General features: G+C 42.1%; 3 protein-coding genes, 1 non-coding gene and 1 pseudogene across 4 annotated transcripts; all 5 read left to right on the forward strand.

The window, feature by feature from the left end:
• Positions 1-141,005: 141,005 nt before the first annotated feature.
• Positions 141,006-141,123, forward strand: LOC124556752 (annotated as a pseudogene).
• Positions 141,124-348,291: 207,168 nt separating this feature from the next.
• On the forward strand, positions 348,292-844,340 carry LOC124624305 (potassium voltage-gated channel subfamily H member 8). The gene is made up of 13 exons (XM_047149098.1): positions 348,292-348,503; positions 450,149-450,286; positions 467,533-467,663; positions 563,065-563,293; positions 616,530-616,693; positions 627,501-627,714; positions 670,099-670,278; positions 714,209-714,408; positions 738,078-738,327; positions 777,295-777,572; positions 783,494-783,654; positions 811,401-811,629; positions 843,750-844,340. The coding sequence occupies exons 1-13, from the start codon at positions 348,374-348,376 to the stop codon at positions 844,338-844,340; spliced, it is 2,895 nt and encodes a 964-aa protein (XP_047005054.1). The 5' UTR covers positions 348,292-348,373.
• Positions 599,854-599,961, forward strand: LOC124554922. The gene has a single exon (XR_006968493.1). It is a non-coding gene; the product is annotated as a U6 spliceosomal RNA (small nuclear RNA).
• Positions 844,341-886,024: 41,684 nt separating the features above from the next.
• On the forward strand, positions 886,025-910,171 carry LOC124625043. Its single transcript, XM_047149147.1, has 6 exons — positions 886,025-886,122; positions 894,048-894,114; positions 899,810-899,874; positions 899,962-899,997; positions 906,030-906,153; positions 909,984-910,171. The coding sequence occupies exons 1-6, from the start codon at positions 886,033-886,035 to the stop codon at positions 910,082-910,084; spliced, it is 483 nt and encodes a 160-aa protein (XP_047005103.1). The 5' UTR covers positions 886,025-886,032; the 3' UTR covers positions 910,085-910,171.
• Positions 910,172-956,077: 45,906 nt separating this feature from the next.
• LOC124624321 lies at positions 956,078-980,509 on the forward strand. The gene is made up of 6 exons (XM_047149099.1): positions 956,078-956,205; positions 960,044-960,098; positions 970,259-970,323; positions 970,419-970,454; positions 980,068-980,191; positions 980,338-980,509. Exons 1-6 carry the CDS (start codon positions 956,122-956,124, stop codon positions 980,433-980,435), a joined length of 462 nt encoding a protein of 153 aa, XP_047005055.1. The 5' UTR covers positions 956,078-956,121; the 3' UTR covers positions 980,436-980,509.
• The last annotated feature ends 145,471 nt before the right edge of the window (positions 980,510-1,125,980 follow it).

The following is a 1,125,980-nucleotide window of genomic DNA, read 5'->3' on the forward strand; positions in this document are numbered from 1 at the left end:
CGGCATCATGGTGTGGGGAGCGATCTCCTACACTGGCCGTACACCACTGGTGATCGTCGAGGGGACACTGAATAGTGCACGGTACATCCAAACCGTCATCGAACCCATCGTTCTACCATTCCTAGACCGGCAAGGGAACTTGCTGTTCCAACAGGACAATGCACGTCCGCATGTATCCCGTGCCACCCAACGTGCTCTAGAAGGTGTAAGTCAACTACCCTGGCCAGCAAGATCTCCGGATCTGTCCCCCATTGAGCATGTTTGGGACTGGATGAAGCGTCGTCTCACGCGGTTTGCACGTCCAGCACGAACGCTGTGTTTAGTTTATTTAAAGTGCATTCCGTTTAATTACTTAGTCGAGTACTATTTATTATTTCGTTTGTTCGGTAGCGGATGATTCACTTCAGTAATCATTCAGGAATCTCCAGGTAAAGACAAGTCAGGCATTACGATTGTTTTCTTTTTTTTCAAATCTAAGGAAGTTTACACATTAGTTATCTTTCTCTTTTGGAAAGGTCTGTTTAACATCATCAAACATGAATGACAAGCTTTATTTCCGGTTTCAACAACTGAGCAGCAACACATTTCAAAGTTTTTCTAAGCCCAGTCTCATGCAACAGCACATAGCTTATTCTTTTCTTCCACATACAAAAACAATAGCTGGTCCTGTATCTGTGCCATATGGGAAACGAAGTTTAGTCTTAGTAACATAAGCTGGAAATAAAGACAGAGTGTCACATGTAAACTATGCTTAGCGGTGTTTGTATCTCAATAGCTGACTCTGGCCTCATTGCTTTCTAATTTTAATACATTTCTCGGATTTTTTTGCGAAGAGTTTCAGCCTCAACACTAACAAGCGTTATATCACTGTACTTATTAAAACAAACGTATCATTCTACGTAAAAAATCATACTTGCTTCAATATTTCGATCGATAGAAGAGTTAAGATACTTAGTACATACCAACATACATGCTCCTGAGGCTTATTGTTATTTGCCTACAACTTCGTTTCAATACAAGGAACCGTTCACGAAATAAAAGAGGCGTTACGTCTTACGTGACTCACCCTATATACTTTTACGTAATATACGGGGTTATTCAGCGGCCCCTTCCTATGGCTTTTTTGCTTCAGATACCATGTGCCATACCTTCTTATTCTCTCATTCACTACGTCAAAACTGTTAGTCCTACAGAAAAAATTAACAGGACGTGTTTTTATGAAATTTAATGTAGCTAAATTTTGTACGGGGACCCGTTTTCACTAGAGGTCATAGTTTTCGAATTTTCAAGAAAAATATGTAAAAGTGACCTTCAAACGCGTTTTCATTGTATAACTTGAAAACCGTGGCCTCCACCGAAAACATATTCCAGCACAGAATTTAAATACATCAAATATCCTACTTAATGGCTTCATTCGTTTTTTCTGTAGGACTGATAGTTTGCAAGTAGTGAGCGAAAGAGTATGGAAATTTTGCACTGTGTTTTTGATGGCGCTGTTGATTGAATGAAATCCATAGGTAGGGGCAACTAAATCACTCTACTATCAAGGTTCAGCAAAAGTGATAACAAAACGGAATGCTGAAGACCAATTTCAATACGGAAAATGTTACGACAAATATTTAGAGTTACAGTAGCAACAACTTCGCAACCAGTAGTACTTCATCCTTGTGGATCACGAAAGTCGTTTACAAATAGTTAGCAGTTTCTTTAAAAATAATTTTCGATACACCCAAAGCTCTCGCTTTTCGGAAATCGAGAAATACTGCACCTACTTGACTACCTTGAGCCGTGGCTTTGTGGTCATGTGATCGTAACATCGAACAGCGAGAGGATAACAAGCGTGGAGTCACGCCGTGGGTATTTCAGTGTTTTGTTAGAAGAGTAAACCCTACGCAACGCCTTCTTCACTTTTGGGCAACATGTGCAAGTGGTGTGCCCGCACTAATCGATCGGGTTCTTCCAGTTGTGCAAAAGACTTTTCTTTTGAATTCCGTTGAGTGTTTCTGACGTACACTGCCGGAAAAAAACTGGACGTCCCTTTAGAGATTTCCAATTCATTCAAGATTTATTGTTCCAACAGCGCATACGGTGTACATGAAACGGTCACATTTATGGGTTAATATTGCAGGTGGATCTGAGGTATCAGGTATCGACGCATTCTGAAACACCCATACAGTCTATGGTGTAGCCTCCACGGGCGACAATGCAGGCGGTGACTCTGGCTGCAGGTGGCAAACACTGTCCTGGGATATGTTACGCCAAACCTGTTCACGTAGTTCCGTGAGTTGCTGGCTGACTTACTGCAAGAGTCATATCTCGTCCTACCATATCCCCACATGTGCTCTATTGGGAACAAGCGAAGTTGCTGCGCGTCATGTAGAGCACATTGAGTTTCACTAGCAGTGTGTAGGCCAGCATTATCCTGTTAGAATAACACATAACCACCCTGTTAGAAGAACGGCAAAAAAAAAAAAAAAAAAAAGAAAAAACCTGGTCCAACAACATTCTGCATTGACCGAGTGCTGGTTAGAGTCCCCTTCAGAAACACCGAAGGTAAACGAGAGTTAATCGCACTACAGACCATAAGGCATGGGTGGGCGCAGTGTGTCACGGACGAATGCACTCTACGAGACAACGCTAACCAGGTCTACATGGTACGCGCAAATGATCATCACTTGCATTCAGGCTGAATCTGCTTTCATCGCTTAAGACCACGGCGCGCCCCTCCATCTCCCAAGTGATACTCTGATGGCGCCAGTCGAGCCAAGCACGTTGATGCTGTGACATGAGTGGAAGACGGACTAGAGCTGTGCTAAAAACTGGTTCGCGACAGTTCGTATTGACATATCTGGGCTCAAAACTCATCTTATCTGTGCAGTGGTATCTGTGCGAGCTTGCACTGCTGCCCTTACTATATGACGATCATGGCATCGTCTGTGCTACGTGAAAGTCCAGAATATCATCTGCGGGTGTGAGAATGTTTAAGTGACCACTGATACCAGCATCATTGCACAACTGGCGCATCACAGCCATTTTATGCGGCAGTTTCCCGAAAGGACAATCCCATCATTCGGAAGTCCACAATTTCATAACTTTCAAACTCGTTCATCTGGCTCTAGGGAGCAGGAGTACGCCTCTGAGGGATGACTTGTGCTTGCTTTGCACGTTTGCACCACACTGAGCCTTCTGCTGTGACCACTCGCTATTAAAGGGTAGACATAGATGGCTCTCTAGTAGCTGTACCAATAGGCTACCTGTTGGCACACGACATTGAAGCAGTTATCAGTACATTTATTATCCGCCTGGTGGCATATACCGTCATTGTATCAAAACTGACGTCGTCTTTCCAGGCGTACTAATTTTTTCCGGCACTGTATGTGCACAAGATGGCTTGGTCTATTACATAAAGGACGCATAATCGCCATACATGTACCGCTATAAAATGACTTCAGTGCCGAAACTGGCTCTTAATGGAGAAATAATAGACTAACATATTCAAGAATAAGCAGCATAGTTCTTATCCAGGTAAGAAAATGTTACTTACTACAGTTTTGCCTTACGTAGGTGCCCGGCACTGTCCATTACGAGTATGTACTCTAACGTATAAAAAATTTATAATGTGTGTTGTCAGTTTGTCGGAATCATGCAGTATATTCTACGAGTGAACTGAAGAGAAAGTTTTATTCCGAAAGACAGCTTCCGTGCCGGCCGTTGTGGCCGAGTGGTTCTGCTACGGTGGCAGGTTCGAATCCTGCCTCGGGCTGGCCTTAGGTTAATTAGGTTGAAATAGTTCTAAGTGTAGGGGTGTGATGACCTCAGATGTTAAGTCCCATAGTGCTCAGAGCCATTTGAACCGTTTGAACAGCTTCCGTCCCAGAATCATAACGTATTCTTGGACTTCGCATGCTTCATGGCATATTCTGAGGACCCGCGTGGTCACAAGTTTACGTCTACCGGCATCAAACAACGTTCATCTCGTCTTCATGTTTACTGCGCTCGTAACCGTACCGTCCGCGGATCCCCACGTCAACTGCCATCAAGTATTTACTGAAGCATCGCATTGCACCTCCAGATATGGAGCACGTAAACTGGTGTCGCTTGGCCCGCACGCTATCTCGCCTTGTTACTCGTATAAACGGTTTCCTTGTTCAAGAGAGAACAGGAGAGGGAAAATTCGGAAGGAAATATAGAAAACATAAGGGAAATGTGTGTGTGTGTGTGTTGTTTGATGATGTCAGCGCACACACGAAAATTAGTACGAACAAACGTGGTGAAAATGGCTAGAAAGGTCATAAATTGAATACGAAAAAGTCAGCCACTCTTACACTCACTACCAACCTCATTCACGGTCACACGCAAATCACATCCTCTCACACCTCTTACAGTAACGAAATATCAGTGAAATGTCGTAAAAACTGATTATTGAAATGCAAGCAATACAAGAGAAGAGCTAAAATGACAAGACAGGGAAATGTGACGGGCTGATGACCACTTACAAAAAATATGGATGATTCAGGGACCATAATAATACTTTAAAAAGCTATCCGTGATATTTTCAGGAACAAGTTGGACAACTCACAAAACCTTAAAAGTCACGTGACATTCATTTGACTATCGTTTAAAGTAGAGGGCAAGTCTGCGGGCAAATGAGATGTTGCTCTCTGGTCTGAAAGAGTAGGAGCATCCTAAATTGTGGCGCATCGTGATTCGTACGGTACAAGCACCACACAGTGGAAGGTCGTCTGGCCGGAGCAAGAAGCCAAGAGTCGCGTGGCTGTGTCCAGTGCGAAGACAAGTAAGAAGTACCTCAACCCGCCTGCGTGGATGGAAGGAGGTACGCCGCGGCAGCGTTGTAGGATTCACTATACGCTTCTCATTGTCTGTCACTTCCAGCCACTCTTCTTCCCATCCAGGCATGACTCTGCGCCTGACCAGCAAAGTGATAGTATGTAGGTTCAAATGGTCCAAATGGCTCTGAGCACTATAGGACTTAATTTCTAAGGTCATCAGTCCCCTGGAACTTAGAACTACTTAAACCTAACTAACCTAAGGACATCACACACATCCATGCACGAGGCAGGATTCGAACCTGCGACGGTAGCGGTCGCGCGGTTCCAGACTGTAGCGCCTAGAACCGCTCGGCCACCCGGCCGGCCGATAGTATGTGCGGGTTTGGCATACTGAACTACCTGATGATGTAGACATGCCTCCTTGGCTGCTACGTCTGGAATTTTGTTTCACTTAATACGCATGTGACTTGGCAACCAGCAGTCTTTGCAGGTGGAGGAGAGCGTACTGGCTATTCTAGACAACTTCATCTGTTGGGTGCAAGTCTTATAGTGATGTAAGGGCACTCAGGGAAGGGGAACAGACGAAGAATTTAGCATTAGCGACTCATTTCATCCGCTCCAACGCCCTCAAGCCGGCGTGCAATTCGGTATCAAAAAAGGGGAATTCCTGAGGTGGATCTTGAGGGCAAGATCTGGGAAAATAACAGGGCAATGGAGTCCCCCTGTTTATACCGTCGGTGATTATAGCTATAAGTTGTGGTGCTTATTTAAAATGTCATAAAATATGGCATTGAAAAGGGACGCAGGAGTGCAGCACCTCCTAGACAGCATTACAAAGAAACTGCACTGGAAATCTGTACAGTCGGTTAAAACTCTGCTTTGGGAGTTGGACTTCCGCGACACCAAGTTCACTCTAGAATTCTTTTCACGCCGATCCAAAACATCATTATTGTTCGTGACCGACTGGACAAAAGGCATCCCATAGTTGGACGAACAACGGTAAGCTATGCTGGTGAAATGGAAGCAGCAAGGATCTTATATGCTTGACGCAATACGAGTAGGTGCCGTCGGATTGTGAGCGGCGGTTCCACGGCCTTCGCACAGAGACTGCGTATGGCTCTGGTCCTCTAAGCACCCGTGACCAATCTGATCCCTCACCATGGATAGCGTCATTGATCCTCAAGTAAAAAGGCATTCCGACCCGTAAGAAGTGCAGTGTTAGTCCAGCCGCGATCTCACGAAAGCTCTACACAAGTGGAACGCATGCGCTAGATCTGGACTAAGGTACTTCATGATATTCAGACTTCAGGTACTTCAGGTGTGATAACCACGACAGTCTGGAATAAAAATGAGGTTCAGAAAACCCACGAGTCTTTGAAAATGTACAATGTGTCTCTCATATTCGAACCAGGGAAATTAAAAATGCTAGAAGAACGATTAAAATTGACACACACACGCACACGCACACAAACGCACATTTATTTGCAGAATATGTAAAACCCGTCTTGACTGCCCACTTCCATAATCTCTTGACTGTAATTTGCAACTGACGATTCGCTGTTACAGCATTGGAGGAAGAATATAAAACTGTAAAATCGTCCACATGGAAACTGCAGTGTACAGGTCTCCTTACTGCTAATGTTATACTGGTTGTGAATATGACAAAGAGGTAACACTTAAGAGACTTCACCAGGGAACGCCATTCTCTTGCTCAGAACTGTTCAACAGCACATCACCAGCTTTGTACCTAAAAAAGAGCATAGGTACCAAGGACTGAATGAAGATGGAGAGCTGGCAATGAAGGCATTGATGATTGGTGGCCCTAACATAGAATACTGTGTCTCTAAGTAGCGTCGTGCACCTTTCTCATGTCGAATGCTGTTTACCTAGGAAAGCCTGCTGCATAGCCGTCTCTCGCAGGGTCAGTTTGTCGACGGTGGATGAATATCTCCTGAATCCACACCGAGAGTGACTATGGAGCAGCCTGGTCTCTAACGTTGACACCACACGACGGTTGACCATTCGCTCTACGATCTTTTCTAGAGAGCTCGTTACAGCGACTCTCCGTTAACTACTGAGACACGTTCGGCACTTTCCCAATTTGAGGTGAGGTACCAAAATTGCGTCCCTCCACGAGTTGAGAAATTTTCCTGTCCGCCATATGAAATTAAAACATTCTAAGGGAGTTCCTTTTGATATTGTTAGCAAATGTCGGACCTTGCTCTATCGGATTTTGTCGCGACCGGGAGCACTGTCACGAGCGTCAGACAGTTTCGAATCCAACTCCCATTCGGAGAAGGGGCAGTTACAGGAATCAGAGTTGTTGGACTTGAAAGCCAAATCAACCCTCTTCATGGTGCGACGGTAGCGGTGAAACGCTGGACCGTGGTTGGCAGTGGCAATAATCGTCGCAAAATGCTGTTCCGTTGTTTGGGGGATGTCTTCAGCCATTGTTTGGAGACGTTCCTGTTTCAGCATTGCTGCTATAAGTCCTGATGGTTCCACATATTTCTGTAGACCAAGTGGGGCTTTCTGGCTCTCCTTTATGATGCTTCGAGCTTTCGCCCTCGCTACTCGAAAGGCTGTGATGTATCCTGTTGGGTGACACTTAAAGCGTCGCAGAGCGACACGTTCGACCCGGACTGCTGAAGGATACTCACGAGTCCAGCGAAGTACAGGCTACTCTCTAACATAGCCTGAAGTCTGTGGGATAAGTAAGTCGGCGGCATGGTGGATCATGCGTGTGACGTAGTCCACCCATTCCTGAATGCTACCTCAGTGTTGAAACACACTCAGCTGGCAGAACAGATCGTTTGTCATGGTGGCTGTCTTTCAAACATTGCTTCAACTGGTAACTGAATGCAGAGTGGGAATGGGTCAGTGGAATGAAGGTCATCAGTAATCTCCTACTGAGCACAATTGGTGAGGGCTTCAAAGTAGGAAGAAAAATATACAAATGGTGATGACCAAGTAGCAGCTTTTAAATGAGTAGAAGTGCCCATATTGAGCATACACAGCTCCTGAGACACTATAAAGCTCTCTATAAATCGACCCCTGTGGCAAGAAGAGTGAAATCTCCATACAGCTTTACGGGCACTGAAGTCTCCCAGCAGGAGAAATGGTGGGGGGAGTTGGTCTACAATATTTTCGAGAGCCTGCTGTGGTGGCAAGTACAGAGAGCGTATGGTAATCCTTTGACCCACATTAACTGCAACGGGAACTACTTCCTGGGCAGTAACCGGACATAAAGTACATGTGCGCGTTATTGACAAATACAGTGGCCACTATCTTGGCCTTTTTCTCCAGTCAGATCATCCTTGCAGTGGAGGTCATAGCCCTGTAGCTTATGGGCATCAGTCCCAAGCATTGAAAACGGTCTGCTGCTGCTTGGGACAGTTCTGCGCTGAGATTTTCCACTCCTCCTCATGCGCTCTGAACCGACTGATGTTCCACTGCAGTACGTGAACAACTGTATCAGTGAGAGTTTTCCTTCACCCTGACATTGCTCCGGGGTTGTGATCGAGTGACGTTTGGAGGGTTAGTAGTGGAGCAAGATTGCTCCTCCAAGCAAACTTCATATTCCATTGTCTCTGAAGCTATGTCGTTGGAGCCGAAAGATAAAATGAGATCTATGTGATCTGACAGTTTACGATCTTTCTTCTTGTACGGCTGATGCTTCCCATGTAGCTTGGTTGCCAGGGAAGACTTTGGAGGAAACACTGCTACAGTGCTAGTGGCACTGCTGGCCTGCTTATTGGATCCTCCCTTTTGAGGTGCCAGAAGCTCAACAGTGTTGCCGACCATGGCTTTTCAGATGTACTCGGGGAAGAAATAGCTTCCATAATAGTAGCTCCTTTACAACTGCATTGACAAATGCACATATTAGTGCTGACAGTAACAGCCTTCATTTTGTTGGGGCATTACGTTTCTGAACAGGCTTTTTCAGAGCTTAATCTAACAAAATAGTGACAATAGGAGGTTTCAATATTTCATAGATCTTGTTCGCTCATCATACTTGATACATTTGGTCGTTTTTAGCTCTTGAACCTTTTTTTCACAGTAGGCACTGCAGTATCTACTCCAGACGGGGTGATCACCGCAGCAGTTAATATACTTCCGAGACGATGAGCACACGACTTCTTCAAAGACGGCCTTACCACATATGAGCCAAAAGGCGTTCCCCTTATTTGCCAGAGTAAGGTTCCCATAGCGCTCTGAATTGGTAACTAAGACATGACATTTAAGGCAATGAAGCCAGCCTTAATATACTCTGGAAGCATTAAACGTTGAAGAAGTTGTATGAAAAAAGAAATGAGATTTCATCAGTTCACCATCTACCATTTTTATAACTTTTTGTACATCGGATAGGCCATCTAGAGCCCACTTATCCTTCAATTATTCTTTGGATTCCTTGGAAATATATATATAGTATCCTTGTATGACAGCATATCTTCTGTATAGTTCAAGGTATTGCTTGGTTCCATGTCAATGACATATTTCCCAAAGAATTTAGGAGTCAGGAGAATTATTGTTTGTTGGTACCAAGACGTTTTAAGTAACAGTCAAGCATTCCACCTGCTAGCTTATCGTAAAACGTACAGGGGTTGGAAAAAATTTAGAACCATCGCGAGAAGTGGACGTACGAATATAAAGCAGATACTAAGCCAGCCTGGAAATTGCTTTGCTGTACTCGTATTTTATCGCCTGTGCAATGTCCACATAAAGTTAGAAGGGTCGGTCGTAATCAGAACAGCGTTACGTGTAGTTATGAGTGCTTAGGTTGGAGCTACGTAAATTGGAACGCGGGAAAATTGTTGGTGCTCGTATCGTGGCTGCTGGCGTAACCAAGGTAGCGGATGTGTTTAGTGTCTGAAGTGGCACCGTATCAAAAATTTATATCGCGTACAGGGAGAGCGGGAAAACGCCATCCGCTAAGTCCCAACTAGGACAAAAGTGTATGCTGAGTGATGGTGACAGACGGTCATTGAAGAGGACTACGACGAAAAATATGGGGACGACATCTATGGAAGTCACTGCTGAATGTTACGGACGTGAACCCTGTCATAACCAACACGAAGGGAGCTCCAGACGTAGGGAACTGCAGATCTAGCAGGAATTGAAAAACCACTCATAAGGGATGCAAATATCTGTAACAGCAAAACATCGTGCCGGAGCCATAAAACCTGGACTATGGAGCGATGAAAGAAAGTCATTTGTTCGGATGAGTCTTGCATCACACGGTTCCAAACTTCTGGTCGTGTTGAAGTCCCATGAGTGAAACATGGCTGGGATTCGGTGACGATTTGCGTAACTGTATCTTGGTACTACATAGGAGCGAAGGTTACTGCGCAAGATCGCGTTACTGCCAATCACTATGTGACAGTTTTCGCTTATAAGGTCCATCCCATTGTACAAAATCTCTTCTCCGAAGGGTCATCGTATCATCCAAAGTGACAGGGCCCCTGTCCACACAGCTCGCATCGCCCAAGACTAGTTTTGTGAGCATGAGGATGAACTGTCTCATGTCCGCTGCCCATCTCAACAGGTCTTAATACTACAAAGTGTTTGTGGTCTACTTTCAACAGAAGGGTGCGCCCTCCACCTCCTCAATCGTTACCAGAACTCGTCACTATTTCGCAGGAAGAATGGGATCAGATTCAATTGAAAATCGTACAGAACCTGTATTTATCCGTCGTGAGACGACTGAAAGCTGTTTTGAATGCTAATGGTTATTATTGGTCACGTTAATGTGTTGTTAACAGGTTTTTCCAAATTTTTGTCCACCTTCTGCAAGGTATATGACATGTTTCTTTTCTACATGTAACTACTGAATTAATAAAAAAAATTCTTGGAGTTGTTTAAACATTTTCACAGTGGAAGTACATAAATGTATCGCTTCAATCCACCGTGAACTTCTAATACGCAAGAATAACTTTATATTCCGATGTAAAAGACACTGCTTCTGGAAAGCGAGACAAAGTACCTAGAAAGCTACTGACAATGCTTGCAGTAAGTTATTAAAAATTGAGTAAAATATTAAAATACGTAATTTAGACGCAGTAAAAAGAAACTGCGAAGAAAGAAGTGTTTGGTAACCCGTTAGGTACCTCCTGGTGCACATACATACATACATACATACATATATACAGTATACATAGAAGTTGTAGCATTATAAAATTGCAGCGAAATGCAGAAAGATCTGCAGCGGATAGGCGCTTGGTGCAGGGAGTGGCCACTGACCCTTAACATAGCAAATGTAATGTATTGCGAATACATAGAAAGAAGGATCCTTTATTGTATGATTATATGATAGTGGAACAAACACTGGTAGCAGTTACTTCAGCAAAATATCTCGGAGTATGCGTACGGAACGATTTGAAGTGGAATGATCGTATAAAATTAATTGTTGGTAATGTGGGTGCCAAGTTGAGATTCATTGGGAGAGTCCTTAGAAAATGTAGTCCACCAACAAAGGAGGTGGCTTACAAACACTCTTTCGACCTATACTGAGTATTGCTCATCAGTGTGAGATCCGTACCAGGTCGAGTTGACAGAGGAGATAGAGAAGATCCAAAGAAGAGCTGCGGGTTTCGTCACAGGGCTGTTTGGTAAGCGTGATAGCGTTACGGAGATGTTTAGCAAACTCAAGTGGCAGACTCTGCAAGAGAGGCGCTCTGCATCGCGGTGTAGCTTGCTGTCCAGGTTTCGAGAGGGTTCGTTTCTGGACGAGGTATCGAATATATTGGTTCCGTCTACTTATACTTCCCGAGGAGATCACAAATGTAAAATTAGAGATATTCGAGCGCGCACGGAGGCTTTCCGGCAGTCGTTCTTCCCGCGAACGATACGCGACTGGAACAGGAAAGGGACGTAATGACAGTTACACGTAAAGTGCCCTCCGCCACACACCGTTGGGTGGCTTGCGGAGTATAAATGTACATGTAGATGTAGATGTAGATGTAGATTATCGAAAAGAGAAATAAAGAAGTATGGTAGCGTATAGAAAGACTGCAAAACTCTCGGAAGATGTTTGGAGATTACTCAGTGGAAAAAAGTAAGTAAGAAACAGATTAATACTGAAATGTCATCAAATGTCATCGATCAATTTAAACTGAAGTATTCTATTCCATTAATAGTCGAAATAGCGAACTGGGTTCATGAAAGACATTCAATGGACGCTCCTTACGCGACTTTCCTGTCAACACTCTATAATTATTAAGTAACAGCAGCTTATTTAAGAGAACACTTAAGAAGATAAGCAGTGACGTTCTTACTCTCAACCTTTTAACTCCGGGAAAGGTCGAGCTGTTAGGAAACGAGAAAAAAGGCCACATAAAAAAGTTGGAACAACACGCCAATTAGGCTGCAGCGGTGCTGCTTTGTGCCGGAGGTGGCTCGTTACCGTGACTGAGACGTCCCCCAGCAGAGCGGCATTAATAATTTCTCCACCTGCGTTGACCTTACTGCTAATGCTAATGGGTAGCGCGGTACGGAGGTCGACCTAAGACCCCGACTGCAAGCTACATATCGACAGCAGAAGGTGTCTCGCCTTACCGAAGAGACATGCTCCTAGTGTCGTCTTCCCGGGCGCCTACTGATGTATTCTACTGGTATGTTAAACTGCGTCGCTTCCCACGCCCGGGTTCCCGGGTTCGATTCCCGGCGGGGTCAGGGATTTTCTCTGCCTCGTGATGACTGGGTGTTGTGTGCTGTCCTTAGGTTTGTTAGGTTTAAGTAGTTCTAAGTTCTAGGGGACTGATGATCATAGTTGTTAAGTTCCATAGTGCTCAGAGTCATTTTTAAACTGCGCGACCGGAAGTCTCTAGAAACCCAATATTGTTCGTGCCGAAGACGTTAGAATTAAGTCAGGATAAAGGACTTTGCTGCTATCACAGCGCATCACACAGTGGTGAAAATAAATTTTGCTTATTGCCTAAACTTTAATATTGAGTGTTATGATCCAAGAATAAGTTATTTCAATCCATCGGATTGTCTGTAATGTAAGTCTAGGGAAAATGGTCCATGTTTCTACCGTGAGCGAGCACTACTTGGAGCCTGTGGCAGCCGCACTGCATTGCAGTACTTGTGCCGTATGTCATTAAGATAGCTGTGTTGCTTCAGATTCGTTCGGACAACAGTAACGTAGTTCACGGCTCCGTATAGTAAACCTAACGGAGCAGGGAATGAGAAAGGTAGACGTCGCAGCGAATTTTGCTGGAATCTGTAGCGAGTTTCTAGCGACAGGATACGTTGGGGAGCCCCTCAGAAGTGGACACGGAAGGAAAACAGCAGGTGTGCAGGACCGACATCTGCGCGTAAAAAGAAGCAGAAACCAACAACACATAGCTACACATCTACGACAGCTGTTCCAAACATCCAGAGGATTGCAGGTGTGCATATAAACGGTACGAAGTAGGCTCCATGAGCAGATATTACATGCCAGAAGATCTCGCAAGGCTCCTCTAAAACGGGTTTGGTGAGGTGCTCGTATTGCACTAGCACGAAACCACTCTTTGTGGGCTGCGGAGCAGTGGGATATAACGCTCTTCTCTGATGAGACACGTATCAATACTGCCTTTCGTGACAATGAGGATAATGTTTACACCCTGACTGTTTCGTAGACCCTCCTCAAGGCCGTTCAGTCATGTTTTGGGGAGGAATCATATATGGCCTTCGAATACCCTCTGTGCCGGTACATGGGGGGGAATGGCCTGTGTGAATTATCGGCACTGCGGTTTCATTTGTTGAACATATTGGAGAGGGATAAACGTTGATGGACGACAATGGACGCCCTCATCGTCACAATATTGCTAGTGGAGCATAGAATCAGTCGGATGGAATGGCATCCGTATTTTCCAGGTCTTAGCTGCATTGAGAATCCATGGACCATGCTAGAACGAGCTTTTTTCGATTATCCTGTCGCGCCAGAGATCTTACATAGCATCATAGGGATGGAGAAAGGGATAATATCCCGCATGCTTGTCTCGACGGTATGGTAAGGGGTTTGCCTAAAGGCATTCAAAAATGTCAGTTACTAGGAAGGTAAACTGGTTCACAGAGTTTTATGCAAAAAGACAGTGGGAAGGAACTGTAGTGTTTGCAATAGAATCTTTTGGAAGATTTTGTTCTTTTGTTTGATTTTATCAAGTTTTGTTATCTTATGACTGTATGTGACAGAACAAAATCATTTTTTCTCCCTGTTATGTCAAGTATTGACAATAAAGCATTTTGCAACATTTGTCTTGACCACCTCTATTTTATTCGCCGAAACGTGTCTGGTGCACTGAACCCGGAATTTCCATCAATTCTTCCCGAAGCTCTATAAACAACTGGTACAGGATTTCTGAGCAATTGATTCAGTAAGCAACGGGTGCAGCATCTCATCACAAATGTATTTGGTTCAAAAGGCTCTGAGCACTATGGCACTCAACTGCTGATGTCATTAGTCCCCTAGAACTTAGAACTAGTTAAACCTAACTAACCTAAGGACATCACAAACATCCAAGCCCGAGGCAGGATTCGAACCTGCGACCGTAGCGGTCTTGCGGTTCCAGACTGCAGCGCCTTTAACCGCACGGCCACTTCGTCCGGCCACAAATGTATTCGACGATTTTGAGCGGTGTTCATCAAATCCGTTAGATTTCTTTCGAACGAACAAAGTAATAGTCCATGCTTTGTGGAGTGGTAGGTTATCCTGCAGAGATGGAAAAGAAGTGGTACAAAATTGCTGCGACAATTTCATTAGCGCTTAGTTTCCTGTATCTTTTTATAAACACGTTCACTCATTTTCCCGTCTACTGAAACCACAGCTAGACCAATGGCCCTCTGTGACCTGCTCTTACTAAGTCCTGTTTGCAGACAGCAGCTGACATAACGCAACAGAATATGTCAGGAAGCATTAACAACGGGAAAGTTTATTTCAGTAGCACTGTATAATCAGGGCATTGCACATTCGATGCAAGCGGTTTCTCTGATATAGAGCTGGTACCAATAGATAAGTACACACCCTGCCATCACCTCATCAGGGTCCGGCCCGTAGTTCGGACACTGTGGCATGTTACCTACCGGTTGTACGCGATTGTAAACAACAGGAGTTACGAGCGGCCTTGGAAAGGTCCGAAAAAACCATTCACGCAATTCCCCTACATTAGGGACCAATGGTTTGTGACCTCGAAACTGGCGCCTGATAGCATCCTAGTTGTACTCCATTGGGTCCAAGTCAGGCGAATTTGGTGGCCAAGGCATTAAACGTGAGTTCACTATCATCTCCGCAAACAACTGCAGCATGATTCGGTCATTGCGACAAGACGGTTATTCTGCTGGAAGATGCCATCTCGACGCGCGGGATTAGCCGAGGGGTGTGAGGCGCTGCAGTCATGGGCTGTGCGGCTGGTCCCGGCGGAGATTCGAGTCCTCCCTCGGGCATGGGTGTGTGTGTTTGTCCTTAGGATAATTTAGGTTAAGTAGTGAGTAAGCTTAGGGACTGATGACCTTAGCAGTTAGGTCTCACAACATTTCACAACAATTTGAACATTTGATGCCATCGCCTACGGGGGACGTAGGTTGTCTGCAATAATGTTCGCATAGTCCATATTTGCCGTGGTGCCTTCCATTACTATCATAGGTTCCATAGAGGTCCTGATGAATGGCCGCTATAGCGTACTACTGCCCCATCTGCCCACCTGCTGCGTCAGTGGAGGCGTGTAAGTCTCGGGCAGTTGTTCGTCGGGATCATAGCGTATCTGCACGCGACCATCAAACATGTCTAGCATTTGTCTTGGTTCGTACGATCGCGCGACACTTTTCCCGACCTGTGTGAACCCATACCGCCGGCCGTGGTGGCCGAGTGGTTCTAGGCGCTACAGTCTGGAACCGCGCGACCGCTGCGGTCGCAGGTTCGAATGCTGCGTCGGGCATGAATGTGTGTGATGTCCTTAGGTCAGTTAGGTTTAAGTAGTTCTAGGTTCTAGGGGACTGATGACCGCATCTGTTAAGTCCCATAGTGCTCAGAGCCATTTGAACCATTTTTTGAGACGTGGAAAACCAACAGCTTGTCGCCTGAGCCTGGTTTCACCGACTTTCAAGCACATTCCATAGATTCTCAAAACAATAGCACGCGAACAGCCTACAAACTTCGTCAAAGTCGCGTAAGTCAGGGTATACCGTAATTTTTTTCTGCCTCGGTAGCTGCGTGAGCAAATTGCTAAGTGAAGGGACTCGGGTTCGATTCCCAGCGGGGTCGGAGATTTTTCTCCGCTCGAGACTGGGTGTTATGCTATCCTTACTTTCGTGTCATCGTAGTTGAAATTACGGTCGAGATGGCTGAATGGGCAATAAATTGGAAAAAAAATTTCCCAATCTGCGGCCACGTCGTCACTAGAATGATACCCCATTTATCTGTGCTCCGCTTATAGCTTCCATACGTTGTCATTGCCCGCTTATTTAAAAGTATAGTTTTGTTTTCGATCTTGCTATACTCACGTACTTGTTTCTGAGGTGGAATAGAGATATGAAGACATTAAAATATTAATCTACTAATGCACTATAAGTTCGTTTCGCACTTGCTTCGAAAACCACAATTTTAACTGGTCTATAATGGTATTTAATGAAAATGATAAATCTCTTAGACCGCTGTAGACGATATTTTCCTCGAATCGAGTGATTACGGCCATTACGGTCTGAATGACGCGGTAATCTCAGGCCTAAGTTGTTTTATTCCACGTGAAGGCTGTGATAGAAGAGTATCACAATGAACTGTGATGACACATTTCTGAGGTGCAAGAAAACCGCGGGAACTTAATGCAACAGAGGCCATGAACCATACGATGATGATATTGACGGCAGTTTGTGGTGGAGGTAATGGAGGTGATTGTGGTAGCGGTAGTGCAGTCGTGTGGATGTAGACGATTCTGTAATTTCCATACATTTGAACAATGACTGGTTTATAAATTTATGAATGTCATAAAAAAATGGTAAGAATTTTAAAACAATTTGACTTAGCAAGAATTTGATGTCGGTTCCTCTGAAACATTTTTGTAGTGTTCAACAATGCCAATAAACAATGCTGGTCCATAGCGAGAAGTTCCTCTGTGCGAAAGTACATAGAACTAAGGAACTGACTTGTGATACCTTTAACATGCTGTCGGAATCTCACTGAAAGTGAAAGTACTGTTATTTATTACGCTACAGGAATCTTCTTGTGCATCTGTGTGGAGAAATAAAAATCTCGTTATTGACAAGTAGTTGTGTTCCACGACTGATAGTCAGAGGGCCATCTACCACTGAGAGATATACGTTTTCGAATTTTGCCATCAAGTTGCGATCATATGAGGTACCGAGGTATCCAAATACTATGCAATAATAGGTACTCAGAGATTCGAGGGTTGCCGCCTGGAGATTCGGGAGCTGTTGGTTGACAAGGTGTCCTTTATCGCGTGTTAAAGGCAAAACACAGTGGCACTTTCCTAGGAGGGTCAGGAGTGCAATGATCAATCACATCGCAAAGGTTGTCTATAGACATATTTGTTGCTCAGTAACGCAGCTATTTTCGACAACTCAGCTAGACAGTACTCCACTGCTATTATGGTGGCTGTCTTCCTCACACGGCTCCTCTGCTGCGTCGTTATGGTGAATGTGTGTATAGGTAACTAAAAAAAGTGTGCCTAAGACCAGTTATCCATCTGAGGCCCAAGAACTCTGCCGATAAGAAGTGCACTGTCAGATGAGCAGATTGATCACTATTGCTCCTCTTGATAATGGAACACCATGCATTGTAGAAATGCCACCATTTGGAAGAAGCCTTGTCTACTGTGATCTGCTATGATTTTATCATCATAGCCAGAGCAGTGTTTGAGCACAAGAAACTTCGTAAACGACTGTTCCATCTGAAACACATGATATCTTCATAAAACGTGGTAGCAGATAATTTGTTTCGAATACACTTTCTTTTCAAATACGAAATAATTCTTAGCAATTCTAATACCCTTACCTTACTTTTCTAATAGCAGCTCTTCGATGTACCTTTAAACTTAATGTTGTTGCTTCACCATGGAAGTTTTTCTAAAATTGTGGCGAAGCTTTACGTACACCTGATTTAGACCATAGTCAATTTGCAGCGTCCTTACGTGCTAATGATTTCATTAGTTTAACATACTGCGAAATTTTGTGTACCTGAACTGTAATTCCCTGATGGCTGGAAAAATTGATTTTTTACACAACTGTTCGTTCTTTAGTAGTAGACATCTGTTGCAACATGTGCATTATTGTTTGATTCACTATCTTCGTCGTAAGTCATAAACTGTGATCGTTATCGATGGGAAATATCACTCAAAAATTATTCCTTCGGTAACTATGTGTTTCGTTTTCTTATCTCCGTGTCTGACAGTACAAAATTTTTTACTGACCTGAATTTTGTTACATTTTGATACCTCTTGTTCAAAGGGCCCATTTAATCACGTGTGTTGGACTTGAGTGTCTTTATTGATAAAGTTTCGTGTACGGCGATGCCACAGTGTAAAACATTTAAACCCAAACATACACGGGAGTCGAACCAGCGCTCCGCGGCTTCTGAAAGTGTTTCTCCAAAGGCTGTAGACTAATGGATTACTGCATGTTGAACGACTACTAATGAAAATAATGCTGAAGGGAAACGAGCAAAACTACAGTAAATGTTAGGAATGCTCTTTGCATCACTGGCGCACGCGTATGTCGTTGATTAGCATACTTGTTGTAATATGCCATGCCGAAATGCTGACATCATCTTAAATTTGATATATCCTTCCGACTAAAGTCTCCGTCTGTCTCCAGTGATGTTTCACACTAAACACTGTGCCGACCTCTTCAGAGAAAGAAGCGGACAAGTTTTATGACAGACGATCGAAATGACCACATGACAGTCTACGTTATCGTAACACCGTAGCGTCCCTACAAGAATTCTTCAGTAGGCCTTGGCAGATCTTTACTTCGCTGTCATTCTGAAACATTCCATCAGTCAAGTTCCTTTTACCCTTCAGTTTAAATAAATGAAGAAACTATAAGCAACTTATTGGCGAACTGGATGAAACATGCCAAAGTGAAGAAAAAAAGACACTGTAAGGATAGCATACGAAACGAAAGAAAATTACGTTTTTATTGGTAATCAGTGCAGAATGACATTATTTCAACAAAAGTACGTTATACATGATGTGTCATTAAGTTAATGACTACGTGGATGTGCTACTTAACAAGTGAATTCCTCAACATTTTGGTAAATTTTCTCCCAAAACACAAGACTCGTGAGTCAATAAAAACGAGCAGTATTAGGTGTAAATATTTCGTCCCAAACATGACATATCGTTATTTGGTAATTATATCAAGTTCAACATTATCTGCTAACCGATAGTTTAAAATTTATTGACGTATCTAATTGATAATGTTGATCTGGAACGACAATAGTTTACATAAGTCATTGCACGAGCATTAAGAGCTCTAATTTATTTTAATTTGCGTTGTTGCTATCGTTTATCATTTGGCTACGTACAGTTGGCACTGTTTACCCATAGAGAGCAGTATGTTTACGTGACAAACACACCCAGGCTCAATGAGTTCCCGTAATGAAACATACACAACTATGTTTACATGGATATACCAAAAATAAAGAAATATTTTCAGCACTATCGAATAAACTGAAGTTTTATGAATATTTCTGAATATGCTCGAAAGAAATACAAGGAACTTTGTTTAAAAAAATTGTAATTCAGTATCAGATAAAGGCTTAAAGAGATAAATATGATTCTAACAATATTTGTTTCTTTTATTCGTTATACGTTTCATTAGCTTATTATCTTCTACACGAGATTTTAGCCAACTGAAAATCACATATCATTTTGCTCAGATACCAGGCTTCAAAGCAGGGGAGGATGGCTACCACCGTAGCGAAGAAAACTGCCGCAGAAATAAACATTCCGTGATAGATCAGAGCTGACTACTGGACTGAGGAAACAAACTTCCTCTTGGGAGTTTACCTGCTAATCCAACAATAGTTCATCGCGTTATCTTGTTAGCGGAGTTGAGTCAGTGAAAGTTTACTGTAGTACCTACCGAACTCATCGGTTGTGAATGCTTACGAAATGAGTCATGGTCTGCGCTTTCCTAACTAAATACCTCTTTCTAAATCGTTACTGCCAACCAGCGATCTCACTTTCATTGGATGTCGACTATAATAAATGTCCTTGAGACAGAAAAGATTACGTCCACAAATCAGTACGAGTTTTAGAGAGCATCGGCCGTGTGAATCTCAGCTTTTCCTTTTCTCGCATGATATACTCTGAACCATGGATGAAGAGCAACAGGTTAATTCCATATTCCTAGAATGCAGAAACGTCTTGGATACCGCGCCCCATCGCAAACTGTTAAGAAGGATCGAACTTACGGAATAGATTCTTAGATATATGAGTGGCTCGAAGACGTCTTAGATTATAGAAGTAAGTTCTCTTGAACGGTGAATGTTCATCAGAGGCAAAGGTATCGTCAGGTATGCCGCAGGGAAGTGTGACAGGACCGCTCTTATTTTGTACATACGTAAGAGATCTGATGGACAGGGTTAGCAGCAACCTACGACTGTTTGCTAATGATGCTGTAGTATGTGGAAAAATATCGTCGTTGAGTGACTCTAGAAGGATACAAGATGATCTGGACACAATTTCTATATAGTGTGATGAATGGCAGCTCCTCTCTAAATGTAGAAAATATTATATACTGCAGATAAGTAAGAAAAATAACCCTGTAATTTTCGAATACAGTGTTAGTAGTGGGCTGCTTGACAAGGTCAAGTCGTTTAAACACTTACGCGTAAAGTTGCAAAGTGATTTGAAATGGAACTACCACGTCAGGACGGTAGTAGGGAAGGCGGAAAGTCTTTTCCATTCTTCTGTATATTGTTCTTGTCAGCGACTTGGATGCATGAGCTTTTAAGCTGATTGTGCGATAGGTCTCGTACTTTTCAGTTCTTGCAATCGTCGGAATTGTGTGGATGATGTTTTTCCGAAAGTCGGATGGTATATCACTATACCATATATTTCTACACATCAATATGAATAGTCGTTTTGTTGCCAATTCCTTCCCTGCCCCACTGTCCCCCTCCATCCCCCATAGATTTATTGCGAGAATTGTAGAGGAGTGTAGCTTATCTACAAAGGAGGCCGCGTATACAGCAGTTTTAGGTAAGTGTGCGATAAAGACGACGTGTGAAGCACTAGTGCGACGCATTCTTGAGTACTGTTCGATTGTTTCGGATCCCCGCCAGGTCTGATTAAAAGGATACAGCGAAGCAATTGAGAGGCGGGCTGCTAGATTTGTTAGAAGCAGGTTCGGCCAACATGCGAGTATTACTGAGATGTTTCGCGAATTGAAATGGGTATCATTGGCGGAAAAACAATGTCTTCGTCGTGAAACGCTATTGAGAGAATTTACAGAACTTCTATTTGAGGCTGACTGCAGAACGCTTCTACTACCACTAACGTACATACTACATAAGAATCGCGACGAGAAAATATTGGGAGTTAGAGCTAGTGCTGAGGAGTATAGATCATCGTATTTTCCTCTATCTACTTGTGAGTGCAACAGCAAAGGAAATCACTAGTAGTGGTACAAGGTGCTCTCCGCCAGGCACCGTATGATTGCTTACAGAGTAGGCACGTACAGGTACAATATGTGATCAAAAGTATCTGGACACCTTATTGAAAATGACTTACAAGTTCGCAGTGCCTTCCATCGTTAATGCTGGAATTCAATACGGTGTTCGCCTACCCTTAGCTTTGATAACAGCTTCCACTCTCCCAAGCATGCGTTCCGTCAGGTGCTGGAGGGTTTCTTGGGCTATGGCAACCCATTCTTCACGGAGAGCTGCACTGAGGAGAGGTATCGATGTCAGTTGCTGGCGCCTGGCACGAATTCGGTGTCCCAAAGATGTTCAGTACGATTCACGTCAGGACTCTGTGCAGGCCAGTCCATTACATGGATGTTACTGTCGTGTAACCACTCCGGCACAGGCCGTGCATTATGAACAGGTGCTCGATCGTATTGAAAGATGCAATCGCCATCCCCGAATTGCTCTTCAGCAGTGGGAACGTGCTTAAAAGACCAATGTAAGCCTGTGATAGTGCCACGCAAATCAACCAGGGGGACAACCCCGCCCCCCCCCTCCCACGAAAAATACGACCACAACATAACACCACCGCCTCTGAATTTCACCGGGCATTTGCCATACCCACACTCTGCCATCGGATCGCCACATTATGTATCGTGATTCGTCATTCCACACCACGTTTTTCCACTGTTCAATCGTCCAATGTTTACGCATCTTACACCAGGCGAGGCGACGATGGGCGTTTACCGTCGTGATGTGTGGCTTTTGAGCTGCCTCTCGACCATGAAATCAAAGTTTTCTCACCTCCCGCCTAACTGTCATAGTACTTACTGTGGATCCTGATCCAGTGTGGAATTCCGGCGTGATGGTCTGGGTAGATGTCTGCTTTTACACATTGCGACCCTCTTTAACTGTCGGCGGTCTCTGTCAGTCAACAGACGAGGTCGGCGTTTGCCACCCAAAACAGCAAGGAGTACACGCCGCCCCCCCCCCCCCCCGCCTCACCCATGAAAAATACGACCACAACATAACACCACCGCCTCCGAATTTTACCGTTGGCACTATACATGCTAGCAGATGACGTTCACCGGGCATTTGCCATACCCACACACTGTCATCGGATCGCCACCTTTTGTGCTGAACGTCTCCATTCAGGTTTCAACTTCACTATCACATCGGAGACAGTGGATCTGGGGATCTTTAGGACTGTAGAAATATCGCGTACGGACGTATGACCCAAGTGACACCTAACCGCCTGACCACGCTCGAAGTCCGTGAGTTCCGCAGAGCGCTCCATTCTGCTCTCACACGACGTCTAATGACTGCTAAGGCCGCTGATAAGGACTATCTGACAGTAGGTGGAAACACAATGCACCGAATATGAATAACGTATCTACATCTACATCTATACTCCGCGAGCCACCTTACGGTGTGTGGCGGAGGGTACTTATTGTACCACTATCTGATCCCCCCTTCCCTGTTCCATTCACGAATTGTGCGTGGGAAGAACGACTGCTTGTAAGTCTCCGTATTTGCTCTAATTTCTCGGATCTTTTCGTTGTGATCATTACGCGAGATATATGTGGGCGGTAGTAATATGTTGCCCATCTCTTCCCGGAATGTGCTCTCTCGTAATTTCGATAATAAACCTCTCCGTATTGCGTAACGCCTTTCTTGAAGTGTCCGCCACTGGAGCTTGTTCAGCATCTCCGTAACGCTCTCGCGCTGACTAAATGTCCCCATGACGAATCGCGCTGCTTTTCGCTGGATCATGTCTATCTCTTCTATTAATCCAACCTGGTAAGGGTCCCATACTGATGAGCAATACTCAAGAATCGGACGAACAAGCGTTTTGTAAGCTACTTCTTTCGTCGATGAGTCACATTTTCTTAGAATTCTTCCTATGAATCTCAACCTGGCGCCTGCTTTTTCCACTATTTGTTTTATGTGATCATTCCACTTCAGATCGCTCCGGATAGTAACTCCTAAGTATTTTACGGTCGTTACCGCTTCCAATGATTTACCACCTATGGCATAATCGTACTGGAATGGATTTCTGCCCCTATGTATGCGCATTATATTACATTTATCTACGTTTAGGGAAAGCTGCCAGCTGTCGCACCATGCATTAATCCTCTGCAGGTCCTCCTGGAGTACGTACGAGTCTTCTGATGTTGCTACTTTCTTGTAGACAACCGTGTCATCTGCAAATAGCCTCACGGAGCTACCGATGTTGTCAACTAAGTCATTTATGTATATTGTAAACAATAAAGGTCCTATCACGCTTCCCTGCAGTACTCCCGAAATTACCTCTACATCTGCAGATTTTGAACCGTTAAGAATGACATGTTGTGTTCTTTCTTCTAGGAAATCCTGAATCCAATCACAAACCTGGTCCGATATTCCGTAAGCTCGTATTTTTTTCACTAAACGTAAGTGCGGAACCGTATCAAATGCCTTCCTGAAGTCCAGGAATACGGCATCAATCTGCTCGCCAGTGTCTACGGCACTGTGAATTTCTTGGGCAAATAGGGCGAGCTGAGTTTCACATGATCTCTGTTTGCGGAATCCATGTTGGTTATGATGAAGGAGATTTGTATTATCTAAGAACGTCATAATACGAGAACACAAAACATGTTCCATTATTCTACAACAGATTGACGTAAGCGAAATAGGCCTATAATTATTCGCATCTGATTTATGACCCTTCTTGAAAACGGGAACGACCTGCGCTTTCTTCCAGTCGCCAGGCACTTTACGTTCCTCCAGCGATCTACGATAAATTGCCGATAGAAAGGGGGCAAGTTCTTTAGCATAATCACTGTAGAATCTTAAGGGTATCTCGTCTGGTCCGGATGCTTTTCCGCTACTAAGTGATAGCAGTTGTTTTTCAATTCCGATATCGTTTATTTCAATATTTTCCATTTTGGCGTCCGTGCGACGGCTGAAGTCAGGGACCGTGTTACGATTTTCCGCAGTGAAACAGTTTCGGAACACTGAATTCAGTATTTCTGCCTTTCTTCGGTCGTCCTCTGTTTCGGTGCCATCGTGGTCAACGAGTGACTGAATAGGGGATTTAGATCCGCTTACCGATTTTACATATGACCAAAACTTTTTAGGGTTCTTGTTTAGATTGTTTGCCAATGTTTTATGTTCGAATTCGTTGAATGCTTCTCTCATTGCTCTCTTTACGCTCTTTTTCGCTTCGTTCAGCTTTTCCTTATCAGCTATGATTCGACTACTCTTAAACCTATGATGAAGCTTTCTTTGTTTCCGTAGTACCTTTCGTACATGATTATTATACCACGGTGGATCTTTCCCCTCGCTTTGGACCTTAGTCGGTACGAACTTATCTAAGGCGTACTGGACGATGTTTCTGAATTTTTTCCATTTTTGTTCCACATCCTCTTCCTCAGAAATGAACGTTTGATGGTGGTCACTCAGATATTCTGCGATTTGTGCCCTATCACTCTTGTTAAGCAAATATATTTTCCTTCCTTTCTTGGCATTTCTTATTACACTTGTAGTCATTGATGCAACCACTGACTTATGATCACTGATACCCTCTTCTACATTCACGGAGTCGAAAAGTTCCGGTCTATTTGTTGCTATGAGGTCTAAAACGTTAGCTTCACGAGTTGGTTCTCTAACTATCTGCTCGAAGTAATTCTCGGACAAGGCAGTCAGGATAATGTCACAAGAGTCTCTGTCCCTGGCTCCAGTTCTGATTGTGTGACTATCCCATTCTATACCTGGTAGATTGAAGTCTCCCCCTATTACAATAGTATGATCACGAAACTTCTTCACGACGTTCTGCAGGTTCTCTCTGAGGCGCTCAACTACTACGGTTGCTGATGCAGGTGGTCTATAGAAGCATCCGACTATCATATCTGACCCACCTTTGGTACTTAACTTAACCCAGATTATTTCACATTCGCATTCGCTAATAACTTCACTGGATATTATTGAATTCTTTACTGCTATAAATACTCCTCCACCATTGGCGTTTATCCTATCCTTGCGGTATATATTCCATTCTGTGTCTAGGATTTCGTTACTGTTCACTTCCGGTTTTAACCAACTTTCCGTTCCTAATACTATATGCGCACTATTTCCTTCAATAAGTGATACTAATTCAGGAACCTTGCCCTGGATACTCCTGCAGTTTACCAATATTACGTTAACTTTTCCTGTTTTTGGTCTCTGAGGACGGACGTTCTTTATCAACGATGATAATGTCCTCTCTGGTAAGCCGTCAGGTATTTTATCGTTTCGCCCAAGGGGGGGTCCCTCTAACCTAAAAAACCCCCGTGTGCACGCCACACGTACTCTGCTACCCTAGTAGCTGCTTCCGGTGTGTAGTGCACGCCTGACCTGTCTAGGGGGGCCCTACAGTTCTCCACCCAATAACGGAGGTCGATGAATTTGCAACCATTATAATCGCAGAGTCGTCTGAGCCTCTGGTTTAGACCCTCTACACGACTCCAAACCAGAGGACCGCGATCGACTCTGGGCACTATGCTGCAGATATTAAGCTCAGCTTGCACTCCGCGTGCGATGCTGGTTGTCTTCACCAAATCAGCCAGCCGCCGGAAGGAACCAAGGATGGCCTCAGAACCCAAGCGGCAGGCGTCATTCGTTCCGACATGTGCTACTACCTGCAGCCGGTCACACCCAGTGCGTTCAATAGCTGCCGGAAGGGCCTCCTCCACATTACGGACGAGACCCCCCGGCAAGCACACCGAGTGCACACTGGCATTCTTCCCCGACCTACCCGCTATTTTCCTGAGGGGCTCCATAACCCGCCTAACGTTGGCGCTCCCTATAACTAATAGGCCCGCCCTCTGTGACTGTCGGGACCTTGCTGGAGAATCGGCCACTGGCCCAACAGGCGAGGCATCCTGTGGTGGCTCGGAAACGATGTCATCACCACTAGGAAGCACCCCGTACCTGTTGGAAAGGGGTAAGGCAGCTGCCACACGGCCAGATCCCACCTTCGCCTTTCGGCCAGGCACGCGCGAGCCCACCACTGTCCGCCATTCACCCTGGAGTGATGGCTGACCGGTAAGATGCTCACTGCCGGAAGACGCAGCGACATCAGGGGTTCCATGTGATTCCAAGGCCACCGAAGTAGGCATAGGTCTCACCACAGTTGCCCCAACGCCACTACGAGCCGACGCCTGCGCCTCGAGCTCGATGAGCCTAACAGACAAAGCCTCCACCTGCCCCCGAAGAGTGGCCAATTCTCCTTGCGTCCGCTCACAACAACCACAGTCCCTACACATGACTATGTTTACCCTACTCTATACGGTGACAAATTCCCAAGATAATCTTCTGATGAGCTACTCTGATAATCAAGAATCACTCACTGAAATACGAGACGCCAAAACTACGCTAGGTTTTCCCAGAAAAACTATTTAAAAGCTAAGAGCAGCAAATAAGTACAAAAACGCTTTATACAAACAGTACTAGCTGCTGCTGGTGCGCTCGCTCTGGCTGTCACAAGACAACTGCTGATTCAAGTGACTAGTGGCTAACGGCCGCGAAACAAACAAAAGACGGTTTTAGGGCGCTTTCTGTTCTAAACGATCAAGAAAACACTAAGAAATCTAACACGAAAACTACGGAAAGTTTTATCAAGAACTGTTAGTTACTATGCAGAGCAGATAAACACAAATAGAATCCCTTCCTTAGTGGAAGGTCGTAAACAAAATGCAAAATAAACGCTTTATACAAACAGTAATCGCTGCTGCTGGTGCTCTCGCTCTGGCTGTTTTGGGGGTGTCCGGATATTTTTGATCACATAGTGCAGCTGCGGATGTAGATGTCGAACTGCAGCTGTCTGAGAGTGCTGGCTAGAGATCCTCATATTTAGATCCTCTGTCTTACTACAACATGGTAGCTACAGTGTGTCACTAAAACGAAAAAAAACTCCCTGATTATGTCACCACATGAATCTACTACACTGTATGTTTCCAATTCCTGGAGAAGGAAATAAAACTCTTTCGTAACTGGTTCAAAAGGTGAGAGTTGTTCTACATCATTTAGAGCGCCAGGGCTTTTCATAAATTGAAAGGCTGATTAAGAAACTGATTTTCTTTGTTTTATCTTGTGTTTCGTTCACTCATTCCGCTGTAGAGCAGAACAATGTCAAGATCTATAGATGATGATAAATTAAATGTTGTATTAGTCAAATCTTGAACTAAGCATAATTCGTAAAATTAAATATCGCAGACAATGCAGATTCCTCTTCATCACTGTTGAAATCGTATTTTCAGACAAATCACGACTGACTGACAAAGTCTGAAGGAACTATGCAAGTACTGTTTAATCATAAACTCATGCAACATATGCTACAGTACTTATTTCTCGATCTACACTGACGTGCACCTGCTTAGAAGCACCAACGAATAGTATTTAACATTACACTCATCACAGTGACACTTAATTCAAATAAGTCAAAGTATTTCTCTCAATCGTAAGTGAAATCTACACGTTTGCTTACTATTTGTGCCTATTTTAGCAAGGCACGCGTACACCATGACAGATAACGGATTTCGAAAATAGCCTTGCAGTCATTGATAACTGCTGCAGGATACAGAAAGTTAAGATGTCTTTACAATTTCAATTCAGTAAGTAAGCCATCATTTTATGTTACCATTTACAGAAACATAAATGCAAGAGAGATTGCGAAATTCTTACCTTATATGAAGGGAGCAACCATTTTGATTTTGTGGTAGTCATATGATGATGCATTGTAACACTGTGCTGAACACGTAGTCTCTGCCTCAAAGACTATGCAGATGGGAGGAATCCGAAGGGACGCTGAGATTCTATGTTCGGAGGCGAGAACTGTACGTACAGATAGTACAAAGAACACTGCTGCCAGCATATAACTAGGCCTGTTGAATTTAATTCTACTATTGCAAGAAACTGGCATAAATGCACTTTTCTCGAACTCTGTAAGTTAATTTATTATTTTTGTCGAAAAACTTTTACGCTGACGAGCTAATCAGATTTTTGTCGTGAAACTTTAAGCTTTTGCGGTGAGATATGACTTGCAGCCTAATGATTTCCGGATGTAATCTTCGAATAAAATGTACGGTGATTTGGAAGAACGCTTGCAAGCGATAATATCGAAGGTGCGATCGTTATGATCGACACGCAATGTGCGGTGAAGCGAGCGACTTCTTCAATAAAACATGAAAGTAATATCTCGTGTTAATATCAAAATACAATAGCAACTGCGTCGATTTGATATATTTAAAAACAGACATGGCGTTTACAATGTTGGAGATTTTTTTATTATATCTACAAAGTACAGCTGCACAATTAACTCCGAAAGACGAGCTCATTTACATTTGTATTAAGCTTCTACACTCCATACATACAATGGGCCAAGCGGCTGTCGTGCCAAGCAATTCCCATTTTCAATGATCAATGTTTCAAATGATTTCTTTTTTATTAAATCAGTGGGCTAGGTAGGTGGGTAGGTGGGTAGGTGAAGGTAAGTGGCCCAGTTTTTATTGTCAAAGGCAATACTCCATCGCAAGGGAAGCAAGACTGTAAGTATGATTACTGTTCTTCACACACAGCTGCGACTGTATCGAGCAGTAATCATATGTACAGTCTGGCTTTTCCTGTGAATGCGTTATTCCTCTTTACCGTAACAACTGATCCTCTTCTCTTCAGCCATCCACGTAGCATGGTGATTTAATTAAAAAAAAAAAAGATTCTTCTGAAACAGCGATCTTTTGAAACGGACATTCTCGGCAGGCTATACAGAAATTTCATATCGTCCATCTTTTGTCGTTTTAGTTATCATCGCTTTAGCAAAATCAATATCCAGCTCCGAGTCAGTCGCGCATTCGATATATATCGCTTGCAAGCGTTCTTCCAAATTACCAAACTTACGTACAACAAACTGCATCACATATTTGATGCAAAATTCGGTTTGATTACGGATTTAGCTAATGTTATACGACTATGAAACTGATGTTGCTCAATATAGCACTAAGATTTGTTTGATTGTTGTCAACATACAGTAAGTAATGATAAAGCTTTAAATGAATATGAAATTCTGGTTTCAATAATGTGTAATGGCGGCACGTATTTGCATCCCACGTATTTTTATTTTAAAAGCAGCCGAAAGGTTCCAAGCATTCGAGCTGCTGTATGAAATCTCTGATCGCTGCCGAAGTCCGCAAAGGCGGTTCTACTGAAGTATATTTTGCTAGTAAGTCTTGTAATAAGTTTCCAAAGAGTGGCAAAGAAAAAGCCACATTTAAGAATATGACTGTGAAAAGCGTGCAAAATTGAAGGAAATTGTTTTACAACCCAAATTACTTATAATACCTTTGTCGTAGAAGGGTATAACGTTTTCCGTAAACATGTTCGCTGGTCCTGAATTACGCATCATTCTCATCAAATGCGTGGGTATGTGATTTACTTAATAATGTTTAAGGTCGAAAAGCAAACAAAATTCGTTTTTCAAACTAATATTTGTTACTAGTCGATTTCAACCTTATTATGTCATCTGACTGTTCTCTGATGAGGATCGGCTAGTAATAAACGTTTTTCAGGGGAACAAAATATTAAATTGTTCTACGTGCAGGTGACTGAGTAAGCCATTATTATAATTAAAAATATATAAATTTAAAGCATAGTATGTTAAGACGGTTGCGAACTCAAACGAATGAGTCGAGTATATGGTCCAAAACAAAATATGATATTAAAAAGGAAAGGACAAAAAAACTGCCCATGCATGTACTTGAAATATCAAGCGGTAATGCTATAATTTCTTCGTTGTTTTCTGCGTCAGTCATTTCGCGTGTTGGATAAATGTTTCTCTTTTTTCTTCACTTGTTAGTTTTCTTGCATACTCAGGCATTCAACGACTTCCACTGACCCATCATTCGGAGTTAATTGTCATACTGATAGGCATATGGTACATTCATATGTAGATGGTCGAATTACGTCACCGAGATGTCACGAAGCCATGGAGCTTGGATTTCCATTTTCTATCAGAGATTATGTCGATATCTGTGTTGGAGGAACATTAGTATCGGTGCTGATACCACTGCACGGGAGAAAACACAGCTTATTTCTATGCAGCCTTTAAGCACCGAGCCCTACAGAGAAATGTATTAGCTTCCGTCTAATAGAATCATTGTTAATAATGTTCCGTCACAGCATACACCGGCATAATCTCTGATAGCATATGGAAGTTCCAGGGCTTCATAATATCTTCGTGACGTAGCTCGACTAACTACGTACGAAAGTACCACGCGGCCTGTTAGTATGACAGCTGGGAGTATACAAACTAATCTGTGGCGGCAAGAAAAACGAAAAACATGTATCCAAGGACATCGCCGCAAGAAACAACATTTTCATACAACCCACGTGTTTGTTTAGTAGAGAGAAGGATGGTGCATGAACGATAGGTAGAGAGAGGGAGAATAGACCATTTTGTTTTACCTTCAACCAATCTATAGAAACTGATTATGATCTGATCTTTTAGCGGTAATGACTCCGTGTATGCTACAAAAATACCTTTTTAACGAGCCCTGACTCACTGCATCCTTTCGACGTGTCCTTTCTATCCATCTTTTGATTTGTAGCTCCTTGCACTGACCGCGTTTTCAGTTAAAATTGTTGGATTTGAGGTCCGCCAGTTATGCAAAACACCGTTTTTCTCAGTACCCAAACATGTTTCGGCACCACTATCCCATCATCAGTGAGCTAACGTTTTTATTTATTCTGCAATGTGAACATTTTTGTTAAATTATTATAAAATTATATACACTTTTAGTTCAAACACCAGATCGTTTCTTCTTGTAAATACCTTTACATTTGATGTGCATCAAGTTTCTGGATCACATTTATGTTAATTACTAAGGTAGCTCGTCATCTGCAACCAAAAGACGTTGATGAGAAAGTTTTTTGCTGGGAGTTAACCTATCTTCTAGAATGTAATTTAGTTTTTCGCGATGTTTTCGCGCCTATTTTCGTATTTACTTACGATTTCGTGCGGCAAGCACTTCCATTCTCCGCATCATGCTAAGATGTTGTGATGCATACCGTAGTAAAACATTTTTCACTACACGAGAGCACAGTGTGATTGTGGTTTGTTATGTGTCCCAGCCCAGTCCGTGTTCGCTTGCTCACCAGACGGTTCGGCGCCAAATTTGAATTTTGTTTGCTTTTTATCTTTGTGTGTGTGTGTGTGTGTGTGTGTGTGTGTGTGTGTGTGTGTGCATGTGTGTGTGTGTGTGTGTGTGTGTGTGTCTGCGAGTCTGTGTTTGTTTTATGTGTGCTTTTCAGCTGTGCGTCTTTGCAGATTTTAGTGAAAAAAGATACACTAAAATCTGTTAACACGCACCATTTACACACAAAAGGAGTAGCATATAAAAGACAACACACACAACTAAAAAGCACACAGAAAACACACACAGTCTCGCACACACACACACACACACACACACACACACACACACACACACAAAGATAAAAAGCAAACAAAATTCAAATTTGGCGCCGAACCGTCTGGTGAGCAAACGAACACTAACTGGGCTGGGACACATAATAAACCACAATCACACAGTGTTCTGGTGTAGTGAAAAATGTTTTACTGCGTTATTTGTGGAAAATACTTGTTATAGTTACGTGTGCATTACAACATCTCAACATGATGCGGAGAATGGAAGTGCTTGCCACACGAAAACGTAAGTAAATACGAAAATAGGCGCGAAAACATCGCGAAAAACTAAATTACATTCTAGAAGATAGGTCAACTTCCAGCAAAAAACTTTCTCATCAACATCGTTTGGTTGCAGATGACAATCTACCTGTAGTACTTAACACACAAGTGATCCAGAAAATAAATTCATGCACACCAAATGTAAAGCTATTAACAAAAAGAAACGATCTGTTGTTTGAACTAAAATGCACATAATTTTATAATAATTTAACAAAAATGTTCACATTGTAGAATAAATAAAAACGAAAACCCACTGATGATGGGACAGTGGTGCCGAAACATGTTTGGGTACTGAGAAAAACGATGTTTTGCATAACTAGCGGACCTCACATCGAACAATGTGTCCTTTCTAACTTATCAGTGCAGCAGTTAGCCGCAGCAGTAAGAAATGCCATGCGTCTCGAAAGTCTCAGATGAGAGCAAAATGGAGAGCGTTATAGAGAGTTGCCCGTGAATGTAGTGGTTTGGAAGCAGCCAAAGAAACTGTGCACCATTCCAGTAACATCACCGAGTAATCTCTCAGCACGAGACTCTGTGGTGGGGTTTGGTGCTGGAGGACGGTGATACTGGCCACGGTGGAGGAATGGCCAGTCGTGGGGGCTTTTCTTCTGCCTGCCACCTCTTCGCACTGGCCTTTGAGGCTAGTTACAAGCCGGCGGCGTACTGGCGCCATCCAAAGGACGCGTCCAACAGGCGAGCGGAGCTCTAGATTACTTATCGCCAAGCGCCTGCGCTCATCTCCCATCAAAAAACACACACAGGAAGAGAGAGAGAGAGATAGAGAGAGAAAGAGGAGGGGGTAGGTTTGAGTGAGAATAACGATACTTGCTGTAAGTGCAATTACTGTCACCAGTTTCTTGTTCACCGAATACTTGCGGTCGATTAGACCGATACAGTATCACGGCGAGAATGACTCAAACCGATTGAAAGTGCTTTTAAAACAAACATACATGTGTGTTCTACCACCTATCATTGTAATTTATCTATAAAACTCTAAATTTATGTACAATGGGATCTGCTTCGGTATAGGATTGAAACCGTTGACATAAACGAGTCCAGTGCTCAGTGTCAATGGGGAAAGGCTCAAACTTGATCGGTGGCAGTTGAACACTATAAGTGAACAACTGCGTACAAACCCCAGAAGGCGTTCTGCGGCTGTAGTATCTGAATACCGTTCTTCAGTACTATACATGGTGAACATTAATAAAGCCGACAAACTGCAGCCAAAGAACGATTATGTTTATCCTGCATGACAGCTGATACTGTCACTATCACCTGCAACACACAAAAAAGATACGGCCCGTTGTCTGAGGAACTGTCATTCGTCAGCGATATCTTCCGTGGCAACGATGCAACGAAGCATTTCAGGACACACGTTCACAGGACTTTTTTTCTCTATTTCCAGACAAGAATCCGTCCTTTTAGTTTGACGTTTTTATTAATGTTCATTCTGTGTTTTGCCGTCAGAATAGTCCGCTTCAAAGAATTTTTACAGTCTTCAGATGCTGAGACGTCGGTTTCGTAATCCGTGTCAGTCTTGAATGGAGTCGATCATTTGACTAGCGGAAGTGCCCTGCAAGCGAATGCTAACTTATTCTAACTCCTTCATGAACGTGAAATTGTCAGATTAATTTATTTCACTAACGATACGTTTAGCGTTGAAATGTTGGGATAGTCGTCTACATCTCGGCTTAGAGAGACAGTCGGTCGTTTCAGTATTTTTACTGATGTTTACTCGTAATTGTAGCATCGCTAACAGGTTGCCACACTACCCTTTCTCACCTGTGCAATTCGACAACTGCGGCCAGTTGACTGCCATCAAATCACACCATAAGTGGTTCCACATGTTTTCTGATGCCAAAAAGCGGGATAGCGCCAGCGGTGGAAACTTCTGGAATCTCTGGGAGGCCTGCAATAGTTCAAGAAGTTTCACACATTTATTTCATGTGAGTAAACGGTGGAGCTTCTTCACGCGTGGCCGGCCGGTGTGGCCGAGTGGTTCTAGGCGCTTCAGTTTGGAACCGCGTGACCGCTACGGTCCCAGGTTCGAATCCTGCCTCGGGCATGGGTGTGTGTGATGTCCTTAGGTTAGTTATGGGACTGATGACCGCAGATGTTAAGTCCCATAGTGCTCAGAGCCATTTGAACCATTTTCTATTCACGCGTGACGCACAACGCGCGCTCTCAGCTAAGTCATGTAAGCATACTTCCATTCTTTATTATAGTTCACCAGCTTACTGCACGTATACTAGTTACTAGAATAATATTTCGGTAGAGGCTATAAGAATAATTGTTGAATTACGCAGCAAGTGAGGAAGGTCAACAGTAACGCTTACCCAGTGCTGCCATGTTTTACAGTGCCACTGAGCTACTGTGCCACGTTCTGCTGCCATGTGTCATCAGAAAGTATCTCTCTCACTCGCCCTCAGTTACGTGTTTTATTTCCTCATTTTATACACTCTGTGTGGTTTTCTTTTATTGATCGAGCTGTTGCACTTTCATGCATCTAGGCACTTTTGCTAACTTTTCCGGTGCCCATTTTACTTTGTTTTACATAAGAGCTTCATTGTTAATGTATTTCTGGTTCTTTACCAAAATGTATACATATTTTATTGGGTTGTAATCAACTCTCATTTAAGCAAAGTTGTGCTACCTGCTTTCTTCTTTAATGCATCATAACGCTTGATTTACTGCATTGTGATTGTGATGAAGATACCGAATCATTTCTCCAGAAGGAGACGAATTCGAAGCTTTAGAGACGTCCAAGGTAGGGAGTGGGGCAGTTGGCTCTTGTTGGCAACAACAGGCGCACGGATAGGAGCGCAGATTCACCTTTTCACAAAATATTTCCATGTTATAAAACCATTTTTATTCAGTTTCTGGTGTTCTAGCTGAGGTATTTATCTTGTAAGTCACAAATATTCAGTACTGTGAGTCAAATTATGTAAGATATATTTGATGAGCAGTTGGCCAATGTCAGACAAAGGTGCACAAAAGAGGGAGCAAAGTTCTCCAGTCACCATTTCTTCTATTTCTGTTTATTTCATCACCTTCTTTTTTCTTATTCCTCATCATTCATTATCACTCACTCGGATTGCTGTGCGTGTTAAGGTGCAGCTTCCGGTACGAGGAGTTGCGCCTGCCCCGGGTCGGATCTGCCTGGCTGATTAACGATGAGCGTCGGTGTGCCAGCCAGCCTGAATGTGGTATTTAGGCAGTTTCCCACGCCCCACTAGATGAATTGCGGGCTGGCACCCAAGTTACACGGCTGATAAACATTTAGAAGACTTCCGCAGTGTCACATGAATAATCAAGTCGATCCTGCACCAATGCAGAACAATGTAACAACAAAAAAAAGTAGTTCATTGTCGTTCAACGACAAATATGTTGCTCTGATGCGGAATATTTGCTGTAATGCAAGATCCTGACAGGGTGAAAGTGACACCCTAATGCGTAGTCTTATTTTTTACGGTCGGTGCTGTACTGTTTTCACAGATTCACTTATCACCTCCTACTGACAAAGAGGACACAGAAACCACACTGGGAAAACGCCTTCGTCCGCAGCTCGTGGTCGTGCGGTAGCGTTCTCGCTTCCCACGCCCGGCTTCCCGGGTTCGATTCCCGGCGGGGGCAGGGATTTTCCCTGCCTCGTGATGACTGGGTATTGTGTGATGTCATTAGGTTAGTTAGGTTTAAGTAGTTCTAAGTTCTAGGGGACTGATGACCATCGATGTTAAGTCCCATAGTGCTCAGAGCCATTTTTTTTTTTTTTTTAGCCAAAACGCCTTCCTACTGAGAAATATGGACAGCTTTCCTCCTAGCAAATGTACCAAGTGCACTCTAAATAAAATGGTGGAAAAAATTAATATATGTGACAGTAATGTCACAACTGCAGAATATACTGATCAGCTAGAGCATTGTGACCACTTACGTGATAGCCGGTATGTCCACCTTTGGCACAGAAAGCAGCGGCGACGCCTCATGTCATGAAAGCTTTGAGGCGTTGGTGGGTCGCTGGAGGGAGTTGGCAGAACATCTGAATACACAAATCAGCAAAATCCCATAAATTCCGGGGAGGGGCATGATGGGCTCTGACGTCACGTTCAATCACATCACTGATGTTTTCGACTGGGTGCCGATCTGGCGAGTTTGGGTATCAGCACATCAATTGTAGCTCGCCATCCCTAGCCTAGTGACATGGCGCTTTATCTTGTTGAAAACTGCCACTACCATCGGAAAACATGCTTCTCACGAGCTCCGCTGGACCCATGGATGCCCAGGTGAATGTTCCCCAGAGCATAACGCAGCCGCCACCAGCTTGTCTCCATCCCGAAGTACAGGTGTCAAGGAGCTGTTTCCCTGGAAGACGACGGATTTGCGCACTCCTATTGCCCTGATGCAGAAGGTATCGGGATTCATGAGACCAGGCAACGCTCTGTCGCTGCGCCAACGCCAGTGCAGATGGCCAGGTGCCCATTTTAGTAGTAGTTGCCGATGTCGTGGTGTTAACATTGGCGCATGCATGAGTCGTCGACTGCGGAGGTCCATTGTCAGGAGCTTTCGGTGCACTGTGTGTTCAGACACACTTTTGCTCTGCCCAGCATTAAAGTCTGATGATAGTTCCACCACAGTTCGCTGCCTGTCACGTTTTACCAATCTGTCCAGCCTATGACGTCCAATACGGTCGCAGGTTCGAATCTTGCCTCGGCCCTGGATGTGTGTGATGGTCCAAATGGCTCTGAGAGCTATGGGACTTAACTTCTGAGGTCATCAGTCCCCTAGAACTACTTAAACCTAACTAACCTAAGGACATCACACACATCCATGCCCGATTCAGGATTCGAACCTGCGACCGTAGCGGTCGCGCGGTTCGACACTGTAGCCCCTAGAACCGCTCGGCCACTCCGGCCGGCTGTATGTGATGTCCTTAGGTTAGTTAGGTTTACGTAGTTCTAAGTCTAGGGGACTGATGACCTCAGATGATAAGTCCCATAGTGCTTATAACCATTTGAACCATGTGACGTCCACTATCTGTAACGAGGGATGGCATCCCAACCCCAAGACATCTGGTCTTGGTTGCACCTTGGTTTCGCAACGTGTTGAAGAGATTCATAACAACACTCCTCGAATACCCGATAAGTCGTGCACTTTCTGAAATACTCGTACCGGGTCTCAGAGCCATCACAGTCTGCCCTCTGTCAAACTCAGATAGATTGCGCGCCTTTCACATTCTACAAACGGACAGCAGGCTCACAGATGTTGAATGCCCCGTTCATGTGTCTGACTAGCGGTCATTCCTCGTCAGGCGACGCTGCTATCGCCTGGACGGGTTGATATCGGTATTAGGTCGGTCGTCATAATGCTCTGGCTGATCAGTATGAATTTATGTACGCAATATTTTCATCATTTAGTATTTTTCACAGAACCAAACTCATTTATGCTAAATATTACGCATTAAGAAATCTAGGAACGATCAAGCCAGAAAACATAATTCTCTTGTAAAAATACGGCATTTCAGTCTCTGATCGCTACTTTTTATTTTCAATGACCGGTTTCAGGCTTGCTGCCCATCTTCAGATCATATATTGCAGTTACAGAGTAACAGTCATGACAGTGAACCGATAGTTCTGTTCTGACAAGTTACTCTGTAACTGCAATATACGATCTGAAGATGGGCTGCTAGCCTGAAACCGGTCATTGAAAATAAAAAGTAGCGATCAAAGACTGAAATGCCATATTTTTATTTAAAGAACGATCGCGGAAATCCCATCAAGACAATCATGTCTAGTTTTGATATAATTCTCTTGGTAACGTAGAATAGTCAGTAAATGGCTACACTTGCGATTTTAGTTCACGAAGTGTCTCTGGAGGAATTCAATTTAAGGTAGCAGATGGCTGTAGTGACAGAAAAAATCTCAATATCTTGTTAATGCAAGACAATTTGCCTTGCTAATGTCTGTTCTGTATTCCAACAAAAGGTCAATAAAGAAATCTAGTACTCACTTCGCTGCTAGTTGGCATAAGCGCGCCCCACTCTTCTTGCAACTTCGTAAACCTAATTCGATGGTAACAATACGGTTACTCTGCATTTGCGTTACAACACGTTTACTGTCTCTGCGGGACTTTTCACGAAGGTAACGCTGTGGTCAGAATAAACATAACAGATTAAAATAAGAAAATCGACAAGAAATAGTACTTAGCCCATCTGGGCTAGTTGAGATAATAGGCTTGGTACCGCTATTTGGAGATGCGCAACAAGTAGGGAGGCACACCATGGACGGGGCAGCCTATGGGTTGGTGTACGGCGCGGCCCACTAGCGCGTCATTATGTCGTCACACGGATCCATTCTGCCGTTGCGCAATCCAATTCCGGCTCCAATTTAGTTCCGGCCGCGGGGCGACCGAGCCGTCTGCGTCAGCATTGCCTCGGGGCCGGCGCGGCCCGATGTCTGGAGGCGGAGGTGGGAGGGGGGGCGGCGGAGCTGGAGGTGGAGCTGGAGCTGGAGGCGGCTATCGAGAGAAATAACAACTCGGCCGCGGCGGGTCACCGCACAGGCCACGCAACTCCATCTTTTTACCAATAACGCTGTGGCTCTCAAGTACTCGTCTTGCATCTACTGCTCTCCACCGGCATTCGAATACAGCTCCCCGACTTCCATGGATGTTACGTATTGTTGGGTCACGTCACACGTTAAAATACTAACCTGGCACTATACCTCAGTTACCAAAGAGGGCTTCTTTCAACTTCGAGAATTAGTCCAGTGACAATCGTCTACACAGGGTGTTCGGAAAACCCCGTTACGAACTTCTAGGACTTGTGGAGCGGAATGAGTACATAATATTTTGCCTATGTACCGAAGACCGGGAAACGTAGCGTTACCATTCTACGACGATCTAATTTAGAAAAGTCCCAGATTTGCCTATTCTGGTATGCAATAAGGTAGACAGGATGACATGTACTATTTCTTGTGGGGTCGTATGCAAAGTTTAATTTACGAGACTCCTTTAGAGACAGAGTAAGATCTGCTGGAACGAGTTCTGGGTGCTGCTCTAAAAACTGAAGAGACTGCAGGTGAGATGGAGAGTGCATACCAGAACATGCTTCGTAGGTACAATGTCTGCAACAACATTGATGGTCGCTACATCGAGCCACAGTTGTAATGCGTCAGTACTGTTCTCTAGGTATAATATGCTGCGCTCTTTTTTTGTTTTGGAATAATGTAAACACGGAATGTTTAAGGGTTAATACAAACAAGTGTGATTAATGATAAATAGACGTTTCCTTATTTTTCCTTTCAGACTGTTACCTCATAATTTTACTGCGTCAAGCCTAATTCAGTTACTCAAGCAGAAGTGGATGAGTTAAGCATCTGAACTGAACCCATAGTAGAACGGAAACGGTACGTTTCCGGACATGGGCTCCTATTCAAAATATTATATACTAACTCCCCTTTACAAGTCCTAGAAGTTTTTTACGGCAATTTCCGAACACCTTGTCGATAGAAACACTATAAGCTGGAATAATATCTTCTGAATGTCACAAAAGTAAATTTATATCGGATGTATCTGTGTTATGTCATCACGATTAAAGACTACATGTAATTCATTCCCAGAAGAAGCACTTTGCGCCGAAGAGGCATACCTTATTAATCCTGCCCCAAAGATTGTGACACATTATTATGGTTAACCAAGCGACGTCTATTAAACTACAAACTGACATAGAGACGTTACATTATTTTTCTACATAGTCACTAAGTTTCTCTAAATAACGAACAGAGCGTTCTATCAACACTCGCGTCCGGCCATCCTGATTTAGTTTTTCCTTGATTTCCCTAAATCGGTTCTACATCTACATCTACATACATACTCCGCAATCCACCATATGGTGCGTGGCAGAGGGTACCTCGTACCACAACTAGCATCTTCTTTCCCTGTTACACTCCCAAACAGAACGAGGGAAAAATGACTGCCAATATGCCTCTGTACGAGCCCTAATCTCCCTTATCTTATCTTTGTGCTCTTTCCGCGAAATATAAGTTGGCGGCAGTAAAATTGTACTGCAGTCAGCCTCAAGTGCTAGTTCTCTAGATTTCCTCAGTAGCGATTCACGAAAAGAACTCCTCCTTTCCTCTAGAGACTCCCACCCGAGTTCCTGAAGCATTTCCGTAACACTCGCGTGATGACCAAACCTACCAGTAACAAATCCAGCAGCCTGCCTCTGAATTGCTTCTATGTCTTCCCTCAATCCGACCTGATAGGGATCCCGAACGCTCGAGTAGTACTCAAGAATAGGTCGTATTAGTGTTTTATAAGCGGTCTCCTTTACAGATGAACCACTTCAAAGCAAATGCTTGGATGGTAGAAAGGGCAAGGTCGATTTCCTTCCCTGTCCTTACCTACTCTGAGCTTGTGCTTCTTCTCTATTGATCTCGTTGTCGACGGGACGTTCAACACTAATCTGCTCCTCCCCTTCCTCCCGTTCTATCATTCGCTCAACTCCTCGACGACAGAAACCCGCTCCTCCGTTACGAAGCCACAACCTGTGTATGAATATTCTCATCGACAGAAAAACTGCAGTTGTTGCTAATCTGTTCCACGTTTTCCTTGATATTGTCGTCTATGGTCGACGCCAATGATCTTCCATCCTGATTAGAATCAGTCACTTCTGTGCGGCCTTGGTCAAATTGTTGGCACCATGTCACTACTGTTGCACGCGACGTTTCATTTTGTCCACACATCGTCAGACCTTCACGGTGAATATGTGTGTGCAATTAGATGCTTTCTTGTAATAATCGTACTGTTGCCCGTACTTCATATTTTGAGTACGTGTCCAGTTATCGTAACATGTCATTCCCACGCTGATATGCACCCGTTATGCATACCGCAACAAAACTATGTCTGCAGGGGACCCAGAACAAGTAGTCTTTCTGACAATGTACTACTCTTGTTGTGCAATGATCTCAGCGTGGGACAGCATTTGTGATTTACTTTTTGAAGTCATCTCGTAACAGCTATTTTAATCAAACTTTTAATATCTTGAGCTAGCATTTAAGTTAGAAAATTAAGCAAATTGAAATTTTAAACTAGTGTCCTAGTGAAGAAAATTATTTCAATGCACAATTAGGGACTCTCATATAGGCTAAATACTTCGTGACCAGACGCTGGGCCAAGCAAACAGTCAATATGGTTAGGTCTAATCAGGAAGGAAGAAGCGATCTTATGTTTTGAAGAAGTGCCATCTCTTTCTTCTAATTAAGGTATGATAACGGAAACAAAGACTTACTTACATTTGCCACATAATGAGAAGACATGATTTTCTGGAGAAGACGTTAGTGTTGGGAAAGATCGGAGGCACGAACAGAAGAGCGCGGCAAAGGATGAGAGGGATCGATGGCATCGCACAAGTAACGGATTCCAGCAAGGAAAGTCTGTGGGTGAAAGTGCAGGGCAGCAGAAACTAGCGCGCTTTAGTTCATAGGGTCACTTAGAGATGGAATTGACTAAACGAATGGGGAGAGAGAGAGAGAGAGAGAGAGAGAGGGAGGAAGGGGGGGGGGGGATACGGCATATTGCATGGTCTAAAAATGTTCGCCTGCCACGTAGAAGACTTTGAACATGCCTAAGAGTTAGAAAAATATGGCCTGTACCCTAACCGAAAACGCTGAGCTATCGTGCCGGCTGGAATTCTTCCATTTCTAACCGTAGTGATATGCGCTACCATTTCGGTAACCTTTTAACAGTACCACTCTACAACTCGCGGAGATATTCACACCCAGCGTGTCATTTTTGAAAGGCCAAAACACTGTGTTACAACATAATATTTTGGAAAGACTGAATAAATGAATTTTTACATAATTGCACACCAGCTTCTGCAGGATTTATTTCTCTTTAAACCATCTCCTTTGGCTAACTAATCATTAGAAGATGCGACTGTCGCTGACATGTTCTACTGGTGCCGCGCAAATGCAGAAGGGGAAGTTGAGATTAGCGCCAGTTCAGCACAGTTAATATCGTGTTTCTTCCATCAACCGACTGACGCATCATCCGTCTTAGAGGTACGGCTTTTCAGAGGTCGACAAGCGGATTAGCACCTTCCAACATAATGAAATTTATGAGGATGGTATCTTGTAAACATTTCGTCGACGAAGTGTCTAGCAAAAAGACTGAAGGCAGCACTGTGCAAAATCGTGTGCTGAATTATTTAGTTCACCAAACAATATATGATCCAGCGCTATAGATCTCAGGTACAGGTTTGGGAAGGTATTCTAGACAGATGTGTCTGGTTTGAATCCGAGGCCTGGAAGAAATTTTCATTAAATTTCACGCAGTTCTTAAACGTGCCCATAGAGCATAATAAAAACCGTAGAGGGAGACCAAGAGATGAATACGCTAAGCAGATTCAGAAAGATGTAGGTTGCAATAGTTACTGGGAAATGAAGAAGCTTCCACAGGATAGAGTAGCATGGAGAGCTGCATCAAACCAGTCTCAGGACTGAAGACCACAACAACAACAACAACAACAGAGCGTAATATCTATAATAGCCTGTTTAACAGGAAGTTGATCCACTTCCGAATAGAATGAATGCGACGACATCTGGTAGTCTAATACTTTGCGGAAGAGGAGAGGGAATGACAATGGGGTGTTTGACGGTTTTCCACAGTTGACCGCCCGCATCTCGTGGTCGTGCGGTAGCGTTCTCGCTTCCCACGCCCGGGTTCCCGGGTTCGATTCCCGGCGGGGTCAGGGATTTTCTCTGCCTCGTGATGGCTGGGTGTTGTGTGATGTCCTTAGGTTAGTTAGGTTTAAGTAGTTCTAAGTTCTAGGGGACTGACGACCTAAGATGTTAAGTCCCATAGTGCTCAGAGCCATTTGAACCATTTGAACCACAGTTGACCAAATTCCGTAAACGTTCATACTACATTGCGAAACAATCACTATGATTTCCATTAATGGTCTTGGTTCGTTGTAAATACCGGTTCCTGTCAAATCACCGAACTTAATCAACTTCGACTCCGCTGAGTACTTGGACGGGTGACCGTCTGAGTACGCTGGTTCCTGTTGGCTCAGCGACATCCAAGTTGCCGAAGACTGACACCACGCTGGTACGTCGTACGGCATTATTGTTATTAGTAGTATTATTATTAGAGTTTCCTATACATATTCCCATTTGCTTAAATTTTAAACGGAAACAGGATACAAATTCGATGTTGGCAATGGTGGCCGAAACCTATTTGTCCCTTACTCCCCTCAACCCGCTACATTACATCCTGCATAGTTTGGTGTAATACGTGTGTAGTCGTCATTGTAGGAACCGTCGAATAAAGTCTCGGCCGAAAATACAGTACTGCACGTGCCCAGTGGCGCCTGAGTCCTAAGCATGGTCTGATCTATAGAAGTCGCTTCAATAAACGGAAGGAAACGCAGACAAGTTCACACATAAGAGAGCGTACGCTTTCATGGTTATTGTCATACTCAGTAAACCGTTCCGCGTGTCTTGTTTACAAAACGAAAGTGGATCTGGCCCAATAGTAAATACATCGCACTGATGAAGCTAACTTCAACTGTGGCCGAAACTTCGGTTTCATAAACAGCACAGCCACATGGCCACGTAGTCGGAAAGGTTTAGGTGACGGTTATCACGTGATGTGGTGCTGCAGTGTAGAGGCAGCACTTTGGACCAATCTGTAGACTGTGCTACAGCCAAATAAGTAAGATGATGGCCTATTTTGCTGTGGTCCCATTGCCTAGCACTCCATTGTCTCTGTGTAGTACCCTCTTCTCTGTGTAGTACCCTCTTCTCTTTGCTGGTACCACACTCTCAAAACCTCTTACTTTCTTTCCGGATTCAAACTGAGTACATAACTGGTGTAACTTAAGTATTTGTGTTCTAAAAATATTCCCTTCCCTGAACAAGAATGAATAACAACGCGACCTGATTTCTGTTGATGAAAATATTTGGTACGTGCCACGAATTTCATGATTGAACGGAAAGTACTTGCGTAATGGGATACTGTACATGTGTTTAAGTAATGCAATTTTGAAGTGTGAATGCGTTCTTCTTCATATATAGAGAGAACGTGTCCGATGCAGATGTAGACTTCTATTTGTATAGCATAACACCTATCCTAAAAAAGGACGAATCATGAATCATGATGACAGCACTTGCCTCGAAGTTCCCAGTAGCTCACGCATACCTTACAGTGGCTGTAATATGCAAGCAAAGAAAAAATATTTTGTCAACCCATAACAGTTTATTAGATTAGCAGTTCCGCTGAAGACAGAATGTGCTCGGAGAATCGCGCACGAATCAGTTACGAACTTAGACAAAGGATAAGTGAACATATGGGCAGTGGAATGAAAAACATAATAATTTATGACTTGTGGATGAAAAATAATGATTCAGTAATCAAGCACGATATTCAGATACATTCAGTAGTATGTTCTCCAAAGGACCATGTGGTTGTACAATACCACGTATTATAAAAAATAGAAAATAAAATTAAAACAATAGAACCAGAACAAGAAGGAATCCTGCATAATCTCACGTCCCCGTGATAATCTGAAATAAAGGGAAAGGTTAAACGAAACTGAACGTGAAAGTGAACCTACAGCCACGGATGACTCGATGAACATTATTAATCATTGCACATGCTCGAAATCCTCGATCAGAAGAAACAGGTTTGTTGTTGTTGTGGTCTTCAGTCCTGAGACTGGTTTGATGCTGCTCTCCATGCTACCCTATCCTGTGCAAGCTTCTTCATCTCCCAGTACTCACTGCAACCCACATCCTTCTGAATCTGCTTAGTGTATTCATCTCTTGGTCTCCCTCTACGATTTTTACCCTCCACTCTGCCCTTGATGCCTCAGAACATGTCCTACTAAGCGGTCCCTTCTTTTTGTCAAGTTGTGCCACATACTCCTCTTCTCCCCAGTTCTATTCAATACTTCCTCATTAGTTATGTGATCTACCCATCTAATCTTCAGCATTATTCTGTAACACCACATTTCGAAAGCTTCTATTCTCTTCTTGTCCAAACTATTTATCGTCCATGTTTCACTTCCATACATGGCTACACTCCATACAAATACTTTCAGAAACGACTTCCTGACACTTAAATCTATACTCGATGTTAACAAATTTCTTTTCTTCAGAAACGCTTTCCTTGCCATTGCCAGTCTACATTTTATATCCTCTCTACTTCGACCATCATCAGTTATTTCTCTCCCCAAGTATCAAAACTCCTTTACTAATTTAAGTGTCTCATTCCCAAATCTAATTCCCTCAGCATCACCCGACTTAATTCGACTACATTCCATTATCCTCGTTTTGCTTTTGTTGATGTTCATCTTATATCCTCCTTTCAAGACACTGTCCATTCCGTTCAACTGCTCTTCCAAGTCCTTTGCTGTCTCTGACAGAATTACAATGTCATCGGCGAACCTCAAAGTTTTTATTTCTTCTCCGAATTTTTCTTTTGTTTTCTTTACTGCTTGCTCAATATACAGATTGAATAACATCGGGGAGAGGTTACAACCCTGTCTTACTCCCTTCCCAACCACTGCTTCCCTTTCATGCCCCTCGACTCTTATAACTTCCATCTGGTTTCTGTACAAATTGTAAATAGCCTTTCGCTCCCTGTATTTTACCCCTGCCACCTTTGGAATTTGAAAGAGAGTATTCCAGTCAACATTCTCAAAAGCTTTTTCTAAGCCTACAAAAGCTAGAAACGTAGGTTTGCCTTTCCTTAATCTTTCTTCTAAGATAAGTCGTAAGGTCAGTATTGCTTCACGTGTTCCAACATTTCTGCGGAATCCAAACTGATCTTCCCCGAGGTCGGCTTCTACCAGTTTTTGCATTGGTCTGCAAAGAATTCGCGTTAGCATTTTGCAACTGTGACTTATTAAACTGATAGTTCGGTAATTTTCACATCTGCCAACACCTGCTTTCTTTGGGATTGGAATTATTATATTCTTCTTGAAGTCTGATGGTATTTCGCCCGTCTCATACATCTTGCTCACCAGATGGTAGAGTTTTGTCATGACTGGCTCTCCCAAGGCCGTCAGTAGTTCTAATGGAATGTTGTCTACTCCCGGGGCCTTGTTTCGACTCAGGTCTTTCAGTGCCCTGTCAAACTCTTCGCGCAGTACCGTATCTCCCATTTCATCTTCATCTACACCCTCTTCCATTTCCATAATATTGTCCTCAAGTACATCGCCCTTGTATAGACCCTCTATATACTCCTTCCACCTTTTTGCTTTCCCTTCTTTGCTTTGAACTGGGTTTCCATCTCTCATGATTCTTGAACCAAGTGTTAGCTATGATTAAGTTATGCTCTGTGCAAACCTCTACCAGGCGGCATCCTCTTTCATTTTTAGCCCCAATCCACATTCACCTACTATGTTTCCTTCTCTCCCTTTTCCTATTCTCGAATTCCAGTCACCCATGACTATTAAATTTTCGTCTCCATTCACTACCTGAATAATTTCTTTTATCTCATCATACATTTCTTCAGAGCTGCAGAGCTAGTTGGCATATAAACTTGTACTACTGTAGTAGGCGTGGGCTTTATGTCTGTCTTGGCCACAATAATGCGTTAACTATGCTGTTTGTAGTAGCTTACCCCCCACTCCTATTTTTTTATTCATTATTAAACCTACTCCTGCATTACCCCTATTTGATTTTGTGTTTATAACCCTGTATTCGCCTGACCAAAAGTCTTGTTCCTCCTGCCACCGAACTTCACTAATTCCCACTATATCTAACTTTAACCTATCCATTTCCCTTTTCAAATTTTCTAATCTACCTGCCCGGTTAAGGGATCTGATATTCCACGCTCCGATCCGTAGAATGCCAGTTTTCTTTTTCCTGATAACGACGTCCTCCTGAGCAGTCCCCGCCCGGAGATCCGAATGGGGGACTATTTTACCTCCGGAATATTTTACCCAAGAGGACGCCATCATCATTTATCCATACAGTAAAGCTACATGTCCTCGGGATAAATTACGGCCGTAGTTTCCCCTGGCTTTCAGCCGTTCGCAGTACCAGCACAGCAAGGCCGTTTTGGTTAATGTTGCAAGGCCAGGTCAGTCAATCATCCAGACTGTTGCCCCTGCAACTACTGAAAAGGTTGCTGCCCCTCTTCAGGCACCACACGTTTGTCTGTCCTCTCAACAGATACCCCTCCGTTGTGGTTGCACCTACGGTACGGCTATCTGTATCGCTGAGGCACGCAAGCCTCTCCACCAACGGCAGGGTCCATGGTTCATGGGGAGGGAAACAGATTTAGCCTTTGTCAAAAGAAAACGCATCTGTAGAGCTGAAAATCATGTAGCAGAATATTACGCCAAAGCGCACTAGCAAGTAACTCTGTGACAATGAATTGCTGAAAGTTGCGTGACCACCTCGTAATGTTTCGTCTCTATGGCCCAGCTAATTCGCGTCACCTGATTGGTCAGTAGGACTCCGCTTCATAATAAAGCGATCAGATACGATCTTACTATTCACAGTCAAAGGTGTGGCTTTACTAGTACGTGAAATTAGTGTATTGAGAGAGTCTTGGCACCTTTCCACCCACGTAGTGATATTAAATACGAAAACGTTTCCGAGTAGGCGGGTTTCAACACGAATCATTGTACTAGCAGAAGCCCTATACGGCTTGAAATGTCACGTTTACAATATCTCACTTTCTCGGCTACTAATCATACTTCCCTGTTCCAACAAACTTCCGGGCAGGTCGTTCGGGCTTGACATGGTAATCACTCCGTACATTTTTATTGTTATATTTATTTATTTGTCACTATTCACAAGGACTTTAATTTTGGTATAACATGTACAAGTGTTCATACGTGTTGATTACTGTTTTGTGGGCATTAGATCGCGAGTGTAAGGTACACTAAGATGACAAAAGTCATGGAATAGCAATAAGGATATATACAGATGTCGGTTGTTTCACACACAAGGTATAAAAGGACAGTGCACTGACGGAGCTGTCATTTTCACTGAGGTGACGTACGAGAAAACATTTCCGACGTGATTATGGCCGCACGGCGGGAATTAACAGACTTTGAACACCGAATGGTTGTTGGAGCTAGACTCACGGGACGTTCCATTTCCGAAATCGTAATGGAATTTAGTATTTCAAAACCCAAAGTGTCAAGAGTGTTCCGAGAACCAAATTTCAGGCATTACCTCTCACCACAGGCAACACAGTGGCAACGTTTTTCATTTTACGACCTAGAGGAGTGGCGTCTGCTTGATGTCAGTTCTAACAATGAAGGGATAATGGCAGAAATTAATCTGTGGGACGTACGAAGGACATATCCATTAGGATAGTGCTCCGAAATTTGACGTTAACGGCCTATGGCAGCAGACAACCAACGCGAGTGCTTTGCTAAGGGAACGACATCGCCTTCAGCGCCTCTCCTGTGCTCGCGACCATGTTAATTGGACCCTAGACGACTGGGACACCTGGTCAGATGAACCCAGTTGGTAATAGGTGATGGTAGGGTACGATTGTCGCGCAGCCCCCACGGGGTCATGGACCCAGGTTCTCAAGAAGAAGTGTCACAAGCTGGTGGTAGCTCCATAATGGTGTGGGCTTTATTTACATGGAATGGACTTGGTCATCTGATCCAACAGAACCGATCATTGACTGGAAATGGTTATGTTCGGCTACATGAAGATCTTTTTGCAGCCATTCATGTACTTCATGTTCCCAAACAACGATGGATACTTTATGGATGACAGTGCGCCACGTGACCAGGTAACAACTGTTCGCGTAAGGTTTGAAGAACATTGTGACGATTCGCGCTCCAGATATGAACCCCATCTAACGTTAATGGGATATTAGCTATAGGTTAGTTTGTGCGCAAAATTCTGCACCGGAAACACTTTCGTAATTATGGACGGCTATAGTATTTCTACAGGGGATTTCCAGCAACGTGAGTTCATGCCATGTTGAGTTGCTGCACTACGCCGGGAAAAATGAGATCCCATACAAACATCGGGTGGTATCCCATGACTTTTGTAATCTCACTGTATGCTCAGTGTGTAACTTTTTATCACCTTAGCCCGTCAACATTCTCGGAGGTAATAAAGACACAGTTAAACTTCTAAAAGCTCAACAAACTCAACTGCTAATACATAACCATGGAACCGTCGTGTCATGACATCATTCGACCACTGGCAAGAGTCGCAGAGGTGCGCCGACGTGTGCTATTGAGTTTGTGCTGATCTTACCTGTAAACTGTTCGGTCTGCAGAGCTTGTTTGGGTCTGAAAATTAACAACCTACGTTTTTTTATCCACAAAGGGTGTCTGTAGCAGTAGGCACCGAAAGATGCCTTAGACCACGGTGTACTGCTCATAAAACAGGAATAACCAAGGGTGTAAATACCAGCCGTGAAATCCTACTTCGTATAACATCTGCGTCTGAAATCTCGACACAGATTTGCGAATTGTTCTAGTACTTAAAATCGTTCATCAGATCAATGCTTGGGATCAAGGTAGTTCAAAAAATTTCCTAATACAGCTTATCTTTTCATGTTTCCAGTTAGTTTGATGAATCGCCTTTGTTGCCACCCAACAACTCTGCAGTTTTAATCCCTTCCTGCTGCCTAACACATTACATTCGTGCAGTCCACTCATTTCTTGCGTCAGTTTCCAGAATCGTTATGGTATTCCACCTTGCGAAGCAGAAGAACCCCAAACGTACCTTGCCTTTACTTACAGTTCTCTCTACGGCCTCTCCCAGGGTCTAGACAGGAGGTCAGACAGGCAATAGGACGGCGTATTGATCCTCGTTGCAGCAGATGCCGTTTATCCGAGCTGCGTCTTGGCCTCCGAGACGCAGGCACAGTGTTCTCCCACGCCTGTAGCTCACCCCGCGATTGCCATGCATTGGGACGGCCGAGCAGACGTCTTCCTCTTCTCTACCGCCGAGCCTCAGGCGCAACCCCCATCCCCGCAGCGCTTCTCTGGACTATTGGCTATCCTCGGAATGCGCTGCCACACTCTGTGCGTTTTCCTAATCCCTAGTGCGCCCATTGTATTTCAGTCTGGAGGCAGAATTAGTTCTGTTTGCAAGAATTAGTTCTGTCTGGAGCCGAACAGAGAAGTTCAAAATGGTTCAAATGGCTCTGAGCACTATGGGACTCAACTGCTGAGGTTATTAGTCCCCTAGAACTTAGAACTAGTTAAACCTAACTAACCTAAGGACATCACAAACATCCATGCCCGAGGCAGGATTCGAACCTGCGACCGTAGCGGTCTTGCGATTCCAGACTGCAGCGCCTTTAACCGCACGGCCACTTCGGCCGGCGAACAGAGAAGTATCAGCATAGTAAACAGTAAAGATGTTACTGTCGTAATTACTGAAGGGTTACACACAAAGGGGTTAGCTTTGAAAAAACACAACTGAGCCAGATCTGCACTATCAGTTTCGTTCTCCTTTTAACCTAATATGGTTGAAATGATAAGCAAGGTTGAATAGTCTTAAGTTCTTTGGAGTGCACACTGATAAAGGTTTGCATTGTAAAAACCACATAGAAGATCTGCCAAAGAACATAAGCTTGGCTGCATTTGCCATAGTTGCCAGTTTTGAGGATAGAGAAATCATTAAGTTAACATATTCTTCATACGTTATTGGCCATTAAAATTGCTACACCAAGAAGAAATGCAGTTGGTAAACGGGTATTCATTGGACAAATACATTATACTAGAACTGACATGTGATTACATTTTCACGGGATTTTGGTGCATAGATCCTGAGAAATCAGTACCCAGAACAACCACCTCTGGCCGTAATAACGGCCTTGATACGCCTGGGCATTGAGTCAAACAGAGCTTGGATGGCGTGTACAGGTAGCAGCTTCAACACGATACCACAGTTCATCAAGAGTAGTGACTGGCGTATTGTGACGAGCCACTTGCTCGGTCACCATTGACCAGACATTTTTCATTGGTAGAGATCTGAAGTATGTGCTGGCCAAGGCAGCAGTCGAACATTTTCTGTATCCCGAAAGGCCCGTACAGGACCTGCAACATCCGATCGTGCATTACCCTGCTGAAATGAAGGGTTTCGCGGGGATCGAATGACGGATAGAGCCACGGGTCGTAACACATCTGAAATTTAGCGTTCACTGTTCAAATTGCCGTCAATGCGAACAAGAGGTGACCGAGACGTGTAACCAAAGGCACCCCATACCATCATGCCGGGCCGGCCGCGGTGGTCTAGCGGTTCTAGGCGCGCAGTCCAGAACCGCGCGACTGCTACGGTCGCAGGTTCGAATCCTGCCTCGGGCATGGATGTGTGTGATGTCCTTAGGTTAGTTAGGTTTCAGTAGTTCTAAGTTCTAGGGGACTGATGACCACAGTAGTTAAGTCCCATAGTGCTCAGAGCCATTTGAACCATCTGAACCATCACGCCGGGTGATACGCCAGTATGGCGATGACGAGTACACGCTTCCAATGTACGTTCACCGCGATGTCGCCAAACACGGATGCGACCATCATGATGCTATAAACAGAACCTGGATTCATCCGAAAAAATGACGTTTTGCCATTCGTGCACCCAGGTTCGTCGTCGAGTACACCATCGCAGGCGCTCCTGTCTGTGATGCAGCGTCAGGGGTAACCGCAGCCGTGGTCTCCGAGCTGATAGTCCATGCTGCTACAAACGTCGTCGAACTGTTCGTGCAGATGGTTGTTGTCTTGCAAACGTCCCCAACTGTTGACTCAGGGATCGAGACGTAGCTGCACGATCCGTTACAGCCATGCGGATAAGATGCCTGTCATCTCGATTGCTAGTGATTCGAGGCCGTTGGGATCCAGCACGGCGTTCCGTATTACCCTCCTGAACCCACCGATTCCATATTCTGCTAACAGTCATTGGATCTCAACTAACGCGAACAGCAATGTCGCGATACGATAAACTGAAATCGCGATAGGCTACAATCAGACCTTTATCAAAGTCGGAAATGTGATGGTACGCATTTCTCCTCCTTACACGAGGCATCACAACAACGTTTCACCAGGCAACGCCGGTCAACTGCTGTTTGTGTATGAGAAATCGGTTGTAAACTTTCCTCATGTCAGCACGTTGTACGTGTCGCCACTGGCGCCAACCATGTTTGAATGCTCTGAAAAGCTAATCATTTGCATAGCACAGCATCTTCTTCCTGTCGGTTAAATTTCGCGTCTGTAGCACGTCATCTTCTTGGTGTAGCAATTTCAATGGCCAATAGTGTATTTTGACTCAATGACATACGTATATTTCTCTTCACCTTCTTCTGAATCGTTTCATGTGCCAGCCACGAAATCCTCTCCTGCACCAACCCCTTCACCTCAGAGCAGAGCTTGTAATCTGCGTTCTCGATTATGTGCGGGATGCATTCCAATCTCTGCCTTCCCCTATAGTTTTTACCCTCTACAGTTCACTATAGTACCATGGAGGCTGTTCCCTGACACCTCAACACATGACCTACCACATTGTCCCTTCTTCTTGTCTGTGTGTTTCACATTTTCCTTACAGGGATAACCTCCTGTTCCTCGTCTTATCAGTGCACATAATTTTCAACATTCTTCTGTAGCACCATGTCTCAGCCAATTCGGGTCTCGTCTGTTCTGTTTTACTCACAATCCGCGCATCTCTGCCCTACATTATACTGTGATCCAGACGTACATTCTCAGAAATGTCTTCGTCAAATTAGAGTCTATGTTTGATACCAGTCATTTCTAGGTATCTTGTGGGATAATAATCTGGGCAACTCCTCACTTAAGAAAAAAGAAAGTAATTAGAATTACGTATGGGCACAAAATGCATACATCTTGCAGGCATCTCATTCAGCAGTTTGGAGCATTTCAGCCTCATATTACATTTATTCCTTTCTGAAATTTATCAACGATACTCCATATGAGTCTGAGAGTAACAGAGAAATCCACAAGTACATTAGAAGGAAAAATGATTTCCTTTACTCTTTGATGAATCTCTGGTTTGGTACAGAAATGAGTGAAAAATGCAGCTATAAATGTCTTTAACAATCTGTCTGTGGAAATGAAATACGTAACAGAGAGCAGAAACATTTTCTCCTTAACAACTTTTCTTATACCATAGAGGATTTCTTGAAGTAATTAGTCATTTTTGCGGGAAAAACATGTAAATGGCCAACATATAGCCATATAAATATTTACGTACACCTTCCACACACGACGGTTCAATCCCGTCTCCGGCCATCCTGATTTAGGTTTTCCGTGATTTCCCTAAATCGCTTCAGGCATATGCCAGGATGGTTCCTGTGAAAGGGCACGGCCGATTTCCTTCCCCATCCTTTCCTCACCCGAGCTTGCACTCCGTCTCTAATGACCTCGTTGTCGACGGGACGTTAAACACTAATCTCCTCCTCCACCTCCCCCTTCCACACTGATCGTAAATCTTGTCTATTGAACAAATAACTAATTAATGGCCGGCGAAGTCTGCTGAATAACGTGTGTGTTTATCTCAGCTCTCTTTATACGTTGCCGAGGTCTTGAATGGAAAGAGGTCCTAGCAAAACCGACTTGGAAACTGAGCGGACAGTTTAATATTCCACCGTTAGATAATAATTAACAAAACCACCTAAGGATCTGGTTGTATAGGTAACCAACTAACGTGTGTGACTTGTTGGTCACACTGCAGTTCCAATGCGCCTTGTTGCATCATATGGGCTGTAATAGTGGAAAAGTGCCAGAGAATAAATGTGGCGGCTTCCTGTTGACATCGTAAAATTCACCGACGATATGATAAACAATAGTTACGATGCTGACTATAAAGGTGCTTTTACAACGGTAAAGCTGACGAAGGCTATAAAATACAAAATACAAGAAGTGGAATATCATTCAGTGATGAGTAGGATATTTTATAATAACACCACAGAATCAAAATGGAAGTTTAGGGTTTATCATCAAGTCTACGATAAGGTCACTACGAATAGACCAAACGATCCAACTGTGGAAGTCAGGGAATGAAATCTATGTGTCCATTTGAAAGGACACATCCCATAATTTGCGTTAAGTGGGTTGAGGATGCCCACATTTTAAATTAAAAGGTTTGAGGAAAACAAGAATACCTAATGTCCAGGCGAGGACTTGAGCGCCGTCCTCCCGAGTCGAAAAGAGGTCACACTGTGCATTTTACAGAGAAGGACAGTTTTCTAAATAAACATTCCATGACTACTTAGGTTCGATATCCCACCACGCTCCAGTTCCCGCGATACTATGTGGAACACCAGGAATACCAAATTGATGAAAATCTCACACGTTTAGTCGCATACACTGGACCACAGAATAATATCTCAGAAAACTAGTACATCAATGAGACTTCGTATTAAAAGGAGCCAGAGTGAACAAAGTGATATACAAGATAAGATATTGTCACGTAGACTCCTGCGTCAAGTTCCAGTTACGAGAGCAGGATAGAGAACAAATCAATTAACTCTGAAAACACGTTTATTGAGTGCACACGATAGTACAGGCGCAACTGAGCTGCCTCAGTAGTGTGTGCTAGACCTTATACATGCAAAGAATGTTCTACAAAATTACGATATTCCGTATGAAGTTACTCCTAGAACGTTCCATAAGGCACAAATGTTAAACAAATAATTTCACAGGGCGGGAAGCGGATCGGTCGCACGCATACAATGAAGTGCCAAAGAAACTGGTACACCTGCCTAATTTCATGTAGGGCTCCCGCGAGCACGCAAAAGTGCTGCAACACGACGTGGCATGGACTCGATTTATGTCTGTCGTAGTGCTGGAAGGAATGCTGCAGGGTTGCCCATAGAGCCATAAGAGTACGACGGGGTGGACATCTCTTCTGAACAGCACGTTGCAGTGCATCCTAGATATGCTCAATAATGTTCATGTCTGGGGAGTTTTCTGGCCAGCGGGAGTGTTTAAATTCAGAAGAGTGTTGCTGGAACCACTTTGTAGCAATTCTGGACGTGTGGGTTGTCGCATTGTCCTGCTGAAATTGCCCAAATCCACCCGGAATGCGAAATGAGTATAAATGGACGCAGGCGATTAGACAGGGTTCTTGCCTATGGGTCACCTGTGAGAATCCTAACTAGACAAATCAAGGGTCCCATAAGCTCCAATTGCACATGCCACACACTATTACAGAGCCACCACCAGCTCACCAGTCCCCTGCTGACTTGCAAGGTCCATGGATTCATGGGGCTGTCTCCATACCCGTGAACGTCCATCCGCTCCATACACTTTGAAACGAGATTCGTCCGACCAGGCAACACGTGTCGAATCATCAACAGTCCAATGTCGGTGTTGACGGGCTCAGGCGAGGCGTAAAACTTAGTGAAGTGCAGTCATCAATGGTACACGAGTGGGCCTTCGGCTCCGAAAGCCCATACCGATGATGTTTCGTTGAATCGTTCGCATGTTGTCGCTTGTTGTTGGCCCAGCATTGACATCTGTAGCGATTTGAGGAATGATTACACTTCTGTCACGTTGAACGATTCTCTTCAGTCGTCGTTCGTCCAATTCTTGCAGGATCTTTTTCCGGCCGCAGCGACGTCGTAGATTTGGTGTTTTACCGGATTCCTGATATTCACGGTACACTCGTGATATGGTCGTATGGAAAAATCCCCGCTTCATCGCTACCTTGGAGTTGCTGTGTCACACTGTTTGTACGCCGACTATAACATCACGTTCAAACTCACTTAAATCTTAATAACCTTCCTTTGTAGCAGCAGTAGCCGATCTAACAACTGCGCCAGACACTTGCCTTATAATAGATGTTGCCGACCGCAACGTCGTATTATGTCTGTTGACATATCTCTGTATTTGAATATGTATGCCTATACCAGTTTCTTTGGCGCTTCAGTGTATGATATTAGGACTCACTTATTATTCGCGCCCAGTATTTGGTCATGGTAGATGGAGTATGTGCTTCTTTCAGCCATCGGTGCATGGCAGCGAGGATCGCGGGAAGTTCTATCGTTAGAGGTTGTCAGAAAGACGCCGAGCAGAGGCTTGTGGCATTGTAGACTTAAAGTACATCTGTATTTTAAAATGATTTCTGTTTGAATACTGCGAAACGGGGGAGAAAGATTTGAGTACTAATTTAGAATGAAATGAGATGTAATGATATTAGAAAAGTGAATGAAGAGGAATGAAGGTCACATTTTTTTATATTGTGGCATTGCAGTCGAGTGTAGTTTAGGGAGATTTTTGTATGAGACATCCTTATCAGGGAACTTTATAGTTTTCATTGTAACCTCCCCACATAAATATTTAAAATTAAAATATGAACCAAGTGTAACCTCCCCACAGATATATTTAAATTAAAAAAATGAATTTTTGTGTACTGTAACCTCTGAACAAAATTGGCTCCCATTTATAATCTCTGTGCACAAATGCATTCACATTTAATGTTCCTACAAAATTCTTTTCTCATTTGATGTTAAGTTGGAAACAGAAAAATTCCTAAACACCAAAATAATAAAAAAAATTCGGTAACCTGGTAAATTTTATGACGACAGCAGCGCTGCGTCTCGGCCCTGTATTCTGAATAAAAAAAAGCAAAAATTCTTACCTCAATAAAAACTACGAATATATCTCCTCTTACATAAAAAATTTTCGGCACAGCTCCGTGCAATGCTGGCCTATGCTTTGTGATTCATGAAAGGAAAGATAATCCATTGAATAAAATCTTTAAATTGAAATGAATGCCTTTTTTTTAAAGAAAAATTACTTTATATTATAAAAATTATTATTGAGGCATTTTTTTAAAGAAATTGGATGACAGTTAACATACATTACTAGATATGCGCAAGGCTGCTTCTTTACCTTCTTCAATAATACTCATCCTCCAGAGTCCCGACCAGAGCAGACTACACACAATCGCAGACACGCGCAGACTACCGCCAACTACTGAAGACTCACGCAGACTACTGCCACTACTGCCGACTCACGCAGACTACTGCATACTACAGAAGACTAGCGACAAGCAACAATTAACTGCATACTGCTCTCTGGTCAGAGACTCTCCTAAGTCTTGCCTGTTGCAGGCAGCGCATACATCGCATACCTCTTACATAACCCTCCACTGAGGAGGGCAAAAATTTGGCAGTGATGGTGAGTCAATTGGACTTGCCATGAGCAACAATTTTGTTTTAATTAACTAAGTTTACAATCGCAGAATATATACATATATATAAGTGCAGAACATGAAATAAAATATAGTGCACATGCACTGAGTACAGTACATATCAAGCAATGACAAAATGTATACGCAATGAGTACAAAACATATTAGCAAACGACAAAAGTGCACACGCACTATAGTAGAGAACGTATCAGGAAATCACAAAATGTATAAGCAATGAGTACAAATCATATTAACAAATGGCATAAAGTGCACACGCACTGTAGTTCAGAATATATCAGGAAATCACAAAATGTATAGGCAATGAGTACAAATCATATTAACAAATGACATAAAGCGCACACGCAATGTAGTACATATGTAATGAATACAAATCATATTAACACATGACATAAAGTGCACACGCACTGTAGTTTTTTTTACTATTTTACATGAACTAGGATAGGAAAGGGAAGGATTGCATCATGGTTGTAGCACATTAGGTTGCACGCAGCTGCACTGAAAGTCCATATCTTTCTACAGAAGCACAACACCAAGTGAGACAATCTGAAGTTCTTTTCCCTGACGTATTAATCAGTGTAGCCAAGACACTGAAATGTCGTATTAATATTCCATGTTATCATTTCGGTAGTACATTAGGTACTAGTGGGACCATAATAACATCTCCATCGCTTAAGGTGGTGGACAGCATGTCGTGTCAACACCACGTTCTTGTAAGGTACACCAACGTAGAATTAGTGCAAAAACCAAATATAGTGCTCCATGAGCATGAGGATAGACTGGACAAACGGATATTGCAGTAATTTCTGGTAATTAGGTCAGAAGGTGAAGGACATTAAGTCTTATGCCAGTCATCATTGATAATTACACTAGTCTAACAACTAATTTGAGTAATTCGTGGCACTCATCGCCCAGTTATTGAACATTTCTGTACCATGTATGAAGTATTACAGAATAATGTTCATAAGTTAACTGTTTACAGAGAACATTGGCACTCATTGACCAGTTACAATCCATCAGAAGTCATCATTCAAAACAGGAGCTAATGAGTGTAGCATCAAGCTACTGGCATTCATATATATAGCTTGAAAGTGACATGATACAAATTTAAAATATAAGAAACAGTGGCATTCATTGGTCAGCAAGTATTGAATATTACAAAACATTTTTCATCATTCAAGTGACATATGACACATTTAAAAATAATTATTGGCACTCATTGGCCAGTTACAAAAATCAGAAGTCATCAGTCAAACCAGGAGCTAATGAGTGTAGAGCATGCATGCATTATTACAAAATAGTATTCACTATTACTCAGAACTCATCATTCAAGTGACATAAGACATAATTAAAATGTAACATACTGTAGCTATTACTCAAAGTCTGTGCTTATAAAACATCATTCAGTATTACTCATAACTCTCTTAAATTGGTATTATTATTTGGGACTGGTAATACATTTTTTTTGTGCTAGCAATGCATTGCTTTGGGATCGATAATTGATTGCTGGGGCATAACAATATTTGCATTTGACTTATTGCTGCAAATGAAGATGTGTAACGTCATTCGTCATGAGTCAGCTGTAGCAAGGTTATGAAACAAATAGAGTGTATGTGATCACATTCAAGAATGACACAGGTTTAATGACCAACTGCTTATAGCGCATTAATTTCGTGAATAATTTCTCCTGAAAAAAATACAAAATTGATTATTAAGCTGAAAGAAGAAACGCATATTATGCAGAAAAGTAGTGAACTTCGAATTAACAGGAAATGAAATGTGTATTAAATATATATGTTCTCTAGCTGTCCTTTCCAAAACCCTCAGTCATCATACCATGCGACATAAGACATACTGTCAAGACGAACTGCAACAAATACTTAAATAACTACATAGCATAAATACATAAACTTCAACATTATCCTCATCTGCAAAGAAAAACTTCATTATCATTACTATCATCACCTGCAAAGAAAAACTTCATTATCCATATCACCATAATTCCATTATTATCGTCACCTGTAAAGAAAAACTTCATTATCCATATTAGCATATTCTGTATCACTATTCATCATCATTCATTATCATCTGAAAAAAAATTACTTCATTATTCATTATACAACTATTCATAGTATAGAGTTCCTTATTTCTAGCATATTTGATCATTAAAACCAAGATGTGTAGTTCTGTTTGACAGCCTGCATCAATCGCCTCGTATTCTGAAAGAAAAAATTAGTTAAGACTGCTATCATACGATGTGTATAGTATATACTTGTTAATGCTTGTTAATTCTGATCCATTTACCCTTCGTGACGAGGTATTGCATCTTCTTTCGTTCATTGCGAAGGTGAAATTCCCGTAATTTATTTCTTTCACACGTTATTTCTTTCTGAAAATGATAAACAATGATTAATGTCCTGCATTTAAATCATATACCCACTAAATAAAAACTGGTTTCTAGTGATATAATTAAGCATACAGCATAGCATGACAGAACACGTAATATGTCAAAAACATAGACAGTGTTCAGATGCAAAAATGTGCACAGAGTATCACAATGTAGCAGCAAAAAAAAAAAAAAAAAAGTAAAATAGTCACGATGTTGAGATATCATAAGGCAAAATGTCAAAGTCAACTGGTGTTTGTTATATCTTAAATGTTTCATAGTGCATATAAACAAAACAGGAAAACAATCATACATACATGAAGAATGGAAAATGTGCACGGTCTGATGTGTAACGAGAAGAAAAGCGACCTGCTAACCTTACCTTGCCGGGCACTTGCTAAGAAAAAATACGATAGTCATCAATAAGTAATCACATAAATATAATTGCATAAGTGGTCGTAAAAAGTGTAAGTTCATCTCGAAAAATGTGCACGGTCTGATGTGTAACGACAAGAAGAGCGACCTGCTAACCTTGCCAAGAAAAAATACGATAATCATAAGTAAGTAGTCATGTGAATATAATTGCATAAGTGATCATAAAAAAAAGGAAATGGCATTACAGTGTGATAAATCATAAAGTATGTTCATTCAATAAAGGGTTTGATGTTGGAGATATGGTGATTCCTTTTGGTTTTTCTGGTTCTCAGAGTTTCGACGTGTACTACATTGGGGTGAGGAATGCTGCGAATTCGATATGGACCTGCGCATAAAAGCTCAAATTTACTACACCTAGTTTTTCCTCTATTAGATAAATAACGTGTGCGTACTAATATCTTCTTTCCAATGTGAAAGTCACGGCGTGTATAAACCTGTTTTTACGGTCTTATCCGGCGCTCTACGGCACGTTTGATGTTGTTCAGCGTAATGTCAATTATTTCATGGTGTCGTAGTCGACGAGATGTAGGAAAGGTTACTAATTCTTTAATTTTGTTAGGTGGTTCAACATTTTTCAGTATAACAGTCGGAGATAGCATAGTAGATTCATTTGGTATGGAATTAATTACATCCTGGAATGAGAGTATGTGTGTGTCCCAATCAATGTATTTTATGGCAGTATATTCTACACAGTTTACCAATTTCTTTCATTAATTGTTCACAAGGGGTCGAAGAAGCATGGTACCTGGATATATAGATCGGAGAAATGTTTCTAGCTCGTAACATACGTCTCCATATAGCAGATCGAAACTATGATCCATTGTCCAAAATTACTTTCAATACATGCCCTACATGAAATAGAAAATGTTTTACAAACGCTTTCGAAACAGTTTTAGCAGTAGCTTTGCTTAACGGAGTGAAGGTAACAAATTTTGAAGTGAGTTCAACAGCGACAATGATGTAGCAAAAACCTGGTAGTGAGGTCGGACATGTTCTTTTGTGTTCCGATTCTACTTTGTTAGTATCCGTAATAGTTTGTACATGCCAAAATTAATCATTTGCTGAAAAACATTTGTTTGTGTTTTGTGAGTGTCGTAAATTGGTAGTGATAGCAGAAGACAACACAGCTGACGGACAGAAGCATTAGCTCGCGCAGCTGACCAAAGCATGTGAAAGAAAAAAAAAAGAATACTATGTCTCGTAATGACGACGAAATGAAATTTTCAAATGGAGCTTGTTGAATGTACATGACGCTGAAATTTGCTTTGCAGAAGTTGGTTGCGATGTCTTGCTGATTGTTGCTGAGAGAACGGGATAGTGCGTCTGCTACAATATTTTGTGTACCGGGAATGTGAACAATTGCAAAATTAAATTCCTGCAAATAAAGTTTCCATCTGCTTAATCTGTCGTGTGTAAATTTAGCGGAAAGTAAAAACTGTATCGCTCTATGGTCAGTGTAAACGGTCGTATGTCTTCCATAAAGGAAATGCCGAAATCTCGTAAATGCCCATACAACACATAATGTTTCAAGTTCTGTAACAGAATAATTGCGTTCAGCAGGTGACAGAATGCGACCCGCAAAGGCGATGTTTTTAATTACTGTAGTACCATCTTCTTCAATTTCCTGAAAAATGTGTACGCCTAAAGCGGTGTTAAAACTGTCGGTGGCAATGGAAAAATTTCTAGTAAAATCTGGATGTGTTAAAAGTGGTGCATTCAACAAAGCTTGTTTTAGATTGACTAATTCAGACTATTGGTTTTTCATGTAAAAGTATGTCTCAGATGTCGTCAAAAGTAATAACATTTTCGTGAACAAGATTCTCTGTCCAAAGCATTGCTTGCATTGCTGGAAGATGCAACCTGTACTGTATCTAGTAAAATTCTATCTGACGTGCTATTATTTTCGGGAGGATACTGTGGCATTTCCACTATTTGTACTGTTCTGTTATTTCTTCCTGACGTATTACGTTCGGGATGATATCTACTGTCTGGTTCATTCATGATAATCTGTCGTTGTGGATGATTCTGCTGCTGATAAGACCGACTGTTATTAAACGTACGCTGGAAATTGTACTCATTACTTTTACGTCTGTCATGATAGGCATTTCTATACGGTGCATTGCGATAGGAATTGAAATGGTGTGTTTTCTGTACGTACTGATTTCCTTGTTGCTGTGCGTTACTATTTGTTGGAGCTGACGCTATACGTGTAGGCGGCCAAACATTAAAGCTTGGTTGACCTTGTACATTACATTGTTGGTTAGGTATGCTAACCGGTTGGTTTTGTTGCTGCTGCGGAGAAAAATCTCTATTGTTACCAAAAATGCGTTCGCTGTTGCTGATAATTTTACACATACTGATGATTAAATTTTTGTCCGTGATTAAAGTTCTCGTGGTTGTCATTTCTGGAGCGTCTAATGAAAACTGCCACTTTCGGTAAAAACTTGTCGTATCAGGTTTTCTTTACACGTTTCTAATCCTAGATAGATCGATAGTTGAAGAGCTGTTTTGATAGATATAAAGGATAGTAGAAGAAAAGGCAGCAGTGCAGAAAACTAAAGATGAAACAGCACTACTACGGCTCGGGGACCCGTACACGCTACGGCACATATTCATTAAAGCATAATGAATCCCCTGAGGTCTATTACGTGCTGCAAATAAATTTCAGTTTCTGCGTTACAGGCAATGCCGGTTAAAAATCAAAAGCAAGTTGTTGTATCCAATCCAATGGGTGAATCTGTGTTCTGTCATTTTTAAATACTTTAAATTTTCTAAATACTTTAAATTTTCTCACTGATAGAAAATGTTTGTAATCAAAATTATCGTCTCTGTACGTCTGAACAGGTTCAGGATTGTATGAGAATCTATTTGCCTGTGGTTGTTCGAAAATTGTTGTGGTTGTTCTGAAAATTACCTAAATTATACTGGCTGTGTGAGTGTGACAAATGTTCGGAATGTGCCGTATGCTGTGACGTGTTATTGACTGAGACATTTTTCATCTCTGTCACTTCTCGCTGTAAAGTTGACAATTACCTACGTAACGTATTATTGGACGAATCTATCTCACTGATCGTCTGCTGTAAATTTTGGAATTCAGGTGTTCGATTAAACGAAATCGGTGAAGTATCGTCTGATTTGCTGTCATTATTACTTTCAATAACATCAATACGACTGGCCAATTCATCATATTTTTCAGTCAGTATTTTTACCTGATCATCGTTTTTAGTGTCACAAGCATTAATTTGTTTTTGTATTTTACGTGTGGTTTCGTTCAATTTTTTAACGTCTGCTTTGATGACATCGGAATCCTGTGTTAGTTCTAATTGTTCAAGTCTATCGGTCACTGTCTGAAAGTCTACTGTGTGTGTATCTGTTTTTGATTTAAGATCGGAAATTTCATCACGCAATTCGGTGTTCAACTGTTTGATAGTATTAATTTCGTCTGATACTGTAGCAATATTGTTGTCTACGTATGTTTTTGCTTTCGTAAGCAATTTACGCTTATCTTCCTGTCTCTGTGCAGTAATTGTTTCCATCACCTGTCGCTTTACTTTATTTTGTTGCTGTATGAATTTACGGTAACGCGTTTCACTGTTTTGTAGGTGGTGATTAAAACGTTCGTCAATTTGACTGTTCTGTTGGTCGAATTTCGCGTCTACTTTTGCATCCAGTGTGCGCGAAAGTTCTGCTGACATTAATCTAAACTCGTCGCGTAACTGTGTTGCGTTTTCAGAGCATTGTTTACCGACTGCACTAATTTCGTCTCTAAGTGATTCTGTTGTAGCTGCATGCGTATTCCTTAATTCTTGAGCAACAGATCTAATATCTTCACTACTTTTCCTAGCACAAGCCTTAATTTCCTCACGTAATTGTTCTTTAGTATCATGACATTGCACGGCAACGGCTGTAATCTGTTCACTAAGCTGTTTATTCTGTTCACTAAGTTGTTTGAAATTTTCATTAAGGTTGTCTTGTTTTTCATTAAGTTGTTTGAGATCCATGTCAATATTAGCCGCTGTATTCTCTGTACTGTGTGATGGTGTATGTGCACTTGTCACGCTTTGTGTAACCATTTGGTTATTCTGTGATTCTTGAAAATGTTTGCCAATCGGATGTGCACTGTTAGTCACTACCTCGGAATCAAATAAATCTGTCGTACTTTGAGTACACTATTCATTTTCGTCAGAAAAATTTATCTGTTCACAATTCAAATTTTGCAAATCGTGTGTGTTAAACTGGGCAGCGTTCATTGTAACTGAACGTGCCGAGTCATCAATTGTCGTTAAATTGACAGACGACACAATTGAATTTATTTGTTCATCATTAGGATCAAAATCATTACTAGTGGTCGGTAGGCACTGATTTTCTGTAAATGGAGGACTATCATTAAGACACTGAGTGTCGCTAGTATTATCAGTCAAAATATTCGAATCGGCTACTTCATTCATTGCACATCGCGATGTACTGTTAACAGTTTTCGCGGCATTTTTCACAAATCAGAATTAAGCACAAATGAAACAAGGACAATGCAAAATGCAACAAACACAATTACAACAAAGAGCAACAAATTGCCGATGATCTGTGAAAGAAAGAGTGAAAAATTAGTAAAGGCGTTGCACCAGATGCAAACTACATTTCAGTAAATAAGAGCAGATATATGACTACTTATCAGAAGATTCACAAAGAAATACGATCCTGGCCGGATGTCGCCAAGTGTAACCTCCCAACAAAAGTATAAAAATGGGAATGATCCAAGTGTAGCCTCCCCACAGATATATTTAAATTAAAAAAATGAATTTTTGTGTATTGTAACCTCTGAACAAAATTGGCTCCCATTTATAATCTCTGTGCACAAATGCATTCACATTTAATGTTCCTACAAAATTCTTTTCTCATTTAAAGTTAAGTTGGAAACAGAAAAATTCCTAAACACCAAAATAATAAAAAAAAGTTCGGTAACCTGGTAAATTTTATGACGACAGCAGCGCTGCGTCTCGGCCCTGTATTCTGAATAAAAAAAAGCAAAAATTCTTACCTCAATAAAAACTACGAATATATCTCCTCTTACATAAAAAATTTTCGGCACAGCTCCGTGCAATGCTGGCCTATGCTTTGTGATTCATGAAAGGAAAGATAATCCATTGAATAAAATCTTTAAATTGAAATGAATGCCTTTTTTTTAAAAAAATTACTTTATATTATAAAAATTATTATTGGGGCATTTTTTTAAAGAAATTGGATGACAGTTAACATACATTACTAGATATGCGCAAGGCTGCGTCTTTAGCTTCTACAATAATACTCATCCTCCAGAGTCCTGACCAGAGCAGACTGCACACAATCGCAGACACGCGCAGACTACCGCCAACTACTGAAGACTCACGCAGACTACTGCCACTACTGCCGACTCACGCAGACTACTGCATACTACAGAAGACTAGCGACAAGCAACAACTAACTACATACTGCTCTCTGGTCAGAGACTCTCCTAAGTCTTGCCTGTTGCAGGCAGCGCATACATCGCATACCTTTTACATCATTAAAGATTGATTAATTTTCACTGTAAGGTATTTGTCTGAGATTTGTGAGAGTAAGAGGTTGGTAACGATGTTGCCTTTTGTCAGTGTTAATGAGTGTTGTAAAATGAATTGCGTACAAATAATAATACACCAGATAATTTATAAATATTGATATAGAAGTATTTCACCTTAGAGCACTATGCACATCCTCGAGCCAAGTAATTTTATTTAATGGAGTGGCCTAGTCAATGATTTGCATAAAATGGTTTACTTGTTGTCTGGAGCACTGCATTAAGCTCTCCACAACTGCTCGGAGAGCAGCAAGAGCCGCGTTTCCAAGCGGTTTCATAAGGAGGTAACATATTTTCATTTCAGAATCTGTTTGCTACGAAAATTATCAACGCACAGGGACCATTTCAGCACTATTACGCAGATCATTAACGCACAGGGATCACTTTGTTTAATTATAGAGATTAACAGTTAAATACAGGGTTTAATCAGTTTGCACACTTTTTAGAAAGATTATAAAACAGGGCCAATTTAATGTTGTATTCTCGCAAGCACCCAGTTTCATGTTGTATTCTCGCAAGCACATACATTTTGTCTCTCGCATTTGGAAATGCACACAGTCATGCAAAGCTAAACAACAGTTCAAAAGAAATCAGACGAATAAAATTATTAACGGAAACTTTTGCTATTAACTTTGTCATGATTAATCGCTTGTAATTACTCAAACAGATGTATCTACAGGTTGTAAACGTTAACCGTACCATAGTCGTGTAGGGTAAGTCGAGCTGAACAAAATGGTGTAAGATGTTTTCCGTCTATCAAGCTGGGAAAAGAACTCAAATTGGCCTACAAAAGTCCTTCAGATACAGCGCATGCGCGATACCCCTCATTTTCAACATGCTCTTCCTTTCTTACGCTAACGGCTTAGTCGGCTACTGCCTTAACATGATTAATTTAAACTTTTTCTTGAGAGTAGTGAAAGAAAGAACACTTTTGAAAGCGTTACGCAAAAGTTAATTACGTTTACAATTAGATTTAAACTGAACCTTTACAAGCACGGAAGAGTCGTAGTAAGAAGATCAGGCAAACTAAGCTAGTCGACTGTTAATTTTATGCTGTTAAATCCAGAATATGTTGGGATAAAATACACGCAAATGTCAATTTAATATTTTGTAAGCACGATTCAAGCCAAAATTCTGCGAGGGGCGCAGGCATTGTGGCTTATGTGGCCTTAAAGGTACTTTTGAGACACTTTCCCGTATTTGTAGACCATAAGTGCCCAGTGCCACTTTATTCCCCTCGGCTTCACATACACTATCATGGTACGTTGTAAACAGTTACGGTTTACATCTGTATTTTCACAGTCAGCACAAAAGGCAAGAATAATGAGTTGCATTATGTGGATTTATTAAATCATCTACAATTAGAAGAAATGTGACAACTGCGAATTGGGATTAATAGCAATGCTTAAGATTCAAAAGTACTGCGTCTTTAAAAAAACACTCAAAGGGAGATCGACTCGAAGCAACATTACCTTACTACAGGGTGGTCAGGAAGTGTCTGCGAAGCTTGTAAGGGACATAGGTTGCGCTGAGCAATAAATGTTAAGAAAAATATTAGATACAGTGCACCGTTTCCAAGTTAATCGCAATGAAGTTAGTCAGTCACGCCATTGCACCGGCATTCAAGAGATAGACTGTGTTGGCGAATATGTGCTTTATTTGGTTTCCCAACACAGAACAAGACAATGCCACAAAAACTGAACATGGGATAGTCAAAGGATGGGCAGTTCGGTCCTGCAACACCATTATAAACATTTGAGGCCGCTTCTGACAACACTGTATATTAAAAAAAGCGTAATGCAACACGCATAACCTTCCTTTCTTATGACTATAACTTCTTCATGAAGCCATTCAAACATTACGGTATCACTCCTACCCACATTTCAAGGCCTTAGCATGAGTTTTATTTTATTGCCCTCCCAGAAAATGTTCTTTTATGTCAATCTCCCTTGGCGCTATGTTTTCGAATGTTTCTATTTCCTATTTTCAATAACATTATCATCTCGTTTGTCGTTTCTTTTCACCGTTTAGTTGACTTACGTGCATGTATCACGTGACATGTTTTTTTCAGCAGAAGTAATATACCAAAAATTTACGTCAAATCCTAGTTGTTTCATGCTCCGGGTCCAAAACCTTATCTTAACGTGTTCACAAAAATTTAGTCTATGTCGCTTTTCTCTTGCAAGTTGGCAAACTAAGCAGGTCACCAATGGACTACAGTTAAAATCAGCGAGAGTAAGGCGTACACGTTTTGGGTTGAATCTACTGTCCAGAGTAACAGTGAACCGTAAGCAGTGCGTATATGTCAGTCGTATAACCCATATGAGCTATGTATGATACACACTTCCCTTCCACAATATCATTGAAAGCGAGCGGAATAAAAAATAAGCTTATGATACTTTTATACAGACACTACCATTGCGAATGGACACTCCTTGAAAAGAATAGGAATAAAAGGAATAAAAGCCAGAAGCTGTAGAAATCGTTTTACGAACCCGGGATCTCATTATATATGCCTAGATATTACTGTGTGCTGGTCCGGTGTTCTAACCCGAATACCCGTCGCCTACAGGCAGTAGTCTATACTGCCAGTTACAACGTCCGCACACTTCTCCTGGACAGACATAAGGCTTCACTACGTCACAGGTTCCCTTAATTTCATTCCAGAGTTTTCGAACCAGAGAATAAGTAATTCCTAGTAAAGTACTTGGGCTTTTCTGCGAAAGAAATGCCCCGCTTTTCTTAATAAAGCAAACAAGATTGACAGTCAGACGCTTGTAACTTACCAGTTGGTCTCGGTTGAACAGAAAACTCAACTGCAGTAGCAACAGGCAATTACAAGTTCCGGAGTTACCGGTTACAGGTCATTGCTTCCAGGCAACTTCTGTGACCAGTTCTTCAGAACTGAATGGGAACACGGTATCTCAGATGTATCAATTATAAGTTTCTAGTGTCTGAATCAGCAGAATAGAACCGAAAAATTATTGGAAGGCCTGTCAACAGGCAGCCAGGTAAATATTTGATTTTCGTGTTTCCGCCATCCTTCAGTACAACCACAATGGAATTAACAAGGATTATTTGCGTAATCTATGGTGTATATTATTAATGGAGTTTCCGATTGCAATAATAATACCTGGTAAGTCACAATCATACAGGTTCTGCTTGTTGGTGCACCACATGTTTTTTTTTTTTTTTTTTTTTTTTTTTTTTTTTTTTTTTTTTAATAACTGAGTGCATAACTCAAACTCACACACATCGATGATAATCTACAGTGAAATTATGTAACTGCAGTTGCCTGACCACTCGAACCTATCTCTAGTGTCAGAAATGGTTCACCATAACAGTAACTGCACAAAATTTCAAAAACTGTTAATAAAACTCTTAAACTAAGTAATTCCGAAACACTTTTTAGAGAAGAAATAAAGAATAGCAAACTCACTGTTCAGTACCAGTGGTAACGGACAAATATATGTTGATCAGTAGTGGAAAATTGATAACCAGAATGCCTGCATACCGGAAGAATTGGAGACTGCACAAAACTGACTGTGCTGAATACGTTCTGAGAAAACTACTCTTGCCAAGTACAAGTTCCTCCAGGCAGTTACAAAGGTATCAAAGGGGCATTACAGACAATATACGAAATAAATAAGCAGAGAACCCCAGCATAGTTTTAAACTAGTCACAATTTCATTATTCTTCTCTGGTAAGTTTCAATAGAACAAAAGTAGTACATATAGAACAAAACTAATCAAATAAATGTGCTGAATTACAATATTACTTAGTTTGTACACAACAAATATCAGAGCATTGTTTTAAATTTTACAATCAATGTTTTATATGCGTATATTTTTTCACAAGATACTCGTGTAAGAGAAAATTTACATTTGTAAATGTGGCAGCTTCTGTACTATATAATACCTTGTGTGTCATAAACTTATTTTGTGGGCTTCGACGAGATTCATCTGAGACTTGATGAAGTTTAATAAGCCGAAACACAGTTCACAGACAAAAAATATCGTTTCAGAACCTCAAGAAAAAGTCCTTCTTTATCACAACTTCTTCTGTTTCACTGATACTGCACTTTTATTTTATTACATAGGAAATTGTGAAGGATTAATGAACATCTTTAAAAAAGATAACTCTATGAGAAAAACAAGTGTGCCATTGTACCCTCCATGTTTATATTCTGTACCCGATATTCGGCACGAAATGAGACTTGCGTAATTGTGGTGATATTATCACTTTATATCCAATATCGATGCAAACTCTCTCTGACTCTTTCTCCCAAAGGTCAAGACTACTTAGGACTCACAAACTTTAAATTTGGGAAGAAGTGCTACCCAACTTCAAGCATAACTATTTCCGTATTCTAGTCGTTGCGTTGTCTTACAGTTTCATATTCACCATTTCACCTTTCAGCACAAACTACGAGTATTACTCAGTACCTGAGTTCCCTAGAAATTTGTTTTTTCGTCACGATATTCCATAGGTAAAAATTCCTTTTTTACGCTCAGTTTTCCAACCGAATTAATTTTTTGTGCCAAGTTATTTTTCTTGCATCAGAATGGAATTGAAATGACGACTACAGAAACGAAATAAATCAGATTTTGTTGTAAATTTTAGAGGAGAACGAGAAAACTGTACCTTTTGCATATTGAGATAAAATTCAATTTTTTATTTACACGTTTTACACAGAAATAATTCTTTGGTCAGCCTTTGAATTTGGTTTCACTTGCAGTTCCCAATAAAAAAAATCATAAACGTGTGTTAATGTGAAAATGAATAACAATTTATCCTTCTCCCTTGCGTTTATCCCGCTTACTACGGGGTTTAGCAATTTTTTTTTTCTTGCCTAACTTTATTACCCGATGCGCCTCCTGACGCCACAGTCGTCAAGGTAATCTAAGCAAGGAAAATCGTATATACCACTTGTCTGTGTAAAGTCTCAACTTTGTCAGTTGTTTTCTCTGACGCATGTATGGGGGAACAACCCAGCATTTGCATAAACGAGCGTGGAAAACCGTCTAAAACCATTGAGACCGGCTGGTGTTCTAGCCATGGTCGTTAATCCGTTGTGCGGATTCGCCCAAGATTCGGCTCACCTCTCTTTATCCCTACTTAGCGCTCTGCGTTTATCGCTGTACGGTCAAATCATGCAAATAGATGACTTTCCGATAAAAAAAAAGGCAATTATGCTTACAGAAGGTAGATATTTCACCACCAAAGCTGATGGGACTTAGTCTGCATTTTACAGTTCGAAAACATTAGCGAAATGTTAGAAAACATTCAATAGTTATGAAAACATTTTACATAAATATTACATTTTATACAAAGTAATGTACTGAAAACTTGATATAGTAACACCAATAATACAAAAGACTATGTTAGAATAATAAATTCAAAAAATTCATCTACATTATTAACGTTCATCACAGTACCAGCCAATGGAAGATTTTTAATAAAATCTGCACAATGCCAGCAGTATATACTGAGGCATTTTCTTCGAATTCTCAAACGTCTTTTTTATGACTAGAGAACTTTACTTAACAACCGTTCTCGAAATCCTAAAGGTTTAGAGGTCTGAATTTTCATCACTTGAACCCCAGCAAATGATTGATTAATTCTTGAAACTCTCCTGGAACATTCACACGGACATATTTTTTCAGTATTTCTCTTTAATGTACTACAATTGCATTACCTAGAAAGAAAGAAATACCCTGTAACAAAGAAGTAATGCATTATCTTGCAGCGCTCACAGACTGTTGGACCACAACAAAATCGAATCATTGTGTGGTTGCGGCTTTCACCAGGCCGCGAGTCAAAAAAGACAGAAAAGTATTGTTTTATTTGTGAATTTTATTATATATTTCTCCTGTACGTAACTCGTGCAACCGACGATTCGTCAGTAACTGAGTCAAGCACTAGTGTTTTGTTACACTTGATGATATTTAAATAAAATATACTGAGTGTACAGTTCTTCTTTATGTGCCGTTTATTCATTCTGAGCGTAGAACTTGATATCTTTAAGGTAAGAGATAGCAACACTTCACGACAATAGAGGATATGTGTTGCTTACTGACATACTCTGCAATTCTGTGTTCATCGTGACATGCGTTTGACTTTCGGATTCCTCATTCAATATTGTTCTGTGTGAGATTGATTTCGAAATATCAGATACCTAATTTCTCATCAAATAATGCGTTTGTTTCAAAAAATATATAATCTGCAGCAGGTAAAATAATTCCATAGAGGATACTCCAAGAGTATTTTCCCTTTCTGTTCTTTCTAATAAGCTTTAATTTCAGAATTTGTTGTTTTGGTCTTCAGATTGGAGACTGGTTTGCTGTAACTCTGCCCTCCTCTATAACCGTCCTTTTTTATTATTTCTTTCGCATGTTGGTGGGATGCTAGTCGTGCATGTATCTGAAGTAAGGATTTAAAGTCCTGTCCATCTTTTCTCTTCATTCAGCCTGACGTCAGTATGGATTAAATCTATAATGTGGTCGCCAAATTATTTAAAAAATATAGACATATAACCTAGACAATGCTTGTATTCAGATTTTTTTTTGTTCATTTAAGAAATTGGTTTAAATCGTAAATGAGAGTGTGCGGTTCTTTACTTGCCTTACGTGCTATTTGTATAGGATTTAATGTGTTATTGTATTTAATGGCCCTTTAACACGTAACGTATATGTTACATTCGCTCTAAGCTAATACAAACGCATTCACAGACCCGTTCGCGCTCGCTACCACGAGATACCAGTGTTGTGCTTTTCAAATCAGGACCAACTGGAGAGCAACAAACATTCATCGTTTTCCGAAGTTCTATTACTCAAGGCTAAGTAGTTATTAACGGAGCATTTCGCTACATTTCTCTTCTTACCTACACTTTGATTGCTTTTCTCATTATATTTTATCATTGGAGTGCAGTACACATTATATTCAGGTCACCTTAGAAGTATTATGTCTCCTATGATAGAATCACAATATCATCGCTAAAATTTAAGCGTTTTTTCCTTGTAATTGCCTTTCTGTATTATGAATTATTGGTGGTAAAATAGATATGTCTACAGCTTGTCTTCAACTTGTACATAACCAATATGGCATTTATTACAGTTAATGGACATAAAATGGATCTTGTAACTGAAAAGGGAATGAGGCAGTCTTTTAGATTATGTTCCATTTTATTCAATCTGTACATAGTCAAGCAGTAAAGGAAACCAAAGAGCAAGTCGGGAACTGAATTACAGTTCATGCTTAATCTTCTTCATATAGGATAGTCGTGTATGACATTCCAGTTCTAATCATTCCAATTTATTCCTCTCCAGAATTCCGAGGGATCTCGTTCCCTTTCAATATGGTACCACGTGAGGCATTTAAGTTTGTATAAATTTAGTGCTGCCTTTAGAACTATATTAGGTAATCGCTCGTGTTTCAGATACTTTTGAACTTTTAGCACGTTTTAATCTATTGGAAAGTTGCTACAGTATACTAACAATAATAACATCGAAGTAATAATGACACTAGCAATAAATAGTAAGTAATTGTGAAAATATTGTATCTTAGTAATAATAAAAGTTGAGAGAACATATGTACGTGTACTGGCCAGAAAAAGAAAATCTCTGGCCGGCCGGTGTGGCCGTGCGGTTCTAGGCGCTTCAGTCTGGAACGGCGTGACCGCTACGGTCGCAGGTTCGAATCGTGCCTCGGTCATCGATGTGTGTGATGTCCTTAGGTTAGTTAGGTTTAAGTAGTTCTAAGCTCTAGGGGACTGATGACCACAGATGTTAAGTCCCATAGTGCTGAGAGCCAGAGCTCTCTCCCTCTCTCTCTCTCTCTCTCTCTCTCTCTCTCTCTCTCTCTCTCTCACACACACACACACACACACACACACACACACACACACACACACAATCATTCCTCCCTTTGCAGACGCACCATGAAAGTTTGCACAAAACTTTCAAAATTAAATGCCTCATTGGGCAAAAGAAAGTGAGCGGTCATAAGGACATAGCGTCTCTCGATGATTATGGCGGCATAAATTTACTCCCAAATCTCGTCTATGTATGGGAACGTGCGACACCGTGCCAGCGAATTAATAACTCTCTAAATAAATTAATCCGATCACTTTGCTAATGAAATGCTGTAAAACAATAAAAAGGTGTCAATTCAAGTCGGTCAGCAAAAATCAATTTTTACAATTAGTAATTTAAGCTCAGAAACCAAAAGAAAATGAAAATGCACATGTTATAATTCTTAGGGAAAACCACTTTAAGTTTTAGGGGAAACACGTTCAACTCTGCATAGTATTCTTACAGAAATAAATTGAGTACCATGATAAGTGAAACATAGTTAGGGAGACATGAGTGGGTAAACAGAAAAAAGAAATATATTTGCTGTGCAGAAAGCGAAGTTTAAAAATAGAAAAAGATAATAAATGTTTAAAAAGAAGATTGAATACTAGACAGATGAAATTTAAGAATAAGAGACATTTTGACAATGGTTCTAAATAATAGGGCGGAAGGCAGAGAACAACAGATAAAAGTGAATCTCGCCACTTTGTAAAGTTAAGTGTTCTGGAGTGAGGTAATAGAAAGTTATTGTTCCTTTTTTGTGGTAAATCATCGACAGTGCACGATACACCACGTACTATGCACCCCCTCTCCCGCCCCCTCCCCTCCCTAATCGTTTAGCTCCTCTTTGCAGTCACAGAGGACGCACAGGATGCTGTGCCGTTGTGAGACGTGCGGTACTGTCGACTCTGGCTTGTTTAACCGTTTGACCTCGCTTTCATGAGCACATTCACTAACACAAGATTCGTAGTCTGCTCTTCGACAACTTTAAATGCACTCACTGGCACATAGTCATTTACATTCACGCTGACAGGATTATGTTACGAGGTATAGGAAGAAGTCTTCTTAATTGGCTTACCCGTGCATATTTGTATTTTTCATGCTGGAAATGAAATTAGTAGCATTGTCTATTGTCGTCCACCATTTGTAACTCCTCAAAATTTCGTACAGTGGTTGTTCGGACTTGGCTGGATCGCTAATTGCAATACAGGCATTTTATATCAGTGGGTAAGTGGTAAAAAGTTTGGTTACAGTATTCTGCATCCCTGTTTGTGCCAAATATAGCCTTAAATCCAACAACGAATGTTATTCTTCCTTCTGGTATTGTAATTTCGTTCATCATTGTTATTTTTGAACTTCAATGAATTATTTACAACAAACTTCATGAAGGAGTAAATACACTGTGAAGCAATAGTCAAACTGCCTAAGCTCTTAAACAGATACCTGCAGAATGATCGTGGGTCGAGCACCACGTATTATTCTTACAATAAGTTTTCGCGAATGTTTGAAAAAGATTTGGACTCCCCGGCCAGTTTCGTTGTTGTTGTCGAATTCGGTGTGTCGTGCACTCGCCGGCCGTAGTGGCCGTGCGGTTCTAGGCGCTTCAGTCTGGAACCGCGTGACCGCTACGGTCGCAGGTTCGAATCCTGCCTCGGGCATGGATGGGTGTGATGTCCTTAGGGACTGATGACCTCTGAAGTTAAGTCTCATAGTGCTCAGATTCATTTGAACCATTTTGTCGTGCACTCACCCTCTAGCGCTGCAGTTAGGCATTGTTTGTAATTATTCATTGTGAGTTTTGTGGGACTCTTTAAATCCCCTTTACGTTACCAGTGGGAAGCTGCACTTCATAGTTCCGTAATGTCTGCTAGGTAGATGCCAGGTATCACCAGCAGAGCATCTGCTGACGTGGCACCAAAGGCCCCTGTGAATCTGAGGAGCAATCCCTCTGTCAAGTAGCAGGATTTGTCTTTTCCACGCTCTCAGAAGTCTTTGCAGCCAATAGGTGGTTAACATGGCTTCGTGATAGTTACTCGCCGCATGCAGCGGCAGCCGGTAATTGGCTATGTAGGGTCGGGTAGCGTTGCGCACTTGTTTGCTATCTATGTTTACGACTGACTGTATTGTAAGAAGTTATGCTTTCCGACTAGTTGGACTGCACGGTACCGTGTAACTCTTTGTCTAGTCACATAAATATTTTCTACGAGTTCACACGTGCACTTCGGGATTCCTGCATTAGATAAATTTGTTTTCTAGCTAAAACTAATTGTTTCTGTGCTGTGCGCGTCTTCAGAATAAGGCAAGCAGAGGAAAGCAGTTTGCCATTCCTCAGACTTACGGTTTTTCGGAGGCTCCCTCGGGACTGGCGGGATCCCGGCCTTTAGGTAACATTCAGCACGCAAGGCACCCGGCTTACGTAAAGCGTAACCACTTTGCCGAATGGCACGTGCTGCGATTCGAGATTGCACTTGTTACGTGGGTGGACCCTCTCTCTTGATTTGAGCTGCGCCCTCGCCTTAAAACTGCAGTGCAAGCCTGCACCCGGCAATTCTCTCGCAATGGCTACGTAACAGAACGACGGAGGCTTGGGAAAGTAAGGAATGTTTAATAAACCTTCGCTCTTAGGTGAACAATTGTTCGTGAAATTAAGAAATGTTATAAAGATTTCAAGCTCACGTAGAAAGGGATGGAGAAAGAACCAAACTGGTCAATTATTTGGTAGTGAGATATAATTATCAAAGGCAACTGTTGGTAATCTAACGGGCTGTAGCTCGTACCTTTCATCAACACATAGGAGTCGACATTCAGAATAAAGCAGAATCGCACACGTTCTATGATGGTTATGGCAAAAATGCTGAGAAGTTGGTATAACTAACATTCATGTTCGTACTATTTCTGTAAGACTCAGTGCACATTATATCTACGAAATATACTGACCAAAAGAACGAAATAAGATTCCTACAAAGCGCCATTTCTCTGACTAAAAGAAACTATTCAGTTATTTAACTACACGAAATTCACAATATACAGGGTGTTTCAAAAATGACCGGTATATTTGAAACGGCAATAAAAACTAAACGAGCAGCGATAGAAATACACCGTTTGTTGCAATATGCTTGGGACAACAGTACATTTTCAGGCAGACAAACTTTCGAAATTACAGTAGTTACAATTTTCAACAACAGATGGCGCTGCGGTCTGGGAAACTCTATAGTATGATATTTTCCACATATCCACCATGCGTAGCAATAATATGGCGTAGTGTCGGAATGAAATTACCCGAAACCTTTGACAACGTGTCTGGCGGAATGGCTTCACATGCAGATGAGATGTACTGCTTCAGCTGTTCAATTGTTTCTGGATTCTGGCGGTACACCTGGTCTTTCAAGTGTCCCCACAGAAAGAAGTCACAGGGGTTCATGTCTGGCGAATAGGGAGGCCAATCCACGCCGCCTCCTGTATGTTTCGGATAGCCCAAAGCAATCACACGATCATCGACATATTCATTCAGGAAATTAAAGACGTCGGCCGTGCGATGTGGCCGGGCACCATCTTGCATAAACCACGAGGTGTTCGCAGTGTCGTCTAAGGCAGTTTGTGCCGCCACAAATTCACGAAGAATGTCCAGATAGCGTGATGCAGTAATCGTTTCGAATCTGAAAAATGGGCCAATGATTCCTTTGGAAGAAATGGCGGCCCAGACCAGAACTTTTTGAGGATGCAGGGACGATGGGACTGCAACATGGGGCTTTTCGGTTCCCCATATGCGCCAGTTCTGTTTATTGACGAAGCCGTCCAGGTAAAAATAAGCTTCGTCAGTAAACCAAATGCTGCCCACATGCATATCGCCGTCATCAATCCTGTGCACTATATCGTTAGCGAATGTCTCTCGTGCAGCAATGGTAGCGGCGCTGAGGGGTTGCTGCGTTTGAATTTTGTATGGATAGAAGTGTAAACTCTGGCGCATGAGACGATACGTGGACGTTGGCGTCATTTGGACCGCAGCTGCAACACGGCGAACGGAAACCCGAGGCCGCTGTTGGATCACCTGCTGCACTAGCTGCGCGTTGCCCTCTGTGGTTGCCGTACACGGTCGCCCTATCTTTCCAGCAAGTTCATCCATCACCTTCCCAGTCCGTTGAAATTTTTCAAACCGATCCTTTATTGTATCGCTTTTCGGTCCTTTGGTTACGTTAAACCTCCGTAGAAAACTTCGTCTTGTTGCAACAACACTGTGCTCTAGGCGGTGGAATTCCAACACCAGAAAAATCCTCTGTTCTAAGGAATAAACCATGTTGTCTACAGCACACTTGCACGTTGTGAACAGCACACGCTTACAGCAGAAAGACGACGTACAGAATGGCGCACCCACAGACTGCGTTGTCTTCTATATCTTTCACATCACTTGCAGCGCCATCTGTTGTTGAAAATTGTAACTACTGTAATTTCGAAAGTTTGTCCGCCTGAAAATGTACTGTTGTTCCAAGCATATTGCAACAAACGGTGTATTTCTATCGCTGCTCGTTTAGTTTTTATTGCAGTTTCAAATATACCGGTCATTTTTGAAACTCCCTGTATGTAATGTAAGGATGATTTAATGAGGAAATGAAAACATGTGAAAGTAGTGCAAAAGAACCAATGATATTGTACTGGCTATAGAAATTAGTGAAACTCCTAGTTAAGAGCAGATAAAGGCATGATTAGAAACTCTTAGAGGGAAAAAAAATGGCATTATGAACATCTAGAACCGATATGAGCATAGATGACAGTGCAAGGTTACAGGAACAGAAGAAAGGATAATAATAAGACACATTACGAAAAATAACTAAGAAGGATGCGAAAAAGATTGAATTCATGTTGGAATGACAGTATTCGTAGACCAACGTCTGTAGAAATACGAAAGGGAATTCACATATCCACACGTCAGATTTACTTTGCTGTACATTGAAAGGCAGATGTGTGCATTGTTCACGGTCACAGAAGAGTCCTTGCAAGAAATTGTTTCTACTAATCTGCGCCAGAGAATCTGATGGGCAGTTGTTTGGAGATCGAATTGCATCTCATTAAGTCACGCATCACACAGATTGTGTTATTAACTGACGATGCATGTTACAAAACTTCTTCGGTAAGACAATGGGATACACGTAAAGCGCTGTATTTTATTAAAAGAGGAGGAATACAATAATTTTTCATCAGCGCCCGACAAAGGAAAATTTTAGCATAAGAAACAACCGTCGCACACCCTGAATTGAAGGAAATGGTAATACGACAACCCTAAATTATTATTTCAAACGTATTTATGGTTTTTTTTATGTCATCCATGTTATCCACTTTGTGAAAATCCAGTACAATCAAATACTCATAAACAATGATTTACCGTGCCAAAAGACTTCACATCCTGCTAGGGATACTTTAAAATTGTTATATACTTATTCATATCTCAATTTGTTCTTCATCCTACAGTAAAACTAGTTAAAGGGTAGCTTCAGTTGTAAATAATGATTACATTACTGGAGTATTTCAGCAGAAAGACTAAAATAGGAAAGATGGCGTTGAGGTCTCATATGAAATATGTGCATGTCAGTTGTTACCATCTGCTACAGACACTGTTTAACACTGTTTAGTGGCAATGTGCCACCTGGGTTGGTTCAGCTAGCACAGAAGCCGTGTATATGTTTATTTGTAAGATAAAACGGGTAACATCTGAGGTGTGCCTGTTTCAAATATTCAGTTGCCATGCATCAAATCGAACCAGTACAAACAAAGATACGTATTTACGACTACTGTGTAAATGCACATTTGTGAACTTGCGGATTTTACGATTTACGTTTATACTGGGTGGCCGCTATTGCAATATATGAAATAAAATCGCCGTAGCTTCTGAGCGGTTTGCATTAGGACGTTCAAACTAGTGCGGTTGGCCGCGTGGCATGATGGGAATTAGTATGCGCATGTGCAAGGCCCTTCTTGTTGTTGGCCATTTGCACGTGAAAATGTCACGGTATTCAGTTGCCATGCATCAAATCGAACCAGTACAAACAAAGATACGTATTTACGACTACTGTGTAAATGTACATTTGTGAACTTGCGGATTTTACGATTTACGTTTATACTGGGTGTATAGCGCTTGTGGACGCCGAGGTCCACTATACGAACAATAACAGCCCAGTTGCGGCTCGAAGGAAGTTTGCGACCGAGTTCAAGATGAAGACAACCGGTTCAAATTAGCTAACAATCAAGAATTTGGTTCGCAAGATTGAGAGAACGGGTAATGTTGGTGAGAACAGTGCTGACAATGTCGGTCGCCCAAAAACGAATGAAAACGCCTGAAAACATCGAGAATACACGCGCTATGCTTCTAACCAGCCCTAGGATACTGATGAAACGAGCTGCACAACAGACACGAATCAACTGGGAGACACTTTGACAAACTGTTGTTGAAGACCTGCATTTCTTCCCATGCAAAATTCAAACCCATCAGCCATTAAGCCCCAGGGCCATGAAACAGCGGTTGCGTTTCGCCAACACTATTGTCCACTGAGCTGACGAACAGGACTTTGATGTGAATATGGTTTGGTTTAGCGACGAATCCCACTTTTATTTGGAAGTGTTCGTCAACAAGCCAAACTGGCGCATTTGAGGGACTTAAAGTTCGCATTACACGATCGACAAGTCTGTTCTCCCTCAGCAGGTGACTTTGTGGTGTGCAGTGTCCAGTCACAGAATAATCAGTGTGATATTCCTTGATGGCGCAGTGTCTACCAAATGGAACGTGAAGATCTTGGAAAATGATTTCATATCCATTATTCAAAGCGACCCTGATTTCGACAATATGTGGTTCCTGCAAGATGGATTTCGACCCCATCGAAGCAGGAGAGCGTCTGATGTCCTGGAGGAGCACTTTGGGGACCAAATTCTGGCTCTGGGGTACCAAGAGGCTACTGGCATGAGTCCCCATTGGCAGCCATATCCTCCAGGTCCGAACATGTGCAGCTCCTTTTTGTGGGGCTATATTGATGACAATGTGTACAGTAATAACCCCAAAAGGATTGCTGAGTTGAAAACAGCCGTTCAGGACGTCATTGACTGCATCGATGTTCCGACACTTCAGCGGGTCATGCAGAATTTCGCTATTCGCCTGCGCCACATCATCGCCAATGATGGCAGGAATATCGAACATGTCATAATCCAAATCCGAATACCTATAGTGACGTTTAGTTGTTGAATGAAGTGTGTGCACGCCGTAGTTTTGTAACTAATTTACGTTGTTCTTTCATACAGTTCAATAATTTTCACCCTCTATATGTGTACAAGCGCTGGTGATGAACTGCTGAAGGATGTCACACGCTCGCCAATAATTTAAGGCACGGCTTAAAGTCAGCTAATGCATGGAAGAATATACCTGTTTCAGAAGAACAAAGAAACCACAAACGGGGGGGATGAAGGATGTATGAGAGTAAATGGTCTCTATTCCTTCCATCAACGTTCACAAAATACAGAGTCAATAGTTACGCGTAAGTTGTATTCGCACGTTTCATTTTTGTGCATTGCTGTGAGATATCCGGAACCTTTCCACCTAATCTCTGTAAGTAACCAATATTCGTGAATATCGTTGCTAAGACATAGCATAGTCTTCGTCAATTTATTTCTTAAACCTCCTTTCTTTCGACTATACTGTGTAATATTTTTCTCGTAGGTATATGCAGAAATATTAGACTATTCCTTCAAATGGTTCAAATGGCTCTGAGCACTATGAGACTTAACATCTGAGGTCATCAGTCCCCTAGAACTTAGAACTACTTAAACCTAATTAACCTAAGGACATCACACACATCCAAGTCCGAGGCAGGATTCGAACCTGCGGCCGTAGCGGTCGCACGGTTCCAGACTGTTGCGCCTAGAACCGCTCGGCCACACCGGTCGGCCAGACTATTCCTCTTGACAAAGTTTCCTGTCAGCTGTTTTTCACTCTTCCCATATTTCTCAGAACTTGTTCATAATTGTACTCTGTTTCTGGGAGCCCACATTCTTCTGTTATCACTATATGTTGACGACTGTATTCCTATACCTTAGAAAGCGTAATTTCTACTTTAGGTTGGGCTTATATACCCTCATTCCATTCATTCTATTTCATCACCGTCACTTTAAAAATACTGATTTTGTATTGGATTACGGTCTTGTGTTATCTACTAAAACTCCTCTCCTGCTCCCGGCGCTGGAATCTCGCTAGCTGGAACAGAATTGCCTTCAGTGATGAGTCCCGCTTCCAACTGAGCTCCAACGGCATGCGAAGACGTGCCTCGAGATGTCCCGGAGAGAGTTGGCACACTAAATCGGCTGTCGCCCGCCATAACGTCTGACACCCAGCAGTCATGCTCTGCGATCCTATTTCTGTTCATAACATGACCTCGTTGGTTATCGTCCTTGCAGCACAACGGTACGTGGAGAATTCTCTACGCCCTGTGTTGTTGTGCTCTATGGCATGCCATCCTGCGCTTACATTTCCACAAGATAACACCCACCTGCACACGGTGAGGGCTCTTAATGCTTAATGCTTGCCAAACCCTACCTCGGCCAACAGGATCGTCGTACCTCTCCGCAACTGAAAACGTTTGGAGCATTATAGACAGGGCTCTCCAATCTGATCGAGACTTTCACGGTCTAAAGCGCCAGTTGGACAGACGTTGGGACGATATTACCTAGGAGGACATCCAACAGCCCTATCAGTCAATACCAAGCCGAACAAATGCTTGCATAAGGACCGGATGTGGACCAACACATTACTGACTTCCCAAATTTTTGAAGCTCTTTGTCTTGAATATATATCTAATATTCTGAAATTGCAATCGTTTGCTTGTCTCAACATGTACTTCAGATCCAGCCGTTTCCGTCGAATTCGGATAATTTCTTTGTGATGTATCGTCTCTTTGTTTTAGAGTGTACGACAGGAGGAAGTGGCCGTCCAACTGCTGCTGTAAGTAAATTGTTCTTGACGTCATTGTATGTTGATCGTCAAATAAAACGTTGGTGATTTCTGTTATGAACCGGACTTCGGTATTGAGGATGCAGTCTCAAGAAGAAATATCACTATCAGGCAACTGTATCGGTGAGGTGGGCTATAGGAAGACATTGCACTAGCTGATAACCACCTATCGAGTTACTAGAGACGATACTACCAAGCTGGTAATTGCGCTGAAGGTGCGTGATGGAACCCTAACAGTGGAGCGCACTTCAACGGCTAGGTCTTTGAGTTGGTGTCCACCAAGAAGAGATTCGTCCGACCGGCGGAAGTCGGTGCTGGTCGCGAGGTTTTTCCGAATAACGAAGCGTGGACCTGTAGGTGCAACTGCGCGGAGCGGCTCCCGGCGATAGCTGGTTTCGTGGAGACCATACGCCGGACTTACAGAACTGCTGAGGCGGAGGTATACCGCACAGAATATTATGAGACATGTGCAAAAAGACATAGTTCCGCTCTGAATACGCCTCCTGTCGTCGATTGGAACGCCACGAGACAGCCACAGTAGAGCCTGCATTCGTCGCGTCCTTGGTTCCCGCGATAAGAAACTAGATTGTTGTTGTTGTGGTGTCGTCACCTTGCCCTCAATTTCTGTGGTCATAGATGCCGGCTGAGGATACGGACGACGCATGGGGCTAGGCCACCCGCGGTCCGCGAGTATGCGCGCAGTAGCTACCCGGTCGCAGAGCTGGTGCGGATACAGCAATTTTGAGCTTCTGTTACTTGCACCCATAACGTTTGCTCATTACTGTGCCTGCCTTAATACTCCATTTGGCGTACGACATCTTGTGGGACTGCAAAATATTTTATCACATAGAGTGTGTATCATCACAACTAACTATATACGGAGACTGCATCACGATGTCTGAGATGAACAATATTGTCCTGAAATTGATAGTATCTGTACAAGATGAAATTCAAAATGGAATTTAAAAACTAAATACGGCTCAAGCAAATTGGCATGCACTGAGAGAAATAAATAACATATGATAACTCTAAGCGAATTTGGTAGGCAACTCCACAAAATCAAACTACATAGGAATACCAACAGATTTTTTTTCCCATGTAGGAATGGCATGCACTTCACACAGTTACATTACTTGTGGAAGACAGGTGTAACTGGAAATGCCATAGCAACAGGTTGCAGTGTGACTATGTAGTAAATGCATTTCTCAAAAGTTATATATAGCAGCTGGTACAAGTGTTCACCTTTATGGTAACATACTGCATCTGTTGGCAACAAAGAGACCCACACATTTCGTTTCAGGCCAAATAAGGATACGAACTGTCATCCTCATGGCTGTTACAGTACCACTGATCATTTACGTTGACTGAAAAGTTAAGAAATGCTTATAGATATACCCGCTTAACATATACAGCAAAATACTGTTGAAGTAGTATTTGAGTAATTGGTACCAAACGTTCAACTCTTGGAAGGAAAATATGTTCTGAAACTTGCGAAGATTGTGAGATATTGTGACATCATGATAGATAAATGTTGTACCCAGCACGTTTCAATAAAAGTATATGACAGTTACTTCGAAAACAAAGAGGTCAGTTTAGCAAAGCCGAGCTCACCATGTTAAAGAACGAATTGAAAAAAAAGCAGTTAGAGACCTGTGAAAAGAATTAGAAAACGATATGTGACAAGATCTCATAACTCCAGCCCTGAGGAGGAGATAACTTGTATTCATCTTACAATGAAAGTGCTGACGAATGTAAGAATGAGTCATTTGGCAAAGGGTGGGTTAAGCCACCTTATCAGAAAGGATTTTATTCTTCTGAGCATAAAAACCCCTTCCCTCGCGGTGTATGAGAGTTGTTTCTTAAGTGTATCTCTCGAGTGGTGGTGACTGTGATGGACGTATGTACGGTGGGGTATGTGTGTGTGAACTCCTAAGGGACCAAACTGCTGAGGTCATCGGCCCCTAGACTTACACTACCTAAACTAACTTATGCTAAGAACGACACACACACCCATGTCCGAGGGTGTACGGTGGGGTGTCAGGACTTTGTTGTATGACGATGAGAGGATGCCCTGTGCCACATGTCTTCTACTCTTAAGAAGTTCCTGGCGGAGGTTGGAGTCCTCCCTCGGGCATGGGTGTGTGTGTTTGTCCTTAGGATAATTTAGGTTATGTAGTGTGTAAGCATAGGGACTGATGACCTTAGCAGTTAAGTCCCATAAGATTTCACACACATTTGAACATGTTAAACATTTTCTTAAGAAGTGTATTTCCGACCGGAAAAGAATGCTTGTGAAACTGTCATTCAACCAGTTCGTGAGTACTGTTCCATAGTCTGGGACATTTCCTAAACACTAGTAACACAAAATAGAGAAATTTCCAAGAACGGTGCGTACTTCCTCCCGAGACCGTCGTAGTAATTCTGAAAAGTCTGCAGTCGGTGAATCAGCGAGAAATCCACTTGCGTCTTGGAGTGCCTAATGCATAAAATTCCTAGAGGCCGCGTTTCACAACTAATCAAAAAACACATTACTTCTTCCGACTAACATATCTAACGCAATGACCACGACATTACAATTACCAAAATTTGGTATTATACGGATGGGAATCAAAGGTCATTCTTCTAGTTTGACCCCTGGAATAGAAAAGTGGGTGAGAACGAGCTTACTATAATATGAACACCCCACTATACACTGTAATTCGGATAGCGAATATGAAAGTAGAATGAGCTGTATGTATCCTTCCATTTACAGATAATGCATATGTGCTGTACAGTAAAAACTGGCTCATAATAGGTTCTATTACACCATTCCTTTAATGATAGAAAATATTAACATATAACTATCGCTGCATTGGTCTTTAAGTACCGGATAAGTGCGAGGGGGTGCTCAGTACGTAATGCAACGCAGTTTTTCCCTGGCAATCTCGGGATAAAAAATGCGGAATTTATCGCGAGATATCGTGGAATATTCCCTCTTCAACCCTGTAGTCTCATAAAAATTCCAACAGGTGGCGGCGGTATATGTAGCCTTCAAAATGGCTTCTGTAACGTACACTACTGGCCATTAAAATTGCTACACCACGAAGATGACGTGCTACAGACGCGAAATTTAACCGACAGGAAGAAGATGCTGTGATATGCAAATGATTAGTTTTTCAAAGCATTCACACAAGGTTGGCGCCGGTGGCGACACCTACAACGTGCTGACATGAGGAAAGTTTCCAACTGATTTCTCATACACAAACAGCAGTTGACCGGCGTTGCCTGGGGAAACGTTGTTGTGATGCCTAGTGTAAGGAGGAGAACTGCGTACCATCACGTTACCTACTTTGATAAAGATCGGATTGTAGCCTATCGCGATTGCGGTTTATCGTATCGCGACATTGCTGCTGTCGTTGGTCGAGATCCAATGACTGTTAGCAGAATATGGAATCGGTGGGTTCAGGAGGGTAATACGGAACGCCGTGCTGGATCCCAACGGCCTCGTATCACTAGCAGTCGAGATGACAGGCGTCTTATCAGCATGGCTGTGATTGATTGTGCAGCCACGTCTCGATCCCTGAGTCAACAGTTGGGGACGTTTGCAAGACGACAACCATATGCACGAACAGTTCAACGACGTTTGCAGCAGCATGGACTATCAGCTCGGAGACCATGGCTGCGGTTACGACAAACCTGGGTGCACGAATGGCAAAACGTCATTTTTTCTGATGAATCCAGGTTCTGTTTACAGCATCATGATGGTCGCATCCGTGTTTGGTGACATCGCGGTGAACGCACATTGGAAGTGTGTATTCGTCATCGCCATACTGGCGTATCACCCGGCGTGATGGTATGGGGTGCCATTGGTTATACGTCTCGGTCACCTCTTATTCTCATTGACGCCACTTTGAGCACTGGACGTTACATTTCAGATGTGTTACGACCCGTGGCTCTACCCTTCATTCGATCCCTGCGAAACCCTACATTTCAGCAGGATAATGCACGATCGCATGTTGCAGGTCCTGTACGGGCCTTTCTGGATACAGAAAATGTTCGACTGCTGCCCTGGCCAGCACATTCTCCAGATGTCTCACCAATTGAAAACGTCTGGTCAATGGTGGCCGAGCAACTAGCTCGCATAGTACGCCAGTCACTACTCTTGTTGGACTGTGGTATCGTGTTGAGGCTGCATGGGCAGCTGTACCTGTACACGCCATCCAAGCTCTGTTTGACTCAATGCCCAGGCGTATCAAGGCTGTTATTACAGCGAGAGGTGGTTGTTCTGGGTACTGATTTCTCAGGATCTATGTACCCAAGTTGCGTGAAAATGTAATCACATGTCACTTCTAGTATAATACATTTGTCCAATGAATACCTTTTTATCATCTGCATTTCTTCTTGGAGTAGCAATTTTAATGGCCAGTAGTGTACGTGCGTTTCGAAGCAGACAGCTGTCACTGAGTTTGTTTTGGCGGAAAACCAAAGCATCACAGATATTCATAGGTGCTTGCAACGTGTCTACAGTGACCCAACAGTGAACAAAAGCAACGTGAGTCGTCGGGCGATGTATCTGTCATCATCGCAACAAGGTCGGGCAAACGTGCCCGATCTCCTGCGTGCCCGCCGGCCACACACTGCTGTGACTCCGGCAACGTTGGAACGTGCGGTCACTATCATTCGAACTGATTAACGGATCACAATCAAAATCCTCACTGCTCAACTGGACGTCTCTGTTGGTACTGTTGACACAATCGACCGACATTCGGGTTAGTTAAATTTGTGTGCCCAGTGGCTTCCTCACCAACTAGAAGAAGACCGTAAAGTGTAACGAAGGGCCATCTGTGCGGAAATGCTCGTTCGTTACGATTCTGATTGTGACAATGTTTTGTCGAACATCGTCACAGAAAACATGGAAACAAAACGGGGCAATCCATGGAGTGATACCCCACCATCTCCTCTCCGAAGAATAAGTTCAAAAACGCACCCTCAGTCGGTAAGGTCGTGAGATTCTGAAGGGGTTATTCTGTATTTTGTCCTGAAGTGTACTGTGCTACCCACAGAAATTTGAAGTAACGATTTCAGCGTGTTGGTCAACAAGAGAAAAAAATGCAAACGAACTTCTCCTTCTAGATGACAACGCAAGTTCTCACACAAGTCTGTACGCTAACAGAACATCATTGGATTGTTCTTCCTTATCCATCCTAAGGAACACATCACGCATCTTCCGACTTCCATCTGTTTCACCCAATGAAGACGGGAAGCAGTGCGTGTGTGATGGGGTCGTTGTTGACGCATCAGGGGTGCGGACTAATGTGGTGTATTGGAATCCTGAATAAAACCAACCGGCTGTTAGGAAAAAAATGTGTTGCGTTACTTATCGAACGATCCTCGTATCTGAAGTCGAAGGGCACTCCGGAGTGAAACCGTCCCTGTTTCTGTAGCATGTGGACTTACCTGAGACATCAGTAACACAAGAAGAGCGCCTGTTTGTTATGTGGAGACAATGCAGCAGCAGCAGAGTATTATCGGAGCTGCGTCATTCGTTCCAATCCGCGCCAGTTCCAATGCGCTCTTTCATTAGCGAAATGATGGATCAGTTCGTGAAAAGGGTATTAATTTTCACGCGAGCAAGGCACAACACGACATGGGATTTTCACGTCCGCCGAAATAATGACAGCACTGCTGGCCACCAGCCGTGCGGCATCCGTCCGCACTTGCAGCGACATGACGTCACGGAAGAGCCTCATAATTACTGACATTAGCGACGCCATCATGTTGACGCACCGATGCAAATACAGTTTTTCTCTCCTGTGAGGCGAAAGTCGTCCGTGATCTCATCTACATCTACATTTATACTCCTCAAGCCACCCAACGGTGTGTGGCGGAGGGAACTTTACGTGCCACTGTCAATACCTCCCTTTCCTGTTCCAGTCGCGTATGGTTCGCGGGAAGAACGACTGTCTGAAAGCCTCCGTGCGCGCTCGAATCTCTCTCATTTTACATTCGTGATCTCCTCGAGAGGTATAAGTAGGGGGAAGCAATATATTCGATACCTCATCCAGAAACGCACCCTCTCGAAACCTGGCGAGCAAGCTACACCGCGATGCAGAGCGCCTCTCTTGCAGAGTCTGCCATTTGAGTTTGCTAAACATCTCCCTAACGCTATCACGGTTACCAAATAACCCTGTGACGAAACGCGCCGCTCTTCTTTGGATCTTCTCTATCTCCTCCGTCAACCCGATCTGGTACGGATCCCACACTGATGAGCAATACTCAAGTATAGGTCCTACGAGTGTTTTGTAAGCCACCTCCTTTGTTGATGGACTTCATTTTCTAAGGACTCTCCCAATGAATCTCAACCTGGTACCCGCCTTACCAACAATTAATTTTATATGATCATTCCACTTCAAATCGTTCTGCACGCATACTTCCAAATATTTTACAGAAGTAACTGCTACCAGTGTTTGTTCCGCTATCATATAATCATACAATAAAGGATCCTTCTTTCTATGTATTCGCAATACATTACATTTGTCTATGTTAAGGGTCAGTTGCCACTCCCTGCACCAAGTGCCTATCCGCTGCAGATCTTCCTGCATTTCGCTACAATTTTCTAATGCTAAAACTTCTCTGGGTAATATAGCATCATCCGCGAAAAGCCGCATGGAACTTCCGACACTATCTACTAGGTCATTTACGTATATTGTGAAAAGCAATGGTCCCATAACACTCCCCTCTGGCACGCCAGAAGTTACTTTAATGTCTGTAGACGTATTTCCATTGAGAACAACATGCTGTGTTCTGTTTGCTAAAAACTCTTCAATCCAGTCACACAGCTGGTCTGATATTCCGTAGGCTCTTACTTTGTTTATCAGGCGACAGTGCGGAACTTTATCGAACGCCTTCCGGAAGTCAAGGAAAATAGCATCTACCTGGGAGCCTATATCTAATATTTTCTGGGTCTCATGAACAAATAAACCGAGTTGGGTCTCACACGATCGCTGTTTCCGGAATCCATGTTGATTCCTACATAGTAGATTCTGGGTTTCCAAAAACGACATGATACTCGAGCAAAAAACATGTTCTAAAATTCTACAACAGATCGTCGTCAGAGATATAGGTCTATAGTTTTGCGCATCTGCTCGACGACCCTTCTTGAAGACTGGGACATCCTGTGGTCTTTTCCAATCATTTGGAACCTTCCGTTCCTCTAGAGACTTGCGGCACACGCCTGTTAGAAAGGGCGCAAGTTCTTTCGCGTACTCTGTGTAGAATCGAATTGGTATCCCGTCAGGTCCAGTGGACTTTCCTCTGTTGAGTGATTCCAGTTGCTTTTCTATTCCTTGGACACTTATTTCGATGTCAGCCATTTTTTCGTTTGTGCGAGGATTTAGTGAAGGAACTGCAGTACGGTCTGCCTCTGTGAAACAGCGTTGGAAAAAGGTATTTAGTATTTCAGCTTCACGCGTGTCATCCTCTGTTTCAATGCCATCATCATCCCGGAGTGTCTGGATATGCTTTTTCGAGCCACTTACTGATTTAACGTAAGACCAGAACTTCCTAGGATTTTCTGTCAAGGCTTTTACTTTCGAATTTTACTTTCGAATTCACTGAACGCTTCACGCATAGCCCTCCTTACGCTAACTTTGACATCGTTTAGCTTCTGTTTGTCTGAGAGGTTTTGGCTGCGTTTAAACTTGGAGTGAAGCTCTCTTTGCTTTCGCAGTAGTTTCCTGACTTTGTTGTTGTACCACGGTAGGTTTTCCCCGTCCCTCACAGTTTTACTCGGCACGCACCTGTCTAAAACGCATTTTACGATTGCCTTGAACTTTTTCCATAAACACTCAACATTGTCAGTGTCGGAACAGAGATTTTCGTTTTGATCTGTTAGGTAGTCTGAAATCTACCTTCTATTACTCTTGCTAAACAGATAAACATTCCTCCCTTTTTTTTATATTCCTATTAACTTCCATATTCAGGGATGCTGCAACGGCCTTATGATCACTGATTCCCTGTTCTGCACATACAGAGTCGAAAAGTTCGGGTCTGTTTGTTATCAGTAGATCCAAGATTTTATCTCCACGAGTCGGTTCTCTGTTTAATTTCTCGAGGCAATTTTCGGATAGTGCACTCAGTATAATGTCACTCGATGCTCTGTCCCTACCACCCGTCCTACACATCTGAGTGTCCCAGCCTATATCTGGTAAATTGAAATCTCCACCTAAGACTATAACATGCCGAGAAAGTTTATGTGAAATGTATTCCAAATTTTCTCTCAGTTGTTCTGCCACTAATGCTGCTGAGTCGGGAGGCCGGTAAAAGGAGCCAATTATTAACCTCGCTCGGTCGTTGAGTGTAACCTCAACCCATAATAATTCACAGGAACTATCCACTTCTACTTCACTACAGGATAAACTACTACTAACAGCGACGCACACGCCACCACCGGTTGCATGCAATCTATCCTTTCTAAACACCTTCTGTGCCTTTGTAAAAATTTCGGCAGAATTTATCCCCACAGTGATGCCCATTGGCAACAGCCTCAAGCTGTGGGACCGAAGCCAACAGTGCCTGAAGCTGGGAGCGAAGGGATGCCAACTCAGCCTGCATCCGAACACAACAGTTGCAGTCCCTATCCATGCTAAAAACTGTTGTGCAAAGAACGTCTGAACTAATCTACAGAGAGCACAAACAAATCGACACAAAATTTAAACGGTTATTCAAACACAAGATTGCCTAGTAAATGCAGTAATGCTGCTACTTGCGCACTGCTGACACACTGCTCGGCGGCGGAAGGAGACTACTCGATTTTACACTATTCAGGTACTAAAACGCGATGCTACAACTCTCAAATACTATAATACGCCAGAAATTTATGAATTAAACAATGCAAGTACCAAAAACACGCAAAGAAATTAAGAATTAAACTATGTAACAATGAATTAAACAATGCAAGTACCAAAAACACGCAAAGAAATAAAGAACTAAACTATGTAACAAATAAGTGAACTAGGAGTATACGACTTTCTGCTGGCAGCTGCTTATCCAACGGCGGCAGGGAGCACACTGGCTGTGACCAACCGACACTAGCCGTTCAAAACAAAATCAGAAGACAAACAACTATGCGAATTTACACTATTCAAGTTCTAAAACGCGATGCTACAACTCTCAAATACTATAATACGCCCGAAATTTATGAATTAAACAATACAAGTACCAAAAACACGCAAATAAATTAAGAATTAAACTATGTAACAAATAAGTGAGCTAGGAGTATACGACTTTCTGCTGGCAGCTGCTTATCCAACGGCGGCAGGGAGACCTGTTGCTCGATTCTGGTCGTGTCTAATTAAATGGTGAAGCCTATATTTTGCAAAAAAATCTTCTGTAAACTTTTTTAGAGGTGATATGGAAAGTGAATACTGTACAAGACTCCGGAAAACCTGTCGAACGTTCGTGTGTAGACCTCACACCTCCACATACGGTGATACTGAACCTGTTATTTCCTTCCAGTTAAGAGGTGAGTCAGGCAGTAAGGCAGATTGAAGGGAGTGTGATGGATTTTCATCAATTGTAAACTAATACGCGAATATATAGTTTCATCTTTACCGACAGTGAAGAGTGGACCAGAACTCCTACAGCTATCAAACTGCGTGCTAATTTTCATCACCTAACGACCAACAAATACTTAAACTTTCATTCTATTTCGAAATGAGGCCCATCATCAATACAAGTAAGAGGTATGACCGCAACGTGCACAAATACACTCTTGTATTTGTTGTCCTATGGTTGCAAATATCCTCCGCATTTCATCGTAAGGAGCGTCCTGCCATGCCTGAAACTCATGCTGTGTCACTTCATCGAGACTGCTGGCTGGAAATTGGTATGAAGTTGTATGTCTTCCCGTCGCACTACAGCCATACTCAATGACCGACAGACCATGGAGCTGGGCAGGTCAGTCAATTATCCGAACACCCCTGTCGTGTGAACTGCAGTGAACTTACATTATCTGTCTGTAATATTGAATTTGGTGTCCTTCTCATGAAGGGTAAGACAACAAGATTTATCATTCTTACTCCATACATGAGAGCATTCAATAACTGCAGTATCAGTCATAATGTCACATTTCAAAGTTCCCTACATTATAACGCCAACTTCTGGACAGCCTTGGGACTCGAAATCTACTGCTTCCTGCGACCTTTCACCCTGTCATCTGCAGACACATTGGAGACTATCTGAATACCACCAACAGAAGTGAGATTGCTGTTGTTGTTTCCGGTTACGCACAGTGTTGCCTGTGTTCCAGTGTTAGCGAATAACAATGCATGGTAACTCAAAATATCTATCCAGCATAGATTAACCTGCTCCTGACATGTCGTGGTGACACTCTGTGTCTTCAACCTGTGCTCCAGCTTCAGCTCTTCCACCTCTTATCATCAGAGCCAGTAGATGAACCCTACGTAGCTCTTGTGGAGGGAGTTCTGTCCACTCTTCTTGTCACACTCTTGTCCTTACTTCATGTTGTAGTCAGTCGTTCTGCTGTCATTGCACTTGGGCCCACTGACAGCGTGATCTGTCGATATGATGCTCCCATGTCCCTCATGCCAATGGTTCGACCTTTCCTGAAGTCCAAAATATGGTGGTACGCCACACGTGCAGGGACATTTCCTCTGCGCATGCTATGTTCCGAGCTCCACCTGAGAAATTCCTGTAACGTAAGGCACTCACACCATTCTTCTCCCAAACATACACCACAGGCATGGAAATACAGTAGTATCAGTTTAACAGCATTCGCTCACAGTGTCCACGATGTGAAAGTTTTCACTTCTTTCAATGTATTGACAGATATGCGTGGTGTCAATAAATTACCTTTACATCTTCAGATCTTAATACCTTTAAAACTATGCTAGGTATTTAAAAAATTGTTTTCAACATCTCATAAAGTAACTCATGACGTTTTCTTTCCTCATTCAGAGTCATTAATGTGTACACTCATAGTGGCACGGATAATACACTGAAGCGCGAAAGAAGCTGGTAAAGGCATGCGATTAAAAGACAGAGACATGCTAACAAGAAAAATACTATATAAGACAACAATTATCAGGGGCAGTTTTAGATAGGTTACTGCTTCTACAATGGTAGGTTGTCAAGATTTAAGCGGGTTTGAAGGCAATGTTGTAGTCGGAGCACGAGCGATGGCACACAGCATCTCCGATGCAGCGCAGAAGTGACGATTTTCCATTCGATCATTTCACGCGTGTACCGTGAATATCAGGAATAACGTAAAACATCAAATCTCCGACATCGCTGCGGCCGGAAAAAGATCTTGCAACAACGGGACCAGCGACGACTGAAGAGAATCGTTCGACGTAACAGAAGCACAATCCTTCCGCAACTTGCTGCAGATTTCAATGGTGGGCCATCAACAAATGTCAGCGTCCGAACCGTTCAACGAATCATCATCCATATGGGCGTTCGGAGCGCAAGGCCAGCTCGTGTACCCTTAATGATTGCGTGACTCAAAGCTTTACACCTCGCCTGGACCCGTGAACACCGACAAATGAATCTATGGTTTTGTGAAGCTGTTCCCCGCATATCACTTCCCCTTTATCCTAGTTTCTGACGGGCAAAGCCTAGCCTCCGAAGCTCGATATCAGGCTACGCCATACGCGCGCTGCTGGAGATCAAAATTGCAGCAGAATGAGGGTGGTATATAACAAAAGTCAAATTGACATGAAGTGTGATACATGTTTTGACAGATGAAGTAATAGCATTTGACCGCAATCGCAGATGGTATGTAGGAGTTACATCATCAAGTGTTTTTTCTTTTTTTTTTTTGTAGCGAAAGGTTAAGTGGCGTATTTCTCATTCAGAAGGCATCTATACACTGAGGTGGCAAAAGTTATGAGATATCTTGTAATTCCTGTCGGTCATCCGTTTGCTTGGCGTAGTCCAGCGTCTCGACGTGGCACAGACTCGACAAGTCGTTAGAAGTCACCTGCAAACATATTGAGCCAAGCTGCCTTTATAGGCGTGCATAATTGTAAAGGTGTAACCGCTGCAGGATGTTATGCACAAACTGACCTCTCGATTATGTCCCATCAGTGTTCAGTGGGATTGAAGACGGGCATCTGGGTAGCCCAATCATTCTCTCGAATTGTCCAAAATGTTCTTCAAACAAATCACTATCAATTGTGGCCCGGTGACATGGCGCATTGTCATCCATAAAAATTCTATGTTTGTTTGGGAACATGAAGACCATGAATGGCTCAAAATGGTCTCCACGTAGCCTAAAACAACCATTTCAAGTCAATGATCGCATCACTGGGACCAGCAGTCCCTGTCCCTTCCATGTATGGAAAGCCCACACCATTATTGGGCCACCACCGGCTCGCACAGTGCCATGTTGACAACTTTGGGTTCGTGGTTCGTGGGGTTTGCGCCTCACTCGAACACTACCATCAGTTCTTACCAAATTAAATTGGGACACATCTGACCGGACACGGTTTTCCAGTCGTCTAGCGCCCAACCGACATTGTCACTATCCGAGGATAGGCGCTGCCCGTGGGGTCGTGCTCTGTTAGCAAAGGCAGTCGCGTCGGTCGTTTTCTGCTATAGCCCATCAACACCAAATTCCGCCATACCATCTAACGGATACGTTCGCCGTACGTCCCACATTGATTTCTCCCGTTGTTTCAGGCACCGTTGCTTGTCTATTAGCACCGACAAGTCTACGTAAACATTTCTGCTCTCGGTCGAAGTGAACGCCGTCAGAAAATGGGTTGTCGGTAGTGAGTGGTAATGCCTGAAATTTACTGTTCTCGCCACACTCTTGACACTGTGGATCTCCGAAATGGAATGTCCGTGAGTCTGAATCCGACAACTAATCAAAGTCTGCCAAAGCCCGTCGTGCAGCGGTAATCACGTCGGAAAACTTTTCACAAGGATCATCTGAGTAAAACTGACAGCTCCGACAATACATCATACTTTTATACTTTGTGTACGCCATAGTCCCGCCATCTGTATCTATGCACATCGCTATTCCATGACTTGGGTGTTTGTTTGTTAGAAGATCGTGCTATGTCTCTTGTAAAGAAGGTGAAACGTCCACAATCAAGTACCGGAATTGGACAGCGACTGCATCCTAACCTATCGATGTTGCTGTGTATCGTCCCGCGATGTTGTTACTCGTACCGGTCGGTGTCGGTCGTCCGCCCTGTGACTGTGGAGCGATGGGTTTATGTGGGCCATACATCCGTGCAGGATCTCAATGACTTCGTACGACAGGCGCCCAGACGAGAGCCATATTGTTGGCTTTGCCGTTCACGATCATACAGCCCCATCACCTATGTGAAGAAATGCAGCTGATTTCAGTAAGACAAGCATCCACCCTGATAGTGTGACAACTTATGGAGGCCTACGAAATGGTATCAAGGTGACCTTTCAATGGCTTCTATTGACGTGGCAGCAGCCAACAACTGCAGTGGAAACATCAGCCGCATCACGTCCTCTGTTCAGCAGATTGCCATTCCTCTGTGCGGCGTTACGATGGATGTATCCGCATTCCAGAGTCGGTGGAGAATGCACGTCGCCAGACAGCATTCGCCATCGTCATACAGGCCGGAAGTCTGATGTGACGATATGGGGATGTCATTGCGTACACAACACCATCATCTCTGTTACAGGTAGCCGTTACTTTCAGCACGATCCGATTCTTTTATGAAGTGTCAAAGTGTGTGGTTCTGTTCGATTCCATACCCAGCCGGTTTAGATACAGTGTTACCACTAGAGGTCTTAGCTCTGAGTACTAATATTCGCTCCCTATACACCCCCAAATGATCTACAGATTTAATGATGTAGTCTTCCTACAATAGGATGTGTACGCACGAAATAAAAAAATCCTGTCTTGCTTTCTCTTTTAATGTTGCAGTTTTAGTGGTCAGCAGTGAATTATGACGATGAAGCCACGCCCCGCCACTGATCAGGCGAGGTATTGAAAATGGCTACAAAGTTTAAATGGGTGTAACTACTCCGTTGTTGGGCGAGTTTTGATCTCAATAATCGCTGCACCTTTTCCTCGCAGTTGCTTTGAGCATTACGTGGTAAACATGAACAGGTCAGTGTTACTCCAAGTACATGGCCATCTCATTACGCTTCGCGTGGAAGTTCGACGTGTCAGAGTGTTGGCTGTCCTCGCCAGCTGTATCGCTTTCTCGGGCTGTACGGTTGAGGACGGAGTAATCCGCAGAGAATGGCGCTGCCGTTTCGAGAATTAGCGAGCTTCGTAGGGGAGCGCGTAAACAGCTGTCTGTGTGTCGGCCCACAGAGCAGCAGGCGCCTGTGGTGGGCACGCAAACACGACAGCGACGGCTGTGGCCGCACACAGCCTCGCTCCCTCTACGTCTCGCCTACGGCGCTAGGAATCCCTGGCCGTCTGTGGAAGACTCATCTCTGTGTGTGTGTGTGTGTGTGTGTGTGTGTGTGTGTGTGTGTGTGTGTGTGTGTACGACGCTTTAGCGCAACGCGGAAAGCCAACGTGGCGAGTCGCGGGATAAGCAGTTACCTCGTCTACCTGCCTAGAGTCTGTCTCTTGAACCAGTGGCAGCGCACAAGGTGTAGTATCCATACTCTTCATGGATTGAGAACCCGGAATACAGTTTTCAATCAAGTATTAACCAGCTGATGTATTACTACCGGGATCAGCTTTGTGAAGGAGCCGTGCGTCCTGGGAAGTCACGAGCGAACGGTTAGCTACACAGTGTAGCGACGTAGCGCTCGTAACGGTACACCAGAATTAACATTTACCGCAGAAATACTACACTTATGGCAATTAAAACCGCAGCATCAAGACGGATAGCAGAAACAGAAACTTTACGTACTGCGAGTAAATAATACAGTGTCGTAATTACCACTGAAGTTAGCAAGTCAGGTCGCAGAGCATGAAAATTCAAGCGGCCCCCCAAAAATAGTGTTGCCAAACGTGTTTTTCGTTTAGTTTCGTAAAGGCGAACGAGACAGAGACACAAAAATTAGACATGCGACGGGAGCAAGGATCGAACCTGAGCCCACGGCTGAGCAATCTCGTGCGCTATTACATACGGTGTAACAACTGACTCCAAACGTATCTGGCGAGGCGCTTGGATTTACGATTATAACGGCCGGATTTTACTAGGTGGGTGACTGAAGGCCTGAATGTTTGGCTATCGTTTGCAAAGGAAGCTACGAGAAAAAGAGTAATCTAAGATGCAAGTTATTCATCAAAATACTCGGCACCGCGAGTTTTGTCTCTTAAACAAACTCATGGAGCAATAGGAGTCAAGCAAGCAGCATGTGGGTGGCTGAAGGCCCGGGTGTTAACTATCATTTACGAAGAAAATTCCATCGAATCATGAAAATTGCAACGCTAATAACGCAGTATGAAGAGAAATGCGGTATGGAAACACATTGCAATTGGATCAGATCGCCACAACGTAGTTTTACAGCCACAGGATTCAAATGGTTCAAATGGCTCTGGGCACTACGGGACTTAACATCTGAGGTCATCAGTCCCCTAGAACTTTACTTAAACCTAATTAACCTCAGGACACAACACACATCCATGCCCGAGGCAGGATTCGAACCTGTGACCATAGCAGTCGCGCGGTTCCGGACTGAAGCGCCTAGAACCGCTCGGCCACCACGGCCGACCACAGCGGCAGACGGAGAAGAGTAACGGTTTTCCTGACCATACAAAGCACATCACTGAAAATTACACTTTTTCTGCGCATTCTTATGAGATATATTAATGATCATACTATATCGCGCAATTCCTGTCTAACTGTGCAATAATCTAAAAGAATGAGTTCTAAATCTCAGATTAAATTACATCTCATCGTGAACTTTTGTGCATGCTACTACAGGAGAATACAGAATACGTCCTTCACTTACCAACGGCCCCAGAAGAGTGTTCGAAAGTCCGTTGTTCCACAGCATTGGGCTGTTCTCGGGGATAGGATGGCGTGGCGGGGGGGGGGGGGGGGGGGGGCTGTTATCAACTGCACCGCCCTATCATTCAATGACGGGTGTCCGCCCTGTCACTGACTAACCCTTCTCGCTCCAGCACTACCTACCACAATTTGAGTTGGCAGTACCATAGCAAGGTTTATGAAATAGCCTACTGTGCACCAACTGCAGTAAAGTTTAAGAATGCTAATATTATCCTGCTTAATCATTCACACATGGTATAGTGGAAAGGAAATTGTTGAACTGTGCAAGAGAAAATAAACACAAGTGGCCCATTGGTTCTCCTGAGCGTATGTGTTGACCCGGCAGAGACAGACCGCAAGAGACCACACACAGCCTTCTTGCCAAGGTGGCAGTCGCACTCATGGAAAGATGCGCAAAACTATAGGCCTATATCTCTGGCATCGATCTGTTGTAGAATTTTAGAACATGTTTTTTGTTCGCGTATCATGTCGTTTCGGGAAACCCAGAATCTCTTCTGTAGGAATAAACATGGATTCCGGAAACAGCGATAGTGTGAGATCCAACTCGGTTTATTTGTTCATGAGACCCAGAAAATATTAGATACAGGCTCCCAGGTAGATGCCATTTTCCTTTACTTCCGGAAGGCGTTCGATACAGTTCCGCACTATTGCCTGATAAGCAAAGTAAGAGCCTACGGAATATCAGACCAGCTGTGTGGCTGGATTGAAGAGTTTTTAGCAAAGAGAACACAGCAGGTTGTTCTCAATGGAAAGACGTCTACAGACATTAAAGTAACTTCTGGCGTGCCAGAGGGGAGTGTTACGGGACCATTGCTTTTCACAATATATGTAAATGACCTAGCAGATAGTGTCGGAAGTTCCATGCGGCTTTTCGCGAATGATGCTGTATTACACAGAGAAGTTTTAGCGTTAGAAAATTGCAGCGAAATGCAGGAAGATCTGCACCAAATAGGCACTTGGTGCAGGGAGTGGCAACTGACCCTCAACATAGACAAATGTAATGTATTGCGAATACATAGAAAGAAGGATCCTTTATTGTATGATTATATGTTGGCGGAACAAGCACTGGTAGCAGTTACTTCTGTAAAATATCTGGGAGTACGCGTGCGGAACGATTTGAAGTGGAATGATCATATAGACATAATTGATGATAAGGCGGGTGCCAGATTGAGGTTCATTGGGAGAGTCCTTAGAAAATGTAGTCCATCAACAAAGGAGGTGGTTTACAAAACACTCGTTCGACCTATACTTGAGTATTGCTCATCAATGTGGGATCCGTACCAGATGGGGTTGACAGAGAAGGTAGAGAAGATCCAAAGAAGAGAGGCACGTTTCGTCACAGGATTATTAGGTAAGCGTGATAGCGTTACGGAGATGTTTAGCAAACTCAAGTGGCAGACTCTGCATGAGAGGCGCTCTGCATCGCGGTGTAGTTTGCTCTCCAGGTTTCGAGAGGGTGCGTTTCTGGATGAGGTATCGAATTTATTGCTTCCCCCTACTTATACCTCCCGAGGAGGTCACGAAAGTAAAATTAGAGAGATTCGAGCGCTCACGGAGGCTTTCCGGCAGTCGTGCTTCCCGCGAACCATACGTGACTGGAACAGGAAAGGGAGGTAATGACAGTGGGACGTAAAGTGCCCTCCGCCATACACCGTTGGGTGGCTTGCGGAGTATAAATGTAGATGTAGATGTAGATTGAACTATTCCATGTAGGTAGTACCAAGCTATGGAATGTTAAAGGTCTTGCAGTAATCGGAGTAGTATGTGAAGGGGCATTCCTAAAATATTAAAACTTGATGCGCCAAAAAATGGCTAACGGTACCTAAAAGTAACTAAAAACACAGTGAAAAGAGGTAACAAGGGGGACTGGTGGAAGAGCCTGCCAATATCCTGGACCCAGCATGCTGCAGGCGGCACCCTAAACACGGCCATAATCTGCGCCCGCCATTTGCAGTTTTAAACGTTGTTTCAAAGAGTAAAAACAACTTTCGAGGAGGAAACGCAGAATCATTTCAAATGTCCGAAGATCGTCCACCAAAACAATGCTTAGCGTGGAGAGCCGGAAGGAGGGGGTATTCCATCTGGATGTGAGCTACTGTGTGCTCATTACACATACTGAAACTGGTAGTTCATCTGGTATGACCGATATGGATGCCACATAGGGTGGTGAGTGCCTTCCAGCAGGAAAAGTCGCCTTGACTATGTGAAATGTACAGGGTGTTTCAAAAATGACCGGTATATTTGAAACGGCAATAAAAACTAAACGACCGGCGATAGAAATACACCGTTTGTTGCAATATGCTTGGGACAACAGTACATTTTCAGGCGGACAAACTTTCGAAGTTACAGTAGTTACAATTTTCAACAACAGATGGCGCTGCAAGTGATGTGAAAGATATAGAAGACAACGCAGTCTGTGGGTGCGCCATTCTGTACGTCGTCTTTCTGCTGTAAGCGTGTGCTGTTCACAACGTGCAAGTGTGCTGTGGACAACATGGTTTATTCCTTAGAACAGAGGATTTTTCTGGTGTTGGAAGTCCACCGCCTAGAACACAGTGTTGTTGCAACAAGACGAAGTTTTCAACGGAGGTTTAATGTAACCAAAGGACCGAAAAGCGATACAATAAAGGATCTGTTTGAAAAATTTCAACGGACTGGGAACGTGACGGATGAACGTGCTGGAAAGGTAGGGCGACCGCGTACGGCAACCACAGCGGGCAATGCGCAGCTAGTGCAGCAGGTGATCCAACAGCGGCCTCAGGTTTCCGTTCGCCGTGTTGCAGCTGCGGTCCAAATGACGCCAACGTCCACGTATCGTCTCATGCGCCAGAGTTTACACCTCTATCCATACAAAATTCAAACGCGGCAACCCCTCAGCGCCGCTACCATTGCTGCACGAGAGACATTCGCTAACGATATAGTGCACAGGATTGATGACGGCGATATGCATGTGTGCAGCATTTGGTTTACTGATGAAGCTTATTTTTACCTGGACAGCTTCGTCAATAAACAGAACTGGCGCATATGGGGAACCGAAAAGCCCCATGTTGCAGTCCCATCGTCCCTGCATCCTCAAAAAGTACTGGTCTGGGCCGCCATTTCTTCCAAGGGAATCACTGGCCCATTTTTCAGATCCGAAACGATTACTGCATCACGCTATCTGGACATTCTTCGTGAATTTGTGGCGGTACAAACTGCCTTAGACGAAACTGCGAACACCTCGTGGTTTATGCAAGATGGTGCCCGGCCACATCGCACGGCCGACGTCTTTAATTTCCTGAATGAATATTTCGATGATCGTGTGATTGCTTTGGGCTATCCGAAACATACAGGAGGCGGCGTGGATTGGCCTCCCTATTCGCCAGACATGAACCCCTGTGACTTCTTTCTGTGGGGACACTTGAAAGACCAGGTGTACCGCCAGAATCCAGAAACAATTGAACAGCTGAAGCAGTACATCTCATCTGCATGTGAAGCCGTTCCGCCAGACACGTTGTCAAAGGTTTCGGGTAATTTCATTCAGAGACTACGCCATATTATTGCTACGCATGGTGGATATGTGGAAAATATCGTACTATAGAGTTTCCCAGACCGCAGCGCCATCTGTTGTTGAAAATTGTAACTACTGTAATTTCGAAAGTTTGTTTGCCTGAAAATGTACTGTTGTCCCAAGCATATTGCAACAAACGGTGTATTTCTATCGCTGCTCGTTTAGTTTTTATTGCCGTTTCAAATATACCGGTCATTTTTTAATCACCCTGTATTAGAAGTGGCTTTAGTCGCCTCGCCTTGCCGCAGTGGATGCATCGTTTCCCGTGAGATCACTGAAGTTACGCGCTGTCGGGCGTGGCTGGCACTTGGATGGGTGACCATCGAAGCCGCCAGGCGCTGTTGCCATTTTTAAGGGTGCACTCAGCCTCGTGATGCCAATTGAGGAGCTACTCGACCGAATAGTAGCGGCTTCGGTCAAGAATACCATCTTACGAGAGCGGTGTGCTGACCCCACGCCCCTCCTATTCGCATCCTCCACCGAGGATGACGGGGTGGTCGGATGGTCCCGGTAGGCCACTCGTGACCTGAAGACGGAGTGCTACTTTAGTCCCTACATGTTGTTCCATCTCTGAGTAAGTAGAGGGCTTAGTTGCACCTTCAGACCCATGCCTGAGGTCTTCGAAGAGAATCTTAGGTGAGTGACCACTTCTTTAGCCAAACGTTCGACCAGTTTGTTCCTTGGCGTAACTGTATGACTTGGGAATCAGAAAAAGACAACTGGTAAGGTTGTACGTCGAATGTAAGAGAGAAGATGGTGAAACTTATACATCACAAGGTGACATGAGTAACACTTACCAATAACCTGGCAACTACTCATCAAGTCACCTACAAAATAAATCATAGTCGAAGGAGATCTGTTTAATAAAACACAACACTCAGCCGATCGTAAAGATTGCCGCCATAACAACACTACATGATCCCAGAAACAAATGTTGTTCCTGTAAATGTAGAAGTATATGCTGTACTATCCACTGTTTTAAAACAATCATGAAGTGAGGGAAGCAGACGCCGAAAAGCCGTAGGAGTGACGGAAACTTTCGGTCTTTGAAATAGATTGGTACTAATTCGTAGTTTGGGTACTACAAAAGGAAAAGTACACGGAAATGCAAGGAGAGCACACTCTAAAGGTGCATTTACACCTGTGCGCCTTTCGGCTAGTCGCCGTGTGGCTGTGCTTGCCCACACGCAAGTAGGCGCACGCGTCTTACGTCTGGTATGGGGAGAGACCTGTGACTGTGTGTGATGGCCCATGCTCAATTAAGAGGCATGTGTTGTGGTGTCACCGCCAGACACCACACTTGCTAGGTGGTAGCCTTTAAATCGGCCGCGGTCAGTTAGTATACGCCGGTCCAGCGTGTCGCCACTACCAGTGATTGTAGACCGAGCGCCGCCACACGGCAGGTCTAGTCTAGAGAGACTCACTAGCACTCGCCCCAGTTGTACAGCCGACTTTGCTAGCGATGGTTCACTGTCTACATACGCTCTTATTTGCAGAGACGACAGTTTAGCATATCCTTCAGCTACGTCATTTGCTACGACCTAGCAAGGCGCCATATTCTTCAAGAATGTATTCTGAACTGGTATAATTGTGAATCATGGTCCCAGTACGCCACGCCGGCCTAAGTGGCCGTGCGGTTAAAGGCGCTGCAGTCTGGAACCGCAAGACCGCTACGGTCGCAGGTTCGAATCCTGCCTCGGGCATGGCTGTTTGTGATGTCCTTAGGTTAGTTAGGTTTAACTAGTTCTAAGTTCTAGGGGACTAATGACCTCAGCAGTTGAGTCCCATAGTGCTCAGAGCCATTTGAACCATTTTGAACCCAGTAGGCCACTCGTGGCCGCAAGATGCAGTGCTGCTTTTTGTACATGTAAAAGCGTGCCAGACTCTAGACTCATCCAGTGACGCACTCATAACTTATAATTATCAGCGGATTCTACTGTTCAGATGGGAACTCTTCCATCGTTTTAGTTGGCACTCCGTATCTCACGGATATTTTTACCATACATGTTTCCCCCTAGTTTGGTACGACGTCTGTTCTCTCAGCTGTATTTCAGTGATAGAGAAAACTTCCTTCGTTTTAGCTTCGTGCCGCCGCGCGGGTTAGCCGAGAGGTCTAGGGCGCTGCAGTCATGGACTGTGCGGCTGGTGCCGGCGGAGGTTCGAGTCCTCCTTCGGGCATGGGTGTGTTTGTTTGTCCTTTGGATAATTTAGGTTAAGTAGTGTGTAAGCTTAGGGACTGATGACCTTAGCAGTTAAGTCCCATAAGATTTCACACACATTTCAACATTTGAACAGTTTCGTGCCTTTGAGCATATTCAAAGTTCACGAACCAGTTGGGGCTCCAAGAAATCTTGTCTCACGTTATACAATTAGTCCGCAGTGTAACTGCTGACATTTGTTGTTGGTTGGAATTTAAATTTTGTCGTAGAAATGATTAACGTTGTTATTTAGCGTACTAGGAGATTAAAATACCATGAAATGCAACTGATTTGCTTTATGACGTATTAATGTACAGCGTTATAAAATGTGAGACTCATTCATTTATTCTTTTCCTTTTCCTTATAAAACGGAAACAACAATATTCTCAAATAAAAAATATTAAAAATATACCGTAATATCTCTAAAACAAAAGGCATTAGGTGCTCATTTTGCTATTCCACCATGTATACTCTTCCCTACACCAGTCATTCAGCGTATTGTGTGTGTTTATAGAGGATGAAGCGAAATTCGCTCACTCGGGCTTCGCAGCGCGACTCCTCACATGACAACGATAAAACAATGTCTGTCATAAAATCTCGTTCCGTGAGTACATTCAGCACAAAGAGGACGTTGAAGAGTGGCAATCTGACAATACAGTAACCACATGTATTGTAACTATCTCTGTAAGCGCAAATTAGTCGTGCTTTACAGTTGGTGTAGTGGATAAGGTTTTGGGTTAGCATGTAGGAGGTCGAGGGTTGGATCCTGGGTTAGGACGCTTTTTTTTTATTTGCTAATTTCGTTCTGACATTTCATACTGTAATATAAACTGTTTCTTAGGTGACATGTATCCTAAATTTGCAACACTTTGTAGCGCTAAACATAACAAACACGTGGTTAGACAAACAAGAAACAGGCAGTTGAAACAAATAACCTGTCGTAGGACAGAATAATACAAAAGCAATATCAATTTCGAGATGCTAAAGATGATAGCACAATACAATAACACAACATCTACTTGTCATTTATACTGCATGTAATATGAGCGCTCAGATGTCGCACATTAGCAACCAGTGACAAAAACAATCTCCATATTAATGACTGCATGACCTTCACAACAGAATACGTTACCCTCAGTACAACAGACGCTCAAAGCGACCTCCGTGCACGTCCAGACATTGCGCATCTAGCTGGATCATACAGCTCTGGACCCTTCTCATTAAAGCTGCGTCCACAGTAATATGAGCAGCATGAACACTCGCTAGCAATTGTTGCACATTCTTCGGCGGTGTAGAGCACAAGTGCTCCTTCAGGTGCCCCGCAGGAAGAAATCCAGTGGATTTAGGTCAGGTGAACATGGAGACCATGCAACTGAGCCTCCGCGTCCGAGCCATTTCTCTGGAAATGTTCTGTCAAAATACGAGGTGCATTCAAGTCCTACGGCCTCCGATTTCTTTTCTAATTAACTACTCACCCGAAATCAATGAAACTGGCGTTACTTTTCGACGTAATCGCCCTGCAGACGCACACATTTTTCACAACGCTGACGCCACGATTCCATGGCAGCGACGAAGGCTACTTTAGGAGTCTGTTTTGACCACTGGAAAATCGCTGAGGCGATAGCAGCACGGCTGGTGAATGTGCGGCCACGGAGAGTGTCTTTCATTGTTGGAAAAAGCCAAAAGTCACTAGGAGCCAGGTCAGGTGAGTAGGGTGCATGAGGAATCACTTCAAAGTTGTTATCACGAAGAAACTGTTGCGTAACGTTAGCTCGATGCGCGGGTGCGTTGTCTTGGTGAAACAGCACATGCGCAGCCCTTCCCGGACGTTTTTGTTGCAATGCAGGAAGGAATTTGTTCTTCAAAACATTTTCGTAGGATGCACCTCTCACCGTAGTGCCCTTTGGAACGCAATGGGTAAGGATTACGCCCTCGCTGTCCCAGAACATAGACACCATCATTTTTTCAGCACTGGCGGTTACCCGAAATTTTTTTGGTGGCTATGAATCTGTGTGCTTCCATTGAGCTGACTGGCGCTTTGTTTCTGGATTCAAAAATGGCATCCACGTCTCATCCATTGTCACAACCGACGAAAAGAAAGTCCCATTCATGCTGTCGTTGCGCGTCAACATTGCTTGGCAACATGCCACACGGGCAGCCATGTGGTCGTCCGTCAGCATTCGTGGCACCCACCTGAATGACACTTTTCGCATTTTCAGGTCGTCATGCAGGATTGTGTGCACAGAACCCACAGAAATGCCAACTCTGGAGGCGATCTGTTCAACAGTCATTCGGCGATCCCCCAAAACAATTCTCTCCACTTTCTCGATCATGTCGTCAGACCGGCTTGTGCGAGCCCGAGGTTGTTTCGGTTTGTTGTCACACGATGTTCTGCCTTCATTAAACTGTCGCACCCACGAACGCACTTTCGACACATCCATGACTCCATCACCACATGTCTCCAACTGTCGATGAATTTCAATTGGTTTCACACTACGCAAATTCACAAAACGAATGATTGCACGTTGTTCAAGTAAGGAAAACGTCGCCATTTTAAGTATTTAAAACAGTTCTCATTCTCGCCGCTGGCGGTAAAATTCCATCTGCCGTACAGTGCTGCCATCTCTGGGACGTATTGACAATGAACGCAACCTCATTTTAAAACAATGCTCATGTTTCTATCTCTTTCCAGTCCGGAGAAAAAAAATCGGAGGCCTTAGAACTTGAATGCACCTCATACTGTTGAACATTAATTCCAGAGTGTGGAGGTGTAACATTATGATGGAACCATATCCTCTTCCGAAGATGTAGTGGTACATCTTCCAGCTCATCAGTCAGACAGTTTGAGAGGAATGCATGATACCTTTGTGCAGTCAACCAGTCAGGCAACATGGAAAGGCCCAAACACCTGTCGCCCAATACTCCAGCCCAAACGTTGATACCAAAACGAATTTGATATCCAAGGTCGCGGGTGACATGCGCGTTAACCTCACACCAATGGTGGGCATTGTGCATATTGGAGACATCTTCACGAGTGAATGCTGCTTGATCCGATCATTTTACGGTGTTCACAAAGTCACCATTGCCTTCCTGTTGTTGTTGGAACCATTCACAGAATGCATTGAGATACGTACTAAACAGCATGCGGTTACCAGACTAAATGCTGAAAGGCAAGGTATCGTGGTCATAACACATACAAATAGTAACAGAGTTTCGACATTATTCGCAAAGCACATTGCTAGTCCTACTGGTAACATTAGGTCCCAATAAAATGTAATGGATCTGAACGAGGCAAGAATAATAGTTGGCACTAATCTATTGGACCATTGGAGGAGGGTACAAAGGAAACAGGTTTCGCATCTAGTAGATGAAGTAGTGCGAATAAATTCACGCCCACGACGTGGAAAGGGCTTCTTTCAAACTGACCAATCTTCCATTTCTAAGATTGTAGTATGTAAGTGCTAATGTTTTCTACAGGACCCGCTGCAATCGCTGTTGACGATTAAGATGCCAGATACCGAACTACCTGGACTACATTTACCTAATAAAAAAGGTATGTCTCAACCCAGGATCGAACCATCGACCTCCTGCGTGATAACCCAAAAGTCTATCCACTGTACCCAAGTGTACAGTACGATTAATTCGTGCTGACAAAGGTAGATATCAAACATGTGGTTACAGTGTTGCCAGACCGCCACTCTTTAACGTCCTTTTTCTGCTGGATGTTCTCACAGGACGAAATTTTTTGACAGACTTTTTTATCACTGGGATATGAGGAGTCACACTGCGAAGTCCGAGTGTGCGAATTTCACTTCACCCTGATTATAATACAGAAGAGGACTGTAATGGAGTGTTTGTTTGGTGAAAGGACACAATAGTGAGGCACAAATGGTTCCCGAAGGAAGAAATAAGGTTCAAATGGCTCTGAGCACTATGGGACTCAACTGCTGCGGTCATTAGTCCCCTAGAACTTAGAACTAGTTAATGCTAACTAACCTAAGGACATCACAAACATCCATGCCCGAGGCAGGATTCGAACCTGTGACCGTAGCGGTCTTGCGGTTCCAAAAGAAATAAGGCATGTGTCGATTACCCCTCTCTGGGTTTTGAATATTTATCACCAATCAGTTCGAGGCATTTTCCATAAATGATGTGGGAGGTGAACACCTGAAATCGGCCGAAAAACTGGATGCCATTTTTTTTCTGTATGTTACACTTCACAAAAGTCAACATATGGCGAACACAGGTCACTCGCACTGCTTTCACTGTTCCGTGACTACGGTTAGAAGAAGAAGAACTGCAGCAGGTCAATCCCGAGAAGGAATTCAACAACGGAATAGTGAGAAGCAAATGTCACTGGACTTCGTTAAGTTCAGAAGAAGTCGATGATTAGTCGGAATTGGATGCTGGTGAAGAGGTTGAGTAATGATGTAATATGTTCCTACAGAGTGAAAAATTTGTTTAAAGTGCACTAAAAATTGTTATAGGAGCCAAAGTATTAATGGGAAGGCTCGAATTCTATAGAGGCACGCAAAATCATCTGTTAGTAGTTTAACATAGGAATTAAATTAGATTTAATAGTTGACGTTGTCAACGTTGAAGACGAGTGATCTGTCCTATTCTTTTTATATACCGAGGATTATAAATCATGGAAGTGAAGATTGCAAGCAAATTTTACTGCCTTTACTGCAGTTACATTAATGAAGACTGTATTTTATTTTTATAATCTGAAGATGGCACTTGTGTAACTGAAACTAGTAACCACAATAATATTTATTTGCGATCTTGACTACGAGAATTTTGAGCCCTAAATATATACGAAAAGAACTTAGATGTCATGAAATGAATAGTCAACAAACTTGAGCGTTTACGAAATCGCTGATTATCATTTGGACGGTTTAAGGACAGGGGAAATTTGGTGGCGGCTTTTTCTTTTAGTTTCACTTCTCAGTTCCTACTTTCTCTCTTCCCTGTTTTTCTGTTAATATAGCTCTAGAATCTAGTTGTAGATATTAATGTTATATGTTCAATATGAAAGTGAAATGTATGGAATTTAACGACGCACCTTAGAGTCAGAGGACGGCAGAGTCAGATGTAGAGCAATAAATGAACGAAATAAGTAGGTTATCGGAATATTTTCGCAGCAGTGCTCCGCTAGTGTCGAGATAGTAGTCTCTGAGGAGCTGAAACCGCGATGCAGTGTTCGGAACACTAGTTCAAAAGTGTTGTGTGTTAGGTACCCCGCAACGAATACGAAAATAGTGCCTGTGAGATACTGCAAGAAGGAGACGTTCATGCACAGGAAGCCGCGCGGGTAGCCGCACGATCTAGGGGCGCCTTGCCACGGTTTACGTGGCGCCCCCCGTCGGAGGTCCAAGTCCGCCCTCGTGTGTGTGTGTGTGTGTGTGTGTGAGTGTGGTCCTTAGCGTAAATTAGTTTAAGTTAGATAAAGCAGTGTGTAAGCCTAGGGACAGATGACTTCACCAGTTTGGTCCCATAGGAACTTACCACACATTTCAATTTCATGCTTAGGAACATTAAGTGTCGACTCTTCAAGAAGACTGTTTGCATTGCTGGGATGTATACTATCTGATCAAAAATATCCCAGCACCCCAATGTAATGCGGAATTGACCGCTAGATGTCACGGGAGGCGGTCGCGCCAGAATAAAAGGAAGTGGGGAGGTTTCCTTGTCAATTAGGAGAACTCAATGTCTTCGAACAAGAGGTAGTCATTGGATATCCTGTGAATAAAAAACTTCATCAGGGGCATTTCAGCGCCTTTTAAACTTTCTCAAATCGACTGTTGGTGATGTGAATGTGAAGTGGGAACGCGAGGGAACAACAACAAGTAAAGCAAGACAAGGCACACCTCATGTACTGACGGGCAGACGCCGTCCAGCTGTGTGCAGTGTAGTTGTCAAAAATCACATGAAATTAGCAGAGGGAATGGTGAGTTCCAGATTACTACCAGCAGTCCAGCTAGTGCAATGATTGTGCGTAGGAAGTTAAAATCAGTGGGGTAGAGGTGTCAGTCCCAAGCGAGATGGTGCACAAAGAGCGACACCATTGGACAATGGATGACGGGAACGTGTGATTTGGAGTGATCAATCTCTCTGTACTCATTGACAATCTGATAGATGTGTTCCCGTTCGGCGAGTCCACCTGCTTTGCTGGATGGTAACGTACTCGCCTCCCATGCAAGCGAGCCGTGCTCGATTCCCGGCCGGGTTGGAGATCTTCTCCGCTCGGAGACTGGGTGTTGTGCTGTCCTCATCATAATTTCATCCTCATCACCGGCGCGCAAGTCACCCAACGTGGCGTCGACTAAAAAAAAACTTGCATTTGGCGGCCAAAGTTCCCGGGATAGGAGCTTCCCGTCTAACGAAGCCTTCTGAGCCTTCTGCTAATTTCCATTTTCTTTCCGTTTGGCGAATGCCTAGAGAACATCACGATACGTAGTGCCTCAGTGAATTATCTTTTTGGGGTGTTTTTGTGCTTGGGATATAGTCTTCTTATTGAACTAAAGAAAACTCTACACGCAGAAGGATATGAACACATGTCACAGTATTGTGCACTGTATACCGTATAGGAATAGTTTGGAGATTATTGTTATTCGTATCTGTGTGACAATACCTGTCATAAAGCAGGATGTGAGGGAATTGGTTTTTGGATAATAACATTCCTGAGTGGACCAGCCTGCCCAGTTCCTTTCTTAGTCCAGTGGAACAGCTTTGGGACGAGTTATAACGTCGACTTCGCTCCAGATCCCAGCCTCCAAAACCACTACCATCTCTGGTTTCGGCTCTTGAGCAATAATGGGCTGTCATCCCTCCATAGAAATTTAGCGCCTCACTTAAAGTGTCACCAGCAGAGTACAAGCGAAGGGTGGACGAACCCCATATAAATGCCCACTAATACGTGTCTGGATACCTTTGATCGGATAGTGAACATACGGTCTATTTTTACAACAGAGATGCGTGAAAACGTGATAGATAATGCGTTTCGGGATTAGTGTTGTAAATTCTTGTCAATTTCGGGCTGGACATTCACAATAAATATGCGAGCCACACAAATTATGTCTTGAACAATAAATTTTTGCGGGGAGATAGCTCCAGGACACATGGTGTAATTCGTATCACAGGTCTACGTGAAGGAAAGAATTATTCTGGTTATTATGCTTCTTCTAGTGAAGCATTGTGCTGGTTTGACAGTGTCCTACAGCAGAATCTATTATGGTTGATATAGTCACCAGAAGTAAGTACATAATCTTTATTCGTGTAACAGATCGAACGAAACTTTTTAGTCTAACAACGACATGTCTGCAAATACAAACGCACGAAATCTACTGTTCTCCATGCAGTTTTATAGGCCGGCCGGTGTGGCCGAGTGGTTCTAGGCACTTCAGGCTGGAACCGCGCGACCGCTACGGTCGCAGGTTCGAATCCAGCCTCGGGCATGGATGTGTGTGATGTCCTTAGGTTAATTAGGTTTAAGTAGTTCTAAGTTCTAGGGAACTGATGACATCTGATGTTAAGTTCCATACTGCTCAAAGCCATTTGAACCCTTTCTTTTTTTTTTTTTTTTTTTTTTTTTTTGGAGTTTTAGAAAAGATCACTGGGCGGATTTGTCAGTCAGAGATAACATTACCATCTTGTGACACAGCCGCGCCAAACCACTTATTGCACCAAAGATCCATCTACATGCCACAACCTCAGAGAGGGAGAAATTTATCAGAGGTCAATCTACAACAACTTATGTGCGTGATCGAACGATTTGAGGAATATTGAGAGGAGAGGAGATGAAACTGACTTTCTTTAAGCTGAAGCAGAAACATTGCTGTTGCATCGAGACTATGCGTCTGCTTATAAACCACTAACTGTAATGGTCAACAACGTGTTCCTAAACGCCTGAACCGGTTAATGGCACACAATCCCAGTTGCGGGGTACTCTTCAAAGAGGATTTCTAGATCCACCATTCGCCATACAACCAAGGGAAACCTCCAGAAAACCTTTGTCTCTCTAGAGTATTATGTTGTCCATTGGCCGGCCGCTGTGGCCGAGCTGTTCTAGGCGTTTCAGTCTGGAACCGCGTGACGGCTACGGTCGTAGGTTCGAATGCTGCCTCCGGCATGGATGTGTGTGATGTCCCTAGATTAGTTAGGTTTAAGTAGTTCTAAGTTCTAGGGAACTACTGACCTCCCATGGTGGTCAGAACCATTTTTTGTTGTCCATTGTCCCAGATAAAAATTTAAGTTTCGTGAATGTGTATGTGTTTGTGTGTGCTTTCGTCTCTACTCCGTTTATATGCTTATATATGTCATTAGCCGGCATTCAGGTTCGCGGTGGTCAGTGGTCATAGTATTTTGGTTCATCAATGTATCTGATTTCACCTGGGCCCGTATATAAAGGTATTGCCGCTCGGGAACCTTTTGAGTCTAACGAAAAAGTTATGGCAACTGTACGCAGGAGAACTGTTGTGGACTGGCAAGACAGCCAATCCACTGTGACGGGTAGCCGAAAGGCACGCGTTTAAGCTCACGCAGGCTGGCGTGAGGTCTGGAACAGTTAAAGGAATTGAGTCTAGCAAAAAAGGTACATAGCTGCTGGAATACTTAACTTTAATCCATAATTGGTGAACATCGGTCTCACGGTACATGCATCATAAGATAAATAGCAAATGGTAATAGCGCCTTGCTAGGTCGTAGCAAATGAGGTAGCTGAAGGCTACGCTAACTATCGTCTCGGCAAATGAGAGCGTAATTTGTCAGTGAACCATCGCTAGTAAAGTCGGCTGTACAACTGGGGCGAGTGCTAGGACGTCTCTCTAGACCTGCCGTGTGGCGGCGCTCGGTCTGCAATCACTGATAGTGGCGACACGCGGGTCCGACGTATACTAACGGACCGCGGCCGATTTAAAGGCTACCACCTAGCAAGTGTGGTGTCTGGCGGTGACACCACAAGAACTGCATACTTTTGAAAATTACTTACTTCGAAAAAAAGTAAATGAAATGACAGACCGTTTTTATGCCGCACAGAGGAATCTTCTCTTCTCGCTCTCAAATATAAAATACCTGTGAGAAATAGCGTATGTTTGCAGTCTGTAGGATACATTTCACTGAAGGAGAAAATCCCACTACGGGATAATAGGTTTCACGAGGATGACAAGTAGCAAAGCCAGTATCCAACGGACAGGGTCTGTTTGAATCGCTTTCAAGGCTAGCCAACTGTTAACTGCGGTAAATATTTGGCGCTTGCTCGCGGTAAATATTTTCCTTCCAACACCAGCGCTGGCCCTGCCGCTTGTGCTAATTGTTCAAGCGTTTTGAACGCTCTGACAAAGGCCGGTAAACTTGTTTGTTCTTCTGATGAGGCTGTGGAGCGTAGACTGCAATTTTCGTAATTCTGTGCTTTGTGCGCTTTTCTCTCTCGTGACACCGCGAGGACACGCTGAAATATTTCATATTTCTTTTCAGTTTGGATAACATTTTCTTTTCTAAAGTACTAAACATTTGTTTCTGTGTCGACATACGATGTGATAGAAATACTATGGCGTCATCTTAGCACAATAGGAAACTAGCTACAAGAATTGTCCATGCATAAGTGTCAGGAGCATTAGCAGCTAAATAGCGGATTAGACTAATGACGAAATACCACCAGTTTCGAGGTTTCGCGTCGATTGTGAAGACAAGTATCGAAAATGTAAGACCTATGATGCTACTTACATGGAAACAAAAGCAGAGTCTCGTACCGAGAATTTTCGTAACCTGCTCAAGAAGACTGGCAGTAAAACAGTATGTCACTTTTTATCATAAACTGTAGTAGCTCACAGATTAAAATTACATGCAGGCCCGAATCACTAACACCGAAATAATCTTGAGACCTAGTCGTCTTTTAGCAAAATGCGAATACTATAGTTCTTTAATTACCTGCATGTTCTGAAGATTACAACTGTGATTTCTCGCTATGAGGCGGATCAAGTCAACTACTGTACCGCTACTACGCAGGTCCGGACACCGTCTCAAGAATACTTACAGTGTCCTCAACGGATGTGGCGAAAAGAGTGTAAGAAAATCCTAATTCCTAACTTTAATGATATTTAGGCCCAGCAACAGCGTGAATAGTGCGTTTATTTGGCGGAGCGGACACGAGAAACACTGATGATAATATGCTGAACCGGAATCTATACATACGTAAAATAGTTCTCTGAGCTCTGGTTATTTAACAGTACGCGACTCGCCGCCTTGTTAATATAGGATTGCGTGAGGCGCTTTTAGAATCTGAGGAAATTGATGTCTACGTGGAGCGTTCATTGAGACAAAATCGTAAACGTAATCTCAGGGGTTATATCTCGTGTTATCACGTAAAAATATCACAGCAGGATATCTTTACCGTAGCGAAAATTAATTTAAAAAACCTTTGAATTAACGAAAGCGATTCCTTTTCTAAATGGAATAATTTTTGTTTTGCCGAGAAGCGGCCAATGTCTGTACTGAACTGAAAGTTTCTAGTTTTTACTTTAATACGGAATTAATTAATTTATGCACTTTCTTTTTTTTACCAATAATGATGCGAGTCTTTTAAAGCGTCCATTGATAACGGAGCGCAATGAAACTATAAAGAAATTATTCCTACGCAGGGTCGGTCTGTGTAGCCGTGCGGTTCTAGGCGCTTCAGTCTGCAACCGCGCGACCGCTACAGTCGCAGGTTCGAATCCTGCCTCGAGCGTGGATGTGTGTGATGTCCTTAGGTTAGTTAGATTTAAGTAGTTCTAAGTTTTATGGGACTGATGACCTCAGATGTTAAGTCCCATAGTGCTCAGAGCCATTTTTTATTCCTACGCAAGATGTCTGCCAAGAATGGTCGATTGTTCGGCCGTTCTTGTTGTTTATCCATCGTACTGAACACCTTGAAAAGAAACGTTATTTTTAATGCTGCATGAAGGTCAATATATACATGAAAGAAAAATGCACATATAGCATAAATTACAATATATTAGTTAAAATTCACAACTTACAGTGTGAAATGGCCGCCGTAGCGTTCGTTTTCTTCAAGGCTAGAACAGAGAGTATATGTAATAACGCTGGTCTTTTTGGTTTCTTGCACCAGCGAGTAAAAGAACAATTACATCGCTACATAGATTCTATACAGTTACTTATAGGGTCTTTTGCCTTTTTTATTATTTCGTTTCATTACAAATTACAGTTCTGACAGTTAATTACAGAGGCCCCGCGAGATATTTTCAATAATTTAAAGTTTTACAATCTTCAGTTTACTTCGTTTTGTGTCCGACTTGTCATCGCACGATTTAAGATTTTGTGCCGCGTATCCGTACAGTACATCCTGTTTGTAATACACTCTGTCAGTCAAAAATAAGGCAAAACGTTTACCATACACACTATAGTCTTTTACATAAATCTTCAGCTTCCTTTATTTATTATAAATAGCATAATTTATACTTAACTCCATGAGAAAATTCTCTCATAGCACCACCATGTTATCGAGAGATTCAGATTCTCTCGATAACGTGATAGTAGTATACTTTCGAAACTGCTGCTGTGAAGTAGGAGAGTCTTCACATAACTGGATAAACTGTCAAAGGTTATTATGGCAATCACTCCTTCTTGCACCAAACAGGCTGAGAAAGTCACTGAGTAGATTCCATCCTGGAAGACATACCCTCTATCAATTTACGGCTGTGACAACCTCCTCGTTGAGTCCATTATAATTTCCTTCCTTAAATCTCTTTAGATGAGGAAGTAGGTGAACTTAAGAGTACATAAGAAATCGTGAATCGGGAGGATTCTCCAACAACTCGTACGTAATACCCGTCTATCAATAAGAAGAACCCCTTTTACAACAAGGAAATAGCTGTTATAATTTCGTATCTGTCTATTTCACCACAAAACGAAGACTAGCTATGTTTTCCAAGCAGAAGTAAATGAATTACCTGAATTCTGCTAGAGATACCAAGACAGACAAAGTAACCTGTTCATCAACCCACATATAACCAGATTTCCTTTTTTTTTTTTTTTTTTTTTTTTTTTTTACGCGGGGTTTTATGATTTTTCACACAAGTCATTCGTTACTGACCACACACACAACATCTGTAGCAGTAATTTGTAGTTGTCAGTTCTGAAAGACCGTTTCTCTCAACGGGTCGACAATAGTCCCATGGATACACAAGGTTGAAGGTTCAAAATGGTTCAAATGGCTCTGAGCACTATGGGACTCAACTTCTGAGGTCATTAGTCCCGTAGAACTTAGAACTAGTTAAACCTAACTAACCTAAGGACATCACAAACATCCATGCCCGAGGCAGGATTCGAACCTGCGACCGTAGCGGTCTTGCGGTTCCAGACTGCAGCGCCTTTAACCGCACGGCCACTTCGGCCGGCCAAGGTTGAAGGCCACTGTAGATCAGTAATAATGAAAATAAAATATATTTTACGATAATCATTAATTAATATTATGAATTTGATAATCATTCCTCATTATTATAAGCTATAAACTATTAAGTGCTCTACTTGAGCACTTGCCCGCGAAAGGCAAAGGTCCCGAGTTCGAGTCTCGGTCGGGCACACAGTTTTAATCTGCCAGGAAGTTTCAAATGTACGTTACATTTGCGACTCATTGTCACAGTTTCATTTTTACATATCGTCCATCTTCTTCTGATCCGACCAGTGAGAATAATATGTTGACTTCGTCGGGTCGCAGGATGACTGTGGACATATATGAGGTAATGTTGTAATGTATGATACTGGTGCAGGAGTTGCTGGTTCAGTCGTGATTCTCTTTCTCCTCGCTGCTGGAAATATATAGAAGTTTATTTCACTGAATCTGACTGATGTCCTTTGTAGCCTTTCATTCCAACAGAATCCGTACGAATTTGTGATGAAAGCGGCTCTCCAGAGGAAATTTGAAACTTTCCAATTGTTACACTCTACTCGTCGTAGCTCTACTAACACACCCAGTTGCTCGTTGTCGCTTCTTGGTAGACTTTTAAAGTAAGGAAAGACTAAGCGCCCCTCTGCCATACACCACCGTCTCCCCTCCCTCCCCCCCTCTCCCCCGCTCCTCCCTCGTATGGTCGGAAGGGGCTCTATACAGCAAGATACGGACGTTGCGCGTCTTGGTCGTGTCTCAGGGCTTGCGAAGAGCGAATCGTAAAAGATTGCCATTAAACTCGTCGCTTCCGTGCCGGTTCACGATTGAGGAAGTTTCCTGTTTCGCTTTTCTCTCGGGATGACGAGGGCGAAGAGGTGACCTGCGCAGCGGAGCACTGTGGTTAAGAAAATCAAAATCGAGTAAGGAGTTTGAGGGCTCGCTGACGAAAATGTGGTAGCACATTCGGCGGACGTGACCGGTGCTGGAGAGAGTGATGCTCGGGGTGTATGGCGGGAGGCCCTCCCCCGTTCGTTGCAGATGTGTCCCTCCCAGGCCGATCCAGGGCAGTAACTCTGCTCGTAAAACGACGGCGGGGCGGCGCCTGCGATCGCCGCAATAGCCACTGGCGCGCCGCCATGTTGCCGCAGCGACAGCATCACATCGCTTCTGTCTGCAGAGTACATTGATCAATTTCCGTTCATGAACAGCCTAGTATGTATTAGGAAATAGGCGTAAATCGGGGGACTAAACAGGAAAAATGTATTATACGGATAGGAAAAAAGGTAACGCAGAAAGCCATTTTACGAGGGTAGACATAATTCTTTGATTATGAACTCGAAAGAAAGTCAGGCTGTGCCCATGAAATCTAGTGATACGGTCAGTCCTTTCCTACCTGTTCACCCCTCCATGCGACATGAGTTTTCCAACGACGGATGATTTGCCGAAGATCTCGGCTGCAGAAGTCTGCATTTAGATTATTTAGGAGGCATTGTACCCAGAAAATAACGTCAACGTCTTTTAGAAAATGGTTCCTTCATCTGAGGAAAGAGGAAGTAGTTACCGGGTGTCATATCAAGAGAAAAGGTGTGGTGTGGTGAGGTAATATTATCTATCCGAAAGATGCAGCGTGCGTGATTCTGTCCCACTCAGAATAAGCTGGGACATTGTAGCGTAGCAGAGACACCCCTTTAACATCTTCCAGAAAATGGTTCAAATGGCTCTGATACCTATTGAACTTAACATCTGAGGTCAACAGTCCCCTAGAACTTACACTTCTGGCCACTAAAATTGCTACAGCACAAAGATGACGTGCTACAGACGCGAAGTTTAACCGGCAGGAAGAAAATGCTGTGATATGCAGATGAGTAGCTTTTCAGAGCATTCACACAAGGTTGGCACCGGTGGCGACACCTACAACTTGCTGACTTGAGGAAAGTTTCCAACCGATTTCTCATCCACAAACAGCAGTTGATCGGCGTTGCCTGGTGAAACGTTGTTGTGATGCCCCGTCTAAGGAGGAGAAATGCGTATCATCACGTTTCAGACTTTGATAAAGGTTGGATTGTCGCCTATCGTGATTGCGGTTTATCGTATCGCGACATTGCTGCTCGCGTTGGTCAAGATCCAATGACTGTTAGCGGAATATGGAATCAGTGGATTCAGGAGGGTAATACGGAACGCCGTGATGGATGCCAACGGCCTCGCATCACTAGCAGTCGAGATGACAGGCATCTTATCCGCATGGCTGTAACGGATCGTGCAGTCACGTCTCGATCCCTAAGTCAACAGATGGAGACGTTTGCAAGACAACAACCATCTGCACGAACAGTTCGACGACGTTTGCAGCAGCATGGACTACCAGCTCGGAGACCATGGCTGCGGTTGCCCTTGACGCTGCATCACAGACAGGAGCGCCTGCGATGGTGTACTCAACGACGAACCTGGGTGCACGAATGGCAAAACGTCATTTTTTCGGACGAATCCATGTTCTGTTTACAGCATCATGATGGTCGGATCCGTGTTTGGTCACCTCTTGTTCGCATTGACGGCACGTTGAACAGTGGACGTTACATTTCAGATGTGCTACGACCCGTGGCTCTACCCTTCATTCGATCCTTGCGAAACCCTACATTTCAGCAGGATAATGCACGACCACAAGTTCCAGGTCCTGTACGGGCCTTTCTTGATACAGAAAATGTTCGACTGCTGCCCTGGCCAGCACATTCTCCACATCTCTCACCAACTGAAAACCTCTGGTCAATGGTGGCCGAGCAACTGGCTCGTCACAATACGCCAGTCACTACTGTTGATGAACTGTGGTATCGTGTTGAAGCTGCATGGGCAGCTGCACCTATACACGCCATCCAAGCTCTGTTTGACTCAATGCCCAGGCGTATCAAGTCCGTTATTATGGCCAGAGGTGGTTGTTCTGGGTACTGATTTCTCAGGATCTATGCACCCAAATTGCGTGAAAATGTAATCACATGTCAGTTCTAGTGTAATATATTTGTCCAATAAGTACCCGTTTATCATTTGCATTTCTTCTTTGTGTAGCAATTTTAATGGCCAGTAGTGTAGAACTACTTAAACCTAACTAACCTAAGGACATGACACACATCCATGCCCGAGGCAGGATTCGAACCTACGACTGTAGCAGTCACGTGGTTCCGGACAGAAGCGCCTAGCATCGATTTGGCACTGCGGCCGGCCGTCTACCAGAAACACTCCGTTTTGATAGCCTCCAGTAACTTAGTCTGGAGATTTGGTGCTATGCTCCTAAGATGTTTTGCTCTTCAATGGCATGACCTACATATACCACACCATCACAATCCCAAAAAGCGCTGACCATCACCATACATGTATGGCGGTCGATTCTTCTCCTTTCTCGGTGGTGGTGAATGAGGTAACACACTTAGATACTACCCCATAGCCGTTAAGTTCGCAACATAATTATATGTTTCTAACACTGATAGCAGTCATGCGGGATCCGGCGGACCCAATGGAGCACGCCTGCTGAGCCACAGCCGAAGCCACTCTGGACTTGGAGCGCCCTCTGCCACCGGAATATAGGACGGCCGGCGGCAGCAACTCACCTCTCTCGCACTTGAAGCCGCATCATTACAGGACGCCACGCAGAAGCTGCCTAGTCGCAGCTCCAGCATCTTTGTCGGTACTGTCGTGTGAGCTGGACTCTTACATCTCCTTTCATCATTTGTAATGAATCTTCATACATTTGGAAAAATACAAATTAAGTAAATCTTTTGTTTGCTATGTTACTCGTTCCCTAATACTTTCTGCTCCTGTCCGGCGTCCGTACGACGACAGTTGCAACACCACTCCGTTGCCCGTTGCCCGTTGGTTATGTCCAAAGCCGAACACAACAGCGAATACACACATTCCTGTTGTTTCCCCTGATCCTTTTTCTCATAGTCACAATCGTACACCCAGCATTCGTCCGTGGTGATCCATGTTGGCCTGACACAGTTGCAACACTTTCGCTGCTTCCTCGATTCATAGGGTTTCTTGCATTAATGTCACCAGTAGTGAAACCCAGTTGACATTGGCATTTGTTATGTTCAAAATGGGGTACATGTTGTTGATGACTGCACCAGAGCCTCAGCTTCTCTTATAATCCCTGGTTATTCATAGAAGATGTTTCGTCAATTAATTCTTCGTTATTCAGACTTGTCTGACTAAGCCAGAATGTCTTCGCCACACAGCCACTGAACACGCATTGCCGTGAAATGCTCCACTTACTGGACTCATGCATTTGACTATAGCTCCTTTGGCCGCATGGTGTGGTACTGTGCCATGAGTATTTCACTGTCCACCAGGAGAGCAGGCATGTAGATACATACAAACGGAAAATTAATTACCTAACTTTCTTTTAATCCTGTTATTAACCAAGAATTTATTCCTCCTGAAGTGAAAGAGCCGTACAGTTATTTGTCGGCTGAAATTTCCGCTCTGCAACTGTCTCGGAACAGCATATCTGAGTGCGCACCTATTTCATCACGGACAGGTGCAGGTAGTCCATTCACACGACACGCTGAAAGCTAGTCACTTAGACAGCACTAGATCATAAGAGCCGTTGCAAACGTGGATTTGGAGAGCCGATTATTCGAGTTTTGTTGTAAGACAGGCATATTTTTGAGAGAACATTCGTTTGCCAGGATTGCATGAGGAAAATTGGTTGACTTAAATTTGTAGAAGTAATGCGAGATAATATCAAAATAACAAAAAACGATCATTGCTTAGTTGTACAGAGCAATAATATTTAAGGCGCTGTTATTTCTGTTTATATTTCCACTTACAATATTTTGGCAATTGTACTCGTACTTCTATTCTTTTCCTTATCGTCACATCATTTTTTCCAGTCATTCCGTAGCAGGCTGATAGTTGTAACGCGTAGTACTGTAAATACAATTCTAGATTGATGAATAATAACATGTCTATTAAAAAATTACGCTCATCGACGCACAGGTTGAGGATACGAGTTTGGCAAAACACTGTGCCCTCGAGCTTGAAAAAGTCCGCGACTGCCTGCTGTACATCGACCCCTCGAGGCCTCTTTTTAAGGAACCGAAGGCGTAAGAGTCGCGTAGAGAGAGATCAGGAGTATAGGGGGGATTCTCGAATGTCTCCAACTTCTGCGTTACGACACGAGAGATTTGGGGACGTGCGTTATCCTGAAGCAGCAGCAATTCTGGTTGCAGTTTTCCCGGCCGTTTCAGTGATTTTCGACAGACATGTTGCACAAGACACAGTCTTCATCATCCGATGGATGTCTATCGATGTTTGTCCTTTGAGAGCAAAGGAAAGAATAACATCGGGTTGATCCTGTTTGGACGCATTAGATAATAACGTCGCCAAAAGTCAGTTTTCCGCATTTATTGCACACATGTTGGAAAGGCTCGAATGACACACTAATCTCTTGTCGTTGCTTACTTTCTCGCATCGGAGCACTCTATAAAACGGAAGGTTTTTGATCGTTCCTTATACAAACGGCAGTACTGAATGGCGAACACAAGCGCAGTACTTCTAGGGAGTATCGCACAGTTCTTCAGACGAGGGGGCCTTGCTAGGCCCGGCACATTCAGAGGTACGTGACAAGTACGTGAATGTGTTATCTAGCTTCAGAGTCCATCGAATGCTGAGCATCTCCCCTGACGGCATATACTTTACAAGCATCGTGGGTCCATTTTCATACGGCAATGTAGTTCACTATAGCCCTCGTCCCAGTTTTCAAGCCATGTACCACTCTGATAACTAAGGAGTCAAGGACTCTGAGCATAACTGCTTCGTCCGAACACAACAAATAAATTCCCACAGAAAATACTTTCTAAGGAAAGAGGGAAATGAATCCTAATTATAGGACTACCATTTAGCGATTTAGTCAGTTAACGGTTTGGTAACAAATGAACCATTTTCACTAAAGATTAAATTCTTTGTGCCTATTAAATGACAGGCAACAGTTTGGCTTGTCCTTGTCCTAAAATCAAACGACGTTAGATTGCATCTATAAACAGTAGCATACAGGGCGTCCACAAATTCACACCCTAAATCGTCACAGTGCAGCGTTGCATCGGATGTGAAAGAAAAAAATACGCCTGTCGGAATTTCGTGTGATTCACTTTGTTAAGAAAAACTCTTCCCCCAAAGGTAGAGTGGCCTGTTAGACCTCTAACACGTTGGTAGAGCAGAGTTTTTTAACCAAGTACTAGACGAGTTGTAAGTGCAGTAGAGGGAGTCCGAACTGGAAAAATTTGGAAGGAGATTTACAGTCACTGCATTTGCCTCGCAGCTTAGGAAAACCTTCGGAAAACCTTGCCTGGAACCAAGGGACGAATCAACTATTAATTTAATCCTAAGACAGTGTGTCCCAGGTGAAAAAGACTAATGTATATGTATCTGTATATGTATTTGTTTATTGCTATAAGAGTGTAAATTCTATGAAGTTCACGACATTCCCACTCTAGAGAATATTCGCAGCTGGCAATGAGATGACTTGGATTTGGATTCACCTCCTACGGGAATACCTACAATCGCCTGACAAGAAGCCAGCGGGCTAAAACTCCACTAATGATGATGTGAAGCCTACGACAGGAACCAACCAGATACTACTTTTCAGTTGGCAGTACTCCTTCAGGCAGCTTTGACTATTTTCGTGGTGACACCTCCCAAAGTTTTCGAATTCTCATGATCATGTTTATAAAATCGTCTCTTACCTGCTACGGAAACCATTTTAATCTCATTACACGGCCTGACAAAAAGTGAAGCACACTGGGGGAGAGGATATAGCAAAATGAAACCACACGAGTTGGAGCGTATTTGGTGTTATCTTAGTGAGTAAGAAGTCCTCTTCTGAAACGATATGGCCCACAGCAGTTGTAACTATTCCTTGATCACTTAGATACTGATACTGGGAAGGAATTGACGACCGATTTGGTCACACATATGATCTATTGAGAAGAGATCTGTTCTTCTTGTTGGCCAAGGAAGTATCTTAACGTCCGGCAGAGAGTTTCTAGACAGAGATGCCGTGTTGAAAAATGGCACTACGATGCTCTCCTGAGAGGTAACACATAAGAACTCAAGATGTCGGTGGCGTACCGTTGTCCCGTCATAATTCCCTGAATCAACCTCAAGTCATACCTGATGATTCACCAAACCATGGCGTCAGCTGTAATAACGTTGTTTCTGTCGAAAATGTACTGGAGTTCAGGAAAAAACCATCTTGAAAGACTAGAAATTGGACATTCATATTCAGAGGTCTTGTGCATTACCATCTTCTGCAGAAATGATTAGCATTTCAGTCACCTCGGTTCAGCATGTGTCCTGCTGCCTAGTAAGCACAGGGTCCGCTATCGACACTGTTAATTTGTTTCATGCTTGATGGTATCGACGCGTAGAATATGCGAATAGCGTCCTATGGTACAGTCATCCGTGCTGTATTCACTTGGTTCCAAAGTTCATCTGTGCTGCTTAGCGTTGGGTTTCACCATATCGCACACATTTTCGATTGGCGACGAGTCTGGTGGTCTGGCGGGCGAGGGCAAAAGGCTGACATCCTGTGACACCAATAACACACGTGATCTTGCAGCTACATGTAGTCGTGCATTCTCTTCCTGAAAAAATACCGTCTGGGATGTTGTGCAGAAAGTTTATGGCTACAAGTCGCAGGATGTCATTCACGTACGTCACACTTCTCACAGTGCCCTGGGCACGCACAAACTGTGATTTGTGTTTGTACCATGTTCGGCAATCGTTTCAACGGATTCCGTCTACATCAACTCATCAAGCATAACGTGAACTTCCAATACTGCAAGCAAATGTGGTGAAGATCCATCATGAAAAGTTTAGGCTGCATGCTTACAAAGTGCAAATCGTGCTAACGATTACTTAAATCGCATATGCTTTACCGATAAATCCAACTTTCATGTCAGTGGAATGTCCGTATATGGGGTTAGAGTCTCCGCATGCTAATGTACAGTTACAGCGAGACAGCGAAAAAGTGAATGTTTGGTGCGGCTTCATGCTTAACAAGATTTTTGGACCGTTTTTCTTCGCGGAAAAATCCATTACCGGTGACATTTACTTAGGCGTTTTGCAACAGTTTATTGCCCCATAGTTAAAAGAATATCTTTTCCAGCAAGATGGAGCACCCCCCCCCCCCCCCCCCCCCCCCGCGCCACGGGGCTTTGATTGTGCGTGATTTCCTGGATGAAACATTTCTGGATCGGAGGATGGAAGGAATGGTCCAACGCCCTGGCCATCCCGCTCTCCAGACATTACGCCCCTTGACTTTTTTTCTGGGGCTATATCAAGGACTGAGTCTTCATCACACCACTTGCTGGCGTCGACGAACTGAAGTCTAGGATACAAGCTGCTGTGGGTACTGTGACAGAACACATGTTACGAAACACCTGGCGGGAACTGGAATACCGCCTCGACATTCTCCGAGCTAGCAAGGGAGCACACGTTGAGGTTTACTAACGTAAGTGGTCTTAAAAGAAACTAGTAACACTAACCCTTGTAACGACATAACATGCAAATTATTATGTCAAACGGTTATTCTGTAATAAATTGTTATAATCAGGACAAGACTTTTTGATCACACCTATCCACCACCACAGAGCGAGGTGAAGTTAACAAGGGGACGCAGACAACACAAACGCGATACGCGCACAACGGAACGAATAGCAGCACTGATGTAAGCATGTTCATATTTTCGTAGGGAAGTACGAGCAACTACATGGAAACAGAGGAATATTTCACACTCATAACTGCATAATCACCGTGAAATTTTGTTCATATGAATGCGGTGACAAGTACTTCAGTAAGACGTTTCAACACAATATGTCTAGCTTCAACAGTGATGTGCGTATCGTTTATCGATGAAACATGTTTTGAAGCTGATAAAAAATAGTAGATTGTATAAATATTGTACTTGCTATATTCCACAACTAAGAGGACTGTGTCACTATGTCCCCCACGACAGGCATTTTTCGTTAATTTTAGAAGCATACTTAGTGCTTGGAGACTGCAACCTCCGTCCAGTAAGTAAAATCCGATCAGATAGTATAATGCTGCAGCTGCAGTGAGACGAAATTCTGAGGCGTAACCAGCTAATACTTCACACTATGCTCGTTGTTATTGATTTACCAAGTAATTTAAGAGCATTATAATCTATATTGCCATAGCACTGGAATCAGTTTCCATTTTAAAAAATCGAAGTTAAAGGAGGAAATATTGAGCTAATATAAGGAAAAATTTTGTTTGAGCTCAAAAGCAGATGGTTCCAGACACGATACGCCGTTTAGTCGAAGTGCTCCGACTCCTGATAGAGAAAATGTTTGAGGACGCTGCATGACACATACGGAAACATTTAAGAAATTCTAATGAGAATAGAGAGAGTGTGGTAGTGAAAGACTGTAACGTTTTGAAAACGAGATGCGGGGTTCTATTCTCCAACCGGTCGTAGACATGTGGCGTTGATAAATCACTGCATGCCATTCATGTGGATGGTTTCTTTAACATTTCACTGCTGCTTCGTTTCCCACTATGACTCTATCTGTCCCAGCAATACTTATTTTCTCTTGATGGTGCTTATGTAGAGAGGTTCAAAAGTTACGACAGCATAGTTCTTCTTTCACCACTCTATCATAATGCTGTCATGACTCATAACTAGGTCCCTCAGAGAGAATTAAAATAAAAAGGCAGAACATTGGTCTTTACGACAGTTTGTTACGGTTGTTTACAGACTCACTAAAGAGTTCAGCAGTGCTTCTAAAAAAATCAAGGAGTCCCAAGAGTTCCAAATGGTTCAAATGTGTCTGAGCACTATGGGACTTAACACTGAAGCCATCAGTCCCCTAGAGCTTAGAACTACTTAAACCTAACTAACCTAAGGACATCATACACATCCATGCCCTAGGCAGGATTCGAACCTGCGACAGTAGCAGTCGCACGGTTCCGGACTGAAGTGCCTAAAAGTTTTTCCAGTCCATCCGTTCCTTTCTTGTGTGCTGGTGCACGATAGAAAGATAGTTGAGAATTAGAAAATGAAGTTATGTCACTGTTTGTGTTGTGTCATAGTTACTAACCAGGAAATGAAAGTGTCAGCTTGCACTGGCTCCTGTGTGGAAAGTTAAATGGCAGGCTACGCAGTACCCTAAAATAAGAGCGCCATTCCCAGTAAGGTGTCCTCTAGTCCACCGCCACTCTGAACGAACTCGCTCCCCGCAGTGGCCAATTACCTGAGCGTCTCCGTGTTTGTCGGCAGGATGCAGCCACTTCCTGCCGCTACGTCGCCGCTGGCAACTCTCCGCCTGCTAATATCCGCTGAGGGTCGCGACGCAGCGCAGTCTACACACCGGCACTCTTCCCATTCCCCGCCTAACCTTTGTCATAACAACTAGAGTGGAAAGATTTGCCCTTTCATAAAAGTTGTTAAGGGACACCATCTACACACTAACTGCTGGCCATTAAAATTGCAATGCCCTGATGTCTGCGTGCAACAAATCTCAAATCGGCGTGAAGTGAATTAAATGTAATCGCGTGGGCTTTTGCGGCCAGAGTCAGTCGACATAAAAGTTTTCTGACTACGGTACTGCGTCATAATGTATAAAACTACTGATGCTGGTTTAGATACATAGACGACACGTTCGCTGTACGGCCTCACGGTGAATCGGAGCTACACAAGTTTCACGAATATTTGAACAATATGCACGGGAAGATACATTTCACGCTCGAAGTAGAAAAGAAAGGTGCAATTCCATTTCTAGAAGTCGAAGTATACAGGAGAACGGAAGGAACACTGGGGCACAGAGTATGTCGCAAGGCTACACGTGCAGACAGGTATCTGCACGCCCAATCCTACCACCACCCAGCGCAGAAGAATTCTGTCATCCGTTCTTCGGCAATCCGGGCGCAGCTCTTAAGTGATGCTCAAAACATTACACCGGAGCTTAAAAGGCTATGCATAACGTTTCTAGCCAATGGCAACAGTCATAAGTCGATCCACACAGCATTGTCGACGAACACAAGTAAGAAGGATAAGCAAGAAATAGACAAACTGCAGCCAATAGTGCGCTTACCTTATGTGAAAAATGTTATTGACCGAATAGGCAAACACCTTCGCTGCGTTGGGGCGGAACCTGTCTTCTATAGTGGTCGTAGGCTCCAGGACGTGATAGGCTCCACTGAGGACAAGTTGAATGCATTACACACTGCAGGCGTTTACAAGGTGGAAAGTGAATGTGGAGAGGCATATATCGGCGAGACTGGTAGGCCAATAGCAACGCGCATTCGGGAACACGAGCGCTATATTCGTCCAGGGCAACACAACGAATCTGCAGTGGCAGAACATCAGCAAGACTGCGGAAAAGAAATAAAATTCAGCGAAGCCTGTGTGTTGGCCAATCAGCCAATTATGACGAAACGTAAAATCAGAGAGGCCATCGAAATACTTAAACACCCTAACAACATGAACAGGGAGGATGGACTAAGGCTTGCCCCATCTTGGCTGCCAGCAATCAGAGCCCAGCAGACAGCACTGACAACACGAGGCACGAGCACTACCAGCGAGTAACTGCCGCCGCGCGGCTGACGTCCAGCAGTTGGTAAACAGCAGCCAACTTCTAATTCGACGGCACATAACACAAGTGCCAATACACAAGAGAGGCTACGTTCTCCCTCCACCTAAACAATCTATTAAAATAAAGTTCCCTCTCCTTCTTGCTTAAGTGACCAATAAAACTATCTACCTTTTTAAAATTATGACGTAATGACAAGCGCAGTGAACAGTAACAACTAAAAATAAAGGACACTGCATAGCTAGAACGCACCATTTGACCCAGAAGAAGGCCGCTGCAACCGTGGCCGAAACGTTGGTTTTTCTCCAGCAGCAGTAGTTTTATACATTATGACGGGGTACCATACCCAGAGAACTTTTATGTCGACTGAATTAAATGTATGGATATCAAAGGCTTAGTATTTCGGCGCAGCATCCGAAAGTAAGGCTCTCTACCGTGAGTCGATCTAGGGACGCCCAGATTTTATGGAGCGGTATCGAAATAGGAAGAAATTTCTGAAGATACATGTTTAGAGCGCAGCAATGCATGGAAGCGAATCATGGACCGTAAGAAGACTAGAGCAGAAGAGAGTCGGAGGTGTAGTGTCGGAAATCAGGAAGAAAATAAGAAATGAGGATGCTATCCACAGAATCAGCAAAGAAAGGAACATATGGAAAACGCTTTTGAGAAGAAGTTACAGGATGGTAGGACATGTGCTATAACATCAGCAAATAACCTCCATGGTGCTAGAGGGAGCCATAGATGGTAAAAACAGAATAGACCCAGCAAATAATTGGGAACATAGGGTGCAAGTGCTGCTCTGAGACGAAGAGGATAGCGGAGAAGAGGAATGCGTGGCGAGTCGCATTAAACAAGCCGGGAGACCGATGAATCAAAAAGAAAAAAATAGTCAAAATACAAGTTACAAAAGCTGCTAGCAGATTGAGCTGTAATCGCAATACGTAGTGCCTATAAACAGTACTTTCAATCACAGAGCTATCATTTCCAGCTTTGAACGGTGGAAGGTATTCATTAAAGTAGCCTATTAACAGCCTTACTCTTCTTCTGTTAAAACTTGGAGATTGAGAGGCCTTGGTCAGTGTATAAAACTGCGTCCTAACATATTATCTCCAACTGCGGGAGACATCTTCCGAGGTGAAACGGCTACTGCCACTAAGGCTCTTTTTTTTTCTTTATTGTTGTTCTCCCACCTGATACAGGTAGACCATCAGCGGCATACTGCGCCGCTCTTCAGCCACAGATAAGACTAATCATACAAAAGGAAACAATCGCAGAACATACATGGTGGATATACAAACGTAAGCATATAAAATTAAAACACACGGAGCCGTTCACGTGCACAGTGTCCAAAATAAATACGTTCAGAAACGCGGACACGCACAGAGATGACAGAGATGACACACGTGGACGTTGGAGCACTAACGATGAAACACTGGAACACGACGGCACACACAAACACTAGGCGATGATCTCCGACGCGCCGAAGTTCACTATATGTGTACGAGTCCAGGGACCTGCCAAAAAGGGGAAAGATGGGGGAGGAGAGAGAGGGGAGGCTGTAGATGCCAGTGGTAGGGGACACGGGAGGGAGAGGAAAGAATGTAAGGGGGTTAAAGGAGGTACAGGGGAGAGGAGGGGGGGAGGGAGGAAGGGAGGACTGAGAAATTGGGGGAGAGGGAGCCCTTGGGAAAAAACATGGGGGTTGGATGGGGGAGATCAAAGTTGGTAGTAGGGGTAGATGGAAGGGATGAGGGACATCATTGGGGAGGGGGAGTTGGTGGAAGCCACCTTGGGCGAGGGTATTTAGAGTGGAGAGATGCAGAGCAGGTGGAATGTGGGAATGGAGATGCGGCAGCAGACGGGGGTGGGGAGGATGGGAGAAACAAGTGGGTGAGGGGGATTAAGTTTGTGGGAGGTGTAGAGAATCCATATCCATTCGAGTAAAAGGACTAGGTGCAGGAATGGGACGAGGTCATATAGGATCCACGTGAGGGATGGGAGGCAGATGCGATAGGCGAGGCGGAGCGCATGGCGTTCTAGGATTTGAGGGGATTTGTAAAAGGAAGGACGGAGGTCCATGCAGGGTGGTCGTAGCAGAGGATAGGGCGGATGAGAGATTTATAGGTGTGTAGAGTGGTGGAGGGGTCTAGACCCCATGTAAGGCCAGAAAGGAGCTTGAGGAGATGGAGGCAGGAGCATGCCTTGGCTTGGATTGTCCGGAGAGGGGGGGTCTAGGAGAGGCGACGGTCAAGGGCGACGACAAGATTCTTGAGGGTGGGAGTGAGGGTGATAGGACGGCCATAAATGGTGATATAGACCACTAAGGCTCGAGGGGCTCTCGCATTTATGGGGCACATAGAGGGCACAGCCATATGTCACGTAATAGTGTACGACTATCTCCAGATGGCGTCATCAGTCTCGATTAAAAATAATCGATTGTCTTTTTACTGGAGCAAAATCGATATCCAATTTTAACTAACTTCAAAACTTCATCTTTTGTATTAAAATTATTATGGCGTTTATGAAGCTCTATTGTTTATGTACACATTCACGTGTGATAATACGATGTTCTTGCCAAATGCTCGTATCACCGAATTTTGTTTCGTGGTTTCCATCTCGAAAAACATGTTCTGCTACTGTCGATTTTTCAGTATGACCCAGACGACAGAACCTTTTACGTGCGGCTAAACGGGTATTTGCACTTCTTTTCATAACGCCAATATACACTTGTTCGCAACTGCACGGAATCTTGTATTCCCAGTTGTTGCTAGCGGTGCCGTGCATCTTTTGCCGTTCTTCAACATTCATTAACCGGCCGCGGTGGTCTAGCAGTTCTAGGCGCTCAGTCCGGAACCGCGCGACTGATCCGGTCGCAGGTTCGAATCCTGCCTCGGGCGTGGATGTGTGTGATGTCCTTAGGTTAGTTAGGTTTAAGTAGTTCTAAGTTCTAGGGGACTGATAACCACAGATGTTAAGTCCCATAGTGCTCAGAGCCATTTGAACCATTTTTTGAGCACTCTGGTGGCCGTTGTAACATCTCCGTGAGTTGCAACTCTAAGCGTTTACCTACGAATCTTTGGTGTGTACGTGCACCAAGTTTCGCTAACTCATAAAATTCGTGAAGCGCTAGGGTAGGTATTTCAGCTGGAATTTTTCAAGACATGCAAGGGTTCTGCTATAAGACTGAGGAGGACAGCGGGTGAAACCAGTACAATATATGTTTTTGGATGAAACGTTCACTCTATAGTGGAATGTGCGCTGTGACTCATATTGGAGTGGGAGAGAGGAGCTGGTGGACTGTGCGTTTCATTTGGGCGTCGCTTGTGTGGCTCAATCGGTTCTAAGTAGCCCCCCCCCCGGAATGTTAATGAGCCGAATTCGATGCCCGAACTAGCTCAGCATTTTTGATTGTCTGGCGGTATCAACACGTATTTTTAAAATGGCAATTTCGTCACATTCAGAAACAAAAAATTATTGCCGTTTAACGTCAAGTCGACGACGTTACTATTAGAGGTGGAGCAAAAGCTTGTGCATTAACGTTAAAATGGGTTCGTTACTTCTTCTGCTTTATAAGTGATTCAGCAGCATAAGCGTTGATCCGAAATCGGATAGTGCGATTATCGGTTCTTACACTTATTGGAAGTCAGCTCTGTTGTTGGTATTGTGCTATATGATGTCAGCTTTAATTTTCATTCGCTTAAGGCAATAGGATCCCACTATATCTCACCGTAACCTATTTCACTTATTGAGGTAGCACTTTTTTATTTTATTTTTCTGTCGCTTAAGCGACGTTCTCAATTATTTGCTGGATGTATACCAATCTCTGACTTCCTCCACAGTTTTTATTATACCGGTAAAAATGAGGCATATTTAGACCTACAGCTGGAGAAACGTCCACTAGTAACCATGACGTAAGAGGCTGTTCGTCCACATGATACCAGAAACCAAGCACCAATCCAATTAGCGAGAAAGGAAATGGCTTTTACCTCTACAAGAGGTTATGACTAGTATTTCCTGACACGGATTCTTCTTGTTGATAATCTATAATATGGTAAGCAACGAAAATTACCTAATCTGGACGATTAAAAAGCAAAAATATGAGTAAATAGATATTTATTACACAAGAAAAGAAATGCTTTTTATTAGGGCTATCCACAGAGTGATTTCTCAGAGAGATCATCTATGCTATTGACCATAGTTTAAGTAGTTCTAAGGTCTAGGGGACTGATGACCTGAGAAGTTAAGTCTCATAGTGCTCAGCGCCATTTGAACCATTTTGAACCAATACTGTTCATGAATAGCAGCACAATGTCGAATCACCAGAGTGACTTGCAGATTTGCAGTAAGGATGCCTTGGATAACCACGAGAGTGCAATACAAAAACGCATCTCAGACCATAAGTCAAGTTGTAGGAACATTGTGGCTGTCACGCAGACAGGCTGCTTGCAGGCCTTCAACTGGCCGCCTTTTAACCAACTCAAGGCCATCACTGTCACCGAGGCAAACTAGTTTTTATCGCAAAACACAACAACCCTCCAGTGAACTTTCGCATGACATCCTGAAGTAGCAGATGGCGATAGGTTGGGATCAATGGAGTGTGCGCTACAGGGCGTCTGGCTCGGTTCTGTCCCTGAAGTAATCGAATTGTAACAGTTCGGTGTGTCATTGTGGTTCCATCTGCTGCCCATATTGCTGCTGCAGATGCAGTAAGACGCGCCATAGCCATAAGCCGAACACGGCGGTCTTCCCTCTCGGTAGTGCCAGATGGCCGTCCGGAACCCGGTCTTCCTGCGACCGAAGTCCGCTCCGACAGCTGAGTGGTCAGCGTGACATACTTTCATGCCCAGGGGCCCTGGTTCGGTTCCCGGCTGGGTCGGAGATTTTCTCCGCTCAGGGACTGGATGTTGTGTTGTACTAATCATCATCATCATCTCATCCTCATCGGCACGCAAGTCGCCGAAGTGGCGTCAACTCAAAAGACTTGCACTAGGCGGCCGGTCTACCCGACGGGAGGCCCTAGCCTCACGGCATTTCATTTCATTTCTTGCGACCGAACATTCTCGTGACCACCGCTGCCAGCAATCATATACAGTGGCTACATGCTTGTCAAGTCTTTCCGCAGTATCGCACAACAAACATCTAGTTTCTCATAGCCCTATCACACAACCTCGCTCAAACTCAGTCAGCTGTTGACAATGGCTTAGCTGACATTGACTCCACAGAGGCAACTAATGCTCACAACGTTGCAGCATGTATTTAAAGAAAATCTGATTTTTATCCTCATAGAGGAACCACCAGTGCCTCTCTTATTCGACAGATGAGAAATTTCAATATACATTATCTTCCAGATATAGAAACTCGGCTACCAAGTTTTGTGTATGTCGCACAACTCCTTTTTGGTGTTGCTATTCTCTTCGTCAGTGTATGTAGTTGGATATTTTCAGCTCCAACGCAGTTAAACTGTAGACAGAAAGTGGACTCCTGCGTTAAACATAATAGTAGTCGTCAATTGTACTAGCTAAAAAGTATTAAGGACGCTACTCGTGTACAAATTATATGTTGAGATATAACGAAGGGAGCAATAGTTAAATAAATTTAATAAATCGTGTGTGACAGAACGTCTCCAGAAGAACTTACACTAGCGTCTGATACTTGTAAGTTGCCTTGTCGTTTTTACGATTTTATTAAACTGTTTCTTCGCTGGACCTGTTGTTTGCTGTTGTACTGATTCGGCATCGGACTGTTTATAGACTCCATTTCCAAGCAACTTACCACCGGGTACGCGTATCACTGTAATAACTTACGTAACCATGAAGCTATGAGCCACGTGTCCTCTCGATGTGCTATTGCCTCTCTTCAATGAAGCTGATACAAAGAACCTGTTTGTAATGTAAAGGGACATGAAGTCTAACATTTCATAATTAACACTGAGTTAAATTGCTCTTGTGTTCATAAACAAGCCCTTACGTTGATCTAAGTCCACTCAAAATACAAGTTTACGCATATTATCGACATTATATAAAATACACTAACACGGAAAAAGCTGCGAGTGGTAAAGTGCTAGGCCACAAAAAACACGTCAAAAAAATGGTTCAAATGCCTCTGAGCAGTATGGGACTTAACATCAGAGGTCATCAGTCCCCTAGAACTTAGAAATACTTAAACCTAACTAACCTAAGGACAGCACACACATTCATGCCCGAGGCAGGATTCGAACCTGCGACCGTAGCTGTCGCGCGGTTCGAGACTGAAGCGCCTAGAACCACTCGGCCACGCCAGCCGGCAAAAACACGTCACCCGGAGAAAAATTTGTCCAAGCGAACAGTTATTTGAGTGTAACACTCAGATGAGGGCAAGAATATCAGCAATGAAAATTTAATATTTGAAATTTGAGCAGTTATTAGTTACGGCTTGAAACAGTCACACTGCTTAGAGCTCAGTGAAGCACATTATGAATTCAACTACCACTAGAACGGGCAGAAAAAATATTTCTTGAGACCCATATACATAAAAAATTACATGATGCATTAATAAACATTTTGGTAACATATGAATTAGCAACTGTAAGCACAGCGAATCTGAATTGACAATGATCAACTATGAGCCGAGATTAAATATTCCTTTTATGCAAAACGGAGTAATATTATTTGAACTCCCATAAATAGTTTCCGGTTGTCTCAGTAAAACAGCCATGCAGGGAATTCAGTAGAATACAAATCACATCCAAAAGAAAATGTACCTACGTTGGTAGTTTGACTTGAAATTGCGATTACTCAGGCTAGTTCTATAAAAATGTGACTAAAATTTATACAAAACGCCCGCAAGGCTTCAATTAAAATAGCAAGTACATTAATCCTGAGTACAAAATAAATTACACAAAACCATCACAAATAATATTCATAAATTACCAACTGCGCTGTAACCCGATAGACAGAGGAATAGTGGCATAAACTCTCGAAATAATATGACAGTTATCTGAACCTCAAAAAAATATAACATATATAGTATAAAGAACCCTACGGCACAGCGCATAGCTTCGAACAAATGTTGGTGCGCCGTACAGACTAATGTGTTCCTGAAACAAGCGCCAGTAGCTGTGGCTCAGTAACGTCAGTAGGCATGAATTCTAGACACAATAGTTCGAAGGCCTCCTTCCACCTCATGTGAGCGAGTTGTTTCACGGGCATGTAAGTTGGTAAAATAAAGACTCACACAGACGCTGAAAAATGATATTCAGTTTCTGCAAATGCTTAAAGCGTCTATGTTGCAGCACTTATCCTTGAATGGCCACGTTGCAGTTATCCGCGGAAAACGACTGAGCGCGAACTCATGCACCTCCTGAAGTCGCCGTGGTAGAGAGTGCGCAGTCCCGTTGGCGGGACACGAAGAAGAGGTTGGCTTAGCTACACAAGCAAAGGCATTATGTCACGCTTTCGATTTCCTATCGAAACACCACTCACGTCTTTTTACTTGAGTCAGCCAATGACCTATAAGATTCTGTTTAGTCGCCATAAAGGAAATTATAGTATTCCACATAACACAAAATTAATCATGGAATAATTACGCAAGCGTTTCGACGCCACGACACGTACTTGTTCACGCCAGTATCCGATTTCGCAGATTGCCTACGTGCCTTTCTGCAGGCGCCAAAAGACATCCCTTAGCCGAAAGTGTATCCTCGTTCCGTCTGTGATCCTGGGCCCAGCAAAGACGAGTCACGATAAGATTCAATACGTCGTGGCTAACGTGAAATGTATTCTGCTCCTAGTGTTTTGGCAATAGTTGACTAAATACTACACCTTTCGATAGCTATGATTTCATTAAATCGTTAAAGGTGAGTGTTAGCGGATTTCTTTGAAATCACAGAGGTAGTTTTTCTCCTCATCCGAACTCCCATCCAAGCTTGTGTTGTTCCTCTAAAGTCTTTGTCGTCAACAGACTAAATCTTAGTCTTCTTTCCTTCCTTTCGATCGCTATTTTTATCATTTTCCAAATTAAGTGGTACGGAGATATATTACTCGTAGACGTTGATCTATAGCCACAATATGTGACAGGTGCTGCACTAGGAACGAGGAAATCACGTTCACCCTCTGCTTCAAAACAGAACGAGATTGCTCGCTCTCGCCGACTCCACCAAGAGGGCCTAGTTGAGCTTTAAGGGATATACATTGATGAGATAACTGTGTTGAAAAGGCTTGAAAGCAAGTACTGAACGTCGAACGATGGAAAGAGTGAGATCCTGTGGCTAGGCACCAGTATTGATGCCCTCGAACGCAAACCAATCCTCTAAACCACCCATACACGAACCCACAATTCCCGTTTTCGTACACGGTTTGCCCCATGCAGACAGAACTCGCAGTTAGTACAACGGTTCGTCTCTCTCCATGTGAATTTTGTCCTTCCCATGGTAACGTCTGCTGAAGCGTTTGACTCGTGCAAGCACATAATGAGCATCACGAAGGCGGAAGTCCGAAGCTTGTGGTCTAGAGGCTAGCGTTGCCACATCTGGATCACGTGGTCCCGAGTTCGATTCCCGGCCGGGTTGGCGATTTTCTCTGCCCGGGGACTAGGTGTTTGTGTTGTCCTCATCATTTCATCATCATCATCATCATTCGTGACAGTTGCTAGAGTGGAGTGTGAAAAAATTTGTACTTTGTGCGTGCGCTGATGAGCGCGCAGTTGAGCGCCCTACAAACCAAACATCATCACGAAGGCAGAAGGGTTTAATCAGAACCGGTGAGACTTAAACCCCCACATTTGACACTGAATACTCCAGCGACGTGCTAGGTAGCCGTGGTGCTATCTGTCTAGCTCTGCTCCAATTTGTCCGCCGCTTGCAGGGAACACGTATCCACTGGATGGAGAGCAGGTGTAAGTTCCAGCTGTGGATATCCACTGGGACAGGAGGTGTCCGTCGTTGTGCCGTCCTGTCTATACCCGTCTGCGCCCCCATTTAATTACTGCCCAGCCGACGGCAGAGGGCGAACTACCCCGGAGACCAACCTATTTAATCGTCCCTCTGTGTCGCTCGCCTACTGTCGTATATCTCGCCGTGCCCGAATCGCTCTCTCTCTCTCTCTCTGTGTGTGCGAGTGTGTGTGTGTGCGTGTGCGTGTGTGTGTGTGTGTGTGTGTGTGTGTGTGTGTGTGTGTGTGTGTGCTCCCGCGCGCACTTGCGTGTGTCCGCGAGCGAGTGTTTATTAAACGCAAATACGCTATACAGACAAGATGAGAAGCGACGACGTAGATAACGAAACTACACGACTGTCTGAGTGTAGCATAATGTGATGAAAAAACAAGTAGCAACTGTGTACCGTGATTCCTGGCTTTCCAAAAATAAACATCCCTAGGCCCATAAATAACACACTTTGACAGTGTCTAGTCTAGTTGTGTAAGGTATGCTACAGAGTAATGGAGATTTGCAGCAGAAGCTTTTATTTAACTTGCTCTTTCTGTCTAACCCTTTTCGTTTAACAAAAATAATTCTCACATTTGTATCTACAAGTATACAACTACTCTTTGATGTGGCATAGGGTTCATAGAATTACTTTCAGACCGTTTCTCGACCGTTCCAATCTCGTCTAAGACGTGGGAAAAATATCTTTCTGTGTGACCTCTTATTTCTCTTCTTTTATGACAATGGTCATTTCTCCCGACATAGGTGGGAGTCAAATATTTACTAACTCGGAGGAGAGAGGAGTGTTTTGTTTTAACTGTTGCCAACCCAACCCGCTTATCATATCCATGACACAATTTCCCGATGGTGCAGAAAGAGCTGCCGTACTTCCAAATCTTGCGATGACTTCCGACAATTATTATCTGCAACGCAGCAGCACCCCAGAAGGAGATGTGAGCACTCTCTTCAGTACGTTTCTTCTGAGTGTTCTGCCAGTAAAACAGTCTTTTTTTCACACCATTTTCTTTTCGATGGTTCCAGTTATTTGTAACAGTAATCTTCAGGTATTTAGTTGAATCCATAACTTTTAAATTTGTATTATTTACTATGTAATCGAAATTTAACGGATTTTAGAGTGAATATGGTGGACCTACCGTTTTTGTTTTTTAGGGCGAATAACTACTTCAAAAAAATGTTCAAATGTGTGTTAAATCTTATGGGACTTAACTTCTAAGGTCATCAGACCCTAAGCTTACACACTACTTAACTTAATTTACCCTAAGGACAAACACACACCCATGCCCGAGGGAGGTCTCGAACCTCCGCCGGGATCAGCCGCACAGTCCATGACTGCAGCGCCAGTCTAATCCCGCGCGGTTAACTACTTCATCCTATTATATACACATCCTGTCTTAATAAGTTTGCAATTCATTTTGATGTTCTAATAAAATTGTTGTTGTTGTGGTCTCCAGTCCAGAGACTGGTTTGATGCAGCTCTCCATGCTACTCTATCCTGTGCAAGCTTCTTCATCTCCCAGAACCTACTGCAACCTAGTACATGCTTCTGAATACGTTAGTGTATTCATGCCTTGATCTCCCTCTACGATTTTTACCCTCCCTGCTTCCTTCCAATACTAAATTGATGATCCCTTGATGCCTCAGGATGTGTCCTACCAACACATCCTTTCTTCTACTCAAGTTGTGCCACAAACTTCTCTCCAGTTCTCTTCAGTACCTCTTCACTATTTATGTGATCTATCCGTCTAATCTTCAGCATGCTTCTGTAGCACCACATTTCTAAAGCTTCTATTCTCTTCTTGTCTAAAGTATTTATCGTCCATGTTTCACTTCCATACATGGCTACACTCCACACAAATACTTTCAGAAAGTACTTCCTGAAACTTAAATCTATACTCGATGTTAATAAATTTCTATTCTTCCGAAGCGCTCTCCTTAACATGACAAGTCTACACAAACTTACTAGACGGTAAAAGACAGCACTGTCTGCGAATCATCTAAGTGGGCTTTCTGAGTTAACGAGCACTGAGCTCTCACTTAAGTATATTACCGAAAGATTCAGCCGACAGGAATTTGAAAGGAACCCTGTCGTCCAGGATCGCGTGCCACAAAGGGCGCAGATTCACCACGAGATGGGGAAACTCACAGGCTTCTATTGTCTATTGATGCCCAGGCGCTGTATTGTGCTAGTGAGACAGACGAGAACCTATGTCATAGAGAAACCCAGTAGAAGACTTCTGCGGCCAAGGAAACGTAGCAGTGTTAAATATGGCGGACCTAAGATCGGCCATAAATGGAGACATTTATGAAAACTGTTTAATTCTGTACTAATGCAGGGAATCAAGCAACACTAATTTTAATCTGCCATCTTCCATAAATTTTCATGGTGGTCCCAATAAGACTAGAATATTGATCATATCTATAATAGTTTAGGATTTACTATTAAAGTAAAATTAACAAGATTTGTAATGAAGACCTGAATGCTGAAATCTGAACGCTTTGGTCGATCTTAAAAATCGACATTTCATATAGAAGCGCATCCTTAAAACGACAAACGTTGTAATTATCAACTCTGTAACCTTATTTGCTTAAAAGACATAATAAATTAAAATTATCAGTATTTTCAGGTTAAGTATCAGATCATCATTTCCTCCACACAAAACACATTGAAAGATGACTGCATGGCACTTTACTGAATCATTAGGTAATACAATATTTGCTGTAAAGTTAGTGCGTGATAGTTACTTTTTTTCTTTATTTATTTATCAGAAAGGACATTGGTGCAAGGCTACTGGCCGTGACATTCAAAGTTAAGAAGGAAATTTTATTGGTTTTATGTAAGAGAATTTAACGTTTTTTATGTAATGGATATTATTGCTACTTTATTTAGAACGTAAAAGTGGTCAATCGTTGATTATTTAAATATGTTAAAATGTAAAATAATGTAGAATAAGCTGTAGCAAATCAGATGGACGGCTTCAGGAAAGGGAACTGCGCTAATCAGTTGAGCGAAGGTGTTCGGAGACGGGCAGAGGGCAGTTCTGGTCGAGACACCAAAGGGGACAGTTTGTTTTGAGACGCAAAAGCGGACAGTTGGCCTTTAGGCAGCTAGAAATTACGCGTTGTATGGTGTCGCGGGACTTAATCTCTGAGCGGTGAGCAGCCGCGCGCCTGGAATGAACTCTAACTTTTCGTGCAAATATCGAGGTGGAGTATGATGTTTTGCGATGAGACTGTGAATGATTCAACTGTGTCAAATGGATAGGCATTCGATTGTAATAGTATTTCTAAATACGACCAATTTCGCTATTAGTTTTCTTTCTGAATAAAGATTATGGTAGCAAAATCCCAACTGTGTGACCTACACAATATATGGGTCGTTAATTTACTTCCCGGTATTATTATTACTGTTATTATATGCCATATTAACTTTGTATTTCACAAACTTGCCATCAGCCAGACAATTTAACCAAAGGGTCACAAGTGTCTAATTTAGGGCGTGTAGTGCAACACGTACGGCTCAACCCCTAGACGAGTTTGAGCCAAGACATTTCGATGAAGAGGAACCGTATGTGAGCCCGAACATCTTTGGGATGTTAGCTCGCAGCTTCTCATACTGTTTACAATGATCAGGGATAGCAGAGAGCCTCCAACACTTCCTTGGGGAATCCCATATATCTCTTCTGTGTTACTAATGATTTCCTGTCAGTTACTGCAAAATATGACCTTCCTGATATGAAATCACAAAATTAATCTTACAACTGAGGAGATACCCCACAGGCACGTAATATAATTAGAATTCGCTTTTGAAGAACTATGGCATCGGCCTTGCGGCAGTGGATACACCGGTTCCCGTCAGATCACCGAAGTTAAGCGCTGTCGGGCGTGGCCGGCACTTGGATGGGTGACCATTCGGTCCGCCATGTGCTGTTGCCATTTTTCGGGGTGCACTCAGCCTCGTGATGCCAATTGAGAAGCTACTCGACCGAATAGTAGCGGCTCCGGTCAAAGAAACCCATCGTAGCGACAGGGAGAGTGGTGTGCTGACCACACGCCCCTCCCATCCGCATCCTCAGCTGAGGATGAAACGGCGGTCGCATGGTCCCGATGGGCCACTTGTGGTCTGATGACGGAGTGCTTTTTTGAAGACGATACCAAAGGCCCCTCGAAAATTTAGGTGATGGGATCAACTTGAGATCTCTTGTCGAGAACCTTCATTAGATCGTGTGTATACAGAGCCAGTTATGTTTCGCAAGAAAATATTTTCTGAATCTGTGCTGATTATGAGTCATAAAACAGGTCATGCTTAAATTTTTATTTAGTAACCTAATTCTGGATCCGCTGCAGATAAAATTCACACGAAGCCCCGAGTGTAACAGTGCAACTGCTTTCGATGCGCTTGACTGTTGTCGTTCTGAGAGAATGAAAATACCTTGACAAAAGCAGAAAGTGCACGACCAAGGTTTTCTTAGTTTACATCTCCATCTACATTCTGCAAACCACAATGGAATGAATGGGTGAGGGTGTTTCTCATTGTATCAGTTACTGTGTTGTTTTCTTATTCCATTCGGGGATTGGAAACTGGTAGAATGATTACTTAAACGCTTGTATGCGTGCTGTAATTAGTCTATACTTGACTTCGGGACCATCCGAGAGTCATAAATAGGTAGTTGTTCTATAATAGTTGAATCGCTATTAAAAACAGGTTACTGAAACCTTTTTAACTAGTTATTCACGGGGTAGTTTGCGTCTAACTTCAAGCGACTACCCATTTAGTTTCCTCAGCATCGCCGTGGTTTTCTCCCATAAGTCAGACAATCCTGTAGCCATTCCTGCTGTCATATTTACATGTTGAGTACCCCAGTTTGACTTATTTGGTACCCGTCACACACATCCACGCAATATTCTAGAAAAGACGACTGTGTTGTAAGCGATATCTTTTGCAGACTGATCTTCTTTCACACTTGGGATTTTATACGAACCATATACTTCTAAACCTAACAAAGTGCGCTTTTTTTCAAAATTGACATCTCCATAGCTAAAATTCGTTCAATTACTTCATTCTTCCGTCATTTTAATATGTATCTAACACTGACGAAATCATTTTCGCTGCCTTCGTGCGTACATACGAAAATTTTCAGAGCATTTTGAGTAAGAAAACAACTGTGAGAATAAATTACTGCAGTGATACACAGCAACATGATTATTTTTAATGAATGAAACATAGACGATGCTTCGGCAGCTACCACTTATTTTTACTCTACAGCTGCGTGAGAGATAAAATAAGAGCTTACTTTCATCGGCGTTTTTGAGGCCGACTGAAGACCGAACGGACAGTCTATGTGCTGCAGTTTCTGAGCGTTTTGAGTGTTTTTAGCATGAGACACACTGAAATATGAGGACAATACTGTGAGAATTTTAATCATACGTACCGTCGACACACCGTGGGTGAAGCCTACACCATCCACTGCTGAGCTTGGATTTCAATTTCAACTTTTACTTCTTTGTCAGCACCTGCATTTTATTAGTTCCCCTTTCCAGCGATGAATTCGGTTGTACAAATCTTTAAGAATTGTAAAATTAAAGGACCAACCACCAGTTGTACTGATAGAATTCCGAACTGCTACCAAACGGGAGTAAGTCCGAGGTAACGGCTGTTGAGTAAAGGCTTACCAACGTAACGCTCTTTGGTCTAAAAACTGAATTTTTTATTTCGGTTATTGTCAGAAGACTGCCTCTGAGCTTAAGTACTCGCGCAGTGAGTTACGTGAAATATTAGCCCCTCTGGTATAATACGGAGCTCTACGGACCCCGACGTGGTTTAGTTGGGCGTCGGGTTTCCAGCGGGGAAAATCCAGGCAATTATGCCTAAGTCTGTCTGTTACCGACCCTCTTGTTTCTGAAACTTCCAGGCCGCCCAGATGAGATCCCACGCTTTCACGCCATCCAGGGAACTTCCTGAGCTCAACTACGTCACAGTTGCCGTCCGCCTGCTACGCACCCTGCAGCAACTAACAAATTCCACCTGAACAAGCAAAGTAAAATAAACACTTTGTCCTAATACGTTCCTAATATCTATTAGCCCCAGATTTCTCTCTCTACCACACATACTGTGAAATTTGACTTCAGTTATCTTACAAGCTGATCGAAGCAACTTCAGTTGTGTTTCCAAGTGCCCTTTAGAAAACAATACTAGATAAACAGATATATATATATATATATATATATATATATATATATATATATATGATCTTAAGCAGTTTCACTGCATGTCTTTTCGTACCATTATGCACGCCTGTAGACCGCCTCAGTGATCTAGCAATTAATACTGTTTGCTACTGATGGGGATATCTTATACCTCCCGTTTTCCATCTTAATTGCTCCTCAAAGCACCATGTTAAGTATTCCCGGATTTCGTATAGGATGTATCATCAACCTGTCTCTTCTTCCAGTTAAGGGTTTCCTACAGACTTCACCGAGCGAGGTGGCGCAGTGGTTAGCACACTGGACTCGCATTCGGGAGGACGACGGTTCAATCCCGTCTCCGGCCATCCTGATTTAGGTTTTCCGTGATTTCCCTAAATCGCTTCAGGCAAATGCCGGGATGGTTCCTTTGAAAGGGCACGGCCGATTTCCTTCCCCATCCTTCCCTCAGCCGAGCTTGCGCTCCGTCTCTAATGACCTCGTTGTCGACGGGACGTTAAAACACTAATATCCTCCTCCTCCTCCTCCTACAGACTTCTTTTCATAACTTCTTCTTTCCGTATTTTAACTATCTTCTCCTCCAGATGACTGATGTCGCGCATTTCACTTCCATTCAATGTGAAAGACTTTACGTACACTATCAGGAATATTTCTCCTCACTTCTGTATCAGCATCTGGACCAGCGGAGGAGTTCTTTTATTGGCGAAATCTTTCTTCGCCCCTGACGCTCTACGCCTGTTATTTTGTTGCTTCGGCCTTGTTGTACAATTTAGATCACAGATAGAAATATTTCCCTCCGTTCACTACTGTGTCGTTTCCAATTTTGATATTAAGGATATTTTATTTTTATTTTTTCTTTGTTTTTCGAATTTTCATTGGTTTCGTCTTCCCTTTTTTATCTTTTAGCCATATTTTTCGTTAAGTATGTTGCCTGGTCCTTGCAACAGCTGTTCTAACATCTCATTACATCCACCCACATGGGCTATGTGTTCCTCTTCCACTTTTGTTGTTCTTCAGAAATTTTCTTTTACTTCTTTGTTTCTTCGACGTGCAAGCAGAATAGTGGTGGTGGTAACACGAACCTGTCGTTCTTGATCTTCCACTTGTATCACTCTCTCCCTCTCTTGGAGGTTGCAGGATTTACAGTTTGTTCGTTCTTCGTGGAAATGAACTGATCTTCGCAGTGTATATCCTCCACTTTTCTATTTGTTGCTTTAAAATATTTCTGGTCAGCATTTTATAAGTGATATTTGTTAGTATGATCGTCCGATAGTTTCAACATTTATTCACTATTGTCTTCTTTGATGATGTGATGAAAATGCTTCTCTGTAAGTATCGTACCTTCCGTTTCATTGACAGACGTATGTAGCGACAGTTTCTCTCTCACACTCTGGCTGATGGTCATAACAACACCTTGGTTACTAACACACCGTAGAGTGAAAGTCACAGTTAACGTTTTATCTACAATGTTTATTGTTCTGAGGAGATGCTTAGTAAGTCAGTTAAGAAAAAAGTGAGGGTTACATAAAAAAACGTTTGTACGATCAGATACAATAATTATTTTTTGATATAGATTACTTCAGCAATTTAAAAAAATTATTATTACGGACCATGCATATTTTTTTAAAAATGAAATAAAAATGTTGCGTGATTTATTTTAACTCATGAAACAGAGCGAGAACTCACATTTTTCGTGCTCTCCTTAAATTACTGAACCTTTTTATTTCTAGAATATAGCTGCTTTTTAAGTTATGTTCCCAGAGATACTCAGCAATGTCTGGGTATTCATTTTGCCAATTTTCTATGGAAAAATGGAATAAAAAATTAACCATGTTTGTAGTGAAGTATCGAAAAAAATTCATCGCCGTGTATTCGTGAAACATCTTTGAAATAATAAAACGTTCGTACAAAAACATACGTATAATGTACTAACGTATAAGTAGAGTATTCAAATTAAGAAACATGATCCCAAACAATTTCTGTACTCTAGGCGCAGCTGTTTCGCCTATCTATTTCGTAAATGTCTCCATAGGCAACGCATCTTCACAACTCTATAAACAGCTGCAGTTTTTGCGTACAGGCGCATGCGCTTCGCAGCTGAAAGCTGTCAAGAGCGCTTTCAGATTTCTGGAATTTCATTAAACTGATTAGACTGGGAATTTCTTATTAATAAAGAATAAATGTAGTAAAACTTCGCGAATGTTGTGGAATTTTTTCGCATATCTCAGTGCTTATGAAGTCATATCTCTTGAAATATCGGCCATACAATGACGTATATGTGTAGGTATATTCAACGGCATATGTGGATACTGTCAGGTAAATATTTAGCGAACAGAATTAGCAGTAAAGAAGTAATAAATGTAAACTTCATACGTGATGTAGCAGTTTCCGACGCCATCTCATTGTCTTCGACGCCATCTCTCCTGAACTATGATAGTAGGTAATTCTTACCCCCACAGCGACTGTTACGAAAGAGCACAGGATATGTGTATCAAGTTTGGTTAAAACCGCTCTAGTGGTGTAGAAGGAGTTGTAGAACATACACACACACACACACACACACACACACACACATACACACGCGTACATACACACATCTTCTAATATTTATGGAGTTTTCACTCATTCTGTATAAAAGTCCAAAAATTATGTCTTCTTTTTCTTAACGTTCCTCTTCTTTTAAAGTTTTGGTGTATTTCCTCATTTCTTTTTAATTTCCATCTTTTTGTGGTTATTATTGCCCCCAAATTTTTGCTGTTGCAGCCATCCTTCATTATTTTTCCTTCTATATGTCGTAATCGTTCAGTTACTATAATTTATCTTCCACAGTTATTATGTTTACCATGTTTCCCTTTCTTTCTTTTAGTTATTCAGTAATTTTAACACTGCATTCCTTTTACCTTGATTTTATGCGATATAACTTGTCCACGCGATTCAAGGAACCGTTGGTACAATTGCGAATCTTACAATACTTCAGTATGACTGCCTGTTCGCATTTAAACAGCCCCAGTCGAGTTTTACGGACGTTTTAACGCAAACCTCTTGATATTCCGCATTTATTATTCCCAGTTTTCCATTACGATTATCCTGGCAGTCATACGGTGGCATCTGCAATGCGCATAAATTAGTGAATAGTTTAACAGCACGTGTACGCTGACAACCCGAAACGTGCATTCAGAATTTATGAAGCACCGCGTCGTATCACTGCTATGAATTGCAAATATGTGGCGTCGACTCCTATTAATTACTGTTATATTAACGCTCCCGCTATTGCTAGTACCGGGCGTAGCTCGGTGTACCAGTCATAGGGACTTCAGGTGTAACAAAACTTCAAGAGCGATCACATTTAGAGGGTAAAAATATTACCTGGAAGTTAGTCGATTTCGGTATTGCAGAACGTTATTAAAACTGGAGGAGGGACAGATAAGGTGCATTATGAGCCAGTAGTTAATGGAAAAGGCAAATGTCAATAGATTTATGAAACACGTTTTCAGCACAACGAGATTGATTAATAAGACACCTCAGAAGCTATACTCTATTAGCTATAACTGGTGCAGTTACGCAGCTACAGAAAAGGACACTGAGATGCATTGCAAATATACCACCAAGACAGACCTGTAGGCAAGCTTTTGTACACTATAATATTATGACAGTATATTCACTGTACATATACCAAAGCATAATGGCGGTAAGTTCAAGCGATGAACACCTCCTAAATAAAGATGTTCCAAACACAATACAAGAGATAATGAAAATTACTACATCATAAACAGAAATCTAAAACTGTCTATGACTGCCCCTGAAGAAGCAGGCAAAAGGTTTAATAAACTCTCCAAAATCATTAAAAAAGAAACAGACGTAAAATGTTTTAAAAATCATTTGAAACTATATCTCACAACAGTCTGAGTGAGTATTAAGATGGTGTTTATGTTACATCATTTCTGAAATGTACCTTTAAAAATTATCATTTCTGTATGTTGTTCGGATTTGTGTGTGTATACAATGTGAAACATGTAATACCTTTGTATGCTTATAGACTACTTCTGTTCAATTATTTGTTTCATTTATATATAATGAAATCCAGTTTGATGTTAATAGCCTATTGTATGACACACCCAATACTCGCAGCTAGATTTTCAGCTGGAGGCCATGGGCAAAGAATAAATAAATAAATAAAAAGCTGTATAGGACGTCAGAGGTTCGATAGTGTGACTGCAGATGAACAGATATCAGTGGATTGTGATGCGGAGCGACAGCAGTCATTTATTCCTACTGTGACCCAGCACTAATTTATTGCTCCTCGTTGTTTTCCGAATACTGACTAGGAAATGAATAGCATGGCGTTCTCTGATTTGGTAGCAGCACTCAAGACCACAGTACAAGAGCATTATCGTAATCGGGATTAAACATACACTAACCAGTAGCATAAGAGGGGCGCTAGTAGCGCCCCTATGAGGTTGCGAAATAGGTTTGCTGAGAATACACGCTGTAACGGTCGTGAACGTTAGTTACTTGTGAGACCTGACGTAGGGAATTAATACGTAACAGTCAAGAATGACCTTAAGACGCCGACGACGTCATTGTCAACAGCTCACTGAGTTTGAGTGAGGTCTTGTAATAGGTCCGTGACACCGGATTTTCGTTCTGCGTCATTGCAGAAAAACTTGCCAGCGATGTAGCCACTGTATACGATTGCCGGCAACGTTGCTCAAGATAACGTACGGTCGCAAAAAGACAGGGCTCCGGACGGCTAACTGGCACGACCAAGAGGGAAGACCATCGTGTTCGGCGTATGGCTCTGTCGTACTGTAATGCATCTGCAGCAGAAATTGGAGCAACAGATGGCACCACTGTGACAGAGCGAACTGTTACAAATCGGTACTTCGAAGACAGCTCCGAGCCAGACGCCCTGTAGCTCGCATTCCGCTGACCCCAAAACACCGCCATTTGTGGCTGTGGTTTCAAGCGAGAGCTCATTGGAGCGTCCGGTGGTGGTCTGTTGCGTTTTATGATGAGAGCTGATTCTACATCGGTGTCAGTGACGGCTCTGTGTTGGTTAGGAGGCGGCCAGTTGTGGCCCTGCAACCAACCCGTCTGCTTGCTAGACGCACTGGTCCTATACCTGGAGTTATGTGGTGCGATTTCGTATGACAGCAAGAGCACTCTCGTGGTTATCTAACGCACCCTGACTGCAAATTTGTACTTTAATCTGATGATCTGACCTGTTGTACTGTTATTCATGAACAGCATTCCAGGAATGTTTCCCATCGGGGCAATGCTAACCAGTCGGCAGTTCGTTGTCTCGCGGTAGAGTTCTCACTTCCCGAGCAGGGGGTCCCGGGTCCGATTCCCGGCAGGGGTCAGGGATTTTTCCTGCCTCGAGATGACTGGCTGTTGTTGTGTCGTCTTCATCATCATCATTCATCATTATTACGGTCGGAAGATGGCAATGGCAAACCACCTCCACTAGGATCTTGCCTAGTAAGGCGGTGCGGGTCTTCCGTATCGCTCCCCTACGCTCTGTCCAAGAAGTATCGGACTTCATCATCATGAATGCTAACCCACATACCGCTGTTGTAACACAACATGCGCTACTAAGTGTTGACATGTTGCCTCGGCCTGCTCTTCTGTCGAGCACGTATGGGACACCGTCGGATGACAAGACCAGCGTCATCCACAAACAGCGTTAACCGTCCCTGTGTTGCCCGACCAAGAGCAACAGGTATGGAACTACGCCTCACAAACTGAAAAGACGGCGCCAGTGCATGCAAGTTTGGATGCTCGCACCCAGCATCCTGGCTGTTAATGAACCAGTACTTCACATTTTCAGTGCCCTATCTCGCGCTTGCATTAACCTGTGAAGCCCGAATTGTTAATCACTTAAACATGTTACCTACACAAACGTTTTTTCGAAATTTCATCACTCTACACTAATTACTTTTTGGTACTGCGATTTTTTTCCGTCAGTGCATTTCAGACTTAAACATAGTCTGAGCGCAAGCCACATTTACACCAGGAAAATGTATAGCCACGTTTTTTATTAAGGAAATATAGGTGACTTTTAATAAAGGACTGCACGGAAAAGTACTCGTACTTTTTAAGATTGTAAATATTATCGCTATCGAATTTGTCCTCTCGACTGAAATGTAAGTGTAATTAAGCGGAACCAGATGATGATCACTACGGATATCAACGTGAAAATAAACTTTAACATAAATATAATAATGCACTTGAGCATGAATATCGACTGGTACACACATAGGACTTCGCAGGTGCAGTGAATTTATACGTTTATTTAGTTTGATTTCATGTGGTTTTAATTTTCTTTCGAAATAAACGATATTCTAAGGGTAAAGGGTTATCATACTCTGGTTCAGTATATCGTGTTTTGTAATTATTGACTCTTGTATGAAATTTCCCCTGATATCACTTAACTGTACAATTCCTATATGTACACAAGATGAAAGTAATTCATGGAAAAGTGCCGTCGGGTTACATTTTCCAGCGTGGGATGTACGTCATTTTTCAATACACAGTGAGACGTAAATCACACTGTTCTCTTTTATTTTCCGAGCGGCGTACAAATACGAATGAAATTATTTTACATTTATCTTTAGGGTGTATTTGCTGCCAGATATCTGATCCATATTTCCGTAATTTTGCTGTAGCTGCTCTGAGGACATGCGGCTTTTTCTTTCGCCCTTTCAATAGTCAACAGCATACGCAGCTAAATTTTCATCGAAATATATAGAATTTCATGTTCTTGTAATTCATGACCCACTTACCTGTTGAAAATCGTATGACGGTGTTGTTTGTACTGTTTTGTGCTTTACGAGGGATATTTTTTTTCGGTTGCGAAATTAAAACCACAATGAAAGTTCGATAACGTTTATTGCAGGTGTGTTGTGCAAAGTCTCTAGTATGCCCACGTATCGGGTCACGTCGCACTTTTCAGTTCGGAATAGACAGTTACTAGCACGTTAAGATGCTTAGCAGAATAGAGTCTACCTATAAGTGGAAAGTTCCTAGAGTTCCGCCTGGTGCAGACAGAACGAGCAGGAAGTTGTAGCTAAGCGCTGCACGGAAAATATTTTTTGATTTTCAGTGTGGTTTCCCTTTTCAGACCCATGAAACAAAATAGCACTCTTACGAGCTTTGTAGGTATCTGTAACGTTATTGTGTGGAACTGAGAGTAAAAACGGGATTTTGTAGCATATTCTAACATTTGTGAGTGACGCTGTAAAGCAAGCGTTTGGTTGTTTCCGGAGAATTCCGCATTACAAATGTGGCAGCTCTCAGGATGGGCTAATATGCCACAACTATACATTAAGTCACTGTACGGTTCGTACACAGAACACAGGCACTTTGCCTTCAAGTTTCGTCAGTGCGTCGTTCCTTCTTGTCAGGTTCTATCGCATTTGGGATTAACAGTTTTAGGACAACGCAGGTCTAGTTCACTCCACCTTCAAAAATATCCATGTCTCTTTTCCTAAGACATCGGAACAGAAAACTGCTTCTTTTTTGCTCTTTGGGCGTGCAAAGTAATGATGAACAATTAAAAACCGCTTGAAAAGCTTATGGCGAAAATGTTATCACTTTACGATTACAATGCGACTGTCTGGATGTATAATAGAAAACATTTTCGTTTGATGTGAGTGCCTTAGTGCTCTCTCATGCAGCTGTACAGAAAACTGTATCGGAGTACTGAAAACATTGGCGGCACAGGCGACGCAATCGATGCAGACAGAAATTGAGCAAATTCATTCAACGCAGATACAGATATTTTTATATTAATCATATCTATTATTCAGTTTCTTAACCACTGCTTCATAGGTCTCAGATATGAGGATTGCCCAGAAACTAATGCATCACTTTTTTTTTCTCAGCCGAAAACAATGAAACGAGTGGGAAACAGTGCGTATGTATTTTTTAAAGTCTCCTGAGTGAGTCCACCAAGTTTTCGTCACTTCCTACAGATAGCGTAGTTGCAGTACAGTTTCAAAATGGCGTCTATAGCTGATGTACGCTACAAGTAACGTGCTGTCGTTAAATTTATCACTGCATAGAAGGAAACTGTGGGGAATATTCATAAACGTATGTGCAAAGAAGTTAGCCGCTGGGCACGGAGGGTGAGGTCATCAGAAGGGGGTTTTCGGAGCTCCACGATTTGCGGCGGTCGGGGAGACCATCCACGGCTGTCACACCTGACATGTTGCAGCCAGCTAATGTTGTCATTAAAGAATGAAGCACTGTTTCCACCACCAGGACAATGATTGGTACCGACAGGGCATACACGTCCGCGTTTCGCGCTGGAAGAAGACCATACAGCAGGGTGGTGATTACGTGGAAAAATAGGGTGTGTAGACAAAACACCATTCTTCCGTGTGTGTAATTCTCATTATGTCCAATAAGAAACTGTTGAAGACTAAAATGTGATGCATTTCTTTCTGGGCAACCCTCGTGTACACGAGTAGTGAGCGTAAGATCATAAATGTGACGATAGCCAAGACACGTAATTCGTCTAAGCTATAAGCCTTTTGTCCTAGAGTGTGGATTTACCATGTCGTCCAGAGAAACTAAGGCCCCGAGGGATATACAACTTCTTGCAGGACTAGAGGCTTGCGTCAGCTTAGCGCTAATTGTAATTAATCTTCTGTCGCAGAAAGAATGATACACGAGGAAAGCAGGAAACCTGAGGGTGTAATTTTCGAGTTCAAAGGCCTAATTAACCCGGCTCAAATATGATTATGTAATTCTCATACCAGAGTTTCGCTTATTGAACTTGTGCTGTTACAATTTCTGTTATCTTCCGGAAACAACATACGAGGGCAGTTCAATAAGTAATGCAACACATTTTTTTTCTGAAACAGGGGTTGTTTTATTCAGCATTGAAAAACACCAGGTTATTCCCCAATGTTTTCGCTACACAACACTATTTTTCAACGTAATCTCCATTCAATGCTACGGCCTTACGCCACCTTGAAATGAGGGCCTGTATGCCTGCACGGTACCATTCCACTGGTCGATGTCGGAGCCAACGTCGTACTGCATCAATAACTTCTTCATCATCCGCGTAGTGCCTCCCACGGATTGCGTCCTTCATTGGGCCAAACATATGGAAATCCGACGGTGCGAGATCGGGGCTGTAGGGTGCATGAGGAAGAACAGTCCACTGAAGTTTTGTGAGCTCCTCTCGGGTGCGAAGACTTGTGTGAGGTCTTGCGTTGTCATGAAGAAGGAGAAGTTCGTTCAGATTTTTGTGCCTACGAACACGCTGAAGTCGTTTCTTCAATTTCTGAAGAGTAGCACAATACACTTCAGAGTTGATCGTTTGACCATGGGGAAGGACATCGAAAAGAATAACCCCTTCAGCGTCCCAGAAGACTGTAACCATGACTTTACCGGCTGAGGGTATGGCTTTAAACTTTTTCTTGGTAGGGGAGTGGGTGTGGCGCCACTCCATTGATTGCCGTTTTGTTTCAGGTTCGAAGTGATGAACCCATGTTTCATCGCCTGTAACAATCTTTGACAAGAAATTGTCACCCTCAGCCACATGACGAGCAAGCAATTCCGCACAGATGGTTCTCCTTTGCTCTTTATGGTGTTCGGTTAGACAACGAGGGACCCAGAGGGAACAAACCTTTGAATATCCCAACTGGTGAACAATTGTGACAGCACTACCAACAGAGATGTCAAGTTGAGCACTGAGTTGTTTGATAGTGATCCGTCGATCATCTCGAACGAGTGTGTTCGCACGCTCCACCATTGCAGGAGTCGCAGCTGTGCACGGCCGGCCCGCACGCGGGAGATCAGACAGTCTTGCTTCACCTTGCGGCGATGATGACACAAGCTTTGCCCAACGACTCACCGTGCTTTTGTCCACTGCCAGATCACCGTAGACATTCTGCAAGCGCCTATGAATATCTGAGATGCCCTGGTTTTCCGCCAAAAGAAACTCGATCACTGCCCGTTGTTTGCAACGCACATCCGTGACAGACGCCATTTTAACAGCTCCGTACAGCGCTGGCACCTGTCGGAAGTAAATGAAACTGTACGAGACGAAGCGGGAATGTTTGAAAATATTCCACAAGAAATTTCCGGTTTTTTCAACCAAAATTGGCCGAGAAAAAAAATGTGTTGCATTACTTATTGAACTGCCCTCGTAATTATCTTCTCTTTAATAGGCAGAAATTCTTTCACAGAAATTTTAGAATATATATTGCTTGTTTTTATTTTCTTTTTCCTTGACTTTCAGCAAAATCAAACCATTTACTACAGATTACTATATAACGCCTTCCATATTCATCTTTCACTTCTAAGATCGCGTGGAATTACATAACGCTTTATGATGATCGTTAACATCGATGACTAGAATGTTAAGACTGTTCCATCAACATTGGTCTTCCCATATATCTGTGTTCTTCCTCTGCTGCATTTTCCTATAGCTTGGTAATTACACACCATTTTTGCATATCCCTTATTGGCCGTTCTTTCGACATAAGACGCCTTGTCTGATGTGGTGCAATTTCTTCCTGTATACTATAGTGTACCTAATTTCTGGTGCGTAGATCCTTTGTACTTTTTTTTGTCAGGGTTCAAATCTTTCCTCAATGTAATAAAAGCTATAACGGTCTTGTAACATTTTATTAGTGACTCACCACTGGCTTTACCATTTAAGGTTCCCTTGTCACACACAAACCAGAGAATGTTTTAGTTTCCGAGTCAATTTCGCAGTAATTTATAATACGCGATTCGTTTGTAACCAGTTCAGACTTTTGCCCTCCGTAATTGTTTCCCATTTAACGTCTACACCTTGTTATCAAGTACTGATATTCCAAAATACATGTTTTTATGATAGAGTAGGTTGTGGATTGACATTAGTAAATCATTATCTGATTTTGTAATAATTATTTATTCATCTGCAAATGGAAAGGTCAACTTTAGTATCTCATTATTACGAGTATATTTCAGAATACGTGTATGAATGATAGTGAGGCAAATATGCGTTTAATTTAGCACGCTGCCCTTATAGAATTCTGATTAACAGATCAAATCAATCTATAATAAACCAAAGGATCTGATGTACATAGATTATAGCTTGGTGAACGAGCCTCCATTTCATTTTACTGCCCCCTGCAGCTGAAATACAATTAATGAGCTTGAAATTATCCTTCCGAATAGTGTGTTCAAAAGTAGATTCGAATTTTGTTTACTGTTTATTTATTTTACACACGATCGCCCGCTTTAATTTAAAAAAAATTGATATATAGTTTCAAATAAGTCAGTTTTCGCAGAGACGTGATGTAAGATGCATAATAGTTTTAGCAGTAATTAAGCTCGTTTATTTGTCTGAAAATAAAACTTAGAAGCTATCAAATTACGTCAACTGTCTCTCAATTACACCTTAATATAGGAATCGCCATATGGAACAACAAACAAAAACATAAACAATAACAATAATAATACTGAACAGATTAGAAGTAAAAAGGTGAAAACATACAACATGGGTGAAAGAATAAAGACTGTCTGCCATCATGTGTGTTCAAGGGAAGAGTTTACATCGTATACTTAACTATTTATTAAGTTTAGCCGAGGTTTACGATAATCTATTACGTGTAATATCCTGGTCGTACTACTGGGATTGTAAATTGATTAATTTCTAGAAATAAGTGTAGCACTTGTATAGATATAAAGCCGTAGAACACGATGTTTTGGCTGTTTGTTCCTGCAGCAAAGATAGGACATATTTACGGACATGGTCATATGTTTAAACCGTAATATACCAAGTCGCCTCTGCTTATCTTAGTAGTTTCAAAAGGACATTCAGAAATACCCAATATTTAATCTAACTAAATAACTCAGAGGAGAGAAAGCCAAAATAAATTGAATTAGATATAAACAGTAGTTGTGTCCAGTAACAAAAATGTAATCACATAAGGAATCCAAAGGCATTAAAGAATTCACAATCATAATAACTCCACACAACAAAATCGCAGTATCATTTAAGGGACCCACTTTTCTGTATTTTTTCCTTGTGATTATTACGAGAGAAAACGAAAAGGAAACATGTTTGTCTTGAAACATACATTCAAAAACATTTAGGACGCGAAAAACTCTCTTCTACATAAGTGTAACAACTATGGCTAGACTTTCTGTCAGCCGTAAAGGTTAAGTCCGACAACTGTTAGAAATGTTCGTGAGCAGAAATCCCAAAGTTTGCAAAATACTCTTGGTCATAACTATTTGCCTTGTTTTCTATGCAGATATGCTCTTAAATGTACTTATTAAATGTATTTCTAACGACTGCAAAAGACTATAACTATTTAATACACAGCGATACATCAATAAAAAATACAGAGAAACTACAAGAATGTCCAAAAAAATTTTCACATATTTTGTAGATGTGCTATATCATTACACTCGGCCATCTGGACAACATATAAACAACAATCCATTTCGTTCATTCTGAAGCAAATGTGGAGCCACTAACGCGAACGCATTAGAAATGAGCATTTTTAGTTCTGGAATTGCTTTCGGTGGAGCTGCACAAATACAAGCTTTTTAGCTTAACGCAACTTTTCATAGTTGACTTGTGATACCAAAACAAATAGTCAGGATTTAATTTTGTCCATATTTTGCAGCTAATATTCTGCAGATCCTGGTCTTCTCTAAAAATAGCTTCGCGTTTAGTTATTTAAAAGAAATTTATGTTAAATACATTTGGAACGAAAGCTGACGACTACACGCTCTGTCCCAAATTAGAAACAACTGAACAAATCAAAAAGTAGCGTTTATTTGTTGTCAGACAGAAACTTGGAGTGAATGTTGCCTACAACGGACCTAGATCTCGGATAGCACTACGAGGTCTTTTGTGACCACAGTCAGGATCTGGAGGGGCTGTGGTGTGTGGGGCCAAATATATTGGCGTAGAAAGTTAAGAACGAAAGTAGTTTTCGCATAATTTGTCACAGTCAAGTAATGTACCTCGATGAAACTTGCCCATACGTAGAAAGAACTATTAAAGTATACTACAGTACAGAACGGCAAGGAGGTATCTGAAAGAAATACGCTACGAGACGAACAGATATAACACTTATACTCAAAGAAAATCCACTGGAACGTGATCCCATGCTGACCGCGAAGTTGGCAAGGATTTCTTGTGATATAGGGTTCAAGACCTCCATCAGCGTGGTTCACAACTGTCGGAGGGTCGCTTTTGCGTGTATACGCCACAGTAGGTCTGTCCAACGCATCCCACAAATGTTCGATGGTATTTAAGTTGGCGTAACCGGCAGGTCAGTCCATCCGCCAAATATCCTGTCATTCCAAGGGTTCCTCCACGTGCGCAGAACTATGCGGTCACACATTGTCACCCATAAAAATTAATTCACGGCCGAAGGTACCTCTGAAAAGACACACATGTGGGAAGAGTATAGTGTCACAAGAGCGCCGACCGCTGAGTGTTCCGTGTTCAAAGATCATGAGACAAGTACGTCCACGAACACCTGGACTGCCAAAACTACCATGTTCGACATGTTCCTGTGTGCATTACGTACCCTCATATGATGAGAAAGAGGAGAGAGGGAGGGGGAGGGGCAGGGAGAGGATATATGCTGCATCCTGGAACGTCGTCGAACATTGTTGTTTCTGTAGTTCAGTTGATATGATGTAGGTAGGAAAAATGTTGCGTTGATAATTAAATCAAGAACTTAAGCTGTTGACAGGCGTTGATATACATCAACGGGGACTGTTGAAAATGTCTGCCCCGACTGGGACTCGAACCCGGGCCCTCGTGCTTACATTGCAGACGCTATATCCATCTTTTTTTTTTGTTCTCATTTTGTTCTATATTGTTCGTTGAATTTGTTCTTGGCGGACGTCCGATGACAGCCGTTTACATTGTTCGTTGATCTGTTAACTCAGTTTTTTTTTTATTACAGAGGGTAGCTAAACCCTCTGACCGAGCACGCTAAGCAACGGTGCCGGCTCCATCTCAGCCACCGAGGGCACAAAGGGTAGTGCGACTGCAGGGATTTATCCCTTACACGCTCCCCGTGAGACACACATTCCCAACTTCATGTCCACACACTACATTCGTAGTGCCCGTGCCCGTTATAATCATTACTCGTGGCAGACAGTCATACCGAGTCCCGTAAGAGGTCGGGCTATGTGTGTGCATCTGCACAGAAGAAGAAGGTCAGTGGCCGATTAGCCTTAACTATATAAAGATGGTATCTGTTCTTTCAGACATGCACACGCATTGCCCGAACTCTTACGGGATTCGGTATGATTGTCTGCCGTGAGTAATGAATGTAATGTGCAGGGGCACTACGAATGTAGTGTGTCGACGTTAAGTTCGGGATGTGGGTCTCACAGGGAGTGTGCAAGGGATAAATCCCTGCAGTCGCACTATCCTCTGTGCCCTCGGTGGCTCAGATGGATAGAGCCGCTGCCATGTAAACAGGAGATCCCGGGTTCGAGTCCCGGTCGGGGCACACAATTTCAACTGTCCCCGTTGATGTATATCAACGCCTGTCGACAGATTAAGGTCTTCATTTAGTTATCATTTCATTCTAGAGAACTGCATGGTCACCGTTGGTATCTGTTCTTTCGGACATGTCCGAAAAAACAGATACCATCTTCATGCAAATATTGCATTGGTGTACTGACCTCCAAATCTTTTAACACGGTACACAAGCATGTCAACGTTGTTGTGACGTTCTACTACTTCCCCCAGTGCGTCTTTTCATTCATGCGTTCGGCCCTGAATGACAACACACTACAGCATCCAATTGCGTAGATGAAGGAGCTCTTGGCTGAGAGAATAATTGGCGAATGAAGTGGCTTGCCCCTTGCGCCGACCTAAAGCCCATCGAGGCCATGTAGGCTGTGTTGTAGAGACGTACTGCAGCAAGTCGACAAGCACCGAAACGACGATATAGCAGTTCTGATCCGCGATGGTGGAGGAACGGATCGACCTACCACAAGGACTGCATGAGAGCACGCCGCAGTGCACGCACTGGCGTCGATGGTGATCACACACCATACATGAAGGAAGCCGGTATTTTGTGCTCGGGTTTTGGAAGTTGCGGCAAATTAATAAAAGACACGCATACGTAGATGGTTGCAACGACGATATTAGACCTCTAGTTTCTCTACGCATCAGTCTGTTACCAAAATCATTTTTCGTGTTCACATTCGTGAGCTTCGTCAACTCATAAACATTTTCACGCTTTCCAACCTAACCTAGGACTCAGGCTACGCTACAGATCAATCTGTCACCACAATCATTTTTGGCGCACAGAATCGTTGGCTTCGCCAACTCACAACCAGTGTGTCACATTCCAGTATAATCTAGAATTCAGGGTACGGTGCAGATCAAGTTCATACCACAGTTTTGTTTTGTTGTTCACACTGTAGATCAGTAATTGATGAGTAAGCAGTTCGTATCGTCCACCGGAAGAAATCATTAGATTCTTCAATTCTCTTTGGCTACCAAATACTGTCACAGATACGATTGTCCCCAACGGACAATAAGGAATTGCTAGCAGGAGCACACAACTGTATGTCCATGTACACTGTAAGTTCCTTTAGAAAATTTAGTCGTGATGGTGCAAGAAGACGATGACTGTCTGCATTCGGTATGTGTCTCACAGCTTGTACTTACCCACAAAACATGAAGTTGCCTGACAAATGGCACTCGTACATAACTTGGTCTCCAGCCAATGCGATTGAAGAACAAGACGGTCCACCCGCGAAGCCCAAAAAATGAGATAGCAAAAGCATTCGGTCAGCAGCAGCGCAATTCTGGCAGGGTTTTCAATACGCCCTGACTGTGCTGAAGTCCATAGAGTTAGGGCGTTTCCCGGAAAACGGCTTTAGGCCACTACGAAGATATCCGAAGCCATTCGACAGCACTAACAACGCTAAACAAATAATATCGGCCTCGCCTTGTATTTTCCAACATCAGACGCCAAGACGAATGTCACAACTCCTAAGTTAAACGCGATATCATTTCAAATCAAATGGTAAGGAGGTGTTATAAAATGGAGAATTTGAGCTACATATATGAATGTTTTAGTGAAATGAAATTGTGTGAATTCTGAGCTGATGCTCTCTCTGTTCCATCCCACAGCTCTGCCGCTCGTTAGAGCGTCTTCTCTTCTTCAGCAGCGAAACTGTTCTTGAATCCATTACAGTCATCTTTCGTATATCCATTCAGCACTTTACGTGTCTCCGCAAATTGCTACTTCGAGTCCATAAAATATGTTTCATAGACATTTTTCTGTACACACACAGAACGCGTAAATATTTTCACAGATAAACTAATCAGCATCAACATAAATATCCTCCGCCGCACGCCGTGGAGTTGTTTGCAGAGTACAAATGTAAATGTAGATATAGAGTCTTTAAAATTATGCACTCCACTATTTTATTTTTCTCATACAGGATGTATCCGTCATGATGATCGAGAAAGACAAATGAGGGCTTGGAATAGCGATCCCTGATATGGGTCATCCCTGATATGTGGTGGATGGAGTCGAAACTTGCAAGCGAAAACAGAAAAAATCAACTTTGTAGTTTGTCAGCTGATGAAGATAAAAATTAAAGAAGACATATTTTTTTAATAATCATATGTGCTTGGAGCAACATTCAGTATATATATGTTCAAAATGGCACCCCTCAGATTCAATATAGCATGTATCGTTACAAAGTGGAGTTCTGCTGTACTCGACCGTAGAATCGCTGTGTTCTTCAAAGAATATCACAGTCAGCGAAAACTCCTAACAGGAGATACTGTTCAGCGCCAAAGAGTGTACCGCATGTAGCACGTTCCACGTGACTCCACAATATGATTTCAGATGCATTAACTACAGGAGAACGAAATAACCAACTTAAATGTTCACGAGGAAGATGTGCAAAATGGGACGATACTGTGATATAGTTCAACATGACACAAAGTGAAAACTCCAGAGAACTAGAGGAAACGATGAACGCTTGCGTAAGCTATGTGTGCAGAGTTCGGTTGTTTGATTCTATCAGCGTTTCTTATACTCATTTAGGTTGGATACGATCGAGTTGGTGGTATGACTTTCACATGCTTGACGTCTCAGTTACTGGGCTCCAAAATACCTGTCCTCCCATATCAAATATGTATTATCATTCAATAACTGCACTATCAAATCGTTTACGTCAAGCATCTTAGCTACATCTTTGAATAACACGAAATCTTTCGCCACCTCCTCCTAAATTCCAGGCATAAGACAGTGTGATAAATTATCCTGTAACCTGTGCCTTATCCAAAACGACTCTGCAATGAAGTGGACGTAAAAGTTTTGTCTTTTATCATCGGCATATCTTCCTTCCCGGTATATCCTAGCTATTTTGTTTCTGTCCAACAGGTGACCAGTGCTTCTGTCATATTGTTATCTACAGATGTTGGACAAAAATATCAAACATCGTGAAAAATGCTTGCTTGAACATAAAAGCATGCTAGCGAAGTCGGCAGGTTGTGCTGTTTTATTTGACCACAAACGACACCTATGCAATGGCCTCAGTAAGTTGCTAGTGTCAGTTGTGGTCCGAACAATGTGGTTACGAGTGCATCAGGTCGGCACGAAGTGAATTCGCACGTGGGCAAATTGTTGGTGCTCCTATGGTGGGTTCTTCCGTAGCCAAGGTAGCCGAAGTCTTTGATGATTCAAGAGACACCGATCGAATATTTATACCGCATACAGGGGAAGCGGAAAAACATCGACAGCTGAGTCACAACGCTGACGAATATATGTGACAGACCGTCACTGAAGAGGATTGTGACGTGAAAGCAGAGGACAAGAGCTGAAAAAGTCACTGCAGAGATAGGTGTAGCACTCACGAAGCCTGTCACCGCCAAAACAACACGAATAGAGTTCCATAAAAGAGAATTGCAGGACTAACTGGAATTCTAAAACCACACGTGAGTGTTACAAACGCCCGTAACAGGTAAATGTGGTGCCGAAGCCATAAAACTTGAATTGTGGAGCAATGGAAGAAAATCATTTAGTCGGATGAGACTTGTTGCAGACTGTTTCAACTTCTGGCAGCACTTACGTTCCAAAAGCGAAACTGGGTGGGAGTTCTGTGATGTTTTGAGCAGCCATTTCGTGATATTCGATGGGCCCCATGATTACCCTGCGATATGGCGTTACTCCCAAGGATTATGTGACGATCTTGGATGATCAGGTCGATGGCATAGTTTTCTATTCACACAGCTCTCATCGTCCAAGACTGGTTTCGTGAGCAGGAGGATGAATATTCACATCCCTTCTGGCCACCACCAGGCGTTAGAACTTGATACTCTTGAGCCTTTCTGATCTTCCACAGAGAGAAGGGCGCGAGAACGCCATCCACTTACATCATCGCTACATGAAGTACTTTGCAGAAAGGATGGTATACATTTCCCTTGAAAATTTTCCACGAACTGTATTTATCCATTTCAAGACGACTGGGAGCTATTCTGAATGCCAAACGTTTCCATACACAGTATTAGACTTGGTAATGTTTTGGATTTTTGGAGTTTTCATATGTTTGACCACTTCCTGTATCTATGCTTTGCTCGCCCCATTCTATTTCCATTCTCTTACTCCCATCCCATCAGTTAATCCTACCTTATTATTTTTTGCTCTTTCTCTGACCACTCAACTTTTCCTCAGTGGTTCCTTTTGTACTGTTGTCACACGATTTTGTTAGCTAACACCACTTAACATCACTACTTACTCTTGATGACAACGTTACGTGAAAATTGATTAATCATTATAAGACTGACATTTCTTAAATTCCCCATATTCATTACTATTGATATTGACATTATTATTATTACATTATTACTAGTATTATATATTCCTCATGTACTATACAAATTGAAGACTTCGCTCACAGAGGAAATGTGGTTAGATGTAAGAGAAGGCCTGATGGACCTAACATCACAAAGAGAAGTAAAAGCATAAATAAATCAATAAAAGACCCATACCTTGCCCAAGATGAGCGGGTAAATATAATTACTACAAAAATGACCCTTCTTTGAACTTGTCTTCTTCAGCAAACCAGCGATAAAACTGACTTTTTGTGTTTTTCTCTTGTAACTCAGTACATCCAATACCAGGCATCGTTATATCAAGCTGATTCATTTGTCCTTCTCCATCATCATGACGTAAAAATACTTTACGAGAATTAATAGAGCCCTTAAGTTGTGAGAATCGTCATCCACATCTACATTTACGTCTGTACTCTGCAAGCCACTCTATGGAGTGCGGTGGAAGATATTTATGTTGATGCTCGTTGGTTTATCTGTGATTTTTTTCTTCGTTCTGTGTACATACAGGAAAATGTGTATGAAACTTACACGAAAATCATGCACTAGACGTTCCAAAAACGTGTGGAGTACAGCTCTCTGATATACAATGCACGCTGGTGCACGTAAGTAGAGAGAAAGCAAAAGGGTGCCTTTTAACCAATATAAACACGACATTCATCACGAATCAGTTTGTTACATCGTATAAATAATGGTTGTAGGTTGTCGTATTCCTCTGGCAGAATTATCCCACAACACGACTAGCTTCGCTTCCGGACAACCGTTCATCATTTCAAAAGTGATACATTTTTCCCTGCTTCATTGCTATTGAAGATCAATACTGCCATCGAAAGACGAAGTATTATAATTTTCTTAAAAAAATCTTAATAAAAGAAATAGAACTGACGTGACTTAGAGTACAATTAAAGCATTTCCGAAGCGATTGGATTTCGGTTTCTATTGTGTGAATCATTACGTTTCTAATCAACATTTCATTTGGAGGGACTTACAGCGATAAAGAAACAATTCTGGAAGTGGAACGTAGCAATGTTTGCTTTCCGACGATATTCTCTGCAGAGCTGCTACTGTTTGGTTTTCTCACGGAAATAATCGCAGCTTGATGAGCCGATCCATCACCGGCGGATCTCCGCGCTAGTTTCATGGCGGAGGGGGATAAAAATCATTCCTGGCCTAAGCCGCCGCAGATGGTGTACGGCTACCACAACCTGCGCTTTTCAAGGTGATTCATCTTCCTCAGTTGTTTCTCACTCCTGCGATAAGCCAGCCCTGCCAACGGGAGGACCAAGTACTTAATTGTTGACTGCCATCAGTTTTATATCAGGCAGGTGTGCGCGTTTACTACACAGTAATCAAACTTAGAGCTCAACCGATTGAATTTTCTTCTTGAGCTAAAAAAGATATGGATGAGACAATTACAAACGCATCCACGATGAGCTGAACTCCAAGTGAACACGACCGTTGAAGAAGAAATTATGTTACGGGACAATTACTACTTTCGGAATCAACTTGTTTATAAACCAGTGTCATCCTCTGCTGCGGATATGTGAGAGGAAGTCCTCAAACACTCAACTGTTCTGATTCTGTAATTATAAAATTTCTTTTGTGGAATCGTTTGCAAATTGGTGCTCTCAGTGGCTTCGAGTTTTGTAAAATCAAATGGTAGCTTCCTTTCAACCAGCAGATCAGTAAAGGACTATCAGATATTCCTGATGTACAATGTGCTTGAAGACGACCTAGTGAGTCATTGAAGACCTCGGAGAACTGATTTTTGTTAAGGTACTTTAAAAAAAGACCAGGAGGTTGGCGGTTCGCATCCCTGTCCGGGCATCCAGATTTATGTCCGTCGTTCTACTAATTTACGTAAGGCCAACACGGGAATGGTCCCTTTCAAAAAGACAAAGCCGGTTTCTTTCGTCATCCTTCGTTTTCCGAACTCCTGCACCGTCTCTAATAACACTGCCGACAATGAGACATTGGGCTCCAATCTTACTGTAATTCTTTTTAATCCACTGCTTGTAAGTAATTTACATGAGAACACTATAACGTTTACCTAAATATATCTCGTTAAATGCATTTTGAGAGAGATTTGAAACAGATGTTGAAACAGTATGCCTTGAGGCTCACTACGTGCTTGATACCAACACAGGAACGGCCTTTCAATATAGTTATTTACAGCTGGGCCGGCCGGTGTGGCCGAACGGTTCTAGGCGCTTCAGACTCGAACTGCGCGACCGCTACAGTCGCAGGTTCGAATCCTGCCTCGGGCATGGATGCGTGTGATGTCATTAGGTTAGTTAGGTTTAAGTAGTTCCAGGTTCTAGGGGACTGATGTCCTCAGATGTTAAGTCCCATAGTGCTCAGAACCATTTGAACCATTTACAGCTGGATTGTGTTTCATGTGGCGAAACGCCTCCCTTGTTTGAGTCCTCAGCTGAGCTCTGATGTCAACCATGGTAGAGAATGCCACAATATTGATACGAGTACCATGGAAATGGTGAAGAGCTATTAAGTTAGGAGACAACCCGGCCACGCGACGGCCCGTGTTCCACTAATGCAATGTTATCCGTTGTCAAATATTATTACACTTAACACAGGAGCCCCATGAACCATGGACCTTGCCGTTAGTGGGGAGGCTTGCGTGCCTCAGCGATACAGATAGCCGTACCGTAGGTGCAACCACAACGGAGGGGTATCTGTTGAGAGGCCAGACAAACGTGTGGTTCCTGAAGAGGGGCAGCAGCCTTTTCAGTAGTTGCAGGGGCAACAGTCTGGATGATTGACTAATCTGGTCTTGTAACACTAACCAAAATGGCCTTGCTGTGCTGGTACTGCGAACGGCTGAAAGCAAGGGGAAACTACAGCCGTAATTTTCCCGAGGGCATGCAGCTTCACTCTATGGTTAAATAATGATGGCGTCCTCTTGGGTAAAATATTCCGGAGATAAAATAGTCCCCCATTCGGATCTCCGGACGGGGACTACTCAAGATGACGTCGTTTTCAGGAGAAAGAAAACTGGTGCTCTACGGATCGGAGCGTGGAATGTCAGATCCCTTAATCGGGCAGGTAGGTTAGAAAATTTAAAAAGGGAACTGGATAGGTTAAAGTTAGATATAGTGGCAATTTGTGAAGTTCGGTGGCAGGAGGAACAAGACTTTTGATCAGGCGAATACAGGGTTATAAACACAAAATCAAATAGGGGTAATGCCGGTGTAGGTTTAATAATGAATAAAAAAATAGTTGTGCGGGTAAGCTACTACAAACAGCATAGTGAACGCATTATTGTGGCCAAGATAGACACGATGTCCACGCCTACTACAGTAGTACAAGTTTATATGCCCACTAACTCTGCAGATGACGAAGAAATTGAAGAAATGTATGATGAAATAAAAGAAATTATTCAGATAGTGAAGGGAGACGAAAATTTAATAGTCATTAGCGACAGGAATTCGGTAGTACTAAAAGAGGGAGAAGGAAACGTAGTAGGTGAATATGGGTTGGGGGGAAGAAATGAAAGAGGAAGCCGCCTGGTAGAATTTTGCACAGAGCATAACTTAATCATAGCTAACACTTGGTTCAAGAATCATAAAAGAAGGTTGTATACATGGAAGAAGCCTGGAGATACTGACAGGTTTCAGATAGATTATATAATGGTAAGACAGAGATTTAGGAACCAGGTTTTAAATTGTAAGACATTTCCAGAGGCAGATGTCGACTCTGACCACAATCTATGGGTTATGAACTGTAGATTAAAACTGAAGAAACTGCAAAAAGGTGGGAATTTAAGGAGATGGGACCTGGATAAACTGGCTAAACCAGAGGTTGTACAGAGTTTCAAGGAGAGCATAAGGGAACAATTGACAGGAATGGGGTAAAGAAATACAGTAGAAGAAGAATGGGTAGCTTTGAGGGATGAAGTAGTGAAGGCAGCAGAGAATAAAGTAGGTAAAAAGACGAGGGCTAGTAGAAATCCTTGGGTAACAGAAGAAATATTGAATTAATTGATGATCGACAGGAAGCGCAGAATGGCTAAGCAGGGATGGCTAGAGGACAAATGTAAGGATGTAGAGGCTTATCTCACCAGGGTAAGATAGATACTGCCTACAGGAAAATTAAAGAGACCTTTGGAGAAAAGAGAACCACTTGTATGAATGTCAAGAGCTCAGATGGAAACCCAATTCCAAGTAAAGAAGGGAAAGCAGAAAGAGTATACAGAGGGTCAATACAAGGGCGATGTACTTGTGGAAAATATTATGGAAATGGAAGAGGATGTAGATGAAGATGAAATGGGAGATATGATACTGCGTGAAGATTTTGACAGAGTACTGAAAGACCTGAGTCGAAACAAGTCCCTTGGAGTAGACAACATTCCATTAGAACTACTGACAGCCTTGGGACGGCCAGTCCTGACAAACCCCTATCATCTGGTGAGCAAGATATATGAGACAGGCGAAATACCCTCAGACTTCAGGAAGAATATAATAATTACAATCCCAAAGAAAGCAGGTGTTGACAGATGCGAAATTTACCGAACTATCAGTTTAATAAGTCACGGCTGCAAAATAATAACGCGAATTCTTTACAGACGAATGGAAAAACTAGTAGAAACCAACCTCGGGAAAGATCAGTTTGGATTCCGTAGAAGTATTGGAACACGTGAGGCAATACTGACCCTACGACGTATCTTAGAAGCTAGATTAAGGAAAGGCAAACCTACGGTTCTAGCATTTGTAGACTTAGAGAAAGCTTTTGACAATGTTGACTGGAATACTCTCTTTCAAATTCTGAAGGTGGCAGGGGTAAAATACAGGGTGCGAAAGGCTATTTACAATTTGTACAGAAACCAGATGGCAGTTATAAGAGTCGAGGGGCATGAAAGGGAAGCAGTGGTTGGGAAGGGAGTGAGACAGGGTTGTAGCCCCTCCCCGATGTTATTTAATCTGTATATTGAGCAAGCAGTAAAGGAAACAAAAGAAAAATTCGGAGTGGGTATTAAAATCCATGGAGAAGAAACAAAAACTTTGAGGTTCACCGATGACATTGTAATTCTGTCAGAGACAGCAAAGGACTTGGAAGAGCAGTTTAACGGAATGGACAATGTCTTGAAGGGAGGATATAAGATGAACATGAACAAAAGCAAAACGAGAATAATGGAATGTAGTCGCATTAAGTCGGATGATGCTGCGGGAATTAGATTAGTAAATGAGACACTTAAAGTAGTAAAGGAGTTTTGCTATTTGGGGAGCAAAATAACTGATGATGGTCGAAGTAGAGAGGATATAAAATATAGACTGGCAATGGCAAGTAAAGCGTTTCTGAAGAGGAGAAATTTGTTAACATCGAGCATAGATTTAAGTGTCAGGAAGTTGTTTCTGAAGTATTTCTATGGAGTGTAGCCATGTATGGAAGTGAAACGTGGACGATGAATAGTTTGGACAAGAAGAGAATAAAAGCTTTTGAAATGTGGTGCTACAGAAGAATGCTGAAGATTAGATGGGTAGATCACATAACTAATGAGGAGGTATTGAATAGGGTTGGGGAGAAGAGAAGTTTGTGGCACAACTTGACTAGAAGAAGGGATCGGTTCATAGGACATGTTCTGAGGCATCAAGGGGTCACCAATTTAGTATTGGAGGGCAGCGTGGAGAGTAAAAATCGTAGAGGAAGACCAAGAGATGAATATACTAAGCAGTTTCAAAAGGATGTAGGTTGCAGTAGTTACTGGGAGATGAAGAAGCTTGCACAGGATAGAGTAGCATGGAGAGCTGCATCAAACCAGTCGTGAGACCAGAACAACACAGGAGCGTTCTGTGGCTCTCGGTTGCTCGAAAAATAGGTAGGTGAGTGTAAATAGTGATACTGTGCATCTAGTATATGGTAAGTAGTTGTAAACTGCGCTAGATAACCTTTCTCGTTTCAGAAGGCCTGGAGGACACTGACAAACCATTTCAACGCAAATCACAGAATACCTTCCTTGATTATACACACAGTTTTGGACTCTAATGGGATTAACACGTACGTTTTGTAGAGAAAATTGCTGCACAAACTCCACATTAAGTGGGAAATCGAGTGGTTTTAGTTCGCACTCTTTTTGAAGATGTTACCCTTGTAGGCTGCACTTGTGGAATACTCACCACAGCATTAGGTTCCCTATCACCGTAGCAGGTCTCACAGTAGGTGTACTAGTTGAAGGAGCATTGCTAAGATTTTTTTATCTCGGTTTCGTCAATATCCCATATTCTATCGCGCCAAGGCTTCAGCAACCTCTATGCTCCAATTGCAGGATACGGGTATTCGCTGCGCGAAACCGCCGATGGATTACAGCAACGACTGTGTGAAGTGGAATTTGTTATCTTGAAGCTCATGCATGGAGATATGATGAAGGTTTCGCACGCATTCTTCGCAGCCTGATCGTAACAATTAATCATGCGACTGAGCTCAAACAGTTCGTAGTTCAAGTAAGGTTCACAATCTTATTCGCAAGTAACGGCAACTTGTGAGATTCTCCGAATACTTGGAATTATTTGACAGCTAACTGTGAGGCGATTACAGAGAAGAGATGATCTGAGACAAATGGAGAATTATTCCAATCATGATACGGGCCGCAGATCCACTGACACAAGCGACTTAGACAAGCGGCAGGTCGTTATGGGCCGGCACCTGGGAATTGGCAAATCAGAAACGGCGGAGCTGGTCCGCTGTTCAGTTCCTACTGTCGTGAGGGTCTAAGGAAAGTGGTCGAAGGACGGTGAAACCACAAGAGGCGACAAGGTGTTGGACATCTGCGCGACATCACGGTGCGTTTAGGTCGCCAGCTGGTACGCGCTGTGAAAATATACAGCGTATCCCACAACTATTCATTTAAGTTAACGCAGGAGGTATAGGATATAAATTATATTTTTGGTAGGAACATAATGTTTCTGAGGTAAACTTGTAACGATAGACAGCGTTTTCTTTGTGGTGCTGACGTAAGTGTTGTGTCGGTGTCGCTAACTGGAGTTGTGTACTGGCATTCAAAACTACTGTGTGTGTGGTTGGTTGGCTCTGAGATCTGGTTGAAAATGCATCGATCCATTCGCAAGCCTCACCGCCTTGTGAGAACAACGGCGACTTTCTTGTAAACAAATCGAGTCTGCCGCAGTCATTACCGCCTTGTGAAATTACAGTGAACATAGAGCGGTTTACATGTGGTGAAACTGCTGACATGCGTCTGGCATACGCATCTTTGAATGGAAATGGACAAGCTACAGAGAGAGTATCAACAGCGCTTTCCCGGTCTATGGGTTCCAAAACACCAAACATGCGGACGCTCCATCATCTGCTGTGTGAAACAGGCACTTTCCGTAGTATGCGTGAGACAGAACTGAATCGAATAGTACCAACTCCCGAACTGGAAGTCGGGATTATGCGACATGTTGAAGACACTCCATCTACAGGGACACAGCGAATTGCACACGTTCTTGGTGTCGGACACAGCCTTCTGTGGAATGTGTTACATGACCAGCAGTTTCATCACTTCCATCTTCAGGGCGTGGGAGCACTCTAAGATCTTCCCCAATGCCTGCAGTTCTCAGAACGATTTTTACAACGGACTGCCCTACACCCCTTGTTCCCGGCCGAGATCCTGTACACCGACAAGGCTTTGTTTACTCTTCAAAGCACGTGTAAGTGGCTACAGTTCGCTTGTTTAGGCACAAGTGAATCAACAACGTACTCGAACTCTTGCTCATCAACAGCGTTTCGCTGGTTAGGCGTGGGCCGGCGTTCTCGGTGATAGGTCGATTGGACCACACATTCTTTCATTCCACCCCAGCGGACCTAGATACCTCATCTTTGTGGAACGTGTGCTGGCAGAACTGCTGGAGAATGTACCTCTGAACGTTAGCCTATTTCTGCATAACTGTGAGGAACCATCTGAGAGCCACCTTCTGAAACCGTTGAATCGGCCGAGGTGGCTCTGTGACCTAATGAGCACTACGGGACTTAACTTCTGAGCTCATCAGTCGCCTAGAACTTGGAACTACTTAAACCTAACTAACCTAAGGACATCACACACATCCATTACCGAGGCAGGATTCGAACCTGCGACCGTATCGGTCGCTCGGTTCCAGTGTGCAGCGCCTAGAACCGCACGGCCACTCCTGCCGGCTGACCTAGGTCTCCTGAGCTTGAGTATCTGGATTTTTTTTTCATGTGGCGGCATATGAAATAAGTGGTGTATGAAACCGTTGTGGAAAAAGAAGAAGACCTCGTCGCTGGAATTGCTGTGGACACTAGTGCCATTACGGATATCACAAGAATCTCCGAACGGACATAGCTATCAATGGTCCGCTGATGTACTGCTTGGATACAGCGCAATGGCTGCACGTTCCAGTAGATTCTATGAATGCCATTACTGTAATTAGCATGCCCTTTGTAAATAGTCCCTAGCATCAGGAACTGTCGTCGGGGACCATATATGTCATAACTAAATATATTTGTTTTTATGTTCTCTACTTCCTGCATTACTTTGAACGTATAATTTTGGGACAGCCTGCATATACTTCTTTTTTTTTTTTTTTTTTTTCTGGTCATCAGTCTACTGACTGCTTTGATGCGGCCCGCCACGAATTCCTTTCCTGTGCTAACTTCTTCATCTCAGAGTAGCACTTGCAACCTACGTCCTCAATTATTTGCTTGACGTATTCCAATCTCTGTCTTCCTCTACAGTTTTTGCCCTCTACAGCTCCCTCTAGTACCATGGAAGTCATTCCCTCATGTCTTAGCAGATGTCCTATCATCCTGTCCCTTCTCCTTATCAGTGTTTTCCACATATTCCTTTCCTCTCCGATTCTGCGTAGAACCTCCTCATTCCTTACCTTATCAGTCCACCTAATTTTCAACATTCATCTATAGCACCCCATCTCAAATGCTTCGATTCTCTTCTGTTCCGGTTTTCCTACAGTCCATGTTTCACTACCATACAATGATGTACTCCAGACGTACATCCACAGAAATTTCTTCCTGAAATTAAGCGCGGTATTTGATATTAGTAGACTTCTCTTGGCCAGAAAAGCCTTTTTTGCCGTAGCGAGTCTGCTTTTGATGTCCTCCTCGCTCCGTCCGTCATTGGTTATTTTACTGCCTAGGTAGCAGAATTCCTTAACTTCATTGACTTCGTGACCACCAATCCTGTTGTAAAGTTTCTCGTTGTTCTCATTTCTACTAATTCTCATTGCCTTCGTCTTTCTCCGATTTAGTCTCAAACCATACTGTGTACTCATTAGACTGTTCATTCCGTTCAGCAGATCATTTAATTCTTCTTCACTTTCACTCAGGATAGCAATGTCATCAGCGAATCGTATCATTGATATCCTTTCACCTTGTATTTTAATTCCACTCCTGAACCTTTCTTTTATTTACATCTTTGCTTCCTCGATGTACAGATTGAAGAGTAGGGGCGAAAGGCTACAGCCTTGTCTTACACCCTTCTTAATACGAGCACTTCGTCCTTGATCGTCCACTCTTATTATTCCCTCTTGGTTGTCGTACATATTGTATGTGACCCGTCTCTCCCTATAGCTTACCCCTACTTTTTTCAGAATCTCGAACAGCTTGCACCATTTTATATTGTCGAACTCTTTTTCCAGGTCGACAAATCCTATGAAAGTGTCTTGATTTTTCTTTAGCCTTGCTACCATTATTAGGCGTAACGTCAGAATTGCCTCTCTCGTCCCTTTACTTTTCCTAAAGCCAAACTGATCGTCACCTAGTGCATTCTCAATTTTCTTTTCCATTCTTCTGTATATTATTCTTGTAAGCAGCTTCGATGCATGAGCTGTTAAGCTGATTGTGCGATAATTCTCGCACTTGTCAGCTCTTGCCGTCTTCGGAATTGTGTGGATGATGCTTTTCCGAAAGTCAGATGGTATATCGAGAGATTCATATATTCTACACAGCAACATGAATAGTCGTTTTGTTGCCACTTCCCCCAATGATTGTAGAAATTCTGATGGAACGTTAGCTATCCCTTCTGCCTTATTTGACAGTAATTCCTCCTAAGCTCTTTTAAATTCCGATTCTAATACTGGATCCCCTATCTCTTCTAAATCGACTCCTGTTTCGTCTTCTATCACATCAGACAAAGCTTCACTCTCATAGAGGCTTTCAATGTATTCTTTCCACCTATCTGCTCTCCCCTCTGCATTTAACAGTGGAATTGCCGTTGCACTCTTAATGTTACCACCGTTGCTTTTAATGTCACCAAAGGTTGTTTTGACTTTCCTGTATGCTGAGTCTGTCCTTCCAACAATCATATCTTTTTCGATGTCTTCACATTTTTCCTGCAGCCATTTCGTCTTAGCTTCCCTGCACTTCCTATTTATTTCATTCCTCAGCGACTTGTATTTCTGTATTCCTGATTTTCCCGGAACATGTTTGTGCTTCCTCCTTTCATCAATCAACTGAAGTATTTCTTCTGTTACCCATGGTTTCTTCGCATTTACCTTCTTTGTGCCTATGTTTTCCTTCCCAACTTCTGTGATGGCCCTTTTTGAAGATGTCCATTCCTCTTCAACTGTACTGCCTACTGCGCTATTCCTTATTGCTGTATCTATAGCGTTAGAGAACTTCAAACGTATCTCGTTATTCCTTAGTACTTCCGTATCCCACTTCTTTGCGTAATGATTCTTCCTGACTAATGTCTTGAACTTCAAATACTCTTCATCACTACTATATTGTGATCTGAGTCTATATCTGCTCCTGGGTACGCCTTACAATCCAGTATCTGATTTCGGAATCTCTGTCTGACCATGATGTAATCTAATTGAAATCTTCCCGTATCCCCCGACCTTTTCCAAGTATACCTCCTCCTCTTGTGATTCTTGTACAAGGTATTCGCTATAACTAGCTGAAACTTGTTACAGAACTCAATTAGTCTTTCTCCTCTTTCATTCCTTGTCCCAAGCCCGTATTCTCCTGTAACCTTTTCTTCTACTCCTTCCCCAACAACTGCATTCCAGTCGCCCATGACTATTAGATTTTCGTCCCCCTTTACATACGGCATTACCTTTTCAATATCCTCATACACTTTCTCTATCTGTTCATCTTCAGCTTGCGACGTCGGCATGTATACCTGAACTATCGTTGTCGGTGTAGGTCTGCTGTCGATTCTGATTAGAACAACCCGGTCACTGAACTGTTCACAGTAACACACCCTCTGCCCTACCTTCCTATTCATAACGAATCCTACACCTGTTATACCATTTTCTGCTGCTGTTGATATTACCCGACACTCATCTGACCCGAAATCCTTGCCTTCTTTCCACTTGACTTCACTGACCCCTACTATATCTAGATTGGGCCTTTGCATTTCCCTTTTCAGATTTTCTAGTTTCCCTACCACGTTCAAGCTTCTGACACTCCACGCCCCGACTCGTAGATCGTTATCCTTTCGTTGATTATTCAATCTTTTTCTCATGGTAACCTCCCCCTTGGCAGTCCCCTCCCGGAGATCCGAATGGGGGACTATTCCGGAATCTTTTGCCAATGGGGAGATCATCACGACACTTCTTCAAATACAGGCCACATGTCCTGTGGATACACGTTACGTGTCTTTAATGCAGTGGTTTCCATTGCCTTCTGCATCCTCATGTCGTTGATCATTGCTGATTCTTCCGCCTTTAGGGGCAATTTCCCACCCCTAGGACAAGAGAGTGCCCTGAACCTCTATCCGCTCCTCCGCCCTCTTCGACAAGACCGTTGGCAGAATGAGGCTGACTTCTTATGCCGGAAGTCTTCGGCCGCCAATGCTGATTTTTATCAAAATTTAGGCAGTGGCGGGGTTCGAACCCGGAACCGATGACGTTTTGATTATGAATCAAAGACGCTACCCCTTTTTTTTATTAAATAAAGAAAATTACCTCTTCCACTTCAGGCGTTGGCCCCTATCACCCATACTACCCCCAAAAACCTATCCAGCCTAAAAACAAAAACAAACCTAGTGCCACCGCCACTTTCATCCTAAAGCTAACTAGGACGGCCGTTCGCCACCACTTCAGGTTCCGCCAACGAACAAAAATTAAATATGCCTCTGAACTTTGTATAAAAAAATAAAATAAAAGGAGAAAGGAAAGGGTATAATACTTTATTATATTTTATTTGTTGTTCATTTTGTTCTTATTTTGTTCTTGTGTATTTATTTGGATTCGAACGCAGGTCTCCTGCCCACATTTTAAATCTTTTTTTATTTATATAGATATCAATTTGCGAACAGTCATAGTTAATCAAGCCTGGAAAACTAAAACAGAATGAAGACGCCATCGAAGATATAAAACATAAATGACATGAAAAGAAAGCTACCACGTCGTAGTGAGGCTTCCCAGCGACTGCGCCCACTGATAAAGATTGTTCAATATATGCTCGTTTCCAGTTCGTTCTGACCTCATCTGCCACTGCCTGGAACATTCCAGCTGCACGGCGGGCTGTGAAAGGCACTCCATAGGTAGTTTGCGAAGCACTGTCGATATCTGGTATGCCCGGAAATAGAATGATGTCTTTCTTGCAAGTAGAGCCAGAAGTCAAGGAAATTCTTGTGTCCGTCACGACAGAGGTAATGGACTGGATGTCCACGTATCCAGGTGACAGAGTTGGTTCGAGTCTTGGGGTAAAATGTCTCATCCGGAAACAATAACGTGCGTGCAGATATATGCTCCGGCCTAACTCGCAAGAGATAAGCCAGCATCTGCCGCACTAGGTGCCAAACCGGTTCCGCCTCTCCACAGCTGAGGCGGTGCTCGTCAGAATCTACTGTATTACAACCCACACAATTGGGAGATTCTGCCATGTGGATATTGTAGAGACGTTCTTGCGTCACCAGCTTCCCATTAACGACTACGTACCATTGAGAAACAACATCGGAATCAAGCATGTCATCGTGTACAGTCTTCCACACCACGCGCCACCGTACGTCAGGATATTTTAGTTCGAACACATTTAGGGGGCGGCGTTGCAGCATGTCATGATATAGGCGTCGAGTTGTGGCCATTTGTGGTGTCGTGAGCGCGACACTGCAATAACTTTGTTCTAAATAGAAACGTCCTATATAAAAGAGGGGTGCTGGGATGTCCTGTAGTGGCACCGGCGCTCTTATTGGAGCAGGTCGTAGCGTCGTCAGAAGCAGACTCGTGAGGCTCGTAGGACAACGGCGCAGCAGACATAAATGTGAGCTAACATAGAGGGCAATGGCCCTATCATGGACGTTAACTAGGCCGAGACCACCTTTTTCCTTGGGGAGGGTAAGAGATACGTATCTGATCTTCAGTAACATACGAGCGGTGAAGTATCCCAGCGCTGCCATAATGCTACGAGCCAAGGGCTTCGGAATGGGTAGCGTTTGAGCGACATGCGGTATGCGGGACGCAAGGTATACATTGGCATAATACGCCCGCTGAACGATGTTGAGGGATCGCAAGCGCTGATTTGCAATTCCGGCCCTAATTTGGTTAAGAAGGCGTCGATAATTGAGCGTCGTCGCGCGTCGCATGTCGTTCATGAGATCTAAGCCCAAGCAGCGAACAGTATCACTGAAGCGTAAGGGGGCAATGTGTTCCTGCGGTAGTCCAATCCCCATGCTCAAGGCGACGGACTTGTCAACGTTGATTTGGCTACCAGAAGCTGTACCGTAGGTTGCAATCCAGTCCAAAGCAGCTGCCATGTCGTCAGCTCCACGTATGACGATCATCAAATCATCCGCATATGCGGTGCAACGATAGATGGAGCCGCCGAACTGGATCCCAGTGAGCCTGTCTCGGAGACCACACAACAAAGGTTCTAAGACCAATGCAAATAACAATGTTGATAATGGACATCCCTGTCGTACTGATCGGCGGATCGGCATGGGTGCCGTCGGTCTTCCATTAACAAGAACTCGAGAAGTTGCACCATGTAGTAGGCGTGTCAACACTGTGATAAAGGGGTCGGGGTATTCCATCCGCCGTAGAACGGCCGTGAGGAAAGTGTGGCCCACACGGTCAAAAGCCTGGCTAAAGTCGATAGACGCGAGGGCTGCCGGCAAACGTCTCACCCGTGCAAGGGAGATAAGATCTCTGTAACGACATAACGCAGTTCTGATGTTGTTGGGTCCCCCCAAGGACGTCTGATCGCCGGACAAGACGCGCAATAGTGTGCCGCGAATACGTTCTGATAGCAGCCTCGAAAAGATCTTGAAGTCACTGTTCAGTAACGTTAAGGGACGATAATCACGGACATGATTCCGTCCCTTCGGCTTGTGGATGGGGACAATCAGACCTTCCAAGAATGGTGCAGGCAATGTTATACCCGGGGACATCAATTCCTGGCAAATTTCAATCAAACACGGTAGCAACAGTTGTTTAAAGGCTCGATAGAACTCTAATGGTAATCCTTCGATTCCTGATGATTTATGGGGAGCACCTTTACCAATGGCGTCGAGCACTTCCTCTTCTGTCACTTCTCCCAGTAAAGTCGGTACCATGTCTGGTGGAACTGTACCGTGGACATGTGCTGAAACGGTGTCTACCGTCGCTATATCAGGGAGCACTGCTGAATAAAGTTGAGCGTAATGCCCATAGAAGGCTTCTGCTGTATCTGCTTGTTCTACCACGTGTCGACCGTTGTCGGTTATCATGTCGGTTACCAGTGCCCTACGGCGCCTCCTGCGTTCTATGAGCACGTGGTGCATAGATGGCCTTTCTGATTGTATCATGGCTGGAGCACGCGACCGTATAACAGCGCCTTGTAAATGATGGCGTGCTAAGGAGACGAGCTGCGCCTTCGCGCGATTGACTGCGATCTGCCTGTCAGGTGAGGGCTCCATAGCAAGACATTCCGGTAGGACGGTGTAATAAAAGTTTTCCGTGCTCCTCCTCCATGCCGCTGCTTCCCGGCCGTAAGCCATGAAGGTGCGCCTAAGAGCAGGCATCGCACATTCAATCCACCAACTGAGGGTCGATCGGTAACGGCCACGACGCTGTAAGGACGAGTTCCACGACTCTTCGACAGCACCTTTACATGCCAGCTCGTCCAGATGGGCGACGTTCAGTTTCCAGGGGGGCCTACTGCGCCACACACGTGCAGGTTGGAGGGCAATGGTGCAAATATAGGCTGTGTGGTCGGTGAATGCAGTGGGCCAGAGCTCTGCTCCTCTCGTCGCCGTCGAAAGGGTGCTTGTGACGTAAATCCTGTCCAACCGACTTAATGAATGGCTTGTATAATGGGTGTAACCAGGAGCTGGGCCATGGATGTGGCGCCACGTGTCAATCAGGTGGAGGTCACGCACTAGCATTTCCAATTCCGCACACGGCACGTGATGTGGCTGCTGATCAGATGGAGATAATGTACAGTTAAAATCTCCTCCGATCACCATATCGTCTATGCGGCCCATAAATAGACGCGTAATATCTTCCGAACAAAAGCGGGCCCGATCTCTCCGTCTCCCTGATCCTGAAGGGGCATATACATTGATGAGTCGTACACCGTTGACAGTTACTGCCATGGCTCTTGCACTCGGTGAGTACAGTACGTCCATAGCCGCCAAACCGTCCCGTAGCAGAACAGCCACACCACAATCGGTAGAAGAGGCGTGGGAGATGTGGGCGCTATATCCGTAGAAGTCAGGGAAACTAGCGACACATACTTCCTGTAAGAGGGCCACGTCGATGTCCGCCGCATCAAGCATGCGTTGTAGCATTGTAAGTTTGTGTGGTGCCCTTATCGCGTTGGTGTTGATTGTGGCAAGGCGAAAGGTGTGCTGCCTAGCCTCTTCACCTAGGGTACACGCCATGGCAATCAAAGCTAACCGCAAGAGATGCCGGACCCACCAAACCCGTTACAAATTATGAGTCTTTCGCGCTAGGAGTGGCATCCCCAATGCCGCCCCCTCCCCTGTCACCCGTGTCCTCTTCAGGAAGTTCCTCAACATCGTCCGACCACAGTTGGTGCAACACGATGCTGTGTAACTGATCGGCACCTAAATCTCTCTCACGGACGTCGTCTTTGGTAGAGGTAGACGGAGCGCCATCCATCGACGCGACCTACCGCGTTTGTGGTGCAAGAAGTAACTGGGCACTCGTAGTATGGGCAAGTGAACCGTCTACACCACTTAGATCCTCAGCAGGCGCAGCATCCATGCCGTCTGATGAGATGTCACCTTCTTGACCGGCCGTGTGTAGGAGGCAATCGTCAGAAGGGGTACGCAGACGCCGCTTGCGTCGTCGAGGCGAACGTTGCTTTCGAACGTGGACATCCGTATCCGAATGTGGGAGGCAATCCAGCGTCGTATCACCTTCCACTAGGAAAGCCGCGGTCGGGACAATGTTCGCGTCCATTCGCGTCCACGTCCATCGCGTTCTGAATGTTATGTTGCGTCTGGAGTCCGTGGGACTGTTGCTGCTGTTGTTGCTGTGGAGGGGCGACATATGGGTTGGCACCGAGGGTCCTACCCCTTCCTCCCTTGGTACTTCTGGCGTCGATGGATGTGTCTGATCGCCCGTTTCGTCCTCAACTATGGTATGCATCGTCGTCTGAGCGTACATGAGGGGCAGGATTGTCGTCCCCGTCGGGGAAACGGAGTCTCCCATTGGTATCTGTGTAATTCTACGTTGTAAGCAGCTCGATCGAACATGGCCTTCCTGCCCACATCCTGAACAGGTACGCGGTTGACCGTCGTACATGATGATTGCACGACAGCCACCGATGTTCAAATAGGACGGCACATGTTTCTTGAGCTCAAGTTTAATTTGGCGCACACCATTGTAGACCTTATACGTCGAGAAAGTATGCCACTTTTCTGCAACGTGGCTGATAACATTGCCATATGGTCGGAAGGCGTCCTTGACAACTTCCTCTGGGACCTCGAAGGGGAGCTCAAAAACCCTTACAGTCCTTAGGCCCATGCCTGCATGATCCACCGTCACTGCACCGATATGCCCGTCAGAATGTTCGAATCGGAGAGAGTTCGAGTATTTAGAAACCACTGTCGCGCAGACCCCTGTACTGGTCATTTTAACATAAACCACGCTCGCCGTTATAGAAAAATGTATTCCGACGACAGTCGCCGGATCTAAACGTAGATCGTCGCGTATGAACTGTTCTATTTCATAGGCTCGAGGACGCGCGTAATCTTGTTGGAAAGTAATATTGATCGTATCGTGGTGCCATGTGTGTGCCATTATCGCACTGAACTTGGAACAAATACAACTCGCCCCGCGAGAAAGTTAAAAACAAGCAAGCGCTCACGGTCGCGCACGGAGGGGGGGCAGCGGACGTCCTCGCCCCACCGCAGCCGAAAGCAGACTGTTCCCTAGACCACGGGTACCACTAGTCACTAGTCACGGTAAAAGTTGAAAAAAGGAGAGTGAAAGTATTTGAAAATCCGTGCTACAGAAGGATGGTGAACATTATGTGAGTGGATTAGATATAAAATGAAGGCTATTAAGACGCGGAAAGAGGACAGTACTTTACGGGAAAAAACATTACCGGGATATGGGACCGTTAATGGCACAAAAATCGTTCAAGAATATTCAAACTTGGTTTTTATAGAGTAAACGGTACAGGACAAAAAGATGGAAAGGCTGCAAAATGTTAGAAGCTCTCGAACGTGCAGAGGGAATGTACGGCTCGGGGACATGGAAAAGAAAATAATGGAATATCTGCAGCAAACTCTTCAGAGAATATTATCAGGGCATTGCTAACGCATGTAGGATAGGTAATTAGCGCAGGGAGCAGGAGAGAGTAAATTTTGCCTCTAAAATATGGAGAAGAATATCTTCGGCAGTTTCTTCAAGCCGCTAATTCCAGTCTGTTTGCGAAGATATTGACATAGATTGGAAATCAAAAGATGTTACCACCAACGCAGAGAAACACGTTTCATTAAGGAAAAACTTAGTGATAATTATGAATATTAGATACTCAATTTAGCAGTCATTTAAGGGGGTAGACAAGGATAGATTTTTTAAAATTTTGAGCCTACTTTTTTTGTTGGCAAATGTTCGTTAAGGAGTTTAATATTTCGCATGAAGGGTGCCATAAATGTTTAAAAAATATGTTGAAACCACGATTTGCATACAAATCGGAATGCTCAAGTGTACCGATGTAATACTATAACAGTCAGTTTTGGATGTTTTCACAGAGGACATTAAAAAAAAAATGGTTCAAATGGCTCTGAGCGTTATGGGACTCAACTTCTGAGGTCATTAGTCCCCTAGAACTTAGAACTAATTAAACCTAACTAACCTAAGGACATCACAAACATCCATGCCCGAGGCAGGATTCGAACCTGCGACCGTAGCGGTCTTGCGGTTCCAGACTGCAGCGCCTTTAACCACACGGCCACTTCGGCCGGCCACAGAGGACATTAGTAACAACTAAAATACTATTCGCAAAAAGATTTGTCCTAGTAACATGATTCGTTTATGATACACAAAGCACGTCCTTGTTTCGCATCTGCTTGTCATTTCGCTTGTTTTCACACGAAGTAAACGTGAGTGGTTGAAAACGACAAATAAACGCATTTATACAGATAGAAAACGTTCGGAAAGTAGTATCAGTCGTGCACAAATCTCTTCGATTAGTAAGCGGAAGCCAGTTCATCGACACAATTCCCTAAAAATGAGAGTATTTCGACATCGGCGAGAAAAGGCCAACTGAAAGGTGCTCGCATTGCCGATTACAAGTATGGTCAATTCCAGTGTTAAAAAACACAATTAGAAATGGTAAACACTTGTATTTTCTTCCTTTCAAAGCAACATTTTTCAAATCGGTGGAAGCTATAACTCATGAAATATACATCCAATTACGTTATATCGTTTTGTTGCTTGTGAGTCGTCATTTTTTTCTGCTGTTCTACGTAAGATTTTTGCATTACGTTTTAATTTTGAGTTTTGCTGCACGTTTGCATAACGGATTTTTTTGTCCAAAAACTGACTTTCATTTCAGAGTCTGCCATTTTGTTAAAAGCGATTTATTTTTAAAAAAAGTCCTTATAAACTACGACCGAGCGAGGTGGCGCAGTGGTTAGCACATTGGACTCGCATTCGGGAGGACGACGGTTCAATCCTGTCTCCAGCCATCCTGATTTAGGTTTTCCGTGATTTACCTAAATCGTTTCAGGCAAATGCCGGGATGGTTCCTCTGAAAGGGCACGGCCGATTTCCTTACCAATCCTTCCCTAACCCGAGCTTGCGCTCCGTCTCTAATGACCTCGTTGTCGACGGGACGTTAAACACTAACCGCCGCCGCCTTATAAACTACGTCCGACAATATCATCACAATCACAGAAATTTCTGATTTTTTTTTTTTTTTTAGGTTGAAAATTGTGGCGTTCAGAGCCGCCCACTAACCGCCCTCACAAATCACGAGGGCACACTTCACAAGGGCGGTTAGTGGGAGTAGTGTCTCTGGCTGCAAGCTTTTTGCTTAAAAAATACATAGTACCGTCTTAAGGGTACACAATAAAGGTCTAAAGTCAGTTTCGTAACTTGTTTGTTGTTTCATTGAAAGAAAATCACGAATGTCGGTTCCAAAATCGAGTGTGCCCCTGGCCTAACCCTTTAATAATGAATGGGTACTAAAACAGGCGTGAATAGGACTACAGAACACACTTGCATTTACATGAAATACTCCAAGGAACACACGAGAAAATTAACGTGACAAACACTTTGATCTCGCCGAGATCTCCCATTAACATATTACTGCAATTCAAATACACATGGGCTGTCGGTTTCCTTACTGCCTACAAGGCAGTGCGGAGTTTCACAGTCGCAGTCCAGCAAAGCCGGGGGTATTGTTTACACAGCCGCGCTGTGGCCTCTGATTCTCCGGCGTGTTGTTACAGCATCCAGCTGCCGCTGTTCCCCCTGAGACGGCAGCAGGCCCAACCAGAGGCTTAGCCTAATCCCAGAGGTCCTTAGCAACTTAGCCGGTCGACCATCCGGCAATGCTGTTCCTGACTCCCTTGAGGACCACTTAGTTATGAAGCTTCCGCGTACTAGCCTTCACAGTGTTTTACGGCAATACTCGACAGATGTACGAGTAAATCTTCTACGGAACCGCACTACATATGACTTTCAAAAACTTATTTTAACCGACCAGTTCTTGTTTTTGACACTGAAAATACCACATCGAACTTGTCTACATCTCTACTGGACCGAGTATATCCTGGTAGGAAAGGGGAAGCATGTAATCATGGATGGTGAGTCGTCGACAGATCGAAACTTATACTCAGGCGTGCCCGTGAGAAAACTGTTGAGACCCTTCCTGTTCATGTCGTCCACTGAGGTGGCGAAAGTCATGGGATAGCGATATGCAGATGTACACATGGCGCCAGTGTCGCGTATACAAGGTATAAAAGGACAGCACATTGACGGAGCTGTCCCCCCCCCCCCCCCCCCATAAGTCCTCGCCCTCCGTCGGTTCTCCCCCCCCCCCCGTTTCGTTTTTCCTCTCCTCCTCCTTTTTCTCCTCTCATCTGTCCAGGTCTCCACCGCCCCCCCCCCCCCCCAATCTACCCTTGGCTGTGGTGTATCGTCTTCGTGCCGACTTTTTAGTGCTGTGTTTCCAGTGATTGTTAAATGTTGTGCGTCTTTACCGAAGTGTTGCGAACGGACATCATACTGTCGCTGGGTGTGATTTTTATATCTCTTGCGAACATAAACCGGTCTGTCTACTGTTTTACCTGTCTGCTTCCTGAGAATTTTATTAGTATCACCCACCCTTTGTTTTATGCTTTAACTTTCCACAATTTTCCGCCGTTTGACAATTAAAGTCACCGTTTTATCGCCTGCTTCTATTCTTTCTTATCTTCTTATGTTTTAAAAAATTCTGTAGGCTGAAGAGCAGCGTACTAAGCTGCTGCCAGCCCGCGCCCTACGGGGAGGAAACGAAATTCAATAAAGGAAAAATAAAACGGAGCTGTCATTTGTGCTCAAGTGAGTCATGGGAAAAGGCTTCCGAAATGATTATGGCCAAACATAAACAGACTTTGAACGAGGTATGGCAGCCGGAGCTAGACGCATGTGGCAACCCATTTCGGAAATCGTTAGAGAATTCAATATTCCAAGATCCATAGCTTGCCGAGAGTACGAAATTTAAAGCATTACCTCTCACTACAGACAACGCAATGGCAGATGGCCTTCATTTAACGTCCGTGAGAAGTGTCGTTTGCGTAGAGCTGTCAGTGCTATCAGACAAGCAACGTCACATGAAATAAACGCAGAAATCAATGTTGGACGTACGACGAACGTGTCCGTTAGGACAGTGCTGCGAAATTTGCCCTCAGTGGACTATGGAAGCAGCCATCCGACGCCAGTGGCTTTGCTAATAGCACGACGTCGCAAGCAGCGCCTCTCCCGGGTTCCCGACTATATCAGTTGGACCCTAGACCACTGTAAAATAGTGGGCTGGTGACGTGAGCCCTAGTTTCAATTTGATAGGAGCTGATGGGATGCAGCTGATGGTAGTGTTCGAGTGTGAGGCAGACTACACGAAGCCATGGACCAACTTGTCAACAAGCACTGTGCATGCTGATTTGGCTCTGTAAACGTGTGCGCTGTGTTTAAATGAAATGGACTAGGTCCTCTGGTCTAGTTCAACCGATCAGTGACTGGAAGTGGATTAGTGTTTGGCTCCTCTGAGACCATTTGTTGCCATTCGTGGACTTCATTCTGCGAAACAACGATGGAATTTTTATGGATGACTATGCGCCATGTCACCCGGCCACAATTGTTCATGAATGCTTTGAAGAACATTCTGGACAACTCAAGCGAATGATCTGACTACCCAAATCATCCGACGTGGGACATAGTCGAGAGGTCAGTTCGAACACAATCGTGCACTGGTAAAACTTTCGCAAATATGGACACCTACAGAGGTAGCATGGCTCAGTACTTCTGCAGGGGACTTCCAATGGCTTGTTGAGTTCATGGCACGTCCAGGTGCTGCACTGAGCAGGGCTCAAGGAGGTCCGACACAGTATTAGGAGGTATATCGTGACTTTTGTCCCCTCGGTGTAAAGTTAATGACACGGCATACAATGTTAATAGAAACCTCGGATGATTCGTAGATGATGCAGTTAACTATAATGGTCTATAGAAAATACTGACAAAATCTCAGATTGGAGTAGTCTGAGAATATACATTACTGGCCATTAAAATTGCTACACCAAGAAGAAATGCAGATGATAAACGGGTATTCATTGAACAAATATATTATATTAGAACTGACATGTGATTACATTTTGACGCAATTTGGGTGCCTAGATCCTGAGAAATCAGTCACCAGAACAACCACCTCTGGCCGTAGTAATGGCGTTGATACGCCTGGGCATTGAGTCAAACAGAGCTTGGATGGCGTGTACAGGTGCAGCTGCCCATGCAGCTTCAACACGATACCACAGTTCATCAAGAGTAGTGACTGGCGTATTGTAACGAGCCAGTTGCACGGCCACCATTGACCAGACGTTTTTCAATTGGTGAGAGATCTGGAGAATGTGCTGGTCAGGACAGCAGTCGAACATTTTCTGTATCCAGAAAGGCCCGTACAGGACCTGCAACATGCGGTCGTGTATTATCCCGCTGAAATGTAGGGTTTCGCATGGATCGATTGAAGGATAGAGCCACGGGTCGTAACCCATCTGAAATGTAACGTCTACTGTTCAAAGTGGCGTCAATGCGAACAAGAGGTGACCGAGACGTGTAACCAGTGGCACCCCATACCATCACGCCCGGTGATACGCCAGTATGGCGATGACGAATACACGCTTCCAGTGTGCGTTCACCGCGATGTCGCCAAACACGGATGCGACCAATATGATGCTGTAAACAGAACATGGATTCGTCCGAAAAAATGACGTTTTGCCATTCGTACACCCAGGTTCGTCGTTGAGTACACCATCGCAGGCGCTCCTGTCTGTGATGCAGCGTTAAGGGTAACCGCAGCCATGCTGTCCGAGCTGATAGTCCATGCTGCTGCAAACGTCGTCGAACTGTTCGTGCAGATGGTTGTTGTCTTGCAAACGTCCCCGTCTGTTGACTCAGGGATCGAGATGTGGCTGCACGATCCGTTACAACCATGCGGATAAGATGCCTGTCATCTCGACTGCTAGTGATACGAGGCCGTTGGGATCCAGCACGACGTTCTGTATTACCCTCCTGAGCCCACCGATTCCATATTCTGCAAACAGTCATTGGATCTCGACCAACGCCAGCAGGAATGTCGCGATACGATAAACCGCAATCGTGATAGGCTACAATCCGACCTTTATCAAAGTCGGAAACGTGATGGTACGCATTTCTCCTCCTTACACGAGGAAACACAACAACGTTTCACCAGGCAACGCCGGTGAACTGATGTTTGTGAATGAGAAATCGGTTGGAAACTTTCCTCATGTCAGCACGTTGTAGACGTCGCCACCTTGTGTGAATGCTCTCAAAAGCTAATGATTTGCATATCACAGCATCTTCTTCGTGTAGGCTGAATTTCGCGTCTGTAGTACATCATCTTCGTGGTGTAGCAATTTTAATGGCCAGAAGTGTACTACAACCCCCTATTAATCACAGAGACTATGAAAACAAGACTATATACATTACTGAGCGTACAGAGGTATTTAAGCAATCACTCTTTGCACGTCCCGTATGCGAATGGAATGAGAACGAAGCCTTATGAGACTTACCCTCGGTCGTGCACTTTAGCGAGATTTACATTGTAAAGATGCAGATGTATATGTAATCAGTCTGGGAACCATTGCACGAAGTGTGGCGAAGGGTACACTGTCTACTAGAATAATTTTATCTCCTGCCTGTGAAATTTACGAATGGTAGAGACGTTGTCAGTCCTCCCAGTAAACGTGCGATTTACTTTGACCCCTACATACATGACACATAACTAAGAGGCCTTAATGTATTCCTATGCTCGTATTGGGAAGTGGTTGTGCGGAATTTTGAGAACAATGCTCTCCCGGAGCGCCCTTTCTTAGAGTTTCTCCCATTTTAGTTTGTTTAGTCTCGATGAGAGCTTCACGAAAATCTTAAAAATCTGGCTTCAAGACAAAAGCCTTGCGAACGTATCATCTTAAATGTATCACTCCTGCCTATCTGACGGTTGTGTCTGACAACAGTGACTGATTGATTGCTAATCGTTTTCGATTTTCGTCAACTCACGCTATTAGGTCTATAATAGATTTATTTGTGGTGAGGATCAGCTTCAATCCTTCCACCGAGACAAATGGTTCAAATGGCTCTAAGCGCAATGAGACTTGACATCTAAGGTCGTCAGTCCCCTAACTAAACTAAGGACATCACACACATCCATGCTCGAGACAGGATTCGAACCTGCGACCGCAGTAGCCGCGTGGTTCCGGACTAAAGCGTCTAGAACCCCTCAGCCATCGTAAACTTATGACAACGTGACTTTTCCGTATACAGCTGGATCGTTTATCAAGAGGTACATGGAATGGGAATCCTTCTCAGGGTGTACATAAAGTCCGGGAACACTTCAATTGCCGGCCCTGGTGGCCGAGCGGTTGTAGGCGCCTGAGTAGGGACCCACGCGGCTGCTACGGTCGCAGGTTCGAATCCTGCCTCGGGCATGGGTGTGTGCTGTCCTTAGGTTAGTTAGGTTTACTTAGTTCTAAGTCTAGGGGACTGATGACCTCAGATGTTAAGCCCCATAGTGCTTAGAGCCATTTGAAGCATTTGAACACTTTAAATTATTTATTGCACAAGAATAAAACATTGTACAGATGTGATAAATATTGCATTTTGAAGATAAACTCTGAAAATTTTGTTACAAACATTCTATATGCGAACCATGTGTGACCCCGCAGACGTCAACACGGTAATCGAATTCTTGCCATATCCGTCCTAGCATGGCATCGTCGACTGTGGCAGTCGCTTCCCGTATTCTCCCCCCAGCTCTGCTACATCACGTGCTAGAGGCGGTACATGTACCAGATCTTTAATGTGTCCCCACAGAAGAAAGTCACACGGAGTGAGATCTGGTGATCGGGGAGGCCATTTGTCGAACTCCAACACACAAAAAGCTCGCTCCGCGCCTGAACTCGCCTTGTTTGCGACTAACGCTGACTATCGGTAAATTACCAAACTACGCTGTGGCAGTATATGTGAAAAAAAAACTTTCAGTGGTTCTCTTCAAAATGTTAAATGCGTGATATCTGTACAATGTTTTGTTCTTGTGCAATAAATAACTGAAAGTGTTCCCGGACTTTATGTACACCTGAATTTTGCGAAGACTAAAAGTCTTGTCACACTTGATTAGAATGCCCACGACGCAACATCCACTTCTGGCCATGTTCCGGTGTTTCACAAACACGTATTTTGTTTACTAAACAAGGTTTTCTGGAAATCAGGAAACACTGTACCAAAATGAGCTCGGCTACTTACACCCTTCGCGATCTCGTGGATGGAAAGGTACGGTGGATGTGCGTGTGTTTCATTAGATACCAATTTATCAGACGTACACTTATGAACGCAACAGTTGGATGGTACATCGGACCATGTTTATTATCCCGAACGAAAATAATCTGGTATCCAGATACAGAGTGACAATTATTGAACTATATGAAAAAAACGTAAATTAGTTACGAATTACGGCGTGAACACGCGTTATTCAACGTCACTACAGATATTCGGATTTAGGACATGACATGTTCGATACGCCTGCCGTTATTGGCGATGATGTGGCGCAGACGAATAGCGAAATTATGCAAGACCCGCTGAAGTGACGGAACGTCGATGGCTGTCGATGATCTCCTGAATGGCTGATTTCTGCTCTGTGATGGTTTTGGGGTTATTACAGTACACATTGTCTTTAATATAGCCCCACAAAAAGGAGTTGCACACATTCAGATCCGTAGGATATGGCTGCCAATCGAGGCCCATGCCAGTAGCCTCTCGGTACCTCAGAGCCAAAATTTGGTCCTCAAAGTGCTCCTGCAGGACATCAGACACTCTCCTGCCTCGATGGGGTCGAGCTCCATCTTGCAGAAACCACATATCGTCGAAATAGGGGTTGCTCTGAATAATGGAGATGAAATCATCTTCCAAAATCTTCACGTACCATTTGGTAGACACTGTGCCATCAAGGAATATCATACCGATTATTCTGTGACTGGATATTGCACACCACACAGTCACCTGCTGAGGGAGAAGACATTTCTCGATCATCTAATACGGATTCTAAGATACTTTCGATGCCTGGTGTACGAAGCGTGGACATAAATTGTAAAAAATTATTTAATTACTAAGAGTATTTCATGTTTAGCAGAAAATAGTGCCTCTTATATTAAGTTTTGGAAATGATTATTATGGTTTTACGGTTTTTCTGATCAAGCAGTTTTAGGTATATTTTAATTGCGTAAATGGTCATCACGCTTTTACTGTTTTTTGCTACAATAGTTTCAAGTGAGTTAAAATTTTGAAAGGAAATAGTTCAATTTAGTTGCAAGTTTCTGGGAATTATTTAATTGAAAGTTATTTGCTAAATATCCACTGCGACATATAATCTACAGGAGTCAGATCTTGGTGAATAAAATTAAAACTTATAAAGTAACCAAGGTACAAAATTAATATCGTTCGATATTACCAATTTCAACGCTAATGAATCAGTTTAAACAACTGTACAAATCATGGAGAAAAATCTGCGTGCCTTGAAAAAAGGTATAACATAAGAACAAATTATGGATCTTTCACTGCTACTAAAAGTGGTAGTCAAATACAAACATTTTGGATATTTTTTTAAAAAATCTGTTTCCGCAACTAGATGGGCTTCGAATGCTTAATCCGTTGGTAGGCCTTCTAAGAGACAATTTTATAAATGCACGAGAAGAAAATTTTTTCAGGAGTTATACTGTCACAGAATTAGGCATTCAGTGTTACTCTAAGGACGTATATGATATCTTATTTATAAACAGTGGAACTAATGATGGGGTTACCCAACTCTTCGAAACATTTCATAATCTTAATGAGAAAATCAGTTTAGCTTGCGAGTTACAAAATTATGAATGAGAATTAAAATTATATCAATCTAAATTTGACCATAGTAGATGATAAAATAACTTTTGATGTCTTCCGTAAGGCAACGAATATTGATCAGATTGTGCCTTCCGATTCAGCACGTTCTCAGTCCCATAAGACAGCTTTCTTTCATTCAGCCGTTCATCGTTCCGTAGTCACACCACTATCACCAACTAAACTAAATAAAGAAATCAAATTGAAGCTGTGGCCTTTAATGACGGTTACTAACCCTCATTAGTGGGAAAAAATTTCGAAGCGAAAAATAATACAAGAATCATTACTTTAGGTAAGGTTCTGACTAAAGATATTGATAAACTTTACTTATGTAATTTATGATATTGGATTCAGCGCCTTTTAGTTAAAAAATATGGCTACACGGCTGTATTCTCCACAAATAACAGTTTACAAAAAAATTATCCATAGTTTTAAAATGTCAAATGACCCTTTACGAAGCTCAGGCGTTTTAAAATCAGTTGCTGTATTTGCCCGGTGTTTTATATCGGACAAACCGATAGAGCTTGTAACACAAGGTATAAGGAGGAAAGGTATTAATGTTCATAATTCTACGCGCGCATGGCATTTATTAATATCGCGACACTATCCAAAACGAGTAGACGAAATGATGGTTCTACAAAGAAGTAAGGGTGGAAACTTGGTGTCTGAGGAGAACTTGAGACCTTTAGACTTATGCCCAGTAACGATGGACTCGTCTTAAACGAATAGCCGAAGTTGCGGAACAAAAGCTTCTTTAACGCCTTTAAGCTTTGCTCGCAACTTTATTATGCTTTGGTTCGTGCTTCCATTCACTTCCATTTCGGAATCATTCTTTCTCTCATTCCTTCACGGACTCTGCAGTTGCTTAGTGATAGTAGGCCAGAAGGCACTGTATACAATACTTAGTTTTGAAGTGGTTATGAAAAGCATTTTTCCCGCTTTTTGCATGTTGTAACAGCTGATAAAAAATCCTCTACAGTAGTTCTCTTTTCTCATCGCGTATTTGTAATTAATAGCTTTGCTCATTTTTGCTAGTTATTTCCGTATTCATTTTTATAAAAAATATCTTTTACACAGCCTCTTTTTTAAACCAGCCACAATTATTTTGTTTAAAACTTCTGCATATGTATCATACTGACGAATTGCTGCGACAGTTACGTATTTCATACTGTTGAGCGTTTATCACGCTACTAGCACCAATTAAGTGACGCGCACTACACCATGTTCACTTGGCATCGGAACTGGTTGCCAAATGCTCAGGCCAATATCTGCTCTTTTAACGATGTACCTGTTGTAACAATTTTTACTCTTTCCTCGGAGGAATTTCTTTCATTTCTTCTGCTGTTTGACTTGAGCTTCTTGGCTCATCGTGTATGTTTACAATTTAAACGTCATGTATTTTTAGTAAATAACAGTTATATTCCATGGTCTCCTTTTCAATGTATTTCGATGTACTCGTATTAAGAATTTTAGAAGTTTATTTTATAATGCGTTTAAACATTATAGGTGACTTCCTTATCAAGAGGATACCTTTAGTGGCACCGAAACCTAGTCTATGTTTTTACATTAAACTAAAGCAACCAGTTGGCTGTAAAATTCATGGCCGGCCGGGGTGACCGAGCGGTTCTAGGCGCTACAGTCTGGAACCGCTCGACCGCTACGGTCGCAGGTTCGAATCCTGCCTCGGGCATGGATGTGTGTGATGTCCTTAGGTTAGTTAGGTTTAAGTAGTTCTAAGTTCTAGGGGACTGATGACCATAGCAGTTAAGTCCCATAGTGCTCAGAGCCATTTGAACCACTTTTTGTAAACTTCATTTATTGAGAATTAGTTTACGGTTGCTTCTGTCAGCCATATTTAAAACTGTGATCCACAGAAGGCGTACCCAAAAAACGAGTCTGTGATCGAATTGATAATTTTAAATACTGATGTATGTTTCGTTTTAATGACAATTTGAATTTGTCAGACGCCTTTCCAGCACCAAATCGTCGCTCCATATTAGCTTCTGGTGCACCTTCTTTTCGGTATCAAATTAAACGTAAGCGCCATTAAGTTTCACCTTCCTCTCTCTCTCTCTCTCTCTCTCTCTCTTTCTTTCTCTCTCTCCCTCTCTTTGTCTGTGCGCGTGGTAGTGAATAGAATGGGTTGGAATAAGGTATACTGCGTCGGTTCAGCTGGACTAGAGCCGCCATACCAGAGTGTCGCGCCGCTCCGGCCTACAGCAGGGTCGCGGCTCTCGCATTCCCGGGCCCTGCCGTCTCCCCCGGCTCAGAGGGTTGCCCGGGCCGCCTGCACTCTCCCCGCGCCGTGTCCGAGCGACCGGCCGCGCCGCTGCCCCAGCACTCCGCCCTGCTCCGCTCCCAGGGGACCCTGCACCAGCAACAGGTGGGCGCACAGTGATGGCTTGGCCACTGCCCGCCTCGACAGCCGCAGGCACAGCCGGTCGATGGTAAAACCTCCCAGCCGGCTCACGGGCCACCGCCGCCACTCAGGCTCAGGCGTCAGCCGAATTTCACCCTCACAGCCATTTCCAGAGACGTCAGCAAAACGTACGTCCGACTACGCGTAGGGTGTCATTAATCAACCTGTTGATTGTCTTACATACACACACCACACGCTCAGAAGTAAACAAAGGTACAGAGAAAATATTTTTGTTTGCGAATGACAAACACATTGAAGAGCCAAAGAAACTGGTACACCTGCCTAATATCGTGGAGGGCCCCTTAGAGCACGTAGAAATGCCGCAACACGACGTGCCATGGTCTTGACTAATGTCTGAAGTAGTGCTGGAGGGACGTGACACCATGAATTCTGCAGGGCTGTCCATAAATCCGTAAGAGTGTGAGGGAGTGGATCTGAACAACACGTTGCAAGGCATCCCAGATATGCCAGAATGAGATTTTCACTCTGCAGCGGAGTGTGCGCTGTTATGAAACTTCCTGGCAGATTAAAGCTTTGCTTTCCGAGGGGAAGTGCTCTACCAACTGAGCTACCCAAGCACGACTCACGCCCGGTCCTCACAGCTGTACTTCTGCCAGTATCTCGTCTCCTACCTTCCAAACTTCACAGAAGCTCTCCTGCGAACCTTGCAGAACTAGCACTCCTGGAAGAAAGGATATTGCGAAGACATGGCTTAGCCACAGATTGGGGGATGTTTCCAGAATGACATTTTCACTCTGCAGCGGCGTGAGCGGTGATATGAAACTTCTTGGCAGAGCTTCTGTGAAGTTTGGAAGGTAGGAGACGAGATACTGGCAGAAGTAAAACTGTGAGGACGGGGCGTGAGTCATGCTCGGGTAGCTCAGTTGATTGAGCACTTCTCCGCGAAAGGCAAAGGTCCCGAGTCCGAGTCTCGGTTCGGCACACAGTCTTAATCTCCCAGGAAGTTTCATCCCAGATATGCTCAATAATGATCATGTCCGTGGAGTTTGGTGGCCAGCTGAAGTGTTTAAACTCAGAAGAGTGTACTTGGAGCCACCCTGTAGCAATTCTGGACTTGTGGGGTGTCTCATTGTCCTGCTGGAACTACCTAATCCGTCGGAATGCACAAAGGGCATGAATGGATGCAGGTGATCAGACAGGTACGTGTCACCTGCCAGAGTCGTATCTAGACGTATCAGGGCTCCCATATCACTCCAGCTGCACACGTCCCTCAACCAGCTTGAACAGTCCCCTGCTCACATGCAGCGTCCACAGATACATGAGGTTGTCTCCATACCCATACACGTCCATCTGCTCGATACAATTTGAAACGACACTCGTCCCACCAGGAAACATGTTTCCAGTCATCAACAGTCCAATGTCGATGTTGACGCATCCAGCGAGGCGCAAAGCTTTGTGTCCTGCAGTCATCATATGGGTACACGAGTGGGCCCTCGACTCCGAAAGCCCATATGATAACGTTTCGTTGAATGGTTCGATAGCAGACACCTGTTGATGGCCCAGCATCAAAGTCTGCAACAAGTTGAGGAACGATTGCAATTTTGCCACGTTGAACGATTCTCTTTAGTCGTATTTGGTCCTGTCCTTTTAGGATCCTTTTCCGGCCGCAGCGATTTCAGAGTTTGATGATTTACCGGAATTCCTGATATTCACGGTACACTCGTCAAATAATCGTACTGCAAAATCCCCACTCCATCTCTACCTCGGACATGCTGGTTACCATCGCTCGTGCACCGACTACAACACCACGTTCAAACTCACTGAAATCTTTATAACTTGCCATTGTAGCAGCAGTAACTGATCTTACGACTGCGCCACACACTTGTCTTATATAGGCGTTGCCGACCGCAGCGCCGTATTCAGCCTGTTCACATATCTCGGTATTTGAATACCCCTGGTTATAGCAGTTTCTTTGGCGCTTCAGTGTACTATACCATTTTACAATAGGTGATTCTTAAAATTATGTTCGGTAAGTGGCGTCCTACATTGCTGACACACTGACTGGAAGTTGTCCGTAGTTCTTCGTGCCTTTTCCGGTGGAATGGCCGCCACTTCCCGGGTGATCACCTCCTTAAGTACTTGTAGGGACATGTTTGTTCACTTGAATCTTCGAATTACAAGGTGGTGAATCGAGCGTCTTTGAGGGCCAGGCGATTTCTCCTCACGAGGAGAGAAGATATCCAGGAAACTCTCAAAATATCTAGAGAATGCCGAGAAGTGTGAGCTGTTGTGGAAGCAGATTTCTCCCTCTTCGTGGCCCCGGATAAACTGGTTTAACTTAGGTCGGAGGAAGGTCTGTATCGTTAAGCCAGCTGTTTCAAATGGTTCAAATGGCTCTGAGCACTATGGGACTCAACTGCTGAGGTCATTAGTCCCCTAGAACTTAGAACTAGTTAAACCTAACTAACCTAAGGACATCACAAACATCCATGCCCGAGGCAGGATTCGAACCTGCGACCGTAGCGGTCTTGCGGTTCCAGACTGCAGCGCCTTTAACCGCACGGCCACTTCGGCCGGCTCCAGCTGTTTCAAAAAAATACGTAGCCCAACACCGAAGTCAGCAACGGTGCGTCAGTCTGTCGCACGGTGGCTGAGAACTGGTTGCTGGTGAAATTCCACAGGGTTTCCTGCTCCGCATTAGGGGAAATTTTACTTATTTGCAGTACCTGACAAGCGCAAGTGTGTTTCATCAGAAGAAATCAAAACAGTTTCAGGGCGAAATTTCTGAAAAATTTCCTCACACAGACAGCTCTGCGAGATTCAAAATCTCTCTCACTTAAACTTAGGTAACCGTCATTTAGTGTAGGTGTATATGAAGCAATTTTTTCAGGATTCTGTTGACACTCCTATCAGATAATTCCAAAGCAGCTTCATGTTTTAGTGCTCAACGCTTTGCAGTGTGCTGGACGGAAGCTCTGACATGCGCCACATTTCCTGGTGTAGTCGGAGGTTGAGCAGTAGATTTAATTTTTAGTGCAGAACCTCGCGGTCTAAAGTATGACACCCGAGATCGAATAATTTTTTTTTTCAAGAACAATAATCTCGATCAAGTCCCAACCGAATGCGAAATGCTCACTGAGTAGTAATCGAAGAACCACCGTTACGAATACACAGACAAAGCACGAAGCTCACCCGGTCACGACATTTCACCTATTGAATATGGCAGGTATCTACTGTCGATTGATAACCACTCCACATTACTAACCCCACCACAGCTCACACAGCGGCCTCTCCATATACGGAAGGTCTTTTGGCCTGACACTGCATCTGGACACCCCTATGTATTGCAGAATTGGCAACCAGAGGCTGATCCGTCAAACGGTGGTGGCGAGTATTGTGCTGCCAGTAGAGAAGCGGTAATAACTGGACGGGTCTGTCTGGAGAACGCAGAGACTTCGAACGTCGACTAGTCAGTGGTACTAGCCGGCCGGAGTGGCCGAGCGGTTCTAGGCGTTACAGTCTGGAGCAGCGCGACCGCTACGGTCGCAGTTTCGAATCCTCACTCGGGCACGTTTGTGTGTGATATCCTTAGATTAGTTAGGTTTAAGTAGTTCTAAGTTCTATGGGACTGATGACCTCAGAAGTTAAGTCCCATAGTGCTCAGAGCCATTTGAACCATTTAGTCAGTGGCACTTAACTGCCTAAAGAATCCATCAGCGAATTTTATACCATTCTAAAGCTCCCCAAGTCGACTGTTGGTGGTGTGAAACGTGAAGGAACAACCTCAGCTAAATCATGGTATGACCAGGCAGACCTCATGTAGTGAGTGCTACCACTGCGGAGGGTGACTGAAAAAAAATAAAACAAAAAAAAAGTGCGAGAATAACTTGCGCACCGAGGTTTCCGTACAAACTTAATGACGCATATAGACAGTTCATGCATTCCGAGGATAGAGAATCTCGAACATTTTATCCCGTTATCGACATTGATACTGGCAAGATATCGCTCCCAGGGATTCCAAGACTTTCGAGAATGTTTAAATTTGAAATTTGAAGTCAGACAACAATTGACAAAAGAAATATCTTTTTCTTGTGATGCAATTAGAAATTCACAGCTTTCTGATTTTTTCCCTTTTGTTGTACTATGAAACCTTGCTTCTTGTCAAAGTTCATGGCTCTACGTCAACGGGAAGTTACCTTTAGGTATTTAGGAATTTACGAATAAAAAAGTGTGACATACACGGCCATACCTTTTGATTGCACTGACATAGAAACTTGGTGTTCTACTGCACCAAAAGATCATAGACATCAGAATGTGACAGTAATTTCAACTAGATACATGCACTCACTACTGAGAAAAAGGGGCCCTACTAGTCGGAGGCACAGACAGACAAACTGATAACAAATGACAATATTTTTTCGTATGATATAATTACTTTTTTACAATTTTTGGAATCTTTCCTTTGATCGTACATTAAGCCTTGCTTCCTGCCGAAGTTCATAATTTAGGTCAACTGGAAGTACCCTATAAGTTTTGATGAATGAATTTGCTAGTGTCAAAATATGTCACATAAATCGTTCAAATGGCTCTGAGCACTATGGGGCTTAACATCTGAGGTCATCAGTCCCCTAGAACTTAGAACTACTTAAACCTAACTAACCTAAGGACATCACACACATCCACGCCCGAGGCAGGATTCGAACCTGCGGCCGTAGCAGTCCCGCGGTTCCGGACTGAAGCGCCTAGAACCGCTCGGCCACAACGGCCGGCTATGTCACATAAATGGCCGTATCTTTTGGCAGCATTGACCTAGAAGCTAACACTGGTTACACGGCCAGACCCTGTTATGTGACTCACGTTACAGACTGATATGTCCACCCGTTCCTCAGAAAGGGGGTTGTTGACAGACGGACAGAGTGTGATAACAAATGTCAACATTTCTTGTTTTTCGTGTGATACAATTACAAAATCACAATTTTCAGATTTTTCCTTTGGGTTTGCTGTGAAACCTTGCTTCTTTCAAAATTTCATGATACTAGGTCAACAGGAAATACCCTATAGGTTTTTGATGAGTGAGTTTGCGAATATCAAGACATGTGACGTAAATGGCCTCCATTGACCTGAAACCTTTATTTCTTTTTACACCACCAAGGAACTGTAGACCATAGTAAGTGACATAAATTTCTACTTGATATGTCTGCTCGTTACTGAGAAAAAGGGTTTTTAGAATTCGGACAGACAGGCAGACAGACAACGAAGGGGACCTATACCGATCGAGGAACGGAACCCTAAAAAATCAACAGAAGGAATCACTCGTGAGTTACAAACTGGTGTCGGCAGCCTAGCTAGCACAACGATAGTGCGTGGGGAATTAAAAAGAATGGGATACGAGGTTCAAGCAACTCCTCATAAGCTGCACATTTATGTTGTCGGTGATAAACAACGCTTGAGGTGATGAGATAAGCGGTGCCACTGGACACTGGAAAGTGACGGAAGTTGCATGTCAGCATGCTCGTAAATAGTATTCTTATTCAGGACACGGTGACTGATTGTGATCTACCCGATGGTAGAGCTTGCCATTTACAAACTCTTTAAATTTTCAACATTGTCAAAATATAGGCCATAATTTTGAAAAAGATAAGGTATTTTATTTATATCTAAAACATTAGACTTACGACAATTTTGACTCACGTTTCAGAACAGTGAATACTTGTATCTAACAAACATTTAACATTAATTAACTGAATTTTGCAAAGTGACGCGAAGTGAATAGGATTGGGATGGTTTAAAATGTTCCAAAACAACGTAAGTATGGCGAGAGGAACTGGTATTCCAAGAAGTTCAGTATAACTTTTACAAATAAGACTACCGATCACCTACTAGCATCTCTGACTTAGTTATTAGCCCAGTTAACATGTTAGCGAGCTAATGTCACCAGTGATAGGCCTCAATTAAGTATCATCTGTGGTGTCACCACCAGACACCACACTTGCACTTGCTAGGTGGTAGCCTTTAAATCGGCCGCTGTCCGTTAGTATACGTCGGACCCGCGTGTCGCCACTATCAGTGATTGGAGACCGAGCACCGCCACACGGCAGGTCTAGAGAGACTTCCTAGCACTCGCCCCAGTTGTACAGCCGACTTTGCTAGCGATGGTTCACTGACAAAATACACTCTCATTTGCCGAGACGATAGTTAGCATAGCCTTCAGCTACGTCATTTGCTACGACCTAGCAAGGCGCCATTTCCAGTTACTACTGATGCTGTAAAACATCAAGAGGGATGTTCACCAATTATGGATTAAAGTTAAGTATTCCAGCAGCTACGTACGTTTTTTGCTAAAGTCTAATTTCCTTGTCCTGTTCCAGACCTCACGCCAGCCTGCGTGAGCGAAAACGCGTGCCTTTCGGCTTCCTCTCAAAACCGGTGTTGGCTCTCCTGCCAACCCACAACATCATCCATAGCGATTTAAGTAAAGTCTACAGCGTTGGGGGACTCGAAATCCTGAATTCTCGGAATCATTGCTATATTGTCAGATAGAACAGAATTCTGAAGTACATCTGCCTCTTTCCTGAAAAGTAATAGAGAAGGGGGTGACGATTTAGTTCGTCCATAACAGATATCAACGTTCCTTATAGTGGCACAGGTATATTCCTCAATTTCATCACGATGTTACGTCCTTGATATAAGTATCTTCTCTTTCATAAGCAGCTACGGGGATACACCCAGAAAAAATACGATACAAAATACCGTAATTATTACTTACATCGAATATTCTTCACAGAATTTCCTGTCTCAGACAATGGGTATGGAAAAATACTGCGTCTACAGACACTGTTTCTTCTCTTATTTCATACCCAGAGAAATGAAATACACCTTCGTACACCTCACTGGCGAACGTGGTTCACTAATCCAGAAATACTGCAGTATCAATATACCCCATTTGCTCTTCCAGGAACTGACTTATGAGGTTTCGTTATACTTGATGTCATTTCGCGATCTAACAGTTCGAATTTTAATCTATTTATTGGGTCCGTAATGTTATGCTCAAAAGCTACCCGAATGTTACACATTATCCACATGCAAAGAAAACTGTCAGTGTTTTCCCTACTCAAAATTTGTTGAAGTCACTCAGAATTATCTTGTGGTTACTTTTTTAACACTGTTTTCTGTAAATGACAGTATCGTCAGCAAACAGAACACTCACATTACTAGTATGGTTGCATATATGTCGGGTGTCTCTCACGAAAGTCGTCGACAATCTTTTATCTTGGGTTTTTGAAAATAGACTCAATTTCTTTTTGGTGACGTGTAAACGAAGTTAAGCAAAGATTCCTCACATGACTCTGTCACGAGAATGAGTCACTTCGAATATCATTAAGAAGCAACTTTTCTGATTTGTAGTGTGACGTATCGAATGGATGGAGCATATCATTTTAGTCTGGTACAACCCAGGTGTGCCTAATGATTGTACCAGCGAAATAGGGAAAATAACCAGCTTTACTCCGATACTATGTTTTCTTCACAGTACTGTCAAACAGCACTCATAATAAGCCACTGTTGCATATACTGGTTATTCCCAGTATGCATCCCTGTGCTGTATATCACCAACTAATATGCGGTCGGTATATTGACTGCGCACATCAAATATCGCTTAAACCACACTTTTATTATGGTTTTCCACTAACAGTGTTGTACGAAACAAATCCATGAACATATTTAGTTTAAGCTGAATCTGCATAAAAAAACGAGCGCCTTTGATTACTCTATTATTAAAGGCACCTCATATGTAGTGTAAACATGAGTAGTCCTACAACACTTCATTCGAGCACACCCCTCATTATCTTTGCTTACGATGAACAATTTCTGTTCATAGAAACGTATCATCTTCTATCTGCAGATCACTCTGTGAGCCAACCACACTTTGCTAATGATAAATCATACACACATCAGACAACAGGGCGATTAAGAATCAAACTCTTATCGGAAATCTAAGCTCAGGGAATCTGCTTCACCAAGCTCTTCCACTGTTGTTAAGGATTCTGTAAATATTATTTTGGTCTCTGGTTGTCGATAAAGCACCCAGAATGCGATTAGCAGGTTTGTATAGTCACAGGTCTTATTCTGTTGCGACTTAACTGGGTTTAACACCTTTTAGTGCAACAGTTACTCTTTCTCCGCAGAAAGAAACATGTTTTCTTATAAGCTCCATTATAGTTTGTCGTAGGGGCTCCACTGCTTTCTCAGTCTGAGATATTGCGGGGAATGATTCGGATGATAAGTACAAAAACTCCTATAACAAACTGTAACGAAGCATATAAGAAAATATGTTTCAGTAATATGTTTATCAGTTGATTTTTTAAATTTCACTTCAGGGTCTGTAATTGTTTGATAAAATAAAAGATGATAATTCATGCTTAATATACCATCATCATGGTCGTTTCCATAGTAGGACAAACGCTTGATCTATCATTAATGTACTGCATAGCACAAATGGGAAGATATACCGTCAACAACGCAAAGAACCAACGGATCTTTTAGTTTAGACATTCCGCTTGGATGGAGATCCAAAGATAAGATGCTCCGGTGGGGACGACGCTCCATATCGACTTCTGCTCTGAAAATCCGTAAATAAAGATAGTTGTGAGATGACTTTCGCCCTTCTCCATAAAGGATCAACGTTTTCATAACCATGTCAACCGACGTCATTCATTTCAAAGTGAGCTGTGTTTTTCAGCAGACTTATTCAGATCAGCATCATCCACCATGCGACCCGTTCCTCCTGAAATGAGCACATAGTAGTCATGGACATCCTTTCCGTTCCTGTAGCTAAGAGCGCCGATATTCGTATTGGTGGTTCTATATTATCTCGAATGGCCTCTTTAAGTTTCCTGTAGAGGGCACCTGTCTCTCCCCTAGTCATGCACGCTTCTACATCATTTCTCTATCCATTCCTGATCTGCATTCCTTTGAACCGGCTTCGTTTTCTGCATCTTTACGTTTTCTCTTTCTACGTTTAGTATCTCCTATGTTAACCAAGAATTTCTACTGGGTATTGTCTTTTTGTCTATTTGCTCCTCTGTTTTCTTCAATGTTTCGTCTCTAACAGCTACACATTGTCATCTATTGTGTCCTTTTCCTCTGTTTCAATCAGTGTTTGCCTAGTGCTACCATTGAAACTCTCACCAATGTCTGGTTCATTTAATTTATCAGAGTCCATCTCCTTATTTTCCTAACTTTCTGCAATTTCTTATCTAATCTCGGTTCATGACCAATAAACTATGATCAGGTCCACATCTGCCCCTAGAAAAGTTTTGTAGTTTCAAATCTGCTTTTGAAATCTCTCTAACCTATCCGAAACCCAGTCTCTTCCACGTATACAGTGTTTTTTCCTGATTGTTATTCTTAAAGTATTGGCTATAATTAAATTGTGCTCTGTGCAAAATTCTAGCTAGCTCCTTCCCCTTTCATTCCTCTTCGCCAGACTACTGCTTTTGTTTCTTGTCCTTTTTCTACTGTCGAGCTCCACAGACCTATTATAAATCAATTTTCGTCTCCCTTAATCATGTGAATATTTTATCTTGTGTCATCATACGTATCTTCAATATCATTATCGTCTGCAGAGGTAGTTGTCATTAAACCTGTACACCGTAGAAGGTGTTGCCTTTGTATGTATCTGGACAGCTCCAATGCATTCACTGTATTGTTCATAGTAGTTTTCATATACATTATTTACCCTACTCCTATTTTACCCTCATCTAATTTTGTGGCCTTTTTACAGCCCTTTTCTGACCTGACCAGAAGTCCTTTCCTTCCTGCCCCTGTACCTCAATAATTTCCACTTTATGCAAGTTCCGCATATCCTTTGCTCTTTTCCAGTTCTCTAACCGGTCTACACGATTAAGACATCTAATATTTCACATTCTGAATCGCAAAAAGCTCATTTGGTTTCTCCTGATGACAACTTTCGCTGAGTAGTTCCCGTCCAGAGTTCCCTATAGGAGTCTCCTTACCTAAGTAATTGTTAACACAGAGGATGCCATCAACAAAGAGTCACACATTGTAGATGCGTGTCTTTCAGAAATATGTGGTTGTTGTTTCTTCTTGCTTTCATCTATTTTTGGTACCAACATAGTACGCCACCATATCCTAGGTGTCTCGCACAGCTGTAGTAGTGTCAGGCAGAGTCCCGGATTTATCTGGATAGTGGTGAAAGCTGCTAGGATTTCACAACAGTGAGAAGAAAGAGATTTAGGAGTAATAAAAATATACACACTGACGGAAAAACATCACACCTTCAGAGAGTAATTAATGTAGAGTAATCGAATTTTGATAATACATTTGTGTGTTGTTGTGGTCTTCAGTTCTGAGACTGGTTTGACGCTGCTCTCCATGCTACTCTGTCCTGTGCAAGCTGCTTCATCTCCCAGTATGTACTGCAGCCTACATCCTTCTGAATCTGCTTAGTGTATTCGTCTCTTGGTCTCCCTCTGCGATTTTTACCCTCCACGCTGCGCTCTAATACTAAATCGGTGATCCCTTGATGCCTCAGAACATGTCCTACCAACCAATCCCTTCTTCCAGTCAAGTTGTGCCACAAATGTCTCTTCTCGCCAATTCTATTCGATACCACCTCATTAGTTATGTGATCTACCAATCTACTCTTCAGCATTCTTCTGTAGCACCACATTTCGAAAGCTTCTATTCTCTTCTTCTCCAAACTACTTATCGTCCATGTTTCACTTCCATACATGGCTACACTCCACACAAACACTTTCAGAAACAACTTCCTGGCATTTATACTGGATGTTAACAAATTTCTCTTCTTCAGAAACGCTTTCCTTGCCATTGCCAGTTTACATTTTGTATCCTACTTCGACCATCATCAGTTAATTTGCTCCCCAAATAGCAAAACTCCTTTATTACTTTAAGTGTCTCATTTCCTAATCTAATTCCCTCAGCATCACCCGAATTAACTCGACTACATTCCATTATCCTCGACATTTGTGTAAGTAACATATTTAAGTGATTAACATTGTAAGATCACACGTTAATGTAAGCGCGAGACGAGCTGTTGCAAATATGAAATATTGATACAGTAACGACCAGTGTAACCAGTGCATACAGCTAGTCGTACATGTGCCGGATATCAGTTTGTGCGATGGAGTTCCTTACCTGTTGCACTTAGTGAATACAGGGACGGTTAATGCTGATTGTGGATGACGCTGGAGCTGTCGCCCGATGATGCCCCATATGTGCTGGATTGACCGAGCAGGACAGGGCAACATGTCGACACTCTGTAGATCATGATGGTCACAACAGCGGCATGCGGGAGAGTTTTATCTTGTTCGAAAACACCTCCTGGAATGCTGCTTATGAATGGTAGCACAACAGGTCGAATCATCAGACTGACGCACAGATTTACAGTCTGGGTGCTTGGATAACCACGAGATTACTTCAGCTGTCATACGAAATCGGACCCCAGGCCAAAAAACCCAGTGTAGGTCTAGTGTGTCTGTGCCACAGCCAGGTTGGTCTCTCTTCTAGTCAACAAACGGACGTCACTAGCACCGAGGCAGAACCAGCTCTAATCATAAAACACAAAAGACCTCTACTCTGTCCTCCCCAATCAACCCTCACTTTTGATTTTAACAGTTCGTCGTGATTGTGGAGCCAACTGAATCTCGAATGGATGCTTCTGGAGACGCAATATGATGCTCCACAGCCATACCCGAACACGACGGTACTCCCTCTCGGTAGCGCCATGTTACCGTGCGAAGCCTATTGTTCTTGCGACCGTACGTTCTGGTGACCACAGCTGCCAGCAGTCAAGTACAGTGGTTACATTCCTGTCAAGTCTTTCCTCAGTATTGTGGAACGAACATCCAGCTTCCCCTACACCCATTACAAGGCTTTGTTCAAACTGAGTGAGGTGTCGATAATAACGTCTTTGTCGTCTTAAGAACATTCTTAATTAACATCAACTCACTATGTCCAATCACAGAGGTAACTAAGGCTCACGATCGTTACAGTGCGTATTTATATAAACCTGATTTTCATCCTCATAGTGGCACCATTAGCGACATCTTACGCGACTGGCGTGAAATTTGAATTGACGTCGTGTATCAGATGTAGAAACACACCTACCAATTTTATTTTTTTTTATCTCACGCAAACTCTACCAGCCGGGATTTTTTTTCGTCAGTTTATATATTCTGAAATCAGAACGGAAGAACATTGAACGGAGGGTGGTGTTTATTGACATTATGCAGTGACAAAACGACAAAGAAAATACGAATTGAATGGAAATTAGATACAGACAAATGAGATCAAATAGAAGGGAGAATGCCGCATCGTGGAGAGCAGACCGAAGGTGAAGGCTGAAGGAGACTTTGATCAACCTTACCGCATGGCCGGCGCCATTGGTTTGTAGTCGAAGCGCTTGATACTTTCACTCTTCAAGCGAATGAAATGACTAAACATATCGAACAACGAAATTTCCTGGCAGATTAAAACCGTGTGCAGGACCGAGACTCGAACTCGGGACCTTTGCCTTTCGCAGGCAAGTGCTCTGCCATCAGAGCTACCCAAGCACTTTCCCTGCGAAAGGCAAAGGTCCCGAGTTTGAGTCTCGGTCCGGCACACTGTTTTAATCTGCCAGGAAGTTTCATATCAGCGCGCACTCCGCTGCAGAGTGAAAATCTCATTTTGGATATCGAACAACATTGTTTTGTTCTGTGCAAAGAAATGAAGAACTAGTGGTTACTATTGTATAGGGGTGAATGCCTATAGCAAAACGCAGTAACAAACGATGGACGAGGCTGCAGGTGCTTCTCGGTCTCGGAGCTCACGCAGGCTGGGCGGACGTTGTGACAGTCAGACCTCCTATGACCTAACTGCAAGAAATAGCACCATTACCAACTACGTGGGTGTGCGATGGGCCAGAGCCTGCATGTTAAGTGTCCAGGTCGTTTTGGTTAGACTGGTTTCCTAACGGGGCTCAGCTCCAAGTGCCGAAACGGTGGTTTCCACTATATTTCTACGCTGACGCCAAGCAAGGAATCACTCGTTTGAAACTTGAACTGTTTTTAACGGATTCCACCACTTTCTGTTAATAATTAACTCCTCTCAGAATAACGGCAGCTGAAACCTGTTTCCAGATTTCGATTCCTCAGTATGTTAGAAATATTAATCACAAAGCTTCATTTATCTTGGATACTTCTTTAATGGTTTAAGTACCTCGAAACAAAATTGATAGATAAATTACATTTTATTCGTCATCAAACGTTCCAGACTCTGTAATCTGATTTACATCTTACTGATTTCCACTTGTCGCTGTTTTCGAACGTGTGCAGCCGACCACATACACGTCACGGGATGGGAAGGGTGTAACACATGCTGTTGGAACATGAAGGCGCTGTTTCCTCATGTTAGAAAGAGAGATCGGTCTATCATACAGACTGTTGCCCCAGAAACTACAACTCACGCTTCTTTTCAGGAACCATATGTTTCTTTGGCCTCTTCACAGATACCCCATCGACATGATTGCAGGTACGGTACGACTATCCCTGTCTTAGAGAGAGCGTACTACAATTTGGCAAATTATTATTGCCTATAAAGCTTATTGAGGTTGTGATTGTACTGTTAGTCAAAACCACTATAGCTGTTAGCATTGTCTTTCGTTTCGAGGAGAATAAGTTCATGAGAAATTTGTTGTAGGTACACTATGTGATCAAAAGTATCCTGACACCCCCAAAAACATACGTTTTTCATATTAGGTGCATTGTGCTGCCAGGTACTCCATATCAGCGACATCAGTAGTCATTAGACATCGTGAGAGAGCAGAATGGCGCGCTCCAAGGAACTTACGGACTTCGAACGTGGGAAAGTGATTGGGTGTCATCACCTGTGTCATCTAGTCCGCCCCCGGTAGCTGAGTGGTCAGCGCCACAGAATGTCAATCCTTAGAGTCCGGATTCGATTCCCGGCTGGGTTGGACATTTTCTCCGCTCAGGAATTGGGTGTTGTGTTGTCCTCATAATCATCATTTTATCCCTATCGGCACTCAAGTCGCCGAAGTAGCGTCAAATCGGAAGACTTGCACCCGGCGAAAGGTCTACCCGACGGGAGGCCTTAATCACACGACAGTTCTGAGTACCTGTGTCATACGTCTGTACACGAGATTTCCACACTCCTAAACATCTACGTCCACTGTTTCCGATGTGATAGTGAAGCGGGAACGTGAAGGGACACGTACAGCACAAAAGCGTACAGGCTGACAGAGACCGCCGACAGCTGAAGAGGGTCGTAATGTGTAATAGGCGGACATCTATCCAGACCATCACACAGGAATTCCAAACTGCATCAGGATTCGCTGCAAGTACAATGACAGTTAGGCGGGAGGTGAGAAAACTTGGATGTCATGGTCGAGCGGCTGCTCATAAGCCACACATTACGCCGGTAAACGCCAAACGACGCCTCGGTTGGTGTAACGAGCGTAAACATTGGACGATTGAACAGTGGAAAAAGAGTGACGAATTGTGATACACAATGTTACGATCCGATGGCAGTGTGTGGGTATGGCGAATACCCGGTGAACGTCATATGCCAGCGTGTGTAGTGCCAAAGTAAAATTCGGAGGCATTGGTGTTATGCTGTGGTTGTGTTTTTCATGGAGGGGCTTGCACTCCTTGTTGCTTTGCGTGGCACTATCACAGCACAGGCCTACATTGATGTTTTAAGCACCTTCTTGCTTCCCACTGTTGAAGACTAATTCGGGGATAGCGACTGCATCTTTCAACACGATCGAGCACCTGTTCATAGTGCACGGCATGTAGCGGAGTGGTTACACGACAGTAATATCCCCGTAATGGATGACTTGCGCAGAGTCCTGACCTGAATTCTATACAATACCTTTGGGATGATTTGGAACGCCGACTTCATGCCACGCCTCACCGACCGACATCGATACCTCTCCTCAGCGCAGCACTCTGTGAAGAACGGGCTGCCATTCCCCAAGGAACCTTCCAGCTCCTGACTGAACGTATGCCTGCGAGAGTGGAAGCTGTCATCAAGGCTAAGTGTGGGCCAACACCATACTGAATTCCAGCATTACTGATGGAGGGCGCCACGAACTTGTACGTCATTTTAAGGCAAGTGTCCGGATACTTTGGTCAGATACTTTGGTCACATAGTGTATTTCTCCCTGTCCACACCCGTGATACATTGAGATGACAAAACTCACGGGATACTTCCCAATGCAGTATTGGACATCCTCTTGCCTGGCGTAGTGCAGCAGCTCGACGTGGCATGGATTCAACAACTCGCTGGAAGTCGCCAGCAGAAATACTGAACCATTATGCCTCCACAACCGTTCAAAATTACGAAAAGTGTTGCCAGTCAGGATTTTGTACACGAACTGACGTCTCGATTGTGTCATAAATGCTCGATGGGATTCATGCCGGGCGATCTGGATGGCTTAATCATTCGCTAGAATTGCTCAAAAAGTTATTCAAATGAATCACGTACAAGTTTGGCCCGGTGACATTGTGCATAACAATTGAAGTCCATGAATGGTCTCCAAGTAATCGAACACCATTTCCTGTCAATTATTGATTCAGTTGGACCAGATCACCCAGTGAACACCATTACGGAGCCACAGCCAGCTTGCACAATGCCCTGTTGACAACTTGGTTACATTGCTTCATGGGGTCTGACCAGTTCATGGTTTTCAATCATCTAGGGTCCATCCGATATGGTCAAGAGCCCAGGAGAGGAGCTGCAGGTGATATCGTGGTGTTAACAAAAGGCATTAACGTCTGTCGACTTCCGCCATAGCCCATTAGCGCCGAATTTTGCAACAATGTCATAACGGTTACATTCGTCGTAGATCCCACATTGATTTCTGCGGTTATTTCACACAGTGCTGCTTGTCTGTTAGCACAGACAACTACGCAAACGCCGTTGATTTCGGTCATTAAGTGGAGGCCGTGGACCACCGTGCTGTCTGTAGTGAGAGGTAACGCCTGAAGTTTGGTATTTTCGGCACACTGTTGACACTGGATATCGGAAAATTGAATTTCCTAAATATTTCCGAAATGGTATGTCACTGCGTCTAACTATGTCTACCATTCCTCGTTCAAAGTCTGTTAAAACCCGTCGTGCGGCGATAATCACATCGTAAAACTTTTCGCATGGATTAGCTGTGTGCAAATGAGTGTTTCTCAAATGCACTGCCGTTTTACGCCTCGTGTTCGCGATACTACCCCCATTGGTATCCGTTGACTTTTGTCACTTCATTGTCTATTTAAGAAAAATTTAATTGCCTTTTCTCCAGCCATTTTCTTATTTCCATGCTCATCCTGAAGTTTGTAAACTGAGATATATTGATGAATTTTTAGGACGATACGAGCACATGCAGTGCAACTTACACTGATCACTTGAGCCTGACGACAAAGAGACTGTGGAAACACATTCCTTTTTTTATGCAGCCTTGCCACGCGTCAGGTAGTAGTCAGGTTTTTGAGATTTTTATGTGCCCTTAGCACGCTCAGTCGCCGAAGACGCCAATTTGGTGACACACCCGCTCCGTCGGAGACAATTCCTCGCTCCAGGGAAATGCCGCCAAGTTTATCGCCAGAAGTGCGTTAACGAGAATCTTGATTACGGCCGGGATGGGATGAGAAGGGCAGGGGAGCTGCATTAGGGCGTAGCGAGGAGCTTTTTTTCCCGTCCCCCGGTCGTCTGGCGCCTAACGAGCTAATTCAGGGGTAATCCAGTTGCAGGCTGCGGGCAGACTCCCCGCCGCGGGTAATCGTATCTGCCCTCCCTCCCACAGAGCCGCTCCGCCCCATCCAGGCTGTACCTAAGGAGGTGCCTGCCTTCCTGAGAAAACAACGCTCCGCAGAGGAGCACTCGCTTACCCAACGACGCAGTTGATGACTTGCGTCTATAGAGTTCAGGCTGCAGCGTTTCTCGTTCCTGAGGTTCTGCGATAACCTAGTACGCTTCCCAGTTGACGTTCACTGCTTGACGATTCCTAAGGAACAGAGACATTGCTGGAGGGGAATAATCACAGTCAATAATGGACGACATGAAGTACTGAATGTATGTAACATAAGTGGAGTGGTAGATTTATAAAGAAAATTGGTACATATTTCTCCACGTGGGAAAGCAGGATAACAGACACAAATAGTGCTCACGTTCGACACAGGTCAGATTCCCCACATTAATGTCGATACCGGGCTCTCAGTAAGAAATATGCCCTCCCGGACACTGTAACTGACACCTGTACCTACTAAACTGTTGAGGAGAGCTTGGGGGAAGTTGTCCCAATCCTCTCTGAAATCTGTTCGCAGTTCTTGCACGTTTCGGGGAGGGATGTTCGTTGAGGAACACGACTGTCAACAGCATCCCACGCATTCTCTATGGCGCTCAGGTCCGTGGATTACGTTGGCCGTTCTACGTTCAATATCTTCATTTGTAACAGACCTACTAAGCAGACTGCCTAAACTGCGCTTGTCCGTCCTCTTTTAGAATACTGCTGCGCTGTGTGGGATCCTTACCAGATAGGACTGACAGAATACACCGAAAAAGTTCAAAGAAAGGCAGCACGTTTTGTATTATCACGAAATATGGGAGAGAGTGTCACGGAAATGATACAGGATTCGGGCTGGACATCATTAAAAGAAAGGCCTTTTGCGTTGCGACGGAATCTTCTCACCAAATTCCTATCACCAACTTTCTCCTCCGAATGCGAAAATATTTTGATGACACCGACCTACATAGGGAGGAATGATCACCACGATAAAATAAGGGAAATCAGAGCTCGTACGGAAAGATATAGGTGTTCATTCTTTCCGCGCGCTACACGAGACTGGAATAATAGAGAATTGTGAAGTTGGTTCGATGAACCCTCTGCCAGGCACTTAAATGTCATTTCCAGAGTATCCATGTAGATGTAGATGTAGATTTTCCACTGTGTTCAACAGCTCAGCTGTCCTGTGTGGGCGGTCATTGTCACCAATAAAGAAAAGCTGAGACTTACCGCAAACCAGACGGACGTGACCCGTAATAACTTTTTTGCACTGCCGCTGCGCTCTAACGGTACAGCAGGCAAAGGTATGCAGCAGTTTTTGGCCGTTATGCATAATGCTTGCCGACACTGTGAGGCCTAGGCCATACAGGTGACGTCCATGAACATTCTGTGGTGAGTGACGTGTTCAAATCCCTCTCACAATAAACGGTGCTCGTTATCACTTCCCACGGGGAAGCGGGTTTCGTCGCAGAACTTCACTCTGACCCCCAACCAATATATGTTCCCTACACCAGCGTGCTCTTTCTCGTCGATTAGTGGGATGCATTGAACAGGCTTCCAAGCATACAAACCAACCTCACTGGATCGCCGCATAGTGATTCCGGCAGAGATACGTCTACCGGTAGTGGTTCAAAGACCTGCAGCGATCCACCTAGGAGTGATATTTCTATTCCTTTTCGCCACTAGAGCAACGTGTCGATCCTGTAGCGATGTGGTGATCCCGTCTGCAACCACCGGCATGCTTTCGCTTAGCGTTCCCACATTTTTTATTAGCGAGATGACACCTTTGGACGCACCCGTTACTGTGGCCGCCATATGGCACACGCTCATTTCATTTCATTTTTTCAGTGACAGTTTGATCAGCTTCGAGCCGTCCAAGTGTTCGTCCACAATCGTAAACACTCAAATGATGTCTTGCAGACATGTTGCCGTACCAGACAGGATGTCGTACTAATAGGTTCCACAACAACCTTCGCCACACACAGTACTGCATGGACTGTCGATTGTGTACAGTGCGTCCGTGTACAGGTTTCGCTGCACTTGAGGCATCTCGCCTTCCACATTTCCTTTTGCTATCATGGACCGGGTATCTCCTAGCAATTATCAGTTGTTCCGTATGAACTGGCAGTTATTCCTTAGCAACTTTCAAGCTGTGTAGTTCTCTACGTCAAAGGAAGTTTCATTGTATTTCTATTAAAAACGATGTTTCGATGAAGCACAATATTTGCAGGGACATGATCTAGAAAACTGACAAGAAATCGTGCTACGTAGAATTATTACTTGTGATGGGTGAGCTAAGAGAGAATGTCAGACATGTCAAGCAATTTCTTTAGTTTCACAGCCAACATTAGTTTGTTAAGGGACGGAAAAGTACATAGTAATGGAGAAGGAAAATACCTACAGTTACTGCCAATTGGATGCAACAGTTGCCCATACAGCCGGCTGAACCTCGGAGCACATTTACACACTCTCCACGCCTGACAGAGCTGTAAGCCCTAGCTGGCCACCCATGTCACCTGATCTGTCAGGGTGCGATAACTCTGTATGGGGAGCCCTCAAGTCTAAGGTGTATCGCAACAACCCCCATAGTCGTCAAAAACTACTGCACAAAATTTCGGATCAGATTGCAACAATTCCAGCAGTCCAGGTTCCATCCGCCTTCAGCAACTTTCTGACCAGAGTCCAGAAGTGCCAAGAGATGAATTGTGGTCATTTTGAACATCTGCTATAGTTAGTTAGTACTGTATTTCCTTTCTTCTGCTGTGTTTCTTTGTACCCTGGAACTCTTTCCTCAGGGCCACTTTTTTTGCCCCACCGTCTGAATGTTACTACTTACCGTCTCTTCTCTTCTTTCGGTACGATTATGATCTCGATCACTTTCTGATGTATGCCAAATACTTCACATCCACGTGATATGCTGTTGGGGGTGGTACGATAAATCTGTTCTAATCTGTAACAGTCAGTGTTATCCCTCAGTAGTTACTTTAACTGCTAGTTTAACTACACCAGAAAGCCATAATTATCCCGCTGTCCTGTCTCTGTTTCTGCTGTTCTGTCCCTATCTTTGCCTCACCTTCCCAGCGCATTTCATTTTATACTCTGTATGTCCACTTAATTTTCGACATCCTTTCTATTGCTCAAGTTATCTTGTGGTCAAGAGTTCCCTTCCATTGAAGGCTGAGGTCTAACTGTATTGTTTCTACATCTACTCTGATTACGCACTCCGCTAGGTCTACGTACAATCGACAAAAAAAAACCAAAAAATATGCACCACGACGGAGTTACCTGAATGGTACGGAAATCGGTAGATGTACATCTACAGACAAACAAATGAGTACAAATTCAGAAAAATTCGATGACTTATTCACCAGAAAAAGCTTCATAAATTCAAGTCAATAATGCGTTGGCCCACCTCTGGCCCTTATGCAAACAGTTATTCGACTTGGCACAGAATGATATTGTAAAATTGTTGGATGCCTACCTGGGAGATATCGTACCTACTTCTGTCCTATTGCTGCGTTAAATCGTTAAAATTTCACTCTGGTTGGAGGACCTTGCCCCTAATGCTTCAAATTTTCGCCGTTGGAAAGAGATCGTGCAACTTTGCTGGCTAATGTTAAATTTGGCAAGCACGAGGAAAATCAGTAGAAACTCTCGGCCTGTGAGGTTGGGCGTTATTTTTCTGAAATGTAACCACGGAATTATTTGCCGTGGAGGTCAACAAAATGGGACGTAGAGTGTTGTAGACGTACTGCTGTACTGTAAGGACGTCGCGGATGACAACCAAAGGGGTCCTGCTATGAAATGTCGGGCCGTATGGCGGGCGACAGCCGGGTTGGTATCCCATCGCTTTCCACAGCGTCTCGAGAGACGTCTTCGTTAGTCATCAGGGCTCAGTTGGAACAGGGACTCGTCACTCATCTACTCCAGTCAATGAGATTCCAACAAAATTTCAGCAAGATAACGCCCGCTCGCACATGGCGAGAGTTTCTAGTGCTTGGCTTCGTGCTGGCCAAACCCCACCTTGACGAGGAAGGTCGTCGTATGTCTCCCTAGCTGAGAACGATTGAAGCGTTGTGGACGGGGCCTTCCAATCATTTCTGTATTTTGACGCCGGCCGTTGTGGCCAAGCAATTCTAGGCGCTTCAGTCCGGAACCGCGCGACTGCTAAGGTCGCAGATTCGAATCCTGCCTCGGGCATGGATGTGTGTGATGTCCTTAGGTTAGTTAGGTTTAAGTAGTTCTAAGTTCTAGGGGACTGATGACCTCAGATGTTAAGTCCCATAGTGCTCAGAGCCATTTGAACCTTTTTTTTTTTTTTTGATTTTGACGATTTAACGCGCCAACTGTACAGAATTTGGCTGAATATCCTGCAGGAGTACATCTACCAACTCTATCAATTAATGTCACGTTTTCTGAAATTGTAACCATTTGTTGTTTATATATACATCACACCTAACGATTTCCGCCCAATTCGATTAATTTCTTCATGACACTTCGTTTTTATAGATATGTAAAATATGTACTGAACCAGTACTTCATACCGGAGAGCTCGTTGGTTCAGGTCAGCTTCCTACACTGGCTGACGGTTTTCACTAATATTCCTCCTTCATTAAAGCAATTACATTTCTTATTCTATTACTTTGTCTTTCACAGATTTATGCACCAGTCGTTATCCTCCTGTTTAGTTGCTTGGTTGGTTGGATGATTAAAGGGACCAAACTTCTAGGTCAACAGTACCTATCTATAGTTCTACATTCAGTTATATCTATTACTGAACCACATTCTCAGCTTCTGAAAGAAGAGCTAAGTCGTTTGCAACCTGCTGCAGTGATCTCTTCTCAACGTTCATTTACGTAGTTTTTTATTTCCTTGGCACGAAAGTTAAACAACAGTGGTGAAATCGCAGGTCTTTTAAAAGATGAGTAATGGGAGCATGAGCAATTTCTATCCCACTTCATAATTTAAATATGAAGCTTGTTGAGACACAACAAGTATTGCATTTTTAAGATTAAGCGGACCACTTTTTGCAGATAAAAGTAAATTTCATTTTACTGCGTTAAATTTCACGCCCATGAACTTTTATCAAATATGGGAAAATCGTTCACCATGAAACCTAACCAATCTTATTTCCTTCTAACCGAACTATATTCAGTTAAAACTTCGTTCATCATACACCAAAAAACACGAATTTCAGTTTATTTTCCTAGAAATTTTTAGAAATAGGTGTAGAGCAAAACAAAATTGATAATGGTTGTCTTCCACATTTCTTATGAATGAAATGGGAAAGCGTCGTAAAAAAGAAAAGTAAAAGTCACCTTACTAAACTATAGCTTTATACATCTAACAAATGGCGACTAACGCCTACACCTGTTTCAAAACTGAGTAGCAAAATACGTGAATACAATACAAAATATTTCCACTAGTGTGCACAACTTAAGGGCAAGAGTAACTTTCCCATGATGCGGCACTGCCATGTCCATACCTCGATGAAAATTGGTACACACATAAAAAGAACTACTGCAGTAAAGCATTGAGTGTAACTGAAGAAAGTACGCAATAAGACGAACAAAAAAAAAATGGTTCAAATGGCTCTGAGCACTATGGGACTTAACATCTATGGTCATCAGTCCCCTAGAACTTAGAACTACTTAAACCTAACTAACCTAAGGACATCACACAACACCCAGTCATCACGAGGCAGAGAATATCCCTGACCCCGCCGGGAATCGAACCCGGGAACCCGGGCGCGGGAAGCGAGAACGCTACCGCACGACCACGAGCTGCGGAATTAAGATGAACAGAAATGACTGTTACATTCGAAGGCAGTAATTACACTGAAGTCAATACGATTTATGATGGTACCTTGGACATTACAGAAGGCGGAAAATAGTTCTCAAAAGGGAATGTGATCAACACGGACGGCGGTGCGTGTTCTGCAACGTGCTTCCACGATGGCCTCAAGGTTAGTAAGAGGTTTTTTTGGGAGAGCGCTCCATTCCTCCATCGGCGCGGATGGTTGTTGGTGTATGTGAAGGTGCTGCAAAATGCCTCATCAATGCACCCCACACGTTATCGATGGGATTTAAGTCGGGGAAACTGTTAGGCCAGTCCATTCACCGCATATTCTCTCGTTACAAGAGCTCTTCCACTTGAGTATTTCTATGCAGTCGCACATTATCATCCATAAGAAAAGCGAAGGCTGAATTGACCCCCGAAAAGACGCTAATAGAGTAGGAGTATATTGTCACAGGAAGGCTAACCGGCAGGTGTAACGTGTTCCTAGTTTCAGAGGCCAATTACGACCATTCAACATTACGCCTCCCACACCGTAACATGTAAAACTACTCTGTAGCAGGAATAGAGAACATAAATGGACATCATTAGCAACACAATTATTTTTTGGTTGTCACTATCAATTCGTAACTCTTCGTCCGTCCTGCAGTCTATATTAGAGTTGGTTGATGTTTTCTTACCAGTTGAATGTGCATGGCAATACAACAGCAAATCTTCAGAAATAGCCGACTGTTATTAAGTTGCTGACATGTTCATATGGAGAACCAGACAACTATAGACAGTGAACTCAACAGAAAACGAATGGGCTGCATTGAGATATGAAATAATGAGGGCAGCAGAGGATGTCTAGACACAACTTCGATAACAGAAGATACATTGATTGGATTTAATAGACGAAAGGATAAAATGTGAACGTGCAGAAAGCGAAACAGGCAAAAGTAAATACAGGTGTCAAAAGAATGAGTCTGTTAGAAATTAAAAATTTTCAAAGTAGGAACAGCTAGAGGAAAATACAAAGCTGAAGAAGCTAGCTTGAGAGTGAGATAAGTTAAGATGCCTTTGAGAAGAAAGAAGCAGCCGAATGAATTTCAAGAGCGCAGCTGGCAAGACGGTACTATGCAAAGAAGGGAAGGCTGAAAGTTAGAAGGGTAATATAAATGAACAAAACTTGAGGGCAGTTCTATGGCAAAGGAAGAGGAAGTAGATGAAGATGAAATGGGAGATGCGATCCCGCGAAAAGAATCCTACAGGGTACAGAAAGACCTAAATTAAATGAAGGCACCTGCCGCAGAAGACATTCCTTCAGGATTATTAATATATTTTCGAGAACATGTCATGAGAAACCTATTCCAGCTGATATGCTAGATATATGAGACGGAAGAAATACCGCCTGACTTCAAGAATAATATAGCAATCACAGTTCCAGGCCGGGCAACAAGTATAAATTACAGGAAGCGAAGGACTATCTACAGTTTGTACATGGATCAGAAAGCAGTTATAACACTCGAATGAAATAAGAGTGGCAGTAGTTTACTCAAGGATCCAACTTATCTCCCATACTATTCATTCTGGACACTGAACAAGCAGTGATCTAAAACAGAGAGATGTGTGGAAGGAGGATAAGTTCTGGAAGAAGACGAATAAACTTCTAAGTTGTTGTAGTTGGCAATAAAAGCCTCCAACGTCACTGTAAACCTTACAGAAACCGCAGAGAACTTCGAAGATCATTTCAGAAGAACGGATGTCTTGCAAGGAGATTATAAGATGAACTTCAACGAAAGTAGCACAAGGGTAGTGGAATGTGGTACAATTAAATTAGTTGATGCTGCGAGAATTAGATTACGTAATGGCACATAACAAGTAGTAGCTTGGCTCAAATGGTTCAAATGGCTCTGAGCACTATGGGACTCAACTGCTGAGGTCATTAGTCCCCTAGAACTTAGAACTAGTTAAACCTAACTAACCTAAGGACATCATACACATCCATGCCCGAGGCAGGATTCAAACCTGCGACCGTAGCGGTCGCGCGGTTCCAGACTGTAGCGCCTAGAACCGCTCGGCCAACCCGGCCGGCGTAGCCCTTTACAGAAGCGAAACGGAACTATTTTAGTTGCAGTCGGCCCCCGGTTGTGATAAATTTCGTTAATGAGAGCAGTTTGCCGCACTGGCTGTAACGTTAGTATCAAACCATCGATATATTTTATAGTGTTCACTGGTACGTAGTCTCACTGAATGACCACACTCAAGTGTCTGAAATACGTTCATACAAGCAAGCACTGGCTGTTTGAATTACAAACAATAGGTGGACTCACGCAGTATAATGCGTTAATGCACATACGGGGATTAAAGTTAACGAACCTGTCTACATAACACAGGTTTTGGAAGCACCGTATGGCTGGCCTGCAAAGAATAAAATAAACACGAAGTACGTTAATTTAATAGTAATAATTTCTGAGAGTGGCAACATACAATATTTATTCTCAGAATGAGATTTTCACTCTGCAGCCGAGTCTGCGCTGATATGAAACTTACTGGCAGATTAGAACTGTGTGCCGGGCCGAGACTCGAACTCGGTACCTTTGCCTTTCGCGGGCAAGTGCTCTACCAACTGAGCTACCCAAGCACGGATCACGCCCCGGCCTCACAGCTTTACTTCTGCCTTATTTATTCTGTCGACTAAACAACCAGTGATTGTTTCGTGTCTTGAATTTTAATTATGTTACGTCTCATATGTATTTCAGACACTTGAGAGTGACTACACCCCTGAAACCGTGTTGTAGTGAACACTGTAAAATAAAAATATAGTTTAATCCTGACAGTAATAGCCAGAGGGATGAACTGAAGATTTTTAACTGTGATGCTGTAGAAGAACGTTGAGACCAGATATATTGGATAACTAATGAAGAGATAGTAGCTCGAATCAGAGAGAAAATGTCACCAGACGAGACTAAAATGGTCCGGTCACAATTGTAGGTTCTTTGAGTGCTTTGGCCCATGGTTCGTTTTTACCTAGACCATATCCGACACTAGTTCAGTTTATTACATTAATAAATAAAAGATTTACCGGTACTTAACTTTGCCACGCGTCTTTGCCAGAGGAGTACTGGATAATTTGCAATCGTCTTTGACTGTGAAGGCATCAGTTGATCCACTCAGCAAGAAACTCTTCTCTTGAGGTACAACGTTTGACATTTACGACAGTGAAAGATCATCTGAAACTTTAACAGTCTTTGGCCCTACATTGTGATTCTGTATATGTGCTCACCCGAGAGTGCTGTTGTACTGGGGGAGATGTGTGATCTTCAGCAGCGCCTCTCATACGTCGTTGCGGATTGCAGCGATTCCTCGGTAATGTGTGTGGTACCGATTTGCGTTGTAGACTTGACACTGCGATCTCTAGGCGAAACCACAGAGAAGAAACTAACGGTAGAACTTGATTAAAGAACGGATAGACTGTGTGACGTAAGGCCCTTTCCGCGAGTTTCTCTTTCGCCTTCGGCCGTGTCGGGTTTCGGTGTAAATTTAAAAGACCAGCTGCATCAGACTGCTGCGTACTGGATTAGCGGGCAATGCCCTCTAGTGTTAGCACGGGAGCGCCTGCGGCCGGCCGGCCAGCGAGCGGCGAGACTGTCGGACGGAGCTTGCGCTGTGGTAGGTCCGGCGGGCCGTCAACGCGTGGTTGTGGAGGAGGAGGAGGAGGAGGAGGAGACCAGTGTTTAACGTCACGTCGACTACTAGGTCATTAGCGACGGAGCACAAGCTCAGATTAGGGAAGGGTGGAGAAGGAAAGCGGCCTCGCCCTTTCGAAGGAACGATCTCGGGATTTGCCTTAAGTGATTTAGAGAAATCTTTTTTTTTTTGTCATCAGTCTACTGACTGGTTTGATGCGGCCCGCCACGAATTCCTTTCCTGTGCTAACCTCCTCACTTGCAACCTACGTCCTCAATTATTTGCTTGACGTATTCCAATCTCTGTCTTCCTCTACAGTTTTTGCCCTCTACAGCTCCCTCTAGTACCATGGACGTCATTCCCTCATGTCTTAGCAGATGTCCTATCATCCTGTCCCTTCTCCTTATCAGTGTTTTCCACATATTCCTTTCCTCTCCGATTCTGCGTAGAACATCTCAAATGCTTCGATTCTCTTCTGTTCCGGTTTTCCCACAGTCCATGTTTCACTACCATACAATGCTGTACTCCAGACGTACATCCTCAGAAATTTCTTCCTCAAATTAAGCCCGGTGTTTGATATTAGTAGACTTCTCTCGGCCGGAAATGCCTTTTTTGCCATAGCGAGTCTGCTTTTGATGTCCTCATTGCTCCGTCCGTCATTGGTCATTTTACTGCCTAGGTAGCAGAATTCCTTAACTTCATTGACTTCGTGACCATCAATCCTGATGTTAAGTTTCTCGCTGTTCTCATTTCCACTACTTCTCATTACCTTCGTCTTTCTCCGATTTACTCTCAAACCATACTGTGTACTCATTAGACTGTTCATTCCGTTGAGTAGATCATTTAATTCTACTTCACTTTCACTCAGGATAGCAGTGTCATCAGCGAATCGTATCATTGATATCCTTTCACCTTGTATTTTAATTCCACTCCTGAACCTTTCTTTTATTTACATCATTGCTTCCTCGATGTAAAGATTGAAGAGTAGGGGCGAAAGGCTACAGCCTTGTCTTACACCCTTCTTAATACGAGCACTTGGTTCTTGATCGTCCACTCTTATTATTCCCTCTTGGTTGTTGTACATATTGTATATGACCCGTCTCTCCCTATAGCTTACCCCTACTTTTTTCAGAATCTCGAACAGCTTGCACCATTTTATACTGTCGAACGCTTTTTCCAGGTCGACAAATCCTATGAAAGTGTCTTGATTTTTCTTTAGCCCTGCTTCCATTATTAGCCGTATTGTCAGAGAAATCACGGAAAACCTAAATTGCTGGATGCAGGTTTGAACCGTCGCCCTCCCGAATGCAAGTCCAGTGTACTAACATTTGCGCTACCCTGGTCGGTAGCGTGATTGCCTTTGAGATTTGGCAGAAGTGGTTTTTTGTACGAGGGTTGGATTTTTAATACTGGCAACTATTTATTTACAACTCGTACAAAACAGATGCGTGTTTCGAAGTTTTACTGGCCATCAAAGTAGTCACCAGCATTGTGTATAACCCGCTGCCAGAGATGTGGAAGTCGTAGGATTCTCTTAGCAGTGACAGGTGTGTTGACAGTTCGAGCGGTGCGGCCTTCTGCCCGAACAATTTGTAGCAGTTCTGAAGCGAATGCAGTGAAGTGTTTCCTTCAGTTTAGAAATCGATATGAATTCACGAGGGCTAAAGTCAGTCTCTAGAGGAACGGAAGGTTCCCAATGATTGGAAAAGAGCACAGGTAGTCCCAGTCTTCAAGAAGGGTCGTCGAGCAGATGCGCAAAACTATAGACCTATATCTCTGACGTCGATCTGTTGTAGAATTTTAGAACATGTTTTTTGCTCGAGTATCATGTCGTTTTTGGAAACCCAGAATCTTCTATTTAGGAATCAACATGGATTCCGGAAACAGCGATCGTGTGAGACCCAACTCGCTTTATTTGTTCATGAGACCCACAAAATATTAGATACAGGCTCCCAGGGAGATGCTATTTTTCTTGACTTCCGGAAGGCTTTCGATACAGTTCCGCACTGTCGCCTGATAAACAAAGTAAGAGATTACGGAATATCATACAAGCTGTGTGGCTGGATTGAAGAGTTTTTAGCAAACAGAACACAGCATGTTGTTATCAATGGAGAGACGTCTTCAGACGTTAAAGTAACCTCTGGGGTGCCACAGGGGAGTGTTATGGGACCATTGCTTTTCACAATATATGTAAATGACCTAGTAGATAGTGTCGGAAGTTCCATGCGGCTTTTTGCGGATGATGCTGTAGTATACAGAGAAGTTGCCGCATTAGAAAATTGTAGTGAAATGCAGGAAGATCTGCAGCGGATAGGCACTTGGTGCAGGGAGTGGCAACTGACCCTTAACATAGACAAATGTAATGTATTGCGAATACATAGAAAGAAGGATCCTTTATTGTATGATTATATGTTAGCGGAACAAACACTGGTAGCAGTTACTTCTGTAAAATATCTGCGAGTATGCGTGCGGAACGATTTGAAGTGGAATGATCATATAAAATTAATTGTTGGTAAGGCGGGTACCAGGTTGAGATTCATTGGGAGAGTCCTTAGAAAATGTAGTCCATCAACAAAGGAGGTGGCTTAGAAAACACTCGTTCGACCTGTACTTGAGTATTGCTCATCAGTGTGGGATCCGTACCGGGTCGGGTTGACAGAGGAGATACAGAAGATCCAAAGAAGAGCGGCGCGTTTCGTCACAGGTTTTAACAAACTCAAGTGGCAAACTCTGCAAGAGAGGCGCTTTGCATCGCGGTGTAGCTTGCTCTCCAGGTTTCGAGAGGGTGCGTTTCTGGATGAGGTATCGAATATATTGCTTCCCCCTACTTATATCTCCCGAGGAGATCACGAATGTAAAATTAGAGAGATTAGAGCGCGCAAAGAGGCTTTCAGACAGTCGTTCTTCCCGCGAACCATACGCGACTGGAACAAGAAAGGGAGGTAATGACAGTGGCACGTAAAGTGCCCTCCGCCACACACCGTTGGGTGGCTTGTGGAGTATAAATGTAGATGTAGATTTAGATGTAGATGTAGAATGCAGTAGGTAGTATAACACTTAGCAGCCCCATCAGTCAAACAAATCAGTACTTGCTTGAGCATTGTCCTGCAAGATGATGGTCAGGTCCTGCAGAAAGTGTCATCACTTCTGTCTCTAAGCTGGTCGTATGTTGTGTTCCAAAAATGAACAGCATAGAGGCAGAAGTGATGACACTTTCTGCAGGACCTGACCATCATTTTGCAGGACAATGCTCAAGCAGGTACTGATTTGTGTGACCGATGGGGCTGATAAGTGTTGTACTACCTAGTGCACTCACCTGACTTAAGCCCTCGTAAGTTAAACTCGATTTCTAAAGCGAAGGAGATATTTTACGGCATCCGCTTCAGAACTGATACATATTCATCGGGTAGTAGACCACGCCACTCAAACTGTCAACACACCTGGCACCGCTAAGAATATCCTACGACTTCCACATCGCTGGCAACGGGTTATACGCAATGCTGGTGGACTTTGAAACATCTTATCTATTTTGTGCGTCCTGTAAATAATTAGCTGCATATATATATATATATATATATATATATATATATATATATATATATATATATATATATACTGGTCTTAGCTGTTGCTAAGGGAATACGAATAGGGACTAAAAATTAATCACTTTTGGTAATATGCTGTTGTGGTTGCGTACGTTTCCTCGAGAGGAATCCGTCTAATGTTTTTTAAGCTGTGGCTGGCGTTGCTGTAGTCGTTCTTAAATATTTATGTGGTTTCAAGTGCTGCACGAATTAGCCTGGCAACTATTAAGTCTCAAAAATTTTCAAATATGTGTGGAATCTTATGGAACTTAACAGCTAAGGTCATCAGTCCCTAAGCTTAAACAATACTTAACCTAAATTATCCTAAGCACACACACACACACCCATGCCCGAGGGAGGACTCGAACCTTCGCCGGGACCAGCCGCACAGTCCATGACTGCAGCGCCTTTGACCGCTCGGCTAATCCCGCGCGGCTATTAAGTCTGGTGAGCTGATAATCCATCGTTGTCGTTTTACCGTGTACAAGTCCACCAGCGCTAGCATTATTCATGAGAAGCGGGTTCGAACCCGTAAAAGCATATCCGTCGAAGGGACTTGCCTCTCACTGCAAAAATCTTCTTCAATTGCGTGTTAGCAAGTAGCAACAGGGTGACAATGATCGTGATATACAATTAAGTGACAGCAGTGGTGGGTTAACGATATGCACACATACAGGTAGCAGTAGCGTCGGTTCACAAGATATAAAAGGACAGTGCCTTTGATGGAGGTGACTCTTGTACTCAGGTGATTCATGTGAAAAAGTTTCTGACGTGATCACAGCCTCACTTCGGAACTGACAGATTTTGAACGCGGGTTGCTTGTTGGAGCTAGACGCGTGGAACATTCTACATCGAAAATCGTTAGGAAATTCAATATTCCGAGATCCACAGTGTCAGGAGAGTTTCCAGAATACCAACTATCAGGTAGTGCCTCTCAGAATGGACACCACAGTGTCCGACGGCCTCCACCTAACGACCGAGAGTAGTGGCGTTTCCGCAGAGTTGTCAGCGCTAACAGACAAACAACAATGCGTGAAATAACCGCAGAAATCAATGTGGGACGTACGAAAAATGTATCCGGTAGGACAGTGTGGTGAAATTTTGCGTTAATGGGTTATGCCAGCAGATGACCGACGTGAGAGACTTTGCTAACAGCAGGACATCGCCTGCAGCTTCTCTCCTGGGCTCGTTACCGTATCAATTGGACCCTATACGAGTGGAAAACAATGATCTCGTCAGATGAGTCCCGATTTCAGTCAGTAAGAGCTGGTGGTAGGATTAGAGTTTAGCACAGACCCCACGAAGCCAGGGACACAAGGTGACAATAAGGCAATGCGCAAGCTGGTAGTGGGTCCATAATAGTGTGGGCTGTGTTTGCATGGAATAGACTGGGTGCTCTTGTCCAACTGAAGCTATCACTGTCAGCAAACGGTTGTGTTCGGCTACTTGGAGACCATTTGCAGCCATTCATGGACGTCATGAAAACAACGATAAAATTTTTAGGAATGAAAATGCGCCATGTCACCGGGTAACAATAGTTCACGATTGCTTTCAAGAACATTCTGGACAATTAAGCGAATGACATATCCACCCAGATCGCCCGACGTGAGCCCCGTGACATATTTATGGGACATATTCGAGAGGTTAGTTTGTGCACAAGATCCTGGACTGCTATTGAGACAACATAGCTCAGTATTTCCGTAGGTGACGCCCAAAAATTTGTTCGGTCCATGCTACGTCGTGTTGCTGCACTAAGCCGGGAAAAAGTAGTTCCGGCACTATGTTATGAGGTATCCCACGATTTTTGTCACCCCAGTCACAAGGAATAGAATGAGCTTAATTTACAAAAAATTTTGTAATACTTCACTACAATCTGGTGTCCATATTCACTTTTTAAATCTGAGTTTTAGTAACAGTTTGTTTTTCACTGGGTTTCCACATTAGGTTTAGTTGCTGGTCAGTGGTTTTGAAGTTGTTAAATAGGCCAGTCACAGGGGTATTTACTTGGAGATGAGGTCTTTTATAGTATTAGCGTTGTTGTAATTGTTTTCTCTTTTTAACTGTCGTGGTTGTTATTTATAGTTCATTATTAGGGGCTTCAGACAATTTTGAATTGTGGTGGAACTGATGTATATAGTTGTTCATCTTCATATCAGGTTACGCTCAGGCATGTATGTAGTTGACTATTGTCACATTACTGTGTACGTTAGGAAACACGTAGGCTATAATCTCAAGCCTTGCAGAGCGGTAATTTGTATCTGACTATATTGTCCTACTCTGCTGTTTTTTCTGGTCCCTGACCTGTGTGTTGATGAGAGGTGTTCAAAAGAAATGGTACGAAACAAAACTGTGGGTGTAATTGAAGTGTTTATTCAAAAGTAAACGCCAGACACCTGAGGACACGTTTTCCACTGTCTCACGAACCAAAGGGTTCTCTGTCACTAATAGGGAACGTGAGCTGGGTTTAGACCTTCCTGAGACAGCTCAGTTTTACCCTATTGATGACAGTGTCTCTGCGATAGCCTGCTCAGTACGAGAGGAACTGCAGGTTCGGACAGTTGGTTCACACACTCGGCCAAGTGGCCGGTGGTGCGAATCTACCACCCGTGGGATTAATCCTGAACGCGTCTAAGGCCGAATCCCGTCTAACCATCGTGGCAAAGATATGGCTTACGAGTCCCGAGAGTCGAAAGGCTCGAAAATACGTGACTTTAGTAGAAGCGGTCGACCCACGTGCCGCTCGCCTTACGAGACCAACTTGTCTGTCGGACGGGCCACTCGGCCGGCGTTGTCTGGGATCTGTTCCCAGCGCCGCCCTACCTCTGCCGGCCGACCATGGGTGTCTATATTTCCATGTCGTGACTCCGAATCGTGGGTAGACTAGAATTCATGTGCCTGTGACAGGTGCTAGTCCCTCACTGTGACCTTCAGTTCGTTGTCCGAATTGAAGGGCTTAATATGTTTTTTTAGCGGACCAAATAATTCTAAGTCGCAGGGCGACTTGTTCGAGCTGTAAGACGGATGCTCAAGCAGCTCCCACTTCAACATAGCCACTACACTTCGTGTGACCTCGTACGCACTTTATCGTGGAGCAGGATCACTCCGTACGTGAGCAGCCCAGGCCGTCTCCTCTTCATTGATTGCGTAGGCTATGGAGTGTGTAACAGTACACGTCGCTGTTAACGGTTTTTCCGTGCTCATGGAATTCCCTGAATGTCGACCTCATACGTCGAAAAAGAAGGTCAGCTTCACCTTACTTGCTGAGGGCGCAGCTTTGAATTCTTTAAGGGGAGGTGACAACACTAAATTCGTGTCCGTAGATGTCTCACTACAATATCTCAAAGCGGCATACGCAAATTGCAACCGGTTTGGCTGTAGCAACGTTTCGCCCCTTTTTATTTCAACACTTTTCATAATTGTAAGTGGTTTAAGTATCGCAATAGGAATAAATCCCAGCCCTCCACTCAAGTATTGCTCATGAGACCGAGCAGGTGTAGTAGTTGAGAGGATTTAGCCTGAGGATGCTGAGGTATAGAAGTGGTTGTCGGGGAGGGGGGAGGGGGCAGGGGGACAGGGGTGGGAGTTGCGATAGTTGAACAGAATTGAATAAGCTTGCATACTATGCACCAGCGTTGAGAACTGCGTCAGACTAGTCTTCGGACTGAAGACCACGATAGTAAACGTATCAGCAACAACAGTAGTAGTAGGAGTCATGTCGTAGCTGAATGTCAAAGTGAAATCCAGCCACGTATCACTTACAGCACTTCATGGGCCCACCAAGTAGAGGGACATCAGGTACAGTGTTTTCCTATCTGGAATTAATTGCGAAACGCGTATTCTTTGATTTTAGATAATTTTCAGGTGCTAGGTTATAAGAGTCGAGGGACATGAAAGGGAAGCAGTGGTTGGGAAGGGAATGAGACAGGGTTGTAGCCTATCCCCGATGTTATTCAATCTGTATATTGATCTAGCAGTAAAGGAAACTAAAGAAAAATTAAAAACTATGGAGAAGAAATAAAAACTTTCAGGTTCCCCGACGCCACTGTTATTCTGTCAGAGACAGGAAAGGACCTGGAAGAGCAGTTCAACGGAATGGAAAGTGTCTTGAAAGGAGGATATAAGATGAACATCAACAAAAGCAAAACGAGGATAATGGAATGTAGTCGAATTAAATCGGGTGAAGCTGCCGGAATTAGATTAGGAAATGAGAAGCTTACAGTAGTAAAGGATTTTTGCTATTTGGGGAGCAAAATAACTGATGATGGTCGAAGTAGAGAGGATATAAAATGTAGACTGGCAATGGCAAGGAAAGCGTTTCTGAGGAAGAGAAATTTGTTAACATCGAGTATAGATTTAAGTGTCACGAAGTCGTTTCTGAAAGTATTTGTATGGAGTGTCGCCATGTATGGAAGTGAAACATGATCGATAAATAGTTTGCACAAGAAGAGAATAGAAGCTTTCGAAATGTGGTGCTACAGAAGAATGCTGAAGATTAGATGGGTAGATCACATAACTAATGAGGAGGTATTGAACAGAATTGGAGGGAAGAGAAATTTGTGGCACAACTTCACTAGAAGAAGGGATCGGTTGGTAGGACATATTCTGAGGCATCAAGGGATCACCAATTTAGTATTGGAGAACAGCGTGTAGGGTAAAAATCGTAGAGGGAGACCAAGAGATGAATACACTAAAACAGATTCAGAAGGATATAGGTTGCAGTAGGTACTGGGAGATGAAGAAGCTTGCACAGGATAGAGTAGCACGGAGAGCTGCATCAAACCAGTCTCTGGACTGAAGACCACAACAACAACAGGTGTTTAGTCTCCCAGGAATTTGGGAAAGGTTTCTGAAGAGAAAGGAGATAGAAATTTGCGCTTATAACTGGCTGTGCCCGCGTCAGAGGGAGGGCACAAATTACTCACCTGGTGGGTACGTGCCGCAGATAGGCATGCATATCACGCGCCTGCAGCACCGCTTTCCCCCTCTGCCCCCTCCACCTACCCGGAACGCTAAGCGCCCCCCCCCCCCCCCCCCGCGCCGTGCACTATCCTGGCCAGGTCGGAGGGCCTGGTTTGTATGCGGAGGGCGGACCTGGCCAGCCGTGGTCGCACCGCACCGCACCGCACGCGGTGGCCGGCTACTAACTCGCGTAATGCCTGCGCGCCGCCGATAACGCGGTCGGCCTCTCATTAAACGACTAAGCGACGCCATTTATCCGTCGCTCTGCATTTACAACCTGCCGCCACAGCCGCTGTTTCCAGTGGAGTCCGTGTACTCTCGACATTTTGCTCTGCACATAACGTCTGTTTCACACCGATTAGCCACAATAGCTAGCAGACATGGAAATTCCAAAAACCTGTTACAAATCTGCGAACTAATTTCCTTTACTCTCTCTGCCTTTTTTTCCTTGCTTCCAGTCCTCCTTCAGCAAAATGTGCCACCTTCTCTGAGTCTGGTTTTATTTCCCGTAAAGATGTAAAAAAAATTAAAATTTTTGCCATTACCAATATTATTTTCGGCCTAAATCATTGCCTATCCATGCACTTTGTCTTACATCGTCAGTCATGAATCATTTTTCGCCTTTGCTTAATAAGATAGCATATTTAAGTAGACATTATAATCCGACTGTGGCAACTACAAAGCAGCTACGCTATTTCGTTTTCTAGATGCGGCGCTCAGCAGCTTGTAAATATTTGCTCAACATGTGAGGTCACATCCAAAATATAAAGAGTATTTTCCAGAGCGTGCGTGAATGGATGACTGAGCGATGCAGTATTTGCATTCAAGCAAACGGTGCAATTTCCGAACAACTTTCGTAGATGTGAACTGTTGCAAATGTAGAAGTCGCAAGATTATTGTCCTTCCTGAAACCTAGCAAAAGCATTTCTTATTGTGCGTTTCTTTCCTTTTCTCTCTCTTTTTTTTTGTCGACGTTATGTAGCAAAGAAAACGTAGGTCTTTTACTGGTAATGCTGCACATGGTAGGTTCTTGTTGTGCAGCACTACGCAATAAATCACAAGTGACCACGAGACAGGAAAATAAATTAATAAAGTAATATCTCAATTTAAGCACATAACTGTCTCAAGCAGTGAAAAAAAATACCTTCTACACGCATGAATCGAATACTGAATCCCAAGCTCTAAAGCCGCGTACGGTGGCACAGACCCACACCAACGAGATTACTTGACTTCGATTGGTATGATATAGTGCAACAGACAACCGCTGCAAGTGCGACAACGTACATAATAAATAGGCTCTTTGCACTATGGGACTTAAATTCTGAGGTCATCAGTCCCCTAGAACTTAGAACTACTTAAACCTAACTAACCTAAGGACATCACACACACCCATGCCCGAGGCAGGATTCGAACCTGCGAAAGTAGCGGTCGCGTGGTTGCAGACTGTAGCGCCTAGAACCGCTCGGCCACCCAAGCCGGCAACGTACATCACCTGGCGACGTCACATGTTCAACATTCGCAACTTTTGGGGTATTTCCCGACATTTGCAGCCCAGTACGTCTTATATGAAATTACTTGTTTCAGTGTCATCTAAGTCGCTTCCGGTCTGGTCATTATCGCGCCTCGTCACGCGGGTGGTACATTAATTTTGCGAATTGTGTAACTGAGGCGGGATGTGGCTAGCAGCCCGCTATTCACCTCCAAATCGAATGGTCGAAGCCGGCCGGGGTGGCCGAGCGGTTCTAGGCGCTACAGTCTGGAACCGCGCGACCGCTACGGCCGCAGGTTCGAATCCTGCCTCGGGCATGGATGTGTGTGATGTCCTTAGGTTAGTTAGGTTTAAGTAGTTCTACGTTCTAGGGGACTGATGACCTCAGAAGTTAAGTCCCATAGTGCTCAGAGCCATTTTTTGAAAGGTCGAAACTTCCTAAAAACCACGTCCAGCGGATTCAGTGCGGGGTCGGCGTCCTTTGCCGATAACAGAAAGCAACGTGCTGACGCGCGGGGATATGTGGCTGGAGATATACGGAAAGACAGCAGGACACGGGCCAAAGCCACGTCGAGGATGCAGCAAAAACTTACTTTCATTTGCCGATACACAATACGCTGGCAGCTTACGCAGAACAAATGGCTCTGAGCACTATGAGACTTAACTAACATCTATGGTCATCAGTCCCCTAGAACTTAGAACTACTTAAACCTAACTAACCTAAGGACATCACACAACACCCAGTCATCACGAGGCAGAGAAAATCCCTGACCCCGCCGGGAATCGAACCCGGGAACCCGGGCGTGGAAAGCGAGAACGCTACCGCACGATCACGAGCTGCGGACTTACGCAGAACAATTAAGCAACTTGTGGTTGTATAGACAAGTCCAGCAATTTGAGTGTTACAGCCAAGATTCAGGAGAAATATTTAATTGAGACCAAGATTTAACTTGAAACAGTTAAGCAAAATATGATTATGTAGGCAGGCTCAGCAATCTGACTAGTAAAACAGGCTCAAAACAAATGTGCAGAGAAACCTTAATCAAAGCAGAGTATGTGTAGAAACCCAAAAATACTAAAAGTTTTCCAGTGCAGTAAAACTGAGCAATTCTAGATACCTGAAAAAAAGCATGCATGCAAATTTAATAGCCTCGCTAAGGATTTAGCTAGTGGAAAATTTCTCCACAAGGTTAAGAAAAATGTATAACTTCCTAATGGCGCCTTGGTCCTCTTAGTAGATCTAAGCGTCGGGCTAGGTGCGAAATACCTTCAGCAATAGGACATAAATAAGTTGAGGTGATCTAAATACACCAACAACCAATTACTACATCATACTCCGCCAGTGAACAAGTGATCCGAACTTAGACTTAACAGTACCACTAACCAGAGCACAAGGAAAACGTTAAAATCCAGTTTAAACAAAAAAAACATAACAAAAAGCACATTTCACCTCTAAAGGGTGCATAAAAATCTGCCCAAATTTCAATTTAATTCATTGTTAACCACCTTCAATAGGTGGATTAAAACAGAACAAATTTATCCTGAGGCACCTTTTAAAAAGGTTTTTTAAAAGCTTCTCAAAGCTTAAGCAAATTTTCCAGATGGAAATAAAACTTTAAGCAAATGTTCGCAATGGAAATATAGAAAGGTTGCTCATAGTTTTTTTAAATAATAGTAAAAATTCTTCAGATTCAAACAAACTTACAGTATTAAGATTACACTGAGCCACCCTCGAACTTTAACTTCCAGATTCTTCACAGATTGCCGGCCACAGCGGCCGAGCGGTTCTAGGTGCTTCAGTCTGGAACCGCGCGACCGCTACGAAAAAATGGTTCAAATGGCTCTGAGCACTATGGGACTCAACTGCTGAGGTCATTAGTCCCCTAGAACTTAGAACTAGTTAAACCTAACTAACCTAAGGACATCACAAACATCCATGCCCGAGGCAGGATTCGAACCTGCGACCGGAGCGGTCTTGCGGTTCCAGACTGCAGCGCCTTTAACCGCACGGCCACTTCGGCCGGCGCGACCGCTACGGTCGCAGGTTCGAATCCTGACTCGGGCATGGATGTGTGTGATGTCCTTAGGTTAGTTAGGTTTAAGAGGTTCTAAGTTGTAGGTGACTGATGACCTCAGAAGTTAAGTCCCATAGTGCTCAGAGCAATTTTGAACCTTCACACATTAGAGGTAGAAGTTCCGAAACTACAATTACCGACAGTTAATTACCAAGTCGGAAGCTCCTTAGAGTGTGGCACGCTGGAGGGGAATAAAAGTTCGGGTACAGCTAAGCCAAATCAAATAACTACGCTGACGTGGTGCAGGAATACACATACACTGCGGGCACGGGAGTTTTGACTGCAACCACTAAAGGGCAGAACAGAAGAATAACTTCCGAACCAGTTACGTTCAAATAAAATGACTCATCAGTAAGGTTAGTAGCCAGCAGAGCAGCTCACACAGAGTCTACACTCCAAAACACTCCGTGAGACGGTGCACATTGCCCAGACGGCTGCCAGTTCCACCGAACAACGCGCTACTTTTGTGAGAACTCCGACAGCGAGTGGCCGCTCAAAATGACAGCTCCCCGCCCGTCACGCTCCACCAAGGTCCTCTACTCCTTCTTGATGATATCAAGCAGTGTTATACTGTTTTCGAAGCCTGTTTCATTTTTGACGTGGTGTTTTGGGATAATCCGTCAGTTATTCGTGGTTACTATACGCCAGGGCTTTAGGTACTGTGAAGAATATGGTGATCGATCTATGGTTACCTGGTGATTTTGGGGTATCATTCTTGGGTACCTGCTGAATTAAACCTTTCATCCATTCCTTAGGATATGTACCTCTAACAAGAGACATTGAACAACTGGAACAATAGTATCGACAACGTTTTTAATCACAGCCTCAGCCTTATCTGTAGTACCTATGCTCACCACATCATTAGCTCGTATATCAGAAAAGATTCTCATGATTGCTTCCCGTACTGCTTGGATAGAAGTAGGTTTCAAGGAAAATGCGTGTCTCTCGAGAATGTGCTCCCGTGTGGGTGATATCGTAACTTGAGAACTGAGAGCTGTTGTAATTCGTCCGCATAGGCTTGAGAAACGGTACTATCGATTGTCTTTCCTATGCCGACGCTGCCCAATTTTCTTTTTCCATAGTGCTGCAGGATTCAACAAACTCCGTACAAGGAAGGGGAAATGCCGGATTTTGGCGCAACGCTCGTTTTGCTTCCTTTTGTTTCACACCGTCTTGTATATCCAACACAGTTTTGGTGTTCGATTTCACTTCAATGTTCTATGTGCAGGCTCACGTTCATTTACTGACTTAGTTGTGTAGTCAGCCACGGAGTAGAAGCTCTTTTTAGTTTGACAGAACACTTACGGGTGTGTTTGTTACACAGTGCAATATGTCTGAGACTTAATTCCTGGATTTTACCGTCTGATGTGAGTTCAATGCCTTTATCCAAACATGGAACATCTGAACAGTCCTTTTGACGACATAATCAGAAACTTTTTTTTCAGTTTTTGTAAGTTATTAGGTGAATTGTTTCTCTGGTTGTTGCACTAAGTACATTAAGAACATTACATCCTGAACAGGAAGTCCTAAAGAAGAACTAACAAAAGTTGCTTTATGGCTTGTCTTTGTAGCCATTATATCTGTGACGGTGCTACTACGTGGTGTGATATGATGGATCCAGAGATTAAAGATTCATATCGTTAGTCTTTTTGTGAAACCGAGGTAGTAGGAACTAAGTTCCACTACTTTGGTACTACTTAGTGGTACACTACTTCGCTCCACACAGATTTTTTACGATGTTCGATCGCAACTAAGTATTTAATTGAAGATATTGGTAGGCTTCTTCCTTTACTGCACCTATTTATATGTGTGATGTGTTCTTGTATCATACAGTATCGTCAATGCAAGATAATACACTTTCCTTTTTGAAAAATAAAAAGGAAGAATTTCTCTTCCATTTTCTACTACCGTCTCATCACTGAAAGCTAAAAACTATGCAATAAATTAATAACAACAATAGGGTCAACATTGGTCGTTGAAGCAGAAATCTTTATTTTTCAATCACTGTGTGACTTTTAACAGAGCTAGAATTAAAGCCCCGGAGACTCCTAAATACAAGCAGTAAAACTGCGATATCTGCACATATCAATGAAGAGTACCTGTCAAACCGAAGGTACAAATGCAACTCATGAGCGTTTGTACACTCGACAGCAAAAAAAAAAGTGGGTTACGCCTGAATTCCAACGTGTAGGCTGCACCTGAAAGTATGCAATCAACATAGCATATCTGTGTTGTACATCATCGCAACCCTCCACAGTACAGTCGTTGTAAGATACACAATGTGTACCGCTAGAAACTACTAGAGAACACCGGTCTTTATGACAGTCCGTCCAAATGCAAAGTAACACCACGATAGTACAGAAGAGATCAGACAGTCCTTAACGTTTGTAAACTAAACTTAATTACAATGACATTTCAAATTTTGTAGGACAACTAATTTTCTCACCAAATCATTCAGTAATCCTTAGGCACAATTAAATATTTGGGACAATATATGGATTTACACAGTTGTATGGCAATTGGAAACAAGTTATTTTCTGTCTAAAAGGTTTACCCAACACCTGCTGAACGTCGTTCAACGCTCGATGGGGAGTGGTTTGTGTAATACTAAGCAGTTAAAAGAAAACGTGATTATCGGCGGCAAGCACTCTACGGAAATCCCAACATTAACAGCGAATCACAAGTAATATCATTGTTCACATTACTCATCAACAGTTACTTGTACACAAAGTTGTACTTTAAATGACATGATAAACGCCTTAGTTCTGGATCCGGATGCAAACCCAGAACGTAAAGCCATTGTTAACCAAGCAAAGCTTAGTGCCTTATCGAGACTCGATCACTAGGCAGAAAGAGACGTCAAATATTGACGTTCCACCAGCATCAGTTATCAATTCTCAACTTGAACGTAAATGACGATAATGTTTGTACGAAACCAGGAACCCTAACATGACAATTACTTTCTTGGTAATTAACCTCGAAAGACGTTGCATATTGTTAATTTGTCAAGGAACAAAGGATGCACATGTTTAAAATTGAAATGCCATCATGTAATTCTAGTGACAAGGATGCGAACCCAGCACCTAATCGGTTTGTTGAATAAGTACGTAAAATCAGATTGTAGATATCACAGTTTGTCATTAGAGTGAGGTTGGAACCTTAAATGACGACTGAAGTTGTATTGCCTGACCGGGATTCGAGCCCGGCGCCTACCGCCGTCGTTGTCTAACCAGGAACAGACAAGAAATGTCCAATGTTGGTCCACCATTAGCGAGATGTGCGCACGTTTAACTAGAAATAAGGCGACGAAAACGTCTATGCAGACTGAGAGTCGAATGCCGCACACATGGTTATGAAGACAAATAAAATTCTTATTCAGTAGTAGCTAGGAGTAGCATGTTTGGTTGCAAACGTTAAGGCCTTTCTCATCGCTAGTAACGCGTTGCCTAATACCTGCGATATCATGGTGTTAATTTACAAGTGGATTGACTGTCGTAAAGAGCAATGTTCTCTAGTAGTCGTGTATCATTGAGATGTAAATGAAGTGCCTCAGCAGAAAGTAATTTCCGTCGTGCAGCACGTATTGTTTCAGAGACACTGAATACATGTTATAGGTTTACAAAACGTGTATTATATACTACGTATATACTATTATTTGGAGAAGCTGCCGCCAAACCTGTTTACTTTTACACTCCGCTTAGTTGTCGTGGTTGAATACACGTTTTCTTAAGGCTACGTCTAATGCAGAGCGCTTACAAACAAGAATAGTTTTCTACGTCATGTTATTGCTAACTAGGTGAAATATTTTGTTGTAGCTATGTTTAAAATGAGTGTATTTTTGAACGTATTGTTCGTCAAATATTTGAATGACTCGTCAACTGTAGGTGTGCTTGCACCTGTTATAGCGTAATAGCTGTAGCGGCGTTGGTTTTTACTACAGACTTGGGTAGGTTAGGAGTAACTTTTGATCCTTCAAGGGGTGATCGTGGCCATGCGGCCCGGGTCTGTACTAGCCGCGGCTCGCGAGCTACGGGCCAGCTAGGCTGGCCGAGGCGAGACAGAAGTGAGCGAGCTGGCGGTGGCGTTGGTGGGCCAACAGCCCGGGACGAGCCAGCACGTCTGCGCCTCATGCCTCTGCCTCTGCCGCTCCGTTTGACGTAAATATGTTTACCTCCTCTCCTGGCATCAGTATAAGAGCGGCAAGCAGAAATACACATCAGGCTGTCTGCCGTAATGACTCACTGGGAGAGGTCTATTCGAGATAGAGTCGTCGCTCTCACTGAAGGAGGATGTTCCATCAGAGAAGCTGGCAGACGGTATGGCGTACCACATACCACTGCAACGAGATGGTGGGAATCTGCCTTTAAAGAGGGACCACCAACAGGGCTCCTGGCTCAGGCAGGAAGAGAGTGAGCTCACAGCAGGAAGACAGGGACAATAGGAGCAGGGAAAATCCCTTTCTGAACGCAAAGCAATTGCAGTGGGAGACCAACTACCCCGGCTGCAGTGACACGATTCGCCGAAGGCTGAGGGACTCTGGACTGCATGTGCGACGATCCACCGTGAAACAAGAGCTCAGCGAAGACAACGTTTTATACCGGCTAGCATTTGCGGAGCTCCATCTGATGTCGTCATGGGACAACGTCATTTTCACTGATGAGAAGGTGTTTTCCATTAGTAACGACGGTCCTAGAATCGTTTACAGGCCGCAAGGGACTCGCCATCGACGCGAATATGTAACCACGACGAGAAGAAAGGGTCGGCTATCTGTTACCTGCTGGAGTTGGGTTTCTGCGAGAGGGGCGGAAATTCTTCACAAGATAGAAGGAACTCTGGACAGTGTGCAGTATGCCCTCATACTGGAAAATGTGATGCTTCCGTCAGTGCGAATGCTGTACGCAGAAGGGACGTCACATTGCAAGAGGACCATTCTCCCATTCACAAGTCTGCATTTGTTCACCAGCGGCTCTCCACGATTGGCGTCAACGTCATGGACTGGCCGCCACTGGCGGCTGATATGAACCCCATGGAAAACATGTGGGCTGAGGTCGCCAGAACATTAACAGAGAACTGGCCACGAAACCAACCAACTACTGCGGACGCTCTTTGGGACTGCGTCCTGGAAACCTGGAAAGAAGTTGCTTCTTTAGGCTGTTACATCCGACGGCTTATACATTCTACGCCAAGACACATGATAGAAGTACAAAATAATAAAGGATTCTGGATAAAATATTAGATTCCTTAAAATGTTTTGTTATGTCTTCTTTTTCGTCATTTTTCCTCATTGGGCGGTAGTGGAAGATCGCGTGGCAACAGAAAAGATACAATATATGTTAGTATTCCTTTGAGTTGCCTTTTTAATTCAAAGGGTTTCTTTTGAATGTACAGTTTGTTAAATATTCTATTTTGATTTCATTTGTACCCTGTCTAGATACTTACAAACCAATCAGCGTAGATGGACTCTGTCACAGTAGTTTTTGTTATTTCAAATACATCTCTCTCTGCTCCTACATCTATGAATACACCCTCCGTCCTCCACACAAAAGAATGGTTCAAATGGCTCGGCCGGTGTGGCCAAGCGGTTAAAGGCGCTTCAGTCTGGAACCGCGCGACCGCTACGGTCGCAGGTTCGAATCCTGCCTCGGGCATGGATGTGTGTGATGTCCTTAGGTTAGTTAGGTTTAAGTAGTTCTAAGTTCTAGGGGACTGATGACCTCAGATGTTAAGTCCCATAGTGCTCAGAGCCATTTGAACCATTTAGCCATCAAATGGCTCTGAGCACTATGGGACTTAACTTCTAAGGTCATCAGTCCCCTAGAACTTAGAACTACTTAAACCTAAGGACATCACACACATACATGCCCGAGGCAGGATTCGAACCTGCAACCGTACCGGTCGCGCGAGTCCAGACTGTAGCGCCTAGAACCGCTCGGCCACGTCCTCCACACAATACGCAAACGATTTCATATTATGTTTACTCGTTGTTAATATCTCCTCTATTCTCTCTCACACTCTCTCTCTCTGACACTGTCGCCGCAAGTGCCCTTCTATTTCATTCCCCCAAAACTTTTTAAACAAACCTAGCGGTTTCTATTGACGCCACATTTTCTCTTTTAATTGCTGCTGTCTTTACTCTCTATCATTCCTCTCAACACCTATGAAACCGTATTCTCTGATCTCCCCTTTCCCATAACCCATTCTTCGTTCTGAAAACAGTCCATCCTTACCTCTCGGTCCTAAGATAAAACGAACTGTGGTACACATCTAAGTAAGCAATACTTTGCAAGCATTTCAGGCTTATATTTTACACTTCTGCACTTCTATGCATTCCCAGATCCTGCCCTCCTTCCTGTTACCCGCCCCTTGACATCTGCATCAACATCTAAATGAATACTCTGCAATTCATAATTATGTGCTTGGCAGGGGGTTCTGTGGTCTGGTGGATTAATCTTGTAGTGATGTGTAAAACGTGTAGGTTCACGTCAGGCGTAGATTTTTAACACACACAAGTAACTCTCCTTCACTCCTAGTAACGCCAAGTGCACAACACCAGTAAGCTCCGTAGTTCAATATCCGCAGTAAAGATAACATCCCCTCGCTGCCGACTGGGGCAGAGCGGCATTCGTTTGAGCTGTGACAGATGGAGAAACCCCGGAAGGCAGAGACTCTGTCACCAGCAAGCCGTCGTAAACTAGAAAACGTATTGCATTTAATGAACCAATGGCCATGTAAGTTCACAAGGCTCTTACTTTATTTGAAACTGAGACATTGAAAATTGTGGTGCTGGACTGGCATTCGAATTCGATTTCACTGTGTTCCCCAAGATTGCACTCTTCTAGGCCTCCTCGAAAGGCATCTATCTGGTTTCGAATCCTGATCACCACAAAATATTCATTATTTCATTTCAAGCCCTAGCATGTGCACTCCGAACTACTAGTGAAAAATAGTTGCATTTTCAACGTCTCTTCGTGCGTTGTCAGCTGTAACGTGTTCGTTTCAACTCACAGCCACATGATGAGCTTTTTATCACAACATTAGAAGATCAAACGTTTCCTTACATCTTTTCAAGTTCAAACAATCCTCTCCATCCTACTGGCGAAAACGGGTTTGTGTTTGACGTTGTGTTCGTTGTGATCATCAACGACGATATGTTGTGGATTCAACTTCTAGCCAGCAGAGTATTTTCCATCACATCATTAAAAGTACAAACATACCACTTCTAGCTATTATTGGAAAAGACTTTGATAGTTAAAGTGTCTTCATGACCACGTGTGTGGGGTTTGAGTTCCATTCAGCACAGAACTTTTCGTCGCCTGATGTTTAGCTAAACATACGCACATCTCGCTACTGGTGAACCAACAATAGCTATTTATCGTCTGTTCCTGGGTAGAGAACGACGGCGCTAGATGCTGTGTTCGAGTCCCAGTCAGGAAAAAACAACTCTATCGTCATTTAAGGTTCCAAAATCTCGCTATAGGTGAAAGCATTTGATATTTAACTTCTGATTTTACGTACTTCGTTAACAATCCGATTAGGTGCTGGGTTCGCATCCCTGTCACGAGCTTTAAATGATGGCATTTCAGTTTTACACATGAGCATACCTTGTTCCTTATGAATGACACCATATTAAACGTCGTTGTGGGTAGTTCCCAGGAAGGTAACTGTCATGACAGAATTCCCAGTTCAGTACAAACATTTTCGTCATTTATTTTCAGGATCTGAATTGATAACTGATACTGGTGCAAACGTCTATACTCCTCGTCTCTTTGTGACTAGTGATCGGGTCTCAATAAGGCACAAACAAAGCTTATCTTCGTTAGCAATGGCTATAGGTGCTGGGTTTGAATTCAGGTCCAGAATGACGACGTTGGTCATGTCATTTAAAGTTCAAATATGTGTACAGGTAGCTGTTGATGTGTTACGAGAACAATGATATTACTGGTGATTCGCTGTTAATCTTGAGATATCCGTAGAGTGCTTGTTGCCGTTAATCGCGTTGTTTTTACTGTTTCGTCCAATATCCAGTTTCCAGAGCCACTCGCCATTGAGCGACGTTCAGCACGTGGATGGAAAACCTTTTCGAGACCGAAAAACTTTTTTCCAATTGCCGTACAGATTTGTAACTCCATATATTGTCTTAAGTATTTAATTTTGACTAAGAATTACTGTACGATATATGTAAAATAATCCGTTTTCTCAGAACTTTTGGACTGTCACTTGTTGTAATTAAGGTTAGTTTATGAGTGTTATGGGGTGTCTCATCGCTAAGAACGTGTTTTCTAATATGTTTTGTATGACGATATTAGTTGACACTCAGACTGACTGCCATAAAGACCTTCGGTCTCTAGTAGTCTCTAGCGGTCCCCTTTATTTGCAGTCAGACGACTGTACCCCACGGAGTTTTGGTGTTTAAAGGACCTGCAACACAGCTACGTTATGTTGGTTGTATTCGGCAGTGATCCACTTTTTTGCTGTCAAGTGTACATTCCGTCTGACAAGTACTCTTCACTGATATGTGCTGAAATTGCAGTTATACTGCTTGGGGGTATTTATGAGTCCACACAGCTTTAATACTAGCACTGGTAAGTCACGCAGTGATTAAAATCGATTTGCAGCAGAAATTAATATTTCTACTTCAACCACCAGTTCTGTTGCTCCTCCTGTTACTAATACTGGTGTGGTGGCCGTGGTGGACGCAACCCCTGATAGTCCCCATTATACGTCAAACACATTCGGCCTGTGAATCTCTGTGATACGTGATTCCTTACGAGATTCAAAAGTGCACACCTCACTGTCGATATCTGCTCAACGGAAGATAATATACTAATATTATGCAATACAGACGAGACAGTATGGCGTACACGAATAAATGCAGAGAGAGAGAGAGAGAGAGAGAGAGAGCATTTCGAGTTCACATATCGGCCTTTTAACACAGTCCCAACAGTGAGGAGAGAGTCAAGTGATACCTTTTGCAGTCCCAATTGCAGGGCTATACAACCTAACGTTGTTGGTCAGTGAGTGGTACATTACAGGGCAGCGCCAACAGCGTAGCGAACCGCCGCCAGATAAACATAGTTGTAGCCGCGGTTGCCTACACATGCAGGCGCGCAGTCAGGTTGCTCTTTCAGAGAGTGGTTCGACGTTACTTAAATTCTCCTCTGCGCAAACGCGTCGTACGCGTCTACCCTGGATGACTGCCGTCGCGTTACGTTCTCTGTATCGCCCTACTCCACTGACGTCTCCTCTGTGCCCCCTACCTACTCATGCCGGGTATTCTCTCACGGCCAGTACTTAGGTTCTCAATGACTTTTCTTATACAGACATGAGGCCGTGTGTAGCGCAGTTTTCTCCTAATACTGGAGATATCGCCAGAGACTATAAAGGCGCAGTTAATATTTTTAAATTGAAACAAATTTAACAAGCCCATTTATTTTACGTATCCGCGCAACGATCGTGTCGTCCACTGCCCGCGGAAACCTTAGCATTTGAACAGCGCAAAGGACTATCTCGCACCTCTAAGCACACCATGAGTATACAAAATCCCTCGCAAGTGCTGTCAAGTGTACGTAAGAACTAGTGAAAGAAGCACTAACACCCGGCTCAAAGGACTCAGAAGCAAACGTCTGGGAAAATTGGTAAATCGGTAGCAGATGATCATACTCTGGGATCAGTGAAACAAAACTATAACAGAAAAGGAGGATTCAAATTATACAAGCTGTGGATCTTAGTGGTAAATAAAGCAAACAGTGCCAATTTCTCCCCATTACACGAATCAGTAGTGTTAGCGTTCTGATATCATTACCAGGCAAAGAAAAATGAAATACAGTTCTGATTTCTGAATTTTATGAAGTCAAAGGACTAGAAGCGTATTTACAGCCTCTGGTGATATCTCCAATAGTAGAAGACGAAACGTTAGGTGCAGAATATTGCCTTGGACCGCAGACCAATACCCATATAATAAAGATCAGCAAGAATAATGGCATTATTGCTCTTTGTAATACTTCAGGCAGCCACTGAAAGTGTTGATAAAACAATCGCATGTAATAATCACGGTAAAATAATGTTTAATAACTACTCAGTTATGCCATCTATGTAAATATAGAAAAGGCTAGTAAAAACTATAGAATATTTTTAAAATATTCACTTAAGTTAATTATGTCACTACCCTGAAAACGGTTTTAAGACAAACTACTCGAAAATTACAATTTAATGTCTATAGTGAATGTTTATAACTAGCATACGTGTAGCATCAGATGTTCCTTCTCGGCTGGAACTCTAGCTGGTACATACAGTTTACTACATCCTTTTCCACTACTTACAGGCTTCATAAAACATAAAAAGTAAGGAAATGTATCTTCAATCCGACGACTGAACACCGCAGTACTTCACTAGGCGTGATCCTATGTGAGTGTTACGTCCTTGGCCTGCTCTGAACTGACTTGCTCAGCCAACTGTAGGTGGACCTACAGTTTAACGTGCACTCTGAACCACAGAGTAGGTTTTATTCATGTGAAAATTGCCAGAGATGAAACAAGCAAAACGTAATAGAATAGATCACAGAACCACCTAGGATTCCAAGCACAGGCCGTTGGATTTTTAACCTGGCATTTACCACTGAGTCAACGAGACACACTTAGGAAACTTTCAACAACTGTATCAGATTGACTCCCAACTATAAGTTTCAGTTGCATGTTTTGATGGGCTCCGTTTGCACTGAAGAGATTATCGGCAATATAGCTGTCGCATTGTGTTCAGTTTAGTATAACACTTTGGGACTTAATTCGCATCTTTTATCTTCATAAGTTGTACAAAAAAGAATGAAAGCAAAAAATAGTAACTAGAGCAAAGGTGTGTCAAATTCAGTCGGAAATTACGAACCTCGTGACGTCTTCGATCATAGCCGGCCGCGGTGGCCGAGCGGTTCTAAGCACTTCAGTCCGGAACCACGTGGCTGCTACGGTCACAGGTTCGAATCCTGCCTTGGGCATGGATGTGTGTGATGTCCTTAGGTTAGTTAGGTTTAAGTAGTCCTATGTTTAGGGGACTGATGAGCTCAGCTGTTAAGTCCCATAGTGCTTAGAGCCATTTGAACCATTTTTGATGTCTTCGATCAGCTCGGAGATATTGTAGTGAAATGTCGATCACTTGTAGTCGTATGTATTCAAACACAGCCGTTCTCACAGTTGGGGGTCAATATGCCTTTCCTATTAGTACTTGAACGGGGGATGGCTGAGATGTCGCGAGAATACAGACAGCTCAGCACCCATGGTCGTCCGTACATAGCCAGATTCCACGCAATTGTGCACACCAAACGGTCTCTGATAGCAGTTAAAACACTCTTATCAGATGTAAACTGTTCGTAATTTGGACACTTAAGAAAGGCTCTTCAGTGGACTGTTACATTTCATCAGAGCAGTATGAATTTTAAAATCTATCCATTAGTACGAGGTTGGTTACACTATACGCTTTCACAATCAAAGGCATAACAACACACGTATCTAGTGCAGCAATTAACCAGTTTCTTCTTGGAGTTGCGTAGTACATTGATGAGACAGAGTTTCTTGGATAGCGATATGCACAGGACAGATGGCGGTAGTATCGTGACCTCAAGGTATAAAAGAACAGTACGGTACGCGGGTGACTCATATGAAAAGGTTTACGACGTGATTATAGCCGCATGACGGGAATGAACTGACTTTGAACGCGGAATGGCAGTTCGAACAAGACGCATGGGGTACTTCATTACGGATATCGTTAGGGTAACCGGCCGGAGTGGCCGAGCGGTTCTAGGCGCTTCAGTCTGGCACCGCGCGACCGCTACGTCGCAGGTTCGAATCCTGACTCGGGCATGCGTGTGTGTGTGTGTGTGTGTGTGTGTGTGTGTGTGTGTGTGTGTGTGTGTGTGTGTGTTTGTGTGTGCTGTCCTTAGTTTAGTTAGGTTTAAGTAGTTCTAAGTTATAGCGGACTAATGACCTCAGCTGTTAAGTCCCATAGTGCTCAGATCCATTTGAACCAATTTTTTCGTTAGGGAATTCAATATTCCGAGATCCAAAGTGTATAGAGTGTGCTGAGAATACCAAATTTCAGGCATTACCTCTCACCATGGATAACGCAGGGGCCGACAACCTTCACTTAACGACCGAGAGCAGCTGCGTTAGCGTGGTCAGTGCTAACAGACAAGCAACACTGCGAAAAATAACCGCAGAAATCAATCAGGAACGTATGAGGAAGGTATCCCTTTGGACAGTTGGCGAAATTTTGCGTTAATAGGCTATGGCAGCAGATGATCGACACGAATGCCTTCGCTAACTGCACGACATAGCCTGCAGTGACTCTCATGGGCTCGTGACCATATCGGTTGACCCTAGACGACCGTAAAATGGTAGCCTGTTCAGATGAGTCCGATTTCAGTTGGTAAGAGCTTATGGTAGGGTTAGTGTGGCGTACCCCACGAAGCCGTGGACCCAAGTTGTCAACAAGGCACTGTGCAAGCTGGTGGTGGCTCTATAATGGTGTGGGCTGTGTTTACATGGATGGACTGGGTAGCATGATCCAGCTGAATCGATTACTGACTGGAAATGGTTATATTCGCCTATCTGGAGACCATTTGCAGCCATTTATGAACTTCATTTCTGTGGATGAGAATGCGGCACGTCATGCGATTGGTTTAAAAAACATTCTGGACAAATGACAATTGGAGCGAATAATTTGGCCATCCAGATCGCCAGACATGAATCCCATCGAACATTTATGGGACATAATCGAGAGGTCAGCTGGTGCACAAAATCCTGCACCGGCAACACTTTCACAATTCTGGTCGGCTACAGAGACAGCATGGTTGAATGTTTGCGCAGGGTCCTTCCAACGGCTTGTTAATCCCACACCACGTCAAGTTGTTGCACTAGCCCGGAAAAAAGAGGTGCTACAAGATATTAGGAGGTATCCCATGACTTTTGTCACCTCAGTACATACCAGATATACTTGCTGTCATGCGTTTAAAAGTGAAGAACAATAATGGCCACCTGTCTATGGTTGGAGTGTTGATTGTGTCAAGTTATGCACTCTTGTATTGTTCTTATGATGTATTGCTGATGTATACGGTTTCAAATAGCTTTAAAGTTGAATGTGTACAATTATGGAAAGAGAATAAAGGGATTTTTTTACTTCATCCTATGACAGATTGTGTACGGATTGTTCGTTCCCAGAGCGTTGTGCTGAATAACCAGTGTTCATCGGAGACAAACATATCGTCAGCAATGCGCCGGGATATGTGATAGGCCACTCTTGTTGTCTGTTGACGTAAACGATCTGACGGGTAGAACGAGCAGCAATAAACGACTGGTTGCTGATGAAGCTGATGTGCAGTATACAGAATTGTCGTTGGGTGACTGTAGGAGGATACGGGAAGACTTGGATGGACTTTATATTCGGTGTGACGAATGGTAGTTGTAAATGTGAAAAAAAGTAAGTTAATGCATATGAATAGAAGAAACAATCACCTAATGTTCGAATACAGTATTCATGATGTGCTTCCTTATAAAGTCACTTCAATTAAATCTAGGCATAACACGGCAAAGCAATACAAAAGGGAACCAGCCCTTACGATCGGTTACGCGGAATGCGAATTGTCGACTTTTGTTTTGTGCCACATCGCGTAACGATCTTGAGAACAATAGAAATCACGAATCGTAATGAAGCATATGGACAGTCGTTTTTACCTCGCTCCACTTTGCTAGTGTAACAGGAAAGGGATTGAGTAGCACTGGCACAGGGTACTCTCTGCCACGCATCGCGTGCAAACCTGCCGAATATCAATGTAAACATAGAGTCTGTGGTCTCTGTGGACACTTTTGCAACGCAGACTTTAAAAAAATTATCGGTGAATATGTCGCGGTGACTTGCACAGTATTTCAAGGTACAGGGAATATCCACCATTGTTGTCGTCAGTAAAGTGATGACAGAAATTTGGTTTACACAGTGAACTACAAGCACGCCAATAATTTAAATATTTCGGCAGGCTGCACGTCGGGTATCTCACTGGACAAACGACTAATTTCCAAGGGACACCTTCTTCGCGCATTTTAGACTGACCACACAATCTATATGCCTTCAGGATCCTTTGGCCACTAAATCCGTACCTCATCATCAGATCCTTCGGAAGTCTTCAGTAAATGTGTCGTCTCTCTGCTGCGTGATTGTTTTATATCACATTTCACGATACTGTGCGTGTAACGCTCCTCAAAACACAGTTTCTCGGTGATAACCGCAGGTATGAAAAATACCCTATCTTCTCTCTGCGAGCCGTGTTTTAGCAGCAGCCAAATTCAAGCTACCTGAAGCCCAATATCGGAAGAATGGAAACAGAAAGACTCATAAGCTTACGGAGTGATGATTTCTTAATTGTTGATAAGACAAATAATATATGTAATATCTCTGTGGCATCTTTCTTTTGCCGGCCGAAGTGGCCGTGCGGTTCTAGGCGCTACAGTCTGGAACCGAGCGACCGCTCCGGTCGCCTCGGCCTCGGCCTCGGGCATGGATGTGTTTGATGTCCTTTAGTTAGTTTTTATTAGTTCTAAGTTCTAGGCGACTGATGACCTCAGAAGTTAAGTCCCATAGTGCTCAGAGCCATTTGAGCATCTTTCTTCCACATACCATCGCTGTCGCCTAGTGAACAAAATATAAGGCTAGGGAATTCCAACGTAATAGGCTTAAAGGCGTACTAGCAGACACTTACTAACGGAAGTGTCAGCTGTGCAAATGGCTTAAGGAGTACCGCATGAGAGTGAGTCGAAACATTACAAGCAGTGCCCACCGAAAGACTGGATGACACCTGGTGGCGTTGCGGACGATTATATGAGCCGCAAATAGTGATATTCTCTGATACAAGATAGTTGATGAAGGGAATATTGCTGTCGCCCAACGCCTCGGAAGAAACACCCCGGATTCGGTGATACTGTCGGCTGTTCGCGTACTGTTGTAAGCATCTGCGGAAAATGGTTAATGGACAGTGACACCAGGAGTAGGCGACGAGATGGTGGACGTCCACGACTCATCACAGAACGAACAACTCAAATTGGAAGGAACGCATAGAAAATGTTGTGGGGAAGGCTATTCAAAGACTGCGTTTTATTGGCGGGACACTTAGAAAATGTAACAGACCTACTAAGGAGACTGCCTACACTGCGCTTATCCGTCCTCTTTTAGAATACTGCTGCGCGGTGTGGGATCCTTACCAGATAGTACTGACGGAGTACATCGAAAAAGTTCAAAGAAAGGCAGCACGTTTTGTATTATCGCGAAATATGGGAGAGAGTGAAATAGAAATGATACAGCATTTGGGATTGACATCATTAAAAGAAAGGCGTTTTTCGTAGCGACGGAATTTTCTCAGGGAATTCCAATCACCAACTTTCCCCTCTGAATACCAAAATATTTTGTTTACATCGACTTACATAGGGAGGAACGATCACGAAGATAAAATAAGCAAAATCAGAGCTCGTACGGAAAGATATAGGTGTTCATTCTTCTGTGTGCCATACGAGACAGGAGTAATAGAGAATTGTGAAGATGGTTCGATGAATCCTCTGCCAGGCACTTAAATGTGACTTGCAGAGTATCTGTGTAGGTGTAGATGTAGAGGTCGGACGCTTGGTACCTCTGTAAGCCAAGTCTAGAGACAGTCTGTGGCTAGACGTGCACACATTCCGCTCTTAACATGTCCGTGCTTGTCTGTTAGCCAAGCAGACAAGCTGCCACACGTTATCGGGCGAACGGACAGCCTGTTCTATTCCCATCCAAGCCAAATTATGCCCAGCACAAGTCCGCTGAAGGAATCTTGCTTGCTTGCCTGCCTGCCTGGCTGTCTTCCCGGTGCTGCCCCACATAACAGTTTACTCTGCACGCATTCATTGTAGTGTTATGAGTAGGGTTCGGACGTTGTTCACCCGAGTACCAGAAGACAAGACCAAGCATAGTATATATTTTCACTTTTGGTCTTTGTAGGCCAGAAATTATGGATTGTGTCCTTTTTTCTTTACGGCGTATTTCGGACTTTTTTTTCTTTTTATTTCGATATCAACGGTTTTCTCTACAGCTTCACCTTCTTTCGACTAGTACTGGCTGTTCTCAGTTCGGGCCATCATCAGGTTACCTCTAATACATATCTTATACAATGAGAAGAACCAATCGTGAAAGTCGTGATCCTTAGCACTCAAGAACCTGAAGACATCTATTACTCTTCAAGACCAACTAAAGTACGGTTTCGAAGTCTAGTTTCTGTAACCTTTGTGTGTTTCAGGTAAATATGATCCCCGTTATAACAATTTTAATTGCTTTTCCCGCTATGTGTATCACAGGTTCGCTGAATTCGTTCTAAGTAGCCAAAACATTTCACTCTCAATTCCACAAATGCATTTTAGGAAACACGAAATTCGATTTTCACATTACGTTGCTCTAAGAAGTACATATGTGACAGAAGAAACTTTTCTTTCATACTAAACTTTCTTCGCACTGTGTTTAATACCTTCAGAATGTGGTTTTTGATATCAACTGACACACATATTTTTCTTATTTCAATCAATGTTTACCCTGAATACTGCTGAACGGCCATAGGTCCTCAGCACACGTTTCCGTACAACTTCCAACCACTAAATCTTCGTCCTGTTTAAAAAGAAATATGGAATGAGGAAACGTCTGTACAGACTTACAAACATGTCGTAAAATACTCGGTGCTCCCCAATGAGTGTATAGTGACTATTTACACAATTTTCATTATGAGACATCAACCGATTTATTTGAAGCTGCCCCGTAGACACACGAATATTTTTCCCATGTTGGACTAGGTCTCTGTACCGTGACTAACATATATTCCCCAATTCACAATTTGTCCCCAACCGCCTTTTAAGTTTGGTTTGTTCGTTTTACTACTCCCACTGTTAAGATAGCTGAGTTGCAGTGAAACTACGTGCACAAACATAGCTGACGATTCTCCTGTCACGCTGGACTGACAGCACAACCTGTTGTGAGGTGCAGCAGGCTGAAAGTGTCCCGTGAATCTTTCCAGATATTCAGAAACTCAAAGTGGCCTGGCTTAAGCGCTGTTCTTCAGTACACATGCCCACTTGTGTCTCCGATCGGCAGGTTGAGCTGCTTTAATGGTTGCGGCGGGAATAGGCGCAGGCAGGCGGGAAGGGGAATTTGTAAACCTCTGTCTGTGGCGGATCTGACGGCAGAGTACAGTGCTGGTGCAGACACGTTCTGGCTCACACTGAACAGCGCATATTGTTGAATATGGGGCTATGTAGCAGACTACCCCCAAGTGTTTCCTTGTTGGTGAAATGATACCGTCAGTTACGATTGTAGTGGGGACGGGAACATCGAGACTGGACCGTGGATCAATAGGAATGTGTCGCCTGGGAGGTTTATTGTTATATCTGGTCGATCTACGTGTCTCGAAACATCATCATGAAGGAGAACAGCTGCTAGAAATATAAACTACGCCAAGTGCGTAGACCGGGAAAAGTCGTTAAACAGTGGAGGAAATTCACCTGGGCTACCATGAGTTCCATGGCAGAAATCAAGGACACGTCGAGGTTTATGGGTTATGTCAACATTATTGTTGACCGCAGGTATCCGTCATGCTTAATGTCTGTCCCAAGAGTGATATTCCAGCAGGGTGACTAATCGATGGAACATATCTAGGACCTTATTGGAAGCCATCTCTGCGCCCACAAGCTACAATCCCGTACTTTACCGGAAATACGTGACCAATGCCACACACCTCCAGAACACTACTAAGACTTTTCGAATCCCTGTCACGCATATTCGCTGCTGTATTGCGTTCCAAAAGGGAAGTAACTCGATAAGATGTAGGTGGTCAGAACGTATCGACTCATCAGTGAAGAACCACTGCTAATCATGATAAATACAAAATTTTCGGCCAGATTAAAACTGTGTGTTTGACCAAGACTCGAACTCGGGACCTTTTCCCCGGTAACTGCTCACGATCGAGCTACCCAAGCACGACTCATGAAGCAATACTTTAAAGATGGGTCGTGAATCGTATCTGAGTAGCTCAGTTGGTAGAGTACTTGCCCGCGAAAGACAAAGGTACGGAAAATAGAGATGATGTGTTGGATAACGGCTGGAGCAAGGGGAGGCAGTGCACGGATGACCCGTTTGTGTATAATATTGGCGCTACAAAGCATTCATAGGAAATGTGGAGAGACCTACAGGTGGTAGACACTTAGTGCAAGGACTGGCAGTTGACTTTTAATATAAAAAAGTAGCATAGTGGTGACAAATAGGCAACATCGGCAACAGTATTGATGATTATTGACTGTAAACAGTCACAGCCGTGGCTATGTGACAATATGCACCCGGAGCGACGTAAGCAATACCGCTTAAAACTAGAAGTTGAGAAAGCAGTTGCTAGGCTAAAAACCAGTGGAAGAGTCTTAAGTATATGTAAACTACCATCGAAATAACCATAAAACTCAGTCCGCAGACCCACGGGTGCCCATCGGTATGGATCAAGCACCATGTCACACTTTTCCAGTGGCGTCATCGAATGCGTTGTGGAGCGGCGTGCGATCAACACGCCGTTATCCCGGCCGTTGTCAGTGATCACGACTGAGAACAGCTACTACTCTGCCAAGCAGTTCCTCCGTTAGTTTCAAGAGGTGGTGTGCACCCTCTTCCAGACCTCTCACCAAGGGAAATATCCTGGCAGTACTGGGAATCGAACCAAGGTCCTCCGCATGGCAGTCAGTCGCACTGACCACTCGGCTGCAGAGGTGGCCACCGTCGAAATTGGTAACTTACGAAATCCTTGCTCGACTAATCGGCCTTCAATCTGCGACCCTCAACGCTTAGAATTAAATGTAGAGAAAATCTCAGGAAACCTGTGCAGTTTAATTATCTCTGCAGCGTTTCAGAGATGTTCACCAATTGCAGCTGCGGGCCCCTGTAAGAAAAGCAGTGTTCATCACCTATAGGTTTACCAATAAAATTCCGAGAGCTTACGATCCAAGAAAACAAAGCTATATTTTACTTCCTCGCTCTTTCATCTCGCTTCGTGACAACTGCAGTTAAAGGGCTCTGGCTCTACGCAATATGGGACTTAACATCTGAGGTCACCTAGACTTAGAACTACTTAAACCTAACTAACCTAAGGACATCGCACATAACCATGCCCGAGGCAAGATTCGAACCTGCGACCATGCAGCTAAATCATAGAAAATCTTTTACGAGGGCTTCCATAAGGTAATTCTCCCGTATCATTTGCGAATGGGACAGAGAGTGGAGGAAATAGATGACACTGAAGTACCCTCCACGATACACCGTGAAGCAGATAGTGGAACAGAAGTCAGTAGATACACGAAAAGCATATGCATCATGCGAACGAAATAGGAAAATGAGAAAATAAATTAAACGCAGAAAGTAATCTCAGCCGAACACCGTAAGGTACACAGTGTAATATAGACGAGCAAATGTAGGAAAATTGCATAAAAGAATGGTTAAAAACTTAGCTGAAACGGTGGAGAGGAAGCATGTCTGGTGCAATGAGTAGCAGCCAATTTGGAGTATGTTTACGGGCTTCTCTCCGGAAAGTAAACTCCTGCCGAGAAATTACGGTGGCCGCGTTAATTAGGTTCTGTTTTCAGAAGATTCTTCAGTAAGCGCACGGCGCGTAGCCGTAGTCTGCCCAAAGTTTACGGGTTCCCCAATCTCCTCCTGCCTCGCTCTGTGGTCGTTATATTGCTGTGATTATATTGCTTTCCTGCCCATTCCTCCTCTGCTCTCATGTAAGTGCATAAGTCATTTTTAATTAATAACTGATTCGAAACTAGAGTGAGAAGTCTACAGTTATTCTACTTGAAAACTATTACTAAATAAGTATAGCGCCAGCTGTAGGGGAACATTAGTAGTTTATTGATCTTTAAAGCAGTACAATGTGCTCAAGCACTTTTTTTCTTAGCAAAAGGAACATATAGAAATAATAAATCCTAAAAAACGGGTTTTTGTAGAGAAACTGCGTATCAATATCTTACGTGTTGCCGTGAGGATCAAAAAGAACACAGCTGTCGCCGTTCTATTAACCACGCTTATCAGTCCACATTCGCGTCGGCAGCGCACGCAGCACACAAGAGCTAAAACCAGCGGTAGAGGTAAAAAGGAAGTGAGAATTAAAGGTCTCGCCAACAACGGAATAATTAGAAACAGTGCGTTAAAAGTTTTATTTCATCTAGGATGGAGAAATGTCCTTTGCCTTCTCAAAAATGGTTCAAATGGCTCTGAGTACTATGGGACTTAACGTCTAAGGTCATCAGTCCCCTAGAACGTAGAACTACTTAAACCTAACTAACCTAAGGACATCACACACATCCATGCCCGAGGCAGGATTCGAACCTGCAACCGTGGCGGTCGCGCGGTTCCAGACTGTAGCGCCTAGAACCGCTCGGCCACCACGGCCATCTTGCCTTCTCAACGTAACACTCCGATCATTCAGTTTAAGTAATGATGGGGAACCACGTGATACCTAAATCGAGGGGGTCACAACGGGAGTTTGAAATCCGATCTTCCCGAATATGTCCCGGACCTGGACGGCTTCACCATCTCAATCGGTTCTACGAGTATAATATATGCCTGCCATGATCACTCTCTCTCCAGTTCAACATTTCTGTCGATAACGCAGGTGCGTGGACTGGGTCTGGAGCATTGCTAGACAATGCAGATGCATATCTGCGCTGAATGTCACCCATTCCCTGCACCTGATACAGAGGGTTCTCTAAGTTCAAAATGAAACAAGTTGGGAACGGTGAACTATGAGTGTGAATCAGCTGCCCTTACATACGTCCTTTCATGCAACCCGCAGTGTGATATCTGGCCTTCAAAAACAACGCGAGAGATATTCATATTCTCTCGCACGCTAAGCCCAAACAGTTACTCCAACAGGACTTTTTGTAGGAAATTTGATGTGGTTAAATTTTCTACTGGTATGCGTTTCTGCAAGAGGCTGTAGTTTGAGTTATTCAAAGTAAAAGTACATAAGTGATCTACAAACGCGCCCCCACTTCCACACTGAGCCGCCCCAAGTCAGAATTTCTATTACAGTGCTCAGAGCACGTACTCCTTCCACTGAACAAGAGTTCGCGATTCCACGACTTATTTCCTGAATTCGACCCTTTTTGGTCTTCGTTGACTCGCGTTATTACGCCACAGGTTTAGTCTGGCACTTACAAGTTGTAAAATTGACGTTTGTGTAAATTTACATACCAATTTTGTGAATTTTAACAACATAAAATAAACAATTGAATCGTTGAATTCATCAGGCATTCTGACCATGAAACTACTGTGCTTGTAAGGGATAAGCTTATGTCGAATTGTCAACGTAATTAGTTTTAGCGTAACGTTTACAGATGTTTTTCTCTCATTATCCTCAAGGGCACATTTAAATTCATAATGTTATCTAAATAGCCAACTTAGTTGTGATGTAAAAGCCCAATCAATAGATCAAGGAAGCTCAAATATCTCAAACAATTCCTGGAGCCAAATATTTTTCTTCAGTGGCAGGAAGTTGTGCCATGAGCAAGATGTTAGAAATCGTGACTGGTGAGGGATGAACGTGGGGCGGGAGGAGGTGGTGGGGCTTTTGAAGATCCCTTTCGTACTTTCTTCTTGAGTAACTCGAAACACGCGGCCTCCAGCGAAAACCTACCCGAATACAAAATTTAACTACATTAATGTTCCTACAAGAAGGTCGTGATCACTTTTCCTGTATGATGTAGTTTGCAAGTAGGGAGTGAGAGAATATGAAAATCGCGCGATTAATTTTTGAGGCCTCGATGTCTCATTCTGGGCTGCATAAAGCAGCACTGGTAGGAGCAGCTGAACCACCTCGTAGAATTTTGCAGCAAATGCTCCCTTTATTTGCAACGCAGTCAATACTGAAAAAAGTTCACAATTAATCGCAAATGTAGTCGACAAGTACTACTGTGTGTTCCCGAAATCGTAAGATCTTCTAGGAAGAAAGTATAGGAATGTCCTTCTCGGCAGGACGACGTGGTATATATGTACCAGCACATTATGCCATACGGCAGCTACATTATTTTTCAGAACTGTGGTCGATCCACGTAAATACGGACTAGCCCAAAGCAATCACAGTTTTATTGAAGCATCCATCACGGGAGGTAAAACGGCTGACGTACATTACGACTCGTCCCAGTTTCACGTGAAACATGAAGTGACTCCAACGCTTCCCATGTGGCAATAGATTTTCTCCTGAACCACTACATACCGTTCACTGGCAATCATTCCTCACGAGGCAAAATGAACAGCGATGATTTTTGTGGATAGTGTAGCCTAAATTGTTAATTTTGAAGAATATGGTGGTTGTGCTTGGCTCAAAAGCAAGCAAAATCTTCAGTTTTTCGTGGTTACAAAACGATAAAAGCGGAAATGGTCTCTCCTGTAAACCACAGCCAACATCGGATTCATCATCACAAGTGAAGGCGACATATTTATCGTGATTTCGTTGTTCCACAATGGGAACGGATATAGGCTGCAGGCATTGTAATGTTGTATGGTGACAGTTCAGTACATAGAAGCGAGACTCACTAATGGTTCCATGAAACATGTGTCTACGAATAACTTGAGAAGAATAACGAGACAACGTATACGCACAGATAAGTGGTAATGTGAAATAAATATACGTAATATTGAATTTGTGTTACTAACGGTGTGTGAAAGAGTATATCAATCAAAATTCCTTTAAAAAATCATTTCTTGAAAAATGTGATTAAAAGGGAAAATACGTAATTCTTACTAATAAACATTTTTTTATCTCTTCTATGCTTCATAAACTACTCCAGCATATTAACAAACGTTACTGCAAGGACATGATGTATGCATACCATGACATAAGCGTTAATAATGGAACTGAAAGCAACTGCAAAAGATATTTTGACAGTGAAAATTAATGATGCTTTTATTGTGATTGACATTTCACAACATGCAGAAGTTTTTGATAGTTTCCAAAATGTAGCGAAAAATTATATAAACTGAATGTCATCAGGTTACCTTCCATTCAGAAGGCTGTTGTACTTAGCGACTGTTATATTGACTTGTAAATAATAGATTTCAGCTGTCAGTCGTCCTTTTTAAATTTTATTGGCAGATCTAGATTTCAGCTAGAAACTAGCCATTCTCGGTGCACTATCATTCAATGAACTGTGGATGAAGCCCGACCAACAGGCATTACATGAATTGATAAAAAATGATAGTGCATTGAGAATGGCTAGTTTCTAGCTGAAATCTAGATCTGCCAATAAAATTTGAAATGACGACTGATAGCTGAAATCTATTATTTACAAGTAAACTGAATGTAGCATCAACAACCTTAAACGAAATTAATATAGAAGTTCTTAAAATCTGAGTCTCACATCACATTCATGAAAATTCGAAACACAGTCGTGAAAAGTTCTTCGAATTCAACAAGTCGCGTTCTTAAGGGAAACACCGAGGCCTACGAGAAAGCCAGGCCGCTGCACGTATTTATAATTTGTTACGGCTGCACTGGGGTACAATCAGATTAAAATCATGCCAAAATGATTATCAGCTGCATAAGACATCACTTCTTATATGAAATGAGGACAGTCAAGGAGAAGAGACTAAATGATATAAACAAATCGTTATACCATTTATATAGAGTATTGATCTTACACTGAATTTTGTTGTAGTATTGTTAATCATTCAGAATTCATAATATCGTGTAGAAGATGCAGTTATCGTTGGTACGTACACGGCCAGCTGCGAGGTAACAGGTTTAGAAAACCCATTTTCTCTGCTCAGCTGAGCGAGCAAGCGATTTCAGGCCCCCCTTCGCGACGTACGCGCCGCGACCTGTCTTTCTCGTGGGCCTCGGAACACATACACACACATAAACACACACACACACTCACACACACATATCAAACGACCAACAAACCGACAGATAGGGTGTGAGTAGGCGCTTTGACAGACCGATCGACCAACATTTCCTGTCGGAAAATAGGTTGGGTATGACAACCCGAGAGCCGACCCCAGCCCCCAGCCACCTCGCAACTTCAAGCAACAAACCGAGCCGTTTGCTGCGCTGCCGTGCCAACTACCCTACCAAAGTTCATCTTTTGTTGCTGCTCGCGGGACAGAATGTTGTACGAATATGGCGAACAGGAGAGAGTGCGAGGCGGATGAAACTTTGATCACTCTGTTTCTGAAGAAACTTGAAGACTACAGATGTATGCGGCATGTTTCGTGAGTAGAGCATAGTAATAAAGAGGCAAAAGCCGGCCGCGGTGGCCGAGCGGCTCTAGGCGTTACAGTCCGGAACCGCGCGACTGCTACGGTCGCAGGTTCGAATCCTGCCTCGGGCATGGATGTGTGTGATGTCCTTAGGTTAGTTAGGTTTAAGTAGTTCTAAGTTCTAGGCGACTGGTGACCTCAGATATTAAGTCCCATGGTGGTCAGAGCCATTTGCGCCAAAGAGGCAAAAAATGAATCACTTGTTTCATTTTTAACGCATACCTATTGACTTCGTGTGGCAGATAGACAGTAGGAGCTCTATATTTTATGAATAAAAGTACGTCAACTTTCATTATTCAGTTTTTAGGTTTTGTTTCCGATAGTCTTCTGAAATGAAATCTACAAACCGAAACACAGACATATAAAATTTTAGAATTCACTACCGATTTGTATTGGAAGTAAAACCTAAAACCCGAAATGCAGACAAGTGACGAACTTTTATTCTTAAAATATTCGTACTTCATTGCTGGAAATGTTAAACAAGCCCAATTTGTCCCCACGCCTTTTGCTACGAAGAGCAAAGTATAGGATTTCCTTACAGTTTCAACAGTAGCTAAATGCTTCACTTCTTGCACATTTACTATGTAATGTATAGCACCACAGTTTTTAGTCTCTCTACTTCTTATTTCAAATGAGTTTCTTAAAATTATACAAAGAACTTCGTATGCTAAAAACACAAATAAATACGTAAAGTTTAGACGAATATCATTTTCCGTCTAGAAAACAATTGTCCCATAATTCTTTGCCAGTTGTTCACTGCTTTCCGTCACTCCAGTATTTTTCTTTCTGAATTCATTTCGCTTGCTAACAAATTCAGTATGAATTGACCGCGGGTCTCGCTAATTCGTGAAATCACAGAGGGTGTAGTTTTGCTTCACATTCCCGTTCGACAGTTTGTCTTCTTCACCGAGTATGGTTTTAGCAAAGACTATGTTGATGTAAGAGTGCATATGTAATAAACGGTATTGTAGTGAGCGTAATGCTTGGTGACGCCGTTTTCAGCGTGTCCATGAGGTGCACTGGTGGCGTCTGCAACACTCTCTACCGCGGAGAAGCTTACAACTCAGAACTGTTCTTATTCTAATAACGAAATCTTTTGTAAGTCGCAATTGGAGGCTACAGCATTACACAACGACGAACTAAAGCCTAGACACAGTTCGAGCGGTACTGTTCAAATTAGTCTCTTCAGCAAAAAATCTCGAAGCATTTAAATATGAAGTTTAAGAGTTCAGTGACGGAATGTTGAAGAACTCTCTGGAGGAAGAGGACTCTAAATTCTGCAAAGTTTGAAGTAAAACAACGAACGTGTTTGAGGAACAGGAGTTGCAGACTTTTCTTGTTTGCGTTTTCTGTTCTCGTTTGGTTTCTGCGTAGACTTGTAGCTCGATTTATCTCCGGCAATATTCGTGTGGTACGCTTCTCATTGGTGGCAAACTTCGGGCTGAAGTTTCAAGATTAACGCTTTCCTATTGGACCTCAGTATGAACGATTGGCTTTTAGTGAATTTCGTGTAGAATTTTTCTTACTCGCGGAGAAGCCACGACATTATAAAGACAGAAATACCTGTTGCGAAGTGGAACCTTTTGTAGATGTAATTTCATTTCAATTAATGTGGCTTAGTGACAAAGTGCCAGATCATGGATGTAAATATCTCGAGTAAGATCCGCGGTCAATCCAAGGAATTGCCAGAAGTGCAAGGCGTTCGTGGAGCCTCAGAGCTGGGGAACACTGGACATGAAGACTGCCGGCTGCCAACCACCTTCCAGAATGGCGACCAGAGATGATAGACACGTCGCGCGGACACGCCTCATCCACACACGTCAGAACACAATGTGAGTGAATTGTGGTGAGACGAAGTTATTTGTTCCCCCACTCCTTAAGAGCTTAGCTACAGAAACGTGTGGGGCAACCTCATTTGCATATCGTTATCCCCCGACCAAATTCAGTTCGATTTACGACAGGTCGGAGACAGGCAACGACATTCCACCTCTAACAGGACCATGGGAGAACTGTTGTGTTCATACAAATCTGTACTGATAATAACTTTAACTTTTTTTATTAATTTCGATTCTATGTGTGCTTCCAAATGCAAACAGCCTTGATGCAGTGGCACCACCGTTTCCCCTCAGATCACCCAAGTTAAGCGGTGTCGGGCTAGGTTAGCAGTTGGGTCACCGTTCGGGTCCGCCCAATACAGTCGGCAAGCTAGCTGCACTCAGCCCTTGTGAGGTCAACTGAAGAGCTGCGTGAATAAGTAGCGACATCAGTCAGAAAGCTGACGGCTGCCAGGAGATCAGTGTGCTGACACATGCCCCTCTGTATCCGCATCCGGTGATGCCTAAGAGCTGAGAATGACACGGCGGCCGGTCGGTCGCCTGTTGGGATGGTGTTTGTGAATGAGACGGCTGCTGTTAGGACTAGAGATATTGTGTTCTTCTGAGGTGATTGATCAGAAATTTTAAGTCCTCAGATTTAATTAAGTGCATGAAAGTAAATGTGTGGTGAAAGAAGTAACGGCATTGTGGAATCGTGCAATGCGAGGTTATAATCTCTATATAGTATCGTCCAGAGATTGCAATGCCGCATCAAAGCGGGCAACGAGAGTCGACACCACAAATATTACCGAGTTCTCGCTGCAATCCGCAACCACTAGTGGGAGGCGCTCCAGAAGACCATTCCTCCTTCTCAGAACAGTAAGGCTCTCTTGCTGAGATCAGTATAATTTCGACCATGCAAGAGCTCAATCTCAGTTCGAGACCTCAGCAAAGCACTCAACATCGATTAGAACAGTGACAATTAAGATTTATGATACGTTATTTCATACATGTTCCATTTTGTACCTCAAAAGAACAGTTTGTTAGTTATTGCATGAAGCGATGCATTGATAGTCCGTGACAGTCGTAAATATCCAGTGCTCTTGTGACAGAGAAATCTATCAAAGTTAAATACATCTTATATTCATTTGTGTAACGAAGTGAACTAATACACTATGTGATCAAAAGTATCCGGACACCCCCAAAAACATATCAGGTGCATTGTGCTGCCACTTGCTGCCAGGAACTCCATATCACCGACCTCAGCACTCATTAGATGATTAGACAGTATGGGAGAGCAGAATGGGGCACTCCGCGCAATTCACGTACTTCGAACATGGTCAGGTGATTGGGTGTCACTTGTGTTATACGTCTGTACGAGGGATTTCCACACTCCTACACATCCCTAGGTTCACTGTTTCCGACGTGAAGGGACACGTACAGCACAAAATTGTACAGGCCGAGCTCGTCTGTTGACTGACAGAGACCGCCGACAGTTCAAGAGGGTCAAAAATGTATAATAGGCAGACATCTATCCGCACCATCACACAGGAATTCCAAACTGCATCAGAATCCACTGCAAGTACTGTGACACTTAGGATGGAGGTGAGAATACTTTTATTACATGGTCGAGCGGCTGCTCGTAAGCCACACATCACGCCGGTAAATGGAAGATTCTGTTAATATAATACACCCCACATTCTTGTATGTGGGTCACCGACAAGTGGAGAAACTGTGCGTGAGCTATTTGAAGCACTATGTTCTAAACAGCTAAGTAATGCCACCCACTTCGTCCACACTCTTTTCGTTTGCATATACAGATGAGATACGACTCCTGGACGCTGTACCAGTCTCTCGCAATTCAGTGAAAACTCAAGGAAACTCTTAACAATCTGTTACTCTGCAGTTAGGAAATCGTCTACTATTTTCTCTGCAAGCAGCATCAGTAGAGTTTCGATTACAGAACCCACACACAAATATCTTATCCACATGCTCAGGATTTGTAAGCACGTGCGGAATGCTAAAAAGATACAGTGGAGTTGTCCAGAAAAATACAATCATAATCATAACAGAAAACTCAGTTCAGTTATTCAAACTGGTGATTAGCACTACTTCACAGTTTGAAATTTAAAAAAATGTTAAATAAATCCATATTAGTTGGAGTACTAACACGCGAAATGGAAACTTATTTTTGTAATCACCTATATCTCTGTAACCAGTTATGAGGGCGGGCTGAAAAGTAATTACTCATTATTATTTACGTGTAAACTCAAAAATCTTTTTAAATAAAGTAAACGTTGATATTATGCATGTTTATTCCTCATGTCTATATATTTCCTTCGCAATGTAACTACCCTGCCCTCGAAGACATTTCGCCCGATGAGAGGTCAGTTTATAGATACTTTCTCTGTAGAATGTTTGACTTTGTTGACGGAGCCACAGCTTCACCGCTTCTTGCACCGCTTCATCGCGATCGAAGTGAAATTCTCGGAGATGTGCGTTAAGTTTGGAAACAGATAAAAATCCGATGGGGTCAAATCGGGATTGTATGGAGAACGATCGATGACGGTGATCCCAAGGCGTCGGATTGTTGCAAATGTCGCAGCGCTCGTGTGTCGTGGTGAAGGAGAGAGCTCTCTATGTGTGGACGAAATCTTCGATTTCCAAATTCTGTTAAAGCATGCTGTTTCTCAAGCACCGATGTAGTTACGTTACACAGCCATGTTACACACCACAATTCGGAGCCTCTAGCGGCAGAGAAATGCAAATATGTAGACATGAAAAATAAAGATTTAGAATGTTAATAAAGTTCGTTTTATCTGAAAAGCCTTAAGAGTTGTCTCATAAAAAATTCGGCGACATTACTTTTGACCGAACTCTGTTAAAAATGGACAAATGCCGAATAAATTTTTTTTTCGAATTAGCTTATTTGCCACTTCCTAAAATACTTACTGCTCCTCCTGAAGCGCTTTGTATAAATCTGAACTACAAACGAAACGTAGGTTAAAAGTTTCCTGCATGTCTACGCCGAAGAAATTACATAGAAGAACGATGATAACAGGAATCTAAGACAGAAAGTACAGAACAAACGCATAATGCAAAGAACAGCATCTCCTCCAGGGTCATATGGATCCATTGATGTCCTAATCGTCCCAAAAGTCGGTAGCAGGTGGTGGCCATAACTTAAGAACAAAACAGAAGTACTGCCAAAAAGAGTGGTGAAAAAGAAATAACACAAGACGAAATAGAAGCATTTAGTGTCATAAGTGGCAGAATAATATTAGAAAGTGATAAACAGATTAAAGAGAATGTCGGTCGTTGTAAGAACTCAAAGATATAATCATTGGCACAAGACAGAAAGTAGTGGGGTAGGGACTAAAACTAGCCGAAAAACTATGGAGAGGAAAAAAATTAAACTTTTAAGTCCTCTATATCGTTTACTGTCTATTACATATTTGTTGGAAGACAATAGCACTCGCAAGAGAGCAGTACGCCCTAAGACAGAATGGGAGGTGGGAGGCCAAAACAGAGAGCCAGAAGTGGCCACGCCAGCCGCGGACGAGAGCGCAGCGGCGCGCTGTTATGTTGGCACGCCTGTCACGTACACGGCCTCCTGATGCCATTGAACGTGCTCGCAGCACACCGAGCCAGCGCAAGGGTCGCAGCGCCCTTCGCCTGTCTCGCTGAGGGCCGTCTGGTCGTTGGGCAGGCGATCCGAGGCGCATTTGAGTGATGTACTGTAACGTGGAAAGACAAACACTGTTTACGGCAAAAAATGTCATCCTAAATCACAAGTTTTGGCTGGTGCCATCAGTAGAAAATGACGTAGGAGGCGCACTGGTTAATTCATACAGAAGTATCTGAAGATGGTTCATAAAGAGGAGAGCGATTAAATACATAAAATTACAGCGAATCAAATGTGTTATACCGTCATCTATCACAACGAAAACGTTCGATGTAAATGCATGATTTGTAATATGCTGTTCATTGTGGGAAAAACTGGACATTGTAGGTACGAAATTACAACCATTTGCCGGCCGAAGTAGCCGTGCGGTTAAAGGCGCTGCAGTCTGGAACCGCAAGACCGCTACGGTCGCAGGTTCGAATCCTGCCTCGGGCATGGATGTTTGTGATGTCCTTAGGTTAGTTAGGTTTAACTAGTTCTAAGTTCTAGGGGACTAATGACCTCAGCAGTTGAGTCCCATAGTGCTCAGAGCCATTTGAACCATTTTACAACCATTTAGTCAATATGCAGCGAACACCAATAACTCAGATATTATTCAAAGTACAGAAAGCACAAAAAAATAAAAGAAACGTACGTGAGAGAAAATGTCCTACAAACCAAGTTGTAGCTTTTTAAGTCGCAACTTTTGAATAAACGTTGTAGTAGATAGTCCATTACTTTTACTGTGGTAATTTGATTGCACATAAAATTCGAACTTTCCGCAAAAAAATGGTTCAAATGGCTCTGAGCACTATGGGACTCAACTGCTGTGGTCATCAGTCCCCTAGAACTTAGAATTACTTAAACCTAACCAACCTAAGGACATCACATACACCCATGCCCGAGGCAGGATTCGAACCTGCGACCGTAGCAACAGCGCGGCTCCGGACTGGAGCGCCTAGAACCGCACGGCCACCGCGGCCGACGAACTTTCCGCACGTTGAGTGAATATGCTGATGGCCGCTTGTTAGAAATTTGGGTACTTTATGATCACATGCAAAACAGACTTTCTACGTACGAAGTGCCAAGCCTGAAATATGATTTTGGCTCTCGCTACAATTTCTAAAATTCATATCATTCTCGCAGTGAAAAATCATATACGTACTGGTGCAGAATAAATATTGCATTCACCAGGCTTAATTTACAAACTTGATGTGATTTATTGAAACATGTTCTTGTTAATGAATATATTATCTGTTGGGAAGGTTTACACAACGAGTACTTACCTATTGTCGTACAGCATGAAGTGCGCCTTCCCGAACGCATGCCCGATTTTCAGATTCAGGGTGTGTATACTTCATACGCTGTCGATACGTGCAGTTAGTGTAAAGAGCCAAATATTCCTTCTGTTTGTTCTCGTGTGTTGTCAAAATTCTCGCTATAAGCAGGTTCGTGTTCATGTTCACTCCGCTCAAAAAAAGCAGGAACATGTTTATGGACGTCTGCCCATATTTAATGGACGACTGGCTATGTTTATCTTTTACAAATTAAGTGCACAACAAAACATCATTATATCCTGGACCGTTTACATAAAAAGAAATGAACTAACCGACAGGTGTCGAAAACAAAGCGGTAACAATCATTCCTCCCGTCCTCTTTGGTGCTCTTCATTGGACTTTGAGAGTTTGAATAACGTTTATGCCCCTGTAAGCGTGGCATGCACCCTATAAACCTACAGAGATCAGCCTGCACTATCCGTTCTCATTCTTCAGCGTGAACCAACGGCAGTTCTTAGAGAGTCTGCAGTGGAACAGGACCACCATGAACACATCTGTCAATCACGTCCCACAAATGCACGATGGTGTTTAGATCGGGACTCAGTCCTTTACTTCAATGTCCAGGCTTAGCAAGACGCCTGAAGTGACGCTCACCACGTAAGCCCTGGCATAGTCATCAGATGGTGAATGATTTTTAATTCTTTCCTGCTGTGAAAGCGAGGATCTCAAGTCATGCAGTAAGACCGCAGGTAAAGCTTGTATCAAGATGGACGTTGATATACCTGTCCCCCTAATTCTTTTGAACAGTGTATATAATACGGAGTAGCTGCTCTCGTAATTGTGAAATACGTTGGTTACTGGCAAAGTAATGCTCATTGTTCTCTCAGATTTAATATTTACCGTTTTGTTCACTGAATGTTTTGAGCACAGTCTACAGCACAGCATATTTATAATCCTTCCTAATTTTGTCCAGTTGAGCTCCCATTCTATTTCTCTTGAACACCCCACTCACAGAATGTTAAGTAATAATTTTCTTCTTCTGCCTTTTTTCGTCCCCACTTATATTGTAACTAAAAAAACTGTGTTTCGATATGTTCTACAGCTCACATTCAAATTACATGACCGAACCCGTGGCTATGGCTGCTGAACTGAGATACGAGATTATTTACGTATCACATGGTCAACAAACACGGCTCCAGAAATTCTTTCTATTAATTCACTTACGTTCAAGTCTAATTCACTCAATATTCATTCAAAAGAATATATTTGCTACAAAGTTGCACGTAAGGAAGATGAATTTTAATTTTTTAAAATAAAAGGTGCACATAAAAATGATGGGTTCTCATGTGCCCTCGGAATCTTTCGCGACGGCATACATGAATAAAACGTTCTCGGTTTTCCAGCCGCCTCAGTTCGAATAAAATCCTCGAGCTTTCGATAGTCATCTCCACCATCGTCGTCAGGAGTTCACTGACTTCCAGGGCTGCTACCGTTTCTCACTTATATAGGCATAATATCATCAGCAGCCAATCAGATCGACCCACTGCGGCGCGCGCGCCTAAGTCGACCCGGGCAGCTAGCGGAGCTGTTGCCCGTGGCAGCACCCATGACGCTAGGTGGTGCCAGGGGCAGGCGCCACGTTTGAAACTGCCGCTCCCGCGTCGCGCATCTGTCTTTGCTTTCTTTCGATGTCCAACACCCGCCCCATTCCCTGCTGAGTGTGTATCCCTGGTCTCTGTTGAAACTGTTGTTGTTTAAACGAATTTCGAACGCTTCCTCTATAACGGAGTCCCAATATGTAGATGCATGAGCCAACACTTTTGTATATTCGAACTGTATTTTATGTCCGTTTTCTAGGCAAATATTATTTTTCAAAAATTTAACCGAATGATTTTGGTTTTGTCTAAAATTTGCCACAGTCAAATTATTGACCACAGGAATATCATATAAAAATAACAAAATGTTAATAATACACTTTTATCTTCAAACGAAGGAAACCAAATATCTTTAAATCAACTTTCTAACTTTAATTGATAAATTTTCTTTTGAATAAATACAAAAATATTCAGTATAGATGATTCTGAACTACAGACAGCTGCAGCTGATATGCTTGCAATTGGCTCCATTTAGTAAGAAATAACTTTTACTAGAAAAATATTTCTTAGATTTTGAAATTAAGAAATAAGTGCAGTTGTTTTTTCGTTATAAGTTAGACCCCTATTGGGTAGGGGTCTAGAAGTATCTTCTCATCTTGCTTTATCGGCCACTTCTACATTTACTCTGATGGTTTGATCAGTATTTTCATACACAAGAATTACAGCAATGTGTTTTGCTTTTAACCATTACACAGTCTAAGACTGCTTTAGCTGGTGCATGGATTATTCTTTTCATCCACAATCATTAATGCTCAGTTATTGTTGTATAAAAGCTTGTTGATTAGTAGATATACAATCGGCTCCATTTACGAACTGTATCATCTATTTTCATTTTTTACAAATCTAATACAAATTCTTTCTAATAAATGGCGAGCCTAAATAATCTGGAAGTCTGCAAACTGAAATTGCTTGGGAATGCTTATCATAATATTATCATTTATGTGAAGAATTTTTAGAGAATTCCAAGATACAGTAAACTGGGGAAGTATATCATAATGACAAAAACGGACTGAAGGTTTTATCACAGAATTTCAAGATTAATTAGACTGGGAAGGAGTCTCATGTAATTTCAAGATAAAGCAAATTCGAGAAGATATCATATACACAATAAATGACAAAAATTTTTATGAGGGAATATCAGTATAAATTAGATTAGGATGATATATCATCTGACAAAGTAATGTCTGAAGAATTTATTAGAGAATTTCAAGATAAAGTAATTGGGGAAAGTATATCATATGCACAAGAATTATTAAAGATTTTATAGAAGGATTTCATGATAAACTTATTTGTGAAAGTATTTTAATATTTCAAGTAATATCAGATTTATTCTTACAAGAAAAATTTAATCCTTGTGAACAAATTGAACAACCTGGTGATACTGGATGTTCTATATGTTTAGGTAGTGAAAAGCATCAATTTGTAAATACAAATTATGTATTAATGAATGGTTTAACGAAAGACAGAATTGTCTAGTGTGTAGAAGCACTACTGAAAAAAAAATTGAACAAAGTAATGCAACTGAAATTGATTATGATTTAGTGTCTGTTCATGATGCCTATGGTGATGATGATGATGTATTTTAAGTGTTATTGAAAGATACATTAAGGACATTAGAAAATTTTACTTTTCCACAAATCTAATAAATTACTTTCTGTGTGAATGGATCACCATCAGCTGAAAGCAGCCTTCTGGGACTGTTCTTGATAAAATACAAATTTGGCAAATATTGTAATACTGAGAAGTCAACTGATAATTTTACATCACAGAAATACACAAAAGATGGTTACAGAGCGATGTGTAGACCATGTGTAAATAAATATCATGCAAAAAATTATAATGAAAATTGAATTCCTTGTGTATGTGGAAAAAATGTTGCTAAATATTATTACCAAGAACATTTATGGTGGATTCCAAGTGAATAACATTCGAAACTACTACTGTGAATGGAAAATGTTGAAAAGCAAGAAACCGATTCATATACAAAGAAATGTAAAGTTTCGCAGGAAATTAAAGATTTGAATTATTTTTACATAAATCCTTCACATAAAGATAAACATAATAGTAAATGTGAAAAGTCTACTTTAGAACATATGAAGAATAAGGAGGTAAAATAGCCTTGTAATTAACTTAAATATCTCTTAAATAAGGAAGCAGAAGTGTTAAATTTTGGAAGTTAATTTTTTTACAAATGTAATATTTCTTATTTCCTATAAATAGAAGGGCCAAACAGAGCAATTCACAGATGCTTATTGGAGAGGCCAAATGGAGAGCTTCACAATTGCTGTGAGACAAAAAATTTAAGAGGGTATAGAAACTTAAAGAAATCTGACCTAATTGCAGTTATTGTTAGACATGACACACTGGATGTGGGTTTCGCCCTTAAAACCAATCTTTGGAAAAAATTACCTTATCATAACACTAACAGGGATAATGAAATTTTTGGAACTAAAGTGGATAAACCCTTGAAAGAAATATTTCTATTTTCTACTGATGTTTGCAAAACAGAAAACTAAAGATAAACCATTAAAAGAAACATTTCCATTTTCTAGTGGTGTATTTGCAAAACCAAATCTAGAACTAGTGAAAAAAACTATTCTCATTTTACACTAATTTATTTAAGAAACCAGGAGACAGGAAAACAGTTAAAGAATGTGTAGTAGATACTACATTTGTAAACAGATTACAAACAATAAATTTTAAAAATAATACTAACTCATTTGAACCTTATCATTTATTAACTGGAGTAAAACTGAAAATTGTAGAAGACAAACTAAGAATACATCACTGGTTGAAGATAAATTAAAGTCTTTGTTGTGAGTATGAAATACTAACAATTGGAAATATTATGTAGTATGGTATCCAAACACAAAACTTTAAGAACACATATGAAAGAGAATTAATTAAAAAATTTAAATCTGTTAAACAAAATATTTTATCAAGAATGGATGATTTTCAAGCATATGGATCTGGATGAGCATTAAACAAAATTATTGGTTTACAATTAGTAATTAACAGATATGTTCCACTGAGAGGATCATCTTACATTGCATTACAAGATGAAACAAAAAACAAGAAGCATCTATTAATGTGGTAAATAAATATCAAAAGTGTTTTCTGTGGGCTATAAAATCTACATTCTATCCAGTAGATAAAAATTCAGAAAGGGTAATGAAATATAGAAATGTTGGTCTTCGTCTTGATCAGGAATAGCATATGTTGAATTTTCTATAGTGGTTGATCATATTCCAAAAACTGATAATAGAATTAATGTATTTATTAATGTTTATTCGTTTGATCAAAAATATCAAGTGTAGCCATTAAAGATTACTAAAAGTAAAAAAGAGAAACATGTAAATCTTGTTCATTTGAAGGAAGGAAGTAATTCACACTATTGTTAAATAATTTTTTTTCTAGACTTGTCTCCAGTAAATTACAAAGCACAAAGAACCAAAATTAATTTGTTATTTGTGTTTACTCCTTTTCACTAGCAAAGAAAAATTAGATAATCACAAACCTGTTGTTTGGCAAACAAACCATTAAAAGTAGAACTGCCATAGAAAGTGTTGTATGTTAATTTTGAAAATTATCAACAGGCACAAAAAGTTCCATTTGTTATTTATTTTCACTTTGGATGTTTACTATTTATGATGTGCAACTGTCAACTGAATCCAGAAAATTCATATAATTCATATACAATGAAATATCAAACACATGAGCCAAGTGGGTTCTGTTGTTATATCAAGTATGTTAATGGACAGTATAAAGATTGTGTTGTTTACAGAGGACCAAATTGTAATAAGAAATTAAAGTAATTCATAAAAAAGAGGCTGATGACATTGGGAGAATCTATTCTGAAAATGAAGAAGTGAGATCATTAACTCCTGAAGAACAGTCAAGACATAATAAGTATAAGGTTTGTACATTGAATTGATGTCAGTATACAAGAAACATTAAAAAGATATCGAATTATTTAGCTTATTTAGATGCAAACAGTATATATGGTTATGCTATGAGTTAATATTTACCATATGGAGGATTTGACTGGAAAGAATCAGATTTTTCGATTCTACAAAAATCAGTGAAATGTCAGATGCTGTTAAAAATGGATATCTTTTTGAAGTAGATTAACAATATCCAAAAGAACTACGTGATTCACATAAAGATTTACCACTTGCACCTGAAAGTAAAATTGTGCCTAACAATAATGGAAGCTAGTTGATGACCACTCTGCTTGACAAGCATAATAATGTAGTTCATTATTGAAACCTCAAACAGTGTCTGTTTCTTGTATTAAAACTCACAATCTGATCGACTGAAGACATATATAGACTAGAAAACACAAATGTGAACTAAAGCCAAAACTGATTTTGAACAAGATTTCTACAAATTGATAAACAATTCTGTGTTTGGTAAGAAAATCTAGAACATATAAAACACAGTAGAAACATAATTACTTTCAGATGTGATAAACCTATAGCAAATCCAAATTTTAAAAGAAGAACTATTTTTAATGAAAATCTTATTGCCATTCATATGAAAAATACAAAAATCACATTTAATAAGTTCATCTATGTCAGAATGAGTATACTTGATTTATCTAAAGAACTAATGTATGATTTTCACTATAGAACAATGAAACCAACATAGGGAGAAAATATTGAGTTGTGTTATCAAGGTACTAATACTTATATCTACAATATACAGACTGAAGCTTTTTATGAAGACATGAAATCAATGATTTATTACTTTGATACAAGTGATTATCCAGTAGATGATATTTATGGAACTGAACAAGTAAACAAGAAAGTTTTAGGAAAAATGAAAGATGAATGCAATGGAAAAATAATGGAAGAATTTTGTGGTTTCAGATAAAAAATGTATTCTTATATAGTTGGTGATAAAATAGAGAAAAAGTCTAAAGGAGTTAAGAAATGTGATGTTAAAAACACAATAAGCTAAGAACAGTACAAGGATTGTTTGTTTAACAATAGAGAACAGTATAGAAGAATTGATATGATTAGCAGTGAAAGATATGAAATTTACACAGTTGAACTAAACAAGAAAGCATTGAGCCCTCAGATAATAAAAACTATGTTTTCAAAAATAAAATATATACATTACCATATGGACATTACAAATTATAAAAAATCTAAATAAATTTTTTTCTAAATAAATGGATACTAATCAAGAAGCTCAGTGATATAAGTTCCTTGAAAGAGATTAAAGATATAAGTGAACTAGAGGTAAACATTTTATATAATGTTACTGCGTGTGAATATTTAAAATCTAAATATTGAGAAAAAGCTTGTATAGAGCTTAATAATGATTTTAAAATTTTTTTGACAGATAGATATTCTAAATTGATTACTGACAGGAATGTAAAATTTTTTCAAGATGACAGGTGAAATTCAGATACAAGCGGATAACAAAAAACTTAATAATAACGGTACTGAATTTCATTATCTGTAATTCATTATGTGAAATTTTCAAAGGATTTACAACATTTTTGTTTAACATTGTCTTGAACCTTAATTCATTTATTCAATTTCTTATGTGCACCATTTATTTTCTTACCTGCACCTTTTATAAAAATTGCATCAACTTTATTTTGCTTATTTCACTTGTAGCTTTCATAAAAAGCATTAATATTCATTTTCCTTGTGTGCACATTTGTAAAAAATACATTCTTTTGAATTAATATTGAGTGAGTTATACTGGGATATTTAGAGTATAGTAGGAGCAAAAGGGGGACTGTGGATAACTGGCTCACCTTTCGGCTCAGCTGGAGGGTGAGGCAGAAAGTGAGCTAGTGTCCTACAATCCCCCTTTTGCTCCTACTCGTCCACAAGTTAAGTGATCTTGGAAACAAATCAAACAACATGAGGCATGAGGAAAATGTTTGCACTAAGGGTGCTCTACCGGAATTCTGAAGCTCTCCATTGTTGAGCAAGTGCCGTTTGGGAGGGGAGTCAGCAATGGAATCTATTAGTGCCATTGGAGCTGATTTACGAGTATCTTAGAGCGTCCCATGCCTGCCCATTCTGATTTAAGCTACGGAAGTGAAGTGGCTATTCTAGATGTAGAATGTTCGCATGTTTCAGTCTAACCCAGATGGTAAACGAAGAGTTGTAAGGTAAGTGTATTTACACCATTAAACCGACACAGTGGCGTATGTCCTCTCAATACACTGGTGATGAAAACCTAGGGAAGAAGGTAGCTTGTCCATGATGTGTCCCTGCCAAGTAACATAGTCACTTCTTGAGGTAGGGAGTTTCATTCTTCCACCAGCGCGGTTGACAACTGTTAGACGGTCGTTGGTGCATGTAGAAATTCTGCAATACACCTCCAATTCATCCCACATGTGCTCGAATTTAAGTCGAGAGAATCTGTGAATTAGTCCATTCGCCAAGTATCATCTCGTTTCAAGAGCCCCTCCACCAGCGCTGTACGATGCAGTGAGGCATTCACAGCCATAAAAATGAAGTCAGGGCCGAATGCACCCCTGTAAACATATGGGGAAGGAGTGTCAGTGCACTGCATTCAAAGATACAGAGTTTAGTGCGCCCGGACAACATAATGCTTCGTCACGCCATCGCTCCTGGACCAACAGAATGATACTGTTGGATAATGTTCCTGGGTGCATTGAGTGTTTGCACCTCTCGCCATACGAGGGCACATCTGCATGGTCGTAGATGATCGTTATGGTGATCCAGGTATCACGGTGTAGGATATCATAATGTTGCATGGGCGTACTCACCTCCAAATCATTTAATACGGTAAACTCACCAGTCAACGTTAGAGTGAAACTGCATTCTTTAACATTTTTCAAGCAGTGCATTCGGCACTGACTTTATTTTTGGGGATAACAATACGCAACCGCATCGAAAAGAGCGGGTGGAGTGGTTTTTCCAATGCGAGGATATTCGGCCTGTTTCCCCGAATTAAATCCCATCGAGAACGCATGGGATGCATTATGGAGACGTATTGCAATATGTCCACACGCACCAGCGACCATACATCAGTTGTCAGCCGCATTGGTGGAGAAATGGAACGTCCTGTCACAACTCCTTACCAATCTTGAGTCCAGCATGGAAGCACGATGCAGTGCGTGCACTGGCGTCCAAAGTGATCTCACAACCTTTTGAGGTCCATTTCCCGCCTGTTGTAATGTCCACGGGACCATCATAAATCGCGGTGACAGTGTAATTATTGTCTTTGATTAAAAGTGTACTTTCTGTTTGTCTCATTGGATATTTCATTCAGTTACATTCTGTACCACACTGTAGCAGCTCTTCTTAGTACAGTAGCGTCCAAGTTCCATCGAGCTGTGTTACTTGGCAGTGACACATAATGCTAAAGTTACTTTCGCCTTTAATTTTGCACACCAGTACATTAAGCCGCCCCAGACTACAAGACAGGCTCCACAGTAACTGCTCATGTCCACAATACTGGCAGTGTCGTAAGGTGTCCTCTTGCAACTGACAAAGTACAGTCTGAGGATTTGATCGACAGGTTACCGTAAGTTATCTAACTGGGATAGATTCTGTGCTGGTAGGATTTTGTCAGAAAGTTATCGCATGATAAATGGGTAATAGCACGTAGTTGAATTTGCTTACGGTACCATAAAACGTTTCTTCTCTCTTGCTACCTTTTCGACAGCTGCAAAAATTACATTGATCCTCTTGTCCAACTAATGGTCTTGTGACTGACCTCTAATCTTTGTACGATCTATCTATAATTCATCCAGATGTGTTCAGAGTGTCATCCTGTTTCTCTAAGACTTGAATAACAACGCGCAAATACACAGAAAACGATGCCAGAACATCTTTCTCGCGTCTTCTGCTCTCACATATGATTCCAGGCATACTAAGCAGTGTCATACTGGTGTGCCACGTAAGTTACGTGTTTTCGTGTTGCCTTGCCTCTGTTTAGTCCACAAAATACAGGCAGTAAGAACTTGCCTTTCCTCGTCCTCGAAAATCGCTGAACGTATCTATAAGAAAGACAAAATTTCTACTCATATATGTACAAATAGTTTCCTCCTTATCCTTTTTTTCTCTCAGGCGTGTTGTTTTATGTTAAAATTACATGCCATAGGTTTCAGAATCAAATTTCTCTATTTTAGGGCACCTTGCAAGCATGCACCGATCAATTTACATCCGCAGTCCCGTTACAGATGCAATCATAATTCACGAGGATAATGATTTAGGCTGATATTGACATGCTTTTATTGTGCTCGCAAGTGGAGCACTTTTGCTCTGAAACGGATGGAATGTTAATTTGACATCAATCAATATAGCATTTTGGGCCATGAAATGTCTATTGGTTGATGTTATGAATGTATTCCAACCCCAAGAGGAAGTTACATTAAAATCTACAGTATTGCAACATTATTCCAGAGGGTTGATATGGTGAAATATGAAAGTAAATGCTGATAACATCAGTAGCTGTTATCAACAAACGACTCAGGAATTTCGTTTTGGAATAACTTTAAAGAAGAGGGCAGGAGTATAAGGTATTTATCAACAAATTCTATTACGAAAATGCCAAAGTACGTGCGGTACGTGTGCGTGCGCATTTGCATAGTACATTCCTTGTGGCAAACACGCCATACCCTATGATTAACGACATGCCACCATACCACAGAAGCGCAGCGTGCCAGGCACGCTTCTCACGAAACGCAACACTATCACGTAAATGCAGACAGTTCACTTTTAATAAATTAGACACGTGTTACCTACCTTGCTTGCATAATTTCAGTTAAAGATTATACTACATGATTTCTTTTCCTATGTTCTTCCTCGTTTCTGTTGAAAATTATGTAAGGTTCAAATGGCTCTGAGCACTATGGGACTCAGCTGCTGAGGTCATTAGTCCCCTAGAACTTAGAACTAGTTAAACCTAACTAACCTAAGGACATCACAAACATCCATGCCCGAGGCAGGATTAGAACCTGCGACCGTAGCGGTCTTGCGGTTCCAGACTGCAGCGCCTTTAACCGCACGGCCACTTCGGCCGGCAAAATTATGTAAGGGTCAATACAGTTGCTCCTAATGCGGCTATCGCAATGTGTTGTGTATCTAGAGGTAAATATCGTAGTGAAATAGATCTGAAATCGTTCTTGATCCTTCAAGAGTGAAAAGTGAATTGTAGCTGCCTTGGACAGGAAGATTGAAATAAGGCGCAGGCGCATCCTGCCCAAAAATTATATTGTCGAGGAAGCCACTCGTGGATAAATTAACCGTCCACATTCTTACCACGGCCTTATATCGGTAATAACGAGAGCCCATTGCTGTCAAACCATTTTTATTACAGCGTTTCTGGCATGGCCTATTATTAGAACGTCTGTCAAAGAACATCACCACTGCCGTACAAGGACAAGTTTTTAAGTTAAGAGCAAATATACTTGTTGAAGCGGTAGGGAGATGGCTGGGGATTAGTAAATTACTTATACCACAAAACAAAATATACCCAAACAGCAGTTCATTGTTAAAAACAAACTCTTTACAATTAGAAAGTACACAGTTTAATACTGGGATCACTGACGACTAGTGAATAAGGTGGTTGAAGTCAAGGCTCACCACATTACTAAATACAATACTTGAAATGCGCAGGAACAAGCTGATAATTTTAAAAAGAAAGAAGCAGCAAAGATCACCCAACGTTGGTGGTCCAAAGTGAAATAATCGGAATCAGTTACGTACAAAGTATCTGCAGTAAAAAAAATAAAAAGTTAATTGCCGTATGGCGTTGCTCGTTAACAAATAATTACAAGAACATCAACTGATCAAGTAAACATTAACACTTAGAATCTGCACAAACGGCTTCAGGCCCAATAACAAATGCCTACGACAGCAAAGCTAAATTCATTCGAAGTATTTGCGTTCTGCATACTAACTTCACTAAATAAAACGGTGACTCATCCATAAGAGCAGTTACAGCAATACTGGCTAAACGTAAGTGAACGGAATTCTGCTACATGGAACTTAAATAACATTTAAGGCAGTACAGAATAGCTGAATTAATAGCCGGTCGTCATGCAAACAAATTTGTAGTTGGTATTCATTAATAAGTCTTTCGAGAAATCATAATCTTACGTCTAAACACACCTCCACGGTCAGGCAAGTTACAGGCCTTAGGGAGCTGTACGGCGCAAAAGGCGACCAAAACACCATGCTGAACTTATATTAGAGGCCGTCTGTAGATGGATTTGCTTAGATTTACTTACGCCGGATTTAAAGGAAACCATTGGCATTAAAACACAAAGAAATTTAATTATAAAGATTTCCTTATCGTTACCATGTATGATTGAAAAATAGTACATCAAACCAAGGTAAAGGTTTAATTTTCGGGATTTACACTTAAGCAGAGGCAAGTGCCGACCAAATATGGAGAAGGAATCACTCAAGGGTGGAAAAGACAAAGAAACAAATCACAAGACAGTTATTACGCAGATTCGGATTTAACAGACTCAGCTTACCTTATACATACCTCTACCGAGATGTACGATGAGTTTTCATTACAAGATGATTTGATGAATGCCATGAAACCAGCCAAAGTATACAGTTTGCCAGTGGATTTGATAAATAAGGCGTTAATAATGGTTAATCTTTCCTGTAAGATGCATGTGTGAGCAAAATTAAATACTCTTCTAATAAAATACGAGGCACCAACAAATAAAACTAGTTTGACAACCACATTAAACGTTACACAGCCTTCAAAAAAATACAAAACTCATTGAATTAAACCAGTATGGCAAACACTGAAATCATTCATGACTATTTTACACTGAGGCAACAAAAGTCGTGGAATACTCCTAACCCTCTACTGCCCGAAGTCACGTCAAATTTCATTACTATATTTCCCATTAAGAGCGTTATTCCTTTATTAACTAGTGTGACATGAGTGCTACAATATAGCTGCTTGATATTTAGGTTCTTTGCACAGACACCAATATAATATTATCTCTGGTAGGTAGCATTGAATGAAGGCTGCACTCATTTATCGGCTTTTTGTGCTAGTGCTAGTTTAGTTATTATTTATGGTGATTCTATTTTCAATTTTCAAGAAACAAAAATACTTATTAATAAATATAAGTATCGTTCTTCATTATTAAAACACTGGAATTCATATAAGTATAAATATTGCCTGTTTATGATGGAATTTAGGTCCGTTTCTCTGAAGTAACGTTAGGCAATAATGGAATCAAAACCCTACTTCGTTACACAGTCATGGATTCAAGAAATTTTTATGGAAAACGAAAAAAAGGTGAAGAATATGAAGTTAGTCCTATTGCTATTGCTAAGACAGAAGAATCTGTCTTAGCTTCAGATAGTGAGGACGATACTGAGATAGCAGAAAATCGTCACGGTAATATAGCCGATAGTGATAATGGCAGTGCAGAGGACAGTGATAATGGTGTACTTGTGCATAACGAAAGTGATAACGAGAACATTAGTGATGAAGTTCAAGTCAATAAGGACTGGAGACGTACTACCTATCGCATTATTTGTCCTGTTCAACCATGGAAGAGATCTCTCCCTTGTGCAGTGGAAGAGCCTCGTCAACATATGACCTGTTTCAGGCAGTTGTTAGATGAAAAAACTGTCGAAAATGTTGCTTCTCAAACCAACTCACATGCACTACACACAGACATTTCTGAACCAATAAACACTGATAAAAATGAAATTGAACAACGTGTCCATTCATGGACTTCCATCATCTCGTATGTACTTGAAAACTGCTACTCGGATTCCAGCTGTTGCTGATGTAACTAGCCGCTGTAGGTGGGCGCAGCTAAAATTAGTACCCCATTTCAACGATAACGAAAGTAGATCCAGCTGACAAATTGTATAAGAGTCATTGAGTGGAAATTTTCGAAGTATCCCCATGAGTGAAAAGTTGTCAGTAGATGAACAGATGATTCCTTTCAAGGGAAAACATAGCCTGAAGAATTATGTGAAAAGCAAACCTAGAAATGGGGTTAGAAAGCATTTGTCTTGTGTGATTCAAATGGAACTGAACATAATTTAGAGATATATACAGGGAATGTGAAGCATGACCCTTCCTTGCCTGATGTCGGTGTGAGTGGAAACGTTGTTCTTCGGTTGGCTTCTATGATACCTAGACATATGTTTCTAAAACTGTATTTTGATAACTGGTTCACAGGAGCTCGTTTAGCAGTTGAACTAGAAGAAATGGTTATTCAGTCTTTAGGAACTGTGAGACCTAATCGGCTCAAAGGTTGTACGTTCAAGTCTGACAAAGACATGAAAAATAGCGGTCGAGTGAGTTATGAGGAATATTTACCCAGAACTGATGGCGTTACGTTGTGTGCAGTAAAATGATATGACAACAAGCCTGTTCATTTGCTCAGTACTTTTGCTGGTGCTCATCTAACGTCAATAGTGGAGAGATGGGGCTGTAGAAAGAAAGAAAAACTAAATGTTGAATGCCCCAGTAATATTCACTATTACAATCAGTGCATGGGTGGTGTTGGACTCGCTGATAGCATTGTATCGCATCAAGATCCGGTCACAGAAGTGGTATGCTGATAGCATTGTATCGCATCAAGATACGGTCACAGAAGTGGTATTTGAGACCTGTTTTACACTTGCTTGATCTGACTTTAGTCAATGCTTGGCTACTATACAGAAGAGACTGTACAGAATGTAAGGTGGGAAATCTATATCAGCTCAGCCTGTTGGACTTCAAAGCTACTGTTGCTGCTTATCTTTGCCAACAGAATAAGGGTGGACAGAGAAAAAGGGGAAGACGTAGTAGTTCTTCAATTAAAACTGTAATTCAATTGAAGAAGAAAATTGGGTCAGGAGCACCACTGCCTATAAAAGACGTGAGGAGGGATGGAATGGGCCACTGGCCTCAATTTTAAGAAAAAAGAGGACATTGCAGAAAGCCAGAATATAATGGTGCACCAAAAGTGTGTTGTACAAAATGTTGTACACCAAATTCTATTTTTTTTATTTTCATACTAAATAGTTCATATCAGAAGCTAAAAATAAACCTGAAAAATGATGACAATAAAATAATTTTATCTTTGTATTTTTTTAATTTATTTATTGTGTGTATTTTTACCTGCAATTAATTGTTTTCCCAGTATTCTTTCCTTGCTTCCAATTTTATTGTAACACGCAGCTGTATTCTTGTCGTGTAATAGAAATCCTCGAATATTCGTACAAGATTGAACAAGAAGTTCAACTGCCCAGAGTGATTAACCTATTTTGAAAATATAAAGAATTTTGAAAACAAACATTCACCTTATATGTGTTAAATACATTATTCTTTAACATTTTGTTCATATAAATATTTTTCTGCAGTAAATAGTAATTTGGACAGCAGAGGGCTAATATTGTGTCGGACTTCCTTTTACCCAACGTAATGCAGTAACTCGACGTGGCGAGGACAAAAAAGTCGTTGGAAGTCCCCTGTAAAAATTATGAGCTATGCTGTCTCTATAGCCGCCGATAATTGCGAAAGTGTTGCCGGTGCAGGATTTTGTGCACGAATCGGCCTCTCGATTATGTCCCATAAATTTTCGACGGGATTCACGTCGGGCGCTCTGCGAGGTCAAATCATTCGCCGGGTTCGGTATTTTCACTGCCCGGGAACTGGGTGTTTGTGTTGTCCTCATCATTCCATCATCGTTCGTGAAAGTGGCTAGATTGGACTGTGTACAGATTGGGAATTTGCACGGTCGGTGATGACCGCTCAGTTGAGCGCCCCACAAACCAAACATCATCATCATCAATTCATTCGCTCCAATTGTTCAGAATGGACTTCCAACCAATCACAAACTGTTGTGGTTACCGACATGACGCATTGTTGCTTGGGAAATACATGAATGGCTGAAAATGATTTCCAAGTTGCCGGATATAACCAATTTCAGACAATAAACTGTTCAGTTAGACCAGAGGATCCAGTCATCTGATCATGGCCACGGTTTTCCAGTCGTCTAGTATCCAACCGACTCGGTCACGAGCCCAGGAGAGGTACTGCAGGTGATGTCATGCTATTAGCAAAGTCCCTGGTCGGTCGTCTGGTGCGATAGCGCATTAACACCAAATTCCGCCGCATTATCCTAACGGATACGTTAGTCATACGAACCAGTTGAGTTCTGCGATTATTTCACGCAGTCCTGCTTGTTTGTTAGCATTGACCTACGCAGATGCCGCTCCTCTCGGTCGTTAGTGAAGGTCGTCGGCCACCGCGTTGTCCTTGGTGACACGTGATGCCCGAAGTCTGGTATTCTCGGCACACTCTTGACACTGTGTATCTCGAAATATTGAATTCCCCAACGATTTCCGTAAGGGGATGTCCCATGCGTCTAGTTCCAACTTCCAACCTGCATTAAAGATCTGGTCATACCCGTCGTGCGGTCATATAAACGTCGGAAACCATTTCAGATATATCTCCTGAGTACGAACGACAGGTCTGCCAATGCACTGTCATTTTACATCTTCTAGACGCGATACTACCGTCATCCGTATAAGTGCATATCGCTGTCCCTATGACTGTTGGCACCTCAGGATACTAAGGTATTAGATAGCTATTAATTAAAGAAAGCTGGTGAGCAGCGATTAAGTAATGCGCCATATAGGTGTTACGCAGCAAAGGAAAGTGGTGGTCTCGCGATGGAGGTAACACTGTCGGGCTTACGCCTGAGGAACGGGGAGGTGGAAGTAAGGCAGAACTGACGTACACTCCGGTATTCTTTCAAGCGGATCACTGTCGCACAGTGCCCGTTCAAATGGTTCTGAGCACTATAGGACTTAATATCTCAGGTCATCAGTCCCCTAGAACTTAGAACTACTTAAACCTAACCAACTTAAGGACATCACACACATCCATGCCCGAGGTAGGATTCGAACCTGCGACCGTAGCGGTCGCGCAGTTCCAAACTGAAGCGCCTAGAACCGCTCGGCCACCAACGGCCGGCACAGTGCCCGTCTAACACCATGTTTACACTCGACACAAATTGCAGAAAACGAAAATCTAATTTCCAAACCCGAAAACGTTTTTCGCTGTCCTGTTTACATGTTAAGCCTGAATCTGTTTTATTAACGGTATCAAATATCGGTTTCCGAGCGTCATTTGTGTGACACGAATAGATTTTGAAAACCTGCTGCTCCGATTTATTCAACTCAGTCAAGTGAGATTAGCGGCGCATTCGTAATTTTTTTTAAAAATAGGGAGGAAGTTGTTGTAGAAGAGGTGTTTAAAAATCTTATCCATAGGACACTGTTTTATTAACCCTGCCAGGTCATGTGCGTTTTGGAAAATAACTGCTGCGTGATCACTTGCTGAGTATTACTGTAATTAAAAAAAATTGGATACGTAAACGACTCTAAATATTCTGAATGGATGAAAAGGCATCAAAAATATAGAAAATTATAAAAAATCCCGATTGCCGAATGGTCTCCTTCTCAGTGTATAATAGTCTCGGGACGACAGCGTGACACAAATCAGTCATCCTCTGCTGAAGCTTGTGATGTCACCGTATAGCCCTGATTGTGTAAACGACGCCCCAGATTCAAATCGGAGGCGATCTGATACAGCTGACCTTCGTCCGTTCCGTGTAGCTCTCAGGAGACAACGTGATATCCGTTCGTCAAACACACAAGTCAACCCGAGCGGCAGTTTACGCGTGTGAAAACACCGCGATAGTGAAGCTCCACCCCAGACACGCTCCACTCCCTTAACTCATAACGTACTGCTTTGCTCACTTCATACGTGTTTGTAAACGAGTGCTCTGTTATCGCATGTTACCTCTACCCACGGGATTCGCGTCACACGTGGCACATGTTCAAATGCAAACACCATTTCCATGACCCAAACCCAATCATTTTAAAATAAGTTAATGTAGCGAATATAGTTAACATCAAAAGTGATGGGGACAACAGATCTCCCGGGATCCTCTATAATCATGATTTCCAAAACCTAAACAACCACTATTCATTCAAATTTTCTGCAATCTTAGGCAACAAAGGAACGAATTTATACCTCACGCCAATCAGTAAATCATTACCTGTAACAGTAATATTTAGAAGTAACCTTAAACAGTGCGACAGTATAAAATTGTAATATGTAACGATTGTGGCACAAGAGACAACAGGGTTTAAGCAACTTCTTAACCTAGGTGCCCTGGTAACAACGACCTCTGTGTTAAGTAAGTTGAAATGAACCCGTAACAATAATTCGCCTTGCCCACTTCAATACACGACCTGTAGCAGCATGCAGCTTAGCCTTTTACGTGCGCGTGAGATCTCTCCTGTGACAGACATTATTCGACTAGATAGTCCATCATGTCATATTTGTAAGTCAGCGGCGAAGTGCGTGTGTTCCGCCGTCCGACTGCAAGGTGACATCTTGCGCGGCCCAGCAATACGTATGCTGTGTCCCAAGAAATAATCCTCTGACCTTAGCATCACTCCAATGCTCATGCTGTCCGCACTTGTGCGTTTTCAATTTATTGTCTTGCCATGTGAACTAATCTAAAATTCTCCTCGAGTAAATAGTGGGGAGGCCCAACAGTTTTCCTACTTTACTACCATAGAATGCTGTTTCTTCCATTGTAAGGTGAGGCAGTGGCGCTAAACCGCTGGAAGGAACAGTAAGGCAACGGAACTAGGAATGAAGAGAGGTGGACGTCAAATTGAACGATGGCGGAAGGTATGAGACTGCTGTAGATATTTTCAGATAGTTAACAATTTTTGTACAGAATGCTGAAGGCATAAGATTGATGTCACTACTAAACTAGAAAATTATGGAACAAGTTTTATACGTACTGCGCAGAAGAGATCTGCACCCTCTCGTTCTCTTACGGATTCATGGACAGCCCTGCAGGTTTGATGATGTCAGTTCCCTCGATCACTACTTCAGACGTTAGTCGAGTCCATGTCACGTCGCGATGCGGCACTTCTGCGTGCACGCAGGAGCTCCAAACGATAACATGCAAGTGTGTACCAGTTTATTTGGCTCTTAAGTGTACATTGCGCTCTTAGGCCTTTTCGGTCGTTTCTGAGCGGCGTGGGGTCTGAAATGTTTCCCTCGGCCACCCATACGAAAAAACTACATCGCACGGGAGTCATACGGATTAGGGAAATGTTGGTAAGAGGGGGTGTGAAGCGTTCACGGTGGCGTTGGGCCATATTGCGATGAAATTTGGTGGCAATGTGACATAATTAACCAACTTGCATGTCAAATGGACTTCTGAGCTCTGTCGTTCTTTTCGCATGTCTCGTCACCTTGCTGTTTGAAGCGTCGCCGAGTCTGTGAGTTACGTCGCAGAATTCCACGCTTTTGCACCATTACAGAGAAATGTTTTAGGCACCTTTGAGCCAAATTTAAAGCTTCAACGATGCAATGGGAGACTTACGGGGTTCCGAAAATTGATCCTTCAGATGTGTTAAGCAGTGCTTGGAATGTATAGCCAATGTAAGTGTAAGACTCGCAGCTGTGATTGTTTGCCTAGTATCTACACTCCTGGAAATTGAAATAAGAACACCGTGAATTCATTGTCCCAGGAAGGGGAAACTTTATTGACACATTCCTGGGGTCAGATACATCACATGATCACACTGACAGAACCACAGGCACATAGACACGGGCAACAGAGCATGCACAATGTCGGCACTAGCACAGTGTATATCCACTTTTCGCAGCAATGCAGGCTGCTATTCTCCCATGGAGACGATCGTAGAGATGCTGGATGTAGTCCTGTGGAACGGCTTGCCATGCCATTTCCACCTGGCGCCTCAGTTGGACCAGCGTTCGTGCTGGACGTGCAGACCGCGTGAGACGACGCTTCATCCAGTCCCAAACATGCTCAATGGGGGACAAATCCGGAGATCTTGCTGGCCAGGGTAGTTCACTTACACCTTCTAGAGCACGTTGGATGGCACGGGATACATGCGGACGTGCATTGTCCTGTTGGAACAGGAAGTTCCCTTGCCGGTCTAGGAATGGTAGAACGATGGGTTCGATGACGGTTTGGATGTACCGTGCACTATTCAGTGTCCCCTCGACGATCACCAGTGGTGTACGGCCAGTGTAGGAGATCGCTCCCCACACCATGATGCCGGGTGTTGGCCCTGTGTGCCTCGGTCGTATGCAGTCCTGATTGTGGCGCTCACCTGCACGGCGCCAAACACGCATACGACCATCATTGGCACCAAGGCAGAAGCGACTCTCATCGCTGAAGACGACACGTCTCCATTCGTCCCTCCATTCACGCCTGTCGCGACACCACTGGAGGCGGGCTGCACGATGTTGGGGCGTGAGCGGAAGACGGCCTAACGGTGTGCGGGACCGTAGCCCAGCTTCATGGAGACGGTTGCGAATGGTCCTCGCCGATACCCCAGGAGCAACAGTGTCCCTAATTTGCTGGGAAGTGGCGGTGCGGTCCCCTACGGCACTGCGTAGGCTCCTACGGTCTTGGCGTGCATCCGTGCGTCGCTGCGGTCCGGTCCCAGGTCGACGGGCACGTGCACCTTCCGCCGACCACTGGCGACAACATCGATGTACTGTGGAGACCTCACGCCCCACGTGTTGAGCAATTCGGCGGTACGTCCACCCGGCCTCCCGCATGCCCACTATACGCCCTCGCTCAAAGTCCGTCAACTGCACATACGGTTCACGTCCACGCTGTCGCGGCATGCTACCAGTGTTAAAGACTGCGATGGAGCTCCGTATGCCACGGCAAACTAGCTGACACTGACGGCGGCGGTGCACAAATGCTGCGCAGCTAGCGCCATTCGACGGCCAACAGCGCGGTTCCTGGTGTGTCCGCTGTGCCGTGCGTGTGATCATTGCTTGTACAGCCCTCTCGCAGTCTTCTTTTTTCCATTTCCAGGAGTGTACTTCTTATTTCAAAATAAAATTAGTTTTATTATTATTATTATTATTATTAATTTCGATTCAGATAATGTACTGAAGTTGTCAATATTCAGGATTTCGTAATGAGTAAAATAATCATTGTATATTTGACAATCATTTCACCCTTACGAGCTACAGTCCACACCCCTGCGCTTTTCACCGTTGTTACAGCAGTATCCTCTCTATATGAGTCATTCTTGGTCGTTCAAAACGAAGACTACGAACATTTTGTTGAAATATTGTACAGGGTGTGAAAAACTAAAGCTGTCGGGACGACTGGATTCGATGTGGAGAGTTACGTGATCACAAAGTCGTGGAAAGCAGGTGGTAAGATGTTTGCTGAGAAGTTCAGTATTGTCAAAGAGCCAACAAAAAGTGCCATAGAACGCTTAGTCCGCAATCGGCGTCAGACTGGATCTGTTTTGAACAAGTGAAAAAACATTCGGAACACATGCCTGGAAACCACAAAATGTATCTGCAGTTCACCAGAAAATGCTTCAGAGTTCTACCAAATCAACCCGACGCCTGTCGCAAGAGAACGGCGTATCACGTCGATCGTGCTGACGGATACTCCACCTGGGCCTGTTTTGAGGGCCACTTTCTTCTGCTTCACCCGGTACTTCACTACACCGTTTCTTGTTATTCACACGTCGTTCTTACCTTAATCACTGGAACCCTTCTTAGTCAGAATACTACTTCTTTAGTAGCATCATATCGTAAATTTCTTCACCAGTAGTAGTATTTAACATTCTTTTTCTCACTACGTTTCTCCCAGCTTTACATTGTTGCTGTTGTGGTCTTCAGTCCAGAGACTGGTTTGATGCAGCTGTCCATCCTACTCTATCCTGCGCAAGCTTCTTCACCTCACTGTACCTACTGCAACCTACTTCCTTCTGAATCTGTTTAGTGTATTCACCTCTTGGTCTCCCTCTACGATTTTTACCCTACATGCTGCCGTCCAGTACTAAATTGGTGATCTCTTGGTGCCTCAGAATATGTCCTACCAAGCGATCCCTTCTTCTAGTCAAGTTGTGCCACAAATTTCTCTTCTCCCCAATTCTATTCAATACCTCCTCATTAGTTATGTGATCTACCCATCTAATCTTCAGCACTCTTCTGTAGCACCACATTTCGAAAGGTTCTATTCTCTTCTTGTCCAAACTATTTATCGTCCACGTTTCACTTTCATACATGGCTACACTCCATACAAATACTGTCAGAAACGACTTCCTGACACTTAAATCTATACTCGATGTTAACAAATTTCCCTTCAACATATCGTCTTCATTATTCTTCTACTTCACTATCCACATTCTGACTACTTCCACCTAACTCAAATGTCTCACTAATATAATGGAATTCATTTGCGTTTGAGTAAGAAAACCAGCATTGTCAATACCACCAGACCCGTTCCGAGATTACCAAAGAATTTGACCACCGTTGATACGGTTCACTTACGATTGCAGTAGTATGTTTTGATTAATGCACTACAATGCCCTTCTGGAATATTTTACGTATCATCAGGCCTTCTTCCATTCAGAACATATATTATCTGACCATGAAGATTTATTAATTAAAGTAAAAGTATAAAATTATAGTATCCAAACTATATGCATTGATACGTTGATCCACTGCCTGTTGTGGTGAGGAGGAGGGGACGGAATCGAAGATGTGTCGCCTTAATGTATCAGCTGTTGTTGTCGTCGTCATCATTGACGTAATGCTGTATCTTGTTGCTTGTGTGACTGTACGACACAGCCTGTGTGGGAACACTATGACTGCTAGCGCTGCCACACAAATACGAGTAATTATAATTCTCACATCATAGTGACGGTACCCAACTTCGACAGTACTTGCGGACTGTGGATACAGTGTCTGACATCTACATTTTGAAATACCTAAAGTGATTTATAAGACTTATTTTTTGTCACGTTCATTATTTGGATTTGCCTTACTGCGTCAGTAGTTATGGGCTATATGTTTGGTTCCACTATTCAGCTATTCAAATGCAAACAATCAGCAGATAAGAATACCGACATTTCGTGAATATAAACCACTAACACTCACTCTAGTAATTATACGCAAATAATTTCCCCGAGCAGAGCTATGAGACACAGTTCTGAAGGAAATGAAAATTTTACAACGGCACTCCGACCCACGAGGCTGGAAATCTCGCCACAGGATACCTAGCGGAGACAATGAGATGCCACAGACACTGCATACACCGCCAGCAAAAGCTGTCCTTGTCCCTGCTTTTAATGATGACCCTTCAGAAAGCCTTTTTACAGGAATACGGTAATAGATAGCCAATAAAAATCCGGACAAACCCAATTCAAAACATTGGTGACTCGCAGTAGCCACCTGTGTTAAGAACTCACACGAAACGAAAACCTGTTTATTTCAGTATTACACAGCAGAAGTTAAACTCCGCCCTACGACAGAAACGACGCCTGTGATAGGCCACAAAAGCTCTAGTGGCTGGAGATATAACAAGTACGAATGCCCTGACTGCCCAGAAAGAAAATGTCTGGCTATCAGCTTTGATATAGGCAAATTGCAGACGGAGTAAATGGCTCATCTCTTGCAAAAAATCTCCAGGTTTCTGAGCAAGGCGACTCGCGCCATGCTGAGACGATTACGAGAGTCATTATGTAAGCACTTGTTCACAGGATCGTCTTAATTCGTAAGGAGTTAAACAGTAAAGTCTCCTAGTACGGAGAATCGCACCGAGCACTGACAATGCTTCCGAGCAATTTGAGGGCAACGACGTACGCGCTATTCTAGCCAAATAGTGTGTACTATGCCAATTAACTTAGCTAGGGAATAAATAGGAGTCTCGGCTGCACTGAAAATGTAGGAAAAGTGTCAGACTGGTAAACAGACGAGAGAGATTTAGAAATGATTCTCAGATTCACAGATCGTGCCAAAAGTCAGCGCTGCCGCTGACAACGCAAGGTAATCACACGCATTTGCGCTACGCTAGCAAGTGATATTCAATTGACACTGAGAACACCTAATTGGCAGGCTTAATTGAAACAGAAGTGCGAGATGTCCGATCCAACGAAAAGAATTGATAAGCCGCTGTAGAGCTATGAATTGCTTTAATTGTGTACTTCTTTTTGATTGCTCTTTACCGACCCCGTTTCGATTTGGGGTATTTTCATGGTGCATTTTAACGTAATTGATATCTCTCGTCCGAACTGTATTTAAATTGTTTGTATTTTTATCGATCCCCAATCGTGCTCATCGCCCATATTACCATTAAAGAACCTTATAACAGTTAGGAATCTGGCTCCACAGTTGTAAACACAAGTATTAATATTTTACCATCATGTACGTGATTTTGCTAACATTGCTATGCCATGAAGTCATACTTAGAGAAAAAATAAACCTTAATGACGAAAATCTAAGATATTCATTTTTGTTAACATATAATTACGCCTGAACCCGTGCACTAACATCTGTTAGCGATATTGTTTCCTTTACAGGGAGTGTAGTGGAACTGACATTGAGATCATTGTCTGATTACATCACTGTCCATACTGCTGCACTCTTCTGAACTCTGCCTGTGTGAGATGGTATCTTCCTACATAGCAAGCCATAGGTTCCACACCAAATTCCTAAACCACTCACAGAGCGTACTTGCACAAATGTGGTAAGAAGATACATCAGAATACAGTCTCACAGGTGTTAGAAGCACTCAAATGAGCTTCCAGTTGTCTGGGACTTCCTTCGCTTGACTCAATTCAATGTCTTAGTAGCAAATAATAAATGTATTAAAACTTCATGCATGGTGCGGCATATTTTAACGCACGTCAGTGTGTATGATGTCGTATCTCTTGAACTAAGAGTCGTACAGTGGTATATTTGTCAGCTATATTCATCGGCATATGTGGATACTGCCTGCAAAATGTGCTCAGAATAGAGTCAGTAGCAAAGAAGTAACAAATTTGAACATCATACACAATGTGTCAGCTTTTCAAGCCTCTGTGTTCATGAAATATAATCTCATGAATTATTTTTGATACCGTGATTTAATTGTGTTCGGGCATGTAGTGGCATATGTGGATACTGTATGCAAACTGTACTGCGAATGGTGGGTGTAGCGCAGAAGTAATAATTTTAAACGTTATGCGTGATGTGGCAGTTTTTCATGTGTCATTGTTTATGACGTCAGCAAGAGATGCGTGTACCGAGGTTTGTTGAAATCGGTCCAGTGGCTTAGGAGGAGATGTGAAGGATACACACACACACACACACACACACACACACACACTTCCATTTTTATAATATGTATGGATTACGAGAAAATACAGTGTGTAACTCATGGTTTTGTTATCTGACGATAATTATTTTATATTGCGCTTGACGTGATGCTGCGAATGCTTCTAAGAATCTGGTGGTGGTCACATGAAAGAAAGTAGTTGTGCACTGTAGACAAAGAAGTTGTCCAGCAGCTCATGGCAGTTTATGACATTTTGCAAATATACAGAGTGTACATTTTAATTTGACAAACTAGAATAACTCTAAAATTAAGCTTCACACGAAAAAATGTGTAGAATCCAAAGTTTATTGTTTTCGAGGGGGACATCTGCTGGTGCTAAAATTAGCACACCACCCCAGCCCCCCCCCCCCCCCTGGAGGTGGGGTGGGAGGCAACTCTAAATTTGTAATGGGAACCCCATTTTTTTATTGGAGAATCAGATTCTACATAAAAAAACTACGTACATTTTGTCTTAAACATTTGTTTTGATTCTTGGTACTTGGCACTGTAATTCAGTTTAATTTACTTTTGCTAGCAGTTTCAGCCCTACACTACGCTATCTTCAGGGCCCCTGACCTACTTGTAGGAAGGATCCGACCTCTTATACAATAGAAATAGGGGCCGGCATACAATCACTGGTATCCAAAGACTTTTTTTAACACAGCGATCCGTTTGATCTTCACTTGCAGACTCAGCATTCAATATTCTGGTTGTCATACCGTTTATTAATGTACCAACTTCATGTTTTCAATGGCTAATCCCATGCTCACATTAATCTGTGATCATGCAATCTTAATCGCTTAGGTATGTTACCTAGACAAATGTATTTCCGAAATTTCATACTCTACATTAAACTTTTTTTGGTGTTGCAATTTTTTTTTGCTGTTAGTGCAGTATGTACAGAGGGTATAAACAATGAACACGACATGACTATTTATCTGCAATTTGCACCTGTCTTCCCTTTAGGAAGTATATTTCTTTGCAGCTGGTATGTTTCCAACCCATGATCTTTTGTTTTATTATATTTCTCTTCCACAATGCAGGGCGTCGTTTCCTCCTTGTAAATTCACGTAAATCGTCTCTGGATACGATTGATTCCATCATCGAAGCCATTTTTAAATCTCTCAGCCTTTTCCTGTATCTCGCAATTGTGCTGCCATAACGCCTCTACTTCTTTCGTGCAACATAGGGACTTGTCTCTGTGACAAGACCTCCTTCTGTACGAAACGAAGTTTCAACGCTGGTTTAGATACGAAGAAAAAGTCACTCAGCAAGTCCCATTTACAACCAACATATGCGAAACTCATATATCCCAAGATGATGGTAAGTCCGGCTTTTTATCTCAGTGTATCAATTAATGCAAGTGTGGAGGTGTTTAACCAGGAGTCTCCCAGTCGTCCACAGAAAGTTGACGTCAGCGTGACTACAGGGCCAAATGTACCTGGCAGCACAATACGAGGCAGTTGAAGGAACGGGAAAAGACAACGTCTGTCAATCAGGGAGGACTTGCGATGCACTGTGCTAGCGTTCGTTAGAAAATGGTTCGGAGACAGCATCCTGATTTACACAGGTGGAGGAATCATCGGGAACCTGGAATAACGACGAAAAATGGCGAATGTACCACAGGAGTATATTACTGCTCTCAGCGTTGTGACCGCTACATTGTGTAACAGGTGAGAAGAGACCCTCATCAAGAAACAGCGGCCATATTTAACTCCAATCTTTGAACACGTATTGTATTGTATTGTATGGCAATGGGAACCTAGAAACGACGGAGAAGGCTTCATCCCCGACGTAGCCCTCAGTGGTACATAGCCCCCACAACATACTACAGAAGTCCACCCACCCCACCGCCGTCCCACACCGAATCTAGGGTTATTATGCATTTCGGGCCCCAGTGGACCCCTTCGGGAACGTCTCACACCAGACGAGTGTAACCCCAATGGTTTACGCGTACGTGGAGAAAGTGTAGACGCAGCAATCGCCGACATAGTGTAACTGAGGCGGAATAAGGGGAACCAACCCGCGTTCGCCAAGGCAGATGGAAAACCTCTTTAAAAACTATCCACAGACTGGCCGGCACGCCGGACCTCGACGCTAATCCGCCGGGCGGATTCGTGCCGGGGACTGGCACGCCTTCCCGCCCGTAGAACAAGTAACATTCACAGGTCTGAGTTATCGTTACAGTGTGTTCCTTCTCCGGACTGCCTGTCCTTTCCCTCGACTTCACTCTCATCGGGCGTGTGTGGGATGTGTTAGTACTGCACCATCCAACAGTTGCTAGTCTCGCTGGTGGATGAATTTAACGCCCTACAAAAAGAACTCCTTACCAACTTTGTGGTCAGCACAGGAGAACATCCATCGCTTTCGTATATAACGTTTCCGTAAGTAGGAAAATGAGGAAACAAATTTTTTTTCTATTAAAGTTTTAATTTCTATTTAAGCTAGGGGAAGGAGGAAATGTTATAGTTAGCAGTCCCGTTACATAATTTCAAAGTAACTAATTAGGCTTCAGTTAGACATAGAAGTGCTAAAATTTAAAATGATTCCTTAACGGGTTATTTTCATTGAAAGTTACGGTGAAAACTTTGCGTAATTTTTGTCCAGCTATTCTTGGCCAGGCATAAAACACAACGTTAGCAACACGACAGTAGTTTACTACGCGCGTGAAATTTAAACTAGCGCGCTGAATGAACAACGCCTTAGAAAAGATCTCATTGATATCTGCTGCATGACGGGTAAATTTACTTTTAGAACAAGATTTGTACTGTAAGAAGATTCGACCTGTGGGTGTTGGATCTAATTGAATGCTCTAGTCAACGTAATGCTACCAAATTTTGATGAGTTAGAATCAATACGATACAGCGTCAAACTCATGAAATAAAACACGTCATTATCTGAATTAATTATTATTTAACTAATGAAATTATTCTAGCGGATTAAAGTAGATGTTTACATGCTTTCTCAAGACGCCGAAGGGGAGGGAACAATAATCGGTACTAGCTTTCTATCGTCTATCAAAGATTTTATATTCACTGATACTACATCACACAGCCTTCCTTTGATGTTCGTAAAATAAAAATTCACGTCTGGAGAAAAGGATAAAAATAATAATTTTCATTGTAGAATGAAATATTGATAAACCTTAATTTTGTAGAGAAATTTGTAAGTCCAGTTGGAGGCGTTACATGTATAGAAATCTATGCTCTACCTTTTGTAATGTCCAGGGGACCATCATAGATCACTGTGTAATTATCTACTTTGAATAAAATTGTCATTTCGGCTCGTCTCATTGATCAGCTACTTTCGCCCTTAAGTTTTGGACATGAGTGTTATTTTAACATCCCCATCGAAGGGGACGTCCAAAAGGTTTGCTGTTCCCGTATGTTATACAGAATTCCAGCAGCTTAACACCGTAAGACCACTTTTTACGACTTCTTCATCTATCTCCTTTGCTGTTGCAGGCCATGTAATATGTACTACTATCCTCCGATCACAGATGTAGTGTTTTTTATGAAATTTCTTCCATTCGTCATTTATTTTACACAGAATTGTAAGCTACATGTCGTACATATACATAGTTCGCTGTTAGCATTGCATTTGTGCCGTGTTTGCCGCGAAGAGGTGGTAGGTCGGTATCCTCCAATGTACAGCAATGGGAGCTGTCTCGCTCGCAGAAGTATGGGATGGTATGTGAAGCTACAAAGTTTTTGTATGGTGGGCATTGAAATGAAATCCGAACACTCACAACACCGGACCATGGAACGGTTTCATTCACCACACGCATTAAGACAGTTATCCCACTGGGAGACGAGGCGATCAGTCCCTGTTTCGTTGAACGTGGTCGGCCGTTCACGGATCCACAGCGGCACCCACTCCGACACTTCTTCGTCCGACTGAAACCGACCTCCACGTACGTCTTTCTTCAGGCCGTCAAAGATGTGAAAATCATACGGTGGAACATACTGCAGTGCTACCCAAACAAAATCGCTGAAGCGCAGCATTCGTCCGATTGGGAGACTGAGGTCGGGCGTTGTAGAGCAGCAGACAGCATTCCTGGGCGTTGGGCTTTATGGTTTCTTCGAAGTGTCTTCATAGCGCTTCAAACTGATTGTAGTTCCATGCTCGAGGAAACTGACGAGAAAAGGCACCTTCAATCGAAGAAGAAGGTCATCGTGACTTCACCGGAACTTGTGTGATCAGCTTCGGGTTTCTTTAGGGGGAGAGATGTAGGCTGTTTATACTGTTGGAACACGTGAGGCAATATTGACCCTACGACTTATCTTAGAAAATAGATTAAGGAAAGGCAAACTTACGTTTCTAGCATTTGTAGACTTAGAGAAAGCTTTTGACAATGTTGACTGGAATACTCCCTTACAAATTCTGAAGGTGGCAGGGGTAAAATACACGGAGCAAAAGGCTATTTACAATTTGTACAGAAACCAGATGGCAGTTATAAGAGCCGAGGGGCATGAAAGGCAAGCAGTGATTGGGAGGGGAGTGGGACAGGGTTGTAGCCTTTCCCCGATGTTATTCAATCTGTATATTGAGCAAGCAGTAAAGGAAAGGAAAGAAAAATTCGGAATAGGAATTAAAATCCATGGAGAAGAAATAAATACTTTGAGATTCGCCTGTGACATTGTAATTCTGTCAGAGGCAGCAAAGAACCTGGAAGAGCAGCTGAACTGAAATGAAAGTGTCTTGAAAGGAGGACATAAGATGAACATCACAAAAGCAAAACGAGGATAATGGAATGTAGTCGAATTAAATCGGGTGATGCTGAGGGAATTAGATTAGGAAATGAGACGCTTAAAGTAGTAAATGAATTTTGCTATTTGGGGAGCAAAATAACTGATGGTGGTCGAAGTAAAGAGGATATAAAATGTAGACTGGCGATGGCAAGGAAAGCGTTTCTGAAGAAGAGAAATTATTTAACATCGAGTATAGATTTAAGTGTCAGGAAGTCGTTTCTGAGAGTATTTGTATGGAGTGTATAGAATTGTGGAGAAGATAAATTTGTGGCACAACTTGACTAGAAGAAGGGATCGCTTGGTAGGACACATTCTGAGGCAACAAGGGATCATCAATTTAGTATTGGAGGGCAGCGTGGAGGGAAGAAATCGCAGAGGGAGACCAAGAGATGAATACACCAAACAGATTCAGAAGGATGAAGGTTGCAGTAGGTACTGGGAGATGAAGAACCTTGCACAGGATAGAGTAGCATCGAGAGTTGCATCTAACCAGTCTCTGGACTGAAGACCACAACAACAACAACAATTGCCGTTTGCTGTTGAACTGCCGCAATACTGTAGGTCCCACATGGCAAACTAGACGAAGAATAAGCTCCAGTGATTTGGTTGACAAACAATGATATATCCTCTTTACAACCCGAATTTTTCGCCATGTGATTTTCGCTTCCTTGGAGACCTGAAGAAAGACATGCATGGACGGTGGTTTCAGTCGGACGAGGAAGTGCAAGTGTGGGTCTGGTTGTGATTCCGTCAGCAACCGACCGCGTCCTACTAAACAAGAACTCGTGTCGTGTACGGGGAGCATCCATTTTGATGAAACTCTCGCTGCCTCTGAAAAAGACTGGTTTAGATGTCCTGGTAGGGCGGATTCACGTGTGATAGGGCAGCACACACACATTGCAGGTAACACAGACTACTGAATAGTGAAGTATATCACTCAACTTTGATAACGATAGTCACAGCAATTGCAGAATGCAGCTTTAGCCTATCTCTCTTGCGTTGACTACAGTACCATGAACACCGACTAAATAATGTTCTCTGAGTTCAAGTCGGAAGAAAACTAATCATCTGTCTTGATGTATTAGTGGGACAACGGTTCCAAACTAACAGTACACAGTTAAATCTCTGGGCAGGCGACCTCTGTCCATACACGATAGTTCTACTCAGGGGTCTGTATCTACTGAAGAGTAACCATTCTCCATCTATCGAACACTGTTTCTGTCTTACTCGACGACTTGAAGACGTGACGGATGTTAAGCAGCAACTCCATAACAAGGCTTGGACTGCCTTTTTTTTCTATTTGTTACATGTCAGTCTTCTGACTGTTATGATGCGGCCCACCAAGAATTCCTCTCCTGTGTCACACTCCACATCTCGGAGCAGCACTTCCAATCTACGTCCTCAATTACTTGCTGGATATATTCCAATGTCTCTCTTACTCTACAGTATCCTCTACAGCTCCTTTCAGTACCATATCCTATTAAGTGTCCTACCGTCCTGCCCGTTTTTTTTTTTGCTTAGTGTTTTCCATACATTTCTTTCGTCGCGGCTTCTGCGAAGTACCTCCTCATTCCTTACCTTATCAGCCTATCTAATTTTCAATATTCTTCTACAACACCAAATCTCAAATTCTCGATTCTCTTCAGTTCCCGTTTTCCCACAGTTCATGTTTCACTACTGTATCCTGCTGTGCACAAACATACATTCTCAGAAATTTCTCTCTGAAATTTAGGCTTACATTTGATACTAGCTGACATCTCTTGGCCAGGAATGCCCTTTCTTCCTTTGCTAGTCTGCTTTTTACGTCCTCCTTTCTCCGTCCGTCATGAGTTATTTTGCTGCCTAGGTAGCAGAATTCCTTAACTTCATATGCTTCGTCATCACCAAACCTGATGTTAACTTTCTCTCTGTTTCCATTTCTGCTACTTCTCACTACTTTCTTCTATCTTCCGTTTACTTTTAATCGATATTCTGTACTCAGTAGACCATTCAGTTCAGCAAGTTCTGCAATTCTTGTTCACTTGCTCTAAGGATAGCATGCCATCAGCGAATATTATAACTGATATCATTTCACCTCTATTTTAGTTCCACTCTAGAACCTTTCTTTTATTTCCATAATTGCTTTTTGGAAGTGTACATTGAACAGCGGGGGCGAAAGACTACATCCCTGTCTTACACTCTTTTTAATCTGAGCTCTTCGTTCTTCATCTCCCGTTCTTATTATTCCCTCTTGACTCTTGTACGTTTTGTATATCACCTGTCTTTTCCTGTAGCTTACCCTATTTTTCTCAGAATTTCGGACGTCTTGCGTCATTTTACATTGATGAACGCTTTTTCCAGGTCGACAAATCCTATGAACGTATTTTGATTCTTATTCTGTCTTGCTTTCATTATCAATCGCAATGTCAAATTACCTCTCTGGTGCCTTTACCTTTCCTAAAGCCAAATTGATCGTCATCTAACACGTCCTCAGTTTTCTTTTCCATTCTTCTGTCTATTATTCTTGTCAGCAGCTTCAATGCATGAACTCTTAAGTTGTCTGTGTGACAATCCTTGCACTTTTAGGCTCTTGCAATCTTCAGAACTGTGTGCCTAATGTTTTTCCTAAAGTCAACGGCATATCACCATTCTCATACGCTCTGCACACCGACGAGACTAGCAGTTTTGTTGCCATTTACCTTGCCATTTACCCCAATGATTTTAGAAATTCTGACGGAATGTTATCTATCTCTTCTGCCCTATTGGATCGTAAGTCTTCCAAAGCTCTTTTAAATTTGACTTTAATACCGAATCCCCTGTCTCTTTTATGTATCCTTCTAGTAAACACTTAGAGGCTGTGGATCCCCACGGAAGCAGGATCTTCATGAACTATTGTTGTCGGTGTTGGTTTGTGTCGACAGTGATGAGGACAACCCTACCACTGAACTGTTCACAGTAACTCACTCTCTGCCCTAACTTTCTCTTCATAATGAGTCCTATTCCTGTTATGCCATTTTCTGCTGCTGTTGATATTACACCGTCTCGTCTGAACAGAAATCCTTGTCTTCTTTACATATCACTTCACTTACCCTCGTTATATCGGATAGAGTCTTAGCATTTCTCATTTCAGATTTTCTAGTCTCCCTACCACGTTCACACTTCTGACATTCCACTCCCAGACTCGTACATCGTTTTTCTTTCGTTGCTTATTCAGTCTTTTTTTCATGGTCACCTCCCACTTGGCAGCCCCTCCCGGATGCCCGAATAAGGGACTATTCTGGAATCTGTTGCCAATGGAGATTTCATCATGACACTTTTTCAGTTACAGGTCATATATCCTGTGGATACACATAATGGGCCGTGGTTTCCATTGCCTTCTGCATCCTCATGCCATTGATCATTGCTGATTCTTCTGCCTTTAGTGGCAGTGCCCCCCCCCCCACCCCCAAACCCCACCCCCTCCCAAGAACACAGAGTGTCTTTAATCTTTGTCCGCCTTTCCGCCCTGTTTGACATGGCCTTTGGCAGAATGAAGATGTCTTCTTATGCCAGAATTCTTCGGCCGCCATTGCTGATGATTTTTATTCAGAATTTAAGCGGTGGCGCGTTTCGAACTCGGGGTCGAGTACGTTTTGATAAATAAAGACGGTACCCCTACACCATGGATAAGTCATTCGAACAGACTTACAACTTGCAGGTGACAACTTAAGCTCGTGCACTATTACTTAAGCGCGCGTCTCTCTTCCTGGTGACGCTGCCGCTCGAGGTACGAGTATATGATTCTCGCTTTCAGCGTGATTGGTTTGCGTGCAGTATCTGCTGCGGTCTGTCGTCCACGTTACTTCTGGTACCATCTGTCGCAGACTCTCCTTCTGTGCTATCTCATTACCGGTACACCACAAGTAGGATAAATGTCTTAACTCGCGTGGTGTTACTTTTGAATATAACCATTCCATGGTCACGTTGTGGTACGTGTTCAGTTTTCATTTGACTGTCCCTCATAAGTGGTAAAAGGGAATTATTGGGGGAGGGAGGGGGGGGGTGACTGTAAGCGTGTGACTCCCCTTCACAGGGGGAAGCCTCAGAAATGGCCAACGGATTCGTCTCATACTTGGCAGGTCGTTTGTGTGTAACTTAAAATGAAAGTCTCTGAAATATTTTGGTTCAATACCGCTCTGCTTTTGGTAAAACCAGCCATAAAATTCAAGACGCCCAATCCACTCAAAATTTGCGGTAGTCATACATAACTGAAAACTGAGCATTTTGCATCATTACTTATGGTGTCCTAAAATACATATTTGACTAGAAGTAAAGGAAAGAAACTTTTGTGACCACTTATGTACCCACAAGGTAAACACTGCTCATCGAAAGTGTTCACTGGTGTAGCGACCAAGGCATCTAGCTGTGCAGCACAGAAGCTGTGTTCGATTCCTTGATGCATTCTGCATGTTTTTTCATTGGTATTTTTTTCTGTTTTAATGCCACAAGTCTCTGTTAGCTAGTTTTGTCTGATATTGTATTCGTGGGTTGCAGCCACTAATACCGTCACATATGGTATTATGTTTATAGATGACAAATCTCAACCTACTTCCGTGGCAGTAATACCGCCAAACAGCACACCTGAGTGCCGACTAGGCAAGACTTCAAAATTGCTTCTGGAAACCCATCGCGCATTGCACAACCGCATAAATGCAATAAGTATTAACAGCATAACTCATTTCCAGCACCGATGTTTTAGGCAGTTATATCGTATGCGTGTAAAGCATCAAAATTAATCACGAGTTTATTTTCGAATGTAAACCAAGCCTGCTTCCCACCGAATCTTCCGAAGGAACGTTGTAGTTGTGCGAAGACTGCATTCATTAGATGTTCTTGGTGCCGCTAGTATATTTCCTTAGGGTGTTTATTTGACAAGTTCCATCCATTTACTGTTCCATGGAAACAGACGACATGTACGAGGGTGAGTCAAATGAAAACCTTAAATTTGTAATAACAAATCAAAATTTCCCGCCGTTATCCTGTAAGTTGGTAACGGTGCTACAAACAGCGTGCAGGATGGCCTCTAGGTGGCAGCATAGTGCAGATGCACACATACCGCCGCAGTATCAGTATAAAGATGGCTGCCCCACTTGCGACTTGCACCAGGGAAGAACAGCGTTCTGTTATTCGGTTTTTGGGTAGTGAAGGTGTGAATCCTATTGAAATTCATCGGCAAATGAAGGTTCAGTACGGTGATGCATGTTTGTCACAGCAGCAAGTCTCCGAATGGAGTAGGAAGTTCGCAAATGATATGACTTCAGTTTCAGATGCTCCTCGTCCAGATAAGGCACAACGAGTTGTGACTCCACAGAGAATTGCAGCAGTTGAAGCCATAGTGAAGGAAAACCGCCGAGTGACACTGAATGACAATGCAGCATGTTTACAGATTAGTTATGGGTCAGCACACCACATTGTGCATCATGTACTCCAGTTTCACAAGGTGTCTACAAGATGGGTGCCGCGGTAGCTGACTCCTGAAATGAGAGAACGACGTGTTGATGCTTGTGAAGGACTTCATCGGCGCTTTGAACTAGAAGGTGATGGCTTCCTTGCAAGAATGTTAGTGGGTACGATACCTGGGTTCACTTCTACCAACCGGAAACGAAGAGAGCGAGCAAGGAATGACACCATTGCTCATCACCAAAACCAAAGAAGTTTCGAACAGAACCGTCAGGAGGTAATGTTATGCTGACTCTCTATTGGGACGAAAAAGGCTTCATCTTGGAGCATTACATGCCTAGAGGGACCACTGTTACCAGTGTATCATACACAGATCTCCTAAAAATTCATCTGCGGCCTGCAATCAAATCAAAGCGACGTGGATTGCTGTCAGCAGGTGTCCTTTTGCAACATGACAATGCAAGGCCCCACACTGCCCGTACAACAGTTGCAACAATCACAGACCTGCATTTTCAGTGTTTTCCTCATCCATCATACCAAATCTTGCCCCAAGTGATTTCCATATGTTTGGACAACCCAAAGGCGCAATGGGAGGAAAGAAGTTCCGTTCTGAATAAGAGGTACGCCACGCGGTGCATGAGTGTTTGAGCGGACTACCAAAAGAATTTTTTTGTAAGGGAATTTATGCACTTTGTAAGCGCTGGAGGACTTGCATTGAGCGTGGGGGAGATTATGTTGAAAGTGATGCAGCTTTGTACCACTTTTGCACAATAAACAATATTTTAAAAAATGTTTAAAGTTTTCATTTGACTCACCCTCGTAACAGACTGAGTGAGAGGCCTATTATAAAGCAGTCAGGATTAATTTTTTAATTCTTTACTAATCCAAGTCGTTTGAGAAATTTATTTTCATACCTTGTCGTTATCCCTTACGTACTTTATTACCCCTCCCTCCCCCCCCCCCCCCAATTCCTAAAAGACTCAGGTCAGAAAGAAATACAGATTTTAAAAAATGGAAGATGCATTTGGGAATAAAGCACAGTTTATCTGCAGTCAGATGCCTTGGGAGCTATGGCAGCAGCGCAATCGTTCAACAGCGTTGACCGTAAGGGAATATAAATGGCTGTCGAAAAAGATTCTCTCCTCGTTTTCTAGGAAAATATGCGTTTGTACCTCCATATATAATGATGGAAAATGTTCAGTTTTAAATTACGTATCGAACCCTCCAGTTTTGAGTCCGTGGCGGCTCGTTAATTTTAGGGGAGGTGCCGCTACGAGTGGCCGCGCGGATTGAAGCGCCGTGTCACGGACTGTGGGGCCCCTTCCGCCGGAGGTTCGAGTCCTTCACGGGCAAGGGTGTGTGTGGTGTTGTAAGTTAATTCAAGTTAGTTTAAGTAGTGTGTAAGCCTATGGACCGGTGACCTCAGATGTTTTGTCCCCTAAGAATGCACACACATTTGAATATTTTTAGAGGTAGTTCCTTCAGGAGGGGATGGGTGTTAAGCCATGGAATCTGACGGTCTTTTATTCTGCTTGTACACATGCGACCTGCTAAATATGAGCCAAATCGAAACATTCTGGCAGATTAAAACTGTATGCCGGACCGAGACTCGAACTCAAGTAGAGTACTTGGTCACAACAGGCAAAGGTCCCGAGCTCGAATCTCGGTCCAGCACGCAGTTTTTTTTAATCTTCCAGGAAGTTTCATATCCGCGCACATTCCGCTGCAGAGTGAAAATTTCGTTCTATCAGCCAAATACTTTGCACGTGTCTGAGGCCGTCCCCGTGTTAGTGCACAAATTAAGCCGAATCGTGCGTGCTACAAACTTAATTTCGTTTGTATCTGCAGCGCTGCACTGACCGAGTCAGGAAAACCATATCTTTGCTCACGAATAGGGCCTCAGTAGAACTATGTGATTTGTCTGTGAAAGGTATTCGAATTTATGTATGAGAATAACACATAAACTGTTAATCCCTGAGAAAGAACAGTTTCAGAATACATTTGAAATTTGAATTTTAGCTTAATCTGTACAATAACACCCATTAGAACGTAAGTAACCGTAGTTTAGGGGACGCCGGCACGGCAGGTCGGCGTGTTCGGTCAGAGGGTTAGCTGCCCTTTGTAACAAAAAACTGAGTGAAAGGATCAACAGTGAACCTGAACGGGTGTCATGGGACGTTCGTCCCGAACAAATGCAACGAACACAAGAACAATTTTGAACAAAATGAGACTTTTTTAAAAAAAAAGGGGAAGGTAGCATCTGTGATTCATAATCAAAGCATCTTCGGTCCCGGGTTCGAATTCCGCCGCCGCTTAAATTTTGATTAATAATCAGCACTGGCCGCCGAAGACGTCCGGCATAAAAAGTCACCCTCCTTGTCAAAGATGGCGGAGGAGCTGACGGAGGTCCAGGGCACTATCTTGTCCTAGGGGTGGGAAACTGTCCCTAAGGGCGGAAGAATCACCAATGATCAACGGCATGATTACGCAGAAGGCAATGGAAATCACTGCATTAAAGGCACGTAATGTGTACCCACAGGACATGTGGCCTGTATTTGAAGAAGTGCCATGATGATCTCTCTATGATGATTCCGGAACAGTCCCCCATTCGGATCTCTGGGAGGGGACTGCCAAGCGGGATGTTATCATGAGAAAAAGATTGGATAGTCAACTAACGGATAACGTTCTGCGAGTCGGGGCGTGGAATGTCATAAGCTTGAACGTGGTAGGGAAAGCAGAAAATCTGAAAAGGGAAATGCAGAGGCTCAATCTAGATTTAGTAGGGGTCAGTGAAGTGAAGTGGAAAGAAGACAAAGATTTCTGGTCAGATCAGTATAGGGTAAAATCAACAGCTGCAGAAAATGGTATAACGGGAGTAGGATTCGTTAGGAATACGAAGGTAGGGCAGAGTGTGTGTTACCGTGAACAGCTCAGTGACAGGGTTGTTCTTTTCAGAATCGACATTAAACCAACACCGACAACGTTAGTTCAGGTATACATGCCGACATCGCAAACTGAAGATGAAGAAATAGAGGAAGTGTAATACAGAATGTAAAGGGGGATGAAAATCTAAGTCATGGGTGACTGGAATGCAGTTGTAGGGGAAGGAGTAGAAGGAAAGGTTACAGGAGAATTTAGACTTCGGACAAGGAATGAGAGCGGAGAAAGACTAATTGAGTTCTGTAACACGTTTCAGCTAGTAACAGCGAATACTCTGTTCACAAATCACCAGAGGAGCAGGTATACTTGAAAAAGGCCGGGTGATACGGGAAGTTTTCAGTGAGATTTCATCATGGCCAGACAGCGATTCCGAAATCAGTTATTGGATTGTAAGGTGTACCCAGGAGCACAATATAGTACTGATGAAGAGTAGGCTGAAGTTTAAGACGTTAGTCAGGAAGAATCAATACGCAAAGAAGTGGGATACGCTTGAAGTTCTCTAAGGCTATAGATACAGCAATAAGGAATAGTTCAGTAGGCAGTACAGTTGAAGAGGGATGGACATCTTTTAAAATGGCCATCACAGAAGTTGGGAAGGAAAACATTGGTATAAAGAAGGTAGTTGCGAAGAAACCATGGGTAACAGAAGAAATACTTCAAACTCAGGAATACAGAAACATTAGTCGTTGATGAATGAAATAAATAGTGCAGGGAAGCTAAGACGAAATGGGTGCAGGAAAAATATGAAGACATCGAAAAAGAATGACTACTCAGCATACAGGAAAGTCAGAACATGGACCTTGGGAAATTGTGAACAGAAGAGAATTGACGCATTTGAGATGTGGTGCTAGAAACGAATGTTGAAAATTAGGTGGACTGAGGTAAGGAATGAGGAGGTTCTGTGCATAATCGGAGAGGAAAAGAACGTGTGGAATACACTGCTACGGAGAAGGGATCGGATGACAGGATATCTATTAAGAAATGAGGGAATGACTTCCAGGGTACTATAGAGGAAGACAGAGATTGGAATACATCCAGCAAATAATTGAGGACGTAGGTTGTTGCCTTTTGCAGTTACACACAATTTATTTTAAACCATTAATTCCAGGCTCAACAATAAATAAAAAATACCACACGTTATCAATGAAGGAATAAACAACTGTGTAAATAAAGGTGTTTTCAGTGAGTTACAATTTAGCAATCACCATTAAATACAGATCGAGCAATTAATGTTTTAAAAGCAAGCCACTGTGATCTGGGCAGAATGTATTACAAGCCAGGAATGGCAATAAATTAAGAATTGTTTAAATCTCGCTGCAACTTACAAATTACAGGTATTGAAATATTAAAGACAAGTCGTCACAAACAGAGCAGAAGGCATCAAACACCAGGAATGGCAGTAAATAAGGTTTTAAAGGCTTACTGCGTAAATACAAATACCAAATTAGAATTTTAAGGCAAGTGACCACAATCACGGCTGATGGCCTTACGTGCCAGGAACGGCAATAATATAAAAAATTTAGAAACCTACTGTAAAACAGCAAATACAATAGCAATGGTTAATCAAAAAAAAAAAAAAAAAAAGAAAAGAAAAGAAAAAAAAAATACAAGCCACCTTATCACCAAACGGGTGAAATAAGTTGATGTTAAACATTGTAACACAACCCTTAACATCCACTGAACGCTACACTGCTAGACTTATTTCAGAAGGCGACCAGAACTATCAGCTAGATATATATAACCTTTCATGTAGGCATTACAAGGTATTGTAATAAATAATACAGTAATAAAACACAAGGAGCATTACATAAGCCCCTTAAAGGGTACTGAGGCAGATTATACCCGCAGAAGGCGTGGACTGAAGGACCGTTACACTGAACTACTGTCCATCAGACCTCCGTTTAGAGGACACATGTCATAGAAGAACCAAGGGGCCACAGACAGTGCTCAAAGATCCGACCTCTGAGAAGGTTCGGCAATAAACACTTTCGCGAGCGATGAGACAGGACCTGTGGTCTAGGGGTAGCGTCTTTGATTCATAATCAAAACGTCTTCGGTCCTGGGTTCGATCCCCGCCACTGTCTAAATTATTGATAAATAATCGGCATTGGCGGCCGAAGACTTTCGGCATAAGAAGTCAGCCTCATTCTGCAAACGGCCTTGTCAAAGAGGGAGGAGGAGCGGATAGAGGTTCAGGGCACTCTCTTGTCCTAGGGGTGGGAAATTGCCCCTAAAGGCGGAAGAATCCGCAATGATCAACGACATGAGGATGCAGAAGGCGATGGAAACTGCATTAAAGACACGTAACGTGTATCCACAGGACATGTGGCCTGTATTTCAAGAAGTAGGAAGGTAGGCCAGAGGGTGTGTTACTGTGAACAGTTCAGTGACCAGGTTGTTCTAATCAGAATCGACAGCAGACCAACACCGACAACGATAGTTCAGGTATACATGCCGACGTCGCAAGCTGAAGATGAACAGATAGAGAAAGTGTATGAGGATATTGAAAGGATAATGCAGTATGTAAAGGGGGACGAAAATCTAATAGTCATGGGCGACTGGAATGCAGTTGTAGGGGAAGGAGTAGAAGAAAAGGTTACAGGAGAATATGGGCTTGGGACAAGGAATGAAAGAGGAGAAAGACTAATTGAGTTCTGTAACACGTTTCAGCTAGTAATAGCGAATACCCTGTTCAAGAATCACAAGAGGAGGAGGTATATTTGGAAAAGGCCGGGAGATACGGGAAGATTTCAATTAGATTACATCATGGTCAGACAGAGATTCCGAAATCAGATACTGGATTGTAAGGCGTACCCAGGAGCAGATATAGACTCAGATCACAATATAGTAGTGATGAAGAGTAGGCTGAAGTTCAAGACATTAGTCAGGAAAAATCAATACGCAAAGAAGTGGGATACGGAAGTACTAAGGAATACCGAGATACGTTTGAAGTTCTCTAACGCTATAGATAAGGAATAGTGCAATAGGCAGTACAGTTGAAGAGGAATGGACATCTCTAAAAAGGGCCATCACAGAAGTTGAGAAGGAAAACACAGGTACAAAGAAGGTAGCTGCGAAGAAACCATGGGTAACAGAAGAAATACTTCAGTTGATTGATGAAAGGAGGAAGTACAAACACGTTCCGGGAAAATCAGGAATACGGAAATACAAGTCGCTGAGGAATGAAATAAATAGGAAGTGCAGGGAAGCTAAGACGAAATGGCTGCGGGAAAAAAGTGAAGACATCGAAAAAGATATGATTGTCGGAAGGACAGACTCAGCATACAGGAAAGTCAAAACAACCTTTGGTGACATTAAAAGCATCGGTGGTAACATTAAGAGTGCAACGGGAATTCCACTGTTAAATGCAGAGGAGAGAGCAGATAGGTGGAAAGAATATATTGAAAGCCTCTTTGAGAGTGAAGATTTGTCTGATGTGATAGAAGAAGAAACAGGAGTCGATTTAGAAGAGATAGGGGATCCAGTATTAGAATCGTAATTTAAAAGAGCTTTGGAGGACTTACGGTCAAATAAGGCAGAAGGGACAGATAACATACCATCAGAAATTCTAAAATCATTGGGGGAAGTGGCAACAAAACGACTATTCACGTTGGTGTGTAGAATATATGAGTCTGGCGATATACCATCTGACTTTCGGAAAAGCATCATCCACACAATTCCGAAGTCGGCAAGAGCTGACAAGTGCGAGAATTGTCGCACAATCAGCTTAACAGCTCGTGCATCGAAGCTGCTTACAAGAATAATATACAGAAGAATGGAAAAGAAAATTGAGAATGCGCTAGGTGACGATCAGTTTGGCTTTAGGAAAAGTAAAGGGACGAGAGAGGCAATTCTGATGTTACGGCTAATAATGGAAGCAAGGCTACAGAAAAATCAAGACACTTTCATAGGATTTGTCGACCTGGAAAAAGCGTTCGACAATATAAAATGGTGCAAACTGTTCGAGGTTCTGACAAAAGTAGGGGTAAGCTATAGGGAGAGACGGGTCATATACAATATGTACAACAACCAAGAGGGAATAATAAGAGTGGACGATCAAGAACCAAGTGCTCGTATTAAGAAGGGTGTAAGACAAGGCTGTAGCCTTTCGCCCCTACTCTTCAATCTGTACATCGAGGAAGCAGTGATGGAAATAAAAGAAAGGTTCAGGAGTGGAATTAAAATACAAGGTGAAAGGATATCAATGATAAGATTCGCTGATGGCATTGCTATCCTGAGTGAAAGTGAAGAAGAATTCAATGATCTGCTGAACGGAATGAACAGTCTAATGAGTACACAGTATGGTATGAGAGTAAATCGGAGAAAGACGAAGGTAATGAGAAGTAGTAGAAATGAGAACAGCAAGAAACTTAACATCAGAATTGATGGTCACGAACTCAATGAAGTTAAGGAATTCTGCTACCTAGGCAGTAAAATAACCAATGACGGACGGAGCAAGGAGGACATCAAAAGCAGGCTCGCTATGGCAAAAAAGGCATTTCGGGCCAAGAGAAGTCTACTAATATCAAATACCGGCCTTAATTTGAGGAAGAAATTTCTGAGGATGTACGTCTGGAGTACAGCATTGTATGGTAGTGAAACATGGACTGTGGGAAAACCGGAACAGAAGAGAATCGAAGCATTTGAGATGTAGTGCTATAGACGAATGTTGAAAATTAGGTGGACTGATAAGGTAAGGAATGAGGAGGTTCTAGGCAGACTCGGAGAGGAAAGGAATATGTGGAAAACACTGATAAGGAGAAGGGGCAGGATGATAGGACATCTGATAAGACATGAGGGAATGACTTCCATGGTACTAGAGGGAGCTGTAGAGGGCAAAAACTGTAGAGGAAGACAGAGATTGGAATACATCAAGCAAATAATTGAGGACGTATGTTGCAAGTGCTACTCTGAGATGAAGAGGTTAGCACAGGAAAGGAATTCGTGGCGGGTCGGATCAAACCAGTCAGTAGACTGATGACAAAAAAAAAGAAGAGATAGGCAGCCATGAGTTGTATTCGCTTCACAAAATGGTAACTCAGACTAGTGGAAGTCGAACGAATGACTAATGATAATCTTGCTGAAGCTACCTGACGTCCGATAAACCAAATGCAACGATGGAACAATACGCCAAAGCCGGAACCGGCGGTCTGCACTAGGTCCCCAGAATACTGTGTTTAGAGCGCCTGGAATGAGAAAGGAATCACCACCACCAGAGTAGAAGAATCACCAACCGGCCTACAATCAAGAAAGCTATCAAAACTATACCCCTTACCGAACAGCCGTGACAAGGCGAGGAAACGTACACTGCCGTTACATACAGTAACCCCCTGGGCAGGTAACTGAGGCGTTAGTAGCCACCAGCCGCGAAAAATCACCGCTGGTTGAACTTAACAAATTGTAACAAGTTGAACGCAGTAAACAGTAATAAGAAGTCGAGGAAAGCTAATCAGATCCGCCTTCCCCAAGCACTCCATTCGCTACTCTTCGCTACGGCGACACTACGAGCAGCAACACGAACCCAAGTCACAATCGCAAGATACACAATGGTGGAGGTTTCTCTACTTGGATTGAAATGCTCTCATCTTAAAGCTTGCTCGATCCGGTTTACGACGAGGTCGTAGACCATCGTGACCACAGCTGTTCCATCCGGCAGTCCATGCGTGGCGCCAGTGGTCCTGGCGTGTTCTGGCACTGCGCGGACCTGGCCCCTCCAGAGTCCCCAACCGAACTGGCCCACTCGCACGACCCGGAGAAACAACGACTTCGCCCCAAAGATAGGACAACAGTTATTACATATAGATAACCGCCGCTGCTGCCACTAGAGGACAAGCAACGCTTGCGAAACCGAGTGGCGCCGATCAACACGAGAAGAAGACAAACAAACGCAACCATGACAACTAAACGATACCGTCTGTCCTCCAAGAGAGGGCGCAAACCTACAAACAGCACCAACACGAGCCGCAGCACGGCCCATAGTTACCTACTGAGTATATTCTATTCACGTTATATCAAGTGTTTCGGAAGCATTCTCTGACTCCACGTGTAAATAAACAAGCAGCCTAAAAGAAATTACGACGGAAACGATCGCGGAGCCCCGTGAACTGACTGAAGTTAAGGAATTCTGCTACCTAGGCAGTAAAATAACCAATGACTGCAGTTTTTCCGGCAGACGCAAGTGGCCTCAGCTTTGTGGAAACTCCCATTGGTTGGCTCTGGTCCTGGCTGCTCTCCTGTGGAGAACCCGGGGGAATTCTGGACTCTCTTGTCCTTCCGCAGACAGTTTGGGGAGTGCTGCAGGACTTGTGGCACCGTCCATTGCCACCGCTTTATACATTTTTTATTCGCTAGCCCCTGTTACGACCGCCCTAGGGCAAGAAGCCCTCATTCTTCAGCGCTGGGACTACCACCGGGCAGAAGCTCAACGACTTGCTATACGTCTCGTCTCACCAGAACCTTTGATACGAGTTATGTTATTTTGCAATAGCTCCAGTTGTGTAATATGCAGCTTTGTTCCCTGGCACTGGTAAATAAAAAGCTGGGGTAAGCCCGGAAAATCATCCGAAAATACATTGGAAAATTCAGTAAACGTTATATTATTTCAGGTCATAACCATGTTCAGTTTGAAGATTAGATTCGTCCATATATTATGGTGGCGTAACAGTACAGCACTACTTATTTGAACAGCGTCTTTCACCACACCAAAACTGATAAAGTCTTTCAGCCTAGAGTCACCTCATACCCCATCACTCTCACTATTTCTCCCCCCACCCTTTCTCGCACTCCCTTTCTCTGTTTCTCTTTCTCCAAACTTGATTACAGTATTTTTAAGAAACACTCTGAACACCAGGTATATAAAGTAATATAGCATTGCTAAAAAAGAGCTTACAATCTCCTTCATGCTGTAAAACTTTACACCTGGCAATTAAGGACGTAAATGTATGTAAACCGGAACCTCCTACACACATTATTTTAATCACAATAAAATTCCGTCATTCAATTATTAGTCAAGACCAGGAACGTGGCACCCGGTAAACGTTAGGGCAAGATGATTCGAAGTTTGTATCTCGCTGTATTTTAACCACTTATTTTTCATATTGTGGTATGAGAAATTGCTGTTTATGCACAAAAATGCGGAAATTTCATCACCTTCCATTACTCATACGTAACTGCAGTTATCTAGGGGACAGTAAGCCACTCGTACCTCCAAAACACGTAATTACCGCATATTATGACTGTTAACAGCACGTAACGTTTCTTTCATTTGGGACTCTGAGGCACATTAGCGACGAAGATTTTGCTCAGCTCTTTTGCTGTCATATTTAGGTATACGAGTTGAGCGAGAGCGTACTGTACCACCAGTGTACATTCCGCAGGACTTTATGTTCCCGAACAGGTCTTGCAAAGGGACATTACAAGATGGTCCGTTTCAGTTTTTTTGGTACTTTGAAGGTTGCTGCACGAACGACAGTTTCCAGTGCAATTCAGTTCACAATAATCTTAAAGTTAGGCGATTTCCGAGCGCAGTTCAGTATAAAACATTCCGACGTCATTATTGCTTCCTAATTGCTTAGGGTGTGTAAAAATCTTGAAACCGTGAAATCGCTACGTCGAGACTTATTGATCAAAAAGAATTATTTACTTTTTACTTCTGTATGGATTTCACACTTATTAATAAATAGAAATGGTAAATCACAAATAATCAGTCATATTTTTAATAAATTCATCGTATTTCAATCGCTGTTTGATAAAAAATAATTTAAAATTTGGTACAGTCAAAAATGAAAAACCTATATACGTCAATAACACCGTAACATTAAGCAGAAAATACAATCCTTTATTAGAAACAATAAAGGAATTTCTTTTCTATTTCATGTTTTGCATTTATGTGCCAAGTATTAATACATTGTGAATGCTCACATCATGCAATTAGTAATTAAAAAGAGAAAGATACCATTGTAAAAAAGATCTGATTCAATATTTGTTCGTTAACATTTTCGCTAATAATTATGGGATTTAAATACTAGTTAAAAAAGAATAGTACTAGCGAGATTATAACCACTGAGTTTACGTTAACTAGTCTTCTACGCTATGAACTTAGCTTCCAGAACAACGATAATGAGATTGCAATGTGTTTCAACTAACGACGATCGGAAATTTTCTAATTTTCAAATGCAATTTTGTCATTTTCTTTTTTTTTTATAATTGTATCGTACCGGCTGAGAAATCTGACGTGCGGGCACTGAGCTCCAAATCCAGTAATAGCAACAACGTTCATGGTGGCAGAGCAGTCTTTAAGCCCCCTCGTCAGTCACCGCCGGCTAGCTACCACTGCGAAGCTGCGATGTAATCACCACCTCTGCCGTCCTGCTACGAAAGAGTCAGGAACATTCAACCGTAGGTCTGGTGAAATTCTGATCGGTAATATCGGTTGCAACTGAGTGCAACATGACTATATACAGTCACTGGAGATTTTAATTGAAACAATAAAGGTAGGTGCGGCCAAACGTTTCTTACATCTACTGGTATGCGGCTACACAAAGGAAAAGCCAAATCATTATTACATTTCAACGGTGAAATCATTGGAGACCTCATGTTCGTATTAGACGAGAATGGAAAAGGACGTGAGGGTATCTTCGTTCAGAGAATTCATTGAGGCACTCGCCTGAAGCAATTTAGGTAATCCGCGACTGGAATTTGTACCTCGTTCTTCCCAAAACCAAATTCAGTGTTTTAAACATAGCGCCTTTTCAGTCGATGGCTGCAGACTGGAAGCACGGGCTCATTTCGCTCTGATTTATGTTCGGTCGGTGGTGGATTACAGAGGGCAGTTGCCAACGGTCAGACGAAGATCTGTTACCCACTGAAAGTTTGCAGATCGCTGACATTGCTTAGCACAAGTCCCTTATAGCACATTTGCTTTATTGTGTTCCAGTGATTAAACAGTAAATATATCCATCAAAGAAAATGCCCCATTGCAGTTCAGTGGGACGATAGAGAACTCAGTTCTCTACTTGGACAACGTTTTAAATTGTTTAAACCGTTAAAATTTGGTACAGACGTACAGACGTGGCCAATTCGCTCTTCTTCTTCATATAATGTCTCACTTATTATGCGATGATGTTATTTTTCATTGACCACATGTAGTCGATCAGGACGGCTGTACAATAATGACATATCGGCTGAACAAGCGTCTTTGGGAATGTTCGTTAATCCACGAAAGGATAAAATGTTCAAAATATTACGAGACTTCTACGAGAATCTATGATGCAACAAAAGAAATGAGATCGAATATGTCGCTGCTGAAAGCTTCGGAGAAATATGGAAATTTGTGGTAAGGTCTAATGAGACCAAACATCTGAGGTCATTGGTCCCTAAGCTTACGCACTACTTAATATAACCTACACTATCTTACGCTAAGGACGACACACACACGCACACCCATGCCCGAGGGAGGATTCGAACCTCCGAGAGGGGGGGAGGGAGCTGCGTGGACGGTGACAAGACGCCTCAGATCGGCGCTTCGGTGGCATCTAACACAAGCTGTACTTTGTAAAGTAACGAAACCAAAGAGACAGTCCACTAATTTATATGTGCCCAGCCTTGTAATTGTAGGTTCGAGGGACTTCGGCCGTTCACTTATGTAATATAATGGAACACCTACAACGATCCTTAGATGTTATTTACTATATGGCTACCAGTTTGGATGCTTCAGTGCACCACCTTCAGGCATTAACCCCCTGAACCTCAGTTACGGCTTAAAGATGGTGCACTGAAGCACCGAAACTGGAAGCCGTACAACAACATCGTAAGGACGGCTGTAGGCGTTCCATTTTATTACAATCGGCTGGTGCCTTAGACCTCAAGACATTGTCTGCATCATGTCTATAAATGGACAACAGTATTTCCCGTAAATAGGAGTATACTGGTAAAATAGTTTTGTGTTCTTCTGTTAGAGTAGTGTATCAATTTCCAAATCGCATGGTGCCTTACATGAAGAGATAATACAATAGACCTACACTATTATCCATAAGCTGAGGTTCCCAGCATAATATAGAAATGGCAAAGAGAGGCAATAGTATTTTTTAAAACTATTGAATTGGAGAAAGCAATTTTTCGTAATTTAAAGGCACCTTCAGTGTAATTATTGTCTTCCTGGTTTTCTGTCGAGTTATTCTTTTCCACTTTATGCGCAATATTTCGATGACCGACCCAGCTGTCTTCTTCAGGTGTCGCGAGTTTTTTTGTTATGTGTACTCGCTATCTGGAATCCAACCAGGCTCTGAACTGTTATTGGACTCAAGCCGCTATTTATTGCCGAGTTCGATTCTCGACAATTATTACGCCCTTTGATGCCCTTTTGTGTTGAGCTCGCGCTGATATCCTGTGAAACGCAATTTCTCTCAGCTTTTTCCAGCTCTAGTGGATGTGATGCAGGGTGAGATTTTAATAAATAGGATGCCAGACCCCAAGCGTCAATTAAATTGAAAACTCCATCTCAGTTTATTAGGTTTTCTGGGATCTTTATTTCTGTAGAGTCCTTAATCATGCTATCCCAGAGACATAGCGTTTGCACCGGGATACTGGTCTCATCGTATTTCATTTAATGGCTATTTTCTAGGCGATGCTCCGCGACAGCCGGTTTCCATGTTTGTTTTAGTCTGGTGTGTCGTCGATGTTCCTCCCATCACTGCTCGTCTGTTCTGATAGTATACCCAGGGTAAGACATTCCACATTCGCATGTAATGCAGTACACACACGTTTATCGGAGAGCCACATCTTCTTTATAAAAAATACCTTTTATCTTAACTGAAGAGAGCGAAATACTCTAGATGTCTACCAGTCTTCCCGGATAATGGGACAGCTGAGGTAGATAAGTGACTTTTAGCTTCTCTTCCTCGACCTCAGTGTCAGTCTCTTTCTCAGGCGTTCTTGATTTTAATAGCATAGCCCGTTCAACTTGAAACTCTCAGGACCCACTCCTTCGGAACACTGTTAGTAGGTGTAATTATTTGGCGAGTCTCTCCTTGTCTGAAAGTGTCCGAGCTTTATGCACCATAGTCTTTAGCATCGTTCAGTTGTCGTGTGACTAGGACCTCCCGTCGGGTAGACCGTTCGCCGGGTGCAAGTCTTTCGATTTGACGCTACTTCGGTGTCTTGCTCGTCGATGGGGATGAAATGATGATCATTAGGACAACACAACACCCAGTCCCTCAGAGGAGAAAATCCCCTACCCAGCCGGGAAAAGAATCCGGGCCCTTAGGATTGACATTCTGTGGCGCTCACCACTCAGATACCGGGGGCGGATATTTAGCATCGTATTTCTTTGTGAATAATGGTGATGGATCCATAGATGTTAGTGTTTGTAGGTTTCCTATATACACCGTAATCTCTTTATTAACACACTGAAGAAAGGAAGCTGGTCTTCTTTTCCATCGCATATTTTGTATTATTATGGATAGAGTTTAAACGTTCCAGGAATTCGAAGCCATTCCGTTCCATGCGGTCATACCACAAACGTGTTGTCGAAGTACCGATAGAAACACGTTGGTTTCAACTTGGATGATTCTAGCGCATTTCATTCAAAGTATTCCATGTATACTTTCGTCCCAACAGGTAATAACGGATTATTGCCCGTCCCCACGTCATCTGTTTGAAAAGCAAACAAGTTGATGTGTTAATGTGTCTAACGAGATCTGTGAAACAATCATCGAACCTTACCATGATAATCTGCAAGGAGTCAAAAAGTGGAGATTACATCGAAACTGACCATAATATCCATATCCTGAAGCCGCTGTTGACTGAGGCGGTGTGCAAAGTCAGCGGAGTTGTGAATGTGGTTTTCGCACTGCACCACATATTCACTGAGAATACATTTCAGGCATTTTGCCAACTGGTATGTAGGTATCGTAATATTACTAAATACGATTGCCGGAGGAATTAACTCCTTGTGTACTTTAGAAAGCCATATAGAGGTGGTGGCACCTCTGCTCGTGTTTTAAGACAATGTTAGGTGGCAGGCCTAGTAGGTGAGGTAAACTGGTTCATTGCCCGCCACCCGCCCCACTCTTCAGTCCTTCATTCACAAATAATAAACGTCTACGCCTAGTCAAATCGGCTCCGAACAACTTGTCTTTATATTTTATTCACTGAATGAAAATAATAAATGTAATTATTGACACATAGGGGCTACTTGCCTTGTTTCGTTAATTTTATTTACTACGTTTTGGGGCACAGTATGGGGCCGCTCCGTTCCATTTAGATACTACTACTACTACTACTACTACTACTACTACTGCTACTACTACCCTATTTCCTACAAAAGATATTTATCAGCTACAGAATGTCCTAGCCACAAACATTTGATTTCAAGAGGTTATTTCTGACTTAACGTACTGAAGTTACGTTCCATTTCCTCCCTTCTGTTATAATAACATGTCTGCATGTGTTCTGAGCCAACAATATACCTCTGATCTTAGTGATACTCTATTAATCCGCATGAAGTTAGAGCTCGCTAAGTGCAAATGAGGTCATAATGTCAGAGTCCACTTTTTCCTGATTATATAGCTAAATATGTTTCGTATTTACTGTCACATCACAAGGTTCAAAAAAATGCCTCTGAGCACTATGGGACTTAACTTCTGAGGTCATCAGTCCCCTAGAACTTAGAACTACTTAAACCTAACCAACCTAAGGACATCACACAGACCCATGCCCGAGGCAGGATTCGAACCTGTGACCGTAGCGGTCGCGCGGTTACAGACTGTAGCGCCTAGAACGGCTCGGCCACCATATCACGAGGGATAACATATGCAAGACAACAGCTTAACATCAAGACTGGAAAGCATAATAAGAAATAGGCGTTTAGCTTATTCCTCTCTAATACCACAAAGCTGGCCGGCTTGATGTCTCAATCAGACTGATGGATCACTATTGACAGTGTCACCTGCCATCACACTACATGGTCCAGTCACATTAATGTGAGCGCCTGAGAAAAGCACGAATAACCATCTTTCGAAACGCGGACGTTCGGAACCAGAGTCAGTGATCTTCTGGGAGGTACCAACTGCGATCTGGAACCATGCCGGCTCCAGCGCCGTAGCCAGCCACCAAAGGCTTCTCAGTTGATGACCCGTGGCGCGAACAGCTCGATCGAGATGGTTCCACAAATTCTAGATTGGGCGTAAATCCGGAGAGTTTAGTGACCAGGGCAATACGGCAAACTCATCCTGGTGCTCCTCGAACCACGCAAGTACACTGCGAGCTGAGTGACACGTTGCATTGCTATGCTGTTAGAAGCTATTGTACCAAGAAAAGAAGAAACTGCAAGTGTGTGTGTGTGGGGGGGGGGGGGGGGGAGAGGGGGGAGACGTGGTCCTCAGTGATTGATGCATGCTTGCTTTGATCCAGTGTGCCTTTCAGAATGACGAGACCACCGTACCAGGGAATTCCGCCTAGAAAGCGTTTCTCAGACAACAACTCTTTCCGGCTAGCACTCTTTGCTTCCAGATGTTCCACGCCGTCCACGCCAACGGCTGTTTGTTCGACTCAGCATGAAGCGTGATTCATCAGGAAAGGCCACCTGTCGCCAGTCAGCTGTAATGGAGCGTACATTCCAGCCTACATCGCTGATGAACAGCAGTCAGCATGGATGCATGAACCAAGCGCCTGTAGTGGAGGCCGATACGCAGCAACTATCGCTGACCGGTGTTTGGGGAGACACTGTTGGTAGCCCCTTCGTTCGTTTGGCAGCCAGCAGCTCAACATCTGTTCGCCCGTACACGTGTCCACAGCCGTCGTTCGCCTCTTTGTAATGGCCCGTGGTGCACCACAGTTGCGTCTGCACCGGTTTTGTGTAGCGTCGTTTTTCCGTGCACGGTACACTTTAAACAAGGCTGCCCGCTAGCCGTTCCTTAATGCCAATTAACATGCCCTTTTCGACGTCAGACAAATCGCTTCGTTTCCGTAATGCGACAAGGACTGTACTGCTTTCCGATTGTCCCTCACCGACCCTCCCACACCCCCCTCCCGTCTGCCGTCTCTGAGTGGTTATTGCACGTTGCATGTTGACGTTGAATATGGGTAGTCGGCAGTGGTCACTTTAATGTCCCTGGACTGCTTATGAAACATTGGGGAAAGACACAGAATTGACCCAGTACATCAGCTCAAAGTTTGATTATCTGGTCATTACTTTATCATCTCTCCTCCCCTCCTCAGCTAAATAGTACCAATGAAAATTTTTCCAACTAGGTACCTTCGGGTAGACCACCATCGCCCAAGTGAGCTTTAGTAATGTTTGTTTGAAATTTTTTTTTTTTTTTTTTTTTTTAGTAGGGATCTGTGCCTCAGTCTCCAAAAACGGAAGCCTTAGAGGATCGTTTTGTTGTTGGTCTTTCTGTCTGTCTGTATGTCTGTCTTTCTGTCCGACTGTTAGGAAACCTTTTTCTCACGAACTGGTAGAAATATAAAGATTTACGGCACGTAATGAAGTCTGCGGTCACTTTATGGTGTAAAAATTTTAATTTTCTAAGTCAATGCAACAAAATATACAGCCATTTGCGTTACATATATTAACACTCAAAAACTCACCTATCAAAACCTATACAGTGCCGAGCGAGGTAGCGCAGTGGTTAGGACACACTGGACTTACATACGGCAGGACGACTGATCAAACTGGCGTCCGGCCATCCGGATTTAGGTTTTCAGTGATTTCCCTAAAGCCCTTCAGGCAAATGCCTGGATGTTTTCTTTGAAAGGGCACGGCCGATTTCCTTCACTATCCTTCCCTAATCCGAGGTTGTGCTCCGTCTATAATGACCTTTTTGTCGACGGGACATTAAACATTAATCTCCTCCTCCTGTAGGGTACTTCCCAGTAGCTTAGAATCATGATATTCGGTAAGTTGCAAGGTTGCACAGTACAAACGAAGTAAAAAAATCCAAAAGTCGTTAAATTGTAATTATATCAGTAAAATGTATCTTTTCCCATTAGAACATACATCGCGTTCATCATCTGTCCCAAGCATAATGGACTAATATTACTGCATGCAAACATAAAACGTAAATTGTAGTCCTATTGTACTAAGCAAACAAAAAATGTTTTACTATATCTTCTCTCTCTGGATAAGGAAACTAAAGTCCCTGCTTGCTTCTTTTTGCATGTCCGGGCTAATCCGAGGAACTGCTTAGAGATTTCGATACAGTCTTGGAACTCGTGGGTGTGGTATCTTGCCAGTACCAATGTTGTTAACAGGCAAATATCACTGATACTCTAGATTCTCAAGAAGGATTAACAACATACACACATGAAAAAAAGTTTTGCATCACCCCAGATCCCAAAATTCCTGAAGACAGACGTTGACTGTGGATATTGTATCACACACACAGTCCCTTTGACTGTTCAGAGATGACACTAAACCCGCCCAGAGATGTAAACAACCATGCGTTAGCAGCGCTTATTAGACGGAGAGCGTCCGACATCCGATCAGTTCCAGTCACTCCACCAGGAAGTAAGTACACGGCTCGTGTTGTCGGTAGTTCAACCATGCTTAGACAGTCAATACTGCTCTTAGATCGTGTCCGCATTGTTACTTTGTGCCAGGAGGAGCTCTCAACAAGGGAAGTGTCCAGGCGTCTCGGAGTGACCCAAGCGATGTTGTTCGGGCATGGAGGAGATACAGAGAGACAGGAACTGTCGATGGAATGCCTCGCTCAGTCCACCCAAGGGCTGTGGATGACCGCTACCTACCGATTACGGCTCGGAGGAACCCTGACAGCAACGCCACCATTTTGAATAATATTTTTGTGCAGCCACAGGACGTCGTGTTACGAGTCAAACTGTGCGCAATAGGCTGCATGATGCGCAACTTCACTCCCGATGTCCATGCAACCAAAAGACCATGCAGTGCGGTACAGATAGGCCCAGCAATATTCCGAATGGGCCGCTTCGGATTGGCATCACGTTCTCTTCAGCGATGAGTGTCGCATATGCCTTCAACCAGCGAGTGCAGCAGAGTGGAGGTATTCTGCTGTATTGGGGTGCATTATGAGGGGCCGACGTACGCCGCTGGTGGTCATGGAAGGCGCCGCAACGGCTGTACGATACGAGAATACCATCCTCCGACAGATAGTGCAACCATATCGGCAGCATATTGGCGAGGCATTCGCTTTCACTGACGACAATTCGCTCCCTCATCGTGCACATCTTGTGAATGCCTTCCTTCAGGATAACGACATCGCTCGACTGGAGTGGCCAGCACGTCCTCCAGCCACGAACCCTAGGCCTGGGATAGACTGAAAAGGGCTGTTTGTGGACGACGTGACCCACCAACCACTCTGGGGGATCTGCGCCGAACCGCCGTTGAGGAGTGGGACAATCTGGACCAACAGTGCCTTGATGAGCTTGTGGATCGTATGCCACGACGAATACAGGTATGCATCAATGCAAGAGGACGTGCCACTGGGTATTAGAGGATCCGGTGTGTACAGCAGCCTGGACCACCATCTCTGAAGATCTTGCTGTGTTGTGGTACAACATGCAATGTGTTGTTTCCATGAGCAATGAAAAGGGTGGAAGTGATATTTATGTTGATCTCTGTTCCAATTTTCTGTACAGGTTCCGGAACTCTCGGAACTGAGGTAATGCAAAACTTTTTTTGATGTGTGTATATACATATATTACGGTCATTAATCCTCCAATTTACTCCCATCTTTGTCTCCCCAAAATGACCTCTGTTGGTCCAGTTTCTTTGACGTGTACTTCCTGCTTCGCAATCTCCTTGAAATGAGCTGAGTCGTCAAAACGGAAAGGGACAGACCACCTGGGAAGCGATGCCTCTAAATGAAGTTAATGATCTTCCGCACGAAGGTGAACTGAACCACCGTTTCGTGTTGCTTTACTGGATAAAAACTGTGTGACTAAGAAATCGAACTTAAATCTTCTTGAAAAAGAATTAATTTAAAAAACCAAAGTTAACTTCTCAGTGATTCTACTCTTGTTGCTAAAAGTAATCTGGTTTATTAGAAGATGCAAGTAGTTAAATCTGTTAAATAGTAAAAAAGGTACTGTATATAAAATAATAAGCTTTTAAAGCCATTCAAAATCTACTTTAAATATATCCTCTTAATAAAGTTTAACTGTGGAGGAGGGTATAATACACAGAGGAATAAAAGCAAAGAAAGTATTCCAGCATTTTTAGCTTGAAAGAGGTACAGTATGTCATCCAAGTCGCAAAATAGCTGAGACGGCTTTTCTTTCCACTACTGAGACAGCTTACACTACACTCGTTCGTCCTCTGTTAGAGTATTGCTGCGCGGTGTGGGATCCATACCAGGTGGGATCGACGGAGGACATCGAAAGGGTGCAAAAAAGGGAAGCTCGTTTATCACGTAATAGGGGAGAGAGTGTGGCAGATATGATACGCGAGTTGGGATGGAAGTCATTAAAGCAAAGACTTTTTCGTCGCGGCGAGATCTATTTACGAAATTTCAGTCACCAACTTTCTCTTCCGAATGCGAAAATATTTTGTTGAGCCCAGCCTACATAGGTAGGAATGATCATCAAAATAAAATAAGAGAAATCAGAGCTCGAACAGAAAGGTTTAGGTGTTCGTTTTTCCCGCGCGCTGTTCGGGAGTGGAATGGTAGAGAGATAGTATGATTGTGGTTCGATGAACCCACTGTCAAGCACTTAAATGTGAATTGCAGAATAGTCACGTAGATGTCGATGTACTGAATAGTCAAAAGAAAGCACCGTCGAATAAGCTCGGTGTATCGATAATTGAAACCCGACTACGTGTTCCAAAGGTGAGGCGCTAACATTCTGTGCCGGGCGTATTGGATAAAATCGCCAACAGAACGAAAACTGCGTTTTCCGTGGCAACCACACGGAGGTGACGTCATTAACAGAGAGCCACTGCGGTCTCTCTCGTTACCTGCGCGTACGAAATCTCATTAGCGGCCGGGCAAAACCCAGCGCCGATGGGCGCAGCCACACGCACTGCACAGAGCCGCGCCACCGCGCGTGGGTGTCTATTGAGTGCCGGCAGCTGTTTGCAAACTGGCGCGGGGGTGGTGACTGGCCGCCCCAATCCCGGCCCATCGCCGCGCCGGCGTCGCCACGGCGTAGGCGGGTCACCGCCGACCCGCTAAGAGCCTCCCAACTCCGACCGGATCTTTGCAAGAATTAGGCCGGCTGATCGGATCGCACTTTCACCAGCGAGCGGCCGATCCTGACGTCGGCTCTACAGAGCCAGAAATAGCCGCCACGCTCGCAGCCACTGTGCACTGCGTGTGAGCCGTCACTTGTCCTGCTACATCTGCGTCTATACTCCCCAAACCACTGTGAAGTTCGTGGGAGAGGGTACGTTTTACGGTACATATTATTAGGGTTTATTTCCATTCCTCTCATGTATGGAGTGCGGGAAGAATTGTTTAAATGCCTCCGTGTTTGCTACAAATAGTCTACTCTTGTTCTCGGTATCTCTACGGGGCCAACACGCAGGGGTTTGTAGTATACTCATAAAGTCAGCACTTAAAACCGGATCTTGAAATTTTATAAGTAGGCTTCCTCAGGATACCCTGCGTGTACTTTCGAACAGTCCGCAATCTTAGTTTCTTCAGCATGTCTGTGCCACTCCCCCCCGGGGTCAAACAATCCTGTGACCAGTTGTGCTGCCCTTTTCTACACAGAGCGTTCGTAAATCCTCGTTACAAACTTCTAGGACCTGCAGAGCGAGTGAGTACACAATATTTTGAATAGGAACCCATGTTCGGAAACGCGTTCTACGGTGATTTTAATTCAGATATTTACCTCATCTACATCTGCTTGAGAAACTGAATTAGGCACGACACAGTACAATTATTAGGTAACAATTCGAAGGAATCGCCAGATTTCTGTGGGCTACTTCTTGTTGTATCGTATGAAGTGTTTAATTTACGAGATTCTTGTAGGGAAAGAGAAAGATATGATAGCACTACTTCTGACCGCAGAACCAGAAATTGAAGAGAGACCAGCTGGGATGGAGTGTGTACACCAGAACATGCTTCGTAGATCTGTCACGGAGTAGGTTCTTTTTCGTTCCGGAATAATGTAAACACGTTATGTTTACTTGTTAACATAAACGAGTGTGCTTAGATGATAAATAGATGCTTAGTTATGTTTACTTTCGAATTCTTACCTAATAACTGTACTGTGTCAAGTGTCTTTCATTTCCTCAAGCAGAAGTCGATGAATTACATATCTGAACTGAAACCGTCGTAGAACGGAAAAGGTACGTTTCCGGACATGGGCTCCTATTAAAAAATCATGTACTCCCTACCGTCAACAAGCCCTAGAAGTTCGTAACGGGTATTTCGAAACATCCTGTATACGTTCATTACCTATTGTCAGTACTACCTGCTACGAGTCCCACACACTTGAGCAATATTCGAGGATGGGTAATCTCCTCTATAGACTGATTCGATTTCCCCAGTATTCTTCCAATAAAGCGAAGTGTAGCACCTGATTTACTATGTGATTATTCCATTTCACATCCCTACAAAGTGTTATACCTAGATATTTTTAAGAATTGACAGATTAGAACCGGCGTTCATTGATTTTATAGTCGTCGGATGCTCCCATTTCCGTTTTGTTAAGAGCGAAATTTTACATTTCTGAATATTTAAAGCAAGTTGCAAGTCTTTACACTACTTTAAAATCTTATCAACATCTGCCTGAAGATTTATGCAGTTTCTTTTAGACAATACTTCATTATAGATAACTGCATCATCTGCGAAATGTCTGAAGTTACTGTTAATATTGTCTGTAAAGTTATTAACATACAACACAGTTCTCTGCGGAACGTCTGAAGTTACTTCCACACCTGTAGATCCATACAAGATAACTTGCTGCTTCCCTCCTACCAAGAAATCCTCAATCCACTCACGAATATCGCTTGATCCCCTATACGATCGCACTTTTGATGAAAAGCGTTGATATAGTACTGAGTCAAATGATTTCAGAAGTCAAGAAACACTGCATCTTCTCGACTGCCTTCATCCTAACCTTTGAGTATGTCATGTGAGAAAAGTGCGATCTGTGTTTCACGTCATGGATGTGATGGATGTTTTCGGGATACATGCCGGTTTACATGGAGGAGGACATTCTGTTCGAGCCAGCTCATTATGTTTGAGCTCAGAATATGTTCTAAGATTCTACAATAAGTTAATGTCCAACGATATTTGACAGTAGTTTTGCAGATCACTTCTTGTAAACGAGTGTGACATGTGCTCTCTTCCAACACGTGGGTACGGTTTTTTGTTCGAGAGATCTACGATAGCTTATAGTTGAGAGACGGGCTAACTCAGATATACGCAGGGTGTATAAATATTTATAGCGAAACCTGGCACTGGTGAAAGTAAAGATGACAGAAGGAAAGATATTCCATTATCCATGGGTCTGCACACTGTTTGCGAGATAATTGCCAAAGAGGATTTACGAGCCGCCACTGACTTCAGAATGTAATATTGTTCTAGTTAATATTTGGAACGTATTGAAAGTATTGAAACTATTTGAAACGTAAAATTTTCTATAAAATCTCTATCTAACTGCTCTCAAATCTGATTTAAACCCACCTGCTGTTGATTTACAACGTATCTCATTTAACGTGTGGTTAGGAGTACTAGGTGATTATCTCGTGGACTACTCTCTTCCAAGAGGATTTTAAGGACTAGGGTAACTTTGCTTTCTGTGGAGGTATCTTGCTGTATTCTTCGAATATGTTCTCCTTGTGTAACGTTTGTGAGTGTCCTACACGCATGGTGGGCATCGGCAAATTTCGCAGCTGGTGTGTGAAGCCATCTCAGTGATGGGGCATAAGTACATTTAGCCGCAGCTGTAAGACAAACAGTTATCTACCTCATCAATAAATTTAGGTATACAGGTATAATCATACTTCATCTACGAAGTGTCAATATGACTTTCAACGCGCCAATGTGACCTTCGTGGATAGGTCCAGCAGGGATATGTCCAACAGGGTCAGTACCTAGGCCTCCAAGATCAAGTGATCTTAATCCTCTGTAGTTTTCTTTTTAGGGTCGTCTCAGAAGTGTAGTATATAACGCCCTTAATTTTATGGTTGAAGAACCACAACAGGTCATGATGAAAAGTAGTGCCTCCAGTTCTTTTATTCTGTTCTCAATATCGGTTAAGGCATTACATGTCAAGCATATTAGTCTGTCGATTTTTCTGCTCCGCTGAGGCAAGTTGCAACCCTGTGCCGCGAGAGGGTTCCGAATTGCAGCTTGTAACATGTCGCTGTGTAACGTAACTATGTCGTTGCGTGAGATACAGCATGTTATATTCTAACAGCAGAAAACGTGTCTTCAGTTGAAATCTATAGAACAATGAGATTGTTTACGGTGATGATTCTATTGACCTCAGTAATATATGACGTTGGTTCGTGCTCACAATGACGGAAACGGTGGTGCAAACTTCATCGTGTGTCACAGAGCTCGGAGTGGAGGACCGTATACGGTAACCGACGATAGTCATCAGAAACGAGTTGAACTCATCAGAGAAAATCGTTGGAGAAGGCAAACACAGCTCTCAGGTAAGTGTGACATTTCACGAGAGCCTGTACACGTCATCATGGCAGAAGTACGGTTTTCAAAAATGTGTGCGCAGTGGATACCTCGAATGATCCTTCTTGACACGAGACAGGAGGAGATTGGACTTATGTCAAGAATTTCTTTTGCTTTTTGAGTGCGAGGGCGTTGCGTTCCTTAACAGTACTGTAACAGGTCTTGAAAGCTGGTTTCAACGATGCCATAAACGTTCAAGGCCTTGCTATCAGCAAGCAAAGTCATGCTCACAGTGTTCTGGAATGTTCAAGGAGTGGTGAATTTCGAAACCATGCCTAAAGGAACTACCATAAATGTTGTAAGGAACTGCGACACCCTCACAAAACTGAAATCTCAGGTTCCAAGATTAATCCGCGTATGGAGCCCCTGTCCTTAAGCACGGCAACGTCATATCACTCGCGGGCGCTGCGACATGTGCAACAAACAGTCCGATTTTCATCTGCTTCCGGAACTTAAAGAATTTCTCTGATGACTTCACTTTGACAATGATGAAGCGGTGCAAGCAGAGGTGAGGTTATGGCTCTGTCAAAAACGTCAAACCATCTACAGCAACGGTATCAACAAACAAGTCTTTCGCTTGGAGAAATTTGTTCGTCGCCAGGGTGACTAAGTTGAGAAATAAACATCTAGTGACGAAGAGTAAGGATTTAGAATACTAATAACGTTTGTTTTATTTAAAAAGTATTTATTGTTAAATAGAGTGGGTTAAGAACAAGTACTAATTGTGTGTAGCATACGTAAGTGTAGTAAAGCAATATTGGGGGATACGTTGTATTCTGGGACTGTAACGGAATTGAAAGGGGTGGGGGCGGGGGGGGGGGGGGGGATGGGGTGGAGGGTCCAAGCGTGATGGAAGGTTGTTCGCCGGATTGTGGTCATGCACTTCCCACCTTCATAGGTCTGCCAAAAGACGGAAGAACGAGCAAGCGAGTCCCCACTCTCTCTCCCCCACTGAGTCACAAGAAGCAACTACCGGCTGGTTCACCGACCCCTCCGCAGCTTGTAACGACTACGCTCTTGCGTACGTTAACTTTATAAAGCCTGTACTATAGTAAGTTGACGGGCCTCACCTTATGAGACAGGATTTTGGTAAATATGTTGACCGCGTGTACCTGAATGGAGGCAAAATCAGACTTACACTCACTCAGTAAATACAATGACACGTCAAGCAAGCCTAAAGTGCAACTACACATTAGGACCGACAAGAAACAACACAGCAGATGCTACCAATTGTTAATAATACGGTCGCCAGCCTAATTAGGCATTAACTGAATTTCTTCCCTGTACAAGAGGGATTACGTTCAAGCACAACAACACGTAGTAACACTCCATTATATGGTAAGTTTTAGAACCAGAAAATCTGCTGAACTAATATTTTCACTTTCTATACTAATATGGACAAGCTGTAAATACACAACAATACACTATAATGTTTACTACAAAATTCGTATTGTCTATTGATCTGATTGAAATTGGGTATAGGTTACCCTAGAAACAGCACTTTCGAAACACACATACAATGTCAATTTTAAAAAGGTAAAACATTGATAAATTTAAGTTTTATATTGACTTTAACTTTGCTGGTCAAATCAGTTCAGTACACTTCAGAATTCAAATGAATAGAAAAGAAAAGGGGGGGGGGCTGAAATTGTTATGATCACTGTACTGAAATTTTTGATTACCTAAATAGTTAAGCACTCAAGATTTCCAATATATGAGTTACTATTCTTTTTGTCTTATTTTCTGCTCATTTAACTACCATTATTTTTGTCTCAAATTAATTGAACTTCATTACTAAACCAATTTCAACATTATCTTCAAATTTTGTCAGACCTAAGTTATTATTTCATTAACAACAAAGTTGCTTAAACATCATTCTAACTCAGATAGGTCTGCAGGTAATTATTATCAACATAAACTTTAAATCTTCCGCTCGGGACACTCGGGTTGCACAACATGTGGAAAGGACCCTGTCTAGGTTTGTGATGAGGAAAATTGAATGATAGAACAGTTATGGTAAAAGTTAACTTGTTATTAAACAGTCAGGAACAAAAGTAACACTGGTCCACACGAATACAGTACTAAAATATTCAACCTGCTCGTATCGATGCGGCGGTCGGCAGGCGGCGAGATGGCGAGGCGCGGAGCACGCATACAATCACGGCAATGGCTCTTGAATTATCGGCACTTTACTTCTTCATAGCGTCGCAATACTTTCCCATTTAGTGCCTATGGACTATTGCCGAGCTGTATAGTCGTCGGAAACGGCTCATCAGAGGCTCAACGAAAACACGTTTTCCAGGATAGCCTCCTCGATCCGAAACGTGTTTCTCAGATCAAAGCCCAACTCCGACTACTACTGCTGAGCCCGTTATGCCGTGCCGCGCTCGTGTGCATTTTCCCGCGCTCGCCTGCCATCCACCTTTTACCGCTCCCCTACAGACAGGGTATTCACCAAAGGTTTTGCATTCTACATATCCTAATACATTGCCTACGTATGGACCAGTCGCACAATTACAACTTTAAGATCTTACAACAGTTTCAACATTTCTTACATTTCCATTTTGTTATAATATTGCTTGCAATTTGACATAAACATTAATATTCACATCGAAAATTGTTTACAGTTTCTTTAACATAATGACACGAAAAGAAAAAGAAATGAAATCAAAACATTGCTTACACTAATTTATCGAAAATCAGAAGAAAAAATTATTATATGTACAGTTGTTGTTGTTACACATGCCCCTGTTTCCAGTAAATTTTACTAAGTACAGATTTGATGGGAACACTAATTTTTATATTTATACAGTGGTTCTGAATCTTTGTGTGAATTTCCCATCCAAAAAAATCTATACCACAAGCTTCCTTTCACTCACATTATATAGGTCTACACTTTTTAACATATCAAGAACATTTACTTATCATTTACTTAAGAGCCTTTGGCACAGTCCAATCTCCTATCACAACATTACTTAAATAGCAAATTACTCATTTTTACTAAATTTCTCAAAGAAATAACTTCAAAATCTGGAACACAAACATTTAACTACAAAAGCAAATGCAAATATCTATATACACTATAAGACAATTTATTGCTGCTTGCATTGAATGGTGGTCCATTTCCTTACTTACAAAAAAAAAAAAAAAAAAAAAAAAAACACACACACAATAATATTTTTAAAAAATCACTACATATTTTTGCTGCCTATTATTCAGATTTGGGCAGTCCATTTCGCACCTTTTTATCACATCTCCTGTACCGCACTTACAATCCTCCTTTGCCTGTTTATCTGCCCTCTTTGGTGTAGAGCAGTCCCTTATATTATGACTCATATACTGCCCACTTTGGTTTTCGGCAGTCCCATCTTTTTTCTGGCTTGCAGCATTTGCTATTTTTTTTTTCAGCCCTTTTCTCCATACGTCTTTACATTTACAGTACATTTGGTAATCTGAAACTCACATAACTACATTAGCACACTGACATTGATACACATCTATTTACAAAGATTAGTTACATTTGGAATAAATTAGTTTCAGCATAAGATACAGCATATTTACTGCAAATTGCTCTCTGAGTGTACTTAGGTCACTCACTCCTAGGAGCATACAGTTTCAGGTCCACAACATTTCTTGCACCTAAAGGACTTTTGGATTTTGGGTAGATCAGGTAGTAAGCATTATCGTGTGGAATGTTCTGTAGTATATACGGCCCATTGTAAATATAATTAAATTTGGAAATTTCATGGTTCAGTTCACTAGATTTTTTTTGGGTTTTTAAAAGAACATAATCCCCAGTTTTAAACTTTGATACTTTCAGATTTTTATCATGTCTTTTAGATCTAGATTCAGCTTTTTGCTTTGCCCTTTTTCTGACTAATTCTTTCTTTTGACTCAACCCCAAGATTGTACAAGGTGGAAACTCTAGTTTTTCTTCAATTAAACTTTTACTTCTGCTGCCTAACAAAATTTCTTCCGGTGGGAATCCAGTAGATTCATGATGTACTATGTTCATGACGTTCTCAAAGTCCAATATAAATCTTCCCCAGACTCTAATCATGCCCCTTCCTGTTTTTTTCCACAACGTACCTTGGTCGACTGTGACATTGTCCCAAGATACGTTTCTGACCTGTAAACCATTTATATCTGGCGGCTTTTTCGGTTTCTGGAGTTAAAAGTCTTTACTTACTTGAACTCGTTGCAAAATAAACACTGAGTCGTCCGGTGGCTCTTTCTTTCTTTGTTCAGTCTTAACATCTGGATTTTGTTTTGAAACTTCGTCATCATTAGGTACAATATCGCAATTAGCTGTATCCCCATTATTTTCACTATTACCGAAATATTCGTCATCTGAACTAACGTCAGAATCCGACCATTCAGGATCGCTTTCAGGTTCTAACATAAAAGCTTTTCTGAGACAGGCACTAAGTTCCCCCTTTACATTTTCGTCAGGCTTTAATTTTAATTCAATATCCTCTTTTGGCAAAACAGCCTCATTATCAGCTTTACTCACATCTGCTGTTACTTCATATCTAGTGTAATCCTCGTGGACTTCAATTACTTTAAGGTAATTATCTGCCCCTACTCCACGGTGCCTTTCGGTAGCAGCTTGTACTGTTGGCGGATCATTAACAGAAGTTCCTTCCTCGTCAATGCTTAGGATTTCATCCTCCACTTCCTTCCTATCTTTAATCATTGTCCTATCGGCAGCACGCGTACTTTGCGCGGCGCTATTTACTCTCTCCTCTTTAAACTAGGGCCACGTCACCTTATCGACGTCCCTACTACTTCCTTTTTCACTAATTAACCTCCTTGCCTCATACTCCTTCTTAAAATCCTCCCACTCACATTGCTTGAGTCCCTTGTACAGATCGTCGATCTGCACACGCCAATCAGTTACTTCTGCTAATTCATTCTCGCCATTTACTTCATTGCTAACACTGCTAACCGCACCTCTCTGTGTATCCATAGTTTCATCTATTATTTCCTTCGCCACAGAATTACCACTCGTAATGTATTCGTCAGTTCTTACGGCTATGTTCGTACCTAATGCTGCTGCATTGCTAGCGGCTTCTCTCTGAACAGCTGTTCTACTAGGCTGGGCTGTTGCCCTCTGATGCTCCACTCGCCTGTTAACATGTATCGCTCTGCGCGACGTAGATGACTCATCCGTGCCCGCACCTGACGCTTGTTTCTCAACAACACTTTGCGTCGTTCCACGCCTGTCTCTAGCCTGTCTCATCATTTTACTGTCAGTCCGGTAACTTTCCTTAGATCGGGGCCGGTATGTACTGTCCGCTTCCGTTTGGCCCGCAACGTTCGCGGAAATCAGTTTCCCGCGTCGTTACTATTTTGCGCGGTGTACCCTCTACCGCGACCAGGATAACTCCCTCTTCCTCTTCCTCTGCCTCTACCTCTTTGTATCACATTGACGCGAAACCCATCGCCGTCATTTCTCTCGTCACGATTACGGTTGTTTCTGTTACCAAAATTTTGATAATTGGCACGACTTTCGCGCCAGTGGTCTTCGTCTTCGACCCTTTCGACAAACGCTTGGAAGCTGCGATGATTGCTTCCCACGTATCTCTTTGAATCTTCTGGAAGCTTTTTATATAGCTCCCATATTATTTCTGAATCGGATCTTCTCCCTCTTAAATGCGTCAACTTCCGGTACCAATACTCGCAGAAATCTTTCAAAGAATTCCTGCCCCTGTTATCATGAAGTTTGACCATGATAAACTCGCGCCACAAATGATCCTGTTTTTGTTCGGACAAATATTCTTCCGTAAACTTTCGCTTAAATTCTTCGAACGTCATGCGTTCGGTATTCAAATTAATTCCCCAGCGCTTAGCGTCACCTGCTAAGGCGCTAATTACTACGTTTATCTTTTCCTGATCAGACAAGTGTTCAGGAAATATCCTCTCGCAATTTTTTATGAAATCTAACTGATGCCATCCGTTATGTTTTTTGGCGGGATCGAAGCGTTCCTCACCTTCTAACAGCTTCATAATTGGTGTGCCATTATAGACTACACCAGGTCTATCTTTAATTTTACTCTCTAGATCGAAAATTTTGTGAATTTTCGAAGTATTTTGTTCACGCTTTTGTACATATCCGGTAAATTTTTCGCCTAAATCTCTTTCAGTGTCTGAAACTGCCTTTTTCAACTGTGATATTCCATGTTGACATTCGTTTACGATCTCAGTTTTGAGACCGAAAACTTTTTCGTCTATTTTTGTTTCAATCAGAGGCTCTACTTTCTCTTGGATGTTGATAATTTCAACATCAAACCTACTGTTAATGTTGTCAATTTCCCCCTGCATCCATATTCTTATTAATTGTGTCAATTTCAAATTTCATAGTATTTACCGCAGAACTTAAATTACCCATTTTTTGTTCTACCTGTTCTATTTGTTTACTCATTTTAATTCCTTGTTCTTCGACCTGTGTTTTAAGCTGACCAACTTGTGTTTCAAATTGCTCGTCAACGTGTGTTTTAAGCTGACTAACCTGATTACTGACTTGTTTTTGAAGCTGATAATTCTGTCCTGCAATTTGTTTGGTTAATTGTTCAAATAAATCGTTCATGCTTAAAATTTTCACACTGTTTTGTTCAACGGAATCTGTGTGTTCCGATCCTACTTCAAAAGTTTCTTTCGGTTCTTTCTTTATCTGTGGTGAATCAAACAGGTCAGTGGATTCATTCACTTACCCACTATCATCTACAAAGTCACCCTCTACTTCCTGTTTTCTTCCTTGCTGTGTTCGAGGCGATCTCAACCTTTCAATCTGTTCGTTAACATGTTCGTGGTATTGTATGTACGTCAATTGTCTTTCGCTAACGCCATCTGATGTCTGGCCCCGTAAACTCCTGCTATTGCTATACGCCTCTTCCATTACGCTCGGCACATCTACTGTTTCTACGTTGTTGTCCATACTGAATGCAAATTACACCTCTCCACTGTACTTGAGGTTCACTGCTATTTATTTTTACTAAATATTATTGCAATTCGTGCCACTGATCATCGACTGTTCGGTATTCACATTAATTTGTGACCGACAACAACTAGATGTCCTGTCACCGGGAAGCCACTTGTAACGACTACGCTCTTGCGTACGTTAACTTTATAAAGCCTGTACTATAGTAAGTTGACGGGCCTCACCTTATAAGACAGGATTTTGGTAAATATGTTGACCGCGTGTACCTGAATGGAGGCAAAATCAGACTTACACTCACTCAGTAAATACAATGACACGTCAAGCAAGCCTAAAGTGCAACTACACATTAGGACCGACAAGAAACAACACAGCAGACGCTACCAATTGTTAATAATACGGTCGCCAGCCTAATTAGGCATTAACTGAGTTTCTTCCCTGTACAAGAGGGATTACGTTCAAGCACAACAACACGTAGTAACACTCCATTATATGGTAAGTTTTAGAACCAGAAAATCTGCTGAACTAATATTTTCACTTTCTATACTAATATGGACAAGCTGTAAATACACAACAATACACTATAATGTTTACTACAAAATTCGTATTGTCTATTGATCTGATTGAAATCGGGTATAAGTTACCCTAGAAACAGCACTTTCGAAACACACATACAATGTCAATTTTAAAAAGGTAAAACATTGATAAATTTAAGTTTTATATTGACTTTAACTTTGCTGGTCAAATCAGTTCAGTACACTTCAGAATTCAAATGAATAGAAAAGAAAAGGGGGGGGGGCTGAAATTGTTATGATCACTGTACTGAAATTTTTGATTACCTAAATAGTTAAGCACTCAAGATTTCCAATATATGAGTTACTATTCTTTTTGTCTTATTTTCTGCTCATTTAACTACCATTATTTTTGTCTCAAATTAATTGAACTTCATTACTAAACCAATTTCAACATTATCTTCAAATTTTGTCAGACCTAAGTTATTATTTCATTAACAACAAAGTTGCTTAAACATCATTCTAACTCAGATAGGTCTGCAGGTAATTATTATCAACATAAACTTTAAATCTTCCGCTCGGGACACTCGGGTTGCACAACATGTGGAAAGGACCCTGTCTAGGTTTGTGATGAGGAAAATTGAATGATAGAACAGTTATGGTAAAAGTTAACTTGTTATTAAACAGTCAGGAACAAAAGTAACACTGGTCCACACGAATACAGTACTAAAATATTCAACCTGCTCGTATCGATGCGGCGGTCGGCAGGCGGCGAGATGGCGAGGCGCGGAGCACGCATACAATCACGGCAATGGCTCTTGAATTATCGGCACTTTACTTCTTCATAGCGTCGCAATACTTTCCCATTTAGTGCCTATGGACTATTGCCGAGCTGTATAGTCGTCGGAAACGGCTCATCAGAGGCTCAACGAAAACACGTTTTCCAGGATAGCCTCCTCGATCCGAAACGTGTTTCTCAGATCAAAGCCCAACTCCGACTACTACTGCTGAGCCCGTTATGCCGTGCCGCGCTCGTGTGCATTTTCCCGCGCTCGCCTGCCATCCACCTTTTACCGCTCCCCTACAGACAGGGTATTCACCAAAGGTTTTGCATTCTACATATCCTAATACATTGCCTACGTATGGACCAGTCGCACAATTACAACTTTAAGATCTTACAACAGTTTCAACATTTCTTACATTTCCATTTTGTTATAATATTGCTTGCAATTTGACATAAACATTAATATTCACATCGAAAATTGTTTACAGTTTCTTTAACATAATGACACGAAAAGAAAAAGAAATGAAATCAAAACATTGCTTACACTAATTTATCGAAAATCAGAAGAAAAAATTATTATATGTACAGTTGTTGTTGTTACACATGCCCCTGTTTCCAGTAAATTTTACTAAGTACAGATTTGATGGGAACACTAATTTTTATATTTATACAGTGGTTCTGAATCTTTGTGTGAATTTCCCATCCAAAAAAATCTATACCACAAGCTTCCTTTCACTCACATTATATAGGTCTACACTTTTTAACATATCAAGAACATTTACTTATCATTTACTTAAGAGCCTTTGGCACAGTCCAATCTCCTATCACAACATTACTTAAATAGCAAATTACTCATTTTTACTAAATTTCTCAAAGAAATAACTTCAAAATCTGGAACACAAACATTTAACTACAAAAGCAAATGCAAATATCTATATACACTATAAGACAATTTATTGCTGCTTGCATTGAATGGTGGTCCATTTCCTTACTTACAAAAAAAAAAAAAAAAAAAAAAAAAAAACACACACACAATAATATTTTTAAAAAATCACTACATATTTTTGCTGCCTATTATTCAGATTTGGGCAGTCCATTTCGCACCTTTTTATCACATCTCCTGTACCGCACTTACAATCCTCCTTTGCCTGTTTATCTGCCCTCTTTGGTGTAGAGCAGTCCCTTATATTATGACTCATATACTGCCCACTTTGGTTTTCGGCAGTCCCATCTTTTTTCTGGCTTGCAGCATTTGCTATTTTTTTTTTCAGCCCTTTTCTCCATACGTCTTTACATTTACAGTACATTTGGTAATCTGAAACTCACATAACTACATTAGCACACTGACATTGATACACATCTATTTACAAAGATTAGTTACATTTGGAATAAATTAGTTTCAGCATAAGATACAGCATATTTACTGCAAATTGCTCTCTGAGTGTACTTAGGTCACTCACTCCTAGGAGCATACAGTTTCAGGTCCACAACATTTCTTGCACCTAAAGGTCTTTTGGATTTTGGGTAGATCAGGTAGTAAGCATTATCGTGTGGAATGTTCTGTAGTATATACGGCCCATTGTAAATATAATTAAATTTGGAAATTTCATGGTTCAGTTCACTAGATTTTTTTTGGGTTTTTAAAAGAACATAATCCCCAGTTTTAAACTTTGAAACTTTCAGATTTTTATCATGTCTTTTAGATCTAGATTCAGCTTTTTGCTTTGCCCTTTTTCTGACTAATTCTTTCTTTTGACTCAACCCCAAGATTGTACAAGGTGGAAACTCTAGTTTTTCTTCAATTAAACTTTTACTTCTGCTGCCTAACAAAATTTCTTCCGGTGGGAATCCAGTAGATTCATGATGTACTATGTTCATGACGTTCTCAAAGTCCAATATAAATCTTCCCCAGACTCTAATCATGCCCCTTCCTGTTTTTTTCCACAACGTACCTTGGTCGACTGTGACATTGTCCCAAGATACGTTTCTGACCTGTAAACCATTTATATCTGGCGGCTTTTTCGGTTTCTGGAGTTAAAAGTCTTTACTTACTTGAACTCGTTGCAAAATAAACACTGAGTCGTCCGGTGGCTCTTTCTTTCTTTGTTCAGTCTTAACATCTGGATTTTGTTTTGAAACTTCGTCATCATTAGGTACAATATCGCAATTAGCTGTATCCCCATTATTTTCACTATTACCGAAATATTCGTCATCTGAACTAACGTCAGAATCCGACCATTCAGGATCGCTTTCAGGTTCTAACATAAAAGCTTTTCTGAGACAGGCACTAAGTTCCCCCTTTACATTTTCGTCAGGCTTTAATTTTAATTCAATATCCTCTTTTGGCAAAACAGCCTCATTATCAGCTTTACTCACATCTGCTGTTACTTCATATCTAGTGTAATCCTCGTGGACTTCAATTACTTTAAGGTAATTATCTGCCCCTACTCCACGGTGCCTTTCGGTAGCAGCTTGTACTGTTGGCGGATCATTAACAGAAGTTCCTTCCTCGTCAATGCTTAGGATTTCATCCTCCACTTCCTTCCTATCTTTAATCATTGTCCTATCGGCAGCACGCGTACTTTGCGCGGCGCTATTTACTCTCTCCTCTTTAAACTAGGGCCACGTCACCTTATCGACGTCCCTACTACTTCCTTTTTCACTAATTAACCTCCTTGCCTCATACTCCTTCTTAAAATCCTCCCACTCACATTGCTTGAGTCCCTTGTACAGATCGTCGATCTGCACACGCCAATCAGTTACTTCTGCTAATTCATTCTCGCCATTTACTTCATTGCTAACACTGCTAACCGCACCTCTCTGTGTATCCACAGTTTCATCTATTATTTCCTTCGCCACAGAATTACCACTCGTAATGTATTCGTCAGTTCTTACGGCTATGTTCGTACCTAATGCTGCTGCATTGCTAGCGGCTTCTCTCTGAACAGCTGTTCTACTAGGCTGGGCTGTTGCCCTCTGATGCTCCACTCGCCTGTTAACATGTATCGCTCTGCGCGACGTAGATGACTCATCCGTGCCCGCACCTGACGCTTGTTTCTCAACAACACTTTGCGTCGTTCCACGCCTGTCTCTAGCCTGTCTCATCATTTTACTGTCAGTCCGGTAACTTTCCTTAGATCGGGGCCGGTATGTACTGTCCGCTTCCGTTTGGCCCGCAACGTTCGCGGAAATCAGTTTCCCGCGTCGTTACTATTTTGCGCGGTGTACCCTCTACCGCGACCAGGATAACTCCCTCTTCCTCTTCCTCTGCCTCTACCTCTTTGTATCACATTGACGCGAAACCCATCGCCGTCATTTCTCTCGTCACGATTACGGTTGTTTCTGTTACCAAAATTTTGATAATTGGCACGACTTTCGCGCCAGTGGTCTTCGTCTTCGACCCTTTCGACAAACGCTTGGAAGCTGCGATGATTGCTTCCCACGTATCTCTTTGAATCTTCTGGAAGCTTTTTATATAGCTCCCATATTATTTCTGAATCGGATCTTCTCCCTCTTAAATGCGTCAACTTCCGGTACCAATACTCGCAGAAATCTTTCAAAGAATTCCTGCCCCTGTTATCATGAAGTTTGACCATGATAAACTCGCGCCACAAATGATCCTGTTTTTGTTCGGACAAATATTCTTCCGTAAACTTTCGCTTAAATTCTTCGAACGTCATGCGTTCGGTATTCAAATTAATTCCCCAGCGCTTAGCGTCACCTGCTAAGGCGCTAATTACTACGTTTATCTTTTCCTGATCAGACAAGTGTTCAGGAAATATCCTCTCGCAATTTTTTATGAAATCTAACTGATGCCATCCGTTATGTTTTTTGGCGGGATCGAAGCGTTCCTCACCTTCTAACAGCTTCATAATTGGTGTGCCATTATAGACTACACCAGGTCTATCTTTAATTTTACTCTCTAGATCGAAAATTTTGTGAATTTTCGAAGTATTTTGTTCACGCTTTTGTACATATCCGGTAAATTTTTCGCCTAAATCTCTTTCAGTGTCTGAAACTGCCTTTTTCAACTGTGATATTCCATGTTGACATTCGTTTACGATCTCAGTTTTGAGACCGAAAACTTTTTCGTCTATTTTTGTTTCAATCAGAGGCTCTACTTTCTCTTGGATGTTGATAATTTCAACATCAAACCTACTGTTAATGTTGTCAATTTCCCCCTGCATCCATATTCTTATTAATTGTGTCAATTTCAAATTTCATAGTATTTACCGCAGAACTTAAATTACCCATTTTTTGTTCTACCTGTTCTATTTGTTTACTCATTTTAATTCCTTGTTCTTCGACCTGTGTTTTAAGCTGACCAACTTGTGTTTCAAATTGCTCGTCAACGTGTGTTTTAAGCTGACTAACCTGATTACTGACTTGTTTTTGAAGCTGATAATTCTGTCCTGCAATTTGTTTGGTTAATTGTTCAAATAAATCGTTCATGCTTAAAATTTTCACACTGTTTTGTTCAACGGAATCTGTGTGTTCCGATCCTACTTCAAAAGTTTCTTTCGGTTCTTTCTTTATCTGTGGTGAATCAAACAGGTCAGTGGATTCATTCACTTACCCACTATCATCTACAAAGTCACCCTCTACTTCCTGTTTTCTTCCTTGCTGTGTTCGAGGCGATCTCAACCTTTCAATCTGTTCGTTAACATGTTCGTGGTATTGTATGTACGTCAATTGTCTTTCGCTAACGCCATCTGATGTCTGGCCCCGTAAACTCCTGCTATTGCTATACGCCTCTTCCATTACGCTCGGCACATCTACTGTTTCTACGTTGTTGTCCATACTGAATGCAAATTACACCTCTCCACTGTACTTGAGGTTCACTGCTATTTATTTTTACTAAATATTATTGCAATTCGTGCCACTGATCATCGACTGTTCGGTATTCACATTAATTTGTGACCGACAACAACTAGATGTCCTGTCACCGGGAAGCCACTTGTAACGACTACGCTCTTGCGTACGTTAACTTTATAAAGCCTGTACTATAGTAAGTTGACGGGCCTCACCTTATAAGACAGGATTTTGGTAAATATGTTGACCGCGTGTACCTGAATGGAGGCAAAATCAGACTTACACTCACTCAGTAAATACAATGACACGTCAAGCAAGCCTAAAGTGCAACTACACATTAGGACCGACAAGAAACAACACAGCAGACGCTACCAATTGTTAATAATACGGTCGCCAGCCTAATTAGGCATTAACTGAGTTTCTTCCCTGTACAAGAGGGATTACGTTCAAGCACAACAACACGTAGTAACACTCCATTATATGGTAAGTTTTAGAACCAGAAAATCTGCTGAACTAATATTTTCACTTTCTATACTAATATGGACAAGCTGTAAATACACAACAATACACTATAATGTTTACTACAAAATTCGTATTGTCTATTGATCTGATTGAAATCGGGTATAAGTTACCCTAGAAACAGCACTTTCGAAACACACATACAATGTCAATTTTAAAAAGGTAAAACATTGATAAATTTAAGTTTTATATTGACTTTAACTTTGCTGGTCAAATCAGTTCAGTACACTTCAGAATTCAAATGAATAGAAAAGAAAAGGGGGGGGGGGGCTGAAACTGTTATGATCACTGTACTGAAATTTCCAATATATGAGTTACTATTCTTTTTGTCTTATTTTCTGCTCATTTAACTACCATTATTTTTGTCTCAAATTAATTGAACTTCATTACTAAACCAATTTCAACATTATCTTCAAATTTTGTCAGACCTAAGTTATTATTTCATTAACAACAAAGTTGCTTAAACATCATTCTATCTCAGATAGGTCTGCAGGTAATTATTATCAACATAAACTTTAAATCTTCCGCTCGGGACACTCGGGTTGCACAACATGTGGAAAGGACCCTGTCTAGGTTTGTGATGAGGAAAATTAAATGATAGAACAGTTATGGTAAAAGTTAACTTGTTTTTAAACAGTCAGGAACAAAAGTAACACTGGTCCACACGAATACAGTACTAAAATATTCAACCTGCTCGTATCGATGCGGCGGTCGGCAGGCGGCGAGATGGCGAGGCGCGGAGCACACATACAATCACGGCAATGGCTCTTGAATTATCGGCACTTTACTTCTTCATAGCGTCGCAATACTTTCCCATTTAGTGCCTATGGACTATTGCCGAGCTGTATAGTCGTCGGAAACGGCTCATCAGAGGCTCAACGAAATCACGTTTTCCAGGATAGCCTCCTCGATCCGAAACGTGTTTCTCAGATCAAAGCCCAACTCCGACTACTACTGCTGAGCCCGTTATGCCGTGCCGCGCCCGTGTGCATTTTCCCGCGCTCGCCTGCCATCCACCTTTTACCGCTCCCCTACAGACAGGGTATTCACCAAAGGTTTTGCATTCTACATATCCTAATACATTGCCTACGTATGGACCAGTCGCACAATTACAACTTTAAGATCTTACAACAGTTTCAACATTTCTTACATTTCCATTTTGTTATAATATTGCTTGCAATTTGACATAAACATTAATATTCACATCGAAAATTGTTTACAGTTTCTTTAACATAATGACACGAAAAGAAAAAGAAATGAAATCAAAACATTGCTTACACTAATTTATCGAAAATCAGAAGAAAAAATTATTATATGTACAGTTGTTGTTGTTACAAGCTCGCCTTATCACTCACTGGCGGTGCTGTGCACAGACCCACCGGAGATGTGTTTATTTCGCACGAAGTGAATTTAATCCACACGGAATACAGATACCAGTTACTGATCATACTAACGCAAGAAACGCGTATGCACAGATTCTACGAGAGCGTGCTGAAAAGTAATGCCTCCGAATTTTTTATATGAAAATAAAACGAAGTCTATTAACATTCTACACCTGTATTCTTCATGTTTACATATTTATTTCTCAGCTTAGCTGTCCTGGCGACGAACACATTTTTTCCAACGAGACACTAGTTTGTTGATACCATGATTGTAGACTGTTTGACTGTTGGCAGAGCCACAGCGTCACCCTCACTTCCACCTGCACCGCTTCGTCACTGTCAAAGTGAAATCCTCGAAGGTGTTAAAGTTTTGGAAACACATGAAAGTCGAATGAAGCCACGTCGGAACTGTGCGGAGGATGATCGATGACAGTGAACACTACGCGTCTAATTGTTACAGATGTTGCACCGTTCGTGTGTGGTATAGCATTGTTATGATGAAGAAGAGAGTGTTCCATATGTGGATGAACTCTTTGCATTCGTCAAACTGGATTGCCGTATTATATTTCTCACGCATCGACATAGATATGCTGCGCACCGACTAAGTTACACTGTACAAGTCGGAGCCCTCTAGCGGCAAAGCGTTGCAACATGAGGCGGTGAAGCTGGGAAGTCGAACGAGTAATATGCATACCTCAACCGGTCCTACAAACAGAATAAAAAATTCTGAGGTATTACTCATATAGCACGCTGTTGTATGAAAACCTCTGGACACTTTTCTGTACTGCTAAGGGGAAAATTGTTTCTTAGTCATCCTATTCAGCATCTACAGCATTCTTTCGTGGCGATATCTCCCACCACGAGCGGAGCACGCATTTCTTTGTACTTCCTCGCCTTTTCTTGCCCAGTTCTCTTATTTGAGTAGGCAAAATAGCTGCCACACGGAGTGGCCGCGCAGTCTGAGGCGCCATGTCACGGATTGTGCGACCCCTCCCGCCGAAGGTTTGAGTCCTCCCTCGGACATGCCTGTCTGTGTTGTTCTCAGCATATGTTAGTTTAAGTAGTGTGTGAGTCTAGGGACCGATGACCTCAGCAGTTTAGTTCCTTAGGAATTCACACATTTGAACATAATAGCTTCACTGAGCTCGCGTTGAATAGTGGAGTTACCTGCAGTTCACTAAGTGAGTAATTTTTTAAGTAAGCTATTACGGAGGAAAGCTCAAAAGCTGGAACTGTCGACCGTCTACCACACGTAAGAGCCTTCCCAAGTGTAGCGTAAAGCTAGTATTTATTCTACAATGTGAGTGTCATTGTCTCCACTATCAGTGGCTGGAATACTATTCACAGAATGGGGGGTATCGAATGTATCACACTCCAGGCTCACTTCCCCCAACATCTGAGAAGGCCCAGAAGCTTAAATTGACTCCCTCTCCAAAGTGCCGTCTGGTACTTATACAGTGGGCTGCACTGAGCGTAGTCGCTTACGACCAATTGACATTTTTCTTGCGAGATAGGTGTGAATATCTCTGATGGAATGAGACTGATCATGTTACGTCCAGGTCAATAATCTGCTGCAATACTTTTCTCGGCTTATGATGAAGGTCTGAAGTTCCATAACACCTAGGTGACCCACTTCTTTTGCAGAGGGAGCCAGTTTAAGCCTCTGGGCCTCTTCAGACGTTGGGTTCAAAATGGTTCAAATGGCTCTGAGCATTATGGGACTTAACATCTATGGTCATCAGTCCCCTAGAACTTAGAACTACTTAAACCTAACTAACCTAAGGACAGCACACAACACCCAGTCAGCACGAGGCAGAGAAAATCCCTGACCCCGCCGGGATTCGAACCCGGGAACCCAGGCGTGGGAAGCGAGAACGCTACCGCACGAGACGGTGGGTGAGCTGAGGCTGGACTGAGATTCTTTCCTGAATGCAAAACATTTATGCAGTTCAGTAGGAACACAGTTAATGGTAAGATAAGTATAGTAACTTCCAGGTCATGAATTGATTCAGCATCAAGTAACTGCGACACAATTACACATCTTCCAAAGATGCTATCAGTGATAAACAGGAGCAAGGTACCATGCTTACCAGTCCATTCCCACCAGTATTACAAAAGTCACTAACAACATGACACTTAAAAATTGTGATCCCTCGGTCATTGTTTATACAGCTTAATTTACATAAAAGACCAGATGAAAATCGGCAATAAGTGCTCAATAACCTGAGGATAACTCTTCTATATGAAGACGAGCTCAGAGAAGTTATTTTTTCTGCTCACATAAGAGTACTGAACATAAAATGATGGGGAGGTTTAGTCTGCCTGTAAACTCGAAAGCAAGTTTCACTCGTGGGTGGTGGGAGGAAGTTGCTTCTCCCGCTACAGCTGCCGTACGGGGTGATTAGTAGTCAGTATCTCCTCTTGCCGTGTGGAACAACATGCAAAGATTTGCATACATTCTGCCCATATACGTTTCTTGCATTAGCATTATTAGTTACTCATGTTTGTATTCCATGTAGTGGTAAACCACATTGTGGAAAATGAACAATCTCAGCCGTGATTGCGCAGGAAGGGTAAGTACGAGTTTCTGAAATAACCGGTAGCTGCTTCTTGAGGAGAGCTTGCAGATCTACGAAGGTGGGAAGTGCGTGACCACAATCTGGTAGACCAACCTTTCGTCACGCTTCTACCCTCCGCCTCCAGCCCCTTTCGCAACCAGAGAATATTGGAAATTCGTGGTAAGGTATTATGGGACCAAACTACTGAGCTCATCGGTCCATAAGCTTACGCACTACTTACTCTAACTTACGCTAAGGACAACACAGACATCCATGCCCGAGGGCGGACTCGAACCTCCGACGGGGTGATCCACGCGGACTGCGACAAGGCGCCTCTGAAAGCGCGGCTACCCCGCGCAGCTCCCCAGTATATAATTCATCCCTTAATACGGCTCTACTTCACTTACATGTGGTACACTCATTTAACGTTTATTCTTAACCCCCTTCATTTAACGATGAACATTAATTTTCTATCCTTAAAACATTATTTTCAATAATCTGCGATTTTACATTACGTGTAAAACTGAATCTATTAACCCTAGACAATAAAAGAGTCATACTTTTTTGTACTGTACTGTGAAACATTTTCGCTAAAAACGCGCTCTCGACCCCACTCCCATGCTCACACCCCATCCATCAGGTTCAGAAAATGGATCAAATGGCTCTGAGCACTATGGGACTTAACTTCTGTGGTTATCAGTCCCCTAGAACTTATAACTACTTAAACCTAACTAACCTAAGGACATCACACACATCCATGCCCGCGGCAGGATTCGAACCTGTGACCGTAGCGGTCGCGCGGTTCCAGACTGTAGAGTCTAGGACCGCTCGGCAACCCCGGCCGGCCATCCATCAGGATTTTTACTATTTTGTTCATCGCTTTTCCTCTCACCATTGAATAAAAATTTGCAACTAGACGAATTTTTTCCTCTACTCGAACTTTTTCATTTTCGTGGACTGAGCTAATAGTTACATCAGTTTAGAAGCGCTCTCCATACTGCCGTCAGCATCTTCCGTAATCAGGCTCATATTTACATCTACTGTTTTCAACGTCGAACGTTTTCGTACACCGTATTAAGCATAGTAATGTATTGTGTCTTTGGCTTTCCATATCTTTGTCCACCCCTGTGTTTCGGAGGCTTGGCGTGAGATAAAGGAAGAAAACTCCTTCGTCAGTAATTTCGTTCTCTAAACAGAATACAAATTCTTCGGAAAAAATGAACACAACGGACGGTTTCCTCGCGAAGAAATTGATGTGAAGTGGCGTCTGCTGTTGCAGGAGTTAACTTTCCCTGCTGGCACTTTATGCTTATGCCTGCGACTCTGCGGCACTTTGTTTTGGTTTTCCGCTAAGAGTGCGGAGCGCTGTAGCCCGTTACCTGCGAAGAGCGTCGCTACTCGTTCGGAGCGAGGCGAATCCTCCTCAAGAGGGAAACCGCGCACCGGGAACGAGTGTGGGCTCTCCACAACAAGGACATACAGCGTGGTGCCTGCGTAACAATGTATACATGGCGGAAAAATACTGCAGTTCAGGTTGTTGTCTCGTAGCAATGTGTCCTGGTGAATAGTAAAAAGGTGTAAATAATTTCTGCAAATATTTCTTAAACTGAGTTAAATATATTTTCTTTTGTGGTTGAGAAGACTTGATTTGAAAATACGTGTTCTTTGTTTGTTACATCTCTATATTCCCTATTAAATTGCTTAATTCGTCCTCTGCTCCTCTACATGCCTTCTTCCTATTCGAGCATAGTGCAGGCTGTTGGTGATCGAGAAATACTTTTCACCTGATCATACTATCTACTGCTCGTGAATTTCATTTGAAAGGATCAAGCCGTGCAGTAGTATGAATATCGTAACACAATAAATACTGTAGCTGCGTTATAATGAGCTGTCAATATCAACGTTTTGTCAGTCTCTTGACTGGTTGGATTGACGCAGCATGTGAAGGTTGCCGTGTATGGACGGATTATTCCTATAACCGAAATTGCATATTTGAAGATGGTCCTAGAGGAACCGAAACCGGCCGTGTGAATAAACATTTCTGCAATCAAGACGGATTATAAGTAACATTGTATAACCTGTGATTGCGGTATCCCTTCAGACATTATGTCTGTTTTTGCAAAACGATGAGAGTGTGTTTCCATAGGTAAGGTAACGTCCTATTGTGGATGAAGCGAGTCAATATATCCGCAATAAAGACGTGAGCCTCCCTCAGAATCAACCTCAGGTCCTGACTACATCGTGTCCAGGTACCTTGGAGTCGGGCATAAATCAAAAAGAGGACTGAATTTCCTGCGAAGTAGCAGCTGGGATGTGGTCCTTAAGGTGAGCGTTGGCGTCAATCCGCTGCATTGAAGTACATGGTCAGCATGCCGTTAACCATCTTTACATGTGGAACATCATGTGGCCCATCTACAGTAGGCTTCAAATGTGTCCACAAGATCATTCACTTTATCCTGCGGCTTGTAGCCTGGGTAGCCAGATCTAAAGTGTGGGAAGGTGGAGGTCTAGGGGAAGTAGCGGGCCATGTTCCATGATGTGACCTCAGCTTTCCAGTTAGTGATCTCGTCTAGCCAGAGAAGGTTTCTAACGTCTATCATGGCAGCCTGTATCTGGTGGTGCAAGAGATTGGGCTCACTCTTTGTCACAGGGCCCTGTGTGATTCGCCACTTCTGGAGGCGGTTACTGTCATGGATCAGGGCGAGAACTTCCTGTGGCAGCGATGGAACTGTGGAATCAAGTCTTCTGGGGAACGACATTGCAATTGTTAGAGCACCCATGACGGAGGCGGTAATGCTAGTCACCATACCATCCATGTCTTAGACGTCGATTAAATAAGAATACGACCCACCAGCATCTGCAGATAGTGACACTGCGTGACTTACGCTTAATATGTAAGACGTCGCAGCATGCCCTACAGTTTCTGTACACTGAGGCGACAAGTCATTGGATAGTTAGATGCCAGTACCCAGATGGTGGTAATATCGCATACACAACGTATAAAACAGCAATACATTAGCGCAGATGTATTTTTTTTTCGGCCATATTCTGACTGGTTTGACGCTGCCCGCCACGAATTCCTCTCCTGTGACAACCTCTTCATCTCAGAAAACCACTTGCAACCTACGTCCTCAATTATTTGTTGGCTGTATTCCAATCTCTGTCTTCCTCCACAGTTTTTGCTCTCTACAGCTCCCTCTAGCACCATGGAAGTAATTCCCAGATGCATTAAGAGATATGCTATTATCATGCCCCCTCTCGTCAGGGTTTTCCACATATTCCTTTCCTCTTTGAATCTCTGCAGACCTCATTCCTTACTTTATCATTCTACCTAATTTTCAACGTTGTCTGTAGCACCACATCTCAAATGCTTCGAGTCTCTTCTGTTCCGGTTTTCCCATAGTTCATGTTTCACTACCATACAATGTTATACTCCAGACGTATATTCTCAGAAATATCTTCCTCAAATTAAGGCCTGTGTTTGATACTAGTAGATTTCTTGGCCACGAACGCCCTTTGTGCCATTGCTAGTCTGATTTTGATGTCATCCATGCTCCTTTCTCGTTGGATATTTTACTGCCGAGGTAGCAGAATTCCTTAACTTGATCTACTTTCTGACCATCAATCCTGATGTTAAGTTTCTCGCTGTTCTCATTTCTGCTACTACTCATTACTTTCGTCTCTCTTCGATTTACTCTCAATCCATCTTCTGTTTTCATCAAAGATTGTTCATTCAAATGGTTCAAATGGCTCTGAGCACTATGCGACTTAACTTCTGAGGCCATCAGTCGCCTAGAACTTAGATCTAATTAAACCTAACTAACCTAAGGACATCAAACACATCCATGCCCGAGGCAGGATTCGAACCTGCGACCGTAGCGGTCGCTCGGTTCCAGACTGTAGCGCCTAGAACCGCACGGCTACACCGGCCGGCGATTGTTCATTCCATTCAGCGTATCATGTAATTATTCTTCATTTTCATTCAGGATAGCAATGCCATCAACGAATCGGATCATTGAAAGGAATTTTAATACCACTCCTGAACCTTTCCTTTATTTCCATCGTTGCTTCTTTCATGCACAGTTTGAATAGTATTGGCTAAAGAATACATCCCTCTCCTACAGCATTTTTAATCACTCTTGGTCGTCATTTCACTTTTGGTCGTCCACTCTTATTATTCCCTCTTGGCTGTTGTACATATTAAAAGGACTGTGTCTGACAAATTAATTCTGAAAAGGGAATTGTAATTTCCATGAAACAGAATTTATCCTCGAAACGCGCTTTCACAACTACATAATGAAATTAATAGCCAGGATAAATAAGTCTTAGAGTCCTTTGGGTATTAACATCATTTGAACTTGGCCGGAAACAAATACTGTCACAGGCACTGTACGCTGCGCGTATGTAGTGTTCGAAAGAGCGCGGGCAAGCGGCAACTGATTCGGCCCGACGGCAAACATTTAAGCAAATTGCTGGAGCCCTTTGTTTGCAGGTGGCGCGCAGTTAGATCGACCTCGCATCAGAGCGCGTCCTGCAAACAGCTTAGCGGTGTCCGCCATCGCGCATCTCTTTCAGCACCGGCGGATCTCTTTCATCTGTGATACATCCGCGCCGCCGACAGACCGACCCCAGCTTTTGTCTCGCAACTGCTGTGGGCCTGATAGCTGCCCCTTTTGTTCTTTTGCCAGTTGTTTCGTTTCATATATATTGCCCCTACATTTGGCCCTGACAGATTACATACACGGCCCAGTGCGTTGTACTGTGACATATATACTTACATTCGCTTAATGAATTATACAGTCTGTCTCTCTGTCTCTCTCTGTCCGTCCGTCCGTTGTGTGAATGTGTGTGTGTGTGTGTGTGTGTGTGTGTGTGTGTGTGGGCGCGCTTACGTTGAGGCTTCATTTCTCCTTTATGTAAAAACAAGCTGACATGAGTTTCGATGGTCAAAAAATCAGGGCTCTAAAACACAGGCAATTTCATCTTTTCCCTGTAGAAATATGATTTTACTGGCAGAAGCCGAGTGCACTATTACAGTTGGAACGTGATTCGATCTGCAAATCTAGTATCAAGCTGTGTCAAGCCTGGGCTTTGGGTTAAGATTATTACCGCCTTCGGTATTATACATCGTGATATTTTGGGAAACTTTGCTGGATGGTTTGAGGTTCCAGTAAATGGCGTAGAAACATTAGGTAGTCGTTCTAGGACTTGCAGTGTGTCGATGCTTTTTGATTACCGATAAGTGAGTAAACAATCACATGTTGAGTACAAATGCTAATAACACGAAAGAATCTCAGTCCTGTATCTGCCTAACTGCGATTTCTTTCATGAGTTCGATGCACTTTAGATCGTTCCGTACGCATACTCTGAGATGTTTAGTGTTTGTGGCTATTTCCAGGAATTTAGTGGCATGCAGTGAAACAACGTTTCTCCCACGCCGACGGCCCTTCCCTCTACACAGGTAAACAAATATTGTAATTTTAGGATCGCCGTCGTATTTTATGGCAAGATACGTAGCGGTCTGTCTCGTTGCCTTGAGAGACATTTTATTTCAAAATCTATTGTATAAACGAAAAATGAAATGCAAAGTCGTATTCAAAGTTGTAAAATTTAATTATATACTGTACTTCTCTTGACCACAAATATTGTATCAGTTTCCTTACGTGTTTTGGTCGCTAGCCACCTTGAAAAAGACATGAAATTAGTTGGTACAAACATCTCGTCCAAGTATCGCGTCCGCCGTTTTCTTCCGTTTCCGTCTTCTTCTTCTGGTCTTCAGCCATCAGATTGGTTAGCATCAGTTCGCCATGCATTACTGTCTTCGGCCTCCCTTTTGAGAGCGGTATGTGCGGTGCAACGGGTATCCTCCATGATTTGATTGATGTACTGTAGTCGCGGTCTGTCTTTTGTATTTATCACTTTCACTGTCCTTTCAATGATAATTTTAATGATACCATCATTTATCAGCAGGTAGCCGACCTACGGTGACCCTTCTGTGTTCGACTGCCTTCAGGCAACAAGGCTTCTCTTCCTCACTCTGTGGAGCACCTCTTAGTTTGATATCTAGTATGCCCGGGAAATCTTGAGCTTTCTGCGGTAGCACATCTCTAAAGCTGTTATTCTATGCTTTTCTGCTTCTCCGGTTGTCTGTGTTTCACTTCCGTACCGCAGCACACTCCAAAACAAACGTCTTTATGAGGTTTTTCCGGAAATGTTTGTCTATGGTGCTGAATGTGAAAAGGTTTCTTCCCTTGTTAAAAGCAGCTTTTGCCTGATGGATTCGGAGTGCAATATTCTTCTTTGACCTTCCCTCTGATGTGATTTTGCTCCCTAGGTCTCCAGTCGTTCATTGTTAAGTGTGCACTGGGCAACGGTATTTTGTCTACTCGGCACTAAGATATTTGTTTTACCTTTATTAATTTTTAAGTTACAGGAAAAGCTGAGGATGATTTGCTTCTGCACTGGCATTGCTTGCAATTGTTCTGCATCTTCACTTAACTCTGCGATATCCTCTGCAAATCTCGGGATGTCCATTTTCTTACCATAAATTTTAATTCCTCCTTCAGGTCAAAGTTTCTCCCTGCCTCCATCTACTGCTCGGAATTATCCTTTGAACAAGATAAGAAAGAGTGAGCAGCTCTTTGATACACGCTGCCTAATAGTAGCTTCTTTTTGACGTTCTCCACACCTTATCACCGTCACATCTTTTCCACACAGTCTCTGCTTCCCTTTCTGTCCTTACACTCTATATCAGTCCCTCTCAGACAAAAAGATGTCGTCGGTCTACCCTGTCAAATATTTTTTCTAAGTCGATGAAGGGAATACATGTGTCTTGGCCCTTCTTTAATGTTTTCTCAAGAGTTAATTGTAAGCCGATTATTGCTCCCCGTGTGCCTACATTTATTCCAAATCCAAATCATCGCGCTCACAGCATTATCTTGCCTTCTATAAGCCTCAGAATAATAAAGGTAAAGAGCTTCGAGCAGCGTGTTACCAGAGGATCTTATACGGTTCACATCTCTTTGTAAATGCTTCCTTTGGTAAGAGCATTTAAATATTAGTTTGCGTTTTGTTATTTAAATGGACAGTGTTAGATTGTAACAATCCGGTGTGAATGCCCTATTGTTTAATATATACAGCTATTCAAAAATTCCGCCACGAAAGTGGCTATGTAGTACTGAAAATTTCAGGTTCCTCTGTTGACAGATACATGATTATTCGTCTTCTAGTTCAGTCTTAGTTAAATGTGCTTTTGCGTTTAAGGCACATTTTACGCCGCTTACATACTGCACACATAACTGTCGACGACATTTGAACAGGATTTAAGTCGTCAACCAACAAATTTTGCATTGGAATGCCCTTAAATAACTAAAACCACTGATTACGGACGCAGCTATTCGATACATCTGCGCTTTGTAAAACATTGCTAGCAGACATATATTGTGTTTCACTCACGTGTTCTTTGTTACTGAATGTCTACAGCCTGTCAACAGTCTGTTCACCAGCAACCAACACTGCGCTCATAGGACAGAATCTTAATTTTGTCTAAGAGAGTGGATTTCGGCACTCTCGCCTTACATACACTGTCACCAAAAATGTTCTTCCATATTCAAATGTGAGTGAAATCTTATGGGAATTAACTACTAAGGTCATCAGTCCCTAAGCTTACACGCTACTTAACCTAAATTATCTTAAGGACAAACACACACACCCATGCCCGAGGGAGGACTCGAACCTCCGCCGGGACCAGCCGCACAGTCCATGACTGCAGCGCCTAAGACCGCTCGGCTAATCCCGCGCGATTATTCTTCCATGCTTTTAATAGAAGCATTGAACAACTTAAAAATAACTCCATACAAAATGAATACAACATACACAGCCATACACATTATAGAAAGAACCTTAAAATTATATCTGTTTCTCTGCATGGCCTGTATCCATTTCCCTCTGTAGGATTTACATACGCCGTAAAGTTTATTTCTTATTGAGTCTACTTTTTTCATCCATATATCCAATAAAATAAATGTAGCGTGTCATGTTCTATGGAATTTGTTAGCAATATGTTTGCAGTTGCATTGTTGTTTGCAGTTGAATGAGTTCGACTTCACTCGCATAATAAACTTACCTGGTTGTTAACAGTTGAATGAGTTCGACTTCACTCGTATAATTAAGTTACCTGGTTGTTAACATTAATTTAACACATTTTATCACGGATAAATTTCTTGACTATCTCTCGTTGTTACCTAGTAAGCCATCTACAAAATCACAACAGCGAGAATTACTGTTACACTGATATGGAACAGTGATAAAATATGTTCCATAGTTCAAACTGTCTTTTTGTTTTTCTGTATGGTAAATACTGATTGTGATTTATTGCAAGTCTTCCTCCATCTCGTGGATCGGTAATGAAAGCTGGATACAGCACTTACACGCATTTATTTGTTGTTTTTCATATACCGTGCGTGTGGCAAGTTTCTCTAGGCGACAACTCAAGACCAATGTTCCTACACTCTCCTGTGAAGGCTTTCCTCACTGAAACGTTCTTTGAAAGTGAATCGCCGGCCGGTGTGGCCGTGCGGTTAAAGGCGCTGCAGTCTGGAACCGCAAGACCGCTACGGTCGCAGGTTCTTATCCTGCCTCGGGCATGGATATTTGTGATGTCCTTAGGTAAGTTAGGTTTAACTAGTTCTAAGTTCTAGGGGACTAATGACCTCAGCAGTTGAGTCCCATAGTGCTCAGAGCCATTTGAACCATTTTGCATTGAAACTGGAATTTTGTAATTTATATCAACACGTTTATTCCACAACACACAGTCTAAACAGTGAAACCATGGCCTCTCTTTTTCTCTTTTAGTAGCACTTGTATTTTTGTAATGGCTCTGAGCACGATGGGACTTAACTTCTAAGGTCATCAGTCCCCTAGAACTTAGAACTACTTGAACCTAGCTAACCTAAGGAGATCACACACATCTATGCCCGAGGCAAGATTCGAAACTGAGACCGTAGCGGTCGCGCTGTTCCAGACTGTAGCGCCTAGAACCGCTCGGCCACCCCAGCCAGCACTTGTATTTTTAAGACAACACTGATTACACTACAAGAAACACATTGGTTTCTTCTTTCCTCGCTATTTCTTGATTAATTCCAACTGCTCTACTTTCACAAATTCCATTAAAGAGGGAGAGAGAGAGAGAGAGAGAGAGAGAGAGAGAGAGAGAGAGGAGACGTTACTGTAGATACTGCAACTTTAACACAGATCTTTGTGGCTGAACTCTCTGATTTGAACTGTACCTGTCTCGATTCCGGATTCAACGCAGATATTGATTCTAACAAATTAGTTTCTTTTGGGCGGTAACTGATCAATGTCTTCACAGGCAAGTTTTACATTCCATACAACATATGCACCTATAAACAGAATTTACATAAATATTAACGACGAAGTGTACCACCGATTGCTCCCGTTCGATCCTTCCATCGACAGTGTACCACGCTCGACTCTACCGATTATGTTACCACCACCAATTTGAACCTTGACGTGTTACCTGTTAGCTACACGTGATAAACCCTTCAGTAAGTGATCTATCACATAATTTGTGATTAGTTGAGTGTAAAATAATATTGTGAGACCTCTCGTTTTAGGAATCGGGCTTTTATAATAAAATGTCAATATATTTAGGTAGCAGTGTAGTGCGTCTAAATACGACCACCGCCTCACGGTGAGAAACGGGAAAATCAGCTCCACCAGATAAATGAGAGGATCAATACGGGCGCCGCCCGGTGGTGAGAAACAATTCTCAGCGCCGGCGTGAACGTGTTAATACTGTACGTTACAAAATTTCTCGGATTCCATTACATATAGCATCAATGCATATCATGAGTGCAAAACTCGTATTTTTTTAGCGACAACTTGGACGAGATACTATTTTATGTCTTTTTGAGAACAGCTAGTGGCCAAATGCATCAGGAAACAAATATTTGTGATCACTACAAACATGCTTTTAAACTGTGTTAGCATTTTCATTTGACTGCTGGATGCTGCAGCGTAGCTCACTTGTTTTGTTTCGGTGCGCTGTGTTTCAGACAGCAACTTCGTGCTGGGCAACGCGCAGGTGCCGGCGCTGTACCCGATCGTGTACTGCTCGGACGGCTTCTGCGAGCTGACGGGGTGGGCGCGCGCGCAGATCATGCAGAAGGGCTGCGCCTGCAAGTTCCTCTACGGACCGGACACCGCGGACGAGCACAAGCTGCAGATCGAGCGCGCGCTCGACGCCAAGACGGAGCTCAAGCTGGAGGTCATCTTCTACAAGAAGAATGGTCAGTCCGCTGCCTGCTCACTCTCCAGTCAGCATATTTTAATTTCACTTACTCCTCTAAATGGAGGCAAGAAACATGTCCACACTGTTCACCGCTTCCTTTGCTCGTCTTACCTGTGAACAGTTTCCTGAAATTCACACATTATTTTGAAGCTGCATTGCGTTGTAGAGATTCGTGAAACTCATATTACCTTCCTACTGAAAACTCCCTATTATTCGAGCTACTGCGGACCCGAGACTGAAAGGATAACCGAAATACACAGATAATCCAAATTACACGTGTTTTCTGTCGGAAGCTGTAATTTACTGTACTTACAAAAAATGCTTCATAACACACTTGATACCCCACTTCAATACTTGCTCGCCGCAAACTAGCATTTGTATACAAAACTACTCTTGAATCCACACATATTACAAAAGCGAGTGTACGTATGTATGTACTCGTATGTACGTTTGTATGTATGTTCCACATCTCCTAAGCCACCGGATCTATTTCAATCAAACTCAGTACACATATGACCTACTGTGTGCAAATCTCCGCTGAGGGGTAAGAACGCGCTACGTATCAAAAGGGGTGCGTATGATGGCAAAAAATCAGTGTAGTTCACAACGTGTGAATACCAATAATTTATTTATTTATTTATTGATTTATTTAACCTGGCAAGATTAGGGCCATCAGGCCCTCTCTTACATCTAACCAGGCATTCTACTTATTTTACATTCATATGTTTTAGTAGGAATGTTAAACTACATCTAGTACAAAATGTGAAATAAATAATTAGAAAGGTACACCTGGAAAAATACATACATATAGAGTTTATATTTGTAGATCATAAGTACTATTATAAATAGACATTATTGAAGAGAACAGATTTTAGATAGGAGTGCTGGCAGCAGGGAGTATGAGGGAGACTCATGGTGAAGGGAGGAGAAGAATAGAGACATGATGAAACATAATTAAGGAAATATAAAGGAAAAGAAGATTGCGTGGCTAATAGAGATAGATGAAGAGGAAGGCATCTCAGGAGCAAGATAGGAGACGCTAGCTTTGCTATTTGACAGATGAGAGGATTAGCCTTCTACATTAATTTTGTGGAGAACTTTATGAGGATGATAGTAGGAAATGCTTCAACTTCTTCTTAAAAGCAGCAGGAGATTGAATTTTGCGCAAGGTAAGGGGCAGTTTATTCCAGAGGCGGATAGCGGCGACTGAGAAGGAGTTTGCAAAAGTTTTTGTTTTGTGAGTGGGCACAGTTAGGATACCAAATAAGCGTGACCTCGTGTTTCGATTATGATGGCATGACAGGTTTTTAATCTCTGAAGCAAGATACTGGGGTGCTTGCGTGACGAGGAGTCGGTGAAGTAGACATAGAGTGTGGTAGTAACGCAATTTTTCCGGCCGCAGCCACCCTAGCTCGGAGTATGAAGCACTAACATGATCATATCGGCGAATGTTGCAGGTGTAACGCACACAGGCATTCATGGTTAGCTCTAGCCGTCTTTTGTTTTCACTATTCATGCCTTGTTGAATCACATCACAATAGTGGAACGAGTGCTTGCACGAGCTGGCGTTTCAAGTCCTGTGGAAATATGTTCCGAAACTTTTTGAGAGCATAGAGACAAGCAGACGTCTTTCGGCACACTGCGACTGTATTCTCCGCCCAGTTGAGATGCTCATCCAAAGTTACACCCAAGATCTTCACTGTTTTCTGGTATGGTATTGGAGTACCGTCGAGCAGAATAGGAGGTAGCCGTTCGCGGAAATCTGAACTTATTTACTGAACTTATTTACTCATCCAGAATTTGAAAATGAGAGCATTTAGTGTGTGTGCATGAATTTCTAAGGGACGAAACTGCTTAGGTCATCTGTCCCTAGACTTACACACTACTTAAACTAACTTACGCTGAACAACACACACATCCATACTCGAGGGAGGACTCAAACCTCCTGCGGGATGGGCCGCGCAGTCCGTTACATGACTGCTCAAACCGCGCGACCACTCCGCGCAGCAGCACTTCGTGACTGGGAACATACTTAACAAATAATTTCGAACTTTTCAAAACTATTTCTCGCTGATAAACCGCCCAAAATAACGAAAGCAAAAAAGTTCATCGCTTACTACATCATTTACTTAAACTGCCATACAACGTTTTAATTTATTACGTCTTTGCTACTAAGTGCATTAGTGACACATTTTACAGACAATACTCACATATACCATTGAATGCAGCAACAAAATTATATTACTGTACGTCACATATTTCAGGAGATACGACTTAAAATACTGAAATGCTTGAGAAACTGCTGCTACATGTATTACTTTCTGCTACTAACTCTAATCGCAATATATTTCAGAGATCGTATCCACATATGCCGCTCAATGTACCTACATAAATATATCATTGTGCCACGCATAGTTCAAGACAAGCGGCGTCATTAACATTGAGCTACGTGAAAATGAAACTGCAGGGTTAAATTCGCTAGAGGTACTTGTGAAATACCTGTACCAACACGTGTGAAATATGTTAAATATGTATGAAATATATATGACATATGCCGCTCGGGATTAGCCGAGAGGTCTAGGGCGCTGCAGTCATGGACTGTGCGGCTGCTCCTGGCGGAGGTTCGAGTCCTCCCTCGGGCATGGGTGTGTGTGTTTGTCCTTAGGATTATTTAGGTTAAGTAGTGTGTAAGCTTAGGGACTGATGACCTTAGCAGTTAAGTCCCATACGATTTCACACACACATATATATGACATGTTAGTACGGGGACAAATACATGGGTAAAAATTGGATGTAAGAACCACTAGATTCCTACTGGGATAAGGCAGATACCGTGGAGAGAGAAAGGGAAGGGGGGTAGGAGGACATGCACCGACATAGAGGGGGAAAGAGGAGATGGGCACAGATAGGGGTAGGAGGATGTGAACAGAGTGGGGGGGTGGGGGGATAGAAGGGCATGAACTGAATAAGGAGGCAGAAGGAGATGGATAGAGACACGGGGAGGAACAGATAGGCAAAGAGGGGCGGGAGCAGAAGATGAACAGCTAGAGGGGGGAGGAAATGGACAGAGCAAGGGGAGAGTAGGAGATGAAAAGAGAGCGGGAGGGAAGGAGATGGGCTGATAGAAGCTACTCACACTATATATCGTTTCACTTGCTTTTAACTTACTTTCGGGAAATAATCTTCCCATATTTTTCTGTTTTTCTTTATCATCCATTTTTTCCCCAAGAAGAAACTTCGGGATAATCAAATGAATTTTGTCCTGTACTCTCGAATAATATATCACAACACATTTGAGTGCCTCGTTGACCGTGACGGCGGATCCGTTGATAGCCACTTCCACTTCTTCGTTCACCGAATACACTTTGTTCACTGTATACGCACCACATAGCTGCTCATACACCGATTCATAAGTATTGTTTTATTTATTATTCGTGGGTGGTTTCCTCGTCTAAGCGTTCACAGTTAGAAATTTGTAGTAAAAAAATATTCGTTCTAATTATAACAGAATACTGCTGTCTTTGTAAGCTATCTGATCAAAAATATCCGGTCGCCCATGTGTGATACGGAATTGATCACTAGATGTCACGAGAGGCGCAGCCACCACTATAAAAGGAGAAGAGAATTATAGTGTTATCAGTAGGGAAGCGGTAACAGCTGAAAAAGTCTGATAGGAGAGTCCAGTAACTTCGTACGGACTGATGACCATAGCTGTTGAGTCCCATAGTGCTCAGAGCCATTTGAACTTCGTACGTGAACTGATCACTGGATGTCACCTGAGTGACAGATCCATCCGGGATACGTCAACCCTTCTATAGCTGCACAAGTAGATTTTTTGTGATGTGATTGTGAAGCGGAAGCTATGAGGAACAAGGTTACTTAAACCAAGGCCAGGCAGACTTCATCTACGGACGAACAGTGACCCTCGAGCGTAGTGGAGACTGGCTGTAAAATATAGCATTAAATCAGCTATGAGCTCCATAATGTTACCGGTAGTCCATCAAGTGTAATGACTGTCCTTACACAGAAATAACAAGGGGCAGCGGTCAGCAGCTCCCCATAAGCCACACGTTTCTGCTGTCAACGCTAAGCGACGCTTGAGGTGGTATGAAGAGCTACGCGTCCGGTCACTGGATTACTGGAACGGAGTGATTTTTAGTGGTAACTCACTGTATACCCTGTGACAACCCGATGGAAGGTTTTGGGTTTGACGAAAGCTTCGAGAAAGTTACCTGCCTTCACGTGTTGTGTCAAGAGTGAAGTACGGAGAAGGCTGTGTTACAGTATGGGGATTTTCGTGGCTATACCGTCGTGCCCTTACTGAACTTAAGAAAACGCTAAATTTGTAAAGGTATGCACATACACTATGTGATCAAAAGTATCTCGACATCTGGCTGAAATGACTTCCAAGTTCGTGGGGCCCTCCATCGGTAATGCTGGAATTCAGTATGCTGTTGGCCCTCCCTCAGCGCTGATGACAGCTTTCACTCACGTACGCATACGTTCAATCATGTGCTGGAAGGTTTCTTGGGGAACGACAGCCCATTCTTCACGAAGTGCTGCACTGAGGAGAGGTATCGACGTCAGTCAGTGAGGCCTAGCACGAATTCGGCGTTCCAAAACATCGCAAAGGTGTTCTATCGGATTCAGGTCAGGACTCTGTGCAGGTTATTCCATTACAGGGATGTTATTATCGTGTAACCACTCCGCCACGGGCCGTGATATGAACAGGTGCTCGACCGTGTTGAAAGATGCAATCGCCATTCCAGAACTGCTCTTCAACAATGGGAAGCAAGAAGGTGCTCAAAACATCAATGTAGGCCTGTGCTGTGATTTTTTTTTTTTTTAATCATCAGTGTTCTGACAGGACTGATGCGGCCCGCCACGAATTCCTCTCCTGCGCCAGCATCTTCATCTCAGAGTAGCACTTGCAACCTATGTCCTCTATTATTTGCTGGCTTTATTCCAAACTCTGTCTCCCGCTACAGCTTTTGCCTTCTACAGCTCCCTCTAGAACCATGGAAGTAATTCCCTCCTGTCGTAACAGATATTCTATTATCCTGTCTTCCTTATCAGTGTTTTCCACACATTGCTTTCCTCTCCGATTCTGCACAGAACCTACTCATTCCTTACCTTATCAGTCCACCTAACTTTCAACATTCATCTGTAGCACCACATCTCAAATGCTTCGATTCTCTTCTGTTCCGGTTTTCCAACAGTCCATGTTTCACTACCATTCAATGCTGTACTCCAGACGTATATTCTCAGAAATTTCTTCCTCAATTTAAGGCAGATATTTGATGTTAGTAGACTTCTCTTGGCCACATTTCTTAGATTTACTCTCAGTCCATACTCTGTACTCCTTAGACTGTTCATTCCAATCAGCAGATCATGCAATTCTTCTTCACTTTCACTCAGGATAGCAATGTCATCAGCGAATGGTATCATTGATTTCCTTTCACCTTGAATTTTAATTCCACTGCTGAACCTTTCTTTTATTTCCATCATTGTTTTCTCGATGTACAGATTGAACAGTACGGGCGAAAGACTACAGTCTGTGATAGTGCCACGCGAAACAACATGGGATGCAAGCCCCCTCCATGAAATGCACGACCACACCATAACACCACCGCCTCTGAATTGTACTGTTGGCGCAACACACGCTCTCAGATGACGTTCACCGGGGATTCGCCATACCCACACCCTGACATCGGATCGCCACATTGTGTACCGTGATTCGTCACTGCACGTTTTTCCATTTTTCAATCGTCCAATGTTTACGCTACTTACACCAAGCGAAGCGTCGTTTGGCATTTGTCGGCGTGATGTGTGGCTTATGAGCAGCCACTCGACCATGAAATCCTATTTTTCTCACCTCCCGCTTAACTGTCATAGTACTTGCAATGGATCTGATGCAGTTTGGAATTCCTGCCTGATGGTCTGGGTAGGTGCGCCTATTACACATAGTACCCTCTTCAACTGTCGGCGATCTCTGTCAGTCAACAGGCGAAGTCGGCCTGTACGCTATTGTGCTGTACGTCTCCCTGCACGTTTCCACTTCACTATCTCATCGTAAACAGTTGACCTAGGGATATTTTGGAGTGTGGAAATCTCGCGTACAGACGTATGACACAAGTGACACCAAATCACCTGACCACGTTCCAAGTCCGTGAGTTCCGCTGAGCGCCCCTTTCTGCTCTCTCGTGATGTCTAATGACTGCTGAAGTCGCTGATATGGAGTACCTTGCAGTAGGTGGCAGCACAATGCATCAAATATGGAAAAAGTATATTTTTTGGGCGTGTCCGGATACTTTTGACAACATAGTGTATTTTTTAGCACCGTGTGCTGCTTACAGTAGAGGAACAGCTCACGTGCGATTATTGCTTGTGTCTGCATGACAGTGCACGCTGGCAAAAAGCGGCATATGTGAGGAACTGGTTTTGGGAAAATATTCTTGAAATGGGCCGGTCTGACTAGAGTTCCGACATGAACCTAATGCAATACCTTTGGGATGAGGCAGAATGGCCACTTCATTCTGAACCCCAGTGTCCGGCATCACTACTTGTTCGCGTTTCGACTGTTGAGGCAGAATGGTCAACAGATATTGAAGCAACTCGTTGAAAGTGTCCCCAGCAAACTCAAGACCGTCATAGATGTCTTGACACTTTTGATGAGATAGAGTGTTTTACTTGTTTAAAATCTGGAAAATAAGCGCGGGTAGCCTGCAATTCGAATAATCTCCACCATCATAATTGGAAAATTCTGTAATCCGGAAACTGAGTTCGAGGTCAACATTTGACACGTATCTCACTTATCACATACGCAAGACTAATTCCCCATCATTATACGGATGTTTACGAAAGAGTATGATCGTATAGCTTAACACACAGCGCTCTAGTTTGCGGAACATGGAAATAAACGAAGTCTGGATGGCACCTGCGCCGTGGATTAACTACCATTCGTGTGGTACACTGGCCAGCTTGAGTGTGATTTTAGGCGGTTTTCCTTGCTCTTTTAGGCAAATTTTGAACTGGCCACCTCTTTCTGCCTAAAAAAATACGACAAACATATATTAAGTAGTATAATCACATGATTCCACTCGCTCGGGTTTAAGTCATAGCTGTTGCGATAGAATGGGCATTCTGGCACAAAATTAATAAAGTAAATTTTCTGAGTCACAATAAAAACGGCCCCCGAACGGCGGGATAAGCGCTATGAGAGAGATACACCCAGAATTAAGTCAAATTATTCAGTAGTAGATGAAGCAGCGGTCATAGACTGTCCTGCCACAATTAAATTTCATCATACATTTCTCCAAACTCTTGGCATATAAACTTAAAAGAATTATCACGTTGCCAGTGAGTGACCTGTGTTTCTAATTACACCTAGGCACATTTACTCTTTCGATCCGAGCAGGAATTAAATCTCCATCATTTGAGTAAGTTTACGTAAGGTCGGTATTACACTATCAAATTTCTTTGTCCAATATCTTTGTCCAATATCTTTGTCAAAGATATTTGGTAGTGTAATAGGGACTTTGTCAAATGTCGTCCAATATTTGATCAAATCTAGGGCCTCGCTGTATATTTGATCAAAGAAACCGCTTGTCTTCTGTTCACTGCAATGTGACATGCTACCACATGGAGCGCTAGCATCGCTGCTGCGTTCTGTCGTCTGTACACGTAGGTACAGTTATTTCTGTAAGCTTCCGTAACAGCTATAATTTCTCGAATATTCTCGTTGTAGTCATTTCGCGAAACGTATCGCTTCGGATTTTAAGTCAGATCGGTAGTCAAATTTTAATTTCAGAGTCCTTGAACGCCTCTCTCATTGCTCTCCTTACGCTCATTTTCTCTTCGTCCAGCTTTCATTTGTAAAATAGGCTTTGACCTCTCTTGAATCCGTGATGAAGCCTCATTGTTTATGTAGCAGTTTTCTAGCAAGACTTTTAAACTTCGGTGGATTTTTCCCATCCCTTAAGACCTTGCTCGGAACATACTTCTCTAAGGCGTAGTGAACGTTGGTTTTGATTTTTTTTTTCCATTTGTGCTCCACATCTTCGAACTCAGCACTGAATATTTGATGCTGACTAATCACATACCGTGCAATTTATATCATGTCACTCTCGGCAAGTATAAAATGTTTTCATGGAATTTCTTAAATTCCTAGTAATACCAAGTGTTATCACAGTCTTATGACCACTGATACCCTCATCTACGTCAATGATTCGAGAAGTTGAGGTCTGTTTGTTGTTAGGAAGTCTAAGACGTTTCTTTCTCGAGTTCTCTAATTGTCGGCGCAAAGTAACTTTCAGACAAGATCATTTAGGACAGTATCACACGAATCCCTATCTCTGGCACTAGTTTTGATTCGCATGGCTCTCTCAATCTATATCTGACAGGTTGAATTGATCCCTTACTTAAATCGCATTATAAGGAAACTTATTCACGAAATTCTCAAAGTTCTCTCTGAAGCACTCAATCAATACAGCTCCTGACGCATGCGGTCTATAAAAGCATCCGAATACCATGTTTGATCCTCCTTTGATACTTAATATCATCCAGATTAATCCACATTCGGATTATGTGATAACCTCGCTGGATGTTACTGAAATCTTTAATGCAATAAATACGGCGCCACCAGTGGTGACTAACCTATTCTTCCGGTAAATATTCCAATTCGATCATAGGATGTCGTTGCTATTCACTTTAGGTGAAACGCTTAAGATGATATTAGTAAACTACAGAAGTATCTATGGTAAGGTTCCAGAATTAGAACGCGTTATTGGTTATAATGCCCATACACTATGTATTTGTGGGGACGAGCATTCTGGGAGAACAATGTGGTTGATATATTTTCGATTTCGGCGAGCATTTCATCTCTGACTCCAAGGGGTGGTTCCTCTAACTTAAAAACTTAGCATGCGTGCCACACGTACTCCGCCTATTGTATGTTGTACGTGCCTCATCTTTGAAAGGGAGTTCTGCAACTCTGCACTCCATCTCGTTTAGGCCTTCCACTCTGCTCCAAGCCACAGGAATGCGATCGATCCTGGGTAGGATGCTAAAAGCAGCGAACTTAGCCTACACCCCGTGTGGAGTGCTATCTATCTTTAAGCAAAGAAATATTCTTTACAATAATAATGTAAAAACAATGGGCAACTTGCGAATGTCCCATTTAAAATGAAGTACCTTTGCTATGACTTGGGATCATGCCTATTTCAATGTGAAATTCTTCCGGTAGTAATACTTTACGAACAATTATTTTTCACATGTAATTGCCAATAAGCGTCTCGAGAATAATTTTGTTAGTTGCCTATCTTTATAAACACGTTGCTGGTCGAAATCAGGAGTACATTTAGTGATGTCCAGTAAGAAGGACAAACGTGCGCATTCTTATATTAAAACAGTAAGGCCATAAACGCCATAGTAAGGGAAAATGTTATTTTTTTCGTAGATGCTGAGTCAATTTAAAAACGTACGTGTGAGCAAAACTTCAGCAGGAGACTCCAAAGATGAGTCAAGAATAAATAGTCAAGTAATGAAGATAATAGATTATTACATTCAAACAGCGAAAACGAAAATATGGTGCCACCGATCACTACAATTATACTCGTAGTAATGACAACAAAACACAATGAAATTTCACTCTTCAGCGGAGCGTACGCTGATATGAAACTTCCTGACAGATTAAAACTGTGTGTCGCACCGAGACTCGAGCTCGGGACCTTTGCCTTTCGCAGGCAAGTGCTCGACCATCCTTTTTTACCGGAGGTTGAAAATACCACATCAGTTGTAAATTTGTTTTATTATCACGACCGGTTTCGGGCTCTCATAAGCCCATCCTCAAGTGTCGCAACTGTGCTGCGACCCCCGAGCGCCGTCCGCTTATGAGAGCCCGAAACCGGTCGTGATAATAAAACAAATTTACAGCTGAAGCGGTATTTTCAACCTCTGGTATAATGCTCAGTTGCGGATGTTCTTCCAACAGGATTGTTCATCTTTTTTATCTATTTTTCTTTTTTTTAATAGGTAGACGCGTTGGCCATGTTTATAAAACCAACTTTTTTTTTATAGTGCTCTGCCGACTCCTTTATTTATGTATTTATTTATTTTCTTCCTTGTACAGAACAAATGGTTCAAATGGCTCTGAGCACTATGGGACTTAACATCTGAGGTCATCAGTCCCCTAGAACTTAGAACTACTTAAACCTAACTAACCTAAGGACATCACACACATCCGTGCCCGAGGCAGGACTCGAACCTGCGACCGTAGCAGTCGCGCGGTTCCGGACTGCGCGCCTAGAACCGCTAGACCACCGCGGCCGGCTACAGAACAGTAAAGCCACATATTACACGAACAAAATTTTGGAGGTAATGAGAAAACATATAAAAATCTCTGTTCTTTAAAAATAAAAGACAACGTTCTTCCTCAACATCCGCCTTTTTCATGTAAATGTGAATCAGCATCATTAACGTCACTACTTTTTTTATACGGGGAGCGCATGAGAAAGAAAACAAGTAGGCGGCAGATACAAAGCTATCCGTGAATAAAAATGTGTAAGGTAAAAAATATTATAGGATGAAAGAGAACTGTAAGAAATTAGGAAGACTTGCTGCGCAATGCTCCACTTTGTCGCGCCTTCAAAACAACGTCCATTCTATCATTGATCATCAGAAGGGGAAGGTGTTATCGCCCAGTATTGGCTGGAACGTTTCGTCGACGTTCCAGCTCCAGCCCGACAGTGTCGATGTCGGCGAAGGGCGTGGTGGCTGGTGTACTTGGAGACGTGTTCAGAAGTCCTCCGGATCGACGATGTCTTTCTGGAAGAGGTAATTGATAGCCATGCCACTGATCCATGGTATGTCGTGCCACTTAGACGATGAAAAGTACGTCTTATCAGGATATATCTGCATGGTAGGAGAGTCGTGATGTGGGGGTGCTTGGAGTAGAAGGCCACAATCTTCTGTACGAAGATCCAGACGGCTGCTTCTGCTCCACACTCAAAACGGTGTAAATCTATATCCTCGACCTTGCACTTGAGGCTCAGGGGTGAGTCCACCAGCGCGATGCGATGCAGTTTCTGTGTTGTAGTATATTTGCCGTTGACTAGAAGGCATGCGTCGCGGTTTTGTCAGTGGCGTGGTATGGTTGATGGGTCGTTTTCCTCACTGTAGGCCATGAAACCCTGGGGTGACGTGCTTCGACGCGGTTTAGGGCTGGCTACGGTCGAAACAGGCAGTATATGTCGTGAGTGGTCGTCTTCCTGGTTCTGGGGAGCTTGGTGCATCTATAGCTGTAATCCAAAAAGAAACGGCCGATGTGCGACATCGGAGGTGGAATGTATGCCAAAGACGTCAGTGGGCGTCTCGAAATAGGTGATCAACATTCCAGTAAAAATAGCATTTTTACCATTTCAGTTACCGGAGCATAGTATTGGTGCAAAATGCTGATGTCTCACGTTAACCAGATTGAGGCCACTATCCCGCTTCGGTAAGGTGAGGGCATCATAGTGGACTTAGATGTGTCCGAAATATATAAAATACTCGAAAGCCACCTGTAGTCTGGCCGCCATTGTCGCAATAATGGGCGGAATCTGCGCGATGTGGGGTACCCGGGCTGCCAGATGAGCATTAACGAAGGTGATTCTGGCACATATTCAGCGGGTGTAGTAGGTAATTCTGTATGTTTGCCCGGATGCTTTGCAGAAGCGGCCGAAAGCTGATCGCCGAGGAGCGGTGAATGTCTCGCGTGTACGCCAATCTGAGACAGAGAAGGGTATCCACCAGTTGAAATGGAACTACGCTGCCTGTGGGAAGGCCACGGCCGATCTTCAGGGCCCATGATTTTGCGATGTTCGTAGGGCTGCCTGCCCCTGCACTGTAACGGATAATCCTTTGCATCGCAGCTTCTACGCCAGCTGCTGAACGTACGATGAGAGCCAAGTCGTCCGCATAGGCTCGGCAGCGGAACACATGATCCCGGAGTGGAAAACCTGCCAAGAGTCACCGTAATCCACAAGTGAATGGTTCTATCGCAATGGCATAAAGCACCGTCGACAGTGGGCAACCTAGCGGGGCTGAGCGTTTGATCCGTTTAGGTTCCGTAAGTCTGCCGTTGACGAGATGCCTTGACGGCTCTAAGCACTATGGAACTTAAAATCTGAGGTCATCAGTCCCCTAGACTTAGAACTACTTAAACCTAACTAACCTAAGGACATCACATACATCCATGCCCGAGGCAGGATCCGAACCTGCGACCGTAGCAGCAGTGCGGTTCCGGACTGAAGCGCCTAGAACCGCTCGGCCACTACGGCAAACCTTGACGTTGCCCCTAGAAGGAGTCGCTTAATCATCTGCATAATCAGCTGCTTGAACGTTGGGGAAATCGCCATCCGGTCCATCACAGCGTTGAGAAATGCATGACTGACACGGTCAAACGCTTGATTGAAGTCGATGGACATTAACGCACCTGTCAGTCGTGAGTGTGTTGCCACAACGATCACATCTCGATATTCACTGAGGCCAGTCGTGTATTATGGTCGTCGTGGGAAACCATTTCTCGTACTATATTTTTAAGTCGCACAGCTAGAAGGTGTGTGAAGTCATAATTAAGTAACGTGATTGGCCGATAACTATCGAGTCGTGTTCCTTCTGTAGGTTTCGGGACTGGTATGAGTAAGACTTCCATTAACGTTGATGGCGGGACAGCTGCGCCGGACAAAAGTTCGCGACGCGGGATTAGCCGAGCGGTCTTAGGCGCTGCAGTCATGGACTGAGCGGCTGGTCCCGGGGGAGGTTCGAGTCCTCCCTCAGGCAGGAGTGTGTGTGTTTGTCCTTAGGATAATTTAGGTTCAGTAGTGTGTAAGCTTAGGGACTGATGACCTTTGCAGTTAAGTCCCATAATATTTCACACACATTTGGACATTTTGACGAAAGTTCGCAGTACATGTCTCTCCATCGTGGCAACATCAAATCTTGGAAGGTTCTGTAAAATTCGAGCGGTAAATCATCCGGGTCGGAAGACCGATTCAGTGATCCTTTGGCGACAGCGCCAAGGACGTTGTGGGTGGTCACTTCCGCAGCCACGGGGGATGCTGCAGCGGGCAATCTCAGCAATGGCCTCTGTACCGGCAGATGCTTCTTGATAGAGAGTAGTGAGTTGTGAAGTCATCGGCATTGGAAGCTTGCGAAATCAGATGTCGTCCATCAAGTAGGTCTAAAGTTGTCCATAAGGCTTATCGGCGTCGGCAAACGTTTTGAACAATATGATCCATAGAAGGTTCTTCACCGTTAATCCTTTCTTGGCCGCATGTTCGCATAATGACTCCTTCCAGATGGCACCTGGTCAGGGCTAAATCTTTGCCTTGATGAGCTGAGCTCCTTTTAGATGGTCCGGGGACGGGGAATGGTCCTTGAGCTCGAGTAAGTTTAACATGGGAGCCGATATTATTGGTGTTGATGGTAGCGATTCGGTATTCCTGACTGGGGATCCGTGCTGCCGATATGTACGTAGCTGGTGAAGGTTGCCTTGGTAGAAATCTGTTGTGTGGTGATTCCACCTGGCTTTGGCTCTGCCATAGCATGTCAAGATGCGTCGGATGGCCAGTTTGGCGCACAGTAACCACTATTGCAGTACGGTCTCGTAACGCTTGATGCGTTGAACACAAGTGTGCCACATGTCGGTGGCCTGTTGTCGACATTCAGGGTCCCGAAGTAGCGTGACGTTGCGTTTTCGAGGTCCTGAACTGCGCCATATAGATTGTCCACGTAGGTTGATACAGATGTAGATGTCATGACCCGAAAAGGCAGACGGCCAACGTTCCGCTTCGAGGAGAACGTCTGAGAGCGTCAGGTATATATACAGTCTATCGAGTTGGCTGGCGGAGTGGCTCGTGATATGTGTGTGCCCCGGGCGGTGGACAAGGAAGCGAGGTCTCGGACATGCGGTAAAATGGGGGTATTGGTCAGTACGCTCGATAACACAGTTGAAATCTCCACCTACGATGAGGTGATCGTATCTGCAGAGGAGTAAAGGCGTGATATATTCTGCCTGGAATACGAGCGATTCCACCGTTTATTTGTGCCCGATGGGGCGTAGAGATTTATGATTTTGATTTTCTCAACTGCCATGGCCACTGCTGGGAGCTATTCAATATCGGAAACTGCAATCCCTTCTCGGAGGACGATAGCTGCGCCTGTGTGTTCCATAGCCACCGGGGCGGCGTACGTCTCGTATCCATAAGACATCTACCAAGTTGCTGTCCTCGGTTCTTATAGCATAGCATGTCGTTTATGCTGCTCTTAGCGTGTCGCAGAGCAATTGAAGTTTGACGTGGGAGCCGATATTATTGGTGTTGATGGTACCTATTCGGTATGCCTGGTGTGGAATCCGTGCTGTCGATATGAACGTAGCTGGTGGATTGTGGAAGTCCATGCTAATCGCAGGAGTCGCCTTAGAAACATTCCCACAATTTTAGTGTTGGTCTAACGGAGGAACAGATCTCATTTCCGCATCGGGTGGAGATAGCAAATCCCCGTCGTCCGACCGTGAGAAGTGTCTATCATTTTCAATATTGGTGAGAGGTGGCAGCGCCTGCCGAGTCGGCTCAATTGCTTTGGTGACGATGGGCTTGCTATGTTCCATGGCTTCTGCGGGCGGGTCTCGCTAACGATCTCTGTTAGACGGCTCATCGTCTTGTGGATGACGCGTCTCCGTGGCAGAGGATAAAGGGTTATCGTGTACACCGTGAGATTTATGCGCCACCTCTTCGTCATGCGGAGGGGGCTCAGTGGCCGATTCTGATGTCTTATGGCGTTTTTTTCATCGTTTGGGCGACTTTTGCTTCCAGCAATGTGGTTCAAATGGGTCTGAGCACTATGGGACTTAACATCTATGGTCATCAGTCCCCTAGAACTTAGAACTACTTAAACCTAACTAACCTAAGGACAGCACACAACACCCAGTCAACACGAGGCAGAGAAAATCCCTGACTCCGCCGGGAAGCGAGAACGCTGCCGCACGACCACGAGCTGCGGACCGCGGCAATGTGTATCGGTGTCTGAGGAAGGAAGAGATTCGTGTTTTCCCGTTACAAAAGCTGCGGGTGCTATGATAAGGTCGTTAGTGTCCATAAAACCCTTGTTCGTATCCTTGTGATGTTCTATGATGCGGTCGTCAGTCTCCATAAAACTGTCGCTGGTATCCTTGTGCTCTTCTAGCATGGGTGTGTCCTGCTGTAAGTCATGTTCGGTGTCAAGGTGCTGGGACGCCCCCGCGTGTATCAGTACAGAGAGACGCACATGATCTGCGTCTTGTGAGTGCTGGACGTGCATTGTCGTAGCATAGGTGACTGGAAGGGTGGCTGTGGTTCGGTCGGCGTTCGTGTCGCCCTGCCGTTGTTGTGGCGTTGCAAGCATTCATTACGAACGTGGCCTTCTTGGCCACAGCCGGAACATGTTCGAGGTCGTCCGTCGTAAATGACCACCGCATGGCAGCCGCCTGTAGAAAAGTACGTTGGGACGTGCCCTTTGAAACTTGTCTCACACCATTAAGCGCTGGATACGTCGTAAACAGTGCCCACGTCTCGGCTGCGTGACTCCGGACTTTTCCGTACGGGCTTAGCACCGCGATGACTTCATCGTCCTTCACTTAGGCAGTTCGAATACATGGATCGTTCGGAGGCCAAGTCCTGTGTGGTCCACATCCACAGGCCCGACGTTGCCGTCAGAGTGTCGAAATTTTAGTCCATGTCGCATCCGTTGAATAATCTCGTTGTACGCAGCGTCGGAAGTCAACGTAAGCGATGCTGCTAATGATCGATAAGTGTATGCCGATGGGTGTCACGGGGGTCAACGCATAGAAGGCGTTCGACGGCCAATGCTTCGGGTCATGCAAATACATTTGAAAAGGTGAACTTAAGCGCGCTCTTCCTGCAAGGGTTGGCCATTATACCTTGTTCGACTGACAAGCGCGGTGAAGTGGAAGTAAACACTCGGCGCGCGCAGCGACGTGGACGGCCGAGCGCGGTGCGCACTGCTGCCCTGCCACATGACTCACGACCCGTCCTCACAGCTTTAACTCCACCAGTATCTCGTCCCCTACCGATCAAACTTCACAGAAGCTCTCCTGCAGAGACAGCAGACGAGGTGCTGGTGAAATTAAAGCTGAGAGGACGAGTCGTGAGTCGTGCTTGGGTAGCTCAGATGGTAGAGCACTAGCCCGCGAGAGGCAAAAGTGCCGAGTTCGAATTTCGGTTCGGCACACAGTTTTAATCTGCCAGAAAGTTTCACAACGAAACAACTTACCAAACGCATTTGAAAGCGATAGTCACAAAGAAATCTACGCAAAACATACTATCGAATTCATGAGCTAATTCGGGTCAGTTGTTCTGTGCATTTGGAGATTGTGAGAATCTTTGGGAATTAGTGATTAATGTCATCACGAAATCATAAACATTTCCAGGATACTGATTATGCTGGAGATTTCGCTAAATGGTGATGTTTTATTTACTTAAAAAATCTGTTGACATGTTGAACTAACGAATAAATAAGAACTAAATATTTACTCATTGATATTTCAAGTACCACACGGACGGACGACCACATGTCATTACCAAGTAAGTTATTCAGAAGTCTGTCACCAGCTAAAGCTGTAGGTGAATTCCTCATGAAACTTCAATTAGAGGATAGGAGACCGAGAACATAGTGATGAAAATCCTAGTTGTGTGTGTCAGCGCTCTAGGTGAGAAGCGGTGGAGACTGGTTTAGGTAAGCAAACCGATTACAGGGCTTTAGGTGCATATGCGAGAGATAGCCACGTAGGATCGTGTAATGCCCTAAGTCTTCTCGTATCTAAATCTCCTGGACTGATACGATATCAGTTTCCGTAATGTATACCCAAGGATATAATCACGGAATATTCCATCTACAAAAGCCAAAATATACACGCCGTTCCGAAACGAGTTTTTCAGCGATCTATTATCTATTCCGCTCGCCAACAAGATAATAATTATAAAATTCCAGAGTTTATACTTATAACTTTATACAAGTAGTGCCTTGTGACATATAAATCGCAAATATTTCATCAAACAGCTCAAAATATGACAAGGTACTTAGGCAAACAGAGCAACTGATTCGCTGTATGTGTAATATACACAACTACTATGTGTCAATAGATACAACTAAAGTGAGTCTTCTAGAAAACGGCATCATGTCCTTTTAAGGAAGTTGAAGAGCTGCTGAGCAGAGGCATTGAACTCTTCCTTCAATAAGCTCTCTAATTTAAAAACAAAAATGTGCATCATTCCTTAAAAGAAAGCGTAATTGCTTCAATATTTCAATAAATACAGTAGTGATTAATATTAATATTATAGCAAAATCATCTCCTAAGTACGTACTACTGCCTCCCGAAAATATTCACTCTATACTTCCAATAGGTTTTCATTATCATGTTGAACATTTAGAATAACAGACAAGAACCTAAAATGCGATGAGAAAATAGCTACAGTCTGCAGGAACGCATCAGCATGTCTGTGTAAGCTGCCAAAATGTAAAAAGCTTTTCTCTTTTCACTATAAAAATTAATTTGAACAGTCGGTTACACTTCCGTTGTTGATTACAGCGATCTTAGACTGCAAGATCTTTCTCAAAGAAACTCTAGTCTCTTGGTGCTGGTGCGTACGATATATTTCCACTTCCTGATCGAATTTAACCATCTTGTGCACAGCTTTAATGAACTTCCGCACTCCAAAAAGATCTTTGTTCTTGCAGTCTATTTCAACAACTCTTCCTCAGGCAAATGCAAAAAATTTGCACACACATTGTCTCCCTTGCCGTCTTATCGACATAAACAGCTCCTCGCATCTTCCCTCTACCTTCACACTTTTATGTAAACAACACAGCAGAAACTGTCATCCTCTTCACAGAAAAATACTTTCTGTCACCGTCTATCAATCCCTCGCCTTTTCAAAACTGCTTTCAGCATAAGGTACCCACGTTTGGCATGATCTCCTTTACTAAATCCCCCACGCCCGGGTTCCCGGGTTCGATTCCCGGCGGGGTCAGGGATTTTCTCTGCCTCGTGATGACTGGGTGTTGTGTGCTGTCCTTAGGTTAGTTAGGTTTAAGTAGTTCTAAGTTCTAGGGTACTGATGACCATAGATGTTAAATTCCATAGTGCTCAGAGCCATTTGAACCTTTACTAAATCTGGCAACTAAATAACATTACCTGCTTCAAAAGATCGCTAAGGATCAACCTACTATGCATTCCTAAAGAACAAATCAATAAAAAAAAATTCTATCGAAAATTTTGAAAAAATATCCCCATCGAAGGTTGAAGTAACTTTTTGTATTTTTTGATTTACCGGTCCGGTGTCGAGGACATGCTCATCATCAGCAGTCCGATGGAAGATACATAAAAATAATGCATAATTAATGCTATGCTCTATATGTTATGAGGGTAACGGCCTTGCCGCAGTGAATACACCGGTTCCCGTGAATCACCGAAGTTGAGCGCTTTCAGGCGTGGCCTGCACTTGGATGGGTTACCATCCAGCCGCCATGTGCTGTTACCATTTTTCGGGGTGCTCTCGGCCTCGTGATGCCAATTGAGGAGCTACTCGACCGAATAGTAGCGGCTCCGGTCAAAGAAAACCATCATAACGACCGGGAGAGCGGTGTGCCGACCACACGCCCCTCCTATCCGCATCCTCAGCTGAGGATGACACGGCGGTCGGATGGTCCCGATGGACCACTTGTGGCCTGAAGACGGAGTGCTGTGCTGTATATGTTATAGGAGTATGAATCTGTAATTACAACTTACTTATATTTTACTTGCACTCCTCATAAAATTTTTCAGATGTTTTATTAATTTTATATACTTTCTAGCACACTATCATACGATCATAATTGAGACAACTGTACTTTCAAACATCAGTGACACATATATATATGAAGATGGTATCTCTTCTTTCGGACATGTCCGAAAGAACAGATACCATCGGTGACCATGCAGCTCGTTAAAATGACATTTCAAGAAAATGAATACCCTTAGCTACGTACAGGCACTGATATAAGTCATCGGGGACGGTTGAAAATGTGTTCCCCGACCGGGACACGAACCCGGGATCTCCTGCTTACATGTCAGACGCTCTATCCATCTTTCCTTTTTCATTTTTTTTAAAAAAGAGTAGAGTGGTCAGTTACGAGCAGGTGGACACAAGGCGGGCAGGGGTGGAAACCCGAGGCCTGGCGGCGATGCCTCCCCCCTCCCATCCCTGAATCACTGCCTCAAAGTAGCTTTTTGATTTATATTGGCAATTCGTTTATTAGTCCAGTGAAACTGTCAGAAAAAAAGCCTGTACCTTGCAAAAGGTGGGGTAGAAGATTTTATTTTTTTAACTCGTTCATATTGTTGGAAAGGTTAGAAAACCAAGTTTTGCCAACAAAATTTCTCTTGGGAAAACTTTCTGCAGTCAAAAAAATTCGAAAATTTCGGACTTTTTCACTTTTTTCAAAATATCTCAGTTTCATTTGCTCCTATCGCTTTTCTATTTTCTTTTTTAAACAGCACAAAATTCTCGACAAATTTGATTGTCGCCATTTTTTTCTACTCCCAGTATCTAAGGCGCTACAGCGCGTCAAAAAATACCATTTTTTTCAAATTTCGAGCAAAGAATAGTTGGTGACAATTTCCACGATGTAAAGTTCCGTAGAAAAGATAAAGTTGTGACTCTCCTTTCTGCGTTCAATTCTGTAAAAGCACGGAGCACAAAAAATAACTCCTGTTGATCCTTTGACTCTTTTCCAAAGGATTTGTTTAATGAAACAAAGTGAAGAAGAGTTAAAAGCCTTTCTGAAATATGAATTTGCTCCTTACCCAATGTCCCTATTCTCAGAAAAAGGCATGCGAAAAGGAACAAAATCTTCATTCTACAATGCCTTCGTTCCAGTGGAAGATGTGAAGTCAGGTGGACCTAGTAAGTTTTTTGTCATTGATGGATGGTACCTTATCCACAAAGTGACTTGGACTCGAAATGTTTACTTCAAGTCAGTAGCCCAAAGCTATGTTTCTTACCTGCAACGTCATGGATCTCAATTTGCTATTGTATTTGATGGGTATCCATGTGAGGGAGACAAATGTAGCACAAAGAGTGCTGAGAGGATTCGTAGATCCAAACAACATTCTTCGGTTGACGTTGTGGTTGAATCAGAGATCGCGGTGGCCGTGAGGTTCTGGCGTTGCAGTCCGGAACCGCGGGACTGCTACGGTCGTAGGTTCGAATCCTGCCTCGGGCATGGGTGTGTGTGATGTCCTTAGGTTAGTTAGGTTTAAGTAGTTCTAAGTTCTAGGGGACTTATGACCTAAGATGTTGAGTCCCATAGTGCTCAGAGCCATTTGAACCATTTTGAATCAGAGATGGTGAACCAAGTCCCTCAGGACAAGTTCTTGTACAACGAACGAAACAAGATGCGTTTGATCACACTTCTTAAAATGGAATTTCTGGAGTGTAGCATTGAGGTGCATCAGGCATAAGAAGATGCTGACGTTATAATAGTAACATCTGCCATTTCAAGAACCAAAGATTTTGGAAGTGTTGTCATTGTAGGAGAAGATGTAGACCTGCTTGTGCTCATGACCGCTTTGGGGCAAGGCATTGAAAACTTATTTTTCTTAAAGCCAGGAAGAGGAAATGCAGAAGACAAGTGGTTTTCCACTGCATCTTACAAGTTTGATAGTGAATATATTCTGTTCACTCACGCCTTTAGCGGATGTGATACAACATCTGCTTTTTTTGGTCAAGGAAAAACTAAGTGCTGCAATATTGTTGCGAAAAATGAACACCTAACCTCAGCGCTTTGCACGTCCAATAAACCACATGCTACCCGTGAAGAAATAATAACTGCAGGAGAACAGGTTACTATCGCATTGTATAGTGGAGGTGTCAGCAGTTCCCACACACTAGAACATTTGCCGTACCAGCTATTCGCCAAGTCTGCCACAAAAAGCAAACTGAATCTTGCACGGTTGCCACCTACACAAGATTATGCACAACATCATTCGTTGCGGACTTACCAGCAACTCCAAAGTTGGATGGGAAACTAGGAACCTCCTGAGAAATGGGGCTGGAATCACAGTGACCACGGTCCAATACCCGTTATAATGAGCCAAGATCCAGCACCTGAAGCACTTCTTCACATTGTTTAATGCTCATGCAAGCTGAACTGTGGCGGAGCGTGCTCCTGCAGAAAAGTGGGTTTGAAATGTTCTTCATTGCCCGCATCTCGTGGTCGTGCGGTAGCGTTCTCGCTTCCCACGCCCGGGTTCCCGGGTTCGATTCCCGGCGGGGTCTGAGACTTTCTCTGCCTCGTGATGGCTGGGTGTTGTGTGCTGTCCTTAGGTTAGTTAGGTTTAAGTAGTTCTAAGTTCTGGGGGACTGATGACCATCGATGTTAAGTCCCATAGTGCTCAGAGCCATTTGAACCATTTTTGTTCTTCATTTTGCAAGAAATGTATTGGGGTCAACTGTGAAAACGTGCCTAAATTTTTATATGAAGACAGTGAAGAAGATGTTATGGAGGATGTTGAGGAAACCGCTGACGAAACCAACGAACTTGCTGTGGCTGACTCGCTGTTTAAAGAAGAGGTCAGTCTGCCATCAACTCCATGTACAGACCCTGAATCCGCAACTCAAGGTATTTCTGGTGACACTTAGGAACCTGGCCCATCAAAACGTTGGAAGTGATGCTCATATCTGTCTCAAGTGCGCTTAAGTGCAATATTACAAGTATTACACACCCAGAACAGTCAACATTTTTTAGTAACTGACAATACATTTTAATTGTAATAAAGCTACTTATTTTTAATGTCAGCTGTGTGGCTGTTATACACAAGACTAATTACCTAACTAATTAGGTTGCCTTTTGCAGCTAATAATAGTTCAGTTTCCTGAGACAATTTATTTTGTGTACGTGTGTATGTCTGTGTGTGTGTGTGTGTGTGTGTGTGTGTGTGTGTGTGTGTGTTTATGTCTCTTAATGATGTATTTTTATATTTATGGTTTTACAAATACCAGGGCTGAGGTGGCCCATAGTGAACTTCAGGTAGTGATGTAAGAATCACAATAATTTGGTGCCCAGCAATCCTCATGTTGCATACAGAGAAATTGAATACCTGAAAGTGAGGTGGTAAATTCCAACTTGTAACATGATGTATAATGTATTTATTCTACACAAGCAGAAACTGAAAAAAATATTCAAAAATAAGGTATCTTGTCACTATGCTCAAAATTTGAAAAATTGGTATTTTTTGAGGCGCTGTAGCGCCTTAAATATTGGGAGTAGAAAAAAATGGCAAGATCAAATTTGTAGAGAATTTTGTGCTCTTTAAAAAATAAAATAGACGTTAAAGCGATAGGAGCAAATGAAACTGAGATATTTTGAAAAACTGAAAAAAGTCCGAAATTTTCGAAGTTTTTTGACCGCAGAAAGTTTTCCCAAGCGAAATTTTGTTGGCAAAACTCGGTTTTATAATCTTTCCAACCATATGAACGAGTTGAAAAAATAAACTCTTCTACCCCACCTTTTGCAAGGTATATCTACTATTTGACTGGACTATATTAACAAGTTGTAGGAAAATAATAATAATAATACTGATGTAAGCTAAGAGGTGTGAAGCAATAAACAGTAGAGTTGGTGGAATAACCATGTTCGGGTATAGTGCATAAAAGAAGGAAGCGCGTGTCCATGCGCCCACTCCACTGTGGGTTACGGTATAGAAAGTAGCGCGGAGGGTCTCAGATGTCAGCAGAGGGGGCGAGTGTGCTGTCGGCGTGTGGCACCATCCAACTGAGCGGGGGTGATGTAAAGATCGTGTGAAGGTAATTGGCGAAGAAGGCGCAGTAGCGCGGTCGGTAAACTTCACTGTGGGCGCTTTGTAAGTACTGCCTGAAGTCAAGGCGTGATATGTCGCCATCACCATACATGTAGGTGATCGTCCATCCCTTGACCCATACAATCGCGTGATTTTTGGTGGCGGGGAAATAAGTATCCTCAGGATGGATAAAAGTCCATGGGTCAATCGAATCCGGCGGAACGCGGAGTTAACAGGCAACGAACTGTCGGCCAAGTTTCTAGACGTCACTGGTGGCAGCACAAGTCAGTTGGTGGACGTCACACCCATGAAGTGGCAAATGGAGCAAAGTGGAGAGTCTGTTAGTCCGATGGCGTGAAGACGCTGATTTGTGGCGAATTTTCCACTTGCCACATGGTGCCATGTTGCCCGGACTTTGGAGGGAGGAATAAGCTGGTGGATATGACGCCAAACCATGGGCCACCGCTTGACTGATGTCTGAGTTCGATACTGTTGCTGGATATGTAACGAAGCAGTGGGGTGTAAAAATCTTGAGGTTGAGGAGAACGCGTGGCAGGTAAGTGTGTTTGAGCACAACTGAAGTCGACGACGAAACCGGAAATGTGCGTCAGATGGTGCTTGATGTGTCCGACTGTAACTGGTGGCATTATGTTGGCCAGCACAAGAATTTCCAGCAAGCTCCGCGCAGGACAAGGACGCCGCTCGGAGTTGCACATTGACAAGGCCGTGGCCTCCCGCTCGAGGGGGGAAGGGTGAGCGTTTCGTAGCGGACCTTAAAGAGCGTACAGATCGTAAGAAAGTATCCAAAAGCAGCCTGAAAGCTGCGTCCAGGAGTTGATGGCAGCGGGAGGACGTGTGCGATGCGGACCGTTCTGGATGGCGCGTGTTGACTGAGGTATTGTACACGTTGTAAAGAATCGAGTCGGCGGAGGAGATTTTGTCGCACCGCCGTGCGGATAATTTGGAGGGCACGCCGAAAATTGATGGCAGCGGAGCGGTGCACAGTGGAGGTGAAAATGATACCAAGGTATCGTAGTTTTTGTACACACGGGTGAGGTGCTAAGTCGTCGCGTGAGAGGCCGCGTCCAATGGACATCGCCGTGGATTTTGCCACATTCATGTTACTGCCCACTGCACTCCGTACGTTAATACCAATTCAAGCACCGTTTGTGTTTCATTCCGTGAGCGGACCAAGAGGAGGAGGTCGTCCGCAAACACACGACATCGAAAACTGTGCTGTCGCAAAGTGAGACCAGAAAGGTGGCTCGTCAGACTCGATGAGTGGCTCCAGGTTTATGGCTCAGAGTAGGGTCGAAAGTGGGCAACCTTGCCGTAAGGAAAGCCGGATCGTCACTGGTCCCGCCACAGGCCATTAACCTGAATCAGCGATTCGACGGTGTGGTACGGGCGCCGGATGACAACAATAAAGGCGGGTGGAAAACTCATTCGGCTCAACACTGAGAACAGAAAACGATGCTGCACCTTGTCGAATGCACTGTCAAAATCAATGACAACCACCGCAGCGCGGAGTCTGCACGTCGCTGCCAGTGCAATTAAATCAAGACATTCTCCTGTGGCCATTTGTATATTAACTGAGCCACCTGTAGTTGTCCGGGGATAGAATGCTAGGCAGGACCTTGCAGCATCACGTCATCAGTAGGCGTGTAAAAATTTTATAGTCTGCGTTAAGTAAAGTCAGGGGACGGTAATGTGTTGTCGTCACACCCGGTGTCGGTTTGTGGATGGGTATAATAATTCCCGTGACAAAGGGCGTCGGTACGGCCTTCCCCATCGTCATCAGTTCATGAAACATCGTCGTCCACTGTGACGCCATTAGTGCGAGGAAACCGCGATAAAATTCTATCGGCAATCCGCCGACACCAGGTGACTTATTCAGAGCACCTTTGTTAATTACATCGCGGACTTCGTCACGCGTAACTGGGTCCATCAGCTCGTCCGCTTCGTCGCTGGTGAGAGTGCGAGTTACGTGTGGTAACACAGACTCCTGAGCGTGGTTGTTGGTCGTCTTCTCTTGGTACATTGTGCGGTAGTGGTCTACAAAGGCATTCACGATTTCAGCCTGGCTAGTGGTTTGCTGGGCGCGACAGGTGTAGATCTCGGTGATGAGTCGTTGTCGTCGATGTTTCCTATCGGAGGTGATATGATGCATGGTGGGATGTTCTTGTTCCGCCGAATCTTGACATCGAATTCGCACCATCGCCCCCTGCAGTCTACAGCGTTTCAGGGTTACAATTCGCACCTCAATCCTGCTGCGTTCCCTATGGGTGTCAGGGGTGGGCGGCTAGGCGTCTAGGTCGCGGAGGACGGCATAGAAATAGTCGGTAGTGTGCCGGCGCCACGTAGCTACTTCCTTGCCATACTGAATCAAGGTACATCGAATGGCAGGTTTGGCACATTCCAACCACCAGGTCAAGATCGTGCAGTACTTAGGTAAGCTAGGTTCACAGATGGCCCATGTCTCGGTAACACTTTAGAGACATTCTGAAAATGGGAGGTGTTTAGCTTCCACCGTGCTCCACTACACCAAACCACTTGCTGGGGGAGGAGAATGTTGCAGATGTAGGCACAGAGGTCCGAAAAGGCCAAGAGCCAAAGTTCTGCCCCTTGGACTTCAGGTGTGAGTTCCTGAGAGACGTCAATCCTACCAAGGCGGCTCGCGGAGTGACTCGTCTGGTATGTTCAGGCGCGTCGCCTTGCCGAACTTCCCAAGTGTCGCGGAGCAACAGATCTCGGACGACAAGACGCAGCTCTTGACAGGTGTTGTAGTGGAGCACTTGATCCTAAGGGTGCAGGACACAATTAAAATCACCCCGAAGCAAGTAATGGTCGCAGCATCCAAGAAACAAAGGGGCGATTTCTTCTGAATAGAAGAGTGCCCTGTCACCTCAGCGGGTGGAGCCTGACGGAGCTTGACAATACGCGTTTCCATCACGGTGACGGCCATGCCTCTGGCGGATGGAAGGTATGTGATATCGGCCACTGGAATGCCTTCTCGGACGTAGATGGCAACGCAACGACCCAGGTGGTCACCAGGAGAAGGGTAAGTGTTATATTCCGCGACGTCTGGAAGTGTGGCCAAGTGTACTTCCTGTAGTAGTGCGATGTCGACGTCCGATGCCCATATCATCCCTCGCAGCAGTCGAAGTTTCACGGGTGAACTAATGGTGTTAGTGTTGAAAAAATGGCTCTGAGCACTATGAGACTTAACTTCTGAGGTCATCAGTCCCCTAGAACTTAGAACTACTTAAACCTAACTAACCTAAGGACATCACATATATCCATGCTCGAGTCACGATTAGAACCTGTGACTGTAGCGGTCGCGCGGTTCCAGACTGTAGCTCCTAGAAGCGCTCGACCACTCCGGCCGGCGGTGTTAGTGTTGGTCGTCGCTACTCGGTAGGTTGGAGCCGTACCCCGCCGTGGAGGAGAACTCCACCAGCGGAGGATGAACAGGGGCGAGGCAACGGCCAGTCGTGCTGTACGCCACCTGACGGCTTTATCAGCGGCGCAACGAGGCTTGCGTCTGGGGTAATTCTGTCCGCAGCGTGTCGACGTCCTCACCCCACGCCATTGAAGGGGCTGTCGTTGTGATGGTCGTACGTTCCACTTCAGTCGCAGGGACGGAGGGCGCCTAGGTGACGGTCGCAACGATGGAGTCCATTGGTTCAGGAGCACCTGGGCAGTCCAGCAGAGTAGGCACCGACACAGCCACACTCGGCGTCATGTTGTCGTCATTCGTATCGTCGTGTTGGTTCTCCGCGGCCTTGTCGGGTCGGACGGTCTCTGGAGCATCAGGGGGAGGTGATTCGTCTCGTCCCGAGACCGTACGGCGCCTCCTCTTGCTCTTTTTAGGTGAACGTTTTTTGCGCGTTCGTCCCTCAGTGTCCGAAGACAGCAGGGAGTTGCGGCGCTCTGGAAGGACGGCCATCGCGGGAACGTCAAGTGAAGGGGCGTCCATATGATCGGGCGGATGGGGATCGGAATTCGTCGCTGTTGGTAGAGGCGCCGGAGTAGCGTCAGGCTGTGAGCGCGACGTTTCGTCCCCGGCCGTATCCGTAGCAACAGGTAAGGGTCACTGGTACGTGTTCCGACGGACGGCGGCCGGTGGAAGGAGAAGAGAACGCCGACGCGTAGGTGATCGGTAAAACCCTCGTCGGAGGTGCCACAGTAGCGACTGGCAATTGGCTGATTCGTCGCTGAAGACACTCAGATCTGAGGTGGTCTTCTTTGCATCACCCGGTGTTGGCCGTCGTATACGATGACCGCGCGGCAGCCGCTGATTTGCAGGTAAGATGGCACGTGACGATGGGGATCGATGGTGATCTGTCGTTCACCGTTAAGAACGGGGTAGATTTGAAATTGTGCCCAGCGTTTGGGAGTGTGGCCATGTACAGTGCCATAGGGGCGAAAAGCCGCGATAACGTCTTCCGCCGCGAACTCGAACGGGCGTATGGTGCGTATGGTGCGCATTTCCAAGCCTGCATGGTCGACAGTGACCGCACCGACATTTCCGTCGGCGTGGCAAAAGTGTAATCCGTGTTTGGTGTCACAAAGTATTCGTTCACACACTGAGTCATTGACGACCTTGACGTACACCGTACTGCTTAATATGGACAAATGGATGCCCAAGATGTCGGAAGCTGAGATCTTAGCAACGTCACGTAGGAAGCGATCCACTTCCAAGGCCTTTGGTCGTGCGTAGTCGTTACAGAAGCTGAATAGTAGTGTTGATTTTCTTAAACGGATGGGCATGGTTCTGGTGCACGTAAGTGACGACCGCTGAAATGTAAACAACAGCGAGCGCGCGCGCTCCGCAGGCGGATACAACAACACGTCCGCACTGCACGGCGGCGAAAGCCGTGCTGTATCTGAGTCACCGACGAAACAGAAGATAGTGAGACTGCAGGGGCCTATCTCTGGCGCGCTTCTTGTGAGACCCACATTAGCAATTTATTGTCCCGCACTATATTCATAGTGCCCTTGCCCATCATACTCATTACTCGCGGCTTTACCGCCGATTCCCGTAAGATTTCGGTCACTCTTTGTGCATCCGCACAGAAGAAGATGGTCAAATGGCCGGTATAGTTAGGGCATAATTCGCCTTCTTCACGAAATGTCTATAGGTGCCACCAACAGTTCCTATCTTTTCTACGACACATAACATACATACATAAAGAAATATGCACGAATAGAGACGCCCATAATCAATTTTCAAAGACATACTAAAATAATGTAAGAATTAAGTGGAATTAACTAAGATAATCTGAGGAAATTAATTAAATAAGTCACCTCCAAAGCGTATTTATAGATAGCATAAGGTTTAAAAATGACTCAAAAACATATGCTGCCATAGAGACATTCCTTCGGGAAATGTACCTATTCAAATACTATGTTATCCAAATTGTCCGCCCCCTTTGCCTTTATGGAGACATCGACTCTGATGGGGGCATTTTAATGAGGTGTTTGAGTTTCTGGCACCCCATTCTGTGTCAGGAGCCGAAACCAGAGATGATAGTGACGCTGACGTCTGGAAAAAAATCCACATTCTAACTCACCCCAAAGATGTTCACTTGGTTCAGGCTGGACCTCCGGGGTGTCTGGTTCATTACAGCAATGTTATCTTCCATGAGAAGCTTCCTCACAGATGCTGCTTTATGACATGGTGCATTCTCGTGTCGTGTCAGTCACCGTATTCAACCGTTCCTCTACTGAGAAATTGCATGTAAACTTCTGTCTTGGGTTCTTCGGCCGATTTTTGTTTGATGATTTCTCTGTTCGTCTGCTGTGCACACCACACAATGTCCTAAAATCTGTCCATATCCTTCCGCACTTCGCGGTTTCTCTAGCACATTTATGGGACCATACACCAATTACGAAATACATCACAATATTGTAACACCATTTCCTCTGTGGTTGCCGACCGTTGTGGCCGAGCGGTTCTAGGCGCTTCAGTCTGGAACTACGCGACCGCTACGGTCGCAGGTTAGAATCCTGCCTCGGGCATGCATGTGTGTGATGTCCTTAGGTTAGTTAGGTTTAAGTAGTTCTAAGTTCTAGGGGACTGATGACCTCAGATAGTGCTCAGAGCCATTTGAGCCATTTTTGAACCTCCGTGTTTCACTGCTAGCACTGAACATTATTACAGGTAGTTTTCCGAGCATTCGCCAAATCCAACATCTTCGACAGGTTCGCCACAAGGTGTAGCGTGATTCATCACTCCAAATCTACTCCTTTCCAGTCATCCACCGTTCAGTGGCTTCGCTCCTTACATCACCTCAAACGTCGCTTAGTATGCACTACAGTAATGTAGGGCTTAAACAAGCAGATCGACCATTGTAGCGCCCCCCCCCCCCCCTCTTTTTTTAACATGCTACGCAGAATCACTGTGCTAGCTATATTTCTTGGAGAGCTTTGGAACTCGCGAGCGATCCCTTATGCTCACATAATGCGATTTCTTACAACCACCCTCCGCAGTGCTTGATGGTCCTTATCCGTCAGTCCATAAGGTCTGCCTTGTCTTGGTTTAGCTGTACTTTTTCCTTTCCGTTTGGACTTCAAAGCATCAGTAATCGGATAGGTTTAGAAGGGTTCAATAGTCCGTGATGGATTTGTTACTCAGATGACATCCAGTGACTACAGCCCACGTTTTAAGTCACTAAGCTCTTCTGGCCGACACATTCTCCTGATACTGCTTGTCTACTGACGACACAATACTGTCCAAATGGTTCAAATGGCTCTGAGCACTATGCGACTTAACATCTGAGGTCATCAGTCGCCTAGAACTTAGAACTAATTAAACCTAACTAACCTAAGGACATCACACACATCCCTGCCCGAGGCAGGATTCGAACCTGCGACCGTAGCGGTCACTCGGTTCCAGACTGTAGCGCTTAGAACCGCACGGCCACTTCGGTCGGCACAACACTGTCCGCCTCATTTTATACTGGCGATTCCTCCTCTCGTTACATCAAGTGGTCAAATATGCATTGCATAGAAGTGTCCAGATTCTTCTGTTCCGACACTGTAGATTGACGCCGTAGATCTCGGCAGACTATAGCATGATCAGATCAGCTTGCCAGTAGACACCACTTAGCACCCGATTAAATCATTCTTATGTTTTGCAGCGAGTTTCGCAAACCGTCGTTTGTATTTATGTCAGCAAGGTTTGACAATAATGTGACTAGAGATTGTTGTATATTGCAATAAGCTTCAACAAGTCCTCCGTAGGAGAGGCTAGTATCGTACGACTGCGATGTGGCAGTGGGCTCAGAGCGTCTCGGTTGATATTGTGGCAGCGAAAAAATTTACATCGCCGTTACTTGGTCGTCAAGAGGAAGAGTTGGGGTGGCGCATGTTTCTTAATGACTTTGCTCCAGGATCCTGGATTAAAATGCAACCCTCCTCAATGCCTCACGGAATGGATACGCTTGATCCTTTCATCGAATGTATCCTCGGGAGGACCGCTGGTGTTATCGAGAGGGTTACGCTGAGTGCCAGCACCGGGTTTCTCACCGGGTTTCAAACTGAAATAATTCATGCAGACGCCACAACACGTACACGGAGGAAGTACTCTTGTGCGACTGTATGGCAACTATTGATTCTCCAAACGCACCATTTTCTGCATAGTAGGACCGAAAGACGTCACACTTTGCGAAGGGACGGTGCCATTCGACGCCTTCATTTGGGAGGCTGTGTTTCTGTCTCTCACGTAACGGTATTAGTTTTACGTACTAGCGTCAACAAGGACTTAATGCAATATTAAGCTACAGCATATCTCAATCCATTCATTCACCTTTATGGCGTCACACGATAGCATCCTTCTTCTAGGTGCAGTAGTTTCAGAGGTATAATTTGCGGCATTATTACATTCATCGCATGTCCACACTAGTTACAGGTGGAAATGGGATATGCATTTAATTTCCTACGGGAAACTGACGAAAGTTATTTCAGCAAAGCAGAAGCATCAAAGTAAAAAAGATGTTGTAAGATCTTTCTTGTTCACTCAACATGAGACAACAGCAGTGGTGTGTCCACCATAAATTTGGTAAACCGCAGGTAGTCACGCAAGTGGTGACAAGCACGAAACGAGTCTACAGCGACACAGTAGCTAGGGCTCAGCAACACGCGACTCCACTCCTCAGCAACAGGTGCCAGGGAAAGCGATAAGTCTCGGCCACGCCTATTTTCAAAGTTTGCATGGCCCTGTTGGCATTTCCAGGATGTAGATGAAAATAAATTAATCTCGGGGATAGGTTTGAAAGTACGGTAAAAATCTGAAATCATCTATTTCTACAGTCAACGTGCGTATCTATACGAGAATATAAGTATCGCTTTAACGGCGATTGAGAAAATTTAAAATAAGTAAATAAATAAAAAATTAAAATAAATAAACCATGGAAGTATGTTTATTTGTTCGAAGTTAAACCTTTCTTAAAGGAGGCGCGGGAGTATAGTTTAAGTGTGTCGTGCGTTGCACTCAAATAATAATAACATCGCCCGGTGTTAGGTTATTATGTAATTATTGATTGGCTTTTTAGAGACAGTCTATCAGCGCTTTCGTACATACACTCACGTTCACATACGAAGATGTTCATATCTGTTTACCCCCCTAATATACCCTCCCAGGCCTGGTGACAGGTTTATCCACTAATAACACCAACGGACACTCTCTGCAATTCTGCTTGTCGCAGAGGATTGTGACTCTACTCATTTACACACACACTGATCACGTGTACGTGTACGAAGTTACACGGATATCGGCTCAATTCTTCTGGATTCTTCATCTTTTTTAACAGACATAATTAAGGTACTGCACGGTCCTCAGGGAAAAAATTTGGGAAAAGGAGGTAAGGTCTCATGGGACCAAATTACTAAGGTCATCGGTCCTGAAGCTTACGCACTACTTAATCTAGCTTAAACTAACTTAAGCTAAAGGCAACACACACCCATTCCTGAGGGAGGACTCGAACCTCCGACGGGTAGAGCCGCACGGACCGTGACACGACGCCAAAGACGGCGCGGCTACCCCGCGCGGCTGGTCCACAGGGCATCCTCATCAGACGGTGAAACACCCTAATCTATTCTGAAATAAAGAAAGAGTTATCAGAAACTATTACTTCAGAATTTTAGGGCGGTACGAGCTTTTGAATGAGCGACTCGCTTGAAACACGTGTTTATAAACAGTTTACGTTTCACAACAAGGAGATTGCTACCATGTCGAAGTTTAGTGTCGTACCTTAAAATACAACTCACATTCTAGAATGAGATTTTCACCCTGCAGCGGAGTGTGCGCTGATATGAAACTTCCTGGCAGATTAAAACTGTGTGCCGGACCGAGACTCGAACTCGGGACCTTTGCCTTTCGCGGGCAAGTGCTCTACCATCTGAGCTACCCAAGCACGATTCGCGCCTCGTCCTCACAGCTCTAATTCTGCCAGTACCTCGTCTCCTACCTTCCAAATTTTACAGAAGCTCTCCTGCGAACCCTGCAGTACTAGCACTCCTGAAAGAAAGGATATTGCGGAGACATGGCTTAGCTACAGCCTGGGGGATGTTTCCAGAATGAGATTTTCACTCTGCAGCGGAGTGTGCGCTGATACCAAACTTCCTGGCAGATTAAAACTGTGTGCCGGACCGAGACTCGAACACGGGACCTTTGCGAACTGAGCTACCCAAGCACGACTCGCACCCCACCCTCACAGCTCTAATTCTGCCAGTACCTCGCCTCCTACCTTCCAAACTTTACAGAAGCTCTCCTGCGAACCCTGCAGAACTAGCACTCCTGAAAGAAAGGATATTACGGAGACATGGCTTAGCCACAGCCTGGGGTATGTTTCCAGAATGAGATTTTCACTCTGCAGTGGAGTGTGCGCTGATATCAACCTTCCTGGCAGATTAAAACTGTGTGCCGGACCGAGACTCAAACTCGGGACCTTTGCCTTTCGCGGGCAATTGCTCTACCGACTGAGCTACCCAAGCACGACTCGCGCCCCATCCTCACAGCTCTAATTCTGCCAGTGCCTCGCCTCCTACCCTCCAAACTTTACAGAAGCTCTCCTGCGAACCCTGCAATCTAGCACTCCTGAAAGAAAGGATATTGCGGAGAAATGGCTTAGCTACAGCCTGAGGGGTGTTTCGAGAATGAGATTTCACCCTGCAGCGGAATGTGCGCTGATATGAAACTTCCTGGCAGATTAAAACTGTGTGCCGGACCGAGACTCGAACTCGGGACCTTTGCTTTTCACGGGCAAGTGCTCTACTGACTGAGCTACCCAAGCACGACTCGCGCCTCGTCCTCACAGCTCTAATTCTGCAGTAAATCGCCTCCTACCTTCCAAACTTTACAGAAGCTCTGGTTTGTCGAGCAAAGAAACTCAGTGGCAGCTCCTTGCTTCGAACTCGCTTCAGTAAGAGATGCCATTTTGAAGGCTACGTGCAAAGCTACCACCTATAGGAACGCCATGAAACTATAGGGGCTGAAGCGCGTATATTCCAAGATGTCTCGCAGCAAATTCTGTTTTTTTTTCCTTTTTTGCGGAGAAAAAATGTCTTGCATTGCTTGTTGAACGCCCCTCGTTTGTTGCAGAAGTCTGAACGAAAGTACAGAGAATATAATGGAATCTAACAGTTAGAAATAATTTTAAAATAAATAATGAAACAGTAGTAGCTTGAACAGAACGGAAGTATAGTTTATATTCGTTCATGAAAATTAGAGTGGCAAAGGAAAATTACCTACTGGTGGAAGTGAAATGAGGGTACTGGCAGCAGTGGACATTGGAAGAAATATGAATAAGCGAGACTAGGAGGAATATTGTAAAACACAACCAACAAAGAGAATGGAGTGACTGAGAAACGAAAATACACAGAAGCGTAACTGCAGAAAGATGGGAGCATTTGTTTTACTGTTTGACGGTATTACTTTGTCTAGGGAACATTACGTTGGCAAAAGAAAACGTTCAGTGAAATATATTCTGTGAGACATATTTCTTGATGAATAAATGGCTCTGAGCACTATCCGAGTTAACTTCTAAGGTCATCAGTCGCCTAGAACTTAGAACTAAGTAAACCTAACTAACCTAAGGACATCACACACATCCATGCCCGAGGCAGGATTCGAACCTGCGACCGTAGCGGTCGCTCGGTTCCAGACTGTAGCGCCTAGAACCGCACGGCCACTCCAGCCGGCCTTCTTGATGAATAAATCTGTTCCAGTTCCATCGGTGTTGTAGCACCTGAAGATGAGATTTACATCCTGAAACCCAGGTCGAGTATAATACTTTATCCAAACAAAGCATTTGTCAATTACAACTGGAGCGGATTCGTTCATCATGAAAAATGCTTCAGCGTATTTAAATTCAACAGAGCTTCGCATTTTGTACACATTTGCTGATGCGAGGTACTAGGGGCCATGCGAACTGGGGAGCTGATGAAATAGATAGAGAGAATGGACACTCTTCCGGATGCAATCATTTTAACTGACTGCATGAAGAACTGGCATGCTCAAATGACGGATGTTGGAAATGCAGTTGTCACACAACTTCTCACGGTTAGTTCTAACCGTCCTGTGCTGTGATGGATTGTATCTCAGTAAAGGAGGTACGAATTATTGCACAAGTTTGTATTCAATGTTCTGCGAGAATTTGATCCGCAGCTTCTGATGTCCTGTGCAATGTGTCTCACGCGTTTCCTCGTCCTAAAACTCCATTAGCTACAAAATGTTGCCTTCAAATTCTCCAGATTCCCAAGAATTATTCAGCGCATGGACATGCCATCAGGTAAATTGCATACTGTCTTGAATCTGAGTACACGCCCACTTGCATCAAACTGAATATGTAAGTTTCAGTCGATGCAGCCAGAGTTCAGAATTTCTAATGACTCGATGTGAATGTATTTTATTTGATCGAGATAGTCACGATTAGCCTGAACTAACCTTTCTAGACCTCCACGCCGGTCATTCTGGATTCCTTTCCTGTCTTGGTATGATGGTGCTATCACTGAGATATCATTAAAGAGCAATTTTTGCTTCTCCTTCAAAATATCCAAGGGGAAATGCTGGCCTACTAAAGGTTAACAGCTTTCGACCTCGCCTGTAAAGGTCACCAGGTTTAGGAGTTGGAACTTTTACAGAATTAATGTGCAGATGCTTGTCCTGTAAGCTTCTCCGCCTTCTGAACAGCACTTAAACCACGTGACATTTTGAGTAATCTCGTATTCCATGTCTGTTGTTGGTATCAAATGTCACCAAAGTCCTTAGGCAATAGATGTAACCGACAGTACATGACGTCACTGCATTGAATGAAATTACTGAATCAGATACAAAGAAAAATGTGAAAGGAAGTAATAATTCGTTTCACAGGCATAGCTTTTTTAGGGATTGCACACTTTTACTAGCACATATTTCCTAACACTTTTTTTGTCAAGATCGTGGTATTCTAACAATCTGCAGATAACAAATGATATCATTACCGAACAGACGCTGATGGTCTTCTACTTAATAACATCTATTTGTCCACAGGTATTTTAAATTAATTATTGATGGTCTGTATGCATCGGTATCTAAGTCACTACGGAAATTTATTGAATACTAATCAGACTGATTTCGTTGTTGTTTGTGTCCGGGCAGATACTCCCTCTGGTATTTTATTTTTGTGTAGGTATCAGTGTTCGTGACAGTTTCCTATTGATGAGTTATGAACAAAGGTTCCGGCCCTTCCATTAATATACAGTATTTATAAGGCAAAATGCCCAACACACATATGCAGTAAACATATATCACATGAATATTTTGATAATGGATCCTCTGGGTCTGAAATAAGACTAAAATAAGGTTATGTGCCAAAGCTAAAGCCGCTGTTTCAAAGATAGTGGCAAGAAGTGGCAACTGCGTTCGACAGTGTGAAGTAACATAGATTTTATCCGAACTTTTATCGATATGACTAGGAAAAAACAACACACCCAATGACTTCAATCGTTTCAATGCATAGTTTCACTTTATCTGAAACTACATTTAGATAAAATTTCTTTTAGTCTGTAAAACAAATCTACCCAATAATAGTTGGGTAAGAACCGTTATTACCACGGCATAAATAGTCGGAAACTGCGTGGAAAACTTCATCCGTAGAACGTGGTGTGAATCCTTTCAGCGGTTAGTATCAAAATTTCCTAAACTTGTATTGATAGTCAGCCCAGAAAGCTAAGATTTATATTGATCCTCAGTTCTAAAAGTCGATGAATGACGGTTATAATGAGGTGATTATGTTAATATTATCTGATTTACTGCAACCTTTTTCTAAATACTCATTGTATTTTGACATATTATTGTTCAAGTCCAACACTGTTTCAGCAGTTGGACTGGAGTTAATAACAATGACAAAACGTAGATCGTTATCTTCCGTAAAGACAGGACACAATGAATGAAAGCGTATGTGATTTCAGATAATAGCGTAAAAAACTTTTGCACTTACTTTGAGGAATCGTCCAAAGAAATTTCTACAAAACTAGTATGTAGTCTGTCACTCCATTATGAATAAGATGACGCACATTGTAGCAAAAAAAGGTGAAATTCACTGACAATATACAATTATTGCCATTGTAAAAATTATATGTAGAAAGAACTAGTCTGAACACGATGGTAATACTTATTTGCTCGTACATTTTCACACTTCCAAATGAGAGGATGGTTATCATCACATTAAAACTGAGAATTTCACCAAACTATGTTAAGTGCATTTCTGTAGCATTAATACTAATATAGTGCACAGCTCAATTGCTAAAATCGGTGTTTGATTTAAGCTATAAATGAGAATAACAGTGACTTTCAGCTACACTTCGCATTGTGCATAATGACAGTCTCTCGGCCTTATTCGAACCGTCAATCGACTTTGATTATTATTTCAAAAATCAGCAAATCAGAGACAGGTGTGCACGTGGTGGATACATATCCATCGAGAATCACTCGTGTCAGTTGTCTAAGGCAGTGGTCGTCAGAACTATGATGCTACTGAGTTACCAAACGTTTTGAATGCTACTATGGGTTACCAAAAATAACTAGGACAGTCATAAGTTATTTTTTCTTAAGAAAATCTTACATATGTTTATTGACTGTAAACTTAATTCCTAGTAAATTTGAGATGACTTTTGACTAAACTGCATATAGAAAAAATAACATGAAACTGAAATGCTCGTAAGAAAGAAACTGAAGTGTAGTTAGTAATAAATTAGAACTGTAAGAGGAGATAAGGTTTATAATTGAAACAGTAACCAGCCCCAAGTATGGGTTAAAAAGTTTATTTGACAGATTCAAACTGTGTGCCGGACGGAGACTCTAACTCGGGACCTTTGCCTTTTGCGGGCAAGTTCTCTACCAACTCAGCTACCCAAGCACGAGTCACGACCTGTCCACCAGTACCTCGTCTCCTACCTTCCAAACTTCACAGGTCCCGAGTTCGAGTCTCGGTCCGGCGCACAGTTTTAATCTGCCAGGAAGTTTCATAGCAATGCACACTCCACTACAGAGTGAAAATTTCATTCTGGTAAGGTTTATTTGGCTCAAACCATGACCGGTTTGGGAATTTTTACAAATGCGTCTTCAGATGGTTGTTATGCGTTTCGTATTGTTTTCTTCCTGGAGCCTCGCTTTGTATCTGTTGTTGGTTTGCTGCACTAGAATAGACAGAAAGGTTTTTGTTTAGTATTTGGTAAAGTTTACGATAGATTTGTATCATATCACTTCTATCAAATCACCTACGAAAAGGTTTTAAAGTTATTAAATAATGAAATGCGGTGAAAACTCCCGTACTATTTGCATCTGTTTGACAGAGAAGCAGGCAGCACATAAGTTTTAATCACATTTTATTTTTTAAAAAGTTTCCATAAATTCTTTGATAGAAACCATAAGAAACAAGTATATCGTAAACTTTATTAAATAGTGAACAGAAAACTTCTGTCTACCCTAGTACAGCAAATCAATAACAGATGCAGAACGAGGCCCCAGCAAAAAAAGAAAAAAAAGACGAGGCGTGTAACAGCCATCTGGAATTGCAAAAAATCCAAAATCAGCCAAGGTTTGATCTAATTAAACTCTGTTGTGACTAGTTAATTTTTCAGTTATAAGCCTTATAGTATTACAATCACAGTTCTCAGCATTTCAGCTTTCGACAAAATAGCGCTAAGGACAGATTTTATTTATTTATTTATTTCAACTATAATGAGAAATATGATTCTCTTCTTTGTCCATGTTCTATGTTGGGAGAACAGGTAGTAACTGTCATTAGAATACAGTTGTCCAAAAGTTCCTCAGCCATTTCTTTTTACTTTTTTTAACTGAATGGTTGTAAGAACAACCTCACACAGATACGTAGACCTGAGCATGGTTGGAGTTTGAGACCTGCCTCGACCAAAATTAAGTATTTTTCTTTAGGAAAAAGAGTTCAAATATTTGCAGAGTTTGAAGAAATCGATTCTAAAGATAATCAAATTTGAAGATGAGTCGGTTCCAACTCCACTGCAGCACTGTATTATTGAAAATGAAAATGCTCATTTACACGTGTAAAGGACTCTTCAGCACGTTTCTCTAAAAAAGCAATTAGACAATTTCTACAATAACTGAAATGATTTTCAAATATCAGAAGTGTTTGTCGAATTGACCTTTCAAATCTGAAAGAATTTCGATGTATTGTCTGCTGTTGTAAAGAGTTGAAGAGAATTGCTTGTCAAGAGTTTGTTTCAAACAGGCGAAACGTTTTTATTCATCTCGGATGAGATTATTTCTCTATAGTTCCAGATTTTTTGAGAATAAGGCAATATCTGAAATCCTTCCGAAACTGTCCACTGTCTTTATCCTTACCTTGAAGTTGCAAGTTAAGAATACTTAACTTTTCTCTGATGTATGTGATTAAACCAATCTTCCAGGTCCCGCAAAGACTTACCTCGTTCTTTCTTAAATTCGACTAATGCAAAAAAAATAACTCCTTAAAACGTTGTAAAACTCTGCTTCCACTAAGCGAACGAACTTCCGTATGAAGCAAGTAGATCAGCAGTTCGTTGTCAGTGCTCTTGTGGGATTTCGGTTGTGCTATTCTGCATTGCCCTCGATGCTGAAGTGCAATCTGTGGTGGCCAACACTGAAGGGAAGCACCTCATATGATCAACCAAATTAATAAACGGAAATAGTAATGTCATACAAAGGAAACGTCCAAATGGTAATTCTTGTCGGTGACATTACCAGGGATGCACACACAGATGTTTTAATGCGAGAAGGGATCGTCTCATCTATAGTACACTACTGTCCATTAAAATTGCAACACCAAGAAGAAATGCAGATGATAAACGGGTATTCATTGCACAAATATATTATACTAGTACTGACATGTGATTACATTTTCACGCAATTTGGGTGCATAGATCCTGGGAAATCAGTACCCAGAACAACCACCTCTGGCCGTAATAACGGCCTTCATACGCCTGGGCATTGAGTCAAACAGAGCTTGGATGGCGTGTACAGTTACAGCTGCCCATGCAGCTTCAACACGATACCACAGTTCATCAAGAGTAGTGACTAGCGTATTGTGACGAGCCAGTTGGTCGGCCACCATTGACCAGACGTTTTCAGTTGGTGAGAGATCTGTAGAATGTGCTGGCCAGGGCAGCAGTCGAACATTTTCTGTATCCAGAAAGGGCAGTACAGGACCTGCAACATGCGGTCGTGCATTATCCTGCTGAAATGTAGGGTTTTGCCATTCGTGCACCCAGGTTCGTCGTTGAGTACACCATCGCAGGCGCTCCTGTCTGTGATGCAGCGTCAATGATAACCGCAGCCATGGTCTCCGAGCTGATAGTCCATGCTGCTGCAAACGTCGTCGAACTGTTCGTGCAGATGGTTGTTGTCTTGCAAACGTCCCCATCTGTTGAGTCAGGGATCGAGACGTGGCTGCACGATCCGTTACAACGAATGCGGATAAAATGCCTGTCAACTCGACTGCTAGTGATACGAGGCCATTGGGATCCAGCACGGCGTTCGGTATTACCCTCCTGAATCCACCGATTCCATATTGTGCCAACAGTCATTGGATCTCGACCAACGCGAGCAGCAGTGTCGCGATACGATAACCCGCAATCGCGGTAGGCTACAATCCGACCTTTATCAAAGTCGGAAACGTGATGGTACGCATTTCTTCTCCTTACACGAGGCATCACAACAGCGTTTCACCAGGCAACTCCGATCAACTGCTGTTTGTGTGTGAGAAATCGGTTGGAAACTGTCCTCATGTCAGCACGTTGTAGGTGTCGCCACCGGCGCCAACCTTGTGTGAATGCTCTGAAAAGCTAATTATTTGCATATCACAGCATCTTCTTCCTGTCGGTTAAATTTGGCGACTGTAGCACGTAATCTTCGTGGTGTAGCAATTGTAATGGCCAGTAGTGTAGAAACATGTGGCCCCTATAACAATGAGATTTGCTAACGCAACGTAAAACGTATGAGTTACCTGCTGAGATAAACAACTGAATGCTTGGAGGAGGAGGAGGAGGAGATTAGTGTTTAACGTCCCGTCGACAACGAGGTCATCAGAGACGGAGCGCAAGCTCGGGTGAGGAAAGGATGGGGAAGGAAATCGGCCGTGCCCTTTTAAAGGAACCATCCCGGCATTTGCCTGTAGCGATTTAGGGAAATCACGGAAAACCTAAATCAGGATGGCCGGAGACGGGATTGAACCGTCGTCCTCCCGGATGCGAGTCCAGTGTGCTAACCACTGCGCCACCTCGCTCGGTGAATGCTTGGACATGAGGTCCTCAACCGTAACCTTGTAGCAGGTGGGTGGGCTTGATAAATACAAAATTACGAATATAATACGATAATAAATGGTTACTAAATTACAGGAAGAACATGGAAAAATAGGATCGAACACGAATGAGACTGCCAGAGCGCATACTGAAAGCAAACTTGCCGGCTCCCAAGTATTAAACAGAATAACTGGCTCCTGGAGGAAGTGAACTAATAACGCTTCCCTCCGTAATAAAAGGTAGCAACGATGACCCACCCTAGCATACTCTTGGTGTAATGCTGAAGGCAATGACGATAATGACTGGAAGCCCTGAGTTAGGCACCCTCTCTCTTCACAGTACTGAGGCAGAAACATCTCTCTGTGAGACCACAAGGTTCTCCTCGCCAGTCAGCGAGCAACAAATCTGCACTCTTCAAACTCCTAACACGAAATCTTTAGCCTTCCACAACCTAACTTGAAGTGTTCACTTTCTGGCTGCTCTGTAACTTGGCAGTTTTTCGTCAGAGCAGGAACTCGCGAGCTGGCGCTACAGAGTTTGAAAATATACCAAAGGAGAATAAAGTAACAGTAATAGTTGCTGTACAGTTTCTTACTGTACTCTGAGACCTCAAACTATTAAAAAGAAATAAATTTCTCTACTGAAGTTGATGTATTTACAGATACCTGTTATTATAAATACCGTTTGCCGAAAAGTTACTGCTCGAGATAAATATTTAAACTACAATACACCTAAACTGCCCGCTGCCTACTGGCACAAAATTAAAACTTAGCGGCGTGACGGAGTCTCTGGCGACGGGAAAATTTACTCTAGGAAGCCGCCCTACACAAGGATATTCACAAGACTTACGCAAAAACAAAAACTCTAATTAATTTTATAACCACTAGTCTACACAGTAAAACAAACACGTACAGTTCACTTCTTTGCAGAAACACGTGAACAAAAAACAAAGACTAAATTAATTTGCAGTTCATCAGACAAGTGCTGCTGCTGCTCTGCTGCGCGTCCTCTCGGCTCGGCGGCTGCCGCTACACTGTTATGAGGCGGAAAGGTGGCCCTCAAGTGCTCTGACCATTATGAATGTCATTACATCGCTAGGACAGATAGATTCCTCTCAAAAGTTCGGTGGTTTTTGGTTCACAAGTCTCATAAACATCTCACCAACTGCATTCGGTATTTGTAATGTACTCAGCTTTTGAAGAGAGCCGAGCGGGATTAGCCAAGCGGTCTATTTCGCTGCAGTCGTGGACTGTGTGGCTGGTACCGGCGGAGGTTCGTGTCCTCCCTCGGGCATGGGTGTGTGTGTTTGTCCTTAGGATAATTTAGGTTAAGTAGTGAGTAAGCTTAGGGACTGATGACCTTAGCAGTTAAGTCTGATAAGATTTCACACACATTTGAACAGCTTTTGAAGAGACAAATGCAAGGACAGTTGTCATAAGTCAGATGTCTCAATGCTTTTGCTGTAGAAAAAGAACGGGTAGCCACCGCAAATTATTGGTTTTGGACTGGACTTCATCAAATCGCTGAGCCCCTTTTTTAACAAATTGCGGCGTGACCGCGATGTGAAATGGCTTCCTAGTCCGTCAAAGTGAAAGTGTCCCGAAAGATATCGAATGTGGAGCTATGAGATGCAGCAAATTGATCTTCCATTCCATATTAAAATATTTTTAGATACGTAATTCTTATGTTTTTATTTCCTAATGATGAAGTCTTGCTCTTCTTTCATCTTCCCGTAAAATATTAATCGCACTTACTTATCCTCCACGTCGTAGATATTACTATTACACTTTCCTACTGTGATTACTTTAAAATAAGCATAATGCTCTGGAGATGTGTGTGATCATAAGATAACGACCAAGACTGCCAATATATACATCTTATCTCAAGTGCTTGAAATTAATATACTTTCAACGAAGTGACTGGCAGCACACACCCACGTCTTCGAATTTATCTAACAGTTGTCACATAAATATATGGCCATAAACTCAAATAAATTACCCTTACGATGCTATAAATCTATGGTGTTGGCCATTTTTCGCAGCATCTGTATATATAGAGTAAGGCAGCTAAGTCATAATACCCCTTGTATCTCCACAACCGTAATAGATACAAAGATGCCGTTTGGACAGTGAAACGCAGAGACGGGGTCTACTTGAATACATCACATTTCATGTTTCTGCTATTTTTTATTACAGAGATATGAGGCCATCTTTGGTTTTTTTAATGGAACCCTATGTTAAATTTTAGCGTAACGTGATGGGCTTAAAAAGACTGTTTCAAATATGAGTATATCATTATATTTAGGCGCATAGCTTTTGAGACACAGATATGTTCTCGTATCGTGTTCGTCCTTCGAAGCGGCGTTGTCCAATGCGAGCTTTCCTGTTGACCACTGAGGAGCTTAATAGGGAAGGCGTTGTTTTCGCGCTTCTCGATAACGCCGCAAGGTGATGCTGGAGTGGAGAGAGGGGTATAAATATGCTGCTGGGGTAATGAGACATCACATTTCCGTCACAGTTTCTTGGAGCAGACATGTGCACCAACGAAGTAAAGTTTGATTTGCTTCTAGTGTATGGCGAACGCAGAAGAAATGTTGTGAGAGCAATAAAGCGAGATGGAGAGATGTATCCTGATTGTGAGCGTCCTACGCGCCAGCTTCTTGCACGTATTTACAAGAAATTACTTTAATCGGAATCATGGAACGCCATTCAGAGGACAAGGCAAAAAACTGCAACTGGCGAGGTACATGAAGAGGGCGTTCTAGCGTTGGCGCATAACGACCCTACTGTATTTTCGCGACGTATCGCCTAGGAGTGTGATAATAAGTCAGAGAAGTGTTCTTCGCATATTGTACCGGTATAGATTTCACCCGTTTCACCTCTCATTACATCAAGCACTCTCCGGTGTGGATTTCGAACGGCGCCAGGAATTTTCCCGGTTTGCTCTGGAGCGCCTACAAGATGATCCAACGTTTTCTTACTGCTGAAGTGACTTTCACCAACCAAGGTAATGTAAATTTGCATAATATGCGTTACTGGTCAATAGATAACCCTCATTGGCTTCGACATGTACTGCATCAGCAACCGTGGAATGTTAACTGTGGTGTCACCGCCAGACACCACACTTGCTAGGTGGTAGCCTTTAAATCGGCCGCGGTCCATTAGTATACGCCGGACCCGCGTGTCGCCACTGTCAGTGATTGCAGACCGAGCGCCGCCACACGGCAGGTCTAGAGAGACTTACTAGCACTCGCCCCAGTTGTACAGCCGACTTTGCCAGCAAGGGATCACTGACAATTACGCTCTCATTTGCCAAGACGATAGTTAGCATAGGCTTCAGCTACGTCATTTGCTACGACCTAGCAAGGCGCCATAGCATTTGATAATTAATATTGTGAAGCATGTACCGTAACGATAGATGTTCACCAATTGTGCATTAAAGTTAAGTATTACATCAACTACGTACTTTATTGGCTACTATTAATTCCCTTAACTGTTCCAGACCGCGCGCCAGTCAGCGTGTAATTAAACGCGTGCATTTCGGCCTCCTCTAGCAACACAGTGTTGGCTCATCTGCCAACACTTCATTAACGTGTGGTGCGGCATCGTCGGAAATGTCATTGTGGGGCCGTACGTCATTCCGGGTATACTAAATTACAATTCCTATGCACAGTTCCTGCCAAACGTTCTTCCCATTTTGCTGGAAGAGGTACCACTAACTACGCGTCAGTGCATGTGGTTCCAACATGACGGCTGTCCTGCTCACTCTTTCTGTGTGGCTACAGAGCTGTTAAATGGAAAATTCCCGGATTGTTGGATAGGACGACGTGCTGACGTGGCCAGCCCGGTCTCCTGATTTGACCCCTCTCGATTTTTTCTGTGGGGAGCAATCAAACATAAAGTGTATGCGCAAATACCAACTACGCCAGACGATATGAAGCAACGTATCATCGAAGCGTCCGCTGATATCTCACGTGACACCCTCGCAGCCGTTCACAAGTCATTCGAACGGCGACTACAAATGTGATTTGCAGCACAGGGGAAGCATTTTGAGCAAATGCTTCAGCAAAGTTTTGTATCATGTACAGTATGTCTTTTGCATCTTTGTGTGTATTTGCTTCATATTGTGATCAATAGTAAATACTTTCAAATAAGAAACAAATACGTACGAAATAATTGTGACCAGTAAGGGCCTCCTCATTTACATTTGTATTTCTGTTACTTAAAATGTATGAACATGTTGTAGTATTTTAATACTGTATGTTGTCTAATATTCTGGTATCACAGTTCTCAAATAACTGAATAATATTTGCGTTACATCATCAGTTAATTTTTGCGCAAAGTATTGCAGTATGTATTAGTATTGTCGGGTAAATGGGCGTGTTTGTGTAAGGACGGACTCGCGACGTTTACCATAGACTCTACATAATAGGAAAGGTCTCATTGGACAACACTGCTTCGAAGGACGAACACGATACGAGAACATATCTGTGCCTAAAAACTATTCGTCTAAATGTTATGATATACACATATTTGAAACCGTCTTTTTAAGCCCATCATGTTACGCTAAAATTTAACATAGGTTTCCATTATAAAAACCAAAGATAGCTTCATATCTATGTAATAAAAAAATAGCACAAACATGAAATGTGATGTATTAAAGTAGCCCCTGTCCCTGCAATTCACTGTCCAAACGGTTGTATCTATTACGGTTGTGGAGATACAAGGGGTGTTATGACTTAGCTGCCTGACCCTGTATATTGTAATAGTTTTCAAGAAAAAGGCCTTTTGTAAGAAGCAAATTAATTCCTTCTTTATTTATGCACCAGGATGTGTTTTGTCTCTTAAACAGGGCACGTTTAATGGTTGTCTTGGAACAGTACGTGGTATTTTATTTAGCGTCACATATACTTTGTAAATTTAAGAAAAATTAATGAAAGTTTTTCATAATAAAATTGAAAGGTACTGGCAGCAAACTGTCTAATTATTATTTGAAAACCTTGCAGCTTTCCCTCATGTTGAAAACCGGTTGAACGCCTCCGCTTCTGGCGTAGTCTATGTGGTTTCGTAGCTATATTATTATCATGATTGTATGTCTATTATTTTTCAACACAGGAAATGCCTCTTACTGGTATAATAACTGTAATGAGACCTTTGTGGAAGTTACCTATGAAAAGTAAATTATCCTCCGCTATTTAGATTTGCACCCGTGCAATTAGTTATTCACCATTGCTATTGCTAATGAAAAAATGTGTGAAAACAAGCCAAGTATTTTTGACAACAATGTTTTGCTCATAGTATAAAAGGTAAACAGTCAGCGTATTATTGAAGTTACTTGACGATTACAGCTTTATTTTAGTGACATGAATGGGACTTTTTCGTACCATAGATACCTGTATTCATACTCTGTGGTTTAAGTCAAAGGCTGCTGAAGCAGATGACAGAAAACGTCAAAGCGTCCGGCTACTGCAAGGATATTTTCCTGACTGTACATACATATGGGCAGTGTGATTATATATTAACGACAATATAGCGCGTCTTTGAAAATGCTATAAACGGTATTTGCGGGACGTATTTATTTTAGTGCAGCAAATGTTCACCGACTTATGCAAGCACAGTAATATGAAAATGCATCGGAGGATAGCGTGATTCTACATGAGCAATGGAGCAGTTTATTTGCGGGACATATTTATTTTAGAGCAGCAAATGTTCACCGTCTCATGCAAGCTTAGTGGTTACAAAAGTGCGTCGATTACCATAAATCTACATGAGCAAAGGAGCAGTTTATTTGCGGGACATATTTAATTTAGCGCAGCAAATGTTCACCGACTTATGCAAGCTTAGTCAATACGAAAATGCATCGGTTAGCGTCATTCTACATAAGCAATAGAGCAGTTGCGTTTGCGTGCGTACAGTGCTGAATCTGGTGGGTTTGTCTTGCTATTTCTCCCTCCACCACTTTTGAGGGCAGAAACTGTAGCTATTCAGCTACCATGAACACGCAGCTCCTTCATATCTCTGGGACTGAGGCACCAAATGTCGGTAAACACAAAGCAGTACGCATGACAAGGCGACTTTTGCGCAGACAGTAACTTTACGAAGGTTGGAACTTTAATAGTGGCAACTATTAATTTACAGTTCGTTCAAAACAGACACTTGTTTCAAAGTTTTAATGTCGTTCAGAGTAGTCACCAGCATTGTGTATAATCCGTTGCCAGCTATGTGCAAGTCGTAGGGTACTCTTAGCACCGCCAGTTGAGTTGACAGTTCGAGCGGCGCAGTCTATTGCCCGACAAATTTTTAGCAGCTCTGTAGCGAATGCCGTGAAGTGTTTCCTTTAGTTTAGAAATCGAGCTGAACTCACGAGGGATTAAGTCAGGCGAGTGCAGTAGGTGGTATAGCAGTTAGCAGCCCCATAAGTCAAATAAATCAGTAACAGGTTGTCCTGACGTGCTTGAGCATTGCCCTGCAAAATGATGGTCAGGTCCTGCAGAAAGTGTCATCACTCCTGTCTCTAAGCTGGTCGTAGGTTGCGTTCCAAAAACGAACAGCATAGAGACATAACTGATGACACTTTCTGCAGGACCTGACCATCATTTTGCAGGACAATGCTCAAGCATGTACAGTGCAAGCTGTTACTGATTTGTTTGACTGACACCCTAAAAGGGCGAAACGCGCTATAAATAAACTGAAAATCTATAACCTATGAATTTTTCTACTGTCATCTTTCATTGATCAGCCAAAACTTTATGACCACTCCCCATCGCGACGCGGAGCAGACACGGACGGAGGATCACCCTAGCGAAGATGTGGGATGCAGATGGGGAAATCCATTGAGATAAGCCACTTTGACAAAGGGCAGTTATTACTAAGCAGATCCTATGAACAGGTGTCTCAGATACGCCGAAGTTGATCGAATATTCACGAGTTACTGTCGCGAGAATCTACTTAAGAGGTAGGGCAGTGAAACTACCAATTGGCGCTAAATCGTTGGGCCTCCACGACTCTTTACAGTACGTAGAGTTCGTAGGCTTATCTGCTCTGTAACGTATGATAGATGGTGATCTGTCGTATTCTGCCGAATGAACACAATGCTGATTCATGCACAAGTGTTTCGGAGCACACCGCTCATGCTATATTGTTGAACATGGAGCTCCACAACAGACCACCCCCACGTGTTCACATATTGACTCAACGACGCCGTCAATTACGATTGAAGTGGGCACGGGACCACCAGGAAAGGTGTCGGCTCTTCGGGTGAATCACATTTTTGCTACACAAGATCGATTGTCGTCTCCACAAACGCCTTCGTCGAGGTGAAGGGCGGCTCGAAACGTGCAGCGCGCCACTGATGCAGGCTGGTGGAAGCAGTATTATGCTATGGTAGACATTATCCTGCGCTCGCATGGGGCCAGCAGTATAACTTCTGTGTCTTGGAGCCAGATCAGTGCTACAGTGGTTTGAGAAGCATTATAGTGAACTCAGAATAATGTCTTGGCGACCAAATTCGCCTGATGTAAGTCCTATGGTCGCTATCGTGCGTCGTCACATTGTACGCGAATCAGCGATCGTCATTTACGCCAAACGCATGATCTGTGCGTAGACAGCTAATACCACATACCTCGACAAACCTACCAACAACTTTTCGGATTCCTGATACGGAGAATCAGTGATTTATTTCTTTACGATGACCGATAAACAGGCTATTAAACAAATGATCATAATGGCTCACACTGTATTATAAGGTACCTGCATTACTTTGTAACCAAGGAACGGGATAGTTATTAAATAAATTTTGGTACTGCACAGATGTTCTTAAGTAAGGCGAACGAAGCTGTTCTGTTTCTCTGACGCTTAGTAGTTTCTCGTTTTACAATATACAGGATTACACTGGATGTGTTTACTTCCTCGGAGTGCTATATTGTTTGCCGTATTCACTGATATAGGTTGCATGCGTACAGTATTGCAATTTATAGCGCCATCAATAACACATAATTATCGGTGGTTGAGACGGGGTCTTGGTGTAGCATCGCTACGCTGTTCGTGCAGTATTGCTCTCCAGTGATCTAGTTACAGGTGCGTCAGTGTATAACCACGATCGCGTCTGTGTTACCTTATCTGTTGCAGACGGTGGAAATATGCTACACGTCTCAGAGTAGAGCAATTTTCGATAATTGGTCAGCAAACAGAAAATGTTTAGCAAGCGTTTTACCTTAAGATAATTTCTCTGCTTTTGTGATTAAAATACGATTAGGTTAACTAAGTAATGCTGATCACTTTATTCTCGGCCACTTTTGGTTGAAAAAATACGGTTTTGTGGTAGGACATAGATCAGTATTCTCGCTTCAACCTCTATAGTTCCTTAAAGTTCCGATACGCGGTGGCGCTATACGTGGCCTTTAAAATGGCGTTTGTAACGGATGACACCTGTCAATGTGTTTCTTTCGGCGCAAATCCAGAGCATCGCATATATTCATAGTCACTTGCAGAATGTCTACGGAGACCTGGCAGTGAAAAACCGCACGATGAGTCGTTGGGCGAAGCGTCTGTCATCATCGCAACAAGGCCATGGAAACGTGTCCGATTTCCCTCTGTCAAGTCGGACGCACACATCTGCAGTGTCGGAACGTGCGATCTCTCTCATTCGAGGTGATTCACGGATCACAAACACCTCGCTGCTCAACTAAACCTCTCTGCCGGTAGTGCTGACACATTTATGCAGAAGTTGGAGTTTGTCTGCAGGGTTCCTCGCCGCCTAACAGCAGACCATAATGAGCAACGAAGGACCATCTGTGCCGAACTGCTTGCGCATTACGATCCTGGTCGTGACAATTTTTTGTCAGACAGCGTCACAGGCGATGAAAGATGAATTCATCACTTCGAACCGGAAACAAAACGGCAATCCATGGAGTGGCGCCACACCACCTGTCCCCCTGGGAAAAATTTCGAAGGCCCACCCTCAGCAGGTAAAGTCATTGCAGCGGCCTTCCGGGACTCTGAAGGGCTTGTCTCTTTGATGCTCTCCCTCAAGGTGCAACGACATCAGCCAGGAAGTGTACTGTGAACTAAGGGTGTTCTCTGCGGGCAGCAGCACGTGGATGATGGGGAGGTTACTGATGAAAGAAGACGTTGGCTCCGACGTCGACCAGTAGAGTGGTAGCATGGTGGCATACAGGCCACCCCTGTAAGGTAGCGTAAGTTCGTCGGATTGAACAGAGACTATGTTGAAAAGTAGGGTCTTATGACGAAAAGAGTGGGGTGTACTGGTATCGTGAATAAAACCAACCTGCTTTTAGAAAAGAAAAATGTGCTGCATCACTTGTCGAACGCCCTCGTAGTTGCATTCCGCATCTAAATCATAGTTCAATTTACAAACCCAATTACACTGACGAGGCATTCGTGAGAATGAATATCGTCTGGGGGCTTTCCGGGTACGTGGCGCTGTAAGAAAAGTACGTGAGTGTAGCAGAGACAGGTGGGCATTGGTTCTACTGGAAAACGGAAAAATTCACTGAAATAAGCGAATTTGACAAGAGACAGGTCGTTGTGGTCCGACGCCTGGGAGGGATCATCTCGGTAAAGGCGAAGCCATTTGTCTGCTGCTGTCGTGAACAACTTATGGAAAGTGGTTGTACGATGAAACCACCAGCAGGTGTCAAGCTGTTGAACGTCGACGCCTTATAACACGAAGTGGAGGTCGGAGGCGCAGTCTTTTTTCAACGGCAGCGAGATTTTCATAAAAGTGGATGCTCCCAGCCCACAACAATCTGGTCCGAAAACAAATGTCACTGACAAGGCGTGATACTCGTCTCCAGTCCGTCTTGGTTACCATCTCTCAACGACAACCTAACGCCCGCTATCAGTGGTACTTCATTCTTTGTACACGCGTTGGAAAGTCTGCCTTCATTCACCAACAAATCGGGCAACTTCATCAATTGTGTGGCCATGGGCACGTTCAAACACGACGCCGTCACGTCTCCACGCCAATCCGCTTCCCTATACCGCTTCCTAAAAACACACACACACACACACACACACACACACACACATATACCTCTTTACAACCGAAATCAGCCACAACTAAAGTCAGTAGTGGGGGGGATCATTGACTCTCCTCTAGCTTCAAATTTCCAATAATTTTCAACACGATCGCATTAGACGCGTTAGTATCACTATGTTTATCGAGTTATTATTTTTCCATTTGTAATTTCCATTTGTGTCTAAAATGATACCTTTTTTCATTTACACCGTCTGTGTTTCCTTATTACAAATCGAAAACTGCCCACAGCATTTGATCCGGTGTTACCTTGATAGAAAACAGCACCAGTAATTTGCTGGAAGATGGATCAGAAATTCTCCTCGATGACCAATATGACGCACCATGATAAAAACACTTGCAATTCTAAACTATAATGATGAACCCTAAAGTCTCAGTCCACAATGCCAACCGTTTATCGAATAAATAACCACAAAGGTAATAAACTAAGAAGGAAAAGTACAAAAAGCCAAGCCAAGATCGCTAATAAAGGATTTATTTCGATAACCGGTTTCGGTAAGATTACGTTACCATCTTCGGATTTACAACTGATAGAACCCAGGTGGCACGGAAACAGGTTTACGAGAGAAGTATAATAACGTACAAAATGAAATATCTGTACACTTGGAAAAGTAACATACCTCATTCTCTACAAATTCACATAGTCTCCTCCATCTGTGCTATGTACCGTGTCACATCAAAAATATGCACGTGAAGACCATCAAAATCGCTGGATATCGGTATCTCAAATTTAAATTTAACAATATGTACAAACATGAGGATAATGCGCCGAATACAAATGCTATTGCTCAAACAACAGCTCATTACAAAAAAAAATGGCTCTGAGCACTATGCGACTTAACTTCTGAGGTCATCAGTCGCCTAGAACTTAGAACCAATTAAACCTAACTAACCTAAGGACATCACACACATCCATGCCCGAGGCAGGATTCGAACCTGCGACCGCAGCGGTCACGCGGTTCCAGACTGAAGCGCCTTTAACCGCACGCCCACACCGGCCGGCTAGCTCATTACAGACTGAGATGCAGAGTAAAGACACAACTACTCCTTAACCCACCAGGAGGCACAGTTGTGAAAAAATTTGGAATCGTTTTGTGTAAAGAAACTTCTTGAATTTAGATACGAAGTAATTGTTAATTTGATAATTAAAAACAGAGTTTTCAAAAAACTATTATATGTGTGCAAAGCAGAATCCAAATCAGAAACCATAGTGCTCTTAAAGGGACGAATTTTTATAAAATGTTTTAAGGAATTGTTAAAAGACTCCATTCTATTACATGTCAAATTAGTGTTTATAATAAATTTATCACGTAATACAGTAAGTAATCAAGTCAAAAATTCTTCCTACTGTATAATATACGTAGATGAAACAAGCTCCAATTTGTTAAATTTGTGTTTGTAACAACGAATCAGTAACTGAATCCACGAAGTATTCAGATTCCATATCAAGAAGTGGTACTATATACACTGATTGTAGTAGACATGTATCACGCGACTGTCAATAGAGTGTAATGTATAGTTACATCATAATGTGTCTCTCCATGTTTGGGTCAATTTATGTTATCGAATGCAGGTGTCAACCACTTTAATTTATATCACGGACGTAGTGTAAGTTCATAGTGTATGAATAAGACCAATTACGTAAAAGAAATTGTACTACACAATAAATTTCGTTACATGTTAAATTTGCTACTACATGTCTAGGTATATCGTTTAACATAATAGAGAAACCGATCGGAAGTAAATGTCTATGGTAATCTAAAGTAAATGCACTGCTGTCACTATGGAAGAAAATCTAGACGCTCAGTTCATGCATATATCTCAACAACCAGTAGTAGTTAAATGGTCAACGTTCCAGCATATTACAAGAAGTAACTGAATTACTTATTTGGCTATGATATGCATATCAATCATTCTTTTCAGAGCAAACGTTTACACTTTCCTTATAGTTAGACTGTGCATCAAAGGAACAAGATTTTCTTCCATAGCTACAGCAGTGCATTTATATTAGATTACCACAGACATTTGCTTCCGGTCTGCTAAACGATATTCCTAAACCTCGAGTAACAAATTTTACATTTAACGAAATTAATTGTTTAGCACACATTCCTTTACATACGTGGTCTCATTCCCCAACTATGAACTTACACTATATCTGCGACGTATATTAAAATGGTTAATGCCCCCATTCGGTGTCTAGCGATAACAGAAATTCACCAACACGTCAAGCAACACAAATCGATGTATCTGGAGATCATACTCTATTGCTAGTTTTCTGACATATAACACTACAAGTGTATACATTGCCCTTTTTTGGTAGGCGGTCTGAATACTTAGTAAATTTAGCTTCTGAGTTCGTTGTTCAAAACACAAATTTCACAATCTAGAGCCTGTTTTATGGATGTATGTTATGCAGTAGGATGTATGTTATCGGACAACGTCATATATTGATTATATGAACCAGTTTTATATGCAATAGAATGTGCAATAAAAGTTTGTTGTTTCAAGATCACTATCAGTACTGATTTGGATTATTATTTCTATGCAAATAATGGTTTTCGCGAAGGTCTTTCTTTTAATTAGCATATTAACATTTACTTAGTATTGTATATTCATGCATTTGCTTTACACAAAACGGTTCCACATTACACTACCACAGTGCCACGTGGTGGGCTTATGGAATAGTTGTCTTTATTCTGTTTATGTCTGTAGTCATCTGTTGTGGGAGGATGAGAACTTGTATTCGGCGCACTATCCTTATAGCTGTATGTATCGTCTATTATAAATTTGACATGCCGGTATCCACTGGTTTTGATGATCTTCACATGTATATTCGTGATGTGGCATGATGCATAGTACAGATGGAGGAGATTACGCGAATTTGATGAGCATGAGATATGCTACTTTTCCAAGTGCATCGACATCTAATTTTCTGTCCTGTCAACTTGGATCCATCCACTGCAGATCCGAAGATCGTAACGTAATCTTACCGGAACCGGTTATCGAAATAAATGATTTACTATCAATGCTGATTTTTATATTCTGGCTTTATTACACTGCAGATCGCCCCCTTTCTGACATAATTTCAGGAATATATAACCACGAAAGTTGTTTATCACAGTATCGACTAATGTATATGTCATGATTATTTGTGTCAACTGTGAAGGGGTTAGAGTTCGAAAAATGCGGCTTGCCATTCTTCACAGTATAACTAGTTTTCAGTCTGTTTATGAAGTTAAGGGAAGGTTCTGTCACTGACCCTGTCAAATCAATTAACCAATGCATTTCTACTGGAATATGTTCTACAGGGAATTGTGTAACGATCTTCTCGGCTCTCATAAAAAGCATTTACTTTACAGTTAGAATATTTCTTTGTTCAGTTTTTCACACAAATGTGTTCAATGCACAATTTCTTCGATATGTGCAACACTTCATTAGCCAATTTGCCTTTATAAGCAATAACGATGCAATTCTTTGTGTATCCACGAAAAACTGAGCAGAAAAATGCGTCAGTTGGAAGAGAAAGGAACTACTCCCTGTCAGACGACCCTGACTGATTTCTTTAGGTGTTTTCTAACGACCCTGCAGTCGAAAGCCGAAACGGTCCCTTGAGAAGATCTTGATCCATTCGTTCTCCCATCCTTTATTTTCGTGTTTGTGTATATTCAGCAGCAATCTTCCATTTAAAGGCGATATGCTATTTCTTCCTCCTCCTGTTCGCATGTGGTTTCTAGCACCGGTCTTTATGCATGGTTGTCCAAAGTCTTAGCAATAGATATCCAGGGGTGATACACAGTTTTATGTAGATAGACTGTTTTTAGAGACAAAATGTTCGCTGACATTTTCGGGCGACAGTAGGTGGCTTTTTATCGAATTCGCCTGCCCTGGAAGGACGAGCTCTTACTGAACTAATATACTCTACAAACTCTGCATACTACTTACCCCAGTAAATTGATAAGAGTGGTTTTCGATCAGGAAACCTTAATAATGAGTGTCTCTAAGCGGAGAAACCTGTTTTAGAAGCTCGATATGGAAGTTCCCGTGTTATTCCGAAATACAACGCAAAGTTCCTTCGGACATCGTATTTCGGAATAGCACAGGTACTGCAATGCGGTATTTATCCGCCGGTACTGCACAAGCGACTTTCTTGCCTGTACGGGAATGCACATAATGGCTGTACACGGATGGTTGTCGACATGTGGAAGTTTGAGTCTGGCCGTGAGGCCTTCTCGGTTAGCCAAATAGTCAGGCGGTTGCTGGAGATAAGTGGCAAATCCTAGGTTCAAATCCCGGTTCAGCACAAAGTTTCATTGTTGTTATTCCACTATACAGCTGATGGTTGTCCTTATTCGCAATCGTGAATACGTTTCATGTATTTCAGGAGTTCGGTCTAAGGCATTTACGCGAACCAGATGACTGTCCTATAGACAACACCCTCTGCATACGAATGCGAAAAATGGCTCTGAGCACTATGCGACTCAACTTCTGAGGTCATCAGTCGCCTAGAACTTAGAACTAATTAAACCTAACTAACGTAAGGACGTCACACACATCCATGCCCGAGGCAGGATTCGAACCTGCGACCGTAGCGGTCACGCGGTTCAAGACTGAAGCGCCTTTAACCGCACGGCCACACCGGCCGGCATACGAATGCGGGAGGGTGACTACTCTCTGATGCCTCTCTGGGACATAATCAATAATTAAAGACGCTTAACGTCTCCAGTAAGGGTAGCCAAACATTTTGTCTCTAACAGAAGGTGTTAACTATAACGTGGTCTATCATACTCTGATGTTTTTCGTAAAAGACTTTGAAACACCCTCTGTGTGCTCCTCTTGAACTGAACGTGCGTTAATTTAGTGCTTCAAATATTTTATTTGCATGAGAATTGGTTCGTACGTCATGATTGTCTGCAACAAAAGCGTTCCGGCAACTCTATTCAGAATTGCTTTGGTCAGGTTTCCTGATCTGTAAAGGAAGTATTTGGAGCGCTTAACCACTATAGAGGATCATACTCGGAACAGACATCACACTCAATGCACAATGCAATAACAAAGGCAATCACAGCGGGAACGGAGCTGTATATGCACAAAGGGCCTGTTCTCCATTGCAGCTACTACACTCTACCGCCTGCTTCGCCTGCATGCGGCGTGCTAACGCGAAATCTGATTTCACAGAATCATATTGAGTGACATGGTAACGCTGAGCGCATATCGGTCTCTAACTATCGATTCTGACTGTTCCCACGGTCACAGAGAACAAGAGTGCTTTTTTTTTTTTTTTTTTTAACAAATCGTGCAAGTAGGAAGTTGGAGATTCTAGAATATGCACAAAATGTGCATAGACGTGACAGAGACGTGCCTGCAAATAAAATTAACGATTATCAGCCGCTGAGATTAGGCGTTATAATACAAATGAGAAAAAAACAAACTTTGGGAATACCTCTCAGGACCAGGAAGTCGACATTTTTCCTCGTTTCATTAGACACACAGGAAAAGACCCATACACATTATAAAAGTGGATCTATGTATGTTTGTATGCATGTTGCACATCTCCTCCTAATGGAATGGGCTACCATTCGGGAAGACTACGGTTCAAACTTGCGTCCGGCGATCCTGATTACAGTTTTCCGTGATTTCTCGAAATCGCTCCAGCGAAATTCCGAAACGATTCCTTTGAAAGGGCACGACCGATTTTCTTCCCCATCTTTTCCTAATGTGAACTTGTCCTCCGTCTCTAACGACCCCGTTGTCGACGGGACCTTAAAAACTAATCTCCTCCTCCTCCTGAATCACTGGACCTGTTTCTACCAGACTTGCTTCACACATGTCTTAATGTCAGGCAACAATCACTCTGCGGGTAAGAACCATCTATCTACAATAGTTCAGGAGATATAACGTTATAAACAATGAGATGTCTGAAAAACTGCCACAGCATGCGTGACGTTTAAATTTATAGCTTCTACTCGCAATAAATTTCGTAGACAGTATACACATATGCCGCTGAACGTACCTGTACAAATATATCATTGTACGACCGGTAGTTCAAGAGTTAGGATGCCATATACAGTGAGATGCACGGAAAAATTTTCGCATCATGAATGAGAATTCAATACATTTATTCTCTACAACTAAGAAATGACTAAAAGTCGACTCAAGGGAATCCCTGACACCTGGCAACGCTTCTGACAGCCTTCAACTACGAAGTGCAAACGGCTGCAGGCGAAAAAAATTGGAAATTTGTGGTAAGGTCTTATGGGGCAAACTACTTATGTCATTGGTCCCTAAGCATACACACTACTTAATATAACTTAAACTAACTTACACTGTGGACAACACACACACTCATCCCGAGGGAGGACTCGAACCTCCGGCGAGGGGAGCCTCACGGGCCGTGACAAGGCGCGCTAGACGGCGTGGCTACCCCACGCGGCGCTGCAGACGAAAACAGTAGATAACAGTAGATGTTCTATAGAGCTATGAACAGGCGATGCCATAGAGACGTTTACAAAATCACGTTGTAGACAAGCGTACAGCTGTGCCCAGCCTACGGGAACTGTCCGGGATTATCTCATACTGAGTCTATTGCAACGGTACGTATATTGTCAGCTAGTAAATTAATAAAGCTAGGGGGGGGGGGGGGGGAAAGGGGGGGGGGACGGAGGTGGCACAACAGTAGATTATACTACTACAGTTAGTTATCAGGGATAAAATAGAAGGAACGAAAGTCTGTAGTTTTAGACTTGAAGGCCGTGTAAGGATTTAAAACAACATTGTAGTCTATCCGCAGTGTTATTCAATCTCTACATAGAAATAGCGGTATAGCAAACAAAGAAGAAATTTGGAAAGAAATGAATCTAGAGGGGCAAAAAATAAAAACTTTAAGGTTTGTCAGTGGCACTATAATCCTGATGGAGGCGCCAATGCACCTTTAAGATTAATTCGGTGGAATGAACCGTGTGTTGAAAACAGATCATACTATGAACGTCAACAAAAGTGAGACTTGGGTAACGGAGTGTAATCGGAGTGAACCAGGTGATGTCTGGGAATTCGATAAGGAAATGAGACACTAGAAGTGCTACACGATTTCTGTTATACGGGGCGTAAATTATATGACAATGGCCATAGTAGAGTGGATAAAAATGTAAACGATCAGTGACAAGAAAATACGAACGTATGTGTAAATAAATATTTTCTAAGGGTATTTGTGTGTAGTAGATCATCATATCGAACAGAAACGTGGACGATTAACAGAGCACTCTAGCATAGAAACATTTTTAATGTTGTACTACAAAGAGATGCTAAGATTTGATGGGTACAACCGACAATAAATGAAATGAACTGATCTGGGAATAAAGAAAATTTATAGCACAACAATATTAAACGAAGAGACATGTCTGTGCCCAGCAACTCGCGGTAATAATACGTCACAAAAGTCTGTCGCTCTTTCTTTTGAGATTGCTGTAGAAGTAAAGTGTTCTGAGCCTTAGTGCGATGCCCGCATCTCGTGGTCGTGCGGTAGCGTTCTCGCTTCCCACGCCCGGGTTCCCGGGTTCGATTCCCGGCGGGGTCAGGGATTTTCTCTGCCTCGTGATGGCTGGGTGTTGTGTGCTGTCCTTAGGTTAGTTAGGTTTAAGTAGTTCTAAGTTCTAGGGGACTTATGACCACAGCAGTTGAGTCCCATAGTGCTCAGAGCCATTTGAATTTAGCCTTAGTGCGATGCAGTAAGTAATATCCGAATAATTCAATTTTATCTAAAGTTTGGTGACAGCAAAGAGCAGCTACAAACTTAAAACTTGCATAGTTAGTGTAATTAAGATTTATAACATTGTCCAGAAAGATATTTCCAGATATATTTCTTACCTTCAAAACTATTTGTAAAATGTAAATTTTAGCAAGAAAAAGGAGGAAAAACGTTGTAGGTTGACTAGAGCCTAGAAATTTCGGCAACACATTCAGTCAGTTAATGAAACCGTACCCATTTCCAACTTTATAATTTAATTCATTGACGTAATGACAGCTTTCAATAAGTCAGTCTGGAGGCGGAAAAATACAGCCAGCTCCTGTTAAAATATTTTAGTATCTATGTTTATTAATGTAGACACGTAAATTTACACCAGCGTCACTGAAGTACCACTCTCTGGACTTAAATTTACACCAGCGTTACTGAATAACGACTCTCTATCATGAGAAAATTCCCAACTGGGGAGCTGTTAGAGACCTTACATTACGGTAGACACCTCTAACCACGGGTCTTGAGGGAAGCCGTTATTCTGCTTAGGCTGTTTTATCTCGTAGTAACTACGTTATTTCGTGATGTGGTGATAAGCTAATTTGGCCCCCTTGGATAGTATCAAGGTATACATCCTAATAAAAAATAGTAATACATGGAACATATATTCCACAGTGTCGAAAAAGCGACACGTGACGCGCCCCTAATAAGGACTTCGCGCAGCTGTAGTATTTAGAGCAGGCTCATCCAGAAATTGCACCCGGCGGGCGCGCCCGCGCCCGCGGGCGCAAGGCAGTGTAGTTCAGCGCCCCGTCCGCGACCGTGTGTCGCTAGTGTCGATATAGGAGCGAGAGAGAGAGAGAGAGAGAGAGAGAGAGAGAGAGAGACAGCTGCAGAGCGAGTGAGACCGCACAGCACTTCCCTGCGATGGACTTTCCCGCGGTCAGGTCTAACGTAAACAAATTATTCTATTTTAAAATTAATTTTATGTAAGGAATATAGAGTCTCATTCTTACTGTCAGTAGTTGCAAGTAAGTATGTTTTGTTATACTTTGTGCTACAATTTTTTGTATCCCTTTTCAGAGTTTAGAAACCGGGTCCTTATTTTGCTGTTTTGTACGTAATAATTTTAACAGACCATGTTTGGAAACTTATTAAAATAGAAATAAGGTTATAAAGCTCTTTAATTCTTACAGTCAACATTGTTAAAGACGGCAATTAACATTTTACATGTTTTTCTTTTTCGAGGAAACGATTTTGTCTGGGCTTGGTACAATATTCCGTGAGATTCCTAACCTCAAAGAATTGGTCAAATTTTTATCGCCAAGGAATGAACGGTTCTTAGTTTTAGCAAACTTTAAAAGAGAGAAAAAGCGCTCACAAATATACATAGAACCAAACATTGAGAGAACTTTGGCCGCGTGCTTGTGCAAAAGAGGATAGTTCTCTCGTGGAAGACAGCTGTAAAAGTCATCCAAAGTTTTACACATAAGAAAGCGGTCCTTCAGGCGGATATGGCATTGTAGCTCAATTAGCTCTAGTGGAAGCACTTGTGAGACGTCCTCTGCCCGAAGAGAAAACGGGCGAACAAATATATATATCGGCTGGCGTTCGGTCGGTCCGCACGGCCAGCTAAGCGGCACGCCTCGACCACTGCAGCAACATGCGAATTCGCCCGGGGCGCTGGCCGCAGGCGATCGCGGGCGCTAGCGCCCCGGGGGTACAGTTTGGACGAGCCTGATTTAGGGGCACAACTATGGCAGACATACAATCCTTATGCAGTAAAGAAAACAAATGAGATCCTTATGTGGGTTTTGTCAACTTGTCCACATATAACGCATAAAGTATTTTATTGTAACTATTTAAAATGGAAATGGCATGGTCAGAATCTTGACATTGAACCGAATGTTTGTGCTGTATACCGGCAAAGCAACAAAACTCGCATAAGGGTTGCATTTTTCATAATGCCCAACTGCGCTAAATTAGCTAATAGCTAAATCATGAAGTGGTTGTTTCGTAATGATGGCCTACGCAAAAAATGACTTCCTTCAAGAGATCTGTCTACCCGGATACGCAAAAGGCTATTTAGTTGGGTTGGCATTGTGACACAGAGGACCGCTTCCTCCACCGTCCGCACCCGCAAGCATTGTTTGGAAAGCTACTGGGCAGCGAAGGATTCGTAGAGGAGTCCTACACGGGTCCCCATGAGTCTTAAACGGGTCGGTAGTGTGCAATCGGATATAGCTAGAGTTCAGAGTCATCGCTGAGAGAATTCGTGGTAGCGCGTATAGTTCTATTAGTATTTACGTGTTGTATGTATCACGGGCGAAACTATATATTTATCAATGACTTTCGTAAATGACTAATCATGCGACGTCTGAATGAGACTTGGAGGGACAGTGATTCAAATGGCTCTCAGCCCTATGGGACTTAACATCTGAGGTCATCAGTCTCCTAGAACTTAGAACTACTTAAACCTAACTAACCTAATGACATCACACACATCCATGCCCGAGGCAGGATTCGAACCTGCGATCGTAGCGGTCACGCGGTTCCAGACTGAAGCGCCTAGAACCGCACGGGCACTACGGCCGGCGGACGGACACTGATTAAATACATCTCAAATTTCGACTTTGTCTAGCTCTTTTATGTGCTGTCTACAAGCAGCAGTGCTTGGCGTGTGGAATACTTTTAGAATTTTCCACTTTATAACGAGCTCAATAACTCTGAAGTAATCACCTCATAGTTAACAAAGTTCTTAGTGATGAACAGTGCAGCTGGACTATACTTCCGAATCGAACACTAACATTTGCTGTGAGAAGAAAAATGTTAAAGGAAGTGTTTATTTACAGGAGAAGAATTTTTACCAAAATTCATATCTCACTGTAGTATTCATCGAGAGCAGAAAGTATGCAGCTCAGTAATTTCATGGGCTGAAACCGAATGTCAACAGGCAATGGTTTCAGACTGTTTTCGGCTACCTGCTTAAATGAATCTCTTGCTTTGTTAATTGAGTGAAAGTAAGAACTGACCGGGTAGGACTCGAATGAAGTAAGCGTTCAGTTAAACATCTACCGCCACGCTATCGGTTGATGGAGGCATTGAGGAATTAAATTGATAAAGAATAGTGGCGGGAAACCATACTGCATTTACAAGAGTCGAAGGACACGGAAGTGAATGAGTGGTTGAGAATGGAGTGTGACAGTGTTGTGTTCTAGAAATTAAGGTTCAGAGAGAAGAAATAAGAACCTTGAGCTATACCGATGACGTAATTTAGTCAGAGACAGCAAAGGACTTGAAAGTGCAGTTGAACGGAATGGATAATCTTTTGAAAAGAGATAAAAGAAAGGATATCAGCAGAAGTAAAACAAGAGTCACGGAATGCCGTCAAATTAAATCAGGTGAAGCTAAGGGAACTAGATTCTAAAATGAGGCATTAAAAGCCGGCCGCTGTGGCCGAGCGGTTCTAGGCGCTTCAGTCTGGAACCACCCGACCGCTACGGTCGCAGGTTCGAATCCTGCCTCGTGCATGGATGTGTATTATGTCCTTAGGTTATTTAGGTTTAAGTAGTTCTAAGTTCTAGGGGACTGATGACCTCAGATGTTAAGTCCCATAGTGCTCAGAGCCCTTTGAACCAGGCATTAAAAGTTATCCTATGAGTTTTGCTATTTGTACACAAAATAACGGACAATGAACGAAAAAGAGAGGATATAAAATGCGGCCTGGCTACAGCAAGGAGAGAATTCCTGAAAAATAGATATTTGTTAACAATGAATGGCAGGAAGCCTTTCATGAAGGTATTTGTCTGGAGCATAGTCTAGTAGATATGTGAAACCTCTACGATAAGCAGTTCAAACAAGAAAAGAGAAAAGATTTTTGAAATGTGATGCTGCAGAAGAATATTGAAGATTAGACGGATTGTTCGAGTAACTAATGAGGAGGTACTGAGTGAAGTTGGGGAAAAATGAAATTTGCAGCACGACTCGGCTAAAATAACATGTCGGTTAATATGACACATCCTGAGGATTAAGGGATCGTAATTTGGCTAATAGAGAGAAGTGTGTAGGGGAAAAATTGTAGAGAGAGACCAAGGAATGAATACATAAAGCAGGATCAAATGGATGTAACTTGACAGTGTTTATCCGGAGACGAAGAGTTTTGCACAAATACACTATCGTGGAGATCTGCATCAAAGTAATATGTGGTCTGAAGGCAACAACAACAATAACAACAAGAACAACAATTGAAGACTTGAAATAAAAAGAGCTCTAAGTGCCAAAATCATGAATTTGAGGATAATGAGTTTTAAGCGTACTGTGTAATTAACTGTAATATTTTCACTACATAATTAATGTGTTTTATTTGAGTGTTAAGCATAGAGTGGATCTATTATCCAAAGGAAATTACAAACACTATTGTAGTAGTATGAAAAACTTGCTGAAAGCGGAAATGCTGTGAAAAGATCCAAATGCCATGGTTCAATACTCAGCAAAAAGATAGTAAGAGTTGTTTCCACTTTTGTAAAACTGTATTTGGTCGTTATTTGTGAGCACTGCATGATGTCGATCAAGTCTTTCTTTTCTTCACAGATGTTGCCCGTAACATCTACGGCCAGTAGTTGCATTTTCTTGAAGGCCTGTAATCTTACACTTTTCTCAAAATAGGGGTACCTACCCAGGCGTCAGTTTCATTTAAGCTTCTCCTGGTCCTAATAGCATGAAGCTTACGTTCGTCCAGCCATAGCCACTGTACTTTGGACATGTTTAGATTTGCTGTGTTTACATTAGAATCAGCCAGCTGTTTTGTTGAAATGACAGAAGGCAGATGCATTCATGTTACTGACGATAAATGGCTTTATTTGCCGCGATTCCTCTCAATGTCGTTTATGTCCTCTTGAACGACACATTTGGTAACTCAGGAACAAATATTCTGACCAGTTGCGGTGTAGGATAACGATCGGTAGATTTACCTCCTGTGCCGGACGGGCATTTGCAGGAATACATTTACTGCTTGAACTTGTGCATTTATTTCCTCCACTCTTCAGCTTTTCCCCCAGCGCTGATACACTACCTTCTCCTTTAATTTGTCGTTTCTTTCCACTCAAACAGTTTGCGACTTTCATTCAGTATTGGGCTCGTCATGTACATCTCATTTGACATACAACCTAAAAATACCTTATTATGGAACTTAGAGCCTTTTTTATTTCTCGTCTTCAGTTGTAGGAGACAGGCTTGTGTGTGTGTATGTGTGTGTGTGTGTGTGTGTGTGTGTGTGTGTGTGTGTGTTTGTGTATGTGTGTTGGGGGGGGGGGGGGGGGGGAGGGGTTATGTGTGACCTTACACACATTAAAAGAAACAAATGTGGGTAAAATGACAAAAATGTTGTGATACAGTGAGGATGAAACCGATATAATGACACTCTTGCGCTCATTCCGACCTCACTCGCACTGACCACAAAATACCTTTATCACACACGCCCCAAGACAACGGAGCAAGTGTAAAACGTGCTATACATGGAATTAAAACAGAAATAAAACGACAGAAGAGCTAAAAGAAAGGCAGGGTGAAATGTGACTTGCTGATCACTTACAAAAATCGTGGGTGAGACAGTCGGTCTGTTTAAATGTTGAAAACGTATCCCTAGAACTTTGTGAAAAGTGTGGGGAAAATCACAAAACCATAAAACTCTCACCACATTCATTTATACACCTAAAGTAGAGGGCAGATCCGTCGGCAAATTCGCCGCCCCTGCTGGTCGGAAAATGAACTGGTCATACTTGAGAATATTGCTATAAATAATGGCTATAGGCCTCACTTGGTAAGGCAGATGTATAACAAGAAAATAAATAAAAATAATATTACGTCTTCCACCCTAGGGGATGCGCTAGATGACAAACAGGTGGCAACGATATCTACCCCTTACATAGGCAATATAAGTTACAAATTGGGGCGTTTACTCGGAGCCCGTAATTTCAGAGTCGCCTATTCTACTAATAATAGTTTACATAGGAATTTAATTCACTCCTTGCAGAGTAAGAATGATAAACTTTCCCAATCAGGAGTATATAAAATTACATGCGGGGATTGTCCAAAATTTTATATCGGGCAAACGAGGCGAGCTCTGGGTCTCAGGTATAAAGAGCATATTCCCACTAGAAGCGGTGACGGTACTAAGGGCTCTACTTATGCGGAACACCTTGCGCAAACGGCTCATGCGCCGAGCCCTCCAGTTAATATCGAGTTACTTCATGCCGAGGTTAAGGGCTTAAAACTGGATGTTTTGGAAGAAATGCAGATCTTTAAGCATATGCAACATGTTAAAGACAATATCCTCGATGACCAACTCCTACTAACAAATAGAAAATTTTTTGAAGGTTTCGCGCCTTTACTTTGTTCTTCATACTTCTAAATCTGATGATCTGGGGATTATCACATGCGCGCGCTGATTGGCGAGCGCGGTTGGTCAATCTGTTCATCTTCTTTCTTTTTACCCTCATTTTCCTTTTTCTATGAAGGTGATTTTAGCCCATGGAACACCTCACGTTTTATCCCTATATCTTTATTACCACGACGTCTTTAGATTATGTCCCCTCAGCCCCCCCCCCCCCCCAGGCTAACTACTGGCTTTAGGTATAGTTTATAAGAGTTCCTCCTGTTGTCATAGCTACATATATAAGTTTCTTTACTAGCATAAGCAACCGTGTGCGGTTATTTTTAGGTTTCATCTCCTATTTAGCTCGTCTCTTGTCGTATCTATTTCATTTTTTGATATACGTTGATCCACTGTTGGGGATATATAGGCTATTTAGCCCCGACCCATGTATAAACTTTTTCGTATTCGTATGCGCATGCGCATTCAAGTAACTTCCTTTGTTTTGCGCATGTGCATAGATAGCAGGTCAGACTTGTAAGTGAGCTACCGTTTGTAGCTGCAGTTTATGGCGGGTCATGGCCCATCGAACATAGGCCGGTGTGAGGTGGAGCGTACACCATTAAGTTAAGTAGTTCAAAATGGCTCTGAGCACTATGGGACTCAACTGCTGTGGTCATAAGTCCCCTAGAACCTAGAACTACTTAAACCTAACTAACCTAAGGACAGCACACAACACCCAGCCATCACGAGGCAGAGAAAATCCCTGACCCCGCCGGGAATCGAACCCGGGAACCCGGGCGTGGGAAGCGAGAACGCTACCGCACGACCACGAGATGCGGGCAGTTAAGTAGTGGTTTTGACTTTGCACACATGTACTGTTTGTGTTTTCCTTTTCTTTTTCGTTTATAAATGTATATTTATGGTGTTCTTTTAATCATTGGCAAAGGTCTTCTTAGGCACTTGTGAGTTTTATTGTTGTTCTGAAGAAGGTATAGTTATCTACGCCGAAACCTGGGTTAACACTTAACACTAGGTGCTTTTTTCGCAATCGAGGCGGGCTTTTAGTTTTTTAATATATTAACCAACGATTGCTGACGCGCTGGGATGTTGAAGTCTCTTAGAAACAAACTCTAACAGAATGTGGCGCCCATTGATCTGTACGCCACGAGCACCACACTCTCACTGGAGTAAGAAGCAATGCGTCGTCGGTTTGTGTGCCCTGTGCGAAGACGAGTAAGGAGGACCTCGTCCCGTCGACTTGACTGGAAGGAGGTACGCCACTGGCGCGTTGTGGCCTTTACTAGACGGAGCTTATTGTCTGTCATTCCCAGCCGCTCGTTCTGCCATGGACAAAAGACTGGGAGGCGACACCATGCTGGAGGATGGCACACAGGGCTAACAGCCGGTCGCGGTGGCCAAGCGGTTCTAGGCGCTTCAGTCCGGAACTGCGCGACTGCTACGGTCGCAGGTTCGAATCCTGCCTCGGGCGTGGATGTGTGTGATGTCCTTAGGTTGGTTAGGTTTAAGTAGTTCTAAGTTCTAGGGGACTGATGACCTCAGATGTTAAGTCTCATAGTGCTCAGAGCCATTTGAACCATTTGAACAGGGCTAACGGAGCCTCACAACACCTCTGCTTGGTTGCTGCATCTGCTCTTTCACTCTAAGCAACAGCCATGTGCCCTGGCACCCAGTAAAAGGACCCTTTCTTCCCTAGCCGCTGTAATTGAAGGAGGGCGTCCTGGATATCCTGGACAGCTTTCGCTGCTGTATACAATCGTTGTGTAGCAGCGCAGGTCGGGTCGGGTCGTGTGCCCCCGGAAGCCGTGACGGCGGATAAGGGCGAGCCGGCGGAGGCCCGTTGCACGGCCGTCAACCCGAGCCGCCGTGATAGGCCTGTCTGTCACTCTGCCGAACGGCGCACCGCCTGCACCGCCTCTGCTCGCGTCCGAGAAACGGCCCAGCGATGACAAAATATTGCTGCCACTACTCCTGCCTGAGCGAGGTCGTGGCGACGCGATAAGATGAACCTGCTTCAATTCCCGGTTCTAGGAATAATTTTCATAGCAGCGCAACTATACTAAAAAGAAAAAACCTGCAGAGACTGGACAAAACACTGTGAGAGAAGATTATAGTCCCTTAAAAATTACTGGATAGTTGACGTCTGTCACTTGACACTGCAGTGTTGCCACTTCGGCTACTGCTTGGCGAAGCGCAAACAAGGTGAAACACTTCACTCACAAGTTCTGAAATGCTCATCATGTAATGCGGAGCACTGTTGGAAGCTGCTGCTATCAGGTGTGGCGGGAAAACGAGATGCCAGCCGAAGTGGCCGTGCGGTTCTAGGCGCTGCAGTCTGGAACCGCGAGACCGCTACGGTCGCAGGTTCGAATCCTGCCTCGGGCATGGATGTGTGTGATATCCTTAGGTTAATTAGGTTTAACTAGTTCTAAGTTCTATGGGACTAATGACCTCAGAAGTTGAGTCCCATAGCGCTCAGAGCCATTTGAACCATTTTGAAAACGAGATGCTCTGTCCACAGCTAATTTTAAATGGCTAATGACTGAACTGGAGCACACGACACCTTTTGTAGCCCTGAATTTGCATTCTTGTCCTAATCTAACCACATTCTCTTAATGTATCTGAAAAAACGGCAGTCAGCAACGTGTACTAGAACTATTAATCCTCCTCGCCATGCTGACGGCTATTAAAGCTGACCTGTACACTGAAGCTGATGATGATGATGAGGTCCCACACACCGAGGAGCATAGGGGACGATGTGGGAGGCCCGCACCGCCGACTAAGCAAGGTCCTACCGGAGGTGGTTTGCCATTGTCTTCCTCCGCCCGTAATGGGGATGAATGATGATGATGAAGACAACTCAACATCACCCAGTCATCTCAAGGCAGGAAAAATCCCGCCGGGAATCAAACCCTGGACCCCGTGCGTGGGAAGAGAGCTGCGGACACGCTCAAACTAAAAGAGGAAAAATTCGTTTTCAGTGGTAAAAGCGAACTGTAGCATCTCGATTTTGCGACGCAAGCTGATGCGATACCGACGAATGAGCAGACGCCGTTGGAACCCATTTACAGATTATAGGCGACACAGGCATATTTCAAATGAAAGAAAAGAGTAATAGAAAAAATAAGAGCAAATAAAAGAGTCAAAACCATGCTGAAAATGATGCGATAAATACTTAAATATGAAAACAATACATTTACACCAATTAATTACAGTCCGGCGCCGCGCTTCTGCTACTGTCGCAGGTTCGAATCCTGCCTCGGGCATGGATGTGTGATGTACTTAGGTTAGTCAGGTTTAAGTAATTCTATGTCTAGGGCACTGATGACCTCAGATGTTAATTCCTATAGTGCTTAGAGCCATTTGAACCAATTAATTCCAAATAATAACAATGAAAGACATTTCGATGAAGATTAAAAATATATTATCACCTCAAGGGACTCCAACTCACCACCTTCTGCATCTCAAACTGTAACATTACCATTGAGCTAGGAAAGACGATCGAGCTATATTGTAATATTTATTTCAACCAGTTGCGACGTTCATTTCCTGCCTTTAGAAATTTAGATTTAACGCCATGTCATATGAAGTTTACCTACTATGAACCGATCTCTGTGATGATAAAAAGTGAATGTGTGGATCCGAACCACGTCTTGTGCTAAAGGATCCAGTAGTCTTTGGTTAGGGGTATGTGCGAAATGTGCTTCATTTCGTCGTCATCGTTCTGTGTGTGTTATTTTGGGTGTGTTCATCATGTGTGATGAAACGCGAAATAAAAGGGCCGGACGCAGTATTTAGGATCCAAATATAACAAGAAAAAAAGCCAGACAAGGAACTGGGTATGAGCTAACAGTTTGTTGTGCTGTTTGGTAAAGCCGAGCAATTCGGGCGTGACGTTGAGCGCTCTGATTGGAGGGAGACACATCCATCTCATGAAGGGTTAACTACCAAGTAATTTTAATCAGACTTTAGGGATTGCATCATGCAATACGTAGCTCCACTTATTTTTATTTTGGACATTGATTCCAATCATAATCTGACCATCCTCAGGAGATCTCTGTCAAAGGAGAACATCTATAAAGAATGAAGGTAAAATCCTCTGTTTTGTTAGAGAGCATCATATTTTTCTATGGGGTCGCCGTTTCCACCCTTCTGTCGGGATCTTCTTCAGGATATTGTGGTGTCCACAGTAGGCTGAACACTGTCAAAGATCAGTGTCGGGTTCTCAGACAAAACTCGAGTTTTACCGCGCTTATGGAGGCTAAGTGGCATTATTGCGTAAAATAAGTGTGGCTGCCTTTTGTGCACCATCCTCATTGGATAGTAAATGATGTTTCCCGCATCAGTGCTGAAGAAGCGGGATTGTTGGTTAAAATTCCACTGATTACCCTTGGTGGGCCGACATCGTTGGATAGAAAAGGATCTTGCGCACACTTATGCAGAAAAAGAGTTACTGGTTTACATACTTCCAGCTGCATTGGATAGAAGTGAAACCAGCAGAGCCAGAGAAGAGTGGATGCTTACCGAAAATACACGCGTCAAAAAAAAAAAAAAAAAAAAAAAATTGCATCACCCCGGTTCCCAGAAGTCCTGAAGATAGACGTAGACTGTGGATATTGTATCACAGACACAGTCCCTTTGACTGTTCAGAGATATCACTAAACCCGCTCAAAGATGTAGACAACCATGCATGAGCAGCGCCTATTGGATGGGGTCCGACAGCCGATCAGTTCCAGTCATTCCACCAGGAAGGAGGTACACGGCTTGTGTTGTCTGTACTTCAACCATGCTTAGACGGTCAATACCGCGGTTCGATCGCCTCCTCATTGTTACTTTGTGCAAAGAAGGGCTCTCAACAAGGTAAGTGTCCAGGCGTGTCGGAGTGAACAAAGCGATGTGGTTCTGGCATGGAGAAAATACAGAGAGACACGAACTGTCGATGACATGCCTCGCTAAGTCCGGCCAAGGGATACTACTGCAGTGGATGACCGCTACCTGCGGATTATTGCTCGGAGGAACCCTGTCAACAACGTCACCATGTTGAATAATGCTTTTTGTGCAGCCACCGGACGTCGTTTTACGACTCAAACTGTGCACATTAGGCTGAATGATGCGCAACTTCACCCCCGACGTCCATGGCGAGATCCACCTTTGCAACCACGAAACCATGCAGCGCGGTACAATGGGCCCAACAACATGCCGAATCGACCGCTCAGGATTGGCATCACGTTCTGTTCACCGATGAGTGTCGCATATGCCTTCAACCAGACAATCGTCGGAGACGTGTTTGGAGGCAACCCGGTCAGGTTGAACGCCTTAGACACACTGTCGAGCAAGTGCAGCAAGGTGGAGGTACCCTTCTGTTTTGGGGTGGCATTATGTGGGGCCGACGTACGCCGCTGGTGGTCATGGAAAGCGCGGTATACGTGAATGCCATTTTGCGACCTAGAGTGCAATCATATCGGCAGCATACTGGCGAGGTATTCGTCTTCACGGATGACAATTTGTGCCCCCATCGTGCACATCTTGTGAATTACTTCCTTCAGGATAACGACATCGCTCGACCAGAGTTGCCAGCATGAACTCTATCAAACATGTCTGGGATAAATTGAAAAGAACTGCTTAAGGATGACGTTATCCACCTATCACTCTGAGGGATCTGCGCCGAATCGCCGTCGAGGAGTGGGACAATCTGAACCAACAGTGCCTTGATGAACTTTCGGATAGTATGCCACGTCGAATACAGGCATCCATCAAGGCAAGAGGACGTGCTACTTGATATTAGAGGTACCGGTGTGTACAGCAATCTAGACCACCACCTCTGAAGGTCTCGCTACACTGTGGTACAAAATGCAATGTGTGGTTTTCAAGAGCAATAAGACGGGCGGAACTGAAGTTTACTTTGGTCTCTAATCCAGTTTTCTGTACAGGTTCCGGAACTCTCGGAACCGAGGTGATGAAAAACTTCTTTTGTCCGCTGACGTGGCTCCTTGGGCACAGTTTGTATTGGTTGTGCACTGTGGTCTCGTTTCACTTCCTTGATGGATGGGAACTATGAAGTCGGGAGCTTAAAGTTTCCTCTCTATACTACAATTACATTATTCCTTAAAAATTTTAATCGCTTTTCTGATATTTCTTCTATAAATGTTTGTGTCTTTAGCTAGCACACGTGAGTTATTAGAATTAGTGCTAAGGGCACAGTTCTTTCTAATGAAGCTGGATCCCCATTTGTAGTGAGAGAAATTTTATCCAACAATCCTATTTCTACAGCATTAGCGCGGGAAAATTCACTTTTTATGTATTGAAGATTGTCCACTAACAGTTGCCAAATATTTTACCTAATAACGCCACTTCCCGCGATTAAGCGTGGTAACTCCTGTTTTGAATTAAACCTCTACAGATGATAGATGACGTCATCGGGAACAACTTTTGTTACAGACTAAAAGTTTACTGACACATCTCAGGGACGCCAAGCGTCGTTTAATTGAATTCGCCAGCCATGGGACGACAGAATTTTTAGCAAGAAAAAGCGAGCCAGGATCTTAAACTTTGCTCTTTCACTGGCTTATAGACAACACACATTGCGTACGCATTCCACAGAATGCCTACCGCCCTGCCGCATCCCAGGGGAAAACCAATAATAAAAGATGTTCTAGCGTCACTAGGAACTGCAAGTGAACATTTTATCTCTAATAAAAGTTGTTCCCGGTGAAGTCACCTATCACCCTTAAATGTCTGATCCAATGTGTTTGAAACACTTGTACATGCAGTGCATACAATAACTGCAGATCTCCTTTTCTTGCTTCCTTAGTGTATCTGTCTTACGACAGATTTCAGATTGAGTCTCCCCACTGCATCGTATTCTGAGCACATTTCTTCATCTATTTGTATGTTTGTTCTCTTCTTGTTCATAAATCATTCAAATTCTCTTCCTACCTCTTCATCTCATTATTTCACTTTTCCAGCTAAAATTTGTTATTGCAGACAATATCTATGCAGAATGTGTCCCACCCAAGATTTTTCCTGTTTCTCATCACTTCCAATAATCTTTTTTGTTACTGCTCACGGTGATCTATAAAACAATTTTCATCAAGCATTATACACTTGGTGTCACTTGAATGTGTAAAGAATATACTGACATACTTCATATTTTACTGTGTATTTCAGAAATGCAATAATTAATCAGAATGTTGAAATGTTCCATTTTCGTATGACTCATGGTATAACTAAATGTGTACTTCTGCTTTCACATGTAAACTATCAACATTACTGGAATAGACCCTTCTGCCTTTTCTACTGCTAAAATCACCGAAAGACCTTATGTTACAGGTTCTAAATATTCCAGTCATTGTTATTGTCAATATGTTCTGACCGTAACATATCCAGGACGTCACATTGACCAAAATTTCAAAACCATTGCAGGAACAAGACGTAACCTTCATTATTACTTCGTTAGGTAGTAACATTTGTTAAAATAATATTATCATAGCACAGTCATATAAAAACTTTTGAAACCTGCAGATATTAATGCATTCAAATAAATATAACCACTGGCAGCAAACCGGCTATTCACGTTGGCGTGTCGAATGTATGAGTCTGGCGATATGCCATCAGATATCGGAAAAAAATCATCCACACAATTCCGAAGACGGCAGAAGCTGACAAGTGCGAGAATTACCGCCCAATCAGCTTTACAGTTCATGAATCCAAGCTGCTTACAAGAATAATATACAGGAGAATGAAAAGAAAATTGAGGATGCGCTAGATGACGATCAGTTTGGCCTTAGGAAAGGTAAACGCACGAGAGAGGCAATTCTGGCGTTGCGGATAATAGTGGAAGCAAGGCTAAAGAAAAATCAGGACACTTACATAGGATTTGTCGACCTGGAAAAAGCGTTCGACAGTGTAAAATGGTGCAAGAGGTTCGAAATTCTGAGAAAAGTAGGAGTAAGCTGTATGGAGAGACGGATCGTATACAATATGTACAACAGTCAAGAGGGAGTAATATGAGTGGACGACCAAGAATGAAGTGCTCTATTAAAAAGAGTGTAAGACAAGGATGTAGCCTTTAGCCCCTACTGTTCAATCTGTACATCGAGGAAGCAATTATGGAAATAAAAGAAAGGTTCGGGAGTGGAATTAAAATTCAAGGTGAAGGGATATCAATGATACGATTCGCTGATGACATTGCTATCCAGAGTGAAAGTGAAGAGAATTACATGATGTACTGAACGGAATGAGTACAGAGTATGGACTGAAAGTAAATCGAAGAAAGACAAAGGCAATGAGAACAGCGAGAAGACTAGCAATGGTGAAAAGGTCATTCCTGGCCAGAAGAAGTCTACTAATTTCAAATATCAGCTTTGACTTGAGGAAGAAATTTTTGAGACTTTACGTCTGGAGTACCGCATTGTATAATAGTGAAACATGGACTTTGGGAAAAATAGAACAGAAAAGAATCGAAGTGTTTGAGATGTGTTTCTACAGACGACTGTTGAAAATTAGGTGGACTGATAAGGTAAGGAATAAGTAAGTTCTGCTCAGAATCGTAGAGAAAAGGAATATGTGGAAAACACTGATAAGGAGAAGGGATAGGATGATAGGACATCTGTTAAGACATGAGGGAATGACTTCCATGGTACTAGAGGGAGGTGTAGAGGGTAAAAACTGCAGAGGAAGACAGAAAAAAGGAAAACATTGACTGTCCCACCTTAATCTTACTGCTGATAAAGAGCATTTTACACTCACTCATCACTCCCCGCACTCAATTCCTACCAGTTTCTTTGTCTAAAATCACTGTCCCCCGCCACCAAACTCGAGCCACTATTCTCGCCCACCCCTCCCCCTTCCAAAATCTCTCGGAACATCCAAGACATCTTCACCAATTGACACTCATCCACCACACACTGACACACACACACACACATACACACACACACACACACACACACACACACACACACACACATACACACAGACACACACACAAATACGAAACAGGAAAAAAAAATATGATCACAGGTTGGGACTGAATATAATCTCAGTAGAAAACAAATGAATAAGCATAAACACAGTGCTTAGTGTGAGGCACGTGAAACCATAGTTCTACTTTTGTTGTGATCCTTCGGCGAAGTGAGGTAAAATAGAAATAATACCAGTGCAAAGAAAAGTTGGTTTGAAACAAGGCGAAAAATTGTCAGGAGTTAACGTGAAACCGAGTGTCCTTAGCCGTAAGTAAATTGTGCGGCCGCGCGGCACTAGCCGAGCGGTCTTGGGCTCTGCAGTCATGGACTGTGCGGCTGGTCCCGGCGGAGGTTCGAGTCATCACTCGGGCATGGGTGTGTGTTTGTCCTTAGGATAATTTAGGTTAAGTAGTGTGTAGGCTTAGGGACCGATGCCCTTAGCAGTTAAGTCCCATAAGATTTCACACACACACACACACACACACACACACACACACACACAAATTGTGCGGTAACTTTATAAGTAAGTACTGTATAAAGACCAAAGTATGCAGACATATTATGTATCCATGTTTCCCCGAGGGCCAGAGAATATACTTTGCAAATAAATGCGAAACACTTCTGTTGTAAAATACTTTTTAAATGCAGTAAGCTATAACTAATTATAGCAGCTGCCGCAGAAGATGGCCTTGCAAACATTTAACAAATGTAGCTCTTACAAAACGGTGTAATTATAAAAGCCGGGATAATATACTCTTTACTTATTAAAAGTGAACTTTGAACTTGTAGGCAGTTGAAAATGCAGCATGTACGAAATTCTGAGAAACATTGGAGTAGGCTATAATGAAAGTCGGGTAATATACAAGACGTACAAGAACCAAGAATAAACGACAGCACTGCATGGCCAAGAACGAAGTGCTCGGACTAAAAACGGAGCAAGGCAGGGATGCGGTCTCTTTCACTCCTACTGTTCAGTCTATACATGGAAGAAGAAATGACGAAAATAAAACAAAGATTCAAGAGTGTCATGATCACTCAGGGTGAAAGGATATCAGTGATGATATTCTATAATGACATTACTGTCGTCAGTGAAAGTTAAGAAGAATTACATGATCGGTTGTATGGAATGAACAGTCTAATGAGGACAGACTGTGGATTGAGAATAAACCGGAAAAAGACAAATGTAGTGAGAAACAGGAGAAATGAGAACAGAAGCTTAACATCAAATTTTTTTGTCACAAAGTAGAAGCAGTCAAGGAATTCTACTACCTCGGAAACAAAATTACCAATGGCTGACGAAGCAGGCAGGACAATTAAAAGCAGATTAGTACAGGCAAGACGGTATTCCTGGCCAAAAGAAGTCTACCGGTGTCAAACATAGGCCTTAATTTGAGGAAGAAATTTCTGAGAATGTACGTTTGAAGCACAGCAGTCTTTGGCAGTGACTCAGGGACTGTCGAAATACAAGACAAAAAGATAAGATGTGGTAATACAGAAGGATGTTGAAAGCTGAGTAAATGGATAAGGTAAGAAATAAGCATTGTGCGTAGAACGGAAGAGGAGAGGAACACGCCCGAAACATTGGCAAGAAGAAGTCACAGTGTGAAAGCTCCAGAGGCATAACCACCATCGTAGTTGAGGGGTAAAAACTGTAAGGTGAGACAGAGATTGGAGTACAACCAACAAATAATTGAGGAATTTACATGCAAGAGCTATTCTGAAACGAAGAATTTAGTAGAGGAGTGGAATTCGTGGCGCACCGCATCAGTTCAGTCAGAAGACTGATGCTCCAGGAAACGTAAATAGAGAGCTGAAACCAACGATCTAGAGCCGAAGCGTGTCTCTAGGGGAGGTAGACCAAATCTAGCGTGAAACAAAGTTATATTGATTACTGCAGTTGTTAAAGTGAGATAAATGTTGAAGGAAGATAAGAAGTGCAGTGCGTTGAAAAGAAGGGTATTCATTTACTAAATAAGAGCAAAAAGTGATAAGAAATCATTACAGAAGTTCATTCAGAAATTTAGTGGCTCCATTCTTTAAGACTCACAATCATGCGTTCAAGCGAAGAATAGATAATTCTCCCAACGGTGTTAGTTTCTAGCTTCAGCACTTTTCTTGGAAATGTTCGAGAGTGACACCAACCAGAGTGAAAACAGGATTGCAAAGGAAATGATGAGTAAGAGTGCGGACTGAAGTGGGTTACATAAAATGTAACCAACACAGCGTGAAACAGTATCCAATTTTGAGAGCAGAAGTAGCTGTAATGAGAAATTATACACACCATGCAGTCTTTTTATGTATCTGTGCTGATTGTTTTAGCCATGTTTGTATGAAAAAGTAATCAGAAAACCTAGTAAATAGTGATTTTATTTGGAAGTTCATCTGCTTGAAAACAATAAATCATAGCTCAGGAAATGGTGTTATGGAGAATGCTTATGATGATTTTTGGATGGTGGTGCGCTCAACTGCGCTGTCATCAACGCCCGTAAAAAGTCCCAATTTCGACACACTCCAATGTTTACACAGTCCAATCTAGCCACTTTCACGAATGACGATGATGAAATGATGTGGACAACACAAACACCCAGACCCGGTCAAAGAAAATCCGCAACCCGGCCGGGAATCGAACCCGGGACCCCGTGATCGAGAGGCAGCACTGCTAGCCACTAGACCACGAGCTGCGGACGTGAAGAATGCTGAAAACTCTATCACCAGCTCGATACTGGTACGTGGAATTGGCAGTAGGTACATGGTTACAGCTGTTAGTTACTCCATGTGCAGCTGTATATTACTCCTTCGTGCTCCTATAAATAAAATGCGATGAAAATTTCTTCCGTCACCAGGATTCGAACGAGCTATGTTCGAGTCGAGCGCAGCTGTACGCGCCTGAGATAGCGATTTTGGCTATGGAGGTGGTTCAGATTTCATTCACTCTGTAATTCGTGAGTGATTAAACTAAATTAAAATTAAACTAAAATGAGCGCCGGTCGGTGTGGCCAAGCGGTCCCAGGCGCTTCAGTCTGGAGCCGCGCGACCGCTACGGTCGCAGGTTCGAATCCTGCTTCGGGTATGACTGTGTGTGATGTCATTAGGTTTAAGTAGTTTTAAGTTCTAGGGGCTGATGACCTCAGAAGTTAAGTCCCATAGTGCTCAGAGCCATTTGAACCATTTTTGAAAACTAAAATGAGCAGACAGAGAAGTAAGAAAAGATGAAGTTTAACGCTGAAAGTCCAGTCGACCACCAAGTCATTAGCGACGCAGCACTGGCTCGGACAGAGAAAGGCTGGGAAAAGAAGTAAGCCGTCTCCGGGATTTGGCTTAAGAACTTTAGAGAACTCACAGAAAATCTGGATGGCCTTACAGGTATCTGAACCACGGTATTGCCTGAAACGAGTCCCTTTCCTTAACTAATGCGCCACGTCGCTCATTAAGATTAAAACAGCATCGATCGAGTGCTTCTTCACATACACCAACCAACCTCCCGGAAGCGTTATAAGTTCACAGTCATTATCTCTCTAAAAAAGGGGAGGGTAAGAAAAAAATCCCATCTATGGTGCAGTACACGTTGAGTCTTATATATTTTGTGATTTTGTAATATATATGACTAAAGAAGTTCTTCTGTCTCGCTCCTCTCCACATGATTATTACATTATTCGTTTCACTCAGAAAGAAATATTCGTATTTTACTACTGAGGTAGTTCTTTTACTTTGATCTTCCTGCGTAAAAAGTGGTGTGTGATCTGTGTGTCTTTAATACGCCAAAACATTTGGGAATAAGTTAAAAAACGCTACCGTTACGAATGTAAATGCAATATTTAAACTGACACTAATTTTATCCACTTTTCACGCTGCCGATATCTGATACTAAATGCAATGAATGTCGCAATATTCCTTATTTATGATTCTACCAGTTGCGGTGCATTAATTGCTCGTCTTCAGGCATTTTATGGATCAAACTATAGCTACAAGGCGAAGAAAGGTTGCCAGCAATATATTTTATTAGGGCAGTGGCACCAGAAAGCTTGACTTCATAAGGCCATACACAGTTTTTGGAAGTCGATGCAGCACTGTCACTCGCTCGGATGGCCGCGCTCGTTAGCCTACCGCTTCCGGGATTCGGGGAGATGCGTGGGCGTACGATCGAATCTCCCCTCACTCAGTCGGCAAGAGCATTGCGGGGGTGTCATTTCGTGTTGGGGAGGCAACACATGCTCTGATTGAGCGCAAGTTGCTGTCTGAGTGGAGTCGTGCGGACGAGGAGGGCCGATGTGTCTGACAGACTCCGTGACGTTTTTAGGTTGTTTCCCAGATCCAATTAGGTAAATAACGGTGTGGTACTCACCTCACGCCTCGGTTACACGACTTACAAACAGCTAGAGAACGTTCGCGCACTTTCACAATGGGTAACACTAGACGCAGGCAGTTGGGATGCATAAATTCCACCCTTGTAGGTGAGGGGACGACGACGACAACTAGGACAGGAAGGGCATCCGGTCCCCATCAACCACAAGCAATGTCAAATCCGAAAAGCAACATGCCGACACCTAAGATGGGGGATAAAGACCAGTGAAAGAAGCAGAAAATTGAGGATGCGGCGTGATGCGATGTTTGCTGAGCCTCTGGGCTCATGACGTTAAGTTTCCTAGTGTCACTGTCCAAGTAAGAGTAAAATGACATGACTGGTAGCTCGTCCTTCACTATGTAGCAGTAGTTCTACACATTAAAACGCTTCATTATGGATAGTTAATCCTTCGATACTGTTAGCGCTATTAATAAACAGTTACTGCAATGTATTGGAGAGTTTAAATGAAGTTAGGGATACCAATAAGAATCTGGGAGCTGGTCCCTTATTCTGTGGTACACCTATAACTTTAGGTAAACTGTGAAACTGTATGAATCTGCCTTATAGCTAAAGAGGATCGGCATTATTTTAGGTGGCTCGACACAAACAAAGGAAATAATCTTTACAGCGTTTATGAACGGTTCTGTCAACAGTTGCAGTTTGATTTTGACTTTGTAAGAAGCGTATGTGGATTATGACATTTATTCTGTCAATATTTTTAAAGCATGTGTTGCCACTTTGATGATTATTACTAAGCTCAGGCACTGTCAGTGGAGTGTCAGTAGGCTAGGATTGAAAATGAACCTGTAAAATTCGGAACTAGTCGCCTAATATAAATACTACAACTGTTGGCAGAATCGTTAATAAATGCTTCAATGAATTAAAAAAGTTGCTGGATACCTATCAAAAAAGTCAAAAAAGCAACAAAAAAACTGGTTCAAACTGAAACTGGAGAAGAAAATGAAATATCGTTTGACAGTGAGAACAAAAACTCAAAGATGAAAGAACGCGAGAGCAGATAACAGTTCTGTAGGACCCCTTAAATCTCTTCGGGTAGCTGTAAATGGAATGAAGTCACTGCAGGGAGCACAGTCCTACGGAAAGTTAGCCGGCTCTACGCTGTAAAGAGAAAAAGTTAAATGATCTACTGTTCCCTTTGCAGTGGTAGCACCGTCTTCTCAAACAAGCTTTCGGACTACACAACAGTTTCACATCCTCTCAACGTTCTGTCTGTAGATTCTACGCTCTCGAAGTTTCCCCTGATCTCCATACATATACCTGATGCGACCCTGAAGACACTTTGGTGGAATGCTAGACATTACAAATAATCTTTCTGCAGTATTTCGTACCGTTGTCTATAGATTGCAATCGATACACGAAGTTTTCCACATAAATGTCGCTCTTGAAGAGTGTGAAGTGCAAGATCCAGCCTGATTGAATATTCAAGCATTATTTATAGGAATGTGGAAATTAGTGCCACTGCTACAGAAACAAGTACAAGATTTTACTACACAAACAACGCCCTTGTGGCCGGATGCAAGGAAGACTTAAAGGACATGTTGCCAGAAATGGTGGTTAGCATGGAAGCAAAGAAAATGGAGGTGATGAGTGGCAGAAAGAAGAGTAAAGATTAGTTCAACATAAAAATTGGGTAAAACTCAGGAATGAAAGACCTGAAAGAATATTTCTATCTAGAATCTAATATTACAATGGATGGCCGAAACGGCGATGGTATCTACTGTAGTCGCAGACACATGGTAGAGAGTAACACCACAAGAGTTCCGAGCAGTTGCCGGAAGTTATGCTTCCAGCACGACACCTTCAGATCGCTACATCAGTGTGTCGTTAAGTCAGCTACCACAGAAGGCACCGATAACTCGAATTGCTGTAATTTCCTATTCCGCAAAACATAGAGCAAATGGACATAACTCAGCCAGTCGCGGATATACCGATACTCAATGAATAATTTTGCCAGTTCTGGTCGCAATTCACCAACAACAGTTAACAGTTCCACAGTTGTGGTTCATCAATTCGCCCACTAGCATTTCCAATCTACAGTTCAGGCCGACCGTATTATCGTTGTCACTGTTAGCCATCACAAACGAGTCATTTGACAATAAAAAGCGAGTGTCAAGACTCTTAATTGTTCTCTAAACTGCAAGACACAGCAGTCTGTACGGAACGTCTGTATATTACGTAGTTTTGTATCAATGTGTTAGGCTAGAATACTGTTAGGACATGAGCTAGAGTGCCGCCCATCAATCAATACTCAATACTGAGTGTATCATTCTGAATGGAAGCTTTCATTAATTGTTTTGCACCTGCTTCAGTTGGTGTTACCCATATTGCTTGCGTTAGATATGACCAGCTGCGAGAATATCGGTAGGTAGCGTCAAAGCCAGCTACTTTTCACAGCCACAAATATTCTATTGTAGGGAATTCGCTTCTTCTTATCTTGTATTTTGAACATTAGTGCTCTTATGATGAATACGGCAATGCCAAAAGTAGCTTGGCAGAGGAAAAAAAAAGCTTTCTTCAAAAAAAGAGCTCTGCTGGTACTGTGTCTGCCAGAAGATACAAGGCATATCCATACACACAGAGGGCGCAAAACTGCAAGGCCAGCCTCCAGAGAGGGGCAACATGGATATGGTCAGATGCCACAGAGACTGCACAGACCCACGGATTTTACACACATCAAAAAAAGTTTAGCATCACCCAGGTTCCCAGAAGTCCTGAAGATAGACGTTGACTGTGGATGTTGTATCACGGACACAGTCCCTTTGCCTGTTCAGAGATGACACTAAACCCGCCCAAAGATGTAAACAACCATGCATGAGCAGCGCCTATTAGAAGGAAGGGGTCCAACAGCCGATTAGTTCCAGTCATTCCACCAGGAAGGAGATACACGGCTCGTAGTTCAACCAGGCCTAGACGCTCAATACTGCGGTTCTATCGCGTCCGCATTGTTACTTTGTGCCAGGTTAGGGCTCTCAACAACGGAAGTGTCAAGGTGTCTCTGATTGAACCAAAGCGATGATGTTCGGACGTGGAGGAAATAGAGACATGCTTCGCTCAGTCCGCCGAAGGAATATTACTGTTTTGGATGACCGCTACCTATGGATTATGGCTCGGAGGAAACGTGACAGCAACGCCACCATTTTGAATAATGCTTTTCGTGCAGCCACAGGACGCCGTGTTAGGACTGAGCCTGTGCACAATAGGTTGCATGATGCGCAACTTCACTCCCGACGTCCATGACGAGGTCCATCTTTGCAACCATGCAGCGTGGTACAGATGGGCCCAACAACATGCCGAGTCGACAGCTCAGGATTGGTATCACGTTTTGTTCACCGATGAGTGTCGCATATGCCTTCAACCAGACAATCGTCGGAGACGTGTCGGAGGCAACCCGGTCAGGTTGAATGCCTTAGACACAATGTCCAGCGAATGCAGCAAGATGGAGGTACCATTCTGTTTTGGGGTGGCATTACGTGGGGCCGACGTACGCCACTGGTGGTCATGGAAGGCGCAGTAACGCCTGTACAATACGGGAATGCCACCCTCCGACGGAGAGTGCAATCATATCGGCAGCATATTGGCGAGGCATTAGTCTTCATGGCTGACAATTTGCGCCCCCATCGTGCACATCTTGTGAATGACTTCCTTCAGGATAACGACATCGCTCGGCTAGAGTGGCCAGCATGTTCTTTAGACATGAACCCTACTGAACATGCCTGTGATAGATTGAAAAGGGCTGTTTTTTGACGATGTGGTCCACCAACAACTCTGAGCGATCTACGCCGAATCGCCGTTGAGGAGTGGCACAATCTGGACCAACAGTGCCTTGATGAACTTTCGGATGGTGTGCCACGTCGAATAGAGGCATCCATCAAGGTAAGAGGACGTGCTACTGGATATTAGAGGTACCGGTGTGTACAGAAATCTAGACCATCACCTCTGAAGATCTGACTGTATTTTGAAACAACATGTAATGTGTGGTTTTCATGAACAATAAAGAGGGTGGAAAAAATGTTTATGTTGATCTCTACTCCAGTTCTCTGTACAGGTTCCGGAACTCTTGGAACCGAGGTGATGAGAACCTTTTTTTGACATGTGAATTATGTTTCCACCATACGTCACCCAAATAGTTCTAAGGTGGACGCCGACCGCCAAACTCAGGTACAAGCTGCCGCACGACTCCACTCAGACAGCAACTTTCGCCGCACTTAGAGCACTGTATTACCTCCGTAACACGAAATGACATGCCCGCAATGCTCTTATCGAGTTATAAGAAAAGACCCTTAAACCGCCCACAGTATCCATCTCCTATCTCCAAACTTTTAGTGCTCCCACAGCTGTGGACCAGCACTTCTGGAAGAGAGAATATTCTGGAGAAGTAGTTTACCACAGATAATGGAATTGTTTGTAGAATAAATCATACACTCTGTGACGGAATGTTGTACCATTGCACGTGAATTTCTAAATAGAGTTTAATCAAGATTTATTTAGTGGTCTCATTTTTCCTTTTTTAGGCTCTAACTCGTAGATAAATATCTACAAGTCTCATCTATTATCCGCCTTTATGGCATTTCCCTTTCTCCATTAACCATGGATCTTGCCATTGGTTGGGAGGCTTGCGTGCCTCAGCAGTACAGATAGCCGTATCGTAGGTGCAACCACAACGGAGGGGTATATGTTGAGAGGCCAGACAAACGTGTGGTTCTTGAAGAGGGACAGGCAGCCTTTCCAATAGTCGCAGGGGCCACACTCTGAATGATTGACTAATCTGGCCTTGACACATCAACCAAAATGGCCTTGTGGTGCCGGCAACGCGAACGCCTGAAAGCAAGGGGAAACTGCAGACGTAATTTTTCCTGAGGGCATGCAGCTTTACTGTATGGTTAAATGATGGTGGCGTCCTCTTGGTTAAAATATTCGTGATGTAACATAGTCCCCCATTCGGATCTCGGGGCGGGGAATACTAAGGAGTACGTCATTATCTCGACAAACAAAACTGGCGTTCTGGATGTCAGATCCCTTCATCGGGTAGGTAGGTTAGAAAATTTAAAAAGGGAAATGGATAGGTTAAAGTCAGATACCAGTGGGAACTAGTAAAGTTCTGTCTCAGGAGGAACAGGATTTCTGATCAGAATACAGTGTCATAAATACAAAATCAAGTCGGGATAATGCAGAAGTAGGTTTAAAACTGAGTAAAAAAATAGGAAACGGATAAACTATTACGAACAGCATAGTAAATGCATTATTGTAACCAAGATAGACACGAAGCCCACACCAACCACAGTAGTACAAGTTTATATGTCAACTAGCTCCGCAGAAATTATTCATGTAGTTAAGGGAGCCGAAAATAAAATATGGGGGCTGGAAATCGATAGTAGGAAAATGAAGAAAAGGAAAAGTGGTAGGTGAATATGGACTGGGGGAAAGGAATGAAAGAGGAAGAATTTTGCACAGAGCATAATGTAATCATTGCTATCAAATGTTTTAAGAATCATGAGAAAACGTTATGTACGAGGAAGGGACATAAAGATACGGAAGGTTCATATTGATTATGTAATGGGTAGATAGAAATTTAGGAACCAGATTTCCACGGGCAGATGTGTACTCTGACCACAATTTATTGGTTATGAACTGGAGATTAAAACTAAAGAAACTGCAAAAGGGCAGAAATTTAAGGAAATGGGACCTGGATAAACTGAGGGTACCAGAGGCTGTAGACGGTTTCAGAGGGAGCATTGTGGAATGATTGGGAAGAACAGAGGAAAGGAATACAATAGAAGAAGAACGGGTAGCTTTCATTCATGAAATACTGAAGGCAGCAAAGGAGCAAGTAGGTAAAAGACGAGGGCTAGAAGTAGTATTGGATAACAGAAGAAATATTTAATTCAGTCGATGAATAGAGAAAATATAAAAATGCAATAAATGAAGCAGGCGAAAGGGAATACAAAAATCTAAAAAATGGGATTGAGAGGAAGTGCAAAATTGCTAAGCAGGAATTTCTAGAGGACCAATGTAAAGATGTAGAAGCATATATCACTAGCGGTAAGATACACACTGCCTACAGGAAAATTAAAGAGACCTTTGGAGAAAAGAGAACCATTAGTGTGAATATCAAGAGCTCATATGGAAAACCAGTCGTAAGCAAAGAAGGGAAATCAGAAAGATGGAAGAACTACATTGAGGGTCTGTATAAGTAACATGTACTTGAGGGAAAAATTAAGGAAATGGAAGAGGACGTAGATGAATACGAGAAGGGAGACATGATACCGCGTGAAGAATTTGACAAAGCACTGAAGTCGCAACAAGGCTCCGGCAGTAGCCAACATTCCGTTACTGCTATTGATAGCAGTGACAAAACTCTTCCATCTGGTGAGTAAGATGTATGAGACAGGTGAAATATCCTCAGACTTCAAGAATAATATAATAATTCCAATTCCAAAGAAAGCAGGTGCTGACAGGTGTGAAAATTACCGATCAGTTCAATAAGTCACGGATGCAAAATACCAAAACGAATCTTTTACAGAAGAATGGAAGAAATACTGTTAGAAGCCGACCTAAGTGGAGATCAGTTTGAATTGCAGGGAAATATAGGACAACGCGAGGCAATACTGACCCTACAGCTCCTCATAGAAGATACGTTAAGGAAGGGATGACTTATGTTTATAGCATTTTTCGACTTTGAGAAATCTTTTGACAATGTTTACTGGAAAACTCTCTTTCAAATTCTAAAGGTAGCGGGGGTAATATAAAGGGAGCGAAAGGCTATTTACAATTTGCAAAGAAACCAGGTGTTAGTTATAAGAGTTGAGGGGAACGAAAAGGAAGCAGTGGTTAAGAAGGGAATGAGACCGGGTTGTAGTCTATCCCCGATGTTATTCATTCTGTGCATTGGGCATACCGTAAGGGAAACAAAAAAACGGAGTAGGAACTGAAGTCCAGGGAGAAGAAAGAAAAACTTCGAGGTTTGATGATGACAGTGCAATTCTGTCTGAGACAGCCGAGGTCTTGGAAGAGCAGTTGAACGGAATGGACAGTATCGTGAATGGAGGATACAATATGAATAGACTCGCGATGGCAAGCAAAGCGTTTCTGAAGAAGAGGAATTTGTTAACATCGAGTATAGATTTACGTGTTAGGCAGTCTTTTCTGAAAGTAATTGTTTGGAAGTGAAACATGGACAATAAACAGTTTAAACAAGAAGAGAATAGAAGCTTTAGAAATGTGGTGCTACAGAAGAATGCTGAAGAGTAGATGGGTAGGTCACGTAACTGTTGAGAAGGTGCGGAACAAACTGTGGAGAGGAGAAATTTGTGGTACAACCTGACTAAAAGAAGAGATTGGTTGGTAGGACACATTCAGAGGCAACAAGGGATCACCAGTTTACTACTGTAAGGAAGCGTGGGGGGTAAAAATCGTAGAGGTGTGAAAATTACCGATCAGTTCAATAAGTCGTGGATGCAAAACACCAATAAGAATTCGAATTCACTAGTGCCGGAGTTCGAATGATAATGCAAGGAAAGCAAGTGGCCTCTAGGACAGCGAAATCTACTTCATCACTACTTCATAACTCTTCTTTGTGCATCTATAATAGTGATGAATTCTCTTTGAAGCCGGGCGTGGAACATGACACTGCTCACGGATTGCAAAGCAATGTAAAAGACCTGAGAGTAGGTCGAGTCTTCGTTTGGTAGCGAGAAGCACACGTAAGTTCCATTTAACAGAGGGAATATTTACAGCGGAGAGCAGTTTCTCAGAAAGGAAAGAGGCACAGTGCGACGACACAAAATTACATCCAACAAGCAGACCTTCAAAGGCATTTTTGATACAGGCTCACATTGAATGACGTGGGTAGCGCTTTATCATAGTGGCTCGAGCCTTACAATAAAATTGGTGCCTTTAGTCTTGCCAAGGAGCGGTCAGAAATGATTGCAGACGGGAGAAAGAACAATCACACTCTCCGGTATTGGTAGCTGCACGTATCATGGTGAATACACTACCTGACCATGTGAAATGCACAAAATAATGTGAATGCCCACCGAATTTTGAGTAGGAACGTCTGTGATATTCAAAACAACCGGAATGTACGTTGATGTCGTTATTTTTTGAAATGAAACGTGAACTAGAAGTAGTGGAGACAAGAAGAGTATAGAAGCTTTAAAAATGTGGTGATCCAAAAGAATGCTGTTGATTCGGTGGGCAGGTTGGATAACTAGTGAGGAGATACTGCCGAGCGGTTCTAGGCGCTTCAGTCTGGAACCGCGTGACCGCTACGGTCGCAGGTTCGCATCCTGCCTCGGGTATGGAAGTGTGTGATGTCCTTAGATTAGTTATGTTTAAGTAGTTGTAAGTTCTAGGGGACTGATGACCTCATGTTAAGTGCCATAGTGCTCAGAGCCACTTGAACGATTTTTTTTTTTTTTTTTTTTTTTTTTTGAGGTGATACTGAATCGACTGGGGAAAAATTTTCCTTTCCTGGTCTAAAGACAATACTGAAGCATCATGGTATATTTAACTTAGCTGTGGAGATAACTGTGAGGGGTAAAAAAATGCAGGAAGAGAGCAAGGCTGGATACATTAACCACGATCAAATGATGTTGGACGTAGATATGATGGGAAGTGCAAGGAATAGACTAGCGTGGGGAGGTGCATTAAACCGGTTTACGGGCTGAGGACTAAAATAAAAACAACTGAAAAATAAAAAAAATATTGTCCCGGATGTTGGTTATCTTGTTGCTAACAGTCGGAAGAAGTTATTTTAGTGACAACGGAGAACTGTAATCGTCTCATATAGAGCAGAGTGGCTCAATATTTAAATGCAGTGATTCGAAAACCAGATTTTTTTTCATCCTCGTACTCACGAAGCAAATATTTTTAATTACGAGTCTGAGTAACTAAGTTTTTGTACACAAGTAGCAGATATAACGGCAGGTTGGTAACAAGTGCGTGCCTATCATCACGTATCGTTACGATACCCACTGTGTGAACACTGTACGATCTCGAAAGACCAGAATTTCAAGATATAAATTTATACTGCAAATTAGTATCAGCAGTGACAAGTCAGAGTATTTCTAAGTCAAAGCTGGCGTACAGAAAGTAGGCCTTGCTACTCTGCGATATAATGTTAGCAAAGAATGATGCAGAATTCCAAAATCAGCAATTAAGAAGACTCAAATTCGACTGTGTGCCTTACACGTGCAGACGACATTATGTTAATAAGTCCAAACAGACAAACCTCTCTCACATGGTAGTAGGCATGGTAAAAGAAACTGCGACTGTAGACTAAAACACACATTTTTCTCACGGAGATGCTTCACTTACACAGAAATATTGCACTGAAATTATGGTTACAATTGTATGAAGAAAAAACGGTTTTTGTAGTCACCAACAAGGTGGTCTGTGAAATGGACCTCTAATCCCTGTGATTGTCGAAGACACAGACCACTTTAAATACCTGAGACTCATGTTTCACAGGTGAAATAGCTGTGAAATGGAATTAAATCCAGACAAGAAAGCAGCCAAGGAACAACTCAATTGATTAAAAAAATTTAAAATTTAAAATTAGTCTCCATCAGTCAGTTGTAACCACTAATCCCCTATTCATGTAAAACTATAAAGGCCAACATAACACGAATAAAAATAGGTATCGGCTGAACACATTGTTCGATAGGTCGCTAAGGTGTCTTACTCGCCGGTCTACAGTCATAAATTCTAGCAGAGGACTCAATATTCTGAAAACATGGCCCCGCTGGAGTTATTTCAGGTGAGAGTACTGTAAACCATCATATTATAAGGTACTGACGAGCTCGCTGGGTGTTCATAACCACGTCGGTAACAGCTTTCATCACTGAAATAATGACTTCTTACTGTTGGACATAATGGCCTGCTCGTAGTGCGCATCAGAGACATCTGTACGTCGCTTAACTGTCAGCTTTCGCTGCGACATGGCTACTGCTATAGCAGCAAAGAGTTTAATTACGCCGAGATGAGAAAAAATGTGCTTCGCCTGAGTCCTTTTCCAATCAATATTTCCGATAGATGTCAATTATTGGAGAGTCAGTTCTGTAACTTCTACTCCAGCTTACAGGGATTGTGACTGGTAGCTAAAGAGATGTGATTGTCCTGCCGTTCATGGACCCCTTGTGAGTGACAAACATGTGAAAGGCAGTATCCCGATATTATGAAGCACAAACTTTGCAGGAGAGCCTGGCTGTGAGATGTAGTTTTCATCGTCAATTTCTGATGGCTAACAGTGTTGTTGATGAGTGAGTGCAGTTTTCGACAGTTTTTCATATATTCTTCACATTTACTGAGCTCCTCTCGAAAGAGTTGTCAAAACAACTATGTATAATTTGTATATGATCTAATGTATGTTCTTTTCCAGATGTTACGTATTCACGACCGTATTCATCTTTTGGATCTGCAGCTCTTGTCCTTTTTACCGCAATAGCAGTTAAATTATACCATATTGGTTCCGCTTTTTTGCAAACACACTGCTTTCTCTTGTTACCCAAACATGTTTCGGCATCTCTGTACAATTATCAGCAGGTTTTTGTTTATTCAAAACTGTAATAAATGAAAGTGTTATAGGTTATAACTGATTCAACAAAGTGAGGCCTAAAGAAAGTTACTAAAACGGGGTCCCAGTGTCCTTCCCTGAGAGGGTGGAATGGGGGAATTGAATGCCGATCTGTCTACTGAGGCAGCATCTTCACCTGAGACCCTGAACATTTTTATCTTTGCCAGCTCTTCGTAAAAGGACTCTTGCCTTTTGTTTCCTAACTCTTAGGCTATAAGCTGATCAATCCCTTCACCATACTAAAAGGAAATATGGAAGAAGATAAAATAGAACAGTCACTGGAGGTACGATATCTTTATTGCAACGATTTACATTTACATCGTTTTGTTTGCAGATGACAAGTTACAAGTGCAGGACACCATATACTTGGTCCTGCAAAACATATAATGTAAAATCAAGGTAAGAAGGAAAACGAACAAAGACTTTCCGTATGGCTCACTTTGTTAAATTAGTTATAACCTAAAACATATTTACCTTTTACAGTTTTCAATAAGCAAAAACATACTGACGATGGCACAGAGTTGCTGAAACATCTTTGGGTAAAAGAAAAAACTGTTTGAAAAAAGACGGAACCCACATCCCATAATATTCACAACAATCTTTCTTTCGTGTACATCTCATTATTTAACATTTGTTACATGTAATGCCAACAGAAAAAGGGATGAATTTTTCGTCAGAATCTTTTAATGACTGTCTACGTATGTACATACTCTGAATTACTAAGAATTGCATGGTACCGAATACTTTATATTATGTCTGCCAGTTAAGGCTTCTAAGCACTAATATCACTAGCCTTACGTGATGGTTTCACTTAAAAAACCTGGACATCTATACTGAGAATATTTTGTATGATATCATTGATTCTAATTGTGACTCATTAATTAGATAGTCCAAAATGCCACCCTTTTGCTTTTCGTGAAGGATATAACTTAGCATTCCCGAACATTAAGAGATAGTTGCCAGTACTTCTACCCGCCAGATATTTTTTCGAAGCCTATACCGATGTAAATATAATTTTGTCTGAGAGTATTTCCTCATAGCTAAATGGACCATATTCAGATACCATAGATTTATACTACATCATTAATGTGTAGCATGAATGTATGTTTGTCTTACTCTTTCTCGGACACATTATATTGTTTCAGTAATTTTAGATGAGACTCCATTCATGAGACTTATTTTAAAGTCATCTTTGATTCATATTTCTATTCTTTGAGTTACAGTGTGTTCTGTATGCTCTATGTACTTGTACGTCGCACCAGCGTCCTACATGCGGTTTCCTTTACTGGTGAATCGCCCTTTCCTAAAATTCTTCTAATATAACAAAGTTGATCATTTGCTTCCTTACATGCTCGATCCACCTCATATCATTTTTCAACGCTACGCCCAGATATTTAAATGACTTGACTGTGTCAAGCAGGACACTAGTAGTAATGTATCCGAATATTACAGGTTTGTTCTTCCTGCTCATTCGCATTAACTTACATTTTTACACTATGAGACCTAGCTGCCATTCGTTACACAAACTAGAAATTTGGTCTAAGTCATTTTGTATCCTCATACAGTCACTCAGCTTCGATACCTTACCATACACCACGGCATCATCAGCAAACATCCGCAGATTGCTACCCACCCTGACCGCCAAATCATTTATGTATATATAGAACAACAGCGGTCATATCACACTTCCCTGGGACACTCCTGACGACAGCCTTGCCTCTCTTCAACACACGTCGTGGAGGACGTGTTGGGTTGTATTATTTAAGAAGTCTTCGAGCCACTCGCATATCTGTGAACTTATTGCACGTGCTCGTACCTTCATTAACAGCCTGCAGTGGGGCATGGTGTCAAATGTTTTCCGGATATCTAAAAATTTGGAATCTGGCTGTTGCCCTTCATTCATAGTTTTCAGTATATCACGCGAGGAAAGGGCAAGCTGAGTTTCGCACGAGCGATGCTTTCTGTAACCATGCAGATTAGTGGACATACCTAATACGCTCCGAAATGCCTCGCAAAAAGTAGGGATTTTCCAGTGCTCATACATCGGGTTCTATTGGTGATAAAAAGCTAGAGTCAAGTGTTTTGCATAGCGCTGGGGCTGGAAATCATTTGCTTACCCATCAGAAGGATAGTCTTAGTGTCACTATCCTACAGTACAGCGTGAAAGTATGAACGTTACACACTTCCTCCTGCTTAGGTAAATGTAGCAAATAGGTTGGTTGTTTTTGCATTTGGTGACACTTATGGAGGTACCATTAGTTCATGGTTGACTCCTCGAAAAAATCCCACAACAATGGCTTTTTTTACTATATTTTTACTGTCACCAGCAGTCCAAAATCCAGGTAGGGGTTCCGGGACAGCTATGCACAACCAAGGATAGAACTTTTACGATATAGTCCTGAGATCCCGATTTCGAGAACCCAGAAACTTTTCTTGATATCTTCGTCTGTTTCCTCTACTGTTTCCTAATATGCTCCAAAATGCCGCGCAAAAAATAAGGATTTTCTAGTGATCATACCTCGGGTTCTATTTGTGATAAGAAGTACAGTCAAGTGCTTTGGATAACGCTTGGTGTAAGATCCATTTGCATACCAAACAGAAGGATAGTCTTACTGTCACTATCTTCCAGAATGGGGTCAATATATGAATATTACAGCCGCGCGGGGTAGCCTTGAAAGGTTCGCGCGGCTCCCCAGTCGGAAGTTCGAGTCCTCCATCGGGTAGAGATGTGTGTTATGCAAACACGTAACATTCGGTATGAGGCGAAATCTAAATAATAAACAAACGCATAAAATTACTCAAGTTTTAACAGTATATTCTCCAGGCATTTATCTAGAAGAAACTTCTCGCCGCTTTCAAAAAAGTCATCCGTGATCGAAAAACATCATATAAACTTGTATTTTTGGGTACCAAAACCTAGCTGTGAATTGCGAGACAGCTATGCACAGCTAATGGCTGTAGCTTTTGTGATGTGTTGATGTATTTCTAAAATCTAAATCTCAAGAAACCATGAAAATTCACATATTTATCCGTTTTCAAGACAAAGAGGTTCAAAATTACTACACTTGTACACATGAAATGCTCCCTTAAAATTCGGTGTGACGTAGCGCGGAGAAATACGTTGGTAAGTGTCTCCATTATCACCTGGGAACCCGATATTGTAGTACTGAAGCACACACAAAACTTTTTGTGTGTAAAATCCGGTCTGAGCATTGAAATTAATTATCCGTTAGTTCAGTTTTGCATAAATTGAATATCAAAATTTTATGAACCCATTAAGTTCCCCATTAAGTTCTTTTCATATGATTTACATGCCCTACCGCATCAAGGAAAAGAAAAGAACCAACGGAAAAATGCTCTTATCGGAGCACAAAAAATGTGAATATGTTCCTGTTTGTTAAAAGACTGGCTCGAAGATGGAGTACCACTTGCCTCATTCTACCTTCCTAAACACCTTCGAAAATTTTCCCAAACATTTTGGCATGTGAACATGCTTGACATTTTTATGCTGAGAGAGTTGAAGACAAAGGTAATAGCAAAGTAACGGTAATCCGTTTTTGCAAATGCGAAAGAGACAATGGCAGTAGGTGAGAAAGAGAGGGAGACAGTGGCAGTGGACCATAGCCAACAGTGACAGGACAGTGCTAATGATAAGAGTGAAGGAACATTGGCAGGAGAGGGGGATGGGGGGGGGGCGGGGATTAAGAATAGATAGAATGTGGTTGAGAGTCAGTGTTGACGAGGGACAAAGTATATGAGAATGACAACGAGGAAGAGAGACAGCTATAGGAAGGAATGACTGGGATATTATCAGTAAGGGAGAGATGGAGAGCAAGAGGGAGACAGTGACAGTGATAGGACACTGTAACAATAGGACAGAACGAAGGGGACTGTGGCTGTGGAGAGACAAAAAGAGATAATCACAATGAGTGAGAAATAAAGGACAGCTGGGAATGTATGGGTATGAGCGACTTAAGCGATGGGCTAGGTGAAGATGTGGCTTTCAGTGCCACGAAACCGGTAGTGATCCAATAATAAAGAACTAAATACAGCTGAAGCTATTTATTAATACCCAAGTTGACTACTCATGGCTGTGGTTGCCATACCTACAAGGTTTTCTGACTTTCCAGTCAGCCTATAACACTACCGTCTGCTACCGCTACAGCATAACGTCAAAGCTGGAGGCAGTTTGTAAAAATGGAACTATTCTGTTAAAGTAATTATGGTATAAAGCAACAGAGCAGTGTTACCCTCTGAGAGGAATTCTGTTATATTGACAGTGTTTTACCTAACGGAGATGGCTTATCGGAAGTGAAAGTCAGAAATACGTAAATATTCAAATAGTAATAAATAATATTTAACCCCCCCCCCACACTGTTCAAAGGATAAAGAAAACGGTCGCCAGCCTAATTAGGCAAGAGAATGATTAACATTCTTGTTCAAGAAAATAGTTATTAGTAACTTTAACGGATAAACACAACCAATACTTTACCACACGCGAGTGCAATGAACTCGGACACCTGCATATGTTAACGTTAACGTTGGAACTAACAGCTAGAGCAGCGCAAACTATTTGCAAAAATATAACAGATTACGGAACGCACTATTACTTTCAAGGCTTATTCAAACCAAATAAGATTTATAACATTACTATTAATATTCACTGCAGAATCATAAATTGCACATAGATTCAGTATTATTGTTCAAATATTTTCCTAGCTGACATAAAATTATAAATGCAGTTCACTGCAAAATTATGAACTGGTCACAGGTTAAATATCTCTCAACTAAATACTGTTCTATTTAAAATGAAAGTTTAATGGAATTCACTAACAGGTTACTTCTCACTGTCTTTTGAATAAAGAAATTATTGTTTTCATAAATAGTGGTAAAGTATAACCTGTGGATCTTATTACACTGTTAATATACACTTTCAATACCCAAAAGAAACAAGTGCTTAGCAAGATTGCAAACTTTCCACAACTGCAATTCACGACTTTTACTGCAGTGAGACACAATGTTGACAAATTTACAAGAAACTGACTCACCTTTTAAAATTTACTACAGGCAGCACTATGATCATTAAGTAAGCAAAAATTTATAAGCCTCAGTTTTAAGAATTTTAATTTTTAAAAGAAACAGCAAATTGTCTTTATTACTGCAGTCTTCTACTTTCAAGTAAATGATTAAATAGGTGACTTTTAAATTCCAAAAAAACTTTAAATTGAACTGTCTCCATCACTGGGAGGCTTTCATTTTTTCCACAAACTAGGACACTCGGTAATCATAGTTCAAATGGAGAGGAACCTGACAGGTGTTGTGATAGGGAAAAAATCAAGGTAGGTACATGAATTCAGTTATAAGTTACCTTATATTTGTGAACACTAAAACCTCCAATGAGCTGATCCTTCACTGTACATTACTATAGTGCTCCATTATAATGATTGCGCAATGTGGTGGCAACTGCATGTTGGTTGGTGGATTTTCAGGCAGAATTGCTGGACTCTGTCCCTTCTTGGTGGCGATGATGGATACCAATTCCAGAATCGTTCCAGATATTTATCCATCCATCCAAGGCATTGGAAAGTGGCAGAAAAAGCCTCTCTCGGAACCAGCACAATATACAACTTTTACATGGCAGTGCATAGTTTGGTAGCTCGTCCCCGACTGTCTCTCAATTCCACCTTTTCTACCTAGGCCAACCACAATTTGCGCGCGCTGCATTGTTCCGTTCCCGAGGGGAACCACAACAACTTTTACATATAGAATAACTAAGAACCCTAAGTGAGGATCAGCAGTTTACATAACAGCAACCAAACGCATTAAATAAAACAGAACATTTGCACATATTGACATTTCTACAAAAAATTATTCACATAGAAATTACAATTACATACAGTAAGTTTTGTTCCCTCCAAATGGGACGAAGAATTTAGATGACAGATATACTACATTGCATAGAATCCAACCACGACATCAAAGTTTTAACAAAGAAAGGAGTATACAATTCTGTGTTATCGATTCAAACACATTTACAGATACTCAATGTTATAACATTAAACCAAAGCAAAAGGCAAAATAAATCCGTACAGCATTAGAGCTATTGTGTTACAAGTCTTTCAAATAAACAGCAACACATTCGGATTTTTTATACCCCTATAGGAGTATTTTTCCGCTGACATTCATAACACTTTGAGAACAGACCCAAGCTATAATTAAATTGCAGGGCTAACCTCATTCTATTCCGATCACCCGATGACAATCTGCATGAGAAGATGTCTGAGCAACTACTCCCGTTCGTCTCGAAAACCAGTACAAACGTAGTGACTTGAGATCGATATTTGTACTACCTGATAAACGTATATGAGTCGCCAGCTAACAGTGCTACCCCCCACTTTCTCACTGACTTGTATATTTTGATCTCTAAACCGTAGCAAGCAGCATTTTTTATTGATAAAGCGTCCCCGCGGGACGAGAGAGGGAGCGCGGCAACGAGTTTACCGGTGGCCTTGTCACGCGTGATTTGCCAGCCGGTTGACACACGCCGGGCAGCATAAAGAGAGCCACCATATACGTGATCGACACGGCGCGTCGCTGATTAAATTCACAGCGAACGTGACGCGGCCGTGTTTTTTCGGCCCAAGCCGCGCGGCGCCCTTTGAGGTGCCCGTGCAGCGCGATCCGCGGTTGTGTCGCTCACAATGGGCAACTTTGCCGCTAGCGCTAAACCCACCGTCAGCAATCGTTCTGCAGGCTCCGCTTTGTGGCTGCTTGTCATTAGCTCTCACGGTGTTCCAGGCGGCTCGGCGACACCACCTGTCTCCTCTTTCGATTTTCTGTGTCGCGGCATGCATCTTTCTTTCTTTGCCGCGCCACGCGCATAGCCATCTGGCTTGTGGCAGTACCACGATGCCTGCCTGACACTTGCTTGAGCTCGCAGATATTCGTCTCTCTTGGTGGAAGATTCTGGGGTTACTTATCACGCTCCAAAATTTAGTTTTATGATTTAAAATACACCAGCGCAAATGGAAAGTGTTACATCATGAAACTGCTGCCAGATGTTTGTCAGACATTGTGAACATGTGCACCACATAACTGCTCTTAATCTCCCATTCCTTTCGGATGTAATATTCGTACTTTTTTAGCTTTTTTCTTTTAGTCTGTTGTCTATATAAAAGATCAAACCGAGTGTTGCACATGAGCCGGCCGGTGTGGCCGAGCGGTTCTAGGCGCTTCAGTCCGGAATCGCTCTACCGCTACGGTCGCAGGTTCGAATCCTACCTCGGGCATGGATGTGTGTGATGTCCTTAGGTTTAAGTAGTTCTAAGTTCTAGGGGACTAATGACCTAAGATGTTTAGTCCTATAGTGCTCAGAGCCATTTGTTGCACATGAATTGGTGTCAGTGCAGGACATAATATTTTTGGCTGGTTCAAATGGCTCTGAGCACTATGGGACTTAACTACAGTGGTCATCAGTCCCCTAGAACTTAGAACTACTTAAACCTAACTAACCTAGGGACATTACACACATCCATGCCCGAGGCAGGATTCGAACCTGCGACCGTAGCAGTCGCGCGGTTCCGGACTGCGCGCCTAGAACCGCTAGACCACCGCGGCCGACATAATATTTTTAACATAATTTCAAGCATTGTGATGCTTAAGGGGAAAAATCTATATAGAATATCTATATCAAAAGAAAAATAGTAATAGGTCCAATCACTAGAAACAACTTGGATGTTCGGGAATACAGACGGATATTCGCGTCGTTGTCGCACGATATTTCAACAGCGTGCCTCGCTGTCTTCTTCAGGTGCCACCTGAGACTGGTCCTTGGGTCGATCGAGTCCAGTACTTATGCCTGGAAGGAGCTGGGCGTCCACAACCGTTGGGGACGGCCAAAACGGGCGCGGACGGCAGTCGGAACATCCGCCATTGGAGGGGTCTATTGAAGCCGAATCTGGCGGGCGCGGACCACAGAGGGAACATTCGACTCGGCGCGGATCCAGCCCCTTCCAGGCATAAATACTGGACTCGATCGAGCCAAGGACTAGTCTCAGGTAGCACCTAAAGAAGACGCGGAGGCACGCTGTTGAAATATCGTGCGACAACGACGCGAATACCCGGCTGGATTCCTGAATATCCAAGGTGTCAAGAGATCGCCGGGATAGCATGAAGAATTACACTAGAAACAAGCCTACATACCACCATTTTGCCACCAACCACACACATATCTGTTTATCCGGAATCCAGAAGGCACCGCCTTAGAACCAAACTGGATTTCTCTTTTTTCTTGATGGTTAGCCGCCCTGCGCGCTGAGGTGGAACTAAGGATTCACAGGGTCAGTGCTGCCGTTACCATCCAAGGTGTAGAGATTGGGAGATGGCTGTCCGGGTCTCAGAAACTCCTTCCCGGTTCTCCACTAGGGTCATCTCCTCACTGCTTCCAGAAAGTTCTTTTAGGTGGCTCGACTCGTTATCATGATGTAAGGCCTCTTCTTGATTGTCTCTCAGCCATGTAGACTTGCAGTTCGTAAGATGATAGCTGTGAGCGAGTTCAGATTATGCCACAGTTCCTCACTCTCTATTGCATTACAGACCTATGCATTTCGAAATGCGTTCCCATCTTGGTCTGTAAGATATTATTTAACGGCAAAGTCCCAGACGATGTGTTCCGGGGTGCCGATTTCTCCACATTAGCAAGTGTCTGTGATGGAAAAATGGCTCTGAGCGCTATGGGACTTAACTGCTGAGGTCATCAGTCCCCTAGAACTTAGAACTACTTAAACCTAACTAACTTCAGGACATCACGCACGTCCATGCCCGAGGCAGGATTCGAACCTGCGACCGCAGCGGTCGCGCGTTCCAGACTGTAGCGCCTAGAAACGCGTATCAAGGCTATTATTACGGCCAGAGGTGGTTGTTCTGGGTACGGATTTCTGAGGATCTATGCACACAAATTGCGTGAAAATGTCATCACATGTCAGTTCTAGTATAATATATTTTTCCAATGAATGCCCGTTTATCATCTGCATTTCTTCTTGGTGTAGCAATTTTAATGACCAGTAGTGTACATGGTGCAGGCTCTGGCAGTTGACACTGAACGTAAATAAATGTAACATATTGCGCAAACTTAGGAGAAGAAGTCCATGACCAATTACTGGAAACAGCACACCGTAAAATATCAAGGAGCAACGATCCAGAGCGACCTTAAGTGGAGTGACCACATAAAACAAACATTAGGAAAATCAAACGCCAGGCAGAGATTCATAGAAGGAATGTTAAGGAAATGTAACTCATTCACTAAAGAAGTGGCTTACAAGGCTCTTGTTCGACCAATTCTTGAGTATCAATCATCAGTCTGGGAACCTTACCGTGTAGTAGCGATAGGAGAGAGTGACAGAGAGAGAGAGAGAGAGAGAGAGAGAGAGAGAGAGAGAGAGAGAGAGAGAGAGAGACAGAGAGACAGAGACAGAGACAGAGAGAAGATCCAACGAAGAGCGGTGCGTTTCGTTACAAGATCGTTTAGTCGGCGTGAGATCGTTACAGAGATGCTCATCATACTCCAGTGCCCTACGCTGCAAGACAGATGTTGTGTACCATGAAGAGCTTTACTACTGAGATTTCGAGAGAGTAATTTCCGGGAAGACTCGGACAACATATCACTTTCTCCCACATATATCTCTCGAAAAGACCACGATTAAGAAATTCGAGAGGCTAGAGCTAATAAAGAGCCTTACTGACAATCATTCTCCCCACGCGCCAATCGCGAGTGGAACAGGGAAGGGGCGATCAGTTAGTGGTACCAGAAATACCCTCCGCCCCATACCCTCACGTGGTCTTCATAGTAATGATGTAGATGTAGAATCTTATGCTATTTATAGTAATAAGTTAAAGCATGAGAACAGTTCATGATCCTAGACAACGTAATTAGGAGGTGGAACATATCGTTACAGTGATTACGGAAAGATGCTTTAGAATAAATCGAAACGCATTTGACTCTAGTAACTCTTTACAGTTTCAAAAGACCTGTATAATTCTGAACGTAGGATGGGAGGTAGGTTAGGGTTTATCGCCCCGTCGGCATCAAGGTCATTAGGGTCGGAGCACAAGCTCGAAGTATTTAAAGGAGGGGGAAGGAAATCAGACAGGCATTGGCCTGGAGCGATTCAGGGTAATCACGGAAAACCTAGATCAGATGACTGGACACGCATTTCAACAGGCATCCTCTCGAATGCGAGTCCAGTGGGCTTACCATTGTGTCATCTCGTTCGGTGTGTGACGTTAGAGATGATCAATTGAGCGTGTCAGAATCCAGTTCATGAACGATATTCTGTTACCTCTTGTCTGTGGATTATGCTCAGTGATAGTTCAGAGAGTGCTTGCGACTCACAGACTTTATCTTCAAGCTTTTCATACGAAGGTTTAGTGCCGTAATTATGCTGAATCAGGAATATCGGGTGAATCAGCTCTTGTTGTTCATGCTTCAGATTTGGCCTGCAAACTTTTAGCCTTTTTTCATTTTGTCAGTCAGTTCACTAGTCCGTACGTACAGCTGCATATTTTCCTTTTCTTCTAAATATCGCTTCCATATTTTCCTGTCATCTCCGTCCCCTTTATTTTCTATTTCTCCATTCCGTGTTAGATATTAGAATACATATTATGCCTCTTGCCTTCTCGCTCTGCTGTAGTGGCTCAGAATCGCTCTGATAGATGCCACTTTCTTTTCAAAAAATGTTCAAATGTGTGTGAAGTCCTATGGGGCTAAACTGCTGTGGTCATCGGTCCCTAGTCTTATACACTACTTAAACTAACTTATGCTAAGAACAACACATACACCCATGCCCGTGGGAGGACTTGAACCTTCGGCGGGAGGACTTTCTGTTCATAAATATGTTCCGTGCGCTTGTAAAAAAATTCCATTTTTTAATATTAAATGGAAACATATCATAATGTTGTGCAAAATCATATTTATTAGTTCACGTACCGGCGGCTTTCGGCTTCTTAGGCTGTCTTCAGGTGACAAATGAACGCCGCAAGCACACACAAAATGACGTGCAACATGCACAGATATTAATTTTACAGAAGGAACAAAAATGACGTAGAGTGTTTACATGGAAAAACATTAAATTTTTGTCACCCAGAAATAATTACATTAACTAAAAAATGGTGAACAACTTTTTAAATGCATTCCAGATCGACTGGATGTGCTACGAACAGGTTATTGCGGTCTTTGTAAAAGCAGTGTCTGTCAACGAGCCTCCCAGGCTTATGTTAAGCCTAGATCGCGCGCATGTTGTCACGCTGCGGGAAGCAGGGTTTGTCTACATAAGATATTGCCGGCTGGAACGCAAACCATAGTGACGTCATTATAACATTTTTCGGCTATCGGTGGGTGCAAAACAAGGAATATCTAGTTCGCAGTGATCGCCTTTTGCCAGCAACACCACCCAGCGACCACTACCGACAAATTAGGGCCCTCAGGCAACTCGAGGAGAAAGCAGTCAATTTATTCATGCTTTTCTGCTGGGGACTGGGAGAGCTACTTGGAAAAAGCGTACACGATGGTATCCATACGATCAATTTGGACTCTTAACGTCCGTTTCAGACTGTACAAACCTCACAGTCCCATGGTGCTCAAAGAAGGGGACACCTGGAACGGAACTCTGACCATTGGCGTCCGGTCTCTTCGCCGGCGAATGCAGCATTTGTAAGACGCCCCAGGGTCGTTGTAGAGGAGGGCAGAAGCCGCCTGATACCAATACGCGTCTCACGATACAACTGAGTCGTGGGTCAGTCAAATTTTGGCCCGGTACCATGCACAGACGTTGGAAGCCTTTCGTTCAAATGGCTCTGAGCACTATAGGACTTAACATCTGAGGTCATCAGTCCCCTAGAACTTAGAATTACTTAAACCTAACTAACCTAAGGACATCACACACATCCATGCCCGAGGCAGGATTCGAACCTGCGACCGTAGCGGCAGCGCGGTTCCAGACTGAAGCGCCTAGAACTGCTCGGGCACTCTGGCCGGCCTCGTGGAGTGGAGTGTTTACCTTGACGGCATTTACTGCTGCATCTACATGGAAGGAGTTAAGTATGTAAGGATATTTCGTTATTCTGTATGATGTCGGGTTTGCGTAGGTAGTATTGGGCCAGAGCCACCAACTGTGGTCTCTTACACACTGCGCGGTAAGGTACCTGGACGTTTCTAGAGGTCACGAGGATCATGGGTTCCAGCTAAGCGGCGAATGAGGGGGTTAGCGGACCAGTTGGTCTGTCTGTTGAAAGATTGGGTAGTGTTCTTAAATCAGTCGATAACCTCCAATTCTCACGCTACATCGTAAAGGTAGAACGTTGAAGATTTGAAAGACAAATGAAGAATCTTTCGTAGTGCCCTAATCCGCAGGGTTTGCCGCCGGTGAAGGACTGTACAGACTCGGGCGGCTGGTTATAAGCATGTCCGGAGGATGAGTACACGATCGGTTTTCAGGCCTTACGTCACAGGTGCAGTAAAATAGTTCCGTGATTGTAGCGCCGCCTGTAGTTACGCTGGCGCCACTACATTGTGCTGAGCTTTTCGTAAGTCTGCCACTAAGTATGTGTTGTTTACCAACAGTGGACATGTCGTCTGTAATGCCAGTTACAGTCTCGGGCAGTCTGAATGTGTTGCGGTACAGCCGAATGTCCAAGGGGTACAGCACAAAGGTCTCACTGTTTCATTCCCTGCTCCCCTTCAATACAGGAATGTAAGTGCTGCAAAAGTATTTGATTGGTTGACATGTCACATTTTGTCAATAACTATTCGGTAATGTGGAATTATTGCTCCACTGGTTTTCATCATGCGTTTTTCACAGGTGTACTACAGTAGCTGAAGTGATGCTACCTTCTATTTTCAGGAACACCATTCTGGTGCCTGCTGGACATTGTGCCCATCAAGAACGAGAAGAGGGAGGTGGTGCTTTTCCTCGCGTCGCACAAGGACATCACGCACACCAAGATGGCCGAGTTGCAGATATGTGAGTTATACGACAGCGGTGAGTCGCATCCACCTCAGTGGCGTTTGTCGGTGTGCCTGCCTGGGCATGCGACCACCCCAGAACAGACCCCGCATGTTGCCTGACGCCTCTGCTCGTCTGTCCCTGCCTGGAGTCGAAGCCCTACCTCGCGCCTCTCTGCCTGCCTGAAGATCACCATTTGTTCTGTTCTTTCTTATTTCTGAAAGTAAAATTGTTTTTTAATTTTCTTCTATAGTTACAGTTAATTCATATTTATTTCGTTGTTAACCCCAAGAAGCATCGAAAAAGAAATGTTTCGTCGCAATACATTTCTTTACAACATAGGGAATTCATTATGACTTAAGGTTGAGTCTTAACACATTACACTGGATGTATCGTAAGTAGTGGTAAATATTTAGGAATCGAATTCCCCTCGTAAAATCAATAAGAAAACGCTATATCAGTGAGAGTCCTCAAATATTTTTCGAGCTATGAGATTGTCATATTAACTGAAAGAAGTGTTCATTATCTTACTGTTTTTCTGAAAGTTATTAACGAGTTTCAAGATTTCAGGCACTTGTATTGAAAGTATCTACTTTTCCATATTTTAACTGTCTTATTTGCTTTATTTTTTACAATCATACGTCCATTTATAATGTACGAAAAATATTCTTGTCTACTCTCAGAATCACAGTGTCACACATTGAAGTCACACTCGTCATTCCATCCACAGATTCGCATCGCGAATTTGCCATGACATACTTGAACAACACTGGCTAGGTTCATGACATCTTACACAATGGTGATAAAACATACATATTATTAAAGAAACACGTTGACTTAATGAAGTCAAATTCTTTTAAGGTATCGCCTTTCACTTGCTGCTCAAATGCAGGCTGCGCTTCGCCACTGCAGTGGGTACCGAGCACTGTCAAATACGCCTGGCATAATGCGTTGTCTTACACACATTCTTCCGCGACTCATGCAAGACGAGGGGCTTCTTCAATGAAGGATAAAGCTAATCCGCCCAACTACCATAATCACACAGGAGGAAGCCCAGTGGTTTAAAATAGGTATGTGCGTAAGCTAAAGAACTGTTCGACCTTTCGTATGTACCCACATATCAGGTTGGAGTGAATTGGAGTGATTTCTGTCACGCACATTGAACTGTGCAGGAGTGAAGTCATGCATTAAACACTTGCTTTGACGTGCTAGTGGCATATCAAGCAAGTACTGAGACAATGTGTCCCGCAAGAAATGCTGGAAAGTCGGTTCTATGAACAGATTCTGGAAACTGCCAGGAGCTAAAATTTACTATCTCATACCACATAAATGAATAGCTCCCATGCAGGCCTAAACTGATACTGTTTCATCTCCAATTTTTTACTGTGGAACCTGATTCTCAAGCATCGTCTACTGTTACCGATAGTTGCATTTACTGAGAAAGGATGTCATCAAGCTCGAGCGGTTAAAACAGAACAAAAATTATTTTTAAAATGTTGAACTCCGTGCATCAAGAATTTTCAAATTTAAAAATCCACATTTGAGTAATACGTAGATTAGATGGTTAGCGAATTAAAATGCCTCGAAAACCATATAACAGAGTTATGACCAACACATTCATTAGAGTGTTTCAGATTTATTTGGTAAAAGGCTAAACATTTATTTGAATGAATATATGTTCACACAAACAGAACTTAAAGAATTGTGTTTCCTGAAATAGAATTACTTTGCTGTCGTACGTTCTTCCCATATTCATCTATAAAGTGCAAATGCGGATTTTCAGTGAGGTAATTAAAACATAGCGGAGTGAGGTAATCGACAGGTCCGGCTCGCTCCAAAGAGGAACGGCTATTATGAGGGATAGTGGAAAGTTTACTTTCTGTAGCTTCGGTTTACGGGTGATCCAACGCAAAAATTATCGAAAGAATGAGACTGTCATCGTTCTAAAAACTAAATGTGAAAAAGATCTGAAGAACTGAAACAAGTCTTACCTGGCAAGAAATACAGGTGAAAGACTTGAAATGCAGCCCAAACTAACCAATTGCCTTTTATTTACGAAATAATTTGCTCAACCTCCACTGACCATTTCACTGCATGAAACTGAGCAAGCCATAACACGGCAACAAAAAATTACTACAAGACTTAGATAGTGATGTTACAAAACGGTATTAACAATAAAAGATCATGTGAAGTACGGAAGTGAAGTTAAAAGAGCCACAAAGGAAAGCGCCTGGAAATATTTCCTTACAGCAGCGACAGCCAGATGGGGAATGTACCTGAATATTTGTTAGTACCCATTTTTAATTAATGAAACAGCAGAGAGTGGAAAGAGAATAATGTCGTTGATGGATTACTAAGAACAGTGCAGAGATTATTCTTGGGAATAGAGATCAAGAAAAAATATAACGAAATGTAACACTAATCAGACGAGATTGTGGACAAAAAGCGGACATTCATAAGCAAATTAAATAAAAAATGGCAGGCGCACATTTCGTTCATTCTCCGTTCTCTTTATGCTTTAACCGTCAATGGAAGCGATTTTCTTAACTATTGACAGTTCGGTACTACCTGCAACCCAGAATAGTAGTCAGATACAGTTTGTCAGGCTGAATTTGAAAAATACACGTATTATCGTATGGAATCAAAGAGTTTGGAAGACAACAGAATTCCCAAACAGCATAACGTACGGTGTGAACTATTAAAATTTATAAATTTATTCATGAAACTCCTGGAGAAGAAAGACAATACTACATAGGTGGAGAGGACGAAGTAGTCACAGTGAAGACACATGTGGGAGGAGAGAATACCACGTCACCACACGACCATCGCCATTGGGTCAATGGTGATCAGCGCTAAGAAGGTAAGTTGTGTAATGAGCTTGTGCTCCATCTCCAACACTCTCGGTGTCGATGAGAGTGTACAATCTAAGCTTCCTTCATCATAATTTCCTGCAAGTCGTAAACAAACATCCTTTTATTTTTTAAAAATAGTGTTTCCGTGTAAGTATACAATATGACAATGAGAAGGAAACAATTAGTAATAGCGGCACTACATAACTATGAAGAATCTAAGAAAATCTGTTATTACTGAACTATTATAGGTAACTTTCTCTGCAAAACTGTAACTAAAAGAAGTCTGTAATAATAACATTCAGATGACTAATAACGAACTCTAAACAACACAAATTTACAGTTTCTATAGATTAATGTCTCTGGGAATGGAACTGCTCTGGACATTGAGAGAGCAACGGTTTGTTGCAGATACACATTCCTCCCGACATTTAACCGAGTTATGAAAGGTTCTGTGTTTGCAGCTAACACAACATCTCACTAAATGCATATGTGGTATTTCAAAAGACACATTTCTAACACAGTTGCTGGATATGTAACTCATTTTTGTTATAATTGGTTTTCAATATACTAGGTGCAGATCCAGGGGGACGATGGCTGTCAATAAAAATCGATAAATGTTTCTCCACATAAAAACGCATGATTCTTTTGCTTGGGATTCTTGTTGTTTCTAAGCTGGAAGCTGTTGTGTTTACGAGTGTTTCATGTTTACTGTTAACATTGATGTGCATGAGTATCTGTGTTTGTCACCTCTCGCCCCTTCCGCCACTGTTCTGCATGATGTCACCCCCGGCGCTCCGGCAGTGCGGGCTACCTGTTGGTAGCGCGCACAGCGCCAAACCACCTGTGGAGCCGTTACAGTGAGGTGCGCTGCACCGTAGAGCTGAAATGGCCTTGTTTGCTTTGCGGAAGCAGAAACGTATAGTGTTTATCCAGTGGTGGCGCCAAATGCTCACGAGCACGAGCAGGATACGGGAACATCTTCTCGAAAGTAAATAGATGGAGCCGCTACGGAATACCGAGTTTAATAAACTAATTGACCTAGCTGATCACTCACATCGCAGATGTGCTTAGCAAAATTAGGTAGCTGCACTAATAAAGTAACGAATTTCTTATTACAAAAAAAGGAATACGTCTGCCTTGTCAGTTTTGTTCACACCATCATTGTGTGATTCATCAGGTAAGCCCACTAGCAGTCCGTCAGGATCATTACCGAGCGATGGTGTACAGTGATTACGGTGTACTGAGGAGTGGGTCTGGATATTCGGGGCCCAAATCTAAGGCTAGCCATTCCGATTTATATCTTCCAAACGTAATCTCCGAATCTCCGTTCACAGGCCATGGCGGACCCATCGGTATCGACCGACAGCCGTGTCATCCTCCGCCCATGGTGTCATTCGAAGCGGTATGAAGAGATGTGGAGTCAGCACTACGCTCTCCAGGTAGTTGTCACATTTCGTGACCTGGAGCCGCTACTGCTCGGTCAAGTACCTCCTCAGAATGAGTGCACACCGTTCCAGTTCTCCCGCCAAGATAAATCCCTCGAATAATGGGACACAGCCAATTACCTTCCCCATATTTTTCATACCTGAGCTAATGCTCGTGTTATGGAGATAGAATGCTGATCAACCTATATCTTTCGAGATTCTTTTCCAGTCTCTCACATTCTCATGATAACTGAAATTCTCAAGATGACACACACTGGTCAGCACTCAGCGTAATCAATAGATTCCATTGAGAGCGTGGAACTCTGGCATGTATGCAGTTGCCAGCCGGGGTGGTCGAGCGGTTCTAGGCGCTACAGTCTGGAACCGCGCGACCGCTACGGTCGCAGGTTCGAATCCTGCCTTGGGCATGGATGTGTGTGATGACCTTAGGTTAGTTAGGTTTAAGTAGTTCTAAGTTCTAGGGGACTGATGACCTCAGAAGTTAAGTCCCATAGTGCTCAGAGCCATTTGAACCATTTTTGTATGCAGTTGGTTCCCTTTTCTGATGTCTCCTCTTCTATTTCCTCATCTGCAGAAGCTTCTGGGGGTACGAATCAGATGTTCACAAAATACTTTCGCTATGACTCTAAGACCTGATAGTGATTGTAATGTCATTCCTATGTTTCATCGTTGTCAGAGGCTTGACATTCACAGGTGTATAATTATCTCCTCTATATTGTGCGGTCTACAGATATACGTATCAATATTGTACGTTCGTGTTCTTAATGCCGTCCATCGACCTTCCATTAGGTCATCCTACATGTCTTTTTTTATCTCCCGGAGTTCAGGAAGGAACTTACTTGGTCCATCTATCTTTCATTCACCTCGTTACGTGTCTCGCCTATTTCCACCTGACCCTCGATATAGTCTTAATCACGTTTACTTTTACAGCCTCTCCGGAGGTCTATATGTTTGTTTTCCGATCTCTCCCAGAATTTCTCAACATGTTCAAATGGTTCTGAGCGCTATGAGACTTAACATCTGAGTTCATCACTCCTCTGTAACTTAGAACTATTTAAACCTAACTAACCTACGGACATCACACAAATCCATGCCAGAGGCAGGAGTCGAACCTGCGACCGTAGCAGTCGCGTGGTTCCGGACTGAAGCGCCTAGAACCGCTCGGTCACCGCGGCCAGCTCTCAACATGTGCCATTCCACGGATCGCTGAGCATCTTTGAATATTTTTCACATTAGGCGCACACGTCCTACTGCCGCTCGCTAATACCACTAATGCAGACTGATCGATAATTTTTCGTTTCAGACACATATTGTACAATCTTAACGTGGTTTCTAAAGGTCCTTTACAGTTCCTCGAAATGGACGGCATCAGATGTTCATACTCTAGTTAGAAATACCTATTGATGAGGTACAAATTTGTCTCTAAGCTTGTGCGTGGCGACTTTTCCCCAGAACTGATACGCATTTGAACGCCAAGTCAGCACACTAACTTCGTATCATGGTTTCCAAAGTAGAGGAGGACAATGGATAGAATTATTTGCGCCATTGCGTCAGGACGTTGTGCAAAATGAAATAGGAGTACCAAAATAAATCCCACACGCAAGGTAGGGCTCTTCGGTACGAGGAAGCAAGCATCTTATGAAAAAGATATTCGTCATACATTGGGTCCTAATACGGCTGCCATTCGACAAACAGCGCGTCTGTGCTAGAACATCACCGAATTGTCCAAAGTCAAGAGGCCTATGGAACAGGATGCTATTGCTCGCGCAACTGGAGCTTGTCACATAGGATGCTAAATGGTTCCTGAACAACGAGCAGCGTGTATTCGCCAGGCACCTGCGCCACTGCACACTGCCGTACAGTACCCAAATCTTTCTCCAGGAAACCCTCCCCGCGAGAACAGACAATTGAGTCGCTCTCCTCTGCTAGTCACCTGCTTGAGCAGTACTGCCTCTGGACAATGGTCCTGAGTGAAAACTTTTGACTGAATTACTGTAACAGAAAATAATTCATCTTTGGGTCTTTTCCATACTTATCGAATGAGTGAAAGTAGAAGGTTAACGTACATGAAACTTGAAGATTGACTGACTAAAGTATTTTGGTTTTTTTTTCATTCTTAGATTTTTGCCCCGTTTCCAGAATCGAATTGTGTATCTATTGAATTTTCAGTGCATGATACAATACTGTTACCTTTGTACTATGTGTCGTTCTTACACTGATCAGCCAAAACATTATGACCACTGCGCGCCACGACGCTGGACGGCGCCTGGTGGCGTTGCGGGCACACGACGCGGTAACAGAAGTGTGTAAGCAAAGCGGACACGGACGAGGAATCACCCTAGCGAAAATGGCGGCTGCATGCGGACATCCATTGATATGAGCCACTGACAAAGTGATGATTGTTATTACCAGCCTGTCTGGAAGACAGCAGAGTTGGTCAAATGAACACGTGCTACTGTCGTGAGCGTATGAGGAAAGAGGTAGAAGGACAGCGGACGTACCAATAGGCGTTAAATGGCAAGATGTCCACAACTCGTTACAAAATGTGGGGTTAGTAAGCTTCTCTGCTCTGTAAAGTAGGATGCATGGTGATCTGTGGCATCTCTGCCAAAAGAGCACAGTTCTGGTGCGCGCCCAAGTGTTTCGGAGCACACCGTTCATCGTACGTCGTTGAACACGGAGCTCCACAGTAGACCATCCTTACATGTTCACATTTGGACCGTATGACATCGTCAGTAACGATTGCAGTGGGCACGAAACGAACAGGATTCGAACATCGATCGATGTAAACGTATCGACTCATCGGGTGAATAACATTTTTGCTCACTAGGTCGATAGCCGTCTCCACAAACGCCATCAGTGAGGTGAACGACGGCTCGAAACGTGTAGCGCGCCACGGACGCAGGCTGGTGGTAACAGTGTTATGCAAAGGGAGACATTCTTCTGCGCTTGCATGCGACCTGTGGTAGTAATTGAAGACATGCTGACAGCATCCCTTCGAGCTAGACGTTATCCCCGACGGCGACGTCAACTTTCAGCAGTATAATTATCCGTGTCTCTGATCCAGAGCCTGCTGTAGTGGTTTGAGGAGTAGAGTAAACTCATGTTGATGTCGAGGCGACCAAATTCGCCTGATGGAACACATCTGGGTCGATATCGGGCAACACCATCCCTTACGCAAATCAGCAGCCCGTTATTTACGCGAATTACATGACACGTGTGTACACATTTAATGGCACATTCTTTCAGAAATCTACCAACACACTGTCAGGTCCCTGTTACGCAAAATCAGCGATATACTTAGTTCTAAACATGGACAAGCAAGCCATTACGCATGTGGTCATCATGTTTTGGCTCATCAGTGCACTTCAGTGAAAAATCCTTGTAGTTCGCTCGGTCGTTTATTATTGTCGCACGGTCCCTTATTTCTTGTACTTCCTACTGTTTGTATATTTCCTTTCGATTGGACAGCTATTAACTTATAAATCATGAAGATATGTAATCATAAAATGTGTAGGTCTGCAATTTGCACATGAAGTCATGTGTATACAGTTCTGCTCAAAACATGGCAACTGATGATGAAAAATTATGAGACAGAGAGCCTCTATCTAAAATACTTAAAAATACGTTTCAGATAAACACGAATAACTCTTTGCAAATATTTTGGTCCAAGCTGAAGGACAATTTAGTGTGCAAAGAAGCTGCTCTCTTGCCAAAGACATGTAGAAACATCTGTACGTTTTTTGATTTTCCACGCCCAGTGGAAAATCACCCTACAAATTCAATGAGTACAGAAATATCAGCCGATGCAGGGTACGTGAACGTTGCCTCCAAAAAGTATTGATAATTTTGCAGATGAAAATCCTTCTTCTACTTTTTTGGTTGGATGGTGGTTTAGTAAATGATTAAAGCCAAGATCTTTTGTTTATAGTAACGACCTGAAATCATGCCACACAACTGATACGTTCTTATATTTGGTGTGCAGATCTTCAATAGGTTTATTAATCTTTGTTAGTGACTCATACATTCACGATGAGAGCAGAAGTCATTGTAAGCATTTTATGAAATGCGAAAAGTGCTACACATTTTATGAGCTGTCCGAGAACGCTCTTTACACGACTCGGAAAAGTATGCAGTAAAGATTTTCACTTTACAGAAATTGTGTAAAACATTAAAGTTGTGCGTAACGTGCGTGTTTTGCCTAACGCCAGTTGTTTGATAAAATAAATGTAAATTTCTTCATGAAAATGCAGATACACCTTTCACTAAAACTTAGATTATAACTTTCGCTCCACTTTGTCACGATCTGCAATGATGCATGCAGAAGTTAATGAATTAAAATTGAAATTTTCGTCAATATGTGGTAATATGTCAGAATCTCATTAAAATCACATTAAGTGCTCCTATTTCTTCAGTCGAAAGAAGGAGCACGTATCGATTGACCATAAAATAACATAGTATTTTGTGTATAATTGAAACTTTTTGGTTGTAGTGTATATAGCAAACTGTGTCTTCATAGAACACCGAAAATATCGATTGCCACTAATATAATAAATTAACGAAAATTATCGCTAAACAAAGTTCACTTCTTAAAATAGTAATGTAAGTATATAGTGCTTCCTTCCTTACAATTAAACTTTCCCACAAGCAAATTGTCTCCCATTACAATATTTGCTGACGTGGATAGAATAACTTTCTATCTGCTAGTGTAGGAGGTGTCTATCTGAAGAGTGTAGGCGAAGAAACTGATTAGGCGTTAATGTCTGAGTTCTAGTCAGAGATTTGTAACATTACTCATCGTAGATACTGGGCTCTCAACTACAGTATCACGGAAGTTACCAAAATCTGTTTTTTGCTTATAAGGGTCTGTGTTATCATTGCCGCGATAGGAGCTAACAATTAGAGAAATTTCAGCAGCTTAAAATGAACGAATATCAGTTGTGCTAAACGAACGTGTGAGGACCAATTACTCTGAAATGTGCGATACTGAATATCACACGGAAACCAAAACCTATGGTGTATTACGTTCCCCATCAGTGTGGATAATGGAAGAAGCAGTGTCAGGAACGAGGCATTGTATAGCATAATAAGATATAGAAACAGTATAAAATTTTAACAGGTTCGATTCACGTAATTTCTGCTTCCATTACCAGCTTTTCTGGAGCCCACGTCGCCACTGTTCTCTTCATTCCTTGAATTTGACTTCCGGTTATTTAACGAATACCTTCTACTGTACCCTCCCTTTTACAAATTCTTTGTCTTTGAATATATTCTTTGAGAAACTGTTCAAAAATGGTTCAAATGGCTCTGAGCACTATGGGACTTAACATCTATGGTCATCAGTCCCCTAGAACTTAGAACTACTTAAACCTAACTAACCTAACACACATCCATGCCCGAGGCAGGATTCGAACCTGCGACCGCAGCAGTCGCGCGGCTCCGGACTGAGCGCCTAGAACCGCTAGACCACTGCGGCCGGCCTGAGAAACTGTTATGTGTAAATAAACCGATAAGACGTTTTGATTTTCTGCTTTGAAGAGCAGTCACGAGGCATTTTTCATCATCCTTTTAAAACTTCTTCCATGGATCTATCAATCCGGTTGACTGCTAATCTCTCCCTTAGGCGTGTCCCTGCACTGAAACACAGATTCTTTAAAACACTCCCATATCATCGCATAAACAAAGACAAGAGTCCACAATTCGCTCTGTAATTCTTCATCCGCGTCAACGGAAGTGTTATACAGTTCAATTTTGATATGAGAACGACAGAAATCCAGCGGATTATTCGTAATAACTGGGACAATCATATCGAAGTAAGCAGCGGATCGTAAACAGGCATTCGGGATCAATGTTTGCTCGACCGCTTCTGCCGCTATTGTGACACACCTTCAAGTGATACACTTTCACCTGTATGAGTTTTCACTACTGATCGACGTCTGATCGACTAAATGCAATACCTTATGAGGTGTATGCACTATATAAACGTTTAGTGAAACACGATAACATACTGAACCAACTTAATGCGTTACAGTTCTACTCCCTGTTCATCCACGTTTACAGGTCACTTTTTATTTATTATTCGTTGAAAACAGAGTCAAAGATTCGCAACCACAGCTGTGGTCGTCGGTGAAAATAATATGGTTCATTTTGCGACCCTCCTTATTCAACTTTTACATCCATTCTGTTTATCATTACTGAATAATGGTGGTGGTCTCTCTAATATTTTCAGAGCAGTGTCCTGTTCGTATTCGTAGCGAAACTAACCAGCTACTCTGTAATTTGCTCAGTGCTGCTGGAACTCGAAATGCAGGCGCTGAGACAAAGGACTCAAAATCTGGAGGAGTTGATTCCAAAGTGCCGTTCGTCCAACCTAATTTACGTTCTCCATGTAGGCTAACATTTACATGACCTTGCCGCGTCAAGTCAACGGCATGGAGGATTCCCTTCCCCATCTTTTAAAGTATTACTCGCTCTGTTGATCCTTGAAATTTAGAGCGCCATAGAAGAAGGATGCTGGATTCTAAGATACAGAAGTCAGTACGTTATTCTTCATGGAATGAAATCGACAGATGTAAAAGTAATTTTTGGAGTATCCCAACGGGGTGTTACAGTAACATTACTGTTTACAATATACACTCTAAGGGAAAAAAATACACATCACGAAGGAATTAGCCGAATGGGACGGATATCGGTAGATGAGATGAACATGATCAGGAAAAGAAATGATCACAATTTCAGAAAATACTGGGTGATTTATTCAAGAGAAAGGGCTTGACCAATAGAGCAAGCCAATAATGCATTGGTCCACATCTGGGCATCTTGCAAGATGTTATTCCACTGGGGATTGTTTTGACAGAGTTGTTGGATGTACTCCTACGTGATATCGTGCCAAATTCTGTCCAATTGGCTCGTTAGATCGTCAGAATCCGGAAATGGTTGGTAGACCCTTTCCATAATAGCGCAAACGTTCGCAGGTGTGAAGAAATGCGGAAACCTTGCTGGCGAAGGTAGAATTTGGCACTCGCCAAGGCAAGCAGTAGAAACACTCAGCGTGTGGGGACAGGTATTACTTTGCTGAAATATAAGCCAGGATGGCTTTCCACGAAGGGCAACAAAACGAAGCGTAAAATATCGTCGACGTAGGGATGAATTGGCAGAAATTGGAATGCAGAATACTATCAATTAATGCCAAGCCAAATAACACCTTGCAAAATGGCCACAGGTGGACCAACGCATTATGGGCTTGCCCAATTAGTCAAGCTCTTTCTCTTGAATAAATCATCCAACTTTTCTGAAATTGTAATCATTTGTTTGTCTGTATATGAGCATCACACCTACCGATTTCTGTCGCATTCGAATAATTTCTTCGTGGTACATTCTCATTTTTTTAGAGTGTATTTCACTGTTGGACTGAGCAATAACAGTTCCTGTTGACATTCGTGACGAAACCAAGTCATACAATAAGGTGGTCTGATCAGATGTCTGCAATTCCATCCAGATTTAGTTTTCCTACGGTTTCTCTAAATCGGTTAAGGCAAGTGCGTTTTAAAAGTTTACAGCCGATTCCTTCCCCATTCTTTCCAAGATCGAGCTTGTGCCTTGCCTCTAATGTCATCGGCATCGACAGGACATTAAACAATTACCTGCCTTTCTTCCTCCAGAGCCATCTGCGCTCTGAGTGAGAAAAAAACGTCCACTGACTGACGTCAGTGCTGCTTCTGATGTAAAGCTTATAAATGCTACCTGAGTTCACAGAATCAACATCTTTCTTGCTGAAGCTTTTGCTGAACGCTTTCTCAAGTCCATCATAGTGTAAGTATATTGTCTTCAGGTTCCTAATCTTCCTTCTTTCTGCTAACCCGGCTGTCACAGTGTGAACTAGAGCTTCGCAAACACTTGGTGATGTGGCTGCCGGAACTGTATATAGTAGAATTTCGTGTGTGAAGGACTCCTGCAGACTGTGACGTTCTGTCACTTTCTGTCGGCAGCAAGAACTTGCTGCCAGGAGTCTGAACTGTCGTGTGTGAGTGCCACTTGCTGACAGAGCACGGTCAACGAACTTCTGCAAGCTTCCCCCGACCGACTAAAAGTCAACCTCTGCAGACTTCATATCTACACTGTTTTATTTTTCTAAATCCGTGGCTGTCTGTTATCGTTTTCCTTTATCATCAGTCTTTAGAGTGGGAGTATTTTGACGCAGCGTCCCACGAATTCCTCTCCTGCGACAAATCTCTTCATTCAAAAGCATCCTGAATTCTCCATTATTGTCTTCCTTTGCAGTTTTTATCCCCTACAGGTACTTTTACTACCACTCATGGAAGCTCTTCCTTGATGTCTTAACACGCCCCAGATTCTTGTCAGTATTCTTCTGGTTCCATTCCTCACCGATTACCCGTCCATATAATTTGCAATATCCTACTACAGTATCACATCTCAACCATTAAGAGGCACGAATGTCAGATTTTGGCATCTCACACATAGGAGGCGATTTTGGATGGAATGACTATTTGCTGGTCGCTCTCCAACATTGGCTACGTGAGGAACTGTTGCGGTGTGACTCACCTAGCCTCCTCTACAATCGTCGATAGTCGCATGTGATCCCTCTAATCCACACGATTTTGTTCACTAAAGTTGACTTTGGCAACGACGTGTTGTCCCGAATCAAGGCGCTTATGGTACCCCGTTGGCATCTTGTTGTTAGGTGTGATAAGTCCTTACCTACCCAGCCCATTCTCAGATGGTCGGATGGGGCTCTGCAATCTAAGTTGGACTCCAAACACGGCACTTCATTTTTTTTAATATATTGCAAGGTATGAATTAAGGGATGAATTAAGTGTGTAGCCTGTTTATACTTTTTTTCTTTTTGAGCGGGGAGGGGAGAGGAGGCGGTTGTTTTACAGTGTCTTTGGCCGTCCACGACTACCCAATCTGCACGCCATAACCCAAGTGTATTCTGACGGCAATCTTTTCTGCTTAGCCTCTGTAATTCCTACATTCCAGTGCTTCCAAGGTCTACCTGTCATCCACCTTCCTGGACGGCTCCATGTCCCATATCCACACTTTCCGAGATGTATTTTTCCATCTGTAGGTCTTACGTGACAATGCCATTCTAGTTGTTTCCTTTCTATTCACTGTACAAATACTGAATCTATTTTCACCGCTCATTCCTTTCCCTGACCGGTTCTGTATTCTTGAAACTCCTTCCCCAGAACACACAATTTCGAGTTCGTGAAGCTTTTCTTTCATTTTCTGCGTCAGTGTCCATATTTCTGTCCAACATGATACAGTAATTGTAAATTAAAGATACTTAAATGAAAGAACCAGTTACAACAGGATATGGTCGTTTTCCAGCCCTTTCCAAAGACGTCCTGCCAAAAAAATAATACTTCTTTTATCAAGACCTCGGACCGACTGAATTCTGAATAGAAATGTTACTTGTTCTAAAGCATGATGTGACTACACAACGATATTAATTCTGATACGATAGACGTCTCCTTGTCGATCAGCGGGTAAGAAAACTTATCAAATCTAAATGATATTAGTGCGATTTTAATTCTTTATCCATAACTTGCTTTCCGCTGAGCATAATTTTGGTTACGACACCATTAAAGTCTAATATTTCACGTGATCTTCTCCAGTATTTTCGATACACAATTTTACTGTAGGTTCGTAGCGGAAAATGTATTAGTCTTGGAAACAGAAGTCCCATAGACACATTTTATTTATATTTCATTTATTTATATTTCTTTTATTTTTTCCGCCTCTAGTTTCGGGGTTGCCGTCCAGTTTTCAAGGGCTCATTCATGTACACATCTACGCTATCGAACTGGATTCTAACATCACCATTGGCCTCAGTTAAACTAAACTTATTAAGAAAGCTTGTCCTATGCTGTTGACAGGCAGCAGGTCGACAGCCTGGCTGTAATACATGAGAGAGAGCAGTTGAGAATAGGTCTGTACCTCGTAAGCAACAGCGAAGAAATATGAAATATAAATAAATGAAGTAAAGCATACACAAAAATCAACTAAAAATTCGCAACTGATATAAGAGTTAATAAAATCAAAGATAATACAGTTTAATTATAGATATGTACTACAAGAAATGCATATCTGCATAAACATAAGTAGACTACTACACCACAGTGGTAACAGCAGAATGTTTATATGCATGTGAATGCTGAAGTATGAGCTGAAAAATCTAGAGGCATCTAAAAAACGGGCTATTAGAAAATTAATAGGTGCAATACAAATTACATATGGTTGAGTAATGTGTAATGTGAAAAATTACCGTAAAATATACAGGAAATATCAAAAGTAGTGACAAAGCGAAGGTTAATTTTCTCCGGTCATATCTGCCGAATGTATCTGAAAACGCTAATGAAAGATACCAGTATTACTGGAGAAAGTACTTACCAACAGTATGGGTTACAAAAATGATTAAGTAGGAGAAAAGCCTCAAAGAATAGAAAAAACAGAGAGAAACATTTTTAGAATTGGAATACTAAATTTAGGATGCTTTCAAGGAGAATAAATGACAAATCAGTGACAACGACGACAAAAGAAAGGCAAAAAATATATAAATAGGTATTGAAAAAATTGAAAGCAATACTGAGAGAAGAGAAAATGAAGTTGTTCGTAACGAACACTATACTCGAATCCAGCTACGAGGCGCTCGGCGTAAAGTTCATACTGGTGCAGAACACATTCATACCTAAACGACACAAGCCCGGAGTTGGCGAAGGGCGACTTCATCCTGGAAGCTGCAAACAGATAAATACCAGAAAATTTTGTGGTAGATCTTATGGGACCAAACTGCAGAGGTCATCGGTCCCTCAGATTACACACTACTTAATATAAAAGTAACTTACGCTAAGGACGACACACATCCATGCCCAAGGGAGGACTCGAACCTGCGACGGGGGCAGCCGTGACAAGAGGCCCAAGACCGCGCGGCTACCCCGCGCGGAAAGTTCCAGAATAGATACCAAGTCCGTCGTAAGCAGTATACAAGTACAAAACAGTTCCAGCTGCATCCGAACTGAAATCCAACCCTACGGGAGATAACAAGCGTACTCTTATTGGAGTACTTCATACACTAATGGCCATTAAAATTGCTACACAAAGAAGAAATGCAGATGATAAACGGCTATTCGTTGGACAAACATGTTATACTACAACTGACATGTGATTACATTTTCACGCAATTTGGGTGTATAGATCCTGAGAAATCGATACCCAGAACAACCACTTCTTGCCGTAATAACGGCCTTGATACGGCTGGGCATTGCGTCAAACAGAGCTTGGATGGCGTGTACAGGTACAGCTGCCCATGCAGCTTCAACAAGATACCACAGTTCATCAAGAGTAGTGACTGGCGTATTGTGACGAGCCAGTTGATCGGCCACCATTGACCAGACGACTTAGTTAGTGAGAAATCTGGAGAATGTACTGGCCAGGGCAGCAGTCGAACATTTTCTGTATCCAGAAAGGCACCTACAGGACCTGCAACATGCGGACGTACATTATCCTGCTGATATGTAGGGTTTTGCAGGGATCGAATGAAGGGTGGAGCCATGGCTCGTAACACATCTGGAATGTAACGTCCACTGTTCAAAGTGCCGTCAATGCGAACAAGAGGTAACCGAGACGTGTAACCAATGGCACTCCATACCATCACGTCGGGTAATACGCCAGTGTGGCGATAACGAATACACGCTTCCAATGTGCGTTCACCGCGATATCGCGAAACACGGATGTGACCATCATGATGCTGTAAACAGAACCTGGATTCATCCGAAAAAGTGACGTTTTGCCATTCATGCACCCATGTTCGTCGTTGAGTACACCATCGCAGGCGCTCCTGTCTGTGATGCAGCGTCAAGGGTAACCGCAGCCATGGTCTCCGAGATGATAGTCCATGCTGCTGCAAACGTCGTCGAACTGTTCGTGAAGATGGTTGTTGTCTTGCAAACGTCCCCGTCTGTTGACTCAGGGATCGAGACGTGGCTTCACGTTGCGTTACATCCATGCGGATAAGACGCCTGTCATCTCGACTGCTAGTGATACGAGGCCGTTGGGATCCAGCACCGCGTTCCGTATTACCTTCCTGAACCCATCGATTCCATATTCTGCTAACAGTCATTGGATCTCGACCAACGCGAGCTGCAATATCATGATACGATAAACCGCAATAGCGATAGGCTACAATCCGACCTTAATCAAAGTCGGAAACGTGATGGTACGCATTTGTCCTCCTTACGCGAGGCATCACAACAACGTTTCACCAGGCAACGCCGGTCAACTGCTGTTTGTGTATGAGAAATCGGTTGGAAACTTTCCTCATGTCAGCACGTTGTAGCTGTCGTCACTTGTGCCAGCCTTGTGTGAATGCTCTGAGAAGCTAATCATTTGCATATCACAGCATCTTCTTCCTGCCGGTTAAATTTCGCGTCTGTAGCACTTCATCTTCGTGTTGCAGAAATTTTAATGGCCAGTAGTGTAAGAAGCATGTGGACTGGTTTCCGGGCCGCGTGGTGCGTTTATAGACCGCTGCCGAGAAACCAACGGGTTCGCCCCTGCCGGCGGCATCTGCGGCCACGCAGCTCAGTGTTCTTTGCTCTGCCCCAATCGAGGCCAATAATCTACTCCACCTCCATGCCGTTGCGTGTTGGTGGAATATCCCGTAGCTACTTGGCACAGATGCATTAGTTACGTGACGCTGGTACATCAGCAGAAAGATAAAAGTTATAACTGTGGTAGGCTACTATTGATTCCATAACAAAAATCTAACGTTTCCCGCGAGATAATTTGGTAAATGACGTAGATGTAATGACAGTGGCGAGTGTGTTCCATGAAGGCGCCGTTGCTGCTACCCTAGATGATAATGCTAGTTTGTAGAGTGTGGAACGTAGACGCTCCGTCTCATTGTGTGTGGACTTGTGCCTGTGGCCAGTTTTGAATCTGAGCGCGGGCCTGTTCTGCGCAGACGCGAACGGCAACGCCGACCCCGAGGCGCCGCCCGCCAACTACGGCCGCCGCAGGAGCCGCGCCGTCCTCTACCAGCTGTCCGGCCACTACAAGCAGGACAAGATCAAGACCAAGCTCAAGCTCAACAACGTGAGTACCGCCGCGCGCCGCTAGCCAGACAGCCAGCCAAACGCTCTGCCGTAGCTGGGAAACCACACCGACACACAAACTGTGGAGTGTATTTCACGACAACTTAGTTCACGGGACAAAAGAAAAAGTTAGCCAACCCACGAGATACCTCAATACCGTGTAACACGGCCTCTGGCGTAGAAAATGTCCTCAATGGGTAGAGGTATACAATCCGCAAGTTTCAGCTCACTGCTGATTATATCGTTCAGAGCTATGGAGCTGTGTCAGTGATGATTGTCATATTTTCCGTGAGTTTAAGCTCAAAGGATTCACTGAGCCAGTCGAGGGATGACTAGTTACCTGAGTGTTCATCATAGCAGGAACAAATGCGTGAGCCTTGTGAACGCGGCTCTTGTCAGCCAGGGAATGTCCATAGCTTACTCTTCATAAAGAAAAAAGAGGAACAAACTTCCTGGTTCATGAGTGAGTGAGCCGAAGTTATGACTGCCCAAAAGCTCCATAGAACCACCTGCAGCGTGACCTACGACCTCCAAATAGTACCAGTCCAACGCGTGAATGGCCCGACAATGCACTCGACACCTAGCAGAGTGTGGAAACAGACGAAGTCGCGACTGTCAGCTACTCTACAGTTTCTGTGTTCTTTGGCTAATTAAAGACACCCAGCTTTCTGTGTTTTTCATAGCAACTGCCTTGTTGCAGATACTGACTCCAGACGCTCACTGCATGCAGTTCACTTCGGAATGTTCGCTCAGAAATTGATTGAGGTGGGCCTTTATTCACTGACATAAGCGATTCTGTTGGGTTTGAAACCGATTATCATTGGCAAGTCGTGATCTCCGGTTCGCGCCCGTTAAGATCTTTTTACAACCACTCTACTTGCGCAGCGTTACATGACTGCGAGTGGTAAACAGTTCGTAATAGACAATTTGGACAGCACGCATTGATACGCCATCAGATCGGGTAACGTCCAAACAAAATAGCTCATTCCATCCTATCACATCTTCACGTAGATTCCTTTTTCTGCGCTGATACCATCCAATCAACTGGCACATACACATCACGTCACTTTCATGCCTTGATTCTACATCATCTACAACGCTCCAAAGCGACCACTGTGCTTTCACTAATATTTTATCTGGTGGGTTCAACATGTTTGTGTTACATTCCATTGCTTCCGTGCGACATGAATTCCAAGCGGTGTTCTGTGCCTTGTGAGGTAATTATACTGAAGAATTCACTTTTTCTTACTTTTTTCCCTCTTAAACATTTCAAGGATATAACTACGGCACAAGGGATTGTTCGGCCTTCTAATGGCCAGGACAGTCAGTTCCGATCACTCCACAGTGCACGTTAACAAGAACAGCAGTGACGTCACTCCAGCACAGCATTTAACCAGCGCAAGGAACTGCCTAGTCATTCCATATGTTGTACGCACTCGAGCAGTGTGTGGGACGCGTGTCATTAAACCGTCACGGCTACACTTTAATAGACACTTTGTAATCTTCCACCACACTTCGATCGGTGTTTCATGGACGCTATCAGTAGCAAATTAAATTAAAGACAATCATAATTATTTAGTTCGGAGGGACGAATTCAGATAGAGGTAAACATGGGAAGGTTAAGAGCTGTGACCGCAGGCCTAGTACGCACCCTGTTTCGTGTTAAAAATAGTTTTTCTTCCATGTCATTTGAGATAGCCTATATAATCTGTATTCAGTAATTCAGAACAAGAAAAATAGCTGTACAGGTTGAATCATCTAAAACTTGCAATTCACATATTGCGGAAATGGGAAGTCCTGCTGATATGCGGCTTTTACAGAACAAACTGGCTGCCAGAGGCTCGCAATTTTAGCTAATCAACAGATTACAATGACACTTAGAAAGTATATTTCCTGTGCACAACTTCTTTAAAAAAAAAGGAACAATGAATATTAACATTAAGAAACTAAACGTAGGGTAAAATAGAGTGTCAGTGGTGTTTGTTGCAGGATTGTAAAAAATGGTTCAAATGGCTCTGAGCACTATGCGACTTAACTTCTGAGGTCATCAGTCGCCTAGAACTTAGAACTAATTAAACCTAACTAACCTAAGGACATCACACACATCCAAGCCCGAGGCAGGATTCGAACCTGCGACCGTAGCGGTCACGCGGTTCCAGACTGAAGCGCCTTTAACCGCACGGCCACACCGGCCGGCCGCAGGATTGTAGTGCGAGTCGTTTACGAGATATCGTATTTTGAAAAGTCTCTACACCGACACTATTCGTGCCGTTCAACCTGCGTGGATGCTAGGTACGATGTTGTTAAGCTTAAGTATGCTTGCGTGTTTCCTGAGTGCACTGCGAATTCTTAGTGTGTGAGGATCCTAGCAGCAGGTCGTGAATGGACGCTGGGATTTCCAATGCAGAAAAAGTCGATATGCTCATATTGTATAGAGAGTGTAGGGAGAATGCAGTTCGTTCTTCTACGTTGTGTGCCGAAAGATATCGCAATAGACGTCAACCATCTCGACAGTTATTTATCAAACGCTTCAATCTGCAACCAGTTACGTGAAAGTGGTGGATACCCAGGCAACGTAACAGAAAAGCAAAGAGGTGACGACAGAAGATGGGGAAATTAATGTTCTTGTTGCTGTTGCAGTTGATCCGCACTTTAGCTTCCACACAGTCACACAAGGAAGTGGCATGAATCTGGCAAGTGCCCTACGCATACTCCATCGACATAGGTTCCATCCTTATTACTGTCTCTCCATCAGGAGCCTCATGAAGCGACTATGAGAGTCGTGTTAACTTCTGTACATGAACAGTAAGACAAGATACTCCAGATGTATCACGCATCTTGTTCAGTAATGACGCCACATTTACCAATCATGGTAAGGTAAACCACTCAAACATGCACTATTGGTCTGCTAAGAACTCCGTTGGCTTCGTCAGGTAGAACGTTGGCGTCCACAGAGTGCAAACGTGTGGTGTGGGGTAGTGAATTATCAGCTTATAGACGGATCACTGAACTCGTACAAGTATCGCAGTCTCCTAACAGACCATCTTCCACGGATGCTACAAGTTCCTCTGCTGACTAGGCGGTGCCTGTGGTACCAACAAGAAGGCTGTCCAGCCCATAGCGCACGGAGTACTACAGCATGTCTTCACCGGATTGCTTCCAAATCGTTGGATAGGACGTAGAAGACCTGCACCTTGGTCTGCCCGTTCCCTGTATTTGACGCCTGTAGACTTTTTTCTGTGAGGAAAGCTGAAAGACCTATCTACGAGGACGTACCATCTACACCCGATGATATGCTACGATGTCCTACAGCTTCCTCAGACATCTCCACTGAAATGCTAGTATTTGTGCAGCGTTCATTCCCAACCATACTGGAGGCGTGTATTGCTGCAGCCGGTGGCCACTTTGAACACGGTATGTGGTAGTCAATTTCCTCGTCATTGATGAGAATCCACATAACTGTGTACGCACGTGTGTTGTTCTTTAGTGTGTGCTCAGGCAGGTAGTCTACAAGCGTTCGTATGGAATCTTTCGAAATACGATATCTCGTAAAGGACTCGCACTATAATTCTGCAAAAACACTGCTGACATTCTAATTTACGCTAATTTTAGTTTGTTAATGTCACCAGCCATTGCTTCATTTAAAAAAGTGTATTTTTGCACAAAATTATACTTTTGAAGTATTATTAAATCATTTGATTGCCTAACAGAACACTCCCTTGACTACTAATCCGTTCTGTGAAAAGCACACATCAGTAGCAGTTTCCATTTCCGCAATATTTGCGGTGTAAGTTTTAGGCGATTCACCCTGTACATAGCAATGTTTATACAATAAACATTCCCAGTTCACTCTCACACGCATCACTAATGTTATAGTATCATTTTCACTCGGGTTAGTGTCATTCTGAATCACTCACCCTGAAATTCGCGAAAATTACCTGAAACACCTTACACGAGAATTACGTTTATTATTATTCACACGCTGTTGTTAATTTCAGCCTGCTGTTAATCAAGTCCTACTTACTTAATAACTGCTTATCACAATCTTTCCACTCGTGTTAACGAGTTAATATCCTTTTTCTCACAATATTTACACTGCTGTTCTCATTATCTTCATTAATATCATATCTTTTATTCATTTCGATTCAACTTAACGCCACTCCTCTAGATTTTTACTACTTCCATTCGACTGCAACGCTAGGATCAGAAATTTCGCCTCGTCAATGCTACAATGCCCAGCGATTTTCTTCCACGTGACCAAGACCATGGCCTTAGTAGATATTGTATAACATCGCTGAGCCGCAATCTGCAACGTGAAAGCAAAGGCTTGAAAGTTACTTAAAATAATCTCTGATAAATAAAGTATCCCTTATTCGAAATGTATTTGTTAATAATGGATGAATTTACACTCCCTTTATTGAAGTAACACATTACTCGTACTTTATTATTTTAAGAGAACTGATTCCACCTTGTGTAAGGCTACAATCTCGCCACTCCTTATTTTCACCAAAATGTTATTTTCAAAAACATAATCACATGAAAGCGATCCGTCAACACTGAACGTCCTGAATCTAATAGTTACTCAGTTGGCAGTGTGATAAATGGTTGGTAGTCTTTCAGTCTCCTTAAACATACGCGAGACTGATCATAAACTGCGTCTTGCACTTATTTTACGCTCATGCGCTATCGAGTCACGTTAATAAGTCACGTTAATACGGCCAGCTGTTAGTAAATAAAATACCTTTCCGTTTTCAACACACTCGAAAGCTAGAAGAGCTGTTAAGTGATGTAATAAGGTAGTCACGTCCCTCTCAAAGTCTCTGGATGTGTAATGGAAGATTGACAGAACAAATAAGATTGTAGGGGTGGACCGACATATAGTCAAAGTGTTTTGGAGCATAAAGATTCAGCTGTTAGTTATGATCACAAAAGTTCCCACAGATACATAATACAAGCACAACCATAGTCAATTTAAAACTGTGCTACCAATGAAAAAGATGTCAGAACTAAAACTTTATTTTACTCTCAAATTCTTGATTAAACTCATGATTTCGTAACGTAATGGCTAAACAAAATTCTGTAACTTTCCTCTAGATAATAAAATTTTTGTGATTAAAAGTGATACAATATTTCAAGACAGAATACAAACTATGGCAAGTCTCTGCATCTGACATTTTGTGTTAAATAATGTATTGTTCTAAATGTAAGAAGTTATTTAGATTGGCATGCTGTAATACATATTTCTTATCTGTGTGTCTGCATCGCAATATCGCATGTAGCATTTCTATAACTAGTAGTAAAACATATTTTTTCGATACCCAAGTGTCATATTCTTATATAATTTCTAGACAGTAATTACAGTTTAAGTAGAGGTTGGTAAATAGAAAATTAAATAGATCTCATAACATAAACTCCTTGTGGCCAATCACAAAGCAAAGAAGCAAATTTTTCATGGTTCATCAATTTGTGAAGGGAAAACCAAAGTTTGTTTCAAGCTTGTGGTTCGTTCAGAGCTTTCAGTTGGAAGAGTATTATTCCTAATGAGTACTGTCGTCTTCAACCGAGAATTGAAAAACGGGCCCAATGGCAAGTCCTTCTCAATACAAAGCTAATGTATACTTTTTTTGTCCTCGGGTCACACAAAAGTCGAAAGCATTATTTCTGAGAGCTTTCCTTTGTCATTGGTCACTCTAAAAAAATTAGAATTAAGGACTATAAACTTAGCTATAACGTACAATTATATCACATTGAAAACTAAAATAAAGCTGTCTGAAATTAATTGTAATTGCTGCTTATAATTCGTTTTGACAATCACTGTCATTGCCTGAAGTCAGTTTCGGATGGACAATTCTGGATGTGTAAGTATTGAAACGTTTAAACAAACTTTGATAACCCTCTAAGACGTACTAATTGTACGTTAAGGGTAGTCTAAAATTTTACAACTTATTTTCGTGGAAGCGTATTTGCTTCTGGCTGTGGCTGCAAATACACTATTTGCCATTAAAATTGCTACACCACGAAGATGACGTGATACAGATGCGAAATTTAACCGACAAGAAGAAGATGCTGTGATATGCAAATGATTAGCTTTTCAGAGCATTCTCACAAGGTTGGCGCCGGTGGCGACACCTACAACGTGCTGACATGAGGAAAGTTTCCAACCGATTTCTCATACACAAACACCAGTTGACCGCCGTTGTCTGGTGAAACGTGATGCCACGTGTAAGGAGAAGAAATGCGTACCATCACGTTTCCGACTTCGATAAAGGTCGGATTGTAGCCTATCGCGATCGCGGTTTATTGTATCGCGACATTACTGCTTGCGTTGGTCGAGATCCAATGACTGTTAGCAGAATATGGAATCGGTGGGTTCAGGAGGGTAATACGGAACGCCGTGCTGGATCCCAACGGCCTCGTATCACTAGCAATCGAAAGGACAGGCATCTTATCCGCAGCCACATCTCGATCCCTAAGTCAACAGATGGGGATGTTTGCAAGACAACAACCATCTCCACGAACAGTTCGACGACGTTTGCAGCAGCATAGACTATCAGCTCGGAGACCACGTCTGAGGTTACCCTTGACGCTGCATTACAGACAGGAGCGCCTGTAATGGTGTACTTAACGTCGAACTTGGGTGCACGAACGTCAAAACATTTTTCGGATGAATCCAGGTTCTGTTTACAGCGTTATGATGGTCGCATCCGTGTTTGGCGACATCGCGGTGAACGCGCATTGGAAGCGTGTATTCGTCATCGCCATAGTGGCGTATCACCCGGCGTGATGCTATGGGGTGCCATTGGTTACACGTTTCGGTCACCTCTTGTTCGCATTGACGGCACTTTGAACAGTCGACGTTACATTTCAGATGTGTTACGACCCGTGGCTCTAACCTTCATTCGATCCCGGCGAAACCCTACATTTCAGCAGGATAATGCACGACCGCATGTTGCAGGTCCTGAACAGGCCTTTGTGGATACAGAAAATGTTCGACTGCTGCCCTGGCCAGCACGTTCTCCAGATCTCTCACCTATTGAAAATTTCTGGTCAATGGTGGCCGAGCAACTGGCTCGTCACAATACGCCAGTCACTACTCTTGATGAACTGTGGTATTGTGTTGAAGCTGCATGGGCAGCTGTACCTGTACACGCCATCCAAGATTACGGCCAGAGTTGGTTGTTCTGGGTACTGATTTCTCAGGATCTATGTACCCAAACTGCGTGAAAATGTAAATACATGTCAGTTGTAGTATAATATATTTGTCCAATGAATACCCGTTTATCATCTGCATTTCTTCTTGGTGCAGCAATTTTAATGGCCAGTAGTGTAACTGACGAGACTGTAGATTTTACTGTACCCTCATTTTATGCTTCGATTCATCCACTGAAGACAGTACAGTGAAACAGCAGTACGTGGTGGTTTTTGTTGGTGCTAGAGTGAAATGAGAAAGTGGAGTTTCACTAGCTTCGCTTATAGAAGATATCCCACACAAGACGCATTTCCTCGGCGTATCGGCGGATATTTGCTATTTCATTTTCGCAGTGTGTGGCCGGAGTCAGTCCAAACAAATTCTGCTAATCACGTCTTTCATGCGACTTCCATTGTCGACGGATGGTGTCCCTCTGTTTTCCGTTAACAAACGAAATGATTTTCAACAGAATTTTACGTACACATTCGATGGAGCGCTCCCAAATTTCTGCAGAGAACTTTTTTTTAACCGAGTCTGTTAATAGGAACAGAAGGACATGAAGAATCACCAAGTACTCCAGTAGCAACTGGGCGGCGCTGTTGACGGTGCTAGCAGTCTGCGCAGTCCGGGTAATGCTGTTGCCGCTGGAGGACTGGTGACTCTTCTTCTTTTACTGTCCCTTTTAATACATAGCGATAAAACAAATATCTCACTAGACTAGTAAGAGACCGCTCTATCAAATGACCGAGCTTCGTGGCGCACTGTTTAGCACATTAGACTCGCATTCGGGAGGACGACGGTTCAAATGCGCATTGGACCATCCAGATTTAGGTTTTTCGCGAGTTCCCTAAATTACTCCAGGAAAATACTGGGATGGTTTTTTGAAAGAGTGCCGCGTATTTCCTCCCCATCTTGAAACAACCCGAACTTCTGTTCCGTCTATAACGATCTCGATGCCGACCATAATCTTCCCTCTGTCGAATGGGAACGTAAAATTCCATTTTAAAAATCATCTTCTTTGCAGTTGGAATAAACCAACGCTTTCCATAGACACTGGACGTCGCATAAAACACATATGGAACAGTATTTCTTTCGGGTTGACTCCAGGTACACAGCACTAAATATCAGCCGAAACATCAGAGATGTACTCAACTATCTACATCCATCCAGCGCCATCTGCAGATTTTAAAATTTAGTTAGGTGAGTTTATAAGTACTAGATACCTGATGGCGTTCTTATACCATTAAGACTTCTGTTACTTGAGAAACAATTGCTACATTATTTGCAAATTAATCATAAATAACGGAACTAAATGCTCCACCAACATGAGTGTAGGCAAAGCATGCTACAATCATTTTATTTTCACAAAATATTTTGTTTGAATCACATCCACCTACTTCAGTTACTTTTTATAAAACATCATTACAAAACAATTGAAACCTTCTGTATTTTACAGTGGCCAAATGCTTTACGAATAAAAGAACCTATTTTCAGGAATACTGACGTAATACTCCTGAACAGGGACAAAAACAACAAGTTCAACGCCTATTCTTTTCTATTCTAGCTTTAAACAGTGCATTCAATGCCATAGTGTTTGTTATTTTGCCATACGTATGTCGTCATAAAATGGAATGCGGAGAACTTCTCTAATGACAAGAAAAATCAATCAGTACTCTGACGTGGGGTTTTGACACAGACATGACTTTTACCTGACGCAACTACGAACATATGAAGACGATCCAGAGAGACTGAAACGTGTCACTTATTAAAAAATATGCAACTGAGACTGAAGAATAAAAGAGATTTATTTTAAATGCCAGTACAGTTACTGTCCTCTCGCGACGGAAATGTCGGCTACAGTAACAATGTAAAAAGTCTGAGGAAGTAATGGACCAAACGCCCCTAGGACAATTTCAGCAGTCTCAAAATGCGTAGCAAGGTAAGAATCACATAGCGAAAAAGATACGTCTACCATGTTTTTCAACGGCCACTGAAATTTAGTTTGTCCCATGAGAGATTACAATCTTTATCCAGTTTTCTTACAATTATCTGAAGAGAAATTAGTAGACATACAGGAACTTACAGTATTTTGCTCCCCATAACACCAACATTACTACTTACCAGCACCACACGAGTCATGTGTTATTGCTTTCAAAATATCAACCCACGCCATACTAAGGGGGGGGGGGGGGGGGGAGAGGAGTACTTTATGCCCACATTATGAAAATATTGTAATGTGTTGAGGTACTTTCAATTTAAAATTTGTGTAAAAAGCATTTATTGTTTTGGATGAAGTCTTCCACCAGATTCCATAAATGTACTAAATTTTTCAGTTAAACTAAAAATTTAAGTCTCGGTAACTGATGTGACTTTTCACAACGAATGTCATATTCAATGTTTTTGGGTTCAGAACCCTACTTCTTCATAAAATAAAATGTACATTCTGAACAAAAGAAAACAACAATCAACGAAATCTATATTTTTTAAATATGTTTGTCATTGTCATGAAGTTCTCCTTGGTGATACACGTTTTTGAAAATGCATTGGTATTGCTAAGAGTGAACTAAAACATACTTTCCGGTTCTAAACCCTAGTTATGCATCAGTAATTCTTTAAAAAGTATATTGTTACTATAGTGAACAGCAATTAATAAATTTCTATTTTTTTTTTTTTTTTTTTTTTTTTTTTTTTTTTTTTTTTTTTTTTTTTTGTGAGAGCTTAAACTATCCATCCCCCCCCCTCCTATGTAATACACGTTATGGAAGAAGTGTTGGTGTTGCGAGGGTTAAATAATATTAAGCGGTTTATTATAATCAATCAAAGGAATTCAATGTTTATTCTATTGAAAAACCCAGAACGAACAAGATATATTTTTTGCACGTATAATTTCATACTACCTCTTTTGCCCCTGATTATGTATTTACCACCACTAAAAGATATACATTAACTCCCTATAAGTATGTTGAAACACATAAAAGTTGGTTTCGGCCACAAGATATTAACGTATTGTTGAAATTGTAATACGCCTGCTATACTAACGAAAATTCCTAAGGCTCGTTACCAGCTACTTTTGTTACTGTTAAGCAAACACTGACATGGATAATTTCAAGGGTGTGCTGTAGTGCATGTCGTTTATCGGTCGATAGTCGTTTGATGATCGGCCTCTGGTGTTCACGGTAACCGCGCTTGGGTCTCGGCAAGTAGTGCAAAATACCTAGGCGGCAGTGGTGGTGGTGGTTAGTGTTTAACGTCCCGTCGACAACGAGGTCATTAGAGACGGAGGGCAAGCTCGGGTTAGGGAAGGATTGGGAAGGAAATCGGCCGTGCCCTTTCAAAGGAACCATCCCGGCATTTGCCTGAAACGATTTAGGGAAATCACGGAAAACCTAAATCAGGATGGCTGGAGACGGGATTGAACCGTCGTCCTCCCGAATGCGAGTCCAGTGTGCTAAACATTGCGCCACCTCGCTCGGTCTAGGCGGCAGTGACTGCGGTGAGAGCTCGGTGTGGGCAGGTGCTACCGGCTGTAGTTTCTGTCACATGGCTCAGAACCAAATTACTGACCGACGTCAGAGGTGTATAGGTGTGTCGTAAATCCTGCACTGAGGTCTCTTCTTTGAATGAGTGAAACTGAAACCTTTCGTTCATCTGCGAATGCCTGCATGCCTACTGGTCACCTAACCATGGGCTGCTTGCCCAACGTCCCTTCCTCTCTGACAATGGCTTTTGGTGGCATTCGCATAATGTCTTCTATGTTCCAGGTGCAGAGAGGCTCCAAGGAGCCCACGGCCACGTATGATTTGGGATGGTAGGCGCTTCGCCTTCTCTGCGCCATTGTCTTTTGTACGCGTGTCCTTTCTGTCTTCTGACTGGTTTGATGCGGCCCGCCACGAATTCCTCTCCTGTGCAAAACTCTTCATCTCAGAGCAGCACTTGCAACCAACGTCCTCCACTATCTGCTGGATTTATTCTAATCTCTGTCTTCCTCTACAGTTTTCGCCCACTAAGGTTCCCTGTAGTACCATGAAAGTCATACCCTGATGTCTTAACATATGTCCTATAATCCTGTCCCTTCTCCTTGTCAGTGTTTTCCAACTACAGCTTTTCTCTCCGGCTTTGCGCAAAATCTCCTCATTCCTTACCTTATCAGCCCACCTCTTTCTCAACATTGGTCTGTAGCACCACATCTGAAATACTTGGAGTCTCTTCTGTTCAGATTTTACCACGGTCCATGTTTCAGTACCATCAATACTGTGCTGCAAACGTACATTTTCATAATTTTCTTCCTCAAATTAAGGCCTGTGTTTGAAAATAATAGATTTCTCTTGGCCAGGAATGCCCTTTTTGCCAGTGCTAGACTGCTTTTGAAGTCCTCCTTGCTCCGTCCGTCACTGGTTATTTTGCTGCCCATGTAGTAGAATTCCTTAACTTCATCTACTATGTCACCATCATTCCTGACGTTAAATTTCTCTCTGTTCTCATTTGTGCTACTTCTCATTACTTTCGTCTTTCTTCGACTTAGTCTAAGTCCATATTCTGTACTCATTAGACTATTCACATTCATTTCAGCAGATCATGTAATTCCTCTTCACTTTCACTCAGGATAGCAAAGTCATCAGCGAATCGTATTATTGATATCCTTTCACCTTGAATTTCAATTCCAATCGTGCACGCTTCTTTTATTTCCATAATTGTTTCTTCGATGTACAGATTCAATAGTAGGGGCGAAAGACTAAATCGCTGTCAAACCCACTTCTTAATCCGAACACTTCGTTCTTGGTCGTCCTCTCTTGTTATTTTCCCTCTTGGCTCTTGTACATATTGTATACTACCCGTCTCTCCCTGTAGCTTACGCTTATCTATCTCAGAATTTCGAACATCTTGCACCATTTTTCATCGTCGAACGTCTTTTCCAGGTCAACAAATCCTATGAACGTGGTCAGATTTTTCTTTAGTCTTGCTTCCATTATCAAGCGCAACGTCAGAATTGCCTCTCTGGTGCCTTTACCTTCCCAAAAGCCAAACCGATCGTCAACTAGTACATCCTCAATTTTGTTTTCCGTTCTTCTGTATATTATTCTTGTCAGTAACTTCGATGCATGAGCTGTTAAGCTAATTGAACGATAATTCTCGCACTTGTCAGCTCTTGCAGTCTTCGGAATTGTGTGGAAGTTTTTTTCAGAAAATCAGAAGGTACGTCGCCAGACTCATACATTCTACACACCAACGTTAATAGTCGTTTTGTTGACATTTCCCCTAACGATTTTAGAAATTATCATGGACTGTTATGTATCCCTTCTGCCTCATTTGTTAATCAGTTCTCCAAAGCTCTCTTAAATTCTGATTCTGATACTGGATGAAGTATCTCCTCTGAATCGACTCCTGTTTCTTCTTCTACCACATCAGACAAATCTTCCGTCTCATAGAGGCCTTCAATGTACTCTTTCCGCCTATCCGCTCTCTCCTCTGCATGTAACAGTGGAACTCCCGTTGCACTCTTAATGTTGCCACACTTGCTTTTAATTTTACCGAAGGGTTTTTGACTTTCCTACATGTCCCACCGGCTATCATTTATTTTTAGATTTCTTCAGATTTTTCATGCAGCCATTTTGTCCTAGCTTCCCTGTACTTCCTATTTATTTCATTTCTTAGCAACTCGTATTTCTGTATTCCTGAATCTTCCTGAACATTCTTGTGCTTTCTTCATTCATCGATAGACTGAAGTGTTTCTTCTGTTACCCACGGTTTCTTCGCAATTATCTTTTTTTTCTTTCCAACTTCCGTGATTGCCATTTTTAGAAACGCCCATTCTTTTTCAACTATACTGTTTACTGAGATACTCCTTGTTGCTGTGTCTATAGCCATAGATAACTTGAAGCGTATCTCGTCATTCCTTAGTACTTCCGTATGCCACTTCTTTGCGTATTGATTCTTCCTGACTGATCTCTTAAACTTCAGCCTACCCTTCTTCACTATTACAACGTGATCTGAGTCTGTATCTGCTCGTGGGTACGCCTTACAATCCGATATCTAATTTCGGAATCTCTGTCTGACCGTGATGTAGTCTAACTCAAATCTTCCCGTATCATCCGGCCTTTCCCATGTATATCTCCTCCTCTTGTGATTATTGAACAGAGTATTCGCTATTAGTAGTTGAAATTTATTACTGAACTCAGTCTTTCTCCTCTCTCATTCCTTGTACCAGGGCTATATTCTCCTATAACCTTTTCTTCTACTCCTTCGTCAAAAACTGCACTCCAGTCCCTCATGGCTATTAGATTTTCAAGTCCATTTATGCTCTATATTACCCTTTGATGTCCTCATATAATTTCTCTATATCGTCATCTTGAGCTTGCGACGGCGGCATGTGTACCTGAACTATCGTTGATACCGTTGGTTTTCTGTCGATTCTGATAAGAAACAACCTATCATTGAACTGTTGACAGGAACTGTGCCCTACCTTCCTATTGATAACTAACGCTACTCCCGTTATACCACTTTCTGCTGCTGTTGATTTTACCCTATACTAATCTGACCAGAATTCCTTGTCTTCTTTCCATTTCGTCAGAAACGAAGCGTCACTGTCTCCTACTATATCTAGAGTGAGCCTTTGCATTTCCCTTTCCTAATTTTCTAGCTTACCGAACACTCTCAGGCTTCTAACATTCCACACACTGTCTCGTAGAACGTTATCCTTTCGTTGGTTATTCCATCTTTTTTTCATGGTCACCTCCCGTTTGGCAGTCTCGTCCCGGAGATCTGAATGGGGGACTATTCCAGAATCTTTTGCCAATGGAGAGATCATCATGAAATTTTTTCAGTTACAGACCTCGGGTCCTGTGGACACACGTTATGTATCATTAATTCACTGGTTTCCATTGCCTTATGCATCCTCACGCCGTTGACTATTGCTGATTCTTCCACCTTTAGGGACAGTTTCCCACCCCCAGGACAAGAAAGTGCCCTGAACGTCTGTCCGCTCCTCTGCCCTCCTTGACTAGGACGTTAGCAGAATGTGTTGACTTCTTATGCTGGAAGTCTTCGGCCGCCAACGCTGATTTTTAATCAAAATTTCAGTGGTAGCGGGTTTCGAACCCGGGACCAAGGGTGTTTTGATTAGTAATCAAAGACTCTACTCCTAGTCCTCGGCTGCTAACTTAATTGACTTCCATATTTCCAAACACAAATTTAGATCACAATTTAAACGCATGTTAGTTTCGTGTTTTATTTCATCCAAACTAACAGCAAAGACAATTTTTTCAGTTAAGTTATTAATTGTAAATTTTCGAGACAAGATACGACTAATGGTAATTATTAACTATTTTGAACAGTTACAGCTGCTAATCTCTTATTATCTACTTCTTCCCTTCCAAAATGAAGTACATGTAAATAAAACAAGTTAAATTAATAGGTATTAAAGTCATTAAAAGAAAGTTGCGTGACTGTGGAACAGTGTTTCGTGTTTGACGGGGATGTCCTTTGACACACGCACACGCGCGCACACACACACACACACACACACACACACACACAGTTGCTACAGTAAAACAAATATAGATGCCATGACAAAACTAGTTTTGACTTTGATCTTGCATACGCTGTCGTTATTTTCTTTCATAGGTCGCTTCTAAAGTGACTACAGCAACTGAATTCACTCAGTGTCCTACGTGTGAGTTAAAATTGTTCTGATGTTTCCAAACCTGAAATTTAAAGATACAAACCTTGTGTTCGTAAAGTGTGCAGGAAATGGTCTTTTCGTTCTCAACCCCACTAAAGGAGAATTTCGTACTGTAATTAAATATGAACACACTTTTCTGAACTACGTTGGCGCGAAAGACGTGAGTCATGTCATTTCATAAATTGAGAATAGGAAACTTTTTGTAGGGGTATGCATTTTAAATGCCCATGTACCGCGGTCGGACCGTGGTAGCGGCGACCTCACTTCAATCTGTTTACTGACTGAACTTCTTATCTAGAATAAATTACCTAAGTGAAAAAAAAATGGTTCAAATGGCTCTGAGCACTATGGAACTCAACTGCTGAGGTCATTAGTCCCCTAGAACTTAGAACTAGTTAAACCTAACCAACCTGAGGACATCACAAACATCCATGCCCGAGGCAGGATTCGAACCTGCGACCGTAGCGGTCTTGCGGTTCCAGACTGCAGCGCCTTTAACCGCACGGCCACTTCGGCCGGCACCTAAGTGAAAAATTCTCAAAATGATATATCACATTCCTTCACCACAACGTTAATCCTAGATATTTATAGTTGATTCTGTTGTTCTAGGACACACAGATCTAAAATGTCTTTGTCACAAAAATTCGTTTACTACATTATTTGATTTATATATTAATTTCTTATCCATCTTGTGATATTAACACACATTAACTTAAAACCTCTATGTGCAATAAACGCAACCTATATAGAGCTTGTTATCTGGGCGACATAACTTAGATCCGAATGCAGTTTACGGCTATAAATTACGTTGGTTCTTCAAATGCACGGTTATATAATTCTGCTATTAAATTACAACATACTTCCTTTACAGCAAGACAATGATCACACTCATATTTTTCATAAGAAATTTCACAAAACATTTGTAGATTGATCTTTTCTCACTATTCCTAGATTCGTCAGCAGATACTTGCAACATTTACAGCTGCCCTCGATATGAGGTTGTGAGATTAGAGTGTAGCAAAATAACGACGTGTTTGTGCATGTGCGTGTCCATCAGTCTTCGTAATGGTTTGATCTGGACCGCCAAAACTTCCTCTGTTCTGCCATACTCCTCGTCTCAGAGTAGGACTTATGTCGAACAACTTGAATTATTTGTTCGATACATACCAATCTCTTTCTTCGCTACACTTTTTACCTTTAGTGGCTCTTCCTATTACCACGTTCTATAATCCTATTGCTTTTTCTAAAACATTACCGTGAACTAAATTTACGCTACAGAATTTTGTAACAGTTAAGAACATATGCATATTTTACAACTACCTCTTATCACATTTCACTTGACCATCTGCCCGCACATAATGATGCAGAGCCGAGGAACCATGACACGAAGGTTGGGTCGCATGTTACATGTCACATTAATTAATCAAGTGGCGCGTAGCATCTTCACATCCAAAGAAGAGTAATGGCAACTATTACGCCTGTATGGAATAGAAGGTAGTAATGCATACCAACGAATTTTCTCTGTAGATGTTGACTTCCTCTGAGTCCGATGCTTAAATAGATCGGGCTGTTATAAACAAGAAATTCTGTCGAAGATCACATCTCAAAGTCGTACCTCCGAGATATTGCCGTCAGGAAGTAAGTTTTCGTAACCCACAGTGCAGACAGTGTTACCTTATTTCTAATGTGGAAATGGATGGAAGGTCTCCTACAGCGCACGTCGAAATTTGAGAGAAATTGACAAAGTAATTATTAGAATGAACGAGTCTGTACTCAGGCTTAAAGAATGACGGGTGTTGGGAGTGATTACGAGGAAATATAACTCCTGGTGTGTGCTAAACATGTATGTTATCATGAAGGTAAACATTTCGACAACATCTAGAGCTGCCACATAATAATATTGTGGACATGATATTCCTATATACAGCATTACACTTATAATTTCAGACTGAGTCCGCTACATATGGTTTTAAGTTTCATAAGGAACTTAAGTTCTGAACGTTGAGATGCATATCGATTGTTTTGTTTGCTTCTCTTTGGTTCTGCAAGCCAGAAATTTTTTTCCCACATTCTCTCCTCTTTCCTTCCTGCATGGTGCATTGTTCATTGTAAATTTTTACAAACGCCCAACTCTTTACTCCTTACAAGGTCTCTGGAATTCCTGTAAAGTATACCGTGTACATTATAGTATATATACTGCCCCTATAAATAAATATTCTCGGTAGGTAAAGTGTTACGAACGCTGACCATATATAATTCAAAATCGTTTGTACTATAGTTTGTGCGAAACTTTATCGATTTCTTGGGCCGTTCATTAATTATTAGTTGTGCCTGTAAGATGAAGAAATTTTGCGTAATTACAACACATTTATTATTATGTAAATAAAAATTTAGATACGATTCTGAGGTGAAGCTGCTAAGTGTGTGAGTGACATGTTACATTATGTGCACATATATATACAAAAAGGTGCATTATACAGTTTTGGATGTTGCAAGATGGTAAGCAACCAGCACTGGAACGTAATAGCGTGGTTTCTTTATTGGCATCGCCACCTGAAGGAAGTTTCGTCAGGTGGGGAAACAAAACACGAAATGTAGTTTATAACGTGAACTAGCCGTCTGAAGATGAACCTATTGGTTCGAAACTAGTATCGGTGCTGTTGCTGTAATCTTCCGTGTAAGGGTCAACCTATATGATTATACACAGCCACGGGTTCAATATGTCAGTGTCTGATAAAATAGCATTAACTTGTTATTTTGAGTGGCACTATCACAGCACTGGTTTACATTGATGTTTTAAGCACCTTCTTGCTTCACGCTATTGAAGAGCAATTCGGGGATGGCGACTGCATCTTTCAACACGATCGAGCACCTGTTCATAATGCTCGGCCTGTGGCGGAGTAATTACACAACAATAACATCCCTGCAATGGACTGGCCTACGCAGAGTCCTGACCTGAACCCTATACTGCACCTTTGGGATGTTTTGAAACGCCGACTTCGCGAGAGGCCTAGCCGACCCACATCGATACCTCTCCTCAGCGCAGCACTCCGTGAAGTATGGACTGCCATTCCCCAAGAAACCTTCCAGCACCTGATTGAACGTGTGTCTGTGAGAGTGGAAGCTGTCATCAAGGCTAAGGGTGGGCCAACACCATATTGAATTCCATCGTTACCGATGAAGGGCACCCCGAGCGTGTAAGTCATTTTCAACCAGGTGTCCGGATACTTTTGATCACATAGTTTATCTTGTAATACAACCATTGTAACATTATGTGAGTGCCTTACCATTTTAAATCATTCACCAATCGAGCAGTCGCTCGGCAACAGCTACAATTAGCAAATAATGTTGCGAGAATGTAAAAGGTGAACGTCCTGTGACGTAACGTGTTTATTGTCGAAGCGCCGTCAGAGATGCAGTGAGTTACTGACTTTAAAAACCGCGGCGGGAAAAACGGACAGAAGACGAACACTTTTACACATTCTTTTGATGTACGAGATATTCCCGATGAACAGTTACTCAGTTGCTCATTTTTTTCTCTTGTCTCGTGTAACTTGTGTCGGATGCGCATGTCTTGCGGCCGTCTCATTATTGTTAAAAATAATATTATTTTAGTGTAAAGTAAAGGGGGAGTACTAAAAGTGCAATACTGCGTAGCAGTAGATTTATTGTGCTACGTGTATGGTAAAACGTCAAAGGAATTATTTTGATTACAAGAAGTGCCAGTCAAAACGGCATCCATGTTAAATCCTTCATTGAAGTGTAAGTTCATCTATTAATTGCCATAGATACAGAGTTAAATGGAACTGGTGTATGGACTATTTATTTAGTATAGAATCTATGTCTCACTCCTTCATGAAGTTATTTAATTTTCTTTATGTTTCTGCCAAATAGAGAGTTCACAGTCACGAATTCTTTCGTCGAAATCGGACGAAAGTTGCATGCGGCGAAATATTTTCTCCGCGCCATATTCTACTGGTAAATGCATGATAAACTACGGTCCTTAGGAAATTCATGTTGAACTATCCAAAAATAATTGTATTTTGAACAGGCATTTACTCTCCTCTGCAATGCAACTTCCGACTGATCAGACGATCCAACAAGAAACAGCCGCACACGGTCGGCGTTCGCAAATATACTTCCACCGCTGATTATAGCTATATGTTACAGCACAAAAGTAAACATATTGTTATAATTAGCGACTACGAATAGGAACATTTATAACTGTATGTTTATGTATACACATTACGTAAACATATCGTTATACCATGGAGCCGTAGAAAGTCAATTACCGAAAAAGGAGCTGTATATTCACCTAGCCAGGTAATGAGGGACATACATGCATTCGAGAACCTTAAAATTAAGCTAATATTGTCAGCTGTGAACGTCAAGTTGGCAAACCATATTGGGTAGGAAAAGCTGCGCTAAAATAGAAATTCTTTATAAAAAGAAAGAACACAGTAACAATCAACTGCATTCTTACCATTTACAATTTGGAAACAGTTTGTCTACCCTGCAATATTCTCTTTCCTTAAAATATTTCGGATGACTTGTTTAGCATACAGTAATATTTTATTTAGACACAAGAAACAGTTAAAAACTTTAATAATGAAACAGTGCAACATTTCCTCTGAAAATACAGTTTCATATGAGCCATCGATTCAACTAACATTACCTTTGATGGTAAAGAAATGCAGCTATTGCACAAAAGTCTCAAACAAAACACTGTCCCTAGACTAAACAGCGAAAACATAAAAAATTTATTGCATACACAAAGATCACATGCGATGAATCAAAAGTGAATTCAAATTGAACGAATGCAATTGCCTTTTAAGCTGAAAGTAATGTATGCAGGCACCTAGCCAATAATATACCATGTAACAGTCATGAACTTTAAATCGTCAAAGAAATAAACTTTGAAGTATCCAAAAAATAGGCTCTTATAGTCAAAGCATTTAAAGGCAACTCCTGTATTGACAAATCCTTTGAATTTTTCGGGAGCAGCAATATCACCGAAATAGATATTGATCCAAATCACGAATTTCAGTGCATGTTAAAAAAGTGCTAAATAGTTGCAACTTCCTGCTAACATAGGTTGAAAAATGTTGCTCAACTGTTATGAACCAGCACTTTGTGTACAACACGAAATTCACAATCCATATTGTCTCATACATCCCATTGTTAACTCCACACACAGTCCCATATAGGAGGTCATCAGAAAACTGTCTCACCTAACTACAGCCAGTTTATTCTTTGAAAGGACATACACCGTCTAAAACACCTATCAACTGATGTAAAACGTGTATATCACCAACATCAAAGTTTGCCCCCGCCAACAGTCAATTTATACACAAACATACCAGTTGAAGAAACTGTTAAAATAATAAAAAATAATCCGAGTAAATTTAAAACTTCAAGCTTACCAGTAATGTACAAATAGATAGAATTGTTGGAATTCCTCCTGTTACAAAATTATTTCAGTTTTAGTAATAAAGCTTACAAAAAGCAGCGTGGCCTGGCAATGGATAGTAGTTTAGGTGGCCCTCTAACTGATATATGCATAAGGAACCTACAGCAGCAAATTTCCTCAACTAATAGTCAGCTTAGTGACAATGTTCTTTGTTGCAAGATGTTTGTTGATGATAACAGCATTTTATTGCGAGTAATGTTACCACCATTTTATTCAGTGTAATGAAATATCATCCCTTACGAATCAACTCAGCAACACACAAAAAGAGCCACCTTCGCTGTAGCAGATGAAAACAATACAATCATAAATTTCCTTAAATTACAATTATTAATAAAAATCAGAGACACTAGTTTGGCATATCCGGGAAACAAAAAAAAAAAAAAAACGCTGATGAAAAGTATCAACAAGAGATCTTGTCACCCATATCAACATAAAACAGCAAGTTTCAAAGCAATACTGAATTACATGTCTAAAATCCCACTTGATAAAACGGAGCAACACAAAATAATTAATATTATTAAGTGAGTAGCCAGGAGGAATGGTTACTACTTTTCCCTTATTGACAAACTTCCAGACAGAATGAAAGACATACTCAACACATCTACCAACTCACTGGTCCCAATATAAGCTGGTAATTCCGACATCAAATGTGCTACCAAGGCTTTTCTATGAGACTCATCCTATTAGATAACCAGTCTCTTCAAAAGTACAAATATCAGAGTAAGTTTCTTCATAAACAATAAGCTGCAACATCAAGCTATTCATAGTGTAAGTACTTCCACACATCCCCAGAGGAAGTCTGGTATATATAAACCAGTGTGCGAGTCCTGCCCAAAATACTGCATTGGGCAGACAAGCTGAAGCTTTGAGATAAGATTTAAGGAGCACCTCAAAGCAACTTGACTAAATAGCTTAAAAAAGTCTACCTTTGCTGCTCACATTGATGAACAGAAACATTCTCTAAAAAGCATTGAAAACGGCCTATAGTACCTTCGCTATGCAGACAGAACAAATAAAAATATTTGCAAATAAAAACATGTCGCCACACAACATCTACAACGAATAAACTGAAATAACTAACAATGCTTTCGTAAAAAGCTTACAAAATCTATTCTCTCTAGGACACAAAATTAATTCTGACAGTTTATACTAATTTATGTATGCAACATTTGTTAAGTATAAGAGGTACTTATATTTAAAACATTAATTTATAAGTATTTTTAAATAATAATTATTCTTCATTTTTTTGCCCCCAGTCGACTATTTACGTATTATTTCCGCGAAAATGTGGGTTTTAATGTCGTGTCTTTCACCTCATTCCGCCCGCAATCCTGAGGGACCGGGTTCGATTCCCGGCTGGGCGGAGATTTTCACCGCTCATGGACTGCATATTGTCCTAATCATCATCATTTCATACCCATCGACGGGCAAGTCGTCTAAGTGGCGTCAAATCGAAAGACTTGCACCCGGCGAACGGTGTACCCGACGGGAGGCCCTAGTCACACGACATTTACATTTTTACCTCATCTCCGACGCCTGATGTAAACAATGTATATCTTTGCCTTGTAGTGGTTTTGTAAGCTGTCAGCAGATGTGAAAGACATGAGGTGTTCGTTGTAAACGTCCTAACTCTGACCCATCTATTATTCTGCGATCGCATGATTAGGTTTATAACAATGAGACACGTTTATTACACTACTACTACTACATGGTATGCGGAAAACATCAAAAACTCAAGCCTTTAAAACTTTCGAGATACGTTCACTGTAAATACTGGTGTTAAACAGCCACTATGCGGTTTCCAAATTTCATTTATCTTAATTACATTTACGAAAATTTTTTAGTTGATATATTTTCACTGTAGGGCACCATGGCAAGCAATCAATCAATGTCTGATTCGTAGTTCATGCTGTAACGCAGCCATCCGATGATGACCAAAGTTCTAAACCAGCAATGGCATGGAACAAACTAGACTTTAAATTAGTGATTACAATACCATTTTACAACATGTTTGTGAACAGATTGTTTATGAGGCATCCCAGTGCGGTGATGTAGAGGAGGATAACGTCATTTATTCTTGGTGGTTTACACGAAATCACAGCAACAAAAATTAGGTTACAAGTTAGGTAAAGAAGGACCACTGCATCAACTTATAAATTTTAATTCCAAAATCAGACGTAAACGTGTGATAATTTTTGACTGACTTGTTCTATTCTACAAATGTCGATTTTCCGGTCGTGTTCAACAGCTGCCATCAAAACTCTGGAGCTCCTCTCATTAAGTTAGAGAGTTGTTGTTATTGCGGTATTCAGTCTGAACACTGGTCTGATGCAACTCTCCATGCTAGTCTATTCTACGCAGGTCCCTTCTCTTTGCATGCCAGCATACACTTGAAGCTGCTTGCTGTATTAGAACCTTCGTCTCCGTCCACAGTGTTAATCATCCACACTTGCTTCCCTACTAAATTGACGATCCCTAGAGGCCTTATAATGTGTTCTGTCAACAGACCGTTTCTTTTGGTCACACTGAACCATAAATTTCTTTTTCGTCTGTTCGGTTCAGTACCTCGTCATTTGTTGCTCGGTATACCCTTCTCATTTCCAAAATTCTTCTGTAGCACCGTTTTTAAACAGCTTCTATTCTTCTCTGTCACTTCCAAATTTCACTTCCGTACAATATTACACTACAAACTGAGACCTTCATGAGTTCCTAAGATTTAAATTAATATTCTATGTTAAACTTCTCCTTTTCAGAGATGTTTTTCTTGCTATTCCCAGGATGCGTTTAATATCCCTTCTGCTTCATCCATCAATAGTTATTTTTCTGTCCAAATATCAAAACTCACAACTTTTAGTGTGTCATTTCCTAATCTAATTCCAAAGGCACTGCCTGATTTAAATCGACTACACTGCGTTACCGAGTTCTATTTTGCTACGTACACTGATCAGTCAGAATATAATGACCACCTACCGATTTCACACGATATGTCCACCTCTGGCACGGATAACATTGGTGAGGTGTCGTCGTATGGAAGCGATGAGGTCTTGGTAATTCGCTGGAGGAAGACGGCATCATATCTGGACAAACACAAGTCATCTAACTCACTTAAATTCCGGGGAGGGGGGTGGGGGGTGGGGCATGAGCTCTGATCCCATTTTCCATCATATCCCAGATGTTCAGATCTGGGATGTTGGGTTGCTAGCACATCAATTGGAACTCGCCACTGTGTTACTCGAACCACTCCATCACATTACTGGTCTTGTGAGGTGGCGTATTATCTTGTTAAAAAATGCCACTGCCGTCGGGAAACATGATCCTCATGAAGGGGTGTACGTAGTCTGCAACCAGTGTATGATACTCCTTCGCCGTCTTGGTGCCTTGCACGAGTTCCAGTGGACCCAAGGACGGCCACGCGAATTTTCCCCAGAGCGTAATCGAGCCACCGCCATTTTGTTTCCGTCCCGCAATGCAGGCTGTTTGCTGTTTGCCTGAAAGATGACGGATCCACGCCCTTCCATAGGCACGATGAAGAAGGTATCGGGATTCAGCAGATTATGCAACGCTCTGCCACTACGCCAACTTCCAGCGCCGATGGTCATGTCATTCCAGTCGTAGTTGCCGATGGCGTGATGTTAACGTTGGCACATATGACGGGTGCACTATGTATTCAGACACACTTGTGCTCTTTCCTGCGTTAAAGTCTGATGTTAGTTCCGCCATAGTTCGCAGCCTGTCCAGTTTTATCAGTCTGCCCAACCTACGACGTCCGACATCTCTAATGAAGGGTGGCCGCCCAACCCGGCGCTCGCCAAGGCTCTTCTCAAACACCCGACAAGTCACGCCTTGTCCCCTCTATACAAGGACAGCACGCTGACTGATACTGCATTCACTGTGCAAGTGTCTGACTAGCAGTCATTCCTCGTTAGGTGTTGTTTCTATCTCCTGGACGGTTTTATACGAGTATCTATAGTAGGTCGGTGGCCATAATGTTCATGATGATCAGTGTATATGTATGGTAAGTTCATTGACACCGAAAGGTAATCGAAAAATTGCGTTGATGAAAGCAATGAAATATTTGGTGTAGTTGTACGAAAATACAATACTTTATTAGCGATGATACTATCTCAATAAAATTGTAAGCTGAAACGTACAATGGGGGAGTGTGCACATTGTAACTAAGTGCAAGACATTTGAACACACTCCTTTAGCTTTCCTTTAGTTCGCTTGTTGCATTTTACCTCATGCATGGACACTTTGTTCTTTATCTTAAATTCGCGTAGCCGGCCGCGGTGGTCTAGCGGTTCTAGGCGCTGAGTCCGGAACCGCGCTACTGCTACGGTCGCAGGTTCGAATCCTGCCTCGGGCATGGATGTTTGTGATGTCCTTAGGTTAGTTAGGTTTAAGCAGTTCTAAGTTTTAGGTGACTGATGACCACAGATGTTAAGTCCCATAGTGCTCAGAGCCATTTGAACCATTTTTCTTAAATTCGCGTATGTTACAGAGAATCCTAGAGTACAAGCTCTGCCCTTATAGGACATACAAAATAATCTCTAGTTCTTAATGATATATCTGAGCGCACATCTAAAATTTCTATGTAACACCAATGGTATTTACTTAAGACATGGTAATATGTTTGGTAGGTTGTTTGATTGTGGGGAAGGGGAACAAACAGCGAGGTCATCGGACCCATAGGATTAGGGAAGGAAATCGGCCGTGCCCTTTCAAGGGAACGATCCGGCATTGGCTGAAGCGATTTAGGGAAATCACGGAGGCCGGACGCTGATTTGAACCGCCGTCCTCCCGAATGCGAGTCCAGTGTGCTAGACACTGCGCCATAGCGCTCGGTCATGGCAATATGAATTGCATACCACAGCAATCATTTACACAATTATAGAACTGATTTTCGTTATTTCTGACGACCACATTATCTATTAATTTTGTGTTTATTTATCGCATTTCTCAGGTAAGAAATTGAGGGAAGGGGGCAATCAATTTTTTTTTATCAATAGGAGAAATCATTTCAAAATATTTCCTTGTACCCTTTTCTGAGGCATTGAGTTGTAAAACAGGAAATATTGACGTCTGCTTTGTTTAGTATTTGAAATGCAAACTTGGCCGTAGTCACTGCAGTTAAATTCTGATGCCATCCTACACAATGGAGGTACTTCGAGCAAACCGCGACATTGTGTCTCTCTCTTTCCTTTTTCCAGTGGGAACTGTGTCGCGATATGAATTTCCAGATTAAAAGCATGTAGTTTACAGCACCTCATAGAGTTGGTTCTAAAGAAGAGACGTCCGAATGAGACAAAAGTATGAGTAGGTAGGGATACAGTTTACGGCTCCCGTCCACGTACGCCCTTTGTGCTGTCCTCCATACATAAAACGAACCTTTCTCACGTTATCTGTGAGCTATAAGACGCCGCGGGAAGCGAGGATTATAATTTCTCCAAAAGGAAAGCGCGAGGACTTACATGCGCTAGTCTACGCCTACGCTTTGCAAATCATTGTAGAGTGCATGTCAATGTGTGCTAATTTTTCCCCCGGTCCAATGTCATGAAGGGAACCACTAAAAGAAAACTGTTTGCATACATGTTTGTGAGAAGTAATTTACCTTATCCTAATTCCATTGTTCACATGGAAGCGACGCATATAGAGCTGTAGTAATTTTCTAATTTAACACCAGTGTTTCTAATTCTCTACAGAATTACCCGATTTAATCATGATCTCTCTTTGAGACGTTCTACATCAACATGACTCTCTTTTGCGATTCGAACATCTGATTTCTGTAAGTTCAATAATTGTCGAGATAAGTAGTGATAAAAAAGAAACCTTTCCTGAATAGAAATTTCTACCATTTTGTCCGCCTGGTTAGCTGGGTGGTACCGTGCATGCCTCCCATGCAAGCGGGCCTGAGTTCGATTCCCAGCTGGGTTGGAGATTTTTCTCCACTCGTGGACTGGGTGTTGTGTTGTCCTCATCATCATTTTACCCTCATTACCGGCACGCGAGTCGCCCAATGTGGCGTCGAATGAAATAAGACTTGCACTTGGCAGCCGAACTTATCCGAATGGGGCCTCTCGGCCAACGATGCCATAAGCTCATTTCATTTAATTTCTACCATTTTGATAATAAACGTAAAACCGGTCCTAACTAAAATTCAAGAAATTGTTTCGACGCTCTTAGAGGCACCATACGTGAATTTCAGAACTTTTCAACGACTTTTGTAGATGATAGACACTTGAAACTTCATACTTGTTACTGGTTAAGTATTGCACATACACGCCGTTTTCAGAACGTTGCATGCAGGAAACGTAATAGAATATGAAAATTTGGGTACATTCAGCGCCAAGAGTGATATTTTGGAAATAAACAGAAAAAACTAGTGTGAGTTGAATAGCTTTTAAGATATCAGGCGCGAGGTTTGAAGCTGTTGGAACACGGACGTTTCATCGTTTCAAAAAAATTATCGTGAGTCTGATCATAATTAAAATGAAGAACAGATTTTGGGCATACTTAGAGATACTACAGAGATTTATACTGTATATGAATTTGACTGGACTCTTGGTGAAAATCGAGACTTTAAAGCGAATTTTCTATCACCGGAGGGCGAGGCGCATTGCCCGGTGCCTGCAGGCAGTACTTAACGCACCAACGTCGCATGTTTCCACCTTAAACGCCAGATGCCACCTAATTTAAACTAGACTGTAGATGAGCTAGGAGCGCCCCTGGAAAGAGGCCCGAGAAAGTTGTCGCACCATTTGGCAATGCAGACTGACAAGAAAGTAGGAGTTCCCCACATATCTGTGCGCAAACCCAAAGCGAAACAATACATAATAACAACATTTCATGGACTGAGCAACTAAAAAACTGGTTCTCGGTGTCACTAGCCTATTGCGGTCCTCGAATGATGTAGAGGCCGATTCTCACACACTATTTTTTTTCTGATGAAGCGCGACTGTACTTATTGGAGTACATGAATGCCATATCTGCATCTACATCTAGGTCTGTACTCCACAAGCCGCCTTACAAAGCGTGACAGAGGGTTCTTTTCGTGCCACTATCAGTTCAACCCCTTTCCTACTCCTACAGTAAATGATCAGTTGGAAGAATGATTGATGGTAAGCCTAGCTCTGACCTCTCTAATTTTACCTTCGTGCTCTTTTTGAGAGATACTCATAGAGCAAGTGATATATTGTTCACTATCGGAATTTCAAATGTTCAAATGTGTGTGAGATCTTATGGGACTTAACTGCTAAGATCATCAGTCCCTAAGCTTACACACTACGTAACCTAAATTATCCTAAGGACAAAGACACACACCCATGCCCGAGGGAGGACTCGAACATCCGCCGGGACCAGCCGCACTGTCCAGGACTGCAACGCCCTAGACCGTTCGGCTAATCCCGCGCGGCTTGGAATTTCAGTAGCAGCTCATAGGGTGGCGCGTAACGCCTCCGTTGCAGTGTCTGCTACTGGGGTTGACTGAGCGTCTCCTGACCCTTTCACGCCAAATAAATCAAACTGTTGCGAAACATGCTGCTACTTTTTATATCTTCTCTATCTCCTCTATCAATTCTATAACGTACGGTTCCCAGACTGTCGAGGAATATGCAAGTATTGCCCGAACGAGGGTTTTGTCAGCTATCTCCTTTGTGAATGGACTACATTTTCTGAGGATTCTCGCAATGAAACCCAGTCTGGCGTTTGCCTTACGTGCGATTTGTTTGTACGCTTACTCTTTATGGATGTGACTGCTTCTAGTGATCATTGTCCAGTCGTGTAATCATACAATAAGGGGTGTTTCTGCTGTTTACGCTCAACACGTTACACTTGTTTCTGTTGAATGTCAGTTACCAGTCCTTGCACCAAGCGTCGATTTCTTGCAGTTCTTTCACTTCGCAACAACTGCGGCTTCTCTTTATGCCACAGCATCATCCGCGCAAAGCCTCGTGGAAATTACGACGTTCTTCACTAGGTCACACAGTAAAAAGTAATAGGTCTGTAACACGTCCTTGGGGTTTTCCCTAAGTTAATTTTACATCTGAAGATTTCTCTCCGTTGCGAATGACATGCTTCATACTGTTTGCTACAACCTCTTCAATCCAGTCACTCTTCTGCTGTTGTACTCCTCGCGGTCGTATTTTGAAAATTAGGCGGCAACACTATCCGGTAGTCAAGGAACACGGCATCTGCCTAGGCACCGGTATCTACTGTTTTCTGAGTTTCGTGGACGACAGAGTGAGCTGGGTTTCGCACGACAGTTTAGGAACCAATGCTGGTTGCTACAGAGCGAGTTTTCGGTCTCTAGGAATGTCATAACAGCCGAATATAAAATCGTTCCAAAACTACGATAAACTAAAGTCAGAAATAGGGATCTACAGTTTTGTGTGTCCATTCTCCAACACTTCTTGGAAACGGAAATGGTCTGAGCATTCTTACAGTGCTTTGTTTTTCCAGCAACCTACGGCACACTGCTGCTGGAAGAGGAGCATGTTCTTCCGAATACCCTACCTAGAATCGTATTGCTAACCCTCAGGTCCAGTTCCTGTGTTGAGCGATTTCAGTTGCTTTTCCATCCCATGGTCACTCATTTCGATCATTTGATGAGTGGGGCATCCACAGCGATAGAAATCTGTGAAAAAACATGACCACAACAGATGCAGTGATAAGATTTATTGATCTCCTATTGGTTCACAACTCGCATCGTCAGGTTACGAAACAGTTGATCTAAAGAACATGCAACAAAAAAAATTACTAGCCGACATAGTGTAAATCATATGACAAAATTCTTAATTACATAACAGGTAACAGAAGGAAGACGACGGACCTTTTTACACGTGAATGCCGTCCCTCAATAAAACATTGATGTCTCCCACACTCACGCTGATCATAGCGAAAAAATGCAACGTCAAAAAACTTTACAGTTCACTTCATACGAGATATAAACTAGAACAAACAGGGACACTAAGAACACAATTAAATTACAAATTAATCCCTTTTATATAAAATGATACCCAAGAGAAACTGAAATCCCATTCTAACAACCCCCAAAAATTCATAATGAAACATAAACGCCAACCTAAGTGTTACAGATATCGAAAGTATGAAAACTGAAGTTGTAATGCACATAAGCGTACTGAAATTGCATTCTGTACACTATCGGATCAAAAGTATCTTGACTCCTACTAGTGGAAACTAATGTGGAATGTGTCCACTGTTCAAAAATGTTCAAATGTGTATGAATTCGTAAGGGACCAAACTGCTGAGGTCATCGGTCACTAGACTTACACACTACTTAAACGAACCTTAACTAACTTATGCTAAGAACAAAACAAACACCCATGCCCGAAGGAGGACTCGAACCTTCGGCAGGAGGGCCGCGAAATCCGTGACACGGCGCCCTTTAAACCGCTTGGCCACTCCGCGCGGCAGTGTCTCCATTCTTCACCTTAATGACGACTTGTGCTCTTCTGAGAACACTTTCAATGAGGTGTCAGAGTGTCTGCCGAGGAAAAGTAGCTCATTCTTCAAGAGCCAAAAGTGATGTTGGACGCTAGAGTTTGTAGCGAATTTGATGTTCAAGCTCATCCCAAAGGTGTTTCACTGGGTTCAGGTCAGGATTCTGAGCAGGCCAGTCCATTTCAGAAATGATATTGCCCGCGAAGCATTGCCTAATAGACTCTGCTTCATGACAGAGGGCACTGACTCGCTGATAGAATCAATACCTCTACTGTGCTTGGTACGCAGTGCTACGAAATGTGTTCATACCCATCTGCTCTTACCGTTTTCGTAACTGTGATAATGGGACCACACTTTAATTACGAAAGAGCGCTGTACGTTAGCATCATAACCTATGTACTTCACTGTTGTAATAACACTTGATGCCAGGTAACGTTTTCTAGGTATTCGGCAAGCCCGTACCCTTCCATCGCACTGCCACGACTCCGGATAACTCAATTCCAGACATTCACTAGCGTGCCTCTTTACACCACCTCAAGCCTCGCTTTGCATTAACTGCAGAAATACAGGGCTATTACAAATTATTGAAGCGATTTCATAAATTCACTGTAGCTCCATTCATTGTCATATGGTCACGACACACTACAGATACGTAGAAAAACTCATAAAGTTTTGTTCGGCTGAAGCCGCACTTCAGGTTTATGCCGCCAGAGTGCTCGAGAGCGCAGTGAGACAAAATGGAGACAAGAGCCGAGAAAGCGTATGTCGTGCTTGAAATGCACTCACGTCAGTCAGTCATAACAGTGCAACGACACTTCAGGACGAAGTTCAACAAAGATCCACCAACTGCTAACTCTATTCGACGATGGTATGCGCAGTTTAAAGCTTCTGGATGCCTCTGTAAAGGGAAATCAACGGGTCGGCTTGCAGTGAGCGAAGAAACGGTTGAACGCGTGCGGGCAAGTTTCACGCGTAGCCCGCGGAAGTCGACGAATAAAGCAAGCAGGGAGCTAAACGTACCACAGCCGACGGTTTGGAAAATCTTACGGAAAAGGCTAAAGCAGAAGCCTTACCGTTTACAACTGCTACAAGCCCTGACACCCGATGACAAAGTCAAATGCTTTGAATTTTCGGCGCGGTTGCAACAGATCATGGAAGAGGATGCGTTCAGTTCGAAACTTGTTTTCAGTGATGAAGCAACATTTTTTCTTAATGGTGAAGTGAACAGACACAATGTGCGAATCTGGACGGTAGAGAATCCTCACGCATTCGTGCAGCAAATTCGCAATTCACCAAAAGTTAACGTGTTTTGTGCAATCTCACGGTTTAAAGTTTACGACCCCTTTTTCTTCTGTGAAAAAAAAAACGGTACAGGACGCGTGTATCTGGACATGCTGGAAAATTGGCTCATGCCACAACTGGAGACCGACAGCGCCGACTTCATCTTTCAGCAGGATGGTGCTCCACCGCACTTCCATCATGATGTTCGGCATTTCTTAAACAGGAGATTGGAAAACCGATGGATCGGTCGTGGTGGAGATCATGATCAGCAATTCATGTCATGGCCTCCACGCTCTCCCGACTTAACCCCATGCGATTTCTTTCTGTGGGGTTATGTGAAAGATTCAGTGTTTAAACCTCCTCTACCAAGAAACGTGCCAGAACTGCGAGCTCGCATCAACGATGCTTTCGAACTCATTGATGGGGACATGCTGCGCCGAGTGTGGGAGGAACTTGATTATCGGCTTGATGTTTGCCGAATCACTAAAGGGGCACATATCGAACATTTGTGAATGCCTAAAAAAACTTTTTGAGTTTTTGTATGTGTGTGCAAAGCATTGTGAAAATATCTCAAATAATAAAGTTATTGTAGAGCTGTGAAATCGCTTCAATCATTTGTAATAACCCTGTATATGAGTTATGAGCAGCTGCTCGACCTTTGCATCCCATTGTTTTTAGTTTCTTACACACAGCCATTCTGCTGCCTGGATGGCTAGCAGCACTTCGGAAATCACAAATAATTATTTCCGCTTATTTCAATAAATTTTTCACAACCACCATCCGCAATGCTCGATGATTCTTGGTCTTTGTTTAGCTGTGGTTGTTCCTTCGCGATTCCACTCCACCATCACTAACAGTCAATTTGGGCGGCTTTAGAAGGATTGAAATGTCCCTGATGGATTTCTTATCCAGGTAACGTCCACGTTCGAAGTCGCTGAGCCCTCCTAACCAACCAATCCGGCTGTTACTATCTCTATACTGACAATACTCTCCGTCTCCTTTTATGGTGGTGGATCCCCCCTCCGTGACATCTAGTGGTCTCGTATTACATAGATCCGTTTGGGATAATTTTGATCAGATAGTGTTCTCTTTTCACTCACGCCGTGGCTCTTGATGCAAATGACGAGTATCATTTTCAATTCGAACGTCGAACTCATGTACCCTGATTAACAGAACCATGCTTGATCTGCCACATTCAGAGGAAGGAGCTGGAGCGTATAAGGTGATCAGAGCCTGATTTTCCGGTGTCGAACGCCAGACACAGCACTTGAAGGAAGACAAGGTAGGGAGCACGCCATTTTGAAGGAACAGTCCCCGCAACTGATTTAAGTGATATATGGAAATCACGGAAAACTTAAATCTGGATTATCTGTCAAGGGTTCGGATTGCTGTTCTCCTGAATCACAGCGCTTGGGTTATACGTTGGGCACCCCGCATTAGATTTCGAGCTTGTACATAAGTGAGCAGCGCGCAGATTACAGATCCATCTGTTCTTTTTCAACTTTACCGCACCGCGTTGTAATGTGTGTGAGAGGAGTTATGAAACTTCCCTTACAGCCAAACCAAATCTCTGGGCCGTCTGACAAAGAAAGTGAAGCGCCTAGGAGGGAAGGGGGAAATTTTACGAATTCAGACGATGTGGAACGTTATTTCAGTGATTACAAAATCGGGTCAGGTTTATAAATAACCTATCAGTGTGAGCTTACATATCAGTATGAAGTTACAAAACCATTGTATCCTTTCCGCAGCAAACTGGTCCACAATGGTAACTGGTCCTTGATATTATTGATACTGGCACTACGACGACGTTTACGTCCGAGTTGGTCCCATACGTCTTTTTTTTCTTTTTTCCCTATGCTAACCTCGTCATTTCAGACAGTATCACTTGCAACCTACATCCTCAATTATTTTCTGGATGTATTCCAATCTCTGTCTTCCTCTACAGTTTTTGCCCTCTACAGCTCCGTCTAGTACCATGTAAGTCATTCCCTCATGTCTTAACAGATGTCCAAACAACCTGTCAATTCTCCGTATTAGTGTTTTCCACATATTCCTTTTCTCTCCGATTCTGCGCAGAACCTCCTCATTCCTTACCTTATCAGTCCACCAAATTTTCAACATTCGTCTATAGCACGACATCTCAAATGCTTCGATTCTCTTCTGTTCCGGTTTTCCCACAGTCCATGTGTCGCTACCATACAATGCTGTACTCCAGACGTACATTCTCAAAAATTCCTTCCTCATATTAAGGCCGGTATTTGATACTAGTAGACTTCGCCAAGAATGCCCTTTTTGCCAGTGCTAGCTGTTCTCGCTGTTCTCATGTCTACTACTTGTCATTGCCTTCGTCTTTCTTCGATTTACTCTCAATCCATTCTCTGTAGTCATTAGACTGTTCATTCCGTTCAGCAGATCATGTAATTCTTCTTCACTTTCACTCAGGATAGCAATGTCATCAGCGAATCGTATCATTGATATCATTTCACCTTGAATTTTAATTCCACTCCTGAACCCTTCCTTTATTTCCATAATTGAATCCTCGATATATAGACTGAGCAGTGGGGGCGAAAGGTTACATCCTTGTCTTACACCTGTGGCCAGAAAAATCCCCCATAGACCATGTGTTTTATATATTCCTTGTAAGACACTTGTACTATGGTGGAAAAATCTGCGGATTTTGCTGGCCACAGGAGTACCTTAATATCACTTAGACTGTTATTAAAAATACTTAGCATATGTGGACGAACTTTGTCGTGTTGAAAACTGGCACGGTGAGACTGTCACCAGAAGATAACACACGACGCAGGAGTTCCGTGGCATACCGTCGTGCTGTCACAGTTCCCTCAGTCACTACCAGCCGTGAAGTAAAGCGAAACCCGTTGGTCCCCAACACCATAACACCAGGAGTAGCACCGATGTGCCTCTCCAAAAATTGGAAGAATGGAACATCTATCCAAGTCACAGCCGTGCTCGCTGGGAATGGTCATCCGGGTAGTGATGAACACAATGCGGCAGCACTCATCACTGGTTCATGTTTTCTGGTCGTTTGTGTTGTGGTGTTAACGAAAGCCTACACGTAGACTAGTTCTGTAGCTGCTAGTCTGGTGCAGGATGACACATTACTTCTTGTCCGGTGGCTTGCGCACTTGTGAAGGGGTTAGAATGTGCTTGGTGCTGAATACGGCGATCCTCCTTCGTGGTGGTCAGATCTCGTCGTCCGATACCTTGATGACGAGTATACCTGCTCTCACGGTTCCATGCAGTCCAGCATTTGACCACTGTCACCTCTGGATGCCCCACCAACCTGCATATCGTACGATTCGGCCTTCCACCTTAATGAAGACCCACAATAAGGTAAATTTCAGACTTCAGTCAGGTGCTCATAACGCTTTCCCACAGGAGTATGCGGCGTCTCCGTGTCCTCCACAGGGATCACTCAACTTTTGCCGCTGTTGACGCCTCTTGTATTCCCTACAAGGCCTAGCGACAACGTTAACCGTGAACAACACTAATACATTCTGGACGCTGCTCTACCTGTTACAGATGATTGCAATTCCAATCATTCGCGTATCTGCCGATGGTGTAAGAAGTTACCCTGACAACCGAATATATATTCAGTGTGCTTCACTTCTTCCACAATTTCATGTTGGACCGAGTACTCGTACTGAAGCAGACGGTATCACCAAATAAAATTGTCAGATGTAACCTTCTCTTCTGAAATATCTGTCACAGCCTTCAGCTATAAAAACGAATATAAACGAAATAAAATAAAGTCTGCTGCCGAATACGCCCTGTTTGAAGTAAATGTTATTACTGTTAGCACATAGTTCTCGTTAGAAACCTTACTGTCAGCTTGAAACCTATCGCGAACGTCGGTTGCTAGTCTTGAATGTAAAAACAGGTGTATTTGTTGTTTGTCCAAAATGAATTATGTAGCTCTGAGAAGACGTTCTCTCATCAGTGGTGGGTTTAATGGTCCATTTGATAAGACTGCACAATCTATGATAAAAAAAAACCGTAGTCCTCAGACTCACTGGAAAGCCCTTTGCAGAGTACGCAGAAGTTTGGAATCCGTTGAAGTCCCTTGGTGGATTGCGAACCGTTATTTGCAGTTCGTAGGTTAGTACCAATAAATACGTGGCTGAACGAACAATTCTGGTGACATAAAGTCTAGCTAAAATATTCAGGCCTTTGGAAGGTGTATGTGTCTTTAGGCAGGTACTTCAAATAGCCAGTGGTACATGATGTAGTACACACGAGTATCTTTCAGTGATTATTTTCTGTTAAAATAGTGTATAAAAACTCAGATACTTTGCAGAGATTTTACAGGGACTCTTCCGTACTATACAAACTTTTTTGTTAATGGATTGCTGGATTTATGGGTACTCACACGACCACCTCCCGGATGACCGATTTATGTTTTCACTTAAGAAATACTGACTAAAATTCATCCTGTCACAAGGAAGTCATTCACATTCGGATTCGTGAGATTGTTGAGCTCGTCTGAATTTCACCTGAACAGGTATTTAACATCTGGAATGGAATTATGAATGTAAAGACACTGATGTAAGTTACCTTTTGTTAACTACAGACCAAGAACGCCCTAGGAAATGCATTTGAGAAGCGTGATGGAATAACCATCACCTGAAAGACTATTGATGACATGTGACAGAATGGTCATCCAACGCCACACTACTGAGACCAGTTGGATAGTCGAGGTGAAATGAGAACCGGTGTGAAGATTCTTATACAACCCGATCTTCATTAATAGAGAAAATAAGCAGTTCATTGTACGTATGATTGTTTTTTTTTTTTTTTACTTCTCTATTGCTCCTTGTCTTATATGATGCTGGTACTGAGAGGAGAAAGCTTCGAACTTTCCGATTTGCAGTCGACGAGAAAGTCTTTTACTGAGGCAGCAGTTCGACATTGTTTTCCACGAACATTAAAAATCACTGATATTGGTAAGAATAAGGTGGAACAATGCAAGCAACACATTCTCACACACATCTCTGTTCTTCCTGAAGAATTGTGAATTTCTCTTCCGATGCTCACCTGAGCAAAATTCTCATCAATATTCCAACTAAGACTCCGCCATGAAAGCGGCAAAAGGAAAAACAAGTAAAGCCACGCGGCGTGCCACAGAGATTAACTTCACGTTCCAGTTGTTCTGAAGCTCATTTCCTGGACGCGATTGCGCTATTTATAATCTGCACCGGAAATCACGTGTCTCATGCCGATTTCGTTTCATTAACCAAGCCTTTCGTAATTGGCGAAACGTTGCAAATGCTCTCTTAGATTAATTACTTGAATCTGTGGAAAATCGTTCAATATTACCCGACTGATAAGCAGAGAACTTCCGTAAACATTGTTTCTTCGAGGGAAAGGATTTTAGAATGAAATTTTTATATAAAATTGTTATTGAACTGATAAGGAGGTACGATCTGGGAGTGATAATGTGCTGAGCGAAAATAAAATAATATCTGAAAGAAAATGATTTATATGTTTACCACAGAGGTACATCTCAAATCACAAATCGTTTGCCAAAGAGACCAAGTTTTAAAATAAATCGTTACGTCCTAAGAAGCACCCAAAGATATATCAAAAATTTCCTCGAACTTTAGCAAACTGCAGACCATGGAAATAGTATATACGTATGTGAAGCAGACTGCATAGACTGTAGTATCAATAAGTACGTAAAAGCATAGGTAAAAGAATTAAATTTACATAGACAGCTATGAAGCAGCTGAAGGGAACTGCTACTTCACTAATACCCGCGAACACAACATAAAATTCAAGACAATGTCCACGTCTTTTATGAGTAAAAAAATCCCAAGCAACCGAAGGGTCTAGAGCAGGGCCGCACAAGGTGCATTCACCGGTGCTTCGCACAGTCCAGAGTGCGGAAGACGGCTGCGCTATGTTGACGACGGTGCAGACCCCCCAATCCTCGGGTTTGCGCAACAGCACTCCCTCTCACTTCCTCAGCTTGTGTCGCTCGCGCCGCCTGTCTCGACCTGTTTCAAAGCTTTTACCCTGTTGTCTTCGTCATTGCCAAATATTAATGTACACTAGGTGGAGAGCTTAGTTTGGTGTACCGGTACAAAAGGGATTTATATAATAACTGTAATGGTAACAATTTTAAATTTGGTTTCAACACAAATGAATCTTCTTATGTGCTCTTTATTTTATTTTCAATTATGCTACTAAGATCTGGAACAAGAGATTGGCTGACAGCAATTCTGAGAGAATTTTTTAATTTACAATTAGAAATACTCACACGCAATCTAGCTTTTGTACAAGACAAAACAGAAAAAAAACCTTTCACATACACAAGTGGAACCAAACATAGATATAATCTTCGCTGCTTCTCAGTGTAACTTGGGAAATTCTTCCTTCGGCAAATTCTGGTAGAATTGGAGCAAACCTTTTGTATTATAAAACATTCTTTCGGTGAACATCGCTTTGAAAATCAATTAAATAGAAATGTAAATCTGAAGGCGCAATTTCAATTGTTGTTGTTGTGGTCTTCAGTCCTGAGACTGGTTTGATGCAGCTCTCCATGCTACTCTATCCTGTGCAAGCTTCTTCATCTCCCAATATGTACTACAGCCTACATCCTTCTGAATCTGTTTAGTGTATTCAGCTCTTGGTCTCCCTCTACGATTTTTACCCTCCATGCTACCCTCCAATACTAAATTGGTGATCCCTTTATGCCTCAGACCATATCCTACCAACCGATCCCTTCTTCTTGTCAAGTTGTGCCACAAACTCCACTTCTCCCCAATCCTGATCAATACTTCCTCATTAGTTACGTGATCTACCCATCTAATCTTCAGCATTCTTCTGTAGCACTACAAAGGCTTCTATTCTCTTCTTGTCAAAACTAGTTATCGTCCATGTTTCACTTCCATACATGGCTACACTCCATACAAATACATTCAGAAACGGCTTCCTGACATTTAAATTTATACTCGATGTTAACAAAGTTCTCTTCTTCAGAAACGCTTTCCTTGCCATTGCCAGTCTACATTTTATATCCTCTCTACTTCCACCATCATCAGTTACTTTGCTCCCCAAATAGCAAAACTCCTTTACTACTTTCAGTGTCTCATTTCCTAATCTAATTCCCTCGGCATCACCCGACTTAATTCGACTACATTCCATTATCCTCGTTTTGCTTTTGCTGATGTTCATCTTATATACTCCCTTCAAGACACTGTCCATTCCGTTCAACTGCTCTTCCAAGTCCTTTGCTGTCTCTGACAGAACTACAATGTCATCGGCGAACTTGAATTTTTTATTTCTTCTCCATGGATTTTAATTCCTACTCCCAATTTTTCTTTTGTTTCCTTTACTGCTTGCTCAATATACAGATTGAATAACATCGGGGAGAGGCTACAACTTTGTCTCACTCCCTTCCCAACCACTGCTTCCCTTTCATGCCCCTCGACTCTTATAACTGCCATCTGGTTTCTGTACAAATTGTAAATAGCCTTTCGCTCCCTGTATTTTACCACTGCCACCTTTAGAATTTGAAAGAGAGTATTCCAGTCAACATTGTCAAAAGCTTTCTCCAAGTCTACAAATGCTAGAAACGTAGGTTTGCCTTTTCTTAATCTAGCTTCTAAGATAAGTCGTAGGGTCAGTATTGCCTCACGTGTTCCCATATTTCTACGGAATCCAAAACTGATCTTCTCCAAGGTCGGCTTCTATCAGTTTTTCCATTCGTCTAAACAGAATTCACGTTAGTATTTTGCAGCCGTGACTTATTAAACTGACAGTTCGGTAATTTTCACATCTGTCAACGCCTGCTTTCTTTGCGATTGGAATTATTATATTCTTCTTGAAGTCTGAGGGTATTTCGCCTGGCTCATACATTTTGCTCAGCAGATGGTAGAGTTTTGTCAGGACTGGCTCTCCCAAGGCTGTCAGTAGTTCTAATGGAATGTTGTCTACTCCCGGGGCCTTGTTTCGACTTAGGTCTTTCAGTGCTCTATCAAATTCTTCACGCAGTATCATATCTCCCATTTCATCTTCATCTACATCCTCTTCCATTTCCATAATATTGTCCTCAAGAACATCACCCTTGTATAGTCCCTCTACATACTCCTTCCACCTTTCTGCTTTCCCTTCTTTGCTTAGAACTGGGTTTCCATCTGAGCCCTTGATAATCATACAAGTGGTTCTCTTTTCTCCAAAGGTCTCTTTAATTTTCCTGTAGGCAGTATCTATCTTACCCCTAGTGAGGTAAGCCTCTACATCCTTACAACTTTCCTCTAGCCATGGCTGCTTAGCCATTTTGCACTTCCTGTCGATCTCATTTTTGAGACGTTTGTATTCCTTTTTGCCTGCTTCATTTACTACATTTTTATATATTCTCCTTTCATCAATTAAATTCAGTATTTCGTCTGTCGCCCAAGGATTTCTACTAGCCCTCGTCTTTTTACCCACTTGATCCTCTGCTGCCTTCACCACTTCATCCCTCAAAGCTATCCATTCTTCTTCTACTGTATTTCTTTCCCCCATTCTTGCCAATTGTTCCTTTATGCTCTTCCTGAAACTCTCTATAACCTCTGGTTCCTTCAGTTTATCCAGGTCCCATCTCTTTAAATTCCCACCTTTTTGCAGTTTCTTCAGTTTTAATCTACAGTTCATAACCAATAGATTGTGGTCAGAGTCCACATCTGCCCCTCGAAATGTCTTACAATTTAAAACATGGTTCCTAAATCTCTGTCTTACTATTATATAATCTATCTGATATCTTCTAGTATCTCCAGGGTTCTTCCATGTATACAACTTTTTTCATGATTCTTGAACCGTTAGCTATGATTAAGTTAGGCTCTGCGCAAGATTTTACCAGGCGGCTTTTCTTTCATTCCTTACCCTCAATCCATATTCACCTACTATATTTCCTTCTCTCCCTTTTCCTACAGTCGAATTCCGGTCACCCATGACTATTAAATTTTCGTCTCCCTTCACTACCTGAATAATTTCTTTTATCTCATCATACATTTCATCAATTTCTTCGTCATCTGCAGAGCTAGTTGGCATATAAACTTGTACTACTGTTGTAGGCATGGGTTTCGTGTCTATCTTGGCCACAATAATGCGTTCACTATGTTGTTTGTAGTAGCTTACCCGAACTCCTATTTTTTATTCATTATTAAACCTACTCCTGCATTACCCCTATTTGATTTTGTATTTATAACCCTGTATTCACCTGACCAAAAGTCTTGTTCCTCCTGCCACCGAACTTCGCTAATTCCCACTATATCTAACTTTGACCTATCCATTTCGCTTTTTAAATTTTCTAATATACCTGCCCGATTAAGGGATCTGACATTCCACGCTCCGATCCGTAGAACGCCAGTTTTCTTTCTCCTGACAACGACGTCCTCCTGAGTAGTCCCCGCCCGGAGATCCGAATGGGGGACTATTTTACCTCCGGAATATTTTACCCAAGAGGACGCCATCATCATCTATCCATACAGTAAAGCTGCATGCCTTCGGGAAAAATTACGGCCGTAGTTTCCCCTTGCTTTCAGCCGTTCGCAGTACCAGCACAGCAAGACCGTTTTGGTTAATGTTACAAGGCCAGATCAGTCAATCATCCAGACTGTTGCCCCTGCAACTACTGAAAAGGCTGCTGCCCCTCTTCAGGAACCATACGTTTGTCTGGCCTCTCAACAGATACCCCTCCGTTGTGGTTGCACGTACGGTACGGCTATCTGTGTCGCTGAGGCACGCAAGCCTCCCCACCAACGGCAAGGTCTATGGTTCATGGGGGGTACTTTCAATATCCATCGAAAAAGGTTTCACAAAAACATCGAGAATTGGCTGCAGGTAGGTAATTTCCTGAAACAATAACAAAGCCAATGTTAATAAATGAAAGTAATGTAAGCCGTTGTTTCGAAGTACTAAAATGCGACAGGTTTTAATAAAAATATAATGTGTATTATTGGTTTTAATGTAATGTTACACTTGCATATGTAACGCAATCTCCTTTATTTAGCTGTATGTCATATACCGGCACATTACCTGTAATCTGTCGTTAAACGCATTTTCAAGGGATTGTAGCACTTCGACGTATTTTTCAAAGCTCGCTCCTTCCTGCACAGATGCTGTCAAACAGAAACATTGTACCGTTTTGATTAGAGCGGTTATAAAAATCTGGCTGTTTTAATAAAGGTACAATTTATATCTCGCTTACCTAGTTCAGGAAAGTGTTGCGTATTTTTCTCTGAAAGGTTGTTTTTGAGGAGCTTCAGTTTATACTGGAAAGCGTTTATTTTGCTGATCATATCGTTGATGAGATTGTTTTCTTTTTGGAGTTTCAGAATTAAATCATTTAGGAGAGCCATAATGTCTGCTAAAAATCCTAAATCAGCTACCCATTCAGGGTCATGAAAAAGTGTCTCCGGGCGTCCTTTGGTCTCCAAGTACTGAGCCAAAGTGTGGCGTAGTCGAAAAATTCGGGAAATCACTTTCCCTTTGCTCAGCCAGCGCACCTCAGCGTGGTAGGGAATATCTGGATACTCCTCTTCAAAGGAGATCAAAAATTCTTTGAATTGACGATGAGTGAGTCCATGAGAACGAATGTAGTTCACGATATGCGCCACTACCTTCATCACATCTTGAAGACCGATAATTTTCGCACAAAGAGCCTCTTGGTGTGCAAAACAATGAACGGAAGGTAAATTCGACATGTTAAGTTTTTTCCGCAGTAGGCCAATAAACCCTTTTGTTTTACCGCACATCGCTGGTGCCCCGTCTGTGGTTACGGAAAACAGCTTTTCCCAAGGGAGTCCTATTCCTTCAGCTGCCATTTCAACAGCTGCTAAAATATCCACATCTGTAACAGTGACCTTCAAGGAAATCATATCCAGGAGCTCTTCCGTTACATGTAGGTCGTCGTCCACGCCACGCAAAAATATTGCTAACTGAGCCGTTTTGGTTTTTTTTTTTTTGTTTTGGTTTTTTAGGGCGCAAACTGCTATGGTAATTAGCGCCCGGTCCGTGACTTAGGAAACAGTAAAAAACCGAAAATGGAAACCAGCAGCAATGGGGACGAAACTCAAAAAATTGGAGAAACTAAAAGCAGAAGGAAGGCTTAAACATCCACTACAGAAAGGGGTTGGTTGACCCCAAAAAAAAAATTCAAATGACTGACGTTATTTCACTGACACTAATAAACTCGAGAACGCGATCGACCGAGCGCATGTCAGATGCTAAAATTGACGATATATCAGGCGACAGCTGTAGACGGGCGCGTAACGGAGTAAAATAGGGGCACTCAATTAAATGGTGTCTTACCGTCCACAGCTGAGAGCAGTGGGGACAGAGTGGGGGAGGATCGCAGCTTAAAAGATGTCGATGGCTAAAAAGTGTCCTATCCGGAGTCTAGTTAAAATTACCTCCTCCCGACGACGCGTTCGGGAGGAAGAGGTCCAAGCACAAGGAAGAGCTTTCACGTCCCGCAATTTATTATGGGGAAGTGTCGACCAATGTACGTGCCATAAAAGAACAACACGACGACATAAAACGCTCCGTTGATCGGCGAAGGGAATCGATTGAATAGCTGGCCGAAGAAGAGAGACTGCAGCCTTGACCGCTATATCGGCCGCCTCATTTCCACAGATACCAACATGTCCCGGGAGCCAGAGGAACGCCACCGAGACGCCCCCCAGGTGGAGCAAGCGCAGACAGTCCTGAATCCGGTGGACCAGAGGGTGGACAGGGTAAAGAGCTTGGAGACTGAGGAGAGAGCTGAGAGAATCTGAACAGATAATATACTGTATCCGCTGATGGCGGCGGATGTAGTGGACAGCCTGGAGAACAGCGTAAAGCTCCGCAGTATAAACCGAACACTGGTCGGGAAGCTGAAATTGATTTGGGGTGTCGCCAACAATATAGGCACTCCCTACACCAAACGATGTGTTTGAGCCATCAGTGTAAATAAAAGTGGCTTCCTTCATTTGTGCACATAGAGCAGATAATGCCCGACGATAAAGAAGTGAAGGGGTACCATCCTTGGGAAACTGACAAAGGTCACGGAGCAGGCAGATCCGGGGACGGAGCCAAGGCGGTGCTGTACCCCAAGTTGTCAAGAAGGTTTTAGGAAAGCGGAAGGAAAGAAAATTGAGCAGTTGACGGAAGCGGACTCCCAGTGGTAGTAGGGAGGAGGGGTGGCCTGCATACCCTACATCAAAGGAGGCGTCGAAAAAAATATCATGGGCTGGATTAGCAGGCATGGAAGACAGATGGCTAGCATAACGACTCAGAAGGACTGCTCGCCGATTGGACAGCGGAGGTTCAGCAGTCTCAGCATAAAGGCTTTCCACAGGGCTGGTGTAAAAAGCTCCAGACACTAAATGTAATCCACGGTGGTGGATAGAGTCGAGACTCCGAAGAATAGGCGGCCGAGCAAAGGAGTAGACTATGCTTCCATAGCCCAATTTCGAGCGCACTAAGGCGCGATAGAGGTGGAGAAGGACCACTTGGTCCGCTCCCCAGGAGGTACCATTCAGGACACGGAGGGTGTTGAGGGATCGCAGACAGCGAGCCGAAAGATAGGAAACGTGGGAGGACCAGCACAATTTTCTGTCAAACATAATATCCAAGAATTTAGCGACGTCCGAAAACGGAGGGTTGACAGGTCCTAGATGTAAGGAGGGTGGAAGAAATTCTTTACGTCGCCAAAAATTAACACAAATGGTCTTACTGGGAGAAAAACGGAAGCCGGTTTCGATGCTCCAAGAGTGGAGGCGATCGAGACTTCCTTGAAGACGTCGTTCAAGAAGGCTGGTCCGTTGAGAGCTGTAGTAGATCGCATAATCATCCACAAAGAGGGAGCCCGAGACATCAGGAAGGAGACAATCCATAATTGGATTTATGGCAATGGTAAACAGTACAACACTCAGCACGGATCCCTGGGGTACCCCGTTTTCTTGGGAGAAAGTACGGGAGAGAGTAGTGTAACTGAGCCGTGTCGTTAATATCCGTGGACTCATCAAGTGCGATGGAGTACGCTAGGAAGTTTTCAAGTTTGGCTGCCAGTTGTTCATGCAAATTCTCAGCTATGTCGTTGATTCTCCGATGTATTGTCATTTTGGAAAGTGGTATTCTGCTGTACGGGGGAGCTAATGTGGGATTCATTGTCTCTAGTACGTCCAACATAATGTTTTTTATTAATGGCCCGTCCATAAATGGCCTCCCAGCTCTTGCTAAACGTAGAGAAACTTTGTAACTAGCTCAGAGTCCTTTCGCAACATCCCTCAACTTCTTCACCCTAAGTAGAGAAAAAAAGATATGTTAGAAATAATTTATGCGAAAACGAAAACTAAGGAATCCAAACAAATGTTGTTTCGTTTCCCCTCACCTTTAACCAAAATATACATGCTAAAGTGCTTGCAACAAACCTCGTTTTGTAGAAACAGAATTCTCTCCTGCAAGAGTTTGCAACTTCCGTAATTCTTCCTCTCTGGCATCCCCTGTTATATCACTATACTTTTCTGAATGCAGTTTGCTGTAGTGCCTTTCAATAGACGATTTTCTGACACAAGTAATTAGTGTACCGCAGATTAGACATTTGGCTTTATCGCCACAACGCACAAAAAAGTAGGAGAGTTCCCATTCCGGTTTAAATTGACTTTCGTCAATTTTCCTTTTTTTGGAGCAGATGGTTCAATTATTACGGTAATTGTCTTGTGCTTACGTATTCCAATGTTGACTAAGCCGTCTGGCAGCGCATTCGGCAGCGCACAGTGTCGGCCTCACCTAGCAAGCCGAGTTGAGGCGAAGTATGCCGAGTTGAACCGATGCACTGTGCAGGCACTCGCTGCACCTCGCTTTGCACGCGTGCGGTTTTCCATGTTTGTGCGGCCCTGGTCTAGAGCAGGTCACCAGAAACACTCAATTCGGTCGACCTTCCAGACACTTGCTCGACAAATTCTAAAATATATCTTCTAAAACTCCGAACTCCGTTCGAACAGGCCTCGGAAGGCCCAACGGAACGGACCGACCGCATGTCATCGTCGGCTGATTGTCGTCACTGGATGCGGATATGGAGGGGATTGTGGTCAGCACACCGCTCTCCCAGCCGTTGTCAGTTTACGTGAGCGGAGCCACTACTTCTCAGTCAAGTAGCTCCCCAATTGGCCTCACAGGGCCGAGAACAATTTGCTTGCCAACAGCGCAAGGCACATCCAGACAGCAACCCATCCACGTGTTAACCAACCCGAAAGCGCTTAGCTTCGGTGGTCTAACGTGATCCGATGTTTTCACTACGGCTAGACCGTTGCCTCTGAAAACACAGAGCACAAACAAAATATACTCAGGAGGTACGCGGCTTCCCAAGCAAAACTGAAAGATGAAGGTAAATTACACGTTCATCTGGCCCACTAATATCAAAAATAAAATATACGTATAGAAAGGCACCTAAATACAAGAAATAGCAGAAGTTAAAAGTTTCAGTTCTGAAACCGATACCCTCTCATATGTAAAGAAATATTTGATTGAATAATGTTCTTACGGCCAGGTTGACGCTCCAAATAAAGGCATAGCCAGACACGGCCAGTTGAACTACCAGTTCACTGACAAAACAACAAGCTATATTCAGAAGTGACTGCTCAAGGGGATTATGTCTCTTGAGTCGTGACCAATACTACAAGAATTTGTACTCACCGTAATTCCTGTATGAGGCCAAGGTAAATCATGAACGATGTACAGTGATGATCCAAAACATTTTGGCACCCGCTTAATAGTTTGTTTTCCCGGCTTCGTAGCGAAATACATCGATGATTTTGCGTATCAAGGATCCGACGGTTTGTTGATAGGTTTGTGAAGGTATGTGGCATTAAAAAATGGTTCAAATGGCTCTGAGCACCATGGCACTTAACATCTTAGGTCATCAGTCCCTCATCAGTCCCCTAGAACTTAGAACTACATAAACCTAAGGACATCACACACATCCATGCCCACGGTTCCGGACTGCAGCGCCTAGAACCGCACGGCCACCGCGGCCGGCTATGTGGCATTAGATGTCTACGCACAGGTCATGTAACTCGCGTAAATAAAGGGTCGCTGATTTTCGTAAGTGGTGATGGCGCCCGATAGCGATCCAGACGTGTTCCATAGGATTTACATCAGGCGAATTTGGTCGCCGAGACATCAACGTGAGTTCACTATAATGCTCCTCAAACCCCTATAGCACGGTTCTCGCTCCGAGACACAGTTATACTGCTGGAACTAGTGTACCAAAAATGTCGAATCCCGATGGCCCAGTGAGTGGTAGTTTCACTGTCCTTTTACCACTTTCAGCGTGCGCAGCTCGTGGTCTAGTGGCTAGCTAGCGTTGCTGCCTCTCGATCACGGGCTATCCCGGCCTAGTTGAAGATTTTATCTGCCCGCGAACTGTGTGTTTTTGTATTGTCATCATTTTATCATCATTCGTGAAAGTGGACAGATTACATTGTGTAAAGATTAGGACACTGTATGGGCGCTGATGACAGCGCAGTCGAGCGCCCCACATACAAACCTCATCATCATCATCACCTTTTTTCTGTAGATTCTCACCACAGTAGCACGTGAACCTTCGACGAGCTTCGCCGTTTTCCAGATCCTCTTTCATAGACTCTGTGTAATAATAAACTGCCCTTTGTCAAAGTCGCTTATCTCACCGGATTTCCCTATTTGCAACCCATCTCTTCGCCACGGTGGTCTTCCGTCGGTGTCTGCTCTGCTTACATACTTTTCTCAACGCGTCATGGACCTGCAACGCCACCAGGCGGCATCCAACGACGCTGTGGACAGTGATCATAATGTTTTGGCTTGTCAGTGTATGTGACCTGTCCACCAGCCGAGGCAGCAGGAACACGTCCGAAATCCTACTACACAATATCGCCCGTCACCGCACCAGCAGGGTAAAGTTGCGTCTCTCCCGTAGGCGAATGCTCCGCCCCGACATAAACATAAATGGTGTAGACCCTACGAGCGACAACTACGGCTCCTAAGTACAAGCTGTTGTACTATTAGAGGCTACACAAAGTCACCCAAACTACAGCATGATGATGGGAGCTGCGCGTGTGTTTAAATCCCTTGCCGAGCCGCTAAGGAGCAACCACTCGAGGCGTCAAGAAAACAGGCGCTAAGAAATGCTAGGCAAAGAGTTTCCGCTAGCACAGGAATAGACATAACCCCGATCACGGCTCACTTACTTTTCCGAACTTTAAGCATTGTACGTTTAGAACGTGTAGAAATGAAGAAGAATCAGTGGCCAGTAATAAGAATGATGCGTCATGACAAAATATAAATATCTAGCCCTATTGCGGAGATGCTGAGTCGCAGGAAGGCTCATCAAAAAGATTGTCACGCTTAAAGCTTTCGGTCAATGGCCTTTGTCAACAATAGACACACATACGTACACACACAGACACACGCAAACGCAACTCACACACACGACTGCAGTCTCAGGCAACTGTCAGAGTTCGCAAATGAATGTGCTGGCCTCTGGTTAGTCTATGACTGCAGAAATTGAAAGAGACTGCCCTTGAAAGACCAAGTCTGAAAATTCGTATAATCATCGACATGGTAAGCATTAACTAACAGACAGTAGAACAAATTTTTCGTGATCAATTATACGTGACAAAATTTGTGCAATAAATGTCCTAAAAATTCTCACTCAGGAGAAAAAGAATGATGAGAGCAATATTTTCTCAAACATCAGTAAAACTCACAAAACAACCATACTCGCCCACAGATGTGAAAAAGGAAGACCTTGCCATTCCAAGGGGCCCATCACAGCATTTGCCACAAACGATGTGGCACACCGTTTGGCACAAAAAAGTTGCGGTAAAGTCTTATGGGATCAAACTGCAGAGTTCATCGGTCCCTGAGCTTACGCACTACTTAATCTGACTTAAACTGACTTACGCTATGGACAACACATACACACACACACACACACACACACACACACACACGCACACACACACACACACACTCGAACCTCTGACGACGGGAGCTGCGCGGACCGTGACAAGACGCCTGAGGCCGGGCGGCTACGCCGCTCGGCCCGTCTAGCACACTGGACTCGCATTCAGAAGGACGATTGTTCAACTCCATGTCCAGCCATCCAGATTTAGGTTTCCCGTAATTTTCCAAAATTGTTCCAGGAAAATCTGAGATGGTTCCTTTCAAAAGGCAAGGTCGAATTTTTTCCTCATCCTTAAAACATCCCGATCGTGTGCTCCCTCTCTAATGAACTCGATGCGAACGGGACGTTAAACGCTAGTCTTCGTTCCTTCTCCCTTCCGGCATTCGCATGAATCGGCTTAGGGAAATCACGAAAGTAATGGATGTTAAGACGGCGACTTGATCTGCTTGCCGAGTTCGTGAGCAATGTCTTTGACTATCATGCTACCTTCCTCGACGGCTGCTCAAGCTCACTGAAGATCACTGCATCTAAAGAGCGTCGATAATGTAGCAATATTGTGACGAAACGGTCACCTACCGGAACTCTGTTCTTGCTTTATATGGATGTTAAGCTCGGCAAACCCCTTGGTGCTATTCATGCCCAGCAGCCACGTGTCGTCAACGTGTTCCATCACCATAATCGTCATCAATAACAGCAGCAGCACAAAGTTCACAGTACATCACTCCTGCACTTGTTATATATACAACAGACAGTTGTAGGCAAGACACCTGACCAGAAACTGCCCAAGTGGCACAACTCAGAATGCCGACACTAGGCTGTGTGCTACAACGAGTGACTGCAGAAAAATATTCTTCGTATGGGTTTCTAAGTGCAACCCACTAACTACTGTAGGCATTGTTCTGGTCCCCATTTTCCAGAGACTTTTCCTCCACATACGAGTGCCACATGCTTCAACAGAAAATCTGTACCACCAATCTCTTCTCAAGCACGGATTTTCGAACTGCTTCAGGTGAACCATTTTCTTCAAATGATATAGATGCTTCCTGGGAACGTAGTAATGCTAATTATTATTTTCGTTGCCTGTAGCCATCTCATTCGCATAACTAGCTGGGTCAGTTTATGTTTGTACGGACTTAAGCATATATTACCGTACAAGAAAGTAAAAGTAGTAGTTATAAGCTCCAGTTAATAAGAGCGCGTTTGTACTAAAGTGGACAGAAAAAAGTCAGTACGTAAGATGTCGTCTCCACTGGATATTCACGTCGATTACACTGAACATAATCTAAGTAACATGAAACAAAACATATGAACGGAAATAGTTTTAACAGAAAAATAATTCGGAAGTTCATTGTCGGTCTACGTCGCTGACGTCAATCAGCTCTACAATTATCAAGCATGGCCTGTGTTCACGTTTATGACATTGCTGGTGAAAAAAAAAATCTCCAGTATAAAAACCAAATGGATCTTGCAAGATACTACTCCCTCTGTTCGTCATTCAAACCTAGAGCGCCGTAGAAAAATAATGCTGGATTCTGAGAGAAGGAACTCAGTACGTTATTCTTAACGGGATGAAATCGACGGATGTAAAAATTTCTGGTGTATCCCAAGACCGTGTTACAGCGCCGTTACTCTTTGCTATATATGGCATTACTCTTTACAATATGCACACTAAGGAAAAAGGAAAACGAAGCATTTAGCCGAATGGAACTGAAATCAGTAGGTGGGATGTTCATGTTCAGTGAAGCATTTAATTACAGTTTCAGAAAACTCGGATAATTTATTCAAGAGAAAGAGCTTCACGAACTGAGCAAGTCAATAATGGGTTGGTCCACCTCTGTCCCTTTTTGCAAGGTGTTCTTCGGCTTGGAATTGAGTTGCTGGATGTCCTCCTGACTGATATCGTGTCAAATTCTCTCCAATTGGAGCGTTAGATCGTCAAAATCCGGAGATGGTTGGAGGGCCCTGCCCATAACATTCCAAACGTTCTCTCGTGGGGATAGGTCCGGCGACCTTGTTGGCCAAGGTAAGATTTGACAAGCACGAAGACAAGCAGTAGAAACTCTAGCTGTATGCGGACGGGCATTATCTTGCTGAAATGTAAGCCCAGAATGGTTTTCTCTAAAGGGCTACAGAACGGGACATAGAATATCGTCGACATACCGCTGCCTTGTAAGGGAGCCATGGATAGCTAAAGGGATCGTGCTGTGAAATAAATGAGGTCTCAGTCCGTCATCCTGATTTTCGGGTTGCGGGCGACAGTGAGGTTGGTTAAAAATACCTCTGCCTGCTGCGTCTTCAGCTACTGTAGAGAAAATTAGAAAGACCTCCAGAGGCTCGATGACGGTTGCGTGGACTGGGTATCGACCCTGAATGTAAACGTATAGATCCCGAATGGGCTCAGAGATACACGACTATTCGAGTGCACTCTTGTTTAAAAGTGACTGGAAACCGTGACAACCGTAAAATACCTAGGAATAACCGTACGGGGCGCCCTAAAGTGGAATGGCCACATAAAAGAAACTGAGTGAAAAGCAGATACCAGCTTGCGATTCATTGGAAGAATCATAAGGAAATGTAGCTAACTTACCCACGAAAGAAGTGGTTCAGAAAACTCTTCTTCGAACGATTGCAAGAACCCCCCCACAAGTACTAAACCTCCATAAATGTCTCAGTTTACCCCAAGAGTCCTTATATGGTTGTATAAGGAGCGTACAGCATCGATGGCCACGTTTTCCCACCCGAGTTTTGCGATAATTAAGCCAGTCCGCTGTTGAACTGAGTTAGAGAGCCGCCGCATAGGAATGCTTCCTACCTATTATGTGGAGATTTGTGGCACAATTTGACTAGAAGAAGGGATCGGTTGAAAGGGCATGTTCTGAGGCATCAAGGGATCACCAATTTGGTATTGGAGAGCAGCGTAGAGGGTAAAAATCGAAAAGGCAGACCAAGAGATGAATACACTGAACAGATTCAGAAGGATGCAGGTTGCAGTAGGTACTGGGAGATGAAGAAGCTTGCACAGGATAGAGTAGCGTGGAGAGCTGCATCAAACCAGTCTCTGGACTGAAGACTACAACAACAAAAACATTGAAACTTCCTCGCAAATTAAAACTTTGTGCCGGACCGAGACTCGAACTCGGGACCTTTGCCTTTCGCGGGCAAGTACTTTGCATAGGTAGGGGACGAGGTACTGGCAGAACTAAAGCTGTGAGAACGGGTTGTGGGTCGTGCTTGGGTAGCTCTGTTGGTAGAGCACTTGCCCGCCAAAGCAAAGGTCCCGAGTTCGAGTCTCGGTCCGGCACACCGTTTTATCCTTCAAGGATGTTTCATATCAGCGCACACTTCGCTGCAGAGTGAAAATCTCATTCTAACAACAACATTATCTGGAGATGCTCTCATAGTTCTTTGTCCCCTTGCAAAGCCGCGGCAGCCCCGTCGTATTCTGAAAGTGCCGTAATACTATCTATATTTTACGTAATGAGGCGGGAAGAAGTTTTTTTTGCGCAAATAATTTTTACACTGGTCGCCATTATGGTGCATTTATTTAAGAAGCACTGTAAAATGATCACCGTAAAACGAACATATTCACACTGATTATAAGCTAACTATTAATGTTACGAGAGCATGATCTACCGCATAACTAGATCGAAAGGATTATCAACGACTGCCGACTATGGCGTATAGTGTGTAACTTGAGTGTACAATCGGTATAGTTTGTGTGAGATTGTACTTGTTCGATTGTGCCAAAGTTATTCATTTACTTATTTATACCATCGTTTCCTGGCATTGTAAAATTACTGAAAGATAGTATTTATGATCTGTAGACTCTTTCCAATGTTTCATTGGCGGAATGTACTACGTGTCTCTTTGCTGACGTCAAGAGTGATTTCTGCATCGGCACCTCATCCCACAGGCTCCGAAAGCACCAGATGGCCAACCGACTCTGCTAACCAGCGTGGGAACCTCCCGCAAGCTCCTTAAACGTAGAGCGCCACTTTTCGTTAGGGGATCGTTCAGTACGTGCAAGAGCTTTACAGGGACACTCAACAAACGCCTCTCGGAGTCGCTACAGCAACAAGCTGTGTATCATGGAACCGGAGCATATATTTGAAGTGAAATTAGGAAACGCATTTCTTCCTGCCACACATATAACGCGAAATAATTACATCGAAAAGCATCAGAGAAATTAGAGCTCATTCGCGAATGGAACAGAGGATGGGGAAATGACGGTGATACCAGATGTACCCTCCGATACTTACTGCAAGATGGCTTCGAGAGGTTTCGGTAGTATAAATGTAGATGTAAAGGAGCGACTGCTTGCTTGTAATGGTGCATACTTCCAGCTGCTGGCGTCTGATTTAAACTGGAATATGAAGAAGTGCTGCGCATATAAAATTACTCCATTCCTTTGTGGCTGGGTGCTGCTGCAATCAAATCCGAATTATTTCAGAATAAAAAAAAAACAGTCTTTGTTACGAAATTATTTAATATCAGTGAAGCGTTTCACTCTTTTGGGGCGTCATCAGGTAGCGAAAATGTTAAAATGGAAAATAAAGACAGCAGTAACTGTATATGTAATCCATTCGTCATTACATATCCAATCACTGTTGTCTCTATTTTCCATTTTTAATTTTTACACGATGTGATGATGCCCCAAAAGAGTGAAACGCGTCATTGATATTAAGTCATTTCGCAACCAAAATAATTTCTATTCCGAAATTATGAATATATTATTTTTATTATTATTATTATTACTATCTTCGGTGCACTACGACGTAAATGCTGATTCGTTACCCGTTTGCTGCTACTTTCCGTGGTTTCCCTATGGCTACAATGTTACGCATCCAACGCCGAAGAAAAAATCGTACACCCTTTTCATTCGCTGTAAAAAACAAGTACCCTTCATTTTCATGTATTATCTTTCTACTGAACGACCATATCATGAAAACAGTGTCTTCGCGTGATGCGTGTGGAAAACTGAGTTAAAACGGTTTCGATACTGACCGGGGAGTCCTAACGTTAGTGCTTTACTCTCCACGTGGGTTACACCCGCCTTTGGCTCTTATCTTTTCCCGTAGGTTAAAATTCGGCAACCTGCGCTGTAACGACGCTTCAAAGTAATTATTGAGCGACCACACGTAGCATTACATGGCTCAGCTAACCATATTCGCTTATGGAAGACTACCTGTGCACCCTGTACTGTGTAAGCTTCCGCCCACAATCTGAACAGCATTTCATGTACTTTACCGGTCGCAAGTTTAATTAAATCCAGTCGCAATTAAATTTAGTGGGAGGGTACAGCTCTTATAAAGATAAACTCGGGGCGCTAAGAGCCGTGACAGTATGGCTAGTATCCATACCATGTCCCTCATCCAACTAAATTATATTTTGATTACCAGTCTTTTCAATGCAAGTAGGCAATAGTATGAGAATAGCCAATATTCATTAATTCATTAATTCATTAATAGAGGAGATGAATTTCCTATATCAGGAATATTTTGTCAATAAAATCAACATTGCTAATAAAAATTTCATAATTTATTACACTCTTTCGGCTGCTGCTGTCATGAGATATCAAAAAGACTTAGAACTTGCAAAACAAGATTCAGTGTCAGTATTAAAACCAATCCCAAATCAGGGCGACATCTGATGATGACAATAGCCCGAGCTATTTAACAAACAAAGTAAATTGTAATAGCAATCTAGAAGATTTTCAAAAGGATATTTTTCATCCGTCGTTGCAACTACAAAAATGCGTGATTTTTTCACCAGACGCGTTTCGCTTTATTGAGGCAAAGCATCATCAGTAGTCTGTAATTAAGTTTATTTACATTTTGATTTGCTTTTTAGAGCGAAAAACAGTTCGTTAAGAATAGGTTGGTCTGCACTTACAGTGATTTTTCGGCTGCTTTCTCGCTTCCACCGGGAAATGCCGTCTGCTAGTACAGCGTTGTTTTTCTGTTTTAGACACTGATTCAAATGGTTCATATTGCTCTGAGCACTATGGGACTTAACATCTGAGGTCATCAGTCCCTTAGAACTTAGAACTGCTTAAACCTAACTAACCTAAGTACATCACACACATTCATGTCCGAGGCAGGAGTCGAACCTACGACCGTAGCGGTCGCGTAGTTCCAGACTGAAGCGCCTAGAACTGCTCGGCCACAGCGGCCGGCTAGACACTGATAATTTTCTTCTACTATTTAGATGTTCTGCAGCACTATGCATTTCTCACAACAAACTTTTACGCACACCACTGTATTCTGTTTGTTATCGAACGCCGGCCGGTGTGGCCGTGTGGTTCTAGGCGCTTCAGTCTGGAACCGCGTGACCGCTAAGGTCGCAGGTTCGAATCCTGCCTCGGGCATGGATGTGTGTGCTGTCATTAGGTTAGTTAGGTTTAAGTAGTTCTAAGTTCTAGGGGACTGATGACCACAGATGTTAAGTCCCATAGTGCTCAGAGCCATTTGAACCATTTTTGTTTTCGTACTTCAAGTATGATTTGATGCTTGTCTTTTTTGTAGTGTTGCCAACATAACATTTCCACTACTTTGTCTTTGATTTTCAAATATTCTTTTTTAAATTAGGATATTGAGTGTGTGTGTGTGAAATCCTATTTAGGTGTGTTTCTGTGTATTTATATACAGTGTAAGAGTAGAGAAGGAATAGCGATGGAGGTGTTTTTTTTTTTTGTTTTTTTTTTTTTTTGTTTTTTGTTTAGGAGATACCATGTTCTGTGGACATAAGTATATAGCAGTGTGACGGAGTGTGGGTACAACTTGCACTACAACAAAAAATGGTATACAATGACCTACCACAACAAATTCACTCATAAAATAGGAAACATATTCAAAAAAGAAGGTATAAACATTGCTTCCAAAGCAAACAATTCCATACAAAATCACGTCCCAAAATTAAAATCAAAACTAGACAGATACCAACAATGTGGTATCAGCTCACCTGCAGAGATTGTGGGAATATATACACTGAAATGACTGGCAAGGCATTTGATACAAGATATAAGGAACACATCACAGCATTCAGCATCATATAAAAGAAGAACACTGGTCGCGACTCTGGTCAGACCAGTCCCTTACAGGGATGTTATTGCCTCCAAACCTTTGCCTCAAAATGGTTCAAGTGGCTCTGAGCACTATGGGATTTAACGTCTGAGGTCATCAATCCCACAAACTACTTAAACCTAACTAACCTAAGGACATCACACACATCCATGCCCAAGGCAGGATTCGAACCTGCGACCGTAGCGGTCGGGCGGTTCCAGACTGAAGCGCCTAGAACTTCTCGGCCACACCGGCCGGTCCTTTGCCTCGCAGATGGTGATGTATGACAGGATGCGTTGTCATGTCGATACAAGCAATCATCGCCTCAAAACTGTTCGCTACTGTGCGTGATGCACAATACTACCTGTTCACATTCTATCACTCTTAACGTTTTCGGAAGTACCATAAAAGGATCACACCTTAATCATGAGAAAGACCTCAACAGTAACAACCCCTCCTACTTACTTCACTCTTCGAACCGCACATGATGGCAGGTACGTTTTCAAGGTACTGGCTAAATCCAAACCCTTCCATCAGATTGACACAGTGTATAGCCTGATACATCCTCAAGGGTCGTTTAGCATTGGCTACAGAAATATGTGGCTCGCGAGTATCTGCTCGACCGTTGTACCCACTCTTTTTATCATCCAATGCAAAGTGATTGTGCCAGATGGACTCCTGCTAACACTTCGGAACTCACGAGTGATTCCTTCGGATGGTTCCGTGCGATTTTGTTTCTTTTACAGCCACCAACCGCAATGCTCAATGGTCTCTGTCCGCCAGTACGTGGGGCCTGCCTCGTCTTGAAGGAGCTGTGCTTGTTCCTTCGCGTTCCCACTTCACAGTAGTGTTACTAACGTTCGCCGTTGGCAGCTTTAAAAGGGTTGAAATGTCCCTGGTGGGTTTACTATGGTGACATCAAATGACTAGTCGTCTTTTGAAACTAGACAGCTCTCCTCACCGACCAATTATGCTGTTACTGCTGATGTACTAACAGCGCAAAATTCCTAGCCTCCTCTTACGCTGGTGGTTCTACTTGTCTTGACATCAAGGGGCCAATTCCGCGTCACGTAATGGTGTCCAGAAACTTTTGATTGGGTGACTTTATTAAATTTTAACTCATAAACACGTTCTATGCATGTATCAGTAGACAATATTACAGACAAAATGCGTGCCGAAACTGGAGACGGTGGAGACGAAGTCGGAAGTCTGCCATCGCCAAACAGCAACTGAGTTATCCGTGCACGACTCATTAGCAGCTCTCAACTTCAATTTTGTCAAAATCAATGTTTTACTTTAAAAATTTCACAAAATACTTCCTTCATAACATACTGGACTATCGCTCATAGAATAAATTTTGTAGCTGAGAAACTGCTTAATCAATGCCTAGAGGGTTTTAGACAGCACGATGCATCGATTATGCCTGACAGACTAAAATAAAATGGGACAAACTTGCCTGTTATACAGAATCCAAATATATATATATACACTTCTGAATGGTTTGATGCTGCCCGCCACGAATTCCTCTTCTGTGCCAACATTTCCATCACGAAGTAGCATTTGCAGTTTACGTTCTCAGTTATTTGCTACATGTATTCCATTCTCTTTCTTCTTCTACAGGTTTTACCCTCTACAGCTCCCTATACTACCATGAACAAATTTCTCTGATAGCTTAAGGGATATCCTATCATCCTACCTTTTCTTGTAAGTGTTTTCGATATATTCCTTTCCTTGCTGATTCTACGGAGAACATGCTCCGTCCTTACGTTCTCGCTGCACTGAATTCTCAACATTCCTCTGTAGCACCAAGTATCAAATGCTACTATTCTTTTCTGTTTCGGCGTCCCTACAGTGTGTTTCACTATCATACAATATTCTGCTCCAAACTTACGCTGTCAGAAGTTTCTTTCTCCTGTTAAGGCCTATGTTTGATACTAATACACTTCTCTTGGCCAGGAATAGCAGTTATACGTCTGCTAGTCTACTTTCTATGTCCTCCTTGCTCAGTGTTATTTTGCTGCCTACACCTAGGGGTAACGTCTCTCACTAATTATCAAAACGTCCTCGGTCCCATGTAAGAGTCCCCCACCGCTAAAAGTCAAAGAGGGTGGCGGAGCATACAGAGGATTAGGCCACTCTCTTGTCCTAGGGGTGGGAAACTGCACCTAAAGGGGGACGAATCAGCAATGATCAACAACGGCATGAGGATGCACAAGGCAATGGAAGCCGCTGCAATAAAGACACGTAACGTGTATCCACAGGACGTGTGGCCTGTATTTGGGAAAGTGTCTTGATGATCTTTTCGGATCTCCGGGAGGGGACTGCCAAGAAGAAGACGACCATGAAGAAAAAAGACTGAATAATCAACGAAATGACAACATTCTACGAGTCGGGGCGTGGAATGTCAGAAGCTTCAACGTGGTAGGAAAACTAGAAAATCTGAAAAGGGAAACGTAAAGGCCCAATCCAGATGTAGTAGGGACCAGTGAAGTGAAATGGAAAGAAGTCGAGAATTTCTGGTCAGATGAGTGTAAGGTAATATCAACAGCAGCAGAAAATGGTATAACGGGAGTAGGATTCGTTATGAATGGGAAGGTAGGGGGAAGAGTGTGTTACTGGGAACAGTTTATTGATAGGTTTGTTCTTATTAGAATCGACAGCAAACCAACACCAACAACAATAGTTCAAGTATACATTTCGAGGTCGCGAGCAGAAGATGAAGATATAGAGAAAGTATATAAGGGTATCGAAAGGGTAACACAGTACGTAAAGGGAGATGGAAATCTAATAGGCATGGTAGACTTCAATGCAGCTGTAGGCTTGGACCAAGGAGTGAGAGAGCAGAAAGAGTAATTGAGTTCTGTAATAAATTTCAGATAATAATAGTGAATATTCTGTTCAAGAAATACACTGGGAGAAAGTATTCTTGGGAAAGGCCGGGTGGTACGGGGAGATTTCAGTCACATTACTTCATGGTCAGAGTTTCCGAAATCAGATACTGGATTGTAAGGCGTACCCAAGACCAGATGTAGACTCATATCACAATATAGTAGTGATGAAGAGTAGGCTGAAGTTTAAGACATTAGTCAGGAAGAATCAATACGCAATGAAGTGGGATATGGAAGTATTAAGGAATGACGAGATATGCTTGAACTTCTCTAAGACCATAGATACAGAAAAAAGGAGTAGCTCAATAGGCAGTACGGTTGAAACGGAATGGACATCTCAAAAAAAGGCCGTCACAGAAGTTCAAAAGGTAAACTTAGGTTCAAAGAAGTTAACTGCGAAGAAGCATGGATAACAGAAGAAATACTTAACTTGATCGATGAAAGAACGAAGTACAAAAATGTTCCGGGAAACCCAGGAATACAGAAATACAAGTCACTGAGGACTGAAGTAAATAGGAAGTGCAGGGAAGCTAAGACGAAATGGCTGCAGGACAAATGTAAAGAAATCGTAAAAGAAATATTTATCGGAAGGACAGACTCAGCATACAGGAAAGTCAAAGCAACCTTCAGTGACATTAATATTAAGGGTGGTAAGATTAAGAGTGCAACCGGAATTCCACTGTTAAATGCAGAGGAGAGAGCGGATAGGTGGAAATAATACATAGAATGCCTCGACGAGGTGGAAGATTTGTCTGATGTGATAGAAGTAGAAACAGGAGTCAATTTAGAAGAGATAGGGGATCCACTATTAGAATCAGAGTTTAAAACAGCTTTGGAGGGCTTAAGATCAAATGAGGCAGAAAAGGTAGATGACATTCAATCAGAATTTTTAAAGTCATTGGGGGAAGTGGCAACAAACGACTATTCTTGTTGGCGTGCAGAATGTATGAGTCTGGCGACATACCATCTGACTTTCGGAAAAAAAGTCATCCCCACAATTCCGAAGACTGCAAGAGCTGACAAGTGCGAGAATTATCGTACAACCAGCTTAACAGCTCATGCATCCAAGTAGATGACAAGAGTAATATACAAAAGAATGGAGAAGAAAATTGAGGATGTGCTAGATGATGATCAGTTTGGCTTTAGGAAAGGCAAAGGGACGATAGAGGCCCTTCTGACGTTGAGGTTGAGAATGGAAGCAAGACTAAAGAAAAATCAAGACGCATTCATAGGATTTGTCGACCTGGAAAAAGGGTTCGACAATGTAAAATCGTGCAAGATGTTTGAAATTCTAAGAAAAATAGACGTCGGCAAAAGGGAGAGACGGGTAATATACAATACGTACAAGATCCAAGAGTGAATAATAAGACTGTACGGCCTAGAACGGATTGCTCGGATTAAAAGAGGTGTAAGACAGGGATATAGCCCTTTACTCCTACTGTTCAATCTGTACATCGAAGAAGCAATGACGGAAATAAATAAAAGTCTCGGGAGTGGAATTAAAAGTCAAGGTGGAGGGATATCAATGATACGATTCGCTGGTGACATTGCTATCCTGAGTGAAAGGGATCTGCTGAATGAAATCAACAATCTAATGAGTAGAGAATATGGATTGGAAGTAAATCGAAGAAAGTCGGAAGTAATGAAAAGTAGTAGAAATGAGAACAGCAAGAAACTTAACATCTGGATTGATGGTCACGAAGTAGATGAAGGTAAGGAATTCTGTTATCTAGGCAGCAAAATAACCAACGACGGACGGAACAGGGTGAACATCAAAATCAAACTAGCAATGCCAAGAACGGCGTCCCTCGCCATGAGAAGTCTACTAGTAACAAATATAGGCCTTAATTTGTGGTAGAAATTTCTGAGAATGCACGTCTGGAGTACAGCATTGTACGGCAGTGAAACGTGGACAGTGAGTAAACCGGAACAGAACAGAATAGAAGCATTAAAAATTATTAACAGCCGACCAGTTGCAATGGATAAAGAATTCTTTACCTAGGTTTCAACAAATTTAAATTTGTCTTCTTCAGAAGGTGGCAATTTTACATTAGTATGGACTGATGTATCATCGCCGTTTTTACAAATGTCGGCATAAGTCCATTTGTCCAAATTAAAATATAGCTCTAGAAATAGGGTTTGTCAAATAAATATCTTTCACTCAAGACTGTCATCAGTGCATCTTATCACTGATGTTCATCCACCTTGAATTTTAATTCCACCTTTGAAGCTTTCTTTTATTTCCGGCATTGCTTCTTCGATGTGCAGATCGAAAAGCAGTAACGGAAGACTACATCCCTGTCTTTCACCCTTTTTAATCCCAGCACTTCGATCTTGGTCTTCCACGCTTATTGTTGGCTCTTGCTTCTTGTACATGTATATTACCTGCATTTCCCCATATCTCACTGGTATTTTCACAGAATTTCCAATATCTTGCCCCACTTTATGTAGTCGAACGCTTTTTCCAAATCGGCAAATACTATCAAAGTGCCTTAATTTTTCTTGAGTCTTGCTTCCCTTATCAACAGGAATGTCAGAATGGCCTCTATAGAGCCTTTGGCTTTTCTAAAGTCAACCTGATCGTCATCTAAAACATCCTCAGTTTTATTTTTCATTCTTCTGTCTGTTATTCTTGTCAGTAACTTGGATGCATGAACCATCAAGCTGACTGTGTGATAATTCTCGCACTTGTCAGCTCTTACAGTCTTCGGTATTGTGTGGATGATGCTTTTCGAAAGTCTGATGGTATATCCCTAATCTCATAAATTTTACGCACCATCGTCAAAAGCCATTTTTTAAACTTTCCCCAATAATTTTCGAAATTACGATGGAATGTTATCTATCACTTCTGAATTATTTGATCGCTCATCTTTAAGAGCTCTTTTAGATTCTGGCTCTGATAATAGATCCCCTATCTCTTGCCTGTAAACTATTTCTTCCTGTATCCAGTTAATCCCACAAGTCGGCCACCAGGTAGATGCCTTCAATGTAGTCTTCCCAGCTATTATCACTGTCATCAGCAATTGAGGATGGAAATCCCATTGCACTCTTAATGTTATGGTCCTTGTTTTAATTTCACTAATGCTTGTTTTTACATTTGTATATACTGAGTCAGTCGTTCCATCAATCATTTCTTTTTCGATTTCTTCACATTTTTCATGCAGCAGTTCCGTCTTAGCTTGCGTGCACTCCCTGGTTATTTCATTTCTACGTGGTTTGTATTTCTGTATTCCCGAATTTCCCTGATCGTTTTTTTGCTTCCTTCTTTCGTCGATATACTTACGTATTTCTTCTGTTGCCTATGGTTTCTTCGCAGTTACCTGTCATGTGGCTATGTTTTTCTTTCCAACACCTATGGTTGCTCTTTTTGGAGATGTCCTTCTTCAAATGATCTGCCTCTTGAGCTATTTACTATCGAAGTATCAATAGACTCATAGAACTTAAAGCATGTCCCTTCATTCCTTAGAAAAATTTTTGTGTATGGCACTTCGTTACGCACTGATTCTTCCTGACTAGCCTCTTAATCTTCACTCTATTCTTAATAAATATCAAATTCGACCTGAATCTATATCTACCCCTGGGTACGCATTACAATCGAGTATCTGAATTCGCAATCTCTGCCTGACCATGATGTAATCGATCTGAAATGTTCCATTATCTCCCGACGTTTCCAAGTGAACGTCGTCCTCTAGTGATTCTTGAATTGAGTATTCGCTATTACTCACTGAAATTCATTACGAAACTCAATTAATTTTTCTCCTCTCTCATTCCTTGTCCCAAGCCCATATTTTCCCGTGGCCTGTTCTTCTACTCCTTCCCTACAACCGCATTCCAATCCTCATGACTATTGGGTTTTCATGTACCTTTACATACTAAATTACCCGTTCAATATTCTCCTATACTTTCTCTGTTTCTTCACATTCTGCTTGCAAAGTCGGCATGTGCGCACGAACTATCGTTGTTTCGTTGGTTTGATACCGATTTTGATGAGAGCAAGGCTGTAACTGAAATGTTCACATTTACTCACTCTGTGCTCTACCTTTCTATTGAACGAATCCTACTCTCGTTATACCATTTTCTGCTGTTTTTGACATTACCTATACTAATGTGAGCATAAATCCTTTTCTTCTTTCCGTTTCACTCCGCTGACCCCCACTATATGTAGACTGGAGCTTGGTATTTCTTTTTTCACATTTCCTAACTTGCCTATCACGTTCAAACTTCTAACTTTTCAAGCCCGGATTCATAGAACGTGCCTTTTCGTTGGTTTTTCAATCTTTTCCTCATGGCCACCTCCCCAATGGCAGTCCCTCCCGGAGACCTGGATGGGCGGGCTCGTCCGAAATCTTTTGCTAGTGGAGAGATTATAATGTCGCATTTTCAGTTACAGGCAACATGTTCTATGGGTACATATTGTCTGTGTTTAATGCGGTAGTTTCCATTGCCTTCTCTATCCTTATGCCGTCGATCATTGCTTATTCTTCCACCTTTTAGGGGCAGTTTGCCACCCCAAGAGAGTGCTCCCAAATACTGTGAACTCACCCGCCGTCTTCGACAAGGCCGTTGGCAGAACGAGAGTGCCTTCTTATGGCGTAAGTATTCGACCACCATTTCTGATGAGTTTTATTCAGGACTTAAGCAGTGGCGAGATTCCAACCCGGGACATAGGAGGGTTAAATTACTAGTCAGAGATGCTAGTCCCACTTTGTCCCACTACTCGTATTATAAAATTCGTACCTCCCAAGCTGTCAGACGTTTAGTAACGTTAACTGCTTGCTTCTTGCAGCCATAGTGTCAGCTGTGGGTTCTATGTGTTGAGGATCAGATCATCTGGAAACAGGGTTGATTTTGCTAAACGATAGCGTGCTTAAAAATAATGCGCCTGAATTTTTTATTCTGTTCTCTATGTAGGGTAAGGTATTACATGTCATGCATATTATTCGGTCGACTTCTCAGCATCGCTGACTCCAGTTGCAAGCCTCTGATGCTGTAGAGGGCTCCGACCTGTAGTGTGTAACATGGCGGAGTGTACACTACGTTACGTCAGTGTGTGAGAAACAGCTTGCTGTAATCGAGTTTATAACCGCAGAAAGAGTTCGTCCACACATGGACACACCCTCCGTCAGCACGACAACGTGAGGTCACACACGAGCGCTACGACACCTGCAACGATCCACGCCTAGGTTTCACTGCCATCGGTCATTCTCCATAAAGTCTCCACTTGGCCCCATACGATTTTCATCTGTTTCCAAAACATAAAGAACACCTTCTAAGATTTCACTTTGTTAGTTATGAAGCGGTTCAAGCAGAGGTGAGGTTGCCGCTCCGTCAACAAAGTCAAAATATTTTACAGTGACGGAATCAACAAAATGGTCTCTCGTTGAGACAAATGCGTTTGTCTCCTGGGTGACCACGTTGCGAAATAAATATGCGGAAGTGAAGAATTAAGATGCAGAATATTAATAAACTTTGTTTTATTTAAAAAGCTTTAAAAGTTTTCACATAAAAAAATTCAGAGGCTTTACTTTTCAGCAGGCCCTTGGAGATTTCATTTAACTTTTTGTGTACGTGGCTAACAGGACCACTGTAGTAAGGTAATATTTTTATTTATGGATGTGTACACATGACATAACCTACGTTTTCAGACAGTTGTCAATCGGTATTCGTTGTCGTTCGTTACAAACAGAAAATGGCAACGTCCCTATTAGGTACCGCTATTTTGTACCTGAAAAATTTAAGAAACTTACTCGTACGTTGACCTCTAAAACATGCATTTAGTATTTTAGTCCGACAGAATGTTTATAAGTGATGTGATGTTTTTTATCTTAAGCTATTAATTAAATGATTGTTTTGTATTCCACTACGGTAACAGCAAGCCGTTACGGAAAGTGGAGCACGAATGACTTTCAGTTAGTTGTAACAGCATATCTAAATGGGGATCAGGGATTAACAAAATGTGCACGCATAAACAATGTGCCCAAGCCAGCAATGACGAGGCATGCTGAAAACAAAAACAAAAAGAAAGGGGAGATAAAAGTTTTTCACTGTAGGAAAATATTTTCCAATGCAGCTGAAAACGAATTGGAAGAGCATATTCTTACATTTGAAGAGATGTTTTTCAGTTTAAACATGTCGGACGTAATAAAACGCAAACGATATTGCAAAACATAATGGAATGCCTCGTAATTTCGATGCAGATGAGGTCATGGTGGGCAAGAAGTGGGATGAAGGTGTCCATCCAAGCACTATCGCCGAATCCGAGAGACGTTATGAAAGCTACTAACAAACCTTCAATGCCTAGCCCAGGAGCTGACGAACAGCCGACGCAAAAAAATTGAAAAAGAAACTAACGGAAGGAAAGGAGAAGGTAGTAAAGCTATAGCTCCAATGTGGGAAGAAATTGTTTTGGAGACTCTGAGAGGAAGGCAGTACAAAAATTCATTAGGAAAACACGGGCATGCTATAGCAGTTTATGCGTGCAAGATCTGGTAGAATAAATGATCAGATGCGCAAAATGCAAAATGTGGATTGATGCGAATTGCGCATGGTTGGGAAAAAGAGTGGAACACTTGTATTACAACGCCAGCAAATGGTGATATAAGAACCAAATGTACAAAATTCCCTTAAACTTAATCTGTTACATTCCTTTAAGGTCAGAGGCATAGTTCATAGGGGTGATACAATTTATCCACAAACTGATATAAATTACGAAACCCGGTTTCTACTTCATCCACAATCAACCGTTTGGAAAATTAGGTGTCGTGTCTTTATTCTTCAAAGAGTTTCCATTTCTTGAAAAATCAGATACCAAGAACAATATCCTGCAGATGACGATAGCATTACTTAGATAATTTTGCAGCCGAATGTTTAGTCTAAAATAAATATAATTTCAAAAGTGATACAATTTATGCAACTCTCCCACTGTGTTTCTTCCTTTGATGCTAGTACAGCAATCCATGCTGGAGAACTTTTGTGACGTCTGGGAAATAAATGGAAGGTTTCGCAGATATGAAGCTGTGACGATGGATCATGTGTTATACTTGGATAGCTCAGTCGGTAGAAATGTTCTGTTGAAAGTGAAAGATTTCCTCTTGGGACATTCTGTACTATTTTTCGTATTACTTGCTGATGATAAATACTCTGTGCGAGAGGATTAAAATTATAGATTTGCAATCAACAATGAAGAATGTTTGCACAAAACCAGAAAAATCAATTGTTATCAACGATATGCATTTAGCCCACTGCATAAGAAACTGTAGACAGACCATCTTCTTCTTTTTCTTCTTATTTTTCTTTGCTTCTTCTTCTTCTTCTGTTACTTATTTATTTATTGAGTCAGCTGTTTTCTGACTGGCTTAATGCGGCTCGCCAAGAATTCTCCATGTAACTTCATCATTGCAGAGTACCACTTGCAGTTGTTTGCTGGGTGTATTCCAATATCAGTTTTCCTCTACAACTTTTACCTTCCACAGCTCCCTCTAGTACCATGGAAGTTAATTCCTGATGACTTAATAAGCGTCCTACCATCCTGTCCCTTCTTCTTGTGTGTGTCTTCTATATATTCCCTTCCTCGGTGATTCGCTGATAAACCTCGACGTTCCTTACCTTATCAGTCCACGTGATTTTCAACATTCTTCTTTAGTACCAGATCTCAAATGCTTCAATTTCGTTGCTGTTCTAACGAAGTCGATGTTTCAGTACCGCACAATGCTGTGCTCCAAACGTACATTCTCAGAAACTTTTTCTCAAACTGAGCCATGTGTTTGAGACCAATTCACTTCTTTTGGCCAGGAATGCCCTTTGTGCCAGTGCTAGTGTTCTTTTTATGTACTCCTTGTTCCGACCGTTATGGATTGTTTTGCCACCTAGGTAGCAAAATTTCTCATCTTTGTCTACTTCGTGATCATCAAAACTAATTTTCACTGTTCTCATTTCCGCTACTTCTCATTACTTTCGTCTTTCTTCGATTTACTCTCCATCCATACTCAATACTCATTAGACTGTTCATTCCGTTCAGCAGATCATATAATTCTGCTTCAGTCGCCCTGAGTATAGTTAGTTATCTCATCAGTGAAACGTATCATTGATGTCCTTTCTAACTGAATTTTAATTTCGCTCTTGCACTTTTCTTTTATATCCGTCATTGCTTCTTCGATGTAGAGATCGAACAGAAGGGGCGTCTTACACTCTTTTTTTAATCCGAGTACTTTGTTCTTGACGTTCTGCTCTTATTGTTCCCTCTTGACTCTTGTATATATTGGATACTTTCCGTCTTTCCCTATAGCTTAACCCTATCTTTCTCAGAATTTAGAATGTCTTGCACCAGATAGTTTACAGATCGACAGATTCTTTGAACGTGTCTCGATTTTTATTTAGTCCTGCTTCCACTACTAACTGCATCGTTACAGTTGTCTCTCTGCTGCCTTTACCTTTTCTAAAACCAAACTGATCATCATCTAACAAATCATAAATTTTCTTTTCCGTTCTACTGTGTTGTTCTTGTCAGCAACTTGGATGCGTGATCTGTTAAGCTGATTGTGCGATAATTCTCGCACTTGTTGGCTCTTGCGATCTTCGGAATCGTGTAGATGGTTTTTTTCCAAAAAGCAGATGGTTTATTGCCAGACTTATACATTCTACACACCAACGTATATAGCCGATAGTTGCCACTTCCCCGCAACGATTTTAGAAATTCTGATGGAATGTTACCATACCTATTGCCTTATTCCATCTTAAGTCGTCCAAAACTCTTTTAAATTGAGGTTTTATTACTAGGTCCTCTATCTCTACTGTATCGACTCCTGTTTGTTCTTCAGTCACGTCACATCTTGCCGCTAAAAGAGGACTTCAATGTACTATTTCCACCTATCCGCTCCTTCCTCAGCTTTTAATGGTGGGATGTGCACTGCACTCGTAATGGTTCCATTCATGCTTTTAATTTCACCGATGGTTTGCCGCGGGGCAGGTTGTTCTCTCTCCATTAGACGCCCTGTCCACCTACCCGGATAGGCTTCATGTTATCCGCCCCTTCACTCTGCGATGGTAGATACTGGTTTATCCGACAAAAGCAGCACTGACGACGATTCGACTAAATACCTACCACGCAAAGGCTACATCATCCCAGTCCATCGGTAGCTGCTGAAAGTTAAACTATCGATCGTTCGGGATTCTCGCATGAGTCATCTGAAAAATTGTTAAAAGTTTCCTTTTAGGTGATTTATTGTCTTTAAAACAAGGAAAATGTCTATCAAGTCTGTATTTAATATCCTGATATCAAATATGCAATGTTACTAGCGGTCTCTATTACAATTTCACTACTGAAGGTAGCCAGAAAATGTTTTGTCGACCAGATATTTTAAACGTCCTATACGGTTATTGACCCACAGCTGCTTGCGAGTTAACACAGTGAGTCGTTCAGTAGTCTTCTTGTACAAGAATGCTCGCCATAATGCCTTGTAAGCTGAACGAAGCGCACCACGCGGAGTTTATGTACGACCTGAAATGTTCACACGCAAATATCTCCTAAAATAAACTACTCCCAAAGCTCAAACTTTCAGAAAATTCTCAACACAGTGGTCGCTTTTCGTCAACGATACGAGAACCGATCAACGCACGAATTTCTTCATTTTGGTGCAAATCTAATCAACGCAGTTTAACATAGTTATTTACCATAACACTTCTCCCGAGCGACTATCTCGACTCACAGATCTGGGGCACAAAGCCCTACTCCAATGCGTGGTAAACGCTGATATCCTATTGGCCAGCATGTTAAGCAACCAGTCACATCATCTCAAACACTTGCATACTCGCGGTATATCTAATGTCAGCCAATCAGATTACCACAAGTAATTTACACTAGAAATCTTGTAATTTCGAAACTAAATAAAATTTAATTAAAACAAAATCCGATTCATTTCCACAAAATAAATTACTAATATATTTAATACGCAACTCCCCTTCTGGCTGCCTTTTACAAAATCAATCTCACTCGGACGCACGTCACAGATTCCCCAATTCCACAAAAACTTTCTTACGCTTACGTTTACATAGTTTTAGTAAAATATCACATTCTCACTTTACGTTTGCCCTCCGTTCACTCTCTGTCTCTCCAAAACAGAAGACAAAAGACAATGAAATAATAATTTTCAATGTAGTGATAACTTCCGTTAGAGCTCTGTGGTAATGAAGCTAAAGAAAATTCCACAAAATACGATTATATGAACCTATCCTCTTGGTTGTAGTTTCAGTTGATACTATAGATGAATACATTACCGTCCCTAATCGGCTAAACAATGCCAGTACATCTACATCTACATCTACATTTATACTCCGTAAGCCATCCAACGGTGTGTGGCGGAGGGCACCTTACGTGCCTCTGCATTACCTCCCTTTCCTGTTCCAGTCGCGTATGGTTCGCGGGAAGAACGACTGCCGGAGAGCCTCCGTGCGCGCTCGAATCTCTCTAATTTTATATTTGTGATCTCCTCGGGAGGTATAAGTAGGGGGAAGCAATATATTCGATACCTCATCCAGAAACGCACCCTCTCGCAAGCTACACCGCGATGCAGAGCGCCTCTCTCGCAGAGTCTGCCACTTGAGTTTGCTAAACATCTCCGTAACGCTATCACGCTTACCAAATAACCCTATGACGAAACGCACCGCTCTTCTTTGGATCTTCTCTATCTCCTGTGTCAACCCGACCTGGTACTGATCCCACACTGATGAGCAATACTCAAGTACAGGTCGAACGAGTGTTTTGTAAGCCACCTCCTTTGTTGATGGACTACATTTTATAAGGACTCTCCCAATGAATCTCAACCTGGCACCCGCCTTACCAACAATTTTCTAAGGACTCTCCCAATGAATCCCAACCTGGCACCCGCCTTACCAACAATTTTATACGATCATTCCACTTCAAATCGTTCCGTACGTATACTCCAAGATATTTTACAGAAGTAACTGCTACCAGTGTTTGTTCCGCTGCCGTATAATCATACAATAAAGGATCCTTCTTTGTATGTATTCGTAATACATTACATTTGCCTATGTTAAGGGCCAGTTGCCACTCCCTGCACCAAGTGCCTGTCCGCTGCAGATCTTCCTGCATTTCGCTGCAATTTTCTAATGCTGCAACTTCTCTGTATACTACAGCATCATCCGCAAAAAGCCGCATGGAACTTCCGACATTATCTACTAGGTAATTTATATATATTTTGAAAAGCAATGGCCCCTTAACACCCCCCTGAGGGACGCCAGAGGTTACTTTAACGTCTGTAGACGTCTCTCCATTAAGAACAACATTCTGTGTTCTGTTTGCTAAATACTCTTCAATCCAGCCACACACCTGGTCTGATATTCCGTAGGCTCTTACTCTGTATATCAGGCGACAGTGCGGAACTGGTTCGAAAGCCTTCCGGAAGTCAAGGAAAATGGCATCTACCTGGGAGCGTGCATCTAATATTTTCTGGTTCTCATGAACAAGTAAAGCGAGTTGGGTCTCACACGATCGCTGTTTCCGGGATCCATGTTGATTCCTACAGAGTAGATTCCGGGTTTCCAGAAATGACATGATACGCAAGCAAAAAACATATTCTAAAATTCTACAACAGATAGATGTCAGAGATATAGGCCTATAGTTTTGCGCGTCTGCTCGACGACCCTTATTGAAAACTGGGACTACCTGTTCTCTTTTCCAATTATTTGGAACCTTCCGTTCCTCTAGAGACTTGCGGTACACGGCTGTTAGAAGGGGGGCAAGTTATTCCGTGTACTCTGTGTAGAATCGAATTGGTATCCCGTCAGGTCCAGTGGACTTTAATTTGTTGAGTGATTTCAGTTGCTTTTCTATTCCTTGGCCACTTATTTCGATGTCAGCCATTTTTTCGTTCGTGCGAGGATTTAGAGAAGGAAATGCAGTGCCGTCTTCCTCTGTGAAACAGCTTTGGAAAAAGGTGTTTAGTATTTCAGCTTTACGCGTGTCATCCTCTGTTTCAATGCCATTATCATCCCAGAGTGTCTGGATGCGCTGTTTCGATCCACTTACTGATTTAACGTGAGACCAGAACTTTCAAGGATTTTCTGTCAAGTCGGTGCATAGAATTTTACTTTCGAATTCACTGAACGCGTCGCCCATAGCCTTCCTTACGCTAACTTTGACAGCGTTTAGCTTCTGTTTGTCTGAGAGGTTTTGGCTGCGTTTAAATTTGCAGTGAAGCTCTCTTTGCTTTCACAGTAGTTTCCTAACTTTGCTGTTGAACCACGGCGGGTTTTGTCCCGTCCCTCACAGTTTTACTCGGCACGTACCTGTCTAAAACGCATTTTACGATTGCCTTGAACTTTTTCCATAAGCACTCAACATTGTCAGTGTCGGAACAGAAATTTTCATTTTGATCTGTTAGGTAGTCTGAAATCTGCCTCCTATTACTCTTGCTAAACAGATAAACCGTCGGTACGGTTAGAACGTATTTTAGGTAAAAATTTATATTTCCGAAGGTACTGAAGTTAATGGTTTCACATATTAACACTATGGTTGTGTTGGCCATAGAATTTGCTATACTAAGCATGAAAAAGTACTGCACGCAGCGTTAAGCAAGTGCACGGCTCGCCCGGCCCTCTAGCCAGCTTTAGCTGTGCGAGCGTGAGAACCAAAATTTGCTCTCGTCCCGGTTCCGCTGCAAGCTACGCTTTCAATGCAAGGCGACAACCCGTAAAAATGTGCTATGTTACAGGTTATTTGGCTTTTCTATATGCTCACTCAGTCCTACCGACAATAATTTCTTTTATACAAGTATAAATTAAACTCCCCACTGCAGCTTCTGCATGTTCAGGATAATGCCAGGAACTACTGTGATAATTTCGATACGGTTTTCACTGATAGGCTGAGTCATGAGGAAGGTTTGTGTGCATAATTCGTAAATATTTTGTGCAAATTGGATAAACTATGGTGAATTACGGCCCTTCACCACTGTGGAAACAATGCTCTTGCCATCTGGCTGTGAATGAAAGACCTCCTTCGAATGACCGGTGTAGGCAGTAGGTTGCGCCAGCCTCCCAGTAGCGGTAGTTCGCTCCGAGCTCCCGATAGTGGTAGCTCGCAGCGGATTGCACTGTAGCCGGGCAGCCTTACGCCTATCGCCTGTCACATAGAATGAATCTCCCGCTGTCGCCAAACCTTTCTTCTCGCGATGCAATGTAGAACTGAGCTGTTGCACTTTGTTTGTATGGGATGAGGTTTCAAATTCCCATAAAACTTCTGTTGGAGCGTTATGAAGGGCACTGTGACGTCCGCGTAACAAATGTATCCCTATGGGCGTCTATATTGTTTTGTTCTCAGGACTCTTCCATGAAATCTTACCAGTACTGGAGACAGGGACGAGGGCAGACTAAGTCAATGCATCTCGGAAAAGGTGGTACATGTGGCCACATGCATAATAAAATTGGAACTTAAAACTAATACGAGATTTCACTCAAAAAAATAAGTAAATATGGAAGATTATATGTAAACTGAAGGGGGATAACTGCTATCAGCTGCAGCGGGACATTCAGCGGAATCAGCGGTGACGAGCGAAAATGCGTGTCAGACTGGGATTCGAATCCTGGACCTCTTGCATACCATGCAGGTGTGGTAACCGCTGTGCCATCCTACACGCAGCGCTATCGAAACTGCACGAACTATCTCGATACTCCCCACGGCCGAGCCACACACCCACCGACGCCACCTATCCGTAGGCCATGTCCATTAAACTCCCGTACGCTACTCAGAGATTCCCACAGGAGGTCGGACGCATCGGTGCTTTCGCACTGAAGAAAGTGGATCCATTTCCCAGCCAGACTTACGAATTTTTTGAATACATGGTGTCTGTTCCTTCGAAAGAACAGACACCACGCAGATCCCGCAACTGTGAAATATTACATGCACACTGAAGTTGGATGACTGCTACTGCATAGGGACTGCGGAGAGGTGGTGCTCGATGGGAGCGTAGAATGGTCGTGAGGCGTACCGAGATAATACGTGCAGAGGCTATAACTCTGTGTGCCGGATGGCGCAGCGGTTACCGAACCTGCCTAGTAAGGAGGAGATCCCGAGTTCGAATCCCGGTCTTGTACAAGCTTTCGCTCGTCACCACTTAATATCCGCTGCAGCTTATTGCAGTCATCCCCCTTCAATTTACATGTAATCTTTCACTGCTGCGGGATCTGTGTGGTATCTGTCCTTTTGAAAGTAACGGTCACCCTGCATTCAAATATTAAAAAAAAAAAAAAAAAAATGTAAATATGGAAGAGATAACATTAGTGCCTCCTGAGAATTTTTCTAGCATGGACTTCTTAAATTTTTAGTTATATGGAAGTGAAGGTATTCAGTTACCCAAAGTTGTTCTCTGATTTTACTTATAATACCACATAGTGGCCTGTGCACAAAATTAACGCTGTGCCAGTCAAGTCGTCAGTCCCTAGCTATTGTGCGAAGCTGGGGCGGGTTGCTAGTTTTTCATATATTCATGAAACCTTTAGTTCACAAATGGACACAAATATGTGTTTTACTCTCTCGTTATCACTGTTATCGTGTAAGTGTCGCTCAGTTCTTCATGCACTTACCAAATTACACAGTGAAACGAAAATGGTTTTTAAATCTGCGATTAAAAGTGTAATATAGTATTGTGATCTATTAAGGGATAATTTTATCATCTCAGAACAAGTATTGAACAAAACCTCGCAAATCTCAGCACGCAGTATAAATTCCATTCCACTTCATAACTTTCGATGGATCGGTTTATCCGAGAAGCAAAGTGAAATGTGTTGCGTAATTTTGAAGCAAAAGACTCTCGTAGACGGCGTTTACGCAAGCTAGCATTATACGCTCATTACTAAATTTTTATGCATTTTTTTATCTCACGTCTTCGTTTGCATTTTTTTATTCCTCCACTACACTAGGACTCTATAGATATGCTTATAAATCACTTCTTTTAACGTGAATTCTCCTAAAACCTAGGTCACACAGCGCCATTTGTGCTTGCTTCATTCTGAAAATTATCTTTTAGCTAATTTTAGCGAAGGAGTGATGTCCTTTTGTCTTCAAAAGAGTGAACTGAGCTCAAACTCTAGCGGTTTGCTTCCACCGAAAAGTATTACAAAAGATGGTAAAATTTCCAAACTACAAAACTCAGTAAATAAATACCCAAACAAACTACACAATTGCATGGCGACGTAAAATAATTGTTATTCCTCCTCAGTTTAATGCAAGTGGAGTAATCAGAAAGAATAGATGAAAGTTTACTTTACACACGCATTGACCAAAATAAATATCATTTACCGAACTCAGCTACATCCAATAATTTTAACTGCAAGCACGGAAGAAATGCAAGAGCTGTAAATCCAAAAGATTAATACGACTACTTATTTTCCTTGAAAGTTGGTAATCATTGTAAGCAGCGAAATTAATTCTATTATCTTAGCCACACTCTATTACTTACGAAGGAAAGTCAAAAAAATCAAACACCTTTCGCGTTAAATGGAACTAAATAAAAACATTTATGATGGGATATTACTCGTGTTTAACCGTATGAACGAAACACGCGCAGCAGCAGGGCTACTTGATGAAGCTGCATAATGAAAACTGTTCTACATTTACATTTCGCAAGCCACGATACAGAAAAAGGCGGCGGTTACTTCGCATCAGTGTATTTTCTACTCCAGTCTCGTGCTGATATAAAAATGACTGTATAGGACCCATTCCCTCAGTCACGTACTCATGCCAGAATTGTATGGATACGTCACACACCTATCCGATTTTGCGAAAACAATGTCGTCTTTCATCCAAAGAATCCGATTCAAGTTACGTGAATCTCTGCTTTCACATTTTATTCACGCTGTATCGATCTATTATGACCTTAAGAAACAATCTCTGAATTCAATGCCTACTGTGATGCCCACTTCTTATGAGTTGCAGCAGTCAGAATTAGTCACCTGCACAAAGTTTTCACAATCTACTGCGTGAACTAAAATGAAGCAGGTCACTAAAATAGAGGAAGTAGATGGATACAAATGTTAGATAATCATTACAACTAGTAGACTAATTACAGGAGACAATCTCAGAGAGAGTGTGTACAGTCCATTTACAGGGTCGTTATCAGCCTAGTAATGTCAGAGAAGACAACGATTTCACAGCCAAGCTATTCCTGTTCATTTAGGACATGTCATAACAAGTTACCAGCAAAAGGTTTATATTCTTTATTACCAATCATGTACGTATTACATTGTACATTCTTTGGTGGATGTTTTCTCTGTTATTCTGAAAAATATTTATACCTACCAACCATGTTCGTATAACGTTGCACATTCTTTGGTGGATGTTTTTTCTCTGTTATTCTGAAAATTATTTATACAATCAGTTTGTGACAAGAAGAATGACTTTCTTATAAAATTGACTCTTTTCATAATTTGTAAAGTATTCTCATATGAGACCCTATATTACAATGCGCAATTTAAATTAATTTTTTGGTCTGTGCTACAAGTAAAATGCCAGAGTACAAATTTGAATGCTTCTTTAGTGTAACTATTCTCATTTAGGCCTAGAATACTGGTGACTGGATTCTGCAGAAAAACTAAATAACACATGTGAATCTCAAATTATATCCAGTTTATACACAAAAACTAATACTGCATCTATGACTGATACCATCAAAAAGCTAATCAAATCACAGAAGAAATAGAAACAAATGCTACACAGTCACAACAAAAATAAATTGCTGTTCATACAATGTTACAACATTCATCGGAGTTGGAGGCTTAAAAATAGCAGCCCGGACACGCAGTACAACGTAGTTGTGAATAAAAAATTCGATTAAAATATTTATAAATTTAAGAAAGCAAGTGTGTACCAGTAAAACGCCAGAAATATAAATCAGTACAAATGGAAAAATACTTACACACATTTGAAAGCAAAATATTCAGAGCATCGAACACCAGTGAAAAATGAAAACACCTTATGTTTATGGAATATCGTACTCTAGTAACCACATCCTCAGAAAACAGATCTCCAGATTCCGAAGCGCAACAATACCTGTTACCACGTACTGACTGCTACCGCAGTCAGAACGCATTAGCAGAAGATAAGAAACTTATCTATGCATATACCTCACAGAGCAGTTAAACCGGTTAGAAACTGCGAATGTCGAAAATAACTGTTCTATCGGAATTTCCTTTCCCCACGCACCTTTCTACTTTTTCAGTAAGAAAAGTATGCATTTAAACACACACACACACACACACACACGTGTATATATGTGTGTGTGTGTGTGTGTGTGTGTTCGTTTTCGAATCCCACTTACGAGCGAAAAACTAGATGGTGGAATAAATTTATACCTCACCCAGTTTCGCGTGCATGCGAATGCTACCAAATGTGCAACTGAGAAATTCTGTGTAAACTTAATACTATCAGAAATATGCACGTAGAGCCGCAAAACCTTAGTTACATTGACATAGCCTTTAACACACCGGGCAGTCATAATATCAGTTTCATAGCGAACTCGAAGACACGATGGTCTTTGTAATACATTGAAATCAACATATCGTACACACTCGTAAACAATTTAGAGAAAGAAAATATTTAACACTGAGGCAGCTTACAGCTGAAGCTTTTAGTCGGAATTCTGTAAGAACGTTCATTGTAGCACATTGGGATAGTCACTAAAACTAGCATTCTTCTTTGCACATGAACGCTCACTACAGCCTGGCGTAAGATATTACAGAATAGTTTTAGAACAATGATACAGTCATGTCGATTACATATTTAGATGTAACTTGTAAAGCGGTATGAAACGGAACGAGCACGTAAGGACGGCAGCAAATCAGGCGAATTGTCGACTTCGGTTTATTGGGAAACTTTTAGGAATGTTTCGTTCATCTGTAAAGGATACCATGTATAGAATAGTGAAAACTATTCCAGGGTACTGCTCGAGTGTTTGAAATCCCCACCAGGTCGGATTAAAGGAAGACATTGAAGCAATTCAGAGGCGGGCTGCTAGATTTGTTACCTGTATATTCGACCAACACACGAGTATTACGGAGATGCCTCATAAACTCAAATGGGAATTGCTGCAGGGAGGACGACAATCTTTTCGTGGAACACTACTGAGAAAACATAGAGAACCAACATCTGAAGCTGACTGCAGAGCGATTCCCATTCTGCCAGCGTACATTTCACCAAAGGAAAACTAAGAAAAGAGAAATTAGGGATCGTATGAAGACATATTGATAATCGTTTATTCCCTCGCTCTATTTGCCACTGCAACCGGAAAGTAAAAGACTAATAGTGGTACAAGGTACCCCTCCGCCAAGCAGCATATAGTGCAGAGAACTGATGAATGGTGGAGGCTCTAGCAGTTCACCCTGAACGTAAATCAATGTAACATATTGTACATTAGGAAAAGAAATCCACTGCTGTACAGCTATACTATTGATGATGAACAGCTGGAGACAGCGTCTGCGTTAAATATCTAGGTGTAGCCATCCAGAGCAACTTTAAGTGGAATGGCCACATAAAACAGATAGTGGGAAAATCAGACACCAGACTCAGATACATCGGAAGAATCTTAACGAAATTCATCCACGTAGAAGTGGCTTATAAGGCACTTGAACATCATCTGCCGGCGTGTGTAGTGCCAACAGTAAAATTCGGAGGCGGTGGTGTTATGGTGTGGTTGTGTTCTCATGGAGGGGGCTTGCACCCCTTGTGGTTTTGCGTGGCACTATCACATCACAGGCCTACATTGATGTTTTAACCGCCTTCTTGCTTCCAACTGTTGAATAGCAATTCGGGGATGGCGATTGCATCTTTCAACACGATCGAGCACCTGTTCATAATGCACGGCCTGTGGAGAAATGGTTACACGACAGTAACATCCCTGTAATGGTCTGGCCTGCGCAGAGTCCTGACCTGAATCCTATAGTACACCTTTGGGATGTTTTGGAACGCCGACTTCGTGCCAGACCTCACCGACCGACATTGATGCCTCTCTTCAGTACAGCACTCCGTGAAGAATGGGCTGCCATTCCCCAAACAACCGTCCAGTGCCTGATTGAACGTATGCCTGCGAGAGTGGAAGCTGTCAACATGTCTAATGGTGGACCAACGCCATATTAAATTCCTGCATTACCGATGGAGGGCGACACGAACCTGTAAGATATTTTCAGCCAGGTGTCCGGATACTTTTGATCACATAGTGTATATGCTTTAAAAATATATCACCATGACTTTAGGTTACCAAAGACTAATATGGTTCATTAGAACCGAAACATGTTTGGACGATGAAATGCAAAAAATCTGTGTGTTGCATGACTGTGATATTCATTAATTTATTATCCTGTGACCAGAAGAAGTAAGAAAGTTATGATTATTAATGAATGGGAAATTATGTTGGCCGAACAATGGCAAGATGTTGAAGTTCGTAAATAATGTTGATGTTACACTCATAATTCGATGTTGATGTTATAACAAATTGTATGAAGTGAGAGAGAACACCTTCTATACAGACATGATCTTTTTTCTTCCCCCCAAACAAATTTGTGTCTATCGAGATGTAGAAACATAATGAGGCGTATAGGAGTACCATTGGTTATCATTTTCTCCACGCACTGATTACTTCATTTTTAGCACGTTCGTTAGACTATTTCTTAACCTGATAATACTCATTGAGTTCACTATTTGCGAGCAAGTTTCCAGAAACTGAAATTACAGCAGGCATCTGCTTCCTTTCTCAAATAGTTGACCTTTCTGCGCTCGTTCTCGCATTATGCTCTTTGTTTTTCAACTTCCGGTAGACAGTCAATGAAATCGTCTAGAAATCATTGGTGCATATTTCGTTCGTTTCAGCTTATGCTGAGATGTAATAACGCTGTTGTTTTTGTTGATGCGTTGTCTGAGGTCCCTTGAGAGCATTATCCAGCTAGTCAGCACGTCCAGTCTAGCGGTTCGAGATTGGCTTGCTTAACATTGTAGCAATTAAGCAAGTACGCCTCTATGGAGGCCTGGAGGCGCCAGAGACAACAACGACCCGATTATCGAACGGTCTCCTTAACAGCTACAGCCACTATGTAACGAGCCTTCGGTTTCAGCAGAAGCACCTATAAACAACCGATACTATGGAACAATCATAGTAAATCCTGTGTTATAATAATGGTGACGTGGGAATGATCCGTTTCGAAGGTACTAGACGCCTGACTTCTTTATCAACCACTCATTCATCGTTGATTATATAAGCTCTGTGGTACTTCTCGAATGCAATATGCAATTAGTAACCAATAGCAGGGCAGCGAACATCTATCACGTTGACGGTGTTAGTTCATCTACTGCAACGCTGCGCAAACAAAAATTCTGTATGAATGCAACCATCTCAGTCCCAAACTGCCCGCACTTCTCCAGTGCGATGACTGGAACAGAGGTAACAGAACGAGATCAAAGAGTGTCATGTATCAATTTTGTTTTCCGAAATAATCTGCCAGGCAGACACAGATTTGTTTCCAGTAATGTCAGACAGCACTGTGGCAAAAAGATACAGTAGTATGTTTTTCAGCTTTTGTTCTTACGGCGTTGATCTAACTCTGCTGTTTTCCCAACTACCTTTCCTGCTTTTACACATACATTCTTTATTGTATATGAGGTCAGTACTACACAGAACACCTGAAAGTAGCATAGGGGCTCGGATTTCTAGAAAAACAAAAGGCAGGTTTCAATCTTGAAAACCCCTGTATTATAACACTTCGTTGCACATACGGAGAAGAAGGCTGAAAAAACTACATCATTAAGGGCTTTACTTGCTTGTTTGCAATACAACGTCATTCTCAGGTGTGACATATGTTTTATTACGATCAGTATAATCTACATTGTTTGAGTGTTGGAGTTATACGAATATTGTATCTTACTGTCGTCACTGGAATACACTCGCTGAAATTCTGAAGACAGTAGATGTGAAAACACAGCGAGGGAAACGTTACATACAACGTGTTCAGAAACCAGGCGCATCTAGAAGAGTCGAAGGGCATGGAAGGGAACCAGTGGTTGAGAAGGAATTGAGACAATGTTATAGCCTATCACCAGTGTTATTCAATGGAATTAAAGTTCACTGAGGAGAAACAAAAACCTTGAGGTTTGCCTATGAGATTGTAATTATGTCAGAGACCGCAAAGGATCTGCGAGTGCAGTTGAACGGAATGGAAAATGTCGTGAAATGAGAATGTTAGATGAAAATTAACGAAAGCAAAACAAGGAAAGGCAAACGCAGGTAGTCGAAGTAAATGAGGTGATGCTGAAGGAATTACATTAGGAAATGAGACATTAAATATAGTAGACGAATTTTGCTACTTGGGCAGAAAAATAACTGAGGATGGCTGAAGTAGAAAGGATATAAGATGTAGGCAAGCAGTAGCATGAAAAGCATTTCTGAGAAAGAAAAATTTGTTAACATCGAGTATAGATTTCAGTGTTAGGAAGTACTTTCTGAATGCATTTGTCTAGAGGTAGTTATGTACGAAAGTGAGAAGTGGACGATAAACAGTTTAGACAAGAAGAGAATAGAAGCTTGTGAAATGTACCGCTAAAGAAGAATGCTGGAAAGTGGATGGATAGATCGCGTGACTAGTGAGGAGGTACTCAGCAAAATGGGGAGAAACGAAATTTTTAACATTACTTGACTACAAGAAGGGATCGGTTGATAGGATACATTCTGAGACACCAAAGAATCATTCGATACTGGAGGGAAGTGTGAGAGAGGGCTAAAAGTTTCAGAGAGGTCAAGAAGCGTTTAGAGTAAGCAGGTTCAAATGGATGTGGGTTGCAGTAGTTATTTGGAGATGATGAGGCTTAAACAAGATTGTGTGGAGAGCTGCATCAAAGCAGTCTTCAGACTTGAAATCACAACAACAACAGTAATAATAACAACTGCAATCAAATCACTTACAGAAGTTGACAATCAAATCACTTACAGAAGTTGATGACATTCCATTCGGTAAAGCAGAAACTAGACGGCGTCAGAGTCCAACTTTTTCTTTGCTATTGAAATATCTGCTTACGTTTTAGAATTAATAAAAATTATGGACGCAACTCATTTGCATCCATCGACTGTAACCTTAACGAAACATCAATTCTGTATATAGTATTGTGCATGATAAGTGCGTAGCGCATCGTAGTTGGCACTATTTACTGAATGTTGTGTTATCCTACTGGGTTAGTTTTATCGGTATGAATGACGGACTTCTCATGATGATGATAACATTTTTCTTAGGGAGCTCAACAATATGATTATAAGCACTCTTGCAGAATATTAACGTGATGCTTTGTGAAAATAAAGTCTTTCGTCTGAAGGTATCTTCTTGGGGCAACGGTGCATGTACACATATTATAGGCTTCAGAGACAATCCTCCAGTGACAACAGTGGGTGCTTTATCAACATTTCAAAGTGAATAGTAAAAAGCACGCATAAAAAGGTACACATCCTCAAGAGCGGTCATGCCTTTTCGTCGCACTTAAATGATGGTGGAGGTGGTGGTGGTTGTGGTGGTGGTGATATGGTGTGACGTAATACTAAATAAAACGATAATTAGCTGAATAGTGCAACAAGTTGCTTCCTGAACACATGGCTGGCGGATTGCTAATAAAAACAGTGAAAGAGGCAGCCACTGTGAGTACAAATAAATGCTGGTTAACAATTGTATGCATGGATTTTGCAAGTGCTTCAATAAAAATCTGGATACCAGTTTAAGATACATGGCCTCAGACAATAAAGGAAACAAGGTTACAAACAAAATACCTCTATTGACCTTCAAAGTAATCACCATTAGCTACAACGTACTTCTGAAATCGGTTTTAAAGTTGCAAACTTTCAGAAAACGCTTCTTATGGGAATTGTTCGAAGCTACGTGGTCACGCGTTGCTGGATATCCGCAACGTCTGCGAACGTTCCTTAATAATTGCGCTTACAGTGTCTTTGCTTGCCTTCAACCTTTCTGCTCTCACTCCCAAAGACAGCCTTCGATCTTCTGCAAGCAGCCGTCGTATTCGTGTCATTGCAAAATGGAGCCACGCATTACACGACGTTCTGCTTCAAATTAGAGGAAATGCAGACGGAGACTCGTGGAATGTTAATGCAAATCTACGGTGATGAAGCACTGAACAAAAGTGTGTAGCTGAGTGGCTGAAAGACTTTAGAGACGAGTAGGACGGTCTCGAGTTTGAGCCACATTCGGATCAACACGCACAATCCCAGAAAACTACGGACGAATGCGACAGGACGCTTGCAGATGATCGGCGGTCGTCTTTGAGAGGAGAAGAGTTGAAAATAAGAAAGTATATGGTAAATACCATATTCAATGAACTGTGGATGAAGCCCGACCCACAGGCATTATACGCATTGATAAAAAATGATAGAGCATTGAAACTGGCTAGTTTCCAGCTGAAATCTAGATCTGCCAATAAAATTTAAAAAGGACGACTGGTAGCTGAAATCTATTATTTACAAGTCAATAACAGTCGCTGCGTGCAACAGCCTTCTGAATGGAAGGTTACCTGATGAATACTATTCTTCATGAAAATTCACAGCCGCTGTGGATATCCAAAACAAGTGACCATGGTGATCGTGTGAGTCCACAAGAAGCATTTCATGTCAGTTTCCGACAGGTTTAAATAACATGTTAGAAGTGTCTTGTAGCGAATGGTGATGACTTTGAGAGCTAATAAAAGTGTTTTGTTTGTAACTTATGTCCTTCGTTTTTGTGATCATACACCGAACTTTCTAGACGCACCTTATATAATAAGTAATGAACTTCCAGTCAAAACTGTAAAATTATTTATATATTGTGGCTAGTTTGATCACCGACTAATAAAGGATGAACAAGCTACTTTGAGGTACGGTTAATATAACCTATCCAACAATTTGTGCAGGTGTCCAGCAAACAATTCATACTTTAAAACAATTCACACATTTGTATCACTGTTATGTAGCACAGTGGAAGATTAGCTATCAAGAAAAACTGCTACTTCTTGTCAGAATACAAAATGCAATCATGTAACACGCGGCGCACCGACACTATTACGCCACAAGCACTGGTGGATCCTTTCCGCCAGAGGAAGCGGCTGTGTGTCTGTGTCCTGTTGTTAGCGGTAACTGCAACGACAATCACCATGGTTAAAGTGTAAGCTTTACCAACTTTAATTTGTCCTCCAGCCACACACACTCCCACTGCCGCTGACATACACATTTGCTCCTCGGCAACGAATCAATAGCAGTTAAGGGAGAGCATGACACGGTAGATTACATTTCTTGCTTGCATCCGTCGCTCCCGTGTGATGTTGCTCGTTTCCCAGGATTTCCACATTGTCCGGTACCCAGTAGAATGACATTTCCTTCCCTTGACGTCTTGTGACTTTATTTTTTGGACCACTTTGCCTGCTATGGGTATTTCCTGAACCATGTGTGAGCACATAGGGACTCAAGGCGGACGGAAACCTTATTCCATCGGTTGTACTTCATTTGTTGCAGTACCGTTAGGTTTGTATTGAGCTCTGGATTCAATGATGTAACTTCGTCTGGTAGTCTAATCCTAAAGACAATGTCAAGGAAATCTTCTGAGCAACGGCACCGCTGTAAATAACTGTTCAATTTCGGTGCTCACCCAAAAAAATTTTGAGGTTTGCTTAAAAATAAAATATGCTGTACAAGATTACTTATAACTTGTCAAGTTCAAAAACAGACTTGCTTTCAGTTCTAACCACAGAGGACATCTGTTCCGACCTTGTATCAACACATACAGGTTTCCCACAACCAGCTCTGAAGGTTTGTTCTGATCACAAACGGCCATGCTGCGTTTCTGTGGTTTACGTACATTCGTTTTGCTGTTGGTCAGACAAATAGATTAAAGTCCAGAGACTGAGGGGACTGACCAAAACTTACAATGTCACACCAGGAAAACTTCTGCCGCATGGTTACAGACGATTCCCTAGCTTAAACTCTGGGGCTGGATGGAGGGATCGTGCTGAAGTCCCCTGTCGCCAATCTAATGCCTCAAGGTGAACATAATCCAAGGTATTTAAACGGAATGGTCGTGCAGAACGACACACAATAGAGCCATAATACTGTTGAGACCAAACTATGGCTCTTAACCTCTAGGCCTAAATACTTCGAGTGATGTAACACCACCCATCCCTAGTTCCAACCAGACCAGATGGTTTCAGGTTTGCAGGGTCATTACTTTGTTATAAAATGAGCTATTATTCTAAACAAATAAGATACAGTGTTAACTTTAAACAGTAAATGATTAATAAAAGCTGCAACTCTCGGACTGACAAGTTATCTCCGATCTTTATGCCTTCAGATTTTGTTGTTTTTGTCTCTTTAGTCTTATTAACGACGAAAGTGCGAAATGTGCCATTGAATATCTTTTCTAGTAACGGCATTAATGTTACTGACTTCTGCCTAGAAAATTCCAGAGTTAAGTTAACAGGAAGTAAAGAAAGCGACCTTAAATTACTTCAAGATGACCTTACATTATTTCAGAGTCGCAATATCCCGTTGCACAACTCTTTATTTTCATTAACGAATGCAATAATTTCAAGCAAGATGCTGTGAAACAGGATGATTACTGAAACACCTGCAATCTTTCCATGAATTTTCAACAGTCCTTCATACAGAAGTCGTTCTCGCCGACTCCGCTCTTCTGGGAAGACATGACTTTTGGATATATCATAAAGTTCTGCCACAATACTAGAAGTGTTCTGACGTCAGTATTCTCTTTTATCAAACCCTTAAAGTGAATTTATTGTATATATTTTCAGTCTGTTTTGTATCTGATGTTTGAGAAATATTAATGTGAGAATGATGTTGCCAACGCATTTGTTCTCTTTTAACAGCTGACGGCAAAACATCGAGGTATGTCTCAGGTATACAACTTATTATTACATTACTTTTTCATTGTTGTAAACTAACTTATTTCAAAACTTATTCAGATTTTTTTGTAGTGCCTCACCCTCTCTTTTTTCTTCTTAGATTTTTTTCTAACTGTTGAGACATCAACAAAAAACCCTCTCCTGTAGAAGCTAAACCACGAGAACATTAGATGTGTGACCAACCCCAATGTCAGAGCCTGGAAACATGTGACCAATTAGAAACCTCCTCTATCAAAAGCAGATGTAAAGCTTTATTTATCCGCAAAATGCATGAAATGTGGTAGAGTGATTTTAGCAAGTTGAAAATCTGGCGCTCTGTATTAGCTTGATTTTACAGTGTCTGTAATTCCTGGAGGCAGATGAAATTAGATGCTGCTGTAAGAGAAACTAATAACGAGCGTGCACTTTCACCTACCCTTTCAACCTTTCGGACGTTTTATTTGTTCCCCTTCAACATCCACTATTAGTTTTATAATACACTTACCTACAGAAGAAATATTGTAAGCTCATGTTCGCGTGAAATAGACGATAGATCATGAAAAGCGTACGTACTTCGTAAGCAACAGGAAACTTCCTTGAACAGCAACAGATATTTTTCTTCTTTAATTCAACTCAGCTTTGCTGTTTCGAATAAAGTCTTTGAACATTTTCACTAAGATTGTAAAAAGAACGTATGGTGTAGACCGAAATGACCTTCACACTTGACGAAACACAGACCTTACTTGATTATAAATCCACAGTATCTTCTCAGGCATCAATACTAAGGAACAATACTACAGGGATTCATTAACATGACTAGTATTCAATGGTACACGCTCACTGGAAGTGGTTATTTATAAATATTTATTTCGAAGCTTACCTAATGAGGTGAAATTTTTTGAGCCACGATTCCGACAGCTGTGCAACGAAACACTCGGCAAGCCGTACGTTTTTCCGGTATAATACAATGACTTGCCTCCTCTGCGTCTGTCACCCCATAACTGTTTGATTAACTTTGTCAGTATACACCGAGTGACTGTAAACGGAACGCAGGAAACGTTGCAGTTATATTTACAAAGAAAACCGTCTGTTTGTGTGGAATGAGAACACGGCATTAACAATCATGTTCCCACACACACCGTGAAATATTTGTCACAAACTGAAGAGAAACGAAACATTCTGCTGGGTGGAGACGACATTATTTTTAACTGAGAAACAATCAATAGCAGAAAAGGAATTTTCAAGTCCATTGTTTACAACCGTAAATTAGCAACAGAATTTGATGAGTAGATTGGCAGTAATAATGTTGACTGTAGGATATAAGTAACCAGCAGCAACGTCCATCAACATATTTGCTGAATATCACAAATCATTGGACACTTCACGTTCGTAGCGAGTCATGCAGTATGAGCTTCAGAAAGCTGTAGATGCGGGCAAATGGCCACCGCAAATTGTAACTACCACAAAGCATCAGAGAAATATTCGCCGTCTGGTTTAATGAGTGAAATGCAAGCATCTAAAAAATTAGATCTGCCGCATAATAGATGGAGAGTTCCTTAAGATGGTGAGCGTACTGCATGGAATGCACAACAAATGCAGCGTCACATGAGTCTCATAACACAAGTGACAACTAATGTCTTACCTGTGTTTCTAAACGGTATGAGAGGCTACGTTGTTAACTATATGAAACTGTTAAAGGGATGAGCTGGTATTTGCAGAAGGTATTAATCGGAGGAAATCAAAAGAACAGAACAGGAACGTATTTTTATGTACTCTTATAAGCGATGGCCTGGTCATATTTTGTCGTTTGACAATTCATTTGTGAATTTGTGCTTAAGAGGTGCAAGCCGTATGGCCTCCTTCTTACGACTTCTACTCATAATTCATTGTCTGGTTGTAATCTTAACAAAAGTTGACCGTTGTCTCCGCAAATGGATAACCCTGGATAAAAAGCTGTTAATCAGATAACTCCTCATAAATGCAAAAGAAAGGAAAAAAGTGAACCTTCGGAGCTATTCAGAATTAAAATAAGATTTCGACCGGCTGGCGGAGTGTTGCCTGGAATCTTCAATAGTTTACCTGAAAGTTTCGAGTAGAAGAATCTCGCGTTTGGTTCTGTTGGGTACATGCCAGTTTCACTTTCTATTTCATTTTGGACGAATGTGGTAAGGTTAAACATACTGTTCTCCTCCGCAATTTCTACTAAAGCATGACGACCTCCCTCATTTCTGTTATCATCTCCAAAGATTCTCACTGTATTAATACTCTCGTTTTTGCCCCACTTTCACATCAAAATATCTCCATGTAGTGGATATGTGTGTCTTTTATCAGCTTGTGTAGTTCGTCGTAGTTGTCTCCTGTCCCCTTACCAAAATGTGAGCATGTTGATGTATAGACCTGGATGAAATCCGTGGAATTAAAAAAATAAATAAATAAACCGGACTTATTATTTTCTCTAAGACTCCTTCGACTGCTATAATGTTACTCGTATTTTAACTTACTTGAACAATAAAGTAAATTTACATACTTCTCAGTAATAAACCATATGATGCGATTTTAATTCTATGTAGCGTTATTTTTTCTCCACACTGATGATAATCCTTATGTATCTCATTTGATGTTCCATGTCCACTAACCTGTACTGTGATCACAAAGTGCTGAGATACATTGCCCCTAAATAAAAGTTAGTATACGTAGCTGTGTTACTGAGGTTCGTGTTAGTACTATTTACACACATTTCCTGTAGCAATGTTCGAGCTCATAATAGTCGGAGTTGCATCGCGGCCTGAAGCCATTGTCCGAGCTCCCTCATTTCGCCAGAAACGCTGGTATCGAATTCGGAAGAACGATGGTTCAAACGATTGCCTGGCCACCTAGAGTCCGTGGTTCCCCTAAGTATGGTAAATGCTAGAACGATTCCTGCAAAGGGGCTGTTGTTGATTTTATCACCAAACACTCGCCCCCCCTCCCCCCCCCCCCCCACACACACACACATACACTTCCATTCACTTCAAATTGACGATTCCTGGATGCCTCAATATGAGTCCTCTCAATAAATTCCTCAAATTTTGTTTCACCCCAGTTGTAACCAGTACCTCCTCATCAGTTACTCGATTTGTCCGTCTAAGTTTCAACATTCTTCGTACCACCACATTTCAGAAGCTTCTTGTTTGGGCTGTTTATTGTCCATGTTTCACTTCTGGACAAGGCCGCAGTCCACGCACCTTCAGAAATGACTTCCTAATACATCAATTTATATTAGACGTAAACAAGTTTCTCTTTTTCAGAAACTTTTTTCTTGTTATTGCCAGACCGCATTTCACATCGTCTCTACTTTTACCATCGTCAGTCATTTTGTTTTTTACACTCGATGATACGTGTCCATCTAAGTCTTCTTATCAAGATTCTATCCCCTCCATTGAACTGCTCTTACAAGTCCTTGCCTCTACTGCTTACTCAATGTACAGGCTGAATAACGTCGGGGAGAGACTACAAAATCAGCGCCTTCTCAACAACTGTCTTCCTTTCAGGACCTTCAACTATCACAACCTCAGTCTGGTTTCTGTACGAGGTGTAGACAACCTTTCCTCCATTTACTTTACTTCCTACAGGGAACACGGCCAGTTTTTCTCCCCAAAAGTCAACAACCCAAGCTCGTGCACGTTGCTAATGACACGAATCTTCCTGTTTCCCTGAATTTGCTCAGCCCATTATTTCCAATATCCTTTCAAGTAATGCCTTCCAAGAACTTCCCCTTGTCAGTAGCCTTCATGGAGCACTGTCTTCCTCGGCTAGAAGAGTTTGACAAGATTCCCCCAAGGTTCAGAGCTATGCTTGAAGGAGTTTCAGCCCAGACCTGAGGGCTTCTTAAATTCGGAGCCTGGGATCTGCACGACCACGTCTAATAGTAATCACATGTTAGCCGAACCGTCACCTCTCTAGTCAATAACACTTTCGACAGTCTGTGTGTCATTGTATCACCTGCAGTACACTCCGTCGAGGTGGTTTTCGACTTTGGCTCACCACCCAGTCTGAGTTGTTGGTTGATGAGCAGCTCACTCATATTTGTACTTCAAGGAATAGAGCCATCGACGTTGTTTTAGTGCCTGTATATCTGCAATGCACTCTGAGGTCTAGCTCTCCCACCGCCCCCCCGCTCCTCCCCACATCCGATCGTTAACGACACACCTTTTTTATTGGTCACCTTTTTCAAGTACCCGTTAAACTGTCTATACACAAAAATCAGTACAACACAGAGTGTTTCACGAATGTCGCAAGCTGTGCCGAGCACTGTGTAGCCATCGCGAGAGCGTTACAAGTCTCATAGAAAGTTTGAAGTGGGACACACTTGCAGATAGACGACGCGCTAAACGGAAGGGGCTGCTCACTAAATTCCGAAATCCGATCTTCGCCAAGGATGTAGAGCATATATTAATACCACCAAATTTCAAATCGCACAGTGATCACCATTCAAAGATAAGGGTAAATTAGAGCTCGTACTAAGGCGTTCAGACAGTCGTTTTTCCCTCGCGCGATCCGCGAGTGGAATAGAAGGCAGGAAATATGACTATGGCGCCAATTGTGCCCTCCGCCACACACCGCTTGGTGGATAGCGGAGTATATATGTAGATGTAGATGTAGAACCACGAAGACAGGGCCCGATAGCCGCATACAGTCTGACCCGTTCCTCGGACTTTCGCAGGTGGCGAGTGAGGAGCGGCCTTGGTAGGTAGTCCATGAAAGTCGCTGCTCCATCTAGTATTTCATACTGGTATGCCACTAACATCTCATAGAGCTGAGGACATACCCAAAGCGGACCCATGGTTCAGTGACCCACCAATACAATTGCTATGGCACGGCGACAGTACTGCAACTGGCTATTGCGTTCTGTGCTTGATGGACAGGTTTCCCCTACAGTGCTCTGATTTATGATGAAGCAATGTTGCATTTACCAGAGTACTTAAACTCCAAGGACAATTTTTGACATGCAGTTCATTATCTTAGAAATATAGCATAAAGAATCAATTTTACTCACCGTAGACGAAAGCATTAGGTTCAAACTTTCATTGAAAATTAGTGGCCGTGCGGAACAACACATGGTCCTGAACAACTTTCACTTCGAAATATCACTGACGCTTATCTTACACAGTAAAATGGTCTCAAATCTTCTCCGAATTTGATTCTTTTGTATAGTCAATGGATCGAGCACTTTACACGACGGACGTTCGAACCACAACCATGATCATGTTTAAGACGTGAAAATGTGGGATTCATGTGGAATTTAAATGCGGATCTTCAAGAACTACTACTACACGAATAATAAGCTTAGTTTCATTATTTTGGAGAGAGCCGCTAAGAATCCACTAGCTGCACTCGCTAAACAGATACGTCACTGAGAAACAATGAATGAATGACGACCTGTATTCTACTTTGCACAATAAGAAAACACATCCATGTTTTAAAGGACGTACCTCATTATCGGAACCGTAAGTTGTGCAATCATAAGCAATGCAATTAAGGCCATGTTTCTTGGTCGATATTTAATGCAGGTCATCATGAACTCTTACCATCAGTAATAATCTTAGTTTCATTATTTTGCCAAGAGCCGTTAAGAGTCCACTACCTGAACTCCGTGGATCAAGGTATGTTACAGAGGTAATGGACAATTGATGATGGGTCTTACATTTTGCACAGTTAGAAACCACACACCTGCTTCAAATGAAACACAGACCAAAATTCAGAATGTAATTTGTCGGAATTCGCATCAGGAGAAACATAATAAATATGAGGAGGGCCACGTTTGTTTGTGTGAATAGCTGAGGAAGTAAATGGAAAACAAAAAAGTATCATTTAGTGAATCTGACTGCTGACGGATATAGCCATCGTAGTCACATTTCACACATCAGAATTCTTAGTTTTACGCCTGTCGTTACCAAACTTTTGTGACATGAGTTCTGCCACAAGTTTTCCGAATTAGGAAAAAGACTGATAACTTACGAATTTTTCTTATATGTCGTGAAACATTTGAGTTCATACCATAAAGTTATTTCTGGATATTCTGGGAATGGGCCACAAGTACTCTTTTCTACATCTTTTCTGTTTTACTTTAGCAGGCAATGTTTTTTTATTGTGTGGCAATGACTACTTGGAATGCGAAGGTCCCATATAGAAGCATTTTTTGTGTCAAGCTCTCTTCATTCGTTCATTCGTCGTTAGCCGAAGAGATCTGCGTGACGAGCATCAGTCCGTGCATTATGCAAAAAGGCCAGTGATATTTTTGCCACATTTACTTTTTCAAATCTAAACCAGCAATCAGAAATATCACCTATTTTGGGCACACACACGATATCAAGAATGTTTCATACGACAATATAAATTCCTCTGTTCACTAACTGGTAGGGACGTTCACATCAGTGACGAGGCTAGCCCCGTCTTTACAAAATTCGTATTGAACTAATTTTATTTTTACAAGGGTCTTGGGGCTTGTTAAATATCTTTGTACGCGTTGCGCTTGTCTTTTCTTCCTATATTAGTAATCATAAAGAACTCTTCTAATATATGCTTGCCTAAATTGTAGAAAACTATGTAAAACCTTATCACACTAAATAATAGACGTTATCGTTTTACTGCAATATTCTGCCTCTTGTTTTCCTGAATCTTAGACGCCGACGGCTACTTTCTACAACGTAATGGGAGGTAAAAAAGGTTTTTTAATTGCTGATATTTCACCACTATCAATTGTTCCTAGATTTCACAATCTTAGCGTGCATACAGTTCTGCAGAATCAGCTGCAAGAGTATCTTCGATGGCTTCGTCGTCGCATCTCATCTCTTCCCTGCCCTCGTTTGACGTAATTTGCAAAAACATGTAAAATTTTTTGCAAGAATTCGAAAGCTATGATTCTGTACTGTAACGGCTGTTTCTTACGCTATCTTTACGGTCTCCATAAACGGAGTTACCACAAACATTCAGAACAAAATCAACATCAACTTTCGATGTCCTCTCATCCCCCCATTGGCACTGATCGCTATTTGTCCCACGTCCATTTTACGAAGGCAAGCAGCGTTAACTCTCTTACACAGTCTCTCGTGTTGATGACGTTTGAGTTTCCTTCGCCGACTCTAATTTCTCGCAACAGGCTAGATATTTGTCTCTGAGACTACACCCATATATTACCACCATCCTCGCAGGCCAGGGTCTGGTTCGTATGCTATGAACTTTCTATTCTGTATGAAATTGCCCTTTACATAGTATCTACATTCGAGTTTCTTCCTACAACGAAGATGAAAAAAGGCCTTAAATTTTTTGCTGCTTCAAACTCGCTCCAAACCTCACAACCGGTGAATTTGACCTCATGACCATTTCTCATAATATTATGTTATATTGTTGTTTTTACTATCACTTTATCAACCTACGCATCGAACTTGATTTAATAGGTACATAAAAATTTGCGTCGTCTATGAAGATGGTTAAATGTTTGTTTCATCTTGTCTTGTTATGAGTAGAAGATCTAAGTTTTGGCCGCGCTAAATTCCATTTCATATTTTATGTTTGTAGAATGCCTAACTATTATTAGTTTTAAATTCTACTACTTTCTCAACCGAGCTATAGCAAGCTCCCGTATATACAACTGGGAAAAAAATTACATCGCTAGAACGAGAGCAATTCAAAAAGTAAATGCATTTTTAAAAAATAATATTTGTAGTGGGGAAACAACATTGCAAGTAACATTATTTCTCTGTATAATCTCCTGCAGTTGAACGGAATGGACAGTGTCTTGAAAGGAGGGTATAAGATGAACATCAACAAAAGCAAAACGAGGATAATGGAATGTAGTCGAATTAAGTCGAATGATGCTGACGGAATTAGATTAGTAAATGAGACACTTAAAGTACTAAAGGAATTTTGCTATTTGGGGAGCAAAATAACTGATGATGGTCGAAGTAGAGAGGATATAAAATGTAGACTGTCAATGGCAAGGAAAGCGTTTCTAAAGAAGAGAAATTTGCTAACATCGAGTATAGATTTAAGTGTCAGGAAGTCGTTTCTGACAGTATTCGTATGGAGTGTGAAACATGGACGAAAATAGTTTGGACAGGAAGAGAATAGAAGCTTTCGAAATGTGGTGCTACAGCAGAATGCTGAAGATTAGATGGGTAGATCACATAACTAATGAGGAGGTATTGAATAGAATTGGGGAGAAGAGGAGTTTGTGGCACAACTTGACTAGAAGAAGGGATCGGTTGGTAGGACATGTTCTGAGGCATAAAGGGATCACCAATTTAGTACTGGAGGGCAGCGTGGAGGGTAAAAATCGTAGAGAGAGACCAAGAGATGAATACACTAAGCAGATTCGGAAGGATGTAGGCTGCAGTAGGTACTGGGAGATGAAGAAGCTTGCACAGGATAGAGTAGCATGGAGAGCTGCATCAAAACAAGTCTCAGGACTGAAGACCACAACAACAACAACAATCTCCTGCAGCCACTACCCACTTGGTCCATCTCTCGTCATACTTTAATTCCGTCCTGGAAGAGTTTTGTTGCACAATGCATTACCATTCTTGCACTGCTTTCACAACCACGTCATTCAACGAAAATTTGGATTCAGACAGGTGCTCCTTCGTCGGCTAAAGGCTGAAATTTATTTGTAGCTGAGTCATAACTGGGTCTTCCAGCAGCTCAAAACCAATGTTTTGAATAAACTGGATTGTTTTCCCAGCTGTGTGAGCGACGGTATTATATTGAAGCAGAACGTCGCCTAGCTTTTTCGCTTTGACTTTGGATCTTAGATTTCGCAGTCTCTCACAGTCATCGCTAGTCATTGTTTCATCTTTAGGAGTGTAAAGAATCAGCAGTCGACCGTTAATATCCCGGAACACCGTCGTCATCGCCTTTCCTGCAGTAGCTTTGCTGTTGAACTTTTTTCTGCAGGTAACGATAGATGTTTCCACACCATGGTTCGCAGCTTGCCCTGTGTTCGTAGTGATGAACTTACGTCTCACAAAATGTTCCATTTCACTGAGAAACTTCTTTTTACTCTTAAAAATGTCTTAAATTTGTTTTCGATACTACCAATCCTTCCTATCTATGTTTGTCAGTCTGTGGACGTGATAACCAACGACTACAAACTTTGCAGTAATTTAGAGCTTCATGAACGTCTGCAAATTCTGAATCGTGGTAAACTTTCAACTCATGAGCAATGACGTCACTTCTTGCACAACGATCATCACGAATGGTTTGCCGAGGTGTTTCGATTTTCCTGTCCGTTTTGGACTTGAATAATCTTTCATCACAGACATATGTATGTCATTTTTAAACAGTTTATCGAGTGGTTTATTTTCCTTTCCCTAATACAGCTATTACCGTTCTGCAGCTTTTGTCTCCGATTAATGACCGCAGTTTTAGTCCCTTCCTTATACAGGCAACGAAGTACTCCTCTCATTCGTTATTGGACAATGGGCCACTTATTATAAACTGCTCTGAAACAACTAGGAACAGAAATATTCCCTGAACGAACATAGCTAACACAGAACAGTAACAGTGTGGGCAATGCATGTTATATCTGAGACCATGCTGTCGTCAACCTATAGAGTGGAAAGAAGTTCCTTTACTTACTGACATTCCCTCGTATAAGCGGAATGCGCAAGATTTATAACGGAGAAATTTCTCTATGGGAGTACATGTGAACGCTTTAATTCACATTGGTTTGTCAACATTAATCAAGTATACCAATAGGATATAAATTAAAGTATCGTAAATTCTGATGATAAGCGGTTTAACTGCCCGAATCTAGGTTATTTAGAATTATGTGAGCAGGCTGCCGTTGTAACGAATTATTCTTTGTCCTAGTTTACGTCAATAAAGTTCGCAAAAAATAAAAGAAACTTGGCATGATAGGTTCCTCCATTCTTTTGCTCACCACATCCTCATTTCCTAAAATAGCAGTCTTCGTGTCCAAACTTATTTCTTATTTATCTCTTCTTGTTCATCATACTCAAACAGCGGATGAACTAAATTTTTCGCTTATGGCGACAAAAATTTGGCTGTACGCGAAAGAAACCAATGCTAATCTGTACAGGAAACATCCAACAACATAAAGCACGAAACATATGGATTGAGTTGTGACCCCACAGTTTTTATTTTCCGATTTTTCGAGTGTAAGTGCTTCGTATGAAGAGGATTACAATATTCAAATAAGTGCAAAGAATGCTAGCAAAAATTATTTTCGATTTCAGAAGGGGGGATGGTCAATCTTGCGAGAAGTAAATAGCCTGTGTGACAAGATCAGGAATTCGATAAAATTATGGCTCGATGGGCGACGGAGTTCTAATGTTACCATCACTAACGAAAATTAAAAATCAAATGGTTCAAATGGCTCTGAGCACTATGGGACTCAACATCTTAGGTCATAAGTCCCCTAGAACTTAGAACTACTTAAACCTAACTAACCTAAGGACATCACACACATCCATGCCCGAGGCAGGATTCGAACCTGCGACCGTAGCAGTCCCGCGGTTCCGGACTGCAGCGCCAGAACCGCACGGCCATCGCGGCCGGCCAACGAAAATTAAATATTTCCCCTATTATCAGAAACTTCTCACAAAAAATTCTAAGGACATATGTAGTCAGCGAAACGCGAACACGTGTCTCTCATATAAATAAGTCATCTCATTTGCTCTTGTTTCAGTAAAGCTGCCATTAAAATTGTCCTCAGTTCTCTAAGACAGAAATGTTAGCTCATTTTGGTGTAACCTAGTGTTAGTATGAACCAACGGTCTTGCCGCAGTGGCAACATCGGTTCCCATCAGATCACCAAAGATAAGCGCTGTCGGGCTGGACTATCGCTTGGATCGGTGACCATCCGGTCAGCCGAGGGCTGTTTGCAAGCGAGGTGCAGTCTGCCCTTGTGAAGTAAACTGAGGAGCTGCTTGACTGAGAAGTAGCGGCTTCGGTCTCGTAAACTGACATACGGCCGGGAGTGTGGTGTGCTCACCACATGCCCCTCCACGTTCGCATCTAATGACGCCCATGGGCTGAGGATGACACGGCGGCCGGTCGCTACTGCTGGGCCTTCATGGCCCGTTCGGGCGGAGTTTAATTTTAGTGTTAGTATGAACGTTGCACACCATCAGTTTCTCAGTCTTTGCTCCGGAACCATTAGGCAAGGAAACCGCAATACTTCTTTATTCACTGGGCTTTTGTAAAAATAAAGGGAACGAAGAAACAATGAATGTTTCATTTTTAGAATACTATCGCGTATTAGGTTGCTGAAATGGTCAAACCGTGTGGCAGATCACCCTAAGACCTCTGTCTTTTTCCTCATCGTGGAATGTTTCCCCAGTTGACGCATTACTAATGGACTAGTACGACACACTTCACATTGTCTGTGATTGTAGTGACAGTTGCTTGTTTTGTGTGGGTGGCTAGTAGCGTGTAGTAGTCTGTGGTGTGTTGTGGTGTGGTGTGGGTTGCCTTGAGGCCCTGCTGGACGCTGGCAGCGAGGTGCAGCAGAGTGCATTGGTGTGCAGACGCTGCTGCAGCCGACGGCGGCCCCACTGCCCGAGTACAAGACGGCGGCGCTCAAGAAATCGCGCTTCATACTCTCCCACTACGGCGTCTTCAAGAGCTGCTGGGACTGGCTCATTCTCATCGCCACCTTCTACGTCGCTGTCGTCGTACCGTACAACGCCAGCTTCGTCAATCCGGACCGACCCTCCATGGTCAGTGACGTCGTCGTCGAGGCGCTCTTCATCATTGGTGAGTAGTCCGAAGTGCCTCCTCCTTAATCTGAATTTTCAATGTTTAGCATAGTCCAACAGATTATAATTTATATTTCAGTTCAGTTTCATGTATCAGCCACATGCAATGAGAGGGAGCTGCATTTTTAAATTGTCCCTTATTGAGCACTACTAGTTTCTAGCGTCTGTCACGTGTTGGAGAACCATAAACGGGTGTGGTTGGTGGCAATTCATTGCGAGATCATGCACTTTGACGACCATGCTATTCACGCGTGGCACGAAATTTTTATTTAATCTGAATAGCTTATCTACATCTGTTATATATGCACTTGGAAATGAGACACATTCGATACTAGCAGAGCTTAGCAGTAGATAACAGTGCTGCTCCTCGAAGACAGCATCCTAGGAACACATGATGATTCCTGGCCGGTGTTACAATCCAATGACCGATTTTAGTATCATACGAAGAAATGCGCACTGGGGACTACTATAAGTAGTTACCAGCATTTTCTGCTGCTTTTGTTGTTACAGTACATGTGATTACGTCGTTTTTCGTGCTTGTAAATATTATAACTTCTACATGTTTAAGTATCTGCCCCCGTGGCTGATTGGGCGGCAGAGCTGTCTGACATGTGGAGGACCCGTGTTCGATTCCTGGTAATGCCAGCAATTTTTCATTGATGGGAGGTCTGGGACAGGGTGCACTCGGCAACGTGATGCCAATTCATGAGTTACTTGATCCCGTAGTAGCGGCTTCACGTCAAGAAACTTACAACAGTTGTGATCCTACGACTTTCCATACTGCATCCAATGACGCCATTGACTCGGGATGACAAGGTGGTCGGTCAGTACCGGAAGGCTCATCAGGTCCTACGGGCGAAGCTCATTTTTAAGTTCAAATTTTACATATTTAAGTGCTGCTAATATATTAAAGCTATTTGAGGATATTATTAATTCTTCGATTACAGAGTTTCATGAAGAGTAATGTTATGTATATTTTTAGTACTAGTTAAGCAATAATTTGTTAGTTGCACACCATTTTATACCTCGAAATTGAAGGTCTCTTTACCGTGGAACACGTTATGTTTCCAAATATAGTTTCCCAAATGCAACACTTTCAAATTTGTATAGAATATTTGTTCCTAGGTACGCGACAAAGAGGTATTCTGGAAAAGTTTTTCTCATTTGGAAAAAAATTCGTTATTTCGTAGTACCTTTTTCAATTTCATAAAAAAACTGCAACACACACAAAGAGAATGCTGTTATTTCAAAATGGAATAAGAAAATACAGGGCCATTATAAAAGATTCACTCGTTTTCAGTGCTATGTATTTTCCAAAGTATTACACATACATTTATGCCTGATGCATGAATATAACCCTAAACTCATAAAGTTTGCATTTTGCAACAAATTATGATTGAGTGTCCCTACGGACATATGTCCGAGCGGTAATCAAGTTCGTTCCATACTTCATGTAGCGCCATCGTAGCAGCACTGATGCTTTCTCTGAGCTGTTCCAATATTGTTGGCAGTGCAGGTATGTTAACACGGTCTTTAATGTAGGGAAAGGTTCAAGGCGTTACGTTAGGTGACCTGGGATGCCCAAATGAACACAACAACATCACCTTCACCACTAGAATCAATCCAGCGACGCTGAAGTTCGCCGTTTCGGTAGGAAGGAGACTCGATGCTCTAAAGGGGGTGGGAGAATGAGGCGGGAAGGGGGGGGGGATGTTCTGTCCTGTTGGAAGATGAAATTCTTGTACTCAACAGTCAGCTGTGGACACAACCATAAGTCCGACATATCAAGGTAAGAAGGAACCGTCACGTTCTTCTTACAGAAGGAAACTTTCCCACACAGTTTCGACCGCGTTGCACAGAAAACATTAACCTTCGGTGAATCTCATTTATGCGACAAAATTTGAGAATTTTCAGTGCCCCACATTGTCACGTTGTGACAATTAACCTTTCTAGATAAGTGGGAGGTTGTTTCGTCGCTGAATATTAGCTCGCAGACCGAAAACACTTTTCTTGCTTTGTCGCAATTTTGTCAAGGTACTGCACTCGTAACGGCACTTGGTAGGCGCAATGAAACCTCGGTGAGTTTACTGCTCTATTCATTTCTCAGTCATATTTCTGTGTGTAATACCTTGGAAAATACAGTGCCCTGAAAACAAATGAATCGCTAATAGTAGCCTCATATTCTGTTAGAACGCTGGCTGGAGGCGAATGTCTGAAAAGTATTCCAAGGTACAATACCCTCCCCTCCAATCTAAAAGTACAGTCCTGTGGAACATTCAACTTTCTTCAGATATATTAAGGCTGTGATGTCCACTCAGAAGAAATTGGTCATATATAATGTGTTAACCAGTCTGATAGTTTTCATCTTGTTCCCAGCTAGTGAGCACGGGGCTCATAAGAGGTTAAATCTTCCACCATGTGTTGTATACAGATGTGTTAAATATCTGTGCCTTAATTTTCACCATTTGCAGAGTAACTGCAGATTTTCGAACTAGGAATCAGTATCTGGAACACTATAACTGGACGTTCTATGAGTATCTTTGCCGCGATATTTGCTTTCATGATGCACAAGTAAACACAGTACAAAAAACATCGAAAATAAAAGTTAAATACTGCAAAGGTTTCATCTTGTTCCCAGCTAGTGAGCACGGGGCTCATAAGAGGTTAAATCTTCCACCATGTGTTGTATACAGATGTGTTAAATATCTGTGCCTTAATTTTCACCATTTGCAGAGTAACTGCAGATTTTCGAACTAGGAATCAGTATCTGGAACACTATAACTGGACGTTCTATGAGTATCTTTGCCGCGATATTTGCTTTCATGATGCACAAGTAAACACAGTACAAAAAACATCGAAAATATAAGTTAAATACTGCAAAGGTTTTTCTTGTGCATATTCCGATTTATTAGAGTATTAAAAATAGTCTCCCACATGGTTACAGGGGAAGGATAGTGTATGACATTCTTAAAATAATACATACTCTTGAACTGATATCACATGTATGCAACAAGGAGCCTCGTAGAGCTATGGAACCACATTCACATACATTCACACGTCGACACCACTTTTTTACGTATAAGACACAAAACAAGGTATAACACACAAGCACAACAATGATAATCTTTCACAAGTGTTATCTTATTGTGAAATAGTTGTGGAGGATTTCTAATTCAAGTTGATGCAATTGCCATTTATATGAAAGGAAATCTATTATAGAGAACATGGTATTCTGCTCTCGCAACTATTAATTGCTTCGTCATTCAAACTACATTCGTTCAGAAAACTTTCAGCCATTATTCTTACACAGTTACTGCTAAACAATTAGAAACATAATAATGAACATAATAAATAATAAAATAATAAAAAGCGATGATAATGCTGCAACTTCAGCTGTACACGTGTGGGTAGAAATATGACAAAATTTTGTTCTTTCAAGATGAAACCAATCCAAAAACACATTCTCCAGACATTTTCCACATATTTCATTGAATGTACTTGCAAAATTATAATATTTTACGAAACATGGTTCAGAAAATACGATATCATAAACATTAAAATGCGTAAAAAAACTGGCTTTTGCTTAAAACTGAGCGCAAATTACCAGAGTATATTCATCTAGCGCTTGAAAATGAGAGCACTTAGCGACTACCAACGAGCTTCAAAAGTAATTTAAACCTTTTCTAAATTTTTTCTCCTATACATGCTTCAAGGCAAATATTTAACACATGAACTCCTTTGTAGAGTAATCTATACGTTAGAAGCTGCCTTAGGTACAGAACTTCGATTCTCTACAGAATCGTGGATTTACGGTTGACTCCCCAATGAACCATGGACCTTGCCGTTGCTTGGGAGGCCTGCGTCCTCAGCGATACAGATGGCCGTACCGTAGGTGCAACCACAACGGAGGGGTATCTGCTGAGAGGCCAGACAAACATGTGGTTCCTGAAGAGGGGCAGCAGCCTTTTCAGTAGTTGCAGGGGCAACAGTCTGGATGGTTGACTGATCTGGCCTTGTAACATTAACCAAAACGGCCTTGCTGTGCTGGTACTGCGAACGGCTGAAAGCAAGGGGAAACTACAGCCGTAATTTTTCCCGAGGAAATGCAGCTTTACTGTATGATTAAATGATGATGGCGTCCTTTTGGGTAAAATATTCCGGAGGTAAAATAGTCCCCCATTCGGATCTCCGGGCGGGGACTACTCAAGAGGACGTCGTTATTAGGAGAAAGAAAACTGGCGTTCTACGGATCGGAGCGTGGAATGTCAGATCCCTAAATCGGGCAGGTAGGTTAGAAAATTTAAAAAGGGAAATGGATAGGTTAAAGTTAGATATATGAATAAAAAAATTGGAGTACGGGTTAGCTACTACAAACAGCATAGTGAACGCATTATTGTGGCCAAGATAGACACAAAGCCCATGCCTACTACAGTAGTACAAGTTTATATGCCAACTAGCTCTGCAGATGATGAAGAAATAGATGAAATGTATGACGAGATAAAAGAAATAATTCAGGTAGTGAAGGGAGACGAAAATTTAATAGTCATGGGTGACTGGAATTCGTCAGTAGGAAAAGGGAGAGATGGAAACATAGTAGGTGAATATGGATTGGGGGGAAGAAATGAAAGAGGAAGCCGCCTTGTAGAATTTTGCACAGAGCATGACTTAATCACAGCTAACACTTGGTTCAAGAATCATAAAAGGAGGTTGTATACCTGGAAGAATCCTGGAGATACTAAAAGGTATCAGATAGATTATATAATGGTAAGACAGAGATTTAGGAATCAGGTTTTAAATTGTAAGACATTTCCAGGGGCAGATGTGGATTCTGACCACAATCTATTGTTTATAAACTGCAGATTGAAACTGAAGAAACTGCGATAAGGTGGGAATTTAAGGAGATGGGACCTGGATAAACTGAAAGAACCAGAGGTTGTAGAGAGTTTCAGGGAGAGCATAAGGAAACAATTGACAGGAATGGGGGAAAGAAATACAGTAGAAGAAGAATGGGTAGCTCTGAGGGATGAAGTAGTGAAGGCAGCAGACGATCAAGTAGGTAAAAGACGAGGGCTAATAGAAATCCTTGGGTAACAGAAGAGATATTGAATTTAATTGATGAAAGGAGAAAATATAAAAATGCAGTAAATGAAGCAGGCAAAAAGGAATACAAACGTCTCAAAAATGAGATCGACAGGAAGTGCAAAATGGCTAAGCAGGGATGGCTAGAGGACAAATGTAAGGATGTAGAGGCTTGTCACACTAGGGGTAAAATAGATACTGCCTACGGGAAAATTAAAGAGACCTTTGGGGAGAAGAGAACCAGTTGTATGAATATCAAGAACTCAGATGGCAACCCAGTTCTAAGCAAAGAAGGAAAGGCAGAAAGGTGGAAGGAGTATATAGAGGGTTTATACAAGGGCGATGTGCTTGAGGACAATATTATGGAAATGGAAGAGGATGTAGATGAAATGGGAGATAAGATACTGCGTGAAGAGTTTGACAGAGCACTGAAAGACCTGAGTCGAAACAAGGCCCCGGGAGTAGACAACATTCCATTAGAACTACTGATGGCCTTGGGAGAGCCAGTCATGACAAAACTCTACCATCTGGTGAGTAAGATGTATGAGACAGGCGAAATACCCTCAGACTTCAAGAAGAATATGATAATTCCAATCCCAAAGAAAGCAGGTGTTGACAGATGTGAAAATTACCGAACAACCAGTTTAATAAGTCACAGCTGCAAAATACTAACGCGAATTCTTTACAGATGAATGGAAAAACTGGTAGAAGCGGACCTCGGGGAAGATCAGTTTGGATTCCGTAGAAATGTTGGAACACGTGAGGCAATACTAACATTACGACTTATCTTAGAAGAAAGATTAAGAAAAGGCAAACCTACGTTTCTAGCATTTGTAGACTTAGAGAAAGCTTTTGACAATGTTAACTGGAATACTCTCTTTCAAATTCTGAAGGTGGCAGGGGTAAAATACAGGGAGCGAAAGGCTATTTACAATTTGTACAGAAACCAGATGGCAGTTTTAAGAGTCGAGGGGCATGAAAGGGAAGCAGTGGTTGGGAAAGCAGTGAGACAGGGTTGTAGCCTCACCCCGATGTTATTCAATCTGTATATTGAGCAAGCAGTAAAGGAAACAAAAGAAAAATTCGGAGTAGGTGTTAAAATTCATGGAGAAGAAGTAAAAACTTTGAGGTTTGCCGATGACATTGTAATTCTGTCAGAGACAGCAAAGGACTTGGTAGAGCAGTTGAACGGAATGGACAGTGTCTTGAAAGGAGGATATAAGATGAACACCAACAAAAGCAAAACGAGGATAATGGAATGTAGTCAAATTAAATCGGGTGATGCTGAGGGAATTAGATTAGGAGATGAGACACTTAAAGTGGTAAAGGAGTGTTGCTATTTAGGGAGTAAAATAACTGACGATGGTCGAAGTAGAGAGGATATAAAATGTAGACTGGCAATGGCAAGGAAATCGTTTCTGAAGAAGAGAAATTTGTTAACGTCGAGTATAGATTTAAGTGTCAGGAAGTCGTTTCTGAAAGTATTTGTATGGAGTGCAGCCATGTATGGAAGTGAAACATGGACGATAACTAGTTTGGGCAAGAAGAGAATAGAAGCTTTCGAAATGTGGTGTTACAGAAGAATGCTGAAGATAAGGTGGGTAGATCACGTAACTAATGAGGAGGTATTGAATAGGATTGGGGAGAAGAGAAGCTTGTGGCACAACTTGACTAGAAGAAGGGATCGGTTGGTAGGACATGTTTTGAGGCATCAAGGGATCACAAATTTAGCATTGGAGGGCAGCGTGGAGGGTAAAAATCGTAGAGGGAGACCAAGAGATGAATTCACTAAGCAGATTCAGAAGGATGTAGGTTGAAGTAGGTACTGGGAGATGAAGAAGCTTGCACAGGATAGAGCAGCATGGAGAGCTGCATCAAACCAGTCTCAGGACTGAAGACCACAACAACAACAAGTAATTGGCATTCCAAGAGCTAGCCGACTTGCGCAGGCTTGGAATGTTTTAGCAGCACCTCTAGTCTTTTTTGAAGTCGATTCGTTCCATATAAGCCGCTGCTGGAGCTCAGTATAATACTGTAACTTTTAACACAAGACGAACTTATCATACGCTTTCTCTTCTCAGTCACCCACAATACATTTTCTTCCATAGAGTATCTCGCTCTCGCTGGTGTACAGGTAACAATTAAGTATAACACAAACTATAATAAACTTTTCTAAGTATGACTCCATTACAGCATATGTTAACAGAAAACTTAACTAGACCTGTACTATACATTATCCTCTGTAAATTAGGACGTTTTTAAAAATAAAACATGACAGTTCACAACCTCAATTTCTAACGACAACAGAAGTAGAATCTTTACACCCAAAGGTATGATGCAAGTAGCTACACAGGCCTCATACCTGCCTACTTAGATCATTGCACATAGTTCGCATTTGCTCGCATAATTCAATAATTACTTCATTTTAAAATATAATGAATGCAAATAAGGAAGTTCAACCAATTAGTATAACAACCATATAGTTATAAATTTTTATGTTCATAAAAATCTCGTCTCACATACCTCCTTGTTGTTTATAATTCCAATGTGCTCTATTTTTATAATGATCTATCGAATTTGAGAATCGTACAGAAATTTCTGACAATCATCATCTTTGGCCGCGATAAGAACTAAAAAATGGGTAAACAGGTGCGAAAGTATCATAGAGGCATCAACCGTAGGAGAAGTACAAATACCACAACTCTGAAGATGTTTTGCACATTTTCAAGCGAAACGACAGAATGAAATGTATTCTGGTAAACATTCAATGGTAGCTGTAACCCGCCAGGTTAGTCGAAGGCGCTAATACGCTGCTTCCTGGACTCGGGTAGGCGCGCCGGCCCCAGATCGACTCTACCCAGCAAACTGACGACGAGGGCCGGTGTGCCAGCCAGCCTGGATATGGTTTTTGGGTGGTTTTTCACATCCCACTAGATGAATACCGGGCTGGTCCCCACGTCCTGCCACAGTTACACGACTCTCAGACATTTGAAAACATTCACGCTGTTTCATGGTTTGTACTAGACACAGACAGCTGGGTACACTAATTCCGTTCCACAGGGTACGAGGAGGCAACAGGAAGTGCATCCGGCCACCCTCTGACACTAATATCGCTAAATCGGTAGTAACAAGGCCGACCCCGCGTTAAAATGGGACAAAAGCCCAAATAAAAAGAAAAAGAAGATTCAGTGTTAGCTGTAACAGGCAGAATACGCACTTCGTTCGTGTTGCACATTTTCATGATTTTGACTGAGATAAACCCACATTGCCATGTTCTTCTTTGACACGCTAGTGCACAGAAACATTTAAGTGAAAAATCCGTGCAATTCACACGTTTATGTATATGTAAAAGCCGACATCGCGTCCGATTTGAAATTCGATATTCAAATATTGTACTGTTTGTGTAGCTTCTGCATAATCTTTAGTTGATTGTATCAGTTCCCATTTGTATTGTGATATACTGTGAAATTTCAAACATTTGCGAGTACCGCGATAAGCTCATGCTGGCAAGTCAAATTTAGGCTTAAGCTTATTATGTCCGTCCCCGGTAGCTGAGTGGTCAGCGCGACACAATGTCAATCCTAAGGGGCCGGGTTCGATATCCACCTGGGTCGGAGATTTTCTCCGCTCATGGACCGAGTGTTGTGTTGTCCTAATCATCATCATTTCATCCCCATCGACGAGCAGGTCGCCGAAGTGGCGTCAAATCGACTTATACCCAGCGAACGACCTACCCGACGGGAGGCCCTAGTCACACGACATTTACATTTACGTAAGCTTATTTGTAATATTTTAAAATTTGTGACAACAGTAGGCTATTCTCGCTAAAAATAATAGTTCCCTAATTTCATTCTATAGTTGTTATTGAGAATTTTCGGATGCCTACAAAACAATGTTTTGTAAATTGGCGGTACGGGTGTTTCGGAAAATTTATTTCATAGCACATCGGCGTTTGTGATTCACAGTTGCTGCCTAAGAACAAATCACCGCTCAATTTAATTTTTATTAATCCAAATAAACATGCATTTTTGAGAATTTTCGGAAGTTACCGTTGTCTGTGCATAATCTAATATGCAGTAAATCGGCGCCTATGTCATAATTATTGTAGCAGATATTGTAATTAACACATTGTAATATATCTAGTTTTCGCTTATAGATAAGTATATATTACCTACATTCATCGTACATTAACTCTATTTTCGAGTTGGCTAACAACTGTAATTAATCTCAAAAGGTTTTAGGAAACTAGTAATCTTTATCCCAGGTTTATCTGTTGTGTATTTGCTTCAATTGTTATATGGAATTAGTAATTTTTTAGCTCAACAGATTAAAAGATAATCAGAGTGTTTAGTTTCAAATTATTTGTTCACTGTCCTAAAATATATTTCACCAGCCAAAATGGAGCCCCGCTGTGAATGCTGTACGCGAACATGGAGTGAGTTGGTTGAGATTCGTATACAGCTGGAAAACGGCCTGACCACTGTCGAACAATTGGCAGCTGCTGCGAATTGTTGTGTTCGAATAGCTTCCGACCGTCACGTACCTGTAGTACGGGTATAAAGATACCTCAAGCACTATTCTCTCCCGTGTATCCTGTCGTCTCTGCAGAAAGTATAGGATGTGTCATTACTTGTCCATTTGACTGTGGGTGACGTTTCAATGGCACAGGTAGCTGTCCTGTTCAGAACAGACAGACACCATGGAGGTTCTAGGGTGTTATACCTAACCCCCTAACCAACAAGTTCCAGATGCTGTCTTTCACTGAAACTGAGCCAGAGGGACACGCTTGAGATGTTTTGTCCAGTGTCAAAGGGTGGCAAATGCAAAAGGGTAGCGGACCATTAACCGCCTACAGTTCAGACTTATGGCGAGTGATGACACCCCTTACGGAAATGGCAGCAAGTGATGGGAAAGGACAACGGGTGCACTCAGCGTATATGCCTGGGGGCCTCATTCAACATGTGTAACAGGCTATTCCGGCAACCATTGAGGGAACAGGTTTCAGCCAATTACAGATTGTGGCGCACGTTGGAACAACTGATTCCTGTCGTTTGGTCTCCGAGGTCATACTTGGATTACTCCACCGAATGGTAGAGAAGACCAGCCCTGCGCACAAAGTTTCAAAGAAAGTCACAATTTGCAGAATTCTCCCGAGAAGTGATCATCGCCATCTGGTTATGACTCAAGTGGACGGACTCAATCAGTGACTTGAGGGATTTGTTACAAGCTGAGCTGCGACTTCCTGGACTTGCGCGATAGGGTTGAAAACTATAGGGTCCCCCTAAATGGGACAGGTGTGCACTTAACATGAAAGTCTGCTACTCAGGTAGCTGACCGTGTTTCGGGTGCTTTCAAGGGCTTTTTAGATTAGACGACTGGCCATCCAATCCAGATTACGACAGCTGTCGGGAAACCAGAAGTATTAGCGTAAGATAGAAAGAAATGCCTCCCACAGGTGCAAGCTACTGCCTACTTCTGGAACAAATTGCCCGGAATTCTGTACATAATTCAATGACCTGCTACTTTCAATAAAAATTTGAAGGAGTTCCTTCTTTCACCCTCATTACGTTTGCCCCAAAAATTAACTTACATGGCCAACTTCCCCTACGTCAAATAGTCAAGCCAATGCTCCTGTCTATTCCCCTTTCGCTTTTCCTTCCTCTACGAGTCACGCCACCTTCTCTTCCGCCGTATTCATTAACTGTGTACATAACGTTCCTCTCTCTCTCTCTCTCTCTCTCTCTCTCCTCCACCCGTTTCTCTTACAGGCACTGGTCCACTCATAATTTTAAAAACCCTCATTGCCGTAACTACTAATTATAACTGCTGATCATGTACCAATATGAACTGTGCGTATGTGCTTTTTTTATCTGTACCATTTTAATTTTTAATTTCTAAATATAATAACATGCTTACTGAAATATACGAGTATATAACACAAAATATGCACAATGCCTGGTTAAACGTAAGAGAGGGCCTCATCACCCTAATCATACCAGGTTAAAGAAATTATACATAGATAAGTAAACAGATAAATAAATAAAATGAACATCGAATATAGCAGGAAAAACCAAGATGAAACGCAGCAATTTATGAAAAATCCTGCTGTTTTCTTCTTGTCATCATAAACCCTTAAAGACATAAATTTACTAAAGCCGTTTTCTCTTATTGATACTAGCAAGGGACCCCTTGAGCGCGACTTCGCAAAAGGTGAATGATATTTATGGAGTTCGACGCCCCACATAGTGTCTACGGTGCAACAACAATATTGGCTCCTAATGAAACAGCGGCGGGACTGGAAGTATCCACTGGTGAGCCCAGCTTGAAGTTACGGAGCATAGTTGAACTGCTTAGTCGACGAGTATCGCAACAACTCCTTAGACACTGTCCTTTACTGAGTTCCACTGGAGACGGGATTTGTGGCTCCATGTCCGACAAAGATGATGAATTACATGACTAAACACTTGTTTCAATATCATATTCACTTGTCAAGCGCGTATCATCATCATTGTATTCCTCACGTACATTGTCCGCACAGTTGGGCGTATAGGACACCACACATTCCACTAACGCACCTTGCAGAAACGCTAATATTTCATCTGTCACTTCTTTCTCATTCTGCGAAATTCCTTGGGATAGCTTTCTGACAAAATGTCAATTTCGGAAACTGTTGCTGTAGATATAATGCAATATTTGCTTTATCATTGTCATTGCCCCGCTTTGTATCAACGTTACTAGCACTGTAGCGCTGTTGTGTTTCGATTATGACGGCATGGAAGTGTTTAATCTCTGATGCAATGATGTGCTGGTGAAGCAGCCACAGGGGGTGGCAATAACGTCCTTCCTCTGGCTGCAACCACCCTAACTTGGCATATGAAGCACTGGCGTTGTCATATCGACAGATGTTTCAGATATAACGCACACAAGTACACACGGTTAGCTCTCACGGTCCTGTGTTTCCACTACTCGTCTCTTTTTGAATTACGTCACAACAGTGGAGGTTCGATAGAACGAGTGACTGCACGAGTTGACTTTTTACATCCTGTGGAAATACATCCTGAAACTTTTTATGGGTATAGAGGCAAGTGGAAGTCGCCGGCACAGAGCGACAGTATTCGCTGCCCACTTGGAATGCTCATCCAAAGCTACATCCAAGTCCTTCACAGTTTCCTGTATTGTATTGCAAGCCGTCGAGCAGAATAGGAGGCAACTGTACGCAGAATTCTTATTTCAAAACGTTCTCTTGTTCTCTTGAAACATAAACAAGAAACAACTTAGAGCCATACAGCAGTTACGTTGTCAACACTGCACGTGCAAAATAACGTACAAAGTTTAGTCGTTACAGCAAGAAATATGTACTGCTGCAAGTGAAAGTTAAAATAAGTTAAAAAGTGGAAATATATGACGTAAGCCGCAAAATGGACTTATATACAGCAAAACAAATAATTAGGATTCAGTATCTCACGACATCAAACGTTGTTAGATTGAAAATGTGTTTGATTGCAGACCACTGACTACGTTTTAACTCTTATAGCACAATAAATACCCATGTTAATAAGTGTGTGGACCTTTGTAAAATTACTCAAATAATTAAAAAGAATGCTTTATAGCGACTTCAAAAATAGAAACAATAGATGTTCAGACTGAGCGTAGCAGTAATTACCTTTTTTATTCCACTGCTTAAAGCGAAGTTCAGTGAATAGTTTCTTAACAATGATATACTTTGCTGTCACGGCCTTAAGAACAACGCAGTTTGTTGTGGAGTGTTCTTTTCTTTACCCATCCACGTTTCAGTGCTCACTCATATGTCGTCAGTGACCTTTCTTTGTATTGTTGTAAGCTATCAAACAATAACATGCAGGTAAGAAAAGTTACAAAGTATTCCATCAAATGTGAGAATAGCGTACACATTTTGTAAATTTTAACTGAAAAAAATAACAGTTTATGTATCCTCACCATTTGCAGTAACAAGAAAAACAAGTAGTGATGCAAAATCACTGAAATATAACTGGTTAAAAGTAGAAAAAAGCAGAGTGACTTCCCCTCAAAGTGATTACATTCAAGAACGTTGATTGAAGTTAAACAGAGAAAGGAAAGTAAACGGTATTACACTGCAACAAATCTCTATTACATTATGCAAGTTCGTTCTTAAAACTCTCTATTCTGGCTGTCTGAGATACTTGTTTCTGAAGCATGTCTTTTGTCTTTTCATCATTTCCTTAGAAAGGAATTAAACAGTCTTATATATAGCTCGCAGCTGCGGACGTGACTAAATGAAAATGTTGAAAATACAATAGGCAACGTCTTTGTTCAAAAATGTTCTTTCATTATTGTGTTACGTGGTGCACTCCTGTCCATGCAGGTCGATCACCACGCGTAATTTGCTTCTTATGTTACGATCCCTATTCTTGATCGAAATGTATTAGAGAAGTTTGTGTCACGGGCTTATTCTGTATTACATTTTTGAAACCGAAAATTTGAAAAAAATTGCAAAATTGAAACTAAAGTGAACAAACGTAACACTTCCCAAAGAAGGTACTATGAACATCCTTTGACATTTGATGGATCTTCAGTTTTCGGAACTGTATTTAAGAATAGTATACGATTTCATTTTAATTATGGTTGACAAAATACACTTGTTCGTTCAGTATGTCAAGGGAGCTGATTATGGTTTTGTGGATGTATATTCCTATTGGTTCCATCAGATTTAAACTCCAGAACCGGTACACGTGTACAAAAATATCCAATATGAGCTAGCAGTACTCCATATTTAGCACAATGTTAAAAACCTATATTTGCTCGATCACATAGAAATTCACGTCCATGAAACCATAAAACATGAATCCATGCTAAGTGGGTAGGTATATTTTTATATTGACCGTTATTTTACCAATTTTACGGACTTACTTTAACTGTAATTGCAGCTTAGCTTTTGCATCCAACAATAACCTATTAACCGTTGGCATACCAAATCTGCGAACTGTTTCAGCCATACAGAAACATGTAGATTACTCACTGAATGAAGTACTATACTATTGTGTATTGCAGCTACCAACAATTAACGCCATTATAAATCCAAGGTGTGTGGCTTTCAGTTTCTCTGGTAAATTTCTTGACCTAGCCCGCTATATTTTTCTTCTCTCTGCTCGAGATTTTCCAGACTTAAAACATAACTTCGTAAGAAAACATACCTTTCTACGACCTCACCTTGCTCAACAGTAAGGGACATAATTTCAGAAGCAAATTACTCCTGATTATGGATTATAGGAACTAAAATTTTTCGAGTTAACACAAGAGACGTAAATATTTCAAACCACGTAATGATTATAGATTACAACGGACAAAGTATGTAATGATTATAGATTGCAACGGAAATTTATTGCATCATCACCTCCAACGAATTTTGATGCCTTCCGGACGTCAATGATAATGGCTAAAGAGCGTCGTAGATCTCAGAACATAGGTGACGTCCTGTTTGTCTTCTGAAAGAGCATCAAACCTACTTCCAGGAAAAAATTAAATTAAGAACTGAAATGACTGACATGTCGCTACATGGAAATTTAAACCGCAAGCAAATGAGGCGTTAAAACATTAAATCAATCACTTGAACAACGAAGTGCTTAGTACAGAATGATTCCTTCATTTTTATAATGAGGTGAACAACTTAAAAAAATATTAAACTGGCTTTTTTGAAAACCCCATGTTCTTCAGTGTACCAGTATACATAATTTGATATTTGCGATGTACCTGCTGCTGATATGGGTCCACTTTCGAGTGAGCAACGAAAAGATTTCGTGACTAGCAGTACTTGGTTTTTCTTAAAGGCCATTCAACATCAGTCCCGATAGAGATGCGGAACTGTCTACTATTAATTTAATTTTTCGAGACCCTTCTTCGACAAACCTTTTCTCACAGCCGAGGTCTACCATGATTAACATCCGTTAGTCTGGGAAATTTTCTAATAGCTCTCTCATTTCGTCAACAACCTCATTTTTGTATTACTTCACTTGTATAGCACTCCATATTACTGTAAACTGGTAATTCTAGTAGATTTCTACAAAATAGCGTTTTGTTTTCAGCCCCATAATTGGCTTTAGTTTAAAACTATTTTCAGCATTTAACTTTTTTTTATTGGCCTCAAGAAAATGGCTTCTGCAAGACGTTTTCGTCGAATGAAGACGTTACGTGCCCTATAAACTATTACTGTTCAGAGTTGGAAACATATTCCTTTTCTGAGGAAAAAAAAGGCTTCCGCGATCGCTGCCATATTCACTAAAAGTTTTCTTGGTTTGTGACCACGTTGTCAATGGATAAAACTAGGACGTTTCGGTCTCTGTTGCAAATGACCTTCTTCAGGGCGTTCTCTTCCTGAATAAGGAGACTTGCAACAGGGACCTAAACGTTGGTAGTCTTATATATTGACAATGCGGACAAATCCAGAAAAATTTTATTGAAAAAATTCGTAAACTTTCCAGACCGACGCATTGATTCAAGGTGATACTGGTAAATAAATTTCTTTGTTTGAAAAGAAGTGCTCTTTACTATGCTCTGTTACCAATCTCATATATCCACGCTCGCGTGTCTCCGAATTATAAATTTTGTGAGAAATGAAATAACATATTCATATTACTTTCAAATGTAGCTCTGACAAAATTTTAAATTTATTTAGCTAAATCCAGTTAAGAAAACGCATACACGATTGTTTTATGTGACAGTATAAACATCAACATTCCAATAACTGCAGAACGTGTTACTCGACATAATCATGTTGTTACTGCTAAATTGAAATGATGCCTTTTTTATCGCGTTTCCTTTTAGTGCGTTTTAATTTTTACGCTTGAACGGAACGTTGGTGGTCAACTGCATTCCCGTTTCAAAATCGTTCATTTACACAAGCATGTTTAAAAGAAGATGGTAACTGCACAGACAGCGCTCTTTCGAAGAATAATGAAACCATAAATCTGATGAGCCTGGCAGTGCTTTACTTTTTTCCTATTTTCCCTATTTCGTTTTGCACATTTTGTGGTAATCGTTATTGGGCTATTATATCTCTTTTATGAATGCCTCCTGTTAAATGCAGTTTACTTTTCATTTTCGCACTTCCTTTTTCAGCAACCAAAAAGCCGGCTGCTGTGGCCGAGCGGTTCTAGGCGTTTCAGTCTGGAACCGCACGACCAATACTGTCGCAGGTTTGAATCCTGCCTCGGGCATGGATGTGTGTGATGTCCTTAGGTTAGTTAGGTTCAAGTAGTTCTAAGTTCTAATGGACTGATGACCTAGATGTTGAGTCCCATAGTGCTCAGAGCAATTTGAACCAATTTTTAGGAACCAGAAAGCAAAACTGTACTGAAGTGAGCAAACACCTTCTTCATCTGAAGGTTCCCTGTTTCAGTCCTTTAAAAAGCTTTTGGTGAATGTCAACATCTGCAGTGGACAGAATTCGGTCATTCTAAAGTTTTCCTTTTTTTTTCTATATGTGGAACGTCTTACAGTGTGCCGAAGAAGATTCTGGAATTGCAAATCTACTGGTCGTAGCAAATACGAGCTAAATTTAAGAATAACATCAGTTGTTGCAATGCCTCCTAAGCCACTTTGTTCTGGAGGAAGACTACCAGGTGCAAAGCATGCTTGAATTTGACGTTCAAGGTGGTATTTGTAGAGAGATAGATATGAGCCGTACCTAGTCTTACTTAGCTGGGTAATGCTGAAATATATAAGACATGTATATTAGTAGTGTAATGTTAGGCCGTCGTTATTTTTTTGTGTCATCAGCCTTGGGATTGGTTTACTGTGGCCTGTCACGATTCCTTCTCTCGAACCAGTCTGTTCACCTCAGAGTAGCATCTACAACAAATGTTCCAGTTATTTAAGTTGTGTATACTGTAACACGTGTCTCTCCCCCCATGTTTTTTCCTTCTACAGCTTCCTTTGCTACTACGAAAGTAATACGTCCTGTCACCCTTTCCAGTCCTGTTTTCAGTGTTTTCCGTACATCCCCTTCCTCGTCGATTCTGCTGAGAATCTCATGATGCATTATTTTATCAGCCAACTTAATTTTAATTATAATGTAGCACTGTATTGGAGCTGAAAAGGTCGCTTCAAAAAAGTCATACACCTGGTGAAATATGACTGTTACTCAGATTGTTCATCTGACATGGTCGGATATATTTCTGTTATCAGATATCCAGCTGCACAGAGGATCACAAGATACGACCGTTACAAGGTCTGTCCCCTTTTGTTATATATACATCTAGTAACCCTCGTATCCTGTGACCTTCCGTGCACTTGGATATTTGATGACGGAAATAAATACGAAACTTGTCAACTGAGCAATTTGATTAATAAAGTCATTTTTCACCGCCTGCATTACTTTCTTGAAGCGACCTATTCAGGTCCAACACAGTACTACCTAATAATAAGCCACGGTCGCCTGCCTCCTACGAGAGTTCATGTCTCAACCATATTACTTATCTTTCAACACCTTCCTTATGCACCACCTCAAATCACTCGCTCTCTCTCTTCTTTACCTGTTATCCTACAGTCCTTGATTAATTTCCATACAATGCTATAGCACAAATGAAAATTTTCAGAAACTTCTTTCTCATCTTAGGCCTACACTTGCTACCCGTGCTAGTCTGCTTCTTATATCCTCATTGCTCGTCATATTTTGCTTTCAAGGAATCATAATTGCTTCCTCCACTGCGGGTTCCCAAAATTGATCTGAGATTCCCATTAAACTCAATTCTGCTATTCCTTAAAACTTCTGACTTTCTTTGGTTTGCTCTAAATCCACATTTTGTGCTCAGTAGACTCTTCATCCTATTCAACAGGCCCTACATTTTTCTACATTTCCTCAGAGATGAGTGATGAAGCCAGTAAATTTTATGATTGATATCCTTTCATCCAAAATTTTAATCCCACTATCGAAACATTTTTCTTATTTTCTTCACTACTTCATCGATATACAGTTTCAGCAATACAGGAGAAAGAGAACATTTCTACCTTACGCCATTTTTAATCGAAGTATCTCTCTTGAGTCTTCTGTTGTTTCTTAGGTTATTGTAAATTTCCAATATATTGCGCCACTTTACACTGACGATTTCTTTTAGTTCGAGAAATCATATGACATTTCTGTGTTATCCCAGTATTTCCTGTCTATTGTTTTCTAAAGCCAAACAGGTATGCAACATCTAACAGTCCCTCAACGTCTTAACTGTAACCTACATGTTGATCCAGAGAAATAGGACACGAGTTAGGTCGAAGGTTCTTTATCTTGTCACGAGGTGTGCTTACATGATCAGTTGGAAGAAAAGGGGTGCTCTCGGAAAGCAAAGATCCGGACTGGAATCCAACTCTGGAGAACCCATTAAATCTGGCATTATTTTCGTGTGTGCGTGCTTGGATGCGTGTGTATCTGTAGGTGTCTGTGTCCGTTCCACTCGTTTAATCATATAGAAAGACTTTCTCAGGGAACGAAACGCCAGCGAAAAGAAGTTTACCTACTGTTTCATCAACAAAGGCAGTGTTCTGGCCAGCTTTACATAGTAGTGAAAAAGTTCCTCTGAAGATCTAATCACACAGAGTAAAAGGAACATATATAAATTTAAACTTTACCGCAAAAGGCGAGGTGTCCTCACGTATCCCAAGCTGGTAAGAGCTCTTTATCACAAATGGCCAAGAGACATATTCGACTTACAGCTCTCTTTGGAAATTTAAAAGCTGGTGTGCAAATTTTCTGAGGCTACGAAATCACTCAATGTTCTGTTGTTGAAACGTGTGAAGTATTATAATTCCACTTCGCCTGATCCGTAAAGTCACACCTTAAAGTACCAAACAAAAAATTTCATCAGAAGCTGAGTACAGCATTTAGATGATTCAACATACCGTGATGCAGCCATCGTAGAACTACAGGAAGAGGTAAAAGATCTGATCTCACGAACTACATACGTGACTGAAACGGAAGGTGTGTACTCAAGTACTGGAGGTTCACGAATGTCCATTGCCGGTGGTCAGTTTTAGGGCTCACTTTGCATAAAGATGGTACAAAGCCTCAGGTAGGTCTGGGACTCATTATGGAACATACTGAATTTACCCCTGTAGTTGAGTCGTATGCTGTCTTACTGCTACTCAGAGTATTTTTCCCTTACTGTTCTCTAACGCAGGGTACAGTTTAACAGGACAGGCATCAGCGTACTACAATACTTTACATGTGTAAAAGTGGTTATATGAGATCTACGGAGATGGCTACGAATACACAACTGCTAACTGGCTGTTCAAAGTTCCCGCTGTTTATTACGGAATCATTTACAGACAATACTTAACTCTCGTTTGGAAGAGATCCACGTCAAGTACAATATTTGACAGGTACAACTCTGAATCAATGTCCTAATCCGGTTTGTAGACACTTCCAAGAAACACTAAGTCCCACCGCAGAACGATGAATTCTCGACTGTCGAAGACTAGCTGTAGACTGTTGTCCGCTGGCTCTCAGCATAGGCTGGGCGTCAACTCCGAAAATAGCCCCGCCGATTGACCCTTCAATCGTCTCCCCTTGACGCTGCTAACGACGGAACTGGAAATTCTGAAGTTTTAGCTGTGGGAGTAGAACAACCGTGTCGTGCCATTCCTCCAATCGTAACTGCAACTGAGGAACTTGGGCCTAACGGGTGCGGCCGGCATTAATCGTGAGGTCGACTCTGTTTGTCCGGCCGTGCAGCCCACATAAATACTCAGCGAGAAGAACGATATCAAACACGTCCACGCGGCAAGCGATGCAGAGCAGGGTGGCAAACATGTTGCCCTCCGAAGGCCAGACCGGAAATAGAGCGCTAGCCATATATCACATCTGGCCGATTAGCACCTACCATGTTGGCAACCAAAAAGAGAAAGGTACCGCTTGGAGCCTCTGTACCCCAGGTGCGGGAGCCGGATACAGACTAGGCAGGTAAGTGTCGCTAGTCATGTACAGCGTGGACACAAAGATTTACGCTAAATCGATTGCCGCAAATACAGCTTGGAATGAACCGTAAGTCATCTATTACCCTAAATATTGGTTTAAATGGCTCTGAGCACTATGAGACAACTTCTGAGGCCATAAGTCCCCTAGAAGTTAGAACTACTTAAACCTAACAAACCTAAGGACATCACACAAATTCATGCCCGAGGCAGGATTCGAACCTGCGACCGTAGCGGTCGCGCAGTTCCAGACTGTAGCGCCTAGAACCGCTCGGCCACCTCGGCCGGCTTTACCCTAAATCTCATAGAGTTCGAAATTATAATCTCGATTTCCAAAACTAAGGCTACAGCTGTATTCGGATATCGGTGTAGCGAACGTGTATAACTAACTGCCGATCTACCCCCAGAGCCTGGTATTTATTTCCTGTAGAAAGCCAACGGCCATATCCACGTAATATATGTGCCACGACACTTGAAATCGTGGCAGCTAAAGATGTCTCTGTCTGCCACACATATCGCCGTCACTCTCCGAGTCTTTTTCCCTGTCAATGGAGTTTCAGGATGTTAGTCTTGTTAAGCTAATTGAAGAGCTACGTGATTTTGAAGGCTTCTCTTCCTTTTGTTAACTCATCGAACTCCTGACAAAAATCTTTATATCACGACTTTTTGCACACAGTTAGCCTCACATCATCCTTTGTCAGTCTGTTGTGTTTTTTATATCCTTACAGGATATAAATTGCAATTTATAAGTAATAAAAATTATTTGATCCTGTAGCTTCTACACTTTAATTTAACCAAAACAGTCACTTAAGGGCAACTACGGTTTACATCCACAAACGTGACATGTTGTTGAACTCTATACAGCTTTCTTCATAGTTAAGAAAGGCAAGAGTTTTGAGCTATTATTGATAAATGCGAAAGTTATTTATGAATAACAGAAACATCTTTTATATAAGTGGGACGCAGTATCAAAGCGGTGTTTGTTTGGCTTTTGTTCACTTTGCAAATCAACAGTTTCTCGAATAAAACCTGAATTAAACACCAATAATTTCAATTTTCCTATAAATATTGTCTACTTTTAAGTTACAGACAGGAGGATAACTATGTAGAACAAAAACGTCCCGTAGGTTTTCTGACCCTGTTGCATATCCTCACTCAGTTTCTAATGGCTTCGCCGCAACCGGTTTTAGGGGAACCTAACACTACACTATTCGCATATGTAACGAAAGCGATAGTTATGAGGTAACGGCTGATAGGTATTCAACACACTTAAAGTATAGGTAATACGGGTATGACCTTAACTGACCAAAGCTACTAGCAACACTACCGTAGTCTACGATTACTAAGATATTCAAATACTGATCCTCGGTCTCAGTCGGTCATAGACGGCAGAATGGAATGCAGATACATGAACATTGCGGAGTCATTCAAATAGGATGACACTTCAGGGCCGAAACATGGAGGAAGAGGAGAAATGACTAAAATAGGAGCTCACTGAATTTAGGTATTTTTTTCTCAGCATTGGTGTTTTATTGGTGATCCTGACAAACCGTTAGCATTACTATAAAAAAGTGGAATATACAACAACCTAAAATTAGTGTTCGAAGCTTGTAAACATCATAATGGTAGGCCAAATATTTGGGTAGGAATCAGCACAGCATGGGTGTACAGATAGACACATCTGAACCTTGTCTACTCTGAAGTCATAGTACAACTGTATCACGATATCAGTACGGAGACTACGACGGACCAGTTAGCAGTTGGCCATATGTGTGATTTAGATTTAACGACAGAACATTTGTCCGGTAGACATGATATCAAATTTTATAAAACAAGAAAAACACCCGTCATTACCTCGGCTTATTGTACGAACTAAAATTTATGTAATCGGAATTTGTATTGTCCCTGTAGTATTACGTAACATAAAATTATTATACCATTGGGCACATTCAGAAACAATAAGCAAGTAAAACGAAATAGCACAGAAGAAATAGAGTCATACTATATTAGGGAATCATCTCATATAAGCTGGCGTGGTTGAACAACAAAGAAGTTAAAAAATCCACTATGGCGGATAACAAATTAAAATAAAAGCTGAAATTAAGATAGGGAAAATTGGATGGGAAAATTCGGAATACATGAAACAAACTGTCAAATTTGTGAGATGAAGTTATTGGGTCAGACAGGAAGAAATTTTAAATGCGATTTAAAGAAAACATTAGTAGAGAGAATGGTTCAACGGCAACAGCAAAGCACTTTAAGATAAGGCAGCAATCATTAGAAAGCGTCACGGACAGCTTGAAATTACTGCATTTAGAATAAAAAGCTGACTGCTTTAAAATTCAAAGGAAATAGATATATTTAGTGCTTTGAAAGTCGAACGAGTCAAGTGTCCAACAACAAGAAAGAAGTTTCCAATGTTCATTTCTGGGTCCAACTTAGCGATGTTCTCGCGAAACGGCGCCACCTTCCTAATCTCCTTAGTAGTAATTAAGTTTCAATATTTCTTGCTTGTGATTTAGAACGTAAGTGGTGAGTACATTTTGGGACGTGAATCGAGCGTTGGTCATGAGGATTCGATTGGTTGCCAACGGTTCCGTATATGGGATGATATATCAGTGAATATTTTGCTCTGTCACGTCTCAGTGGATGCAAATATTGTGACATGGCGTCAAGATTTCTTTTGGGTTTTGCTGTAACATGATATACAGACGTTCAAAGGCTTTTAAGTCACCAGATGTATAATTGGTAGCACTGAAGCATATTTAACAAGATAGCACCAACTTTGGTGAGTGATTGGCAGCGGAGTTTTGATAACAAACGGAAGTCTGTGAGAGCGTTAAGCGCCATCGATAATTACGAACTTTATACCGTAATACGTGTAATAGTGAGTCTCAGATGTTGGACAATGCTGATCTGCTGCTTGCTTGTTATGTTGGATTGTGCCTGATGACATAGTAACTTTAAGTTACGTAATAGTACATGTGCAATAATGAAATATTTTCAATACTTGTATGTTAATATGTGTAATAATGCTAAGTTACGTCCTGTTTTTAGAACCTGATAATAGGACCCTGTTCTAAAGAAACGTGCTGTGTTTCCAAATTAATTAAATCACGCATTTGGATAAATGGTGCATCATAATCTCCATCGTGACTGTCCCAAATCCGGAGACTTCATTTCTTGTTGAGCAACAACATGAACTGTAGAAACACGTCAGAAAGCTTAATAATTCCGAGAACTTCGGGTATAAAGCGCTGTTGGCCATTGGTGGCGACCATACGCTGTAGTGAGACGTGAACAGCAATAATTGCTTCACGTCTTTCTGAACTGTCCCAATGCTGGAAAAAAGTAGTTCTTTCATGATCTGAGACATATAGACTGAGTTTATGGACAACAATCATCACTAGATTGCAGAATATTACATTCTATATGACACGATGCCATGTTATGTGTGATGGCACAAATGAACCAAAATTTTATCTTTATATACTAGTTACATTTCATCTGATCAGATCATTTTTCGGTTAGTGTGAAAGTTTCCTACCACTGATGCTTCACGTCATAACTTGCATTTTCTCAATTAAGGAAAAGGATAAAGAGAAAATGGTAGTCTCAGTCCTTCTGACTTACTTGGGTTTCCAGAAGAGTTGTCTCTTTGCCGATATTTCGACAGTTTCCCCAGTTGTTTTCGGTAGGTGTCGAGCGCTGAGTTAGTTTCTCGTTGACAGGACCCCCCAGTACTAAAGTACGTAACACATTAAGAGTCTCGAACAGCAGAGTTTCTTATAGGAAATCGAAATATCCTGTGCCTGTAAAAATGTTGAAGTTTTCCAATCAAGGCATTCTCCTCTACGAATCATCGTACCACAAAAACAAATTTATCTTGATATTGCAACAAGATCATCCCAAAGGTCTTCTAACAACTGTTCATTAGTATCATCTCACTAGTTGGCCAGTAGTCGGTCTCAGCTTTGGAATTTCAGTGCTTACACAGAACTATGCGTGTGTCTCACTGAGTTGCAGAGTACAGATTAACTGTAGCATTTTATATTTGTTGGTCTTTGAGATTTTGAAACAATTTTAAAAAGTGCTTATTTTGGTTTTCTTTATCACTACAATCATAGACCTCACATGAGGCCAACAAATTAAAAGCATCGTCTCAATCAGCTGACTGGTAGCATGCGTTTGCAGGCGACTTGTGAAATGCTGTTAACTTTATTTTAGTGTGGTCAGCAAATATTTCTACATTACAGTGGTGAAATATTGTATACCACTTGGTTGAACCGAAAGATATGTGAGAGAAAGTAATTTTACATTTCACAGGTAAAGTTGTTTCGAAACCATAAAAAAATTTTCGACCACATTTTTCCAGATAAAAACAGTCAATTTACAGGCTGAAGCTGAGAGATATCGTTGCCTAGCGAATTTTAACGGTCTTATATTGAGAGTATTTATTTGTGTCAAAATAATAATAATTCAACCATTTGGGTCATTATATTGCTATCTCATAAACAAACATTGTCCGTGGCTCTAAAACTCGATGAATGACGAAGATTTTGAGAAAATAGAATATTAGTCTCTAACTAAAAAATATGTTATGATCTGTTTCGCTTCTTATATGGATAATGTTTCGACCTCTGCCCTAATTTATCCAAACGTCATTAAACACAAACCTAAACATTATGTGCAGAAACAGATGTCACTTCTTATAAAAGCAAAAAAAAAAAAAAAAAAAGTCACGCACGTACTGCTGAGCAATCGTCAGAAAACGAAATGTTCAAGTCAAACTGGCTTTTTGTCTTCTACTTCTGTGGCAGCGGTGAAATAAATTACTATCATGCACACCAAACACAGGATTTCGCTGAACTGTTAATCTGTTGCTTCTAAAAAGGAAAAAGACTATCAGTACAATGGTTCGAACTGTTTGTTTTCTTTTTACCTGGCCAAATGTAAACATTAGGTAACACTAATACAACAAATCGTTCACTTTCTAAAATCAGTGCTTGATTTCAGCTATAAATGAGAAAAACTTTGTAACTGTTGATTCCACTTCACGTACGCGTAACGACAGAGACTCGGCCTTTTGTCTTCCGTCACGTGAAGCGGTTTCAAAGCTTAGCACCGCAAAGATAAGGGCTTGCGTCGTCTGTACGTATCTGTGTCTAAGACCGCATTTATTTGCCACAGGCTAGTTTAGCTTATTCTTGGATTATATTTGTACCTTCTGTTGACTGACGTTCCTCTGGCAACTTCGCGCATTCGAAAGTAGACACGTCGGTTCAAAAATCAGGGCAGTTATCCTCTTGGTGATATTTGAATATGGAAATTATTTTCAGTGGTTTTAAACGTACTGACACTTCGTCAGTGCGACGGTCAGTCAGTTGTAGAGTGAGTTCATAATGTTGCCTCAAAGCTGCATCTCCATGGCCTGTCTCGTTGTCAACAAAGAGTGCGTTAGCACCCCGTAACAGGACAGCAGACGCTGGCGATGAACGAGTCAGGCCTCTGGGAACGTCAGCGAGGAAGCGTGTTGTTGCTGTTAATCATTTCCTCGTGACGGACACGTCGCAGAATCCGGGATTAACCGCGTGTGCGTCCGCTTTTTTTCTTCAGGGGTAGCTGGCAGAGGAACCTGGTCCATATTGTGCGCACCATCATCGTTAATATCATAAACTCATTTCTGGTCAGATTCCATGCAATGAAAAAGAATTAAATTCCTCATAAGTAAATACTACGAAAATAGTTTAGATTTAGAACGCTATTCGTAAAAATTAGAAAAAGACAGACACATGCTTTTGATCCTCTTCGAGAGCTAGGAATAATTTGCAAAATATCTTTGACCAGTGAAACATAACCAGCATAAATAAATGACGAAATCAATGTTGCTACCATCAGGTGCCCCTCAGGCGTACTTGAGTCACTGTTATTTCCTTTTATATAAACGGCATATCCTCTGTACTTTCTCACTGTAATTATAATGTTATCATCTTCAATTGCATGTCAGAGCCAGACTTGACGTTCTAATCGTACCTATAAACTCAATTATGTTCAAGCCAACAAAATTTGACTTAAGCAGAAACCCATAAAGACAGGATTTCTGATATATTGTCAAAGACTCAGCATATTTCTTTTGCTTGGATCGCTTTAGAAAATCTCTGCAAACAACACGGAAAGCTCAGAGAGTCTTCACTTAGAGATCTCGTTGAAATACTGAGTGAACAATCAAACTGGACTGAAAATACTGTGTGTGCCAGGAAGTACGAGCTGGACTTCACGACTTGCTAAGAAACACAAACTTCACTTCGCTTCTTACAAAAGAACGCGAAACCTTTTATCCAATGATATCAAAAGAAGAATGCTGAAGATTAGATGGGTAGATTACATAACTAATGATGAGGTATTGAATAGAAATGGGGAGAAGAGGATTTTGTGGCACAGCTTGACAAGAAGAAGGGACCGGTTGGTAGGACATGTTCTGAGGCATCAGGGAATCACAAATTTAGAATTGGAGGGCAGCGTGGAGAGTAAAAATCGTAGAGGGAGACCAGGAGATGAATACACTAAGCAGATTCAGAAGGATGTAGGTTGCAATAGGTACTGGGAGATGAAGAAGCTTACATAGGATAGAGTAGCATCGAGAGCTGCATCAAACCAGTCTCTGGACTGAAGACCACAACAACAACATCAAAAGGCAAACGGTACAGGTCCTAGCAGCTCCCATGTTCGACTATTTCGATTTTCTGCACCCACAATAACAATTCCCAGCATGATAATCTTTCCCTAAATTTCTATGAGAGACCACTTACACGCGCCGCATTGAAGCTGCCTACAGAGAGCGTCCTGATGACGTACAGTAAGAAGTCATATTTACCGTATTCTAAGACGGCTCGACCGAAAACTCGTTAATCATAACTTCAAGTATCTGTTCCCAAATTTAATTTTCTCACATCAGTAAGACTTATAGAAACTCTACTCTCATTTTATAAAAGTAAATTAATCATCGTAATGTTTACGCTCAGCCTTCAGTGTTGCAAGCTATAGACTATGGGATAACTTTCCCCGTGACATCATAGAAGTCACTCATTTACTCATCCCTTGAAGTACTGGTAGCTTTGCCTTCTTTTCTTCTCTGAGTTCAATTTCATCACATTTTGCTGTCTCATCACGATTAAGGGTTAAACACGTTCTTAGTCGCTACTTAGCGCTACGTTTCCTCCATTTCTTATTTGACATTTCCTTTTTCTTCCAATCGTGGGTTTTGGCTTTGTATTACAGAAATTAATCATATAGCGACAAGAATACAGGGTGTTACAAAAAGGTACGGCCAAACTTTCAGGAAACATTCCTCGCACACAAATAAAGAAAAGATGTTATGTGGACATGTGTCCGGAAACGCTTAATTTCCATGTTAGAGCTCATTTTAGTTTCGTCAGTATGTACTGTACTTCCTCGATTCACCGCCAGTTGGCCCAATTGAAGGAAAGTAATGTTGACTACTGTGCTTGTGTTGACATGTGACTCATTTCTCTACAGTACTAGCACCAAGCACATCAGTACGTAGCATAAACAGGTTAGTGTTCATCACGAACGTGGTTTTGCAGTCAGTGCAATGTTTACAAATGCGGAGTTGGCAGATGCCCATTTGATGTATGGATTAGCACGGGGCAATAGCCGTGGCGCGGTACGTTTGCATCGAGGCAGATTTCCAGAACGAAGGTGTCCCGACAGGAAGACGTTCGAAGCAATTGATCGGCGTCTTAGGGAGCACGGAACATTCCAGCCTATGACTCGCAACTGGGGAAGACCTAGAACGACGACGACACCTGCAGTGGACGAGGCAATTCTTCGTGCAGTTGACGATAACCCTAATGTCAGCGTCAGAGAAGTTGCTGCTGTACAAGGTAACGTTGACCACGTCACTGTATGGAGAGTGCTACGGGAGAACCAGTTGTTTCCGTACCATGTACAGCGTGTGCAGGCACTATCAGCAGCTGATTGGCCTCCACGGGTACACTTCTGCGAATGGTTCATCCAACAATGTGTCAATCCTCATTTCAGTGCAAATGTTGTCTTTACGGATGAGGCTTAATTCCAACGTGATCAAATTGTAAATTTTCACAATCAACATGTGTGGACTGACGAGAATCCACACGCATTTGTGCGATCACGTCATCAACACAGATTTTCTGTGAACGTTTGGGCAGGCATTGTTGGTGATGTCTTGATTGGGCCCCATGTTCTTCCACCTACGCTCAATGGAGCACGTTATCATGATTTCATACAGGATACTCTACCTGTGCTGCTAGAACATGTGCCTTTACAAGTACCATACAACATGTGGTTCATGCACGATGGAGCTCCTGCACATTTCAGTCGAAGTGTTCGTACGCTTCTCAACAACGGATTCGGTGACCAATGGATTGGTAGAGGCGGACCAATTCCATGGCGTCCACGCTCTCCTGAACTCAACCCTCTTGACTTTCATTTATGGGGGCATTTGAAAGCTCTTGTCTACGCAACCCCAGTACCAAATGTAGAGACTTTTCGTGCTCGTATTGTGGACGGCTGTGATACAATACGCCATTCTCCAGGGCTGCATCAGCGCATCAGGGATTCCACGCGACGGAGTGGATGCATGCATCCTCGCTAACGGAGGACATTTTGAACATTTCCTGTAACAAAGTGTTTGAAGTCACGCTGGTACTTCTGTTGCTGTGTGTTTCCATTCCATGATTAATGTGATTTGAAGAGAAGTAATAAAATGAGCTCTAACATGGAAAGTAAGCGTTTCCGGACACATGTCCACATAACATATTTTCTTTCTTTGTGTGTAAGGAATGTTTCCTGAAAGTTTGGCCGTACCTTTTTGTAACACCCTGTATAATAGACTGGTTACTTTACCAAGGAACTAATCTTGATTTTGAACTGTGTCCTACCTCTGGCCCATCACAACGTATCAACTCTGTGAATGAACAAGCGGTTTGTTATAGACATCTTCTTGTGCTCCGTCGGAAGGCTTACTGACGCTTGCACGGTAGCGCAAATATTAGAGATTACCAGTTAAAATATTGCTGATGAAAGAAATTTTCGTAGTCTTTATTTGACCACCAAGGAAAGGAAGATGGTGGTATAAAATATGAGATCAATAGACTGTATACCAATGTCCTTTAAGCCTCCCCAGTATGTATTCCATAAAGTGTTGACATGTGACAAAGCTGTTATTCATTCATTACGATATTACTCCTATATGTAATCAGGGTTGTGGATCAATTGCAAGCTTACACTTCAACAAATGTCACAGCGTTACAATGATAACAGCCTCAGGTACGCATTTATACACATCTTTAAAATGTAAATTTCCACGTCTGCAAACGTTACACTTATTAAAATACGAATACTATAGGCTATTGTGCGTGATCGAATGAACCAGCCGCCTTTCGAACGATATAGTAAATCGAACAATTTAAGACAGTACACGTTGTTCCGCGTTCCAAAGACACAGCAGAGGAAAATCCTGATTCCAGTCACAAATATGGTCCAGTACTCAGTAAGATCATATTTCGTTCAAGTATACCAATGTACTCCGCAACGCTTGTACATGAAAACGGGTTACACGACAGTAATTAAAGATAACGGTGAACACTACACCCACAATAACGTTGGTAATTTGCTTCTGTTAACGTGAATAATATTTTTGCATATGACACCATATTTCATTGACAAACAGAACACCAAGTTCTATATAATTTCCTTCACCATAAGTGAGCTTAGATGAAATGCAAATCGGATTACTTGTGTTTCAAATGGTATATGCCACGCGCGTTTGAACACCAGTTGTAAGAACCTCGCAGGAAATGTGAAGCTCATAATATGAACAAGAAAACTGAATCCATTATGATAGTAACCTAATGTATTACGTAAACGGAAACATCCACATATTCTTGTGTAACAGATCATTATGCAAATTATACTCTTTGTACAACCGTCGTCTAACCATATTCTGGTGTAACGCAAATGATTTGCTATTTGTCGTTGATACCAAACAAATCAATTTATGACACAGAAATTAAATGTAACGTGCAAGTGAATTGGCAACGGCTTTGCCGCAGTGTTTACATCGGTTCCCGTGAGATCACCGAAGTTAAGCACTCTCGGGCGTGGTCGGCACTTAGAAGGATCACCATCCAGGCCGCCATGCGCTGTTGCCATTTTTCGGGGTGCAGTCAGCCTCGTGATGCCCATTGAGGAGCTACTCGACCGAATAGTAGCGGCTTCGATCGTCATAGTGACCGGGAGAGCGGTGTGCTGACCCCACGCCCCTGCTATCCGCATCCTCCACTGAGGATGACAAGGCGGTCGGATGGTCCCGGCAGGCCACTCGTGGCCTGAAGACGGAGTGACGCAGTGCACGTGAATTCTTGCATGGAAAACAGCAAAAAATAAAGACTTTGTGAGAAATTTAAATTGTTGCAAAGACAATTAATTTTAACCGTAGTTAGCGTCTTACGAAACAGACAGAACTCAAGAACTTGAAAAAGGTCTTAAACTATCAAAACAAGTGATATCTTGATAGAAGCAAAAGTAACTACAGTTGAAAATTTAGATGTGTCCTAGCTATGAAATCATACATAGACTTCCGATGTACCTGGAACCCTATTCATTAAATTCAATCTGTTCTAGAATAGGGAACATGTTTTATGCTCAAAAATTGTGACGTTTCTGGAGAATGAAAGTCTCCTCTAAAAAAGTCAACATGGCTACCGCAAATAGAGATCTTGCAAAACTCAGCTCACTCTGTACTTCCACGAGATCCCTAGCACTGTAGACAACAGCACTCGGGTTGGTGCCGTTTCCCTTGACTTCCACAAGGCATTTGACACCTTCCGGTATACTGTCGTTTAGTGCGAAAAATACTAGCTTATCGGGTATCTCAACAAATGTGCGACTGGACTCAAGACCTTCTTGCAGGTAGAACTCAACAAGCCGCTCTTAATCACTCTTAACGGAACAAAATCGACAGATGTAAAAGTAATTTCCAGAGCACCTGAAGAAAGTGCTGTAGAACCCTCACTGTATACAATGTATATACTGTAAATGATCCACTAGAAAGCGAGGGATGCTCTGTAAGATTGTGCGCAGGTGATACGATTGTCTGTAACAAAGAGCAACACTAGAAGCCAGTATCTGTTAGGACCCTGACCTCTAGAGAATTGATTAAAGGTGCATGTCCTGGCAGTTGACCTGAACGTAAACAAAAGTAACATATGGAGCAAACATAGGAAAAGAAATTCGCTTCTGTACAGCTACATTATTGACGACAAATTGATAGAAACATTATCCACCGTAAAATATTTATGAATATCCGTCGGACGCGACCTTAAGAAGAATGACCACATAAAACGAATGAGAGGAAAAGCAGATGCCAGACAGATTCATAAGAAGAATCTTAAGGAAATGTAATTCACCCATTAAATAAATGTCTTACAACACACCTGTTTGTCCTATTCTTGAGTATGGTACATAAATCTGGGACTCTTACCAGAAAGGACTGACGTAAGTTCAAATGGCTCTGAGCACTATGGGACTTAACATCTCAGGTCATCAGTCCCCTAGAACTTAGAACTACTTAAACCTAACTAACCTAAGGACATCATACACATTCATGTCCGAGGCGGGATTCGATCCTGCGACCGTAACGGTCGCGCGGTTCCAGACTGTAGCACCTAGAACTGCTCGGACACCAGCGGCTGGCGGACTGACGTATGGAGTAGAGAAGTTACAAAGAAGAGCAGCACGTTTCGTCAAGGGATCGTTTAGGCGGCGAGAGAGCGTTACCGAGATGCTCAATAAACTCCATTGGCAGAAGATACAAGAGAGTAATTGTGCATCATGGAGAGGTTTAGTATTGAAATTTCGAAAGAGCCTTTCCGGGAAGAGACAAAAACCATATTACTTCCTCCCATATACATCTCGCTTAATGACTATGAAAAGAGCATTCGAGAAATTAGAGCCAATATATAGGATTAACGACAATCGTTCTTCCCACCCGCCAATCGCAAGTAGAACATGGTAGGGGGATCAGTTAGCGGTACCAGAAGTTCACGCCGCGACACGCTATTAGGTGACTTACTGAGTGTGATATAGATGTATATTTCATGTTCCAAAGTCTCATTAACATTCAAAAATGGAGTACAACCCTCCTTTTCGATTTCCACTGTAAACTGGATTTGTGTATCGATGGAATCAAATGAATGAAAAATTCATGAAATATATCTTCACAATGGAGCCACATAATAAACATGTCGTCAAATTATCTCAAAAATACTGTGGACTTCATGGTAGCAGATTCAATGGTCTTTTCCTCGACGTCCTGCAGAAACAAATTTCGTACCAAGGGAAAAAGGAACTACTCATGGCGACATCGCCAGTACGTTTCAAAAGTTAGTTATTAAATAACTAATTATTATTGTGATCGTTTCATAGCTCTGGCTACTGACACCAGTGCCTATGAGTTTAATTTGTACACTACAGCACCGAAGATGATCACTATGTGATTGAAAATCGATTTTGTTGTCAATAAACCATCAATATTACGGCCAACGCTGACCTTCCTTCTGATGTCACGTATATGGTCGTTGTCCACACAGCACTCTATGGAGTCGCCAATCAATATTAAATAACGAATACGAATTTATATTGACGTGCAAATGATTACGAGGGCAGTCTGGAGAATGAGCTTCTACGCTTAATGAGGGATTTCCAAGCCAACGGGAGTTCTCCAACGGAGATACACAAGGCGCTATGAGCAAACCAAAGGTGGGCATATGGGATGCAAAAAAAGATACAGACGCATTTAAATCCATGGCTTTCTTGCCGTATGTGGGAATCCGTCGAAAATAGGACGGTTCGTCGGAGCAAAAGTTATTTCTCGGCCTCCAACGAGACAGCAGCACTCTTGGGTCACGTTAAAGATGATCTGATGCTCCAGGAGGCTGATGTTACGAGATCCCCTGCGAGTGTGGCCTTTCATACATCGGGCTGACGACTCGTGCAGTCCACGAAAGACGTACCGCAGGTATACCCGGCTCTTACAGCTGCATAAATCGACTGTTACGGAGCACTGCATTCTCGCTGGTCACGCTGTGCTGTACGAAAATTTCAAAATCTTAGCCTCTAATTTATCTTTTGGAACTCGGATGTGAAATAAGAAGTTGAATTTCGTTTTGCGATGAATTCAGTTAATAGAGATACCAGTTTTAGCTTGGAAAAGTCATGGTATCCGGCAGTAGGCGTAGTGGATGAAATAACCTTGATAAAAAAACAAAAACAAAAAAAGCTGTTGCGTTAGTCCTTCGGTTGACTCTGAAGATAGCCGAACGGTGTGGGCAGAAATATTAAAAAGAGAAGAAGCGGAATTTATGCGGTTGCACGCCCGACATTTAATGGAGCAGTGTTTGCGCAGCGAAGTCACGAAGAAGCATACTTTCCATAAATGCTCAGGATAGTGGAGCCCGTACAGCCAACCACTCCGAGACGCTCTTTTCCAGGCGCTTTGCTGCAGCAACCGGTAGTTTGTCAAAGTGGCTCATGTCAGTGGATTTCCACATTTTCGGCCCGTTTCCTCACCAGGATGATTCCCCATTCGTTTCTGCTGGCTCATATACTCGTACTTTCCTTAATGCAACACGTGTGCGCAATGCCTTCAAGCAGCATTCAGTCTCGCTGTGGGCAGTAGTCACAACGTTCTGCGACGTCAGTGTTTGTGTCCTCCGTCCTATTCCATTTGCGGTTGGAGCGTAGAAAGAGCTATTATCGGTATGCATTCTTACAGGTCCTATTTTTGAAGTCTTACCAGCATATGATTCTTGTCTTGGAATGTTTCCTCTTTGAATTTTAATAGATGTTCTTTCCCTGATGTACAATGTATTTTTTTTCTAGCATCTCCTATTTGAGTTTGGTTCGCCTCTGATGATTATACACGCGATCAGACCACAGGCTGCAACCGTTCCTTCATTTTGTTAAACATTTCTGGGACGCTGTCACGTTGATTAGCCCGCAACCAATCGCACTGCGCTACACTGAATCTTCCCTTCCCTTCCATTAATTCAATTGGATAACGCCTCCAGACAGACGAATAAGTCAAGAATCAGTCTAACGTTGGTTTAAAAAGTCATCTACCAATTATCTAGTGATTTATCTGCAATCGTTTTGTCAAAGAAAGACGTTGTAGCTTTCCGTTTGTATTGAACCACGCTTACAGAGATAAGTCTACTAGTATCCAGCATAGCACTTAAGATGAGGGTGGAATCTGTGAGACTGTACATCTCGAGCACAGCAGTGTGCGGAAGAGAATTATACACCTTACGAAAACGGGTAAATAACACAATCGAAAGTAGGAAGTTGTGGCTGTACGAGGCTGAAAATTCAATGAACTGATAGGATTAGAAATGAGGGGGTACAACGCAGAATCGGCGAGGAAAGGGAAAAACGACTAGAAGAGGGCCACGACGTAAGGATATGTGTAGCTACAATAGACGAAAACTGTAGTTGAAGACGGACATTGGAATAGACCAAACAAATTACAGAGGACGTTTGGTGTAAGTGGTGCGCTGAGACGAGAGGATCACATAGGAGAGATAGGCGTGATGGGCCCCATAAAACCAGTAGAAAGAATGACAAGAACTAAAAGGACTGCCGTGCATACGTCAAACTAACCGGTCAGTGAACTACGTTGTCCTCATCGCAGTTCTGTTCACTGAAATGCAGGAAATACTCTCTATATTTTTAGTTATCACGAGTATCAGCTGTACTGTAAACTGAGAAAAAATATCAACAGGAATGTCTCACATCATATATGTGAGTGCATGTGGCTTCCGAATGTGCTTAACGTTAATCAGTTTTCCAACATCGCCTCTAGATGATCATGTAAATACTCCTATATCAATTCTAAAAACGCAGTTTTTGTGTCACATTTTCTCTACCACCATCTGTGTTTGCTCTCACGTAAACATTCCTCTATTTTTGAAACATACTTGTGGTTTCAGGTTTCTAATTGCTTTTCAAAAATATTAGATGAACTGAACAAGTCGGCATTTGTGTAGCGAAGAAAAGAGAACACAGGATATTCAGAAAGGAGTTGTCCACCTCCTATATTGAAGCGAAAATAAGCAGAAATTGTACAAACTAAATACGGAATTCGAAGAGCTGATTTTCAAACTCATTGTGGGAATAATGCGGAGTCCTTATTTAACCATGTTAGCAAAATCGATTCAGACCTAAACATCTAAACTAGTCAGGCAAAATTGATTTTCAACAGTCGGCTTGCTTCTTCCGAAAGCTGCTACACATGAAAATAAAAACTGTTTTGCGCTATTCAAATTTATAATTCTCTTCATTCCTTGATACTGAAGTTGAAAACAAAGTTGAAAAATTTAAATATCCTCTAGCGCAGCGTCTGTCTCAGTGCAGGAAACGAAACATCAGGCATATAATTTTGCCGAGGACCACAGCCTAAATCTCAAAAATTCATGCGTCGCCAAGGAAGCTACAACTTTTTTTAATTACGTATATCTGGTGAAAATACTTTTCTAATTTCCGAGCTTACGATTCACCATTGGCACTGGTTCTTTTCTTAGATTAATAAATTTTAGTTACCAACGTGCAGCTGCTAGCATTCTACGAGAGAAATCTCGTAACAGTCGCATGCTAATCTGAACAACTGCCAGCGGGAAAAAAACAGCGCTCGCCCAGAAATACTTCCAGTTATTCCGAACACAGTATTCGTATTCGAAGCTTCCTCATGACAAACGACATTCTGCTCTTTCAGCCTAAATGCGCGTATTCCTACAGAACATACAAACATCACTCAGTAATCTAGTTAAGAAGCCCCATATTTCCATTTTTTTCGACGTGGCGTCGGTTTGTTTCTTTTTTCCTCATTTTTGCCGGTATTCCTCATCCGCTTCAGCAGGTTCGCTCCGAGTGGCTTGCACAAAAGCAAAACAAAAGATAGCAGTTATCACCTATTCCACACTGCGACGCTCCTGGATCCTGTAACTGTGTAACATAACAACATTAGAAGTTTGCATGGACGGGCTCACGAGATTATGTAGTGTGGAGGGGGAGGTCATAATGTTCAAAACTAGATAAACGATGGCAAACGAGTCCCTCTTGTAGATAAAAGCCTAAAATATGCACCTCCCATCCAGTGTAATCAACACATCCTTCTTTTTCCTGGGCTTGTCCTGTATTTTCGCGGGGTCGGCGTGTTAATCTGGATTTGGCCGGATGCCCTTCCTATCACCCTCCGTCCGCCCCTTCAACCCCACCTTCGCACCACGGTAGGTATATTTGTGTCTGCGTACAGTCTTATCCCATGTGGAAGTGTGCGAACGTTTCCTAAATATTTGCGAATCGTGTAACACAGGCGGGATGTGACACAAGCCGGTATTCGCCTAGGCGGATGTGGGAAGCCGCCCACAATATTATAAACGATTAAGAAAATTCACACCCGATGCACCCGCACTCGCTTCGGCGGTACATATAGTAAAATTGGAACGATACAGAGAAGATTAGCAGGGCCCCTTGGGCAAGGATCACACGCAAAATCGTGAAGCGTTCCATGGCCGGCACGATAGCTCAGCGTGTTCGGTCAGGGGGTTAGATGCCCTCGGCAATAAAAAAAACTGAGTGAATGGATCAACGAAGAACTTAAACGGACGTCATAGGACGTCTGCCCCTAACAAATGGAACACAACTACAACGAACAAAATGAGATCAACAAAAAGAAACATAGTGCTACGATGGTGCAATTGTCTGCCGGCACGGTAGCTCAGCGTATTCGGTCAGCTAGCATCTGTGTGAACGGATCAATGAACAACCTGAACGAGGGTCATCGGACGTCCGCCATGAACAAATTCAACGAACAATATAGAACAAAATGAGATCAACGAAAAAAAAGGGGGGGGGTACTGTCTTTGATTAGTAAGCAAAACGTCATTGGTCCCTGGTTCGAAACCCGCCACCGATTAAATTTTGATTAATAATCAGCATGGGAGGCCGAAGAAATCGGGTATAAGAAGTAACCCTCATTCTCCAGCGGCCTTGTCAAATAGGGCGGAGGAGCGGACAGAGGTTCAGGGCACAAAATCTGAAAAGGGAAATGCAAATGCTCACTCTAGACGTAAAACGGTTTCAGCTAAGTGAAATGGAAAGAAGACAAGGATTTCTGATCAGATGAGTGCAGAGTAATATCAACAGCAACAGAAATTGACGTAACTGGAGCAGTAGAAATTGGTATAACTGCAATAGGGTTTGTTTCCAATAGAAAGGAAGGGCAGAAAGTGTGTTACTGTGAACAGTTCAGTGATAGCATTGTTCTTATCAGAATCGACACCAAACCAACATGACCGTAGCAGTCTGCTCCCTTCAATCCCATAAACCAACCGACAACGATAGTTCAGGTATAAATACCAACGTCACAAGCTGAAAATGAAGAGAGACAGAGAATAGATGAGGGTGTGGAAAGGCTAGTGTAGTACGTAAAGAGAGACAAAAATCTAATAATCATGGGGCCTGGAATGCAGTTGTAAGGAAAGGAGAGAAGAAATGGTTACAGGATAATATGGACTTGGGACAAGGAATGAGAGAGGAGAAAGACTAATTGAATTCCATAATAAATTTCAGCTAGTAATAGCGAATACTCTGTCAAGAATCACAAGAGGAGGACGTATACTTGGAAGAGACCGGGTAATATGGGAAGACTTCAGATAGATTACATCATGGTCAGACAGAGATTACGAAGTCAGTTACTGTATACAAGAGCGAATATAGACCCAGATGACAATCAAGTAGTGATGAAGAGTAGGCTGAAATTAAAGAGATTAGTAAGAATCAATACCCAAAGAACTGAGATACAGAAGCACTAACGGCTGACGAGACACGCTTGAAGTTCTCTAAGGCTATAGATACAGCAATAAGGAGTAGCTCAGTAGGCAGTACAGATGAAGAGGAATGGACGTCTCTAAAGAGGGCACTCAAAGAATTTGGAAAGAACAAAATAGCTACACAGTATGTAGCTGCGAAGAAACCATGGGTAACAGAAGAAATACTTCAGTTGATCGATGAAAGTAGGAAACAGAAAAATTTTCAGGAATATTCAGGAATGCAGCAATACAAGTCCATGAGAAATGAAATAAATAGGAAGTGTAGGAAGGCTAAGGCGAAATGGCTGCATGAAAAACGTGAAGAAATCGAAAAAGAGATGAATGTCGAAGGACTGACTCAGCGTACAGGAAACACAAAGCAGCCTACAGTGATATTAAAAAAAAGGGTGGTAATATTAAGAGCGTAACGGGAATTACACTGTTAAATACAGAGAAGAGAGCGGACAGGTGGAAAGAGTACATTGAAGAGCTCTATGAAGAGGAGAAAGGTTTGTCTGATGTGACAGAAGAAGAAACAGGAGTCGATTTAGAAGAGACAGCGGATCCACCATTATAATCATAATTTAAGAGAGCTTTGGAGGACTTCAGATGAATTAAAGCAGGAAGGATGGATAACATTCCACCAGAATTTCTAAAATCATCGGGAGAATGGCAAGAAAATGACTATTCACTTTGGTGTGTAGAATGTATGAGTCTGGGGACATACCATCTGGCTTCCGAAAAAATATCACCCACACTATCCCGAAGACTGCAAGAGCTGACAAGTGCGAGAACTATCACACAATCAGATTAACAGCTCTTTCATCCAAGTTGCTGACAAGAATAATATACAGGAGAATGGAAAAGAAAATTGAGAATGTGCTAGATCACGAACAGTTTGGGTTTCGAAAAGGTAAAGGCACAAGAGAGGCAATCCTGACGATGCACTTGATAGTGGAAGTAAGACTAAAGCCAAATCAAGGCACGTTCGTAGGATCTGTCGACCTGGAAAAAGCGTTCGACAACGTAAAATGGTGCAAGATTTTCGAAATTATGAGAAAAATGAGTGTAAACCATAGGGAGAGACGGGTTATATACAATATGTACAACAGCCAGGAGTGAATAGTAAGAGTGGAAGACCAAGAACGAAGTGATCGTATTAAAAAGGGTGTAAGACAGGGATGTAGTCTTTCGCCCCTATTGTTTCATCTATACATTGAAGAAGCAATAATGGAAATACAGGAATTAAAATTCAACGTGAAAGCGTATCAGTGATACGATTCGCTGATGACATTACTATCCTGAGTGAAAGTGAGGAATAATTACATGATGTGCTGAATTGAATGAACTATCTAATGAGTATGGAATATGGATTGAGAATAAATCGAAGGATGACGAAAGTAATGAGAAGCAGCAGAAACAAGAACAGCGAGAAACTCATCAGGATTGGCGGCCACGAAGTAGATGAAGTTAAGGAATTCTGCTACGTAGGCAGCGAAGTAACCAACACCGAACGAAGCAAGGACATCAAAAGCAGATAGCCCTGACAAAAAGGGCGTTCCTGGCCAAGATAAGTCTAGTCTTCATTTGAGGACGAAATTTCTAAGAATGTACGTCAGGAGCACAGCATTGTACGGATGTGAAACATGGACTGTCGAAAAACCAGAACAGAAGAGAATCGAAGCATCAGAGATGTGATGCTACAGACGAATGTTGAAAATCTGGTAGACTGATAAGGTAAGGAATGAGGCGGCTCTGCACAGAATCGGAGAGGAAAGGAGAAGGGGCAGGATGATAGGACATCTGTTAAGACTGTGAGGGAATATCTTCCATGGTACTAGAGGGAGCTGTAGAGGGCAAAAACTGTAGAGGAATGTATCCGGCAAATAACTGAGGACGTAGGTTGCAAGTGCTAGCCTGAGACGAAGATGTTGTCACAGGAGAGAAATTCGTGGCGGGCCGCATCAAACCAATCAGAGGACTGATGACCCAACAAAAGAAAAGAAGAAAAATTTACAAGATGGATAAGCAAGAGCGTCTAGAGGATTTGTCTGTGCGGTCAGTAACGAGCAGTACTGGATCACCAACGAATCGTTCTGCCAAATGCACTGACAGAAAATATAAAGTACACCCTTTCAGAAGTTTCAAATTCATTCAAGATTTATTGTTGCAGCAGCGCATGTGGAGTGCATGAAATGACTACATTTATAGAACAATAGCACAAGCGCTTCTGAGGTATTAGTTATCGACCAGTCTTGAAGCACCCATATTAGTACGTTGCGATGCCTGCACAGGCGGCAATCCAGGCGCTGACCCTGGCACCCAGTCGATCGGACAGTTGACGAATGCTATTCTGGGATACGTTAAGCCACACCTGCTCCTCCTGTTCCCGTAGTTCTGTAAGAGTTGATGGTTGACGAGTGGCACGGGCCATTTATCGTTCCGTCACATCCCATACGTGCTCGATTGGAGTCACGTCCGAGGATCTTGCTGGGCAGGGGTGTTGCCGCACTTCTTACGGGGCACGTTGTGTTTCACCGGCAGTGCGTGTGGGCGAGCATCATCCTGTTATACCTTGCTGTTGTAGAAACGGCTAAACAATGGGCCTAACAACATTCTGCGCGTACCGAGCATTGGTTAGCGTCCCCTCCAGAAACACCAAAGATGAATGGAACATCCCCCAGGCTGTGGCTAAGCCATATCTCCGCAATATCCTTTCTTTCAGGAGTGCTAGTTCTGTAAGGTTCGCAGGAGAGCATCTGTAAAGTTTGGACGGTAGGAGACGAGATACTGACAGAAGTAAAACTGTGAGGACGGGGTGTGAATCGTGCGTGGGTAGCTCAGTTGGTGGAGCACTTGCCCGCGAAAGGCAAAAGTCCCGAGTTCGAGGCTCGGTTCGGCACACAGTTTTAATCTGCCGGGATGTTTCATATCAGCGCACACTCCGCTGCAGAGTGAAAATCTCTTTCTGGAATGAAAGTTGTAGTTTATCGTGCCCAAGACCAAAAGGCCTGGGGTGGAGCCAGTGTGCCTTGGACGAATGCACTCTACGAGACAGCTCTCACCAGCTATAAGTCTTACGCGCAAACAACCATTCACTTGCGTGAAGGCAAAATTGCTTCCATCGCTGAAGACCCTGGCGTATCATTATATCTTCCAAGTGATCCTCCGACGGCATCAGTCAGCTTTACACGTCGATGCTGTGGCGTGAATGGAAGACGCGCTAGAGGTGTGCATGTACGTAGTCGCACTGCTAACAACCAGTTCGCAACAGTCCGCGTTGACACGTATGGGCTCGCAAGCCATCTTACCTGGGCTGTGGTATCTGTACGATCTGCCATTGCTGCCCTTACAATACGACAATCTTGACGGGCGGCTGTGTTGCCTGGACTTCTAGAATCTCGTTTCGACGAATGAGAATATTCACGTGATCACTGACATTAGCTTCGTTGCACAACTGATACAGCACGTCCAACTTCCGTTGCATTTCTCGGAAAGTGCTATCCCTTCACTCAGAAGATTACAGTTTGACCCCTTTCAAAAACGCTCATTTGACTGTGGGGAGAACGGCGCGTCTTCGTGGCATGGTTAACTGCTTTCTACTCATGTCTGCACCACACTGTGCCTTCTGGCCGTGAACATTCCCTATTAATGGATAGACACAGATGGCGCTCTGGCAGCTATGCCACTACGGTACCTGTTGGCGGACGGCGCTGAAATCATCATCAGTACATCTAATATCTCCCTATTGGCATATGCCATATACGTTGTCTTACCAGGTGTACAAATTTTTTCCTGCAGTATATTTAACATTATTATTGAAACCGTTGGTAGGAAAATGTAGTCACCACAGTCGTAATTCTACGGATTTTATTCAGGGACTTAGCAACATCAGGCTAAATAGTATGGATGTGCTGGTGACTTTTGACGTGGTGTCATAACATACCAATTAACCTTTAAAGGATTCTTTGTCACTTAGTGGCCAACAGTTTGCCAAAACATCACAGCTTTATTTGAGCATCTGGCACCTTAATTTCGGTTTAATGGTGAATTTTATGAGCAGATGGATGGAGATGTTAAGGGAAGCCCCCCCTCTCCCTTCATAGTAGCTAATTTATTTATAGAACGTTCAGGAACAATACAAAAGTTAATCAGAAGGGTTTCATTATCAACTCGAAAATACATCGAACTGTATACATGAAAACTTTATGGTGGTGTTGCTCCTTTTCTACCTATTTACCCTTCAAGGCGATAAATTTTTCCCGATGACGAATAACTTGGTGGAGAGTGATATCTATCGCCTAGGTAGCGGTACATAGAGATTAAATCCCAGGTAAACAATGCATAAGAAGTTCATTTGATTATTCACGAACACATAAAAAGTACGCTTCTCAGTTCGAAAGCAATTATACGAGTTGAACCTAAGCTTAAGTCCCCTTTCGGGAGTTTGATTTACGAAAAACGTAAATTTCGTTTGGTTCACTTAAAGTTACAGAAAGAGAGGAAATAAATGATTGACTAGCAGAAGGCCAGAGCTGAAATAATTAAAAGTTTGAGATCTGGACTCAGTACGAATGTTCTACAGTTAGTATCGCAATTCGAAGTTCACTGTTCAATCTTGGTCTCCACGAAGAGAGACATTGTACTCTTAATTGGAGTAAGGCAAAAGGCTAAATAACCAGAGTTGAAGTCACTATCATTAGTACAGTAGAAATTGAAAGTTTAAGAGCCCAACACGAATGTGTTCAGTAGAAGCCAGACATTGGCGGAATCCAACGACGGAACTGGTTGCTTCACGTAGCGGCCGTTTCTCATAGGATAATCGGCGTCGAAGCTCGACCAGGTGCGATGGTTCCTAAGGAAGACTGTGACTCCTGTCATCGCTTGACACAAGGAGCTCTCTCTGAGCAAACTGTCCTGGCACGACTGAGCGCCGGCCTAAATACGATGGAGGCCCCAGGATACTGTTTGAACTATCTGCGCACAGTGACTCCGCGGAAGCAAGTAGGTTCGCGGGACCAGCCACCTCTGATGGCGATGCTGCTGCCGCCTTCTGGCGAGAAGAGCGCTCACTCTTGTCAGCTTGCTGAGTATGCCACCCGCTGCGCAGTGTTTGCCGGGTAGCCGAGACGCAGCAGAGCCTGACTGTTGAAGTTTACATTTTGGCTGTTATGGAAACCCCTCAACTTGAAAATCACCTCGTAGTGATTCTGTAAATGCCTGCCCAGTAATGTTTTCTTCATCTAAGGAAAGAGAGAATGCAGGGTGTGGTACAAAATTTGGTAGCCCAAAGAAGCATCACATGCGATGGTGCCCTGTGCAGAAGGCCCTATGGCGGCATCGTAGAGCAAAAACGAATTTTTGGACAGCTTGCCGCGACGCTTCGTCTAGACAGCCTTTCGTAACCTCGTCAGGAGAGTTTGGTAGCATGCTCCTGTGAGGGTTTGCCGCTTACGAGCATCATCTGCTAGCACCACACCAGGGCAGTCAAAAAAAAAAAAAAAAATACTCATCACTTTGCATGATGATAACTGTGTCGTCACCTATTTCGACGGTGGTGAAACCATGTGTTTCCATTGCTTGCTTTGCTCCTTTATCTCTGAATCATAATGATATATCGAGCACTTCTCCACTTTGATTGCGCGGCTAGAGAATCCTGACATAGCTGCAACATTTCCCCTGTTATCTCGTTTCGGTGGGCTTTTTGAAAGGGTGTGAGCAAGCGCAGAGCACAGCGTGAGGCGACTTCTATCATCAAAATATTGCGCAATATCACGAAAACCGATCCATGAGCAATTTCCACTTTTTCTACAGTCGCTTCGATTGTGATAAGCCGGTCTTTTGAGGCCCAGGGCCTCCACTTCGCTTGTAATTCCCGATTCTTCATTCTTTAGATTTGTTTGACCACAAAGAAAGTGTCTGTGGCCACCTAACCTCTCGGTCACACATTACATAACGTTAGCTTAATATTCCACGCTTCTGTCAAGTAAGCATGGTTTTTGTAGCGTTGTTCCCCTTCAAAAGCAGAAAACGAATTACGTCACGGAAGTTTACTTTATCAAAAGGTTCTGCCATTATGTTTTGCTCCTGTAGCGGCGTGCTGCTGTACTGTACAGCTAGAATTTCAAACAAACAAAAAATTAATCGAATAATCTAATTTTTCCAGGTAATAATTAGCAGTTTATACTATCCTTGGTAAAGCTAAAAAAATGTGTGTGTGAATTCCTAAGGGACCAGACTGCTGAGGTCATCCGTCCCTAGACATAGGCACTACTTTAACTTAAACTAACTTATGCTAAGAACAACACACACTCCGATGTCCGAGGCTGGACTCGAGCCTCCGGAGGGAGGGGCCGCGCAATCCGTGACATGGCGCCTCAAACCACGCGGCCACTCCGCGCGGCGATAAAGCAACATTATTAATAAACTAGCATCATCAAGCAGCCTTTCCCTAGAATTTGGACCGAAAGATTCCATAAACTCATCGCTTTTCATCTTCGAAATAGCCGAATCTTCCAAAATGAAAATATCTAACAGCAGCCTAAAACTCGACTTTTTTCTCCATTTTCTACCACGCTTATCATATTACCCGGTGTGCACTGGTGTGGAAAGCTTAATGACGAAAGTAATTTTCGCTTGAAGTGTCACTCCCAAGTAAAGCTCGACGGAACTTGGACCCTACATAGAAAGAACTGCTACAGTACAAAACAGAAAGTAAATGAAAGAAATATTCAATGAGGCAAACAGAAATGACACTTTTATTGAAAGACGATGATTACACTGTAGTCACTGCGAACAATGAATTTACTTTCAAAACCTTTTCTTAAGAATTTAATTTATTTGCTAGCGATTCATCATGAACATTAACACATTTAATCACACTATGTGAGCGTGGAAGTAGTTGCCAGTGGGTAGCTGATGAAAACAAATTAAATTTCTTTCAACAAATGGAAATTTTATTCCTAAAAGCCCTTTTTTTAACAGATTTAAAATTGTAACCAGAAAGCACCCTCAAAATATCAAGTTACAATTTTACTCAGATGCAGAAAGAACAAATATAGGCAGTATGAGCTCTCTGGCTGAGAACCTTGCCGCTGCCTTTTGACACGGCCGTAGTCACGACCGCTCACAACAACCTCTGAAAGACTACACTGGTGCAAATCTGCAACACATCAGATTACTTCAAACTACAAATTTTAACAACCCATACAAGCACATAAACTATGCACCCCGTAGGAGGGATGGGAATGGTACAAAACACTAATATTAAAAAAAATTAACTTGCCACCGAAGATGCAACTTGATTAAAAAAAATATATACTCTTAGGGTGGAAAGGTGGCAACCTTATATCCTAAAATGACCATTTAAATTAAAACCCATGAAATGCAGTCTTACATAAAATATACAAACATGCTCTACATTACACATATACCACCGCTCAAGATGATAGGCAAGATAAAAACATATTTCAGGTATTCGGCCGTTACACTTCAAGGAATAAATTCGCTAACACCGAATCCGACAAACATGATAGAGGCAGCTATTAACGTACGGCAGATCGACAGACAGGCAGGCACTAACTGCCTAAGAAATGCGGCCGGGAGACAGATGAGCAAGCTGGGGACGAGAGACTGACCAAGAAAACAAGTAGAATTTAACAAGTAAATGAAACAACATATCACGAATCACTTAACTTCTAATAAACTGCGATGTCTGGCGAAGACCTGGCGCAGCACCCCCAAAACGCTCTCCCGGACCGTTCGCTGCCAGCCGCTTCAACGGACGCAGGAAGGCGCGCCGATCTTCCGTCTCACGGCGTCGCAGCTCGCACCGGCCAGCCGATGTCGTGGGTTGATTCCTGATGCTCTCGTGTAGGCCGCGAAGCCACCACTCCTCGCTATACGGCGCGGCCTATTGGACTCACGAGGCGACCTCACATCCGCCGACACTCAAGGCGGACAAGTCATCTGGTGTCTCAGTGCGCGACCGACCAACCGATCGATCCAACCGCCAATGACCATTGCCCATTGGCTGAACAAACTCGAGCAGACTGGCGGCCTAATACATACTAGCACTCCGGACGACATACAGACACTGACTGCCCCACACTGACCTGGCTGACCAACTGACCAGACTCGCCGCATAGCGAGCTCATAGCGCCCCTGAAATGCACGTGAACAGGTAACAGTAACCTTTCCCACCAGAGGGAGACATCAAAGCTCCGATTGCCACAGCGGCGCCACCGCCAGAAACGGAGGGAAACTACTTTACGCTACGCGCTGCGGCGCGCTCTTCAATACTGCAGATTTTTGCCACGGCTCACACCACTACTGATTGTGGTGCCCTGGACATTACTAAACGCGGGAAGCCTTGCTTCTTGGAAAAGTTCATTATTATAAGTAAACGGGTAGTACCATGTAGGTTATGCTGAGTGAGTTTGGGAGTATAAAAATATAGACGGCCACATCTTTCAATCGTATCGACTTAGAAGCTTCACTTGTTTAAATCGCCAAGGGAACGTAGACCTCAATATGTGACATAACCTTCAACGTGATACTTTTACCTGTTTCTCAGAAAAAAGGTTTTGATCAGTCGGATAGACAGACAGACGGGCAGGCAGGCAGGCAGCAGAACAACTAAGTGATCCTAAAAGTGTTCCATTTTCACCGATTGAGGAACTAAATCCTAAAAATGAAGTCAGAACCGAACGCAGCCCTAGAAAGGCGCGCATGGGGAAGTAATACAGTGTCGCAGTAACGTTGGTGAGTGAGTGTGCCATGTTCAAAGATTTGGAGGTCAGTACGCCCACGCAACGTTGTCCCTCCATACTACGACCCTGGACCAGCAAAACGATCGAGTTTGACAATGTTCCTGGGCGCATAACACACCCTCATTTTACGACAGGTGGAAGCACGTACTTTCTACCTTAAGCTTTTACAACCAATACAAGTGGCTGACGCTTAACTACTGCAAGTCGTGTTCATATGAAGCTTCCAACAAAAGCTGTGTAAGAACAATGTTGAGAAGCATTGTCACAATTTACCGCTTTTTCATACGTTTTTGCTAGACTTATTAATATACTCCAGAAGGCACGTAAAAGTTTTCTAGAATTTCAACACACACAACAATGTTCATAAAATTCGCAAAAAGGCGGCGCACACGAGTGCCCTTCATTAGGATAACTATCGACTGCAGCAAGAGGAAGGGCATCCGTCAACAAATTTAAAAATAAAATAAATACGCCAAATCATTAAAATATCAGACCCTTTGCGATGGGATAGATGCTAGCAAAAAGAGACTGACGTCTGGATTAAATAAATGACTTTTCCATTTGCAATGTTACATTTATATGTGGTCAGCTCAGCTATTTTTACATTTATTCAGCTTACCATTTCATCTCATTTTATTGGTGCAAATTAATTTCAACTTTGCCCAAATTGCGATGAGTTTCCGCGAGTTTCACATGTCATACGGAAAGTAGTTAATTCAACCACGGCAGCAATAATCCTAAGAAGATTCCCGTCGTACTGCAATCTCCGCGGTTTAATTAGGTTTCACAGAGTCCTGTCGCAATTACCTTTAAATTTGTTCTCCGTCCTCTCTTTCCCCAGGTCAGATGAATAAGTGTTCTGAATCTGAATTTAAATTACTCCAAAATTAGATAGCGATGCCAAGTGTTGAAGTCGCAGTAATGCAGTGGCCGCAGGAAATAAGTGCAGACTGACGGAAAGGTGAGTCACGCATAAGAACTTCGCCTCACATCTTCCACAGACTGTGTAATAGGAAATATGGGAGAGCATAACGAAAAAGGTTCAGGTTTCACGCGATGTGCGTAATCTCTACATAAAGTTCAAAGTAGCTACAAACGAACAGTATAAAGTGAAACTGAGTTAAATCGTACGACATTGTTATTTGGGAGACTCCGGTGGGTAGCTACTATAAAACGTATTCTCCATGTATATCATAAAAATTGTATTTGACCATACATGAGCATGATGAAGTCTGTTAAATTATTTGTTTTGCACTGCTGCCAGTTACCTTGATTATTTTGTTACGATTTAGTATTTTGCGACGTGTTTCGAGCTTGTTTCGTTCAACATCATTAGCTTTGTATTTAATTCACATGAAAAGAAAAGTGACTTAAATAATTTAAAATTAACTATTAGATAATTTACAAATTATGTCTTATGAAATCTTGACCGAATTGCGTCTTGTGATAAAATGAGTCGGGAGGGCTAATACGGGTAAGTGACGTCCTCTGGTGGTGTTGCTGTTATCGTTTCTGTGATACAGGTAGTTCACTAAATAGGTAATATGAATAACGCAAAATATTCATTAATAATGAAAAATAATAGATGTTAGCTGTATTCTCTCAAGTCCTCTAATCAAGCAAATGAAAAGACAGTTGACACATATTCTTGATAACACTACGGTTACGGATTGAATAACTTAAAGTACAGCAACCAGACACGCTTTTAAACTGTTTAGCCAAGATGCATTTCGAGGTTTCGCCCACCTACAGACCATAAGTACACCTACAAGGTGGTCAAAAGGCTTCTAAGCCTGTTTCGGGGTAGGTTGTGCTGAGAATTAATTTTTAAGAAAAAAGTTCGGTATATTGCGCCGTTTTCGAGTTAATTATTATTGAAGTTGGCCAATCAGGCCGTTTTGCGCGCAAAATTCAAGAGGTACACCCGATACATTTTATTATAGTTACATGTTCTCGTACCGTAGATGACAGTGCACGAGGCAGCTTAGCCTTTGGATGCGGTTTGATCCTTCCTACCGCCTCACGTCCAATTTTTTTATCGCTCTCTTGTTCGGTTTTAGGAAACAAAACGAAGAACACTTTTGGCGACACTGACCCTGGCGGGCCGCTTAAGTTTGCTTGCGAAATCCCATTTATCTCGGAACCGGCGCAATAAACGCCAATAACCTACCATGAAACATCCTTACAAGCTCTTGAGTCTGTTAAACAGACACAACAACCGACACCAATTCTCCATATTCAGGAAACGCACCATTATCAGTAACCGACACACAATTAAACTCAATTCACCCGATTACGTACGAACAAACCGGTTTCCCATACATGGTTCACAGAGTGAATAGAACTCTTCTCATTGACGACAACTACAAATATTAATTACAGGCAATTAACCAAATGGCTATAGGCTGTAGACAAACTGAATCACAAAGTTAAAAAAACAATAAAGGGACCACCTACAACTCAAAATCATCAACACACAAACACAGACACGCTGAACATACAAACAAGTACACGTGAAAAGAAATCACCACAACAACAAGCAAATGGTACACACTCACTTACAACAACGTTCCCTGCAAGACAGGCAAAACACTCAAAAAACGTTATATAATAACAGTCTACAGAACAGGTAACTCAATACGTAGAATCTAAGGACAAAAATAGACAAACACAACAAATATGGTATTTACCAACTGATATGTCAGGACTGACAACCAATTTATAAAGGACAGACAAGCAGAAACTTCAATATCAGATACACAGAACACAGATGACCACTAAAAAGCAACGGCTGTCGTTCTACCTTATGGACATGAATCACTTAAAAAGTCCGTAGTGCAGCAGCAAACCCCCACAAAAACTATAATTCAGGAAGATTACCAGATACAGAAATACGTAGTCTCCAGTATCCAGTCTCGTAGATTCTATAACACAACTTGAACTGTCATTTGATTGCCACTTCCCCTAATGATTTTAGAAATAGTAAAAGAATGTTATCTATCCCAGCTGCCGCATGTGATCGCAAGTCCTGCAAAGCGCTGTTAAACTCTGTCTCTAATACTGCATCCCAATTTCTTCCACATCGACCCCTATTTCTGCTCATATCACGTCATCAGTTAAGCCCTCTTCTTCGCAGAGGCTTTGAATGCACTCCTTCCAACTATCTGGCCTCTCCTTTACATTTAACGGTTAGATTCCCATTGCACTCTAACATGTCGACACACTTGCTTTCAATTTCACCAAAGGTCATTTCGACTTTGCTGTATGCTAAATCAGTTCTTCCGACGATCATTTCTTCATTGATTTCTTCACGTTTTCGGTGCCTTGGCTTACCTTCACTTCGTATTTATTTCATTCATAAGTGATTTGTATGGTTGTACTCCTCTCTTTATTATTTGTACTTCCTTCATTCGTCGTTCAGCTGAAGTATTTCATTTGTTTCCGAAGATTTCTTGAAACTCACTTTCCTTGTACAAATGTCAGTCAGTCCAACTCCTAAGATTGCCCTGTTTAGAAATATCCGTTCAACTGAACTGCAAAGTGTGGTATTATTATAGCAGTTGCTTACAGCCTTAGAAAACTTCAGTCGCACCCTTACTTAGTAATTTAGTATCCCACTTCTTCCTACACTGATTCTTACAGTCGATTTTCTTAAATTTCAGTCTACTCTTCAACACTATTAAGTTGCGATCTGATTCGTTATATGCTCATGCGTACGCCTTACAATCAAGATCTGATATCGAAACCTCTGTCAATGAGGTAACGCAGTTAGAATCTTCCCTTGTCTCGGGCGTTTTTCAAGTATATCTTCTTCTCCTGTGGTATTTGAATAGAGTATTCGCTATCAGAAGCTGTAATTTATTACAGAATCCAATTAGTCATTCTTATCTCTCATTCCCATTACTGACTTCATGTTCTCCGTCTTCTGTTACAATCTCCAGTGGTGATTATATTATCATTTCCTCTTATATACTCAGTTACCCGTTCAAGATCAATGTATACTTTCTCTTCCCCCCCTTCCTCCCTCCCTTTCTCTCTCTCTCTCTCTCTCTCTCTCTCTCTCTCTCTCTCTCTCTCCTTTCCTCCGTCCCTCCATCTTCTGCTTGTGACGTCGTTATGTGCACCTGATCTATGGTTGCCAGAGATAGTTTGCTGGGGATTCTGATGAGGACAATCTTTTCACTCAACTGTTCACAGTAACTTACTCTCTGCACTACCTTCCTGTTCGTAACGAACGGTACTGCAATACCATTTTTGCTGCTGTTGATGTCACTCTGTCTTCGTCTGGTCAGAATTCTCTGTCTTCCTTCCATTTCAATTCAGTGACCTACATTGTATCTAGACTGAATCTTTGCATTTCCCTTTTCAGATTTTCTATCTTATCTACGACATTCAGACTTCTGATATTCCACGCTCCAGCTTGTAGGATGTTATTCTTTGGTTGGTTATTCAATCTGTTTCTCACGGATATCCCCCGAGACCATAACAGGGGACTCATCCGGAACCTTTTTCCAGTGGGGAGATCATCATAACACTTTTTCACTCACAGGTTACATGACCTGTGGAGACACATTAACTGTCATTAATCAAATGGTTTCCACTGCCTTCTACACCCACTAGCAGTTGGTCATAGCTGATTCTTCTGCTTTTTGGGGGAGGGGGGGGGAGGGAAGGGGAGTTTCAGTTTCCCACCGAGAGAGTAAGACTGTATCGTATACACCTTTCCGCTCTTTCGCCCTCTTTCATTAGGCCTTTGGCAGAACGAGGATGACTGCTTATGCCAGAAATCTTCGGCCGCTAATGATTTTTATTTAAATTTAAGCACTGACTGGGTTCAAACCCGATTACTAGTCAAAGACGCTACTTCATACATCCTCAAACCACCTGAAGATTTACTCACATATTCTGCCTATTATAATGTCAAAGCGCAATAAACAAAATTTCTTTATTTGCCACCCTACCCGCTGCTGCAGTTTCACCGGCCGGAACTGTAATTAAGGTGTAACCAATTGTAAATACATATTACCTACACAAACAAAGCCCGCTGGTATATGTATTGTGAGAACTGTATTAAGGTTGCAGCGTAGAATTCTGCAAGTGGTCGAAATACTCGATTCCTTCTGTCGAGAAAAAAATTAAAAAAAAATTACAATTAGGAAATTGGATCTTTCATAGCGCGAGTATTACGATGGTGTGTGAGGCATAAATGATACATTGCGTGGTAAGACTTTTTCTTGCACAAAGAAATCAGATTAGAACATTAGATATACTAAAAAGGTGGCATACCTCATGTAGTAGGTTCAAGCAAAATTTAGTTTGAGTGACGTAAAACAGACACAGGTATGTGTATTTTGTCGCCTCGAGCAGCGAGGTGAGATAGTCCGTCGGCTGCACATTTAACAAATTGGTTGTTATCTACACTCAATTTCGGGATCGTTTCCATGCAAATGTTTCAATCGCCTATGATAAAAAAAGGAAGGTACAAGCTACGCTAGGTGTAATTCGCCTAGGTGTACCACAGATACTTGCAGTAAGTTCTTCGTGTAGATGTAGGTGAACTATGTTATACCGAACGGAAAATTTCTTCTACTTCGTCCACATGATGATCGATTACACGTCCAGCAGAAAGATTCACACTGGTAACGACATGCGTCAGACGAAGTTTGTTGAAAACGCGAATAAATATTCCTTATTCCGGAATTCTGCGGTCGATGGCAGTGGATCTCGGTGGTCAAGGCGAGGGTGGGAGAAATGTGAGAGGCGACGGCTGAGGGGGAGGGGGACGCGCTGAGGGCTTCCAAAGGGAGAATTAGACATTCTTCTTTCCTGAAATCAGGCATCTCCGTTTAGCAAAATGAAATTATTGAAATTCATCGACCACTTTTCCGTCGCTCTCTTAAATATTATGTAGGGGTAGTACCGCACTGTCATTTGAAACACAAACTTTCAGTTTATTCAGGAAACATGCTCTGCTTGAAATATTGATTAAAAATATTTATCCATATTGACTCCTTCGCGAGTCAAAGGTTACACAGCACAATACAGGGAGGAACTTTAATATTCCGTCAGATAAAAGGGGTGACGAAGGACCAGGAAGTTTGTATTCTTCATGGGAAACAACAGTATTTTCTCAGCATCTCGTAAACCAGTACTGTGTCGACAGGTTCATCTCGTGTGAAGATGTGTGCATCTTGTGTAAAGATGTGTTCCATCATTACACACTAAAACTACTGGTTCATTGGATTCCAAGATGGCCAGTTATCGTTTTCAGGTGTAAGCAAGCAACTTCGAACGATAGATGACATCGTCAAAGAAGCCATTACCAGCGATAAATGTACACATTTTTACCTCGAAGTTCTCGATTGCCATTGTTCCCGAGACGATATGTATCAGGCGCTACTAATTTAATGTGTGATGGCAATTAAAATCTCATGAAGTGTGGTACAGTTAGGCAACTCTAAAGAGTAAGAAAATTACGTCCGTTAATCTCTTCTTTCCACAGACATCATTCTCAACTTCCGGACGACATACGTGAACCGCAAGGGAGAAGTGGTGTCCAACTCGCGTTCCATCGCCCTCAACTACCTCAAGAGCTGGTTCGTCGTGGACCTGCTGGCAGCTCTGCCTTTCGACCTGCTCTACGCTTCCGACCTCTACAGCGGTGAGGTCAGTGCAGACACCTTACTACGACCGCTATCAGTTTAACCAAGAAGAGTGAGTAGTTTCAGCTGTAAATGAAATTATATGCATGTTTATTTTCAACCAACAATTTGTGTTAAAATGTAACCACATTCGATATACGCTGACTCCAAGCTATCAGTCACTGTGTATGACATTAGTGCAAGACTGACACAAATCTCTACTTGATATACTACAAACGTTGTGAGATATGAAGTCGCTGCATAACATAAAACAATTTTTATTACTACACATTCTCGAAGTGACGCGAGACTACGCAGCTGTCCAGGTGTCCCGGAACAGCAGGCTACTAAGTCCATCTACGAGTAGCAACAAATAATCTTGGACAAATAGTGAGTAACGTGACGAATACAGGGTTTAGTGACAACAAGGCAGTTGCTGCTAGGCTGAATACTCTAAAAGAAACACCAAATACATCTATTTAAAAAATCTGATAAAAATGCTCTTAACGCCTTTTTAAGAGACAGTCTCCACTCCTTCCGATCTGATCACGTAAGCTTAGAAAAGATGTGGAATGATTTCAAAGAGATCGTATCAACGGCAATTGGTATATACCACATAAAGTAATAAGGAATGGTACTGATGCGTCATAGTACACAAACGGGTGAGATCGCTGCTGCAGAAGCTGTGAAAAAAGCATGCCAAATTTAAATGAACGCAAAATCCCCAGTACTGGAAAAGTTTTGTAGAAGTTCTAAATATAGCGCGTACTTCAATGCGAGATGCTTTTAATAATTTCCACAACGAAATTCTATCTCGAAATCTGGTAGAAAACCCAAAGAGATTCTGATCGTACAAAAAGCACACCAGTGGCAAGACGCATTCAATACTTTCACTGCACGATAACAACAGTGAAGTCACTGATGACAGTGCCACTAAAGCAGAGTTATTAATCACGGTTTTCCAAGACTCCTTCACCAAAGAAGACGAAGTAAATACTCCTGAATTCCAACCAAGAACAACTGCCAAGATGAGAAACATAGAAGTAGATATTCTCGTTGTAACAAAGCAGCTTAAATCACTTAATAATGCCGAGGCCTCCGGTCCAGATTGTATTCCAGTCAGGTTCCTCTTAGAGTATGCTGATACAATAGCTCCATATTTAGCAACTACATAGAACCGCTCGCTCACAGAAAGATCCGTACCTAAAGACTGGAAAATTGCTCAAGTCACAACAATACCCAAAAAGGGAAGCAGAAGTAATCCGCTGAATTACAGGCCCATATCACTAGCGTCGATTTGCAGTAGGGTTTTGGAACATATACTGTATTCGAGCATTATGAAGTACCTCGAAGAAATGGATTTATTGACACACAGTCAGCACTGATTCAGAAAATATCGTTCTTGCGAAACACAACTAGCTCTATATACTAATGAAGTAATAAGTGCTATCGACATGGGATCTCAAATTGAGTCTATATTTTTAGGTTTCGGTAAGGCTTTCGACACCGTTCCTCACAAGCGTCTTCTAACGAAAAGCATACCTATAGAGCATCGCCTTAGTCGTGCGACTGGATTCGTGATTTCCTGTCAGAAAGGTCACAGTTCGTAGTAATAGACGAAAAGACATCGAGTAAAACAGCTGTAATATCCGGTGTTCCCCACGTAAGTCTTATAGGCCCTCTATTGTTCCTAATCTATATTAACAACACAGGAGACAATCTGAATAGGTATCTTAGATTGTTTGCAGATGATGCTGTCATTTACCATCTTCTAAAGTCATCACATGACTAAAACGAATTGCAAAAGGATTGAGATAAGATATCTGTATGGTGCGAAAAGTAGCAATTGACCCTGAACAAAGAAAAGTTTGAAGTTATTCACATGATTACTAAAAGAAATCCGCTAAATTTCGATTACGCGATAAGTCACACAAATCTGAAGGCTGTAAATTCAACTAAATACTTAGGGATTACAATTACAAATAACCTAAATTGAAACGATCACATAGATAATGTTGTGGGTAGAGCAAATCAAAGACTGTGATTCATTGGCAGAACACGTAGATGGTGCAACAGGTCTACTAAAGAGACTGCTTACAGCACGTTTGTGCGCCCTATTCTGCAGTATTGCTGTGCGGTGTGGGATCCGCATTAGGTGAGACTGGCAGATGACATCGAGAAAATACAAAGAAGGGTAGCTCGTTTAGTATTATCACGAAGTAGCGGAGATAGTGTCACAGACATGATACGTGAATTGGAGTGGCAATCATTAAAACAAAGGCGTTTTTCATTGTGACGGAAACTTTTCATGAAATTTCAATCACGTTTTCTCGTCCGATTACGAAAGCATTCTGTTGGCACCCGCCTACATAGGGAGAAATGATCATCACGATAAAATAAGAGAAATCAGGGCTCGCACAGAAAAATTTAAGTTCTCGTTTTTACAGCGTGCCGTTAGAGAGTGGAACGGTACAGAGACAGCTTGAAGGTGGTTCATTGAACCCTCTGCTAGGCACTTTATTGTGAATAGCAGAGTAATGACGTAGACGTAGATGTAGTTTTAGCACGCTTTAAAAGGCAGAAAAAGCCCTCACCAATATATGTGGAACCAAACATTGAGAGGCCTTTGGTCGCATGCTAGTGCAAAACACGATACTGCTCTTGTGGTAAACAGCTGTAAAAGTCATTCAAAGTTTTACGCATAAGAAAGCGGTCCATCAGGCTCATATCACACTGCAGGTCAACCAGCTCTTCTCAAAACACTTGTGAGACGTCCTCTTCCCGAAGGGAAAGCGGACGAACAAATATATCTACGAAATATCAGCTTGCTAGACTCGATTACGATCTAATACGGTGTGCAAACTGAATGCAAACTGTCCCACAGTAATTTTAACAACCAGAACCACCCTGCTATTCATTCTGCTTTATAACCCTGAAATATTACCTTTCCAATAAGCCTCACCAAGGTCACGTGTATAAAAAACATCACCTTGTGCTCCAGAGCAAACGCGTCGAGAAATGATGTGTATAATTCCCAGCGTCATTTCATGAAACAAAGCGTATGCTGGTTTCATACATCGTTCTCCACCTTTCTCAGTACCATTCAGTGCGGCTTTTCTCTTCGACACTCCATATCACACACAAGCAAAAACACGCCATCACTTCATAACAGACTCGAACGGAATAGAACGAAGTCTTTCTTCCCATTCAAACTTGACAGTCATGCTCCGTAACAGTGCCCTCAATCTCCACTGGCTGAGCCCACTCTAGGCGGAAAGATCTTAGCCAAGATGAAGTAGTATAGCAGAATCAGGAGCGAGTATACAGAAAATCGACCAGTGGGCGCAGATACGACAACAAAGGCTACTCTCGGTTTGTAGACAAGTGAAACGTAATTTATAGAAGTTGGCAAATTATAAAAGAAACTTTCATGCTATCCTGTGTAGGTTAACACTCATATCATATTCCCAGTTTCTTGCCCCACCCATTACCATTACTTCATCTGCCCTTGTTGAATCCTTATACAAAAACCCTCAGTCCTCTATCACTTGAGTTACTCATGCACCAGGGTTAAAAACGTTGGTGGCCTGGTACTCTGGCCCAACCATTTCCTTCAATTGCGGGCTCACGTCTCGCCTTAATTCCTATCATCGGTGCTTTTTTCTTCCTAACATTTTTCACTCTGGTAATCTTCCTGATAACTGATGGAGTCTGCTGCATATTTCCTACATCTTCTACCTGAGGTACCTCGACACTTCCTGTAACTCTGATAGCTGCTGATTCCTACTTCTTGTATACACAACGAAACTCTCAGATCGAGTCCTGTTCTTCATCAACTATTTTGTCACTTCCCAGTTCCCAGTCACCCTCCACCTCCCTGTCTCCCTAATCCATAGCAGCTCTTTTCTTGTTGCCTCCAAATGTGCCTGATGGGCACAGATTTTTCCTCCTTGTTCATTAGTCAAATTATTCCTACGATATATCATGCAGTTCCAGGAGAGAACCTCTCAGGCATTCCCAGTGACCTCCGTACTGTACCCGTTCTCCCCCATAAAATTATTTCCCACAAGTTACACAGTACATCTCATTCCCCATACCGTATAACAAATCCCATACCCCCACGCATAGGTAAAAATTTTGAAAGGAAGACTCAAAGAATTAAGAAACCTCATGTGTACTATATTATGTAAATGTGCAGGAATGTGCAACATTTACGTGCTCAGTAGAGTTGGCAGTTGTAAAAAACGGTAAAAATGTAAAAACTCGCTTGACCCCTTTTCTTTAAAAGTTTCGGCATAGTATCACAGTGGAATGAATTAGCGTTCACTTAAAGCATATAATGTAGAAAACACTTTTGACTAAATTATTCTGAATCGATAGCTCGTAAATTAAGTTGGTTGGTTGACTTGGAGGAGGGGACCAAACAGCAAGGTCATCGGTCCCATCGTATTAGGGACGGATGGGGAAGGAAGTCGGCCGTACCCTTTCAAAGGAACCATCCCGGCATTTGCCTGAAGCGATTTAGAGAAGTCATGGAAATCTTACATCAGGATGGCCGGACGCGGGTTTGAACAATTGTCCTCCCTAATGCGAACCCAGTGTGCTTACGACTGCGTGGTAAATTAAGCTTAGATCGGAAGCACTGGAAATTCAAAATGAACACGAGATATTTCGTAAAACATCACTGTAAAATGTAAAGTCTTCAGTCGTCTGGCAGTAACAGGCACTAATTTTGTGTATTCACTGCAAAATATAATCAAACAAGGACTTCTGACAAACTTTCACAAAAGTTATCACTCGGAAAAATTTAGACCTCGATCACGAGTATCGTAATTTCAAAATAACACGAGTTATTTCCTAAAAACTTAACTTGTCTTTTCAAAAAGTTTTACTTTAAAAAAAAATAATAGGTACAAAGGCGCATATTTACTACAAAATGTATTCAAATCAAGAACTAAAATCTCTTAAATAACCTACGATGATGCACGACAAATGCCTGTGAGTCTCACACGCCGGCCAGCTTTAATATATTCACAGCGTAGTGCGAATGGTGGGTGACTTGTTAGACTGTCGGTAGCGAGTTACGGAAATTATGAAAAATCTTAAGAGGCAGCTGTTCGAAAGTAGACAGCGTATATCAGTATAAAATCACTAGAAAAACTTCCGATAGATTTCATGGCGAAAACGTCGAATATTCTTCAGTTCCTCGCGACAATTCCCTAGAGGCGATGTTAATATAATAGTTGCTCGTAGAGACATATAAAAGCAATCAATTTCCCCTCTCTCCATTCGTGAATGATGTTGTAAGAACCCTGGTCATGAATTTGATATTAAAACTACTCGTCTCCAAACACTTTCTAGCGATTCGCTCACTATTCACATAGATTTTCGTATCTCCAGGCCAATATTCTGCTATCCATCGAAAACGTATGGTGTGCTTTCGTAGAGGATCCCCCAATATCGACAACGTGATCTATGTAACAGCGCTAAGGTGTCATACGGCAAGTTTTAGTAAAGGCTACGCTGCTGAGTAAGCGCTGGCTATCACGTCGTAGCTGGTTCAGTAACTTGTCGCAACTAGTTACCAGGACAAACAGCTAAGCGTGCCAGCCAACTTAAGCGGCATGTCACACTCCACTGGGGCGTTCCATCATCAAGCCTTCACGGATGACGCCTGCTGGGAAGTTCAGCCCTTGTAAACGTTGCCTTGGGTCGCCTGTTCGTAGCGTATGGATATCCAATAATTTCTCTTCCATAATAACATTTATCACCACCCACAGCCCTTCGGTAAACTTATTCAGCTCTCCTTATTTTCGGGACCGCCTGTGTAACGTTTTTTAGTCATCATTCTTCTGGCTGGTTTGATGCTGCCCGCCACGAATTCCTCTCCTGCGCCACCCTCTTCATCTCAGAGTTGCGCTTGCAACATACGTCCTCAATCATTTTCTGGGTGTATTCCAATCTCTGTCTTCCTCCACAGTTTTTACCCTCTACAGCTCCCTCAGCACCATGGAAGTCCTTCCCTGATGCCTTCATCATCTCGTCCCCTCTCCTTCCGTTCTATTCCTCGCCGATTCTGCGGAGAACCTCATCATTTCTTACCTTATTGGTCCACCTAATGTTCAAAATTCTTCTGTAGCACCACGTCTCAAACGCATCGACTCTCTTCTGTTCCCGTTTTCCATACTCCGAGTTTCACTACCACACAATGCTGTGCTCCAAATGTGCATCCTCATAAATTTCTTCCTCAACGCCTATGTTTGATACTAGCAGAATTCTCTTGGCTACAAATGCTGCATTTGCCAGCGCTAATGTCCTTTTCAGGTCCTGCTTGCTCCGTTTATCACGGGTTATTTTCCTTATCCTCGTGCAAACAGTGATACCCAACTGTGATGTTAAGTTTCTCGGTATTCTCATTTCTGCTATTTCTCGTTACTCTCTTCTGTATTCGATTTACTCTAAATCCATAGTCCGTTCTCATTAGACTGTTCATTCCATTCAACATTAATAGCTGAAATTTATTGCAGAACAGAATCTTCTTCCTCTCTCATTTCTATTACTAAGCCCATATTGTTCCGTAATCCTGTCTTGGAATTCTTCCCTCACAACCGCATTCCTAGTAAATTTTCACATCTCTTTTTGTAGTGAATTAGCTGTTCGTTACCCTCATATACTTTGTCGGTCTCTTCATTTTCTGCTTGCGGCGTCGGCGTGTATACCTGAACTATTGTTGTCGGTGATAGTTTGCTGTCGATTCTGACTGGAACAACCGCATCACTGAACAGTTCACAGGAAGTCACTCTCTCTTCCCTACCTTCCTATTCACAACGACTCCTACTCCTGTTACACCATTTTCTGCTTCTGCTGATATTACACTACAGTCGTCTGACCATTTATATCTGTGAAATCCATCGAGAAATATGGAATATTAACAAGGAATTCTTTCTTCAGCAAAACTCTAGCTAGTAGAAGTTTATGGAACATTCTGATTATAAAACATTTACATATATGTTCTATCGTCATTCTTTTTCAAGGTATAACCATTTGAAACAGTTCAGAAATGGAAAACAGAGAGTGATAATTATCAGAGTTTCCAGAGTTGACCACAATCGGGAAAAGCGAAAAACTGAGCCAATAAAAGGTGTACTTTCACCATAAGTTAAGATCAAAAGTTTCTACAAACTGAATTTGTGTTCCCTGCATAGGAACGGAATGATAACAGACTCATAGCTCAGAGACAGCGTAAACACGATTATATATCCCACAGGAACGTCGCTTTCGGGAGGACGACTGTTCAAATCCCCGTCAAGCCATCCAGATTTAAGTTTTTCGTGATATCACTAAAATCTCTTTAAGCAAATTTCGGAACAGTTCCTTTGAAGAGAGTATAGCCGATTTTCCTTCTTATCCTTCCTTAATATGAGCAAATGCTCCGTTCTATTGACACTCTCTTGATTTTCCTTCATTCCATCAGAGAAACGTATTTTCATTGCTACACGTTGCAGTGCTACTGAATCTAAAACCTTTCGAAAATCTGTAAAGACATACTGCGATTGTCTTACAGCGATCATGAACTCATTAAAAGAGACCATCACTGCCTTCGCTGAAATTTATATTTTTATTTATTGTACTGGAAGTGTTTCAAATATTACGTTCATTACGCCCATAACATTTCACTCGTGTTTCCTCTTTCGCTACGACCAGGATTTACAAAGGACGCTGTTTTCTAGTTTAGTGTTCGGTCGTCCTGACACATATCAAATACAAAATCCAGTCTGTACAATGATTGTAGTGTCATTGTCTTGGCAGCCACTACGAGAACAGTAAGTAGGCCAACACGTGGACGGCCATGAGGACCGATGTCTGGATTTAGAGCAGGACCAATCTAATGATACAAGTAATAAAATGGTCTACGGCACCTACGGCTACCTCACGAGTTACAGTTACCCGAACAATTGCGTATATGAGCTTCAGAGGGGCTGGTCCGCAAGCCGGACGTCGAAGTGTCCAAGGTCAGCACCATCGAGGTTGAGCCGTGAGTGAATGGAGGAATGTGCTCTTCGTACTGCGTGCCGCAGCGATTCGTAGAATGATTCTGGCCTGGACGGAATGTGGTAACCATGACAATAACAGGAACCTCTGGAAAAATTTCGATATGCTTCTGATATTGAGAAGTATTATTTTGGATATTGTAGGAATATTGTTAGGATTCATAAGTGCAGAGATGAGATACGCCTGTCAAACAGTACGTGCAACTTTTAAGCTACGAAGTCCTCTTCATGCAACATAATGCTGTCCTCGTCGTGTAGGTTAATGCTATCGACTTCATGCAAGATAATGCCCGTCCGCATTGAGCTTATATGGCAAATAAATAAGTCGCAGTCGAAGATCACTGAATTAGTGGCAGCGAAATTTGTTGATTTAAATCTTGTGAATATTTCTGAGATGTAGTATTCGTCACAGCTGTTTTATTACCAATAAAATAAACTCCACTGCAAGGACACTTCACTAAGGACGGTGTATCACACGAAACATGATCAACTTGACTTCATATGTTTAGAAGAGCATAACACACTTGCAAGATATCAGCTCCAGCAATCGATCCCGGGAGAAAGTTTGGGCCATAATTCTGATAGTACGCTGTTATGACCCTCTGAAGTTACAACTCTTACATTTTCGGGGGTACCGTTTCTTTGTCACTCGCTCCGCCCCAGTGCAGCTACCTAATGCCCAAGAGTGAAGTACTGTACAGCGGAATGACAACAAGAGCCCTTCTATTTGTAGGATGTTGAAGGCGGGGAAAGAGGAGGGGCTGAGATGGGCGCACTATTCCAACGTGTTCTGAAATCTTGTCCGAGAACATATGTTATTCTACGTGAAAAATAGTAAGTAGTGTGATTACGTAATATGTTACACACATATTTGCTCAATATTACTCGTACATTAACAATATTGTCGTATTGATATTCTGTAGCTAAACAAACATACGCCTTAAAATCAAAATGAATATACCTAAGCAAATGAAGAATTATTACGAAATGAAGTTAATGATTTTCGATTTGCAATTTAATTGCGTCATTCATGTTGAAGAACTACGCTACTTGTTTAATGACACTCTCATTTGTCTCACTCATTTGCGCTGCATTTGCAAATCGCAACATAAAAATATTCAAGGCAAACACACATCTGGCACGAAGTATAGATTAAAAACCGCGATCTTTGACACAATGAACAAAGCATGTTACCAGTTTCAAATCAGTATTTCGCAAGCCTCTTACTCACTCCACTGTACATTACTTCGCACTGGGCCATTAGGCGGTTGCAGTGGGGTGGAGCGAGTGACAAACACCCAGTGCCCTCGAAACTGTAAGAGTTGTACCTTCAGAAGGTCATAACTGTGTACTATCAGAAGTATGGCCAAAATTTTCGAGCGATATCGATTTCTGGGGCTGATATCCTCCTAGTGTGCATTTTTTAAATTAAAATATGAGGTCGAGTTGGTGATCGTTCCTTGCCAGGTCTAAAGCGCTCAGCATATCCCTCTCTATTAACCCGTAGCAGCCAATGAGATTTAGTCTGAATAGCGCTGGAGGCTTTAAAATATTCTCCACAGAACGTGGCGAAACAATTCTAATTTATTGTTGTCCACATCAACACATTATATGGTTTGGCATAGTGGAAGGTGTCTGCCCCTTGGCACCGCTTAGCCATTTTGAGATTAACACTCATTTTACATATATTTAAAAAAATGGTCAACAAATGTCTTCCATTATGATCAGTACTACACTTCCACAAGAAAAGGAAAAAGAAAAAGAAAGAAATTAAGTTGTTTTAATTTATGCAGATTCATGTTTTCATTTGAACATGGGACTTACCGAGTTAATCTTTTTGTTTGCAGAGGTAGATTATTAGGATAACAAACGTGGAAAAACTATAAAAAATCAGTTCGAAAACAAATTTATTCTTATGAATAAGAAAACATGAAATAATCCACTTAAATTTTCCACATAAAATGTTCGGAAGTGAGATTAAAATTTAAAGTGAATATCGTTAATAACTATTTCCAATAAAATAATTACCTCTCAGAAGATTTATGACACAAAAAAAAGAGTTTCCACATTTTGAAAATTCAAACTAGACTGACTCTACTTTCTTCATCACTCTCTGACTGGTTTGATGCGGTTCGCTGCGAATTCTTCTCCTGTGACAACGTCTTCGTCTCAGCACTTATAAGCAACGTCTTCAATTATTCTTTGGGTGTATCGCAATCTCTGTGCTCCGCTACGGTTTCTGCTCTCTACGAGTCCCTCTAATACAATGAAATTTATTCCCTGATACCTCAACACATGTCCTCCCATCTCATCCCACCCCTTCTTCTAAACTCTTATAGTGTCTTCTGAATGGTCTGATGACGCACGCCACAGCTTCCCCTTCTTTGCCAACCTCTTCATCTCAGAGTAGGACCTACACTCAACGTCCTCGACAATATGCAGGATGTATTCCAATTTTTCTCTCTCACTGCAGTTTTTATCCGCTACAATATCCTCAGGTACCAAGGGCTTGGCGTCTTAACATCATTCTGTATCTTCTTCTTGGCAGTTTTTTCCACATGTTACTCCCATTGCCGATTCTGCAGAGAACGTCCTCACCTGTGCCTGCACAGAAGTTCAACTCTCTGACTTTTTGGGTCTCCCCTGTGTGGGGCAATACGCGGATGATTCGCTCAAAAAAACCCTCACAGATTCCTTTCCCTCACCCTGCCTCACCTGTGTTGGTGTTACTGCTACAGAGACTGGTACGCGAGTTCCTAGACGTGCTACCTTTCCCCGCAGGACTCTGGGCACGGCCACATCCACCTGCTGAAGCTGACGCGGCTGCTGCGTCTGGCGCGGCTGCTGCAGAAGATGGACCGCTACTCGCAGTACAGCGCCATGATCCTCACGCTGCTCATGCTCTCCTTCACGCTGGTCGCACATTGGCTCGCCTGCATCTGGTACGTCATCGCCGAGAAGGAGCGGCTACGAAACGAGAAGGACTGGGACCTCGGTGAGTCGTCCGCTAGCTCTACTGTGCGCGCCAGCGCTTTCCTTCCACTTCCTAGTCGCAGGCGTTGACAATTCAGGTCGCTTCTGACAAATATGGATGTAGCGCTTCTGAGATAATTACGAATCGGACATAGGTAAGCAAAGTCTCTCCGGAATCACAGTAGTTTAATGTGAGTTATTATTAAACAGACGCGCTGCAAGTATGTGGAAGTAACCCCGAGTTACATAAGAAGTAAAAACCGGACTATCAGACAACTAGATTGTAGTCTCCTTGTACAATGGCATGTTATTCTCAATTTGCAAACGCCCTTGGAAATAAATATAAGGTCGGATGTAACTTAGGAAAGTGTGACAAGACCTTTACCGTTCTAGGAAGACATACCTTGTCCAAATCCTTCACGATCACATAGTAGTCGGCTTTAGATATTTGTCTCGAGGTCTGCTCCTTAGCACCACCAGAGGGTATCAATGAAGTAGAAAACATCAGTTGATTTCGATGATGTAAGTTAAGCATGTGACGCACTTTGGATGCATGGGCTGCTTTATAAATTATTACAAGTAATTCCATACAGATGACAACATCTTGTTACTGTCGTGATGAACGACGAATAGTTGCTCATGTCCTATACGTGCCCACAAGAGCCCTTTCGAAATTTTTCTGACAGTGACGAATGGAGTGACAAAATACATAAAAATCCTTAGTATTCGCCAATAACTACTATCATTTGCGTTATATTATGTGGAGATCTGTGATGAAGTGTTGTAAGTAATATTTTAGTACCTTTTTTCTATGTGTCTAGCTATTTTTGCGATTCCAAAACTCTTATTTTATGCCGTTTAATAAATAAATAGTAAACTTAGTCGTTCCCTGGACCAGGTGTTTTCAACATAACGGTGCACTTTCCTACTTCGGTATTAACGTCCGTCACCACCTGAACGACAGATACATAATCGTTGGATTCGACTGGAATTCCTGCCCCTTGGTCAGCATGATCGCCAGATAGCACTCCTACGGATTTTTTCCCTGTGTGATGACATGAATTCGTTGGTGTATGTAGTTCTAGTAGAAGTCAAGGAGGAAGTGGTTAGTTGTATCATAGCTTCCAGTCTCATTACACAAAAGCCAGAGCAAAGCATATCAAAATTTAATGCACGTTTTCAATGCATTCTTTTAAATTAGCAGCCTTTACATTTAATAGTTGCTTTGAGTTTAACTTGTTACTATGACGAGTAAATTATTTATATCAATAAAAAAACTAAATATTCATTTTCAGACACGTATTCGGTTTATAGACATCCTTTCTCATCTGTGAACTGTTGGCACTAAAGATCAGAGACTCTATGTATACAAGTGGCAGTCAAATGAAAACGAGGCAGATTTTATAACGAGCGTAGTGCGGCCGTTGGTAACGCAGGTAGGTGTGTGTGGACGAGGCCTCCATTGAAAATTAGGAAGGAACAGCGCGAACATTCACTGCCGTGTCATTTGTCTGTTAGACGTGCTCTACGTGAGGTCAGCGATTCGCGTGTGCGTCCGACTTATGCGCGTGTTTTTGTTTGGAATAAAGGATTTCGAGAAGGCCGGACGTCACTGAAAGACAACTGTCGGCCAGGGCAGTCTCGTCGCGTCGTTACCCCTTTTGTCACTGCTACGGTAGATACTGTATATTGCTAAGGTTGTTTCTTGTAGCCTACAGAAGTTTCACTGGGAATCCCTGCCACACAGCTCCGATCCCTGCCTAAGCCGTTTCCATATTTTTGGAGCCCCTAAGAAACACATTCGTGACCATCGACGTGCTCCGGACGAAGAAGAGAATGCCGAGGTACAATCATTGTTTTCCAAGCAACCACACACATTATCCACGATGGCACTGACCGTCTAGTTTCACAGTGGGATAAATGGATTAACAGTCATAGCAACTAGTTTTGATATAGTAAACAGCCTACTTAGGTTTTCAATCCGCATCGTTTTCATTTGATTGCCGCTAATAGACGACTATATAAACATCGCTGCTTCTCTGTCTCTGGGGATATTTGCTGAAGACGCACTTGCATACAGGAAGTTGGCATCATCAGACAATCATCGAAACGACAAGCAGATAGTCTGTATTTTGTACAAAGATGGGATTTTGAGCCTCAATACGACTAAATTCTACGCTTGAAAAGCAGATAACCTTGAGCATCCGGAGGCGATTCGACGATCAATCACAAAAACCTAGTTGATTGGAAAGGCACATACCTGGCAAAGATTCTTTAGAAGAATACTGAAGTTCATTCACGAAGTAGGTAGCTTGAGAAACTTTTCCAGTACTTGACCATACGTCAGTCTGGGATCTTTATCGAGATCAGTTTACGGCATGCAGACAGTTCGCTATTAGTGACGAGCTTTTCTTAGTCGGTGCAAGAGCATCACAGAAATCATGGTGGGACAGCAGCAAGGGAAACGTGTATCATGGCAATACTAAAACTCCGAGAGCAGTCGTTAAACAGAAGTCATGGAGTATAATCGCTCTTTCTCAAGTATGTCTTGCGCAATGACCATACTGAGGCGTACAAGAAGGCTTTCTTATTTTCACTACCCGCAGTTGACGCTAGTTTGATGGAGAAGTGGGGAGGGAGGGATTTGGTTGATAACTGTAGTGTGTGCATCCTCCATCACAGGCCATGCGGACAAATAAAATATAGGCTACCGCTGAGGCCAAACGGAAAAGACAACACGAAAGCGGAACTACAGAACATCAGACAAGTGTCAGTAGAAATGGAAGGACATTACTAGAGAATTCTGGCCTTGCTGGCGACACCGTAAGAAATTTGTGATTGTTTGCCAGCGTATCCAGTCGAATCAGACATTTACCGTCAGTACGTAAATACTGGCGAAATATTTAACTGAATTAATAGCTCCTATTGATGCTCTCTGTGAATATCACATACTACGAACTCTCTGATGGTTATTGAGATGTATTGATGTATTATTTCTGATTAAAATATGTGCTCATGGACTTCTGGAACAGATATGCCACTGTATTGCAGACTTTCTAGCAAACAAGACTCAGAGCACGTCATTCGTAATGGGATGACCTGGCCAGTTGTAATCTATCATGTAGCTTCATTCCTGCGTGTACACCACTGGCAGTTACGGTTTCTTTCTGTTATGCGAGTTTTGTCCAAAACATTAGACATGTTTTTATTAGTTTTAATTAATTAAATACGTTACAAAATTCTGTAAAATAAATACGTTGTGGTAAAAGTACTTTATTTAAAGAATATGGAAGTAATCTTTTGATAATACTATCCACCGTTTTATGTTTTATTTTGTAGTTCTGTGCTTCTATGTTCAGTCGTCTGTATTCAGATAATGTCTTATGCAAATCGTGGATGTTATTGTTCAGTTTTTCAAAGCAAATTCTAAAAAACTGAAATTCTCCCACGCTGTTACTTTGAGCTGTTGTTCAAAATAAACACAAGCAATATCTGCACTGTTCTTCAGACATGACTAAGAACTACTTTCTGTAGAAATGTACACCTTGTGACAATAACTACTGTGTGAGCATCACATTATTTCCCAAATGCCATGACAGGCACTCTCATATGTAAACACTTGATATCACATCGTAGATGTTATCCTTTTACTTACACAGTGGAATTCAAATGTGCTGTTCTCCCATCTCTTAATTAGTTACTTAACTTTAGCGTCTTCGTGAATGCAGATAATACATATAATACCGAACCTCTGCTCTGTAGCTCACTTTCAATCACTACCTTGTTGATATCTTTCTCCTCAGATTGATAACTTTTATTCGTTGTTAATGACTTGTATGAGCTGATTTTCGCGATTCTGTTTGGTGTGTTTTGCTTTTGTGATACAGGGCTGTGCTTTAGTATTTGAGGCTGAAACAGCTTATCACTGAGTGCAGTATCTTTTTTCCTCAGCCAGTCGGTCTTTCTTACAACGGCGTGGTATATTCCGGAGGAGAGGCCAGTACCCTTGCCATTGGCTAATCTCAACTGTTGAGAGAAAAATACGTTTCTACGTGATTTCAAGATGTTACCCTCGTGAATCATCCACGAAAGCGGGCAAATACCATCAGGCAGTGCTGGTGGTGGAGGTGAATCTGTCCGGCTTCCCACGAGGAAGTGGTGTAGCAGCAAGCAACCGCCATCGATCATCTGGCCCAAGCGCTCTCACGGCTGCAAGACAGATGTGAAGCTTCCGGGAGCTGAGGCCATTATGTCGTGCATTCTGCCTTCACGCCTCGCAGACACGTCAGCCGACAAAAGCGCTGCGGTACGTGAATCGGCGATGGTTTGGGAGGTAAATTTTTGGATCATTTCGACTGAATAGTGCCAGCTAGCTGTATACCGGGAGGAGACAGGGCAGAGGAGAGAGAAGACAGTTCATGTAATTTCTTTCGCAAGCTCAGCTAGAGACATTAAGACGCAGGTCGGTTACATTAGTTACGTAAAAAACTCTAGCGGTAGCCTTCATCTAACTACGAACCGAGGGGTGCGATTATGTGAGTTTACTATTTATAAACAAGAAAATGGTGAGCTTAAAGTTTTCAGACTCGTTGATGTCACAAGAACTGAAGCACACCTCAAATAGACAACTATAAGCGAAGCAAACGGCGATATTACTTTTAAGAACATGGATATAAGTCGTGACTTAAAACGATGGTAAAGCTACACCTACCATCCAAGAAGTTCCGAGACGAATTTTACTCATGGCGTACATGGGACGCCAGCGGAGTAACTACTGTAACAGCCTGAGATAACTACTGTAGACAATAGATGTGCATTCGACCAGTCAGTTGTTAAAAGGCACTATTACGTAGTGGACGTGCGGCCGTAGTGTGTCAACGTCGTTGTGTCACAAATGACAGTGAAGCAGCATCTCTAAATCTAGTGTTAAAGGCATTCTCCAGAACGTTGCACACCTTGAATTCTAAGCAAAAGCAGTTGTGTGTGGACGCCTGCCGCGACTTGATTGAAATTCCGAACGCGGACAATTCTTTTGTGGAAGAAATAATCACGGGTGATGAGACTTGGATGTCAATGTGATGCGCGAGTTGAATAATGTCCGGAAAGTATGACTTTTATGACTGTTCCACAAGTTTGTATGAATGTTCCGTGCATTGTACTCAGTTGGAAGGAGACTTCGTAGAACACATGAAGTACTGACAGCAGCCCCTTAATTTCCCTTTATTTTTTATTAACCTAGTCTCGAAATTTTTGGACTGACGAGGTATGAAGAAGCATCACGATTCACATCCTATACTGCGTATAATGAATGAGCTGCTTATTGAGAAATCGAATTTGAATATAATTTTTTAATGAGAAGTTCATGTTATGCATCGTGTAAAAAGGAGAAACACCTACCAGGACATGCAGGACATGGTCCATAGAAACTGCACTTTACCGTTTCGCAATATTGCTACTCGTGTTGGATAGGATTCCACGACTTTTATGCAAATGTGAAACTAACGGTTTCAGGTGCACCATTTTCAGTGGCATGCAGGATCTCAACGGCTCCACGCGACTAGCGCCCGAGAGAAAAGAAATTTTTCGCCCGTCCATGCAGGATCTTACAGTAACGTCACATACTTCAGTTAGGAAATGGATCCGTTTTCCAGCGATTCAATTATCAACTCGGACACTGTGGCGATGCCTGGAGCACTACAGACTTTCATCATGAATATTGCTGTTGTGGCTTCCTCTGACGCTGCAGCAGAGAGAGGCGGTCTGATACCGCCCAATAATAACATTGAACACAGGAGCGAAACCTCAGACGAGTCCCGATTCTGAATACAGCATCATGTTGAACGTATCGATATGTGGATGCTCCGTAATAAACGAAAGTTTCAAAATTTCAGTCTTCAGCGTCATATGACCCACCATCTCGAGTAATGGTATGTTGTGCCATAGGCTATAAAACACGATCGGTTCGAACAGCCAGTAATTCGGGCAGCAACCGCCTGTTGTGGCGCGTCTTCGAGGTGTCCATGACGTTATCATGAAGCAAGATAAAAACGAGGTACGTCATGACCTACCTCGATCGACTTTTGGTTTGGCCTTCACGTTCTCCAGATCTCTTAATCACTGAAAACATCTAGTCATGGTTTGTCAAGCGAATTGAACGCCCTTTCTCCCCCGCCCCTACTACTGATAAACTCCGGCAGCATAGAATGACGCATCCTTGTCTAACATAGAAGGTGATATAGACTCGATATCCAAATTGGTAGTCGTATGTGCTCGTGTCATGTACAGTCAGTTCTGATGTCTGCCAATAGCTATTAGACAGTCGTGACCGACTGTCGTAGGAGTCAACGTATTATTCTTTCTCAAATTTCTTCTTTCATAGTCCTTAATTTACATTAGAACGTTCATACATTAAGTATTCCATTTTTACAATGTGATACATAGTTTCATTCGATTATTGCATGGCAAATATGTTTATACAATGCTTTAGCTGTAGCTAACTTCGGCATGTCTGTGTTAATGACAGTAGCTTACTTTGTGTTATTACAGCTGGTATAAAAATGACAAATAAATAAGTATTTCTGGGTGGTTATACAGAAATTATAGTGCAGCTACACACAGAGGTCCAGTGTGGGCAAAAATTATTGTAAGGCGACGAAACTTAGTAGATATTCTAATCTGTTACTGAAGAACCTATTTACGCTGCAAAAAAATAGTTCCAATTTTGGCCAGCACCTGCAAATCTGGTGCAAGATGCAGGAAATACATATAGAACTGTTTCCATATGTTATGGATTACGAACAGCCCGTGGCCAGAAAAGAACAGACAAGTGAGAAAAGCATAATGTTGATACACGGTTTGTCCACTACGAGCACCGGAGACCGAGATGCAACACAGCGCCAGATTTGCATCTAATGGGCAAGACTGGAACTAATTTTTTTCAGTGTAAATCGGTCCCGCATTAACGCATTTGCATATCTACCAAGTTTCGCTGCACACGATAATTGCAGCGCACACTCGATCTCCGTGAGTAGCTGCGCTTTAATTATAACCAACCGGTATGGTGTATATTCCGCCAAATAAAATAGCGCAATAACGGATCTCGTAGCATTTTGTCCATTGCATTGCATTTCTTCTATCTTCTATTACTTTGTCTGACGACAATAAATGGTTCTTCTTTTAGATTGACTATTTTCTGCTGAGAACTATAGCCGTCTTTAGATCGGCATAAGAACACTTGTAACACAGAAACACGTGCGTTGTCATACCAATTTCTGACGCATCTCTTTTCTTTCTTCCGTTAATCCATTTTGGTCAAGTTCCCAGACTGACAAGGAGTACAAAAATATAGAGCGGAAGTGATTTATTTTTGTATGGACCTCCTTCATGGGTGAAGTGCGTCTCAAGGTTCATTCTATGGAGATAAGTCTTTGCAGCAACTGGAGTATGACAACACGTGTACCTGTGAAGTATGCGGCTACTGAATGCAGCAGCACTGTTCTGAAGATATGAAGCCGGTCATTGGAAAAATAAACGTCAGCTATAAAAACACAGTTTTCGGAATGGTAACAATCTGCCTGACTAGCTGTCAATTGTTAGATCAAAAATCTTTATTTGGCAATCAGCACTACTGTACATTACCGATTGTGTAGCTCTTTTCAAGTGGTTATATGCCTTTCGCGCTACGCCTATTAAGGGTTTACTGGTGATTCTCGGGATATGTTTGATTGATATCGTAGTACGTTACAGAGCACCGTTGTAGTCATTGGAGTGTGAACAATGTGATCTTGTTTACGAGATCACAATAGTACATATTCCAGATGAAAGACGCATACGACCACATACGAGCCTGGAAGTTAGATGAAAAGCAGTCTGACTGGGATATTAGAAGCACTGCAAGGCGGGTAGCAGCATATTCCCATGCATTCACGACAGGCTCAGTATGCGCCACGTTGCCCCTACTCGAGGTATAGTGCACCTATCAATACACCTATTGACAGGTAATGATCCATATGCCGAACATCTACATCCAGTGGGATGTAGTAACACACCAATCTGTGAGTGTGGCGAGGAAGGCTCCGCCGATCTTTTGCCCCCCTTTCCAGATAGAGAGAATGCTAACGACCAAAACTTATGGACTGCAATTAACAATGCTGCACATCGAAAAGCTGTAGAGCAACTTCTCATCTTCCTATCTGCAAGATTAAGTGGAGGTTCCGAATATCAAAGTAACGCCAATAGCTCGAAGAAGTTTTTCCTCCACGAGGAATAACGTATCTACACTCCTGGAAATTGAAATAAGAACACCGTGAATTCATTGTCCCAGGAAGGGGAAACTTTATTGACACATTCCTGGGGTCAGATACATCACATGATCACACTGACAGAACCACAGGCACATAGACACAGGCAACAGAGCATGCACAGTGTCGGCACTAGTACAGTGTATATCCACCTTTCGCAGCAATGCAGGCTGCTATTCTCCCATGGAGACGATCGTAGAGATGCTGGATGTAGTCCTGTGGAACGGCTTGCCATGCCATTTCCACCTGGCGCCTCAGTTGGACCAGCGTTCGTGCTGGACGTGCAGACCGCGTGAGACGACGCTTCATCCAGTCCCAAACATGCTCCATGGGGGACAGATCCGGAGATCTTGCTGGCCAGGGTAGTTGACTTACACCTTCTAGAGCACGTTGGGTGGCACGGGATACATGCGGACGTGCATTGTCCTGTTGGAACAGCAAGTTCCCTTGCCGGTCTAGGAATGGTAGAACGATGGGTTCGATGACGGTTTGGATGTACCGTGCACTATTCAGTGTCCCTTCGACGATCACCAGTGGTGTACGGCCAGTGTAGGAGATCGCTCCCCACACCATGATGCCGGGTGTTGGCCCTGTGTGCCTCGGTCGTATGCAGTCCTGATTGTGGCGCTCACCTGCACGGCGCCAAACACGCATACGACCATCATTGGCACCAAGGCAGAAGCGACTCTCATCGCTGAAGACGACACGTCTCCATTCGTCCCTCCATTCACGCCTGTCGCGACACCACTGGAGGCGGGCTGCACGATGTTGGGGCATGAGCGGAAGACGGCCTAACGGTGTGCGGGACCGTAGCCCAGCTTCATGGAGACGGTTGCGAATGGTCCTCGCCGATACCCCAGGAACAACAGTGTCCCTAATTTGCTGGGAAGTGGCGGTGCGGTTCCCTACGGCACTGCGTAGGATCCTACGGTCTTGGCGTGCATCCGTGCGTCGCTGCGGTCCAGTCCCAGGTCGACGGGCACGTGCACCTTCCGCCGACCACTGGCGACAACATCGATGTACTGTGGAGACCTCACGCCCCACGTGTTGAGCAATTCGGCGGTACGTCTACCCGGCCTCCCGCATGCCCACTATACGCCCTCGCTCAAAGTCCGTCAACTGCACATACGGTTCACGTCCACGCTGTCGCGGCGTGCTACCAGTGTTAAAGACTGTGATGGAGCTCCGTATGCCACGGCAAACTGGCTGACACTGACGGCGGCGGTGCACAAATGCTGCGCAGCTAGCGCCATTCGACGGCCAACACCGCGGTTCCTGGTGTGTCCGCTGTGCCGTGCGTGTGATCATTGCTTGTACAGCCCTCTCGCAGTGTCCGGAGCAAGTATGGTGGGTCTGATACACCGGTGTCAATGTGTTCTTTTTTCCATTTCCAGGAGTGTATATGGGGCGCTCAGTCCACGAACGGGCCTCTGGTCTGGTTGCAGGTTACCGCAGCATTTGCCTCGCTGCAGATCCCTGGTACTCTATTTCGTAGCAGGCTCAGCGGACCTGACTGTTCTGGAAGGATTGGAACGACGAAAAATCCCTATGAGCTTCTACAAACTATGCGTCAACTGGAGAAGTTGCACGTCAAATATGCACAGTTGTGGAGTAATTTGGAATTTCTGCAACGCTGCTGCGATAAGAAGATTGTGCCTAAGCTTGCTGTAGTTAAACACCATACCAAGTCGATTAGAGTGAAGAATATATTACGGAAGACAAGCCGGGCGAACGTCAAAGAAAGGTTACGACACAAAAGGTACGAACTGGATTTTAATGCACCAAGTTAATATAGTTGCCACCTTTTGTTATCTACAGTTCTCTCACCATTTGACTGGGAATGGGCCGATGTGACGATGGCTGCTCATCAAAGAGCTCATCTTAACAATACATCGGCTAAACAAGTAAAGAAATTTGAGCGTCTTGCAGCTATGCATAGATCGGAGTCATAGTATGAAACAGCACGCACTGTTGTCAACCTGTCGGACAAAAACCTTGACAAGGGAGCCCTCTCTGCCCTACTCCTACACCACGTACTATACCCATCGTGGTTCTTATCAGTGGAGTAGAACAGGCTGTGCGGTATCTTGCACAGGACGACGCCGACTAAGTGAGACTTATCACCAGTCGCATTTTGGCCTCAGCTAAGCCTCCCAGATCTAATATCAGTAGAGAGGAGAGGGAGGGGCTTCGTTTACTTCGGAGAGATGAAGATCTTGTCGTATTACCAGCTGATAAAGGAAATGCCACCGTCGTTCATAATACTGCCGAATATAATAGCAAAATGACATCACTGTTGGAGGGGAGTACACACAAATGTCTTAAACTGGACCTAAGTTTGACGTACAGCAGAAAAACCATGGAGCTACTGAAGAATTCCCGTCTACCAGACGATATTACGCAAAATTTCAGAGTCCGAGCTCCTGGACCTCCCAGGTTGTACGGACCACCGAAGATCCACAAGGATAATGATCCCTTGAGACCTATTGTCAGCGCAATTGGCTCTCCTACCTACAAGCTGGCCAAATACTTAACAAAGCTGATGACTCCTGTAGTCAGCCGGTGTGAACATCACATCAAAAACTCCCAGATGTTCACTGAGAAAATCAAACTGATTAGAGTTGGTCCAAATACATTTTAGTCAGCCTAGATGTTGTATCGCTGTTCACAAAAGTTCCAGTGGAGGACACTTCGAAAATGCTGGCGGATCTTTTTCCTCCTGAAACTATAAAGTTGTTCCGGTTTGTGATGTCATCCACTTATTGTATGGTAATAAATTTTATGAAATGACGGAAGGTATGGCGATGGACTCTCCGTTGTTTCCATTATTAGCTAACTTTTTTATGGAGAATTTTGAGAAACGTGCATTAAATTCGGCTCCCCTCCGTCCATCCTTATTTTAACGTTATGTTGACGATACATTTATGGTCTGTCCACACCGCGCAGAAGCTCTCTAACAATTCATGGAACACATGAGCAGCATACATCCGAACATCCGGTTCACTGTCGAGATGGAGAAGGAAGGAAAGTTGCCATTCTTAGACGTTTTAATACAATGACAGGCGGACGGGCGTCTCAGCCACACTGTGTACCGTAAGCCAACGCATACCAGTTTATACCTTAATGCACAGAGTTTCCATCACCTTGTTGAGAAGAGAGCCGTTTTGAACACGGTGGTATATATAGCAAAAACGGTTTCTGACGAGGACCTCTTGAAGTCCGAAATAAACCATCTGAAGTACGTGTTCCGAAGGAACGGCTATGGTGCACGCGATATAAAGGCGGGGTTCTCCAAGAAAAGGAAACGTGAAAATGGTGCACACTCACAGGATTGCGGTTCTTCCTTTTTGTGGCGCTATATCCAGCAAAATAGGAAGAGTCCTGGGTAGATGGGGTATAAGACTAATTTTTCATTCTCCTAAGAAAATAAAGGATATGATGCGCCCTGTTAAGGACAGTCTCGGCCTCAGGCTCCCTGTAACGTATAATATCCCCTGTGAGTGTGGAAGCAGTTATATAGGTCAGACCATTCCTACCGTTTCCGACCGCTGTGCCGAAAACCAACGGCATATTAAAACTAGAGAACTGGAGAAATCGGCAGCTGCGGAACACAGCCTCACGAACAAACATAAAATACTGTCCGATGAAACTAAAATTTTGTCTCATACCCCCACATACTGAGATTGTTTTATTAAGGAGGCTGCTGAAATGAGAATGAGCGAGAAGAACTTTAACCATGATAGCGGATACTATCCGAACGGTGCATGGAAACGAGCGCTCGATGCAGTGAAGCAACAGAGACATTCCTTCCGAGGTTTACGTTCCAGCGGAAGCGGTGGCGCCACCAGCGCACACATTGACACCGCCTGTGACAGCAGTACGTAATGACTGACCAATCACAAGCCGACCAATCAGAAGCCGTCCACGGGTTATATAAGGCCAACACAGCAGCACTGAAGACAGCGGCTAAGAACGCCAGGACTGGCGACATACATGCACCCATTTAAATGCTACCCCATCTATCAACTCGTCCAAGTTCTCGTCAGCCTTCCGTCGCCTTAACGGAACTAAACCCTCCCCCTACTATCCCCTTCTCCATGATGATCACCCCTTCCCTGACACCCTTAGTAAGGCCAATCACTTTGCCTCCTACCTCTCCGACGTATTTTCCATCCCTGATGAGCCCCAGTTCTATTACTCTCTCTTCCCGGATGTCCGCAATCGAACTGACACCTCTGTCCCTCCCCTCACTCCTGGTTTCCAGTACTTGGACAACATTCCACACACGGAACTCAATGCCCCTATCACTACATAGGATCTCATTGCTACACTCCGCACAAAACGCAACGCTGCTCCTGGTCACAATCGTGTCACCTACCGTCACCTTCGTGAAGCTCCTGTCTCTTTCCTCTCCACCCTGGGCAGGCTCTACAATGTAGTCCTGTCCACCGGTTACTACCCCGACCTGTGGGAAACCTCCCGTATCCTGATGTTCCTTAAACCTGGAAAACCGCCGTCCGCCGTCTCCTCCTACCGTCCCATCAGCCTTACCTCGGTCTTCAGCAAGGTCCTGGAATCTATCCTCACCCGACGCATCCACCAGCATCTCCGCCAGCACCGCCTCCTTCCCGTTACCCAGTGTGGCTTTCGGCCGTCCTTCTCTTCCGACGACCTTCTCCTTCACGTCACACATCTCCTTTCCGAACAGCTTAATTCCCGTCGCTCCGCAATCTTCCTCTCCATGGACCTCGAACGTGCTTGTGACCGCGTATGGCATTCCGGTCTCCTCTTCAAGCTCCAAACCTTCGCCCTTCCCATTAACTACGTCCGTGTGACCGGCTCCATTCTCTCCCACCGTCCTTCCTACGTCACCATCCATAACACAGATCCTACATTTTTTTTCCCTCCGCCGGTGTGCTTCAAGGCTCCGTCCGCTCCCCCCTTCTATACCTCTTGTATACGGCGGACATGCCGCCGCCGTCACCCCCCGTCCACCTTCTCCAGTTTGCCGATGACACCGGCTTCCTACCCTTGCCCCCACCCTGCAGCGCTCCCAACACCTTCTCCAGTCCCATCTTGACCGGTTCACCGCTTGATGCAACCAGTGGTTGCTCAAAGTCAATCCCTCCAAAACCCAGGTGATCATTGTAGGCAAAACCACCCCTTCCTTCCGCCTCCTTCATTTCTATCTCACCATCTATGGCCGTCCTATCGCCCTCACCCACACCCTTAAGTACCTTGGCGTCACCTTCGACCGTCGCCTCTCCTGGACCCCCCATCTCCGGACAATCCAAGCCAAGGCACGCTCCCGACTCCATCTCCTCAAGCTCCTTTCTGGCCGTACGTGGGGTCTGGACCCCTCCACCATCCTCTACACCTATAAATCCCTCATCCGCCCTATCCTTTGTTACGCCCATCCGGCCTGGATCTCCGCCCCCCTACCTTTTATAAATCCCTTCAAATCCTTGAACGCCATGCTCCCCGCCTCGCCTATCATATCCGTCTCCCCTCCCCCACGTGGATCCTGTACGATCTTATTCCGTTTCCCCACCTCCTCCTTTTCCTTGAAAGGATACGGATCCTGTACACCTCCCGTAAACTCGATCCTCCTCACCCGCTTGTCTCGCCCATCCTCTCCCACCCCCGCCCGCTGCCGCACCTGTATTCCCACGTCCCACCCGGTCTCCATCTCTCCACCCTCCTTACCCTCTCCCAAGGTGGCTTCTACCTGCTCCCCCTCCCTGATGAAGTCCTCCTCCCCTCCATCTACCCCTCCTATCAACTTTGATCCCCCCCACTTCCTGTGTCTTTTCCTTTAGGCACCCTCCCTCCCTTCTCTCTCCTTTTCCCCCCATCCCCCTTCCTCCACCCCTCTTCCCCCGGGCTTCCCCCCCCCTTCCTCCCTTCCCCTTATCTCCCCTGCCTGTGGCATCTCTGCTCTTCCCTCTCCCTCTCCCACCCCCCCACCTCCTCTCTTGGCAGGTCACCGGACTCGTACACGCTCAGTGGACTTTCGTGCGCAGGAGATCATCGCCATCAGTGTCTCGTGTGTGTGCCTTTGTCTTGTGTTTAGTGTTCTTTCGCCGTCACGCCACCACTGTTCACGTGTGCTGCCGCCGTCATCCGTGTTCTGTGCACCGTGTCAACAAGTATTAGTGTTTTTTCTCGTCCAACATGAATGGCTTCATGTTTCTTGTTTTACGTATCTACATTTTTTGCCCGCCGTTTTTATTGTATTATCTGTGCCACCTATATGTCATGTTATTGTACCACTCAAGGCTGAAGAGCAGCTTAATATGCTGCTGCCAGCCCGCCTTGTATGAGGTGATTAAAATTACAATAAAGAAGAAAAAAAATGCAGTGAAGACAGTCATTTGCTCCTGACGATGGAGACTATCGTCGAAAGCTTGAGATTTTATCCAGATTTGACGCGGCAAGAACTTTTAATAGTTTATCCCAATGTTCATTGAGGGTGAGAGCGCGCACGGCACACCGTCTAAAAATTTAAACATCTTCTGGCAGACATAAAATTACACAGTAAAACACATTTCAAACAGTCGAATATAAAAATATTTCCGCATCAACTTCATAAATTTCAGCAAACTAGCTACTGCTTCGTACACATTTGTTTTACAAGCGAGATCGACAGAGTTTACATATCTTCCATCTGCCTCGGCGAATGCGGACTGATTACCCTTATCCCGCCTCAGCTACACTATGTCGGCGATTGCTGCGCAAACAGTCATGATGTATGCGTACACCGTAATTACTCTACCACGCAACCATCGGGGTTACACTCGTCTGGAATGAGACGTTCCCGGGAGGGGGGGGGGGGGGGGTCCACTGGGTGCTGAACCGCACCATAACCCTAGGTTCGCCGTGGGGCGGCGGTGGCGTGAGTGGACTGCTGCAGCCTTCCCGTCGTTTCTAGGTCCCAGTTCAATACAGTCCAATACAATATCGCTGCGCACAAAATTAATACTGGTAATGTATTTACGTGTACAAAAGCCGGCCGTTGTGGCCGACTGGTTCCAGGTGCTTCAGTATGGAACCGCGCGACCGCTACGGTCGCAGGTTCGAATCCTGCCTCGGGCATGGATTTGTGTGATGCCCTTAGGTTAGTTAGGTTTAAGTAGTTCTAAGTTCTAGGGGACTAATGACCTCAGATGTTAGGTCCCATAGTGCTCTGAGCCATTTGAACCATTCGTGTACAAAAAATACACAAAAGTTCTGGTGTTCAAGAACATATCAAGATCGGAGCTAGAAGGGGAATGGAGGGTTCTTTGCTAGTTTTGTAGTTTATAATTATTCAATTATTTGAGATTTCGTGACAAATGTCTGAATACACTTGGTACTAGTCAGCTTCTATTTCGTGTTCTGATATGCTTCAAACCGTTGTTGGCGAAGGAGGGTACTGCCCTCTCCTGTCCCTTGCTGGATGGGCTTTTGCTGCGAGTTTTGTTCCGTGTGATCATGAACAATAAACATTCAGCAGGCCGCAGGATATGGTCATTGTCTATCACACACCTCGACATCCTACATGTTTTTCATTTATTATGCACTGTTAGTATAATCCGCGACGTAATTCGTTTATATTTGTGGTTCCCATCTCGTTGCCTCTCACTGTCTTCTCTCACTCTCTCTCTCTCTCTCTCTCTCTCTCTCTCTCTCTCTCTCTACCTCGGACATCGGAAAGAAATTTATTTCACCCTAACACTCAATAAAATTCTTACATGCCCTCTTCGGTTGGAGTTACAGAAGCACAATACCTCAAATAAATGTCAATAACAAAACAAAAATTAAGTTTTTTTCTATTTACCAATGACTTAAGCGAACGGGTGGAATAAATATGAAAGAAATTACTTATATCTTCGAGATTCTTCAAATGGTTCAAATGGCTCTGAGCACTATGGGACTCAACTGCTGAGGTCATTAGTCCCCTAGAACTTAGAACTAGTTAAACCTAACTAACCTAAGGACATCACAAACATCCATGCCCGAGGCAGGATTCGAACCGGCGACCGTAGCGGTCTTGCGGTTCCAGACTGCAGCGCCTTTAACCGCACGGCCACTTTGGCCGGCCTCGAGATTCTTCACCCACCTAGATGTCCGGGGATATGTAACAAAATATTGATCTGTGAGCGGATTCCCGGTGATGCTTATAAAGTGACTGATGCTTTACTTTCTTGGTCGCGTCGTTTCTCTTTCACTTATGATGCATTCGATCAGAAAAATAGGAAAAAAAATAATGTCCATTAGATCTTAACATTCTCCATCTTCTATCGGAATATATCCCGGGATATGAAATTTTTCTTTCTAATTCGTGTGTTTTCCTCTTATACTCATTTCCCTTTCTGGTTCCGAATACATGACTTAAATTGTTTGGTAAAGCTAAAAGTCTATCATTGGTATTTCGGAAACACATAGCATACAGAACCGTGAATTTCTTCATTGGAAGAATTTGTGAGATAACATCGGACAGACGTAAAACTACACCCGGCGGCATACAAGAACTGTGTCACTCTACACTAAGTTTCCGCCGTCACTTGTTCCCATCAGCGCGGAGCGTCTGCTATCATAGTAGATGGAAAAAGTTTTCACAGGGAGCCACCGCAATTTGGAAATGTCAATATTGTGTCAGAGTTGAAGTAAATCGATCTGTTTGTTTTGATTCAATTGTCAACAACCCTCGCAATATTTTCTTTCTCTCAAATTCGGCTGACACGTCTTCAGGCATGTGAATCTGCTGATTTTCTGGTGTTAGCTTACGTTTCCTGTTCTCGTACTCAAACATCCGCTTACCGTACTCTTACTCTCTCCAAACCAACCAATCTTACAACGACCTTCTACGACATCATGTCGGGATTATAAATAAGAAACGAAGATTCTTCGCTCGGAGCCATGGAATAACTTTCACCATCACATATTCATCTTAAATTTCATTAACGTCAACTCTGTAGCAAGAACGCAGGAACATTGTAAATATATTCCCAGTCTTTCTACAGTGACTTCTCTCTCTTCAAATAATGGTACCCATCTCGTTGCTTCGCACTCATTTTTCTGTTTTCTTTTTCCCTGTAACGTTTTCCACCTAATTTCAGTACTCACGGCTTCCACAGTCATTTCGATATTGTTCTTTTCTTATCATTACTTCCGCAACGAAATGAGTTATTTATTTCCGATTGGAAATGGAATACGGGGTGTCAATCATCCACAAACTAGAAGTAGGATAGGAATTTGTTAGTGTGTGACATTCTTTCGACATTCGACGTACAGCACTTCGACGGACCAGTTCCGTATCTAGATCCGATTCTCTGCCTACACGTGCAAATGAACTCCTGCTAAGCTACCATTACACTCGTTCCACGTACGTCAACGATAAATTAATCAACAAAATGTGAAAACAGCCGAAACTGCCGTATTATATGTATTCGCCACTATAACTACTAGTATTACTATTACTGTGTGATTGAGATGCGCTCAACGGTGACATTATCACCGCTACAACAACAGCAACGACAAGGAAAACTACTGCTACTATTATGATTATTATCAATAGTCATACACTGTCCACATAGTAATGCTAATTGTAAACAGATTTACTAAGGATTCTTGATTCGATGTAATGGAGATCTCGAATGTCGTAATCTTGCTAGATGAAATAAAAACTGAGTAAACAAAGACATATGTAGTTAGAGACGCATATTCAGAAGGTTAGACAACGTTTAAGAAGGGCATTTCCCGTGATTTCGCTGAAATACCGTCGCCAGCACTTACATAAACTGATTGAAGTAACCACGGAAAACCTTTGGTAGGTTTTTGAACCCCGCCGCATCTGCGTACAGCTTCGTAAACCATCGAACCAAATCGTTCAGAACATTGACTGAGGAAAAGAGGAGGAGAACGGTGTTTAACGTCCCGTCGACATCGAGGCCATTAGAGACGGAGCACAATCTGGGATTAGGGAAGGACTGGAAAGGAAAGAGCGGCCGTGCCCGTTCGAAAGAACCATCCTGGCATTTACCTTAAGCGGTTTAGGAAATTTTCGGAAAACATAAATCCGGATGTGTGGAAACGGGTTTGAATTGTCGTTCTCCAAAATGCGAATCCACTGCGACCCTGCTCCGTTGCATTAACTGAATTCTTCATTATGAACCACATTAAGTTCCTCAGTCACGTGCAACTTCTTTTGTGCATTCGCGGAACGTTGTGGAACGTCTCGGTCGTATATACTACATAATCAAATATCCGGACACACTATGTGTTGTGTACATAGTTCCACGTAGTCAGCGCGTACACAACTTTCCCAATAGAGCGCGCCCCGCTAAGCACAACAGCGCAGGCGCAGCGCTCGTCCATCTCCGCACTACGAGATGGCGCTGTCTTAGAGACGGACCAAATACTGCTTCCGCCGATCCGCGTATTAATATGTACCGCAGCCAATGAGATTGCTGCTAACGTAGAACCTTTTCTCCTCGCGGATCACACTCGTGCAGTGATACCTGAACGCTCGAGGTACCATAACGAGTGTACAGACCTCCGATTAGTCATTCTGCATTAGTCTGTACCAGTCTGCATTTGTCTGCACCAGTCTGTAGTCAAGTTTCAGTCCGCGCCTAATAAGATTACCATATTCCTGTACATAGCCATGAAGATAAATGAATAGACACTTTGTCAAGTATCAGAGATATGTGAGAATAAGATTAACGTACCAAGACCAAAGGAACTTCAGATTGTCAATTGTAAATAGCATCCAGAACCAAGTTAAGTTATTTTTATGCTTGTTATTATTTTAATAAATGTGTGTGAAAATTAATCAACTTCTGTTTAAAGTTGGTCACCGTCAATCTGTTACTCTAAGCGTGCAAGTGGTATTTCTATCGTCTGACCTAACGGCAGAAGATAAACACGCCACGATAAGACCACGAGATATATTGCTGACACTCGCCTACTTCGTTAGAGCGATAAGCCAAATAATCTGATGGTGTGTGTACCGAAGGTCTTACAGTACGCACACCACACTATGTAAAATGTAATTGATCACTGGATGTCACGTGAGGCGGACCCGCCAGTATGAAAGGAGGCGGGGAGTAATTTACAAAATGGTTCAAATGGCTCTGAGCACGATGGGACTTAACATCTGAGGTCATCAGTCCCCTACAATTTAGAACCACTTAAACCTAACGACATCACACACATCCATGCCCGAGGCAGGATTCGAACCAGCGACCGTAGCGGTCGCGCGGTTCCAGACTGAAGCGCCTAGAACCGCTCGGCTACTACGGCCGGCAGTAATTTACAGTCAGCAGCGATGCAATAACAGCAGAATGCGTCGCCCATGAGAGCTCAGTGACCCTGGAGGTGGACTATATTCCGATTAATATCACTTCGGAGATGACGTTTGTCATTTGCCGCTACAGTATTGCCACATCGGCTACCGGCAGCTGCTCGGTTACAGGCGACACGCGACACGCAAAAACGGCGGGTAACGTCACAAATGCTGTTTATCTGTAACGCTGAGCAATGTTGGAAGCGGCCGCCGCGAAGTATGAACGGCAATGCGTGGTGCTCGGTCGAAAACTGATTTTAAGTGACCAATGACTGAACTGCGACAGACGACACATTCTGCAGCCCTGAATTTAAACTTATGTCCTGACCCAACTATAGCCTCGTATTGTGCAATGCGTCCAAGAAATCGGCGGTAAGCCATTCTCGGAAAAACTAAAATAACGATCAGTTTGTTCACAACGTTTGAAGCTAACCTTTAAGAGCAAACTCAAGACAGAAAAAAATTAGTGTCAGCACTAAATGAAAACCATAGTTTCCCGCTATCATAGTTAATTGAAACTATCCTCAAACTTACACGCCGTGTTACCAAACGATGAGCAGTCCTGACTGGCATTTGATTATAGACTGTAGACGACACAGGGAGATTCCAAAACGAGAAACAAGTGATAGGAAGAAAAATAAAAGGAAATAAAAAAGTCAATACTATGATGAAAATGAAGTGGCAAAGAATGAGAAATGAAAGAATTACGTTTGAACCAATTAGTGAAACAAAAATAATAATCGAGGTTTTTTGATTAGGCTTAGAGACAAAACATTTTAAAGTTTGCACCTACAACTACCTTTCCCAGCAGGCTGATACCATAACGGCTACGCTATGCCACGACGTCGGGCTAGGTTGTTATATATATGACTATGGCGACCTTGCCACAGCGCTAAGTTGTTGCTTCAAGCCAGCCGTTGTGGCCGAGCGGTTCTAGGCGCTTCAGTCTGGAATCGCGCGACCGCTACGGTCGCAGGTTCGAATCCTGCCTCGGGCATGGATGTGTGTGATGTCCATATGTTAGTTAGGTTTAAGTAGTTCTAAGTTCTAGGGGACTGATGACCTCAGATGTTAAGTCCCATAGTGCTCAGAACCATTTTTTTTTTCCTTCAAAAAGATCGGCTTTACGCAATATCGTGCGATACTTACAAATGTAAGCCAAGCTTTGTGATTATTGTAACTGCATATGTCACTCTGAACCGCGTTTTCTGCGGAACGATCCACTAGTGTTTGTTTAGTGCTGTGTATGAAAAGTGTGTATAAAGTTAGCATAGTTTTGTGTGTGTGTGTGTGTGTGTGTGTGTGTGTGTGTGTGTGTGTGTGTGTGCGTGTGTGTGTGTGTGTGTGTGTCTGAGGTATGAGTGACAGAGAGAGATAGAGATAGAGAGAGAGAGAGAGAGAGAGAGAGTATATGTTTGGCGTGCTTATCATGTGTTATGAAGGGCGAAATAAAAGAGCCAGATCCAGGATTCGGCATCCAAACACATCAAGGAAGAATGCCGCACATGGAATTGGAAGTGAACTGACCAATTGTTGTGGCAGTGTGACAACGGGAAATACGAGGCCTGTTCAGAAAGTAAGCTCCGATTGATTGCCAAATTGAAACCACAGTGAACATCAGAAATGTTTTACTTCTAACAATTAGCTACACCTTTCAGCTACTTCTCTACGTAGTCACCGTTCTGACTTAGACTTTTGTCATAGCGTTGTACCAACTTTTCAATAGCCTCATCATAGAAGGCAGCCGCCAGTGCTTTGCGCCAATTCTCCACGCTGGCCTACACCTCGTGGTCTGTGTCAAAATGTTGTCTTCAAAGACAGCGGTTCATGTGACCAGAGATGAAACTCAGGGGGAGACAATTGCGGACTGTATTGTGGGTAATCTCACATTTCCATTTGAAAACGATGCAGGAGCATCTTCATTGCCCCTGCAGAATGCGGCTGAGAATTGTCTTGAAGAAGAAACAGCACAACAGTTATGTAATGTTAGCTGCATAGCTTCAGGCGAAATTTCTCACCAGGCCCTCGTACTTGGCGGCAGACACTATTTTCTAGACATCTTTACGCACTCACTGCGAGCTCAGAAATGAGAAGAGCGACGTGATGCTAACTGGGGTTATACTAGAGACACTACCCAACACATCTGTGCAAAGCTTTATCGGATTTTCATAGTCGTTTCCATTTCGCGACCGATCGGAGCTTACTTTCTGAACGCCCCTCGTACTTGGACGTAACGTTCAGCTTTTTGATCGAACGAAACCAGCTCCGCAGCGTGAAGTGTCTGTCAACTATCAAGTAATTTTAATAGGCCTAAAATTCACTGGATATAATCTGAGTAACAAATCCATTAAGGACATTTCAACCCTTCTAAAGCTTCTCAAGCCGACTGCGAAGTGGAAACGGGAAGGAAGAACCACAAGTAAACCAGGGCCACACACACCTCACGTACTAACGGGCAGAGACCGTCGAACAATGCGGAGGATGGTTGTAAAGAATCTCAAGAAATCGGCGGAAGGAATCCATCATGAGTTTCATTTACTAGCAGTCCAGGTAGCACAAAGACTGTGAGTAGTGAGTCAAAAAGAATGAGGTAGAACTGTCGGCCAGCTCCTCATAAGCCAAGCATTTCTGTAGTCGATGCTTAGTGAAGCCTGAGATGAAGTAACGAGCGACTCTACAGGAAAGTTCTATGATTGGAATCGACTCATATGCAGTGATGATGAATCGCACTCTACCTTTCAGCAATCTGATGGAAGAGTTTGGAACTGACGAATGTCTGGAGAACTTTACCGGCCATCATGTGTAGCGACAACAGCGAAGTACGGAGAAAGTGGTGTTATGGTACGGTAATAGTTAAGAAAATGCTAAATGCGTAAGGATATGAACACATTTCCAGGGCTGTGTTCTGAGTACAGTAGAAAAGCAGTTTAGAGAAGGTGATAGTTTGTATCAGTATGACAACACACCCTGTTATAGAGCGTCATTCCGTGAGGTAATGGTTCTTCGACATTCGTGAAATTGATTGGTCTGCTCAGAGTCCTGGCCGGAATCTTTTGTGACATATCTGGCATGCGTTGGAACCTTGGTCCACACCCCAGTGTCCAACATCGCCACCTACTCTCTTTTCGGCTTTTGAGGACGAATGGGCTGTCATTCCTCAATAGATATTCCGCTACCTCGTTCAAAGTGTCTCCAATAGAGTTCAAGGCATCGTAAAGGCAAAGGGGGACATCCATTTCCACTAACAGGTGTCCGGATACCTTTGAATAGATATGAAGATGGTATTTGTTCTTTCAGACATGTCCGAAATAACATATACCATCGGTGACCGTGCAGTTCTCTGGAATCAAATGATAAATAAAGACCCTAAGCTGCCGACAGGCGTTGATATACATCAACGAGAACAGTTGAAAATGTGTGCCCCGACCGGGACTAGAACCCTGGATCTCCTGCTTACATGGCAGACGCTCTATCCATTTGAGCCACTGAGGACACTTAGGATAGTGCGACTGCAGGGATTTATCCCTTGCACACCCACATTCCCTACTTAATGTCCACACACTGCATTCGTAGTGCCCCTGCCCATTAAATTCTTTCGGACATGTCCGAAAGAACAGATACCATCTTCATATAGTTAAGGCTAAGCGGCCATTGACCTCCTTCTGTGCGGATGCACACGCATTGCACGCACTCTTATGGTACTCCGTAAGATTGTCTGCTGCAAGTAATGAGTGTAATGGGCAGGAAAATGCCCTGTGTGCATGCGAAAAATGAGTAGCAAAGACCTAGGGGCAAACATCAGTCGCCTCTTTGGTAGTGTGCACGGTGGGACAATGTTTGCAGTTCTGGCTGCAGCGTCGACGCCAGCTGGCATGTCTACAAGACGCTGTGACGTTTGGTGCGTGCGCGGTACGTCAAGCCAACTAATTAGATTGCTCATAGGGCGCGTGTACTAGGATGATTAAAAGTACAACACACTCAGATAGGAAAAACGAAACAAAACTGAGAAATTTTCAAGTATTTTTAAATTCATTGTGTCAGTATACGATGTTACGGGTACCATCATTTTCCCTAGAGCCCTAGACTAAAGTTTAGGCATCGAGGCGGTGACTCTACACGCATGAGGTCGTTCCTTACATTGCAGGTACTGAACTTGTTCAGTAGGACGGCTCCTGTACGATCAGATATGCCGATCCATATGCATCACAAAAGAGGCGCACATTCCATTACGTGATTGCTATCCAGTGCAGCATCACACTACACCAGCAGAGAGATGCAGCGGAGGCGAATACGTAGATTCCGTGTCGACCCTGTGCCATGTTCTCTACTACTAACAAAGGCACAACCGTACGGAATGTCGTCGCAAACATGCGATTGGCTTGAGGAATATATAACTAACTAAACCCAGTACTGGACGGCGAATAAACCACAGAAAGGGAAGCAACATCTGGTGTGCCCCGAGGAAGCGCAATAGAGCCTTAATGTTTTCAATAAAGTATATACAAACTATATATAAGATAGGATCAGCAGCACTGTACGATCGTTCGCTGACAAGGTGTTCTGTACACAAAAGTTTCCTCGATGGACAGTCGTAAGGAACTGCAGAAATATTTGGACAGAATTTACACGTGATGTAATGAGTGGCATCTCTGCGTAAATGACAATATATGTAAGATAATGTCTATATCAAAGAGAAAAAAACATTTAGTATCTGTTTACAAGATTAGTGGTGAAAAACTTGAGCACGTCGTGTTGTACAAGGGACAGTCAAATGAAAAAGACACAGATGGAAAAATAGTAAGTAAACTGTTTATTATTTCAAAAATACTCACCATAACTGTCGATACAGGGTGACGCAGAAAAACGGGACACATTCCTGAAATCTGCTTTTGAGATTCCTCATTGACCGCTGCAACATCTCAGCTGGGATACTGTGAACTGCATCCCTAATTCTCAGTTTTAACTCATCCAGATCTGGCGATCTAGGGGGCCAGGAAATGTAACCGAATCGTAAGGTCACACGGTTGCCAAACAAATCTCGCACGTATGCCATTGATTGCCGTGCAGTGTGTGATGTCGCTCCGTCCTGTCGAAACCATGCTTCTTGAACATTTGGAAAGTTGTTCAATGCAGGTGTAACGAAAGTTCGTAACATCTCCGCTTAACGATCGGCATTGACCGTTATTGTGTTTCCCTGTTCATTTCCAAAAAAATACGGTCCGATAATCCCATGTGATGAAACACCACACCATACTGCCGCTTTACTAGCGTGTAAAGGGTGCTCATGAACGTCATTAGGATTTGTGTTTTCCCAGTAACAGTAGTTCTGTTTATTAATACAACCTGTGAGATAAAAATGTGCCTTATCTGACTCAGCGCCATAGTTTATTCTTGTTATCATTTGTTGACAGAATCCTAATCGTAACCGCTAAACGTTGTCCATCAATTGTTGGAACATCTGTAGTTTTTGCGGATGAAATTTTAAATCAAGATGAAGAATTCTGTGAACACTCTCCCGGAACATTCCAAAAACTGCTGCTTGCTTACGAATTGAACGCCATACGAAATGTAAGTAAGTATCCTGTCTGATCTCCGGCATCCATTGCGCATTCCGACGGACTTGGGCAATTCCAGCAGAACAATGCGACACCCTAAACGTCCAGAATTGCTACAGAGCGGCTCCAGGAATACTCTTCTGAATTTGAACACTTCCACTGGCCACCAAACTCCACATACGTGAATATTATTGAGGATATTTGGGATGCCTTGCAACGTGCTGTTCAGAAGAGATCTCCACCCCTTCGTACTCTTACGGATTTATGAGCAGCCCTGCAGGATTCATGGTGTTAGTTCCCTCGATCACTACGTCAGACATTAGAAGCGTCCATGACACGTCGTGTTGCGGCACATTTGCGTGTTCGCGGGGGTCCTAAGCGTTCTGAGACAGGTGTACCAGTTGCTTTGAGTCTCAGTGTATATTGACATACTCCATAATCCTAACAAGGTCATGACTTGTCCCAAGGTCGCACACGGCATTAATACGATCAGAATCACCTTCCTAGATTAACGGCGAGGAAACGAGAAGCGTCTGTCCTCTTTCCGACGAAGTATAGTGAGTAACCAGTCAGATATCACTGTGACGAGTGGAAAAGCTTGTTTTCTACTGAATTGTGCAGCGGCAGCCTGTCGCGGCAGTAACTATTTTGCGGCAGAGGAAAGGGACCACCAGCGACGTCCCACCACACAGCCATCGCGTGTGTAGGTGTGGCTGCAGTCTGGTCGACGCCAAGGTGACAGTATGAAGAATAGGTCGAGAAGAATTACTTCTTCCAGAGAACCGAGCCTCCTTCCTTACTTTTCCGATTAGTGCATGACCAAGCAAGCACTTCGCGCCAGCTGTATTGCGATAAGAGCTCCTCGAATTGTAACCGACTTGTTTCGGGCAGGAAAAATGGGAACGCGTGCCTTGTCATGGCGCCTCGCGCCATCGTGCCGCTGACTCGCCACACACGTCGCCAAACTAGCTGTTTCTAAAGACTAAACCCCTTTAGCCAGGTAGGCGTAGCTGATCTTTTGTGAACATTCGATAAACGGGGGCTGCCGACTGTTTTTGGCTGGGTTCAAGAGAAAGAAAGCCTTTCAAGGAAATCGGAATGCGTCCATATGAAAATCTGACAAGAAGGTGTGAGACTATTTACTTTACGAACGATTACAATTGCTGAACGATTGCTATAATACACGGAAACTGGGTTGCTGCAAGAGATTATTCATCATGCAATTCTTCATCTCATTTACGATTATTCCCATCGCCTGTTGACCTCTTCAGAAAAATTATCAAACGAAGGTCGACCGAAGAACTCTTAACAGAAGCCAACAGGCAATTCGTTGACAAGTGGCCAAGGAAGCTTTAACAATTTTGTACTATCCCCATCCTTTCTCTGACAAGGTCAGTGAATCGACGGACCCTAAATCATCGACTTGTTTCAATAGATTATAACTACCGTATGCTTGTAAGTGGACTGATAACATAATAAATGAAGAGGTTGTTCTACCTGTCTACCTGTCGTCCTCGCCTTTGGATGAAATACTGCACTCGTCTACACAGCGAGATATGAATTCTTTCACTCTCGGATCAATTTGTGAATCTTTACACATCCTCTACAATGGGGCTGCTCAGTTTCTTGAACTGAATCAATAGGAGTGTTTTAGGATTCACTTATAAGATGACCCCAGACAGAAAAACCCGTGGGATTGAGGCGATCTCGGACGTCACGATACAGGCTCTGCTCGACCTATCCAGCTTGGATAGCTTGTTAGATGTCGCCTTACATCAGTAGCAAAGTATGCTGATGCCCTACTATGAATGTACAGATTTTCCAGTCATGAGCCATCGCTGACATCGAGACCAATTAGACTAAGCTTTATCAAAGTGTACATTTCAAGAATTTTTGTACTAAGTACGACACTATTTCATGCTGAAGGCAGTAGCAACTCATAATCACACATTTGCGATTATCTCAAACGGCTGGTTTATGGGCCCATGTTTGGTGTAGGTATCGTATACTTTCATCAGTGGTCAATTTTCGCTATACTTTGTGATACATCCTGTATTACGGAACGTAAGAGGTTTGACATCGTATCATAACATCAACTATAACTTACATTTTTTTCGTCAGTCCTCTGACTGTATTGATGCGAACCAGCCTATAATTCCTCTTCTCTGCCAAATTCTTCATCCCATAGCGCTAGAGCCTAATTATTTGATGGATACGTCCCAAACTCTGTATTCTTTTTTTCCCTTCTCGTCACTGTTTTCCACATGTTTCTTTCCTCGACGGGTCTGCGGAAGACTTCCCCATTTCTTATGTTATCAGTCCACTTAATTGTAACCATCATTCTTTCCTCAATGTGTCTGCGGAGAATTCCTCATTTCTTGTGTAATCAGTCCATTTAATTTTCACCATCACTCTTCATGATCCACTCTCATACACTTCGATTCTCCTTTTTTTTGTATTCCCCAGAGTCCATAATTAACTTCTGCCCAAGCCTGCACTTAGAACTGTATGAATGAAACAAAATGTATTTTATTTCGTCTTGACACTAGCGAAGAAGTTCCATGTAACCGGTGAAACATAGATAAATATTATGACCGAAAAACGTATGAAGGCTTCTGAGCGCGGTTTATCACATGCTACTACAGCGAAAGAGCAACGCCTGAAATTCCCAGAGAAGGAGCGATGTCGATACGCTGGCTGAAATATGATGCGGCGATTTCTGCTTGCTGGTAGCGTTGCGAAATATTACCGGCGTCTCTCGCATGCGGAGAATATCCACTGTGGTGTGCCTCTTCCTCTTCCTCCGAGAGATGGAAGACGAGAATGAAAAGCGGAGAGACGAAGAAACGAGACCTTTTACTCTGAGCTTGATTAATGATCCGAAACCAAGATCGGAGCAGTGTCCCTTGGGTGTCTAGCGACCTCTTGCAATCTTGCTGTGCATCCCGAATTCGGTTGATAATTAATGTTATAGTTTACATTGAAAGGATATACTGTTAAAACATTATTGGTAGTGTCATAACTGCTTCATACGGAGAATATGGTACGAACGCATTTACTCCAACACAAACCCCATACTCGTATATACACTTACAATAATTTTAAAACAAATAAAGTTGTCTCTACAACATGTAAGACACAGATACTATCTCACTTATTCCAATTTATGCTCTTATATCATTTTCCCCGAAAATGAGCTTATTAAAATTTTTAAAGTTGCAGTAGCTTGTAGGAGCTATCAGCACACCATGAACTTGTGTCACAATTAAAATATAACAAAATGAAGAGGTAATTAAAGTACTTTAAGAAGAAACCACAAAGATTTTAGTATAGAAAAGGAAGAAGAAATATTGGCATTTAACGTCCCGTCGACGGGTAGGTCACCAATCTGAGCGCAAACTGAGATGGGGGAGAAAAACAAGTGTATCCTTCCCGAGCGAAACCTCCCGAAATTTGCTTTAAACGATTTTGAGAAACCACATATAACCAGAATCTGGATGACAGGAAGGACATTCGAACTACTGCCCTCCAGCATACGAGCCCAGTGTGCAGTGCGTTTCCACTTCGCCACCAAATTGGAGGCATCAAAACTGATAGCAGTTATATATGTTCTTGTTGTTAACTTACAGATGGAGAAAATGGGGACTTAATGGATTAATTTTTTTACTGCCAAAATTAAAAACTCCTTGCTTCCTTTTTTCAGTTTTTATAGCCAATCAACAGTATTTATTGCTTCCCTCTAGTAGTTATCCATTTCAAAGCTATCAAAACAACACCCTCAGCTGTATATAATGTGGTAATCGACGAATTCCACATACAAGGTGTAGCAGTAAGCACATACGAAAAGCTGTTCTTATACTGATGGCACAAACTAACACATTCCCGCTGCTGCCAGCACAAGAACAGTAAAGTTCGAACCAGGTGTGCAAACCAGCAAAAGGGGAATTTTTTTTTTTTTTTTATGCGGCCCGTCACGAATTCCTCTCCTGTGCCAGACTCTTCATCTCAGAGTAGCACTTACGACATACGTCTTCAATTATTTGCTGGATGTATTCCAATCTCCGTCTTCCTCTACAGTTTTTACCCTCCACAGCTCCCTCTAGTACCATGGAAGTCATTCCCTCATGTCTTAACAGATGTCCTATCATCCTGTGCCTTTTTCTTATCAGTGTTTTCCACATATTCCTTTCCTCTCCGCTTCTGTGTAGAACCTCCTCATTTCTTACCTTACCAACCCACCTAATTTTCAACATTCGTCTGTAGCACCACATCTCAAGTGCTTAGATTCTCTTCTGTTCGGTTTTCCTACAGTCCATGTTTCACTACCATACAATGTTGTACTCCAGACGTACATTCTCAGAAATTTCTTTCTCAAATTAAGGCCGATATTTGACACTATTAGACTTCTCTTGGCCAGGAATGCCCTTTTTGCCATAGCTATTCTGCTTTTGATGTCCTCCTTGATCCGTCCATCATTGGTTATTTTACTGCTACGTAGCAGAATCCCTTAACTTCATCTAATTTGTGACCATCAATCCTGATGTTAAATTTCTCTCTGTTCTCATTTCTGCTACTTCTAATTACCTTCGTCTTTCTTCGATTTGCTCTCGGTCCATACTTGTTCATTCTGTTCAGCAGATCATGTAATTCTTTTTCACTTTCACTCAGGGTAGCAATATCATCAGCGAATCGTATCACTGATATCCTTTCACCATGAATTTTCATTCCACTCCTGAACCTTTCTTTTATTTCCATCATTGCTTCCTCGATGTACAGATTGAACAGTCGGGGCGAAAGGCTACCTGCTTGTCTTGCACCCTTTTTAATACGAGCACTTCGTTCTTGGTCGTCCACTCTTATTATTTCCTCTTGGCTGTTGTACATATTGTATATGACCCCTCTCACCCTATAGCTCTCCCCTACTTCTTTTCAGAATTTCGAACATCTTGCACCATCTTACATTATCGAACGCTTTTTCCATGTCGACGAATCCTATGTACGTGTCTTGATTTTTCTTTAGTCTTGGTTCCATTATTAACCGCAGCGTCAGACTTGCCTCTCTCCTGCCTTTACTTTTCCTAAAACCAAACTGATCGTCATCTAGCGCATCCTCAATTTTCATTTTCATTCTTCTGTATATTATTCCTGTAAACAGCTTGGATGCATGAGCTGTTAAGATGATTGTGCGATAATTCTCGCACTTGTCAGCTCTTGCCGTCTTCGGAATTCTGTGCTTTTCCGAAAGTCAGCTGGTATGTCATCAGACTCATACATTATACACACCAACGTGAATAGTCGTTTTGTTGCCACTTCCCTCAATGATTTTAGAAATTCTAATGGAATGTTATCTATCCCTTAAATACGGAAAGAACCCTGGAGATACTAAAAGGTATCAGATAGATTATATAGTGGTAAGACAGAGATTTAGGAACCAGGTTTTAAATTGTAAGACATTTCCAGGAGCAGATTTGGACTCTGACCACCATATATTGGTTATGAATTGTAAATTAAAACTGAAGAAACTGCAAAAAGGTGGGGATTTAAGGAGATGGGACCTGGATAAACTGACTAAACCAGAGGTTGTACAGAGTTTCAGGGAGAGCATAAGGGAACAATTGACAAGAATGGGGGAAAGAAATACAGTAGAAGAAGAATGGGTAGCTTTGTGGGATGAAGTAGCGAAGGCAGCAGAGGATCAAGTAGGTAAAAAGACGAGGGCTAGTAGAAATCCTTGGGTGACAGAAGAAATATTGAATTTAATTGATGAATGGAAAAAATATAATAATGCAGTAAATGAAACAGGCAAAAAGGAATACAAACGTCTCAAAAATGAGATCGACAGGAAGTGCAAAATGGCTAAGCAGTAGTAGCCCGGGAGTAGACAACATTCCATTAGAACTACTGACAGCCTTGGGAGAGCCAGTCCTGACAAAACTCTACTATCTGGCGAGCAAGATGTATGAGACAGGCGAAATACCCTCAGACTTCAAGAAGAATATAATAATTCCAATCCCAAAGAATGGAAAAACTGGTAGAAGCCGACCTTGGGGAAGATCAGTTTCGATTCCGTAGAAATGTGGGAACAGGTGAGGCAATACTTACCCTACGACTTATTTCAGAAGCTAGATTAAGAAAAAGCAAAATAACTGATGATGGTCGAAGTAGAGAGGATATAAAATGTAGACTGGCAATGGCAAGGAAAGCGTTTCTGAAGAAGAGAAATTTGTTAACATCGAGTATAGATTTAAGTGTCAGGAGGTCGTTTCTGAAAGTATATGTATGGAGTGTTGCCATGTATGGGAGTGAAACATGGACGATAACTAGTTTGGACAAGAAGAGAATAGAAGCTTTCGAAATGTGGTTTACAGAAGAATGCTGAAGATTAGATGGGTAGATCACATAACTAATGAAGAGGTACTGAATAGGATTGGGGAGAAGAGGAGTTTATGGCACAACTTGACAAGAAGAAGGATCGATTGGTAGGACATGTTCTGAGGCATCAAGGGATCACCAATTTAGTATTGGAGGGCAGCGTGGAGGGTAAAAATCGTAGAGGGAGACCAAGAGATCAATACACGAAGCAGATTCAGAGGGATGTAGGCTGCAGTACGTACTGGGAGATGAAGAAGCTTGTACAGGATAGAGTAGCGTGGAGAGCTGCATCAAACCAGTCTCAGGACTGAAGACCACAACAACAACAAAATACGGAAAACCGCAAGAAATTCACGCATAAAAATAAACGCAGTTGCTAGCCACACCTGCATGTGGCGCTGTTGTACTTGACCACAGACGGCGCCTGTGCAGTGTCCTCGGTGCATTGCACATGTCAGTTGTGGTCAGAACTGTGTTCTGTGTAGTTTTGAGTGCATTATGTCGTAGCTAAGTGAATTCGAACGCGAGCAGATTGTTGTTCTGGTACGGTAGGTTCTTTCGTAATCGACGGAGCCGAAGTTTTTGGGGTTTCAGGAGGCTCCGTACAGAATATTTTTACCGCAAACAGGGAAAGAGTAAGTTTTGCATCACCTTGATTCCGAGTCTTCCGAAACCTGCACAGAAAATTGGAATAGAGACCTTCAATGGTGATGGTCCAGATTTCTGTACACGCCGGTACCTCTAACACTCAGTAACACGTCCTCTTGCATTGATGCATGCCTGTATTCGTCGTGGCATACTATCCGCACGTTCATCAAGGTACTGTTGGTCCAGATTGTCCCACTCCTCAACGGCGATTCGGCATAGATCCCTCTGAGTGGTTGGTGAGCCACGTCGTCCATAAACAGCCCTTCTCAATCTATCCCGGACATGTTCGACAGGGTTCATGTCTGTAAAACATGTTGGGCACTCCAGTCGAGCGATGTCGTTATCCTGAAGGAAGTCATTCACAATATGTGCACGATGGTGGCGCGAATTACCGTCCATGAAGACGAATGCCTTGCCAATATGCTGCAGATATGGTTGCACTATCGGTTGGAAGATGGCATTCACTTATCGTACAGCCGCTACGGCGCCTTCCATGACCACCAGCAGCTTACATCTGTCCCACATAATGCCATCCCAAAACAGCAGGAAACGTCCACCTTGCTGCACTCGCTGGACAGTGTGTCTAATGCGTTCAGCCTGACCGGGTAGCCTCCAAACACGTCTCCGATGATTGTCAGGTTGAAGGCATAAGCGACACTTATCGGTGAAGAGAATGCGATGCCAATTCTGAGCGGTCCTTTCGGCATGTTTTTGAGGTTCGTCTGTACCGTGCTGCATGATGTCGTGATTGGAAAGATGGACCTCGCCATGGACATCGGGAGTGAAATTGCACATCATAAAATCTATTGCGCACAATTTGAGTCGTAACACGACGTCCTTTAGCTGCACGAAAAGCATTATTCAACATGGTGGCGTTGCTGTCAGGGTTCCTCCGAGCCATAATCAGTAGGTAGCGGCCATCCACTGCAGTAGTAGCCCTTGGGCGGTCTGAGCGAGACATGTCATTGACAGTTCCTGTTTCTCTGTGTCTCCTCCATGTCCGAACAACATCGCTTTGGTTCACTCTGAGGCGCCTGGACACTTCTCTTGTTGAGAGCCCTTCCTGGCACAAAGCAACAATGCGGACGCGATCGAACAGGGTATTGACTGTTTCGGCATACTTGAACTACAGACAAGGAGAGCCGTGTAGCTCCTTCCTGGTGGAATGACTAGAACTGATCGGTTGTCGGACCCCCTCTGTCTAATAGGCGCTGCTCATGCAAGGCTGTTTACATCTTTGGGCGGGTTTAGTGACATCTTTTAACAGTCAATGGGACTATGTCTCTGATACAATATCCACAGTCAATGTCTTTCTTCAGGAGTTCTGGGAACCGGAGTGTTGCAAAACTTTTTTTCTCTTGAACAGGGCTGTTTATTATTATGAAGTATGAATGAGCGACGTTTCTGCTTCGGCTTTGAAAAGTAAGCAGCAAGAGGGACGTTGTAAATGGAAAACTGCCTGATGAAACTGTAGTTGTTTCCACAAAAACCTGGAAACGTACACACATTTGAAATAGTTTTCCTAAGCCGCACCTAACACTCCAGAAGCTAGCATACAAAAATCATAGCTGACCCTGTCTCTATGTCGTGTAGAAAACGAAAATCTATCTTACTATCATAGGCCTGTTCTCGTTGCGTATAACGACGGAGCATAGCATCAGAGCAGTCTTGGCGGTGTTTGCACTGTAATAGCTAACTCTGGCCGTAATGCTTTCCAATTTTAGTTCATTTGTCGGATTCCTCTGCGAAAAGTTTCAGCCTCAACAGTAACTTGCATTATATCTCTGTACGCATCTTTTCAAGCGCTTTCGGATACCGCTAAGAAAAGTGCGTCATTCTATTTTAAAAATCACTTTTGTTTCACTATCTGGATCGGTACAAGAGTTAAGACTCTTTATTACATACCAAAGTATGTGCCCCTTGGCCTATTTTGATTGGTCGGAAACCTATTTTCGATATCTCGATCCAATCACGAAATAAAAGGGGTGTTACGTCTTGCGTGACTCACCTTGTATACTAGTGCGTAGTGATATTAAAGCTTCACACTATTTGTCACACATGATGAGTGACGTGAAACATAGTCCCCCGCTGTTAGGGACCTCTGCAGCCGCTGTTGCCCGTGAACTCCCTTCGACTGGGTGTGCACGCTGCCTCCTCCACCCTCTGTTGCTGGAGGGAAGCAGGGCTGCGACTTGGGGTCATAAAGGTTTAATTGAACTTTGCAATAGATCACCTTTCCAAATTATTTCTCAAGAACTTCAACTACCTGTACTAATCTCTGACACTATTTGATATATGGATCTTATCATACATAACAGGACTTGTATCAAAGACGGTCTCAATAAAAGGGTAAGTTGTCAATACATACACAAAAGCTTAAAGTATACACTGATCCACATATTTCCTAGAGGCGACGATGCAAAGCACTGCGTCGGTGTTGGCTATTATTACGTAGACACATCCTCAGAATTTCCAATGGTAACACGTGGCTCTCCCTCCAACTACCATTTGCCATGGAGCATAGTATTAGAGTACCACATCTTTAAAGCAGAACCAATATCTGTCCGAGGTTCTAATTCCTTGGAACTGAAGTAATTCACCCTTGCATCCACACAGGCTTGTATAAGGCCCGATGACTAACGAACGACTAGTTCTTTCTTCTGATTTGGAACGTTGACTTCCCAACCTCTGCTTCTCTTTTGGGACGCTTCTTACAATGACAACAGATATCTGAAAACGGAAACAACTGTCAGTGATACAAAGTATTTGCATTACAAACTTTGTTCTTCCAGCAAAGTAAGATAAATTTTCACCAGGCGCTAAGAAGAGCAGAGACACTGTTGTTAATAAGCCGTGCCCTAAACCATATATATCTTTTCCTGGAAATACACGTTTTACGCTGTGGGACTAAACTATTATCATAAATATTGTCCCAATAAAAATGCACAACTTAACTTTTGAATAAAATACTTCGGTATATTGAAATGACAACAAATATTTTCATTTTTATTTCACCAGTTAACTAATCACTATATGTGCAAATCAATGTCTGAAAAACGTCCGCCAAAACTTTGCTGATGAACTCTTTCTCTTTTTACAAAAATTTTAATATTGTTTTCACACGTTCCTATATCGATTTTCCTAGTGCACTCAGTTTGGTTTGTTCTAAAAAACACGTGATTTCCTGGCACTCAGAAGGCGTCATATCGCAACATACTAGTGGCATATTTTGCCTCCATGGGGTATTGAAGTGTTACGCGAGGAATCTCATCGCTATATATTCGGCAGTTACCCTTGTTGACGTAGCTGTCCAGTTAGAAATGCAATTCCTCCCAAAACTGCCATTCACAGCTTATTTCCCATCACCCAATCGACGAATTCAGGCCGTTCCAAATGGTCGTTTGTCAGTTGGACATGGCAGTGGTTTAGTTGAAAATTTTTGTTTGAATTCGCTGCATGCTACTCTTCGACAGATTAAGTTCTTATGATAGACGACCAGTCGAGGCTCGGGTATTTCTGCCTTTGCCCGAGTAATCAGGCCCGCCACGAATTCCTCTTTTGTGCCAATCCTTCATCTCAGAGTAACGCTTGTAGCCTACATCCTCAAATATTTTCTGGACCTATTCCAATCTCTGTCTGTCCGCACAGTTTTTATCCTCTACAGATCTCTTTAATATCAAAGAAGTTATTCTCTGATGTCCTAACAGATGTCATATTATCTTGTCCCTTCTTCTCGTCAGTGTTTTCCATATATTCCGTTCCTCACCTTTATGCGGAGAGTTTCAGTCCTTCCCTTATCAGTCCTTCTAATTTTCAACATTATTCTGTAGCACCACATCTCAAATGCTTCGAATCTTTTCTGTTTCGGTTTTCCCACAGTCCATGTTTCACCACCTGTGCACCTAATGGACATTCTCAGTAATTTCTTCCTCAAATTAAGAACTATATTAGCTTTCGTTTTATACTAATAGGCTTCTTTTGGCCAGTAATTTCCTTTTCGCTAGTGCTATGCTACTTTTTGTGTCCCCCTCGCTGTGTCTGCCATGAGCTTTTCTGCTGCCTAGGTAGCAGAATTCGTTAACTTTGACCACTCCGTGACTCCGATTTCTGATGATAAGTTTCTCGTTGTTCTAGTACATGCTACTTCTCATTACTTTCTCCTTTTTTCTGTTAATTCTGAACACATACTCTGTACTCATTAGACTGTTTATTCGATTCAATACATCCTGTAATTATTTCCGATTGTCACTTTTAACAGCAATGTCATCAGCTAATCTTATCGATGATATCCTTTCACTTCGAATTTTAATCCCGCTCTTATACGTTTATTTTATTTCCGTCGTTGCTTCTTCGATATATAGATACAACAGTAGGAACGATGGACTATATCCCTGTCTTAAAGCCTCTTCAATCCAAGTACTTCGTTCTTTGTCGCCCGTTATTATTGTTGCCTCTTGGCTCTTGTACATAATGTGTATTACCCGTCTCTCCCTATAGCTCGACCCTATTTGTGTAATAATTTCAAATATCTTCCACCATTTTACGTTGCTGACGGCTTTTTCCAAGTCGACAAATTCTCTCATTTATTGAGGTCATTAACGTAAGCACTTTCCTCAAATTCTTAAAGTATTCGTCGGATTGTCAACGAATCGGGTACGTAGCTCAGACCAAAAACTGTACGCAATTTCCAAAGTTTTCCAGAATTTCTAACAAATTTTAAAGATGAGAATGTATTATTCAGCGGTAAATCGATTCACTTTTACAAACTCTAACATTTTCTAAATGACATCTGAGTGATATCAAGCGTTGTCATCGCAACGAAAATGGCGCGTAATTTAAAGTGTGAATTATTATTGGAACACCCTATAACCTGAGGAAATGTTACCTGGCCTCTATATTACAATTTTTCTGCACTTGGTGAAAGTTCTTGGATTTTCCGTGCAGTAGGAAAGCTAACACTCGACCGCCGACACCGTCGCTCGCGCAGGAGCTGCGGGAAAAAAGTTTGCAGGTTCTTCAAAGACCTGTGACCGGCAATGCTTTCTTTCCTTCCGTTATGGTGGCCCCTTTTAGCATATCCTTGAGAAAGAGGTCCGCCCATAGCTGGAGGCTTGATGCATTAAGTGCTCACTTCCAACAGCTTCTTTTGAAGTCGGAAACGAGTTCCTCTTCCTCCCTTTGAAGGAAGCCTGCGGTCGGCGTTCTTTTGCCATCCTCTGTGCCCTCACTACATCAACGTGCGGGTACCACTTCCATTTTAAGCGTTTGTGGATACGTACCAGTTTTCTTCTAAAGCGTACCTAAACATACCCATCTCTTCTTGAATTACTTCACATTTTCAGATGACGAACCGAGGGGATTTTATTTTAAAATAAATAAAAAGATAGCAAACTACGGGAATTACTTTCTTACATATGATGCACTACCGTAAACAGACGTTACTCACTTACCTATTCCACTATACAATTTCCCGTATCACACTGATGAACGGCAGCTTTTGTCATTAGTTTCTTCGGTGGTATGGACGTTCTGAAAACCACACCCGTCCTCTTTCTCAGCTTCTCGACATCACTGGCTGTACAATGAGGGCTAATCCTCCACAGGAGATGGGTAGACACACACACACACACACACACACACACAGAGAGAGAGAGAGAGAGAGAGAGAGAGAGAGAGAGAGAGAGAGAGAGAGAGAGAGTTGTTTCTGTTTTACCGGCCGGAGTGGCCGAGCGGTTCTAGGTGCTACAGTCTGGAACCGCGCGACCGCTACGGTCGCAGGTTCGAATCCTGCTTCGGGCATGGATGTGTGTGATGTCCTTAGGTTAGTTAGGTTTAAGTAGTTCTAAGTTCTAGGGGACTGATGACCTCAGATGTTTAGTCCCATAGTGCTCAGAGCCATTTGAACCATTTGTTTCTGTATTCGAAGTTTTGACTCTTGAATTCCTTCGTTGTAACATAGGTGACGCCCGTTTACTTTTTGTTTTCATTTCTGTGAGAAGTCTATGCGGCATCTCGCTTACGTCACTATTCATCACATGTACTTGCGACCGTGATATGTTCTTACCGCATGACTCATATTCTGTGATGAACAGTGAGAGCAGGCGAGATGGCGCATACACCTCTCACAGAAATGAAAACAAATAATAAATGGGTGTGACCTGTATTACAACGAAGGAATTCAAAAGTCAAAACTTCCAAAACAGAACGCCAGTAGCGTAATATGTGGTATCAGTGTAGAACAAATAGGAGGTACGTACGTCTGGAAGGTCCCTTCGTTACACGTCGCTGTTGCAAACTGACACTCCGCCGCGACACATACACACATTTGAATACAGTGAACAGACACCTCAATGACCGGACGGAAAGTTCGTAATTCTGTGGGGAAAAAAAGAAAAAAATTTGAGTTAGTGCGATTTGAACCCGGATCTCCCCCTTCGCAGGCCAACACCATGACCACACGAGCTCTACACCACCGTTCTCTGTTTCTGTCTTTCTTCTTTTTTCCAGAGTCCAGTACACCTTCTTCCTGTTTTCATGCTTGATCTATTCCAGTTTTTGATGAGCCATTGACTAAATATGAGGATGATACGATGGGGAGTTTCCCTTGTAGGGAACGACGCACAGTACTCATATCAACACAATGGCCATAAACTGCTTTCATTCTCCGATGAACCTCCTCTGGGGTAACACCTTCCGCATTCAAGAATTCAATGACTGCACGTTTCTTAAATCACACTGACTGACCGTCTGCGCAGGGTTCCATACTTTACTCTGTAACAATACAACCGTTCAATGCTAAGGCTTCCCGCCAACTTGGGCTGTAGAGAAGAGGATACGGAACAAGTCAGTACCTGCTGCATACCAATGCTGCCAACTGTTGAAGAGTTACGAAGGTGGAGGCATTGCTTTTCAGTGAACCCTCGTACACCCTCAACGAGAAAAAAACGATTCACCACGAAGGAATTGTCCGAGAGGGATGGAAATTGGTAGATGTGATGTGCAGGGACAGGCAAACAAATTATTACAATTTCAGAAAATGTAGTCATTTACTCAAGAGGAACAGCGTCACAAACTGAACAAGTTAATAAAACGTTGGTCCACCTTTCGTCATTATGCAACCAGTTATTAGGCTTGGCATTGATTGATAGAATTGTTGAATGTCATCCTGGCGAATATCGTGCCAAATTCTGTCCAACTGGCGTGTTGCATCATCAAAATCCCGAGTGTGTTGGAGGACCCTGCTCATAATACTCGAAACGTTCTCAACAGAGCAGAGATCCGGCGGACTTGCTGGCCAAGTTAGGATTTGGCAGGCGTGAAGACAAGCAGTAGAAACTCTCGCCGTGTGCGGGTAGCCGTTATCTTGCTGGCTTGCCATGAAGGGCAACAAAAAGGGGGCGTGGAATATCATTGACGTAACGCTGAACTGTAAGAGTGCCACGGGTCCTGTTATGAAAGTAAATGGCACGCCACATCATCTCTCCGTTTGGCGAGCGACAGTCAGGTTGATTATCCCATCGCTGTTCTGGGTGTCTCCGGACATGTCTTTGGCCTGGTATTTCATTGACTGTAGGAGGATTGCCTCAGTGATGAGACCGGTTTTTAATTGAGCCTCGATGACCAGCGAAGACGTATCTGAAGCCACCACAGACAGTGGTTGAATACCAGCTGAGTGTCCTCCCTCCCCTGCTACCCTCATACAGCCTAACAACTAGGCCTGATGGTCTGAGGTGCCATTTCTTTTTAAAGTAGGCCCATTTAGTCGTCACCCGCAAGACTCTTACAGCGTCGCGCTACGCCTAAGATATATTACGCCAAATTTTGTTGACTCTCATGGTAATCCATTCTCAGCTTACATTTCAGCAAAATAATGCCCACCTGCAGACGACGAGAGTTTCTACTGCTTGTTTTCGCGCTTGCCAACCATACCTTGGTTAGCAAGATCACCCATCTTCCCCAATTGAGAATGTTGGAAGCGTTATGGGCAGGGTGCTCCAACCAACTCGGGATTTTGACGATCCAGTATGCCAGTTGGACAAAATTTGGTATGATACCCCCAACAAAACTGACAGTCAACGCCAAGCCGCACAAATTCTTGCATAAGGGCCAGATGTGGACGAATGCGTTATTGACGTGCTCAGTTTCTGAAGTTCTTTCTCTTGACTAAATCATCCAATTTTTCTCAAATTGTATTCATTTATTTGTCCCTCCATGCACATCACATCTACCGATTCCCGGCCCATTCTCATAATTCCTTCGTGGTGCGTCGGTCCTTTTTTTTTCCTTCCTTTTTTTTTTGTCTTTGAGTCTACATTTACCGCGCCTTGAGACAAGACGTTCAATGCCTTCATGCAAAAATGTTTGCGGTTGCCTACGAAATCATGACTGTACCCATCATGCTTCTCTTCGGTTGGTTGGTTGATTTGGCGGGAGGGGACCAAATAGGGAGATCATCGGTCCTTTCTAAGGAACCATCCCAGCATTTGTCTAAAGTGTTTTAGGGACATCACAGGAAATCTAAATCAGGATGGCCGGACGCGGGTTTGAACCGTTGTCCTCCCGAATGAGAGGTGCATCTCATCGTCCGAAGCAAATCTATGGCAGCGACTGTCTTTCTTCAGAACTCCAAAAATCTGCATATCACATGGGGCGATATATGGACCGTATGGAGGATGTGTAACGGCTGCCCAGCGAACTTCCACAGTGTAGCCGCAACAATTAGCATGCCAGCTCCGGGAAACTTGATGACCTTTTTCTTTGACTTCAATGGCGCGCTACTTATTGACAACCTGGAACACGGCACCACAACTAACACACAGTGGTATGTGGACAATTTGCAAAAACCTAAGTGCGCCGTCGAGTGCAAGCACCCAGGAATTTTGAAGGACAATATAATTCTGTTGCAGAATAATGCCAATCCACATGTTGCAAGGTTGTTTCGATTACGCTGCAGAACTTCCATGCAGTCCTGATCTGTCCCCAGGTGATTTATATATTTTTGGTGTCCTGAAGAAAGACATTCGCGGTCGTCGATTTGCTTCGCACGAAGAGCTGCACGCCTGGGGCAATCACGGTTCCGTAGGCAACCACAAACATTTTCCAAGAAGGCTATTGTGTTCGTAGAAGAGCCAACACTGTGTTACGACTGGAGGCCGAAATGCACGCGTTTTAGCTCACGCAGGCTGGCGTGAGGAGGGAAGAACTATATTGACTGAGGTCTGAAACATGACAAGGAATTAGAATTCAGAAAGCGGACGTAATTAGTTTGATACTTAACTTTAGTCCATTAATGATGAACGTCGCTCTTGACGGTACATGATTCACAATATTATCTGTTCAGAAGACATAGTAACTGAATATGGCGCCTTGCTAGGTCGTAGCAAATGACGTAGCTGAAGGCTATGTTAAACTGTCGTCTCTGCAAATGAGAGCGTATGTAGACAGTGAACCATCGCTAGCAAAGTCTGCTGTACAACTGGGGCGAGAGCTAGGGAGTCTCTCTAGACCTGCCGTGTGGCGGCGCTCGGTCTGCAATCACTGATAGTGGCGACACGCGGGTCCGACGTATACTAACGGACCGCGGCCGGTTTAAAGGCTACCACCTAGAAAGTTAGTGTCTGGCGGTGACACCACAGAGGCACTGACCGTCTTGTTCCACAGTGGGAAAAACGGTTATGGCAATGACTCTTGAAATAATAAAAAAGTTACTTACTTTTTTTCTACGTTTTATGTATCACTCGGTTGCTTCTTATATGTTTACAAGTTCTTAGCGGAATATGCAAACCGTGCTAGGAGCCACTGTGCACGTCCACATCATTCTTTACACCACTGTGCATAAGGCTCGGAACACGTCTTCGGGAGGAGAAGGAGCAGTCCTGATCTCACCCAAATATTCTAAATCAGATTTTCCTTTGTTTTTCTTAATCATAGAATAGGTCCTTCAATAATATCATAACTAGTTCGATCCGCCATATCTGTCCGTTTATAAAGGCTTCAAAGAAGACAGAAAACTATAACCCTGAACGTCTTCGCATATTCACTCAAAATCTTCTGTTATTTTGATGTGGCTGACCTATTTCTTGCACTAAGTAGCTGCCAGTGTTCTTGGACGCGCGACTGCTCCGTACTGACAAAAAATACATGATGCTTCCTCCGTATTAAGAGCGCCGCGTGATAAAGCATTGTTCTGCGTCTGTCCGCAGGCTGGATCCACACAATGGCGGAGCGGCTGAAGGTGCCGGTGACCAACATCTCGCACTCCGAGTCGTACATCACGGCGCTCTACTTCACGTGCTCCAGCCTCACCAGCGTCGGCTTCGGCAATGTATCCGCCAACACCAGCGTCGAGAAGATCTTCAGCATATGCACCATGCTCGTGGGAGGTATGCTGCCAGCAATCACTGCCTGCCATGTATTCAGTCCGTACACGTACGAATACCTCGTGTAGTTAAATGATAACGGACTAGTTGTGCTGGAAAAGGTTCTGTGAACGGAATTACAAAACAAGCAAAATAAAAGATATAACCAAAATACTTATATTCCTCTCCAAATTACTTATTATGCGCAGTACACTTTTAGAAAAGTGTATAAAGTAGATGAGACCTGACTGTGATGGTTTCTTTTGAAAATTATCGTTTCGGTATCCTCCTTTTCTGGATGTCTGTCGAAATGAGATACAGAGGGTTGTGCCTTTAAGTCGTGATTATTACCTACTCTAATTCAGATCCACCTTCGTAACATCAAGTCTCATCTGTTGCAGAGATGGACAATATTTAATCTAACTATTAAAATAAGAGTTACTGAGTCTTAAGTATCACGTAGATAAAATGCTCTGCAATGTTTAAGAACTACCTACATAAAGTAACGAAATACACTCCTGGAAATTGAAATAAGAACACCGTGAATTCATTGTCCCAGGAAGGGGAAACTTTATTGACACATTCCTGGGGTCAGATACATCACATGATCACACTGACAGAACCACAGGCACATAGACACAGCCAACAGAGCATGCACAATGTCGGCACTACTACAGTGTATATCCACCTTTCGCAGCAATGCAGGCTGCTATTCTCCCATGGAGACGATCGTAGAGATGCTGGATGTAGTCCTGTGGAACGGCTTGCCATGCCATTTCCACCTGGCGCCTCAGTTGGACCAGCGTTCGTGCTGGACGTGCAGACCGCGTGAGACGACGCTTCATCCAGTCCCAAACATGCTCAATGGGGGACATATCCGGAGATCTTGCTGGCCAGGGTAGTTGACTTACACCTTCTAGAGCACGTTGGGTGGCACGGGATACATGCGGACGTGCATTGTCCTGTTGGAACAGCAAGTTAACTTGCCGGTCTAGGAATGGTAGAACGATGGGTTCGATGACGGTTTGGATGTACCGTGCACTATTCAGTGTCCCCTCGACGATCACCAATGGTGTACGGCCAGTGTAGGAGATCGCTCCCCACACCATGATGCCGGGTGTTGGCCCTGTGTGCCTCGGTCGTATGCAGTCCTGATTGTGGCGCTCACCTGCACGGCGCCAAACACGCATACGACCATCATTGGCGCCAAGGTAGAAGCGACTCTCATCGCTGAAGACGACACGTCTCCATTCGTCCCTCCATTCACGCCTGTCGCGACACCACTGGAGGCGGGCTGCACGATGTTGGGGCGTGAGCGGAAGACGGCCTAACGGTGTGCGGGACCGTAGCCCAGCTTCATGGAGACGGTTGCGAATGGTCCTCGCCGATACCCCAGGAGCAACAGTGTCCCTAATTTGCTGGGAAGTGGCGGTGCGGTCCCCTACGGCACTGCGTAGGATCCTACGGTCTTGGCGTGCATCCGTGCGTCGCTGCGGTCCGGTCCCAGGTCGACGGGCACGTGCACCTTCCGCCGACCACTGGCGACAACATCGATGTACTGTGGAGACCTCACGCCCCACGTATTGAGCAATTCGGCGGTACGTCCACCCGGCCTCCCGCATGCCCACTATACACCCTCGCTCAAAGTCCGTCAACTGCACATACGGTTCACGTCCACGCTGTCGCGGCATGCTACCAGTGTTAAAGACTGCGATGGAGCTCCGTATGCCACGGCAAACTGGCTGACACTGACGGCGGCGGTGCACAAATGCTGCGCAGCTAGCGCCATTCGACGGCCAACACCGCAGTTCCTGGTGTGTCCGCTGTGCCGTGCGTGTGATCATTGCTTGTACAGCCCTCTCGCAGTGTCCGGAGCAAGTATGGTGGGTCTGACACACCGGTGTCAATGTGTTCTTTTTCCCATTTCCAGGAGTGTATATTAACTGCTCGGTGGAAATGAATGTAAGTTGCGTCTTGCCAGACGTCTCCTAGTGGTGCACAGAGAGTTGGACATCATACGGCGTGAGGTCAGTGTGAACACTGTCCGCCCCCGGTAGCTGAGTGATGCCGGCACGGAAGCTCAGCGTGTTCGGTCAGAGGGCTGCGTGCTTTCTCTAACAACAAAACTGAGTCAGGGAATCAACGATCAACTTGAACGCATGTCTTGTGACGTCCGCCCAGACCAAACGCAACGAACTATATCGAACAAAATGTAAAGAAAAAAAAAATTGGTCAGCGTGACAGACTGTCAATCCTAAGGGCCCGGGTTCGATTCCCGGCTGGTCGGAGATTTTCTCCGCTTAGGAACTGGGTGTTGTGTTGTCCTAATCATCATCATTCCATCACCATCGGCGCGCAAGTCGCGGAAATGGCATCAAATCGAAAGACTTGCACCAGGCGAGTGGTCTACCCGACGGGAGGCCCTCGTCACACGCTTTTTTTTTTTTTTTTTTTTTTTTTTTTAATACTGCTCTAAGTGGGACTGCGCCCGCGATACGAGGCAGAGGCAGCTGAAGGAATGGCGAAAGACAGAGTGAGTCAATCAACGAGCAGTTGCGGAGCAGCGTGGTGGTGTTCTTCATTACAAAACGGTCCGGAAACAACATCTGGATAACGTCACATGGGGAAGAATCATTGGGGAAATGGAAGAAGGGCGGTGTGACGATTATAGCCCAGGTGTTGCTCATAGCACTGTTTCCATGTCAGACAGCGAATACAATTGCAACCACATTTAAGAGGAGTGCAAACGACGCAATCTCGGGATCCTTAGTAACACGGTGACTGCATTGGGGGTGCCCGCATCTCGTGGTCGTGCGGTAGCGTTCTCGCTTCCCACGCCCGGGTTCCCGGGTTCGATTCCCGGCGGGGTCAGGGATTTTCTCTGCCTCGTGATGGCTGGGTGTTGTGTGCTGTCCTTAGGTTAGTTAGGTTTAAGTAGTTCTAAGTTCTAGGGGACTGATGACCATAGATGTTAAGTCCCATAGTGCTCAGAGCCATTTGAACCATTTTGAACTGCATTGGGGTGGTTCTTTGCCTGACGACCAGTTCGTTGTTTTCCATTGACACCTGCACATCAGCGGCACCGTTTGCGATGGTGCCAAGATCATAGGGACCACACCGACTCACTGGGCAGCGTTATTGTGACACTGTACCCCTTCCCCGACGGCGTCTTTTCAGGGGTGCATTCGACCCTGACTTCATTTTTATGGATGACAGTGGGCGCCCACGTCGAACAACCCAGGTGAAGCAGCATTACAGACGATAGGATATTCGGCGAATGAAGTGGCCTGCCCGTTTTCCCGACGTAATCCCCATACAGCACATGTGGGATGAGCTAGGGAGACGTATTGCGGCATGTCCACATGTACCAATGACCTTTCGTTAGATGTTAACCCTCACCACAAGAACCTCTTATCAACATCGTGACCGAGCACGTTGCACAGCACGCATTTCTGTCGGTTGTGATCACACACCCTACTAACAACCAGATCCCGGCTGCTGTGATGTCCAGGGGACCATCATAAGTCGCGGTGACTTAGTTGCAGTTATTGTCTTTCACTAAATGTGTCACACCTATACATCTCACTGCCTATCTTCTTCAATCACCTTCTGTATCACACTGTAACAGTTCTTACAACGTATGGACCAAGTTTCATCGTGCTATGTTGCTCGGCTCTGACAAAGCGAACTAAAGTTACTTTCATGCTTAACTTTTGATCAACAGTGTAATATGTTCCGAGGAGGAACTCTGAGCTCTGCAACATTTTTAATTGGGTAGGACTCATTAACAGAAAAGCGAGCCTGCGGCATTCATCTCACTTCCGGATGATAACCAGAAAAGTTTTCAATTTTATTAAAATTCTTTTATTCTTGCTGATAAAATTTCAGTAATTTTAAACAACCTAAGACCATTCGTGCCTTGTCACTGCAATAGGTATGCTCAGACTTCCAGCTCGCAACACAGTAGTTCGACTTCCGCACAAATGTTCTGAAAAACACTGTAAAGTTGTTCCTGGCAGAAGGTACTTAGTAAGGTGCCTTATGTCAATGTTTCTTCTCGTTCCATTCGTGAATGGGGCGAGGGAAGAATGACTGCTTTAATGCCTTAGTGAGCGCTAAAATTAGTCTCATTTGATCTCCACGATACCCACGAGAGCGATACGTAAGGATCTGAAGAATATTATAGATGGTTCAAATGGCTCTGAGCACTATGGGACTCTACTTCTGAGGTCATCAGTCCCCTAGAACTTAGAACCACTTAAATCTAACTAACCTAAGGACATCACACGCATCCATGCCCGAGACAGGATTCGAACCTGCGACCGTAGCGGTCGCGCGGTTCCAGACTGTAGTGCCTAGAACCGCTCGGCCACTAATATTCTAGATTCCTCAATACTGTTTTCTGACATTTTCTAAGTAGGCTTTCGCTGAATAATTTTTCGCCTGTCCTCGAGACTCTGCCAGATCAAATTTTCAACATTTCCGCGATGCTCTCTCCTGATTCAAACAAACCGGCCACCATTTGTGCACCCTTTCTTTGTATACGTTCGATATCCCCTGTTAGTCTTGTTTGGTATGGGTCCCACACACTACAAAAATATTGGGAGAGTTGACACACAAGTGATTTGTAAGCAGTCTCCTTTGTAAACTGCATTTCCCTACTATACTGAAACGACAGAAATTAAAGTTGAGCCGGACGCTGTGGCCGAGTTGTTCTAGGCGCTTCACTTCGGAACCGCGCGACTGCTACGGTCGCAGGTTCGAATCCTGCCTCGGGCATGGATGTGTGTGATGTCCTTAGGTTAGTTATGTTTAAGTAGTTCTAAGTTCTAGGGGGCTGATGAGCTCAGATGTTAAGTCCGATAGTGCTCAGAGCCATTTGAACCATTTGAATTAAAGTTGCATGCGAGATTGTTTGGACAAGACTCAGTATCAAGGATGGACATAAAACTGTAATTGGATCCTTCTATCGGCCAACAGGTTAACTTCCTGATTTAACGGCAAATCTTAGAGAAAATCTCAGTTCGCTCGTACATAAGTCCCCCAATCATACTGTAAGCCTCGAAGGAGACTTTAAACATCCAACGATCGATTGGGATAATTATATTTTTGTTAGTGGTCGGCGTGTAAAGACCTCCTGTGAAACATTGCTGAAAGTCCTCTCTGAAAATTAATTAGAACAGATGCTTCTCTGAAAATTAATTAGAACAGATGGTTCGGAGCCCCACTAATGATGAAAATACAGGATGAAGAAAAATTTCAGCACTTAGAGGTCGGCACGCGATTCCTCATCCAGATTCAAGACAAATGTTTACCTAGCAAAATCATGTCCGATTCACTTTGAAAACAAATGTATGGAAAACAGGAGCTAGCAACACTGTCACATCTGGCAGTGCACCAGGGTGTACAGAGGAAGGTGTGTCACATCCCACTACCGTACCAGCCGTCACGATTCACTTAGTAGACTGCAGTAACATCAGTCCCAAATCCACCATGGAGCTATTGTTCGAATCCTCATCAGGTTCCAATTTTCTAGACGTCCGTAGATTTGGAAATTTGTGGTAAGGTCCTATTGGACCAAACTGCTGAGGTCATCGGTCCCTAAAATCACACACTACTTAATCTAACTTAAACTAACTTAAACTAAGGACAACACACCCACGCCCAAGGGAGGACTCGAACCTCCGACGGGGGCAGCCGCGCGAACCGTGCAAGGCGCCCAGACCGTTCGGCTACCCCGCGCGGCTAGACGTCCGTTCCCTAGTTCTTGTCAGTCGGCTCAGTCGGCTCTCGACCTTCGTAGCGTGCGGAACTGCCCCGCGCCTTTCAGCACTCTGCTCTCGGCGTTGTTTACTTCCACGTCGCGGTACTCGTGTTTAGAATCCACTACTACCGTACCTCAGGCGCACTCTTAGCGCTATGCAACGATCACAGTAACGTTTCAGGGTGAACATCCGTTACCAAGAGCTTTTGAAGTTGAACAGTTCATAGGAGAGGATCTGCGTTTGAATCCCCTAGACGTGATCGGAATACATTTTTCCATCACGGGAAGTGTTGTATACACCAAGATGTCGACGGAGAAGCTATGCGCCGAAGTTGTCCAACGACACACCGCCGGACAAAAATTTAAACACTGATGGACACGTAAGTGCAGTGACAGTGGACCATGCGGGATTCGATCTCCGAACTTTGCAAGTTTTTAAGCTTCCGTTCGAGATGACTCAAGAATTGGTCACTGCCGCTTTTCAGCCGTATGGACACGTTTTCGGTCACCTCGAGGACAAGTGGCAAACATTTACGATCTACCCAGTGTTAAATGGCGTCCGGCAGATCGCCGGCCGGTGTGACCGTGCGGTTCTAGGCGCTTCAGTCTGGAACCGCGTGACCGCTACGGTCGCAGGTTCAAATCCTGCCTCGGGCATGGATGTGTGTGATGTCCTTAGGTTAGTTAGGTTTAAGTAGTTCTAAGTTCTAGGTGACTGATGACCACAGATGTTAAGTTCCATAGTTCTCAGAGCCATTTGAGCCATTTGAACGACCGGCAGATCAAAACTGAGCTGACGAAAGACGTTCCATCGTACCTGATGATTGGCGGTATGCGGGCCATCGTCATGTACGATGGCCAGCCGCGAACGTGCCAGGGAGGACATGTCCGGTCCAAATGTTTACGCCGACGTTTGATACAACACCGCTGGGTGAAGTGAGGCAGGCATCGACGTTCACGTCCCTACCTGTCACCTACCTGTAGCACGGAACCCTGCCACGCCACTTCAGCATACGCCTGAAGTCTCGTCAACGCCACCCACCGCATCACAGTATGCCGACGAAACCAGCAAGGCGTCACCCCCAGTGCCCTCAGCGGCAACATTTACTCTTAGGACCGTAGCGGACGACCCTGCTCGAACCATGGACGTCGAACTAGATGTCGTGCCGACTGCTGCCTTTATCCTGATGGGTATAGTGTCGGATGATGGGTGACCACATTATGATTCGAAACAACACATTAGGAAAGGGGGTCGCCCAGGAAGCGCAAGAAACGCCGACGAACACCCTCCGATGACGCTCTCCTCCAGATGACCTCGCGAGATGGCGACCGGTGTCTGATGGTGACTTTCCAAATTGCGTCCAGTCACAAGGTATGACCACTCCTGACGCCTTTCCTGTAACGAATCCTCTCTCAATCCATAACACGAACTCAATGTTGCCAGTACATGAGGACGACAGATGTCCCACAGCTACTGTCACAGCGCCTGCTTCCCCTGCTCCGGCAGTAAATGACTGTCACGTGACTTCAGGGTCAGCATCCTGGGTCGATGACGTTGAAGAAGGAGCGGATCAGACCACCAGCGTGTCTGAGCGAGAGCGTCCCATGGGAGCGCCTGAAACGGCGCCCTGCCAGTACCCATGACCGCTGCGACAGAACCGGTGGGTCTACGCCTGCAGGATGCTTACATGACGCATTCTCCATTAGTTGCAAGGGACCGCACGCAGCTATATCGTGTCGCCACAATTAATCTTGTCACCATCCGAGCCCCTCACAAACGTGATTTCCCTAAATCGCTTCAGGCAAATGCCAGGATGGTTCCTTTCAAAGGGCACGGCCGACTTCCTTCCCCATCCTTCCCTAATCCGATGAGACCGATGACCTCGATGTCTGGTCTCCTTCCCCAAAACAACCAACCAACCAACCCTCACAAACTGGCTATGTTCCGAGACACCATCTGCTCTGCGGATGTTGTTATTGCACTCCTACAGGAGGTGTTCGTCGCTGACTTCCAAGTCCCCATCGGGCACAACGCCTACGTTTCTCTCGCCTCCGACATTGGTAATGGCGTCGCCATCCTCCTACGCAACGGACTCCCTGCAGAGGATGTCGCATACGTCCCCATTGCGTGGGGTATCGCCCTCACCCTATTTGGAGTCCGTACCATTAACATCTACGCAGTGTCTGGGTCAAGCCGACGTCATGACCGACATGCATCCTGAATTTTTTTCGCTAGTCACATTTAAGGCTGGAAAAAAAACCGTTCTTCTTCCTAAAGATGATAGTTTGGGAAAGAGACTACGGTCATGGTTTCACTTCTCTAGCCTATTTTCGTTGTCGCGACTATCTATTCGAGTTACATACAAGTCAACTTCGTCGGTAGATTGAGTGCGACGTGGCCCGCAATCTAGTCACTCCGAAAACAGGAACTTCATTTTTTTGGACGCTGCGTGCGGCTGACATTTTCCCATCGGCCATACATAAATATTTACGGATATAACAACAACATAGTAACAGTTATAACTTCTACGTTATAATTTTGTTCTAGCTTATCAGAAACTGATACTTCATCACACATTTTATGCGCAGTATTTAACTTCTCATCTCTGTCGGAAACAGACATTATTTCCAGTAACAGGATGGGCGACCAGAGAATTGTTACCATTCTGTGCAACGTCGGAATTTCAGTTTTCTCGTTTGCGAAGCGGAGACAGCGATGCTTCGGCATTCGTAATATCTACAGTCAATAGATGATAATAGGCCTGTTGTAGTGTTCTGCCAAGATACCGGTGACAATGTAACCAGTGTTTTGCAATTAAGCACAATTTTCATTTACTGGACACGTGGCGTATCTTCCGCAGTTTAAACCTATCTCTGTATCTTCGGGCCCTGCAATGAAATGACGTTTCAGTTTGTGCACCCGTAACAAAACAAATTGAATTGTTGGAAACTTATCGCCTGCCGGCATTCTTATTTCGTCTTTGACTGGCTTTAAAAATGTCGCGAGTCCTTTTGCAATGCTGTTGTCATAATCAGTTTTCAGATATGCCTCTACGGAAGCAGTTCGATGATTTTGTTATGCTGCTGTAGCGCAAAAAGCGTACTAAGTACGCTGTTCCATATACTCTCCGTTTCTTGCTTCCAGCGTGTCTACATCCAACTCACGTCACCAGTTTTCCTCATGAAACGGACACCATAGTTAGCACCGTAACTCGTGAAATAAACCACTCAAAGCCCATTTATCATTTAATCGTCGTCGAACATGGGTTTCATGGACTGTGTTCAAAACACCTGTAATGGAGGCATAATCCCGGAAGGATTTCAGCGCCTTGGTCTGTGGCAAATGAAACCTTATTAAAATTCTGAGGATTCACTCCTAAAAATTTGAATAATGTTTCCTCAACGTACACTCCTGGAAATTGAAATAAGAACACCGTGAATTCATTGTCCCAGGAAGGGGAAACTTTATTGACACATTCCTGGGGTCAGATACATCACATGATCACACTGACAGAACCACAGGCACATTGACACAGGCAACAGAGCATGCACAATGTCGGCACTAGTACAGTGTATATCCACCTTTCGCAGCAATGCAGGCTGCTATTCTCCCATGGAGACGATCGTAGAGATGCTGGATGTAGTCCTGTGGAACGGCTTGCCATGCCATTTCCACCTGACGCCTCAGTTGGACCAGCGTTCGTGCTGGACGTGCAGACCGCGTGAGACGACGCTTCATCCAGTCCCAAACATGCTCAATGGGGGACAGATCCGGAGATCTTGCTGGCCAGGGTAGTTGACTTACACCTTCTAGAGCACGTTGGGTGGCGCGGGATACATGCGGACGTGCATTGTCCTGTTGGAACAGCAAGTTCCCTTGCCGGTCTAGGAATGGTAGAACGATGGGTTCGATGACGGTTTGGATGTACCGTGCACTATTCAGTGTCCCCTCGACGATCACCAGTGGTGTACGGCCAGTGTAGGAGATCGCTCCCCACACCATGATGCCGGGTGTTGGCCCTGTGTGCCTCAGCCGTATGCAGCCCTGATTGTGGCGCTCACCTTCACGGCGCCAAACACGCGTACGACCATCATTGGCACCAAGGCAGAAGCGACTCTCATCGCTGAAGACGACACGTCTCCATTCGTCCCTCCATTCACGCCTGTCGCGACACCACTGGAGGCGGGCTGCACGATGTTGGGGCGTGAGCGGAAGACAGCCTAACGGTGTGCGGGACCGTAGCCCAGCTTCATGGAGACGGTTGCGAATGGTCCTCGCCGATACCCCAGAAGCAACAGTGTCCCTAATTTGCTGGGAAGTGGCTGTGCGGTCCCCTACGGCACTGCGTAGGATCCTACGGTCTTGGCGTGCATCCGTGCGTCGCTGCGGTCCGGTCCCAGGTCGACAGGCACGTGCACCTTCCGCCGACCACTGGCGACAACATCGATGTACTGTGGAGACCTCACGCCCCACGTGTTGATCAATTCGGCGGTACGTCCACCCGGCCTCCCGCATGCCCACTATACGCCCTCGCTCAAAGTCCGTCAACTGCACATACGGTTCACGTCCACGCTGTCGCGGCATGCTACCAGTGTTAAAGACTGCGATGGAGCTCCGTATGCCACGGCAAACTGGCTGACACTGACGGCGGCGGTGCACAAATGCTGCGCAGCTAGCGCCATTCGACGGCCAACACCGCGGTTCCTGGTGTGTCCGCTGTGCCGTGCGTGTGATCATTGGTTGTAACAGCCCTCTCGCAGTGTCCGGAGCAAGTATGGTGGGTCTGACACACCGGTGTCAATGTGTTCTTTTTTCCATTTCCAGGAGTGTATTTTTCAATGAAATCGCCATATTTTTTGTCTTCTCAGGAAAATAGATTGTTGCCTTATTTCTCAGTGACTAATCTTGATGAGCAAAGTGCGCAATAATAAGTAACACATTTCCCGACATGTATCAATCCATATACCTGTCGCACATTCTCATGCTTTCGTGCCTATGTCCTGGATAATGCTGGGCCTCATATTCGCTCGTATTTCATCGGATTGTCTTTGAGTATTTCGCGATATCATCAAAGGGTGAGGTAAAATGTTGGAAATATCTACCCGTCACAATTATGAACTGATATTTATAGCCTGCTGCACTTACTGCTATTGCAATTGAACGAAAGTCCCTGGCACAGATTCCTACATACCTTTTCAATTACTGTAGCTTTCACCGAAACTGCTAATGCTTCCGAACATACACTTTGCCGTGTTCTGCAGATATGTGCATTCAGATGTCTGCTGGCTGATATGTAAGACTGGAGAGCAGAGCACTTGCTGCAGTATATGTAGCCGACATCCTCATTTGTCACTAATGAAAATCTCTCCAAAACATTGTTACAATTGCCATCTTTCGCAGTTAGGATATATTATTTCAAACCATGTTTCCCTATCGCACTCCTTCATCTCAAGTTCACGCGCCGTGATCCGACAGTGCGCTACTGAGCGATGCTCGGGTAACTATAGTAGACGACCGGCCTATACGAGCGTGCGACGCTCGAACAAGTGTCATGGAAGTAGTGTGCGGTTGCCCCCTCAGTCCAAAGGGGCTGTATTGACATCTGCAGGACTTACGCGGAACTATATCCACCGAGTAATTCAAGCGGAAACGTCAGATGTAGACCTCTGTTACCCATGGCGTTGGGTCACCTCACTGAGCTAATGGGACAGCCCCGGTAGAGTGTAGCGTTCGTTGTACCTTTTCTTGACCACGCTCCACGCACAGCGCTGACAGAGCCATTTTTTTTATCGTGTTTGTGTTAAACCCAATGGCACGACTTTTGTCTTGAACTGGAATGAGGAATCGCGTGCTGACCGCCAGGTGCGGCATTTTTTCTCAATATTAGATCTAATGACAACAAATAGATCTGACCTCTTTGAGTATGTCTACATTGAAACGGATATCATGATACCAGTAACCAAGGCACGGTTGTGGCAACAACGATTACCAAAATACGAATGGCAACTGAAACCAGTAGAAACATATATAAAGTGTTTCAGAAGTGATCGTCAGTAGTTCACATATGAAAAGTACAGGCCAAAAGTAGCTAAAAGGCTCCAATAAACATGGGACCGCAAATCACATTTTATGTTGTCTGTGGCGGTTCATCAGTATGTAGGAGCACACAGCATCTCTAAACGTTAACGTAGGTGTTCGAAATGTTGTCCATGCGTCTGAATACAATGCTGAACTTGTCTCTGAAATGAGTTGCGAATTCTCTTAGGCAGTCCTGGGGAATTCTGTAAATGCTGGAAGGCTGCTTCAATCCGCAAGCGTAATTCCTCAAGATTGTTGACCTCGGTAGCAGAGACCAGACTTTTGACATGATCTCACACACAGGAATCCTTGGGATTTAAATCCAGAGATCTTGGAGCTCATGACACAGGCCCTCCTCTACCTATCCAGTGTGCCGGCCGAAGTGGCCGTGCGGTTCTAGGAGCTGCAGTCTGGAAACGCGTGACCGCTACGGTCGCAGGTTCGAATCCTGCCTCGGGCATGGATGTGTGTGATGTCCTTAGGTTATTTAGGTTTAACTAGTTCTAAGTTCTAGGGGACCTCAGAAGTTGAGTCCCATAGTGCTCAGAGCCATTTGAACCATTTTTGAACCTATCCAGTGTTGACCATACGACCGAGTTAGAAGACGGCGCACTCGGAAATGAAATGTCTTGGAACAATGTCATGCATGAACCACATGTTCATGCGTTGGTTCAGTGGGACATCAAAATGTACATCTGGGAGTACAGTTCGTAGAAATCTCACGTGGAATCTGTTGTCCAGTTAGCCTGTGTGGTAAGAAATGTGGTCCAATATGCGGTCTCCGAGCAGTCCTGCCCAGACGTTCAACGAATAAAGCTGATGATGTCGTGATAGTGTGTTGCATCGGGACTGACATCAGCCCAAATGTGACAGTTGATGGAAGTTGAAAATACCGTCACGGGTAAATTTGGCCTCATCCGTGAAGAGAATACTGCTTACAAATAGGGGATTCATGGTACACTGTTGTTGCACCCATTAGCAGAAATTCTCTCTAGGAGGGAAGTCTGCATTGTTGATGGCTTCCATTCACTGCAGATGATGTGGATAGAGTACTTGCCGATGTAAAATCCGCCACACATTACTATGACTCAGGGCACACTCTTCGGTAGCAGTCCTCCTGTCTGAAGTACTTGAATGCCTGTGTACAATGCGTAACACCCTTTCCTCAACACGAGGTGTTATCGATCTGGGTCGACCTTCTCGTACGTGGTGAGCGAAACTCCCTGTTTCTCTAAGGCCCTAATGTAACCGCTAAATGTACGCCTGTCGGGCTGCACCCGGTAAGGGAAACTTCTTCACGCAAACATGCAGCCTCAAGGGCACTGCTATACGCTTTGCAATACATGCAGTGCATGTCCGCGTACTCTTCATTGGTGTAGCATCTATCCTTGGTACTTTCACGTTCGTAACTGTGAGTCCGGTCCGGAACGGTGAAAAAAAAAAAAAAGGTTCAAATGGCTCTGAGCACTATGGGACTTAACTTCTGACGTCATCAATCCCCTAGAACTTAGAACTACTTAAACCTAACTAACCTAAGGACATCACACACATCCATGCCCGAGGCAGCGGTCGCGCGGTTCCAGACTGTAGCGCCTAGAACCGCTCGGCCACCCCGGCCGGCCGCCACAGTGAACGGAGGGGGAAAGGGAAATAGTTGCGCAAGCGTAAACACATAGTCAATCCCAGACCTTGAAATACCAATGTAAATACCGCGGTATCCAGAGGCCTTTACAGCTGGTCCCCAACTCGAATTAACGTGATACCTCGGCAACGGACGATCGGCCGACCTATGTTTGTTGTATCTTTTTAGCGACTCTTGCCCTGTAATTTCCATGTATGAGTTATTGACCGCCAATTCTGAAACACCTTGTATACGTTCAATAAACCAGATTAAAAAGCAATATGTATGTCTCAATAAGGAACTTGAAACTTTTAGCAAAGGACAGGATCATGTAGAGGAGTTGTGCATCGAATGTAAAAGAACAGTTCACAATGCACTGGATAATTATGTACCCAGCAGAACAGTTAATAATGAGATGGAACCTCAATGGCATAAGTTCACTGTAAAGAAACTTTTAAAGAAACAGAGACAACTGCATAATTGGTGCAAAACAAAGCATAGGGCTATAGACAGACAGATGCTGAATGAAACACGTTTGGCTGTAAAGAGAGCAACGCGTGAAGCCTTCAGTTATTACTGTAGCAGTATTTAGTCAAACGATCTTTCACAAAACCCAAAGAAATTCTGGTCATTTGTAAAGGCTGTTAGTGACGCCACAGTTATTGTCCAGACACTCACGGACGAGCCAGGAACTGAAACTGCAGGTTTCAAAGCAAAATCGAAAATGCTTACCTTAGTTCTCAAATGCTCCTTCACAAAGGAAAACCCAGGACGACTGTCGCAGTGAAATTTTCATACCTCTGAGAAGATGAGTGGAACAGATACCACACCAATACATACAAGCCGCCCTACTACAAAAAATGGGATGCAATGGCCTACCACAACAAACTCACATATAAAATATGTAACATATTCAATAACAAGGCTATTTCAATATTTGATGTATAGTGTATAGCTAAAAATAGTCCAGTTACGTTTTGAATCACCAAACAAACATTACTTACAAAACAAACAACTCAATACAAAAGCACATTCCAAAACTGAAATCAAAACGAGACAGATACCAACAATTTGGTGTCTATCAGCTCAGTTCCAGAGATTCTGAAAAGATATACATTGGAAGGTCTGGCAGGACATTCGATACAAGATAGGAAGAACGCGACAGAGCATTTAAATACGGTACAAAACATTCAACATTTGCAGATCATGTAAAACAAGAACACCAATGACGAAGTAATACTGAAGCATCGGTAAAAGAGACACCTCCTCCCTTTCTAAGGAAATGTCCACATACAAAAAGTATTAACAGAAAACAAACACTTGCTCAGTGACCAAATAAACATTGGAAACCAGACTCTCATTAAAATAACTGACGACTTCTTGCTCCTCACCTTCTCCTACAACTCACACTCCATCACACTACTATACACTTATGTCCACTCATCATAGCTTCTCCCTCCCCCGCAAAAAAAAGTACATCACTATTCGTTCACTACTCTTACATAGCATATAAATACACAGCAACGTAATTAAATAGAATTACACACATAAAAACAAATAAGCTAAAAGATGTGTAGGTCAAAGACAAGCAAATGGCAACGTTATGTTGGCAATGCTACAAAACACGAACCGCAGTACTTACTTAGAAGTATTAAAACAAACATAAAACTGTGGCATGCGGAAAAGTGTTCTGGGTAAAACATAAGAAATGCATACTTCTGTCGAGCAACTAAAAGCAGACTACAACGATCAGTGCCTAAAGAAGAAAACATCAACGATGAGCTAAAAGACGGCATTTTCCGATGTAGGCGAGAATCAAGAGGAAATCACCATAAGTAAAAACGAACATATTGTTTACGAACTGTTCTCGATCTTAAAACAAATCAAAATGTATAATTAAATAACTTAATTACACTCTTCAGGCTTTCCCGGCGATCTAATGACATCTTGGGTTGTCGGGTGTTCTGCCGGATATCAGCGTCGTACTTGCATGATATTTCGGTCACGTAGCTCGAGACCTTCATCAGGTGCGACCTGAGACTGCTCCTCGAGTGGACCTGGTCCAGTATTTATGCCTATGGCCTTCCCCCTCCACAAACGGCTGCAGGCGCTTCCTCTGTGGTCCGCGCCCATTCCCTGTGACCTGCTGGAGCGTTGCTGCTCCGTTTTCCGTCCGCTGCGGTTCTAGGTGTTCCCTCTGCGGTCCGCGCCCACCAAACCCGCTCCTGGGGGTTTCATCTACGGTCTGGGGTACCAGGCGTTCCCCCTGCGGTCCGCGCCCGCTCATCACGACCTGTTGGAGCGTTGCCGTTCCGTTTTTCGTCTCCTGCGGCTCTGGATGTTCCCTCTGCGGTCCTACATTGGCCAGATGACAAGAACTGTGGAGATCAGGTGCAAAGAACATCAGAGGCACACTAGATTAAGACAGGTGACTAAGTCAGCCATTGCTGAACACTGTCTAGAACTAGATCATGCCATGAAGTATGAGGATACCAAGATTCTAGCACAAACACCCAGATTTTGGGACAGTGTTATAAGAGAATCGATTGAGATTAAAATGGCTGACGATCTTATGAATCGTGACACAGGGTACCAGCTAAGCAGAGCCTGGGATCCGGCTCTGGAATTGTTAAAGGAGCAACGGGGCCAGCTGCAACACTACACAAACAGAAGAACCAGAGACATGGAGATGGTAAACGAGCCCCTGACGGACTGCCAGGAGCACCAGACCGAAGATGGAACACCCAGAAGTGGGACTGGTGGGCGCGGACCGCAGAGGGAACATCCAGAGCCGCAGCAGACGAAAAACGGAACGGCAACGCTCCAACAGGTCGTGGTGAGCGGGCGCGGACCGCAGGGGGAACGCCTGGTACCCCAGACCGTAGATGAAACCCCCAGGAGCGGGTTTGGTGGGCGCGGACCGCAGAGGGAACACCTAGAACCGCAGCGGACGGAAAACGGAGCAGCAACGCTCCAGCAGGTCACAGGGAATGGGCGCGGACCACAGAGGAAGCGCCTGCAGCCGTTGGTGGAGGGGGAAGGCCATAGGCATAAATACTGGACCAGGTCCACTCGAGGAGCAGTCTCAGGTCCCACCTGATGAAGGTCTCGAGCTACGTGACCGAAATATCGTGCAAGTACGACGCTGATATCCGGCAGAACACCCGACAACCCAAGATGTAACTTAATTACAGACCACAGACTACGCCAATAAAGCGGAACGCGTCTGGTGAAAAAACAAAACACGCATTTTTTTGTAGTTGCATTTGCGACTAGGTTAGACAATCTTTTAATCATAATCTCCCATAGATCCATCAAACAAGAAACCGGACCCAGTATTTGGAAGAAAGCACAGGGCACGCCTGTTTATAAGAACGCTCGTAGAAGTGATTTACAAAAAAAATAGTCCAGTACCCTGACATCGAATCGTTGTAGAATTTTAGAACATATTCTGAGCTCAAACATAATGATACATCTTGGACAGAATGACCTCCATGTCATCCAGCTTGCATTCCTAAAACACCAATCATGTGTAAACCAAGTTACACTTTTCTCACGTGACATACTGAAAGCTATGGATCAAATCACTCAGGCAGACGCAGTATTTCTTGATTTCCAAAACCCATTTGATTCAGCAGTACATCTACACTTATTATCAAAAGAACAAACGTATGGGGTATCAAGAGAAATTTGTAACTGGACTGAGGATTTCTTGGTAGGGTTGATACAGCAAGCTATCTTGCATGGGGAATCATCAAAAGATGTAGAGATAACTTTGTGTACCCCAGGGAAGTTTGCAGGGACTCTTGTTATTCATGTTACATAGCCTATTAATGACAATGGAGACAATGTTAATAATAATCTCAGACTTTTGAAATCTGTACATTCATGCAAAGACTTCGCTTTACTGATAGAATAATGGGACAATGTAATCAGTCTACTAAGGAGATTGTTAGTAAATCACTCATACAGCCCATCCTAGAATATTGTTCAAGTGTATGAGACCTGTACCAGATAGGGTTAACAGGGTATAATGAATGTATACAGAGAATGACAGTACGAATAGTCACATGTTTGTTCAGTTTGTGAGAAAGCGTAACAGAGATGCTGAAGAAACTGTACTGGCAGACTATTGTATAGATGCAAACAATCCCGAGAAAGCCTGTGTATTAAGTTTCAAGAACATTTTTAAAAGATGACTTTAGGGGTATACTATAATCCTCGTAGGGATCGCGATGATAAGATTAGGTTAATAAGAATGTACGGAGGCATTTAAATAATCATTCTTCCTGCGATTCATACATGAATGGAATGGAAAAAACCCTGATAACTGGTACAGTCGCATGTACACTCTCTCAGGCACTTCACAAGTGGTTTGCAGAATATAGATGTAGACACAGATGGCTTTCTAATCTTATTAATGCGTTACTTGTGAATAGATTTAAGTCCAGTTTGACATCACATGAAGTTCACCAAGAGCCGTCCGTAGAATCTGAAGATGGCCGTTGTCGGTCGGGATCGATTATGACTGTGTCATAGAAAAGAGGTTGTGTCAAAAAATAAATAAAACTTTATAATAAGGCAATAACCAGCTCCTGAAATGGAATGTCTTCTTTTCCAGGACCCAATGTTGCTAGCACTTTGTAATCTTTTATCAGTTCTCTCTATTCCTTGGTCCAACTTCATATCTATGGAAGTTTGTGGGCTGCGTAAAGAATAAATTAAAAAGTTGATGAATCAAGATATTAATCGCTGTCCCGCTGTCAGTGCTAACCACACCCGTTTGTGACTGGGATCTTCTAACCTGATGACAAGGTTCCTTTGAGACGTGTAACCTTTTATAATTGAATGGGCAACCGTGCAAACAACTGATCAGCGCATAGTACGTACCCGTGTTGATCACGTGGGAGCAAGTTCACAAGTTTCTGAGTATTGCGTCAACAACACTACCAGCATGTGCTACCGATGTCCGTTATCGACAAATCTCAAATGCCCGCAAGTTTCCGTATCCGCATATCTCGGGTCACCGGATGTGATCGGGGGTATTCTTTGTCCATGGAATGATGTTACGGAGTTGTGTTAGACAGCGTTCTCGTAAGAACTGGAGTCCAGCATCGGGCACGCGTACAACCGCCATATTTGTGCTATACTGGGAACTGAAGTCGAAATTCGTGCGTCAGGTCCCTTACTGCAGCTCAGTAACGGTTGTTGGAGGAAGCGACGAAACAAAGATAGGAGGGGCTGGGAATGGGGAACGGGGGTGGAGGAGGGGGTTCAAAAAATGGTTCAAATGGCTCTGAGCACCATGGGACTCAACATCTTAGGTCATAAGTCCCCTAGAACCTAGAACTACTTAAACCTAACTAAGGACATCACACACACCCATGCCCGAGGCAGGATTCGAACCTGCGACCGTAGCAGTCCCGCGCTTCCGGACTGCAGCGCCAGAACCGCTAGACCACCGCGGCCGGCTGGAGGAGGGGGGGGGGGGTTATATTTCAGCAGTGTTCCGTAAGGCTTCTTATATACCTTCACTGCTAGACAGTTCCAAACCGTCACTGCGCTGAGACAATGACGCAGTTTCCCGCGAAAAACCCATAGAGTAGAAATATTTCTGGAGTGAGCATTCACACGAGAAGAATTGATTTTCTATTGTCAATATACACTATTGGCCATTAAAATTTCTACACCAAGAAGAAATGCAGATGATAAACGGGTATTCATTGGACAAATATATTATACTAGAACTGACATGTGATTACGTTTTCACGCAATTTGGGTGCATAGATCCTGAGAAATCAGTACCCAGAACAACAACCTCTGGCCGTAATAACGGCCTTGATACGCCTGGGCATTGAGTCAAACGGAGCTTGGATGGCGTTTACAGGTACAGCTACCCATGCAGCTTCAACACGATACCACAGTTCATCAAGAGTAGTGTCTGGCGTATTGTGACGAGCCAGTTGCTCGGCCACCATTGACCAGACGTTTTCAATTGGTGAAAGATCTGGAGATTGTACTGGCCATGGCAGCAGTCGAACATTTTCTGTATCCAGAAAGGCCCGTACAGGACCTGCAATATGCGGTCGTGCATTATCCTGCTGAAATGTAGGGTTTCGCGGGGATCGAATGAAGGGTATAGCCACGGGTCGTAACGCACCTGAAATGCAACGACCACTGTTCAAAGTGCCATCAATGCGAACAAGAGGTGACCGAGACGTGTAACCAATGGCACCTCATACCATAACGCCATGTGATACGTCAGTATGGCGATGACGAATACACGCTTACAATGTGCGTTCACCGTGATGTCGCTAAACACGGATGCGACCATCATGACGCTGTAAACAGAACCTGGATTCATCCGAAAAAATGACGTTTTGCCATTCGTGCACCCAGGTTCGTCGTTGAGTACACCATCGCAGGCGCTCCTGTCTGTGATGCAGCGTCAAGGGTAACCGCAGCCGTGGTCTCTGAGCTGATAGTCCATGCTGCTGCAAACGTCGTCGAACTGTTCGTGCAGATGGTTGTTGTCTTGCAAACGTCCCCATCTGTTGACTCAGGGATCTAAATGTGGCTGCACGATCCGTTACAGCCATGCGTATAAGATGCCTATCATCTCGACTGCTAGTGATACGAGGCCGTTGGGATCCAGCATGGCGTTCTGTATTACCCTCCTGAACTCACTGATTCCATATTCTGCTAACAGTCATTGGATCTCGACCAACGCGAGCAGCAATATCGCGATACGATAAACCGCAATCGCGATAGGCTACAATCCGATCTTTATCAAAGTCGTAAACGTGATGGTATGCATTTCTCCTCCTTACACGAGGCATCACAACAACGTTTCACCAGGCAACGCCAGTCAACTGCTGTTTGTTTACGAGAAATCGGTTGGAAACTTTCATCATGTCAGCACGTTGTAGGTATCGCCACAGGCGCCAACCTTCTGTGAATGATCTGAAAAGCTGATCATTTGCATATCATAGCATTTTCTTCCTGTCGGTTAAATTTCGTGTCTATAGCACGTCATCTTCGTGGTGTAGCAATTTTAATGGCCAGTAGTGTACATTGCCACCGTGATCACTTGATCTCGGGACAACGTAGGTTTATCCACAAAGCATCCTATATATTTGAATGTCGGCATATCGCTAATACAGATAGATTTCGGTCGTAAGTGCTATGGATTTGGTATAGCTGTTTAGTTGACACCATAAAAATTTGCATTCTATGTTTGGAATAACCTGGGTCCATAGCTTTGATGAATAAAATGAACGGGCATCACGGAACCGTCATGTCAGCATGTAATCACATTGTCCGTCATGTTCGCTTAACCCAGTAACAAAAAGCAACAGCAAGGTTATGACTTACCATCTGTGATACAAAACATCAGAGTATAGTATCGGAATCGAGGCGACAAAGGTTCAAAGTTTATTAATGGCCAAAGCACACCTCATAACGCAGGCTCTTTATCAGTTTCGTTTGGTAAAGTACTAAGAAGTGAAATTATATTTCAGAACATCGACATTTATTTTCTAGGGGCAGTATGTACATACAAACACGTCAAAAAAATCCTATACAGGAATAAATGGAGCCCTTTTACCTTGTCCATTTTTTTCCTTGCGTAGCTGATAGTGCCATAAATAACTGTCTTTTTCTCTTTCATTAAGGCTGACCCTTTCACATAAAACATTATATAATGGAAATTGCTTCGTCTACTTATGTTCTTTTTATGTACATTGTGAGTGTCAGATCTGTTCTATTATTGTAAAACCTAAATAATTTTTTTGATTTCAGATATCAGAGCTCATTTGTGTAAGACCATTCAGTGGAAAAAATATCCAAATATTCTTGGAACAGATGCTGTTTTCCACAAAAACAAAGCATAATAATAAAAATAAATATTATGAGGTCACAAAAGCACATAACCGACTATCACAACACAAGTAAGCGAGGCGAAAATCTGCCGTGACGTAACCTGACGTGAGGGTTCGTTAATGACCTGTATGAATGCAACCATTTGAAATGCTGACAATTCCAGCTTAATGTGAGAATGTGCGCAGAATGCAATGCTCACTCCAGATATATTTCTACTGTATGGGAAAAACTCACAATAAAACACTTTTCAAAACGATTTTCGAAGCCACAATATTTCCCGTTAAGCTGGGCAGTGTTAAATATGAGATGTAGTACGATTACGGACCATTATTTCTAGCAATTTGTGAGACCCCTGACCGATTAAAAAAAAAACTCATACTGCATCTCCGCCCTTGCGGAAATATATCCGAGTCTCATCAGACGGTGCATTGTCATATTATATTCGAAAAACAAAGTGCTATTTCTTCGGCTATGGTGGCGAAAGAGATTTGTGCATGCTTGCATAAATTGCTTGATCATGATCACTTATCATGCTTGCATTAATACTTGTGGTCGTTTTTATGCATTACAAGAATGGCTCTACCAAGTAGGCAAACTGCAGGGCTGTCGCCTTGGACGCCAAAATGTAGGGAGCGTCAAAATTTTGGAAAGAATCGAAAGTATTCATCATATTAGGTCTTGTGTCTGTCCATTTGCATTGTTCGTGGTTTTGCCATCTTGTCAACATAATATAAAAGCATTATTAGTAGTCACGCAATGAAGCACACTGATGTCTGGTCAACAATGCTTCGACAATAGGCAGATTTTTATTCCTAAAGTTGAGTTTAAATCTTCCGACCTAAACCATAAGAATACGCTGGAAAGAGTGGTAATCTAAATTTGAGAAGAATCTGTATTCTATCACTTTTTCGTTTCCTCCTCCTTCTATCACTTTTTCTTTTCCTCCTGCTTCATATCATAGCTACCCCATCGTATAGGCCCACTGCTTGTCTGGTAAAACTCGTGGAAACAATCCCATCAATTGATTTCCTCGGACTCTAATTCATACGAAACCGTAGAGGTATTGTCTGCGATTTATAAGTGATATCCATAAATTTCTTGTGGTGAGAAGCATGTAACTATTTCGCCTCGTTTATTTCATAATAAACCTCATAACTAAATCAATGTCGGTTTAAGAAATGTAATTAAATTTCCAAACAAAGCTGCTAGTCCTACTGACAGTAGGGCGTACCCAGTGTAATCGTAAAAAGTTCTCAGTTACCGGCATTTGTAGCAGGTACGCCACGAACATCCTTCAGTTTAATAGCACCAATAACAGATTAAAAGTCCATGACATAATATAATCAGTTTTTGATATTTTCAAAGCGAAATCTATTTTTAAAAAGACAACAAAACTGTGTGAATGTGTTGGCATTTTGAAAATAAAATCATGCCATACCGAACTGATGAGAGGTCTTTAACAACAATTTGTAATTCATTCATTTTGGTAACTTTTATGAATCCAACATTGATACCGAGCCAGATTGCAAAGAAATATCAGGAGATTATGTGGGTGTTATACTTGTGGGGATGTGATGGGTTACTGTCCCGAAATCAAACACTTCCACTTCATATTTCGATATCGATGTGTATTTTAGCACAAGCATTTACACGTGTATATACAAGAAGTCACATAAACAGACTGAAACTTTTTGTCCAAAGAACTCGCGAGCGGAGAGAGAGTCCTCGTTTGTGGGTCGATGTTTATACCGACACCGCACAGCCCCCCCCCCCCCCCCCCCCCACTCACCCACCTCGCAGTACGGAGTACTTGTGATTAGTCTACATCTACATTTATACTCCGCAAGCCACCCAACGGTGTGTGGCGGAGGGCACTTTACGTGCCACTGTCATCACCTCCCTTTCCTGTTCCAGTCGCGTATGGTTCGCGGAAGAACAATTGCCGGAAAGCCTCCGTGCGCGCTTGAATCTCTTTAATTTTACTTTCGTGATCTCCTCGGGAGGTATAAGTAGGGGAAGCAATAAAGTCCTGGGGGGCGTTAAGTCTGCGTCGTAATCAGGGACGTCCTGTGGTCTGGGAGCTGGATGACTGGAACATCCACGTCGTCCGACGATGAAGTCGGTGGTGGAACACGAAGTGGTAGGTCCATCACGAAGTCCTGCAGATGACGTGGTCGGCCGAGACGACGGCCGGATCGAGAGAAAGCCGGTGGACCGAAATGTGGAGAAGAACTGAAGTGGGGAATACGATTCGAGTCTCGCCGAGTGGAGAGATGAAGTCCCGTAGGAGGGCGGGGTCGCAGTGCTGAGGGAGGGCGAAACACTGTAGTACTGCACTTCCAGGCGCTCGTCTGATAATGGAGGATTCGAGCCCATCAGAAGGACGAGGACGTGGCCGTTATCTACTACCAGCGAGACGTCTTCCACGCGGTGTGGCGAAACTGAGGCGTGAAACGCGAACGTGGGAGGGTTGAGCTCAGCGGTGTGGCGTGGGTTGGAAAATCCACGAACGAAGAGTCACTTGAATTGTCTGAAAAATCGGCAAAAGGAGAGTCACTAGGGACCATGGGCCCGAGTGACTTGTCCCTTATCACTCAAGGAGTCCGAAACATGGGAGGGGCCTAGGTATTCAGCCGTGTTGGGAGAGCCTGATGCCAGAGAATCGGAGTCCACAAATGCAGGTTTGACCCGATGCAGTGAAACTGACTGTGGGGTGCCCTTGACGAGAATGTCACATGTTGAATCCTCACGTTGCAGAACCTTGAAGGGACCCTGGTAGGGGGTCTAAAAGGGTTGGTGTATGGTGTCATCCCGTAATATAACGTGGGAACAGACTCGAAGAGGAGCGGGCACGTACGAGACCAGCAGGGTATGGCTAACCGGTGCATAGAGGTGAATGTTCTTTAAATGCCGTCGCAAGCGGAAAATGAAGTCTGAGAAAGGGCAATCCTCCTGAGCCGTGGACTGGACTAGTTCACCTGGAAGCGCGGGGCTCTCCCTGTAAACCACCTCTGAAATGGTGCCCAGGATGTCTGGTTTGTGCGTTGATCTCATCCCTAAAAGAACCCAAGATAGAGCTTCCGACCAAAGGCAGTTGTGGCAAATGAGGTTGGTCTTTAAAGTACGGTGGCACCGTTCCACATAACCGTTGCTCTGCAGGTGGTACGAGGTGGGTACCGCACACGCAACACAGCAAAGCGATCAGGGTCGACTCGAACTGCCGGCCTTGGCTGAGTGTGATTGTGGCAGAGCAGCCGAACTGGGCGATCCAAGAGCAGACGAAACATTTGGCAACCGTCTCGGGCGTGATGTTTGGCAAAGGTATAGCTTCCACCCATCGGGACAAGCGATCAATAGAAGACAGGACGTATCTACAACCTTCCGATGGCGGAAGGGGGTCGATGAGATCGATACGGACGTGCCTGAAACGTCCTGGAGCAATGCGAAATTTACCCAGCGGGGGACTGTATGGCGGCCGACTTCGTTGCGCTGGCAAGGGATACAATCTCTTTTGATATCTTTCCAGATAAAGACCTCGGTAATGATCCGGGTAGAGGCACGAATGCCCGGGTGTGCAAGGTTGTGTAAGGCATCGAAAGCTGATGGTGTGAGCAGCTGGTGACACCGGTCGTGAAGAGTAGCTAGATTAGACAAGTCGATGGTGTTGGATACTACATTGATGGGTGAGAAAAAATCGGCAACGATATTATCCGCGCCCTTGATATAGCAGACGTCTGTCATAAACGGAGACACAAAGTCAAAATGACGGAAACAACGAAGGGGCGGGTCCTTCGGAAGGTTTCGGGAGGCATCCGCGAGTGGTTTGTGGTCCGTGAGGATATAGAAGGTGCGTGCATAAACGTCAGGGCGGAAATGTTTAACAGCCTCGTAGAATCGCAGAGGAATCGGCGCTGTTCTTTGTAAATCGAAGGGAGTGACATATACAAGATGGTCGGCACACGAGCTTCTGGGATTGTATACTGTCGACAGATATTGTGTAGCCGAAAAAGGTCACAGACGTCTGCCGTACTTGTTACTTATCTTTGTTAACTCCTGCACCGTTCGATTCTAAGATCTTCAGTACCGTGGGTAAGTGATGCTTGTGCTCCTCGGATCTCGGCTGTCTTACTGAAAACGAGTATGTCGTCCAGGTACACGAAACAAAACTCGGTACTGGAACAAAGTTTCTTTTTTTTTTTTTTGTCAGTTTTGTGACTGGTTTGATGCGGCCCGCCACTAATTCCTCTCCTGTGCTAACTTTTTCATCTCAGTGTAGCACTTGCAACCTACTTCCTCAATTATTTCCTGGATGTATTCCAATCTCTGTCTTCCTCTACAGTTTTTGCCCTCTACAGCTCCCTCTAGTACCATGGAAGTCATTCCCTCATGTCATAACAGATGTCCTATCATCCTGTCCCTTCTCTTTATCAGTGTTTTCCAGATAGTCCTTTCTTCTCCTCATTCCTTACCTTAACAGTGCACATAATTTTCAACATTCATTTGTAGCACCACATCTCAAATGCTTCGATTCTCTTCTGTTTCGGTTTTCCCACTGTAAATGTTTCACTAACATAGAATGCTGTACTCCTGTCGAACATTCTCAGAAATTTCTTCCTCAAATTAAGGCCGATATTTGATATTAGTAGACTTCTCTTGGCCAGGAATGCCTTTTCTGCTATAGCTAGTCTGCTTTTGATGTCCTCCTTGCTCAGTCCGTCATTGGTTATTTTACTGCCTAGGTAGCAGAATTCCTTAACTTCATCTACTTTGGACCATCAATCCTGACGTTAAGTTTCTTGCTGTTCACATTTCTGTTATTTCTCATTACCTTTGTCTTCCTTCGATTTACTCTCAATCCACACTCTGTACGCATTAGCTCACTTAATTCCTCTTCACTTTCACTCAGGATAGCAATGACAACAGCAAATTGTATCATTGATATCCTTTCATCTTGAATTTTAATTCCACTCCTGAACCTTTCTTTTATTTCCATTATTGCTTCCTCTATGTACAGATTGAACAGTAGGGGCGAAATGCTACATCCTTGGTTTACACCCGTTTTAATACGAGCGCTTCGTTCTTGGTCGTCCACTCTTATTATTCCTCTTGGCTGTTGTGCATATTGTATAAGACCCATCTCCTCTATAGCTTACCCCTACTATTTTCAGGGTTTCGAACGTCTTGGACCATTTTACATTGTCAAACGGTTTTTCCTGGTCGACAAATCCTATGAACGTGTCTTGATTTTTCTTTAGTCTTGCTTCCATTATTAACTGCAACGTCAGAATTGTCTCTCTCGTGCCTTTACTTTTCCTAAAGCCGTCGGCACACGGACCGTGCATCCGAACGTTGAGCGTTGAGCGCGCCGAGTTTCTGACGTTACAGCATGGAATAGCACGCTCGGGAGTCTTTCCGAACGTGCAGAGCAGTATCTGGTATGTCAGATACTCTGAGCGTGCGTCTGAGCGTTGAGCAATCAGATCGCACAACGCCGCCTACGTCGCAAGCACGCCGTCTCCCTTCAGTACAGAGTTGTGAGGCGCCTTATTGGCATTCATTTCAAGCCTATATGTATATATGCCGTTCCGAGCACCACCAAATTGAGAATCACTGCAAAACCCGTTGTTAACTGTGTGATTCGTTCCAATAAAATAATGAGAAACATCATATTCGTGGCAAAAGAATTATTGTAACTTGCGTATCATGAGAGTAGGCTATTTGAAGGCAGCTACACACTCAAGATCCACCCAAAACGCATTGTTCTTGGTACAATTTCCTATAATCAAGTTTCAAAAAAATGGTTCAAATGGCTCTGAGCACTATGGGACTTAACATCTATGGTCATCAGTCCCCTAGAACTTAGAACTACTTAAACCTAACTAACCTAAGGACAGCACACAACACCCAGCCATCACGAGGCAGAGAAAATCCCTGACCCCGCCGGGAATCGAACCCGGGAACCCGGGCGTGGGAAGCGAGAACGCTACCGCACGACCACGAGATGCGGGCAATCAAGTTTCAGATAGCAACATATCTACGATTAAGGTTTTTAGCAAATGGTAATATACTATGATTAGATACATAAGCTGTCATGTCGGTTTAGCATAATGAACAGCGTCGACGTCCCATTTGAGTTTTTTTGTTAGGCAGTGGTTCGCGTCCTGGTACAACCAATTTTTTTTCCCATAAGATTCGCGTTTTTATTAGGTTCTGATACTTTATTATTAGTTTAATATAAGTATAGACAATAATATTTGATGTTATGTAAATACAATTTCACCTTTTTTTGAGGGGTGACTTTGTTCGATTGGCTTAATCTAAAGGACAGCTTGCGCTACTTGTATAAAGATATTTTGCTCCTTGTTCTTTTACGCTTCGTAATTCACATGTTGCAAAGATTCTGTTACTGGGTAGGAACAGTGATCAAGTAAGACTGACCTTGGGGTTTTACTAAAATGTGGAAATGATGAAATAATGTTTATCTAATGCGGAGAAGTACTCCAAATTTGTAACGCACTATTTGTAATGGAACTTTTATAAGCCTGTGTCCTTATTCATTGGACATGATACTTTCCTCTTCGTGGACGATGGAAGAAATGTGCGTTTTAATAGAGCTAACGTGGGAATTTTACGCGCGCCCGTTGAGTAAACAGTGTGATTTACGAACTAGAAACATCCCTCAACTGCCGCTGGAGTGCGTTGCGATTGCGTATACCACGTTGGGGCCCAGGTACCGTATGCACAAGTCGCATCGTTCCTGAGCGTTCAGCAGCACGTTGAACTTGGCACGCTCAACGTTAACGTTCGACAGCACGGTCCGTGTGCCGACTGCTTAACGCCAAACTGATCGCCATCTAGCGCATCCTCAATTTTCTTTTCCATTCTTCTGTATAATATTCTTGTAAGCAACTTTGATGGATGAGTTCTTAAGTTGATTGTGCGATAATTCTCGCACTCGTCAGCTCTTGCGCCTCCAGAATTGTGTGGATGATGCTTTTCCGAAAGTCAGCTGGTATGTCGCCAGACTCATACATTCTACATACCAGCGCGAATAGACTTTCAGTGTATAGGCTTTCAGTGTATTCTTTCCACCTAACCGCACTCTCCTCTGAATTTAACAGTGGAATTCCCATTACACTCTTAATGTTACCACCCTTGCTTTTAATGTCACTGAAAGTTTTTTGGCTTTGCTGTATGCTGAGTCTGTCCTTCCGACAATCATTACTTTTTCGATGTCTTCACATTTCTTCTGCAGCCATTTCGTCTTAGCTTCCCTGCGCTTCCTATTTATTTCATTCCTCAGCGTCTTGTATTTCTGTATTCCTGATATTCCCGGAACATTTTTGTACTGCCTCCTTTCGTCAATCAACTGAAGTATTTGTTCTGTTACCCATGGTTTCTTCGCAGCTACCTTCATTGCGCCTATGTTTTCCTTCCCAACTTCTGTGATGGCCCTTTTTAGAGGTGTCCATTCCTCTTCAACTGTACTGCCTACTAAGCTATTCCTTATTGCTGTATCTAAAGCCTTAGAGAACTTCAAGCGTATCTCATTCCTTAGTAGTTCCGTATCCCACTTCTGTGCATATTGATTCTTCCTGACTAATGTCTTAAACTTCAGCCTACTCTTCATCACTAGTTTACTATGATCTGAGTGTATATCTGCTCCTGAGTACGCCTTACAATCCAGTATCTGATTTCGGAATCTCTGTCTGACCATGACGTAATCTAAGTGAAATCTTCTCTTATCGCCTGGCCTTTTCCAAATATATCTCCTCCTCTTGTAATTCTCGAACAGGGTATTCGCTATTACTAGCTGAAACTTGTTACAGAATTCAATTATTCTTTCGCTTCTCGAATTCCTTGTCCCAAGCCCATATTCTCCTGTAACCTTTTCTTCTACTCCTTCCCCTACAACTGCATTCCAGTCCGCCGTGACTATTAGATGTTCATCCCCCTTTACATACTGTATTACTCTTTCAGTGTCCTCATACACCTTTTCCGTCTCTTCATCTTCAGCTTGCGACGTCGGCATGTATAACTGAACTACCGTTGTCGGTGTTGGTTTGCTGTTGTTTCTGATAAGAACGACCCTGTCACAGAAACTGTTCACAGAAACACACTCTCTGCCCTAACTTCCTATTCATAACGAATCCTACTCCTGTTACACCAATGTCTACTGCTGTTGATATTACCCTATATTCATCTGACCAGAAATCCTTGTCTTCTTTCCACTTCACTTCACTGACCCCTACTATATCTAGATTGAGCCATTGCATTTCCATTTTCAAATTTTCTAATTTATCTACCACATTCAAGCTTCTGATATTCCACGCCCCAACGTTATCCTTCCGTTGATTAGTCAATCTTTTTCTCATGGTAACCTCCCCGTTGGCAGTTCGCTCCTGGAGATCTGAAAGGGGGACTGTTCCGGAATCATCATGGAGAGATCATCATCATGGCCTGTGGATACATGTTATGTTCTTTAATGCAGTGGTTTCCATTGTCTTCTGCATCCTCATGGCGTTGATGTTGCTGATTATTCCACCTTTAGCGGCAGTTTCCCATCCCTAGGACAAGAGAGTGCCCTGTTACTCTGTCCGATCATCCGCTCTCTTTGACAAGGCCGTTGGCAGAATGAGGGTGACTTTTTGTGCCAGAAGTCTTTGTGATAATTGCAGTCTTGGGTATATCCTCCGTTGCCATGGGAATCTGATAGTAGGCGCGTTTACAGTCAATTAAATTGGAGATGAAGGCACACGATCACATGTGGGTGAGGTCGTTAATGTTCGGCACTGGGTAATTATCTACTATGGACCTCGCGTTTAAATGCCTGTAGTCCGCACACATACAAAATGAGCTGTCATGTTTGGTAGCGAAGCGACTAGGGGACGATCAATTATTGTCCATCAGCTGTAGTATACCTGCAGCTAACAGATCATTAATTTGCTGTCGTCTCATGCATAATTTAATAGAATTGAGGCATCCGACTTAGTGCTGGATAGGAGGGCCGACAGTAGTAGCTATCTTATGCACTGTCCCATCCATGACGGAGAATAGTGAATGCGGCACATGAGGTTCCTGGTTAACAAACATGTCCATCGTGTGGGGAGTAAGCCCATGGGTCGAAACATGACCATTGAAGAGTGTAGGGAGTGGCAATGCGAATGTCTGGCTCGCTCGCCTGTTGTCCGCGAATACCGGAAGACAGGTAGTGAGCGCACTAATTGGCGAGCAGGAACGCGTGGCGAACGTCGACTGTCACTAGTGCGCGTGGAAGCTGGCGTGAGCGCGAGAAACGGAGGTGCTGGCTGAGTCACGTGGCTGGCGCGTGGGAGAGTGGGGTTGTTTATCAACATGCAAGGAGGTGTGCGTGTCGCGTGTGTGAGAGCGGGATTGCCGTTTGGGTGCACTGACCAACTTTTAACTTTCATTGAGCCCGAAGTATTAAAGGTTGGAGCGTTGATTGCTCAGAGGAGTGAAGTTGATGGAGAAGATGCGGGCAGAGCCAACGATGTAGGGATTATAGATACTTCCACACCCATGTTGGCCAAAAATTTGAGTCTGGAAGAAATGTCTATAACGTACAATCGGCCGTTGGGAAAATTGGGGGAATGTACAGAGTGCCGCGTAGGGGGATGCCTGTCTGGTCCCCCGCAGATTTCGGCGTCTACTGTGCCCTGCGGACAGCATTTAGGTGCTGGCAAGGTGATCTACATTTCTGTGCTGCGTCATTGAAGACCTTGTAATACCAGCAGTATGGGTGAGCTGGATGTGGCGGAGGTGGAGACTTAGCAAGAGGAGCGAATTGTCATCATTAATTGCTTTGGGTAGGTATACTGTCATGTACAGGGTGTGCGCTATCCCAGAATGTTCAGAGAGCGCAGAGTGTGAGTGCAGGCTGCCACATTTCATGGAGGATGGAGCAGTGGAGGGGGGGGCCCTGCCCCTACCAGCAAACATACGAATCTCTGGTGCAGGCATACCAAACTGTGGCAGAGAACATGGAGATTGGTGCTGTCACAGGAGAGAGTACAACTGATCAGCGATCAGTAAGCACGATCTGATTGACTCAACGGAATGTGGTATCAGGTGTATCTGGAGATCGGTGGGTAGCTTAGCAGACCACACCACCAAGAGCATTATATCTGGCACAGTATGCTCATCGACCAGCACACATAGGCAGCGCCAGAGTTGCGATGGTGTCCGGTCCCCAAAGTGTTCTTCAAATATAATTTTTAGGACGAGCTCCTGGGGAGAACAGGCAAGGTGCTCAATTATTGTCCTCTTCTCGAAGTCATACTTTGGAGCTTGTGGCAGAGAGAGGAGCAGGTCACAGATCATGTCCAAGTGGTGGTGAAGGTGTGTCATGAGGCACAGGAACCTGGAGTTGTCCTTGGAAATTTGGTGTAGCTTGAAAATGTGCTCTATCAAAGCGAACTATGACACAGGGTTGTCTTCTGACAGCAATGGTAACTTCCTTAGGCGCCCAGGGGGAGGAGACGGAGGAGAATTAGGAACCTCTGGGAACACCAAATTGTCTTTGTGAACTGTGAAATCCCATTCTGGTCAAGGAATGGTAGCACAACAGTCCGGCGTGGCAGACATGGGCAGTCCTGTGGAGAAAACGGCCGTAAAGGCAGAGTGTGGTATAGGTCCAAAAATATGTTTAATACAATTGCCATGTGTGTGAACACTGAGCATACCTGTTGCATCATGGAAGGCCATCACGGCAGTCATGGTCAGTACCATTGAATGAACAGGCGTAATGGCAGCAGGAGCCAGGGACTCCAAAACTGATACTCCAGCCAGGGGCGTCATGCTGAAATGTCCAACTCTGGAGGAAATGTAGAAGGCGATCACAGCAGGCACAGCCAGTGCTGTGGTAACAGTGTGGGGGTTTATGGCAAGAACCGGAATCCTCCATGCAGGCAGGGGTGGTAGAGGGGGGGGGGGACAGTCTGTGAATGTATACGACACACAATGGCGGCAGAGTTTCTTGTGCAGTAATATAAGTCACCGTATAGGGGTGGGGGTACACATCCATCAGTTGCACAACACCAGCAGCAGGTGCTGGACTGTAAACCGAACTTGCACTGTTATGGTCAACAGCATGCAGAGAAGTCCTGGGGTATGCCCGTGGTGCACTATTAGTGATGATATGTCCTTGGCTAGTAATCACGGGAGTCATAACAGGTGTGGAAGATGGTTGATTGAAACATCTTACACGTTGCCGTAATGGAAGAGTTGCACATGGCACCACAGTAATGGTCGCACGAGCATGCCGTGAATGAATGTTCAGCTGTGGAGGCAACCTAAGCTTTGCGTTCAGATTACGACTGCAAGAAACACTGTTCTGAATATCGTCTGACCTGAACTGCACACAGTGATGGACACAGTCTGGCAATACATGTTCTGAGTGCATTGTTCTGTCTGGAGGTGTAGCAAACAGCCATTGTGGTGAGATGAACATCTCATGTAACGTGGGTGTAGTACGTGGATTGTGTCAACAGGAGAAAATCCAGTCACGGGAGACATGGTGAATATGTCCAGAGAGTTGGTTTGGCTACCAAGACCATGACAAAAGCATTGTGTGGAGAAGTCATGGCGGTGAACAATCACTTGTAACATAATGAACCAGTGTGGGAGACACAGAATGTACTTGATATTCCTAACAGAGTCACCACTGTGGAAATGTGATGGGTTACTATTCCAAAATCAAACACTTCCTCTGTATATTTTGATACAGATGCATATTTAAGTACAAGTATCTACATGTGTATACACAATAAGTCTGTTATAACATCATGTTTAACACATATATTTCAGAATGGCACAACACATATAAGTCACAGAGTAAGTTGACAAGCAAGACATGTGTACACGTTAGCATTCGAATGAGCACTGAGTCCCAGTCTAGTGGCCGCTACTCGGCTGGCCGCTTAGGTGGCGCAGCTGCTGCATGGCTGGCAGACAGTGCCGCACGTAGAGGACGCACATAATTGTGCGGTGGCGCTTTGAATGATCGGCGAGTCACAACACTTTTCCCCCCTTTGACATTGTTGCACTGGTCTTCATGGAGGTGTCCTGGAGATGGCTAACGTCCATAGGCGTTGTTTGAGTTGCCGTAAAGTCTCGAGGAGGAGGCTTCCCGTATGGACGGAAGTGTCCCCGATGATAACGGGTCGAGATGACAGGAGACGTAGGGGTCGAATCTGCTGGGGGCCCATGCACCAATCTGCCCATTGCACCAAGTCCAGTTGGTATGACAGGAGACATGGGCGATGTGTCGGCGTCCATTGGAGGAGGAGGCGAGTAGATTTGCTCTGACAGAGGATGGTCATCCGGTTCCTGCATGGGCACGTCTCCTGGTGGCATCCGTTCTTGTGCTGGCATTGCGATGACAGTGAGAGGGCTGCGTTGTGAGTATTGAGAGATGCCAAGATCCCGAGCGTCAGGTAGAGCTGAAGGTGGGGTAGCGGCATTCGGAACAGACGTTGCCGGCACACGAGGCCGAAGCTGGTCCAAATGACGTACTGCAACACCCATGTCCATCTGGATTTCATACAGGCGTCTGCCACGGCGTTGTAAGATGCGGCCCGGGCTCCATTTTGGCCGCCTGCCATATCCCCATACCCAGACGAGGCCGTCGGCGGTGAACCGGCCAAGTGAAGGCACCCGCGGTCGTGAGGTGGAAGGCCGCAGAAGATGAAGTAGCGTGCGGGGCTGTCAGCCATGTAAGAGCTCAGCCGGGCTGTGGTCGCCCATGGGAGTGAAATGGTAAGACGCCAGAAACTGGAGAAGCGCATCATCAGCAGCAGTCAGAAGTTTCCGCATCTGAGCCTTAAATGTGCGGACCAGTCGCTCAGCCTCACCGTTGGATTGTGGATGGAACGGCAGGGCCGTGACATGCATAACGCCATGACGAGCACAAAAATCTGCAAATTTGGAAGAGGCAAATTGTGGACCATTGTGAGTAACTAGAGTAGAGGGGAGGCCTTCCAAAGAAAAAATGCGGGCGAGAGCACTGGTGGTTGCCGCGGTGGTAGGCAACGTGCAATGGACAATGAAAGGAAAGTTAGAGTAGGCATCAATTACGAGGAGCCAATAAGTACCTAAAAAGGGCCCCGCAAAGTCAGCATGAATGCGCTCCCAGGGCTTCTCAGGCGAAGGCCACGGTGACAAAGATGACTTCGGGGCAGCAGCCTGTGATGCACAAGGGCCGCAGGCAGCGACCATGTGTGCTATTTCAGAGTCGATGCCAGGCCAGTACACATGACGGGGCGCCAGAGATTTTGTGCGAGACACACCCCAGTGCCCTTGGTGAAGGAGGCGCAAGACCGGAGCACGCAAAGACGCAGGTACCACAACATGCGGCGAAGCATTGTCAGTGGAAAGGAGGTTTAACACCATCCCTAGCCGTGAGGCGGTAGCGCAAAGCGTAGTAGTTCCGCAACGGATCAGAAGTCTTAGCGGACGAGCGATCTGGCCAACCCTTCTGAATACAGCGTAAAACCCGGGAGAGGGTAGGGTCAGAACCCGTAGCAGCCGCCAGCCTGTCCCCAGTGATGGGGAACCCACCCACAACCCGCTGCTCGGCAACATCAAGGTGGAAACACAAAAGTTCGTCCCTATCAAATGCCTGATCAGGACCCATGGGAAGGTGAGACAGAGCATCAGCATTTGCATGTTGAGCCGTTGGCCGGAAATGAATCTCATAATTGAAACGAGACAAGTAAAGAGGCCAATGCTGCAGGCGATATGCAGCCTTGTCGGGAAGTGACGTTGATGGATGAAACAAGGAAACAAGTGGTTTGTGGTCCGTAACAAGATGAAATTTTGAGCCATAGAGAAAAACACCAAACTTATGAAGAGCATAAATAATGGCCAAAGCTTCTTTCTCAATTTGAGAATACTTTTGTTGGGCATCCGTGAGCGTTTTGTAGGCCTAAGCAATAGGTTGTTCTGATCCGTCAGAAAAACGGTGCGCAAGGACTGCACCGACCCCGTATTGAGAGGCGTCTGTGGCAAGAACAAGATGTTGGCCAGGTCGATAAGTAGCCAGGCACGGGGCCTGTTTCAGCATAGTCTTCAATTTCTGGAAAGCCACATCACATGACGCAGACCAGTGAAAAGGCACGTTTTTATGAACGGGCGATGCAATAGCTGAGCCACCGAAGCCGCAGACAGTATGCTATTTTCCCCAAGAAGGCCTGCAGTTCCTTAACAGATGTAGGGTGAGGAAGGGCATCGATCGCAGCGACAGTTTGCTGAAGCGGACGAATACCATCCCGAGAGAGTTGAAACCCCAAGTACGTGATAGATGCCCAAAAAAAATTCTGATTTCTGAAGATTACACTTAAGACTGGCAGTCTGTAAGACATGAAAAAGTGTGCAGAGATTTTGAAGATGTTCTTCAGTGGTGGAGCCAGTGACAACAATGTCGTCCATGTAATTGATACACCCAGGGACAGGGAACAATAATTGTTCCAAGAATCACTGAAAGAGAGCAGGGGCGCTAGCAACCCCGAATGGGGTATTGATAGAGGCCAAAAGGCGTGTTAAGGACCAGAAACTGCCGGGAAGCGGGTCGAGAGGAAGTTGATGATAAGCTTCTGATAGGTCAATTTTAGAAAAATACTGGCCTCCAGCAAGTTTAGTGGACAGTTCTTCAGGACGGGGCATAGGGTAAGTGTTGATGAGGCATTGAGCATTTACAGTGGCTTTGAAATGCCACAGAGACGAATATCACCATTTGGCTTAGAAACGACAACAACAGGAGAGGACCACTCACTGGAAGTGACAGGAAGCAAAACCCCTGAAGTAGTGAGACGATCCAACTCCCGTTTTACCCGATCATGAAGGGCCACAGGAATGGGCTGAGCCCGAAAAAACTTAGGCCAAGCAGTGGGTTTGAGCGTGATATGAGCTTCAAAGTAGTTTGCATGGCCTAACCCAGGAGAAAAAAGGGACGAAAATGTCGTCGACAAGGAATCCAGTTGAGCATAAGGAATAGCATCAGAGACAATATTGACAGAGTCATCTATGGAGAACCCAAAAACGCGAAAGGCATCGAAATCGAAAAGATTTTCTGCGTTGCTCTGGTCGACCACAAATATGGGAACAGTGCGAACGACGGATTTGTAAGATATCTCAGCATGAAACTGTCCCAAGAGAGAAATCTTCTGTTTATTGTACGTCCGTAATTGCCGAGTGACAGGTGACAGGAGTGGAGAACCCAACTGAAGGTACGTCTGAGAATTAATTGTAGTGGCAGCAAAACCGGTATCCACCAGCATGCGAACATCTCGACCAAGGATTTGGACAGTGAGGAATAACTTCTCTGAAAGGGAAGAAGTGCAGTTGACAGACAACACAGAATCAGAATCAGCGTCATGTTCATGAACATCATGTATGCGGTCGGATTTGCAAACGGAAGACACATGACCTTTCTTTTTGCAATTGTGACACACAGCCCAACGTTGGGAACAATCCTCGCGTGAATATTTCGTAAAACACCGCAGACATGAAGGAAGTTGCCGGGGGTTTTGCTGCAGTTTCTTAGCGGGTTTTTTACGGTTAGGCCGAGGCTGCGCACTGTGGCCACGTCGGCCGGCAGGGACGCGCCGCACGCGTCGTCAACAGTGCACAGAGGTTGTATTTCCCCGACATCACCCCACGCCACTATTTGCGCCCCAGCGGCGCGAGAAATTTCAAAAGACTGCGCAATGGAGAGAACTTCATCTAGAGTCGGATTTGCCAACTGAAGGGCCCGTTGCCGAACTTCTTTGTCGGGCGCCGACCGGACAATAGCATCCCGTACCATGGAATCGGCATAGGAATCTTTGTGAACGTCAGTAACAAATTGGCACTTTCGACTGAGGCCGTGAAGTTCAGCAGCTCAAGCGCGATAGGATTGATGTGGCTGCTTTTGACAACGATAAAAGGCAACACAAGAGGCTACCACATGCGTTTGCTTTTGAAAATAGACAAGACAGAAGTGAGCACATTTCAGCAAAGGACAAAGACGCAGGATCCTTCAAAGGAGCCAATTGCGACAACAACCGATACATTTGAGGTGAAATCCAGGAAATTACAGAGACTTACATGGTTGTCCGTCCGTGACATGAAATGCCAAGAAGTGCTGTCGAAGACATTTTCCATAATCAGACCAGTCTTCCGCCGTCTCGTTGTAAGGAGGAAAAGGAGGTATAGCCAACGACGAGAAACGCCCTGCATTTGACGCCGTGACGAAATCGCGAATCGCCGCTGTTAGAAGCGTTTGCTGTTCAAGGAGATTTTGCAATAGTTGCTCGACAGTAGCGATAGAAACCTGTGGGTCAACGGTGAAAAGGAAAAATCCCATCCTCGTCGCCAATTGTTATAACGTCAAGTTTAACGCATATATTTCAGAACGACACAACACATGTAAGTCACAGAGTAAGTTGACAAGCAAGACATGTGTACACGTTAGCATTCGAATGAGCACTGAGTCCCAGTCTAGCGGCCGCTGCTCGGCTAGCCGCTTAGGTGGCGCAGCTGCTGCATGGCTGGCAGACAGCGCCGCACGTAGAGGATGCGCGTAATTGTGCGGTGGCGCTTTGAATGATCGGCGAGTCACAACAAAGTCACATAAACAGGCTGAATCATCTCAAACATTTCGTCCAAAGAACTCACAGGTGGAGAGAGAGTCCTCGTTTGCGGGTGAATGTTTATATCGATGCCACGTACTTGTGAAAGTGCTGGCATTCATAGGAAACTAGAAGCTTAAGGATAATTTACTATAAACAAATGACTAACTCCTAAATATGATCAGGCCCTTGTAAACTAGTTAAATTGATCATTGATCCCTTAATATTTATCTAGTCATAATTTCTTAACCTAAACTCTAAAATTCTTGTTAAGGAGATCTCTGTTGCATTGTAATTACTAATTATCTTACCCATTTAAAGACACAGTATTACATTTTAGGAGTTTTTTAGTGTTTCTGAGGAAAATATTAAATAATTTTTAGCCTATCACTGGCAGGGAACATACCATAATGAAACATAGGCCTACTTAAAAAATAACATAAACAAGTAATAGTTAGTAAAGCATCAACATTTCTTGTGTAAAACTGTTGCCTTTACTGTTTTCTTTATTCATTTTTTCAAACAGGCATAAAACTGAGAAGAAAAAAATTAAAAAGCAGCTTAAAAACAAGTACAAAAATGACTCATCTTCCCATATTATGAATGCTGAGAAACATACTGCACTTTTTATTGGTATATTTTTAATAAGAAAACATTTTTAGATGCACATTTATAATGTGATGTCCATAGCACAATTTTTTTGAATTAGGATAAATGGTTAGTAAGTCACACTTACTGCATTCTCGTGAAAGTTTATAAAAAGAACACGAAATTATCAAATGAATTCTCTGTTGGTTCTTACCAGAAAAGGACAATAATAAAGAAAAGAAACACTTTCCAGGTAATCTTCATCTATTATTTATGTACTCACAATCTATCCTTTACCTTCTTAGGCCACCATGAAGAGTCAACTATATGCAACAACCACTGATAACATGTTGTAGCATCTGCAGATATATTAGTGTTTAAAAGAGTTCTTACATTGGAACATGTATTACATACAATTTTTGCTTCTCGAAATAGCATATCTTAATATGTCTTTGTAAGATACAGAAAAACTGTTTACTGTGGACCAGTCAAAGGTTTGTTTAGCTATCAGTTTGGACTCTTGGTTAGTATGCTTGTTTCATCCGCAAACATTAGAGTTTTGAATTTTCCTTTAAATTCATTTGAAGATCATTTACATAGGTTAAGAACATGACAGACCTGGTACTAGTTATTGTCGGAATTTACATGTCATCTTCCCCATTCTGAGATTAGTTTCACTCTGATGATTAAGTCATTCAGTGTGACTCTCTGCTTTTTGTTGTGAAGTTGAGACTGCGTCTGTGCAATAGTGATATGATTAATGTCTTTTTTTCCCCAAATAGAATCTACCAACAGCATGTCTGGTTTAGTTCTGAAGGAACTTCACCTTTGAAGTTCTGTATGGCTTCAACTAAGGAGAATTCTTTACAAAAGTCAATTATCAGGGCAGTTAACATGTTATGCTCTGAAAATTATCATAGGCCACTTTCTAAACTCCCAAGAAGAATAAATGAGTGTAATTACTTTGTAATTTGGTGAAGTTTGCATATCAGTATCTCTTGTGTCATAGATGGGTTACTACATCATGTTCAAATCAGTCATGGAGTCAGTGACTGATTACAAAAATAGCTTTACGATAGCACTGGTAGATTTTAATACTTTGTCAGAAATCAAATCAGAAAGCAGAATTGCCAATCGTTAGTTACCTGATTGATTTTTTAATCTTCTTAGAGGTGTTTCTTTTGAAATAATGCCTATTGATGGTTTGTGCAAATATATGCCAAGGATAATCATACATAGCTACACTGCCTGACAAAAGAAGCGAAGCATGCAGAATACATGACCAGATGTCATTGTAACTTCATACATTTACACATCAGTGGATATATAAATGATTAGAGTTGCAATTCTGTGTGACAGGCAGAACAACCACCATTATGTATTAGTGTTGTTCATGTTTTGTGTTGTTACCAGGTGTAGTATGGTATAAAGGAATGTAAAGAGCATCAGATGTTGAGTGACTGCATTGAAAGACACAGAGATGTCGTGTACTGGACTGAGTTTGAAAGGAACATCATTGTGGGTCTCTATTTGGACAGTTTGTTGAACATGCAATATCCAGATTCGTGGGGCCTTGAGATGTGACAGTGACCCAATGTTAGACTCGATAGGAACATGAGGGCAGACATACTCATTGTCAAGATTCCAGATGAACGCATCTGATCACCACAAGGTAGAATTCCCATATTGTGCACCAAGCACATTATAACACCTTTGTTCCTGCACCTGCTATCTGAGAACAAGCAAGGGACTCCCTGCAGCATTTTGTGTCATTCCACACCATTGGTCATGCACTAAAAGCAGCCAGACTAGAGAATTACCATCTCGTGTGTAAGATGCTGTTATTAATATGACAAAAATGGCTACATTTCGAGTGGTGCTATGACCAGGGAAGTAAGGACAACACATGAATTGTGCCACAAATTGTTCAGCTATGAATTTCTGCTCTGCACTACCTCAGATTACCATTATCAGTGAACATGTTGATGACCTTGGTAGAATTCCTATTCATACAATGTTTTAGACAGGCACAGTGGTGTTACTCTTAATGGTATATTGTGGGAAGCTGTAAGCTATGACTTCACGTCAGGGCTGGTAGTGAATGGGCAAACTCTGACAGTACAACAGTATCATGGCCTTTTTGCATCCTCATGTGCTACTTCCACGCAACAGTATCATGGAGCCATTTTCCAACAGGACAATGCTTGTCCACGCACCTCTATGAAATATCTACTTATTGCTGAGCTAGCCTGTGGCCAGGAAGATCTCCAGATACGTCTCCAATGGAACTTGTGTGGAACCAGCTTGGATGTCAACTCTGTCACAGTGTCAGTCTCTAATATATCGAGAACCAGTTACAACACTTATAGCTCAACTTGCCTCAGGAGAGTATACAATGGCTTTATAATGACCTTCCCAACTGAAAAAGTCCATGCTTTCAAGCCACAGAGGGTGCAGCATCAAACTTATATAAGTGTACTCATATTGCAAAGTTCTTTGTAAATTTGACTCAAATTAGTAATCACTGGAATAACATCACATACCTTCTCAACCCAAGAAGTTTTATTTTGAATCATCATTCTCTTCAGGGTACTTCACAGTTTTTGCTTGGCAGTGTACTGTATATTTTGTTGTACACTGGTGGTTGGAAAGTTTACTGTTTCTATTAAGAAGTAATCATTTTATTTGATGGCTTGGAGACTGCAACATTTCATTTTAATGACTCATTTTCACTAAAGATGTTGATTACATGTAAGTACCTTTACTGACTGTATTTAATATTAAAAGATTATTTGTTTCTTTACAAACTTGTACATATTTGACATAATCCACTCACCCAGTACTATCCATTATGGAATAAACCTCATCTCTTATTAGGGGAATAACTGAAAATGATGTCCACTGGACTCATTAGGAACAAAATCAGTATTCAGTACCATGATTAGTGGTAAAATGTGGCCGGGCCAGTGTGATCAAAGACAAAGCAGCTATCATGTGAGTTGATTTCTGCAGTGATGTTCATCAGAGAAAAGTGAAGAAGTTTGAATCAGAATGGTGTGCACTTGTCATTGCTCAAAGGGAGTGAATGCAGAGAAAATAGAAACACTTCACTACCTATCTTATAGTCCACAAGTGATTTCTTTATTAACTGAAAATTACAGAAATTATCCAAACCAACCTAAGTTACATCAACTGGACGTGACTGTTTAACATATGCTTCTCGACAACATTACCAAGGAGATTTTCTGTGCAGATGCCACTAAGTTGGTTTGTGCAAATGCATCAGAAGAAGATCCCTTTGAAAATGTGTGAAAGTAAGTTTTGTGCAAATCTGTTAGTTTGTTCCACTTTCTGTAATCATTCAAAGTGATCATTATACAGGGTTCCACCCTCCCAAAAAAAAAAAAAAAAAAAAAAAAAAAAAAAAAAAAAAAAAAAAAAAAAAGTGTTGAATACTTCGAAGTTGGTAGTACTCATCAAAACAAGAAAAATAAGTCCAATAAACACGGGTCTGGAAACATTATCTTTCTGAGATAAATACATGTTTATGGGAAGAGCTTCATCAATTTTGTGTGATTTATTGCACAGTACTGTCAACCCAGGGTACATATCATGGTGATTTACCTTCTTCCAAATGTGGATTCACTTATTTGTTTACTGTTATTGTGCCGTTTGTTCATACAAATGGTGTAGTACATTTACATTTTCTCTCTTCCACTATTTGTCAGCAATGGAAGCCTACTACTCGACAAGTGAAATAGTGGATATGATATTCTGCTATGGTTTAGCAAATGGACATAGCCTGTAAGACCATATCCTCTACACTTAAAAATAGCCACAGCACAGTGTGCTCTGAGACGAGCTGTTCAGCAGACATTTCCAGTGTCTGGTGCACCTTGGAAGACTGACAGTGGAAGGCCCCACACAGTCTGAAAATCTGAAATAGAGGAGCATGTGCTACAAATGATGTAAGAAACCCCTGGGACCAGTATGTGTTGATTAGTAGCAGCAGAAGGCATGTCTCACTCTTATATTTGGGGGTACTTCATGAACAGTTGCTATACTTGTATCATCAACAGCTTCTTCAAGCCCTAAGGCCACAGGACCATCATGGCAAATGGAGGTTGTGTCAATAGCTGTTGCAAAAGCATGCTGTAGAGCCACTGTTCACATCCAAGATTTTATTTACCGATCTGGCCGGGATCACAAGAGATGGTGTTGTGAATTTCCATAACCAGTATGTATGGGCAGATGTAAATCCCCAAGCAGTACAGGAAAGAGGGCATCAACACCAATTCTCAATCAGTGTATGGGCAGGAACACTTGGCGACAGATTAATAGGACCATACGTGCTACCACAAAGATTGACTGGGGCGCATTATCTGGACTTTCTCATTAATGTATTGCCTACCTTGCTGGACACTGTGCCATTACAGCAACAAATACAAATGATGGCGCACAAGCACACTTTTGTCACAGTGTTCACAAACATCTGACACAGACATTTCAGGCCTGCTGGATTGGTCAGTGGTGCCCAACATCTTGGTCTGCTCATTCCCCTGACCTCAATCCCCAAGACTTTTGGCTATGGAAACACATGAAGGAATTGGTCTAGGCTACACCAATCAACATTGAGCGGACACTACACGGTCATGGCCTCAATGCATGCCATCAGGTACAACAACAATCAGGCATACTTCAAAACGTGCACCACTCCCTACGCCAGAGGGCACAGAGGTGCAGCGTTATGAATGAACACCACGTTGAACATGTCCTGTAAACATATGTTCTTTGCAGGAATTATACATTTCTGGACCCATGTCTATTGGACGTATTTCTCTTGTTTCAGTGAGTACTACCACCATGCACACACAGTTAATCAAATCACTTTTCTGTTGAATTATCTTGATTAACATTAGCATCCTTAGTGAATTTTGTTTTATGGGCATTATGCTGTGGTCCATTCTCAGCAAACTTAATTTTGAAACTGCTGTCCAAGTCTTTATAGCCTCTGATTATGTCTTAAGCATTAGAAAACAAAACCTTAGATATATAAATATGTCTTGGACCACAGCCTAATTACCATGCAACAAAATTCTTCAAGAATGCACTGTATAACTTTTACATGTTTTAAGCATTATTTGTTGCTGACTTATCTTTCATATGATCTCAAGGAAACATTAGTATGCGTGCATGAATTCATATGGCAGAGTTCTTGTTGGCTGAGCCATGGTATTATAAAAAGACATGTATTATGAAATAAATTGTAAACATATAACCAACAGGAAAGAAAGCAGAAGTTCAACATGACAGGTATTCAGTTCTTAATCACATAGCACCATACTGAAATCTAATTACTTTGGTCAGTATATAGATTGTTTGCATTTGTGCAGCTTTGATGCATGCCGTGGTTTTTGGAAATGTGACGGCTATCATTCAGCGAATGTATTCTCGGAGATCCCTTTATCAAACCAAATGGAGAGATCTCAAGGACTTCTTAACCCTTCACCAAATTCCAAAGGAAATGAAACAACGAATGCAGGACTATTTTCAGACAATGTGGTCTCTAAATCATGGAATTGATATACATGAGGTGAGAGAGGTGTGTATGGGTGCAACAGATTTTAGTTAATAATTTGAAGTTCACTTTCTGTTTGCACCCAGTGTAGAGTAGTTATTTAACTGTATGCTAAATTAAATTTTGAGTAATATTTGGAACAGTGCAAGTACTAAGTCCCTTCTGTCCAGTGTATTACTTTTTTGATATTTGTAGGAAATTTAGAGAACTTGATTTTACTATGAGTTATAAAGAATGTACCATACAGCAATAACTGCATGTTATTGTGTTTTAAATATGTGATCTTTTAAAAATCAAGTTACTAATTTTATAACACTCTTTTAAATGTTTTATTTAATAACTTTTGCTATTTTGTCATCAGTGTTTAAACAGAAAGTTTGTTTCATAATACACTGAAGCTTAAGTTAGGGCAATAAAACTTTATAACTGTATTCAAATTTATTGTGATATCTCACAGACCTGTAACACTGTAGCAAAAAAATGTTGAGTTTCTAATCAAATGCCATTACCAGATCTGTAATATCAGCTGAATCTATTTCTAGCTAAACTTGCTGCAGTATATTTATTGTAATATTGGGTTTCAAAATACCTTCTGTCATTGTCCGATGCCCAGTTCCCATGATTCTCTATGGCCCCATTGATCTTCTCTTAAATCACCTCATCTCATTGCTGTTGCAATCCCTTGTTCCAAGTTTTTCTTGGCCTTCCATGTCTTCCGCAGTACTGTGGTATCAAGAATGTAATCTTCTTAGGTAAGATAAAGTCCCCCACCTGCTGCAAATAAGCATACTACATTGTTTACATATGATATCAATTGTTAAAGAACCTTCTACCCTCTCTGTTACATATATTCTCTCTTCTGTATATTCCCAGTGACCATCTGAACACATCCATTTCAGTGGTCTCCAACTTCTTCTTCTTATTCTTCACACCCTTCATGTCTCTTTCCCATGCAACAATAAATTTTCAGTTTGAGTTTCATAGATAATGTACAGTGAGGTGATGAAAGTCATGGAACAGTGATGTACACATATACAGATGGCAGTGCTATCATTTACACGTGGTATAAAAGGGTGATGCATTGGCAGAGCTTTCATTTGCACACAGGTGATCCACATGAAAAGATTTCTGATGTGCTTGAGGATGCACAACACAAATTAACAGACTTTGAACAGTGAATGGTACTTGGAGCTAGACACATTAGACATTCCATTTCGGAAATCATTGGTAAATTCAATATTCTGAGAGCCACAGTGTCAAGAGCATTCCAAGAAAATCAGATTTCAGGCATTACCCTCTCACCATGGACACAACAGTGTTTAACAACCTTCACTCAATGACCAAGAGTGGTGACATTTGTGGAGAGTTGTGAGTGCTAACAGACAAGCAACACTGCATGAAATTACTACAGAAATCAATGTGGGATGTAAGACGCATGTGTCCTCACGGAAATTTTGCCACATTGTCCTAATGGATAGTGCTGCAAAATTTGGCATTCATAGTCTTTGGCAGCAGATACAGATGCAAATGCCTTTGCTTACAGCATGACATCAACTGCTGTGTCTCTCCTGGGCTTGTTACCACATCAGTTTGACCCTTGACAGCTGGAAGACCATGGCCTGGTCAGATGAGTCCCAATCTGAGTTGGTGAAAGATGATAGTAAGGCTCAAGTGTGGTGCAGACCCCACGAAGCCTTGGACCCAAATTGTCTGTGAGGCACGTGTAAGATGATGGCTCTATAATGGTGTGAGTTGTGTTTATTTGGAATGGACTAGCACCTCTGGTCAGACTGGGCCAATCAATGACTGGAAATGGCTATGTTTGGCTGCTTGGAGACCATACACAGCCATCATGGACCTAGTTTTTTCCAAACAACAATGGAATTTGCATGGACACACCATGTAATCAGGCCACAATTGTTTGCAATTGGTTTGTAGTACAGTCTGGACAATTTGACAGGATTGTGTGGCTGCCCAGATCACCTGACGTTAATGCCATCAAACATTTATGGATAATAATAATAGAGAGGTCAATTTGTGCACAAAATGCTGCACCAGAAACACTTTCTTAATTTTGGATGGCAACAGGAGCAGCATGGCTCACTATTTCTACAGGAGACTTCCAATGACTTGTCCAGTCCACACCACATCAAGTTGCTGTACTAAGTCAGGCAAAAGAAGGACGAACATGATATTGGCAGATATCTCATGACTTTTGTCACTCCAGTGTATTTCTGTTTCTTTTCTATTTTTCTATTCCCATGGATTCCATTTAAACAAGAGGTCAGTCCTCTAGCCTAAGTTATTCATTTTCTAATTTCTTTGCCATCTTTATCTGTGGCATCAAATTCCACTCCTACATATATGTAACTACTGGAAGCTGCAACCTGTTTTGTATCAGGTTGGATGCTATATATTTCTGCTTCTACTGGAAGATATTTTTTTTTCTGGGTGTTAAGTTGTAAGCCACATGACTTACATTCGTCCTGTAGGTTCTTTGACACAATTTTACAACTTGTTGCTGTCACAGATTGATCATCCACAAATTGCTTTGTGTAGAAGAAGGTTTACCTGTATCTATACCCATTCGTCTGAATTTCCTTTTGCATTGCCTTAGAGGTTGTACTACATATATTTTAAACAATGTAGGTGATACACAACACCCGTGATGTAAACCCTTGCTCAGAGGAAGCTTTAGATATAATCTGTTACCAACTATTATTCTTGATGTTAAATTGTATACAAATTTCTGAGACCCTTTATTAAAGTGTATTATTGATACACAAATCCTGTAATACTTCCCAGAGCCTTTGTATAGGTATAACATCATATGGCTTAGGAAGGTCTACAAACATTAGATGCATTTCTTGGATGGTATCTATAAGATAGTTGCCAGTAATTTTCTCAGATTATTCCACAAAGGGTTTTGAAGCTTAAAGCTTCATCTTCAGATACCACCAACTGCAACCAAGTGTGTGTGTGTGTGGGGGGGGGGGCTACTAAAGTATGAATACTATGGGTTTGACATACTAAAATGAAAGTTACAGTTGAGGAAAGTGGTGTACTCACATCATTATGGTAACATAAATGTGCAATAGTTGGGCCAGTCAGTCATTGGGGATCACACCCAAGTCAAACAAATCACTGGGATTGAAACAAAAGTGCTAACTTAGGTAACATTGTGGACAGAAATGAACTCAATAATACTGTAAATAAATAACTAAACTCATGTGTGGGGTCAACAGCTACAGCATCAGTGGCAATGAGGTGGGAAACTGAAGTAAATAGCTGCAAAACAGCAGGAATCAGGGGTTGACTGGCCCATCTGCTTACAAAAGTATAGTCCACTTGATCAATACAAAATGAAACTAGAAATATAAGGTAATAAAATAACTTACAAACACGGGCAATCAAAAAAAGTGCCTAACAGCCAGCATGACAGAGTACATCAGATTAAATATATATATATGATAAAAGTGCAACTAAGAGACTGGTTAAGGATGAAAAACTGAGCAATAAGACAACAAGAGGTGAGGTGTGGTAGGAGGATGATGCCTGACTGTCAGGTTTGGGCCCATGTATATATGCATACTTACAGAGCAAAAACATATTAATTTAAAAAACATAGTTAGGCTTAAAATGATAAATGCAACAGGAGAAACAATGTACACATATGAGACAGGACTTTGCTTCCTCACAATACCAGGCATAATAAGTGAGTATTAATAGGGGCTATAAACTAGGACTAGGGAGAGCGATACAGAAATTAAGCCTGTGTCTAGTAGAAGGAGTCACTATAGATAGTATGTTCCCATAATTATGTGAGTGTATCACTTTTCACAACAGTAGCTTTCATTTTAGTATGTCAACCACATAGTACTTATACATTAGTAGCTCCTCCTCTTGTTTGCAGTTGGTGGCACGTGGAGTTGTAGCTTTAAGCTTCAAAACCAGTCATGGAATAAACTAAGAAAATTACTGGCAACTCAAGTGGATCAGTATTCCATAAATATTCATCTCAGTTGCGGATTTTCACCATATCAAATATTCTTGGTTGATATTTGGTCTTTTCTCTATTTCTTGTTTCAAGCAATTTCCAGTGCAGATCTTACCACCTCTGAACTCTGAGAGCTCTCCTTCCTGTTGATCTTAGTATTGCAACTCCATTAGCTTTGTGAGAATCCTTTCATACAAATGACTCATTGTACTTGTCACCAAAATGCCTCCATAATTTGCACAATTTAGTTTACTTCCTTTTCTTGTAAATGGATAATACCCATACCCAGACATCCTTCAACAGATTTGGTGCAAAAGCATCATTTAACTATTTACACATCAGGTCAAGGCTTGAAATAATTTCCATGTTCCACACATGATAAGTTGTGCTGTGATTCCTTCTGCACTTTCAGCTCAGTTTATTTATTTACTTTTTATTTTTTTAAATTTCTATACATCTCTGTCAAAAAAACTAAAATCAAGAGGTCCAGTGAAAAAGAGTACCAAACAATGGGCCTAGCTTGAAGAAAATAAGACACTGAAGAAATTATGTTTCATTAAGATAGTATATGTTTCTAAAATGGTATTTAGAGTTGTCAGTTAAACTCAATAATCTCTTAAACTAAAAGCCTTTATGCATACCTATGTATTTAACCCTTAAATTATCACCACTGAAAAAGGAAATGGCCATAAAATTTGCTCTTGCTTAAGGTACCAAAATCATTAAGTTTTCAGCTGTAACAAACATATTTTAAAGACAGCCACAGATTTTCCCAGCCTCTCATCCTACAGCGGTGTGTATTCTCATTACTACTTTCATGGGAAGTTGTGTCATCACTAGAGATTGTGTTTCCAACAGTATCAGCCTACCAATTTAACATTTCAGCACAAAACACCATGTTAAGCTATTTTTCTCTTAATTTTCCACAATCCAACATCTTTACAATTTAAAATGCAATATTTCTGTAGTATATTCCAAACAGTCATATATGAAATGCCAAACTCAAAACATCCATTCTGGGTCAGTCTTGTAGGGCTGTGAACAGAATTTTGTATGAGTTGCTGCATGACACCATCTGAATGTTAATGTTCTGAGAATCTGATAAGACATTTTTTACAGCTGGTATCAACAAAACAATAGTGTTACTGGGAAAGTCCCTGCAGTATGCTGTAAAAGAACCATATTATGACTGTGGCAGAATTTGAATTTTTGAACCAATCACACAGTGAGCATCCTTGAAACTAGTGAAAACATTGATTTTGGCAATGACATTTATGGAGGTTTCTTGTACTTATCACACAGTGAAAAATCAAGGATGGAATATACCAATATTATGGAAAGTTGCTACTTACCACATAGCAGAGATGTTAAGTCACAGATAGGCACAATGAAAACACTTCTGGCCGACAAGGACTTCGTCAAAAATAGACGGCATACACAAACACACTCATAGAAAAGCAACTCACACACATGACTACAATCTCTGGCAGCTGAAGCCGGATTGTGAGCAGTAGTGCATGATGGGACAGGCAACCAGGTAGGGGAGATAATGATTTTTCCCATGTGTTTGGGAGTATTTTTGCAATTTTTTGGATGTAATTCTACATTATTTATGTATCTTTACACATTTTTATCCACCACCATGGATCCTTGTTCCTTCCATTTGTGTCAACACAGAAAAGTTTCCTTATCCCTAGCCATAACCCAGACATACATACTGCTCCTGTGTTGTTGCTTGGCTCATTGAATCACTCCAAGTGATCTTACCAACAAATTACCCATCTCTGGCTGCCTTACATGCTCCCATACCTTAACCCTCACCAAAAAAGTCATTCAGAACCATATCAGTCAGGCACATACCTCCTTGAAATACCTTCCCTCCATCTTCAAAATTCTCCTGCTGTGCAATCCGAAATTCCTGGTTCCCATAACAATCATTGAAACTCTGACCCTTGAGGAACTAGAGCAACATGCACAATGCCACCTCAAAAAGCTCTCCAACCTTCTCATTTCCTACTCCTGCCTTGGGTTATGACTGTGCATCACCTCTACAACCTCCAAACCTCCCCCATATGCTCTCATAGCTGACATACCCTGCCTTGCAGACCTACCACATTTACCCCTCCCTCAAAAGCTCCCTTCCACCACCATACAGAATCCAGCATCCAAACAGATTCTTTCCTCCAAAAGCCTTAGCCACACAGAAGTTTCAGCCCTTTCCAAAGGCTTCACCTTTTGCCCTGTTATCAAATTAGCCATCTAGATATAACTGACTGGGTTTTAGAAAAGCTGAGTAATCATAAACAAACATGTACTAGTTGTTTTTCTGTTCACAAATATTCCACACTTCGACCATCACTTTTTTCACAACCCTGTCAACACTTTTTGTTTGAAGATTACTCTTTGATCTTCTACTCGAGATTTCCATTGCCTTATTTGATAAGTCACAGTCAGTCAAATTGACCACCTCAATCATGCAGGACCTTCTCTCCTTCTCCTGGTCCCTACTTTTTCACCACCAATCCTACCAATCAGACTCAACTAAAGACCAAGGTTGAATCCTGCCTGACTCAGTTCACTCCTCCAGGCAACCAAGATCCACCTCCACTGCCCTCAAATCACCCCCTGGTAACTTTCTAGAATTAACCTCAAACCTTGCCACACCATCATTTCCCAAAACCCTCAACATGCAGTCTGACCTTACATCCACATCCAAAAGTAGACCTGATCTTATAATCCTACCTGCTGACAAAGACTATACTACTGTTATTTTGAACTGCAAGGATTACATGGCAGAAAGATTCTGCCAGCTGTCTGATTCATACACCTTCAAACTCTACCACAGTGACCCGATTTCAGATATCTAGCAGGATCTCTAGTCTCTCCTCAAATCTTTAGGCTCATCCCACAACATCTCCCCAGAGACCATCTCTCTCCTCACCCCTACCACTCTCTGTATTCCTACATTCTACATGCTTCCTAAAGTACATAAAGCTGATGACCCAGGATGCCCCATTATGGCTGGTTACTGTGCCTTGGCTCTCGTAGACCAACATCTTCAGCCTATAAGCTGCAATCTATCCTCCTATATAAAAGATACCAACCATTTCCTCCACTGACTAACCACAGTTTCTGTTAATTTACCACATGGTGCCCTGCTTGTCACTATTTATGCCACCTCTCTTTACTCTAACTTCCCTAACACCCATGGTCTTATCACTATCGAACATTACCTTTCCCAGTGCCTGACGGATTCCAAACCAACAACCTCCTTCCTAGTCACGATAATCAACTATACATCCACAATTACTTCTCCTTTGAAGGCATTATCTATAGACAACTCCAGAATATGGCAATGGGTACCCACATGACCCTGTGCTATGCCAACCTATTCATGGGCCATCTAGAGGAATCCTTCCTAAACACCCAGAATCCCAAACACCTCACCTGCTCCAGATTCATTGATGACATCTTTGTGATCTGTATCGAGGGTGTGGACACCCTAGCCACATTCCCCATTCACTTCAACTGATGTTACTTAAATCAACAAGTCACCTTCCTAGCTGTTGACCTCCACCTCAAAGATGGCTGCATCAGTTGTTGTTGCTGTTGTGGTCTCCAGTCCTGAGACTGATTTGATGCAGCTCTCCATGCTACTCTATCCTGTGCTAGCTTCTTCATCTCCCAGTACCTACTGCAACCTACATCCTTCTGAATCTGCTTGGTGTATTCATCTCTTGGTCTCCCTCTATGATTTTTACCCTCCACACTGCCCTCCAATGCTAAATTTGTGATCCCTTGATGCCTCAGAACATGTCCTACCAACCAATCCCTTCTTCTAGTCAAGTTGTGCCACAAACTTCTCTTCTCCCCAATCCTCTTCAACACTTCCTCATTAGTTATATGATCTACCCATCTAATCTTCAGCATTCTTCTGTAGCACCAATGCATCAGTACATCTGTCCAACTCAAAACCAACAACCATCAGCAATACCTCCACTTTGACAGCTGCCCCTTCCACACAACCTAGCCACCTGTGGCTGTCATACCTATAGTGATGAGCAGTCCCTCTTGAAATGTACTGTAATTACCCTTCTAACCTTGTACAAAAACAGATCTCAGATGCCTTATCTTTCCTAGGAAAGATAAGGAAAACCATCATATATACATAAAAAAGATGGAAAATGTGCATGGTCTGATATATAATGGCAATAAAAGTGACCTGCTAACCTTATCTTTCCTGTCAGCCACCACCTCCCAAAGTACCATCATATGGTCACAGATGAGCATTTTCCTAGTGACACACTACCACTCAGGACTGGAGGAAGTGGATTACTTTCTCCACCAGTACCTTTCTTCATGTCCTGTAATGAGAAATGCCTTACCCATTATCCTTCCCACCCGTCCCACAGTGGTATTCTGCTGCCCACTAAACCTACACAGTATCCTTGTCCATCCTTACACAACCTCTGCTCCCAGCGCCTTACCTCATGGCTCTTTCCCTGTAATAGACTAGATGCAAGATCTGTCCCATACATCCTTCCATCACCACCTACTCCAGTCCAGTCACAGACATGACCTACCCCATCAAAGGCATGGCTACCTGTGAAACCAGTCATGTGATCTACAAGCTAAGTTGCAACCACTGTGCAGCATTGTGTGTGGGCAGACAACAAACAAGCTGTCTGTCTGTACGAATGGCCACCGACAAACTGTGGCAGGGAAGCAACTGGACCACCACGTTTTTGAGCATGCCACACAATGCAACGTTTATCATTTCAGTGATTTCTTCTCAGCCTATGCCAACAGGATTCTTATCACCAACACCAGCTTTTCTCAGTTGCACAGATGGAAACTCTCCCTGCAATATATCCTACATTCCCATACCCCTCCTGGCCTCAAACTTTGCCAGACGTTGTCCTTACCCATCTAGCCCCTTTCCTGTTCCCATTCCAGCACTACACATGCCTCTACTCCACCAATGCACCCACAGTCCTCCTTTCCCAATCCCCCACCTCCCCTGCCTGCAGTCTAACCTCCCAGTGGCATATAGTTGCCTTAAACTCTCTCCACATCATTCCTTTACACTGCCACAAGCAGCACTTTACTGTTCCCCACCCTTACCCTGTGATCCCACCTCCTTGCCCCATCCTCCACCTTAACCCCACCACTTGATTGCCTCTCCCATGATGCGATGGTACTTGCAGTCTGGCTTCAGCTGCCAGAGACTGTGGTCATGTGTGTATGAGTTCAGTTTGCATGTGTGTGTGTGTGTGTGTGTGTGTGTGTGTGTGTGTGTGTGTGTGTGTGTTACCTATTTTCGAAGAAGGCCTTGATGGTCGAAAGTTCACTTTCTGACAGTCTTTTTGTTGTCCTTATCTGCGACTCAGCATCTCCACTATACAGTGAGCAGCAACTATTCTTTTCTTGTGCTTATCCACTATGTAAATCAAAAAGTAATGTAATTTTGTAAATAATGGTGAAAGTACCAGGTCTGTGAGACACCACAATAAATTTAAACAAAACTAAATAATTAGAGAGCCATTCCATATATAGATAGAAATTTGATACACCACAATAATAGTTACTGATTCTCACTTTATCAGTTATCTCACTTTTCACATTACAAATCTCTGTGATGTTGACCATTTCTTTTGCATTTGCATTATATGTTTCTTTTTCTGTTGCTTTTATTTTTTAAATTTTTTCTGATACAATTCTTAGAAGGTATTGCACTAGACAATGGAACAAATAGCATGATTATTTTCTTGGTGAGTATTAACAGATTCTCTGTACAAATGTAGTGAATAAAATCTTTTAATTTATATTACCAACAGTTAATTTTTTCTCATTGGTCTGTTTTCATGAACATGTATTTGCAGTTTATCTGAATTATGTATGTGGCAATAGTAAGTCAAATTGAAGTTTCAAGTTCGATATCTTTGTATTGGCTTGGATGCCTTAGGCTGGAGCAACAGCAGTGGTCATCCTAGATGCACATCAGGGCTTCATCAAGACTGATTAGACCTTCTTCCCTTTCTGTTCAGTGCTCACTGGCTTTAGTTGCAAAACTTGGTCTGTTGTATGGTAGATCATACACAGAATGCTTCTAAGTCATAACATTTGCAGGATTGCATTTGGTGACACAAACTATATTGACCACATTCAGCAAAAATACATTGTGTATCTATAATGATCATTTTCTGCTGAACAGATCTTTGACCAGGAGCCCCCTTCCAGGTTAATCCCTCCCACTGTTTGCACCCATGTCAAATGTATTGTAAAAATGACACACTAGAAAGACACAACCATCAGTCATATGATATCTCAGTCCCTGATATTCTGGAGAAAAGAGTTTCCTCTCTTGTCCCCTTAAACTTCTTGACTGCACAATGCCAGGTATCACAAAGCTTCCATGTTCTAGTCTTTCAGTGCTTACAGCTTATGATATCTGAAAAGAATTTCTACACTTTTTGTCTCTGTACTCCCAAGCCCACAGCTTCACATATCTCAATCTCCAGGGAACCAAAATCAGGGAAATGGCAGAGGCTATACAGGAAGTATCATGGCAATGTACAACTAATGTTACCACTTAAACCACTGTGCAATCTTAAAATCATGCTCCAGAAGATTATCAGTAATGAAATCTATAGAATGATGACAACAACCTACCCCATGTTTACATCAATAGATACAATTCCACTAAGAGAAATATTTGGCTTATCCCCGTATGGGGCAACCATAACAATCTGTGCAGCCTATTGAAATAAATTCCTTGTAGCTCTTTAGTAAAAACTTTGGTTTGTTGCAAGGCAGGGCTTCACAAATAATTTTGAGTATAGTACAGTAGTAGACACTTGTAAGCTTGATAATTAACATGATTTTATTGATAGCATTATTCACATGGATAAATTAATGGCCATGCAGATTCTATTGCAGTGGATTGTGTCATTTTATCTACGCATGGTTCATTGTTTAACTGCATGTTAGCAGCAGTCTAGTGCTGCTTAGTACCTTTTGTGTTTGTAGACTGAGTGTGTAGTTTTTTAAATAAAATCATATTAAATTTTAACTTTTGCTCTCTTTCTACTTACAGCTACAGTTATTATGTTGTAGTTAGACAACTATATTCCTCTACTAAACTAAGTTGGGTAAAAATATAACAAAACAAATTGTACTACTTTTTTACAAGTACATTTAAGAAGTAGTGGAACAAGTTAAATTACATATTGTTTATTTAGCTGCTTCTCACTGTGTTATATTAGATTTCTTTGAAATTTGGATTAGTTTAGACTTCTTTGAAATTTGGATCAGTTTTAGCTATTATGAGCCACTGGTATGTCTTACTCATGTCTTTGAACAATTTTTTTTATTTAGAAGTTAGGAACAAAAACATATGCAGTTCTGTGTTCTGTTCGTGAGCACATTGTAATAATGTTGATGATTCATCATTACAGATGGTATGTTTCTCTCTGAGGTTTACCTTGATAGTTGCTATATATTTTGATCTATCTATGTTTCGTTGGCAAGTGGCAGAGCACTTGTCCGTGAAAGGCAAAGGTCCCGAGTTTGAGTCTCAGTCTGGCACACAGTTTTGATCTGCCAGGAAGTTTCATATCAGTGCACACTCCACCGCAGAGTGAAAATCTCATTCTGGTTCATTACTGTTTTATATGGCACATTTTAGTCAGTAAGACACTTATGAAATTGTGAGAGAAGGTGATTATGAGTAGACAAATTCTTTATGTGTGTTTTACATTGTTAATCTTTTCTGATCTCTCTGAGAGTCTGTTCATGAGCAGCAATGTGATATTTACTGTATTCAATAAAAAAAGGTCTTCAGTTAATGCAATTTAAAACTTCCTTTTTTTTCATATCTGTTGAGTAATGTCAGAAACCTCTCACACCAAACGTGCGAGACTAATCTCATGTGTAATAAAATTCCCTAATGTAAGTATATATTCAAACCACAGCTATGGATGACAGGGAAATTGAAGTAGGTGATGATATTAGCTAACTGTAAAATATATCGTAATTGGAGATGGATACAGTTTTCAGTGCAGATAGGTTGCATAAAATAATGAGTGTTTACTTTGGGCAGGGACAAAGATTCACAGAATTCTGTGCTCAGTGTGAGTTAGTCACCCCCTTAAGAAATAAGTGTACAAGATTCCAGAGAATCAAAGAAGGCATCAGATTGTAAATCTGTTCACATGGTATTCTATGCCCTGTAGCTATTCTGACACTCCATGTGGATATTCTTCCTGTTGTGAAAGTTCATTATGAACATATGGGATGTAATGTACACCACACTCCAATAATTAATTTTTGATTTCTTCTTGTTAATTTCCAACCAATGTCACTGTTTGATGATAAGCTTTGTCAAAAGCAACAGTTTCAATACACGTATCAGATGAGCAAATCCATTTAAATACTCAATATCACACAGTTCATTTATGGCAGATTAAAACTCAAACTCACATTATCTAGATAAGTAATATGCTTTCCTGATGGCCAAATTACTCATCAGGTAACACTGTGATAAGTGAACATGAATCAACTGACAGGTAGCAACACATAAATGGACTGGCTGATTACATGATGTTAATGAGCTAAGAGCAGCACAGAGGAGTTTACAATTTGACTGTTAGATGCTGACTGACTTTACATATTGTCCTGCACACCTAACACAAATTATAGCAAAAGGTAGGGCACACAAAATTACTACAGACAAAAGAACAATTCTCTTTAACTACAAGACATATACCCGAAAAGAGGCAAAATCATAAATACTATCATATGGAAATTATTTCTTATTCCATAGAGATTCACAAAGCCCACCAAAAGTTGCTAAATGTGAAATTTTTCAAACAGAAAAACATAAGCTAATGCTATATGAGGGAAAGTGAGTATTTTTGGTATCTGAAAATGCGAGGAAAAATATATTGAAAAGTTGGAAACAATATTTGGAGAATGAAGAAGCTTTATAGCAACCCAGAACAAATTACACCAATCACAAAATGAGAACAGGGTGCAAGAAGTTGATAGGAGAGATTTAATATTTATTTATGAATACCCAAAAGTTATGAACAAAATCAGAAGGAACAAATGCCCATGCATTGAAGGAACACCAACAGAATTCTCAGAGCAAAATGCAAAGTGAGAACTTTCCAAGCTCATGAATGGATATTATGTGGCTCAGCATTGTTTTCCATCAGATTTTGAAAAGATTGTTGTTATTAGGTTCTTCAATAAATCAAGAGCAGATAGATGTGAAAATTAGTCAAATGTCACTCGCATCAAAAATACCCACTAATGTACTGTACCAAAAATGGAAGAGAAAAGTATGTTAGGAAAAAACCAGTTTGGCTTTAGGAGAAGAGGAAGCACTTGAAAGCAATTTTAGTACTGAGCCTGTGATAACACTTCTCCACACAATGGCCTTTGCAATGTGACCCTGTTCCATATTTGCCTAATTCACTATAGCCATCTGCTCATGTAGCAAGTTTCTTTCTTTGTGTGCACACCTCCGCTGAAAGCTCTCGTAACTGCCATGCAGCTGGAGATCTGTCTTCTAAAATTGCTGACTGGTATTACCTAGACAATAGCTCCATACCTAGCTGCTCTTCCACCAGCCACACCTCGTCCACAATTTGGATCTTCCCTTCCTAGTGACATCAGATTTTGATCTGGCAGATGTGCTATGGTAGATATGCAACATGATGAGGCAGTTTTTATCCAAGATGGTCATTGCAATGTATTGACATTCACCCACACTGTGTTACATTTATTCTTGCAACACAGCTTGGAATGTAAAACAGTGCTTCCCATTTCAAGACATTCCCTCTGACTGGCAAGCATTTGCACCCATGTAGGTAGCAACCAAGTATCAAGCTCCCACCCATCATGGCCAATTGCCTAATGTAATAACTGTGTCTGTTACCTTGATTCTTGCCCTTGCCATTTTTAACTTGAGAGACATTCAGTTCCGTGTCCCCTGTTGGTGAAAATTGTGTTCGTGGCGGTGAATACTCAGTGTCAAGGCAGTGATTTTGTTCTGTGTCCCCTACTCATGTGGAACATGGTTAGAGCATTTATATTTAGGGAGTCAGAACTAAGGACACAAGGTAACCACTAAATTTTGGTTATGTGATAAATAACACAAATGTAATGGCTGTGAATTCAGTTAAATACTTAGTAATTACAATTATGAATAACTTAACTTAGAACAATCACATAGATAATTTTGTGGTGAAAGTTAACTGAAGGTGGTGATTTATTGGCAGAAGACTTAGTATATACAACAGGTCTGCTAAACAGACTGCGTACACTAAACTTTTTTGTGCTCTTCTGAAGTATTGCTGTGTGGTGTGGAATTTGCATCAAATAGGATCAATAGGGGACACTGAAATAGTTCAAAGAAGGGCAGATTGTTTTGCATCATCAGGAAATAGAAGAGAGGGAGCCACAGATATAATACTTGAATTGGGGTTTGGGGTGACAGTCATTAATATAAAGGCATTTTTCTCTGCGGCAAGATCTTCTCATGAAATTTCAATCATGAACTTTCTCCACTGAATGCAAAAATATTTTGTTGGTTCCCAACTACATAGGGAGAAATGGTTATAAGAGAAATGAGAATTTCCATGGAAAGATTTAAGCATTTGTTTTTCCCATGCACTGTTCATCTCCATCTACATGGATACTCTGAAAATTACATTTAAGTGCCTGGCAGAGGGTTCATGGAACCAGCTTCACAATTCTCTATTATTACAATCTTGTATAGTGCACGGAAAAAACAAATATCTATATCTTCTCGTGCGAGCTCTGATTTCCCATATTTTATTATGGTGATCATTTCTTCCTATGTAGGTCAGCATCAACAAAATATTTTTGCATTTCTAGGAGAAAGTCAGTGATTGAAATTTCATCAGAAGATTCTGCCTCAATGAAAAATCCCTTTGTTTAAATGAGTCCACCACAACTCCTGTATCATTTCAGTGACACTCTCCCCCCTGTTTCATGATAATACAAAATCTGCTGCCCTCCACTGAACTTCTTTGATATACTCCATCAGTCATATCTGGTAAGGATCCCACCCCACACAGCAGTTGTTTTTAATTTAATTCCTTCATATGTAGTTGAATTTACGGCCGTTAGATTTGACTGATTTATTGTGTAACTGAAGTTTAATGAATTCCTTTTAGCACTCATGTGCATGACCTCACACTTTTTGTTATTTAGGGTCAATTGCCAATTTTCACACCATGGAGATATCTTTTCTAAATCATTTTGCAATTTGTTTTGATCTTCTGTTGACTTTACTAATTGATGAATGACAGTTTCATCTGCAAATGACTTATGACCTCAGCAGTTTGGTCCCATAGGAACTTACTAACACTACCACCATTTGCAAACAACTTAAGACTGCTGCTCCAATTGTCCCCTAAATCATTTATGTTGATAAATGAACAGAAAAGAGCCTATTATACTACCTTGGGGAATGCCAGAAATCACTTTTGTTTTACTCAATGACTTTCCATCAATTAATACTACCTATAACTTCTCTGACAAGAAATCATGAATCCAGTCACATAACTGAGACAATTTTCTATACATACACAATTTTACTACAAGCTGCTTGTGCGGTACAGTGTCAAAAGCCTTCCGGAAATCCAGAAATATGGGATCAATTTGAAATTGCTTGTCAACGGCATTCAACACTTCCTGTGAGTAAAGAGCTAGTTGCGTTTCACAAGAACAATGTTTCCTAAATCCATATTGACTGTGTGTCAATAGACTGTTTTCTTCAAAGTATTTCATATTGCTTGAACACAATATATGTTCCAAAACCCCAATGCATATCAATGTCAATGATATGGGCCTGTAATTTAGTGGATTACTCCTACTACCTTACTTGAATATTGGTGGTGTGACCTCAGCAACTTTCCAGTCTTTGGGTATGGATCTTTCATTGAGCAAACGGTTGTATAAGACTGTTAAGTATGGAGCTATTGTATCAGCATTCTCTGAAAGAAACCTAACTGGTATACAATCAGACTGAAGGACTTGCTTTTGTTAATTGATTTATGTTGTTTCACTAATATGAGGATATCTCCTTTTATGTTACTCTTGTTGGTAGCTGCTCTTGATTTAAATTCCAGAATATTTACTTTGTCTTCTTTGGAGAAGGAATTTTAGAAGGTTGCATTTAGTAGCACTGCTTTGACAGCACTGTCTTCAATAGCTGCTTTGGGTGCACTGTCTTCAATAGTATCTCCATTGCTTCATGCAGAGAAGGCATTGATTGCACCTTGCCACTAGCATACTTCACATACAGTCAGAATCTTTTTGGATTTTCTGCCAGGTTATGAGACAAAGTTTTGCTGTAGAAACTATTATAAGCATCTTGCATTGAAGTCCATGCTAAATTTTGAGCTACTGTAAGATATCACCAATTTTGGACAATTTGCATCTGTTTAAATTTTGTATGCATTTTTGGTTGCTTCTGCAACATTTTTCTAGCCTGTATTGTGTAACAAGGAGGATCAACTCCATTGTTTGTTAATTTATTTGGTATAAATTTCTCAATTGGTGCCGATACTAATTCTTTGAATTCAAGACATATCTTGAGTGGACCAGTAGAGAAGTAGCTTAAAGACGGTTCAGTGAACCATCTGCCAGGCTCTTTATCGTGAACTGCAGAGTAATCATGTAGATATAGATTTAGGACCTCCTGGCACAGTTTTCTGCTGTCACATGCACATCCAGCACATCAAGAGGTTCATTGCATCAATACCATGCCTGGACCACCTGTCTTCTGGTGGCCATGGCTCCTACCACCAGACAAACTCTCATCAAGGCAGAGTGTTACAAGCTGATTGCCATTGGTGTGCTGCATTCTTCCAAGAATTTGTGGGCATCTATCCTTCACCTTGTGAAGAAGAATAATGGCTCCTGGCATCCAGATGGTGATTATCAGCCATTACTCTCCCATACTGCACTGAACCAGTACATGCTGCAGTTCCTATGGATCTAAAATGCACTGGCTGGAGCTGCAATCTTCAGCGTGATCGACTGCACCAAAGCTTTCACACAGATTCCTGTTGCACCTGAGGACAGGTAAAAGATCATGATCATAACACCCTTCAGCCTGTAAAAGAGCATCTTTATGACCTTCAGTAATGCTGCCAAACATAGCAGAATTTCTCGGATAGCATATTACAAAGCTTGCATTGGTGTTCTGCCTACTAAGACGACATCCTCATTTTTTCTGGCACACTTGAAGAACACTGAGAGCACCTCTGCATAATCTTTGTATGTCTGTATGACACTGGCATCTTCATCAACACAGTGAAGGGCATTTTCCATGTCAGGAGGGAGGTATTCTTGGGGCATACCTTCTCCACAATTGGCTCACTTCCCCGCCTGCCAAGGTGCAAGCCATCCTTGATTTTCCAAAGCCCAAGACTTTCAAGGGCCTTCACCAGTTCCTTAGAGTAGTAATCTTTTTCTCCCACTGCTATTGAAATGAAAAAAAAACAGTGTGGTGGACACCATGTGCACCACAAATGGAAGACAGCTTTCCTGCTGCCCAGTGCAACTTGTCGAACACTACCCTGCTCGTCCACACCCACCCCAAAGCCCCACTTGCTGTCTTGGCTAACACAGCCAAATAGCCATTAGGGCTGCCCTGAATCAGCACATCAGCACCAAATGGCAGTCACTTGCTTTTCGCCCTGCAATCTCTCTGTCACCCTGCAGCACCGGAGCACAAACAACAGAGAGCTCCTCACCATCTACGTTACACTTTCGGCTGTTGGTAGAGGACCGTCACTTCACTGCCTTCACTATACACAAGCCTATAATGTTTGCCCTCTCAAAAGACACTGACTAGAGCTCCCCATGTCAGCTCCAGCAACAGTTGCTCATGCAGAGTTTATCACTGACATACACCATGGTGCTGGAATTGGTAAAATCATCAATGACTGTGTCAGCTGCATTTGCACTGTCACTAGGACTGTGAAGCACCCAGCACTGCCCAGGGAATGACCCAGAACTCACCTACCTTCATATGGGTACTGCTTCTAGACTTAAACTTATGTCAGTCCCCCATTCTCATTGCAGAATCTGGTGCAACATATCCACATTCTCACCTTGCCTGTTTCTGTCTACTGCCTTCCGCAAGGCCGCATTCAGCTGTTTACACAACCTGGTGTACCCTGGCTTACACACTTCCACCACTCTATTAATGCAGCATTTTGTGTGGCCAAGTATTCAGAGGGACTGCAAGACATACGCCTACACTTGCCTTACCTGTCAGTGTGCTGAGGTTGGCTACTATGTCCATATCCACGCTGCCACCTTCCCAGATGTCAGGCATTGCTTCACTCCATGTTAATGTAGGCATGGTAAGTCCTCTATGTTCCTCCAATTTCTGTAGCTACCTCCTCACCATGGTGGGGACCAATTAAACTGTTGGTCTGAGGCAATGCCAATACCAGATTTCCCATCCATCACAGTAGCCATCACCTTTGTCATCACATGTATTTCCCATTTTCAGTTTCCTGCACCACATCACAATGGACTGCATGGAAGAGGCAAAGGGGGCGGGAGATGTACATTGGCCCATCATCACACATTGCCTGAGAAGTCAAGGCCTGTACTGTATTTTCCTCTACTCATCTGCTAATACACTCAGTTTCTTTCTTTGTGTGGCTGTTTCTGCCAACAGCTCTGACATCTGCCATGCAACCAGACACCTGTCTACTATGGACACTGATTACCAGTACCTAGACAGTAGCTGCGGACCTCACTAGGGTTCTGCTGGCCAAAGCTCATACTCAGTTCAGATCTTCCCCTCACAATGACATCATCAGAGTTCGACCCCACTCACACACTGTGACAGACATGCCACAAGATGATGATTTGTCTCCAATATGTTTATTGCAAAGTGTTGAGACTCACCCATGCTACACTACTTCTACTACTGAAATGCACCTTAGCATGTAAAACACTGTTTCACACAGCAAAGCACTCCCTCCAAACAGCAAGCACTTGTGCCGGTGTGGATACTAACTGAATTTTGAGCTCCTGCCTTTCATGACCAATATATTCAAGGTGAATTTTGTCCCTTTCCTTCAGGTCTTGCTCTTGCCATTTGTGCCATGAGAGACATTGCATTCTGCACCTCATGCTGGTGAAAATCATGTTCAGGCTGGTGAATACTTCGTGACAAGGTAGTGACTATGGTCTGTGTCCAATACTCATGTGGAATGTGTGTTGAGCATTAATTTTTGGGGTGAATTAGCACCAAGAACAATATTCTTTTCTTAATGTGCATCTCTTTTATTTAGTGTTATCATATGAGCAAGTGACTTCTGCTAAGAACTATTAATTTGGGATCATTCAATGCTTCTGTTGTAGTTCAGTTATTTGAATAAATCTGTTGTTTTTCTTAACTCCTTGTGAACATTATTCATTGTGCAGTATCCAACATGCTGTTCTCACACTCTCAATTTCAGCTAAATTTTTGTGACTATTTTAATAAAGTAGGTATGGATACTTTCTTACAGGTTCAACAGCAGAGTGCACATTTAGGAAAAAAAAGTGTGGTGTTTAACTACAGAGGTTGAATGATGATCCACTTTACTTACTCAAGGAGACTAGAGTAATCACAGGGTTGCTAAAAGTTCTGGAAATCAGGGAATATTAGGGAATTTCAAACATATCAGGGAAATAGGGAAATTTGAAAAAAACACTGGAAATTTTTTTTTTTTTTTTCTCAGTAGCATGAAATTGTTTGTTTACTGATATGTCATGCTTCATCGCTGGCTGGGCACAGCTGATTACGTGTGCTGCTTCCCTACTCCCTCATTCTTACTACTTCTTCCCTTCCCATCTTCCCCTCAGTTTGCAGTCAGTGCTGCCACCACTACTTGCTGCAAGCCTAGCAGCTGCCAATGAGAGGCACGGAGGTGTGAGGAGTGGTTTGTTTGGATCTGATTCTCAGAGCTTGTTGACACAGCAGCCAGAGACAACAGTCATGTGTGCATGAGTTGTGTCTGAGTGATTGTGTGAATGTGTGTGCACTCTCGTTTTCTGACAAGGCTATGGCCAAATATTTAGTTGTGAGAGTGCAGTTGTCTTTTCTATGTACCTGTCTGTGGCTCAGCAATCACCTTCAAGGTGAGTTTCTACCTACACTCATTGATTCTCAGAGTATTTACCGTATTTACTCAAATATAAGCCGCACTCAAATCTAAGCCGCACCTGAAATTTGATACTCGAAATTCAAGGGGAGAGAAAAGGTTTAGACCGCACCTCCAAATCGAAACAAAGTTGGTCCATTGTAATATGAGACACAATTTAGGTCGAATGAATGACGATACAGCTACAGTAGTTTGGTTCGAGTCGTAAGCTTAGCAGTTAAGCTTTACCAGGTAGCCACTGCTATGCGTCAGGCGCTCCATCCGTATTTATATGGGTACCCTTCCTTTTTCACGTGCTTCGTCTGGTTTGAATCGATTGCTTATTTTGCTTTGATCTGATAAGTGCCATTTTCTTTGTTATAGGTGTTTATGTCACTCTATGCTGAAAATGCATTACTTTACTGTGTCATGCATTGTTTGTCCCATTCTGATAGTGCGTGTTTACGGCCTGTAGTCGCTCGCGGCATGGCTTGCTTTTGTGCGTGCTACCGCCGCTTACAATAAAAAAAAAAAAGAGAGAGAATAATCGTCTCATTAGCAAAACAATGGCAAGAGACTACTATTTGTTGATACTTACACTGCTGCTTTCTTTGATAATGATCAACAAGAACCAAATAATAGACTGCGTATGATAGAACACGTTCTGAACAAGAGTTAGGTGAAAATTTTTCTCCATTTGAAAATCTTTGCAGCCGCTTCTTTGGTAGATCAAATTCTGCACAGAAATGAGTCATCTTAGCTTTAAAAATCTAGTCAGTTGCCGTGCTTCATTTCTGACTGTATCACTATTAGGCATAAGAATAATACAACTATAAACATGACACGATACGTATATTCTTCCTCCTTTGCTGCTATCTCACTCTAGTTTTGTAGTTTATGAGGCAGACACGATTTAAATGAGATAACAGCAAACACGAAACAATACATAGCAAAATGTTTATATTTGTATTAGTCTTATGGTGAAGAGAATACTGCATATGAATCACATTTCATCTGGTTCCTATTAGCAACCATCTCTTCTCACAGGTAGGAAAAAATTCAGAATGTAGAGTTGGCCATATTGACAAACATCCCGAACAGTCTTGCCAGTCAGATTTTCGTAGTACATTGAAATTCTGCTACATTCGAAGATGAACAATACGGAATTTGTATTTACTTAGTTGAATAATGTATGAAAATGCAGTGGTCGAAAATCGAGGCGGAGAGAAAAGCTCGTCTTCCACCTTTTTTTTTTAAATTTATTTACTGATGCAGAGGTTTTGGCACCAGAATTTATCTTTGTGCCTACAAAGCATGCCTGTGTAGCGCTACATATATTCGATGGCAGAAGTTAGTTGTGGCGGTACCTACCAACATTTTTCAGAACTTCCGCTTGCTTTGCACTCGATTCTAAGCCACAGGCGATTTTTTTGATTACAAAGACCAGAAAAAAAGTGCGGCTTAGATTCGAGTAAATATGGTACACAAGTTATCTGTTGCATGGGTGATGAGTGTGGTCTCATTTCATGACACGACAATAGGTGGCCATATGAGTGGACTTTCATGATGAGCCAAAACCACAGGCCATTTCTGGGGGTATTTCTAATGGATTGGGCCTACCAATCTGAAGCCCATAGTTTCCCACTAATGTGCAGGCCCTGCTTGACAGATCTAGTCTCACCGATCTGACCGCAGGCTGGGTCTGTCTGTGTGTGGTGTAATTCAGCCGATTTTCATGGTTTACCCATGGACCCAGGACTGTGGTGCTCCTCGGCAGACCAGAGGCCTCAGGTGATGGATTTCAGGAATTGCAACTCTCTCCCCACACATACATTGTACAGTGCAGTGTTTTATAGACATTTTATTTATTCTAGCACATTTTGGCACTGCGAAAGTAGTTTATATATTAAAAAGTATGGATGATAAGAAGAAGAAAATTGTGGCAGGCACTGGCATTTTGTAAGCTATGTACTCGTGTATTTCTTGAAAGAAAAATCCCACAATACCCACAGAATAATAGACACAACACAGTGGGTAATAACCAACTATAACAAACATAGTAGAACCAACATTTTATTGACAGTCACCTATAGTGTTGGGTTACACAACTCTTCCCCGCTTTATACTCTTCTTTCAAGAGGTCTACCTTTTTCTGAGGTTATTTCTGAAGGTATCTTAAATCTGTCTTATGACTCCAACAAAATGAGTATTTTTGTCACTAAATGTGTTTCACTTTATTGTAATATAGTAACACCAGTGGTCTTAATGAAACATATGTACCATTTGGTTTGCTTTATCCATCTAAAAACAGTTCATTACAAAAAATGTTGATGTTAGTGCTTAAGATTGTTGTTCACACATTTAAAAATACAGAATTCCTTTTTGTCGATTTATGTCCTTACTTACTCTCAAGAACTCAAAATTTGTCAGGGAAAAATGCTAAAACTTGTTTGGAAATAAGAGAAATATCAGGGAACTTCACTTGCGAAACTTGTGGCAACCCTGAATCAATTCTGGAGGACTGTCATCACTGATATTTAATGTACATACTGAAGAGACAGTGAGGGATGTAAATGACTCTCATTGTGACTTGTTTGTCACAGCTATAAAAAAAATATAGGAGGTAGAGTTCACTGACAGCATAGCAGCAGTCACTGAAAGTGGAGAGGAACTGTGTTGAATGCTTAATGAAATGGAGCATGTGCTAGCTGATGGTTGTTAAATGCAAATAAAAAGAAGCAGAACTAATGTAATGGAGTGCACATCAGTTGGGTATTGTAGGTGGCTAATCTTAAACTTGAACAAGAGATTCCTGAGGAGAGTGATGAATTTCACCATCTCAGATGCAAGAAATGTGAAGTTTGAAGATGGTAAGAAATACTTTGCAGCAAGGACTGCATAAGGGAAAAGGGCATTCTGTAAGAATAAAAAATATATAAATTAAATAAGAAAACAGCAGTTAAAACCCAAAGATATGAACCTTGATATCACAAAAAGGTTAATACCAAGCTGTATTTGATGCACAGCTCTGCACTGACGTGAAATGTGGACTACAGGAAAAACAGGAATGAAATGAATAGATATCTTTGAAATGTGCTGTGCAGGAGACAGCAGGAATCAGATGCGTTGGCTGAGAAGGAAATAAAGACATACTAAAAAGAGTAAATCAGGAAAAAAATAGCTGATAAAGAACACAGTATATTGAAGAGACAGAATGACTGGGCATATATTAAGACAAGAGCTATTAATGAAAACTGTAGTTCAAGGGGTGATGGAGGTAAGGAATCAGAGGATTAGGTGTAGGTATGATTGTATGAGGCAAATCGCTCATTATGTGGGATGAGGTAGTTATGCTTTAATAGGAGGATAGGTCGTGAGTGACAGAAATGGAGAATCACATGAAACTGATCGTAACGTTCATAACTGTGGCAACAATATGATTTTTCTATTAATCTTTTTTATTGTTAAATCATAAATAACTTTCTACTTATTTCCAGACACTGAAAGAATTCCCAGAGGAACTCCGAGGTGATGTATCAATGCATCTTCATCGTGAAATACTGCAGTTACCTATCTTTGAGGCTGCATCACAGGGATGCTTAAAACTATTGTCACTCCACATAAGAGGCAATTTCTGTGCTCCTGGTGAATATCTCATCCACAAAGGAGATGCTTTGCAATATATATATTACCTGTGTAATGGTTCCATGGAAGTTGTACAGAATGATATGGTTGTAGCAATATTAGGTGAGTAGTATATGTATTTTGTGACGTATTTCAATCTGAGCTTCTGTATGAACATTACAGTGAGAAATGCAAAGTTAATAAAAATAACACTAGCATTTGCAGCCAGAAGTTCCTTCACCTTGCACCAGAGAGGTTAGGTTGAAAGATATTATGTTCTTCAACAGAGATTAAATGAAAGTCGCCCAGCACAGTGAATTAGGGAGCTAAAGTGGGACAAGGTGCCGAGTGAAGGAACATTTTGTTTCAAAAGGTACAATTTTTTATTACTCCTTTAGTTTATTTGACTCTGTTGACACTTACTAGATAGAATTTTTCTGCCTGTGGTTGGACAGTTTAGTTCAAATGGCTCTGAGCACTATGGGACTTAACTTCTGAGGTCATCAGTCCCCTAGACCTTAGAACTACTTAAACCTAACTAACCTAAGGACATCACACACATCCATGCCCGAGGCAGGATTCGAACCTGCAACTGTAGCGGTCACACAGTTCCAGACTGTAGAGCCTAGAACCGCTCGGCCACACCGGCCGGCGACATTTTAGTCACAGTCTCATTTAGAAGATGAATTTCCTTACAGCAGTCAACACAAAGTTATAAATCAGAATGTATAGACATGTGACTTACAGTAAAACACTAAAATTCAATATCTGATTATGAACTATCAAACTATTTTTACAGGCTGCAAAAATACTTACATGCCTAGGAGCAAATCATGTGTCTATGGTTTTGTTATGTACTGCAGGATACTTTCTTAACTTGATCTCATGGACACCCCTGCATCCTCCTGAATACAAAACTAAATTATAAAGTTAATGAACATGTGAGCCATTTAGATTAAAAATATGTTTTAAGTGTTAATCTAAAGAACTAAGTGCTGTAGAAAGCTGGTTAGTGGTTGTTGTTGTTTTTGTTGTGGTGGTGATGGTGGTGGCGGTGGTGATAATGATGGTAGTGACAGTTATGGTGCCCTTCAGTCTGAAGACTAGTTTGATGAAGGTTTCCACATTAGTCTATCCTATGAAAACCTCTTCATCTCTACATAGCTACTACAACCCTCATCCTATTGAATGGCTTATGAAGAGGAGCTTTAGTCTCTCTCTCTATACCATTTAACCACCACCCTACCCCCCACCTCCCCACTCCTCACACACGTACTTCTCTCAAGAATTGACTTTCTAATTCTGTGATATTTCAGAAGGTGTCCTTTCAACAACAAATCCCTTTGTGTTGTCAAGTTCCTGTTGTCCTCACTTCAGTTCAGTTCAGTAGCTCTTCATTAGTTATTTAATCTACCCATCTTATCCTCAGCAATTTTCTATAGCTCCACATTCAAAAAACTCTTATTCTCTTCTTGTACGTACTGCTTACTGTCCATGTTTAACTTCCAAATGCAAAGAAGGGGAGTATGATCCAAATACAAAGAAAGGGAGTGTGAGTGGTCAGAGGTTTGACCCTTGGGAGGTCATAGAGGTACAGAAACTCTGACCTGGCAGATGATAGACAATAGATGCTAACTATAACTTGAAAGCCTTCTTACAAAGTTTCAAGACCTACCTTTAACTTAGGAATCCAGGAATATATTAGAACCCCACACTTACCACTCCCATAGGTGTAGCAAAGATGAGATTATACTAATTACAACATGCAGTCTTACGATGCTCCTTACACAAATGCGATGAGAAGAACCCCTAATAACTATTACAGTGGGAGGTAACCTCTTGCCATGCAGTTCAGAGTATTGTTATAGATGTAGGTATAAAGCTATACTCCAGATAAATACTTACAGAAAAGACTTCCTAATGCTTAAATTTACGTTACAAGTTATGAAATTTCTCTTATTTGGAAGCACTTTGTGTTACAGAGCAATAGGGGAGAGGTGGAAAAGAGCTAATTACATGCACTATGTTTCACAATATTTATTAAAAAACCCTGCACAGTACAAAATCAAGCTGGCAGCCACTTAACTCTGTATAAGGTACACTTCAAATTTTATAAATAGAGAAGTCTTATCACAGTCAACACTATTGACCAGCACAAGAAGTTAACAATATAAAACTTTCCATGTATATAATATTTATGTATGTGATTAAAACAGATGGATCAAAACTCATTAATGAGACAATGTAAATTTATTTCTTCAAGAGGTAATCCTCCATAAAATAAAGATTCACTTCCTTGTATTAGCAGTTGACCTTGGAACACAGTTCAAATAACAAATAATAATGTATCACTTGTAGTTACCTGTACAAGTATCCCATCGGTAGCTGCACTTCAATCAAAATTTGCTGATAAGTTGGTGGTGAGGACAACATACTACTAGTAATGTGGTCCACACTATATCTGCAGTTCAGAGACTTTACTTGCACTTAGATGTTGCCTTAACTACTGGTATTGCCTTATCAAGTCTCATCAATTGTATTTACTATGTAGTAGAAAATCCAGGATGAAATGTAACAGTATCATGAGAAGAAAAGTTGCCACTCACCATATAGCAGAGATGCTGAGTCGCAGATAGGCACAACAAAAAGACTCGCACAATTATAGCTTTCTACCATTAAAGCCTTCATCAACAATTAACAGACACACATACACACAAGCACACACACACACACACACACACACACACACGCACACACACACACACACATGCGCACAAACGCAACACACACACACATGACTGCAGTCTCAGGCAACAGGCAGTGCGATTTCACTTGCCTGAGACTGCAGTAGTGCATGTGATTTGCATTTGCATGCGCACACATATGTGTCCGCGCGCGCGCGTGTGTGTGTGTGTGTGTGTGTGTGTGTGTGTGTGTGTGTGTGTGTCTATTGTTGATGAAGGCTTTAATGGCTGAAAGCTATAATTGTGAGAGTCTTTTTATTGTGCCTATCTGCAACTCAGCATCTCCGCTATATGGTGAGTGGCAACTTTCCTTCTTGTAATATAATTACTATACAGATTATCAGCTAGCCACGTACTACATAGTTGGTGTCCTATAAGGTGATTGTTCAAGTGTAATAACCAAACACTGAAGTGACATAGAAGTTCACATCTGGCAAACGAACAATTAACACAATCTCTGTATGAAGTTCTTAAATCACTGTCCTTGAAATCTAATGGCCATATTAATACAAAAACGAAGTGAACAGTTAATAATTGTAGCAAACAACACAGTTCACAGTTTAACCCTATTGCCAGAGTAGATGATAATTATAGAAGTTTGATACTGTGCAAGATACTAATTACACATTCACAGTCCAATTAACAACTTAAAACAGTCATTAGGTAATTGAATAAACACCCAGACACTAAATCCTAGATAAATATTGTTGCATTTTCCAACTTCTAACTTGTACCAATTCATCTGGGTTACATTGTCCATATTTTCAGACATTGATATTCCTCCGTTCAATCTCACTGCAGACTGGCATAAAATGGCTTCCAATAGTCTACTTATATCAGTTTAAAATAATTAGGACTGAATTGTTGTTCACTAGATTTTCATAAATTACAATTACAGATTTACATTTCTGAGTAAATGAATTAGGGAGTGATATTAATTTTGGAAAGCACTTTTAGATACAATGATAATTGTTATTAAATTACACTGCTTAGCTTGTCTGAATATGGTATACTATTTTGGTAACATTATTTTTACTAAGGAAGCTAATTACATTGAAACTGATGGAGGCCAAGAGCTGCAAACATACTTTTGTCATTGGCTGTAGGAATACCTCACTTATTTATACTTGATATTTATAAATGTATGGTGCAGTTTAAAAAAGTAATAGTAAACTGATTTATTACTTTATATGGGTTAACCTTACATCATAAGAGGCAGCAACTGTCAAAGTTCTTGATGTGCTGCCCGCTCCTTGCTTGTCATGCTTACTGTGCAGATGAAGCATCTGTTTCCAAGATGGTGCTGCAACAGGAAAGGCTTTCTCCATGCTTCATTTTGAGGTGTTCCAAACTGCGGTTGCATTGCAGTGTGAGTTTCATGTACCATTTAGGAAAGACCTGTCACACAAGAATAACATAGGGAGGTGGTACTAACAGTTCATGAAATCAGGAGAGGAGTATGATGCATATGTCATAGCAGCCATGTGGGATTTTTAAATACACCCCCGGATTACTAGGAGGCACATGTAAAGCTACGGACCACCAGGTCTCTTGCCAAGCAACAGCAAGTAGTTGCTGGCTGCATTGCAAGACCATGCCTATATCCAGTCATGAGTGATGAGGTGGTAGCACATCTCTTTCTGGAGAATAGCTGTTTAAGGAAATCCAGGAATCACTGCCGACATTTCCCATGAACTAGAACTGGCTGATTCATTCACTTAAGCTCTCAGTGACATGCCATTCATGAAAACAGTGTAATGCTGAGAAGTAGGCTTCAGTGTTGGAAAAGAGCTCTTCAAGTGTTGGTCATTTCAGAACTTAGTTCTGGCTCCAGGGAGTTATTTGAAGCCAAATCCACAGAATTGTATTTTGTTTAGAACCATAGAAGAACAGAGTTAATTTGTAATTATAAATTGTGATGAACATCTTTTTTTCAGAAGGATAATAAAACAGCTATTGTACTCCTCCTGGGACTCTCTTCAAATGAGGGATAACAGACATATTTTGCAGTGGCAACAAAGATTTTTTTAAACTGATTAGAACACGTGTGCCATGTCCCTGGTAGATCAGGAACAAGTGATGTTCTTATCACTGATGACAGACGTTAGGCATCGGGTAATGCTTTGTCTCCAAAGAATGCAGTAGGTGAATGAGGTTCTACTGGCACAAGCTTTCACTTTGAAGACACACTATCTGGCTACTGCAGGGTTGGGTACCTAGCCTGCCATCCACGTGCATCAGTACCACTGTCCTTTCAACCTGTTGACAAGAAAATCAAGCCTTGGTCCTGCTACGCAGCTCAATTAGAGCAGGATTTTGCAATATACGATGTCTGCAGTGATCAGCCACAGTGTGGATTTCCACTGGGCAGTAGAGGGCCCACAGTCTACCATCTGCTGCAACAGTAACATCCCCAAGTGAAACTGCTCTGACTGCCTTATGATTCCTTGAGGAAAGCTTAGCTGAATACTCAGATGCTCAGATAAAAATTGCTTCAACATAACATGCTCCTTAGGTGTTAGAAGCTATATTCTGGAACCCATAGAGAATGGATGGCTAGGTTCCAGGGTATCTCCTGGGAATGCCGTTTCCAATGTGCCAATGAACAACGCAAGTCCCTTTATGCATCTACTCTGGTTTGTGACATGATATTAGTTCACACAACTGATAAAGACACCCAGCAGAATCTCCTGAAGCTCAACATCCATCATTCAACTCATACCATCCAACATTTGGGCTTTAGAGCAGTCTCTCAGAGCAGCAGTTGCTATCCCAGATTGAGCTCTGGTATCTGACTCCCATCCCAAATTGGAAGCTTTACTGCAGCAGTTAGTGCCCAAGTCCAGAAAACAACCTCCCAGGGCTTGTCACTTCAAACAATCATTAACTTGCAAATAGTATTTTGCATACCCATCCACAGGGTGAAATATACCACTTGCAGTAACTCTGGCCACAAAGCTGAAGTTTGTCACTTCTCCACTTCCATGTCTGTGGACTCAGCACAGGGGACCCCAAAGAGCATCCTTCCCAACTAAATTTTCCAGAAGTGGCACAGGTACAGGCTCTACACTGGCAGTCCACTCAACTGCTGTTTATACAAGTAGAGTTCGAAAGCAAACCAGTCACATCCCAGATTGACACTGGGTCATTGGCTGCATTAATTGACTGGCTCTCTTCCGCTGCACCTCTTCATTATAAAGATACATACTTACAGTAATGACCTCTTTTTCATGGCAGGATGCTTCTGCAGTAGGCCCCGCCATAGTGTCACGCTAACACGAGCTATGATTTTAGTGCTTACAGCCCTTGGAGCATCTAACTTGCTTAGCCCAGACTTATTCCATGCCTTGAGATCCATGGCACCTCCAAAGTGGTCCATGCCCTGGGCCTCTGCCTTGACACCACCAATCTTTTGGCTAAATTTGGATCCCTGTTCCAGATGCCAATGGTAGGGGTTTCAGGGTTCCAGGTACATATCCCCCTGTTACACATAATGGTCCTAAAACTTTTTAAGGCCCATTGCATCAAGTTTACTCTCCAGCAATGCTTCGGCAGGAATTGCAATGCCTCGAGCACAAGGGCATCCTCATCCTAGTCATGTATAGTCAATGGGCCTCTCCTGCCATGATTGTGAAAAAACTGTTTGGCACTGCCTGCATTTGTGGTGACTTCAAGACCTCTGTGACTGCCCAATCTGTAGTTGCCACATAACCCATTCCAAAGCTTGAGGACAATGTTTCCCACACTGCTGGGGATACGGTGTTTGCAGAATTGACCTTTTGGATGCTTGTCTCCAGCTTCTATTGGATAATGATTCCCACCAGAATGTGGTCATCAACACTCTTTTGGATTGTTCCAATATACTTGGCTTCCATTTGGCTTCATCAGCACTCCAGCACTCTTCCAGAGATACATGAAGCAACTCTCAAAGGATGTCAAATGTTTAAATGTGTGTGAAATCTTATGGGACTTAACTGCTAAGATCATCAGTCCCTAAACTTACACACTACTTAACCTAAATTATCCTAAGGACAAACACACACACCCATGCCTGAGGGAGGACACGAACCTCCGCCAGGACCAGCTGCACAGTCCATGACTGCAGTGTTTTAGACTGCTTGGCTAATCCCGCGTGGCTCAAAGGATGTTCTGGGAACAGTAAACTATCTTGACATTTTTCTGGTCACTTGAAAGAATAGGCCAATCTCATCTGGAACCCAGACATGCTGTTCTCCGTGTTCATGGCAGTGAACCTTCATTGTAATCCTGGTTCTTTTTTCATCTGCCAGGTCGAGTATGTAGGACATGTCTTCAGCATGCCAAGCATATAGCTTACGCCATGACATGTGTCTGCCATCCAAAAATTACTGGATCTCACAGATGCATCCCATCTCAAGTCTGTCATAGGTCAGCTGAGCTGCTATCGATGGTTCATTCCCCATGCCACAGCCATTGCAGAGCCACTGCACTGCTTGCTCCATAAGAAAGTACTCCATAAGAAACTACACCCATTTTCACAGGAATGTATGAGAGCTTCTTCAGTGTTCTCTTTGCCAATGCTGGATTGGATGTGCTGCAACAGCAGACAATAACCTTCTCCACTGGCCACCTCAACTGCCAGATTTAACGGTCTGTAATCTCTTACTGTGGGGGTTTGTGAAAGACTGAGGTTATGTACTACAGACCATCATGGAGTACATGCTACACTGAGTATGGGGAGAGTTTGATTACTGTACAGATGACTGTCATGTGACTAAGGGTGCACTTATTGAAGGAATGTGATTAATGCGTCAAAAACTTGGACAATTGCCCTGATTATGCTGTAAGATTTGCCCATATAAAGTAATAAATCATTTTATTGAATTGCTGATAGTTTGTAGTTAGCACAATTTTTAGTCAAACTAGCTGGCACACTAACTCGTGGTAATCAAAGGAATATAATAGATAATAAAGTTAAGTTGGATAAGCCGTGAGTCAATACTCAAGACTTTTGTTTACTCCACACATGCCATACAGTGAAGGCATGACAGAATTTGAGAAAAGTTAGTACTAATTTTGGGTGGAAGAAAGACATAACAACTGGAAATAATCCACCTGTTTTGTTACGCACTGTACCAACTAACATGACATAACTCCTTTGAACATTTCTTAGAAGGAGCTTTAAAGTAGCTACACTGCATCTTTTGACAACAGTCAGCACATAATATTCATGACTGTAATGGTGTAGTCTAGGGACAGCTACACCCTCTATTTGATCTGGCAACATTGCTCAGTACTGCTGGCAGGAAATTCAAATCCTTGCCAGTATCACTGGAATGGTGCTGTGTTCATCATGGCACACTCTTCTTGCATTGTCAGTTCATATTTCATATCCTCTTTGCTTCGGCCATTGTCACTTATTTTTCTGCCCAAACAATGAAACTCTTCCACAACTTATAGTGTCTTATTTTCTAATCTAATTCCCGCAGTGTCACATGACTTAATTGTACCACACTGTATCACACTAGTCTTACCTTGGATGATGCTCATCTCACATACACTTTTCAAGAGACTATCGATTCTCCTCAAGTGATCAAAGTTGTTTGTTATCTCTGGCATAGTTACAGTGTCATTAGTTTTTTTTTTCCTCCATGAACTTTAATTACCTTTCCAAACTTCTCTTTGAGTCCAATTTCTGCTAGTTCAGTGTGCAGATTGTCTCATTCACTTGGGTTCCATCAGAATTTCAAAGAGAGTGTTCCAGTCAACATTGTAAAAATACTTCTCTAAGCCTAGAAATGCTATTAATGTAGGGTTGCCTTTCTCCATTTTATCTATTAAGGTAAGTTGGTAGCCTCATGTGTTTCTAAATTTCTCCAGAACCCAGAATGATCTTCTTCTGAGGTCTACTTCTACTGGCCTTTGCATTCTTCTGTAAATAATTTGTGGAAGTATCCAAGGTTCTCGGATGTCCAGCCGGATCCGTTTGTCGAAGTTCCACGATATTTCGGCGGATAACCGTTCCGCCATCATCAGGTGGCGCTGATGGAATGATCTGTCAGCGCTGTGTCTGTGGTATTTATGTCCGCGGGGTCCCGAGTCGTACCTCGGTGCGGGAGGCCGGCGGGGCACCGCGTGGTGGGAGGGGTGGGGGAAGCTGCAGCCACACCCGGTGGTAGGCGCAGTCCATCTCCGTCCACCGTGGCGGAAGGATCTCGCGTCCGCTCATGCCGTTGCTCTTTGATGGTGTTTAATAACGGTTTCCAGGCCTTGTTAAGTTGAAACCCAGTGTCCCTGTTGATGAGGGTATCTGTTACACGAATTTCTATGGCCTCCTTGTAGATACTGTCCCAGTAGGCACTTGTGGCAGTCAGGATTTTTGTCTCTTCGAATTTCGCTGTTTGTTCGGGTGTAATGCAGTGTTCTGCTAGGGCCAAATGGCTGGGTTGGCGTAAGCGGGTGTGACGTTCGTGTTCTTTGGATCGGTCCTCGACCGTGCGAACTGTTTGGCTGATACAGGATTTGCCACAGCCGCACTTGATTTTGTATACGCCCGCTTTCTTCAGCCCTGCATCATCTTTTGCCATTCCTAGTAGGTCACGAATCTTTTCTGATGGCCGGGAGACTGTGTCAATCCTGTGTCGCCTTAACAGTCTCCCTATTTTTGACCACACGTTGCCAGAAAATGGCAGAAAGGCCAGAGCTTGCTTTTCTGACCTGTACCTACATGTGTCCAACTGCCACCATCCGGCGCAGCTTAATGGAATGCTCAACACCTTGGTACATAGAGCACACTCGATCTCTGATGAACAGAACTTGACAACGGAGCTCAAACACCTGGAGACCGTGTTACGCAAGAATGGGTATGGCAACCGCCAAATCCAAAGGGCCTTCCGACAACAGAAGTGCAGCAAGAACTGAGATGAAGAACAACCTGAAGAAGAAAAGCAAGCTCTGGCCTTTCTGCCGTTTGCTGGCAATGTGTCGTCAAAAATAGGGAGATTGTTAAGGTGACACAAGATTGACACAGTCTTCCAGCCACCAGCAAAGATTCGTGACCTACTAGGAACAGCAAAAGATGACGTAGGGCTGAAGAAAGCGGGTGTATACAAAATCCTGTGCGGCTGTGGCAAATCCTATATCAGCCAAACAGTTCGCACGGTCGAGGACCGATGCAAAGAACACGAACGTCACACCCGCTTACGCCAACCCAGCTATTTGGCCCTCGCAGAACACTGCATTGAAACCGGACACGCAGCAAAATTCAAAGAGACAAAAATTCTGACTGCCACAAGTGCCTACTGGGACAGTATCTACAAGGAGGCCATAGAAATTCGAGTAACAGATAACCTCATCAACAGGGACACCGGGTTTCAACTTAGCAAGGCCTGGAAACCATTATTAAACACCATCAAAGAGCAACAGCACGAGCGGACGCAAGATCCTTCCACCACGGCGGACGGAGATGGACTGCGCCTACCACTGGGTGTGGCTGCAGCTTCCCCCACCCCTCCCACCACGTGGCGCCCTGCCGGCCGCCCGCGCTGGGGTACGACTCGGGACCCCGCGGACATAAATACCACGGACACAGCGCAGACAGATCATTCCATCAGCACCACCTGATGATGGCAGAATGGTTATCCACCGAAATATAGTGGAACTTCGACGAACGGATCCGGCTGGACACCCGAGAACCTTGGATACGGCACATTCGCCGGGAAAGCCTGAGATCTCATATCAATTTGTGGAAGTATCTTACAACCATGCATTATTAAACTAATGGTTCAGTACATCTACATCTGCATAGACACACCACAAGCTACCATGCAGTGCATGGTGGAGAGTACGTTGTACTACTACTTGTCATTTCCTTTCCTGTTCCACTCACACGTAGTGCAAGGGAAGAACAACTGTCTGTATGCCACTGTATGAGTCCTAATTTCTTGCATCTTACTTTTGTGATTCTTATGTGCAGCATATGTTGGCAGCAGTAGAATCATTCGGTCTCAATATATTTCTTGAAAAGAACATTGCCTTCCTTCCAGGGATTCCCAAAGCATCTCCATAACACTTACATGTTGTTCAGATTTCCTTGTAACAAATCTAGCAGCTTGCCTCTGGATTTCTTCAATGTCTTCCTTCAGTCTGATCTGGTATGGATCCCAAATATTTGGGCAGTATTCAAGAATAAGTCACCCAACATCATACATGTGATCTCCTTTCCTAAAATTCTCCCAATAAACTGATATCAACCATTCACCATCCCCACCACAGTTCTCACATGCTAGTTCACCTCATATTGCCTTCCAACATTATGCCCAGATATTTAAATGACTTGACTGTGTCAAGCAGCACATTAGTAATACTGCATCTGAACATTACAGGTTTGATCTTCCTACTCATCCTCATTAACTTACATTTTTCCACATTTGGGGCTAGCTGTCATTCATCACACCTACTGGAAATTTTGTCTAGGTCATCTTATAACTTTCTACAGGCCCTCAACTTCAACATCTTACCATACATCATGGCTTCATCAGCAAACAATCACTGAGTTCTGAGTATATCATGTGAGAAAAGAGAAAGCTGAGTTTCACACAAGTGATGCTTTCTAAAACCATGCCAATTCATGTATCAGGAAAGTTTATTATATTCAAACTGAGAATATGTTCAAGGATTCCGCAGCAAACAGAAGTTAGGGATATTGGTCCATAATTTTGTGGGTCCATTCTTTTAGCTTTATTATATACTAGAGTCAAATACACTTTCTTCCAGTCACTTGGCACTTTGCTCTGGGTGAGAGATTCACAATATATGCAAGCAAGGTAAGGGGCCAATGCCGTAGAATACTGTTTGTGAAATCGAACTGGGATTCCATTGGACATTGTGATTTATTTGCTTTCAGATCTTTCAGTTGTTTGTCTATGATATGTATGCTTATTACTATTTTGTCCATACGGGAATCTATCTTATGATCAAATGATGATATGTCTGTATGAATCTCCATGCAAATGATATCTTGAATGAGAAATTTAAAACTTCAGCTATCATTTTGCCATCTTCAGCGGCCACACCAACCTGGTCAACAAGGGACTGAATGAAAGCCTTAGACCCGCTTAGCGATTTTACATATGACCAGGATTTTCTTGGGTCCTCTGCCACATCTTCTGCTAAGGTGTGACACTAGTAGTTGTTGTGTGCTTTGGACATAGATCTTTTCATAGATGCACAAATCTCTTCTAACCTTTGCTTGTTGTTGTTTATGCATTCCCTTTTGAACCAAAAGCATAACAGCCTTTGCTTGTTGTCGTTTGTGCATTCCCTTTTGAACCAAAAGCATAACAGCCTTTATTGGCTCAGCATCCACTGAATTTTGTTATTAATCCATGATGGATCTTTTCCATCCTTCATTCACTTACTAGGCTCATAACTCTCCAGACCATGTTTTACAATCTGCTTAAACTTTGCCCATAATTCCTCTAGATCCATCTTAATGTAACTAAGTGATGACAATTGACTGTTTAAGTGAGAAGTTAATATTACTTATTTGCTCTATCTAGCATAAACACTCTCCTAGCCTTCTTGACTGATTTATTAATTTTCATAATCATAGATGCTATAATGACATCATGATCACTAATCCCCATTTCTGCACTGACAATGTCACTAAGGTTTGACCTCTTTGTAGCTACAAGATCTAAGATATTTCCATTGTGTGTGGGCTTCTGAGCTAGCTGCTCCAGACAATTTGAAAACATGTTCAGAAGTATTCTGCATGACTGTCTGTCTGTACCCCCTGCAATGAATCCATGGACATCTGAGTCTACACCCAGCAGGCTCAAGTCGCCTCCAGTCAGTATTGCATGATCAGGGTAATTAAGTGCTATTGATTGTAGATGTTCTTTGAATGACTCTAGAGTTGTCACAGCAGAACTTGGTGGCATGTAAAAACATTCAACAATTAACTTGGTTTCACCTACACCTGTTATACATGACCAGATGACTTCACTGTCACACTCAACTTCGACCTCAATAGAGACAAAATTTTTGTCAACTGCAATGAAAGCCACATTACGTCTTTGTAATTGACACTGTTACGGTCTGCTTGGAGTCTGAAGGTATTTTGTCAGTCTCTTATGACTTGTGTATCAGGAGCATAAGATCTGGCATGTTGGGCTCTCCCAAGGATCTCAGTAACTCTGAGGGAATGTTTCACCTTAGCTCCCTTAGTACTCTATCAAATTCATCTCACACTGCCACATCTCCCTTCTCATCTTCGTGTACTTCCTCTTGTTTTTCCATAACATTGTCAAATTTCTGACCTTTTACATATTCCCTCCATGTTTCAGCCTTCCCTTGTTTGCTTATTACTGGCTTGTCATGTTAGATCTCAATATCCATACAGTATTTTCCCTTTTCTCCAAAGGTTCCATTAACTATACTATAGGTGATAGCTTCCCACAGTCTTTCATGTACAGGAAATGTTAAGAAAGCTAGACAAATATTTTTGCTTATCAAGAGTGGCAGGGTACTAATTGCTGATTGTCTGAATAGTCAACATCAATATTCAGTGCTGTAAATGAAGATGTAGAGCACAAATGGAAAAAAATTCAAAAGCATCATTCAATAAGCCTTAAACAAGTGTACACCACACAAGGTCTTAAGGAGGGGAAACACATACACTATGGTTCAAAACTTGTGTTAGAAAATTACTAGGTAAACAGAGTGAACTTCATCACAGATTGAAGAAAAGTCAAAATTTAGATGGCAAATAAAAGAAAAAAGAAGCATAAAGAGAGCACTGAGAGAAATGTTCTGTGACTTTGGAAGGGAACCCTTGCCAACTGATCTGACTTAGAACAATAAGAGGTTTTGGTCTTTCATAAGGTCAGTAAACAGATCGGAATCATCTGTTCAGTTAGTCAGGGACCATACTTGCACCAAAATGGAAGATGACAGAGGAAAGGCTGAGATACTGAAATTGGTCTTGTGAAACTGTTTCACTTTGGAGGAATGTAAGTAATACAGTTCCTCCTTTCAGTCATCATACAAACGTTGAAATGGTATACTGAGATACATGATTGCAGAGTCGAAAAGCAACTTCAGTCACTGAGTAGTGGAAAGGCATCAGGGCCAGCTAGCAATGCCATGGGACTGTAGCGATTTACAACGGGACTTTCAGAGAAGTGATGAATGGTGCAGGGTCCAGCAGCTGATTCTGAATGTAAGTAAATGTAACATATTCCACATATACAGAAGAAGAAATGCACTAATGCAAAACTATGCCATTGATTACAAATTTCTGGAAACAGTATCTACTGTAAAATAGCTGGAAGTAACAAAACAGTGCTACCTGAAGTGGAATGACCACATAAAACAAATAGTAGGAAAAGCAGATGCTGGACATAAATTTGTGGGAAGAATCTTAAGTCAAGTAGCATGAAATAAGTGGCTTATTAGACATTTTTGACCAATTATTAAGCATTACTCATCACTCTGGAACCTTACCATATGGGACTAATAGAAGAGAGAGAGAGAGAGAGAGAGAGAGAGAGAGAGAGAGAGAGAATGAAGAGCAGTATGTTTCATCACAAAATCCAGTGGCACACAACAAGAAAGGTATTGCACATCACAGAGTGATTTACTATTGAAATTTTGAGAGAATGCCTTTGAGGAAGAGTTAGATGACACATTACTTCCTCCCACACACATCCTGGCAACTGACAACAATTACAAAATTAGAGAAATTAGAGCTAATACATAGATTTAGCAACAATTATTCTTTCCATTAGCAAAAATGGGACAGTGAAGGGGGATTAGACAGTGGTACCAGAAGTATCCTCGGCCACACACAGCCAGGTGACTTGCAGAATACTGATGGAGATTAAATGCTTCTGCAGCTTTCCATTTCTTCTGCAGCAGTTCTTGCTTTGCCATTCTGTACTTTTTTTGGCCTTCCTCTTTAGATATTTTTATTCCTGTCTGCCTAATTAATTTGCTGCATTTTTATATTTTCTTCCTTCATTAGGTAAAACAAATATAATGTATGTTACCCAAGGATTACTACTGGACCTTGTCTTTTTATCTATTTGATCCTTTACTGCCTTCATACTTTGCTATAAAAATTCTAGAAGTGATCCAACCAAAATTTCCTGTCCAGTTTTCAATATCTGCTAAAAAAATCTCTGAAAGAAAATTTTGATTGCAGTCGGCTTCAGTGTAAATTTGTTTATGGAAATCTAAAAGTGTGTCAGATTTAATGATATAATTTAGAAATCTCATTTTTTGTGTTAATATTTCTTTTAATTTATTAGAGAAACTGGACAGTCTATAACTTACACAAACAATATAAATTATACTTTTTCTAGTGGTAGTAACTGTTATAAGTACTTTAGCATGAGCACCATCTTGAACAGTTTCCAGTCCCAAACTGGGTCTGTTTGGAACATAAGCCTTGCCATGTAGTCCTGTTTTCCCACACTTTCCGTGTTCAATCTGCTCCAGTTCTTGCCTCTTTTTTCAACACACCCCTCACACAATTCAGCCATGTTTCCCTCATTCTTCCTTTTGGTCATTTCCTTTGCGTCCCAATTCCATGTATCTTGTTTTCCATTCCCTTCAAGTACCCATACTATCTTATCATTGGTGTTTCTATCCTGCTCTGCAAGGGTTTCTCTTTCACTGTATCCTTTAACCTTTCAGTCCTCATCCTACCTCCCTTGTTACTCCTATCCTACTTCTGAGGAACTTCATTTCACATACCTGCTACATGGTTACAGCTCCTTTCTTCATTGGCCAGCTTTCAGATGCATGAGCCAGTATTGACATGTGGTAACTTCTATATACTACTTTTTTGCATTTTTGGAATGTAACAATGTTATGAAAAGATAGTTGCTACTCACTATATGGCGGAGATGCTGAGATGCAGACAGACACAACAAAAAGACTGTCAGAAAGTGAGCTTTTGGCCAACAAGAACTTAATCGGAAGTCAACAACATACACACACACACACACACACACACACACACACACACACAAACACATATGCAAATGCATATCTCACACACATGACCACAGGCTCCGGCTGTTGAGGCCACACTCTGCCTTTATGTGGATGTCTCTGTTCCAAACCAGGATCCTGACACATGGCAGGAATGCTTCCCCTGTTCACCACATTCACTGATCTCTTTCTCATTTCTTCCATTTTCCACTCTCACACTTCCCCAGTACTTGACACTTTTCACTTTCTTCAATTTTCGCCTCCAATCCTTATTCTGCTAGTTGGTCTGTCTTTATTTTTAGTTGTGACTAAGATCTCACATTTGGTTGCATTAAATTTCATTCCTTACTGTCTTGCAGTTTCTTCCCAATCATCCAGCTGTTCCTGAATCTCCTCCTCCCTGTCTCTCCAGATCATGATGGCATCTGTGAACAATACTGCTTTCATCGTGTCTTCTCCATTTTTTTTCTGTCACCTTATTCATTACTTCATCCATGACCACAGTGAAGAGGAGAGGCAGGAATGCACTGTCCTGTTTCACACCACTTGTTTGCTAGAACCAATCCATCCTTTCATTTCTCACTTTCACACAACTTAGACTTCCACAGTACATCTCCTCCACACTGCTTGTTGTCTCATTTTTCACTCCCTTCTTTTCTAGTGCTTCCCAGGCCTTTCTTCTACGCTATCAAATGCCTTTTTTACATAAAGAAAGGCCATCACAAGGTCTTCCCCAAATGTATAGTGCTGCTCCTGGAGTTACCTCCACTGCAAGTATGAGATCAACAGCTGTCCTCCCAGGTCTGAAGCCATGCGGTACGTCTCTCAATTTGTTCTTGAACCCTTGTTCATATTCTACTCCCTAGGATATTTTCATCTACCTTGGCACAGTGTGGTATCATTGTAACACCTCTGTAGTTTCTACTATCCTTCCTACTGCTCCCCTCTCCCTCTCCCAAATCAACCAACCAACCAACCTTCCTACTCCCTTTTTTGAATCCAGTCTTCTGGAGTTTTCTCGTTCTACACCACCCTCATTGCATGATTCAGCCGCTGTTTCTCAACCTCCTCTACTGCCTTTATTTTGACACTTACTTTGTCTGTGCTTGATGCCTTTTCTACTTCCATCTTGTCCAGTGCCAGTACCATTTCCATTTCTTTCCATGTCAGGTCCTCCCCTCCCCTAGTTTATCTCTGCCTTCTTTATTTTATTATCCTCATTCAGTCACATATGCCATCCAGCTTCTTCACTCTTATCCATCCTCAGACATGCTATTCTTTGATCTTATAGTGATTTCACACCAATGTTAGTGAGTTTTCGTCTTTTGCTGTCACTGACTCCCTTAGATTTCATCTTGCTACTCCCTTTTGCATCCACTTCATCTTTCTCTTGATTTTTCCCACATATCTGGGCATATTTCTGCCAATTTTTCGTACATAATTCTACGTTATTTACATAATTTTTCTCATTTTTCCACCACCATCGATCCTTGCTGCTTCCCTCAGCATCAATATAGAAAAGTTTACTTATCCCTAACCAGAACCCAGTCCCACATACTGTTCCTGCATTTTTGCTTGGTTTGTGCAATCGCCACATCAGATTACCCGTCTCTGGCTGCCACCCCTCCTTCCACAGAGCCCTCCATCTGTTTCCACAATGACTTCCATCTGTTCACATTTAGTCAATCCTTAGCCCTCACCAACATAGTCCTCCAAAACCATATCAACCAAGCCCAAACCTTCTTGCAGTACCTTCTCTCCATCCGCAAAATTCTCCTGCTATGCAACCCAAATTCTTGGAACCCATAATACAACACAAACTCTTGCCATCCAGGAACTAGAGCAATATGCACAATGTCACCTCAGAAAGCTCTCCACCCCACTCACTTCCTACTCCTGCGTTGGAGTACCACTGCCCATCACTTCTAAAACAACCTCCAAACCTTCCCCACATCCCCTCATAGCTGACAAACCTGTCTCGCAGACCTGCTACATTTATCCCGCCCTTCAAAACTCCCTCCCACCATCACACAGAATCCAGAAATTAAACAGACCCAAAACACAGTCATGAACCTTTCCTCCAGAAACCTTAGCCCCATTGAAATGTCAGTCCTTTCCAAAGGCCTCATCTTTTTCCACACTCCCAAATTCAGTCATGCATGTCTCCTTCTCCCAGTCCATACAGTAGAAACATTTTCTCGCCACCAACCCCACCAATCAGACTCAACCAAGCACCAATGTTGAACCCTGTCTAATTCAGTTCATTCTTCCATACAACTGTGATCAACTCCCACTGCCCCCATATCACCCACTGTTAATTTTCCAGAATTTCTTAACCTTAAACCTTGTCTCATCATCATTTCCTAACTCCCTCAACATGCAAACTAGCCTTATATGCACAGAAAGAACTGCAGTGCAATCCACCATCTAAAAACTGATCCTGACCTTAAAATCCTAACAGCAGGCAAGGAGTCCACCATTGTTGTTTTGAACTGCAAGGATTACCTGGCAGAAGGACTCCACCAGCTGTCAGATAGATTCCCCTACAAACTTTGCAAACAATGACCCCATTTTAGAAATCTAGCAGGATCTCCAATCATTCCTCAAATCCTTAGGCCCATACCAGAACCTCCCCCTAGAGTTTATCTCTCTGCTCACCCCTGCCACTCCCCACACTTCTACTTTCTACCTGCTTCCTAAAGTCCATAAACCCAACCACCCAGAACATCCCATTGTGGCCAGTTACTGTGCCCTAACTGAGAGAACCTCTGCTTCATACATCAACATCTTCAACCTATTAATTGCAACCTGCCCTTCCATATAAAAGATACCAACCATTTCCTCCACTGACTGTCCACACTTTCTGTCCCTTTACCACACGTTTCCCTGCTTGTCACTATTGATGCCACATCCCTACACAAGCATCCCTGATGCCCATGGCCTTACTGCTATTGAATGCTACCTTTCCTAATGCTTGACATATTCCAAACCAACAACCTCCTTCCTAGTCACCATGACCAACTGTATCCTCACTCACAACTCAAGGCATTACCTATTAACAAATCCGGGGTATGGCTATGAACATCCCACCTGCATGGCACCATCCTATGCCTGCCTATTGACCTATTAATGGACCATCTAGAGGAAGCCTTCCAAAACACCCAGAATCCTAAATACCTCACCTGGTTCAGATTCATTGATGACATGTTTGTGATCTGGATCAAGGGTGAGTACACCCTATCCACATTCCTCCAGAGCTTCAACCACTTCTCCCCCATTTGCTTCACCTAGTGCTACTCAAACCAACAAGCCACCTTCCTAGATGTTGACCTACAACTCAAAGATGGCTACATCAGTACCTCTGTCCATATCAAAACTACTAACCACCAGCAATACCTCCACTACGGCAGCTACCACCGATTCCATACCAAGAAATCGCTTCCATACAGTGTAGACAACTGTGGTTGCTGCATCTACAGTAACAAGCAGTCACTTTCAAAATATACTGTGGGTCTCACTGAAGCCTTCACAGGCCATAATTACCCCCCCCCCCCCAACCTTAAACAAAAACAAATCTCCCATGCTTTATCATTCCTGTCTCCCATTGCCTCCCAATGTCTCACAGTCTGGCCCCAGAAGAGCATTCCCCTTGTAACTCAGTACCATGCAGGACTGGAGCAATTGGATTATATTCTCTACCAGGGTTTCAACTTCCTCTTGTCGTGCCCTGAAATGAGAAATGTTCTGTCTATTATCCTTTCCACCCCTCCCACAATGGTATTCTGCCGTCCACCAAACCTACACTTTACACTTGTCCATCCCTACACAATCCCTGCCCCCTACCCCTGAATCTCATGATTCATATTAATGTAATAGATCTAGCTGCAAGAACAGCCCATACATCCTCCCGCCACCATCTACTCCAGTCCAGTAACAAACATCCCCTATCCCATCAAAGCAGGGCTACCTGTGAAACAAGTCGTACGATCTACAAGCTAAGCTGCAACCTCTGTGCTGCATTCTACGTGGGAATGACAACCAACTAGCTGTCTGTCCACATGAATGGCCACAGTTTGTCAGTGGACCATCTTGTTGCTGAACACACTGCCCAACACAACATCCACTTCATACCTGTGTGCTCCCTAGCAGCAATTCACCGTCCCCCACCCCTTCCCTACGATACGTCTACCCCCTGCCTGAGCCTGTGCATTACGCCCATCCAGTCGCCACTCCCATCATGCGCTGGTGCTACTGCTTGCAGTGTGGCTTCTGTCGACGGATTGCAGTCGTGTGTGTGTGTGTGTGTGTGCGTGTGTGTGTGTGTGTGTGTGTGTGTGTGTGTGTGTGTGTGTCATCTATTTTTGACAAAGGTCTTGCTGCTCAAACACTTATCTGTGACAGTCTTTTTGTTGTGCCTGTCTGTGACTCAGTATCTACACTGTATGGTGAGTAGCAACTTTCCTTTTCATAATATTGTTACATTCCATCCAGGATTTTCCATTGTTTAAATTAGAATTAATTTTGTTCTGAACTAAATGCTATAAAATAGTCTCTAGTCACCTGCACTTAATTCATCAAACATACTAACACAGTCTGTAACTGTTTCTCAGATGTATGTAATGAAACTCACCCTCCAAAAACTTGGTGAAAGAAGGTATTTAGCAACTAAACTCAAAATGTTTTCTTGCCACCTATTTAGTTATATGCAAGAAGATCTGGAAGAGGATGACAGATCTACTGAATAGTGCAGATATTGAAACAATTTATACTTCAGGGCCTTAAGTTCTCCATTGGCAAAGAATATTTGTCAACTTGCACATTAACCCAGTGAAAGATCTCTATTTTTCTTTTGAAATCCTGACCTATTCTAGGTATTTTTATTCTAGTAAAGGTGATAAGCATGGCAGACATACTCAACAGTCATTTTTTGTTTTCTGAAATAACCAATTAGAAGAATATCTTTGGCATTTCAGTAACCTTTTGTCACTCTCCTGCCAGATGAAAACAACTTTACCTTTTTTTTATGGAAGGCTAGAAATTTCTACACACTACTTTGTTTTATATCTGACAGGACATACAGAATACCTGTCCCTCCACTGATGAAAACAGTTGGTTTATTTTATGTACAGTCCAGGCAGAATACAAAAATGTAACAGAATGCTTATTGTCCTTGCTGACAGTCATGGTCATGGGATTGCTACTCAGATCAATGACAGAGTAGTTGGAAAAGCAACAGCTCTGGTTAAGGCTGGTGCTCCCATACCTGAAACAGGGAAACTCAGACATTTGCATGAAGTCAGTAATTTAACTCCTAATGATTTTATTCGTTGTTTGAAGGAGCAAAAGCCAGTGCCAAACAAAAGAAATGTTTAGGACAAGTGAGTAATAAATGTCCTGTTAATGACTATTCTACACCGATATGACCTACCACCATGGTTGTGTGTAAACAAGGAGATAAATGTTTCAAACATATTGTTCTCAAAAATATGCACGCAATATGAAAATGTAGAAGCTGTTAATCTCAGTGGTGTAGGACATAGATTCCATACTACACACTGACTACACTTAAATGGGCTAGAGAAGCAGCTTGTGGTTGGAAAAATAAGCAGATGTGTCATCATGAAATTGAAGATAAGACGCACAATATCAAAGAAAACAGATTCATCTTCACATCTTCCCTGTTCACCAAAATATCAGTCATCTCCTTCTTACGTACAAGTGGTCCACAGCTCATTGGAAGAAAAGATTCAGACTCCAACAACTCAGAAGAAGACTCCAGGCTCCAACACAAATGATTTTTATGGACAAATCCTTGCAAAACAAGAATGAGGGTAGTGATCATATAAAAATGCCCTTAAGGAACACCACTGTTAATGTAGAAATCAATACTGGTAATCAAATAAATTGTGGCAACAAACGTCTTTCAGTCAATAACAAACAAAATTTTGGATGTAGAGATTTTGCTAAATACCCCATTTTATCAGTGTTCTGTGCATTACAGAACACTGGCTAAATATTGACCAAATTGTCTCCTTCTCTATGCCATGGTACACACTGGCAAATTATTTCTGTAGAAACAGTTTCATCAAGCAAGATCTAAAATATAAATCTATTAATAAGTTTCAACATCTCAATCTGGAAAGAGCCTTTGAGCTGGCACTCATTGAAGCCATTGTGGCAAATATAGTTGTAGCATGTATTTATTGTGTACCTAAAGTAAATTTTCAGTGATTTTTAAATAATCATCAATATGTGCTGAATGTGCTCCATATAAACAAGAAATCAATAGTGCTGACAGGGGACTTCAACACTGATTTTATTGGAACCAACAAAAGAAAAGAGCTAGTGCTCAACCTCACAAATATTTTCAACTTACAACAGAGTATAACAACCCCAACAAGAATCACATAAACTGCTGTCATTGCCCTGTATCAGATATTTATGAATAAAAACTGTACTGCAAAATGTATGTCTTAGTGATCATGAAGCTCAGGTTGTTACCCTTTAAAGCTGCTTGCTGCCCACTCGGAACTGCAAATGAACTGTAATAGCAAGAAGTTTCAATACACATAATTTAGAAACATTCAATTGCCTATTATTACATGACACCAACAAAAAGTTGGAAGAATTCTCTAGCATCTTTAGTGATTTCTTTGAAATTGCATTCCCTCTCAAAACAGAAGTAATAAGAGGCACAACTCGAAAAGCAAAGAGGTGGATAATGACAGGTATCAAAACCTCAAGTGTGAGGAAAAGAGAATTACTTAGATATAAGAAAACAGTAGCATACCTCCATTTCTGAACAGCTGCATTCACAAATACATTCAAATCTGCAAAAGAGAGATACATAAGTAAAAAAATGGCCAGTATTAAGTTCACAGCAGAGTAAGTTAATAAAAGTCAAGCAATATGGATAGTAGTTAAGAAGGAAGCAAAAAAGGTGTCCCCTAAAATGGAAAATGTTGCTCTGACCAATGAGAACAAGAGTGTAACTGATTCCCAACATGTCACTAATCTTCTAAGGTGTTGTTATGCAGATATCACAAATAATTTAATAGTCAATGACAAAACACATACTAGAAAGAAACAGACAAAGAGCAGTCATGTTCCTCTTCAGTCTATGTTTGTGGGGCAACTCCATGTAGAATCATCCATGTTGCATCAACTCTTAAGACAATGTCATCAGGAATTGATGGTGTTCCTGAATGCCTCATGTAACATTTTTCACTGCCTCTTGCAAATATGGTCAACTGATCTTTTCTGTCAGGCACATTTCTAGAATGTTTAAAAATTGCTAATGTGGTCCCTATTCATAAGAAAGGAGACATGCCTAATTACCAGGCTTTAGTAAAATCACAGAAAAATTAATGTACAATAGGTTAATGCAATTTTTAGAGAAAAAATTCACACTGTTAGCATGAATTCAAGAAAAATAAATCAGTTACTAGATCCATCTATGTTTTATACACAATGCCCTGCAAGCAACGGACAAAACACGAAGTGCTACTAGCATTTTTTTTAGACTTAAGTAAATCCTATGACATACTGGACAAGCTCTAAGTATATGGCATTGGAGGCATGCTCTGTCATGGTTCACATTGTACTTGACAAATAGGAAGCAGAAATACAAATAAAACATGAACTAAAGGAAAATACTAGGATATGTTTCTCAGATGCAGAAATTCTACAAGAAAAGAAGTCCTTCACCCGGATCCATTCTTGAGTCAATCCTCTTTCTCTTTTACATAAATAATTTAGATATAAACATTGAGTAACATCCTTATTCATCTAAAGTCAGCTGTTTGTAGCTTCAAAATAAAATGACAGCAGAGCTAAACATTTGCTTTGAGGGGAATAAACTACTGATAAACAACCATGAAACAATGCTCCTAAATTTCTGTTTAAAAGGTGATTCATGCAACACCAGTGTGACAATAAACTCCAACAAAATCTCATTTTCCCTAGAAATGAAGTTTTTAGGCAGATGGATTCAAAATAAGTACAGACAGCACACACAAACAGTATGTCATCAGAAGTATCTGGACAGCCCCAAAAAATATACGTTTTTCACATTAGGTGCATTGTGCTGCCACCTACTGCCCAGGTACTCCATATCAGTGACCTCAGTAGTCATTAGACATTGTGAGATAGCAGGATGGGGCGCTCTGCGGAACTCACAGACTTTGAACGTGGTCAGGTGATTGGGTGTCACTTGTGTCATACATCTGTACGCAAGATTTCCACATCCCTAGGTCCACTTATTCCAATCTGATAGTAAAGTGGGAATGTGAAGGGACACATACAACACAAAAGTGTATAGGCTGACTTTGTCTGTAGACTGACAAAGACTACCAACAGTTGAAGAGGGTCAAAATGTGTAATAATCGGACATCTATCCACACCATCACACAGGAATTCCAAACTGCATCAGGACCCACTGCAAGTACTGTGACAGTTAGGCAGGAGTTGAGAAGGATTTCAAGGTCGAGCAGCTGCTCATAAGCCACACATTGTGCTAGTAAATGCCGAACGATGTGTTGCTTGGTGCAAGGAGTGTAAACATTGGATGATTGAACAGTGGAAAATGTTGTGTGAAGTGACAAATCATGGTACACAATGTGGTGATCCACTGGCAGGGTGTGGAAATGGCTAATTCCTGATGAGTCTTGTCAACATCATGAAGCAAGTCAATCTCTCATGGTTCTCATAATTTGTTCTCGGTCTGATATTTTTGCATTTGTCCATGTGATTATTTCTGACAGAATATTTTCCAAAAACTTCTGAATTTTCTCCCAAACTACTAGCTTGGCTGAAGTCCAGGGGCTTTAACAATTATTTTATAGTGTCTTGTCATTACATTCAATGGAAGTTGTTCCTTCCTTCACTTGAAACACTTATTTTTTCCATGAAACACATGTAAGTCACCATTCAGTTCACAGTATTTTCATCATTGCTGCCATTATTACTACTCTGGCACATTACCTAAGTCTTGCTTAGAATTTGAGCTATGACTGCTTTCAATTTTGTAAGACTCTTCCATGTCACTATTATTGTCTAGACACTCAGCAAACCAAGCCTGAAGATGAACCTCAAAATTAGTGTCATTTCCCCTTAGAATGCTTGATGTAGATGGTCTTTCTGCCACTCCCCAAGTAGCAAATCTCTGAAAGACTGTAGTGTTGGATTTAAGACCCCTGCAAACACCAGAGCACAATGACAAGACTTTTTACCTTTCTTAGTTCATAAAATAACTCTTCTGAATCATATTGTGCACAAACTAAAGTAAAGACTTTTTACCTGTTATAAATTGTTATAACAACCCAGTAGAATCTAAATCCACAAATAACACATCTATTTATTATCAGAATACTTACTCTGTAAGAATTTTTTTTATTTTTCTTTGGAATTTGAAGTGCTCTGCTCATGTGTTATTCATAATATAATGTAATTGTAATCTTTGTCATTGAGCAGTGGCTCAAGGATGATTAATTTCTAAGTTACAAAATTTTGCAATTAGCAGTAGCTACAGGCAGTTAGGTATATAAAGGGGTTGTTGGCTGTCTAATTCTTGTCAAAAACAGGGTTAATTTCTGTAAATGAAACAAAACAAATCATTTTAATGGTGGCAAACACTTTTAACACTGTGTGCTTGGACTTACTCATTATAAAGTAATCCTTCTTTAAGTATGCTGATCACATATCAACATTTTTTCAATGATTTTAGCAACCTGAAGTGTGTCATGAATGTGTACAGTCCAAAAGGAAACAAAATTATCTTATGTAGTGACTTAAATGTTATTTTATCCAGAGTATCACTAAATTTATTTGATATAAGCAAATTTATGACTACATTTAATATGGAAAACACTGTCAGTAATCCCACCAGAATAATTGCTATTTTCAGGAGCACTGTTGGTGTAAATCCATAAGGGTATGAGGGGGTGGAGACCTCTTCTGAACAGCACTTTGCAAGGCATCCCAGATATACTAAATAATGTTCATGTCTGGGGAGTCTGGTGACCAGTGGAAGAGATTAAACTCAGAAGAGTGTTCCTGGAGCAACTCTGTAGCAACTCTGGACATGTGGGGTGTTGCATTGTCCTGCTGAAATTGTCCAAATCTGTCGGAATGCAAAAAGGACATGAATGGATGCAGGTGATCAGACAGGATGCTTATGGATGTGTCACATGTCAGTGTCATATCTAGACATATCAAGGGTCCCATAACACTCCAACTGCACACGCCCCATCCCATTAAAGAGCCTCCATCAGCTTGAACAGTCCCCTGCTGACATACAGGGTGCATCGATTCATGAGGTTGTCTCCATACCCATACACATCCATTCGCTCAATACAGTTTGAAATGAGACTCATCTGACTAGGCAACATATTTCCAGTCATCAACAGTCCAATGTCAGTGTTGAAGAGCCCAGGCAAGGCGTAAAGCTTTGTGTTGTGCAGTTATCAAGAGTAAACGATTCTCTTCATTTGGCATTGGTCTCAGGTCTTTTTCTGACTGCATCAATGTTGGAGATGTGATGTTTTACCAAATTCCTGATATTCATGGTACACTCGTGAAATGTACGGTAAAATCCCCACTTCATCGTTACCTTGGAGATGCTGTGTCCCATCACTCATGTGCTGACTAAAACACCATGTTCAATCTCACTTAAAACTTGATAACCTGCTATTGTGGTAGCAGTAACCGATTTAACAACTTCAACAGGCACTTTTTGTCTTATGTAGGCATGCCGACTGCAGCACCATATTCTGCCTCTTTACATATCTCTGTATTTGAATATGTATGCCTATACCAGTTTCTTTGACACTTCAGTGTATACCAGATGTGTTATCTTATCATCAATGGATCTTGATAAAATTAGAGTTGCATGCTGTATCAGCTGTAACAAGTCAAAAGTTATATACAGGCATTTAATTAAAGATCCCAAAAATTTAGATTTACTTACATTTATGTATCATGAATCCTGGAAGGATGTGTTCAATGAAGATGATACTAATAAGAGAGCAAAAGTATTACTTGACACTGGAACCCAATATTCTAATATTCCCTTTCCCCTTAAAAGACACAAATCAGTTTACCAGGGGTGGATTACAAAGGGAATAATCAACTCCTGTGCTACAAAAAGAAAACTAAAGAAGATCCAAATCATTTAACACATAATTTAACTAAAACATCAGATGCAAAGGAGATAAGTGAAATTTCCAATGCACATTTTTCAAGTATTGCTTCTAATCTTTCATCACACATTACCTTCACTGCACTACCTTTCCCACTGAATTCATAAAATCAGACACATCACAGTCTCTAACACCTGTAACACAAGAAGAAATGCTGAAAATTGTCAGAGGAAGTAGCAACTCATGTTCATCAAGCATTAATGATATGTATGATTTTGCATTAAAAATATTGTACTTAAAAGTATAATTCCACTCTCTGATGTATTAACAGTTCCCTAATTGCAGGCTGTTTCCCAGGAGTTTTCAAAAGTACTTAAGTTACTCATCTGTTCAAAAAAGAGACACAGATGATGTCATCAGTTATTGACTAATTTCTATTATTTCTGCCATATTGAATGTACTAGAAAAGTAATGTATTGCCACGTAATTTCAATCCTTTATAAACATTTCCTGCTCACAAAATACCTATTTCCTTCAACTGAACAAGTTCTGAGTTCTTTAATGATAAACATTCTGTCTCTGGTCTTTTCATAGACCTGACTAAAGCATTTTACATAGTCACTCACTCTGTGCTACTTGAAAGACCAGTTACTTGGCCTGAGAGACAACCACAGTGTGTGGTATTCAACTGTATCTCACTAACAGGAAGCAGGCAGTTCAATTCTTGAACAAAGATTTTATTAAAGTTCTATCCAATGAATCTCCAATTTGTTGTGATGTCCCTAAAGGTTCAGTTCTAACGCCCTTACTTTTCCTCCTATTTTCAATTATCTGTCTGCAAATCTACCTAACACCTTACCTGTATTGTTTTGGAGATGACATGAATCCCCTTCTGGAAAATCCATCTCTTTAGGTTGTTAAGAATGTAAGAACAGATTGTATCAACAGGCTAATTTTTCTGGAGACACAAAACTGCTCATATGCTTTTCAGTGCCTCCAAAAATCATCCTTCCTACATGGAGCCCATACTGATTGGTGATGAAGTAATAGAGCAAGTCAATGAGGTTAAATTCCTTGAAGTGTGAATAGACAATAACTTACAATGTAATATTTAGAAGAGAAGCTGGTAAAGAAATTGAGCAGTCTGTGATGTGACTTTTGGATTCTTGGTCAGTCTTGTGAAGCCTAAAAAAAGTTTATTTTGCTTAAGTACACTCGAATCTCTCTTATGGAAACCAAAGTTGGGACATCAGTGTTTGGTAAAATTTATGGGATACAAAAAAGGCCACTGAAGATAATGAAGCATATCTGCTAAGCTTCTTTTCAGCAAATTGAAAGTGCTACCTGTTCCCAGCATTTATATCTTAGAAACTGTAACACTTGCTTGTAAGAATTTTCATTTGTTTGAGACCACTAAATCTATTCAAGATCATAATAATAATTTTATTGCAGGCATTCACATTAATAGTCAAAGACTGAACAAACATTTGCTTGGTGTTAGAAATATGGGCAGTGTGCTTTACAATAAATTACCCTTATAAGCTAGGAAAAATAGGAACGCATTTAGGAATTAAAAAAACCCTTACTTACACATTCTTTTTACATTTATGATGCCTACCTGAAACCCAATGTTCTAGCAGCTCTTGTACATCTAGTCAACAGTGTGACTGTACTATAGTATGTCTAAATGGATAATTTTAATGGATGGTATATACTTGCTCTGAATTGTACTATTATGATTTTGTGTTTTAATTTTAAATTTATTGTTGCTAATTGGCAGTTAACTAATTTGTGAATTGTAGCTCTAGTCTAATGAACTGTGCTGTGCTCAGTTATTAGAGTATTATGACACATAAGCTAATCATTTTGTCAATGCTGTATGATTTAAGTTTGTCGATTATACTGATATACGTTGTATTATTCAGCATTACATGCCTTGTGTTGATTAAAAAATACTCAGTCTATTATAAATCTGATTACATAGCACTTAAGAATATTTTGTTTATCAGGCATTAAAGAAGTGCTGAATCAAGAACACTTCAAAAGTAAAAAGTAAGGAAAACATGGAACCTAGAGATGAAGTTATGGAAGGAAAACAAAGGGAAATAAAGAAAGGGGAGAAGACAGCTGCCCAATGGGGCAAGTGCGCCTACCAGAGCAGAGCAAAACAGAGATGACAACTGTGAAATCCAGGGCATCAATCACTGCCTTGAGACCTCTATCAGCAGTTCACATAAGCCACACACAGGCACAGAACCCTATTTAGCCAACACACGAAGCTACAAGCAAGAACCAGTACCTGTCAAGAGCTACCAGAATAGAACAGAAAAGTGACAGCAACAGTGATGAGTCAAGCACTAATGAGCATCAAGAGACATATACTTGACCTCATATGTCACTCACAGCTGCAGAAATTACAATATATTATGATACATATTTCAAACAACATCAAGAAAATAATAAAAGAAGAAATTAAGAAAGCAGCACAAAAAATCACTGAAACCACTACACAGAGAATCCAACATATCAGAAGGAATAAACCCCAACAAGGAGGTGAATGTATCCAACAAGAGAGACACTAGACCAAAGAGGAGAGAGGGAATGATGGAAAGAAGGGAACAAGGGAAGACTGAACAGAAATGAAGGACCCAAAAAGACTATGAATCCAAATCCTGCCCAGACACACAGGGGTGGGGAGAAGAACACCAGTGGATAATTTTTAAGAAAAGAAGAAATGGCCCACGAGAAGATGAGAAACAGAAGTAAACTATCAGAAGGAAAGGACTGGGAAACAATATACTGAGGAGAAAGGAGAACACAGAAAGCCTAAGATAGATTAAATTCATCACAGGATCCAAGAAAGAAGACTGAGCTGGAAGTAGCAGACAAGATGGCCTGGCTCTACAGAAAAAAAACAACACAAAAACACAAACAGTATAAGAAAATTCCTAGAGAGAAGCAGTATTGGGGGAAATGTAGAATGTGAAAAACTGCGTGCCTGAGGAGAGAAAAAGGTTTAAATTCACAGGGATAGGAGACAACAATTATGATGAATAATCACTTGATCCATGTACTCTGTGTAGCACTTCTAGTGAAATATAAACATACACTGTGCAGATGACTGAGTGCAATAAAATCATCAGCCCAATTGCTGGGCAAAGAGTTCAAAGAGTTTCCTGTGTGGGAAACAGGTTGACCACCAGCAGTGTTACTTTGTGTAACAGTGTTCCCACAGAGCCCTCCCTCTAGTGTAGAGTGCAGTGAGGGAGGCTGCATGGAGTGTTGAGGCACAGGCAGTGACATACCCCAGATTGCATAGAAGTGATAATTGTGGAGGCAGGCCAATATATGGTGGGGCCAGCCATAGCATGGAAGTGTGGTGCATTTTGCATGTGGGGTGATGGGGAGGGGGAGGGGGGGGAGGACACAGATAAAAATGTGTCACCAGGGCTGGGTGGTGCTAGTGACTTCTGCTGAAAGTGCAGGATGTGAGGGTGGCAGTATCGATGTCATGTGATAGTTTTACAGTCTTGCAGAAGTTCCATGTGGTGGAGCAGTCTGGTGGTTGGCCTTTGCAAAGGAGATTGCTGCCTGTTAGCTTGATGTGGAGGTCCTTGGGGAAGAAGTTATGGCTTTCCAGTCTCAATATAAAGCTTGATGGTGCTGAGTTGCTAGTGAGAGTGTTGGCAAGTGTTGGAGAGGGAGGTGCTTGACATGTACTGTCATCTGGTGAAGCATGTTGAAGCGTCCGTGAATTTGAGTTACTTGACAGACATGGTTGTAGTTTTTCCATTAATTGATGTGTGGAAGGTTCAAGCATCTTTTCAGTGCAATTTGTAGGGGATTGAGTAGTCAGGGTGTAGGGCAGGTTGAACTGTATCATCCCTTAACATTATGAAATCCCAGTTACTCATTGTTATGGGAACAAAGACTTTTGGCGATGAATTTGGAAGGGATGGTAATATAAGAAGGTGTGCTATATGATCCTTAACATCTGCAACTAAGTCTGGTAGGTCTGGTGACATAGGTGATGGTTCTTGGAGCATGAAGTCTGCTTGGAGGGCCAGCTTGTTACATTGAGGATGGTATGCTAGAGCTAGTGCCTCTCATATTGTACAGTTTGAGGAAGAGAGCAAATCTGAACTGTCTGTTCTGGTCTGTTGCGGTGGACATGAGGCAGCCAAAATGTGAGTCCATGTTTCAACAAATACTTCGGTGGTAGATTTGGCCATAATCTCTTTTATTGGTGCTGCTTCAACCCATTTGTGACCTGATCGATCAGCAAGAGATGATAGGAGTAGATGTTGGAGATGTGTGGTGGGCCGATCATGTCAATATGTACATGTTAAAAGCATCCTTCCAGGATTTGGAAATGGTCTATGTGAGGTTGCTCATGGTGTGAGATGTTGCACTTTTGACACGTGGTACAAGTTGAGCCCAAAGTTTACAGTCTTTCTTGATATTTGACCACATCAATGTCCATCACTAGTAAAGTATTTGGCGAATGCCTGTGTATGCTTAACGCACATGCCTGGGTGTGCTTAATTGTGGAGCTCGTTGAATATTATGTAGTGGAGTCATTGAGGTAAGAGGGAGTGTCACAGAGTATAGGGTGGATCAGCAACAGGATAGGGCAAACTTCAGTCTGTAGGTTAGTGGATATGTTATAAATGACGGCTTGTAGTTGTTCATTGTGCTGTTGTGCCTTGAACTGACCATAGTCACCCCTCATTCACCAATGGCCTTGTCAAAGAGGTTCAGAGGAGCGGACAGAGCTTCATGACATTCTTTTGCCCTTGGGGTGGGAAACTGCCCCTAAGGGCAGAAGAATCAGCAATGATCAATGGCATGAGAATGTAGAAGACAATGGAAACCACTGCATTGAAGACACATTTCATATATCCACAGGACATGTGCCCTGTAATTGAAAAGTGATTATCTCTCCATTGGCAAAAGATTCTGGATTAGTCCCCCATTTGGCTCTTCTGGAGGGGACTGCCAAAGGGGAGGTGACAATGAGAAAAAGATTGAAGAACCAACAAAAGGATAACATTCCGTGAGTCGGGGCATGTAATGTCAGAAGTCTGAACACATAGTAAAGCTGGAATATTTGAAAAGGGAAACGCTAAGGCTCACTCTAGATACGAGGTCTGTTCAAATAATTCTGGAACATTCATAATTTCGCCACAATGGTGTGTTGGGTCAAAGTTTGGTTGGCATCCCTGCACAAGCCCATGTTTATTGTGTAACTGGTGGAAGTTTCATTATTATATGTTTGTTAGTTATTGTTCAGTGCTGTATTGAGTAGAAAATTGTGCCTCACAGTTTGCTTGAATCTCAAGAAAACCTCTACAGAGACACGCCAAATGATGCAGGAAGCTATCAGTGGTGAATGCTTAAGCTGTACTTGGTGTTACAAATATTTTAAATGGTTTTAAAATGGCCAAACAGAAGTTAAAGATGACACTTGCTCAGGACGCCCTTCAACATCTACCAACAATGCTTATGTCAGGAATGTCAACAAAATGAGAGGAATGAAGAGATATGTATGAAGCTCTCCAAGACCATAGATACTCTAATAAAGAATATCTCAGTAGGCAGTTCAGTAGAAGAGGAATGGGCATCTCTAAAACAGGTGATCACAGAAGCTGGAAAGAAAATTGTTGGTACAAACAATGTAACTGTGAAGAAACCATGGGCAACAGAAGAAATAGTTCTGTTGATCGATGAAAGAAGGAAGTACAAAAATGTTCAAATAAATTCACGAATACAAAAATGCAAGTCACTTTATAATGAAATAAATGGCAAATGCAGGGAAGTTATGTGAAAAGGCTGCTTATACAAAAGTGAAAACAATCTTTGGGGAAATTAAAAGCAAGAGTGCTAGCATTAAGAGTGCAACAGGAATTGCACTATTAAATGCAGAGAGAGTGCAGATGGGTGGAAAGAGTACATAGAAGACCTCTATCAGCGCAAAGATTTGTCTGATGTGATAGAAGAAGGAGCAGGAGTCAATTTAAGAGAGATAGGGAATCTAGCATTAGAACCAGAATTTAAAAGAGCTTTCCAGAACTTAATAACAAATAAGGCAGAAGGGATAAATAAAATTCCATCAGAATCATTGGGGAGTGTGGCAACAAAATGACTATTCATGTCGGTGTGTAGAATGTATCAGTCTGGTGACATACCATCTGACTTTCAGAAAAATATCATCCCCACAATTCTGAAGACTGCAAGAGCTGACAAGTGTGAGAATTATTGCACAATCAGCGTAACCGCTCTTGCACTCAAGTTGCTGACAAGAATAATATACAGAAGAATGGGAAAGACAATTGAGGATATACTGGATGATGATCATTTTGACTTTAGGAAAGTTAAAGGCACCAGAGAGGCAATTGTAATGTTGCGGTTGATAATAGAAGCAAGACTAAGGAGAAATCAAGACATGTTCATTGGATTGTCGACATCGTAGAAGCACTTGACTATGTCAAATGGAGCAAGATATGCGAAATTCTGAGAAAAATGGGAGTAGCTATAGGGAGATATGGGTAATATATAATATATACAAGAACCTAGAGGGACTAACAAGAGTGGAAGACAAAGTTTGAAGTGTTCAGATTAAAAAGGATTTAAGACTGGGATGTAATCTTTCAACCCTGCTGTTCAAACCATACAGTGAAGAAGTAATGAAGGAAATAAAAGAAGGGTGACACTGGTTTGGTCAACTGAACATCCACCGAGAGGTAACAGGTGGCCATTTATATGAATCACTTTTTATGCTCCATCAGACAGGTGGCCATTGGCTTGTATGGCATGAAACATCTGAAAGCAAACACCCTGCAAAAATCATTGGAAGGGTCATTCTGGAATACATTCCCTGGGGGATCTCATCATTCTAGAAAGCATAGTGGATCAGCACAAGGATGCATCCATTGTTCTGGACCATCTCCAGCCCCACAGGCAGTTTATTTGTCAACACTGTGGCAGGACAATGCAATGAGTCACACAGCTCGAAGAGCACTAGGATGAGTTTACCATACTCTCGTGGCCACAAACCTCTCCAGAACAAAACCTTGTCAGAAATCTGTGGGATCAGACTTTATGTGCCATGGATCATCAACTGAGAAATCTAGTGCTGCTGGACATGACACTGGAGTTAGCATGGCTCCACATCACTACTGGTACTTTCCAGAGACTCACTGTAGTTCGTGCTGCAAAAGGTGGTTATTCTAGCTTCTGACAGATGGTCACATCAATATGACTGGATAGTGTATATACAGCCAGCTGTACAGGTTGAAATCATAATAGATATTGTATCAAAAGCCACCAAACAACTGAAATACAACACAAATCTTATACTAGCCAGAAATCATAACTGTGGGTCTGATAAGATGAATGCTCATGCTTACTGCTAGAAACACTAGAAGAGGGAAGTTTCAAGCTAGCAAATAAAATGAAAATACCAACCTACATTGCACATAATGGAACCAGTACAATGATTTTAGTGTTTTATAAAGTATGAAATTTAGTGCTATACAAACAAGGAGGGTTATGATTCTTAGCAGCAGGCCCCATTAGGACACACATACCCATAATAAGGAGCTTCCACATTGAATCACTACAACTGAGGAATGGGCAACTGGATCAAATATCTACTCCCAAAAGATACAACAAGGAATTATGGAGCAAAACAGAGATAACATTGAAAGACTGAGGGCACTAATAGAGGAATGCCAACTGGAAGAAACTCTGAAAATACCCACAGAAGTATTAAACAAAGCCATGAAAATCAAAAGAAGAAGGCAAGAGCAAAACTGGTTTGACCAAGAATGTTTTAGGGAAAGGAAAGAAACCCTTCAGCACTTGTGACATTCGTCTGCTTTATTTCTTCATTGATAGTCCTCAGTTGCACAGTTGCATTTCACAGTTCTTTACTTTCCCTGTTCACAACCCCCCAATATTGCACAGTTATATGGCCAGTTCACTACTGATAAATGTTAAGTCTCATTAATAGATTGCAGGCAAACATCAGCATACTGCTACAATAGTTTGCAGTTGAACATCTATGAGCAGTAAACACTTAACCACATAGTTCACAGTTCTTGCAGAATAATAAGGTACATGTGACACTATTTCTCAAATAAATTGAACATACACTGGCATTGTTTTAAAACACGGCCTATTTATGTTACACTAACTCCATGGTTAAGATGATGAATTGTTGTTACTTGGAAAGTACATAATTTCCCTCTGAAAATCGGCCACGGAGTGACTGTCTCAGGACCAAAAATTGGTCCTTTATATATCGCTGCAATAATAGGCACTGAAACTATACATTGTTTGATGTTTAATTTACAGAAATTACAATTAAAACATAACTCAATTAACTGAATACATCGAAAAATTCCTTCATTTTAACAGTTTCTTCTATCACATAGGTTAGGTTGAATTATTTGCTTAAATAATGAAATTAATGGATATAGTTATGCAAGTAATACTTCTGACAAACCTCATGATTGTTTTGGAATTAATTAAGAGCTGGCTTTGCTGATATGTTTTTGAATAGAGCCAAATAAGTACTTTAAGAATCCTAGCAGTTCTTCTTCCAAATGTTTTAATTAGTACAGAGTTTATATTTGTTTATAGGTCAACAATAGAATCTAAGTCATGAAACAGTTACTGATTTCACCCTATAATAAAAGAAATTAACTAGGAATAGTCAAAATACATTAGGAAATTACTTACATACACAAAACTAAAAATTAGACTTGGTGCTCTATTCCTTAAGACTGAGGGCCAGCCTTCCTCTTTTATGGAAATGAAGAAATGAATTTAAGGAGGCAGATAGCAAAACAAGAGAGGAAGTAAAGAGATCCCAGCTTGCTTCATCACACACTGTACACAGCAAAAACAGAGACATGATTTTTTGCTTGGTGGGGAACCATAGACATGTAGAATTTTTTGAAAGAAATTTCTGCCGTTTGAGTGTAAAATGTTCATTTAATTCACATAATCATAAATTCAGCTTTATAGCCATCCTCAAGTCATGTTGAAATGTCGCAATGCATCTGACCTATCTGTGACAAACCATCATCAAAAAAACATATTTCTGGTCTTATAGACCAGTTATCATATTACAGTATGTGAGAACATATTGAAGAACATTATGTGGCTAACATTGTGCAATGAATAACCATTAACACACAGTATGGCATATTTAACAGTCAGTATATTCCCACGACCATCATTCATCTCTTCTGTGCATCAGCTGTTGTGAACAATGTGTATAAGACCAGATATTTTTTTTTTTCAATATATTGTAACATTTCAACATGTGCTTGAGAATGGCTATAAAACCAAAAGCATGACTGTGTGAAACAGATGTGCAGTTTACAGTCAAATAGAAAAAATTTTATAAAAAGGAAGACAGACTGGCAGATTTAACTGTGTATCCTTATACGAAAAGGAAATACAAATCTACAATGAAAAGGAAAAAAGCAGAATAAATTGAGGAGAAGGCAAGAAAATTAGCAGTAGATGAAAAATCAGACTCATTCATTGCAATGAGAAAGAATGTCACACCCATAACAGGAGAAATTCACATGAAGAAATGGGAAACACATTTCTCATAAATATAGAATAAACAGGAAAAAGACAAGGTACATGAAATGGAAGCAACAGAAACCATGCACAACTTTGAATTAGTAACATGTGCTGAACTCAGACAAGCAATAAAAGAAGGAAGAAACATGACAACATGTACATGGAACATCTAAAAATCTCCAATGTTCATATGGAGGAACTGTGGAAGGAGCTGATGAACAGGTGCTTACAAACAGAAAAAGGAATCCTGAAAACTGGGAAATAGCAGCAACAAATATCCTGTACAAAGGAGAGGAAGACAGAGCATCAGCAGATTCATTCAGAGTAGTGTTGCTAGAAAACACTTCCTTCAAAGTATTCACAAAAATACTCAACAAAAGACAGGAGCACAATGCAGTTAGTGAAGCACTTACAGATCAGATAGCAGATACCCCGATACACCAGAGCTAAGTACCATACAGTCTCTGTAAATTGTAAGAAAGCATTCTTGTTGGTAAATAGAGAAAAATTGATAGAGGAATTGAATGGAATTGACAAGAGGGAAGTCCACTTGTGAGAACAATTGAGACATGTCTTCACTGAAATCTGATCAACATAAACAACAATGTTTGAGTCATAAAGAAAGTTATGCAGATGAATGGAGATCCCCACAGACACCATATTAGTCCGAAACTGTACAACATCTATAAATCTGCATCTACATACATACTCTGCAAGCCAATGTACACTGCGTACCTTTACGGTACCGCTAATAGCCACCTACCTTCCTGTTCCACTCATAAATAAAGAGAGGGAAAAATGACCATCTATATGCTTCTGTATGAGCCCTAATGCCTTGTATTTTAGCTTTTTGGTCCTCACTCAAAATGTATATTGCCAGCAGTAGAATAGTTCTGCAGTCATCTTCAAATGGTGGTTCTCTAAATTTTCTCAATAGAGTTCCCTTTTTTTTTTTTCTTTTTTTTTTTTTAAAAAAAAAAAAAAAAAAGAAAAAAACCTTCTTTCCAGAGATTTCCATTTCAGTTCAACTTCATAACATCTGCATGTTGTTCAAACCTAGAAGTAACGAATCTAGCAGCCCACCTCTGAATTGCTTCAATTTCTTCCTTTAATCGGACCTGGTATGGATCGAAAACACTTGAGCTGTACTCAAGAATAGGTTGCATGAGTATATATGCTTTACAAATGAACCACACTTTCCCAAAAGTCTTGCAATAAACCTAAGTCAATCAGTCACATTCCTACTACAACCCTTACATGCTCATTCCATTTCATATTGGTTGGCAAAATTACATCCAGATATTTAAACAATGTCAGTTTGTCAAGCAGGTCACTGCTAATGCTGTATCCAAACTTTATGGTTTTGTTTTCCCTACTCATATGCATTAACTTACATTTTTTTCTATGTTGCTATTCAACACATCCACTAGAAATTTTGTCTAAGTCATCCTGTATCCTTCTATTGTCACTCAATTTCAACACTTTCCTGTACATCACATCATCATCAGAAAACAACTGCAGACTGCTTCCCACTCTGTCTGCCAGATCAATTATGTATGTAGAAAATAATAGCAGCTCTATCACACTTCCCTGGGGCACCCCTGAGAATACTCTTGTCCTTGATGGCTACTTGTCATTGAGGACAACATACTGTTTGGGAGGACGACAGTTCAGTCCCGTGTCCGGCCATCCTGATTTAGTTTTTCTGTGATTTCCCTAAATTGCTCCAGGCAAATGCCGGGATGGTTCCTTTCAAAGGACACAGCTGACTTCCTTCCCCATCCTTCCCTAATCCGATGAGACTGATGACCTCGCTGTCTGGTCTCCTTCCCCAAAACAACCGACCAACCAACAACATACTGGGTTCTATTACTTAAGAAATCTTTGAGCCATTTAGATATCTGGGAAAGTATTCCATATGTTGTATCTGCATTGCAAGCCTGCAATGGGCAACATGTCAAAAGATTTCCTGAAATCTAGAAATGAAAACTAATTTGGACCTAAAACAATTTATTTTCACTGATAGCAACAATACCATCAAGAGCTTTTCCGACAATTGTTGAAGTTAGAAATATGATTCATTTCCAAGATTTCCTGAATTATTTGCCCAATATTACTGTAAAATAAAGTCATGTACTTTGAAGAGTGGAAACTCCAGGTAGGAATATCAACACTGTAGGAAAATACAGGATGCTTACCATAAAGAATATGTGTTAAGTTGCAGACAGGCACAATTAGAAGATACTTGTATAAAGCTTTCAGCTACAGCCTTCATCAGCAAAAGAGAAACACATACCATTCTCATGCACAAGCAACCTTGTTTGTTTGTATGAATGGTGTGTCTTTCTCTTTTGCTGATAAAGGCTGCAGCCAAAAGATTTATATAAGCGTTTTTTAATCGTGCCTGTCTGCAACTTACTGTGTCTTCTTTATTGTAAGTAACAATCTATCTTTTTATTCATTGTTGATAGCCATGTACTTTGAATAGTTCTAAAAACATCAAATCTGCTACACAAGTCATAGGTGACAATTTAATCAAAATGTTAATTAGAAATTCACGCATAATTTCTGAACATCAATGCAGAAACTGGTACCTAGTCTATGACCTTTTGTAATTTTTTCAGGTAAAGGTGATTTGTTTGGCTGTGATATTTCTATGTACCTGCAGCCTTCGGGCAATGGAAGTGGTGGTGGTGGAGGAGGAGGAGGTGGAGCCTCTAGCACTGATGTGGTTGTGAAATCAAGCTGTGATGTAAAAGCACTCACCTACTGTGATTTAAAGTGTATTAATATGCAAGGCCTAGTAGATGTTTTGAGACTATACCCTGAGTATCAGCAAGAATTTGCAAATGATATTCAGCATGACCTGACGTACAACCTCCGTGAAGGCTATGAAGCAGAGGTATGTACCATTCAAGTTAATTTAACCAATTACATTTTTAGTGTTCACATGGTTTTCCTAAAGTGGTGATCATTTTATGAAATCCAGTAGAAAGAGTTTGCATTTAAATGGCCACACTGCCAGGTAGTAATTGCCAAGTAGTCATGTAGATGCAGATAAATAATTGTGAGAGGACACAAGATAAACTAAATATCATGCAGATTTTCCCCAAATCATAATTAAAAAATGTAAATAATTAACAAAATACTTAGAAACATTGTCAGCTTTATCAAAACTTTAAGGTGAAATAAAACTTTATACTTATGTTCCATTATATTGCAATTGCCTCATTGTTTTTTATATCTGGGGGGGAATTACTTGTGAAACAACTTGCTGAGTAACTATTTTTTTTACTTTCAAAGTATCATGCTATAGGATAGTGGTACATGTACTAGCCTGTGTTATCAATGGTCTGTCATGGAGAGAGCCACACAGTTATCACAAGGACTCCTAGACTACTTGCGCAGAAGCAAAGTGTCAATCAGATAATTTTGCAAAGATTTGGGCCCTCTCAGTAATGATCTAACAGAGAAACTGAAAAAGTAAAGAGGACTAGGGTGACAGTGGGAGGGAAGAGAGGATGCAAAATCTGACTTAAATAAAGGCATATGGATGCTATGAAATAAATATCTGTCTATCTCTTAAAAATATTTGGTAAACCTTCCTTTTTACATTGTTTAACCTGATAAATGTGGAAATTCTGACAAACGCTATGTATACAGGATGTTTGGGGGGGAAACATCAATACTTTAAAAAGTGATAGTATAAGTAATTCTGAACAAAAAATGTATGAACATAGGTCTGTAAATGCTTCGTTAGGGAGACATGGGTATTGAAAGGAATTTTAATTCTGCAAAATTGATGAGCACATCATGAACGTATACAAAATACAACTGGACAATAACGTGATTTTCTTGCAAACAATGCATGGGTACATGCCATTTTTACACTATACAACCTACACATATTATGGTCATGTGACATATGTAGTACAATCACCTGTTGTTTGTGCAGTTGTGCTGTGTAAGCCGAATTGTGTTGTGTACCGGCGATGGATTTGTTAGCTGTGTAGTGTGTGGTGTTAACTGTGTTCATACAAGTGCTGCTGACAATGCCACACATCTACAGTATTGAGGAGTACACAGATATAGTGTATGTTTATGGCTTCTGTGATGGTAGTGCTACCGCCGAAGAGAAAAATACCACAGGCACTTTCCAACTTGATGATTAACTTTGTGTGCAACAGGCTCTCTACCAAGTAGACATGTTTTGTCCAAGCGTGGATGTTAACAAACTTTACAAGGACAGGAAGGAATTATTGCAAGTGCTGAGTGAAGTCCCAGTATGAGCATACAAAGAATGTCCCTGCATATGAATGTCCCACAGACTCATGTATGGGGAACCTTACATGTGGAAAACCTGTATCCATTTCACATACAACGTATCCAAAATCTCCACATTTGTGACAATGCCCAATGACTGCAATTCTGTCACTGGGTAATTGAGAATAGTCATTGACTCCCATACATACGATTCACTGACGAAGCCTAGTTTTCACGACATGGAATCAACAACACACGCAGTAATCATTGATGGTCATGGGAAAATATGTACACTTCAGTGGATAGCAATTTAAAGTTCATTTTGCCATAAATGTTTGGTGCAGCATGATCAGTAACGTTTTGATAGGTCCATTTATTACCAATCAGTGACTGACAGGAGAGAGTTACCTGCATTTTTTGGAAAATTCATTTGTGGAACTATTGGAAGACGTTCCTTTAGCCAAACAAACTGGAATATACTTTCAACATGACGGTGCCCCTCCACATGTTACCTTATGTGTGAGGGACCATCTCAACCGCACCTACCCTTGGAGAGAGTTACCTGCATTTTTTGGAAAATTCATTTGTGGAACTATTGGAAGACGTTCCTTTAGCCAAACAAACTGGAATATACTTTCAACATGACGGTGCCCCTCCACATGTTACCTTACGTGTGAGGGACCATCTCAACTGCACCTACCCTTGGAAAGAGTTACCTGCATTTTTTTGGAAAATTCATTTGTGGAACTATTGGAAGACGTTCCTTTAGCCAAACAAACTGGAATATACTTTCAACATGACGGTGCCCCTCCACATGTTACCTTACGTGTGAGGGACCATCTCAACTGCACCTACCCTTATCACTGGATTGGCCATAGTGGTGCTATTAACTGGCCTCCAGGATCATCTGACCTTACACCTTTAGATTTCTGTTCATGAGGTTGGATGAAATCAGAGGTTCACAAAGTGAAGGTAAATACATGAGATAAACTGCTTCATTGCATCATGGACACTGCTGAATTGATTAGGAAGCAACCACAGGCAACTGAACAAGCAACACAACATGTTACCACTAGAGCACAAAAGTGCAACGACGTTCATGGCAGGATATTCAAATCTGTTCTGTGAACTGTACAACATCTGTTCGATAAGTGTTAAAGCCATTTGTAAAATATGTGATACATCTTTTTCAACTGAATACAAGTAACATGCATGTTGTAAATACATTATGTACTAAATGCAAAGTAAATAAACAGTATGTAAAAATGTATAACATAACTGTTCATCTCTGTAACATTGTTTTCAAGAAAATCACATTATGGTACAGTTATTTTGCATATATGTTCACATTGTGCTCATCAGTTTTGCAGAATTATAGTTCCTTTCAATACCCATACCTCCAAATGAAGCATTTGTAGACTTATGTTCACATAATATTTTTTTGTTCAGAATTACTTATACTGTCACTGTGTAAAATACTGACCTTTCCTCTACAAACACCCTGTATATAGGTGGAACAGCAACTAAGACCTTGGACGTGCTTTTGGCAGTAGTACTGTTGAAATCCACATCTGGCTATCTGGGTTCAGAATTTCTGTGGTTTCTCTAAATCACTTAAAAAGAAGCCAGGATAGTTCTTTTAAGAATGACACAACTTATTTCTTCCACATTTCTGCCAAATCAAAGTTTGTGCTCCTTCTGTAATAATCATGTTGTAAGTGTAATGTTAATCTCTGTTCTTCCCTGCCTTTTTAGGTGTATCAAATGGATTTTAGCGAAAAAAGAGTATCAAGTAAGAGGCATGTCTTGAAAGTAAGTACTTTTTTGGAGAAAAACTCATAAAACGTTTTTTCAAACCAAAAATTATTTTTACAGGAAAGAGCAGTTCTTAAACTAAAACTATTTTTCTATATAGTTGCCACCATTGTTCAGACATTTGCCACAGCAGGAAACCAATTTTTCTATGCCCTCATCACAGAAAGATGCTGCCTGTGAAGACAGCCACTGCTGAATACTGTTTTCATGTTATTTGCTGTTCGTTGATTTCCTTCCCAGACATGAAACCATCAATCCAGTAAAATACTGTGAAATATTGAGAAAACTTTGATGCAAAATTCAAAACAAAAGTTGTGGAAACCTCAGACAAGGCACTGTGTTGCTTCCTGACAGAGCATATCCCCGTTCTCCTGGTGTCACTCAAAACCTTACCCAACAATTCGACTGGGAGCAGTTCAATCACTCTCTGTGCAGCATCTATCTTGTACCACCTGTTCTCAAACTTGATGCATGATTTTGGAGCAGAGTGCTTTGACAGTGATGACAATGCATAAAACAGTGGCTGCCTTTGCTGGTGCCATCTTTCTGTGAAGAGGGCATAAAAAAGTTGATTTCCCACAACGACAACAGAAAAGTGGTGGCAGCTACACAGAAAAAGGGTTTAAGAAATGCTCTTTCTTGGAAAAAAAAATTTGGTTTGGAAAAAAGAAAAATGATTTCGTGAGTATTTTTTTCCAAAAACAGTATCTAGTTTCTGGACATGCATCATATATTTATTAGAAAAGTAATTTGTTGTGATAGTGTAAATTTATACTTCTGAAATTTTTAATGTCTGTGAAAAAAGATAATGCTGAACTATACATATTAATTATTCCTTCTCCTTGTACATTCAATTAAAATACATGAATGTTTTAGGACGTATTAAAGAAATACTACAAAAAGAAATACTACAAAAGTATTTGGCTTTGACAATGAACCTCTTAAAAAACATGTTTATTTTGTGGTGTCTTTAGTTAATAAAACAAGGCAATGCCATTGGATATTTTATCTGTGGAATATTCCAGTTCTGTACAATCTTTAACCTTTAACATTTAACAACCCACTGACAAGGTGCCTTGGATGATGAAGGCTAAACACAGACTGATTGTATAAATGTATCTCACTGTTAGCTTGAGAAATGTTGACTGTGGCTTGGTGCACAATACCTATTTTTTAAAAATGTGTAATATTCTTTTTACAAAATTACTGTACTTTACAAAGTTATTACTTTTCAGTAGTAATATAAAAATGATAGATAATACATATATCCTATAAAGAGGCACTGAAGTCATTGTGACGAATAGTTGGTTAAATGTCCTTAAAAATGGCAGGTTCTGTTTTATGTAGCTAGTGGCATTTTGGAGTGGGATCCAGCAAAGGTCACCAAGATTTTTTTAGAAACTCATATTTTCTAATTGAAATAGTTCATTAATTAATACATTATTTTAGTAGAAGTATAAATTTTTGGAAACACAAAATTCATGCTACAAGGCAGTATCACTGAATTTGCTAAAAGATTTCATTTTACAATTTCAACATTCTCAAATTCAGTGATACTGAATAAGTAATGCTTTGTAAATACATAGTTTTCAGAAAAAGAAGATGTTCTTCAAATAAGGTATGTCACTCCTAAAACAAACCATCATTAGTGAGGTCAAATTTGCAAGTGCAAATGGTTTTCATGAATCAGAAATTCTGAACTTTTCTTTAAAAAAATGTTTTTACACACACTATGTGTATGTTATTATCAGGAGCCTGTAAACTACACATTGAATAATGTTGTTCAGAAAAATAAAATAGAAATTGGGAAGAAACTGGAAGGTTTCAAATATGCTGGAATATGTACTGCATATGGAAAAGAGAGCAGAAAAGAAAAGAAGGACTATTTATGTTAGGAATGGTATTATAGCAGATGAAACTATTCTATCTTGTTGCACTTCATGTTCTTGCACAGATTTAATGTTGTCCAATGAATGCTTCATCCGTTCTTTTTAAATAGCTGTCAAAAAATGATTGATCCATCCAGTCAGGACTTTGTTCATATACATGCAACATTTTTAATGCTGATCCAGCATCAGTGACAAACTCTCCAGCAGTTGCATGGATAAGCATATATATGGAGAATGCATGACGTTCATCACGTGCTCACCCCTCAAAGATCATTTTGTGTTTTAGAGTACCTGCATATTCTATTTTTGAGCCTCAAACAATTTTTTCACAATATCTTGCAGTTTCAACTGTGATCAATTACTTACTCATAAATTTTCTCTTTCTACTTAGTGATGGGACACAGTGGTAAGGCAAATGACACGTTCAGGACCACAGCATTGCAAATCCCTGTCTGCTCATATAGATTTAGATGTTAAATGGTTTTTCAAAACCACATAAGGCCGAAGCCATGATGGTTCATTTGCAAAAGACATGAGCGATTTCATTCCCTATCCATCCTAATCTGAGTGTATGCTCTATCTCTAAGGACCTAATTGTTCATGGTTCATTAAACATAAATTGTCCTTCATTTTATTTTCTTATACATTACTACTATAGGGCACTGCATGATTAAAGAGAGAACTATATAAATGAAGAATGAAAAATATGATTACTTTAATGACATCTGGATGCATTCAGATACTCAATGATATGAACTTCATGAATGTCGTCCATACAGATTTATAAGAAGTCAATAAACTGCCCTTTTTTTTCTTCCCTAACTTCAAATATAGAACTACTTTTTCGTTTATACAGCAAGAATCAGAAATAAATGGAGTTCCATCAATGACTCTTCCATCTATAAGCGAGGATGATGAAAATATACCTGAAGAAGGAGAAACTTCACCATTATCTCCTCCCAATAGATCACCTCTTCATTCAAGCAGCAGTCCAAGACATACAAAATTCAATCCAAGGTAAGAATATTCACAGTAATACCTTGTACTCATCTGAAAAATAAAATAATATTGTGTAATCACTATCATAATGAATTACTTCTTCATTTATGCAGCAGTCCACGGCATGCAAAGTTTAATCAGAGGTAAATTATAAATATATAGAAAATGTGTGTTGTTTAGCTTAGATATAGTGATTAGTATTAGATAAAGCACATTATGTCTGTTCACATCATTTCATCAGTCTTTTATGAATATGAAGTTTTAATGTTTTTTTATAGAGGAAATACATGTCGTATGTTGCTAGTGCATGTTAGAACAGTTACTAATTTGCAGCATGCAATAGCATAGATAAGAATTGATTTCAGGAATTTATATGCACACTTTAAAATTTAAAGTACAGACTCTGACTTAAATGGGTAAACAAAGCTTCAGTCACCTAAGAAAATGCAACTATTTCTATTTCTGAAAACTAATTTCACAAGCAGAGGCACAAAGCACCATGAAAAAGTAGTTTTCTATGTAGGAAAGGAAGGAATAATGCATAGTGGGATGAGGTGTTGTGGAGGATAGAAGAATTATGATATAGAAGTTACATCCCAGCTGAACCCAAAGAACTTAGAGGAATTACCCGCCCCCCCCCCCATGCCACCGCCCCTCCCTCCATGCCACCACCCCTCCCCCCCATCCCACAAACACACATGTGTATGTCAGCTTATGTATTTCAAATGGAGAAAGGGCTGTAGCTCACCCAGAAACAAGTGACTTTTTATGTTACAATGAAAACAATCAATTTTTGACAATTTTTTTTATCTATCCGCTTTTGACTTTTTATGTTGTTACATATGTCTATTACACACCACCCATGAGTTAGCTACATTAGACTGGTTGCCTTTCCACATTCTCTTGCAAATGAAATAGAGATGCTACAACAATGTAGCTGTAATGATGCTGCAGTTCTCCTCAAAGAGAAGTTATCACATTTCTCAACAGTACCAGTCAACAGTATGTTGCAGCAACTGTTCATTGTTGAGTGCATAAACTGAGCCTGGCTTTGATGGGTGTAAATAAAACTAAATTATATTTCTTACCATTATCATCACATAATGTTGGCCTCCTGACTGATTGCTGTTTCATTCCCTCCTTCAAGTGTCACTGGACAGACATTTTGGAGGGAAATAAAGTCAGCTTGCCACTCTCCTGATTGGTGTCAGCCTTTAATAAGGGCTACTACTAGTTCTTCAAACTTTCTTTGTTGTCATTGTGAGACTAAATAGACCCAATAAGAACCCTCTGCTGTACTGGCAATTGGACATGGGAGTGTGGGTGGCATGTATCTTCTATGATTCATTAGACATGCTGACTGTTTGGCTGTAGAGACAAACTTGGTAAATGAAAATGTGTCCTTAAAACAACAAAACTCAAAACATAAATTCAGAATGTTTTGAAACAAAGCATTTTGTATGATAGGAAGACTCATTATTTGTACATTGTGACTAACATTTGTTTCACAGAAAAAGAGGTTATGTGCTGTGTTATGTATAAATCTGAGCAACTGAGCGAACTAAGGTGAAAAACCATAACATTTCACTGAAATTTTAGCATGGGCATGTTGTTGCAGTGTTGTTAGTACAGCATTCTGAAGGATAAGGAACACAAAGTCCTAATCAATTTTTCCATGTGCAACTTGTCTCAAGACAATATTGGAGAAAGTGATAAAAGCTTTCCTCCATCTGACAGTTGCTTTCTAAACATGATCCTATTGGAGATGACTGCATTTGTCTTGCTCTGATCTTGGAATCAACTTACCCATCCAGTTATACCCAGATCTATAATGTAATGTGAACTGCAAACATAGTGCAACTAGGCATTTCTCATATTAACAAATCATGCTGTAAGTGATAAAAGAACAGACTGATTAGTGAATACCCTGAGCTTTCCATTTGAAGTCCAACTGATACTTGGCCATGGAACCAAAGGTAATGACATACAAAAATCAATTCTCATTAAGCAGAACTGCTCACCACTGAAGAGAGTTATGTACCATACAGTGTCCATGTTTTGGATTACTGAACTTCCAAGAGGATGCTAAGTAAAGCAGGTGGTAGATGTTGGTTCATTGGTAGCATCCTGAAAAAAATGCAATCATTCTGCAAAGGAAATTGGCTACAAATACTTGTGTAACCCATTCACAAATATTGTTAAAATGTGTGAGACCCCTACCACCTACCAAAATTGGACTGAAAGGGGATATTGAACGCATAGAGAAAATGGGTACCATTAATAATTACAGATTTTTTGACTCAGAGGCAAGCATCACAGAAATGGTGAAAACCCTGAACTTGCAGACATTTTATAGACAAACACCAACTATCTCACTAAAGCCAACTTTTAAAGTTTCAAGAACTAGTATGAAGGGAGGAATCTTGAAGGAATCTAGAAATACAGCTTCATACATACAAAAAAAGATTAAAATAACTACTGCACATGTGTGCTTGTTATTATGGTTTCCAGTCCAGAGACTGTTTGACGCAGCTCTCCATGCTACTCTATCCTGTGCAAGCCTCTTCATCTCTGAATAACTACTGCAACCTACATCCTTCTGAATCTGTTTAGTGTATTCATCTCTTGGTCTCCCTTGACTGATTTTCACCCTCCATGCTTCCCTCCAATACTAAATTGGTCATACCTTAATGCCTCAGAACATGTCCCGCCAACTGATGCATTCTTCTCATCAAGCTGTGCCACAAATTCCTCTTCTCCTCCTCATTATTAATGTGTTCTACCCATCAAATCTTCAGCATTCTTTTGTAATGCCACATTTTGAAAGTTCTACTCTCTTCTTGTCTGACCTATTTATCATCCATGTTTCACTTCCATACATGGCTACACTCCATAGAAATACTTTCAGAAAAGACTCCCCTACTCTTAAATCTGTATTCGATGTTAACAAATTTCTCTTCTTTAGAAATGGTTTCCTTGCCATTGCCAGTCTATATTTTATAGCCTCTCCATTTTGACCATTATCAGTTATTTTGCTCCGCAAATATCAAAACTCATCTACTACTTTAAATGTGTCATTTCCTAATTTAATTCCCTCATCATCACCTGATTTAATTTGACTACATTTCATTATCTTCATTTCGTTTTGTTGATGTTCATCTCATATCCTCCTTTCAAGACACTTTCCATTTTGTTCAGCTGCTCTTCAAGTCCTTTGCTGTCTCTGACAGAATTACAATGTCATCAGTAAACCTCAAAGTTTTTATGTCTTCTCCATGGATTTTAATTTCTGCTCCACATTTTTCTTTTGTTTCCTTTATTGCTTGCTCAATACACAGATTGAATAACATCCTCTGGGAGATCGGCTTCTATCAGTGTTGTCATTCATCTGTAAAGAATTTGTGTTAGTATTTTGCAACTGTGACTTATTAAACCGAGAATTCGGTAACTTTCACACCTGCAATTATTCTATTTTTCTTGAAATCTCAGAGTATTTTGCCTGCCTTATACATCTTGCTCATCAGATGGAAGAGTTCTGTCATGGCTGGCTCTCCGAAGGCTATCAGGAGTTCTAATGGAATGTTGTTTGCTTCTGGGGCCTTATTTGGATTTAGGTCTTCCGGTGCTCTATCATATTCTTCACACAGTATCATGTCTCTGGTTTCATTTTCATCTATGTCCTCTTCCATTTCCATAATATTGCCCTCAAGTACATCACCCTTGTACAGACCCACTATATACTCCTTCCACCTCTGTGCTTTCCCTCCTTTGCTTAGGACTGGCTTTCAATCTGAGCTCTTTATACTCATACAGGTGCTTCTCTTTTCTCCAAAGTCTCTTTAATGAACCTGTAGGTAGTATCTATCTTACCCCTGCTGATACATCTTCTACACCCTCACATTTTTCCTCTAGCCATCCCTGATTAGCCATTTTGCACTTCCTGTCAAACTCATTTTTAAAACTTTTGTATTCCTTTTCACTTGCTTCATTTAGTGTATTTTTATATTTTTTCCTTTCATCAATTAAATTCAATACCTCTTCTAGTACCCAAGGATTTCTCCTAACCCTCATCTTTTTACCTACTTGATCCTCTGCTGCCTTCACTGTTTCATCTCTCAAAGCTACCCATTCTTCTGCTAGTGTTTTTGTTTCCCTTGTTCTTGTCAATCATTCCCTAATGCCCTCTCTGAAACTCTCTACAACCTCTGGTTCTTCAGTCTATCCAGGTCCCATCTCCTTAAATTACTAAATTTTTGCAGTTTCTTCAGTTTTAATCTACACTTCGTAACCAATAAATTGTGGTCAGAGTCCTCAACTGCTCCTGGAAAGGTCTCACAATTTAAAACTTAGTTCATAAATCTCTGTCTTACCATTATATAATCCATCTGAAACCTTCTAGTATTTCCAAGCCTATTCCATGTATACAACCCTCTTTCATGATTCTTATACCAAGTGTTAGCTACAATTAAGTTATGTTCTGTGCAAAATTCTACCAGGCAGCTTCCTCTTTCATTCCTTACCAACAGTCCATATTCGCCTACTGCTTCTTCTCCTCCTATTCCTACTACCAAATTCCAGTTCCCAATGACTATTAATTTTCATCTCTCTTAACCATCTGAATAATTTCTTTTATTACATCACACATTTCTTCAATCTCTTCATCACCTGCAGAGCTAGTTTGCATGTATACTTGCACTACTACTGTAAGTTTAGGCTTCGAGTCTGTCTTGGATGCCATGCTACATTCACTATGCTGTTTGTAGGAGCTTTTCTGTGTGCCTATTTTTAATAAATTATTGAGCCTATTCCTGCATTACACTTATTTGATTTTGTATTTATAACCCTGTATTTACCTGACCAGACGTCTTGTTCCTCCTCTCTCCAAACTATATCTAACTTTAACCAATCTATTTCCCTTTTTAAATTTTCTAACATATCTGGCCGATTAAGGGATCTGACATTCCATGCTCCGATCCGTAAAACATCAGTTTTGTTTCTCCTGATAACGACATCCCCCTGAGTGGTTCCCACCTGGAGATCTGAATGGGGGATTTTTTACCTCTGGACGCCGTCATCAATTATCCATATGGTTAAGCTGCATGCCCTTTGGAAAAATTATGGCTGTAGTTTCCCCATGCTTTCATCCATTCACAGTACCAGCACAGCAAAGCTGTTTTGGTTGATGTTACATGGCCAGATCATCAGTCATTTAGGTTGTTACCCTGCAACTACTGAAGAGGCTGCTGCCCTTCTTCAGGAACCACATGTTTGTCTGGCCTCTCAACAGATATCCCTCTGTCATGGTTGCACCTACAGTATGGCTATCCGTATCATTGAACTTTAAGTAGTAAATTCTACATGTGCACCACACATGAATGTAAAGGAAAGAAACAGTGAGAAGTGCCCTATGCCATGCCTTTTCAGAGTTTTGCAGGGTGAAGTTGTATATATAGATATAGTTTGCACTGAGAACCAAAGCTAATACAAGACAAGTGACACCAGGACTTTAATTTTTTTCAGTAGTCAGAGTGCAACTTAAAGTTCATTAACTGAATGTTCGTGTTGACTTTGGATCTCCAAACTTCTGGTCTGCACTAAGGACATGTTGTTGAATGCAACATTGATATTATGTAATAACTTGGTATGTGATATCCATCAGCCTGTCTCCACAAACCACAATGGAACAGGAGTTTCTGATTGCCTATTTTGCTCTTTTAAATGATGCAAAGGGGTGAGTGTGGCGACCTGTGTTAATGTGGTGAGCCACAGTTCTATGGCATTCTGTTGATCATTTTTACATCTACATCTGTACTCTGCAAATGACTATGAATTACATGGCAGAGAGTACTTTCCCATTCTACCACAAACTGTTAATCTCCAAAATGCATCAATTACTGAGACTTGTCCTGGCACTACAGTCAACCTAGTGCATCCTGTGACTCAAATGTTGTAACTGTATTCTGCGACTCAAATGTTGTAACCAGAGAAGGATGCAGTTGGCAATGAGGACAGTAACTCAGATCACATTGATTACTCTGCTCATGTATGATTTAATAAATATATACTAGATCTTATTATCCTTTTTTTTCTTTTCATTTATTTCTTGAACTGCATTGAGGAAATGAAGGAAAACTTTTGCTGCTTGACATATTATGATTTGCACTTGATGATTATTAATATAACAACCCTCTTAACTTGCACAGATTGTGCTGATCTACTGCACATTATTTGTAGCTATCAACAGCCAATAAACTTGAGATTTTTTACAGTACATAACAAACATACACTTCTTTGAATCTCATAGTTTCATTAAATGTCTCTGTATATTTATTTCTACTAAAAGAGAACTGAATTAGGAAGAACAAATGATACGTGTAATATGTGTAATATTTTCCTTTAATGATATTAGTGGTATAATGACTAATAGGCAGGCATGCTATTGTTCAGCCATTGTATTTATATTTAGCAGCATCTGAACCAAAATAATATTCTGCTTTGGCTCCCACTAACTTATGGGGTAGTTGTGACATTACCACCTTTGAAACTTCTTGGCAGATTAAAACTGTGTGCTGGACTGAAACTCAAGCTGCAGAGTGAAAATCCTGTTCTAGAAACATCCCCCAGGGTGTGGTTAAGCCATGTCCCCACAATATCCTTTCTTCCAGAAGGGCTAGTTCTGCAAGATTCGCAGAAGAGCTTCTGTGAAGTTTGGAAGGTAGGAGACAACGTACTAGCAGAATTGAAGCTGTGAGGATGGGTCATGAGTTGTGCTTGAGTAGCTCAGTTAGAAGAGCATTTACCCGAGTTCGAGACTCGGTCCAGCACATAGTTTTAATCTGCTAGAAAGTTTCATATCAGTGCACACTCCACTGCAGAGTGAAAATCTCATTCTGGATTACCACCTTTGTTTTCAGCAGCAGATGTACAAACATGGCACTATGTCATAACTTTTGCCTAGATCTTCTTTTTCACTAAATTTCTTTTCTCGTGTTTCTTATCTTTTAGAGAAAATTTGTTTACTTTTCAAAATACTTGTACATTCTTTGAAGTGTTGGAATGCCATTTATCTTTCTTTTTACACACTTTAAGACTTTTGGAAGCTAAAGTGTTCATTTCAAAAGTTTCTTCATTTGAAGGTTTTTACATCTATCCATGAGATTAGTTCCCATTGTTTATATGAATTGCTATCCAATGTTTCATTATCACATATCCTCCTAATTGTGATACTGATAGCTGTAGACATAGATAATACAAAACATACTTGTATGCTTTGCAACCTGGATGTGATTTATTCTTGCATGGCATTTCTTACTACAGTGCAGCTGCACTGTAAAACAATCGCACACTGCACTTATTTGCTATTATAGTAACCATCAAGAATCTGCACAGAAGTAAGGTTCCTTCTAAGTCACTATTATATCTGTAATAAAGTATGAATCATTTTTAAAACTCTATCTTACACCACACTTCTGTAAGTTAGATGTAATTTAGAACATGTAGTTACATACATTAGTAGTTATTTACACTTATTGGTTCCCAATAATACAGCAAAAATGTGAACAATCTGTGGTTATTGGCAGGCCTACAAGTAAACAGTCTTCAGTTGCAGAATAGCACATTGTTTTTTGATACCCTGTGGAAGTGCATGTAAAGTAAAGTGAGAAATTCAAGCTAATATATTCATTTAGAATTCAATCACATTTTGCACTTGCATGAGCTGATACAAAAGCCTCACTAAAATGAAAAATAATGTTCTGTATATCTGAAATTCAATGTAAGCTTTTTATGACATACAGATGAAATCACTGAGTTGTTCAAAAGTTGAGTAATGTATTACATTTATTTATATATTCAATGTCTTCTTAGTTCTTTTTTCTTGGTTGAAACATAAAAAGTCATTATCATTTATCCCACAAATAGGTCACTTACAAGTGTTGTGTAACAGGGTTCCAACTGTGTCCAAAACAGTGTGACTGTAGTTGATAATCCTAGTAATACTATACACTGAAGTGCCTAAAGCATGTGTATAAGCTTATGTATTCAAATACTGAGATATGTAAACAGGCAGAATATGATGCTGCAGTTGGCAATGCCTATAAAACACAACAAGTGTCTGGTACAGTTGATAGATCAGTTACTGCTGCTAAAATGGCATGTTATCAAGACTTAGTGAGTTTGAATGTGATGTTATAGTTGGCACATGAGCGATGGGACACGGCACCTCCAAGGTCGTGATGAAGTGGGGATTTTCCTGTATGACGATTTCACTAGTGTACGTTCAATATTAGGAATCCAATAAAATATCAGATCTCTGACATTGGTGCACCCAGAAAAATATCCTGCAAAAACAGGACCAACAAGGGCTGCAGAGAATCATTCACCACTACAGAATGCAACCCTTCGGCAAGTTGCTCCAGATTTCAATGCCGGACCATCAACAAGTGTGAGCGTGCAAACCATTCAATGAAAAATCATTAAATATGGGATTTCAGAGCTGAAGGCCCACTCATGCACCTTTGATGACTGCATAAGACAAAGCTTTACACTTCACCTGGGGCTGTCAACACTGGTATTGGCCTATTGATGACTGGAGAGATGTTTTCTGGTCATTCGAGTCTTGTTTCCAATTTATTGAGCAGATGGAGGTGTACGGGTATGAAGACAATCTCATGAATCCATGGACCTTGCATGTCAGTTGGGAGCTGTTCAGGATGCTGGAGGCTCTTTAATGGTGTGGGGTGTGTACAGTTGGAGTGATGTGGGACCCCTGATATGTCTAGATACAACTCTCAGAGGTGACACATACGTAAGCATCCTGCCTCATCACCTGCATCCATTCATGTCCATTGTGCATTCTGAAAGACTTCGACAGTTCCAGCAAGACAATGTGACACCCCACACATCCAGAATTGCTACAGATTGGCTCCCCACTCTCCTGGGCTTAAATACTTCCACTGGCCACAGAAATCCCCAGACATGAACATTATTGAACATATATGGGCTACCTTGCAACATGCTGTTAAGAAGACATCTTCACCCTCTCATACTCTTATGGATTTGCTGACAGCCCAGCAAGATTCATGGTGTAAATTCCCTCCGGTACTATATCAGAATTAGTCGAGTCCATGGTGTGTCATGTTGTGCCTCTTTTGCATGCTCGCAGGGGCGCTAGACAATATTGGGCATGTGTACCAGTTTATTCAGCTCCCCAGACATGAACATTATTGAACATATATGGGCTGCCTTGCAATGTGCTGTTCAGAAGACATCTTCACCCTCTCATACTCTTACGGATTTATGGACAGCCCTGCAAGATTCATGGTGTAAATTCCCTCCAGTACTACTTCAGACATTAGTTGAGTCCATGGTGTGTCATGTTGTGCCTCTTCTGCATGCTCACATGGGCCCTACACAATATTAGGCAGGTGTACCAGTTTATTCAGCTCTTCAATCTAGAAGTTATGTTCTTTTATTACTATGAATTTTTTTGAGTTCAGTGTTGCAAGCCAGTTCCATTGTATTGCAGTAGTTTTTATATCTTTCTCTTCCTTTTTGAGATACGTATGACTTTCTTGTAATATAGTGGGCAAATGTCATTGATGACATTTCATTTATGGAAAATGGAAAAGGCTGAAAGACATATTTATGCTAGAGAGAAAACCATAAGCAATTATTAAATTTGTTGAGCATTTTTTAGAATTCACAAATTTCTTCAAGATCAAAATAATACAGACGCATCTCAATAAGGAACTTCTAACTTTTGTTTTGAGGGAGTACAGTCAGTGGTCTGTAGTGTTGTTGTGTTTCGCTATCATAGTATTTCAGTTGATGGGAATCCTATTAAAATGGTGGCAAGATACAGCATCCAGAGTAATTAAAATATTTCACTGATTGGTTAAAACATTTTAACTACAGGCCCAACAACCTTTCTATACAAACTTACCTTTGCTTGAAATTATAGTTTGTTCCACATCATAAATATAAATTTTTCATATTCTGTTCCATTCAAAGGGCCACCATATAATTGTTTTGACAATTTGAAACTGTCCTAGCAGTGTAGCCACAAATCAGAATATTACGAAACTCTGCTTCCAACATGAACAGGCAAAAATATTGCCAACGAAGTTCTTTTTCTCAACACTACAAAATAATTCTCATATGTCTTCCTCCATCAGTTTCTGTTTTTCATGTTACCAGTATTCAAGCTCAAATTCTGTAACTGATTCACTCACTCATTCTGCAAATCCCATCATGAAGATGTCTCTTCAGGAATATGGAATGAGTCAAGTTATACATTAATAGGCAGAAGCAGCTAAAGTGAATTACTTATGTAATGTATACTAGTGAAAAATTCTTAGTAATTCTAATATAAGCATACTGATAAGTAAGGAAATTACTTTTAAATTACTCTGTATATATTTATGTCTGTTGCAAGAAAAATTCATTCACTTTTGAAAAAGCTACTGCTCCTCCTCCTCTAATATTCAACTGCTGTTTTTAGTCATTAGGTCAAATGAAGAATTTGAGTAACTTTATGCAGAACACTATCAGCTGTTTACATACTGGAAACTCCAAAACCTATTTAATATAAACATTAGAGTGATGTGGAATTTAAGCCCTGATTACAACTTTTCTGATAATTATAGAATTGGTGACTACTTTGTTTTTTAATATCTGATTATTTTCAACTTTCTGGATGACTCTATCAGTAACCTGTTATAGAATTTTCTACCCGAATTCAAACTCCATTCTGAACCATAGACTGATTATCGATTTATCACAATATTCTTACTGCAGACTTCTGTAGAATCGTCTGGTTAATTCCAATAATGAATGAGACTAACCTGCTAACTAGTCATATGACTTCCTTCGAGCTATCAGCAATTACTTTTCTTCTTAAAGGGACAGGTGTCGTCCACCTGCACAAGTTTCAGTAATAACAGGTTTGTGATGTCCTTAGATGTTCTGAGCTGGATTTGCACTACACTGAAGGAATCAGCATGTCTTCCTAGGGCTAAAAGGGAGGGGTAACACACTGAACCTCCTTCGTGCTAGGGATTGGGTCTTGCAATTGTTCCCCATGAATAAGGAATTCCCAGTAAGTCATAAGTTTGCATTGATTACATCCTTGCCCTGCGTACACACCACCTGTCATTACTACTGACTGAATGATTTAGTGAAGTCTTCGGACTGGTACACAGCATTGACTCTGTCATTGCTGATGCTACTGGAAAGATGACCAAATTTGATGATTTAGAGAAAGCAAGAATGCCTACCGTATTTACTTGAATCTAAGCCGCACTCGAATCTAAGCCGCACCTGAAAAATGAAATTCGAAATGAAGGGAAAAAAAAAATCCCGAATCTAAGCTGCACCTGAAATTTGAGACTCGAAATTCAAGGGGAGAGAAAAGTTTTAGATCGCACCTCCGAATCGAAACAAAGTTGGTCCATTGTAACATGAGACACCATTTAGGTCGAATGGATGAAGATGCAGCTACAGCAGTTTGGTTCGAGTCGTAAGCTTAGCAATTAAGCCTTACCAGGTAGCCATTGCTATACGTTAGGCGCTCCGTCCGTATTTACACATGTACCCTTCCTTTTTCATATGCTTTGTCTGGTTTGAATCGATTGCTTATTTTCCTTTGAACTGATAAGTGCCGTTCTCTTTGCTATAGGTGTTTACGTCACTCTAAGCTGAAAATGCACTATTGCACTGTGTCATGCATTGTTTGTCGCATTCTGATAATGAGTGTATACAACCTGTCGCCGCTCGCGGCATGCCTTGATTTTGTGTGTGCTACCACGGCTTAACAATAAAAAAAAAGAGAGGAATTGTCTCATTAGTGAAACAATGGCAAGAGACTGCTATTTGTTGTTACTTACACTGCTGCTTTCTCTGATAATGATCAACAAGAACCAAATAGACTGCACATGAGAGAAGATGTTTCGGAACGAGAGTTTAGCGAAAATTTTGCTCCGTTCGAAAATCTTTGCAGACGCCTCTTTAGTACATTACATTCTGTATAGAAATTAGAGTCATCTTAGATTTAAAAATATAGTCAGTTGCCGTGCTTCATTTCTGGCTGTATCACTATTCTGCATAAGAATAATAAGAATAAAAACATGACATGATATGTTTATTTTTGCTTGCTCTTGTCTCACTCTAGTTTCGTAATTTATCAGGCAGACAGGATTTAAATGAGATAGCAGCAAACACAAAAGAATACATGGCATATGATTCACGCTTCATAAAAGTTCCTATTAGCAACCATCTCTTGTCACAGTTGGGAAAAAATTCAGAACATAGAGTTGGCCATATTGACATACATCCCAAACAGTCTTGTTGTTGTTGTTGTTGTTGTTGTGGTCTTCAGTCCTGAGACTGGTTTGATGCAGCTCTCCATGCTACTCTATCCTGTGCAAGCTTCTTCATCTCCCAGTACCTACTGCAACCTACATCCTTCTGAATCTGCTTAGTGTATTGATCTCTTGGTCTCCCTCTACGATTTTTACCCTCCACGCTGCCCTCCAATGCTAAATTTGTGATCCCTTGATGCCTCAAAACATGTCCTACCAACCGATCCCTTCTTCTAGTCAAGTTGTGCCACAAACTTCTCTTCTCCCCTATCCTATTCAATACCTCCTCGTTAGTTACGTGATCTACCCACCTTATCTTCAGCATTCTTCTGTAGCACCACATTTCGAAAGCTTCTATTCTCTTCTTGTCCAAACTGGTTATCGTCCATGTTTCACTTCCATACATGGCTACACTCCATACAAATACTTTCAGAAACGACTTCCTGACACTTAAATCTATACTCGATGTTAACAAATTTCTCTTCTTCAGAAACGATTTCCTTGCCATTGCCAGTCTACATTTTATATCCTCTCTACTTCGACCATCATCAGTTATTTTACTCCATAAATAGCAAATCTCCTTTACTACTTTAAGTGTCTCATTTCCTAATCTAATCCCCTCAGCATCACCCGATTTAATTTGACTACATTCCATTACCCTCGTTTTGCTTTTGTTGATGTTCATCTTATATCCTCCTATCCTTGTTTTGCTTTTGTTGATGTTCATCTTATATCCTCCTTTCAAGACACTGTCCATTACGTTCAACTGCTCTTCCAAGTCCTTTGCTGTCTCTGACAGAATTACAATGTCATCGGCGAACCTCAAAGTTTTTACTTCTTCTCCATGAATTTTAATACCTACTCCGAATTTTTCTTTTGTTTCCTTTACTGCTTGCCAGACAGATTTTTCGTAGTAAATTTTTAGTGATAACTTCAAATGCAGAGTGTGTTTTTGTTGTCTTCAGTCCGTAGACTGGTTTGATGCAGCTATCCACGCTTTTCTATCCAGTTCATTGCAGAGTAGCAACACTTATAAAATAAGAATGAAAATAACTTAGAAATTAAACGCTGAAATTTAAAACAAAATTTTATTATATTTGTAATACATCTCATACGAAATGTTTAAAATATCAGTCATGATTCTGAATCACTGTCACTCGATTCTTTGTTGCTCATTTCTTCATGCAGAGCATCGTTCTCTGTACAATAAACTGCATTGGATATCGAACATTTTTTAAATGCTTGTTGCACAGTCTGATTTGGAACATACTTCCATGCATCATACATCCATTGGCACACTTGCGCATTTTACACGTCCTGTTGGTGTCAGTTGTCTGTCGCTTTTCGAAGGCCAGTCTATGTACATGCGTTTGAGCTTGTCCTTTAATGGTTTATTCAAAAGATGTCAAGTGGTTGCAGAACTGACATCTCACCTGAAATTACTGCGGCGTCCGTTTTGCTTTCCTCTAATTTTCGTTTTACTGCAGGTGTTGTATGGCCTTCGTACGCATCTAATACCAACAGACTGCGTAAACCAAGTACGGCGCCCAGATGACGATTCCACACACGCCTAATCCATTCCAGCACCATGTCCTCCAAAAACCATCCAATTTCGTTTGCTCGTACAATTGCAGTTTTTGGAAACACTTCCAATTTCGGTAAAGTCTTTCGCTTGAAAACTATGAATAAGGGTAATTTATGTCCATCTGCTGTGCAAGCAAGCATGGCGGACATCCGCTGTTTTTCACTCTCTGATGTAAGAACACTTATGTCTGTCTTTCCTTTGGCATCAAGCGTTTGACAGCGTGTCAAAATATACGGGATTTTGGTCAGCATTTCCTGTCCGACCAAGAAGGTATTGCTTTTCTGTGCGCTGCCTAATTATGAAGCACAGAAATTCCACTAGTTTTTCTTCATAATTTTTCGGCAGATTCTGTGCAACTGAAGTTCGCCTCCGAAGTGAAAAACCCCAGCGCTTCATAAACAGATCAATCCAGCTTGGACTAGCCTTAAAATTTTCGATTTTTTGCTTGCTAGCAATTTCATGTGCCTTAATTTTTAAAATTTCGGCATTCACAGGCAGGAACTTCTGATGCTGTTCCCTAACAAATTCATTTAAAATCACTTCTACTGCATGATACCAGCCACACTTAGGCACACTAAATGCTTTCCTGCGACTTGAACGTTCAAATAATTTGTCTCTCTGCAGTTGTCATCGCCTGGCGTTGCTCTCATGAATCCTGTTCACAGACCTGCAGCACGATTAGAACTTTGTTCTGCAAAAGAAGTAACTCCCCTCTTGAATTTGGACTATAATAAAGGCTTCATTATGGTTCACTAACACCAACAAGCACTTCACAAAATTCCACGAAGCAATAGGTGCCGTTACGTGAAGTCTTAATGAGCACCAGTGTGTCAACTCGTGCAACAATCCTAAAGCCTTGTGCATTGTTGGTATTTTTGTATAAAGAAATTAATTTGTGTTGCTAGGAATATTTGAAAGGCTGCTACATTCGAAGCTGAACAATACGGAATTTCTATTTACTTCGTTGGATAATATAGGAAATGCAGTGGTTGAAACTCGGGGCGGAGAAAAATGCTCGTCTTCTACTTTTTTAATTTATGTACTGACGCAGAGGTTTTAGGGCTAGTATTTGGCTTTTTGCCTGCAAAGCATGCCTGTGTAGAGCTACATATATTCGACAGCAGAAGTTAGTTGTGGCGCCATCTACCCAAACTTTTCAGAACTTCCTCTTACTTTGCACTCGGATTCTAAGCTGCAGGCGGTTTTTTGGATTACAAAAACCGGAAAAAAGTGTGGTTTAGATTCGAGTAAATACGGTAGTTATCAATTCATCACAACATTCTTACTGCACCCTCCTGTAGAAAAAATACCATCTTTGCTTTACCTTATCTTCCTTAGCTACAATGCCCCAGTAGATTATCCTTTAGGACAATACTAAGTGAAAATTTGAAAAGTGTGCAAGCAATCCTACCTGCAGGTGAATACAGCGAGAGAAATTTTTTTGTGCAGAACAGGAAGAACTGTGTTTGTTGGTTAATTTATCCATGCTCTGATATCATCTTACTCCATTATCCACTTGGATGCTTAAGAAATTCACATACGGATTCTCCAGTGTATGCCATTGATCTCTGCTAGTACCTGTAAGTCATTTTCACTTGGTTAGAATTTCACAGTATTAATCTTTGTAGTATAAAGTACTATCAACAATGTAGGAAAAGACAGATTGCGACTTACCATCAAGTAGGCACATCAGGTTGCAGACAAGCACAATTAAAAGACATTTACTTTTAGCTTTTGGCCACAGCCTTCTTCAGTAAGAGAGAGGTACACACCATTCACACAAACAACCAAGCACACACATCTCGGGCTGGAATGCAAAATCACATGGGATGCAAGTTGCAATCTGGAGGTGGCAGGGAAGGGGAAGAGATGGTGTATGGCTAAGGAGAGAGAGACAAATAGTCTGATGGAGTGTGCAGGGATTAAAATGTCAACAGGCTCAGTGTCAGGAGGTTTTGGGGTAGGGAGGTGGGGAAAAAGTGGCAAAACAGGAGAGGAATGAAGAAAGATGTGCAGATGCATTGGCAGAGGGTTGCAAATAAATGGGGTGGGAGATGAGAATAGGGATAGAGGTGAGCAGAAACTGTTGGGTGGAGGGTGTGCGGACAGTAAGTTACCATAGGTTGATGTTGGGATTATTACAGGAGCAGAGGATGTGTTGCAAGGATAACTCCCATCTGTGCAGTTCAGAAAAGCTGGTGGTAGAGGGAAGGATCTAGATGGCTCGGGTAGTGAATCAACCATTGAAATCAAGTGTGTTGTGTTCAGCTGCATGTTTGTAGCCAAGAACAAAGCAAATCTCACTGGGGCACAACATGCGACTGAGCACATCAAACCTGATCTCAGTGGCTGCTTCACTACCCAAGCCATCTGCATCATTCCCTCCACTGCCAGCCTTTCTGAACTTCACAGATGGGAGTTATCCTTACAACACATTCTCTGCTCCCTTAATAATCCCAGCCTTGACCTATGGTAACATACTGTCTGCACACCCTCCATCCAATAGTTTGCACACTCTCCTATCCTCATTCTTGTCTCCTACACTGTTTATTTGCAGCCCTCTGCCAATGCATCTGCCCGTCCTTCCCCACTCCTCTCCTTTTTTGCTCCTTTTTTTCCCCACCTCGTTGCCCCACAATCTCCTGACACTGCATCTGTTGACATTCTACCCTCTGCACACTCTGCCAGATAGCATTCAACCCCATTGGAGTTTTTCGCTCATCTGGGCATGAGGTGTGCTTTCCTGTGTGTGTCTGTGGCCGAAAGCTGTATGTAAGTGTCTTTTAATTGTGCCTGTCTGCAACTTGATGTGTCTTCTTTACAGTAAGTAGAAATCTGTCTTTTTCTACATTGTTGTTATCCTTACCTGGAGTTTCCATTGTTTAATATAAAGTATTAAGCTGTTTGGTGGGAACCAATTTTAAGCCTATTCCTCGTGATGTCTGATGTGGATGTATTTGGGCACTGTATCAGTACACTGGTGGTATAAAAAACCTCTAAACTTTTGAAAAGTCCTCCAGTGTCCCACTTAAATCATTTATGTAGACCAGAGACAGGAGTGAGTCAATCACTGAAACTTGCAGTACACCACATTCACTCACTCCAAATTTACACTGATTCTTATTATATCCTTTGTGAATGTGATCCTCTATTCTCTGTTCTTAAGATACGACCCCATCCATGCAATGGGAGTGACTTAAACACAATTCCAATGTTGGTTAGTAAAATTTTATATCTACACAATCAAAGGCCTTGGCAAAATTACAGTAAGTGCCAACAGGGTAAATTCCCTTGTTTAGTTCTACCATAAGTGAGTTTCTGAGATTGTGTATTGTTTTCTCAGTAGAAAAGTCTTTACAGAAGCCAGTCTGAGTTGCTGTTGATAACATGAGAAGGAGGTGACAAAATACAATATTTACACTTCATTTCAAGCTCTTGTCCTTCCTCTAACAATAGTACACACATTAACATCCACACCAACTGACACCCAGACCTTCAGTCTTGTAGCCAAGGTTCACTGTGGTCTCAAATGTGTGTTTGGTTGTCTGTGTGGTTGTGTAGGTATTTTTGCTAAAGACAGAGCAACAGCTCTGTATATAATCTGTTGATTGTTTCATTGTGCCACTTGTCAGTCAGTCATAGCTGAGTGGTTGTCTTTTCTTTATTTTACATATTGTTCCACCCAGGAATTTACACTGTCATTATAGATAACTTGTACTGAGTGAAATCACCAATATGACTTCAAAAATGCTGCAGATGTTTAGGAATGCACTATTTTGCAGATATAATATGTATTTGTTTTTGAAGATCGAAATACTTGTTGCCAGTTGCACAATAGACCAATATAAAGTGAAAATGGAAAACAGCTTGTGAGTGACCAATAAATGAATGAGATGCTCACTGTAAGGCATAGGTAGCTTTTACAAATATTCCATTAAAAAAACACACTGATGTATAAGGGAAAAGAAAATTTTCTAAATTTTAGACCAAACAGTCTAACGTTTTCTTATACCTGCTTGGAAATCCTATACGAAAATGAAATATTGGAGGTAGTATGATAGAAGAGGTTGTATTCAGCTTCATAATTACCAGTTTAAATATCTGAAGACATTATGATTTTACACTCCTGGAAATTGAAATAAGAACACCGTGAATTCATTGTCCCAGGAAGGGGAAACTTTATTGACACATTCCTGGGGTCAGATACATCACATGATCACACTGACAGAACCACAGGCACATAGACACAGGCAACAGAGCATCCACAATGTCGGCACTAGTACAGTGTATATCCACCTTTCGCAGCAATGCAGGCTGCTATTCTCCCATGGAGACGATGGTAGAGATGCTGGATGTAGTCCTGTGGAACGGCTTGCCATGCCATTTCCACCTGGCGCCTCAGTTGGACCAGCGTTCGTGCTGGACGTGCAGACCGCGTGAGACGACGCTTCATCCAGTCCCAAACATGCTCAATGGGGGACAGATCTGGAGATCTTGCTGGCCAGGGTAGTTGACTTACACCTTCTAGAGCACGTTGGGTGGCACGGGATACATGCGGACGTGCATTGTCCTGTTGGAACAGCAAGTTCCCTTGCCGGTCTAGGAATGGTAGAACGATGGGTTCCATGACGGTTTGGATGTACCGTGCACTATTCAGTGTCCCCTCGACGATCACCAGTGGTGTACGGCCAGTGTAGGAGATCGCTCCCCACACCATGATGCCGGGTGTTGGCCCTGTGTGCCTCGGTCGTATGCAGTCCTGATTGTGGCGCTCACCTGCACGGCGCCAAACACGCATACGACCATCATTGGCACCAAGGCAGAAGCGACTCTCATCGCTGAAGACGACACGTCTCCATTCGTCCCTCCATTCACGCCTGTCGCGACACCACTGGAGGCGGGCTGCACGATGTTGGGGCGTGAGCGGAAGACGGCCTAACGGTGTGCGGGACCGTAGCCCAGCTTCATGGAGACGGTTGCGAATGGTCCTCGCCGATACCCCAGGAGCAACAGTGTCCCTAATTTGCTGGGAAGTGGCGGTGCGGTCCCCTACGGCACTGCGTAGGATCCTGCGGTCTTGGCGTGCATCTGTGCGTCGCTGCGGCCCGGTCCCAGGTCGACGGGCACGTGCACCTTCCGCCGACCACTGGCGACAACATCGATGTACTGTGGAGACCTCATGCCCCACATGTTGAGCAATTCGGCGGTACGTCCACCCCCCCTCCCGCATGCCCACTATACGCCCTCGCTCAAAGTCCGTCAACTGCAGATACGGTTCTCGTCCACGCTGTCGCGGCATGCTACCAGTGTTAAAGACTGCGATGGAGCTCCGTATGCCACGGCAAACTGGCTGACACTGACGGTGGCGGTGCACAAATGCTGCGCAGCTAGCGCCATTCGACGGCCAACACCGCGGTTCCTGGTGTGTCCGCTGTGCCGTGCATGTGATCATTGCTTGTACAGCCCTCTCGCAGTGTCCGGAGCAAGTATGGTGGGTCTGACACACAGGTGTCAATGTGTTCTTTTTTCCATTTCCAGGAGTGTATATCCCATGAAAGGATAGATTCATGTTTTTTTATATTTATTTATTTTTATTTATTGCTGTCTTAGCTGCTAAAGAGTGACATTAAATGACTGAGCACCTTGTGACTCTCTAATTGGGATAATTTATGTGACAGAATTTTTTCAATCTTTTTACTTTTATATCTATTTTTCTATTTGAAATAAAAAATTTCAATCAGCGTGCATTCACTAAATTATTGCAACAGACATATATGCTGGTCATTCGAATAAGAATGGGATATATTTTACATACAGGCTGGAGGATTCGTTGTGCTTACAACATATTTCATCTACTGTCACTCTGTGATGAAAGGCAATCCCCTACCCATTATAGCACACAGTAAGTTGTAAACTCAGTTCTCTTCAGTTATGTAGTTGCTCATTTTCAAGATATTTTGGGCTCCAGTTTATGAACACTTTTTATTAATGCAGCCTGTTGTCAAAAAGAAAGTGCTGTATAAAGGAATCAGGATGCAGACTCAATGATACTGCATTTAAATTATAAGATGCTTTTTAAAATGTCTTTTCTTCATCACAGCTAACATTAATTTTAATTGTATGCTCCTTTATTAAGACAACTTGTTGTAACAGAGTGTCACAGATGTCGCATACTTGTATCTGAAATAGATACTTTGTGACCAGCAGCAGCCATGAAGAGTGCACATACAAAAATACTAAAAATATGCAGAAGGCATTGATGCATCAGTCTCTGATGAGCTGAGTAAATTGGAAGTAATGTTGACACTTTGTGGGTAACACTGATCCAGATGGAGAAAAAGAGTTGTGCCATGCAGCTTATACCTATGTCAATGAATACTTTGTTTCCTGACTTAAATGGTAGATAGCTGAACTAGCAATGTTGCTGGTGCACTGTCTCCATAGTTCATGGATCTGCTGTTGCAACAGCACTTGTTATGTGACAGGTCTGTTAGTTGAGGGGGAACAGTGATGTTTGTTCCTCTGTTATAGCAGTAATTTTAATCTTAGTAAGGTGTTTTTGTTATTGCTTCATATGTTTAGATTTAATTGTAAAATGAGAACATTCTGGTATGAAATAAAGACTATATTTTACACTGGGACAACATCATCCCTTGTTTCGAAGTAACTTTGGCCTGAATAACCCTAGGCTTAAGTTGTTTTCATTTTGTTACCTAGCAGTGCTTATTTTCAAAATTTCTTATTCTTGTAAACAACAATTATTTCCCATCAGGTTGACAAGTGTTTGTCATGCCACTAACTGAAATGATGAAGGGCTTAAAAGGGACCAAAACCTTATCTCTAAGCTTGAAAAGTGTGGTATTGTCCAGCTACACAGCAAAAGCTTCTTGAAAGCTTGCCAGAGAACCAGAATGGTGTTGATATGGTAGGTGAAGCTTTCTTAGAAAAGCTGGGGAAAAAATAAGTGTCCATTTAATATCCTCAACTGATGCTAAAATGAGGAGAAAGTTAGGATGTACCAGCTGGAAAAATCATCTTGGTTAAAGAGCTTGAACTGCTTGCAGGTGAGGCACCCATGTTTTCTTCATTGTTCAAACCCAAGAAGAAAAGACATAAGAGAGTTAATTTGCAAGTCTGCTCAGAAGTTGGTGATCCTGATAATGTGGCACTGGAAGAATCAGATGAAGAAAGTGAAATGTTTTGGGAGCTTGAGCTCTAGTGTGAAAGTAAACTCTGAAGACTGTGCTACTGATAATTTTGTGATGCTCCTTTTTAATTGGGAAAAGTATCCAGGAACAAATTTCTAAGTTTAATATCACTGGCTTTGTTGTTGAATCCATGGACAAAAGACTAAAAGTGTTGAAGGTGCCTCAAAGACCAGATTCAATTATTTATTACTGGGAGAATGTTGTGCAGTATAAAGAAACCCAAAAAAGTCTCCTAAAGCAATCTTTTTTCTTTTTGTGAACTGGATAGATTTGTCCAATCGTTTTTTTAACATTTAAATTGTGTTGTGCTTTTGAAATGCGTGACCTCATACAAATCAACTAATTAGTATTTCCCTTGTTTATTTAATTTCTTTAAATTTTAGTTATTTAACTCATTTTTTGAAATTAAATGATTCATGGAAACTTGAGTAACAATATATTAAGTATAAGATCCTATTTGATTGGTTCAATATGGCCTCAGTGAATTTTTGGCTTACTGTGAACAAATTTGAACATATAGGACAAAGTCACCCCAAGTAAAAGAAGCATTGCCTAAATTTTTTGAAAAAAATATTTCACACATTATCAGTTCCTAACGTATGATAACACTAAACAATGGAAAATTCAGGATAAAATAATGACAGTATTGTGAAAGGAATAGATTGCTATTGACCACATAGGAGAGACGCTGGGTCACAGAGAGACACAACAAAAAGACTGCTAACAAGTGTTGCTTTTGGCCAAAAGCCCTTCTTCTAAAGTAGATAGCATGCACACACACACACACGCACACACACACACACACACACACACACACACACAGAGACACACACACACACACACACACACACACATATCTGACCACTACCTTGAGATAGTGGTCATGCATATGAGAGTTGGGTTTGCATGAATATGTGTGTGTGAGTGTGTGTGTGTGTGTGTGTGTGTGTGTGTGTGTGTGGGCGCACGCGCGTGGACTATCTAACTATAAGAAGGCCTTTTGACTGAAAGCTCACTTGCTAGCAGTCTTCTTCTTGTTCCTGCCTGTGACATTTACCAGCAACTTGTCAACTAATCAGACCTTAACAAGTCAAGGAATATGGAAAAGTGGGTTGATATTACCCTTGCTGATGGTAGTCAATAAAGCGCTTGTGACAGAAATATAAATAGTCATAATTTAAAGCATTAATGTAACAAAAGATGACTACATGCACATTATTTATGTAAGAGTGGGGCATAATGAATATAGCCTCACACATTCATGGATTATTGTGTTTTCACTTTTATTCGTGTTACTGAGATTCTGAGACAGGTCATCAAATGAATACTGGTACCACTTATCTGTCTGATGAGACTGTTGCTGTAATAATATTTTCATCCTCTGCATTTATGTTGGATTTTCATCCTTTTAATTAGTGTTGGATTGACCTGGGCATTCCATTCTTCACTGATGTTTTAGTCACTTTGTCTTTACATGCATTTATGTGAGTGATATTCAGTTGTTTACGAACATCTTGTCTGATGCTGCAAAGTTCCACCACAATGCCAGCAAGATCTTATGTAGTTACGTACTCACTATGAATGTCATTTATTCTGCTGCTACACATCACTACCTGTGCCTGGAGATGTGATACTCCTGCCAAAGCAATTCTTAGTCAGTAGTCTCAACACCTTCATTTTGCCCTACAGTGGCACATGTTCTGGCTTACCATTTTCATTTCACTGAACTTGGTATATGAACTTCCAACAACAAAATCCGAAGGCATGTAAGTTGGAAAAATCACATTTTTCTTTTGTTGTCTAATGTAACAGTACTTAAAATCATCTTCAGTGTTGTGAAAACTAGATGTCTGTTGCCTTAAGAAGGAATTCTTCATGTATTTTCAAAGTTGCATTACTAATTATTACTATACAACTCTATTATACTTACAAAAACATCATATTAATGTGGTATTAATCATCATAATCCATAAAACATACATTACACCTCAGGAGATGTATGGCACTGCGCATAAGCGATCATATGTCTCTTCCATGCAGTACTGTACTCTTCAGTATCCCCAAACAAACATTGTTTGACTTTCTTCAGTCATGCCTCAGATTCAATTTCTGATTATTATCTTCAAGTATCCTTACACGCACACAGTTACCCAATTCAGTTTATGTTGACACATTGTTGTTCCTGTTATATCCTTCATAAAAAATGGTTGAAGACTGTGATCAGAGATGTTATCTTCCAGCTACAGGAATTAAACATGTCTTGCCAGTCATATACATATGCTAATAGACTGCCACTTTCATTTCCTACTGGGATAGATTCATTAAGCTGTGATACAGAGGTATTGCTTTCAATCATTCTGGCAATATCAGCCCAAGAACTACATGTCATATGGTTTTTTTCATTTTGTAAGGCCAAAGGCCCAGTCAACAAAAGTTTGTATGGCCGACTGGCAGGAAAAATTGTTGTTTTTTATGTAATGATGTTGTTCTTATTTTGTGCCATACAGTTATCAGCACAAAGAAACAAATTGGTCTTCTCATAGCCATAATACACATAATATTTTAAAATTTCTGACCACGGCATATTCTGCTAAAAGATAATTATGTTTCTGCTTTCTGGAATTGCACATAAATCCAAAATAATTAACTGTGATTGATGACATGAAATAATCTGGTCCTGGTATGAAGATATCAAGGCAGAATCTTTTCCAAGGGAAATTAATACTTTTTAGTGAGACTGGTCATATTTCTTTCTGCTTATGGCATTCTTTGTAGTCATGTCAGATGAAGGCAGTAGTCTGCTGTTAATTGTGTTTTAATTGTGAGTGGGGTTGCTGACTGGTTTTGCATATTTTGAATCCCTGCTGCCGTGTAAGAGCAGTAAAATAATAGAAAAACAACATAAACATATGAAAAAAGTGAAAAATGATGCTGGTAGTCTGTAAGTTGGTATGCATATTTGTAAAGGTGTGCCTACTGTTTGCTTTCTGGCAGAATTCTGCAGATGCACTAACATCAGCACAGGGACAATGTAAAGATGGCTGTTCCACTAACAATTTGCATGAAGGACAAACAGTGTTCTGTGGTCTGGCATCTGCATGTTGGTAATGTGAAACATCTTCATCACAGATGAAGGTCTAATGTAGTGATTCATGTTTTTCAATAGCAGCAAGCCTACAAGTGGAGTTGAAAAGTTAACAAATGGTGTGAAATCTGTGGTTGCTGCTCCTTATCTGAATCAGTCATGTTCTCATCATGTCTTAATGTAACACCATATTCATTGGAGCCATCATGAGGCAAAATCACGTAGTGATACTGTAGAATCTTTAAACAGTGTCCATGACTCAGCACCCTTCTGCATGTTGTGCTTCAAGTTCACAAAACATCAGCAAGATGTGTGCCTGACTGTTGTCTTTTTCATTGAAACAGCAATCTTGACATGCATGAGATACTTTTGTCCTACTTTGAACAAAAAGATGCAAGATTTGCTACCATGGACAAAATTTGGGCCGGCCGAAGTGGCCGTGCGGTTAAAGGCGCTGCAGTCTGGAACCGCAAGACCGCTACGGTCGCAGGTTCGAATCCTGCCTCGGGCATGGGTGTTGGTGATGTCCTTAGGTTAGTTAGGTTTAACTAGTTCTAAGTTCTAGGGGACTAATGACCTCAGCAGTTGAGTCCCATAGTACTCAGAGCCATTTGAACCATTTGAACAAAATTTGGACCACAGACTAGAAATGAAGAGAGTGAGTAGGGAATTATGTCATTTCTCATCACTCAGACGAAAGAAATTTTACACAATGCCAGGAATGTTCTGCTGACCCTCTTTTGTGACAAAAAAGGAATCACTTTCTGAATCCACATGTCATGAGGGGCCACTGTCACTAGTGCAACAGATGTACATCTCTTAGAAGAAACATATTTGCCCTGCAGTTGATTAGAAATGGACACAGATTCCTTTCTGAAGTTGTTCTGTTGCAGCTCGGCAATGTGTAACCCACCCAAAAATTGCAATAATACCAGCCCTGAAATTTACTTGTCTGCCTCCCATTTCCATGATACCCCGCGTTTGTCTAAGCAAACAGCTCATATATTGTAACTCTTCAGGCTTCAGGCTTTCCCGGGGAGATCTTGACATGTGGCATAATCGGGTCTACTGCCAGATGTTTGTGTCGCTCTGGCACAATATTTCGGCCACGTAACTCATTGCCTTCTTCAGGTGCTACCTGAGACTGCCATATTGGAGGATCTTGTCCAGTATTTATGCCCAGAGGGTGGTGGGTGCTCTCTCTGCCATCCGCACCCACCTGGCGCTGCTTGTAATGTGTTGTCTCTTGCCCGGTGCTCCCTTGGACATCCGTGCCCGACTTGGTCACCATCTGTGGCAGCTGTCTGAGGCCCGTCCAGTGTTGGGCATTCCATTCGCAGTCCGTGCTTGCCTGGTGCTGCTCCTGGGGTTTTGCCCCATCCTTTGGTGCTCCCATGGATGTCGCCGCCCGGCTTGTCCACCATCTGTGGTCGTGGCAGCTGTCTGGGGCCGGACCCGCGTTTGGCATTCCGTTCATGGTCTGTGATCACTTGGCACTGCTCCTAAGGTGTTGGCATCTCCCTGGTGCTCCCATGGATGTCTGCGCCCGCCTCGTCCACCATCTGCAGTTGTGGCAGCTGTCTGAGGCCTTTCTCGCGTCGGGCGCTCCATTCGAGGTCCACGCCCGCCTGGCACTGCTTGTAAGGTGTTGTCTCTCCCCGGTGCTCCCTCGGATGCCCGCGCCCCACTTAGTCTCCATCTGTGGCAGCTCTCTGAGGCCCATCCTTTGTTGGGCACTCCATTCGCGGTCTGCGCCTGCCTGGCACTGCTCCTGAGGTGTTGGCACTTCCCTGGTGCTCCGACGGTTGTCCACGCTCAGTTCGTCCATCATCTGCAGTCGTGGCAGCTGTCAGAGGCCCGTCCTGCATTGGGAGTTGTGGTTGCGGTCCGCACCCACCTGGCGCTGCTCCTGCGATGTTACTACTTCTTGAGGAGTTTCTTGGTTCCTTTCATTGGGCCCTGATGAGCTGCAGAGCCGGACTCCATGCTGAGCTGAGCTGGTAAGCGCTGTCTCGGTTTATTAGGTTGTCTGTGACCTTGATCTTGATGGCCTCCTTTATGACACTGTCCCAGAATCTTGGAGTCTGTGTCACAATTTAGGTGTTGTTGTAGTCCATTGAGTGGCCGAGCTCCAGACAGTGCTCCGCTATGGCAGATTTTGTTGCCTGTTCTAGTCTGGTGTGCCTCTGGTGTTCTTTGCACCTGACGTCCACCATCCTGGTTGTCTGGCCAATGTATGATTTTCCACACTGGCACGGGATGTTGTAAATGCCTGGTTTATGCAGCCCCAGGTCGTCCTTCACACTCCCCAGCATTGTCCCAGGATGGGCCTCAGACAGCTGCCACAGATGGCGACCAAGTCGGGCGCGGACGCCCGAGGGAGCACCGGGGAAGAGACAACACATTACAAGCAGTGCCAGGTGGGTGCAGACGGCACCCAGCGCCCTCTGGGCATAAATACTGGACAAGATCCTACAATATGGCAGTCTCAGGCAGCACCTGAAGAAGGCAACGAGTTATGTGGCCGAAGTATTGTGCCACAGCGACACAAACATCTGGCAGTAGACCTGATTATTCCACATGTCAGCTCATATATTATCCAATACTGTTGTGGCACACTGGCAACAGTTTCACAAGCATTTCACTCATTTGGCAATGACAATTTTTCAGAAATTTGACTGCATATAACACACTTGGTGGTTTTGTAATGTAAGTATCCTTTATTCTGTACTTGATAAGGACCAAGAAGACTGAAATGGCTGTGCTCCATTGAAATAAATGAGTTTCATGTGTACAGTGTGTGAAGTTTTTTCAGATTGTGCTTGACAATACAAAGTGTATAACTCGTCACAACTTCAGGATTTGCTGTCTTCCAATCGTATTGTAGCAAAGTTGACAGATGCTCTCCTGTTAATTGTGTATGATCAGCATGAAATAATTTCTTAATAACAGAGTTTATGCCACAGACTGAGACTCATTCTGGGCAAAGAGCTCTATTATCAGATGTACAATTTACATATATGTTACACTGCTGATGAGTTATATAGCTGAGTGAAAAATTTATCCCTGGAATGAAGCCATTATCTGAAATACCTTACCTTTTATGATGTGGTGGTCGTGAGTGGTTGATAGGAAAATCTCTTTGGAGTTTGGCACAGTGAAAGTGTTGGTTGTGAGTGGTATAGCTCTAAAGTATGTCATGAGGCTCTCTCTCTCTCTCTCTCTCTCTCTCTCTCTCTCTCTCTCTCTGTGTGTGTGTGTGTGTGTGTGTGTGTGTGTGTGTGTGTGTGTGTGTGTGTGTGTGCACGCACACGCGCTCGCGTGCAGCTGCGTTTGTAGTGATGACTCATCTTTTCTCTTTTTATTTTCTTTGCCTCCTTATAAATAGTCTTCAGTACTGAAATAAGCTTTAATGTAGTCTGCAGTTTTTTAGATTTATTTGTAGTGTTTTATAATCACAACAATGTTTTTAAAAAAGTTGTAGCTCAGCTTTTAGCTGAAACTATAATCAAATATTTGTTCTCCAGGGTGGAGGAATATGCTGGAGTGACAACTCGTACTATGAGATCGAGAGTGGCTGTGCTGAGGGACAGGCAAAGACCACCCCTCATCAGTAGCCTGAGCCAGAAATCAGGTTCTCTGGAAGGACTAAACCTAGAGCTCAGAGGAGAAGTTGAGCAAACTAAAACCAGTGTTGAGAGGCTTGACAATCAAGTTTCATCACTGCACCAGGACGTGGCAACTCTCAGCCAGGAGGTACAGAATACTTTCTTAGATTAAATAGTAAAAACCACAATGATTTTATTTATCTACCACAACTACAATCAGATTAATTATCTCCTAATTTAAGAAAACTGCTGCCAATCACACTTTCTGCCATCTTTGCTTATCACTTAGATATGGATTTCAATATCTGGGACCTTATTTGTAGGTTCTCACCCCATTTCTAGGAACTGCAATAATAATAAAATCACACACACACACACACACACACACACACGCACATACAAAGAGCTACATCGTCTTGTCATATTGCATTGCCTTAGTGTTACAGATCAATTTGGGGTGAGGGGTTTGTCTGATAAAGTGAGTGAGAGATGAGAGGAGCCAGGTATAAGGAGGGAAGGATGGCTGATGGTTGGGAGGAGGTGCACCAAAGGAACTGAATAGTAGCATGACCTCAGTGAACTCCCCCTGCAGAAGAAAGGGAATTTTCATGTGGCACACAATGAAGCAGAGGAGTCAGTTGGTAGAGCATTGGAGGGTAGATGGAGTGGGAGATAGGACAGAGAAAGAGGGAAACTGTGAAGAGTAAGAGCAGATGTGAAGTGGGGGGCATGGGGACAGAAGTAGAAGTGTGTGTGAGATGGACACTACTGGAGATTGGAAGTCTCAGGATGGGAGAATTATGGGATCGAAGGATGTGTTGTAAGAGCAATGTCCCATTTATGTAATTAAGAGAAGATGGTATTTGGAAGAGGGTAGGGGTTTAAGAATCCAGATGGCATGGGTTTTGGAGCAGCTATTGAAGCTGAGCATATAGTGCTCAACAGCATGCACTGGGTAGTCAACTTTCTCTTGGCTGCAATTTGGCAGGGTTCATTCATTCAGGTGGACAGCTGCTAAGTAAATATGTTCACAAAAATGGACATAAAGAATTACAGCTTACCTAACATATGACATGACTCCTTTCACAGGTTTCTACCTTTATTTGTAGTAGGATATGACTGTGGTAAGATGCTGAACTAGAAGTCAGTTAAAAATCTTCTTCAGCTCTGTAACTTTTGCATCAAGGATAACATCAGCTTTTAAAGATGAAGATGTCAAAAAGTTGACTTGCTGTGCCTGTTTTCCTATTTTTATTTACTTCCTATGGCATTATATTCTGTGGTAACTCATAACTGAAGAAAAAACTGTTTGTGAACAGAAGTGTGTAATAAGGATAATATGTGGTGTCCAGTCTAGAACATTTTGTAGACAACTCTTTAAGCAAATGGAAAACAGCCTCACAGTACAGTACATTACTCCATTAGAAAAGTTTGTTGTCAATATTGAACCAAAGTTTGAAAACAACAGTGCCATAAGCAGATACCAAAGGCATTGCCTTGTTGATACAGTCGTCCTTCTCTGTCCCTCACCATCTTAACCATTTGGTTGTAACTGCTGCAGTCCATGCCACTGATAAAACTTGATCTTTCTCCTGGATATTTACATTTAAGGCTGGAGTTTTCAAACTGTGCATTGTGGCTTCAAGAGTCACCATGGTTTTTCTGTAGCGGTATTGTGGTGGTTTCATAAAAGTATAATTTGGTTTATTTGCTTTCTGATAAAGGAAAAACATGTGCACTAGTGGTGATATCTAGTGGGCCAGCAGCATGTAAGTCTTGTTATTATGGCAGTGTAGTAGTTGGCATTTGAATTGTACTAGTTTTTATTCAGTAACAGACATTTTGAAGATTAATTATGATACTTCAGTTTTTTTTGTTTAGTTCAGAATATGTGGACAAACAAGAATTCAAGAGGTATGACAACAGTTACTTGAATTTCAGTTTTACAAGCACTGCTGTTTGAAGTAAAGAATGATCACCTTGTGTCATTTGCTTCTAAGGCACTGCCCTTCATGAAGTTCTTGATTCAGTAACAGCAGAAGTAATCTTCATTATAAAGTCAGCAATCCTTAATTCAAGATGTTTCCAATAAATGTGTGTTGATATAGGGCTGAGCATACTTCTTAATTTACTGTTATGAAAAAAATGCCTCTTATGAAATGAAATGGCATCTGGAGTCAAATCACAGTAGTTCAGTGAACAAAATGTGAGAATACTTTTCCCACAAGTTAAAAGAAATTAGACAGCAAAAGAAAAAAAAAAGCTACAAAAGCTATTCTTTCATATTACAGAGTTGGCTATCATGTTGCAGGTAGATGAGCCAGCTGTCACACAACTGGAAGTGTGCCTTTTGTTAGACAATACTATTGATCATCAGATATTCAATATGGCTGACAAAGTTAATGATCAATTGTTTGAAAACCTCAAAGGTATTGGTGACTATGGCCTTCACTTGGAAGAAGCTACAGACAACAACAATGATGTGCCTGTAATGTCTTATGTATATTTTGTACATGACAACAAATTCCATGAAGATCTTTTCTGAACCAAAATATCTCTTGGAACAAAATCAACAGACCTCTTTGAAACACTAAGCTCTTTAATGCAAGAAAGCAATGTTAATCTGGAAAATTGTGTAGGTGTTTGTACAGATGGAAGCCATAGTATGGAATGCAAGTTCTGATCCATAAATAGGCTCCTCATGTTATTTGGACACACTGTTTTACTCACTGAGAAGTCCAGGCATCAAAAGGCATAGGCACTGTCCCTCATGAAACTCTTCACTCAGTAACTGAAAAAATAATCTTGAAGTCAGCATCCTTAATTCAAGATGTTTTCAGTAAATGTGTGTTGATATAGGGTTGAGCACACTTCTTAATATACTGTAATAACTCTCACTAGCTTTCACACGAGAATGTCTTGAAAATGAACTTTGCTATTTTTACCTTGCTCAAGAGAAACATATGAGATGTGATAAAAATGATACAAAAATTTTTGTTTTTGTTAAAGAATATTTATTTATTCATCAACATCACCTTTTATCCCTTCAAAGTAATCCTGTTAAGATATAGTACACTTGTGTCAGTGCTTTTTCCAATCTTGGAAGCACTTCTGGAACTCATTTTTCATTATCATGTTCAGCTCCTTCAGCAGTTCCATTTATCTCATCAATGATGACAAAACAAAATCCTTTCATGGTTCTCTTCAGCCTCGGGAATAGAAAGAGATTTCGGGGGGTCCTGTTCAGTGAATAAGGTTGCTGAGGTAACATAAGTTTTGTTTTTTGCCAAAAAATCATGAATAATCATTAAGATATGAGTGGGAGCATTATCGTGATGCAGTTTCCAAGAGTGATTTTGCCACATTTCTGGTCTTTTCTTCAGATTGTTTTATCCAAAAAAGCTACAGTCAACACTAAAAATTTGATACTGCACTTTATTGCACTTCTCAAGAAAAAATTGATGCAAATTTTTTGATCCATCTACTTCAAAGGTAAAAATTCAATGAGCACTTGAAAACACTATAATATTTCTGTCTGTCAACAATAAACTAAATATTCAAAACAGCTGAAAATGCAAATGCACACCAGGAACATGTGTACCAACAAGATAAAAGAATTTGAATAAAATTGGATGTATAAAACCCAAGAAATTAAAAAAAATCCCATTACTTTTTGATCACACCTTGTATGAAATCATGATTGATTGACTAATTGATTTATTCATGTGTAGAACAATATACGTTTCATGGATGTAGTCAAATGTTTGTACAATATTTCTTATAAAATAAACATTCTTTACAGTATATACAGCTCCTATACTTAGTTCTACTTTTCTAATCATGTCAAGTTAAATTCGTTATGCAGTACAATGTTCATGAACATTAGTCTATAGTTATTTCAAATATTCATCTGTAGTGTAATAGCTATTATCTAGTAAATATTCTTTTAGCCTTTGACTAAAGGTGTGGGGATCATTTACATCTTTTATTTCTACTGGTAATCTGTTGCACAATTTAATACCATGATATAATACACTATTTTGAGTTTTTGACTTGTTTCTTCTGTTTACTGGCCAGTCAGTCACAGACTAATTGAGAAAATATAAACAGATCCCAAAGATTACAGAAATGAAGAAAATTAAGCAACACTTGTGGTTACAGTAGGAGAAATTACTCTACAGTGTTGACCGACTGTTACTCAAATGAGCGAAAAACACACAAATTCTTAAAACAAAATAAACAGCACTTCTAAATGCAGATAAATAAACAGATAATGTTCACATCTACTAGGAAGTATGAAAGAGTACCATTAAACTAAATGATGTATACAATCTGTGTGCACAAATATGAGCTTTTATTGTTGGAACCTTGCCATCGCCTTTCTGTCCTGTTCTCTGTTTGGACTTCTTAAGATCATTTGCAGTACTGTACCATTATAGATTTCCTGGTTCCTTTTCCTTTCCTAAATCCAAATCAGTCTTCTCCTAAATGTATGTAAATCTTAGCTTTTAGTCTCTACTTAATAATACTGAGAAGAGTTTTTAAAGCAGACTTACAAGCCAAGGCCCTATAATTTAAAATCATTGGCATTTCCTTTCTTATGTATGGTAATTGTTTTACTTTGTGTTAAATTCAATGGTAGTGTTCAATCCTCATACCGTCTATCACTCAGCATTAGTGTGGCACAGAAAGGAATGAGGTTTTCAGCCATTGAAGTCTTTGACCACCTACTAAATGCTGTAAGGAACTTAATGGATAATAAAATTATTTCCAAGCACAAAACTGTGATCATGTTTGCTTGACAACACCTATTTCATACAAGAATTTCTGAATATGTAGTATGATAGTGTGTTTGTGTGTGTGTGTGGTCATCATGTTGCCATACTTTCCACTGAAAAAGTGTACTTGTAATTGCCCTACCGGTAATTCATACCATATCATAGTGAGATATTACAGTTATGATCCACAGAACTTATATGTAATTAACTAACTAATTAACGTATCTTTATGTCCTGCATCTTGATCTTCCTCAGGGACATGATCCATGTGACAAGGAGTTGGGGATAGTTTTGGTTGAGCAGCAGAATACTGTTTTGGGAGAGGTGGTATGGATGTTCATTATTTTTATCATGAAGATAGGTGGCCAAGCCCTAGTGAAAGATATGCTAGAGATCCTACAGTCCAGGGTGCAACTGTGTAATGTGGAGGTTCATGATGGTGGTTGGAAGAGTTAAGGCAAGTTTGGATATGGCATATGAGATCTGTCTGCATTTTTCTCTCATGTTTCATCATTCAGTATCTCCCTATGACTTTAGCTTATGAGATTTATGTAGAAATTAGTTATACTGCCAACTCTCACTGGTCCTGCTTAGTTTTCCTGTCCATCTCTTCTTTTACTGTTTTGTGAACCAGACAGAGTATTAGATTCACATTCACAAACATTCCCCCATCACCTTTTGTCATTTCTATTACACCACTTCCTACTACTTTACAACCTACTTATTGCATCTCTTCTCGCTTGTCAACACTTATTGGATGATCAATATAACTTCATACTTGTTCACATTGTTAAAATCTCATACCATTTGTTGTCCTTCTCAGAAGATACCACGTTATTTTCTTCAGCTGAAGATAAGTGAATTTTCAGTAGACAGTGCGTTACCACTTCATGCTTCTGGTGAATCTCCTATCCTCCTGTATAAGATTAGTGCTGTCACATTTAAAGTTCCATGCCTTCAACAATGTATGCAAGATTTTGCAACATTCCAGAAGTTATTTAGTGACAGAGTTAGCAGTGTTAAAGAAAGATAGAAGTTTTACACTTCTTGGTGCAGAATTGTCAGGTCCGGATTCATTTTGTCCAAGAATTCAGCTCGATTTACTTCAAACTTTTTCTTTTATTTTCTTCAGGCACAAGACAGACACAGATACAAACACTGAGCCAATACTGAAACATGTGGCCACAATTACAGTACAGCTCGTAAGTTTTCAACAATCAAAACATTTATACTACAGTACTGATCATTAAAATTGCTACACCAAGAAGAAATGCAGATTATAAACGGGTATTCATTGGACAAATATGTTATACTAGAACTGACATGTGATTACATTTTCACGCAATTTGGGTGCATAGATATTGAGGAATCAGTACCCAGAACAACCACTTCTAGCCATAATAACGGCCTTGATACGCCTGGACCTTGAGTCAAACAGGGCTTGGATGGTGTGTACAGGTACAGTTGCCCATGCAGCTTCAACACGATACCACACTTCATCAAGAGTAGCTACTGGCATACTGTGATGAGCCAGTTGCTCGGCCACCATTGACCAGACATTTTCAATTGATCTGGAGAATGTGCTGGCCAGGGCAGCATTCGAACATTTTCTGTATCCAGAAAGGCCCATACAGGACCTGCAAATTCGATCGTGCATTATCCTGCTGAAATGTAGGGTTTCGCAGGGATCGAATGAAGGGTAGAGCCATGGGTCATAACACATCTGAAATGTAATGTCCACTTTTCAAAGAGCTGTCAATGCGAACAAGAGGTGACCGAGATGTATAACCAATGGCACCCCATACCATCACGCCGGGTGACATGCCAGTATGGCGATGACGAATACACGCTTCCAATGTACATTCACAGTGATGTCACCAAACACGAATGCGACCATCATGATGCTGTAAACAGAACCTGCATTCATCCAAAAAAATGACGTTTTGCCATTCGTGCACCCAGGTTCGTTGTTGAGTACACCATCACAGGTGCTCCTGTCTGTGATGCAGCATCAAGGGTAACTGCAGCCATGGTCTTCGAGCTGATAGTCCATGCTGCTGCGAATGTCATCGAACTGTTCTTGCAGATGGTTGTTGTCTGTTGACTCAGGGATCGAGACATGGCTGCACGATCCGTTACAGCCATGCAGATAAGATGCCTGTCATCTCGACTGCTAGAGATACAAAGCCATTGGGATCCAGCACGGAATTCCGTATTACCCTTCTGAGCCCACTGATTCCATATTCTGCTAACAGTCATTGGATCTTGAACAACACGAGCAGCAATGTCGCCATACGATAAACTGCAATCGTCGTAGGCTACAATCTGACCTTTATCAAAGTTGGAAACGTGATGGTACGCATTTCTCCTCCTTACACGAGGCATCACAACAACATTTCACCAGGCAACGCTGGTCAACTGCTGTTTGTGTATGAACCTGGCCACCCACCCGGACAGTGTATCTGCAATGACAAGAACTACCTGCAGTGACAAGAATTCCCTTGCCCAGTATGCTGAAGGTCTCACAAAGGCATTCAAAAACAGGAACTGTCCTCCAAACCTAGTCCACAAACTGATTTCCCATGCCATATCCCCATACATGCCCAAGCCTCCCAGCACCTACAAGAACCAGTTACAAAGAAGCACTCCATTCATCACCCAGCACCACCCCAGACTGGAACAGTGGAACCCAATCTTTCATCAGTGCTTTGATTATTTATCATCGTACTCTGAAATGAGGCATATCTTACCCAAGATCCTGTTCACTCCTCCTAAAGTGGTGTTTGGTTACCCATACAACCTCCACATCATTCTAGTCCATCCCTTTGCCACTCCCATTCTCAACTCCTTGGCACAGGGCTCATATTCATGTAGAAGATGAAGGAGCAAGACCTGCTGAATCCACATGCACAGCACTTCCTACTCCAATTCTGTCACAGGCTAATCTCACCCCATCAGAGATCAGGCTACTAGTTAAATCAACCATGTCAGAGACCAGCTCTGTTGCAATCACTGCATAGCTTTCTATATTGGCATGACTACCAACAAGCTGTCCACCAGGATGAAAGGCCACTGCCAAACTGTGGCCAAGAGCCAAGTGGAACACCCTATGACACAACATGCAGCTGAACATACGTACTTGATTCAGAGACTATTTCATAACCCATTCCATCTGTATCCTCCCCTCTACCAACAGCTTTTCTGAAGTGCGCAGGTAGAAGTTATCGTTACAACACATTTTCCATTCCTGAAATTATCCTGGCCTCGCCCTACAATAACCTACTGTCCCCGTACCCTCCATCCAACAGTTTTCACCCCCTCTGCACTGTTACTTCCTCCCAATTCACATCTCCTCACCCTCATTATGAACCACTCTCTGCAAATGTGCCCACCAGCCTTTTTCTGTATATGCACCTCTCCTTTCTCTTCCCCAAGTCCCTCTGCAGTAAAGCAGTGTGAAAAAGTTCGCTAGCACTGAGGGAAGCAAGCTGCAAATTAATGTACACCTACCTCAGTACAGCATTCGTTCACCATCCACTGCGCTGCATTTGTAGGTACTATGTATATAATGTTAAAAGCACCATTGAAGAAAACCATTGTCCATAGTTACGATTGCATAGTCTACGTAACTCATGTAACAAAATAAACCTGTAAATTTCTAGTAATAACAGGCAAAAGTGGATGCTTCCTTCCTTCATTGAAAATGTCCGCTTCCTGATACTAATGTTTTTTATTGTCATTTAGTTATGGTGTCAACAATCCCACATTTACATCGATAGCCCATCTACTACTAGTTCATGCAGCTTATATCACATGCAAGACAGCCAGGAGTGTACTAAATCCAACCTGGCATATTATGTGATTAATGCAGTCAATACTCTGCTACGAAATGAGTTTCACACTCTGTCCTTTTCAGTGGACTCTTCAGAGGAAGATGCTCACCAAAAAATGTTCTGTAAATGCATACTGAACGTGCCACGCAGAATTCTTCACAAAGTAAGATAGTTTCACACACACTTTTCTCTACAACAGACACTCCAAAAGCTCCCAAACTTCACAGAAGTGTCCATAAATGCATCTGTTTCCATGCCAATATAAACCAAATGCGAAATAACATTTTACAAATAACTTTTTTGGACACGTCTAACATGACCTTCTCATCCGGCAGCTACTGCATGACTGTCTGAATGCCATTGGTATCAGGACATATAACTAATTTCATTGTGCAGGAAAGACTTTACTCTCATTGGTTGATCAAAACAAACAGCCAATCAAATCAATCTTTCAAGATCACATTCACGCTTAAACTGTTTTACTCCATTCAACATTTGTAAGTGCATTTACGTCATTACATGCTGCAAATATTAACAAACTGTTCCACCATACCAAATGATATGAAAACTAAGAGAAAACTATGCTTGAAATATACTTTAGAACTGATTATCCTCTTATTACCTTTCTGGCTTCCTTATTACAAAAGCAAACACTCGTAGACATACGTCATCCACCAGTTAGAGGTATTTACAGTTTTCATGACACCCTGGTGGCGTAATACTTGCTAGTTATGTAAGGTGTAATACAATCTTGAATTGAAATTTGACTTATGTCCCACACACACTCACATGCACTCTTATTTACTCTCACCCTAACACAAAATATAAATATTAACTTTTAAACTGTTATTTTCATTAAGAAAGAAAAATTATCGAAAATTTAGAATTGAAAATCTTTATAAAATAAATCAGCACAATGAGAGTGCTATTACTGTTTTCAAATAACAAAAGAAATATAAACTGTTATTGTTCCTATCTGAATTTACTTTCTTAAGTGTCAGTTAGGTACTTTTTAATGGTTTTTTTTTATCTCCAAAACTATTATAGGTAGCGGTATCAAATTTTGACACACAGTTCTTCTGAATAACAAAAGGTCATGTACCAAATTTGGAATAAAACAGATAATGTTTAACATAGTTATTTAGTTTCTTAAATGAGGTGAATAACTGTTTTTAGTACAAACCACAGTGTGCATTCTCATGGTCCACTATAGCGACAGGTGTGGCTATGAAGCATGCAGCAGGCCACAAGTCAACCACGACTGAATGCTACTATACTGCAGGCTTCCAAAACAGCTTGCTATAATGTAACAAAACTTACTGCAAAAATCTGCAGTCACATAGTAGCTGCGATGCTACACACCCCCTAAGAAACTAAAAATTTTCCAGATCATATTTTTATGTTACTTACAATTTATGCTGTTATGGTTTTCCTTAACTACACCAACACCTCTCATTTAAGCGTTTTTACCAAACAAATTTTTTTCCATTTGATCAAATTATTTAAATTACATAACATCACAACATGATATACCTATTTACATCAATTGTTAATGGCTAGGGGTTGATGACGCACAGCAAATCAATTTTTACAAAAAAAATTATTTTTTGTTAGCTGAAAAGAAGTAACATGTCTAATGTTCTTAGAGGATTCTTAACAATTTAATACTTTCTTGTTCAAAGAATGACTTTAACAAAATTCCACTTTCAAAATTTATGTATAACAATTTTTTTTTCAAAATTATTTAAATTTTCAAAATATTCATGAACAATATTCTTTTCTTCAAACGTTTTGGAACAACAATCTCTTTTTTAAATCCAATTCTTCCATTAAAAAAAAAAAAAAAAAAACATTACCGTTGTTTCGTCTCTTAATGACGTCAAAAAACTTTACTGAAAATCTAGTTGAAGCATTACATCATCTATAACTATCACACTACACTTTTGACACTTGGGGGGGGGTTCAGATTTTTCACTAATGGAGTAAGCACTTACACCTGAATCACAAAATGGCTTTATCACTGGTATTTACCATCTAGCTCTGTCTCAACCTCGGGTTCTTTCTCAGCACCTGTAATATACAGTACACCTCAGTGTACATTCTCACTCTTTACATCCTAATCCTAAGACACACATTTCTCCTAATAGATAATATCTCTTGAAGGTTGCCTCTCATATGCAAAAGTTAAAAGCAAAACTTTTTTAAAGATTTTTTTAAACTTTTTATTCAAATTCTTTTTCAAGCCAATTCGTATTCATTTTCAATCCAACATTTCTTTACATTTAGTATTAATTAATTCAGTGAAAATGAATTAACTGCTTTTAAAAACTTTAACAGAGCACACTAAATTGGCACTACTACTGAAATATTATTTTCAAACTCTGTGTGTAATTAAGCAAGTTACTGTTACAAATATTGCTAATCCAAAATTTTACTCTTTCTTTACTTTCTTTCAGAATACAAAATTTACAACTTGATTTTACACTAATAAGCTATTGTACACAAAGACAAAATACAACATCATTAAGTATACTGAAAAACTAGTTCTGCCACCATCTGCAGCTCTGAAAAACATCATCACACATTACGCAAATAGATACAAAATCAATAAGGACTGAAAACCATTCAGTACACCTCCTGCAGTTCCTCGACACCTCCTATATACATCATACAAAAAGAGAGAACATATTTTAGAAAATCACTAAAATTACTTATGTCCTCTTCAGTAGCTACAAGGCACATCTTACATACTACTATATACAAAGAATACCTATTCTACAGAAAAGTCCTTATAAAATTACTGTAAATTATCCTTGCCAGCTCCTGCGGCTTTAGCAAAGTCCTCACACAGATCCTAGATACAAAAAAACCATATTGTGGTTGGCAGACTGAAAGTACTTTACGCCAGCTTCTGTGGCTTAAGTAATACACATTAGACACATATTATATAAGGAATACTCATCATTATTGGCACACAGAATACCAAAAGTCCATGTAGAAAAATCTGAACATAGCTCATGCCACCTCTGTGGTTCTGTACATCACATACACAATATTCCAGAAAAAATATAATATTCCATATGGAACATTACTGAACCTCCTGGCCAATCACTGTAGCTCTTCATTACTCGTTACTGCAACTAACTACAGCCAACTTCTGTGGCTGTACATATACACCTTCTACACTAGCCAAATATTGTGGCTTTTCATCATCTCATGGTCCAAATTATATATATATAATAGGGAAACATTCCACACGGGAAAAAATATATTTAAAAACAAAGATGATGTGACTTACCATACGAAAGCGCTGGCAGGTTGACAGAAACACAAACAAACACATACATACACACAAAATTCTAGCTTTCGCAATCAATGGTTGCTTCATCAGGAAAGAGGGAAGGAGAGGGAAAGACGAAAGGATGTGGGTTTTAAGGGAGAGGGTAAGGAGTCATTCCAATCCCGGGAGAGGGAAAGTCTTACCTTAGGGGGAAAAAAGGACAGGTATACACTCGCACACACACACACACACACATATCGATCCGCACATACACAGACACAAGCAGACTTGCCTTTACAAATGCCTGCTTGTGTCTGTGTATGTGCGGATGGATATGTGTGTGTGTGTGTGTGTGTGTGTGTGTGCAAGTGTATACCTGTCCTTTATTCCCCCTAAGGTAAGTCTTTCCGCTCCCGGGATTGGAATTACTCTTTACCCTCTCCCTTAAAACCCACATCCTTTCGTCTTTCCCTCTCCTTCCCTCTTTCCTGACGAAGCAACCTTTGGTTGCGAAAGCTAGAATTTTGTGTGTATGTATGTGTTTGTTTGTGTTTCTGTCAACCTGCCAGCACTTTCGTATGGTAAGTCACACCATCTTTGTATATATATATATGAGGCAACAGTTTGTTGTAGAAAGCTTGAATTTTGTGCGTATGTTTGTGTGTCTATCGACCTGCCAGCACTTTCGTTCGGTAAGTCACATCATCTGTGTTTCTAGATATATTTTTCCCATGTGGAATATTTCCCTCTATTATATATATATATATAATTTTGTGTGTTTTTTATTGTCTCCTATCAACATACCAACGCTTTCGTTTGGTAAGTAAGAGCATCTAAAGATGATGTAACTTACCGAACGAAAGCGCTGGCAGGTCGCGATAGACACGCAAACAAACACACACACAAAATTCTAGCTTTTGCAACAAACAGTTGCTTCATCAGGAAAGAGGGAAGGAGAGGGAAAGACGAAAGGAAGTGGGTTTTAAGGGAGAGGGCAGGATTTGAGGAATTCGTATCCCTGCTGGAGAGCCACATTCAGAGTCTGGTCCAGTCCTGGAAAGTATCCTGTCACAAGTGGGGCACTTTTGTGGTTCTTCTGTGGGGGATTCTGGGTTTGAGGGGATGAGGAAGTTTCTCCCAATCCGAAACCTCTGTCCTATCCAAAGACCTCACCTTCAGCCCCACTCCCAGATTCAACCAAACAGCCCTTGTCAAAGATTTACTGTCCTACACTCAAACTCTATGCTGGAAATATCACTTTGCCACGAAGAAAAATGATCCTAATCCTACTCCTAATGATCCAACTCCCCAAGACACCATCCAAATTGATCCCTACCTGGAACAGTTTCGTTCTCCATCACAGGGGGACTCACCTCCTCTTCCTCAAAATCACCCTCTCCTAACCTTCCAGGAATTTCTGACTTCCAGCCTTGCATCTCAATCCTTCTTAAAAAACCTTAATCCTACTCCCAACATCACCACTGCTGAAGCCCAGGCTATCCGTGATCTGAAGGCTGACCGATCCATCGTCATTCTTCCGGCGGACAAGGGTTCCACGACCGTGGTACTTGATCGTCAGGATTATGTGGCTGAGGGACTGTGTCAGCTTTCAGACAACACCACATACAAAGTTTGCCAAGGTAACCCTATTCCCGATGTCCAGGTGGAGCTTCAAGGAATCCTCAGAACCTTAGGCCCCCTGCAAAACCTTTCACCTGACTCCATCAACCTCCTGACCCCACCGACACCCCACACCCCTACCTTCTACCTTCTTCCTAAAATCCACAAACCCAATCATCCCGGCCGCCCCATTGTCGCTGGTTACCAAGACCCCACAGAACGTATCTCTGCCTACGTAGATCAACACCTTCAACCCATTACATGCAGTCTCCCATCCTTCATCAAAGACACCAACCACTTTCTCGAACGCCTGGAATCCTTACCCAATCTGTTACCCCCGGAAACCATCCTTGTAACCATTGATGCCACTTCCTTATACACAAATATTCCGCACGTCCAGGGCCTCACTGCGATGGAGCATTTCCTTTCACGCCGATCACCTGCCACCCCACCTAAAACCTGTTTCCTCATCGCCTTAGCCAGCTTCTTCCTGACCCACAACTTCTTCACTTTTGAATGCCAGACATACCAACAATTAAAGGGAACAGCCATGGGTGCCAGGATGGCCCCCTTGTACGCCAACCTATTCATGGGTCGCTTAGAGGAAGCCTTCTTGGTTACCCAGGCCTGCCAACCCAAAGTTTGGTACAGATATATTGATGACATCTTCATGATCTGGACTCACAGTGAAGAAGAACTCCAGAATTTCCTCTCCAACCTCAACTCCTTTGGTTCCATCAGATTCACCTGGTCCTACTCCAAATCCCATGCCACTTTCCTTGACGTTGACCTCCACCTGTCCAATGGCCAGCTTCACACGTCCGTCCACATCAAACCCACCAACAAGCAACAGTACCTCCATTATGACAGCTGCCACCCATTCCACATCAAACGGTCCCTTCCCTACAGCCTAGGTCTTCGTGGCAAACGAATCTGCTCCAGTCCGGAATCCCTGAACCATTACACCACCAACCTGACAACAGCTTTCGCATCCCGCAACTACCCTCCCGACCTGGTACAGCAGCAAATAACCAGAGCCACTTCCTCATCCCCTCAAACTCAGAATCCCCCACAGAAGAACCACAAAAGTGCCCCACTTGTGACAGGATACTTTCCGGGACTGGACCAGACTCTGAATGTGGCTCTCCAGCAGGGATACGACTTCCTCAAATCCAGCCCTGAAATGAAATCCATCCTTCATGAAATCCTCCCCACTCCACCAAGAGTGTCTTTCCGCCGTCCACCTAACCTTCGTAACCTGTTAGTTCATCCCTATTAAATCCCCAAACCACCTTCCCTACCCTCTGGCTCCCATCCTTGTAACCACCCCCGGTGTAAAACCTGTCCCATGCACCATCCCACCACCTCCTACTCCAGTCCTGTAACCCGGAAGGTGTACACGATCAAAGGCAGAGCCACATGTGAAAGCACCCACGTGATTTACCAACTGACCTGCCTACACTGTGATGCATTCTATGAGGGAATGACCAGCAACAAACTGCCCATTCGCATTAATGGACACAGGCAGACAGTGTTTGTTGGTAATGAGGATCACCCTGCGGCTAAACATGCCTTGGTGCACAGCCAGCACATCTTGGCACAGTGTTAGACCATCTGGGTTATCTGGATACTTCCCACCAACACCAACCTTTCCGAACTCCGGAGATGGGAACTTGCTCTTCAATATATCCTCTCTTCCCGTTACCCACCAGGCCTCAATCTCCGCTAATTTCAAGTTGCCGCCACTCATACCTCATCTGTCATTCAACATCATCATTGCCACTGCACTTCCGCCTCGACTGACATCTCTGCCCAAACTCTTTGTCTTTAAATATGTCTGCTTGTGTCTGTACGTGTGTGGATGGATATGTGTGTGTGTGTGTGTGTGCGAGTGTATACCCGTCCTTCTTTCCCCCTAAGGTAAGTCTTTCCGCTCCCGGGATTGGAATGACTCCTTACCCTCCCCCTTAAAACCCACTTCCTTTCGTCTTTCCCTCTCCTTCCCTCTTTCCTGACGAAGCAACCGTTTGTTGCGAAAGCTAGAATTTTGTGTGTATCTTTGTGTTTGTTTGTGTGTCTATCGACCTGCCAGCGCTTTCGTTCGGTAAGTCACATCATCTTTGTTTTTAGATACATTTTTCCCATGTGGAATGTTTCCCTCTATTATATTGATATCATTAATTTGAATCCAACAATTACGTTTGTTATTGTCGCTGTTGCATTTCGAAATCTTTTCTGTCGTCTTATTTTCTCTTTCTGTTTTTGCCAGTAGTTTCGCTTTGTATTTACCTTTTCCTTTTTACCGTAATCTGCTATACAATTTTATCCCGCCTATATATACTCAATAATACGTAACCCACTTCCAAACCATAACCAAAAAATTTTTTTTGCCGCTTTCAACACTACCGCCGCTATAAAATCCACCATTTCTAGTTCACAAACAGTTCCTTTCACCTTTTAAACAACCATTTCGGCTAGTTCTAATAACTTTCGCTTTATTTCCATTTCCGTTTTTCCCACATCACTGATAATTTTTAGCCGCTTTCCACAGGTTTTAACTTCATTATTTCTTCGTCAGACAATTGTTAGCCTCATTTTCATAATCTGCCACCACAAAACAACTCCTTTTAATATATTACACCCAGTTTTTTCGAAATTTTCCCGAATTTCTCCGTCCTTTAACGTGTTTTCGCGGCAACACAACCACCTAACCTTTGTGCACATCGTTGTCTACCAACCCAAGTCCAACATAGCCCAGCTGTAACCAACACCTTTTCGCCTTTTTTCACACGAGATCTCCAGTTACTTTCAGTCCACCTTTATCTCTCCCCATATATTTTTATTTTCATTTTCATTTCAGCCTCATGTTACACTTTCCACCTTCTAATACCATGTCACCCTCACAACACCCCCACAACGACCCCATTAAGTTTTATTTACATTCCCTCTGCATACATGCCTTCGCCCTAGCCAGATTACGCTCCCATATTCTATTTTCTCAGGGTTGTCTGACATTTGGCATTACCCCCAAAGGCCTCACACTTAAAGTTCCTATCTCTGGCTGCAACCCTTCTTTCCATCAGTCCCTATACCAGTTCCAAACTGAACAATCCATTGCCCTCACCCACCTAATCCTTCACCTACACATCAACTCAGCCAATGAACACACCCGTCAACTCCTATCCTTAATAAAAGTCCTTAATCTTTCCTCTCCCACATCCACACCGGCTGTTCAGAGCATCCTCCTACAGGCCAACCGTAAATTAGAACAGCATGCCACGCTCCACCTCAAAAAACTATCCAATGTCCTGGAAAAGCAACTCACTCACCCTTCACAACCTTTCCAGCAAACCTCAACCTCCTCTCATTGCACACAAACCCAGTCTCTCCCATCTACTCAATCTCCCACTTCCAGCTCCACTCCCTCCAAAACCTCAAAATTCCAATCAACACAATCTGGAACCACAACACCATAATTCAGTAGTTAACCTTTCCTCCAAACCTCTCTCCCAATCCGAAACCTCTGTCCTATCCAAAGGCCTCACCTTCAGCCCCACTCCCAGATTCAACCAAACAGCCCTCGTCAAAGATTTACTGTCCTACACTCAAACTCTATGCTGGAAATATCACTTTGCCACGAAGAAAAATGATCCTAATCCTACTCCTAATGATCCAACTCCCCAAGACACCATCCAAATTGAACCCTACCTGGAACAGTTTCGTTCTCCATCACAGGGGGACTCACCTCCTCTTCCTCAAAATCACCCTCTCCTAACCTTCCAGGAATTTCTGACTTCCAGCCTTGCATCTCAATCCTTCTTAAAAAACCTTAATCCTACTCCCAACATCACCACTGCTGAAGCCCAGGCTATCCGTGATCTGAAGGCTGACCGATTCATCGTCATTCTTCCGGCGGACAAGGGTTCCACGACCGTGGTACTTGATCGTCAGGATTATGTGGCTGAGGGACTGTGTCAGCTTTCAGACAACACCACATACAAAGTTTGCCAAGGTAACCCTATTCCCGATGTCCAGGTGGAGCTTCAAGGAATCCTCAGAACCTTAGGCCCCCTGCAAAACCTTTCACCTGACTCCATCAACCTCCTGACCCCACCGACACCCCACACCCCTACCTTCTACCTTCTTCCTAAAATCCACAAACCCAATCATCCCGGCCGCCCCATTGTAGCTGGTTGCCAAGCCCCCACAGAACGTATCTCTGCCTACGTAGATCAACACCTTCAACCCATTACATGCAGTCTCCCATCCTTCATCAAAGACACCAACCACTTTCTCGAACGCCTGGAATCCTTACCCAATCTGTTACCCCCAGAAACCATCCTTGTAACCATTGATGCCACTTCCTTATACACAAATATTCCGCACGTCCAGGGCCTAGCTCCGATGGAGCATTTCCTTTCACACCGATCTATTGACCTGCCAGCACTTTCGTTCGCTAAGTCACATCATCTGTGTTTTTAGATGTATTTTTCCCACATGGAATGTTTCCCTCTATTATATTCATATCATTAATTTGAACCCAACAATTACGTTTGTTATTGTCACTGTTGCATTTCGAAATCTTTCCTGTCATCTTATTTTCTCTTTCTGTTTTTGCAAGTAGTTTCACTTTGTATTCAACTTCTCCTCTTTACCGAATCTACCATACAATTTTATCCCGCCTATATATACTCAATAATACGTAACCCACTTCCAAACCACAACCAAAAAAATTTTTTTTTCTTCCACTTTCAACAATACTGCTGCTACAAAATCCACCGTTTCCAGGTCACAAACAGTTCCTTTCAGCTATTAAACAGCCATTTCGGCTAGTTCCAATAACTTTCGCTTTTTTTCCATTTTCATTTTTCCCGCATCACTGATCTTTTTTAGCCACTTCCCACAGGTTTTAACGTCATTATTTCTTCGTCAGACAATTGTTAGCCTCATTTTCACAATCTGCCACCACAAAACCACTCCTTTTAATACATTAGGTCTGCTTGTGTCTGTGTATGTGCGGATGGATGTGTGTGTGTGTGCGAGTGTATACCCCTTTTTTCCCCCTAAGGTAAGTCTTTCCGCTCCTGGGATTGGAATGACTCCTTACCCTCTCCCTTAAAACCCACATCCTTTCGTCTTTCTCTCTCCTTCCCTCTTTCCTGATGAGGCAACAGTCCTTATAGAAAAACACTAAGTACAACTCATGCCAACTTATGTGGCCCTTAAGCCCATATCGTACACTACATTAAAGAAAACACACATCACTAAAAAAATTAAATACACTTAAGTCCACCTCTCTGGTTCTCAAAATATATCAAGTACAAATTTCTTTTTTCTCATTAGGCAGGCAATACGCTCTTGCCTCTGACACATTACTCTTACAACATCTTTACATGTCACAAAAGCTTCTAAGAATCTCTTGCCATATTATTGTATCACCACATTAAAGCATACTTTTCATTCCTCTCTCTTTCTGGTTAGTTGTTTTAGTTTCTATTGGGACACTAGCTCTCTGTATGCTTTGTACTACTCTAGTACACTATTTACTGATAGGAAAGAAGGAAAGAAGATAGCTAAAGTTTTGAATGAAGAAGAGGAAGGTTGACAACATGAATAGAAAGGGAAAATAATGTTGTCAACAACTCGGGTGCCTGATGATCGTCAACCACCCGACAACGTAATGAATGCATGTCCCTTGAGGCTTCTTAGTTACTGCTATTTAATGGTTCCTTCAGTATGTATTTCTTTAAATCAGTAATTTTTCTCAAACCAATTAATTTATGTGACTTAACATATTCAAATCGATAGGCATTAGCCTGGGGTTTGGTTATAATTTTAAAAGGTCCCACATATACATCTGTAAATTTTTTAGTTTCAGGTGTAAGTTTTTTAGATTTTTCTTTAGTTTTTATGAGCACCAGATCACCAATCTGAAAACCTATAGGACTCACCCTCACATTGTGCCTTCTTTTCCTTTCCAAAGCCTCTTTTCTAATATTGGCAAGTGCTATCTTCTTCTTTTCTTCCGTCACTACTTCCGTGAGTTTAGGAAATTCCACTAAATCAAAAAGGAGATTATTAGCTCTAATTCCCCCCAGTAATTCTACTGGCGCAAAACCTGTGGCTTCATGTTTCAAATTGTTAATCACTTCCTCAAAATATTCCAAGTAGCTAGCTCAGACAGAGTGTTTCTTATGACAGTGTGTCCTACAGAGACGATTATGTTCTTTCATGATTCTTTCACACATGTTACTCTGTGGAAAATAGGCCGAAATTTTAATTTGTTCCACATTTTTCTTCTTTAAACATTCCTCAAAACACTTAGAAATAAATTGAGGCCCATTATCTGACAAAATTGCTCTTGGAACCTCAATGTTTACAAAATAGTCCTTTTCCAATTTACTGACTATTACCTTAACATTGGCCTTTTTAATCAGATAAAACTTTACATACTTAGTAAAACAGCCTACCAGTATGTACACATACTCACAACCTCCTCTTGAGGTTCCACAGAATACATCTGTCCCTGCACAATTCTGTTGTTTGCTCGTAACTTTTGACATCGGTCACAGTATTCTAGCCTCTTTTGCACTTGCCGTCACATGTTATCAAAAATCACTACTTGACTCAATTTAACAATACATTTACGGGCTCCATAATGCCCATACTTCCCATGTATAAAATCAATCAACAAATCCACATGTTGTTCAGGGAAGCAAATGCGCCAGTTGTCATGAGTTCTTTGTTCTTCGGAAAAGTATATCTTTGTGCACCTGGTAATATTCAGCTAACTTAGGAAAGTCGGGGTGACCTATCCTGCTTTTTACTAATTTCAAATTATCGTTCTAGTTTTGCTCCCATCTAAGATTCTCGCAGATGCACTTAATCACTCCCTCTTCATGCGGTTAAATAACCGCCAGCAAAATTTCATCACAATTCCTGTATCTCAATGGATCCACCCCGTGCCACGATATTTTTAGAAACCTTTATATACTTCATCTATAGTCAAATTGCTGTAAGTACACAGACCACCTTCTCAGTCTGCCGTGTTTAAGCTGACAAGTATCTAAATATGTTAGAGCACCATGGTCTGTATAGATCATAACTTTGTGTCCTAAAAGGTGTTGCTAAAATTTCTGCAATCCAAAAATAATGGCTGATGCTTCCAGTTCCAAAATGCTATAATTTTTCTCCAGTTGTTGCAATGACCAGCTTGCAAAGGCAATCGTTTTGTGGACCAGTTCTTCATAAACCATTTTGATTTGGAACAATTCCACCCATAGGTCGTAACCACAAGCATCTGATCCGAAACAAAAAGGTTTTGAGAAGTCAGGATGGTTCAAAATCTGACTGTTCACCAGCGCTTCTTTAAGTTTTTGAAAGCTGTTTGACACTAATGGGTCCACTTATAAGGCATGTTCTTCTTTAAAATTTCCCTCAGACAAGGTTCAATAAATAACTGACCCGGTACAAATTTTCAGTAATATCCGAAAAGGCCAAGCATATCCTTTAGCTCTTTACATGTAGTTGGGGCTACATAATTTCTAACAGCCTTCAGTTTACCTGGATTGGGCATAATCCCTTCACCACTAACAATATGTCCCAAAAATTTAATTTCTTTCTTACAAATTTGGTTTTGTCTAATTTCAATTTCATTGCCCCCTTTTTAATAGCCAATATGCAATGCTCTTCCCAAGTGGGAGTTGAAACTAATACATCATCCATGAAAACAGTTATTTGCCTTAATAACTAATCACCTAAGAGCTTAGATATTGCCCTAACAAAAGCACACACACTGATGTTCAACTCAAAGGGCACTCCTTATACTGGTAACATCGTCCTTCAAACAGGACTGCTGTGTACTTTCTGGATTCTTTAGCCAAAGGTAGATTCCAGTAACCACAAGTTACATCCATAGAAGTAAAAAATTTTGCATCTTTAAATTTTTGTAATAATTCTTCTGCGTTTTCAGGTCTATCACTTTCTGGTAAGATAATTTTATTTAATGCCCTGGCATCCAAAGCTAGTCTAATTGAGCCATTTTTCTTAGGCACTACAACCAATGGGTTATTGTATACACTAATCGCTTTTTCTATTATTCCCCATTTGAGCATGTTCTGTATCAAATCGTGAGCAGTTTCCTTATGCACTTCTGGAACAGCGAAGGGGTTTTGGAAAAAATGTGCATCTTCTTTCACATTTAAATAGCACTCATAATTCCAAACCAATCCAGGCTGGTCTGAAAATATTTCACAATGCCTATGTAAAATTTTCCTCAGATCTTGTCTTTGTACATTCGTCATATCAGTGAATTCCTCTAATTTTTCATTGATCCCAATTCTGACATTCTCTAGCTCAGAAGGATCCACTTCCTTCCTCTCGCTGTATTCAGTATAGCCTTCAACAACCTTGGCGGTCCTACAGTATCGGATCAGAGTATCACTTCCTTCATTATTTACACTATGCCTTTTACCTATAAACGGAGTAGTTACCAGTTTTACCTTTATCTTAACCATTGCATCATTAGTTCCAAAATTAACCCACCCTTCACATTTAGTTAAGAAATTGGCATCTACTAATATTTCCGCATGGAGTCCATTGATAATCAAAAAATTCAGTTCTGTCTGTGTCCCACCTACAGTGATTGGTAAGAATATTTCTTGCTTTACTTCTTTCTTGCTTTTATCTGTGGCACCCACAATTTTTAACCCACTCACAGGCATTATCACTATTTGTTTACTTTTTGGAAGAGCAGTCACAAAATTCTGTGACACTGCGCAAACGTCCGATCTGGTATCTATCAAGCAAGAAACCCTTTCTTCAAAAATATTTACTTCTACAATAGGTTGTCCCACATATTCTCTTCTAACTACAGACTCAGGTTCTTCCAACAAATCTTGCACTACTTCACACCTATCAAAGCCTACCCCTTCTGTGGAAAGTACATTCAACTTAACTGGCTCCCCTTTCACTTCTTTATTAGTGGTGGCTTTTACTATCCGTTCCCTTATAGACAAATCAAAACATTTCTCTAACTTCTCTCCCTCCAGAATAATTTTTGTTTCTGCAACCCATCCATGGTGTCGTCAGAACCATTTAAATAATTTACTACTTCTTCCCCTTCCGTCCCTTCATCCTCACTCTCCAAAATTACTTGATTCAGTCTATTTACAACATCCTCTCATATTCCCATAGTGTTACTTCCACTGTCTACATGTAGCCCCACCTCGGTTTCACAGTGCTGATTCACTCCCACCTCCTCATCTGAGTCTTTACCTTCTGTATTAAGTTCCTTCCTAGCATGGTTCCTGTGATCTTTACTAGATGGTTGGTTTGTGGGTTTAAGGGACCAGACAGCAACGGTCATCGGTCCCGATCTTTACTAACACGCTCCTTTCCACGAAATGCTATTTCCTTTTCTAATGAAATAAATCGCTTCTCAGTATCACTCTCCTCTGCCCTTCTGATTTTATTAACATCACATTCAATACATTGTTTAGTAGGTGCCTTCTTTGCAAAGGGCATTGCTAGTGGGCTTAGTCTATATGGTTGCAGTCTGCAAACGTTAGCATCATCACAGACTGCTACATATTTCCCTGCTGTGCGATGTTGTTGGGTCTGACCTTTCTATCACCTGATGAGTAGTGGCCATCTATTACGCCCTAGGGCTCGCAGCTGACTACAATCAAAATACCGTAATGTAATCTGTCATTGAACCTACTTCCAGCAATACCTCCTCTCCCTCTGTACCTACCCCGGTAACCATTGCCTCTTTGTACGCCTGTTCTATTTACATTGACTTATGTCCTTTTGTCATTGGGTCTTGCCAGAGGCCTGTATTCTCTTCTGTTATTTTCCTCCTCTTTCAAAATGTTTTATATTCTTTCTAAATAATGGATAAACCTATCAATATCATCTCAAGAACCCGAAAGGATCTTAATCTGCCAATAGAATGGCAAATTATTCTCTATACCCATAATGATCTGCTCGTTTTCTACCTTTGCATTTAAATTTGACAAGGTAGTCACACACTTTTGTACAAACCTTTTGATACTGTCTCTCTTGGGATCGTATTTTTTCCCTGACCAAAATTTACCCAACACCTCCATCTGCTTCCTCTTTCCCCAGTATTCTTCAAAGAAGGCTTGTTTGAACTCCACTAGACTGTCATATCTATCTGAATCTCGATTACCCCAGATTCTAGCTTCTCACATTAGATTAGAGGCGATGAATCCAATCTTTTGCTTGTCATTCCACACTTTAGGTAATACATCTTTGAAATCACTCCAAAACCCTTTAGGGTGAACATTCTTATTTGGATCAAATTTCAAAAACTTGCGATGCATAACATAAGCAGTTTCTGAAGATTCCACAACACCATTAGACACTACACAAATGTTATTGTTATTACCATTTTGTTCAACTTTTGTTAGTCTACTTTCATGGTTACACAGTTGCTCATTCACACTAGTACTAAATTGCTGGACATTAGTTTCAATGTTAGTAATCTTACCAGCAGCTTGCGTACCAAAATTAACACACATATCTTTTCCTTCTTTGATTTTATTTTCTAAGACAATATGAATTTCCTCACAGCACTTTTCTACCCTGTGAATCTGTTCCTGAACTTTACTTATTTCTGAATGAAATTGTTGCTCTACCTGCTGGTTGTTCTCAGCAACTTGCTCAATTTGTGAAGTTAGTTTACTTTTCACTGTTACAATAGCAGTTTTACATTTGAATTTTACTTGATTAATTTCTCCTTTAATATATTATTAAACAAAGTCAAGTCATTTTTCCATGAATCCCTCAAATTCTAAATTTTACTTTCCATTTTGCATTCCATTTCGACAACTTCAGTGTGTAACATGTTTATTTCCAACCCTAATTTATTCATTTTAGCATCAAGGTTAGTACCCATTTTATTTATTTTATCATCAATATCAGAACTTAATGACATTTTAATTTTGGAACCCAAACCATTCATTTTTGCCATTATATTCACCAACATTTCCGACACACTGTCCTTTGGTTCCTCAACAACTGACATTGGTTCCTGATTTGCTTTTGGAATAGCTACAGGGAGATATTTAACATCAGCTTCCACCTTTCTGAATTCATTTTTTAGACCAGAATTAGAAGGCATCGACTCAGGCAAACCACTGTCATTTGCTTGTGATGTATAAAAACTGAAGTTACCTATCCTGGAATCATCTACCTTTAGTTTTTCATCTACTAATTCCTGATTACTTCCTGCCATGATGCAAAGTTTTTTGGCACAGACACACACACACACACACACACACACACACACACACACACACACACACACACACACACACACAAAAACAATGAAGTTTAACAACACTTCTCTTTTCTTCCTTGTGATCTGCACAGCGAGGTGATACAGCGGTTCTGTCCACCAAACTTCACCTGTGCCAGCTTATGGGCCCCCGTTTCCCTTCCGGCTGCAACTGCCCCAGCATGACATCACCTCCCATAGCTCCACTGTCACTGCCAAAGTCTGCCACTTCGTTCTACTCGTCGCCTCGTTCCACTTGTTGTCGTATTTTTGACGCACGTTCAATTGCACACATGTCTTTGGTCCTACATTCCAGTTCCTTTTTTCACACATGTGTGACCACTTTACAAGTCCAATTAAACACTGCTACTTTTTCATATACAGTTCCTATTCTCCCGAACTCTATATTGTAGTCTATATTTCCGGCCGATGCACCAATTGCGGCGAAGAAGTGTGAAAAAGTTCGCTAGCACTGAGTAAAGCAAGCTGCATATTAATGTACACCTACCTCAGTACAGCATTCATTCACCATCAGTTGCTCTGCATTCGTAGGTACTTTGCAGACAATGTTAAAAGCAGCATTGAAGAAAACCATCATCCATACTTACGATTGCATAGTCTACGTAACTCATGTAACAAAATAAACCTGTAAATTTCTAGTAATAACAGGCAAAAGTGGATGCTTCCTTCCTTCAGTGAAAATGTCTGCTTCCTGATACTAATGTTTTTTATTGTCTTTTAGTTATGGTGTCACATATACGTTGATAGCACATCTACTACTAGTTCATGCAACTTATATCACATACAAGACCGCCAGGAGTGTACTAGGTCCAACCTGAAATATTATGAGATTAATAGAGTCAATACTCTGCTACGAAATGAGTTTCACACTCGGTCCTTTTCAGTGGATTCTTCAAAGGAAGTTGCTTGCCAAAAAATTTTATGTGGTGCAGAATTCTTCACAAAGGATGACAGTTTCACACACGGTTTACTCTACAACCAACACTCCAAAATCTCCCAAACTTCACAGAACTGTCTGTAAATGCATCTGTTTGCATGCCGATATAAACCAAATGTGAAATAACAGTCACTTCTTCAGTTTACAAATAACTTTTTTAGACACGTCTAACATGACCTTCTCATCTGGCAGCTAGTCCATGACTGTCTGAATGCTATTGCTATCAGGGCATATAACTAATTCCAATGTGCAGAAAAGACTTTACTCTCATTGGTTGATCAAATAAAACAGTCAATCAGATCAATCTTTCAAGATCATATTCACGCTTAAACTGTTTTACTCCAATCAACATTTGTAGGTGCATTTACGTCATTACATGCTGCAAATATTAACAAAATGTTCAATCAAACCAAATGAAATGAAAACTAAGAGAAAACTATGCTTGAAATATACTTTAGAACTGATTATCCTCTTATTACCTTTCTGGCTGCCTTATTACAAAAGCAAACACTTGTAGACATATGTCATCCACCAGATAGGGGGATTTACAGTTTTCATGACACCCTGGTGGCGGAATACTTGCTAGTTACGTAAGGTGTAATACAATCTAGAATTGAAACTTGACTTATGTCCCACACACACACACTCACATGCACTCTCATTTACTCTCACCCTAACATAAAATATAAATATTAACTTTTAAACTGTTACTTTCATTAAGAAAGAAAAATTCTCTAAAGTTTAGAATCGAAAATCTTTATAAAATAAATCAGCACAATGAGAGTGCTATTACTGTTTTCAAATAATAAAAGAAATATAAACTGTTATTGTTCCTATCTGAATTTACTTTCTTAAGTGTCAGTTAGGTACTTTTTAATGGTTTTTTTATAGCTCGAAAACTATTATAGGTAGCGGTATCAAATTTTGACACGAAGTTCTTCTGAATAACAAAAGGTCATGTACCAAATTTGGTATAAAACAGATAATGTTTAACATAGTTATTTAGTTTCTTAAATGAGGTGAATAAGTGTTTTTAGTACATACCACAGTGTACATTCTCATTGTCCGCTATAGCGACAGGTGCGGCTATGAAGCATGCAGCAGGTCACAAGTCAACCACTGCTGAATGCTACTATACAGCAGGCTTCCAAAACAGCTTGCCATAATGTAACAAAACTTACTGCAAAAATCTGCAGTCGTGTAATATCTGCGACGCTACGTCCCCCTACTCCAACCCTTCCCCCCCCCCCCCCCCCCCCCCCCCCTTTCCCCAAAGTCTCTCAGTACTTTTCCTGGCAGCCTTGTCATGCAGTCTTATAGCCCTTGCATGCTTCACCAGACAGCACTCTTCTCTCCTCTCACCCTCCCTCTCCAGATTGCTACTTTTGTTCAACGCAACTGTTGCAGTCTAGCCAGCGCAGCCAGAGACAGGCATCATGTGTGTCTGAGGAGTACTTGCTTGTATGTTTGTTTGTTTGTGCATTTTCTATTCTTTTCTGGAGAAGGCTTTGAGGAAAAGCTCAGAGTATGACAATGTTTTCATTGTGTCTCTCTGCAATCATATCATCTCTATGGTTAGAAGCAAACTGTCATTATCATAATTATTGAGATTCCAACCTGGACTTCCCATTGTTTAAATGTTATATTCTTTTATAAAACAGTATTTTTAGTTCTGGAAATTGGTCTTTTACGCATTCATCCAAATTCAACTTTCCTGACTAGTATCATGGTTTAAAACTTGAATACATGTGTAGCGTTATTTAACAGTTATCGTATAACTGAAGCCATGATCAATTATAGTTCTTGTAGAAAAAGTGACTCTGTGAATTCATATTACATAAATAATAAAGTAACCTTTATTTATGGATTTTTATCTTACAGTATCAACTTCGTCATGTGTGAAAAATAATTTCAAATAGAAGCAAAAATCTCTTATTGGCATTCAGAAATTTTAACTATCCATACAAACATATAACCAAATGCCAAACACCTGATACAGAACAAAAAAAAATACACATTTTAGGTGCTTCATTAAATCCCCATATAGTTTATACAGCAATCTGTAGTTGTGGCCATTGTATTTCACTAGAACAAGTACAAACTACTTATCTTCATTATCAGGGGGAGTTATCAACTTTCTCTAATGCTGAATATCTGACAGCTTCTGACATGCAATATGTCAGGTTGTGCAAATCTTGGTCTCAATATTTAACTTTACTGAAACACTTTTAGCAATATTTGCTTAAAATTCCTGTCTTTCACTTGTAAGTATAAGGAATTAATATTTCCTTTTGCAGTTTCTCCTACAGTCCATGGGACAACTATTACTTAGAAAATCTTCATAGGCCTGATATCAATCACAGGTTTTGGTTCTGCACAAAGTAGAGTCTCACTGCATATATCCTCAAATAAATTTTATTTTCTGCATGTTTGTCCATGTCTGAGGGCACACAGTGTTCAATGATTTTACAAAAAAAAAATTAATTTTTCATCTTTCTTATCTGGTAAAAATATATTAAACTACCTATGTCTCATCATAATGTTCTTTATTTTAAGTATGTGGGAAAATGTTTTCCAGCACAAAATAGCTTATTTGGATCTCTTGGTCTCATAGTGTTACCATTGCACTGCCTACTTACAATCAAAAATTGATTTAAATGATGAGTCTAACCACTCTCTTGCTGTGTGTTCCATTTTATATCATTCACCTCTTTTTTTCTTTACAGCTTGCATCATTTACTGTAAAAATTCTCCGATGTCCATAGAGTTGATCCTATTTTCTCATCAACAATATTAACACAAACATTCTATTCTGTATTATCACATTAAGTTTTGAAGAGATGACTTCATTAACAGCTACCTCTGTATCTCATTTATACTTGTCAGATGTAGAATACAAGCCTTCATTAAGCCATTCACCAAACTAATAGTGTTGTGTGACTTCATTAAGTCTCTTGTGTAATATTCCAATCAACAGTACATTTTCCTTTCTTTAAACAACATTCCAAAATTTGTGGATAAAATTAAACTTTTCTCCTTATATCTTTCACTTAGCATCTGACCTTATGTGACTGATGTCACATTAACTTTATCAGGGGACATATTTTGTCTACAGCAGTTGCTGCCATAGCACTAAGAAGTTCTTTTAATTTTTGCTTTCTGCAAAATCAGTTTGTCCATTTCAATCTTATGTAGTACAGGACATAATCTGAAGACTACATATTACTATCCTGTCATAGTCACAAGTTTATAAAATCCCTTATTCCTCCCTTTTCCTTGTTAATCTTGGATGTGATGTTGTGGATCAGAAATACTCTGACATGTAAATTCAAAATTAAATACTGAAATAAACAGTATGGCATTTTTGTTCATAGAAAAATTTACATGTGTGTCTGCTCCTGTTGCATGAACTACAGTGAGAACCTTTCAACTTCTCTTTTATATCTGATGTGACTAGTGAAGAAAAGGTAGGTAGAAGGATACAGACATTCAAAGAGAACATTCTTTACAGTAATAAATTGTAACATGACTGTGTAATTATTCATTAATCAAAATGAAAAGATTCTTTGTTACTGTCATAGGCACTCAGATATATGAGTCTGAGATGGCAGGTTTGAGATTGCCAGAATATTGTGAGAGGTAGCAGTCAATGGTGGCATGGCCAAAACTGTGGGGAATGTTAATGTGTAGGATTCTGGTGTTGGTAGTGATGGTCACAGCTATCCAGGAACTATGTGGTAGGCATAGTCAGTCAGTGATTGCTGATACAGTTGCAAATAGTGCCATACTTAGACATACTACCAAGCTGACGGTTATATTGGGAATTAGGTGACATCACATAAATGAGAAATATCTGCATTTTATTTGCTCTAACAGTACCTAACTCAAATCCAGTTTATTGAGTTTATATATATATAACAATACAAGAGAAGGAAAGTTGCTACTCACCATGTAGTGGAGATGTTGAGCCGCGATAGGCACAATAAAAAGTTCACACAGTCATAGCTTTCGGCCATTGCAGATGTGTGTGCAAGTTGCACTTGTGTGTGTGTGTGTGTGTGTGTGTGTGTGTGTGTGTGTGTCTACTGCTGACAAAGGCCTTAATGACCAAAAGCTATGATTGTGTCAACTTTTTATTGTGCCTATCGCGTCTCAGCATCTCCACTATGTGTTGAGTAGCAACTTTCCTTCCCTCGTATTGTTACATTCCATCCTGGATTTTCTGTTTTACAGCATTTTTTGTTGTTTTAACACTATATGTTGTTAAAGGTACACATTTGAAATTCCTAGATAATTTCCAGTGTTTACAGGCTTAACTAATTTAAAATATAGGGCGATTCTTGTGGATTATTATAAATAATTGACATTCACAAGTTGTTTAATGTTGTAGCATAAAATTCAAAAATAAATAGAAGGAAACCTTTTCCAGATTGTAATTAATTTAGAAGTAAAGGAGACCACTCAGCGAATTGCAAATGCATTGAATCCTTGAGAGTCGCCCCAAAAAGTGAAAGGAAACTTGCTAGCTTTTGTAATAAATTCTTTGTTGAAGTAGAGTAGAAATATATACATGAAACACACACATGCAACACACACCCATGCCCCTACATTGAACCAATTGGACAGACAATACTGGGACTGTATTTCAGCAGATGGACTACTGGGGTGGGGTGGCTATTGTGTTGGATGAGGTGGCTAGAGGAAGGGAGGTTGAATGCCAGTAGAGGTGTTGAGTGAATAGCTAGGGGCTGGAAGGGAGGTATGCTGGTTAGGAATGCAGAAAGGAGTGGTGGCAAGTGTGCAGGCAAGATGCATGATGCATGGATATGGGAGCTAGTGGGGTATAGTGAATGGTGAAGGTGACATGGAGGTGTGGATTGGGAGGGGGTGGCAAGACAGATGAAGAGTGCACTGTTGGGTGGAGGGTGCAGGAACAGTTGATTAATGAAGCTTGAGGCCAGGAGGGCTACAGAAGCAAAAGATTTATTGCAAGGATAACTCAAATCTGCGAGTTCAGAAAAGCTGATGATTGAGGGACAGATACGGATGGCCCAGGTTATGAAATAGCCATTGAAATCAAGCATGCTGTACTCAGCTGAATGTTGCAAAATTTTATTTTTGGCCACAGTTTGGTGGTTGCCATTCATTGCTGTTCATTGTGGTTGGTTGGCATGCTGGTGTAAAAAGCTGTGCAGTGCTTGCAGTAGAGTTGGTATATGACAAGGCTACTTTCATGGGTGCCTCTGATGAGATTGGATAATCCTGTGACAGAAGTGGAGTAGGAAGTGCTGACTGAGTAGCCTAGCCAGGTCTTGCATGCGGGTCTTCCATGGGGGTACGATCGTTGTGGCAAGAGGTTGGGAACTGAGAGTGGGAGTGTTGTAGAGGTGGACCAGGATGTTGTGTAGTTTGCTTGGGTGACAGTGGACCACTTTCAGAGGGATGGAAAGGATCTCGGGTAGGATGCCCATCAGTCCAGGGTGATGCTGAATGATGAGGGGGTACTCTTTTGTCACTGATTCTTGGGTGGTGGGTGGATTAGGGATGTGCAAAGATATGGCATGGGATATCTGTTTGCAGACTAGGTTATGGGGTAATGCCGGTCTGTGAAAGCCTTGTAGAGACCTTCAATACACCGGGTAAAGGGGTTCTCATCGCTGCAGATACGTCATCCACAGGCAGGCTGTATTGGAGTGTTTTTTTGGTGTGGAAGGGATGAAATATGAAAAACTGTAGGTACTGATGGTGTTTAGTGTGTTTAATATGGACAGAGGTGTGGACAGAGCCGCCACAAATGTGTGGTTCATCCAAGAAGGTGGCACGTTGGTCTGAAATGGAGCATGCAAAGTGGACAAAAGAGGTTTTGTGGTTGGGGAGGAATGACGTTGGGGTGTCTTGACTCTTGAGTCCTGATCATGAAGATACTATTAACAAATCTAAACCAGACAAGGGCTTTGGATTTCAATTCTTCTATATGGTCCATTAAAAGGTTGGCGTAGGGAGAGGTAGTATTCAAGAGCAGCAAGGCTGTTGGCATGAGGGATGTTTGTGTATGGGGGGCAATCAACAGCTATGAGTAAGGATCCAGGAGGTAAAGGGGTGGGGATGGGGGAGACTCACTGGAAGAAGTTGTTAGTATATTTGATGTGAGAGGCTAGGTTTCTGGCAATTAATGGGAAATGTTGGTCAGCAAGAGCAGAAATTCTTTCAGTAGGAGCATAATAACTACTATGTATACAGTTCCATCCAAACATGTTTTTTCCAACAAATATTGGAAGAAATAGAAGAAAGTGCTGTTTTATCCAACATACAATTATGAGTAATTCATGTTTCAGCACCTGCCCCATGTAAAACATGTATTTAACTAATTCTGAATGACATGATCATATACTTTTAATTTTATGATATATTTCTAAAAATTTTGATATCATTCATTAGTTGTCAATAGTATTGTCAGACTTATGGCATGATAGAAAATATTTGTATGTTGTGCACAGGTTCGAAATGCTATTCAAGCTCTGCAAGAGCTTGCATCAAGTAGCAGTACAGTGGCGACACGCTATCCTCATCCCCTTCCAGCACACTCAAATCCCAATTTGCCATACAACTGCCTGGATGGCAGTATTATACAGCGCAGTTCATCACATCCCCCTGACATGTTCTGTTGGGAAACTGAAGAAATGCCAATGAGATTGAGCCGGCTTGCAGATAAGGAAACACAAACTTCTATGCCTGTAGACATTTTTGAGAATTTTGTGCTTCAGAATCCTCACAGAGTTCTATTGATACTTGGACTTGATGCTGAAGCAGTGCTAAGAAGTAGTAGTGCACAGGAGAGGATGTTGGGAGCTCCACAGACAAATGGTACATGTGTTCTGAGAAATCATCATAAGAATGGGATTATAACTCAAAGTGATCTTCGATCCGTGCAGACACCTAGCAACTGGAACCACGCACGGACAGCTGTGGATTCCCAACGGCATAGGTTCAGTGCAGGTGATGTGGAAGGTGTGACTGCAGCTGCTTTTCAAGCAGCTAACCCCTTTTCTTCATCACAATCTTTGAAATTCCAGTCTTTTGATAGTTGAGCTGTGGCTCTCCATATTCTCCAGTTCTTCAAAATGCAAGTACATTTCTCTTCAGTGTGCTTGCTTGAATTTTGATAGATGCCTACTTTTATTTAGGCTTAATTTACTCTTGTTTCTTGTACATAATGATCAACTGCGATATAGTTTTTAATTTGTTTAAGTTATACTTTGAAAGTAATGTGTAATTCAAGAAAAAGACATTCAATGATATTTTAACTTGTGAGTTGCTTGGTATGTTTGTATGTTTACAGTTTGTTTCGAATCTGTCTCACCCCTTAATTTTAATTATTTGCCAGTTTAACTGGTTAGTTGAAAAAAAAAAAAATACTCTGGATCCAAAATAAAGTGTAACAGAAAATGCCCACATTATAAAAAGTCAGTTTTTGTATTTTAATGTTCAGTAACATATTTCCATCAATGTATTCTATAATTTCAGTTCAGGTACTTAACATTTTCTCAGAAAGACAGTCACTTGAAAATCGGAAATGAAGCTTTATTGTAACTGGCCTAATGTTGAACATTGTAAGTCTGTATATAAAAATAATTATTTATTACTGTCAGTCTTCTGATTTTAAAAAGATATGTTACTCAAAGAGAAAGGAATCTAATTTACCTTGTCACAAATATTTACATGTAAAATATTGCGATCTCCAGCACTGACAAACCAGATGGATTGCACTGACCTTAAATTTCACTCAGGTCTAAAATCGTTGGCTGCCACCTGTTCTTTTCGTAACTCTGTACCATAAATAACATTACAGATCTTTCACATGTTTGTAATTATTCATTGCTACTTACTTCTGATACTGTGATTAAGTAAGTTATCTTCAAAAAATAAATGGTATAAAAGCATGTGACACTCCTACAGACATTTTAGACAGATCATAGCAATGATTTTATTTTGCAGAATAAAATAATTTATTTTTACATTTAAAATGCTGTGCTTCACACTGTCAATTTTTTTCCTGAGACATCTTTCATCTGACTGGTTTGATGCAGCCTGTCACAAATTCCTCTCCTGTGCCAACCTCTTCATCTCAGAGTATCATCTGCATCCTTTGTCCTAAATTTTTTGTTGGATATATTCCAACCTCCCTGACAATTCCTCCCCCTCTTAGAGGCTCCCAGTGTTCTCTTTCCAGCTATCTGATATCTCCTCTGCTTTTAACAGTACAATTTCCAGTGTCCTCTTGTTTCTAATTCCACCAAAGGTTGTTTTGACTTTTCTATATGCCAAATCAGTCCTCATTTCTTTTTCTGTTTCTAGGTTCATTTCTTCATCCATTTCACCTTGTCTTCACTACACTTCCTATTTGCTTCATTCCTTGGTGATTTATGTTGGTGTATTTCTGTATTTCTCCTAACATTGTAGTATGTCCGTCTTTTGTAAGTTAGTTGAAATATTTCTACTGCCACCCAAAGTTTCTCCAAGGTTATCTTCTTTATACCTGCCCTTATATGTCCAACATATATGGTTGCTCCTTGTAGAGATGTCCATTCCTCTACAACTGAACTACTTACAGTGGTATTTCTTATCGTAGTATCCATATTCTTAGCAAACTTCAAAAGCATCTCATCCTTTCTCAGTACTTCATTATCCCACTTCCTTCCACACTAATCTCAGTATATATCTGCTGGATAGTTGTTGCACTTTGAAGTCTGATTTCAGAATCTATGTCTGACCATGATGTAATCCAGCTGGAACCTTTTAAAGGCTCCAAGTCTTTTCCTAGTATACCTCCCCCTCTTGTGTTTCTTGAACAGAGGATTCACTATTACCATCTGAATGTTTCTGCAGAACTCTGTTAGTCTTTCTCCTCTCTCATCCCTACTGCTAAGCCCATATTCTCTCATACCCCTTTCTTTATTCCTTCCCCTACAACTGCATTTCAGTCTCCCTGGCTATCGGATTCTCATCCACCTTTACATACTGAATTACCCATTCAGTGGTCTTATACACATTCTCTTTCTCTTCATCTTCTGATTGCAACATCAACACGGATACCTGAATTACTGTTGTCAACAGTGGTTTGCTGTTGAATCTGGTGAGAACAATCCCATCTCTGAAGTGTTCACAGTAACTAACACTTTGTCCTATTTTCCTGTTTATGACAAATTCTATTCCTGTTACATATTTTCTGTTGCTGCTGATATTACCCTATATTTTTCTGACTATAAATCCTTCTCTTATTTCCATTTCACTTCATTGAACCCCACTATATCTAGACTGAGCCTCATTGACTATTCCACATTTTTCTCATTGTCGCCTGTCCATTGACAGTCCCTCTAAAAAGGTCCAAACAGGAAATTAATCCAAAATCTTTTGCCAACAGGGAGTTCACCATAACGTTTCTTCAGTTTCAGGCTACATGACCTGTGGATACCCATTATACAACTTAAATGTAGTGGTTTCCATTGCATTTTGCATTCTCATGCTGTTGATCATTGCTGATCCTTCTACCTTTCAGAGGAAATTTCACAGAACAACAGCTGGTGTTCTGATCCTCTGCCCACTCCTCTGCCCTCCTTCACAAGCCTGTTGGCACAAGGAAGGTGACTTCTTATGCATAAGTCTCTAGCTGGCATTGCTGATGATTGTTATTCAAAATTTAAGGAGTAGCTAGGTTCAAACCTGAGACTGAGAACATTTTAGTTACTAGTGAAAGATGCTACCCCAAGATTGCAACATCAACATGTATACCTGAATTACTGTTGTCAGCAGTGGTTTGCTGTTGAATCTCTGAAGTGTTCACAGTAACTAACACTTTGTCCTATTTTCCTGAATTACTGTTGTCAGCAGTGCTTTCATACTTCTTACTTCATGTTATTTAGACAATTTGATATAAGTAGCTACCAATACCACATGACTTTTATTTACTCTTTCCGCAGTTTACAGCATTCATCTTAGGACAAAATTTCACATATAATGTAACACTAAGTGTTAATTATGGTACGTATCCTTTGCCAGTGAAGCCTCAGAGGAAATGATAAAATTGATCTGTACATATTAAACGCATTTCTTACCTGTGTTTTAAGATATTTCTAATTTCATGCATCTGACACCTTCAATCAAAATAGACTTTTAGGATTTCCTGAACACAAAGTAGATAAAACTGATATTTACACCTTATTTTATTTACTTGCTGCACTGTTTAAAGTACCATTGATTAATATATTATTCAATACTTCAGGCAACTGCCAACCCACCTAGCAACTTTGTGGATGACAGTAAATTTGTCATTTAGTGCTTAAAGCTCCCCACTCCAGTGTTTAGATTGAATTATTTTGTTGGTGACCTAATAAATAAATGAATCCTTTCATAAATAATGTTCTCTATAGTTTTGTAAATTTAGTTCAAATATGGTGCTGTTATGAATTATACCTATCAAATAATCTGCTTGTCCAGGTTTTCTGGATTTTTATTTTCTGTTGTAGAGGAATTTGCTGAATATATATTAAAAGACTGAATGAAATCTCATTTGTCATTGGTAAGCTGTCTAAAAATGACATTCCCTTTGTACCACAATATTAAACTGAAGCTGTTTCTCTCTTCCAGAGCAGTCTTTTTCAACAGTGTTCCATGTTTGTGGAATATATTTTTTTTATTGCACTTACCAGAGTCTATTTACATGTTACCATATTGTGGCTATGAACATTTAGAAAGTATCAAAATATAATAGCTGTATTATTTTAACTCTATTATATTTTCAGACTGCTGCTGAGAAGCAGAATTATAACATTTTGAACCGGTTAAGGGTTTAATATTTGTGTTTTGCATGAAAACAATTCACTTTGCTGAATATTTCTGCATTAGTGACATATTTTGTACAAAATCTGCTGAATAGAAACCATGATCAAAATTAATCCTGATAAAAGTTGTAAATAACTATTTTGAAATGTTGTACTAAATTCATATCACTGTTACTTACCCTGTTGAAAAGTTTAGTGCCTGGAACCTAGTTCATTATTTGTGTACATCATTTCTTTTCCTTCATGTTAACAAGAGAAAGCTCTAAATACTTTAAAAGATTTTAAATCAATTGTTAAATTCTGCTTTGACAGAAAGACAAATAAACTGCACCATTCCATTATGTAAATAACTAAATGTCTTAGAACAAAAATTAAGCATATGACATGTTGTGTTTTAAATATATATCTTCTACATCAATCTTGTACATGGAACTGAGAACTTTGATATTGTTGGCAGTTCTATGAAATGTCCTGAGTTATGTATGGAGAGAGCATGTGTTATCTGTTTTGCTTTCAAACAAGAAAATGAGTATATTTTATTGACAAAAGCTACTATTTTGTTATACTATAACTTTCTACTTAGCAGCTGTTTCTTGTAAATATATATTCCATGCTAACACTAAATTGTTCTTTGAATAAAGATCAATATTTTATAAAAAAATATTCTTTGTTGTGTTATTCCTGCATTCCTTACAGTCTCCAAATATAACCGCAACAATGGATGCTGCCTGGTGGCGTTATGGGCACATGATGCAGTAACAAAAGTATGTAACCAGAGCAGACACAGATGAGGGATAACACTAGTAAAGATATGGGCAGCAAATGGGGGAAGTCCATTGAGATAACCAACTTTAATGCAGGGCACATTATTTTTACGCAGTGCCCGTGAATAAGTATCTTGAAAATGATAAAGCTGGTTGAATTTTCATGTGCTGCTGTCATGAGCATCTATGGAAAGAAACAGGACAGTGAAACCACCGCTAAGTCCTAATCCACAACTCTTCACAGAACACGGGATTCAGAGGCTTGTTTGCTCTGCAAAGTAGGCTATATGGTTATCTGTAGCATCTCTACTGAAACAGCACAATACTGGTGCATGCACAATTGTTTCAGAGCAAACCATTTATCATACATTGTTGAACACGGAGCTTCACAGCAGACCACCCCAATGTGTTCACATGTTGACTCAATGGTATCGTCAATTACGATTGCAGTAGGCAGAAGACCATTGAGATTGAATCGTTGACCAACAGAAAAATGTCAGCTCTTTGGGTGAATCACATTTTTGCTACACTAGGTGGATGGTTGTCTCCACAAACACCATTATCATGGTGAATGGTGGCTTGAAATGTGCAGGTTGCCATGGGCACAGGCTGGTGGGAGCATTATTATGCTATGGGAGACATTTCCTGCACTTGCATGGGACCTGTGGCGATAATCAAAGACATGCTGACAGCTGTGAACCACCTGCATCTCTTCATGCTTGATGTCTACCATCATGGATGTCATCTTTCAGCAACTTAATCATTTGTGTCTTGGAGCTAGAACCGTGCGACAGTGATTTGAGGAGCATTAGAGCAAACTCGTGCTGATGTCTCTGTGACCAAATTTGCCTGATGTAAATCCTATGGAACCCGTTTGAGTCACTATCGGGCACCATCACCACATACGCAAATCAACAGCCCATTATTTATGCGAATTACATGACCTGTGCAGAGAGAGATCAAATGCCACGTCTCCACAAACCTACCATGTAGAATTAGTGATGTATTTCATTCCAAAAACGGATAAAAAAGCTATTAAGCAGGTGGTCTTAATGTTTTGGCTCATCAGTGTATATTTCAGTGCCCAGTGGTGTAATAATGACGTTACAAAATAGTTTATTAATAATAGAATGTGTGTGTGAGCTCTGTAGCTCAGCTCTCAAATTTAGTTTTTTTTTTTTTCAGTGCTGACACACACACACACACACACACACACACACACACACACACACACACAGTCTACTTTTGACAATGGAATGGGTAGTGCAAGTGTTGTTGCAAGGTGAGGCAGGAAGTGCACATGAGGAGAAGTTGGCAGACGGTAGCATAAAATGAAGGAAGAGGGAGGAAGGTGGTCTAGTGAGATAATGATACATATAGGCATGAAAATACTAAGAACTGATACTGAGTGTTGGAATACATACAACACAAGTGATAAAACAGCTCACTGGTTCACTGACATGGTAAACATGTAATACACTCTTTCTCTCTCCTATTATATCAGTGGACACCCTTTCCCAGTAGCAGAATGTTTGGCAGTTTGCATCTGCACACTATCATCACAGAAACCATGTGGTAACAATAACCGTGAATAAAACTGTGCTTCTTCAATCTGACATTTGTTATAGCAAAGCACACATTGACATGAATGTTCACCGGATGGTATCATGGGTGCTGAGTTTTTGCCATGTGCTCTACATTCTGCCAGTAGTGGATGATGGGTATGAATTCTGGGGAGGTCAGGAAACATATTGGAAAGTCCCCTTTCCTTGCCTTCTGCTGTACGCGTATCTTGCGTTTCGAATGATGACGATAATGATGACGACGACGACACCACCACCACAGCCTCTACTACTACTACCACTACTACTAATAATAATAATAAAAATACTCACTTTTATTTACAAATGAAATGATAGAGTTGGTGTTTGTGTGTTGTTACTTGTGAAACAAGTTAACTTGATGGTCTTTCTTCTTCCTGAGTCTTTAGGTAACATCATCGTATGATGTCTCTTGCTTTCAAATATTCGGAGTACTGGTTTTTCTAGTAAGGTACAAGCGAGAGCTGGTAAGTGATCATGGGCCATAGGCCTACTGTTCCTCAAATACGTTTTTACAGTTTTATGGCAAGAAAAATCCTTTCAACTAAAGCACTTGTTGCAGGAATGGTTGCAATTAGACAAAACAGTTTGAAAACCTGAGGAAGAAGTCAGTCTGTTTCATTCTGTCATTTTTTTGATTACATCACCCAAACTGACAGAGTGAAATGTTCCTTTACGCTGAGAAGACAATACCGTCTTCAGTTCTACACGGAACTGCAAGTGAAGGTGGCGTCACTGGTTTGTAATAATCAATCCACATCATCTACAAGGAAATTCTGAGCATAATCGGCGAACTGAGTAGTACCGCCTTTGCCTAAGTTAAGGAAGAGCAGTGTATCACAATGTGAAAACTTTGCAGTTGTGTTATAATCCAATACCTCGAAATACACCTGTTTGAATTTTGACATCAGCGTATTGTCAGTTTAGTCATCTATTAATTGAGCCCTAGGCCTATTCATGGAAACTTAAGTATGTTAGTTAGTCGAACATTTCGTAGAATTTAATAAGTTGATCAACTAATATCCATTTTTTGTTTTTTCGCATACGATATTCATTCTGAGGCAGCATTATTGCAAAACAGTGCATCATTGTTTTTTTTTTTTTCTTGAAGAGTGTTGAAAAGCAGTTCAGTGTTTAAGTAGCCTATGTGCTTTAAAAAAAGAGAGAAGATAAAGTAAGTCTCAGGGGCTATTTTTGAAACCACAGGCGTCTCTTGTAGTCTTTGAACTATGGTCTGAACTGTTGATTATTTCATTTAGGACTTCAAATGCTCCCCAACGATTTTCATGAATGGCAGACATTAAAGTTCCGTCTCGTCCCACTCTTCGCAGAAATGCGTTTACCAGCAATACTGTCGAGAACTGCCGTGCATTTGGAAGACCAGAGGAAGAAAGCAGAAATACAAGAACACCTCTGCCGCAAAACTAAATTTAACCGCTGTGCAAAACAGTGAGTAAAAAGAGTTTGGGGTCTTTACCCTTAGCTTGCAGGCCATTTAATTCTCCAGCCAGAACGGAAGCTTCATCTTAGCTTTCAGCCACCAGTTTGTTCTTCATATCATAATTATGAAACGCGCTACTAAAACACAGTGCATAAAGCAGCATTACTAACATTAAGAAAACCATGATGAAAATACTTCTAAATGTCGCCTTTGCCGTACACTAGCCGCACAACAAATCACCAATTGAAAATTGTGGTTCCCAAAACGTCTGTTGTTTCGTTCACAATGCAGCATAAGACTCTTTCCAAAATTATATATTCGCAAATCGACTCACTTACACTTTCAATCAGCTCGTTCTGTAGAGATTCTGAAAATCCGCAGAAAGAGCCAATTTTCTCCCAGTGTGCTTTCAAAGCTTCGTTTCTGTTCGGCACACTTTTCGAAATGGCACTGAATTTCCTGGATTCAAGAAATCTCCTGTCTCATCATGACCTCTGAATCTAACCCCATCTTACTTAACACTTGCGACATCAATTAGAATTTTCGTGACCTCTCGCATCTTTCACTTCATTGTTGTGTCTGATTTCATCAGTTTGTGATGTTCATTAAGGAGCTCTGAAATACTAAATTTAGACATTAAATATTAAATCTAGTTACGCCCTTATAATATTAAATTACACACACAATTCAGCCTTAAAGTACACCGTACATGCATTTATGCACAATCAAATGATTAACCATGCACAATTAAAGAAGAAATGGAATATCATAATCCCATCTTTTGTTGTGATGCATTTGATTTTATTTTTTTAAAAATACACAACAAACAGTTTTCCAAATCCTCCACCCACTGGGATAGCTCTGTGCAATGAGGTGCTGAGTTTAGGCGAATCTCTGGATTCGAGAGGCGAGTTGGTTTCAATCCATCCGCCATCAACTTTGATATGGTTTTTTGTGATTTCTTTCCCAGTTTCAATTTAGACAAATGCTGATATTGGTCCCTTACTATGGGCCACAGCCAATTCCTTCCGAATTCCTTACTTTCGCTAGAGACTCCAATTCTCTTAAAGATGTAGCCGCTCTGCTTAAATGAAAAGAGCGGTATCAAAGGAACAAACACCTCTTCGGATATTTCCGATACGAAAAGTCATACACTAACTAAATAATAATCCACATTCCCCTTATTTAGGCCCACATTTTTATCTGCTGGGACGTTCTGTAATGCAGAAAATGATTTTTCTACATTGCAAGAAGTGACAGATGCATACTTAAATGAGGAAATTTGGGATAGCATAAAGATCAATAATTCCAGATACCTTGTAATTTCGCCACCAGAAATTGTTCTAGATTCTCTGTCGAAGAAAACGCTATCAGATCAGTTTATTCCAATAGCACTATCGGCAATAATGACGGTGTCCCAAATAATCCCCACGCATCCATTCCTAATAACTTACTTGCTCAAACCCGGTTTGCAACAAAAAGAGTGTAAAATAGCTTTGTGGATTGAGGGGGCATTGGAGCATGACTACTTCTTAGTGGTTTGCCAAAATATAGCACTCCTAGGTAACAAGGTTATATCTCTGCTTGATGACAACTCCGAGATCATTGTCGAATAAAATGGTTTATCGTTGGCAGCTGGACCAGACAACATCCTCCCAGAATTTTTGAAAAATCTTGGACCAAAAGCGCTGAAATGGCTATGCAAACTATTCGCGAGAATAATGGAAACCTATGAAATCTCCAGAGAATGGAAAACAGCCAAAATCATTGCCATACTTAAACCAGGGAAGAGTGGAACTGACGCAGGGAACTTCAGGCCAATCTCATTACTGTGCATAACCTACAAACCGTTTGAAAGGATACTGTTGGAAAGACTTAAACCAGAACTGGAGGAACAACTACCAGTGGAGCAAGCAGGTTTTAGACAAGGAAGAAGCTGCTGCGACCAGGTGCTGGCACTTACCACACACATTGAACGAAGCTTTCAGGAAAAGAAGAAAATGGGGATAGTGGTCATTGACCTGACATCAGTGTACAAGACTGTATGGCTAAATGGTCTCATGTTAAAACTGGCAAAGATAGTCAAATACAAAACAACGTTGAAGCTCATAAACAACATGCTGAGCGAAAGGAAGTTCAGGGTCAAATTAAATGATGAAACCAGCAAGTGCCATACCCTAAAAAATGGTCTTCCGCAAGGATCAGTCTTAGCTCCCTGGCTCTTCAACATCTATATAGCAGATTTGCCTGATCTGCACTCACGTAAATTTGCCTACACAGATGATTTAGCTATTACAGCGCAAAGTAACTCGTTTGAAAACCTGGAATCAACACTAAATGAAGATATAGCTACACTGAAAAAATGCTATGACACATGGCATCTAAAAATCAATGTGACAAAAAAGTAAGCACAGTCATGCATCTAAACAACAAGGAAGCGAGAAGGGAACTGCGCCTGGTTATAAATGGTAAAGCTGCCAGCCACCAGAATTTCCCAAAATATCTCGGTATTAAGCTAGATCGCAGCATGACTTTCAGACAACACATAACTGATATTGCCCAAAAGCTAAAGACGAGAAATAACCTGCTCAACAGACTGGCAGGCACCACTTCGGGTTGTGATGCTGCCACTCTACGAATTGCTGCACTGGCACTGGTTTATAGCGCTGCAGAATACTGTGCCCCAGTCTGGAGCAGAAGCCCGCAGGTTGTACAACTAAATGCCACTCTGAGAACCATCACCGGCACTCTCAGGCCAACCCCTGTTGAGTGGCTTCCGGTGCTGGCAAACATTGCTCCTGCTTCCATACGTAGAGAGAAAGCAACCCAGGACATAGTAGAAAAAATTGAAGCAAACTCAAGGCTACCCATACATGCCGACATGGGAGGACCCACAAGACTCAAGTCCAGCAAACCCATCGTCTGGAGCAGAACATTGGGCACAGAGGGTCTCGATGCTGAATGGAAGAATGCATGGCAGGGTCTGAGAAGAGTCGTCGTGGAAAACCATCACCTAATCCACGACCCAACCAAATGGGTTGAAGGCTTCAATCTCAACAGGAAACACTGGTCGGCTCTAAACAGGTTTCGCACGGGAGTTGGACCATGCAACAGCAAACAACCAAATGGGGCTATACAGACGATTCATGTTGTGACTGTGACGAGGTAAAAACAATTGACCATCTTCTAGTTTGTAACATTCATGGCTTTAGAGACGGCTCTCTGATGTCGCTCCACAAGTTAACGGACAATGCCAGGAAATGGCTCCGTAATCTTAATGTTTCTATGTGATTAATTGTCTTCAATTTGTGATTTTTGTTCCATTTAATGTAATAACGTAGTTTCCCTGACATAACTGTAATGTAATTACTGATATATTTTGTTTCCATATTGTAAGTTCCAAACGTTTATTGTGATTTATATTAATCTTATCTGTTCTTTGTAAAACGTATTTGGCAGATCGAACGAGAAATAAACAATAAATCGGTCGTTATGGAAACTCCATATTTAATGGAGTCTCCAGAGAGATTTTCGGCTGGAATCTCATTGAATGGAGTAGAATTGTCTTCAGTGATGAGTCCGCTTCGAACTGTGCCTTGATGACCAGTGTCTGGAGACGCACCAGACGGCAGTGGGATATCAACCTGAGAGTCGCCAGCCATACAGCCCGACAACCAGGAGCAATGATCTGGGGTGCCATTTATTTTCATAGCGGCATCACTTTGCCAGGTTTTGTTGCCCTTCACGACAAGCCATCCTGGGCTTACACTTCAGCAAATTAATGCCCGCCCACACATGGCCAACCCTACATTGGCCAGCAAGTTCGCCGGTTCTCTCTCACCCCCCCCCCCCTCCCACCACCACCACTGTTAAGAACATTTGAAGCATTATGGGCAAGGTCCTCCAACCAGCTCGGTTGACATTCAAGTGGACCTACTTTGACACGATATTCCTCTGTCAGTCTGTCAAGCTGAGTAACTGCTTGACCAAGGGTCGTACGTAGAAAAACTCGTTATTGACTTTCCCAATTTGTGAAACTCTTTCTCTGGAATAATTCATCCAATTTTTCTTAAATTATAATCGTTTATTTGTCTGTACATGTTTATCACATCTAGTGATTTCCGTGCAATTCGCATAATTCCTTCGTGGTGCCAAAGGAATATGGAGCTTCCAAAATGAACGACAAACTATTTTATTCGTCAATGATCTATGATCTAGGAATTCTCACCACACAGAGATGTAATCTCGATATTATTTAGGAGTGCTGTATTTTGGCAAACCACTAAGAAGCAGTCATGCTCCACAGTCCCTCCCCCCCCCCCCCTCCCCTCAGCCACCAAGACCATTTTACGCACTTCTTGTTTCAATCCCGATTTGTGCAAGTAAGTGATCAGGAATGGGTGAGTGTGGATTGTTTGAGACACCGTCATTATTACCGACAGGGCTGTTGGAATAAACAGAACTGATAGCGTTTCGTTCGCCAGAGAAGGTAGGAAAATTCCTGGTGGCGAAAATGCAAGGAATTTGGATTTATTCTACTTTATACTACCCCAAATTTCCTCTTTTAAGTATGCCTCTGTCACTTTGTGCAATGTAGGAAGATCATTTTCTGCATTACAGAACAACCGGCAGTTAAATGTTTGAGCCTAAATAAAGAGAATGTGGCATATTACTTAGTTATCATATGACTTTTCGTATCGGAGGTCTGCGAAGAGGTGTTTGGATCCTTTGATACAGCTCTATTCATTTAAGAATAGAGGGTGCATCTTTAAGGGAATTGGAATCTTTCAGGAAAGTAAGGAATTCGGAAGGAATTGGCTGCGGCCCATGGTAAGGGCCCAATATCAGCATTTGTCTAAACTGAAAAGAGAAAGAAATCACAGAAAACCAACTCGCCTCTCGAATCTACTGATTCGTCTCAACACAGCTCAGCGCCTCAATGCGCACAGCTACCCCAGTGAGTGGACAATATGGTTAACTGGTGTACATTTTCTTTTGAAATAAAATAAAATGCATCATAAAAAGAGATGGCATTCTGATATTCCATGATTTTCCTTTAATTTTGCGTATTTGATAATTTGACTGTCATAAATGGATGCATATTTTAAGATTTAATTGTGCATGGAATTCCAGGCACAGCTATTACAGTTTTACATGGGCGTAGATAGATTTCAGACGAAAGGTGATGGTGCTGGCAGCAAGGTGGGTGGGGGGGGGGGGTGGGGGGGGGGGGGAACAAAGGTGCAGTCGACTGTGACGAATTCAAGCAGCCTGCTGAAAAAATCTTTTAGCAACGAACGAAATATAGAACGTGCTGTCATCGCGCACCCCTCTCGCTCTGCACAAACCCCTGCACTCTATTCCACATCAGAAATAGTTTTCTTAATTGAGTGCCACCCACGTGGCCACATAGGTGATATTTTGCCGTTTGGGTTACAAATGATAGAATTTTGTTCAATTTTTTAAAGACATGCAGCCATCGCCATCTGGGCGATAATTTGTGTTCGACGCGACGTTTGGACGTCACGGGCAAAACCAAATGTATTTTGACGCACTGATTTCAATTTAGTGCTATTTCTAATGATGTATTTCGTTCCGCTGCATTGTGAAACACTGAAATACCTCAACAGCAAAGTTCTACCAGTCTACAACTAAAGACTCAAGTGCTAACATTACTGCTGTAGATAGGTAATAAGGCTGTTATAGTAGTGCATAAAAATTCTACACTTACTGAAACTCTGGTATACGAATCAAACCCGGTTTTCTTCCTCTTTCTTGCTACAAAATTATCGCTAATTAGAAATTATCACAACAGCACACAACAAACAGCACATCTCACATTAAATTTAACTGCAAGGAAGAACGGATTGATGAACTTGTTGATTTTCGTCGTGTGATTGAAAATAAAAATATTTTTCAATTTCAAATGGTTCAAATGGCTCTGAGCACTATGGAACTTAGCATCTGAGGTCATCAGTCCCCTAGAACTTAGAACTACTTAAACCTAACTAACGTAAGCACATCACACGCATCCATGCCCGAGGCAGGATTCGAACCTGCGACCGTAGCGGTCGCGCGGTTCCAGACTGAAGCACCTAGAACCATTGGGCCACACCGTCCGGCTTTTCAATTTCACTCCTAGCCAATGGTTATGTGTAATTTCATTTGTGTGATTTTGGGGGGTGGGGGGGCAGATCCCCCCCCAGATCCTCCCATTGGCCACGTCCTTGCTCCTGCAAGGCAGTAATGATGATATTACTCGAAAGTGTTACATCAGTACTTGTGCAATGTAGGGCATTATCAATACTGAATTAAGGGCAACGCATGGAGGGGACACCAAGGCGACTGACCTTCTGTGGCACGGAGACACGCCGCAGGATGGTGAAGGCAGCCCGTATCTCCTCTCCAGTTTCTAGTAGCGACGTAACAGTTACCATGGCAACCGAGCTTTCAGAGACGGCCTGGAAAATGTCTGGCCTCCCGGCAATATGCTTCGCACCTCTGTCTGCTTCAGGTTAGCATTAAACTTTCGCACTGTGATTTGCTGTCTAGTGATGGTGGTTTAGAAGAAATTGCTCAAGAAGCTAACGAATTTCGTGCTCACTGAGAGAAGTGCATAGAGTTTTACTGTACAAATAATTATAGCTAAACTACTACCACTTCTAATGCAGAAAAGTGAGGAGGCCCTATCTTTTTTGTCTCCTCTGATCAGCTGCCACAGCATTCCACTTAGTTTTTGTGAGACGTACTGAAGTTGCATGATTCATCTTTGGAACCTTACCCTAGTGTAAAATTGAACACAAAAATAACTAAGCGGTAAAATCCGTGCAATTCGCACGTTTCTTTACTTAGATTTACATACGGAAGTCAACTCTCGGCATTTCCTTTGTCGTGGAGTAATATCATGTGTATCTCATAAATTCCTTTACAAAACTTGGTACAAAACTTGACATAAAATGTAAGTGTGTTTTTTTGTGCTGATTTTATCAAAACTCGTGATGGAGTCATAATATATTGTGTAGTATTAAACTGTCAACTGTAAACATAACCTGTGCTTTTCAGGAACTTGATGTATTGTGTATTGAAGCATTACATTGCCAGCTGTAAACTTAACTGTGCTTTGGTCACAGTATTCTTGTTCACAGTTAACGGTTCCCAAATTTCGTTATACATTTACATGGAAAAGTATATTTTTGAGAAATTTCAGATGCTTGCAAAGATTTTTGTAAATTAGGAGTGTTTTGCATAACTTGTTTCATAATTAATCATTGTTTGTGATTTATGGTTGGGGCTTATTGTAAATAAGAAACATATTGTGTCACATAGTTCGCTCATCTAACAAGAGAGTATATTGCCTGCATTTATGCTAAAATAAAACTACTGTCGAATTTTGCTTGTGACTATAACCTGCAGAAAGTTTCAGAGAAACTCTAAAACTTGTATAAAGTTTTCTGCTGCCATAAAAGATATCTTATGTTTGTCTGTAAATCACTTCGGTTCCAAAAGGCTGCTGGTGATACTTGCCGCGTATCAGATTCATAAGGAGAATCAGTTAGCTTAGTATAAAGTGATTTGTTTTGTGTTCTGTAAAATACTGTACATAGTGTAAGTTATTTATCTACTGTTATGTAAAATATTGCATTAGGCACATCGCAGCCCCACCGTGTTTGCTCTTCTTGGGCAGGGGATGAATTGGTTCCTAATTAGTAACTGCCCTGATTGCTGGCAAGCAGTTAGAAGCTACTGTAAACTGGTGGGTTGGGAGGGCTATCAAGAGTTATGTACTGCAGATACCAAAAGTAACTCAGGCACTGTCCTCACCTGTGTCTCCCGGCAGTAAACACAAAACCCATTGTTATTCATCCAGTTGACTGTGAAAGGCATGTAATTGGTGGCTCTTGGCATTCTGTACAAGGGAGACAGGGATGAGGGAGAACTCAGGATGTTGCAAATATTAGACTGATCTGCAGGTTCAGGGTTCTCTCTTCCACTGAAACCGAAACTTTGCCAATAGGACTCGTTTCATCCGACAGGAAACATGCTATGTCCAGTGTCACAGGCCAGTGAATTCAATACGGTAGGAGTCTATTAATTGTTGGCAGTTAAAATGTATGGTGAATAACGGTACCCCTCAGGGAAACGGCAGAAAAGTACAGGAAGGAACACCAAACGCACTCAATGTGTATCGGTGGAGGCCTCATTCAGCGTGCTGAAGAGGTTATTCTGGCATCCAGCGGGGGAACAGGGTGCAACCAACCGCAGATTGTGGTGCACGTTGCAACAAATGATGCCTGTCTGGGCTCCAAGTCACACTTGGATCATTCTGGAAACTAGCAGAGAAGACTGACAATACCAGCCTTGCACACAGAGTTTCAATGAAGCTCACAATGTGCGGCACTGTCCCCACAACGGGTCATGGCCCTCTGTTTCTGAGTCCAGTGGAAGACTTGAGCCAGAGGCTCCAGAGGTTTTGTGACAAGCTAGGTTGTTACTAAATTGAGAGCAGCAAAGTAAAAGCATATATGCTTAACTCCATTTTCAAATGTTCGTTTGCAAAGAAGAACTAAGGAGTACTGCCCCAGTTTAATTTTTGTACCACTGAAAACGTAAGTGATGTTGAGAAACAGTTGAAATCTTTAAAACTGGACAAAGCAGCAAGACCTGATGGAATCCCAATCAGGTTACCTAGCCAATTTGTTGGTGAGTTAGCCTCTTTGTTGGTCATAATCGATCATAATTTCTTCGATCGGAAAACTTTGCCCAGTACTTGGAAGAAAGCCAGATCGCACCTGACTACTGTCCAGTGTCCTTGACATTCATTTGCTGTAGAATCCTAGAACATATTCTGCACTCAAACATAATGTGGTATCTCAGACAGAACGAGCTCTTCCATGCTAATCACCATGGATTTCGAAAACATGCATCATATGAAACCCAAATCGCAGTTTTCTCCCATGGTATCTTGAGAGCCATGGATCAAGTCAGTCAGATAGACACAGTATTTCTCGATTTCTGGAAAGGCTTTAGCTCAGTACCACACTACTCGAAATATGCATCGAAATATGTGGAAATACACTACTGGCCCTTAAAATTGCTACACCAAGAAAAAATGCATATGATAGACAGGTATTCATTGAACAAATATACTAGAACTGACTTGTGATTACATTTTCACGCAATTTGGGTGCATAGATCCTGAGAAATCAGTACCCAGAACAATCACCTCTGGCCGTAATAACGGCCTTGATATGCCTGGGCATTGAGTCAAACAGAGCTTGGATGGCATGTACAGGTACAGCTGCACATGCAGCTTCAACACGATACCACAGTTCATCAAGAGTAGTGACTAGCGTACTGTGACGAGCCAGTTGGTCGGCCACCATTGGTGAGAGATCTGGTGAATGCGCTCGCAGGGCAGCAGTCGAACATTTTCTGTATCCAGGAAGGCCCGTACAGGACCTGCAACATGTGGTAGTGCACTATCCTACTGAAATGTAGGGTTTCGCAGGGATCGAATGAAGGGTAGAGCCACGGGTCGTAGCACATCTGAAATGTAACGTCCACTGTTAAAAGTGCCGTCAATGCGAACAAGAGGTGACAGAGACGTGTAACCAATGGCATCCCATACCATCACGACGGCTGATACCCCAGTATGGAGATGACGAATACACGCTTCCAATGTGCGTTCACCGCGATGTCGCCAAACACGGATGCGACCATGATGATGCTGTAAACACAACCTGGATTCATCCGAAAAATAACGTTTTGCAATTCGTGCACCCAGGTTCGTCGTTGAGTACACCATCGCAGGCGCTCCTGTATATGATGCAGCGTCAAGGGTAACCGGAGCCATGGTCTCCGAGCTGATAGTCCATGCTGCTGCAAACGTCGTCGAGCAGTTCGTGCATATGGTTGTTGTCTTGCAAACGTCCCCATCTGTTGACTCAGGGATCGAGACGTGGCTGCACGATCCGTTACAGATATGCGGATAAGATGCCGGTCATCTGGACTGCTAGTGATACCAGGCCGTTGGGATCCAGCACGGCGTTCCGTATTACCCTCCTGAATCCACCGATTCCATATTCTGCTTACAGTCATTGGATCTCGACCAACGCGAGCAGCAATGTCGCGATAAGATAAACCGCCATCGTGATAGGCTACAATGCGACCTTTATCAAAGTCGGAAACGTGATAGTATGCATTTCTCCTCCTTACACGAGGCATCAAAACAACGTTTCACCAGGCAACGCCGGTCAACTGCTGTTTGTGTATGAGAAATGGTTCAAAAATGGTTCAGATGGCTCTGAGTACTATGGGACTCAACTGCTGAGGTCATTAGTCCCCTAGAACTTAAAACTAGTTAAACCTAACTAACCTAAGGACATCACAAACATACATGCCCGAGGCAGGATTCGAACCTGCGACCGTAACGGTCTTGCGGTTCCAGACTGCAGCGCCTTTAACCGCACGGCCACTTCGGCCGGCTATGAGAAATGGGTTGGAAACTTTCCACATGTCAGCACGTTGTAGGTGTTGCCACCGGCGCCAACCTTGTGTGAATGCTCTGAAAAGCTAATTATTTGCATATCACAGAATCTTCTTCCTGTCGGTTAAATTTCGCGTCTGTAGCACGTCATATTCGTAGTGTAGCAATTTTAATGGCCAGTAGTGTAATTTCGGTTGTACCGCAGGGTAGTGTGTAGAGTCTCTTTCTGTTCCTGTTGCATGTTATTGGCCTTGCAGACAATATTAATAGTGACTTTGGATTTTTCGCAGATGATGTAATGGTCTACACTGGAATTCAGTCTGATCGAAGCGGCAAAAAGATTCAGTCAGTCTTTGATAGGATTTCAAAGCGGTGCAAAAATTGGCAACTTGTTTTAAAAGTTCATAAATGTAAAACTGTGAACTTCGCAAAATGAAAAAAAAAACATAGTATCCTATGAATATAATGTCAGTGAGTCATAGTTTGAATCAGTAACACTTAGTAGTGACATCAAACTCGACAATAACAAAGGCTCAATAATGGATTAAGCAGGCAGCAGACTTTGGTTTATTGGTTGGAGTTTGTAGTCAGTCTACAAAGGATATTGCTTACAGATTACTCATGTGACCCATGCCTGAATACTACTCAAGTGTGTGGGACTTAGTCTAGCAGGGGATATTGAACATATACAGAGAAGGGCGGCAGTAATGGTCAGAGGTTTGTTTGATCCATGGGAGAGTGTCTCATTGATGTTGTAAAAACTGAACTGGAAAATTCTTGAAGATAGGTAGAAACTATCCTGAGAAAGTCTACTAACATAGTGTAAAGAACCGGCTTAGAATAATGAGTTGAGAATAATGAGTGTAGGAATATACTACAACCTCTTACAATCGCTTTCATAGGGATCATGAAGATAATTTTCGATTAGATATTTCAGAAATTTCTAATTTATTGTCCTGTCTCAGTAGCGCGCTTTTTTTAATTCGATTACGTGTTTCGATCACTATGGATGTTATGGATTCTTACACTGAATTGAAAAAAAATTCAGTATTATAAAAACCTTCTATTAAGATACCATAATGGACGCATAAAACTGTAAAAGTGAGGTAAAATAGTAGATTTTAAACTGAAAATAAAGTATCGAAAACTGAATAAGCAAGTGAAGATATTCAAATTGTGAAACTTTGGATGTATAAAGTCATAAGTTGTCACTATGAGAGTATAAAACAAAATTCTATGAGAAAAATGTTAAAAGTATGGGCTTAGAACAATGGATGTATAAACAATGAAAGACATAAAGATCGTAATATTACAGAAGTGGAATTATGTAGAGGACCTAGAACTGCATGAAGCGTCATTACATATTGTGAGTCAGGTTGTGGAAACATTGAAAGTACAAAGGTGTAAGAAGTATAAATCAGTAAATTTCAAAAGAGAAACCACGGGCAACAACTAAAGTTATAGGGACGGGCGGTGACAGTTTTGGTTACATGCGTTTGCTTGTGCTCGGTGGCGCTGTACGGCGCGCGGTTTTGCAGTGTGCTGGCGCTAGGACGGTGTGTGGGCCGATGCGCTGCCCTGACGCCGTCTCTTCTCGGTGAGTGTGTGACGCTACAATCCGATAGCTGGAGGCAGCCAGCGCGAGGCATCTAGCAGCAAAAAGGTGACGCCAACTGGTAGTATTAACATAAAATAAAGTCGAGGTAGGGGAGCAGGGAATGGAGACAGGCAGTGAGAGCCATCTAGCGCCTTAAAAGAGTAACGGTACTGCTAGCCTTACCTGGGGACAGTACTCCCCCTTTGAAAATGTAAACAGTGTGTAATGAAAATAGATAATAAGTAAATGAGTAAAAATAATAATTAAGCTGTACTGATGAAATAATCCTGGGGAAGGCACCACCACCACACATGCCGACCGTAAGGCCAGGACTTTAATTTTAGGAAATTAGTGTACGCAAACTTAAAAATCTTTGGATGGAGAAGTAATCGAGTGGTCACTGATAAAGTAAATTCAAGATGGGTTACCAGCCGAAAGAGGGTTGTTTGAAAGGTCGGAGAAGGCCAAAGAAATAGGTGATACAGGTCCCCAAATTAGTACGCCCAAGATCAGAAGTACCAATGGAGATGAAACACTCCGACTTCGGAAGTTAGACGAAAGTGAATTCACCCACGAAATAGAAGAGGGAGGTCAAAGAGGGTCGGAAGATCTGCTTATGAGCAAAGACAGTGGTCTGGATACAACGACGGGATCTGATGAGAACGCATGTAGCGATTTAGCGGCAATGATGGAGATGATAACTAAGGGTTTTAAAGTAAATACATCAATGGAGAAAAATGCAAGATAGGTTAAACCAATCAATGGAAGATCAAAATAAATCAGCGCAAGCAGGATTGGATAAATCAATAAAAGAAATTAAAAAACAAGTAAATAAGCAGAATGTTACATTAGGCCAAGCACTAGTGAAATGAATTAATGAGGAAAATAAAAAGTTAGTAGAGGCATTCCGAGCTAAATTCACTGAAGTCGAAAGTAGAGTATCAACTGTGGAAGACAGAATAACTGCTTATGAAGGTGAAATTGTAGATATTGGCAAGAAAGTAGATAAGATAGCTCAAGGCCATGAAACCATTACTAAAAAAGTAGATAAAATTTGTAAAGACAATACCGAAAGGTGATACAAGAGCAGGTTGAACGTAAAGTCACAGAGTTTAATGTGAAAGATATAGAGGCATTACAGATGACCACAGCCAGTATTGTCGGACATATTCAAGGGTTGGAGAGTGTGAAAGGTTTACAAACCATTTTACCACTAGGAGAGGATGCAGAAATCAAATAGGAGCTGAGTTGGACAAATCTTATCCAAAAGGCAGCATCCACCCTATGACGTTTATTAACACCTGTAAGAAGTTGATTCCCAAAGAAATGTTTGAAAAGAATAGAATTGTAATAGTGGAAACCAAATTGGTAGGAGATGTCAGGAATTGAGCTGTCAAGGTAAGTGAGAATTATAAGACGTTGGACAAGTTTTTGACAAAATTCGAGGAAGAGTTTTGGTCAAACAGTAAACAAAGTGAAGTACACCAATAATTTTTAAATGCACTGCCATATCGATATACTCAAGATAGAAGTATGCAGACATATTGTGAGGATTTATGTAGGAAGGTGGAACATGTTAAAGGTTTAGTGACAGAAGAACATCTGTTGCATGTGTTTCACCATAAGCTACCATGGAGTGTTCAAGGGTATGTGAGCTTAGGCGATTGTAACCAAACTACATTCTTGAGATGAGTAGGAGAAGTGGATGTTTGGAATAGGGCGAATGAAAGCTGTTTCCAAAACAAAAACAGAAATAATAACAGAATTAACTACAACCAAAATTATAACAACAATAATAATAATGTAGGGAATTATAATGTTACAGTGATGAGAGGAAGAGGGGGAAGAGGTCAAGGGAATAAAGGTAGTAATCATGCCAGACCTCGTTACCAAAATGGTGAATCGAAAAACGAAGGGCCGCAACAGTGAAGGGCCAAGCTGTAGTGGGTGATAGGGAGAGGCCCCAGTTTAGACACAAAGTAAACCAGCAAAAACAAAAAAATTAATGAAGGCATAAAGGATAGAGATAGTGTGTATTATGCATGGTGTGAAAAATACATAAAGCAGTAGGGTAAAAAGGAATGGGATTCTAAGTTAAAATGGGTACAAATATTACCAATAAGTATCAGGGAAAAAGAGTTGAACCTATACAAGAAGTGGAGAATTAGGTATCAGGTTGAAGTAGATGATGTTGTGGCAAATGAACAATGCCAGGAAGAAAATATTAATGGGTTTGTAGAATCAAGTGTACCAAAAGAGGGGGTAATTAGTTCCAGTAAGAAGGGTGGTAAAGTGAATGGAGAGGTAGCTAGTATAATAAGAGAAAGAATGAGCAATGCTGACGAAATTGAAAGTTATGGTCACTGGTCAAGGGATTTACATCGGTTAGGAGTGGAAGTCATAGAATATGCAGTAGAAAAAGGTGAGGATATTAGGAATAGAGAGGAGAAAATGAGAGATAGATGTCAGGTAGACATTGAAGTTATTGAAGAAAATGTTGAAAGGTAGTAATGAATTAAATAGCAAAGAAGACGACGAAATAACTAGTGACAGTGATCTTAGTAGCAGTGATAGCAGTATTGTGAGTAATGAAAAAGAAATAATAGAAGTTGATAAAGGACAGGAACTTAACGAAAAGTTAGATGAGGCGGTACACGAAAAAGAACAATTGCATGAAATATTAAAGGAAAACGAGGTAGAAGTAGTAAAGGACAGTTTTAGAGAGGCACACTCAAACTTCCGGAATAGTGAAAGATCCCTAATAATAAATCAGGAAACCAAAAGGGTTGAAGTTAGCTTAGCAACTCATGAGGGAGAAGAGTTAATAGAATTGGTGAAACACATACATTTTTAGTAAAGAAAAACACACAGAGTGTAGCAAATAGTGAGAACGATACAAATAAAGAAGTAGAGGAGGAGGAAGGTGTAAGAGTAGTATTTTCAGGTGACGAGGACAAAACAAGAACAGCAAAGGAATTATATGAAGAGGGAGGAAGGAATCGCCAGATAAGACATTAAAATTCGAGTCAGATGAATTAAAACAGATAGGTAGCAATAAACGAATACTGCAAAGACAGTACAGACAGGGGAGGAGAAAAAAACCTCCAGACAAGACAGGGAATGACAGCGGATTAGACTCATGAAGCTGTAGAACATGACTTAACGAACCTTAGATAGAGCCAACTGAAAATAAAAGGCTACTGTTAAATGTAGAGTTATATGGGGTTCAGGAAAGTACGTTGTTGGGTAGGAGAAGTGAAGTAACAGGCATATCAGAAGTACTCTGGAAACATTTGAAGGAGAGGAATGAGATAGCTGATATGTCAGTATCAGGAATGAAAATTATCAGTGCTACAGGTAAATTAAGTGAACCTATTAAAATACAGGCGTTTTTGTGTTTTAAAACTGGCAATGTGAATTTTGAAAGTGTATTTCTGGTGACACCAAACTTAAGTGTCAACATACTTTTGGGAGGCAATTGGATGAACGACAACCATATAATTATAGATTGTGCTCAAGGGCAGATGATAGTTAAAAAAGCAAATGAAGAGAAAATAGTTAAATTCGTAGGACAAGTGATAAGTGAATGTGACCAGTTAGGCTGTCTACAAATAGTAGACTTATCATATGGAAACTATTATGATGAAGAAAATGCAGATAACTTTTGGTTAAAGGACGATCAAGAGGTAATAAATAACCGAGAACAGATGAGGAAGAAAGTAGAAAGTATTCAGACTATTAATGAAGAACAGAAAGAAGAATTATACTAAATATTAGCCAATAATGGGAGAACTTTTTCAGAAGAATTGGGAAGAATAGAAAATTTTGAATGTAGATTGCATGTGAAAACACATGAACCATTTTATAAGAAACCGGTCAAGATACCGCTAGCTAAGAGAGCAGCAGTCGCTGAGGAACTAGAGAGAATGGAGAAGTTAGGAGTCATTGAAAGAAGTGATAGTAACTATAATAACCCAATTATGTGTGTGGAGAAAAAAGATGGGGGTATTCGAGTAGCACTCGATACACGAAAATTGAATACTATTATTGAAAGAGAATGCTATAAGCCAGATTGTTTAGATGAGATAATACAAAATTTTAATGGGATACAGTATTTGAGTAGTTTCCATTTAGCAGCTAGGTATTGGCAGATGCCATTAGCTGCTGAACATAGATAATACATCGTTTATATTTGGAGGTAAATATTACCAATATTGTGTGGTACCATTTGGACTCAACATACCAGTGTCAATTTTATAAGAGCACTGGATAAAGTCTTAGGTAAAGAATTGAGTAAGAAAGTAACTGTATATGTAGACGACATTTTAATTGCGATGGAGAGTTGGATGAAACATCGTGAAATTTTAAATGAAGTATGTAAGGCGCTACAGAAAGGAGGAATGACACTGAGGTTAAAGAAGTCAGAATTTGTAAAAGGAGAAATCATGTTTGTGGGATATCTCATTAGTAGTCAAAGAATTAGGAAAGGCCCAGCAAAAATGCAAGCAATAAAAGAATTCGCAGTTCCCAAGTGTAGGAAGCATGTGAACTCGTTTTTGGGGTTATGTGGATTTTATAGAAAATTTGTATCAGATCAGGCTTTTAATAATCCAGCACTAAATGAGTTGTTAAAAAAGGATATTTATTTGGACGAAAGAGTGTCAAGAGGCGTTTGAAGTTTTGAAAGCTAAATTGAGTGAATATAATGTATTGAGTCACCCAGATTTGAAATTGCCGTTTTGCTTAGAGACAGATATCAGTGCATATGGGTTAAGCGCCCATTTCTTTCAAATATAAAACAATGATGGAAAGGAAGAAAGGAAATACATTGGGTTTGCTAGTAGAACTTCAAACACAAGTGAAAAGAATTATTCGATAGCAGAGATGGAAGCATTGGCTATAATATGGGCTCTTAAGAAGTTTTATTATTTTCTATGGGGAGATAAGGTGATAATTTACAGTGATCATCAGGCACTGACATTTTTACGAGATGCAAGTTGTTGCATAGTCGATTGAATAGGTGGATCATGTATTTACAACAATTTGACTTTGAAATTAAGTATGTAAAAGGAGAGCAGAATGTAGTGGCAGATGCATTATCAAGATTTCCAATTGGTATGACAGCCACAGATAACAATACAGAAGTAGAGGGTTGTAAAAGAATCCACTGTATTAAAGGGGTAAGATATCAAAAGGAAGTTAGGAATATATGTAAAAACATGAGGAGAGAACAGAATGATGATCAGTTTTGGGCAATGGTAAAACACGAATTTAGGCAGAAGAATAACAGAGAATTGACAAAGTATTACTGTATATATATAGGAGTATTATATAGGAGAAGGGGAGAAACGTCTGATGTATGGAGAGTGTGTTGGCCAGAGAAGTACGTAATAACTCTAACTGACTATGTACATTGAAGTTAAGGACATTGTGGACCAAAGAAGTGTTTAGAGAGATTGAATGGATCTGTGATTTTAAAATTATGGCAAGACAAAGACAGGATATAAACATGTGATCTGTCCCAAAAAGCTAAAGTGTCCAATCAGAAGAGTAGAGGCCCTATGCAGTCAGTTTTGCCTAACGATGTATTAGAAATAGTGGCTTTAGATTTTTATGGTCCCATATCCAGAACCACAAGGGTTTTTTGTTATATATTAGTCGCCTTAGATATTTTCTCCAAATACATAAAATTATACCGAATGAGAAAAGCAACAGCAAAGTTGGTGTGTGACAAAATGATCAAAGACTATTTTTTGAAAGTTGGGAAACCTGAGAGTATATTAACAGACAATGGGCTCCAATTTATATCACAAAATGGAAAAATAACATGGAGTTTCAAGGACTCGAAGTTAAGTATATTACAGCATACCATGCTGCAGATAATACATTAGAACGAAATATGTGTGAAATAGGGAGACTACGTCGTACATATGCCTATGATAAACATAGCATTTGGGGAAGGTATGTGCAGGGCATAGAAAATGTTATGAACAATGAGGGACACAAGAGTACAGGATTTACACCTAATGAAATTTTAAAGGGAATTAGGGAAAAGTACTTGGTTGATGAGTGTATCGACTATCCACCCAGAAAAGAAGTAGACACAATGGAAAAGAAATGCTTAGTGAGAGAACAGTTAGAAAAGTAACTCACGGAGGAAACAACATGATAAAAGAGGTAAATTTACAAAAATAGAAATAGGGGATTTAGTATTGGTGAAAACCCACGTTAAATCGAAAGAAATAAATTTGGAAATATCAAAATTCTTTCATATATATATATATATATATATATATATATATATATATATATATATGAAAGAATATATATATATATATATATATATATATATATATATATATATATATATATATATATGAAAGAATATATATATATATATATATATATATATATATATATATATGAAAGAATTTTGATATTTCCGAATTTATATATATATATATATATATATATAAAGGTCCATTCGATGTAGCTGACATTGTGTATACCAATGCATTTTACGTAATCTTACCAAAATCGAAAAATAAATATGGCACTCGAGCTATCATTGAGGTGAAACTGTATAGAAAAAGAGATTAAGAGGAAAGAGATATCGAGAGCTGTCATAAATAAAGACCAGGTGTGTAGAAAATAAGTTGAATAATATTAAGGGTTTCACAAAAGGAATGAACGCTGATGTGGTAGGTTGAGGATTAAATGAGAGAGGCAACTAAAAAGATGCATGGACAATATAAGTAACAGAAAAGACTGTAAAAAGTAAGGATAAAAGCTGTGATGAATCTTAAATGACTACAACGTCATGGTAAACATTTATCTTATAAAAAAGTGTTAATGTTATTGTGTGTTAGGGACTGTGAGAATAATGTAAAATAATTGTAAAAGAGTGGTTTTCTACCTGTTGATAAATATAGAAATGTTTCAAAGCGTGGAATTTAGAGAATAAGAAAGAAGATTATTTAGTTGTCTATAAGATGTTTATGACAATGGTTAGGCGTAGAAAAAAGTAAATGAAAAAGTAAATGATGAGTGTCACATGACTAAGGCATTGCACCTCGTGGTAATTTAATACCCCGTGATGAAATGGCGGGGGATGTGCGACGCTACAATACTATAGCTGGAGGCAGCCAGCGCGAACCATCTAGCAGCAAAAAGGTGACGCTAACCGGTAGTATTAACATAAAATAAAGTCGAGAGAGGGCAGGAGGGAATGGAGACAGCCAGTGAGAGGCATCTAGCGCCTTAAAAAAGAGAAACGGTACTGCTAGTCTTACCTGGGGACAGTACTCCCCCTTTGAAAATCTAAATAGTGTGTAATGAAAATAGATAACAAGTAAATAAGTAAAGATAAAAATTAAGCTGTACTGATGAAATAATCCTGGGGAGGGCACGACCGCCACAAGTGGGGCTGTTGATCACACTCGCACTGCAGTGAAGTCGACGACTGGAAGAGGCTTTCAAAGTTTCTGAAAAGCGCAATGTCAATAAAATGGTTCTGCTGATTTAATGTGTTGCCAGGCTTTTGCAGACGGTGTATAAAAAATCTCAATTTCTTCCAATATCGTCAGGTGCGTGTTAGGTTTATTATGGAGTACTTCCAAATGCATATCAGTAGGTCCAGCAGTATACTTCGATACTAGAAACGCCATTTATTATGTGATCAAAAGTATCTGGAAACCCCCCAAAAATACTTTTTTCATGTTAGGCGCATTGCACTGCCACCTACTGCCAGGTACTCCATGTCAGCGACCTCGGTAGTCATTAGACATCATGAGAGAGCAGAATGGGGCACTCTGTGGAACTCATGGGCTTTGAACGTGGTCAGGTGATTGGCTGTCACTTGTGTCATACGTCTGTGTGCGAGATTTCCACACTCTTAAACATCCCTAGGTCCACTGTTTCCGATGTGATATGGAAGAGGAAACTTAAAGGGACATGCACAGCAAAAAAGTGTACAGGCGGATCTCGCCTGTTGACTGATAGATATCGCCGACAGTTGAAGAGGGTCGAAATGTGTAATAGAAGATATCCATCCAGACCATCACACAGGAATTCCAAACTTCATCAGGATCCACTGGAAGTACTATGACAGTTAGGCAGGAGTTGAGAAAACTTGGATTTCATGGGCGAGCGGCTGCTCATAAGCCACACATCTCGCCAGTAAATGCCAAACGACGCCTCAAATGGTGTAAGGAGCGTAAACATTGGACTATTGAACAGTGGAAAAACGTTTTACGGAGTGACGAATCACGGTTCATAACGTGGCGATCCGATGGCAGGGTGTGGGTATGGTGAATGCCCGGTGAACGTCATCTGCAAGCGCGTGTAGTGCCAACAGTAAATTCGGAGGTGGTAGTGTTATGTGGTGGTCGTGTTTTCAACGGAGGGGCCTTCCACCCCTTGTTGTTTTGCGTGACATTATCACAGCACAGGCCTACATTGATGTTTTAAGCACCTTCTTGCTTCCCACTGCTGAAGAGCAATTCGGGAATGGCGACTGCATCTTTCAACACTACTGAGCACCTGCTCATAATGCTCGGCTTGTGGCGGAGTGGTTAAACGACAATAACATAATGGACTGGCCTGCACAGAGTCCTGACTTGAATCCTATAGAACACCTTTGGGATGTTTTGGAACGCCGACTTCGTGCCAGGCTTCACGGACCGATGTTGATACCTCTCCTCAGTGCAGCACTCTGTTAAGAATGGGCTGCCATTCTCCAAGAAACCTTTCGGAACCTGATTGAACGAATGCCTATGAGAGTGGAAGCTGTCAAGTCTAAGGGTGGGCCAACACCAAATTGAATTCCAGCATTACTGATGGAGGGCACCCCGAACTTGTAAGTCTTTTAGCCGGGTGTCCGGATACTTTTGATCACGTAATGTATTTCAAACGTCCTGCAATTTGACCAAAGCAAAGTTTTTGAACAGCTTCCACACTTTAGTTTACATACACTTGCTGCACTGAATTTCGAGGCTTTCCTATTTACACAATGCCTCAGTCTGAAGCGAATAATGCCATTAGTTTTAAATCCTATGCGCCAATTAGTACTGCAAAATTGTCTAGGAATATCTTCTGATAAGAAGTCGTGGGCATGTACACGACTTTGTCTTTCCGTTCACCTGTTAATGTGCTGCCATCGATTTTACACTATTTATGTCTTTTAATTTTCTGTAGGATCTTAGTCACTGTTGAGACTGAATAACTGCTGCTCAATGCCACTTGCTTTGTAACAGTGATTTCTTTATTCCTCTCATGCTCGCTTAGGGGCAGTTTTGATAACATATCAATCATGCAAAGAAAATATCCTACCTTGATACTTTCAGGGTGCCAAGACTTAGAGTCAATAATAATGTGTGCACAGGTCGGTTTCCTGTGTAAGCTAAACCGTTGTTTATCCGCCTCTCTTGTAACCGTAATGTAGAGGTAGTTGATGGCTCCTTTATTTTCGTGCTCAATTATAGACATAATTTTTGGGTGAATAGCTTTCATTCTTTCCACTATGTCATAAACATCGCTTTGATCGTCTTTAACTAAGAAAATAGCGTCATCCACAGAACGGTAATAGTGGAGAACTTTGCTGGATGCTGCAGGGTTGTTAGCAAAAAACTGGTTGTCTAAATGATTAAGGAAAATCTCAGCCATATTACTGGCTAGGGCACTATAAAGTAGACACTAAGACAGATGGGAGGAGGGAGGGTGGGAAGCACCCAGACAGATGAGGGGGGGGGGGGGGGAAGGGGAAGAGAAGAGGAAAAGTAAAAGGGGGAGAGCCAGTGGAGGGAGAGGACACAGAAAAAAGGGGGTTCATGCTGGATGCGAGACGGAGTGGGGAAGCCAGAGGAGGGAAAAGCAAAAGGACTAGAGGAGGGCGGGGGGGGGGGGGGGGAGAGGAAGGAGACAAAGAGAGGGTAGGTGGGGGAAAACGGGATACAGGATGGAAGGGGGGAGGGAGCCTGGGAAAAGGACAGAGGGAGTGAGGGGGAGGTGACAATCAGAGTTGATATAAATGGAGGGAGAGAGGACATCATCTGGGAGAGGGAGTTGATGGAAGCTACCTTGGGAAAGGAGATGAAGGGTGTAGAGGGGAGGGTAGGAGGGACACAACAGTGAAGGCACGGCAGTGGGTGGGGGTTGGAGAGGAGAGAAGCAACCAGGGGATAGGGGGATGGGGCCTTCACTGCTGCTGTGGTGGCCTTATATTGCCCGTGGACAGCTTCTGATTGGTCGGCATGTGATTGGTCAGTGCTTACATACTGCTGTCGCAGATGGTATCAGTGTCTGTGCTGGTGGCACCACCACTTCCGTGGCTGCATAAACACTGCAAGGAACATCTCTGCTGCTTCTCTGCATAGAGCGCTCGTTTCTATGCACTGCTCAGGTAATATCCACTATCACGGTTACAGTTCTTCTCGCGCATTCTTATCTCAGAACCCTCCTTAATAATAGAATCCCAGTACGTGGAGGCAAGAGACAAAATTTTTGTTTCATAAAATAGTATTTTATATTTGTTAGTGAGACTGTGCTCCACACTCGCCGATTTCTCTAGTTCTCTATTTTTAATATGGCATTGGTGTTCTGCAGAACGGTCAGAAATGGTACGAATTATCTGACCTGTATATTATAATTATCCGGGCTGTTATGCCGTGGTCGGTTGATGAATTCTGAGGTGATTCATCTACCGACCACGGCACAACAGCCCGGATAATTATAATGGACATGATATTTCCGGCCCTGAAAGTTTACATTTTAGTATCTGACCTGTATAATTGCTTCCACACTCAAACGGGATGATATAAATTCCAGGGACCCTGAGGCGGAGACTGTCCTTAACAGGGGCATCATCTCCTTGATTTTCTTAGGAGGACTAAAAATTGGTCTTATACCTCGTTACCCAGGACTCTTTCTATTTTACTGGATATAGTGCCAAAAAAAGTAAGAACTGCAATCGGTGGCTCATCCTGTGAGTGTGCAACATTTTGGCGTTTACTTTTTTTGGAGAACACTGCCTTTATATCGCGTGCACCATTGCCATTCTTTCGGAACACGTACTGGAGATGGTTAATTTCGAACTTTAATTAGCTCTCGTCAGAAACAGTTTTTGCTCTACATACCAACGTGTTCAAAACGGCTCTCTTCTGAACAGGATGATGGAGACTGTGTGCCTTAAGGTATAAATCGGTATGCGTCGGCTTGCAGTACACAGAGTGGCCGAGACTGCCGTCCGCCTGTCGTTGTACTAAAACGTCTAAAAATACCAACCTTCCTTCCTTCTCCATCGCGACAGTGAACTGGATGTTCGAATGTATGTTGTTCATGTGTTCCATGAATTGTGTGCCATGTGGCCAGATCATAAATGTGTCGTCAACATAACGATAAAATAAGGATGGACGGAGGGCAGCCGAATTTAATGCACATTCTCATAATTCTCCATAAAAAGTTAGCCAGTGATGTTGATAGGTTATTAAAACTGCCACAAAGGGAACACGAGAGGAATAAAGAAATCACTGTTACAAAGGAAGAGGCATTGAGCAACAGTTGTCCAGTCTCAACAGTCACTAAGATCCTACAGAAAATTAAAAGACATAAATAGTGTAAAATCGATGGCAGCACGGTCACAGGTGAACAGGAAGACAAAGTCGTGTACATGCTGTTGACTTGTAAAGCATGTGTATCAGAAGATACTGCTAGACAATGTTGCAGTACCTATTGGGGTACAGGATTTGAAACTCATGACATTATTCGCTTCAGACTGAGGCATCGTGTGAATAGAAAAGCCTCGAAATTCACTTCAGTATGTGTGAACTCCCAAGGGACCAAACTGCTGAAGTCATCGATTCCTAGACTTACACACCACTTAAACTAACTTAACTACCTTATACTAACAACAACAACAACAACACACACACACACACACACACACACACACACACACACACACACACACACACACACACACTCACACATACACACACACACATACACACACATGCACGAGGTAGGACTCAAACCTCTGGCGGGAGGGGCCGCGCAATCCGTGGATGGCGCCTCTAACCACGCGGCCGCTTCGCGCGGCCGACATTCAGTGCAATAGGTGTATGTAAACGAAAGTGAGGAAACTGTCCAAACGTTTACATAGGTCAAACAGGCAAGACGTTTGAAATATGCTTCAAAGAATACGCTTCAATCCATAGTAATAAACAGCATTTGCTGAGTGTCTTCTAATATCGAAGCATGTTGTTGGAGCTACTGATATGCGTTTGGAAGTACTGCACAATGAGCCTAACAGACACCTGACGATTTTTACACACCGTTTGGAAGAGCATGACAACACATTAAATCAGCAGAAACGTTTTATTAACAGTGCATTTTTCAGAAACTCTTCCAGTCGACAACATTGCAGTGCATCGGTCCACACACCGTCCTAGCGGCAGGACACGGCAAAACCGTGCACCGTACAGCGCCACCGAGCTGAAGAAAACGCAAGTAACCAGAACTGTCACACCCCTTCTACTGCTTTATACTTCTTTCAGCCTTTTACTTTCAATGTTTCCACATTCTGATTGATAATATTTAACGACGCTTCATGCAGTTGTAGGCCTTCTACATATTTCCACTTCTGTAATCTTACGATCTTTATATTCACTTTGTTTTAGATCTAAAGATGATTCAGAAGAATACAAACCTCTGATTAACTTAAAAATGTGTGCAACTGAGACGGAACAAGAAATGAGGGCTATCTTAAATGTCTACTCGAATACAGTTGCTAAATTCTCTCACGACGATTATGTCAACGATAGTGAAAAACATTAGATTAATTACAGAACGTACAGACTCATTCAAGCGATCATCTCCCTGCCGTCCATATGTGAATGGAACAGGAAAGAGCCCTTCTGTCTTGTACAGTGGTACATACCCTCTGCCATTCGATGCCCAGTGGTTCGCAGACTATAGATGTATATGTAGACTTGTTTTCTTTTTGCTACAGACTGTATATCCAACCATTCAACCAAACAGCTGCACTGCGGTACATTGCGAGTGTTCATGACGTTCAGAGATGAACTAATTCTTTGTTAAACAGGTTTGCGGAATTAATTTGGTGAAATAATTGATCATTTCATATCTTACAATTTCATATCGCTACTCGTCAGCAAACTAGTTATTGTTCCATTATTAGTCGTAGTTCTTACAATGTTTTGAATTTATATAATCATTTCATAGTCATCTTTAGATCATACATTGCTATTTGAGAAATGTGGTAAACATATCAAATTTATTTTTAATGCCCAACACAGTCATTTCACGAGATCCATTAATTCCTTATCATTTTCATAAATATTTTTTGTTAAGAAAGTGATAATTTTACATGTTATAATCTCACAGCATGCCACCCCAAAGTCTCTATTGGGAGGGCAGGCTGTGATTGTCACTAGCCAGCCCCAAAGGGAGAGAGATGGGGCAGCAACACCTTTCTTCAAAAAAACATTGTCCAACTGGATCCACTGGTAGTATCTTATAAGGGCCTTAGTGAAAAGTTCAATAGTATGTGAGGCAAACAGCACCATGTGAACTACAATGCAGCTTACACACGTGATGGTAGCAGAAGACCTCTTTGATGTTACTTATAGGAACGTTACCATGGAGGAAGGTTGCTGTTCTCCAGCAGTCACAGTTACTGGAAATCAAAGAGATAGGTACATCAGCTGTGATGCTGCCTACAGGTGTGGCCAGGACACGTGTAATGGGTGGAGTAATGTGATATGGAACACAATGGAAAAGCATCACATTATCTTTATTTAGTAGCAGCAATTCTCTGCTAAAAACTCATGATAGCTGCCTCCTGGGTAAAATATTCCAGAGGTGGAATAGTTTCCCATTCGGATCTCCAGGTTGAAATTTCTCAGGAGGAGCTACATGACAAAAAAGAATGCTAGTTAAAATGGGCACATAGAACGTTAGGACTCAAAGACAATGTGAAAAGTGTAGAATTAGTGCAGCAGAATGGACTGATGTGAATACGTGACAAAATTGCAAAAAAAGGAGCTGTTGTCACTGAATGTGCCCATAACCATACCGTTAATGTAGTTGCCCAGGTTTTTGGTGGTTCAGCAGGGCTTGTCCAACATGCCTAAAAGGAATGGTGTTCCACTCAGAGCCATGTTATGCATTGTAAGGACAGTGGTCATAAAAGGATCCTAACTGCTGTTCTCCAGCAGTCACAGTTACTGGAAATCAAAGAGATAGGTACATCAGCTGTGATGCTGCCTACAGGTGTGGCCAGGACACGTGTAATGGGTGGAGTAATGTGATATGGAACACAATGGAAAAGCATCACATTATCTTTATTTAGTAGCAGCAATTATCTGCTAAAAACTCATGATAGCTGCCTCCTGGGTAAAAGCATCACATTAATGCACATTCTCATAATTCTCCATAAAAAGTTAGCCAGTGATGTTGATAGGTTATTAAAACTGCCACAAAGAGAACACGAGAGGAATAAAGAAATCACTGTTACAAAGGAAGAGGCAATTGGTTTCAAAGCCTATAGGAAGGTCCACCTCAATCAATTTCAGGGTGAACATTCGAAGGTAACTGCATTAAATGGATATTTGAAGTCAAGTACTTAGAATGAGTCCATTGTACATGGGAGCACATAAAGTTTCACATCTTTAATGGGCCAAATAACAGAGAAACTGGGCAGTTGCTGACTGGAGGTGTGTAGTGTGGTCTGTTGAGTTATGACCTATCCTCTTTTCGAAGGGTGTAAGGCATTAAGTGCACTGATGGCCAAGTAAGTCGTTAAACCTGCACTGTGTGAGGGGGGATAGTTCAGACCAGAGCTGATTCTTTGATATATCAGCTGGATATTGAATACATGAAAAAAACTAGTGGAGGTCCTTATAGCTTAATAGAAACCATTATCAAGGTTAGAGTTGATGTTACACAGTGTTAGCATGATGTATCTCAGAGATGACTAATTTTGTATGTCTATTATGCTTATTTTAGCAAAATAAATGTTCAGGAATCTAATTGAGGACTGTAAGAGCTATTTGGGTGCTGACACTGATAGTGACCTTAATCAAGTACAGCAGACTCTTGACTATCAGGCCTAATGTGGCAGAAGGTCATGCTGGATAACAAAAGCGCTAGATAGGCTGGAGTTCAAAAAATTTTATCTTCTGATATCAGCTGTAACATTCAAAACCATTTTTTAAATACCACAACCCAATTTTATTAACATTTTCTGACTTCTTGCATACTACATGCTAGTTATAAGTGTGTGTTATGTGCATGCTACATGAAGTACCATCAATGACTGTACCATGACACATAGCGTTTAATGACCAGGAATCAGACGGCATTCAGCTCACAGCCGATATGCCGTGGCACCACTGCCACTAAACAGCGCATGCTTTGCGATAACCTTAGCAACGCCAACTGGTGTACATAGCAAGCTACCGACTATGGGCGAATCACGCCATGCCATGCCACTGCGGGCTTCCTGGCAGCCTGTTACTCCTGCATGCCTGGACTAGTTAAAAGCACATGCCACAAATAAATATACAGCAGTGCGAAGTCAGGCTGCAGTCTTGAAAAGTGTTTGGACTCATTGCTTGTAACTATGGACATATACAGTCTTAAAGCGACAGTGTTGTATGATTGTGATATGGACTCAGTGTGCGATTCCGTCTGTCAGTGTTTGTGTAAACTTCAGTTGAGAGATTAAACTTGTTTTTCCACTCACACCTCCAGTCATCGTCGTTCTCCACTTCCCAGATACAACAAATTAGCGGTGACAGACGCTGGTTGTTGGTTTAGATTTCGGTTTAGGTTTCATTGGTCCTACCTTGTTTCTGGCCAGGTGTCTCATTGCCTCCAATGAGGGGAGCACTGTGTATTTCTTTTCTTCTCTTGTTTTGTGCAAACGGCGTTGGGGCACATCCATTCGTTCCTTTGCTTTTGTCTTCTTTGTTTCTTCTCTGCTTTTCGCCATGGCGGCTCCCAACCTTAGGAACCTGTGACACCCGAAGGCCTCTTTCCGTATCAATCACTGCAATTCTCTCAGCTGATGACTAAGTAGACATTGCTGTTGGACGACCAGCAGTTACTGCACCAAACATTGCATCAGCACATCAATCAGGCTGACAACAGTGGCAGCCGACACCGATACAGCCTCCAATCCACAATTTTGACGCTGCAGTTGAAGAATGAGACGAACACGAACGGCAGCTGTTTCAAGACTTTGTGGTCTACAACATATCTGGTGATGTGCAGCGCTCTTATTCCCTCTGTTTGGTTGGTGTTGATATCTTGCTCATCTCCATTAAGCTGTTTTACCTTACACAACCGAAATCATTTCATTTGTCGTCGGAGGTCACCGAAGCTCTGGATAAGTAAATAAACTTTCAGTTGTTGGTCGCCTCTGCTCCTTATAAGTTTTTTCACCCAAAATGCCAACCTTCCCAGCCATACCGGCAATGGCTCATGAAGTTACGAGATATGACCTGGAAGTGCAAATTTGTCTGTCCTTGTGGTAAGTCATATGCTGACGCTATCGTTCAAAATGTTGCTGATTTCCGACCTTGTGTGGAGGTTCTCAAACTCTCAGACCCTTCCCTTGAGGATGTCATTCGTATAATCGAGGCACAAGAATTATTGGACACTATTGAGCTGGAGATGTCGCTCCCTGTGGTTGCCGCCCTCGACGCTCGTTGGTCCCCACCATACAGGCATTCTGTTTCTACTGGGCACCGTAAAAAACCCATGTCATGTCCGCGGCAGCTCCGTCCAAATGGCAAGTTGTAGTCCTGCCCTCAGTGCTACATTCCTCATGACAGGGATGCCTGTCGTTTTTGCCGAGATAGATGATTGTTTTGCAATTAGTGGCATTCAGGAAGCTTGCTCCAAAAAATTACATGGCCAGTCTGTCCCCCTGTCCACTTACGTCTCGGAAGCAATGGATGTGTCAGATCGATAGAGATGATGCACCAGTCAGTTTCTGATGAGTCATCTCCGGTTCAAACATGTTATAGTGTTTCCATTATGCTGGGGTCGGCTCCTTGCTGATACAGGAACCAAAAAAGCCGTTCATTCAGTTGTGCATCCGGAACCAGGTTGTGTAATTCCAGCTAGGTAATGGTGCTTTGGCAAAGCTTGGTTCTCCATGGCTGATGCTCCAACACAGGCCCTCACTGCATGCAGCGGGGATAACATTGCCATCCAGGGCACCTTTTATTTGCCGATGTAATACCGAGCTACCTCTAAGACAGTTCCAATCACGGCGCTCCACTCCTAAGACAGTCCTAACAGTTTCGGGCTTAACACTTTGTCATTTTTGGTTTTTAGATCTCAAACAATGTGGGGATGTTAACTCTTATGACAGCACCACAAAGTTCTTAGACCAATTCCACTAGCTTTTCAAGGACTCTCTGGGTAGGGCTAAAGCTTTTCTTGCTCACATTACGTTGAAGGATGTGGCCCAGCCAAGGTTCATAAAAGCACAGGAAGTTCCTCAGGCAGCAGAGTTATGTCGTATGCAGGACCTTGCATCCTCATGCCTATTACTGCTAGTAAATGGGCATCCCCGTCGTCGTTGTCACCTGTGCGCTGATTTTAATCCAACATTAATGCACAGTTTGTCATAGATTCCTACCCTTTTCCGCGCCCTGAGCAGTTAATGGACGAGTTATAAGGGGGCGCTTTGTTTTTCAAGATTGATCTCTGGGATGCTTACTTGCAACTCCCGTTGGATGATGAGATGAAGTCCTTCCTCATCGTCATCAGTCAAATCCGGCTGCTCCAATATCAGCGTCTCCCCTTTGGCAGTGTTTCTGCCTCTACTATCTTCCAAAGATTTCTGGAACAACTGACATCGAAAGTATCCTCTTGCGCCAATTATCAGGACAACATTATTGGTTCCAGCAGGACTCCAGAGGAACATCTCTGGAACCTGGAGTGCGTCTTCCAGACTCTTACTGATGCTGGTCTCAAATGCATTCAGGAGAAATGCGAGTTTTTCTGTACTAAAATCGAATATCTCGATCACATCATTAACACAAAGGGTGTCTGCTCTTTTGCCAAACACTTGGAGGCCATTCTGGAGCTCCCTTCCCTGAAGAACCTCTCTGACCTTCAGGCTGTCCTCGGCAAGATCTCGTATTATCTCTGTTTCATACCTAATGCTGCTCATATAGCAGCACCCTTACATGCCCTCTGGTGGAAGAATGTTCCATTTGTCTGATCGTCTGAGCAGGAGAACACTTTCCACACTTTAAAAAGTTTTGCCTGCCGACAAAGTCCTTGTTCCCTTTAATTCTTCTAAACCGGTGGGTTTCGCGGTGGATGCCTCCTCTTGTGGCATAGAGGCAGAGCTGTCCCATAAAGTGTGCGCCACAGACTGCCCAACTGCGTTTGTGTCGAAACTGCTTAACAGGTCAACTACAGTCAACTGGAGAACGAGGCCTTAGCAACTGTCAACGGCGTTTCCGGATTTCATTACTATCTGTATCGACAGAAATTCTGTCTGCTGACAGGTCACAAGCCCATCACCAGTTTGTTACATCTAGCCAGTCTGTACCCGTCCAGATGGCGCAAAAACTTCCACAATGGGCACTTATCACGGCATACTATGATTAGAATATTCTCTATCGCCCCACAGCCCGCCATGTCCCTTCTCCTTGTGGATTCAGATATGGAGTTAGATTCTTCTGTGGAGGCGTGTTTTCACATTGACCAGATTGAGGAAACCACAGTGGCTTCACTCCTGATTGACCAACATCCACTCACTGGAATGACTGGGCAAGATGCTACTCTCCAGCTTCTTCTCCCTTTTGTCCAGTCTGGCAGGCCCTACCTACTTAGTCGCTTCGGCGTTGGTTTCCCCACCGTGATACGTTTGCTGTCCAACAGGGGGTTGCCTTTTACTCACATTAAATGAGAAGACCCATATGCTAATCCCAGCATCTCTACAGCAGCGCGTGTTGGACTTGCTTCACAAGGGTCATTAGGGAACCATTCCTGCAATTGTGTATGGACAAAGACATTGAAATCATGATCACAAGTTGAAAGGATTGTGCTGAGATCTTGCTTGCTCCTCCCTATCAGTTTTTTCACTGGCCACTACCAGATGTCTGCTGGCAATGGAGTCACATCGATTTCTCTGGACTATTTTGGGGTTTGCGGCGGCTTATCATAGTGGATGCCTTGTTCATATTTCCTTTTGTGGTAACTCCAACTTCCACAACATTGGCCAGCACGATCCGAGCCTTGGAGACTATTTTCTGCCAAGAAGGATTGCCTGCCACATTTGCATCAGATAATGACCCAAAATTCACTCCGCTGAATTTGCATCCTTTTACAAGACTAATGGCAACAATAATATCTGCTCAGTGGCTTTCTCCCCAAAGTCCAATGGGGAAAGAGAAAGGTTTGTGTCAGCTTACAAGACCCAATGGACAAAGCTAGGGCCCTCCCACCCAAGGAAACTGTTCTGCTCCTGTTCCTCTCCTCCTACCATATGACACCTCAGGATGATGAGTCACCTACTGAACTTCTACATGGCAGACCTCACCGGACCTCTCTGCATGTCCCCCATCGTTCAGGCTCCCATGACCTCTCCACTCTTCCCTACCAATGACGAGGTATAGTTCCAGATTTTTCACAGGGGTCATTCATGGCTGCTTGGGATTGTTGTCTGCTCTGAGGGTAGGGCTACATATGTTATTCAGGACGGAACAGGCCGACATCAGCACAGACATCAAAATCGACTGCGCCCTCACGCTACTCCTGACTCGTCTGCTGACTCCTTGGCTACAGAGCAGGCATGGACAGGCGCCACCTCTGCTGGCGGTTCCCCACAACGGATGTCATCCCATCAGCCTGGCACTCCCTGCAGGACTTCAGCATCGGACACACTGCCCTCACTGCCTTGGGGGCCTGCACCACCTCTGTCGCAGACTCTGCTCCTTCCTCACTACCACTGACACCCGTGCTGCTGCAGCCGTAGCCGTGCCTATTCCAGTGTTACTGGTGGTGGTACTGCTGCCAGTTGAGATGCCAGCCTCGCCTTCACAGTGCAGTGTCATCAATGACTCCACCGTGACACGCAAGTAGCCAGGAATCAGATAGGCGATGACACCACTGCCGCTCAACAGGGCAGGTGTATCCACCCCTAAGCCTCTTCCGCGGTACGCTCAGCAACGCCAGCAGGCATACATAGCAACCTACCAATAACGTCGTGCCACACCACTGCGGGCTCCCCGACTAGTTAAAAGCATATGCCCTGGCGTGGACAGCAGTGAAAAGTCAGGCTGCAGTCTCGCGAAATGTTTGGACTCACTGCTTGTAACTACAGACATATGAAGATTTGAAGTGACAGTATAGTATGATTGTGATAGGGATTCAGTCTGACTGCGTTTGTATTCAGATCTTGTGTGAACTTTAGTTCAGGGTTAAACTTGATTTTCATCTCTCACCTCCAGTCTTTGTTGTTTGTACTTGCTCAAAAAAAAAAAAAAAAAAAAAAAAAAAAAAAAAAAAATGGCTCTGAGCACTATGCGACTTAACTTCTGAGGTCATCAGTCGCCTAGAACTTAGAACTAATTAAACCTAACTAACCTAAGGACATCACACACATCCATGCCCGAGGCAGGATTCGAACCTGCGACCGTAGCGGTCACGCGGTTCCAGACTGCAGCGCCTTTAACCGCACAGCCACTTCGGCCGGCTTACCTCCCAATTGATTCAGATTTTGGCATTATGGAATCCAAAGCAAAAAAGAAAGTATTTATTTTTTACCAAGACATTGGATTGATTTGCTAACAATTGCCAGACGCAAAAATCCATTTATGGGGGCAGAGATGAAACAAGAAGAGTTTCTTTCTACCAGAAACTTGGAGGCATCAGTTTCCAATAGGAAAACCAATACTGAAGGGAGTAAAGTAAACTTGTCGAAAATGAAATGACTAAGATGCTGCAAAGACGAAGAAAATTCTGTTTTCTACAAACAAACATATCTGGAAGATATTGCATTTTAAGAGATCAACATTACATCAAATTCAAGGAAGGCGTCCTCCTTTGATCAATGTATGTATCAGGGGCGATCAAAAAGGTTCCATTTGAGGGCGTTGCTGTAGCGTTTATTCAACGTAGCACCAACTGCAGACGAGTGATTATGCGGTATTCGTGTCTTTCCGACTTGCTTGAGGGAAATTAGGAAACGTGAACTTTAGCGACGTTATTACCAAATGCGTCCAAAGAGGACCAGCGTGCTGTTATTCGTTCCTTGGCTGCCGAACGAGAAACACCGGTAGACATGCACCGGAGAATGTACAGTGTGTATGAGGCAGTATGCCTGATGAAAGTCAACTTCGATAAAGAGTATGCTGTTTCATGGTAACACACATCCCCAAAATTCTAAATGTCATAAAGCAGAATTTACGCCAACTGAAGTTGGCAACACTGGAGCAGCCATCCTATAGACTTTATCTCTCCCTACGCGATTATCAGGCCTTAGATCTCTCAAAAAAAGGCCTATAAGGCTGACAATTCCTGTCGGACGAGGATTAGCAGCATGGAGTTACGAACTTCTTCACACAGCAGGACATGATGTTTCACCAAAGGCGTATCTTCAACCTGGATCGTCGGTAGGGTGATTGCCTCAATGCTCGCGGCGATTCTGCTTGACTGGCATGTCGATTCTGGACTGCACTGCCTTTAAACCAAATATTTTGATCGCCTCTTATACATTTTGTTTCTTTAGCCAGTGTACTGTGCAAATAAGGGAACTGGCTGTCCGGTGGTTGGGGAAGTGCAGTGACAAGGACGTCAGCAGCAACCGCACTTTTTTTCGCGATTCACACTGAATGGTGCACACAAAGCGGGTTGACCTGCCCTGTAGCTTTATCAGGCGCTAGCGTTTCCGAGTGCCGCCGGCTGGAGGGTCTAGTTCCGGGAGAAACGCTCACGTGACGCCGAGCAGGGCTCCAGCGCCTGAGTATAAACGCGTCTGCCTCTGCGGCCGCCGGAGACGACGAGATGGCGGCCAACGCTGGGACGCTGCTGCTGGCTTCTGCGCTCTGCCTGGCGGCTGCGACTGGGGTGCTCTCGCAGCTTTCTGACCGCTACGTAAGTCAAGAGTTAATATAACTGCGTAGGCTTCAGCGGCCAGAGTCAGGTGTCGTACCGCAGCATATGTAGGAAACTGCAGTGGAGAACCCAACGTTTCGGCCACGTTTGTAGTGGCTACTGATGGGATGGACCCAGAAGAAGACCACTGTAAACGTGGCCGAAACAACATTTTTTACATTATGACGTGGTACGATACTCATAAAACTTTTACACCAAGTCAAAAGATGTTTGAAAAACCGCTAGTTTACTGTGAAACATTTACCACTGTGGACACACACGAGCCCCAAGAATGGTGTCGAAAACGGGTTGTTCAAATGTAATACAGTCAGGAATTTCTAAATGCTGACTTCTGAACTCTCGTTGGGGCCAATTGGTTTATTTCGTTATTCAAATGGTTCAAATTGCTATGAGCACTATGGGACTTGACATCTGAGGTAATCAGTCCTCTACAACTTAGAACTACTTAAACCTAACTAACCTAAGGACATCACATACATCCATGACCGAGGCAGGATTCGAACCTGCGACGGCAGCGTCGCCCGGTTCCAGACTGAAGCGCCCAGAACCGCTCGGCCACAGCGGCCGGCATTTCGTTATTATTCTAAGAAAAAGAAAGAAACGACAACTGAAAAATCTTACAGATAATTCTTCCATTAAACACACACCAGGTCGTTATAATTAAAGTACGCAAGTCCATCTACTCACGGGCTGTAATTATCGTACAGCAGTGAAAATTAGTTGATATGTTGATGCTTTAACGTAGAACCGATTTACGTTGGAAAAGAAATTAATTCCCATTGCGGCCACCACCGCTGTACACGGTCAGTATGATGGTATGACATCAAGTCTGTCCTTCGACAAGCCAGAAAGTGAGTGAACAATATGGCAATCGAGAAGAGAGACCGTGCACTATTACTGTAAAGTCTTATACACTAGGGATCATTAAAATTGCTACACTAAGAAGAAATGCAGATGATAAACTGATATTCATTGGACAAATATATTATACTACAGCTGACATGTGATTACATTTTCACGCAATTTGGGTGCATAGATCCTGAGAAATCAGAACCCAGAACAACCACCTCTGGCCGTAATAACGGCCTTGATACGCCTGGGCATTGAGTAAAACAGAGCTTGGGTGACGTGTACAGGTACAGCTGCCCACGCAGCTTCAACATTATACCACAGCTCATCAAGAGCAGTGACTGGCGTATAGTGACGAGCCAGTTGCTCTGCCATCATTGACCAGACGCTTTTAGTTGGTAGAGATCTGGAGAATGTACTGTCCAGGGCAGCAGTCGAACATTTTCTGTATGCAGAAAGGCACGTACAGGACCTGCAACATGCGGCCGTGCATTATCCTGCTGAAATGTAGGGTTTCGCAGGGATCGAATGAAGGGTAGAGCCACGGGTCGTAACACGTCTGAAATGTAACGTCCACTGTTCAAAGTGCCGTCAATGCTAACAACAGGTGAGCGAGACGTGTAACCAATGCACCCCACACCATCACGCCGGGTGATACGCCAGTATGGTGATGACGAATACACGCTTCCAATGTGCGTTCACCGCGATGTCGTTAAACACAGATGCGACCATCATGATGCTGTAAACAGAACCTGGATTCATCCGAAAAAAATGGCGTTTTGCCATTCTTGCACCCAGATTCGTCGTTGAGTACACTATTGCAGGCGCTCCTGTCTGTGATGCAGCGTCAAGGGTAACCGGAGCCATGGTCTCCGAGCTGAGAGTCCATGCTGCTGCAAACGTCGTCGAACTGTTGGTGAAGATGGTTGTTGTCTTGCAAACGTCCCTATCTGTGGACTCAGGGATCGAGACGTGGGTGCACGATGCGTTACAGCCACGCGGACAAGATGTCAGTCATCTCGACTGCTAGTGATACCAGGCCGTTGGAATCCAGCACGGCGTTCCGTATTACATTCCTGAACCCATTGATTCCATATTCTGCTAACAGTCATTGGATCTCGACCAACGCGAGCAGCAATGTCGCGATACGATAAACCGTAATCGCGATATTCTACAATCCGACCGTTATCAAAGTCGGAAACGTGATTGTATGCACTTCTCCTCCTTATGCGAGGCGTCACAACAACGTTTCACCAGGCTGCGCCGGTCAACTGCTGTTTGTGTATGAGAAATCGGTTGGATACTTTCCTCATGTCAGCACGTTGTAGGTGTCGCCACCGGCGCCAACCTAGTGTGAATGCTCTGAAAAGCTAATCATTTGCATATCACAGCATCTTCTTTCTGTCGGTTAAATTTCGCGTCTGTAGCACGTCACCTTCGTGGTGTAGCAATTTTAATGGCCAGTAGTGTATAAACGACAGCAATTGTTGAGTCAGAGGAGAGGCTCAATATCATTAAACGGTTTACAGTAGATAATAATGAAGTTCGAGAATACGGATGAGCTTGGTTTGACACCTGGAGGTGGAAGGCGTCCTATCACGGTGGAAGTTACTGACGAGGTTGCTACTGCTGAAACTGATTATGCAGCACGTGATCCGAGTAGTGCTAGTGGTCGTGCGGTGTCACGACAATAATCCATCCAATGTTCAACAGTATGGGAAGTTCTGCGCTCTGTTTCATACTGTACCCACATGAGATCCAGACGGTGCAGGAACTGAAACCTCAAGATCCGCAGAAACTTTCTAAATTTGCTCTTTGGTTTCTGGCACGGACTGAAGTTGATGACATATGGGCGGAAAATATTCTATGCAGTGAAGAGGCACATTTTATAGTACAGGATGCAGTGAATACACAAAATTGCCGAATTTGGGGTAGTGTTAAACCAGGCGTTATGCACGAAGAGCCATTTCCACTCTCCGTATATGACTGTGTGGTGTGGATGTACAAGCCCCTTTATTGTCTTCCTTCATTGAAGAGGATACACCCAGAGAACCTATTCGATGTTACGTGACGTCTCCACGTAATCGAGACCTCCTCGTAAAAATGTGATTCGTGCCTTGGAAGAGCACAACTGTATGGAAACTACTGTTTTTATACGAGATATAACAACACACACGTAGCTTGCTTATTAAAAGATCTTAACGCAACCTTCTAGAAACGTGTCCTCTCCAGAGGTTTTCCAGACGCATGCCGCAAGATCAGCTGATCCAAATCCATGCGACTTTTGGCTCTGGGGTTTGCAGAAGAATTTCACTAGGATCACGTTCCTTTTCTACCTGATCTGCAGACCAGTGTAGAGGAACACGTTGCTCAGATTCCACCGGACCTGCTGCGAGCAGCTGTTGATACTTCGTTTCACGGGTCTTGTCGATATCTCCGGTGCTTATATTAAAAAACTGTGTAAGTGGAGGACAACAATAAAAGCAACATTATATGTTTCTCGCTTGTTTGACCTTTCCTAGCCTCGTCCCGTTTGTAATCCACACCATGTGGAAGGATTCTGTACGTCTTTCTTGCACTCAAAGCGCCAGATTTGCACCTGGTGGCCAAACCTGGAACTAATGGTGTTTCCAGCGTAAATTGGTTCCGGATTCATGCATCAGAATTCCTACCCAGTTTCGCTGCCATACGCTAACCACAGGCCACACTGGACCACTGTGGGTAGCTGTGCTTTCATTATAACCAAACGCTTTATATTTATTTCATAGAATTTTCACGTCGCTCTCGTTGCAGGGAAGCGTGGTCAGACTGCGTTGCCACGCATTACCATTTTACTCGCACACTGAACTTGGAGGCTTAAGCGGTCCCTTGACTATCTGTAATATTGTTCAATTTATTGACGTTTGGCTGCAGCAAGCGAAGTGGTATTGCGTAAACGTTTTGTCAAATCAAAGGCGAATACAGTCACTAGTTGTTAATGTGGATCTTGGGCTGGCTTTACGCTTGCCTAAGGAAAAATGAGGAAACGTGGGTGGATGAAGGAGTCGTTGTAATACTTCTAAAATGAACCTGCATTTCGAAGTCATTTCCACTTCACAACGCGTACTTCACAACCCATCAAATAATCAGTTTAGTATACGAGATAGAGCTGAGAAATATGCACAAGGTGGTTGTAATTATACTTTCGCTACTTGAGCCTGTGTAGACTTAAAATTATTTACGGTATGGTTACCCAACCTTATAGGAATGGTGTTCAGACTGTGGGCTGCAGGAGTAGCGTTGTTAGTAATTTCAGTGCCGTGACTTACGTTAGTTGCCGATATTGGTACGGCGATGTGGGGTTGAAACACAAGCGTCAGTGTGAATTTTTGTTGCAGACATCAACATGGGTGGGGGACAAGGTGGCCAGGGCTTTGTTAGTGAAGCTGTTTTATCAAAACTACAGCAATAGTGCTGCTACTCTTCGCGAGCATCGACATATTAGGGAAATACGGAGACGTCCACTTACCTTACCGGGGTTGAAGAACATGACTGTGAAGTTCGAATGAGACGTTTCGAGCAGCAGCAGAGCAAACTGTAGTGCGGTTCCAGGTTGTCATGGATGCAGATGTTCGTCGCATTGAGCAACATTTGTAACCTGGAGCATATACATGTTATGTAGTTAACAAATGTTACTCTCTCTTGTGGAAATTAAAATGTGTTTCTTTCAATGGTTTATTCGATTTTTCTCTTTCGCAAGTGCTCGCAAACGTTTTCAAAAAGTTGCATTATCCTACGGTCACTCGTTTTTCATGGGAGCTGTCTCAGGTAGTGGAAGTATAATCGTAACTATCCTGTAAACATGACGAAAGAATATACAGCCTAAGCAGCTTCAACAATCAAAATCCTGTTTTAGTGCTACCTCTGATACATTGTACTCAGGAGCCAAATAAAATGGTACACACTCCTAATATCGTGTAGGGTCCCCGTGAGCACGCAGAAGTGCCGCAACACGACGCGGCATGGACTCGGTTAATGTCTGAAGTAGTTCTGGAGGCGACGGACACCATGAATCTTGTAGGGCTGTCCACAAATGCGTAAGAGTACGAGGGGCTGGAGATCTCTTCTAAGCAGCATGTTGCAAGGCATCCCAGATATGCTCAATAATCTTCACGTCTGGGGAGTTTGGGGACCAGAAGAGGTGTTTAAACTCAGAAGATTGTTCCTGGAGCGAATCTGTAGCAATTCTGGAAGTTTAGGGTATCGCATTATCCTGCTGGAATTTCCCAAGTCCGTCAGAATGCTCGTTGGACATGAATGGACGCAGGCGATCAGATAGGAGGCATACGTACGTGTCACCTGTCAAGAGTTGTATCTAGACGTATCAGTGGTTCCATAACACCCCAACTGCACACGCCCCAAACCATTACAGAGCCTCCACCAGCTTGAATAGTCCGTTGCTGACATGCAGGGTCCATGGATTCATGAGGTTGTCTCCAGTCCGCTCCGACCAGGCAACATGTTTCCATTCACCAACAGTCCAATGTCGGTGTTGACGGACCGAGGCGAGGCGTACAGCTTTGTGTCGTGCAGTCATCATGTTTCACGATTGGGCCTTCGGCTACGAAAGCCCATATCGATGATGTTTCGTTGACTGGTTTGCACGCTGACACTTTTTCATGGCCCAGCACTGAAATCTGCAGCAATTTTGCGGAAGGATTGCACTCCTGTCACTTTGAACGATTCTCTTCAGTCGTCGTTGGTCCCGTTCTTGCAGGATCTTTTTCCGGCCGCAGCGATATCAGAGATTTGATGTTTTATCGGATTTCTGACATTCACGGTACGCTCGTGGAATGGTCGTACGGGAAGATCCTCACTTCAGCGCTACCTCGGAGATTCTGTCTCCCATCGCTCGTGCGCCGACTATAACACTCGTTCAAACTCACTTAAATCTTGACAACCTGCCATTGTAGCAGCAGTAACCGATCTAACAACTGCACCGGGCACTTTTTGTCTTATATAGGCGTTGCCGACCGCAGTGCCGTATTCTGCCTGTTTACATATCTCTGTATTTGAATATACATTCCTACACCAGTTTCTTTGGCGCTTCAGTGTAGTTACGCATCCACTGGAGACAGTGCAACAAACAGCTCTGTAGCGGTTACACGGCTAACCATAAACATATTAGGCTTGTGAACTTTCTTGGTTAGTTGCAGTACAGCGTGGAGTAGGCCTTCCACGATGTTTGGTGTGTGTGTGTGTGTGTGTGTGTGTGTGTGTGTGTGTGTGTGTGTGTGTGAAATGTTATGGGACTTAACTGCTAAGGTCATCAGTACCTAAGCTTACACACTACTTAACCTAAATTATCCTAAGGACGAACACACTCACCCATGCCCAAGGGTGGACTCGAACCTCCGCCGGGACCAGCCGCACAATCCATGACTGCAGCGCCTAAGACCGCTCGGCTAATCCCGCGCGGCCGATGTTTGGTAATAAGCGTTAGCTACTACGTGTGACAGAGGGGGTACAAGTTTTGTTTCTATCGAACTTCAAGCGATGAAGTACAGTGATGGTTATACTGTAAAAACACATGGAAAGCATGTCTTAAGAGTGATGTATCAGGTGCGACTCTTGAAAAGAACACTTTTCAAAGTGGGAATGAAAATGTGTGATACGGATCTCGATTGTCTCAGTATTCATAGAGGTACGCAACTCGGGTACCTCGTAAATAGCACAAGTTTAGGATATTGTTTTTCGCCCCCACCGAGCCAATCTTCTGACAAACTGCCAGGGCCTGAAGTGATATTTTTTCAATGAAAATTGGTGCCAAGAACCCCTACACGCTGAGCCGTATCGTAACATGTATCAAGCTGAAGATACACCTCAATGTGAGTAGACATCCTATAAATGAGTGAATGATGAGAATAACAACGTGGTACGTAAGTTTGCCGTTTTTTTTTGGGCTTACGAGATCAGTATTTGCAATAGGACTGGTCGTTTTCTGAAGGAACAAGATGTGAAATGTGTTCTTCAAACACCGTATGAGATTAAGACCCTTTTAGGGTCGGTAAATGGTAGCCTTGTTTCGTCTATGGCGAGTGTCTATCAAACCCCTATAGTTGTGGCCTGTCATACTTGGGTCAATCCATTTGAGCCATGCAGTACCGCTGTACAAAGAGTAGTCGTCACATAAGCACACAACAGCCGGGAAAATCTGCAATTGTCTTTGTACAATCATGACACGGAATGCAGCAATCCACAGATGCTGGCACGCACTTCCATTTACAGAGATAATGTAATTGTAGTACCTGTTGAGAGTAATCGAGCAAAATGGTTCAAATGGCTCTGAGCACTATGCGACTTAACTTCTGAGGTCATCAGTCGCCTAGAACTTAGAACTAATTAAACCTAACTAACCTAAGGACATCACACACATCCATGCCCGAGGCAGGATTCGAACCTGCGACCGTAGCGGTCACGCGGTTCCAGACTGAAGCGCCTTTAACCGCACGGCCACACCGGCCGGCAGTAATCGAGCAAGTGACCCTACAAACAGAGACACAGAGTATGTGCTTGAAATCCTGATCTCTGCAGTGGGACATAGTCAATGCTAACTGCTCACATCTTGTTGGTTAATGTTTCGCTATAAGTAACGTCTGTAGTTAGACAGCTCTGGTTGTGTGATCGCGCTGGTTGCTTAAGATGTGTGCTGTCTTTCTTCATTCGCCACAGTTTGGTTTTAAAATCCGTGAAACTTGTCCATCGAAGGTTTATTTTACAATCCACAGCGTCGCATTTGTGCCTAGAAAGCAACGGGAGTTTACTTCTACAAGAATTCGCTGCATTTACGTAAGTTACTTGAACTTTCCAAACGCCAGCAGAAGCTCAAGTCTCAGAATAAAATAGTTGTGAGTGTAGGTTGCTTAGATGTCGACATCATGAAAACAAAAAAACAATATATTGTCAAGTTGGAAGTAATTAGAACAATGATAAGAATAAAATAATCAGAAAGTGTTAAAACATCAAAGTCTAGATGATTCTTTTTCATACAGGAATCTTGATTTGTTTCGTTCCAGATTACGGGTCACAGCAACTTCAATGAATCGATGGCTACCTGTAACAAGACGTATCCGATTTCAATAGGTAAGCTTATGTATTATGAAGTGTAGTAACATATAAATTTGACCTATTTACTGCGATTGCATTATTTCGCTCATCGATTGCCACTGTTCCTTAGAGGTAATTACAGCTCATTGGAAGCAGCGCGCACCATATTTCTGACGGACGTGGAAACACCCAGAACGACATGTCAGGTTTTTGTTTCGATACCGTGCAAGGAAATTATCTACTTCAGAGGGAACTCCCCTCAGTGGACGCTGGAGGCCTTTTCCTTATTTTCTTCATATTGTATGACAGTAGCCGTGGTTTCGATGTTAAACCGCTGATTACGTCTGTATGGTGAGATCTTTTTCGATCATATCTTCGCTTCCAACATATATTTCTTCAACGTTTAATAGTATACGGTGGAAAAAAAAAAAGAGACCGCTGCAGAAAGTTTTCATACCTTTTATAGCTTCTGGTGCATTACTCATTGGCAAAGGTGCTTGACCCAGTGGAATTACACAATCCGATGCTTGTAGTTGTTTCAACGCCGTGATAGAGTAACACCGACAGTATAACATCGTCCATGTATTCAGTTCTAACCCAGCTTCTTCCTTCTCTTCATCAACTGCAGTGCCACCATCTTTTGTAATACCGTTTACTCGATGCAGTCGTAAACTCCCAGCTTCTTTTTATTGTTCGCCTTTATAACATGCCGTGCTTTCCCAGGATAGTTTTTATCACAGTATGGCCAAAATAGCCCACCATTAGTGTCATCTTCCTGCTTTCAGAGCAAATTTTTGATTTAATCTACTCTAACCCTAGCGCATAACTGATGCTGGCTATACATGAAGTCAACAGCAGGCGTCATCCACTATGACATTCTCTGGGATAAATGCTCTTAACGTCGATTCATTGGGATCCATGTTTATTACTGGGAGTGATGATTACAAGAACGATGGAGTTTTGGAAATGGCACATTGTTAACCTACTAATGTTATAGATTTTCCACATTTTGCTACAAACCTCCCAGCATTTTTAATGTCATCTGAATTTTCATTTCTAACCTGGGGGTATTATTGTGAAGGAAGACTTGACGTTAATGCTCCGTTATCATTGAAATCATCAGCAGTAGTTCAGTTGGGAATACGAGGGCGTGCAGGAAAGTAATCCCGCCGAATTTTTTATATGAATACTTTTAAACCTTTTTAAATAAAACAAAGTTTATTAATATTATACATTTTATTCTTCATGTCTACCTAGTTATTTCTCGACATAGTCACCCTGGCAGCGAAAAGATTCCCCCCAAGGAGAGACCAGTCTGTTGGTACCATCACTGAAGAATTTTTGACTTTGAGGACCGAGCAACAATCTCACCTCTGCTTGCACCGCTTCAACGTTATCAGAGTGAAGTCTGGAAAAGATGAAAATCGAATGGGACCAAGACGGGACTGTATAGAGGATTATCGACGACAGTGAACGCAAGGCGACAGATTGATGAAGATGTCGCAGCGGTCGTGTATGGTCTCCCACTGCCATACTGAAGCAGAGGTTGCTCCATGTGCGAACGAACTCGTCGAATTCGAAACTCGATTGCAACACGCCGTGTCTCACGCACCGACATAGTTACGTTATGCACTGTCACCTTACAAGCCCTCTAGAGGCAGAGGGCTGCAAACATATGTACATGAAGTACAAAGATGTACAATACTAATAAAATTTGTTTCATTTTCAAAGATTTAAAGAGTTTTCACATAGAAAATCCGGAGGTATTACTTTTCAGCACACCCTGGTAATTTGGGCAGAATGTGGTCATGGTCTTCTTAAAGGATCTACACCGATATTTGTCTTAACTGATTTAGGGAGACAACAAAGTACACTACTGGTCATTAAAATTCCTACACCACGAAGATGACGTGCTACAGACGCGAAATTTAACAGACAGAAAGAACATGCTGTGATATGCAAATGATTAGCTTTTCAGAGCATTCACAAAAGGTTGGCGCCGGTGGCGACACCTACAACGTGCTGACATGAGGAAAGTTTCCAACCGATTTCTCATACACAAACAGCAGTTGACCGGCGTTGCCTGGTGAAACGTTGTTGTGATGCCTCATGTAAGGAAGAGAAGTGCGTACCATCACGTTTCCGACTTTGATAAAGATCGGATTGCAGCCTATTGCGATTGCGGTTTATCGTATCGTGACATTGTTGCCCGCGTTGGTCGAGATCCAATGAATTTTAGCAGAATATGGAATCGGTGGGTTCAGGAGGGTAATGCGGAACGCCGTATCACTAGCAGTCGAGATGACAGACATCTTATTCGTATGGCTGTAACGGATTGTGCAGCCACGTCTCGATCACTGAGTCAACAGATGGGGACGTTTAGAAGACGACAACCATCTGCCCGAACAGTTCGACGACGTTTGCAGCAGCACGGACTATCAGCTTGGAGAGCATGGCTGCGGTTACCCTTGACGCTGTATCACAGACAGGAGCGCCTGCGATGGTGTACTCAACGACGAAGCTGGGTGCACGAATGGCATAATGTCATTTTTTCGGATGAATCCAGGTTCTGTTTAGAGCATCATGATGGTCGCATCCGTGTTTGGCGATATCGCGGTGAACGGACATTGGAAGCGTGTATTCGTCATAGCCATAGTGGCGTATCACCTGGCGTGATGGTATGGGGTGCCATTGGTTACACGTCTCGTTCACCTCTTGTTCGCATTGACGGCACTTTGAACAGTAAACGTTATATTTCAGATGTGTTACGACCCGTTGCTCTACCCTTCATTCGATCCCTGCGAAACCCTACATTTCAGCAGGATAATGCACGACAACATGTTGCAGGTCCTGTACGGGCCTTTCTGAATACAGAAAATGTTCGTCTGCTGCCCTGGTCAGCACATTGTCCAGATCTCTCACCAACTAAAAACGTCTGGTCAATGGTGGCCGAGCAACTGGCTCGTCACAATACGCCAGTCACTGCTCTTGATGAGCTGTGGTATAATGTTGAAGCTGCGTGGGCAGCTGTACCTGTACACGTCACCCAAGCTCTGTTTTACTCAATGCCCAGGCGTATCAAGGCCGTTATTACGGCCAGAGGTGGTTGTTCTGGGTACTGATTTCCCAGGATCTATGCACCCAAATTGCGTGAAAATGTAATCACATGTCAGTTCTAGTATAATATATATGTCCAATGAATACCCGTTATCATCTGCATTTCTTCTTGGTTTAGCAATTTTAATGAGCAGTAGTGTACTAAGGTAACAGGATTCGATATTCGGTCGAGTGGTTAGTACCTGTTGAAACAGAATCAGGACCATTTGAATCTTTACTACTAAAATGGTAGCTATTAAGTGTATATGACTGGTGATTCTAGTATTTAGTGCTGTATTCTGCTGCCCATGGTGAAATCGGGAAAAGTAAGATGTAAAGCTGGTACTAGCATGTACCGAAATTCTCTCTAACAGCGCCAGGGGATTGTCCGACGCAAAAATCATCGTTACCGGCATGCAGCGTGTAATAGATTTGAATGTATCCGTTGACAATGGTAATCTTTCTAGTTACCGGTTGCTCACGATCGCCGGCCGAAGTGGCCGTGCGGTTAAAGGCGCTGCAGTCTGGAACCGCAAGACCGCTACGGTCGCAGGTTCGAATCCTGCCTCGGGCATGGATGTTTGTGATGTCCTTAGGTTAGTTAGGTTTAACTAGTTCTAAGTCCTAGGGGACTAATGACCTCAGCAGTTGAGTCCCATAGTGCTCAGAACCATTTGAACCATTTGCTCACGATCGGTTTAATTCTTAAGTGACACAAGCCGCCGCTTGGGCGCCAAGTCGAGAGGGGCGCTAGGGTGTATCACAGAAGCGAAAACTGACACGGGTGGTGTACAAGGGAAAATGGGGGAGGGGGCAAAAAATGACAAGTCACTTGAGTGGAAAAAATTTTTCGGGGAAGGGGGCAAAAAAGGTAAGTCACTCTAGTGGAAAAATGTTTTCGATCCAGGCTTGTAGGTGCTGGGGTTCACCATGGATTCACCCCTTGGCTTCCAAATACTGTGAATTCGAATCTTGTAACGTGAGGTCGAATGCGAACGTTATTATCCTATGCTTCTTCACCTTACATTTGTCGAAATTATGTCATCAGCACTCTACTTACAGTAGAGTGCAGATAATCACTCTACTTACAGTTTTCCTGACAGCAAGAGACATCTACATAGTGTACATCTAGATGAATTCTCTGTAGTTCACACTTCAGAGCATGGCAGAGGGTTCTTCGCACCAGCTTCAGACTATTTCTCTGCCTTCCCACTCTATAGTAGCCCGTGACAAAAATTAACACTTAAATCTTTCTGTACGAGCTTTGATTTCTCTAATTTTATTACGCTGGTCATTTCTTCTTGTGTAGGTTGACGACAATAAAATATTTTTACATTCAGGTGAGAAAGCTGGCAACTGACATTTCGTGAGAAGATCTCGTTGGAACCAAAAACGGCTTTGTTTTAACGATTGCCAGCCAGACCGGCTTATCCTGTCCGTGGTACTCTCTCCTCTATTTCGCGATAATACAAAATGAGCTGCCGTTCCTTGAATTTTTTCGATGTCCTCCGTCAGTTCTACGTGGTAAATACCTCATTCGGCACAGCAATACTCTAGCAGAAGACGAACAAGCGTAGCGTAGGCAGTCTCTTTAGCAGACCTGTTCATCTTGAAGTGTTTTGCCAATAAAACGGAGTCTTTGATTTTCCTTCCCCTCAATGTTATGTACGCGATCGCTCCAACTTTAATTGTTCATAATTGTAATTCGTAGCTATTTAGTCGATCTGACAGCTTTAAATTTGTGTGATTTGTCTTGTAACTGAATTTTAATGGTTTTCTTTTTGTGCATATTTGGATGACCCAGTATATTTCCTTACAGAGGGACGATGATCACTTTGCGTATAATTCAGATATCGGGTGTAAGTCATTTTGCAATTTTTTTTATCTTCTGATGACAAGACAACGGAGACTGCCAATCTTTTGCCTGCCTCTCTTTGTGTACATGAGAAAATGTGAACTTGTCGATAATTTACTCGGATACTGCTGTAATCTGTGCTTCGATCTACTGGTAGAAATGTTGTTTAACTATCGGAGTACAGTAATCCGATTCCATTACTGTATGTAATGGTACTCCCGTTTCGTTCGAACAATCTTCAGTTTTTTCTGCTCAATCAGGATGATAGGCTTTCATGTAATTAAGGGACCATCTGTAGGAAACATTTATATCATTCTTATGTTACTCTGATTTCTTTTACTCTCTGAGGATGTGCTAAATGCTAACTGACCTATTCGTATTCTAGCTAGCGTTTCTGACTTAATCGGTGACAGTCTCTCTACACTATTGAATGATTGTCACGGGTATTTCAACTTCGTACGATATACAAGATCCTTCTTAAATCTCATCTTTTAAACAAGACATAACACCGATTATATACATTCCCTTGGTCATTTAGAAATTTTTCAGACTGGCTAAAATGGTAGTGGACAAACTACACTGTTTTATTGCTCATCAGCACAAATTTTAAATAATATTCTGATCTCTGAAACACATTAAATGAAATTATGATGAAATACACGTACATATTGCAATTCCGTACAAGGACTCATCTTGGAAGATACTTTTGTTATATTTCTATATCATTGTTAATATTTCGATTGCTCTTTCTTTAAAGTATTGTTTTTAAATTTGTTTCAGCAATTCTGATTCTACGTATGATGAACAATGGCACATTACCGGATGAAACAAATGAGAACGCCCGGGTGAGTAAAGTTGTTTGATACACAGTTTCATTTAAGATAAAAATAAATGGATTCTCTTGACTAACAGAGGGGAAATTTTTATTCCAGTGCTTTATAGAATGCATGGAACGTCAGAAGGGAACGGTAAGTAGTTTTTTCAGTTTTAAATCTCCCTATAATAAAGTAAGAAAGTGAGAAATGTGGCTGGTCCCCTTCCTTCCCTCAAGAAAGGGTTTTGTGCGAAAGGCTGATCAGGAGAATGAAGAGAATGATAGAACATGTGTTAAGAGGTCAGGAAATAACTTCTGTGGTACTAGATGGAGCAACAGAGGGCATGAGCTTTAGGGGAAGATATAGGTTGGAACACACCCAACAAACAACTGAAGTCACTGGGTGTAACTGTTTCTTTTAGATGAAGATGTTAGCCCAGAGGAGGAAATCTTGGCATGCCACGTCAAAACGTCAGACCAGTCAGAAACGTGATGAAAAAAAGTGTGTTCCTCAGGTGGTATATGTAAGCCACACACGATTTTAGCCTATGAGGTGATATGTTTATTTTAAAAGTGGGCCGATGCCTATGTTAGAGCAACAGTTCTACTCCACAAAGAAGAGAGATCTTAGATCTCTCTCCACACCAGCAAAAATGCTGTTGTAGAAGTTGTGACTCCAGTAAGTACAAGTATGAATGAGAAAGTACAGGTTTAGGTATATTGACAATGTAAAAATAATTAAAATTATGTACCTTCATATTGTCTCTGATTTAGAAAATTTATCGTGGTATGATGCCTACATGTGTGGCAAGGAATCAAAGAGTTCCTGAATGCGTTTCTGGGGAATATAACATCATATGGGCTCTGGACATTAGAAAACGACTCAGTGACATGTTTGTCACCAGTCCACACTGAACCAGACGGAGCCGAACCTACGTGGCGGGAAGCTCAACACCTGCTGATTTAATTCAATATACAGCCGGACTGCAGAAAAAGCTGTATGTTCCGTTACGAAGATGCGTCCAAGACGTCGACCATCAAATGGTATAATCACGGTGCTTAGTCTCGTACCTGTCTGTCGCTGGGTAAGACCCAGTTGTGTTCACTTGACGCACACATGCATAACTTTCGTAGCAGAACGCCATCTGAGAGCCTAAATGTTATGCTACGACAAACCTGTTTCCCAGAGACGAGTCACAATGCTCAATTCCCGTCCTACCACATGCTAATAACGCATTCTTTTGCGTCGACCAGATGTAGTGGCATTTATGTCCGTGTGTGTAGCACATTTAATGTTGTCTTTACATTACTGTAGTCATAAATTAACCTACAACATTAAATTTAAGAGTTCCTGTGATTACGCCCTTCAGTGCAGTAAAGGAGTTGCCCAACAGAAAGTTCTGTAACTTAACTGCATTACCTGCATGAAGTTTAATGTGGTCTCATAGAATGCTGAGTGGATATATATCTCACACCTGTTTGAATAAGTCGTAACCTCCTTAGGTCTTATAGAACTTGTTTTGATCATAGAGTTAAATTCATGGTTTTCACTTTTTTGTGAAAACAAAAATATTGGTAATGACATTGAACACAAACATATATACAGACAGTCAATTATCACCCCCCCCCCCCCCACACACACACACACACACATATACGGTATTAGACTGTGTTTGCTATACAGGGTGGTCCATTGATCGTGACAGGGCCAAATATCTCACGAAATAAGCATCAAACGAAGGAACTACAAAGGACGAAGCTTGTCTAGCTTGAAGGGGGAAACCAGATGGCGCTATGGTTGGCCCGCTAGATGCCGCTGCCATAGGTCAAACGGATATCAACTGCGTTTTTTTTTAAATTGGAACCCCCAGTTTTTATTACTTATTCGTGTAGTACGTAAAGAAATATGAATGTTTTACTTGGAGCACTTTTCTCGCTTTGTGATGGATGGCGCTGTAATAGTCACAGACATATGGCTCACAATTTTAGACGAACAGTTGGTAACAGGTAGGTTTTTTAAATTAAAATACAGAACGTAGGTACGTTTGAACATTTTATTTCGGTTGTTCCAGTGTGATACATGTACCTTCGTGAACTTATCATTTCTGAGAACGCATGCTGTTACAGCGTGATTACCTGTAAATACAACATTAATGCAATAAATGCTCAAAATGATGTCCATCAACCTCAATGCATTTGGCAATTTGTGTAACGACATTCCTCTCAACAGTGAGGAGTTCGCCTTCCGTAATGTTCGCACATGCATTGACAATGGGCTGACGCAAGTTGTCAGGCGTTGTCGGTGGATCACGATAGCAAATATCCTTCAACTTTCCCCACAGAAAGAAATCCGGGGACATCAGATCCGATGAACGTGCGTGCCATGGTATGGTGCTTCGACGACCAATCCACCTGTCATGAAATATGCTATTCAATACCGCTTCAACCGCACGCGAGCTATGTGCCGGACATCCATCATGTTGGAAGTACATTGCCATTCTGTCATGCAGTGAAACATCTTGCAGTAACGTTGGTAGAACATTACGTAGGAAATCAGCATACATTGCACCATTTAGATTGCCATCGATAAAATGCGGGCCAATTATCCTTCCTCCCAGAATGCCGCACCGTACATTAACCTGCCAAGGTTGCAGCCATCGTGGATTTCCGTTGCCCAATAGTGCATATTATGCCGGTTTACGTTACAGCTGTTGGTGAATGACGCTTCGTCGCTAAATAGAACGCGTAAAAAAAAATCTGTCATCGTCCCGTAATTTCTCTTGTGCCCAAGGGCAGAACTGCACACGACTTTCAAAGTCGTCGCCATGCAATTCCTGGTGCATAGAAATGTGGCACAGGTGCAATCGATGTTGATGGAGCATTCTCAACACCAACGTTTTTGAGATTCCTGATTATCGAGCCATTTGTCTGCTACTGATGTGCGGTTTAGCCGCGACAGCAGCTAAAACACCTACTTGGCCATCATCATTTGTTGCAGGTCGTGGTTGACGTTCCACATGGGGCTGAACACTTCCTGTTTCCTTAAATAACGTAATTATCCGGCGAACGGTCCGGAAACTTGGATGATGTCGTCCAGGATAACGAGCAGCATACATAGCACACGCCCGTTGGGCATTTTGATCACAACAGCCATACATCAACACGATATCGACCTTTTCCGCAATTGATAAACGGTCCATTTTAACACGGGTAATGTATCACGAAGCAATTACCGTCCGCACTGCGGAATGTTACGTGATACCACGTACTTATACGTTTGTGACTATTACAGCGTCATCTATCACAAAGCGATAAAAGTAGTCCAACTAAAACATTCATATTTCTTTACGTACTACACGAATACGTAACAAAAATTGGGGTTCCTATTTAAATAAAACACCAGTTTATATCCGTTTGACCTATGGCAGCGGCATCTAGCGGGCCAACCATAGCGCCATCTGGTTTCCCCCTTCATGCTAGACGAGTTTCGTTTTTTGTTGTATTTTCGTTTGATGCTTATTTCGTGAGATAGTTGGCGCGGTCACGATCAATGGACCACCCTGCATACCGGAAAACGGTCTAATATCTCTCGTGCTGCAACAGTTGAATGCGCTGGGCAACGGTCTTGCTGAAACCGCATACGTTGCTGAACATCAAGGGCAATATCCTACATTACTACTGGTACTTTTTGTTCTATAAATGTTCGATGTTTTTTCCCATTCAACGTGCTGTTGACAAATACGGACCAGTGAGTTTGTACCCCATGATGCCACACCGTACGTTAACTGACCGAGTATGTTGATGGTCAACTTGCCGTAAGCAGTGCAGATTGTCTTGCACTCCAGTAATGCACTCCAGGCTTTGTTGATGTAGACTCATCGGAAAATAGGACCTCAGTAAAGAACTTGGGGGTCGTCTGCATTTGTTGACTTGCCTTTTCACAAAACACTGCCTGGTTGTGCAATTCGACAGCATGAAGTTCTTGATGCACTGCCGCTTGGGTGCACTGCTGATGGTACAGCCATCTAATTATCTTCTACTGCAATGAGTTTGCTTGGTTTTCTTTTGCTGGTCTGTACGCTGCCATCAGACATAAAGGCGTTCATAACCTTATAAAAGAGCGAACGAGAGCGGGCTTTCTCTTAAAAACGCGTCTGTTCTCGAAACTATAAGTAAGGGTGCAGACAAAAAACACTGCGCAGGTATTGAAATGTTTAGAGCTTCTATGTCATGATGCGTCATAATTCACTACATGCTCACGATGGCGCGTAAAGTAGTTTCCTGTTCGGTATGTCAGAGAAATAGAACGTTACGAATGGGGTTTCGAAATCAGAAGTTATGAGATACTGGCCTGTCCGAATTTCACAGCATGTATGTGGGGTCCCACATGCCATTGGATATTCAAGTGCCATTGAGTAGCATGTCGTAAATTACGATTGTGTACCCATTTCTATTCCTCCGATTACAGCGCCATCTGTGACCAAACAAAGGAAGTACTTCATACAAAACATGTGTAGCCTTTGCGGTAGAATCGTAATCTGCAATACAAAGAGGGGGTTCCCATTGAAGATTTCGAAGTTGGCTCCTGTCCCCAACGTGAATAGGGTGAAGAGGGGATCGAGTGTGGTATCATTGGATGTCCCTCTCCAAATTGGAACTATAACTTTTTTTGATTTGATGTGTAGTTTTCGAGATATTTCAATGTCTTCAGTTTGTGTATATGTATATATATATATATATATATATATATATATATATATAAATATATATATATATATATATATATATATGTGTGTGTGTGTATGTATGTATGTATGTGTGTGTGTGTGGTTTTTTTTTCAGCCCATAACATGTAGGCTGTCCTGCACAACAGGTGCAATGTTTTGCATTACTATCGGTCTGCTTTATTGACCTGTTTTGCAGGGGCTACTACATTTGCAGTTGGGTATGGCTGGGGGAAGGCTGATTGTGAGATTGATAGAGGAGTGCATGAACAGAGAGAGGGGGGCAGTAGGGGATGGATAAGGAAAGAGAGGGCACCTATTTGTGATTTTTATATATATATATATATATATATATATATATATATATATATATATATATATTCAGCAGAATAACTTCTTGATGTACCACATATAGAAAGTGGCACATCATAACATTCTTGTCTGTGCTCCTTTATAATCCCTGTCATCGCAATTGTGTAAATTAGAGACTTCCGAATGCGGAGCACATCACATATAATTGACAGGTTGCTCTGCATCTACAATAGGTCTCGTATACACTTTCTTGTTTATCACATCTGTGTTTTAGATTAATTATGTGAGATAAAATTTACCATGTCTTTTGATTAACGGACCTGAAGAAACTGTAGAATGGATTGGAACCTGTAATGATTATAAACACAGTAGTGAATATAAACATGATCTCCTTCCAGAGGCCCATCAGGGCTTACCAACCACCATGTCATCCTCTGTCAATGGCGTCATTGGATGCAGTGTGGAGGGCATGAGGTCAGCAGACTGCTCTCCCAGCCATTTTCAGTTTATGTGGCCTGGAGCTGCTACCACTCACTGGTCACGTAGCTCCTCAATCACTAGGCTCAAAGAGAAATCAATAAAATAATTCGACATAGTTCTCGCTGATATCTTGTCAAGCTTTCATAAACGAGTATTCACCTCAAAAACGCTGTTGTGGAAACAAGAAGTAGTAGAATGTGGGTAGCATTTATAAATATGTAATGAATTGTGTTGCATTTACCATTATGCCATTATGAAGTGACTGACTCAGTGGCTAATCTTTCTTTAGGTAATGTCATAGGTGAACATAGCTGTACTATAGGCAAGATGAGGACCAGAATTTCGTCCAATCTTATCAGAAACGAAGTATGATATCGACGGTATGATCATCCAAAATATGACACTTAGGTAGTTCATAATACTGTAAAATGCAGCTGTTATTTCACGTTGTTGTGAGTTTCATTAGTACAGACTGCATAACCGACTGGTACCAATAGAAACAAGATGCCCTGAATTTCCACGAATCTCGTTGTTATTTCATTTCTCCATTCATCTTTAGTCAATTTTGACAGCCACCATGATATCATGATTACAGGAGAATATTTTCACTTATGAAATATGGTAGAAATAATTTTTCATGTGGAAGTTCCAGATATACATTCATGCACAGGTAAACACCGACGGCACATGGAACACAACGCTTGCAGAGCAGATTGAGATCGACATCTCCGTAGCGCATGGCAAAAACCACACGGAGGACATCAGGAAGATCATGGAGGAGTGCGCTACAATGAGTAAGTATTATTAATACGGTAACATTGCTAATCTGTTAATTTTAGCATCAGTACTCACATGTACGTGTGATGACCGTCCACAACAGGTATCCAAGTGGTCTCCTTTATTCTTCAGCCTGTAGACATGCGTTTTCGTAGAATCTGATAGGTTCGTTATTGAGTAACTGTTCCTTTGATTACTGATTTGTAAATTGTCTCTTCCTCGCATAACATATTGGTGATTATGATGTACGTTAGGATCCTGGTAAGGATCTTTTAACAGTTTAATTAATTTTTTTTGTATATGCTGATCAGTATTTTTCATTTCTCTACGCGACACTAACGAAACTTACTTTCATCATACCTCACTGCTTTATTCTTCTTACTGCTGTTGCAGAGATATAACCCAGAGTGATTTTTATTTTGAGTGATCAGTTTTGTGACTGGTTTGATGCGGCTGCCACGAATTCCTCTCCTGTGGCAACCTCTCCATCTTAGAGTAGCACTTGCAACGTATGTCCTCAATTATTTGCTGGAAGTATTCCAATCTCTGTCTTCCTCTACAGGTTTTGTCCTCTACAACTTTCTCTAGTGTAGTGAAAGTCGTTCCCTGATGTCTTAACAGATGCCCAATCATCCTGTTCCTTCTCCTTGTAAGTGTTTTCCACATTTTCCTATCCTCTTCGATTCTGCGCAGAACCTAATCATTCCTTATCTTATCGGTCAAATAACTACCAGCATTCTTCTGTGGCACCATACCCCCAATGCTTCGATTCTCTTCTGTTCGGTTTTCCCATGGTCCATGTTTCACTACCATATATGCCATTCTCCAGCCGTGTATTCTCTGAAATTTCTTCCTCAAATTAATGTCCTCTTTGCCATTGATAATCAGCTTTTTATATCCTCCTTTCGTCATCTGCCATTGGTTATTTTACTGTCTAGGTTGCAGACTTCCTTAATTTCATCTACTTCGTGGCCATCTACCCCGATGTTAAGAATCTTGGCGTTCTCATTTTTGCTACTGCTCATTACTTCCGTTAGTCTTCGATTTACTCTTAATCCATACTCTGTACTCATTAGAATGTTCATTCCATTCAGCAGATCATGTAATCCATCTTTACTTTCACTCAGGATAGCAATGTCATCGGCGAATCGTATCATTGATTCCCCTTCACCTTGTATTTTTATCCCACTCCTGAACCCTTCTTTTATTACCACTATTGCGTCCTTGATGTACTGGTTGAACAGCAGGAACGAGAGACTACATCCTTGTCTTACACACTTTTTAATCCGAGCACCTCGTTCTTGGTCGTCCACTGTTGTTATTCCCTCTTGGATCTTGTACATATTTTATGTTATCCGTATCTCCCTATAGCTTACCCCTATTTTTCTCAGAATTTTGAACATCTTACACCATTTTACATTGTCGAGAACTGTTTACAGGTCGACAAATCCAATGAACGTATCTTGATTTTTCTTTAGTCTTGCTTCTATTATGAGCCGCAACGTCAGAATTGTCTCTCTGGTGCCTTTACCTTCCCTAAAGCCAAACTGATGTCATGTAACACATCCTCAGTTTTCTTTTCCATACTTTTGTATATTATCCTTGTCAGTAACTTGGATGCATAAGCTGTCAAGCTGACTGTGCGATAATTCTCGCACTTGTCAGCTCTAGCAGTCTTCGGAACTGTGTGGATGATATTTTTCCGAAAGTCAGAAGGTATGTCGCCAGACTCATACATTCTACACACCAACGTGTATAATCGTTTTGTTTTCACTTTTCCCAATGGTTTCAGAAACACTGATGGAATGTTTTCTATCCTATCTCCCTTATTTGATCTGAAGTTCTCCAAAGATCTCTTAAATTCTGATTATAATGCTGGATCCCTTGTCTCTTCTAAAACGACTCCTGTTTCTTGTTCTACCGCATCAGACATCACACAAATCTTCTCCATCCGCTCTCTCCTCTGCATTTAACAGTGTAATTCCCGTTGCACTCTTAATGTTTTCACCCTTGTTCTTTATTTCACCGAAGGTCGTTTTGACTTTCCTATATGCTGAGTGAGTCCTTCCGACAATCATTCCTTTTTCGATTTCTTCACATTTCTCAAGCAGCCATTTCGTCTTTGCTTCCCTGCACTTCCTATTTATTTCATTCCTCAGCGATCTGTATTTCTGTATTCTAATATTTCGTCGAACATTTTTGTACTTCCTTCTTTGATCGATCAACTGAAGTATTTCCTCTGTTACCTCTGGTTTCTACGCAGTTACCTTGTTTCTACCTAAGTTTTTCTTTCCGACTTCTGTGATTGCCCTTTTTAGAAATGTCCAGTCCTCTTCAACTTTACTGCCTACTGAGCTATTCCTTATTGCTGTATCTATAGCCTCAAAGAACTTCAGGCATATCTCGTCATTACTTAGTACTTCTGTATCACACTTCTTTGCGTATTGAGTCTTCCTGACTAATCTCTTACAGTTAAGCCTACTCTTCATGACTACTACGTTGTGGTCTGAGTCTGTATCTGCTCCTAGGTATGCCTTACAATCCAGTATCTGATTTCCGAATCTCTGTCTGACTATTCTGTAATCTACCTAAAATCTTTCCATATTACCCGATTTTCCAAGTATACCTCCTCCTCTTCTCGTTCTTGAAGAGAGTATTTTGTATTAGTAGCTGACATTTATTACAGTCTTTCTCCTCTCTCACTCCTTGTCCCAAACCCATATTCTCCTGTAAAATTTTCTTCTACTCCTTCCCCAGCAACTGCATTCCAGACCGCTATGACTATTAGATTTTCGTCTCCATTTACGCACTGTTCTACCCTTTCTACCCTTTCAACATCCTCATATACTTTGTCTATTTCTTCATCTTCAGCTTGCGATTTCTGCATGTGTACCTGAACTATCGTTGTCCGTGTTCGTTTGCTGCCGATACTGATAATAACAACCGTATCGCCGAACTGTTCAGAGAAACACACTCTCTGCCCTACCTTCCTATTCATAACGAATCTTATTCAAGTTATACCATTTTCTGCTGTTGTTGATAGTATCCTACAATCATCCGGCCAAAAATCGTTGCCTTCTTTCCATTTCACTTCACTGGCCACTACCATATCTAGAATGAGCCTTTGCATTTCCCTTTTCAGATTTTCTAACTTCTGTACCGCGTTCAAGCTTCTGACATTCCACACCCCGACTCGTGAAAAGTTATACTTTCGTTGGTTTTCACCCTTTTCTTCATGGTTATATTCCCTTTCCATCCCCCTCCCGGGGACTATTCCGGAATCTTTTGCCAGTGGAGAGATCACCATGAAACTGCTTCCGTTACAAACTATATGTTCTGTGGATAGACGTTATGTGTCTTTAATGCAATGGTTTTTATTGCCTTTTGCATCCTCGTGCTGTTGATTATTATTGATTCTTTTGCCTTTTGGGGCACAGTGTATTTGATGACGCTACTTGTAAAGTTATTGGATTGTGTTTGTGTGCACGAACATAGTATATGTGAGGCAACGGCGGACAGAAAGAGAGAGTAACAGAGGCAAAGGAGAAAATGTCTACTAAATACCCGGTTTGTTCGGTGTACGATAACTTTTGTCTTGAAATACAGAACAATTTTATAATGAAATTTTTTATGAAATGACTACGAAATTCAGATTAAAAACTTCAAGAAGTATATCATGAAGCAGTTTTTTCATAGCGCCCGGGTTTGAGATCTTTCTGCTCTATATATCATTTCCTCCTCTGTATGTCAGAGTTATTGCTATATTATTTTATTATTACTACATTATTTTATTATTAACTATAAGTTAAAGCCAATTTGTATTAAATTTTGCCCCTCTATTTCACAGCGGGTTCTGGTTCCTGCATGACAGTCTACCTGATAAAGAGATGCATTGACAACAGAATGGCTGCCTTACGAGGACCCTTTCAACTTAATAAACAAGAATGACGTTACATTGACTTGTCAACCACTGTTATATCCGGCATCAGAAAATTGTTATGTAGTTTCTCAATAAAAAAAATGTAGACAAAAGTATTTTAATGGCTATTTCTGTACTTCTGTAGTAGTATGTGTTATCAATTGATTGGCATGACATTTAATCGTCGTATAATATTATTTGGACTAATAACATATCTTACAGGTTATTTAAAGCCTTAACCCTTAAGGTACAATATTGTAATGAAATAACCTACCTATAGCTTCTCTCATGACACTGTCATTAATTTAAAGTGAAAAAGGAAAGAAAACAGTGTGAACCGGAATTGTGAAGTAGATGGGCCTTATACAAGCTTCTCTATCACTCTTTTATCACTCTTTCTTCTTCGTGTTGAAGAGATGCGCTAAAAAGGTACCATTATAATAACACAAAGCTGAAAGTAAACCAATCGATAACACAGTTAGCTCAATGCATTCCTCTGTTATGCTGAATTTAGCTTTAGCACCTAGAACATTTTACGGCATAATCTGTAATTCTAATCTCTAGATTACTGATTTGAGATTTCTTCACTCTGCCTTCATTATCTATACTGTATCCTTAGAAGCTCCACTCCTGACTGCGACTTACCTGCTACAGAACGTATTTTGGTCATGCAACACAAATAGTGATGGTAGGCCTTGGGGGAAATGATCTGTTCAACTTGTCCCAGTTAGAATCCTAACAGACTATAGCTATTGTGTCAAAAAACTACAGAAGTTTTATGACGTACATTACATTTTAGGAAAAGTAGGGGGGAGGGCGGCGTGTTGCGTCCATGATTCGCCACTTGAACGTATTTACTCGTACTTTCAGGGACAACAAAATATACGCAGAAATTTTGTAGTATAATGATGAAAGTAAACGATATGTTGCACAACAAAACAGACACAGCAGGAATAGAGAGAAATACATGATGAGGGGAACAAAGTAAGTTCATTTACAGCAGCACATCATTCCATTTCGCCGAGAAATGCATAGCCTTCATGATTTTGTTATGGGACCGTAAGGTAAAAGGTTATGTATGTCTACTGTTATGTGCCAAAGGTGTAACTCGAATTAATAAAATAAATTACTGAACCCAATCAGAACGGGTTAAAATAAATCCTTTTCTGTTTGTGAGAAAGCTCCTATCAAATAATAAAAGAGAGAAATGTACTGGGCAACTCAAAATGATTATAAGAATGAAGATTATACTGATTACGAACGATTATATCTATTTAACACTTAGTGGCAGATGGACAATTACAGAAAATGTAAGCGGAATTTCAATTTCTTCACACTTTATATGTGTTCCATACGACCCTCATTGGCCACAGGAACGACATGTAAACCACAACTGATTTCACACCATTCTTTCTGCAGCATACATAGAATCACCGACGCGAGCATATTACAAATGAGCATTTTGAATTCTGGAATTGTTTTCCTCCACAACTACCCAAAATCTTCCAATTAGGTTCTGTTTAATTTTGAACTCTAGAACGACAGAAAATACGACCTACATCTTACGCCATATGTAATGGTCTTTCTGAAGCTACTGTGCTTCTTATCAAGAGCAGCCAGTGCCTCTCTATTGGTATACTCGAATGTAGTCTTAAGCCTGTAAGATAATATAATGAGATCTGACCCATGATTTATTCGTTACGCCTCGCAGTATCACGCTAAATGACTTAAGCACGACTGATCAGGGAATGAATTTCATAAACAAATTAAAAAACAGTTTCTCGAAATAAATTCGCTGAATCTGAATAACTTGGCTTCAGCTGTGTTGGATATAGATGTACGGTCTACTGTTCGGTCTGGAGTCGTGCAGCGATAGCCTAATGGTTAAACGCGACAGTTCGCGATAAATGGGAAAGTCGGATACGAGTCCGGTCAGGTACAGTTTTTCATATGTCACCAATATGATAGTTCATCTATTTCTAACACAGCTGATGCCAAGTTATTTGTACTCAGCGAATTTATTTCGGAGTCATTTCGGATGACTGTTTATCGTCAACAACGTCTGTTCATCCAGATACACAAGTAAAAAGGCGTTTTTCATTTAGTAGCACTGTTGTCACTAATCACATAAGGTGGAAAGCAGTGATGGGAAACACATAACGAAAATGACTAGCGAACTATGCTCCATGGAAAAGGACAATTATTGACTCGGGAGATTCTCTTCACGACGTTTATGGGGACTGACTTCTTACCAGACTCTCTCGATATTATTCTGTCAACAAACGATCGTGTCGTTGGAAGCATGGGACACTTTTTTCTCTTGTGAACGTATTAAAATCAAAGACTCACAACAACTGGGAAGGGTAGGCGACAGAAAATACGTGTGGGAGTTGGAAAATAAGTTTCCCCTGACGACTGTAGTCAGAATTGTGTGTGAAAGGAAAATAAAAGACAGTGAGACATTAAAGGTAAGGCATATCTTTATTTTTCTACATAATTTCCAAGTACATTGAGACATTTGTCATACCGCTTTATAAGCTTCAAAAAGCCTTCCAGGGAAAAATATGGGCCTTTTTGACGTCAGCATTGCTGCCAAAGCGCCTTCCACCGAGAGTCTTCTTCAAAGCAGGAAACAGATGGAAGTCACTTGGTGCGAAATATGGATTGTAAGGCGGATGGTGTAGGCGCTCACAACCAAGAGTTGCAATATGGTTTTGTGTTGCCGTCGCCGTGCGTGGTTTCGCATTGTCATCCAACAGCAGAACGCCAGATCTGAGAAGGCCACGCCGCTTTTTCCGAATCACCTCTTCCAGTTTCGACAGAGTGGTACAGTACCACGCAGTATTGATGGTTGCATCCTCCAGAAAGTCCAGCAGCAAAACTCTTTTGGCGTCCCAGAAAGCGGTTGAGTTGCACTTTACCTGCAGACGGAGTGCTTTTGAACTTCTTTCTGACAAGAAATGACGGATGTTTCCACTCCATGGATGCGGCCTTCGATTCGGGCGTCTATTGGTGGACCCACGTTTCATCCCCCGTCACGATACGAAACAGAAGGTCATTGCCAGATTAATGGTAACGCACGAGCTGTTCCAGGCTGAACGCCATGCGTTGTTCCATGTGTGTCGGGGTCAGTTGGCTGGGCACCCATCGTGCTGACACCTTCTTGTATCGAAGTATGTCGTGGACGATCTTGTGAGCTCACGCATGTTCGATTCCAGGTTCTGCCGCTACCCCATCGATGGTTATACGCCGGTTCGCTTCCTGGAATTTGCATCTGTAGTGGCCGTGCGCGTCCGTCTAGGTCTCGGTATGTCGTGCACTTGCTGACATCCATCACTGAATTGATGGTATCATCTCCGCACCATTTGCCTCGACATCACACCTGAACCGTACACCTCAACAAGGCGGTTATGAATTTCTGTGCCTCATTCTCCATGTGCCCATTCACAGCGGATAACAGCTCTCACTTCCGCCTTTGACCACGACTCCAAAACGCACTTTCTCTCCATAGCTCCGGGAAAAGACTGAGCGGCTGGCCTCCGCCTTGCACAGGCACTGCGACAGCGCCATCTGCTTGATCGCGGTCGGCCTCTACCCAATGGTGTATCCGTGTTTTGCACGTGTCCGTTCACCTGCCGTCTTTCGCCCATATCACACAACTGTGCCCACAGTCGAATGGGAAACCTATTTTCCAACTCCCCCTCGTAAATTCACCAATCAAAGTAAATGAAAATAATTCCTATTAATTGCGAATAGTTGCTGTCAAGCCTGGCTTGTGACCGTCCACTCTGCCCAAGATAGTCCGTAGAGCACAAGGAGAATCATAAATCGAGCGGTTCTAGGCGCTTCAGTCCGGAACCACGCGTCTGCTACGGTCGCAGGTTCGAATCCTGCCTCGGGCACGGATGTGTGTGATGTCCTTAGCTTTAAGTAGTTCTAAGTTCTAGGGGACTGATGACCTGAGAAGTTAAGTCCCATAGTGCTCAGAGCCATTTTGAGCCCTAGTGCCTAGAGCCAGTTGAACCATTTTCTTTGAATCCTAAATAAGCTGAAAAACTATAAAATTTACACACACGAAATTTGGCCACACAATTCCCTTGATAAATGAATTTCATTACTACACAGATTACCTGTATTAAACGAAATTTCTAATTGTTTTATCGTAAGTGTGCTTGGAAACAGTTATGTTAAACCATGTTGAGCCTGTAATTACAATATAATATCAGGATCTAGCGATTTATTTCTGTTTTCGCTTTTATCTCAGTAATGAGAAGCAAGGGGAAACCTTAGCCATGGTGGACCGCTACAAAACTTTTAATTATTGTTTTAACAGAGCAAATATTACAAACCACAAAAAAATTTTGAAAAGCAGAGCGATTACAATATTTAATCGTGAAATATTCTCCAAATGAGATTTGTTCGTGTTCTCACTCAGGCCGTACTCAATCTACAAACAGAATAAAACGCTACTCATTTCGTAATATTAAAGAACAACAATTAATCATCATTCACACTGATGGAAAGGGACTTGATGCATCAGTTCAAGGAGGGGTCGATGGTTCGTACTAATAAACTGTACCTTGAGTGTAACATCAAATTTGGAAATTTGTGGTAAGGTCTTATGGGACCAAACTGCTGAGGTCATCGGTCCCTAGGCTTACTCGCTACTTAGTCTAACTTAAACTTACGCTATGGTCAACACACACACCCATGCCCGAGGGAGGACTCGAACTTCCGAAGCCGCGCGAACCGAGACAAGACGCCTAACTTCGAACGGCTATCCCGCGCGGCTGTAAGATCAAAAACAAACAATCTGATTATGTTGAAAGGTTATACTCCAGGCCATGTATCAATGTTCTGCGTGCCTATGTTCCGTAGCGTGTGTCACTGAAAAAAAAATGTTAACGAGCATTTTGAGACTTGCTTCAGTCTTATACACTAAACTGTCGAATAAACAGGTAAAGGAGTGAGTATTCAAATACAGAGACTTATAAAGAGGCAGAAAACGGCGCTGCGGTTGGCAACGCCTATATAAGACAACAAGTGTCTGGCGCAATTGTTAGATCGGTTACTGCTGCTATAATGACAGGTTCTCAAGATTTAAGTGAGTTTGAACGTGGCGTTATAGTCGCTGGACAGCACCTCTGAGGTAGCGATGAAGTGGGCATTTTCCCTTACGACCATTTCACGAGTATACCGTGAATATTAGGAGACCGGTAAAACATCAGATCCCCGGCATCGCTGGAGCCGGGAAGAGATCCTGCAAGAACGGGACCAACGACGACTGAAGAGAATCGTTCAACCTGACAGAATTGCAAGCCTTCCACAAATGGCTGTAGATTTCAATGCTGGGCCATGAACAAGTGTCAGCGTGCGAACCATTCAACGAAACATGATCGACATGGGCTTTTGGAGCGGAAGCCCACTCGTGCACCCTTGATGACTGCACAACACAAAGTTTTACGTGTCACTTGGGCCCGTCAATATCGACATTGGACTGTTGATGACTGGAAGATTATTCTCTGGTAGGACGAGTCTCGTTTCAGATTGTATCGAGCGGATGGACATGTACGGATATGGAGACAACCTTATGAATCCATGGACGCTGAATGTCAGCAGAGCTCTGTTTAAACTGGTGTGGGGCGTGTGCAGTCGGAGTGATATGGGAAACTAAATAAGAAATGCTCAAATGTGTGTGAAATCTTATGGGACTTAACTGCTATGGTCATCAGTCCCTTAGCTTACACACTACTTAACCTAAATTATCCTAAGGACAAACACACACACCCATGCCCGAGGGAGGACTCGAACCTCCGCCGGGACCGATATGGGAACCATGATACGTCTAGTTACGACTCTGACTGCTGACACGTACGTAAGCATCCTGTCTGATCACCTGCTTCCATTCATGTCCATTGTGCATTCCGACGGACTTGGGCGATTCTAGTAGGACTAAGTGACAGCACACGTCCGGAATTGCTATAGAGTGGCTCGAGGAACACTCTTCTAAGTTTATACACTACCGCTGGCCACCAAACTTCCCAGACATGAACATTATTGAGCATATCTGGGATGCCTAGCAACAAGCTGTTCAGATGAGATCCCCATCCCTCGTACTCTTATGGATCTGTGGACAGCTCTGCTGGATTCATGACGCTAATTCTCTCCAGTACTACCTCAGATATCAGTCGAGTCCATGCCGCGTTGTGTTGCGGCACTTCCGGGTACTCGCATTGGCGCTACACGGTATCAGGCAGTTGGTTCAAATGGTTCAAATGGCTCTGAGCACTATGGGACTTAACATCTGAGGTCATCAGTCCCCTAGAACTTAGAACTACTTAAACGTAACTAACCTAAGGACATCACACACATACATGCCCGAGGCAGGATTCGAACCTGCGACCGTAGTGGTCGTGCGGTTCCAGACTGAAGTGCCTATCAGGCAGTTGTACCAGTATCTTTGGCTCTTCAGCGTAATAGCATAGCAAACAAATAAGAAAAATCTACAATTACCAAATATTTGACAATTTTTTCTTCATTATATAAATTCAACATGGTACTAATTATGACCAATTAAAAATGTGTTTAAGTCACCACATAAGCAGGCTAAATATCAATGTATGTGTCCATGCACGTTGTCATATTTCACTGTACAAAAATCTGTTGGTAGTGTGAAAATGCTTCTCTAACAATGAATTGTTTTCAAATTATGGAAACTTAACATAAAATTAGTATTAAATTTAGTGCACAAAAACATAACCTGCCAGGTTAGCCGAGAGCGCTAATGCGCTGCTTCCTGGACTCGGGTAGGCGTTCCGGTCCCGGATCGAATCTGCCCGGCGGCTTAACGACGGAGGCCGGTGTTCCGGCCGGCCTGGATGTAGTTTTTGGCGGTTTTCCACATCCCCCTAGGTGAATACCGGGCTGGTCCCACGTTCCGCCTCAGTTACATGGCTCGCAGACATCTGAACACATTCGCACTATTCCATGGATTACACTAGACACAGACAGTTGGGGTACACTACTTCTGTCCTGGGGGTTATGGAGTTGCGGCAGGAAGGGCATCTAGCCATCCCTTAACTTAACCCTGCGCAAAAAAAAAACACCCAGAAAAAAACACTTATAAACAGATAATAACACAAAACACAAGAGCTCATTGATTACCCCGCAAAAGGAAAACCATACAAAATCAACACAGTTTTTACAGTCATTATGAGTCATAATGCAATTTCTGTCCTACTCTCTTCACAGGACAGCACCTTTCATACACATACCACTGAACTGTAAAGGGAAGTGGGAGACGGGTGATGAAACGTTCATTAGGTCTTAATGAACTAAGCTTCAGACGCTGATGGCATGGACAGTCAATGTTCTTATTACATGCATCGGTGGTCACGCTAAGATGCAAGTACAATTGCATGCCACAACAACCCAATACGAGTCTGTTTCTTGCACCATGAATATCAGACCAGTGCCATTACATGGGCCTGTTAGTAATGTGTTGATGTGACATAACAAATGATTTGTAAACCAGTTCTTACTGGCATGACCAACATTGTGGAACCATCTGCATCTGCAGACAATATTGTATTGAGGTATGGTTCCTCACCTAGAGAGTGGTGTCGTATGTTCTTCTGGTGAGGAGGATTCCCATAGTGAGGTGAGCCAATGGCATCAGCAATGGGAGGACCCATCAGCCTCTCAAGGCAGCAGGAAACATCCTTTGATGGCTGGTATGTCGCCAGCGAGGTTCACCTCGGATCAACAGACTAAGGTAGCAATGACCCTTGTCATTAAGAGCAGCAAAAGTACCCAGTAATGGGGTGTGAGTAGCCTCCATGACTGCTGCCAACGGGGATCAATGTGTCCCCCGTACAGCTCTTCTCGACCGAATGAAGCTGACGTGGGCCATGTGGAAGCTTCTGTTGCTGTTCTCCCATAGAGTGGCGCCACTTCCCCGTAGCTATGTGGAATGTATCTCAACATACGAATACAATATTTAGTGTACATATCAGAAAAATATATTTACACATAATGTTAAAAGCTGTTTTCGTTATACACTAACAAAATCACGAAGTTTTTACAAGCTGAAACTGAGTGCTCTCTCATATTCCTTTGATTGTAACCCATGCTCAAGGCATTCTCTCGTTCTTCTATTCACAAACACTACTTTTAGAGTGAAGTTATGCATGACATTTCTAAAAGCTAGTTGTACACCAACAAACATTTTAGGACTCAGGATGGTGAGACTCCACTTAAGAGAAAGCCATAATACCACTAGCATGTAACTCACCGTAAATAAAGAAAAACAAGACAAAAAGCTATATGCAGACTCTGACACTGCAACATGCTTGACTTCCCCTGATACAGGAGTGGGTCATCTCTTCCTTGTACCTTTCACATTGATGAACAGTCAGAGACTACATTACCATTACATAGTCGTTGCTACTGTTCTTCACTCTTGCCCTCTACCAGATGTAAAAAATCAAGAACTAACTGATCTATCTAAATATGCACATGATGAATCATACTATATAAAACAAAATCAAAAACAAATAAAACTTTTACTGCTGAACAACATTAAAAGTTACACAAAGAAAATATAAGAGCAAAATATTGTATCCATTTTCGTATGTTTCGCAGTCTTGTTCTGTCTTCATCTGACGCATCTCTTTCTCACGGATCTGTTAATACTCAGAAGAAACTGCATTTATGGCTAAACGCAACATAAAATAATAAACTCTATAATAAACGTCCACAACTGTCATAACCACAGTAACTCACACCTGCTAGCAGATTGTCGAAATAACTTTCTTTGCTTGTATTATACGCTTTCCAACGATGTACGTTCCTTACTCTTCCTGATACCTTCTCAACAGATGTGGACAGGCTTACATCCCATAGTTCTCACGTCGTGACACCATGGATTAATTCTATTTCTTGATTACTACTGGCTGTTTTACCTTCGAGTGTTGTGGTCGCGGTTATCTCCAGTGGCCCATCGCACATGCTCACTCTGTCTAAGGTGGTACAAAAAAAGCATGAATGTTAGTCATAAGTTTTCAAAGTTCTTCGATCCTACGATTCAGCTCTGCTCTGGCATGAATCTAATTATCCCAGCTACACAATGTTGCTCATCTCTGCATCTATCTGCACGAACTTAACTAAAAAATCAACATATCTCTCTCTTCCCTAATGGCAGTTAAAATCAATGAAACCCTTTCTTCGTATCCATAACATAATCTCGTTTCAGATATCCTCCAGTCATCGACCACCCAAATGGAAACAGCACATAAGAACATTCCATTACCACAACTCGTCTTCGACTTCAAACCAACTTACTATTCACACCTCCAAAAAAAAAAAAAAAAAAAAAAAAAAAAAAAAAAAAAAAAAAAAAAAAAAAAAAAAAAAATAAAAAAGCTACTAATTACTTTCCCACAACTCGTTGTAGTATGATGGACACCGCATCATTCGGATGTAGATGATATACCTATTTTAGATATTTGCCTATATGATGCCATCTCATCAGGCTTATCTCGAAGTTCCTTGATATTTGACACATGACGTATGTCTTGAGATCTTTTCATGGAAAGTGTCACGACTTCAACATCATTTGGATGAAGAACTTTGCAGATCCAGTACAGTTCACTGTATACATTAGAGAATTTGTTACAAGGGAACTTTTGATTCCTGGATGAACGATGGACTTTAATCAGTACCTTATCCCCTGTAGTCAAACTTATACAGCAAAGAACTCCCTTCCGAATTGCTTTTCGTGTCTCTGAAACGGCAGATCAGGCCATGCTTTCTACTAAGGGAGTCCTCAAGACACTGTTACTCATCATGGACACTCAACTTCTAGTGCCAAGAATACAGTGAATTTCTATACTACTAAGTCTTACTCTAACTATAGGATAACCCAGAATCTCCACATCATCTTCCTGTATTAACAGCACTTCCATTAAAACTAATATCTAATGTCATGGAAAGGACTTATTATTTATACTATTACCTATTCTACATTTCTCCAGGCAGTTCCTTGTATTACTGGCCTCATTTGTGCTTGACCCATAAATTATTGGATCAGCCGTCCGCAGTTCTACAATCTCCGATGGCATGTCACGCCTCTCTCCTCTCTCACATCTCGCAAAGTCAGGCTGGTCGTTCTAGGGGCCTCTTGGAGACCAGTGGCCTCTCGTGGAATCACTGTTCTGCCTGCTACCACTCCTGTTTGATTAATGGATGCCAACCTCTTCGTCTCTCGGAATGATGGGTCGAAATCGAAAAATTTCTGTCTTACTGCTCCTGTGCACGTACCTCGTTACCATGGTCACAGACCAGTTCTTGTAATATACATTGGAAAGCACTTAAATTGTTCATGCTCCTCCCAGCTGTGATTGTTTCACATTGGAGGCAAGGCGATGCTTTGTCAAGCATATCCCACTATCTCCGCTGGACCATACGGCGAGTCAAGCTATTGGTTTTGCCTTACAATTTCTTTGAAATATTGGATAGAATTATAATAATCTTTCTCACTATACATCTCATCATCAGTACGCTCATGTTTGCCTGGTGCTCAGTGCTCTTAGACAAAAACTCAGAAAGATATTAATGTCTCAAATGTTGGTACTTCGTACAATCTCGCATGATTAAGTGCATCCTACTGAATGTCCACACACGATATTTATATTATGCTATTGGATTCAAGATCTGGACGATATTTCATCAAAATTATCCAGCCACATAACGCGTGTGGGCCAGTCATGGGATCAGTGAACAAGCTATGCTTCTGAACTAAACATGACACCAAGTGATGATAAGTTTTTCCTTCGCCAAAATCGAGCAACGCGTCTGGTTCGTTGACTCTAATCTGCATGGGCACCCCACAATGTTCACGTATACTTTCCTGCAATTCATCGAGTTCTGCTGACTCATTACGCATCCACTTGTTTCCTGTACAGAATATAGCATTGCTTCGTATATTTTGGTTTCAGTCCACTATCCACTGAAGCTCATGAAACGATTTCCTATGCCTTTAATTTATCTCAGCCTGGTTCTGTTTAAATTAAAACATTCTGTTTAAATTACAACAGCAATTCGACTTCCACACTGTCGCTTATTGCGATGCAACTAGTGCGACTGGAGTCCTCATCTGTACGGAGAGACAGTGGTTATCAACTGCAACCTCTCCAAAACTTTTACTACCTGCTCTACTCGTTGCTTTACTGCCTCATCGGGCTGATCAACTTGCTGATTCACATTCTGTATCAATTTAGTCTGCTCTCTGGTACTTTCACTTACGGTTTCTCATTCTTGTGTTTGGTCAACCATTTTTCAAAGCCAACTCTCATTTCAAAACTATCATCCTTTCTTCCTCGTCGCGGGCGGCCCTGCTGCTGTCGCCTCATCCCGTATCTCTGTCGCCAAATGCCTCGATATCGACGTTCTTCCTTGTCCTTTTCCTCTTCACCCCAGCGCCTTTTGGATACCACTTAGCCACGCTTCCTCTTCTTCTCCTTCCAGGAGGTTTCCGTGGAAGTACTCTCTTGGGTCATCTCTCGTCATCCAATGTTTTGACTTGCCCAAAGCATTCCAGCTGTGTTTCTTCTATTGAGTCTTTTCTCTTGCTTCCTCACTTCGTACCTGGCCAAGTAGGGAAATTCTACAGGCTCTTCTCGAGCGATCCATTTCTAAAGCTCTGTTTCTATTTATTTCTGTGATGTCCTAGCACTCAATTCCATAGCTTGTTATTGGTTCAACGATGAATTTTTGTAAATGCATTTGAACCTTTAAACTCATTTTTGGGGAGCAAAATAGAGAGTTTAGTTTTTAGATAGCCGCCCTTCTCTGCCTGATCCTTTACTAGATATCTCTGTTACATCTTCCGTCACGTTACAGGGTATACTTAAGTCCATAAACTCTTGTCACACTTTATTAAGATGTCCTTCAATGTCCAGGTAACTTCCCTCTTCTTCGCAACGCAGATATTCTATCTTCTGAAAATTAACTTTCAAACCCCACTTTTTATACCGTTCCAACAACTTCCTAAGCTTGTAGGATATATCCTCTTCATCGTTTGGTGCAACAACCTTGTCATCACATAAAAAAGTGTGTACATACACTGTTTCGCTACTTCAATCCCCATGTCCATGAACTTTCTACACCACAGATCCGATCCGATGTCTTCTGTACATACTTCTTAAAGGGTGTGAGAGACAGCATCCTTACTTCAGTACTTTAGTTATTCTGTAGGCTTCTCTAGAAATTTCTCTCCCTACTTTAATAACACAGTCTGCTGTTTTGTAGAGGTTTCTGATACTTTTCAGGTTTATGATACTTTTTACATAAAGCTTTGGCAGTTCCCTTGAGCACAGCGCATCGAACAATAGCTTCAGTGACACTGTGTCATATCCTTTCTCATGATTCATGAAAACCAAATGACTTGTTAGATTCCCTTCCAGTCACTTCTTCATGATCTGTCTTCAGGTAAAGATGTTATCTACACGTGACCTGCCTCTTCTATAGCTGCTTTGTTCTTCTATTTGATTTACAAATTTCTTCATTGTTGATTTTAAAATCATCTCAGAAGCCTGCTTATACTTATGGCACGATAACTGCTATGTACTTTCGCGCTTCCTATTTTCTTGAATCGGGCTCAGATACGTTAAGTTTCAATATTCTGGAATTTTCTACTCATCCAACATAAATTTATTATATAACTTGCAAGAATATTCATACAGAATGCTTGAGCTATACCTCATTAGTTCTGTTGGAGCGTTTCTAGGCCCTGGTGATTTCCCAATTTCCATTTGTATAGCCGCCTTCTGCATCTCTTTCGTAGTTATTTTCACTGCCTATTTATCTTACTGGTTCTTCCGAATCTCCCACTTGATTCCCTTGTAGTCTGTCCTTTCTTCTATTAACAGGCCTAAAATATGCTTGTTCTAACCACTACACTTATAAACGGCAGATTTGCTGTTTCTTTTACTTCTTTCATCAGCCCTGCTATCATTTTCCCTGCTGACACCACATTTGTGCCGTTCCCCCTCCCCCCTCCCCCCCCCTGCCCAATGCATCAATCGGATTCTTCCTATTTATCTTCCCAGATCTCGCTTTTTCTTTTGCAGATCTCCTTTTTTACTTCTCTGTTCGTTCTAACACACAAGCCTCTAAGCCTCTATCATGTTCGTCCTGTATTCTCAATCAATTATGACAGAACACCCTTTTTAGGTTCACTTTTGCTTCAATGCATTGAGTCCACTATTGTGGGCCCCCCTTTCTTTCTTCCTCTTGCTGCCCCAGTGCTTCTAATGCCGCTTCATGTATACATTTTTTTATAACTTGGTACATACGCTCCACCGTTTCTTCTTCTAAGTGCCTCAGTTTGTTTGACAACGGTGATTTATAAAGAAATTGAAAGACTATTGTTTCAAGGTGTCGAAGTTGTATTTCATAGTATCCACTGTCCTTGTGGCATTATTTGCCTCTTTAATTTGTCTTTGGCCTTTGGATGTGACTATCATCTTTACGCCTAAGAGGAAGTGATCTGAGCCATATTCTGCACCCCTGTAGACTCGAACATCATTTGTTCTTATGAATTTTTATTTTGAACAATATGGTCTGAACCGATATTTCTGGAAGGACTCTCCCATCTAAACCTGTGGTTCTGCTTATGACGAAAAAAAAACTTTAAAATTGGCAGTACACGAGCCCCGGCCATGATTAGTTTGTGGTCATATTTTGTGATTTCTATGATCTTCATTCTCTCATCAGTTTCCTCCCAGTACATTCTGTACTTCTTATGGACGGGTATTGAAATCTCTATCTTGGCCATTTTGCTCCTTTTTAACGTAACTGTAAAAATGAATATAATCTACTATATTTTCATTTCCCTTCGTATTGACCTTTGTTACACTGAGGACACACACTGTAAACTTTCTACAAAAATTTTGTCTGTATATGAGAGAACTGAACACATTGATTTCAAAAACTTTCTGCTCTTGTAAGTGTGCTTTAGATAACGTAGTCAATTACTGAGCAAAACTGACTGTTGATTGGCCATCTGTTGCGCATGTGGGCAGTGTCGTGCAATAATTATTCAAAGTTCATGAAACGCAAAATTTGATATAAATAAAAATGAATCTAACTAAATGCCAAAAGAAACTAATTCTGTGCTCAATGAAAACTATATAACTAAAACTCAGTACTGAAGTACATTACGTTGCGAGGTCTGAAGTGCAATGTTAGACTTTGAAAATTCACAAAAATAAATTACTGCTCTAGTCATGAGAAAATAACTCTTTGAAATTACCAGCACAGTTCACTAAAAATTAATGTAGTAGTGAACACGATACCTGACCGTCCTGACTACACGCTGTTTGCTCAAGACGCAAGGTGAGATCTACTCTGAAATAAAAATGAGCTGGCTCATGCTCAGCAGGCTGTTTTTTTTTTTTTTTTTTTTTTGTATCTGGAGTACCGACGTTCTCAATAACAAATACAAATCAGTAGATGCAGCAACTAAAGATCAAGGATCTATTCCAAATTTTTGTTTGTTTGTCAGAAACAGTCTATGACTTTGCTTGGCGTAAGGAGCAATGCACACACGACAACTTTACTATGAATCATGGAGGTGGGTTTTAATTTACAGAAAATCGTTTTTAGGAAATTAGAATGTGATTATTGAGAAGAAGACGTATGACATAAGAAGACTCTAACAATTACAAACTTTTTTCATCACAGAGGAATTATAAGCATACCTTTAAAATACCTCGAAAATCTTCTCCATCAATGTAGAGAACAAGAAATTATTATAAATAGGTTGTCAACTCCACAATAAAGTATTCTAGTTAGCTTCTACCAGATTCAAAGACAACAGGTCTCACTCAAATAAGAATGCCCCAGCGCTGCAGAACAGACTGACTAGCAAATCAACCAGACATAAAACTAAACACAAAATCAAGGACCTTATTTCACTACTCCTACAATTTGCTCATTCATCTTTGTCCCAGCACAGTAAAGGTGAATTATTTAAAGCAGCAGAAAAGTATATGAGAACCTTAGAACGCATCTACCTTCAACATCCCTGTTTCCTCGAACACTGTTATTTTGTTTGTACCCAAACCCTTCACAGTCCCGATTGTTATACACGGGTACTTTTCCGTAGTATACCGTCCCCAGTGAAATACTAAGAAAATACTTAAAAAACAGTATTTATAAAGAAAGGACATTTAAAAATTGTAATAATTTCTCTGTGTAAGTTTCGAGGATAAGAAATAGTACAGAGCACTCGAAACAAAATGATCTAACGAGACGACAAGATACGCTCTTTTGTTAATTTTTTAGTCGTCTTCACTTCTTCTCTTGTCTTGGTTGCGTGTCGACGAACATCTTGCGAGTGCTGGCACATGTAAGCCTATTTATACTAGTTAAGCAGATAATATATTGATTTAACATTATTTTTCACTTTTAATTTATAAGAGGTGATCCCGAATTCTTGTCCGCTCTCCTTGAATTAAACTGCATTGGAGTAATTTACAGTGCAACAATCACAGCGGCCGATCCAGTCAACGACGCCATTACGTGGCGATATTAACTTATAAAAATTTGCGGAAGCGAAAAACTCGCCCGCTATTAACATACTATACATTTTTCTCCACAGCCGCCCGACGTTGCAGAAGATACGTAGCTTTAAGATTCTTATTTTCAGTACAACAGCCGAGAGCCAGAGCCAGGACTCCTCCGACTACAATGCAATGGTTAACGGAGGTAAGAAGAAATACTCTCCCGCGTGTGTGGGCCGCAATTGTAATTAATAACTAAAGATTTTTTGCTTTAAAGTGAACTGACTAGCCGAGGAAATTAATATAAAAAGTTTATTCCATTGTTCAACTTATATGCTCATGTTTTAAGATTCAGCGAGTCTAACGTTCATTAACATAACAAATAATTTCCACTGAAGATTAATATTGTTAAAAAGAGAACTTCACAAAAGCATTTAATTGTAAATCAAAATTGAATGAAATATCATTTTGATTAAGGCCCGCCACGTGAGTCGGCAACAATCACCGTTACCAATCAATTTCTGTAGTAAATAATAAATTAAATTACGACAGCCGACGGACGCGAGAGTAGCTATTTTCTTGTCTGTGATGATCCAATCCTGTAATTTTTCTGAGGTTTTTCATGGAGATCTCGAGACGAGAAATAATTTTTTTTACAGATGCTGGGGAGCCGGCCCAACGGTTCAACCAGGAATATTTCGGCTGCCATTCTCTAGGCAGAGCGCCTTCCCAGGGCTTCGACCTATCTCACGATTCTCTATCCCTTCAGCTGCCTTCGCGTGATATGCCACCTCCTCGGCTACCTTATTGCTTACTTCTTCGCGCCACTGATACACAGTTTCTAACTCTGATTTGACTTATCTTCCTCCTGATTTCTTCTCTCGTGCCTTTGCTTTCGGCAAATATGCATTTAATTTGGTGTTTTGTACCTCAATCATTTCCCCTATCTTACTCTCCACATTACTCAGGTTCTTTCCAGACTTCTCAAAATACTCTGTGCTTCAATTTTCTTTCATAGCTTCTCTAATCAAGTGCTCTGTGCTTCAATTCTCTTTATCGTTTCTCTGATGTAGTACTGTGCACTTGGATTCTGAAAAGCGGTGGTCACGTACGAACTTGAGACAAAGTGCATCTCCACATATCGAAACACAAAATAAGACTATGGGAAAACTCAGAGGGAATCCTAATCAAAAATTTTTCCTCTTAATTGACTACACTGATACTCATGAAAACTCTACTTGCCACATTGATTCACTGAGACTGAAGGTATTTAAAGATTCACATTCATTTAAAACAAATTTTTGAAGTCACATATAAAAAATATGACAAAAAACTGTCTCAACACGCTGTTTTATGCAAAACAGAATTGAGTAGCTCCTACAAGAGAAATTGTACCTAACAGTCACTTCACTAAATTTAACAGCAGATGAGAATTTCGATATTATCAAATTAAAAAAAGTTGTGGAATGCATCGCGAGATAAAATATGTCCATTGTTCTATCAATTAGATTTCACATTACGCTTTGATCATTTGATTCTGTTCAGTTCTATAGAAAATACGGGATACATCTTTCGCCGTATCTAACGGACCGTATGAAGCTACTGTGCTTCTTATGAAAAGCAGCCAATGCCTCTCTGTTGGTAAGTTCCGTTGAGTGCAATCTCGTCTCACGTCGGAATACAATGAGCAACCTGTGCCGGCTCTTATCAATATTGCAAATGGATACGCTCTTTCAATGTTACCAGGCATCGACTCCGTGGCGAGTTCCGAGCATTTTACAGACGTACCAGGTTCGCGTGAGGCTCTCTCGGCCTGGCATTCAAGAAGGAAGTTTGTCGCTGGCAACAAGAGAGCTGTCTACACTTCCAGCGGACAAGCTGAGTGCACAAAATCGGCATACAGGGAGCAAAGCGGCTGGATAAATTCTAGTGTCCGATCCCACTCGTCGGCTTTGAGCGATGACGTCATACCAGTGGCAAGAACGCTAGACAGAGGCAATATTTGAAAGCAATGGTTGATGTTCGTAAACAAAGGAATGTAGCGTACGATAAAATTACAATCACAATTCACACTATTAGTTACTTAGTCACGAATTATATCAAAACGAACTTGTAATATCCACGACACTATGTTCTAGCCACGATGTTAAACAAAGTGTACAAACTTCAACAAGTATTATCGATACTACGTATGGAAAAGGCTGTATCGTGTAAAAATGGCGATAATTATTTCATTATTTCTGTAATAATTTAATTTCTGTGTGAATTAAAACTATTATCAGAGTACTACATTCATAGACAACGACAATCATAATCTTTTTTTGTTACCTGTGATAACTGTGGTTCAGTTGTACTTCCTGTGTTAACCGATGATCTGTTCGGACGTGGGACGTGTGAGGTCTGTAAAGAGAAAACCTGTAACTATATATATTGTTAATTATTATTTGAAAATAGAGTCGCTATTGTCTAGACGTGGATTTGTATTTATTTCAATTGTAATCCAATTTAATTACTATTTTAAGTGTTAATGTTCAGATCCGCAATTAGGAGCGCAATTACCGCTAGTAACTTACAGCGGAGTTTACTAATGGGTGGTATAAAAAATATGAAACATTTTTCATTGAGAATAATTTTAAATGCTAAAGAATAAAGAACAAAAGGCTTAAAGACTTTTATCTGAACATATTAACTTTATATAAAAGGAATCGAGAATAACAATAGACAAATTGACTATCGTCTGTCTGCCGCCATCTTAGCAAAAATATCTCCGTGACAGTTTTGAATCGAGAATTTTAACAAACATAAGTGTTGTTGGATACAAATGAAAGGAAATAAATGTGCACCGGTCGTCCAGAATCTACTTCAAAAGACAGAATTCAAATCAGATTGAATCTCTAAAAATAGTGCTAACAGCACATTACGTAATATCAATTTCTTATTTGCTGATGTATGAAGCCTAATTATTTCGGACGATTTACATGAAATATTTTAATAGGAGACATTCGTCAGTGTTGTGCGCGGGTAGTATTTTGTGACTAAATGTTCCATTTTCTAGAGAAAAGTGCTCCCATTCTAGGTAACAGTCGTGTAAATTCTGATAAATGATATGCAATTTAGTGCCACTCATACTACTTTACAGACAACATTTCTACACAACCTCAAGTGGAGATTTCTTTAGCAGAGTGACAAATATTAGCCGGGATAATCATTTTTAAGATCAAAAGAATTGTTACGGTGACAATAGGTAACTGGTTTTATATATTTTTTGATCTACCTGGAATATCATTTATAAGTAATTAAAGCCACGAAATACACACCACAAATTGAAAATAATTTTGATAAATAAAACAAATCCAAAGAGAAATATTTATGCGTGAAATAAATTACTGCCGTAATTTATGCGAGCAGGAAAAGCACAGAAAACCTTTGAATAACATTCACTGCAGCATGGAGCGGGATGTAGACGTAATATTATACAGTAACGTAAATTTATAACAGTAATTATTGAATCCAACGGGTCTACCGTTTGCAAGTGGGTATTTTTCTTGGGGGGGGGGGGGGAGGAAAAACTCAAATGTAACACAACTACGAGAAAATGAAACAAATAGTAACATATATGAAGGAGTATCATGAAATTTGGAGAAACTGACACAGAAATCATAAAGCAAAAGCCAGAATACAAATAACAAAATTCACAAAAAGTAACAAGTATATGAATCGACAACTAGAATTGATCTATATACGTTAATTCTAGCTACCGATTCCAACATTAGTTACTTTTTCGCAGGAGTTCACAGAGTAATTACAAGTGCTGAGATCCTATTACATATCAGTGCACACACCTGCTGCAATAATGATCCAGATGAAGAACAGTGCAATAGTTTAAATCGGTACCTAGAACTGACCTCTTATAAGGCTTAATTCTAGTTACCGATTCCAATATTTATAACTTTTCCCAGTGTTTTAGAGAGCAATTACAAAAGTAGAAAGCCTATTACATATCAGTGTATACACCTGCTAGAAAAATGATCTAAATAATGAACCATCGAAATGTTGGAACCGAAAATAAGAATTGACCTACTGAAGAGGTCAATTCTAGTTACCGATTCCAACCGTTCGATGGTTCATAATTTTGGACACACTTGCAGTAAATGTGTGAACTCAGTTTTTGTAGGATTTGTACAGTTCTTATTGATCGCTGAACTACTGCGAAAAAGTAAAAAATAGTGAAGAGAGTGATACCGAATGCAGAAAATATGTAGCACTGTAGTGCCGTCACTTGTTGCAAAAATGGTCTAAATAACAAATCGTGCAATGGTTGGAATCGATAATTAGAATTGACCAATATAGCTTAATTCTAGTTACCGATTCCAATATTTGTGGCATTTTGTGTATTTTCAACACTTGTGTACCGGCGTTTCCCTTAGGATTTCAAGCTCCTTTTTTCTTAATATTTCATGTATGTCACTATTTATTTCATTTTTCCTGTTGTTGTGTTACATTTTAGTTTCTCCAATCCCAAAATCCCCACTTTCACGCAACAGACCTGCTAATTCAATAATTATTTAGTAGTAAATAAACGCTATTTCACAATATTACGACTTCACAATGTGATGTGCTGTAATGAATATAGAGGTTCTAGGTACTTTTCTCACTCGCATAAATTACAATAATAATTTATTTCAGACATGTGTATACCTCTTTTTTATTCTTATTTACTTTACTTACCTTCATATCTTTCCGATATAATTCGTGGCTGAGTAGTTAATCACGTGAACAGTGATTGCAATTTAATAGTTTGCTACATTCGTTTGTTTAAAAATATAACGGTTGCTTTCAAAGATTGTCTCTGTGTAGGCTTTACATCATTGTTCAAAGCCGGCAGGTGGAAACGGACACTAGAATCGACCCAAGAGGACAGCTGTGCATCGGATGAAAGAATCATCGGGTGGCATACTGCGAGCGGAGGGAGACTGGTGTGCCCATTGCCCACTTGGGAAAGCCTCTGTTCAACCAAAAAGAACTATACCTATAACATACAGTTCAAACTGTTTACTGTCATCTGCCGGATCTTACTTTCCACTGAGTTGCAGTCGTTTTATCACTTTGTGACCGTTACTGGTACTGAGAGACTTGAGAAGAGTGGGCTATACATTGTTTCATGTGAAATAATAATTTGTTCTTGTGATCGTGGGTCGGAATTAAATGTTTTTGTCTTAAGATTTAAATTGCTCATCTATAAGTTTGAGTATTACGCTGAAAGGGGGTAATACATTTGAGTGGTGCAGCTGGTTTGATATTGCTCAGTTTATGAATCCGGTTTTAAGATTTATATAACATGAATTTTTTATAACTTAGTTGATGCCGTATACATTTCCTTTGCTTCCATGGTCAGCTCTGTCCATGCAAGTTTGAACTTCTCTATATTAGGCTTGTACTGTGTTTGCCAGGGCCTGTTGTTGGTGGTTTATCATTAAAACATCTATAACTACGGCCGTCAGGGACAATTACTCTTGTTTCACTGTGTTCTTCTTCTTCATTGTGGGGGTTTGGATTATTTATCAGTATCACGAAACGGTATTTTATATATGTGGCTGTGGAAAGGCTGTGAAATATGTTATTTCTGGAACATGGAAGAGCTGCCCGCTATGTGAATTGGTTGTTGTTGTTTTGTTACATGTATTTTATTTACATGCTTTAGAACTATCTGCTACTGCAAGGGTCCGACAGATTCTGTAGAACAATGCATCCAGTATTATGAACTGGTGCCATGTTTGTGTACAGCCCACGTTTACATTATTGTAAAAAGAAGTGAATTGGTCATCTCCTGGCATTTAAAACTAAATTGTAAGTCTTCGCAATATCTTTTGTACTTTATTTATGAACGCTTTGTTGGTTTATTTTAATAAAGTAGTTGTCCGAATGCCGTTTATTAGACAGCTTTGCCCTTTCACTCCCAAAGCACCTTGTTCATTGACCATTTCAATGACATTTGGCTCAATGATATATCTATAGCGTATAACAGAACCTGACTAAACGACTTCTGTACGACTGATTAAGGAATGAATCAATACAACTTACAAAAATGTATGTATGTTCCACATCTCTTCCTAAACCAGTGGTGCGTTTTCAACCAGACTTGGTACACATATCATTTACTGTTTGCAAAGAATCGCTGTTAGCTTAAGAACCACTCACCTATCAAAGGGTTGGGGTGGAAGTGAAAAATCCTTGTAGCCCATTACGCGGGAATAGCACTTAGAGACTTCCAGCAAACTTTACATATAACTCCAACCCTTAACGAATTTTTTTCTCGCTGCTAATCACAGCAAAATGATGAAACGATAAAAGTTTATCGCTTATTACATTTTCACTGTTGCCTTTTAATTTCTTATTTCTTTATTAGTAACTGTATTTGCAACACATTCTGCAGAGAAAATTCACATATATCACTTAATGTACCATAAAAACTACTTTATTGCACATGTAGTTTAGGAGATACGACCTCAGAAACACTGAATGCGTGAAAAACTCCCACTTCATGCAAGACCTTTAAATTTATTACATCGTTGCTATTAAGTCAGCTCGCAAAACTTGACAGACAGTGTCCACATTTGCCACTGAATGTACCTACAAAAATACATCAATTGCGATCCATAGTTCGAGACAAATGATGTCATAAACACTGAGATGCGTGAGAAACTGTCGCATCATGACTGACGATTTAATTTGCTACTTCTTTACTACTAAATCTAATCGAAATACATTTCCCAGACGGTATCCACGTACGCCACTGAATGTATATAGAAAATATACCTTTGTAGACCCATAGTTCAGGAGATATGAGATCATAAAAACTGAAATGCATGAGGAACAACCGCATCATGCACGACACTGTAATTTATTACATCTGTACTACAAATTCTATTCACAACACATTTCGCAGACAGTAGGTGCATTTACCACTGGAAGTACTTGCAAAATAGTATCATTGTACAGTACATGGTTCAGGAGATATGACGTCATAAACATTAAAATACGTGGAAATGAAACTGCACGGTGAAATTCTCTAGACATACAGAGGAAATATTTGTAGAGATACGTGTCGAATAGGTTAAATATGTATGAAATACTGTATATTTTACATGTGCGTATGCGAGCAAAGTCACAGGTAAGAAGCTCATCATAACACCCTGGAGATATTCCAATCAAATTTGGTATTCATATTGGTTACAATATGAAAAGACATACTCTATGGGTAAGAACCGACAGCCTACTATTCTGATGAGAATGATAATGTGGAGAGAGAAGGGAGGGCGAGGAGATGAACAGACAGAGAAAAGACAGGAGGAGATAGGCACAAATAGGAGAAATAGGAGATGGAGATGGATAGAGATAGGGGAGGCGTAAATGGACAGAGAGAACGGAGAGGAGGAGATAGAAAGAGGAGGAGATGAACAGAGGCAGGGGGAGGAAGAGACGGGCGGAGAGATAGGAGAGGAAGGGATGGACAGAGGAAGGAAAGAGGAGGAGATAAACAGAGGCAGGGGGAGGAAGAGACAGGCAGAGAGAGGGGAGAGGAGGAAATGGACAGAGGAAGGAGAGAGGAGGAAATGAACTGAGGCAGGGGGAGGAAGAGACAGACAGAGAGATGGGGGAGGAGGAGAGAAACAGACAGAGTGCAATGAGTAAATGGACAGAGATAGGGAAGACGATAGGATGGACAGAGAGGGACGAGAGGAGAAGATGGATATAGTTGGGAAAAGGGAGGAGATGAACAGCTGTAAGGGAAAAGGACAAACAGATGGGAGGAGAAAATGGACAGAGAATGGGGCTGGAGTAGGCTGACAGAGGGAGGGAGTGTGGAGGTGAAGGAAAGGGACAGGGGGAACAGATAGAGCCAGGAGAGATGGATAAAGAGATAGAGAGGATGGGTAAAGAGACGGGGAGGAGAAGACGTTTATGGAGAGAGGTAAGGAGGAGATAGAGAGAAGCTGCTAAAGGAGATGAACAGAGAAAGGGGGAAGGAAGAGACTCTCAAAGAGAAGAGGGAGGAGAAATTGAACTTACGGAAGACTGATATAAGTAAATACATGGGAAGGTCGTGTTCCTCAGCTAGTTTCATTAATAAATAAAAAAAGATGTTTCTCAAGCAGGTGCGCTATCCTAACAAGAGGTGGAAAGGAGTCGTGGACTGGGCATACAGGTAACTATACTCCTTGAAAATGAACATATATTGGCAAGAGGCATTCTCTCCACGAATTTTAGCATTCATTTGAAAAACCAAAAATCATCTTAATATTATGGTTTCTTACGAGGATTGATTTCTTAATAAACGGAACACTGAGATGCGTGAGAAACTGTCGCATCATGACTGACGTTTTAATTTCTGCTTCTTTACTACTAAATGTATTCGCAACACATTCCGCAGACGGTAGCCACATATGCAACTGAATGTATCTAGAAAGGATCGTGTGGCCAGAATGAAACGAGGTGGTTGTTGTTGTTATGAACTCATTAAAACTCAAACATTCGACACAACTGTGACAGGAATTCACTAGAAGATAAGTTCAGCTATCATAGCAAATCTTAATAGTTCCTGTTAACTGTGAGCGGTTGCTGTCAAACCAGACTTACGATCGTTCTTCCTGCTCAAGAAAATCTATAGAGCACAGGGAAAAATGATAACTTACGCAGATACACAAAACAAGTCCGCATTCCAAAATCTAAGCTGATGCCCGATTAAACTTACACATGCAAAATATAACCATGCAATTCCTCTGATAACTGAATTTAACTACTGCACGGATAAAATTAAATATCTAACAGGAATGCCAAGCAAAATATTTTATCCTAAGGTCACTCAGAAGCAGCATACGTTACTCACCTCACAGTCAGACAACGACTAAGAGATCACGAAACATTCTAAAACTACTCAGATGCTATGGTCTGATGCAACAACTCTGAGTGAGGAAGACAGCCAGCCAGTCCTCAAGAAAAACTACATTGCGGTACCAAACGCTTTACCTAATAAGGTAGAAGCTAAAAATGGTAGTGACCATTCATCAACCCCCCCCCCCCCCCCACCACCAGTTTCCTGTACAAAAAAGTTGCACAAAAGTTTAGAGGGAAATCCAACAATTTGTGCACTGGTCCGACTGTCCAGTTGCAAGACGAACATTTTCAGAGAGCTAAACAAAATTTGTCTCCAATGGTCACTCCGCAAGCCAGCTTTGAAAGCTAAACTCAATGGCGTTCTCGCGCTTCTTCATTTATTTATTTTCTCCATGCAATTATGCATTCAATGAAACATGTATTTTCGCTGCCTGAATAGAATAGATGTCTGGGGACCAAATAAACCAAAAAATGAGAACGAAGAAAGCTAGTCTTATTCTACAATCGAACATGCACTTTCACTCAACCACACATTCATACACCACAGATGTAATCTTTATTCGGTTGTGAGTAAAGGGTAACATAGGACGGTGATACAACATAAAGACGAAATAAAATCGATGAAATTGGTCCCCTACTGAGTTCTTTTCCCAGGCGTGGCTGTATAATAAACAGTAACAGGAAAAGCGAATTTTCTGAACTAGGTGAAGCGCAGTACATCATTAGAAATAATGCTTTCACGAACGAATTTTTTTTTTTTTTTGCCCAGAGATCGAAATCGTGAACTCCCTTTTATATTACCTATGACTCTCTCAGTCTATTTCTATGGATTAAACTGTCATAGCCAAATGTAATAGCTGTATTCATTTTTAATTGCCCTGTATATCTAGGTTTCCATAGCTGTGCAATGTGAGCTTGCGTGGTATTTTCACGTCTTATTAATGAATGGAATTATTTAAAGGGTGACTATACTGAGCGCTATATTCTACGTGGAACTTTTCACAATATTGTTCTGCATAACACCTTTATGCAGTCTGAAATATATTTGCACTACAGAAACGTGATTATCTGTGGTAAATTTTATTTGCACTTTTAACCACAAACACTTACAGTATCATGCGCGGAGAGGGTTAATCCACCATTAGAATGAAGTCAAAGCCTACATTTTTCCCTTCGCCAGACCTGCAACAACTCTATGCAGATTGCAGTAGATAAAAATAAAAATTAAATATGTATAACGAAGCAAATCATGGAATAAAATGGCTCTGAGCACTATGCGACTTAACTTCTGAGGTCATCAGTCGCCTAGAACTTAGAACTAATTAAACCCAACTAACCTAAGGACATCACACACATCCATGCCCGAGGCAGGATTCGAACCTGCGACCGTAACGGTCGCTCGGCTCCAGACTGTAGCGCCTAGAACCGCACGGCCACTCCGGCCGGCCATGGAATAGACTACAGTGCTCTCTCCATAATGATGTAGTTTTTGCTTCAATCAGCTTTTGTGTAAATCGTCAAAATACTATTGCTTCTTTCAATACACACTTTAAAGAAGTTGTAGTCATCTATTACGTTTGTCAAATCAGTTATTTCAAATTATCGTAACAGATTAGAAATATTTTGTTAATCGTAAAATAATTTGTACTCCCCCTGCATCGAAAATTCTTTTTTTTCATGAAAAGCTAAAAATTCAGTGATAAGTGTAGCTTCAAACTGACAGTTTTTTATAGTGATATACCATCAGAAAGGTATACCTACTTTTTTGAAGTAGAGATTATAACACGAAATTGTAGTAAATTTTAAGGGAGGATGTTCATGAAATTAATAGAAAATGTCAATTTTCAATTTATCTTTTATTTATTAGTAAACTCATGGACAATAAGTTCCCAGAGTTTCAATAATGAAATTGTATCCGAAGTGCCTGAACGATAATTAAATCCGTGACACGCTCACTTCAACACTAGCCTGGTGGACAACGATTCAGTGGCTTACTTTCAGTCAAACTTGACAGGAAGATCTAGAAGGCTATGATATATGAAGGGCTTTTTTCAATAGTGGTACAAGTCTATTTTTGTTCATTCTGAGATACAGAGTCCTAAAGTTAAATGAACGCTGAAAAATCTGCAGTTGAGATATCAGAAATATTCAAGCATATATACTTCAATATTTCTGATATCTCAAGTACAGATTTTTCAGCGTTCATTTAACTCTTGGACTCTGCATCTCAGAATGAGCAAAAATGGACTTATACCACTATTGAAATAAGCCCTTCATATACTCTTTGGTTTTGTAGATCTGTAGCTCTGAACCGTATCGTAGCAACAATAACAAACCAGGTGCTTTGGTTACGAAGAAGCAATGTCCTAAAATCACATTTTCCATCTGTTACCATTGTCAGAATTACAACTTCTGATGCAGTTCTTGTATTTAATGATGGGAACGTAAGGAGGATGGCGACGTTAGAGAGAGCTGATTTAAGATAGCAAATTTCACTCAAGACATCCTGAGAAAAAATAGATTTACAGTATCTCTCTGCAGCTGAAAAGTCAGTTCAAGACCTTGTAAAGCGAACAAGGCGGAAAACAAGAAACCAGATGAGAAGTCTCGACAGGAAAAATGACCCTGAGAGCAAATCTGCGGCCTTCTGAATAGGTGATGTAAGAAAAAACTTTAGCTTGAACTGCAAATTGCTTTTCCTGAAAATGATGTTTTTTAAAGTTTTTGTACTTGTTTTTCAGAATCTATGAAAGATAGAATTACGAAATTTGGTACATTCATTTCTGTACATCCGATAAACGTTCTGTCAATAGAAAATTTTGAATTTCTGGGTGTAAGATGAGATATGGGCAAGTGCTTGGAATTTTGCATGAACTTGTTTTTGTACTTATAGAATTAAAATTAAAAAATTATGAAGTTCTCTTGTACAGAATATTCAAAAAACTACACTGTACTTGCGATATGCAAAGAGATCAAAGAGAGTAATATTTGTAGAAATATCTTGAATTGTTTCTAAGAAAGAATCACAAAGCTTATTTTCTGAAAACAAAATGTTTTAATTCCGTAAAAATGTTAAATATGTATTGTCCAAGGATCTGAAGAGTAAATGTACAAAATTTCATTTCCGTTTCTTCAAAATTGTGGATCTGGTGCATCTTTCAAACAGTGTGTGTTTTTCATGAACGTCTCCCCTCCCCCCCTCCCCCCTCAAGGCAACTTCGTTTTCTGTGCAGTTTTGTACAGTATATCCGGAGGAAATAATTGAATGAATTTTTCATCATTTGAGATGGAATGCACTTTTACCACAAAGTTCTTAGATCACATCCAAGAAACATTCACACAGGTTGAACTTACGAATAAATCACATAAAAAGATACATAATTCAACACTACATACGTCAGTTTGATACATTCTACATGATTGTAAATATAATTATCACTAAATGCGAAAGAATAGAGTATCGTAATGCATGGGTAAGTGGTAAAGGGACAAAAATGTATAACTTGAGCCCTAGCCTGACACTCACTTATTCTAGTATATCTCACAGAAGAAGAAGACAGTCTCACAAAATGTCAGTTTTCAAATGTTATTTTCTATAAAAAAACTACTTAACTTCTTGCGATAATTTTTATCAACGACGACAATGAGTTGCAGGATTAACGAACGGTGAGAAGAGGAGATGGTCAGAGATTGGGCGAGGAGCAGATAGGAACAGAAGGAATAGATTGGTAGAGAGAGGATGGGGATAGGCAGAGATGGGAGAAGGATGTGAACAGAGTCAGAGATGGGAGGAGGAGATATGTGCAATGTATGTAACATACGCGTGCGTGGGCAAGGCCACGGACAAAATGCTAGTACATTCATAATTAGGAAAAAGTCTGAATTCGGTGACAATTCAATAACTTAAATTTATTTTGCATCTATCATTGGTAACTTTCAATTCTGCTCATGCACAAGAACATATTCTGTTGCAGCCCATCCACATACATTTAGTTTTTTAAATTCATTTTTAACTGTAAATGTGCCTTTTCTGAAAAATCAATTTTGTCAGCAGTAAAGGACGAAACATAACTTGCCTTACACTTTGTGTGCTACACTGCGCTCTGCCCTAACACCAAGCATGTAACTACTCAATTTTCTATCTGAAGACGATGTTGTGAACAATCGAGACGGGTAATGGGAAAATAAAAAGAGTGACTGACGCAGTAAATTTTTTGGTATTTATCAATACTTTCAGACCACTGATGTATTCAGGAGGATTAGTCTTGTTGTTCTATTCATCAATGCCTAATCGCATCTATTTAGACACCTTTATGCAGGGCGAGGGCAGTCGTTGTTCAGGTCTCGCGTGGAACGATTGTACGTAGTCAAGTCGCACCAAAAATTTCTCTGCTCTGCAAAATTTAAGGACGAGGTAGATAAAGTAACGGAACGTACTAAAAAATCGTAGAAAACGAGTGAAAGTGCTGGAGCGTGATGCCAGAGGTCTCCCAGTCGTGCATAGAAAACTAGACCTCACGTGGGTTGAGGTCAGTGTAACTGTAGCGCCAAATGGGGCTGGCGCCGCAGCTGGTGGCAGTTGAAGGATCTAGAAAAGACAGCGTGCGTCAATCAGCGAGGAGTTACGGTACAATTTGGCAGTGATCTTCATTACAATATGACCAGTAGGCAACCTTTACATGTCTTCACACGGGGAAGAATCATTGGAAAACAGGAAGAATGACGAAGTGTGACGAGTGTAGCCCAAGGGTTTGTTATTGCTCATAACATGGTTTCATTGTGCATGAGGAGCGGTCAAAGCCAAAGGTACTTTGCGAGAAAGAGAGGATATGGTCGACCACGTTCCACTATAGCGATGGATGAGCACTACGTTGTGCAGTAGGTGAGAAGGGACTCACTCAAATAGCGGGTGCAATTGCAACCAATTTAGCAGGTCCGTAAGGCGCGTGACCACGCTCCACCGTGGCACAGTGTCTCTATGTGAAGCTGTATTTTGCTGACACCCGCACCATCGGCGACACCGTATGCGATGGCGGTAACAGCTTAGGGAGTAGACCAACGGGGAGCTATGTCACGTGCTTTTCTCGGATGAGAGTAGGTTTAATCTGAGTAGTGATTCTCGTCGAACCCTCACATGTCGAGGGGCGAGAACATGTAATGCATGCACGAACATTGTCGAACATGATCTTTTGGTGATCCAAATGTTATAGTATGGGGAAGCATAATTTTGGGTGCGGGTTCAGACATCCAAATCTTTGAACACGCTGCAGTCGCCGCTCTACGTACTCCTTCCCGATGTCCATCTTTCAAGGGGAGCAACCTGTCCTGATTTATTTTTTACGGATGATTGTGTCCGAGCGCGTCGAGCAGCGTTGTTGGAGGAGCTCTTGGAACGAGATGATATTCGCCGAATGGGCTGGTCTGCCCGTTCTTCCGACCTAAATGCAATAACGGGCGAGTGACATGCGCTGGGGAGACGTATGATAGCACGTCTAAATGCACTAGAAGCGATTCAGCAGTTGTGAACCGCTCTGTTGGAGGAATGGAACACCTTCCCCTAACAACTCCGTACCAGTCTTGTGATTAGCGTGGGAGCACGTTGCAGAGCATGCATTACCGTCCGTGGTCATCTCACACCCTATTGAGAACCATGTCCAGTCTTTTGTACTGTCCAGGGGGTCATCATAAACCGCAGTGATCTCAGTGTAATTATTGTATCATTGAGTGTTTGTTTCATTTATCTTCTGGACTATACTGAAGTAGCTCTTCCTGACCATGGTCCTACTTTTATCGACCTATGTTACTTTGCATTTCATCTTTAAGTTTTGCGCGCCAATGTATGAACCGTTACCACACGTTGATAAAAAATCAGTTTGACTTTTGCATTTTCTGTCGAATGCTATGGGCAACAGACAGCGATTAATCAAGTTATTTTCGAAATTAATGGACCAATCAGTATCGCCGTTCCTAGTTAAGCAGCGTCCGTTGGTAAACTTCTGTGTGAAAGTGGAACAACATTTATCTGCTAAAATATGTATTCCTGGGCCCAGCCATTGTTAGCAAATGCGCTAAGGGCTCAAAAATCGAAGTAAATAGTATGAGTTGTCATCCTTTCAAAGCAGTCTTTTTCACTTAAAATTAAACAACTGTTAACGTTTCCGTTTTAGTCGACAAGGCCAGGTTAGGTACGAAACTCATCCTCTCCGTTAAACCTCACTTACCAAGCCCGATCGCCGCAAGGAGAACGGTTTCAATTATAACTATAAAATACATGCCTGGAGGGAGGCTATGCGTGCGACGTCATACTATAGGGTCTTTTCAGGTGTCTTATCTGAAGTTTGCATTTTCACCGTCGCAGGAGCCCTGTAACACAAGCTCATTCTAGGACACCAAGTAACACTGCCTAGTAAACAGTTTTAACATACTCCTCCGAAAAAAGGTGATTATATTCTTAAATAAGTTGTTTCACATTTTCGACGACGAAGTTCTATACGATCTGGATTAAAGTTGAAGTAATACACACTTACCTTCTTAGCAGTGGTCCTCTAGAACTTGCGAACGTTACCGTTTATATACCGCTGAAGAGTTAAGTGGTAAGTTACTGGCGGTTAACTTCAGTCATTGAAGTTATTCGCTTAAAGGTGGAGTATATCAAATAGATATAATAGTATAAAGCTGTTCACCGCACAAAGCACTCCACGTTCCACGCGAAAGTGATCACTATTTGGATTTCGGATGACAGACCATAAAAACTTCATGCTAACTGACTTGACTGTTTCAACATATGTAAGCGCATATTTTCGTGGCCATTGTCACAGTCAATAAAATTCTTTTGGATCTGTGACCACATTGTGAGTATGTAAATTCCGATGTTTCTTCCATAATTGGAAGTGGCCTTCTACCCCAGGCAAATTAGTAAGAAAATCAGAAAATGGGGAAAAAATGTATAAAGTTTTGAAACTTCGGGAAAATACTCATATGGGGTGTAGTTATAAGAAACAGAAAAGTTGTACCATATTTTCAATTAATACGAAAAGAGGCTTATTTTTCGAACAGATACCTTGTTAGTAAATATATTTCTCGCAAAACTGTGCACGAAAAAGATGGTGTACATTAAAAAGAAAAGAAATGTGTGTGAAGTCTTATGGGCCTTAACTGCTAAAGTCATCAGTCCCTAAGCTTACACACTACTTAACCTAAATCATCCTAAGGACAAACGCACACACCCATGCCCGAAGGAGGACTCGAACCTCCGCCGGGACCAGCCGCACAGTCCCTGACTGCAGCGCCCAAGACCCTTCGGCTAACTCCGCGCGGCATACATTTTTTTTTTTTCATTTGTACGAATGGTATTTGAGGTATAAGAATTGGAACAGAGTTCTGTTAACGTAATAGTTTACAGTTTTTGTTACTTAACAAGGTATTTACTTGAAAAGCGTAATTAAAAGTACGGAAATATTTCATAGCCTATATATTCTACTTCATGATATTTCTTTTACAGTCAGTATTGTTGAAAGCAGGAGTACATGCCAACAATGGAAACGTTCCCCTTCTCGTTCATTCAATGCTCCCCTACCACTACTACAGTGACTGCCATTTCTCCCTATCCGTGTCCAGTTCAGCTGAGTTAATGTGGTGAACTGTCAAAGTAATGCCAGAGAGTTTTGTTTTTGTGATAATATTTATCTGTTTGTGGTGTTATGAAATGCTTAAAGTTAGTCTCATTTCTTTTGTCTGGACTGAGAAAACTATAAAGCTGGTCCCTAATACCTTTTTTATTTGTGGTAAATCTGTTTCGTAAGGAGAGACATCAATAGTGACGAAGGGCTTGGAAAGTCCCATACGCATCAGCAGTAGGATGGGCTCATAAACTTCGACAGAAAGCTGGACTGATTGAAGTGCATAAGGTCGACGTGAATATATTAAGGAACGTATTATAAGGAAACTAATTAATCAGAATGTTGCACAAGCAGATGATAAAAATTTGAGATCCTCTTCCTCTTATCCATTCAATTCCAAAAGGGACTCTTTCATATGTGCTGAAAAGGGTGACATAGAGCCGGAAACAAAAAAAATCATTCCACGAACGCCGTGGAGGGTTTGAAGTTCGCTCTTTAACTGTGAAACATACGTTGCTTGAGAAAGCGGAGAAACGCAATGATGATTTCGGTAGAAACGTTGCCGAATGCATCAACAGTGTTTTGTGTTTAGTAGCTGCAGAAGTCCGCTATCATCAAGATTCCTTAGCTAAATTATTGTCGAAACCCTCCTCTGTTCGAAAAATAGCCCGCCATCAAGATAGCAACTTTGATGCCGCTTTTCAAGAACTATGCAAATTAGTTCAGAGGAATGTCAATTTTCGCTGCTCGATTTGTTGCAGAAAGTTAATGAATGTCTCCCAAAAGGAGAGACAATGACTACAAAAACTCTGAAAAACAAACTGACTGACCACTTCGGTGATGGGGTCTTGTTTGTCACAACGTCAAAAAAATCCCCCAGTTGTATGTTTTCGTGGCAGAGGTCACAGACTTTTGAATCAATGGTGCAATGAACGAGCTGTTACTAAAAAAGATGAGAGAAGGAAATTAGTAGAAGCAGCACCAGCTGTCATCCTTGAAAAAACAAGAGTGACTCATTACAGTATTGCCGATTGTCCAGATATCAGTGGCTTGACAGAGAATTCTGAAGTTATGATTCCTGACACTTTACACGAATTTTTGAAGTGTGTGGTTTTGTCAAAAAAGAAAGGTAGTGATCAGTCCCCTTTTTTAAAAATGTACGGCAATATCCCATGCGATTGTGTCAGCTACCATACCTCGTTCATTTATCTCCCCACTGCAACTTGGTCTTGCAGCGTACTTGTTTCGTAAAGTGGGATCAAAAATATTGTTGAAATTGTCTTGAATATGGGTTTCTGCTCTTCATATAACACTGTGGCTTTATTTGAGACTTCTGCCGTTCACTTCTGGAAATCAAATATCAAATGATTCGTTTTCGCAGTTCGTTTTCGATTATGATGACTTTAGTATTGCAACAATGACAGGTAAAGGTACATTCCATGCTATGGGTGGAATCAGGGATCAGGTGTGTGACTCCTGGGAGTGAGATAGAACATCAGAAAGTAACGAAACTATCATGCCGAGTTCTACTGAAACAGCAAGTGCCCAAAAAATTAGTCTGCTAACATTCCAAAGGCAGAATAGAGTTGGAATTGAAGAAATTGTTCTGCAAAGTATCTACTCAGAACAGAAACAAGGTTTTATGGAGAAAATCACAGCCCGCATCTCGTGGTCGTGCGGTAGCGTTCTCGCTTCCCACGCCCCGGGTTCCCGGGTTCGATTCCCGGCGGGGTCAGGGATTTTCTCTGCCTCGTGATGGCTGGGTGTTGTGTGCTGTCCTTAGGTTAGTTAGGTTTAAGTAGTTCTAAGTTCTAGGGGACTGATGACCATAGCTGTTAAGTCCCATAGTGCTCAGAGCCATTTGAACCATTTTTTTAGAAAATCACAACTGGAGAAACTTATATGCAATCAAATGTATTAGCGCTTCCATTCACCAACAACCCGTGCACAGATTATAGTACTACTTTAACTGCTTGAACTTATGCCACCACAGAGAGCAAGAAGACCACCCAGCAAACATGTATCGTGGCGTTTGATCAACAACTATACATGAAAGCTAAAGATATAGTTTCAGTGGAGGCTAATGGAGGGAATGGGCTATTCACTAACGTAGCTATTCGATTAGGAGACTTTCTCTTGATAATGTCTTTTCTGCAAGCAATGGGACTCTTAATGAGAGACAGTGGACTCTCTCAACTTTTGGAGACTGTATATGGTGCAATTTCTATTCCAGATATATTTTCTGGTCGTGCATACACGAGGACAATTCAGGCTCACTCTGCAGTCATGTATGCTGTTTCCATCATAATACTGGAGGAAATTACAGTCATGAAGGAGGAGAAGCAACATATTAAAGACTGTATTTCTATTCGAGTGGAAACAATGCATCTTTCGGCGATTATAAAAGCTGAAACATAAATTTGTCTACACAATGGATGATATTAAGCGAAGAGGGGAAAACTTCCCAGTTATGTATATAATACATTGAGCTTCTCATCTGGGCATTTCATTCCATCCAGGCAGAGCGTATGGGGAATTGGGAGCTCCGAATAGAATGTATGAGAGCTATGCCCCCAATATTCCATGCAACTGGACACTTTACTTATGGTAAGGCGTGTCATTTGTACCTCCAGGACATGGAAAAAATGAAAGAAACCATGGAACTCGCGGAGCTCGATAAATTCACCAAGGACAGCTTCTTCACGGTTCGACGCACTATTTTATTTTAAGTATTGGTGTGGACTGGCATGACGATAAAACAAACGCTTATGTAGAACCTGAAGAGTGTTACAGGTGTTTCACATGGAAGAGGTTCCACCGATAGTGTGTTGAACCGATGGATTTGCGGTATACCAATAGCCCATCTGCAATTTACTTTCGGTTTCGAGTGATCAACATGTTGAACTGAGGACTGGGAGGATAGAAATTAACGATAAAATTTGCAGAACATTTCATCTGTGGTTTCAACAACACACTCCATTTGTTTATAAGAAACAATTGTATTCGTTAGGACCTGGATTAGTAGCTTCTCAGGAAGTAAACTGCTACAAAGCTGCGTCAGTTGGTGATGAATCTCTTCGAACAATAGTTACTGTGAAATTTCGTAATTTAATTAAACTTTTACTTAAACTGAGATCACTGAGATGGTGAAACTTCTACATTATTTGATTCTGGAACTGCTGAGTGAAATTGAATGCAAGTGTCACTTTGCTGGTCTTTATCATTACAACACTGACCTATTGAATTTGGCCTGACTAACAGAACTCAAACTTTTCCTATACATTAATTACCCCCAACATCCAACGGTAACGCGATCTTACTGGTTTCAAATTAACTCAAAAGAATGGCCCTGGATAAGAAGAAATACTGGCAATAACATACACATTTCATAAATCACTTACCTTACAAAAATATTCATTACAGGAACTACAGCAATGCCGCAAGCACCAATGCTGCCAGCTAAATGAAAGATTCTAACTACTGAAGGCTCTAACTACTGATAGGTATGTGGTTAACAAAGGAAATATTTTGTTGCAGAGTAAACAATGTTTTTACCTTAATAATGTGACAACCAGTTCAAAAAATATATATTCGTCCAGTTCTAAAATTATATAATTATCATCAATATTACATTTCCATGACAGATACACGTCCCAGATCCTCAGCTCGCGCAAACACTTTAGGCCTCTAACCTCCATCAATGCTAACTACTCACTTCCAACCTCAATCACTGCTGGCTGTTCACCTCCAACTGCAAGTGCGACCAGCCACAGAGAGTCTCTTACAGTCTGCCACAGCGCAGTCAGAGATTTAATACAGAGCGCTACATAGCGCTGCGAACATACAAACACATAAACAGTTTACTTACGTATGTAAGTTCTCTAAAGCTCAAGCGATCCAGCATGGTTAGGACAATGTGCATCCCAACAGTAACGCTTGAAAAAAATATAAATAGATACAACGCAGTTATCTCAGAGAATACTGTGCACGTTTGATTCACCTGATGATTTAAACGATTGCTTCATTTACGAATTATCGAGTGAAGCGATGTGTCTGTTTGGCAGCAGTGGGTTGATGAGGAAAACAAAAACGTCGTCGCTGTACAATCTTTTCAATCAAGTACCTGAAAGGAATATTGGCAGTAATGAATCGAAGTTCTTTGTTACAGAATGAACTTTTGGTGACATTTATGAAACCCTTAATAGCCTATATTCAGAGACATTGTAAAGATGATGTTACTGTGTTCTTGACGGATATTCAGAAAGTTCTCTGAACATAAAAACTATTGAACGCCAAAGGCGAACGATGAAGCGGACCTCACGAGAAATTTTCTTTAATGACGAGACTTGTGTGTTGAATCACAGTCCCCCTTTCTTAGTAACCTCAGCAATAAGAAAATGTTTATTAAACAGATTGTGTAAAAACGAGACATTTTTGGTATTGAAACAAGGATTGCGGATGCCGATGCGTATGTTTAAATTGTTGCAAAAGCAATAAATGCTTCAAATTGTACCAGTAAGTGATTATAGTGGTCAACATGTAGATCTTCTTGTGCTACTTACCGCTCTTGCACCAGACGACACAGACATGATCCTGATGAAGGAAGGTAAAGGTAGCATCAGAACAAGGTGTCACAATTCTAAACATATACGTAACTTCCCACTCGTTCATGAATGCAAGAATTCAATACTGTTTCCTCATGCAGTAAGAGGTTGCGACAGCACTTCATCCTTGTTTGGGGCAGGAGAGCTGCAAGCTTTCCAACTATTCAACCGGTATCCAAAATTTCATAATATTCCACAGATATTCAACGATCCTGTTCCTCTCCGGATACAACTGCAAAAGCAGGAGAGAAATTTATACTCTCTCTCTACACAAAAACAGCAGAGGGTCCTGACGATGACAACTTAAATGCCATTCAATTTAAATATTTTAATTTATTTGTTGGCCAGGCAAATAACGCTGTCATATTCTCTCATCTGCCACCCACTACTGTTGCAGGATGCCTCCACTTTTACTGAGTTTACCAACATGTCCAGCTATGGCTGGGGAACAAGTTGGATACCAGACACTGGGGCTGGAGAGAATCAAACTCGTCCCTCACCCGATTCACATGAAACGACTACCTGCTCAAGAGAAAATGCGCAAAAACTGTCGTGGACAAAGCTGCACTCATGTGCCTCCCAGAGATTGGACAGAAGATTTGGATAATGGTTTTATGTAAAGGAAAATAAATTACATTGAGGGTGGGGGAGGGGGAAGCAGTCCCAATTTGGGGAGGGGGAGAACTTTTGGTTTTTTACTTCTAAATCCCCTAAGAGTGTCTTCCCAAAGTTTCAAAACTTTATAAATTTTTTCTCTCATTTTTTTCTAATTTGCCTGGACTTACTCCTCATGGTGTTCCTTTCGCTGGTCACAGACCGAGAAGAATTCTGTTGACATAGTTCCGAGAATATAGGTCACGTACAAATAAAGACTTTTGTTCACTGACAATCCCAACGCCCTCTCTAGCTAGAGTCCATGTTCTTCTGAATACTTCTAGTTGATTTACCAGAAGGCATTTACTACCACTGCTGTGGGCAGGAAAAGATAAAGGGCTTCTTATTTTTGTTTAGGGCTTCTTTTTGTGGCCTTAAAACTTACTTCTGTTGATGCACATTTGATTTAATTTTGTTTGTTTTCACCTGTTTAGCATTGTTATATGTCAACTGTATAGGTCTCCCTCATCTGTGGGAGATCCAAGATTTCTGATGAGAGGATTTGTTGAGGTGGTCACCCGCAGGCATAATTTTCTTGTGGTGTCTTGAAATATTGTGAGGACTTCTTGTTCTTGAGCGGCTTCGTACAGGTACTTCGCTGGAAACTGAGGGTCCACATGAAAAAATCGTCTGAGGACCTTTTTTTGTTGCGTCTGCAGTCGGCGTAGGTATCTATTGGCTACATTGCCCCATGCAGCGCAAGCGTAATCCATCACAGGCCTGATGAGCGTCCTATAAATCGTAAGTCCGTTGGTCACTGACAGCACTGAGTGCTCGTTCAGGAGTGGGTAAAGCGCTCCTAGTCGTTGATCGACTTTGCGGCGAGCTTCTGTGACTTGCTGTTGCCGTATCAGCTGTCGATCCATGACCACTCCTAGTTAGGCTGCAGACGTTTTCCAGGGGATGATTTCTTCAAAGAGGCGTAGCTGCTGGTCGTGGGGTTGAGTCCTCTTCCTGGTGAACGTGATGGCGTGGCCCCTTTGAGCGTTGAAACGTACTCTCCAGAGTCAAGCCCATGCTTCAAGATCAACGTAGGCGCCGGTGCGTTGCTTCCGACCACCTATTTCTTGTAAAGATAGCCGTGTCGACTGCATAGATCGAGCGTACCAGGAAAGGCGATTTCGGGAGATCGGACACGTTAAAGAGTAAAGGATCGACCTTAGCACCGATACTTGTGGTACGCCAGCTTCTATGGGTTGGTTCGTCAATTGTGAGACACCCATGCGCACTGCAAAGTTCTTCCCCTCGCAGGTAGGAGCTGAGGAGATGTACAACTGGTTTTGGAAAGTCTTGTGTTCGCATCTTCCAGAGTAGCACTGAGTGCCAAACGTTGTCAAAGGCCTTCGGAACATTCAGGAAGATAGCTTCACAGTATTCCTTGTTACTGAAGGCCGTCTCTTCAGAAACGCGTATCAGCTGCTGTGCAGTGGAGTGGCCGCTCCTGAATCCAAATTGGTCTGGAGGAAGTAGCTGCGGACGATCAATACTTGTCCTCAGGCGATTCATGAGGGTCCTCTCGAAGAGTTTTCTGGTTTGTGGAAGCAGGATGATGGGTCTGTAGTGTTTTGGGTTCTTCCTATTCTTACCAGGATTTGGTACAGCCACGACAACAGCGTGCTTCCAGGCAGCAGGATACTTCTTCTGATGCAAGATGGAGTTGAAGATATTTGCGAGATGAACGAATGCATCTTGTGGATGTTGCTTGAGTTCCTTTCCGGAAATTTCAGCTGTCCCTGACACTTTGTTACTGTCCATGGCTCTGATGAAGCGAGATACTTCTTTAGGGGAGCGGGTTGGAAGCCTTTCAGTTTCTTTATCGTCATCTTCCTCAGCCAGATATGCCGCGATATTCTCTTCTACTTCTCGCGTGTGCTGCACATCTTTCGGCTCGTCTACTGGGATGAAATTGGCTGGGAACACGTCGGCGAGGGCGTTGGCCTTGGCAGTAGGAGCGTATGCCACTCCACTCGGTATGTCTAATGGTCGAGTTGTTAGACGTCTCTTCATGAAGAACCGCACAGTATCCTAAGCTTCAGCACTGGGAGTGAAGGCTTCGAGTTTCAGCGCCCACTGTTGATTCTTGTGATTCAATGTTGCTACTTTGATGTCGCGTCGTAACTAGCAAATCCGCCACTTGAGAAGAGGGTCTCTCATGATGTGCTATTCCTTCGAAAGTCCGCTGAGGACTTTGATGAGGTCAAGTACATCCTGTGCCAGCCCTGTTCTAGGTTTCGGTTGACCTCTGGACGGCGGTGTTGATGCCATCAGCGCTGCAGTAACCGCGTCGTTGAACGCTTCCACTGCTGCGTCAAAGTCGTGGTTTTCTGCGTCGAGATGCGGCTCTGTCGATAGAGTAATATCTTCTCTGTAAGCGTTCCAGTCAGAGCGTCCGATGTTGAGTTTTCTAGGTTGAGAAGTGGACGTCCAGGTTGAAAATGACCAGTAAGTGGTTAGAATTTAGCTCTTGGTTTGATTCCAACAACTTACTAAAATCCTTCAATCTCTTTAAGTACTAACCACTTAAGGAAAAAAGCAACCATTTGAGAGACAATTTTGCAAATGTGTACAGACTGCTTTATGTAACTCTTGATTCGGTGAGCAGTTTGCAGAACCATCGTCGCTTGGTTGTTGCAGAGACGAGGGCCCTCCCACACCGTCAGAAGGGCGTCATCTCCTGCAAAGCGTAGCACTAACGCCTGCAAAACTAGAACACACTAACGCCCAAACTTCCAGATATCAGACGCTCAGATCGGTACCAAACTTTGTATGTAAGTAGAGTATCAACCAAATCACCGATTTAGTTCGTGCTGTGTGCTGTCGTCCAGCAGAACATCCGTAAACTGTGATTAAAACTAACACCCGAGCTACGGAGCAGACGAGAAGCGTATCTATGAGTTGTTGATTTGTAGATATCGCATAGGTGAGTTGGTAGAACTTGAGGTTGTCGTCGTGAAGGTCCCGCGTTCGATCTGAAATGATGACAAGTCTTTTCTTTTTTTTTGCTGTTTCGCGTGCAATTGTTACATGGGAGAACATTTTCCTGACATGCAAAAGGACTTTTCGGAGTTTATACCAATGTTCGTTTGGTAGTCTGCTTTCGTTTCGTTAGCTGAAAGCAGCAAACCTATAGAGTACAGATACGTGTGCCGTTCTGTAGCAATTGTCATCAGTTGGGACTGATCGTGGGGCCTTTGGGAAGACAACCTCAAACTCTACTAACTCAACCACGCGAGATCTATGAAGCAATAGCTTACAAAAATGGTTCAAATGGCTCTGAGCACTATGGGACTCAACTTCTTAGGTCATTAGTCCCCTAGAACTTACAACTAGTTAAACCTAACTAACCTAAGGACATCATACACATCCACGCCCGAGGCAGGATTCGAACCTGCGACCGTAGCGGTCTCGCGGTTCCAGACTGCAGTGCCTAGAACCGCACGACCACTTCGGCCGGCAATAACTTACAGATACGCTTTTCATGTGCTCAGTAGTTCTGGTGTCTCTTTTAATTATAGTTTACACATTTTCCATTGGACGACAGCACACTGCACACTGCACTTGCCAGGAGATCCTCTTCATTCTCGACAGACATCTCGTACATAAGACGTTTCACATGGCCGCACAAGCAGAAATAAAACTGGATGAGATTAGTTGAACATTCTGGCCACGAAATGGGACCTGATCTGCCCATCCTATTTTCGCGGAATGTCTGATCCAGGTGTCTACGAATCCTGACTCCAAAGTGAGATGGGGCTCCATCATGGTGGAATCACATCAGCTGACGAACAACAAGCAGGATGTGTTCCAGGAACATGGGCAGTATGTTCCTGATAAACAGCTTGTACAGTGGTGCGTTTAAGTGGGGAGGAAGAAGAAACAGGCCTAGTACAGAATCACTGATTATGGTTGCTCACATGTTGACTGATAACCTGTGGTGATGGCTGTTCACAGCTGTAACGCTGACATTGTTATCGGTCCAAACATGAATACTGCGACAACTTAACAAGCTGTCTCTTCTGAAATATGCTTCATCCATGAAAAGTGCAAAAGCAGGAAACTGAGAATTGACTGCAATGCATTCTATGAATCACTTGCTGAAATCGACATGATGTCCAAAGTGAATAGGAGTCAAGTATGCACTTGCTATGGTTGTAGAGGTGTAGCTACGTTTCCTGTAATACTCAACCGACAGTATTGCTGCGTAGCTGAATAATTTTGTTGTTAAGGTTACCCTGGGTTGATACGCCAAAAATAATGTCAACAAGACGTACCGTCAATGTATTATCACACAACCTTAGAGAGAGGCAGGCAGAAACGCAAATCTTGCCGTGCTACATAACATGGCACTCATAGGTAGCACTACATAACTTCAACGCCCGAGCGCCACTGAAGAAACGAACATAAATGGGCAGAAAGAACCGAACTTAGTGAACCAGAATATTTATTTATTTACTAGAGCGAGGTATGGAAAGGTGACGGATCTGATAAACAAGGGCAAATTTGCTCATACACCCAGAGGTACTGCGTCAAACTCGCAGGCTGGGCCTTTAAATAACGAGCCCTTCAGGGCTCATAGAGACATACAGTCATGGCTCAAAGAGACATTCAGTCATGCTGCCATTATGTCAACAGCTCTAGAACTATACAGAATGACAATGACAGCTAATTGAGCTTCAGCGAAACCGTCACAAACTGATCAATGATACCATTCCGTATGCCTGCTTGCTGACTTCAACACTGAGGCGCAGCGAAGCTGATGCATACCACAGCCATGGTCTGTCTTTGCTACTTACTGGGGCATCGCGGATGAGAGCACTGGGGTGTGGGCACTGGGGTGTGGCCAAACCTTCACCGTGCAGATAACTGCGTATGACTTGAAAGCTGTGCTCTGTGCACCGACTTTGCGTGGCGCGTTCTCGCAGCCTCCTTGCCGATTTGTGAACATCTATCGCAGTCTTTGTCGATCCATGTTGGGTGACCAGGACGTAGCTGCATGACAGCCAACTTCCTGGAATACAGTCGGCAGTCTCCACCTGATTATCAGACTACTTGTCTTTTAGAGTGCTGAGGTGAAAGTCTCCACTGTAGCGAAGAATGTTCGACAGGCGAAGCCTCTTGTTTCTACGCTGCCACCTGCACAGCTTGCGGCTGTGGCACTGGCCTACAGGGCGACACCACATCTAGCTGACGAGGCATCAGCACTTCTTTGTGCCATGTGCGTTTACTTCTGACAGTTGAGTGCAGTTCTGAAGATACTTATAACTCTGTATACTTTACAAGATAAATAAATGTTATTACAGCTACCACAATGTCAATGGCTCATTCAGACGCGAACAGTACTACTGACCCACACTCTGTGCTTGGCCTTCTGTTCACCTTCTGTTCACAATGTGACCTCAGTTCCCAGGGTTGCAACAGTATTCTGCGAAACATTTGTTTCACGTGCAAGTGATGGAGCACTGACGGAGTACTGCGGGCGTCTCATTCATTTGCTTGCCAGTATTCGATAATGATGTCTGCAAGTTCCATCGCGGGGTATGACTCCAACTGGTTGTGGATGATCGTCATTAATACTTCCCCTTATAAACAAAGACAACTGTCAAGAAAATTCCTTCCCAGACGGAAATGGATCTCCAACCTGGCTTGACGAAACCAGCAGGTTTCTACAACACAGAATTGGCAAACTACTGATAATAGTCAGTCTGATTCAGATAATGTGAAACAATATGTCGCTGATGGTGTGCCGCGTTAGCACAACTCTCGCGCTGGTGCTTGCACGCAAGTCGTAATCTGTGTCGCTGCTGGCTGAGTCGTGGGCTGATCAGCACTCAGGCTGGAGTCTTGAATTGGACAGCAGCCAAGCCAGACATAGGAGTCCGGCCTTGGACTATGAGTGGCAGCACATGGTGGACTTCATTCAAGTGGCACAAAGGGAAGGGTTTCCGGAGTTATCTTGCAAACAGCATGTGACGTTCCTGATGCCATGCATTCCATAAGGCATGATGGGCCTGAAACAGCGGAGTGTAGAGTTGATGGAGAGCCAAGAACAGGGAGCCTACTCCAAGTTGGTACGCTAATGAACTGTGCGCGGGACCTCTTAAAAGTCAGTGCGGGGCGTTGCTACCGTGTGGACACAGATAACCCAGAGGAACGGTTGATGTCGTTTCGAGGGCGAGAGGGGAAAATTCCAGTGGAGATGCAGACAGGCCTCTGGATTACAAGAGAAGCACAAACTAGGTGCCGTCAACAGCATTTTCTTTCGTTGAGTGACGTTACATAATCAGCAGCGAAATGTAATGGCGGTGCAATGAATGATAGAATGATTGGTAATATTACACTATTGGCCATTAAAATTGCTACACCACGAAGATGACGTGCCACAGACGCGAAATTTAATCGTCAGGAAGAAGATGCTGTGATATGCAAATGATTAGCTTTTCAGAGCATTCACACGAGGTTGGCGCCGGTGGAGACACCTACAACGTGCTGGCATGAGGAAACTTTCCAACCGATTTCTCATACACAAACAGCAATTGACCAGCGTTGCATAGTGAAACGCTGTTGTGTTGCCTCGTGTAAGGAGGAGAAATGCGTAGCACCACGTTTCCGTCTTGGATAAAGGTCGGATTGTAGCCTATCGCGATTGCGGTTTATCGTATCGCGACATTGCTGCTCGCGTTGGTCGAGGTCCAAAAACTGTTAGCATAATATGGAATCGGTGGGATCAGGAGAGTAATACCGAACGCCGTGCTGGATCCCAACGGCCTCGTATCAGTAGCAGTCGAGATGACAGGCATCTTATCCGCATGACTGTAACGGATCGTGCAGCCACGTCTATATCCCTGATACAATAGATGGGGACGTTTGCAAGACAACAACCATCTGCACGAACAGTTCGACGACGTTGGCAGCAGCATGGAATATCAGCTCGGAGACCATGGCTGCGGTTACCCTTGACGCTGCATCACAGATAGGAGCGCCTGCGATGGTGTACTCAACGACGAACCTGGGTGCAAGAATTGCAAAACCTTATTTTTTTGGATGAATCCAGGTTCTGTTTACAGCATCATGATGGTCGCGTCCGTGTTTGGCGACATCACGGTGAACGCACATTGGAAGCGTGTATTCGTCATCGCCATACTGACGTATCACCCGGCGTGATGGTATGGGGTGCCATCGGTTACACGTCTCGGTGACCTCTTGTTCGCATTGACGGAACTGTGAACAGTGAAAGTTACATTTGAGATGTGTTACGACGCGTACCTCTACCCTTCATTCGATCGCGGCGAAACTCTACATTTCAGCAGGATGATGCACGGCCGCATGTTGCAGGTCCTGTACGGGGCTTTCTGGATACAGAAAATGTTCGAATGCTGCCCTGGCCAGCACATTCTCCAGATCTCTCACCAATTGAAAACGTCTGGTCAGTGGTGGCCGAGCAACTGGCTCGTCGCAATACGCCAATCACTATTCTTGATGAACTGTGGTATCGTGTTGAAGCTGCATGGGCGGCTGTGCCTGTACACGCCATCCAAGATCTGTTTGACTCAATGCCAAGGCGTATCAAGGCCGTTATTATGGCCAGAGGTGGTTGTTCTGGGTTCTGATTTCTCAGGATCTATGCACCCAAATAGCGTGAAAATCTAATCACATGCCAGTTCTAGTATAATATATTTGTCCAATGAATACCTGTTTATCATGCATTTCTTCTTGGTGCAGCAATTTTAATGGCCAGTAGTGTACAAGGCGCTGACCCACACGCCAATCAAACGAGTGGGCAACGCTAGACCTCCGGTCAGACAAGAGTTTTAGCGCTTCTTCTCAGTGACGATATAACCAGCCGCCCGTCTCTGGTCGGCCCCAGTTCGGTCCCAGACTTCGAGAGCATCAATACGAAGTAATAGGAAGACGATACTTAGCATGCATTCTGTGAGTAGTCATAGCGAGTAAAGTATGTAGGAGGCATAGGAATCAACAGAAGTTAAGTTCTTGTGTTTTTAGAATTAAAGCGTTTAATCTTGCAGCGTCTTGTACAGATGATTTTGCATTTCTGCCACCGGCCATCACAACTTCTCTCCTTCCTTGTTTGTGTCAGTAGTCGCACAGTAGCCAACAAAACAGTATCCACACGAACATTGCAGGAAAAAAATCTGGGCAGAAGGCAATGGTGCCAAATGCAAACTTGAGGGTGAAGGGTAAAATGGGCGTTTTATATTGTCGACAGTAAGTACCTTGAGTGAACGGAATAAGTTTGTTTCCAGGAACGACATACAGCGCAAATTGTTAACTTTTGCGTTGTGCGGATATATTCAGCGCAATACAGATAAGAGACAATTAGCAATAAGAAATAAAACTAAATAAAATTCCATTATTCTGTTACAAATCAAAGGAGACTAGTTGTATGTTACAGGAAAATAATGTGTACAACATCCGACATTTTGTTGGTGGTTTCGGATGCACGCTGTGTGAGGTCAACATCGGATAACTGCTGAATCGTGCGCAGCTGCCGGCCAGCCCACAGCACTTGGTGTCAACAGAGCGAGCATTCTGAATGATCTCGAGTGATAAATGGTGGAACGCACTTGACAGTGCGGACAGGAGGGCCGGAAGTTCCGCTCCGTGGCGTTGGGCACGAGTGTCTTCCGGAACCAAGTCAGGGTCGTAGAGGCGAGATGGGACATGAAAACAGCAGGGCCGGCGATCAGCGCCCAGTCTCCACCATAACATCATGGCGGTCTTCCTCACGACTGTGTGCGCCCTTTGGCTCGTAGCAGGGGCTTTTGCTAGCACAACCACAACTGCGTTCTCCCTGGTAAGTGATTCATTCACTGCAGTGAAGGTTCTGTTAGAGCAGTGGCCCCAACCGTCCAGAGATAAAGGCCCTGAACAAGATCAGATATCAGGTGTTATCCCAACAAAGCTAGACACCTACATAAACTTTAGATTTGGACAAAACATTAAAACTCCTATAAAACTCAGACTGATAAATAATAGTGTCCTCGGAGTTTTTCGCGACGGCATAGATGAATAAAACGTTCTCGGTTGTCCAGCCGCGTCAATTCGAATAAAATGCTCGAGCTTTCGATGGCCGTCTCCGACATCGTCGTCAGGAGTTCACTGACTGCCGGGGCTGTTACGGTCTCTCGCCCCCAGAGACCAGGGATAAACACTCAGCAGGGCATGGGGACGGGCGTTGGGCATCGAAAGAAAGCAGACAGATGCGCGACACGGGAGCGGCAGTTTCAAACGTGGCGCCTTCTCCTGGCCCCGCCTGACGTCACCGGTGCTGCCACGAGCTGCCCGGGTCGACTTACGCGTGCGCGCCACATTGGATCGAGCTGGCTGGCTGCTGATGATGCCATCATGCCTATATAAGCAAGAGACCGTAACAGCCCAGGCAGTCAGTGAACTCCTGACGACGATGGCGGAGATGGCTATCGAAAGCTCGAGCATTTTATTGGAATTGACGCGGCTGGAAAACCGAGAACGTTTCATTTGTGATAAATAATACTTCCATAATATTGAAACTAAGGAACTTCGTATATTTTTTTTCATTTCCCATTAAGCCAAGAAGTTAATGAGGTGAATAGTTCTGCTTATTTTTTTTTTTTTAATTTGTAGGGTTCCGTACGGTACTCTCAAATTCATTAATCAAAACCTGCAGGTGAACTATCATTATACTTGTCGGGCTGGTGATCTAGCGGTGCCGGCACTGTAACTCAATGTGTTCGGTGCGCTAGCTGTCTGCCCTCTGTAATAAAAAAAAAAAAAAAGAAACTGAGTTAAGTATTCAACGATCAGCCTCAATCGCTGCCATGTGACGTCCGCCCAGACCAAACACTGACAGCAATAATGATAAAAAAGGGAGATGGGAGCGCTAAAGTGCGTGCAAGGAGAGGGCGAGGTCGCGGGATCGGATCTCGAGCGGATCGTGAATTTATCAGTATTCGTTTTAACTTAACCTTCGCCTCTCATTGACGTAAGTAGTACCCAGAAACAACATTTAATTCGGATTCTTCGTTAAGCTGTAGGTCTTCTTTTCTTAATTGGATAACTCGGGTAGGTTAGGAACACTCAAGTCACCGAAGTGGCGCCAAATAAAAAGACTTGCACCAGGACACTGAGCCAGACGAAATTATTATTATTATCATCTATACACATATTAAAATATATACGGAACCCTCAGTCCTATTATTACTTGTCGATTTTTACTTCAATTTTTTCTTATTTGTTTATATTGTTTGGATTTGCCAATGGGCCAATTGAATGTACCGATACCAGGCGTTGGCTTTAATGGGCGACGTATTGATGTTGTTGAGTGCGTCATACCAGCGAAACAGAAAGGGAACAGAGCACTGACAATATATGTTTCGTTTATATGTTATTTTTTGGAATGTGGATCGTGATGACAGACTGGTCTCTAACCTAGCCAGAGATCTAGGTTAGCTTGAAAGGTGAAGGTTGTGTCGTAGGTTGGTGAAGCCAACGAATGTGAATACAGTATATCAATTGTGGTGATTTACTGACAATGAGCTGCAGGGTAACCTGAGGTCTATTTTACGTTGCAGTGTGACAGGTCGGTCGTCAGTTGGCGAGGTCACCGAACGTGATCTTGAAGATTACTATATTAATGTTACGGTGCTTGTGTTATGTATATTGGGTTTCGAGGAGGCGGTTATGCCCACCCGCTCTTATGAAATCATTCGCAAAAGCAGACGGTTGATATCATGAACTTCAGCAAAGTCATGCTCCTATTTCATTCGGTTCATCCATTTCGATTTGTCTGCTACCAGAATCTAAAACCTAGTTTCACACCGCAGTTTTTGGTCCACGTAGTCACGTTCTTAACCGTTCTTCTGATAACGATTGGTACTAGCCCTCGACCTTTTGTCAAAGTAATGAAAACTCTGTTTTATTGAAATCTGTTTTCATTTCGTTATTTTCGCAAAATCCACGAAATTGGACTCTTGCTACACTGATTGGAAGTACTGCTTAGTAAGCAGGCATTTACTTGTCGATTTCCAAAACCGGAAAAAGTTACTATTGTTATTTACTGTGGATGACTACTGCTGACTTCTAATACTGAATGGAGAGCATAAGAAACAAACGGTAGCATAAATGAGCACAAATTACATTAGTAAACTAAATAATTTAAAGAAAGGAAGCTTCAGATGTGTCATGAACTAAAAAGATCTCGATCACGTGCAGTGAACCATGGTATTTTAATCTGAAAATTCATTAAAAACTGAGTGTTTCTTAGCATTCACTAAAGAGATGAATGCTGGAAATTGTCAGGACCGAGACGAAACAATGGAGGATCGGGGTATGGATTGGAACGTAAAGCGTAATCATAATTGTAATCAGAATAAAAAGAAGACCTCAGGGGTGAACATTAGATGACTAAAGACACCTCTTCACTGATTCCAAGAAATAAGACGACACCAACACATCGATCTAATGGAAGGAGGGTACATTACGTTAGAAAATGCGCAGGAGCAGCTCTGAAAAGCATCGAGGAGGCTTTTATCCAGCAGAGAATTCCAAACGGCTGTTGATAATCTGTTGAATATCAGAATCTACCAAAATAGTAAAAATAAACATTGTGGTGTCACCGCCAGACACCACACTTGCTAGGTGGTAGTTTTAAATCGGCCGCGGTCCATTAGTACATGTCGGACCCGCGTGTCGCCACTGTGTGATCGCAGACCGAGCGCCACCACAAGGCAGATCTCGAGATAAGGACTAGCACTCGGCCCAGTTGTACGGACGACGTAGCTAGCGACTACACTGACGAAGCCTCGCTCTTTTGCCGAGCAGATAGTTAGAATAGCCTTCAGCTAAGTCAATGGCTACGACCTAGCAAGGCGCCATTAGTAACATTGCATGTATCTAAAGAGTCTCACTTGTATCGCCACAATCTCCAGATGTACCAAAAGGATGGATTAAAGTTAAGTATTCCAGAAGCTACGTACTTTTCTTTATAGCATTCATTACGTATCCGCCGGCCGCGGTGGTCTAGCGGTTCTAGGCGCGCAGTCCGGAACCGCGCGACTGCTACGGTCGCAGGTTCGAATCCTGCCTCGGGCATGGATGTGTGTGATGTCCTTAGGTTAGTTAGGTTTAAGTAGTTCTAAGTTCTAGGGGACTGATGACCACAGATGTTAAGTCCCATAGTGCTCAGAGCCATTTGAACCATTTCACTACGTATCCTGTTTCAGACGTCACGCACCCTGCTTTAACTTAGCGCGTGCCTTTCGGCTTCCTCTCATTGTGTCTAGGCTGTCTTGTCTAGACACAACAAACATAACTTTTTAGAAGCAATTTAGAGTTGTCATTAAACCATAAAGCAACCATTTTTATCTTTATCTCCCCAAAAATTTCATTTTAGTTTGTTCGTCCTGAAATCTACTAGTAGCAGATTCACAAAAGTAATGGCGCCGAATATGTTTTGCCTCAACCTTAAGTCAAGAATTATTCATAGGCCGTTGAAATAATTCGAAACAGACTCAGTCGTAAAGGTATTGTATTAGAATATTTGTTTGCAGTAGAATTGAATGTCACACGTAGAATGGGAGCCGTTTGCTTCTAAATTCAGCCATACATTTAGAATATGAGAAAGTCTAATATTTTGATGTCTGTCGGTGTTTCAGGACGTCATCCTCCATTGGGTAGAAACATGCAACAAGAGCTATCCCATTTCTCAAGGTAAGGTTGCCATTTGTAAAGTGTTTAATACGTCCTATGAATGTCTTCTTCGCAACTTTGATATTTAAATGTCTCTATTGCATACAAAAATTAATATTTTGACAGTTTTTTAATTACAAGTCCTCCCATTAAACAGCGATTATAGCGATGTACAATCTCATTACTAACTAAGCGCCTTTATTTATTTCGAGGTAAGACATTTCCTGATCGGAGACTTAAATATTAGGGAACAGACAATAGCCACAAAATGTTAAAAAGAAAGTGTCCTATATTCTTACAGGGAAATCCTATAAACATAGGCCTTCAGCCTTTCTTCTCGAAGACCGAGCGAGGTGGCGCAGTGACTAGCACACAGGACTGCATTCAGGTGGACGACGGTTAAAAAACATCCTAATTTAGGTTTCCTTATTTTCCTAAATCGCTTCAGGCAAATACCGGGATGGTGCCTCCGAAAGGGCATGGCCAACTTCCTTCCCCATCATACCCTAATCCGATGGGGCCGATGACCTCGCTGTTTGGTCCCCTCCCCCAAAACAACCAACCAACCAACCTTTCTTCCCAAAGAAACACAAACTCGTACGAACGTGTATCTGAAACGCAAACTCCTGTAACGTGTGCACGTAGTCGATGGGTAATGAATACACGAATGGCATTAAACGTTTTCTCATCCAGATATCTAAGGTCTAGTGAAAGTGCAGGCGAAGGTACTGAATCTCTTAAAATAATACCAGGCTCATTAAACGGTTGCGTTAAGTGCTTCCGCATGAGGTGTGGCGTCAATGACTTGAATGAAATAACTGCTCGTGCGCAATTGGTCTCGAAAGAGCGAGAGGTGTGCCCACAGCAGATCCAGTTACTGGCGTCAGCGTCATTTTCCCAAAACTCCCCATCATGTCCGCTGTGCGAACTGTAGGACGTTGTACAGTGATCCCTCCTCCTTATTCCAAACGATCATACATTTGCAGTTCCCTGGAACAACCTGCACGACATTTTTTTCAAATACACTCCTGGAAATTGAAATAAGAACACCGTGGATTCATTGTCCCAGGAAGGGGAAACTTTATTGACACATTCCTGGGGTCAGATACATCACATGATCACACTGACAGAACCACAGGCACATAGACACAGGCAACAGAGCATGCACAATGTCGGCACTAGTACAGTGTATATCCACCTTTCGCAGCAATGCAGGCTGCTATTCTCCCATGGAGACGATCGTAGAGATGCTGGATGTATTCCTGTGGAACGGCTTGCCATGCCATTTCCACCTGGCGCCTCAGTTGGACCAGCGTTCGTGCTGGACGTGCAGACCGCGTGAGACGACGCTTCATCCAGTCCCAAACATGCTCAATGGGGGACAGATCCGGAGATCTTGCTGGCCAGGGTAGTTGACTTACACCTTCTAGAGCACGTTGGGTGGCACGGGATACATGCGGACGTGCATTGTCCTGTTGGAAAAGCAAGTTCCCTTGCCGGTCTAGGAATGGTAGAACGATGGGTTCGATGACGGTTTCGATGTACTGTGCATTATTCAGTGTCTCCTCGACGATCACCAGTGGTGTACGGCCAGTGTAGGAGATCGCTCCCCACACCATGATGCCGGGTGTTGGCCCTGTGTGCCTCGGTCGTATGCAGTCCTGATTGTGGCGCTCACCTGCACGGCGCCAAACACGCATACGACCATCATTGGCACCAAGGCAGAAGCGACTCTCATCGCTGAAGACGACACGTCTCCATTCGTCCCTCCATTCACGCCTGTCGCGACACCACTGGAGGCGGGCTGCACGATGTCGGGGCGTGAGCGGAAGACGGCCTAACGGTGTGCGGGACCGTAGCCCAGCTTCATGGAGACGGTTGCGAATGGTCCTCGCCGATACCCCAGGAGCAACAGTGTCCCTAATTTGCTGGGAAGTGGCGGTGCGGTCCCCTACGGCACTGCGTAGGATCCTACGGTCTTGGCGTGCATCCGTGCGTCGCTGCGGTCCGGTCCCAGGTCGACGGGCACGTGCACCTTCCGCCGACCACTGGCGACAACATCGATGTACTGTGGAGACCTCACGCCCCACGTGTTGAGCAATTCGGCGGTACGTCCACCCGGCCTCCCGCATGCCCACTATACGCCCTCGCTCAAAGTCCGTCAACTGCACCTACGGTTCACGTCCACGCTGTCGCGGCATGCTACCAGTGTTAAAGACTGCGATGGAGCTCCGTATGCCACGGCAAACTGGCTGACACTGACGGCGGCGGTGCACAAATGCTGCGCAGCTAGCGCCATTCGGCGGCCAACACCGCGGTTCCTGGTGTGTCCGCTGTGCCGTGCGTGTGATCATTGCTTGTACAGCCCTCTCGCAGTGTCCGGAGCAAGTATGGTGGGCTGACACACCGGTGTCAATGTGTTCTTTTTTCCATTTCCAGGAGTGTAGAATGAGGCGTTGAGGATATCATTCAGCTACACGACACGTGCATGTCAGTCAACATCACCGACAGAGCCATGTCTGCCATTTCCCGCGTAGAACAGGACGACATTATCTCTCTGTTTACATTTTTCACACTCCGCGGAAACACTAATCTGTTGCTGACACTGTCACAATCTCAAAACCGATTCATACGGAAAGGCTGATGAAGAAGGTAGTTGTTGTAAATATTACTTTTTGACAACAGCATTATAAAATGAATGGAAATTGGCTGTATGTCCTACTTCCTCCTCCTCCTCCTCCTCCTCCTCCTCCTCCTCCCCTCTTCTTGTTATTATCCTCCTTCCCCCCCCCCCCCAACCTTTCTCTCTCTCTCTCTCTCTCTCTCTCTCTCTCTCTCTCTCTCTCTCTCTCTCTCTCTGCATGTACTCCACCCCCACCCTCTTTTTCCATTACTTTCCTCCACCTCTCTCTGTCCACTTGCTCTTCCCCCATCTCTCTGACCTTTAGCCTTATTTCTCTGTATTGCAAACGGAACCTTGATTGGGAACTTAAGTCGCTTAAAATGATACGTTAAATCGGTTAGGACCATTGGTATCTGGGCTCTCCAGCTGCTAGATCTATGAGGGCAGTAGCTTCAATGACAGATTACAAAGTTTCGTACGATTTAGATTCCAATCCTAAACCGCTAAGTCACAAATATAACTTTTCTGTTTTCCGACAAAACCGACTGCGAGGAAGAAATCCAAACAGCTTATTATTGTGTGTACAATTTTGGTTTAAAATTATACGTAACGGAGGAAGAATTTGTTTAATGGCTTAAATGACATGGTATTGTCGTGAAAACTGATTGCGAGAAAGAAAATTAAATCGCATCTTTTCACAGCACAACACAACATTTTTCAGTCGGTTTTAATAGGAGACCTGTATGTTGATGTTTCTGAAAAAAGTATCTCGCCTTCGGCCGTCTGAATGTTTATTAGAGTATCGTGTATAAATCTGAAGCAAATCACTCAAGAAATTCTCAAGAGTTTTGCTAACAATGCTTCCTATTTATTTATTGGGTTGGTGCATAATTTAGTAGCGTTTTTGAGTAAGTTTTAATAAACACAACAGATACACGTAAGAGACTTGAGTCGTCACTAATATATTCTCATTCACTATTTACAAATCAGCCAACGCCGGGGTAACGTTTCGGTTCCTCGACTGTAGAAATTACTTAGTTCTGAAGCAATGAACTCGTCGAGCCAAGTTTCGGAGCGCATTCTCATCCGGAGAGGAAGCTTTGTGAAGGTTGTCCGGTAGAGAGCGGAAAAGGTGAAAGTCTGAGTGCGCAAAATCAGATGAATAAGGTGGGTGCGGAATGACTTTCCAGCCCAGCCTCTGTGTAGTGTTTTTTTGTTTGTCTAGCAGAGTGCGGGCGGGCGTTATCGCGGAGTAGCGTCGTTTCACAAAGCCTTCCTGGTCGTTCTTGGATTGCATCAGCAAGACGCCTCACCTCCGGCAAGCAATTCGTAGTACACCACACCGTCACTGTTTCACCATTTTTTGTGGATGCGCGCAGGTCTTTGTACGGGGAATTGTTGCCTTGTTCGGGCTGGCTTGCAAGAAGGAAAAGAAAACCAGCGTGCACTCCGTGTTCATACCTGGTGGAGTCATTCCAGATGTGGAAAGGGTCCACACGGATGCCATGAAGAGCACAGGGTGGAGCCAACTGCAGGTGGTTGGTCACGTCGGTACCAATGATGTGTGTCACTTTGGATCAGAAGAGATTCTCTCAGGTTTCGGGCTGCTAAAAGAAGTGGTAAAGGCTGCCGGTCTTGCTTGCAAGATGAAAGCAGAGCTGACCATTTGCAGTATAATCGACAGGACCGATTGCGGACCTCTGGTACAGAGCCGAATGGAGGGCCTGAATCAAGGGCTCAGACGGTTTTGAGACCGTGTAGGTTGCAGAGTCCTCGACTTGCGCCATAGGGTGGCTGGGTTTCGGTTTCCGCTGAATAGGTCAGGTGTCCACTATGAGCAGGAGGCGGCTACACGGGTAGCAGGTGCTGTGTGGCGTGGACTGGGCGGTTCTTTTAGGTTAGAGAGTCTCGGGAAAACACAAGAAGGACTTCAGTCACAAAGTGTGCAGGCTGAACACAGGAAGAACGTAGATACAGGAACCATTGGTATAACAGTTGTAAATTGTCGTAGCTGTGTTGGAAAGTACCAGAGCTCCAAGCGCTTATAGAAAGCACTGATGCTCAAATCGTTATAGGCACTGAAAGCTGGTTATAGCCGGATATAAGCTCAGCCGAATTTTTTGCGAAGAACCTATTGGTGTTCCAAAAGGATAGGTTAAACATGGTTGGCGGTGGCGTGTTTGTTGCTGTTAGAACTAGTTTGACTTGGCGAAGTAGAAGTAGATACCTCCTGTGAGTTTGTATGGGCAGAGGTCATTGTTGGCAACGGGAATAAAATAATAATACGATCCTTTTACCGAACTCCCAATTCAGATGGTATAGTTGCTGAAAGGTTCAAAGAAAACACATATCCGACTCATACGATAATAGTTCGTAGTGACTTTAATTTACCCTCGATATGTTGGCGAAAATACATCTTTAATTCCAGAGATACGCATAAAATATCATCCGAAATTGTGCTAAAAGCATTCTCTGAAAATTATTTCGAGCAGTTAATTAATGAGCCCACGCGAATATTAAACGATTATGAAAACACACTTGACCTCTTAGCAACAAATAATCCTGAGTTAATAACCAGCATCAAAACCGATACAGGGATTAGTGAACACAGGGTTGTCGTAGCGAGATTGAATATTGTAATCCCCAAATATTCCAAAAATAAGCGAAAAATATACCTATTCCAAAAAGCAGATAAAAATTCACTTGACGCCTTCCTGAGAGACAATCTCCACTCATTCCAAATTAATAATATACGTTTAGACCAGATGTGGCTTGTATTCAAGAAATAGTATCGGCAGCAATTGAGAGATTTATACCAAATAAATTAACAAACAACGGATCTGATCCTGCTTGGTACGCAAAACGGGTTAGTGCACTGTTGCAGAAACAATGAAACAAACATGCCAAATTTAAACAGACGCAAAATCCCTAAGATTCGCGCTCTTTTACAGAAGCGCGAAATTTAGCGCGGACTTCAATGCGAGATGCTTATAACAGTTTTCAAAAGAAACTTTGTCTCGAAACCTTGCCGAAAATCCAAAAAGATTCTGCTCGTATGTGAAGTATGTTAGCGGCAAGAAACAATCAATGCCTTCTCTGCGGGATATTAACGGGGATACTATCGAAGACAGTGCTGTCAAAGCAGAGCTACTAAACACAGCCTTCCGAAATGCCTTCACAAAAGACGACGAAGTAAATACTCCAGAATTCGAATCGAGAACAGCTGCCAACATGAGTAACGTAGAAGTAAATATCCTCGGAGTAGTGAAGCAACTTAAATCACTTAATAAAAGCAAGTCTTCTGGTCCAGACTGTATACCAATTAGGTTCCTTTCGGAGTATGCTGATGCATTAGCTCCACACTTAACAATCATATACAACCGTTCGCTTGACGAAAGATCCGTACCCAAAGACTGGAGAGTTGCACAGGGCACACCAATATTCAAGAAAGGTAGTTGAAGTAATCCACTAAATTACAGGCCCATATAGTCAACGTCGATATGCAGCAGGATTTTGGAACATATATTGTGTTCAAATACTATGAATTACCTCGAAGAAAACTGTCTATTGACACACAGTCAACATGTGTTTAGAAAACATCGTTCCTGTGAAACACAACTAGCTCTTTATTCACATGAAGTGTTGAGTGCTATTGACAAGTGGTTTCAGATCGATTCTGTATTTCTGGAGTTCCGGAAGGCTTTTGACACTGTTCCTTATCTACATAAATAATTTGGGAAAAAATCTGAGCAGCCGTCTTAGGTTGTTTGCAGATGACGCTGTCGTTTATCTGCTAATAAAGCCATCAAAAGGTCAAAGTAAATTGCAAAACGATTTAGAAAAGATATCTGAATGGTGAGAAAATTGGCAGCTGAGCGTAAATAACGAAAAGTATGAGGTCATCCACATGAGTGCTAAAAGGAATTCGTTAAACTTCAGTTACATGATAAATTAGTCTAATCTAAAAGCCGTAAATTCAACTAAATACTTAGGTATTACAATTACGAACAACTTAAATTGGAAGCAACACATAGAAAATGTTGTGGGGAAGGTTAACCAAAGACTGCGTTTTATTGGGAGGATACTTAGAAAATGTAACAGACCTACTAAGGAGACTGCCTACACTAGGCTTGTCCGTCCTCTTTTAGAATACTGTTACGCGGTGTGGGTTCCTTACCAGATAGGACTGACGGAGTACATCGAAAAAGTTCAAAGAAGGGCAACACTTTCTGTATTATCTCGAAATATGGGAGAGAGCGTCACAAAAAAGATGCAGGATTTGGGCTGGACATCATTAAAAGAAAGACTTTTTCGTTGCGACGGAATCTTCTCACGAAATGCCAATCACCAACTTTCTCCTCCGAATGTGAAAATATTGACACCGACCTTCATAGGGAGAAACGATCACCACCATTAAATAAGGGAAATCAGAGCTCGTACGGAAAGACAGAGGTGTTCGTTCTTTCCGCGCGCTATACGAGATTGGAATAATAGAGTTGTGAAAGGTGGTTAATGAACTCTCTGCCAGGCACTTAAATGTGATTCGCAGAGTATCCATGTAAATGTAGATGTAGATGAACCAGTCCTTTCTTTTCCGTATGTTAGCATAAAGACACAATTTATCGTCACCAGTAACAATACAGGATAGGAACAGTTGCTGACGAGGAAGGAGAGATGTGCACACGACCATCCGCTTATTTATGTGATTTTGGCTCTGAGAATGCGGTAACTATACATCCGGTGTTGGAACCTTCCTCGCAGCATGCAACTGTCGCACGATGGTGGAATGATCACAGTTCATCACATTTGCCAGTTCTAGAGTACAAAGACGTGGATCATTGTCGATTAATGAGTTTAAACGATCTTCGTCAAACCCCGAAGGTCTTCCTGAACGTGGAGAGCCAGTAATGCAAACCATCCTCCTTAAAACGAATAAACCGCTTTCTTACCGTGGACAGGGTGCAAACGTTTCTGGGTGCCTCCACTGCTGTCACCCCTCTACTGAACTGAGACAGAAGAATATGCCAGAAACGTTGTGATTTCTCCGCTTGGAATTCCATTTTCTAGCGTCCACAGCTCCACTCCCTATCTCCAAATGACAAAATGACATATATGTAAAATCAAATAGCAACAGAAAAGCACAAATAAAAAATGACAATCGACAAATAAACCCCTAGGAACCAGAATACCATCATGCAACACAGAAACGCTGCAAATGTATGCACCAATCTATTATTATCGTTACAACCTGGAAGTGCTGTAGCAAATGTGCTTGAAGAGGCCGTGTGCAGAATGGCCGTTTGGCAGTCTTGGTGCTCGGTTCCTATTTGAGCTCGGAACAAGGGGTAAAAGCCTTTAGTTTAGCCCGGATCAGCAGCCATTTTATAGCCAATCCAATTTCTATATATTATATATACATATTATAAAAGTATATAACTTATGTCCCTCTGAATGTTAATTTAAGGATTGTGTAAAAATGTCAAGTAAATTGGTCAAGAACGCCTCGAAATTTTTACTATATATTTACATAATACGTACAGGGTGATTACAATTAAAGTTTGTTTTAAAGCGCTGTAAAAAAAAAAAAAAAAAAAAAGGCCACTCATCAGAATGACGTCAAATTTGGACGGAGTATTATCGAAGGGAGAAGAAACGTTATGGGATAAAACAAAAACTGAATGAAAATTTTCCCATTACTTGTCGCTGTAAGCGACATATGGTAAATAGATTCGGCTACAAATGAATGATGAATCGCAATATGATGGCTTTGGTGCGAGTTGCAGATGGAACCACCTGTACTGTGCAACTTTCGTACTCTGCAGTTGTGGTACTATTAGTTAGGTTAGGTAAGCTCATCAACCACGGCAAGGACGGATCCACATCGGAAGAGAAAAATTGGTTTTTAACTGTCCTGAGCAAAAAAACAAAAAACAATGAAGTCGGCTTTTAAATGTTGTGAGACTGGCGTAACATGTGTCCAATATGCTGTACATCGTTTTCTGCCGCAAGTTTATCTGAATTCCGCAAACAAAGTGTTCCACGACAGAAGTACCTCAGGGATCACATTCAGAGGGCGTTCCACAATGCGTGCCTTCAGTTCAGTCGCAGCAATGAACATAGCATCTTTCAGATAACCACATAGCCTGAAGTAACACAGATTAAGAGCAATTGATCTGAACGACCAGGCTGCAGGAAAATGACGCTTTGACAACTCTAGGCTTTCCAAAATGCCTCAGCAGCAAGTGCTTCAATGGCTGTGCAGTATGCGGAGCAGCGCTATCTTGCATAAAAGTTGTCCTATCTAGAGATCTACATTGTTGAAGAGTTGGAATACTTCTGTGCTCAAAAGACTCTCATGACGTTTACTGGTGACGGTACAGGTAACAGAATTCGGAGGATCCATCTCCTCGAAAAAATATGGCCCTTCCATAAACGATGCCGCCAACCAGCACCACACAGTTACCTTTGCGGAATGAAACGGTACCGACTGATGTATGAAGGGATTTTCCGTTGCCAATATTTTGAAATTCTGTGCATGAACATTTCCTTGAAGTTAGAAATGGTCTGTAAGCAGGAGGTTCCATGGGCACTCATTGCCTAGTTCCATGCGAGCAAGAAATTCTGGAGCAAAGTTTTATCTTACAGGCAAGTCAGCATGAAGAAACTCCTGAGCATGGGTAAATTTCTATGGATTACAATGCAGGATGTCTCGTAGAATCTTATGCACCGTGCTCACAGACATTCCAAAGTTCGGGGAATTCTCCGTACACCCATGTTAACGGACAGCACGATCCCTCCTGCAATGTTATGGCCTGTGTGACATAGCATTTCAAAAGAACCTGTCTTTTCGAATTTCGTAATCATTTTCTCCAAATCCTTTGCAGACATCGGACCAACGCCTTTATTCGTACCTGTGAGTAACCGAAACTCCTTCAGAGCTACTGGCCCACAGTCATCGTTCTTGCAAAACTGTTTTAACAGCAGAGCGCGAGTCTGCCAAACGTCTCTGACGCAAACAGAGAAACAGCCATGTAGCCTGCGTCTTTTATTTCATATATTCTGCCCTTTAGAGTGCCGATTATTGGTGAAACTTTAGTTAATTTTTTTGTCTAAAGGTTCCCACTTAGTTTATAATATTCCGTTCGAATTTAATCTTATTCTCAGATTTTTGCTGTGTTTTGAAACTGGAACTTCAACTATAATCACCCTGTTTATTTAAAGAAAGAAATAACTTATGTTCCTTAGAGAACCATGTAAAAATATGAAGTAGATCGGTCAAGGACTTTTCGAGATGCTTGCTAACAACATTTTCTACCTCCGTCCGAAAGTTTATTAATCGTGTAAAAATATGAAGTAAACTGATCAAGACGTTTTTGAGATTTTTGGTAACAACGTTAAACAATGTGGTATCGGTATTCACAGGGATGTCCGAAGTTCGGGCTTCTGCTGAAGAGTTCCACTCAGTACAATGAAACTCAAATACACATTTTTAAATTTTTCGCAAACAGTACTTGTATGTAGAGGCTTTTTTGTGGATGAATAACCAATTTTGTTTCAGAAATGCTGCAGTACTTAGCAAGCACCGGTGGCATTCTTTCTGATGAATCGGACGCTAACGCCAGAGTAAGTATAGGTGTTGAAAGTCTTTAAAAATTATGCGCTAATCAAAATAGATGAACTGGAGAACTAACGGTATCTCCCTCCCCGCTTTGTTGCAGTGCTACCTGGAGTGCTACGACCGTCTCGGAGGGACAGTAAGTGTTCTGCTAAGCACCATGCGTCGGCCGAGGTAGCCTAGCGGTTCTAGGCGCTACAGTCTCGAACCGCGCGACCGCTACGGTCGCAGGCTCGATTCCTGCCTCGGGCATGGATGTGTGTGATGTTGTTAGGTTAGTTGGGTTTAAGTAGTTCTAAGTTCTAGGGGACTGATGACCTCAGAAGTTAAGTCCCGTAGTGCTCAGAGCCATTTGAACCATTTCTGAAGTATCATGCTTTGAGATATTGGATGACTGAATCATTGTCATCATCAGTTTTATGCTATATTAGCAGGTCCTTTGCATTTTCTACGATCCATTGCTTCCTTCTTAAGGCTGCTGTATGTTGTGCGGTTCATTACGTCATCCAGTATCTGAAATCTCTTCCTTCCTCGCTTCCTTTTCCCTTCTACATAACCTACTAAAACTGTTTTTATCAGTCCGTCATTCTTTCTTGATATATGCCCAATCCAATTTCTTTTTCTTCTTTTTATTACGTCTAGTAACTGTCTCTTCTCTCCCACTCTTCTCAGTAACTCTTCATTTATTACTCTGTCCATCCAACTTATTCTTTCTATCCTCCGCCATGTCCACATCTCAAAAGCCTCCAGCCTTTCTCTTTCTTTCATCCATGTTTCAGCGCCACACAGAAGAACATTCCATACATTTTATGAGTCTCTTCCTGAATTCTCCGTCCAGACCGCTGCAGAAAATTCTCCTTTTCTTATAAAATGCCCCTTTTGCCATTGTTATCCTTGTTCTAATTTCTGTGGCGCAATTCCAGTCGGTGTCTATCCTGCTTCCAAGATACTTAAAATTTTGTACCTGTTCTAATATTTTTGCATTCAGCATAATTTTTATTTCTCTATTTCCTCCTAGTGCAATACTTTCGTTTCCTTTGTGTTGATTTTCATTCTACAATTTTTTCCGTTAGCTTCAATGGTGTCCACCGAATTCTGTAATTCTCCTTCCCCTGTGGCTAGAAGGACCATGTCATTAGCAAACCTCAAAACACCCTACTCTTCTTCCTCCAATTTCTACTCCTTTGTCATCTAATGGGCATTAATCAATCATATTTTCCAAGTAGAGGTTGAAAAGGGTAGGTGATAGAGAGCATCCATGTCTTACTCCCTTTCCTAGGTCCGATCCAGTTTGTACTTTCTCCTCTCACTTTAACTCAGGCTTTTTGATTAACATATAATGAGTTTACAAGTCTTCTGGTTTTCCAGTCCACTGTCTTTTCCCTCATTAGAGTCACCATCTTGTGTCAAACCACCAAAGCCCTCTCTAGATCGAGGATGCACATGTATGGCTCTCTTCCTTCTTCAATAAACTTTTCTCCCAGCAGAGTTGTCTGTAAAAAAGTTGATGGTTGGTACTTTCTCGTCATCACTTCACTGTTGAGTGATTCAAGTTCCAGAGTTTCTGGTCTGCGATCTGTGTCCTATATAGCTCTTCTAGATAGTCTTCCTATCTCTGGAGGACATCGTAACGATCTTTGTGCACTATCTCTTCGTCTTTACTCAATATTTACAGAAGAGCACTTCCTGCTCTGTTTTGATCCCATGTCATAGTCTTTCCTCTGTTGTATAGTAAGTCGTATCTTCCCTTCCTGTCCACTTCTTCAATTCCATCACATTTCTCTTTTAGCCATTTTTTACTAGCCTAGGTTGCACTATTCATACTACAAATTATGGGATAATTTCTCTTTACATTTGCCCCTGATGTAGTCAGAACGTAATCTGTACATTTCAATGGATCACTCACAGGATACGCGAGATAACCGAATCTGATTCCTGCGAAGCATGTCAGGCGTGGATTGGAGTCACTAACTGCAGACCATTAGCTGAGATAAATGGCTCTATCTCCAGGCGTCTCTTTCTAAATAATGAAATCACTGCAGTAGAGCCCTGCGTGGAGAGCGTGCCATGACGTTACAAAGCATATGTATCAATTGTGGGAAGCGTTTCGTCACAGGGTTATTTGGTAACCGTGACAGCGTCACTCGGTGACGAAATAACTTCAGAAATGAAATTTACACAACCACATCGCATGCTTAATCAAACGACGGACTGTAAATACACTAGAAGTCGTAGTATTTTAAGAAATTTTAGTTTCACGCATCCGTCCAATTGTACGCTCCTATTACACATTTTGCTTATCTTCTTCTGGTCCTTCTAAATATAAAAAGAATTTTGAGTGCTTCATTTATGTACAGTCTACATAAGTACTCGCACTCGTAAGAAAATTCTTTCACAACAATCCTGTTTTTCCAAAGTAATATATATATATATATATATATATATATATATATATATATATATATATATATATATGGAGTGTAGAGCTACTTTAAGGTAAGATCTTGGAAACTAAACACCTTATTTGACCATTACTTTCATTCATCAGTTTTTTGTTGCGAAATGTGTTTAATAAAGTTCTAACAATATAGAAGAATTTCCCCTTGGCCTAGCAATGACACAGATTCTCGCAATACTCAGGCACAGGGTGATCACTCGTTAACGCAACCGCTTTAGCCGCGTGCGGCCGTTAGGCGATGGCGGCTGCTGTGACCGCAGCTCGGTTCACAGGTGGTCTACAGTAAATATAGTAGAGTTTGTCGCCTAAGTTATTTCTAACATAAATAACAAGCACCAAAAAAAGAAAAATAAATTACCCCTTTTATTAAATAAGGAGGTGCTACAACTGCCTCCCTTTGTTGTTCATTTCTAACATCTGCTTAGGAAACTGCTCATTACACTCTGTAGTTCCCTCTGAGAAATGGCAGCAATTTCTTGACGAATGCTAGCTTTAAGTTCATTCAAGTGTGTGTATTTGATTTGTACACTTCCTCTTTTAATGGCCGCTCAGAGGCAAAAACCGCAGAGGGTTAAATCGGGGGGATATTGTTAGTGATACCTCTATCCTGAAACCCGTCATGAATTTCCTGTAATGAGAAGTTGCTGTAGGTGCCTGCACAAAGTCATGTTGAAAGGCCACGGAAGCTCATTCTCTCTCAGCTAACTGATCAAAAAAAAAAAAAAAAAAAAAAAAAAAAAAGGCCGGAAAATGTTTCCCGCATATCTCTCGCTGTTGACTAATTCCTGAAAAAAAAGGCCTATTACTCTCTCACTGCTAATAGCACACTACACACCCGTTTTTTGAACATGCAGGGGTGCCTAGAGTAGTACGTCAGGATTTTCAGAACTCCATTAACGGTTATTTTGTGAAGTGACGTATCCACTGAGGAGGCACCACGATTTGCCCATAAAGAAAGTTAGGTGAGGGTCAATTTCTCTGTCACGGACCCTATTCAAAATCCATTCACAAAACTGCAACCTTTCTACAGGGTCACCCGATTTAAGTTCTTATACTGCAGTTGTTTTATAGGGCTGTAACTTCATTTCAACAGAGCCATAGGCAATACCATTCGCTGAAAAATATGTCCAACTGGTTTTGAATGAGACCCATCCAGAGCATGCCCAACATTAGCGAGAGTTTCTTCTGCGAGTACTGTACAAGACTGTATGTTTCCTGCGGAGAACACTTCCCGTTTCGCGAAATTTATTTATCAGTCGGTGAATAGTTCTACGATTATGATCTTGAACATCTGGAAATTCCACTTGATATAATCTGCCTATGACGCACACTGGTTCTGTACAAACGCAAGAATCGTACAAGAATACTCCTTAGCGGACAGAATACTTGTATTTAGCCATTCCAATTTAAACGTTTTCATTCAATACACTGTATTCCGTCGCCTGACAATCTCACGCTACCTTCGCAACAATTCTACACAAACAAAGGACCTTGCATTGGAGGGGAAATACATTCCCCACCAGCCCCGCCGCCGGCTGGCTACCGGGTGGGCAAAAGAATGTCTGCCAGGCACTTGTGTTAAGAAATGATCACACGGCATATTATAGCACGACAGGGGGGTCAGAAAAATGTACGCAGTCGATAATAATGGAGCCAAATGATATACCGCTAGAATTCTTGAACGTAGGGTAAGGTAATTCTGAGTGTTAAAAGTGACGCCCATTGGCAGGCAAACATCGTCGATGCCGCTGAACTTTTGACAGACTATGGTGTTGCCGGTGTGATAGCTGCACAGGAAGCCTCGATGATTTCTCGTAGCTCGTTCAGTGTAGATGGCTTCTGTTGATAAACATAATTTTTCAAGGTAAAAGTTAAGCGGTGTAAGGTGTAGAGACCGTGGTGGGTACTTAATAGCTCCTTTTCGACTTGTCCATTGTCGAGGTCGAGTTTCATCCACACAGGCTCTGACATCTCTATAGCAGCGAGGTGGACCGCCATCTTGTTGGAGGTAAAATCTTTCATTCCAAGCACCTCTCGGATGACAGGTAAAAGCCATGTTTCTAGCTTATGAAGATACACTAATATATCCGCCGTCAGCGGATAGGAAAATCTCAGAGTGTGAGCTACAGCGTTTTAATTTAAACTAAAGTCTTTCTTCAAAATTTACAAAACAATATTCGGGAGGTAGGAATGATCCTCCAAGCCTACCAATAACTAAATCAGAGATTCTTCCAAACATAAACTATCTGTAGTAACCATACAACTTCACCAAACCAAGCCCTGGGCGTCTCGTGAAGAGCGGCGCGGAGTCCACGTTGCCGTCACCTGAGTCCGAGGTCGAGTAGACGCCCTGCGAGGATGGCTCCTGTACGCTAGCGGCGGTGGACGATGACGCGGTGGCTACGATGACACCAGTGGGCTCGCTCGGCGTGAACTGCCTCTCCAGCCTCCTGCGCCAGCCTAAATACTGCTTGGCGCATGGATATGGCTGGCTCTATTTGCAGTCACGTGTCGAGCGGAAGGAAAGAGGTCCGCGGCTGTAGCGACCTCTTGCGGCGCCGTGGACTCCATCCTTCGAACCGGGTCGTCCTCGTTCATAGCGTGAAGTGATCTTGGAATTTATGCTTTCCACTTTGCAGCCTCCAGTATTCGCCGTACGCTTGATCGACTTACCCCGCTTTCATGTACACTCTGCTCCCAAGGTTTTTGAGGTGACCTAGTAAAACGTTGCAATGCAGCAGCGCTGGAAGCTGGACTTGTTTTTGGTAGGGCCTCCACGGTTCGTTTGACGAACAGGTTTCGGGCGTTATCTGTGGTGGACGAACCACAGCCAGATGCAGTCGTACACTTTTCCAGAGGAAGCTTCTCGGCTTGCAAGGACCGGGTATTCACAGACGGTGGGTTTGCTGGTAGTTGGGTGCTCCAACGTTAGGTAAGTAATGGGGCCTCTTAGGAACACGGCTGCCAAAGAGGGGAAGGAAGCCAGTGTGCATTCCGTGTGCATACGGGGGGAAGTCATTCGGGATGTTGAAAGGGTGGTTCCGGATGCCATGAAGAGTACAGGGTGCAGCCAGCTGCGGGTGGTGGCTCATGTCGGTATCAATAACGTGTGTCGCTTTGGATCGGTGGAGATTCTCTCTGGTTACGGGAGCCTAGCGGAAATGGTAAAGATTGCGAGTCTTGCTTGCGAGATTAAGGCGGAGCTCACAATCTGCAGCATCGTCGATAGAACCGACTGCGAGTGGAGGGTCTGAATCAGAGACTCATGCGGTTCTGTGACAGTGTAGGCTGCAGATTCCTTGACTTGCGCCATCGGGTGATGGGTTTCCGGGTTCTGAATAATAGGTCAGGAGTCCACTAAACACAGGAAGCGGCTACACGGGTAGCGGGGGCTATGTGGAAGGGACCGGGCGGTTTTTTAGGTTAGAGGGTCCCAGGGAACCACAGAAAGGGCGTTCGTCTAAAAGGGTCAGGTAAAACACAGTAAGTTAGTTGTAGAAACGATCCGTGTTGTACTTGTAAATTGTCGTAGTTGTATTGGGAAAGAACCAAAGCGCCAAACTGGGAAACGATTAGATTGGCGTTACTGCATTCCTTCCAAGGACTATTGTTTTAATTCCGGGGTAACGCGAGCAGCCCAAGTTTTGTCAACTGTGATTATTTGACTTGGAAACGTAGGCCATTCCCTGTGACATAGCACATCTGTAGGAAAGTCATTGCACTGGCTAAGTGATTTAAAAAAAATTGCAGCGGACTGTCAACAGCATCGATATTCTTGGGAAATGCACGATACACAATGTGTTGTGTTACGCAGCATCAATTCAGTACCGGTTTCGGTCGCGGACTATCTTCACAGCGGAAAATATTTACTGACAATTTCACATGGCATACATGCTATTTAATCAGAAAAGTATACGTCATTGCTTATTTGAAACCGTATGAAAATTATGCCGTTAAGTGTTAATATTTTACTTTTTCGAATCAGCAATGGCGTGTACTTTCCTCGTTAAATGGCATGTACCCCATGTGAAGTTGTCGCAATAGATATTTTTCCACTGTGAAGATGGTGCATGATTGAAACTGGCAGTGAATAAATGTATTGAGATGTAGCACAGTGTGTATCATACATTTCTCCAAGTAAACGACCTTTTTTTGTTATGAAACTAAGCATTTTTTAAACTCAGCGTGTGCAGGCTTTCCGACGCTGTCCGCATTCTGTAATAGTTTGATGCAGATTTCTTTTTGACACGTCAGTAAAAGCATGCAATAATGATAAACTTTAATGCAAGGGAAGGTTACCGTAATGGCGTTTGTGGATATCCAACAGCTGAAGGAACTTCGCGAGCCATCGCAAAGCTCTAACGGACATACTTCAAAACGGTACTTAACTTTAAAAAGGCGCTTTGTATATTACAGTATTACAGCATCAACAACAAAGTTATTAAAAAACCTTAACAGTGATCATAGCGTTGTATCGGAAATGGTGCGCACTAGGGTAATGGACTACTTGAAGGTTTTCCTAAATGTACCTCAGCAGGTCTCGTTTCCCTGCTGGTACCGGAGACCACGCCCGGTAACTATCAGAATCCCAGGCACAGACCAGACGCTTACATCTCAGTTAACCTTCCTTCCTTTTTACCGACAGATGCAGGACAATTTCTGAAGTACGCTCGTTGTTATTTATATTTGTTATCACTATTCGTATTCCATGCATCTCTCTCTCCACCTATAGCTGTCTCAGATCTGTGGAATGTGGAAAGTAGTCGAAGATGTACGTTTTCTTTAAGTCCAATCTGGGGATTAACACTACGGAATATTATTGTATTTAGTGGAAATGTTTATTATACAGTAGCTTAAAATATTAATTCTAACGGTTATGTGAAATTACTCTTCAGCGGAAAACGGGGAATTACCCAACAGAAATGTCTTTAATGGAATATGTAATGTACCCTGGGACGTTGTTGATTGCATGTGACAGAATATATATCTGAATTCATCTGCACTAAAATTAAACCCTTGATGTTTTGAAATTAGATGGCTAGCATTGAAATTTAAGAGCTCTGGTCTGGATTTCTAGTTAACACAAGACTGAAACAAATTTCGTATGCATCGCCCAACCCGTATCAGAAACGCTATTTTTTCTAAACGCCTGGCCATCTGCAGCTCCAACTTCTGCTACTTTCATTTCCGGCCAAGCCGTGCATACACCATAAATTTGGAGGAAACCGGTGATGACGAGTATGCGCGGTCCCCAAATGAGAAGGGCCTTGGAGAATAATTAAGAGATCTACTTAATTTGTATTAATTATTTACTCAAACCAAGACCGGTTTCGGGATTTTAAAATCCCATCTTCAGGTGTATGATATTATCGTATTTGGTAACACACAACAGAGGGTCGGGCAAGTCAGTGCAAGAGCTCCAATCACTGCATGTTGGCGGAAACGGGACGCCACCGGGCAGCCGCATGGTAGAACCTTTCTCAGTTGCGAATGGTCCACGTACCAAATCTTGGCCGGCCGCTGTGGTCGAGCGGTTCTAGGCGCTTCAGTTGGGAATCACGCGGCTGCTACGGTCGCAGGTTCGATCCTACCTTGGGCATGGATGTGTGTGATGTCCTAAGGTTAGTTAGGTTTAAGTAGTTCTAAGTCTAGGGGACTGATGGCCTCAGATGTTGTCCCATAGTGCTTAGAGGCATTTGAACCATTTGAACCAAATCTCGTGTACATGTTGGAGAAGCAATGAAACATCATCAGTCTTTCAAATATTGAGCCTGGCGAGATTTCCAAAATGTACGCTTCTTCTAGATTTTGTTGTTAGACTGATCTTTTAAACTATCAGAATGTGCTACATAATAATTATTCCATATCAATTTCTTGCTTCACAGAGTCTTACTGGGCATCCACAAGTAGTCGGTACCGTAGCCACGGGGCTGTTACCTGTACTCACGATGTACAATGGAAAACGAGAAGACACAAGCGTTCGCGCGGCTTTGTGTACTTACTTATGCCTGTGTGGAGCTATGACGACACTGACTAAAACGTTCCGTTGTTCTTCCACTAATCTGTCGTGCGGCTGTACTCGTTTTAGGATTCATGCGTTAAAAAGACTTGACTGCTTAAATAATCGCTCTTAAAACATTATTCAATGTACGTGTCGCTCCACTTGTTACGTATTTTCTCATAGTAGTGTCTCTGTCAATATCCCTTATATTCACCAAGACGCCGGCGGTAGAGTTAGCTTCTATTGCCTATAGCTTTTCCTTGAACATTTATATTTTTGATTATAACTTCTTGTCACCCGTCTTTAAAATTTCCACACTGAATATTTTAATTTCCACAATAAATTTAATTTTGCGGGAATATAGATTTCTTCTAAATACAGCTCTTGTTTTCCTTTTTGCACCGTTGCATGTTTACCGTAACTGAGTGGACAGCGAGCCGGCTTGTCATGCTAACGCACCAGGTTCGATTCCCGGACGGGCTGGAGATTTTCTCCGCTCTAGGACTGGGTGTTTGTGTCGTCTTCATCATCCTCATCCTCATCGCCGAAGTGGCGTCACCTTAAAAGATTTGCACCAGGCGATCAGGTCTACCCGCCGGGGACCCTCCCCACAACACATTTCCCTTCAATACAGTTTGTTATCTGCAATTAACGGAGAATTCTTTTAGAGTACTGTTTTTTGAATGAAGAGCATAATTTAGGGCTATAATAAAACTATATGTGTTTGGGTTATTTTTCACTTTGCTAATGTTATTTTGCTTAGAGTCGGTTTATTTATCATTTCTATTGCCAAACGTGCTATCCTCATTGTTTTTACTGTTTGTTTTTGACGTTTGTGAGACTGTCTGCTATTGTTTGGCGGTAAAATGTAGAGAAAGCCCCTGGCGATAGTGTAAGAACGGGGAAACATGTGTCAGTGAAGGGAGGAGAAGCAGAAGTCATGTTTGGCTCACAATACTCAAAACATATTTATTGTCCAAGTAAACATGGAGACAAGTAGTGATGAATATTCTGTATTACTTTCTCACTCAAAATTTAAATCTTTTGTCTTAAGTTCCATTGCCTCGATGGACGACTCCACTCTTTATGTCTTACTTCCGTGCGTCACTGGCAGTAATATCACGCAAAGGTTTTAGAACATTCTAAATGCGTCTTTAACAATAGTCTCGGTACTAGACATCGATACTGACGGGCCTGCGACACATTAACCTTGGGTTAAAAACCAGATTCTGTTGCTTTACCTTGCTTTTGTGGTGTTTCAAAGAATTTAACACATTTTTTCTTCTTTCGAAGATATACAGCAATGGAACGATCAATGTGGAAAGAACTCTATCTATGTTGACAAGTTACTATCCAAAAATATCCCAGATTGGTGTCGAGTCTGTGAAGAAAATAATCGAAAATTGCAAGTCGAAGTGTAAGTATGATTAAAATTCACCTAACACATGTATTTGAAACATGTGATACACTATAGATTAGCTCGCATGTACTGGTAACCTTATAAGTATGTAGGATGATCACGTTATCACTTAGATATTCTTTCTTTCTGTCTTTTGTTTTTAGCTGGGACAGGTCAGTGTATGACAGCGTACCTGATCAAAAAGTGCATCGCCGAGGGTCTTACTGCCAGCTCATCATCTTCATCGATCTTTAATAATTGATCTTTGTAGATTTCAATACTTAATCCAGTGTGTGGATTTGTTTATTGGGGTAATAAATAATTCAGCAAATTAAATGTTACTTTTTTTACATTTTGGCGACCTAATGAACGTACTACCATACAGATTCACTCAACCGTTTCATTGTTTTATATCGACGAAGTGGCAACAAATTGTCATTAATGACATGGGAATATGATTTTTAACTGTACAACAAATAATCGGGAGAAAGCTGAGGTACGATAAGTGAAATGTGTAGGGTTCACCTTTCATTGTGAAAGCAAGAGAACTCATTTATCACTAGTACAAATAATGCAGAATAACATGAGCATTATAATGGATAATCCGTATGGCACCGGCTGCAGCGTCACTATAGACGCCAACGTGACCTACGAGGACTGGCGTACCGCCGAAGGAAGAAACCGGAAAATTCGTACGGGTAATTCAATAACTGACTTCTGTGTTGACTTTGTATATCAACTCAACAAGTGATTTCCTCTTATTTGCTCTTCTTCGTGTTCAGCGTGTGAGACAGGCCCCACATCTTATCTCGGATCTTCTTCTATCCCCACGTGACCAACAATGACCGTCAGCAGAACTGAATGCATTGGTTAACGTAGAGAAAAAAGAGCAGATACGTAACAAATACCAGGGGTCCACGGTGGCAAGGTATCGTGCAACCACGTCAGAGTTGAGGAACCGTTGTTACCGACGTTTGCGTTAGAACAGTAGAAGGCATTTTTATGAATTTTCAAATCAGTTGCCACGCGGAGTGGCCGAGCGGTTTGAGGCGCCATGTCACGGACTGCGCGGCCCCTCCCGCCGGAAGTTCGAGTGCTCCCTCGGGAATGGGTGTGTATGTGTTGTTCTTAGGGACCGATGACCTCAGCAGTTTGGTCCATTAGGAATTCACACACATTTTAACATTTCTTCAAATCAGTTGACTATTTATTTCTCTGCACAATCCGTGGACGGCATTTTTGTACAGTTCAATAGTTACACTTAAGCCATTATAGCACTCTATCCTTTTCAGACGGATCGAACAGTTAGGGCAGTAGTAAGAGCACCTAAGTGAAAACTAGCTGTAAGTGACGTTCAATTCTTTGTCTACGCAGCCAAAGAAAACGTCGTGGAAAACGAGTTTGAAACTGTGAGTTTCGACTTACTTTTTAAGGTATTGCTGGGATGATGATTCGATGAAAGAAGTAAGTGCAAGAATGCTAACGAAAAGAAGGGAACACAACAAGTCAGTTAGGAACAAAATAAATAGAAAATACAGGAAAGCTAAGATGAAACGGCGCAGAAAAAATGTGAAAAATCGAAAAATGGTTTTCGGAAGGACTGATTCAGTTTATAGGAAATATCTTGCTTGAAATGAAAAGCAAAGGCGTTAATATCAAGCGTTGAAGATGAATTCAATGTTAAACGCAGAAGAGTCAGTGTACATGTGGTAATAGATCATCGAATACCTCTGTGGGGAGAAGGAACTGTCTGACTACATGTCAGAAGGGATGTCGGTATGGCAGGCATGGGGAATCAGTATTAAAGTCAGAGTTTAACAGATTTTAGGAAGATGTGCTATCAGATACGGTGGAAAGGTAATTCCTTCGGGATTTCTAAAATCATAAAGGGCAAAATAGCAACCAAATAACTATTTACGTTGGTTTGTAGAATCTATACGGCTGGAGACGCACCATCAAATTTTCTGAAAAACATCATCAACACCATCTCGAAGATAAGAAGGGCAGATAAAGACGAGAGCCATTGTACAGTCAACATAAGAGCTCATGCGTAAAAATTACCGATAATAGTAATGTATCAGAAGAGCGGAAAACAAAAATGAGAATTTTTTGTAGGATGGTAAGTTCAGCTTTTGGATAGTTAAAGGCACCGGAAAGGAAGCTCTAACGTTGTGGTTGATAATGGAAGCAAGAAAAATCAAGAATTTTTCTTAGGATCTGCCGACTTAAAAAGCGTTCGGTGCTGTAAAATGGTGCTAGGTTTTCGAAATTCTGAGAAATATTGACGTACGGTATATGCAGAGTCGGGTAATATGCAATACTACTGGAAGGAAGGAGGATAAATAAGAATGGAAGACCGGGAATGAAGTGTTCGCATTATAAAGGGCTTAAAGGACGGATGTAAGCTTTCTCCTATACTGACCAATCTCTACATCAAAGAAAAAGCAATGACATTAATGAGATAAAGGTTCAAAATTGGGAGATGATGACGTTGGGTTCAACTGCGCGGTCATTAGCGCCCGTACACAGTCCCAATTTTCACGCAGTCCAATTTTTTTTACACAATCCGTTCTAGGCACTTTCACGAATGATGATGATAATGAAATCACGAGGACAACACAAACACTCAGTGCCCTGACAGAGAAAATCCCCAACCCGGCCGGGAATCGATCCCGGGACCCCGTGATCCAGACACAGAAACGCTAGCCACTAGACCACGAGATGCAGAGTAGAATTGTGATGAACACTAATGATGAGGTTCGACGATGACTTTGGTGTTTTCAGTGAAAGCAAGGAAGAATTACAGGACATACTGAGAGGAATGAATAGTTTACTGAGCACAGAATATGGTCTACATAGCAGATTGAGGAAAGACGAAAGTAAAGAGGAGTAGTAGAAATGAAATTAGTGAGTAACTTATCACCAAAACTGAGGACTACAAAGTAGTCGAAGTGAAGGAATTCCGCTAGTTGGGAAGCAAAATAACTCATGAGGGACGACGCAAGGCGAACATAAAAAACCAGACTAGCACAAGAAGTCAGTTCTGGCCAAAAGAAGACTTCTAGTATGAAAAATAGGCCTTAATTTGAGGAAGAAATTTCTGAATACATACGCTGGAAGTTCAACACTGCCTGAGAGTGAATCATAGACTGAGAGAAAACCAGAAAGAAGGAATAAAAAAATGGTTCAGATGACTCTGAGCACTATGGGACTTAACTTGTGAGGTCATCAGTCCCCTAGAACTTAGAACTACTTAAACCTAACCAACCTAAGGACATCACACACATCCATGCCCGAGGCAGGATTCAAACCTGTAACCGTAGCGGTCTCGCGGTTCCAGACTGAAACGTCTAGAACCGCACTGCCACACCGGCCGGCAAAGAATGGTGTTTGAGATGTAGTGCTACAGAAAGATTTTTGGAAATTAGTTAGACTGGTAAGGTAAGAAATAAGGAGGTTTCCCGCAGAATCAGTGAAGAGGCAAATATGTTGCAAACATTGATAAGACGAAGGAAGAGGATAATAGGATATGTGTTAAGACAGCAGTGAGTAACTTCAATGATCGTAGATAGAGCTGTAGAGGATGCAAATTAAAAAAAAAGATTAAGAACGCTGAATGTAATTGGTAGCCTAAGTCAAAATGGTTGCCACAAGAGAGGAATTCGTGGCGACCCGTATCAAACCAGTCTGTAAATGATGACAGATAGAAACGATGGTTTGTGGTAGTAAAAAATAATTATTTGTATTTCCTCTTCTGCGGCAAGTTGGACCCCAAATGTTGTAGCTGGGCCGTGACATGCAGGATAGTGTCACCGTGATGGAGTTTACGTCCGAGCTGGTATCACACACGTTAAATCAGGGACAGATTTGGCGTTTTGCTGGCCACAGGAATACCTCAACATCACGCGGATAGTTCGTACAGACACGTAACATGCATGGGCAAGCATTGTCCTGTTGAAATATGGCAGTACGATACGCTTCCGGGTATGCACGATGTCTGCGAGGTATCATCGTGCTGTCAGAGTGTTCTCAATCACTACGATCCGTGACTTGATGCTACATCCAATGGCTCTCAACATGACACCGCCAGGAGTGATACTGTTGAACCTCTCCGAAACATTGCAAGAATAAGACCTTTCCACAGGTCGCCGCCGTACTTGCATAATGGTCATCCGGGGTAGTGCACATCTGCAATTCGTTGCTGACCACAACGTGACGCCACTGATCAGCAGGTCATGCTTCCCGGTCACGGCACCACACCAAAGGCTGCAGTTGTGGTGTTAACGACTGCCTTCGCATGGGGTGGTAATTCCCTGGTTCGGCTACTGACTGTCTCCAACCAATGGTGTGGGATGACACAGGGTTTTGCAAGGTGTCCGCTGCTTTTTGTTGGGCGGCAGACGCAGACGTGAGGGAGTTACGGCGTACTTGGTGCACAATACGGAGAGTCCCCCTTGTGGTGGTTAGACGAGGTCGACCTGAACCTAGACGACGTGCTAGCCTGCACCCACATCCCCACGCAGTCCAACATCACGCCACTGGCACATCGCAGTGCCCACCAAATCCGGATATTACACAATTCGACCAGCAGGCCAAATGGAGAACCACAGTGAGCTCCGTTTCAGACTGTCAGGCGCTGGTAACATTGTGTCAGACGATTACGCGGTATCTCCTTGTCTTGCACAGTGATGACTCGTCACCCCTCATAAACCCACCAGGAGTGGTAGCAACACTGCAGCGGAACTGGTCTTTGGGGAGAGGTGGTGCTAGACTGAGAGACGTGTACACACCTCCAAAAACATCTTTATTTTCCAAAACACCATCGAAAGAAAAAAATTGCACTTCCAGATAGTGAGGCTCAGTTCCATTCGCGGGTACACACGATACATCCATCCCATTGTTCAGACAGTAGCAACACTATTAATGAGAAAATTTCAAGACACAAATACAAGTCCGTCTAAAATAACGACTGGCCAAGTTCCAGCCTCAGTTAACATGACCTGTGAAGAACACCAGCAGATTTTATTCTAGGCACAAATCTGATCAAGACCCAGCTTGAATTAACTTCAAACAAGTACTGAAGTTGCTCATCCCTTCTTACATTAAAATTCAATTTATTTAAAAGCAAGAAACATTAGAAGCTATACTTCAGGTCAACGTTGATCAAGCTCCAGCTTAACGTGAAACTGGCACTGAAGGTGCCTACACGAGATCACCGTATAAAATCTCAGTTATTTAAAATTAGATCACTAATATAAGAATGAGATTTTCACTTCGCTGCAGAGTGAAAATCGCATTCTGGAAACATCCCCCAGGCTGTGGGTAAGCCATGTCTCCGCAATATCCTTTCTTCCAGGAGTGCTAGTTCTGCAAAGTTCGCAGGAGAGCTTCTGTGAAGTTTGGAAAGTAGAAGACGAGGTACTGGCTTAATTGAAGCTGTGAGGACGGTCATGAGTCGTGCTTAGGTAGCTGAGTTGGTAGAGCACTTGCTCGCGAAAGACAAAGGTCTCGATTTCCAGTCTCTGTCCGGCACACACTTTCAGATCATTAACATATTTAGTTCAGAACACAATGCTGCTCAACTACCAGCTTAAATTAACCTCAAACCGGCACTGAATGTGTCTCCTCAAATTGTTGACGTAAAAATGCAGGTACGAAATATCAGTTTTTCGAAACAACTGCCGGTCAAACGGTCAATCGCCAGCTTCAATCACAAGCGGTTACTCGTAATTCAAGGCACACGCGTACTGATATTAATAATGTAACTTCAGTTACTGTGAACCAGTTCAAATTATTAATGCCAAAACAGTCCTTATTTCTGGTCCAGATCCAGATACTGTTACTACCGAGGAACGAGGTGAGGCTAACGGCTACCAAACATAAGCAAAATGTAGACAATCTTGAACTAGAATTACTCGCAGGTCACACAGGCCCATCTGCTCAAACGATCGCCACACATCGGTTTTAACTCGATAGTCGCTGCCTGTCTCCCCCCAGGTTACCAGTCGTCATTAGCTAGTCATATTCGACCTTACGGGCAATCTTGATGCTTCTTCTTAAGGATACAGGATACCTTTGCGGTTCAATATTATGTAAAAATCAGCACCTATTTCTTTCAGGCACTGTTTATAATGTATTATGTTGCAGGTTTTTTGTTGGTATCAGGCAACGCAGCACACTTTCTAAACAAATTAGAAGTATTTTGAATATTTTTGGACCTGCTTAGGTTTATTAAAAAATTACAAAGAAATTGATGCAATTTTTTCCCCAAAATGCTTCCTCAAATTGAGGTACCATTTAATCCAATGTTTTTTATTTGAAGTAGACCAATTTTTTACCAGATATACATGACATAACGGCTCAGATACTTGTCTATTTAATTTCGCCTATTATCCAATTTATTATCAGATATGTATGACATAACGGCTCATATACTAGACTATTTAATTTCACCTATTACGTATGTTACAAGGTTAAAAATTATCACATCTTACATTTCAATTTTTGTAATTTTTTCCTAATAATTTTTTTTTCGTTATTTCAGTTGATTCTCCAATAAAGCTTAGGTCAACTACATAAGTATGGACTATTGCAAGTTACAGAAAAAAATTATAGCAATGCTTTGTAAACCTTAGGAAATATTTGTACCTGAATTCTGAAAAATAGAACTTGCACTAAATTGCGAAAGAAGGTGAAAGTCCAATTAAACAGCGCCTCAGAACATTCCTGAAGCATAGTCTTCATCCTGCAACATCTCTTCATCTTCAAGCTTCCTCTTGGCATTCCTTTCAGCACTTCTTGCTTCTTTGGTAACTTGAAGAGCGAATGCCTAAATCTCTCAGGACTTCCAACTGTCTATCACTCCATCATTGAAACATATCACTGCATCTAGTACACCAACTTTTAATCTATTTGATCCTACAAAAACATTCTTGAGTAATCATCCCCATATGCAGTGGTTGAAACTTTCATTTGTATTCTCTGGATGCCCCCATGAAGATATTTACTAAGCAAAACAAGGTCACTCAGGTCTCTAAAAATTGGCTTTATTTCATTCATAACAGGCTCAGGAAGAGAATGCTTCTGATGGTGTATTTATTTTATTTTGCTTTTTGGTAACCACACCAAGAATCTGCTCCTTTAGGGCAAAGTCCGTGAACAGGGTGGTCATCTGTGAAGAACTTATGAAAGTATGTGGCTCATACAGCTTTTATAATTGCTGTAACATCATTCAGGGGTGCAGTTCGTGCAACAGCCAGTCCAAGATTTTCCATCGGATAGCAACTTTCCTCTCATTTCTCTTCGTAGCATCCTCAGTCTAGCCACCCATCCTCTTTTGCACACGTCCACAACACTCCAGTTTTATTGCCAAGGTATCACCATAAACATTGAACTTAAATTCACTGAAAGCTTTAGAGTCCCCATCGCCTAGGTACTTCATATATCCAACGTTATAAACGGGCACCGACCTCTGAAATATTTTTAGAGCTCCACCACACTCCATACCTCTACTGTAACCACCATAATTCTTAGAACACTGATGTTTAATATGTCCATCAGTGTTACCATGGCAGGTTTGGCAGTACTTAGATAAGAACTAAACATCAACAACTTTTCCATTCTCCAGAGAAGTAGCACTTACAACAACATTCAAGGAACGATGCTCTCGACGTTGCCATGTCCCACAAGTGCAACAGCAATGTCCCTGGTTCCACTAATATTTACAATTTCTTCTACTGTACGGTTCTTAGATGCTTTGGACACAACCGTCAAGGTACCTAAAAGTATTTTTATGTACTTGCTGAACGTACTGGGAGGAGGAGGAATGTCGATCAAACCACAAAACGTTTGAGCAACCTTTTCTCCTTTTCCTATTGCACACATTGCATACACTAACATCAAATTCAAGTAATATGAATTATGCACAATATTCTAAGTCATTTTCGAGGTGGATTTATTGCAGAATCTACACAGAACAACTAATTTTGACGCTAAACCCTGCCTGCTACTTTGCTGTTCATTTATTTCCAGACAGCCTACACCATCACATTGTTTACATTTCGCCACTTCCTTTATCAAAGAAGATAAGATGCCCACATCAACAACGACAGTTGCCCTACAAACAGCGTCATTGTTAAAACAAAGATTTGTATCACCAGGAGGCGTGCCATGTGGGAGTTTCTTTCCTGAAGAACTGATACATACGTTACTTTCAACAGTGTGGCTTGCTTTGTTTGTAAACTGGTTACCACGGAATTTCCTTTTATTGAATTTCTTGATGTGTGGCATAGTTCGTATTTATTGCTCACTAAAGGATATGTACTTCCACAAATATGTGTAGCACTTGGCCAACAGACATTCAGTAACACGTGAACAAACTGCTTCAGCGAAAAAAAAAGTAAATACTAGCGAAGGTAATCATTTACAGGCACTAGAAACCTGCACTGTTACCAACATATACAATGTAGCATACTTATAATCGCTGGAAACAAAAAGTTCACAGTTCTTTTCGAAATAATACTGGTTTCTATAACAGAGGTAAAGGGGGCGCGGCATACATGACCGTAACTTTAAAATTTGGTATATATAGGTCGTTTTTCATTCGAAACCCTATAATGTAATCAGGAGGGACTGTAGAATTTAATAAAGTCACAAAAATTTTCGATTTTTCCACCCTGTATCCTTAACACGCTGCTGACGCAAGAGACATATTCAGGTGGCCCCAGCACCGCCGATGAGAAGCACCTCGTCGCATCTCCACCAAGGCGGCACATGCGTTAGTTACAGTCCCGTGCTCTACAGACGTGGCGAGTAGCCGCTGGAATTTCAGCTTGCTGCGCACATGGTGACGGTTTATACCATCACAGACACTAAACAGAAAAATGCTAATTCATTGTTTCCGTACATCCCTCTTATAATGGATAACGGAACAACAGCTGTTATGTTGTATATTAGGTTGAACTGCAACCAGTTTTGTGATGTCCACTATCTTGAACCCATATATAGACACAACAGACATATCATTATCACACTATTCGTTAACTAAATTAGACCAGGCCAATTAAAATTAAATATCTGAGTATGTCTATAGTAGTATTAAACCTGTAAAAGATAACAGCTACAGATTGTGCTCCACTATAACATATATGTGTAATAGTTGCTGAAAATCAGATAATCTGCACAATAGTTATACTACACTACTGGCCATTAAAATTGCTACACCACGAAGATGATATGCTACAGGCGCGAAATTTAACCGCCAAGAAGAAGATGCTGTGATATGCAAATGATTAGCTTTTCAGAGCATTCACACAAGGTTGGCGCCGGTGGCGACACCTACAACGTGCTGACATGAGGAAAGTTTCCAACCGATTTCTCATACACAAATAGCACTTGACCGGCGTTGCCTGGTGAAACGTTGCTGCGATGCCTCGTGTAAGGAGGAGAAATATGTACCATCGTGTTTCCGACTTTGATAAAGGTCGGATTGTAGCCTATCGCGATTGCGGTTTATCGTATCGCGACATTGCTGCTAGCGTTGGTCGATATCCAATGACTGTTAGCAAAATTTGGAATCGGTGAGTTCAGGAGTGTAATACGGAACGCCGTGCTGGATCCCAACGGCCTCGTATCACTAGCAGCCAAGATGACAGTCATCTTATCCGCATGGCTGTAACGGATCGTGCAGCCACGTCTCGATTCCTGGGTCAACAGATGTTCGACTTCTGCCCTGGCCAGCACATTCTCCAGATCTCTCACCAATTGGAAACGTCTGTTCAATGATGGCCCAGCAACTGGCTCGTCACAATACGCCAGTCACTACTCTTGATGAACTGTGGTATCGTGTTGAAGCTGCATGGGTAGCTGTAACTGTACACGCCATCCAAGCTCTGTTTGACTCAATGCCAGAGGTGGTGGTTCCGGGTACTGATTCCTCAGAATCTATGCACCCAAATTGCATGAAAATGTAATCACATGTCAGTTCTAGTATAATATATTTGTCCAATGAATACCCGTTTATCATCTGCATTTCTTCTTGGTGTAGCAATTTTAATGGCCAGTAGTGTAGTAAACACATTACGAGACAAAGAAGCACCTGATAATGCCAACGAGTACTGGAATATGCTGAAAGAAGGAATCATTAAAGCAGGACAGCAAAATATAGGATATGTAAAAGGGAAAAGGTCAAAAAAACCATGGGTCACACTAGAAATGATTTCCAAGATGGAGGAGAGAAGAAAATTGAAAAACAAGAACACTGAAGATGCAAGAAAGATATACCGAAGGTTAAATAACGAACTGCGAAGATAAACAGAGCAGGCTAGGAAAAAATGGCTAAAAGAGGAATGTGATGAAATTGAAGAACTGGACAGGAAAGGGAGATACGACTTACTATACAACAGAGTAAAGACTATGACATGGGAACAAAACAGAGCAGGAAGTGCTACTATGGAAATTTTGAGTAAAGACGAAGAGGTAGTGTATAAAGATCGTGACGATGTCCTCCAGAGATGGGAAGAATATATAAAAGAGCTATATGACACAAATAGCAAACCAGAAACTCTGGAACGTGAATCACACAACAGTGTAAGTGAAGAAGAGAAAGGACCGACCATCATAATGGAAGAAGTAAAGTCTGCTATTGCTGCAATGAAAAATGGCAAAGCAGTAGGTACAGATACAATACCGGGAGAAATACTAAAATGCTTGAACCACAATGGAATAAGAGAAATATTGAGGTTATGTAATAAAATATATGACAGTGGTGAATGGCCTGAGGACTTTTTGACAAGAGTAATGATTCCATTGCCGAAAAAACAAGGAACCAAGAAATGCAGCGAGCACAGGACAATCAGCCTCATTTCACATGCAGCCAAAGTGATGTTAAGAATAATTAATAAAAGACTTGAAAAAGTAATAGAGGAGAATCTCGGCGAGGAGCAGTTTGGCTTTAGACGGAATACGGGCACCAGAGATGCAATAGGGCTCCTACGAATCTTAGGAGAAAGGTTTATTGAAAAAGGAAGAGACCTATATATGTGCTTCATCGATTTAGAAAAGGCATTTGACAATGTGGTTTGGGACAAGCTGGCGACTATTATGAGGGAAAAGAGAGTGGACTGGAAAACCAGAAGACTTATAAACTCATTGTACCTTAATCAAAAAGTTTCAGTTAAAGTGAGAGGAGAAAGTACAAACTGGATCAGACTAGGGAAAGGAGTAAGACAAGGATGCTGTTTATCGCCTACTCTTTTCAACCTGTACTTGGAAAATATGATTGACCAATGCTCATTAGATGACAAAGGAGTAGAAATTGGAGGAAGAAGAGTAGGGTGCTTGAGATTTGCTGATGACATGGTCCTTCTAGCCACAGGGGAAAAAGAATTACAGGATTTGGTGGACACCATTGCAACTAACGGAAAAAAATATGGAATGAAAATTAACACAAATAAAACAAAGTATTGGCAATAGGAGGAAATAAGGAACTAAAAATTGTGCTGAATGGAGAAATATTAGAACAGGTGCAAAATTTTAAGTATCTTGGAAGCAGGATAGACACCGACTGGAATTGCACCACAGAAATTAAAACAAGGATAGCAATGGCAAAAGAGGCGTTTTATAAGAAAAGGAGAATCTTCTGCAGCGGTATGGACAGAGAACTCAGAAAGAGACTCATAAAATGTCTTGTATGGAGTGTTCTTCTATATGGCGCTGAAACATGGACTATGAGGAAAAAAGACAGAGAAAGGCTGGAGGCTTTTGAGACCTGGACATGGCGGAAGATGGAAGGAATAAGTTGGATGGACAGAGTAAAAAATGAAGAGGTACTGAGAAGAGTGGGAGAGAAAAGGCAGTTACTAGACGTAATAAACAGAAGAAAAAGAAATTGGATTGGGCATATATTAAGAAATAATGACGGACTGATAAAAACAGTTTTAGAAGGTTATGTAGAAGGGAAAAGGAAGCGAGGAAGGAAGAGATTCCAGATACTGGATGACATGATGGACGGTACAACATACAGCAGCCTTAAGAAGGAAGCAATGGATCGCAGAAAATGGAGAGGCAAAGGACCTGCTAATATAGCAGATAACTGATGATGATGATGAGTGTAGTAAGAGGAGTACATACATATTAATGAGAAGCTATACATAGATTTATTTCATATTGCCTAAAAACATATGAGGCTAAAGCAACTTTATTAGAATCGCATTCGTCTGGTACCGTACACATGATATAAAACGCTGTATGCGTAATGTGTCATCTAAATTGCGTAGGTTGTAGGCCTGTAATCCAATATGTATAGGAAAATCCTTTAAAATAAAGTCACATGTAAAAAATCTACCACTGTAGGACAGCAATAGTATTTTTGATGCAATATGCAGGGTGCCCCAAAGAAACACCGACAAACTTTAGGGACAAGTTCATTACAGCAAAACAAGAAAAAAATTCTAGTAAACAAGGGCTCTAAAGTGCATATCTTAAGAGATGCGAGCACTTGTTCATCTTCGATACTATGGAACACATCTCTCGTTTTCTGAAAGCTCTTTGCGAGAAGGTAGAATGCATCAAAAGAAGAACAAAATGTTTAGTAAACATGGAGTCTAAAATGCATATTCCAAGAGCTGTGAGCACCTGTTCAGTGAGAGAGATGTGTTTCACATTATCTAAGATGAACAAGTGCTCACAGCTCTTAAAGTATGCATTTTAGGCGACATGTTTACTGAACGTTTTTCTTATTTTGGTCGATACGGCCTCCTCCCAACATATGAAATCAAAGAGCATGCTGTGGAAGAGATCTGTTTCACAGTATGAAAAATCAACAAGTGCTCATACCTCTTACAGCATTCGTTTTAGAGCCCACGTTTACTCGATATTTTTTATTTATTTCTGAATACAGAACCTGTTCTTAAAGTTTGTCCACCTTTTTCGGACACCTGCGTATTATACATGGCTACCTACGATGTATCACTCACTTCATAAGGCTAAGATAAATTACGAACTAGATACAAATTCCTTTATGCAGGGTGTAATGTAGCAACCAGACGTCAACAGTAACAATGGAACAGAGTGAAATGTGTCCCTACCCTCGGCTGTACAATGCAAACGTAAGTCTCAAAAATTGTACTGTGGCGTAAATGATATGATGTTTAAATGTAACAACAGAATACAAATAATAAGAACAAAGTACAAGGTACTGCAATAGAAAAATTTTAGAGCCTACAACGTAATATGGCTTGATAGATTCTTGTTACATATTTGTGCTATAGCAGACAACCTGAAATTTGATAAGGCAGGTATTCAAAGTGCTTTCGTTATGCAGCAAAGAGTGAGTAGAGCTGTAAACTGAATTCCCCGATGACTATCTGGAGGAACCTCTCCGGAAACTACGGTACCAACCTACTGGAGTGATGCAGGTGCATCTTTATAAAGTCTCTGTTCTTGAGATAACTCCATAAGAAATGATCACACGAGTTGAGCTCAGGATAATAAGGGCGCCATTCTACACCACCTCCAGTGAATGATAAGGTGTTCAGGGCAACAATATGATCTGTCAGTGTCTCCTGAAAACAATCAAAGACATCCGCGGTGGAGTGTGAACGTGCTCCATCCTCCATGAATCAACAGGTTCGGAGCATTCCGTCACGTCGCGCAACCGGTGCAAATTCGTGTTCCAGTACCTGTCTGTACGTGTCTGCTGTAACAAGTCCTTCAATAAAAATGGGAACAATAATGCGATGTGCACCGACTGTTGATGAGATGGAGCAGCAGCTGGAACGTGTGGATTCTCAGTAGCCCAGTGGCGCCAGATGTGTTTGTTGACGTACACATGCAGATGGAAGTGTGCCTCATCACTAACCCCGATATGACGGGTATCGACTGTTCTATTTTCAAAGGCCTTACTCATCTCATGAAAAATTTAAAAAAATCGCCGATCCACATCCTTGCCCTTCAAGGTTGGCACTATTGAATTTTTGGATGGAGAAGGTTAAGTTCCTCTTTATTTATTCTCTGGAGGGATTATAGTGATATCCTCAGCTGCTGTGCTGCATGTCTTACTTATGTAGTGGGCTACTCATTGAATAAGGTTTGCACTTGTTAAAGATTCTCGTTACATCTGAGGCTGGTCATCCTGACTTGCCCTACCTGGAAGCATACAGAGATCCGTTACTTTCAAAACATGTCATCAACATGCAAAAGCAAAGAAAACATTACGCGCAATCTGTATCAGAGGATGCTTAAGTTTTGCCATTACAATTTCACGGCAGTTCAGTAGTGTAATCTCACCGACCATTGGTCATTCCGGACGGTGCTTTTCTCGGAGCAAATGTGATGTTGAATGTGCATCTTGTCACAAAATTGGGACCAGAATTTGTGTAAAATGTATTAACCATCAACAAACGCTGTTCCAGTATTAATGCTTCCTTCCTGAAATCTAAACTAAGACATTGATGAGTAAGCTACAGAATTTTTAGAAATTTAACAAGGAGAATGAAATATAACAAGGAGAATCAATACAGCATACAATTAAACCACAGTATATTTTCTGACACATAGTTTGCGCCACCCTGTGCGTGCATGGGGTGGGGTATAAACGTATATTAAAAAGAAGATATAGTCAAAATAGTAAATCTTTGCCCTACTGTACCACATTCATGGTGCACGTAACGCAACGCCCAATACTCAAGCACTTCATACAACCAGAAACATTCCATCGTAGTAGTCATGGAAGTCATAAATACCACTTAAAAGATATGGCAGATGCTGACTTGTTGAATAAGTGTCTACATGGGCAGATTCAGAATCGAAATGAGTCTTTCAACAGTCTCATATTAACTTGCATGCCAAAATTCTTTTGTAGGAAAGAAAACACTGAAAATGGGATTTACGTGATGCAGTTATTGTTTTTAATGATGTCAATAGTAGTAGGGTGTGTAACCTCCCCCTCACTCATAGACCTTAATGACAGTGGAAAATTAAACCGTGTGCACCTAATGGAAATTTGGGAAAAGCAATCGTCAGCGAAGTTAATTTGTCGGTAAAGAAGGAGGAACGGGTTACATCTAAATGAAAGGAAAAATGCAAATGGAATTGGTGGAAATTAATTTTGAGAAAAGGGTAAAATTAACAAAGAAAGTAAATGTGCGGTCGTTACGTTAACAATTAATCGGCGTTAATTAGATATTTGAGATTTGGGGAAAATTACGGTCACCAGTCCTATGGACAACTACTATAATAACTGAAAATGAAAGATTAATGCACATATAATTAGCACTAAAAGCGTGGCAACTGAAGGTTGACACGTGTTGTGTGAAAACTGAATGTTTGTTAGAAGTAATAAATTTTGCTACTTAATTTAGCAAAAGAATTAACAAAACTGGAAAATTGAAAGATAATTTAGTGACTGAAATTAATAGTGAACTTTGTTTCTGAAGCACTACGAAATTCAATAAAATAAGGTTAGTCTTGGGCTACCTCAACAATCATTTCAAAAGCTACTTGAATCTACGCGATTTAGAAATAAGAGATTTAACTTTGAACTTGAATTAAATGATTTTGAACAATTAACAATAGTAAAATTTAGTAAGTACCAAGCTGAGCTGCAGTCATAGGTAAGCTAAAATATGGTAACAAAACTCGCACTCTTAATTTCAGCTTGTGTAATCTATTGTAGCCAGCTACGAATTCTTTAACTGAACTTTGAAATTAAAGCAGTGAAATGGAATGATATTACTTTAATGCTGGCGTATGAATTTCAACGACACTCGGGTTCATTCCAGAAAAGGAAGGGACCCTGCTTGGTAATGCAATTGGGACAATGAGCAACAAAGGTTCATGCTAAGTTGCTGTATTTCTGTGATGCAACAGTTTGAGAAGCTGAGGTCTGCCATGCAGTTCTAAAACTTCACTTGCTTTTAGTCTTCCTTGTTGGTTGATTGAAGGTTTACAGTCGTCGATCGGGGAGGTGGCCATCGCTGTTGCAGAAGCTGGATGTTGGCGCACCTTCTTCGCGACACGGTCACCAGGCGAAACGGGCTCTTGATGTGCGCCAGCTAGTGCTTCCCGTCCGCGACACCGTGTCAGAAACTATCATAGCAAGTCGAGTGCAGTTACATGCTGCCAAACCCCGAAAGCGCGGCAACTCGCGGGAGCGTCACACAAGACACCTGCTCCACCCCCTACTCCAGCCAGACTCCCTCTGTCCGCGCTCCATGTGGCAGAGTTAACACCACCAAAGATGCTAAACACTTTGGTTCTGCACACGACCTATCGATGTAATCGTTCGATGGCGCAGTTTTCCCTAGGCCAAAAAATATAGTACAATAGATGGAAATAGGAGGATATGCATTTCCGGCGTTACAGGTGGAAGCTACACAGTGTATGCGAATTATTCGTAGTGTAAATTGCATCAGAGGGCTTCAACAGATAGACAAGGTTCGCAGCGATAAAACTCACTGTGCAGCAGAAATGTCCACTAAGGAGTACAGAAGAGTGGAAAGAATGAAACCTATGAAAAATTATGGAAAGGATGATACGCAGCAAGGTGCTGGATGATTCTGAGTGAGTAAACATAGCCACTTCAAACTTTAGAACCTATTTTTTTGAAAACTCTTATTTTCAGTTGCGTAATTCCCTAAATCTTCGGAACCACTTAGATTAAAGTGTAAAAATTTGCGTATAGTTGCAATATAGATAAAGTGAGTCCACTGAACAGAAATAAAAACATAATGTTGACTATAATTAAAGTAATTTTTGAAAAAAAACGAACAATTATACAAAATTTCCCCAATCCTCCGGCTTAAATGCAATGTTTTTTATTCAGTACACTAAGAACGTAAAGTATAACGTCCTGTAAGAGTTTCATGTCCACTGCTAAAGTGGCTTCTGAAATATAGGAAAGTCAATTAATTACGTTTAACCTTGTCAGTGTCGGACGTTCCAACTGTCGTCAAGTCAGCTCAGAATTATGTATGGTAATCGGGATGCTGAACCCAAATTTGTCCGTTAAATCCTAGGGTCTGCTCCCCGTCGCTATCTTCTCTTGCTTTTCTGTAAGGGAACGAGGTTAAGCTGTATATGCGCTCGAGCAGGATTTAGGCGTGCACGCAGTTCGCACTAGCATACTGTATGCTGGAGATGTACTGTGTGGGAAGGAGTGTCTCTGGATCGCAGCCTGTGCTTGCTATTCGTGGAGGCTCACTCGCCGCGTCTGGATGAGCGAGGTTGACTCTGAAAAGCGTGCCTACACCTACTGGAGAGTCGCCGCTCGCCTCTGCCTGTGCGGTAGCGGGCCATTCTCTGGAGGTCGAATAGGCCTATTTTTGGTATTTGGGTTGGAGACATAGTCACATACGCCGTTTTCAATCATTCTAGGCGTGACGGAGGAATAACGGTGAGCACCGTTTCTTGCATGCTGTAAGGTATCCACTGCGGTTCGCGAAAATACCTGCGCTTTGGCTACCGAATTTCATTTAGTGTTCATGCCATAAGGTTATATGCTGGAAATTATTTTAGCTGAATCTCTTCACGTGAATCAGCCTCACAATAATAAGGAGATGACAGATTTAAACTTTTATTCAACTGTAAGATGGCTTTCATTTTATCTTGTTCCCTATGTTAACCATGATCTAGAAAGATTAGTCTTTACTTGAACAACTGGTGCCTGTATTTTCTGGATTTAGGTATCTTTAAAATTTTTCATTGTCAGATAACTTTGATTTAGAAACATTTACCTTCATCTGCCTTACTGGTGCTTCCACTCTCCAGGATTAGGTTTCTTTAGCATTTTTCATTGTCAGTTCAGATTAAAATGTTAATGTACTACTTCTCATTTATATATTACGCAACTTAAATGTAATTCTGCGAATGTTTTCTTTTTTACTCTGTTCTGAATCGAGCAACAGCTTTTGGCTTGGGCCGAGCTCAAGATGGTCACAAATTCCTCGTTAATCCATGCATTTCAGCTCCCTAATTTACTTAGGATTTGTCCTTGGTTGCTCTTTTGAATAATTGTTTATGCCTGTTGATTTGCTAATACCCACTTTCTTGTTTTAAAGGTTGTACCGATATATCTGTTTCTCTGCCTATTCTGATACCTTGAAAGTTTTTTTTTTTCTTAATGATTAAAGTGAGTGCACAGTCTGGCCTTTCTAATACCGATTTCCAAGTATCATATAGTGAGACGCAGCGGAAGATCTGAGGAGATTTTCTCAGAGTTTTTTACGTTTTAAAATTTTGTTTGCTATAGTAGAAACTGTAATTTAAATTTTGAGCACTGTTGCCAATAAGTTGTCTATGTTAAACACGGCGTCTGAGATAAATAAATACGTACAAAAGATTATTTCTTTTATGCTCAGCACCTTACCACTGCCAAGTTCTAGCTCCCTAACATGTCAGTTTCCCTCTTAAGATTGGGTACAATTCATTTTCACTATGTAAGTTTTTCTGCAACCTTTCAAACAGATAAACCCTAATACCCTGTTTTGCCATTTTCCAATCATTTGCGGATCATTTGCTACCCATCTCAAACACGAAAATGGTTGGGATTGGGTCAATGATGGTCTATGGACAATGATAGCTAGCGCACAGTGATGGTCAATGGACAGTGACGGTCAGTGGACAACAATGGTTAGCGATCAATGACGGTGAGTGGGTGAAACAATCAGTGGAGAAGTCTGTCAGTCGGCAATAATGATCAGTGGACAGTGATGGTCAGTGAACAATGATGGCCAGTAGACAGCGATCGACAGTCGTCAATGATTGGAACTGGTCGGTGAGAGTTAAGACTCTAGGACCATCAAATGAAATGTACTTAAACAGCAATTTACTAATAAAAACAACAGAACTCCTTAAAATAAGAAAGTACACAATATAATAGTGGGAGCAGTGATGAGAAGTGAATAAGGCAGTAAAGTCAAGGCTCACCACATCAATAAATAAAATACTTGAAATGCATGGGAGCAAGATCGTCAAAGCTAACAGTGAGGCCCCTTTCAGGGTTTTCTCCTAGATACGACAAGTAAGGCAAACATAATGGCTAATCTGTCCTGTAGCACACGTGTATAAGCGGAATTAAAAGATTTTTGATAACATACAAAACACCAATGAATAAAAGCATGTCCGACAAGCAGTAAAAGCATTAAACAGTATTCTTACAAAATACAAAACGTTAATGAATTAAACCAGTTTGACAAACACTCAAAAAGTTAAACAGTAATCTAACAAATCACCAAAACCCCAATGAGTTAAAGAAGGCTGGCAATCACTGAATAAATGATATACCAGACATGCAACTTAAAAAAAGATTTGACAAAAAGCTCGGGCTTGCGTACGCAAACAGCCCAGCCAAGTTACCCAGTAACGTGGCGAGTAGAGAACAAAATCAAGCTCTAGCACAAGTTCGCCACAAATCGCAAATGCCTGTCCAGAAAATCGGCTAAACACAGCCTGATAGAAAAATACCACCGCCTTTGAATCACAACAGTAAATTAGAGGAACGATCACAAATACCAAACAGACCTGATACGAACCAGGATGCAATAGGACACAAAATGTTCAAATGTGTGTGAAATTTTATGGGACTTAACTGCTAAGGTCATCAGTCCCTAAGCTTACGCACTACTTAACCTAAATTATCCTAAGGACAAACACACACACACATGCCCGAGGGAGGACTCGAACCTCCGCCGGGACCAGCCACACAGCTCATGACTGCAGCGCATAAGACCGCTCGGCTAATCCCGCGCGGCCAGTAGGACACACCTCAGTTAAGAACAAAATTACTGCCCGTTGCAGTAAGGATCACCGTGTACTCCACTATGTGGTCATACGACGGTTCTCCCACCAGTCTCTCTTTCTCCAGCAACACAATAGCTGACTATTAAGCTCGAACCGGCGTCATGGCCCCAAGAACAATCTAAAGGGTAGGCCGCCGCTTTCCAGCTACGTTCGGCCCAACAGAGCGCTCACGCGTCCCAGGTAAATCCAGTCCACCAGTTGCCCACACTGCGGCCAGCAGTCCACTGTCCTCCTGCTTGCCGAGCACGCCCCTGCATCGCAGTCCACTGGTGCGTACGTATCCTCTGGCGGACCGGTGTCGACCGGTACCCCACTAACGAGGAAGAGGCATACCAAGGACACATATAATTGATTATTGAGCGCTGAGGGTGTTGTATATAAACGGAATAGCTAGTTTTTAGGGTAACTGTGTAGTGGTCTATGCAATTTACGGAAGGATTTGGATCACATCAAATATAGAGCTCAGAGTAAAGATGTGTATGATCGCAATCAGTTGGTAAACATCGGCCCACCTACTGTGAGAAAAAATTACTCAACAGGTGCGGATTCTACCTGCTAGAGAGGATCTGTAATCTCCGTGGACCAAGGAGGAACGAAGGAGCACTGGTAACATGGAAGATCTGAAACTCCAAGGAAAACGAATATGATGTATATAAGCGATCGTTGTTACATACTATTGGCCAGCCGGAGTGGCCGTGCGGTTCTAGGCGCTACAGTCTGGAGCCGAGCGACCGCTACGGTCGTAGGTTCGAATCCTGCCTCGGGCATGGATGTGTGTGATGTCCTTAGGTTAGTTAGGTTTAATTAGTTCTAAGTTATAGGCGACTGATGACCTCAGAAGTTAAGTCGCATAGTGCTCAGAGCCATTTGTTACATACTATTCACACAATGTAAAGAAGAGATCTTTGAGACAGTAATATTAGTTTGGTTCCCATGTAACGTGTAACGTTTTGTAGAAGTTTGCGAGAAAACACAAAGTTAATTGGAACAAGACTACACTTTATTTAAGAAGAGAAGCAGTATATTGTTTTATAGTCACTTCATTTGTAGAAATCTGCACGGAAGAAAGAAGTTCGAGGAAGAACAGAGCACTGTATAGCTGCACGCACAGGTAGATCAGAAGAGTTGCGACGTTGAATATCTACACCAAACAAATACGAAATTGTTAAGGTGACGGTTTTAGGTATAACACCATTGAGTAACAGGTCTAGAACAGATGTTGCTGAAGCAGTCAAAACATCGCACACTAGCTAAGTACAACAGTCAGCAGTCACTAATAAACACTCCACGAAGCGACCCTATGGTCATACGCGGAAAGCGGCAGAAAAAAAAGAAAAACGGACAGAAAGGAAGAAATTCCGCAATAAATCAGGAAAGTGAAGACGTGTTGCCAAGAGTAACAGGGAGCATGAACAACATGCGGCTTTCCTAAGAGCGTCCGTCTAAACCGATGAAACACGCAAACGTAGAGGACACACCTAAAGCGAGCACGCAGCCAGTGATGTCCGGTCAGCATGCAACCATCGACGACTGCTCCACCGCAAGCAAGCAGTCTACACCATCGCAACGCCCGCACACAGTGTACACCACTGCATCATCATGACGCAATTGTCGACTACCAGGCCATCCCCAGCACACAGTAAGACTACGGTGAGCTACACCAGCATTTCATTTCATAATTGTTGTTGTGGGTGTAGTGCGATCATTGGGTAAAATTTGTGAGCTTGTTGCATGGGGGCTTAATTATTATTAAATTTGAAAATCATTTTTATTTTGGTGGCTGTATGTCCGATTACGCTGTGTCTCGTAAACGGTTGGCCCTGACTAGTATTATTACGCAATCTGACTGCATAGAACAACAACAAGAACGAAATGGAAATTTTCGTTAACACAATTAATTAGTTAAGTCCCCAGCAACTATAAAACCTACGAAACCAAAACACAAGTGTAACTGTTCTGTGTGTGGAAGTATAACTCAACGTACACATCTGGCACGGTTCTCCTTCAATAAGACAAGAAATTTTAAATATCATTTATACTGAAGTAATTAAAGAAAATAGAAATCCTATAATCACGCAAGAAAACCAGAATTACACTCTAATACAAGAACACAAGCCAGATGCTTTGTTGACTGAATCTGTAATGACGCATTATTTCAGACATTGAGATAATAAAAAGAAAAGGAAATATTTTTTTTTTAACCTTCATATATTGACGAAAAGCACTCTAATCATTACAATATTTCCACACCGACTCGTTACTATCACATCTCAACAAGAACTTTTCAGTATCACATCTCAGCAAGCACTCTCTGCTACGAGTTCTTAACAAGCACTTTTTACTAGCATATCTCAAGAAGCACTGACTACTACGAGTTCTCCCCAAGCACTGCCAGTGGAGGCGGCTGAATAATACTCTTTGGCGCAATCTCTGGCTCTGTGGCTCAGTGTAGCCACCTTTCATATGCCCCTCCTCCACAGGCCAGAATTTGATGGTATTTTTGCCAGCATTGGTGGTGAAAATACCACCAAATTCGTCCACAAAAATACAGACAAAAATAAAAGATAATATTAATACATAAATATCACATAATTAGATAAAATTTTGGCTTTGCACTGACCTTTCAATAACCTAATATATAAAATACAGTAGGCAATACAAATTCTTTCATACATGTGACTTTACATAATAGTTTACACAATACACAAAAAATCAGTTTATACAAATGTTCACATAAAATGCTTTCAATGATTAGTTCCAGCAGTAGCACCCAGCAATGGTCAACAGGTGCAGACACCAACAAGTGACATCATTCAGCAGAAGCAGTTCCATTAGTGGCACTGAGCAATGTTGAGCAAGTACAGACACCAACAGGTGACATCTTTTCAGTAGAATCAGTCCGTCAGTGGCACTCAGCATTGTTGAACAGGTGCAGACACCAACAAGTGACATTATTTCAATAGAAGCAATCCATCAGTGGCACCCAGCAATGTTGAGTAGGTGCAGACAGCAAGAAGTAACATCGTTTCAGTAGAAACAGTTCTAACAGTGGCACCCAGTAGTGTTGAACAAGTGCAGACACCAACAAGTGACGTTATTCCGGTAGAAGCAGTCCATCAGTGGCACCCAGCAATGTTGAGCAGGTGCAGACAGCAACAAGTGACATGATTTCAGTAGAAGCAGTTCCACCTGTGGCACCCAGCAATGTTGAAGAGGTACACACAGCAACAAGTCACATTTCTCAGCAGAAGCGGTTCCATTAGTGACATCCAGCATTGTTGAACAGGTGCAGACACCAACAAGTGACGTTATTCCAGTAGAATCGGTCCATTAGTGGCACCCAGCAATGTTGAGCAGGTCCAGACAGCAGTCCATAATATTCACTATCACTAATCACATTGTTCATCAGAGTTTATAAGCAGAAATTAAACATGTCCTAGTGGCACCAATCATGTAGAAAAAGTACAAGTAACAGTCCACAATATTTACTATCACTGATCACACAGTTCATCAGCAGAAATTAAACATTTCTAAGTGGCACCCATTATGTTGAAAAAGTGCAGGTAACAGTCCATAATATTCACCATCACTAATCAGACAGTTCAGGCATGAACAATAGTTTGAATCCACATACAAACGCTTTTACACTAAACATACAAATCATAACAAACACACAAATGATGTCAGATAATTGTCATATTAACTATTACAAATACACAAATATCAGTAAACCTATAATATTTATGGGTGTCAGTGCAAGCCACTACAAACAAATAAAATAATATTTAGGAGATAGGTGGGTAGGATTAGGAAAGGAAAACACACAAAACACACTCACTCATCTTTCATCCACATTAAGTACTACTGTGTAATTGAATAGTGTTAACTGTGTAAATGCAATTCTGTCAAAATTTGATGTTCATCTTGTGTATCAAGTAGTAGTGGCAGCAATGTATAACAGTCAATAATAGTTAAGTCAACGTCATAGTCATCATGTCAAGACCAATGTTTGCCGAGCCAGATCAAAATGTACGGTTGCTGAACAACTATCAGTGAGCCAAGATATGCAATTACTTCCTCTCTCCAAAAAAAAAAGTATATACTGCTTAGTGATTTAACAAAGTTTGTGTAGACAATCTTTCTTCCACTTTAGTGTTCTAGTCTGCTATCTTCATCCTCCTTGTTCCATATAGACCAACAAAAAAAAAAAAAAAAAAAATATGCTCCTCACTTACTTTACCTCTTATACACCAAAACTCCAATAATCATCAGCATCACATAATCTCAATACTTCAATAATACCTCTTACGTCGATACATATAAACCTTATAATTAATAGCATTTACCTTACCTCTTGTCCACCAAAACTCCAATAATCATCAACTTCACATAATCTCAATAATACCTCAATAATACCTCTTCAATACGTCGATACATATAAACCTTATTACCAATATCATTTCACTTCCATAACAGCTCTTTCCTCTAGTCAGTCTCCTCGAACAAGTACAGATAAAATCCTAATGCAAACCTCATCATCCCATACGATCCGAAGACACACTGTCAACACACAACCTCTGTGTAATCCATCTGACCCAAATCTTCTACTCATTATGAATTATAAACAAAAGAAATGCATACATGACCTCTAACAGACTTAGTTCGAATAACTCTCAGTAATTAAGTACGATTACGGAGTGTGAATGATCATAATATTTCACAGTATGTACACCACTTCAAGAATTATGGCAAACAGAAGCAAACATGTGGAGTATTTCTTGTGTCAAGTGTCACTTCCTATTTCAATTGCTCACTAAAAATGCAGTGTAATAACTGTCAATGGTCTAAACCTAGTTTTGGTATGTCATGTCGTTAGCTTCCTTCCTATTAGCATAAATTTATACAGCTTCCATAAAACCTCAGCTCATGTGACTTCTATGAAGTTTCTTGTACTAATGTCGTTCGTCGAATTATAGCAGTTCATTTTCTTATCTTAAAAATATAAGGCACTGAGCGTAAGCAAAACATGCAATAGCGAGTAAATATAGCAGTAGAGAACAGAATGTCAACAAGTGGATGCATCACAATTCTTATAACGAGGCTCTGCCAAGCGAACAATCTATAATTAATACAATAGCGTGACCTAAACTCTATGTTCATACACAGTATATCAGCATTTCTATATACCAAATTAAAGAGTAGTTATGACAACAAAACAGAAATGTGTAAATATGCAATCCATAAGCAAGGCAGCAAATATGTTATCTAACATAATAAACAGGTCATTAGCATCATATCAGCATAAGCAAATAAATGTTCATATGTAATCTTAATAAGTAAACATGAAGGCGCAAGCAGATAAATCACAAAGTATAACTTACATACATAATCACAGTCAGCACAATTAATCAGGTGACAATTATAATTTAAATAAATAAGCACAGCAGGCACATAATAAAAGAAATATGACATCAGTGAAAAAGCAGTGCAGACAAGCGATGCATAATATATACAAATAACAACCCTGTTCATTAATAAAACATTGACAAAAATCAGCAAATGTACGCAAGCACGTCGCTTCACAAGTAATTTCATAGAACATGAAATTTAGCACAAAGTATAAATCACGTAACCGCGAGCAGCAAATTACGTCTAAAGTACGTACCTAGGTGGAAATATGTTACCTGAAAAATAAACTCAATTAATAGTTACCTTTTTAGTTTATTAGTTTCTTCTTGGAAATGACATTTTTCCTGAAATTTTCTCGATAGCAAGTCGTCTTAACGTCGGACACGCACAGAATTTACCTGAAGTTCTTAAATATTTTATAGAACCGTATCCTGAAAAATACTGAATGTTAATAACATAATTCATCAAGTCACTATAGCTTTATACTGAATTTAATCGGAGAAATTAGACTGTGTATTTGTTTACGGCTGTCAGTGCATTCGCACTGAGCGCTCGATCAGCTGTAGGCGCGTGACGTAGGAAGTAATTGTTTGCGGTCAACGACTGCCTTGTGCGGCGCGCAGACTTGACTGTTGCTTTGAGTATGTGCCGCCGCCAAAACACAGTGCGGTATCCTTGTATTCTCTGCATGTTTACGTAAACTGTTGGTTTCTGAGTCCGTCGCCAAACAAAAATCTTTAGATAAATCCGGATGCGAAAGAAGTGGAGCAGCAACTAAAGCATCACGGAGTTGTTCAAATTCTGACTGAGCTTCATCATCCCAACACCAATTAGATTTCTTTCCAGGCAGTTCACATAAACGAGGTGTGGCCAAATTGTCCAATCTAACAAAGCGTCTAAGAAAATTACAGACACCAAGGAAACTACGAACATCACGTTTTGTGGTAGGAACAGTATAATTACGAATAGCGTCTAATTTCTCTGGATCAGGAAGAATACCTCTGTAGAAATAATGTGACCGAGAAATTTCACCTGAGAACGACCAAATTCATATTTTTCTAAGTTCACTGTAATGCCAACTCGTGCAAAATACGTAATAATGAATCCAAAATTTTGTTATGCTCACTCCAAGAACGTTTAGCAATAAGAATGTCGTCAACATATGAAGTAATATTGTCACGAAGATAAACAGTTAAAATTTCATTTAAGCTACGAATGAATGCTGCTGAAGATACAGTAAGTCCAAACGGTAATTTCCGAAATCACTTTTGGGTAAAATAGTCATACCCGGTTATTGTTTATTTACTCTCTAGATAGACTGATAGTAGAAGAGTTGTTTTTGACAGATGCAAAGAATAGTAAAAGAGTAGGCAGCGGTGCAGAAAACTAAAAGGGAAATAGCACCACTACAGCTCGGGGCCCTATGCACGCTACGGCACATATTCACTTAGAGTAGTGAATCCCCTGAGAACTTTAATAGCTGAAAAATAATTTCCAGTTTGTGACTTAGTGGCAAATTTGGCGGAAGTGCGTACATAAATTGATCTAGCCATGAACATGGATGTATGTCATTCCTAGAATTACGAAAGATCTTAAATTTCCGAACAGTCAAAAAGTGTTTATAGTCAAAGTTTTCGCCTCGTGGCGACAAAGACCTACCGCGTCTGTCCCAGTCCCAATGTTGATTATTGTCAAGTTCACGCGCCTGGCGCTCTCTTGTTGCTTCTCATAAATGAAACAAATTATTTTCTTCAAAGCCCTCTGCTATCCGTGACTCTAAATTTCTTCTGCTGTCTTTTCCTACGATTTTGCCTTCAATTTTTTTGACTTGCTTTTTTAATGCCTCAAATTCCCTTTTCACTCGTTCATTAAATTTTCCCTGATTTTCAACATGCTTATTTATGTTCTGGTACTCTTCGGTTTCTGCAAATGGCAATGGTGCTGTATCATCTGAATCTCTGTCCCCATTTAGACTAAGATTTGTCAATTTGTCTGAAATCTCCTCAACTCTTTCCGATAAATCACCTATTTGTTCTTTCTGTTTATTTACGCCTTCCGTAAGTGTCGCGACTCGGGTTTCAGTATTAACACATTTAGTAGTTAACTGTTCATACTGTTGTGTTAGGTTATTTAATCTGTCATTAGGTACGGATTCCTCGATTCTCTCAAGTATTTCTTCCTTATCTTTTGCACGTTGTAAATTTAACTCTGAAAATTTCTGTACTATCACGCGATCTCTTTCTTCCTGTTCTCTATCCTGTTCCCTTTGTCTAATCTCTACTGCAATTAATCTATTATTGTGAGAATTCAAAATCGGTTGTACTTCTTCTCTGATTTCTTTCTTTAATTCATCTTTCATATTTTTGAAACATGTCCCTATTCGTGAGTCTAACCGTGTTTCCAAAGTTCCCATCTCTGTTTTAATTGATCCAATCTCTGTTTTAAATTCAGATCCTAACCGTGTTTCCATTGTTCCCATATCAGTTTTAATGGTTCCTATCTCTATTTTAAATTCAGATCGTAACTGTAATCCCACATTTAATATAGCACTCATCAACTGCTCCATAGTAACTGTTTCAAAATTCTTTTCACCCCTAACATTTCCCACGAAACCAGTTTCCTTCGTCATAGCTGCAAAGCTATCTGAGTTCGATACTATTCCAGAATCTTCTGTCGTTAATCTCGGATTCTGAAAATTTTTTGATTGTGAAAAATTTTGAAATGCTTCCGGACTATTTTCCCGACTTATTACATTGTTTTCCACTTCATTATCCATCATACTGTTTTCCTCTGTTGGCGAGTTCGCCATGTTAACAATTTCGTCATTCTCACTATCCATCATTTTTGCCTTTTTCATCGATCGCGTAATCATTTACAAAACATACAAAACTCGTCACTGTACGAAAATTACACACAATGACTCTTTATCTCCAACAATACCATTTACATGAAATGTCTCCCTCAAACACGATTAATCGAACAATTGAAATAATTGCACTGAATTGTCAAACGCGTATACAAAATTTGTGAGCTTGTTGCATGGGGGCTTAATTATTATTAAATTTGAAAATCATTTTTATTTTGGTGGCTGTATGTCCGATTACGCTGTGTCTCGTAAACGGTTGGCCCTGACTAGTATTATTACGCAATCTGACTGCATAGAACAACAACAAGAACGAAATGGAAATTTTCGTTAACACAATTAATTAGTTAAGTCCCCAGCAACTATAAAACCTACGAAACCAAAACACAAGTGTAACTGTTCTGTGTGTGGAAGTATAACTCAACGTACACATCTGGCACGGTTCTCCTTCAATAAGACAAGAAATTTTAAATATCATTTATACTGAAGTAATTAAAGAAAATAGAAATCCTATAATCACGCAAGAAAACCAGAATTACACTCTAATACAAGAACACAAGCCAGATGCTTTGTTGACTGAACCTGTAATGACGCATTATTTCAGACATTGAGATAATAAAACGAAAAGGAAATTTTTTTTTTTTTTTACCTTCATATATTGACGAAAAGCACTCTAATCATTACAATATTTCCACACCGACTCGTTACTATCACATCTCAACAAGAACTTCTCAGTATCACATCTCAGCAAGCACTCTCTGCTACGAGTTCTCAACAAGCACTTTTCACTAGGACATCTCAAGAAGCACTGACTACTACGAGTTCTCTCCAAGCACTGCCAGTGGAGGCGGCTGAATAATACTCTTTGGCGCAATCTCTGGCGCTGTGGCTCAGTGTAGCCACCTTTCATTGTTTATGCCAGTGATAACAAGGAAAATGTCAACAGAGGTGAATATGGAAATGTTCTTACAAAATCCATCCTCCCCCCCTCCCCCCTCCTCTCTCCCCCTGAATCATGGACCTTGGCGTTGGCAGGGAGGCTTGCGTGCCTCATAGATACAGATAGCCGTACCGTAGGTGCAACCACAACAGAGGGATATCTGTTGAGAGGCCAGACATACGTGTGGTTCCTGAGGAGGGGCAGCAGCTTTTTCAGTATTTTCAGGAGCAACAGTCTGTGATGATTGACTGATCTGGCCTTGCAACATCAACCAAAACGGTCAAGCTGTGCAGGTACTCCGAAAGGCTGGAAGCGAGAGGAAATTACAGCCGTAATTATCCCGAGGGCATGTATCTCTGCTATATGATTAAATGATGATCGTATCCTCTTGGATAAAACATCTGGAGGTAAAATATTCCCCCATTCGGATCCGTCAGGATAATGTCGTTATCAACAAGAACCAAAACTGACGTTTTACAGATCGGAACGTGGAACGTCAGATCCCTTAGTCGGGCAGGTGGGTTGGAAAATTTAAAACGAGAAATGAACAAGTTAAAGATTTATATTGGGGTAATTAGTGAAGTTCGGTGGCAGGAGGAACAGGACGCCTGGTCAGATGAATACAGGGTCATAAATACAAAATCAAATAGGAGTAATGCAGGAGTAGGTTTAATAATGAGTAAAAAAATAATGACGCAGGTAAGCTGCTATGAACAGCATTGTGAATGCATTATTGTAGCCCAGATAAACACGAAACCCACACATGCCACAGTAGTACAAGTTTATATGCCAACTAGCTCCGCAGATGATGAGGACATTGAGGAAATGTATGATCAGGTAAAAGAAATTATTGAGATAGTTAAGGGAGGAGAAAATTTAGTAGTATGGGGGACTGGAATTCGATAGTAGGAAAACGAAGCCAAGCAAAATTAATAGATGAACGCCTAAAGCGAGCAGCAGCCAGTGACGTCCGGTCAGCATGCAACCATCGACGACTGCTCCACCGCAAGCAAGCAGTCTACACCATCGCAACGCCCGCACACAGTGTACACCACCGCATCTTCATGACGCAATCGTCGACTGCCAGGCCATCCCCAGAACACAGTAAGACTACAGTGGGAAAGGAATGAAAGAGGAAGCCACCTTGTAGAATTTAGCGCAGAGCATAATTTAATCATATCTAACACTTAGGTTAAGAATCATTACGGAGGTCGTATACGTGGAAGAGACATGAGGACACCGGACAGTTTCAGACTGACAATATAATGGATAGACAGAGATTTAGGATCCAGATTTAAACTTGTAAGACATTTCCAGTGGCAGATGTAGACTCTGATCACAGTTTATTGGTTACAAACAGCAGATTAAAACTGAATAGATTGCGAAAGCAGGTTTTTAATGTGATGGGACCTGGGTAAACTGAAAGAACCGAAGGTTGTAGAGGGTTTCAGAGAGAGAATTAGGGAAGGATTGACAGGAGCAGGGAAAAGGAACATAGTAGAAGAAGAACGGATAGCTTTGAGAGATGAAATAGTGAAGGCAGCAGAGGATCAAGTAAGTAAAAAGACGAGGGCTAGTAGAAACCCCTGGGTAACAGAAGCGATATTGAATTTAATTCATGAAAGGAGAAAATATAAAAATGCAGTAAATAAAGTAGGCAAAAAGGAATACTAACGTCTCAAAAATGAGATCGACAGGAAGTGCAAAATGGCTAAGCAGGGATGGCCAGAGGTCAAATGTAGAGGCATATATCACTGGGGGTAAGATAGATACTGCCTACAGGAATATTAAAGAGATCATTGAACAAAAGAGAACCACCTGTATGAATATCAAGAGTTCACATGGGAAACCAGTCGTAAGTAAAGAAGGGAAATCAGAAAGGTGGAGGCCGGCTGCTGTGGACGAGCGGTTCTAAGCGTTTGAGTCCGGAACCGCGCTGCCGCTACGGTCGCAGGTTCGAATCCTGCCTCGGGCATGGATGTGTGTGATGTCCTTAGGTTTCAGTAAGTCTACGTGTAGGGGACAGATGTTAAGTCACATAGTGCTTAGATCCATTTGAACCATCTTTTACAGAAAGGTGGAAGAAGTACATTGAAGATCTGTATAAGAAACATGTACTTGAGGGCAATATTATGGAGATGGAAGAGGATATAGATGAAGATGAGGAGGGAGATGTGACACTGTGAGAAGAATTTGGCTAAACACTTAAATACGTAAATCGAAACAAGGCCCCAGAAATAAACAACATTCCGTTAGAGCTACTGATAGCCTTGGTAGAGGCAGTCCTGACAAAACTCTTCTATATAGTGAGTAAGATGTATGAGACAAGTGAAATACCGTCAGCCGTCAAGAAGAATATAATAATCCCAATTCCAAAGAAAGCAGATGCTGACAGGTGTGGAAATTACCGAACTATTAGTTTAATACCTTATGGCTGCAAAATACTATCGCGAATCCTTTATAGCAGTATGGAAAAACTACTAGATATCTACTTCAGGAATGGTCAGTTTGGATTCTGGAGAAATGAACGAACATGCGAGGCAATACTGACCTTACGACTTCTCATAGAAGATAGGTTAAGGAAAGACAAACCTACTTTTGTAGTATTTGTAGTGCCAGCTAACATCCCAAAGATGTTCGGGCTCACATGCGGTTCCTCTTCTTCGAAATGTCTTGGCTCAAACTCGTCTAGCGGTTAAACTGCACGTGTCGCATTACACGCCCTAAATTAGACACTTGCGACCCTTTGGTTAAATTGTCTGGCTGATGGCAAGTTTGCGAAATACAAAGTGAATATAACATATAATAACAGCAATAATAGTATCGGGAACTAAATTAATGACCCATAAATGACGTAGGGTACACAGTTGCGATTTGGTTACAACAATGTTTATTCAGAAAGAAAACTAATAGCCGAAGTGGTCGTGTTTAGAGTTCTTGTTACACTCGAGCGCATATCCATTTGACACAGTTCAATCATTCACAATCTCATTGCAAAATACAAGTCCAATACTCCACCTAGTTATCTTCGCGGAAAGTTCACACCAGGCGCACGGCTGCTCACCACTCAGAGACTAAGTCCCGCGATACCACACAACGCGAAATTTTCTAAGTTGTTTCGCTTCCTAGCTACCTGAAGACGGACCGTCTGCTTTCGCGTCTCCACCAGCCGTGTACCCTTTGGTGTCTAGACCAGAACTGTCCCTTTGCCCGTCTCCCGCCGCGTCCTCCGCGTGCCGAACATCGTTGCTCAACTGACGAGAGCAGTTCCCATTCTTGAAGCCGTCCATCTGATTCGCTACAGCTTATAGTACATTATTTTACATTTTATCATATTTAAATAATCAAAACTTGACCACTATCACGTTCTAAAATAAGTAACAGTAACATCCATTACATAATAAACGTTAAATTCTTTTACACTAAACCAATAAAATTTCCTTCTTAACTTCGAATGTCACGGACAGAAGTCTTGCACCAATGTGTTTTTTGATAATTAAATAAAGAACGAAAGTAACTATTATGCACTAAACCTTACACCAAATATTCTATTACCTAATGATTCATTAAGGTGTCATGCTGTCATCGTTTATGTGTTTTGTGTGGAGGAAATGATGATCTGATGCTTAACTGAAAATACTGATAATTTAAATTTACAATATCTTTTAAACAAATAAAGGTGCAGAGTTGATATTTACAACATTTGTCATTTTAATGATGCACTTCTATATGAAATGTCTATCGTTAAGATCGACTAAAGCGTTCAGATTTTAGCATTCAGGTTTTTGTTACAAAACTTGTTAATTTCACTTTAACAGTAAATCGTAAGCTATTATAGATATGATCAATATTCATGTTTTATTGAGATCACCATGATATTTATGAAGGATGGTAGATTAAAATTACTATGGCTTAATTACCTGAATTACTGCAGAATTAAATAGTTTTCACAAATGTTTCTTCCCTATGACATAGGTTCTTGTCTGTGTCACTCGCTCACTACACCCCCTAGGCCTCATTTAGCACAAAAGACATCTGTGAATTTCCCCATCTCATGGCGAATCTGCACCCTTTGTGACACATGGTCCTGGACGACAGGATCCGTTTCACATTTCCTGAAGCTGACTCCTTCTGCCATTTATTTATATGAGAGCGAAATGTTCGTTAACTCACACACCTCCACTTCATAACATGTTGGCGTGCCATACATGTTACGAAGTAGACCCAAATTTACAAGACACAAATTTATAGCGCAGCAACATAAATACCCTAACTGCCAGATCAATAGTGCGATTATTTGTTGTGATGCTGATGCAGCATGCTTTAAATTTAAAGAAAATTACATCTAATATAAATTATGAATTGCAGCATATTAATTAAATGCCAAATAAAACTATACATTTTTCCAAATTAACTGTCTATTGAAATGCCGTAGAAATACAAGCGCCACTGCGCTCACTTTCACAGGACCGTTTCGTCACAAGAAAGTCTCCAGAGGCGCTCTGCAGATTCGGACCCGAGTACCCCGCCGAAATTCTGTTTGGCTCTGCAGTCCATCGAAAACATTTTTCGGGAACAAATCTGTTGAAATTCGGATCGGGTGTAGATACCGGTAAACAAACACTTTCCGAAACCACCCATGATCTGCACTGAACACTTCCCCCAGTGGAATCGATACAAATAGATCTGAACTACACAGTAAAAAAATTGATTTCAGCGTTTGCAAGATGCTCGTAAATTCTTCGATGATTCTAACACGTTATTCAAGGTCCTCTAGAGACGTGCATCTCGTGACAGATTCCCAATCGACTTCATCGGCAAATTAATATTTTCTTTTAATTTAAATAACTCCCTTAGACTCAAAACTAACAAAATAATTTCAACTAATCTCACCACTCGTTTAATTCCGTGCAGTGAATCTGTGTACACAAATCGAAACTCCACACAGCAATAAATTATTCCCCCAAAATATTCTCAGATAATAAGATAAACATACATTTGTCTTCCTAGGTAAGCATTATTAATTTTCATTTTCCAAATTTCTCCGACCTTCATGCACCCAAATCGGCGTGACCGTAACTTATAATTTGGAAGTTACAACAAACATAAAACCATCCAAAAACTTAAGCCCAACACATACATACACATAAATAAGTCCCTTATATACCCCCAAAAACCTAATTTATATGCATACTGTGCATTGATTTTTGACTTGATACCGTTCACCAAATAATTGAGTTATCTCACCTCCTCGCACTCAGATGCGCGTCTAAACTATCTCTTTATAATTGCACGGACCTTGTGTCAAAAAGATCCTTATGCGATGAAACAACAAACAAGCTACAAAAAATCCTGAAATAAAACATTGCAGATTAGCCCTCCAAATAATCTTATAATCTAAGCACAGATACATTTATTTTTTATTGATTGGGGACTCCATGGAGTGCTGTGTGCACAACGACCATATATGTTAAATTAAATGGAAGGTCAGCGTTGGCCGTGGTATTGATGATTTATTGAAAGCAAAATCGATTTTCAATCACATAGTGATCATCTTCAGTGCTGTGGTGTACAAATTGAACTCATAGGCACTGGTATCAAGTTATTACCAGTAACCACAACTGAGAAAGGATCACAATAGTAACTTGATACCAGTGCCTATGAGTTTAATTTGTACACCACAGCACTGAAGAAGATCACTATGTGATTGAAAATCGATTTTGCTATCAATAAACCATCAATATTACGGCCAACGCTGACCTTCCTTGTAATTTATTTTTTAACCTACTTGCCCCTTTTCAGTGTACAGTCTCCATTCTGTAACATTTCTTAATCCTAGAAGTTTTCCTGAAACAGGGAATCTGAGTGGGCAGGCATTAGTTTGAGGACATTCTACCACTACAAATGGTCCATAGTACAGCTCAAACAACTTTTTTATTTCCCCATCCACTTCGCTGGACGTTTCTTTTGTACGTACTGGGACTTTGTCACCTATTTTGTATTTAATTGGTATGTGTCGCCCCTTGTGCGATTTTTTCCTTTCCGCTGCCAACTTCTTCATACGGGATTTTACCGCCTGCTCCCTCTCAGCGCCCGACTAAGCCAGGCGCTGCGGGAACTCCACAATTTTCGTTAATAGAAATTTCGGTTTGACTCCCGTCACCATTGCAAGGGCGAATATCCAGTTGCGTTACTTTTTACACTGTTTAGAACGTCCTCAAATAAACGTACATATTCCACCCACTTTGAGTGTCTATCACTCGCCTAAGTACGACACAGTCGTTCAACTTCCCGCATATACCGCTCTCAAGGGTTACTCGTCGGATGGTACACGGATATCGTAATGTGTTTTATATCCTGGTCGCTCATAAATTTTTTCCAAACGTTTGACGTAAACTGAGATCCGTTGTCAGATAACAGCCTTTCTGGTTGGATTTCGTTTTTAAAGAAATCCTTCTCTAATTTTGCTGTCAGCGCCTTGCTGTTAGCTTTCCGTTTAAGATAAAGCTTAATAAATTCAGAAAAGAGGTCCACAACAACAAATATGTACTTCATACCGCCACGTCCTGAGGGCAGTGGGCCAAAATTGTCAATCGCCAGCAACTCTCCTACCCTGGTCGCTATTATACTTTGCATTTCCCCTTACTGAGTTGTAGTGAAATACACCCCTGGAAATTGAAACAAGAACACCGTGAATTCATTGTCCCAGGAAGGGGAAACTTTATTGACACATTCCTGGGGTCAGATACATCACATGATCACACTGACAGAACCACAGGCACATAGACACAGGCAACAGAGCACGCACAATGTCGGCACTAGTACAGTGTATATCCACCTTTCGCAGCAATGCAGGCTGCTATTCTCCCATGGAGACGATCGTAGAGATGCTGGATGTAGTCCTGTGGAACGGCTTGCCATACCATTTCCACCTGGCGCCTCAGTTGGACCAGCGTTCGTGCTGGACGTGCAGACCGCGTGAGACGACGCTTCATCCAGTCCCAAGCATGCTCAATGGGGGACAGATCCGGAGATCTTGCTGGCCAGGGTAGTTGACTTACACCTTCTAGAGCACGTTGGGTGGCACGGGATACATGCGGACGTGCATTGTCCTGTTGGAACAGCAAGTTCCCTTGCCGGTCTAGGAATGGTAGAACGATGGGTTCGATGACGGTTTGGATGTACCGTGCACTATTCAGTGTCCCCTCGACGATCACCAGTGGTGTACGGCCAGTGTAGGAGATCGCTCCCCACACCATGATGCCGGGTGTTGGCCCTGTGTGCCTCGGTCGTATGCAATCCTGATTGTGGCGCTCACCTGCACGGCGCCAAACACGCATACGACCATCATTGGCACCAAGGCAGAAGCGACTCTCATCGCTGAAGACGACACGTCTCCATTCGTCCCTCCATTCACGCCTGTCGCGACACCACTGGAGGCGGGCTGCACGATGTTGGGGCCTGAGTGGAAGACGGCCTAACGGTGTGCGGGACCGTAGCCCAGCTTCATGGAGACGGTTGCGAATGGTCCTCGCCGATACCCCAGGAGCAACAGTGTCCCCAATTTGCTGGGAAGTGGCGGTGCGGTCCCCTACGGCACTGCGTAGGATCCTACGGTCTTGGCGTGCATCCGTGCGTCGCTGCGGTCCGGTCCCAGGTCGACGGGCACGTGCACCTTCCACCGACCACTGGCGACAACATCGATGTACTGTGGAGACCTCACGCCCCACGTGTTGAGCATTCGGCGGTACGTCCACCCGGCCTCCCGCATGCCCACTATATGCCCTCGCTCAAAGTCCGTCAACTGCACATACGGTTCACGTCCACGCTGTCGCGGCATGCTACCAGTGTTAAAGACTGCGATGGAGATCCGTATGCCACGGCAAACTGGCTGACACTGACGGCGGCGGTGCACAAATGCTGCGCAGCTAGCGCCATTCGACGGCCAACACCGCGGTTCCTGGTGTGTCCGCTGTGCCGTGCGTGTGATCATTGCTTGTACAGCCCTCTCGCAGTGTCCGGAGCAAGTATGGTGGGTCTGACACACCGGTGTCAATGTGTTCTTTTTTCCATTTCCAGGAGTGTATGTACTTCATACCGCCACGTCCTGAGGGCAGTGGGCCAAAATTGTCAATCGCCAGCAACTCTCCTACCTTGGTCGCTATTATACTTTGCATTTCCCCTTATTGAGTTGTAGTGAAATATTTTACTCGCTGACATCTATCACAGGCAGTCAGCTGCGCACGTACTCGTCTGGCGAGGTTGTTAATGTGGATGTATTGCTCTGTGAGTTCGGTGCATTTCTGGGCCCCGTAATGACCGTGACTTACATAGACGTAATCTATCAGCTGTTCCACTTATTGGTCTGGGAAGCACAGTCTTCAGTGATCCGTCTTCTCGCCTCTTCCGCGAAACAGCACACCCTTGTGCACGTTGAAATAGCGGGGTATTTTTTCGTAGCCCTTGCTGTCAAAGTTGATTTTCATGTTCTTCCGTTCAGGCCCATCATTTTGCACTCTCCGCATATCCCTGCAGACCGCACGAATGACCTTTTCCCCCGGTACCCCTTTCATGTACAACAGCTGAAATTCGTTCTTTGTCTCCTCCCCTTCATTGTCTTCATCTCCAACGGGTAGCCGCGACAGAGCATCGCAATACAATTCTCGGTCCCTTTAATGTAGCGTATCTGGTAAGTAAATTTCTGCGGTAACATTGCCCAGCGCATGAAATGGTCGTTTAGTATTCTACAGTCTTGCAGAAAGCTAAGGGCCTTATGGTCGGATAGCACTGTTACCTCCCTACCATAAGAATATATACGGAACTTTTTGAATCCGTGCACGATTGCAAGCAGCTCCTTCTCTGATAAGCTGTATCCGCGTTCATGTTTGTTGAGCATGCGGCTGGCGAAAGCCACACTTCGGTGTTCTATCTTCTCGTTGATTTGTTTTTCTTGGAAGATTTCGCAGCATGTCACATAATCTGAACTGTCCGACGACAAACCGAACGGAAATGTCATGTCGGGATAACAGAGCATCTTGCTCGCACACAATTTATCCTTTATGTTCTGAAATTCTTTTTCACACACATTCCTCGGTCCATTTCCAAGATGAGTTTTCCTTTAATAACTGAACATAAATTTGGGTTATTCATTCTACCATCCTCCATCAATTTACAGTGTTCGTACCAGGATTTCGTCGCTATTAAAATGTCGTCCACATAGATCACCAACTTACTCATTAAGCGTTCTCCGAAGACATGGCTTAGCGCTCTCTCAAATACTGCCACTGAAATCGTAAGGCCGAACGGTACGACCTTAAACCGGTAGCTTCGTCCTTCGAATAAGAAAGCTGTGTAACGTCTGCTTTCTTCTGCCAATGGGATTTGCCAAAATCCTGAGGTCAAGTCAACACTAGACATCAATTTTATGTTCTTGAAGTTCTGCAACAGTTCCTTCATATTACCAGGCTGGTCGAGTTCTTTCACGATTACCTTATCTTACGCGCGTCTAAAACGATTCTAACCGATTTTTCTTTTTTCTTTACAATTACAATGGGATTAAAATAATCGCTGCTACAGTGCTCTGTAATATCGCAGTCTAGCATTTCCCTTAACCTGGCCCTGATAGCTTCCTGATCAGCAATAGGAATTATATAAGGCTTCCACTTAATCGACTCGTGTGTCTTCATTTTAATGGAGTATTCGAAGTCTGTTACTTTAATGGGACGATCAGAAAATATGTCCTGATAACGGCACAACAATTCGCATAACTTCCTTTTATCTACCTCCGATATACGCTGGACTGCTTCTAGCGTTTCCTTTATCTTGTCATACATATTGTTCTCTTCATCCCAACCATGTGTAATTATGGCGTGGGCAAAGTGGTTGTCCTCTCTTAAAATATTCTTAAATTTTACTTTCGTTTTTCACCCTCAGTTTCTAAATCCAAGAACCTTCCCACGAAGTGAAGTGAAGTTTTGTATTTACATAAGAAATCTGTTCCCAGCACCACATCTTTCACAAGTCCATTCACTACAGAGCATCCTATACTAAAATGATTCTCCTCGCACTTGAATTCCAAGACCACTTATTGTCTTATCGGCTTACTTAAACGGCCAACTGCCGTTTTAATTTTTACGCTATTTACAGGTTGTAATACTAATTTCTTACTCTTTATCCTATGTACAAAACCTTCCGACACTGCCGACACGTTACTTCCCGAATCGAGCAGTGCGTCTACTTTCTCGTTATTTACTTTAATTTCAATGATAGACTGAACATTAATCATTTCTTTTCGCTCTAAACACTGTTCCCTCAATAAATCATTCTCTAAGTCTCGTCCGTATCCCATGCATGACGTTAAACTGCGTCCAAAACCGAGTGACCACCAGTGTAAGTGGTCCCCTTCTGCCAATTGCCAACGGCCTCCTTGGAGGGTTGATGAGGGGGTAAAGGGTAGAACACTCTGTTTCCGCCGGCCGTGGTGGCTAAGCGGTTCTAGGCGCTTCAGTCTCGAACCGCGCGACCGCTACGGTCGCAGGTTCGAATCCTGCCTCGGGCATGGATGTGTGTGATGTCCTTAGGTTAGTTAGGTTTAAGTCCCATAGGGCTCAGAGCCATTTGAACCATTTTTGAACCATTTGAACCCACTCTGTTTCCTTGGGATGAGAAATCGTCGCTGAAGGCGGAAGAACCAGATTGGTCAACGGCATCAGAATGTGGAAGGCAACGAGAAACCACCACATTAAAGAGACTATGGATATTTATAGTTACACATCATGGCTGCGTTCAAAACCAAATTTTCCGGAGTTTCAAGGGGGGGCGGGGGGCACTTTGAGCAACGCTGTCAGAAAGAAGAGATTATCATTGAAATATAGTATAAAGATAAGCACATGGAATGTGAAGACGATGGCTCAGGCTGGAAAAATCAACAATGCAATCCAAGAAATGGAAAGAATGAGCATTAACATCATGGGCATTAGTGAAATGCAATGGCCAGATTCAGGTTCTTGTAACATCAATGAACACAGAATTTACTACTCAGGAACATCTAATGGACAGTATAAGTCTGGAGTAGGATTTATAGTATCAAAAGCAATCGCAGAATGTGTCACTAATTGTGTACCTGTTTCAGAGAGAGTGATGTTACTTCAAATAAGTGCTCTACCCGCACAACTGAAGATTATTCAGGTCTGCGCTCCAACAACAGACCATAGTGATGAAGAATTTGAAGAATTTTATTCCCAAATCTCAGATGTTTTGCAACAACTATCGAAGAAAGATCTGCCAATAATTATGGGAGACTTTAATGCCAAAATAGGAAGGGATCCGTAGGCGACAGTATAGTCCCTATGGACTTAGTGAAAGGAATGAGAGAGGTGATCTACTCAGTGCATTTGCAGGAGAGTGGAGATTCGTAATAACTAAAACGTTCTTCCCACTACCACCCAGACACCTGGAAGTCCCCAAGAGATTCAGACGAAAATATTACCCGGAATCAGATTGATTATGACTTGATAAATCAAAGATATAGAAACAGCTGTCTCTCAACGAAAACCTATTCAGGTGCCGACGTTAACTCAGACTATGTTCCCCTAGCTGGTGTCTTTTAAATCAGAATGAAGAGAGTTCAAAAGAAAAAAGTCAAAATGTATGATATCCGCAAACTGAAAGAATCCTCCATAAGAGAAAATGTAGGAGTCCATCTTAATAATGAACTAAAGTCTCTGTCAGGTAACTTGAGCACCAAAGTTAAAATTAAAAAGAGAAACTCTATACTGGAATCAGATAAAGAAGAGCATCTGAAATCTAATGTCATCAAAAAGAAGTCATGGATGACTGAAGGGATACTTAAAATGGTGGACAGAAGGAGGAAAGTGAAAAGTAAACCCAATGAATACAAGAATATCAACAAGGAGATCAGGAAACGGATATGAGAAGCTAAGGAAAGAGAAATACAGGAACAGTGCAATGAAATAGAGAAATTACAATTGAAGCATGATAGTTTCAGTATTCATAAAGAAGTCAGGAAAGTGACAGGAAATTACAGAAAACGGACAGGAAACAGGTTGGTGAATAATGAAGGAAAAATAATAGTTGAGCAAGATGAGCTTAAAGGAACGTGGTAAACATACATAGAACAACTATTTTATGACAACCGGCCAGAAATCTTCAAATATATTGCGAGGCAGGATCTAGAATTTTGCTGGAAGAAGTACAAGCTGCGGTAAATGGAATGAAAGATAGTAAATCACCTGGTGTCGACAATGTGAATGCTGAAATTCTCAAGCTGCTCTGTGAGGATAACTTAAAATGGTTGACTGCAATATTCAGCGACATCTAAGATTCCGGTAACAGCCCACGGAAATGGCTTAAATCCGAATTTATTACATTGCCCAAAAAGCCCGGAGCTAAGACTTGTGGTGAATACAGTATCATCAGCCTCATGAGTCACCTGCTAAAGATCTTTCTAAGGGCCATTCACCAGAGAATTTACAATCTCTGTGAAGAATAAATTTATTCTACACAGTTTGGTTTCAGAAATCCATTTGGCACGTGCGAAGCATTAATTAGCATTGAGGTACTATTTCAAAGGTTCAGAGAGTGAATTGCGACATTTATGTCTGCTTTATTGATTATCAGAAGGATTTCGACCGAGTAAAACACCAGAAGATTGCTGACATTTTAAGAAGCATTGGCTTGGATGATAAAGACCTATGTATAATTGTGAACTTATATTGGAACCAGTCGGCTTCTGTGAGGCTGGACAGAGAAAATATAGAAGACATAGACATTCTATGAGGTGTAAGGCAGGGTTGTATATTATCCCCACACATCTTTAAGCAAGCTCTTCATGAAGTAGAGATTGGAGTGCTCTTAAACGGAAAATATATCAACAACATGCTGACAACGCAGTAATATTTTCTGATAGGATAATTTGCAGTACTTTGTAGAGAGGCTTGCGCAAAAAAGTTCTGAGTATGTCAACCTACAAAAAACGAAAACAATGATAATCAGTAAAAACAGAGTAATTGTATGTCACATTAAGATAGACCAATATCACATAAAGCAAGTAATTAAATACGTGTACCTTGGCACTGCAATAAATGACCAGTGGGATCTTTCTGATGAGGTGAGATCTCGAACTGGAAAAGCCAGGGCTGTCTTCGATCAGATGAGTAACCTTTTCAAGAATCATGGCTTAGCAATGACGACGAAGATCAGACTTCTACCCTGCTACGCATTTTCCACCCTCTTCCATTGTGTTGAAACATGGACTCTGGCAGAATTATTGGGTAAGCTGCTGGAGGGTTTTGAGAATTGGCTGTACAGAACAATGTGAAGAACACCGTGGACAGCGCATGTCACAAGTGTTGCGGTTCTACGAAGAATGAAGAAAGAGAAAGAAGTACTGGCCACCGTGAAAGCAAGAAAGATCCAGTACCTGGGACACATAATGCGGAACAACAGCAGATACCATCTCCTGCGGACCATCCTGCAAGGAAAACTACCAGAGAAGAGAAGTGTTGGCCAGGGAGAAGAGTATCCCGGTTTAAGAACATCAGAACGTGGACCTCTAAAGCATTTACAGAGCTATTTAGAGCTGCAAGTGACAGGAAAAGCATTGCGAAGATGGCTGTCAACATCCGGAACAGATAGGAACCAGAAGAAGAAGAAGATGTCTTGTCCCTTCTCTGCCATCTCTAGAGTACACCTATCATGTTTGATGCACCCCTCAATTTCGTACTTGTCCCAAAATAACTCATTAAATGCTTCCTTCACCCAAGTTTCATTTTTTCTCTCTTCTAGACTTCCCGCTATCTTAAATTTCTCTCAATTCCGCAAAGGAGGCAATAACGATCGTAATGTCCTATCGTACCATCCACATTCAGTTACAGTAAAATCACATTTCTCCTTATGATACCGTTCTGTCCAAATACCACTTTCTATATCGGAATCACTGTATTCTCCCTTAAAATTATCGACATTAGTAGCTACATCATCATTATCGTGAAATTAAGCAATACTTTTTACTTCCACGTCATTACAAACGCCTTCACAAACAGCACTTTCAACAGCCGCTGATACATCATAGAACTCGCTACATGAAACCTCATCTAACTCCGTCGACAAGTCACCAATATAAGAATCGTTCATAGTTTCACCATCCTCTGCCGTTACATCACATAAGGTATATCTATAGCGTTGAGAAATTTCAAAATCAACAGTACCATTAAATTCCGCTGCGTTAGGATTTGAACCTGAGCGTAATACCTTTTCCTCTCCTACACGCTCGTGCGCCACATTAATTTCAGGTCGCATATCAAATTCAGATCCACATTCATTCTCAAAAAAACATTCAAGATCCACAGATCCATCCAGAATTTTGTGTTCACTTCTGTTAGTAGAAAAATACGCACAGATTTCTTCCTCTGAAGTATCACTATCAGCAGCTTCAACTTTTGTAACTTCAGCACATAAAACACCATTACTACCTTGCTTCAAAAATAATTCATCAATATCCGCTGATACACACACTAATTCATCAACAGTAGACGAAACTAATGCTACGCCGCCCTTATTAACCTTCTTAACAACTTTTGCCATCACAATATCAACTGGAACATCCTCACCTTCATCGCTTTAATCGTTACCGCTGGTTAGTACCTCTTTCGAATTTTCTGTACCATCTAACTCCACCAAATTCAGCTCCACCTCAGCCTCCTTCTGACACATAGAATCTTTCATTTTATTAACATTCAAACACTCTTTCGTCTCACATTCATTAAACCAATAATTTAGCCCTAAATCCTCGTCATCGCCTTTTTCGTTATCTTTCATATTCTTAGGATTATGCCTTTTATGTACGATCTGATTTGAAAATTTACCTATTTGATTCTCATCTCTTACTAATTTTATTTCAATATTCTGACGCCTTTCCGCTGATTTATTGACACCTATCACATTCCCGTTTACTCGCGTCCTATTATTTTGCCATCTCCGGACCTGAGGTGTGGCGGAACTTAGTTTCCCGCTCTCCCATTACGCTGGTTCATTTCTCTAGGTACCGGTCCCTCAAATCTACGTTCTTGTTGTCGTTCCCTGCCGCCAAAGTATCCGTTCCCACTGTCCCTTTGAAATTTATCATTGGATGTTTTCCTCTTACCGTTTCCCTTATCGAAACTGCTGTTTGCATTCAATTGATAACTTCCCGGAGGCCTTTCATAGTAGTCAGTCGGACTGTAGTTAGGATTTCCACTCTGAAAACTATTTGTCTGCTTACTTGGTGGTTTAAAGTTTCAGCGACCGTTCTAATTTTTCTACAAAGTCCAAAAATTCGTATATTTAGTTGCTAGGACTGTGCACTAGATCCCACAGCAATTTTTCCGGTAACCGCCTTTTCAACGTCGTAATTTCGCTAAGCACTCTCAAAGGACGTTTCACATGCATTAATCTCGCAAATTCACGTTTTCAAAATACTCGCATCGACCCGTTCCGGTATTGGAATGTTGGCCCGTTCAGAATCTCATTTTGCAGTCGCGTTTGCTTTGCTTCACTCCAGAACTTGTTCGAGAAACTGCTTTCAAAATTTCGTAGGTAGTGAACGTATCACTGTGTATATTTGCTCACGATTGCTTCTGGCCTTCCAAATGTCTTTTCACGAATTTTATGTTCGCCTCGTCAGATATTCCCTTTATAAAACCATCTCTGCATGCTGCTATAAAATTTGCTGGGTGATGTTTCCCGTCGTCTCCGAAACATTTGACCGTTCCCGAGTTCATCCACAGAACAGTGATCACTGAGATCTGCTGCTAAGGAATTAACCTCATAATTTTTTTTACTTTTTGCCGATTACGAAGTTATCTATGATGAAGTAATGTCTGAAAGAAGCTGCATTAATATTCAGTCAGATCTTAAAAAAAATTTCAAAATGGTGTCAGTTGCTTTAAATGTTCAGAAATGTATAATGGCGCACTTAACAAAATTGGAAGACGTAGTATCCTATGACTATAACATCAACGAGTCACAGCTGGAATCGGTCCACTCATAGAAATATCTGTGTGTAACACTTTGTAGAGATATGAAAAGAAATGATCACATATGCTCAATCGTGCTTAAAGCGGGTTGCAGAATTCGGTTTATTGGTAGAATACTGGTGAAGTGAAATCAGTCCATAAGGGAAACTACTTATAAGTCACTCGTGCGACTACTTCTAGAATATCATACAAATGTGTGGGACCTTTACCAAATAGGACTAAGAGGGTATATTGACCGTGTACAGGAAAGGGCAGCACGAATGGAGAAAGGTTAAATTTACCCGTGCCAGAGTGTCACAGATATACTGAAGGAACTGAGCTTGACGACTCTTGCGATAGAGGTAAATTGTCCCGAGAAAGTCAATTTGCAAGTTTTAAGAACCGGTTTTAGTGATGACTCTAGGAATATACTACAATACCCTTCATATCGGTCACAAAGGCATCGTGAGGCTAAGATTAGAATAATTACCGCACGCACAGCGGCATTCAAACAATCATTCTTCCCGCACTGCATACGTGAACGGAACGGGAAGAAACCCTAATAACTGGTACAATGGGACGTACCCTCTGCCATGCACCTCTCAGCGGTTTGTAGAGTATATATGTAGTTACAGATGTAGATGGGAACATCCAAACAGACAGCATTGTCTTTAATTACGTAATACAGTACAGTTTCTATGAAATGTTGTTAGTCGTTGCTCATAAGTGGTTTTCGTGAGTATAATTAACAGCATTGCTTTCCGGATTAAAGCCTATAGTTTTCATGTTACATGAGTTCTTTACATCTATGCTCGCGTGAGTGTATTTTGATCAGTTGCTTCATTATCAATCTAGCCCAGCATTTGCGTGATTTCAGAGTCATTGTAGTCATTTACCAAGTTTAGCTTAAGTTCGTTTTGGAGCTGGCGACCGTTTTTATTCAGCAATCTAAATTCATTAAAACAATTTTGGCATACAGAATTATGGCAGTCTACAATGAAACCAGTTATCCATTTTTTACATTCCGATCGTCGTTTTACATAGTAAACATGCAAGCGATAATGATCAGGTTTTAAATCTGGCCCGGAGATAGGGGAAGCAATCCGGGGTATCTGCCACGGGCGAAAATTTTCTGGGGCGCCAAATTCATATTCTTGAAGAAGATTCCTTGATTCATAAATCACCTACACTCCAGCGCCGGATGGTCTGTCGATTATTCACATGAATTAAAACGTATCCCTGTTGGTTTTTGAACATATCTGAACAAATTCTAAGTTTATTTCTGAACGAATCATAAGTTGATTTTAGAATGCGTGTACAGTGTACGTGATGCCTCTAGCAGCGGATCCCCGTCGCATTAAGAAATAAAATGCTTTCCCGCAAAACAAAAGGGGTCGGGGCTGTACGATCTGAGACGAATAAACACGAAGGGGTGAATACCAATCGCAGTTTGTTTTGTTATTGATTGTGCGAATGATAGGCATTGTTATAATTATTAGCGAAATCCATTAATTCAGATTACCGGAGTGGAAATAAACAACTAACAGGAGTAACAGGTAAGAAAGATTATGTATCAACCTTCTCGATGTATGCAAGAAAATGGAATTTTGATAGAAAATTTTTACCAGATCGCTACACTACTAACGGGTAGTTGTACAGAAACCGGTTAGCAACCGTTCAAGTTCTATTCTTGCAATAGCGCGTAAAACACATTGTACGAACATGTAATAACGCGTAACCGGAAATGATACGCGGGGTAACTAAACCGGTGATTCTTGTAGGGTTAGTGAAGTTAACGGTAGAATAAGTTTTGACAATGACAGGAATAGTTACAGAATTAGTGAAGACAGGATTGTTTGCTGACACAAGGAAGGAGAAGAAACGGGAACATCACACAAATTGTATCGAAGAATATGACGATTCCAAATTTGTATAAAAATTTCGTTCCACTACTAATTTTTGATCTCATATTTGAGAAACTGGAGCGTACGAATGAGACGTGGAACTATTTCATAACATAAAACTTTTTGCATGAAATAGGCATTTGATGTTGGTAGCTCGTGGATTATATTCTGTCGTGTTATTTATGTAAATGAGGTAGATAAAAACAACCATTTGTGCCAAAGCAATCTTGCTGATTTGGCGAGTGTTATGGCTGCTGCAATATTATAACGACCTATTTCGTTTTATCTAGTAGACAGTAACAAAATAAATGTAGTAAATCTAGAAACCACACCAATCTTCGGTACTATTCGTATTAACAGCTTTTTCAGTATTAGACAACGACATTTTGACTTTTTATGTAGCAAAACATTAGACGAACTTTGGTGAATTAATAGATTCTTTTGCCCGCATCTCGTGGTCGTGCGGTAGCGTTCTCGCTTCCCACGCCCGGGTTCCCGGGTTCGATTCCCGGCGGGGTCAGGGATTTTCTCTGCCTCGTGATGGCTGGGTGTTGTGTGATGTCCTTAGGTTAGTTAGGTTTAAGTAGTTCTAAGTTCTAGGGGACTGATGACCATAGATGTTAAGTCCCATAGTGCTCAGAGCCATTTGAGCCAATAGATTCTTTCGCAGATAGGAAAGCACACCCTGTAAAGCTGTAGAAAGGTTAGAGCGAAAAAAATGCTGGGACGTAAAGGTTGAAGAAATGTGCACTGTCTTACTTGTCACTTGACTTTACGGGTTTTATGTTCCCTATATTTAGTTTTACGTCACACAAAAGAGAAAGTTATTAGGTAATAGGCAATAAGCAGAACAAATTTTCTGGAGAGTTCTTATTCTCCTGGTCACAAATAATCCCACCCAGTATTAATTGTACTTTTTAAGTGGGGTATGACGTCAAACCAACTGACTGGAAGTAGGAGAGGCACCAGTGGACACTTTAATTTCCACTGTCCTGAATATAGATTTGATGGTTTCCATTACAAAATCTATACACATCTGAATTCCACTGAGCGAAATACAGTGATATGTGATAGAAAAAAGCTATGTGAAGAGGCGTGGCACTGTACTTTGGCACACTTAAGACCAGATAACATGTCTTACACTTCCTCGAACACATGTGTTTTATGTATCAAACTATTCAGAAACATGTGCGATACAAAATGAACATATTTTTGAAAAATTGATTTTTAAAAATTTTTGACGTTTTATCTTAAAAGCTCGAGTCGGAGGAGGGGGGTGGGGAGGGGGGTGGGGGGGGGGGGGCAGAGCCGGAGATAAATTCTGCCGAAATTTTTGCAAAGGCACAGACGGTGTTTAGAAAGGATAGATTGCATGCAATCGGTGGTGGCGTGTTTGTCGCTGTTAGTAGTAGTTTATCCTGTAGTGAAATAGAAGTGGATAGTTCCTGTGAATTATTATGGGTGGAGGTTACACTCAGCAATCGAGCTAGATTAATAACTGTCCCCTTTTACCGACCTCCCGACTCAGCAGCATTAGTGGCAGAACAACTGAAAGAAAATCTGGAGTGGATTTCACACAAATTTCCTCAGCATGTTTTAGTCTTAGGTGGAGATTTCAATTTACCAGATACAGACTGGGACACTCAGATGTTTAGGACGGATGGTAGGGACGGAGCATCGAGTGGCATTATACTTAGTGCACTATCCGAATATTACCTCGAGCAATTAAACAGAGAACCGACTTGTGGAGATAACATCTTGGACCTACTGATAACAAACAGACCCGAACTTTTCGACTCTGTAAGAGCAGAACAGGGAATCAGTGATCATAAGGCCGTTGCAGCATCTCTGAATATGGAAGTAAATAGGAATATAAAAAAAGGGAGAAAGATTTATCTGTTTAGCAAGAGTAATAGAAGGCAGATTTCAGACTACCTAACAGATCAAAACGAAAATTTATGTTCCGACACTGACAATGTTGAGTGTTTATGGAAAAAGTTCAAGGCGATCGTAAAATGCGTTTCAGACAGATACGTGCCGAGTAAAACTGTGAGGGCCGGGAAAAACCTACCGTAGTTCAACAACAAAGTTAGCAAACTACTGCGAAAGCACTCCAAGTTTAAACGCAGCCAAAACCTCTCAGTCAAACAGAAGCTAAACGATGTCGAAGTTAGCGTAAGGAGGGCTAAGCGTGAAGCGTTCAGTGAATTCGAAAGTAAAATTCTATGTAGCGACTTGACAGAAAATCCTAGGAAGTTCTGGTCTTACGTTAAATCAGTAAGTGGATGGCAACAGCATATACAGGCACTCTGGGATGATAATGGCATTGAAACAGAGGATGACACACATAAAGCTGAAATACTAAACACCTTTTTCCAAAAGAAAAATGGCTGACATTGAAATAACTGTCCAAGGAATAGAAAAGCAACTGAAATCACTCATCAGAGGAAAGTCCACTGGACCTGACGGGATACCAATTCGATTGTACACAGAGTAAGCGAAAGAACTTGCCCCCCTTCTAACAGCCGTGTACCGCAAGTCTCTAGAGGAACGGAAGGTTCCAAATGATTGGAAAAGAGCACAGGTAATTCCAGTTTTCAAAAAGGGTCGTCGAGCAGATGCGCAAAACTAAAGGCCTATATCTCTGACATCGATCTGTTGTAGAATTTTAGAACATGTTTTTTGCTCGCGTATCATGTCATTTCTGGAAATCCAGAATCTACTCTGTAGGAATCAAAATGGATTCCGGAAACAGCGATCGAGTGAGACCCAACTCGCTTTATTTGTTCATGAGACCCAGAAAATGTTAGATACAGGCTCCCAGGTAGATGCCATTTTCCTTGACTTCCGGAAGGCGTTCGATACAGTTCCGCACTGTCGCCTGATAAACAAAGTAAGAACCTACTGAATATCAGACCAGCTGTGTGGCTGGATTGAACAGTTTTTAGCAAACAGAACACAGCATATTCTTCTCAATGGAGAGACGTCTACAGACGTTAAAGTAACCTCTGGCGTGCCACAGGGAAGTGTTATGGGACCATTGCTTTTCACAATATACACTCCTGGAAATTGAAATAAGAACACCGTGAATTCATTGTCCCAGGAAGGGGAAACTTTATTGACACATTCCTGGGTTCAGATACATCACATGATCACACTGACAGAACCACAGGCACATAGACACAGGCAACAGAGCACGCACAATGTCGGCACTAGTACAGTGTATATCCACCTTTCGCAGCAATGCAGGCTGCTATTCTCCCATGGAGACGATCGTAGAGATGCTGGATGTAGTCCTGTGGAACGGCTTGCCATGCCATTTCCACCTGGCGCCTCAGTTGGACCAGCGTTCGTGCTGGACGTGCAGACCGCGTGAGACGACGCTTCATCCAGTCCCAAACATGCTCAATGGGGGACAGATCCGGAGATCTTGCTGGCCAGGGTAGATGACTTACACCTTCTAGAGCACGTTGGGTGGCACGGGATACATGCGGACGTGCATTGTCCTGTTGGAACAGCAAGTTCCCTTGCCGGTCTAGGAATGGTAGAACGATGGGTTCGATGACGGTTTGGATGTACCGTGCACTATTCAGTGTCTCCTCGACGATCACCAGTGGTGTACGGCCAGTGTAGGAGATCGCTCCCCACACCATGATGCCGGGTGTTGGCCCTGTGTGCCTCGGTCGTATGCAGTCCTTATTGTGGCGCTCACCTGCACGGCGCCAAACACGCATACGACCATCATTGGCACCAAGGCAGAAGCGACTCTCATCGCTGAAGACGACACGTCTCCGTTCGTCCCTCCATTCACGCCTGTCGCGACACCACTGGAGGCGGGCTGCACGATGTTGGGGCGTGAGCGGAAGACGGCCTAACGGTGTGCGGGACCGTAGCCCAGCTTCATGGAGACGGTTGCGAATGGTCCTCGCCGATACCCCAGGAGCAACAGTGTCCCTAATTTGCTGGGAAGTGGCAGTGCGGTCCCCTACGGCACTGCGTAGGATCCTACGGTCTTGGCGTGCATCCGTGCGTCGCTGCGGTCCGGTCCCAGGTCGACGGGCACGTGAACCTTCCGCCGACCACTGGCGACAACATCGATGTACTGTGGAGACCTCACGCCCCACGTGTTGAGCAATTCGGCGGTACGCCCACCCGGCCTCCCGCATGCCCACTATACGCCCTCGCTCAAAGTCCGTCAACTGCACATACGGTTCACGTCCACGCTGTCGCGGCATGCTACCAGTGTTAAAGACTGCGATGGAGCTCCGTATGCCACGGCAAACTGGCTGACACTGACGGCGGCGGTGCACAAATGCTGCGCAGCTAGCGCCATTCGACGGCCAACACCGCGGTTCCTGGTGTGTCCGCTGTGCCGTGCGTGTGATCATTGCTTGTACAGCCCTCTCGCAGTGTCCGGAGCAAGTATGGTGGGTCTGACACACCGGTGTCAATGTGTTCTTTTTTCCATTTCCAGGAGTGTATATAAATGACCTAGTAGATAGTGTCGGAATTTCCATGCGGCTTTTCGCGGATGATGCTGTAGTATACAGAGAAGTTGCAGCATTAGAAAATTGCAGCGAAATGCAAGAAAATCTGCAGCGGATAGGCACTTGGTGCAGGGTGTGGCAACTGACTCTCAACATAGACAAATGTAACGTATTGCAAATACATAGAAAGAAGGATCCTTTATTGTATGATTATATGATAGCGGAGCAAACACTGGTAGCAGTTACTTCTGTAAAATATCTGGGAGCATGCGTACGGAACGATTTGAAGTGGAATAAACATGCTACTACAGAAGTATTAAAGAGATGGATAGAGTTCACTTGGTGGTAGTTAACTACTAGTTACCTTTCTTCCTAGGAAGATGAAATTCATGTAAAATCGATACGGTGGATAATGGCCCAATAAAAGTCAGAAATGTAAAATTTGCTTTACCTGTTAAGTACATAACGGTGTTACGATTATGTAAATGAATTTCAGGATTTTGCTACGGAAAGAGTAATAAAACTGTGACACTAGCTATAATGTATGTAACAGCTACACAGAATCTGTTAGGATAATGATAATTGATGAATGTTGTTTCATGGATTTATCTGTATAAATCATTAATTATTCCATGCTTCACACAACACAACACACAGATATATCTTCTGTTAATAATTCAAGCTGTTTGCTCAGAAGTGTAGTACAAAGATAATTATATTTTATTTCTTGATCTTTACCAATGAAATACGAATAACGCCGGTCACTGTGTTGCATGGTTGGACGTTCCATTGAATGTATAATTTAAAATACAAACAAACGAAATGGGGGCGTGTGTAACACTACAACCCAGCTCCTCACCTATTTTTTTGCTACTATATATCATGAGTTTAAAACAATTTTTTGTAACTATTTATGTATTTATGCATTTTGTTGGTTGTTAATGGTTATGAAAATGCACTGCAGATTGAAAGAATAAGTAGGATATAATTATGTCAAATAATGTAGTAAACACGCTGGATGTGTCAGGGTATCTGCATTTTACGCAACACAAAGAATACCTACAATATAACAATAACATCATTGGCGCGAGCGCACGCAGTTGTGCAAGTGAGAGCAGAGTGGGGTTGCGAAGTATTTATAGTGTGATACAGACATGTATCACCGCACAAATGCTGAATGAAGATTGCACCGAAAATTTTGTTTTAATATGTGGCTAGGCAAATGAGTGTACGAGCACATGCATGAGCCCCATACGTGGTCGGAAGGTAATTTTGGAATTAATGGAGAATACCATGAGGACCTAATTTATTCAGTCTGCTCGCTATTCAAGAACAGCCTGTTGTCAACAATGAATGTCATAATAAGCATTACATCGCACCACAAACAACTCTTTGCAAAATAAAATAAAGTCGGTATTTTTTGGCTGGTGTAATAGGCATGCCAGAGTAATAGTAAGATTTTTTGAACTTTTAGAGGGTGTTTAGACAAAGCACAAAGTTTACCAGTGGAACTATGTTATCCCAAGTCGTTAACCATCCGCAGAATCCTAACCTTTTCACCATAACTTTCGAGAAAGTCACGAGTGAAAGGAATGGTTAAAAGAAATCATATTCTGTTAAATTTACAGTTGATGTTCAGTTAAGTAATTATTGTAAAACAAAGCAGCAGCTGCTGTTCATGTAGTGTTGCGCTACTACACCAGACAGTGGGTTCAAACCAAAAGTAATGTAAACGCAATTTATACCTTTATGACAAAAGTAAGCTGGCGCCCTTGTAGTCAAAGTAATTTGATGATATCAAGTTGTATTCAGTAAATGATATTATGAACACGTTTCTACGTAATGTTATTATAGACTAACAGCTGATTCGACGACTGAAAGTTTCTACGGCATCATTTGAAAAGTAATCAGTAGAGAACAGTTATTAAATATGTTCAAGATTATGTGAACATCGGACAAGACAGAATTACGGAGAATTACGTAATATAGTACACTTACTATGAAATGCTACTAGTCGTTGCATATTATTGGTATTTAGTTGGTTTGTTGGTTGAAAAGAGGGGTGGTGGGACCAAACTCCAGGCCTTCTGCTACTTTCCTCTTTCTCTGTCCATTTGCTCCTTACCACTCCCTCTGTCAATCTGCTCATCCCTGCCCTATCTACTTCTTCCCTTCTGTCCATTTTCTCCTCTCACCTCTAAATCTATCTACTCCTGCCCCCTCTATCTCCTCCTCACCTCTTCTATCTCCTCATCCCTATCTTTCTATGTCCTCCTCCCCCTCTTTGTCCTTCTCCCCCTCTGTCTGTCCACTCTTCCTTCCCCTGTTCTCTCTTCACGATAACATCCTCAACCTAATGGGAAATTGCTGGTTCTTACCCACACATTATTTCTTTCCAGATAGTAAGTAATATGAGTATCAAGTTTAAATCGATCCAGGGGTTTAGGATGAGATAGTCTTTCAAGCACCTCAGTGTTTTTGACGTGATATATCCCCTGAACTATGAGTCGTAAAATAATGTAGTTTAGTAGACACTTTCAGTACTATATGTGAATACTATCTGCAAAGCACGTCACGAATACGGTTAGCAGTAAAGAGGAAATAACGTGAAACGTCATGCCTGATATGACAGTTTTATTGATGAACAACGAAAATTTAGTTAGAGACAAAATATTTTCCTTTCACCATTTTGTGGGGCTTGCCAGCGAGAAAAAGTATCATAGAAGTTTGAAATTACGTTTAAAGGTTGTTGCAAGTCATTAACTGCTCTCATTCTCATATATAGGATGAATAAATTGTTGGTATTCGCTCATTGTGGGCTATACTTCCTTTTCACTACCACCACTTTGATAGGTAGGTGATTCTTACCTCTACAGCGATTATTTACAGACAGTAAGTCATACGTGTACCAAGTTTGATTAAAATCGGTTCAGTGGTTCAGAAGGAGATGCGGAACTAACATTCATACATACAACTGCAAAGTATACATGCATTCTGTATTAATATTACTTCTGCTGATGACTACTGCTCAATAGTAGCAAACTCAAACACGCATGTTTTTTTAATTATTCACAAATTGCTCTTGTGTGAATAGGCTTTTTATTTACGAACTGTTTTCCAGAAACGCTGAAATACTTAGCGACGTCTGGTGGCGTTCTTTCTGAAGCAGGCACTAACCCCAGAGTCAGTATAGGCGCTGGAAGTATTTTAATTGTATAAAACATACAAACTAGATAAATTAATGAATTAACTGTACATCTCTATCTGCTTTGATGCAGTGCTACGTTGAGTGCTGCCATCGTCTCAAAGGGACAGTAAGAGCACTGTTAATAAGCTTTTTTAAAAATTTGACATGTTTAAAGTACATTGGTTTTATTTGTCATTCAGTAATTTCGGTTACGTGTTTCTGCTGCAGAACATGATGCATTATTTTCTTTCCCCTGAAATGGTGCTTGATGGCGTGAGGCATTATTGATTTCGTAGTTATTCTTGCGTGTCTTAAGTGATGCACCGCATAAAATATCTACACGGTTATGGAAATTCTGAGAGAGTGTGACTCCGTGTGTGTGGGCGAGACGTGGAAACAACATTGTGGCATTTAATTTGAGGGTCTACTGTGCTTGTATATGATCCATTTTCGTAATACGCAATTCTAACTACGAAAACAGTGATGCTTCACTTCACCAAGCGTCATATGCATACAAAGACTGAACCACTTCAGTGTTTTGGTCGCCAAGTGCACGTTAACCCGTAAATTACACCAGCAGAGTCAATAAAATGGGCAATATGTGTTTTTTTACTGTTATAGAACAAATCTTAACGAAATTTGGTAAATAATACAGACGATTTTTCGAATTTTTTAAAAGTGTTATTTTAATTTTGACTATATATAACAAATTTTGTAGTGATTTTTACGTTTTTTACATCGGCATGTTTGTTTGAAATAATATCAGTGTGTTTCGTTGTATAGGCCTATGTGAAAATGTCCATTTCCTCCAAAATATTTAGGAAACTACCTTTTCCGGTGATATGTAGGACTGACTGTCATTCTGTCCTGACAATGACAGGGTGGTTTTGTTCTTTCATGTGTGCACTAAATGAAAACAGGTTCGTGCCAGTTTGGTTAAGACGTTTTTCATACCTTTTTTTCTATTCTTTTTATTCACTAAACATTTCGGAAGAAATGGAAATTTTCACAATGATGACGAAACATCCCGGTATTTTTTTAAAAGAACAGACCGACCTAAAAACAAAAAGGTATCGAAAAATGAGTTAGTATACTCAAACGAAAACTTATTGTTTTGTTCTGCTAACAAAGGTAATACAGATCAGAAGTAGCATTATGTGGATTGTATGATGTACACCAAAAATAATCTTTGCAAGAATAGGGATTGCCAACGACAACTGTGTGTGTATCTTAAAGACCGCCTATATCGATTATGTATACGTATATATAAATGATATAACTGTATTATTACGTGATCGTTATGAAATATTGTCACTGGGATATGCTAGAGACAAATACGTATAAGGGAAGTCAAATTATAATGAACTGAGAAATCACATATATATAAAATTACAATGTATGTACTACAAATTTGTGTAAACAGATACCGCTGATGATGGGCAACACCCGACACAAGTTCGTTGAAAGAAAATATCACCACAAAGCAAAATAAATCGAACAGTTAATTAATAAGGAGACATATTTATACAATTTCTACAAGCTACAGTGCACTGGACGTACAAACGGTGCTAAGAAAGGTCAAATAGCGAAAAGTTTTGTAGAAGTTATTTCACAAGCTTTCTATATGTTTTCGAGACAACTGAATCCGAATGTTGTAAGTTTCACAAAATTTTCGGTCTGTAAATGGGTAAAAACTTGAAAAATGGGACTTTCTTGAGCTTTTTGCTTATATCTCGGAAACGGAGCAGTCTGAGGAAAAATGGATTGGTTATGAAAATAAAGAGGATAAAATTTCCCACAAAATAGGTCTGACTGACGACACTGTAAGGCGAAACATGTGTGAATTAAGACAAGAAAGCAAGTGATTGGGTACTGCCCTAGGCAGAATCCTCAAAATGTATTTATTGCTCAAGCAAATTATGATGAATACTCTAAATCACATTATCCCTCAAACCAAAATCTCCTGCACTAGTTTCCGTTGCTTCGATGGACGACTCCATCGTCTATGACTTACTTCAGTGTTTTACAGATGTAATGTTATGCGAGGCCTTCTGGGTCTCTCATTACTCATAACCTCGGCTCTAGGTCTTCACACTGATTGAATTTGAGACATAAATCAATAGCATGCGTTAAAGTACTGTTACAAACCATATTCCGTTACTTTGCCTTACTTTTGTGGGGTTTTAACTAATTTAATACACTCTATTTCTACTACTGAAGATAAACAGCGGCCGAACGGAAAATATAGAGAAGAATGTAGCTATGCTGGGAAACAACTATCCAAAAATTGCCCTGTTGGGCGTCCAGTCTAAAATTAATCTGCTTCATATCTTTGAAAGACCTTCTGCACCTGGGATGATCACTTTCTCGCTTAGGCATTCTTTCTCTCTGTCTTTGTTTTAGTTGGGACAGGTCCGTGTATGACAACATACCTGGTCTAAATGTGCATCACTGAGGGGATCACTGCGAACGTATCTTCTACACCGCTGTTTGGTACTTCAAACTTGTAGATTTCAACACCTTATGCAGTGTATGGATTCTTACGATAGTGTATGAAAAAAGTCAGCAAATTAAAATGCTAATTTTTTACGTACTACCATACAGTTTCACGCTACGGATTCGTCAGTTTCTATCGATGAAATGACAGCAAATTTTCATCAATGACATTGGAATATTCTTTTTAAATAATACAATAAAATGTAATGAAATAGTTACAGTAAGGTAAACGTTTTGAACGTAGTTTATCTTTCGTTACGAAAACAACGGAAGTAATCAATCACAATTTATACAGAATAATATTCTCATTATGATCAATAAATTACAATTTCGCATCAACTGGATCGTTGTCGCAGACGTTACTGTGATCTAGAGTGGCCGCGGGAGGGAACGGTTCAAATGGTTCAAATGGCTCTAAGCACTATGGGACTTAACATCTGAGGTCATCAGTCCCCTAGACTTAGAACTAATTAAACCCAACTAACCTAAGGACAACACACACATCCATGCCCGAGGCAGGATTCTAACCTGCGACCGTAGCAGCAGCGCGGTTCCGGACTGAAGCGCCTAGACCCGCTCGGCCACCGCGGCCGGCGCGGGAGGGAATGGATAGGAGTTTTCCTACAGATAATTTTGCATCACGGTTCAATAGCTGACTTCTGTTTTGACTTTGTACATCAGCTCAGGAAGCTATTTTCTCTTGCATGAAATTCTATGTGTTCATCACGTGAGAGAGGTCCACGTCTTATATCTAATCTTCCTCTGTCCACACTCTATGGGCAATGACTGTCAGCAGAAGTCACTGTTTTGGTAAAAGAAGGCGAGGTGTTGTATACTGTAGACAAAGACAGGTTGTATACTTATGTATTATTAACCAAGAAGAAACAATAAGAATAAACGACCAAGAACGAAGCGTTCGTTTTAATTTCTACAGCTAAGAAGCAATGACGGAAGTAAAAGGACGGTTCAGAACTGGCAATAAAATTCAGGTTAAATTAATATCATCTACATCTACATCTATGTGATTGTTATTCACAGTAAAGTACCTGGCAGAGGGTTCAATGAACCACCTTCAAATTGTCTCTCTACCGTTTCACTATCGACCGGCGCGAGGGAAAAACCAGCACGTAAATATTTCTATGCGAGCCCTGATTTCTCATATTTTGTCGTGATGATCATTTCTCCCTATCTAGGTGGGTGCCAAAAGAATGTTTTCGCAATCGGAGGGGAAAACAGGTGATGAAATTCCATGAGAAGATCCCGCCTCAACGAAAAACGCATTTGTTTTAATGATTGCCACTCCAATTCACGCATCATGTCTGTGGTACTATCTCCGCTATCTCGTGATAATACAAAACGAGCCGCCCTACTTTGAACTTTTTCGATGTCATCCGTCAGTCCCACCTGATGCGAATCCCACACCGCACAGCAGTACTTCAGAACAGGGCGGACAGGCGTGGTGTAAGCAGTCTCTTTAGTAGACCTGTTGCACCTTCTAAGTGTTTTGCCAAAGAATCGCAGTCTTTGGTTTGCTCTACCCACAACATTATCTATGTGATCGTTCCAGTTTCGGTTATTTGTAATTGTAATCCCTAAGTATTTAGCTGAATAAACGGCCTTCTGATTTGTGTGACATATAGCGTAATCGAAATTTAGCGGATTTCTTTTAGTACTCATGTGAATAACTTCAGACTTTTCTTCAGTCAGGGTCAATTGCCACTTTCTGCACCATACAGATGTCTTCTCTAGATCAATTTGCAATTCTTTTTGGTCATCTGATGACTTTACAAGACGGTAAATGACAGCATCATCTGCAAACAATCTAAGACGGCTGCTCAGATTGTCTCCTATGTCGTTAATATACATCAGGAACAATAGAGGACCTGTAACACTTTCTTGGGGAACGCCAGATATTGCTTCTGTTTTACTCGATGACTTTCGGTCTGTTAGTACGAACTGTGTCCTTTCTGACAGGAAATCACGAATCCAGTCGCACAACTGAGGTGGTATTCCATAGACACGCAGTTTGCTTAGAAGACGCTTGTGAGGAACGGTGTCGAAAGCCTTCTGGAAATCTAAAAATATGGAATCAATATGACATCCCCTGTCGATAGCACTCATTACTTCATGGATATAAAGAGCTTGTTGTGTTTAACAAGAAAGATGTTTTCTGAATCAGTGATGTGTGTCAAAAATCGTTTTATTCGAGGTAAATAATGTTTGAACACGGTATATGTTTCAAAATACTACTGCAAATCGACGTTAGTGATATGGGCCTGTGATTCCGCGGATTACTCCTATTTCCCTTTCTGGGTATTGGTGTGACTTGAGCAATTTTCCAGTCTTTAGGTACGGAACTTTCTGTGAGCGAACGGTTGTATATAATAGCTAAATATGGAGCTATTGTATCAGTATACTCTGAAAGGAACCTGTCTGGTATATAATCTGGACCGGAGGCCTTGCCATTATTAAGTGATTCAAGCTGCTTTGCTACACCGAGGTTATCTATTTCTATGTTTCTCATCTTGGCAGTTGTTCCTGATTGGAATTCAGGAATATTTACTTTGTCTTCTTTGCTGAAGGAGTTTCGGAAAACCGTGTTTAACAACTCTGTTTTAGTGGCATTGTCATCAATGAGACCACCGTTGTCGTCGCGCAGTGAAGGTTATAAGATTCGCTGATGACATTGTTATCTTCAGTGCAAGCGACGAAAAATTACAAGACGTACCCAGAGGACTAAACGGTCCACTAAGCACAGAATATGCAGTGAGAGTAAATCGAACGAAGACGAAAGTAACGAGGAGTAACAAAGACGACATCAGGATAAACTTACTTTCAAAAGTGTGGACGACGTAGACGAAGTGAAGGACTTCTACTATCCTGGAAGCGAAGTAAAACGTGAGGCTCGAAGAAAGGAGGACACAAAAATCAGTCTAGCACTAGTAAAAAGGTATTCCTGGTCAAAAGAGATCTGATAGTATCAAATATCAGCGTTAATTTTAGGAATGAAATTTCTGAGGACTACAGTTCGGGCACAGCATTGTAGGGAAGTGGATCATCGGCTGTGGGAAAACCGGAAAAGAAGAGAATCGATGAGTCTGAAATGTGGTGCTACAGAAGGATACTGAAATTTAAGTCTGAGGGAATGAGAAGGTTCTCTGCACAAACGGCGAGGAGAGGAACGTATAGAAGACACTGACGAAAAGAGGAACAGAGTGACTGAAGATGTGTTAAGACAATAAGAAATAACGGGCATGGTTCAATAGGGAGTTTTAGATGTTGAAAACTGTAGGGGAAGACAGAGGGTGGAACGTATCAAACAAATAATTGAGGACATTAGATGAAAGTGTTACCCTCAGACGAAGACATTAGATCAGAAGAGGCAGGCCGCATCAAACAAGTCAAGGGAAGAAAAAGAAAGTGTAAATATGTAACTGAATTCACGTGATTCACATTGACTGATGGAATCTTAGGTGCGTGCAGCAATGTTTCATTAACGTACTGTTCGTGTATAATCCATTCAGCTATTTTATTGATGGTATTCATTTATTTATTGATGTATTTATTGATTAAGAAATCACACAATTTCATTTTCAGCCTTGATTGTCGCAGTTCAGCTCATCAAACACTGAAGTACATGAAGTGATGTATTGAGCTTTTGGAGCTCTTTATGTACTTCAGTATTTCGGTTGAACTGAACTGCCACGAGCACGTCTGAAGATGATATTGCATAATTTCGAAATCGATTATATGAATTAAATACCATAAATTGTACGGTGGAATGGACTGGGCAGTCATAAAATATGAATCAACGAATTCGTGAACATTTACATCGAGTTAGATTGCCTCTCGATGTTTTTCCTGCGAGAAAGAGAGTCGCATGGAATTGTTGATTGATAGACAGTTAGACGAAGTTCAGCACATAGTTGGAAATATTTTCTTTCCTTGCATATGATAGTAACTTTCTTTCCCGAAGTGTGTAATACATTGTGTGTTTACTGAACTTAATGCCCGAATAAGACGGACGAATCACCGTCAACGCCACCCCTTGCACATATTACACGAGATGCGGCAGAGAGCTTTCTAGTTTTACCCAGGAGCTTGATTTAAAGTCTGACAGTCAGGAACTTCGAAACCAACTACTGGCAGTGAAAATTTCTTCCAGCGTCAGAACTTGGAACGGCCACTTCCGAGTCAAGCCCTAGTACACAAATGAGCGCAAATGACCTCAGCACCTGAACTATCTCCAAATTATTTGACAGTAGAATAAAAGTTATTTTTGTACCGATTAGGATTTGGCATGGAACTGATTTTCTCAACTTAAGGGTAAAATATATTTTGCCAGCGGCCGAAACTTGTTTGTTATTTAGATGGAATAAACTCCAAATCTGTGTTCTGTACCCACTATGTTAATGCATCTAGGTCAATGTTTACATGCTGGCAGCTGTGCAACGGTTTGACATGGTGTCTAATACTGCCTGTCACTGTGGTTCAAAAAAAAAAAAATGGTTCAAATGGCTCTGAGCACTATGGGACTCAACTGCTGAGGTCATTAGTCCCCTAGAACTTAGAACTAGTTAAACCTAACTAACCTAAGGACATCACACACATCCATGCCCGAGGCAGGATTCGATCCTGCGACCGTAGCGGTCTCGCGGTTCCAGACTACAGCGCCAGAACCGCGCGGCCACTTCGGCCGGCTTGTCACTGTGAAAGTGTGGGTTATTCAAGGCAAATGTTAATTGAATCACGGTAAACCAACATGAACTTTAGAAATGGAAATATAAAACACATTAAGGTGCTGTCTAAATTAGTTCTTAATCTGCAAGCGGAGCCAGTCAGGCGCTATTATCTGGCACCTGTTGTTCAAACGTCAAGAAAACAAAGATTTCAAGGGAAAGTGATGTTTCAAGAATTGGATAAAAATGCAAAAAATGCTTAGAGCTTGGGTTAACGGTATGAATTACATACATTCATCAAAAGAGAACCCGATGTCATTGACATGATATTTATGGCTGATGTTTAGCAGTGTAGACGTAGATGCTCGGATTGACAATTATAGACAACCATTCAAGGAACTCACAAAATAAAATGGCAAAGGATCGTGAATAATCGTTACCGTAAAACATTGCTGATGTATACTAGCTACAGACATAGCTGCAGACCAATGGACCTCAAGGTATTTCCTTTGTAATAAGTGTCACCACCTTTTCTGTTCGGTTTGTTCATTTATAGTTGAAATTTGTTCTTTTGTATAATATTAAATAGCTACAAGCTCCATGAAGTTCTTCGCCGTATGTGAAACAGTAACATTACTTTAAATTTCATCTAATACATGTTTTTCGTTACTGAAATGCTTAGCAAAGGTCAATGGATGCAGTCCAGTATCTGCAGGTTATGGACAAACTGCAAACCATCCATTTACTTTCAACAAAAATGAGAATAGTGCGCCGTAAATTCTAAGGTCTTTCGCGCATACGGATACAACTTCAAAAGTTAGCAGAGAGCAATCAATGTTAACCAGTCTTGTTACAGGTGCTTGTTGCAAGTGATTCTCAGAAAATTACGCAGAAGTTCAAGAGAACCACAGTATAAGTGGCAATGAAAGACAAGGAGGATTCGAACAGTCGTAACTCCGAGGCAGAGATCCAGTAAAGCTGATCTCCGCCCCCCCCCCCCCTCCTCTCTCTCTCTCTCTCTCTCTCTAACACAGAAAGAAACACACACACACACACACAGAAACACACACACAATTAAGAAAATGAGAAACGCCCGAACAAATTCATACCTAGTGGTTACCAGTAGAAAACAAAACAGCTGAATGAAACGACAGTCAACAACGTATCCGAAATGTAAACGTGCAGCGAAAAGTGTGTCCGAGCCACAGTAAGATGCAAAGTACGATAATGATCATGGGAAAATGCCATCAAAGGCTGTTATGAAATTACAACACACACTGGCAAAAGCTAACCAGCTCCAATAGCTTCCGAAACGAAAACCGCACGAAATTTTACCTATGTCCACAGGTCTTTTTAAACATAGAAGTAACACATTTAGCAAACAAGAAAGCCAAGTACAACTCAAGATAGATCAACTAGACCGAAAGGAAGCATGAAAAAAGAGGCATATGCCACTGTTTTACAAAAATATACGGTTTAAACATTATATGCCAGATAGAAATTCAATTCAGACATTGTTCTAATATCCTTGTGTTGCAGTTGACTCATTTTATTAATTTGGACTTATGTCTGATTATTTACTATCAAAAACAGTCTTGATCACAATTTGGTAACATAACAGTAATAAATAAATTGTGATCAAGACTGTTTTTGATACTAAATATTTGTAACACATTGATCAATGTCACTCCCATAATGTATTAAAAAGTAATTATGTCTGATTGGCAGCCACAGGGCACACATGATGTAAGAAAAGGTGAAATATGTATGTAAACTAAACAATAATAAGAAAATGTTGTATATATTACAATTAAAATCATTCACCATCTATTGTCTCTGTTACGCATTACAGTGTCGGGTGACCCCACAGAACGAAATGAGTACCGGTGTCACAGTGTGTACAAGGCGAGTTGGACAAAATCGCCGACGCATTACAGCCCGAAGTGAGGCACGATATCTGGCCACGTCTTAGTTGCAGCATCGTACAGATACCGCCACAGCTCTGTGAGACGATCTCATAACGACCACTGTTCGATCAGACTAATTAACAGATTGCAAGAAAGGACCTTACGCCTCAGATGTCCTGTGTGAGTACCCCACTTTGCAGCTCGCCTTCAGCTCTGCCGTTTCCATGTCAACTGGCAACTGCGTTATTCACAGACAAGTCCAGATGTCCTGTTACGTAAGGCGATGGTCGTGTTCGTGCGCAGACACACTTGGTGAACAAAAGATGCCAAGTGTTGTCCAGGAAGTCGAAAGCTTTCCAAGGTTCTGTGATGTCGTGTTGATCTTTTCGCTGCCCATTGTCGCCTTACCACTAGGCAATACACAGAAAGACCCTGTGGGACCATGCGTTGGCTGCTGAATATGGTAGTGATACGAATTCATTCTGATTCCAGGAGGGATGTCTTGCGAAGCCTGGACATTGGAGTGACGGAATGACCGGCGTTGAATGTTGACCTAAACCTCATCGTGAATCTGTCGGTCTTGCTCGACAGAGGGACTTGCTTGACAGACGTGATCGTGGTCGTCCACTACAGACTGTCCAAGAACTGTCCCTCGTGGTCGCGTTCTCGCTTCCTGAACACGGGGTCCCGGGTTCGATTCCCGTTGGGGTCAGGGATTTTCACCTGCTTCGAGATGCCTTGGTGTTTGTGTTGTCCTCATCCTTTCATCATCATTCATGAAAGAGGCGAGATTGGACTGAGCAAAGGTTGGGCATTTGTACGGGCGCTGATATCCGCGCAGTTGAGCGCCCCACAAATTGCCACGTAGGTGCTCAAAATGGTTCAAATGGCTCTGAGCACTATGGAACCTAACATTTCAGGTCATCAGTCCCCCAGGCTTAGAACTACTTGAACCTAACTAACCTAAGGACATCACACACACACACACACACGCCCGAGGCAGGATTCGAACCTGCGGCTGTAGCAGGAGCGTGGTTCCGGACTGAAGGGCCTAGAACCGCTCGGCCACAGTGGCCGGCACGTAGGTGTCAGGCAGTGATAAACGCTCACGGAGGGGATACACCTCACTGAACCTCTCGAAACCCAATGAGAAGCACCCATGATGACCTGTCGGTCGTTTCACTTCTTTTTATGTAAACGACAGCGTATCTGATGATGTTTTGTTTTGTCATTAATTTGTGAAACATAAAGGTATAATTTGGTAACATATCCAGTCCTCATTGCTCAATGGATCATGGCAGACGCCCAAGGTCACGTTAAGCTACTTCTTTTGAGTAGTGTATCAGTATAATGGCAACAGAAGGAAAACACACCCTGAAAATGCAATAGCAGTGGTGAGACATGTTTGAAGATTGTGCTCGTGCAGAAAGGCGTACCCTCTTTAATTCATTATTATTTTCTGCATTAGCGGGAATAGGGCTTAAAATTGCATAATGATGCAATATTTTTCACCCCTGGTGGGTCTTCTAGACGCTGTCATAGAAGTACGGAAGCTATAATTCGAGAGATAGCACAGACCTCTATGGTCACGAACAATACTAAGAACGTGTCGCGGCCCGACGACACCTGGTACAGTTGGCACAGCGTGGAGTGAATTCTCGTCAGTGCCCGCCACTAGTGAATCCCTTGCGCTGTGGCTCTCAGACACTTGTCCTACTGGCGGAAATCACATCTCACCAAAAGACCGAGCTCCACTAGCTGAAGGCTGGTATAATATTACATCAAAGGAATAGCAGCCCAGACATCCGGTTCCATTCCAATATCACTGCCGCGGTGTAGGAATGGCGAGACTCAGGGACGCTACTGTCCAGATAAGAGAACAGACTAAGTAATACCTGGTACTAGTGGGTGTTTTGAAACAGGTTTGCAGAGACCGCCATCACTATGCTGCTGCTATGCGGTATCCGATTGGCAGCCAGCCACATAAAAGCTGATGGTGTACATTTTTCTCGTGCTTAGTGCACGCAGCGTGTTTAGCAGAATGGCCGAATTTTCGATGAGAACAACCGCACCGTACAATGTACATTGTACTATTACGCTTGCTCCATAGTTCACACCTCTCAGAGTCCACTATTAATGGTGCCAGCCCCAGAAACTAGCAGATGGCGTGATATCACGGTTTATAACTAAACAGTACTCCTCTTTTAGCCATTTCAGTATCCCTCTGTAGGCAATCTTCAGCAATTGTAAAGAAAGTCTGTTATAGTAAGCTTTACGTGAGAATTGCTGTAAGATATTTGACGTACAGGGTGTTAAAGAGGTGTCACATGTTCCTACAAAAAAGCATTGGTTATAACTAGAAGTTCCTGTTATAATACGGCGGGTAGCCAATGCCTATTGAGATATGATCCAATCTGTCCTCTAATTCCTTTCTGCCTGTCAAACAGAAGCTGACGATACAGAGACTGCTGCATGTTGTTACCCCGCATCTTGACACGTTTTTCAGCCCCTCTTATAAGTGAAGCACCCATTCTTTCAAATACGCCTGGCTCCAGCAGGACTGTCTCACGTGCGTAGCTCAGGCTCTCCTATCACATCTGCACATTATCGATGGGTTAGTCACTCATCAATGCCATTAAATGTTCTCACTGACGGAAATCAGACTGATTCAGATCCTATGAACGGGGCAGCGATGTTACCGGACCTCCTCGCGCAATCTTAGAGAATGATACTTTGCGGCAAGATACTGTCGCACGTCGTGTAGAAAATGGGTCTGTACCGCATTGTATTTATGTAAGTGTAAAATTCTCCAACAACTCCTGGAAATCGTCACACAGCAATCGCAGATGCAAAGTGTTTTGGTAAAATGATCCGTCACCGTCAGTACCTATCCATGCATTGACAGTGAAACAATCCTGATGACACACCTCCGTTAAGGCTCGAGGATTTGCGTTTACCCATACATGCGTATAGTGATAAGTTACTATGCCATCTCTTCTGTAGGTGCCTAATTTGTAAATAAAATGGGCATTATTCGCGACAATCAAAAGGCCAATATCTCAACAGGTATTGATTTCCGGACATATCGTTGTGAGTATCCTTCGAAAAACTGTTCCTGGGAAAACAGCATTCAAAATCAAAATAAAAGTTTTTAAACAAAAACAGTCCATGAACGCATGTGAGCTGTTGAAAATTATAACAGAGAATAAATATTCCGTAACAAACGACGTTTCTCTCTAGGGGGTTGTAATACCTTTATGTAGCCCAGAGATGGCTCACGGGACGTAGATGATTACCCAGGAGATGACACCTGAATCGATACATACCGTTATTGATCAGCGATATTATGGACGCAGTGATAGCCTGACACCAACTAAAATAAAGAGGAAATGCTTCGCCATCGTGTATGACTGTACGAGGCCATCCAAGCTGTAAATACCTGATATATCAAAATAGTTGATATAACACAATATGGAAGTGAAGTTTCGTAAGCCAAAATTTTATCTGTAACATTATAAACAGAAATACGGTTTACATATTCCTTTGTCAATTTAATAAAATATGTATGATTAAGTATACATGAGTATTTAATATTTTCAAATTATAAGAAGTGGCAATAATAGAAATGATTAAGATGTAAACAGTTATTTAGGAAACAAGAACTAAGATCATATATTGCTTCCTGTTGATTGATGGAACATATACAGTAAAATATGCACAAGCATCAGTACAAATGTATGAAGGATGGCATCATATAAATGACAGTTGGTTACCTAGGCAATGAGACATAGTTGAACTGTTTCATTTTCAATCAGCAAAATCACAGGAGTTAGAATTGGGTGGCTGTTGGCCCACCAGATAAATAAAGGGCAATAAAAGATAATAAAAAGTCTGACAAGCAGTCACAAATCATCTTAAGTGTTTGTATACAGCTTGGCATCACAAAAACATCTGGTTGTCATGGCAATGAGGCACGAGCGAACTGTTTCGACTTCGATCGGCGCCATACTGCGGGCTGCGTCTCAGCAATCTCTCTCCAACCTTCCTCACTGGTAGATATGGAAGTGTACTTTAAATTAGTTTTATTATCTAAATTAGTTTATACCTAAGTCTTGTCTTCTGAAGGTTTGTATTACCCTTTTCATAGAGTTTTAATGGTCTGAAGATGACGTACCACTATCGAAGCCGGTCATCTGATTAGCAAATTTTTAAATTTTAACAACTTGCTTACAATACCGGATTGTTTTTATTTAAAACTTTGATATCATTATAAGTACTAGCCCACACCACCTCCTGTAGGAATAGGTGACAATTTCTTCAAACACCCTGTGTAAACGATTAACAAACACAGCTCGAAAATAGCACTTCAGCGAAAAAAGGCGTTTTTTGTAATATGTTTCCGCAAGCCATCGTGAGAATGATGGAGTGAACATCGGCATGATTGAAAACGTTACCAAATATAGTTTTCCGATTTCTATCGAGATGCTCAATTTAAATCTCCGCACAATTGTGTGTCCTCGGAGATAGAAGCAATGTTTAGCTAGCCCTTTATTTGGCAAATGGTGAAAATAAAAACAAAAATTTTTTTCAGTGCTTATATTTATTTGTTATGCTTAAAGAAATACAATGCAGTCAGTTTTAGAAATTTTCGACAAAAATTATGAAAATTATGAAATGTTGCTTACAAGCAACATTGCCAGCGGTAGACCACTTTTATACATATTATAGAAAAAAAGTGGTTGCCAATAACCTCAAGCAAATGGTTTCCTGTACGTGAATAATTTAATTTATAAACACATTTATGCGTTCCTGCTGGGTAATAGAACTGTTTCATTTTCCCTTCTAGTTCTTCTTGCAATGGAATTTTTGGAAACAGTTCCTCTTTGGAACGAAGCACAACACTAGATTGCATTTTGAAGGCATGACTGTAGAAAATCCAGATGGACAATAACGACAACGACCTTTGGCACCGTATACAGCCCAATGCTCTATATTATCAAATCGGACATCTCGTGTAACAGTCAGAGCTGTTGGCTTCCTCTTCTTTTGTGGTTGTGTTATGTCTATTGAGGGCCTTCCTACTTTCCTTTTCCCTGAAAACATCAAACCATTGGCAATATCTGCCCTGAATGACTTCAGTGAGGTCTTCTTGTCCAGAGATTCTTTTCGAAATACCAGCCAGGCATTTACAACACTCAGATCTAGCATAAATCCAAACAATCTCATGTACCAACACCTAGTTTTCATTGGTACTCTGTAGAGCTCTATCAGCATACCAGCAAGATCAACTCCTCCCATGTGCTTGTTGTACTGACGTACAATACTGGGACAGGGCACATCAATTCTTCTTTTTTCATTGCTGTCCCATCATTTTACTATTGAGAGTGGCTGGACACGACAAAATGAGCTTGCAAGTGTCAGATCTTATTGCTTTGAATATCCGCCGTAAGCATACGTAATATACTAATGACACATGTCCCAACTATGGGCAATGTTGCTCACAGGCAACATAAATGTTTTATACTATTTACGTAATTCAAAACAACATGAGATTGAAATATTTCTGCTGTAAACTCACCTCTGGGTACTTCTTGAAGAAAATCTGCTAAGATCACTGCCAATTTATTGAAATGCACTCTTTCAGAACCAAAATAAGACACCCCTGTTGCTCACACGACGAGATCTCTGCAACATCACTGCACAAATTGCCATCTCGTATGGAAAACCTTGAACTATTACAACAACTGGTACTCGCAGTGCGTAAAGGAACGTTGCCTGGAAGCAACAATGCCAGTAAAAGGCACTGGGAAGTGTTTGTTGGCCCATAAGGCCAACGTAAATTTGATGTTGCTTGAGAGCAACACTGCCAAATAAAGGGCTAGACCACCAACTCAGAATGTCGCGTGAGTTAGGGGTGAGAGAGGCCCTGGGACGCACCCCAGGGCGGGCAGATACTCGGCAGTAGCTGACGCAGGCGGCACAGTGGCTTAGCGCGTTTCACAATCCTGCTTCGCACCAGTTGGTTCTGTCTGTTCCCGCCTGTGCCGTAGCGCAGCGAGGGCTTCCTTGTTTCCCTTGTGTGCGTCGCATCATTTTTTGTCTCTCAACGTCTCCTGTTTGTGACTCAGTTTTGTCGCGACGTTGTCTTGCACCGTGATGTCGTCCATTCCACCTACAGGTACCGTCAGTTTTAGTTTTGACAAGTCCACGCGGCATGTGCAGCCACGTTCGTAGACTTGTAAACACTAGCAAGGTAACTCCAGAGAAGGTTCACACGACTTACTTCGATCCTGAACTGTAGGTATTTTATGCCAAGTTTCTAGACAGGTAGACAGGCTGCTTTTGCGCCACAGAGAGCAAGATCCTTTCGTTCATTGAGATGTTTCTAATAGTGTGATTATTTGGTAATTGCAGAGTGGAATATAACAACGTCATGGTGTTTAATCTTCTGCGCGATGATGCCGACAGTTACCTCAAAACCTTCCGGCTTCAGTTTGGGGCATACAGCATATACGGCGGGGACACTGGTCTGCTCAAATCGTTTACAAGTTTATAGCGGTGTTTGATCCCGTGGACATGTTGGTAAAAGGGAATGTCCCTTCTCATTTGCAGGATTCCTGGTGTATATAATTTGTACAGGATAAGCAGGTATCTGTCCTGTATGTAATGAGAGTGGACATTCCGCACAAATTACCCGTGTCCTGTCACGCTCTTAAAAACCACATTGAACTTTGTAAAACCCTAATTTCAGCGGACCTCGTTCCCCCAAGTGACAGTTATTGTTCCTAACCACCATTCTGAGCAGCAACACGAGCCATTGTTTTATGGCTCTAATGAATTCGTACCGTTAACCTCGCGTAGGGACTCTGCCGCTGTAGCTTTCGCGTTGCTGCCATATTAAAAACAAGCGTAGACAGACGCAAGATGGGGAAGAGTCAGGCGATTCCTCTTCCCTTCTCCGCCCTACTGGAAAGACTCCGTTGGGGGATGCCTCTCCCCTCAACGAGTTTAGACCGGATGATAGCATGTCAGCTGCTGTTCAAAAAACGTTCAGATGTGTGTGACATCTTGTGGGACTTAACTGCTAACGTCATCAGTCCCTAAGCTTACACACTACTTAACCTAAATTATCCTAAGGACAAACACACACACCCATGCCCGAGGGAGGACTCGAACCTCCGCCGGGACCAGCCACACAGTCCATGACTGCAGCGCCTTAGACCGTGCTGCTCAAGATTCGAAAACATCCACCATCCCCTCCGATGTGTCAGCCGAGACGGAGACCACCTCTCCCGAGTCGCATGAGGATAGACGTGTTCTCGAGATCCGCACTATACAGACGAACGTGCCGAGCATCCGTGAATCTGCAACATATTCCCAACTTTCTTCTGCGGCGCACGATGGGGAAAGCATGCCGCAGACCACCGCTGACCCTGAATTATCAAGTGATGTTGAAATTAGCAATTAATTTGAGATGGGCATAATTCGTGCCAGCAGCCGCGGTTATACGATTGATACAAGTGCATATTACTAGACTCAGAAAGCCGAAAGGTTGCCAGTGGAACATGTGGTGACGGTGTAAGACATACCGCCAGTCTTCGTTTCGATCATGGTCAGGAGTCGCAGCTGAGGAAGAACGTGGTTTGTTCTCTGCACCCAACACCGTATTTCCACAGGACCACCAACCCCCCGCCCCCCCCTCCCCCTGAAACGTCCCCTTTGAACAATTCTACACGAGACTGTGCTTAACCTGACACACAATATTTTGTTAGTGCAACGCAATCTGACTTTCAAAATTCCCTACAAAAGAATGGCCCTGACTAACATTAAACTATACCTTTCACATTTCACTTACCTCACAAAAATCTTCGCTGCTCAAGCTACTGCAATACAGCAAGCGCCACTACTGCCAGCTAAATAAAAGATTCAAACTACTGGAGGCACTAACTACTGATAGGGGTAGTTAGCAAATGAAAGATATTAATAGAGAACAAACAATGTATTTACCTTGATATCATCGTATATAAATATAGCAGTTCATGACAAATTTCAAAACTCCGCCATCTCTCTCTCCACATCCACCACTGCTGGCGGCTCACCTCCAACTGCGCAACGCTACGCGCTGTTCACAGCCAGCTGCCTAACACTACAATGGCGAGTATTACAACAATGCAAAGCAGCCACAGACTGCACACAGCACAGCCAGTGATTTTCATATTGAGCGCTACGTAACGTTGCCAGTAAGAAAACATAAACAGCCTACTTACATAGAGAAAACATAAACAGCCTACTTACATAGCCCCCATGCTCCCCACAAAAAATTTTACAAATTTTTTTTGGGCAGTGGCCAATAATGATTTGAAAAAATTTTTCATAATTACAATAACAAAGATATCAAATGCACACACTTATTGATACAATGTTGGTCAAAAGCTAAAATTTTCTCACAGTCCATAAAGATAGTCCTGATCATTCATTATAACAGTAAAAATGCAGAGTTTTTCTCAAAGTCTGAGCAGTAGAAGAAAATGCACACGGAAGTAGTGGATTTCCATGCAGTCTTGAAGAAGTAGTGTTGTCCTTCCAACGGAAAGACAGTGCTGACTCTCGACATGCAGACAAGTATTGGGTCACAACAGAGCAAACCCACTGCAGAGTCAGTCGAAGTTTTGATGAATATTGGTAGGTAGGTCATCACAGAACAGACCCACTGTAGTCCTGGTAGAGATTACAGGCAGCTGGCTGTGAACAGCGCGTAGCGTTGCGCAGTTGGAGGTGAGCCGCCAGCAGTGGTGGATGTGGAGAGAGAGATGGCGGAGTTTTGAAATTTGTCATGAACTGCTATATTTATATATGATGATATCAAGGTAAATACATTGTTTGTTCTCTATTAATATCTTTCATTTGCTAACTACCCCTATCAGTAGTTAGTGCCTCCAGTAGTTTGAATCTTTTATTTAGCTGGCAGTAGCGGCGCTTGCTGTATTGCAGTAGCTTGAGCAGCGAAGATTTTTGTGAGGTAAGTGATTTGTGAAAGGTATAGTTTAATGTTAGTCAGGGCCATTCTTTTGTAGGGAATTTTGAAAGTCAGATTGCGTTGCGCTAACAAAATATTGTGTGTCAGGTTAAGCACAGTCTCGTGTAGAATTGTTCAAAGGGGACGTTTCACCCCCTTGTGATACCCCACCTTTCTAACTTTGAATCTGAACAGAATTAGTTCCGATCTTCGACTTGCGGAAATGCGACAGTTTATTTACGATTCAAATGCAGAAGTGATATTTTTGCAAGAAGTGTTATATTCTCGACTTATCTGCTTTCTTTACTAAGGTTCCTGAACTATCTACCGATATTGCGCTATTTTACAGAGAGGGAATACCACTTTTGTGACCTTACTTTAATTCTTTAGGTCCTTTCAGGATCTGGCTATCGCGTGCGTTTTTACAAATGGATATTGTTTATATTTTTCGTAAAATTCCGCAGCAACTTCTGTGAGGCTGAGAGTTTAATCGTGGTTTGCGTCCTACAGGTTAGATTATTGAAACTGCATATTTTTGAAATACGCGAGCATGAATACGATATCTACTAGATACGGTCCGTTAGCTTGTGAAAGACTGGAATTAAAATGGCAGCTCCAGGATTTGCTGCTGTCAGCCAGTCATAGCGAGCACATGACATGTGAACTAGTCAGCCAGTTACAGCGAGCACAGCAGAGGTGATCTATAATCCGTTCGTCATAAGAGTAAACCTGACGTAGACATTGCACTGTGTACTCTTACGCGGTTGCTGGAACCTCATTGAATTTCTGTTTCACGTGGAACTGTAGCCAAGCTGTCTCGAGTACTGTCAAGTACGATAATAAGCGTACGTTTTCTGCTGTGCGTTACGCGCACATCGACTTAGCGACAATACGGGACAACGGCTTTGCCAGCACATTTAACTTGGACAGCACTGGCTGGCCAGCTGGTACAGCTAGCCTGCAGTGACGTGGCCAGTTGCAGTTCACATGTAAAAAGCGACGAGCAGAGGAGCAATGTCATTTAATTTTTAAGCAGAATGAAATAATACATGCAAATCTCCCATAATACGCTCCCTAGACAATTAGACCAAAACCGCAACAAGTTATCATTTTTAACTAACGTATTGTATTGTACTGTATTGTATGTTAACTGGGGACCCGGAAACGACGGAGAGGCTCCGTCCCCGCCGCAGCCACAGTGGTCCACAACCCCACGACGACTACCGCAGTCCATTTCACCCCTCCGCCGCCCCACACCGAACCCAGGGTTATAGGTTGGTTCGGCCCCCGGTGGACCCCCCAGGGAACGTCTCACACCAGACGAGTGTAACCCCTATGTTTGCGTGGTAGAGTAATGGTAGTGTACGTGTACGTGGAGAACTTGTTTGCGCAGAAATCGCCGACATAGTGTAACTGAGGCGGAATAAGGGGAACCAGCCCGCATTCGCGGAGGCAGATTCAAAACCACGTAAAAACCATTCACAGACTGGCCGGTTCACCTGACCTCGACACAAATCCGCCGGGCGGATTCGTGCCGGGGACCAGGCGCTCCTTCCTGCCCGGAAAGCCGTGAGTTAGACCGCACGGCCAACCGGGCGGGCACTTTAGCTAACGTACTATTGTAATTAAAAACAAGAATGATGAAAATTCCTGACTTAGCCACAGGGCAACTTTTCTGCATAAGCTGTGTGTAACGTAAGAGAGTACTGAAGGATTTCACCGTAAAGTCAAATGTTGAAGCCACTGAAGGTATTACTTACAGTCAGTCGTCTGGTAATCTCTTAGCTCCTGCCTTACAGTACATTTCAGTTCTGGAAGTGTCACCTGCTACGGTGATAACGAGCCTATCAGCAGCAGAATCCACGAAGTCAGCCAGGCGGAGCATTTTCTCTTCTTCTTTTATGACGAGCCGTTCTATATCCCGCCAGCGTTCGCCAGTGACGTGCAGTGACGTGTGAAAAAGCTGCGTGCAGTAGTTCCTGGGGACGTCTGGCAGCTTAACAGTCTTGTTACTTCTCGGGCCAAATCCCGCATCTTGGCTCCATAGCAGTTCCGTAGGGTTCATATTGTAATGGTACAGTAGCAAATTAAAAAATGCAGCATTTGTATGATGTGCTCGATGCTATGAAAATGATTGTTTTTCATGTTTCTACGATACTCATCTACCTCTGTGGTATAAAACGATGGACATATAAATAAAGGGGATTTGGTTTTTCATTTTTGTCTTAAAAATTAAATTGTTATGTTATCTTAATTTAAACTACTTTTGTGAACAGTCTTCCACAAAACATCGATAATTAAGAATTTGTATTTGAAGCGGAAACAGGAATTTCTGGTCCAATATGTAATTACAAACAAGAAGACGCGCATTATTCATAAAAAATGATGATGAGTTTTATAATCATGAGATGTAGGTATTTCAAATTGAACGAGGAAAAAAAAGATAATAGGGAGATTTTAACCAATGCACGAACAACTGCGTTTGGTTTACACTCCATTACGCCAGCAACTGTGCTACACGTTCAACGTAAGATAATTTGTCAACTGCAGTATATACAACGCTGGGAAACCTTCAAAGCCGATTATCTCCGTAAATTTATGAAAAAAATTGAGAACGGACTATTTCTCGGCACTGTTTAACTACGTGTTTCACTACGGAGCAGAAAGCAGCCTCAGCCATTTTATACTGTGCATTAACAGCTCGACAATCAGAACACAACGCTGCAGAGGTTGTAACTGTACCCGATTTTTGAAGTAAAAATTACATAGTATAGTGATTAAGAAAAACGTTGATGGCTGTTAATACATTTGAATATCTTAAAGTTTAATTTAACGTAACATAGCAATAAGATATCCAATACATAAGTAGGACCTACTTCCAAGAGTGTAACAACACCAGTGTACGTGTGCTACATTTTCTAACCAATCATTGCATTTGTGTAAATTTACATCAGGTTTATCCTTATGATGAACGGATTATAGACAGCCAATTATAACAATCTGACATTTTCGTAACGCGCACACACGGAATGATGAACATACACTCAAGCGCCAAAGAAACTGGTATAGGCATGAGTATTCGAATATAGAGGTATAGAAACAGGCAGAATACGGCGCTGCGGTCGGCAACGCCTTTATAAGAGAACGAGTGTCTGGTGCAATTGTTAGATCGGTTACTGCTGCTACAGTGACAGGTTATCAAGCTTTAAGTGAGTTTACAAGTGGTTTTACAATCAGTGCACGAGCGATGGGACACAGTATCTTCGAGGCAGCGATGATGTGGGGATTTTCCCGTAAGACCGTTTCGCAAGTGTGCCGTGGATATCAGGAATCCTGTAAAACATTAAATCTCCGACAACTTTGCGGCCAGAAAAATATCCTGCAAGAACGGGACCAACGACTACTGAAGAGAATCGTTCAACGTGACAGAAGTGCAACCCTTCCGCAGATTACTGCAGATTTCAATGTTGAGCCATCAACAAGTGTCAGCGTCTGAACCATTCAACGAAACATCATCGATATGGGCTTTCGGAGCAGTAGGCCCACTTGTGTACCCTTTGTGACTGCACGACACGAAGCTTCACGCCTCACCTGGGCCCGCCAACACCGACACTGGGCAGTTGATGACCGGAAACATGTTGCCTGGTCGGACGAGTCTCATTTCAGATTTTATCGAGTGGATGGACGTGTACGGATGTGGAGACAACGTCTTGAATCCTTGGACCCTGCATGTCAGCATGGGACTGTTCAAACTGGTGGAGGCTCTGTAATGGCGTGGAGCGTGTGCAGTTGGAGTGAAATCGGACCCCTCATACGTTTAGATACGATTCTGATGGGTGACACACACATAAGCATCATGTCTAATAAACTGCACCCATTCATGTCCATTGAGCATTCCGACGGACATGGACAATTCTAGCAAGACAATACGACGCCCCACACGTCCAGAAATGCTACAGAGTGGCTCCAGTAACACTCTTCTGAGCTTAAACACTTCCGCTGGCCACCAAACTTCGCAGACATGGACATCATTGAGCATATCTAGGACGCCTTGCGACGTCCTGTTCAGAAGAGATCTCCACCCCGTTGTATTCTTACGGACTTATGGACGCCACTGCAGGATTCCTGGAGTCAATTCCCTCCACCACTCCTTCAGACATTAGTCGAGTTCCTGCCACGTCGTGTTAAGCACTTCTGCGTGCTCGCTGGGCCCTTACACGATGTTAGGCAGGTGTACCAGTTTCTTTGGCTCTTTAGTGTATGTACACTACAGAAATAGGAAGAGCTATGCCTTCACATATAACTTTGGCTGCCACAGATATTGGCTGCTATTTTTCAAGGATGTGGTTAGGCTGGGATGTAAGAACCCAGCTTACATTGCTGCGAATTAAGTAATGACATTATTATTGTTGTTAGCGAGAAATGTTTGGCTATTTTTTCCCAATATTTCACAATTTCGCACGGCACGGTGTATGTCGTAGAAAATTCTGAAAGATGCTAGTACACGTTAGAAGGATAGAAAGTTGATAAAGCAGCTGTATGTGGGACGGAAGGTGGTATTTCGAGTAGAAGAAGTTGAAACTCGAGAGGAGGGCGTTAAAAGAGTGAGTGACGGGCTTTCTGTGTGTTAGAAGGATTTTTAAACATACGTGCTGAAAAGTTCTTGAATACGGTCTTGCAAAAAGCAAAAGGACTTGTAGTGAGAGGAGAACGGATAAAAACCATCAAGTACGCTGACGATATGACTGTGCTAGGGAAAGGGGAAGAAGTTCTCCAGGTAACGATAGAGGGTACTGTAAGTGCGGATAAGGAATTTGGAATGAAAGTGAATATCGGCAAGACCGAAGTGATGAGAATCGGAAAAAAGATGACACGATTAATAAATCACTAGATGGAACAAATTTTGGAACAGATTGTTTGAGAAGCTTGATAACTTATAGTGGATGTTGTACAGAGGAAGTGAGATGCAAAATCTCCATGAGACAGAGAGTGAAAGGTTTGTTGATAGACAGGAGCTTTCCCATTACACTTAGGAAGAATTTCGCCAAATCTTCTGTGCTGAATGTGGTGTTTTATGTTCTGAAAAGGGACAGTCAGACAGAAAGAACGAAAATCTTTAGAAAGTTTTGAAACGTGGCTATGGAAAAGAGCGTAGAAAGTGAAACGGATCGAAAGAATGAAAACAAGGAGGAGTAGGGAAGGGTAGGAGAGGAAGTTAAAGAGGATAGTACAGAACAGGAAAATTTTTTGGATGGGACACATATTGCATAGGAGTTGTGCTCTACAGAGAATCGTGGAAAGAAAGGTAGAAGGAAAAAGAGAGAGAGAAAGAGAAGAACGTTTGTAATTCTAAGAGACGTGAAGAGAGGAAGAAGTTACAAGCGAAAGAAGGGAGGTACTCAGGACAAAGTTATATGGAGGATGTCCATTTCATAACTGTTGAGAACAAATTTACTGAAAGAAGAAGAGGAAAAAGAAGAAAAAGAAGAAGAAGAAGCTTAGCTTGGACGTAACAGCATAACATAAAATACTGGGATTGAAGTAGTGACATTTATATTCTTCGTTGACACTAACACTTGGCTGTTGCTCTGTGAATAGGTCACATTTTCCGGAGTGCTGTTATGTTGTTTCCGGTTTTTTTTCGAACATTTCGTGTTTTCTGAGGTTGCGGATAGGCTGGGATACAAGTGGACAGATTGAATTACTACAAAGAACCGGGTTGTGGTAGCATATTGATCTGTAGCGTAGCCCGAGGTCTAGGTTAGGATGGAAGTTAACAGTTGGGTTGTGAGATGGCGAGGCCAACGAATGTAAAGGCGAAAAACATGTTTGTGGTGACAGACTTATCTGTAATTTGTGTCGCAGCAGTGAAAATATAATCATGCGTGTCACGAATATTTTCCCAAACACGCTGGTGTCTAAAATTAAAACAACAAACCACTATTTCCTTTTCCTGAGTCTAATTCACAATATAATCGTACAAACTATCAATAGATGTTCTTGCGATCGCGTCCTGCACGGAAGATGGCATTCTGGTCAACGGAGAACCATGCCAACGATGATGTCAGGGCACCTATCAGACGGGATAGCGTTTGCCGGGTACTCCCACACCCACAGTCACAGTGTACTATGGCGCAGAGGAGACGTCTCCCAGGCACTCTGCGATGGAGGGCCATGGGAAGAATGGAAGCAGGACAGTCGCAGACTGGTATGGCCCGATGGCTTAATGTGAATCATTCTGTTGTTTTTCGAATGTGGCGAGAGACCGAAACTATATCCTGAAGACCAGGAGGGGGCTGACTGCGTGTAACACTAGAAAGAGACCTCGTTATTTGGCTGTAAGGGTACGACGATACCGCCTTAGTACTGTACGGCAAGTGAATGATTCAAAGGGCTTTAAGCACTATGCGACCTAACTTCTGAGGTGATCAGTCGCCTAGAACGTAGAACTAATTAAACCTAACCAACCTAAGGACATCACACACATCCATGCCCGAGGCAGGATTCGAACCTGCAACCGTAGCGGTCGCTCGGTTCCAAACTGCAGCGCCTAGAACCGCATGGCAAGTGACATCTGACCTAGTAAGAACCAACTGGACGTATTGTAGCGAGAAAAACGATGTACATAAGGCTTCGGCAGAGTCCTTTATTGTAGGAGACCTGCTGTGTGTCTACCTCTGACGTGTCTTCACACAAAGGAACGTCTAAGGTGGAGCCGTCAACATGTCACCTGGACGGTCGAACGATGGACCAATGTTTTTTTCACAGATGAGTCCCGATTTGGTCTGGAGAGTGATTCTCGACGGATTCGCATCTGGAAGCAACATGGAACACGATTTCTGGACCCAACCATTGGGGAAAGTGGCTGATATCGAGGATGATCCCTAATGGTGTGGGCAGGGATTATGTTGACCATTGAAACAACTCTTCACGAAATTGCAGGGTTAAATCGGCAAGGTTTAACTTCTGTCATTTATCGTAACGAGATCTTGGGATCTCATGTACGGTTGTTGTGAGTTGCTGTGGGCCCAGACTTCGTATTGATGGACAATAATAGTCGATCTCATAGAGCACGAGTGGTTGATGTTTTATTTTCTTGGAAACGAAAGTTATTGCACACATGGCATGACTTCGCTCTCCCGATTTGAATTCCATAGAGCTGGGATACACTAGGGAGACGGGTTGCATCACATCAGCATCCACCAACAACTCCCCAACAATTAAGGACTGTACTGCAGGAAGAATCGGCGTTGTTGCCTCAACATGAGTTTGATGACATCCTCCACAGAACGCCCTGTCCTTTGTCAGACCTGTATTGCTCCAGAGGTGGTCTCACCTCACACTGAACGCATTACACAGTTGTCAGAATATGTGTGTAAATACGTTAAGTTGGAAGAAAAGAAGAACGTTTTTGCCTACCGTTATGCATGTTGCAGTTGTTTACGTTCAGTATTCTTTATATTGTTTCTACTTTACTACCACCTGATTTTACTGTTTTTTGGTAGTACGAGCACAACCTTGCAAAATTTCGAACTGTTCCTTTAATTTTAAACACCAGTGTATGTCACTATTTCCAGTGGTGTGGTAGGCAGGAAACTAGGAGCACAGCTTCAACTGATTGAGCCAACTAATTGGTATAACCTAGGTTATAATTTTATTAATTTACGAAACTATCAATTTTAAGTAGAGTTACAGGTTGCTGTGGCTAGTTCGTAGCATACCCCTTTTGCTAGCTGCGCACGCGTCAAATGTGACTCTACTGTTTGACCAGTGTGCGAGCTAACATCCCATAGATGTTCGGGTTCACATGTGGTTCCTTTCCATCGAAATGTGTTGCCTCACACTCGTCTAAGGGTTGAACCTCACGTGTCGCATTACACGTCCTAAATTAGTCACTTGTGACCCTTTGGTTAAATTGTCTGGCTGATGACGAGTTTGCGAAATACAAAGTTAACATAACATATAAGCCGGCCGGAGTGGCCGAGCGGTTCTAGGCGCTACAGTCTGGAACCGTGCGGCCGCTACGGTCACAGATTCGAATCCTGCCTTGGGCATGGATGTGTGTGATGTCCTTAGGTTAGTTAGGTCTAAGTAGTTCTAAGTTCTAGGGGACTGATGGCCTCAGAAGTTAAGTCCCATAGTGCTAAGAGCCGTTTGAACCATAACATATAATAACAGTAATAATAATATTGGGAACTAAATTAACTACCCATAAATGGTCTAGAATAAAGTTTAATCAGAAAGAAAACTAATAGCGCAAGTGGTCGTATTTAGAGTTACTGTTACACTGGAGCGCATATGCATTTGACACAGTTGGATCATTCACAATCCCATCTCGAAATACAAGTTACCTACGCGAAAAGTTAAGAGTTCACACCAGCCGCGCGGCTGCTCACCGCTCAGAGACTAAGTCCCGCGATACCACACAACGCGAAATTTTCTTAGTCGTTTCACTTCCTAGCTGGCTAAAGACCGACTGTCCGCTTTCGCGTCTTAGTCCGAACTGTACCCTCTGGTGTCTCCAGCCGAACTGCCTGCTTGCGCGTCTGCACCAGCACTGTCCCTCTGCCTGTCCCCAGCCGCGTTTCCCGCGCGCCGAGTATCCTCGCTCAACTGACTAATGCAGTTCCTTTTCCTGAAGCTTTCCATCTGATTGGCTACAGCTTATTCCACATTATTTTACATTTTAACATATTTAAATAATCGAAGCTTGACCACTTTCACGTTCTAAATAAAGTAACAATAGTATCCATTACATAATAAACGTCAAATTCTTTTACATAAAACCAGAACAACTTCCTTCTTAGCTTTGAATGTCACGGCTAGTAGCCTTGCACCAATGTGCTTTCCTATAAACAAATAAAGAACAAAAGTAGCCATTATGCTCTAAACTTTACATCAATATTCTATTACCTAATGATTCAATAAGGTGTCATGCTGTCATCGTTCAATGTGTTTTGAGTGGAGGAAATGATGATCTGATGCTTAACTGAAAATACTGATAATTTAAATTTACTATATCTTTTAAGCAAATAAGGTTACAGAGTTGATTTTTACAACATTTGTCATTTTAATAACGCGAGCGTTAAGATCGACCAAAGCGTTTAGATTTTAGCATTCCCGTCTTTGTTACAAAACTTGAGAATTTCACTTTAACAGTAAATCCTAAACTATTATAGATATGATCAATATTCAAGTCTTGTTGGTATCACCATGAACATTTATGAAGGATGGTAGATTAAAATAACTATGGCTTATTTCCTTGAACTACTACAGAATTAAATAGTTTTTGTAAATGTTTCCCTTTATGGCAGATCTTAGGTCCGCCATATTTAACACTGCTATGCTTCCCTGGGTTTCCCTATGACGTAGGTTCTCGCCTTTCTCTCTCGCACACCACAGCGCTTAGGCCTCAATAGACAATAGACACCCTGTTTTTCCCCATCTCGTGGTGAATCTGCGCCCTTTGTGGCACCCGGTCCTGGACGACAGGGTTCGGAATAATTCCTGAAGGCTGACTCTTTCGGCCATATACTTAAATGAAAGCGAAATGCTCGTTAACTCACAAGTGTCAATACATTATCGAGCGCTCTGACGTATTGTCGAACATGGACCCATTCGAAGGCGAGTGTCGCTTTCTTATCTGTCGTTCAGCCTTTAAAATAGACAGTTGTGCATACCTTCTAGGTGAAGCTGCATTTCATAGACCAATCAAAGTCGAGCCAGGGTCGTGGTCGACGGAGCATCACGTTCTACCACGGCAATGGACTGCCCTAAATGCCTTGCGCCATGTAACGTTTATCGAAAGACGTCTCTTTCCGCTGCTGGCACCGACGGAATGTGCGGAGGGATAGTTGCATGGTTAGTGTGCAGTGGTTGGGTAACTGGCGAAAGACGATCCAAAAAGTCTCCCACTTGTGGGTAATGTTGGGTCTCCGTGTGTTGTCCGAAGGCGGTGAGACTTTTCAAAAATTTCACCTTTTCTATGCGTACAGTGATTGACTGGTCTTCGTTCTGTTGTGGAATGTGTATCGAGTAGTTGATAAAAAATTCTCGATACTTATAGCAACCGGTAATCGCCACTGAAGTAGACGAGGCTAATCTCTGGAAAAGGAATCACGACATAGGCCGTGAAATAGTCGCAAGTTGTTTGTTCGGTTTACTCCAACGATGGTCGAGAAACATGCTTCCTTGAACGTGTTGAATTTAGGACCAACGAAGTCTTGATAAGAATAGTCAAACAAAAGATCTTCCCTTTGACGACGATCATGAGCGACTGCATCAGTTCACACAACACTCCAGGTACTGAAGATATCCAACTCCTTAAACAGAACGATAGTCCGAACTTCGTAGATCCAACAGATTGATCGGTGGAGAGAACGCTGTGTGTGGGGGGGGGGGGGGGGGGGGGGCGTCAGAAGTACCACCACCACTGATATAGCGGAAGGACCGAAAGTTCGTGCGTCACCATGGGGGTGTATGTCCCGTCAAGAATATTGCCCGAAGGAAATATTGTGTCACATTTTCGTTGAAGCGCGTGGTGGATCTGTGATGCAATATTTCTGTCGAAGAATGGTGCAAGCACGACTAGCAACTACAGTTCCTTGCTTTTCGGCGAAACCAGTTCCTTCGATTTCCTCACCTTTAAAGGATGCTATAGCATCGCTTAGCTTGGTACTGTACACTTTATACTCGTTAATTACTTTAGGATATCTACATTATCCTGTTTAGTATTCGCGCATTGAAAATCTAATGACGTGACTGTCTGATTACATCAAATGTATGTGCTCTGATTCTGTGCTGTGATTGACTGACAAGATCACGTGTCCTGTGCTCTGATTTTCAAGCAAAAGCATATCGAAGAGCGCCATCCTGATTTCCAAATTATCGGAACTATCGTGCCGTACTTGTAAACACTACATAAATCACTAGAATAAAACAGAGAATAATGAATGGTTGATACGGCCGTTTGAGAATTGTAACTACAGTGAGATATACGGATTACAGACGCATACATTCACAGTAACTATTCACCACAGAGAAAGTAGTTATTCAGAAATTCAAGAAAGAACCAAAACCTAAAGTAGATCAGAGAGAAACTAGGTTGTATGGTTGAGTATTCGGAAAACAAAATTACATCGAAATTTGTAGTAAAAATAATCGGAATAACAATTACAAAACAGTGAAAAGAAACTACGTACTGTGAACAGTTCTTCCGAAGTTTGGAGTTACCGTAAAACAGTAGTACCCACATGGCTACCCCCAGCAAGGAAACGCCCATTAACTACAAAATCACGACAAAGAGATAAGACAAATCCAACGTGTAGGACATAAGAATTTATTTAAAAGCGAAAACTGGTTTATTAGTGAGTGCAGAATACCGTGAACACAATCTCAGGAACAAACAAGTGATAACGGCTATGCGAGCCACGCACAGTGAAAATCAACCTCCACAGAGCAGAGTGGGATTGTAATATGACATTCAAGTTGCCTCACGCCCGTCTATCGCAGAGTTATAGATCACAAAGGATCTTTCAAATTCCCAAATACGCGAATTACTATGAATTTGTTCATATGCAAGTTATTCCGAGCTAATCTACAATATCTGAAACCTTATAAGAGATGAATTAGAGACTCAGTTAAGCTGAATTTACACATTCATAATATTGCTAACAGTAAGGACTAAAAGTGGGCGTTACTTCTCCGACAGTTCCAGGGCAGTGAAGCTGCTCGCTCCCCCGCCAGTGTTCTGTGGCAGACCGGAAACTGCCATGGATAATATGCACATTCTACCTGTACCAACCTTGGCACAGCGGCCGACCGTCGGTCGCCGGTTTCTCTGTGACCCAGAATCGCTTCCCTTCGCTTTACAAAGGGGGTTGGTTAAGCGGTCCCTACATTCAGAGAAATTTACCCACGTCCGATGACATATACAGATACTCAAGCAAACTACAAGCACGCTTCCAAGCAAATAAGACGATAGTACGTATTTTGAAATTACAGGAGCACCGACACATACGCGAAGCTGTTAAATAGTGTAAAGCGACGACCGACGCTGAAAACCATGAAGCTCCCTATACGGAGGCGATTCAGTCTCTTCATCTGATGTGATCTGCGGTGTATAGGTTGTGGCCTTGAATCGTAATCAAAATTTCCACTGCTTAAACTTTGAACGACAATCATCAGTAATGGCGCCCGAGGACTTCCAGCATAAGAAGTCTCACTTTTTATGCCAACGACTTTCTAAATGAGAGCCAATAGGCGGACAGAGCTACAGAGCAATCTGGTGGTCTTTTGCATAAGAAATGCCGCTAAAAGGCTGATGAATCAGAAATGGTTAATGCCATGAGGAGGCAGAAGACAATGGAAAACACAGCGTTAAAAACACGTAAGAAGTATCCATAGGACATGTGCCCGGTAAATGAAAAATGTTTCATGATAATCGCTCCATTAGTGAAAGATTGTGGAGTAGCCAACATTCGATTCTCCGGGAGGGGACAGCCAAGGGGGAGTTTATCATAAAAAGAATGAATAACCAACGAAAGACATTCTACGACTCGGAATAACATTCCACGAGTCGGAACACTAAATGTCAGAAGTCTGAACGTAACAGGAAAACTAGAAAACCTGAACAGGGAAATGCTAAAGATATAGTGGGGGTCAGTGAAGTAGATCGAAGACAAACATATCTGGTCAGATGAATGTTCGACATTGCATGCCAAAGTTGCAAGCGGAAGATGAAGAGGTGGAGAAAGTATATGGGAACACTGAATGGGTATTTCAGTATGTAAAGGGAGATGAAAATCTAATAATCATGGGAACTGGAGCGCGTTTGGAGAGGAAGCAGTAGAACAAAGGGATACCTGACAACATGGACTTGGCGGTAGGAAAGAGAGAGGAGAAATAGTATCTGAGTCCTGCAACAAATTTCAGATGTTAATAGTGGGCACTGTGTTCGAAATTCATAAGTTGAGGAGATATACTTGTAAAAGACCCGGAGACACAGAAATATTCCAGCTGGTTTACTACATAGACAGAGATTCCGAAATCAGATTCTGCTTTGCAAGGCGTGCCCAGGAGCAAATATAGACTCAGCACACAATTTAATAATGATGAAGAGTATATTGAAATTTAAGAGAATCCTTCGGGAAACCAGCGTGGAAGGAGGTGTGATACTGAACTACTGAGGAATCATGATACACATTTGAAGTTCGCTAAGGATGTCGATACTACGATAAGGAGTATCGCAGTAAGGCAGCTCAGTTGAAGAAGAGTGGACATCTCTACAAAGAGCAATCACAGTTGTCGGACATACAAGGAGGTAGGTACAAGGAAGTTAACTGTGGAGAAACTTTGTGTAACTGAAGAAATACCTCAGTTGATCAACGATATGAAAAAGTACAAAAATCTTGAAAGAAAGATAGGAATACAGGAAAATAAGCGACTTAATAATGAAAGAAAGAGGACGTACAAGACAGTCAAGGCGAAATAGCTCCAAGAAAATGTGAAGAAATTGAAAATGTAATGATAGTCAGAAGTCAGCAGGGGCCGAAAAGTGGAAAAAATATCGCACAGTCTGCTTAAGAGCTCATGCGTGCAAGCTGTTGATAAGAATATACAACCGAATGGAAAAGATAACTGAGGGGTTCCGTTGTATGACGACAAGTAGCCTTTAGGAAAGGTGAAGGTACAAGAGAAGGCTGATAATGGAAGAAATGAAGAAAAATCAAGATACAAAGATACGCTCATAAGATGTAAACCCAGAAAAAGCGTTCGTTATTGTTAAATGGTGAAAGATGTTCGAAATTGTGGGAGAAAATAGGAATGTGCTATAGGGAAAGACGGGTAATATACAATGTGTGCAAGTAGCAAGAAAGAAAAAGAAAATTGGATACCAAAACCAAAGTGCTCGAATAAAGATCGGTGTAAGACAGGGGCGCGGTCTTTCGCAACTGCTGTTCAAGCTATACATCAAAGAATCAATGACAGAAATGAAGGAAAGGTTCAAGATTGGAATTAAAATTCAGGACGATGTGATGTCAGTGATGAGATATTCTCAGTGAAGGTGAAGAAGAATTACACTATCTGTTGAATGGTATGCACAGTCTAATGAGTATAGAGTGTGGACAGAGAGTAATCCGAAGGAAGGCGGAAGTGGTGAGAGGTAGAAATGAGAACAGCGACAAACTTTACATCAAAATTGATGATCACGAAGTAAGTGCAGCTAAGGAATTCTGCTACCTTGGAAGTGGAAAAACTCTTGACGGACGATTGAAGCAGGACTTAAAAAGTGGACTAGCACAGGCAAAGAGAGCATTCCTGGCCAAGAGAAGTCTACTGGTGTCAAGCATAGACCTTAATGTGAGGATGAATTTGCTGAGAATCTATGTCCGGAACACAGCACTGTATCGCAGTGAGTCATGAACAGTGAGAAGAACGGAACGGAATAGAATTGAAGTGTTTAGATGTGGTGCTACAGAAGAATGTAGAAAACTGAAGGAGGAGGTTGTCCGCCGAATCAGCGAAAGAAGGGAAATTGGAAAACACAAACATAAAGAAGCGACAGGATGACAGGACATGTGTTAAGACTTCAGAGAATACGGTAAGAGCGGTAGGGGAAGTGAAAGACTAGAATCCATTCAGTAAAGAATTGAGGACGTAAGGTGCAAGTGCTGTTATGACATTAAAGGGTTAAGCAGGAAAGGAATTCGTGGCGGGACGCATCGCCGCATCAGACCAATCAATAGAATGATGACGTTTTTATTTTTTTATTCTGTTTTATTCTTAAATTATCTATTATTTCACTTCAGATGCAATGTCTGGTCTATGGTGTATCTTCGGAAAGGAAAATCAGAGAACCGCTGTGCTTTGCTGTAGCTTATAAAAAATACTGAAAACCTGGAAAACAAGATTATCAATAATAGAAAATTCTTCCTCGCGTTAGCTTAGTTGTACCAGAGTTTATAAAAAATCTGTAGTAATCGGTAAATAGAACAGGTCACAAGTAAGCTATGAAGAAACTTTACGGAGAGAAACTCGAAATAGTGACCGATCTGAACCAACCTAGTTATCTGCGACGAGGGTTTGCATCTAATCCTTGTCACTCAATCGCTAATTGCTGTTGCACTACAGCGGGAGCTGATGGTAAAGTAAAACGCGACACTAGAAGAAGCACATGTTAAATCACATCGTGGTATCCTCGAAGATTTCATACGATAATGATTCAGTCGTACTTACCTCGGATTTTATTTCTGTCAGAATTGCTAGATTCTGAATAATTTCTTTGTCGTAATACCTTTCTCTACCAAAGTATCAGTATTTTAATTTTGTCAGGGAATAAGCGAAGCTCAGTACAACCGTACGAAAAAGTTCCGACGTAAATGGAAACGTTAAAGTGTCATAATAGTAAAACAGACGCACACAGCCTCCTCGAACTTTTACGTAATACTGCGAAAGTGGAGCAGATTGCTTCCTGCTAGCGAAGGCAAAGCAGTAAAACTAATTTCCAACTTGCCATTTCATCTCCCACAGGACAATCCTTAATCCCCGTCCTTTTTCGGGACGAGAGAGAGTAGTAAAACGGGGAAACTGAGGCGCAGCCGTTGATGAGATACAGAAAGAGAGAGAGAGAGAGAGAGAGAGAGAGAGAGAGAGAGAGAGAGAGAGCTGTAAGGGAACGAGCAGGGAAGTGCAGTAATTTATTGTACTCGCCTTCAGCAAGTTTGAGGAAGAGTAGACGCGAGCGTTGCTCGCGACACTGTTCGTATTAACAACGCGGCGCAGCGTTAGGCGCTAGGAGAGTACGAGGGAGAAACGTAGCTGCTTGTCTCGCAAATCTTAAACGTGTGGCCTACTTGTAATTTCCCGTACCAAAGTCGGATTGCTGATGATTGTTCCATAAGTTGAACCTACCTATACTATAACAGTATCTGAGTTCTTACCATTTCCATTTCGTCAATAATGTTCTCTTGCTACTTATCTTTACTTCACAGTCAAAATTACAACGACGACACACACATGAACATCAAATACCTAACATCAACACCTGTGAAATTTTACAAACAACGAAATGAGAGCCAAAAATGGTAATATTGCAGAATATTAATTAGATTATTACTGGGTTCAAACTATGTGGTCTTTTTACGTAACACAGCACAATCACATAAATTCATCAACTGTCTATTTAACTGCACTTGCGAGTTTGCTGGTACTTTTTTTCTGTATAAAAGAAAAAGTTTAAAAAAGTGACGTATAGTTTATTTTTCTGACCCATTTGCACATTTTTACAATATGACTAGTTTCGATCAAACTGGAGCAACTTCAGACCTACGTAGTTGCGTTAGTTGCGTCAGCAACCCGTTGTGCCTATACACGTCAAAGCACTATATTCTGATGCGCCATACTTTTAAAAAAATTGCAGAATGTGCTCTGCTGGGTCTGAAATGTAGCCGGTCCATATTTTTTTAAGGAATATCGATGCTGTTGTTGTTGTGGTCTTTAATCCAGAGAGTGGTTTGATGCAGCTCTCCTTGCTACTCTATCCTGTGCAAGCTTATTCATCTCCAAGTAACATCCTTATGAATCTGCGTAGTGTATTCATCTCTTGGTCTTCCTCTACGATTTATACCCTCCACGCTGCCCTCCAATACTAACTTGGTGATCTCTTGATGCCTCAGAACATGTCTGACCAACCGATCCCTTCTTCTCGGTAAGTTGTGCCACAAATTCCTCATCAGCCCAAATCTATTCAGTAACTCCTCCTTAGTTACGTAATATACCGATCTAATCTTGAGCATTCTTCCGTAGCACCACATTCCGAAAGCTTCAATTCTCTTCTTGTCTAAACTATTTATCGTCCATGTATCACTTCCATACATGGCTATACTCCATACAAATATTTTCAGAAAAGACTTCCTGACACTTAAATCTATACTAGATGTTAACAAATTTCTCTTCATCAGAAACGCTTTCCTTGCCGTAGCCAGTCCACATTTTAAATCCTCTCAACTCCGACGGTCATCAGTTATTTTGCTCCCCAAATAACAAAATTCATTTGCTACTGTAAGTGTCTCATTTCCTAATGTAATTCCCTCAGCATCACTTGATTTAGTTCGACTACATTCCATTATCCTCGTTTTGCTTTTGTTGATGTTCATCTTATATCCCCCTTTCAAGACACTGTCCATTCCGTTCAACTGCTCTTCCAGGTGTTGCTGAATTCTCTCTCAGAGTATGTCTCCTGTAGTGAGAAAAGGAAGTCTTAAACTGTATCTTAGTTCTTGTTACGAACACATAACAATGATTATTTTGTACGCTTTTGATGACAATGGCTGTCGATGCCCAAAGATGTATCCGAAGAATATTCTCCTACCTCGTGTCGACATTGCTCGTGTCGTATGAAGATGGCGAGTGACGCTACAATCTCTGCCTTAGTTGATATTGCTAAGATGTCGTGCCGCCATTCTTGATTTTACGCGAGTATCAGTGACGTACATTGTGGGCGATCAAAGTTATCACAAAAGCCCAGCTTTCCTATGGAAAACCCTGCGTGGACATGGTACAAGCAAAGTAAAAGCTGCGACTGACCCCATTGTCCCAGCCGATGAACTGAAATGGTACTTCACATTACCTACAGCGGCAACTGAACCACAGACGAAACAGACTCATTGATTACTTCATGGGAATAAACGACTGCAGCCACGAAGAATTCTAAAGCCTGTTACATGTAACTCCTTCAAAAAATCCATCAGACGTATCAGCTCCGAATCTACTCGACACAATGGAATCACAGTTCAAATGATGAAAGTAATATTGACTACTGCCCACTGTAACAGATACCTCAACCATCCTTTAACCACAAGTTTTTTCCCTGAAGCCTATAAACGGAGCCATTACCTAAAACGGACTCTGACAGAGCACCCACTTATTACCGACCTATTTGCATTCTTCCTTCACTGTCCAAGGCCTTAGAATACATCATCCACGACCAGCTAACAAACTACCTAACTACAAACAGCGAACTAAGCGAACACCAGTTGCGCTTCCTTAAACATTGCAGCACAACGTCTACCTTAATAAAGGTAACAGGTAACCTCAATGAAGTTTTCACTCTGAAGCGAAGTTTACGCTAATATGAAACTTCCTGCCAGACTATAACTGTGAACTCAGGACCTTTGCCTTTCGCGGTTAAGTGCTCTACCGACTGCGCTACCCAAGCACCAATCACGCACCCTCCCCACAGCTTTACTTCCGCCGAGGTACTGGCGAAAGGGATCCTGTCATGTAGACGAAAGCCATTCTTCGTATTTTAGGATGTGCTGCGAAGTCCTGGCCACATTAGTAACTCAAAGTAAATTAAGATCTGAAATACAGAAATAGTTGAAATTTCTGGCATCACAGGATTGTAATCATTTGCGAGTTACGACAAAAAATTGTCCTACAAATATATTTTGTGGACTGAGAGCCATAAGTCGCCAACTTCCGTTATACTGTCTTTTAAAAATGAACTGAAAGCGTTGTACCCACTTTTATGAATTTTCTAAAAAATCCATTTAAAACGTTGCAAATTATATGAAATCAAATGGACCTGATGTTGTGTATTGTGAACTGACATGAATATTTCCTTTTACAGGCAACACAAGGGCAAAGTCGTGTGAACAACTCGGATCTTCTATCGACGGAAAGAGACATACTTATTTTATTGAGAAGACACAGCGAGGAATTGTTTTTTGATAGTGTGACAATACAATTTACCTGTAAAGAAAGACGGCTTCATAAAGGTGTAGCAAAATTCTTTATATCCCTTTTGTAGTTGTTGTTTAACTTAGATTGTATTACAGATTATTTCAAGAAACTTTGATTTAAATGCACTATTCGTGAAGTTAACATATAATCAACGATCCATTATTCCGAAGTCACAGTCCCAGCATACGCCACAGACGAATAGACAGTAAGGTTGTATTTGACGCTATTGCTGACAAACTGGCTCGAATCAAACAGTTTTTCTGGAAAGCACAAATAAGTACAGACAGTAATTTGTGGGATTTATTTATTTAATTGTATGGTGATTTTATACAATATACAGTTGATATAAGGCAAATTATTTTATACAATATACATATGATATAAGACAAAATTAAACCTTAAAGTCCGTGTTTTTCAACCAGTTAATTAAGCTGGGTGTGAGAGTGAACAAGTCATTGGGAATTCCAAGGTATGAATGAAGTGGACAGCGTTGGACTAAATGTTCAATTGTCTGCTCTTCTTGATTACATTCACACATTGGTGAACTGATCCAGCCCCATTTGTACCTGAAATAGCTACAACAACCATGCCCAGTTCTCAACCTGTTGAGGCGGCACCATAGTTTCCTCGGTAGGTCAAAACCTTTTGGCTTCTTTGTGGGATCAAGGTGATGGGCTCTTGTTCCCAATGTTTTTGTTGACCATTCCAGCTTTCATTTAGATCAAAACCATTCGCGATGAGTTGTCCTGCGGTAACACTTGCTGGTCTTCTTGATCACAATCGTTGCTGTGGCGGGTGACAGAATTCCTGGAGCTGTGGTGGAGAAGGTGATGCATAGATTTTCTTGGCCACCCTCGATAGAGCTTGTTTCCGCCTTAAGTGAGGTGGAGGGATGTGACTCAATACAGGTAACCAGTGGCATGGGGTTGATTTGATGGAACCAGTAATGCAGTGGGATATACAAGTGGGACTAATATTTTCATTGTTCTCACAATCACCTATTTTCAGTCATATTTGATACACCGACACGCAACTAAAAGCAGCAGATCCAATAATGATCTGAAATGCTACATCAAGCAATTACATGTATTATACCTTCACAAAAGTATTACTAAGGAATTAATTAAAAGCCACGTTCATCCGTCAGTTATAGTTCACGCATCAGCTTTTCTAAATTCATCAATCGCTTACAGAATTCCAACTGAAATTACCCAGAATCAGACATAATTTTCAAACATCATTTTTTTACTATCACTAGTCGCTGAGAATTTAACATTCATATGTTTGATGTCCATAGGAGCTCACGCTATTGTTCTCTCTCTACTTACTCCTTTTACCTTCAGCTGTCTATTCCTCTAATTTTACTGCGATGTGAATACCTACATCTACATCTACATCTATACTCCGCGAGCCACCTTACGGTGTGTGGCGGAGGGTACTTATTGTACCACTATCTGATCCCCCTTCCCTGTTCCATTCACGAATTGTGCGTGGGAAGAACGACTGCTTGTAAGTCTCCGTATTTGCTCTAATTTCTCGGATCTTTTCGTTGTGATCATTACGCGAGATATATGTGGGCGGTAGTAATATGTTGCCCATCTCTTCCCGGAATGTGCTCTCTCGTAATTTCGATAATAAACCTCTCCGTATTGCGTAACGCCTTTCTTGAAGTGTCCGCCACTGGAGCTTGTTCAGCATCTCCGTAACGCTCTCGCGCTGACTAAATGTCCCCATGACGAATCGCGCTGCTTTTCGCTGGATCATGTCTATCTCTTCTATTAATCCAACCTGGTAAGAGTCCCATACTGATGAGCAATACTCAAGAATCGGACGAACAAGCGTTTTGTAAGCTACTTCTTTCGTCGATGAGTCACATTTTCTTAGAATTCTTCCTATGAATCTCAACCTGGCGCCTGCTTTTCCCACTATTTGTTTTATGTGATCATTCCACTTCAGATCGCTCCGGATAGTAACTCCTAAGTATTTTACGGTAGTTACCGCTTCCAATGATTTACCACCTATGGCATAATCGTACTGGAATGGATTTCTGCCCCTATGTATGCGCATTATATTACATTTATCTACGTTTAGGGAAAGCTGCCAGCTGTCGCACCATGCATTAATCCTCTGCAGGTCCTCCTGGAGTACGTACGAGTCTTCTGACGTTGCTACTTTCTTGTAGACAACCGTGTCATCTGCAAATAGCCTCACGGAGCTACCGATGTTGTCAACTAAGTCATTTATGTATATTGTAAACAATAAAGGTCCTATCACGCTTCCCTGCGGTACTCCCGAAATTGCCTCTACATCTGCAGATTTTGAACCGTTAAGAATGACATGTTGTGTTCTTTCTTCTAGGAAATCCTGAATCCAATCACAAACCTGGTCCGATATTCCGTAAGCTCGTATTTTTTTTACTAAACGTAAGTGCGGAACCGTATCAAATGCCTTCCTGAAGTCCAGGAATACGGCATCAATCTGCTCGCCAGTGTCTACGGCACTGTGAATTTCTTGGGCAAATAGGGCGAGCTGAGTTTCACATGATCTCTGTTTGCGGAATCCATGTTGGTTATGATGAAGGAGATTTGTATTATCTAAGAACGTCATAATACGAGAACACAAAACATGTTCCATTATTCTACAACAGATTGACGTAAGCGAAATAGGCCTATAATTATTCGCATCTGATTTATGACCCTTCTTGAAAATGGGAACGACCTGCGCTTTCTTCCAGTCGCTAGGTACTTTACGTTCTCCCAGCGATCTACGATAAATTGCTGATAGAAAGGGGGCAAGTTCTTTAGCATAATCACTGTAGAATCTTAAGGGTATCTCGTCTGGTCCGGATGCTTTTCCGCTACTAAGTGATAGCAGTTGTTTTTCAATTCCGATATCGTTTATTTCAATATTTTCCATTTTGGCGTCCGTGCGACGGCTGAAGTCAGGGACCGTGTTACGATTTTCCGCAGTGAAACAGTTTCGGAACACTGAATTCAGTATTTCTGCCTTTCTTCGGTCGTCCTCTGTTTCGGTGCCATCGTGGTCAACGAGTGACTGAATAGGGGATTTAGATCCGCTTACCGATTTTACATATGACCAAAACTTTTTAGGGTTCTTGTTTAGATTGTTTGCCAATGTTTTATGTTCGAATTCGTTGAATGCTTCTCTCATTGCTCTCTTTACGCTCTTTTTCGCTTCGTTCAGCTTTTCCTTATCAGCTATGATTCGACTACTCTTAAACCTATGATGAAGCTTTCTTTGTTTCCGTAGTACCTTTCGTACATGATTGTTATACCACGGTGGATCTTTCCCCTCGCTTTGGACCTTAGTCGGTACGAACTTATCTAAGGCGTACTGGACGATGTTTCTGAATTTCTTCCATTTTTGTTCCACATCCTCTTCCTCAGAAATGAACGTTTGATGGTGGTCACTCAGATATTCTGCGATTTGTGCCCTATCACTCTTGTTAAGCAAATATATTTTCCTTCCTTTCTTGGCATTTCTTATTACACTTGTAGTCATTGATGCAACCACTGACTTATGATCACTGATACCCTCTTCTACATTCACGGAGTCGAAAAGTTCCGGTCTATTTGTTGCTATGAGGTCTAAAACGTTAGCTTCACGAGTTGGTTCTCTAACTATCTCTGTCGTAGTCGCCATTGAGCAGAAAATTTACAAGTGTAACCCTTATACAGGTGGCAATTTACATATTTCAGGGAACACAGATGATATTAATTACACCAAAAGAAAGAGAAATCATAAATAAAGGAGCCAGGAAAATTTCGTCAGAAAACTGGACGTCGGATTTGATGCTGACATAGTGATGTTGTTTCATTGCCATCGTACTTGGGGAAGAGAAGTAGAAAATAACACTGACAAGTTTAATTTTGCTTCTATAGTAGTTATTGGATGTAAGCACTGGTGAAAGGCTACTCTGCAGTGTAGCCCCAGGTGGTCGTGAATTTGATATAATGCAATGACTACAATTATTCTTATGGCGTGTGCTGTACACATAGCGGATTTCAATGAGTGGTTTATGTCCACTATTTTTATGACTTCATGGGTCAAATAGACCGGTATCGTTCGGTTTCGATGCTTCCATGAGTCAGTTCGAAAGTCAAGAACAAGTGAAATAACAGTTTTTTTTCCAAAAGCGGAAATGTATGTCTCAACATAATTTAGGTTATGCCCTGTCGATTTGTCACAATGAGATTTTAAGATAATCTATGTCAGAAACTCTCTGGACCAAATGGATTCCAGTTTTCCCAAAGAAAACATAATCGTTACCAAAATAGTCTTCTACAGATCACATAGTCTGTTCAGTGTACAGGCATATATCTTCTGGCTCTCGCTCCTCCCACAAATCCATTATTAAAAACGTCCCAGGGGAGATGGGAGGAAAGAATGGGCGGAAAGGAAACATAGAACGTCACTACGTGTACGCTGGGTTCAAAAAGGATTTCCCATTGTATTCTGATCCAAGGAAACAATAGGCAAGGCAGTTAAAATCCAAACTTAATGCTCAACAATAAATATTTTTAAAACTTTTAGATAAGAATAAAGCAGCAACTTAGGCTTCATTACGTATTTCAAAAATTATTTAACAAAATCAGAAATGTACGAAGACCGTGAGTAAATCGTAATTGCATTTTTAGAAGGTGCGGATTCATTATTTGGAGGTTTCGTAACACTGAGATAATGTCTGCTATTAAATCTGTACAATTTTTTGCAAATACAGTAATGAAGAGGGTTTAGATTATGAGTTCTGACGTTACTTCACACTGAGTTCGATCGCTGCAACTATTTTTCCTCACAGCTAGACAAATTGACCGATATAGTCGGTACAGCTCAGTTGGTCGTATTTGCAAGAATGATTTTTGATAATTTTGAAATAAGGAAGAAGCTGGTAAAGATTATGCTACTAGTAGGTTGCAATATACACTCCTGGAAATGGAAAAAAGAACACATTGACACCGGTGTGTCAGACCCACCATACTTGCTCCGGACACTGCGAGAGGGCTGTACAAGCAATGATCACACGCACGGCACAGCGGACACACCAGGAACCGCGGTGTTGGCCGTCGAATGGCGCTAGCTGCGCAGCATTTGTGCACCGCCGCCGTCAGTGTCAGCCAGTTTGCCGTGGCATACGGAGCTCCATCGCAGTCTTTAACACTGGTAGCTTGCCGCGACAGCGTGGACGTCAACCGTATGTGCAGTTGACGGACTTTGAGCGAGGGCGTATAGTGGGCATGCGGGAGGCCGGGTGGACGTACCGCCGAATTGCTCAACACGTGGGGCGTGAGGTCTCCACAGTACATCGATGTTGTCGCCAGTGGTCGGCAGAAGGTGTACGTGCCCGTCGACCTGGGACCGGACCGCAGCGACGCACGGATGCACGCCAAGACCGTAGGATCCTACGCAGTGCCGTAGGGGACCGCACCGTCACTTCCCAGCAAATTAGGGACACTGTTGCTCCTGAGGTATCGGCGAGGACCATTCGCAACCGTCTCCATGAAGCTGGGCTACGGTCCCGCACACCGTTAGGCCGTCTTCCGCTCACGCCCCAACATCGTGCAGCCCGCCTCCAGTGGTGTCGCGACAGGCGTGAATGGAGGGACGAATGGAGACGTGTCGTCTTCAGCGATGAGAGTCGCTTCTGCCTTGGTGCCAATGATGGTCGTATGCGTGTTTGGCGCCGTGCAGGTGAGCGCCACAATCAGGACTGCATACGACCGAGGCACACAGGGCCAACACCCGGCATCATGGTGTGGGGAGCGATCTCCTACACTGGCCGTACACCACTGGTGATCGTCCAGGGGACACTGAATAGTGCACGGTACATCCAAACCGTCATCGAACCCATCGTTCTACCATTCCTAGACCGGCAAGGGAACTTGCTGTTCCAACAGGACAATGCACGTCCGCATGTATCGCGTGCCACCCAACGTGCTCTAGAAGGTGTAAGTCAACTACCCTGGCCAGCAAGATCTCCGGATCTGTCCCCCATTGAGCATGTTTGGGACTGGATGAAGCGTCGTCTCACGCGGTCTGCACGTCCAGCGCGAACGCTGGTCCAACTGAGGCGCCAGGTGGAAATGACATGGCAAGCCGTTCCACAGGACTACATCCAGCATCTCTACGATCGTCTCCATGGGAGAATAGCAGCCTGCATTGCTGCGAAAGGTGGATATACACAGTATTAGTGCCGACATGCTCTGTTGCCTGTGTCTATTTGCCTGTGGTTCTGTCAGTGTGATCATGTGATGTATGTGACCCCAGGAATGTGTCAATAAAGTTTCCCCTTCCTGGGACAATGAATTCACGGTGTTCTTATTTCAATTTCCAGGAGTGTAGTAAACGACATAGTTTTAGCACTTAAAGATCTTGAGCCGTGCACGGCTCGCGTTTATCCCATTTATTGTTTGTCATCTTCTATTACGGTACTGCCGCCTCGTTTTCTTATCCCATTTACGGGAGCACTAACTTCCTGCCTTACTTGCCCATGAGCGGCAGCAGCAGCGCGTATCGATAAGTGCACTGTCGTACCATCTCTGGAGCGACTGACAGTATTTCCGGGTCGTTGTGTGTCTGGCATTCAGTTTGGGACGGACCAGCAGTGCAGTCAGGATGCAGCAGCAGTGAAGTCGGGGGACGGAGCGCTGGTGAGGCGCCGACAGCCAGTGCTCGCCGACCGCTGGCGACACACATGAACTATTCGACGGAGGGAGATTGGAGCAGGACGACCGTTGGTTTGTCGTTCAGTTCGTTGTCTCATCGGCCGACGTATATTTCGTCCTTTCACCACTTCCGGGCCTGGTCAGTTGGTCAGTTGGCGTGGAGCAGCGAGGAAATCTCCGCGCCGCGTGGTTTGGCTGGGCCTGCTGGCGGTCTCTATGCGGTGTCGGAGTGTGTGGTGCTGTTCCCATTGCTACGAGGTTTGTGGCTCACCGATCCTGGACATGAAAGTTGAGCTTTGACTTAATCTACCAGCAAGCCACGACTGTCCACATTGTGCCGTTTCGAATTCGTTGTCGGCTGTTGGGATATTCCTGCGAGCAACAGCGTGTGTTCTCAAGCTGACAAATTTTAGCCACCCTCTCGTGGAGTTTAATTATACTTGGTTATTTGAATTGAAGTGCACCAGCGGAATCGTCTCCCTTGTGGCCATTAACGTTCCGGTTACCTGCCCTGGCCGTTGACGTAAATCCAGGCAGTGTATTTTCCTCATTGGGTTGTTGCTGTCCAGCACAGTGTGTAGTTTGACAGCTCAATGCATAATTGGTTGTGGGCGCCAATACCTTCTACATTGTTCCATTGAACTCCCAGTTGTGTGACGGTTGGGTGAGGGGGAGGTTATCTTGTCGGTGGGTCAATTGACTGTCTGTCGGTTGGTTTTTCATCGGATCTACAATGGTTCGGCGGACTGCCCGTCTCACCTAAAAGAGCGTTAGTGTTTAAATTCCAGGCCGACCCTCGGAACTTCTGAGTTCTCTTGGGTGTACTGCCTTTTCTTGTTTGCTCTTGTTGTTCGTACTTGTATGATTTCTAGGCGATTTTTAGATTAAGGTTGTTTTGCAATTAAGGAGTCAGATGGTTTGGGCATCCAGCCGAACTTAAGAACTGTTTTACATAAAGCCTTTGGCATTTTTAATGTCATTTAACTGAAGTGTTGGGCATTCAGCCGATTTTTAATTTAAGTTGTTTGCTCTGAAAGTGTCAGATTATTTGGGCCTTCAGCCTAATTAAGGAACTGTTTTAAGATAAGGCTTTGCCTTTTAAATTTATGATTTTGGTTGAGCTTTAAGTTACTGGCCTTCAGCCGTTTTTAAATTACAGTGGTCTTGCCCTTAAGGCATGAGATTGTACGGCACTCTCAGCTGCTATTTAAGTTCCAAAACTAAAGTTGGTATTTTTAATTTTTTTTTTTTTTTTTTTGCTCTTGTAATGTTTGATCAAATAAAAGGTTATATGTTCGAGTGTAACTGACACCCGCTTATTTTGGCCCCTTTCCACAACTTAAACTACCTGTCCTGTCCCGTGGGTTTACCAGGGCGTCTCAGATCTTACCATGTCTCAAAATATTCCTGCAAAGAAATTGGAGGGTTTAGTAATTTTGGAGTTCTTGCGGTGGTAGGCGGAGAAAAGGAATTCATAGCGATGTGTTGTAAAAACAGCATATTTCCGAAATTTCTTTCTTACCGTTGTGTAATACATCAGCAGTCACCATGTGTCAAGTTTTCAAAAATGAACAATCCGATGAAACGTTTACGAAATTAGTGAGCAAAGTAGGATTAGATGCAGTTCAAAGCACGGGCTGAGGAATTAAGTTGCCAGTGCGGTATGGAAGTTCGAAAACGAGAGCCTGCTTTGATAAGCCGGCCGCGGTGGTCTAGCGGTTCTAGGCGCTCAGTCCGGAGCCGTGCGACTGCTACGGTCGCAGGTTCGAATCCTGCCTCGGGCACGGATGTGTGTGATGTCCTTTGGTTAGTTAGTTTTAAGTAGTTCTAAGTTCTAGGGGACTGATGACCGTAGATGTTAAGTCCCATAGTGCTCAGAGCCATTTGAACCATTTTTTGCTTTGATAAATGGCTGCGTGGTATGATACCAGGACCCTAACTTATACCATGTATAGATAGTTTCAAAAAGTCGATCCCACTCCTGGGCATCTCTCCTTGTAATAATGTGGGGCATCTTCCTTGAGTTCACACGAATACATGCTAAAATAATTATTCACGCTCATGGTCGACAAATTGACTTTAACTAAATAGCTTTTCTGAAAACCACAAATCAATTTGGAGCACTACCTGAAGGAGTAGGTATTAAAATCCACGGAGAAGAAATAAAAACTTTGAGGTTCGCCGATGACATTGTAATTCTGTCAGAGACAGCAAAGGACTTGGAAGAGCAGTTGAACGGAATGGACAGTGTCTTGAAAGGAGGGTATAAGATGAACATCAACAAAAGCAAAACGAGGATAATGGAATGTAGTCGAATTGAGTCGGGTGATGCTGCGGGAATTAGATTAGGAAATGAGACACTTGAAGTAGTAAAGGAGTTTTGCTAATTGGGGAGTAAAATAACTGATGATGGTCGAAGTAGAGAGGATATAAAATGTAGACTGGCAATGGCAAGGAAATCGTTTCTGAAGAAGAGAAATCTGTTAACATCGAGTATTGATTTAAGTGTCAGGAAGTCGTTTCTGAAAGTATTTGTATGGAGTGTAGCCATGTATGGAAGTGAAACATGGACGGTAAATAGTTTGGACAAGAAGAGAATAGTAGCTTTCGAAATGTGGTGCTACAGAAGAATGCTGAAGATTAGATGGGTAGATCATATAACTAATGATTAGGTATTGAATAGTATTGGGGAGAAGAGGAGTTTGTGGCACAACTTGACTAGAAGAAGGGATCGATTGGTAGTATATGTTCGGAGGCATCAAGGGATCACTAATTTAGTACTGGAGGGCAGCATGGAGGGTAAAAACCGTAGAGGGAGACCGAGAGGTGAATACACCAAGCAGATTCAGAAGGATATAGGCTGCAGTAGGTACTGGGAGATGAAGAGGCTTGCACAGGATAGAGTAGCATGGAGAGCTGCATCGATCCAGTCTCAGGGCTGAAGACCACAACAACACCTGAAGGAATATCCAGGCGGACAAACACATTCAACTGACTGAAAATCGCCAATTTAAGCAACAATTTACTTCAACACATGATAGATAATTGTAGTGGCGCTACCTTTTATCAAACAGAAAGAACTCGTAAAAGAATTAGATGTACTGTTTCTTCTTAAAAACATTGTTTAGAAACAGACTGTGATACGACTTTGGTGAGACAATATGTGGAATAGTGCAACAGATTGTCCGTTTGGGCAGCTAATAGAAAATTTGTAAGACAACGGATGTGCGAGAATGTATGCACTTGCCACCGTGGAACCTTTCATTAACCTGATTTAATGATATTCCTGTCGTTAACAGGAACGCTTGACTCAAACCGGTTGTCGATATATAAATACCCATTACAGAAGCATTTGGTTGTTTTAAGATCCACTATTTAAACATTATGGTTTAACCCGGATGTTTTAACTGCACTTTTGCAGAATGCGTTTTTCAATTCTACGAGTAAAAACAACAAGTTGCAAAGTTCTGGCCGGCTTATGTGGCCGAGCGGTTCTAGGCGCTTCAGTCTGGAACCGCGCGACTGCTACGGTCGCAGGTTCGAATCCTGCCTCGGGAATGGATGTGTGAGATGTCCTTAGGTTAGTTGGGTTTAAGTAGTTCTAAGTTCTAGAGGACTGATGACATCAGATGTTGAGTCCCATAGTGCTCAGAGCCATTTGAACCATTTTTTTGCAAAGTTCTGGACTACGTCGTCACTACAACACACTGGAAGTCAATTTTTATACGCCTATCCTTAACACATAGCTATGGCTAAATAAAGTTCATTTGATATTTTTGAGAATATGTTCTAGCAGTAGACATAAATCTTATTTCAGGCTTATAACCAGGTACATCCGCAATCTAATCAATCACATGAGCACAAATATAACGCTTACTGACAACTACTGGGATCAGGTAATCAGTGGAGAGCGCGTTCCCTTGTTCTGGAGCTTGGATCTGCATTTTGATGGAGAATAATGTGACTGCGGAAGTATAAAGTCTACATGTACAGTAATATCCTATTGAATGATGTTTCTAAGAGATATTTTAGTGAACTGAATTTTGCCTCTCTTATTACGAATCGACTCCTTGCTTATTACGCAGATTGTTGACAGGCATTATATCGTTACTAAGGGCTTAACGATCACACTTGGTATGTCGAACAACGACGAAATTTTTTCTCCACCTGTAGTTAATTCCACTTGAAATACGCAAGCCAGTTTTCCATTGTCGATAGATAGTAGTAATCTAAAACCGTGAAAACAGGAATTTCCTGACTTGGAGCTTGTAAGTGAGATATGAACACCTGTGGATATCACTAGTTATCGTTACAGAACGCATAGTGGCTATTATCAGGAAACTGTGGCCGTCTTAGGAACGGCGTAGAGCTCATTGAAGAAGATCGGTGCTTCAAGACTTTTTTACAAACGGAAACTACCATTTGTGGACACTTCACATTGTCTCTTCTTTTTTTATTTAAAAAAAGATCTGTACTATCGGTGTCACCACGTAGGTGATGATAAACCTCGAATGTTCTGCTTCTTGCTATGGAGATATACAACAAACATTAACTGAAGCCATCGACATTACACACTAGAAGATTATTTCATGTACTAAGTGGTTATTAAACTTTTTTTTAAAAAAGGATGGGGCCCCTCCACGCCCACACCAAAGTGGGGACCAAACCAAAAGTTCTACTGTCACCTCCGTATAACATGTTAGTTTTTGAATCAGGAGTCACAGGATGCGGGCTGTGATGTTATTCATGCATCTGGGTAAGATTACTCATTAACATGGTCCATCAGGAGACAGAAAGTGGGCGAAAGCGATCGAAGGGTAGCGGTTGTAAGGGCAGAGGAAAAAAAGTGCCAAAGCAAGCACCAAGGGAAAAAACCTCTGAGACAGTAGGACGGGTAGTAAGGGCAGTAGCGGCTTGCTATCTGCGACAGTGCATGCAAGGTGTGGTTATGTTAGTGCGAGGTATCGTGCATCGTTACCTTTGTCGTTGCTGGAGCTCGTTGCGGGGCTTGCTGCAGTTGCTGCGTCCCTGCAACAATTCAAGGTCGTTGTACATTAGTGGGCAATCGGCCGTAGATCGGCTCACAGACAGTGTAGGGGGTGTGTGTGGTTGGTTTGCGTGCTGTGTACAGTACGGTTTCCCTGCGGTTGCCTGTTTTTCGGCTGGGCGAACATCTGGGGTTACCAGCAGTAGCTGTGTTGCAGGGGCTCGCCAGTACTGTCGTGTTAGCGTGCTATGGACCATAGATGTTTAGTTCCTAGCCAGTAGTGTCTTTGGTCTGTTATGCTTCCATCTATGTTTGTGGTCGTAGTTACCCAGAGAAAGGATAAACGGGTTGCGCGAGTGTCTCGTGTTATTGTACAGTCGTGTGGAGAGTTTTTGGAATACCTGCAAGATGGTGTCTAGCCGGTATTCCCGGTGGAGGTCCGCGATGCGTGTGTAGCGCAGAGCGTTGCTTATGATTTTGAGTACTTTTTTCTGTATGAGCTGCAGACGGCGCAGGCGAGTGGACGCAGCGTATCCCCAGACAGGGGCTGCATACGTCATCAGGGGTCGAATAATTGTCATGTACATGGACCTACACACCCTCCTATTCAGTGTGCTACGCCTGTTAAGCATAGGGTAGAGTTGTTTGAGCCTCGCGTTTGCTTCGTTGGTCACGTGTTGAATGTGGTCCCTCCAGAGTAGTTCCCTGTCCAGCCAGACACCGAGGTATTTGACCTTCTCGCGGAAACGTATTGGGCGTGTGTGTAGTGTTATTGGGTTGCAGTGCTGATGTTTGCGCAGTTGCTTCGGTCTTCTAGTGAACAGAACGGCCTCGCACTTGTCGACGTTTACTCTAACACGCCATTTCACCAGCCAAGGCTCCGCCGATCTGAGTGCAGTCTGTAGTCGTGAGTTAATGCTAGACGGCTTCCAATCTTGCGCAAGGATGGCGGTGTCATCCGCGTAGATTGCACCGCCGTGTTGTATGTAGCTGGGAGGTCGTTAATGTAGAGGTTAAACAGTAAGGGCCCTAGGATGCTTCCTTGGGGTACTCCTGCCTGGATACCATGTCGTGTCGATTGTTTGTCCTGAACGTCGGTGTTGAAACTCCTGTCCGTGAGATATGAGTGTATGACACGTGCGAGCCCGTCGGGGAACCCAGCGTCGCTGAGTTTGCGTATTAGGCCGTTGTGCCATAGACGATCGAAAGCCTTTTCTATGTCCAGGAACACCGCCCCAGTCACTTTGTTTGTGTTGTATCCATGTGTTATGTATTCAACGACGCGGAGGAGTTGTTGTGTTGTTGAGTGGTGATTCCTGAAACCGAATTGCTCCGGTCTCAGGGTGTGATACAGTGCCTGGTGAGTCGTTTTAATATTATCTTCTAAACGATCTTGCTGAGCATGCTCAGCAGACTGATGGGTCGGTAATTTTGTGGGAGGGAGTAGTCTTTCCCCGGCTTCCTGAACGTCAGGACCTTGGCCGTCTTCTAAAAGGCGGGGAAGTGTTGGTGCTTGAGTATGGCACGTGTGTTAGGTAGTCTACAGCTTTGTCCATGAACTCCTGGAGGACACGGTTTTGAATGCCATCGTGACCAGGGGCCTTCCTAGCAGTAGTATGCATGATGGCCCATATGACTTCAGCTGTACTAGCTTGTCGGATGATGTTGCGCGCTGGTTGGGCCAGCATGTGTGCGACTTCCTGGTCCGTAGGAAGTGTGAACGCTGGGTCTGAGGTATCCAGGTTCGGTGTGAATGACGCTGCGAGTGTGAGGGCCATCAGTTCCGCTTTTTCTTCCGCAGAATATGCTGGTCCGTCGGGCCCTTGTAGCGTGGGGGTGTACAGTTTCTCCCTGGTGAAGTGTTGGGCCAGCTGCCACACGCCAGGTCGCGTGGGGTCCATCCCTTCGAGTTTCTGGTCCCACTGTTGTGTCTTAAATGTTTGTATTTTTTCCCGGATTATACGCTGGAGCCTGTTCATGTGCTGTTTGAAGTGCTGGCACCTGGTACGCTGCCAATGTCTCCTGAGGCGGTTCCTCATTGAGATAAGGACCAGGATCTCCTGGGGCAGGGCAGCACTGTGTTGTTGTGGTGTGCGGATTGGTATGGTGTCGGTTATTTCGTCTTGGACGGCGCTGGTGACGGTTTCAACTGCCTCAACAATTTGAGCTGTCGCGTTAATCGCGTGGGTGGGTGGGATGCGACTGTCAAGCGTTTCCTTGAACTGCATCCAATTCGCGCGCCTGTAGTCTAACATCGTGCGTTGTTTCATGTGCTGCAGTGTTTCTTCAATGTACAGTATAAGGGGTTGGTGATTTGAGGGCAGATCGTTTTCAACGGCAACGTTGAGTGTCGTTGATATGCCCTTGATGAGGGCCATGTCTAACACGTCTGGCCTGTGTCCTCTCCGGTAGGGAATGTGCGTCGGTTCGGTCGGCGCTAGTGTGATGTAGTTTCGTCCTAGTGCGTGTTCGTATAGTTTCTTGCCGTTGGAGTTTCGTATTCGTCAGTTCCAGTCCGTGTGTTTTGCGTTAAGATCTCCAGCGGCGATTACGCGAGGTGATATGTTGAGTATTGTGCTGATGTCACGTGTTTTGATGTTCTTAGGGCTGTTGTATACTGACACCAGTGTAGTTTAGGCTCCGTTGAACATGACCCTGACGGCGGTTGCCTCTAGTTTTTCAAGTTCAGGGAGCACTATGTTTGTGTGTTCTATGTCTTTGCGTATGATGATGGCTGTTCCACCATGACCGGAGCCGTCCGGTCGGCCGGTACGATAGACCCAGTAGCCGGTGAAGTTTAGTTGGTTGGCTGGTTTGACCTTAGTTTCGCTCAGTAGTGCGATAAGGATATCCTTATGCTCCATGAGCGCGGCAAATTCCGCCCTTTTGTTGTTGATCCCGTCTGCATTTCAGAACAGGATCTGCGTCAGTGTCTGTTTGTTTGCGATGGGGGCCGGGTGTGGCGTGTTATCCATGTATGGGCGTGAACAGTGTGGTGAGCGCTGTTTGTATGGCGGCCCAGTACTGCCCAGGTTGAGCAATCATGAGCCGTGTGATGATGTGGTGACGGCCGCCGCGAACTTGTTAAAGATCTGAGCTGTCGTGTAATGGGGGAATATTGTTGCCAATAAACCCTCAAATGTTGTGTTGATGTTGTGTGTGTCGACCTGTGGCTCGGTTGTAGTGTTGGCGGCCGCTGGTGCGGGTTTTGGCGTTATGTGTGGGCTGGCGCTTGTGTTGCTGCTGTGTGGTGCATTTTGAAGTGCCTGTGTTTCATTTGAGGTGAGGGGTGGAGTAGTGTGTGTGCTGGTGTCACTGGCTTGCTGACTGTGTGCCTGCGTTTCAGTGTTCTGTTGTTATTAGGTACTTTGTTGTGGTGTACGTGTGTTCCCATTCCTGTTACCTCTTGGTCGCCTACTCCTTCTCTGGGTTCTTGGTTCTGGGGGTCCTTGTGTAGGTGTGTCTTCCTGTGTGTCGTTTGTGGATTCGCAGGCTGTGGCTTCAGGGGATGGGGTCTTGTTGTTTTTGGGGACTGGTGTTGGTACCGGTGTGGTTGTGGTGTTGCATGTTGGCTGAGACGGTTGTATTGTTGTCGCAGTGATTGTGTTAGTTGTGTGTGCTGGGCGCAGAGGTTTCGCGGCCTGCTCCGCTCCTCCAGGGCGTGTAGCCATGGCGAACGATACTCCGTTCCTAAAAGGGTTTGGTGCGGGCCTTGGACGTGTTGTGACGTTGGATGGCTTCGATTTTTGAGTTTTGCGCCTCTGCGCCTCTTTGTACACGTCGCAGCCCCTGTAGTTAGCCGCATAGGCTTGACCACAGTTGGCGCAACGGCGTATGTTTTGGTGGATTAGTGTGCAGGCGTTGGATGCGTGTTTGCCAGCGCAGCAACGGGGTGCCAGGCCGCAGCGAAGGGCCGAATGATCGAATCGCTGGCAGTTGTTACACTGTTGGGGGACTTGTAGTGGTTCGTATATCTCTACCCTTACGTCTATCCGCAGAAGGCTCTTTACCTGCAGAAGGCCGAGGGAGGCGGCCGTGTCGGCCATCTCGACTAGGTAGTGTGGTAGACGACTGTGAGGGAGAAACCCGTCATCCTGGAAGCTCTTTTACAGTCGAATCCCAGGAAGTTGAGCGCCGCTTGTACTGTAGTGTTTGGGATATTGAGGTCCACTCCCTTTACCACGTACTGCTGTGTTCGTTCTTCAGCAGTTCTGTACGTATAATGTTCGATCCCCTTTTCTTTGAAGAAGATAAGGAGATCTTTGTATTCCTTGTTAGTTGACACGTACAGTCAGGCCCTATCCCCAGAGTACTTCGTGTGTAGCGTGCAAGGTGTGTGCCTTTCCGCGAATGTTGTGTGGAGGACACTAAGGTCCCTGTAGTTTTGTATTACGACTGGGGGAAAACCAGTCTTCTGTTGTGCGGGCGTAGCTGCGGTTGGCGCTTCTGTGGTGTTGCTGACCGCAGGTCGGGTCGTGTTTGTTGTTGTGTTGGTGTTCCTAACCGGAAGTGCGGGTTCTAGTGTAGGCAGCAGCGCCTTTCGGCTACCTTGCGAATGTGGTTGCTCGCTTGTTTGCGCAGTGTTTCTCGGTTTGCGTCGTGGGCCCTCCACCTGCCAGGGCCCAGGGTAGTGGTATTCTGTGTCCGCATCTGCAGCCGCTGGTTCCGCCGTTGGAGTCAGCTGCCGCAGTGGGGCGGTAGTGCATGAGTCACCAGTTGCAGGTGAATGTAGTGTGATGTGGAGGGTACTTGTCCGCGTGGGGGAATCACTTGGGCCGCAGAGGTCGGTTATTAATCGACGCTGGTTGAGTAGTTCCTGCGCTTGCGCAGCGATCTGCCTGTCCTTGTCGGCCAACACCTCCTCAACGGCGGCAAGCGGCACGTTGACGTCGTCGAGAACAGCTGACTCACGCACCTCTTTCGCTGCAGCCTTGCTGCGGGTTAGGGCGGGGGAAACACCGGCGTAATCTGCCATCTTGGTGTTGTCAGGAGCTTTATTAGGTGTGGGTGGGCACGACAATTTTGCTTTTTCTGAAAAGAAAGAGCTAGCAAATAGGTCCTACGGAAGAGGGGGAATGCCCTACGACCTAGCGTGCGCCGTTGGTGCAGTGGCGCGGCACCTAAAGGAGGTGCGGAGGAAGAAAAGTGGCCTACAGTACGCGGGGTGGTCCGACGTGAACGGGCCCCTGGCACTGGTAAACCCTAACACAGAACGAGATAGTCTCGCTAAGGGAGTTTCTAACCGAAGTTACGGGTTGCTGCGAGTCAGTGACTCATGCGACAATTAAGCTTCTCCGCGAGCTCGCGGTTTTTCGACGAAAGGAAGCAAAGCTCAACCTTCCGCCGATCCACCGAGCGCTACTGACGCTTCGAAAGGAAACTCTGTAGAGCAGAGCGGTCAGCGAGGCCTAAACCCCAATAGCTATCGTTGCACCGGCCATCACCGGCTGAGAGCTCCTTCCGCTGCGACGGCAGGAGCGCGTCTGTGGTTATTAAACATCGAGATCAACATTAAAATAGTCCAGATATTCTTGTTCTTGTGGTCCAGAGACTGGTTTGATACAGCTCTCCATGCTACTCTATCCTGTGCAAGCCTCTTCATCTCCGAATAACTACTGCTACTTACATCCTTCTAATCTGCTTAGCCTATTCAGATCTTGGTCTCCCCTACGATTTTTACCCTCCACCAGTCCCTCCAGTACGCATTTGGTGATCCGTTCATGCCTCAGAATGTGTCATACCAACTGATCTCTTCTTCTTGTCAAGTTGTGCCGCAAATTCCTCTTCTGCCCAATGCTATTCAGTGTTGTCCCGTTAGTTACGTGATCTAACCATCTAATCTTGAGCATTCTTCTGTAGCACCACATGTCAAAAGCTTATATTCTCTTCTTGTCTAAAGTTTTTATTGTCCATGTTTCACTTTCATACATGGCTACACTCCATACAAATACTTTTAGAAAGGGTTCCCGGGTTCGATTCTCGGCGGGGTCAGGGATTTTCTCTGCCTCGTGATGGCTGGGTGTTGTGTGCTGTCCTTAGGTTAGTTAGGTTTAAGTAGTTCTAAGTTCTAGGGGACTTATGACTACAGCAGTTGAGTCCCATAGTGCTCAGAGCCATTTTTTGAACTTTTAGAAAAGCCTTCCTGACACTTAAATCTATACTCGATGTTGGCAAATTTCTCTTCGTCAGAAACGCTTTACCTGCCATAGGATCTACACTTTATATCCTCTCTACTACGACCGTCATCAGTTATTTTGCTAGCCAAATAAAGAAACTCATCTGCTATTTTAAGTGTCTCATTTCCTAATCTAAAGCTCTCAGCATCACCTGTTTCAATTCGACTACATTCCATTATCCACGTTTTGCTTTCGTTGATGTTCATCTTATATCTTTCTTTCAAAACACTGTCCATTCCATTCAGCTGCTCTTCCAGGTCCTTTGCTGTCGTCGGCAAACCTCCATGGAATTTAATTCCTACTGCAAGTTTTTCTTTTGTATCCTTTACTGCTTGCTCAATATGCAGATTGAATAATATCGGGGATAGGCTACAACCCTGTCTCACTTCCTTCCCAAACACTGCTTCCATTTCGTGCCCTTCGAGTATTATACCTACCACCTGATTTCTTTACAAATTGTAAATAGCATTTAGCTCCCTGTATTTTACCCCTGTTACCTGTAGAATCTGAAATAGAGTATTCCAGTCAACGTTGTCAAAAGCTTTCTCTTAATCTACAAATGCTAGAAACGTAGATTTGCCTTTCCTTAATCTATCTTCTGAGAGAAGTCGTAGGATCAGTATTGCCTCACGTGTTCCAATATTTCTACGGAATCCAAAGTGAACTTCCCCGAGGTCGGCTTCTAAGAATTTTTCCATTCGTCTGGAAAGGATGCATGCAAGTGTCTTGCAACCGTGACTTATGAAACTGATAATGCGGTTATTTTCACAACGGTTAACATCTGATTTCTTTGGGATTGGAATTATTACATTCTTCTTGAAGTATGAGAGTATTTCACTTATTTCATACAGCTTGCTCAGCAGATGGAAGATTTATGTCGGGGCTTGTTTCGACTCCAGTGCTCTGTCAAATTCTAGATGCAGTATATTACCTCCCATGTCATCTTCATTTATATCCTCTTCCATTTGCATAATGTTAGATATTCGGTTACAAACAAGCAAGTACTCGATGTTACAGGCTGCAGATCCGTCGGTAGTTGATGATGCTGTGGTGTACGGTAAGGTGTCCAAGCAGACTGACTGTGGGAAGATACAAGAAGACTTAGACTAAATTTCCGGTTGTTGTGATGAATGGCAGCTAGCCCTAAATGTGCAAAAATGTAAGTTAATGTGAATGAGTAGGAAGATGAAGTCTGTAATGTTAGGATACAATATTACTAGTGTACTGCATGACATAGTCAAGTCGTTTAAATATGTGGGGGTAACGTTGCAAAGCGATACGACGTGGAACCAGCATGTGAGAACTGTGGCAGGGAAGGCGAATGGCCGGCTAAGGTTTATTGGAAGAATTTTAGGAAAGAGTGGTCACCTGCAAAGGAGACGGCGTATAGGGCGCTTGTGCGACCTATTCTTGAGTACTGTTCGAGTGTTTTGGACGAGTACCAGGTCGGATTGAGGGAAACCATATAAGCAATTCAAAGCCGGGTTGCTAGATTTGTTAGCGGTAGGTTAGAACAACACGAAAGTCTCACGGAGATACTTCGGGAACTCGAATGGGAATTCCTGGAGGTAAGGCGACGTTTTCGAGAAATACTTACGGTGGCTTGTTGAGTATCTATGAAGATGTAGATGCAGAAATATAGCTATACTCATCTAAAATCAACATGAAACTTAGGATCACGTGTGGAAAGAGAACAGAATTCCTTCGATAGACACATTAAAGTGTAGAAAATTGCGAAATGGAAATGGCGCATCTCTTCATGAGTGTCACTTTTTTTTCGTTTCGTCAAAGAACGTATCTTCTCCTTCTGGATTCTTGGTTAGATCATAAGAATTCTGTCTTACTACCACTCCAATTTAGAATTCAACTGACAAAGGTGTATGGGTACTTCAGAGTCCACAGGGTATGACGTGTGTGTTTTAACTGTTAGACCGGGAATATGAAGATTACAGACCATTTACGTAGAAAATCACTATGGACATTTCAGTATAGTTTTGAGTCTATAACCGTGACAAAATTCTGACGTTACAGATACTAGTACACTACTTTTTCCTGCCTTCAGTTTCAAAATCTGCTAAAATATACGGAGCATTCCTCCAGATATAATGATTTTAAGCAGGACTCCTTACTAACTACGGTCACTTTTTCCGCAGAAACGAAGTCTCTCTGTTAGTAACAGGTCTGTCAACTGTCGTACTCAATATAGTTTCACAGTGCACAAAACATGTCCGCATTGAGTATTGTATATGTATTCCGCAATTTTGCAATACTTGATTTGATTTTTTTTATTTGATTTTAACAGGGAAGCTGAAACAGCTTAGGTCTAACCCGCCACTGCCCACACCGAAACTAAGTTTATTGTGCGGTATCGCTTTCTGTATATCTAGTAAAGCCAACTAGTGCCCTTAAACAGGGCAAGGAGACCCTCTACCAGTTTTTTGTTAGACACAATTTCTTTGGGTCTAGTTGTCCAGAAGATTCTGTATCTTTTACTCTCCAATGCCATGCATTCAAAGATTAGGTGTGATGAAGTTTCTTCACTCTCATCACAGATCCTACATTTAGGGTCCTCTTCCGTTATACCCATTGCGTGTAGGTGTTTTTTGAAGTTCCCATGGCCGGTCATAAGTCCAGTCATGAGTTTGATCTCTTTCCTCTTCAATCCGAGGATTACAGAGCTTCTTTTAAAACATGGCTTGGTCATCATTACCTTACCATGTTTTTGTTTATGGACGTTGGTTCAATATCCTGCGTGCTGTTTCCTAAGCCAGTTCCGTAGTTCTGGTTGTAATACTTCGAAGAAATAAAATAATTTTTGACGTGTTGTTTGCATCTCAAATAAGTCCATATATTCATTACTTATTTGGAAAGAAAGTATCCTTCTGTTCTTGGGGGAATATTTTATACATTATGCATGAAAAAAGACACAACAATGGTCTAACATTCTACAATGTCATAAACCGGACGTTGGATATTACGCAATCATCAGGTACAAAGATAAAAATTTGATGCAGTGGAATATTGTTGGATTAGTGATCTTAAACTGGTGTACTTTCATTTCCAGATATGAAAATTTTAATGTTAGATTTAGGAATAAAAGGAGAGAAATTATTCAATCCTAAATGCGATGTAAGATTATGCAGCTAAGATAAAATGTGTGACACATTAACTAATGAACTACATATAAATTAACACAGTTGTTCACAGAATGAAGCAAATTTAATAGTAAACTTTGATGACATGTTTCAAAGCTTTTGCTTGCCCTTAATAGGCTCTAAATTACGAACAGGGAAGATATACTAGTGAGATTAAGCAGATAGGTGAAGTAGACATATTTATAAAAAGTAAATTTTTATTAACACGACGAGAGAAATTATGGGAACAGAAATAAAGGCAAATTGAGGCATGTGAGTAAGAGGGCTGATTTATAACGTGGCCTGAATGAGACTATGAGTAATAAGAAATGACGATGAAGGGACGGTGTCTGGTCATACAGCACTACTGTTGGGCAGATGGGCACACATTTTGTAACTTCCATTATTTCAAGAAAGTTCATCTTCTTTCCTTTATGGATGTGGTGTTATAGTTCTTTTTGCACCCTGCAACTATGGCCTTCTTTAAGCAGGTGGTGTGCAAAAGCAGAGCCTCACTTTCTAAGTTTCCAACTTGAGTGGTGCTCCTTCAAGCGGGAGCATATTACCCTGCCAGACTGACCTATATAGAATTTTCCACAATTACAAGTAATTATATATGTTCCACTCTCTTTCAGAGCTGAAATGCTGTCTGTACCACTGGGCAAGACGTATGCAACAGTGTTGTGCACGTAAAATAATGTTCACAAGTTCCTGGAGTTAAGCGATTTGGCTACATCCAGTGAGACTTGTTCTAAGTATGGAAGTATTCACCATTTATTGCGTTCTTGAGGTGGTAGGTCGAGAACAGGGTAAAGAAGAGAGTACATTACAGTCTCTGCTTTTTCTGCAGGACAAAGGTCGAGTGGTAGCTCTTGTTTGGTGCTATTTGTTTGATTGATTAGGAAGTCGTCCTCATTCATGGGGATGTATATGAGCTGAAGCATCATTGAATGAAAGACATCATGTTCATGAGCCATGGGTTGTTGAGAATTGGTAGGTATAGCGATATCTGTGGTGGTAGGTTTCCTATAAATCGTGAAAGTATGAGTATGATCACTGCAAGCTAACATCCCAAAGATGTTCGGGCTCACGTGCAGTTCCTCTTGGTCGACATGTCTTGGCTCAAACTCGTCAAGGGGTTGAACCGCTCGTGCCGCATTACACACCCTAAATTAGACACTTATGACTCTTTGGTTAACTTGTCTGGCTGATGGAAAGTCTGGGAAATTGTATGAAACAAAGTTAATGTAACATATAATAACAGTAATAATAATATCGAGAGCTAAATTAACGACCCATAAATACTATAGGCCACACAGTTGCAATTTGGTTCGAATAATGATTATGCAGAAAGAAAACTAATAGCGAAAGTGGCCGTATTTAGAGTTACTGTTACACTGGAGCCCATATCCATTTAACACAGTTCGATGATTCACAATCCCATCGCGAAATACAAGTTATCTACGCGAAAAGTTAGAGTTCACACTAGACGAGCGGCTGCTCACCGCTCAGAGACTAAGTCCCGCGATACCACACAACGCGAAATTTTCTAAGTCGTTTAACTTCCTAGCTGCCTAGAGACCGACTGTCCGCTTTCGCGTCTCAATCTGAACTGTACCCTCTGGTGTCTCCAGGCGAACTGCCTGCTTCCGTGTCTGCACCAGCACTGTCTCTCTGCCCGTCCCCGGCCGCGTTTCTCGCGCGCCGAATATCCTCGCTCAACTGACTAGGGCAGTTCCCTTTCCTGAAGCCACCCACCTGATTGGCTAAAACTTATTCTACACTATTTTACATTTTAACATATTTAAATAATCAAAGCTTGACCACTTTCACATTCTAAATAAAGTAACAATAATATCCATTACATAATAAACGTCAAATTCTTTTACATAAAACCAATACAACTTCCTTCTTAGCTTTGAATGTCATGGCAAGTAGCATGGCACCAATGTGCTTTCTGATAAATAAACAAAGAACCAAAGCAACTATTAGGTACTAAACTTTACAACAAATATTCTATTACCTAATGATTCAATAAGGTATCATGCTGTCATCGTTCAATGTGTTTTTGGTGGAGGAAATGATTACCTGATGCTTAACTGAAAATACTGATAAATTAAATCTACTATATGCTTTAAAGAAGTGAAGTTACAGAGTTGATATTTACGACTTGTGTCATTTTAATGATGCTCTTCTAATTGAAACGTCTATCGTTAAGGTCAATTAAAGCGTTCAGATTTTAGCATTCAGGTCTTTGTTACAAAACATGTGAATTTCACTTTAATAGTAAATCCTAAACAATTATAGATATGATCGATATTCAAGTTTTATTGGTATCACAATGAAAATTTATGAGGGATGGTAGATTAAAATTACTGGGGCGTCATTCCCTGCATTACTGAAGAATTAAATAGTTTTCTTTAATGCTTCCCTTTTTGGCCGATCCTAGGCCCACCATATTTAACACTCCCTGGCCACAAACGTCTTCTACTGGGTTTACCTGTGACGTAGGTTCTCGTCTTTCTCACTCGCACACTACAGCGCTTAGGCCTCAATAGAAAATAGGCGCCTGTGAGTTTCCCCATCTCACGGTGAACCTGCGCCCTATGTGGGACACAGTCCTGGACGACAAGGCTCGTTTCACAGTTCCTGAAGACTGACTCATATACTCGTTAACTCACATCACTAAGTCTATAGTTAGACATAAATAATCTGTGCGATTATATTCAAATTACATTGTGGATTTTATGGTGTTACATTTACAATTTAGCTGTTGGAGAAATTTTTAAAGTTGTCTGGTAGTACCTGTCCATAGCCACAACACAACATAAATGAACTTTCCTTGAAGATTTTAGCAAAGACTGGTCTGAGGGGGCATCCCATAGCAAGGTCGTGCAACTGTTTGTATATGCTGCCGTTCCAACGGAAATAATTTTGTGTTAGGCAAGTTTGTGGAGCTAACCTGACGTCATATGTGACACCTGGGTTAACTACTGATTTATCTAGCAAGTCAATGAGACCTGCTGAAGAGGTATATCAATGAATAAGTTGATAACATCAAAAGAAACTATCTTGGAAGGGGGGAGGGAGGTTACCGTGTCATTTAACTTTTTCACTAGGTCAGCTGAATTAAGAATGTCGTGACTAGGTTTAAACTTGGTTTTGATCTTGACCAGGTCATTTAACTCACTCGCAAATTTATAAGATGGAGCTGAGAATGAAGACACAAAAGGACATACTGTGATATTACCTTTACGGAGTTTAGGGAGGTCATAAAGGGTTGGAGCTCTGGTATGCACGACGTTATTAACTTCGTGTTTCACTTCACTGTCAAATATATCGAAATCCACTGGATGTAGAAGGGCCGAAATTGGTCGAAATTCATTTGTGCGTTAATTTTAGGCGTGTGCTCACATGATCACGAATGCGGTACCACAAATTTATTTCTTCTTTAATCCATGTTTTATGTCCGACGTCTGCTGAGTTTTTAGAAGCAGCAGTCTTCGATTTTAGTCTCATGAGCGCATATTTAGGAACAATAGTCTTCTGAATACATCGAAAATCCATCCGAATTTGTTGACGAGCTTTTGCTTCTTGTTTTATTAACCTGTTGTAAATGACGAATAACTGTGCTGTGTTGACTCATTTAATTGCACCGACTGACCGTACCATCGATTCTTGGCAGAATATTTTATAAATTAGTAGGCTAGAGTGAGCTGCTTCGCATGCGAGACTGTGTGATCTGCGGAGACTGTTTTGTTTTTATTTAATCGAATTTTTATGTTGTTCACAAACTGCAACTTTTCTAAGATTTTCACGCTAATTAACTCAATACAAGCACGGCCTTGTTCAAATGTGCTTCTGACCAAAAAGCTATTCTGGTAGCTGAGTCCAAAGCTTTTCTTAATCATGACTTTTGCATTCATGTGGAGATATTTTCATAGCAACTTTCATCCCCTAAGAAATATTTCTTTATTTGTGACCGAGAAGTGAAACAGCAATTTTCATAAATTAGCTTTAATATATTTTTAATGTAACGAAATATCTTTAAAGAAGTTTCTTCACATAGAACACGCACTTAGAGGCTGAATTTCCAGAAACACTGAAACACGTAGGTTTCAAATTTTTAACTTAGAAATCAAATACCATTTTTCATAAATGTAGGCTTAAAATCCTTCAGTAGTTCTTTAGTAATTATTTATTTTCCAAAAAACTTTTACCCACTATTTTACCAGCTTAATAGCTGAATTTCCAAAAACGCTAAACACATATTTTTTATTTTCTGACTTATAATTCAAATACCAGTATTCGTGCTTCAAGCTTCAAAATTCCCTTAATAGCGACCTGCTTTCAAAAAGTCTTTCGTCCCCTATTTTCCTCCCTTAAGAGTGGAATTCCAAACAATCCCTTCTTAAACTACGCCTACAATTTAAGATCGAGACCCTCTCCAATTTTCAAGTGTCTATCCCTAGCGGTTTGGACTGGGCGATGATGAATCAGTGAATTAGTGTGATCCTATTTCAACCTCCTCAGGGGTTGAATTTACAAACACAGTGAAATAGTTATTTTTTATGTCTAACCGAGAAGCTAAACACCAATTTTCAAAGATTTACCTTTAAAAATGCTTTCTCAATGAAATACTTTCATAAAAAATTCCACCCCATATTTCACCCCGTTAGTGGTTGATTTTCCACAAACAGTGGTATGCGTATGTGTTATTTCTAACAGAGAAGCCAACTACAAGTTTTCATAGAAATTAGCTTCAAATATGATTGCACAATGAAATATTTCCATAGAACTTTCATTTCCCGTTTCACTCACAAAGAGGTTTAATTTCCAAAAACAGTGAAACAAGTATTTATTTATTTATGACCGAGAAACGAAATACCAATTTTCGTTGGTCTATCTTCCAAATAACCTTAATAGCGATATTTTGCAAGAAATAAATTCATCCTCTGTCTCACCCTACTTAGAGTTGAAATTTCGAAAAATCCCTTCTTGAACGACGTCTACAGTCTGAGACCGACACCTCTCCCATATTTCAAATTTCTGTCCTTAGCGGTCTGGGCTGGTTGGTTCGAATGGCTCTGAGCGCTATGGGACTTAACATCTGTGGTCATCAGTCCCCTAGAACTTAGAACTACTTAAACCTAACTAACCTAAGGACATCACACAACACCCAGTCATAGTCTGGGCTGGGAGGTGATGAGTCACTCAGTCAGTTAGTCAGTCAGCACCTAGCCTTTTATATGTAGACATGAATGGAAACACACACAATATTTATTACATATTTCACGTACGAGATTTCGGATATTAGGCAATCACCAAGTACAAAGATAAAAAAACTGATGCAGTGAAATTTCGTTCGATCAATGATTTTAAACTAGTGTATCTACACAGTATGAAAATGTTAAAGTTTGATTTAGGAATAAAATGGGAGGAATTATTTCAGTGAAAATTCGATGTAAGATTATACAGGTAAGATAGAATATGTGACTCATTAACTAACGAACTATACACAAGCTAACACAATAATTCATAGAATAAAATAAGTTTAACGGAAACCTTTGGTGACATGTTCCAAGTGTGTTGCTTGCCTCTAATAGGTTCTGCATTACAAACAGATATGATATACTACTGAGATTAAGCAGATAAGTGAAGCAGATATGATTTAGAAAGTAAATTTTTACTAACGTGGCAAGAGAAATTATAGTAACTGAAATGAAGGAAAACTGGGGCATGAGAGTGAGAGGGGTGGTGAGTAGTGCCTGCAGTTAGAAGGGGTGAGTAAGGATGCTGTTTCTGGTCATTCAGTACTAAGAGGGTGCTTGGGTGAAGGCAACTTCGAAATGCGAAGTGGAATTAAACGCCATGAAACTAACAGTATCAAACAACAGCTACTCTCCTACCTTGGCGTACACTTCTGTTCCTTTTTCTCTACGCACCACCTCAAAACGTGATAAATGGGGTGCAATTCTGTACCTAGGAAAAGTTTCACTAGATGTGGTCAAAAATCTTCATTCCAGGAAGTTAAAAAAATCATTTTATGTGCATGACACTTTTGGATACTTTTTGCCCAACTATGAAGATGGCAAAATGCACCCAGAGTCCCTACTTCCACGATCCTCCGTTAGTAAAATTTTTATTTTTGTGGAGTTAAATATTTCTTGTGACTTTTATGCATATTCGTGGATGCGATAGGTGACGCCAGGGTCGCCTTGTTGGCTATGTTTTAAAAAGAAGATTGCACTCTCTTGGTGACGTCACAATTCAAAGCAGACGGGTTGTTATCGCAACTTCCAGTTTTGCCGTTGGGAACATGCAGAACACCATACATGTGTTTGAATTCCGGCTGATACTAGTACAAATGCGGTGTTTTGTTCATCACGTATTTCCGCTAGCAGTAGATTTATTAGAAACGTTTTCTCTGTGCCGGCTTGTGCGTCCAAGTAAACAATTCAGCCAGTGTTGTGTATCCGGTCCGTGATAACATTGTAAATTTCCTTTCGACTGTCATTGAGTACTGGTTTGTTGTGAGCAATACACTGAAGCAGTTCGTTGATGTTATAGCTTTTTTGGTTTGTAATTTCGAAGTTCAGCACACTGATAACATCTTTTCGTGGTGTTTGTATCCCTAAATTGTGCTAAGGTCTGGTAGTTTATTGCTAAACATTTATTTTCTAGGAGAATGAGTGCTTAATATGAAACTTCCTGGCAGATTACAACTGTGTGCCGGCCGGGACTCGAACTCAGGACCTTTGCCTTTCACAGACAAGTTCTGTACCCGTCCCCAGAGATTCAATTCCGCCAGTACCTCGTCTCCTACCCTCTGCGAGGTTAGCAGAAGAGCTTCTGTGAAGTTTAGAGGGTAGGGGACGAGGTATTGGCGGGATTGAAGCTCTGGGGACGGGTACAGTACTTGTCTGTGAAAGGCAAAGGTCCTGAGTTCGAGTCCCGGCCGGCACACAGTTGTAATCTGCCAGGAAGTTCCATATTAAGCACTCATTCTCCTAGAAAACAAATGTTTAGCAATAAACTACCAGACCTTAGCACAACTTAGGGATACAAACACCACGGAAAGATGCTATCAGTGAGCTGAACTTCGAAATTACAAAGCAAAAAATCTATAATATCAACGAACTGCTTCAATGTATTATTCACACCAAGCCAGTCCTCAATGACAGTCGAAAAGAAATTCACAATATTATCATGGACCGGATAGACAACACTGGCGGAACTATTTACTTGGACGCACCAGGCGACGCAGAGAAAACGTTTCTAATAAATCTATTGCTGGTGGAAATACGTGATAAACAAAACACAGCATTTGCACTAGTATCCTCCGGCATACAAAAACATGTATGGAAGGACGACGAACTGCCCATTTCGCCCTAGAAGAACCGTTGCATATAGCCGAAGAACAGCACCCGGCACATAAAATCTCAAGAGCATCTGAACAGCGTAAACTTCTAAAAAAAAGCTAAAATTATCTTCTCTGTCGAATACACAATGGCACATAAAAAATCACACGAAGCTATGGACAGAATATTACAAGACTTGCTAGGAAGCTCCGAAGTGATGAGAGGAGCTCTACTCATACTCACACAAGATTTTTGACAAATACCCCCCAGTTATCCCCAAGTCAACACCAGCAGACGATATCAACGTATGCTTAAAAAAATCACATCTCTGGCTACACATGCAAATACCGCGAATAACAAAAATATGTGCGTTGAGCTATCGAAAGGCGAAACAACAGGACATTTTACTCAACAACTTTTACACGTAGGCGAAGACATGTATCCTAATGATTAGGCAACAGACCTCATTAAACGCAACAATTTATCTTAATATTGCTCACAACTATACCAATCCGGACTCACTAACTCAAAGAGCAATTCTGGCAACTAAGAATAATATTGTCGACGAAGTCAGCTTTTATATTAAAAAGAAAATTCCCGATGAAGAGAGAATATACAAATCGGTCGACACGACCGTAAAAGTTCACGAAAGTGTGAACTTCCCTACAGGATTTCTAAACCCTTTTCAGGTACCAGGAACGCCATATTACTGCCTTCAACTTTAAACTGGATGTCCGATCATACTACTCAGAAATCTCAACTCACCATAACTATGCAATGGAACAAGGATGACGTCAAACAGCTGACGAATAACATCATTGGAGCCGAACTTATGACTGGAAAGTACTAAGGACATACGCTATTTACCACCAGAATACCATTGATGTCTACTGAACCGCCATTCCATTTTAAAGGACTGCTGTTTCGTAAGTAACAAACCGCAACGACAAACTTTCAAATATTGTGGCACAAACCTCAAAGAGAAATGTTGCTTGTAAACAAGTTTTGTAAATAGTTACAATATGTTTTCAATAAAATATGTTTACCTCTTATACTGTAAAAAGTATTATAAATGTTTAGAATGTATTGTCAATAAGCTTTTATACCTCTTCTACTTTAAAGTTTATCCATTTATTCCAACTATTACATAACCTTATATCAACTCCATTATTATTTGTTCCAATATCCACGTAAAAGAGATTTACGGATGAATAAAACTATTACTACTACTACTACTGCTATTACTGTGCGTATCAGTCATATTACGTAATAGCACTTTCATGCAGAATACGTTCAAGGTGAAGACGACTCTCGGCCAGTCAGATAACCATATAAGCTACAGTATAGAACCTCCACATCGTATCGACGTCGTAGACCTTGGGTGGTAACAAAACAGTTGTATCCACACCAACAACACCAAAACGGTCACATAATAACAATCTATAAGCAACGTTAAGGTTTTTTTTTTCTTTTTTTTAAGCAGATTCACGATTGTGAAGGTACCTTGTGTTTCCTGGTGTAATTAATTTTGTGTCGCAAAAATAAAGCGAGCCTCCACGCTTTACAGTATTTCTTCATCGCTCCAAAACTAATTTACACGACAGAATGATGAAGAGTAGAACATTACGTTGGTGCCAAAGCAAGTGAGAAAATATCATGTGGAGCAATTTATGTGAACGGAGAGAAAGTATATGGCAGAATAGCATATTCGGTACTAACCGAAAATTTGTATTTATCGCATTAATGACAGTTGTTTTGTATTGCGAAGCCTTGGACATCACATAAGCATTCCTCACCGTATTGATTGCATATACCGTTGATGTTCATCAATGTGGCGCTCGCGTTTAAATTAATGACTTCCTATCTCCAGCACTGGCTTTTCATTTTTCATTTTTTAACAATACATTTTCGTGTTCTTTTACGAACTCGCGTTAGAGAAATGGTCCCAAGTACTTGAAACATTTCTTTCGGTCACTACATACAAATCTACCTGTTTCCGGTCCTTCAGCGTTAATCTGGTGATCACTGCTGCTCAGGATGTTTGTGTAAGGGCTAACAACCGTACCTGCCGAGACACAGCATCGACGTGCTCTTGGTAAGCATTCATGTGTGCATATTGCTATCCCATGTTTTTTGTCACCTCAGTGTATTACAGAAGGGCGTTTAGCTGCATTTGCCTATGACTACCATAAGACAGAACGTTGTTAGCATTATATTTGGATTTAAACTATTGAAAATTATCCAACAATATCTCTATGCTTCACACAAATATTGTGTTGCTCAACTCATTATCCCCATTAAAGAGTCAACCACATAATCGTCATCTGTATTATATTGGGTACGTCATCAACAGAGTTTACATTTTAATCTTTTTAATAATTATTTTTCTATTGATTTAAAATGTAACAGCCTATATTTTATACTGTCGTGAAATTCGAAATGTGGCTTCGGGAAGCTCTCGATTTCTCTCCTGATGAGGCAGTGGAATGAATTCAACAAATAATATGCTGCTACCGAACGAGGTGTCGCTGTGGTTACCACACTGGACTCGCATTCGGGAGGATGACGGATAAAACTCACATCCAGCTATCCGGATTTTGGTTTCCGTGATGTTTCTAAATCACTCCGGGCAAATACGGGGATGGTTTCTTTGAATGGGCACAGCCGGCTTCCATCCTCATCCTTGACTCAATCCGAGCTTGTGCTAGGTCCCTAATGACCTCGATGTCGATGGGACATTAAATACAATCATTTTTTTACTTCTAAATAATATACTCAAATATAGCGTCACACGTGATACGTCTCCCAAGAAAACGGAATCCCATTGCGCCACTACTTCCTTACGTACATTAACTTATTGCCATTGCTTCATCAGCCCATATCATCTACCTTTTTTTTTATGAGTCATGTCTTCTGAGTGGTTTGAAACGTCACGCCACGAATTCCTCTCCTGTGCCAACCTCTCCATCTTAGAGTAGCACTTGCGACCTATGTCCTCAATTATTTGCTAAACGTATTCCACTCTTCGTCTTCCTCAAAATGGTTCAAATGGCTCTGGGCACTATGGGACTCAACTTCTGAGGTCATCAGTCCCCTAGAACTTAGAACTACTTAAACCTAACTAACCTAAGGACATCACACACATCCATGCCCGAGGCAGGATTCGAACCTGCGACCGTAGCGGTCACGCGGCTCCAAAGTGAAGCGCTTAGAACCGCACGGCCACACCGGCCGGCCCGCCTTCCTCAATATTACAGTTTTTGCCCTCTGCAGCTCCCTCTAGTACCATGGAACTCATTCCCTGATGTCTTAGAAAATGTTGTTTCATTCTGTCCCTTCTCCTTGTCAATGTTTTCCACATATTTCTTTCCCCCATGATTCAGCGCAGAATCTCTTCTTCCTTACCTCATCAGTTAACCTAATTTTCAACATTCGTCCATAGCACCAAATCTCAAATGCTTCATTTTTCTTCTGTTCCGATTTTCCCACAGTCCAAGTTTCACTACCACAAAATTCCGTACCTCGAACGTACATTCTCAGAAATTTGTTCCTCAAATTAAGGCCTATGTCTGATACTAGCACACCTCTCTTGGCCAGATATGCCCTTTCCGCCAGTGCTAGGCTGCTTTTGATGTCCTCTTTGCTCCGTCCGTCATGGGTTATTTTGCTGCCTATGTAGAAGAATTCCTTAACTTCATCAACTCCGTGACCGTCAATCCTAATATTAAGTTTCTCGCTGTTCTCATTTCTGCTACTTCTCATTACGTCAGTTTTTCTTCGATTTACTCTTAATCCATATTCTGCGCTCGTTAGACAGTTCATTCCATGCAGCAGATCACGTAATTGAAGTTAAAATCTTCTGGGTTATTAGGCCGCGTCAGAAGAATCTTCCTCAGGATCTTTTGGTGTCCACTACTGCTAGAACACTGAGTGTTCTAGCAGTAGTGGACACCAAAAGGTCCTGAGGAAGATCTATGTAAGTCTTCAGGCTTTCGTGGGGGTTGTCACTGAAGTTAAAATCTTCTGGGTTATTAGGCAGCGTCATGTTTCTTCTAAAATGTTCGACGTTTCGACCCCTCTGCTAGGATCCTCCTCACGATCTTTTGGTGTCCACTACTGCTAGAACACTGTGTTGAAGACGTAGGTCGCAAGAGCTACTCTGAGATGAAGAGGATGGCACAGGAGAGAAATTCGTGGCGTGGCGCTTCAAACCACTCAGAAGACATGACTCATAAAAAAAAGGTAGATGATATGGGCTGATGAAGGAATGCCAATAAGTTAATGTACGTAAGGAAGTAGTGGCGCAATGGGATTCTGTTTTCTTGGGAGACGTATCACATGTGACGCTATACTTGAGTATATTATTCAGAAGAAAAAAAGACTGGATTTAATGTCTCATCGACATGAGGTCATTAGTGACTTAGCACGAGCTCGGATTGAGTCAAGGATGAGGATGGAAGCCTGTTGACTTACATAGATCACGTAATTCTTCTTCACATTCACTCAGGATAGCAATGTCATCAGCGAATCGTGTCGATATCCTTTCACCTTGAATTTTAATTCCACTCCTGAACCTTTCTCTTACTTCCATCATTGCTTCTTCGATGTACAGATTGAACAGTAGGGTCCAAAGACTACATCCTTGTCTTGCACCCTTTTTAATCCGAGGACTTCGTTCTTGGAGGTCCACACTTATTATTCCCTTTTGTACACATTGTATATTACCCGTCTCTCCCTATAGCTTACCCTATTTTTCTCAGAATTTTGAAGATATTGCACCGTATTACATTGTTGCTTTTTCCAGGTCGAAAAATCCTATGAACGTGGCTCGATTTTTATTTAGTCCTGCTTCCATTATCAACCGCAACGTCGGAATTGCCTCTCTGGTACCTTTCCTAAAGACAAACTGATCGTTATCCAACACATCCTCAATTTTCTTTTCTATTCTTCTGTATATTATTGTTAGCTTGTCAGCAGCTTGGATGAATGAGCTGTTAAGCTGATTGTGCGATATCGGTCGCACTTGTCTGCTGTTGCAGTCTTCGGAATTTCTGTGGGTAATATTTTCCGAACGTCAGATGGTATGTTGCCGCAGTCATATATTCTACACACCAACGTAAACAATCCCATTGTTGTCACTTCCCCCAGTGATTTTAAAAATTCTTATGGAATGTTATATACCTATTCTGCCTGATTTGAAGTTCTCCAAAGCTCTCTTAAATTATGTTTCTAGTACTGCATCCCCCATTTCTTCTATATCGACTCTTGTTTCTTCTTCTATCACCTCAGATAATTCTTCCCCTTCATAAAGGCTTTCATTGTACTCTTTCCACCTATTCGCTCTCTCCTCTGCATTTAACAGTGTAATTCCCGTTGCACTCTTACCATCCTTGCTTTTAATGTGACCGAAGGTTGTTTTGACTTTCCAGTACGCTGAGTCAGTCCTTCCGACAGTTATTTCTTTTTCGATTTCTTCACAATTTTCATGCAGCCAGTTTGGTTTAGCTTCCCAACACTTCCTATTTATTTCGTTCTTTAGAGACTTGTATTTCCCGGAACGTTTTTGTACCTTCTCCTTTCATCGATCTACTGAAATATGTCTTCTGTTACCCATGGTTTCTTGGGAGCTACCTTCTTTGTACCTATGTTTTTCTTTCTGTCTTCCGTGATTGCCTTTTTTAGAGATGTCCATTCCTCTACTACTGCGTACTGAGCTGCCCCTTGTTACTGTAGCTGTAGCCTTAGAGAACTTCAAGCGTATCTCGTCATTCCGTAGTACTTGTCTTTGCATATTGATTCTTCCCTTTCTAATCTCTTAAACTTAGCCTGCTCTTCATCACTACTACAGTGTGATCTTTGAACAGTGGACGTTACATTTCAGATGTGTTACGACCCGTGGCTCTACCCTTCATTCGATCCCTGCGAACCCCTACATTTCAGCAGGATAATGCACAATCGCATGTTGCAGGTCCTGTACGGGCCTTTCTGGATACAGAAAATGTTCGACTGCTGCCCTGGCCAGCACATTCTCCAGATCTCTCACCAATTGAAAACGTCTGGTCAATGGTGGCCGAGCAACTGGCTCTCACAATACGCCAGTCACTACTCTTGATGAACTGTGTCATCGTGTTGAAGCTGCATGGGCAGCTGTACCTGTACACGCCATCCAAGCTATGTTTGACTCAATGCCCAGGCGTATCAAAGCCGTTATTATGCACCCAAATTGCGTGAAAATGTAATCGCATGTCAGTTCTAGTATAATATATTTGTCCAATGAATACCCGTTTATCATATGCATTTCTTCTTGGTGTAGCAATTTTAATGGCCAGTAGTGTATTTTAAGGGATGTACGGGTATATCTATGTGACGATCGGTCTCTGCAAATTTACCCTCCCACGAATTATAAACGAATCAGTTCTCAACCACCTGACTGCAACTTTTAAAATATCCTATAACGGCCCCTTACAACTGTTCCGAAGTGCTCCTGTAAGCAAGATACAACGTACCTCGTCTTGCTGATACAACTGCTGATCAGCAGCACGATAAAATATTTAGAACGCAATACTGCGATCCATGCAGAGAGCAATGCATGGACTAATTGCAACAGTTACTGCCGTACTTCTATACATAGAAATTGGATGATCAGGAGGGTTTGGTCGAATAACCTTAAATGATGTAAATAAAAACGAAAGAAACCAAGAAAAACTCTTAATTTACTATATTCAGAAAATTGATGGTTTAAATGCTGACAAATTTTACAGAGACTTTTTATCTATGCCACAACGTCTACACGCAATAAACACGTTGCTGGCCTTAACAAAGATACGAATATTACTCTGAGTGTATCCATATGCAAGTCTGACAACATTCCTCCAGTGATCAAGCAGCTAACAGCTACGTGCAGCAACAAAGGCAAATTACTAAAAAAAATCCTCAATTAATACCAAAGTCTCCCCCAGCGCTACTAGCTCGCTCACGGCAGGCTGCGACTTCTGATGTCGCGCGGATCCTCTCCTCCACATCCTGCGTCCGATCAATTCCGACTCCGTTCGACAACAGCTCGCTCGCTACTACTCACGATAAAATTTCAGACTCAGTGTTTTATGTATGCACACGTACAACTCTCAAGTGTTTAATTACCCACTACCCTTTGATCCACGGTGTCTTGGATCTTGTTAGTCTAATCAATGCAGTGTTATGGTATACACAGAAGCCAAATAAATATTTACCTGAGTAATCTTAATATCAACAAGAAAAAAGCTATTTATTAACAGTATATCGCAAGGGTTTTCGTAATAAGATGGTATATTTATCGACCTGCAATCAACAGTAATTCTGATAATTATTTTCAGCCATACGTCACATTCAGCATTGCAATCATTCAGCTTTGCCTGTAAAATTAATTAGAATATATCCCAATGAATCGAAATAATATCATGCCAATGCTATTTCTGAAGACAGTTTGTGTAAATATGTGTTAGGAATATGGGTTTTGTCGTCGATGTGGTTTCTTAACGCGACTTGTACTCCCTCAATCAGTTATATGTCGAGAATTGTGAGAAATTTTTCTTTTTTGCAGATACGAGGATATACTGATGTTGAAATGCCAAGTAGAAGAGTACACTGCACTTATTTGCTATTATAGTAACCATCAAGAATCTGCACAGAAGTAAGGTTCCTTCTAAGTCACTATTATATGTGTAATAAAGTATGAATCATTTTTAAAACTCTATCTTACACCACAATTCTGTAAGTCAGATGTAATTTAGAACATGTAGTTACATACATTAGTAGTTATTTACACTTATTGGTTCCCAATAATACAGCAAAAATGTGAACAATCTGTGGTTATTGGCAGGCCTACAAGTAAACAGTCTTCAGTTGCAGAATAGCACATTGTTTTTTGATACCCTGTGGAAGTGCATGTAAAGTAAAGTGAGAAATTCAAGCTAATATATTCATTTAGAATTCAATCACATTTTGCACTTGCATGAGCTGATACAAAAGCCTCACTAAAATGAAAAATAATGTTCTGTATATCTGAAATTCAATGTAAGCTTGTTATGACATACAGATGAAATCACTGAGTTGTTCAAAAGTTGAGTAATGTATTACATTTATTTATATATTCAATGTCTTCTTAGTTCTTTTTTCTTGGTTGAAACATAAAAAGTCATTATCATTTATCCCACAAATAGGTCACTTACAAGTGTTGTGTAACAGGGTTCCAACTGCGTCCAAAACAGTGTGACTGTAGTTGATAATCCTAGTAATACTATACACTGAAGTGCCAAAAGCATGTGTATAGGCTTATGTATTCAAATACTGAGATATGTAAACAGGCAGAATATGATGCTGCAGTTGGCAATGCCTATAAAACACAACAAGTGTCTGGCACAGTTGATAGATCAGTTACTGCTGCTAAAATGGCAAGTTATCGAGACTTAGTGAGTTTGAATGTGATGTTATAGTTGGCACATGAGCGATGGGACACAGCACCTCCAAGGTCGTGATGAAGTGGGGATTTTCCTGTATCACCATTTCACTAGTGTACGTTCAATATCAGGAATCCAGTAAAATATCAGATCTCTGACATTGGTGCACCCAGAGAGCTCTTCAATCTAGATTGAAACAGGACCAACAAGGGCTGCAGAGAATCATTCACCACGACAGAATGCAACCCTTCGGCAAGTTGCTCCAGATTTCAATGCCGGGCCATCAACAAGTGTGAGCGTGCAAACCATTCAACGAAAAATCATTAAATATGGGCTTTCAGAGCTGAAGGCCCACTCGTGCACCTTTGATGACTGCATAAGACAAAGCTTTACACTTCACCTGGGGCTGTCAACACTGGTATTGGCCTATTGATGACTGGAGAGATGTTTTCTGGTCATTCGAGTCTTGTTTCCAATTTATTGAGCAGATGGAGGTGTACGGGTATGAAGACAATCTCATGAATCCATGGACCTTGCATGTCAGTTGGGAGCTGTTCAGGATGCTGGAGGCTCTTTAATGGTGTGGGGTGTGTACAGTTGAAGTGATGTGGGACCCCTGATATGTCTAGATACAACTCTCAGAGGTGACACATACATAAGCATCCTGCCTCATCACCTGCATCCATTCATGTCCATTGTGCATTCTGAAAGACTTCGACAGTTCCAGCAAGACAATGTGACACCCTACACATCCAGAATTGCTACAGATTGGCTCCCCACTCTCCTGGGCTTAAACACTTCCACTGGCCACAGAAATCCCCAGACATGAACATTATTGAACGTATATGGGCTACCTTGCAAAATGCTGTTAAGAAGACATCTTCACCCTCTCATACTCTTATGGATTTGCTGACAGCCCAGCAAGATTCATGGTGTAAATTCCCTCCAGTACTATATCAGAATTAGTCGAGTCCATGGCGTGTCATGTTGTGCCTCTTTTGCATGCTCGCAGGGGCGCTAGACAATATTGGGCATGTGTACCAGTTTATTCAGCTCCCCAGACATGAACATTATTGAACATATATGGGCTGCCTTGCAACGTGCTGTTCAGAAGACATCTTCACCCTCTCATACTCTTACAGATTTATGGACAGCCCTGCAAGATTCATGGTGTGAATTCCCTCCAGTACTACTTCAGACATTAGTTGAGTCCATGGTGTGTCATGTTGTGCCTCTTCTGCATGCTCACATGGGCCCTACACTATATTAGCTCTTCAATCTAGAGCTCTCTTCAATCTCTTCAATCTAGAAGTTATGTTCTTTTATTACAGTGAATTTTTTTGAGTTCAGTGTTGCAAGCCAGTTCCATTGTATTGCAGTAGTTTTTATATCTTTCTCTTCCTTTTTGAGATACGTATGACTTTCTTGTAGTATAGTGGGCAAATGTCATTGATAACATTTCATTTATGGAAAATGGAAAAGACTCAAAGACATATTTATGCTAGAGAGAAAACCATAAGCAATTATTAAATTTGTTGAGCATTTTTTAGAATTCACAAATTTCTTCAAGATCAAAATAATACAGACGCATCTCAATAAGGAACTTCTAACTTTTGTTTTGAGGGAGTACAGTCAGTGGTCTATAGTGTTGTTGTGTTTTGCTGTCATTGTATTTCAGTTGATGGGAATCCTATTAAAATGGTGGCAAGATACAGCATCCAGAGTAATTAAAATATTTCACTGATTGGTTAAAACATTTTAACTACAGGCCCAACAACCTTTCTATACAAACTTACCTTTGCTTGAAATTATAGTTTGTTCCACAACATAAATATAAATTTTTCATATTCTGTTCCATTCAAAGGGCCACCATATAATTGTTTTGACAATTTGAAACTGTCCTAGCAGTGTAGCCACAAATCAGAATATTACGAAACTCTGCTTCCAACATGAACAGGCAAAAATATTGCCAACAAAGTTCTTTTTCTCAACACTACAAAATAATTCTCATATGTCTTCCTCCATCAGTTTCTGTTTTTCTTGTTACCGGTATTCAAGCTCAAATTCTGTAACTGATTCACTCACTCATTCTGCAAATCCCATCATGAAGATGTCTCTTCAGGAATATGGAATGAGTCAAGTTATACATTAATAGGCAGAAGCAGCTAAAGTGAATTACTTCTGTAATGTATACTAGTGAAAAATTCTTAGTAATTCTAATATAAGCATACTGATAAGTAAGGAAATTACTTTTAGATTACTTGCAAGAAAAATCCATTCACTTTTGAAAAAGCTACTGCTCCTCCTCCTCTAATATTCAACTGCTGTTTTTAGTCATTAGGTCAAATGAAGAATTTAAGTAACTTTATGCAGAACACTATCAGCTGTTTACATACTGGAAACTCCAAAACCTATTTAATATAAACATTAGAGTGATGTGGAATTTAAGCCCTGATTACAACTTTTCTCATAATTATAGAATTGGTGACTACTTTGTTTTTTAATATCTGTTTATTTTCAACTTTCTGGATGACTCTATCAGTAACCTGTTATAGAATTTTCTACCCGAATTCAAACTCCATTCTGAACCATAGACTGATTATCGATTTATCACAATATTCTTACTGCAGACTTCTGTAGAATCGTCTGGTTAATTCCGATAATGAATGAGACTAACCTGCTAACTAGTCATATGACTTCCTTCGAGCTATCAGCAATTACTTTTCTTCTTAAAGGGACAGGTGTCGTCCACCTGCACAAGTTTCAGTAATAACAGGTCTGTGATGTCCTTAGATGTTCTGAGCTGGATTTGCACTACACTGGAGGAATCAGCATGTCTTCCTAGGGCTAAAAGGGAGGGGTAACACACTGAACCTCCTTCGTGCTAGGGATTGGGTCTTGCAATTGTTCCCCATGAATAAGGAATTCCCAGTAAGTCATAAGTTTGCATTGATTACATCCCTGCCCTGTGTATACACCACCTGTCATTACTACTGACTGAATGATTTAGTGAAGTCTTCGGACTGGTACACAGCATTGATTCTGTCATTGCTGATGCTACTGGAAAGATGACCAAATTTGATGATTTAGAGAAAGCAAGAATGCCTACCGTATTTACTTGAATCTAAGCCGCACTCGAATCTAAGCCGCACCTGAAAAATGAAATTCGAAATGAAGGGGGAAAAAAAAAGTCCCGAATCTAAGCTGCACCTGAAATTTGAGACTCGAAATTCAAGGGGAGAGAAAAGTTTTAGATCGCACCTCCGAATCGAAACAAAGTTGGTCCATTGTAACATGAGACACCATTTAGGTCGAATGGATGAAGATGCAGCTACAGCAGTTTGGTTCGAGTCGTAAGCTTAGCAATTAAGCCTTACCAGGTAGCCATTACTATACGTCAGGCGCTCCGTCCGTATTTACACATGTACCCTTCCTTTTTCATATGCTTCGTCTGGTTTGAATCGATTGCTTATTTTCCTTTGAACTGATAAGTGCCATTCTCTTTGTTATAGGTGTTTACGTCACTCTAAGCTGAAAATGCACTATTGCACTGTGTCATGCATTGTTTGTCGCATTCTGATAATGAGTGTTTACGACCTGTCGCCGCTCGCGGCATGCCTTGATTTTGTGCGCGCTACCGCGGCTTAACAATAAAAAAAAAAAGAGAGGAATTGTCTCATTAGCGAAACAATGGCAAGAGACTGCTATTTGTTGTTACTTACACTGCTGCTTTCTCTGATAATGATCAACAAGAACCAAATAGACTGCACATGAGAGAAGATGTTTCGGAACGAGAGTTTAGCGAAAATTTTGCTCCGTTTGAAAATCTTTGCAGACGCCTCTTTAGTACATTAATTCTGTATAGAAATTAGAGTCATCTTAGATTTAAAAATATAGTCAGTTGCCGTGCTTCATTTCTGGCTGTATCACTATTCTGCATAAGAATAATAAGAATAAAAACATGACATGATATGTTTATTTTTGCTTGCTCTTGTCTCACTCTAGTTTCGTAATTTATCAGGCAGACAGGATTTAAATGAGATAGCAGCAAACACAAAAGAATACATGGCATATGATTCATGCTTCATAAAAGTTCCTATTAGCAACCATCTCTTGTCACAGTTGGGAAAAAATTCAGAACGTAGAGTTGGCCATATTGACATATATCCCAAACAGTCTTGTTGTTGTTGTTGTTGTTGTGGTCTTCAGTCCTGAGACTGGTTTGATGCAGCTCTCCATGCTACTCTATCCTGTGCAAGCTTCTTCATCTCCCAGTACCTACTGCAACCTACATCCTTCTGAATCTGCTTAGTGTATTGATCTCTTGGTCTCCCTCTACGATTTTTACCCTCCACGCTGCCCTCCAATGCTAAATTTGTGATCCCTTGATGCCTCAAAACATGTCCTACCAACCGATCCCTTCTTCTAGTCAAGTTGTGCCACAAACTTCTCTTCTCCCCAATCCTATTCAATACCTCCTCATTAGTTACGTGATCTACCCACCTTATCTTCAGCATTCTTCTGTAGCACCACATTTCAAAAGCTTCTATTCTCTTCTTGTCCAAACTGGTTATCGTCCATGTTTCACTTCCATACATGGCTACATTCCATACAAATACTTTCAGAAACGACTTCCTGACACTTAAATCTATACTCGATGTTAACAAATTTCTCTTCTTCAGAAACGATTTCCTTGCCATTGCCAGTCTACATTTTATATCCTCTCTACTTCGACCATCATCAGTTATTTTACTCCCTAAATAGCAAAACTCCTTTACTACTTTAAGTGTCTCATTTCCTAATCTAATCCCCTCAGCATCACCCGATTTAATTTGACTACATTCCATTAACCCCGTTTTGCTTTTGTTGATGTTCATCTTATATCCTCCTATCCTCGTTTTGCTTTTGTTGATGTTCATCTTATATCCTCCTTTCAAGACACTGTCCATTCCGTTCAACTGCTCTTCCAAGCCCTTTGCTGTCTCTGACAGAATCACAATGTCATCGGCGAACCTCAAAGTTTTTACTTCTTCTCCATGAATTTTAATACCTACTCCGAATTTTTCTTTTGTTTCCTTTACTGCTTGCCAGACAGATTTTTCGTAGTAAATTTTTAGTGATAACTTCAAATGCAGAGTGTGTTTTTGTTGTCTTCAGTCCGTAGACTGGTTTGATGCAGCTATCCACGCTTTTCTATCCAGTTCATTGCAGAGTAGCAACACTTATAAAATAAGAATGAAAATAACTTAGAAATTAAACGCTGAAATTTAAAACAAAATTTTATTATATTTGTAATACATCTCATACGAAATGTTTAAAATATCAGTCATGATTCTGAATCACTGTCACTCGATTCTTCGTTGCTCATTTCTTCATGCAGAGCATCGTTCTCTGTACAATAAAGCACATTGGATATCGAACATTTTTTAAATGCTTGTTGCACAGTCTGATTTGGAACATACTTCCATGCATCATACATCCATTGGCACACTTGCGCGTTTTACACGTCCTATTGGTGTCAGTTGTCTGTCGCTTTTCGAAGGCCAGTCTATGTACAAGCGTTTGAGCTTGTCCTTTAATGGTTTATTCAAAAGATGTCAAGTGGTTGCAGAACTGACATCTCACCTGGAATTACTGCGGCGTCCGTTTTGCTTTCCTCTAATTTTCGTTTTACTGTAGGTGTTGTATGGCCTTCGTATGCATCTAATACCAACAGACTGCGTAAACCAAGTACGGCGCCAGGACGACGATTCCACACATGCCTAATCCATTCCAGCACCATGTCCTCCGAAAACCATCCAATTTCGTTTGCTCGTACAATTGCAGTTTTTGGAAACACTTCCAATTTCGGTAAAGTCTTTCGCTTGAAAACTATGAATAAGGGTAATTTATGTCCATCTGCTGTGCAAGCAAGCATGGCGGACATCCGCTGTTTTTCACTCTCTGATGTAAGAACACTTATGTCTGTCTTTCCTTTGGCGTCAAGCGTTTGACAGCATGTCAAAATATACGGGATTTTGGTCAGCATTTCCTGTCCGACCAAGAAGGTATTGCTTTTCTGTGCGCTGCCTAATTATGAAGCACAGAAATTCCACAAGTTTTTCTTCATAATTTTTCGGCAGATTCTGTGCAACTGAAGTTCACCTCCGAAGTGAAAAACCCCAGTGCTTCATAAACAGATCAATCCAGCTCGGACTAGCCTTAAAATTTTCGATTTTTTGCTCGCTAGCAATTTCATGTGCCTTAATTTTTAAAATTTCGGCATTCACAGGCAGGAACTTCTGATGCTGTTCCCTAACAAATTCATTTAAAATCACTTCTACTGCATGATACCGGCCACACTTAGGCACACTAAATGCTTTCCTGTGACTTGAACGTTCAAATAATTTGTCTCTCTGCAGTCGTCATCGCCTGGCGTTGCTCTCATCAATCCTGTTCACAGACCTGCAGCACGATTAGAACTTTGTTCTGCAAAAGAAGTAACTCCCCTCTTGAATTTGGACTATAATAAAGGCGCTTGATTATGGTTCACTAACACCAACAAGCACTTCACAAAATTCCACGAAGCAATAGGTGCCGTTACGTGAAGTCTCAATGAGCACCAGCGTGTCAACTCGTGCAACAATCCTAAAGCCTTGTGCATTGTTGGTATTTTTGTATAAAGAAATTAATTTGTGTTGCTAGGAATATTTGAAAGGCTGCTACATTCGAAGCTGAACAATACGGAATTTCTATTTACTTCGTTGGATAATATAGGAAATGCAGTGGTTGAAACTCGGGGCGGAGAAAAACGCTCGTCTTCTACTTTTTTAGCTTATGTACTGACGCAGAGGTTTTAGGGCTAGTATTTGGCTTTTTGCCTGCAAAGCATGCCTGTGTAGAGCTACATATATTCGACGGCAGAAGTTAGTTGTGGCGCCATCTACCCAAACTTTTCAGAACTTCCTCTTACTTTGCACTCAGATTCTAAGCTGCAGGCGGTTTTTTGGATTACAAAAACCGGAAAAAAGTGTGGTTTAGATTCGAGTAAATACGGTAGTTATCAATTCATCACAACATTCTTACTGCACCCTCCTGTAGAAAAAATACCATCTTTGCTTTACCTTATCTTCCTTAGCTACAATGCCCCAGTAGATTATCCTTTAGGACAATACTAAGTGAAAATTTGAAAAGTGTGCAAGTAATCCTACCTGCAGGTGAATACAGCGAGAGAAATTTTTTTGTGCAGAACAGGAAGAACTGTGTTTGTTGGTTAATTTATCCATGCTCTGATATCATCTTACTCCATTATCCACTTGGATGCTTAAGAAATTCACATATGGATTCTCCAGTGTATGCCATTGATCTCTGCTAGTACCTGTAAGTCATTTTCACTTGGTTAGAATTTCACAGTATTAATCTTTATAGTATAAAGTACTATCAACAATGTAGGAAAAGACAGATTGCGACTTACCATCAAGTAGGCACATCAGGTTGCAGACAAGCACAATTAAAAGACATTTACTTTTAGCTTTTGGCCACAGCCTTCTTCAGTAAAAGAGAGGTACACACCATTCACACAAACAACCAAGCACACACAAAACCACCATCTCCAACATCTCGGGCTGGAATGCAAAATCACATGGGATGCAAGTTGCAATCTGGAGGGGGCAGGGAAGGGGAAGAGATGGTGTATGGCTAAGGAGAGAGAGACAAATAGTCTGATGGAGTGTGCAGGGATTAAAATGTCAACAGGCTCAGTGTCAGGAGGTTTTGGGGTAGGGAGGTGGGGAAAAAGTGGCAAAACAGGAGAGGAATGAAGAAAGATGTGCAGATGCATTGGCAGAGGGTTGCAAATAAATGGGGTGGGAGATGAAAATAGGGATAGAGGTGAGCGGAAACTGTTGGGTGGAGGGTGTGCGGACAGTAAGTTACCATAGGTTGATGTTGGGATTATTACAGGAGCAGAGGATGTGTTGCAAGGATAACTCCCATCTGTGCAGTTCAGAAAAGCTGGTGGTAGAGGGAAGAATCTAGATGGCTTGGGTAGTGAATCAACCATTGAAATCAAGTGTGTTGTGTTCAGCTGCATGTTTGTAGCCAAGAACAAAGCAAATCTCACTGGGGCACAACATGCGACTGAGCACATCAAACCTGATCTCAGTGGCTGCTTCACTACCTAAGCCATCTGCATCATTCCCTCCACTGCCAGCCTTTCTGAACTTCACAGATGGGAGTTATCCTTACAACACATTCTCTGCTCCCTTAATAATCCCAGCCTTGACCTATGGTAACATACTGCCTGCACACCCTCCATCCAATAGTTTGCACACTCTACTATCCTCATTCTTGTCTCCTACACTGTTTATTTGCAGCCCTCTGCCAATGCATCTGCCCGTCCTTCCCCACTCCTCTCCTTTTTTGCTCCTTTTTTTCCCCACCTCGTTGCCCCACAATCTCCTGACACTGCATCTGTTGACATTCTACCCTCTGCACACTCTGCCAGATAGCATTCAACCCCATTGGAGTTTTTCGCTCATCTGGGCATGAGGTGTGCTTCCCTGTGTGTGTCTGTGGCCGAAAGCTGTATGTAAGTGTCTTTTAATTGTGCCTGTCTACAACTTGATGTGTCTTCTTTACAGTAAGTAGAAATCTGTCTTTTTCTACATTGTTGTTATCCTTACCTGGAGTTTCCATTGTTTAATATAAAAGATTAAGCTGTTTGGTGGGAACCAATTTTAAGCCTATTCCTCGTGATGTCTGATGTGGATGTATTTGGGCACTGTATCAGTACACTGGTGGTATAAAAAACCTCTAAACTTTTGAAAAGTCCTCCAGTGTCCCACTTAAATCATTTATGTAGACCAGAGACAGGAGTGAGTCAATCACTGAAACTTGCAGTACACCACATTCACTCACTCAAAATTTACACTGGTTCTTATTATATCCTTTGTGAATGTGATCCTCTATTCTCTGTTCTTAAGATACGACCCCATCCATGCAATGGGAGTGACTTAAACACAATTCCAATGTTGGTTAGTAAAATTTTATATCTACACAATCAAAGGCCTTGGCAAAATTACAGTAAGTGCCAACAGGGTAAATTCCCTTGTTTAGTTCTACCATAAGTGAGTTTCTGAGATTGTGTATTGTTTTCTCAGTAGAAAATTCTTTACAGAAGCCAGTCTGAGTTGCTGTTGAGAACATGAGAAGGAGGTGACAAAACACAATATTTACACTTGATTTCAAGCTCTTGTTCTTCCTCTAACAATAGTACACACATTAACACCCACACCAACTGACACCCAGACCTTCAGTCTTGTAGCCAAGGTTCACTGTGGTCTCAAATGTGTGTTTGGTTGTCTGTGTGGTTGTGTAGGTATTTTTGCTAAAGACAGAGCAACAGCTCTGTATATAATCTGTTGATTGTTTCATTGTGCCACTTGTCAGTCAGTCATAGCTGAGTGGTTGTCTTTTCCTTATTTTACATATTGTTCCACCCAGGAATTTACACTGTCATTATAGATAACTTGGACTGAGTGAAATCACCAATATGACTTCAAAAATGCTGCAGATGTTTAGGAATGCACTATTTTGCAGAAATAATATGTATTTGTTTTTGAAGATCGAAATACTTGTTGCCAGTTGCACAATAGATCAATATAAAGTGAAAATGGAAAACAGCTTGTAAGTGACCAATAAATGAATGAGATGCTCACTGTAAGACATAGGTAGCTTTTACAAATATTCCATTAAAAAAACACACTGATGTATAAGGGAAAAGAAAATTTTCTAAATTTTAGACCAAACAGTCTAATGTTTTCTCATACCTGCTTGGAAATCCTATACGAAAATGAAATATTGGAGGTAGTATGATAGAAGAGGTTGTATTCAGCTTCGTAATTATCAGTTTAAATATCTGAAGACATTATGATTTTATATCCCATGAAAGGACAGATTCATGTTTTTTTTATATTTATTTATTTTTATTTATTGCTGTCTTAGCTGCTAAAGAGTGACATTAAATGACTGAGCACCTTGTGACTCTCTAATTGGGATAATTTATGTGACAGAATTTTTTCAATCTTTTCACTTTTATATTTATTTTTCTATTTGAAATAAAAAATTTCAATCAGCGTACATTCACTAAATTATTGCAACAGACATATATGCTGGTCATTTGAATAAGAATGGGATATATTTTACATACAGGCTGGAGGATTCGTTGTGCTTACAACAAATTTCATCTACTGTCACTCTGTGATGAAAGGCAATCCCCTACCCATTATAGCACACAGTAAGTTGCAAACTCAGTTCTCTTCAGTTACGTAGTTGCTCATTTTCAAGATATTTTGGGCTCCAGTTTATGAACACTTTTTATTAATGGAGCCTGTTGTCAAAAAGAAAGTGCTGTATAAAGGAATCAGGATGCAGACTCAATGATACTGCATTTAAATTATAAGATGCTTTTTAAAATGTCTTTTCTTCATCACAGCTGAACATTAATTTTAATTGTATGCTCCTTTATTAAGACAACTTGTTGTAACAGAGTGTCACAGATGTCGCATACTTGTATCTGAAATAGACACTTTGTGACCAGCAGCAGCCATGAAGAGTGCACATACAAAAATACTAAAAATATGCAGAAGGCATTGATGTATCAGTCTCTGATGAGCTGAGTAAATTGGAAGTAATGTTGACACTTTGTGGATAACACTGATCCAGATGGGAAAAAAGAGTTGTGCCATGCAGCTTATACCTATGTCAATGAATACTTTGTTTCCTGACTTAAATGGTAGATAGCTGAACTAGCAATGTTGCTGGTGCACTGTCTCCATAGTTCATGGATCTGCTGTTGCAACAGCACTTGTTATGTGACAGGTCTGTTAGTTGAGGGGGAACAGTGATGTTTGTTCCTCTGTTATAGCAGTAATTTTAATCTTAGTAAGGTGTTTTTGTTATTGCTTCATATGTTTAGATTTAATTGTAAAATGAGAACATTTTGGTATGAAATAAAGACTATATTTTACACTGGGACAACATCATCCCTTGTTTTGAAGTAACTTTGGCCTGAATAACCCTAGGCTTAAGTTGTGTTCATTTTGTTACCTAGCAGTGCTTATTTTCAAAATTTCTTATTCTTGTAAACAACAATTATTTCCCATCAGGTTGACAAGTGTTTGTCATGCCACTAACTGAAATGATGAAGGGCTTAAAAGGGACCAAAACCTTATCTCTAAGCTTGAAAAGTGTGGTATTGTCCAGCTACACAGCAAAAGCTTCTTGAAAGCTTGCCAGAGAACCAGAATGATGTTGATATGGTAGGTGAAGCTTTCTTAGAAAAGCTGGGGAAAAAATAAGTGTCCATTTAATATCCTCAACTGATGCTAAAATGAGGAGAAAGTTAGGATGTACCAGCTGGAAAAATCATCTCGGTTAAAGAGCTTGAACTGCTTGCAGGTGAGGCACCCATGTTTTCTTCGTTGTTCAAACCCAAGAAGAAAAGACATAAGAGAGTTAATTTGCAAGTCTGCTCAGAAGTTGGTGATCCTGATAATGTGGCACTGGAAGAATTAGATGAAGAAAGTGAAATGTTTTGAGAGCTTGAGCTCTAGTGTGAAAGTAAACTCTGAAGACTGTGCTACTGATAATTTTGTGATGCTCCTTTTTAATTGGGAAAAGTATCCAGGAACAAATTTCTAAGTTTAATATCACTGGCTTTGTTGTTGAGTCCATGGACAAAAGACTAAAAGTGTTGAAGGTGCCTCAAAGACCAGATTCAATTATTTATTACTGGGAGAATGTTGTGCAGTATAAAGAAACCCAAAAAAGTCTCCTAAAGCAATCTTTTTTCTTTTTGTGAAGTGGATAGATTTGTCCAATCGTTTTTTTAACATTTAAATTGTGTTGTGCTTTTGAAATGCGTGACCTCATACAAATCAACTAATTAGTATTTCCCTTGTTTATTTAATTTCTTTAAATTTTAGTTATTTAACTCATTTTTTGAAATTAAATGATTCATGGAAACTTGAGTAACAATATATGAAGTATAAGATCCTATTTGATTGGTTCAATATGGCCTCAGTGAATTTTTGGCTTACTGTGAACAAATTTGAACATACAGGACAAAGTCACCCCAAGTAAAAGAAGCATTGCCTAAATTTTTTGAAAAAAATATTTCACACATTATCAGTTCCTAACATATGATAACACTAAACAATGGAAAATTCAGGATAAAATAATGACAATATTGTGAAAGGAATAGATTGCTATTGACCACATAGGAGAGACACTGGGTCACAGAGAGACACAACAAAAAGACTGCTAACAAGTGTTGCTTTTGGCCAAAAGCCCTTCTTCTAAAGTAGATAGCATGCACACACACACACACACACACACACACACACAAACACACACACACACACACAGACACACACACACACACACACACACACACACACACACACACACACACACACACAAATCTGACCACTACCTTGAGATAGTGGTCATGCATATGAGAGTTGGGTTTGCATGAATATGTGTGTGTGTGTGTGTGTGTGTGTGTGTGTGTGTGTGTGTGTGGGCGCACGCGCGTGGACTATCTAACTATAAGAAGGCCTTTTGACTGAAAGCTCACTTGCTAGCAGTCTTCTTCTTGTTCCTGCCTGTGACATTTACCAGCAGCTTGCCAACTAATCAGACCTTAACAAGTCAAGGAATATGGAAAAGTGGGTTGATATTACCCTTGCTGATGGTAGTCAATAAAGCGCTTGTGACAGAAACATAAATAGTCATAATTTAAAGCATTAATGTAATAAAAGATGACTATATGCACATTATTTATGTAAGAGTGGGGCATAATGAATATAGCCTCACACATTCATGGATTATTGTGTTTTCACTTTTATTCGTGTTACTGAGATTCTGAGACAGGTCATCAAATGAATACTGGTACCACTTATCTGTCTGATGAGACTGTTGCTGTAATAATATTTTCATCCTCTGCATTTATGTTGGATTTTCATCCTTTTAATTAGTGTTGGATTGACCTGGGCATTCCATTCTTCACTGATGTTTTAGTCACTTTGTCTTTACATGCATTTATGTGAGTGATATTCAGTTGTTTACGAACATCTTCTTTGTATACTAGCAAATTTCAGTTGGACAAACTTGTCTGATGCTGCAAAGTTCCACCACAATGCCAGCAAGATCTTATGTAGTTACGTACTCACTATGAATGTCATTTATTCTGCTGCTACACATCACTACCTGTGCCTGGAGACGTGATACTCCTGCCAAAGCAATTCTTAGTCAGTAGTCTCAACACCTTCATTTTCCCCTACAGTGGCACATGTTCTGGCTTACCATTTTCATTTCACTGAACTTGGTATATGAACTTCCAACAACAAAATCCGAAGGCATGTAAGTTGGAAAAATCACATTTTTCTTTTGTTGTCTAATGTAACAGTACTTAAAATCATCTTCAGTGTTGTGAAAACTAGATGTCTGTAGCCTTAAGAAGGAATTCTTCATCTATTTTCAAAGTTGCATTACTAATTATTACTACACAACTCTATTACACTTACAAAAACATCATATTAATGTGGTATTAATCATCATAATCCATAAAACATACATTACACCTCAGGAGATGTATGGCACTGCGCATAAGCGATCATATGTCTCTTCCATGCAGTACTGTACTCTTCAGTATCCCCAAACAAACATTGTTTGACTTTCTTCAGTCATGCCTCAGATTCAATTTCTGATTATTATCTTCAAGTGCCTTACACACACAGTTACCCAATTCAGTTTATGTTGACACATTGTTGTTCCTGTTATGTCCTTCATAAAAAATGGTTGAAGACTGTGATCAGAGATGTTATCTTCCAGCTACAGGAATTAAACATGTCTTGCCAGTCATATACATATGCTAATAGACTGCCACTTTCATTTCCTACTGGGATAGATTCATTAAGCTGTGATACAGAGGTATTGCTTTCAATCATTCTGCCAATATCAGCCCAAGAACTACATGTCATATGGTTTTTTTCATTTTGTAAGGCCAAAGGCCCAGTCAACAAAAGTTTGTATGGCCGACTGGCAGGAAAAATTGTTGTTTTTTATGTAATGATGTTGTTCTTATTTTGTGCCATACAGTTATCAGCACAAAGAAACAAATTGGTCTTCTCATAGCCATAATACACATAATATTTTAAAATTTCTAACCACTGCTAAAAGATAATTATGTTTCTGCTTTCTGGAATTGCACATAAATCCAAAATAATTAACTGTGATTGATGACATGAAATAAACTGGTCCTGGTATGAAGATATCAAGGCAGAATCTTTTCCAAGGGAAATTAATACTTTTTAGTGAGACTGGTCATATTTCTTTCTGCTTATGGCATTCTTTGTAGTCATGTCAGATGCAGGCAGTAGTCTGCTGTTAATTGTGTTTTAGTTGTGAGTGGGGTTGCTGACTGGTTTTGCATATTTTGAATCCCTGCTGCCGTGTAAGAGCAGTAAAATAATAGAAAAACAACATAAACATATGAAAAAAAGTGAAAAATGATGCTGCTAGTCTGTAAGTTGGTATGCATATTTGTAAAGGTGTGCCTACTGTTTGCTTTCTGGCAGAATTCTGCAGATGCACTAACATCAGCACAGGGACAATGTAAAGATGGCTGTTCCACTAACAATTTGAATGAAGGACAAACAGTGTTCTGTGGTCTGGCATCTGCATGTTGGTAATGTGAAACATCTTCATCACAGATGAAGGTCTAATGTAGTGATTCATGTTTTTCAATAGCAGCAAGCCTACAAGTGGAGTTGAAAAGTTAACAAATGGTGTGAAATCTGTGGTTGCTGCTCCTTATCTGAATCAGTCATGTTCTCATCATGTCTTAATGTAACACCATATTCATTGGAGCCATCATGAGGCAAAATCATGTAGTGATACTGCAGAATCTTTAAACAGTGTCCATGACTCAGCACCCTTTTGCATGTTGTGCTCCAAGTTCACAAAACATCAGCAAGATGTGTGCCTGACTGTTGTCTTTTTCATTGAAACAGCAATCTTGACATGCATGAGATACTTTTGTCCTACTTTGAACAAAAAGATGCAAGATTTGCTACCATGGACAAAATTTGGGCCGGCCGAAGTGGCCGTGCGGTTAAAGGCGCTGCAGTCTGCAACCGCAAGACCGCTACGGTCGCAGGTTCGAATCCTGCCTCGGGCATGGGTGTTTGTGATGTCCTTAGGTTAGTTAGGTTTAACTAGTTCTAAGTTCTAGGGGACTAATGACCTCAGCAGTTGAGTCCCATAGTGCTCAGAGCTATTTAAACCATTTGAACAAAATTTGGACCACTGACTAGAAATGAAGAGAGTGAGTAGGGAATTATGTCATTTCTCATCACTCAGACCAAAGAAATTTTACACAATGCCAGGAATGTTCTGCTGACCCTCTTTTGTGACAAAAAAGGAATCACTTTCTGATTCTACATGTCATGAGGGGCCACTGTCACTAGTGCAACAGATGTACATCTCTTAGAAGAAACATATTTGCCCTGCAGTTGATTAGAAATGGACACAGATTCCTTTCTGAAGTTGTTCTGTTGCAGCTCGGCAATGTGTAACCCACCCAAAAATTGCAATAATACCAGCCCTGAAATTTACTTGTCTGCCTCCCATTTCCATGATACCCCGCGTTTGTCTAAGCAAACAGCTCATATATTGTAACTCTTCAGGCTTCAGGGAGATCTTGACATGTGGCATAATCGGGTCTACTGCCAGATGTTTGTGTCGCTCTGGCACAATATTTCGGCCACGTAACTCACTGCCTTCTTCAGGTGCTACCTGAGACTGCCATATTGGAGGATCTTGTCCAGTGTTTATGCCCAGAGGGTGCTGGGTGCTCTCTCTGCCATCCGCACCCACCTGGCGCTGCTTGTAATGTGTTGTCTCTTGCCCGGTGCTCCCTCGGACATCCGTGCCCGACTTGGTCACCATCTGTGGCAGCTGTCTGAGGCCCATCCAGTGTTGGGCATTCCATTCGCAGTCCGTGCTTGCCTGGTGCTGCTCCTGGGGTTTTGGCCCATCCCTGGTGCTCCCATGGATGCCGCCGCCCGGCTCGTCCACCATCTGTGGTCGTGGCAGCTGTCTGGGGCCGGACCCGCGTTTGGCATTCCGTTCATGGTCCGTGATCACTTGGCACTGCTCCTAAGGTGTTGGCATCTCCCTGGTGCTCCCATGGATGTCTGCGCCCGCCTCGTCCACCATCTGCAGTTGTGGCAGCTGTCTGAGGCCTTTCTCGCGTCGGGCGCTCCATTCGAGGTCCACGCCTGCCTGGCACTGCTTGTAAGGTGTTGTCTCTCCCCGGTGCTCCCTCGGATGCCCGCGCCCCACTTGGTCTCCATCTGTGGCAGCTCTCTGAGGCCCGTCCTTTGTTGGGCACTCCATTCGCGGTCTGCGCCTGCCTGGCACTGCTCCTGAGGTGTTGGCACTTCCCTGGTGCTCCGACGGTTGTCCATGCTCAGTTCGTCCATCATCTGCAGTCGTGGCAGCTGTCAGAGGCCCGTCCGGCATTGGGAGTTGTGGTTGCGGTCCACACCCGCCTGGCGCTGCTCCTGCGATGTTACTACTTCTTGAGGAGTTTCTTGGTTCCTTTCATTGGGCCCTGATGAGCTGCAGAGCCAGACTCCATGCTGAGCTGAGCTGGTAAGTGCTGTCTCGGTTTATTAGGTTGTCTGTGACCTTGATCTTGATGGCCTCCTTTATGACACTGTCCCAAAATCTTGGAGTCTGTGTCACAATTTAGGTGTTGTTGTAGTCCATTGAGTGACCGAGCTCCAGACAGTGCTCCGCTATGGCAGATTTTGTTGCCTGTTCTAGTCTGGTGTGCCTCTGGTGTTCTTTGCACCTGACGTCCACCGTCCTGGTTGTCTGGCCAATGTATGATTTTCCACACTGGCACGGGATGTTGTAAATGCCTGGTTTATGCAGCCCCAGGTCGTCCTTCACACTCCCTAGCATTTTCCCAGGACGGGCCTCAGACAGCTGCCACAGATGGCGACCAAGTCGGGCGCGGACGCCCGAGGGAGCACCGGGGAAGAGACAACACATTACAAGCAGTGCCAGGTGGGTGCAGACGGCACCCAGCGCCCTCTGGGCATAAATACTGGACAAGATCCTACAATATGGCAGTCTCAGGTAGCACCTGAAGAAAGCAACGAGTTATGTGGCCGAAATATTGTGCCACAGCGACACAAACATCTGGCAGTAGACCTGATTATTCCACATGTCAGCTCATATATTATCCAATACTGTTGTGGCACACTGGCAACAGTTTCACAAGCATTTCACTCATTTGGCAATGACAATTTTTCAGAAATTTGACTGCATATAACACACTTGGTGGTTTTGTAATGTAAGTATCCTTTATTCTGTACTTGATAAGGACCAAGAAGACTGAAATGGCTGTGCTCCATTGAAATAAATGAGTTTCGTGAGTACAGTGTGTGAAGTTTTTTCAGATTGTGCTTGACTGTACAAAGTGTATAACTTGTCACAACTTCAGGATTTGCTGTCTTCCAATCGTATTGTAGC

This window comes from Schistocerca americana, chromosome 1, assembly GCF_021461395.2.
Source record: "Schistocerca americana isolate TAMUIC-IGC-003095 chromosome 1, iqSchAmer2.1, whole genome shotgun sequence".
Classification (NCBI taxonomy): domain Eukaryota; kingdom Metazoa; phylum Arthropoda; class Insecta; order Orthoptera; family Acrididae; genus Schistocerca; species Schistocerca americana.

Bases quoted from the DNA above. Each gene is read 5' to 3' on its own strand.
- LOC124624305 (XM_047149098.1), top strand. From the start codon at position 348,374: ATGCAGAAGGGCTGCGCCTGCAAGTTCCTCTACGGACCGGACACCGCG. The intron at 467,664-563,064 runs GTGAGTACCGCC...ATTGGTGTGCAG, and splicing joins CCAAGCTCAAGCTCAACAAC to ACGCTGCTGCAGCCGACGGC. The intron at 783,655-811,400 runs GTAAGAATATTC...TTTGTTCTCCAG, and splicing joins CATACAAAATTCAATCCAAG to GGTGGAGGAATATGCTGGAG.
- LOC124625043 (XM_047149147.1), top strand. From the start codon at position 886,033: ATGGCGGCCAACGCTGGGACGCTGCTGCTGGCTTCTGCGCTCTGCCTG. The intron at 899,875-899,961 runs GTGAGTAAAGTT...TTTTTATTCCAG, and splicing joins AAACAAATGAGAACGCCCGG to TGCTTTATAGAATGCATGGA. The intron at 906,154-909,983 runs GTAAGTATTATT...TCTATTTCACAG, and splicing joins GGAGGAGTGCGCTACAATGA to CGGGTTCTGGTTCCTGCATG.
- LOC124624321 (XM_047149099.1), top strand. From the start codon at position 956,122: ATGGCGGTCTTCCTCACGACTGTGTGCGCCCTTTGGCTCGTAGCAGGG. The intron at 960,099-970,258 runs GTAAGGTTGCCA...ATTTTGTTTCAG, and splicing joins GAGCTATCCCATTTCTCAAG to AAATGCTGCAGTACTTAGCA. The intron at 970,455-980,067 runs GTAAGTGTTCTG...CTTCTTTCGAAG, and splicing joins ACGACCGTCTCGGAGGGACA to ATATACAGCAATGGAACGAT.